This window comes from Macaca fascicularis, chromosome 4 (genome assembly GCF_037993035.2).
Source record: "Macaca fascicularis isolate 582-1 chromosome 4, T2T-MFA8v1.1".
Taxonomy (NCBI): domain Eukaryota; kingdom Metazoa; phylum Chordata; class Mammalia; order Primates; family Cercopithecidae; genus Macaca; species Macaca fascicularis.
This window is the reverse complement of record NC_088378.1, coordinates 165,901,899-167,029,690: the sequence shown is the minus strand read 5'-3', so window position 1 is coordinate 167,029,690 and position 1,127,792 is coordinate 165,901,899. Positions and strand designations below refer to the sequence as shown.

General features: G+C 42.9%; 3 protein-coding genes, 10 long non-coding RNA genes and 4 pseudogenes across 34 annotated transcripts; 6 read left to right on the top strand and 11 right to left on the bottom strand.

The window, feature by feature from the left end:
• Nucleotides 1-23,931: 23,931 nt before the first annotated feature.
• NRN1 (neuritin 1) lies at nt 23,932-34,768 on the bottom strand. 9 transcript variants are annotated; one of them, XM_074038904.1, is made up of 4 exons: nt 29,092-29,989; nt 28,835-29,005; nt 28,275-28,419; nt 23,932-25,145 (listed from the first exon to the last, which is right to left on the bottom strand). In XM_074038904.1, exons 3-4 carry the CDS (start codon nt 28,328-28,330, stop codon nt 24,917-24,919), a joined length of 285 nt encoding a protein of 94 aa, XP_073895005.1. In that variant the 5' UTR covers nt 28,331-28,419; nt 28,835-29,005; nt 29,092-29,989; the 3' UTR covers nt 23,932-24,916. The 9 variants fall into 9 exon arrangements, with proteins under 9 accessions (XP_073895005.1, XP_073895004.1, XP_045246405.1 ...); XM_074038903.1 differs by lacking the exons at nt 28,835-29,005; nt 29,092-29,989 and adding an exon at nt 34,573-34,768; XM_045390470.3 differs by lacking the exons at nt 28,835-29,005; nt 29,092-29,989 and adding an exon at nt 32,642-32,863.
• Nucleotides 34,769-163,812: 129,044 nt separating this feature from the next.
• F13A1 (coagulation factor XIII A chain) lies at nt 163,813-625,766 on the bottom strand. 7 transcript variants are annotated; one of them, XM_065544470.2, is made up of 19 exons: nt 625,653-625,766; nt 580,158-580,234; nt 494,878-495,127; nt 477,531-478,304; nt 445,994-446,150; nt 321,945-322,092; nt 308,975-309,163; nt 276,332-276,583; nt 260,979-261,097; nt 258,462-258,569; nt 234,823-234,997; nt 232,214-232,352; nt 217,454-217,557; nt 216,019-216,107; nt 207,964-208,117; nt 200,167-200,454; nt 186,986-187,146; nt 171,527-171,663; nt 163,813-165,514 (listed from the first exon to the last, which is right to left on the bottom strand). In XM_065544470.2, exons 6-19 carry the CDS (start codon nt 322,072-322,074, stop codon nt 165,361-165,363), a joined length of 2,199 nt encoding a protein of 732 aa, XP_065400542.1. In that variant the 5' UTR covers nt 322,075-322,092; nt 445,994-446,150; nt 477,531-478,304; nt 494,878-495,127; nt 580,158-580,234; nt 625,653-625,766; the 3' UTR covers nt 163,813-165,360. The 7 variants fall into 7 exon arrangements, with proteins under 7 accessions (XP_065400542.1, XP_065400545.1, XP_065400546.1 ...); XM_065544473.2 differs by lacking the exons at nt 477,531-478,304; nt 494,878-495,127; XM_065544474.2 differs by lacking the exons at nt 477,531-478,304; nt 494,878-495,127; nt 625,653-625,766 and adding an exon at nt 593,354-593,568.
• LOC102125365 (calponin-3 pseudogene) lies at nt 537,729-538,675 on the top strand (annotated as a pseudogene).
• Nucleotides 594,240-657,184, top strand: LY86 (lymphocyte antigen 86). Its single transcript, XM_005554118.5, has 6 exons — nt 594,240-594,602; nt 594,877-595,021; nt 627,953-628,039; nt 629,335-629,463; nt 651,833-651,885; nt 656,746-657,184. The coding sequence occupies exons 1-6, from the start codon at nt 594,534-594,536 to the stop codon at nt 656,827-656,829; spliced, it is 567 nt and encodes a 188-aa protein (XP_005554175.1). The 5' UTR covers nt 594,240-594,533; the 3' UTR covers nt 656,830-657,184.
• On the bottom strand, nt 655,201-656,746 carry LOC141410175 (uncharacterized). Its single transcript, XR_012434265.1, has 2 exons — nt 656,539-656,746; nt 655,201-655,781 (listed from the first exon to the last, which is right to left on the bottom strand). It is a non-coding gene; the product is annotated as an uncharacterized lncRNA (long non-coding RNA).
• Nucleotides 657,185-691,577: 34,393 nt separating the features above from the next.
• Nucleotides 691,578-693,442, bottom strand: LOC141410174 (uncharacterized). Its single transcript, XR_012434264.1, has 2 exons — nt 693,361-693,442; nt 691,578-692,943 (listed from the first exon to the last, which is right to left on the bottom strand). It is a non-coding gene; the product is annotated as an uncharacterized lncRNA (long non-coding RNA).
• Nucleotides 693,443-693,533: 91 nt separating this feature from the next.
• LOC135970712 (uncharacterized) lies at nt 693,534-722,604 on the top strand. Of its 2 annotated transcripts, XR_010586559.2 has the most exons (5): nt 693,534-693,633; nt 708,930-709,057; nt 709,615-709,707; nt 710,994-711,070; nt 720,339-722,604. It is a non-coding gene; the product is annotated as an uncharacterized lncRNA (long non-coding RNA). The 2 variants fall into 2 exon arrangements; XR_010586560.2 differs by lacking the exon at nt 708,930-709,057.
• On the bottom strand, nt 703,153-746,597 carry LOC135970713 (uncharacterized). Of its 3 annotated transcripts, XR_012434260.1 has the most exons (3): nt 746,326-746,597; nt 717,548-718,418; nt 703,153-703,659 (listed from the first exon to the last, which is right to left on the bottom strand). It is a non-coding gene; the product is annotated as an uncharacterized lncRNA (long non-coding RNA). The 3 variants fall into 3 exon arrangements; XR_012434262.1 differs by lacking the exon at nt 717,548-718,418; XR_012434261.1 differs by lacking the exons at nt 717,548-718,418; nt 746,326-746,597 and adding an exon at nt 706,746-706,911.
• A 4,336-nt stretch (nt 746,598-750,933) lies between these two features.
• Nucleotides 750,934-767,890, top strand: LOC107129637 (uncharacterized). 4 transcript variants are annotated; one of them, XR_012434501.1, is made up of 4 exons: nt 750,934-751,056; nt 756,209-758,657; nt 762,506-763,247; nt 763,340-767,890. It is a non-coding gene; the product is annotated as an uncharacterized lncRNA (long non-coding RNA). The 4 variants fall into 4 exon arrangements; XR_012434502.1 differs by having other exon boundaries at nt 758,570-758,657; nt 763,154-767,890; XR_001490459.3 differs by having other exon boundaries at nt 758,570-758,657; nt 762,506-767,890.
• A 12,675-nt stretch (nt 767,891-780,565) lies between these two features.
• LOC135970485 (large ribosomal subunit protein uL3-like) lies at nt 780,566-788,360 on the bottom strand (annotated as a pseudogene).
• A 17,702-nt stretch (nt 788,361-806,062) lies between these two features.
• LOC102122651 (transcription factor BTF3 pseudogene) lies at nt 806,063-838,587 on the bottom strand (annotated as a pseudogene).
• Nucleotides 838,588-883,517: 44,930 nt separating this feature from the next.
• Nucleotides 883,518-905,178, bottom strand: LOC102121763 (uncharacterized). Of its 2 annotated transcripts, none has more exons than XR_010586556.2 (4): nt 905,079-905,178; nt 891,108-891,156; nt 889,790-889,848; nt 883,518-885,062 (listed from the first exon to the last, which is right to left on the bottom strand). It is a non-coding gene; the product is annotated as an uncharacterized lncRNA (long non-coding RNA). The 2 variants fall into 2 exon arrangements; XR_012434258.1 differs by having other exon boundaries at nt 905,120-905,178.
• On the top strand, nt 885,044-891,692 carry LOC135970710 (uncharacterized). The gene is made up of 3 exons (XR_010586557.2): nt 885,044-885,160; nt 885,836-885,983; nt 891,255-891,692. It is a non-coding gene; the product is annotated as an uncharacterized lncRNA (long non-coding RNA).
• LOC135970711 (uncharacterized) lies at nt 898,178-906,652 on the top strand. Its single transcript, XR_010586558.2, has 3 exons — nt 898,178-898,402; nt 903,703-903,810; nt 905,232-906,652. It is a non-coding gene; the product is annotated as an uncharacterized lncRNA (long non-coding RNA).
• Nucleotides 906,653-1,000,068: 93,416 nt separating this feature from the next.
• On the bottom strand, nt 1,000,069-1,007,060 carry LOC135970458 (uncharacterized). Its single transcript, XR_010586131.1, has 2 exons — nt 1,006,885-1,007,060; nt 1,000,069-1,000,220 (listed from the first exon to the last, which is right to left on the bottom strand). It is a non-coding gene; the product is annotated as an uncharacterized lncRNA (long non-coding RNA).
• Nucleotides 1,007,061-1,008,090: 1,030 nt separating this feature from the next.
• On the bottom strand, nt 1,008,091-1,008,918 carry LOC135970457 (uncharacterized). The gene is made up of 2 exons (XR_010586130.1): nt 1,008,390-1,008,918; nt 1,008,091-1,008,337 (listed from the first exon to the last, which is right to left on the bottom strand). It is a non-coding gene; the product is annotated as an uncharacterized lncRNA (long non-coding RNA).
• Nucleotides 1,008,919-1,063,080: 54,162 nt separating this feature from the next.
• LOC123573274 (small nucleolar RNA U13) lies at nt 1,063,081-1,063,167 on the bottom strand (annotated as a pseudogene).
• Nucleotides 1,063,168-1,127,792: the final 64,625 nt, after the last annotated feature.

Sequence of the window (1,127,792 nt, the reverse complement as noted above, 5' to 3'; positions counted from 1 at the left end):
GAGGGTGACAGCTTCCTTTCCTGTGTGTACTCTGTTCAGTTCCTTTAGAAAATGGATGCCCAGAGGACTCCCAAGCCTGGCCTGGGGTCAGGAAACAGTCAGCGAGAGTTAGGGACCTTAGGCCATGGGGCAGTAGCTCAGTAGTTCCAGTTTAAGCAGACTCTGGCCCTGGCCCTTACTTGCTTCCCCAACCGCCTGGGCCTTCCTCACTGGCACCTGTCCCCACCCTCCACTCAGCTGTCCTGCAGCAAACACTCCACCCTCCACCTTCCATGTCCCCCCACTACTGCAGCTGCCTCTGGGCCTGTGGCTATAGAGCCTACCTTTATGTCAATAAACAACAGCTGAAGATAAAGAAAGACAGTGAGGACATTAACTACTGACTTACTGAAGTAAAGAGATTGTAAGAGAGTACTAGGAGCAATTGTACACCAACAAATTGGATACACTACATGAAATGGACAAATTCCTAGAAACACAAAACCTACCAAGACTAAACCATGAAGACATGGAAAATCTGAATAGACTTATGACTAGTAAGGAGATTGAATCAATAATTGGAAATCTCCAGACAGCCAGGGGTGGTGGTGAATACCTGTAGTCCCAGCTAGTTGGGAGGCTGAGGCCGGAGGATCACTTGAGCCTAGGAGTCTGAGGTCAGCCTTGGCAACATAGTGAGACTGTATCTCTAAAAAAAAAAAAAAAAAACTACAGCCAAAAAAGTCCCAGATTTGATGGTGTCACAAGTGAATTCATCCAGTGTTCAGACCAGAGACCTAGGAGGGAGTCTGGACCCTCCCCACCCACATGCTCACTCAATCCTACAGTCACAGGCCACCATTTCTCACCAGATCCACTCTAGCTTCCCCTACCCCTCTCTTGCCTATTTTCTGCAGCCACAAAGATTTTTTAAAAATTCAAAAATCTGACTCTCTCTTTTCTATATTTAAAACTCTTCAATGTTTCCCTTTTCTTTCTGGATAATGATGGAAATCTTTTGTGGAGTCCTAATTAGGGAAAAGGAGTCAGGATGGCAAGACTGAGGGAAAGAAAAAGGGAAAAGCAGATTGGGCTGGGCATGGTGACTCATGCCTCTAAAGCCAGTACTTTGGGAGGCCAAGGCGGGTGGATCACCTGAGGTCTGGAGTTCGAGACCAGCCTGGCCAACATGGTGAAACCCTGTCTCTACTAAAAATACAAAGAAAAAAAAAATTAGCTGGGCGTGGTGGCGTGCGCCTGTAATCCCAGGTACTTGGGAGGCTGAAGCAGAAAAATCGCTTGAACCCAGGAGGCAGAAGTACCAGTGAGCCGAGATTGCGCCATTGTACATCAAAAAAGAAAGAAAGAAAAAGAAAAGAAAAAGAAAGAAAGAAAGAAAGAACGAAAGAAAGAAAGAAAGAAAGAAAGAAAGGAAGAGTAAAAGCAGATAAGTTGTGTGTGACTTTCTTCATGGTCCAGGACACATAGCCCTCCTGTGCAAATAACTCACTATCTTCCTACACTCAGTTATTGTCAGACCCTTGGCTGGTAGAAAAATGCAAGTGAGCTCACTGCCACCTTGGCACTATCAGTACCGCACAAAGCCCTCTTCAGCACACAGCATAAGCACTATTCTCTAACGTCCCCAGCAAGCCTTTATCTCTTTACAGTCAGCTCCTCTCTTACTGACTGGTCATTGTTCCCTTACAGCATATTTTCATACTTTCTCTAATAAATCTGCCTTTCTTTACCTACAACTGTCTTGGTAAATTCTTCTCACCTCCACACCACTGGTCTCAGATAGTGACATCTTTGACATGGTTCTCTGTTTTCAGGACCTTTGCATGAGCTGCTGACTCCTAGCTGGCTCCCTGTCATCCTTCACAGGGAGGGAAATAGCTTAGGGCTATTTTCCTTAGGGAGCTTTTCTGAACTTCCAGAGCAGTTCTAGGCCCCCTGCTACATACTCTCCTGAAGCACTTTTATTTCAGTGTATTTATGTACATTGGTGCTATTATTTAAAGTCTGACTGACCTCTTAGATTCTAAGCCCCATTAGTATAGGAACCATGCATGCTTTTCTAATCACGGAATTTCTAGCACTAACATAGCACATGACATAGTGGAGACTCAATAAATACCTAATGAATAAAAGAGGGAAAAAGGAAATAAGGAAGGCAGGTGGGAAGAAAAAAGCTAATAGTCTCAGCCAAGCTCAGTGACTACGGTAAATTCTGTGGGACATGGAAATATTCTGTTATACCAAAACTTCTTTATGTACTTAACTACTGTGCTGAATCTGCATTGACCAGTGTCTGCTGTATGTGATCTGCACACACAGCATGGGTATAATTTTCAGTCACAGCTTTTTTTTGTTTTTTTTAAAAAAATGGAAACGTTAAATTTAGAAGTTAGGTCTATCCACACAATGTCTAACAAACTTACTAATCAAAATATTTACAAATGCAGCTTCCAACTGCTGAAATTAGATAATTTAATATTTCCTAGTTTAGGCAGAACACTCAAGAACACAGGAAAAGACTGAAAGTCTAAGAAAAATGGAGTGAAGTTTTTTGGAATTTATGTTGTTCATTTCATCCAACAAAAGTCGTGAAACAGTTACACATGGAGTAGTACTGGGGGAATGTCATGACACCCAAGCTTCAGATCCAATGGGACTCTATTTTCAGAAGAGCTTCCATTTTAAAATTCAGTCTTCCCACAAAAGAGGAGTGGAATATAGCCTCTGTGTGGGCAGAAGGCATGCTGCAGACACGTCTGGAGGAGGAACATTCAGACACAAGATTGCTGCAAGGGCCCCTGAGCAGAGAGGTGCCCTGGTCTGTGATCACCACCCTCACCCTCCACTTCTGCCTTTGAATCTTGACTCAAACAAAGCTGCAACAGCATCAGCTGGCTCACAATTACATTTCTCGTTTTAAAAGATGTTTTTACTTTAAAACATCTCTACTTAGGGGCTGGGTGCGGTGGCTCATGCCTGTAATCCCAGAACTTTGGGAGGCCGAGGTGGGCAGATCACGAGGTCAGGAGATTGAGACCATCCTGGCTAACACGGTGAAACCCCGTCTCTACTGAAAATAGAAAAAATTAGCCGGGCGTGGTGGCGGGCGCCTGTAGTCCCAGCTACTTCGGAGGCTGAGGCAGGAGAATGGCGTGAACCCAGGAGGCAGAGCTTGCAGTGAGCCGAGATCGCGCCACTGCACTCCAGCCTGGGCAGCAGAGCGAGACTCCGTCTCAAAACAGCAACAACAACAACAACAACAAAAATTATATTCTGCTCATATGTAGAAATCCAAGTTTCAAATATTTCATTTAATCTGGGCCTACTTGGTAGAGAACACTGGATCAAAGTTGTATTCCTTTTCTATTGCTGCCATAACAAATTACTATCAACTTAGTGGCTTCAGCAACACCAATGTATCCTCTTACAGTTCTCTAAATGAGAAGACCAATATGGGTTTCTTTGACTAAAGCCAACATGTCAGTAGGCTATGTTTCTTTCTGGAGGGTCTAGGGGGAAAATCCATTTCCTGCTGATTTGGGTTGTTGACAGAACTCAGTTCCTTGCTGGTTGTGAAGGGCCATTCCCAGCTTCTAAAGGCCCCTGCATTCCTTGGCTTGTGGCCTCTCCCTCCATCTTCAAAGCCTGCCATGGTGGGTTGAGTCCTTCTCATACTGTGAATCTCTCTTCTTTTTTTTTCCCCTCTCATCTTTTTACTTGCAGCTGGGAAAGGTTTTCCACTTTTAAGGACTTGTGTGATTATATTAAGTCCACCTGGATAATTCAGAGACACTCTTTATCTCAAAATATTTAACCTTAATCACATCTGGGAAGTCCCTTTACCATGGAAGGTATCATATTCCGGGAGATAGAAAGTAAACCAACAGGGTTTCAGCCTGACCAACAGGGTGAAATGCTGTCTTTACTAAAAATACAAAAATTACCTGGGCGTGATGGTGTGTGCCTGTAATCCCAGCTACTCAGGAGGCTGAGGCAGGAGAATTGCTTGAACCCGGAAGGTGGAGGTTGCAGTGAGCCAAGATCGCGCCACTGCACTCCAGCCTGTGAGTCAGTGACGGAGCGAGACTCCGTGTCAAAAAAAAAAAAAATAAATAAAAAAATAAAGAGACATATTTGTAGGTCCAAAAATATTCATTAATTGAGGTTGGGGGTGGTGGTGGTGGTGGTAGAGATTTTCTTCAGAACTTTGAGTGACCTTCTCTGTGAATCAAAAACATATTCTTATAAAGTCTCTAGCCTTATGCTTCTGATAACTTAAGAGCTTCAATGATTGCCATTTCTTGGAGATTTCCTTTATATTTTAGTAAACCCTCAAAGAACATTATTACCCTTCCCCACTGAGTTTTACGCAGTCTCAATGTCATTATTTTATTCCTTGCACTCCCTTTTTTTCTTAGAGTCATCAACTATAATGTAAATTGCTTTTCCTTGTTGTATATCCCTTCTTCTGAACCTTTTGGAGATGGTTCAGATTATAAATTTTTCCTATTTTTTCAGAGTGGGGAAAAAAATCTCCAGGAGAGGAGAAAGAGTTTTCTCACTTGCCTTCTATTTCATTTCCCTAGGCTTTCAAATTTATACACACAGTCCTTGTATTCTGATTTTTCCACACAGACATTTTCTAACAGAGATGTTTGTGCAATTTCTTTGCATCTTCACTTCATGTTATGAATATAGCCAAATTCAAAAAATATATACCCAACCAGAAAAAAATGCTTGATCTTGTATCACTGGATTCTTGCATAAAACTGGCCATTAAGAAACTAAAACAACTGGACTTTAGAACAACTGAATTAACAAATACATTGATAGTCTGATCAATTTTTTGGTTGGATAAGATCCAAACATTTTAAGATCTGACATTGAAGAAAGAAAAAGAATATATCACGCATTTTTCAATCTAGTTAATTAACAGCTCCTAAATTTAGTGTCCTATTTCTGGTTATGTGTTAAATTTACCCATGGTGTTGTCCTTTACATTTGAGAAAAATTTAATGAAGTCTTTCTATGGAGAAGTGTTAAAAGTATAATGCCAAGTGAAAAAGAGATTATAAAATAACACATACAATGCAATTTATTAATATATATTTTACAATATACATTTTCTATAGTACACAAAATAAAAATATAAAACAGATATACATATATACACACATAAATGATATTAAATCCAGTTGACAAACAGTGCAATCTTTCACCTTACCTCCAATCCTGAGTCTATTAAAATAAAAAGCTGTATTTTAGAAAGAATAAATTTACAGCATTCTAGGAAAACATGAAATGAAACCACCATTAAAAGAGCAGAAAATTCGAGACATTCCTGGAAAGAAGATAGAAAATGAATGGGAGGAGATTGATAACAGGTGTGAACAGGAAACTACATTCCAACACACCCATAAGTGAAAGGTCAATTGAGGAAATTCCAAACTTAGAGAGAATAAATGGAACAAGAAGAGAAGGGGCCATGGAGCAATGCTTCTAGTGAGTAATAAAGAGCTGCATCAGGTCAGAGAGGACAGTCCAGAAACCATCTCTCTCCTGTCTCCTGGTTTATACACACAACACAGTGTTTGATTCCAGGTTAAAAGTGGAGAACTACACTCTGAAGCAAGCAAACTTCCTTCCCTGCAAAGGCGTCCTGGTGTAGGGGCCTAGAATAGAAAAGCAGAGCTTGAGATAACTCCAGACTGTTACAACAATCAGGGAGAGAAAAATGAAAACACAGCTCTGTCCAAGAAGGAAATACATGAAAGGACTAAGGTGGGAGGATCTTTTGAGGCAGGAAGTTCAAGACCAGCCTAGATGATATAGCAAAACCCTACCTCAAAAACGAAACAAAACAAAACAACAACAGGGCTTCACCACCAACCCACTGAACTATCACCATGGTTTGCCACATAGTTGACTAATATCCATGTTGCCATGAGAAGTGTGATGCCAGTTTTTTGTCTCTTTTCATTGTAGTTAACTGGCTTTCTTCCTTTCTTCTCTCTGGAGATGTCAGTCAGCAGGCTCTTTCAATCTGACAATTGGTGCTTTACTTCAGCTTAGGAAATTTTATTTTATTTCTACAACTACTGCCCCTATTTTCTCTGTTCTCTCCTTCTGGAGTTTCCATGAATGAAAGTCTTTCAATTTTCAATGTCTTTCAACTTTCCTATCATATTTTTCTTTTAATTGATTTTTTTTTCTCTTCCTTCTGGATCCTTGCAAGGGTGAGCTCTTAATTTGGTCACTGTTATGGACTGGATGTTTGTGATCCCCCAAATGTATATGTTGAAATTCTGACCCGTAAGGTGATGGTCTTAGGAGGTGGGTTCTTTGCAAGGTGATTAGGTCATGAGGGTGGAGCTCTCATGAAAATGATTAGTGCCCTTATGAAAGGGACCCCAGATATCTCTCTCACTTCTTCCCCTTCTGCCATGTGAGGACACAACAAGAACATTGTATTAGAATTAGAAAAGTGAGCCTTCACCAGAACCTGACTACATTGGCCACCCAGGCTGTGGTATATTTGTCACAGCAGCCCATACAGACTAAGACTGACACCTTTGTGAGCAAATGCATCTCAATGCTGCCAGGACCTTCTTAGAAAATGTGTAGAATGTGTCTCAGAATTGTCCACCCAAGGAAGAGAATAGGAGAATATTTACTCACCAGCTTTCCAACACTTTCAAATATAGGTAAGCATTTTAGATGTAACTCAGGGTGAAAAATCCATTTATGTGCTTTGCAAGTTGAAATTCCATAGTCAGTTGATACATAAATATTTATTATTACAAAATACTGTATTATTAATTATTCTTATGGAAACTCTTAATTTTGCATACTAAAACAATTATTAAAGAGCTTTCCAATTAACCAAGCTGATGTATCTGGAAAGTGTAAGTATTTCTTAATGGATACTTGCTGCAAATATCCCCCAATCGGCTGTTTGAGATTAAAGGAGACTGAAGAGGCATGACAGCTACATGCAATGCCTGATACTATGTTGGATCCTGGCTCAGGGAAAAAAGATCTATGAGAGACATTATTGGGACACTTTGCAAAGTTGGTTTCTCTCTTGTGTTGAGTCTCTTAACCTGAGATTGTTGGCTGTTTCTTTGCGGAGACCTCCAAGGTAACTGTGATCCCTAATTAGAGACTCGCTAATCGTGCAAAGGTTTATCACAGAGGAAAAACTAAGGCTAAATTACTGCCCACAGGAGAGGAGTTTGGAACTACAGGATGATAGTAATGCTTGACACTAATAAATCACTCTGGAAAAGAAGTTTATAAAAACTAGCAGCTCTTAAAAATCAACATGCTATTTATAGAAAAGAATAGGAAAGACAGAACTGTGGAACAAAGACTTTTTTGCCTCCTTTGAGCCATTTGAATCATCACACTCGCCGTATTACTAACTTACACTACTTGCAGCATTCATCCTTTGGTGGCAGAGGGCCAAAAACATTCTTAGAAAGTAGTTAGGAAGAGAGAGGAGTCATCACTTCCTCGGCTTAGGTTCAGAGTTCCGCTGAAAACCACTGTCTCTAGCACTCAGTCTGTACTCTTCACCTGACTCCCAGGGAGAAGGTTCTACAGAGGAGAAGCTGGAGCATAGAACAAGGCCCTTAAACTCACCATGCATTCTGAAATATCCTCGATAGTAGCATGCATGCTTACTAATTTTTTCACAGTGGACATAGGAATATTAGTATTGTTTGCCCATTCATTTATATATTAATTAATTCATTTATTCATTCACATGCTTTGATTCATGGTTTCAGAGATCAGTTGTTGAGTTTCTTGAATATACAAAAATCTGGGCTAGCTGCTGTAGATATAGACACATACACGAGACATGGCTTCTGCCTATAAGAAGAAACAGGCAGGCCGGGCGCGGTGGCTCAAGCCTGTAATCCCAGCACTTTGGGAGGCCGAGACGGGCGGATCACGAGGTCAGGAGATCGAGACCATCCTGGCTAACACGGTGAAACCCCGTCTCTACTAAAAAATACAAAAAACTAGCCGGGCGCGGTGGCAGGCGCCTGTAGTCCCAGCTACTCGGGAGGCTGAGGCAGGAGAATGGCGTAAACCCGGGAGGCGGAGCTTGCAGTGAGCTGAGATCTGGCCACTGCACTCCAGCCTGGGCGGCAGAGCGAGACTCCGTCTCAAAAAAAAAAAAAAAAAAAAAAAGGAAGAAACAGGCAGTAGCCAACTGTCTGAATTCATTCATTCAGCAAATATTTATTGAGTGTCTACTCTAGATCAGGCAATATTCTAGGAGCTTATATCATAGTTGGGGCAGAAAGTTATTAATTAAACAAATTTAAAAGGTTGTTCCACTTTATGATTAGTGCTGTGAAGGAAATGAACAAAGTGATGTATGTACCTGCTATGTGTGAGCCATGTAATTGCTGTTATTTGACCAAGTGAAGCTTAAAAGATATTATCTAGTAGAGACATGTAGCAAGATATTAAAGTCAATCTTGGCCGGGCTCAGTGGCTCATGCCTGTAATCCTAGCACTTTGGGAGGCCCAGGCAGGAGGACTGCTTGAGCACAGCAGTTTGAGAACAGCCCAGGCAACATAGCAAGAACTCATCTCTATAAAAAATTCAAAAATCAGCCAAGCATGGTGGTACATACCTGTAGTCCCAGCTACTCAGGAGGCTGAGGTGGGAGGATCACTTGAGCCTGGGAGTTCGAGGCTGCAATGAGCCGTGTTGTGTCACTGCATCCTAGCCGGGGTGACAGAGGGGGACCCTGTCAAAATAAATTAATGAATAAATAAAGGAAATCTTCAAAACCTATTTAATTCACTATGGTTGAGTTATTAAGCAAAATTACCAAATACATCATTGGTCTATGACATAGTTTCTCAGCCTTGGCACTACTGACATTTTGGGACAGACAATTATTTGTGGCGGGGGCTGTCCTGTGCATTGTAGGATGTGCAATGGCATGCCTGGCCTCTACTCAGGGATGCCAGTGGCACCCCCTCCTCAGATGTAACAAGTAAAACTGTCTCTAGGCATTACCAAATGTCTCTTGGGGAACACAGTTACCTGTAGTTAAGAAACACTCGTGTATGGGGAAAAACGTTCTGAACGCCAACTAGGGACCCTAGAAATATATATTCTGTCCTCAATGTCCTCGCCCAAGAGTCTCAGAGGCCTTCTTTTCCTCCTTGTCCTTATGTTTTCTGTCTAACCTTAGCCCTGCATCAGATACTTCATTTTCCTTCTCCCCTCAGCTTCCTCGGGGAGAAAGGGCAGGAAAAGCAGCTTCAGGGAAGCTTCTTTCCAATTGGAGCAAGTCAACCCCAAAGACAGGAGAAGTGGGGACCTGAGTGGTGTTGCCATCACAGGCAAAGTTTGCCTCTTGATTCGTTTTGCTGAGGATCCACACACCCCCGGTCACACTCCACACAGAGCCCTGCGGCGACATTTACTCGTGCAGTCATGGGTTCACGTGCCCCATCGCAGGCCATGAAGAATGTGGTTTGTATCAGCTTACTTTCTGCTCTTCTGGATGGTTGAGGGCAGCCACGTAGGATCCTCTGGAGGTGCCCAGCACTTGCTTCTTGTTCCTATATTGAGGCCTGCTTACTGTTAAGAGCAAAAGAGACCAAGATGTTGGCCAAGCATGGTTGCTCACACCTGCAATTCCGGCACTTTGGGAGGCTGAGGGGGGCAGATCACCTGAGGCTGGGAGTTTGAGACCAACCTGACCAACATGGAGAAACCCTTTCTCTACTAAAAATACAAAATTAGCTGGGCATAGTGGCGCATGCCTGTAATCCCAGCTACTTGGAAGGCTGAGGCAGGAGAATCGCTGGAACCTGGGAGGTGGAGGTTGCGGCAAGCTGAGATCGTGCCACTGCACTCCAGCCTGGGCCACAGAGCAAGACTCTGTCTTCGAAGAAAAGAGACCAAGATGTGAGCTGAGGGGTGGAGATAAAATCTGGATGTGGAACTGTAGTGATGCAAATGCAGAGGGGAACAAGGGAGAGGCTGGAGGTGACCACTCAGGACTTTTAGGGACAGAAAACTGCACAGAAGACTGTCTGCCCAAGGCCTAGGGCCCAGCTTTGCCCAGGGCATCAAAACTTAGAGTATGAAACAATGTTATAAAGTGATTTTTTTTTTTAAGTTGTGCAAGTGTCAAATGGTGTAAATGAAACAAAATCAGGCAATGTGATAGTGCCTGTTTGCTGGGAGGGTTTCCGGGAGAAGGTGGCTATCACTTTACAATGAAAGGTCAGAGAAGGTGTCTCTGAAGAGGTGGTATTGATGTTGAAACAAAATGACAGGAAGGAGCCTTCCATGCAAAGATTCTGGGGAGAGGCAGAGGAAATAATGAGTTCAAAGGCATGAAGCCTGCATGAGTGTGGGGCATGCAAGGCAGAGAAACAGCAGATAAACAGTGGGGTAAGAGAAAAAGGCAGGCCTTGGATCAAGTAGGGAGAGACACATTACAGAAAGAGCAAATGATGATGCTTACCCTGATGGGCTCTCTCAGCTCTTTGCGGTCCCTCTCAGTAGCGGACCCCCACCTGTCCTTGAGAGTCTTCACTGTTTTGTAATGTTGCACCTACTCAGAAACCACCGTCTGTATCTGTGGTCACTTGGAGTCCACCAGCTTGGTGCTGACCTTCTTCTCTTCATGTGGACAGCTGTGTTATAAAAAGACCCAAAGGGAGAGGGACGAAACAGAAAAAGGCTACTTTGGGGTATATATGAGCTTTGGAATGACCCATCCCCCTGCCAGGAGGTGAGGAGGGAAGAGTTCACAGTTGGCGCGTCCCTTGAGCAAGAGAAGATGACTCGCTCCTGCTGGTGTGCAAGGTTTCGGCAGTGGCGGTTGTTTTGTAGTAGCTCTGAACTTGCCCAGAAAAACGCATTATTTGAAACAAGCCATTCATTTTGAGAAAGGCTATTGTGTAATAATTTATTTTTCTTTACCCCTTCATCCACAACCATGCAGAGGCCATGGTCATCAAAATAATAGGTCTTTTTTAAATTTTTACTTAGAAGGTTCCAGTTTTTCTCCTGTGGCCATGAATAAGGGAAAATGTAGCAAAGGGAATGCTGACTGGTTTATTATGCAAGTCTGTAGGTGGGATGACTATAAAATAATGAACATTATTTTCATAAACTACGTGAAAACCAGTCTCTTATATTAAGCTTACATAATTACAGCTATGTCATTCTTTATGTTTCCATGTCAATGTTCTCTGTTTCAGATGCCCATCCAAGAGGACAGGAATTGGACTCACTTTGGATAGCCTTGTACAATGCAACCCAGCACCCAGCAACATCCTAAAGAGCCTGTTGACTGCTCTGGACCAAGTGGAGCAGAGCCCTTCCTCCCTTCACTGGAAGGTGGTGGACAAGAAGCATCGGTGCTTCTGGTATTTGGCTCAGTGAGACCCAGGTATTGCAGATCTGCCATCAAAAATATTTGAAAAGCCATATGTGCCACTATTATCCTTCTGCTCCTTTTAAAACCTAACAGGCAGGCCCAACTTGGAGACTTCCAAGAATGAAACACCACCCTCAGAAAACGTGCTAATTGATAGAAGAGTCTGGTTCTACTACATGATGCATTCCACACCTCCTGGGCTTCCCTCTCTAGCTCTTTAGCCTAGTCTCTCTCAAGCTATGATAAGAAAGGCACTGATTATTTCAAAATGGTGCAAATCACCTACTGTTTAAAAAACAAGTTAAATTCCCCAACATGAAAAAAATAAAGTTGTCAAAGACACTGGAATGAAATTTCTGAAGAACCAGCCTTTTCCCACTGTGTCTCTCCACGAAAAGGAAAAGCTAGGCAAGCTTGTTGAAATGATCAGCTTCCTGTGTTCAGCCTGGGTATAGGGTAGCAGGAAACTGCACCCTAATTCTGCACGGACTTTTGTTACTGCCCAAGCACACGGCTCTTGCATGAATAAGTCCTTCTTGAGTACTGGTTACTGACCCTCCTCCACACTTGGTTTGCAGAGGGTATTTCCAGAGTTAGAAGGTCTTCCAGAATTTCAGAAAAATAGCACCAGATACTCAAAAAACCATGGTTTTTCTAAAATAATTAATGGGTTGTCTGTCAGTCAACATTTGGACAAGCTGAGTCTAAGGCTGGCCCTGTAGCTCAGGGGTTGGGTTTCTGCAGTGCCTGTTCTCTAGTTCCTTTTTGTAGTGTTCATCTTTTTAAATAAACTTTGGGCACAGGTTCAGCTAGTGAGAGGCAGGATAACGGAATGGTTAAACACATGGCCTCTGAAGCCAGGCTATCATATTGGGACCTGACTGTCACACCATCTCTGTGACTTAACTTCTCTAGGACTGAGCGTGCTCACCTGTAAAATGGATCACAATAGGGCCAACATCACGGAGACGCTGATGAGCTAAATTAGCTAAGTGAAAAGCAGTTAGAACAGCGCCTGACCCATCATGTGTCCAATGTGTTAGCTCTTCTTAATAGGGGTGCTCTACTACAATTACTGAAAAGGGCTTTATTGTGGCAGCTCATATGAAGAATTTAGAGGTCTATACCTATGGTGGATTCCCAGTCTTTTGGCCGACTCCTGGGATACGTCATGGAAGATGAATGTGGGAGCATCTGAATTCCTCTTTCTCTAATCACTCAGGTTGGCTACTTCATTTTTGAGTAGCCCCTTCAAACACATACATTTTTTCCGCCATTATGTCTGTTATTGTTCCTGGTGATGAGGAGTGTGTTTTAGGCTCAGCTGCATGGTTGCCCTATCTATTAATATATCTTTTCTCCATTGCCAGGGCAGGAAGCCTGAAAACTACGCTTCCCAGACTCCTTTGCCTACTGATTCCTGTTAGCTTCTGCCAATGGGAGGCTCTGGCAGGAGATTGGAAGGTGGGAGGAAAGTTGAAGCAAGGTTTCTCCCTTCAGCTTCTTGGGGTGTCTCCAGCTATGCAAAGGGCAGCATAGTGTCATAATGGTCCTGTTGTGGTTTTCATTTTCCCATTTACTTGGGTTTGAGTAACATTACTTCTCTTTATGACTCTTCTCCTGTTTGTATACTTACTGCTATTTTCCTAAACCATTTCTTGATTGACAGGAATCATTGTTTAAAGACTTTAGATGCTCAAATAATTTTGCTATTTGCTATACAAAATGACTTAAATCTCTAAACTCCTTGTTTTAAAAAATCTTAAAGGTTGGGTGCAGTGTGGCTCACTCCTGTAATCCCAGCCCTTTGGGAGGCTGAGGCAGGAGGATCACTTGAGACCAGGAGTTCAAGACCTGCCTGGGCAACATAGGCAGACCCCTGTCTCTACAAAAAAAATTTAAAAATGAGCTAAATGTGGTGGTGCACATCTGTAGTCCCAGCTACTTGGGAAGCTGAGGTGGGAGAATCACTTAAACCCAGGAGATGGAGGTTGTAGTGAGCTGAGATCATGCCACTGCACTGCAGCCTGGGTGACAGAGCAAGACTCTATCTCGAAAAACGATGACAACAACAACAAAAAACTTACAAACAAAACCTATCAAAACTCACGCGAACACACATGGACAAGCGAACAAACATTACAGATTAAAATGAAAGAATATGCCAGACACACTTTATTAGTTATCTGTTGCTGTATAACAAATTATCCTTAGACAGTGGCTTAAACAGTAATGATTTATTATTTCTCATGGTTTCCTGGGTAAATAATTTCAGAACAGCTTGGCTGGATGGTCTTGGCTCAGGGTCTCCATGAAATTACAGTTAGATATCAGCTGGGGCTGCAACTGTTCAAAGTTTTGACTGGGGTTGGAGGATCTAGTTTTCAAAATGGCTCACTCATGAGGCTGGGAAGTCAGTGCCGGCTGTCAGCAGGAGGTCTCAGTTCCTTTCTACGTGGGCTTCTCCACAAGGCTGCTTAAGTGCCTCATGGCATGGCTGCTGGCTTCCCCCAAAGAAAGTAATCCGAGGGACTAAGGAGGAAACTGCAATACCTTTTATGACTTATCCTTGGAAGTCAAATGTCATTACTTTATTCATAGTCAATTGGATACACAAAGCCAGCCCTGATTCATTGTGCAAACTGACTACACACAGGCACATATACCAGGAGTCAAGTTCACTGGAGGCCCTTTTGGAGGCTGGATCCCATGTGCATAGTCACTGTGTATGCATTAGGTGATAAGCGCATAGTCTGAGTGAAGATGAGACATGGAAAACTCTCCTCTTCAAACAAGGGGTCAGGAAAATTATAGATTTCAATAGTTCCTCGAATGAGATAGAAGGAATGAAAGAAGGAACATGAGTCCTTCAGGTTTCCCTGTAGCCTATGAGAAAATTAAACAAGCTGATGAAATGTTGAGCTAGTTGTTCCGAAAGGCATGAATAGGACGTAGTCAATTGCTTCTTTTCTCTTTCCCTTTTGTTTTAGCCATCACTTTTTCATTCTTTCTTATCTGCATTGCTATGGATGTGTCTGTTCCTTTGTTTCTAACCATTGGTAGGTACTCCATGACATGCAGCCAACAATTTTATGCCTCTACTCACCAGTAATACACACCCATGCTGCCGAGGGGGAGTTTCTGAGGGAGAAAAGGCATTAGCAAGAAGTGGCCCAGAGAAGTGTTGGCATTAGCGACACCTTTATTTATTTAAAATTAGAACATACAACTACATATGTGTGAGGCGGTAAGGACTGGAAATGTTCTTTACTCAGTAATCATCTGTGCCAGGCACAGTGCCAGATACTGTGGGAGGTTCAAAGATGGGTGAGACATAGTCCCTGACCTCAAGGAACATATGGTTTAAAGACAAAATTGATCAGCAGTCATCTAATTGTGATACAAAATTAAGAACAACAAGAGGTTATTGAGGGGCATCCCAATAATTCTGACCAGGGAATCAGAGAAGGGCTCATGCAAGGTTGAGCCTGAGAAGGGTCTTGAAGGAATACAACATGCAAGGGTGGATGGGAGGCATTGAGGTGGAAGTGCAATATATTTTAGCCTGGAAGAACTAAATGAGCAAAGGCATGGAATAGAGGAGGGGATACGTCAGTTGAAGGAGCAAGAAGGAAGTCAGTATGACTGCAGTGCATGAGTGGGAAACACAGAGGGCAGTGGATGGGGAGGAGGCTGGCAAGATGAGATGGGACCAGATCCTGGTGAGTCTTCGGTGCCACACAGGGAGTCAGAGTCACTCAGCAATGATTCAGCAATGGGAAGGAAATGAAGGTTCTTAAAGAAGGGAAATGACATTTTCACACCCATGTGGGAATGGGAGGATTAATACCAGAGACGCTGAGACCAAAATGTGTGTCTCTGGTTGAAGAAATTATGACTATTTTAATTTTTTCCCCTTTGAGTCACCTGCAGTTTCTAATTTTCCCAGTGAATGTGGACATGTGGTGAAAATTTTAAAATAGAATACATAAAATAGTTTTTAAAGGGTAAGATACACATGGGGGAAAAGGAGAAGGCCAATGAGAGTGGAGTGTCTGCCATTGGTAAGGAAGAACCTGGCTCTGGAGGCCACAGGCTGGAGACCAGCCAGGAGGAAGCTGGCAAAGAGGAGAAGGAGAGGATCTCATTCATGTAATCTCCCAATATCTGCTGAGTGTTTGCCTTGGGCTGGGCACTATTCTAGGAACTTGTAGTTGCAGTCATCTAATTGTGAAATGGCTGAGAAATGGAGACATGGCTGAGTGGAGTAAAAGGATGGACAGGGAAGGGTTTTTTTTGGTTTTTTTTTTTTTTTTTTTAGGCTATAAGAGATTTGAGTGTGGTGTTGGTGAGCTCAGGGGAAGGAGCATGTGGGGAATGAAACACAAAATGGCAAAAACAATGGAAAAGATAAAAGATGAGGTCTAAGAGCCAATCAGAAGGAACAACGTCAGGGTTGCAAATGCAGAGTGTGTGTGTGTGTGTGTGTGTGTGTGTACCTGTGTCTTAGAAAATATGTAATTTAGAGAATATATTAATATCTGTATAAATGGGTACACACGAGCACATTTTGGATCTGAATTTATAGTGACTCCTGAAGATAAAGATTTGGGCAGAGTTGGAGGCATTTTTCCCTGCTATCTGTAAAAGTCTCCAAGGGCTCTTCAGAAATAGGAAACAATATACAACAACCCCAATAAACAAAGCAGTGAGGAAATGCGGTTTTCCCCATGGTATGTTCCAAAGAGCAGAAAATATTACAAGAGGATGGGAGAAGAATGGTTACACAGGAAAACATGCTGCACAAACAGTGCGGTGTGAAAGGTAGAAGGTGTACATGATACCAACATGACTGCCAGGCCGGCTGAGAGTACAGAAGCCTCCAGGAGGCCTGGCCGCCGCATGACTGGACTGTCCGGTCTCTGGACAGGGATTGATGGATGTGCCTCCCGTGCGCTTTGATGCTCCTTATCCCCTTCAAAGTTGCCTGTTTTGAAGAATTTGTGTTTGGCCAGAGTTAAATGACCCACTTTGCTTGGGATCTCTCTCCCTGCCTCAGGGAGAACACAATCCAACTTCTTTCAAGCGACAACCTGAGGAGGCAGGCAGAGGACTTTGAGGACTATGAGAGCCATTTTTTATAGTCACTTGCTGAATCTCAGCTGACCCTCCCAGGAAATGGAAAGATTGAGGCAGGCCCAGGCACTGCAGTCTGTGGCAACCAGGTCAGGAAGGTGCTTTGAAGTTAATTATCCAGCCTGGCATCCCCACAGGCTTGCTTGTTTGGTGTTGCTTCTTTCTTAATCAAGAAGAGACTCCCATGCTGGTGTCTTAATGTAAACAAAGCAATTTGTGACTTGATTAACAAATCAAGGATGGACAAACATGTGCTTTTCTCCCTTCTCCTCTTTACTAGGGACTTGGACTATTCTAAGGAGTGTCTCTCGATGTGAAAGGTAGTGGCTGCCTGAGGCTATTCTGGTTTGGTGTCTTCCTTTGTTTCTCCCTTCTTACCATATCCACAGCAAGGGATTCATTCCAGGCATTCCATAGAGACTGAACCCATTCCTTCCGTATCCTGGGAAATGTAAAGGGTGGAAATGCCATTCCCATTAAAAGCACTTCAACATGTGATTTGTCCAGGTGATGAGGTATGTAGCTAATATTAGTCCCTGCGATTCATCAAGAGAATAACTACCTGGTGATAGATTTTTCATGAATGTATCTCAAGTCATCCATCACCGTGACGATGGACTTTTCACATCTGGGCAGGCCTGTGATGGTTACAGAAACTAAGAACTCCTTTAATAGAACTGCATGTCCATTAAATTACTGGAGGGAAAGAAAGCAAATAGGAAGCTCTTGCAGCTAAAAAGAGCACAACAAGGGGGAAAAATAAACAAGATTCTATGACGAGACATTGTGAAAAATCAACACACTTTTTTTTTGTTTGTTGTTAGAAATTCATTCTCCATGTCTTCTTTTTCTCACAAACACCATCACCCCAGATTGAAACGAAGCTGCTGCCTCCTCTGAATACACACATGGACAAAGAAGGGCCCTGAGAAATCCCTAGTACACGTACATCCTGAACGCCCAGGCCTCTCTGGTGTGATGTATTCCCTTAACTAAATTGGTACAGTGCGAATAATGACTTGTACTAGTTTTCTATTTGCAGTTTTAACAAATTACTATGAATTTGGTGGCCTAAATAATATGATTTTATTATCTTGCCATTAGTTTTGAAGGTCAGAAGTCTGACATGGGTTTCACTGGGCTGAAATCGCTGGGGTGCATTTCTTTCTGAAGATACTAGGGAAAAATCAGTTTTCTCGCTTTTTCCAGTTTCTAGAGGCTGCCCAAATTCCTTGGTTTCTGGCCTCTTCCTCTATCTCCAAAGCCAGCAAGGGTGGGATGAATCTTCCCATCATATGACTCTGACCTCTTCTTTTTTCCCTTCCACTTTTAAAGACTTTTGTTATTGCATTGGCCACTAGGGACAATCCAGGATAAACTCCCTATTTTAAAGGCAGCCGATTTAGCAGTCTAATTCCACCTGCAACCTTAATTCTCTTTTACCACATTAACTAACACATTTACAGGTTCCAGGGATTAAGCCATGGACATTTTTGCAGGGACATTTTTCTGCTTACCACAGGACTTACAGTTCTTTGTTGTTGTGTTTTTTCTTTGTGTTTCTTTGCCTCAAAATACTAATAGAACAAGCAAAGAGAAGGGATCTCTTAAAGCAGGTTCCCAAAACAGATTAGCGTTCAAAGGTCAGCTCTCGCTCTTGCTACTTGCTGGTCTTGGGCAAGTTACTAACCTCTCTCCAAACCTCAGCTCATCATCTGTAAAATGGGGTTAATACAATCCGCTTACAGAAATTGCAAAGGAGATGGGATGATGTTTGCAAAGCTTTCTGTAACACCTCACAGGTAGTAAGTGCTCAATGAAAGTTAAAGTTTTTAAAAAGCGTAAATGTGGTGGGGTGGGAATGATGAGAGAGAAGAGACAGTATGATCTGGATCTCTGTACCCTGAACCCCCCCAGATGGTTCAGCCTTCCTTATTGCTCTCCTTGGGTTGGATCCTACTCATAGAAGCCTCTCAGGCTCTCTGGGTGGGAGAGGAAAAGAAAAGTTCAGCTGTCATCTTTGCCGCCCTTGTTCTGTGGTTGCTGTTTTCTTTTCCTTTGCTGCCTCCTTCCATTGCTGGCCCTCCACTGCAGTCAGGCCAGGGGATCGCAGCCTCAGTGCAGAGCTGGCTCAGGCTGAGTGTCCTGAATGGAGGCTGCAGGAGCAGTAGGGAGACACGCAGCTGAGCCCCACCTCTGCCAGTTCACAATCACTCGCTGAGCCAGCCCTGCCTGGTCCAAGCCCTAAACTCCCCAAGGCATTTTGATTAGATTAGCCGATGAGAGCCAGGGTCTTCCAGTACTAATTATGCCTGACCACAAAAGTCACTCCCTGTGCAGCCCTTGCCACTGCTCCTGGGGAGGGGGACCCAAAGTCCAGCTGGCCCTTCCCCACTAGTGCAGGATACTCTGGTGGTGATCAGGGCCTGAGAGGGACCCAAGGAACCTAATGCAGATGGCAGGACAGCCTGACCTTCCAGAGCAGGAAGGTTACTTACTGGGTTGACAAAAAAGGCAAAAAAGTGTCAGCATACAGTGTTGATAAGGATGCAGGGAAACTCCACATCCTTTGGGAAAGTAAACAAACATCTTTTCAAATTAAAAGCACACATACATAACTTTCTGCCCAGCAATTCAACTTTGACCAAACCTATTGTATTGAATAAATAAAAATGCTGGTACATAATGTTGTTTGAACAGGAATATTTATGAACACAATACTTATACAGTACAAAAAAATAAAAAACCTTGAAAAACTTTAATATCCATCAATAGAAGGAATTATGTAACCATTTAAAAGGAGATATTTAACTATTGCTCTTGAGAAATTTGGTTGCAGAGAAATACATATTACAATTTTGCAAAAATGAAATAAAGCAAAACCCAAAGCCAACCTCCATATATGCATGTGTGTATATGTGTATAGCAGCATGGGGAAAGGCGTGGAAGAACACTTATCAGCCTGCTACCATTTATTAGTGGAGGGAAGATGTTTTCTTCCCTCTCTATACTCTGGAATTGCTTCATTATTACAATAACTTCATTACATTTTTCAATGATGGGAGAGGAATTTAAGATAAATGGCGGGAGTGAGGGCAGGGGTGGGGAAGAGAAGTTGTGAAGGAAGATAGAGAAGAAATCATGTGCTGGAAGAACCTGGCCACTCCAGTTGGGGGTTTGCAGAAAGAAAAGCCAGGAGTCTGGCCTGGACACTGAGCAGGGTGGGGTGGAGTAGAGTCGGGAGGCAGTCAGTGTTGAGTGACCTAGCTATTTGAACTCAAGGAGCTTATCTAGAGCATCCTTTGAGAAGGCCAGAGAGGACCATGGAGCACTGAGTAGTAGCCTGTAGTAAGAGGAATTTAAAACGCTTTACCATAAAGAATAACTGCTCCCAAAATAGTAAAAGAATGAGGTTCTCAAGGTTATTTTGAAGAATTTGGTGAGATCCACCTGAGGAAATTAAATTAGTAACACCTAGCAGGAGGTAACTGGCATGTTGTCTGAAGGAACTTTACCTATACTATCTCATTTCATACAAGGTACAATCCTATGAGGTAAGCGTGATTATCCTTATTTTACAGAGGAGGAAACTGAGGTATAGCGGGGTTCAGTAACCCGCCCATGGTCATGCAGGTGGGCACAGAAGTTTTCCGGCTCTGAAGTCCTGGCTCTTGGAAGCCACACTGAAGGCTGTGTCCTTCCAAGGTTCAAATCTGGACAGAAAGATTACACTGTCCTCCCCTCACCCGGTGGGGATGGAGTGGGGAGAAAGCGCCTTCTCCATGCGCGTGCCAGGATCGCCGGAGTTCGGTGGGGCCAAGCTGAGGTTCGTCTCCTGGGGCTGGGCAGGGTTTGGGTTCGCTTTTCTCACGCCGGCATTCGGGTTTGGGGGCGGAGGCTGCCCAGGCGTTACCCTCCAAAAGGGCCTCTGCAGGGGGTGCTTTCTCTACACTGTTCTTCTCTTGGGTAGTGGAGGGGTTGGTGGGGGAACCACAAGCTACAGGATTACAAAGTTCCTAGACTCCCTAGCCTAGGGAGGTACAATGACTTGGGACCCGGTGTGGAGATGGGGGTGGGGTGTCTTCCGGAGCCCGAAGCAGGCATCCTCAGCCCGCTCCTTCCCGTTCCCGTCCCCCACCAACCCCCCACTCACCACTTCGTTTTCACATCTGGGGGGGGGGGGGCGGGGGGCGGTGATGGGGAGGAGACCAACGCTTTCATTTCCCTTGGTAGGTGTTCTGAGTGGTCAGAGATCCAGGGATCCTTCCCTGGAGTGCCCCTGGGTCGGGCGATAGACCGCTCCAGAGGATGGACAGCCGGCGAGCAAAGCTAGAGTTCGTGTATTGTAGGGAAAAGTGGGGGTGGCGAGGAGAGAATGGTTGAATACCTTCCTGATATTTGAGGGAGAATTCGGCAAGGGGGAAATCTCTGGTTCCATCTTTGCCTGATTCATCGGATTTCCTGGGGTGGGGTTCGGGAAAGGCCTGGGTGCTGGCGCTCCTGCCTCGGTCCGTCCAGCACCAACACTCCAGGCCCCTGCGGCCCTGGCCCTCTGGGGTTCTGATTACAGTGGAAAGATCTTGGGATCCGCTGAAGGAGAACCTGTGTCGAGATTCTTGTGCTCATTTGCTTCTCTGGGGGTCCTGAATGAAAATAAGTACCGAGGTCATCTTTGGTCCTTAGCTCTGGCCCAGAGCTCTATCTCCGTCTCCAAGTTTCTCCATCATCTCCTTCTGTGTTTCAGGTGATCGCCCACCTCTCTTCCCTTCTAACTCTACTTCCGGATCTTTTCCCCCCTCCTTTCTCCCTGTGTCCCCCATTTTCCAGGCGCGAATCCTTTTTCTCTTGCCAGTTTCCTCCCTCCCTCCGATTTCCTTTCCCACGGGCCCTGGAGTTCCCTGGGCCCAGGCCAGGCTCTGGAGCTGGCCTGACATGTTCACAATAAGGATTGTAAGACACTGCACTCAAGTGAACTGCGTTGTCTTGAACCTACTCGGTCAGGGGATGTGATGAAGGAGGGCCTTCTCTAATCCCAACAGCTCCTCAAAGGCTCGAAGCCAGCCTGAGTGGGCCACTTGAAGAGCCACGGGCGATGGGAAGATACGGAGAGGCTGCTCCGACGTGGGGAGGAGATAGGTATGACGATGTCCTCTGTGCGTCAAGCCCACTCCGTCCCACTCCCAATACTCCCACCACCTCATCAATGGGGCATGCTTGCCCTGGTTAATGTCATCTCCCTGCACTGCCAACAAGGCTAGCCGCTTTGCTGCTTAAAACAGATAACATCAAAGAACATATGGAGATGTCATCATGATTAAACAGCAAATTATAGTCGAAGACGGTGCGATAATAATCTAAACAATCACCACAAGAAGAAACGTTCTCTAACGCTCCAGTTGCAGAAGCCTGCTTTTCCAAGACTAGCGGCCCTGCATTCCCAGGGATGTCTCCGTGCTCACGTGAGCGTGGCCCTCGGTTTGGGACAGGCAAGGGAGCCCCAGACAGGACAATAAGGTTTGGAGATTCCCGGGGCGACCTGGGACTCCGTGGCGTGGGGGCTTGGAAGCGCGTGGAGGGGCTGAGAGAGGGGAGAGGGCGCCCTTCCTCTAGGGCGGCCCCGCCTGGGAAGCAGTCGGAACCGCAGTAGGAGCCGGGGGTTCCTAGAGAAGAACCCTGTTGGGAGAGCAAAAGAGCCCGCGCTCCCAGTCCCCGCCCCCTCGCCCCTTCTGCCCCGCCCTCAGCCTGCCTCTTCCTAGATCTTCCAGGAGATTGCTTTCTGAGTGGGAAGCCCGCGCTGCTAGGGGAGGGGCGTCCTCTGCGGGTCGTGGGGGTCTCCCTTCTCCCCACAGTCGGAGCAGAAGGGCGCCTGCCTTTTATTTTGACAAGCAGTGGGCTTGGTTGTGAGCACTTGTTTGCCCCCAATATGCAGAGAAAAAGATAGTGATAGGAGGCGGCGTGCTATGATGGCAAAAATGGAGAAGACCCTCCCTCTTTATCCCGGTTCTCCTCCTCCTCATTACATAGATTCGTATTTAAGATAAGCACAGACATTCTAATTTGAATTCCAGGGGTTGAACTCAAGTTAGAATCATCCTATTTATACGCAGACCGAAAATAACCATTGAAAGGAAACCAACAAAATGCAACTATTTTCCAAAACCCCGAGCGTTTGCTGGTGGGTGACCACCCCGCGCAGGTAGCGAGGTTCTGCTTTGGTTTTGACGGAGAACCCGGGATCGACCGAGGAGGGGACTGGGTGGGAGTTAGCGGGCGAAACGATTCCCCAGAGAGGCCCCGAGCGGCGCGTGCGTGAGCGCGCGGCCGTAATATATGCTGCCATTAAGAATCGTTGCAGCTTCCAGCGCTCCGGGCGCAGGGACGCATGTGTTGCTGGAATTCAATCCGTGGGGGGAATGCAGATTGGGCTGCGACCCACTGGGTTTGATTTATGAAAGGTTACACTAGCGATTGTTTACACATTGCATTTCAGAGCCCGGGCGCACCCTCCCCGCAGCGGACGGCGGGCTTCTCCGTGTAGGAACCTGCTGCAGCCCCCTCGGTCTCCCTCTATTCTCCTCCCTTTCTCCCACCCCCAGGGCCCCCGCAGCTTCCTCCCACAGCCACCTTCTCCAAGAACTCAGATTTCGATTTCGATTTCTCTGAACCCATAGACCTACATGCAGTTCTTTCCCCCCGCCCCCACCCGCCTACTCCAGGCCTACAGCCCCCGGACCCGGGTCGCCTCTGCCCCTGTTTACTCCGGAATGTTTACTTCTCCGTAAGGCCATGCGGGGCCTATAAATAGGAGAGGTGGAAGCAGCCCCACTGCCAGATCAATAGGGCCCGTCTCCTCGCCATTTCAGCTGAGCTATCTTATTAATTATGAAAGGATTCACCTGATCCCTGCCGGGGAACACAGCCTCTCGGCCCCTCTGCTGGAGCCCTTAATGGCGGTTCCTTCGCAAGCTGCCTCTGGCCACCGCAGAGGAAGAGGCGAATCGTGGTTAGGGCCAGGCCTGCAAGGATGGTGGTTAGGGCTCCGACCCGCCTGAGGCGGGGGCAGCCGGCCGGCCACTGGCATTGTCTGCCTGTGCGAGCAAGCTCAGTTTCTGTAAACCTCAAATACAACGAATCTCTGCTTTGTAATTAATTAATTTAAAAACAACTTTCATTTTCTCTTTTTTAAGGGAGCAGGGTTTTGGGGAAGTGGCCAAGTGGCTTAAGTGAGGAGGGTCTGCTTGAAGGTGGCAGGTTTCCAGCGGCTTCCTGAAGAGGTGAGCTTGTCACTGGCATCCTGTGTCCCTCCAGGTACCCTGAGAACTGGGCCAAGGAAGCAGGTTGGGGTAGGAAACAAACGACACCCCCATTTCAAACAATAACTTTTATTTTATACTTCTCTATACTTTGTAGCAAATCTTTTTTTGCTGAATTTAATTTATAATAAACTTTTTAAATTACATCTCTCTCTTTTTTTTTTTAAAATCAAGGCTCTTTTATGTCAAAATCTTTTTTTAGCTATATTTTAGATTAACATTTAACGTCCCCCCCTTGTGATCTATACCGTTGGATATTCAGGTATTACTGTGTGTGTAACAGCTAAAACAAGAGGGAGGAGGGAAAATTAAAGGCAGTGAACTTGGACGGATGCATCAACAACAGCAGATAAAGCTAACCCCTCAGTGACCATAGCAGCCTGTCTTCTGGAAGCCTTGACTCTTACCCCAGAGATTTCCTCAGCCCCTTCCCTCTCTCCCTCCTGTCCTCCAAACACAAAGCCAACAGTCCGTCCTTTCGCTTTTCTTGAGGAGAAATGTGCAGTGGAAATGATCAAAACAAGATACTGTGGAAGAACGACGTGAGCGTGAATTATTCACCGTATGTTTCGTCCGTGGACATCTCTCTTGAATTCATTCCCCTGGCCTTCTCCTCTCCTCGCCTTCCTATTAGGAGGAGCCCATCATTTTTCATGTTACTAGCATGATTAATATAGTAGGTGGCCCAGGGCCGTTCCTGAGATTCTTTTGCCAAACAAACAAAAAAAATATTTAATAATAATAAAATTTAAAAATGGGGTGGGTTTGCCGTTTTCTTATTTGTGTGTGAAGACGGACTAAAGCTGAGGTCCGATTTTGGCTGTGCTTGCTTGCTCACTGATTGGTAACATTTGGCAAATAAAACACAAGAAATCAAACGAAATAAAAAGGAGAACCAGGATTTCCCACAATCCTATATGAGTGTTTTCAGCATCACAGAGAATCACAACGTCCCCAAAGAACGAATGGATCTTCCTCTCGATTTCCGGGAGCATGGAGTGAGTGTGAGTGGGCGCGTGGGGGGAGCTGGCCCCACGCTCAGAAGGAAAGCCAGGTCGCTAAAGCTGCCGAGAGAGAGACCAGGAGCACGGGGAGCGCCGGGAGCAGAGACCCCGCCGCCCCGTTGCCGCTGCCGCAGAGTTCGAATAAGCTGCCTTGGATGTTGAGGTTTTTGGATTCTTTTCTCAGTTTATCCCACATATCTTTCGCCCCTTCCTGGCAATCCGTAAGGGCTGTGACCGTGCAGCTGTGGAAATCCTCCCAGTATCTGGTGAGGAACAGAACAAAACAGAAGAAGCAGGTTCACTTGGGGCGCCGGGAGGACCCCGGGCCTGCACCCCTGCGCCTCCCCGCTCGCGGCCCCGCAAACTTCCCAGGGTGTCCCCTCCCTACCTTCTCTTCATCGCCCTGGCGTCTGGGCTGCGCAAGGTCTGGACTCGTGGGACCTCCGCCTACGCCAGAAGCGGCTGTCTAAAGCGGGGGTGGGGGGACGCCCCCTCCTGCCTGGTTTTCCCTTCCAGATGCGGGGAGAGGACTCGGCAGCCGGGAGCCGGGTCGTGCACCCGCTGCGGCGCGCTGGCACCTCGGCCTCCGCAAACAGATTGCTCGCCCTCCTCGGGGAAAGCTAGGAAAACAGTGCTAAGCCTCGCAAGCTGCCGCCCATTAATGCCTCTTAGCTTGCAAGACGGGTTACTAGCTCTGAGCACTGCCCTCCCCTCGGGGCTTCTTACATTCTCCTCCCCCAAGCCCCTTCTGTCTCCCTCCTTCTCCACGCCGCGGTACTCTCGCCTTCGCCCTCATTCTTTCCCTCCACCCACTACCTCTTCCTTTTGTTTTCCATTCTCCTTATTTTCCGTTTCTTTCTTTTTCCATTCCGTCTGCTTTCCTCTCTTCTGTTCCCCACTTCCTCTTCCTCCTCCCCCCGGCCTGCCTCGATCCTCCTTGCTCTCCACAGTCCCCGGCTCAGATTCGGCCTGGAGACTCCTGCCTGCCTCTCTTCTCCCCAGGCTCGGTGAGTGTTAGTGGCCAAGCACCTGGGGCCGGCTTCGTAGCCTTCATCTGCTCTTGCAAATCCCAGTGCCACAGGCCTGCGCGTTGGGTCCCTCCTCTTTCTCCCTCCCCAGTCTTTTCCGTGGGCTTGGGCCTCATGGGGCTTCCTCACCACAGTTTTCAGGGTGTAGCGCCAGCCCCCAAGGCCGGAACTGCGGTGAGGGCGTGGTGCCCACCGCTGCCAACCCTCGAGGACCCCCCCACATTCTGTCCTCCTCTGGCGGTCAGTTCCCGGAGACCGGCGCCTAACTCAACCACTTCCTCCTCCCAGGCTCAGCTCCTAGACCCGCCCCCACAACCTTCATCCAACCTGTCCCTTTTGATTGTCCCCCTTTCTTCTGAAAACCCAAAATAGATCCTGAGACTAAATATAATCCCAACCCGTGATCGATTCCTGGGGCGCTGTCTCCTTTCAGAGCTGGGTCGATCTGTGCCTCTCTGTAACTCCGGGCTGGTCCCCACCTCCCCTGAGCCTTGAGCACCAGGTTACCGGTGCCTGCCCTCCACACAGTTTGGTTGTATTTTCTCCTCTCTTTCCCTTCTGCTCGCTGGCCTGGACTGTAAGCACATTGAAGGCAGGCACTGTGTTAATTTATGAGTACTGGAGGGACACGGGGCTTCCAGATTCCTCAACTTGTAATAAACAGCAATATTTGGACATTAGGAGGCCCAGGGAGGACAGCTTTCCTGCAGAGAGCCTGTGGAATCACCCCTGCTAAAGGATGCCTAAATTGCTCTTTTCTTTATGCATGCCCAGATGGGGGCAGAGTCCTGAGGGACCTGGTAGAGAAGGATAGACTCTACCCGGGGCTGGGCAGAGGTGGGCTTCAGCTCCGTGTTGAGCAACCAGCTCCCCCAACTGAGTAGGGCCGGGACCTAGCCATGGCTTGTGACCTCAGGGAGGAGTTCTTACTTTCCTGTTTTCCAAGACAAAAGTTCTGCTTAAAATTAAAATAGCTTGGAATAAATAAGTTCCAACAAATGACAGAGGATTCGGGAGCTGTTCTATATGCAACCTTTTCTTATCCTTATAGATACATTCTTATCCATCACGAGGCTTTTAGAATTAAATGCCTTTGTTCCTTTCATGATAGGAAAGCACTAGCCACTTAGCCGCTGTGGCTCCTAGTAGGCACTGGGGCATTTAGGAAACAGAGTAGCAAAATTGACACCCATTTAAGTTATCAAAACCTAAACAAACATCCCTCCTTCCACCATTCCCTTTTGCCCCAGGTGGGGAGACAGGAGAGCCTTCACAGTATTACAAATGATGCCATAGAAAATGGTCACTCTAACCTCAGGGAATAAGGGGCATAACCTGCCTTGGCTTTACTGGAAGCGTTATTGTGGGGCTGGGGGAACACAGCTGTTTTTTGTAAAATAAAACAGTGTGTGTTGCAGAGGATGGGGGTGATTTCTAAGGTCTGCAGCAGCTAAATTGCTGCAGGTCCACTGCAGTAGTGCTCTGCTGGTTCCCTTATTGCTAGTGGGAGCAGTGCTTTCCAGCCAAGCTCTGAGAAAACACCACTGGGCCTGGCTATGAACTCCTACCCATCTCTCTTTACCTTTGAAGCTGTCCAGGTCTGGGGACACTGTGCCAATGTGCAAGGGGGCGAGGGAAACAAGGAGAGTGGCTATTCCAAACCTCGGAATCTGCTGTAAACTCAACAGCGACTATCACTGGACTACCACCTGGACTTACTCTTTTTGGGTAAAGTCACTGGCACACAATAAGACAGTGTTTCAGCCTGTCTGCTAGAAACAGGAAGGGGGACCCGTGTCTCCTTGCCTGTGCCGGCATTTCCTTGATGTGTGTTACAGGGGCGTTATGTCGGGAGAAATGGACAGATGAGACGAGTGACTTTCCCTTCAGGCAAATGTAGTATTACCCCCAAACAATCCTCAAATCCAAACTAACTGTTCTTCAGAGAATACCTGGCTCGCTCGTTCACGCAAGAGAAAAGAATGATAAAGATTGCTACGAGGCAGAGAGATTTTGCAGCATCAAGAACCTGTAGCAACTCTTCAGGGCCCTTGCCCTGGGTCCCAGCACGCTGAGCATGCGCACCTCTGTGCAAGCCTGTGAGGCCGCGTAGAGCTGGGACTGGGTCTATGTTGAAGGATCCTCCCCTATATCCCACCCCGGGCTGTGGGATCCCCTTGGGAAGTGCAGGTTCTAACCCGGGGGCCTGGTCCTAGGCCTGGGGTTTGGAGCCAGAAGGCAAGAGTGAGCAGATTCGGATTCGCGCTGGCGCTGAACGCTGAGCGCAGGCGGGGAGGCTCGGCACTCTCCGACCTCAGTAGCTCCCTCAAAACCGAAGTCCAACCGGCCAGAAAGGACACTTACGTGCACACGGTCTTGATGTTCGTCTTGTCGTCCAGGCCCTGCGGGTAGTTGGCCATGCTGTCGCCCAGCTTGAGCAAACAGTCCGAAAAGCCCTTGAAGACCGCATCGCACTTGCCCGCTGCTCTCACGGCCTGCACCAGATACGCTGCGGGGAGGAGGGAACACCGGTCAGCAGCGCCACGACCCCGCCCTGCCGCCCCACTGCCCTTCCCTGTGCGACCCAGGCTCCGCGCGGCCTCGTTGCATCGGGCGGCCTCTCTCAGTACCCAGCCTTGGGGCGCGCCAGTGTTAAAGGTGAATGAAATACTTGACCCAGGAATGCCCGACCTGCGGCTAACGCTGCGACTAGTGCAGATTGTCGGTGCGTGAGCAGGTGTGGGTGGGTGGGAGGTAGGTGAGTCGATTCCTTTCCTCCAGCTCCCTCCCGCATCTCGCTCCATATCTTTTTCTGTTTCCATCGCCCCCTCTTCTCACCTCCCTCATCTCTTTTATTTCTCTTTCTCCTCACTGCCTCCTTCGTCTCCCAACACTTCCCCAGCAAGCCCTGTCACAGCTCTCACAATGCGATCTTCCATTTTGAGGTGACAGAAGGGGTCTCGGCTGCAGCGTGCGGGGGCGAGAACGGGGTGGGGAGACGGCAGGGCGTGGGGTCACGCAACTGAACCCAACGCCACATCACGCGAATAAGCCTCAGGCTTGGCGCTCTGTCCTTGGTGGGCGCTCAGCAAACGCTGCTGAATGAATGAACGAATATAGTCCCCGGAAGCCACCAGCAGTCACCGAAATGGATTGTTTCATTAAAAAACCGATTGCCTACCGTGGACTCTATTCCGAGTAAGACCCTCGGATGCACCCTTTCCCGCCCCACTGGAAAGAGGGCAACCTAGGCGTCCTGAGACCTGGCGCGGGTGATGAGTGGTCTGGAGCGGAGAAGGCCAGAGGCCGGGCGGGGTCACGGATGAGTCTGCCCTGGTCGTCTCCGCAAAGGCCAGATCCACGAACCTCGGGCCTCCTTCTCTCCTCCTCCTCTGTCAGTCACTCGGCTCCCCAGACACCCTTAACAACCCACCCGCCCGCCAAAAAGCCAGCCTCCACTCCGGACAGCAGCGGGGAGAGGCTGTTCTTCTCCTGGTCCCAGCCTGGCTGCTGAAAGTGAGCTCGCCGCGGCCCGGGGCTCCTGGCCCCAGCTCAGGACTCCCTGCAGAGAGCGGGCAGGGATAAAAGCTGAGCGGCGGGAGGAGGAGGAGGAGGAGGAGGAAACACAGGCCGCACGAAGGTCCAAGCCCCAAGCCCCTGACCTCTGGGCGGCCAAGCCCCGAGGCGCGGGACGGAGAGACAGGCACCAGGCTGCGGTCGCGCGGCTGTGGCCATCTCTTTCCACCCTGAGGCCGACGAACCCGGCTGGAAGCTGAGTGCCCAGCGGCCCAAAGCAGCCCGGGCGCGGGGAGGGCGCCAGGGAAACACAGCTTTAGGGCGGGGAAGAAAGGGTGAATCTCAGAATCGAAATTCGCACTGGCACCCACGACCCTGGGCTCCGGCCTGGTCCTCAGCCGCGTTCTGGCGGCTGGCTGCGTTTGTGTGTGAATGTGTCCCGGGAGGACCAGATACCTCACTCCCCCGTTCCCCCACGCGGGTCCCTGTCCCCGAGCGCCGGGCCAAACGCCGAAAAGGAAGGTGACCGAACCCGCAGCAGCTTCCGAGAACGTACCATTTGCAAAGAGCTGCAGGAAGAGCGAGGCGGGCCTTGCGCTTTTTAATCCGGAACGGGAAGCGCCGGGGAAGGGACCAAGGTTAACTTCGACCTCCCCTGGGGCAGATACGTAAACCTTCTTAAACCTCCGGGTTCACCTTACAGCGAAAATTAAGTACCCTGGCGACTATAATACTAACAAATCGAACACTCACGTAAAATCTTAAGAATAAGCGAATCTTTGTTCTGATAGAACTCGTTCAAAGTGGGAATACACTCCACACGTCTTCCTCTATAACGCATGTCAGAAATACAGCTTTGAAGCGAAGAAACGAAATAAAATAAAGTCCAATCTCCCCGTCCACGTCTCTCCTCACCCCTTGCCTACACCCCCAAAACTCGGCGGCGAAAGAAACCCCTAAAATGCACTGACATTTTTTAAGGGGAATTGGGGCTCGCCGGGGGCGGGAGCTGTCTTGTCACGTTATCTTCCCAGGAGCTGCTGGAGAAGACCCTGCACACCGCGCATGTGTGAGTGTGTGCGTGTGTAAAATAAGAAGTCGTGAACATTTCTGTCTTTTAAAACTGTGACTCCTTAGACTCTAGCCTTCTCTGGGAGGCCGGGAGGCTGCGCGCGGGACGGGTTTTGCAGGCGCACGCGTCCCAGCAGGTCGCAGCCCGTGTGTCCCTCGCTGTCCTTCCTGAACTCCGCTTAGGCGAGGCTCTGGCGGGTGACCCGGGCTCCTTCGCTGTCCTCTCTGCCGTCCCTTTCTTGTGCTGTTTTCGTCCGTTCATTCATTCGTTCGACATCTCATTCATTCCGAGTTTCCTCCTGCCGAGTCTTCTTTCGTGTCCACCACACTCTTCTACCTCCCCGCCCCCCCAACCCCCACTTTTCTTGCCAAATGTCAATGATTTGGGACAGCTCTCAGCCATGAATTAATAAAGACCGAGGTTCTGGTGCAGGAAAGGGCAGACATTCGGGAACAAATACGCTCAATTTCAATTCCACAGCCAACAAATAGTCATTTTTGGACCGAGGTTAATGTGTCCAAAACGCGTCCCTCAGGCACGACCACCGTCTTTTTTTTTTTTTTTTTTTTTTTTTTCCCCTCCAAACCTCTCAAAGTAAGGTTATTTCCTACCGGGAAAACAGAGTCCCAAATCTTGTCCGATTAAAATTTCTATCTCAAAAACAACCCTGTCTCCTGCTCTCTAAAGATTCAAAGGTTTGTTGCAAAATGCCACATTCACTTATTTCCAACATTTAAGACATTTGCTGCCATTAGAAATATTATTTACAGCAGCACTTTTCACTAATGTCAAAGATTCAAAACAACCAGATTTAAAGCATTGTCGTTTTTTAGAACTAAAGGAAAACACCAATATCCTGCATTCACACACTCTAAAATCCTTATAATGTTTCTGCAAAAGAAGATCAGATACTCAAAATCATGTCAGTTGCATAAAACCCCACTGTAAAGAATCCATTTTAATGTCTAGAGAACTCCAAACCTTGTTTTCCTTCACATTTCTTATGGAAAAAACATGTTATGCATTCTCCTTTCTTGTCCCAAACCAATTACCTAAAGCACCCCTCCCCCCAATACTGCAAGGATTTGTCTGCAAAGAATGCCACAGCCTGAACTGATAGGAGGCAACAATTCCGTTTCAGGAGTTTCTTTTTTTCCCCCCTGTTGTCCATTCTATTAATAACCTGCTTCACTTTCACTTTTAGGCCACGTTAATTAATGTTCTGACCCCGCGTCAGAGAAGAGGGTTTTCTAGTGCCCTCTTGTATATCTTTTCTTCATTCTGGATGGTAAAAATGTGAACTTTAAGAGACCCTTGACAGCGTAACTACGACTCAACATTCCTTAACATAAAATGGGGAGTAAATAAATCCTTCCACAACCAACCTCAAACAAACAAAAATAACAAACACCCGACATGACATATTCCAAATACTTCTTAACCCTTTCCTATATATATAATACAGACACCAATGTGTAAAGTAGCAGACAAATGCGCCTAGAAAAGTACATCTACGTAATTTTGGCTGAATTCATCCTCTTCAATGGTAAGCATATTAAAATATTTGGTCTGGAGTTCCCTATCACTCTCGGTTTGCCCACCAGCAGGGTCTGCGGTAGCGGTGCAAACGCTGCAGCTAGGATATAGGGGGGAGGAGGGGCGGGAGAATGACAAAGTTCTAAATGCAGCAGTCTGAGCCCTGGAATATCTTTGCTTTCTGCACATAAACTTTCCAGTCCTGGCTGCCTAGCCATTTTGTTCCTGCATTCACCTTTAGACTCTTCAAAATAATATCTTGCAGTATCGCAGGAGCCAGTACATTGCCCCAGAGAGCACCAAACCTGGTCTAAACCCAGAAAGGGAAACAAAAATGGATGTGTGCTTTGGGAAAAGGTGGAAAAAGACCCTGTCCAGAAAACGTCCGGTCGTACACATTTCCTGGCGAACATTTGGAATCTATAGCTTTAGGAAAAACCGATCTGGGACGCGCTAGTCCCCAGGAACTGATGCCCCCACCCTCGGGGGTTTGCCGGCTTCTCCGCACCCTGGGGCAGCCGCGGGCCCGCCAGTCCCCTTCCGCGCTTCGGGCCGGGGCAGGCTGCCTCCCGCCTCCAACCTCCAGCCGGGCTGAGCGGCCACTTACCTATTTGCACCGCGAGGATCAGTGAAATATATCTGCCGTTCAACTTAAGTCCCATCCTACGTTTAGTCAAACCATTTGCGACCGCAGACCTTTAAATAGTTAGTTTAGAGAACGCGGGGGAAAGCCGAAAAATAGGCATTGCCAACAAGTTCCGGAGCGACAGAGACTTTATGCACGGGGAAGGCAGAGGGAGGAGAGAAAGAGAGGGAGCGAGGAAGAGACAGAAAGAGAGAGAGAGAGAGAGAGAGAGAGAGAGAGGCTGGGGGGGGGGAGAGCTGGGAATGGTTCACTCCATTAGGAGGGGGCGGAGGAAGTACAGCCTCACGCCCACGAGCAGGCCTGACGTGGGGGATGACACGGAATGATTTTTTTTTTTTTTTAATATAGACACCTTGGTAGAGAATCGCCATTTATAGTCATCAGAAACTGGAATTAATCAGATATCTCCAATTAATGTGCGATCTGAATGAAATTTTGCCTCCCGGGGGTGACCACTTCCCTGTTTTAGCGGTCACCCCTGCCTCTTCCTCGTTCCGGGGGCCCCCCCAACCCCGCCCCCTCCCTGCGCAGAACAGGGGCTCCCCCTCCCTTCCCCGCCAGGAGCTGGGGAGTCCTGGCGCGCCCACTCGATTGTTTCAACCTGCTCCCCCTCCTCCATCAGCACCACAGAGAATTCAGCCCTCTCTCTACGAAGCAGGGGGGTTTAAAGGAGCGGGAGAGGGAAAAACAGCTAAGCTGGCTCGATTAATTCGAAAGCCCTCCTCGGCCGCCCGCCCCCTGCGCTTGCCTACCCTCTTTTTCTCCAACCCAGCAGCTGAGCTCTGGGCGCAGCCTGCAGCGCGTGAGCACGCAGCCCGGCCCCCCGCACGAGCACACACACACACACTCACACACGCGCGCGCGCACACCCGCCAGCCGCGCCGAGCGCCCCCATGCCCGCCTGCACACAAGGCATGCGAGCGCGCGCACACGCCCAGGCCCCGGGGGTTTGGTTTGCACACGTGGGACCCCAGAAATATACACCGAATGTCCTCTGTGAATTTTACCACCTCTGACGCCCCAGCGGGCCACAGGCCTTTTCAAGGGACACAGCGACACCTGTTTTAGAGGGCGAGTAGGGCACCGGGGAAGGAGTCTCTGATACGACAATTTTCGGATACTAGTGATTTACCAATCGACTCTCAGCGCTTTAGGAAATTTCCAAGGCAAGCACTAGTGTGCGGACTTCTTTCTAATCTTGATGCGCCTCTTGGGGTTATTTGTTGGGCTACACACACACGTACCCACACGCACACACGTATATCACGTACGCACACGCACACCCGGACCCACACACACCTGCACTGTCTTTTGATGCTCGGCACAGACCCTGCGTGGGTGTTGCCTACCCTGCAACAGAATACTTCTGCAGCTGGGTTTGCGCTCGGTGCAAGGTGCTATCGACCACAGCTTGAGTCAAAATCGAAAAATTAACAGGGCTCTTTCCTTTCTAAACGACTTTAAGCTCTGGTTTTCTTCCCTTCTTCTGCACCAAACAGAAAAACAGAAGTCTAAATTGTAGCGTCTTTAATAAAATGCTAAAGAAGGCATTGGCCAACTTTAATCCTTAAGCCTGTGGAGAGAGAAAAATGAAAACGACCCCCAAAATTTTGCCAAACTACACTAGAGGACGTCAAGCTGTCAAACTGTAGAAATGCAAACGGATTAAGGAGAAGCATTGAATTTGCTTCTCCAGGCAGCGTGCCCTCCAGGGCCAAATTTTTCGTCCCCATACTCAGACATTTGGAGATGCATAGACAGAGAAAGGGGGAGAAAGGTGCAAAATAACGGGGGTAGGACAGGCTATGGAGGGTAAGGAGCTGAGGGGGAGCCGCGGGGGTCCTATTGCAGCACTTGGCTACGTGAGGTGTCTGCAATGTGCGGCTTCTTACCCACGTCCCGCGGGAGCCGCAGACTCCCAGGCAGCCGCCCTGGCCCTGGAGGCGGAGCCACGTCGCCCCGCCCTGGTTATGTCACCCGCCTGCGGGCGGGGCGGTTGGGGGCTCGCCTTCCGGCGTTCAGGGGCACAGTGGTGGCCCCGGGTGTTTCCTTTCCCCGAGCTCGGAGGCTCCGGGAAGAACCGAAAACGTGGGCGGACAGGGGGCGGGGCGGGGGCTGGTGGCGAGAGGGGGGCGTTTCTCGGACCCGCCCCCGACGTCTTCCAATGGCAGGGCAGGAGGCTTTCCGAGGGGCGGAGCCTCAGGGGGGTTGCCACGCGGCCCTGCCCACGGCTCCGCCCCGCCCCCTCGGGGTTCCGCGTGGGGCCGGCCCAGCTTTCGGGGACCTGGGCACCAGCTGAGGGTCCTCCACCTTGCTCAGACTCGTGCAGAGCCCAGGCTTGGGGGTGGCTTAAGGTTTTTTGCCCTCAATGTCCTTGCCTTCCTCCTGCTTATCCACCTGGGATCTTTTCAACATCATTTTCTGGGATCCTCTCCAAACCCTCCCCTATAACTCTGAGTGTGGGGCGCTGGGGATGTGGAGTAGGCAGGACTGAGGGCCTCAAAGAAGCGGGTCAACCCTCGCGCGTGCGCACTGCCGCCGGCGCCGCGCCCCGGGCCGGTCCAGGTCTTGCCCTTGGGACGTGGCTGCGCCGCACCGCCCTACCCCGGGAGGGAACCCCCGCTGACTTTTTCCTCTCTTCGCTTTCTTCCCCAGGCGTCCCAACCTCCCCTCATGGGCGTGAGTCTTTTTTAAAGTGAAGAAGAGAGACGCGAACAGAGTTAGTACTCTACACAAATGATTTTCCGGGTAGATAGATGCACATGATATTTTCTTTTTAAAAAATTTCTTATCTTTTAAATTACAGGTCGTTCTGCAGTTAAGGTTCCATGCAGGGTTGATTCTTCGTAGTTCTTTAATTAAAGGATATTGCAGTTCATGGTTGTCAACGCATGCTGTCTGGGAACGGTAGCATCCATGGTTGGAGGTGGCTTTGGAGAACGTTCCCTCCTTTATCAATGTGAAAAGCTCATCTCACATCATATTTGAGGTTGAAGGTGCAGTGGAAAGAGCAGTGAACGGGGGCAGGGAAACCCAGCTCACAGGCTGACCCCCCACACTTTGGAAAATGAAGAAGAGTGGACTATGAAGTATTTTCCAAGGCTGTTTTCACCTTTGAAATTTTGTGAACTAAGGATTTTCTAGAATTCTGTGAATGGGATTAGGAGTGGAAATTCACAATCCAAAGAATAAAATCCGTGCTAGAGTGCTTGTTATAAGCCACCTTCTTGCAAAGAACGTATTTCCTTTTGATAAGCAATTTTGTTTAAAGAAACAAATACAGTTCAGGAGAGGGAAAAAGTCATAGGTGCTGTTTGGGTCTGCATGTTGAATTGAGCCAAAGTAACCCCCAAAAGTAAGTCTGCATAATTAAGGCAATAAATCTGCAAAACTCCTTATCCCTAGAACAGCCAGAAAGAGACTCTGTCTAATTTTAAGCCTGGTGGGGACCAACTTCCTTTCTCAGTTCATGCCACTACAGCCCCAGTCTGGATGAGCAGTATGCCAGTTGATTCCCCAACTCCTGCTATGAATCCATCATAGGTCGGCTTTCCAGAAACTGCCATCTCGACAAACAGCCCTTTGAAATTATTTGCAAAAGCAGTTGTCGAGGCCACTGGGAAATTCCATCTTTGTATTCTAGGTCAGAAAAAAATCTGCTGCTCTATTAGAACAGATTGGTCTAGCAATACATCTCTCTCATAAATTTAGTCAGCCATTTAAATATCTTCAGCTAAAACTTTAATCAAAATGTGAATTTATATGTACATAACTCTTTTCATTAAAATGATAAAAACTATACCATATTTAAACAATCATATAGATTACGAGAGGAAGGAGATTTTTGTGGAGGTATGTACATTGGTAGAGGTCCCAATAAAATCTACTTCGGGAGGCCTGGGTCTACCCTTGCATCTGTGACTTGGTAAGGGGTTTTTTTTCACTCTCTGGTCTTGAGACTCTTTACAAAATTAAGATGAAAGTTAATCACACTTGTACATTTCAAATATAGCATTTGCTCCTGGAATTCAAATTTCTGCATTAAAATCAAGTTCCATTTTTTAATTTTTTTTTTTTTTTTGAAACAAAGTCTTGCTCTGTCACTCAGGCTGGAGTGCAATGGCGTGACCTCAGCTCACTGCAACCTCTGCCTCCTGGGTTCAGTTAGTTGAAACTTGAAGGCTTTGCGGGCCGGGCACGGTGGCTCATGCCTATAATCCCAGCACTTTGGGAGGCCGAGGCAGGTGGATGACCTGAGGTCAGGAGTTCAAGAGCAGCCTGGCCAACATGGCGAAAACCCATTTCTACAAAAAATACAAAAATTAGCTAGGCGTGGTTGTGGGCGCCTATAATCCCAGCTACTTAGGAGGCTGACAGAGGAGAATCACTTGAACACTGGAGGCAGAGGTTGCAGTGAGCTGAGGTCACGCCATTGCACTCCAGCCTAAGTAACAAAGCAAGAATTCGTCTCAAAAAAAAAAAAAAAAAAAAAAAAAATTAAAAAATGGAACTTGATTTTAATGCAGAAATTTGAATTCCAGAAGCAAATGCTATATTTGAAATGTACAAGTGTGATTAACTTTCATCTTAAAAATAAACACTTTATTTAAAACAAATCGACGTTTTTATTATGAAATATACACACAGAACAATGCACAAAACAAGCATGCACAATTCATTGATTTATGACAAAGGGAATGCCTATGTGGTCCCCACTCACACTGAAACAACTGGAAGAGGCATGACAACTACATGCAACCTATATTCCTGGATATGATTCTAGACAACAAAAGATAGAGATATTGTTGGAACAGCCAGCAAAATTTAAATGAAGTCTGTGAAGTAGGCATTAGTTTTGCACCAGTGTCGATTTCCTGATTAGAGAATTGTATGCTGATTATAGAAGAAAGTGTCCTTGTTTGGGGCAACGTATACTAAAGTTTTTAGAGTGACAAGACATCATACCTGTAGCTTGCTCTTAAAAGGTTCAGAAAAAGGAATACTGCTAATGGGGATAAATACAAAGCAATGGAATACACGTAGTAAAATGCTACTAACTGGTGACTATCTAGGTAAAAGGGTATGCAAGTTCTTTGCATTGTTCCAGCATTTTTTCTTTAGGTTGAAAGTCATTTCAAAATAAATCATTTGAAAAAAACATCAACTCCAGGTGGGTTAAGGACCTAAATAGTCAAAAGCTTTGAAATACAAAGTGAAGCACTCAGGTGAATAGTTTTAAATCTTTTAAAAAGCATGAATTGAAAAAGATTGATAAATTTGATCAGAATTATTGAAAAACTTTTGTCTGTAAAGTAATATGTTAAAGTAAATGAAAGAGCAAATGACAAACTCATAAAAATTGGTCTCAAGAGCTGAAGAACTTACCAAACCTATTTTGTTTTAAAGAACACACACACACATGCACACACACACAGAATAAGTTTCACAGAAGAAAAATCATATATGATTTATTCCAGAAATATGGTCCAAACTGGTTTAATATTCCAAAATTACAGTGTGTCCCAGTCTTTCATGTCCTGGATGCTTTCAGGGATTGCAGGGCTTACATTCTATGATAACCTTACTGTGGTTCATCTGATTTTTCCTCATGACCATCCTCAGACCCTGAAAATCAGGATGGGATTACCTCAGAGACAAAGCTGTGTTCTTTTCAACACATCTCATTGGGATGAATTATGTCACATTGACCCGTTTCGCCACAGGTGATGTTAACTTGGTTTGGCGTCTGCCAGGTTTCTCTTCCTTAAATTCACAGTCTCCCCCTTTTGTAACCGTATGTGGAAATAATTTGTATTTGGAAGTGTTCTGGGATTATGCAGATATCCTAGCCCTCATCAACTCCCCCACCCTACAGCCTTGGCATCTAGTCATCACTCCAGTGTGAATCAACCACATCTATAGTGGTTTCCAAATGGTGGTTCCTCACTGCTTTTAAATGTATTATTTGGCATTTGACTGTAAGGACGAGCTTTCTTTGTTCATTTATTTATTTCTTTGTTTGTATCAGTAGAAACTCATAGATTTCTGTTTTATTTAATGTGCTGTGGTCCATTCTTATTATTTTGATGCTTATATTTTTCCCTATTTAGCCAGTAGGAGCCCTGCCAGCTGATTTCTGTGTTCTTTTGGTGTATCTTGATTGTTCATTGAGAATTCTTACTTTTTGATGCAAAAAAATATTCTAGGTTCATTTTATCCTGACCTAGCCCTGGGTCATTTCTCCAAAAGTTTCAAAAACAAAGTTTAGACCCTGGTAGTGCTCATCGCTACCAGTGTGTCATGGTTCTGGGCCCTCTCAGAAGATAGAAGTAGGAATACAAACATGTATATGTTCCTACCCCCTCACCCCCTCTCAGAAGATAGAGATGCACATGTTCCAACCCACTCCACACACTTCTTTATTTCAATACCTGGAAAAGATATTATAAAACTGAGTTTATGTGGGTACTTTGTCTATTGATCAAAGCCACTACCCAATGACCACACGTTATAACACCCCCTGTCACCTCAAGGATTCTCAAAGTTTTCTTATCAGTTTCTTCAGGGTTGACCTTGGGGTTGGGACCAGCAGCTCACCTGTCCAGGACTGTAATATTCTGGTTATCATTTTGATATTAATTTACAGCTAAATTGAAGTGTAGTTAGAAACTATATGTTGCATGATTTCAACTATTTTTTGGGAACAATTTTTGGTGTATTTTAAAAGAATATGTTTTCTATAATTTTTGGTTTTAGCATTTTTTGAATATTGTTAGGTCAAGTTTACTGATTATGTTTTCAAATATTCCATATCTGTACTGACTTTCTATGTATTCACTTTTTCAGTTACTGAGAGCTTTGTTGAAAATATAATGATTTTGGATTTGTCTATTTTTTCTTTCAGTTTGGTTAACTTTTGTTTTATATTAGATGCCTACAAATTTAGAATTTTATAACTTCCTTTTGAATCTAACCTTCTATTATCATTAAGTTTCTATCTTTATGAATACTTTTTACCCTAAAGTCTACTTTTGTTTCTAATATCAATATAACTATCCAAGTTTTTGGCGGGCAGAGTGTTTGTGTGATATATCTTTCTCCATCGTTTTACTTACAAACCATCTGTATTCTTTTATTTTAGATAATTCTTGCAAACAGCACATCCTTCAAAAAAACTCAATCAGGGTCAGACGCAGTGGCCCATGCCTGTAATCCCAGTATTTTAGGAGGTCGGGCAGGTGGATCACTTGAGATCAAGAGTTCGAGACCAGCCTGGTCAACATAGCAAAACCCCATCTCTATTAAAAATACAAAAATTAACTGGATGTGGTGGCACATGCCTGTAATCTCGGCTACTCAAGAGGCTGAGACATGAGAATCTCTTGAAGCTGGGAGGTGGAGGTTACAGTGAGCCAAGATTACACTACTGCACTCCAGCCTAGGTGACAAAGTGAGACTCTGTCTTAAAAACAAACAAACAAACCAAAACAGTCAGACAATCTTTGCCTTTGAATTGTAGCACTTAGTGCGTTTATATCTAACTACCAATATATTTGGGTTTAAATCTACCACCTCGTCATGTACTTTCTGTTTGTCTCATCTGTTCTATGTTTCTTTTTATCTTTTCCATTGCTTGTTTTTGGACTGATTATCTTTTATAACTCCATCTCCTCCCTCTATAATCCTGGCAGTCACGTACCCTTTTACTAGGTTTGAGGAACCCTATAAATTACAGCATATGTTTTAAATTTATCAGAGTCTAGTATGTATTATCCTGTTGTTGGAAAATGCAATAATTTTTTAAACTATAACTTCATTTGCTGTCTATTCAGGTTTATATACTATCATTTTTGTGCGTTTTACTTCTTTGTACATTTAAGACCTAATGGGGCATTGTTATTATTGTTTTATACATTTAGTATTTATTCATATTTATCTACATATTTATTGACATATTTACCATTATTTTTTTGTTCATTCCTTCTTGCATCTCACAGCTTCCATGTGGGTCCCTTTTTATCTGGTGAAGGCTTTCAAGTAACAGTTGTTTGTATAAACGTGGCTTTTACTATTATCCTTGAATTATATTTTCCTCAAATATCCTTCATGGTACTTGATTCTAGGTTGTCAGTTTCTTTCAGCACTTAAAAAATATCTCATTATCTGTTGGTTTCTGTTTTTTTTTTTTTTTTTTTTTCTGTCGAGAAGTCAGTTATCATTTCTAATTGTTATTCTTTTGAAGACAATTAATCTTCATTCTTTTGCTACAGTTACATTTTTTCATTTTTGGTTTTCAGCTATTTTATCATTATGTACTTGATGTGGAACATTTTTTAATAAGTTTTTTTCTTTTCTTTTCTTTTTTTTAGAAATGAGGTCTTACTCTGTCACCCAGGCTGTAGCACAGTGGATCATAGCTCACTGCATCCTTGAACTCTTCAGCTCAAGCAATCCTCCTACCTCAGTTTACCAAGTAGCTGGGATTACGGGTGGAGCCGTTGCATCTGGCTGGAGTGAATTTTTAAAAATAATTTGTCTGTTTCGGGTCTTAAGACATTTTGAATCACTGGTTTAATACCATTATCTCTTCAATTATTTCTTCTTTTCCAATTACACGCTACTAGACATTCTCATTGTATTTTTTCAGTTCTAATTTTATTTTATTTTCCCCAGCTTTATTGAGGAATGATTGATGAAAACTGTATATCTTTATTGTGTATGATGCAGTGTTTTGATATAGGTACACATTATAAAATTATTTATCCCAATCAAGCTAATTAACATATTCATCACTTCACAGGGTTACCTTTTTTGTGGTGAGAACATTTAAGATCTACTGTCTTAGCAAATGTCAAGAAGACAGTATAATATTATTAACTATAGTCACCATGCTGTCACAATAGGCCTCCAGAACTTATTCATCTTGCATAACTGAAATTTTGTACATTTTGACCAACATGGTCACCCCATTCCCTTCCACAGAAGCCCCTGCCAAACACCATTCTCCTGTCTGCTTCTATGAGTTTGACCTCATAGAGGTCACATGTAAAGGAGAACATGAAGTATTTGACTCATTTCACTTAGTGCAATGTCCTGCAAGTTCAACCATGTTGTCACAGGTGGCAGGATTTTCTTCCTTTTTAGTGCGGTATAATATTCCGTTATATATACACATACACACACAAACACATACAGGCACACCACAGTTTCTTTATCAATTCATCTCTTGGTAGACACTTAGATAGGTTCCATATCTTGGCTCTTATGATTGATGCTGCAATGAACTTGGGAGTATTTTGAGAGGCTTATTTTATTTCCTTGGAATATATACCCAGAAGTGAAATTGTTGGATCATATGATACTTCTATTTTTATTTTTTGAGCAACCTCCATACTGCTTTCCATAATGACTGTACAAATTTACGTGTCCACTAGCAGTGTACAAGGGTTCCCTTTTCTTCACATATTTGCCAACACTTGTTACATTTTGTCTTTTCGATAGTAGCCATTCTAACAGATAAGGTGTAAGGCAATATCTCATTGTGGTTTCGATTTGCATTTCTCTAATGATTAGTGATGTTAAGCATTTTTTCATATACCTGTTGGCCATTTTGTATGTCATCTTTTGAGAAATGTCTATTCAGGTCCTTTGTCTCTGTTTAAATTGAGTTGTTTGTTTTCTTGATCTTGAGTTGTTTGAGTTTGTTACGTATTTTGGATATTAACCCCTTATCAGATGTATGGTTTGCAAATATTGTCTCCCATTCTGTAGGTTGTTCATACACTTCATGTTTCCATTGCTGTGCAGAAGCTTTTTAGTTTGATGCAATCCTACTTGTCTATTTCTGCTTTTGTTGCCTGGGCTTTTGGAGTCATATCAAAAAAATATATCATTGCCCAGAACACTGTCAAGGAGAATTTTTCTTATGTTTTCTTCTAGTAGATTTACTGTTTCAGGTCTTATGTTTAAGTCTTTAATCCATTTTGAGTTGATTCTTGTAGATAGTGTGAGATAGGGGTCCAGTTTCATTCTTCTGAATGTGGATATACAATTTCCTTACTACGATTTATTTAAGTGATTATCCTTATCCCATTGTGAGTTCTTGGCACCTTTGTTGAAGATCAACTGACAGTAAATGAGTGGATTTGTTTCTGGACTGTCTACTCTGTTCCACTGATTTATATTTATATTTTTATGCCTGTTCAATACTGTTTTGATTACTATGGTTTTGTAGTATATTTTGAAATCAGGTAGTGTGGTGCCTCCAGCTTTGTTTTTCTTGCCCAAGATTGCTTTGTCTATTCTGGGTCTTTTGTGGTTCCTTTTCAATGTGTCTTGTGTCTTCTATATGTCTTACTCTCTGTTTCATATTTCCCATCCTTTTGTTTTACCATGTCTCCTTCTGGATATCTTCTTTTGTCATTTTTCTAACTTTCATAAATTCTGTCTTTATTTATGTCTATACTATTGTGAAACCATTTCATTTATGTTCTGGAAGACAATTGTAGAAGAATTTCTAACTGTCTCTGTGTATTTTTTTAAAAAAATAAACTGTTTATTTTTGAACAGTTTTATTTTTAGATTTACAGAAAAATCATGAAAGTAAGATACAGAATTCCCATGCATCCCACACTTAGTTTCCCCTATTGTTAACATATTGTATTAATATGGTATATTCTTACCATTAGTAAATCCCTTGTGTTATTTTCCTGTTCCAGAATCCTATCCAAAATACCACATTATATTTACTTGTTTCTTGAGGATCCTTTTGGCCATGGCTGTTTCTCAGACTTTGTGTTTGATGACCTTGGAGTTTTGAGGAGTACTAGTCAGGTATTTTATACTAAGTCCTTCAATGGACATTTGTCTTACATTTTTATCATAACTAGATGGTGATTATGCATTTTTGGAAAGAAGATTATGGAGGTTAAGTGCCATTCTCATCACATATCAAGGGAATGCTATCATTATGACTGTTATGAACTGAATGTTTATATCCCTTCCAAAATTCATGTATTGAAGCCCAACCCCTACTGTGATGGTATTTGGAGATAATTCCTTTGGAAGATAACTAGAAGGTGAAGCCTTTGTGATTGTATTAGTACCCTTATAAGGTCCCAGATAAGAGACACCAGACAGCTTGCTGTCTCTCCCTGTGCACACAGAAAGAAGAGGTCATGTGGGCCTACTACAAGACAGCAGCTGCACCTCAAAACCAAACCTATCTTGCTGCTACCTTAACATTGGACTTTGCATCTGGAGGATTGTGAGAAATAAATTTCTGTTTTTTAAGCTACCCATTCTTTGGTATTTTGTTATTGCAGCCTGAGTTGACTAAGAAATGGCTTATCACTGTTCATGTTAAACTTGATCACCTGCCCCAGGTAGCGTTTGCTAGGTTTTTCCACTGTAAAGTTACTCTTTATGGCCCCTTTCCATCTTGTATTCTTTGGAAGGAAGTCACTGTGCACAGCCCTCACTTATGGAGTAGGGGAGTTAAGCTCCATATTCTTGAGAATAACTACGTAATTTTTTTGGGAAATTCTTCTGCATAGGATATTTGTCTCTTATCCTTCATTTATTTATGCATTCAATCATTTATTTATATCAGTATGGACTCACTGATATTTACTTTATGATTTGAGTTATAATCCAATACTACTTTATTCATTTTATTGCTCAAATTGTTCCAGCTTTGACCATTGGGAGCTCTTTCAGTTGACTCTCATATCCCTTTGACATACCCCATAATTATGAACCTTTTTCTTTTATTGTAGCACTTCTTTGCCTTCTGGCATGACATAATTCTCTATATTCATCATATATATTTTCTACCCTGGCCTAAAATAGGCTATTTCTCTAAGGAGCTCTCTTTCATTTTATTGGAAAATGGTATTAGAAACCAGAATCTGGGCAGTAAATGTGCTTGTTGCTGCTGAGGTATTGTTGCTTCTAGGCACTCTCAGCTGACTAAACAAGGAAATATGTTAAATATATATGGGTATATGCACATTTCCATCAGTATCTTGTTATATAACCATCTACATCTGTATTAGATTAAACAAGAGTTCATATTGATGTCTCCAACTCTAACCCATCACACACGGATCATTCTAGTCCCCTCCCTTTGCCTCATTGCTATGTAACCTCCCACTCCAATAGTGGGAAACCTGGCTTCCTCTATCTGCCAGCCATTTACTTAATTGTTCAGTTCCAGTGCACATGTATAGTGATTTCAGAATCATTAACCTGTTCCACTATTGGAAACAACTTTTTGGCTGAGTAAAGTGCTTCCGTGCAGTTCCTCTTACCTTTAGTCTTACAGACTCTACTCAGTTCAAAGTCACTTTGGTCAGCACCTTTTCCCCTCACCCCCTTCAGTGAGGTTGTTTCATACACTTGTAAGGTAATTAGACTCTTTTGTCATATTCTGCATTCTGTCTTGGGATTCTTTGACCTCCTAAATGATTTTTAAAAATTTGCATACATTAAGGTTCATTCTTGGTGCTATAAAGTTCTATGTGTTTTGACAGATGCAAATTGGAATTGACTCACTTTGCACAGCTTCAGAATCCTTGAGAAAGGAAAACAACCTCAGCCTAGCCGACTCTGCTCTCTAGGCACACTTGGAAAGCCTGGAAGCCCCCATGAAGCATTTAAAGCAGTTCTGCCCCCATGGAAATAGAATGAGAACCACATATGTAATTTTACATTTTCTAGTAGGCATAAAGTGAAAAGTAAAAAAGATACAGGTGAGATTAATTCCAATAATGTGTTTGATTTAACCCAATATATCAAAACTATTATTTCAATATGTAACACATATAAAGACTTATTAGTAAGTGCTATTATATTTTTGGTACAAGTTTTCAAGACCAGTATGTATTTTACAATTCTGGCATATGGCAGTCTGGAAGAGCCACATTTCAAGACTTCATTAGACACATGGTGGCTAGTGGCTACCATACTGGATAGTTTAAGAATTAAAGAGACCCTTATATTCAGCAGTTTTCTTTCAGATTGTGCTAAAAATGAGGCCCAGGATTTAATTTTAAGGAACCACAGCTAGCAGAATGAATGTATAGACTTGATCAATCTCTTATGTCCAAGTTAAGACTTTGTTAGGGAAAGAGTAGTACCCTAACATCTGAGATAAAGACATCTGGGTGGATAAACCCAATAATATTTACCATGAGATTACCCTCAACTCCCCAGGCCAGCAGAAGGATGCCCATGCCAAATGAAAACTGTGTTCCTTAAGAAACCCTGAAACCCTGCAAAACTCTCACCCAATGCAAGAGTACTACACGATGATGCTTATTCTCAATCTTTAGATGATTGTGGCTCCCTCAGCTCAGCAATTCCCATCATCTCACTGCAGGTCGCTGAGCCCCTACCTTGCAGGCAGCCCTCTCATTTGTGGAGATGAGAGCCTTTCCTAGTTATTTCACCTGCTGAATGACCTAATTATCAGTTTTCAGGAAATTTATTAAATTTGGAAAGTCTTCTTTCTTTGCTTCAATGGAAGATGGTTTGATTTTATCATTTTATTTTACACCTAGAAGATTTAAAAGTGGCATTTACAAAGTGGCTATTTGTCATTAGGGACTGAAAGCTTCACCTGCCCATCAAGACCCTGTGGCTACAAAAAGGAAAGAGCAACCACTTCTCCTGACAGAGCATGTTTGATGTCATCTTTCCTGCTCTTAAGGTTTTCTGTGAAGTTTTAAAAAATAGGTTCAACTGATCCATCCTTTTGAATTATATCCTTTTATATGTGTGCGTGTATATATATATGTGTGTGTGTGTGTGTGTGTGTGTGTGTGTATATATTTATTTATTTATTTCCCAACTATAATTCTGAAAAATGTCATTATATCTTTTAGACCCTATGTTGCCAAGACACTGAGATAACCCTTATTCTGAGGTTAGCCTGGCTACAAACGCCAACAATTATTTTGTGAAGCTGGAAAGAAAGCTTGGCTTGCATTGAGGCAGCCACCACAAGGGCATTCTGGCTCCAGCCCTGTCCCTGGTGTGAGGCTGGGCTTGAGTACAATCTTTACACAAACTTTATGGATAAATTTCCTTTCTTTCCAGAGGCTCCTGGTAATAAACTTTTGGAAGTTACTCTGTCTAGCCCTTAAAATAACAGGAAATTCAACCACACTGATCACAATCAATGAATTCCTGATCATTATGAATCATTCATTAACACAAAATGGAAATGGTCACACTGTGGGTCACAGCTTGGAGTCAGACAGCCCAGTGTGGGATTGAGTTTTGGCTTCCTCCCTAAATGTATTGGCTCTGAAACATGGGCCAATTATATACCATCTCTAGGCATTAGGTTCCTTACCTCTAAAGAGGGCATAAAGATATTACCGAATGGGGGTTGTCGAGAAAGTGTGATGTTGTATTGAAAGAGCCCATGGTAGATGGCATGTATTGTACGTGGAACTGAGAAGACAGTAAACCTTGTCTGTATCCTTAGGCATCTCTCTCTGTCTTACACTAGAGACAGGTGGTTATGGCATGCCAATCCCAAGATGTATTTGGAGTGGGAAGAGGGAGACCCACTTAGACCTCAGGCTTAAGCCACCCCCTCCCTAATCCAGGTTTTATTAGTGGTTTACTACGAGGTGCTGAGTATTTGTCTGGATTGATGAAGCTCTTCTTTGTCTCCTATTCAGTGTATTGTGCATGTGTGTCCTCTGCTGTTCAAAACCTTGAACAAAGGGAGAGGTGACCAGTACCCCACACCCCTGATACACAGTCACTATTCAATGTCACATCGTCACACACTGTTCAAAGCATTTCATGTGTATGTGTGTGTGTGAAACATGTAATCCTGGGTGAACCCGGACTTCAAAGTTTTTTGAGGGAGTGCTGAATAAGAAACTTGAATGAGATTGAAGCAGTCAAATCAGGACTGGGAGGTTGATGAGGCACTATTTCAAAATGAATAACTCAGGCTTTGAGAACTAGGTTGCTATGAGACTACAGTGTGATTATCTTGCTGGCGTTAGAGGGTATTATGGATTAAATTGTGTCTCCTCAAAAAGATATGCTGAAGTCCTAACCCCCAGTACCTCAGAATGTGACCTTATTAGGAAATTGAGTCTTTACAGACGACCTCAAGTTAAAATGAGGTTATTAGATGGGTCCTGATCCAATATGACTGGTGCTTCTAACAAGGGGAAGTTTGGACACAGAGACAGACATGCACAACGGGAAGATGGATTGAAGACAACCATGTGAACAATGGAGTTTGGATTGGAGTGATGTATTTTACACCAAGAAATGCCAGAGACTTCTGATGAGCCTCCAGAATCTAGCACAGGGGCCGGGAATAGATTGTTCCTCCCAACTCGCAGAAGGAACCAACCCTGCCAACACCTTGACCTTGAACTTCTAGCCTCCAGCATTGTGAGATAATACATTTCTGTTTTTAAAGTCACCCAGTTTGTGGCACTTTATTATAGCAGCTGGAGCACACACACAGAGATGACACCACGGAGGGCCGGGGTGGGGCTTCCTTAAAAGGAGTGAAATTTTTAGGAGGCATTTGTCTTGGAGCAGAAAGTGAGGTGGGCCTTAGGCTGAGCTAAAGGAAGGGCTTTCTGCTTTCTCTATGGCCAGAGGTCCACTGGGCTGAGACTTTGAAGCCGGGGGAAGCCTGAAGTACCCCCACTGCTGATAGAGCCCAGTAAGCTTCTCTGACCATGGGAAGGTAGGCTGTAGCCAGGTAGGACTTTCAACAGCTGTGGATGGGGCCAGCAGTTGTATGTTGTTTGCTGTGTTGTGTTTCCTTTCTATTCTTCATGAACCTTCGGGAAAGTCTCACTACCAGTTTATAGCCCAGCATCAGCTGTATTGAGAAGAATGAGGTTTCACATTTGGGGTAAGTAGATGAGAGGTCAACAGAAGGAAACAGAAGAGGCATAAGGACAGGGCTGTGCTGGGGCCACCCCAGGCATAGCCAACCCCAGGTGACTTCGAGGGGCATATTCCTGGCCCATTGGAGGTGGACCTTTGGAAAATGCTAAGGAATATCTGGAGAACTTGAGAGTAGTGAAGTGGGTAATTTACAGCAATTTCCTTCTTCTCTTTTCTTTTCTTCTTTCTTTCTTTCTCTCTTTTTTCCTTTCTTTTCTCCTTCCTTCCTTCCTTCCTTCCTTCCTTCCTTCCTTCCGTCCTTCCTTCCTTCCTTCCTCCCTCCCTCCCTCCCTCCCTCCCTTCTTTCTTTCTTTCTTTCTTTCTTTCTTTCTTTCTTTCTTTCTTTCTTTCTTTCTTTCTTTCTTTCTTTCTTTCTTTCTTTCTTTCTTTCCTTTCTTTCTTTCTTTTTCTTTCTTTCTTTCTTTCATCTTTCTTTCTTTCTTTCTTTCTCTCTCTCCTTCCTTCCTTCCTTCTTCCTCTTTCTTTCTTTCCTTCCTTCCTTCCTTCCTTCCTTCCTTCCTTCCTTCCTTCCTTCTTCCTTCCTTCTTTCTTTCTTTCTTTCTTTCTTTCTTTCTTTCTTTCTTTCTTTCTTTCTTTCTTTCTTTCTTTCTTTCTTTCTTTCTTTCTTTCTTTCCCTCCTTCTCTCCCTCCCTCCCTCCCTCTCTCCCTCCCTTCTTGACAGGGTCTCACTGTGTCACTCAGGCTGGAGTGCAGTAGCGCAATCACAGCTCACAAGTGACTCTCCTGCCTCAGCCTCCTGAGTAGCTGGGATTATGGGTGGGTGCCAGCATGCTTGGCTACTTAATTTTTTTTAATTTTAATTTAATTTTATTTTATTTGAGATGGTGTCTTGTTATGTTGCCCAGGCTGGTCTTGAATTTCTGGGCTCAAGTGATTCTCTCATTGTGGTTTCTCAAAGTTCTGGGATTACAAGCATGAGCCACCAAGCCCAGCCCAATCTTGTTACTTTTTAAAAAAATTTTATTTTTTTGAGACAGGGTCTTACTCTGTCACCCAGGATTGAGTATAGTGGTATGATCTTGACTCATTGCAACCTCTGCCTCTGGGGCTCAAGTGATCCTCCTGCCTCAGCTTCCTGAGTAGCTGGGACCACAGGCATGCACCACCATACCCTGCTAATTTTTGTATTTTTTGTAGAGACGGGGTTTCGCCATGTTGTCCAGACTGGTCTTGAACTACTGGCCTCAAGCGATCCTCCTGCCTCATCTTCCCAAAGTGCTGGGGTTACAGACATGAGCAACTGTGCCCGGCCACAGTCTTACTACTTTTAAAGTGTATATGACTTGAGAGTTTTCCTACTCCATGAAACGAGGGGATAAGATTTCTCAGATGATGTCACAGGCCTCTTCAAGGCATAAAATTCTATTATTCTAATAAAACAGAAATGCCATTGAGCAGGAATAGTTGTCACAGAGTCATGTGCTTTCTTCTGCAGGTGAGGGGAAGCCATCTCCGGACCCTCAGACTGAGCAGCCGGAGCCAACACAGGGCTGCTGTTCAGCAGCAGGGGTGACTGACAGCTGTAAGAAGTGACAGCTGGTGGCATATGGAGAAGGCACAATTTTCTCATCTGAAAAACCAGTGGGGGCTGGTGGTGGTGGGTAGCTAACTGATTTCTGGGGTCCCTCTAGTGCTACAGTTCCATGATTCTGGGAGTGCAGAAGGACTAGCAAGTATCAGGCCAGCAATCTGGGACTATTTAGTTTTGCCCACACATCTCAAAAACCAAAAGGTGTGTGAAGTATTAAAGCACAATTCATGGAATGAAAACAGCTATTACTGAAGCCCTGCAGGACTGGCACTGTCCAGGCCTACAGAGGTGAACAAAATGAGCATGGTTTTTGACCTTGTGCCTCTTATGGTCTGGTAGGAGAGAAGTATTTGACACAGATAAACAAACCCAATGAGTAATACAAACTGTGACAGGTGCTCATGCCTTCTCAAAGTATGGGAAAGAAGTACTAACAGGAGGAACCCACTTTAGATTGGGTGGTTGTATCAGTTTCATTAAGACTTGCCATGACAAAGTACCACTAACTGAATGGTGTAAACAACAGAGATTTATTCTCTCACTGTTCTGGAGGCTGGAAGTCTAAAATCAGGGTGTCAGCAGGGTCCTTTCCTTCTGAGGATTGTGAGGAGCAATCTGTCCCAGATCTCTTTCTGGCTTCTGGTGACTCTTGGCAGTCTTTGATGTTCCTTGGCCTGCAGCGGCATCACCCTCACCTTTGCCTTCATGTTCACATGGCGTTCCTCCTGTGTGTGTGCCTGTGTGTCCAAATTTCCATTTTTTATGTCACGTTGGAATAGGTCCCACCTTAATTACCTCATTTTAACTTAATCATCTGCAAAGACCCTATTTCCAAATAAAATCACATTCACAGGTCCCGGGGTTAGGACTTCGACATATCCGTTTGAGGGACACAATTTACTCCAAATCTCAAGTACTCAAACACCCATCCACTGCCACACAAGCTCACAAAAGGAATATGCAGAGGCGTCACCAAGGAAAACCATTCTGTTTATCATAATTAGGCAGATGAGCAAACCCAATCCCCCCAGAGGAACCAGGTAGATACAGAGGTGAACTATGGGGATCATAGATGTTTTCTCCAAGGAGAGACAGTATTTACATTGAAACCTGAAGGAAAAAAGGAACAAATGGGCAAAGAGCCAAGAGGAGGACATTCCAGGAAAAGATAAAACCTGTAGCAGGGCATTGTGGTGGGAGGGAGCTTGCACATGTGAGAGTCTGAAAGAGCCCAGCCAGTGAAAAGGATAGCAAAGGGGAGACAGGGACAAGACCAGGTGGCACAGAAGCAGGGCCTTGCACCTCACCTTAGGGGTTTCAAATTTATTCTAGGAGTGATGGGAAGCCATGGAAGGGTTTCAAAGGAGGCCAGTGTCACGTGAGGGTAGAGACAGGTCTGCAGCAATGAATAGCTCTGGGGATCATGGACTGAGTGGGTCACAGGGCGTCCATGCCGGAAGCTATAGAGGTGGTAGGTGCATATTCCTTTTGTGAACTTGTGGGGTAGTGGATGGGTCTTTGAGCATTTGAGATTTGGAATAAATGTCTTTCTGTCATCTAAGGATGGTGGTAGCTGTGGAAATGGAAAGAAGTAGATGGATTCCTGAGATATTAGGAGGCTGGACCCACAGGACTGATTGGGATTGATATAGATATTTCTAATATAAATTTTGGTCCAGGTGCACCAAATGGAAGTTTTGGGACTTGTACGTGGTGTCACTCAATTGATCAGTTTCACTCACAAGAATTCAGTGATGTTTACATAAGAGCCTGAGTCCAATGCCTTTCACTAGATGTTGACAAAAGACGGCCCCCAGTTCACCTTTGAGCTGAGACAGCTTTTGTTTATTCCGCATAGTATTTAAATAGCAAGGACTTGTCACATAAAGATCTATACTCCTAGCTGCTCTCGTAAAGTCAGAGAAACTGGCAGCAAGGGGACCCGCAACCTTGTTTGGCCCCAGTGAGCTGGAGGTGAGCAGCAGCTTCCCCCTTTAGACAGACAACGTGCTCTCCAGTACCTCACAGGTTCAACTCTCCCTCTTTCTCTACACACATGCATTTTCCTTATTTACCTTATTGTATCTACCTGATTCCTCTGGGGGGTTGGGTTTGCTTTTCTGCCTAATTATAATAAGCAGAGTGGTTTTCCTTGGTGACTCCTCTGCATATTCTTTTTGTGAGCTTGTGTGGCAGAGGATGGATGTTTCAGTATTTGAGATTTGAAGTAAATGTCTTTCTCTCCAGAGACTTTATAAACTCGAATGAGAAGGGGTATGATAAATCCCAAAGGTGGACTGTGTGATTTCCATGAAAGGGTTCAAGTTTTGAATGCAGCGGGTCTCTTACTTCCTTTTAGTCCTCCCCGGAACTACCTGTAGTAAGTGTTGGCAGCCTCTCCGATAACCGAGGAGAGTAGTATATACACATTATATTCTGTTTAAGAAAGGGGAAAAATGTATAATACATTTTTCGGGGATCCTCACAAACATGATGCAATTCTAAAAAATAAAGCTTGTATTCAACTCTAGTGTTTAGGGAATTTTAATCTTTGTAGGAAACTAGGCATTTCCTAGTATTATTGGAAAAAATGGGAAATACTAGGAAAGCAGGTATTTCCCTGTATTGTTGGAAAGATGAGGCATTTCAGTAATTATAAGTGCATAAATAAATTGATTTGGATATATTCCCCATAAACTGATCTCTAAATTATGAAACCACGAGGAACTATAAATTGCAGAAAACTTTAGCTATGGGAACAAATGTCTTAGCAAAAGCTACTCAGAGTCTAATGTTTATTTCTTTAGATATGTAACTTAGCTAAAGTGAAAGTCTAACATAGTCTTTTAGAAGCATGCTAGCTGGCGTGTGTAAGTGAGGCTTTATTCATAGGCAAGCAGCTAAAGGGAAATTCTTGTTTCTGCTCGTGGAGAAGTAACTACCATTACTAGGATGATCACAGGAAGGAAACGGCTATTTCCACTTACATGCTCTCTAAACAACAATTAAATATTAATTAGCAGCAAAGTAAAAGGACAGATCACTGTTTGGACTCCCGGATCTTTATTGAGCTTTAACTCCCTGCACCCCATTTGTCCTAATTGTTTGACGTTAAACCACAAAACAGGATAAAATGTACCAAAAGCCTGTGACTGATAGTTACTAGTTATAATCTACCCTGAACTGAGCCTAACCTTGAGGTGCCATTTGTAATCATCTTCAGTGGTGGTAACAGTGGGGTTTTGATGGAAAAGTAGTAGTTTTATTAATGTCTATATTTCATTTTCCTTTAAAGTGGAACTCCTCAATAATATTGGTGTTGGGAAGTAGGATCTGTCTTATTGAGTACCTTAGGAAACTCAAGGAATAAAATGGAGAGACGGTGAGGGTGATATGATTTGACCAGTAGTTTACTCAAGTTTCTGCCATTCTATGAAATACAATGAATTTTTGCCAATGCCCTTTCAGCCTGACCACACGCAAACATCATTCCTTTCTTCCCTTCTTCCTTTAATATAATGCCAAAGTTGTATCATATTAAATAAATATATGCAGAGGTAAATAAACAAATATCAGCTATCAGGAAAACTGGTTGCATCCCAGAAATACGTCTTAAGCAATAGGTCATAAATAATGTTATAACAAAGCCGATCAATCAGCAGAGGTTCTATCTCAGATTCGGCAGAACCAGAGAACATTCTTGTCCTCATTGGGAAGAAGCCAGGATTGACATGATATCTAAATCGAAAGACTCATTTTGGGTCACCATAAGTTAGTTCCCTTCCCTGCCTGCAGCATTCCTGTCTGAAGTCTAGGCATTTACTATAGCACACTTCACTGGTCTTTCCCAACTTTCAGCACTCCATCTGTACTCCGGAGGGTCCAAAGATGTGATTTTGCAGCAAAGTTCTCCCCACCCCAGCCAGAAATTTGGTGCCTCAGATGAGCTGCTAAGGGTGGATTTCCTGTTTTCTACACTTCCACATCACAGTGAATGTAACTGAACAAGGGGTATTGTGGATTTTCTCTTGGGCCCTCCCCACTGATTACAGAATTGTGTTGGAAATTCTTTACTCGAGCCAGCTAAGTTTGGAGCAGCACATTGCGGGTGGAGGGAGGAAAGTGATGGTGAGCCTAATGAGCATTTTTCTTTTTCACAGCTGAAGATAAATAGTGTTTACCTCCGCTTGGCAGCGTAGGTGTATAAATGTGTTGGACGGTTAAGTGACGATTTGGGATGTTGGCAAAGCCTGGTAAATGAGACTCTAGTTCACTCTCCCCTCCATTAATCAAAAATAGAAATGCTTTCCTGCTTGCCTGAAAGTATTGACATTATACTATTGCCCCACTACTGAGCATTTGCTCAAAGGCCATTACAAAATAATTGGAAAATGGATGCGTATTTTGGTTGGTTTAGGGGAACAAAATTGCTCAAGCAACATGTATTTATTGTGCTTTTTTTGAAAATCTCCCACACTACCCAACATTGTGAGAGATATAAAACAATGATATTCTTTCCTTTCGATGCTATAAAAGATTGATGTTTTCCTTTCTTTTACTTTTTGTCGACACTCCAGAAAAAAATAACAGGTAACATGAGATAGGTTATAGTGTAGTTTTTAACAGGTGACATAGGTTGTTTAATTTAGAAAAGAGAAAGCATACTGTAGGCCCATAGAAGTGGAAAGATTTTTCTTCTCCAGAATTTTTCTCCTCTCTCTTGCCACCTGCTGAGTGACACGCTCATTCTCTGAGCCTCAGAGATATCCTGGGCACATCCATTCCTTTACTTGCCACATTTTATTATAATTACAAGTCGGGTGACTGGACATCCTGGTTTGCCCAGCACAGTCCCAGTTTATGCCTGTTATCCCAGAATAATCATTAATAGTTCTCCCTTTTACTCTCAACAGTAACTCAGTTTAGATGTTAAATATAATTATAACATAAACATAAACTGAAGATCATATAGCCCAGGCTTCTTATGTAGTTGCATTCAAAAGAGCACAGTCTAGTAACCATAAGTAATTAGAAATGTTTCTTGAGGCTCAAGAACATGAAAAGGGATCTAATGTCTAACCTACAACAATACTCTTCAGAAGTTTATTTCTATCTTCCCCAAGTACCCCTGATAGCTGTGGCTGCTCTAAAGCTTTTCAAACATAACACCCCTAACTTTACTGATACCCAACCCACATCTTTTATTTTGTCCCTTTTGCATCTCTTAACTCTTTTTTTTTTTAATCTTGTGTCTTCTGTTGTCTCTTACCTTTCCTCTATACATTCTCTTAATTCTGCATTACGAAGTCCCTGAAGCCAGCCTGGCAAGGACTCTCTTTGGAAGGTGCGGAAGGAGAAGTATCCAAACTGGCAGACAAAGTTGTTCTGAGTGGACTGGAAGTGGGAGGAGGGAGGCTGGGTACTCTCATCAATGAGTAAATCTTTGCCACAAGTTATCTGAGAAGGGAGCTACAAGTCCTACATCTCAGTGTACAGCACAGTGCTTGGCACAAAGAGAAACTTGAAAATGTGAGTAAATGGAGGCAAATTAGGGAGGCCCTCGACCTGGCTTAGAAGAGGAAGATTTGAGTAGGTGTAGAGGCAGTTGGAGGGCATTCCAGGGACAGAAGGATCAGGGTGTCTGGGTTTATTTTTCTGTGGTGGGATGTACATGAGGGTGGGGGACAGTGAAGAGACTTGGCATAGAGCATTGGAACCCCTCAATGGGGAAAAATGGAGAATCTATTTTTCATTGAATAGTGGTTTAATAGTGGAAGCCATCTATTGGTTTCCAAAAATGGAGACACTCAAGAAGGACTTGAAAAACTTGAAAAAAGACTGTATGGCCAAGAGCTAGGGTAGATTCATGAAGCAGGTGGTGACTTGATGGCAGTTCTTTATTAGATAGATTAATTCACCAGTTTTGTTTGGTGTAGTTTGTATGCTTGGTACATTGGATTGCATTGTGATGGATAAAGAGCATATAGCACATAGAAGAAACACAATAAATGGTGACTAACATCACCACCACCACTACCACCACCACCACCACCACCACCACCATCATCACCACCATCACCACCATCACTACCATCCTGATCATCGCTACCACCATCACCATTATCACCATCATCATCACCACCATCATCATCACCAACATCACCACCATCATCACCACCAACATCACCACCATCATCATCTTCATCACCATCATCATCATCATCTTCAACATCACCATCATCATCATTATCATCACCATCACCATCATCATCACCTCCATCATCATATTCTTCACTGCTATCATTGTTTTCATTATTGAGAAGATTCTGAGACAGTGAGAAAAGGTGGAGGATTGTTTAAGGGAGATATTGTGGAAGGCAATAGAGAAGCTTCTCTGGGAAGAAAGGAGATTCCAAATATTAGAAGGGCTGTGTGGTAGAATAGGGAGGCGAGACCTTCTATTTCCACCTTTGGAAAGTGAGGATGAGAGGGGGAATCAGAGAAGCTGATTTCAGTTCGATATTCATGAGCTGTCTCATATTCAAAATGTCTGACTACGGGATAGCTTATCTCCTGAGGAAATGAAATCCCTGATGCTGGAGAGTCAAGCAGAATCGAGGTGATTGCCTGCCAGGGATGTTACAGACGCTTTAATAAACATGTGGAAGAGAAGATTTATTTCCTCTGAGATCCCTTCTAACTGAAAGATGCAAGGGACTTGTAGACCTTCAGGGCCTGGACTAAGTTGGTAGTGGTTGGAATGGCAAAAAGGATCATGGTCTCTACCAGTGGTTCTCAGCTAAGGACAATTTTGCCCTTCAGCGAATACTTGGAAATGTCTGGAAACATTTTTGGTTGTCAAAACTGGGGGGAGGGTGCTACTGGCATCGAATGGGTAGAAGCCAATGACCTGCTAAGCCTCCTACAATGCACAGGACAGCTCCCCAACAATAAAGAACGATCCGGGCCAAAATGTGGATAGCAGCAAGGCTGAGAAACCTTGGTCTACATTTTAATAAGTCCATTGTCTTCTGCAGAGTGAAGAGAGTTGCTGGGTGGATAAATGCTGACTCACATTCACCAGGTCATATTTTCCTAAGCAATAAGCCAGAAATATTGCCATATATGCCCTTTACATTATAGTTTTCACACACATCTTAAAGTTTCCTCTTTTTTCTTCAAAGCTTCTTTGAAGTCAGTTCAACTGGTTAAGAAATGCAGTAGGTGATAAAGACAAACTCATTCTTCAGTTTTGTCTGCAACCTAATTCTGGCTGCTATCCAATAGGCTCTGTGGAGTGCAGTTTTGTATTTATCCTCCTTCCTGGAGGGTAACTGACTTTTCTGAAGGCTGGAGATGGATAAAGAGGATTCAGGTTTCATAGATTTTTCTTGGTAGTCTGACCAATTTCCTCATTTGGTACACAGCTTACAAATATTTAGGGTAACCACATGTCCAGGTTTACCTAAAACAGTCATGTTTTACTCATATTGTGTTAGGGTGATTATTAATAGTGCCTTCTTTTACCATCAAAAGTGTCCTGGCCTAGAAAATAAGTTATACGATCACCTACTCTATTACTTGGTCAATGAATATTTTGATAATACATTCATACCATTTTAAAGAATATCTATAACATAGGAGGTGTTAGTTTAAAACAACTTACCAACACTAGCTAATCTGATTCATCATCACCATCATCATAAAAGCTAATCTGAATTACTTTTCCAAAATAGTGATGGCTTCTGTCCTTCAAGCCACACTTTTACCCATTTCCCCTCATAAGCCACAAGCCACACTTGTGACTTGTATATACCAGGGGGATTAAATCTGCGGTCAGAGATAGAAGTGAGTTATTTGCATAGGGTCCTTAATCTGTATATCTTTATCGACTTTGCATGTCAATCTTACTTTGACCCATTGCCCAACTCAGAGATATACTTCTATAAGACAAACAGCACTCCAATAACCTTTCAGGCAAATTCTTTCTAAACCATGACCACTTCTATATTAATATGTACATCCTATTTTGTCTTTGCTATCCACTCTTCAACTCTCTCCTGAACCACTGACTTTTTTTCAACTTTGATTCCCAAAGAGACGATCTCGAAACATAGTTTCATTGGTTTCCCCAAGCGCATATAAATAATCGATCTGATTAGGTGAATCCATATTTCACAAATACAATGTATAGAGTCTCATGATTGAATACATTAAACACAAAATGATATCTGTTCTAGGAAAGTTTCTGGCCATAAAGACCACAGACTGCCTTTCCTTTGTCTCGATTATGTTTTTCCTTCATTGTACTGTTCTATGTTAAACTCTTCTCAGCTCTTTGGGGCAGGGAGTCAGGGAGTTGTTTGTTCAGCAGGTGCTATGTATAGTAAATTGCTGCATGCATTTATGTTGCTATATAAATAATGAACAATCCTGCACTTACAGACACTTTGATAGTCACAGTGATAATATATATCCCTTATTTTAGAAAAAAATGTACATAAGAGTTTTACCTTGCTTCAGCAGATAAGATGTATCAGATTGGCACATGACCTTATTTTTCTTCTTTTTTAAGATCATAGTGTAACAGTTCATGAGATTGCTCATAAAATAAGCCAATTGCATAGAATGCAGAAAAACATGATGTTTTTGGTAATCAATCCCATAAATCATCCCATTTTCTCTTCCCAATTAAATCCCCAAATTTGGGATTTATAGGTTAAATAATTAGGAGGTTCTTTTCCTATTTCTTCTCTCTGCCCTCCCAGTATAATACGTCAGAGCAGATGTGTAGTCAGAAGCGTGGACGTGGGAGTCTGTCATGAGTTGGAAAATTGAACCTATCACTTACCAGCTGTGTGACCTTGGACTTGCTACCTCAGTTGTCTCATATGCTCTAGAGGATAACAGCGCTCATCCAAAAGGGGCACTGTGGCAATTAAATGAGATAGCCTGTATGTATACATCTCTAGCACCTGAAACAGAGTAACCCCAAATAAGGCAACAATTCTTTGTAGGTGTTCCCATGTCTCTACCTTAATTATACAGCTCCTAACTCAGCTATTATCATCTGTCCAAATGCCTGTCCTCATCACTACATAGTGAGCAACTTAAGGCCAGGCACAACACTTCTTTATCCATGTAGCTCCAGAGTCTAGCCTAGCAAATACTAGGCATTCAATACATTTTTCCTGAATCAATAAACCAATGGGTAAATTTGGTAGCTTTGGAGCATGGCAATTTCTTGTTACTTTCCTTGTATACACATAAAAAAATGCCCTCTGAAAATTCCGAATTGGGAAGTGTTCAGGGTCTCCCATTTTCCTGAGCAAAATGTTTGATTTGGCTTTGGGGATAACTATCTCTCTCTTCCCCTAGCACCAGAGACTGTTTTAGGCTACAGCTCTGGAGTAGATGCTGTTGGCACCCTGCCCACATCACCTTCGCCAGGCAGGTGCCACATCACCTTCGCTGGGCAGCAATCCACAGCTGCTGTGAATGTTGTCTACTGGAAGCACACAGCTGTAGCTTTTTGGCGAGTCCCCCTCTATTAACAGGAGCCTCTTGCTCACAGGCATTGGGAGGTTAGACCCACTCTCCCAGTCAGGTAGTCTGCTGTAGCCAATGACTGACTGATACAGGCATACAAAAGCCTGACTCATTTGGGACCATACTTAAACTAAAGCCAGCTCGGCTTGATAGGATTGTGAAGCTGGGCAGTCATGAGGCTGTCAACGTCAGGGCTGCACGTCTCAGCCTCTGATCAATGCACACATATGGGGCAACATGAAGGCCTTTCTACAGTTTTCTTACTAGTGCCCCCTCTGACTTGAGTCTTCAGGGCCATTGTAACCTCTGGCAGTTTTCCTCCTTTTTTTGTACTTTGTTCACATTTGGAAAAGATAGGTCATATTTTAGTATTTCCAATGTGAAGATTATAAACTTACTAAGATCAGTTTCTAGCAAAGGATCGACATAAGTTTCTAATGAATGTTTAATAATTTTTGACATTTGCTAAGGAAATTAATATTAACAAAATGTCGTCTTAAAAATGTAAGTCCAGAGTGCCAGAATGTTCTCTTTGTATCACCGACAGAAGTACAGGTTAACTTATTTGTGGTAAACTGTTTTCCGGAATGGTAGAATATAATGTTCTGATAAGACAGAGAGAGAGAGGACAGAAGTGATTTTCCAAAGACTATATTCAGGTCTGTCAAAAATGAAACCAAATTTATTTTTCCCTCTGACAGTATCAATATCAAGATTTTGCAATGCTTCAAGTTGGAAAGTATGAACATCTGTTAACTTAGCATTAGAGATATGTAGCAGAAAATTCTAATAATAGAGATTGTTCACTTGTTACGGTGTTGTAATAGAGCTGGGATTCAAGATGCAAAGAGCTGGTTTGATCAGTTTGCACAATACCCAGGAGGTTTCCAGAAATGGAACCGCATCACATACATCGTCACCACCCAGATCTGGTCTATAACGTTGGTGCTGGAATGACGTAAAAGACCATTTATTCTAATTTCCCTGTTTTATTTCTCAGATGGAGAAACTGAGGACTGGGAAATGCAGTGGCCACACATTTTTAAAACCATGTAACAGCTCCTTCCCTGTGCCCTTGAGATAGAAAGGCCAAGGGGCTGTTGCTGAGCCATCTACACTGATCAGGATCTGAATGAGCCAGGTGGGCAGCACAGGTGGGAGGTATGTGAAGGTTGTGTTTTATCTTATCCTCCGAAGTGTAAGGAGACAAGTCGTTCTGTATTGCCACGGCCCCAGAGACGAGAGGGGAAGTACACAGTGATGACCAATATCCTTAACCACACCCCCATACTCTGGGCTGGTTCTAGGTATTCTAGGCTCACTTATGGCAACCCTGGGCTTATACGAGTCCATACAGCCAACACAAACTGGAAGTAGCCTGGGGTAGAGGGAACGGTGTGTGTTTTGGGCCCTGTTATGAACACCTCTGGGGGCTGAGGGTGTAGGTTTTACATTTCAGTCCTGGGTGAGCCTAATGTATTTTAGAGGTAAGGAAATGTGGAAGAGGTTCAGAATTGGGATTTTTATCCATCCACCCATGAGGAGACTGGATATCTTGCCAACAAAGACCACTTGGGGGATGCGTGGGGTCAAGCTGGTTGGGGTGCATAAAACCCTAGGGGTAGATCCATTGCAGAGTGGGGGGCTGAGACACATGGCATGGTGTCCCCTCAACTACGTCTATGCTACCATGACACCCAGGAGCCACCTGCTAACTCCCAGCCCATGTCAATGACCAAAATACTTGAGAACATTCAGAGATTATCATCAAAGAGTGGAGCCAGGCAAGGGAGTGAAGAACAAGGAAGAGAAAAACGGGATCTAGAATGGTTCTGGTGCAGATCAAATCCTAAATCTGGAGGACACTCATTTGCGTTTGTGTTCAGAGTACTGCTGATTGGGGTCCACGCACCCCACAGAGCGGGCACAACCTCAGAGTGCTGACTCCAGTACACGCAAACCTTGTGTGTCAAAGAGGAGCTAAGAGAAAGAATAAAATAGCAACCAATAAATAAATAAATCCCCAACAAACGAACAGATCCCCCCCACCGGCCAACCATTACCATTTGAAACGGCCTCATTTTTTTTTTTTAAACAACAAACATGGAAATAAAAACCACAACATATCTTCTCCCATGCCATTCTCTCTCAGGAGCCCTAAGCAGCTGGAGGAGATGGAAAATAGATTGTGTTGGTAGCAAAGCAATTGCCTATGACATTTTCAGATGGAATGGAATTCTAGCTGAGAAGTGATACAGCTGTGAGAAAACACAGTGCTTAATGTGTTAAGTTTATTTCATGAACTTCTTTTTAATACTAGCAGGCAGAGACTTTTAAAAATGACACTGTGCCCTTCCTAAACTCTGGAGTCGCATTACTTAGTATTTGTGGTAATTTCCAATCAAGAAACTCATTGTCATCACTGCAGATATTCAGACAGGTGACAAGTGATAGTGATAGCAGATTGGAACAGGAAACAGCCATGGAGCATTTTCCAGTGTATCTATAGGGAGCTGCTCTATCAGCAGATTCCTGATAAAGGTTGGGTCGAGGGCACAGCTCCCCTATGTCCGTAGTCATCTCATATGTCTTTGATTTGAGGAGCTTTGAAGTAAGAGCTTTGGTCTAGCAATGTTGGCATTACAACTACATTCTGATGGAGGACAGGGAGCTGGAGAACCCAACAGTGGAGCTGGGAATAAGGCTGTGTGCGATGCCAAATGTATGGCTCTGACCTCCGTTTGTGGGACCAGCAGCAGTTCTGAGCCTTTTCCTCTCTCCTGCTTCTGTACACATGAGGGCTGGTGTTCTCATGCACCACACATTGCCGTGCATATTTCTGAATCTTTATGAATCCCCACAAAATGTTGTAGAGAAGTAGAGCAAATAACATTACAATTTTTATGGTATTCATAAAATATATTTTATAAGCGTGTGAGTAATGAATCAGCCCTTTTGGAAGTCTCAAAACTTGTCCTTCTACAAAGAAAATATGGCTTATCCAATTTCAAAAAAATGATTGAACTTATAGAAAGGGACTTGATGCTTCCAGACTGTCACTCCAAAAGTAATGTTAACCAGCTAGAAAGTATATGCTGTTAAATAATGAACACAAACGAAATTTATTTCATACAAAAATTACAACATGCAGATTTATTGATTTTCAACATACACTTATTACTATGAATAATATTATTGCTGATTTCATTTGATAATCATTCTGTCTACCTTTGATTTTGAAATGAGAGTTGGGATGTGCTAAGCAGCATGCTGGTAGCATCCTTCTTACTTACGTGCACTGAAGCCCTGGATGTGCCTATCAATAATGCTTCTTTACCTACTGGTGCATCCTTACTTAGGTCAACTAAGTAAATAAAGCAGAATTAACTATAAAATCACAACTTAGAAGCACTAATACTATAAAAATGCATCATTCCCAAAGAAATTTTTAAATGGAATCAAATGTTTTTGTGTTTTTATTATAAACTCATACATGTGTATTGTATAATCTAAAGGCAAAGTATAAAATAGAGAAAGTTGACTTCTCCCCTACATGATCACAGTCTACAAATAAAACAGTATTCCATATATATATAATATATTCCATATATATATAATATATTCCATATATATAATACATATATTGAATGAGAGCCTCCAGTATTCCATTATATATATGTGTGTATATATAGCCCTCATTCCATATATATATTTATATATATATAAATTTTAAAAGATATCTGTATACTTAAAATGAGATCACCCTGTAACCCGCTTTTACAACATAATAATACAGCATGGATATCGTTCCATGTCCGTGCACACAGATCTACCACATCCCTCTAATCACTGCCAAGCAGAGGACTTTCACAGGAAACCACTAAGGCAGAGAGGGGCCAACTAGTGCAGGTCCTGGTTACTGTGGACTTGATCCTAAGGGCAATAGGAAGCACTGGGAAGACTTTAATCAGAGAAGTGATATGACCACATTTGCATTCAGAAAGACCATGGTGGCTGCAGTGTGACGAATGGATGGAAAGGGGCCAAGAACAAGTTTGAAGCACAACACAGAGCCATCGCCATTTCCATTGTAGAGAATGATGGTAGCTTAGACCAGGGAGGTGGTGGTGGAGGTGGAGAGAAGTGGGTGGATTCAAGATATGTTTAAAAGATGGAACAGAAACCACCTGGCTGTTGGCTGGTCATGAGTGTAGGGAAGAGAAAGGTGTGGAGAATGACTTGGAGGGTTCTGGCAGGCATGGTGGACTAAAGAGGGATTTGTTTGCTGAGCGAGGGAATGATGGGGAATCTTGTTGGGGGAGGCAGTGACACCACGAATTCACTTTGACTCTTGAATCGGCAGCACCTGTGGAATAGCCGAGTGAACACATCCCACTCTGGAGTACAGCTCAGTGGTGTATTAGATGCAAATTGGTGGGGCAGGCTAAGGTAGTGATCCCCTCTCATGGAGAGACTAAATGAGAAGGGGGCTGGGCCTGGGGGGAGCTCCAGGACTTAAAGGCTGGGTGGAGACAAATGAGGGAGGCTGGGAAAGAGAAGCCAGAGAGAGGGAAAACCTGTAGATTTGCAAGCTCCCTGTGGTTACCGACCAGGTTTGTTTTTACTCACTATTTTACCTCTAAGGCTTAGCACAATTTCAGGAACATACATTTTTAACACACAAATGAACAGAACTATGGGGTCATATAAGCCAAAGCAAGGAAGGTGTGGCAAGAAGGACACATGCTGAAAAGTGGTCCCGAATTAGTGATGTGGGAGTCATTACTAACTTAGCAGAAGCAGCTTAGCAGAGATGGTGGGGTCATAGGTTGTCAGAGCAGATAATACCAATTTATATCACCACCACCACCTATGTGAAGTACCATTTTGCTTGCATTCTCACCAATGTTAGGTATTACTGATATTGCTGATTTGAAAGGCAAAAATATGTATTATTTGACTTTGAATTTCTCTAAGGCTTTAAGCATATTGGAGGTTGCTTTTTATGGGATGGGGAGTAAATTATTCATTTACATGTATTTCTTGCTTTTCTATTCTGATGTTTTTTTTTTTTCCTCTCTTTAGTTTAAACAGCTTTATGTATAGTAAGGAGTTTAACTCTGTCATCCAGGTGATAAACATTTCCCTGTTCTCTCATTTGTCTATTCAATTTAATTTGCTTATAATATCTGTTATAGGGAAAATGCTTTAATTAATTAATTTATTTATTTATTTTGAGACAGAGTCTCACTCTGTCACCAAGGCTAGGGTGCAGTGGCGCTATCTTGGCTCACTGCAAGCTCCGCCTCCTGGGCTCACCCCATTCTCCTGCCTCAGCCTCCTGAGTAGCTGGGACTACAGGCGCCCGCCACCATGCCCGGCTAATTTTCTGTATTTTTAGTAGAGATGGGGTTTCACCGTGTTACCCAGGATGGTCTCGATCTCCTGACCTTGCGATCCGCCCACCTTGGCTTCCCAAAGTACTGAGATTACAGGCATGAGCCACCATGCCTGGCCAAATGTTTTAATTTTTAAACTCAAATTTACTTCTCTAACTTTTAAAATGAGCAGTACATTCACTTAATTAAAAAATTGAAAAAAGAACACAAGAGTTTTGGAATGGAAAATCTCATTCCTACCTCTGTGCCCATCCATCCAGTGCCCCCTCAATCAATGGTGACAGGTACCACTATTGTTAGTGGCTTATGTACTTTCCAGAGTTTACTTTTGTGTACAGACACAAACATAAAAATAGGTGTCTATTTTTTCTCCTTTTATATACACAAAAGGTAGAAGACTATACACACATTCTGTACCTTGGTGTTTTTCATTTAATAGTATATTTTGGAGTTCTTTCCATTTCAGAACACTGTGATCTTTATCCCTCTCTACAGCTGTAGAACATCTTGATAAGAATGCTTTCTTTTTAAATGATAAAAAATAATTCCTCATATTTCTTATATAGTGATGGTTTCAATTTTTACGTTTTTGATCAGTCTGGCAACTGTTTTCACAAAGTTTGAATCAAACATTCATTCTTTTTAAAATAGAGATCCAGTTGTCCCAGCAGTGCTTCTTGGATAATCCATGTTTTCCCCATTGATTTGAAATGCCATTTTACCCTATAATAACTTCTTATAAACACCCATGGCTGTTTCCAAAATCTCTATTATGTTATATTGATTGATTTGTCTGGGCCAGAATAGTATTGTACTGTTTTAATCTCGCCAGTATTTTAGTGTATTTTGTTAACTGGTAAGGCAAATACCCTTTCTTCTTAATTATTTTCAAACATTTCTTCATTATTTTCTTATCTTTTACTTTATGGGTGAACTTTATAACTAATTAATCAAGTTCAAAAAAAGTTAAAATGTTGATTGACATTGCACTAAATATATATATAAACTTGTGGATCAATATCTTCAAATATTGACTTTCCATTTGGAGCGTCAAATGCTGTCTCTTTATTGATTAAGCTCTTCTATGTTTTTCTGTCAAGTTTTGTGATTTCCTTTTTTTTTTTACATCTTTAAAGTTAATTTCTAGGTATTTTATGTATTTTTTGTTGCCGCTTTTTCTCCTCAGTATACCTAATTGATTCTTTCTGGAATAAAGTTTGCTACTGATTTTTATAAATTTGTCTATTTTTGTTTTGTTTTAGCTCTCATTATAGAAAATTCCAAACATACACGGAACTAAGGGAAGATATGATAAATCTCCATGCTCCAAACACCCAGCCCAGCACCCATCACCCTGAAGCCAATCCCACATCATCTCTGTGTGTGTCTCCCACCAACTCCAGGTTATTTTGAAGCAATGACTAGATATCATATTTCAGTATAAATTTCTAAAAGATATAGATTCTTTCTTAAAAAGCATAACTACAATACCATTCTAACACTTAAGTAATACTAACAACAATCCCTTCATTTCATTAAATATCCAGGGTTCATATTTCCCAAATATCTTTACATTACTTTTTAGCAGTTCCTTTGAATAAGAATATAAATAAATTCCATGCATTGTAATTATTTGATGTCTCATACATGTTTTTTAACCTTGTCCTCCCTTTTTCTGCTTGTTGTTATTGTTGAAGAATTCAGGTCTTTTTTTCTCCAGAGTTCCCCATATTCTGTTTTTTCTCTTTGAATCCTGTGGTGTCATTTAACATGTTCTTCTGTTACCTGTATTCCTTCCAATCTATTATCAAGGTCTCTCTAGTCATTTTGGTTGGTTGTAGCTTGTTCTTCTGTGGATTTCCAAGAAGGGCTCATGGAAACATATTCTCTGAGTTCTTGCATGTCCATGCTACTTCTCTGCAGACTTCCTGTTTGAAAGTCAGTTTGCCTTAACGTAAAGTTCTTGGTGATTGTGAGGTTCTTCTGTTCTCAAGGCTGACAGACACTATATTGTCTCCCTCTGCTCACTTCTGCAGGGTTGCTAATACCACATGGATCTTGTGGCTGTCTGTATTTGTCCCCACCTGTTCCTGTTTGAGGTTCTTGGGAATGACATCTCCTCGCATTTTGTTGTAGATGTTATCTGTGGATTTTTGGTTTTGTGATCCTATTTTTTGTTTTTATGGAGGATTCAGGAAGATTAAAGAACTCTAAAATTATCTCTTAACTCAACAACTTACCAAAATGTACGGTTTTTAGAAGTTTTCCAGCTAATTCTTATGAATTTTTCTAGCTGGAAAAATCCTACCATCTGTTTTTTATTTTATTTTTTATTCCTGAGAGTTCTTTCTTGTTCTCATATTGTTCCTTTGCTGATCCGATTTTGTCTTCCCAAACTTGTCAAATCTCACTGAGGATTCAAAATTGAATACGTCAGAAGTTCTGTCCTTTTTGGCTTTAATTTCATTTTGGTGAGAACCAATTGTTTAGCTTACTCAAATATTTTATTTTGTGTTTGCATTCTTACAGTTAAAATCCACACTGGTTAGTTTGGGAAGATTGTGTAGTTTCGGCCAGCAATTATGTGGATCACTGTCCGACTTCCTGGTGGATGTCTCACCCTTCATCTGCTCAGCTGGGGTAAGTGGCTTTCATGGCGCGTGGTCTAACTTTTCCTCAGAGTGGGTGGGCTATAAGAACAGCTCCACAGCTGGCTTGCCTTTGGGGTATACCAGCTGGGAACACTGTGGGAGATCCCCTCATGAATGAAACGGGTGGTTACAGGAGCCCATTTAAACGCAATTGATGGCATTTACAATGGTTGTTTCTCATTGATTATGCACGGTATTGACTCAGTTGTCATTTCTCCATGATCACCTTCCTCTCCTTCTCTCTCTCTCAAGACAATTCAGAAGGAATGTGAAAGACAGTGATGGCATATTAGGAGTAATCTTGAATTTGCTTTAGCCTCATGTGGCAAAAATAAAAGGCAAATTGTTTAAAAACTCAAGTACTTTATTAGTCAAATGTGATAAAGTATATGTGATGCACCTCAGAATTGATGTTGACAAGCCAAGTGCCTCAAAATCTCAGCATCTTGGGGGAAAATTATGGATTTTGTATAATATAATCCTTTGTTCATGACACATGATATACAGTGTTGTAATAACAGAAATGCTGTCAATTAAAGAAACTTTGAGATTTTTCTGTTGAACCTAGGTCTGGCAAACCTTCAGGAAAAGTTGTAAGTTGCAAAGTTTGTGTTGACTTATTTAACAATATTAGTTGATTCACTTTGATCAAATACAATAATCATCACATCCTCCTCTTTAGTCGTGCTATGTACACAGAGCTGTACTAGGAGAAAACATTTTCATACACTGCATTTAATGACTTTTGTGATGAGGACACTTTTAAGGACAGAGCTCATTTAAGTGAATATGCCACAATTGATGATGAAGTTTGTTCATGGTTGAATTAACAAGTTCCTAGATGGGGCTAGTGGTTGTAAAAATTCTCTCAGTTTTGACTTACTAAAATATCCTCAAATTATGATCCATATTATTTGGAGTATTTAGATACCAAGGGAGAAATGGGATCTGAAAATATCTCAGTGGAGGTTCTCAAAGCAAAGTAGAAAATCATTTCACAGGTAAAGGTGGAGGAGAGGAGTGTGTCCCAGGTCCTCCCAGGTAACAAACCAGTATACAAGTGGTACATGAGAAGCACAGATTTTGACCATGATCCTTTTCTCTCCAGTTTTTTGAATTTTCCTTCTCTGGAAGGACTGATGGAATGAGGACATTTTATTTGTCTTTAAACCAGATAGCAAGCCAAGTGTCGTTAAAGATGGCTCTGCTCCTGAATCATTAAAGGCCAGTGGAGGAGCTGCAATGAAATATACCACTTTTTGACATTCCATAACATTGTCCTTCACTGCAGCTGCCAAAATTGAGCAGCTGCTTCTTACATTCCCCTGCCACTTTCTAGCTTTGCTGGAAGAGGTCAGCTCTGTTTTCTCATTACTGGTCTTTTCACCGGCTGGGCATCTGGATTCATAGTCCTGGTATCTTAATTCAATATTTTCTTTACCTCATAAATGACATGGTGGACAGATTGAGCAACCTATAGCAATGACTTTTCCTAGCATTGTCCCAGTGACCCAGGCCCAGAGGTTGAACCTCAGAAATTAATCCCAGGTGATGCAAGAACCATTGTATTTTTCTGTTGAGCTAGTAGGTAGCGGTGCTCTTGAGGACACAGAGAGAGGAGGGAGGTGAGGAAACCAAGGTCTGCCATCTATTCCTGTCTCTCCTCACTTGCCGACATTTGACACAAGTACTGCACCTGACAATGAGGAATACATAGAGGGCTCTCCTGCCTTCTGCTGTAGCAGAATCTGATGTTCTAAAGCGGTTAGAAGATTTCGCTTAGGGGGTTTTCTAGCTCCATTGCCTCTGTAAATATGAATGAATAAATTTGAGATTAGAACTTCCCATTTAGATAATTTGAATTAAATAACAGGAATGCAATACCCAACAGGGTATCAGATGCCTGCATAAAACCAATTCTGAGGTGTTGGTCAGGGGCCTGTGTAGACTGTGGTGGCCCTAAGTCAGGGTCTAGGACCACTCTGGAGACAGAGGCTCTGTCTGGGGTGGGGCTGAGAAAACCAAGGCCATAGTGGGGTCTGCGTGTAGACTCAAGTACACTGGGGTGGATCCAGACCACTGCTGGAAAGACCTTAATGCTTCTGTGTTATTTTCCTGCCCCTGGCTGGTATTTGGAATTCTGCCTCTAGACAGCCATCCTTTTAGCTTCGGCTGACACCTCATTAAGCTGTGATTGTGCATATGAAGATGAATTGGTCAGAGTTTTCTCCTGAAAGAATTTTTTTAGGGGCAAGGGAATTGAGGAACAGGATTGAGAAGTACTTGATGTGGATGAAGGTGGAAAGTCAGCTTGAGGGGAGGGATGGGAAAGGGAAAGGAGAATGGGCACCATGGAAGGGGAAAGGCATACAGAATATGAGCAACAGTAACACCAGAGATCAAGCCCTGTGTTACCTGAGGATCCAAAGTAAGGTTTGCCCAAACAATTGTGTAAGAAATTGTGATGATTCGTAAACCGCATCTGGTTCTAAGAGACACTGCATGCAGGGAAAGAACCACTCATCTCAGATATTCTGGACTGATTCAACATCTTCATCTTTGTGGATTGATGTCTCTGTTACCACTGAAAAATCTCAGAAACACTGATGAGTTTGTTTCTGAATATATTCGAGACCCTTGGGACTCAAAATGTGGTCTGTGGATCTGCAGCATTGGCATAATCCAGAAGCTTCTTAGAAATATCGAATCTCACGGCCGGGTGTGGTGGCTCATGCCTGTAATCCCAGCATTTTGAGACGCTGAGGCTGGTGGATTGCCTAAGGTCGGGAGTTCAAGAAATATTGAATCTCAGGTCCCCCCACAGGACTAGTGAACACAAGCTAATACAATCTCCAGTTTGTGAATCATGGTTCTAGAGCACTTCTTATTATTAGCCGCATGAAAATGATTTGTCAGAGCAGGACAAAGTGACCTTTGTAGAGAAATCCAGAGGAGGTTGTATTTTCTCATTACCAGAGCTGAACTCCTCGTTGATGTGGCCCTGAGTGGGACCCGGCTAATGTTCATTTAGTACACATCTGCCTCACTGGGAAAAAAGGATTAAGAGCTTTGAAAGGGAAATAACATCACAATATGTCTGCCACTGAGACTTGTTAGTCCTTGGATAAAGATATTTCATTCTAAACCCTGGAGCGATACCAAACACTTGTTTAATTTGTGATTTTTTTTTCTTGTTGTTCATGAGCAGAAAAATGACTGAGCCCATGTGACAGCTGGAAGGTCATACGCACCCTTCCAGTCCAAGAAGGATGCAGGCAGCTTCTGCAGCCCCACCAGCCAAGGGAAGCAGATCCGAGAACTAACCCATCCCTCTTACTGGCTCCTTAAATTAATTTAGGAGTCAGACTGTCATGATGATATTGATAGCATTGGGTGAATACTATTAGATTCCCAAGATAATGCAGTCTATTGAAGAATGCTGTTTTAATATAAAATGCAGCCAATTTTCAAAAACATATAAGGCATTCTTCATATTTAAGAAGTCACATACCTTGCATCTTTAAAATCACGTAGGGACTCAAGCTCTCTTGTTCACTATTGAAGAATTTTAAAAATAAGGATTAAGGAAGTCACATAGTGGTCAGTATCATCAATCATATATTGAAACATTCCAACCGTCTATTCAAGAAGCTATTATCTTTTAAATCAAGAAAATGCCTAGGAGAGCCTTTCCTTGTGAAGAAAAAAGAACTCGAAGACAGCGCTTCAGGGATTTTCCCTGAAGTATTTTTCCTGATGGTATTTAGCTGCTAAAGTGGATGAAATCCTTAACATGAAGGCTTTCTCACCAAGAGGAGGAAGATATGAATCAAGGAACCTGATTACCCAAGGCTTAACACCCTATGGATAGAGTGGTCATCTGGTTTGCCCCAAGACAGCCAAGGTTTATGCCTCCTATGCTGGTATGGTTATTACTAACCCTGCCTCCTCCATCATTTGCATGGACCTTAAATTATTAGATTTATAAAAGTGCCAACTGCATAGGCTATGAAAAGCCATATGGTTTATCATCTAAATCCCCACTCATTACTGGAGTCCAGGTGGCTCTTCGGGAGCTGACCGCGCCTACCATTCCAGTGTAATTTCCAGGATTTTCCAGTGTACTCTGTGTTCCAACTCTGCTGAACTACTGGGTTCCCAGAATGTGATATGTTTGATTTGTCTGTGGTTTGTATGTGGCGGTTCTCTCTGCTGTTGGAAATTCATTTTCCCCACAGTTTGCTCAATCAGCTCTTCTCCCAGACTCTTCTAATACTAGCTCTTAGTGAAATCTCACCTGGAAGCCTCCATTCTTTGGTGTTTCATAGAACTTTGACTCACTGTTGACTGTGGATTCTACCATCAGGACCACTATGTGTTATGCCCAGTGCAAGTTTGTGCAAGGGAGAAAGAGAGAGAGGGAAGAGAAAGAAAGGAAGGAAGGAAGAAGAAAGAAAAGAAACATGGAGAGAAGGAATAAAACAGGCATTATTACTGTAGAGTCAATAGCTGCTAAAAGGGAAACTGGAATTTGGGAATAACTTTTGCATAAGACTGTGAGACTTCTCTTTAATTCTCTGTTCATGTTTATTTTCCTCTTGTCCCTTTCCTCATTGTTTATAGTAAAGCTTCAAGGAAACCCTCAAATGTCTTGTGCACTTCTTGAGACAGGGTAGGTGGGAGAAAGCAATGAGACTGCATATTCTGCAGTGCTGCAGAGAGAAGAGTCTGGTCGGAAAGAATCAGTGAAGGTCCTTTGAAGACACGAGCAGAAAATCCAGGCCTAGAGCATCGGAGAAAATAAAAAGCATGGCAGGGGCTAGTCTGGGATCACAAAGTGTCCCGAGGGTGTCCACACTGGCAGAAGGTCCTGTATACTGTCATCTGGTTGAATTTCAAAGTAATAGCTACATTTATTATAATACTATTTAGGCACGGACAGAAATCAGGACAAAGGAGTTTTTATTCCATGAGGATCTCAGTAGAAAATGGATGCTCATAAAGAGAAGGTCTTAAGATGTCAGTGTATTTGGCCAAATATGCTTCTTCACTTCTTCAGGCAGTTTCTAAAGTGTGGTCCATGGATTACCTGCACCAGATGATGCTAGTGGCTTGTTAAAATGCAGATTCTTGGGCTCTTTCCAAGACCCACTGAACCAGAATCTCAGGAGCAGGTGTGGACTCCAGATTTTCCACAGCTCCTAGGGGGCCCCCATATTTACTACACTATGAGAACCACTGCCCAGGGAGGGGTTGGTGGCCTTTCCTCACGATATTCTACCTTGGACAGGAGTGAGCTCCATGGGAGAGTCAACATTTTCACACAATGGTTGAGTTGTAGAGCTAAAATGCCCCATACTACTACCTGAGCCTCCCCTGGGAAACCCGGGCAGAGCGGGTGGGCCTCACCGCCAGCCATGTTTCTTCTGCCAGGAATGATTCACAAATTTCCATGTTAATTATCGGGATGGCTGAGAGGCTCTAGAAAATTCCTTTTCTGTGCTTCTTTGCAGCAGAGGTTGGGATGAGATTGTGATCAACCTGACATCTTCTCTTTGAATTTCCTGCATCAAGGAGACAGGCATCTGATTTCCCAGCTGGCTTACTTTGGCTGTGTCAAAACTTCTATAATAGGCTCTGTCCAGTTTCTGAAAATCTGTGGAAGGTTAACGTAGTGGGTCTTTGTATTTGGTGGCCAGGAGATGAGATACAGATCAACACAAAGGAAAGGCAAAGTCTCCTTAGTAAAATGAAACACTGACATTTTTAGTGCTATGCAGAGAGGACCCTTACAGTGCAATGGTAGCCATTTTCCAGGTGTCCAACTGTCCCTCAGTGCCACACACACATTACATTGAAGTGTGTGGAATTTTGGAAACTATTAATATTTTAAAATTACCTGTTATTTAAATTTCCTATTATTATTTAAAATCATTTTCTATACCACAGAATCCCTATTCCAAAATTTTGGGAATCCACATAAGACCTTCGATTACCAGCTTATTTGGGAGCATATGTGTATGTCCTATGGAGTTTTTGTATTACTTAAGAACAAATTATTCAGGATGATAATTTCTGTATTATTTAAGTCATTGCTATAATGCTGCTTTTAAAATAATACTTCTTAATTTGCCTGATGTCTTGAATTGCTCAACCGTTTGAGCATGGGTACTGTGCTTGAACTCCTGTCTGTCTGTTTTTTTTAATTACGTCGGATTTGCCCAGATAGGACACAATACAGAAAGTTTGTTTTCAGTTTGGGAACTGCAGAGTCTGGATTGCTTAGATGGCTCCAACAAATTAATCAGTCAAATGTCCCTTTACTGATAGGATATTTGTGGAGTCAATTTGAATAATCCTGTTAAACATGGATGACTGGAAAACAATGTAAGAGCGTTTTGCTTGCTACTAGTGCAAACCAGAGAAGAATTACCTGATGTGAAGAATCATCTAGTGTTAAGGCTTGTATTCTGGTGTTGATAGCCACTTTGAAGGGCTGTTAAATTAACTATTCCAAAGGCAAGGTTCATCAAGTTCACTTTGATCCAGTAGAGGGCACTGTATCTCTGTCCTTATGCATACATTTATCTGTATATTACATAGTATTATATGTGCCGTATATTACAATATATTACTATAATGCAATATAGCCCATTTGCTATTTAAAGCTCCTTTGGAAATTTGCCTTTTATCTTCCCCAAAGGATGAGAGATTGTAATAATCCCAAAGGATGAGAGATTATGTGTGATAGCGCATTTAAACGTGAAGCAAGTACCCATTATTATATATTTATCCGTCTGTATCAACACACGTGTGGAGTAAGCAAAGCAGGGGTTATTTTTTTGAAAAACAACATTGCTTTTGAAGACTCTGGCTTTTAAGGGGGGTATTACTGCATTTTTCCCTTTCTAGGAAGAATATGAATTTCTTGAAAACGACTTTGAAAACTCAAATCCCAGAATCCAGAATTCCGATTTTAAGTTGTTTTCCGTGGTGCCTGCCCCAGGCGTCCAGCTGGCGTCGCCCGGGAAGGTCAGCTCGCCGCGTGGGGCGGGAGTTTCAGCGTCCTGGGCTGCGGGCGCCTACCAGGCCCATGAGCGCGCAGTGCCAGGAAACCTGCTCCTGTGCGCGGAGGTCCTGCTTCAGTTCCCCACGAGGTCCGTCGATTTCAAACCGCCCTCTAGAAAGCCTCCTAGTGCAATGCTGCTGTGGGAAGACGCCTTCCCGCCCTGGCTCGGGCTCCTGGCCTCGGTGATCACTTGCTGTTCGTCCTTTCTAATCCTTCATGTTCAAATACACCCGCAGACGAGCACGTCAGAGCAACTCGAGTATTAAACACAGCAAAGCAGTTTGTTAGTTGAGAAATCCGGCTTTAAACCTAACACAGAGCAATGAGGCTTTGCAATGCAGGGATAATTTCACTACGGTGACTACAGAAGGGAAACATCCTTTCCGTCCAATTAACCTGGAACAGGCGTTACTCTCCTCGTGATAAGCATGATGACTTCTGGAGAATGGGATCTAATTATTGAAGTTTTTGGAAATTCAGCCCAATTGGAAAGTGAATGCATCCTTCTCTGCCTCTATTAAAAGGGAGCCTGCTTTTTTAATTCTTCTGGAAGAGTTTATTAATTCCTGTTAGAGAATCTGCTGCTGCACTAAGGGCTTTAAACCATGACACTTTCTGAAAGGGTAACAGGATAAAAGGAACGTGTTGGATGTCATCGGTCTCGATGTACTTCTAAAGTTTTGGTGATCAGACTGCCGTGGTGAAGGCCTGGAAGTAAGGGAGAAGATGCAGGCTGGCCTCCACAAGATTGCAGATAGTCCAGAAAGTCTGCAGAAGAATCATTTTCATGCTTCCTTTCATGTTAACTTAAAAAAAAAAAAAAAAAAGCAATTCCCCCTCATTTCTTCTTACTTTATCAGGAAGAAAGTCTCAATTAGCTACTAATAAGTCTTTAACTGCTAATCTCGCTGAATTCTTTTAATTATAGAGGCTCTGGGCAGACAAATATGTATTAAATGAATGAATTGGTCACATAGAACTGAAGAAAGCACACATTTCCCCACCTCTGTGCCTTGCTGAGGCTGTTCTACTGTCTTGGACATCCTTTCCCCTTGGCTGGGACAAGATGAATCCTGTTTATCTTTCTGCACTGCACCTATAAGAGGTTTTGTAAAAAGAAATGCCAACCCCACGTTGACAGAGGTGTGGTGAAAAGGGCACCTTGTCTGTCACCGGATGGAATGTACCTGGTTTTACCTTTCTGAAAAACAATCAATGTACCTCATGAATTGCTCCTCAGTAAACTTATCATAATAAGGTGAGCAAAGATTTAGGGACCAGTGTGTTTGTTGAAATGTTATTTTTTTGCGTTGGGTCTTGCCTAGGCTACACAACGAGATGAATGGAACTTAACTCTATCAATGGATGCAATGCACCTGGTTTTACCTTTCTGAAAAACAATCAATGTACCTCATGAATTAATCCTCAGTAAACTTATCATAATAAGGTGAGCAAAGATTTAGGGACCAATGTGTTTGTTGAAATGTTATTTTTTGTGTGGGGTCTTGGCTAGGCTAGACAAGGAGATGAATGGAACTTAACCTAGGTAAGAAAGCCTTGTCCAGGCATCTGTTTACATCTGATTAAATGGCAACTGAGATGCTTCTTGGAAGAGAAGTGGGGTTGGAATTAAAGAAAATTATTAATAAAAATTTCAAACACACAAAATAGAGTGATAGAATAAACCTTCATATTCTGGTCACCCGGATTTAACAAGTATCATAATTTTGCAACATTTGCTTCTATCCCTTCATTTTCTTTGCTGAAATATTTTAAAGCACATCCCATTGCTCATGCCATTTCATCTTTACATACTTCAGTATGCATCTTTTAAAAATATTAACTTCCTTATGTCTGCAATGCCATTATTTACACCTAACAAAATTAATATTTTCTTAGTATCATTTATGATTTGGTTTTAAATAAAAGTTTAATTTTTATGGGGGCAGTAGTCAGAATCCAAACAAGGTCCATTACATTTGACTGTTGGGGATGAAAGGTTTTTTGCTTGTTTGTTTGTTTTGTTTTAAATTTTTTTTATTTACATAGGTTTTTGGGAAGCAGGTGTTGTTTGGTTACATGAATAAGCTCTTTAGTGGTGATTTCTGAGATTTTGGTGTGCCCATCACCCAAGCAGTGTACCCTGTACCCTATGTGTAGTCTTTTATCCTTCACCACCCCCCACCTTTTCCCCGATTCCCTGAAGTCCAACGTAGCATTCTTATGCCTTTGCGTCCTCATAGCTTAGCTACCACATGTGAGTGAGAACACATGATGCTTTTCCTTTCCTAAGTTACATGACTTAGAATAACAGTCTCCAATTCCATCCAGGTTGCTGCAAATGCCATAATTTCATTCATATTTATGACTGGGTAGTATTCCATGGTACATATATACCACATTTTCTTTATCCACTTGTTGATTGATGAGATTTTTATGCTGTTTCTATATTTTTGCAATTACAAGTTGTGCTGCTATAAACATGTGTGTGCAAGTATCTTTTTCATATAATGACTTCTTTTCCTCTTGCTAAATACCTAATAAGGCTGGATCAAACGGTAGATCTACTTTTAATTCATTTTTTTTTTTTTGAGATGGAATCTCACTCTGTTGCCCAGGCTGGAGTGCAGTGGCGCAATCTCAGTTCACTGCAACCTCCGCCTCCCAGGTTCAAGTGATTTTCCTGCCTCAGCCTCCTGAGTAGCTAGGACTACAGGCGTGTGCCACCAAGCCCAGCTAATTTTTGTATTTTTAGTAGAGACGAGGGTTGGGAGTGTTCACCATGCTGGCCAGGATGGTCTCAATCTCTTGAGCTTGTGATCTGCCCACCTCAGACTCCCAAAGTGCTGGGATTACAGGTGTGAACCACTGCACCTGGCCTACTATTAATTCTTTAAGGAATCTCTACACTGTTTCCATAGTGGTTGTACTAGTTTACATTCCCACCAACAGTGTAAAAGTGTTCCCCTTTCACTACATCCATGCCAACATCTATTCTTTTTTGATTTCTTGATTATGGCCATTCTTGCAGGAGTGAGGTGGTATTGTATTGTGGTTTTGATTTGCATTTCCCTGATAATTAGTGATGTTGAACATTTTTCCATATGCTTGTTGGACATTATTTTATCTTCTTATGAGAATTGTCTACTGATGTCCTTAGTGTACTTTTTGATGGGATTGTTTTTTCTTGCTGATTTGTTTGAGTTCTTTGTAGATTCTGGATGTACTAATATCCAGAGTAAGAGTTCTATCACTCTTACTCTTGTCGGTTTCAGTGGGTATATAATTCTAAGTTTGCACATGGAATTTTAGGTTGACTCAAAAATGTTATTCCACTGTGTTCTATCATCCATTAGTCCAACTATTTTTTTTTTATAAGTAAACTGTCCTTTTTTCTCCAGCTGCTTCTAAGATCTTCTCTTTGTCTTTGATGTGCTGTAGTTTCTTTTTTCTTTTTTCTTTTTTTTTTTTTTTGAGGGGAGTCTCACTCTGTCACTCATGCTGGAGTGCAGTGGCACAATCTCTGCTCACCACAAGCTCCACCTCCCAAGTTCACGCCATTCTCCTACCTCAGCCTCCCAAGTAGCTGGGACTACAGGCACCCACCACAATACCCAGCTAATTTTTTGTATTTTTAGTAGAGACAGGGTTTCATCATGTTAGCCAGGATGGTCTCAATCTCCTGACCTCGTGATCCGCCCACCTCGGCCTCCCAAAGTGCTGAGATTATAGGTGTGAGCCACTGTGCCCGGCCCGATGTGCTGTAGTTTCACAACAATGTGTGTGCCTAGATGTTCACTTCTTTTTATTTATCCAGCTTAAGATTCTTTAATCATTCTAAATATGAAACTTAGCATCTTTCAACAATTCTGGAAAATTCTCAATCATAATCTCTGTGAATATTTGTCTAAGTATTATCAATCTTTTATCTCTCTGGAATTTAAGTTGGTTGTAAGATAGATCTTATCATTTTATCATTTGTCTGTCTTAATTTCTATATTTTTTTATCTCTTAGTTTTCATGGAGTGCATTCTGGAAGTGGCTCCTTGGATCGCTTCCAGTTCAATAGCTCTATTTTCAGCTGTGTCTATACTTTTGTTTCAGTCATCCTTGAGTTCTATGTTTCTAGTTGTTCTACTGCATTATTTTTCAAATCTTTGGTTGTTATTAAGATTTTATATTTCTTGCTTATGTTTTAAGACTCAATTTATTTCTTGTTACATACTAAACATACAAATTTTATGCTCAGAAGTATTTGCGATCTGAGTTTGATGTCTGGTCTTTTTCTGCTGGTTCTCACTCATGGTGCTTATTCTCCATGTATGTTTCTGATGATGTTGAACACAAATTAATTTCCTTGAAGTTTTATTTTGGGAAATGCTTTGAGAGCTGCTTTGAAATTATAGTCTTTCATAGAGGATTTTCATGTCTTTCTGCTAGTTCTCTGGGGCACTCGTTATCCTAGACTATAAATTAAATAATCTACTTGACAGTTTTTTGGATTGTACAGGTAATGTGAACCTGGGACCCAAATCTATATGAGGAAGAACTTCTTACAAATTATCCGGGTAATTTGTTTTGCCTTCTATCAAGTATAAGAGTCAAGAGAAGAAAGTTTCCAGCTGAAGATTTATCTCTCGTTCACCCTTATTGTGAACCTCTAGGCCTTTGAGGGTTCCACCTTTATGTGGGGGATTTTGTATTTGATTCCTACTTTGATTGGGCCCTGGATTTTACCTGTGGTCCATGTAGCTCTAAAAAAAGAGTTATAAGATCACTAGAGTTCGAAGGTCACTACAGTTTTTTCACAGCAAAACTCAGTTTGGGTGCTCTTTTAATCTATGACTCTCACTTTCACATTTTGTCTTTGGAATTCCTTACTTTTTTGTCTAGCTTAGCAATGAACTTAATATGATGTTTGTTATATTTTACGGCACTTTTATATTATTCACCTTTATATGACCTTATTATAAAACATTTGGCAGTAATGATGAAAACAAAAATCTATATGTTCTTTGAATCAGCAATTCTACTTCTAGAAATTTCTTTGGCAGAAATACACATGTATAAAAATATATGCATTTTTTTTGTTCACTGCTACATTATTTATAATAGTGAAAAACTATGAGTGTTCATTAATGACCACTCCATGCTATGAAGTAATGGTGAGTAGTTATTTAAAAGAATGAGTAGACATATGTACCAGCATAGGATGATCTCCAAATTTATTGTTAGGTAGAAAAAAAACAAAGAAGAATGCTGCTTAGCTCTTCAGCACATCTTATTATTATTTTTATATTTTATTTTTGGTGTCTCAAAAAATTCTTAGCAGAAGTGGTCATTACAACATTATATGCAAAAATAATGAAATATAATAAAAATGTGCTCTGCTAAATGTCTTTCATCTCTTGATTTCAAAGAGCATATGTTATCATAACATCAAACCATTAATAGACTAAGCATTTGTTATATGCATAAAAGATAAGATTATTTAAAAATTTCAAGATAGGATATTAACTTTATAAAAAAAGCTTTTGAAGTAAAAGCAATCTATTTTTTAAGGATTTTTTTGGAGAGGTAGATAATTTCATCCATTATTATATTTTCCCTTCTAATATCCAGAGACAATGTATCTTTTATAAAAGACTATAATTCTATCTAGCATAATGAATGATTTTTTCCCTTAATTTTTTTTTTTTTTTTTTTTGAGACGGAGTCTTGCTCTGTCACCCAGGCTGGAGTGCAGTGGCCGGATCTCAGCTCACTGCAAGCTCCGTCTCCCGGGTTTACGCCATTCTCCTGCCTCAGCCTCCCGAGTAGCTGGGACTACAGGCGCCCGCCACCTCGCCCGGCTATTTTTTTGTATTTTCTAGTAGAGACGGGGTTTCACCGTGTTAGCCGGGATCGTCTCTCGATCTCCTGACCTCGTGATCCGCCCATCTCGGCCTCCCAAAGTGCTGGGATTACAGGCTTGAGCCACCGCGCCCGGCCCTTAATTTTTAATTTAAGTTCTGGGGTACATGTGTAATATGTGCAGGTCTGCTACATAGGTAAACATGTACCATGGTGGTGTGCTGCACAGATCAACCCATCTCTTGAGTATTAAGCCCAGCATCCATTAGCAACTTTTCCAGATCCTCTCCTTCCGCTGACCCAAGCCACCAACAGGCCCCAGTGTGTGTTGTTCCCTGTCATGTGTCCATGTGTTCTCATCAATCAGTTCCCACTTATAAATGAGAACATGTGGTGTTTGCTTTTCTGTTTCTGGGTTAGTTTGCTGAGGATGACGGCTTCCAGCTCCATCCATGTCCCTGCAAAGGACATGATCTCGTTCCTTTTATGGCTGCACAATATTTCATGGTGTATATGTACCACATTTTCTTTATCCAGTCTATCATCTATGGGCATTTATGAATGATTTTAAGTCAGTAAAATGTAATAACTTCTTATAATAGACATTTTAAGATAGTTGATGCTGTGAAACACTGGTGCCACATTTTACCTACTAGGTGCAAATGATATTTGAGTTAGGCAAATGACACTGTGAGAGGAGATAAGCAATCTTGTTCTTCAGGCAATTGTCATATAACTAAAGTAAATCATTACACAGTACATAGGAAATTTTATGAAACAATTTGATTTTTTTTTAAAAGGAAAGAAATAGAAAAATAATCTTGATTAATCATTCTTAAATACATTAAACTGAATATTTTAATGATATACCCTCTGCTTTTGAAAACAAGAAAGAAAAAATAGTCACTAAATTTCTACTATGATGGGAGAGAAGGCATAGAAGGTTTGGGGAATGAATATAAATTTGAATATAAATTTGGGAATGAATATAAATTTCCAACAAAAGCCATATGTTCAATATCTTCCTCAGTATGCTGTGTGACACACCTATTATAGTCTGCAAAGCATAGACTGTCTTAGAAAGCCAAGTTTATATGTGAGTAATACTCAGTCCTCAAGAGTGAGGAGAAGGCTGTTAGAAAGAGTTAAAAAAAAAAAAACTCTCAGCCTAATAGATAGAATGGGATTTTGAGAGAATAAGATCAAAAGTCTATGACATCTTCATGAGTAAATTGTATAGAATAACAGTGACAGCACATACGTAAGGAGGATAATAATGACACAGTCCACATTCAGAATTTATCTATTTACAGCTTCTTGAGTCTTTTGCTTTTGAAATCTTTGCCTTATCTCCTCCTTCTTTTTCTTTTTTTTATATTATTATACTGTAAGTTCTAGGGTACATGTGCACAGTGTGCAGGTTTGTTACATAGCTATATATATGCCATGTTGGTTTGCTGCACCCAGCAACTCATCATTTACATTAAGTATTTCTCCTAATGCTATCCCTCCCCTAGTTCCCCAACCCTCAACAGGCCCCGGTGTGTGATGTTTCCCTCCCTGTGTCCATTTGTTCATTGTTCAACTCCCATATATGAGTGAGAACATGCAGTGTTCGGTTTTCTGTCCTTGTGATAGTTTGCTGAGAATGATGGTTTCCAGCTTCATTCATGTCCCTGCAAAGGACATGAACTCATCCTTTTTTATGATTGCATAGTATTCCACGGTGTATATGTGCCACATTTTCTTAATCCAGTCTATTATTGATGAACATTTGGATTGGTCCCAAGTCTTTGCTATTGTGAATAGTGGCACAATAAACATACATGTGCATGTGTCTTTATAATAGCATGATTTATAATCCTTTGGGTATATACCCAGTAATGGGATCACTGGATCTAATGGTATTTCTAGTTCTAGATCCTGAGGAATTACCACACTGTCTTCCACAATGGTTGAAGCAATTTACATTCCCATCTATAGTGGAAAAGTATTCCTATTTCTCCACATCCTCTCCAGCATCTGTTGTTTCCTGACTTTTTAATGATCACCATTCTAACTGGCATGAGATGTTATCTCATTGTGGTTTTGATTTGCATTTCTCTGATGACCAGTGATGATGAGCATTTTTTCATGTATCTGTTGGCTGCATGAATGTCTTCTTTTGAGAAGTTTCTGTTCATTTCCTTCGCCCATGTTTTGATGGGGTTTTTTGATTTTTTCTTGTAAATTTGTTTAAGTTCTTTGTGGATTCTGGATATTAGCCCTTTGTCAGATGGGTAGATTGTAAAAATGTTCTCCCATTCTGTAGTTTGCCTGTTCACTCTGATGGTAGTTTCTTTTGCTGTGCAGAAGCTCTTTAGTTTAATTAGATTCCATTTGTCTATTTTGGCTTTTGTTACCATTGCTTTTGGTGTTTTAATCAGGAAGTCTTTGCCCATGCCTATGTCCTGAATGGTATTACCTGGGTTTTCTTCTAGGGTCTTTATGGTTTTAGGTTTTACATTTAAGTCTTTAATCCATCTTGAGTTAATTTTTGTATAAGGTGTAAGGAAGGGATCCAGTTTCAACTTTCTACATAGGGCTAGCCAGTTTTCCCAGCACCATTGATTAAATAGGGAATCCTTTCCCCATTTCTTGTTTTTGTCAGGTTTGTCAAAGATCAGATGGTTGTAGATATGTGGTGTTATTTCTGAGGCCTCTGTTCTGTTCCATTGGTCTGTATCTCTGTTTTGGTGCCAGTACCATGCTATTTTGGTTACTGTAGCCTTGTAGTATAGTTTGAAGTCAGGTAGCATAATGCCTCCAGTTTTGTTCTTTTGGCTTAGGATTGTCTTGGCTATGAGGGCTCTTTTTTGGTTTCATATGAAATTTAAAGTCATTTTTTCCAATTCTGAGAAGAGTCAGTGGTAGCTTGTTGGGGGTAGCGTTGGATCTATAAATTACCTTGAGCAGCATGGCCATTTTCACAATATTGATTCTTCCTATCCATGAGCATGGAATATTCTTCCATTTGTTTGTGTCCTCTTTCATTTCATTGATCAGTGGTTTCTGGTTATCCTTCAAGAGGTCCTTCACATCCCTTGTTAGTTGGATTCCTAGTTATTTTATTCTCTTTGTAGTAATTGTGAATGAGAGTTCACTCATGATTTGGCTCTCTGTTTGTTTGTTCTTGGTGTATAGGAATGCTTATGATTTTCACACATTGATTTTGTATCCTGAGACTTTGCTGAAGTTGCTTATCAGCTTAAGGAGATTTTGGGCTGAGACAATGGGACTTTCTAAATATACAATCATGTCATCCGCAAACAGAGACAATTTGACTTCCTCTTTTCCTAATTGAGTACCCTTTATTTCTTTCTCTTGCCTGATTGTCCTAGCCTGAACTTCCAATAGTATGTTGAATATGAGCAGTGAGAGAGGGCATCCTTGTCTTGTGCCAGTTTCCAAAGGGAATGCTTCCAGTTTTTACACATTCTGTAGGATATTGGCTGTGAGTTTGTCATGAATAGCTCTTATTATTTTGAGATATGTTCCATCAATGCCTAGTTTATTGAGAGTTTTTAGCATGAAAGGCTGTTGAATTTTGTTGAAGGACTTTTCTGCATCTACTGAGGTAATCATGTGGTTTTTGTTGTTGGTTCTGTTTATGTGATGGATTACGTTTATTGATTTGCAAATGTTGAAGCTGTCTTGCATCTCAGAGATGAAGCCAACTTCATTGTGTTGGATAAACTTTTTGATGTGCAGCTGGATTTGGTTTGCCCGTATTTTATTGAGGGTTTTCACATCGATGTTGGCCTAAAATTCTTTTTTTTTTTTGTTGTGTCTCTGTGAGGCTTTGGTGTCAGGATGATACTGGCCTCATAAAATGAGTTAGGAAATGCTGAGACCATCTCAGTCATGGAGACCCTAACCCAGCAGCACTAGAGGAATTAAAGACACACACAGAAATATAGCATGTGGAGTGGGAAATTAGGGACTCACAGCCTCAGAGCTGGGAGTCACGAACTGAGTTTGACCCACATATTTAGTGATAGCAAGCCAGTGATAAGTATTGTTCTTATAGATTATAGATTAAGTAAAACAGAAAATGAAGAGATGAGCCGAAAAAAAGGGATGTGCTCTGGCTAGTTATCTGCAGCAGGAACATGTTCTTAAGGCACAAATCACTCATGCTATTGTTTGTAGCTTAGGAACACCTTAAGCAGGTTTCTGCTGGGGGTGGGCCAGGTGTTCCTTGCCCTCATTCTGGTAAACCCACAACCTTCAGTGTGGGCATCATGGCCATCACGAACATGTCACAGTGCTGCAGAGATTCTGTTTATGGCCAGTTTTGGGGCCAGTTTATGGCTAGATTTGAGGGTCTGTTCCCAATGTGTCCCCCTTTTTCATTTTGCAATGTGATAAAAGCAAAGGTGGCTTTATCATGGTGAGCTACTTCTCACAGGAGTCAGGATCCACATCTGCAGACTACACAAAGACAAACAACACAGATTAATAACACAATCGTCATTGAAATCACAGAGCCTCCAAGTGTTTTTATTTATTTTAATGGATTACTAGATGCTAATCCATCTGCAGCTCCTTCAAGCACTCCAGCTCCTGGCATTAAGGTCAAGTGTGCCTGGGATGCTTTAAATATTTGTTCTTTTAATTTTGCAACATCCAAAGACAAGTTTGTAGAGTGTCCTCCTCGATGTTTCTTCATGCTTTCCCAAATTTTGATCTTATTAAGAGCCATTAATAGTTTCCACAAATCCTTATGTTTAGCTCCTACAGTGGGTCATATCATTTGAGGTTGAGGTGCCACTATACTGCCATGTTTCCAGATAATAGGAACCCTTACTGTATTTCTTGCCGTTTCTACCATCTGACCATTTCGTTCAGACCAGCTGAACATAGTGTGGCCATGGCACACAGACTGAGAGGTGCAATTCAAACTAAACATCCCCTTAGAGGACCAATCAATAATGATTCCATAGAAATTGTTGCACAGCACCTGTTCTGCAATACAATCTTCCCAAACAAGTACATTCATTTTTTTCTGACCAGGTCCATTCCTATTTACAAATAGGTTTTTGAAGGTGGTATGCCTCAATTATAAGAGCAGATTTATTATGGTAAATACTGAGATCAGAAAGCCTGTGTAACTTGTCATAGAGTGATTACATCTAGGCATTATTGACAGCCAAGATTGATAAATATGCCCAATAAGTATAATTGTTCTCTGTGTCAGCCCTTGTTTAAGGAATACTCATGGTAATGGTGATCACCGCTATCATAGCTGTCATTAAATTACTCATTGTGACTGGTTGTCCCACTTTCCTCAGGTTTTCTTCCATCATCTGTGACAGCTTCTTGATCTGTCCTCAGGTAGGTGGCTGTATTCAGCGGGTGTTGCTCGTGACAGTTGGGGTCCTCCTCAGTGTCAGTCTTGACATGGCTGCCACCGGTGGGTCTTTGGGATCCTCCAAAAACCTCTTCCTGGATATCTGGCTCATAGTAAGGCTTTAGATGTCTCGATGGCACCCAAACTGGCTGTTGACTTGATCCTGGAGAAACACAAGCATAATCTCTACCCCAAGTTATTGTTTTACCTATTTCCCAACTTTTTTGTTATTAGATCTCTCCACCAAACCAGTTGTTCTGCTTCTGTCTTTGCAGCTGGTTTCTGTAGATGATGTTCAGCTGCTGATAACATCTGGCCTTTAGGCAGGCTTAAAAAATTTAAGTTCGATAATGCTAGATTCAGTTGCATATAGGATGTCCCACAGTCCCTGTTTCCCCCTTTTTGTTTTTGCAACTGCTGTTTCAGGGAGATTCATTCTTTCCACTATGGCTTGTCTTTGAGAGTTATATGGGATACTAGTAATGTGTTTAATATTCCATATAGAGAAAAATGTAGCCAGAGCTTGGCTAGCATAGCCTGGGGCATTATCTGTTTCAATAGAAGCTGTAATGCCCATCACCACAAAACACTGCAAAAGGTGATATTTAACAAAGGCAGAAGACCCTCCTGATTGGCATGTAGCCCAGAAAAAGTGAGAAAAGGTGTCCACACATGCATGTACATAAGTTAGTCTCCCAAACAAGGGAATATGTGTGATGTCCATTTGCCAAAGAGAGTCAAGTTCCAATCCTTGAGGATTAACTCCTCCTGTAAAAGATGAGAAATGCACCATTTGGCAAGTTGAGCATTGCTGGCTAATAGCTTTAGCTTCTTTCCAGGTAATGCTGTATCTGCATTTGAGACCAGAGGCGTTAATGTGGGTTAAATTGTGGAAGTGTCTGGCATTAGATATTGCAGTAGAAACTAGGTGATCAGCTATTTGATTCCCTGCAATCAAGGTCCTGGAAGAGGTGTATGAGCCCTAATACAAGTAATGTAAAAAGGGTTCATTCTACTCCTAATTGCTGCTTGCAATTGGGTAAATAAAGTCATCAGTTATTCATCTGTATGAAATTGTAACTGAGCATTTTCAACTAACTGTATAGAATGAACCACATATGAAGAATCAGAAATCACATTAATAGGCATATTAAAAGCAGTCAATACCTCAATTACAGCTACAAGCTCTGCTTTTTGAGCTGAAGTATAGGGGATCTGAAAAACCTTACCTATTGAGCCAGAATAAGAAGCTTTACCATTACTAGACCCATTGGTAAAAACATTCTCAGCACCTTCAATCGGTTTAAATTTAGTTATTTTAGGGAGAATCCAATCAGTTAATTTCAAAAATTGAAACAGTTTTGTTTTAGGAAAATGATTATCAAGAACACCCACAAGGTCAGTTAAATGAATTTGCCAAGTAAGACTATTTATAACAGCTCATTGTATTTGTGCCTTCATGAGAGGGACAATAATTTTTCCAGGATCATATCCATGCAATTTAACAATCTGAGTTCTCCTATTTCCTATCATAGTAGTGATTTGATCCAAATAAGGAGTTAGAGTCTTTGGATTAGTATGTGGAAGAAAAAGCCACTCTACAAGATCTTCCTCTTGAACAATAACACCAGTAGGTGAATGCTGAGTTGAAAAAATTAGCAAATCTAGAGCCTTCTCTGGATCTATTCTACTTATTTTGCTTTATGGGCTTGCTTTTTGATTAGCTGCAGCTCTGCCTCAGCTTCTTTTTTAATTGCTGAGGACTAGGGAGACTAGGATCTCCTCTAAGGATAGAAAATAGATTACTCATGGCATAGGTAGGAATTCCTTGAGCAGGTCGTATCCAATTAATGTCCCCTAGTAATTTTTGAAAGTCATTTAATGTTTTCAATTGACCCCTACATATGGCTACATTCTGTGGCACAATGGTAGTGTCATTTACTAAGGTCCCCAAGTAGGAGTAGTCTGAATTTTGTCAGGAGCCATAATTAAACCAGTATGAGAAATCAAATTTTATAAGTGAGCATTACATTGGAGTAATATTTCTTAAGTGGGGGCAGCACAAAGTATATCATCCATATAATTAATAATGTAACACTGTGAAAATTTTTTATGAGTAGGTTCAATTTCTTGCTCTACATAAATATGGCATATTGTTGGACTGTTTAACATGCCTTATGGCAACACTTTCCAGTGAAAATGCTTAGCAGGCTCCAGGTTGTTTGCTGCAGGAATTGTAAATGTTCACAGTCTTGCTCAGCTGAGGGGAGAGTAAAGAAACATTATTTTAAATCTATGACTATTAAAGGCAAATTTTTTGGAATCATAACAGGAGAAGGCAGTCCTGGCTGCAATGTCCCTGTAGGTTGTATAAGTGAATTAATGGCTCCAAGATCTGTCAACATTCTCCATTTACCTGATCTTTTCTTGATAACAAAGACTGGAGAATTCCAGGGGGAAAATGTTGGAGTTATGTGTCCTTTTTCTAATTGTTCAGTAACTAAGTGCTCTAAAGCCTCCAGTTTCTCTTTACTCAGTGGCCATTGTTCTATCCAAATTGGCTTATCTTTTAACCATTGTAAAGGTTCTGGAGGCTTAACAATGGCCACAATCAAAAATGATATCCTAAACCTTGCTGGGAACTTTGTCTTTTGACTTGAAGTGGTTCCTTCAAATCTTGCAATTATTTTCCTAGTCCCATACCAGGGACAGACCCCATTTCATGTATCATATGTTGACTTTGAGGGCTCTATAATTGCTCTGGAATTAGAACTTGTGCTCCCCATTGTTGTAATAAATCTCTTCCCCATAAATTTATAGGTACAGAAGTTAAAATTGGTTGAATAGTCCCAGGTTGTTGCAATGCAAAATACAACTACTTTGATATACTTCAAGGGCTTTACCAACTCCAACTATGTTAAACTGAGCAGGCTGAATTGGCCAAATGGACAGCCAGTGCTGTAGAGAAATGACTGAAATGTCCACTCCTGTATCTACCAAACCTTTAAATTTATTTCCCTGAATAGTTATTTCACAGGTAGGATGTTTATCAATAATTTGATTCACCCAATAAGCTGCTTTGCCTTGTTTATTTGTGCTTCCAAATTCACCTGTTTGTTTAATTTCACTTTGCCCCATTTCCATGTATGACACAATCAGGAGCTGTGCTATACACTCTCCTGGCTCTGCTTTCCAGGGAACAGAAGTAGATACAACAATTTGAATGTCCCCATTGTAATCTGAATCAATGACTCCTGTTTGTACTTGTACTCCTTTTAAATTTAAACTAGACCTACCTAGAAGTAATCCTATCATCCCCGCTGGCAACATCTGATGGAGACAGAAACATTCTTTAACAGTCCCATTAAAAAAGGAGAATCTGGTCCATATTGATTAATAGCTTGCTTAAATTATCGAGTAATTTAAAAGGAAAAGGCTGAAATGTAGCTATAATATTTCCCTGTTGATCTGGGGGATGTATATATAATCACTCTACCATGCTATCGAACTCCAGGACTTATTGGTTCTATTTGACTGTAGTTTTCTGCCCATGAGTGATCCTCTCTTCATCCTCCTCTTCCCCCTACCCTTTCCAGCCTCTGGAAACCATCATTCTTCTATCCCCAAATATGTACAATTGTTATGTATTGAAAAAGAATACAGAAACTAAGAAAACATGATTAGTATCTCTACACTATCTAATCTGGCAGTCATTAGTCATATAACTCTGTTGAGTACAGTCAATCATCAACTACAATGGTTTGACTTAGTGGATTTTTGACTTTATGATGCACCTTCAGTAGAAACTACTTCGAGTACCCATACAACAATTCTGTTTTTTACTTTCAGTACAGTATTCAATAAATTACATTAAGAAAATAAGCAAAAAGAAAAAAACCCACAGTTAAATAAAAAACATAAAATAAAATAATAGGAAATAAGTTAAAACTGGGCAGTAATTACAAAAATATAGAACTAAAAGATAAAAGATTTATTAAAGCCAGATAGTCTTAGATTAGGTTAAGAAAAAAAAGCCCACCAAATCCAGCTACACGCTGTTTACAAGATACATGTACATAAAACTTAATAAAAAAACTTTGATAAATGAAGGATAAAAACTATTTCACATAAATGTTAATCAAAGAAAGCTGGTTCAGAAACATTACCAGACAAAATGGATTTTAGGGCAAAAAGAATTATTTGAGATAAAGATGGCCATTACTCAAAAAAAAAAAAAAAAAGGAATAATTCACTCACAAATAATGGAAAAACATATGAAAGATTTGAATTATATATACAGAGTAATGTATCCAACATTTAGGGAATTAACATTATTTTTAGGCACACATGAAATATTTCCAATAAAATTGGGTATTTAATAAGCCATAAAGCAAGTTTGAAAAAATGCCAAGAAATTGATATCATACAGATGTCTGTTGATAACAATCTGTCATATCAATGCAATAAAATTAGAAATCAGTAAAAGAAAGATACCACCTTTTGTATTTAGACAATTAAAACCACTCTTCTAATAGATTTGAGTCAAGATAAGTCACAATGAAAACTAGAAAATCTTTAGAAATGAATGGCAACATAATCTCTACATATCAAAATTTTGAGATTATAGATAAAGTAGTATTTAGAAAAGAAATCATGTCCTTAAATGCACATAGTTTAAAAGAGTAAGGATAAGAAAACGTACAAGTATACACTCAAAAAATTGAGAAATGAGAACAGTTAATCTAAAGAATAAAATGATAAGGGTAAGAACAGAAATTAAAGAAATAGAAAATAGACCCTAGAGAAGATAAACTCTACTGAAAACTATTTCTGTGAAAGAAAAAAAAACCCTTAATAAAAGAGAGAAAACTTTCAAGTTAGTGAAGGCACCAAAAATGACATTAGAAATAAAAAAGGAGCTTTAACTGTTTAGTAACTATATACACTGATTAAAAAGAAAAAGAAAAAGAAAAACACCGAATTTTTGCCAAGAAATCTGAAAGCTTTGTAGAAACAAACAATTTCCTGGAAACATATAACTCCTCAAAACTGATTTAAGGAGACATAGAAAATCTAAATAATTTGATTATTTTTAAAAATGGAATAGATAGTAAAAAAAATTTCTCCCAAAACAGCGGTTTGAACTATTTCATTAATTATTTCCATTCAATAATAAGGAAATACAATTCTTATATAATGTGTTCTACAGAATAAAATAGAAGGTAAGCTCTTCATTCCTTTTATGAGCCCAGTATTATCTTATTACAAAAATGGGTCAAGGGCACTACTAATAAGGAAAATTGTACACAGTTATCTCTTTCTTTCTCAAGATAGAAGGAAAAATCCTAAATAAAATAATGGCACTCCAAATCAAGGAATGGATGAAAGATCTAACATAATATATCATAGTAATACATTTTGTAATAATACATCTATTAATGTAATTTACCAGATAAGCAGATTAAATAAGTAATTATATGATCACCTCAAAAGGTTTAGAAAAAAACACGTATTAAAATTTAACAGCCATGCAAGATAAAACATTTAATAAAGTAGAAAATAAAGGAATTTCCTTAGGATTATACATTAGAGTCAGCTGGTGACAAGATAGGGATGTCTGCAATTACTACTTCTACTGAATATGTACTTAGGGCCCTTGTCAAAGCAATAGGACCAGACATTGGAATGCAAGAAATATGGGCTGCAAAGCAAGTAGCAAACTGTTATTTTCTTTCTTTTCTTTTTTTTTTTTTGTTTGCAGATGACATAAATGTCTATATGGGAAATAAACAAGAGATAATCTGTTGAGATGAATAAAAGAACATTTAGCAGTTGTTAGATTTAGCATTCTTAAATAGTAGTACCATAATTATTGATGATGTAATGTAAAAAAAATGACATTTACAGTTTGAAAAGAGTAGTGGTTCTCCCAGCATGGAGTTTGAGATCTGAGAATGGAGAGACTGCCTCCTCAAGTGGGTCCCTGACCCCCGAGTAGCCTAACTCAGAGATATCTCCCAGTAGGGGCTGACTGACACCTCATACAGCCAGGTGCCCCTCTGAGACAAAGCTTCCAGAAGAAGAATCAGGCAGCAACATTTTCTATTCTGCAATATTTGCTGTTCTGGAGCCTCCGCTGGTGATGCCCAGGCAAACAGGGTCTGGAGTGGACCTCCAGCAAACTCCAACAGACCTGAAGCTGAGGGTCCTGACTGTTAGAACAAAAACTAACAAGCAGAAAGGACACCCACACCAAAATCCCATCTGTATGTCACCATCATCAAAGAACAAAGGTAGATAAAACCACAAAGATGAGGAGAAACCTGAGCAGAAAAGCTGAAAATTCTAAAAATCAGAGCGCCTCTTCTCCTCCAAAGGAACACAGCTCTTTGCCATCAACAGAACAAAGCTGGATGGAGAATGACTTTAATAAGTTGAGAGAAGAAGGCTTCAGAGGATTGGTAATAACAAACTTCTCCAAGCTAAAGGAGGATGTTCAAACCCATTGTAAAGAAGCAAAAAACCTTGAAAAAAGATTAGATGAATGGCTAACTAGAAAATAGTGTAGAGAAGACCTTAAATGACCCGATGGAGCTGAAAACCATGGCACGAGAACTAAGTGATGCATGCACAAGCTTCAGTAGCCAATTTGATCAAGAGCAAGAAAGGGTATCAGTGATTGAAGATCAACTGAATGAAATGAAGCAAAAAAAGTTTAGAGAAAAAAGAGTAAAAAGAAATGATCAAAGCCTCCAAGAAATATGGGGCTATGTGAAAAGACCAAATCTACATCTGATTGGTGTACCTGAAAATGATGGGGAGAATGGAACCAAGTTGGAAAACACTGCAGGATATTATCCAGGAGAACTTCCCCAACCTGGCAAGGCAGGCCAACATTCAAATTCAGGAAATACAGAGAATGCCATAAAGATAATCCTCGAGAAGAGCAACTCCAAGATACATAATTGTCAGATTCACCAAGATTGAAATGAAGGAAAAAATGTTAAGGGCAGACAGAGAGAAAAGTCAGGTTACCTACAAAGGGAAGCCCATCAGACTAACAGCAGATCTCTCAGCAGAAACTCTAGAATCCAGAAAAGAGTGGGGCCAATATTCAACATTCTTAAAGAAAAGAATATTCAACCCAGAATTTCATATCCAGCCAAACTAAGCTTCATAAGTGAAGGAGAAATAAATTCCTTTAGAGGCAAGCAAATGTTGAGAGATTTTGTTACGACCAGGCCTGCCTTATTAGAGCTCCTGAAGGAAGCACTAAACATGGAAAGGAACAACCGGTACCAGCCACTGCAAAAACATACAAATTGTAAAGACCATTGATGCTAGGAAGAAGCTAAATTAATTAACGGGCAAAATAACTAGCTAGCATCATAAATGACAGGATCAAATTCACACATAACAATATTAACCTTAAATGTAAATGGGCTGAATGCTCCAATTAAAAGACACAGACTGGCAAATTGGATGAAGAGTCAAGACCCATCAGTGTGCTGTATTCAGGAGACCCATTTCACATGCAGAGACACACATAGGGATGGAGGAAGATAAAGGGATGGAGGAAGATCTACCAAGCAAATGGAAAGCAAAAAAAAGGCAGAGGTTGCAATCCTGGTCTCTGATAAAACAGACTTTAAACCAACAAAGATCAAAAGAGACAAAGAAGGTCATTACATAATGGTAAAGGGATCAATTCAACAAGAAGAGCTAACTATCCTAAATATATATGCACCCAATACAGGAGCACCCAGATTCATAAAGCAAGCCCTTAGAGACCTACAAAGAGACTTAGACTCTCACACAATAATAATGGGAGACTTTAACACCCCATTGTCAATATTAAACAGATCAATGAGACAGAAAATTAACAAGGATATCCTGGAATTGAACTCAGCTCTGCACCAAACAGACCTAATAGACATCTACAGAACCCTCCTCCCGAAATCAACAGAATATACATTCTTCTCAGCACCACATCACACTTATTCCAAAATTGACCACATATTGAAAGTAAAGCACTCCTCAGCAAATGTAAAAGAACAGAAATTATAACAAACTGTCTCTCAGGCCACAGTGCAATCAAACTGGAACTCAGGATTAAGAAACTCCCTCAAAACCGTTCAACTACATGGAAACTGAACAGTCTGCTCCTGAATGACTACTGGGTACATAACGAAATGGAGGCAGAAATAAGATGTTCTTTGAAACCAATGAGAACAATGACACAACATACCAGAATCTCTGGGACAAATTTAAAGCAGTGTGTAGAGGGAAATTTATAGCACTAAATGCCCACAAGAGAAAGCAGGAAAGATCTAAAATCAACACCCTAACATCACAATTAAAAGAACCAGAGAAGCAAGAACAAACACATTCAAAAGCTAGCAGAAGGCAAGAAATAACTAAGATCAGAGCAGAACTGAAGGAGATAAAGACACAAAAAAACTCTTCAAAAAATCAATGAATCTAGGAGCTGGTTTTTGAAAAGATCAACGAAATTGATAGACCACTAGCAAGACTAATAAAGAAGAAAAGAGAGAAGAATCAAATAGATGCAACAAAAAATGATAAACGGGATATCACTACCAACCCCACAGAAATACAAACTACCATCAGAGAATTCTATAAACACCTCTATGCATATAAACTAGAAAATCTAGAAGAAATGGATAAATTCCTGGACACATACACCCTCCCAAGACTAAAACAGGAAGAAGTTGAATCCCTTAACAGACCAATAACAGGCTCTGAAATTGAGGCAATAATTAATAGCTTACCAACCAAAAATAGTCCAGGGCCAGATGGATTCACAGCCGAATCCTACCAGAGGTACAAAGAGGAGCTGGTATCATTCCTTCTGTAACTATTCCAATCAACAGAAAAAGAGGGAGTCCTCCCTAACTCATTTTAATGAGGCCAGCATCATCCTGATACCAAAGCCTGAGAGAGACACAGCAAACAAAGAGAATTTTAGATCAATATCCCTGATGAACAGCGATGTAAAAATCCTCAATAAAATACTGGCAAACCAAATCCAGCAGCACATCAAAAAGCTTATTCACCATGATCAAATTGGCTTCATACCTGGGATGCAAGGCTGGTTCAACATATGCAAATCAATAAATGTAATCCATCATATAAACAAAACCAAAGACAAAATCCACATGATTATCTCAATAGATGCAGAAAAGGCCTTCGAAAAAGTTCAACAGGCCTTCATGCTAAAAACTCTCAATACACTAGGTATTGATGGGATGTATCTCAAAATAATAAGAGCTATTTATGACAAACTCATGGCCAATATCATACTGAATGGCCAAAAACTAGAAGCATTCCCTTTGAAAACTGGCACAAGATAGGGATGCCCTCTCTCACCACTTGTATTCAACATAGTGTTGGAAATTCTGGCCAGGGCAATCAAGCAGGAAAGAAATAAAGGATTTTCAATTAGGAAAAGAGGAAGTCAAATTGTCCCTGTTTGAAGATGACATGATTTTAGAAAACCCCATGGTCTCAGCCCCAAACTTCCTTAAGCTGATAAGCAACTTCAGCAAAGTCTCAGGATACAAAAAGTAATGTGCAAAAATCACAAGCATTCTTATAACCCAATAACAGACAGAGAGCCAAATCATGAGTGAACTCCCATTCACAATTGCTTCACAGAGAATAAAATATCTAGGAATCCAACTTACAAGGGATGTGAAGGACCTTTTCATGGAGAACTACAAACCACTGCTCAATGCAATAAAAGAGGACACAAACAAATGGAAGAACATTCCATGCTCGTGGATAGGAAGAATCAATATCATGAAAATGGCCATATTGCCCAAGGTAATTTATAGGTTCAGTGCCGTCCCCATCAAGATACCAATGACTTTCTTCGCAGAATTGGAAAAAACTACTTTGAAATTTATATGGAACCAAAAAAGAGCCCGCGTTGCCAAGACAATCCTAAACCAAAAGAACAAAGCTGAAGGCATCACGCTACCTGACCTCAAACTATACTACAAGGCTACAGTAACCAAAACAGCATGGTACTGGTACCTAAACAGAGATATAGACTAATGGAACAGAACAGAGGCCTCAGAAATAACCCCACACATCTACAACCATCTGATCTTTGACAAACCTGACAAAAAAAGAAATGAGGAAAGGATTCCCTATTTAATAAGTGGTGCTGGGAAAACTGGCTAGCCATATGTAGAAAGCTGAAAACTGGATCCCTTTCTTACACCTTATACAAAAATTAATTCAAGATGGATTAAAGACTTAAATGTAAGACCTAAAACCATAAAGACCCTAGAAGAAAACCTAGGCAATACCATTCAGGACATAGGCATGGGCAAGGACTTCATTACTAAAACACCAAAAGCAAAGGCAACAAAAGCCAAAATAGACAAATGGGATCTAATTAAACCAAAGAGCTTCTGCACAGCAAAGGAAACTACCATCAGAGTGAACAGGAAACCTACAGAATGGGAGAAATTTTTTGCAATGTACCCATCTGACAAAGGGCTAATATCCAGAATCTACAAAGAGCTTAAACAAATTTACAAGAAAAAATCAAACAACCCCATCAAAAAGTGAGCAAAGGGTATGAACAGACACTTCTCAAAAGAAGATATTTATGCAGCCAACAGACACGTGAAAAAATGCCCATCATCACTGGCCATCAGAGAAATGCAAATCAAAACCACAATGAGACACCATCGCACACCAATTAGAATGGCAATCATTAAAAAGTGAGGAAACAACAGGTGCTGGAGAGGATGTGGAGAAATAGGAACACTTTACACTGTTGGTGGGACTGTAAACTAGTTCAACCATTGTGGAAGAGTGTGGTGATTCCTCAAGGATCTAGAACTAGAAATACCATTTGACCCAGCCATCCCATTACTGGGTATATACCCAAAGAATTATAAATCATGCTGCTATAAAGACATGCACACATATGTTTATTGTGGCACTAGTCACAATAGTAAATTCACAATTCCTATCCATGGTTGGTTGGGAACCAACCCAAATGTCCATCAATGATAGCCTGGATTAAGAAAATGTGGCACATATACACCATGGAATATTATGCAGCCATAAAAATGGATGAGTTCATGTCCCTTGTAGGGACATGGATGAAGCTAGAAACCATCATTCTGAGCAAACTATCGTAAGGACGGAAAACCAAATGCTGCATATTCTCACTCATAGATGGAAATTGAACAATGAGAACACTTGGACACAGAGTGGGGAACATCACACACCAGGGCCTGTCATGGAATGGGGGCAGAGGGGAGGGATAGCATTGGGAGATATACCTAATGTAAACAAGGAGTTAATGGGTGCAGCACACCAACATGGCACATGTATACATATGTAACAAACCTGCACATTGTGCACATGTACCCTAGAACTTAAAGTATAATAAGAAAAAACCTAAAAGAATGTAATTCAATTGTTTGTAACAGAAAGAATAAATGCTTAAGTGGATGAATATCCCATTTTCCATGATGTGATTATTATGCATTGCATACCTGTATCAAAACATCTCATGTACTCCATAAGTATGTACACCTAGTATGTACTCACAAAAATTAAAAATGAAAAAAAATTAAAAATAAAAATAAAATTAATATAAAACATAAAGGGCCAAAACCAGTAGAAAATACATTTGAAAAGTAGTAGCTGCAGTGATCAAAGCAAAAGCAGAAATAGTGTCAACTGAAGAAGAAGGGAGGTATAAGAGATTATACAGCTATAATAATTAACATGTACAGTTATGGGAGGGCATGGCAGAGGAATAGACAAATAATGAGACAGAATAAAAAATCTAGAAACTGGCTCACAAATATCTGGGAACTTCGTAAATGATAAAGATGGTATTTCAAATCATTAGGGGAATGATAGATTATTTAATACAGCCATAATTGTTTACTAATATGGAAGAAGATGCAATTAGATTTCTACCTCTTCCTACACACAAAAACAAAATCTTGGTGGGTTAAAGACTTATCCTGAAAAAGAAACTGTAAGTCTTTTAGAAATAAACCCAAGAGGTCTGTTATTTTTAGTTCTTTTCTATATGTTTAAAATATTTTATAGTTAAACTGTTACTTAAGAAAAAAGTAAATGAACCAGAAATTTAAGGGAACTATACTATTTATAGGGCAGTTCAGAAAACCTAAGGGGCAAAATATTTACGATGATCATAAAATAAGTATTTTCCAATTTCCCGTGGTTAAAATGGCACTGGAGGCCAAAACCTAAAGATACTAGACTCTAAAGAGTATTACCGAACTTCACCAACTCATTATAAAAATGAAGAAAATAAAACCTACTTTGTATGGTTGTGTCTTTTATGTCTTTTATAATCTTTATTTATTTATTTTTTATGGTAGGGTCTTTTATGGCAAGGGGAAAGGAACCCAACTGAGATTTGCTTAAGCAAAGATAGGACATTTGGCTCACATAACTGGGAAGTTCAGGGACATTGACAATAAGCATGTGTATAGGGCCAGGCTGTAGTCTAAGCACTTTACATCCATCCACCCATTTAATCCTCACAGCGACCCTAACAAGGTGGGTTCTGTTATTATTCTCATCTTGCTGATGAGCAAACCGACACAGAAAGGCAAACAGAGAGCCAGGAGGTAAGCAACGCGCCTGAGGTCACCTGGTTAGTAAGTGGCTGAAGTGAGGTTTAAACTCTTCCCAGCTGGCTCATGAAGCTAGGCTCGTAGAAGCTATGCGTTGTGGCCTTAGTGGAGCTGTCTCGCTTTGCACACTGAGCAGGAGGCAGAGAATCACTGAGGGGATACAGGCCTGGTAGACTGGGTATTGGGTTGGTGGAGAAAAGGTCAGATAGGGAAACACACACAGACAGACATACACACAGACAGACACACACACAGACAGACACACACGCGCACGCGCACACACACACACACACACACCCCCCGATGGCTCCACAGCCAAGAAGACTTAGGAAGCAGAGTCATTGGGTATAAATTTCCCCTTTGCATAGGGGTGTGCAGTGTGAACCACTATTCCCTATCTCCTGAGAAATCTTCAAGGTCTGAGTTGGTCACTAACACTTTGCAGTGTTTGGTTTCTTTGGGGAAACCCAAAAAGGAGCTAAGCTCATGTAGTTTGATGTGGGATGAAAATGAAGACAGCGAGCATAGAAGGAAGAACCCAAGGATAAAGGGCCGGTTGGCCTCTGGGTGACGCCAAACTGAAATTTACTCTGTGGGTTTAGGGAGCCCTACATAAGATTTTGAACAGGAGCTAATACAATGAAAAATAGTGTTATGAATATATCAAGTGACATGCACTTAAAATGAAAGGTGAATAACTCAAAAGGGAGGGAGACCAGTTAGAATGCTGCTTGCTACATTAGTCTAATGTTAAAGTTAGATTAAATGAGAAGAATAGGGTTGTGGCCAGGCAAACAAAAAAAGGAGGCATGAATGAGGAAGGCATTATCACGGCAAAGCCAGCAGCATCTGCTACTTGAACGGATGTTTGGGGGAAAAAGAGTGGGGAAAGTTAAAGATAACTCTGAAGTTACAGTCTTGGTGACTGGGAAGATGATGTCATTGGAAAGAAAAGGAAAGTTACAATAAATAACAGGTTTTAGGGGAAAAACAGAATTCAATTTTAGGCAAGTTGAATTTGAGATGATGGATAAGAAATGGTATCAGTTAGGATTCTTAGTTGGAAGCAACCAACACCAACTCTGATTTAAGAGGCAAAGGAACATTTTAAAAGAAGATTGAGTCATTTTCAGAGTTTTCAGGAAATGTACAAACCAGGCTTAGAGCTTCCCACCTTGAAACAATGCTCCAAATTAGGAGTTATCCCCTGGGAGCTGCCTCTGAGGCCTGGACACTGTGGCCTGTGACACCCATGGCCACTGCTGCAGTCACCTTTACTGCCAAGCTTCTGGGTCCCTGCTTCCTTGGGTTACAAGCTCCTGGTACAAGAGACAGGTGCACCAGAGGGGCACAGACCACATGGGCATGCCTAGCTGCAGGGGTGGCTGGGAAAGTGAGTATTTGGCTTTTCCAGCTTATTTATAGCAGGGCATAGCCTCTGTATCCCACCAAAACTTCTTCAATCTTTTAGATCTCCCGAAATAGTAAAGGGGTCATATGCCAGGTAGCCAAAAGATCATTCAAGTACAAGTACCTATCAGGGGCTTAGAACATTTGGACTGGAGCTCAGGTGAGAGGCTGGCATTGGTGATACACCTCTAGAAGAGGATGTTCTCTAAGTAGAAGGTCTACGGCATGATGGGGAGAGAAGACAGCAGAGAATGAAAATTTATGGGAAATGGTACTTAGATGGCTGAGGGAGCAAAGAAAGGCATCAGACAAGTTAGTCAAGAGAGAAGAGAACTTCCATGGAGCAGAGTAGGGTGAATGAGTATGAGAGAGAGGGCCATAAACCCCGGGAAAATGTCAACTTTTGGAATTAAGAAGTTAGTATTGGCCATTCCAGGCATTCAAAACAGTTCCAAGGAAGTAGCGAGTGAGTGGCAAAGAAGAAGATGCAGGAGGTACAGTCAACCTATTTATGAGCATCATGGAGAATATATACCATACAATTGGAGGCAATTTTATTTGTGCTGTAAAATTATTCACATGTTCCATTTACTGGCCCCTTAAGGAGAGTTCAACGCTAGAGTGCTGTTTAGCAATTAGCTTTATGCATTTTCCTGAATACTTAATGTTGTTTTGGCCAGGGCTTGGGCAGTGAGGGGCAAGCTTTATCAATATTTGAAATCTCTGGTTAAGTATAGAAGGGCTGCATTAATTTCTGTGGCTGTCTGCTAGATCATAGAATCATGGCACATCAGAGATGAATTCACAGGCAATACACCTGAAGTGAAGATGTATTTCCTTAGGGCCCACAGAACCAAGTTTTTCTAAATTCTGGTCAAGTCAGAAACGTTATTTGAAGTCAATCAATATGAGGCCATTAGCTGTGCTCTCTGGGATGGTACAGGAAAGAGGTGAGATCTTGGGAACAGATGAAATCCCCAGGTGTCTTAGTCTCCTTGTACTGTTATAACAAATAACAGACTGGATAATTTACAAAGAACAGAACTTTCTTGCTCATAGTTTTGGAGGCTGGGAAATCCAAGATCGAGGAGCCAACAGGTTTCTTGTCCGGTGAGAGTCCAGTCTCTGCTTTCAAGATGGCGCCATGAAGCCTGCAACTACAGAGGTGAGAACCGCTGTGTCCTCACATGGCAGAAAGTGGAAAGGCAGAAGGGACAAATTTCCTCTGTCAGGGCCTTTTATAAGGGTACCTAATCCCATTCATGAGGTCTCTACTCTCATGACCTAATCACCTCCTGAAGACCCCACCTCTTAATTCTTTTAGATTAGCCACTAAGTTTCAACATAAATTTTTGGAAGGAAAAGAAACATTTAAACCTTAGAATCATGGTTTTTCTGTTCCACAGGAGTTCAGGCCTGGCTGGGTCTGAGGTGTGGTCAGGATGTGAAAGTCTGAATGTTATAGAGTGCCCATGGGCCTTGTGTGGCCAGCTCCCAGCTGGGAAGCATGATGTGGTTTCCTTACTTACATATTCCTTCACTCCTTGCACTAAAAAGTCAGCCCATAGCAGCATTAAGACATAGTTCAAAGAGGCTATGGCTCTCCTCTCAGTACAGATTCTCTGAAGTGATGGTTTGGCAGCTGGTGACTGTTTTAAGAGGGTCTCAAGCAGGATCTTGGTAAATTCTAAATTTTGAGAAGCATTACAGGAGAGGTGAAGTGGTGGGATCAGTAATCTCAGAGAGATTGTGAGAGGCAGGGAGTGAGCAGGGAGTTCATGGAAGACCAGTGACCTGTTTGAGTGGCTGTCATCCTGAAGGCTTAGTTACTGAGGTTTCATGAAGAGAGTCTTTTCTGACGAATTTGAACAAATTCTGAATTGCTATGAATATCTATTAATGGTGACCCAATGGCCCCAGATGAAAGTGATCTTTCTCTCTTTTAAAAATTCTAAACTCTAAACATCTCTTTGTTTCATATGGATCTTATCCATTTCCATCAAAGCCATTATGTATCTTATCACATCAGAGAGCACTTTATTAACAGGGGAGCACTATATAAGCATTAGTTATTTATGTGTGTAGTATATAATGATGTCAAAATCGAACAGGCTCAAGTTTTGACACCCCACAGGCCTAGATGTCAACCAACCACATGTTTAAAAGTGAGGCATGAGAACGTCTGTTATAGACTGAATGCTTGTGTCCCCCAAATTCACATGTAGAAACTCTACCTCCTAATGTGATGGTATTAGGAGGTGGGGTCTTTGGGAGGTGGTTAAGATTAGATGAGGCCCTGAGGGTAGACTTTTCATGAATGGGATGAGTGTCTTTATACGAGTCCTAAGAGAGCTTGCTTCCTCTCTCCTCAGTTTGAGGACACAGCAAGAAGACAGCAGTGTATAAACCAGAAAGTGGGCTGTTATCAGATACTGAATCTGCTGCTGCCGCAATCTTGGACTTTACAGCCTCTAGAACTGTGAGCAATAAATATTTGTTGTTTAAGCCTCCCAGTCTGTGGTATTTTGTTATGGCAGCCTGAGCTAACTAATGTAACACTCATGTGGGTTTGGCCAAGGTGATTTCTGAAAACAACTTTTTGTCAGTGTTCACCCATCACCCACTTTGTGGGCCATATAACTGAAAGCTAAGAAGTCAGGGAAGGAGGTTAAAAATCAACAATGTTTCCTTCAAAGAGAGATGTTGGAGGGTTGTGGCAGGAATCAGGGGGAATTGGCTTTAGTCTTCTGGGGTACATAGGACCCAGAAGTTGATGTCTTTTTCTATCTCTGGAAGGTTAAAGACTGTGCTGGATGCCACTTGCCAGGCTTTGGGATGAACAGAGGTGACTTGTGTGGATGTGAACATCATTCCAAAGAAGGTGGGCCCCAAAATGGTGCCAGTTTGGGGATAGTTCTGTGATTCCATGCAAGAAAATGGCCTGCAGGAGTGAGATAGCCTCAACAGGGGAGTATCCTAGCAGGTACTAGGGACTGGGTGAAAAACCACAAGTTGCCAGGCATAGTCCATATGAAGGGGTTGAAGACTGAGGATTCAGTGGGGGTACCCATCACATCTATCCTGCTTCATTAGCTCTTTCTTACTTTTCCCTTCCCATCCCTACCCACTTCTCTACCATGGAGGAACCAGAGACAGCTTGGTGACTGGAGAAAGAGGGACAGAAGAACTTGACTGGCAAAGAAGGTGACTATTTTCATCTTTCCTTTCTGACTTCCTCTTTGAGGGAAGACAGAGCTGGCGAGAAGGAGAGATAACAAGTATCGTCTTGGGTGATTTTGACACTCAACTAGATAAACTAAAATAGACCCAAACCTTCTTATTATCTTTGTGGGGTCTGGAGAAATAATCAGTTCTGTAGAAGCTCTCATTCAGGGAACAGGAACACTCTAGTCCACAGTTGGGTTTGAGCTGTCTTTGAAGGGACAGTAGGAGGGAAGAATAGAGTTTTCTGACTGAACCTTGTAAGTGCCACTAGTACAAAGAAATGGTTACAAATTAATTCACAATTGCAAAGATATGGAGCCAATCTAAGTGCCCATTGACTAATGAATGGATAAAGAAAATGTGGCATATATACACCTTGAAATACTACTCAGCCATAAAACAGAACAAAACAAAGTATTTCACAGCAACTGGGATGGAGCTGGAGGCCATTATTCTAAGTGAAGTAACTCAGGGATGGAAAACCAAATACCATATGTTCTTGCTTAAAAATGGGAGCTAAGCTATGAGTACACAAAGGCATACAGAGTGGTAAAATGGACACTGAAGACTCAGAAGGGAGAGAGTGAGAGGGAATGAGGGATAAAAAATTACATATTGGGTATGACATACACTACTTGGGGGACAGGTGCATTAAAATCTCAGACTTCACCAATACATTTATGTAACCAAAAAAAAAAAAAACACACACACCAAAAGCTATTGAAATAAAAAATATGTTAAAAAATAGAAATGGTAGTAAAAGACTCCTTGAGGTCAGGAAATGTGTCAGATTCACCCTGTAGTGCTAAAAATGTGTTGTTCTTGAGTGGTAGATTTCCTGTTGAAACCTGGGCTTTGCCTAAAGCAGAGGTTCTTGAACTTTAAGCCTGCATCAGAGTTACCAGCAGCACTTAGTAAAATACAGATTGTAGAGCCTCACCCCTAATGTTTTGGTGAGGGGTCCTTTTCCCTGTGAAAAAGTTTGCTGGTGATGCAGATGCTGCTGGTTGGGGACCACACTTTGATAGTACTGGCCTAAAAGAAATAAAGGAGGGCAGGGCTATCATCAAGTAATCTATTCATTCATTTGTTCATTAACTAATTCGACAATTATTTACAAAGGACTTATCATGTGTTCTGTGCTGGGTGGGCCTGGATGGGTGGGGCTTATCTAATTTGCCCAGTGAAGCTGCAGCATTTTCAACAGGAAGGAGGAATGAACAAACTCCGAACCAACTTCTTTCTCTCCTACTCTTCAACCTCACACAGTGGTTTCAGTTTCCTTGTTTGGCCTTGTCCTGGTTGGAATTGAAGCTCTGCTTCATATTTAATAGAGGCTTGTTCTCTCTTCACATAATATATTGATTCTTATAATTAGGCCTTTTTGCTTTTTCCCAAACTACATTACCAACATTAACAGCTAGCTTAAAATGCCATTATGAAACTGTAGGAGTCTTAGTGGAAGAGAAAAAAGGAAATGAGCCTTTCTGAGCTCCGTCTCTTCCCGTAAGACACTCCTCAGCTGGGGCAGTCTGGCAGTGTCTGCCTTTCCTCCCCTCCTCAGCTGCAATCCCCCAGGGCTTTCTGGCCAGTAGGCCAACTGCTTATTCAGCTCTTCCCTGCAGATCAGAAGTGTCAGGATGTGGTAGGCTGGGGGTTCCCTATTTTCCTATTTTTTCATTGAGACCTCTGTCTTTTGAGCCTTTGCATATATATTTGTGTACTGTCCTGGGCCTTGGCCTACTCCATGGGAATGTCAAGAGGAGATGCCTAACCCTGCAGAAGTTCCCAGGTTAACAAAGTAGACTTAGTTTTAGTGACTTTCTCTTTTGTATCCTTAAGTTTGCTTAGCCAAGGGCATATTTGGACATTCTGAGGCGCCCAAGTTGTGATTTGAGATTTTCATTATGATCAAGAAGATTTTGAATGCAAATAGTTACTTTGATTTGAGATTTTAAAATATTTATTTTGTACTACTTATAGGCAAATGCAGTCTCGAGAGCGGAGAAAGCCTCGAAGACAAGAAAAGTCCTGCAGAAGGACAGCGCCTTGCAAATCTAGTGTGAGTGACAGAATGCTGGCTTTCCTTCACAGTCAGGGCCTCTGCATATGTTTTGATTGGACTCAATTCAGCCCATGTTTACTGAGGACCTGCCATGAGTAAGCTATCATGGCACACTGTGAGTGGGGCAATGAGTTGGGGGTACAGTGAGGAAAAAGTAATAGTCTTTGCCCTCTGGTGCTCAGAGGTTGTGATGGTTAATTTATGTGTCAGCTTGGCTGGCTATGGTACCCAGATATTTGTTTAAACATTATGAATGTTTCTGTGAAAATGTGTTTTTGGATGAGACTAACATTTAAATTAGTAGACTCAGTAAAGCACATTGCCTTCTATATTGTGGGTGGGCCTCATTCCATCAGTTGAAGTCTTGAATAGAACAAAAGATTGCCCTCCTAGGAAGAAGAGGGGATTCTGTCAGTAGATAGCCTTCAAACTTGAATGGCAACCTTGACTCTTCCCTGGGTCTTCAGCCCACCTGGCCACTCTGCAGATTTTAAACTTCCCAGCTTCCATAATCATGGGAATCAATTCCTTAAAAAAAATCTCTTTCTCTATATATGCACACATACACATCCTATTGGTTCTGTTTCTCTGGAGAATACTGACTAACACAGAGGTCAAGACACAGACTTAAATGCACTAATCAAATCAGATTGCATCCTCAGATGGATTAGTGTAGGAAGGTCCTATGAGACTTGTTAAGAAGAGCCAGGAAATGTCGGTAAAATGCCTACTCATGATGTGAAGGAAGTGAACTCAACTTGGGCAAAGTGCAGAATCTCTTCTCTTCAGGGAATAGCAGAGTCTAGTTGGGGGTAGGAAGTGGGAGAGGAAAGTGCAAATGGAATTGGGTCACATCAATATGCAAATAGACCAATGAATACTTTGAAAAATGGAGAGACGTTGACTCATCAAGTGAAAGCACCTAAAATATATATCAGATTTTCTTCTTTTGCCATGAAACAATGCATTTTTCCAAAGAAACAAACTTAACATTGTGGAGGGTGTTAAAGACCTTAGATTTTATTCTGTGTGTAGTAAGTGTGGAAAGAAGAAAGAGAGGGAGAAGGGTTTTCTATTTATGAGAAGTACTCTGGTAGTGAGTGTTTGGTGGGATTTGTACTAAATTTCAGAAGGGGACAGTTGAAGTGGAACTGAGACTGTGGGTAACAGACATAATCTAGTGACCTAAGAAAGCAGGCGAGTAGAAGGTAGACAGACCAGGTCATGGAGGACCATCTTCATAAGAAAGTGGAGAGACTCAGGAATATGCAAAGTGGAGAGAAAAGCGTGACAGAAAGGGAGGCAAATAGGTGACAAGGAAGGTTTGTAAGAGGTTGCAAGGGAGTTCGGTGTTTCAGAGTTCAGGGATCATTGCATCATTTGGACTTGTCAGCAAAGTCACTGTTAAGATGTTGCAGTTTCTCTTGGAAAATGAGTTCATCCTGGGTTGTTTTTCTGCAATAGAATGGATTTACTCAGATCTAACTGCAGCAATGTCTATCCAGTGTTATCAAAAATATGCATTTGTGTGTGTGTGTGTGTGTGTGTCTGTGAGTCTGTGTGTGTCTGTGTCCCCAGAAGAGTCATCAGGCAGCATGGGATAAAAATTTTGACCCTAAAATTCTTCCATAGCAGCTTCTCTCACAAAACCATGGACAGAAAGAGCCAGAATGTTCTGGTGTATTTCCTGGTACAAAACAGGTATTTACTAAATATCTGGTGAATAAGAAGATGTGAGTGAATGGATCTCAGAGCGAGTCAGAAGACTCAGAAGTTACATTGAGTATTATGTTTTCGAATGCTGAAAGCTAAATGCACACACCTTTGTATACACACACACACACACACACACACACACACACACACAGCACCTACCATTTTAAATGCCTAACATGGCACAACCACTAAGCCTTTGACACCAGGGAAATGGCTCTGATTCGAGAGAGAGAGAAAGAGAGAGAGAGCGAAAGAGAGAGAGACTGGGGAAGTGTCTCAACTGCTTAGAAAGAATGAGGTTTATTCTTGCCCTACACTGAAGGTTCTCAATCTTGGCTACACATTGGAATCGTCTGAGGAGCTTTAAAAAAATTCCTGACGCCTAAGTTCTGACTTCTTTGGAATGTGTATGGGTTGAGAATCAGGATTTTAAAAAGCATCTCCCGAGAGGATTCCAATGTGCAGCCCAAGTTGAGAACCCTTGCTTTAAACCTCTGCTATCCATTTTGGTAGCTACTAGCCACATGTAGCTATTGGGTCCTTGAAATGTGACTGTCCTTGAAATTGGGATGTGCTGTAAGTGCAAAATACACACAGAATTTGAAGAATTTGAAGTGTGAAGAACCAAAAATAATAAATAATATTTTATTGATCATTTTTATATTGACTGTAATAGGCAGAATAAGACCCCTCTCCCTGTGATGTGCATGTCCTAATCCCCGAACCTGTGACTATGTTTTGTTACATGGCAAAAGAGAATGCAGGTTGCAGATGGAATTAAGGTTGCTAATCAGTTGACCTCAAGTAAGATCATCTTGGATTATCTGGGTGGGCCCAGTGTCAACAAAAGTTTCTTAAATGTGGAAGAGGGAGGCAGAGGAGTCAGCATCAAAGTGATTTGATCTAAGAAAGACTCCACCAGCCATTGCTGGCTTTGAATACAAGCAAAGGAATGTGGGCAGCCTCTGTAGGCTGGACAAGGCAAGAAAACAGGTTCTCCTCTAGAGTCTCCAGAAAAGAACATGGCCCTGTCAATGCCTTGATTTTAGCCCAGTGAGACCCATTTTGGATTCCAGATAATACATTTGTCTTGTTTTAATTCACTAAGTGTGTGGTCATTTAAGTTATATTAAGAGCATGATTTTTATCAGTTTCTTTTTACTTATTTTTAATGTAGCTACTAGAATATTCCAAATCACATGTGGCTTGCATTATGTTTCTATTAGACAAGATTGTTTCATACCCTGCCATCCTCTGGATGATTACTTTAGGGACCTCCAGTGCATGCTTCTCAAACTAGTCAAAGTGGGAAGAACAGCAACCTCTATAGAAATGTCTGGCCTAACTGAAAATAGTTTACATTCTCATCTCCTGCTAGCTTGCTGGTAATAAGGACAGAAATTGTGTCTCATGCCTGATTGTCAAGTGAATAGATAGCCAGGGATTTTTTTGAATGAAAGCTTTACAAATTTGTAGAAAATATGAAACTGGACCAACCAAATAAATTGTTAGAGTTTTTGAAAGAAGTGGACATGAATTAGTGTGTCCATTCAACATTGAAACATAAGTCTTGGAGTTCTCTAACAACAGTGCAACCACAACAGTAAGGCAGTGTGGACCAAGACCACCATGTGCCTTTGGTGATAAGTTTCCTTTTTCTAACTAGTGTCTTTTTGGTTACAAGTAGTACATTTCATGTTTGGATAGATAAGGTAGTTGCTTTTGCTTTTAGCAAATCTATAAGAGGAAAAATCAACCTAGAGTTGACTGTCTGGATGGAAGAGAATAGGAGTGAAATCAGAGTAAAACTGGGACCTAATTCCTTAGCACCCTTTCTTAGCAAGAGACAAGTAAGGGGGTGTTGTTTTCCCTCTAATTTGGTCTTGAGCTCTCTCTGTAGAGTGATTATAAACTCTAGCCCCATCCTGATGGGCCTCTAGGGGATTTGATCATGGGTGTTTACAGTGTGCTTTTCATGGAGTACTTCTTTATCCTGGTCCAAGTGTCTGACCTGTGATCAGGTGTCCCTCTCACAGGAAGCTTGGTTAGATTGGCAGATGTCCTTGTGCTCTTGTCTAAACTGTGTCCAGTTTATTCCTACCAACATAGCCACTCTCCAGGAGAGCCCTAACTGGGAGAGAAGTTAGGTTTGGGTGTATTAGTCAGGTGAGACACAGAGGAGGCAGCTCAATAAAACACACGAAATACTAGGAGCAGTGTATTACTCACAGGTCCCAGAGAGAACACGGCAGCATGCCTCACAGGGCCAAGGGAAACAGAGAAGCCTTCCTGGACACACACACTCAGGTGGGGATCAAGAGATGGTAAGGGGCTTGTGGGGCTAAAGTCTTTAATGGGCTCCAGGTTGCTACCCAGGTAGATTCCCTATGGGGAGCTCTAATTGGTGGGTTTACAACCAGCAGGCATGAGTTCTGTGGAGTGACACTGTGACTGAGAAGTGGTCACCAAAGCATTTCTGCACAGTCTACATGCGGTGTACAGGTCACTGGGGGTGAGTCAAGTGAGCTGTATAGTGAGCTGGCCCATAGGCAGGTGGTCACCAGGAGGTGGTTGTTTAGGGCAGATATTTGGATTGACCACCCTGAGGAACTGGAGGAGGTGGAGAACTGGAAACTGTTTTAACAACAACTAAGTTCTTCTGGTACAAGAAAGTTAAACCTATATTCAAAATAGATACCAAGGCAAGAAAAAAATTATAAGAACTCACCCCCACTAAAGGGGGGTGAATAGTCACTTTTTGATGGGCCATGGCTGGATAGAAACTGCCAGTCCTTGCTGCATTGGGGTATTTAGGTCACTTCTTACCCTCAAACAGACCAATGAATACTTTGAAAAATGGGGAGAAGTTGACTCATCAAGTGAAAGCACCTAAAATATGTATCAGTTTTTCTTCTTTTGCCACGAAACAATACTTTTTTCCAAAGAAATAAACCTAGAGTTCTGCAGAGATTGTAATCAATGCCTTTCAAAATCAATAGTAATGATTTTGGATTTGAAGTGCTGGAATATCTGGAGAGTCTGATAGCAACATTTGGAGCCACTTTGTGAGCCAAAGGGCTTTTGTTCTACACCTGAAAAATGCCCCCAAACAATTACCAACAATGTGTAATGTTCACAGTGCAAAATGACTGTCCCAGTGTGAGTGAGGAGCTTAGACGGTGCACATCAACTTTGCCCAGTTCAGCTCTTGGGAACCACTGAAAATGACCACTACCCCCTGTAGTTGAATGGAATCCAGGAAAAGAGAAACCTCACTACTTTCAGTTTGAGTGTTTCCTCCCTCAACCCTGATTATGCTGAGTGAAACAATGAATGTAGAGGAGAGTGTTTTCTGCATCTTATTCTCAGCCTCATGCCAGTATCTAACACACTTAATGCTACTTTATATTTCTGGCCAACCCCTGTAATCCACTTACGATAGATTTTTGAACTGCTATCGGTGCCCATACCCTACCTCATGCACCAGCAGTGATGGACATGTCCTCCATAGCTAATAAAAGAGATACAGTTATCGGAACTATTTTCTAGTTGCAGGAAATTCTCCTGTGTGAGTAAAGCTCTCTGTGAAAAATGAACTGCTTATGCAGTTCAGTAAGTTCACAGTGGTGGAACTGTGATGGTACCCTCTGTGCTTTAATTCCCCAAAATTCAAGATCCAGCTATGAGGGTTCCCTCACAGGATAATGTTAAGGTTGAAAATCTTTCCAGCATTTTTATATGTTTCCTTCCTTGTAACTCTTGATCAAGGCTTCTTACAAAGCTCAGTCTTTCTAGGTCAGCTTCCTAACAAGATCAAGTCATAGGATTTTTCTTTCACCCTTGTACATTCCTCTAGGATTATCTCTCCCATTTTATAACTCACCTTTCCTAACTCCCTTTGGTCCTTCTTAGGAAATTTTTCTTTCCTTTTTAATTCACAGATCGATAGAAGGCCAGCAGGAGTACCACCAAGTCACAGATTCATTCCTTCACCCCAAACATCAGTCACGTCAAAGACAAAAATGCCACCAGTTTAGGTGAGCGTGCAGAGCTTGGCTAAAAAGAGAGAGAAAGAAAGGTGAAGGAGAACACTTCTTAATATTTTCTCTCTTTACTGCTCAAAAATTTTATGACTTGTTGCCAAAAGACGAGATAGATTTGTTGTGAGTTGCTTTGCTCTTTCTTTTCTGCTAACAATATCTTAGCTTAGATGTATAAACTTAAGGACCAGAGGCTGGGGCAAATAAATATCTAGTCAAACTTCATTGCATTTAATGTGAACTTCACTGGCCTTCCTATGTCTGCCCTTGTCCTCTTTTGGTCATTGTCAACAAAGCAGCTGGAATGATTCTGTTAAAATCAAAGTCAGGTCACATGACTCCTATACTCAAAAGCCTCTGGTAGTTTCCCACTTCAGAGTAAAAGCAAGGCACCTGGAATGGCTCTAAAGCCCTATGTGATAAAGTCTGCACTTACCCTTTTGACCTCAGCTTCCAGAATTTCCCACTTATTCACCTCTGCTCCAGTCACCTGGTTTCCTTGTTGTTCTTTGAATGTGACAGATACTCTTCTGCCTCCAAACATTGCTCTTGTTATTCCTCAGTGTGGAAAATGGAGATGTACATGGCTCACATCCTCTTCTTCTTCAGGTATTTTCTCAGTCATCACCTCTTTTCTGAGGCCTTTCTTGCCTAGTTCATCTAAAATTACAATACCTACCACACTGTTATTTAACTAAATTGTTTATTACCTGTCTCCCTCAATCAGAATCTATGCACCATGAGGGCAGATATTTTGTCTACTTTGATCACTGCCCTGTGGCTTGTGCTCTGGCACAGAGGAGGTAATGATGCAATGTGTTGAATGAGCAGATGCATCACATCACCCCACTGGGGGCCAGTCAAGCCATGAGATGGGAATAAATTAATTGCTCCCTCAACTGTGCTCTGTCTTAACAGATGTTTTTTGGCTGTGACTACAGTGTTTGTGAAAGTTGACCTTGATAGTTTGTGAATAAAATTGATTTGTCACTAATAGAAATATTGCAAGTCACTGATGGGCAGTAAAATGATCCAGAGTGAGAAAGAGAATCAAAGCATCTTGGTAACTATCATTAACCAGGAGTAATGTCAAAGTAGTTCATTGAATCACAGAAAATGAAAGTATAGGAATGTCAGCATCAGCCTTCCTGTGCTAAAATCCACTGTCACTGAGAGGTTGGTTTTCTGGGTATATTTTAAATATTCCCATCTGGTGCACGATCAGGGCCTGTTAAGAGATGAAGCTTGATTTTGATCCTGGATTATTTCAGCCCATCACATTTGGGTAAGAGGGAAATACTGGATTAGAACCAGACTTTGTCCATCTTTTTTTTTTTTTTTTTTTGAGACGGAGTCTTGCTCTGTCGCCCAGGCTGGAGTGCAGTGGTGCGATCTCGGCTCACTGCAAGCTCTGCCTCCCGGGTTCACGCCATTCTCCTGCCTCAGCCTCCCGAGTAGCTGGGACTACAGGCGCCTGCCACCACGCCCGGTTAATTTTTTGTATTTTTAGTAGAGACGGGGTTTCACCGTGGTCTCGGTCTCCTGACCTTGTGATCCACCCGCCTCGGCCTCCCAAAGTGCTGGGATTACAGGCGTGAGCCACCGCGCCCGGCAGGAACATCTTGTTCATTATTTTCATTCTCACCTTCTACCTTGTATAGAATATATGCAATACAAATTTGGGGGCTTATTTGTTTGTTTTTGGCATGTTAGTTCACAAAATGGTCAAACCAGCCACGCCACCTTGTCCTATTATTGATTATTCATCAGAGAATCGATTCATGCTTGCCTGTGAGTAAACTACCTCATACTGGAAAAACTTCTCTCTGTGTAACTCACACATCCATGAATATATGGAATGTTACCCCAAGGACTATTGAAATAAATTTTTTTAAATGGAATATTTATTTATCCAAGAAAATCCTTATTCCCCTTCAAAGTCAATCCTTGCCTTTACCCATAATCACAGGAGGCAACAATTTTTCTGATTTCTACCAACGTAGATTAGTTTTGTCTATTCTTGAATTTCATTTAAATGGAATTGTATTATGTGTCTGACTATTTTTTGCTCAGCAAAATGATTTTGTGATTCATTCATGTTGTTGCATACACACGTATTAATAGTTTGTTCCTTTTTATTGCTGAGAGTTATTCCTTGTATGAATGTAACCACAATTTTCTTATTTATTCTTAACTTGAGAACATTTCCCCCAACCCACAGGAGGCAGTTTTATTGCTGCTATTGACATTCATGTACAACGCTTTTTATGTACATATATTTTTCATTTCTCTTGGATAAATACCTAGAAGTAGAATTACTGGTTCATAGGATATATGTATGCTGAATGCTAAGAGAAATGTCCAAATATTCTCCTATTTTTTTTTCTAAAAGCTTTATAGTTTTAAGTTTTACATTTAGGTCTATGATTCATCCCAAATTAATTTTTGTAAATGTTATGAGCTATGAGTTAAGTTTCATTTTTTTTCATGCAAGGATATCTAGTGGTTCCAGCATAATTTATTAAAAAGAGCTTCTTTCTCCATTGAATTGCTTTGGTATCTTGGTCAAAATTTAATTTACCATATACATGTGGGTCTCTTTCTGGACTCTCTTAATTTATTCCATTGATTTATAGGCCTATTTTTACACCATCTTGATTACTGCAGCTATATAGTAAGCCTTAAAATCAGATTATATGAATATATATTCTAACTTTGTTCTTTCTTTCAAGATTGTTTTGTGGATTTTAGGTCCTTTACATTGCCATATAAACTTTAGAATCAGCTTGTGAGTTTCTACAGTGATCCCATAAGGAATTTTTATTGAAATTGAATTCAATATATAGATCAACTTGAGGAGAATTGAGTTAATAACATTAAGACTTCCAAACCATGAACATTGTATATCTTTTCATCATTTAGGTCTTCTTTAATTTTTCCTCAATTTTGTTTTATAGTTTTTAGTGTAGAGATCTTTCTATATTTTGTGAAATTTATCTTTAATTATCTTATGCCTGCCTAAAAGTGACTGTAAATAGATTTTAGAAACATTTCATTTTAGAAATTTTCTTGCTAGTGTATAGAAATACATTTCATTTTTGTATAATTACCTTGTATCTTATGACTTTATTAAATTCACTTATCAGATTTAATAGGTTTTTTATTTGCAAATTCTTTGGGATTTTGTAAGCAGAAGTCATGTCATCTATGAATATAAACATTTTTACTTTTTCCGTTGTAATTTATATACCTTTTATTATTATTTTTTTTATTGCTCAAGTTAGGACCCCCATTTACAATGTTAAATAGATGCAGCAAGAAGGGATATACTTGCTTTGTTTCCAGTTATAATGGGGAGAGTTTAGTCTTTCACTGTAAGTTATTCAGTTCCATGTGAGGTTTGTTTTTTGTTTTCTGTTTTGTTTGTTTGTTTGTTTGTTTGTGTTTTTTTTGAGACGGAGTCTCGCTCTGTCACCCAGGCTGGAGTGCAGTGGCGCGATCTCCGCTCACTGCAAGCTCCGCCTCCCGGGTTCACGCCATTCTCCTGCCTCAGCCTCCCGAGTAGCTGGGACTACAGGCGCCCACAACCGCGCCCGGCTAATTTTTTGTAATTTTTAGTAGAGACGGGGTTTCACCGTGTTAGCCAGGATGGTCCTGATCTCCTGACCTCGTGATCCGCCTGCCTCGGCCTCCCAAAGTGCTGTGATTACAGGCGTGAGCCACCGCACCTGGCCCCATGTGAGCTTTTATAAGGTTGAGGAAGTTTGTCCCATTCCTATTTTGCAATTTGAAATATATCTATATATTACTGGGGTTTAGTTTGGTCAAGTGCCTTTTCTGTCTCTAGTGAGATAATCATACTTTTTTTTTTTTTGAGACATAGTTTTGCTTTTATTGCCCAGGTTGGAGTGCAATGGCACGATCACAGCGCACTGCAATCTCCACCTCCTGGGTTCAAGTGATTCTCCTGCCTCAGCCTCCCAAGTAGCTGGGATTACAGGCACCCGCCACAATGCCCGGCTAATTTTGTATTTTTAGTAGAGACAGCGTATCTCCATTTTGGTCAGGCTGGTCTTAAACTCCCGACCTCAGGTGATCTGCTCACTTCGGCCTCCCAACGTGCTGGGATTACAGGCCTGAGCCACTGTGCCCGGCCATCATGTTTTTCCTCCTTAATTCTGTTAATGTGTAGATTTGCACATTGATTGATTACCAAATGTTAAAGCAAATTTGCATTCCTTAAAAAAACTCTACTTGGTTATGATATATTATCTTCTTTGTATATTTCTGGATTTGATTTACTAATATTTTGTTAAGGATTTTTGTGTTTTTATTTATGAGGGATATTGGTCTACAATTTTATTTTTAAAAACTTGTCTGGTTTTCATATCAGGCTATTGCTGGCCTCATAAAACATGCTGAGAAGTGTTCTGTTTTACTATGTTTTCTAAAAACGTTTGTGTAGAATTTGTGAATGTTTGATAAAATGTATTGGTAAAGTCAATGGTCTGGATTTATTTGTGTGTGTTTGAAAAGGCTTACTTACAAATTAAATTTTTTGAGAAAACATAGGATTATTTAGATTTTGTTTCTTCTCAAGTCAGTTTGGTAATTTGTGTTTTTCAGTGTGTTTGTTCATTTCATATAAGTTGTTAAATTTTTTTGTCATAAAGTTGTTTTCCCTGCTTCTTTATTTTCCTTTCAGTATCTATAAGATTATAGTCCTGTCTCCATTTTCTTTTCTGTTATTAATAATTTGTGACTTCTCTCCCTTTTCTTTGACCAATCTAGTAAGGATTTATCAGTTTTATTAGTATTCTCTGAGAACCATCATATGATATTATTGATTTTAAAACATTGTCTATTTGCTTTTTAATTATTCTTTTTTCTTTTCTTTAGCTTTTATTTTAGATTCAGGGGTACATATGATAACATTGATTTTAACACGTTGCCTATTTGCTATTTAATTATTCTTTTTTCTTTTCTTTAACTTTTATTTTAGATTCAGGGTAAGACATGCAGGTTTGTTACACAAGTAAACTCTTGTCATGGGGGTTTGTTGTACAGATTATTTCATCACACATGTACTAAGTCTAGTACCCAATAGTTGTTTTTTTCTGTTCTTCTCCCTCCTCTCACCTTCCACCCTCAAGTAGGCCCCAGTGACTATTGCTCCTGTCTTTGTGTTCATGTGTTCTCATCATTTAGCTCCCACTTAAAAGTGAGGACATGTGGTATTCGGGTTCTTTTTTTTTTTTTTTTCATGCGTTTGTTTGCTAAGGATGATGGCCTCCAGCTCCATCCACACTCCTGCAAAGGACATAAATTTATTCTTTTTTTATGGCTGTGTAGTATTCCACAGTTTATATGTACCATATTTTCTTTATCTAGTCTACCATTGATTGGCATCTAGATTGATTCCATGTCTTTGCTATTGTGAATAGCGATGCAATGAACATATGCATGCGTCTTTATGGCAGAATGATTCATATTTCTTTGGGTACATACCCAGTTATAGGATTGCTGGGTTGAATGGTAGTTCTGTTTTTAGCTCTTTGAGGAATTGCCACACTGCTTTCCACAATGGTTGAACTAATTTACACTCCTGCCAACAGTGTATAAGCATTCCTTTTTTCCCACAGCCTTTCCACTACCTGCTTTTTAAAAATTTATTTTTATTTTTTAATAACAGTCATTCTGACTGGTGTGAGATGACATTTCATTGTGGTTTTGATTTACATTTCTCTAATTACCAGTGATTGAGCATTTTTTTCATATGTTTGTTGGCCATATATATGCTTTCTTTTGAAAAGTGCCCATTCATGTCCTTTGCCCACTTTTTAGTGAGGCTGCTTTTTTCTTGTAAATTCATTTAAGTTCCTTATAGATGCCGGATATTAGACTTTTGTCAGATGCATAGTCTGCAAATATTTTCTCCCATTCTGTAGGTTGTCTGTTTACTCTGTATATAGTTTCTTTTGCTGTGCAGAAGCTCTTAATTTGTATTAGATCCCATTTATCAATTTTCACTTTTGTTGCGATTACTTTTGGTGTTTTCATCACGAAATCTTTCCTATTCCTGTGTCCAGAATGGTTCTGCCTAGGTAGTCTTCCAGGGATTTCATAGTTTTTAATATTGACTTTAATCCATCTTTAGTTGATGTTTGGATATGGTATAAGGAAGGGGTCTAGTTTCCATTTTCTGCATGTGGCTAGCCAGTTTTCCCAGCACCACTTATGAAATAGGAAGTCCTTTACCCATTGCTTGTTTTTGTCAGCTTTGTGGAAGACCAGATTGTCATCGGAGTGCAGCCTTATTTCTGGGCTCTCTATTCTGTTCCATTGGTCTATGTGTCTGTTTTTGTATCAGTACCACACTGATTTGGTTACTGTACCCTGTAATATAGTTTGAAGTCAGGTAATGTGATGCCTCCAGGTTTATTTCTTTTGTTTAGGATTGTCTTAGTTATTAGAGATCCTTTTCGGTTTCATATGAATTTGAAAATGGCTTTTCTTAGATCTGTGAAGAACGTCACTGGGGCCGGGTGCAGTGGCTCATGCTTCTAATCACAGCACTTTGGGAGGCCAAGTGGGCAGATCACCCAAGGTCAGGAGTTTGGACCAAACTGGCCAACATGGTGAAACCCCATCTCTACTAAAAACACAAAAATTAGCCAGGCATGATGGGAGGTACCTGTAATCCCAGCTACTCGGGAGGCTGAGACAGGAGAATTGCTTGAATCGGGGAGGCAGAGGTAGCCGTGAACTGAGATTGAGCCATTGCCCTCCAGCCTGGGTGACAGAACGAGACTCCACCTAAAAAAAACAAAAAAACAAAAAACCAAAAAAACCTCCCAAAAAAACAAAAAACAAAGGATGTCATTAGTAGTTTGATAGGAATAGCAATGAATCTGTAAATTGCTTTGGGAAGTATGGCCATTTAAAAAATTTTAACAATATTGATTCTTTCTGTCCATGAGCATGGAATGCTTTTCCATTTGTTTGTATCATCTCTGATTTCTTTGAGCAGAGTTTTATAATTCTCATTGTAGAACTCTTTCACCTCCCTGATTAGCTGTATTCCTAGGTACTTTATTCTTTTCGTGGCAATTGTGAATGGGACTACATTCTTGGTTTGGCTCTTGGGCTTACCTGTTTTTGGTGTGTAGAAATGCTAGTGATTTGGGTACGTTGATTTTCTATCCTGAAACTTTGCTGAGGTTGTTCATTAGCTCAAGGAACTTTTCAACGGAGACTATGGGTTTTCTAGATATAAAATCATGTCATCCACAAACAGAAATAGTTTGACATCCTCTCTTCCTACTTGGGTGCCTTTATATTTTTCTCTTCCCTGATTGCTCTGGCCAGGACTTCCAATACTATGTTGAATAGGAGAGGTGAGAGAGGGCATCCTTGTCTTGTGCCAGTTTTCAATGGAAATTATTCTGGCTTTTGCCCATTTAGTATAATGTTGGCTCTGTAATAGATGACTCTCATTATTTTGAGGCATGTTCCTTCAATATCTAGTTTATTGAGAGTTTTTAACATGAAAGGATGTTGAATTTTATCAAAAGCATTTCTGCATCTATTGAGATAATTATGTGATTTTTGTCTTTAGCTCTGTTTATATGATGAATTATATTTATTGATTTGCTCATGTTGAACCAACCTTGCATCTAAGGGACAAAGCCTACTTGATCGTGGTGGATTAGCTTGTTGAGGTGCTGCTGAATTTGGTTTGCAAATATTTTGGTGAAGATTTATGCATAAATGTTCATCAGCGATATTGGATGAAAGTTTTCTTTTTTAATTGTGTTTCTGCCAGGTTTTGATAGCAGGATGATGCTGGCCTCATAGAATAAGTTGGGGAGGAGTCCTTCCACTTCAACTTTTGGGAATAGTTTCAGCAGGAATGGTACCAACTCTTCTTTGTATGTCTGGAAGAATTCAACTGTGAATCTATCTGGTCCTGGAATTTGTTTTCTTTTTTTTGATTGGGAGGCTATTTATTACGGATTCAATTTCAGGGTTCATTACTGGTATTTTCGGGAATCAATTTCTGCCTGATTCAGTCTTGGAAGGGTGTATGTGTCCAGGAATTTATCCATCTCTCCTAGGTTTTCTAGTTTGTGTGCATAGAGCTGTTCACAGAAGTCTCTGATGGTTATTTGTATTTCTGTGGGGGCAGTGAGATTATACCCTTAGTCATTTCTGCATGCAGTTATTTGGATCTTCTCTCTTTTCTTCTTTATTAATGTAGCTAGTGGCCTATCTATCTTATTAATGTTTTCAAAAGCAAACTTCTAAATTTGTTGATCTTTTCAGTGGTTTTTTCATGTCTCAGTCTCCCTTACTTCTGATTTTGATTATTTCTTGTCTTCTGCATGCTTTGGGTTGGATTGCTCTTGCTTCTTTAATTTTTCTAGTTGTGATGTTAACGTTGTTAATTTGAGATCTTTCTAACTTTTTGATGTGGGCATTTAGTGCTATAAATTTCCCTCCTTAACACTGCCTTAGCTGTATCCCAGAGATTCTGGTATGCTGTATCTTTGTTCTTATTAGTTGCAAAAAACTTCTTGGTTTCTGCCTTAATTTCATTCTTTAACCAAAAGTCATTCAGAAGGAGGTTCTTTAATTTTCATGTAATTGCATGGTTTTGAGCAACATTTTTAGTCTTAATTTCTATTTTTATTGTGCTGTGGTCTGAGAGTGTGTTTTATATGATTTCAGTTATTTTGCATTTGCTAAGGATTGTTTTATATCTGATTATGTGGTTGATTTTAGAGTACATGCTATGTGGCAATGAGAGGAATGTGTATATTCTTTTGTATTTGAGTGGAGAGCTCTGTGGAAGCCTATCAGATCCATTTGTTTCAATGTTGAGTTCAGGTGCTGAATATCTTTGTTAATTTTCCACCTCAATGGTCTAATACTGTCAATGGAGTGTTGAAGTCTCCCACTCTTACTGTGTGGGAGTCTAAGTCTTTTTGTAAGGATCTAAGAACTTGTTTTATGAATCTGGATGCTTCTGTGTTGGGTGCATATATATTTAGGATAGTTAGCTCTTCTTGTTGCATTGAACCCTTTATCATTATGTAATGCCCTTCTTTGTCTTTTTTGATTTTTGCTGATTTAAAGTTTGTTTTGTCCAAAATTAGACGTCAACCCCTGCTTTTGTTTCTGATTTCCATTTGCTTGGTACCTTCATTCCTTTATTTTGAACCTATTGGTGTCATTGTGTGTGAGATTTGTCTCTTAAAGACAACATACCATTGGGTCTTGCTTATTTATTCAGCTTGCCACTCTATGCCTTTTATTTATTTATTTTTTGAGATGAAGTCTTGGTCTGTCACCCAGGCTGGAGTGCAGTGGTGCGATCTCAGCTCACTGCAACCTCCGCTTCCCAGGATTTAGTGATTCTCCTGACTCAGCCTCCCGAGTAGCTAGGATTACAGGCGTATATCACCACATCTAGCTAATTTTTGTATATTTAGTAGAGATGGGGTTTCATCGTGTTGGCCAGGCTGGTCTCAAACTCCTGACCCTAGTGACCCACCCACCTCAGCCTCCCAAAGTGCTGGGATTACAGGTGTGAGCCACCATGCCTGGTCTACTCTGTGCCTTTTAAATGGAGTATTTAGCCCACTTACATTCAAGGTTAGTATTGATATGTGTGGATTTGTTCCTGTCATTTTGTTGTTAGCTGGTTATTATTCTGGCTTGTTTGTGTGGTTGCTTTACACTGATCTGTGTACTTAAGTGTGTTTTTGCATTGGCTTGTAAGTCTTTCTACGTTTAGTGCCCCTTTTGAGATCTCTTGTATGGCAGGTGTGGTTGTAATGAACTCTCTCAGCATTTGCTTATCTGAAAAAGATCTCATTTCTACTTCTCTGAAGAAGTTTAGTTTGGCTAGAGATGAAATTATTGGTTGAAGATTTTTTCTTTAAGATTGTTGATTTGCATTTCTCTGATGGCCAGTGATGATGAGCATTTTTTCATGTGTCTGTTGGCTGTATGAATGTCTTCTTTTGAGAAATGTCTGTTCATATCCTTTGCCCACTTTTTGATGGGGTTGTCTGTTTTTTTCTTGTAAATTTGTTTGAGTTCTTTGTAGGTTCTGGATATTAGCCCTTTGTCAGATGAGTAGATTGCAAAAATTTTCTCCCATTCTGTAGGTTGCCTGTTCACTCTGATGGTAGTTTCTTTTGCTGTGCAGAAGCTCTTTAGTTTAATTAGATCCCATTTGTCAATTTTGGCTTTTGCTGCTGTTGCTTTTGGTGTTTTAGACATGAAGTCTTTGCCCATGCCTATGTCCTGAATGGTACTACCTAGGTTTTCCTCTAGGACCACAATGAGATACCATCTCACACCAGTTAGAATGGCGATCATTAAAAAGTCAGGAAACAACAGGTGCTGGAGAGGATGTGGAGAAATAGGAACACTTTTACACTGTTGGTGGGATTGTAAACTAGTTCAACCATTATGGAAAACAGTATGGCGATTCCTCAAGGATCTAGAACTAGATGTACCATATGACCCAGCCATCCCATTACTGGGGATATACCCAAAGGATTATAAATTATGCTGCTATAAAGACACATGCACACGTATGTTTATTGCAGCACTATCCACAATAGCAAAGACTTGGAATCAACCCAAATGTCCATCAGTGACAGATTGGATTAAGAAAATGTGGCACATATACACCATGGAATACTATGCAGCCATAAAAAAGGATGAGTTTGTGTCCTTTGTAGGGACATGGATGCAGCTGGAAACCATCATTCTTAGCAAACTATCACAAGAACAGAAAACCAAACACCGCATGTTCTCACTCATAGGTGGGAACTGAACAATGAGATCACTTGGACTCAGGAAGGGGAACATCACACACTGGGGCCTATCATGGGGAGGGGGGAGGGGGGAGGGATTGCATTGGGAGTTATACCTGATGTAAATGATGAGTTGATGGGTGCAGCACACCAACATGGCACAAGTATACATATGTAACAAACCTGCACGTTATGCACATGTACCCTACAACTTAAAGTATAATAATAATAAATAAATTAAAAAAAAAAAGAAAGAAAACCACAGCTAAAATTACAAAAAAAAAAAAAGATTGTTGAATATAGGCCCCCAGTTTCCTCTGGCTTGTAGGGTTTCTGCTGAGAGGTCCCACATTAGCCTGGTGGGGCTTCCTTTGTTGTGAACCTGACCTTTCTCTCTAGCTGGCTTTAAAATTCTTTATTTCATTTCAGCTTTGGAAAAATCTGAGTAAGATGTGTCTTGAGGGTGGCCTTCTTGTGTAGAGTCTTGCAGGGGTTTCCCGAATTTGACTGTTGGTCTCTCTAGTGATGTTGGAGAAGTTTTCACGGATAATATCCTGAAATATGTTTTCCAAGTTGTTTACTTTCTTCCTGTCCCTTTCAGGGATGGCAATGATTCATAGATTTGGCCTCTTCATATAATTTCATATTTCTTGGAAGTTTTGTTCATTCCTTTTAAGTCTTCTTTTCTGTTTTTCCGACTGTCTTATTTTAGAAAGCCAGTCTTCAAGTTCTGGGAAGTTTTCCTAAGTTTGGTCTACTCTCCTGTGAATACTTGCAGTTGCATTGTAAAATTCTTGTAGTTTGTTTTTCATCTCTATTAAATCAATTAGGTTCTTTCGTATACTGGCCATTTTGTCTGTTAGCTCCCATATAAATTTATTGTGATTCTTAGTTTCCTTAGATTGCGTTTTCCCATTCTCCTAAATCTTGATAATCTTTGTCCCTATCCATATTTTAAATTGTATTTCTATCATTTCAGCCAACTCAGCCTGGTTAAGAAATCTTGTTGTAGAACTAGTGCACTCGTTTAGAAACATAAGACACTGTGGCCATTTGAGTTGCTGGAGTTCTTATGCTGATTCTCATCTCTGTGTGTAGATGTTCCTTTAACTGTTGGGCTGCCTCTGATTGAAGTGGTCAGTAGGGGGCGGGGTGGTTGTGCTGGAGTCTCAGGTTGGAGAAGTGAGGACTGGGACTGTTGCTCTGAGGTGGGGAGTCTTCCCTGGCTCTGTGTCACTCCCAGTTGGGCAGTTGTTCTGCCTTGCTTTACACCTTTCTCCATGGGTCATGTTGTTTTCTTGATGAAGCCCAAATGCAATGCATGTACCTGAGTGTTTAATTTAAAGGTGCTGTATTTACTTGGCCCTTCTATTTCTCTCTGTGAAAGTGGCACACACTAGCTGCTTCTAGTCAGCCATCTTGGCCACCACCTCCTAATTTACTTTCTTATCTTTATTGTTTCCTTCTTCTACTTACTTTAGATGTAGTCTTTTACAGCTTACTAAGGTTGACGTTTAGATAATTTAAGACTCTTTAAAAATTTTTGTTTTAATTTTTGTGGGTATATAGTAGGTGTCTATAATTTTGTGGTACAAGAGATGTTTTGTACAGGCAAGCAATGCATAATAATCACATCATGTAAAATGAGGTATCCATTTCCTCAAGCATTTTTCCTTTTTTTGTTACAAAAATTCCATTCATACTTTGTTATTTTACAACGTAAGATTAAATTATTATAGACTATAGTCATCCTGTTGTGCTGTTAAATACTAGGTCTTATTCATTCTTTCTATTTTTTTTGGTATCCATTAGCCATCCCCACTTTCTCCCCACTCTCCTACTATCCTTTCCACCTTCTGGTAACCATTCTTCTACTCTCTATGTTCCTGAGTTCAATTGTTTTGATTTTTAGGACCCACAAATAAGAGAAAACGTGCAATGTTTGTCTTTCTGTGCCTGGCTTATTTCACTTAACACAATGACCTCCAATTCCTTCCATGTTGTTGCAAATGACAGAATCTTATCCTTTTTTATGACTGATTAGGACTCCATTGCATATAAGTACCACATTTTCTTTAACCATTCGCGTGCTGTGTACACTTAGATTGTTTCCAAATCTTAGGTATTGTAAATAGTGCTGCAACAAACAGAAGTGCAGATATCTCTTTGATATACTGATTTCCTTTCTTTTAGATATATACCCAGCAGTGGGATTCCTGGATCAGTAGCTCAGATTTTAGTTTTTTGAGGAACCTCTAAAACGTGCTCCACAAGGGTTGTACTAATTTATATTCCCACCAGTGGACAAGAGTTCTCTTTTCTCCACATCCTCACCAGCATTTGTTGTTTCCTATCTTTTGGATATAAGCTCTTTTAACTCAGGTGAGATGATATCTCATTGTAGTTTGGTTTGAATTTCCCTGATGGTCAATGATACGAGCACCTTTCCATATGTCTGTTTGTCATTTGTCTGTCTTCTTTTGAGAAATGTCTATTCACATTTTTTGCTCATCTTTTGATTGGATTATTCAATTTTTCCTATAGAGTTGTTTGAGCTCCTTATATATTCTGGTTATTATTCCATTGTCATATGGGTAGTTTGCAAATATTTTCTCCCATTCTGTGAGTTGTCTCTTCACTTTGTTAATTATATCTTTTGCTGTGCTGAAGGTTTTTAACTTGATGTAATCCCACTTGTCCATTTTTGCTTTGGTTGCTTTTTGCCTAGACCAACATCCTGGAGAGCTTCCCCAAGGTTTTCTTGTCGTAGTTTAATTGTTTGAGGTCTCAGATTTAAGTCTTTAATCCATTTTGATTTGATTTTTGTATATGGCAAGATATAGGGGTCTAGTTTCGTTTTTCTGCATATGGATGTTCAGTTTTCCCAACATCACTTATTGAAGAGTATTTTCCCCAGTGTATGTTCATGGCACCTTTGTAAAAAAAGGTTTTGGATTTTTTGTAGTTCAATCTTGGTAGGTTGCATATGTCCAGGAATTTGTCCATTTCTTCTAAATCTTTCAACTTATTTGCATATAGTTGCTCCTAGTAGCCACTAATGATCTACTGAATTCCTGCAGTGTCAGTTTTAATGTGTTCTTTTTCTTCTTTGAATTTCTCTCTTTTTCTCTTAGTCTGGCTAAAGGTTTTTCAATTTTATTTAACTTTTCAAAAAACCAACTTTTTGTTTCATTGATGTTTTATATTTCTTTCTTCTTTCAATTTCATTTATTTCTGCTCTGATCTATATCATTTATTCTACTAATTTTGGGATTGGTTTGCTTTTACTTTTCTAGTTCTTAAAGATGCATTGTTTGGTTTTTTATTTGAAATTTTTATTCTCTTCTGATGTAGACGCTTATAGCTATAAATTTTCTTACTAGTACTGCTTTTGCTGTATCCCATATGTTTTGATATTTCGTGTCATCATTATCATTTGTTTTGAGAAAAATTTTAATTTTCTTAATTTCTTTGTTAATTCACTGGTCATTCAGGAGCATATTGTTTAATTTCCGTATATTTGTATAGTTCCAAAATTGGTCTTATTATTGATTTCTAGTTTTACTACATTATCGTCAGGGCAGATGCTTGATTTAATTTCAATTATTTTTTAATGTTTTAAGACTTGTTTTGTGACCTAACATATGGTCTATCCTTGAGAATAATACATGTGCTAAGAAAACGAATGTGTATTGTACAGCCTTTGGATGAAGTGTTCTGTAAATATCTATTCGTTCCCTTTGGTCTATAGTGCAGATTAAGTCCAATATTATTTGGTTTTCTGTTGGAAGATCTATCCAATTCTGAAAGTGTGGTGTTAAAGTCTTCAGCTATTATTGTACTGGGGTTTATCTCTCACTTTAGCTCTAATAATATTTGCTTTATATATCTGGATGCCCCAGTGTTGGGTGAATGTATATGTAAAATTGTTAAATATACAATTTTATATTTGTATAAATATAAAAATATATATTTTATTTAAATATATATTTATATATTTTATTATATGTCATATATAGAATATATATATAAAATATATAAATTTTTATATCCCCTGCTGAATTGGCCCCTTTATTTTTATATAATGATGCTCTTTATGTCTTCTTACAAAATGAAATATATTTTGTCTGATGTAAGTATAGCTACTCATGTTCTTTTTTGGTTTCCATTGGCATGGAATATATTTTTCTATCTTTTTATTTTCAGTCTGTGTGTGTATTTAAAAGTGAAGTGTGTTTCTTGTAGGCAACAGATCACTGGGTCTTGTTTTTCTATCCTTCCACTGCTCTCTGTCTTTTGACTGGAGTTTAGTTCATTTACATTCAATGTTATTATTGATAAGCAAGAACTTCTTCCCACCATTTTGTTATTTGTTTTCTGGTTGTTTTGTGGTCTGCTATTCCTTCTTTCTTTCCTTCCTGTCTTCCTTTTAGTGTAGGTAATTTTCTCTGGTGATATGATGTAGTTTCTTGCTTTTTAATTTTTTGTGTATCTGTTGTGTTTTTGGTTTGAGGTTATGATGAAGCTTACAATCTTATAACCCATTATTTTAAGCTGATAAAAACTTAACAATGTTTGCATAAACAAAGAAAGAAACAAGCAAAAAACAAAAAGAAAATTAATATTCTACACCTGAACTTCATCTGCCTGCTTTTAAACTTTTTGTTGTTCCTATTTATATCTTATTATACTGTCTGTGTCTTGGAGAGTTGTTGTAGTTATTATTTTTGATTGGTTAATCATTTAGTCTTTCTTCTTAAAAGCAGTTTATACACCACAGTTATGACGTTACAATATTCTGTGTTTTTTGTACTTACTGTTACCAGTGAGTTTTGTGCCTTCAGGTAATTTCTTATTGCTCATTAACATCCTTTCTTTTCTGATTGATGTACTTCCTTTAGCATTTCTTGTAGGACAGGTCTAGTGTTAATGAAATCCCTCAGCCTTTTTTGTCTGCTTTTTGATGTTTGAAGAATATTTTCATCAGATATACTATTCTAGGGTAAAAAGTATTTTTCCTTCAGCACTTTAAATATGTCATGCCACTCTCTCCTGGTCTCTAAGGTTTTCACTGAAAAGTCTGCTTCCTAATGTGTTGGAACTCCATGTATGTTATTTGTTTCTTTTCTCTTGCTGCTTTTAGGATCCTTTCTTTATGCTTGCTGTTTGGGAGTTTGATTATTGAATGCCTTGAGGTGGTTTTCTTGGGACTAATTCTGCTTGGTGTTCTATAGCCTTCTTGTACTTGGATATTGATATTTTTCTCTGGGATTGGGAAGTTCTTTGTTGTAACCCCTTTGAATAAGCTTTCTACTCAATCTCTTTTTCTACATTGTTTTTAAAGGTCCATAATGCTTAGATTTTCCCTTTAGAAACTATTTTCTAGATCTCTAGGAGTGCTTCATTATTTTTTATTATTTTTTCTTTTGTCTCCTCTGACTGTTATTTTCAAATAGCCTGTCTTGAAGCTCACTAATTCTTTCTTCTGCTTGATCAGTTCTAATATCAAAAGACTCTGATGCATTCTTCAGTCTGCTAATTGCGTTTTTCAGCTCTAGAATTTCTGCTTGATTTTTTGTAGTTATTTCAATCTGTTTTTAAAAATTGTCTGGCAGAATTCTGAATTGCTTTTCTGTGTTGTCTTGAATTTCTTTGAGTTTCCTCAAAGCAGCTCTTTTAAATTCTTCATCTGAAAGGTCATACATCTTCATATCTCCAGGATTGGTTTCTGGTGATTTATTTAGTTCACTTGGTGAGGTCATGTTTTCCTGGATGTTTTTGATGCTTGTAGATGTTCTTCTGTGTCTGGGCATTGAAAAGTTAGGTGTTCATTGTAGCCTTTTTCACTCTGGGCTTGTTTGTGCTCATCATTCTTGAGAAGGCTTTCCAGATATTCAAAAGGACTTGAATGTTGTGATCTAAGCTGTATCTGCTTTGGGGGCACCACAAGCCCAGTAATGTTGTGGTTCTTGCGGATTTGTAGAGGTACTGCCTTGATGGCCTTGGACAAGATCCAGAAGAATTCTCTGGATTACAAGGCAGAGACTCTCGTTCTGTTTCTTTACTTTCTCCCAAAGAAACAAAGTCTCTCTCTCTGTGTTCTGAGCCACCTGGAGCTGAAAGTAGAGTGACACAAGCATGCCTGTGACTACAACTACTAGGACTGTGCTGGGCCAGAACTGAAGCCAACACACCACTGTGTCTAACCCAAAGCCTGCTTTAACCACTCCCTGGCTACTGCCTATGTTCACTCAAGGCTCTGGGGGGGTCTACAAGAAGCAGGTGGCAAAGCCAGCCCGGTGTGTGTCCTTCCTTTCAGGTGGTGAGTTACCAAGGCTCTAGGCAGGTCCAGTAGTGCTGTCCAGGAGTCAGGGACTACAGTAAAAAACCTTAGCAGTTTATCTGGTGTTCCAAAGGCAGAGAAGCCGCACCACAAGGTTACCACCACCACAGACTCACAGGGAATACTGCCAGACTACCGTCAATGTTCCCTTAAGGTCCAAAGGCTCTTTAGTCAGCTTATGGGGAATGCTGACTGGTCTGGGACTCACCCTTTAGAGCAATGGCTCCCACTCTGGCCCAAGAAAGGCACAGAAATGCCATCCAAGGGCCAAGTCCTGGAATCAGGGACCCCAATATCTCACTTGGTACTCTATCCCACTGTGGCTGAGCTGGTACTAAAGGTGCAGACAGAGTCCACTTTACTTTTCCCTCTTCTTTTCTCAAGCAGAAAGAGTCTTACTCCACAGCCATCAAGCCATCACAACTGGGAATGTGCTGTGTCTCACTTGAAACCAGCAAGTCTCAGAGCCTCACCCAAGGCCTTCAATGTAGTACTTAGGTATTACTGCTGGTTATTCAGGGTCCAAGGGCTCTCCAGCTAGCAAGTGATGAATCCTGCCAGGACTGGGTTCTTCCTTTCATAGCAGCAGGTTCCCTTCTGGGCCAGGGTGTGTCTAGATATGTCTGGGAGCGAGGGCCTGGAAAAGAGGTCTTGCAACTCTAACAAGTGCCCTAACATGCTGTGGCTGAGCTGGTATCCAAGATGCAAGAGAAAGTCCTCTACATTCTTCCTTCTCCTCTCCTCAAGCAGAGGAAATAGATCTCTTCTGAAGCCACAAGTTGTGCAATCTGGGGTTGGGGGAGGGGAGATGCCAGCATTTCCTGAACTACTCTAGCTGCAGTCTCAGTAAGTCATGCGGCCCCCCAAGTCCACAGTCTGTGGGCCTACTTCAGCACCATCACTTGCCTAGGAGTAGCAGTCCTTGTGGTCAAGACTGCCTTTCAAGTTTATCTATGGCTCCAGAGCACTTTAGCCTATGGTGGTGAGGTGTGCAGGAACTCCAATTCAGACTACTGGGGTCCTCAACTTCCCTCGGCTACAGCTGGCTTAAATGCTCTCTCCATGGGCAACTGTCAGCTGAGTTTGGTCTGGTTTCGTTTTCTGCTATAATAGGGCACCACTGAGCTGAGTTCAATGCCTCACAATTGCTGTAGTCTGTCTCTCTGCCTGATGCACAGGAGTTCTCTCTACACCACACCACTGCTGCCAGGGGATGGGGAAGGAGTGGTGTTGGCAATTCAAGACTGTTTTTTTTACCTCTTCCATGCCTCTTTCAGCAATATGAAATTAAAAGCAGTACTGTGAATGCTCATCTGATTTTTGACTTTCATAAAGGGGTGTGTGTGTGTGTGTGTGTGTGTGTGTGTGTGTGTGTGCGCGTATAGATATTAAATTGATGTCCTTGCAGGGTGGGGGGAACCATTGGTGAAGACTTCTATTCTGCTCTCTTGTTCTACCCCCCAACTTTTTCTTTTATAATAAAGTGTTTAAACTGTAAATACCAGCTTGGTACCATTAAAAGTAATGGCCAAACCCCCAATTGCTTTTGCACTAACCTAATATTTCTCTAAACACTTTTTTAGCTGCATCCCAGATGCTGCGATGTGTGACCTTTTTATTAACATACAGCTGAAAATGTTTTCTTTTTTTGTTTATTTCCTCTTTTACCTTGGGGTTATTTAGAAAAGCACTGTTTGATGTCCAAGTATTCGAGGCAACCCCTGATAAGTTATATTATTGATTTCTAGCTTAATTCCCTTGTGGGCAGAAAATACACTGTATCATGTCTATTATTTTAAACTTATTGAGACTTATTTTATGGATTAGAATATAGTATATCTTAATTAATGATCCATGAATACTTGAAAATAATGTATATTCTACTTTTGTTGGTTGTAATAGTCTCTAAATGTCAATGAAGTAAAATTGGTTAATAATATTGTTCAAGTTTTCTTTATCTTCACTGATTATTTATCTACTTATTCTATCAATTAATAAAAGAAGTGTGTTGAAATGTCCAAATATAATTGTGAATCTGTCTACTTCTTCCTTCAGTTCTATCCATTTCTGCATCATGTGTTTTGAGTGAATGTATTAAATGCATACATATTTAATTAAGCATATTGTTTCCTTGATAAACTTACTCTTTCATCATTATGAATTATCTATCTCTTAATATCTGATAACATATAACATTTCTTTTCTTTCTATTTCTATTTATCTTATATTAACATAGCCTCTACAGTCTTCTTTTTTTTCTTTTTTTAAGATGGAGTTTCACTCTTGTTGCCCAGGCTGGAGTGCAGTAGCGCGATCTTGTCTCTCTGCAACCTCTACTTCCTGGCTTCAAGTGATTCTTCTGCCTCAGCCTCCTGAGTAGCTGGGATTACAGGCATGCACCACCAGGCCCGGCTAATTTTTATATTTTTAGTAGAGATGGGTTTTTGCCACGTTGGTCAGGCTGGTCTCGAACTCTTATTCTCAGGTGATCTGCCCACCTTGGCCTCCCAAAGCGCTGGGATTATAAGCGTGAGCCACCACACCCGGCCTACAGCCTTCTTATGATAAGCATTAGTTATTTAAAATTTTTACCTGATATAAATGATGAGTTGATGGCTGCTGATGAGTTGATGGGTGCAGCACACCAACATGGCACAAGTATACATATGTAACAAACCTGCACATTGTGCACGTGTACCCTAGAACTTAAAGTATAATAAAAAAGAAAAAAAATTTTTTTTACTATTTCCTTGTCTTTATATAAATATGCAAGTTCTGTGAATAGCACGTAATTGGGCCTTTCTTTTTATACATTCTGAAAACCTCTGTCTTTTAATTGGAGAGTTTAGTCTATTTACATTTTTGTATCACTGGATATAAGACTACTACCTTGCTCTTCATTCTTTTTTCCCCCATCTCAAATTAGGGTTTTAACAAATTTCGGCTATTAATTTTAGCATTCAGGCTTATCAGTCTACTTTAAAATCATATTATACCACTTCACATATGATATAAGATTATTATAACATTGTACTTTTGTGCTCCTTCTTTTCAACCTTTACACTAGTGTTGCTATACATTTTAATTTTACATATGTTATAAACTATAATTCTGCACAGTTGTTATTTTTGCTTTAACCAATTATGTTTAAATAAATTAGGAAATGAGAAAATAGTCTCTATAATTGCTCACTCCTGATACTCTTCATTCTTTCATGTACATTCAAGATTTTATCAGTATCAGTTCTCTTCAGCTTAAAAAACTTTTTATTTTTATTTATTTATTTATTTCTCATAGTTTTTAAAAAAAATACTTTAAGTTCTGGGATACATGTGCAGAACATACAGGTTTGTTACATAGGTATACATGGGCCATGGTGGTTTGCTGCACCCATCAACCCGTCACCTACATTAGGTATTTCTCCTAATGCTATCCCTCCCCTAGCCCCCTACTCCCTGACAAGCCCCAGTGTTTGAGGTTCCCTTCCCTGTGTCCATGTGTTCTCATTGTTCAACTCCCACTTATAAGTGAGAACATGCGGTGTTTGGTTTTCTGTTTCTGTTTAGTTTGCTGAGAATTATGGTTTCCAGTTTCATCCATGTTCCTGCAGAGGACATGAACTTATCCTTTTTTATGGCTGCATAGTATTCCATGGTGTATATGTGCCAAATTTTCTTTATTTAGTCTATCATTGATGGGCATTTTGGGTTGGTTCCAAGTCTTTGCTATTGTGAACAGTGCTGCAATAAACACATGTTTGCATGTGTCTTTATAGTAGAATAATTTATAATCCCTTGGGCATGTACCCAGTGATGGGATTGCTGGGTCAAACGGTATTTCTGGCTCTAGATCCTTGAGGAATTGCAACACTGTCTTACACAATAGTTGAACTAATTAACACTCCCACCAACAGTGTAAAAACGTTCCTATTTCTTCACATCGTCTCCAGTATCCGTTGTTTCCTGACTTTTTAATGATTGCCATTTTAACTGGCATGAGATGGTATTTCACTGTGGTTTTGATTAGCCTTTCTCTAATGACTAGTGATGATGAGCTTTCCTTCATAAATTTGTTGGCCGCATAAATGTCTTCTTATGAGAAGTGTCTGTTCATAATCTTTGCCCACTTTTTGATGGGGTTGTTTTATTCTTATGAATTTTTTTTAAGTTCCATGTAGATTCTGGATATTAGTGCTTTGTCAGATGGATAGATTGCAAAAATTACCTCCCATTTTGTAGGTTGCCTGTTCATTCTGATGCTAGTTTCTTTTGCTGTGTAGAAGCTCTTTAGTTTAATTAGATCCCATTGGTCAATTTGGGCTTTCATTGCCATTGCTTTTGGTTTTTCAGTCATGAAGTCTTTGCCCATGCCTATGTCCTGAATGGTATTGCCTAGGTTTTCTTTTAGGCTTTTTATGGTTTTAATTCTAACATTTAAGTCTATAATCCATCTTGAGTTAATTTTTGTATAAGGTGTAAGGAAGGGGTCCAGTTTCAGTTTTCTGCATATGGCTAGCCAGTTTTCCCAACACCATTTATTAAATAGGAAATCCTTTCTCTATTGCTTGTTTTTGTCAGGGTTGTCAAAGATCAGATGGTTGTAGATGTGTGGTATTATTTCTGAGGCCTCTGTTCTGTTCTATTGGTCTATATATCTCTTTTGGTACCAGTACCATGCTGTCTTGGTTACTGTAACCGTGCAGTATAGTTTAAAGTCAGGTAGTGTGATGCCTCAAGCTTTGTTCTTTTTGCTTAGGATTGTCTTGGCTATACGGGCTCTTTTTTGGTTCCATATGAAATTTAAAGTATTTTTTTCTAATTCTGTGAAGAAAATCAATAGCATCTTGATGGGGATAACATTGAATCTATAAATTACCTTGGGTAGTATGGCCATTTTCACGACATTGATTCTTCCTATTGTTGAGTATGGAATGTTTTTTCCATTTGTTTGTGTCCTCTCTTATTTTCTTGAACAGTGGTTTGTAGTTCCCCTTTAAGAGGTCCTTCACTTCCCTTGTAAGCTATATTCCTTGGTATTTTATTCTGTTTGTAGCAATTGTGAATGGGAGTTCATTCATGATTTGGCTCTCTGTTTGTCTATTATTTGTGTATAGGAATGCTTGTGATTTTTGCACATTGATTTTGTATTCTGAGACTTTGCTGAAGTTGCTTATCAGCTTAAGGAGGCTTGGGGGCTAAGATAATTTCTTTTTTTTTTTTTTTTTTTTGAGACGGAGTCTTGCTCTGTCACCCAGGCTGGAGTGCTGTGGCCGGATCTCAGCTCACTGCAAGCTCCGCCTCCCGGGTTCCCGCCATTCTCCTGCCTCAGCCTCCCGAGTAGCTGGGACTACAGGCGCCCACCACCTCACCCGGCTAGTTTTTTGTATTTTTTAGTAGAGACGGGGTTTCACCGTGTTAGCCAGGATGGTCTCGATCTCCTGACCTTGTGATCCGCCCGTCTCGGCCTCCCAAAGTGCTGGGATTACAGGCTTGAGCGATAATTTCTAAATACACAATCACGTTATCTGCAAACAGAGACAATTTGACTTCCTCTCTTCTTATCTGAATACCTTTATTTCTTCCTCTTGCCTGACTGCCCTGGCCAGAACTTCCAATACTCTGTTGAATAGGAGTGATGAGAGAGGGCATCCTTGTCTTGTGCCAGTTTCCAAAGGGAATGCTTCTAGCTTTTGCCCATTCAGTATGATATTGGCTGTGGGTTTGTCATAAATAGCTCTTATTATTTTGAGATACATTCCATCAGTACCTAGTTTATTGAGAGTTTTTAGCATGAAGAGGGTGTTGAATTTTATCAAAGGTCTTTTCTGTGTCGATTGAGGCAATCATGTGTTTTTTTGTCATTGGTTCTATTTATGTAATGAATTATGTTTAGTGATTTGTGTATATTGAACCAGCCTTGCATCCCAGGGGTAAAGCTGACTTGATCGTGATGAATAAGCTTTTTGATGTGCTGCTGGATTCAGTTTACCAGTATTTTATTGAGGATTTTCGCATCAATGTTCATCAGGGATATTGGCCTGAAATTTTCTTGTTTTGTTGTGTTTGCAGGTTTTGGTATCAAGATGATGCTGGCCTCATAAAATGAGTTAGGGAGGAGTCCCTCTTTTTCTATTGTTTGGAATAGTTTCAGAAGGAATGGTACCAGCTCCTTTTTGTACCTCTGGTAGAATTTGGCTGTAAATTGGTCTGGTCCTGTGCATTTTTTGTTGGTAGGATATTAATTACTGCCTCAATTTCAGAACTTGTTATTGGCCTATTCAGGGATTCGACTTCTCCTTGGTTTATTCTTGGGAGGGTGTATGTGTCCAGGAATTTATCCATTTCTTCTAGATTTTCTAGTTTATTTGCATAGAGGTGTTTATAGTATTCTATGACGGTAGTTTGTATTTCTGTGGGATCAGTGATGATATCCCCTTTATCATTTTTTATTGCATCTATTTGATTCTTCCCTCTTTTCTTCTTTATTAGTCTGGCTAGCAGTCTATTTATTTTGTTAGTCTTTTCACAAAATCAGCTCCTGGATTCACTGATTTTTTTTGAAGGGTTTTTCGTGTCTCTATCTTCTTCAGTTCTGCTCTGATCTTAGTTATTTCTTGTCTTCTGCTAGCCTTTGAATTTGTTTGCTCTTGCTTCTCTAGTTTTCAAAATTGTGATGTTAGGGTGTTGATTTTAGATCTTTCCTGCTTTCTCCTGTGGACATTTAGTGCTATAAATTTTCCTCTAAACACTGCTTTAAATGTGTCCCAGAGATTCTGGTATGTTGTGTCTGTTCACATTGGTTTCCAAGAACTTACTTATTTCTGCCTTAATTTTTTTATGTACCCAGTAGTCATTCAGGAGCAAGTTATTCAGTTTCCATGTAGTTGCACGGTTTTGAGTAAGTTTCTTAATCCTGAGTTCTGCTTTGATTGCGCTGTGGTCTGAGAGACTGTTTGTTATGATTTCCATTCTTTTGGATTTGATAAGGAGTGTTTTACTTCCAATTATGTGGTCAATTTTACAATAAGTGCGACATTGTGCTGAGAAGAATGTATATTCTGTTGATTTGGGGTGGAGAGTTCTGTAGATGTCTATTGGGTCTGCTTGGTCCAGAGCTGAGTTCAAGTCCTAAATATCCTTGTTAACTTTCTGTCTTGTTGATCTGTCTAATATTGACAGTGGGGAGTTAAAGTCTCCCACTATTATTGTGTGTGAGTGTAAGCTAGCTCTTCTTGTTGCATTGATCCCTTTACATATATGTAATGGACTTGTCTTTTTTGATCTTTGTTGGTTTAAATTCTGTTTTATCAGAGACTAGGATTGGAACCTTTGCTCTGTTTTTTGCTTTCCATTTGCTTGGTAAATATTTTTCCAGCTCTTTATTTTGAGCCTTTCTGTGTCTTTGCACATAAGATGGGTCTTCTGAATACCTCACACCAATGGGTCTTGACTCTTCAATTTGCCAGTCTGTGTCTTAACTGGGACATTTAGCCTGTTTACATTTAAGGTTAATATTATGTGTAAATTTGATCCTGTCATTATGATGCTAGCTGGTTATTTTGTCTGTTAGTTGATGCAGTTTCTTCATAGTGTCAATGGTCTTTACAGTTTGGTATGTTTTTGCAGTGGCTGGTACTGGTTTTTCCTTTCCATATTTAGTGAGCTCTTGTAAGGCAGGCCTGGTGGTGACAAAATCTCTCAGCATATGCTTGTCTATAAAGGATTTTATTTCTCCTTCAATTATGAAGCTTACTTTGGCTGGATATGAAATTCTGGGTTGAAAATTATTTTCTTTAAAAATGTTGAATATTGGCCCCACTCTCTTCTGGCTTGCAGGGTTTCTGCCAAGAGATCTACTGTTAGTCTGATGGGTTTCCCTTTGTGGGTAACCTGACCTTATTTTCTGGCTGCCCTTAACATTTTTTTCCTTCATTTCAACCTTGGTGAATCTGACAATTATGTGTCTTGGGGTTGCTCTTCTCGAGGAGTGTCTTTGTGGTGTTCTCTGTATTTCCTGAATTTGAATGTTGGCCTGTCTTGCTAGGTTGGGGAAGTTCTCCTGGATAATATCCTGAAGAGTGTTTTCCAACTTGGTTCCATTTTACCTGTCACTTTTAGGTACACCAATCAAACGTAGGTTTGGTCTTTTCACATAATCCCATATTTGTTGGGTGCTTTGTTCATTCTTTTTCATTTTTTTTTCCTTTAATCTTGTCTTCACACTTTATTTCATTAAGTTGATTTTCAGTCTCTGATGTCCTTTTTTCCATTTGATTGATCCAGCTGTTGATAGTTGTGTATGCTTCATGAAGTTTTCATGCTGTGTTTTTCAGCTCCATCAGGTCATTTATGTTCTTCTCTAAACTGGTTATTTTAGTTAGCAGTTCCTCTAACTTTTTTCAAGTTCGTAGCTACCTTGCCTTGGGTTAGAACATACTTCTTTGCCTCAGAGTTTGTTATTACCCACCTTCTGAGGCCTGCTTATGTCAATTTGTCAAACTCATTGTCTGTCCAGTTTTGTTCCCTTGCTGGTGAGAAGTTGTGATCCTTTGGAGGAGAAGAGGCATTCTGTTTTTTTTTGAATTTTCAGCCTTTCTGCACTGGTTTTTCCTTATCTTTGTGTATTTATCTACCTTTGGTCTTTGATGTTGGTGACCTTCAGATGCGGTTTCTGTGTGGACGTCCTTTTTGTTGATGTTATTCCTTTCTGTTTGTTAGTTTTCCTTCTAACAGTCAGGCCCCTCTGCTGCAGATCTGCTGGAGTTTGCTGGAGGTCCACTCCGGACCCTGTTTGCCTGGGTATCACTAGTAGAGGCTGCAAAACAGCAAAGATTGCTGCCTGCTCCTTTCTCTGGAAGCTTCATCCCAGAGGGGCACCAGCCAGATGCCAGCTGGAGCTCTCCTGTATGAGGTGTCTGTCAACCCCTGCTGGGAGGTGTCTCCCAGTAGGAGGCATGGGGGTCAGGGACCCACTTGAGGAGGCAGTCTGTCCCTTAGTAGAGCTTGAGTGCTGTGCTGGGAGATCTGCTACTCCCTTCAGAGCTGGCAGGCAGGAACGTTTAAGTCTGCTGAAGCTGCGCCCACAGCCACACCTTTTCCCAGGTGCTGTCTCCCAGGAAAATGGGAGTTTTATCTATAAACCCCTGACTGGGCTGCTGCATTTCTTTCAGAGATGTCCTGCCCAGAGAGGAGGAATCTAGAGAGGCAGTCTGGCCACAGCATCTTTGCTGAGCTATGATGTGCTCCTCACAGTTTGAACTTCCTGGTGGCTTTGTTTAAATTGTGAGGGGAAAACTGCCTACTCAAGCCTCAGTAATGGCAGACGCCCCTTCCCCCACCAAGTTGGAGCATCCCAGGTCGACTTCAGACTGCTGTGCTGGCAGTGAGAATTTCAAACCAGTCAATCTCAGCTTGCTGGGCTCTGTGGGTGTGTGACCCACTGAGCTAGACCACTTGGCCCTCTGGCTTCAGCCCTTTTCCCAAGGCAGTGAATGGTTCTGTCTCACTGGCATTCCAGGGGCCACTGGTGTACAAAAAACAACTCCTGCAGCTAACTTGGTGTCTGCCCCAACAGCTGCCCAATTTTGTGCTTGAAACCCAGGGTCCTGGTGGTATAGGCACCTGAAGGAATCTCCTGGATTCCGGGTTGCAAAGACTGTGGGAAAAGTGTAGTATCTGGGCTGGAATGCACCTTTCCTCATGGCACAGTCCCCAAGGCTTCCCTTGGCTAGGGGAGGGAGTTCCCTGACTCCCTGCATTTCCTCGGTGTAGTGACACCCCACCCTGCTTCAGCTTGCCCTCCGTGGGCTGCACCCACTGTCTAACCAGTCCCAATGTGATGAGTTGGGTACCTCAGTTGGAAATGTGGAAATCATCCATCTTCTGCATTGATCTTGCTGGGAGCTGCAGATTGTAGCTGTTCTTATTCGACCATCTTGCCAGCTGCCTAAAAACCTTTTAAAAATAATTCTTGTAGAGAAGATCTGGTAGAAACACATTTTCTCACCTTTTCTTTCTCTGGAAAATGTATTTTTTATCTTATATTTTGAAAGAGATGTTGGCTGGGGATAGAATTGCAGGCTGATAGTCTTTTTGATCTCCCTTTAGCATCTTAAATATGGCTTTTTTTTTTGCTTTGCATTGTTTTGCTGCGTAGAACAATATGATTTCTTATCGCTATTACCTCTATGTAATATACCTTTTCTCCTTTGTTGCTTTTAATGTTTTTCTCTTTACCACTGGTTATTTGCTTTTTGTGATACGCTGTGGTATGAGTTTCTTTGTTTATCCTGCTTTGGATTTGTTGAGCTGCTTTAATAAACCCATAGGGGATTAATTTTTTTTATCAAACACCAAACATTTTTAACTATTGTTACTTCAAATACATTTTCTCTTTTCCTTTTTTCTGGAATCCCAATTATATATCTTTTAGATCACTTGCTATTGTTTTACATGTTATTGAGGCTGCAGTCATTTTTTTAGGATTTTTTTTTTATACTTCTGCTGAAGTTTTTATTGCCCTATCTTCAATTGTCTAACCTGCTGTTAAACCCAGTGAATTTTTTTTTGCATTTCAAATATACTTTTTTGTTCTAAAATTCCTATTTAGTTTTAAAAAATATTTTCTAATTCTCTATTAAAATTTCCTGCTCTTTCCATTACTATGTGTATGCTTTCCTAAAATTCTTTCCCAATGTTAACTCATAATTAATTATAACTATAATTATGGTTATACTTATTATATTGTAATTATAGCTAATTACAATTACAGGTTAACATAATTATATATTACTTACATGTTATAAGTTAACATAATTATAGTTATATCAACTCTTATAATGTTCTTGTCTATTAATTCCATCATCCCTGTCATTTTTGGGTCTTTTCTCCTAATTATGAGTCATATTTTCCAGCTACTTTGCACATCTAGTAAATTTTAATCCTGATTCTACATTTTTATAGGTGCTGTAATTTTGGGTTTCTAAATTTTGTTTTATGAGTTAATGGAGTATTTGTCCTTGGAGGACAAAGTTAATTTATGTGAGTGTTAACTTGATCCTTTCAATGCTGGTTTCACAGTATTATTATGGTGAGTCAAGAGAAGCCTTTATTTCAAGGCTGAATTATCCCTACTTCTGAGGCATGGGTGTTCTATATTGAAGACTATTTGTTTTTAACCATTTTATAGCCTAGGTGAGCGCTGGTAATTGTTCAACTTGCAGGTCTCAGTAGTTCATTTCCTGGTCATTGCTCTTTGCTTGACTTTTTGGAGTCTCACCCTATGCATATGCAGCTTGCCATTTAGGCAAGGACTCATGAGGACCTCTATGCTGATTTCTGGACCTCCTCTTCATAGCTGTCTTCAATATCACACCCTGTTTCACAAAAGTTTGATACTTTCAGAGTCCTGAATTCCAACCTCCATGTCCTTAATGCTCAACAGAACTATTGTGCTTTATTTGGGTTCAACCTTCTAGCACTGCAACCTGAAAAGGACTTGCAGGAAGAAAGCTGGAGAGAACACGGGGCTCATTTTGTTTCTTTCCTTTCTTTCAAGCATCAAAGTTCTGTACTGTCTTATACTCAACGTCTTGAAACATTTATTTTTTACTAAATTTTGTTTAGATAAAAAACCAGTCTCATAGCACTCTTTCATCATGACCAGAAGTTGAAGTACCTTACTAATATTTTTAAAAAAGAACTCAGAGTCCTTTGCTCTCACCGTTGATAATAGCTTCATTGTGAATTGATAGAACACAAATGGTCAATGACAAATTATATAACCTTCCAGATCTTGTGTCAGTTTCCTTAAGAAATTCACAGATAGATGGTTTTCAGTTGGCAAAATATTATAGATTATTTATAGCATTTACATTAGAATATATATATATACACACACATACAGAATAAGCCTTAAATGATTGGCATTTAACATATCTTTTATAGACTCTACAATAACAGAATAGTATTAATTTGACTTAATTTTGTGCATGTTTCCTCATTTCAGTTAGTTCTTTGTGAAATAGTTTGGATCAATTAGTCACTCTCTTTGTCTTATTTATCTCCTTTCTAGTGGTTATTAGAGTTGATAAAATGGAGCAATTAACAGAAATATGATTTTAATTTCAATCATCTGTTATTTGAAAAAATGTTATTTTATCAGCATAAGCTATGTAAGAGCAAACTTGTTTTATATACAAGAAGTAGTAACTGTAGCTATTTTTTTTTTTTAACTTTGAGTTCCAGGATACATGTGCAGAATGTGTAGGTTTTTAAAATAGGTATACATGTGCCATGGTGGTTTGCTGCACTTATCAACCCATCATCTAGGTTTTAGGTCCTACATGCATTAAGTATTTGTCCCAAAGCTCTCCCTCCCCTTGTTCCCCATCCCCTGATAGGCCCTGGTGTATGTTGTTCCCTTCCCTGTGTCCATGTGTTCTCATTGTTCAACTCCCACTTATGAGTGAGAACATGCAGTGTTTGGTTTTCTGTTCCTGTGTTAGTTTTCTGAGGATGATGGCTTCAAGTTTCATCCACATCCTACAAAGGACATGGTCTCATTCTTTTTTATGGCTGCATAGTATTCCATGGTGTGTATATACCACATTTTCCCTTTCTTCCTTCCTTTCTTTCTTTCTTTCTTCTTTTTTTTTTTTTTTTTTTTTACAGAGTTTCTCTCTGTCACCCAGGCTAGAGTGCAGTGGTGCGATCTTGGCTCACTGCAACCTCAGCTTCCCAGGTTCACACCATCCTCCTGCCTCAGCCTCCCAAGTAGATGGGACTACAGGTGCCTGCCACCACACCTGGCTAAGTTTTTCGTGTGTTTTTAGTAGAGATGGGGTTTCACCATGTTAGCCAGGATGGTCATGATCTCCTGACCTCATGATCTGCCCTCCTTAGCCTCCCAAAGTGCTAGTGAGAGGTGAAGCCAGCTGGACTTCCTGGGTTGAGTGGGGACTTGGAGAATTTTTCTGTCTAGCTAAAGGTTTGTAAACACACCAATCAGCACTCTGTGTCTAGCTAAAGGTTTGTAAAAGCACCAATCAGCACTCTGTAAAAATGCACCAATCAGCACTCTGTAAAATGGACCAATCAGTGCTCTGTAAAACAGATCAATCAGCAGGAGGTGGGTGGGGCCAAATGTGGGAATAAAAGCTGGCCTCCCAAGCCAGCAGGGGCAACCTGCTGGGGTCTTCTTACACGCTGTGGAAGCTTTGTTTTATCGCTCTTTGCAATAAATCTTGCTGCTGCTCACTCTTTTGGTCTGCACTACCTTTATGAGCTGTAACACTCACCGTGAAGTTCTGCAGCTTCACTCCTGAAGCCAGCAAGACCACGAACCCACCAGGAGGAACGAACAACTGTGGACGCACCACCTTTAAGAGCTGTAACACTCACTGTGAAGGTCTGCAGCTTCACTCCTGAAGTCAGCGAGACCATGAACCCACTGGGAGGAACAAGCGACTCTGGATGTGCCACCTTTAAGAGCTGTAACACTGTGAAGGTCTGTGACTTCACTCCTGAAGTCAGCAAGACCACGAACCTACCAGAAGGAAGAAACTGCAGACACATCTGAACATCTGAAGGAATAAACTCCAGACACACCATCTTTAAGAACCATAACACTCACCCCAAGGGTCCACAGCTTCATTCTTGAAGTCAGTGAGACCAAGAACTCACTAGAAGGAACCAATTCCGGACACACTGTGATTACAGGCATGAGCCATCATGCCAGGCCCCCATATTGTCTCTATCCAGGCTATCATTGATGGGCATTTGGGTTGGTTCCAAGTCTTTGCTATTGTAAGTAGTGCTGCAATAAACATACATGTACATGTGTCTTTACAGTAGAATGATTTCTGTTCCTTTGGTTAATAGCCAGTAATGAGATTGCTGGGTCAAATGGTATTTCTGGCTTTAGGTCCTTGAGGAATCTCTACATTGTCTTCCACAATGGTAGAATTAATTTACATTCCCACCAACAGTATAAAAGCATTCCTACTTCTCTGCAGCCTCACCAGCATCTATTGTTTCATGACTTTTTAATAATCACCATTCTGACTGGTGTGAGATGGTATCTCATTGTGGTTTTGATTTGCATTTCTCTAATGATCAGTAATGAAGGGCTTCTCTTCATATGTCTGTTGGCCACATAAATGTCTTCTTTTGGAAAGTGTCTGTTGATATCCTTTGCTCACTTTTTGATGTGGTCATTTGTTTTTTCTTGTAAATTTGTTTAAGTTCCTTGTAGATTCTGGATATTAGAACTTTGCCAGATGGATAGATTCCAAAAATTTTCTCCCATTCCATAGATTGCCTGTTCACTCTGATGCTAGTTGCTTTTGCTGTGCAGAGGCTCTTTAGTTTAAGTAGGTCCCATTTGTCAATTGTGGCTTTTGGTGTTTTCATCATGAAGTCTTTGTGCATGCCTATGTCCTGAATAGTATTGCCTGGGTTTTCTTCTAGGGTTTTTATGGTTTTAGGTATTACGTTTAAGTCTTTAATCCATCTTGAATTAATTTCTGTATAAAGTGTAAGGAAAGGGTCCAGTTTCAGTTTTCTGCTGATGGCTAGCCAGTTTTCCCAGCACCATTTATTAGATAGGGAATCCTTTCTCCATTGCTTGTTTTTGTCAGGTTTGTCAAAGGTCAGATGGTTGTAGGTGTGTGGTGTTATTTCTGAGGTCTCTGTTCTGTTCCATTTGTCTATATGTCTATTTTCATACCAATACCATGCTGTTTTGGTTACTATAGCCTTGTAGTATAGTTTGAAGTCAGGTAGCATGATACGTCCAACTTCATTCTTTTTGCTTAGGATTGTCTTGGCTATATGGACTTTTTTTTGGTTCCATATTAAATGTAAAGTAGTTTTTTCTAATTCTGTGAAGAAAGTCAATAGCACCTTGATGGGGATAACATTGAATCTATAAATTACTTTGGGCAGTATTGCCATTTTCACAATACTGATTTTTCCTATCCATGAGCATGGAATGTTTTTCCATTTGTTTGTGTTCTCTCTTATTTCTTTGAGTAGTAGTTTGTAGTTCTCTTTGAAGAAGTCCTTCACATCCCTAGTAAGTTGTATTCCTAGGTATTTTATTCTCTTTGTAGCAGTTGTGAATGGGAGTTCACTCATAATTTGCCTCTCTGCTTGTCTATTGTTGATGTATAGAAATGTGTGTGATTTTTGCACATTGATTTTGTGTTCTGAGACTTTGCTGAAGATGGTTATTGGCTTAAGGAGTTTGGGGGTTGAGACAATGGGGTTTTCTAAATATAGAATCATGTCATCTGCAAACAGAAACAATTTGACTTTCTCTCTTCCTATTTGAATATGCTTTATTTCTTTCTTTTGCCAGATTGCTCTGGTGAGAACTTCCAATACTATGATGAATAGGAGTGGTGTGAGAGGGTATCTTTGTCTTGTGCCAGTTTTCAAAGGAAATGCTTCCAGCTTTTGCCTATTCAATGTGATATCAGCAATGGGTTTCTCTTAAATGGCTCTTATTTTGGGATAAGTTCCATCAATACCTAGTTTATTTATAGTTTTTACCATGAAGGGATGTGAATTTTGTTAAAGGCCTTTTCTGCATCTTTTGAGATAATCTTGTGGTTTTTGTCATTGTTTATGTTTATGTGATGGATTACATTTATTGATTTGTGTATGCCGAACCAACCTTGCATCCCAGGATGAAGCCGAGTTGTTCATGGTGGGTAAATTTTTGATGTGCTGCTGGATTCGATTTGCCAGTATTTCACTGAGGATTTTCATATCGATGTTCAGTAGGGATATTGGCCTGAAGTTTTCTTTTTTTGTTGTGTCTCTGCAAGGTTTTGGTATCAGGATGATGCTGGCCTTGTAGAATGAGTTAGGGAAGAGTCCCTGCTTTTCAGTTGTTTGGAATAGTTTCAGAAGGAATGGTACCAGCTCCTCTTTGTACCTCTGGTAGAATTCAGCTGTGAATCCATCTGGTCCTGGGCTTTTTTTTGGTTGGTAGGCTATTAATTACTGCCTCAATTTCAGAACTTGGTATTGATCTATTGAGAGATTCAGCTTCTTCCTGCTTAATCTTGGGAGAGTGTGTGTGTCTAGTAATTTTTCCATTTCTTCTAGATTTTCTAGTTTATTTGCATAGAGGTATTTATAGTACTTTCTGATGGTAGTTTGTATTTCTGTGGGATCAGCGGTGATACCCGTTTATCATTTTTTATTGTGTCTATTTGATTCTTCTCTTTTTTCCTCTTTATTAGTCTGGCTAGCAGCCTATTTTACTAATTTTTTTCACAAAACTAGCTCCTGGATTCATTAATTTTTTGAAGTCTTTTTTTGTGTGTCTATCTCCTTCAGTTCTGCTCTGATCTTAGTTATTTCTTATCTTCTGCTAGCTTTTGAATTTGTTTGCTCTTGCTTCTCTAGTTCTTTTAATTGTGATGTTAGGGTGTTGATTTTAGATCTTTCCCGCTTTCTCTTGTGGGCATTTAGTGCTATAAATTTCCCTCTTAATGCTGCTTTAACTGTGTCCCAGAAATTCTGGTATGTTGTGTCTTTGTTCTCATTGGTTTCAAAGAACATCTTGATTTCTGCCTCTATTTTCTTATTTACGCAGGAGTCACTCAAAAACAGGTTGTTCAGTTTCCATGTAGTTGTGTGGTTTTGAATGAGTTTCTTAATCCTGAGTTCTAATTTGATTGCACTGTGGTCTGAGAGACTGTTATGATTTTAGTTCTTTTGCATTAGCTGAGGAATGTTTTACTTCCAGTTATGTGTCCGATTTTAGAAGAGGCGCCATGTGGCATTGAGAAAAATATATATGCTGTTGAATTGGGATGAAAAGTTCTGTAGTTGTCTATTATGTCTGCTTGATCCAGAACTGAGTTCAAGTTGTAAATATTTTTGTTAATTTTCTGTCTTGTTGATCTGTCTAATATTGACAATGGGGTGTTAAAGTCTCCCACTATTATTGTATGGAAGTCTGAGTCTCTGTACAGGTCCCTAAGAACTCGTTTTAGGTATCTGCGTGCTCCTGTATTGAGTGCATATATATATAGAATAGTTAGCTCTTCTTGTTGCATTGATCCTTTTACCATCATTTAATGTCCTTCTTTGTTGTTTTTTGATTTTTGTTGGTTTAAAGTCTGTTTTATCAGGTACTAGTATTGCAACCCCTTCTATTTTTTTGTCTTCCATTTGCTTGGTAAATATTTCTCCATCCATTTATTTTGAGTCTATGTGTGTCTTTGCACGTGAGATGGGTCTCCTGAATACAGCACACAGATAGGTCTTGACTCTATCCAATTTGCCAGTCTGTGCCTTTTAATTGAGGCATTTAGCCCATTTACATTGAAGGTTAATATTGTTATGTGTGAATTTGACCCTGTCATCATGATGCTAGCTGGTTATTTTGCACACCAGTTGATGCTGTTTCTTTATAGTGTCACTGGTCTTTATATTTTGGTGTGTTTTTGTAGGGGCTGGTACTGGTTTTTCCTTTCCATATTTCGTGCTTCCTTCAGGAGATCTTGCTAAGCAGGCCTGGTGGTGATAAAATCCCTTAGCATTTGCTTGTCTGGAAGGATTTTATATCTCTTTCGCTTCTGAAGCTTAATTTGGTTGAATATGAAATTCTGGGTTGCAAATTCTTTTCTTTAAGAATGTTGAATATTGGCTCCCACTGTCTTCTGGCTTACAGGATTTCTGCTGAGAGGTCTGCTGTTAGTGTGGTGGGCTTCTCTTTGTAGGTGATCTGACCTTTCTCCCTGGCTGTCCTTAACATTTTTACCTTCATTTGACCTTGGAGAATCGGAGACCTTGGAGAATTATGTGTCTTGGGGTTTTGCAGTAGGCTAGTCAAGATTTCATAATAGTTTGAAAATTTAACTTTTATCATTAAAATATGTATCTGAGAAAGAACTTTTAATAATTCATTGACTATGATAATTGATTCTCTGTAAACATTTTTGGGGTCATAATTTTAAAAACCAAACTGTCTTTTACTAAAGAAAGTTGAATAAAATTATTTTTTATTATATACGTCATAAGGAAAGATCACTGTACAAATAGAAATCAAATTCATCAAATGAAGCTACTCCTGACTTTTGTGCATGTTCTGTTCACTGTAAAATTGTGTAAATTATTAATGATTACTTTTGCATTTTTTCCTGATTTTTACTTATCTTAATTTTTAAGATTGTGGCTTCCTGGCTGGGAGTGTACCAGTTCTCATAATCTTCTTTATTTTGTTCTGTTGTCATTTCCATTATCCATCCTTTTTACTATACTGTTTTGTTTGTTTTGTTTTGTTTTGTTTTGAGATGGAGTCTCTTTCTGTGGTCAGGCTGAAGTGCAGTGGTGCCATCTCGGCTCACTGCAACCTCCGCCTCCTGGGTTTAAGTGATTCTCCTGCCTCAGCCTCCTGATTACCTGGGACTACAGGCATACGCCACCATGCCCAGCTAATTTTTTGTATTTTTAGTGGAGACAGTGTTTCACCATGTTGGCCAGGATGGTCTTGATCTCTTGGCCTTGGCCTTGTGATCTGCCCATCTCAGCCTCCCAAAGTGTTGGGTTTACAGGCATGAGCCACTGCACCCGGCCTTTTGAAAAAAAAAAAAAAAAATTCTGATATTGACTATTACAGGGTGTACTTTCCCTTGCAATAACATTAACAAGTTTTGACATTTGCCTTTTTATTTTGACATCATTTCAAACTTAAAGAAAAGTTGGAAGTACCCATACAAAAACCTTTCATGCTTAACCATTTCAGTGTAAGTTTCTGACAAGATATTCCATCACTTCCTGAATACTTTAGAGTATATTTTCGTTGAACAGTGGCATTCATCTACATACCTATAACAGAAATGTGATCCCCAATGTTGGAGGTAGGGCCCAGTGAGAGATGTTTTGTTCATGGGGTGAATCCCTCATGAATGACCTGGTGCTATCCCAGCACTAATGAGTGAGTTTTTACTCTATTAGTTACCATGAGATCTGGTTGTGAAAAATAGTCTGAAACCTCATCCTCTATCTCTCGCGTGCTGTCTCACCATGTGACACACCTGCTCATCCTTCACCTTCTGTCATCAGTAAAAGCTCCTTGAGGCCTCACCAGAAGCCAAGCAGTAATGAGTGAGTTTTCACTCCATCAGTTACCACAAGATCTGGTTATGAAAAATAGTCTGAAACCTCCTCCTCTCTCCGTCTCCTGCATCCTCTCTCACCATGTGACACACCTGCTTCCCTTTCACCTTCTGTCATGAGTAAAAGCTCATTGAGGCCTCGCCAGAAGCCAACCAGATGTTGGCGCCATGCTTATATAGCCTGCAGAACTGTGAGCCAAATAAACCCCTTTTCTTTATAAATTATCCAGTGTCAAGTGTTCCTTTATAGAGATTCAAAATGGGCAAATACGATCCCACAGTGGTCCACAGCAACAGCGGTGGGATTTGTCATAGGGGTGAATGGTAGTGCCTGGCTTCCTCCCTCCCTTCTTGGCCTGGTGGAAGCAGCAGCAATGATGGCATTGGTCCCAGGGCAGGATGTATTCCTCTGGGAGCTTGGCTCCTAGAATGACACCAAGCTGTAGCTACTCAGGTTTTGGATGCCTGTGGGACTCTGTGTGAGTCTCCTCTCTGGAGCAATGCCTCTGTGCAATCTCTAGAAATCTCCCTATGTTAGCCTTGAGCCCACATGGATTGAGGGATTCTCCTGTAAGTAAGATATTAAAAGACCATGGCAGCAAAGGGGAGCCCTGGAAGGCTCCCTCTTATCCTGTATCATGTCTGGGAGCTTCTCTTGGCTTCCTGCCAACCCTAGCCAAGCAGGAGGTCTTGCTTCCCTCTCCTTACTAGCTGTCGGTGCTTCCCTTCACTTCTGTGTTGAAACCCAGTGTCTCTCCTAGACAATCTATTTTAAGTGTGAATATCTACTTGCTATTTTGGTTCCTCTCTGTGGAGGAGGAGTGTACTAGCTGCATCTAGTCAGCCACCTTGAACCTTCCCCCGCTTTTGTAAAGTGTTTCTTAATTTAGGTTTCCCTGATGTTTCTTTATGATTCTGTTCAGGTTATGCTTCTGTGGCAGGAATATCACAGGAGCATTGCTGTTGTCTTCTCATTGCATTATATTAGGTGACACATGATTTGGATTTGTCCCATTATCGGTGATGTTAACTTTGATCATTTGATCAAGGTGATGTCTACCAGGTTTCTGCACTGTTAAGCTACTGTTTTCTCTTTTGCAATTAATATATGTTTTGTGGGGAATTTTTTCAAGACTGTTTAAAATATCTCCTTTGTCATAAAACTTTCACACTCTAGTTTTAGCATCCATTGGTGTTTCTTGACTAAATTAATTATTACTGTGATGGTTGCTAAATTGTTATTTTCTAATTCAATTTTTCTTCTATATTACTTGGTGTAAGGCAAACACTTCTATCTATTTGTGTATGTATGTATGCATGCATGTATGTATGTGTGTATGTATGTAGATATACATTTACAGTACCAAGGACTCCTAGCTTACTCAAATGAGTTACAATCTATTACTATCATTACTATTAGATGCCAAAACTGTATCAGGTCTTTTGTCATGTTCCTATTACTCTTTGAGCACTTCATCACTTTCTGCCATAAAATAATCCAGGCTCATCTTGTATTTTCCCTGCCCTGCCTTGAAATTAGTCTTTTCTCCAAGGAGTCTTGGTAGTTTTCTCTGGAAAATGCATTTAGAATCCACAGCGTGCTTAAGGTGTGCTCTTAGCTATTGGGCGTCAGTACCAGTGGACTTAGTGGGTGAATTAGGTACATGGGTACATACATAAATACACGTTTATATTTATTTTCATATTTGTCTATCTATATATGGAAAGTTGTGAGTTCGCATCAATATTTCCAATTTCAGTTCAATACTACAGAGATCATTCTTGTTTTTTCCCTTTTCCTATTTGTAACTATCTTCAATATATTTACTTATCAGTCATCAGTACTGGCCCCCACTTCCCCCCACTGCAAAGACACTTTCCTCTCCTAGCTTGGGCTCTAATACACTGTCCTGGGCCACCACCAGCATGCGATGGGGATGTCTTTCTTTCCTGTCTTGGTACTTTCACATCCACATCATGTCCCCGTCCCCACCTAGCATGGCTCCATTGGCCTGTGCTTAGGCTGCAGATTTCACCACCCTCCCATTATGACACCCTCTTCACCTTGCTCTGTCTCCAACAATCTGTGTTGGGCTGATACTAGTCCCCTGTAAAGACCCCTCCTCATCCAGCTTGTGTGCTGATACTATTTTCCAGGGCTGCTTCCATCATACCATCCCATAGGAACCTCTTCCTCTTCCTGTTGAGGTTCTGTCAGCCCATGTTGTACTGTGACCATCCCCCACCTGGGGTACCTGGTTCCTCTTGCCTGGGCTTCATTGCCCATGCTAGGTTTCTGTTCACCACAATCCTCCACCCCACTTAGCCGCACTTAATAATATTTTCCCCAAAACATCCAGAAGAAAATACAATTTGAAGTAGAAGGTAAACAGCAAGGCAAGAAGAAATGCTTGAAGAATGCTTTCACATTTTGAAACTTCTGCATCTCCTTTCGTTTAGTTTACATTTTGGTTCCTACTAGATTCTTACTTTCAGTTACATTTGAATTGTAGTAAAATGTAGAATTTTGAATACATCTCAAAATTTATCTGACATTAAGGCATGAGAAAGAGCAATTCAAATGCATTTTAAAATTACTGCTATGTTATACTTAGTTGTATAATTGCATAATAAAATTACTATTACATCATACACTTGACTTATTGATGAATATGTGTAGGAGTTGATCACTGGAACATTTGTTTTTTTTAGCTTGTTTCACTGCATCAGCAGGAAGTTTCATAATATTTCACCTGGAACTACCAGACATTATTTGGATTAGGTGCATCAAGCTGCTAAGATATGATCTGCTATGTTGGCATGCATACGGAAGCGCACTTGCTAATGTAATTGCTTGTGTGTTTAAACGCAAGATTTTTCATAATTGTATTTTATGTTATTCCCATAAAACAGTCACATGATGTGTTTAAAACTATATATGCCATATTATTTAGTAGAGTTCTTTCATTTTGACTTGGTATTGACAAGAACTGAAGCCTTAGTTTACAAGCTTACACAGACCACCTTCAAGCTCTCTACATTTTATACCTTGTTTCTTCCACATACATCCAGTGCTGGGCACCATAGGTCACATTCACCTGTACCATAGTAGATCTTTGGCCCTGCACTTTTGTAAATAAAAGATGGCAGTATTATTCCTAGAAGTCATCCTTCGGCTGAGGCAACTAGAAGTAACTTCACTATACCCTAGAGAGGTGATGAACCACAGAAGTATATTCAACTAAATATAAAGTGAATCTATCCCCAATATATCCCTCCCTTATTTGGGTCCCCAAAACGCCTGTGTATAGTCTAATGCCATCTAATACAAAGAGAAATAGGCTGGGGGAAAACTGATAATTTAACTAATTATGGTGAAACCTTCTTCCTTTTACAGTTTTTAAAAATAGTTATGATCATGTCAAAACAATGCCAGTGCTCCTTCAGAGCTTTAGAAGGGCACAGTGCAAGTGAGTGGCCCTGGAGCGTGAGCTTGTCAGCGTCAAGGCTCATCTTCCTGAGCAATGGCTGAAGTGGGATCTCTGTGACTGCACACATCTTTGGCGCCTTGGAGTGCATTTGACCCTCATCTTATATGTCCTGGGCCCTGTGATTTTGTGATACCCTGAGACTCTGACCTTAAACAGTTTTCATTCTCAATAAGTCCATAGATTTTGGGAGAAATGCAAAGAAATAGTAAAAACTAAAAAGGCATGCTTTTAGTTTGGTGTAAAGGAGAGTTTAAGCAGTCTTTTCAATGTGGATTATGAATCTCTCCAATAAGTGAAAATGAAATTAAATTCAACTTACATTTACTTGAGAACTTACTACAAGTAAAGCATTATAGAGGTAATATGGAAAAACACAGAACTTAGACAAATCATATGGATTAACTAATCTTATCTAAATGGCCTTATAAAATGGTTCATTAAACCTGGCTTAGGTGATTAAATAAGAAAAATTATTTTGCAAATCAGGAAGTATAACTTTGAATTTGTAACCCTTGGCATCCCTAATGGCAATCTATCTTCCTGAGATGAATATTAACCAAAGAGCAGATAATAAACTGGCATTTTAAGACTAGAGTGATTCTGTGTTTCAACAACTAACATGAAGCGGAATAATCAGTGTGGGTTTATAAACTGCCTACACCATCAAAAGATCAACAAAAAGCAGAGTTTTGTTATTTAACTTTATATAGCTTTTTACTCATCTTTTCTATGTCTTTCCTTTCTCTCTAAATATCAGAAACAGATGTAAATGTGATAGAATTAAAGGGAAATTATCATAAAAGTCAATGAAAATAGGTCTGGCTAGAAACGACTGCATGTTGAGAGACAGAGAGAGGTCTTTATCTTAAGGTCTCTTTCAAAATTTTTTATTTTTAAGTTTTGTGGGTATGTAGTAGGTGTTTATATTTGTGGGTTACATGAGATATTTTGATACAGGCATGCAATGCATAATTATCATATCAGGATAAAGTATCCATCACCTCGAGCATTTATTCTTTGTGTTTCCAACAATCCAACTATATTCTTTTAGTTATTTAAAAATGTACAATTAAATTATTTTTTACTATAGTTGCCCTATTATATTATCAGATACTAGGTCTTATTTATTCTTTCTTTCTTTTTTTTTTTTTGTACTCATTAACCATCCTTTCTCCTGTCCCTTCTCACTGAGTACCCTTCCTAACCTCTGGTAACCATCCTTCTATTCTCTGTCTCCATCAGTTCAATTGTTTTAACTTTTAGCACCCACAGATAAGGAAGAACATGTGATGTTTGTCTTTCTGTGCCTGGTTTATTTTCACTTAACGTAATGACCTCCAGTTCTATATATGGTGTTACAAGTGACTGAATCTCATTCTTTTTTTCTCCATTGCGTATATGTACTATATTTTCTTTATCTGTTTGTCAGTTGATGGACACTTAGGTAGCTTCTGAATCTTGCCTATTATAAGCAGTGCTGCAATGAACATGAGAGTGCAGATATCTCTTTGATATACTGATTTCCTTTCTTTGGGGTATATACCTAGGAGTGGAATTGCTGGATCATATGGTAACTCTATTTTTAGTTTTTCTGAGGAACCTCTAAACTGTATTCCACAGTGGTTGTACTAATTTACATTCCCGCCAGTGTACAAGGGTTCCCTTTCCTCCACATCCTTGTCAGCTTTTGTTATTGCCTGTTTTATGGAAATAAGCCATTTTAACTGGGGTGAGATGATATCTTATTGCAGTTTTGGTTTGCATTTCTTTGATGATCACTGATGTTGAGCATCTTTTCACATATCTGCCATTTGTATATCGTCTTTTGAGAAATGTCTATTCAGATCTTTTTGCCCATTTTAAAATCAGATTATTGTATTTTTTTCTTGCAGAGTCAATTGAGCTCCTTATATATTCTGGTTATTAGTCCCTTGTCTGATGGATGGTTTGCAAATATGTTCTCCAATTCTGTCTCTTCACTTTGTTGGTTGTTTCGTTTGCTGTGCAGAAGCTTTTTAACTTGATGTGATCCCATTTGTCCATTTTTGCTTTGGTTGCCTGTACCTGTGGAACTATTGCTTAGAAGTCTTTGCCCATTCCAATGTCCTGGAGAGTATCTTAAGCCTCTTAACATCCAAATCTAGAATCCTTTTGGTGAGCTCTATATTTGATACGCTTTTGTTCTCAGCATTGCCCAGATTTTTATTTTTATTTTATTTTATTTTTGAGTTGGGATCTCTTTATGTTGCCCAGGCTGGTCTTGAACTCCTGGCTCAAGTGATTCTCCTGCCTCAGCCTCCCAAGTATCTGGGATTACATGTGCATGCCACCACGCTTGGCTACCCAGATTTTAATTTGGGTCCATTTAAGGATCAGCCAGAGCCAGACTGCCTCTGCTTTTATTGTCTTTTCCTGGAATTATAAAATCTAACATTTTTCACATGCACATGCAAATGAACCAAAGTAAAGAGGAGATGTGCAGGGAGGCAAAGATGCTGAGAACCCTTCCTGAGGGACAGTAGAAGGTGGGGTGAGAAGTCTGTGAAAAGAGACAGCATTGAGTAATGGTGTGCCAGGCCAGCTTGTCTGCAGAGAGCCACCTTACCAGTTCCCAGTCCTTTCAGCCCCTCACATTCTTTCTTAGGACTTAGTGACAATGCATTTAATATAAGGAGATATGGGTGTTGATGCTAGTCTTCTGAAAAATCAGAAATTTCTTTTTTTAGTTGCATCATTTCTTTTAATTCAGATTTTGCAGAGAATGGAGTTCTTATGCATGTAAAGTACTAAGTATTTGGAAATAATAAACATCCATCTTTCATTCTAATTAAGACATGTAGTATATCTGGTTTTATTATAGGCTTTCTGTTTCCCAGAAAACTACTTCAGGGGAGGCAGAGACAGATACAAGAAGAAATCTGAACATGCACTTTTTCTGAGCAGGGCTTGTATTTCCTGGGCTCTGTGAAGATGGAGGGCACAGAAAGTGGTAATTAGATCAGCAGGCTTTAATGCCTCATTCTTTATGCCTAATGCATAATGTCAGAACAGACAATCCTAATTTCCCATGACCTTAAGTAGGATTATAGACTTTTAGTGCAAGAACCCAGCTCAGCTCTGCACTAGAGAAGACTCTTTACCACCTCCTGGTGGATAAAATAAGAGAAACATGTTCCCCTAGGGCCAAGGCCAGAGAATCCCCCCAAAGGCCAAGGCCAGAGAATCAGTTCATTGGTTAAGTGCTTTTTTTTTTTTTTTCTTTCCCAGAGGGGAGAAAAAAGGGGTAGCAATATTAATTGGATGTGGAGTTGTAAAGTAGGGAACATTTTGGTACCTCCCCCTTTAATCAAAAGCACTGCCGCTCTATTACATAGTGTCATCCCCTGTTGGGCCTAGATACTTCATTGTGGTATTCATTCTGGCCCACTCTTCCTACTTAGGGGATCCTAACACTTCCCATGTTTCAAGAGGAGCTCCTATCTCAGCTAACTTTGATGGAGGGGGAGCCTCCAACTCATTGCACATCCTTTACCTGTTTTGCTCCTGACAACATTTCCTCCCAGCCTTGTCTTCTCATTTCCAGCAATCTCAAAGCTCATTAAATTCTAGACAGTGGTAGCTAGGAATGGGTAAAACCGACTACGCCATGTTTTTCTATAAATTTATGCTTCCAATACATATGCAGTGTTTCTTGAAAATTCAACCTCCTCCAACCAACTGATATAATTAACAGTCATTTCTGGAGCCTGGATTATTATTAATTGCTTGGTCCTCAACATCACTTTGCTTCCAGGCCTTTATTTTTCTTGCTTTTACTGACTTCCCATGGTTGTTAATTGAAAGGCAATTATTTAAAATTAGGCATCAGGTGTTGTGAGAAAAAGTCTGGGAATCCAGCTAATAAACTGAGAAGGCTTTCTTTTTGTTACTTCTGCCATATTTCATTATTGGTACTCCAAGAGCATATTGTCTTTATATGATAAAAACAGTTGGCTACAAGGGCATACTGATGAGGCTCAAGTTGTGGGTGAAATTCTCACCTGGGTAAGGTAACAAAGTGCTTGTTTGTGGACACACACTGTGAACAAGACCTACAATAGCCATGTTGATCACAGGAAAGACTGAATGACACAGTGCATGTTTCAGCTCAGACTGTTGATGGGAAAATGTTAGGTTATATCAAATAAAGACCCTTATAATAATAGCTTCTTAGACTTGGAAGTGACTTTAATAACCATCTTTTCCATTCTGTTGTCCAGTTTAGCAATCCTCATGAAACCATTCCCATCAGAGAAGGTAGGTCTTAGCTTCTGCTTGGGCATTGCCAGAGTTGGGGATTACCTCCTTGAGTGGCTGGAAACTGCATTTGTGGGAAGGTCAGTACATGATGCTTGGTTTTGAGATAGAAAATGAAAGTTCAGCTTCTCTCTTTTTCTGTATATTTATCTGTACATTTTTAAAACCTAGCCTCATCTTGAACTCCAATCCCAATAACAAAAGAAACTCTGAGTGACTGAATGTTTCCTGCAGAGTTGTTTAAAGCTACTTTGGTGGTAGTATGGGTAAGAGAAAAGGACTGTTTCGATTTTCTGATTATTGTCTTCTGCATGTGAAAATGGGAGGTAGGTTGTTGGGAAACCTGGTTAGGATAATTCAGGTTAGGATGATTTATTTCCAGCGGGGAGCATTTAAACAATGGGATATGTTCAAATGAGCTATGCTCAATAGCGAAGTTCTGATTCTCATTTTATTTTGACATCTGTTATCTTTGATATTATTTGGGCTTGGATGCTGAGGCCCCAGTATGGTGGAAAAACAAACAAACAAACAAAATACTTGAAGAAAAAGGTCTTTGGCATTTTGGGGGCATAAATCATTCTTGATTGGGAGTAACCAATAAAAGAAAGAGCCTGAACTACGGAGTACCAGGGAGAGTAACAGTTTTTCCCTACTCTACTAGGTGGCCATTAGGACAATTCATTCATTCAATACATGCTTATTCTGTACCAGGTAGCAATGTATACACCAGAACCACAGAGCTCCTCTAAAAAGTGGATGCTTGCCTAAATAAGCTCTGTTTTAGTCATTTGGGACTGTTAGTCATTATTGGCAAAGGAAATCATCATGATGGGTGAGCCAGATACTACAACTTCTTTCAGCATTGGGTAGAAATTGTCAGGGAAGCGATGCAAAGCCACAGCAGAGGTGAAAGAGAGAATCAACTTGAGGCATAGAGGGTATTATTTTCCATGTGTTAACCTGTGGTCTGTCATACAATCTCTGCTTTATTTACTTATTTTTATGTACACTGAAGCAAATTCCAATTGAGATGGGCAAATATTAATAATGAAGAGTGTTTGTTTTCCAAGTCCTTTTCCAAACTGTATCTATAATGTGCTACTGAAGTGAGAACAGCAATGCCTCCCTCTCTGGCATCCAGACATTTCTTTTTAAGCTAGGGAACTTAAGCCTTCAACTAGGAGGTCAAAGCAGCTCAGGTGAGTCTTGTCAGATGGTGCTCTGTCAAGAAGTAAATCCAGAAACTTGATGTTAAAGAGGGAAAAGCCCCCAAGAAAATGAAATAGGACACAATACATATTCATGGACAGCTTCTTAAGCCAAGGAAGAACAATAGGAAACAAATTTAAAAAAAAACTTGTATAACCAGACCCTGTGACTTTATCTTGGCAATTCTAAGAATAATTTTCTTCTGTCACTGTTATTGAAGCATAACTAAGATGGTCCCCAGTGATCCTTGCCTCCTAATATCCATGCCCTTGTGTATTTCCCAACCTTTGACTGTGGGCTGGACTCAGTGACTCACTTTTAGTATACAACAAAAATGATGGGCTGTCACTTCTGAGATTAGGCCACAAAAAGATTTTGGCTTCTCTCTTGCCTGCTCTAACTTGCTCTCTTGATTTCTCACCATGATGGAAGCCAAATATCAAGTTGTGAGCTGCCCTGGAGAGAGATTCACATGACAAAAAACTGAGAGTGACCTCCCACCAGCAGCTAGCAAAGAACCAAGGCCCTCAGTCTACCAGTCTGTGTGGAACCTGTGAACAAACTTGAAAGCAGATCATGTCCCAGTCGATCCTTCAGATAAGACTACAGCTCTGGCTAGCTGATGGCAGCCTAATGAGCGAACATGAGCCAGAGGACCCAGTAAGTCATGCCTGGATTCCTGACCTACAAAACTGTGAGATATAAATATTGTTTCAAGCAGCTAAGTTTTGGGGTAATATGTCACAAGAGCAATAAATAATGAATATAATAATGAATGTGTATTTCTTTTCTTTTTTCTTTTTTTTTTTTGAGATGGAGTCTCACTCTGTTGCCCAGGCTGGAGGGCAGTGGCATGATCTTGGCTCACTGCAACCTCCGCCTCCTGGGTTCAGGCTATTCTTATACAGCTGGGATTACAGGCATGTGCTACCACGCCTGGCTAATTTTTATATTTTTAGTAGAGATGAGATTTCACCATGTTGGCCAGGCTGGTCTAGAACTCCTGACCTCAAGTAATCCCTCCGCCTTGGCCTCCCAACATGCTGGGATTATGGGCGTGAGCCACTGTGCCCGGCCTAGATGTGTATTTTAATGAAGTTTTACAATACCCAGATCAAGAAACAGAATATTTCCAGTTTCCCAGAAGCTCTCTTGTGTCCCTTGAGTCCCTCTTCCAAGGATAACCACCATCCTGACTTCTAACCTATTGATGAGTTTTGCCTATTTTTGAACTCTAAATAAATAGAATAATGTTACGACATATACTTTTTAGTGTCTGGTTTTGTTTATTTCAATGTTAGGCTACAGTTCTTTCATCTTATAATGTTTTATATAGTATTGTATTTTGTGGAGATATTTATCTTATTATATATTTTAATATTCTCATTGCTGTGTGTCATTTAATTGTAAATATGCCACAGTTTATTTGTCCATTCTACTGTAGCATATTTCTGTTGGAAATATACCTGGGAGTAGGATTACTGGGTCATAGCCTTTGTTCAGATCTAGCAGATAATGCTAAATAGATTGCCAAAGGGGTTGCACCAATTTGCACTTTACAAGCAGTGCCCAAGACTAATTTTTATTTCACTGTGTCAGCAGGAGTCTTTGCTGCCTCTCAGTGTAGCACAGGACAAACTATCCCATGGTATTTTAACAGCATACTTCATTGGTACTGCTACTACTAATAATAACAGTGATCATAATCTTTTGGATATCTAATTACCTGATATGTTAATTTTCAAAAAGCAAGATACAGTCAGTACTTCATTATATTTTATATTTTATGTGTATTTAGAATGCATGGATACCGTTGTTATCCTTAAATTAGACTTTTAGGAGATACCCAGGATTAAAGAAAAGAAATGGTTGAAGTAGAGTGCTTTTATATTTAGAGGATTTAAATGAGCTTGGGCTTTTCTCTTTTTTAAGCTTAACTTTCCCAGTTAATAGCCTTCATTGTCTGGTTAATATTGCTAGTGAAGATATCACTGAAGCCTATTGTTTTTCATCACAGAGAGAGGTTTTATTGTATTATATCTATTTTTCAATTTTGCATCAGTAATAATATTTTGTTGATCTATATGAGATTTTAGCATTGTGTACTCAATTAAGCTAATTGGAATATTATTGAAGATACCCAGCATTTCTTTTTAATGATAAGCATAAAAGGCAGATTCCTTTATTGGAGCCATAATTTTTGAATTCATGGTTACAGCCAAGACGACAGAATCGTATGAGCTTAGCCTTGTATCTATAATAAAGGTAACGTACATAAAAGCAAACTTGAAAGTAGCAGGACAATACATGGGTGCTTCTGCCTTGATAGGCTTGGTTTGGATAGGGAGATGCTTAGTGGTTGTGTGTACTTGTTACCTGAAAGTCCCTGAAAGATATAGATGTTCAAATTTGAGGTGTGGGTAACATTAGCCTTATGGGGCTAGCACCTGAAACTGTAAAGAAACAGTGAATAATAAAGTGTCATCAAAAGTAGGAGAATAAAAATGTCATTGTGGTAGGAAAACATTCGAAAACCACATTAAATGTTATGGTTCACAATAGAAGGACATCCTCTATGAAATTTAGGAATCTTTCTTCTGAGGAAAAAGGTATGGAATGGCAAATCAGATGCCCTTCCCCTTTCTGAGGGCTGTGTCATACTGATTGACAGAAAAGAACAATGAAGATTTGCCAGAGAGAAGCACTCTCAGTGTATTCTGTCAGGGACCTCAGGAGACCACCTAGACATGGGCCTTCCATGGTTCTTGGGCAGTGCTCTGATGAAAGGGTTTACACAAAAACATAGGGCCCAGCTGTGGCATAAATTGGCCTTGTAGAAGGAGTCTGGGCAGGAGAATGGCTGGTCATTGTGACCACCGGTGAGGGCTGAGGACACATGGCTAGAAGGCCAGACGGATCTTGGGTCACTGCTGTCAGTCATGCCAAAGTGCACCTGAATTCCTACACCCAAGGCTGGCTTCTGACTCGCCTTTAACTGGAAACACTTGGTTCCAGGACATTATTAGGTTTACTGATTCCAGGGGCTGCAAATTATGGGTTTAGGTATAACCAATATAAAAGTAAATTACTTTATTCTATTTTGTTTCACATAGTTTGGGCTATATCAGTACAAATCTATGTGCACATCAAGACATTTTTAAATATCCAAGAAGAAAAAATAGAATGGGAGCTTATGACCACACTGGCCACTCCTGAGTACTTCAGTTCACAGATAGGCTGGTTCATGGGGCCACTAGAGAATCTGGTATCTCTTCAAGGTTATCCACAGGAAGGCCTCATTTCCTAGGTTTTTGTGAAAGAGAAATGCCATCTTTCATCACTGTGCTCTCTCTCTCTTCTTCAAGTTATTCCTAACGGCATCTAACCAAATCTTGATGGAGATAAGGATGGTGGAAGGCCCATAAAACCACAGTTTAGCAGGAAGAGTTAAAGGAAATGGCAATGCTTAAACTATTATGCTCGGGAGTACACATTAGGTCTCTTGACATATGTGAAGGCTTCTGAGAGACAACAAACTGCATATCTGTACATATTCTTCAGAAAGAACAGATAAAGTTCAAAAACACTAAGCATTTCCTTGAAGCAAAGCATAGCATTAACCAGTAAATTGCTCTCTTTCCTGAACTTGTTAAACTTAGTGTTCTGGTAATGTTTTACTGCATTACCAATGACCTCAAATCTAGTGGCTTAAAGTAACAGTTAACAACAACGGATTGCACATTTAAAATAGCTTGAAGTGGGTACTTGAAATATTCCCATCACATGAAAATGATGAATGCTCATGGTGATGGATACCCTAAACTTCCTGACTTGATCATTACACATTCTATGCATATAACTCCATAAATACGTATGTATATTATGTATCAATAAAAAATTGAAAACCAAATGTCTTATCATTTGGTGGAAAAGAATTTGGGCAAGGCTGGGCAGGGTGATTCTTAAGTGACATTGATTGAGGTCACTTGGTGGTGTTCACCTGATGGATGGGCTGATCTGGAGAGCCAGGATGGACTTGGTGGAGGTTGCTGGAAGGCTGAACTCAGAGTAGGATTGAAGTGTGTATACACGTAGCTTCTCCAGCATGGGAGTCTCAGAGTAGTTGAACCTTTACGCCGAAGCTCAGGGCTTCTATGAAGAGGATTTCAAGAGACAATAAGTGGAAACTGCCAGTTTTCCAAGGCTTGGAGCTGAGAACTGGCAGCATTGTTTTTTATCACATTCTTTCAAAGCAGTCACAGCCCACCTAGAATTAAGGGCAGGAGAGGGAATGTGGGTCTTATCTCTCAATGGAAAGTGACAATCATTTTGTGGTCACTTAAAATCTGCCACCTTTATAATAAATTCTAAATCTGGTGGTAACATATTTTTCATACTGTACCTTCCCACTGTCTAAACTTGCTCAAATCAGAGAAGAGAGTAAAGAATCCTCTTTGTGTATAGGTACATGCTGTTTACTAATAGGAAATGCTCATTAGGACCCATTATGTTAGTTTCAGGACTGTTGAAACATTACTTAGATAATTACATAAGTCCTAGAACAATGATTAGTGTGAAAATGAATGGGAGTTCATGAGTAGTATCAGCAACTGGTTTACCAAGTATCTTTTAAAAATGACCACTGTCTTTAGAGCTAGAAAATGCTGAGTATAATTTCTGGCAATTGAGGTGAACACAATTTCCCTGTCCCTTTTCGTGATACAACTGAGGTGCTTTGTTTCTCATTTATTTGTTTCAACAAAGAAATTTCTTACAGACACACTAAAAAGCTTTTTGTTTGTTTGTTTCATTCTTATGGAGAAAGGAAGGTGCTTGGGAAGGCAAAATTGAGTCTGAATGAGTTGGGGTGGTGAGAACAGAAGGACAAACTTGTCCTAAGGTGTGAAGGAATGTCTCTAGAAACAGTTCATTTCTTTTAGGTACTGGGTTAGAGAGACTTTTGCCTCAAAGACAGACATAAGCTTGACCTGAGGGGCAAGATTCTGGGTCTTCAGCGGTCCCTGCTCATGGTGATTTTACTTGGCTGACCAAAGTTTAGCTTCTAGGAACTTGTCTGTCTACACTACTATAATTCTATAGTTTCTGACACAGACAGCTATCTGTCTCTACATGCTCTCTCCCCTACTTTATCCACTTGAGCCTGGTAGGTCTCATTTCCCATCCTTGAATCCAACTATGGCCACGCCCCCATTCTGACACCTTCTTCACTGGCCTGAGTTAGGACATTCTGCCCCATACTTTCTTGGCCCAGTCACTCCTTGAGCCACCCATAACTTTTAGTTTTGTGTCCAGTTTGTTCCTAGCAGCCTCTCTTAGTTCTACTCTACAATACAGACCAGAAGAAACAAATTCTCATTTCAGGAAGTGCTCCAACTCAGACCCATTCCTGTGTTTTTGGCCCCACCTTTTCTCACTGGATGCTTACCATCTCTCCATCCCAAGCCAGTTGGGGGCCATGTTCATGGTCTTCTCTCTAGGTTGTTACACGAGCTCCACTTTGTTAAATGGTCTCCAATTTACCTATTATTTTTTCAAGATTCAATCTGAACCTTTCCTCCTTTATTCCTGGGCACGTCGAGGAAGGCTTCTTCAGACATCTTTTTGTCTTTATTCCTATGGCAGTCTGGGCATAGCTCTATTATCTGGTTGTGGATTATCTGTTTAAATATGTTGCTACTCCTCTGCTTTATGAACTCTTTCTGGGCAGGAACCGTGGAATTTTTATCTTGGAATCCCTGTTCTCTAAAATGATACCTGATGTATGCATGGGTGGATAGTTGGAAAAAAAGGATGGATAGATGGCTGGAAGGCTAGATGGTTGTCTGGATGTAGGGAGATGGTTGGATGGTAGAAAAGATGAATGAATTGATGGTTGGGTTGGCTGACTATTAACTTTGTAATAACATTGGACGAATGTTCATAAGCAGTGACTTTCCCCCTGGGATTTTGTGACTTTTGAGTGCCAATGAGCCTAGCACAAACTCCATTTCCCGTGACATTTCTAATATAAATTTATACATGTTTTTTATTTGTTGCTCTACTGCAGCTCTTCAAATAATCCTGAAGTTGTTCTTAAGCCAGCATTCTTAAAACTCTGAGGAGGCAACAAAAGATTTAAACAGTGTACAGCAAATGGTGATTCTGAAATCAGAGTTGTTTCACTGCTCACTCCCACCCCCAGCTTGAGTTGCCATGATACATGGCTTCCTAGGCTCAACTGGGTTCTTAATTATGGAGATAGTTATATTTACTTCTGTCACAAGACTGATGAGGTGAAATATTTGCAAAACTATCTCTCTCTCTCTCTCTCTCTCTCTCTCTCTCTCTATCATCTATCTATCCATTATCTATCTATCTATCATCTATCTATCTATCTATCTATCTATCTATCTATCTATCTATCTATATCTATCTATCTATCTATCTATCTATCTATCTATCTATCTATCTATCATCATCATCATCTTATATGTGTTATTGTTGAGGTTTGTTTGAGATATCCCCCAGGAGAACCAAAAGAAACAAAAATATTTATGTTTCTTATGTTTCCCCTCTTTTGTCATTGAAGTTCCAAACACTAAGAAAGATTTGTTTGAAAGCACTGAGGACTAGCACAGGTAGAGACTCAGGGAGAGTTAGAACTCAAAGTCATGCTGCTACCTGAGACACATTGCTTGTTAGCATTGCTAAATTATAATTCTTAGAGCCATAGCATTAATACATGTGTGAAATCCCAGCTATCAGAGGGAATGGGCTGGTTCTAAGGGTAAGCGTGACAAACAGGTTCCATCTTGGGTGCCAGTTTCAAATCAATTGCTAGTTGCTATCTGGAATTGAGAAAGATTCTGAGGTCTTATCTGAGCTACAATTGTTCAGTGATGTCTGCCATGAATATAGGATCTCCTATATATGATTGTCATAAGACCATAACAGGTGTTCATTGTGCAGGTCTCCATGCTGGCTATCCACTGATTCACCACAATGGTTCATGAGATTGTTTATGAGAAAACACCTACAGAGGTTTTATAGTTTCTGGAAGCTGGTTTTTGAACTAAATATGCAACTTGATTCTTCAGTGAATATAGTTAATAAAATGTAGAAAGAGAGAGGTGAAGAAAATGGTGACATTAACACCTGTTAGAGTCATTTTCTTTAGAGGATAAATGCTTGTTTTCCTATCCGGGGTGGGCTGTCTACTGCGGAGGAAGGATAGTTTCTCAAGAAGTTGTGATTAGTAGTGTGTTATATTGAAAATTAAAAGCATTCACCTCTGCTCAGATGCAAATATAATCAGTTTAACTTTATTTTAAGCTTCTATTACATTGTAATTAATAATAATATACTAAGTTAAGCCAGTTTAACTGTCTAGCAAAATGCATTTCATTTTAAAATTGGGTATTGGGAGACTTGGCAAATGCTGTGAGATTACTAGTAAAGTTAAGTATGATGTATATATAGAGGGAACCAGCTCACCCTCATAGGTTAGTGCTGAAGGCTCAGGAACAGTCTCAAAGGCTTAAAAATGTAGTTATATAGATCAGAGCATTCCATTCTGATTTTGCCCGCAGTATCCTTATCACGGTTCATTTTTTGCTAAGAATCACAGTCTACTGGCCTAAATCACACCCTATACATGTCAGTGGGAAATTCTGGCCATAAATCAGCCTTGCAAATACATAGTAGGTAGCCTTGTCTGTAGTGGCCTTGGAACATAATACAAATGATGTCAGCATCCTCTGTGGTTGGGTCAGAACTAGCACTGGCTGTTTGCAAGGCTGAGTCCATATGACCCTTCAGGACCTGAGTGCCAAGCTGCGGTCTCAACATGGGTGATGTGAAGGACAAGAGAGAATCAGTGGTTGCAGTCCTTCTATATATCTGGTCACTAGATCCACCAGCTTCTCCATCTTATTGGGCTTATTACATCTCTGAAAAGGGACCTGAACCTGCATCATTCTGCAAAGGAGATGATTCCTGAGAGATAGGTGAAATATAGCCACTAACTAAAGAGATAAATCCCTCACTTTACTTCCTAGTATTGCATCCCAAAAAGGGTTAAAGTAAGGGATATTGGCTCCTGCTGATCAGGCCACAGTGCGACACCTTCTGTAAAATGCACCACAGAACTACATTATTCAGTAGACTTGAGTGCTGCACCTGCTTTCTTATCTCCTTGTAGGTGATTAAGTTTCCCACAAATGCAATTTGTTAATATGGGGCCACCTCTTCTCACAAGGTAAATCTGTAAAATTTGGCAGGCATTTGCTTGGCTGCAGGTGCAAAATGAAAGACCTTTTCCTGGCTTTGCCAAAAATAAAGATCACATTGTGCTCCAGTCCTAGGAAAAATATTCTGACCTGGAGGGTAGAACCTGACCCCAAGAAAGGGGATTGGAATTCTAGAGGCCAAATCATGTGCTATTATTCCCAAAAGGCTGAGTGGGGAATCTGAAGTCTTGTTTTAAATGAGGCCAGGTATTGAGCAAATCTCCCTGGTAAGAGAGCCCACTGATATTTGGAGCTGTAGCCATTTGTGATGATAAATGACGACTGTTACTCTTATGAGCTATGAGAGCTTAATTAGAGCTTAATTAAAACTAATGCTCAGCATTCTTTGGAAGGTAGAGAGATTAACAACTAACTTCCATGCTGAATAGCCTGGGTTTTGAAAAGTATGTTTTTGAAATACGTGGGATCTCCACTCTGGGGCCCTCTCTGGGTCTTCACACCTAAGCCAAAGCAAGAGCTATTTTTGTGTTAGAATTTCCTTAGCCAAGACTACAAAACGCCAAATGCCACGGTTCATCTCAGCCTCCTGTGCATTCACATGGAAGGTCGTCTTTGAATCTGCACGTCCAGCTCGCCATACACATGTCTCAGGGAGTCACTGCTCATGCTGGCTATCAGCTTCCGAGGCCCAGAGACCCAGGGCCGGCACACTTCTTCCCACTGCACGGTGGAGTTGGGCCGGATTTCACTGAAAGGATGAAAAAGAGAGGAGAGGTTGGAAGATCCAGCTTTCCACCTTGATCAGGAAGCAGTGAAAACTCTTGCCTAAGTCACTTGCTTTCTTTCTCTCAGTTGGTGCTTAGGGCAGTGAAGACTCTCACTGGCTGATTCAGCAAGTGACACCCCAAATGAGGCCCTCACATAAGGCTCTGCAGAACCTGTCACTGACAGTCTTATTGGGTCATGGTTCCTTCCACTAGGATGCATCTGCCGGCCTCTCAGTGGCCATCAGGAGCTGGGCTGAGCCCCATCCAACCATTAACTCTAGCTTGTCCCCAAGCCCTCCATAGTAGCCTTATGGAGGGTGACTGATCTTCTGAGCCTCGGCTCAGTTTTTGCTGCTAGTTTCCTCCTGGGATTAGAGTCCTATCTGAATCCCCCAGCTGCCTTTGCTGAGGCCCTGACACTCGAATTAGCTTCTGCCAACTCCCTTGGGATAGACCTTGTTTCCAGGCTCAGCATCTGGAACATAGCCCTGCCTGCTGCCATTTGACTTTGAGAATCTTCATGTTCTGTCATTCAAATTCCTATTTCAACCACCAAATTGGGCCCCTCCACCTATGCAACTTTCTGCTACCATTTGTTGTCAATGCCCTAATGTATCCAGTTAATGACATAGCCTTGAATGGTTGTGGTGTTCTCCTCTTCCTCCCAGCCTTTGCCCTGAAGTCTTCCTGAGTGTCATGAACAAGCCCACATCAGTGCAGACTGAGGCTAATCAGGGCTGGGGAGATTTAGTGTTCTCTGGGGTGCTTCACATATAGCCTCCCCTATAAACCTTGGGAGATTATATTCAGATTTTATATGTATGACAGTTCTTTGAGGCAGATACTATGCAGCAGATTTTATGATCAAGAAAAATGGAAGGTTAACCAGTGAAGTCCCTTTTTCAAGATCACATAATAGGTAAATAGGCAGAGATGAAATTTGAACCCAGGTTTTTCTGAGTCCCATATTCATACTCTTTCTGCTACTTCTCACTACATTTCATAAAAATGTACACCATATGTTCTATAAGAAAAGGCTTTTTCTAAGATATTTGCACACACATATTTACAGCAGCACAATTTGCGATTGCAAAACCATGGAACCAGCCCAAATGCCCATCAACGAGTGGATAAAGAAATTGTGGTATGTGTATACCATGGAATACTACTCGGCCATAAAAAGAAATGAAATAATGGAATTCACAGTGACCTGGATGAAACTGGAGATCATGATTCTAAGGGAAGTAACTCAGGAATGGAAAACCAAACATCCTATGTTCTCACTCATAAGCTGGAGCTAAGCTATGAGGGTGCAAAGGCATAAGAATGATGCTGAGGTCTTTGGGGACTCAGGGGAAGGGTGAGAGGGATAAACGACTACAAATTGGGTACAGTATGTACTTCTCAGGTGATGGGTGACCAAATATCTCAGAAGTCACCACTAAAGAACTTATTCATGTAACCAAACACCATCTGTTCCCCCAAAAACCTATGGAAATAAAAAAAAAGGAAAAAAAGGCTTTTTCTGACCACTGTGCTTACTTTTTCATAGGTTTTATTTCTCAAGCAGGAAAGATGCTTTTTGACTTAGTAATAAGACTGTCCCGCAAGTATTCATGGAGGATTCATTGAACTCTTTGCAAAATAATTTAGGAAAGTTTCTCCTGCCTGTATGCAGAGAGAAAATTCTCAGTCCTCAATTCACAGTGCTCAATTCAATACCAATGTAGGTTTGGGATATTTATTTCTCAACAGCTGTGCTATTGTTACCTGTATCCATTCATGGTCTTTCCTCTGGTTCCCCCAAGTGATCAATCAGAAGCACTTTGTGAAACAGTGGCCCTGGTTAAGGACCTGACCTGAGACCATGTACTGTAGATAACCACCTCAAATAGAAGCTAAATCTTTAGCTCCCCCTTGTCATTTTCTCGTACTCATAAAACCATCTGGCATAATGATGTGTACATACGAAAAAACTCATACATGAAGATACTCATACATGAAGATACATATGCATGCTACTTTACATACAGATAAATTCATAACAGAGAGAAAAAATCATTTTGGTAAGTGGAGCAATGTTGGAGTAATCCTATTTTCTGGGGATGGATGTTGTGATAAATGATTCTCAGTAATGTGCTGAGCCATCAGGAGATACCGGCCATTTATCATCTTGAATGCACGCAGGCAAATGAGATTATTATTACAATAAACTGCAACTACCCATGGTTTGTCCTCTGTGCATCTAGCCCTTAGCTTCTGTCCTATTTGAGAAACTTAAAGTTTAAGCCCAAATCACAAAGTGGGGGAATTTTTCTCTTGAAATAACTTATTGAACTGGATCATTTTCTAAAGAGCAAAATAAATCTGGAAGATAAATTATTTGATGCTCTGGAAGCTTCAACTGCAGAAAGCTAAGAGTCTGTGGAAGTGGGACCTCTGTGCATCTGAGATAGGCAGGAGGCAGTGGGGGAAGAGCAGGAAGGTAAACCATTTCAGAGTAGAGTTGGCTCACGGCGAGTGAGGGATGGGACACAGCACTGCCTTCTTTGTTCCTGGCTCCGATTCCCTGTTTACCAGCTCCCCACCTTCCAGGTCCTCTACTTTGGGTTCAAGACCCCCTGCCTTCTAGACACCACATCTGGCAGGGTGTGGGTGAATGAGTGGGGGTGGTGATTCCCCAACTATTTAAGAGCTGTATTCTAGAGAGAAATACAGTCTTGTAAAGGATTTTGGTTCTGTGGAATTGCACTTTCTAGGCTTCCAAGTTGTTACATGGATCTGGCACTCCTAGATCAGATCTTGGCAACATAGGGCACAGTGGAGTGTTTCTAATTATCTGACCATATGGAAGTGGGCATGGACTGGCTCAGGTCTTGGTTGTGAAGGTGTGTGCTGGAGTGAGGAGTAAACAGAGAAAGTAGCGCTTGGTCCAAGTTGTAAGCCCATCCAGATAACAAATGTTTTCTATGTCATGATTTTTCACCCAATTTTTGACTGTCTCTGAGAAATAAAGCTTCTTTTGCCTGGGAGACATTCCACCCTGAATCTAGGTTTCTATAACTATTCAGCCATAAAAAAGAATAAAATGCTGCCATTTGTAACAACATGAATTAGACCTGGAGGAAGGGCATCATGGTAAGTGAAATAAACCAGACATGGAAAGACAAATACTACGTGATTTCACTCACATGTAAACCCTAAAAAAAAATTTTTTTAAAGTTGATAATGTAGAAACAAAGGGTAGAACAGTGGTTACCAGAGACTGAGGAGGAGAACATGAAGGGGAAGATGGGAAGAGGTTGGCCAATGAGAACAAAGTGGCAATTAAATAGGAGGAATAAGTTCTAGTGTTCTATAAGGTAACCATGATTAACAGTAGGTATTGTATATTACAAAAGAGCTAGAAGACGGGCTTTTGAATGTTGTCACCACAAAGAAATGATAAATGCATGGGGTGATGGATACACTAAATACTCCGAGTTGATCATTATACAACATACATTATATGTATCGAAACATCAAATTACCCCACATAAACATGTGCAATTACAATGTGTCAGTAAAAAAAACTTAAAAAGAGAGATTGAGGACTGTTATGGGCTAAATGTTTGTGCTTCTCACAAATTCATTTGTTGAAACCCAAACTCCCGTGTGATACTATTTAGTGATGGAGCTTTGGGGAGGTAATTAAATTAGAATAGGTCATGTGGGCGGGGCTCATGATGGGATGAGTGCCCTTCGAAGAAGAGATGCCAGAGAACTTGCCCTCCCTCTCTCTGCCCCATGTGAAGGCACAGTGAAAAGACAGCCATCTGCAAGCTGGGAAGAGAGCCCTCATCAGGAAGCAAATTGGTCGGCCCCTTGTTCTCGGACTTCCCAGGCTCCAGAAGTGTGAGGTGTAAATGTTTGTTGTGTAAGCCACCCAATCTATGGCATTTCTGTTACAGCAGCGCAAACCGACTAAGAGCAGCTAGCTGTCTGTCTATCTACTTGTCTGCCTAGACTTACGTGTTGCAGTAACTACTAATAGTACCTTAAGCCAGTGTGTGGGCAGGACATCTGTGTCCATGTGGGGACTAGCCTTATCCATCCTTTCTCCAGATTCACTCCACTTTGCTCCACCCCAATGTCAGACATTAACAATAAACAAACCGTCTGGAGATTTAACCTATTTCGAGCCTGAGGCCTCCCAAATAGTGGGTCATTGCACTGTGTGATAATTCACCTTTTGTCTAAGACACACAGTGTCCTTTTTCATGTGTTGACCTTGACCAAGGTGGAATTCTGGGGGGATAGCCAAGGTGTAAAGATAGAAGAGGTTCCAGTACACTCAGATAAAGCTTGTGGGGTTACTGTCTGGGAAGGAAAAAATTGGATACAGCAGGGGGCTGTATGGAAGAGGAAACGTGTTTCACTTTGCCTGAACGATTCTTGCATCTGATTCGAGTGGGAAGGTGTGAGAACGGGTGAGTGAGACTGTTGTTTCTGACGAAAGCAGGGGTATGGCTGCTGACCTCTCCATCTAGCTGGGGTTGATTACTAATTTACTTCTTTTTTCTTTCCTGCAACTTTCCTATTAGCACAGGAAGGTTGCCATGTTTTGTGCTTGCATTGTTTCAAAAGCACTCAGATTATTTTCTCTGTTGTTTATTGCATCTGCAATAAGGCATCTCTTAAATGATGAGATGCAGAAGCTATAAGCCTTGTAATTTGAAAGAAATGCGGAGAGCCCTTTATGGGCAATAAAGTGCCCTAGAGGGTTTAAGTGAGGCCTTGCATTTATCCCACAGATTCCAGAGCGGGGTCGCTTCCATAAAGGGTGTCAGGAAAATTCTTAACATATCTGGTCATGAGGCGGTTTCCAAAGTCCTCTACCTCCCTTTCTATGCCTTAGAAGGTCACCCCACAGGAAATGTGCTAGATTGATTGATGCTGACAAGGACTTATTTGTGGTAGAAATGAAAGTAATAAACCTCAAAGATTGGGATCCATTCTGGGTGTCACACTTTAAGAGGAGTAGTGACAAATTGGGATGTGTGGGAGAGAGAGACAGAGAGCTGAAACCACGTTAGAGGAGAGAGAAATAAAGTCAGGACAGATTTTTGTCCCCAGGTAGAAAAGATTCGAAGAAGATGAGACAGCTGTTTGCAAACATTTGCAAACCATCAGATGGAAGAGAGATGGGCCTTACTTTCTGTCAGTCCAGATGGCAGAGTTAGGATCATTGGTAGGATCAAATGGTAGAAAAACATGTTTCCTTACCATTAGAGCTACCTGACCATGGAATAGGTTATCTTGTTGGGTTACACTCTTTGTTAGTAGAAGTCACAGAAACTGAGACCCATCAAGCACAATTTGAAGGGGGCTGTGTGTGGAAGAGGCTGAGTTTCATTCAGATCATTACATAACCTGGGGTTGTCTTTGGTCCCCTGAATGGGGAACCATCTAGAACTCTTTAGGCTCAACTAAAAAAAAACCTGAATCCAACAGTTGTACACAGTGATTGGGATGGTAAAATCTGTGAGGTGAGGCTGGAGACAAGGGAACCATGAAAAGGGAGCATCTCTCAGCCTAATATTTGACACAAGGTAGGAGCTCAATAAAGATGAGAATTGTCCATACATGAGTAGGTAGTACAGCAAAGTGGTTCAAACTTGGGTTCTGGAATTCACCAGCCTGAGTCTGAATCTTGGCTCTGTTTTCATAAACTGTGTAAGTGAAGATTCAACCAGTCAACCTCTCAAAGCCTCAAATTCCTCAGCTACAGAAGAGAGATAATAGCAGTATCCACATCATTAGGGTGTCTTTAAGGATTAAATGATAAAAGTGCTCGTCAAATCAAACCTAGTTTTACTCCATTGTCAGCAAGGAGGAGACAGCTTCCCAGACGTTTTCACGAGGGAGCAGATCTATGTTTGGAAAAGACACACGCATAGAAAACTTCCCACAGCCCTGCACTGCCTGCCTGGTCTCCCCAACCCAAGGCTTACCGGAACATCTTCCTCATTGGTCTTGTTATTCCAGGACCATCCAGGTGTATCCAGACATTTCGCAGGGTTTCTTTTAAAGGATTGGTAAATTCAACTGTCACAATCATGTCAGAACCAACTACCTGAGCGCCACGGACCTAAGAGAGAGAATGCAGCTCATTAGCAGCAAATAAAACCTCATTCTGCTCTCTTGTTGCCTTAACCATCTTCACTTTTACTAGAGTTTTATGGTACAGTTATTTTTCTGGCAATGGAATCAGTGTGATGAGGATAGCTGATTGCTTTGACTGGGGGATACCTATTGAGAAAGAGATGGAAATTTACTAATTAGAATCGTACTCTTTTCCTCATTATAAAACCAGACTAATTAGAGCTCAGGTCAATAACGGTGGCCACTGACTGCTCTTTGTCAGCAGGAGGGGGAAGTGCATTTGGTGTGGTAACAGGTCTCCACGGTGAGGGTGGCCGAGTAACTTTGCTTCTGGATAGGCATCAAGTTTCCTGCTGGGACATAGGGGATTCCTGAGTTCAAGGGGTAGAAAATGCTTCAGGGCACGTGTGCCTTCTTACTTTTAGACACATTTGGAAGAAATATGCCAGGATGGAGTCCTTACTGTTGAACATGAAGAAGAGGAACCTGGATATTAAAATAAGGAAAGGAGATTTTTCTTCTGCAGCCACACTACCTCAGTCCAGGAGAATAAAAGGTTATTTGTTGGTGAGTTGATCTATAATGACTCTCAGCAGTATCAGGTATTTGGAAGAACAACACAGGAGACAGCTAGAGCTCAGTGCCAGCTTCAACACTTATTAACAGTGGGGACTCAGGTGGTTTAGGCTTTCTGAGACTCAGTTTTCTTGTCTTTAAAACGGACTGACATTTTTATGGGGTGATCTATGTAGAATGCTCTTATTATTACTATACCTTAAGTTGTGTTTACTGTATGCCACATACTTCAGATCCATATGCTTTTCCAGCATAAATTCAATGTGCTGCAAAATGCCAGGTGGCTGTAAGACTTGTTTGTTTGTTTAGGAGCTATGTATACCAAATGAATGGATCTGTATAAGCTCTAAGTAACTTGGAAATAAGATAAGAATAATAGTTCTTCCCTTGCAAGAAAGGTTTCTAATGAAAAATGCTCATCAAACAACAAACATATTGCAAGGCACATGGCAAAGGCTCAATGCATTACAGCTGATGCTTTTTAGGGTAGCAATGCTCTGGGTAGTTTGTCTGATTCATCTTATATTTCAGCCCACTTTTAACTCCAATACTTAGTACTTCAATACCAATGTCCAATAAATATTTATTAAATTAAGTCAATGGCTCAAAAATGGAATTTATTGGATGTCTGGATCTTCCATATGACAACCCAGCCATTACTATACCATGTTTCTTTAGCCACTATATAATATGGGAGAAAATATATGGAAATGAGCCTTTTTTAAGAATGGAGGTAAAGAGGAAGGACATTGCCCAGAGAAGAGGACCCTCACTTACTGATGCTACAGTCAAGAATAAAATCTTCCTGATCTGATGATTACACACTGTATGTATGAACTGAAAAATCACATTTACCCCATAAATATTTACAATTATTATATATCAATTAAAAGAAGAATACAGTCTTATGGCTTTACTCATCAAGCCATGCTTTGTGACTAAATTTATGGCTATGGGATTACTTAAGTCTATAAGAAAAATGAAACTTCAAGCCAACTCCCCAACTTTGTCACATTTAAATCCTCATCTCCCAGAGGGCAGTGGTGGAGAGATGGGTTCAGGGGAACTAGGAAAGGGGCAGACAATGGTCATGGCAGCAACAACAGCAGGTGCACCTAGACAGCATGGATCATGTGCCAGGCAGGGAGTCCAGCACTCTAACCAGCGATCCTCAGTCTGGTAATGGGTGGATCCTGTAATTCATTTATTTGAGGCACCCCTGTTGATTACAAAGAACCAGCCCCAGCTGACAACCATAATTCACATACATTCTCACATAGGCCTCACAACACAAGGGCTATATTTGTATCAGCTTGATCATACGATAATAATAGTTATTCCCTTAAGAAGAAGGAGGTTTTCTGGGGCAGGATCATTGGTGCCAGGCATTTCATTTTATAAAAGAGAAAACTGTGGTTCAGGAAAATAGGTAACTTGAATGAGGATTCGAAGCTGCTAAATGACCAAGCTGGGATTGAAGTTAAAGTCTGCGTAACTGGAGATCTTGAACTCTAAGATAGAGTCCTGCTCTGAGGTCAGAGGAGCTGGAAAAGCCAACAACTCAGCCATAACAAGACAACCAAAACTGTTTCATACTGAAGTCCCCCCGTAAAAAAAAAAAAAAAGTATATATATATATATATATATATATATATATATATACACACACACACACACACACACACACACACACACACACACATATATATATATATATACACATACATATGCCAGTCGGGAAGTAAGGGAGATTTTTCAAATCAGTGGGAGCAGCATTGGATTTGAAGTCACACTGACAAGACTGAGAAGGAATAAGGCATAACGGGGAGGACACTGGTTAAATAATAGGCAAACTGGAACATGAACCAGAAGTTACTTTTATGGCTGGCTGGCACATGGGGTGTGGAGGGATAAGCCTGGTTTGAAGGCTGTGGCAAAAACAGTAGTCATGATGTAGATCAGGGTTTCTCAGCATCAGCACTACTGACATTTTGGGCTGGATGTATCTTTGCTGCAGAGCTGCTCTGTACAATGTAGGCTGTTAAGCAACATCCCTGGTCTCTACCCACTGCATGCTAGGAGCAGCCCCGCACCCCAACCATCACAACCAAAACTGTCTCCAGCAATTGTCAAATATTCCTTAGGAAGCAAAATTGCCCTCCAGTTGGAAACCACTGGTACAGACAAAACATGTGGAAGACAGACTGAATTTTTCACTTTCTTCTCAGAGGCCCTGCCTCAATCAATTTAGATATTGAAGGTGTAGCAATACATCAGAATATTTTACATGGTGTCCTTGATTTAATTTTCAAGTATGTCCAATATATTTTTTCCTGCATTAAGAAAAATTTCCAAAACATCTTTGGATTAAAAAAATGCAAAATAAAGATAGCATTTACAAAAGCTCTCTAAACTGAAGAAGATGGAGTGGCTACAGAGACATTATTGGCAAAAGTGTTTGCTATGATCACTTTATTCTTTCTGGAAATAATATTTTGGAGCCATCTGTCTTCTCCATGGTGTGCTATATAAGGATGGGCATAAGCTCCTTCAAAAGCAAATCTGATAGTAGCTACTGACCTTTCCTCCACGCAGACATACACAGTGACAAATGTAAGACATATACAATATAGGCATGCATTTTAAGGGGACTCACTATAGGCCTATGAAGTCTATACATAGTTCATAGACTATTCATAGGGGCCCATGATCCCTAGACTAAGAACCCTTTCCATACCAGTAGACTGGCTCTACATGAAGCCTCTTACGCTGTGGAAAGTGAAGTACACCCTTCCAGGTCACTGATGACAGCGATAGGGAATGTTTAGTGTTTGAGAAACTGGCCCATGCAATTGAGCCTTCATAGATAGGCTTCAGATCTGAATATGATCAGGAGATTAAACCTTCTCAGGTAATTTCATATGTCATGCCTAATCAGTTTGCTTCCAGTATTATCTCTGTAATTAGATGCTGGCATGGGTGTATCAATTCTGCCCAGATCTCCCTGATGCTGGAGTGGGGAGCGGGGAGAAGGTTGGGGAGGGGTGAGAGGAGAAGCCCTTCTCTGGTTGTAGAGTGTTTCTTTTGCATTTAACAAAGACCGGTGTCCCTTTTCTGACATTTGTCTCCTGCACTGAGAATGTAAATTTCCTGTCCCTGACTACTGATGATAATGAACCTTAGACACTCAAACCTAACTAAATATAAAAACCTGCCCAATGCTCGACATCACTGTGTTCTGCTTGGGAAACGTAACTGGAGGTGTCTCCCTCTCCTTGCTTTTTTTGAGGAAAATGCTGCCAACACAGAGTGTTCTCATGTTATGTGTTGATTTCAGTGATGCACCATGCTATGGTACCTACAAAATGCTGAGAACAATGACTATTTGGGGAGAAAATGTCTGTTTGCATCACATTATTTTAGGAATCTGCAAAGCTCCCTTTTCCTTATTGCTGAAAGCCTAATTCCATACTGCATAGTCATATTTTCATTTCATTTTCATAGTCATATTTTTCATTTTCTTGCTCTCATAAAACCTTAAATAAAGGGAGCCTTCAGGCAATTTAGAGAAGGTTACTTCAAAAAGAAACTTATGTGTATTCACTTTAGAGAAGAGTATTCATTACTTGGGCCAGAGAAAAGAATAAAGCATATGTCTTACTTGGTGACATTGAATCCTTTTGCATATACTTGATGGTCTTAAGTTTTTCTCAAGATTCCATTTAAAATATCTCTGTTTTAAAAAATCAGCCTGTAATATGATACTTTTCCAAGTAACATATCACTTACTGATATCGACACACTGAATTCCTGTCCTTTATACTAATTCATGATAATGAGCTGCTACTCTGATTCTTTGGTAAACAGGAAAGTTACTAACACACACATATACTCTCTCTTATATAAACTTTTTGGGAAGAAATAACTTTTTTAGAAATCACAAGATACCTTCCACTAAGCATATGCTTTAAAAATACATAACTGTATTCAAAATCGAAACTGAAATGAAGGAAAAAGTTTGAGAAAGAGTAACATAAATGAAATTGGCGATTTGATATACATGATTTATTAGTGCATCTAACTGCTCTTATTTCAAATACTTTCAATCATGTATCGCACGTATTTCTGGAAACTGTATTTTTTCCCTTCCCCTTGGCCTGTGATCACTGTTGATAACAAGCAATTTCTTGTTTGTAAACCCTGCTCATCACCACAGGCACTACCCTTGCTTTTAGCTGACACTTAGATGAACACTTACTAACCAATGCTAATGGTTCTAGGATGGTTAGGAAATGTCCTCAGTCTATATTTTTTTCAATATAGTAGCCACTAGCCACCTGTGGCTGTTTATATTTACATTAATTAAAATTAAGTGAAATGTAAAAAATTCAGCTCCTCAGTTGCACTAGCCACATTTCAAGGACTCAGTAGCCTCACGCGGCTGGTGGCTACTGTATTGGACGGAGCAGATTTAGAATGTTCCCATTACCCAAGAAAGTTCTATCAACTCACTTAATCCTCCCAACACTATGAGGTAAATATTAGGAGTCTTCATTTTATAGATGAGGAAACTGAGACACAGAGGAGTTAAGTAACTTGCTCAAGTTCACACCATTGGTAAGTAAGGCAGAAGAGACTCAAATGTAGAGTAGACAGTCTGGGGCCATAGCCTTTGCTCAGCAACACATGATCCTGACTCTGATTAATGACAATAATAATAACAAGCGACTTACATTTATTTAGTTAGTGTTTACTTAGTAATGCAGGCATTCTGTTCATCATTTTACTTACACTACCTTATTTAATCTTCTCTACAGCCCTATGGTCTTGGGGGTAGATGTGATTATTAATCCCATTCTGTTTATGTGAAATTGAAATTTAGAAGATAAATAAAAAGCTTACAGAGTTAGGAATCTGGCAGAACTTGGATATAAATCCAGGTCTTTCTGACTCTAAAACATTCATCTTTAAAACTACGTATACTGTGATCCCTGACAGAAGAGAGGTAAAAATAGAAACTTTTTTTTTTTTTTGGCTGGAATAGCTTCTTTATTTTCTGAAATCCACCAAAGAATCATTTGCAGCATCACCTTTTAAGTTATCACTAAACCATCAGTTGAGGACGAGGATTATAAGTGGACCCTGAACTAAATTAGAAAACATCTATAACTCACCTCTCTCTTTTTGACTTTATAGAGAAGGAATTAGATTTCTATGCCAGAGTAAAATGTGACACGGTAGCCTTCGGGCCTGATATATATTACTTGATGATAATAGGAATCGCTATCTAGGATTTTCTATTTTAAAAATGACAGAGATGTCACTTTTAAAAAGAGAATCAGTAGTCCAGACATACTGGGATTACATGACTGGAATGTGAGATTGGTTACTCTCATGTGTGTCTCTTTTTAAGATTTAAAAAAATAGCAAACATGAAATGCACAGAGCAAATTATGTTTTAGGTACCGCAGTTACCAGTGTCTCCTCATTTTCATCCTAAAATGTGCACTGTTCTGTAGCTGTCCTGAAGAGAGAGACGTTTAGAACACCTTCAATGAGCAGGGCTCACTCGTAGATGTGGTCTAGGCTCGTCTATCCTGGCTAAGGACACCCACAGTTTGGTTCCATGGCCACAATCCTCTGTGAAAGCAGCCACGAGGGGATGGAGAGTCAGCTATGGGAGCAGGGCTAAAGGTGTCCCTCCTGGGATACCCTATGGTAAGCAGACTTTCCTTGCTCAGAGTCCCTCACAGCTCACAGGTAGACACCTCTGATTTTTCTCCATAAATAACCTGAAACAGCGTCACAGACATAACTGAGGTGACTGGGATGCACACAGTGGTGCTATTCCAGGCCAAGCTGAAGGGAGAGCAAGCTGGATGCAGGGACTGAAGACCAGGGGCTGCCACTCTGAGTGCTTGGACAAGTCGCTTGACCTCTCTGGGCCTCAGCTTCTTATGCAGTTAGTGGGATGACTCAATGTAATATCATACAACAGAGCACCTGACATATACTAGCATGAATGAAATATGAGGTTTAAAGGGAGAACATGTTGCCAGGGTGGCCATGAGAACTTCCTCACCTATAGCGTTTTCTATGGGGAATGACATGGATTCGGTTTCTCAGGGACTAGAGAAGAGAACCACAAAGGAGAGAAGTGAAGAAGCCCACCTCCCGGTGCCCATCCCCGGCCTCCCCATGAAGGGTGTGGTGTGAGCAGGGGTGAGTCTTGGTGACGAGAGTGTGATGGAGCCACAGAGAGCACAGGAGGTTGGAGAGAGAACGTGCTCGGTTGTGGGCACGGAGGGGAAAATGGTCAGAGTTCAGGAATAATGAGAACACATAGCCTTTGTTACCATTTTCTGCCTTGATGAAAGGTTTGTGATATTTACGGAACGAAATGAAACAATAGTTAAATCTCACATTGTAGCCAGTCGCTGTCATGTACTTTGTTTGGGGCACACATTACATCTCAAGTGGTTTCTCCAATTTTAATGTGTCCTCTGGGATAAAGTTGTATGACTGGGATGTGGGAGGAGTGGGACCAGCAACTACCACAGCCACCCATCCTTCCTTGCTCCATCCCGGTGGGTTTCTGGGGTGTAAGTCGTAGGAGACTGAAGAGGATTCTACTGTTAACCTCGGTAAAAATTGTGGGCATCTCATGAAAAGCTCCGATTAGAACACGACATTAGGATGGTTGTTAAGAAAAAACAAGCTAGTGTCCAAAGTTGGAAGAGATCTGGACATGTGGCTGGAGCCAGGGTGCAACTGTGCAAAGTGGAAAGGGACCCCCCCCTTTTTGGGGGGGACGTGGCTTCATGCCAGGCTGCAGGGCTTGATGATTGGTGAGTGGGCTGCACTGGGTCCCCTCACTTTCTCCTTCCCACCCCCCAGATGGGCACAGTTTGCAAAGGAGTAAGTGTTGTCCTGGGAAGCCGCCCAGAGGAAGATCCCTGCCTCCTCTCTGGGGTCAGTAGTGATACTTCCCATGGGTCTTGTGTTATTTATACAACGCCCCACCAAACAGTGTTGGTCATGTAGACATTCTGCTTGTTGAAGTCAATTTCTGTGGGTTAAGCCTCTTTCACACACCCCGTGTGCACTGTCCTTACAAGAGGAGCACCCCAGGCTCTGTATAAGTGCTGGTTAGCTCAGGTTAAAACAGAGCAACTGCACTCCTGGAGCTGTTCCAGGTGAGCCAGTGCTGAAAGAAAGTGGTAGCAATCTTACCCCATTTCAGAAAAACACAACAAAAATGTTCTCACTGTTGGCTGGGTGCGAAGGCTCACGCCTGTAATCTGGCACTTTGGGAGGCCGAGGCGGGTGGATCACTTGAGGTCAGGAGTTCGAGATCAGCCTGGCCAACATGGTGAAACCCCGTCTCTACTAAAAATGCAAAAATTAGTTGGGCGTGGTGGTGGGCACCTGTAATCCCAGCTACTCGGGAGGCTGAGGTAGGAGAATTGCTTGAACCCAGGAGATGAGGTTGCAGTGAGCCGAGATCACACCACTGGGCAACAGAGCCTGGGCAACAGAGCAAGACTCTGTCTAAGAAAAAAAAGAAAGAAAGAAAATGTTCTCACTGTTGAATTTCTCTCTGGTAATGTTTTGTTTTTGTTTTGTCTTGCTCTGTCACCCAGGCTGGAGTGCAATGGCGGGATCTTGGCTCACTGCAGCCTCTGTTTCCTGGATTCAAGTGATTCTCCTACCTCAACTTCCTGAGTAGCTGGGATTACAGGCATGCACCACCACGGCCTGGCTAATTTTTGTATTTTCAGTAGAAACGGGATTTAACCTTGTTGGCTAGGTTCGTCTCAAACTCCTGACCTCAAGGGATCCACCTGCCTTGGCCTCCCGAAGTGCTGGGATTACAGGTGTGAGCCACTGTGCCCGGCCTCTCTGATAATGGTTTTGAAAGCTCTAGGCATTTGCTACAGTTTATTTACAGAGTGGGCACCAAATAACTACATGAAGAATGGATGAATGCACCAGTGACTAAATAAAGAGATAAATAAAAACTGGAAAGTCATTCAGCTGATGGAAAAAATAAGTAGAGAGCAAATGCTTACTTTAAAAAACTCCTGGAAACAGTCAGTTGTCCTCATTTTAAAAGTTTTTTTTTGAAAAATTTGAAGACACCTGTTTGCTTATGCTTCCAACTTTAAAACTCACATGCATAAAAAATGGTCATGTTTTTTCCTAGCAAAATTGTTCCTAGTTCATATGAGAAAATTAGTTCTATCAGTGCTTGCTGACATCCTGCATAGGCTGCAAGACTTTTTCCACGTGAGAATACCACGGAAGTGCTGGCTCCTGAGCTGCTTTAGAATGGCAGGTACTGAGTAGAGATCATTGAAGGAACATGTGAGCATCTCCTCTCTCCCCCAAGCCTTACATCAGGATCTCCAAGGCAGGCCTTCCTGCATGACGAAGGCCCCATTCCACAGGGAATGCTGCATACACTCAACACCTGGTGACCAGAGATTCAAGAGATTCCATGCCACTAGGTGAGGGCCACATTCAGGCCACTGGCCCTCTTCAGTCCAGTGGCCCACACACTGCTCTAAGCAACCCCCAGGCATTGATGGGACTACAGAGGAGAAAGAGAACATTTACCAACAGCTACTAGGTTCAGACACGGGCCATGCATTCTCACAAATGTTGCTACAGATGGGAATCCCCCCAAGGCTGTGTTTTATATGTGCCTGTACTTAACAGGAGGAGCAGTATAATCATAGTGTATTCACTTTGCAAAGGGGATACTGAAGTTCAGAGAGAGAGGATGTGTGTGTGTGTGTGTGTGTGTGTGTGTGTGTGTGTGTGTGAGAGAGAGAGAGAGAGAGAGAGAGAACAAGCAACACATGGGAAGGCAGAGAAAAATTCTATGTCTGATTGTAATGAAATTTTCTTTTCTCGTCAAAATATTTTGATAGCATGGGGAAAGAGATGTGTGCTCATTAAAGTTTAATGACTGTCTCTCTCTGCCTGTTTCCATGTGAGGATCACACATTCTGACTCACATATGGTGGGTGCTGGGAATGGTTGACTGGGAGCACAATTGAGCCCAGTCCCCATCTTTATCACCACAGGGACCAGTGAAATCCATGACTGGGTCCACTGGGATGCACAAACAGGAAGCCACTGGCCTGCTTTGGTTGACAGTGACTTGGATTCAAACATGTGAGCCCAATATTGTTCCAGATTGGCCTAGATTTGCTCTAAAGGGGAATCAGGTAAGAACAACTGGAAACTAGCTTTTAGGAAACTCCAGTTCCAAGGCTGAGTTGGGTACTTTCTGGAGAAGACAATGCTTTGGGCAAAGGCTTTGAAGAGAAGGGAGTAAGAAAAAGTGGCTCCGACTTGTGGGAGAGCAGAGTTGACGATCGTGTTACATTCCTACTCTAGAAATTCCCCTGAAGCCTCTTTGTTCACAGAGTCGATGATAAAGCTCTCATCCAAAATTGTAGACTCCCCTCAACATAGCCTTAAACTATCTTTCTCAGGTTAACCTTACTCATCCCTGCTCCCAGCCTCCACCCCAGCCAAGGCACGCTTCTCACTGCTCCACCTCCCTTCTAGCCCTTGCTAACATTTTCTTCCTAGCATCTGAAGGGATCTCTCCATCCATCTCTACTGGTTGAACGTTATCCGTTCACTGGGGACCATTCATCTTTCTACAGTCTTAATTCTTGATGTCCCACACCACTCAAGTGTGGGTGATCTCTCCTCCCTTGAATACAAAACTCTCTGCAAAGTCAATGACCGCCTCTGCTTTGTGTGATAGTTCCACTGTAGCCCAACAGCTGCCAGCACAGACTGGAAGACCAGCACAGTCAGGAAGACCTGGGCCAGAAGTGTCTCTGCTTCCCTCAGTAGGCACGTGATCACGGGCCAGTTACTAATAAACAGCAATAATGGCAATAACAGCAGCAACCAACATATATAGGTGTGCACTGTGACTCAGGCATCTATTGACTCATAACATACTCACAAAGACCCCAGGAGGAGAGTTACCATTGCTTTTGACTTACAGATGAGAACGCAGAAGCCAAGAGAGGTGAAATGATCTGTCCAGGCTTACACAGTTATGATGTTCAGAAAACAAGCTTTAAACTCAGATAGTTTGTTTCCAGAGCCCATGTTCTGACCACTGTGCTACAAAGCACTGCCTTCTCTGGTCCTCTCAGTTTTCTAATCAGTAAAACAGAGGTTATAGTAACGTCCTCCTTGTAGGATGGTAGAGAGGGTTAAATAAGATCACAGAAGAAAGGCGTTTAATAATGTAGTGCTTAATAAATCATAGCTGCTGTCATCATAATCACCAGGGGCTGGTCCCAACCCTTCTCGTGACTGAGCTGAGTAGGAAGGGCTGTGGTCTCCTCTCTGTCTCTCACATAATTGCACCCTGTGCCTGGCACATTTGCCCGCAGCAACCTTGAGGCTCAGTCAGTTGTGTGTCCATCCAGGCTCAAAGAGGTTGAAAAAGGGTGTAAGCATTTTCTTAGAATTTAGAGAAATATGTCCTATGTAATTCTGGACCTCTGAGCCATTGTGGTTTTGTACTTTTACTGCATTTAGCTCCCTTTCCAAGTCCTCATTGTTTAAAAACCTTTTATTTTAAGTTCAAGGTACATGTGCAGGTTTGTTGTATAGGTGAATTTGTGTCATGAGGGTTGTACAGATTATTTTGTCACAAAGACATTAAACCTAGTACCCATTAGTTATTTTTCCTGATCCTCTCCCTCCTCCCACCCTCCATTCTCCAACAGGACCCTGTGTGTGTTGTTTCCCTCTATATATCCATATGTTCCCATCTTTTAGCTCCCACTTATAAGCGAGAACATGCAGTATTCAGTTTTCTCTTCCTGTGTTAGTTTGCTAAGATAATGGCCTCTGGCTCCATTTGTGTTCCTGCAAAGGACATGTCCTCATCCTTTTTTATAGCTGTGGCTGCATTGTGTCCAGTCTACCATTGATGGGCATTTAGGTTGATTCCATGTGTGTGATATTGTGAATAGTGCTGCAATAAACATATATGTGCATGTATCTTTATGAGAGAATGATTTATATTCCTTTTGGGTATATACCCAGTAATGGGATTGCTGGGTCAAATGGTATTTCTGTATTTAGTTTTTTCAGGAATCGCTACACTGTTTTCCACAAGGACTGAACTAGTTTACACTCCCACTAACCATGTATAAGTGTTCCTTTTTCTCCACAACCCCACCAGTACCTGTTATTTTTTGACTTTTTAATTATAGCCATTCTGACTGGTATGAGATAGTATCTCATGGTGGCTTTGATTTGCATTTCTCTGATGATTGGTGATGTTGCCAATATCCAGCATCTATAAGGAACTTGAACATGTTTACAGGAAAAAAAACAACCCCATTAAAAAGTGGGCAAGGGACATGAGCATACACATGGCCAATAAGCATATGAAAAAAACAAAAAGAGCTCATGGAAGCTATAATTCTTAGCAAACTAATGCAGGAACAGAAAACATAATACCACATGTTCTCACTTACAAGTGGGAGCTAAATGATGAGAACTTATGAACACACAGAAGGAAACAATAGACACTGGGGTCTACTTGAGTGAGGAGGGTGGGAGGAGGGAGAGGAACAGAAAAGGTAACTACTGGGTACTGGGCTTAATGCCTGGGTGATGTAATAATATGTACACCAAACCCCTGTGACACATGTGTATCTACATAACAAACCTTCATACGTACCCTCAAACCTAAAATAAAAATAGAAAGAAAGGAAAGAAGGAAGGAAGGAAGGAAGGAAGGAAGGAAGGAAGGAAGGAAGGAGAAAAAATAACTCAACAATCGAGTTTTGTTTTATACAATTTATCTGACTCCTCCCCCAGGCCTCCTTTGGAATATTTCAACTTTAAGTTTTCTTATTACTGTCCTCTCCCCTTTTTTTTCTCTTCTCCTCTCCATTCTCCCTCTTTTTTCCCTCCTGTCCCTTCCTCTTCTTTTCTGTTCTCTCCTCTTCCCTCCTGTGCCCTCCTCTTTTCTTTCCTCTTTTTCTCCTCTCCATCCTCTCCTCCCCTCCCTCCCTCCTTTTCTCCTCTGTTCTCTCCTCTCCCCTCTGTTCTTCTCTCCTCTCCCTCCCTTCCCCTTCCTCCTCCCCTCCCCTGCTGTGACTCTGCATTTCACATCTCCGGGAAGCTAGGCAGGTCCCCAGTCCACAGACCAGAGCTTCTGCACCCAGGCCCTCTCACAGCTCTGTGACTCCTGGGTGGTCCTTAGGGTATGGGAGCTTTACCCAGGAGCACTTCTACTCAATGTGGATTTAGGTTATCCTTAGAGTTAGTAGGGCTAATGGTTAAAGAGCAGTTTATGGGATGATGCCCCATTCCACCTTTTTGAACAAACTTGGCATGGACAGAAGCCAGAATTTCCATCTGTTTCATGCTCTCTTCCCTGTCAAATGTCCCTACTTCTAAATAAGTTTCCTCCAGGAGCAGCATCTCTGATTCCTTTGTGGAAGGAAACACAAAACAAAACAACTCTCCGTTTAAAGTACTCTCTCCATGCCCAGGTCTGCTAACTTGTGGGATAAGGTATTCTGATTGTGCTCCTTGGGAATTAAACTGCTCTTTAAGTAAGCCCAGAAGATAACTAACAAATAATCCTTCAAATTAATAGTGCCTAAAAGATGAAAGTTATCAGTTTCCTTCATACATCCGGTTTATTATCAGTGGTGCAATTAAATTCTATTTTCTGCTGTGGTTTGAGCACTTCACAGCTCGGGAAGGCTCTCTCCTGAGACCTTTGCAGGGACAGGCCGTCACTTCATAATTAGGTACACACGCAGGCCTTGCTGCTGGTGGGGAAGGTTCAGGGTTGAGCTCATAAATGAAACCTGCTCAACGGCCCACAAGGGTAGCAAAAGCTGCTTCCACCAAGTGGCTGGGACAGGCCTGCAGCAGGGGCTGCCACATGTCTGTAGGAAGAGCCAGCTGTGAAGAACAACTTCCGGGTTAGGGCATCCTGCACCTTAAGCAATTAACTTCACGTTCTCTTGGATGATGATATCTCTGCAGCAACCGTAATCCCCACTTCTCCATTTTGCATTTGTTTCTGACTTTGCCTGCCAACCCTGCACATCCTCATTTTCATTCTTTCTTTTCCACCTTCCTGTGCAGATAATGCCATGGTGGGCTGTGGGCCGTGACAGAGGCGAAGGAACCAGAGACATGACAATGCAGGCCTTTGTAGAAAAGAACGGCCTGGTGTTCTGCTCCCTGAAGGGCATTACATGCCTGTGAGCTTGGATGGGCCTTGCCTTGGGGTGTCTCACTGTGTCAATCACACAGGACCAGAGCATAAGAATAGTTGAAGGAGCTGGTTCCCAGCGCTGCTTTTGCAGCCAGCCTGCTGGGGTTGGAAGCCCAGCTCCACCGTCTGCTGGCTGTATGGCCTTGGAGGAGCTATAGAACCTCTCTGTGCTTCAGTTTTCTCATCTGTAAAGGGATGCCAATACTCTTTACCTTGCGGGGTTGTTGGTGGTTGAAAATGCACCCATGTAAAGTGCTTTAAAAACAGTGTCTGGAGCCCAGTAGTTACCCAAGGAACACTGCCATGCTGAAGGCTGCACAGCAGCCATTAGCTTTCCAAATGATTCACAGCAAAGGATTCATGAGAAGCAAGGACTACCCTCACCCTGCCCACCTCTAGGACCATTAAAATATGATCAACTTTATAAAGCTTTGATTTATCTACCACTTTAGAGCAATGTAGTTTAGCAGGATCTGTGCTAATTGCTCTCAATCACTTCAAGAAGATTGTTCTCCAGAGACTAGGGAAGGGCTCTATGTGCCCTGGATAAGGGCTGCATGAGACATCACTTCTCAGGGTCCCTGCCAGAGGCCTGGGTTCCTGCTTCAAGGGCAGGAAGGTGTCTCATGGATTTAACCACAGAACCCCCAGAAACTACAGTGGTGAGTCTGAGAAGTAGGAGCACATGGGCTCCCACATTTGTCTCCCACTCTCATCCACCCTCGGCCTTCCTCTGCCAAGTCTCCTGAGCCACTTGGGCAGAGATTTCTGGTGATCACTGGAGAGGCACCATGAAAACTACTGGTCAAACATGCAAAAAAACCTATGGTGACAGAAGTCAGAAAAGTTATTATCTTGGTGATGGTCCAGGGGGTTATTGGCTAGAAAAGGCATGAGGGAACTTTCTGGGGGTGTTTGAAATCCTCCATTTCTTCATCTGGCTCGTGGTTGCAAGGCACACACACATACAAAATCATCATCAAGCTGTATATTTTGATCTGTGCGATCTACTGTCCACAATTATACCTCCATAAACAAAATTACTGTGCAAAATGTTGCAGGCAGTTTATCTACCTCTTATGGCATGCCTGACCCACTTTATTCTGGAGACAATGAAAGTTCTAAGTATCTGTAGCCATTACACATCTTTATCTTCCTCCACAAGTGTGTTTATACCCACAGGTTATATTTATATCTGCAACCACATCTATATATTTAAATCTGGAGAGGAAAGTGTTATATGTATGTGTCTATATATAGGGCAGTTTACTTCTTTCAAAGAACAGGAGGATCCTAGCACTGGTATTTTTTTTTTTTTTTTTTTGAGCAGGACATTCATTCACACACACACACACACACAAGCACACACATGCACACATGAACAGTAAGTCTGTGTGCCTTTCTCTCTGTTCCAGGATGAGACGCTAAGACTGACCTTGATGATGAGCTTAGGGATGGTCAGCACGGTGGACTTTTGCTTAGCCAGAACATCGCTGGTCTCATTGATGCGAGCTGTGACAAAGAAGTGCAGGGACGCTTGTTCCAGCAGCTGACCCATGTACTCGCCGGCTTGGATCAGTACCGCCTCTTTCTTGACTGGCAGGAGAAAACACACACGGGCCTGGCATCAAGACTTGAGACAGCATCTACTTTACCTTTCCCCAAGTTTCCCCATCCTTCCCACAGTAGCCTGGAAGCCACCAGGAACACAGCAAAGGTAAGGGGCAAGTGGAACGAAGAGTCAATTGGGGATAAGCTGTCCTGCTTCTTAGGTAAAGAATGTGCTAGAAATTTAATATTCACTGAAGTCTTACTGGAGAAAATGTGTCAAACCTTCCAAACAGTTCTTTTGCTGTTGTAAAAGAAATGCCGTGGAAAAGATGTGATTTTTGTGGCAAAGAAGGATCAAGGGGTTTTAACGGTGGCTTTGATTTGGGCTGGGATCATCCCAAAATGGAACATGTGGGGTGCTGAAGTCCAAGGCCCCCATCCCACACGCGATCCCCTTGTCGAATAAGAAGTGTCTCACCTAGACCATGGGCCACACTCAGACAAAATTGTCAACTACATAAACATTGTAGCACTCCACATTTTCTCTCCAATCTGATATCATGATTTTTCTATTTAAGAGAAGGAAGCTGTTGAAACCAGTTTCTACCAAAGGCATTCAACTATCTCCAAACCTCTGTTTGTGATTTAGAAGACCTCTGTGCCAAATGATTGTTCTCTCAATGGAAACCAGTCACTGATGTCAGATTTCTAGGTCCTGGGGACAAGCCAACGAGAATGGCATTTGGAGGATGGGGAGTGGTCCTGGCTCCCCTCCAATTACCGTCTGGGCTGAGGATGCTGAGTTCTATCTTGTGGCTCTGGCTCACTTTCTCTCTCTAACTCCCATTTCCCACTGTCCAGGATTCTAGAGAGCAATGGGCAGTTTCTCTGTAGGCTGAGCCCAGGTGTGCACTCGCTGCTACCCGGTCGGAGCCAGATGCCTGCATGAGCCGACAGCTGGCAGACCCTGCAGGTGAATGGGTGACTCATTCCTCCATCCCCAGCCGCAGGGAACAGACTCTATGAACCTCCACAGACCTGAATGTCTTTACTGCTTTCATTCTCAATTTCTGGCTTTTGCCAAAGACTTCTCCTTTCTGTGGAAGTTATTGAAGGAAACAGCTTCATGGCCAACAATTCGAGTGCAGAGGGTAATACATTTTAGTCTGCTGTACGGAACAGCAGTTTGCAGGAGCGTGGAGTGCCTGTGGATGGGCATGCACCAGAGCAGAGAGCAGGGCCCCTGACTCCCCACTGGCTCGAAGGTGTAGGTGCATTGAGCCATGCCCATCATCTGTAGAGGAACTCTCACACCTGTGCTGGATCTGCAGCAACTGGCTCTGGACCTTGAAGACCAAGAGGCTGGGAAGGCCTCTGCCTTGGGCAGCACTTCTATTTGGAAGTCTCTTTCCAGATGCGTAAGTGCTGTGCCTGCTTCCAAGACTTCAGATTGAAGAGTCCTCAGTCTTGGCTCTATATCACAATCACCTGGGGACCTTAAAGACCGACCAAGCTGGATCTCATTCCAGGCCAATTAAATCAGAGCCTTGGAGGACCCAGACACCTGTATTTTTAAAAGCTCTGCAGCTGACTCTGATGTGCAGCCAGGGTTGAGAAGGGCCCCTCCAACAACCAGGGGCATCCCTGTAGAATCAGCCCTGCAGACAGCCTGGGTTCCAGTGGAAGAGATGGCTTTCCAGTCTAGGTCTTTGCTGTTCCTCCTGTGGTCTGCAGACCTGGGAGCTTGTTACAGACGCAGGGTCTCTGACTTCTTACTGCACCACTGAAGTCAGGATCTGCATTTGAATAAGATCCCAGACAATGCCTATTCAAGTGTGAGATGCTCTGAGAGATGGGAGGTTCTAACAGCAGAAGGGGTAAGTTAGGGCCAGAGTTAGGGTGGACTGAGGACCACCTGGATTTTAAATTGAAAGGCCTGCATCCTGGGAACCCCATCGATCCCTGGAAAACTAGAAAGGTTGGTCATCGTAGACTAGTAGTTGTCAGTAGGGGGCAATGTTACCCCCAGGGGACATTTGGCAATGTCTGGAGACCTTTTTGATTGTCACAACTGGGGTGGAGGGTGAGTTACTACTGGAAGCTGCTGGATAGGGGCCAAAAATGCTGCTAAACATCCTACAGTGCACAGGATAGTACCACAACAAAGCATCCAGCCCATAATGTCAATGGTGCTGAAACCAAGAAACCCTGCATACAGCAGGTGGATTATCAGAATGTATTTTAGGCAAGCACTGAAGAGCTAGCTTTGTTGGCTTGATTTCTGGAGGAGAGCTGTTCTATTTAGAGCTGGTTCTTTAAAGCTGTGACCTTGCCTTGACCTTGGCTCCCAGGTCCTGCCTTTTGGAATGACCGGCTCTTATTGCTGTCTTTGGACCTACGCCTGGACCCTGCTTCCTCCGTGACTCCCCTTGCGATTAATAGTCTAGATGAGTGAGGTTCTGGCCCTCTATTGGTTACAGCCTCAGATGAGCATAAACGGTCAGTTTGTCGTGTCTCTAGATAGAATGGATGAAATGGCAAGGTGGAAGGCCTCGAAGAACCTGCATTTTGCCTCTAGCTGCCTCCAGTAATAACAATAATAAAATGCCTTCCCCTGGCTATTTCTAGAGGACTGTGTTTGACCACTGGATTTCTTTTGGCTAGTGGGATATGACTTCTTTACAGAGGCTCTTGCTACCTTTATAATCTCAGTATCAGGACCCTCTCTTCTCTGAGGCAGAACACTCCCTAAATCAGAGCACTAAAGAAACCAGGCTGTGCTTCAGAGCCCAAGAGAACAGTGCTTCTGAAATAGTATGTTATGTAAGTGCTGTGTTTTGCCACTGCACAAGAAATTGTTCTAGATAAAGTTGATTAAACGTGGCAAGAGAAGGAGGAATAGGTTTTCGCGCTGTGAGCGGTGGGGCTGGGATGCTGCCAATATCATTTACGGTGTCTGGGGAAAGCCAAGGGAGACACAGACTGGAGCTGCCTCATCTCTTTTCCAAAAAGCGAAGAAAACTAAATATAGCCAAGTGAAAATGATAGCACCTTTGAAGGTACGGAGAGGTTTAAGTTATTCAGATCTCCCAAGCTGATTCTAGCACACGCATTTCCTTTAATCATCAATCTGGAAAGTATGCCTCCCATTCTACTTGGAAAACTTTCTTTGCAACAGGGGCATCTAAGAATGCTTGATCAAGGCCTAAAGTTATGTGGCTTTTTGCAATATACTGCAATTTAATTTATATTTCAATACACAATTTATTGCTCACGGTTAATGCCACCTGCCTGCAGGGCACAGGAACAAAGAGTCCCCAGTTCCCTTCAAGTTATTCAGGACAAGCTGGGGCCGGCCAAGTGAGTGGGAGATGTGTTCCCATGGACTCAGGCGGAGGTTTGGTCAGCTCTCCCTAGGTCAGTGACTGACAGAATGATATCGTTCTGCTCACCCATAAAAGCTCGTTCTTTAATTGGATTAGAGAGGGAAGGGGAAGGAGATTACGAGACAGGACACTTGTGAGGTGGGAAAAGGGCTGATATTTGGTTCTTTGTCTAAGGATCTGTGCTAGACTGCAGGTAATGGGGGCACAAGGGAGGGAACTGGCCCACTTGGGGCCAAGTTTACACTGAACTGGCTCACTGTCACTGCTATTATTTGTCTACTCTATTATCTGCTTTGCCTCTCATTGCTGTTTAGGGGCTTGAACACATCGACTCATCTTTCCAGCTTCAGTTTCCCCAAATGTAAACATGTTGGCAGTTACCATTTACTGAGAGTCTACCATGTGCCAAATGTTTCACATTTATCACTCATCTGGTTTCCTCCACACCCTCCTTCTCTAACACCACATATCCAGTCCATCAGCCAATCAGGCGGGCTCCACCTTCAGCACATGCCCGGATCGGACTAGTTCTCGCTGCTTCCATCACTAGTATCAGCACCTCTCAGTGCAGCGACTGCAGAAACATCCTACCAGTCTCTAACCTTCAGCCCTACTTCCTCTTTAGTCTCTTCTCAACACAGCAGCCAGTGGTCTTTTCAAAACCTAAGTTAGATTATGCCACATTTCTGCTCAAAACTCTCTAAAGGCACTCAGCTCACTGAAAATAAAAACCAAAGACCTTATAAAGGCCTACAATTCTTTATATGGTCTGCATCCAGCACTGCCTCCTTGCCACCTTTGTTCCTGATTCTGGCTCCTTCCTGCTCATTGAACACATCAGACATGCTCTGGCCCCAGGACCTTTGCACATACAGTTTCTTCTGGCTGGAATGCTCACTTCTGACCTTCAGTCAGGTCTCTGTTAAATGTCACCTTATTAGACAGGTTTTTTTTTTTTTTTTTCTGACCACCTCCACAAGTACGCCCTGTTTTCCTTAATCTGCTTTATATTTTTCTATTACCCATATAACTATACTATAGATTCACTTGTTTGTTTGGTTTCCCCATGAGATCAGAAATTCAGTAAGAATAGGCATTGTTGTGTCTCCAGTATAAAACAGAACCCGGACTTGCAAGCACTAAATAAAGGTTTGGGGAATGAATGAAGAACGCTGTGGTGTGCGTGCTATTCTTCCCCTTTGCAGATGAGGGGAGAGAGCTCAGAGTGCTTAAGTAACTCCCTCAGGAAACATAGCTGGTAGGTTACACAGTCATCGCTTACATCCAGAATTCTCTATTTGCAAAACTCTCTGAAATCAAATGTGGCTGCCTGTTTTAAACAATCCCCATGACTGTTGTCCTCTTCAGTCCTTTACACTGACTATTCTTTTCCATGAAAATTACCTTTACTACCCTAGGAATAAGAAAAGCGCCAAATCTTTCAGTTTCAAAAAAAAAAAAAAACCTTATAGTGCCTCCTGAGTTCAGATGATTCTCCTGTCTTAGCCTCCCAAGTAGCCAGGATTACAGGCATCTGCCACAATGCCTGGATAATTTTTTGTATTTTTAGTAGAGATGAGGTTTCACCATGCTGGCCAGGCTGGTCTCAAGCTCCTGACCTCAGGTGATCTACCCGCCTCAGCCTCCCAAAGTGCTGGGATTACAGGCATGAGCCACCACGCCTGGCCCCACTATAGTGATTTCTTAATTGTTAGTTCTATTACTGAAGCTAGGGAGATTGGCTTCCTTCAAATTTGAGTAAGTTCCTTGGAATCAGGATTTTTAAAAATAGTTTCTCATTTTTCTGGGAATATTTTCCGAAACCTCAGCAAGGGTACCATGATCTGTGACAGCCACAAAATCCAGAGAGCTTGAGAGCAATTGAGACTTGTGGCTTGGCCATCCCGGGGAGTGTATTAGTTTTGCTTGCTTTTGCTTTGTCAAAATTATGATTTGTGCACTTTTCTTTTCAGTGCTGCACGTCAGGCCAACAGAACTTGGTGCCCCAAAGCATCGAGGTCCTTTGCAACCTGCTCTAACTCATGCTCTGCCTGGAGACCAGTTTCTTCCAATTGACTCGTGTTGCCCATCGTGTGGTCAACTATTGTGTCCACCAAATATGAACTTCCTAGGAAATGTGATTTTTTGAGATTGTGATCCCCAAGGTAAGCTGCAGCATGTGGACCCTTATCTTCTTAAAATATTCTGTTTTTATAGTGATGAAAATGCTTGGAAGGATGTGTATGCAAGGACGAGAAAGAGGCCCCACAAGAGATGACAGAGGTAGAGGGCGGAGCAAGATGGCCAAATAGGAACAGCTCCAGTCTCCAACTCCCAGCGCGAGCGACACAGAAGACCGGTGATTTCTGCATTTTCAACTGAGGTACTGGGTTCATCTCACTGGGGAGTGCCGGACGATCGGTGCTGGTCAGCTGCTGCAGCCCGACCAGCGAGAGCTGAAGCAGGGCGAGGCATTGCCTCACCTGGGAAGCGCAAGGGGGAAAGGGAGTCCCTTTTCCTAGCCAGGGGAACTGAGACACACAACACCTGGAAAATCGGGTAACTCCCACCCCAATACTGCGCTTTAAGCAAACAGGCACACCAGGAGATCATATCCCACACCTGGCCGGGAGGGTCCCACACCCACGGAGCCTCCCTCATTGCTAGCGCAGCAGTCTGTGATCTACCGGCAAGGCAGCAGCGAGGCTGGGGGAGGGGCGCCCGCCATTGCTGAGGCTTAAGTAGGTAAACAAAGCTGCTGGGAAGCTCGAACTGGGTGGAGCTCACAGCAGCTCAAGGAAACCTGCCTGTCTCTGTAGACTCCACCTCTGGGGACAGGGCAATAACAAACACAGCCGAAACCTCTGCAGACGCAAACGACCCTGTCTGACACCTTTGAAGAGAGCAGTGGATCTCCCAACACGGAGGTTGAGATCTGAGAAGGGACAGACTCCCTGCTCAAGTGGGTCCCTGACCCCTGAGTAGCCTAACTGGGAGACATCCCCCACTAGGGGCAGTCTGACACCCCACACCTCACAGGGTGGAGTACACCCCTGAGAGGAAGCTTCCAAAGCAAGAATCAGACTGGTACACTCGTTGTTCAGAAATATTCTATCTTCTGCTGCCTCTGCTGCTGATACCCAGGCAAACAGGGTCTGGAGTGGACCTCAAGCCATCTCCAACAGACCTACAGCTGAGGGTCCTGACTGTTAGAAGGAAAACTATCAAACAGGAAGGACACCTACACCAAAACCCCATCAGTACATCACCATCATCAAAGACCAAAGGCAGATAAAACCACAAAGATGGGGAAAAAGCAGGGCAGAAAAGCTGGAAATTCAAAAAATAAGAGCGCATCTCCCCCAGCAAAGGAGCGCAGCTCATCGCCAGCAACGGATCAAAGCTGGACGGAGAATGACTTTGACGAGATGAGAGAAGAAGGCTTCAGTCCATCAAATTTCTCAGAGCTAAAGGAGGAATTATGTACCCAGCGCAAAGAAACTAAAAATCTTGAAAAAAAGTGGAAGAATTGATGGCTAGAGTAATTAATGCAGAGAAGGTCATAAACGAAATGAAAGAGATGAAAACCATGACACGAGAAATACGTGACAAATGCACAAGCTTCAGTAACCGACTCGATCAACTGGAAGAAAGAGTATCTGCGATTGAGGATCAAATGAATGAAATGAAGCGAGAAGAGAAACCAAAAGAAAAAAGAAGAAAAAGAAATGAACAAAGCCTGCAAGAAGTATGGGATTATGTAAAAAGACCAAATCTACGTCTGATTGGGGTGCCTGAAAGTGAGGGGGAAAATGGAACCAAGTTGGAAAACACTCTTCAGGATATCATCCAGGAGAACTTCCCCAACCTAGTAGGGCAGGCCAACATTCAAATCCAGGAAATACAGAGAACGCCACAAAGATACTCCTCGAGAAGAGCAACTCCAAGACACATAATTGCCAGATTCACCAAAGTTGAAATGAAGGAAAAAATCGTAAGGGCAGCCAGAGAGAAAGGTCGGGTTACCCACAAAGGGAAGCCTATCAGACTAACAGCAGATCTCTCGGCAGAAACTCTCCAAGCCAGAAGAGAGTGGGGGCCAATATTCAACATTCTTAAAGAAAAGAATTTTAAACCCAGAATTTCATATCCAGCCAAACTAAGTTTCATAAGTGAAGGAGAAATAAAATCCTTTACAGATAAGCAAATGCTTAGAGATTTTGTCACCACTAGGCCTGCCTTACAAGAGACCCTGAAGGAAGCACTAAACATGGAAAGGAACAACCGGTACCAGCCATTGCAAAAACATGCCAAAATGTAAAGACCATCGAGGCTAGGAAGAAACTGCATCAACTAATGAGCAAAATAACCAGTTAATATCATAATGGCAGGATCAAGTTCACACATAACAATCTTAACCTTAAATGTAAATGGACTAAATGCTCCAATTAAAAGACACAGACTGGCAAACTGGATAGAGTCAAGACCCATCAGTCTGCTGTATTCAGGAGACCCATCTCACACGCAGAGACATACATAGGCTCAAAATAAAGGGATGGAGGAAGATTTACCAAGCAAATGGAGAACAAAAAAAAGGGGGGTTGCAATACTAGTCTCTGATAAAACAGACTTTAAACCATCAAAGATCAAAAGAGACAAAGAAGGCCATTACATAATGGTAAAGGGATCAATTCAACAGGAAGAGCTAACTATCCTAAATATATATGCACCCAATACAGGAGCACCCAGATTCATAAAGCAAGTCCTTAGAGACTTACAAAGAGACTTAGACTCCCATACAATAATAATGGGAGACTTCAACACTCCACTGTCAACATTAGACAGATCAACGAGACAGAAAGTTAACAAGGATATCCAGGAATTGAACTCATCTCTGCAGCAAGCAGACCTAATAGACATCTATAGAACTCTCCACCCCAAATCAACAGAATATACATTCTTCTCAGCACCACATCGTACTTACTCCAAAATCGACCACGTAATTGGAAGTAAAGCACTCCTCAGCAAATGTACAAGAACAGAAATTATAACAAACTGTCTCTCAGACCACAGTGCAATCAAACTAGAACTCAGGACTAAGAAACTCAATCAAAACCGCTCAACTACATGGAAACTGAACAACCTGCTCCTGAATGACTACTGGATACATAACGAAATGAAGGCAGAAATAAAGATGTTCTTTGAAACCAATGAGAACAAAGATACAACATACCAGAATCTCTGGGACACATTTAAAGCAGTGTGTAGAGGGAAATTTATAGCACTAAATGCCCACAAGAGAAAGCAGGAAGGATCTAAAATTGACACTCTAACATCACAATTAAAAGAACTAGAGAAGCAAGAGCAAACACATTCGAAAGCTAGCAGAAGGCAAGAAATAACTAAGATCAGAGCAGAACTGAAGGAGATAGAGACACAAAAAACTCTCCAAAAAATCAATGAATCCAGGAGTTGGTTTTTTGAAAAGATCAACAAAATTGACAGACCACTAGCAAGACTAATAAAGAAGAAAAGAGAGAAGAATCAAATCGACGCAATTAAAAATGATAAAGGGGATATCACCACCGACCCCACAGAAATACAAACTACCATCAGAGAATACTATAAACACCTCTACGCAAATAAACTGGAAAATCTAGAAGAAATGGATAATTTCCTGGACACTTACACTCTTCCAAGACTAAACCAGGAAGAAGTTGAATCCCTGAATAGACCAATAGCAGGCTCTGAAATTGAGGCAATAATTAATAGCCTACCAACCAAAAAAAGTCCAGGACCAGATGGATTCACAGCTGAATTCTACCAGAGGTACAAGGAGGAGTTGGTACCATTCCTTCTGAAACTATTCCAATCAATAGAAAAAGAGGGAATCCTCCCTAACTCATTTTATGAGGCCAACATCATCCTGATACCAAAGCCTGGCAGAGACACAACAAAAAAAGAGAATTTTAGACCAATATCCCTGATGAACATCGATGCAAAAATCCTCAATAAAATACTGGCAAACCGGATTCAGCAACACATCAAAAAGCTTATCCACCATGATCAAGTGGGCTTCATCCCTGGGATGCAAGGCTGGTTCAACATTCGCAAATCAATAAACATAATCCAGCATATAAACAGAACCAAAGACAAGAACCACATGATTATCTCAATTGATGCAGAAAAGGCTTTTGACATAATTCAACAGCCCTTCATGCTAAAAACGCTCAATAAATTCGGTATTGATGGAACGTACCTCAAAATAATAAGAGCTATTTATAACAAACCCACAGCCAATATCATACTGAATGGGCAAAAACTGGAAAAATTCCCTTTGAAAACTGGCACAAGACAGGGATGCCCTCTCTCACCACTCCTATTCAACATAGTGTTGGAAGTTCTGGCTAGGGCAATTAGGCAAGAGAAAGAAATCAAGGGTATTCAGTTAGGAAAAGAAGAAGTCAAACTGTCCCTGTTTGCAGATGACATGATTGTATATTTAGAAAACCCCATTGTCTCAGCCCAAAATCTCCTTAAGCTGATAAGCAACTTCAGCAAAGTCTCAGGATACAAAATTAATGTGCAAAAATCACAAGCATTCTTATACACCAGTAACAGACAAACAGAGAGCCAAATCAGGAATGAACTTCCATTCACAATTGCTTCAAAGAGAATAAAATACCTAGGAATCCAACTTACAAGGGATGTAAAGGACCTCTTCAAGGAGAACTACAAACCACTGCTCAGTGAAATCAAAGAGGACACAAACAAATGGAAGAACATACCATGCTCATGGATAGGAAGAATCAATATCGTGAAAATGGCCATACTGCCCAAGGTAATTTATAGATTCAATGCCATCCCCATCAAGCTACCAATGACTTTCTTCACAGAATTGGAAAAAACTGCTTTAAAGTTCATATGGAACCAAAAAAGAGCCCGCATCTCCAAGACAATCCTAAGTCAAAAGAACAAAGCTGGAGGCATCACGCTACCTGACTTCAAACTATACTACAAGGCTACAGTAACCAAAACAGCATGGTACTGGTACCAAAACAGAGATATAGACCAATGGAACAGAACAGAGTCCTCAGAAATAATACCACACATCTACAGCCATCTGATCTTTGACAAACCTGAGAGAAACAAGAAATGGGGAAAGGATTCCCTATTTAATAAATGGTGCTGGGAAAATTGGCTAGCCATAAGTAGAAAGCTGAAACTGGATCCTTTCCTTACTCCTTATACGAAAATTAATTCAAGATGGATTAGAGACTTAAATGTTAGACCTAATACCATAAAAATCCTAGAGGAAAACCTAGGTAGTACCATTCAGGACATAGGATGGGCAAAGACTTCATGTCTAAAACACCAAAAGCAACGGCAGCAAAAGCCAAAATTGACAAATGGGATCTCATTAAATTAAAGAGCTTCTGCACAGCAAAAGAAACTACCATCAGAGTGAACAGGCAACCTACAGAATGGGAGAAAATTTTTGCAATCTACTCATCTGACAAAGGGCTAATATCCAGAACCTACAAAGAACTCAAACAAATTTACAAGAAAAAAACAAACAACCCCATCAAAAAGTGGGCAAAGGATATGAACAGACATTTCTCAAAAGAAGACATTCATACAGCCAACAGACACATGAAAAAATGCTCATCATCACTGGCCATCAGAGAAATGCAAATCAAAACCACAATGAGATACCATCTCACACCAGTTAGAATGGCGATCATTAAAAAGTCAGAAAACAACAGGTGCTGGAGAGGATGTGGAGAAATAGGAACACTTTTACACTGTTGGTGGGATTGTAAACTAGTTCAACCATTATGGAAAACAGTATGGCGATTCCTCAAGGATCTAGAACTAGATGTACCATATGACCCAGCCATCCCATTACTGGGGATATACCCAAAGGATTATAAATTATGCTGCTATAAAGACACATGCACACGTATGTTTATTGCAGCACTATCCACAATAGCAAAGACTTGGAATCAACCCAAATGTCCATCAGTGACAGATTGGATTAAGAAAATGTGGCACATATACACCATGGAATACTATGCAGCCATCAAAAAGGATGAGTTTGCGTCCTTTGTAGGGACATGGATGCAGCTGGAAACCATCATTCTTAGCAAACTATCACAAGAACAGAAAACCAAACACCGCATGTTCTCACTCATAGGTGGGAACTGAACAATGAGATCACTTGGACTCAGGAAGGGGAACATCACACACAGGGGCCTATCATGGGGAGGGGGGAGGGGGAAGGGAGTGCATTGGGAGTTATACCTGATGTAAATGACGAGTTGACGGGTGCAGCACACCAACATGGCACAAGTATACATATGTAACAAACCTGCACGTTATGCACATGTACCCTACAACTTAAAGTACAATAATAATAAATAAATTAAAAAAAAAAAAAAAGAGATGGCAGAGGTAGAAAACCCCTTCATAAGCCCCTCCTAGATGACATTTATTTGTCTCCAGCCTCCTTTTTTTTTTTTTTCTTTTTGATACGGAGTCTTGGTCTGTCACCCAAGCTGGAGTGCAATGGCACGATCTTGGCTCACTACAACCTTGGCCTCCCGGGTTCAAGCAATTCTCCTGCCTCAGTCTCCCGAGTAGCTGAGACTACAGGTGCCTGCCACCATGCCTGGCCTAATTTTTGTTTTAGTAGGGATGGGGTTTCACCATGTTGGCCAGGCTGGTCTCGAACTCCTGACCTCAGATGATCTGTCAACCTTGGCCTCCCAAAGTGCTGGGATTACAGGCAACAGCATTTTTAAGAAGCGGCCTGTGTGCAGCGCGTAGATCTTCCTGCCTTTTGAATGGGAAAGCAAAGCACACCATTCATTCTGGACGGCCCCCAAAAGACTTCACTAACTTGGGAGACAGGCATCAGCAGAGGGCCTGTTTCTGAGATGGATCATTTAGATCCATGCTCCACAAATTCTCCTGTACACTCCAGTCCCCTTGGGATCTTGTCAAAACATGGTTTTTGATTCAGAAGGTGTGGGGTGGGACATGAGATTCAGGATTAAAAAAAAAAAAAGCCAGATGCTGATGCAGCTGGCTCATGCACCACACTTTGAATAGCAAGAAGTTACATTTAATTCTCACGACTCAGGGGCTCTAGGCTTTGAAAATTTCAATGCTCACTTCTGTGCATGAGATGTGAAGATGAAAGTGGAGGCTTTTGGGCCGAGCGTGGTGGCTGATGCCTATAATCCCAGCACTTTGGCAGGCCGAGGTGGGCGGATCACCTGAGGTCAGGAGTTTGAGATCAGCCTGGCCAACATAGTGAAACCCCGTCTCTACCAAAAATACAAAAAATTGCCGGGCATAGTGGCAGGTGCCTGTAATCCCAGTTACTTGGGAGGCTGAGACAGGAGAATTACTTGAATCCGGGAGGTGAAGGTTGCAGTGAGCCGAGACCACACCATTGCACTCCAGCCTGGGTGTCAGAGCGAGGTTCCATTTCAAAAAAAAAAAAAAAAAGTGGAGGCTTTTGCAGAGTAAGTGAGTTCTCCCTGTGAGGCTCAAACTTCTGAGATATTGGGGGAACTTTAACTTTGATATGAAGCTATAATGGGCATTAACACCTAGCAAGACAGGCGCCAGACAGCAAGTCTCAAAGAGAACCACACCATTGTTAGCTTACAGGACAAGGGCTCCAGCGTCACGTCGAACGTCTCCTTCTTGAATTCTGCCTTCGAGACCCCGGTGTAGAAGGTGATGTTGGCTGAGAGATAAGCTGTGATGGTGTAATGGTTGTGGCTGTTGTTCCGGAAGGTGATGGTGAGCTTGAGGTCTTTTCCCAGCACGGCATTTTCCACTTCAAAGTCCATGTCAACTTTGGACCTCGATTTCATGACACCCTCTGTATTGAGGGGCTTTTTAGCTCCATACATCAGGGCCGTTTCTAGGGCCAGTCTCTCTTCTTCTTGACCTGGGGGAGATCCAGAGATAATGACAGGGAAAAATACAATCCACCAGAGAGAAAGTCACATTAATGGATGCACTGTGTGCTGCACTTGTTGGGGTGCTTCTATAAAACAAGCTTCAGACCTCCCCGGGAGGCAGGTGCCATCATTATTCTTATGTTATAAATTCTGCAATGTCAGATTCCCAGAGAGTCAGTGACCAGCCTAGGCTGCGAGTTAGGAGGTGACAGTGTTGGGATCTATCCAGAAAGGGGTTTCTCTGGGGCCACTATTTCAGGGGGTGGGAGGTAAAATTGGCAATGTCTATCTCTTCTTAAACTGTGGTGTCAGTTTGCTTGCCTTCCTTAGTCCCAGCCATGTGGCTAGAATTTGGGGACCTCTAACAATTGGGAATAATTGCCTCTTGCCATTCCACCTCCTGCAATGTAACTTTTCCCTCTGATTTGTGAATCCTCTCTCCCAATAAGACCTGTCTTCCTCATCTCTCCTTCCACTTGGGCCTGTCCCACTTGCTCTTTGCTGAGCTGACCCTTGAGGGCTCCTGCCCTGTTCTTCCCTATCTTACTCAATTGCCATTGCCCCCAACGCCCATGCTGTGGCAGAAGGCAGAAATCACTTTTTACCAAAACTTGCATCCCCCAGTCCCCAAGGATGCTGGGCTCTGGCAAGACATTAAAAAGGCGACCCTGCCCAAGGTGCTTCGGTCAGATCCCTTGGAGGGGCACTAGTTGTCCAGCGCCTCCTGGAGATGTTCTCCACCTTCATTAGCAGATTAGAGGTTCTAAGTGAAGCCCAGCAGCAAGGACACCTCTTTGCTTTTCTTTACACAAGGTTTCCCAAACTCATCTGACACTGAGGGCAGTTTTTTGAGGGACATCTATTGACATATGGTGGTGCACCTAAGTTCTAATGCAGTTTGAGGTGTATGTGCTGCTTTTATGAAAATGTTTTGTGCAGGGTTTCCAAAGTGGTTGTGATGGAGATGAAGGGAGGAAGAGGAGGATAGTAAGCTCTGGAAGAAGAAAAATATAGCTTTGTCTAAGTGAGGAAGCAAAAAATACAGATACAAGTCCGGCCGCAGAGGGAGCTTGTGCCTCAGACACTGAGAAGTTGGGAGGATGGTCCTTACAGAGCCTTGGACAAAAGGCTTTGCCTTGGGGACAGGGCTCGTGCAGATGTGAGGGATGGTCGTTATCCTCTTTTCCATCCTAAATACCTTTGGGTTTATGTTTGTGCATCCCTAAGGATAGAGATGAGAAGATGAAGGCAAATTCCTTGGCTTGTAAAAACTAGGCTTTAGAATGGCTAGTGAAAAAAAAATCACTTTAAAATAAGAATCCTACGTTTTATAATTATGCTAGTTTAAAGGTACTCTCTTCTACTTTATCTAGTTCATAATGAAATGCAATGGTGACTGAGAGGTCAATGAATCATCACAACCCTCACTGAGGGCTAGCTGTGTGCCAAGCACCGGGATAAGTGCTTTTGTGCATTGTGTCATTTGATCCTCATAACAACTCTACAAGACAGACGCCATTATTACCATCACTTTCCTTGTTTGTAAAATAAGGGTGTCTACATCCTAGGTTTATCAGGCGAATTAGAGGTAGTAGATATATAATACATGGAAGCTGCTCTGCAAAGACAGAGAAAACGACAGAAGGCATTGCATACAAATATGAATGTGTATTTGTGTGTGTGTGTTTGTGTGTGTGTGTGTGTGTGTGTGTGTGTGTGTGTGTGTATTAACGATTTCCCTGATTGTCAAGACTGCAAGAATGTGCCAGGAACTGTTAGTCTAGGACAAGCATCGGCTAGGGCCCTCGGAGGGAGATAAGAAAAAGGGAAGGAGGGGTGAGGACAAGGGAAGTGCAGTGAAATATTTTAGCAGAAATCATCTGGCCAATAGATCCATGAGAAGAGAGCATTAATGATGATCACTTTGGATGGGGGCCAAATATGCATTGAGGCAAAATGCAGGAGGCAAATTTGAGCAGCAGGAACGTATCAGAGAGGAGCTGAGCTGGCCAAGGTGAGGGGAATGGGAGAAGAAGCCTTGAGGGCAGCTATTAGCAACTTCACGACCTGCCATGGGTGGAGGCACCTGGAGCTTCCTTCCTGGGGAAGCAGCAGCCTCTGTGAGCAGAGACCGCCAGGCAGAGGCAGGCAGGCTGGGGCTGTTCCAGGAAGCACAGACCCGGAGAGGAGAAAACAACTGCAGGCTTTCCCAGAGCCTGGCAGAGTAATTCCTGTTTCTCTACAGTTATGCTCTGTGCTCTGGCGTCTTACATAATTCAGGGCCACAGGCAACATTTTAGTGCTATGAAAGATTTATCCAAAGCCAGATTTTATTTTCTGAGATTCTTCTACAGCCTCTGGGTGCAAAGTCAAAAATATCTTTCCATTAACTAGGATGTAATAAAAGAGCCCTTTTACGCTGGACGAAGATTCTTCTCATTGTTCTGGCTTTAGCTCCGCTGTCACCTCCCCTGTCCTCCCCCTCTTACCTTGTGTAATGTGTCCCCAAATTCTAGTCCTCTCGGCTCTCCCTAACACATACCTGGCTTTATTTCCTCTTCCTTGTCACAGTACTAGTTACTATGTGACGTTATCTTCCCTGCTGGAATGCAAGCTCCATGAGAACAGAGACATGATATGGCTTGTCCACCTCTGCATCCCCAGGCCCTGAAACCCAGCCTGGCACAGAGGATCTGAAGGATTGAGGTTTGGAGAAGCACTTTGCTTTCAGCCAGAGATAAAATTTTCCTCTTCATAATGGTCCAGTTTAGGACATTTTATGTTCAACCAAGCCCAGCTGTGAAAGTGCCTCCCCAGTAACCATTCATTCAAATCATCTCACGCTGTTGGAAACTCCATAATGTTCCAAACACCGTGCTAGGCACTAGGCACAGAGGAGAGACACAGACTTTCCCTCACTGGTGCAGAAGGAACAAGTGAAGAGCAATCCCAGCACAGATGTGTTCACCACAGATGCTGGGACGAAGCTTGGCCTGCAGTGCATGGGGACAGGAAGGGGCGTGGGAGGCTTCTCGGAGTTTTTGGAGTCCTGGCAAGGCCTGGGAGGCAGGGGGAGCTTGGCTTGTTGGAGGAACTGCTAGCAGGTCCCTGGCCTCTGCATATAATACCTGTGGGGGCATGCTCAGGAGGTGCAGTCACCAGGTGCCAAAAAGCCACTTAGCAAGAGGCTTTGTGAGTTAGGACTGGATGCCCTGGAGGCCACAGGGGGAGAGGGGGTGGGGGTTTTAAGCAGTACTAGAAGAGGCTCAGGGTTTTGTTTGTTTGTTTTGTTTTGTTTTTACACATTTACAGAGTTTTTAAAAAATTTTTCATTATACTTTAAGTTCTAGGGTACATGTGCACAACGTGCAGGTTTGCTACATATGTATCCATGTGCCATGTTGGTTTGCTGCACCCATTAACTCATCATCTACATTAGGTATTTCTCCTAAGGCTATCTCTCCCCCCTCCCCCCACCCCACAACCGCCAGGTGTGTGATGTTCCCCTTCCTGTGTCCAAGTGATCTCATTGTTCAATTCCCACCTATGAGTGAGAACACGCGGTGTTTGTTTTTCTGTTCTTGCGATAGTTTGCTGAGAATGGTTTCCAGCTGCAGAGGCTCAGGTTTATGTTTCAGATATTACTTTGGCAGCAAGGCAAGGGCTAGGCTGAGGAAAGGAGGGCCTGAGGAAGTAAGGTGGAATTGGGAAGCTAGAGCAAGTATTTTTCCAGGAGAAAACTAATCATAGGCCAAACGAATAGGAGTAGTATGGCAGGAATAATAGAATTACTAGTAATAGGGGAAACTTTCATTGGACACTTATTATGTGGCAGGAACTATATTAAGAGTTGTACACACCAGATAATGTTTAATTTTCAGGCTATGGAGCTGGAGGGGAGGGGATGCATTTGAGAACGATTTCAGAGGGGACATTTCGAGGATTTGTTGCTCGACTCATTCTTAAGTAGCTAAATTTGAGTGGATGGTGGTTCTATTCACCAGAGTAGGGGCAGTGGGAGAAACAGATCTGAGGTGAGGGAGGGAGTGAGTGGTGTCATTTGGGAAGTTCCAAGTCAGGTTTCTGTGGGACATTTAGGTAAAGTCCGGGTGGAGACGCAGACATGGGGTGATCAGTATATACGTGAACATTAACACCAGCTATGTGGGAAGAACTTCAGGTGGGTGGGAATGGAGCTCAAGGATAGAAGCCTAGAATGAAGTGGCATTGGAAGGGGCTGAAGAAAGGGGAAAGCTTATAGTCAAAAAGAGATGCGAAAAGAGGGTCAGGTAGGAGGGGGTGGAACCAGGAGAAAGTAACATTGTAGAAACAAAGAGAAGACAGAATTGCAAGGAAAGGGAGTGAACAACAGCACCAGGAAGTGTAGGAAAGTCAAATAAGCTGAAATCTGACAATTGGGTGGTCTTGGCAACCTTGAGAACAACTTCAAGGATGTGCTGGTAACAGAAATCAGGACAGAGTGTGCGCAGAAGGAGTGGAGAAGCAACACAGCAGGATCCAAGTCCAGGCAGCGCTCCAGGATGGCAAGGAGGCGAGGAGGAAGAGACAGTGGTGAAAAAGATTTTTGTAATTTTTTTTAAAACACAGCAGACATTTGAGCCTGCTTAAATGCTGATTGGAAGGAGACAATAGAGAAGGAGAGGTGGAAATACCAGTGACCCTGGGAGCAAAGAGGGAATGGGATCAACACATTGTCATCAAACAAGATATATTGCCACTGGAGAAGTCTTCAGAATTCTGGTTTTCAAAGTCTTATCGTTTCTTAATTGTATATCTCGAAAAAAGTTATAAAATTAATAATAAGCTTTAGTAAGTTGAAGTGAAAATGATCTTTCCATGATTTAATTCATTAAAATAGTTAATTCCTAAATCTAGTAATAATTTGTTTCCTGTGATTCTGCTCATTTCCATATTTTGGTGTCTACACTCAGCATTTATGGATCAGAGAAATTATAAGAGATTCAACGGTGAGAATCAGGGTGAGAATCAGACGGTGAGAATCAGAGTGGGAAGCACCTAGCCACGGATATGATGAGTCCTCACTGCATGCCAGTGGCCAGTGGTGGCTATCAATCCCTCTATCCCACCATATTCAGATGCAGTCTTGGTGTTCTTCTCAAAACAACACTCTACTTGGTCATTTCCAAAGTTCCAGTTTGAAATGTATATGCCACCCTTGATTAAGGAACTATCCACTTGGGGTCAACTCCAGCCCAGAAGCAGGATGAATTGTCTCTTACAACCATCTGTGTGGGTTTAGGGATTCTTCCAGTTGGACCAGACCTCCACATTGTCCCTCTCCCTCGGCCTTGCCTTCTTGCTAAACTCCAGAGGCCTGGACCTCAGATGTCTTCCTCATGCAGTGCGGACACATTTTGTTTTAATTTGGTAGCCACCCCCAGCCAAGCCCCTGACTCCTGTTTTGTGGACTGGGTTTTGGTCTTTCCTCTCATGGCATCTGATTCTGTCCCATTCCTGAGTTGGCCTTCACTGTCACCTCCATGCTGACAGCTAATGGCAGCTGTGCTCAGCTCCATGGTTTCCACAAGACATCTGTCATGTGGACAGATCGCTTCCTGCTGCCCCTAGCTGCCTATAGGTGCAACATTTGTTCGCTACTCTATCAGGTCAGGACTTCTTCCAAATAGGAGAGTTCTCACCACAATCCCTGCCTTACTGCCTTTTCCTGGGGACCTCTTTCCCCAGCTTCACCTGCCAATTCTTCTGTGTCCTTTGGGCTTAGCGAGCCCATCACTAACTTCCTCCACGAGGCCTTCCCCAATTGCCAATTCTTGGCTGGGAGCCCTTCTCTGCGCCCGGCAGCACCTGTCCACCCTGTGCCAGAGCAATTCTCACCCAGCACAGTGAGGGCTGCCTTCTGCTTTTCTCCCCAGCTGCATGGGAAGGCAGGGCTGTGCGTGTGTCCAGCTCTACACAGCACTGGAAGATGGCAGGTGGTAAGAGCCAGCTGTCGTGCGGATGAATGTATGAATGAGTGGATGTTGCAGCTAACTTTTCTATGAACTTTCTTTTTTTGTTTTTCCAAACCTTTTTTTGCTTATAACTATAGTAAGAGGGCATTTCTTGTTTGTTTTGTTTTATTTGCACTTATATTGTTTTAAATTTTCCTTTAAGGAAAAATCCAAATGACAAAAAAAAAAAAAAACCTTTGTATCTGTGTTATACAATGGATGATAACCAACAGAAAAGGAAAATGAAGCATTTCAAAAATACAGTGAAAATTCACTAGTTCAGATAACAAAAATTCTGACTTTCTGAGACTATGCACAAGTGTTCTCAATTCAGCAAGCTTCTTTATAGTGCAAATTACTTTTGTAAATAAGAGCAGAGCGACTGTCTAAAATATTTAAAACAAATTCTGCACTCCTTAACACTTCATGGATTCCAATGAATATTTAGGTATACGCTAATTACTTGTCATTTTTATCCATTCACTAAAGTAAATACTCCTAAGAACCTCTGGCAGTGAATCATTTGCAAAACATATTGCATGTTCACCATGAAGACACCCACGGTCCTCCAGTTCCTGGCCACTGCTGGCCTCGGGCAGCTTTGTCTCCAGTTACTGGGCATTCTGAGCCTGCAGGACCCTAAACACACAGGGCTGCTTCACGCCTCGTAACTTTGATCATGTTCCCACTGCCTGGAAACTCCTGCTTAGCTTTCTTTAACTGAGGTCCACGACTTCGCTTCTCAAGTCTTTCTTTCTCTGAAACAGATGGACTAAAGGTCCCTACTTTTTGTTTCCAAAGACCCCTCTGCACAATAATCCTATCACTCAGACCAGGACAGGAACTGAGTCCTGCTCACTGCTGGGATCTCCAGCACCAAACCAATTACAGGCATAGAGTGGACACTAAGCATTGATTGAGATAGAATTAAACTCAGTAGTGCCATTTGAAACATTCTATGCAATAAAAGTCAACAAAAACCCACCATGACATTATTTTATAATTGAAACTGGCCTTTGGCCTAATTGTCCTGAGTTAGAGAGATTGTATTGTCCTATTAATATTGTATTATCTGCTTTGTAGTATTCCATGATAATGTAATGGAACAATGTATGTGAAAATAACTGGTAAAGTACTAAACCAATGTGAAGTCGTTATTTTAATTTCTATTATTGAACTAAAATTATGTTAGTTACACAGTGTTTTCTAATAGGATTATTTAAAATTAAGGTTCTTATGAGCAAGAACATATTCTATATTCTGTTAAAATAGATATGACTTTAAATCAAATCATTTCACAAGCCATGTGAATGAGAATCCTGCCCAAAGCAAGCTAGCAAAGAAAACTACAATGAAAAATTACATATGTGATGTGTCTTTCACGCATGGAAGTTTATACTTCTGCTGTTGCTACCAAATGCAGCAAATGCCAGCGCATTCTCTGGAACTCATCTCTGAGTGACAATGAATAAGTAAAATCTTCATTCGGTGGTAGTAAATTACCTTCTTGGAATTTGTAAGTATCAGTAATATCCATCATGCCATCTCCTCCAATTTGTTTGGTCACAATTAATTTCCCAATGTGGGTGGCATCCACATTTTCCACCACATGAGTGCCATCTTTCTTAGCTGTAATGTAAATGAGGTCGCTGTTGACCTGAAAACAGGAGAGGAGAGCATTAGCCATCATCACATGCCTGTTGTTGCTAAAGTCTTTAACTGTCCATAATGCAGTCGTCTAGAGATCTCTGGAGCTGACACGCCCCTTTCTTCAACAACATTGGATTTGTATCATAGGACCAAACAGATTTTGAATGTATTCTAAAGGCGAATCTAGTTTATTTAGCAGTACTTTAAATAAAATTTATTTGAGGGGCTGGGCGCAGTGGCTCAAGCCTGTAATCCCAGCACTTTGGGAGGCCGAGACGGGCAGATCACGAGGTTAGGAGATCGAGACCATCCTGGCTAACATGGTGAAACCCCGTCTCTACTAAAAAATACAAAAAACCAGCCAGGCGAGGTGGCGGGCGTCTGTAGTCCCAGCTACTCGGGAGGCTGAGGCAGGAGAATGGCATAAACCTGGGAGGCGGAGCTTGCAGTGAGCTGAGATCCAGCCACTGCACCCCAGCCTGGGCGACAGCACAAGACTCCGTGTCAAAAAAAAAAATAAATAAATAAAAATTTATTTGAGGCTGAGACAATACATTGCCTAAGAAGCAACCATTTTTCTCTCTCCTCTGTCTTCCTGATAAGTCCTACCTCCCATGGGAGAGAAGACAACGCCATGCTGCCATGCCGCCATGCCCATCGCTTGCTTCCCTGGACTGCTTTTGGGCTAACTGTGACTATGTGACCAACTACCAGGAGGAAGAGGAAGTCTGCTAGGTGACTTCTGGGAGACATTTTTCCCCTTAGAAAAAGGAGAGAGGTACACGCATGAGTTTGCCCTTCCCTTTCTGCTTTCAGGTGTTTGCAGGTAAAGTGAAGGAATGCTTGAAGCTGCTGTGGCCATCGTGAGACAGTGAACAGAAACATGGCCGACAATGAGAAGGTGGCAGAGTAGAAAGCTGAGAGGCTTTTGGGTATTTGGGGAACTTAATGATGCTGTTAAATGGCTAAGCCAGCATCAGGACCACCTATTTCAGGATTTCTTATATGAGAAAAATAAGTCCCCATCTGTTTCAGCCACATCAGTTCTGCTACTTGAAGCCAAAAGTATTTAAATTGAACAACAACATTAAATGATCTAGGAGGAACTCAGTCTATTTTCTGTTGGTCCAGCCACTAAAATGTGCTATTTGTGGGACTTGGAAATAGTGTCTTGGGGCCATGCTGGCTGCCCCCAAGCTCTCCCAAGGCCCTGCTTTACCACTCTACTTTCTAGAGACAATGACTAATGTGTGCCTGAAAGCTGACTCTACCAGAGTCTTTTATTACATATTTTACAATCACTTTCTTGAGAATTCCATTTATTATCATGGAAGTGGGCAGGAAGCATGAATTGCACTGCTAATAGTCATTGATGTATTTACTAAATGTTTCCCAAGCTCCTCTCCAAGCCTCAGTTACCCACTCTTTAAATAGGGTGACAATAACTCCTTCTTCATAGGATGATTGGCAGAATTAACAGAAACAAACACACATACATTACTTATCACAGTGTCTGGCATAGAGTAAATGCTCAATAAATGTTATTGACCATAATATATTATTTAATAGTATTGCCAGATATTGTTCAAGGATTCAGAATCCTAATGATGAACAAAATAGATTTGATCTCTGCCATTATAGAGTTTATGCTCTAGTAAGCATGATTCTGTGCATCAGAGTCACCTGGAGAACTTTTTTAACAAAATAGATGCCTGATTAAGGAGGTGGGACCTAAATCACGTGAGGCCCTAAAGTCATTATATTTTACAAAAGGTCTCACACAATTCTGTTGGACAGTCAGGCTCGAGAAGCCCTGCAATATAGTACAATAAGTACCATGAAAGAATAAGTACAAGATACTTTGGACATGGGGCAGTGGGGTCAGGGGTTGGCTAGATAGCAACAGCCAAGGTGAAACCTAGATGGCCTTTGAGGGGAACACTAGATTTGCTGCAAGAAACCTGGGTTCCTATAGTGGGCATGTCCTTGTAGAAAGTGCATGTTAATCTCTATGAACTTCAGTTCCTGATTCTATAAAATAAAAATGATTAAACTTGTTCTGCCAATTTTATGGGAGCATTTTAGGTCAGAGTGAGATAAGATCTATGTGAACATGACTTGTACATTTCAAAATTGAGTAAAAAATATAATAGTCATCATTAGGTAATGGGGAAACTTGAAGATATATCCCTAGGTTTTAAACTTGAGGTTAAAGAGAGCAATTTTACTTTCTCACAGAATGTTCTGAGTGCACATGAAATCGGATTTCTACTAAAGAGGAGATAGCCAACATTTACTGCATACCTACAATGTTTCAGGGACATTTTATAAAGGATTTAGTTTGAACCTCACAACAACAAGCCTGTGAGGTATGTATTGTAACCATACTATGGATGAGGGCACCAAGACTCAGAAGGGGGAGGCAGAGTGTTTGTGGTTTCATGGCTGGGAGCTGGTGGAGAAGAAGCACAAGCCCTGGGCCAGCCCATAGCCCAGCCCTTGGCCTTCACAGCACACTGCCTCTCCTACACCACCCTGCGGGAGCATGAGCACCAGCTTGAGGGGTGAGATGGTTCCACGCTTGCAGCTCAGATTTCTGAGGCTGATAAACGGTGGCCCTGCTCCTCAGCAGAGCAGCCAGAACTCGGTGGTGCTAGCCACATGCTGTGAAAGGCTGAAATGTGAAGTCAGGAATCAGGACAGGAGAGGACACAGCAGATACCTGTGGAATACTAGTCATTTTGGAAACTGAATGAACTGCCTGAGAATTCTGGCATTCCCTCTGGAGGAAGCCATGTAAGTACAAACGGCGACCTCCTCCACTTTCAAATTGTAGCAACAATAATGATAAATATCATCTTAAGCCTTGTAACAGCTTATGATTTTCCAGGGAGACAAGCTAAATATGGAAGTGGCTAGTTCCTGCCGCCCCCCCACCACCTTGAATATGGTTTCAGAAAAACATGTAGGCTAAAATCTCAGGACAGATCAACAGCACTGTCCTTTGTTGAGAAAGGAGAGGGGAAACACCAGTATGGGGTGGTTTCTGTATATGTATGTTGGGGTGGTATGTGGAGGGAAATTATTCTTTCCAAGTGACATTAGAAAGCTTTCTTTTTGGTTTCAGCCTGTAGTGGAACGTTCCTCTATTCTGGCTGTACTAGAAAATCATCTAGGAGCTTAAAAAAGCATCATGATTGGCCCCACCCAAAATCAATTGACTCTCTGGGGTAGAACAGTAGCTAAGTTCAGAGTGTATGGTAAGGAATATTGGACTTAGGCTGTGTGGCTTTGGATGAGTTATTGAATCTCTCTGAGCCTACCTTCCTTGCAGGGCTGGTGGATAGATTGGTACTACTTGTGAAAGCCCTAGGTTTAAGGCTAAATTCTCTTCCTTCTTCTGAATGTAATATAATGTTAGTGATCACCTTTTTCTACCCCTACACTTGAAGAAGTTATCGTCACACAAAATCTGGGCATTGGTGCATGAAATTGGGTGTTCTTTTCACAACACCAAACCCTTGCCTCTTAAGTACAGGCACTTCCTACATAGTAGCCTCTACCATTGGTCGGGGCCATAGGTTCTCAGCACAGGTGGAATGGGAAGGAGGCTTGGGGGCTGCTCTCTGCAAAGGTCCACCCGGGCCCATAGAATGTGAACATTTGTCCACAGGTGGTGGAAGATATGCTCTTCACCACTGAGGCTGGAGATGTGCTCTTGCTTTCAGGACCCTGGACAGAGTTTGCTTTGGTTTGTTCATTGGTTCCCAAGTGGAGATAACCTCATCTGCATGCTCCGCAGAGAAAATGCTGCTTCTCAGAGGGCACATGGAGGCAGTGAATGCCCTCCTGGACCAGGAGGCCTTCCTGGTGCTGGACCCTAGATCCTGCTCTCAGCAATGAAGACACAACAGCTTCTACCTTCATGGAGCTCATATGCTAGAAGGGAGAAATGGAACACACACTAAGGTAGGAGGATGAAAACAACAGGGCAGATGGTGATATTTTAGGTGGAGTGGGGTGGGGTGAGTGAAGGCCTCTTTGAAGAGGTGACCAGAGCAGAGACTTGAGTGCAGAGAGGAACAAAGCCTGCAAAGCATTCTTCCTCCATAGAGTGAAAGATAGTGAGGGCAGCTTTCCTAGCAAAAGGAACAATATGTCCAAAAGTGCGGAACCAAGAGGATGTGTGGATGCTTTCCAAAGAGCAAAAAGCTCAGTATGGCTGGAGGGAAATAAACAAGGGATGAAGTGGAAGGGAAGCCATGGAATCTTGTAAGAATTTACGTTCAATTTTATTGTAAGGGTGGCAGAACTCCACTAGAAGGGTTGGAGCAGGAGTGTGAAGTTTTTGTTTACATTTAAAGAATAATTCTGGTGATCTGTGGAGAATAGACAAAGAAGCAGCAAGAGGGGGATCAGGGAGACAAGTTAGGAGGTAACTTCATGGAGCTTAGTGCTGTACAGTGCTCAGAGGGTAATGACAGAGATTGTAGAAGTGGATGGATTTATGATAAGTTTTGGAAGGTAATTTTGGCAAGATGCATAAGGGAGGTTAAGAAGGAAAGCTAAAATAATTTCAAAGTTTTATATGCTATTTGAATAAATGACAGGATTATTTTACAGCCAAGTAGGAGATGCCAAAAAATGGGCTGCATCTGATAAGACAGTAGCAAAATAAACAAGTTTGAATTGAGAATGAATAATCTACAGGAAAACATCTCTACTTATTGTATAAGAGAACTAACTGCTGACCCACAGCAGAGGAGGGCTTAGCTTCTTGAGCGACGAGATGGTTGCTGTGGTCCCAGGGAGCCAGTTATTGCTCCTGTCAAAATCATCTCAGTGCCAGGGAGGGCAGGCAGGAGTATGTGTATGTGTGGGTGCCCATGGGTGCGTGCATGCATGTGTGTGTGTGTGCACAGGTGTGTGTGTATGTGTGTGAGTTTGGGGTGGAGTGGTGTGAAAGAGGTCAGCAGAGTTAGTGAGAAGTTAGGACAGAAGAGTTATCTTTGGCAAGAAGGAGAGAGTTCTTCACTAAGAACCCCTGAGGGCTTAGTGAACATGGAATCTTGGAATACGACTTCAGACACTTAGAACAGCTCTCCTTTCCTCTCACCTCTTTGGAAGCCCTAGGCCACCATGAGCTGGGGAGAGAAGAGGCAGATGGGTCTTCAGATCTACAGGAACCCACTGCAGCAGCGAGGGCATGGGAAGGGAGGGGTAAGAGAAATAAGCTTCGAGCCCTGGCAGAAATCCAGAAATGTGGAGAGTGAACTTCCAAAGTGGAGGAGGACAGAAAAAAGGAACAGAAGGTAAGACACTTTCCAGGCATATCCCTCTTCTTTTTAGGCTCTGCTTTCACTCACGGAGACCAAGGCCCTGGGAAAACTAAAAAATAGTCAATGAACATGATGCTTGATCAAGCCCGGAAATGAGTAAGGAATGACCAAGAAAGTCAGCATGCTGGGAGGGAAGAGAAGGCGAGCTGACGCAGCAAGGAGGAGGGAGAGCAAAGAGAGCTGCAGACTCCAACCTGAGTCATGTCAACTCGCATGACGCTCTCCATGGGGTCCCACTGCAGGCACCCTTGAGAAAAGATTCCTCATACACTTTTCATCAGCTCAAACATCTCTTAAAAATGGCTCAGCCCATGCCAAAGCAACAAATTGCACCCTCTGTCAGACATGCCTCTGCAGTGGGTGAGAAAGGAGTAATTATAATCGGCAAATCCTGATGACATTCATAACACCCCGATCTATATTTAATAATAGCAAAAAGTGTTTGCATTTACAGCTATTAGGCAGCTCACTTGTGGAGGGAGGTCCTTCTTCTCCTTCTTTGCAGCAATAAAGCATAATAAAAAGCTGAATATAAGGCTTTGTGGATTTCAGAGTGATCTCCTCATAAGAGGCTCTCGTAGCATCATAAACTATCAAATGGCAGCTGGGGAGGTTTGTGGAAATCTTCAAATCCCAAAGTGAAATCGAGGGGATAAAATTCCAAGTCCAGTAAGCTTGGTCTCCAAAGGCTTCTATAAACTGTCATGGCAGGTATGATGAGATGAACACTGGTCTTTGTATGTTTCAAATTCCTGATCTTGCTGTCTGAATTTTGATGCTCGTTTTGCCTTCTAAATAATAATATTTCTCAGTCCTGCCTCTTTGTTTCCTCGTTATTGCCATTTGTCTAGCTCAGGCCCTTTCCATCTCTGGCTTGGAGGGGTGATCAACTCTCTAGATGTTCCCTACAACTTTGTAACAACCCCTCCAATCCGTGTTCCACAAGGCTGCCAGCACCTTTCCCAGGTTCCTGCCCAGTGAAAACTCTCTCTCACTTACAGGAGGGACAAGGAGCGAGTTTCTCAGGGAGGTCCCCCGCACTGAGTTCCTTCAGCCTCCACCTTCCAACACCCCTGATGCATCCTAGTGAGTCATCACAGCTTTCAACTTCCCCCACACAGCATTCAGATGCTCAACTCATACCCCCTGCTTAGTACTCCTCCCGTCCTCTGACTGCTTTCTAATCCCTTTGCCTAATCATCCCTCCTTCGCCTGTGGTCCCACAGTTCCCTGCTCCTACTGTCTAGGAACACTTCCACAGGCATCCTCACTGTCTGTTCCCAGGTCGTCCTTCCTTCCTAGACGGTGTCTTGTGGTCTTTGCCATCCTGCTTCAGTTCTTGGCCTCTACTTCTCAACTCACGCATAGTATGAATGCAGATCTGTGCTCTCTACACAGCCCACCTGACAATTAATTCCATAGCATCACTGGTATTGTTGTCATTTCATGTTCGGTGTGTTTGTGCCCTGTCACCTGGCATGTAGAAATATGTTTCTTAAAGACCTGAACCTTAGAATTCCCCCCAGTACAGTGCCTGGTGTACACTAATAGTAACTATTTACTCCTCCCAGAGTACTAGAGTGCAATGGTTACCAGTATGCGTTCAGGCATCTGCCTGGCTTCAAATCTTAGCACCGCTGTTTATTAGCTAGATGGTTGTGAGAAAGTCATTTAACCACTCTCTGCCTTGATTTTCTTTTCTGTAAAATGGGAAGAATGATATTAACAATTTTAGAGGGTTGCTAAGAGCATCCAAAGGTAGGCAAAGTGAGCAACATTATTTCAGTGTATTTATTGGTGCAAATATACCCTAGGGAAGTCCTGCCTCTCAGTCTTTCAAGTCTTCCAAGGCTGGCAGCCCAGCCTTCTCCTTTACCCAACATCTCTTACATTTAATTTGATCTTCAGAACTCTCCTTGAGTATCCTTTAACAGCCTCTTCTGCTTCCAGTCCCTGCCTAGTTCTTCTGAAATTGCAGAGCCTTTGCCCAGGCATTCACATCAACCCTGTAGGTGGGTTGTATTCTTTTAGAGCAGCCTCCAGGTTCCCTTCCTCCTTTGGCAACTCAACCCTCCCTCCCTGGCCACGGATGATGGTGTGGGATGGCAGAACATAGATTGCAAAGGCCAGGGTAAGACCATGGTTGGGTGTGTGTATGTGGATTTTGTCCTACATGGATTGCTGGACTAGTCCCAGAGGGAAGTAGCATGTCCTGAAATTTCAATTCATGACCCGTCTCTACCAATGGTTAGTTGAGAGATCCATTAGTCATATAATTTCTCTAGAGTAGTTGATACCTACTTCATGGGTGCAGAGAACTAAGCTAATGTTAGTAAAGCATTTACTTTTGGGAGTAAGAATCCCAAAACATTAAGGAAAGAAAAATGTTAAAGAAGAACTGCATTTAGCGTTAATAGCCTGGAAGTTAGAATAATGCCTAGTTACCTTTGTCAACACGAAGCATACACTATGTACCTGGAAAACTTAGAAGCAACAACTTTTAGCTTACTTTTTCATGTGTTAAGAAGTTGGGAAGAAAAACAGCACTTTCTTCCAGCTTCCCGCTTACCTCTGCAAAAACAAAAGGTGCATCAAATTGGAAGCAGACGTGGCCGTGCTTGATGGCTTGAACCGAGGCGGGGCCACACCGATACATGCCTGCATTGCACAGAGGAAGGGCGGTGTGAGTTTCTCATCTCCAATTCTGTCCAGATACTGCAAGATGCATGGCACTGAGGGTGACTCTGTAGAGACCAGTGTTCCCGACTTCAATGATGATTTAGCCCAAACTCTTTCCAAGGCTCAAGAGAATCCATTGGCTATGCTTCCTCAAGCCAAAAATTGAAGCCATGGAAATAAATACAAGGCAACACTATTCCTGCATCTACTGGGCCACCTACAGACACATACCCAGATGTGTTCACGCCAAGCAGATGACTTACACAGCATTTATCTCTTGTTCAGGTGGCATCTGAAATGTTGGAAATGTTGACGTGTCCTCTGTGGTTGTGTTGCTGTTGCTGTTTGTTTTGCTTTTTGTCTTTTGTTTTTGGACATTATGAACATAAGTCAAGTTTAACTGGAGAATCTGGACATTACCTGTTCATTTTGGCCATGCCCACTGTGCATGTAGGAAGTCAGAAGGCCCATGTTACTCTTCTAAAATCCTTTAAATTTTTACCACCTATCCATAGTTAATAAGAGATCAGCTGCTATTAGTCATCTCAAAAGTGTCCCCATGATATATATACCAGAACACCAGAAAGTGCTAAACTTTCTTCCTTAAAGTCCAGGATTATAACATGGTTTCACTATGAATATGCACCGAATGTTTATGCATGTGCCTGTGTGTGCCCATCAATATATCAACACCTGAGGAAATAAACATAATATCCACAATATCCACAGTCTACTGATTCTTTATATTATCATATTAAAGAGAGATGGAGGCTTATGATGTGATTTTGTAAAAATCTGGGGGAGGTCAGAGCTGCAGCTGCTTAGCATAGTTGGCAAGTTAGAAGACAAATACCCCACATACTCAAGCTTTGGAGGAAATCACACGACATAAAAGGAGGCCAGGTTCTGGAAAAACAACAATTTAAAGGATGATCTATAATTATTTTTCGAGTTCTCTATTTTCTCTACTGCTTTATATCTTATCCGTGCATACCACGAAGGGCTGAAGTATGTTTTATAGCCTAGTAAAAATGCTTACAGATATTTTCTCTCCTGTCTTCGAAACTGCTTAGCAAAGCAAGAATGGATGAATTATATGTTGTTTTATATTCTTTTTCTAAAATTTGTAAAATAATCAGGGTAAAGCTGACTATTGAAATGAAATTAAACCTGATTGGAAGGTAGCTAATACTGCGCATGTGCCCAGGAAGCACACTTCAGATGTTGGCTCCCAATGGGCGTGGTTCCCACACACCAAATGCAAGCATAAAAGCAAAATAAAGATCAGCAATGAAGCATTTCCCGGAGGGAGGACACAATTTTACCATCGCTATTTTCCTGGGGGGTGCTGTCCACAGCTTGCCAGCCTCCAAATCCGACAGGAAGGTCAGGCCTTGTCATCCATGCTTCATTCCAGCAGTGGTAGTTCCTTAGAAAACACAAGCCCAGAGAGGTTAAACTTCCCTTCACACCCAATGCTCCAAGAGATCAAGAAGCCGTGGCCAGGCGCAGGGGCTCATGCTTGTAAACCCAGCAATTTGGGAGGCCAAGGCAGGCGGGTCTACGAGGTCAAGAGATCAAGACCATCCTGGCCAACATGGTGAAACCCCATCTCTACTAAAAATACAAAAATTAGTTGGGTGTGGTGGGACACGCCTGTAATCCCAGCTACTTGGGAGGCTGAGGCAGGAGAATCACCGGAACCCGGGATGTGGAGGTTACGGTGAGCCGAGATCGCGCCACTGCACTCCAGCCTGGTGACAGAAGGAGAGACTCTGTCTCAAAATAAATAAATAAATAAATAAAATAAAAATAAATAAAATAAAAAATAAATAAAGAAGTGACCCCCAAATCCTGTGCATATGCTGTCTACAGATTACTAGAATAGTTTAAGCCAAATCTGGGAGCTCCTGGAGAGATCCTGAGGCTCTAGACTTGGGTTTTCTGGGCAGATTCTTTCTCATTGGCATCCCTCGGGACACTCATCTGGCTGGATGTCTCTTTTCCCCTGCTAAGAGCAGCTTTAAGGCCACCCAAAGATATTTGAATCAGTGCATTAAACAGTTTTAGTCTCAACCGTTCTCTGCTGACTAATGAAACAGAACTTACCACGTACCGACGGAGTAGGGAAGAAAAGTTAACCAAAACTGAAATATTTCTTTTGAACTTTTTAATATAGTTCCTATTTGGAAAAAGCATATTCCTTTGTAGTAATTAAGCAATAAATACTTGTGTTTATGGTCTTAGACCATTACCATAGAAACTATATGAACGATCCCTGACTATAATTTTCTACAATTTCCATCTCATGTCCAACAAGAAGAATAGGTTGTCAGGGTGAATATCTCTTTACCCTTTATTAAAGGTGGGAAACCCAGGGGCTAAGGGCCACGGAAAACTTCTCAGGACTTTGAATATGACCCTGGAAGCAAAAGCATGGAATAAAATGTCAGCATGAATTGTATTATTATGTCCTTGGAAAGACCTGAAATTATACGACAGTACGGAATTAAATGAGAGCACATTAACCCCTCAGCACTATAGAAAATGTTCATATAGTAATAAAGATTTAATAATGCGGTGAGGTAGTTACTGCAGTCTTTGTTTATGGCACTGATGAATTTCAGGTTCAACTACCAGGGGTCCCTTCCCTAGATGCCCTTCAGTGTCACTTGTTTCCCCATGCTCCCATCTTTCTCTGAGTGCAGCCCATTTCTGATTGGCTCAAGAGATATTAATTTCACTATGTACCCACTATACACCAGGCACCTTGCTAGGTGCTGGAGATTCAAAGATGATCAAAACATAGATTCTTACCCATAAAGACCCTCACAATCTAGGAGAAATGACAAACCTGTAAACCAATTATCAAAACTGTCATAGGTTTGCCGTGAGGCTTAAATAAGCTAACACACGTATTTTGAACAGGGACTGGCATGTGATAAGTGCTCAAAAACGGTAACTCTCAGACTTTGAAAAATAATTAATTTAAATGATCCGTGGTAAAACGGGAGTTCATTTGGGGTGCCACGGAGTCTCAGTGGAGCAAAGTCTCCAGATATTTGGGAGGTGATATTTGAGCTGAGGGTTGAAAGATAAATGGGAGTTTAGGAGGTCAATAAAAGGAGGAAGAACAAAGTTGCAGTGGCATGAAATAGCCACCATGGTGTGTTTGGGGAACTGTCTGCTGTCTGTTGCATGTCTGAATATTCAAGTGCATAGGAGGAGAACAGTGATGGCAGACAATGCATGGAACTAACAAATACATATAACACTTCCTTAGTGCCAAGTGCTGTTCTAAAACCCTCATGGATATTAACACATCTGATGTCCCTAGCACCCTATAAGAACGGTACTATTGGCTGGGTGCAGTGGCTCACGCCTGTAATCCCAGCACTTTGGGAGGCCGAGGTGGGTGGATCATAAGGTCAGGAGATCGAGACCATCCTGGCTGACACGGTGAAACCCCGTCTCTACTAAAAATATAAAAACTTAGCGGGTGCCTGTGGTTCCAGCTACTCAGGAAACTGAGGCAGGAGAATGGCGTGAACCCGGGAGGCGGAGCTTGCAGTGAGCTGAAATTGTGCCCCTGCACTCCAGCCTGGGTGACAGAGCAAGACTGTCTAAAAAAAAAAAAAAAAAAAAAAAAAATTCAGTACTGTTATAATTACCCTCAGTTTATAGGGGAGGAAGTTGAAACCCAGGAAGGCTAAGAAACTTGCTGAGGTCACACAGCTAGTTAGTGATAGAGCTCTGAAATCCATACTCTTCAACACTGAGCTATGATATAGGTGAGGATAAGATTGTGAAATCCTTTGATATCAAATTAAACATTCGTGCTTTATTCTTAGGCAATGAAAAGCCATTGGAATAATTTAAGAAGAGATAAATTTGCAAATCTCTGTTCATGGAAGATGGATGGAGAAGCAAGACTAGAGATTGAGCTGAGTCCTCCCCTGCTGTCCCCCACCCCTGAAGAACTGCAATAGTCTACAGTGGACCAGAAAGGCACTCAGGTGGCCACCACAATGGAGAGGGAGAGAAGCCATTGGGAGGTACAACCCACAGGTTTAGGGAGATGTGAGGGGACTTGGATGAGTTGGGGAAGACTTTTGCCTGTCCAAGGAGTATGATGGTTTTCTTTACCAAGACTGTGAATAAAAAAGGAAGAGAAGAAAGTCTGTGTTGGGACTGGTGTGATGGGTGGGTGACCAGCTCAATTCTGGACAGGATGAGCTTGAGTGCCTGTGGAAAATCCAGGAGATGAGGTCTAAGAGGCATTTTTGTCTACACTTGTGATGCTCTGGATTAGATGAAGAGGAGGAGGAGATGTGGGAGTATTGGTGGGTGGTGGAGGAGGGTTGGGCAAAACCAGTTGATGAATGAGGAGGGAAAGAAGAGGAGGGAAGAAAGAGGTAGGTTCTTCCTTAAGAGTGACCTAGAGGCTGGGCTCAGTGGCTCACACCAGTAATCCCAGCATTTTAGGAGGCCGAGGCAGGAGAATTGCATGAGCCCAGGAGTTTGGGACCATCCTGGGCAGCATGGTGAAACCCTGTCTCTACTAAAGATACAAAAGTTAGCTGACCTGTAGTCTCAGCTACTTGAGGGGCTGAGTGGGAGGATCACTTGAGCCCAGGAGATCAAGGCTTCTGTGAGCCATGATTGTACCACTGCACTCCATCCTGGAAGACAGAGTGAGACCCTGTCTAAAAAAAAAAAGAAAAAGAGTGATCTAGGTTGTAAGAGAGAAGAAAAGATAAGGCAGTGTCTAGCGTGTAATGTAATGCAGGAAAGGCCGTTTTGGTTATTTTTAAGTTAGAAGAGACTGAGGCATGTTCATGGAGGAAGAACTGGTAGAAAGAGTGGGACTAAAAGGGAGCTCAAATACCAAGGGTGCAAGAGGATGAGGCTGAGAGCACACCCTGGGAAAGTGTGGGAAGCAAGGCAGGGTCTGCAGGGAGAGAAGGGTACAGATGTGGATTAGGGTGAAGTTGTGGAGGTCTCTGAGCAGGAACATGGGGCCAGTTCCCACCAGAGAGCCTCCATCTTTGCTTGGAAGCTGCAAGGAAGGTCACTGTGCATGTCAGACAATGACTCTGCTAGCCTCTCTTCAGAACAGTGAAGGTTGCCCCATCAGGCAGAGGGACCCAGGGAAAAACAGCAATAAAACATCTGCAACCCTGAATGGACCCCATCTTGCTTCCTATACAACCCGAGGTGTTTAGCGATCCTGGCTTTCACTGCTACACCATCACCCTAGATTAATAGGCTCCAGAATAGCCTTATTTAAATTCAAATCTCCTTGGCAAGGTTAGCCTGGAACAAGATAAATATGCTTTGCACTTCAGATCTCAAGTAAAGACTTTTCTTTGAGGATAATATTTCTTTTCAAATGACCAGGACCCAAGGAAAAGTTTCTTTTCTCTCACTCTAACATCTAATTAGTTACACGTGATCTCTTCTAGTTTCACTCACAGCTGAGACGTTATCTGTGTATTTAGGGTGGGAGTTTCATAACAGGGTCAGGAACTTGCAGGCAGTGGGTGAGGTGGGGAGGAAGCAAATGCTCCCAGTGGGGCTGGGCCTCCATCAGTGGGTGGAAAGCTAATGGCTCAGCTCCCAGACAGGCCATGAACAGAATGAGAGGGTGCTACCTCCACAGCCATGGGGATCTCTTTCACCATGCAATCCTCTCCACTCAGGAATGACTAGGAATTGTGTCCTAAGTTACCCATGCTTCAAGAGTTTCCATTTGGCTGACATTACACAATTCTATTTAAGGATGCTTAGTTTTTATATTCCAAGTTCCTCCATGAAAGGGACTAATGTTTACAGACATTTCTTTTCCTATTTTTCGTTTTGTTTTGTTTTCTTGAGACAGAGTCTCATGTTGCCTAGGTTGATCTTGAACTCCTGGCCTCAAGCCATCCTCCTGCCCCAGTCTTTTAAAGTGCTGGAATTACAGGCGTGGGCATTTTACCCAGATATTTAGCATTTTTGCTACAATTCGCACGTGTCAGAGGATCTAAATTTCGATATACAGTAGTGTCATTTCCCTTTGTGTTGGAGAACTTCCTTTAGCATGTCCTTATTTTTTTTAAATAGACACATAATTATTGTTTAATTGTATATACTATGGGGTACAAAGTGATGATTTTATATATGAATATATATATATAATATCAACTCTCATTGTGGGATAATTAAATTAAGTTAATAACATATCAGTTACCTCCCATATTTATTTCTGTAGTGAGAACATTTGAAATTTACTCTCCTGGCAATTTTGAAATATACAGTATAGTATAATGAACTATAGCCACCATGTTGTATATTTGATCTCAAATACTTATTCCTTCCATACAGACTTTTCCTAATTTCATCTACTGATTCTCCAGGTTGGAAAATATCAACTGATTCCTGAAAAGCTACTTTTTATTCTAAAGCTTCTTTATCTAGATCCATAATAGTTTTTCCGTTTTCATCTTGCAATTTCATTATGCATTTGTAGAGTGCATAAATCCACTTTGGGGGCTCTGCTGGTCTCATTCTTCTCCACATCTCCAGCACTAGAGCAGAGCCCAGTCATTAGGAGGTGCCCACTAAGTGCTGGCTAAATAAATCATGAGGACATCTAGCAAGGAAGGTCTTAGTAAACCTTTGCTTGTTTGTTTCTCTTTAACATTCATGGTTTTCTAGTTCTCAGAGCCTTCATTTGAAACTTGAGTTCTCACTATACAGTCAAATGTACCGTGTCCCTTTAAAGTAAAAATTCGAAATCTCCTTGTTGCCTCTTTCCATAGAAATGAAAATAGAGGCCTCGTTTCATTGAGACTTGTTTAATCAAGATGAGAACAACCTTTTGGGAGGATAACGATGCAGGTGACAAGTGAAGAACGCATCTCTGCTTTCTGTCTCTTCCTGTGTGTTCCGTGCAGTGACAGCTCGTCATTTTTAGAGCTCCTTTCAAGGATGCTAATAATTCAGCAGTATTTGTGCAAAGGACTCAGAGAATCTTCACCAAAGGCGGTACTTCACTAGAACAGCAGCACCGTCCCCTGCCAGGGGACCCTACATGGGACGTCATAGTTTATCTTGTGATTCAGTAGATCCATGTGCTTTGAATTTGTGCACAGGAAATAATCACACAAATGCGAAGACAAGTGTGTTATGTAAGAATGTTCATCACGATGTAAGAAAGGGAAATTGGAAGCAGCCTAATTGTCCAATATGTGATCGAGTATTTTGAAACACAGAATAGAATGCTCTTCAGCCATAAAAATGCAGATCTATATTGGCTAGGCAGGAAAGATGTCCATGGCATAATAGTGTTTCAAAAATCACACGCAGAGCAGAATTTTAAATGACTCCCACTACCCTTCCTTTTGTATAATTTTCCCCCCTCAGTGTCGGTGAAATCTAGTACTCCTGTGACTATGTTACTTTATGTGTCAAGGAGGATTTTGCAGAAGTAATGAAGTTTACTAATCTGTTGACTTTGAGTTCGTTGAAAGGGAGATGATCAGGTGGGTCTGGCCTCCTCAGATGAGCCCGTTAAGTCTGAGTCTAGAGACCAGAGACAGAGCTAGTCAGGGATTCAATGCAGTAGAGACATTATCCTGCTGGCTTCAAAGAAGATAGAAGAATCTATGAGTTCTACAGCTGCAAGGAACTGAATTCTTTCACGAACCTGAACGAGTTTGGAAGAGGACTCTGAGCATTAAGATGGGACAACAGTCCCAGCCAACACTGACTGCAGTTATCTGAAAATCTGTCTTGGTTCTGGCTAACGTCATATCCAGAGGCATAGGAGCCCATGGGGTGGTGAAGAGCTGGACAGAGAACACAGCTGAGGCCAACGTGGGCTTCACGGTGCTGTGTTTGAAGAAAATAAAGTGGTTAATTTAAACAACGAGTCCTTTACTGCCCTTAACTTTGCTAACTGCTTAAACAGTCCATGGGGTCATCTCATTCACAATCTGTCCAGAAAGGTTTCAGAGAAAAGGAGTTCTTAAAAGGGAAGAAAGAGATATGGGCTTGTAATTTTGTTTGTGCAGCTTTATTAGGGCTCAGGGGAGAGCACAAATAAGATCAAGAGAAAGTCCCGGAGGAGATGTCTTGGACCAGCTTCAACTGTAAACCAAGGGTTTGAATTCTTTTATAGCAAAACTGGCAGGGGGTGAAAGAAAGGCACTGTCTTGCAAGTCATTTGTGTATTTGTAGCAGATGGGTGTAGCCCTACCTCTCTGGTTCTGCTAATACACTCTGAATACAGACAACAATATTGTTGACAATAATGACAGGACATCCTGGGGTTATTAAGCTCTGGCCATATCAGGGGCAGTGGGGATAGGATGGGGTGGGAGTTGTTGGAAAGAAGTGGGAACAATTTAGTAGACTCTGAGGCTTGTCTAACAAGACATTTCAAAGTGGAAATGAAAGCCTGGACTGAGAAAAAAACTTGTCAGTTAGGAAATATAATGAAGGAAGATGACAGGAAGGAGTTATTCAGAGGAAAGGAGGCATGCTGCAGGAATCTTTGATGGAGCTGGGAGCATGACACTATTTTAGAACGCAGCTGTTCATTGTTTGAGGCTGTTGGAGTGCTGAAACCAGCAAGGGGCATTTGGATGTTCACTGGCGTCACGTCAAAGGCCAGCAGTCCAGTCAGGTGGAGACCAGGCCAGTGCCCCTGTCCTCTCTGAGGCTCAGCTGCTTCAGTTCCCTCTGGCTGGGAGCCACCTGAAGAAACCCTGCGTAGCCAGTCATGAATGGCCTCATTTGCATAGCAATGCTATACGGGAGATAAATGGAGAGCGCCATAGTAGGCATCCCAGCTCAGTAAAGGATGTTGTTGTAGGAATCAATTGGCCGCCAAGAAAAAAGAATAAATGAATGTGTTTGTTCTTGCTTGTCCTGTGAGGGCCAGGGGTTTTACAAGTCTCATTGAGAAGTCACAGTTTAAATACAGCACAAGAGACCTGGATGGAGGGGGTCGCAGATGGCAGGGTGCACTTTGAGAGGCGCTGTAACTCTCACCATGAAACTATGAGGTGTATGTGTAGTAGGAGTGGTAGTCAGAACCATTAATAAGTGCTCAGACACAGGCATGAACCAAATGGATGTTGCAACCCATCAGAAAGGACACCAACCCTAAATGCAGTTCTACCACGGCATCCTGGCTGGACACCGGTCCAGATGTCCTCACTCACATACACACTACAGGAGTACTGAATGAGTTTCCATCCACAAAGTCCTTTCTGAGCACGTCTGGGTTCCCTCTGCTGGGTTCATTTGAAAATGAAACCCTACCCCATTTTACCACTCTGGCATAGCAAGCCAGGAATTAATATCCTGACTGAACATGAAGAAAAGTTGAATTTTGAGAGTATTTGTTTGTATAACTCTAATGTATAAAAAAGTTTCTATAATAAATTCTGTACAATTATCTCCATGATTATTGAAGAGGGTTAAAAAACTTCCACACCCATTAGGATGGCTATAATAATAGTAAGAAAAAACAGAAAAGTCATTTGCAAGAATATGAAGTTGGAACTTTTGTGTATTGCTAGTGGGAATACAGAATGGAGTAGCTGCTTTGGAAAACAGTTTGGCACTTCACCAAAAGAAATTAAACATAGAGTTACCATACAACCCAGAAATTCCACTCTAAATATATGCCCACGAGAACTAAAAAACGTATGTTCACATAAAAACTTTTACCTGAATGTTCATGACAACATTATTCATGAAAGCCAAAAATGGAAACAACCCAAATGTACAATGGATGAATGGATAAATAAAATCTGGTTTATCCACCCAATGAAATAGTATTCATCAATGAAAGGGAATGAGGTACTGATACGTGCTACAACACGGACGAACCTTGAACACGTTAGGCTAAGTGAAGGAAGCCAGACACAAAAGGTCACATATTACCTGATTCCATTTATAGGAAATGATTAGAACAGGCAAATCCATAGAGAGAGAAAGTAGATTCGAGGTTGCCAGAGTTGGAGAAATGGGGAGTGACTGCTAATAGGTATGGCAAAGGGGACAGAAAATGTTCTGGAATCTGATGATAATGATGGTTATAGAAGACCACAAATATACTAAAAATGGCCCAGTGCCATGGCTCATGCCCGTAATCTCAGCACTTTGGGAGGCTGAGGCAGGAGAATCTCTTGAGGTCAGGAGTTCAAGACCAGCCTGTGCAACATAGTGAGATCTCGTCTCTACAAAAAAAATTTTTTTAATTAGCCAGGTGTGGTGGGTGTGCCTGTAGTCCCAGCTGCTAGGGAAGCTGAGATGGGAAGATTGCTTGAGCCTGGGAGGTCAAGGCTGCAGTGAGTCATGATCTTGCCATTGCAGCTTGGGTGACAGACACCCTGTCTCAAAATAATAATAATAATAATACATAAATAAAAACATACTAAAAATTATGGAATTGTGTACTTTAAAGGAGTGAATTTTGTAGTATGTGAAATATATATATACACATATATATACACACACACACATTTATTTATTAATTTAATTAATTAATTAATTTATTTATTTATTTTGAGATGCAGTCTCGCTCTGTTGCCCAGGCTGGAGTGCAGTGGCGTGATCTTGGCTCACTGCAAGCTCCGCCAGGTTCACGCCATTCTCCTGCCTCAGCCTCCCGAGTAGCTGGGACCGCAGGTGCCTGCCACCATGCCTGGCTAATTTTTTGTGTGTTTTTAGTAGAGACGGGATTTTGCTGTGTTAGCCAGGATGATCTCAATCTCCTGACCTTGTAATCCACCTGCCTCAGCCTCCTAAATTGCTGGGATTACAGGCGTGAGCCACTGTGCCAGGCTGTGAAGTATATTTTAATAAGGATGTTAATTATTTTTATTTATTTATTTATTTATTTATTTTGAGACCTAGTCTCACTCTGTCACCCAGGCTAAAGGAATACAGTGACATGATCTTGGCTCACTGCAACCTCTGTCTCCCAGGTTCAAGCAATTCTCCTGCCTCAGCCTCCCAAGTAGCTGGGATTACAGGCATGCACCACCATGCCCAGCTAATTTTTTTGTAATTTTAGTAGAGACAGGGTATCATCACCATGCTGGTCAGGCTGATCTCGAACTCCTGATCTCAAGTGATCCTCCCGCGTCAGCCTCCCAAAGTGCTTGGGTTATAGATGTGAACCACCATGCCTGGTCAATAAGGACGTTATTTTAAAAAGAGTGGGCTCTGGGGTCAGCCCCCTTAGGTTTGTAATTCAGGTTCTGCCACTTATTGGCAGGGGCCTTGGTTAAGTTACTGTGTCAATAACAGTAATTACCTTAACATGCTGTTAAGAGGTAGAAGTAAATTGATACATGTCAGCACTTAAATCAGGGCATTGCAAAAAAAAAAAAAAAGTATTTTGTGAACATGAGCTACTTTTATTCTTTGAAGTTTTATTCTTTGAAGGTGGCAAATAATGTTTTTTTCCAACACTATTATGTGCCTTCAGTGTATATTCTCAGTGCTCTAAAGATAAGGCTCATGGTCTAACTCCAAGTGATTTTCCTAAAACCAATTTGGCCAGAAATACAGTTAACAAGAAAATGTTTGAAAATAAACATCTTCGATAACTGTCCAGAATTGGCAACCACGATGCATTATGGGATATTTTTACAAACCCTTAAGCACTTTAAGCAGTTTGGTCTATATTCTGATTTTTTTCTTCTATACTATTTTATTTGGAATTCGTGTTTAGATCATTTCTGCTTTGCAGACAGTGATTAAAATTGAAGATAATTTTATAATATAAAAGTCCAACTAGATGAGTCATACAGAGCATCTAAAATAATGTATAGAACAGTCTCAATTTCAAAAATGCACCTACAATGTGTAAAACACCATATGAGTACTGAGGGCATGAGAATTAGGATTACACACTGATTAGGGCAGTGTCCCAGGTGTGAAAACTGGTTAATTTCTGCTCTAAAATATACTTTGAAAAAGCTTTGTTTATAGATTAAGACCACCCATTGCAGCATGGAGTTTTTATGCATTAAAATTTTTTTCCAACCAATTCTGTTTCTTCAGTGCTTGTTCTATGCCCTGTACACTGTTACAGGCTGACAAAACAACAAAAATAAAATAGATCAGACACTGCTCCCCCTGTGGATGGGTGCATTCTGGTGGGGAAAAGCTGAGAGGAGGACACCAACCCTCACCCAGAATCATCCTTTCAGACCACATTCACTCCAGCAAAAGAACACAGGGAGGCTTCTTCATTTAGAAGGAGGGAAGCCTTTCATTGAAAAATCTTTCTTGATCCTAGTAAGTGCCACCATCTCTGTCTTTTAAAATTGTTTCCATTTTGACTGTGACCTTTGTATAATGAGGTGATCAAGTTGAGCTCTTCCAAGGTGAGGCCAAACCGTTGCTGTCCCCCTGCCCCTCTGAGTAGCTCTGACTCCCTCCTAACTGAGCCCTCATATTCCTATTTGATGTTTGCACTGCAGCTAAACATTGAGCAAGCGTCTGCATTAAACTGTCCACAGTGATTCCTAGTGGCCTTCCCCCCAGAGGTTACATATAATTCAGAACTCATCAGCACGCTGGGGACAGGTGGCCAAAATTGCTCCTTCTGGGATCTGCTACCTTGCATTTGCCCACTTGGGGTTTCATTTGCTACCCTGGGATCTAATTACTCTGCCCGCTGTGCCCTTCTGAGGTTCCTGAGTCCCCAGCCTTCTCCTGAACAGCTAAGGAGCCCAGACCATGGCTTCTGTTGGTGTCAACAGTGGGGCCACTCTTTGCAAAACTGTAGCCCCCCTGAGGTGAGGCTCCCTCTTGGAGGGAAACCTCCTTCATGCAGGGGACCTAAGGTGGCAAACCAGGAAGCAGCCTGTCCTTGATGGTCTGCAGTAATAAGGCGAGAAGGGTCACAGCAAGAGACAGAGCCAAACTTGTCACTCCTGGCTCTGGAGTGTGGCGAGCAGAATACACCCTCTTGTACGAAGTCTTCCTCTGAGCCTCCCTACTGGCTGATTTCTGGATTTGGCAGGATGAGCTTTGGCTGAGTCATGGAGAAGAGGACATCCTGAGTCACCAAGACCTAACTGGACAAATTGATTCATCACAAAATGTGGACCACTGGGACCTGAGTGTTGAAGAAAAAATAGATGGTGGAGGATGAGAGATAATTCTCAGGTCTCCTTTACTTGGAGAGGAGAGGGGCCCCAGCCACATACCAGCTGCGAGCGGGGAAGACAGGTTGAGATGGGTGTGTCTGACCAGAGCCTGTGGAGGGAGGTAAGTATGAGGCCAGTGGCTCCTGAGATCCTTGCTAGGAAATCCATCAGGCCACGTGTTGCCAGCCTGACCTCACAGAGGTCAGCTGGTGCCTAGCAAATCATTCCTACCCCCACCTCAGCCCCTGTTTAGCCTCCATGCTCACCCTCACCTTCACCTTTCCTCACCAGCCCTAATGCTCAGGCAGCCCCTGCTTCTTACTAACTGAATCAGCATCAGGCCCACCTCTATGGTAAGCACTCTACCTGGATGACCTGATTTAATCACTATAGCCACCCCAGCAGGAAATGGTAACTACTAAGATTACTTTCATTCTACTGATGAAGAAAATGAAGCTCAGAGAAGTGAAATCATTTTCTCAAAGCCACACAGCAAGTAGCTGCCCAAGCCAGAGCTTGACAGAGGGGTGTGACTGTGGCGATCATGCCCTGGCTGACATGTCTGGGGACAGCCATCGCCAGCCTCCTCAATCCAGGAGAGTCTTAGCCGTACTCTTATTTTCCTGGACCACCTATAACTTCTAAGGTGCATGGGTGTTTGCACTGGTGAGGCGAAGTGTCCGCTTCTTCATTAAAAGTACCCCAATGTAACAGAAATAGTGAAGTCATCTTAGGACACTGGGCATCCCTCTTTTTCTGACCACTTTGATGTACTTGGGTTGATGGAAACATATTGCCTCCAAGAAATTCCAGCTGTGTGACTAATAATGAAGGCAATAATAGCAGCTAACGTTCATTAGGCACCTGTTATGCTCGGCTCTGTGCTGAGTGAAGCAGGGAATATTGTTCTCTTCGCTTTAGAGGAGAAAAGAGGCACAGAGAGGTTGTGCCTTGCCCAAGGTCACACAGCTTGGGCAGTAACAGAGCCAAACCTTGGCCTCACATCCCACTGAGCCCTTTAATCCCTGTGCTTCATGGTCTGGGAACGTCCTGAGTTGTGCTGGCCTCAGCCCCGCAGTAAGTCAGAGCATCTGATCAGGCATCATGCGTTGAAAACCTACTACAAGACAGGCAAAGGAAGAGAAGAGAAGTCTCAGGCAGTGGTCTGCAGTGGAAGGTGGGTGGGGAGTCCCAGGCCAGGAAGTACAGTCCCAGGGTGATGGGGTATTTGAGTAAGGCAACAAAGGAACAAACGGTGTCAGGGAAAGGGGAAGTAATTTGGAGCAGGGACCTGATTGAAGAGGACAGGGTACCAAGAGCAAGATCTAGCTTCACAATTTTGTATTAATTCTGTTTAGGGCCTGTGGGGTTATTTGTTGGAGTGCCCCATAGGGACTTATTTGATGATGGGAGGTATCTGTCAAAGAGCTGGGAAGGATAACTTTGAACTGCACTTAACTACAAAGGCTGTGTGTGTGTGTTTGTGTGTGTGTAAGGAAAAGATATGGAGAATGCCAAATAACTATCTTTTTGTCATTTTTAACAATTGCAACGAGTTTTTGGGTAACTATTTTGGTCTGTTTTGTCATTCCATATACATGCAGGGCTGAGATATTATAATTCTGTAGGCTTAAAGCGTTCTTTATATTTCTGTTCAATTTACAGAGACAAGGTTTTGTCTTACATGTGCCCTCCAGCTTACTATGGCTTAGCTCATTCCCTTCCAATGAACCGTACTATTTTTAATTCATGGTAGCACTTTGCTACTCATTCAGCAATTTCATTTCAACATTCTCCAATGAATGTGTGCCTCTGCTGGTGAGTTAGTACTGCTCCTACAACTGTGATCCATTCCTATAACACAAGGAAGTTCAGGCACTTCTAACTTTTTGAACTTATAACTTCCTACCATCCCCATTTGGATGCTTTTACAACAGACAGTGTGTTTTAGCTTTATTATTTGTGCATGAGACTCATTTTTGGCTTAGAAGTTCTACCTAGCTCAATGTCTGACCGCAGAGGCACTTATGCTCCAATTTCCTCCCACACAGACCTTGATAAAAATTATTTATATTTAAACTCTTAGGATTTTTTTCCTTTCTTCTTAGTGTATTGATTTGGACTTAGGGGGTCTCAAGGAAAAATGGAATTCCCTGGGATCTTAAGCTCCCTCTAGCCAGTTTGTGGTAAAGCGGTTCAGGGCAGTGAGAGAACCCCACTGCTGGTTTTGGGGAACAATTTCAGCTTTACGTCCATTTCTATATCTCAATGAAAGGTGACAATATAATCAAGGAGAATCTCATCTTTACATTCAAAAGGAAATCCTATAATGCTGAAGTTATTTAAAAGGTTTTGGCTAATGGTCAAAAGCACTTGGGTTTATTCCCAGCTCACCAGATGTATGACTGTGAGCAAGCCTTTTGGGGCCTCAGTTTCCTCATTTGTAAATGGGGATATTCATAACATCCACTTGATAAAACTAAGAAGAATTGGATAAGATCATGCATGCACAAAGACTGATGCATAGTAAGTGCTTAATAAATGTTAGCTCTATTACTTCTAGGGCACTGACCCGGAGAACGCTTGGCTCCAATACTTCTGCTATTAATTGTAAGATTAATATATCAAGGTAGAGAGGAACTAGTATAGGCATAAGCAGCAGCTAAAACTGTGACCTTTTTTCTGGTGGTTGCTGTTATAAGGAATGATTGATTTTTATCACTAGGAACCCAAACTGTCTCTTCAGTAACATTTCTAATTCATTTGCTAAGACATTCTTTGACAACCAGACTTTTCTGCCTATGCTATTGAATGGTCCTCAAAACAGAACAGAAAGAAACATCAGACTGAGTCTATCTTGTGGTAAATGTGTAACATTACTATAATGTGACATCAACCAATGCCATTGTCAATCAAACTCACCACACTGAATCCTTGGTGAGTTTGGAATTCACGTTCCCATCTTCTTCCAGGAAGATGTCCATTTGCAAATTGGCATCATTATCATGGGCTGAGAAATAATTGGTAACAATTCTTGCTGGTATTCCAAGGCATCGTAAAACTACAGGAAAGGACAGACCACAGCCAAACACATCACCAGAATTTAATAAACACACAGTGAAAAAAAGCGTTCTTGTAGGGGACTTCCTTCCTGACCAATATGAAAAGCCCTTTGGACATGTTATCCTCAAATGTGGCATGCTGGAGAAGGGTGGTCATCCAACCCCATGGGGGCAGTAGAGAGCAATTTTGCTGTTGGATCCTTCAGAATTGCAGCTGGTGTCAAATGAAGCCAAGTAGAGTAGAATCCCAACAGGGTTCTAATTGTTTCGTTTCTAAGCTATGATCATCAACATAGTATTATTTTAGTCCCATGAATGGGACAATGTTCCTGAAAATACAATTTCAAAAACCCACTAATAGGAAGTTAGGAATTTACAGAGCAGGTCCTTGGTGGAATTTGCTCTCTTGGCCAGAATTTACTTTTGTAACACGCATTGGAGGGTGACACCACAGATTCATTTTAATTGTTAGATAATAAATTACCCGGATACTTTTCTTGCCATATGTACCTATTGATTAAACTTAATCCAAATGCCCTCCCTGGCTCCCAGGATGCCAGACATCAGGGCTCATTGAAAATAATTCAGCTGACAATTTTAAGATTAATGACTTGGCTTGCCTTTTAATTTTCTCCTTCAGAATAGTTTAGCATTTTTAACCAAAGACTACCCACCTCCTTCAACAGAACAACCTTGGAAGTCCAAACTGGGAGTCTGGTAGAGATTCAAGGGTTCCCCTCCTTAAAGGGGATCTTAATGCCCCAAACAATATTGGCAGCTGCCACAGGCCTCCTGTTCCCATCTTCCTCTCTTGATTTTCAGCCCTATTCACCCAGGGTCTTACCAATAAAACGATTGCAACTCTCACTCTGTTTCTGGCTGAACACTAATTCACATTATCCCAGACACGACTTGGTCAAGAGTCTGCCTTACTCAATAATTTCAAGAAAGTGAGGCTTGACTTTAGGGCACCAGTTTCTCCTTCCCCCAGTTTCCATCTTCAGGTTTACTCTCATTGTGACTTCCCCACAGTGTGTTTCTGCCTTTTCTTAATTTACCACACAAAGCCTGCTTTTTATGCCAAAGACATGAATGGATGTAAAGTGTTCACTATTTTATCTGGTTGTGATGAAGGAATTACACTGGCATAGTGAAATTGTAGGCATGCGGAGGGCTTGGGTCCTTTCTGTCTTCCTAAAATCATTTCACAAGAGTGGTTGCTTCTGTTGGGCATCTTTTACCTTGTCTTGACTTGGGAGCCTCGAGGGAGGGGATGACCTCCAACCTTTAACCTACCATGAATTTCAGGCTTTTATCTGAAACTTCAGAGACCAATGCTTCTAGGGGACTATACTTTTGATTTTTATTGCTCCGAAGAAATACATATTCCTTCTTCCCTGGGTTATATTTAAATGGCTAAGAAAATAATGTTATCCTGTTTGATACTATGGGAAAACAAAACAAAACTCACGACTTTTTTTTAACTTCGATCACCAAGTGTTAGACTGTTGAGACTTTGAGCTAAAACAAGCAGGTTTTGTAACCATTTTTTAAAATGACCTCCCTCCAGCCTCTAGCCCCTCCCTTTGTTTTTGATTTAAAAAATGTTAACTGGGTAAAACATTATTAATGAGCAGGCAGAAGGGACACCCCAACTTGAGCTTAATGTTTCTCCAAGGCTGTAGAAATGGCTTGTGGATGAAAATCATTACCAATGATGAAGACACACTGAAATAAATGTATTTTAAAAAATATTCACTGAATTAATTGTAATAGTATCTGGGTCTAGAGAGGCAAATGCCACTTTGAAAAATGATGCATGACGCTAAAGAGAATAATTCTGTTCTCATATACTTTCCTCTACAGATTGGATGTTGGGTGGATTAAAAACCAGTAGGGAAACTGGAGAGGGAAAGATTGTTCATTATGTTCTGATCTCTAATTTGCTCAGGGGCATTGAGACGTGTAAAAATGAATATGAGACCACCTGCTATAATACCTTCCATAACTGGGATTAAAATTAAGCAGATATATTTATAAAATTCTCAATAATAAATGAATATGCATATTTATACAACTTCTCAATGACAAATAAGCACTATATATCTTTCCTTATTTATTATTTTAGTTTTAACTGTTTTAGTTTTGTAAAAATGTGGTGACTGAAAAGAAAATGGCTTTTTTCTCAACTTTCTTACTGTAACTCTCTATTTCTTCGGGTGTTAAGTGATGGATTACACAGGAAATAGTCTATCATTCTTTCTATAAAGATTCTGCAGTCAAAGAGAAACTATGAGCATATTTGGCCCACTACAATTTAATGATGCATTGACTACATCCCAGAATGCTCACCCATAAATTCCATAGTGCCAACGGGGGCTGCAATGTCTCTTTGTTAGGTTATCGATAAAATGTCTTAAAGTGAAGTTTCCTTTACATTAAAAAGAAATTACTCAATTGGATACTTACATGTGTTAAAGACACCAGCAAAAACCCAGCATTGGCCATATCGGACTGGATTCTCAGAGCTCTGGTATTCCAATAGAATGTCAACGCTTCCAGTCCAGGCCGATGGGGGGACACCATAGGCATAGATATTGTCCCAGGATCCAACGAGGACACCTTCATCATCTTTGGCATTCACCTAAATGAGTCCATGAGAAGTGAGAAGGCAGAAAGTTCATTTAGGTTTGTCTACTCCAGGCTATGCATGGCGCAAGCTATGGCTGCCATTGCCTTCTACATGTTGTGCCCAGTGAAAAGAGTACACTTCTGTTCAATTTACCATTACGTTGTCAGAAAAAAAGGTGCAAAAACTAAATGTGCAAGAGGAGACCAAATAACCAAGATTGCCTGTTAAATAGCATACTATTATAGCAAGGCAAAGTTGAATGGCAGATAGGAGGAGTGTGACAGCTACCTGATTGGAAGAAGACATACACAGGACACTTGGTTTGGGCTAGAATAGTGCTCAAGAACGATGTGGGGAAGAGAGGAAGAAGACCTACAAAAGATAAAAGCTCTAGTAGGGATCTTGTCCACTTGGAAAGAGAATTCAAAACTCACAAATGAGAAATTAGTGGTTTAATGGATTTTGACTTTCATTTTGAGTAGTAGATTCTAATGAATTGAAAAAGTTAACAGATGTTGTCATGGAATCATTAAGAGTTAAGAAAATAGATTCCCATGGGATGCTTACAGAGGATTTTTTGTTTTTGTTTCTCCTTTCTCTTTCTCTTTCTCTTTTTCTTTTCTTTTCTTTTCTTTCTTTCTCTCTCTCTCTCTCTCTCTCTTTCTTCTTTCTTTCTTTCTTTCTTTCTTTCTTTCTTTCTTTCTTTCTTTCTTTCTTTCTTTCTTTCTTTCTTTCTCTCTTTCTTTCTTTCTTTCTTTCCTTTTTCTCCTTCCTTCCTTCCTTTCTTCCCTTTCTTTTTCTTAAGGTCTCGATCTGTAACGCAGGCTGGAATGCAGTGGCACGATCATGGTTCACTGTAGACTCGAACTCTCAGGCTCAAGTGATCCTCCCACTTCAGTCACCCGAGTAGCTAGGACTACAAGTGCATGCTCGGCTAATTTAATTTTTTTTTTTTTTGGTAGAGCCAGGGTCTCCCTATGCTGCCCAGGCTAGTCTTGAACTCCTGGGCTCAAGTGATTCTTCTGCCTCAGCCTCCCAAAGAGTTGGAATTACAGGCATGAGTCACCATGCCTGGCCCAGAGCTTCTTGTTTCCTTTGTAAAATTCACTTAAGTATTATTTTTATGATTGTTTAAACTGATTAAAGTTTTAGAGTTTTCTTAGAAGGTATTTCTATTTCCATAAAGAGCCTGGGATGTTATGGTTTAAATATGGAAGAGACTTTAGCAGAGAAAGGCAATCTTGAATATCTGGAAAAAACCTGCCACACCTTCAGACTACACTCATCTTGTAGCAGCAGACCTAAAGTGCAGGAGCAAAGACCTTTTGTGTTTAGATAATAAAACAAAGGCCAAGAGGTAACAGTTTCAAGGCATCTTGCCAGTTTTTTTCTGGGCACTGCTGAATCTACCTCTTTTGGTGTAATGTTGATCATGTTTAATTACAGTCAGAAGAGTCTAGGTAGGGAGACCAGGAGCTTTTCCAAAAACTGGTGCCATTTCAACAATGTTTACATTGACATTACAATAGTGTGGAGCCTTGCTGGTTGAGGCATTCACGAATCAGCAATATTGGCATTCCTTGGGAGCTTGCTAGAAATGCAGAATCTCAGGCCCCTCCCAGAACTCTTGAATAAGAATTTGCATTTTAACAAGATCACTGGGTGACTTGTGTGCACATTAGTTTAGAAGCGCAGGTCTGAGTTATAATGCAAAGACATTAGTAAGCAATGTGAAACACATGATTGAAGCATGTGTGTTTTGGTTATGAAAATCACAGAAGAGACATTAAAACATGGTGAGCTTTTTTGTGTTTGCCGCCTCACCAACTAACAACTCAGCCTCATCACCTGCCTAGACCCCTCTTTTTGACTTGGTGTGTCTAGTTGTAGAGAAGTCTGCCTTCCCCACTGGTTTATCAGTTCATCGGGAGCAAAGGAAAAAAATCTTCATCTTTCTGAATTTTACCAAGTGTTAGCAAAGACTGGGTGCTCAGCAGTTGTTCACCAATCACTTGTATAGTCAACAAGCATATAGGAAATGTACATTTGAGTAAGAATAAGACCTTCTGCCTGGAGAGAGATGGACAATAAACCAATCAAGTAGAAGTAAAGATTACTCATATTAAGACAGAAAAATGTAGAGGTAGAGTGGGAACCTGAGGAAGGGAGTTATCAGTTAGGTTGGAGGGTGGTGGTGGTGATGCTGGGGGCCTAACAGAGGGAGATGACATGCAAACTGGCCAGAAAAGGTCACGTATATAGCTGAAACAGTTTTAATAAATGCGTAGTGTCATGAAACAACATGGCAGGCTCTGGGACCTGCTAGGAGCTCTGCATGGGTATTATGTTAGTAGGCAATAATGAATGAAATAAAAAATACTAGAAGAAAACATTCAAGATGTGCAAGCATCTTGTACTGTGAATGACAAACCCTTCATTGAAATGTGAGATTTACTCTAGCACTGAGTGGCATTTCCCAAGGACGGTCCCTTCTGGGGAGTGTTGTCTAGAAGATCACTATTCAATTTGGTTTAGACATGCTATTTTCCCCCTTTAACTCTGTGTCCAGTCAGATTAAAGTGAAGAAGAACTTTAGTAACCACACTGTTAATTTGTTCAATGTAGGAAAAAAATGAACTCTTTGGGGGTCTCTAAAAGACCTTGTTCAGCTAATTGCAAACTCACACCTTTGATATAAATTTTGACTTTAGCTTATAGATTCATGAAATTACTAGGGTGCAGCAGGCTTTAGCCAAACATTCTGGCCATATTAAAGATCAGTACTTCTCCTTGCAGTTGGATTGATTATTTAAAAATCTGTATCCATTATCGTGAAGATTGAAGAATGTCTTGGTAGGCTATCACGTGGTTGGGTCTTTGTGGGTAGGTAGGTTTAGCTTTGAACTCACATTATCATTCCCTTATCACTGAGACATAAAATAGGCTCTATGAATTTCAGAGGTAAAGGCTCTTAAACTGTGGTCCTGATAACTGATTTTCAAACAGCCATTAATTACAAGGGCTATTTATAGCATAGGGCTGAACTCAATCAGCTAAGGGGAAGAGTAAGGAAAAAAGCTCTGTCCTCTACAGACCTTTTAATTGTTACTGCTGAGCTGTTCCCTGTTGCTAGATAAATCACTACTCTCATTTATTAGCATTTGGGCAGATTAGCTACTGTTTTCTAATTAGAACATTGATTTCTGGGGAGCTCAGGCCCTGAAAGAGGTAAGTTTTTGGTGACAGATGTAAAGGGTTAAAATAATATCTCCCTCCTAAACAACAAGATATGCTTGGAGGACACTTCGAGGACGTGTTTGTCCTTTATCATGCCACAGTTGGCTGTTTGAACACCCTCTCATGAACTCAGGGTTTGACCAGTGGCAGAATAAAGTGTCTTGGTCTTAGGTCACTAGTGGTCAAGTAGACAATACAAGTCCAGGACTATGTACAGGAGGCATTATTCAACTTCATTAAGGCTACACTAAATTGCCCTCCCATATTACCTACAAAATTGGAAAACTTTTCAAAAACCCCTAAAAGTCATTGTCAGCAACCTCAGTGGCATAATATAATGCAATACACTTCAAAACATGGTGCTAAGAAAAGATGAAGATCATAGAGTGAAGCAGAGAGACAACATGGCTCAGCTCCTATCCAAAAACCTGAGATTTCTAATTTATATTTCAAAATCTAGAAAGTAATACATATAATTAAAGTGCTGATCTTTTTGGCCAGGCATGTAATCCCAGCACTTTGAGAGGACGAGGCAGATGGATCACTTGAGGTCAGGAGTTCAAGACCAGCCTGGCCAACATAGTGAAACCCCATCTCTACAAAAAAGACAAAAACTAGCTGGGCATAGTGGCACATGCCTGTAGTCCCCGCTACTCTGGAGGCAGAGGCAGGAGAATCGCTTGAACCTGAAAGAAAGAGGTTGCAGTGAGCTGACTGCACCACTGCACTCCAGTCTAGGCAACAGAATGAGATCCTGTCTCAAAAAAAAAAAAAAAAAGAAAGAAAAAGAAAAAGAAAAAAAAAGCTGATCTTTTAATTGTTCTGAACAGAATGGTGGAAACATCTGCTGTGGAGAAACGAGTGAAAAAGGGTCTCCACCTTAAAAGGGGGTAGAGATTCTGGAACACAATTGGGAAATAATACAAGCTGAGAGTATCCCCCAATGGAACTGAGATATACCTCCAGTTAGGGGGGTGGGTTCTGGAATGACAGATGTAGGAGAATCTTAAGGGAAAGAGCAGACCCTAAGCATGCTATCAAAGATTGTTCACCTTCTTAAACTGTACTCCTCACTCCAATCTCTTGCAGAGTACTGAAGACTAGATAGAATGTGGTACATTGGCCTCAAATTGTAGTTCAGAGGCGATATCAAACTAATTTTAGATTGAGAAGAGAGAATTTCATTTATTACAGCAAATAGAACGTCTAGAGACAGGAGTGATGCAAGTTTGAACCGAAATGAAGGGAAAGGAAACTGCATGCAGAGGAAGAGACAGAAAGAGAGAGAGGGAGTTATCATGAAAAAATATACATAGAAGAAAACAAAATTAAGGAGCATAAGTCATTTTCTCACAACCTTTTAGGAGATCACAGACCAAAGGCAACAAATTAAGGATCAAAGCATACCATTACAGAACTAATAATAAATTATAAACTGCAAGAAACAGAATACATATTATTAAAAATAAAAATTAATGACATAGACGAAAACTTGAGATAATCAAAGAAAATACAATAAAAAACCAAAGTAATGAATTATTTAGAGAGATTCTAATAGTTCCATAGTTATGGAAAACAAAGATAATACAACATTAGGATAATTGGTGTCCTTAAAATAGAGAACCCAAGGATTTGGACCATCATGGTGGATGGGAGGCAGGACTAGATTGCACCTCCAGACAGAGCAGCATGTGGAGGCTTGCACTGTAAATTTCAGCTCCAGGTCAACTGCAAGAACAAACCAGCAATCCTGAGAGGACCCACAGACTCTCTGAAGGAAGCAGACTCCTCCCGCAGGACCTGAGAGACGTCCCCCACAAATACTGTGAGTATCCCAACTGTGGAAGTGGGAAAGGGAGACCCTCCTCTCCCGAACACAAATCTCCACTGGAGAAGCTGAAGGTCTGTTTGTGGGTGAAGTTTCTGACTTCCCCTGGAGCTGAGTCAACCTGGAGAGCTGAGGGAAATACAGGGGTGGAGGAAGTAGCAGAAAGGCCCTGGGAGCTTGCTGGGTCCCCTAGCAGGCCATCCCTGCCTGGCACCACAGAGATCCATCAGAAGGGTGGACAGAGGAGCAGAGGGTAAAACTCCACGTGGAGAAGAAAGTCTCTAGCTGAACTTTGTAGCAATTTGAATGGGGTGAGAAGCCTCCTGGCCAGAACTTGGGGGAGGGTGCAAATCTGGTGTGCAGACTCCACAGGTGTGGAAGAACCAAGCCCTTTTCTTTTGCAGCTGGGAGATGGGTAGACTGGGTCAGGTTTTCAAGCCCATCTTGCCCTCTGCCTGGAAATGGACTCAGGGCTGTCGAGGAGAGGCACAGTGGGAGTGAGACTGGCCCTTTGCTTTGCATGGGAGCTGGGTGACTCCTGTGACTGCCAGCTTCCCCCAACTTCCCTGACAATCTGCGTGACTCAGCAGAAGCAGCCATAATCCTCTTAGGTACACAGCTCCAGTGACCTGGAAATCTCACCCCTGTCCCCCACAGTACCTGCAGCAAGACCTGCCCAAGGAGAGTCTGAGCTCAGACATGCCTAGCCAGCCCCCAGTTGATGGTCCTTCCCTACCTACCCTGGTAGTGGAAAACAAAGGGCATGTAATCTTGAGAGTTCTGGGCCCTTACCCACCACTGGTTCCTTCCCATACCACCACAGCTGATGCTCTCTGGAAAGCACCACCTCCTGGCAGGGGGCCAACCAGCACAAAAATAGAGCCTGAAACCACCAAAGCTAAGAACCCTAACAGAGTTCATTGTATCCCCCTGCCACCTCCACTGGAACAGGCGCTGGTATCCATGGCTGAGAGACCCATAGATGGCTCACATCACAGGATTCTGTGCAGACAATGCCCAGTACCACTCCAGAGCTGGGTAGACTCACTGGGTGGGTAGACCCAGAAGAGAGACAATCACTGCAATTTGGTTCACAGGAAGCCACATCCATAGGAAAAGGGGGAGAGTACTACATCAAGAGAACACCCCATGGGACCAAAGAATCTGAACAACAGCCTTCAGCCCTAGACCTTCCCTCTGACAGAGCCTACCCAAATGATAAGGAACCACAATACCAACCCTGGTAATATGCCAAAACAAGGTTCTTCAATACCCCCAAAAAATCACACTAGTTCACCAGCAATGGATCCAAACAAAGAAGAAATTCCTGATTTACCTGTAAAAGAATTCAAGAGGTTAGTTATTAAGCTAAACAGGGAGGGACCAGAGAAAAGTGAAGCCCAATGCAAGGAAATCCAAAAAATTTTATAAGAAGTGAAGGGAGAAATATTCAAGGAAATAGATAGCTTAAAGAAAAAACTAGTAAAAATTCAGGAAACTTTGGACAAATGTTTAGGAATGTGAAATGCTCTGGAAAGTCTCAGCAATAGAATTGAACAAGTAGAAGAAAAAAAATTCAGAGCTCAAAGACAAGATCTTTGAATTAACCCAGTCCAACAAAGACAAAGAAAAAGGAATAAGAAAATATGAACAAAGTCTCCCAGAAGTCTGGGATTATGTTAAACAACCAAACCTAAGAATAATCGGTGTTCCTGAGGAAGAAGAGAATTCTGAAAGCTTGGAAAACGTATTTGGGGTAATAATTGAGGAATACTTCCTTGGCCTGGCTAGAGACCTAGACATCCAAATACAAGAAGCACAAACAACACCCAGGAAATTCACCACAAAAAGATCTTTGCCTAGACACATTGTCCTTAGGTTATCTAAAGTTAAGACAAAGGAAAGAATCTTAAGAGCTGTGAGACAGAAGCATCAGGTAACCTATAAAAGAAAACCTAGCAGATGAACAGCAGATTTCTCAGCAGAAATCCTATAATCTAGAAGGGATTGGGACCCTATCTTCAGCCTCTTCAAACACAATTATCAGCCAAGAATTTTGTATCCAGTGAAACTAAGCATCATATATGAAGGAAAGATATAGCCTTTTTCACACCAACAGATGCTGAGATGATTCACCATTACCAAGCCACCACTACAAGAACTGCTAAAAGGAGCTCTAAATCTTGAAGCAAATCCTGGAAACACATCAAAACATAACTTCTTTAAAGCATAAATCACACAGGACCTATTAAACAAAAATACAAGTTAAAAAGCAAAAACAAAAAACCAAAGTACACAGGCAACAAAGAGCATGATGAATGCAATGGTACCTCATATTTCAATACTAACATTGAATGTAAATGGCCTAAATGCTATATTTAAAAGATGCAGAACTGAAGAATGGATAAGAACTCGCCAACCGTCTGCTGCCTTCAGAACACTCACCTACCACATAAGGACTCACATAAACTTAAAGGGGTGGAAAAAGGCATTGCATGTAAATGGACACCAAAAGTGAGCAGGGGTAGCTATTCTTATATCAGACAAAACAAACTTTAAAGCAACAGCAGTTAAAAGAGACAAAGAGGGACATTATTTACTGGTAAAAGGCCTTGTCCAACAGGAAAATATTACAATCCTAAACAAATGTGCACTGAACACCGAAGTTCCCAAATTTATAAAACAGTAACTAATAGACCTAAGAAATGAGACAGACAGTAACACAATAGTAGTGGGGGACTTCAATACTCCACTGACAGCACTAGACAGGTCATCAAGACAGAAAGTCAACAAAGAAACAATGAATTTAAACTATACCTTGGAACAAATGGACTTAACAGATATATACAGAGCATTTCATCTAACAGCCACAGAATACACATTCTAATCAACAGTGCATAAAACTTTCTCCAAGATATACCATATGATAAACCATAAAATGAGCCTCAATAAATGTAAGAAAATTGGAATTACATCAAGCACTCTCTCAGACCACAGTAAAATAAAACTGGAAATCAACTCTAAAAGAAACCTTCAAAACCATGCAAATACATGGAAATTAAGTAACCTGCTCCTGAATGAGCACTGGGTCAAAAACAAAATCAAGATGAAAATTAAAAAATTCTTTGAACTGAATGACAATAATGACACAACCTATCAAAGCCTTTGGGATATAACAAAGGCAGTGCTAAGAGGAAAGTTCATAGCCCTAAAGGCCTACATAAAAAAGACCGAAAGAGCACAAACTGACATTCTAAGGTTACACCTCAAGGAACTAGAGAAATAAGAACAAACCAAACCCTAACACAGCAGAAGAAAAGAAATAACCAAGATCAGAGCAGAACTAAACAAAATTGAAACAAATAAACAAACAAAAATATAAAAGATAAATGAAACAAAAAGCTGGTTATCTGAAAAGATAAATAAAATTGACAGATCATTAGCAAAATTAACCAAGAAAAGGAGAGAGAAAATCCAAATAACCTCACTAAGAAACGAAATAGGAGATATTACAACTGACATCACTGAAATATAAAAGATCATTAAAGGCTACTATGAACACCTTAACACATATAAACTATAAAATCTAGAAGAGATGGATAAATTCCTGGAAAAATGCAACCCTCCTAGCTTAAGTCAGGAAGAATGATATATCCTAAATAGACCAACAACAAGCAGCGAGATTGAAATGGTAATTAAAAACTTATCAACAAAAAAATGTCCAGGAACAGAGGGATTCACAGTAGAATTCTACCAGACATTCAAGGAAGAATTGGTACCAATTCTTTTGACACTATTCCACAAGATAGAGAAAGAAGGAATCCTCCCAAATTCATTCTATGAAGCCAGCATCCCCCTAATACAAAAACCAGGAAAGGACATAACCAAAAAAGAAAACTACAGACCAATATCCTTGATGAACACAGATACTACAATCTTTAACAAAATACTAGCTAACTGAATCCAACAACATATCAAAAAGATAATCCACCATGATCAAGTGGGTTTCATACCAGGGATGTGGACATGGTTTAACATACGCAAGTCAATAAATGTGATACACCACATAAACAGAATTAAAAACAAAAATCACATGATCGTCTCAATAGATTCAGAAAAAGCATTCAACAAAATCTGACATTGCTTTATGATTAAAACTCTCAGCAAAATCAGCATGCAAGAGACATATCTTAATATAATAAAAGCCATCTATGACAAACCCACAGCCAACATAATACTGAATGAGGAAATGTTGAAAGCATTTCCTCTGAGAACTGGAACAAGACAAGGAGTCCCACTCTCACCACTCTTCTTCAACATAGTATTGGAAGTCCTAGCCAGAGCAATAAGATAAGAGAAAGAAATAAAGGGCATCCAAATAGGTAAAAAGGAAGTCAAACTGTCACTGTTTGCTGATGATACGATTGTTTACCTTGAAAACCCCAAGGACTCCTCAAGAAAGCTCCTAGAACTGATAAAACAATTCAGCAAAGTTTCCGGACACAGGATTAATGTACACAAATCATTAGCTCTTCTATACACCAACAGTGACCAAGTGGAGAATCAAATCAAGTGTTCAACTCCTTTTACACACATTTTCAAACATGATGTACTTCAGGGAATACAGTACCTATCATAACCAAACTAGTAATACCTGAAAAGTGATACCAAAATAATTAGGGACTGAGTCAAACAAAGAACCCAGGAACACAGACTCTGTGATAACAGATTCAGTGGTGAGAACAATCTACATAAGTTAAGCATCTATGGGATTTACAGTTACAGATGAATTTTAAAACTTGATAATATAAAAACAATAACCATCCTAAGAAAAAGGATAGGAGAAAGAGGAGAGGAAGAGTGAAAATGGTAATGTTTTAGTGTGTTGCTCTCTCAGTTAATTGATACCATATAACATTAAAGTATAATTTAAAAGTACATAATTACTTTATTCTTTTAATGGTTTTCATAATTTTTAATAACCTTAGGGAGACCTGTTAAGAAATGATATCTCTTGTAGTGAAGAAGTATTTATTTGAAGTTTAACAATTTCTTCTGTTGCAGTTTAGTTTCTTTCCTATTAAAGTAAAATTTAATAAAACAAAATTAAATAGAATTTGGGTATAATTATATGTAGTACTTTTAAATTAAGTAGCATGACACCATTTGGTATAAATACAAACAAATCAATGGAACACAATAGAGAACACAGAAATAGACTCACACAAATACAGTTAACTAATTTGTGATAAAGTTGCAAAGGAAATTTTATGGATAAAGGATAATCATTTCAACAAATGGGGTGGCATCAACTGGATATTCATATACAAAAATATGAGCTTTGATTCACACCTTGCACCATATGTAAAAATTAACTCAAAATGAACCTTAGACCTAAATATGAAACCTAGAGTTATAAAACTTCTAAAAGGAAGCAAAGGAGAAAATTGTGTGATCTTAGGTTAGGCAAGTTACTTAGATAAAATATGAAAAGCACAATCCATAAAAAAATTTATAAATCAGACTTCATAAAAATTAAGAACTTTTGCTCTTTGAAAGGCCCTGTGAAGAGAACGAAAAAATAAAACTAGAATGGAAGAAAATATTTGTAAATCCTTTATCTGATAAAAAAAACTTGTATCCAGAATATGTAAAGAACACTTGAAACTCAATAGTAAGAAAACAAACACAACTTTAAAACAAGAGAAAAATATTTGAACAGATATTCCATCAAAGAAAATACATGGGTGGCCAATCACAACAAAAGATGCTCAGTATCATCAGCCATTAAGGAAATGCAAATCAAAACCACAGCAAGGTAACACTGGACATCTGTTTAAAAGTCTAAGATTAAAAAGACTGATCATACCAAGTGTCAGGGAGGATATGGAACACTTGAGACTCTCATATGCTGCTGGTGGGGATGTAAAATGCCCATCCACTTTAGGGAACAGTTTGGTAGTTTCTTAAAAATTAAACCTATGTTTAGCTTATGACCCAGCCACCTCACTCCTAGGTATTCACCTAAGAGAAATGAAAGCTTACGTCTAAACAAAGACTTTTACGAAAGTCTTCCAAGCTAAAGTTTCTGGCTTTATTTGTAAGAGGCAAAAACTGAAATTGGCCCAAATGTCCATCCACAAGTAAATACATGGGCAAATAGTGACTCCTCCATACAATGAAACACTGCTACTCAGCAATAAAGAGGAATGAACTACTGAAACAAAAAAAACAGCATGGATGAAGCTCAGAATACAGGAAGGAAGCATAAAAGAAGCCTCACAAAGAGTACAAACTGCCTGATTATATTTGTGTTAAAGTCTGGAAAACACAAATCAATCTATAATGACAGAAGGCTGAGCAGTGATGCGGGGTGGTACACAAATCTGGGAGTGGTTTAAGGAAGAAATTACAATAAGGAAACTTCTGGGAGCAATGGATATATTCATTATTTTGATTTTAATGTTCGTTTCATGGGTACATATACATGTCAACATTATCCAATTGTACATTAAGTACGCACATTTTATTGTCAACTATATTTCAATAAAGCTGTGAAAATCGATGAAGACTTTTAAATTAAACCAGCATCTATAGTATAATATTATTTATAATTTTAAAATTATTTCTCCTGTATAATTCAAAGAATAGAAATAGCCTTAAAACATGACCCATACTGGACTTCTGTCTAATTTTGGTCATTGGAATATGAGCAGATTCTAACTTGATACTGAAAAATAAAGAAATGTGACATTTCTTGATTCTTAAATTTCCTATAGCACAGACCTTTAATTTTGTATAGTTACTATTTCTTTCTGCTTTTAAAAAAATATGCAAGGGTATTTTTCTCCTCTGTGCACATTTTATATGGCTACGATGAAATGACTTTTCTCTGTTATAAACTGATTATATTCCATTAAATTTCATTGTTAAAAGTTATGTCCTCATAAAGGCTAGGATTTCTATAACTCTTTTAGAAAATAGTCTTATACCTAATTTTGTCCATAATAGTTTCTCAAAGACCATTGGAAATGAATTTTGATATTGGGTAACATGAACTAACATCAAAGGCCTAGTGCTAAATTTGGCAAGGAGAAGAATTATTTCCTATAGAAAATAGTTTCCAGGTTTTGTGAACCACAAGTCCCCAGCTACAGTCTGGTGGTGACCAGACTTAATCACAGGTGGAAGTGGTGTGGTGGATGTCAAATTGTGCTTCATGACATGCTAGGGTTTTGCAAAATAATCTCAGTAGTTTTGGTGTTGTGGGGTGGGGCAGGTGAGAACTGAATGTTGGTAGTCAAGGCTGCAGTCACCACCTTTCTTTAGTAATAGTTCCTCTGCTTTTTCTCTTTTACGTATTTGGATTCAATTGCTATTTGAAAAAAATTGTTCTAAAAAATAAAATTTAAAAGATCATGGTTCTGGGAACGTAGAGATCTGTTTTTGTGCCTGCTCTGCCATTTGCCAAATTATGTTGTAAGGATAGGAAGGGAGATGAGTTGAAGGTCAAGTACTCAGGTTATTCCATGGGCAGGCATCCCAGAAAATGAATAAGAAAAAAGAAATAGGGTAGCAGCAATTCTACTTCTTCCCTTGCCTGGTTCCTCATCCTTGATTTTTTTTCTGGGCTTTCACGGCACTTACAACAGCCAGGGTCACATACTTGGTCCAAAGGAATGGAAAATCATCTACGATCTCTTTGGTTTTTCATAGTGGTTTGCTTAATAACAAGCTGTTTTCTGCCTTGTTGTTGCTGGAAATGTTATTCTCTCTCCCTGGAATGTCCATCCACACTCAAACCTCTTCTTTACCTGGTGGCCTATTGATCCTTTAAAACTCAGCTGGTTTCACTCTGGGAATCTTTACTCATCACTTTGATTTGGATGTCCTTACTCTTTGATCACATAGTACTCTTTGCATAGTACTATCCATTTATCACATTGTATTGTGTCATTGTATTGTGTCATTGGTTAGACTATCTGTGTTCTTTTACCAGACTTTATGTTCACAGAAGGAAGGAAGGCACCATACTGTTTTGACAGTGTGGTATTGTCGTAAAGACATACATATAAACTAATGAAACAGAAAAGGGAGTCTAGAAATAGATCCATACTCCTGTAGACATTTGATTTCCGACAAAGTCACCAAAGCAATTCAATGAAGAAAATGACAGTCTTTTCAACAAAGAAAGTCTTTGCAACAAATGAAAGCCTTTCCAACAGTCTTTTCAACAAATGCGGGTGGAACAAATGGATAAATCTGGAAAAAATAAGATATGATCCCTACCTCACACAACATCAAAAGATAAGTCAAGATGTAAATGAAAAGGTTCAAATTATAAAGCTTCAAAAATAAAACATAGGAGAAATAGTGGCAAACATGGGCAAATAGTGATTCATGTGAAAGTCTTCATGTGAAAAGAACATTTACTGGGGAGGACTATTAAAGAACAATGAAAAAATTAGATTTTATAAAATTTAACAAATTTTGTTACTTAAAATACGCCATTTATAAAATATAACTACAAGCCATGGTCTGGGGAAAATACGTTCTATACATATCTGACAAACGAGAGGCATATACACAGAGCAACTATAATAATAAAAGTACAAATGACCCAATAAGAAAATCAGTAGACTTGAAAACAGGCTGCATATACATATATATATATGGCCAATAAATATATTAAAAGATGCTCCACATCATTAGCCATCAGGGAAATGAAAATTAAAACTGTAATGAAATGTCACTATATGCCCATTTGATTGGTTAAAATTAAAAAGGTTCAAGACATCAAGAATAGGTGAAGCTGTGGAGAAACTGGAACTCTCATACATTGCTGGCAGGAATGTGTAACAGTAGAGCTGCTTTGAAAAACTAGCCAATTCTTATAAAGTTAAATATATACATACTTTCTGATCTAGGCATGCTCTCTTTAGCTATTTACTCCAGATATATGAAAACACATACACAAAAACACTTGTACAATAATGTTTATAGTAACTGTATTCATAATAGCTTCAAATTGGAAACATCTTAAACATCCATCAATAGGTGAATGGATAGACAAATTGTGATATACAATACAATAAAGCACTTCTTAGTAATGGTAAGGAAAACATTGAAAACACATGCAGTTGATGAAGTAAGAGAAGCCAGTCCTGCTTCTACTGTCTGAATCCATTTATGTGAAGTTTAAGAATAGACAAATGTAACCCATTGCAAGAAATCAGAATAGCAGCTACCTAATGAGGTGGGGGTTGACTGGAAGAAGCAAAAGGGAAACTTCTGGGCTTATGGAAATGTCTATATTTTGATTGGGGTGGTGATTACCCCAATAAAAACTCTGAATTGTGCATTTAATATCCATGATTTTTTACTGTATATAAATTTTACTTCAATTAAAAAAAACCCTGCAACTAACACTAATGAATAGTATGAAGCATATAACTACCGATAATATGAATGTCCTTTGGTATATATATGACCCAAGCTCTGACAGGGGTGGGTAATTAGACTCGTTTTTCATGATAACTATTACCACAGGAAATTATTAACCTTGTCTCTCTTAGTAACTGAGGATGCTCATTTGGCCAAAACATATTTTACTAATTGACAATAATGAGAGAAATAAGCAAATGTGGACTGAGAGAACGAAACTGAGATTTCAAGGTCTCTAAGTGTGGCCTGCTTTTTTCATTGCCATACCACTGCTGCATGGTGTAGAGCTGGTATGGAACAGACCTTAATATCTGAATTAAAGGAACGGACATATGGGAGAGGGAAAAATGCAGAGCAGGAGGAGGAAAGAGAGAAGGATGTCACAGGAGGAGAGAGGAGAAAGAAAGAGGGTATGAAGGGAACCCAAGGTGCATGAAGCTGTGCATATCCTAAAGGGCTGAGCCGGCTTTGTTCCTTTGCTATCCATCTATCCTGGGGATGCTGGCCCCAGGAGACCAGAGCAGCACCAACCGCACAGCTTGGAGGGAGTGCTGTAAAGCATCCCTGTGCTTCAGAAATAGCCTGTGTGATTACAAAATAGCTGCAGCATTGAAACCTCATTCCAGGAAGCAATTCAGGGAAAGCAGACATTTAGATTGCCCATGATTATCACATTCAAGAGATGGCTTGTAATAAATGTCTGTTTTTCTCCAAAAATATGGGGTGAAGAGGCATAAGAAATGTAAGCTTAATAATTGAGAAAACTAGCTGTTTGACCACAAATGAAAACTTCATTACATTGCTGGCTTTCACCATAAGAGAAAAAAGACAATGTCTGAACAGTTCATTGTCCCCCACTGCCCCCACCTGAAAGAGAAGGATTGAATCAGACAAGGCATTATATCTGTATCCAAGGAGCTCATGTGACCTGGAGAGAGGACAGACAGAGGACAAACCCAGGGGAAATACAACATTGTGTGTGAATTAGTGGGGCCAGGCAACTCATGACCCACCCCCAGTGCTATCAGCAACCTTGGATAAAGTTACTTAACTTCCCGATACCTCAGTCTCTCCACTTGCACTTTGGTTATTTATGGAATGCGTTTATGCGATTTCTCCAAAGTGACTATGAGGATACTTTCTGCTAAATTCTATTTTCCCACAGGCTTCCAACATGTTTGCCAATTTTTTAAAAATCTTCAACAAACAGAAATGAAAATCCCTGGTGAATAAGGTGACCTTATGGTATTGTTTACTTTGAATATATTGTTGACCGTGAGTCTGCACCACCCATTCATCATTGAATTCCCTGGGTCATTTTAGGATCATAGAAACGACTTTCATTCTTAGAAATACCTTGACTTTAACTTTAATGGTTTAAAAAAATCTTTTTAGAGTTGGTAATTTGGTACTTTATTCTGTTGGACTTCAGTAACATTCTTCATTAATACAAATCAGTGGATTCTCCCAAAGTTGTCACCCTGAGAGCTCCTACTAATTAATATGTGTTGCAATTGGAAAGGTTGCAAGGAACACCAGAGGCTTCTGCCTTTTGCTGCTGTTCCAAACTGAGGAATTTCATTCCAGACATGACTAAAAGAAAGAGACAATAACACTTTTAAATAAAAGCGGATAGGGTTGGAGACTCAGAAGCTCTGGAGGGAGACTCAAGTCCATCATGGAACCTACATCTGGCAGTGGTCACCACCCAGGGAATTTTGACCTCTAGGCATCTGCGGGTTAGTAATGCAGGTATGCTGTTGTCACTTTTATAAAAGACCAGACGGAAGTTTTATCTTTACCCCCACAAAGGTGACCCCGAATCATATTCAGTGTGGTCATACTCATTATCTGGTAGAGATAATTACCACCTCCACCACCATTAGAAGTTCTCATTGGCAGTTACATAAATCTGACACAAGAATGGGGTAACAAGGCATTATTACATAATCATGATTTGTTTTGATAGATGAACTTTTTCAAAAAATATGATCCCTATGGATAAATGTGAAAAAGTTCCTTGGTGATTTACAAAGGCCAAGGACCATGCCCATTGAGCACCTGGGTCCTTAGATGTATCTACGACCGTTCATTCCAAAAAAAGAAGTTTTAGCTGCTTTAGAAACCAAAGGATGAGTTAGATATTGCTTTGTAATTAAAAATTGTTCTTAATAAAACTGTTATGAAAGTACATTGTGACTGGTCTGTACGATCAAGGAATAAACTTTAGAAATAAATACAAACTTTATGTATTTATTTCTGTCTTTACAGTTCATTTGGGATGACTCAGATGTGAAATTTCTAATCAAAGTGAATTTTAAATGTAATCTGAATGTTTATAATTAAGGTTTGTTGCATGAAGAGGTTTGCTCAATGTGAGGCTTCCCATAAGATGACCAAGTAAACACTGGAAAGAAAATGAATAAAACATGGTTTTATTGTAAACCCCCTGTGGAGTTGTTTGGCAACATATCAAAGGAGTTATGTCATTACTGTCTTTTTCATGCATGGAAAGAAAAAAAATCTTTCTAAATACTGGGACAAAAAGAAGGGGAGGAAAAGATGGACAAAGGGAAAATAACTTTATTTTCTGTTTATCTGTAGGATCACAGATGCATGAGGATCAGGAGCACTAAAGTCCATTTCATCTCAAAGGTCTTGTACTGGGTCCTAGAAAAATCCAGGACCTACTCCTAATTGTGGTCAGTTTGATTTACTAGCTGGAGTTCAAGATTTTTTTATAATGCTAAAGAGTACATCGAACATCGATTGGTTAAAAAAGTTTAGTCATGAGTTAGTTCCCAAAAGGCATAGTCAGAGCAAAGTATTAATGGGGATTAATGATGGCATTGTGGTTCAATATTAGCAAAAGGCCAGGTTTAAAAATAAGTGCATACATCTCAAGGGAAGCTGGAAAGTCCAGGATGGCAGCAGTACAAACACTGAAATTTAAAAATATGTAACTATACTGACATTTTTTTCTCCCCTCCTACCTTCCTAATTTTCTCATTAATATTACCTTTTTTCTTACTACAACTGAATCAGAATACCATGGAATCAAGTAACTGTAAATGTTGAGATCCTATAGAATAAACTTCAGTTGTGTCAACCTTAGTTTTCAAATTGCAAAGCAAGCCCCCAGAAGAGCAAATAACCCCCTACTACATTTTTCTTCAGTGCTTATGGTGACTAGCTGTATATAATTTCGACCATGGAGAAAGGGTTTCTTCAAATAATAGCGTGGTTAGTTATTACTGTGGGACCTCAGACATTCTTGTATCTTTTGATCCAATGTTTAGTCCTGGGAAAACTTTGAGCTATATTTGAGAGATTTGCTTTCCCATGCAATCCTATGCTGCTTTTTTCATTGCCATACCACTGCTGCATGGTGGAGAGCTGGTATAGAACAGGCCTCCAAAAATATCTGAATTAAAGGAATGGACATATGGGAGAGGGAAAAATGCAGAGCAGGAGAAGGAAAGAGAGAAGGATGTCACAGGAGGAGAGAGGAGAAAGAAAGAGGGTATGAAGGGAACCCAAAGTGCATGAAGCTGTGCATATCCTAAAGGGATATTATTTCCATCAGAGAATTTGCCATGCTGAGCTAAAATTTTCTATTTACTAGTCTGTGTTCTCTGTTAGACTGTAAGCTCTGTAAAGGCAGAAACTTAATTTTGTTCACAACTGTACTCCAGTGCTTAGACTGGTAGATTCGCACTAAACTCTTGTTGAACAAATGAGAAATATTGAGTGTTTTACCACTATCACTACCACCACCACCATCACCACCAGCACCACTATCACCACCATCATCACCATCATAATCACCACCACCATCACTACCACCACCATCACTCCTACCACCACCACCACCATCACCTTCACCATCTCCACCACCACTGCCATCATCACCATCACTATCACCACCATAATCACCCTACCATCACCACCATTATCATCACCATCACCACCATCACCACCACCATCACCACTACCATCATCACTACCTCTATCACCACCAAACACCACCACCATTATCATATCATATTTGCTACCTGATCTTCTTTGTAAACTCATTCTCCAGGGTCCCAGTGCCTATGGCTATTTAGAATCCTCTGATTTATACCATTCTTCACTTATTCCCCAATTTCAAAATTCACCTCATCTGGGCTCCATTCCCTTGGGGCTCTGTTCTTTTCTAGGCGATAGCGACTCAGTTTGATATAATAATTGTGTTATTGGTAATAATGTGTTGATAGTGGCCCTCTAAGGTGATATGATCTGAGAGGAAGGACAATATCTGGTTTCAGCAAGGCCACTTATTTGTTGTGTGACTTCGAGTGAGTGACATCACTTCCAAGGACTTCTGCTTCCTCACCCAGAAGACTCTTGGAGAGTCCTCCCCATTGCACATGCTGGTTCTGTGTGTGTTTCAACACAGATCCTCCACTGGTAATGCCTTAACCCACTGGAGTAAATATAGATGGAGGTGGTATATGTATGTGTTTCACAGTGAATAATGAGCCATTATCTGCAATAGCAGCAGCCTTTGCAGAAGCAGCTGCATCTCCTTGGGGGAAATTATCTGCCCATAGTTGCTGCCAGATCCTATCAGTCAGGAGGCAGGAACGGGCATGGACAGGTAACCACCCCAGGTGGTTGCACAGCCTTCCCTTTTCCCCAGAACCATGCTGCCCGTGTCACAATATGTCATGGCTCACCTTCTTTGACAGTCTGACTTGGGGCTCCAAGTCCATGTCTGGCTTATTCACAGAAACTTGGGGCTAGCAATAGAATGCTTTATTAATGCCATGTGAGTGAAGTAAGTGTTCAGATGGCACAAAGTTAAGCATTCTTCTTTGCTTTCTCTGGCAATTTTCCTGGTGGGAACTGTCACATCAGAAATGTATTGGAGGGAAAGCAGCCATCAAGCAATGCAATTTAAAGGAAGAAGTATAACTTTGGGCAAGTTTCTTCATTTTTTCTAATTGCTTCTCTTTTTTTTTTTCTTTTCTCTCTTAAATCAATCTGCAGTATAGCTTGGTAAAATGCACCACTCAGTATTTAAAAGAGCCTAAGCAAACGTTAGCTTATGTAAGGTTATAACATCTCAGGTCTAATCTCTAGACGATGAAAACACAGGATTTTGGGCTTGCTTTCTCCTGGGAAACTCCAACAGCCCCAGGCTGTCCAGATTGTCATAACTTTTCCTGCTTTCACATGAAAGTGAAGTAACAGTAACTCAGAATAAGAACAAGGGAAGTTACTGAATTTATAAAGGAAAAAATAGAAGAAGGGAGAGCACTATTTTGAAGAATGAAAGAATATTCTTGCTGTCAATGTGGTTTGAGCACAGAGACAAAATTTCACTTTAAAGACAAAGATGCGAGGCCAGCAGAGGTTAGTTATTGACCCTGGGTCACATAGTAAGTTAATAGCACAACCAGAATCAAGGTCCGGTCTCTCGACATGAGCTGAGTCGCTTCCCATATGATGCTGCCTTCACTTTCTTTTTGTAAAGGACGAAAACCAGCAGGTTTTGAGTGATTAAGGAAGACAGATTCACTATGCAGGTGAGAAGAGTGTTACTTACATTCCATAGGCAGGGAAACTGAGTCACAGAGGGGTTTAGTGCTGTGGTCCTCACTAAGGGTGATTTTTACCCCCAGTGGACATTTGGTAATATGTGGAATCATTTTGAGTTGTCACAGCTGGTAAGGGAACAGTTATGACAACTTGCATCCCCTGGGTAGAAGTAGGGATGTTGTTAAACATTCTACACAGGACAGCCCTCTATAACAAACAATTACCCAAGGTCACATACAATAAGTATAAATATACTGGACACTAAATATTTTTATCTGGGGATTGTGCACTTAAAATCTGTTTGAGATAGAGTTTCACTCCTGAGTGCAATGGCGTGCTCTCTGCTCACCACAACCTCGGCCTCCTGGGTTCGAGCAATTCTCCTGCCTCAGCCTCCTGAGTAACTGGAATTACAGGCATGCACCATCATGCCCGGCTAGTTTTTCTTGTTTTCAGTAGAGACAGGGTTTCTCCATGTTGATCAGGCTGATCTTGAACTCCTGATCTCAGGTGATCTGCCCGACTCGGCCTCCCAAAGTGCTGGGATTACAGGCGTGAGCCACTGTGCCTGGCCCAAATTCAGATTCTTATCATCACTGAAAGTTTGCACAATTTGGGTTATCGGTGGTTTTTTTTTTTTTTTTTTTTTTTTTTTTTTTTTTTCCAACCTGTACCCACCTGTTTCCTGAAAACTCCTTGCCAACCTTCAGTGCTAGACTGGTCCTTGACTACAGTAAGCAAATTGGGCCCCAGTCATTTGCTCTGCATCTTGTCCCCACCCAGCTCCACTCTCTCCAGATACCCAGCAAGGACTGGTCTGCTCATCCTCACTGTTTCCCGGCAGCAGGGGCCCTGAGGAAAGTTCTGCCTTCTTTCATTCTCACCTGGGGGTGAAATGAGGTCTGTGTGCTATTCTTTCTGGAGAGTCTACATGCCACCTATACCTCTGCTCTGGCATTTGCAACCTGCGAAAGGGATTTCTAGCCTCTATGACCAGGCTGGGAGGTGTTTCAGAGGAATTCAGAACAACTCTGCGTCAGCCTCTGTTTTACCTGAGGCCTGGGCCCAGCCCCTGAGAAAACACACACAGCTCCGTCGCCCTGAGACAGGGTTCTGGCTAGGAGTCCACAACTTCCAAACATTTTCTTTTGGGCTCTCTAAGCGCATCTTTTCATACTAATAAAGTCAAATCATTAATTGAGAAATTTAAAGATTTTTTTGTCTTTGTTCTTTGTTTAACTACATTCAGAAGTTTCATGATAGATTTCCAGGATTTGTGAACAGGGGAGTATCTGCCTGAAGGACCAACAAACACTTGATTTTTCTTCTATGTCATTTTTTTAAAAATTGATTTCTGGAGGCTCAGTATTTTAGCTTTTAAAATTATTAAAACTGAACAGATTTTAGAAAGCTTCACAGAGGTATTCTAAGGTTTAAAGGAGCTAATAGAGGTGAAAGTTTTTTGGAAAACCATTGAACCTTTTGTATATGTAAACAAGGATGTGATAGAAATGGAAATACTGCTCAAAATCTCTCAGGTCAGGACCTCTATCCCTTAACACCCAAATTCTCCCCCTCCAAAAATAAAACCAAACCATTTTCCAAATGGATTTTCTCTGTCTAGTTTTAAACTTTTTAATTGGGATATACATTTTCAAACTTAGAACTTCATAGGCTTTATATGATTAATAAAATCTCAAGGCAATTTGCATTAGGAATATGTGTGCTTATTCAATAATTAACAGCTTCCGCTTGGCCAGCTGCCACCACAGACCCATTAGGTTAACTGCTTCCTGTCTGCTCCCCTTTTGCACTGGCTTGTGTTAGGCAGTGATTTCTGACTTCTGGGTGCGTAAAAGTACACACAATGTGTGAGTAGGCTTATGCTGATGAGCGTGCCGTTTCAGAATGCTTCAGAAGGAATTAATTTAAATTTAACCACTGCTAGCTGTTGCTTCCTCTCTCACTGCAAAATTGTTATGGTAACTTCAAAGAAGAAAAAGAGAAATCTTGTGGGCAAAACAGTAAAAATAGTGATCACATGCAGGTCTGAGATGTGTTTGTTATAAATGGTCAGGACACTTTTGTAAACATTTCCCAAATTCAAACATTCCCCCAAATCTTTGGAATTCATTGTCTTCTCACTATGGAATGTAAATGCACAGAAAACAAAACTGGCTTTACATGTTGGTTTCTACTTTCACCTTTTATGCTCCGCTGTTTCTTAAATTTACATGTAGCTTAGTTATTAATAAAATAAAAGCAACCATTCTTAAAAGCTAACCAGAAATTATATTTCAAATCATTCTCAGTCTAATATTTTTATATTAACAATACTGATTTCGTTTAGCTCAAAAGAATATACAAACCAAACTCAAACATAACATTCTTTCTAAGAAAGAATTTCTTAGAAAACTTAAGGAAATTGATAATATATTTCTTTTTCTCAGTCTTTGATTGTTTGAAATACCAAGCAGCTTAACATTTCATCAGAAATAATCTACTCTTCAGCCAGATTGGATACACTTCTCTATACCAAAGTCTGGCTCTCCATGCTGGGTACATTGATATAATCCAGGACTGCACGGGTCCTGGACATCCCATTTAATCCACGTCCCACACCTGGCCCCACCCTTCCCACTCATGGGAATTCTGTCTCCTTTCTCAGAAAGTTGTTCCACTGCAGAATCTCTGCATTCTCAAAGTTGTTTTAGGATATCTTGCAGAGAGCAGTATGGAAGGCAGAAAATGTCTAGATTTGAAGTCAGCAGACCGGAGTTCTAGCTGCGGCTTTGTCACTGACAGCTGTCCTTACCCTGTGTCCTAACTTGTCAAAGGGCATGAGTAATGCCTGCCCTACTTACCTCACAGGATCCTGCAAAGAATCAATACCCACTTCATAAGTGAGAAAGCCCTACAGTGACACATCCTTGTGACAGGAGTCAGGATGAGACGCAGCCATTCATTTCTTCACACCTACTATCAGTGTGAAAATGGAGAACAGCTGTGCCTTGCACATCTGTGCACCTTGATGTTTGGTTGATCAACTGTTTGATTATAGTCATTGACATTTTTGTCATGATCACTCCTCAGTCCCTAGGCAAGGGGTTCTTAAGAATAAGTGGTCTATAGTATCATGATATCTATCATTGTTTGTCCGAAGCCAAAGAAACATACAGTATTGAGATGATAATTCTGTTTTATAGCACATGATGAACTCAGAAAATTCCAGGAGCTATACTGGGTGTCAGAAGCTAGAATCTTACAAATGAAAGTTTATGAAGTGCAAGTCATCATTTCAGCAGCTCTTAATGAACTGGCATCTATACTGAGGCGAACGATGGGTGTAATAGATTTTAGGTGTCAGTAGTTGCTGCTTACCATTGCAGACCCCACACGGCTGACTTTGATGGGATTCCCTCTTCCAGAGAGGTCCATTTGCGCTCTGTCCATCACATACAGGCAAGTGTCCAGGATGCCATCTTCAAACTATTTGGAGAAGAAAAAAAGAGAAACTACTTAGTGTTCACTCTGCAAGCAAAATATTCTCCGATGAAAAATAACATGAAACGACAACCGAATGTTTAGAAATGTGTGTTTCCTGTATAGTGATCTCCCATAATCTTTAGTATGAAATATTAAAGTAGAAGGAAAGAGACACCTTCTTTTTTTCATTAAAGTGAATAAGAATATAAAAGCAAGCCAGAAACATAAACGAACTACTAGAGAGTTGATAGACTCAGGGATCATGAGCTGACTTGAAGTTCTTCAGAAAATGATTCAAGTTAATCTAGAAGGTCTTTTCAACATATTGGCTCCTGTACCCAAGAAGAAGGAATGAATTATTTACCAAAGTCAGGCCACAGTCTTAGGACCTTGAAAGTAATGTAAGCCCTCCTGCATTTCGAAAATAAAGAACTCTCAGGTGTATCACAGGAAGGTGCTTCACACTACTTAGTTTGCACCCAGACAGTAGGAGACTTCATATAGTGACTGTCCCTCTAAGGTTTCCCCTCTTCTGAGACAAGGTGGACCCCAGGATCAAGAAGAGGGCAGAAGGCTGCAGAAAGTAGATTACATTATCAAGGGAGGAGTCTGGTACCAGTTCAATTTCCTTAGAAAGAACTGCTAGCCACAGGCAATACCAGAATTTTCTTAAAAAGGACTAAAGATCAAGTAGCAAGACAGGAAGATTTTACCTATACTGCACCTCACTGTCGTAAGAGATTTTCTTGAATACAGAAACCTCTGTGCTATTCACCCAAGTGCTTGTGACAGAAACCACAATCATAAAGGTTAATTACCATGCAATTCTTTATTCAGTCCAGTTAGAATACCCACTCTGGGTTTATCCCAAACTGACAGGATGGATGCAGTAATGGGTAATTGCACTAGTTCTTCAGGTATGCAAATAGCTCAGTATTTTGGTTCTTATTAAGCAGCTTCTCTCAGCTATATTTGCTGGGCATGATAGCAACTAATTTGAGAGTTAAAGAAATAGTCATAGAACTGATTGATTCCCTGCATCACTGTAAACACATGGCTGATTATCCTGGCCAAAGGGCACAAACCAATAGCCTCTTTGAGTGACAGAAGATACAGTCAAGTGACTGTGCTCCAGGGTGGCTACCCAAAGGCGTGCCTGCAAGGAGTGCCCTGACTGGGCTTGGGACACCTTTCCAGACCTCCTTGCTGCCCACCTTGATGACTTTTCCCCTTGTTAGCTATCTATAGATTGTCACATTTGGGCCATAAATAGAATTACCAGGCTAAAGGCTAGAAATTGGGAACCCAAGAAAAGGGCATCAGGCAGTAGGCAGTATCATCGAGGGTTGCATATCACTGAGGAGGGGATGGCTTGAAACCAGGGAGTCAGGCAGGAATCCAAAAACAGGGGGTGCCAATGTTGTTCATAGCTTGGCAGGAAATCAGAAATGCAGGCGGGCAAGCCTGAGCACTGGGCATGTAATTCTCCAGAGTCAGGGTGAAGAAGCTGGTCACAAAGCCAGGTAGGCAGGATGACACAGGTACTGGAGCAGTGGGTGAGGAACACAGGGAGATCCCATATGGAAGTCAAAGCAAGGCATCCGGAGCCAAGAAAGTACCCTGTGACCACCAGATTCTGTGAAACCTCCCCGCTGGATGCCCAGCGCAATGATGCACAATTCCAGCCATCCCAGCCAAAACTCCTGAGAAATGACATTCACCTCCTCTCGTGTCACTAATTAAAAATCATTTTGAAATCACAGGACAGGCATTCATTTATGGAAACTGGTAAAATATCATTCATTTGCTCCATTGTTAAAGATATCAAACCTAAATAGTTTGAATGATCGAACGTCTTAAAGAAATGCCATTTGTTACTTTATGTCTAGACAATAACTTGAGTTTGCAGCTGATAAAATCTTTCTGTGTAAAAGCTCAGTGGGTCTTCCTTTGATGAAATGATAACACACTTTTCTAATTAGCAGTACCCTAGGCTAACACTTTAAAAAAAAAAAAAAAGAAGAGGAAGAAGCCATTTCTTTGATTTGGGCACACCCCTTGCAGTATCCTTTGCATCACTTTCAAAATACCTTTCTTTATAAGCCAGGTTGAACTAATGAAATTTCGCTGTTCTAAGTGGCCAAAGCATTTCTCTATAGAATGCCACATTATTCATGGAGTCTCTCATTTCTGTAACACTGTAATACCCAGAGATATGTGGTTTCAACTGATAAATTATGCAGTTGTCTTTATGAGTCCCTACTCCTAAGCTCTCTGCCTTGCAGTCTCAAATCCTAAAAAGCAGGAAATTGTGCTTGTCTAATATCAATATATGGCACCCTGAAGGGATACATGTGACAAAAAATATGAAGTAAAAATATCCTTGACAATAGCAAATTTTAAGTGGCTCACCTGACCATAGCTCCAGCTTCTGGTCTTGATGTCATTGACCTCTCCATAAAAAATTACCCCAATGTCATTCAGGACATACTCTTCTCTTTCTTTCTCATTGTCCAGGTACACAGCATCATCTGCATCAGGGTTTAAGCATAGCGACCATTACCAAACCAGACTGTTTCCAAACACTTGCAAGTTGATTGTGTTTCTAAACTGCATTTTATCACCCAAATTTTTAAAAAATGACCTTTGTTTCACTAAGCATAGCTCATTTTCCAATATTTTTAGTAATGGTGAACATAATCAGCACCAAAGTTCAGTCCGTAAACAACTACATTTGTTAGCAAAATGCTGACAAACTCTGACTCTTTAAGTTCCAAGCAGGAGAATTAAATTGATATGTCTCATTAAACGTTTTATGATTCTGGTGCATCAGTAGTTCCAGAATTCTATGATGCTGATGTAAATCTGTAACACAAATTAAGATATAATTTCCAACCTTTTAACATTACTAGAAAACTAGATGAATTGAAAATGGTTTTTAAGACAAATCTGGGACACATGAGAAGGCAACAGGCTAATCTGTCATGTCATGCCTGTTTTGTGGCCCATTGCTGGCAGGAGGGAAGCAGTAGGTCATCTCCTTTTAATGAAAGATACATGTGGATGTGCTAGTATGTGTGTGTGTCCAACCAGCTTCCCTGGCTAGTGTCTTTCATTGCAAGGACTTTTCTTCCCTGTGGCTAGAATCTCAGGAGGGTCATGCTCCCCATCTATCCACTTGGTCATCAGTCTGGTACTTATTCCCAGGCCTAGTGGGAGAGCAGCAAAGCATCTTTAACACAGACAGGATCCTACAAGTGTAAATCGCACTCAGGAAAATGTGTGTGTTTGGGACAGGCATCTAAACGTTTTTAAATGAATTCTACCTCAAGGTAATGAAATAATTGATTATAATAAATGCAAAAGGAATGGTAGAATTAGAATGTCACGATCTTGCAATCCCTAACGAAATAATGAATTGAGGCAGAAATAATTCGTTAAGAAGGGAACTTCATAATGGGTGGATGAGACTGATAAAACGTGAACCGGATACTATTAATAAACCTAAATATATGTACCTCCTGCTAGGATGAATGTCCTAGGAAGCAATGGCATGACTTATGAAGTATTTTTGCCCCTTCCTCAAAAAAAAAAAAAATGCCACTTGAAGCTGAATCAGATACAGTCTCTAGATCTAACTAGCTGCTTAACAGAAAATGCCACAGTGGTTAAAAAAAAAATCCCACAGTGGTTAGAGAAACATATTTCATGACACCAGGGGATGGAATCAGCAAAATTCAGAATATAGAAAGTTTGACATAAAAAATGACTCAGTTTCAGCCATAAGTTTGTGGCATGAAGAAACAGATGATGAGGATTACTCTAGAGGAAAATATTTAAGTGACATATCAACCAAATTTAATCTACAGACTTTAATCCAAATCAGCTAACTAAAAAGATAATTTTTAGACATTGGGAAAATTAGATTAAAGATAGTTCATTAGATAATACCAAGGAGCTCTTGTTGATTTGTATTAGCTGCAATAATTATACACAAACACACATAAACACATGCATACACACATATGTACATATGTATCTATGTATACTGTATATATGCCTATTTTTAAAAAGCTGCATGCTAAAATATGTACAGGTAAAATAATATGATTACCAGAATTTATTTGAAAATGCTAAGGCAAAAATAAGGGAAAAAAGGATAAAGCAAATGTGACAAAATCTTGATAACTATTAAGTCTGAGAGACACATAAGTAGATACTCATTGTGCTATTCTTTCTGCTTTTGAGTTTGTCTGAAAATATTTATATGAAAAATTAACTTTGTCAAAAGGTATACAACCCAAATACAAAATGAACACATACAAACTGTTTCCAATTGGATATGAACATTCAGGAATGTAAAGATATAAATTCTACCCAAATTAGTCTATAACCAATGTGAACCCAACCAAACCTCTACTCAGAAGTTTTGGAACTTTGCATGCTCATTCAAAAGCTTATCTGGAAAAAACAATGTGAAAGAAAACAGCCAGGCAGGGTGTGGTGGCTCATGCCTGTAATCCCAGCACTTTGGGAGGCCAAGGCAGGTGGATCACTTGAGGTCAGGAGTTTGAGACCAGCCCGGCCAATATGGTGAAACCCCATCTCTACTAAAAATAAAAACATAAGCCAGGCATGGTGGTGTGTGCCTGTAATCCTAGCTACTCGAGAGGCTGAGGCAGGAGAATCACTGGAACCCAGGAGGCTGAGATAGCACTACTGCACTCCAGGCTGGGCAACAGAGCTAGACTACTCCGTCTGAAAAAAAAAAAAAAAAAAAAAAAAAAAAAAAAAAAAAGAGAAAATAGCCAAAAACTAATCTGTTGAGAAAGTAGAAAAATTGAAGGACTTGTCCAAAGGTAAATTAAACTTTGGACCCCAATTTATAGTTTCCTGCATCTACGCCCTTTGCCATGTAACTAGCAGTTGGTCCCTCTAAATGTGGAATATCCTTTCTTAACTTTAGGCTTATTTTTGGCTAATGGGGTGTTAGCAGGAGCAATGTTGGCAGAAGCAAGTAGGGGTCTAAAATATGACTGCACAGCTGAGTATGTGATCATACAAATCTGCTATTAGCTGGAGGAAAATACGCCCCAGCAAGCCCATTGGTCAAAGAAGGATGAGAGACACTGGAGCAGAGCGTCTCTGGAGCTCTTAGGGAGAGACGGATCCTCTCCAGCTATTCCCACCTGAAGCAGAGTTGGCCAGTCAAGCCCAGTCTGGATGAGCCCAACCCCAGCCAAGCCCCAGATCCATGAACAAGTGCTTATTGCTGTATGCCACTAAGATTTTCTGGTTCTTTCTTATGTAGCATTAGTGTGATTATAGCTAACTGAAACAAAGCTACACTTAAAACTGACATTAGCACAGTAATGGACAAATACATGGCAGGAGCTAGATGTGTATTAAATCTTAGTAAATAATAAAGATGGCACTTAAAATCAATAGGTAATAATAGATCTGATCAATACGTGGTGTTTTGACAGCTGGTTATCCATGTAAGAAAAAAAGTGACAGTAAGATCTCTTTATCCCACTGTATACAAACTGTATCCTTGGATTTAAGAGGCACATGTGTGTCTCTTCCTGACAATCTTTATTTCACCCGACATGTTCCAGATATAAGCAGATAGAGAAACATAACATTCAATAAATATATGAAAAAATGCTCAACTCTACAAATAATCAGAGACATAAAAACCAAATTAACCATGAAATACCAAGGAAATACCATAATTCTCCTACCATACTGGCAAATATTAAAACAAATGGTTAACCACCAGTGCCAATGAGAGTATGAAGAGATGGATACTCTCATCTACTATGGCTGTAGTGTAAAAAACTGCAGCCTTTTAAAAGGGTAATTAGGCAATATCTATGCAAATTTAAAATATGAATTCACTTTGCCCAAGCAATGCTATTTCTAGGTATCTATTCTGCAGAAACATTCGTACAAAATGTATGTGCAACCTTCAAAATGGCATAGCATGCTATAGTGAAAATGGGAAACAATCCAAATAGTTGTAAACAAAAGACCAAACTAATATGATATGACCATACCAAGCAGCCATTAAAAAGAAAATGCACGTACTGATACAGAAAACGCTCCAAGATACACTGTGTGAGAAAATGAGGTACAGAGCAACAGGTTGACACAATCTCATTTGTAGTTTAAAAAAACCTAAATTCTCTAGGTATATATATGCAATCAATATATAAAATAATAGCAAAGTATCTGTAATGATATACACAGTTAAAGTTGGTTTTCTCTGGGGATTCTCTAGGATTGGAAGATTGGTGAAAAGGAAAGTTTACTTTTAGCCATATATATGTACATGTGTGTTTATTTGAAAAGAACAATATATTCAATTAATTGCCAATTAAAAATGAGAAGGACTGAAAATACTTTAAATGGATGACATTACAACAAAATGTTAATTGTTGGTATCTCTGATTTGTAGATCTTTGAGTTCTTTTTATGCTTTTATTATTTTTATTTCTATAATGAGACTTTTCCATCAGAAAAAGTTACTTTTTAAAATGTGTTTCCATTTAAGTGAAGCTACCCATTTAATAAGAGGCTAACAAGTCCAACTTTTATGCATTAGTTTTTCTTTAAGAGCAATATAGGGTTGTACTCTTTTTTATTATCAATGTCCTTAAGCACAACTTTTTTCTCCTTCTTTACGTCTCCCTGAACCCTTTCCTTTCCAGTACAGACTGAATTAAACCTCGTTCCCTTAGTGCCCTATGGAGGCTGGGGTAACATTTATCCCATTGTATGGACATTGCCCTTTAATTATTATATTTATTGAATAAGTATGTGTTTAAGTACTTACTACTTAATTTTTTTAAGTAGCAGCAGGTAAATAAGCATTGTTACACTGCTTATTTACCACCAGGAACTTTCTAAGTGCTTTAGAACAGGACACATGAACTCATCAACACTCATAACATCCTTGTGAGGAAAGTAGCCCCATTTCACTGACGAGGAAGCTGAGGCAGAGAGCAACATAACTTCTCCAAGGTCGTACAGCTAGTGAGTTGCAAAGCTAAGATTTAAATAAGCTGCCTTCCAAGTAGTCCATGGCTCTTGGGTCCAAGGGATCAGATGACTGTGTCCCCAGCTCCCAACACTGTGCCTTGGAACACGGTAGGAAGTCAATCAATGTCTACTGAAAGAATGAGAGATGGGGACGATGTCTGGAGCTTAGAGAGTAAGGAAGAAGTCCAAGAAAATGAAGGATTTACCTTTGGGCTTTACGTTAGTATTGATGGGAAGTGATAAATTTAGGTGGCAAAGCATGAATAGGGAGGAGTTCTGGAGCTCCAGACTAGGCCACTCTTTCCCTTCCAATGCTTGAATTAAATCTCACCTCAAACAGGCAGACATTATCATGAATCCACAATATGGCAAGGAAGTCAAATGGGAAGGCTTGATTTTAATTTTAAATTTATTTATGATTTTGAAAGGAAGATTGAGGGTGGAAAGCAGTGCTTTATTTCCCCTGTTTTTATTCAGATCTGTCACTTTAAAATATAGTTGTCCAAAGCAACGTTAAAAAAAATTGTATCACGATGGAAACTCCAAAAAACTCCCTATGTTTGGAAGGCTAACAAAAATAGAAAAATGGAATCATTTGCCCCTGGAGATTTTTGCTGTTGGCTTTTCGATAGTGTTTTTGTTTGTTTTTAATTTTCTGGTTAGCTTCAGAGGGGTGGGGTTTCACTAAGTTTCAGGGGAAGCTAGTTCTTCACTTAGCAAAATGGAAGACTCGACTAATAGGAGAAACAAACTAACAAACAACTCACTATTCTAGAAACCCAACAATTTGGACTGGTAGAAGGTAGATGTGTGTGAGGCTTGTGTGGAATGTGGGAGCTGGGAACTCAACTGAGGACTGAGGGGAGAAATATGGTCTAGACAGTTCCCAGAGTAGGAGTGGCTGCACCTTGGACCAACAGACAACTCTTTGATCGCAGGTGACCTCTGGCAGACAACCACCATTACAATAAAACTCTGAGAAAAACAGATTACACATGGCACCATTGGTGAGTGTGGCACAGCACCTCCATCCACTGCCCAGAGCAGCTCTGTCACCAGAACAGACCTTCAGAATGCCTCGTAAATAACCACCCTTGCAGGCTGACTAACAATTTACAAGAGGCAAGTAGTGAAGAATAATGACCTCATTTATTTTGCTGTTCCTCTGGTGGGAATAGAAGGGTAGTTAAAAAAGAAAAGAGTGGGCCGAGAAATTTTAGGGTGGATTTCAGTCACCCTCTGACATTCCCACTGTCCTCCCCACCCAGAGAAGGTAAGGGTTTATAACAAACATGTAAAAACAAATGCTGAACCTATTGATTTTAGTATCTGTATAACCTCTTTGTAAGAAGGAGGATCATTCATCATTGCATGGGCTTGTACCTTCCTTCTGCTTGTTTACATGCTATTTCAAAGTCAGAGCAGGTTCCATTTCCTTGGTCATTAGGCTCAAGCCTAGCAAAGGGAGCCTAGGAATTAAACAAAACTATGGTGGCAGAACAGCTATCCTACGCAGTCTCTTTCAGCAGTTTAACCAGAGTTTGGTGTTGTTTCTAATCCTTCAGAAGGAATAATGGTTTGGCCCTTCAAAAAGGCAAAATGTGTCCCCATTTAGGGAAGGAAGGAATTTAGAGCGAGGGGATTAGGAATGACTTCCACTTGCTTCCCCCTTTATGTAAAAGCTGAGCACCACTAAAAAGAGGAACGGTTCATGCTGGGAGTGTGTAATCACTCTTAGAGGGAGTGGCTTGATCTGCAGAGCAAAGGTGACTCCAGACTAGTGTCACCATGATAGGTTTTTCCATCACAAGGTACATCAAAAGGGGTGGCAGATTCTAACAGGCTGCGTGTGCTGCGGCATACCAGGAGTAACTTCCTGTCGCTGGGAATTGTGAACATATTAAAGAATGGTGTTTCTAGAGTCTGAGCTTTTTATTCTGGAAGGATCCAAACCCACTGCCTTTCTAAAGTGATTTCATATAGCCACTCCAGAGACCTTGCTTGCCTACCTAGTAACACTGGAATGGAATCAATCTATGAAGCACAAGCAAGTGGTTCCTCAACAGTCAGTTGAGTTTGCTTCTTCCCTTTTAGGCCCTTCAGTATAAAGTGGAGTAGTTCGCCAGGACTGGTATCCTCGGAATAACAATGACTAACACCCCTTCTCTTGGAGACCTTTGAGCCTAGACCAGAATTTGCACCCTCAGGCTACCGCCATTCATCCACCAATCCACAGATATTGATAGTGTATCTCCCACCATGCTCACGATAGCACAATCACCCGTGTGTGCATAGTATAACATAGTTTACATTCCTTACAAACATGTTGAATTACAGCTCATATCAGCTTGAGAAGGTTATTGGATTTGTGCTAATTTGCCTATTTTGCTGGTTAAGGGCTTTTTAGTGTACTGAGATATCTTCAGAAGATAGACTATTATTCATGAAGTAATTCTACAAAGAAAATGTCAGAGCTTCTTTACTTAGTACATATCCTCTAAGGGAGCCTGTGCCCTTGTTGGTATGCTTTAATTTTTTTTTCCCAGAGAAAGCTTTTATTTGATCTTGTAAATATCAACCTGAATTTATTTATTTATTTATTTATTTATTTATTTATTTATTTAGGCAAAATTTTCCACATTGATTAGGTCATCACAGAATCTTCTCAGCTGGCCATCTACTGTTTTATTCTTTTTCTACACAAGGCCAGATAATGACAGGTTTTGTTTTAGAAATATAAGCGCTTACCCTGACTGAGTCAGGATGCCCCAGTTTGTATCTTAATTTTCTTTTTTTTTTTTTTTTTTTTTTTTTTTGAGACGGAGTCTCGCTCTGTCACCCAGGCTGGAGTGCAGTGGCCGGATCTCAGCTCACTGCAAGCTCCGCCTCCCGGGTTCCCACCATTCTCCTGCCTCAGCCTCCCGAGTAGCTGGGACTACAGGCACCCGCCACCTCGCCCGGCTAGCTTTTTGTATTTTTTTAGTAGAGACGGTGTTTCACCGTGTTAGCCAGGATGGTCTCGATCTCCTGACCTCGTGATCCGCCCGTCTCGGCCTCCCAAAGTGCTGGGATTACAGGCTTGAGCCACCGCGCCCAGCCTGTATCTTAATTTTCTATAGGACTTTGAGAAATGCATGTAACATCACAGAACCTGCTTTCTCTCTTGAAATCTGAGTCTGATAATCATCTCCTTGACTCTCAGAATGGTGATTATGAGTTCAGTTCAGCAAACACTTACCGAACATTGACTCAATTCCAGGCGCCACGTAAGGCTAAGTGAGATAAGGATTATGCCTTCCAAACACACAGTCTAGGGAGATACTGACTATGAGCACACTTTGAAGCATATAAGAGACTCTACAAGAAAGGAATTGTAAACCACATGAATTGGTGGATGAATGTGACTCTGCATTAGACTCTTCCAACCATGCTCTTTCTAGAAAGACCTTGTAAAGACCTTTGCACCTCAATCCCGGGGTCACCTACATGCCACTGGAAAGGAAGTTTACTGTGAGCTGTCTGGGATCCTTTCTTATTATAGGGCCACACTAAATGATCCTCGCTTGGCATAAGAAGCAGAATAAGTCTCTACGTGATTCAGACACTAGGAAGAATGATACATACTATTTTATTTAAGACGATTATTGAGTAAATAAAGGTTAAATTTTTTGCATGAGCTTTTTAAAACTTCATAAAAATTCAATTAACCAACTATTTGATTACTATTCTATGCAAACACTGTTCTGGGTGCAAAGCTAAGCCACTGGCCAGTCTCTCCTCATTCCCCAAATAGGTCGGAGTCCCCAGTTTTGTGTTCTTGTTGTACACTGACTTATTTTAGTATTTTTTACAATTGTAATTAGGTTTTTATTAGGAGCTCATTTGTAAAATCCTTGCTAGAAGCTATATGAAGATTGTGTCTGCCTTTTTCACTGCCATAGTCCTAGTACCTAATTCAGTATTGACTTTGAATTTTTATGAAGGAATACATAATACTGTTGAAATGTGCACAGGTCATTGTGTTGTCATGGGCATGGGATGAGACATACTATCAATATTTGTGGATTGATGGATGAATGGCTCTAGCCTGAGGGTGTAAGTTCTGGTCTGGGCTCAACAGTCTCCAAGAGAAGGGATGTTGGTCATTGTTACTCTGAGGACACCAGTCTTGATGACTTACTCCATTCTGTACAAAAGGGGCTAAAAAGACGGTATATAAATACAAAGCAAATAGCCTGAGGATGAATTTAATAATAAAATACAAGCGGGTCATATTTATTTATTTGCTACTAAAAGCATCCAAGATATTGGAAACATACTGATTTATTCATATTCAATTAAATTGATTTATTTGTTTAAAGAAAAACGAAAAAAGCATTGAATAAAAAGGAAATATTAGATGCTAATTTGGTGTCAGATGCTAAGAGAGAAATCCACACACACATCACCCACAGACACACTCCTCCCAGCACACCAGATATGGTTTTGACTTTTCTCAAGATAATAAGGTCTGAGATTACATTTACAAGTTATCTGCAACGACAGGGTGCAGCGGACCTAAAGAGTATTTACTTGGGATTATTAAATCAACACAGCAAATATTTGTTAAACCTCAAGTGTGCCAGAGCCTATGGATACGAGGCTGAATGAGGTGAGGGAAAAGCAGTGATGGAGAATGGGATGGGGGACCAACTTATCAGGAGGAGAAAGATCCCTTAAAGGTAACTGATGCCCAATCAAAAATACTGTGCAGTGCTTCTCCAGAGTACTAGGCACAGATACCAGAAATCTAAATCTTTCAGAACCCACTATCTGGCACTAGTGCTAGACTACCAAACTGGAACATTCTATATTTACATAGTGAAATACATTCAATAATTCAGAGTTCCTGAGTCGTTAGATAAACATGATGAATTCATAATAACTGCCCGTCTCACTCCTGCTGTCTTTGTAGGTACAGTTCTCTCTAACACCCAGGAGAAGGGTTTCCTCCCAGAATGGACCCGAAGCCCGGTTAGCACCACTAAACTAAAAACTAAGCAATTATTCTCCCTGCATGAACCCCTGCCTTCACTGGTGTGGCGTTGCTATTGATCCCCATTAATGATTTAGTGATTAAGGAGGATAAATTGCCTACGAATGCAAAGAAGGCTGAAGGGCCCTCAAGAGCACAGCTGAGCATTCTCCTATCAATAAGTGCTGTGCGTGCTGCTGTGATTTTCAGCCCAGTGTCCCGTGCCACCTCGGACCAGAATCTTGTTCACCTGGCTCTCTTTTGACAATTTCTGGAAACAGTTTTCCTTCTCATCTTCTGCTATCTTTTTCACTTGGGCGACAGTCTCACCCTTCTCTTTTGACCTACTTTCCAATTACCAGGCCATACCGCTGAGTCCTTTGTTATGCATTAACACACACAAGCATAAAACTGCAGGTGATTGCTGGGCTACAGTGTCTGTGCTTGCGTGTGTGTGGCGGGGGGGAGCGGGGGAGGTTCATCATATCATCCCATTTTTGGGTTATGCTTTGCGTGCTAGGCTGGGAAAACCACACAATGAGTAAAGTGAGGAGATGACCTCTTTCTCTCACTTCATTTAAAAGAAAAGGTGTTCAGTGCCCAAAAGCATGGTTGTTGGAAGAGACCAAGCGACAAAATAATAAAGCTCACTGGACCCTTCTGCATTAAGGAAGGAGAATCTGTTCCTGGGACAGAATGGGAGAGAAAAGTTCAGAGAATAAAAGAGAACAGTAGGAGAGAGAGAAGGGGTGGTAAGGAGGAGACAGACTGGAATTAGGTTCAGGGTAGAGCCAGTGAAATTTTAAGAAGAGTAAATTATACTCTCCTGAGGTGTTTGTTTGTTTGTTTGTTTTATTTTTGGTTTTGGTTTTTGAGACTGAGTCTCACTCTGTCGCCCAGGCTGGAGTGCAGTGGTATGATCTCGGCTCACTGCAACCTCCACCTCCTGGGTTCAAGCAGTTCTCCTGCCTCAGCCTCTTGAGTAGCTGAGATTATAGGCACACGCCACCATGCCCAGCTAATTTTTGTATTTTTAGTAGAGACGGGGTTTCACTATGTTGGTCAGGCTGGTTTCGAACTCCTGACCTCACGATCAGCCCGCGCGGTCTCCCAAAGTGCTGGGATTACAGGCGTGAGCCACCGCGCCTGGCCCTGCCTCCTGAGTTTTTAAATTATTGCTTGTTGTTTTTCTTTCCTCTGAGAGACAGGCTGGCCAGGCTGCCTTGAACTCCTGGGCTCAAGCAATTCTTCTGCCTCAGCTTCCCAAGTAGCTGGGACTGCAGGCTACCCTGGGGACCATGCCCAGCTTTATAGTTTTGTGATTATCATGAAACCAGTGGTCCTCTAAGTGTTAACCCTGACCAGCAGCAACAGCATCCCCTAGGAACTGGTTAGAAATGCAAATTATCAGGCCAGACCTCAGACCTATTCAGTCTGAGGGTGCTGCACAGAGATGGCTGAACAAGCCCTCCAGGTGATTCTGATGTGCTCTAAGCGTGGTGACCACAGAATGCATCCTTCCTCCTCTTACTCTCCGTCCCAAACTGCAATTAAGGTCTGGGCATTCACAGATGTTGTGTGTGACTGTTTCTGTTGTTGTTGCCAACGTTGAAATTGAAGGTGAAGGTCAAGTTTCTCACTTGCAGCAGCACAGGGGGAAGTAGGATTCCTAGAGGCAGAGGCAGCCATAAGGTCAGAAATCCCTAAAGAGTTTGCAGATGTTTGGGCCTCCACAGGTCAAGTAATGAAGAGGATTGTGCTAGTTTGCCCTGTGTTCTGGAAGCAGGAAGGACCCTCCCGGCATGTGCCTGTAATAAGTTCACCTTCCACCTTCCAGATGACTAGCTCACATCTTCCTTATCAAGCCTCTCATGCCCTTCCTTACTGCTGCTTCTCAACACATGACTTTGCTTTACACTTCACTGACAAAAAAAAAAAAAAAAAATCACGAAATGGTAACAACCTCATTCTCCTCCATTAAACTAGAAAATCTGCACCCCTCTTCTTCTCTTTTACTCCTGTCTCTGGGGAGGGTAGATAGCCCCGCCCATCACAGGCTCTTCCCCTGTTCCCTGGATTCCAACCACTCAAGGATTTCACTCCTAAAACTTCTCAACCTTGGCTCCAATAATCACCTCCAGAGCTTTTAAAAACTCTGAAGCCCAGGCTGCAGTCCAGAGCAATTACATCAGAATGCCTGCATGGGGGACTGAGGCATCTGTAGTTTCAAAGCTTCCCAGATGATTGCAACGTCCAGCCAAGGTTGTGAACCACTGTCCTCTCTCTGGACTGCAAACTCTCTTTCTTGGTTCCTCTCCATCACGATAAAATAACACCCACTCTCTCTTGTCTTTAAAAAATTCTCCTTTGAGCTTCACGTCAACATCTAGGTGCTGCAGAAAGTCTTGAGAAAGGTACCATCTCCTGCCGTCTCTACTTTCATGCCACCAGTTTACAGTGCAGCCCGTGACCATCTCCCTGGCCTCTGTCCCCATCATTTTAGTGAAACAGTCCTTTTCAAGATCATCGAAGACATCCATATTTCCACACTATATGGCCACTTTCCTCCCCTATCCTATTCAGCTAATCATAGCATTCAACACAGTTAACTGCTGTCTTGAATCTATCGATGTGTCTGGCTCTGGGCTCTTTTGATCTCCTTGTGCCCCACTGACTGCTCCTGCTCAGCCTCGTTTGTTGACTTCTCCTTTGTCTCGACTCTTACTTGTTAATGACCCTGAATCATTTGTGTCCATTATTGCTCCTAACCGTGCCCATGTTTACGTGTCTAGCTCAGCCATCTCCTTTGAGTTCTAGATTCACTTTATTCAAGTGCTTACTTGATGTTTTCATTTGCATGTCTCATAGACATCACCAAATTAACATTTCTGAATGTAACTCTTAGCTTCACCCCTCATGCTTCCCCTTCACTTCCCACAGTTTTCCCAGCTCTGAAAATGGCACCGCCATCAACCCAACTGGCCTAACAAGAAATCTAGAGTTATTCTTGAGTTCTCCCATTTCTTTACTTCTCATCTTCAATCCCTGTGCAATTTCTGTTCTAAATACAAAAATAGATCTCCAATATAACCCCTTCTCATCTCCACTGGTACCACCATAGTTTAGTTTATCATCATCTTTGTCCTAGACCACAGCTTCCAGATTGGTCTCTGGTTTTTGTTCTACCTTCCTCCGATCCTTTCCATGCACTGATAACCTAGGGGAAGTCCCTGTACAGCCTCTAGGACAAGAACGCCTCTAGAACTAAGGGACTCTTTCAGAACACAGGTATCTGGAAGCTGCTCATCATGTATACAGCTGAAGATCAAGGCAGCAATTAGAAGGTTATTAGACTGTCCGCCTCCTGAATAGTTATCCTGAAAGTTAATACGTCAAGCAACATAACTAACCATTTTCCCCTGAAGAAGAGTGGCCACATAAGTTGAAATGCATGCAGACATATATCCCATTTTACACACATGATATAATCCAGAAAAGCTGCAAACAAACCAAAGTCTGGGTAAATTATAGCATTCCAAAATTTCCTAGAGTTCTGAGAAGTTATATGAAGCCTATGATTTTCTTTTTGTAATAAAATGAAAGTCAATAACAAACTCCTGATTGATAAGTATGAATTTTTAAATATAATTTTCTTAGAATAGGCTGCTTCCTACATACTCTTCCGTCTCATTCTCTTTTGCTGACTTCTTCTCTACTGGACTCCTAAATGATGATGTTCCTGAAGGCTAGATACTATATCTTATTTCCTTCTTTATCTATATTTTCTCCCTAGGTACAGATAACTCCCAAATACACATCTCTGATTTTCCTCTCCAGATTCACATACCTACTTGTCATTTCTGCTTGTCTATCTATGGTTATCTCCAACTTAACATATTCAAAATCTTAATTTATATATCTGTAACTCTGATCCTCTCAGTATTTTTCATCTCTGTAAATATCACTCCATCAACCAGTTGCAAAACACCTTACATCTGGTTTTAAGATTACTATCAAGAGTTCATTTTTTGAACTGCACATGGCCCAGTTAATATTTCCTGTTACCATTTACCTTGAATATCTGTCTCATAGATAGGAGTGTTGGGTACAAGATTATGAGAATGGATGTATAGGGAGTGCAGGAATAGCTTGGCACCTTTTGCCCACACTAGGCAGGATCACTGCTTGAGCCCAGGAGTTCAAGACCAGCCTGGACAACATGGTGAGACCATGTCTCTACAAAAAGTAAATAAATATAAATATAAAACAAAGAAAAGGTCAGTAGGACCAAGGTGTATGTTCTAGATGAGTAGCAAATATTGTTGTCCATTTATCTATATCTAGGACAGATTAACTCTGATTCTAATGCAACTTTCACATACAAGGATCATTCAAAATCAGCAATAATATGGGCTCATTTTGGATGATGTTAGAGAGCAATGCATACGGGGTAGGGTGCCATGGGAAGTCTCCTGCCCCATGTGAGCTTTCATATCTTTCACTGCCTTATTTCCTAGGACCTAGAAATGGTCTTGCAGCATATCGATGCTGCTGCAACATCTGCATCTGCCTCTGGAACTTAAAACAGCTTTGTACCAAGTATGGGAGCGGGGGAGAGGTATGAAAGGGCAGAGATGAAGATGAGGAGAAAGTCCTGTGTGTGACTGAGGCACAAAACAGAATTGATAGAGAAATCATTGAACTTGACTGAGTTTTATTTGAATATAACTAGATTAAGCTTCTGCCGCAGACAGAAAGGAAGACCGAAAATAGCACTAGAGATCAAGTTATATTATATTAAAGTACAGCTACATCTTTGCACATCCAGAGTTATGGTTTGCAAAATTTGCACCCACTATGCACATAAACAAGCTTGTGGAATCCTTTATATATACAGACTTTCTGTTCTTAAAGTAGGGGGATAGAGAGGTTAGTTGTTCTTAAAGTAGGGGGATAGAGAGGTTAGTTCCACTATGAACAGCGTCGACTTCATTTTATTTTTCTGAAGTCAGAGTCAGATTCTAATACTTCTGTAAACCAATTTGTTTACAGAGTAATAGTGTACAGAGGTTATACTGTCAACATATATTAGGTAGGTGCAAAAGTAATTGCGATTTTTGCAATTACTTTTAATTACAAAACTGCAATTAAATAGCTCCACAAATAACTAATTGTGCAACTTTAGACAATCTCCAATTAATCCCGAAATAAATGTATAGCAGTATTGACTTCACATACAGAGGTTTTATCCTCATATACACGGAGGATGAATTTTCTATCTTTCTCTTTCAATCATTAAAAATGGTATATGTCGGAGAGGTATATGTATTTAGAATAATCTTACTACCCCTCCAAAAAGAGATGTATTGGAAATACATGACTTTTTTTTTTTTTTTCCAAAGACGGAGTCTTGCTCTGTTGCCCAGGCTGGAGTGCAGTGGCACGATCATTGCTCACTGTAATCTTCAACTCCTGAACCCAAGCAATTCTCCCACTTCAGCCTCCCAAGTAGCTGGGAGTACAGGTGTGCATCACCATACCCAACTAATTTTTAATTTTTATTTTTTAGAGACTAGGTCTCGAACTCCCAGCCTCAAGCGATCCTCCCATCTTGGCTTCCCAAACAGCTGGGAATATAGGCATGTGCCACGGCACTCTGCCAAACAGGTGAATTTTTAAATGAGAAAACTAAATGCCTGCCTCTTACCTTCACACCAAGGATTGAAGAGAATGTATGTGTCTGTATCTGGGTTTCGACTGGTTCTAATTATGCCATAGGGGGTCCAGACAGCAACATACATGCGGAATTTCCCCACAATACATTCGGGGGAAGACTGGACGGACAGCCGCACAGACCTGTCCTCTCTCATGACAATCTTGGCCCCCCACTTTCCACTTTGTAACTCTGAGACTATAGGCACTGGGATGTAGGTTCCCTTGTTCTCCTGTGGGTAGCGACCTATGAGAAGAGAGAAGAGAGAAGAGATACTGCGTTAGGTTGATTTCACAAGCCACTTTTGTTCTCCCTCTCTTATCTTATAGCTGAAGGGACAGGAGTAATCCATTAGAATTAATCTTGACTTGAAGAAACATACAAAACAGGCAAGTCTGCAAATTACTTTGACTGTAAGCAGAAGAACCTTCAAGAGCAAAACTTACTTCATTTGTTTTCTATAAAGCATGTAGAGGATTCCACATTAAGACAAGCAAACAATGCTCCATTTTAGCCTCCCTAATTACTAATTTCAAAGATCTTTAAAAGAGTCTTTGCATCAGGTATAACTCCCAATGCAATCCCTCCCCCCTCCCCCCTCCCCATGATAGGCCCCGGTGTGTGATGTTCCCCTTCCCGAGTCCAAGTGATCTCATTGTTCAGTTCCCACCTATGAGTGAGAACATGCGGAGTTTGGTTTTCTGTTCTTGTGATAGTTTGCTAAGAATGATGGTTTCCAGCTGCATCCATGTCCCTACAAAGGACACAAACTCATCCTTTTTAAAGGCTGCATAGTATTCCATGGTGTATATGTGCCACATTTTCTTAATCCAGTCTGTCACTGATGGACATTTGGGTTGATTCCAAGTCTTTGCTATTGTGAATAGTGCCGCAATAAACATACGTGTGCATGTGTCTTTATAGCAGCATGATTTATAATCCTTTGGGTATATACCCAGTAATGGGATGGCTGGGTCATATGGTACATCTAGTTCTAGATCCTTGAGGAATCACCATACTGTTTTCCATAATGGTTGAACTAGTTTACAATCCCACCAACAGTGTAAAAGTGTTCCTATTTCTCCACATCCTCTCTAGCACCTGTTGTTTCCTGACTTTTTAATGATTGCCATTCTAACTGGTGTGAGATGGTATCTCATTGTGGTTTTGATTTGCATTTCTCTGATGGCCAGTGATGATGAGCATTTTTTCATGTGTCTGTTGGCTGTATGAATGTCTTCTGATGTAAATGACGAGTTGATGGGTGCTGACGAGTTGATGGGTGCAGCACACCAACATGGCACAAGTATACATATGTTACAAACCTGCACGTTATGCACATGTACCCTAGAACTTAAAGTATAATAATAATAAAAAATTTTAAAAAAATAGATTAGATTTCCCAGGAATACTGAATTGTATCCTATGTGGCAAAGAAAAAGTGAATTATCATCTTTGTTCTATATTATTGGTTTAAATCATAAAAGAAAATTATATACTGTCTCATTAGAAATATTTTAAGTCATTCTAGAACAATTTGAAACATATATGAGAATTTTTTTCAACAAGATTGTACAGTAAGCCCATTTAAAAAAAAAACAAAAAACAAAACAACAAAAAAAGAGTCTTTGGTAGGCATACTGTTAGAGAACTTTCCAAGGAGGTGGTTCCATATGTTACTGCTGTGCAGTTTTGTGAGGATGCTTAATCTTAATGAAAATAATAATTTACACAGTGCAAACCAGTGAGAAAGATGAGAACTTCAACACTCTGCTATTAGGGATATTGGGTATACCACTCAGAATGAATATCACATATACTTTTAAATCCAGCACAGATTTGAACATTGTTTTCTGCCTAGGTGCCATGGCATCTAAGTAATGCTCTTGAAGACACATGGGACTCAGACTCTCAGGAGCCCCTCCATAAACCCACCTGCATAAGCATGTTTGTTCCAGAGGCACCCATCTCCTGTTTCTGCTCCCTCTTTGTGCATACTGTCTTGGGATGAGCTTGCCTTTTCTCCCAGAGGCTTTGTTGTTCTCTGGAACCCCTTTCACTGTTGATGTGTAGACATCAAAGGCAATCTTGCCAGGTAAATGGAACCCATAATTCATTTATTACAGTGGTTCCCAGCAGCTGTCATCAGTAAATACTGATTTAGATTTAGAATACACAGTATTTAAAAAGATGCAAGTTTAGTAAAAATAAACTTACGGAGATAAAAATCTACCTGTTAATGACAGATTTTTTTTTTAGAAAAAGGGATGAAAGGAATTTTAAAGCTAATTATGTAAGGATGCACTTTGGGGAATAGGAAAGAACTAGAGAAGTACATCTGAAAGCACTCTTTGTACCTGTTATGTGCTCAACCTCAGCTTCACCTTTGTGCTAACTTCCACTTTTGTTTTAAAAGCTTCACCTTTGTACTAACTTCTAGTTTTGTTGGGAACATGGAAAGAAAGAAGACAATCACTAGTTTCCACTGTTACACTTTAAATTAAGACTTCAAAGACTCATATTAAATTTTACCTATCAAATCCAAGTTATACAAAAATAGTAAAGCAAAAGGAAAGCTATGCTTTTCATGCTGACTTTGAATCCAGTCATAACCTAATTTAAAGACTACTTCTGACATTTTTCATTCATATATTGATATTGCCTACTATGTGCTAGACATTATCCTAAGTGCTAGGGATACAACAGTGAAGAAAACAGACAATAACTTCTGTGCTCATAGAGCTGATATTCCACAGAAAAAGCCAAAGCATGTGGTTTACCATGTTCTTATCACCCCTTTTTTCCCTGTAACAAATGATGAGAAGTAAACCATTATCATCACCCTAATTTGACAAATCAGGAAACTAAGACAGAGTCATTAAGCAACTTACCCAGGGTGATGCAGCTAGCAAATAGTGGAGTTCAGATTTGAACCCAGACCATCTGGCTTGAGAGTCAGAGTGTTTAACACTAAGCTCTATGGCAGCTGTATGAGTTGAAAATGTTTTGGAGTTGATGAGAACTACGTCAAATTCTGACTCCACAATTAACTACTGGTGCAACTTCAGGCAAATCACTTAATTGTCTTAGCTTCCATTTTCTTGTCTTTGCAGTTTAGTTTGGGAAATAAAAAAACAATAGATTTTATCATATAATGAAAGCTTTATGCTTAGCACACAGTAGGGGCTGGCTGAGGGGGCACTGATTTTTTTTTTCTTTTTTTGAGACAGAGTTTCACTCTTGCCACCCAGGCTGGAGTGCAGTGGCACAATCTCAGCTCACTGCAACCTCTGCCTCCTGGGTTCAAGCAATTTTCCTGCCTCAGCCTCCCAAGTAGCTGGAATTACAGGCACCCACCACCACGTCCGGCTAATTTTTTGTATTTTTAGTAGAGACGAGGTTTTGCCATGTTGGGCAGGCTGGTCTCGAGCTCCTGACCTCGGGTGATCCACCCGCTTTGGCCTCCCATAGTGCTGGGATTACAGGTATGAGCTACCATGCCCAGCCACTTTTTTTTTTTTTTTTTAAGTATAACTTCTACTAGAAAGTAAAGGCAGAAGGAAGAAGGGGTGATTTTTTTTTTCCTCTCTGGTTCTGAATCTGAAGAAAGGTGAATGTCCCAAGGAAAGTAGGTTACTTGTGTTGATTGAGATATTGTGGCTAAGGGGAAAGAAATACAGCTGGCTCTAACACTTCTGTGTGATCTCGGTCAAAGCACTCATCTCCTATCAACTAAAACTTTGCTTCTTCTATAAAATGGAGATCATAGTGGTCAGAGTTTGTGGTAGGGAGGGCAGCTCAGTAAGTGGCAGTTGTTGTTACTTCCCTATTGTCCTGGGCTTTCTGATTCCTCTAAGTGATCCTTCTCTGCTCCATCTGTGGGAAATTAGGATGGATTTACCAACTGCCAACAGACCTACCGAGGTCCAAAACTATTTCAAAGGCCAGTTTATCTCAGATTAAAAAACCTTGAGCTGACTGATTTTTCCATCAGGAGAACTTGTAGAAGTGAAAAAAAAAAAGTGTCGTCATTCATTAGTAACCAAAAAGTCTTAATAATTCCAGAATCATCATGGAGTCACCTGAAACCTCCCATTCAATCATAATTTCTGATTTTCTGAGTCATTAATGATCACTGCATTCTCCATTCATCCCTTAGAGCAATGGTTAGAAAACTATAGTCTGAGGCCAAATGTAGCTTACCTACTGTTTATATAAAGTTTTATTGGGACACATTTATGTTGATTTGCTTGTGTATTATTGTGCTACAATACAACTCTGCTCTTGTAAGAGCAGAGTTGAATAGTTGTGACAAAGTCCATATGGTCTGCAACGCCTAACACAGTAGCTGGCCCTTACAGTAAACAATTGCCAACATCTGCCTAAGAGGATTTCACATTTTATTTATTTAAGGCGTGATTCATTATAGACTCTTGGTGTCTAACACTTGAGCCTAAGAAGAAAATACCATCACCTAGTTTCTCCTTCCAAGGAGAAACATGTTTCTAAACTATTCGCAAACATCTATACTACTAGTAGGTCAACCTTTAGTTTCCTTAAAGTCTCCCAGTTAAATTCCCCACAGTCTCAGGGGGTGTTGAAAACATAGGAAGTTTGTAGCTTTTTACTGATTTTACAATTCATAGCTAAAATGTACAATTTTAAGATTGCAAAAGTTGTTTAGAGTCGCCAAGGCAGTTCACATAGTGATGGAAATACAGTGACAGGAATTAAGTTTTGTTTCTTAGGGTCCTTACAAAACCTCTGTGAGGAAATTTTTACAGATGGGAAACTGAGGCTTGGTGAGGGTGTCATGTCTGCACATCACGTAACTAGGCAGAGGTGGAGACAGAACTGGGGACAGGGAAGCCTGTTCTCTTTGCCCTATGTCGTGCTGCCTCAGTGAAGGAAGGTGGAGAATGGCAAAAGGGATCTAGGGAGATGAAAGGAGGTGAGAAAAGAATAAAACTGGAAATTCTGAAGGAATATGAGGAAAAGGGACATTGAGAAATTATGCTGTGGTGGATAAAAGATGTGTGAGCCAGAAGTGAGGATCAAAGGAGGTAACAACTGAGTGAAGAGAAGGAAGACCAGGTGGAGAGGAACCTGCACGAGGGTCTCTCTGGGCCAACTCATTTTTTTGTGATTTGCGTTGGGAAGGCTTCCAAAGAGTGAAGATGCCAAAGGGTGAAGGCTGAGCAACCCTGCTGATACGCTGATGCCACGTGGCCCGGGAACAGGGTATGGAAACTCCTCAGGGACAGGGAGTGGTGAGATGAATTCCAAAGGAAGGAAAAAGAATCCTGACTGGCAGGCTTTTCATATCCCTGTATGGGAAAGCTGGTTAGGAATGTGAAACCTGATGTGTCAATAGCACCTCAGGGTCTTGTTGACTGCTCTATTACACTATGTTTAATTCTGAATGTAATGATTTCAATGACAGCACTGGGGAAGTATTCTCCATGATTGAACTGTGAGCGAGAAAGTTGTGACAGAGTAGTATTTCATTTCACTTAATAGCCCTTCTCAGCCCCAGAAGTCGGCATGGTTATGAGACCACAATCCAGCTATCCTTGGAAAACCCATCCATCAACATCCATGACTGCCCATCAGCTATCCTTGGCCCAATCTGGATGGGAAACATGGCTCCATACAGGGAACTTCCATGCATGTGTTTGCCTAAAGGATGTAATGCCTGGATAGATGTGTTTTTCTCCTTTTCTCCCCCAAATCATGCAACTTTGGGCTAAAAACATTAGGGCAAGAGAAAGAGAATTGGGAAAGACAGCATCCAAGAAAGGAATCCCATTTTGTTTTTAATAATTTCAGCCTTTGAAATTGGACTGCTAAACATGAGGAAATATTATAATTACCAATTGCAATTTTTCACACTTATCAAAAATAAGTGCCATCTTCCCAAGTGATCTAGAAATTAACATATGCTCTTAGTTTAAGTGCTTGCTTTCATTTGTGAATTATTATTGAGGTCACAAAACTACCGTTTTTAAGGCAAAAGTCGCTTGGCCCATAGGCCTATATTCAAATGCCTCATTGTCCCTTTACTGAGGGCCTCACTATCCTTACACGGACCTACCTTAATCCCCCCAGCTTGGATGTAGGAGGAAGAAGATGAAAATCTTTAATTCCATTATGATGTTACTCTGTTCCAACCTTAGATACCTAGGCTTGAGCTTTGTGCACAGTTTCTTGATATTAGTATCCTTCACAAGATAGGCAAGAGAAATCTAGCTGCAGCTCAGATTCAGAGCTATGTAATCCTGGGGAAAATGTCCCCTCAACCTTTCAATGCATTCCACAGACCAGACAGCCCGCTGCATGCAAAGCCCTGCATTGGTAGTGCCCACTAGAAGAATTCATTGCCTTTTAAAAAATTAATATTTTAGGTTAGTTGATGGCTTTGAAATATTTTTACTTAAAAAATACAATGTCCCAGGTGGTGATGAGGTTCCCAGGTAGTCTAGAAAGGACATCAAATAGCGTATGGTATGGTCAGTATGGTTGAATATTGTTCCTAATAGAACTGTTCTGACGCCACCTCTCTCACGCCTAGGACCTGGAAGAACATACTTGGCATCAAGGAGGGTGACTGAGTAGACACATCTGTCAATCACTGCTCCCTCTTGTGCTCCAAAATAAAGAAGCTGGTAACTCAGGACACTCCCACTTCTCTCCTCTTTGGGGTATGCCATCTGTAAGTCCAGTGGCTGCAGTCTATGCCCCTGATACACTATACTTAGTAATAAAAAGAATTCTGGCCATATTGTTAGGGAAACAAGAACCTAGGAGAGCCAGGGTCACAACCTTTTTAAATCAACTTCATCTTAAAACTAGCAAGGCATTTTCCTTGCCAGTCAAAACCCATGGTCCTAAGACATTGACAGCTAAGGAAGCAACTTGGTAATGCCTGCAAGGACAAACTCCTACAACAACAGAAAGTCCAGATGTCCCGATATCCGTAACGATATATACTTTCAAGATAATTACAGTTACGCTCTGATGTACTCACACACTAAAATGTCAAGGATAGTTTTCTTTAAATCAATAGAATAGCAAATTTTGTCATGTTGTCAGCCTACCCACACATAAGCACAGCTTAGCTTAGTCTTTACGTAGACAAGATCCCTATATAAGAAAAGCTTAAAACAATAACAGTGCGTTCCTCTACTTGCTTTCTGAGGATACCCTACTTTGTAACGGAGTCGCTTTTAATAAACTATCTCTTCTCACTGCACTCTGTGACTCACCTTGAATTCCTTCCTGCATGAGATCCAAGAACACTCTCTTGGGGTCTGCATCGAGACCCCTTTTTCTATAACAATTATTTGCCAGAAAAGCCCAAACAAACCTTTATCTCCTCATTCACTTAGATGTCTATTCCACTTGTTAAACTGAACTGAAGACACTGTCTCATATGTCTGTATAGCTCCCATAGAATGTCACAGTGTTTTGCATCCAGTTGGTACCTAATAAATGTCAATGGGGCTGAACTGAGCTCTCTGCAAATGTCAAGCCCCACTAAGGTCATCATAGAGATGTTAGAAGCTCTGGAATGAGATGCCCGCAGCAATCCAGGTGTTCAATCCAAGCACCCCTCACAAGAAACAAACATTTTTATTTCTAAGCTTTTTCCTTCAGAGGGTGTTTTCCATTCTTATATAAACATATTTTAAGCTGAGCTCTGACTCCATCTACCTGCTGACTTCCTTTAAGAGTTCATTCTTAAAAGAGGATTGTCTCTAAGGAACACAGGAATATATCATGTCTTCAGCTGAGAAGGTAAATTTCATGATGTTAATTCATTTTTCCATTTGATTCATTTGTTTTTCCCAAGGCGCACCTTTCATGTTCAAAATAATCAATCTATTTCCAAATAGGCCCTGGAAGTATGAAAGTGACAGCATGATGTATGTAGCAGTGCTGGAAGTGTGGATACAGTTGCTTTGGAAAAGGAAGCAAAACTTGTGCTAACCATCTTAGGATGGAAAGGGAGTGTGCTGAGACCAAGAGGGAATAAGTCCCTGAATAACTCTTAGAAATACCAGGTAACCAACTGCAAAAACAGCATGCCACCACCAAAAAAGAAACAATCAAAAAGGCACAGAAATCATGGATGATAGCAACTAAGAAGAGAGAAACACAAGTATTCAAAAGCAAATAGTCTCTTTGAGGACTGCAGAAATGTGCCCTTTCCATTGCTAAGTTGCCACTGACAGATTGCATACATATTTCCAGATGTTTCCTAAAGAGAGAGACCTTCCTGGCCATGTTTATTCCAGTTCAGGCAAACTCAGGAAGGTTTGGGGGGAAGCTTTGTGAAGACAGGGATTGAGTTTTGTTTAACTTTGTATACCCAGCAGCTTGCATGATGTTTCGAACATAGTAGGTGCTCAACAAATATTTGGCAAATGGGAGCTAGGTATTGTTAAGGTGTCTTTTCTACCTTGATTTTATTTCACTTTTCTTTAAATGCTTCCTACATCATTTAAAACCTCTTTTGGAGTAAAGGTAAGGTGTAATTTTGTGAGATATACATGAAACCAGCATTGTGCTAAGCTCTTTGAGTGAATGCGAAAGAAATCATCAGGTTGTCACCTGATGCTGACTACCTGGCCCCTGGCTTTAGGAAGTGCACCATTTAGATGGCTAACCAAGGCAGGAATGTGAACATGAGGACACCGTGTCTCAGGATGATGCCAGTGGCATTCAGAGGAAGTAAGAACATAACATGAAATTCAGAGAAAATATGGACAGCATTGAGATGGCAGAATTTCTCCCTAAGAATGGCTTATTTCTGTGAAAGAGGACTATGAAGCCCCCGCAATGAAATGTGTATCCATTTTAAATGTTCCTACAGCATGCCAGCCTTTTCCTGGGATTACTGGCCATGAGGAACAGTGTGGAAACCTAGAGGAGGAAGTGGCTAACAGTGTCCGTGGAAGTTGAAGAAGATTCCTTAGAGAATGTGGTTTTGGGATACAATCCATTTGTATCGCAAATCCATTTGGACAAGGTGGGGAAGAGTCTTCACAGCTGGGGGAATAACCAGCTGAGGGAATAAGGAAGGGACAGTGCATAAAGGGAATGGCAGGATACCTGTGGCAGAAGAAGCAGTTGACCCAGGCAGGGTAAAAAGCATAGGGACCTCCAATGCTGTGCAAAGGTATTTAGAGTATGTCCTAAGGAGGGGAAGGAGATGGAGCAGGAGCCATTGAAAAGTTTAAGAGGTCTGATGAGATTGCATTTTAGAAAGATCAGTCTGTCTGCAAGTTGGAAAATGGTTTGAGAGGAACAAGAGTGGAGCAAGGAAACCAGTCAGAGAGTGCTGAAGTGCTCAAGGGAGGCATGATGGTGTCCTTGACTGACTCTCAGGGGAAGGTAACTTGAGGTGTGCCGGCGGAAGCAGGAAATAGAGGCAGTAGGCATTTGATGTTGGCATTGAGTAAGGGGGCAGAGCCATAGGCGACCCCAGGTTTTGTTCATTCTTCAAAGAGTTTTTCATTGCCTACAAGGTGCCAGGCACTGCTTGTTTGTTTGTTTGTTTTTGTTTTTGTTTTGTTTTGTTTTGAGACAGAGTCTTTCTCTATTGCTCAGGCTGGAGTGCAGGGGCACAATCTTGGCTCATTGTAACCTCTGCCTTCCAGGTTCAAGCGATTCTCCTGCCTCAGCCTCCCAAGTAGCTGGGACTACAGGTGCCACCATGTCTGCTATTTTTTGAATTTTTAGTAGATACGGAGTTTTGCCATGTTAACCAGGCTGGTCTCAAACTCCTGACCTCAAGTGATCCACCCACCTTGGCCTCCCAAAGTACTGGAATTACAGGTGTGAGCCACTGTGCCTGGCCCCAGGCACCGTTTTAAGTGAAATGCAGCCATGAACCAAACAGTCATTCCCTCTAACTGAAAGATTCCAGACTAAGCTTCAAACATGGGTGAACGTGCTGCTTTATAAGGAGTTTGCTCCAAAAGTTAAGACCTGGTGTTGTTAACTGCAATACAAATTTACTCCAGGAAGCTAGTTTTCTGGAAATTCCCTAACCCACACGTGTGTTGCCTTGTTTAAGAGAAGATAGGATATTTTTCGTCTTTAAGAAAAAATAACCAGCAGAAAATGTTCTACAGTGTAGACAAAGTTGGTTACAGAGCGTAACATTACGCTGCAGATTTGTTCACTATTGTTGCGGATTCAATTTCTAAGGACCAGGAGGAACAGGAGTCAGAGAATTTGGACTTGTGTTTCCTGTTGTCCATTCGGGAATAACAACCACTTATAGTCTGTCTCGGCGACTCCACCTATTGACTGACTGGCTGCTCTCAGACCTATTGCCTGCACTCCTAGAACCCTCTGTCAGGTTCCACAGGAAGCCATGTTCCGAGGCTCCTCTGCTTTCTGACTTCCAGGTAGGTTGGCCAAAGAGGGGATTGGGAGCAGGAAGAGGGGAGATGTCAGGGTGTGTCTCCTGTGCGCTCTCTGTCTTGAGGTGAGAGTCTGAGTCACCTCCATGGCTCCAGCACCTGCTGATGCCTTCTGGGTTCTGACAGGACCTCCTCCTCCATATGCCTCCAGCTCCTGGTGTGGTGGCAGTTTTCTACTGTTCCTAATTCCTGGGTTGCCTCACCAGGTTGCCTGTTTGGCTTCTTAGTCATTCGCTTCCCTGTGTACACAATTGCCTCCATTAAGATCCCACTGCTTACAAGTCTAGAGCAGTTTCTATTTGCTCTCCTATCAGCTTTAAGGGTTATGTCCATTTTATATATGGGAAAACTGAGGCTCAGGTAACTTAAGTAACTAGCTCTAGGCTACATAGCTGTCAGTATGCAGAACAATCATTCGAACCCAGGTCGGCTTGGTCCAGAGCTGTGACTGGGGAGGCTAATGAACCCTCTCAGTGCATTTTCCATCTGTAAAATGGGCATTACAGAAGATGAGGATTAAACAATAGTGTGTGTGAAGGGCATTTCATAAACTGAACAGATTATTATTCACCTTATTATATGGTGTCTGATGGCTATAACAGCGAAGAAATCTTACTAAACTTATTTTTATTTCTGAACATAACCACACAGGTAGTGAATAAGGTGTGAGAACTAAAAGGAAAGTCTTATCCCCACTCCCCTCCCAACCAACTGTACAGACTCTTTCTTGGCTAAGGGGACCCCAGAGAAATCTTAAAAACTGAGTCGCAGCCATGATGGGGTGAGAGGTGGTACACACCTCATTATATTCCCTTTCCTTTTGCTGTTTAGACAAAATTGAACAGAATCAATATTAAAATAGAGATCATACGACTGACACTGTGGCAATAAAATATCTAATTATAAACAAGACCCAAGGCCATGCCAGGCAAGGGTTAAGTCACGAACCTCTGCATTTAAAGAATAAACTATGTCCTAACTGCCACAAAGTTTTTCTTTTTCTCTAGCAGCTAAGCAAGCCCTAGTCTCAAGATGAGCAATGTTGAAACAACTGCAGTTCACCCACCACCAGATGCTGACTGACCCACATTCCACCAGCCACAATTACATCTTTGATTGGATAAGAGATTGATTTCAGCATCATTCTCCTGGTAAGAGACTATCAACCATGGACTGGTTCTGGACAATTTACTGAGGCTGCACACTTCCATGCATTCCTGTCCCTGCTTCACCTTTTGATGTATGGGGCCTAACTTCAGTACATATAAATGTTAGGTCTCACCCTAAAGTGAATATGGGTCACAGGTAACATCCATGTTTATTTAGTATGCATACATTAAGTCCCTCTTCCATGTTTATTTAGTATGCATACATTAAGTCCCTCTTCATAAATGTTCATAGCTCCCCTTGTAACTTGTTGAATATGTATATTTGGCCAACAAGTTCAGCATAAATTCCTGTTCCATCTTCCTTTCCCTTGAAGTGCCCACTTTTCAGCCTCTGCCAGAGGTCGTGCTTCTCAGCCTGTCTGGATGGTCACTCTGCAGGCTGTAACCTTTTCTAAGAAATAAAGACTCCTTTCCAAATGTATAAATTTGTGAGTTTTCAATTAACAGGCAACTGTTGATGTGGAATGATTCCAGATTTTTTTCATCAACAGGTTATTTATTAAGCATCATTTAAGTGCCAGGCACTGTTCTAGGTACTGAGAATGCAGCAGTGTCAACACATAGAAGATTCATGGAGTGTAGAGTCTAGTGGGAGTATACGGACAATAAACAAATAAATATATGCTATGTCAAATGGAGACAAATGCTATGAAAAAATGACTAGAGCACCTTAAGGGGACAGAGAGGGACAGAGTTGGGGGTGCTAATTTGGAGACAGTGGCCAGAGGAGACCTTTGAGAAGAGACTTGAGAAAAGTGAGGGAATGAGCAGTGCAAATATGAGGGGATGGGTGTCATCAGTGCGAAGGCCCTGTGGGAGGTGGTACTTGGCATGCTTGAGGAGGCCAATGTGCCTGAAGCAGAGGAATTGTGGGAGGTGAGGTACCTGAGCAGGGGAATTGGGGGAGATATGATGCCTGAAGCAGAGAGAATTGTGGGAGATGAGGCACCTGAGCAGAGGGAATTGTGGGAGATAAGATGCCTGGGGCAGAGAGAATTGTGGAAGATGAGCTGCCTGAGCAGAGGGAATTGTGGGAGATAAGACACCTGGAGCAGAGGGAATTGTGGGAGGCAATGGTGCCCGAGCAGGGGAATTTTGGGAGATGAGAAAGTGCCTGGAGCAGAGGAAACCATGGGAGATGATGTCAGAGAGAGTCAGATCAAGCAGGGCTTTGTAGGACTTTGGATTTTGTTCGGATTGAGAAAAACAGTCACTAGAAAAGAGGCATGATCTGCTTTAAGTTCTTTTAAAAAAAAATCACTTTGGTTGTTCTGTGAAGACTGCAGGAGAGCAATCAGGATTACTATGAAGATCTCTTGACCTCCCAATATCCCCCTTTTGCTTGTTGGTAATGAAAATCCTACCAACTGAAGAGAAATTAGAGATGATCTGAAATGTTTATATCCCTCGGAAAAGCAATGTGTTTGCTTAAATTTGTTGCACTATGTACTTTTCCTAAAAGCTGGAACTGGGTGTTGGAAATAGGGAGGAAAGTGGAGGTTGGAAATAGGGAAAATTGCTCAGGGTACATGGTATAAAAAATGTGGCCACCAGAAGTACAAAGTTCATCTACATGACCATTGTTTCTAGGGCAGTTTCCAGACCTTCCTTGGCATGAGTTTAAACAAGACTGTTATCCTATCAATCCATGGAGGTTAAACTCTTCAAGATCTAGAGATGTGAGGGAGAAAAATAGGATGTTGGTGTTGCAATTTCTAATTTATTGTAGTTTGCCGGATTTCACAGTTATAAACCAAACTGCATACCCAGTTTTTTGCCCCATATGACCCCAACTGTTATGCAGTTCTTTCAACTGACAAAGAATGTTTTCATATTTCTTGGGTTTCTGACCCCTCGTGCTGGGGTCTGGAAGCCCAAGGGGTGGAGAGGGACTTGGTGGGAAGGCAAAATTTGAACTGAACATGAAGGTCACTGACCAGATGCCTTGCAGTTAGCAGCTTCGAGACCCATCTCTTTCATGTTCTCAGTCTGCTCAGAACACATACCATAAAGAATTCTCTCCTACAACAACTGAATTTCCCCCAGCAAATGGCAAGTCTATGGAGCCAAAGCACCATTTGCTCATTTGCTTGTGTTCCATCCATTACATGAGCAGGATGAGGATTCTAGGTTTTACAAGAAGGGCTCATTTCATTAAAATCATGGCAACTGACTTAAAAAATAAAGTGTCATTAGCCAACAAAGATAAAAAGTTTAGCTGAATATCTTCCAAACAAAACAGGCCAACTGATGACATTTTTGCTAAAACAGTCAATTTTAAGGATAATTATAAATCACTGGTAATTCTGAAAAAGTATTTGTTTGTCTTTGGAGTATATATGGATGCAATATATAAAAGCAAGTGTTAAATGAGTTTGTATTGCCAGAGATTAAAACAATTATTGGAAGAACAAAAATCAACATAGCAAACATTCTAAGGAGTATGGTGCAGTCAATCTAATATTAACCTACAAGTGGATATTTACAACACATACTCAATAAATATTAAACAGATGTTTACTAGTGCTTATGATGAGCAGAGTGATACTACTTAGTCTGGAGGAGATGGGGTGGTGAATGTGCTGAGATATGATACATTTCCTGTGCTCAATGGGTTTATAATTAAATATCCAAGTTTAGATTGTAATTTAATTCATAATACTAATGACATGTGAGAATAACAGGGCAAGAGTAGTAGACTGTGGGGAAAGTCAATGACTTTATTAACTACACGACAACAAATATGGAATTCAAAGGATTGGCAGAAAGAAAGACACACATTTGCATTTTGTTTATTCGTATGTATATTTATGTGTGGATGTTTTTTTGCTTACTATAGAGGCTCCTTGTTACTTCATAAGTTGATTACTGCTTACATTTAAAAGCATCACTTTAAAAAAACTGTATTCAAGCCTAGTTTTTTTGCAAGTGACATAGATAAACAACATAAGAGACCATGGATGCAGTTGAAACAGGGATGTAAAGAAACAGTATTGAGGTTGGACCATCCTTGCCTAGGGATGCCTTGTGGGAGAACACAGTTGTTCTTGACATCTTTTTAAGGCCTTGGAATATATTCAAATCTCCTCTCATTTCCTCTGGTCATGTGTTCTACAATGATTTGCCTTTAATAAAGGTCATTGATGAGTACCTCTTTATTTGTGGGCTTGAAGGGGTACAGTATCGCCTTCCATAAATAACACCTAATTCCAGTGCTTTGGAAAGTGGCACAGTGGAATTTCGTCTAAAACATCTGCCACTACTCAAATTCCAGAGTGCTTTAAGCATGTTCCCTGGAGTTTCATACTGCTTGTGGAGTGGCTAGAGAATCCTCACTTTGGGGACTCATCTGGGCCAGCCTCCCTGGCAGCACCTGGTCACTGAACATCACATGGCTCCCCATGAAAACAGTCATTTGGCAACTCATTCTAAGGGAACTGGTCTCAGCTAACAGTTAATGGCAAGAGTCTAATAAATTCATTTTGCTAAAATGTTAACTAAGAAGAGTGCTAATACTTCTTTTTACCTCCGTGTTTACACTTTGTAGGAAATAATGCCTTCACATCTTAAATGAATAAATTGCCATAGTAGAATTTCATTCATTGCATAAAATTGGGAGAGGGCATGTTCTTTACTTCACATTCTGAAGACCTTGTCTTCTTGCTCAGGGGATTTTACAGTCTCAATGTAATTTCTTCTAAGACCTTTCCAGATCCCAGGCCCAGTGTAAGACCAGGTAGACCAGGACCAGCCATTGGATCCTGATTATTCTGGACCATTTAGAGCTGGAATAATCAGGATCCGAATTCCACTGATTCCTCCCTAAGGGATGACACTAGGTAGGAGGAGCTCAGTTAATATGTCATTACACCTTTTATATATCATTATACCTTATATCAAAATAATAAATATTTGTTGTTTTAAGACACTAAGATTATGATATTTTGTTAAAACAGCAACATAAAACTAACGCAAACACAAAGCACACTGTCGGCACATTGTGAAGACTCAGTAAATGACAAGCTCAAGGATAAAAAATGTATGGAGGACGGCCGGGTGCGGTGGCTCATGCCTGTAATCCCAGCACTTTGGGAGGCCGAGACGGGCAGATCACGAGGTCAGGAGATCAAGACCATCCTGGCTAACACAGTGAAACCCTGTCTCTACTAAAACTACAAAAAATTAGCTGGGCGTGGTGGTGGGTGCCTGTAGTCCCAGCTACTCGGGAGGTTGAGTCAGGAGAATGGCATGAATCCAGGAGGCAGAGCTTGCAGTGAGCCGAGATCACACCACTGTACTCCAGCCTGGGCGACAGAGCAAGACTCCGTCTCAGAAAAAAAAAGAAACGTGTGGAGGACAAGAGTCATGAATCCGGGGTCACTATAGGTACAACAGACAGGTGAAAAGAATGATGAGTGAGATATACCTAGGTTGAATTGGGAAATACTGCAAGGAGGTAAAATAGTTACGAGCACACCTAGGACCTAGATCTTGGTTTCTAAATACTACTTTCTATTAAACTGAAGCAGAGTTCTTTGGAGAAATGGTTCTCCTTAGAGAAATGGTTCTTTTGAGGGTAGGTGCAGGGAAAATTCAAAATGGGCCTGAAACATCTTACTGTGCCAGACAATGAGGAAGTAAGGATACTGAAACTAGTTGGAATAGTTTCCAACTGGCAAAATCGAGGCTATTTGAAGCTATTTGAACATTGAGTTATTTAATGATAATAAAAGATTTAAATAACTTATTTAATTAAAGGAGAAAATCAGGATTCATCCTGGTATTAATCAATCATTCTATCGATAATAATTTTGGTAATAAATGGGATTTTATAGTCTCAAGATAATTTCTTATAAAGTACTTATTAACCATAAAAGGAACAAAGAGTAACTTTGCAGGGGCAACTCCAACAGTCGCCTCTGTGTTGGGCTCTGTGACGTTCTTCCCAACACACCTTCGGAAATGACAGACAAGCTTATCCTCAGCTGCTGGGAGTGATGACAGAAAATAGTGCTTGGTGGTTCAGCCCTTCTTGGGAGTTGCCTTAGCAGAAGAAAACTGCCTCATCCAGGGTCACACCTCATTCCAGGGATGGCTCACATCCAGTGACTGATCACTATGGAGCAACAAAGCCCCATCCCTTTGTCCCCATCTCAGGAGAACTGTGAAGAGCCATCTCAGCTCCAGAGTTTCACAGAGGGTCAGCTGAGGCCTTTGGTGTGACTGCATTGCAGCCTGACTCCCCCACTGCCCAATACTGCTTCCTTCCATAGGAGTTGATCCCAATGGCACTCCCTCATCGACGGCTTGCATGCTAATTTCACAGTCTACTTCCTGGGTACTCAACCTTTGCCACCACCTTAATCGAGTGGTTAAGTTAACATCATCAGTAATGGGATCTGTAAAAGTTATGTGCAACCAGGTAGGAGGCACCGAGAAGAACACAGCATCATTTCTGCAATCTTCCTGTGAAAGATACGTGACTTGATTTTAACATCAAGTGAGGAAACGTCAGTCAAACCCAAATGGAGGGGCATTCTAAAAATTACTGCCTTGTAATGTTCAAAAGTGTCAAATCATGAAAGTCAAAGCAAGATTATGAATCTGTTGCAAATTAAAGAAAACTAAAGACATGAGACATGACATCTAACTATAACATGTTATCCTGGACTAGCTTCCCTTGCTAAAAGGGACATTATCAAACAAGTAGAAAAACTCAAATGTGTTCTAAAGATTAGATTACCATAAAATATCAGTGTTAATTTCCTTATTTTGATGGTTGCACAGAAGAATGTCTTTGCTCGTAGGAAGGACACACTAAAATATTCAGGGATGATGAGACATCAGATCGACAATTCTAATAATGGTTCTGGGAAAAAACAGTTCTTTGTATGGTTTGTCTTGTAAATTTTCTGTAAAGTGGAGTTCCTTTCAAAAATTTTTTAAACTTTTAAACAACAACAATATATGTACTCAATTTTTGTACAATTATCCTGTATATTCACATCCTTCCTTTTTTTTTTCCATCAGTGATGTAGGTTTTTAAATTTCTTAAGAGACACATTTTTGAACCAACTTTGTTTGGAGCATCAATATCGATTCTTCAAAATTACACGCTAAGGGATGCCTCCTGGTTGCCCTACCCTCGGCAACATCCTATCTCTAACAAAAGATGCAAGGTGGCCTTTCCCCTCAAGAAGCATCAGCTATAAGAGAAGATAAAACTAATTGGTGAGGAGCAGAACAGCAGTGAGGTGTTCCACACATTGCATAACAATGCAAATAAATCCAGAGGCTGGAGAAATCAACTTGCAAGGGGTTACTTAGTGAATCATTAAAGCAAGGATGATTGAGCACCACAAAGCCAGGTTTACCATCCCATATAAATCTAAGGGAAAAGAGGCAGAGAGCAAAAAGAGATTTGTTTCTAACTTCCAAAGATGATTACCTTATGCTTGTGCCTTCAGTAATTAGGACTGTGATTTTTTTTTTCCTGAAATTTTGTCTTGATGGCTACAAACACAAGAACTGTCTTTATGAATCATCTTTATTTTTAAAATTTGGCTAACACTCTACTCAAATGTCTTTGACATGTTTAAAGCAATTTGTTTCACAAATATGAAAGTTAGAAAAGGTTGAAATGATGGAAATGATGGAAGTGAAGTAATGGAGAGAGTGTGTCATTTTCTATCACTTAGAAATATGTTGCACAAATAGAAAAGCTGTTTGATGGAAAATGCCACTGCAGCTGTCTCCACTACTTCATTTCCGTCATTTTAGTCACAAAAACATAAGGTTTTCTTCCTCTTTTTGTAAAATTAATTGCTTTAATACCAAAGGCCCCTGTCCACCGTGGGCACTAACCAAGCAGTAACAGCAGACTGATTCCATAAGGGGAGCACATTCCTCATGGGCCTGCCTGATGGGCCTTTCCTGCCACTGCAAGCTCCTTACAACTCCAGAGCCTTGAAACTGAGTGGTGCCCAAACTCCAAATCAGCCGGAAACTTGATTCAGGAAAATATTCCCTTCTCACTAGAAGCTTGTGTGCATCAGCAGAACAACAAGCTCCTCGACTACCAAGAATGCCATCCTCCTTGCCTGGAGGGTATATACTTCCTAGCCCTCTTGGAATGCTCCCAATTCCTCAGGAGTCATCTCAAGACCTCCCTGCCCTTTTCTGAGATTTTGCCCTTCAACTCTAACTGATTCTCTTGCTCTTGACTGCCCAGAGTCCCTTCTGCCAGCCATGTCACACATTTCTGGAAGGCAACTGTATCAGTATAGCTCTTGATTACATAGTCTATGACTGTGTTCATTGTTTGTGGAATTCTTCTCACTCCAACTGCAGTAAGCTCTTTAAAGACAGAGATGTTCAAGAGTTTGAAACCAGCCTGGTCAACATGGTAAAACCCTATTTCTACTAAAAATAAAAAAAAATTTAAAAAAAATAGCTGAGCATGCTGGTGGGTGCCTGTAATCCCAGCTACTCGGGAGGCTGAGGCAGGAGAATCACTTGAACCTGGGAGGCAGAGGTTGCAGTGAGCTGAGATTGCGCCATTGCACTCCAGCATGGGCACCAGAGTGATACTCCATCTCAGAAAGAAAAAAGACAGAGATGGGGTCTTTCATTCCTCTTAAACCCCCTATGGAGTGTCACAAAGTGCTGGACACAGCAGAGATTTCTGCATCAGAAATTCATTGAACCAGACATGGGACAAGATGTTATAGAGATCTGTAAACAGATTTGGACAGGAAATAGACAAGGAAGTTGAAGAAGCCAAAGCAAAACCTCCAACAGTGCAGAGAAGGAGCATCGCAATGGCTAAGCTAGGCTTTAGCCAGAGATGGGCAGCACATTTAGAATATCCAGCCCCAGCTTCCTGAAGGCTAAAGAAATACTCATGAACAGACACAAAAACTGTCAGACTCACCTCCCAAGGGTAACTCCCATTACTCCTCTGACAAATGAGTAAATACCTATGCTACGGTAGGTACCTAGTCAGGCATGAGTAGGGGAGGAGAAGGCTTCCCCCATTACACACACAACAGGAATGGCAGGCAACCATCAGGTGATGGTCAGGCAATTGTTAAACTGTCTCTCTAAAATAATAATTGGTCCCAGCCAGTGCCAGGGAAGGGCAGTCTCCCAATAAACAGAAATACCTGAAACTGGTGATCAGCAGCTTCCCAATAAGACCTCAGCAGTTGGCTGAGTGGGCTCACGCATGCGCGCTAAGAGTTAAAATGGCAGAATTTCACCAGTATGTGTTCTTCCTCTAGGGACGCTCAACTGGTAAGGAAAAAATGCCTCAAGTGACCAAGAGTACAACACTAGTAAATGCACTGTGCATGCTCCCCTTCTAAGCGCTAGCAGGCCACTGCATGTGCAGACAGCCCACGTAAGGGAAGAATCACAGGAGTGGGGACGCAAGACCCAGAAGTATGCCAACAGATAAAACCCGAAGTCAGCCAGGTACGGTGGCTCATGCCTGTCATCTCAGCACTTTCAGGCGCATCATTTGAGGTAAGGAGTTTGAGACCAGCTTGGTCAACATGGTGAAACCTCATCTCCACTAAAAATACAAAAATTAGCTGGGTGTTGTGGCAAGTGCCTGTAATCCCAGCTACTCGAGAGGCTGAGGCAGGAGAATCACTTGAGCCTGGGAAGTGGAGGTTGCAGTGAGCTGAGATCGCGTCACTTCTCTTCAACCTGGGTGACAGAGAAAGACTCTGTCTCAAAAAAACAAACAAAAGCCCTAAGTCAAGGTCAAACTGTGCACTGTCTTTCAAGTTACCCACTTGGCCCTTTTCCAAGTTTACTTTCCTTCCTTTCATTCCTGTTCTAAAGCTTTTGAATAAACTTTCACTCCTGCTCTAAAACTTGCCCCAGTCTCTCCTTCTGCCTTATAAGGAGGCAAGAATTGAGGTTGCTGTAGATCCATATGGATTCACGGCTGCTAACATACTTTGGTGCCGTGGGACTCCAATACATTTGCTGCCACTAACACCTAGACATGCATCCACAGGACAGTGTGTATGTATGCATGAGAGAGAGAGAGAGAGCAAGAGCAAGACAGAAACAGGCAGACCGAGATGGAAAGTAATAGAAATCCTAAGAAAGAAGAGAAAAGATCAGAAAAGAGGCTGAGATATTGAGAAGAAAGGGGGGTGAAGAGGGTAGCAAGAGAGAGGTATAGCTATTTATAGCCTGTCTTATGGTTTTCTGGCTCTAGCTGCTGTTATAGTAGCATTTTATGAAGGTTATCCTTCCTTAAGGAATACTGTAAGACTTTAACTTTCCTGTATAGTTGCAATATTGAAAATAAGGCTGGTAATTGGGTCATCTTATTAGGAAGCAACTGTCACGAAGCAGTTCAAAGAGCTTCCAGTTATTCCCTCATCCATCCTTACAACATGCTTCTGAAGTAACTGGAGGGCACAGATGAAGAATATTTAGTCCACCTGGATCCTTTCTTTTGTGGGCTTTAATTCCACTTGCATGCTCTCTTTTTATATTGGAGACTCACGAGCAAGGTATCACAGTGGGCACATTTGTTTTCATTAAATATTTTTTCCCCACCTTTTTCACCCCTTGCTTCATACGCTGCAAAAATGTCTTAGAATTTATGTGGAAAATCCAGGGAATACCCACAGTCCATCCTCCCTGAGTTCAGATCAGTGCTTTCTGGTGGAGTACAGTTTCAATTATGTGGGTGCAAATGAGCCACATTTATAAATTCTTGTAAGTGAAAGAGGTCATCGTAACATAGAAGTGTGAAGACAGAGAGAAACAGACATAGGAGCAAAGGTGAAGGCAAATTAGGGGAATAGGAAAGAGAGGGGAGAAAGCAGAGGAGGCAGTCAGGGAGGAAGCCTTTGTGAATGTTCTGAGTGTTCTCATTCCAATACCCATGGCCCTTCATAAGTGCTCTGTGTGGCACCCTTGATGTGACAAAGACATGAGCGACTCTATTACCCTAAGGACCGTAAGCTTCACTCGGAAACTCCTGCTCTGTAGACATGATATGGGTGACAGGGCAGGGCTGAGGAAGCACATGGTAAGGTCTCTGACACCAAAATATGGATGGCTATCCCACCTACTTTGAGATTAAACTGTTTCTATCATTTCAACTAGAACTATGGGCAAATAATTCCAGGCAGAACTTGGCCTGTGGGTTGTCACAGCCCCTGTTTGACAAATGAAGCTGTCAGAATGGATGAAACAAGGACACTGGGTATTTTTGTTGGGAGGTTCAGTGATGGTTGTCTTTGCCCTCAGGAAACAAAAGACACGAGAGCAGTGCCCTCCTATTTGCTTTTGGAAGCATTTTCTTTGTGCGTGTGTAGATGTAGACAATCACTTATGGGGAATTTATTGGGATGCAAAGTGAAGTTTTGATCTATGTATACATTGTAGAAAGATTCAATCAGCTAATTAACGTGCTTATTACCTTACATAGTTACCTTTCTTTTCTCTGTACATTGAAAAAAGAAAGGCAACTGTGGTGAAGACATTAAAAATCTATTCTTTTAGCAATTTTGAAATATACAATATATTATTTTAAACTGTGGTCACCAAGCCGTGCAGTAGATCACTAAAACTTTTTCTTTCAGTCTAACTGAGACTTCGTATCCATTGATCAACATCTTCTCTTTCCTCATTCTTTGCCCCCAAGCCCCAGCCTCTAGTAACCAACTTTCTACTCTGTTTCTGTGAGATTGACTTTTTCAGATTTCACATATAAATGGGATCATACAGTATTCGTCTTTCTGTGCCTGGTTTATTTCAGTTAGCATAGTGCTCTCCAGTTCTATCCTTGTTGAGAAGGCAGAATTTTCCTTCTTTAAGGGCTGTATAGTACTCCATTGTGTCTATATACCACATTTTCTTTATCCATTGGTTAGGTTACTTGCATATCTTGGTTATTGCGAGTAACAGTGAAATGAACATGAGACTACATATATCTTTTCAACATACTGATTTCAATTTTCTTTAGATACATACCCAGAAGTGGGATTGCTGAATCACATGGTAGTTCTATTGCTAGTTTTGTGAGGAGCCGCCACACAACTTTCCAAAATAGCTGCATTAATTCACATTCCCACCATTAGTGTATAGGGTTCTCTATTCCCTGCATTCTTGCCAAGGCTTGTTATCACTCTCTTTGGTAGTAACCATTCTAACAAGTATGAAGTGGCACCTCATTGTGGTTTTAATTTGCATTTCCCTGATGATTAGAGGTGTTGAGCATTTTTGTGTAAGCCTATTGGCCATTTTGGTGTCTTCTTTTGAGAAATGTTTGCTCAGATCCTTTGCCCACAACCTGGGGTGAGTCACTTAATCCCTGTGAACATTGGTTTCCATATTTTTAATAAGTTTTATTTCTACCTTCCCTGCCTCCTGGTTTATTGTGAGAATAAAAATGTGGTTTCCTATACATGATCTCCTTTAACCCATAAATGGCTGTTTAAAATAAATATTATGGTCCCTATTTTCAGGTGAGGAAACAATAACGTGATGGGGGGTGGGGTAAAGTGATTCTGTCACTGCTATCCATGGTGGAGGTCAGGTTCTTGCTGGGCACTGCCTGAGTCCAAGCCCCCTCCTTCCCCACCAAAAGGGCTTCATTTAGCCCTTTTATCACATGAGCTGTCGTCCCTGGCATGACCTACAGACGGCAGAGGGCCAGCCACTGGGGCATATTGTTAGTCCTCAGACCACAGAGTGTTACTTCACTACAGGTGAGTCTCATTTTACTATGCAAACACACACACACACACACACACACACACACACACACACACACACACACACACATTTTACTACCTCTAGTTATAGAAGTAAAGATAAGTTCCTTTGGGGGAAAAAAGGAGGGGAAAAATCATGCACACTCATGCAGCATCCATTTATCCTATTACTTAGTGAGATTTTTTTTCCCCCTTGAGTCTCTTACTAATGTCCCTGACAAAATCTTGGTCCTCCCATTTATCTTCCACACTTCTGCTATAGTAATCTAAAAAGTAGGAAAAAATCAGATATTAATACTCTATCTAAAATATTACTACAGAGGCTTCTGGCTGTTTATAGAATTACATCTAAACTTCTTATCAAGTCATACAAAGACATCAGTGTGCTTCCAGAATGTCATGCTCCACTGAACTCTTCTTTTTTTTTTTTTTCTAGAATGTATACATTTTCCATTCCCCTGGGTCAATTTCTATTCATTTTTTGAGACCCACCTCAAATAGCACTTTGTGGGGGATTCTTTCAACTATTCTTGCCATCAGTCGCTCCCTCCAAGGTGGCTTCTAAGCATTTGTTCAAAAGGCTGGCACTGAACACAGCCTTTCCTACTCAGACTGTCCCCTCTGGACAACAAATACTCTGGAGGCAAGGGATGAATGTATCTTACTACTCTAATCCCAATATGATGCTTTGCACATACAAAGTATTCAATAAGAGTTTAATAAGCACATTCAAAAAGAAAATAAATAGGCTTTATGCTTAAAAGAAGCCAAATAAATATCTGAGAAATAAATATAAGAACATACTCTTAACAATTATTTTTGAAAAGTTACTAAAAATGAATGCCAAATTGATAGTTAGTTCAATGTTTGCACAAAATCTTAAGTGTCAAAAAGAAAAAAATGGATATAAAGTTATCACAACACATAGACTATGAATCTGTTCAAGATCTGCCGTCCACCTGCCTCAGTGTTCTATAGAGGTAATATGCATCTATAGTCCAGCATTTCCTGGAATGAGTTCTGCACTTTATTAGATGGTATTATAAAAATAAAAATGTGTTAGGATAGTGTTTATAGTAGAACAATTTTGGGAATTGTTGGGCTAAACAAGATTCATTTTTTGGCTGCTTGTCTACTCACAGCCTTTTATATATGAATGTGCCTTGGGCCTCTATGAGAAGAGACACAAAACACAGCATGATCCAAATGTATTTGACGATGGAACTTTTTTCCCCCCAAGGAGCATCTCACATGACAGGTGTTCATAGAGAACACTCTCTGGGAAACACTGTCCTACTTTCTTAGATGCCATTATTAGTCACTTCACAGAGATGCTTAAAAATAAACACGTTGATCATCAATGCAGAAACCCATAGGAGCAAAAGTCTGAAATGACATTCTATATAAATGTTGCTTCAAAATGATGAAATAGGCTGTCTATTTTCACCAAAATGCAGCATAAAATAGTTGAAAGAGTATAGGCTAAGAAATAGTTCTCTATACGTTACAAGCTGCATAATTTGGGGCAAGACATTTCTCAATAGAGAAACTATGTTATGTACGTGAAAATCACACATCAGCATGATGATTTCACCTGGACTTTCTGAAACAAAAATCCATGGGAAGACATAGTCTTAAAGGATATAGATGATGTTTTCAGATAGAAGGGTACTCCTCTGCCCGCCAAGACCCTGCAGCACCTGCTCACCACCTGCGTCTTTAAATAACTTGAGACTGTCAGATATGAGATTTAGTTCATACTTCTCCACCTACGGCAGTCATACTCTCCCTCACCTCTTTCTGGACAACCTTGGAAGATGAGGGACTTTTCTTCCTACTCAGCCCCTCACCCATGCCCCTGTCCTCTATGCTTCTACCTCCTCCAGGATTCTCCTCCAGTCCCTCCTGAATCTTCAGAATTCTTCTTTCCTCTCTGCCTGCTACATCTTCCAGTCCCTCCAATCCTGAAACAAATACCGAAATCAAAACATCCCTCTTCTCACCCGCATTCCTCTCTAGCTACTATCCAAATTTTCTTTTCCTCTCCTTCAAATTTCTTTAAAGATTCATCCAAATTGACTACATCAATTTCTTCATATCTCCTTGACTTTTAGACCATTAAAATTTGGAATCTCCCCGAGTTCAACCAGTGTCCCATTAACTATTGACTCCAGTGGGAAATTCCTATCTCACTGTATCTCCTAGTTATATTTAATAACATTGGTCATGCTTTCCTCTTAAAACACGCAACTCTTCTGGATTTAGTGACACTGCATTCCCCTTATTTTCCTTCTGTTTATCTGCTCATTTGGTCTTTGTCTCCTCCAAGGGCTCTAGTTTCTGAAGGGATGCCTTAGAAGTTGTTTTCCCCAGGGCTTAAGCCTCAGTCCACTGCTGGCTTAATTTACCTTTTTCTGAGTGAGCTTGCCCACGTGTGTATGATATCCAAATTATCACCTGTCCAACCCAAACCTCCTCCCTAAGCTTCAGACTCATATTATCTATTGGACAGGCTTACCTGAAAGTCCCTCAAGTAATTCACACTCACCAATTCAAACAGAATCACAATCGTACCTCCACCATCTCCTTGGTGGAGGCTCCCTTGGTGGAGGTAGTAAGCATTGTAAGTAGAAGAGGCTGCTTGGGTCTGAATTGAGGTCCAAACACACTTTCCAGGTGTGACCTGGGGTAAATTACTTAATCTTTTCAACCCTTATCTTATGGGAAAAATAGAGATGGCCATAGTCCAATGCCCAGAGGGCTGCTTGAACAATTAAATGGGAGGCACACAGCACCTCTGGACAGCACCAATGCCAGTGAGTCATCAATGAAGCTACTATCACTATTATCATTTTCCACACTTGATTTTTTTCCCTCTGGAATTCCAGGCATTCTTTATCTCATTTGGAAGTGCTAGCATCTGTCATCATAGTCACATGAGCCAGCCACCTGGAAGTTGACCTTGACCCTCCTCCCTTTCACCCCTCACAGACTACCCAACACAAGTCCTCCTAAATATTTCTCAAACCCTATCACTCCTGTCCATGTCTACAACTGCAGCCGTAACCCAGGCTCTCATCCTCTGCTCTGATCATCTCCTCTCCAGTCTTGAATTGCCCCGATTCCTTGAAGTGGGCTAGAGCAAGCTATCTCAAATGAGAAGCATCCATGTCACTCCCACCCTGAAAAACACATCAGCATCCAACACCCCAGCTAGCTTTCGATAAACGCTACTCAAGAAATAAGTGAAATAAAGATATTAAAGTGTTGCTGATGACATTTCCATGTTTTATGGGTTTTGTGATACAGAACATGTGCAATTGACCCAGTCCTAGAAATGCTTGAGTGGGTGATGAACAACCCGCCTCAATGCTGCCAGCATTAGGACTGCACTTTTATACTCACAGGATGGCCCAGCTAGGGGGGTGCCCAGCACACACGACTGCGGGTCCACAGCACCCACTTTCAGCTCTCCCCCGGCCCTCTCCTCTGAAGAGACTGGAAAAAGGGAATACTTTCACAGCTTCCCTTGCAGCGAAGGGTAGCAAATGAGACATAAATGGATGCCAGAAGTGCCTGGGAAAGCTTTTGTTTTCCTGATAAGTGGGGTAGGTCTTGCTAATGCCATCCTTCTCCTGATCTTTCTGCTGTAACCAGAAATGTGAAGCTTGAATCTGTGGGGGCCATCACAGAATTGAGGGAAAGGTCAGGAGAATCTCCAAAGTGCTGACCTGGACACCCCCAGGTTCCCGTGGTTGAACCCCAGGGAAAAAGAAACTTGCTCACGGACCCTATTGTCACTTCGGAGGGCTCCTCAGGGAGTGAAATCTCTGCTATTTTGAGGGGGAGAGCTGGTGAGAAATACAGCTTGGGATTTCTCCCTCAACTGGGTATCAAAAAAGCAGGGGCCTATGTCAAAGTAACAGCAAATTAACACCACAAGCTGTTCCCAAGCTTTCACGGCCTCAGCCACAGGTTAGTAAAACCTGTGATTAGCACTCTCCTCCTTGCCTTGCATGATTTGTCATGGCTGCAGGCTCAGAGGTGAGAGAGAGAGAGAGACGGCCCTGCAGGCTCCCGGGACATTTTTCAGCCACACCCACCTCCTCAGATTCATTAACACCTCCCACCTAACTCACAGAGTTAACTGTGCTCTGCCAACAACTAATGAACACAGTTATCAAAGCACAGAGAACCCCTGCAGCACAGCTCATCAAGACCTGGCCAGGTAAGGCAGTAGCTCTCCAGTTCACCTTCTCTACCCAGAGTCCAGCACACCATCCAAGAGACCCTATTTATTTAAATATTTAAAAAGTAAGAAGGAAGAAGGAAAGAAGGAAGGGAGGGAGGGCGGGAAAGAAATTGGTTAGAAGGCAGAATCACATAAATAAATCCCATGACCTAGGTTCCGAGAACAGCAACACGGGGAAACTCCAGTGAACTAACACATCTCAGCTCATCTATACAGGTACAGGGAATGAGAAAGCAGCCGCAACAAAGAACTGAATGCAAATTGGAAGCAATTAAGTGCAAAGCTATTTTTTCAGTACTTTTAATATAATAATAACTTGCTTTATGAAACAGCTCTGGTTTTACTTATATAACAAACCTGCACATGTACCCCGAACCTAAAATAATTTTTTTTTAAAAGTATATAGTGAGTGTGATGGTTAATACTGAGTGTCAACTTGATGGGAGTGAAGGATACAAAGTATTAATCTTATTAGTACTACAAAATACTAATTTTGGTATTGCCAAAAGAGATTAACATTTGAGTCAGTGGGCCAGGAAAGGCAGATCCACCTTTAGTCTCGTGGGCACAAACTAATCAGCTTCCAGTGAATACAAAGCAGGCAGCAAAACTTGAAAAGGAGAGATGGGCCTAGCCTCCCAGCCTACATCTTTCTCCCATGCTGGACATTTTCTGCCCTTGAATATCAGACTCCAAGTTTTTCAGTTTTGGAAACTGCACTGGTTCTCGTTGCTCCTCAGCTTGCTGACAGCTTATTGTGGGATCTGGTGATTGTGTAAGTTAATACTTAAATAAAGTCCCCTTTATATGTATACACACACACACACACTATATATATACACACACACACACATACACACACACATATGTACACACACATATATACACACACATATATATACACACACACTCATACACACACACATATACACACACATATACACACACACATATACACACACACACACATATACACACACACGTACACACACATATATATACACACACATACACATATATATAGCCTATTAGTTCTGTCCCTCAAGAGAACCCTGACTAATATAGTGAGTAAGTAAGTTAATCTTTGTTGGTAAGTCTCTTGTTATAAACACTCTTAAAGATGTACTGGTGGAGATTCCTTTAAGTGCCCTTTATTTTTAACAAAGTATTCTCTTTTCTGTTTTTTTTTTTTTTAATTTATGTTAAGGTTTGGTTCACTGTTAATAGTAAATGACGTCTCAAATGCTTAGACATCTAGCTGATTGTAAAATGTTAGCTAAAATGGATCTTCTCTTGAAACAGTGTTGCCAGATATTTAAAAATGTATAGAAATTACATTCTTTTTCTGTTTTTTAAACCATCATTTTTACATTCTGAGTTTCTGGAAATTGAGGTGCAGCTGTATATAGAAACCCTTACACTTAATTTCATTTCTAGTTCACATTCTATACTCGTCTCTTCTCATTATAGCAATTACCCTTAAAATCTAATTTCCTTGGCTTTATGCAGTCCTATTGAAACAGGCACTGAATTTTAAGAGAATTATTTCCCCAGCAATGCTCTTTTTTTTCCAGTCTTATAACTATGGAAGCAATGAAGCTGAGGCTGTCATGTAACTTCCTGAATGACATGAGATGCGGAAAGGACTCTGAGCAAGATAAATCCTCTACCGTGGGTCCTTCAAGGCCCTTGGAAGTGTGCTTAATTTCCACACTAAATAGTAGAGTGTGGAATTTTGTCATTTGCCTTGCTTGTATCTACAACAGGTTGGGCAATGGAAAATCTTCAAATGTGTGTGGCCTATAATAGAAAAATCTTCAAATACATGTGGCCTATAATGTCCCACACATATTAGAATATAGCTTAACTCTGAACGTACACATCATGGGCTCTGAAAGGTTTAGAATACATGTTGTTTAAAAAATGTAAAGATTTTATCTCAAAGTCAAATTAGCTATGCTTTCCCCCCTCTTTTTTTGAGGGAACAAAAGTAATAGTATTTCTTATGTAAAAAAGAGAAGAAGACTTAAAATGTTCACTGTAGTGGATGCTGTGGTGTGCTGCCTGGACATTTCCCATTGTTGGGAGTGTTGGTGACTAACAATTCTCATTCATTTAGTTGCTTTCAGGGGTTGCCCTCAGCCATAGAGAACCAATTACACCAAGGCTACAGCCCCAGTCAAGGTATAAAAGGTATAAAAGGCCCATACCCCTGGCTCAAGGCGAGACGACTCTGAAGATCCAACCCATAGCTAGAGCTCACCTTGAGATCCACGGGGGCCCTCTCTGCACTGCGGTTCAACTCCTCCCTCTGCCCAACACTGATTCCTTCACTCCCTTGCAGATGTTGATCTTGAGAGATCTCCCCAGTAAACTTTGTGTGCACAAGTCTTCTTCTCAGAGTTTGTTTCCTAGTAACCCAATCTAAGACATTCATCTTACCAGTTTTCCTAAGACTTCCATTATCATAATTATTTTCTGAACAGTTTATGAGAGTGTCTCAAACCTCAGACAAGTCCAATTCAGAGCTGAAGCTTCCCTCTCCTCTTCTCCCCACCCTAAATACTTGGCTTTAGAGATGGAGTTAAAAATTCCCTCATAATTGCAGCAGAACTGTGGTTCAGAGCTTCAAACGCACATTTGTTGTCATGCATGTTACAATATGTTGTTAGGCAGGCGATTTTGTCATGTGTGAACATCATAGTAACAAAGATGGTACAGCCCACTACACACCCAGGCTATATGACAGAGCCTGTTGTTGTTAGGCTACAAACTCGTAGTGTGTTTTACTATACTGAATACAGCACTGCAGGCAATTGTAACACAATGGTTAAGTACTTATATAAAAACATAGAAACATTTATATGTAAACATAAAAACATAGAAAAAGTACAGTAAAAATTCAGTATAAAACGTAAAAAATGGTACATCTGCATAGGACACTTACTATGAATGGAGCCTTCAGGACCGGAAGTAGCCCTGGGTGAGGGGTGAGTGAACGTGAAGGTAGGTCATTACTGCATGCTACTGTAGACTTTATACACACTACAAACTTAGGCTATACTACATTTAAAAAATAAGTAATCACACTATTATATTATAACTATGACATCACGAGGTGATAGGACTTTTTCATCTCCATTATAATCTCATAAGATCACCTATGCATGATCTGTCATTGACTGAAATGTTGCTACGTGGCACATAACTGTACATGGTTTTTGTTTTCTTCTGCAGTGTCAGAGTTTCCAATCTTTAGTTAAGTCTGTTAAATTTCCTTAAAAAACTGTCTTGTTTTTTTTTTACATTAATACTTATTCCAACTGAAATTTACTACTGTATATGGGATAAAAGATGAGGGTCAATTTTTAAATTTTCTTCCAGTTGGAGAACCAGTTATTCCAGCATCATTTATTTAAAAACAAACAAGCAAACAAACAAAATCTCATAGGCTTTTCTTCATGAAACCAACAATCATATTAAGTCATATACTGAAATCCATTTCTGGATTCTCTATTGTGTCCTACTAAATATTTTTCATAGTATGTTCTGATAACTGCGCTTCTGATATAAAATACTCTTATTGTTTGTTTGTATGATTTCCTTGGTTTTCACCAGGTAATTATTATTTCAAATGAGCTTCAAGATTATTTTATACAAGTCCAAAAAAACAAAACCAAAGCCAAAAACAACTCAAAACTCCATTGGGATTCTAATTGGGAATGCATTAAATTTACATATTAATTTTGGGAGGCTTTTAAAAATTGACAATCATAATTGTATATGTTTATGGGGTTTGGGCGTGTGATGTTTTGATCAAAATATACATTGTGGATTGATTAATTCAAGCTAATTAACATATTGATTCCTTCACATGACATTTCTTTGTGGTGAGAATATTTAAAATCTACTTTTAATAATTTGGAAATATACATTATTAACTATAATATAGTTATAGTTAATATAATGTATATATAGTATATATGTATATATAATATATAAATATGTTATATATTATATATAGTTATAGTTAATATAATAATATAGTTATAGCCCACAGTCACTATGCTGTGGAATAGGTCACTAAAACTCATTCCTTCTATCTAACTGAAATTTTATATTCTTTGACCAACACCTTGGGAGACTAAAAATGTGTAATAAAGACTTTCCACTCAAGAACATGTTTGATTCTTCATTGGTATTTCATGTTTTTATTAAGATTTAATAGCTGGTTTATATAGGTTGTGTGTTCAGGTTTTTAGTCCTATATTTTATAGTTTTAGTCATGTGAAATTTTTTTTATGTCTATTTCTGGTGCTTAGTGCTGGAGAAGATAAAAGTTACTGACTTTTATATATTTATCTTCTATCTAGCCAACTTACAAAGTTTTATTAATATAGTGCTTTTCCAGCTACTCTGGAGGCTGAGGCACCAGAATCGCTTGAACCCAGGGGCGGAGGTTGCAGTGAGCTGAGATCGCACCACTGTTCCAGCCTGGGCGACAGAGCAAGACTTTGTCTCAAAAAAAAAGAAAGAAAGAAAGAAAGAAAAAAGAGGTGATTAAAGTACAAAGTGTTTAGTGAACTTTATTGGACTATCCACTTTTCATGGGCCATCCCATGGGACTAGATCAGAGCAGAACCAACTTTGGGAATGCATACATGGATTGTATGCTAAGATTTACAAACATTTTCAGCACATGAGACCAACTAAATCATGGAGATAAAAGTTACAACCATAGGACGCCAAAACCATTTGTTTAAGGAAGAATAATTTAGTTAAGCGACACTTTATACCAGTTTTACTTACTTTTATTTATATGAGATTTTCCCTTTGGGTGGGCCCCATGTTATTAATATTTGGCACTATACAGACCAGTCTTAGAGCGCAGGGTGATTCAGGGGCTGGATGTCATTCCAGCTCCCACCACTGTTAACATATGACACTAGGAAATCACACAACTGTGCCTGTACCTACCTCTCTCTACAATGCAACCCATGGTGTCAAGACTGGGGCTTGCACGTGGCACTCACCAATGACGTATTCCACCCTGAAGAGATCCCGTCTGGGGTCATATGGACGATTGAAGTCAATCTGAATGTAGAAAGACTGCCCTCTGCGGACAATCAGCTTGTTGTTTTCATACTTGTCAGTGTGGTGGTCCACCTTGTTAGTGTCCCATCTCTCCTTGAATAGGTGAATGCTCGTGACATTAAGAAACTCTACGAACAAGAAAAACAATTGAAGAAAATAATCGACTAACTTTAGTTTAAACACAAACTCAAAAACAAGATTTTTTTCCTGAAGAAGGCAGGTAGCAAGGTCTGCTGAATGAAACTCTGTAGGAGGCGGGGGTAGGGGGAACACTGTCTCGAGAGTCAGCCTCTTGTGACATTCTTGTCTTTGAATAGAGCTTTTTAAAGCTGTCTCCACCTTTGATCTCATTTCAGTCCACAAGGCACTCACTGTGGGATAGATGGATGCCTGTCTGGGAGATCCAAACACAGAGAAGCTAGGGCCAGAGTTGAAGTCTTCAGGTTCTCAGTCTCACGCTGGTTTTCGTTATGTTAGGAGCTTCCCATCATGTCACTGCCTCACTCTGTGACTAACCAGGCAGAAGCAGGGAATAGCCACTTCAATTTTCTTATCTTTCCAAAGGAAGGAATCAAATCTGACAAAGCCTCAAGGGGACATTCAAAGGACAAAGTTAACCATTAATCCAAAATTCTCCTTTTACCTCAGGAAGGGTCAAATGTACCCTCCCTCTGTAATTCTAAAAGTAGATCTCAGCCCTCAAATGCAGGAAAGAGAGGGAGCAGGTCTGGAGAAGGACACTAACATTTCCATGAGATAAATGTGATTGTTTTCAGTTACACAGAAACTATCCTCAGCTTTCCTTAGCTACTAACGGGCCAGTTCAAAAGTCAAAACCTGGACTGTCTGATGCCGACATTCACAGGTTTTTCTTTTGATTTGTGGCATCAGGAGTGTAAATGCCAATCATATGTTTCTTAGTTGTCTAACTTTGTATGTGTGACTTAAATTCATTTCTTCATCATAGAATGGAGACACTAATATTCATTTCATAGCCTAACATGTTCCCCATCTTATAGGACTGTGACAGGAGATGGCATGAGATGACACGTGTGCAGGCATTTAGCAAAGGGTATTACATGTGAAAGTCAGCTCTCCTCCTGCCCTTTTCCCCTTCCCCTCTGTGAATGATCATAGATGAGAGAGGGAATCATCCTAACTCCCTGTCCTCACTGTACTTTACAAGATCTAGAGACTGGTTTCTGTATGTGCATTTGGTGTTGTAAAGGGTTATTGGGGAGAAGGTGGGGTGGGAAGGTAGAAGGGTCAGCAGGGGTGCCCTGGCCTCTTGCCCTCCGTCTCCCTGCCCCTGCCTGATGCATGATTTGCCCTCATGGCTATAAGCACCGTGTGCACAGAACACACAGCTGCTGAGCTAGTGCCCATACTGGGGCATCTCCTGACATACTCGAATGGCTTCCTTTACTTTCACACGTAAATCCTGTGCAGGATGCCTGGTCCCTTTGGACCCCATTGTGTTCCGTAGTCAAAACCAAGAAGTTGGGCTCTTTAAGATCCTCTTCGGTCCTAAAGCCCAGGAATCCCTGAAACACTACTGAGCAATTCAAAGTTCAGGCAATCCTGAGTTTGAATCTCAGGTCTCAAAATTCCTTTGTGAAGGTACTTTACCTTTCAGAATCTGATTTTTCTTATTTTAAAATGAAGATACTAATACCCTAGAACGTCTATGAAGGCTCAATGAGATAACGATGCAATGGGTCTGGCCCTGTACCTGGCACATAGTGGGTCCTAGGCTTACTGTGGCTCACTGCCCCTAAACTGTGACAGCCATTTCACAGGGCATGATGCTCCATGGGTTACTCTGACTGCAGCATTACAGCAAGTAGAAAGTGCAGGATGCAGTTTTATTTTTACCTCATCTCAGAGCCCTGTTGTAGTTCAAATTCCCCTGAAGGGCACTTTCTTTCCATTATGCTGTGAGCTAAAGATGTTTAATTCTCTAGACCTCTCTATTCCAAGCTGTTATTCTCCTGAGTTCTCTGGTCTTATTAAGGCCACAATTCCCAGTGATAAACCAACCCAAGAATGAGCTGGAGAAGCACAAATGTCCCTGTTGAAAAGGAGCCTAGCAGTCAACTCCTCTGGTCCTCTTTCTTAGCACAGCATCTTTAAAAAAAATTTTTTTTAAAAAAAAGCTAAAAAACAAAGTCCTTAGAAATGGGTTTCATCAGTTCTCCACTTACCAGTACCAATGGAAGGAATATACTGATATTACATCCTTACGGAATCTCACAGAACAGCAATAGCATTTTCTCAGCCATCTGGTAAAACTACTATATCCTATATGAAACATTTTCATGAGAGCCCTACTACTTGGGCTTCTAGCTTCCATTTGAACAAAGAACTCATTATTTCATAGGGCAAACAGTCCATTTTTAAACAACTCTAATTATTTGAAAACTTCTCTTAAGATAAACTGACATCTGCTTCCTTGTAATTTTTCTAACCACGGGTCCTCGTTCTGACTTCTGGATAAATATAGAATAAGACCTCTTATTCATTTTATCTGGCACTCTCTAGGTATTTAAAGACTGCTCATAGGGTTTTTTTTTTTCTGAGTAAAACATTCTTCATTTATTTAACTGTTTGTTTGTTTGTTTGTTTGTTTGAGACAGAGTCTTGCTCCATTGCCCAGACTGCAGTGCAGGGGCACGATCTCAGCTCACTACAACCTCCACCTCCTGAGTCCAAGCAGTTCTCCCTGCCTCATCCTCCAGAGTAGCTGAGACTGCAGGCACACTCGCCACCATGCCCCACTAATTTTTGTATTTTTTTTTAATTTGGTAGAGATGGGGTTTCACCATGTTGGCCAGGCTGGTCTTGAACTCCTGACCTCAGATGATCCGCCTGCTCGGCCTCCCAAAGTGTTGGGATTACAAGCATGAGCCATCGCACCCAGATTATTTAACTGTTTTTAAGAAGTTATTTCTAGAACTTTTATCCAACACTGTGTTTGGGAATAGTTTCCATTTTGTCAATTTCTCTTTTGAAGTGTTACTTTCTGGAATAAAGTACATTACTCTAGTTGTGGTTTGAGAGAGACCATTACATCTTTTAAAATAAATAGTGTATTTCTATTATTTCAGCTCAAGATATTATTAGTGTCTTGGATACTCTTAACTCACTGTTGATTTATATTATGCATCTGATAAAGCAAAATCCTTAAAACACATTCTTTTTTTTTTTTTTTTTTGAGACAGAGTCCTGCTCTTTTGCTCAGGCTAGAGTTCAGTGGTGCAATTTCGGCTCACTGCAACTTCTGCCTCCTGGGTTCAAGCAGTTCTCATGTTTCAGCCTCTCAAGTTGCTGAGACTGCAGGCTCACACCACCACGCCTGGCTAATTATTATTTTTTTTTTTTCAGTAGAGACGGGGTTTCACCATATTGGTCAGGCTGGTCTCAAACTCCGGACCTCAGGTAATCCACCTGCCTCAGCCTCCCTTAAAACACATTCTAATGTTATTTCTAGCAACAGTGGATCAAAATTCAGTTGAGGCCCCTACAAGTCACCCACTCATGTTGCTATTTGGCTATATTTATTTGTGCAATTGTTTTCTTCTGTTTAGTTTGATGTTAAGACTTTGCATGTGTTAAGTTTCTTCTTATTGAGTTTGGTTCACTGTCCCATGCTCTTAAGATAATTTTAACCCCTAAGTATGCATTTAATATATTTAATATTCTCCCTAGCTTCTTGTCCTATGGGAATATTATAAGTGTGCTATTTTATGTTGCCACTCAAGACATGGGTATAAATGTTGATTAGGTAACTGTCTAATAACTACTAGCTAAGTAAACGCACAGCAGTAGATGCTAAAAGGTGGACAGATAATTATGACACAGTGTCAGACATCTCTGACAAAGGAAGTAAAGAGTACTGAGGGGAGTTTCAGGGAGGAGCTCCAACCCACATTTACGAGGTGGAAAATAAGGAAGTTCTCTGAAGGAAGTGAGACATAAGCAGTGGTCAAAAGAGGGGTCAGTTGTCCATGTGGAAAGGGAGATGGAGAGGAATGCTTCAGGCGGAGAAAGAAGGATACCTGAAGACTGACGCAAGAGAGTGCGTAGTTGCTTAAGAAATTGAAAGATGATGGTTGGCTGAAATGTACTAGTGGGAGCCACGGTGGAAGAAGAAGAAGGAGCCTGCTCATCACGCGAGCCTTGGAGACCATGTGAAGGAGTTTAATTGCATGGTGGATCCAAAGAAGAATCTGAAACAGCAAACTGACATGATTAGATTTATATATTTATATATTTAAACTGCTTCTGGTGGCAGAGTAGAAAAGGGGTTGGAAGGGGCAATGCTGGAAGGTGAACCCAGTTAAGAAGCTGTTGCTGTGTTCTAGGTGAGGGGCCATTTGAGTTTAGCCTGCATGTAGAGGTTCAAGGCGCTGCTCCTCTGGTACTCCTGGATTTGCCTTCTCTATTCGAACCCTCCCTCCCTGCATGATAATGTGCCCCTGAAATGAGGCCTGCCTTGGCTTCCCAAGCAGCTCTACCTACAAGGCAAAGTAAAGCTGGAAAACGAGAAATCTTCAAGCATTTCTTTGGTATCACTGGTAATGTCTCATCCATCCTAGTTCTCATTGCAAATGAAAACCTGGCTTTCCAGCTTTACATCCTAGCCTAGTGTACCTGGTTCATGTCTAGTGAGACTGGTTAGTGCTAGTTTTATGGAATATTGACAGGTATTGGAAGAATTAGAGCTCCATGGTTAAACCAGTGTGGAAAATGCTGGCCTAATCAAAGCTGATCAGGATTCTTTACTGAAGCATTCATGTGAGACTTTAATATGCTGATGTACACCACAGACATCCTAGAGGGGCAACGGTTTCCAAATGTAAATGACTATGGAAACTTTTCTCTTTGGAGATCTGCATTTTTCAGAATATGTTTTTGGAAATGCTTCACTACTTACTAATTGTGCAGCCTCAGAAAAGTTATTTAATCTCTCTGAGCCTCAGTTTTCTTATCTTTAATATGGGAATGAAGTACCTATCGTACAGAATGGCTGACACCTAGTACATTCTTAATAAATGTTTATTATTATTATTATCATCATTAAGAGAAGTAGAAGAGCATAGTAACAGCATAGACTGTGGAGCTAGGCTGCCTGAACCCAAATCCCAACTCTCACTTACTGTCTTTGTGACCTTGGCAAGCTACATAAATGTCCTGTGCCTCAGTTTTCTCATCTGCAAAATGAAGTTGGTGTGAGGATTAAATGAGAAAATGCACTGAGTGCTCTATCATAGGGCCTGGTACATGGTAAATGCTCAGAAATTGATGGCAATAATAATCATAATAGCACTGAGCATTTGGATGGGCCCTTAGGACCAATCATTAAGAAGTCAGGCATCTGAGAAGGCATGGTGGGAGGCTGGAATCTGAGCTATGGAAGTCACAAGGTAAAGAAGGTCCCTGGGAAGCTTTTTAGCAGTGGCCTTCCAACCTTCCCAGGGAACCATGCCCTTTTATACTCCTTGTCTTCTGAGCAGACAGGCTTGCTTTGAATTTCCACAGGTAAATAGAAAGCTTTTCTCCTCTTGATTCTCAGGAAACATCTGTCTTTTTTTTTTTTTTTAAGTATTGTAATTAATTTCTTTGTATTATCTTTATATAGGTGATTTTTTAGCCATGGGATTGCAATCCCCTTGAAGACTGGACCATGTCTTAATTATCTTGCTGTGGTGCCTGGGGCAATGGGCAAAAATGCCACAGCAAATGTGCCTCCTTTCATCTGAACACCTTTTACCTGAAAATTCGGAGCTTAGAGTTGATCATTTCAAAATAAATTATCTCATTTACTGTAGGATTAATCATCTGTGTCCTGTAAATGTCATTTACCATTTTATTCTCAAAATATGCTAGTTTCAGGACATACATATATAGTTGAAGGTATGATGTGGGAATTTATAACAAAAGACCTCCAGATCAGCAGTTTTGTTTCACAAAATAAAATACCCTGTCTTTCTAGCCTGCTTATACTGTGATGACAAAGGGTGAGAAAAAGGGTGCTGATTAATGCCTTTGAGAATAGAAAAGTCAAACAAAAAAAAGATAAAACCCCATCTCATGGGTTTATAGTTTTTTTATAGTGAAAACATATTGTTTATAATTATATATTGTTTATATAAATTATATATATTACATGTGTTTATATTATATAATAGATATAAACAAATAATACATTACAAATACATATATTGTTTATATATATTATTTATATCTTTATATATTATATATTGTTTATATATAACAGATATAAGCAAACATATATATTTGTTTATATATATTTGTTTGTTTTCACTATGAAAAAACTATAAACCCATGAGTTTGGTTTTTAAAAATATATTGTTTACATATATAATATATAATTTTTATATATTATTTACATATATAATATATTGTTTACATATTACAAGCAATATTTTATATTATATATGTTATATATTACATATAAGCAAACTTTAGATATACATATATATAAAGTTACATGTATAAAACAAAATTTATTTCATTGCCCATGAGTCAGCCACCCACAGGTCAACCAAGTATTTGGTTCTTATGACAGCTGATAATATCAATTGTTTTAAATTATATCATCTATATTGGTATATTTTTGACATTTAATTTTAAGCATGATGTTTTTTAACATATTACTTTTTCTTGGTGATCTTTTGATTCTCTGTTGCAATATCACTTTAACAAGTCAATGCCTCAGGAAAAACATAAAATCACGGTGGTACTGTAAGTGGGAAAAACTAAGGCAGTGATAAGTAAAACTTTCCTGTATCATCTCTTAAAAGTCCATCTTGGGGACTGGGCGCGGTGGCTCACGCCTATAATTCCAGTACTTTGGAAGGTTGACGTGGGTGGATCACGAGGTCAAGAGATGGAGACCATCTTGGCCAATATGGTGAAACCCAGTCTCTACTGAAAAAAGATACAAAAGTTAGCTGGGTGTGGCGGTGCGCGCTGTAGTCCCAGCTACTCAGGAGGCTGACGCAGGAGTATCACTTGAATCTGTGAGTCCGAGGTTGCAGTGAGCCGAGATGGCGCCACTGCACTCCAACCTGGCCACAGAGCGGGACTCTGTCTCAAAAAAAAGAAAAAAAAAAATGTCCATCTTGAAATGATTTAAACAAAGAAAGACATTTCATAAAAAATAAAACTTGGCTAAGAAGTGGAAGATTAAAAGCTACGCAGAGAGGTTGAGAGTTTAAAGGAATAATATTCTTGACTGTAGTCAAATAGAAAAGACATGAGGAAGCTTAATGGGTTGTCCAAAGTATTGGGAATAGAGGTGAGGCCCCCAATACCACCGATTAAACAAAGTTTATTTCATTGCCCATGAGTCAACCACACACAGGTCAACCAAGTATTTGGTTCTTATAACAGCTGGTAGTATCAAAGACTCTGAAGATGACTGTCACAAAATATGAACATAGACATAAAAATATCATAGTCCATTCCATTGTCCATTTTGCCTAGGAAATGTCCCTTGCCATGGAGTGTGTTCTAGCGAGCATTGATTAATCTAGCATATTGATTCTTGCTTTGTTTATTGGCTTAACAAGACAGTTTAGATGGAAAAAGCCTTATCATCATCCAGGCTCCATTTGCCACAAACAGGAAATGAATTTGCTTCCCCTGTCCAAACCTAGTTCCTGGCAAAATGGAACAGCTCATTGCTAAGCCGCCTTTTTTATTATTTATTATTATTTTTTTGAGATACTGTAGCTAGAAACTTGGCAGCTCGCTCTTTCAAAGTGACAGCTTTCAAAATGTCTACCTAACACAATTTAGCCTAATTCCAAACATACCGGATAATGAACTGTAAAAGAAAAGAAAAAAATCTCCGGAGAAGCAACTGCCTCCCTGTCCTCCTACTCTTTCTCTAATATGAAAAAATGTAAATTATTGTCTCCCTAGATTGTAAAATATTCTTCAGAGAATGATTATACCTGTCACAGATGGGATCTTGAGATAAGTTAAATGTTTAGGTTTATATTCTAGGAATTCCCTGGTGAACTGAATTCTCCATGTAATTTTTGGTAATAGTATTACTAAACTATAAGCATAAATGCTATCCAAGAGAAACTGGTTTGTTTGTTTATTTAACAAAAAAACAAACAGGAAAAAGACCTCTTTCTCACATTTCTTTTGGGTACCCAGAATTTTAATGTGTCCTTAATTAGAATGATTAAAAACATTTTCTTAAGTCGCTTAATTTATAAAGTGTTGCTATTAATACGTCCTGGACCCTATAACATTGAAGCATTGCTCAGGTGCTCAGAGGAAGCTGGAACAAGAGAAATGAGCCCCATACCTGCAGGGGCTAAAATCCCTCTGGTCTATTCCTCTTCTAGCCTGGAGTATCTCCACAGCGTCCAAATGTATCTCCTGTTCCTCATTTTCTCCTTATACCTTTTTTTTTTTTGAAACGGAGTCTTGGTCTTGTTGCCCAGGCTGGAGTGCAATGGCACAAACTTGGCTCACTGCAATCTCCGCCTCCCAGATTCAAGTGATTCTCCTGCCTCAGCCTCCCAAGTAGCTGGGATTACAGGCACCCACCACCACACCCAGCTAATTTTTGTATTTTTAGTAGAGACAGGGTTTCACCATGTTGACCAGGCTGGTCTCGAACTCCTGACCTAGTGGTGATCTGCCCACCTCAGCCTCCCAAAGTGCTGGGATTACAGGCAAGAGCCACAGTGCCCAGCCCTCCTTACCACTTTGTAAAGCATAATTCTGATGATGTATTTCTGCTAATTAGAATCCTTCTCAAGTCCCCCATTATCTGCAGGAGGAAACCTAGATCCCCAAGGCCTTGTTATGGTGTGATACCTGCCATATTTTCCCAGGCTTATATCTTCTCTTTCATCTTTTAGTCACTCCTCACTTGGCACATACTGTTCCCTCTACTGCAAACACTTTTCCATGTGCTCGCCTGTCAGGAACACTCCTACTCATCCTCTAAGTCCCAGCTCCAATATCCTTGCATCAAGAAGCCCTCCTCATCCTCTTCCCCACTCCACCACACCACTAGACATTGATTTCTGTTATTTCACTGAAATTTGCATAAATCACAGTCACAGTCTTTATTACACTGAATTGCAATGATCTTTTATTTATTTTGTCTCTACACTGACAGTTTTTTGAGGCTAGGGACTGACTGACTCAACTTTATGTCCTCAGGGAGAACCTGGAGCAGATCCTGACACATATGTGAAAACAAGTGTATATTTTTCCAGGAACTCAATGAAAGGAGGAACTGCTGCTGGACATTTCTCAGTCATACATTGAATGCCTCTAAGTGTCTCAGTGACCTTCAATCTAGAGAGGTTTACTCTGCACAAAGAGGAGGCTTATCATTAATTGGTTGATTTAATTCTGACAAGGAGTGGTGGGATGGAGGAGAGTCTCAGGAAGGTATAAGACCCCATTAGCCTGAAAAACTACTAGAACCCACCTACATTTAATTTTTTCATAGAGCCAGGCTTGCTGTCGAGTTTTAATTCAATACATTAGAACTGTCAAATGGTTCCAATTGCTGCTACAAATGGTCACCTATTGTTAACAATATAAAGCCAAACCAGACCAACAACATAAGGTTTCTTCTGGAATGTTACATTTCCGGCTACACATAACCTTTCAGACCAGGAAGGCAGTGGAGAGATTTTTCAGAAACACCAACTAAGCCTGCAGAGTGGTCTGTTAGAAACTGATACAAATCCAAATCTGAGGAGATCGTCTCAGTACCTTTCCTGGCTACAACTGAATTCAAAGGGTGACATTAAGGATGCCTAAAATCATGCAAGGATGTCAAATGCTACCACTGACTGGCTGGTCCCACCACTGGGATTTCAGTGCCCACCTCAAATATTTCATTTTTTTCTTGAATATCATGGTGTGCATGAGAGGAAACTTACCTGAGTTTATACATTTTAAAATATAGACTTTACCAAAATAATTCTTAACCAAATGTTACCAAAGCTATGACTTAAGGGTACTATATACACTCAGTATACCTTATAACATTGTATATATCACACACAGTGATGGGCAGGACTCACTGCTACAGAACTATTAGAAATGAAAAACCAGCCATTTCCCCCCGCTTCCTCTTCTTGCCTCTCTGCATTTCTCAGTCAATATTACAAGAGCAGCTTGCTAACGGGAAGAGTGGCCACTGAAAAAAATGGAGACAAGAGTTTCACTTGGGGCTAGTGTTTCCGGAGCCAAAGTCATCATCCGCAGATTGGTGACCACGGATACAAGGCTTCTTAGAGGCCACTAGTGGCCACTGGGTGAACTGCATGAAGATGGCATTTTAAAAATGAATGACTATGCTTTCCAAGGTTTAGTCGCTTAGCAAATTTCGTCCCTTAGGGAGAAAACTTGATATATAGTGCCAGAAAACCTGTTTTTAGAACAATTAAACATAAATATGAAATGCAAAGGGTAACCAGGAGATAGACCTCCTTGTTCCGATGGTTTGTGTGCTGGTATATGTGTGTGTGGACAGGTTTTTTCCTGTCCTCGTCTGGGACTTGCTGTCATGATTCTGGCCTTCAGAAACCATATCCCCAGAGCATGTAACACTTATCTTGTCTGTGTGAAAAATATTAAATGAATGCATATGTATGAAATCTGGAGCTCGTTATTAATAATAAATTATAATGCCACTAGATCTGAGTCATTCAATTCACAAGTGATTGACTGTTTGTTCATTCATTCTGCAGTCACTGGACATTCACACTCTTCTGCCAGTGCCTCTAATGGATATTCCAGAATGTCACTTGGGTTGTGGACACATATGACTGCAAAATAAATAATGACTAATTTTTCAGAATAGTTCAGTTATGCTGCTCCCCACCTCTGCCTCCAGAAATCAACAAAAGCAGTAACCCCAGATTTTTTTTTCTTCATTGGCCTACCCGCACATGTTCTCTGACAGTTTTTATGTCTTACTAGCAGCATTTTGTTCAGATGTCAGATTTATGGGGGCTACAGGTTGTACATATTCCCCATAGGAACAGGCATTCCCTGGAGTGTTTTCCTGACCTCGCTGGGGTATGACAAATTGCACGTTCCCAGTCAATGAACACTTATTGGTCATGTGCTGTGGGTCAGACATGATCATAGACACTGCTCACTAGATGCTCATTACAATCTGTGAAGCAGGCATTGCTTCCATTTTGCTGATGGAGAAACTGAGGCTTGGGCACCTATATGACTTTCCCAGAATGAGCAAGAAGGGGCAGATGTGGAGCAGGAAGCCAGGTCCTCTGCCTCTGCTCTCTGCTTCCCTGCACTGCCTTTGTAGAGGTCCCCATTTTTCCCCACCAATCCTGGCAAGCGTGGCTGTGTCCTGACTCCTCATGTGGCAAGGGCAGCTGTGTCATTACTCCTCATGTTCTTACTGCCCACTTCTCCCAGTACCTGCACCCCCTTTCCAGGGGCCCAGAGTCCTTTGTGCCACAGGGGAATTTTGCTAGAAGATGGAATACACAAAGGCAACCTGCGTAATAATTTGATGTCTGTAGGCTTTTCAATTTTATTTGCATTCTTAAAGAAAAAGACTCATAGACTGGGCAAGGAGTGAATATCAACTGCTTACCTTCAGCCTCTATTTCCTAACCTATAACATGAGGATGAGGACTCGTTGATTAGCAAGTTCTCTTAAACCCACTTCTGTGGCTGTCATGGTTGGGTTTTAAAGAGTGGCACCCAGCTGGGAGAGAGACTTCAGAACTACAAGTTCATCTTAGCCCCTCAAACTCTACCACCTGACTGAAGATGCCCTTCTGTTCTGTGAACCTCTTTTCCCAAACTTGGATGGTACTGGATACCTCCCTGATTTCACTATTTGATATCAAATCATCTAGTGTGATAGTAACACAGTGACACCAGTCCACAACACCTGGGCAAGTGTCTGGCTTGCTGGATAAACTGTACATCCCCTTTCCCTTTGCTATATGGAGCGATGCATCAGTCTGGGCTTTCAGGCATTGGTCTCCTTCTAACGAGGGGAATCAACCACACAGCTCCAGCATGACCATGCTCACCTATCCCAGCAAATGGATGTTTTATCCCCAGTGAAACCCAGCACAGAACACCCTTAGGAGTAAAATTGGATGTTGGTGCATGAATGCTATGCCACTCGGGGACATGAGTCTGAATGTCCCTGTTGTGGCCCAGGGGAATGATGTCTGTATCACCAAACCAGTGCTGGCACCTGGGCCTTGTCACCGCTGACAGGGCTGAGAGGAGGTCAACTGCTGGCTGCTGTACCCGGAGCAGGTTTCTAGGGATCAGGCAGAGGCAAGAGGCTGGGGAAGCAGCTTGCCTTGCCAGCTCACCAGGCTGCTCTGGAGAGAAATAGAGGGCTTCTATCTCTATTACTGTCAGAGTCTGGCACTTCTCCCCGGCTCTGAAATTCACAGCAATGGATGGAAAAGGGAGGAGGGAGAAGGAAGGAGGTGCAAGCCAGACAATCAAAACAGCCACAATATTTTGGAAGTGGAATATTCCAGCTAGAGAAAAATTCTCTACAGCGTTGAGCAGTAGGGCTGGAAGAGGCCCTAGCTAATCCAGCACTCTGGTTTTGTACAGGAAATAGTTGAGTGGCAGAAAGACAAAGCAACTTCCCTGAGGTTACAAGGTCAGTAAGTGGCAGACCTGGGACAAGGCTCTGGGTCTCTGGTGCTTTCACCACTTAAAAGAAAGCTTTTGCCTCCTTCCTTTATAAAACCAGAGATTGACAGGGGCCTTCCTTTTGTGGGAACCCCAGTGTAGACAGAGGATGTTTACCTGCAGGGAAGAGGGGCCAGGGCCCAGCTGTGCCTGGACCCAGAGTGGTGGGGAGGGGGCATATGCTCATACCTTGCAGGTTGACGCCCCGGGGCACCACGCCCTGAAGCTCCAGTGTGGGCAGGTCATCTTCCGCTGCATTAGAGTTATTGGGTGGAACCGCTCTCCTGCCTCCAAAGGCAATTCTGGAGGTTTCTGACATTCTTAACTTTACAAGGTCCTTCGGAAAAAAAAAAAAAAAAAAAAAAAAACAGAAAAGGCATGGAAAGTGAGTAACATTTGAGACAAGGATTCCAAAATAGAGCAACAGACATGTCTGTGTGATAGCACTTGAGCAACACATTTTGTGGTTTGCATAAATAAAAACTGAGAAGTGGCAGCAAGGATTAGTCTAATGACGGAGTACAGTTCCCCAAGGATCCTGGAGAGATTTTGTGTGTGCCAAAACATATGGAAAGCAGAAGAAAAGGGGTTTATTTACATAAATATAAAAATTAAAAGATTTGTGGAGACCCGGATTCCCTCACCTTCCATAATCCTACAGCAGCGTCTTCGCAAGAAATCTTTCCTGCCATATGCATGTGCTGTATCTATGTTCATTTCATAGAGATTTATGAGATTATAAGTCACTTTTAAGAATAAACTCACACAACCATGTCCAGATAAATGTTGTCTTCTAAAGCATTCACATTTGCAATTTAATTCAACCAATATTTATTGAGGGCCTACAACATGCCAGGCTGTGATCTAGGTACATGGCATACATCAGAGAACAAAACAGAATTTTTGCTCTGACAGATTATAGTCTGGTAGGGTTAGAGTGGAGCCCGAGAAGAGCCATAAGTAAACCCAGTTAGGGGTCTGAGGAGGTAGGAACTGCTTTGGAAACAGAACCACGTGGAGGAGGATAAGGAGGTGGAGAGGTTGGGCATGCAGTTTTAAACAGGGCTATCAATAGGCTTGCCAACATTTCCCATGCTCCAAGCCTGCTTCCCCTTCCTTTGGAGCTTGTGCAGGCACTGAGCCAGTTTAAACAACACACACCTGAAGGTCAGTGACCAGTAAGTACTTGTTGACCAACTAACCAAATGAAGGGGGACTTTGTTTCTGGGCCCAATGAAGGTTCCCCCTTGATCCCCTGGATTACCCAGTCATGACTCCTGGCGACTTGGCTATTTTCAAAAACCAGGCACACCCCCAAGAGATGAAGAGTCCCCATTGTAGAGGCCACCAGAGTAGAGAGATGGTTCCAGAGACATGTGGAACACTAACAACATGCTAGAGAAAAGACAACCACGCCTAAGGCGTTTGGTCTGAGAAGGAGACAGGAGTGTTTGCATGAGGTGTGAATAGGTACCCATAAGTATAGATAAACATATTGACAGTCATTGGTGAGCTGAGGGGGGAAGGGAGGGAGAAGACAGAAAAAGGGTTAATGATAGGGAGAAGGCTGGAGAGAGCCATCCTCTGGTGGGAAATACCAAAGGTAGGCTGTGGCATCGCTAGGGGTGCAGAACGGTGTTGGAAGACACACTGCTAAGGGGAAGAAGTGGGTTGCCCCAGGTGCACGCCTGGCTGGGTGAGTGCGGCGGGCAGGAGCCCTCGCTTCTGGGCGTGTCTAAGGAGGAGAAGTGGCTGAAGTTAAGCTCCAAATTGGGATGGAGGAAGGAGATGCGCAGGAGTAGGGAGCCAAGCCGGGAGGGCTGTTCTCACTTAGTCCCACTCCCCTCACCTTTTGTGTTCCAGCTCCATAATCTGCTCCCCTGAGGAAAGGGGGCTTGTCCCTCGGGGAGGCACCCCCAACTCCCCCATCCCCATTTGGTGGCCTTCCAAGCAAGCAACGGCTTCAGGAGAGCTGCGTGGAGAGCCTGAGAGAGTCCCGCTCAGAAGCTGGGCTGGGCAGGTGCGGAGTTGGGGGCGGGAAGCGAGGATCGGGCAAGTGGGACTGCCTGTGACCGGCGCCACAGGGCCCAGAGCAAGCCGCTTGCGGGTTCACCCAGGAAACCGAGGTGCAGGAGGCGGACGCAGCGGGCCCCTGGCTCTTAGGGTGCAGGGACGGCAGCTTACCTGCCGGCACTCCCCTCCAGAGGTGCCCTCGCGTGGGCTTGCTCTGTGCGCCTCGGGGACTTCCTCAAACGGACTCCGGAAAGACTAGACAGTTGGCTCTTAAATAGCTTCCTAAGAGGAACCCTCACCCTCCTCCCCTGTCCCACAGGGTTTTCTCCTCCCCCTTCTCCACAGCTGGAGCCCAGCAAGGGAGCTCTGAGGATTTTCTATTTACTTCATCCTGGCCTGTTATCCCGGCAGGTGCCTCCTTCTCTCCCACTTACCCCTCTGATTCCCAATTTCTCATTCCTGCTTCTCCTCCCCATCCCCACCCCTAGTTCTGCCCCCCCAACCCCCCCCCCCCCCGTTACTGGGAGTACCAGGCAAGGGACCCTGCAGTGCCAGGAAGTTCCCACCCATTCCTTTCGGTCAGAGGGTCTGGGAGGGTCTCCTTTACAAAGGAATGCTTTTACCTGGCAGGTCGGCTGCTACTGTGGCTTGGCAGGAGGGGTCTGCCCTCCCACAGACAGGTCACCCAGACAGTTGTGACCATGCATCCAGTGAGAGCAACGTGTCCCTCCTCTGCAAATAAGGCATGGTCTCCATTCCTGAATCATCCCAGAGCCACAGCCACCGCCTAACCACAAGACTTCCTGCAGGAATGGGATGCCTGGCCCCAAGGAAGATGAGTAAACATCTTTAATAGTGCCATGCATATTAGAAAATCACACTTTGTTTTCTCTGAAAATCATTTTAGTGTATGTTCAAAAATTAGAGAGAAAGAAAAGAAAATGTTCCTCCTAAAATTTCCCTTCCCTTCCCTTTCCCTTTCCCTTTCCCTTTCCCTTTCCCTTCCCTTCCCTTCCCTTTCCTTCTCCTTCTCCTTTTCCTTTTCCTTTCCTTTCCTTTGCTTTCCTTTCCCTTCCCTTGCTTTCTCTTTTCTTCCTTCCTTCCTTCCTTCCTTTCTTTTCTCTTTCTTTCTTTCTTTCTTTCTTTCTTTCTTTCTTTTTCTTTCTTTCTCTTTCTTTCTTTCTTTCTCTCTTTCCTTCCTTCCTTCCTTCTTCCTTTCTTTCTTTCTTCCTTCCTTTCTTCCTTTCTTTCGTCTTTCAGATGGAGTCTTGCTCTGTTGCAAAGGCTGGAGTGCAACCTCCACCTCCCGGGTTCAAGTGATTCTCCTGCCTCAGCCTCCCAAGTAGCTGGAACCGCAGGTGCACAGCACCATGCCAGGCTAATTTTTGTATTTTTAGTAGAGATGGGGCTTTACCGTGTTGGCCAGACTGGTCTTGAACTTCTGACCTCAGGTGATCCACCCTCCTTGGCTTCCCAAAGTGCTGGGATTACAGGCATGAGCCGCTGCACCCAGTCAAACATGGCTATTTCTAACCCTCTTTACTGTCTTCAAAATTCTGACCCTGCCACTCAATCTCCTGATGTTATAGAGAAGAAAAAAAAAAAAAAAGATGCCATTGGTTAGAAATGCTCTCAATTTTCTGCTACCAGATCTATGAACTCACCTGCAACCTTATCTATCTTTTCCTCTTTCTTCCTGTTACTAAAGTTGGAAAGGTCCCTCCTCCCCCCTGCATCTCCAAACCAGGCTTCTACATTGCCTTGTTCTCCAGGGCTTTGTTGTGTCTCTTATTCACTCTTCCTCTTGTAGCTTCAAGCTCCTGCTTGCTAACACTGTGTCTTCTCAGCATTCATGCAATTTCAGGTCTCTTCAATATTTATTTAAAAACCTCCCCCAACCTATGTCCCCCCTCCTGCTGTTACTCCTCCTCTCCTCCCCTTCATCACTAAGTTTCTGCCATCTGGCTTCCACCTCATCATTCTACTGAACCTGGAGGTCTCCGAGGCCTGTGCTCAGGCCAAAAGACAGGATTCAGTTCTTATTTACCTGACCTTTTGGAAGCGCTGAACTCTCTCTTTGAAGACATTCTTCCTAGGCCTCCTTGACATTGAACACTGCGGTTTCCTCCAGCACAGCACAATATTCCTTGATTGTCTCAGTAACTCCCATTGTTTTAAAGTTCCATCTATATCCCGACACCTCCCAAATCTGGGTCTTTAGTCAGGATCTTTTCCAGAACTGCAGATTCCCTTATCTAAGTGGCTACTGGCTATCCTCGCTTGTCACATTCCAGTGACAACACACGCTCCTCATGTCTAACATGAGATGTATCAGTTTCCCTGAAAACCTGGTGCATCTCAGGAGTTCCCTACCTCAGTGAATACCATCACCTTACACGAAGGTGGTATGCCAGACATGTGGGCATCATTCTTGAGGCTTCCTTGTTTCTCTTCCTCAAACATCAAATTCGATCCCTGAGCAAATATTTTCTATCCTACCTCTTAAATAACCCTTGAATCTACCCATGAACCCCTTTCCAGCCAATTCTCTACAGTGCAATCAGAATGAATATTTCGGGGCTCAAATCCGAAATCAAATTATTTGCTCAAAGCCCTTATATGGCTACTTCTCTTTGCTTATTGGATAAATTGCATGCTTAAACTGACAAGGCCCTATACAAGCTAGACCCTGCCTCTAGCACTGCTCTTTCCCTCAGCATTCATACAATTTAAGGTTTCTAGTATTTTAAAAAACCTTCCCCCAACACCAGTCTCCCCTCCCCACCTTCCACTGTTGTTTCTCCTCTCTTCCTCTTCATCACTAAGCTTCTGCCATTTGGCTTCCATCTTTCTTCCCTACCATCTTCCTCTGCCATCTTTCTTCCCTGCCTGGCCTCCCTCCACTGACTCCCCAGATGTCTTGTGAGGAGTTTACCTTGTTGTAATGCTCCTCACACTGCATGATCATGTTCTGTTTCCTTGGCTGTACCCGCACTAGACTACAAAAAGGTAGGGACTCCAGCCAGAGTTCCCTGGAGAGAGGCTGCTGACCACTTAACTATCCAAAGTCCATCTTTGCCACATTCCTTGCTGAGTGCTACAGAAAGGCCCTAAAGATGTCTAGCGCTGCTTCCCCTCAGCATTCATACAATTTCAGGTCTCCTCAGTACATTATTAACCAGCCCCCCAATCCCTAACTATCATATTCTGGTAGTTCTCCTGGCAAACATCAAATCTGAGTGTCCAGGATTCCAAGATACCCTCACCCATGTGGGGTTGGAGGATGATCATCCACCCTGGTACCCTTCAGATGAGGTTGTGCAGATGCCAGGTGCCCCCGGGACTTGGGGTTGAGTTGTGCATTCAGAACAGGATTGTCACCCTCACAACCACCTCCACGGTGTCAGTTTTGGCCTTAGACTAATAATTGGCTGTGTGAACATACACACACAGTGGTTGGCTTTCTGACTCCCCCAAACCACTAACTTCATAAGCATCATAAACGCAGTGGCTTCCCTTGTGCTTAACAAAGTCGATAAAAAATGTGTCCAAGGCACCAAGCCCTAGAATGTGGCTGAAGCCACATTCATTTTACAGGGCATTTCCTCGTGGTTGTATGACTGAGACATCAGAACAAAGGATTCCGGTTACACAATGAATCTTGAACTGTGCTAGGGATGCAACTTCCACAAGTGCATAGTCTCTGAGGTCCTTCAGGATGGGATGATGTCTTCTATTTCTGAATGCCCCTTGCCTGGCATGGAGGTAGACCGACGTAAATATTTAAGGAATGTGACAGATGAGGTTCATCCAGGAAAACGAAAACCACTCTAGGTCTTTCTAAAAGAAGGAATTTAAAGTAGAGGATTGGTTACACAGGTGAGAGAAGAGACAAGAAACCAAACAGGAGAAGGTGAGTCAACTCCACAATTAGCAAGAGCAGAGAGGAGTTGGTGTCATCATAGCGGGAGGGCTGAGGGTAGGTCAGGCACTGGAACTGTGTGATCTTGTCTGGTAGGAGCTTTAGATGCAGTCATTACAAGAAACACTGTATGGGGTCAAGAGGGAGGAAAGAAACATCCTAGCTTGCCCCTTTCTTCCCGCTCCCTCTCCCTCCCTTGTCTGCCATTTTGCTGAACTCCACTAGAATCAGTTGACAAAGCACTCTGGAAAACACTGCCTGCAAATTTAGCCCCACCATTTCTGTGTTGGGGGCCCCAAGGCTATTCCCAGGTTCTGTGATTCACTAGGAGGACTCACCAGACTCGGCCACCCACATGGCCACGACCAGATACAAATGTACATATATTATATGTACTACACGATAAATCATGACAAAAAGATACAAATCCAAATCAGCAGAGAAAAGGCACTTGGGCAAAGTCCAGAGGAAACCAGGCAGAAGCTTCCAAAGGTCCTCTCCTAATCAAGGCACAGGGGCTGTGCCTACCAACCCTGGCAATGAGTTGTGACAACACTCATGTAATGTCATCTGCCAGGGATGCTCACCAGAGGCTCAGGGTGTTTATGGGGGGCTGGTCACATAGTTACCCTCTGCCTAGCTCATCCCCATTTTCCAGACTCCCTGAAGGAAGCAGGTGTTCAGCGTGAGCTACACTTTTTATACATTTTAGGCCTAGCCAGCCCCACTTGTCAGTCAGGGAACAGCGGGAAGACTCCTGAAGTCCAAGTTCCCAGATGCCAGACAAAGCCACGCTTGCAAGTACGGCTTTCTAAGCCAGTTTCAAGTTTGCTATGTTAACTCTTTCCTGCACCCATACAGGGAAAGGGTGAGGAAAGCCTCTCCGGGCAAACAGTTCCAGGACTGCCACAACACACTGCTCTTTCGTCATGGCATGGTCAGTCCCTCACATGCGATGTCAATAGGCCTGGAGCATGAGGAGACTCCAGTGGGAACATCACAAGGCTAATCCAGTTCTGCACCTACTTTCTTGGCCTGACCAGCTCAGTATGAGACCTCCAAGGAGACTGGCACTCCCTCTGGCTGCACGGGCCTGAGCATACCTTCTCACTCTTCTGCAGCTGAAGGGGTCACCCCGTTGCCTCCCCAAGAAGCAGGGTAAGAATGCCTAAACACATCACTTTGGGATCCCGGCGTCTGTCAGAAATATGTAGCAAACTTTGGGAGTTGTGAATAAACAGAAAATACATAGGAGGAGGGATTCTGGATCCCCTCACCTTGATCCTTTAATTTTGAGTTTTCATTTCTATGGTATTGACACTTTTCTCCGCAGTCTCTCCAGACAAACCATCCTGGCAATACCCAAGGAGCAGACCGTATTTGCTCAGGCAATGAATTTTCTGGCAAACTCTATTTGATTTACATGCAAAACTTCACATCTCAAACAAACAAACAAAAAACCCAGTCATGTCTGGACACTGCTGGTTTTTTCCAGCTGAACAAGACCTGGATTTTGTTGGTTATAGATGTAATTCCAGAGAGAGGTGAGTAGATATAAATAACAACTGGCCTTGTACAAAGATGCCAGACCCTCTGACATGAATGACCCAAGTTCATCTCTTGGGAGAGTCTTTCTCCTCCACTGCCCTTGATCCTGTAGGAGCTGGAGAAAACTTTCCACTCCAGATGGCGGTGTCCTGGGGGAGAGGATGAAAGGGAGGCTGGGTGGGCAGTTTGTAGTCATGTTCTAGCCACAGTAGTGAGCAGTAGGAGAAGGCAAGGGGCCCTCTGTATCCATTCACATATTTTTCAAAGCCTTATGAGAATTTTCACGAAGTCTGACAATGACATTTTAAAAGGAAAATATAAAGCATAATCGCAGTTGCCACCACAATAGGGCATGGGATCTAAGAGAGGACCATGCCTCCGACAGCCTCTTCTCCCTCTTCTTTCAGGAGACATGTAAATCCACAGCAGGGATAGCTCCAGATGGCAGGAGTTTTCTCTCTGCTTTGGCTTCCCTGGGCAAAGCCCACTTTTGCCAGGGATCTACAATCCCCTGTAATCTACCTTCACGGGGAGCAGTGGTGGATTGCTGGGGGCTGCCTCACCTCATGGCAGGCAAATGGAAGAAAGCTGTTGTCGCCTTAGGAAAGAAAGATTTAACTAATGCACCCACTTACTTAGAGTGAATATCTTTGTCTTTTAAATTGTGGTAAAATACACATAACACTTATAATCTTAACCATTTTTCAGTATACAATTCGATAGTGTTAAGGCTATTCATGGTATTGTATGACTAATCTCTAGAATGTTTCTGTCTTGCAAAACTGAAACTCTGTTTCCATTAAACAACTCTGTGAGTACGTGTGTCTGTGTGTGTCTGGTTAGATATTTGTGAGTGTATATGTCTGTCTGCATGTGACTCTGCACACATCTGTGTGAGCAACTGAGTGTGTCTGAGTATCTGCGTGTATGGGTATTTCTGAGTATGTATGCCTCTGTGTGTATGCATTGCCTATGTGAGCGTGTGTCTGTTTGTGAGTGTGTGCACATCTGTGTGAGCAAGTGTGCCGTGCATATGAGTGAGTATGCAGGTGGAAGGGAAGGACTGAGGCAGCACTGAGGGTTTAGCTTCAGAAAACTTTCTCCACTGGCTTGCTAACTCTTCCAGAGTCCTGATGGAGTCCAAGGAGACTCCAAGATGATTTTAAACTTGAAAAGACTCTATAAAACATGACGAAGGGTCAACTAGAACTAGATCTGTTACAGATAAAGATTTTTCGGCCGGGCGCGGTAGCTCATGCCTGTAATCCCAGCACTTTGGGAGGCTGGCTCATTCCTGTAATCCCAGCACTTTGGGAGGCTGAGATGGGCGGATCATGAGGTCAGGAAATTGAGACCATCCTGGTTAACACAGTGAAACCCCGTCTCTACTAAAAATACAAAAAAAGTAGCCAGGCATAGTGACGGGCACCTGTAGTCCCAGCTATTCGAGAGGCTGAGGTAGGAGAATAGCGTGAACGCGGGAGGCAGAGCTTGCAGTGAGTGGAGATGGCGCCACTGCACTCCAGCCTGGGCGACAGAGCAAGACTCCGTCTCAAAAAAAAAAAAAAAAAAAAAAAGATTTTTCAAGTTTAAAGGAAAGAAATTTCATAAAAATGAAAATTTCATAAAACAATACAATTTAATAAAATATGTTAAAGACATCCACAGCAGGGAGAGACATCAGTCATGCCAGCCTCACTGTATATCACACAGACGTGTGCATGGTTTAATTTGATACTTTTCCTTAAGTGAAGCAAGAGACCCCACATCCACCCATCCCAGGTATCTATCTCACTTTGCCAGAGGAAAAATTCAATAACAAAACATTATGAAAAAAATTAGTAATTAAAATAACTCAGCAATGTGTATGAGCAAAATAATCAATGAAAGTGAAACCTAATAGTAATTCCACAAATTTATTACAAAGCTATTAATTTAAAGAGTGGTGGCAATTGAAAACCACAACCAACACCAGATAATGGGGATGCTAGACAAACAATGCTTGCTTCAGTAAAACTATCAGAATGCTGACTAGATGTGTCTTCACATGTGTTTGCATGTGTGTGTGTGTGTACAAGTACTGTAGGAGCTTTGGAGTGTTCCCAAGGGTAATAGGGCAACTGGAGTTAGAATCTACTATTTATGTAACCTTGGGCCCATTACTTAACCTCACCTGTAAAATGGTGATCATAATAATGTATACATCACAAGATTATGAAGATCAAAGAAGAGAATATCTATAAAAAGGTTTGTGCAGTCCCTGGCAAGAAGTTAGCTCTAAACAAATATTACCAGTAATGGTATGTGTGCACTGGACAACCTTCACTCATCTATGATGAATATTTTAACTTTTTATAATAGTTATTATCTGTATTTTCCCATTATCATCCTCATATCAGGGAAGTGAATATTTAAGTTGCTAATAATTTTGGATAATTTCAAGAGGTCATCCTCAGCATTTATTACAGTATTTTCAGTCTAGAAGCTCTTCAAGAGTTTCATGTGCAATTCATACTTGTCAAGGGCTAAGATTTATAATTGGCTGGTTGTGGTTGTATATGTAGGATATGTATATGTGAGGGTCTATTTCTAACTGAAGCAAGTGAAAAGCCTCCTGTTTTTAAGCTGTATAAGAAAGGTGTCTGGGGAGTCGGTCAGATAATGATTTTATTTGGTACATGCCAAGTGAATGGACCAGCTTCCACATGGTTGCCAGTTGTTTCTGCAAGCCCACATCCAGGTAGGCTTCCTGGGCAGACCCATGGGCATCTCACCAAACTCTTCTAATGAGATCTGTGGATATGGGCCAGCAGGGTGCCCTTGTCTATGGCAGACCCTTGCCCAAGAGTGCTGCTGCCCTCTGTTGTAGTCGCACAACTGCACCTTCTTGCCGATGAGGTGAAGCACTAACACCAGGCCAGAAATGGAAGGGACATCATGTCAGCCAGAGTCTTCCTAACAGCAGAACTTCTGGATAATGATCTATGAATTTCTAAGGCAAGCCAAAGGCCATTGCATAATCACATGTGTGGGTGCTACAACAGCCAAAGAAAGGGGCAAGTTCTCCTTTCTTTGATGCTCCCTCAGCAATTTCTGCAGTGAAGTTTCAGATAACTGTGCCAGAGCCCTTCCTGTGAAAGTGTTTCTTATTAGTGCATTTCTCCTCTCACAATGATAACTATAAATGGTTAAAATAGCATCAGAAATACTAACTCTATCATATGGACATGTACCATGATTCACTGAAAATATTTCCCACAATGCAGTTTTAACTTAAACAAAAGTTGTATATACAAGTGTGTGTGTGTGTGTGTGTGTGTATTAATAAATATCGACAGTGTAGCTTACTCAGAAGAATTCCTTATGCCTATGTTCTGAAAAAGACAGCACAGAATATAAGAAATTTTATTAGGGGCTGCTTTTAGTGGTCCAAGAATCTCCTGCTGGCTTCTGTGAGTGATAATGATCTAGAAGTCTTCAAAAAGCCATAAAGAAGTCTTCTAACAGCCATGATTTAATATAGTCCATTGTCACTGATGATTCAAATTCCTTCTGATTGTTCCATCTGATTTCATGATCATAAAGCCCATGAAGACATTTGTTCTGGGAAACAGAATCAATAATGTTTTATAAGCTTAACTGTGTGATATGATGTGGTATTATGTTTTATGGAATTGGACATGGCCTATGTCATTTCTCTACTATATTTTCACCTTGTATGTAACCTCCTGGGTTGCCATTAAATATATATGCTATATATATGCTATATGTATATGCTATATATATGTACACATACATATTATAGCTAGGTATGGCTTTATGTAGTACTTTCTTAAACATTCTCCCTCAAATCTGAAGAGTTCTTTAATGATTGTGTTCATTTATTCATTTGGGATTAGCTAGTTTCCAAGGATGGATCAACCATCCGTGCCTCCCGGTATTCCCACCCATGTGTAGTCCCCTTCCACAGTGAATCTGGCTTCAACCAACAGAGTGCAGTGGAAGTGGCCCTATGCCAGTTCTCCACCTAAGCTATATGATGTTCTAACAGCTGCCTTTTCATGCTTTTAGAACCCTCAACTAACATTAAGAAGCCCAGCTACACTCCTGGAGTCCAGCTAACATGGAGAAACCATACTGAGAGGCCACATGGAGCGGTGAGGACATGAGAATGTACAGGGAGGGTGAGGAGTCCAGCTGCCTCATAATCCTACCAGAGCCCAGGCGTCAGCCATCTCTGCCAACCTGCAGCATGAGTGAGGACGCGAGTGTGCCACCTGGCAAGTGGATCCTCTGGCCCCAGTCAAGGAGCTGCAGTTGATGGTGCATGGAGCAGAGAGAAACTGCCCTGCTGAGCCCTGCCAAAATCATAAAATTGTGAGCAATAAACGAAGTGGCTGTTATTTTAATCCACTAAGATTTGGGACAGTGTGTTACACAGCAATAGATAACAGAGACACATTAATCTAATAAATATTTATCTAACCTACTGTTTATGATATTGAATAATGCACTAATATTGAATATGCTATAATATACGGTAGTATAATTAATATGGTAATATTTATCTATCTACTATTGGCAGACTTTGTGATGAATAAGAAATTATATCTATCTTTAAGGTCTGCAGTCAAGAAGGGGAAACTATATTAAAAGCTAGTATTTTGGAATTTTGTCAACAAGTCTGTTTCCATGATTTAATAGACTTCAAAATATTCTGTGTTTTGCTCCTATAACAAATATGTTCCTTATGGACCTAATCTGGCATATAATATATGTACAAAAATACAAGTTAATTAATGAATTAAAGTCAGTGGAATCTCTTATGTCAGTGAAAGCAATATGGTTGCTGATCAAAAAAAGGAAGTAAAGATTTTTAGTAAATTATATATGCACCACTGTTTTTTATTTCACCTTTATCTTAAACAGTCAGCCACTCACTTAAACTTTGGCTTCTGAGGCTGAGAGCCACATAAAAGGGAGCACTAAGTAACTGCAAGTGTAAAGAATGATTTATGCTCCCTAAAATGCTTTATTCATACACGGGAACTGAGGCTTGGAGAGGCCAAGGGGCTTGCTCATCATCACATAGCTGGTACATTACAGGTTTCAGACTCAAACTGACATTTTTAAAACCAAGTCCATTGTCTTGGCTAAAGTACACCTTCACCAACCTCCTATCTTTCTCTTACTCAAAATTTCCCTTCAAATCTACACATTCCAAGATCTCTCTTAGAGCTGGGCCCATGGTGCTCCGGGAAGACATGATTGGATTTCTCCACACCCTCTGAGCAGTGACCTAGGCCCAGGTCTTCTGGTTCAGTGGATGGGGACATTAGAATGTGGCAGCTAGCTGGTACCTATTGGAGACCACCCCTGCAGGTGGGGTGACTCTACCACCCTGGTCGGTCAACAGAATAGTTTTTATTGGACCCTCATATGGGTCAGGGACTCTGTTAGGTGCTGCAAGGAATTCAGTGGGGAGAAAGAGAGAGGTCCTTTCCCACAAAAGACTTACAGTCAGTCCCTAAACTTCTGGGTGAAGAGAAGAGCAACATTGAACATCCCTCCTGGACACCTCACCCCTTGGTTCTTCTACCTCACGAGTGCCTCCCAGTGGCTCTGCCCTGTGGACCCTTACTCAAGTTCTCTGGACCAGGGTGGTTACCCATAGCGGGTTAGATCTGCCCATTTATTCTAAATACAACAGCCAACTACCATCTTTATTTCAACCCTCATTTCCCACCACTTCTTCTCTGGTCTCAAAATGCCTTTCAGCAAAGGCAGGAAATATGACAGAAGAAAGTCCCAGTCGAACAAACAATAACCAAAAATGCTCTTTGTTGCTGGGCCTTGGCAATCAAAGCCCTGCACATGTTTGCCAGCTGTAGTTCAGATGCTTTCTATTTCACTCGGCATTAATTTTTTATGAAATCTATGGCCCAGGGGCCCATAATTGGCTTTTAGTTCCTCATTCTATACTGTCTGGTATAATTGCCAAGGCATGATAAGACTCAGATTTTAAGGTGGCGTTAATGTATTTACCAGCCTTCCCATCTACAGGCAGGCTCACCTCTTTGTATGGGATTTTAATCATGTTTTGTTTGTAGAAGGGAGATGAAGGTATTCTTGGACTAAATATACTTGTTTTTCTTTGGATTTATTATCAGTATTTCACACCAGTGAAACAGCATACACAACACTGCCAATCTCAAACCTCAGACTTTATCTTCCAGTTTAAGTTTGATTCTTAAGAAGTATATGGAGTCTGTGCAGCGGAGGTAAGTCCTGTTTAAAATGAAGCCTGTTGTTTGTATGAAACATGCTTATTTAGCAGTGTATGATAAGGGGCCTGTTGACCCCAAAGGCTGTCTTTCCTTTCACTTAGCAGCAGCAGCAGCCTGGACTTTGTTTCAGATCATCTCTGGATGCTGTAGCAAAGCCAGCAAGTGACTCACTGTCTGTCCCCAAACCCTCTTTGCAGCCCCCATTACTGAAGAGTCCCATACACAACTTAGAAAACATAGTGATGGGAAAGTGGCAGTGTTTGCAGAGTTGCTGATTGCCAGGGGTCTACATGCAAGGCCAGTGCTGCAATCATTTTCATGAATTTCAGATGTCCTTTCTCTTGCCAACTTTGTGTGTTTTCTGAAAAATAATAAGAAAAAAAAGCCCAGTCATCTGGCCTTACTTCCTTAAACCAAAGCTATTAGAGGTATCCAGGATCTGACTAGGGCAGCTAATTTTCTTTCAGTAGTGATTATAGCTACACACCCTGCACAAACCGCATGCAAGATTCCCCCTCAACATAATTTTACATTCTTCACTTCTCCAATTGGCTTCAACTGTTAACAGAGCCCAGGTTTTGCATACATAGCCACATTTGGGGAGAAAGAAAAAGAGTTTGTTGTAGGCAGTTTTGCCTTGATACTTGACACTACTCCATTTCCTGATTGCGTCGCACTCCCTTCCCTCCCAGGTACCTGAGACTTCTTCATGCACCTGAGAGTCTGGCTTTTGATGCAGCTCCTGGTTAGGAACCAGCCCTCTCCATGGTCATTAGCTTTTTTTTTTTTTTTTTTTTTTTAACAAAGTTACCATCTAGTAGGCAGCTTCTTCGGCACTATTGTTAGTCTGAGAATTTGCTAGTACTTAACTCGCTCTTCCCAGGCCATAAAAATCTCTATTCTTTGAAGTGTCTAAGTGTGTGATGGCTGAATGTGTTGGGAGGAGCTGTGTTTCAATATGTTTTTTACTTTTGTTCTCAGGCCAGAGAAATTCCATTCAGTTTCATGTGTTCAGTCCTTGAAAACAAAAGGCAGTGCTTCTATTTGAAGCTTTGGTTCATTTAAAGGAAGTAATCAATTCTGTTCTGTGAGTATTTGTTGAATACTTCCTAGGACCTATGAACTGATTCATGCTAGAGGCTGCAGGGCAGTGCCTCTCAAAAAAAAAAAGAAAAGAAAAAAAAATGTGTACCACAATCCTCTAGGGGCTGTCTGATTAGCTAGGTTGGGAGCAGGGTCCAATTAATAAGCATTTCTGAAACATCCCAAGGCAATGCTGACATTGCCTCGGTGGACCCCCTTTGAGTAACACTGCTGAGAGAGACACCATAGCAAATGCTCAGGGTTTTGTGGGAGGACATTGAAGCACATCTGAATTAGACACTAAGACAACCAGTAACACAAATAATTCAATCCCCAAAATGCACTCCAGAGATATAGAATGCCAGTGGCCTTCAGGAGGTGATAGGAATCACCAACCACTGTGGACCAAAAGTGTCAGATTAGTTGCCACTATCTAGGGTAGGGTTTTGGAGGCAGTGGGGTTTGGAAGAAAGGGTATGATGTGGATAGGTGGGAAAGAGAGAGGAAGGCTTCCTGGGACAAGAGAATATGGTTACAAATGATGATATGTTTGCACTGAGAGCTGATACATAGTTTCTGCAGAAATAAATGAAGACCAACCAAATGAGAACCAGAAAACTCTACTTATTCAGAGCTTGCAAGACAGTTAGTCACCATCACTAGCATTCTGGCAGAAATCCAAAGGCAGGCAGAGGAGTGGGAAAGTTTTAGACTGGCGGAAAGGGAAGGTTCCAGTGTGTGCTGATTGGAGGCTGTTGGCATGAGGAAGCTGGAGGTGGCTCACTAGGAATGGGAATCCCATTTATTGGTTAGGGGGTATATTTTGCTTTCTCCAGTTGGTCCTATATTGGAAGGATGGACACAAATTAAGAAAGCTGTAATTTATCGATGGAGTCCTAGCCATTTTTGACGATTGTTATAGAAGTTATTGCTTGGCTTCCTGAGTTGTTATGAGAGGTAAGAACCTACTTTCTACAAGTCTGACTTATAAGTAGCACGCTGGCTTCCTGGCTGGCTACGTAGAGGTGACACAGTCTCCAGGGCAGGTTGCTGCTGGCTGTGGGTTGTAGTTCTGTTTGTATATATGGTCTGGCCATTGATGTTTGTACATTCACCCTCTTGTTTCTGGATTTTTGGGGTTTGCCCTGATGTCATCTATCTTTTCATATTGTTTCCTCTTCATTTTTTGAGAATATGGGCTTGTAGCCTCATTCCACTTCACCGATGGCTTTTGAGAGGTCCCTCCTTATTTTCTGAGCACTCAGGAGCCCTTCTATGTTCTACTTATTCTCTCATCCCTCAGATTGACGATGAGGAACTTCTCCTGGAGGAGCAGATATTGGTTCAGTTGCTCCTGAGTGAAGCCCAATCTTCAGGCTCCATCGCTGTTCACAGGGTGACAGCTATCGCTTGCATGGAGATACCAAAGCTGTGTGGGAGACATCAAGGACCAGGGCTCACAGTTCTCTCCTTGACCTCATACGGAAGGACAATTGAGTGCTCTCTGCAGAAGCTTCCAAGTCCCAAGGTAGAGGGAGCCCTGCAGGATCCCCTTGGATGAAGGCAGATGCAGGCACTGGACCCTTTGCTAGTGTCTAGAAATGGAAACTCTGCAGATGGGGTCTATGCTGCCAAAGCTAACATCCTAAAGGCTCGTGGCCCCAAACAGCTGAGTGGGGTCACCTCTTTTTCCAGCAAGCGCTTAAAAAGGCTCCATATCAATGCTCCGTAGACACCACATTGAAGCTTTGCAGGACAACTCTCTGTTCTCACCCTCTGTCGGCAGCTGCTTTGGCCACAGTCAACTTCTATTTTCCATCAGAGATGGCCTTCTTTCAGGCTTCTCGACCAGCTCTTTGATGGCACATAACCTTTTAGCTACCTCCCTAATTCTGCAGGTGGCTCACCACTGTTTATTTATCCCATTTCTTTTGCTCTCTGAAACTCCTCTTGGGGTGGCTCCCAGGAGGTCTAGTGAGCCGTAGCACCTAATTAATTCCTCATGAGAAGTTCACGTGTTGGGCCATCCTTTCTCTTTTTTTTTTTTTTTTTTTTTTTCAGAATTGCTTATTTGTTGCACTTATAGTCATTTCTCATGGAAAAAATTTAACATATAAATCCATCATATATCAGATTATTCCAGTATACTAAAATGGTCATAGGCACTCAACGTAAAATATTCTGGCATTTAAAAAATCCATAGCAGAGATTTTTCATTTATAATAATCATAGATATTATTAAAGTAAATAATACGTCTGGGAGCTAGGGCTTTTTCACCTTTGAATTCAGACATGTTGGGTGTGTTCGAGCATATGCATTTATTTTTTCTGGGCAGAAAACAAATATCTTTGTGACCGTTGTATAAACAATGAAGAATTAAGTTATTGAAATCATGATTCTGTTTTGTATATTGAAATTAGAGATTGTTAACTGCTCCTCGATACTCATTTTCTTCTTCTTCTATAGTATTTGAACCTCCAGTATTTAGCTATGCACTTGGCTGCAAGAAGAATCCTACTTTCCAACTTTTCTTATATCTGGTTACAGCCAGATAACTGAACTGTAAACAAGGGGTATAAAAGGAGATATGTGCGTGTGAAATTTCTGGCGTGAGTCCTTAAAAGGTGGAGATGTGCCCTTTCTTGACTTATTTTCCTTTCTGCTAGCTGGAACATGAATGTGATGGCTGGAGCTAAAGCAGCCATGTGCATCACACTGGGAAAGCCTTAAGGATGGTGTATGATGCAGCCAATTAAAAGGAGCCTGAGCTCATTCCAGCCCTGGATCACCTCCTCAGTCTCTTAAGTGAGAGTTAAATAAACACTTGATCAGTTTTTAAGAAGCACTGTTATTCTTGTTTTTTAATCACTTGTAACCAAGCCTGATCACAACTAATAAAACACCAAAATAATCAAGTATCAAGGAATAAATTTTGCACTGTCCTTTAAAAAGATGGAAGGAGCATTCATGCCATATAGGACTGCCTAAATCCACCCAGAAGCGTATTCACCAGAGTCTCAAATAGTGGCTCATCATGGTCACAGTCTTCAGTGAGTTAGAGCTGCTCATACACTCAGGATACTGGAAGTAAGGCCTCTGGAAAATCTCAGTTTAGAAATGATAGAAGGATGCATTTTCTTAAAAAAATAAAATCAGAATGGGGTGACCTAAAATAATTGGATGGTCAAAGCCAGTCTTCACTGTCACAATGTCAAATACGTTTAGGGACAAACAGGTAATGTTAATGTAGTTTGATTTAGGGCACCTAAGTGTCAGGAACACGTACGCAAACCCAAGAGTCCTTGTTCTGTCTGAACACACTCAGATTTTTCTAAAATACATGTCTGGCTAAATAAAACTTGTCTGCGAGCTGGTCCTATTCTCAGGCCACCAGTTCGTGCTCCCAGTAAGTTTTTATCAACATTTTCATTGGATTAGAGTAGACTTCATTGTTGGGGCAAGACGTGATCTCAGGCTTCCATTATAATTAAGGGGAAGACAAAACGGATCAGTACAGGTGACTTTTAGAACCTGAAATGCCTCACTGGGCTCAAGGGTTAAAATCTGGGATGGTTATCTTTGAGCTTGGCGGGAAGTGTGGTGGCCAAGAGAATGATCCATATTAGAAACCTAAATACCAGCCAGACAAAGACAGGAAGTGCACATTCAGGGTTGAGACCAAGAGAACTAGAGGTTCAGATTCAGAGAGTAAACCATCCGTCTCTGAGCAAGAGAGAAGAAATAACCTGAATGGAAAGTAAAAATTTTAAAAAATTTTTAAATTAAAATAAAATTGATGTCTTGTATGTTGTATATAAATATTAGATTTAAGTTAAGAAAGGATAAAATGCAGAAAGCACAGACCATATGCAGATAGGCTAATAGCCATTCTTCCCATCGACCCACACAAAAATAAAAGGCTCGAAAATCATTACATAAAATCAGGATTTATAACAATACCACGAGTTAACAACCCACCTACTTGGTTAAAGTTCCCTTTAATTTAAACAGGTGACATGATTCTGAAAGTTATTAAGACTACATCTGTCCCTTTCAAGCTCTAATTTGATTATTGACAAGTATAAAAGATTATTTCATAGATGGTTCTTAATATAGGCTATACTGGTCCAACTCCCCTTATGACAAAGCTGACAAAATTTGAGAAAATGAAACACATTTTCCTATAACATTACTCTTTTTCCAGTGTGTAGCATTGTAACTGAATTAACGTTACTTAGCTAGGAAAACATAGTTAATTTTATTTGGGTTGGGAAAAGAACTGGAATATTAGAAGAAACTATATACTAAAAAAGGGGGCAGGAAACGAGCCACAGATCTTAAGGTTTATTAATGCATCCTTCACTTGTGAGCTATCTTCACTCTAGTGAAGAGAGATAGCATACAAAAAAATTTGCCAACGCAGCTTAATGCATGGGAATCAGCATGTCGACACCTAAAAGGAGGTAAAACACAGCTCAATAGTATCAGCCCAATTTCTCACATCTTTACTGTGGGACAGATGGAGAAACAAATTGACATCCAAAAGGTCACTGATTTTGATATTCCTGGGACAGAAATGCTCCCAACTGGCAGTAAATCCACAAGTCACTGAAGTGTGGAGGACTAATCCACTTTATCGCCTTCATCAAATATCTAGAAATTGTAACATTACTCATTGGAAAACCACTAAGGGGATAAAAAAGAAACTTTGGCAGGCACAGTGCCTTACACCTGTAATCCCAGCACTTTGGGAGGCCGAGGTGGGCAGATCACCTGAGGTCAGGAGTTCGAGACCAGCCTGGGCAACATGAAAAAACCCTGTCTCTACTAAAAGTACAAAAATTAGCCAGGCATGGTGGCACATGCCTGTAATCCCAGTGATTCAGGAGGCTGAGGTAGGAGAATCGCTTGAACCCGAGAGGCAGAGGTTTCAGTGAGCGGAGATTAAGCCAGTGCACTCCAGCCTGGGGGACAGAGGGAGACCCAGTCTCAGAAAAAAAAAAAAAAAAAAAGGAATGTTTAGGTTCTATGGTTTAATATATGTACAAACTGAACACTTTATTAAAACATTAGAATTGTTTTCTCACGAAAACAAAAACCTCTTTGTGGGAATTTGAGAAAGAGAGTTGATGGGACTATGTCTCCAAAAGATTTACATGTCACTTTGTGTGGAAACACTAAAATCTCACACACATAGATCACCTGAGGTCAGGAGTTCGAGACCAGCCTGGGCAACATGGAAAAACCCTGTCTCTACTAAAAGTACAAAAATCACAGATCACAATGGAAGAGACCTGCAGTCACAGACCAGATGAAAATGCTCGGTCTGCCAGCAACAGATTTTCACAGTAAGGATTGGACTTTGAAGATTTACCTTAAAGATTGAGTTACTGGCCTGAAGCAGAATACCAGTGAGGCTTCCCACTGGAATCTCTTCATCCCAGAAAACTGTTTCAGGGACATGGACCCAAAAAAGTCCCTAAACTGTATGCAGCTGTTTTTGGAATAATGAAGTATAAGCCCTTCTAAACGTAGAGTTGGTCACTAAAATAAATGTTATCCTGGGATTCACTGCAAATATTGTGCAATTAAATAACCCATTAAGCACAAGCTTCAAAACAGAAACTTCTTCCTAATAACTGTAAAGTTTTGCACAACCAAACAATGAAAGCCAAATAATCCACTCACAATAAAACCCGGTTCGATAACATACAGAAGGTTATGCTATGAAACAACAGCCATCACAAATTAATACAGTTTTGTTCCCCAAGTACTATAGTTCTTTTTCGGAACATTGGTTGCCCTTTTAAATTTTTATTGATAAGGAACAAAACAACTACACAAGACCAAGATGTTGAAAGGTAATCTATATCCTCAAGATAAAGTAGAGGGTATTGTAAAGAAGTTCTATCACATAAACTGCATTTACCTTTCCCCTCTACAAGTTATGGTACCCACCAGCTGCTGGAATCCCAAAGCAATGAAAAAACAATTAGAATTATATGCCTTGGTTTTGTTTTTATTAGTCAGAATGAAAAAAATAATAGCCTGGTGTTGAAGGCACAATGGATTTGAAATAACACCTAAGTCAGAGTCATAGCTGTGCCACCTTCGAATGTGCAACTTGGGAAACTCAATTTATTTTTTGTCTTGAGTTCCTTTTCTATAAATTGAGAAATTGGAATAGATTATCTCTCTTCTCTCTCTCTTTTTTTTTTTTTTTGGACGGAGTTTTGCTCTTGTTGTGCAGGCTGGACTGCAATGGGGCAATCTCAACTCAGTGCAACCTTTGCCTCCCAGGTTCAAGCGATTTCCCCTGTCTCAGCATCGCTCGTAGCTAGGATTACAGGTGCCCGCCACCATGCCCAGCTTTTTTTTTTTTTTTTTTTTTGTATTTTTAGTAGAGACGGGGTATCACTATGTTGGCCAGGCTGGTCTCGAACTCCTGACTCAGGCTATCCACCAGCCTCAACCTCCCCAAGTGCTGGGATTACAGGCATGAGCCACCACGCCCGGCTAGAATAGATTATTTCTGAAAGCTTTTCAATATCTGACATTAGTATAATGACGAGCAGCTATTCTTTCCTTTAGGAATTCCTGGAGGGCTTTGCTGTCATTTCTTCATAACGCCTACTGGGGACACTATTGCTTTCTCCCTTAGTATCTTTCTTATGAGAACCACATGCCTGGAGGTAATCAATTTCCTTTGGTGATTGGTGGCTCATAAATAGGCATGGGACTTAAGTTAGGCAATCTAAGATCAGGGATTCTGGGAAAGTTCATTATTAATTTTCTGCAAAAACTTCTGAAAATAACTCTGCTTTCTTTCTTTGAACTCGGCTGGGTGCAAAATGCAAAATCTGAAGTGTTAGTACTATCTCTCTACCACCCTAGAGGTGAAGCTAATGTGTGGAGAAAAGCTGAGTCCAAGGACTGTCAGGAAAAACACATCCCGAACCACAGGATTAAGTCAGCAAGGAAGCCAATCCTACTCTGAACTTTGAGTTGTGTGAGCCAACACATTTTCTATTGCTCCAGGCACTTGGAGTTGATCTTTTATATAATCAAATAGAAATCTGACATTTTTATTTCATTGTACTTGAACTATCCATTTCTGCTTTTTTTTTTTTTTTTTTTTTTTCTTTTGTAGAGACAGAGTCTTGCTCTGTAGCCCAGGCTGCAGTGCAGTGGCACAATCTTGCAATCTTGGCTCACTGCAACTTCTGCTTCTTGGGTTCAAGCGATTCTCCTGCCTCAGCATCCCAAGTAGCTGGGATTACAGGCGCATGCCATCACACCTGGCTAATTTCTTTTATATTTTAGTAGAGACAGGGTTTCATCGTGTTGCCCAGATGGGTCTTGAACTCCTGGGCTCAAGCAATCCACTAGCCTCAGACTCCCAAAGTGACAGGATCACAGGCATAAGCCACGCGTCCGACCCATTTCTGCTTATGTTTCTTTTGCACCCACTCTGCATGCCATGGTAGAAATCCTAAGAGTGATTCACCTGCAATGTGTCCACTTGATCTAGAATCTCAGAGGGCTTATTTTATGTGTGTCCAGTAAAGGAAAGTGACAGATTTGAAATTCACCTGGAAATGGCTAAATAAATGAAGAGAACATATAACTTAAAACCAAATAAAATTGAGGGAGATAATAAATGTCAATTTGGAATTTAGCTCTTTCTGTCATGACATAATTTGAGTTCTGCCAGAGATTTGATTTTTTTTTTTTTGTCCCACAAACTGAAAGATGTCTCTTTTAATTTCTCAGTAATGGTGACAACAATGTCACATGTCTATTCTTAGCCTTCAATCTTTATTTTGCTTCTACCTTGGAAACTAGATCATTTATAAAAAATAATAAGACAGACCCTCATCTGTACTTTGCAAACAAGTAAGAAAATCAGCTTGTTCTCTGTTCAACTGTACTTTTTAAGAGAGAAGGAAGACAGTGGAGAACAAATCTTAATTGAATTAAAAACCACATTATTTTTATAGATGTGAGTTTAGTCATTTTCATTTAAGAATTTTTAATGTTCATTTGGAAAGTCTTACATCTTAAATATATTTTTGTAAGTAAGTACATTGGGTTAAATGTTAATTGACTTATACATGAAGCACCAAATAGTTCAAACCATCTGCTATAAGTCTTAGATACCAAGAACTTTACTAGGTTACCCAGAATGTCTTCCAGTGGTCACCTCTGACATTTTCTGACATGCTTCCCAGAACTTGGGGACAAGGGAACATCTGGCACCACACATAAAATTTGTCATTACATAAACCAAAGATGCTGAGGGCGCCCTCACGAAAGCAGTACACTGCAAAGAAATTGAGTTTCAGCGGTGATTGATCACAACTTGATTTGTGCTGTTAACTCTTCCGAGAAATTTCCTAAACAAATAAGACAAAATCACATTTATATAACACTTGATCATGTATGGATCCCTTTTACATTCATGGTTTCATCTGTCTTCTATAAGAATTCTGTGAGAGAGATAACCATACCCATATTTTTTTTAGATGAAAAACACTAGGCTTAGAAAGATGAAGGGCTCTGACTAGGTCACACTGCTAGTAAGGGTAACACTAGTGGTTCTCGGGTGCTTTTTTCACCTACCTGATGTAACTCCCACTTTATGCCTCCTGTTACCCTCACAACCTCCTTTTCAGATAATTAGGGGAGACATTGTGATGGGTATTATAATTAGGTTAATATTGTAATTAGGATGGAGCTTCAGGTTGGATTGAAGGGCTTCTTCAGGGATCCACTTTCGGGTTACAAAGAAAAAGAAGTGGTACCTGATTTTAGTTCTCTGGGAACAGTATGTTCATAGAGCCCAGGAACTAAGAAATGAAGGCGACTTTAATGGCTGGGGAATGTGGAGAGGAAGAGTGCTGAATGACAGGGTCAAGACCAGGTGAAGGTAGAGCTATCCCCGGAGAAACATGTGGCCTTTGTTAAATCACTAGGGACAGGCACTAACTTTGAGGACATTTAGGGCAAAATACTGTGCGAGGTGCCCAAATTCCTCATATAATTTTCTTAAAAACTTGTTTCCCAAGCGTGGAAAGATTCACTAACTCTCCCAGATCTACATAAATGGGAAGGAGAATTGGCATGTTTGGTTCTCAAGCCCTCCCTGGCCTCAGTGTCCTCACTGACTTTGTTGATTTCTAACAGTCTCTTCCATCTCTCAAATTGTGAGTTGACTTTAGTACTACTGATATGGTTTGGCTGTGTCCCCACCCAAATCTCATCTTGAATTGTAATCTCCATAATCCCCACGTGTCGTGGGAGGGACCTGGTGGGAGGTAATTGAATCATAGGTGCAGTTCCCCCATGCTGTTCTTGTGATTGTGAGTGAGATCTCAGAGGTCTAGCATTTCCTCTAGACCTAGCATTTATGTGTGTCTAGCATTTCCCCTGCTGTCTCTCATTCTCTCTCTTGTCATCCCATGAAGAGGTGTCTTCCGCCATGATTTTAAGTTTCCTGAGCCCTCCCTAACCATGTAGAACTGTGAGTCAATTAAACCTCTTTTCTTTATAAATTACCTAGTCTTGGGCATTTCTTTTTTTTTTTTTTTTTTTTTTTGAGACAGAGTCTCGCTCTGTCGCCCAGGCTGGAGTGCAGTGGCCTGATCTCGGCTCACTGCAAGCTCCGCCTCCCGGGTTTACGCCATTCTCCTGCCTCAGCCTCCCGAGTAGCTGGGACTACAGGCGCCCGCCACCGCGCCCGTCTAGTTTTTTGTATTTTTTAGTAGAGACGGGGTTTCACCGTGTTCGCCAGGATGGTCTCGATCTCCTGACCTCGTGATCCGCCCGTCTCGGCCTCCCAAAGTGCTGGTATTACAGGCTTGAGCCACCGCGCCCGGCCTTGGGCATTTCTTCATAGCAGCATGAGAACAGCTGAATACAGCTACAGTTCACTAACAAATCAAACTCTCCCAGTTGACTTCATTCCCCCGTAATGTGGTTCTTTGATAATTTGAAATTTAAACTAGTAAATTGTGAGGTATCTTACAGATTATTATGGCTCAATAGTATTAGTTTCCTGTTATTGTTGACATTATAAAGGCTTTGGTTTCATTTGCTTTCTTTTTGGCTTTAGGTTTTTCTAATTGTTTCCTAACATCTGATTTATATATTCTTTATTTCACCAAATCATGCATTTTGAAAGACTACTCATATTTTGCCTGTTGCTTTGCGATTCAAATAACATACCATCAGGCAATCAGAATAACATCCCTTCTTTTTATAAAGACTGGCCAGTTTTTAGTTATCTTAGAAAGCACCTGAATATGGTCTCCAGTATGAAACATAAACACTTTTTGTTTTGTGCCAAACTTGGAAAATTTGTAGCCTCTAGTTCTTCAAATATTTTTTCTGCCCCATTCTCTCTTTCCTTTCATGTTGGGATCTTAATTAAATATATGTTATGACTGTGGATATTGTTCACTAAAGCCTGTTCCTGTTTCCCCCAATCTTTTTGCGTCTGTTCTTCAGACTGAATAATTTCTATTAATCTGCTTCTGATTATCTTTTACTTACATTACCTCTAATCTGCCGTTAAGCCCACCAGTGAATTTATTATTTGAAATTCTATTTTATTTATTTATTTTTGTCCTAGAATTTCCATTAATTTCTTTTTGATCCTTTATTTTCCCTATTAAGATCTTCTCTATGTTCCTATATGAGATTTCCTATGTATTCCTTCATTATGACTAAAATAGTCTTTATCTTATTGAACATGGTTATAGTAACTGCTTTAAAATTCTTCTCTAGTAACTTTAATATCCAAGTCATCACAGAGTTGGTCAACATTAATTTCTTTTCTCTAGAGCATGGGTCATGTTTGACTGTTTCTTTGTATGTATGGTAATCCTGCATTGCATCCTGGACATCATGAATGATATTTTGTAGACACCATGAATTTTGTTATGTTCCCCCAAATAGTGTTGATTTGCATGTTTGCTTATTTTAGCAGTTAGTTCACTTAACTAAGCTTATTCCCATTACAAGAAGTGAAATTCCTAAACCCTTCATTTTAAATGGCTTCTTCGAAGCACGTGAAAAATCTGATATTAATCAGCCACTTCTTCTGAACTTATTACCTGAAAAAATATCATTCCATCGTAAAGCAAATCAAACAGAGAGACTTGAGTAGATGTTTACAGAGATCTTTAGTTTATAGAGACTTCTCCTTCAAATAATAAAAATAATAACAATAAAATTCTCTCATAGCTCTTCTGCTTTCCAAAAATAAGGGAGTTAATCAATTTGTTAGATTATGAAAGCATATGCGTCTATAATTTTATCAGTAGATATTTAAACTCTATAAACCAGATCATCATTTAGGAGATTACATATGACACTGTATTTAAATGACTTATACTTCTTGGCTGAACCAAATTTGATCTCCAAGAAAAGTCTTTGATTAATGAAACTATATTATTTATTATTACAGAAATCATAGAAAACAAAAGAGTAGCTTTTAACAAAATTGGTCTATGTAACACAGGGTGAAGGACTATAGGGAGTAGATCCAGCCGACAAAAAAAGAAATCTACATTCTGGTTTGGCTGCAGAACAACTCAGACATGGCTAACTCCAGCTTGAGTTCCAGACAGTTCCACTGGTGCTCTGCTGGGAGATTTCATGACAAAGTTATTTTGCAAGAGAGGGATCATCTTGAGATAGGACTCTGAAGTTTTTATTATTCATAGTACTTAAAGGTCTGGGATAACATATTTTAAGAACCCAAAGCAAGATGCTCAAGATAAATCAATTCTTATGGTTGGTCTCAAAAATAGATACACATAACTAGATGTTAGGACCCCGTTTTCTCCTGTTGCAGGGTTTCAATAAGCAATAATATCCCACTGGACAACAGCTGCTCACAAGTCAGTTTATAAGCGCTTTTTTGGTTAGTAAATAGTCTTCAATAATTGTGATTGACCAACACTTAATTTTGCTGGAAATTGTTTTGCTTCTTTCTAGAGAAGTTTCTATTCATCAATGCAAGGAAGAATGCAGAATCTCCACAGAAAGGAATTTAACCTCTAGGAATCACTACTCTAGAAAATGATAAAAATAAAACCACTGAATTTGTCAATAGTCGAAGATTACTTAAAATGTTTTCATCCACTTATTACTGAAGTTTATGTAAAAGATGCACAATATTCAAGACTAAAGAAAACTTTACAGATCACATAATCAAACCCCTTTTATTTCCAGGCTTGGACACTAAGGCCCAAAGCAGAGGTTTGCTTCTGCATCTAACTACATGCCAGCTACTCCACCATGTCCTTAAATTTACCTCATAAGGCTATTTTTTTTTTTCTGAGATAGATACAGAAAAGAGAAAGTGCAGGGACATAGAGAATGCATATTTCTCACTTTAATAGGTATTGCCAAAATGCCCATGAAGATAGTCACATTGGTTTACGCACCAACAAGCATGTATGAGAATACTAGTTTCCCCACAGTTTCATCAGAACATACTATCAGACAAAACTCATTTTAAATCATATCCATTTTTGTAAAAATCATATTTCATTGCTTTAATTTCCCTTAGCACTAGTGAAGCTAAGCAAATGTTAATGTGCTTAATTAGATAACTACATTTCTTTTTTCTTTTTTTCTTTTGTTTTTGAGATGGAGTTTCACTCTTCCTGCCCAAGCTGGAGTGCAATGGCCCGATCTCAGCTCACTACAACCTCCACCTCCTGGGTTCAAGCGATTCTCCTGCCTCAGTTTCCTGAGTAGCTGGGATTACAGGTGACCACCACCATGCCCGGCTAATTTTTGTATTTTTCTGTGAACACAGGGTTTCACCATGTTGGCCAGGCTGGTCTCGAACTCCTGGCCTCAGGTGATCTGCCCACCTCAGCCTCCCAAAGTGCTGGGATTACAGGAGTGAGCCATTGCTTCTGACTAGTAACTGTATTTCTTCTGTGAATTTCTTATTCTTTGTCCATGCATTATTGGTCATTTGTTTTTACTAATTAACTAGTGTTACTCTTTACATATTGCAGTTTTTAATTCCTTAACTGTTACATATGCTGCAATGTTTTTGTCTATTTTCTCTAAAAGTAGTTCAACATAACTTTAATGAAATGCTGATTAACAAAAAAGGGTATCCATGTTTCTCTGGAAACCATTACATAAATTCTGCTTGAGAGGGTTATTTGTATTTTGTTTGGCTTTCACTGTGGCTTGGGCAGGGAAAATTAATTTTATAATATTAAACAACTACTCATTTCACTGTATAGTCAGTGGATAAGGGACAGTATGCAGAAATGAATCTCTACTTCATATCCGAAGTATCAACAACTCTTATTCTGTAGCTGTCATGTCTGATATAAAAATCCAGTCTTCCAAGCATAGCACACTTCTTCTCTAAGGGTCAGAAATGAATTTCAGACTCTTCTGTTGTATCTTTTCATCAGAGGAGGAACTGCTTCTTTTTTTTTTTTGAGATGGAGTCTCTCTCTCTCTGTCGCCCAGGCTGGAGTGCATTGGCACAATCTCAGCTCACTGCAACCTCCACCTCCCAGGTTCAAGTGATTCTCCTGCCTCAGCCTACTGAGTAGCTGGGATTGCAGGCACATGCCTCCATGCCCAGCTAATTTTTGTATTTTTAGTAGAGACAGGGTTTCACCATGTTGGCCAGGTTGGTCTCAAGCTCCTGACCTCAAGTGATCCACCCACCTCAGCCTCCCAAAGTGCTGGGATTACAGGTGTGAACCACCGTGCCAGGCCAGAACTGCTTCTTTTCTCTTTTGCTATTAGAAACCAGCAAACTCCATGATGGCTATTTATCTATAATTTATTTCTAAGAACATTCTACCAGTGACGTCTCAAGCAAGATGTGATAACAGCTACACAAAGCAGTCTACAGCATGCAGTGTGTCTCAATGCCTCTGAGAAGTAGCAACAGCTTTTGTTCTCAGATGGCCCTCAGTCCTTCCCCATGTCATCTTTCTGTCCTAGACTATGGCCTCACTGCTCACAAGGATTCAATGGCATGCAAACGGCTGTTAGTTGGTTTTCTTAAAATAGGTATTGTTGATTGGAAAGACTGGCTCATATTTAAACTCTGCCCTTTTTGCAAATGCCAGATTTTCCCAGTAGTATCCCAGGAGAGATTTTGTTTTGAACAGTTACTGAATTTGACCAGACTGCAGGCATAGCACCACCCATATTGCTCAATGCTAAGACACAGCATCTTTGATTTTCTGTATGTCATAACGTTCTGAAGATTGAGTTATTGATGGTGCAATTTTGCAACTACACATCCTCCTATAGTTCTTGCTCTCCATTCAAGCAGGCCCTAGGGCTCATGGCAAGATGATTTCCTTGGAGAGAAAGAGCCTGAGACTTAGAAATTTAATTTATGTAAGGAACCCTGGCTTTTTCCCTCCTTTAGGAATCTGATTCTTCTTTCTCTTCCTCTTCTTCTTCCATCACAGGACTCTTTGTGCTCCACTCCAGTGTAGTTTGGTTGACTGATGCTTCATTGTCTATATGCACTGACATGACAAGTGACTGTTCAGGCGCAGTTGGAGATGTTGGAGAAGACAGCACCTCATCCCCTCTCCTAGAACTAATCGTTGATTGGAGGGCCAATGTTTCAACCTTGACGTGATTCACCAGGTTGTGCAAGGGTTGCCTTCAACGGGAGCAGTGTCTCCTCCTCCTTGTGCAGTTCCTGACCCAGTTCAGCATGTTTCCTGGTGACACTGCTGCCTGCCACACAGCCCAGAGCTGCAAATATGTTTATATAATTAGATTTGTTCATTTAATTTTTAATGTCTTTTTAATAGAGAAAACAATAACTTTATGAGCTCAAAATCTGCAAATCCCTTGTTTTTTTCTAAAAGGCTTTCCTCAATTACAAAAATTCCCCTTATGTTTTATTCTAATATTTTATAAATTTTGTTTAGCTTGTCGATTTTGCATCTGAAATTTATGTTACAATAAAATAAAGATAAAATTTAATATTTTCCCTCAGATGTATTGCCAAGTGTCCCAACATAGTTTGTTGAATATTTCTTTTTTCTCTGCTGATCTGAAATGCCAATTTTCTCATACACCAAATTTCCATACAGATACATGTCTGTGGCTCTGTCCAATATTCTTTTCCACTGATCTATTGGCATATTCCCATGCCACCATCTATGTTCAATTACTGTAGAATGAATATATATATAGATATATGTATATCTATCTGTCTATATCAGAGCAGTTCTCTCTCATTGTTCTTGTCTTTTAAAATTATTATAGTTATCCTTGCCCATTTACTGTTCAGCACATTTTGCTTCCAGTAATTGATTGTAAGAAATGAATGTAATAATTTTTTTAAATGGCTCTGATGTTGAAAAGACTGTAAAAAAAAATGAAGTACACATTGGCTAACTCAGTATACCTTTGGAAAGATATTGTTTAAGATTCCATATTGATCTTGCAAGATCATTCCAGGGAAATAAGTGTGTTATTGTAGTGGATACATCCACCACAATCTCACCATTTGAGGATGTATCTCATCATCTTGAGATATATCCTCAAAATGGCTCCAAATCCACCTTATTCTAACACAAAGTGGACTTTGCAATCACAGTTCTTGTCCACTTATTGTGACACACGAATTGTATCACCCTATTGTTTCTGAGGCAAACTTTGCACTTGCTTCCATTAGGTTTATGAAATTTGCGAATTGGGCATTTTCACTGAACTTTTAATCTTTCATCATCTTAAAACTATGGAATAGGCAAAAAATTCTGCAGACTGTGAAAGGCTATGCACCTTAATGCTAGAGGAAGTCTGTTAAACAGACCTGCTGCGTGGATTTCATCATTTTATCTCAAGCTTTACCACAAGAGTTACTTCTGCTGAATTAGAAATAGGGTGATAATTCTCATTTGCTTCTATCTCAATTCCAACTGAGATAAAGACTTTAAAAACAAAATTACCTTCTGGGCACTGCTTCTTGCATGGACTCTGCCCATTTTAAACACACAAGTGAATTTTTTTTTTTTTTTTTAGGAGTCAGGAGCTGGATTAATATGAGTTCTTTCACCCTCAAAAGACCTCACACCTCATGGCCTTAAATGGTTCAACCTGAAGAGACAGAGTTTAAAATATAATAATGCATTACTCGGCATGATATTAGTCCTCAAGTATTTCCACAACCACTTGTAATTCAGGGAAATCCCATCAAGAACCTCGTTGATGGTTAAAAGACACCGTAAGGAAAAGAAGTGGATACAGTCCATATTCGTAATTTGGTTCTTCTGGGTTACTGGAGCTTCCTCTCATCATTGCTTCTCTTCCGTTTCTATGCATTTCTATTGCCTTCACTGAATATACCATTAGCTTTGAGTTGATTTTGTATAAAGAAAGAGCTTCTTAGCAAAGGTCTTTTGGCCCCTTGCTTGTTTTATTACTGTCAACACAGAGTTAGAAAAGGACTATTTAATAAAGTTGTCAAGGTCTTGAAATGATCGCTCAGCCAGTTCATCAAAATGATGGAAGATAGAGCAAATTATCTTTGCATGATCCTGTCCTTATTATCTGTTGGTCATCCAACAAAGGACAGCTGTACAGACAATCCCCTAATAATAGTAGCTCTACAACAATAAAAGTAGAAAATAGTAACTATATAGTGAAGAAACCTGGCAGACACCTCCTTCACCAAGTGGTCAAAGTCCAGTAATGGGACAAATCAAATCCTCTGCCTCCAACTATAATGAACTAGGGAGAATGCAACACCTCTTTTATGCTATTGCTGCCCCAACCTGATTCTCACTGTGAGGAAACATCAAACAAACCCAAATGGGAGGACATTCTACAAAATATCTAGCCTATCCTCCAAAAACGTCAAGGTATAAAAATCAAGCAAAGACTGAGAAACAACTGTTTCAGACTTAAGGGGACTAAAAAGACAGATGACTTAATACGTCTTTCAGGATTTTCTCTGGTCCTAAAGTATATTACTGGGACAACTGGCAACATCCAGATAAGATCTATGGATTAGATAATAGAATTGTAGCAACATTCATTTTCTGAGTTTACTGTTTATACTATGATTATATATTTTGAAAAAAAAAATCCTTGTTTTACCAATTCAGTCCCCTGATCCCTCCTAGCTACAAGGGAAAAATAGGAAAATCAATCTATATACCAAGCCTAGTGAGCTGGTTAAAAATCAGAGTTCTGCTACCCATGATAAAGGAAAGAATTGATACTAGAATGAAACCAGTGGTCTTAGACATGAAGTATGTGTTCCTGAGAATTGCAGTTGTACAAAGACAAAGTCACAGGAGAGGAAGACCTATTTTAAGGCTCTCATGGGCAATCTCATGGATGAGAATGAAATTATACATATGCAGCCTCATTTGGACTAGAATGAAAACATCAAGAACTGAGTGCCCTCACTCATACGTTATCTCAGGGCCTAGACCACCTCCTGCACCTCTACTTTCTTTTATCTCGCACCCACCAGTTTCTTCTTGCTACCTGCTTTGCTGACCTATGAATCCAAATAGCGTTCCCAGTTTTCAAGTCTAAATGGCATGGCAGGTCCAGCCTTCACTATCAACTGCTGGTACTCACTATATCTCAGTTTCTATTGAATTGATTCCACCCATACTTTCATAAAAGGATTTCAGCGACCACAACATGTCTAGAAGTACTTCAGAACAGTTGTCCATCCGGGTCTAATCCTACGTGGCTTTAAGGAGGCAATGTCACATGGTTATGATTTGAGATTAGAAGGTTATGATTAGAGATTCTCCCAGAAGAATAAATGGTCAGGATGAGAAATGATTGTGATAGTTGGAGGATATTTCAGAATACTTTTCATTTGAAAAAAAAAAAAAAAAGCCAAAATTAACATGAAGTGATCACTCACTCCCAGAAGCAAAAAACTGCTAGGATTGATCTGAAGAACAGCAAATCAAGTAGCTAAAGTGGAAATGTACAGCAAATATGATGAAGAAAATTACTTCCAGTAAAAAATCCATCGATGGAATTTTTTCAAAGACCTTTCCTCAAGAGCATACGTATAGAAATAGACGGGACATGGGAGGGACAAATAGCTAGCAAATCAAAGCACTCTGCAGTGAAATTAAAAGAGAACTAAAGCCTGTGACATTATCCCTCTCCCTAATAAGCTTTCTGCCTTTACTTGAATCTTTTCCTGAACTTAGGTCTTGGTAAATCTGGCAGCTGTCACAAAATACCATCTGTCCTAAGAAAATGGGTGCAGAGGTGGCTGTGACCCAGGGGATTTTCCCGAATGCTGTCGGCGTGTATTTTTGGCCTGATCAAGTCCCTGACAAGAAAGTGAAAACCCTACAAAGAAAATCTCTGAAGCTGCACTCGAAAGAGGAATGGGTGCACAGTCCCGTTATAAGATTGGGGCAGTGGCTGTCCAGTGTGAACAAAGGGGAAGCTGGCCGGGCGCAATGGCTCGCGTCGGAAATCATGCGATTTGGGAGGCCAAGGCGGGCGGATCACGAGGTCAGGAGTTCAAGACCAGCCTGGCCAGCATAGTGAAACCCCGTCTCTACTAAAAATACAAAAAGGTTAGCTGGGCATGGTGGCAGGTGCCTGTAATCCCAGCTACTTGGAAGGCTGAGGCAGGAGAATCGCTTGAACCTGGGAGGTGGAGGTTGTAGTGAGCCGAGATCGCGCCACCACACTCCAGCCAGGGGGAACAGTGTGAGACCCCGTCTCAAAAAAACCAAAACAACAACAACAACAACAAAAAAAACGGGAAAGATGAGGAGGAGTACAACTTAGGACAGCTCGTGCTTAACTCCAGGGGAGGCAGGGGAGAAGAGAGGCATGGGAATTCTATAAAGCAGGCATGGAGTTTGCCATCTGAGAATCCATCCTTATCTGGTTAAATGTACGCATTAGTCAGAATTGCCTGTACCTTTTAATCTACCGAGAGCACACTTCTAATCTGAGAAATTTAAATGCTGGAATTACTCAGTCTTTGTGAACTGGGTACACTGAAAGCTGTCCTCATCAGCTCTGTTTAAGTTATCCCAGCATTTGAGAGGAAACCGTTTTAACCTCAGTCTGCCATCATTGATAATAGGAGGTTTTCTTCAACTTGCAAAGAAAGCCATTCACCTACCTTTAAGATAACTTCCTGCTACTGGTTCTTTCCGTGGGTAGGGAAATGTTTAGCCCGTTCCCAGGTTTTGCAGGAGAGTCAAAGCATTGCAATTGCTCGTCTATCTCCCAGCAAAACTGTGACTGTGGATCCTGTTTCCTCTGAGAGAATACCGAATACTTTTTATTTTTATTTTTTATTTTTGCAGGGGGATTGGGATGCTTTTTTTTGTCACCCAGGCTGGAGTGCAGTGGCATGGTCATGGCTCACTGCAGCCTCCATCACCTGGGCTCAAGCAATCTTCCCTCCTTAGCCTCCCAAGTAGCTGGGGATCTAGGACTACTGGCACACACCTGCCCTACCTAAGCTTTTTATGTTTTGGGAGATGGGGGTCTCACTTTGGTACCCAGGCTGGCCTCTAACTCCTGGCCTCAAGAAATCTTCCTGCTTCAGCCTCTGAGTCACTGGGATTACAGGCGTGAGCCACCACACCAGGCTTTGAAAGCTTTTTAAACTAAACCCTTGGCCATTGTACTGAGCAGGTATTAGGAAAACGGCAGACACGCTGATGAATACTCTAGAGCCTACTTATCCGTGCAGTGGGGGGCTCCCCAAAACTGATGGGGAAATGCAGCAATAGCCTCCTGATTCCACTAGATGTTTAAGAGGAATGTGGGAGATGCCTCTACAAACTAAAACCTCAGCTAGGCAAAGGTCAGATGCATACGGATGAGAAACGCACAGAAATAACCTGCAGAGGCTGGGCACGGTGGCTCACACTTCCCGTCCCAGCACTTTGGGAGGCCGAGGTGGATGGATTACTTGAGATTAGGAGTTCAAGAACATTCTGGCCAACGTGGTGAAACCCTGTCTGTACCAATAAATACAAAAAATATTAGCCAGGCATAGTGGCAGGTGCCTGTAGGCCCAGCTACTCAGGAGACTGAGGTGGGAGAAATGCTTGAACCCAGGAGGCGGAGGTTGCAGTGAGCCAAGACTGCAGCACTGTACTCCACCCTGGGTGAGAGAGAGAGACCCTGACTCAAAAAACAAAAACAAAGAAATAACCTGCAAAGAAAACACATGCACGCCATACACACTACACATACACACCACACATACACATCACACCATGCACACAACACACACTACACACACAAACCACACGTATACATCATGCCACTCATACCACTACACCACACACACCACACATACACACCACAGGTACATGTCACACCACATACCACACATACACACCACATGCATATGTCACACCATGCATATCACATACATATCCACCAAACACAACCACACCACACACACCACACACTTCCTGCACACACATACCATGCACACCTGTAAGGTAAAGAAGTGGATACAGTCCATTTTAGCAATTTGGTTCATCTGGGTTACTGGAGCTTCCTGTCATCATTGCTTCTCTTCTGTTTCTATGCATTTATATTGCCTTCACTGAATATACCATTATCTCACACACACACACACACGCACACACCGTGCACAGTAACCCCAGGCAGCAGCGGCAGTCCATGACTCACATAAGTGACCCCGTGACTTCATTTCTGCACAGGTGTCTGAGCAGTGAGTGGAGTCTCTTCCCGTCAGTGACAGAAGGACCTACAGGCTGGAGACTGTGGGAGTCTCCAGAATTTTCAGCATCGAAGGGGTTGCCTGCGGCCCCTGATGTGAGCAGATCCCTTGGCAGAAGCTGTGGAATCTGCTCATTTGCTGGGAAAGGAGGAGGAGTGCCAGCACACAGTCTGTGTTCACTCTGAGTGGGGCGTCCTGAGACCTATCAGGGTGCACCAGCCTGTGCGGGAGGCACAGTGCCCTGTTGGTGCAAATGCCACATCCTTCCAAAGTGTAGGGCGTTCAGGCCTCACCTTCAGGCACGGTTTGCCCCTCAGGGGATTTTTTCCTTATCTCTCACTCTGTCCTCCAGGTGCTGAGAAGGACTTCCTTGAAGGTGCTCACTGAGCCAAAAATGCCTGAGGAATGCAGGACTCCCTTGTTACACTGAGTTCTGGGCCTCATTAAAAGAAAAAAAAAAAAAATATATATATATATATATATATATATGTACACTTGTAGTATATACTATGATGAAAATGTCAGACATAATGTAAGATGTAATATATGGTATGTTCAATATATTTTAGGTGTACTACATATATTTATAATATAATAATAAATATTTATAATATATTTTAATATATATTACACAGATATAGGTATGTGCATATATGCACATGTATGTATGTGTCTTTTATTTAATTAACAACACTTATATAATGATTTCTATGTACACTGTCCCAAGCCTTTTATAAACGATAACTCATTTAACTTAACCTTCAAAACAACCCAATGCTACAGCTACTTCCCCCCACCTCCACTCCCACTTTATGGATGGGGAAACCGTGCCTGGGCAGGTTGGGTAACATGCTCCAGGGTGCACAACTAGCATGTAATGAAGCAGGGTTCAAACTGCCCCTCTGGCTCCTGATCTTGTAGTCATGTTCCATTCCAGCACCCTGTCCATGCTCACTCTCACCTGAGACGGGACCTGTGATGGAGAATTTAGTAGGGCTTAGTTGGGCAGTTTGGTAGTACATAAAAATTTTCCCTGGGCATTTTTCCAGGCCACAAACTCTCTAAAATGATTTGAGGGATGTGCATCTACACCTCTGACCATTCACATTCAGCTTTGCAAGGCCTCAGACTTTGGATGAGGAGAGTTGTGGAGAACGAATTTGTCAACACTGCAAAGAAAGTTAATTGTGGTGTAATTTCATATTAAACGGTGTGAAAAGTCAGAAGAAATTTTCTTTCACAAGATATTATTTAAGCTATGTATTTATTTACTAGAGATGAAAATAGAAATAATCTAAAACCAGATGACTTTTTAAAAAAACATGCTACCAGATAATACAAAGAACAAATGTGTGTGTGTGTATGTGTGTGTCTGTCTGTCTGTCTACCTTACGAGTATAAATGTCTCATTATTTACCTGTTATAAAATTCTAGATGTCACCTCGTTAAGCCTATTATCAACTAGTTATTACTGACCATCACTGACCTTTTGGGCTATTTTTATCTGCTTTTATTTATTTTGTTCTTTTTTAGGGAGTTTTACTCATGTGTTAACTTCTCCATTGACACTGCTTCTTACTTAACATTATTTGAATGTAGATTGTAGCCAAAGATATTCAATGATTCAAGGGTTTGACTATTTTCTCATAGCAATAGCATTTGCTTGTGGAGTATCTTAAGGACACTTTGAGACGAGTGAGAATGAGATTTTGAAACTGAAGACAGGTTAAGAGCTGGTGCCCTCATGACCCTCCTTCTCTGAATGAGCCTCATGGAGCAAAAATGCCACCATGGAAATGAGGTGACACACAGCGCTGGGAAGGCTTTTACAGTTTATAAATTCTTTCCTCCACAGTGTCTCCTGGCATATTTCAAAAAGAGCCATTGTCCTGATGATATTTGACAATGCCCATGATCTCCCAGAAAGATGTAAAGAGAAATGACACCGGTGTCCAGAGTAGCCCAGGGGTAAGCAGAGCCCATACCCCCATCGGGCTGCCCAAGTTAGCAAATATAAATTCAGGAAGTTAAAGTCAAATTTCAGAGTCAAGAGCGCTCACCATTGTACTACAGACCCCAATGCTTTACATTTCAGATACGCAATAAATAATTGTCAAGTTATTGACAATTGTCAATACATATGTATATATGTCAAGACATATGTATGTCCCACATATACTGTGGAACATATTTATACTAAAACAATCATTCAAATTTAAGTGAGCTTCTGGTATTTTATCTGGCAACCCTAGTAAGAAGGCAGGGACAGCACAGGTACGTGGAGGCCACTTTTCTCTACTGACAGATGAGTACAATATTCTTTGCATCTGTGTTTCCCTGATGAGTACTATAAACTAATGTTTTTGTGCACTCAAGATATGAGTATAATTTAGGGAGTCTCTGCACAGCCATGAGTGAGAAGGTAGTGTTAATAAAGAAGAAGGAAGTGTTAGTGAAAAATTGGAGAGACTGGAAAAGAAGTGCTGATTTCAAAGCATGCCTTGAACACTAAACATTTGCCCTCAGACAAGTCAGTAGACTTGTAGGGAAACGAGAAAGGAAGTAAGACATTTTCAAGTGGTTTAGTTTTGCCCATAAATTGTGATGATATCTACCTATTGATGATGGCTTTTGAGAGACTTAAATAATACCACCAACCACAAAAGTGCTTTATAGAGTACAAAATATTACACAAATTGTCAGGATCACATTTCCCAACTATACCTGTTTTAGGAGGAAGAAAGGGAAGAAAAGGAGCAGGAACCTCTTCCTCCTCCTCTTCTTCTGTATCTATCTGCTTGATCCTAAGCTGATGGTCTTTCATGTATTAAGGAATGTCATATCACTATGACCACCTCAGCTATTGCTAATTAATTCAACTCAAGCTACTGCTAAATGAATGACAGCCAATTTCGATATCTTGCTAACTTGCTTTTTAGTTTAGAGCAGCCAGGCTATTTTGCAGCCAACCAAATACACATCAAAGAATGTTAAGTCTTTCTGTGCCACAGATATAATGCAGATCTCTTTACAAAACAAAGATGGAGGGCCAATATTCCCTGAGGCAAAAGGCTGAAATATATAAATTGCCATCCAATGTAAAGCACTGTTTTAACAGTGAAAATCCTTGGAGTAAGAAGACCTGGGTTTAAGGGCAAACTCTGCCAGGTACTGTGTGGTCTGGGCTAATCCTTTAACCTCACTGAACTTTAATTTGGTTATTTTTTGAAAAATAACCTTATCTTTCATATAAGCTGCTGTGAGGGTTAAATGTGGTTTATATACATATATAGCCCTTTGTGAAATACAATATACAATAGAATGTAACCTGTTTTTCTCATCAAGCTGTGTCGTGTTTGTGTTATTACAACTGAAATAGGAGTCCAGATCTTCTACATCCCTAGTGTTATTTCCATCAGCTAGTTCCTACCCTGAGTTTTTGGACTTGTATGCTTCTCTGAAGTAAAATTGCCCCAACTTTCTTTCAACTAAAATTTGAAGTATTCAGGAGACTTACGTTCAATTTAGTTTAGCAGCAGTTTGGAAGGATGTCGAATATTTAAAATGTGTCCTGTTTTTCTGAGGTTCGAGGTCCTCAAGACGATTTGGGGGTGTGCAGATATACCTTCTGACAGTTCAAAATCAGCTTTGTAAAACTCTTCATATTTCATACACAGACAAATGCCTTAACAGTGCCAACAAATGAGAATTACAGTGCAATCCAGACAAAGGGTGTAACAAATCCAAGGAAATCTGCTTTGGCAAGAACCACTTGGTGAATGCAATAAAGCAAGCTCTGAGCTGCAAATGTCACTGCTGAGTAGGTGGGTGTCTGCCTTGCCTTGAGCCACTGAGCAACTAGGAGCCTGACTAATATTTATTATTCATAAGAAATGGAGCCAGTGCATTTCAGATATTTGCAGAGTATTGCAGACATTAATGAGGGTAGAGAAGCGATCTGTTCCCTGGTGGACCCCTACTGCATTTATTCGAATGTGTGATTATTAGACTGCACAAGTCTCTCTGGGGCTCAGTGCCCAGAGTGCATTACACCCTGGAGAATGTGAAAATACTTTAATTAACAACAGGAGTGGGCAGACCTGCTGAGTGCCTTCTGTTACCATCCTTGGGACGTGGAAAGTCAAGACTCATTCGTCACCCCCACCATTTTTCATTATTGACATAAAGAAAACACTAAGCAACAATTTCATTTAAAATCGATTGGAAAGGCTGCTAAATGTAAGATATTTCACTCCTTTCCTTCCTCTGGCTGAAATTTATTAGTAACCAACATTACACGAACACATGCACACATCAGCACGCTCACACACACGTGAGAAATGAACTTGAGATTTCTCTATATTCCACATGCTCTGCAAATAGTACAGCACTCTGGAGTGTATAGATGGAGAACTTGCCAAATTGACTTGGAATAGGCATCCATTTGAACATGCAAATTTGCATTAGTCAATTACTCAGTCTGATAAATGCTTTGGTTCATTAGTTTAAATAAAATACTGGAAAATTCCTAACACTCTAACTGACTAAGAAAGGATGTGTTTTTGTTCGGTTTGTTTTTTTAAATGTTGTATCAGTGATTTCTGCCTGAACTGGTTGTATTTAAGACCATGTAGTACCCAACCACAATTTGGGGAGAAGGGGTCTGCCATGGACACTGTGCGAAGATCAACTGTCAGTTTTTAATCTTTTACCCTCTGTCCAGAACTGATGTGTTGCTGTGTGAGAACTGAACGTGAGGAGAGTGGCTGTGCACACGCACGCAAGCCAACCCTGGGTGTTGTCCCACAGCTGGTCTGCAGGCTGGCTTCTTGTAAAATAAGGCCACGTCATGACATGGACTGGTTTGGCCAGAATTCAGAATTTACTTACCAAAGACCTAATTCTCACATCACTCTACCAATTCTTAATTGTTTATCGAGCATCCACTAGTGTCCCAGCTTGACACAGGCCCCCAAAACAGTGGGCAACCCAGACCAGAAGTGACCAGTATCTGAGACACATTTGGAGAAAATTAAATGCTGATATGCGACGTCGAGACTTTAACCTCTTTGAAAGCACACTATTTTTCCAGAAGTATTGGGGAAGTTTTATTTTTGGCTTTTTTGATGTACTAAATGACAGTGGAATGGATGGGGAGGCAAGGAGCTATTTTTTTTTTAAATAAACTCTTCATTTCAGAACAGTTTTAGATTTACAGGGAAATTGTGAAGGCAGAACACAGAGGTCCCATATGCCCACATACCCAGTTTCCATATTATTAACATCTTACATTGGTCCAGTACCTTTGTTATAATTAACAAACCAATAGTAACCCATCAGTATTAACTGAAGTCATACTTTATTCAGATTTCCTAAGGTTTCGCTTAATGTCCTTTTTGTGTCCCATAACCCCATCCAGGCTACCACATTACGTTTAGTCACCGTATCTCCTCAGGCTCCTCTGGGGAGAGTTTCTTGGACTTTCTTAGTTTTGATGACCCTGACAGTTTCGAGAAGCACTGGTCAGAGATTGTATAGAATGCCCCTCAGTTGGGATTTGTCTAAAGTTTTCCTCATGAGTAGATGGGGGTTATGGTTCTGGAGGGAGAAAGACCACAGAGTTGAAGTGCCCTTTTCATCATGTGAGATCAAGAATGCGTACTATCAACATGACTAATTGCAGGTGCCATAATTCTCTCCCCATGAAGACTATTGTCTAAAAGTATTTGAGATCTTCCCTGCCAAGGTAGACATATAAGGAATCAGTCATATACCCAAAGTAGACGTATAAGGAATCAGTCATACACCAAGTCATATACCTGATCCACTTCTTGGACTATGACCAGATTCTCAGTTTACTCACATGGCTTATGGAACCTAACGTTTGTCATGCAGCACTTGCTTTCCCTAGTAAGCATCAGTTTCAGCATTAACATTAGATATTTAAAACGTACAGAGGCTATGAGCCATCTTGAAGAGAATATAGTTTCTACCTCATTCTAGAAAATCAAGTGTATCTTGACTTACTTGTGAGAAACCTCAGCAACTGAGTATTTCAAGAAGGAGCCAAACCTTTATATTTACTGGCTTGGTGATTTTACATTTTAAATGTTCCTGTCACAGTTGAGTAGCTATAGGTACAATTTTTTCATGAAATAACTTGCGGGATTGGGAACAGGAGTGTTTGCTGAGCATCTACTATGTATAGACATTTTACATAGTGAACCTCATTTAATGACCACAGTAACCCGACATCCAGGTCAGGTATAATTGCATGCACTTCACAGAAAAGGAAGTGGATGCTCTGGTAAACCAGGGCACATGGTGACGAATGATGAACTAGAATGTCTAAATGACCCATGTTCTTTCTACAATACACTCTGCTCCTGCTGGAGTTGGTAATGCTGTGTTCTAAGGGGATACAGATAGGTCTCTCTCTCATGGCTGAAGTGTCTCCATGAGTGATGCAAGACTTTTCATCTCTAAGAATTTCCAGACTTCAAGAATCTTCTGGAAAAATAAAAGGTTTTTTTATAGACATTAAACCTTGTAGGTTGACTTAAAAAGTTCTGTATATTTCTTCATTTTTCCTATATTTAGGCAATGTTTCTCACTCTTTTTTGGTAATGATATTTAAACAAATGTCTGTAATAAAATTGCTCATAAAATTTATAGAACTTGCCAGAGAATCAAAGGGAGGGCAACTGTAATAATAGTGTACAATAGAAAAATACTTCACTGTAATCAATATGTAATTAGTATGAGAATGGATGCAACATATGTACTAAAATAGAGGGGTTTTTTCCTGTAATACACAAGGAGCTTGTATAACTTAACGAGAAAAATGAACAGTCCAACACAACCATGAACAAAGCTCATGAATAGGCAGTTTCAAATGAGGAAATAAAAATGGCTAGTAAATATATGAAAAGATATTCAGACTCTTTACTAATCAAATAAATGCAAATCAAAACAACAATAAGGTTTTTGACACATCAAATTGGCAAAAAATTGAAACTGCCGATTCCCAGAATGGGCAAGGATTTGAAACAAATATATTTTTAGCAATACCAATCATAGCTTAAGTGTACATTTCCTTTGAACCAGAAATTCCCCTTCTAGGAACTTATTCTATAGAAATATTTGTCAAAGTACACAAAGATATGTTTCCCTGGGTGTTAATTGTATCATGGTTTATAAATTACAAACTAGGAAACAATCCAGCTGTCAATTAGTGGAGGTTTATTAAAATAAATTATAGCACATACACACAACGGAAAGCTATGTAAATCATTAAAAAAAGATATAAAGGAGAGCCACATTATGTTTTTGAGTGAAAGAGTCAGGTGGCTGAAGTTTACAATTTTTTTTTATCCAATGCATGTCACTATATGTGACTTTGCCTACACATTCCCATTCCTATCTTAATGCAGCAATGATGGGACATTACAAGAAAGAGAATCCTAAACAAGGCATAATCTTATTTTTTGCATGCCACTGATAATGCATCTGCAAACAGACCAGCAATTTAGAAAAATATTTGTAAGCATAGTCAAGATGTTATAAGCATGAAGGTCAGTCATTCATTGAAAGCATGTTGAATTAAGGTCATTGTACATTATTAACCAGGACTCTGTTAATAATGCACAATGACCTCAATCTAAGATGTTCTAGGAAATATCAAAAGCATGGAGTTATATAAAATGATTCTTCAAACATACGGATTTCATTAATTCCATGGCTCCAAATTTGACTAATCTTTTTTCTAATTCCTTTGTCACATGCTGAATGTTATAGAATGAAAAAACATAAATAAACATTATTACAGTATTACAGAAAATGTTCCTATGTTACTAGCTTTAAGTAATTGCTATTCAACTCTGAATAACCCACTTGAGAAAAAGAAAACATCATTAGTCTGAAATGTCTGCTAACGTTTTCTTCCTACTTTGTTAAGGTCCATTTAAGGAGAGACTTATCACAGCCATACTCAAATAATCTGATCCTCTAAAAATACTTTATAGTTAAGTTACACTGATGAAAGTAATGTATTTACCCAAGATGTAAACACATTGCCTGGAAAATTCCTAATTGACAAAGGAGTAGGAATTTACCCTGTTGTGTGTGGGGCAAACTAACGGTGAGGCTCTGTGGCCCTCAGCAGAGAATAAAACCTGTAACAGCAAGGGTAATGTTCACTCTATATGTCTACAAAGGCTGAACATGTACGCCATTGTCCAGCATCTTTTGAACTAAGTCTAGAACAATGACACTCCCCTTGGACTTTCTTAGATACTTCTAGGGCTTTAAGTTCATCTGATATTTGGCAAATGCTCAGCATAATTTTGCTTCGGAAAATAGTCACTCTAGCCATATCTAATATGGATGGTAAAAACTGGCTCATTATTATGTAGTTATGGAAAGCTGTCCAAAGGATGCCAGGTGTTCATCATGGCTACAGGGAACTTGAGCGGAAAATGTGGAACCAAAAATATTTTATTAAGATGTACAGATATGCTACCTCAAACAATAACCTACTATAAGCCCTAAGAGAAATGAACAACAAATGAAGCAACCGTGGGAAATGTATCAAGAAAGTATGGCAATCTGGCTGGACCCAAGGAGTGCTTTGAACAGCAGAAGTTCTAGAAATAGCAGCAGAACTTAGCCCAGTCTGGTTTGTGGGCTGCTGGTCATGCAGTGTGGTCTTTTTGGTCACCTCTGCTCACAAAGGTAGATTTCATTGAAACAAGGGACTGTTATAACATCTTTCAACCTGGTATTCATTTTTGAATCATTGCATAACATTTACATGGAATAACACATACCAAGTTCTGAATAGTAACAGGCAGAACCTCAAAGGCACCATGACTTGGACAGGCCTTCAAAAGTACGACGTGGTTGAATGAATCATAATCTCTTTGATTTAACATCTGGATGGCAACCTCTTTAAGGATCTCATTTCCTGTATATTCACTTCTCTTCCTTGCATAACAATATCCACCTTCAGACACACACATGGTAAAAGCAGAGAAAATTTTCAGAGTCTAAGCTCAACAACAATTGGTTTATTCCAGCATCATGGTTCAGCCTTTTGCTTTTACTTTTCAAAAATATTTTCAAAACAAATTGGATATCTTTTATTACTACAGTCATAATGTTTTACATATTGCTTGGCACATAATTGACAGTAAACAGTTAAGGAAGGAATAATGGAGAAGGGGAAGGAGTTTATGTGAGAGATGTGGGGCTTAACTATCTGTCATATCTTCAATTCCCAGATTTCCTGCAGCATGAGTCAACTACTAACCCAGTGAGCAACAGAAAATTTCACATCGTTTTAAGAAAGATAGTGGGGCAATCTTATTTTTACTGCCAGCAAAACCCAGGATGGCAGCAGAAGAAAAAGGTATAAAACATAATATAGAGGTTAAGAGCAACTGGGGCAATGAGCTGGAAACCCTAGTTGTGACGACAGACCCACAAAGTGGAGCATCAGGTTGGGAATTCTATGATTAATGACTCCACAAAGGGAGAGATTTTAAAGAAGAAGAATATTTTATAAGTATCTTCCTAGTGTTCCTGTAGGCTCCTGACCAAATCTATCTGGTGATAAAAATAGCATTTCAACAATCATAGGTCAATACTCCTGGGTCTCCACCCCTCCATTCTCTGATAAACTTCTGGCCTTCCTCAAACTCTTCATGCAGAACCATTGATAAACTCAATGAGCAGCTATGAGCCACCATTAATATGTGCCAGTCATGGTATGAGGAATACAGCTGTGAGCAGGATAGTCATGAGCCCTTCTGTGAGGAGCTGATAATGTGGTGAAGGGTTCTGGGCTCTCCCAAAGATGGTCTCACTTGCATTCTGAGTGCCAGTGCTGTTGACTCTAAGAGACATCCACTGCTCTTCTTTCCTTGTCCTGCTTTCTTTGGGGATGATCCCTACCCTTAGCTGTACCCAACCAGCTCTGCTGAGGTGAGTGCCCAGTAGTCACACTGCTCCTCTGATGGTGCCCATCAAATTGCTCCAAGGTTGGTCGTGCACCTGTTAACCTATTTCCTGTTTGCCTGAGAATATTCTTGTCTCTAATCTTAATGCAACATCATGTACATTTGCGTTACATTAGGATTAGAGACAAGTTCTATTTAGAAATAACTCCATGAAGTGTTTTTATATTTTATTTTCACATTGCAAATCAGTCAGATTTGCTTCAGCCTCAAAGAGCATGTTTATGTAAATTAAATGAGCACTGGTAGTGAGCTGCAGTTGCTTTATTTTTTCTAAACGGGAAATAGGAAATGAGCTAAAAATATGGAGGACCATGGCCAGGCTGCCATTGACTTAGGAAGCTGAAGCCATTGGGGGCATTTCCCATGGTGGCAGAAGGTGCCAGCACCTGTGTTGGCGGCATCTTGTCCTTTCCATGTCCCACAAGGACTTTTGTCAACAGGCTTTGCAATGAACAACAGTCCTTCTCTCAAGAAGTTCACATTCTAGAGGAGAAAATTGGGGAAGGATACACACACACACACACACACACACACACACACACACACACATATATATATATTCCATCAGCTAGTGGTGACCATTATCAAGAAGAAAAACAAAAACAAAGGACAATATGCAGACAGAAAGTGATGGTAGAGATCACTTTTATATAGTGATCATCAAGGGCCACTCTGACAAGGTGGTATTTGGGCTGAGACTGAATAAAGTGAGTTGGACAAATGGATATCTAGGGGAAGAGCATCCCAGTGGAGGGACCTACACGTGCAAAGGCCCTGATGTAGGATCGCACCTGACATCTTCAGTCCACCCCTAGGAAGTGAGTGTGGTACGATCAAGATGAACGTGGAGGAAATGAGGTCAGGTAGTGAAGGAGCTGGATTTCATAGAGTCTTGCAGACCTTGGGAAGGGTTTGGGGTTGTCTTCTGAGTTAGGTAAGAAGCCATTGTAGGGGTTGCACAGAGGGACAGCATAATCTGACCTTGGTTGTAGAATCATCACAGACTGGCTGGGGGGTGTAGTGAATAGACCGAAGGGTGCCAAGAGGGAGATATTTGGGGGCAGGCAAAAGGTGATGGTAACTTGGGTAAGCTTAGTAGTAGTAGAGGGGTTGGAGAGCATGCTTGGACTCAGAATTTGCTTTGTGTTGCATGTGAGGTGGGAGGGAAAAGCAGTTAAGGATGACTCCAGGACTTTTAGCCTGAGAAACTCTGGAAGTACTGCTAGCTATCTTTAATTGGAATGTGAAAGTCTAAGGGGAAGAAGGCTTATGGAGCAAGATCAGAACTTTGGTTACGGACATGTTGATTTCAGATGCGTCTTAAACATCCAGCGGAGGTACTGACTAGGCAGCTGATTACGCAGGATTGGAGCATAGGAAGACATCTGGACCGGTGATTTAACATTGGGAGTGTTCATCTTATAAGTTCATTGGACTTAGTGAAATCAATGGGGCACTAAGCATTAATATTAAACAGATAACAGAAAAGTTCTGAGGACTTCTGAAGGATCCTGGAGATATGTAGCATCTAGGGCTAAAGAAAGGATGAGAGCGTGTTTAAGGGGGGGAAAAAAAGGCCTAAGTAGGAGCGCCTGTGAAAGTACTATTCTGAAAGCACAGTGAAGAAACTTTGTTAAAGAGAAGGGAGTGACCAGCTGTACCGAATGCTTTTGACTCATTGAGGAAAATGAATGTAGGGGTTGACGGAGAATTGAAGACTAGCATTGTCAACATGGAGGTCATTTGTCGGTGAACAATTAGTTTATTTTCTAAACTGGGACACTTTTAAGAGTGAAAGAGAATATGTATTAGTAATTTATTTCTGTATAACAGATTATCCCTAAAGCTCAGTGCTGTGTTAACACAGCAAACATTTTCGTCTCCTACAGTTTAGATGGGTCTGGAATTTGGAATTTGGTACAGGTTCTCACTCAGCACCTCTCATGAGATGGCAGCCAGATATTGGCTGGGACTCCAGTGATCTAAAGGCTTCACTGGGGCTGTGAGATCTGTTTCCAAGGTGATTCAGTTACATAGCTGGAAAGTTAGTACCATTTGTTGGCAAGGGCTTCAGTGCCTCACCACGCAGGCATCCCACAGACAGCTTGAGTGTTCTAACAACATGGCAACTGTCTTCCCCTGGGTCAGGCAACCTGAGAGAGCAAGGCTGAAGTGGTTACTCATGTTGGCCCTACTCAATCTGGAAGGGGTCCCAGAAGAGTTTGAACAATTGGAGACTAGAGACTAGGATAATTAATTGAGGGTCATCTTCAAGGATAACTACAGCAGGGTTTATCCATATTTATGCTCAGGTAGCAGATATACACTGGAACCATCTCAGGCAAACTGAGATGCATGGTCACCCTAATCTTTGGTGACTTTGGGGAGAACAGTTTCAGGGTAGTGTAGTGATAGAGATGAGAACCACACTGATGAAATCCAAGCCCAGATCTATTGCTCAATCACTCAATTAAAAAATGAGCTCATTTCTCATTTCTTTCTACTAGACTTGAAGCGGGTGGAATGGTGAATGTGATGGATGCTCATTTTACCATTAACTTGGAGTCCAACAGAGGGTTAAGCGAAGTCAAGATGGAAATTTAGATTAGATTTAATTAGGTTTATTATCCAATAACATTGTTTTAGTACCTGGATCTGGCCAAGCCTAAAGCTCACAGTAACTGTAACAGTCATCACATTCTTCCCCCATCCTCCTTAAAAATTTTAACTTAGATTTTTTTTTTTTTGAAATTTACAACCAAAGGAATCCAAATTAATGTCTCCTTTATTTAAGTAGATCCTTGTTGAACACAATCTACTAATCTCCCAGACACACCTAGGCATGTCTGAGTGCGGGGTAAACATGGTTTAAACTCAATCTGGTCTCCCTGGTATACTAAGAAGGCTGTTCAGGTCATCTCCTTTAAGAAATTTAACTTGCACTAGCATCTTACCTAGTGATTATGATTAGAAGATGGGTTTTATATGTAAAAGTATATATTGACATTGAGTTCATATCAGTATTTGAGCAACCCATAAAACTCAATCTTCAAGATGGGCAATGACACAGGTACTTCTTTAGAAATATCTTTACTCTGAAACACTGAGGGATCTTCCTTAAATCATTCCAGTAGCAAAAGCTTTGCCCTGAAAAATGTTGTCAGCAGAATAGCTAGACCACCGATTTGGAACCAAATTGAAGTTCATGTCTATAAAGGGAAAGAAAATATCTGTAAATTGCATGCCAGTTGCTTTCTTTTCTGTTACCTTCTAACCACCCTTCAAGTTCTTGTTTCCTTTAGTCATCCAGCAAGAACAGAACTAGGTTTTCATACAGCCTCTCAGGATTTATTCTATTTATAGTACATCTATTTTGAATTAGAATGTGATTAAAACTCTATCGGTGTTAGGTACATAGAAGAGAGGCTAGAGGTGAACAGAAAAAGACAGCAGTGGCTGTAATCAGCCTGTGGGGCTCTCCCCTGCTGGGGGTTATCCCACACTGAGGACTGGGGACTTGCAGCCATCTGGAGGTTACTGTAGATCAGTGTCTCTTTGGAATGCACATGCAGAGGTAGGAATGCAACTGAGCTGTGCTTGTAGAAAATTGAATGTGTCCACTGATCCACTAAGTCTAAATAAACTCTCATTCTTGTTAGCACAGCAATTAGTCCTCGTGGTCACTGGAGCATTGAAACAAGGCAATTTGGCCCACTTGTCTTGTTTTCCTATGTTCCCAAACATGAAACACGTCCAGATTGGGACAGAACAAACCTCCTTAACTTTCAATCACCACCCGCTTCAAATTAAGAAGTAGACTGAGAAGCGGGAACAGCATGGAGGTGACATTTAATCTCAAGATCTACCCACTGCTATTGCTCAACATTAGCTTGGCCCCTTCAAAGAACACAAGCATGTTCTGGGCATCTAATTTTTTTATATACATCATCTCACTTAATCCTCACAAGTGAGGTTTATATAGCAGCCTCTCTTGCAGAAGCACAGTTCACACAGAACACGTGCATGTGGTAGAAACATCGGCGATGGGCAAAATCTGCTAATGGATTGAACCTAGAGGAAAGAACCAGCAAAGCCAAGTCATGATTCCAGATCCACCACAAGATCATTTGTGCCTCAGTTTCCCTTAAAATGCCAGACAACATTAAGGTAAGTAGAGGATCCCTGTTACCATGTTCAATGTAGAACTCTAAGCTTCTTCATGGAAAGGTGTTTAAAAATGCATGGTATGACAGCAGTTGAGTAGTCCTTTCACATTCAGACTTACCCAGTGCAGGTGGGAAGAATAATGTGAATTGAGCCCACTGCTGTCTCCGTGCAGTTCAATGTTCCCAGATGGCATATCCAATTAGAGTTTATTTCATCATCTTAATTGAAACTTATTGAGAAGTCTCATTCTCAATGGAGGGGAAATTCAAGGGGAACAAGCATATCAAGATGCTAGCTCTAATATACTGTTACTCTTCCATAGTTCATGGCATAGAACCTGCCATAATTTTCTCCAGCCACACATAGAGAACAAGACAGTACCATGTCCTCTTTTGAGTGCCAGTTTCTCCCCCTTAGGCAGTGTATCTCAGCCTTGTCACTATTGATATGTGGAGCTGGATAAATGTGTGTTGGGGCTGGGTGGCTGTGTTATGCATTGAAGGACTGTTTAGCAGCATCCCTGGCCTCCACCTGTCAGATGCCAGTAGCAACCTCCACCTCCCACCTCACCCCCAGTAATGACAACCAAAAATGTCTCCAAACATTGCCAACTGTCTCCCGGGAGTAAAATCACCTCTGGTTGAGAACCACAGCCTTACAAAATGCATAGCAACTAAACTACATTGCTTGTTTGAGTTAGGAGGTCTAGAGGGCTGAGTGATCATTTATACAATCATCCATTTTATAGATGAAGCCACTGAATCCAAATAAATGTGGTGCCTTGCTTTAGGTAACACAGGTAAGTGGTACACCTATCATTAGAAACCAGGCCTACTGACTACTCCCTAACTACCTTATCTAAGTCTTGGGAATGGAAAAAAATCCTATTACCATCTACCTGATCAGCACAGTCTATTTGAAGAAAGTCCATTAAATCTAGATGGGTTAGATCTAGATTTAGTGTGCTAAAGCTGCAGTTACTTTGCACCAACCCAATAAATTAGGTGCACCTGTAGTTCTGGAATAGTCAATGGAATGTGTGGCAAATTAAAAGTAATGGCAAATTAAAAGTAATGGCAAAAACTGCAATTACTTTTGCACCAACCCAATATTATAGGTCTAATCCAAGCTCCTCTGAGGTCATTCTGATTTAGACAAAACAACCCTCTGCCAATTTTTTACCTCTGTCTCCTCAGCCCCACTCTTTTCTTCCCTCTAGTCCCTGTAGAAGCTGTGCTATTTCTAGGACACATAGTCATTGAGTATGTTGCAAGGTTGAACATCTTCAAATCCTCTAGTGAGCTCCACACCCTTACACAAGCCAACACATGGTTAAATGGTCATCAGTGAAGTCGGTCGGTCCCACCACTGTGCTTCCTTCTTCAACTCACTTGATTTTCCTTTCTCTGCCCTTAGAGTCACCCATCCCCTTCTATGTACCAAATTCTCACTCACCTTCAACCAAAAAATCCTAGATTGGCCCCTACCATCAAAAGATCCATGCCTTTCAAATCTGAACTGATCGTAGACACTTTAGCTGGAGATTCCTTTCTTCTGTAAGTATGTTCACCAAATTCTTGGCCTTGCCCAAGAATCAACAGGTAATGTCCTGAAAAAGAAAGAGAAAGAAAGAAGAAAGAAAGAGAGGAGAGAAAGAAAGAAAGAAAGAAAGAAAGAAAGAAAGAAAGAAAGAAAGAAAGAAAGAAAGAAAGAAAGAAAGAAAGAAAGAAAGAGAGAGAGAGAGAGAGAGAAAGAAAGAAAGAAAGAAAGAAAGAAAGAAAGAAAGAAAGAAAGAAAGAAAGAAAGAAAGAAAGAAAGAAAGAAAGAAAGAAAGAAGGAAGGAAGGAAGGAAGGAAGGAAGGAAGGAAGGAAGGAAGGAAGGAAGGAAGGAAGGAAGGAAGGAGGGAAGGAAGGAAGGAAAGAAAGAAGGGGAGGAGGGGAGGAGAGAGGGAGGGAGTGAGGGAGGGAGGGAGGGAAGGAGGAAGGAAGGAAAGAAGGAAGGAAGGAGACATTTTGGAATTTAAGATGTGACTATCAAGTAATGCAATGTATTTTCACTTAAGACTTACAGAACCAGGTCTCATTACTCATTACTCTGTGGGAACTAGAGATTTCAGATACTGTCCTTGGGCTTGATATTCCCTTCTTCTTATCCTCTAAGACACAGGTCAGTTATTTGCAGAAATCTTCTACAACCCTCTCTATCTCAGTTGGATATACATGGTCTCAGCCTAGGGCCTGATGGCATCATAACACATTCACTGTCTTTAGCACAGTCTATTTTCCTGAGTTGGAATTAGACACTCTACAGGAGCAAACAAGAACAGTGAAACATGCGTAGGGTATCCTGCTGTAATTACTCCAAATTTACAACAACATTTAAAAAGAATTTTACATAAATAGTGATATTGCATAGAATTTCAGAATAATCAGTTCTCATAAATTACTTTAATTGCACTGTCAAATAAATACCAACTATTTTTTTCTTTTAACTTAGCAAATTCTATTTTTAGTGTTGGTGACATTGACTTCTTGGATACCACGGAGATATGTTCACCGTATCTGTCATGGCACACAGGTGCATACACACTATTTTTCAAATGTCAGTTCCTACATTTCCCTTGTCCCACTTCCATGCCCTGCTGAGGACGAGGTTTCCTGTGCTTTACCCCTATCCACAAATTCCATTGACCATCCCACTTATACCTCTGGGCTGAGAGGTCTTGGCCAGCTGCTAGAGGAGGGCTGGGCTCTGGGAAAGCATGAGTCCCACCCTCAAGGGGCTTATAGTCTGGTGAGGACCAAAGGTAGATAAATCAGTAATAATAATATACAGTAAAAAGTGGGCAGGAACCCACAGGGAAGACTGCTAATCCCATCTTGGTGATTGCCCTCATCAAAGAGAAAGCTTTCTAAAGAAAAAAACCATCTAACTCAAAATTTAAGGTGAGTGGTCCAGGCAAAGTGAGGTGGAGGGAGTGTCCCACGTAGAAGTTTGAGGAACAGAGAATGTCAAGAAACCTCTCAGAGGACATCAAGTCCCTTCTGACTCAACATGTTCCAAATATCAGCAACTGGCTTAAAAGGCTTGTTCTTAGACATGATATCAGAACAAGGAGAAAGTCCCCTGAACCGCCAAGACATCACCCTGTCTATTCAGAATTGGCTGTAATTAACTGAGAGCACAAATATGCCATCCTATAGTTAGAAATAAAATGCCTCTGGAGAGGTCACTTCTTAAGGGTTATAAGCTCTATACCAAATAATGTAAGTGACGATGTCAGAGCCCTAGCTTCCAAAGGCAATGATTATTAAACATTAAAGGGCATAGGAATTACCTGGGAAACCTATTTAAAAAGCAGGCTTGGATATTTATACACCCATATACATAGCAGCATTATTCATAATCACCAGAAGTTAAAAACAACCCAAACATCTATTGATAGGTAAATAGATAAGCAAAATGTGATCTATACATAAAATGGAATATTATTCCATCTTAAAAAGAAAGGAAATCTCAGATACTCCAACATGGATGAAACTTGAGGACATGATGCTCAATGAAATAATCCAGTCACGAAAGGACAAATGCTGTTTGGTTCTACTCACAGTAAGTACTGAGTAGTCAAATTTGTAGAGAGAAAAAGTAGAATGGTGAGTGCCAGGGGCTGGGGAGGGAGGAATGCAGGATTGTTGTTTAATGGGTATAGCATTTCCGTTTGGGAAAATGGAAAAATCCTGGAGATGCGGTGATGGCTGCACGACCATGTGAACATGCTTAATGCATCTGAACTGTACACTTAAAAATGATCAAGATGATAAATATTATGTGTATTTCACCACAATTAAAAACAATAATGAAAAAGAAAAAGAAAAAAAAAGCTTGTTCCTGGGGTCTGCTGCCAGACAGTCCAATTCAGTAGGCATATGTCAAGGAGGTACCAGAGAAAGGTGAAGTTCAACTTAAAGAAATTAAAAAAAAAAAAAAAAAAAAAGATACAGGATATGAATGGAAAAATCTCCAGTGAAACAGATAGAATAAACAAAAAAAGAATCATAACTTTTGGAAAGGAAGGGTACACTAACAGAAATACAAAAGGCACTGGAAAGTTTCAGCAACAGAATTGAACAAGTAGGAGAAAGAAATTCAGAGCTTGAAGTCAAGCCTTTTGAATTAACTCAGTCCAACAAAGACAAAGAAAAAACAATTAGAGGAATTAACAAAGCCTCTAGGAAATTTGAGATTATGTTAAATGACCAAATCTAAGAATAATTGGTGTTCCTGAGGAAGAAGAAAAATCTAAAAGTTTGGAAAACACATTTGAGGGAATAATCAAGGAAAATTTATCCAGCCTTGCTAGACATCTAGACATCCAAATACAAGAAGCTCAAGGAACCCCTGGGAAATTCATCACAAAAAGATCATCACCATGGCACATACTCATCAGGTTATCTAAAGTCAAGATGAAGAAAAGTATCTTAAGAGCTGTGAGGCAAAAGCACCAGGTAACCTATAAAGGAAACCCTATCAGACTAACAGCAGATTTCTCAGCAGAAACCCTACAAGCTAGAAGGGATTGGGGTCCCTATCTTTAGCCTTCTTAAACAAAACAATTATCAGCCAAGAATTTGGTATCCAGTGAAACTAAGATTCTTAAATGAAGGAAAGATACAGTCTTTTTCAGACAATCAAAGGCTGAGAGAATTCACCACTACCAAACCAGCACTACAGGAACTGCTAAAAGGAGCTCTAAATCTTGAAACAAATCCTTGAAATAGAATCTCCTTAAAGCATAATGTCACAGGACCTATAAAACAATAGCACAATAGAAAAAAATAACGCAAGGTATTCAGGCAACCACTAGCATGATGAACATAATAGTATCTCACATCTCAATACTAATGTTGAATGTTAATGACCTAAGTGCTCCACTTAAGAGGTACAGAATAGCAGAATGAATAAGAATTTGCCAACCAAGTATCTGCTGTTTTTGAGAAAGTCACCTGACACACAAGGACTCACATAAACTTAAGGCGAAGGGGTGGAAAAAGATATTCCATGCAAATGGACACCAAAAATGAGCAGGAGTAGCTACTCATATCAGACAAAACAAACTTTAAAGCAATGCAGTTAAAAAGGACAAAGAGGGACATTATATAATGATAAAAGGACTAGTCCAACAGGAAAATATCACAGTCCTAAATATATATGTAGCTAACACCGTAGCCTCCAAATTTATAAAACTACTAGATCTAAGGAATGAGATAGATGGCAACACAGTAATAGTGGGGGACTTCAATACTCCACTAACAGCACTAGACAGGTCATCAAGACAGAAAGTCAACAAAGAAACAATGGACTTAAACTATATCCTAGAGCAAATAAACTTAACAGATATTTACGGAACATTCTACTCAACAACTGTAGAATGTATATTCTATTCATCAGCACATGGAAATTCTCCAAAATAGACCATATGGTAGGCCACAAAACAAGTCTCAACACATTTAAGAAAACTGAAATTACGTCAAATACTCTCTCAGACCACAGTGGAATGAAATTGGAAATCAACTCCAAAAGGAACCCTCAAAACTGAAAATACATGGAAATAAAATAAGCTGCTCCTGAATCACTGGGTCAACAATGAAATCAAAATGAAAAATAAAAAATTCTTTGAACTGAACAATAACAACATAACCTACCAAAACCTGTGGAATACAGGAAAAACAGTGCTAAGAGGAAAGCTCACAGCATTAAATACCTACATCAAAATGCCTGAAAGAGCACAAATAGACAATCTAAGGTCATGCCTCATGGAACTAGAGAAACAAGAACAAACCAAACCTACACCCCGAAGAAGAAAAGAAATAACCAAGATCTGAGTAGAACTAAATGAAACTGAAACAAAAAAATTTACAAAAGATAAATAAAACCAGAAGCTGATTCTTTGAAAAGATATGAAATTGATAGACCATTAGTGAGAGTAACCAAGGAAAGAAGAGAGAAGATCTAAATAAGTTCAATTAGAAACCAAATGGGAGACATTACAACCAATACCACAGAAATACAAAAGATCATTCAAGGGTACTATGAACACCTTTGTGCACATAAACTAGAAAACCTAGAGAAGATGAATACATTTCTGGAACGATACAACCCTCCTAAATTAAAACAGGAAGAAATAGACACATCCAAAAAGCTCCTAGAACTGGTAAATGAATTCAGCAAAGTTTCAGGATACAAAATTAATGTACACACATCAGTAGTTCTGCTATACACCAACAGTGACCAAGCTGAGAATCAAATCAAGAACTCAACCCCTTTTACAATAACTGCAAAAAAATAAAAAATAAAAAATAAATACTTAGGAATACACTTAACCAAGGAGGTGAAAGACCTCTGCAGGGAAAACTATAAAACACTGCTGAAAGAAATCATAGATGACACAAGCAAATGGAAATACATCCCATGCTCATGGATGGGTAGAATCAACATTGTAAAAATGACCATACTGCCAAAAGCAATCTATAAATTCAATGCAATTCCCATCAAAATACCACCATCATTCTTCACAGAACTAGAAAAAAAAATCCCAAAATTCATATGGCACCAAAAAAAGAGCCTCCATAGCCAAAGCAAGACTAAACAAAAAGAACAAATCTGGAGGCATCACATTACCCAACTTCAAACTATACTATAAGGTGATAGTCACCAAAACAGCATGGTACTCTTTAAAAATAGGCATATAGACAAATGGAACAGAATAGATAACCCAGAAATAAACCCAAATACTTACAGCCAACTGATCTTTGATAAAGCAAACAAAAACATAAAGTGGGGAAAGGTCACCCAATTCAACAAATGATGCTGGGATAATTGGCAAGCCACATGTAGAAGAATGAAACTGGATCCTCATCTCTCAGCTTATAAAAAATCAACTCAAGATGGATCAAGGACTTAAATCTAAGACCTGAAACCATAAAAATCCTGGAAAATAGCATTCAAAAAACACTTCTAGACATTGGTTTATGCAAAGACTTCATGTCCAAGAACCCAAAAGTAAATGCAACAGAAACAAAGATAAATAGATGGGACTTAATTAAACTAAAAAACTTCTGCACAGCAAAAGACATAATCAGCACAGTAAACAGACAACCCACAGAGTGGAGAAAATCTTCACAATCTATACTTCCAACAGACTAATATCCAGGATCTACAAGGAACTCAAACAAATCAGCAAGAAAAAAAAAAATCAAAAATTGGGCCAAGGATATGAATAGAAAATCTCAAAAGAAGATATACAAATGGCCAATAAACATATGAAAAAATGTTCAACATCACTAATTATCAGGGAAATGCAAGTCAAAACCACAATGTGGTATCACCTTACTCCTACAAGAATGGCCATAAAAAACAATAGTAGATGTTGGCATGGATGTGGTGAAAAGGGAACAGTTTTACATTGTTGGTAGCAATGTAAACTAGTACAACCACCATGGAAAACAGTGTGGAGAGTCCTGAAATAACTACAAGTAGACCTATCATTTGATCCAGCAATCCCACTACTGGGTATCTACCCAGAGGACAAAAATTCATTATATGAAAAACATACTTGTACATGTATGTTTATAGCAGCACAATTCACAATTGCAAAAATATGGAACCAACTCAAATGCCCATCAATCAAGGAGTGGATAAAGAAAATGTGGTATATATATACCATGGAATGCTACTCAACCATAAAAAGAACAAAATAATGGCATTCACAGCAACCTCGATGGAATTGGAGACTATTATTCGAAGTGAAGTAGCTCAGGAATGAAAAACCAAACATCATATGTTCTCACTTATAAGTGGGGGCTAAGCTATGAGGATGCAAAGGCATAAAAATGATACGATAGACTTCCAGGGCTCAAGGCGAAAGTGTGGGAGGGGTTGTGAGGGATAAAATACTACAAACATGGTACGGTGTACCCTGCTTGGGTGATGGGTGCACCAAAATCTCAAAAAAATCACTGCTAAATAATGTGTTCATGTACAAAAAATAAATTTTAAAAATTTACCCCCCCCCAAAAAAACACACAAAAAATAGCATATGTGTGAGGGTCTCACCTGGAGACAGAATTCATTTCAGGTGCCTCAAATGAAGAGACTAAGAGGAGGGATTCCTCACTTAGATGAGGACAGGTTTGAGAAGACCAGCAGGAATGCTGTAGCACCCAGAAACCAATGGCAGCAGAAAGGTAGAACTGCTCCTAGGGCTGAAGAGGCAAAGGATGGAGATTGTGGTACCCAAGCCCATTGATCACTGGAGCTCCGATGAAGCCAGTCTAAGCGGAGGGGCCATGCAGCAGGAGCAGTGTTGGGGATGCAGCCACTGCCAGGGATGTGAGGACCACGCAGGGAGGGAACTGGAAGAAGTATGCCGACCCCTCTCCCCTCCTGTTCTCTGTTCTCCCCTTAGGGCCACCATTCACTGAGGCCAACAGAACTAGACAGGGAAGGAGCCAGGGGTGCAGTTAATCAAGGCCAGCCTCCCAGAGCATAGGGCTGGGAGAAGTGAGCAAAATAACCAGCAGGATAGTTATTGGGAGTGGGGGAGCTCTGAAATCAGCATTAAAAATAAATCCTCCAGAAATCCTTTAGCAGCCCCCCTTCCCCCGCCCCCGCATCCCCCCCACCCCCGCCCCCGCATCCCCCCCACCCCCGCCCCCCCACCACACAGAGACAGCTTGAAGACACTCTATTGGGGGAAGGAACTAGAAAGCCTAGAAGCACTGGGCAGCCAGGAGTGGAGACAAAGGTGGAATTGGAGTAGACTGGGTTGCTAGAAGGGATGCCAAACACAGTGTCACAACTGTGATCCACAGAGTGGCGCTGTTTCTCCCCTCCAGTTCCCACATGGAATCTGTATAGGACAACACCTTTGCATACTGCCTCACTTCAGCAGGCTCTGAACTGCAAAGCATGTAACTATGGTTTCTGTGGACAAGCAAGCACCTGAAATAGATTTATGTGTCTGGGAAAGTAAACAATCTCTCCTCTGCAGACCCAAATGTGACATGGAGTATACTAAAACCATAAGCACACACTCTGGTTCCTCTACAGATGGTATCAATCTTTCACCTTTTACTAAAACCATAAACATCATTATTCTAAACACTGTATCCACTTTCAGGTAATCACTCAGATTAAGTCGTAAGTCTGCATATTTCTGAGAAAGTCAGGCACAACAAAAAACAACTTTGTAATGTGTACAAATTATACAAATACGTTGTTAACCCTAGGCAAGTAAGAAGTAGCTAATTTAATAAATCATAAGTTCTGTGAAGTTTGGGGTTTTTAACATGCAATCGGCATAAATTACAAAATCACAGGATTTATTCCTTTTTTTTTTTTTTCTGAGATGGAGTCGCACTCTTGTCGCCCAGGCTGGAGTGCAGTGTCACAGACTCGGCTTCCTGCAACCTCTGCCTCCTGGGCTCAGGTAATTCTCGTACCTCAGCCTCCTGAGTAGCTGGGATTACAGACGTGCGCCACCATGCCCAGCTAATTTTTTGATTTTTAGTAGAGACAGGGTTTCACCACGTTGGCCAGCGTGGCCTTGAACTCCTGACCTCAAGTGATCCACCCACCTTGGCCTCCCAAAGTGCTGGGATTACAGGCATGAGCCACTGTGCCCAGCAAGGATTTATTCTTATTTACTCATTTAACTAACATTTACTGAACTCCTGTAATATGCCAGGAGTTAATCTAGATGCTGAATGAAACAGGCAAGACCTGGGCCTTGTGGAACTGAAATAGCTGAAGATGGGGCAAATTACACTCTGGCTTCCTTTCTACCACATTGCAGCTTTTTGGAGTTTAGAAAGACTGAAATGCCCTTTGCAGAACTTTATTGAAAATGCTGATGTTTTCCTAAGAGCAGATGTATGGAGTAAAATTCTAGGCTATGTCTCAGACTCTGCCTGCCAAAGCTTGGCATGCCTCTCTCCCTCCCTCCCTCCCTCCCTCTCTCTCCTTTCTCCCTTCCTCCTTTCCTCCCTCCCTCCTTCCCTGTCATCCTTCCGCTCATCCTTTTCTTCTCTCTTTCTCTCTTTTTTCTCTTATCTGCTCTCTTTTTTATTCCCCAATCACACCTAAACTGTTATACTAGTTCTGTTCTGGAGTACAACTTTCAGCAAAGCAAAACTAAAACACCCAAGGGTTTTAGTGATTGATTGATTGATTGATTGACATGGAGTTTTGCTCTTTTTGCCCAAGCTGGAGTGCAGTGGCGTGATCTTGGCTCACTGCAACCTCCGCCTCCCAGTTTCAAGCAATTCTCCTGCCTCAGCCTCCCAAGTAGCTGGGATTACAGGCACCCGCCACCACGCTTGGCTAATTTTTGTATTTTTAGTAGGGATGGGGTTTCTCCATGTTGGCCAGGCTGGTCTTGGACTCCCGACCTCAGGTGATCCTCCTGCTTGGCCTTCCAAAATGCTGGAATTACAGGTGTGAGCCACTGCTCCTGGTCTCAAGGGTCTTTTAGATTGAATTAAAAATAATAATAATTGGAATTTGTTAAATTGGTAGCCTACTTTGTGTTCCTTTAAGCAAACAGAAAGTACTTCTCCCAAGGCACTGGCATACACTATTTGACCACATTTTATTTATCAGTGACTCTCCAGGTCTAACCAGGCTGGCCAACTCATCCTGGTTTTAACACTAACTCCTCAATCTCCTGGAGGCCAAGAGAGTCAGTCACCCTTCCTGTAACACAATTATACCTAGCAGATTCTTTATACACACTTTCTATATGAATAAAAAATATCCTCACAAAAATAGGCAATACTCATCCACACACTTCATTGATTCAATTTTCTCTAAGATTTTTCTCACGTAAAAACAGAAAAAGGAGATTTTCATACACAAGGCTATTTCCAATTACAACCATTAAAAATCAGATGTTTTAGGTTTGAACATTAAAATATTTAAAATCCACATTTAAACTCAGTCAGTATGCAATATGTTTATTTTAGTATTCTTAGAGAAAAATGTCAGAGTATTTATTCTTGTTATACTCTGTAACTTTCATTCTGCCAAATGTAGGTGGGGTGAGCAAATAGATTTTTGAAAATAGATTCTGAAAACTGGATTAAAAAAAATCGAATGGCTTCAGGGCAGTCATAAACTTGGGATGATGGCTTTCTGCAGGGCAGAAGTAATGAGGCATGAATAAATATTGTTGATCTCACTTCCTCCCTCTGTAAATGACCAACAAGAGCCACGTTGTACATGTAACGCCACCAACTCACAGGCAGAGGAACCCAAACAACTTCATTTGTGCTTCACAGTTGAAGACAGCCCCTGTTGCATGACCTCAGGTTTAATAAGCCATCACCGGTCCAGAGACAATTCTTCCTGTAGACACACTTCCCAGCCCAGCTCATCAGGAGACGCTGGCGCAGTCTCTCCCACTCGAAAGCTTTATTAGCCATTATCCTTCGTGACTTCAAGGTGAGATCTCAATACACAGTAAAAACTGCTCATTTTCAATTGCTTCTCACATAACAGGCAAATCTATTTCCCTTATAAAACAGGAATTACAGGTGTAAATGCCACCTACACAGCTATTTCACTGCAGGGGCCACCCCACCAAAAAGAGAGTATCTTATCCATGGGATATGCTTTTCTGTGGTTTCAACCAAGTTGAATTAAGAACAGGTCATAGTTTTACTTTCCTTGCTCCCTCCTTCTCTCCCTCCATTCTTTCGTTCTTCCTTCCTTCTCTTGCTTTCTGTCTTTCTTTCCCTCCCTCCCTCCCTTCCTCCCTCCCTCCCTCCCTCCCTCCCTCCCTTCCTCCCTTCCTTCCTTCCTTCCTTCCTTCCTACCTTTTCTTCCTCATGAGTCTGCAGAAAAAACTTATAAAATACTAATCAACAGTTTGCAAGACTAACATTGCTCAGAAAACAGCTTAGGAAGTACCGCAGTGAACATCAAATGGAGATTAGTGATCTACTATGTCCTCCTCATTTCAGCAGGATGTTCTGGACCTATTTACTCCTTAATGGAGAGCTGCATGGGGGAAGTGCATTGGTTTCAGGCCCAACTTGGTCGCTAAACCACTGCTGGGTCTCATCTCTTCACCCCTACAATGGGAGTTTGGAAGGAGGCATTCTTCAGTGTCCCTTCAGTTCTAATCATGATCTACATTAATTGGTACACACATACATGTGTGCACACATACACTCCAATGTAACCACATATAAAGGTATGAACTAAGTTGTGTCCCTCATCCCTCAAAACACTTGTTGAAGTTCCAACCCCCAGTACCTCAGAATGTGACTTTATTTGGAGATAGGGCCTTAAATAGGTGATTAAGTTAAAATGAGGCCTTTAAAGTAGGGCTCCAATGGAATATGACTGGTGTCTTTTTTTAAGAAGAGGAAAAGACACAAGGGATGCATGTGAAGAGAGAGAGGGGCATGTGAGGACACAGGGAGACGACACCATCTACAAGCCAAGGAGAGAGCCCTCGGAAGGAACTCACCCTGCCAACACCTAGACCTTGGACTTCCAGCTTCCAGAACTGTGAGAAATACATTTATGTTGTTTAAGCTTCCCTGTCTGGTATTTTGTGTGTGGCAAATATGTCCCCTTTCTATCAAGGAAGATCTGCATTGATGCTCTGACCCCAACTGTATGTGCAACACGGCAGAAACTGAAGGTTTGCCTGGAAGACCCAGACTTGCATCCAAATGGTGCAGTTGGAATAACTTCCTTCAGGTACCAAGACAACCCACACCGATGTGGTCTATGGCTGACCTTTAAGCACAGCCACATGGCATGTCTTCATTCTCTTGAAACCTGCAGTAGAATAAGCCACATGCTGGAAAAGGCATGGCTAACGTGGGCTTCTCGCCTTAGCTAAGATTCACGAAGACCCAGATAATTCTACAAGTATTTACTGAGCACTCATCATGCACTGGGAGTGACGCAAGACACAAGATAAATAAAGCCGGGGCCTCCTGCCCCTGGAGAACTTACAAGTGAAGGATGATGGACATATAAGCAGCTCCACTGTAAGCCAGATGGTGTTTTGCTCAAGTGACTAAATGCTATGGAAGTTGTATCTGTGAGGAATTATATTTCATTACAAATAAAAGGAGTCCTGGGGAAAAGTGGCTCAAACAAGTAAGGACTTTATTTTTCTTATACAACTAGAATTCCAGAATTTCATGGTTGCTGGTGTTGTTTCAAGGCTTCAAAGATGTTAGGGTCAAGGTCTTTGCAACAACTGTTTTCCCCCAGCTTTATTAAGATGTAATTGACCAATAAAAATTGTATACACTGACAGTATACAATGTGAGATCTCCACATATGCATACACAGTGAAATGATTAAATCAAGGTGTTTAACATTTCCATCACCTCCATACTTATTTTTATGTGATGAGAACATTTAACATCTGCAACAACTTTGATGGTCCGTTGTGGTTTCAAAGTGGCTACTCTGGTCACTGTGTCACATTGTGATTTAGTGAGATAAAAGAAGGAAGGAGGAAAAGAGCAAAGGGCAGACCAATGCCAGCTGCATCTACAGCCCATTTTAGAGGCTTTCTCCTTGAATCCCTCCCACCTACTTCCATTAACATCTCACTGGCCGGACCAGTGCTCCATAACCTCTGGGCCTAGAGAGAGGCTGAGAAATGCATTTTTTCCACGTAGGCACTTTGCTGCTCATCCCTCCGAGAATGAGAAGGAGAAGTAGAGGGAGAACAGATTTGGGGTAGGCAGAACAGAGAGCAAGGAGAGGTGTGTTCATCTGTGATGGCTCATTCCATGTTGTTAGAGGATGCGGGGTGTGAGCTGAATCCAGAGACAAGCAGCGTGGAAAGAGCAGTCTATGCAGAGAGATCATCACTGCAAAGACAGATGATTCAAGACCACAGATCACATAAGAACCACCGAGGCTAGGGCTTAACGTGTATGTGCAGTGAAAGAAAGTACCAGAAGATCAGTTAGAACATGCAGATGGGGGCTAACTGGTGAGTTTACTAGTTTCCTAGTGCTGCCATAAAAAACACCACAGCCTGGGTGGCTTAAATACCAGATTTATTTCCTCACAGTTCTGCAGGCTAGAAGTCCAAAGTCAAGGTATCAGCAGGGTTGTTTTCTCCTCAGGCCTGTGGCTTGCACGAAGCTGTCTTATCACTGCATCCTCACATAGTCATTCCTCTGTGTGCACACATCTCTCTGCATGTCCAAGTTTCCTCTTCTTATAAGAATACTAGCAACATTGGATCAGGGTCCACCATAATGGCCTCAGTAACTTAATCACCTCTTTAAAGTTCGTGCCTTCAAATATGGTTGCATTCTGAGGTTATTAGGGCTTAGGTCTTCCACACAGGAATCTGGGGGTGGGAGGGCAAGACACAACCAGAATTCAACCCATAACAGGGAGAACCTTAAAATCTAGGCCAAGGAGTTTGTGTTTTGTTCTGTATGCAAGAGAAAGACAGCAGACGTTTTGAGCGAGGAGAAACATTATTAGAGTTATTATTTTTTAGCAGGCTAGTCCTTTGTTCCCATTGTGTAGGATGCAATAGCAGCATAGAAACCCAAGGGTAACCAATGCTTTAGTGAAGGCAAGAGGTAATGATGATCTGAATTAGGGCAGTAGCCATAGAAATGCAAATAGGAAATGGAGTAGGAGATAAATCCAAGAGACACTGTGGGAGTAAAATAACCAGGATTTGCTAATTTGATATCACAGTGCAGATGAGGGAGGAGTTGGAGGCAATGCTGAGGTTCTTGAGGCCAGGCAATGGAGTGGGTGGGCTGGCATTCACTGACATGGGGTGAAGTGGAGGAGGACAAGTTCAGCTGAGGACATGACCATGCTTATAAGATGTGCATATGACACTATGATAGAACGATCACAAAAGCAGCTGGAAATGTGGGTCCAAAGCTTGGGCATCACCAAAAGCCTTATTTTAAACAACAGGCTGGCCTAAGCAAACTTCAGAGTAGGAAAATTTGTCTCTGATGTCTTTCCAGTCGCTGTCACATTCTGTCTGCAATCCTTGGGTCCTAGGCCCACAGGCTCCCAAATTGCCCCTCCTCCTCCTCCTGAATGCAAATGCCCCTGCACTCCATCAAGCTCCAAGGGTTCTTAGTCATGGAGAAGGAAGAGAGAATGATGATCTCCCAAAGGAAAGCCTGGTGCCTTTCAGGCAGTGTCAGGGGGAAGAGAGGGATCTCAGCCCAGGGCTGGGAGGCATTTTCACAGTCGATGCCTTTTCCCGCTGCTCCTGAAATCCCACTCAGCCTTCTCAGAGGACTCTGAACCCAGAAATCAGACTTTGACCATCTGCTTTTGGTTGCTTCTGAGAGAAAAGGCCTTAAACCTTCAGATATGCATTTGAAAATAAAGAATGCATACCATAGATTTATGTGTGTCAAATGGGTTTTGTTCATACTTGTAAACTTGTCTTTCCTGAAGCAGTAGATTGCCAAGCAGCCCTGTGCCCCGGGGAAAGATCATCAATGCAACCATGCCTCTAACAACATTTAATCTGAGTTATCTTTCTGTTTGCAGCTGAAGAGTTCTCTAGAATGGCTTTCTTATTAGGATTAGGTGTGGGTCAATGTCTGTCAAATTTTAGGTGACACTAAAACTCCATAAGAAAATGGATACCTTTCTGTTTCAAGCATGCCAAGCCCTGGTCTTTGGTGAAGAAATATATACACTCTCACCCAGATACAAATTCTGTTTCCCAGACACCTTCTCTGAGCTCTATTTCCTTTGGGTAGTGTGGTACGGATCAGTTCCTGGGATGCCCCACAAATCCGAGATCTATCATTGCAGCAGAAAGGCCAGACTGCAACTTCTTTGAGTTTTCTCATCATTCTCACCCTGCCTGGAGAATATAGGTCATGGCATTTGTGGATGCACCTGTGGGACACAGTCACCTATATTCTCCTGTGGGTGCCCCCAAGGGATGGGCTTACTCGAGATCTGTTGTCTCTGTGCAGGAACCAGCTCTGAGCTTGGGCAGAGAGACATGTCTTACACAGAGAGGGAGGGAGAGGAGAAGCAGTAAAAGAGAACAAGGCCAGAGTCAGCCGAGGGAGACTCAGTATAATTGATTGTTGCTGCCCAGGGCCTCTTTGGCCTTCACCCCCTGGGAGGAAAAGGGATTATGCATCCCTCACATGCACAGGGCACCCCAGATGCAACCCTGAGGACTATTAAGAAGGAGACAGAGGTAGCCCTGCACCTCTTTCTTTTTCTCTCACAAACCACATTTCTGACATTCTTCACCCCACAGCCAGTGGGAGTGACGGCTCCTTTTATCACTTGCAGTCTGACCTGCTGGCTGAGGATCTGAACTCGCAAGCTCGTCTCTTTTCAGCTGTGGGTTGTTTGCAGTGAAACAATACCAACTGCCTGCTGAATTTCAGGTGGTCATCGGCCACGGGGCTTTCAGGATGCTGCCCCTAGCCAGCCACCTCGGGGCCTCAGTCCCCTTTTTGCTGATTTCAGATAATGTTCTAGCAGCTTGGAATCATTACTTTCCCCCTTTCTGTTCAGGTTTGGGTAAGGCATTTATGTGTAGACAGCCCAACCCCTATTAGTTAGAATGAGAAAATCCTAGGGCTGTGAAGCTCAGATTTGATGCTAAATTAATTCACCAAGTTCTTGCTTTTTTTATGGATAACATGATTCTGAAAAAAAAAAATCATTGCATTCTCAATCTCTGCTCTGTTCAGTACAGTAGCAAGTAGCCTCATGTGACAATTTAAATTTTAATTACTTAAAATTACATAAAACAAAAATTCAATTCTTCAGTCACACTGACCACATTTCAAGTACTCAATGGCCACGTGTGTCTAGCGGCTACCATGTTGAAGAGGCAGACACAGAATATTTCATCTTCAAGGAAAGTTCTATTAGACAGCACTGATCCAACAATTCCAATTCTGACCTTTGACTATGAAATGCAACAACTTCTTGGACCTATGACTCTTACACCAAACACTTGGATTTTGTCTGGTAACAACAGATCACTGGTGGCAGGATACGTTTAATGTTCATTATTGTTATATTGCTGTTATTTTGATGATTTACAATTATAGAATAACTGCCAGGCTTTTAACTGATTTCTTTCCTTATTATTTCATGGATCTAATTTGCTAGTGTGAATTAATAGCATTTATGGAATTTCCAAGGTTACTCTGCTTCTCCAACAGCTTCCGCGTTCCTGACATTGATTCATTTATTCTTCGTGCATTCACTAGATGCTTCTGGAGGGTGTGTTCCCTGTGCTTAGATGGGGGTGACATTTGTGAACGCACCTGTGGGACACAGTCACCTATACTGTTGTGTGAAGTACAGACACTGTAACATTACATTTCAGAGCTGGGGCTCTGGTGTCCACTATGTAGCTCTGTCACTTTCTATCTCTGTCCTTCATTTTCTCATCTGTAAAATAAGGATAATAAGCATATGGAGCTCTACAGATTATGAAGATTAAATGAGCTAAACCATGCACAGTTCTTACACAGAGGGTATTATCTACTAGATAGTCTAACATGTTATTTTAATAATCAGCTGTTCAGTGTCATTATTGTTGATACAGGGTGATATTTTAAGTCCAATTCTTTTCCGGCCAATCACTCTACAAAAGAAATGAGGATCCAGAACAGGGATTGTGGTTAGTGTGAATATGTAGCTTCTTCCCAGAACAACCATTTCGACAGTTCCTGCAGCGTGGTGAAATTTCCTGTTCTTTGTTTTGCTGCTTTCTCTCTATGGATAAAAACTATGAGTAAGCTGAACAGTAGTAGCAAGCAAGCAATTAAGAAATTAGGTTCTGAAAATGCTTGTTCTTCTTTTACAGAAGAACAGAGTCTGTTTTCAGTGCCTGGAGCAGAGCTGTTTTATTTATTTAATTTCTTTTTCTTTTTTTTTATTATTATACTTTAAGTTCTAGGGTCCATGTGCACAACATGCAGGTTTGTTACATATGTATACTTGTGCCATGTTGGTGTGCTGCACCCATCAACTCATCAGCACCCATCAACTCATCATTTACATCAGGTATAACTCCCAGTGCAATCCCTCCCCAGCTCCCCAGTCCCCATAATAGGCCCCGGTGTGTGATGTTCCCCTTCCCAAGCCCAAGTGATCTCATTGTTCAGTTCCCACCTATGAGTGAGAACATGCGGTGTTTGGTTTTCTGTTCTTGCAATAGTTTGCTGAGAATGATGGTTTCCAGCTGCATCCATGTCCCTACAAAGGACAAGAACTCATCCCTTTTTATGGCTGCATAGTATTCCATGGTGTATATGTGCCACATTTTCTTAATCCAGTCTGTCACTGATGGACATTTGGGTTGATTCCAAGTCTTTGCTATTGTGAATAGTGCCGCAATGAACATACATGTGCATGTGTCTTTACAGCAGCATGATTTATAATCCTTTGGGTATATACCCAGTAATGGGATGGCTGGGTCATACGGTACTTCTAGTTCTAGATCCTTGAGGAATCGCCATACTGTTTTCCATAATGGTTGAACTAGTTTACAATCCCACCAACAGTGTTAAAGTGTTCCTATTTCTCCACATCCTCTCCAGCACCTGTTGTTTCCTGACTTTTTAATGATTGCCATTCTAACTGGTGTGAGATGGTATCTCATTGTGGTTTTGATTTGCATTTCTCTGATGGCCAGTGATGACGAACATTTTTTCATGTGTCTGTTGGCTGTATGCATGTCTTCTTTTGAGAAATGTCTGTTCATATCCTTTGCCCACTTTTTGATGGGGTTGTTTGTTTTTTTTCTTGTAAATTTGTTTGAGTTCTTTGTAGGTTCTGGATATTAGCCCTTGGTCAGATGAGTAGATTGCAAAATTTTTCTCCCATTCTGTAGGTTGCCTGTTCACTCTGATGGTAGTTTCTTTTGCTGTGCAGAAGCTCTTTAGTTTAATTAGATCCCATTTGTCAATTCTGGCTTTTGTTGCCATTGCTTTTGGTGTTTTAGACATGAAGTCCTTGCCCATGCCTATGTCCTGAATGGTATTACCTAGGTTTTCTTCTAGGGTTTTTATGGTATTAGGTCTAACATTTAAGTCTCTAATCCAACTTGAATTAATTTTCGTATAAAGAGTAAGGAAAGGATCCAGTTTCAGCTTTCTATTTATGGCTAGCCAATTTGCCCAGCACCATTTATTAAATAGGGAATCCTTTCCCCATTTCTTGTTTTTCTCAGGTTTGTCAAAGATCAGATGGCTGTAGACGTGTGGTATTATTTCTGAGGACTCTGTTCTGTTCCATTGGTCTATATCTCTGTTTTGGTATCAGTACCATGCTGTTTTGGTTACTGTAGCCTTGTAGTATAGTTTGAAGTCAGGTAGCGTGATGCCTCCAGCTTTGTTCTTTTGACTTAGGATTGTCTTGCCAATGTGGGCTCTTTTTTGGTTCCATATGAACGTTAAAGCAGTTTTTTCCAATTCTGTGAAGAAACTCATTGGTAGCTTGATGGGGATGGCATTGAATCTATAAATTACCTTGGGCAGTGTGGCCATTTTCACGACATTGATTCTTCCTATCCATGAGCATGTTATGTTCTTCCATTTGTTTGTGTCCTCTTTTATTTCACTGAGCAGTGGTTTGTAGTTCTTTGAAACCAATGAGAACAAAGATACGACATACCAGAATCTCTGGGACACATTTAAAGCAGTGTGTAGAGGGAAATTATAGCACTAAATGCCCACAAGAGAAAGCTGGAAAGATCTAAAATTGACCCCCTAACATCACAATTAAAAGAACTAGAGAAGCAAGAGCAAACACATTCAAAAGCTAGCAGAAGGCAAGAAATAACTAAGATCAGAGCAGAACTGAAGGAGATAGAGACACAAAAACCCTCCAAAAAATCCATGAATCCAGGAGTTGGTTTTTTGAAAAGATCAACAAAATTGATAGACCACTAGCAAGACTAATAAAGAAGAAAAGAGAGAAGAATCAAATAGACGCAATAAAAAATGATAAAGTGGATATCACCACCGACCCCACAGAAATACAAACTACCATCAGAGAATACTATAAATACCTCTACGCAAATAAACTAGAAAATCTAGAAGAAATGGATAATTTCCTGGACACTTACACTCTCCCAAGACTAAACCAGGAAGAAGCTGAATCCCTGAATAGACCAATAGCAGGCTCTGAAATTGAGGCAATAATTAATAGCCTACCAATCAAAAAAAGTCCAGGACCAGATGGATTCACAGCCGAATTCTACCGGAGGTACAAGGAGGAGCTGGTACCATTCCTTCTGAAAATATTCCAATCAATAGAAAAAGAGGGAATCCTCCCTAACTCATTTTATGAGGCCAACATCATCCTGATACCAAAGCCTGGCAGAGACACAACAAACAAAGAGAATTTTAGACCAATATCCCTGATGAACATCAATGCAAAAATCCTCAATAAAATACTGGCAAACCGAATCCAGCAGCACATCAAAAAGCTTATATTTATTTTTCTAAAGAACAGAGCCTGTTCTAGAATACCCACCCAGCATGTAGATGATTGAGCCTGCCTGGCCCCCACTTTCTCATTCACATCTTTTCTCAGTGACTTCACTGGAACAAGAATAAGATCAATAATGAAATATAACACCATCTGTGTTCCCTGAGAACACTTGAATTTAGTAGAAATTGAAGGAATTCAAAGCACTTAAAGAATTAGATTATTTCTTGAGCCTATATCATCTATGGCAGGACGTCGGTGTGAACAGGAAGAGTTTACATTTAGGAAATGCTTTGGTGCATCAAGGTTACCTTCACTTCTACAGTCTGGCTTCTGCTCCACCTGTCTTGGTGAAATTACTCTTTCTGTGACTTTCCCAGGAGCCTCACAGTTCGTTGTCCCTGTTTGACATTGCTAACCCCCTTAATCTTCCTTGAAAATTTATTTCCAATACTCACTGCTTTGTTTCTGGGCCTGGCTTGTAGAAGTATCTACATTGAAGAGGCTTTCCTACTGAAATTTAATAGTGTCTCAGATAAAGACCTTGATAGCATGGTATTTACATTTTTGGACACTGTGAAGCTGAGAAAATTACCCACAGTGATAGCTTGCACAATGAAGACAATAAGAAATCAGCAGATTTGAACAATGGATCAATTGCAAAATCTTCATCTTTGGTGTCTCTGAAACAACATCCAAATTGAGGATAGGGAAAAAGAGAACTGGATCACAAGCAATGTAAGATGTCTTTTGTTTTTTGGTAATAGCCACCCTGAGAGGTATGAGGTGATATCTTATGGTTTTGATTTACACTTCTCTCCTGATTCGTGAATTAAGCTTTTTTTTTTTTATTTTTATTTTTTTTTGAGATAGAGTCTCACTCTATCACCCAGGCTGTAGTGCGGTGGTGCAATATCTCGGCTCACTACAACCTCTGCTTCCTGGGTTCAAGTGATTCTCCTGCCTCAGACTCCTGAGTAGCTGGGATTACAGGTGCCTGCCACCACACCCAGCTAATTTTTGTATTTTTAGTAGAGACAGGGTTTCGCTAAGTTGGCCAGGCTGGTCTCAAACTCCTGACTTCAGGTGATCCTCCCCACTCAGCCCCGCAAAGTGCTGGGATTACAGGAGTGAGCCGCTGCGCCCGGCCAAGCAGTTTTTCATATAGCAAGACATTCTTATGTCTTCTTTGGAGAAATGTCTATTCAATTCGTTGAGCCATTTTGTAATCAAATTGTTCATTTATTTTTACCATTGTGTTGTAGGAGCTCCTTATGTATTTTGGATATTAACTACTTTTCAGACATATAACTTGCAGATATTTTCTTACATTTTGTAAGTTGCTTTTTCACTCTGTTGATTATTTTCTTTGCTGTGCGGAAGCTCTTTAGTTTGATGTAGTCCCTCTTACTTATTTTTGTTTCTGTTGCCTGTGCTTTTGGTGTCATGTCCATGAAATCGTTGCCAAGATCAACGTCATAAAGTTTTTCTCCTTTTTTTTTCCCCCTAGAAGTTTTACAGTTTTGGGTCATACATTTAAGTCATTGATCCGTTTTGAGTTCATTTTTGTGTATGGCGTAAGACAAGGGTCCAATTTCATTTTTTCTAATGTGGGTATTGTTTTCTCAACACCATTTGTTGAAGAGACAAAAGACAAGTGTTGGCGAGGTTGTGAAAAAATTGGAATCCTTGCACACAACTAGCGAGAATGCAAAATGGTGCAGCTGCTATAGAAAACAGTATGAAGGTTCCTCAAAAAATTAAAAATAGAGCCACCATATGATCCAGCAATCCCACTTTTAGGTATTTATCCAAAAAAATTGAACTCAGGATCTTGAAGAGATAATAGCATTGCAGCACTATTCACAATAGTCAAGATGTGGAAACAACCTAAATGTCCACCAAGAGAGGAATGGATAAAGAAAATGTGATATATACATACAGCAGAATACTATTGCTTTTAAAAAGAAGGAAATTCTGCAATATGTAACAACATGAATGAAACAAGGATATTACGCTAAGTTTAAAAAGTCAGACACAGAATGACAAATATTACATGATCCCACTTATGTAAGATATTTTAAAATTGTCACATAATTGAAGAGTGAAATGGTGGTTCCCGGGGCCAAGGGAAAGCAGAAATAAGAGTTACTAGTCAATGGGCATGCAATTTCCGTCAAGCAAGATGAATAAGTTCTAGAAAACTACAGTACAGCATTTTACCTATAGACAACAAAATAACGTGTTATAGACTTAAAAATGTAAGAGATTTCCTGTTAAGTGTTCTTATCACAATAAAATAAAATAGAACAATGCAAGATGTAATAAGTTTAACAAGGAAAATCATGTCAATGAAGTTGGGGCATGTTAAGAGGAGTTTGGGTTGTAAAACAAAGGAGTTTAACTCTTCTCATTGATTAAAGAGATAATGATTGATTTCATGGCCATATGGCATCCGGTGGAGCGTATGAGTGGCACATGCTATGTGAGCAATGCCAGGAAGTCATCTTTCTTTCTTTGCTGGCCAGACCAGAGCCAGAGCTTGTTGAACTCTTCTGGAGTGTGTACTTTAAGATGGGCATTAGCATAGAGAACTCTGAGAGGGAAATGGCCCATAACAAGGAGATGGAAATCCACATCATTCTGTGTGTGGATGCAGTTAATTAAGGGCAGGGGTGGCGCATGGTGTCAGTCCTCACATCTTCGACGGCCGTCATAGGGTGTTCTGATTTAGTGCCTCCCCACAATAGCAAAGACTGTTGTCCCCCCTGGAGCGGCCAGGCCGGAACTGGGCTACCACTGCACTATAATATTAAGGTAGAAATGAGTAGACTCTCTTCCATGCCTCAGATGTCCTGAATATGTCAGAAGTTTTGACTACATGTTCCATGAGGGCAGGAAGTGTGACTGTCTTTTGCACCCCTAATTCCCGTATCGAACAGTGCACCTGGCACATAATAAGCACTCAAATAATGATATGTGGAGTTGAATTGAAGGTTCTTTCTCTCCGTAAAGATTTGTGTTCCTCATGGCTGAGCACTAGCCCATCTGAGCATCTCTCTCACTGTCCTCTCTCTGATACCTCATTCACTCCCACGACTTCAGCCCTCACTTCTCTATGGAGAAGCGACCCCTGAGTCCATGCTTCTTGCCAGGCCCACATTTCCCAATTCCCTGCTGAATTATTTCCCACTGGAAATTTTGTTTTCTGTTATTTGCAGAATTGCTAAGCTCAAACTCCTCATGGTACCCACCAGAAAAGCCTTCCCTCCAATTTCCCTGCTTCAGTACTAATACACACATTTCTGCAGCCATCCATTTCTCAATGACAGCACATCAGCAGGCACTCAAGGTTCTGAAGAAGACATGCAGAGTGTAGCTTGTGATTGGTCAAAATCAGACTGACAGGAGCTGATCACTGAGGCATGAGCCTGGCGTACCAGCCAATACAGGTGAGGGAGAGGCTCATTTTGGTCAAGTATAAATTTTTATGTCCGCTTGAGAAGTAAATTCATAATTATCACCTCCTCCTCATCAATAACAAAGAAATGAAAGAATGCAAGGTAGTTCTATTCAATGTGGGCATGTTTCCTCCAATCACGAATACACTCTTAAACTCCAGCTTAGCCATCATTGTTGAAGATGTGCTGCCTAAATAGACTAGATGCTTAATACATATTTGTTGAATGAATAGAGATAAATCTATTTTCAGGGAATAAATTAACATCAGAAATCTAATCCTATTTCTCTTCTGGCATAGGACTACAGCTATTAAGCACTTGAAATGTGGCTCGGCTGAATTGAGATGTGTTCTAAATATAAAAGCAGCATTGAATTTCAGTCCTAGGATGTAAAATATTTTACTAGCAATTTTATACTGAATATTGATTACATGTTGAAACAACCATATTTTGTGTGTATTGAGTTAAATAAAATACATTATTAAAGTTAACTTCACTTGTTTCTTTTTACTTTTCAAAAGTGACTTGTAGAGATTTTAAAATTATATGCCCAGCTTATATGCTATTTCTATTGGACAGTGTTTTTGTAGACCCCTCTGTGGGTCATACTGAACTCCTATTCATATTTCGGCAATGAAGAGGAGTTCTTCGTTCTATAGGGTGCCCGTTCCATTGTATGGTAGCAGCCTGATTGAAAGAATATTAAGTTGAAATTAGTTTTTCTATCATTTCCATACTTCAATCCCAGGCAAATGCCCCACCCTCACCTTGTAATTTCATCGGTCAAATGAGGCAGCTGGGCTAGGTGACCTTGAGGCCCTCTCCCTGTCCAACCATCTAGGAATCCTCAATTCCTGCCCTCCTCCCCCTTCCACCTGACAGTCCTCCAAATCCTTTCCGGCAGCCCTCAGATCTCTTCTTAGCTTCTGCCAGCTTTTCTCAGCTCCTCAGCACCTCTGAGAGCTTTGCAAATCATCCCTTCACAGCATCATCATAAAATATCTCACTGGAGCCAGTTTGAGGGGGAGGCAGCTTTTGCAGTTCCCAAGAGGGCAGACGCCACTCCCTGCCACCAGGTCTCCACAGCCCCTCCCGCACTTGGAGAGTGAGGGCTCTGGGGAGGGTGGCTCCACTTCACTGCAGAGAAATGCACTGTCAGTGAGAGAAAGAGACACACTGAGGCTCCAGAGAGTGTACAACAAGCATCTTGTCACAAAACAGAGAGGGAACCAGGTCTGGGATTTATTGCCGAGCCCCTTCTTCTGATAAAGAAGCCAGAGGAGCATCAACACTTTCCTTGGAGTGGGGAGTCCTTGGCACCCTCTCCCTGCAGAGTGAGTTCCGTCCGAAAACTCTCCTCAGCTGCTCATGCCAATCTGCCTTTCTTCCAAACAAGGACATGAAATCACTCTCTCTAGAACCCAGATTCCGTAAGGCTCCAGAAAGAGATTAGGTTTCATTTTAGCCATCAAGGTCCTCTGGCCCCAAGTGCTGTTAGCTGGGTGGCCCCTCTTGGCAGAATGACTTCAAAGGGTATTTTCCACCTAAAAGGCCAAATATGTTTTTATAGTTACACCTTCATAGCTTCATTCTTCAACTCAGTGTCTCAGTTCCCTTTTTGCTGATTTCAAATGATGTTCTAGCAGCTTGGACTCATTGCTTTCCCCCTTTCTGTTCAGGTTTGAGGGAAATATATTTTATATATGTGTGTGTGTGTGTGTGTGTGTGTGTGTGTGTGTGTGTGTGTGTGTGTGTGTTAAAATAATCAGACTGTAAGCCATTGCCAGTGCACCCCTCAATTATCGGTGAGTCTCTTTCTTAGGGGTCAGCAGTCACTCATTTCAGTGATACTGCACCTGTGTTAGGTTACACATAAGACAATGATTTACTCCTGGTGTGTTTTGTTTCCACAAATGACTGTACATACTTCTGAATTTTTCAATTGCTTAAGAATAATTGCAGACCCCAAAGGCCAGTTGTTTGCAAGTCATTTCCCTTGGCATAGACAATCTAATCCATGATCCATGTTGGATGCAACTCTCCTGATGTCCTCGACACCCAGAATTTGCCAACACATGTTTTTGAAATTAAGAAGAATTAATACATGAGACTGGGCTTCTCTAGTCCTGTCTTAATCATGGGTAAAATTCAGCATGGGCTGTATTCCCTTCAGCAATGCCCATGCCATGCCAGCTACTGGACTTGGAGAACTTGAGGAATGAAGACAACAGGCAATTGTAATACTGTAAATGTGTACTCTGTTAAAGATGGTATGGACAAGACTTAAATCAGCACCTTGGCACCATCAGAGCTAGTTTAGCTGTTTATAGCTCAGACTCATTTTGGTTGGTCAGAAGAGACTCCAACCTAGCTGGTAGGGGCAGTGGGACAGTTAATAAGCCCTGGAAGATTTGTCAACACCCGTGGGACCAACAGAGGCAACGAACTCAAACTTTTCCAGTGAGGATGAAAGCCACACAACTCTGTCACTGTACCTTTGGGCTGACCCTCTGACCTCTCAGATGCTGAATCCACCCCTGCCTTCCTGTTCCTGCCACTGCTGTCCTCCTCACCAGGCCCTCCACGCTTGCCTCCCATCAGCTGTCTCAGCTCCTGATGCCTGGCAGCCACCCAGACCCAGTAGAGTATATTTTGTCCTCAGGGCACTTTTCAGAAGCCTTGAGTTTCTTGACAAACTTTTGCTCCAGTTGGAAGGAGTCTTATGTGGTACAGAGAAGGGGCCTTGGAGTGCAGGATGAGAGTCTGAATTGTAGCCCTACCTATGAGAACTGTGGGAACAGGGACAGGTCACGTGGCATCCTCATCAGTAAACTGAAGATAATATGTGTCCCAAAGGGGATCACATGAGATGATAGTGAAAAAACAGTGTGTAAGCCAAATGTGAGGGTCTCACCTAATACCTTTGGAGATTGAAGCTGCACTGAAGCCCTGTGCAGACTGAAGCTCCCAGCTTTGCAGCATCCTGTTTCAACTCTACAAATCACCCAATGACTGAGAGGTTTTCAAAACTGGCAAACTCCTATTGCCCATGTGAGATCTCCATGGGGATTTCCTCAGATATCCCTTGAGTCTTTCCGGCTAACTGCTATCTATTTTTCCCTCTCCTTTCTCCTAGATTCCAGGCTGAGTTTGATGCTCCTCCTTGGCTTGCTGACGGCTCCCAGAGCATGCCTCTATTCAAGCACAGGCGAGGCAGATTTTCTGATCTCTTTCCCCCTGTAAATCCCTTCGTGGTGGAGACCATATCTTTCACTGCTAGGTGAAAGATACCTTTCACATGGTAGGTCCTCAATAACTATTTCTTGAACAAATGAATGAGTGAAATTCTCACTCATTTCTAAAATGTACATTCTCTGCTTTCTCTGAGCAGCCTGTCAACACAGTATGACCACAATAATTCTATTTTCTCAGTGGAATTGCATACCCTGAGGTTAGACGCAGTCCTGGCAATGGCTACTATATAATAAGATGCAGGGAAGGAATAGAAGGCACCACTGGTTTCACTCACATACTTTGTTATTACAGTACTCCTTTATTACATGCTTGGGTTTTGTGTTTGGAGATGCAGTCACACGGCAGGACCAAATCTCATGAATATATAGGTAACATGGTAACCAAAAGACTCCATTTTGGAATGGCTGGAGTCTCTAAGACCTCCCTGGATGTAATATAATGTAATGATTACATGCCTGGGTTTTAGAGTCGAATAGACAGGCTCAAATCTCACTTCATGAACGATGTGATCTTAAGCAATTTCTCTAACTTTGTTGCCTCATTTCTTTCATCTTTATAAGCTTTGTGCTCCTCACATACTTGTTCTGAGAATTAAAGAAGATAATACATATTAAGCAGTTAGCACAGTTCCTGGAACATAGGAATTACCCAATATCTACCATATCTACCAGTTCTTTCTTTCATAATTGTTATTATTTTCATCATTAGGAAGTCATCTCTTCCTTCCTTTTGGTGGCATTCCCCGGCACCTGTCTCCCAGTTCTAAGGACCTCAAGGGCAGCCTATTCCACAAGACTTTTAGTACCTCTGGTAGCATTTGTGGATTTGTGTGTCTGTGGATGGAGATATTTGGGAAAAAAGAATGTCAAAACTCTTTACCCTCAACAAACCAAGAATGTTTCAACAAGTATTCAATGACATCTCAGTGTCTTATCAACAAAGCAATCTCAAATATTTATTCTTTTCCCCTCCCTGATGTCTGGTCACCTCGCCAGTGCCCTTCCCCTCCACAGCCACATGTCCCCTGTAGGAGGACAGCATTCTGCCATCTAGAAAGTTTCTATGTATGTGTCCTGCCTTTCTGATCAGGTCCATTGCCATGGAAAGAGAAAAATGTACTTCGTTCTCCTGATTTCCCAATGCTGCAGGCATGTGGGTCAGGGAAAATAGTTCCTATTTCACTTTTTCTTTCTGTGATCAAACAGCCAGGCCATAGAGAATGACCAAAGTTAAGCAGCTCTCCTGACCTGTCTCCAAAACAAGTCTGTTTACAGATGTGGGCCACATCTTGATCTCTTAACATCAACCACAGAGCAAGACCTGTAACCTAGAGATGCTCAAAAATGTTTGGTGAGTGAAAGTGATTGGGTGAATGAGCAAACAATTAAGAAAGCCAGCAAGATGAGTTGCATTAGCCGTAAACTGCACTTGCACTGGATATCGGGGAGCAAATCCTTAGGCTTCTCCAGAAAAATGCTCTTTCTGGCCGGGCGCGGTGGCTCACGCCTGTAATCCCAGCTCTTTGGGAGGCCAAGGCAGGCAGATCACGAGGTCAGGAGATTGAGACCATCCTGGCTGACACGGTGAAACCCCGTCTTACTAAAAATACAAAAAATTAGCCAGGCGTGGTGGCAGGTGCCTGTAGTCCCAGCTACTCAGGAGGCTGAGGCAGGAGAATGACGTGAACCTGGGGGGCAGAGCTTGCAGTGAGCCGAGATCGTGCCACTGCACTCCAGCCTAGGCGGCAGTGCAACAATCCATCTCAAAAAAAAAAAAAAACAAAAAGAAAGGAAAAAAAAACCTATTTCTTTCACTCTCTACACTCTCTATTATAACAAGAAGAAGAAGAAGGGGAAGAAGGGGATGAGGAAGAAGAAAAATGGTTGGAGTAGAAAAGGAGAAAGCAGATGAAGAGGAGGAGGGAAAAACAGAAAGGACTTAGACAAATAAACACATTTTGCAATTCCATTTTTAGGTGTATATTGCTTTACAGTTTTCAATGTGTCTTCGGGTTCATTTAACACAAAATATTTTCTATTAAACAACTACATAAAATTTGTAACAATTGGCTACAAATTGAATAGGACACAATTTCTGCCATCAATTTACAATAATCCTAAAAAGTATAAAGGACGCATATTTAGATTATGCCTTGTTTTATGATGAGCAAACTGGAGCTTGCTCAGAATGGAAGATTACGAATATTACTTGTCCAAGAGTACAGAGCTAATCAGTGAGGGGATTGGACCTAGAATTCGAGGTCATATTCTCTACCCATACAAGGCTACATCCTTTATCCTTTATTTAGACCAAGCAACATTCAAGCACTTGCAAACCATACGAATGTTCCAAATATGTATAGTGGACACCAAGACTTTATGCACATCCAGTAACTCATCTGTTGTGAACTTTGTTTTTGTTATATAATTTACTGCCAACAATCTGAAAAGGGAGGATTTGATGACATTTATAATCCACATCTACATAATCAAGAATTAACAGCATTAATCTCCAGAATGTAATAAATATTGAATCAAGCTTTTATATATGGCTAGTAGCTATTTGGTTATTACATTAGTTAGGCAAACTCATTTCAATACTCACGTTTAGGTTTAAACTATAAACCCTAATCAGATTAAAAAGCAACACTGTGCCAGATCTTGAACTGATAGCAAATACTGATTCATACACCAAAATCAGAAGCTAAATTCCATGGAACAACCAGTGAACTGTTTTGAGTATGAATTAAATAGGAAAATATTGGACTTGAAAATCAAAATAATGTCCACAACTAGGTGTCCATCATTCCAACATTCTATTCATTTTAGCCCTTGTAATTGAGCAGGCAGGCTCTCAACAGGAGGATGGGCACCCGTTCACATAGTGGTAAGTACTGGCCAACCTTGCAGTCAAGTCCACCAGAATTAATAAACTTGACCTTGTTATTCAGTAAGCAATATGGATTTTAAAAAGAAAGAAAAAACAACAAAAAACATTCATGATTCAAATGGGAACCATTTTGTAAAGAACAGCTGCAAAAGCAAATTTTACGTTTCACTCTGTTGCAATCCAAAGTAGCTGAGAGTACTGCTCTGCCACTTCTATTTTTGTAACGTCACACGCCCACAGAGAGTTCACAGGCCCGTAGCTCGAGGAGAGACTGGTTCTCCCTTTTGTATCACTACCGTTCAGAGGCAGGCATTGGAATTGCTGCTGCTCAGGAAGGCTAATAAACATAGCAACCAGAAGAAAAAAAAAAAAAAAGAACCCAAGGCAATCAATCAATCAATTAGATTAATGGATTAATTTTCACTTAGGCCAGAATTTGAGTTATCTGTTGAGGACAATGCTGGGGAGTGTTAGGGAATAGATCGAGAAATCGGTGGGTTTGAGAGGGAAGGCAAACCGGGTAGGGTTAGTGGAGTGACCTGCTATATTCCTTGGCAAAAGCCTTCTGATTATTTTCTTTCTCCCACTTCAAACAGGCTTCTGTCACCATCACTCCACTGAAACTGCTTTTGCCAGGATCCCAATTTGAAAAGTAAAATTTCCTGATTAAAGGAAGTGGTTGACCCTGCAGTGTGCATATAGATGTGATCCATCGTCATTCAGGTATACAACGTGACTAGCACCTCTTACACTTAGGCAGGGCCCAAGGGTGACAGAATTAACCCTGTTACAGAAAAACTATCCCATCATATGAAGAAGGCACCAGTAAGCTATTTTCTTTCATTCATTCATTCATCAGTTCATTATTCAACAAACATTTGTGTCCATAACATCCAGTCTAGTTCTAAGCGATAGGAATGTGACTAAGCATTTTAATAAGATTGATGTGATACTTGCTGTTGTGGGGCTCATATTACAGTAAGCCAATAAAAACATAAATGAACAACATAATTTCAGGTAGAGATAAGCACAAAGAGCAACACGAGACAGGGTAATGTGAACGAGAGCTATCTTATATTACTTGTCAGGAAAGGCCTTCGTGAGGATGCCATATTTAGTAATATGAAGAACTTCTGCATGCTCAGTCTCAACCATCACCTGCCCACACCCCAGTAGCAACACTCCCAGAGTTGCCCATTCTCCCTCTCGTAGCAGCACATTTTCCATCTCTGCCGAACCATTCTTGTCTGCATGCAATTTGCCTACAGTATCTCTCAATTTTTAAAAAATACCCTCCTCTTGCCTTCTCTCCCCTTTCAGATTCCACTCCATTTCATTTCTCTACTCTCCTTTACTGCAGAAGTCTACTAACAAGATTTTTATCCTTTTTCTCCACCTCTCCTCCCCCTCTTTCTTGAACCCGCTTCAAACAGACCTGTTTCCACCACTCCAGTGAAACTGCTCTGGTCAAGTTCTCACCGACCATCAGGTGGCCAAATCCTGTGGTCATTTTTCTGTTCTCACCTTGTCATTAGTGCTCAGTCCCTATCCCTTGGCACTCATCACTCCCTTACACACGGAGATTCGTACTGTTGCCGTCTGGGACTCTCGAAGCAAGCATGGCCAGCTGGGGATGGGCTGGAAGTCCTTGGGAGTCAAAGCCTGCAGGGGCAGCCCTCAACCAATGATAGAGAGGAACTGGTGTATAAATGCCTCAGTTTCCATTCCCTCCTATGGGCAATTCTGACACAGGTTCTGTGTAGGTTCCCAGAGGCCTCCAGTGGCACTGAGTTCACTTTCCTACAGTGATAAACTTCTTATGAACATGCCCTGTGCAGACTCCCCTCCATTCCCTGTCTTATGTACCTGCGCCTTTACTGGTGCCCCTTAGAATCACCTCTCATATTAACTGCTTACAGTCAATTCCTTGTCTGGATCTGCCTCTGGGAGGATACAACTCTGACAAATTGGTGACAAAAGTGACTGCAATTTTCCCCTCACTATATTTGCAACGTGACTTTGCAGCTCCTCCCATAAAGAGATGAAAATCATTTCTCCATTCCTGGAATCTGGGCTGATCTTGTGTGCTGTTTTACTTTAGGGAAAGCAACAGAAGTGACAGTGGCAAGTGATGTGAGCTGAGGCCTAAATGATTGTTACATGCTTCTTCTTGCTCTCTTGGGATTCAGCCTCTATATGTTAAAAAGCCTAGACTAGCCTGCAGAGTAATGAGACATTACGTGGGCCAGTGCGAGTCATTTCTGTTCCTGTCTGTGAGAAGACTTAGCCAAGATCTGCAAAGCTAATCTGCAACTGACTCATTGTCAACCACAGACCTATAGGTAACCCAAGCCAAACCCGAAGAACCATGCCACTAGGCCCTGTCTAAATTGTCAACCTATGTAATCTTGAGCTAAAAAAAAAAAAAAAAAAAAAAAAAAAATAGGTTACTTTTCAAAGCCACTAGGTATTAGGATGATTCATAACGCGGCAAAAGGTAATTGTCACATTTACCTAAAACGGATGGTCCCAGAAGTGGTCCTAAGAAGATCTTCATGATGAGATTCTGGAACTCTCTTGCTTACCAAACAGATGGCAGCAAGTACCCCATTTCGAGTGGCATGCAGTATCACAAATAGTGAGACTCTTACCTTTGGTGGATTGAGATAGGGCAGAGATGAAAGGGGATACATTGCCTTCTGTAATAGTTCTAGCTCTTGAAATGTATGTAGACAATGATCATTATAAGGATGGCTGGCCATAGTGGCTCACGCCTATAATCCCAACACTTTGGGAGGCTGAGACGGGCCAATCACTTGAGGCCAGGAGTTTGAGACCAGCCTGGCCAACATGGAGAAACCTCGTCTCTATACAAAAATTAGCCAGGTGTAGTGGCACATGCAGGTAATCCCAGCTACTCGGGAGGCTGAGGCAGGAGAATCGTTTGAACCCAGAAGGTGGAGGTTGCAGTGAGCTGAGATTGCCCCACTGCACTCCAGCCTGGGTGACGGAGTGAGACTCTGTCCCAAAAAATAATAATTATTATTATAAGGATAATTGTATTGCTTCTCTTTGTTAATGACAGAAGCCCTGAAAGAATAAAATGACAGCTATCATTCTGAGCTCTAGTTTGAAAGATGAAAGTCTACAAGAAGGACCCACATCTCCTGTGGCCTGAAGACAAACTGTAATGAATAATCAGACACAGTATTTGGTTATAACAGCAGTAGAGATATAAATCACCTACACTAAAGCGTGAGGTCTAATATAGAAGAGGTGGGACATTGAGACCTGGAATGGGAAACTTTGGGTAGATACACTTGAGAACCTTAAATCTCCCAAATTTACTTGAATTTGCATAGAAGCCTACTTCCTTCTTGTCAGAGGAGGGTAACCTCTCATTACTTGGAGACCATGGACATGCTTCTCCTTACAAATGTCTTACAATATGATACTTTCCCTCCTGAGGATATGGCCCCACCTCCCCTCTTTGCTTCTAGACCAATAACCAGGCTCAAGTTTCTTCATGTCACAGTGAGAAGTATTGACACTTCTCTGGGAAGAAAGATGTTACTCACCAGGAACCAGAAGGTTCCTGCTCCATATTTTCCAGATCCTACAACTCTCCTGGTGAATAATATCTTTCTTTCCAAAGAAGGTCAATGTTCCCACTAGGGATACATATTGAGGGTATTAGACTGCGATCCGTAGATTTGAGGGGTTGGGGGGGGTCTCCTGTAGGTAAGAGCCTGCAACATAACAGAAGGATTATCAGTAGCTCTTACTCCAATCTTTTCCCCAAATAACCAACAGCTGTTTTTCAGCGTAAATATAAACTGGAAAGGGAAGAAGGATCTTTTAACAGCTTTTGAATTAGGATATGGATATAGATCAACAGCTACCATTAGAATGCCATTAAGTCCTTACACTATCATGACACCTTGTTAGAGTTGAGATTCACAGATGTCAGGAGATAAATGGAGTCCTGGTCAAAGCCCATCTCACATGAGTTCACCCTGAGTCTATGTCCTTTGTCCTAGATTGCATAATAGGGACAGATATACATAGCATCTGGCAGCACCTTCATATTGGTTTCCTGACCTATGAAGTAAGAGCCATAAATGTAGGCAAGGCCAAGTGGGAGTCCCTGAAACTGTCTCTGTCCCTCACCAAATATAATAAATCTGAAGTGATGCTGCATCTGAGGGATTATACCTGAGAATAGCGCCACTCTCAAAGATTTAAAACATGCAGAGATGGCGGTTCTCATCACATCCCCATTTAATTCAACCATATGGTTCTTGCAAAAACCAGATGGATCATGGTAGCTGATGAGGGGATAGCACAAACTTAGCCAAATGATAGTCCCAATTACAGCTGTGCTGGATGTGATATCTCTACTAGATTTAAAACTAGATCAAATAGCCTGTTTCACTTGGTATGTGGATACTGATTTAGCACATGCATTCTTTTCTATGCCCATTGAGAAGCGGGATCAAAGGCAGTTCACGGTAACTGAGGACAGATAATTTTAAATATTTACCATCTCTACCTCTTCTAATCTTTGTCACAATATGGTCCCAAGGGACTTTAATCATCTGGACAGTCTACAGAAAATCATGCTGGTCAAGTGTATTGATATCATGTTAATCAGACCTGTGGAGCAGGAAATGGTAATTCTTTCCTATGTTCTGGAAAGACCCATGCAGGCCAGCAGGAAGAAGGAAAAAAAACACACAAAGATTCAGTAGTTTCTAGGAACTGTGAGGTCTGGAGCATGCTAGGACATCCCTTCCAAGGTAAAGAAAAGCTATTGTACTTTGCACCTCCCACCACTAAGAAAGAGACACCATGTTTGGTAAGCATCTTTGGAATTTGGAGGTATTATATATTACACTTGGAAATCCTCCTAACCCATTTATTGGATAATTCAGACAGCTGCAAGCTTTGAGTAGGCCCAGAGCAAGAAATAGTTCTGCCATATAAGCAGCCCTACTACTTGGGCCATATGATCCAGCAGATCCAATAGTGCTACAAATATCAATAGCTGAAAAGGACACCATATGGACTCTCAGGCAAATCTTCGTAGTAGAAGCTCAGTCAGAACCCAAGGTTTCTGGAGCAAGGTAATACCATCTGCATCAGAGAACTATTTGCTATTCAAAAAGTAGCTCCTGAACTGTTACTGGTACATACCTAATAGAGACTGAGTGCCTACTATGGAACATCAGGAGGTTATGTGACAGATGTTGTACATCATGAATAGGGTGTCATCACTGCCAACAAGCTATAGGGTTTGCATGGCTCAGCAGCTATCTGTGATGCAATGAAAAGTGTATGTTTGGGATTGAGCAGGTCTGGAAAGCATAGGTTGAAAACCCATGCCATATATCTCCATTGTACTAGGGTCTTTCCCTCACGTCACAGCTATGTGAGTTAAAACAAGTAAATTTCTTATTGACGGCAACTAAATGGTGTTTGTAGCATTTTTTTCATACAGTAGATTCCATCCATTCACTATACTTTTCTAACTGAGTTGTCCTACATGCAAGTACATGTTTTTAATGTTGTCTGTCTTCTGTGCTGTTCCTGTAAGTTTGCTATTAAAATACATTAAACTATATATATAAAAAAAGTGGACTGCTTACAAACTACAGCCTTACTCAAGAGTTCCTCTGATGTACAGTGAAGAGGGGAAATCCTCTCAGTGGACGGGGACATTCTGGCCATCACGTTTGTGTGGAAAAAGTAGTCCAAGGTAAGGTCTCTTGAGCACTGATGAATAATTTGACTGGGTGAGAGATCAAGGAGTACAAGATTAAAGATCAGAGACATAGAAGTCTAGGGAATAACATATTGCAAACACCTGTGGGAATGAGCATAAAGTCTGAGTCTTAGTGCCAATGCCAGCAGCTCAATCATTCAATCACTCAAAGGCAGCAAAATAGATGTGATGATGGGCACATGACCATGAGATTGATCATCTTTACTCTACACCACATCACTCAGAAACCACCAGGTTGATAGAAAGTTGGATGGCATGCCAAGGGACAGCTGGGGCATGAGCTTGGGATAGCTGTGATACTCCATATGATTGGAATGAAAGATGCTCATTTGAGTACAATATAAGTTTTAAACTATTATTTGACCATTTGGTGATGCATTATTCATGATAGCTGGCTAGACTACATGGGTCCAGGAACCAAGAGGTTAGGTTAGAGTGGCCTTTCCTGTAATCACTCCCAGTGGTCCACGTGGAGAAATTTGTGTTTTCTATCCTTGTAATTTTAGAATCATATTCATTAAAAGTTCTGATTCCAAAGACTAAGACTTCACATTAAAAATTCCATTAAACCTTTTAACCCAAAATCAATGAGTGTCACCTGGTCATTTTGAGCTCTCATACCAATATACACACAGGCAGAGAAACAAATGGTCATGTTGGTGGGCATAATCAGCCTTGATTATCATTAGGATCTACGGTTGCTGTTGGCTAAAGGTGGCACAGAAGAGTATATCAAGGACCCAGGGACAGCTTTTGTGCTTCTGTGTCCAGTAATAACCATGAATGGGCAGTCAGCAACCTTGGCCTGACTAGGACACAGTAACCAGTAACTCAGAAGCTTCAGTATCAATGTCTAGGCCACCGATTGTGCAAGAAATCTAAACAGAAGTGTTGAATGAGCATGAGGAGCATCGAGAGTGGATAATAAAAGAGGGAGGTAAATGTCTATTATGTCCTTGGGATCAACTGAAGCAACAGGGACTGTAGCTGGTCCTATTAATCCTCCTACTGAACTTGTTGTGTTTTAAAGACATTATGGCTGGACTTCACTGTGAAAAATCAGTTATCAGACAGAGTGAACTTAAGAAGGGACAGAATTTGACCACAGCAGTGCAAGTGTTGATGCTTCACCTATATTTTCTTGATATGCACTGTTCCCTTACAGGCAGATGGCTTTTAGCTGCAAGCATCTGTGATCCTCTTGCAGAGGGCATTCTCCAATCACAGAGGAATTCTTGGTCTATGTGCATGACAGGCCTGAAGTGCCAGAAAGTTCATTCCCTCACAAGACGATCTCAATATGTCGGTCAAGAGTGGGTGGATAAATAACCAATCCACCCCCACTCGAGCAGGACAGCTCGGAAGCAGATTATATGTAGTGTCCCAGAAGCAAGCCCTCCAGTGGGATGGAGCCCCAGCTGCCCACATGGTAACAGCCATTAATGAAGCCGGCAACGGCCTCCTTCCCTTCCTTGTCTCACTTCCTCAGCCCAAGTGATTTCTTCTGTAATAAGTCCTAATAACTCCTCAAGGGTTGAGTGTCTTCAGCAGGCCACAGCAAGGTTGTTTCCTTGGCAATGAAAGAAAAAAGAAAGCATTATAATAAATCTGAAAATATTATCCCCAAAGGAAGGTCTATAATAAGGAAATTACATGCCATGGTATAATGTATGTTTTTAAAACAAAATAGTGCCTTCTCTGTAGAAAATTGATCAAAGGGAGACCAACTGTAAGTTATGATGGTATCTCAGACAAGAAATGGTGGTGTCTTGGCCTAGAGTCTTAGCAGTAGAGGTGTATTACTTCTTAATTCCAAGAGTGAGTCTGGGTTTTATACAATCCTTTTTATAAATTAAAACCTGCAATTTAATCTGGTAAGGTTGCCTTGTTACAAGCTTGGACTAAAGCAATTAGTGAGAAAAAACATTGCCTATCCAGGGATGGATTCAATGTTGACTCTTTAGAATCAGGTCCAACTAGTTTAGTAAACATTTTATAAAACGGTTACAAAAATATAAAATTATATAAAGCCCATGTGTTACCAAAACTGTAGATTCCCTGGTCTTTGAAGGGTCATTGTCATCATTACTATGATGGAAAAAGTATAACATACTGGTTAGTTAAGAGTAAAAGAAGGGAAGCCTAGCTGCCTGGTTTCAAATCTGTGATCTGTCCATTAACAGAGAGATGACTTAACTCTCTGAAGCTTACTCAGTTCCCTCAACTACAGAGCGGGAATAATCATAGCATTTATCACAGCTTTATCCGTAAAGATTAAGTGAGATAATACAAAAATGAATAAACAAACATCAATAAATATCCTGCAGACATTAAACATAGAAGAATATTATTAACAACTTTCTGCCAATACATTTGACAATTTAGATGAAACAGACAAATTTCTAAAAAATCTTCTTAAAACTGATTTAAGAAGAAATAAGAGGAATAAACAGTAATATAACCATCAATGAACTTGAATTAGTAATTCAAACTCTCTCCGCAATGATAATCCAGGGACATCTAACTTTCTTCACTAGACGATTTCACAAAATATTCAAAGAAAAAATGCTGATAGTTTTATCAAACTCTTTAAATAAGAAAAAGAGGGACATGTCCCTCAATACATCTTATGATTCTAGAAACACCTTGATGCCAAAATTCAATAAGGATAGTAAAACAAGAGGAAGAAAATAACAGACTGCTCTTATCTATAAACATAAATGCAAAACAAATAAATAAGACATTGGCAAATGTAATCTAGCAATTTTCAAAAGGAAGAAATGATGACCAAATTGAATTCACTCAAGGAATGCAGGGTTGTTTCAACATTAAAGAAAAAAAATCTGTTGCTGCGATTAGCCACATTCACAGATCAAAGGAAAAAGTCCATGTAAACAATGTTAACAGATGCAGAAAAAAAAATGTTTGATGCATTCCAACACCCATTCATGATGAAGTACCGTCGTAAAGTAGAATGAGATGAAACTTTCTTAATTTGCTGAGGGGAATCTACAAAAAAATCAACATCAGATATATTTTCTTTTACTTCATTCGGGTTTATTTTGCTGTTCTTTTTCTAGTTTCCTGGAAAGATGCTTAGTTCATTACTTTTGTGACTTTCTTTTATCTTATAAATTCACCTTGAGGATATAAGTTTTTCTCTAATCCTGCCCTTAACTGTGTCCTACGAGTTTGAATACGTGGTATTTTTATTAACATTTTGTTTAAAATATTTTCAAGTATCCCTTCTTTGACTCATTGGTTATATAGAAATACATTTCTTTATTTTAAAACAGAGAGAGATGTCCTAGTCTTTCTTTCTTTAAAATTGCTTTTTTTTTTTGAGACGGAGTCTCGCTGTGTCCCCCAGGCTGGAGTGCAGTGGCGCGATCTTGGCTCACTGCAAGTTCCGCCTCCCAGGCTCACGCCATTCTCCTGCCTCAGTCTCCCGAGTGGCTGGAACTACAGGAACCCACCACCACGCCAGGCTAATTTTTGTATTTTTAGTAGAGACGGGGTTTCACCGTGTTAGCCAAGATGGTCTCGATCTCCTGAACTAATGATCTGCCTGCCTCGGCCTCCCAAAGTGCTGGGATCACAGGCATGAGCCACCACGCCTGGCCTAAAATTGCCTTCTAACATGATTGTTGGAATATACTCCCTGTGACAATATTTTGAGACTTCATGGTACAATATATGTAAACAGATTTCATCAGTGTTCTGTATGTGCTTGAAAAGAGTATATATGCTTCAGTTTTTTAATGCAGTGGTTTATAGTCTAGTTGAATAGTCTAAAACTCTGTAATTTTAAGATCTTATTTATTTTATTTCAACAATGTCACTTTTTACAGTTTCCTTTAGATGCTTATATATTTTAAGCTCAGTTTTTACTTCTTCAAACTTATTAAGCCTATTTATTTTATAATGTGTCTGATAATTCCAACACCAGAAGTCACGGTGGACTGTTTTCTGTTGTTTCTGCTGATAATTGATCATGCCATATTATTTATTTAGGTATCCTCCTATCTTTGACCATAGTATTTATTTTTTAAGTTGTAGACGTAATTTGAGTCCTAGGATGGTACCTTCCTTCAAAGAGAACGTTATTTCCTTCTACTAGTTGTGTCGGGGGGCCATTAGTGCAAGACCACCTCAATCCAAGTTGAATCTTGAGATTCCTCAGATGTCAGGAGAAGAGAAGTTGATCTCTGAGTCAGCATGACTGCTGGTTTACTTGTGGCTTACTCTCATCCTAAGGCTGGAGTCCTACCTTTAAATATGAGTGGGCGTAGATCAGATTTTTCATGTTCAGTGGACTTTGACTCTTGTTCCCCTTGTCCTGGGATTCTGCCAAAATCTCACTTCAGTTTTTCCACTGTTGTCTCTGGGTCAGCAAATGCCCTCATGGCAAAAGTTTTAAAGATTTTTTTTTAATTCCTATTTCGTCTAACTGTTTTTACTTGTTCTCAACAATAGAGTTTTTTAAAATTGTCTTGCTCATCATTACTGAAAGCAGACAAACCCCATTGAAAAGTATACTTTAAGTCTCAAATTTCAGTATTGATCTTATCAGTAAAATAGCAGTAATTGTGATAATAATAATATCAACCTACTCTTCTTTGGTAAATGTTAAGAAAGATAAAGACTGAAATACATATTTCTCTGCAGAAGATACATTCCTGTCATTTCTTTCACCATAGTGGCATTTAAGTCATGTTTTTCAGAAAGCAACTCTAAATTAAAATCACTATAAAGTCACCAACAAAAACCAAAGATAATATTGTCAAGATCTTCTTTTCTGTTTGCTCTAAGAATTTGTTCTATTTTACAATTCTCAAATAGTGGGGAATATTTTCTTAATAAAAGGGCTCAATCTTCCTGCCATAAATATATGAATGGAGGAGAAAAGCTTCCAAGTGATAACTGAAAAGTACAATCCCCACATTAGAGGGGGTGATTTTTTATTCTGTTTATAAATGGACTCAAATTTCATGACTTAATTTTACTTTTCTTAAAACTAAAAATAAATTCACTGGAACCTCGGAGTGAAATATCCTAAGTTAAAAATTCTAAAATTACTTCAAAGGCTATGGGGTTCATGAAAAGAAGTCCCATTCTCAAAACTCTGAAAATGGTTCAGTTTATTCCCAAGACCTGCTCAGGAATGAAGTGAGAGCTGAATCTGTTTTATTTTCAAGACTAAAAACATCCAATTTTATTGAGTTTATTGCACAATCAGGCTGCAGATTTGAGGAGCCAAAATAACAAAATTACACATCATGTTTTGTACCTCACCCAAACTAGATGACATTTCTCCAAATTAATCAGCTACCCCATAAAGGATACTAACACGAGGTCTGCAGAGACTTTCTTCATGCCAAAATATTATGGTGACTTTGTATCTAAGCAACAGCCATTTCCAAGAAATTCTAAAGACAGCATGTTTCAAGGGCCAGGATCTTTCACCTGTATCCCAGCACTTATTTTCCTATGTCCTGAATACACTTAGGTTGCTGGCTTTGGCTCCACTCTGATTTCTCATACACTGTTTTCTGTCTGTTCCTAAAACATTGTGTCATCATTTGTTGTGAACAGTTAGAGAAACATACTAAAGAGGCCTCCAGGCAAAGCTCTTTCCAAAATGAGAGGAGCTGCTAAAAGATCTTGACTGGTATACAATGTCAAAAAAGAAAAACAAACAAACAAACAAAAACAATGACAAAACCAAAGTTCCCCATCAATTTAAAGACAGGATTACTTTAGAGCTCATTTTATTGGCAGGACAAAGTACTTCATATGGTCTCTCAATTCTCTCTAACATCTTCCAAACCTGTTCACCAACTCTCATCCAGATACTTGCCATCACTCTCCTGCAGTGAATCCCAAGCTCTTGGCAGCATTGTAGGAATGACTCTGTTTGGAAAGCTTTCACTGCAGTGGGCAAATGTCACATATAAACTTCATGTGGAAATATGCACAAATACCTAACAGCGGGCATTCAAACGCAGTTGTTTGAAGATGCTAAGCTTTTTATAATACTTTCTGCTTTTGCATCGTAAGAGAAAACATTCATCGTGTGTCGGGGGGCAGCAGATAAAAAGGGAGAGAAACACAAAATGAATCAGATATTCTCCATGTAAGCATTGAGCATCACTTGGCCACCTAGCAAAACATGAAAGCAAGAGCATCTGGTCTTGGTTATCCTCTGCTTTCCCCTCGAGAGTCTTCTTCCTTCAACAGGCATCTGTTTATCTCTGCCTCCCATCCTCCACTTTTTAAGTTCTCCAAACATGAAGCTGGTACTGTTTCCTGTGCTGCATTTCACTCTTGGGAACCTCACGTTCCAGGTTTTCCCTCCTTCTCACCTAAACTGTCCTGCATTTCATTTCCTCAGAGTGTTGCTCTGTTCTGCTTTGCTCTCTCCAAACTGAATGATTCTTTCTGGCTTATGTGTAGATACAAGCTGTCCACACTTTGCAAAGTTCTCTTATGCATGAATTTCATCACAGTTACCACCAGTCCCCCCAGCAACATAGTTCCAATTTCAGTTATCACAGTACATTAACTCTGAGTAACTGTATAAAGTACAAACTTCGCTGTCAGCTCTTCAGTCCACAGATTAACACGCAATAACAGATGTACATCATGATCAGAGACCAACCACATCACTTCCTTCACATTTCCCCAGTGGCTGGTCCCTGTGCATCTGTTATCAGTTCATGCACAGACAGAAAAGCATGTGGTTGTGTTGCCTCCTTGGCTCCCAGTGGTAAACATAAGTGACATTTTATAAAATGAATACTTCAAAAGAGGGAAATAGTTAATAAACATGACGGTCTAGCAAAAAACAAAAAGTGATAATGGTGAAAGTGAAATTCACATTGAAAGTAAATGGAATTATAGGAAAACTAGCTGACGGTGGGGATGTGAACCTTGTGTCTATTGGAAAGACTCTAGATAGGCAGCCAGAGGAACTTAAGGAAGGCGAATTTATACACAAGAATTAGGAAGGCAGCAACAGGGAAAAGAACGAAAGTTAAGATAAGATGTCTGAGAGAAAGATACCTCAGCAAAAAAAAAAAAAAAAAGTCATATTGAAGGAATTGAAAGATGTTTCATGACATTGAAGGTTCAAAGGATAAAATATTGGAAACTGTTCTGAACTTAGAAAGGAGTGTGACATTCTGCCAAGGCATAGAAACTATGTTCGCTCCATAGAGTAAGGTTGATGACAAAAAGAAGGCAAGCACTCTTCAAACTACTCTTGATTAAGTTTTTTACACAAAATAAAACTCCTGATGCTCCGTGTTTCTAATGATTTAAATTAGACTGTATAAATAAATATTAGTTTTACTGTATTTTTCGGTTTTCTATATGTTTATAACCCATAGTAAGAGAGTTTTTCATATTTTGGAAAAAAATTGAAAAATCACAAAACAATCGTAATGATTATGAAGATGGTTTTGCAGGGTGGCAGAGCTGTTTTTATTGTCCCACACACCATGCAAATCAGGGACTGACAGTCTATGCTCAACAATAGGATAACACCACAACCCCTCTTTGATAGAATAGTTGCATGTTAAAAGCTCTTGGTTAAAAGTATTACATAAGCAATAACTATGCCTCTCCAACTCTAACTGAAAACAGCTATCACACTATTTTAATTGAGTCAAGCAGGACTACATACAGTCATGTGCTACACCATGGTATTTCAATCAGTGACAGGCTACATACATAACAGTGGTCCCACAAGATTATAATACCATATCTTCATTGTACTTTTTCTATGTTTAGATATGTTTAGAGATACTTATAATTGTGTTACAATTGCCTACAGTATTCAGTACAGTAACCTGCTGTACAGGTTTGTAGCCGAGGAGCAATAGCTCTACCATACGCCCTAGGTGTGCAGAAGGCTATACCATCTAGGTGTGTGTAAAGGCATTCTGTGATGTTTGCACAATAATGAAATCACCTAATAATGGATTTTTCTGAACATATCCCTGTCACTGAGTGATGTAAGATTATATATTCCAATTGATATCTATTCTAGCCCTCCAGCTTCATTTTCTCTGCTACTCACTCTCCTTTTCTCTTCAGGCTCACTGGCTTTTTAAAAAATAAATAAATAAATATTTTGAACAGACAAAACATATACAGAGTATTAAAATTAACTGCCTACTACACTTTCCTGCTAAAAAAAAAAAAATTATTACAATATTGCTGAAGCCCCTGTGTTCCCCTCCCAGACAGCACGACCTCCATCATTCCTCACCACCAACAACACCTCTAACCCCAGATTCTATGTTTATCATTCCCATTGTTTTGTCGCTCCTATTTTTTTGGCATATCTTGAGCATTCACATTCTTTTCCTGATCCTGGACCCTTTCACGCCTCCCCAGCACTGCTGCTGTTTCTTTTAGCACAAATCCCCTCCTCTGCTCCACAGCCCTGCCCGCCACAGTTCTCCGCTACTTTTTTTCAGGTGAGAACTACATTTCATCATCACCTTCTCTGAGAGAAGGGACCTGGGACCTCCCTCACTGGGTCAGCTCCTGTATTGCAAGTTCTCATAGCACCTGACCCCTTGCCTTTGCACTCGGCATTTCAGATGTGGTTTTGCATTCATTTGTGTGATTCCTCTATAAACAGACGTCTCCACACTGCTCCTGAGGGCAAGAACCAGGTCTGCATTCACTGGGTACTTAATCCTGGCACTGTGCGCTGTGCCTTGCATCTAGAAGTCACTTGATTCAGATTGAATCAGCAGGGACAAGACTTTCTTTGTTGTTAGGCTCTTTGGGAAGCTTTCATAAAAATTTGAAGGTTAAAGCCCTCTGGCCACACATTGCAAAACCAACAAAATAAATAAATAAAAATTTAAAATCAATGTGAAAACCAAATTCCAGCAATGACCAATGAAAAACATGCATGCAGATCCCCAAAGATCAGTGTGATGGAATTTGTCCCACAGTACTGAAGAAAACCGGGCACGTCGAAGCAGCTTCCAAAGTGAATTTTCTTCTGCTGTGGCCTGATTTACAGATTGGAAAGTTTGTGTCTGTGAAAAGGTGGCACAGGCAGCACACGCACCCCTGTCCAACTCATGGGTAGTGATGATTTCAGCAGAACTTAAAAGAAATAGAAGGGATGTTTGGAAGAGAAAAGAAAATGTAGCCTCAGACATTCATCAGAGGCTGGCTGGATTCGCAAATCTTTTAGGAGGAAGCAAAAAAAAAAAAAAAAAAAAAAAAACTATTTAAAGGTTTCTTGCTCAACAGTATGCATTTTTAATGAGATTACTATGTACTTTACAGTCCTTCTCACCCAAAGACCTCATCTCCCAGCTCTGCTCCCAGGTTCTCTCCCTTGCCCACTGCCACTCCTGACACTTCCACTTACATCAGCTCATTAATCAGCACTTGCCCTTGTGAAATACACAGCTCCAAAATATTGTAACCTGAGTTCATGTTAATTACTTGGACAGTGGTACAGGATCCTGAGGGAAGTCAGAGACCTCTGCATGCAGAAATGCCTCTGCCAAGCCTAATATTAGGATTTTATATTTTTTAAAAACCTCTTTTTAGTATCCGACTAATTGGTCAGAATACATCTTAGAAAGAATAGTAGCACATACAGAGCAAGTGCATCTCCTATACCAAATTCTCTTGGGTTCCACTAGCCTAGATTTGGAACCTTTTAGATATAAATAACAAGAGTTTCTGTAGAGTCACATTAAAGTAGGTGTTTTTGATTTAGGGTTTATGAATGACCTGGGGCGGGGAGGAGGAGGAATCCATGCCCTCCATGAAATTGTAGGCATGCTTTTAAGTGCTAAGGCATTTTTCTGTAGCAAGAATGATAGCGTTTATTAGATCCTCAAAGCGGTTCACAGCCCCAGCAAGAATCTTCTCAAATCTATTTGCTATTATTGGGCTGGTGAGTTAACCACAAAACTAATCTCTAAACTTGATTGGCCTAAATGCCTTGGACATTGACACAGCTCCTCATGGCAGAGAAGCAAGATTGAAATTGTGAGAAGGAGAAAAGCATTATTCCTCTTGTTAATTACTCATTGTTCCTATAATGGTTTTCTTGGGATGTCTATGGATGTCTTACACAAGGAAAGAAAGCATATCAGTTACTAAAATTCCAAAGAAACCAGAGCTTTAGGTATACATAGGCAGTGACATTAATTTGACAAGGGGTCTCTCAGATAAATTTCGCAAAGGTGATCTTCTCATCCCCAGAGATGTCTTGCCTGCTGTGCAGGGTTGAAAGCAGGAAGCACGGGGGAAATAAACTGGAGGGGTGCCGGACCCTGCTCCCTACCACTCATGGGAGCCAACAGTGTGCTTCTCTTTTCAACAATATTTTCAGTGACACCACATTGGCAGCTTGACATTGGCCATGCAGGGAGTATGTACACCCATGAAAGACAGCAAACACTGTAAATACTTTCCTCAGAGATGCAATAATTAAACGTTTACCAACACATAACTGATCAAGACCCTTTAGTGAGTTTTCAAGCTGTGCAAAGCTGGTTGTCCAGTGGCCATGCTTAGAGACTAGATGAGGACACATCAAAAAAATTTTTTTAAATGCTAAATTATAAAGCAAAAAATGTGCATATGCCAAATTTAAAGGCATTTTTTAATCATTTTGATGCAAAATTCTGAATAGGCTTATGGGAAGAGAACTCTTCACAATTATTTGGTGCCCGTGTGTTGACGGGGCTTTGGGCTCAGGCTCTGTCTGTGTGTGGAGAATCCAGCACAGCTGTGGACGCAGATGGAATTTTATTTTGCTTTTCCAAACAACCAGTTTAGTCTTTACTGGGCCAATGACCACAGTTGCACCTTTTTCAAGGTTTCCTAAACAAGATGTTTGCAGTGATTTTGTTTTGTTTTTGTTCGGTTTGCAACTCTCAGAAGCTCCTGACCAGTTAGGTTATAAAGAATAACAAGATGATTTGGATAATATAACATGGACAGGCTCAGGTGAGATTCCTTGGCTGTACCCCTGAAGGGTCAGGCTGCTGATCTGGAAGGAGCTAAATGAAAATATCCCCTTTTCTGATGCAGCTGCCACAGAAAATAGAGGAAACAACTGAGTGAGAAGAAACTAGATTCCGCTCTGCTCTGACTTCACCAGCTCACCTAGTGTTCTGAGCCACCACGGCAGCCAGAGGCTAGCAGGTTTCTGCAGGACTGAAACACATGAACCTCCAAATTCATGTGGGTTACACTGGCAAATGCAGCTCCAGTTGGAAACCAAACATCTTTTTGATTACTGGCTATGTGAGTTTGTGTCTGCTGAGATGCAAATGCCTGAATGCCATTAGATGTACAAGAGATTTATGGGGGAGGCATCCAGAGAGTTAGGAAGCACCTTCAGACTACAAGGAAGGTCTGACAACTGTGGAAGAAAAAAGGCAAGGGAGGAGAACTGGGCAAGAGGAGATTTGGACATTCTAGGCAAGATTCGGTGAGACTGTTGGTGAGCACCCTAGTCAGAGTCACCTGGTAGGAGGAGTCCTGTGTCTCACTAGATTGAGCCTGTCTTAGACCATTGCCAAGCTCAGTCTGACTGAGAGCAGCCCATGGGGAGTGTGGCTTCCAGTGAATGTGAGGTAGATGCAGAGGACAGCAGCTTTCGCTTCTTCAGCAGATCTGAGTGGTGCATTTTCATGGCTACCATGCTGGTCATTGTCATCTTTACATCTTTGCACAAATGCTGCTGTCACTGAATTTGCTTTTTTTTTTTTTTTTTTGAGATGGAGTTTCACTTTTATTGCCCAGGCTGGAGTGCAATGGCACGATCTCGGCTCACCACAACCTCCGCCTCCCAGGTTCAAGAAATTCTCCTGCCTCAGCCTCCCAAGTAGCTGGGATTACAGCACGCACCACCACGCCTGGCTAATTTTGTATTTTTTACTAGAAACGAGGTTTCTTCATGTTGAGGCTGGTCTCGAACTCCTGACCTCAGGTGATCCACCCGCCTTGGCCTCCCAAAGTGCTGGGATTACAGGCGTGAGCCACCGCACCCAGCTGCTTTTTTGTTTTTTTAATGCAAGGGCCTGCAATGGCCCTTTAATGCAAGGCTGCTACGTGAGAAGTACAAGGTCATACAACGTATATATTACTGTATATTACTATATATGTTGCAATTCTCTTGGGGAAAAGTTTGCAGACTAGAAATTACAACTATGTGAGGGTCTTCCAAGGCTGTTTATTGACTTTGGCTTCTGCTCAAAATGTACAAAGCGTCTAAGACACGATCTACAGGAACAGGAAACTGCAGAAAATGTAAGGGATTGGGAAGCTGGAAGCTCAGGCAAAATGTGGTTCCATCCTTGGGGATAAGAATATATACCTCTTGACTCACATACGAGGAGAATGAGTAGGAACTGACATTGGCTGTGCATGAGGAACCTGCACTCTGTATTTTACATTGTCTCTGCTTTCTTTCCTTTATCCTCTATGGCATTAAGTAATGTCCTCTAGAATATTCTAGTCCTTAAAATTTAAGAACTCAGAAAAGTGATCTTTTGTTTACTTTGGGGACAGAATTTTAGAAAAGAAGTCAGTGCAATAGTGACCACGGTAATTTAAGAAGAGAGAACTCATGGGACAGATAAAATCTAGGAGGAACAGAGTCAGATGCACTTGGCCCCAATACCTTGTCTTACCTGGACAGTCTCCTATGAGGACTAAAACTTTGGAGAGTCTGCATTTTGTTTTAATAAGGGAGTTCAATTCCCTTAGATAGATCATAAAAATGTATGCCTCTTAGTGAGCCAAAGGCTCGTTATGCAACACCTTCTAAACAGTGTTCCATAATCACTATCACAGACTCAGGAACTCAACAAACCATTAGCCCTTCCAAGCCTCTTTCAGAGGTTTTCTGTGAATCTCCAGCATCCCAGTCACATAGTCCTTCGAAGGCAGCACCTACAGTCTGAGGTCAGAGGCCTGGATTATTTCGGGAGCTCCCAGTCACCCCTTAGCCACATGCATCAGTCCACTTTGCTCTGCAATACAGATTTAAAGAAAAGATTCTCTTGGTTAGGTTCTCAGAAATATTAGTAGGCCAGGAAAATAGTGTCTTTCTCTCTCTCTCTCTCTCTCTCTCTCTCTCTCTCTCTCTCTCTCTCTCTCTCTCTCAGAAGTCTACCAAGAAATAAGTGCTGAATAAATGAACAAATGGATGGTGCAATCAGGAGGTGAGAAATCAGACTAATTTCCATGCTACTTTCTAATATCCTATACACCCAAAGAACTAGCATTATGCCTCTGTCAGTGGACAGTACAGTAGATGTGGCCCAAGACCTCTTCTCAAGCCTGCTGCAGACAACAGGAGATATAACAAGAATACTTGACTTCTTCCTTTCATTTGGAAGTGAGCTCTCATCCTTCTAAGAGATGAAGGATAATTCTCTATATTTTGCTCAGTGTTTCATAGTTTTCAAAGCAATTTTATAAGTTATATTACCTAAGACTTATATTTATAAAGCAGGAGCTACCATATTATCTCCATTTTTCCCAAAGAGAAAACTGAGGCACAGAGAAGTTGATTAACTTGTCCAAAATCAAGCATCAGGGAGTGTTTGAGCTGAAATAATGGTGATAAACAACAGCAACAGCAACTACTTATTGAGTGCTTATTTTGTACTAACTACTAAAAGCTTTATGTAGACTACCTCTAACTATTAAAAGAGCCTTGTAAAGAAGGTATCTATGTGTTCATTTTGTGAACAGAGTAAGCAGCGAAATGCCTTTCATATATAGACCCTCAAAGAACATTAGCAGATTGATTGGTAGGAATAGATAATCTGTTGGCTGAGTCCAAATCTATTAAATTTTTAGAAAGAGATTTAGACTTTTAAAGAAGTGCAGTTAGGCAGCAAACAAAAAAGGGAGGAGATATTCATCTAATTCAGAAACATCGGTTTTTCCAATGGGCTGAACTATGGTATTCAAGTATAAATTTTCCCTCTTATGTTCTTCTTTGATTAAATCCCTCTCTGTCAAAGCTGGCCTAATCTTTAGGTGGAGTCTGATATGCTGTAACTGGTCTGGAGGATCCTCACAAGACCTCTACTTAAAAACCCTCCCCCACCAACAATCCTATAACCTATATTCCATAATTGTAGCTGCCATGCTTGTAGTTTGAGAATCCTCTAATTAAAATGGAAAACAACATTACAGGTGGTCCTTGTTTGACTCTCCAGCTACTATTTACTTCTTAGAGTGAACAAAGATTTTAAGCACATGCTTTAATGTGAGAGGAAGGCAGGAAAACAAGGTAATCTGAGTCTAGAAGGGAGAAGAAGGAAAAAGCTTCAGAATAAACGCACAGCTCGTAGAAAACTTAATTCACACGTTTGACTGAGCCTATCTTATTTACTAGGAGAAAATTAGTGCACAGTCATACCAAGTCATTTCACTCATTATTCCCCAACTGTTTCCCCAATTTCTCATCATTTATCAACACTTCTTCCCCCTGCACACTCACATTCACATATACAAACTTGTTCCTGGGATATGATTCAGACACTAGAGAAAATATATCTCTGGCATGATTCCTTCCACAATTTAATTAATAAAAGCAAAGTAACAGGCATGATAATCACAATGAAGCAAAACCACTAACAATGGAAGAAAAATAAGAGAAAAAAATATATACTCACTGGAAAGATGTTTTATTGCTAAAGTGAGTTACTAAGGTCCCCACTATTGCTCATTTTCTTAGAAGGCTTAAATAGTATAGCCAACTAAATTTTGAGTTGGCATCAATACTATTGGAAATGCTCTTCCATTTCCAAAAACAGAATGGTAGAAGAGAAAGTTAGCCAAGTGCATGAGTACACATGTATTCATGAACTGATGGTGTGGTTCTATGCTTCAGAAAATGACCCTGGGAGTCACTTTCCATTCTTCCTCAAAGATCACTTTTCAAAGCACAGCACAATATCTTGCTTTCCAGGAGCCTTCCTCAGTCTCTCAAACCTAGCAGAATCCCTCCTTTCTCAGAAATCCAAGTGCCCATTTAATTTATAGACTGTAATACAACAGTGGCAGCAAGAGATAGTTTCTATTCATGGAGTACTGGGTGTTGTTTTGTTTTCCAGAGCCCAGTGAACAAGACTGCATAGGCTTAGCTACATTTGTAAACCTCTCCATCCCATCATTTAGAAAGCTGAGCCAGGCATCCTGAGCAGCTGGCTCTGAAGCCTTTCACCTAGCATGGCTGCATGTGGTCCATTGATTGCATCTGCACATGAAAAAACTTTCAGGAAATGCAGCCTTATTGATCAAAGGGTCCAGGGACCTGGGGGTTCTGTGTGCACATCACTGGGGTTCCATTTCATTTGTCTGCCTCTACTCATGAGCAAGAGGGATTTATCCATAAAACAAAACAGGCATTTTGGCAACTCCTAGATGCTGGGTTCATCTCTTGGCACATCTTATTTAGGAAAATGAGCCAGCTACCAAACCTAGGAGGGAATCTGAGGGGTCACCCAGATAGAGTGACCAACTGTCCAGTTTACCAGGGACTGAAAAGGTTCCCAAAATGAGGGTTTTCAGTTTTAAAACCAAGGCCGTCCAGGGTAGAGTAAGACCCATAAGGATAAGGACCGATTCTTGTTCAATGGACAGAAGGCATACAAAAGGCCAAGGATTCAGTACCGTGTCTGGGTCAGCAGGAGAGGGAGGAGAAACAATGAATTGTAAACGTGTCTTCCAGAAGAATGCGGCCTTTGTAGGAAATGGTTCCTCCCGCTTGTTCAGAGGAAACCGTGTTCATGGAAGACATTACGCATACAATTCCAAATCAGAAAATGGATGAGAACATAATAGGAAGAGGCCCTAAGTCCCTTGATCAGAGAGACCTGAAAACCAGCCAAAGTGACCCCACAGAGGACCATGCTACAAAAAAGCCCTGGCCTCCCAATCAGCAGCAGTGCCACCTGCTTCAGCAGAGTGTGCCTCCAGGGCCGGCTGAGAAGTCTCTAATTAAGGAAGGTCCCAAGAGAGCAGCTCCTGTCCCAGGGACACAGGGACATCAATGCACATACATGGAAGATCACATAGCATGGCTGGATTTCTTTCCTAATGAGACTTCATGTTAGGGCATAGGACCATCATTTCTGCCCTAGAGGACAGTGGGGAATTTCCTGGGTAGAGCTGTTTGGGGCTTCATCCTCTTAGAAGCTAGACAGCTCCAAGAGGCAATAGAAAACCCTTTTGACTATGAGCATCTGCAACACAAGATTTTCATTCCAAAGTAAGAGTCCCAAAAGTCCAAGGGCCATGGAATAAGATAACAAAGCTTCCCAGGCCTAATATTTAGCAATTTGTCACCTTGCTCTTCTCAAACAGGGAACAAACCTGGTCCCAAGGCAATCAGATTTCTAACACTGAGGAGCCTTTCAGGAGGTGGGAGGGACAGCTGTCATGAACTCCTTGTAGCTCTTGCTAAGCTGTGGCTCCTGGGAGCACCCAAGCTGAATGTGGGTGGCACAGCTCTAAAATGTTCTTTTCCAATTTGTTCCAAATCCTCCACACGCTGGGAAACTGGACCACTTGCCAGAGGCAGGGCCCGGTCCCTCCAGCTCTGATTTTCATTAGCCAATAGGACAAGATGGACCGCCAGAATCTATGCATCTTGGTGTCCAGGTGATGCTACCCTGTAAGCAACATGCTTTTAAAAAAAATTCTGGAGTTTTACACACGCTCTGAAGAAAACAATCCTTTTGGATTTTTGCTTCAAGTCAGTGACATCTTTGATGGAGCTGGGTAATTGGAAAAGGGATTTAAATATGTCTGGAGGCTTCCCACACTGTAGAATTTGCAAACACTGTACGGAATCCGTAAGCAAACAGAATTTACAGAGAACCTCTCCCCTCTGGAATTATTCAAGGATCCAATTTGAAGAGATTTTAGTTTATTTTGAGGTGATGCCAGAAGGCCTTGAAAAGAAGAACAAAGCAGAGTGGGGTGTGGTGTGGCGGCAAGGGACACAGGGTAGGCGTCAGGGAGTGTCACTTTCTGGTAGAGAAAAAAAGACTGGTATGATCACCCATCTGTGATGGTGACAAAGCAGTTTAAAGGAAAAGCTCTAGGGATGGGGCTGCCCCAGAGTCATTTTTAACGTGTGTGTGTGTTTGTGTGTGAGTGCACACTGCGTGTTTCTAAAACACATTCTCTTTTAATTCATTAGGCAGAGTGAATATTCCGACTTTAAACAACCTGCTCATTTTCCTGCATAGAAGCTATTGCTGGACACACAGAACCCTGCATACCTGTGCGCACACATGTGTAGAGGCACTCAGTTCCATCTGGAGGTGCATCATTCATTCACAATGCTTTACACTCACAACCATTTAAACTGCTTAGAAATGCCTAGGGACCCTCCGCCCACCACCACCACTGCGGACTCCGAGAGACTGCACTTCACAGTCTCTGGAGAGATTTTTTAAATAAACATTTTTCTTTTTAAAATAGTTTTAGATTTACAGAAAAAAATTGAGAAGATAGTACAGAGAGCCTCCATATATTCCACACATTTATTTTCCCCTGTTTATTTACATATTTATGATTATTTATTTATTTTAAGAGAGGGTCTACCTCTGTCACCCAGGCTGGAGTGCAGTGGCACAAGCATGGCTAAATGCAGACTTGAACTCCTGGGCTCAAGCATTCGTCTCGCCTTGACCTCTGAAAGTGCTGGGATTACAGGAGCAAGTAACTGCCCCAGACCCTCCCTTATTATCTTACCTTAGTATGATGCATTTGTTGCAATTAATGAACCAATATTGATAGATTATTATGAACTGAAGTCCATACTTAGTTTTTGCCTAAAGTCCTTTTTCTGCACCAGGATCCCATCTAGGATACCCTATTACATTTAGTCCTCTCGTCTCCTTAGGTTCCTCTTGGCTGTGACGGTTTCTCAGACTTTCTTTGTTTTTCGATGACCTTGACAGTTTTGAAAAGTACTGGTCAAGCATTTTGTAGAATATTTCTCAACTGGGATTTTTCTGACATCTATCTTGTGATTAGGCTGGGATTGTGGATTTGGGGGAGGAAGACCATGGGGGCAAAATGCCATTGTCATCCTACTACAACAAGAATATACGATATCAATGTGTCTTTTCACTGCTGACATTGGCCTTCATCATCTGACAAGGTAGTGTTTGTCAGGTTTCTCCAATGCACGCCATGCTCTTTTGAAGGAACTTACCATGTGCAGCCCACACTTAAAGAGTGGGGAGCTATGCTTACCTTTCTTGAGGGGAAAGTATCTACCTAAATTAATTTTGCATGGCACATGTGTCTGTTTTCCTCCAGTTATTTATTTACTTAATCTATAATTTATTTATACTAGTATGCACTCATTAATATTTACTTTATACTTAGTTTATATTCCATACTACTTTACTTTGTTGCTCAAAATAAAGTTTTGGCCATTGGGAGCTCTTTTAATTCACTCCTGTGTCTCTTTGACACCTTCCTCCCACCCACCCCACGCCTTGAGATATTATGGCTTTAAAAAAAATACTTCCATTACTTTCTAGAATACAAGATACTTCAAGTTCATCTTATCTATTTCCTGTCCCAGTCCTAGAATTATTATTTCCCTAAGGAACCCTGGTTTTTTTATTGAAGACTATTAGTATCAGAAAACAAGATCTGGGCACTAGGTGTGCTCACTGCTACTGGGTTATAACCACAGCCCTTCTTCTAGACCTCTCAGCTGACAGAGCAAGGGTATATATGTGTGCACACTAACCTAACCTTTTTATATGCATATATCTATAACTATTGCTTTATATAACCATCTGTAACCTATATTAAGCTAATTATGATGTCTCCTCTGAGGGATTTTAAAATGTAGAATATTGTTTAAAAATTAGATCTATTTCTTAGAAAGAACATTCTAAGAGGATTCTAATCTAGACTATTAGAGGAAGAAACCTGAACCACAGATATCTGTATAAATGTGTTTCAGAAGGTCAAGACCTGATTAAGTTAGTGGCAGAGTACGTCCTAAGACCTTGAATAGCCAACAGATGGAATTAAGCAATTTTTAAAAACAAGGCTCAGTGTCATTGTTAAGAATTTGCTTCCACTAAACTTTGTTTTTTTCCCCCCTTAGAAGGCAGAGATGTGAAATCATCACTTTTTTAAAATTTTCAAATACGTTATTTGACTTTTTATAAAAGAGATTATTTTTTAGGGCAGCGTTAGCTTCACAGCAAAATTGAGTGGAAGGTACAAAGATTTTCCATATACTCCTTACTCTCACACATGCACAGCCTCCCCCATTACCAGCAATCCCTACCAGGATGGCACACTTGTTAAAACTGATGAACTCACATTGATACGTCACTATTACCCAGAGTCCGTAGTTCACATTTGGGCTCCCTCTTGGTGTTGTGCATTCAACAAATGTGTAATGGACAAATGTAGAGTGAAATGTATCCATCATTATGGTATCATACAAAATGTATGATACTCTGTGCTCTACCTGTTCATTCCTTCCTCCCTCTTAACCCCTGGGTATCACTGATCTTTTCCAGAATGCCATACACTTGGAATCATACAGTATGCAGCTTTTTCAGATTGGCTTTTTTCACTGGTAGTATGCATTTAAGATTCTCCTAGGTCTTTCTGTGGCTCAATAACTCATTTCTTTTTAGCACTGAATGATATCCCATTGTCTGGATGCACCACAGTTTATTTATCCATTCACCTATTGTAGGACATCTTGGATGCTTCCAATTTTTGGCAATTTTTAATAAAGTTTCTGTAAACATCTGATATGGTTTGGATTTGTGTCCTTGCCCAAATCTCATGTGGAATTGTAATCCCTAGTGTTAGAGGTGGGGCCTGGTGGGAGGTGATTGAATCAAGGGTGTGATTTCTAATGATTTAGCATCATCCCTCTAGTGCTGTCCTGTGATAGAGTTGTCATGAGATCTGGTTGTTTAAAAGTGAATGGCAGCTTCCCCCACCTCTGTCTTCCTCCTCCTCTCACCATGTAAGATGTGCTTGCTTCCCTTTACTTTCCACCATGATTGTAAGTTTCCTGAGGCCTCCCCAGAAGCAGAAGCCTGTACAGTCCACAGAACTGTGAGCCAATTAAACCTCTTTTCTTTATAATTTACCCAGTTTCAGGTAGTTCTTTATAGCAGTGCAAGAACAAACTAATACAACATCCATGGGCAGGTTATCGTGTAGACATAAGTTTTCAACTAATTTGGGTAAATACTAAGGAGAGCAATTGCTAGATGACATGGTTTATTAGTCAGGGCTCTCCAGAGACACAGAGCCAATAGGAGGAAGAGAGGGAGAGAGAGAGAGAAAGAGAGAGAGAGAGATGAAAGGAGACTTATTAGGGGAAATGGCTCATGTGATTATGGAAGCTGAACGATAAGATGTCTCCAAGCTGGAGAACCAGGACAGCTGGTAGCATGGCTAGGTCCAAGTCTGAAGGCCTCAGAACCAGGGAAACTGGTGATATAACTCTCAGTCCTGGGTTGTAGTTTTATGAACCAGAACGTTACTGATGCAAGTCCCAGAGCCCAAAGACCAGAGAGCCTGGAGTACTGATGTCCAAGGGCACAAAAAGAAGGGTCTCTTGGCTCCAGAAGAGAGAGGGAGAATTCATCTTTCCTCTGCCTTTTTGTTCTATCTGGGCCCTCAGCTGACTGGAAGGTGCCTGCCCCCATTGAGTGGCGGGTCTTCCTTACTTAGTCCACTGATTTAAATGCCAATGTCTTCCAAAACACCCTCACAGACACACCTAGAAATATGCCTTACCAGCTACCCACATATCCCTTATTCAGTCAGGTTGACACCTAAAATTAGCCATCACAGGTCCACCCCTTGTCAACACATGTACATCTCTTCAGACCATAGTTAATCTCCAGACAATGACAATAACAAAGTCATAGTTCCACCTAACTCTCCTGTGTCCAGCTGACAATGCACTAATTCCTTCTCCAGAAAAGAAAGTAAAGTCCTTGAGTGATGTTTTCTCTTCTCCTGATAGCTCATAAATTAAATGTTATGATGTAAAGTTAAAAATACTTGGCGGGACACGGTGGTTCACACCTGTAATCCCAGCACTTTGGGAGGCCAAGGCAGATGGATCACCTGAGATCAGGAGTTCAAGACCAGCCTGGCCAACATGGTGAAACCCCATCTCTGCTAAAAATACAAAAATTAGATGGGTGGTGGCAGGCGCCTATAATCCAAGCTACTCAGGAGGCTGAGGCAGGAGAATCACCTGAACCCAGGAGCCAAAGGTTGCAATGAGCCGAGATGGTTCCACTGCACTCCAGTCTAGCGACAGAGTGAGATTCTGTCCCAATAATAAAAGTAAAATAATAATAATAAAGTTAACAACACTTCAATACTCACATAAAGTCAATACATCTTATGTTACATGATAAAGTGGAAAGAAAGCAAAGCTATTTGTTTAAAACATGTATATAAATCCAAACATATTCTTAGCAAAATGGGGAGGAATTACTCATGACAATTACAGTTTTCAATTCCATAACTGGTCATGTCATCATAGCTGGTATTGATAGCTACCTTCTTCCACTATCCATTCTGTATTCCCCTTCCTTTTAGCAAGCACCTTAGCTGGTGGTGGTTCTTTATCTGGCAGGATGACCCAAATCTTCATTTCAGAAGGGTCTAGGCCATTCTTACTCGTGCCTGGATTGTGTTGCTGTAGTTTTCCATTGACCTTAATTACAGTGCATGGTAATCCTAAGAGATGCCCTAAGGAATGTCCCATATTCCAGACATGCTCTTCCTTACCTCTGTTGTGGAGCAGTAGTCCAATTTCCTTTTGGTGGTCCAGATCAATCTCTCCAGCCAACACTGTACTTTCCTTCTTAGCCTGTTGACTCAGAGGCATGAAGAGCCCAAAGTAGCTGTGTGGCAGTCTTAATTTCAAGTTCAGTGGAATCATTGTTGTGTCTCCTGGTGGAAGCATTCCTACCTCTGGAATTAAGACCTCTAGGACAGTAGAGCATAAAGCCATGGGAATGGAAAGGAAAAGTTTTTCTAGTGGGTCACTAGGAGTAAAGGTGAGTCATGTCACTCCCATTTCCACCGCTTGATTCCTAGACTGGTGAGTCCTAGATATGGGACAAAAAGTACCATGTATTGAATGCTGATTCAGAGCATACACTGCCTTCTGGGGAACCTTGCCCCAGTGTTACAAGGTATTCTCACCCAGCTGGTGCTGCAACTGCATCTTCAAAAGACCAATCATTTCACTTTTCTATCAATCCAGCTGCTTCAGGATGATGGGGGATGTGGTAAAATCAATAAAATCCATGAGTGTGAGCTGACTGCCACACTTCTTTGGCTGAGAAGCGAGTTCCTTGGTCAGAAGCAATGCTTTTTGGAATACCATGATGGTGGAATCAGCTGGCTGGCTGATAACCCTGGGGAATGGTGAGAGATAGGGACTCAGTGTTGGTCTCAGGTTGGGCACTCACAGGTGGTCATAGTCAGATCAGCCTTGTTGCTGAGCCCTGAACCTTCCTTTGTGCCACCATGGCCACTTTGCTCATGAGCTCTCTGGGGCAATGACAGGGGTGACTGAGGAAACAGGCTGACTAGTATCACAGAACAAATCAGACTATCTACTTTATTATTGAAGTCCTCCTCTGCTGAGGTCACTCTTTAGTGAGCATTCACATGGGACACATATATCTTCACATCCTTTGCTCATTCAGAGAAGTCCATCCACATAGCTCTTCCCCAAATCTCTTTGTCATCAGTTTTCTAATTATGTTCCTTCCAAGTTCCTGACCATCTGACCCATGAAATAGTATATATTAGCACATCTGATTATTATCCTTCCAAACAAAGTGTGCAACCAAGTTCACTAAGAGTTCTGCACATTAAGGAGACTTCCCTTCACCAATGTCCTTCAGGGATGTCCTAGAAAGAGGTTGTAGTGCTGCAGCTATCCTCTTCTGGGTGGTGCCTGCATATCACACAGAATCACCTATAAATTAGTTCCTAGTTTTCTCTTCCTCTGTCAGTTAATTATAGGGTACTTCCCCTGAGACTGAGAGAGAGAAAGCAGTAGGAACAATGGGCACTGGGCCACTTCTTCATGTAACTTACTTGGCCTTCAGGACCTACTTGGGCCTGGTCATGTACACACTGCTTCCATTTGATGATGGAATCCTGCTGTGCACATCCAACTTTGTGGCTTGCTGGGTTAGATAACACCCAGTTCATGATGAACAGCTCAGGTCTTATGGTAACTTGGTGGCCCATGGCTAAGGGTTCAGTTTCTTTTATGACCCAGTGGCAGCCCAATAACTGACTTTCAAAAGGAGAGTAGTTATCTGCAGATGGTGGAAGGGCCTTGCTCCAAAACCTTAAAGCCCTGCCCTATGATTCATCTATAGGTGCCTACCAAAGGCCTCAAACAGCATCCCTGTCTGCCACTAGTGCCTCAAGCACCATTGGATCTGCTAGGTCATACGGCCCAAGTGGAAGAGCAGCTTGCACAGCAGCCTGCACCTGTTGTAGAGCCTTCTCCTGTTCAGGGCCCCACTCAAAACTAGCAGCTGTTTGGGTCACTTGGCAAATGGTTCAGATTAACATGCCCAAATTATGAAAGTGTTACCTCCAAAACCCAAGTAGGCCCACTAAGCATTGTGCCTCTTTCTGGGTTGTAGGAGGGACCAGATGCAACAGCTTATCCTTGATCTTAGAAGGGGTATCTTGACATTCCCCACACAATTAGACTCCTAAAAATTTCACTAAGGTAGAAGGCCCTGGAATTTTAGTTTGATTTATTTCGCACCCTCTGACATGCAAATGTCTTATCAATAAGTCTAGAGTAGCTGCTGCTTCTCCTTCACTAGGTCCGATTGGCATAATGTCATCGATGTAATGGACCAGTGTGATAGGTTGTGGAAGGAAAAGTGATCGAGATCCCTGCAAACTAGATTATGACATAGAGTTGGAGAATTTGTATACCCTGAAGCGGGACAGTGAAGGTATACTGCTAGCTGAAGGCACATTCCTTCTGGTGGGCCTTTAGACAGGGATGGAATAAAAGGCATTTGTCAGATCAACAGCTGCATACCAGGTTCCAGGAGATGTGTTAATTTGCTCAAGTGACGAAACTGTATCTGGTACAGCCACTGCAACTGGAGTAACCATTTGATTAGGCTTACAGTGACCTACTGTCATTCCCCAAGGTTCCATCTGTCTTCTACACAGTCCAAATAGGAGAGTTGAACAGGGATGTGGTGGGAATTACCTACCTCTCGCATCTTTCAAGTCCTTGATAGTAGCACAAATCTCTGCAATTACTTCAGGGATGTGATATTGCTTTTGATTTACGATTTTCATAGGTAGAGGCAGATCTAATGGCTTGTACTTGGCCTTTTCCACCATCATAGTCCTCATTCATAGGTTGGGGAAGCAATGGGGATATTCTGCCAGTTGCCAAGTATGTCTATTCCAATTATGCATTCTGGAACTGGGGAAATAACCACAGGATGGGTTCAGGGACCCACTGGATACACTGTGGGTCACACCTGAGCTGAAACTCCATGGATCATCTGACCTCCATAAGCCTCTATTCTGACCAGAAAGCTAAGATGATGTTACAGGTCTCTCAGAATCAATGTCAGTTCAGAGATAGTGTCTAGTAGTCCCCTAAATGTTTGATTTCCTTTTCTCCAGTATACATTTACCCTGGAACAAAAAAACATAGGTCCCGTTGGAGAAGGCTTGGAGAATGAATAACAGTATAAATTTTTAGTAGCGTATGGGGTCTTTCCTGAAGAGGACCTGACGTTCCTTTCATTCAGGGGATTCTAGGTCTGTAAACTGGCTCATCTGGGAACTGATTGAGGGGCCATGATTTGAGTCTCTGTTTTTATTATTTGAGTTAGACTTTTGTTCACTTGACCTGCAAGTTTTCCACTTATACAGATCAAGTAAAAATTTAGATAGGCTTCCTGACTGTTTCACTTCTAGGAACACCATGATTAATTTGCAAATGCCATAGATTTACACAAGTCAGACCATTCTGATTTTTGCAGAGGCTGTTCATTATGGTAACCATGCCCACCTTGCCTTTGGAAGGATTCTGGGATGGCAGCTGCCTCTTGGCTCCTGCCATCCCAGAATCCTATTATACCCACTGGATTTAAGTTTTCCAGTTGAATATCTGTGGTTTCCACTAGAAGATCTGACCTATTGAGAAGAATAATTATGGAGCTCTTCAGGGATGCTGGGACTCCTCTCACAAATCACTCTCTTAAAATGTTGGTGAAAGGTATATTTTCTTGACTTTCCCAGCACGAGTCAGCAGGTTTTAAGTGACAGGTCCATTTTAGCATTTCAGTCTCCCTAAGCCTTTGAATCCCTTCCTCTATGTTAACTCACAGGCAATCAGGCATCTCCAGCTTCTTCATGGTGGGCCATCTTTTGATCCATATTTTAGCCAACCAACCAACCAAACAATTAGAGCCCTTTCTAAGTTCCTGAGATGCAACATTAAATGCAGAATCTTGGCTTAGTGGGCCCAAATCAATAAAGTCAACTTGATCCCATTTTTTTTATTCCTTCCACTATTACCCCTCACCCTTAATACCCATTCCCATGCCTATTCCCTGGATTTCTGCTGATATAAATAAGAAAACACAAGTAGTTCTTTTGGAGGGTAGTGCACCTTCTCATGGGTCACACTTTGTACTTTGCCTTTAGGGGCCTGCTGGGACTTGAGTCTAGTTATAGGTCTAGAAGCAAAGAAGGGTGGTGGAGGTAGGTCCTTAGGAGAATCAGCAGTGTCATGGTTGGCCACTGCCTCAGAGGTGGCCATTACCATTTCCTCAGGCAATGGAGGGTTAATCCTCTCAGACAGAGGTGGAAAGGCACATACCATTTTGGGGTGGAAAAGCCATGGAAGAAATGCTTAAAATAATTAGAAATTACAGAAACATAAATTAAGTCCACACATATAAGAGTGCATAAAATAAAAAAGCTATGTAATGCTATGCTCTGGCAAAAGATTGTGGAGATAGAGAACTTTCATGAATTGCTGGTAGGAGTATAGTCTGGTGTAGCCACTTCAGAGACCAATCTGGTTGTACTTAGTCAAATTAAGAAAACACAAACTCTAATATACTAGAATTCAGCAGTTCCATTTGTGGGCTTATATGCCCAAATTATTTTACAAAGAATCACAAGAAGACATGAGCAAAGATTCTACCACAGTTTTACTTATGACACTGAGGAGCTAGATGTAACCTGGTGTTTACTCTGGGAGATAAGCCAGGTAAAATAATGCAGATGCACAGTTGTGGAGTATAATGGAGCAGTTGGAAGAAACGTGAATTTCTGGAAAACAGGATGGTTGGTGGAAAATTAAAAAGTGAAATTTTACAAGAATAGGCACCATTTACATACATTTCAAAATACATTCATACAAGTGACATCACACAAAATGGTAGAATAAGAAGGTCTAGAAGTTGCTCCCTTCAACAAAGTAACAAATGAACTGAAAAAAGCACTTTTGAATCAGCTACATCAGAACTCTAGAACCTGATTGGACACTTAAAACAACTAGAAGAATGCTAGATAAAGTCAGAGGCTGATATTCTAAGGTAAGAGAGTGGAATGCATAAACCAGCCATCATCCCCCATTATTCAGCACCATCATGGCTGTGAAGATAGCTGCTCCTGTTTCTGGAGCAGCTGGCTGGTATCAGCATGAGCAGAGAACTTCTCCTCCAAAAACTTGGGGTTGTGTGCATTGATGGGTCTGGGTGCCCTGAGGGACTGGCAGAGACACCTGCCTTGGTTTCAGCCCTCTCAGCAGCAGCAGCAGCAGATCTCCCCAGTGACATGTATCAGAAGATTTAAAGGGCCAATGCCCTTTTTTCTTTTTTGCTTTTGGAGCCAGACATTTAAGAAAATCCTTGTCAGGTCACTAGCTGACAGCAGAGATAATGGAACATAAATTTTAGTTAGCACATACGACAAGGAATATACTTTGCAAAAATGGTTTAGAAAAGTCACAAACAGACTACTCCATCCTTTGACAAGCAGAAAACAATAATCCTTAAGTTCTCAGATAATCAAACTTACCACATTATGATACTCAAAATGTGCAATTCTCAACCAAAGAATTACAAAGAATACAAGGAAACAGATAACTCATTGACAGGAAAAAAAAAAAAGAATTTGACAGAAATAATTCCTGGAAAGGCCCAGATACTGGAGTTACTAACCAAAGATAATTAACGCCTGAAATAAGCTCAGTTACCTAAAAAAAGTCATGGATGAAGAACAAAAGGAAATTGGAAAAGTAATATATGAACAGAATATCAGTAAAGAGATAGAAATTATGAAAAAGGAACCAAACAGGAATTCTGGAGCTGAAATTACAATATCTGAAAGGAAAAATTCACTAGAGAGCTACAAGAGCAGATTTGAATACATGAAAGAAACACTCAGTAAACTTGAAGATATGGCAATCAAAATGATCACGACTAAAGAACAAAATTTTTAAAAAGATTAAAAAATAAACAGAGCCTGAAGGACCTCTTGCATACCATCAAGTATGCCAACATCTGTGCATAGTATATATTAGTCCATTTTCATGCTGCTGAAAAAGACATACCTGAGACTGGACAATTTACAAAATAGATAGGTTTATTGGACTTACACATGGATGGGAAGACCTTGCAATCAGGGCAGAAGTCAAGGAGGAAAAAGTCACCTCTTACGTGGATGGCAGCCGGCAAAGAGAGATGGCCTGTGTAGGGAAACTCCCATTTTTAAAACCATGAGATCTCATGAGACCCATTCACTATCACAAGAACAGTGCAGGAAAGACCAGTCCCCCTCCATAATTCAATCACCTCCCACTGGGTTTCTCTATGACACATGGGAATTGTGGGAGTTACAATTCAAGATGAGATTTGGGTGGGGACACAGACAAACCATATCATAGTAGTATGTGAAGGAGAACAAAGAAAGAAAGAAGCAGAAAAAATTATCTGAAGAAATAATGGGTGTAAACTTCCCAGATCTGAAAGACATTAATGCGTATATCAAAGAAGCCCAACAAACTTCAAACAGGAAACTCAAAAAAATCTACACTGTGACACATTATAGTCAAATTGTTGTAAGTAAAAGATAAAGAGAAAACTTCCAAAGCAGCAAGAGAGGTGACTTGTCATGTACAGTGAGTCCTCAGTAAGACTGACAATGACAATGGATTGCTCATCAGAAACTTTGGCGACAAGAAGGCAGTGGGATGACTAAGTCTTGTAAGAATAAAATTGTGAATGAAGAGTTCTTTATCTGGTAAAATGATCCTTTAAGAGTGAAGGAGAAATTAAAACATTTCAGTAAAACAAAAGCTGAGAGTAACTTTCCAGTAACTCTTCCTACAAAGAATACTAAAGGGAATTTTTCAGGCTGGCATGGAAAGACTCTGGACAGTAACTTGAAGCTGTAGGATAAAATAAAGAACACTGGCAAAGGAAACTATATAGGTAAACATAATGGCCAGCATTATTATACTTTTGGTTTGTAACTTCTCTTTTTTCTTACATGATTTAAAAGTCAAATGCATAAAATTATAAGTCTATCTTAAAGGGCAAATACTGTATAAAGATATATCTGCAACAATAATAACATAAAGGGGAAAGAAAAGAGATGCATAGGAGCAGAGTATTTGTATACTATTGGAACTGATTTGATACTATTCAAACTGGGTTGTTATCAGTGTAAGATATTAATATTAATCCCCCAAGAAAACCACTGAGAAAATAACAAAAAAAAATACAGAAAAGTAAAGAAGGAAGGAATCAAAATGGCACACTACAAAAAATCAACTAACTCCAAAAGTAGGCAGTAGTGTAGTAGTGGAATGAGGAATAGGTAAAATAAATAAATATGTAAAATATACAGAACAAATAGCTAAACAGTAGAAATAAATCCTTTCTTATCAGTAATTACTTTAAATTCAAATTGATGAAAACCTCCTATTAAAAGACACGAATGAGAAGACTGGATAAATTAAAAAATAAAAACAAACAAAAAACAACAACAACAAAAAACATGATCTATGTACTGTATACCATAGACTCACTTTAGATACAGAGACACAAAGAAGTTGAAAATGCCCAGCACTTTGGGAGGCCCAGGCAGGTGGATCACAAGGTCAGGAGATTGAGACCATCCTGGCTAACATGGTGACACCCCTTCTCTACTAAAAGATACAAAAAATTAGCCAGGCTTGGTGGTGGGCGACTGTAGTCCCAGCTACTTGGGAGGCTGAGGTTGGAGAATGGTGTGAACCTGGGAGGCGGAGCTTGCAGTGAGCCGAGATCGTGCTACTGCACTCCAGCTTGGGCAACAGAGTGAGACTCCATCTCAATTTAAAAAATAAATAAATAAATAAACGAAAAGTTGAAAATGAAGGGATGAGATAAGATATTTCATGCAGAGAGTAACCAAAAAAGAGCTGAGGTGGCTGTATTATTGTCACACAAACTAAACTTTAATTCAAAAAAGTTTACTAGAGGCAATGGAGGACATCATATATTAATAAAATGTTGAAACTGTCATGAAGATGTAACATTTATAAACATATATGCATCTAACAACAGAACTCTGAAATATACAACGCAAAACTGGACAGAATTGAAGGGAGAGATAGATAGTTCTACAATAACAGTTGGAGACTTTCATACTCCACTTTCAGTAGTGAGCAGAATAACCATACAGCCATATAGCAGAATACATCAAAAAGGAAACAGAGGACTTGAACAACACAATAAACCAATTTTACCCAAAAGCATATATAAAACACTCCACCCAACAACTGAAAAATACACATTCTTCTCAAAAGGTATGTTTGGAACATTCTCCAAGATAGACCATAGGGCTAGGTCACAAAATAAGTCTTAATAAATTTTAAAACATTTAAGATATTGAAATTTTAAAACAAAATATCTTTTTTAATCACAATAGAAGGAAACTACAAATCAATAACAAAAGGAAAATTAACAAATATGCAAAAGCTAAACAACACAATCTTAACCAACAAATGGGTCAAAGAGTAAATCACAAGGGAAATTAGAAGACACCTTGAGATGAATAAAAGCAGCTTCTCAAAACCTATAGGACACAGTGAAAGAGGAACTACGTGGAACATTTATGCTGTAAACAGTGACATTTAAAAAGAGGACAGATCTCAAATCAACAACCTATCTGAACACCCAAAGAACAGGAAAAAGAAGATTAAAGTAAACCCAAAGCTAGCAGAAAGAATGAATAATAGAGATTACAGTGGAGATAAATAAAATTGAGAATAGATTAATGATAGAGAGATTCAAAAGTTGATTCTTTGAAAAGGTCAACAGAATAAACAAACCTTTATCTAGACTAAGTAAGAAAAAGAAAGCAAAGACTGAAATTACTAAAATCAGAAATGACAGTAGGAATATTACTACCAATTTTACATAAATAAGAAGGATGATTAAGAAAATACTATAGAATATTGTATGCCAATACGTTGGATAGCCTGGATAGAATGGAAAAATTCTAGACCCAAAATATAAAATTGATTCAAGAAGAAGCAGAAAATCTGAATAGACCTATAACAAGTAAGTATATTGAATCAGAAATCAAAAACCTTCTAACAAAGAAAGGTCAGGACAAGTTGGCTTCAGTGGTGAATTCTACTGAACATTTGAAGAATAACTGACATCAATAGTTCTCAAACTCTCCTAAGGAATCTAAGAGCAGGAAACATTTTATAATGCTTTTCCTTAAGACTAGCAGTACCATTATACTAGAACTGGGAACAGATACTATCATAAAAGACACAAACAGGATTTTATGAATATAGATTTTAAAAAACTCAACAAAGTACTACCAAGCCAAATTTATCAGTATATTAAAAGGATTACACACCATGAGCAAGTGAATTTTATTTCAGGAATTCAAGGGTCCTTCAGCATATGAAAATCAATCAATACAGTACACCACATTAATAGAATGAAGGGAAAAACTCATATAAGCATATTAGTTGATACAGAGAAATCATTTCCCAAAATCCAGCACCTTTTCATGATAAAAACATTCAATAAACTAGGAATAGGGGGTAACTCCCTCAACATCTAAAGGCCATATGTGAAAAACCCACAGCAACATCATGCCCAGTGATGAAAGACTGAAATATTTTCCCCTAAAATCAGGAACAAGACAAAATTGCTCATCATCATCACTTCTATTCAACATAGCACTGAAAGTTCTAGCCAGAAAAAATAGACAAGAAAAAGAAATAAAAGGCATCCAAGCTGGAAGAAGGAAATAAAATTATCTCTGTTCTCAGATAATATAATCTTACAGGTCGAAAACTCTACAGAAACCACAAAAAATAAAACTGTTGGAGCTAATAAACAAATTCAGCAAATTTGCAGGATACAAAATCAACACACGAAAATCATTATGTTTCTATACACTAGCAAGGAACACTCTGTAAAGGAAATTAAGGAAAAAAGTTTCATTAATGATAGCATCAATTTAGGAATAAATTTAACCAGGGAAGAAAAAGACTTGTAAACTGAAAACAATGAAACACTACTGAAAAAAGTTAAGGACAACATAAATAAACAGAAAGACAACTCGTGTTCATAGACCGGAATACTAAATATTTTTTAAATGACAAAACTAATTAAAGTAATCTAAAGATGTAATGCAATCCTTTCAAAATCCCAATGGTGTCTTTTGCATAGACAGAAAAACCTATTCTAAAATTTTTAAGGAACTTCAAAGGATCCCAAATAGATCTTGAAAATGAAGAACAAAATTGGAGGACTCATGCTTCCCAATTTCAAAACTTACTACAAAGCAAAAATAATCAAAATACCATGGTATTGGCATAAGGATAGAGACATGAACCAACGGAATAGAATAAAGAGCCTAGAAGTAAGCCCTCATATATTCAGTCAATTCATTTTCAGCAAGGTTTCAAGACTACTCAAAGGGGAAAGGACAGTCTTTCCAACAAAAGACGGTGGGAAAACATGCATAACAAAGTTGAACTCTTACTTTATGTCATATATAAGAATCAACTCTAAATGGATTAAAAACCTAAACTTCAGAGATAAAAATACAAAACACACAGAAGAACACTTAAGGGAAAATCATAACCTTGGATTTGGCAATGACATTTTAAACATGACACCAAAAGCAACAACAACACCATAGATAAATTGAACTTCAGCAAAATTAAAAACCTTTAAGCAAAGAAGACATTCAAATGGCCATTAGGTGCACAGAAAGATGCTCAACATTACTGTTGTTAGGAACATGCAAATCAAAACCACAATGAATTATTACTACACACATTAAGATGACTGTTGTTTAAAAAAAAAAAAGGAAAATAACAAGTGCTGGGAGGATGTGGAACAATTGGAATCCTAGTTGTTCGTGGGAAGGTAAAATAGTATTGCTGCTATGGAAAACAGTTTGACAGTTCTTCAAAAAGTTAAATATAAAATTATCATATGACCCAGTAATTCCACTCCTACAATCCCACTCCTAAAATAATTTAATAAGGGGAATTAAATGGATACTCATACAACAATATTCACAGTAACATTATTCACACGCAATAGCTAAAAGGTGGAAACAAGTGTCAATCAACAAATAAGTAATTGGATAAAATGGCATATATATACAATGTATTAATATTCAGCCATAAAATTGAATGAACTTCTGATGGTTGCTACAGTATGAATAAACCTTGAAAACATTATGCTAACTCAAAGAAGTCAGACACAAAGGATAAATATTATACGATTCCTCAAAGATGAAATATCTAGAAGAAACAACTTTAAAGATAAGGAATGTAGAGTAGAGGTTATTAGCAGCTGGAAGGAAGGGGAAATGGGGAGTTATTGCATAATACTAAGAGTTTTTGTTTGGAGTGATTAAAAAGTTTTAAAAATAGATAATGATGATAATTACACAGCATTGTAAATGTATTAATGCCACTGAATCGTACACTTAAAAATGCTTTAAATGATAAACGGTATGTTGTATGTATTTTACAATAATAAAAATACATTCATGCAAAACAGTAATATTCATTTCAAACACATACAAAATGATATACATCAAAATGGTTGCCTATAAAGTGAGAGGGGGTTCATGGGGAAAAGGCATAAGTGTGAAAAATATGAATGAATGAATAACAAGAAAGAGGCCTAACAAGAACCAATGATCAACAACAGACCAAGCAATAAGAATTCTTAAACTGTACTCTGTATCTGAGGTCTGAAAGAAAACCAAAAACAACAAAAATATCTGAGTGTGTCAAATTATGAACTGCCATTTCGAATGGAACTGACACACACGTCCTCGCAGATTATGATACTCTTCTCATATATTGTCTCAGATCAGGATACTTAACTCCAAAGGGAGTTCCTGAGAAATGGAAGGAAATGTATGTGAACGCTACAGAGCACATTTTACTGAATGACAGCTGTGTGACACTACCTTCACGTTGATAAATTGGTCCTCCTATTTCTTACAGTACTTTTTACTGGTAACAGTTGTAATGAATTAAAGATGATGGTCAACAATTTTTTGATGTTCCTCCTACCAAGGGATGGAGTTAGTTTCCCTTACGTTTAAATATGGGTTGGTTTGTAACAGTCTTATCTTATACAGATAGTAAAAGTGTCACTGTATGATTTCCAAAGCCAAGTTGAAGGCTGATTCCTTGGAATACATCTCTCTGGGACCCCTGAACTGCATGTAAGAAGTCAACTGCTCTGACATAGCCATGCTCGACAGGCCATAAAAAGGCACTCTGGGTGATAGCTCCAGCTAAGCCATTTTCTCTACACCAGATACATGTCCATATTTAAAAAAAAAAATGCAACTGCAAGAAGGTGGTGTGAAAAGTAAACATCTCCTCTCCTTGTCTCTCAATACTACTGCTTCTCCCTTTAGACAATTTCTGTTAGTTTGTTATTAATTCTTCCAAATACGTTCTGTGCATGTATTACATTTATATTTACACTTATCCATTCTTATTTACATAGAAATGCAGATATGACCTTATGCTTCTCAGTTAACAAAATATCTTGAAGATAGATCTATATCATTATATAAAGAGCTTTTGTGTTCCTTTTCATGGCTGTATGTAAGCAAAGTCTGGATGTAACCACCATTTATGTAACCGGTTCCAACTTGACTGTTTCCAGTCATTTGACATTCCAAACAATGCTGTAGTAAAAAACCTTGCATATTTGACCTAGAAGCCCAATTCCTGGATTCAAGGATATGCACATTGTAAATTTTGACGTATACTGACAAATTGCTCCTCAGAGCGTTTCCACTTATTCATACTCCATCAAATATGTAAGGAATACCAGTGCAACTAGTATTGTATACTATCAAGCATTAGATTCTTTACAACTCTGTTAGGTCAAAAATGTTTAATTGCTCTCAAATTTGCATTTATTTTATTATGGGTAGAGTACAATATCTTTTCATGTGTGATATTGTATATATACATTTTTATATATATATATATGTTTCTGTGAACTTTCTATTTGTGTCTTTTGTCTATTTTATAGGAAGTAATCACTTGCATTTAATGATTTCAAAAAGCTCTTTAGATTTTAGTTAGCCCTTTGTCAGATACATTTTTCTACTTTTTAATCTCTTTTAATATTACCTAAATTCTTATTTTTGCCATGCATAAATTATAATTTTTATTTACTCAAATTTGTCAACTTACCATTTTTTTCTTGATATTTTCTAGCCTTTCCTACTTCTTGATTTATTTTTTCAACCTAATATCTTTTATTTATCTATTTATTTATTTTAGATGCAGGGGAGTACATGCGCATGTTTGTTACATGAATATATTGCATTCTAATGGATACTGGGCTTCTAGTGAACTCATTACCATTACCAAACAGTGAACATCATACCTGATAGGTTATTTTTCAACCTTCCCCCTCCACTCTTTCCCCTTTCAGAATCCCTGGTGTCCATTATTTCCATCTTTCGGTCTATGTCTGCCACATGTTTAGCTCCCACTTAGTGAGAACATGCAGTATTTAATTTTCTGTTTCTGAATTAGTTAACTTAATATAATTGTCTCCACCTCCATCCATTTTGCTGCAAAGAATGTGATTTCATTCTTTTTTATGACTGCATAGTATTCCGTGCAGAATACATACCATACTTTATTTATCCAGTCAACCATTGCTGAACACGTAGGTTGGTTCCATGACTTCTCTTTTGTCAATGGTGCTGTGATGAACATGCAATTGCAGGTGTCTTTTTTATATAATGATTTCTTTTCCTTTTGGTAGACACCCAGCAGTGTGATTACTGGATCGAATGGTAGTTCTATTTTTAGTTCTTTGAAAAATCTCCATAGTGCCTTCCATAGAGGTTGTACTAATTTACATTCCCACCAACAGAGTATAAATGTTCCCTTTTCTCGGCCATCCACACCAACATCTATTGTTTTTGACTTTTTAATAACAGCTATTCTGATTGGTGTAAGATGATATCTCATCATGGTTTTAATTTGCATTTTTCTGATGATTAGTGATGTTGACCATTTTTTTATGTTTTTGTTGATCACTTTTCATGTGTGTGTCTTTAGAGAAAAGTCTGTTCAGGTCCTTTACCCAGTTTTTAATGCAGTTGTTGGTTTTTAAAATTACATTTCCTTCTACTGTCTTTACAGATTCAATTTTTATATTTAAATATATTTTAAACACTCTGAAAATTATAGACAGTGAAATGTACAAATATGAAGTACACAGTTTAAATAGTTTTAGCAAATGCGTGCATTTGTGCAACTCATGCAACTATCAGAGTTGAGAAAATTTTCATTTACTCCAGAAAGTTTCCTCATGCTCCCTCTCAGTTCCCTCCAAACGCTTCATTTGAAGAAACAATTTTCAGATTTCTTTCATTTGAGATTAGTTTTGCCTGTTCCTAAACATCTTATAAATGGGATCGTGCAGAATATACTCTTGTTTTTAGCCTTTAATGCTCAATATGTTTTGTTTTGTTTTTGTTTTTGTTTTTGTTTTTTGGTTCATGAATGTTGTTGTGGGTATTAGTAATTCACTTCCCTTTTACTTATTGAAGCTGGGTCATTGTCTGGGGTAAATACCCAAGGTTCATCATCTTACACCAAGGAAATCAAGGACACGGACACACAAGAAGTGAGTTTAAGAGTGGAGGTTTAATAGATGAGAGAAAAAAGCTCTCCTTCCTGCAGAGAGGGGCTCCCGAGTGGGTCTGCCAATTTTATGGTGAAATCCATGGGGTTTTATAGACAAGCTTGAGGAGTTGGTGTCTGATTTACATAGGACATAGGAGATTGGTCAGACCAAGTGTGCCACCCCACCCTAATCTTTTATTTTGCAGATGGGTTCTCTACCTGGCCGGTGCCATGTTTCCTGTTCCTTTACTGTACATGTGGTTGACAAAGTAAAAGGAAGGTGGAGCCTCATGTTGAACATCCAGGCCCCCAGGTAGCCTTTTCCTATTAGCACAACTGCTAGCATTCACCCGTGCAAGCATCTAGCTTGCCTTTGTCTGCAGGTTGATTTTAGGGGCTGGCTGTTCCTTATTAGAAAAGAAATGATTTGGGGTCTGCTTTTCGTTAAAAGGGAAGCCTTACTGAGGACTCTCTTACCCTCACTAACTGCCTAAATAATTTCTTTTTAGCTCCTGTATTATTGTGAGTAGCATTCCATGGTATAAATATGCCACAATTTGCTTATCTGTCTCTTAATGGTGAACATTTCCATTTTTCCGTGTTCTGGCTAATACATATAAAGCCATGTGAACATTCTGGCACAAACTTTTTGTAGCTATGTTTACATTTCTCTTAGGTAAATACCTAGAAGTGTAATCCATGAATGACACAATACATTTTCAATTTTTAAAACACTTTATAAGAAACTTTCCAAGTATTTCGCAATGTGGTTGTGTACGTTTATATCCCATTATTGTCGTATGAGAATTCCAGTTGGTCCACATCCTCATGAACACTTGGTGTTCTCGGTCTTATTAATGTTAGTCATTCTGAATGGTGAATGCTAGCACATTGTCATTTTAATTGCATTTCCGATAATTAACAATGTGGAGCATTTTTTAATGTGCTTAGTAATCATTGATATATCTCTTAATAAGTGTCTGTTTAAGTCTTTGCTCATTTTTATTGGATTGTTTGCCAGTTATGTATATTGTGAATATTTTCTCTGAATCTGTGGTTTCACTTTTTTAAAATCAGTCTCAAAGGTCTTCTGAAGAACAGATGCTTTTAAATTTAGTGAGTTCAGTTTATCAATAATTTCTACTACATGTGCATGTGTACTTCACACACACAAACACAGAGTTACACTTCTAATGAAAGCTACCCTGTGGATCTCAAACTTTCTATTCCCACCCAAACCATAGTTACAGCTGTTACAGCTGACGGGTTGTCATTAATCAAGTGATTAATTTCATTCACATCAAAAATGCATACACACAAATATTTGTTGTAATGAAACAGCATATTTTAGAATGCATAGTCCTTCTCATTTTGAGCTCCCACTGACAGGTGTTTTCAAATTTAAGATTATATATACATTCATTTCCAAAAGGACAGCTTTTTCTTAAATTCTTCATTAAAAGTTATTAACTCCTTGCCAGAGAGGGTGAGGACAAAGACCCTTGAACTAATATGTCAGTACCATTGCCAGCAAAGATCAATGAGGGAGAAGAAAAACATATCTCAAAAATACTATGTCAGTGAAACTACTGGCTTAAATTTACCTAATGTATACTCAGCTATCCAAGAACAAAATTTTACAGAAAGGATATACTCTCCTTCATTTCCATAGCTCATTTTTGGGGCTGGAAAAAGGGGGTATTAATGTAGCCAATGGCTTATTCAGGTCACACAGCGTTGAAGCAAGGAAACTAGCCAAAGCCGCCTGCCAACATTCACCAGTGAGCACCCCACGGCATCGAGTCTGGCCATGCCAGTCATCTATCTTCGCAGCCACCAGATCTCTTGAGCTCCTGCATTTCTCTTACCCTCCCTTGGAGAACCCTACCTCCTGGTGCACACCTCAGAAATATAATCTCAGTGCTTCCCTCTGCCAGGATGACTTGGCCCAACTCAGGCATATTGATTGGAACTCAGTGGAAACTTTTGAGTCAATTTTTTTAAAAGAAAGAAAACCACCCAGGCACAACTGAAAAAAAAGAACACACACACACAAAAAAAACCTTAAATTCTATTCAATGATCTGGGTTTGTGCCAGATTGGAGGGAACAACTTGCAAATTCTTCTTTAGAAGCTGTCAGAATACTTGCCTTAAATTTGCTCTGACTCAGCTCTCTGCAGGAAAGACGTGTTGCCGCAGCTGATGCATCAATAAACTGTTTCTTGTCCAAGACAAGTCATAGACTCACCTTTGATTCCACTTGACTCTGTTCAGTTCAAGAAAGGGGTGCTTGCAGTCAGAGTGGACCACCACACAACTCACGCAAGTCAGTATGCCTTGAACTGCTCAGAGAATGGCAGTAGAGCTTGTCTTCTTCGCTCCTGGATGTGTATTCATTCCAAAGACTTTGAACAAAAACAGATGTTTAGGAGAAAAGGGACAATTTAGAAAATGTCAAATCACCAGGTGCTTCTTTTTCACGATGAATATCAATTTTTTAAAAAAGATGGTGTCAGTAGCAATCCAAAACACATACACATAAAAAATATAAGGGCATCCTCCAATTCTTTAAAGACTTATTTTTCTATAAATTGTTCTTCTGTACCCCATAGCATTGTCTTAAGTTGAAATACCAATAGCCATCTTTTATTTCTATTTGCTGAAAGACTAAGTAGTAACTTATATGGAGGTAAAATATGTGTCTACCAATACACCTAACTATATTTATCACATACATTCAATGGAAATTTCAATGGAAAGCTAGAATCTGTCAAAAAATATTCAGGCTTCTTATTGCATTTGAATCTGAATCTAACAGTTTATATTTTCTTTTATGCAGTATGTGAAAAGAAAAGTTGATTCCAGATCTACGGTTTTCCTGATCATCAGAAGATTATGCACCAGAAAAAAGTAAGCAACAACTTTGTACTTAATATTGGGCAAACGAGTAGGAAGGATTTTCTAGTCCTATTGAAGAGTTGGTGTAATTTCAGGACTGGCATAAAAATAACTAAGCATTTCTTTCCTTTGTATGTATCTTCTCAAGAATGTTCATTGTTCTCTGAGCTCTTATCTGGACTCTGGATTGTAAATATTCTTTTTATAAGAAGAGTACTTTAAAATCAAAAATACTTGATAGTGAACTCTGATTCTTTCTTAAGGTTTATTATATACCACTGTGACTTATATTTTAATTTTACCCAAGCCTGAATTAAGTTGTTTGTTTGTTTAGGTTTATAATTTCTATTTCTAATCACTGAAGAGGGGTAAATTTTGATAATCAGTGAGAATTTTATCAGGGGCAGGAGTTCAGGAATGGAAGAGAGGAACTGAAATAAATTTGGCCCTCTATAAAAGCAGAAACAATGACAAAAGCCATCAAAATCAACTTGTTCAGAGCTCTGAAAGTTAATAAAAGGCAGGCAATTATTCGAGAAACATTTATTTAAGAAAAACTGCTCAACCTACATGAGAACAGGGTCTTTGTGATCTTTTAATTTGTCCATAGGAGCCTTGAATACTAACCATCTGGCAGCCACAGTTGCTACAAAAACCAGCAGCCTTGCAGCCACTAGATGGGACAGACTTGATTTGAAACTTCTCAAAAGTTCCTATCTTCAGATCAGTGTCACTATTTGACTTGACATACAGCCCAATCTGCCAGAAAAGCTCTATTTGCAGTCACTATCTGACCTGACTTGGAGCTCACTCTGCTAGAAAAGCAATACCCCCAGAGAACTGGTTAGAAACAAAGCTTTGAAAATTGTTTAGCATCACAGTTTCTTGGGACTGTGATACCAATAGGACCAAACGAGAGGTTGGCCAAAAACTTAAAAGGAAGATCTGGGGAATGTGTTATCCATACAGGGCTCCAGAAAGCTCTGAAGTATTCCTGAGGATATAGAAAGAAGGCCACATACATGTGCAGAGCTGTGTGCATTCCCTAGCAATATCTGAGAGGAACCCAACCTTCCATCTCTGGCTGACTTTCAGGCCCTGTACAAGCAGGGAGTGAAGGCTAAGACAGAGCTATAAACTACCTGAGCATTGGAGACACACCCCAACACACACACAGAGTCTCTCAGCAAAGGGTGGAAGTTTTATAGGTTAAAGGCATGTAAGACAATCTCTGACCTATTGTTGTTTGACTGCTAAGCTAACTAAGCAAAGGCTCAACTTCACACTACAGGGAACAAATACTTTACAGAATTAGTTAATAAATATCATTAAACAAGCACCAGCAACAGCAAACTCCAGGAGTAGAGGTGGAATCTGATACCCAGAGTTGCCACATCATATCAAAAATGCTCAATTTGAAATAAAATATTAGAAGATATGCAGATAAACAGGAAAGGAAGGTTCATATGAAGGAAAAGAGCAGTCATAGAAAAAGTTCCCAAGGAGACCAAATGAACAAATATTTTAAACCAGTTATTATATATACATATAAATATATATATACACACATATATACATTCTAAGAATTAAAGGAAACCATGTCTAAAAAATTAAAGCTGATCTAACATCTGAACAAAGAGCAAAAACCACATGATCATCTCAACAGATGTAGAAAAGGTATCTGACAAAATCCAGCATTCCTTCATCATAAAACACTCCACAAACTTGGAATAAAAGGGAACTTACTTAACCTGACAAAGGTCATCTGTGAAATATCCACAGCTAATACCACACTTGGTGAAAGACAGAATGTTTTTCCCCTACAATCAGAAACAATATTGTCCACTCCTGCCAGATATATTTACTATTGCACTGGAGGTTCTAACCAGGGCAATTAAGCAAGAAAAATAAATAAAAGGCATCCACATTGGAAAAGAAGAAGTAAAATAATCTCTACTTGGAAATGGCATAATACTGCATATAGAAAATCCTAAGGAATCCACTAAAAAATTAGTATAACTCATGAATGAGTTCAAAATAATTTCAGGACACAAGATCAATATAATAAAAAAGGTCAGTTGTATCTCTACGCACCTGCAAGGAACAATCCAAAAATAAAGTTAAGAAAATAATTTTACTTATGATAGCATCAACATAAAATGCTTATGAAAAAATTTAACAATTGCACACAGTGTACAGTATGAGACTTTTTAACTGAAAATACAAAACATTCCCAAAGGAAATTAAAGATGATCTAAATGAATGAAAAGATAACACAGGTTTTGGGATTAAAGGACTTATTATCATTAAAATGTTAGTATTTCATAAATTAATCTACAGATTCATCACAATCTTTATCAAAATCCCAGCTGGCTTTTTGGCCAAAATTGATAAACTGGTCCTAAAATGTGTGAAAATACAAGGACCCCATAATAGCTAAAACAATTTTAGAAAAAAACAAATTTAGAAGACCCATACTTACAACTTCAAAGCTTACTGCAATGTTACAATAATAAAGATAGAATGCAACTGACATAAGGATACACACGTAAATGAATGGAATTGAAGTGAAAGTAAAAATAAACCTCTACCTTTATATTTAACTGATTTTTAACAAGTGACCTAAGATCATGTAGTGGGGAAAAAACAGTCATTTCAACAAAGAGAGCTGGGACAACTAGATATTCACATGTCCAAGAAAGACATAGTTGTACCCCTTTATTATATCACACACAAAAAACCTCAAAATGAATCATAGGCCTAAACATAAGAGCTAAAACTATAAAACTCTTAGAAGAAAACACAGGAGTAATCTTTGTAACATAAAATTAGGCAATGTTTTCTTAGATACGATACCCAAAAGCAAGATCAACAAAATAAAAATTAAATAAATTGGACCTTGTGATGGTGCATTTTAGGTGTCAACTTGACTGGATGGAGGGACGCCTACATGATTGGGGAAGTATTGTTTGTGGGTGGGTCTGAGAGGGTGGTTTTGGAGGATATTGGCATGTGAGTTGATAGACTGAGTGGGGATGATTTGCCTCAATGTGGGCAGGCACTGTCCAATCAGCTGGGAACCCGGATGGAATAAAAAGGGGAAAGAAGGATGAATTTGCTCTCTGTCTCTCTTTCCACTGGAGCTGAAATATCCCTTTACTTCTGTCCTTGGACATTAGAACTTCAGGTTCTTTGGCCTTTGGACTCTGGGATGTACACCAGAGGCCTCCTGAGGCTCTCAGGCCTTTGGCCTTGGACTGAGAGTCATGCTATTGGCTTCCTTGGTTCTTAGGCGTTACACTTGAACTGAACCATGCTACCAGCACCCCTGGATCTTTAGCTTGCAGACACACTACCATGAAACTTCTGAGCCTCCATATGTGAGCCAGTTCTTCTAATATATCCTCTCTCATGTATCTATATCTACATCCATCTGTATCTGTATCTACATTTATATATCCTATTAGTTCTGTCTCTCTGAAGAACTTTGACTAATGAAGACCTCATCAAAATTAAAAACATTTTGCTGCAAATGATACATCAAGAAAATAAAAAGGCCACACACAGTATGGGTGAAAACATTTGCAAATTATATATCATACATCTGATAATTATGTATCATACATCTGATAAGGGACTTTATCCAGAATATGTAAACAAGTCTTACAACTCAACAAGAAAAAGATGAATAGTCAAATTAAAAGTGGGCAAAAAAAACTACCAACATAGCAACACTCTGTTTCTACAAAAATAAATAATAAAAAAATTAGCTGGGCATGGTGGTTTGTGCCTATAGTCCTCGCTACTCAGCAGGCTGAGGCAGGAGGATCGCTTGAGCCCAGGAGTGGAAGGCTGCAGTGAGCTATGATTGTGCCACTGCGCTCCAGCCTGGGAAACAGAGCAAGACCCCATCTCTTAAAAAGAAAAGTGGGCAAAAGATTTGAATGGATATTTTTCCAAAAAAAAAAATGTAAGAATGACTAAGACATATATAAAAAGATTCTCAACATTGCTAGTCATTAGCGAATGCACATTAAAAACACAGATGCCACTTCCCATCTTCTAAGATGGCTATAATAAAAACAACAACAACAGACAATAACAAGGGTAGGCAAGGACGTGGAGAAATTGGAAGGCTCATAGGTTTTGCTTGTGGAAATGTAAACTGATGCAGCCACTTTTGGAAACAGTTTGATAGTTCTCAAGATGTTAAACATAGAGTTGCCATATTCAGCTATTCCACTCCTAGATACTATAGGAAACAAAATAATGCCCCTCAAAGATGCTCACCTCCTAATCCCTGAAACCTGTGAACGTGGTATCTTACATGAAAAAGGAAGCTTCCACTGTGATTCAGTGTCTTGAGATGGGGAGATGAACCTGGATTATCTGTGTGGATTGAATGTAATCACAAGCATTGTTATAAAGGGAGGTTGGGGGGATCAGAGTCAGAGAAGGCCATGTGACAATGGAGGCAGACAGAGATGTTACCGCAGAGGCAGAGATCAGGGAGGCAGAGATCATTATCAACAGAGGCAGAAACCATTATCTTTTGATAATGATCATGGGAACACAGGTGGGAAGATGCCATCGCTGGTAGAGCCAAGGAGTTTGGGTGTCTTAAGAAGTTGGAAAAGGTCCCCCTGGAGCTCCCAGAGAGGTGGCAGCATGGCCAGTGCCTTGATTTTACCCTGGTGAAACTGACTTTGGACTTCAGAACTCCAGAAGCATAAGACAATAAATTTGGCTTGTGTTAAGCCATTAAGTTTATGGTGATTTGTTACAGAAGCAATAGGATACTCATCCAATAACCAAGAGAAATGAAAACATATGGTCACCCAAAAACCTGTACACAAATGTTCTTACAGCATTTTTCACAATGACCAAAAAGTGAAAACGACCCGCACATCCATCAACTGATGAAAAGACACAGAAAATGCGGTCTATACAAACAATGGAATGTTATTTGTAAGAAAAAAAATGAATGACTGATACAAGCTACAACATGGGTAAACTTTAAAAACACTATGCTAAGTGAAATAACTCAGCTATTTACATGAAATGTCCAGAATGGACAATACAATAGAAATACAAATAAATTAGTAGCGGGATGAGGACTGACTGCTAACAGGTGTGGGGCTTCATTTCGGGATGGATTATTCAAAATTAGATAGTGATCATAATTGCACAACTCCGTGAATATACTAAAATCGAACATATTATGTACATTAAATGAATGAGTTTTGTTATGAGAATTATATCTTAATGTTCATAACCTGTGATAAAATACAAATGCTCACCTCACTCTACTTAACAGCAATGTAATCAAACACACAGCAAAACCAAAAATATTGGTTTTCGTACATTTTTAAATTACCTTTATTATTATTTTTCTTTTTTTTAACTTTAAGTTCCAGGACACATGTGCAGAATGTGCAGGTTTGTTATACAGGTATACATGTGCCATGGTGGTTTGCTGTACCTATCAACCCATCACCTAGGTTTTAAGCCCCACATGCATTAGGTATTTGTCCTAATGCTCTCCCTCCTTTTACCCCCCCTCACCCCTTGACAGGCCCTGGTGTGTGCTGTTCCCCTCTCTGTATCCATGTGTTCTCATTGTTCAACTCCCACTTATAAGTGAGAACATGCGGTGTTTGGTTTTCTGTTCCTGTGTTAGTTTGCTGAGGGTGATGGTTTCCACCTTCACCCATGTCCCTGCAAAGGACATGATCTCATTCTTTTTTATGGCTGCATAGTATTCCATGGTATACATGTGCCACATTTTCTTTATCCAGGCTATCATTGATGGGCATTTGGGTTGGTTCCAAGTCTTTGCTATTGTAAATAGTGCTGCAATAAACATACACGTGCATGTGTCTTTATAGTAGAATCATTTATATTCCTTTGAGTGTACGCCCAGTAATAGGATTGCTGGGTCAAATGGTATTTCTGGTTCTAGATCTTTGAGAAATCACTACACTGTCTTCCACAATGGTTGAACTAATTCACATTCCCACAAACAGTGTAAAAGTGTTCCTATTTCTCCACAGCCTTGCCAGTATCTATTGTTTCCTGACTTTTTAATAATCACCATTCTGACTGGTGTGAGATGGTATCTCATTGTAGTTTTGATTAAAGGGCTTCTGCCCAGCAAAAGAGACTAGCATCAGAGTGAACAGGCAGCCTACAGAATGGGAGAAAAATTTTACAATCTACCCATATGACAAAAGTATAATATCCAGAATCTGTAGGAACTTAAACAAATTTACAAGAAAAAAAGAAAAAACAAACAACCCCATCAAAAAGTGGGTGAGGGATATGAACAGACACTTCTCAAAAGAAGACATTTATGCAACCAACAAACACATGAAAAGAAGCTCATCAGAATATTGATTTGTATCTCTCAATTAGCTTTTTAGTTTTATACTAAGCATTGTTAACCACAGAATAAATGCCAAGTTAACTGATTTATTATTTCACTCCACAAATGAATGCGTACTTTGTATCATACCCTGGCTGGGCACTGGACCATGAGTGCCAGTGAAAATACTAGTGCCGTGAGTACTAATGGACTTATTATATTTTGTATCTTATTCATACAAGGACAGTAGGCATGCTGTCTGACTTCCAACCAATCACATATCTTAAATATGCCAAACTCCATTACTTCTGTCACTCCTTATGTAATAAAGCTATGTTATGCCTTACAGATTTGTTCCAATGTACTAACTTTATAAGATTATTGGCCAGCTCTAATTTGTTGATACAGATTAGGTTTTACCTGTTTATATACACACGCCTCTCTGCTAGGCTGAAATATTTGAAATACAATATAACAATATTAGCCAAATGCTTATGTGGACAAACGTATAATTAATGCTATGAGTGAGATACACAAGGAATTAAGAGAGTAATTATCATCTTGCCTTTTGGGTCAAAGAAGTTTTTTCCAAGGAAGCAAGCAGAACATTTCAGAAAGGTGGCAACATGGCCAAGACCCAGAGATGCGGGGATGTTTGTTCATTTCAGGGAGGCCAGTGTGGCCAGAGTTGATCAGCCTTAAAGGCAGATTAGTAGGGGCACCTCAACATCCACTTTCAAACTCTTCATTATGAATGCAACTTTTTAGCTGGATACTGTCCAAGGGGATGAAAGACTTTAGATCCCACCTGCCTTGCAGCTAGGTCTGGTTGTGTGATAAAGTTGGGAACAACTCAAGGCCCGCTGAATGGTCTCTCAAGGGAGAGAATGTTCTTGTCCCTTTGATTTCTCCTTCCAGTTAGCGGGAAGATAGAGGCAGTGACTGGAGATCAGCCAGATATCTTTACCAGGGTGAAAGCTTCTTGTTGCAAATGTCAGAAAAAGACAAGGGATCCAGGTCTTGGATACCATATTGGATGAATCAGCCCTAAGCTGCTTACCTCTCATGTCTTTTATATGAGAAAGAAGAAATTTCTATCCGGTGAATCCACAGTTATTTGGGTTTTCTTTTCTTCACAGTAAAATATAATTAATACACTTTCGAGGATGTGTTAGTTTCTCCTACAAGCACTGGGAAGATCATAAAGGTTAAGACATAATTGCCTTAAGCTTTAAAAAATGTTTTTGGCTGTCATATGAAGAATTAATTGAAGTGAGAACTATTGGAGATAGAGATACCAAGTGGGAAACTATTACAGTAATTTAGGTTAAAGATGTTGATGAATTTAGACTAAAACAGTGTCAGACAAAAAGAAAAGGAAAAATGAATTCAAGATATATTTAGGATACAGAATCAACGGGACTTGGTTACTGATCATTATGGGGAGTGAAGAAAAGGGAGGTGTTAAGGATGATTCCAGTCATTCTAAGATGAGCAACTGGTGGGTTGAGGTGTTATTTCCTGAAATGGGAAATGCTGGAGGAAGAACAGTCTTAAGGGAAAGATCAAGAGTTTAATTTTAGTCTGGGAGAGTTTGGAATGGCTGCAGCTATGGCAGGTTTACAGTTGGATATGGAGATATGGAGATCAGAAGATAGGTTTAGCGTGGGTGTGGTGCCTCACACCTGTAGTCCCAGCGTTTCGGGAGGTTAATGTGGAAGGATCGCTTGAGGCCAGGAGTTCAAGGCTGCAGTGAGCTATGATCTCGCCACTGCACTCCAGCCTGGTTGACTGAGCAAGACTCTGTCTCCTGTCTCAAAAATAAAATAAAAGTAAAAAAGAAGATAGGTTTATGCTGTACTCACAAATTAGTGTTATAAAATGTTTTGGATGAAAACTTACATTTGGGGGGATTTTGTTGTTGCTTTTCTTCCTCTGCTCTAGTGCTGTGCTTTGTAAACTACAGATTATGATCCTTGAGTGGCTCAGGAAAACAATATTTTTTATGTCATTAATGAGATAGAATTTTTAAATTACGGTGTTCCACTAATAAATATAACTTAAAAACTTTTGTTTCCGTTTTATGCAAGTATATATAAACACATATATACACACATGTGTACCTATATACATACATGATCATGGGTAACTAGATACGCACATAGGCTTCATAGGCAAATATTTTTGCCTATTTTGGTTATTGATGTATATGCATTGCCTAGAATGGTGTATGGTAGGCAGTCACTAAACATTAATTGAATGAATAAATATGTGAACATGTGCGTATGTGTACTTTCACTGTGTGGCAATATAAAAACTATTTTTTACTATATTAACATTGACATAATTTCAGACTTAAAGAAACATTTCAAGAAAAGTCTAAGAATTCCCAGATACTCTTTTTTAATGAATTGGAGTCTTGCTCTGTCACCCAGGCTAGAGTGCAATGGCACCATCTCGGCTCACTGCAGCCTCCGCCTCCTGGGTTCCAGCGATTCTCCTGCCTCAACTTCCCGGGTAGCTGGGATTACAGGCACACGCCACCATGCCTGGCTAATTTTTGTATGTTTAGTAGAGATGGGGTTTCACCATGCTGGCCAGGCTGGTCTCGGAACTCCTGACCTCAGGTGATCCGCCTGCCTCAGCCTCCCAAAGTGCTAGGACTAAAGGCATGAGCCACCGCACCTGGCCCCCAGATATTCTTTATCCTTCACCCAGATTCCTCATAAGTTAATGTTTTACTGCATTCTCTTTATACACACACACACACACACACACACACACACACTTTTCTGAATCATTCAAAACCTGCAGACATAATGTTCCTTTACGCATAAGTCAGTATTTATGTCTTAAAAACAGGAATTATTTCATATAACCACAATGTAGTTATCAAAACCAGAAAATTAACATTGAAATGTTGCTATTATCTAATCCACAGACAATATTGGGATTTTTGGTTATTGTCCCAATAATGCCTTTTACAGCAAAAGAAGATCCAAGATCCTGTGTGGCATTCATCTGTCGTGTCTCTTCAGTCTCTTTTAATCTGGAACAGTTCCTGAATCTTTATTTCTAGAAAATATGGGTTTTTTTTTTTTTTTTTTTTACTGTGGTCAGGGTAAAAATTTTTCTGACAGTCACTGGGCTAGTGAGCAGTTAGAGTCTAAAATATCACCTTGGTCTGCCTTCAGAGGGGAAATCACAGAAGAACATTCTCTTTCTTGAAATGGTGGAGGGTGGCTTCCGGATCTGATCAGGACATGGTGTTAGGGAAAGGAGAGCTATGAGAATGTCTTTGTTGCTGCATTTGGATTCTGAGAGGACATGAGAGTTCATTGTGGGGGTAATGAGGTTAAGGACACCTTTGTGTTGAAACCCTGGAAGAAGGTGCTGGCTGGCCTGAGCAGGTGGAATTCAGGGAAGAAGAGAATAGCCATTCTGGGTCTTTGCAAGGTGAGCTGGAACACTGGCTGATGTTGGAGCTTTGCGGAGCACCAGATCCTAAGATCTGAGGTAAGCAAATGAGAGATGCCCCCGGCCACACCTGGCCCTGAAGGAGGAAAGGCCCACCTAGGGAATCTGCTCAGGCTCTGGATTAACACTGTCCACCTGGGTTGGATGTGTTGTCAACAGCCGTGTGGTAGCAAGAGGCAAAAGATGATGGAATTTCAAGTTTTTCTCCTGATAAATTGATTTGCCCCATCCTAGCCCCATCTTGGGCTGCTGAAACAGTATTCCCAGGGCTTCCTTAGTTATCAGCAGAAGGGAAAATACTTCAATATTTGTTAATGTGAAAGGTAGGGCTCTCAACTAGCCAGATCTCATTTGAGTTGCAAAATATGAACATGGGTTTATATTTGCACAATGAGTTTTTGGAACAAGTCCTGCCAGTCACAGATTGCTTTTAAAATATAGGAGATGAAAGAAATCTCCTAAGGAGAAAGAAGAGAATAAAAAGAGAGCCTAAGGAATGCCATTATTTTAAAGTCAGGCAGAGAAATAGTTGTCAAAGGAGACAGAAAAGGCATTTCCACAGAGCAAGAAGGAAAAGCCAGAGTGTGTAGGTCACATAAGCTGAAGGACTTAAGACGGCAGAAATGCTAACAGATGGTTGAACTTTACTTGGAGTGTTTGCACCCTATCAAGAAGAAGTAATTATTACACTCTGGCTATTGTACCCAGAATGTTCTGTGACCAGTGCTGTTGTAGAGATGTGGATGTCTATGGCAAGGTCCAGCAGTTAAAGAGTCTATCAGGACTCATGCCATCAGCCATGGAAATGCACTTCCACTATCCCTGGATAACCAGGAGAGAACAGGCTTGGAAATGTGCAGCTGAGAGAGCTCTAGTGGGCTGGACAAGCCACCACAGCCAAGGTCTTCTAGCAGGAACCCTATTGCTGTCCCCTCACTGAATATGCCTCCAGCCAGCCTGTGTGCTCCCTCATTCATTGAAAGTAAATGTGCCCAGAGGGGCACCTGCATGCCCAAGCTTGAATCGCATGCCTACCTTGGGGTGCGCTTAAATGGTGAGACACAGGATCTGGGATTCTCAGTTAAAGGGATATTTTACTTAAAACTTGAAACTATTGATGTAGTTCCTGCATCCCTCAGTACAGGCAGAGAGGAGAGCAAGTGTGTCCTGGACCTACTTAGCTGTAACTATGGCTTTGTGTCTGTTCACGTGCCACATGTGGTCAGGTGGTGGGCTCCAGCATGCCGCACAGATGTAGGGAGCCCTCCTGAACACTGGGCTGTGTCTTCTGACTGACCCAGAAGCTGGTGGGAGCTTTGCCTCCCTTCTCTCCCACCCTGCTATCCTGCCTCCCCCTTTTTACCGCCCACCCCCTGTCCCCTAACCACCACCATCATTCAGTGATTGTCCTGGCAAGATTACAGTTCCTGTGCAATCTCTCTGTGGACACCTCTCAGGCTGTAGGCGCCGTGCCTCTTGGAAACTGGTAAATTTGCAGGGGAAGGGAAGTTCCTAACCTCATTTTGCCTGGAAATGCCATGCCTTCTCTACCCTGCTAATTTTTTTTTCTTCTGTTCTAGTCACTAGGGACAGATCAGAAAGTTGGCTGGTGACACAGATAGCCTTGGAGGGAGAGGGAGGGGTGGCTGGAGTGCTCCCTTGGCTTTGGAAAGCCTGCCCCTCTCTCCCAATTAGGTGGTGACTGGAACAAATGACACTCCCTCCCAAACATTGCATTTCCCCCAAAGGTGCTCCTCCCTTCTCCCAATCAGCGAGGATAGGGTGTAGGGAGGGAATGGGGGTGGGGGGGGGAATTATCTGAACTGATGCCTCTCAGCAGGCTCTGAAAGGTGGAAGCTCGGCTTGACCCCTGGGGGTCCAGGGTGAGGCAGGGGAGCAGTTTGCTCTGGTGCAAGCAATTGTTAGAACTGAGACTTTGGTGGGAGTCACACGGGGATAATAAGGAGACGGGTTTTCAGTTGGTTTTGTTATTATATTTAAGTGTTCTACAGACTGTGTGGCTCCTTGCTGTCTGCAGCACAGAGTGGACTGCTCCCATCTCCCCACCTCTGGGACAGCATGGATAACAGCTGACAGGCAGTTGCCTGACCTTAGGATGAGAACAATTAATGTGGTCATGGATAAATTTCCAGGGTACCAAGAAAAAAAATCAACACTGAAATCCTATCTGATTTTCCTAATATCCTGGAAATTGATCCATCACCACAAAAATGCTTCTCTTCCTAAGGTCAGACAACTATCTAGTGATATCCCAAAGGTGGGGAGATGAGAGCAGAAAGTGGGGGAGTTGGATGATGGACAACTGGTGGGCAGGGGGAAGGAACGAATTTCCACTGCAATGAGTTTGTAAGTATTAGAGAGAAGCATGTGTGTGTACAAATATTTTTTACATGCACTTGCAATCTCCCACACATATACCCACTAGGAACCAAGGTTGCTTAGGCAGGCAGGGGAAGTAGACAGGCTCTTACTGGAGCAGTTTGAAGGGCATCTCAGATATCTCCCCGTTGCCAGTTTTCATAGGTTGTGGATATCTAACTTTCGAAATTCATTCCTTTCTGAACCTGATCTTCAAGCCATTCTTTCCTTAGGTTCCCTCTTCAAAAACCACAGCTAAAATATTTTCTTACCTCACTGAATTTCCACATGCTTTACCTAAGGGCAGAAATCTCACAAAGTTAACCTTGTTGTATCCACAGCACCAAATGCAGTGCCTGGCTTATACTACGTGGTCAACAAACAGATGCTGAGCGAATTAAAATTAGAATCGTATCTGGGAATTCTAGAAAGCTAAGTCACTGGCATGTCAAGGGCATTCGGGCTAGTTTTCTCCTCAGAGGAAAGACGGGGCAGCCTGAGAATCCCAGGTTGCTTTGAGCTATTGGAATGTTAACAAAGCATTGAAGAGAACTCACTAAAGTGACAGCATCAAAATGATGACATCAGAACATCTTGTACCCATTCCTGCTTCATCAAGTAACCTCAGGCTAGTCATTTAATTTCTCTGATCTCAATGTTTTTAATCTACAAGTTATCAAGAGTGGATTAAGCATTTTCTAAGATCCTTTTTCTCTTGGTTCTCTTCCCTGCTAGAGAGAAGGGAAAATACTTCTGTTACTTTTGTTATTATTTACTTGCCATCAAGTTTTATCTCTCTCTACTTACGTCACGTTGATGCTATTACTCCACTCCTTAAAATGTCTGTAATTATCCCCCAATTACCTACCAGATCAAGTCCAAACTCCATCTGCAAACATTCGAGACCTTCCCACCCAATCGACACTTTGTCTTTCTCAGCCGTATTTCTCACTATTCCCCTATCCTAAGCTTCCCTGGCTGTCAAAATTGATCTATTTCTGGTTCACTAAATAGTTAATAAATTTTTAAAATTTTGTTCCTTTACTCAAATACTTCTTTCTACATACGTGATAGTTAATTTTAGGTGTCGCCTTGACTGGGTTAAGGGAGACCCAGATAGCTGGTTAAACATTATTTCCAGGTGTTTCTGGAAGAGATTAGCATTTGGAGCAGTGGACTGAGCAAAAATGATCAGCCCTCACCATGAGTGGGCATCATCCAATCTGGGGAAGGACCACATAGAACAAAAAGGTGGAGGAAGGGCAAACTTGCTCTCTCTCTTCTGCAGATACAACACTCATCTTCTCCTGCCTCTGGACTACAAGACCTTCACCAGCACCTCCACCCGCCCTCAGACTGAGAGTCACACCCTTGGCTCCCTGGTTCTCCAGCTTGCAGACAGCCTACCATGGGACTCCTCAGCCTCCATAATCATGTGAGCCAGTTCCCGTAATAAATCCCCTCATATATCTTTATCTATCTATCTATCTATCTATCTATCTATCTATCTATCTATCTATCTATCTATCTACCTATCCATCCTTCCATCCTATTGATTCTGTTTCTCTGGAAAACTCTGACTAATACAACATACAATTGCCAAATCCTCCCATCTTACTTTGAAGTCCTCTCCATTCTTCCAAACAAAGCTCAAATATAACTTACCCCAGAAAGCCTTCTACAGACAGAAGTGACAATTTTTCCTTTAAATTCTTATAGAACCTCTTATTTCCTTTTTTTAAATAAGTATTTTTTTTTTTACTTTAAGTTCTGGGATACATGTGCAGAAGGTGCAGGTTTATTACATAGGTATACATGTGCCATGGTGGTTTGCTGCACCTATCAACTCATTATCTAGGTTTTAAGCCCCTCATGCATTAGCTATTTGTCCCAATGCTCTCCCTCTTCTCACCCCAACCTGAAAGGCCTCAGTGTATGTTGATTCCCTCCCTGTGCCCATGTGAAGGAGGTCAAAATATCAACACTAACAAGATTTGAAATAGGTGGATTCTGACACTCGTGGATGACTTTGAGGCATTCAAGACTTCAGTGAAGGAAGTAACTGAAGATGGGGGTGGAAATAGCAAGAGAACTAGAATTAGAAGTGGAGCCTGAAGATGGGTCTGAATCGCTGCAATCTCATGATAAAACTTGAATGGATTAGGAGTTGCTTCTCATGGATGAGCAAAGAAAATGGTTTCTTGAGATGGAATCTACTCCTGGTGAAGATGCTGTGAACACTATTGAAATCACAACCAAAAAAAAAAAAAAATGGAACAGTCCATGAACCAAGTTGATAAAACAGTAACATGGTTTGAGAAGATTGACTCCAATTTGAAAGAAATTGTATTGTGGGTAAAATACTATCAAACAGCACTGCCTGTTACAGATAAATGTTTTGTGAAAGGAAGAGTCAATTGTTGTGGAGAATGTCACTGTCTTATTTTAAGAAATTGCTACAACCACCGCAACCTTCAGCAACCACCACCTTGATGACTCAGCAGCCATCAAAATTGAGGCAAGACCCTCCGTCAGCAAGAAATATTACAACTTGCCAAAAGCTCAGATGATCATTGACATTTTTTAGCAAAAAAAGATATGTACTTTTTTTAGGCATAATGCTATTGCAACTTAATAGACTACAGCAGAGTGCAAACATAACTTTTATATGCACTGGGAAACCCAAAGATTTTTGCAACTTGCTTTATTGCAGTATCTGCTTTATTGCAATTGTCTAGACCCAAATTGGTAACTTCACTAAGTTATGCCTGTGTGCATTTGTATAACTTTCATGTCAGACAAGTATGACTCATGAGCCATCTTTTATTCCTTGATGCTTATTTAGTGAGGGTTACTTGTTTTTCCTTTGACCCTGGATGTAAATTTAGGCAGGGCTCATGGTTACTTCCACATAATAGAAATTCCTACAGCTATTTTAAGATGTAGAACATAGTTTCAATTTAGTAATCATGTAATATTCATCTAAAAATCAACACTCCAAATTTGATTTAAGTCTGAGATTTATCCCCTTTTTCCCAACTCAGGTCTATTGCAGGTAGGAAGTCATCCTTTGGAAGGGTTAGTTGCCTGCCTCCTTTTTCCATTCCCCCAGCTCTTGACCCTCCAGGGTTAGAGCTCAGGAAAGGATCAAAGGAAAGGGGAGTAGGAAGGTTCTTCCTTGTTTGGTACCGAAGTGAGCTGATGCCAGTGACCTCTGGTCTTAACACAGCTTATAGTATACATATACAATGGACTACTACTCAGCCATAAGAAAGAATGCATTAACGGCATTCGGAGAGACCTAGATGAGATTGGAGACTATTATTCTAAGTGAAGTAGCTCAGGAATGGAAAAGCAAATATCATATGTTCTCAATGATATGTGGGAGATAAGCTATAAGGAGGCAAAGGCATAAGAATGATACAATGGACTTTGGGGACTTTGGGGAAGAGTGGGAGGGGAGCAAGGGATAAGGGACTACAAATAGGGTGCAGTGTATACTTCTCGGGTGATGGGTGCACCAAAATCTCACAAATCACTACTAAAGAACTTACTCATGTGACCAAACACCACCTGTACCCCAATAACATATGGGAAGATGAGTTAAAAAAAGAAACAGCTCCCCCAAAAATCATGGCTCATGGCACTTTTCTGCAACTAGGATAAGAAGGAGGCAGCTGACCACTGATGTAGGAATCCCCGACATAACCAGACAGCTTATTTCAAGATTGCAACAACTTAAATAAAAACTCTCAGATTTCTCTATCCAGGAAAGACCTCTCATGTCACTATTATTTGCAATAAAACACCTGGGTCAAAGATGTCAAAATTAACATATTTTTATAAGAAATGCAATTCCTGGAGAGCAAATAAAGTCACTATAAGATAACCCGACTGGCACCAACATCACCTGTCCCTACATTACTGAGCATACAGTAGGTGCTCAACAGATACTGCAGGGTTTTTCAGAGGAAATTGTCATTACCACACGCCTCCAAATTGGCTTACTGATGGGATGCATCTGTCTGTTCCATGGACCCATCAGCAGAGAGCTTTTCCCAGCTTGGATTCATACAGAACAACATTATTAAAGACAAACCATCGTCACCAGTTCCATTTTCTAACTTTGAAAAGGGGAGTGATTGTCCACCCTCTTTTTATATAAGTGGGAGAAGAAATGAGTAGATCCAGACACATTTTAATAGTATTTTGGGATTAAGAAATGAGTAGATCCAGACACATTTTTAATAGTATTTTAGGATTTAAAAATGACCCTCTCTAAACTAGATTCCTGAAAACTGATTCACTGAAGATGGTGAGCCACAGGAACTTCAGAGAGTTCCTGTTATAGAATCACAGGGACAGAAAACACCACCTCAGCTGCCTCCCTCAAAATTATAAAAACCCAGGGGCTATTTTAGTACCCACCTGCTCCCCCCAACTAACACCTGTCTTGGTTTGGGTGATAAATATGTATTCAAACCACAAAGCTGTGAGTGAAGACGTCTGCCTTTTGCTCCTGTGGGCTCCAACCCTTCCCAGCGGAGGTGACGCCAGCAGACAGTGGTTAAAGGGATGGGTGTTAAAATCGAGCCAATTCCCAAGCACACCCAGCTCTGGAGAAAAACGCCTGTCAGACTTGCAGATGGAGCCAAGCTCCGGCAACTATGCAGAGCCTGGGAGGGGCAAGGAGACTGTGGGGGCAGAGGTCTCCAAGGATGTGGCTCAAGACAGATGCCCAAATGTCCCAGGACACATGTAGCAAAGAAGCCGAGTGCTAGCAGGGAAAAGTGTGGGCAGACGGAGACTGTCTTTCGGGAATGTAGTCTGTAACTACAAGTGTAGACCTGCACATGGAGCAAACCCTCCACTCTGCTGGGTCGCTCCTGAGGATCAAGGAAACATCTCAGTGGCCGTTGGAATAATGGGGGCTTTCAGGTTAATTGAGTTATGTCTTAGATCAAGATCCCCAGATCCCTGAAATGGGATTTCGTAAGGTTTATTAGGAAGTGGGTTTAGGAAACCAGTAGAGGGAAGAGAAGGGAGCTCAATCCTGCAGAGGACGCTGTAGAGACGCAGCAACCTCACCTCAGAGATGAAGGGACAAGAGAGCTGGAATACTGATAACATTGTATCCATCAGTCACCCACCAAGAAGGACCACCATGGGGAATGGGATGGGGAGGTATGTTCTCAGACACTTCCAACTTTCAGAGTGTGCAGAGGAAGCCAAGTTGAAGGTGTCTTTACAGCCCAAGAACAGTGGTGGTCCTCAGACAGGGAGACCCAGCCATGCTGGCTGTTAGGAGTGAAAGTTGTGAAAGAACATGGCAGAAGAACCAAAGGGAAACCTGTGGAGCAGCCCCCAGCATCTACTACAGAGGAGGCCATTGCCTAGAAAATCCACACAGGGGCTGCTTAGAGGGGAGTATGACTTCTGCTCACAAAAGCACAGGCAATCTGTGCTCATCTTTCCAACAAAGAGTTCCTGGGCTACTCATCTCAGACATTTTCTATGTAATTTCCCAGTTCCTGTAGGTTTAGAGAAATTTTCCCAGACTAGTCTTTCTCTCCAATCCTCCTCTGTATTCTTGTATTCCTCAAACCCCTTTTTCCAATTCCTGTCTTTCCGCTTTCCCTTTCCTACTTCCTTTCTTCGCAATCTTTCTCCTTCTCCATCTCCTTCTCCCTCTCCTGCTCTCTCAGCCTTTGCTCACCTTGAAATGCCCATGTTTCTGCATAAAGACAGCAAAGATACCAAAAACTACTTGATGCAAGAAAAGCAATCAAAATTAATTCGGCAGGTTGCAGTAAAGAAGCCAGCCAAAACCCACCAAAATCAAGATGGCAACAAAAGTGACCTCTGGTTATCCCCACTGCTCATTATAGGCAAAAGACACTCCCACCAGCGCCATGACAGTTTACAAATGCCATGGCAACATCAGGAAGTTACCCTGTATGGTCTAAAAACGGGAGGAATCCTCAGTTCCGGGAATTGCCCACCCCTTTCCCAGAAAATTCATGAATAATCAATCCCTTGTTTAGCATCTAATCAAGAAATAACTATAAGTATTCTTAGTCCAGCAACCCAACCTGCTGCTGTGCCTGTGGAGTAGCCATTCTTTCATTCCTTTACTTTCTTAATAAACTTGCTTTCACTTTAAAAGAAACATAAGTTTAGAAAACTTTCCCATTAAATCAAACTTCTTTAAGGGGGATAAAAATCCTTGGATTACTGACAAAGTAATATTTGATTCCAAAATCTCATTTAAACGCCTTAAGGTTTAATAGGCTCATTGCATCAGTATAGTTATAATATGCCTTTAAAAATCCATGCTGGCTAAGCGCTTTGTGGTATAGTCCTATTTCTGAAGCTATGTGCTTATTTAGTGGTGTCTTTCTGTTTTATTTGGAGGTATTACCATGTGAAAACATTTGGTAAGCCTGTCCTCTTAGCCGAAATAAAATCTAAAAGAGTTTCAAACATACTTTGAAAGGCTAATGGACACTAGCCAAAGATCAGGGATGTTTCCCCCTACTTGTGCTCACACAAACTTGAGAAGAGATGAATAGCTACTTCCTGTTCTCACTCATACCTATCTCTAATTTAAATCTGCCCCTAATTAAAAATGCAGTACGATGAGAAAGCATATGATATGATTTGGCTGTGTCCCCACCCAAAATCTCATCTTGAATTGCAATCCCCACATGTCAAAGGAGAGACCAGGTGAAGGTAATGGAATCATGGGGTGGTTTCCCCCATCCTGTTCTCATGATAGCAAGTGAGTTCTCATGAGATCTAATGGTTTTATAAGTGTTGCTGGTTCCTCCTGCACTCATTCTCTCTCCTGCCGCCTTGTGAAGAAGGTGCCTGCCTCCCTTTCACCTTCCGCCATGATTGTAACTTTCCTGAGGCCTTCCCAGTCATACAGAACTGTGAGTGAATTAAACCTCTTTCCTTTGTAAATTACCCAGTCTCGGGTATTTCCTTCTAGCCATGTGAGAACAAACGAATACAGTATAACCGGAAACCCTTATCATAATAGCTACAGAGGAGGCATTAGCAGCCTCCATCAAAATTCAAAGAACTGATTCACAAAATGAGACAAAGAGACAATAAAAAATATGGACTTTGTTGCCTCTCTAAAGATACCAAAATCCACAAAATAATTAATGTCTGTATTTGCACTTCTAACAAATTCGCTTTAGAAATGAATGGGTAAAAAGAAAATTAATTCTTGGCTTTATTTATTTTTCCCAATACTCTGGACTTTGGGTTTGGATATTTTCAAAGAAGGTATTTTTATTCTAACCACAATAATACAGTTTAAAAAATAAGTTATTTAATGTCTACTGTGGAGGGATACAAAATAAATAAGATGTAGATCTTGACCTTGGGATGCTTACACACTAAGGAAATGAAACACACGCTTATGAAGTAATTTGAGAGGAATGAAAATATACATGTGAAAAATAATATTGGCAACAATTCAGAGTGGAGAAATAACTCTAATGCAAAAAGTCAGCATATGAATCAGGGAACCCTTCCTGACAATGGGACCGTGGGCACAGGCAAACACAGTATGTCTTAAGTGCTTTTATTTAAGCTGGAAAGTAGCACTGGAGTAGTTTTACATTCTTTACTTGAATTTACTACTTTCCTATATTTATCTGAAAACTATTTTCAACCTTGTGTTATCAGGAGCTGCTGAACTAAGAATGTTGGGGAATTGATTTAAAAAGATTCTTATTCCAAGTTCACGTAGATGTTTTTTAGCAGCCACTTTGACTCTCATTTGAACATATTCTCTCTAGTGAGAAGTAATAGAGTAATGAGCAAAAGCAGGTACTCACCAGGATGTGTGATAAAGGTGAAGGAACAGGCTTTGTGAAACAGGGAATTAGATGCCAAGATTGGCAAGAAGAGACACATAGTACCCGTTCTGTCATCATCCCAGGAAGAGCTGTGCTTGAGCAGACACACTGCATGTCTGTGCTCTGGGGAAGGGGCATTGCCTTCCTGTCTTCTTAGATTGAGAGTCAAAAACAGTCTTGGTTGTGAGGAATGATTAGATGAAATTTTAGCACCTGCCATCTGCCTATATGTTTCAGCTGTAGGCAAAGCTGTCAGAGAACATTCACGTTTGTACCAGGAGACCTTGCAAGATGCTGGATTCAGCTGCTGCATGGGCAGGGAAGAGGCACAGTCCTTGGGAAGCTGAGTTGGGGCACAAGCTCTGCCACTGGAGAACAGGGGGCCCTTGACCCTGGTGAACCCACTGCCTGGCCATTGATCTTCCAGGCATTCACTGGACAATTTTCCTTACTTTGCCACAGTAGAAAATAGGGCACATTTAGGACTGGGGAGATACTGGTTGAAGGATACAAAATTTCAGTTACCCAGGAGGAATGAGTTCAAGAGATCTATTGTATAACATGATGACTATAGTTAATGTATTCTTGGGAAAAAGGAAATAGGGCATGTTTATTTAAAAGAAGTAATTAGGAGATACTTCACAGCTTCATAACCTCCAAGAGCCAGTATGCTGGTGGGCATGCCATATGCATTCTAACAAGAGCTTCCAGAAAATTGCAAGGACCCAGATCCAGGGTCACTCTGGAGCACTTTGATTCCTCTACCACATCGAATGAGCTGAGAATATGATACAGCCTTATCTGTCTCCAATGCAGCCTGAAGTTATCCCACACCAGGAAGGGTATTCTCTGTTGGTCTTTGTTTCGGACAATTTGGAAACTGAATTCAACTCCATTTGCTGGGGGAAACCTGCTGCTACTGGTTTTGGCATCATATATTAAAGTAATTATGATGACAGCAATAGGTATGCACTCACCATATGTCAGGCACTGCGCTGAACACATTACCTACATTATCCTATTTAATTCTCTTGACAAATTCATTATTTTTTTATGTCACCTTTTACCACAAAGAAAATTGAGTGGAAAAGTGGGGATTCCAACCCATCCTTGTAACGACCTTACTGTTCAGTCTTGACAGTTTAGTAAAGAAAGCACTGATGATCAAAATTAGCCACAAGAAGTTAAGCCATAAGGCTGGGTGACCCTTACCTCCCTCACAAAAACCAAAGCTTCACAAGGGAAGAAATTTTGTGTCTTACTCCTCAATCTATCCTCAGTGATGAGAACAGGGATTGGTACAAAGTAGATGTTTAATAAAATTGTACAATGGATGAAACCTACAAAAACCTCCTCTTCCAGATCTCAGAGGTGTGTTCCCGGCCCACTGTGCAAAGCTTGGAGGCAGGCAAAAATAAAGAGGCTAAGTCTGCCTTCTTGCTACCTCTACACGTCTTGGGAACTCTGCTCTCTGACTCCTGCTGATTTAGAATCCTTACCTTGCCTCTTGTAAATTTCTTCTTGGCTAGGGTGTAGGAAAAATATAAGAGAACTTAGAATTAGGAAAGTCTCCATTAAAAACCTCACCTCTTCAATTCCTCATCTACGTGACTCCAAGCCAATAACTGAATCTTTCTTAGATCATTTGGAGATAACAATATCTAACTCAAAGGAATATATATATATTTCAAAGTCATACATACATGTTATATATCACTGACTAATTATTATTATTTTAGACAAGGTCCCACTCTGTCACCCAGGCTCTGGAGTGCAGTGGTGCGATCACAGCTCACTGCAGCCTCAACCTCCCTGCCTCAAGCAACCGTTCCCCCTTAGTCCCCCCGATTAGCTGGGACTACAGGCATGTGCCAACATGACTGGCTGTATATTTATTTTCATTTTTTGTAGAGACAAGGTCTCACTATGTTGCCCAGACTGGTCTAGAACTCCTAGGCTCAAATAATCTTCTGGCCCCAGCCTCCCAAAGTGCTGGGATTATCGGCATGAGCCACCATGCCCAGCCTATCACTGAAAAATTATTGTAAAGCATCTGAAAAATTAGCCTAAATGGAAAAGTTCATCAATGACAAATATTTCAGGTACAGAATGTAGGCTTTCCTCGATATTTCTCAGATCAACCTGAAGAGCGGCAACCATCCGCTCTTGACTATATTTTATGGTCACTAATAATGGTATTCCATCTGTCACCTACTAATAGACATAACATCCCCTGTGGACCTTGCAGAGAGACCAGTCATCAAATGGCTCAGTCACTTCCATAGGTGCTTCTACCTGAGTACCAGAGTCAAGCGAGACCGCAGCTCTCTGCGAAAGTTAGCCCAGTTGTTCTGCATCGGAAATGAATTGACTCCTGCCTTGTTCCCACCTCCACACCCTCCTACACGCACACTCTGAAAAAGGTGATGTCAAATAAACAGAATTTTTTTTTCAACTTATTCAAACTCTGCAAGTCACCTCAACTTACCGAAAGATTCCCTGGGAACTTAGGAGAAAGAGAAAATGTGTCGCCTTATTTTTTCACTTATCTTCTAATCAAACAGAAAAGCCTCGGCTTTGCTTCGGGGCACTGGAACACATTTCCCTTCTCTGGGTGATGAATATTTAACACACGGGTCAGCTGTAAACAGCTGTAGCTCCCTGATGAATCACTCACTTCAGACACCCAAGCAACCTCGTCATCCAGGCCCTGCCCACAGGCACCTGGGTTTCTCCGCTCCGTTAGAACACCAGCAGCTTGTTCCTAGCCTCCTTAGTATTAGGACTCCTTCGCCCACGCGGCTCAGAGGCCTGCAGTTGATTGCCTTTGCCTCTATTGCGCTGATTCATCCCCAGCCTCACACTGCCTCTCACTTGTCTGTAGTCTCGTATTTTACACCTATGTGCTTGTTGTTCAGTTTCCTCACTGGCCTGCAAGTTTCTCCCCCTTTCTCTATCAAGCGTGGACCCCAGTCTGTTTTATAAATGAGTAAATGGAACCATCTTTCCTGCTTACCTCAGAGTGCCTCCAGTACTTGTAACTCAAAGCATCTCAGTCAGACCTACTTTAGGTCAACAGCACGAAACAACACTGCGCCCCAGGCAGGGCGAGGCGGCTCACGCCTGTAATCCCAGCACTTTGGGAGGACGAGGAGGGCGGATCACGAGGTCAGAAGATGGAGACCATCCTGGCTAACACGGTGAAACCCCGTCTCTACTAAAAATACAAAAAATTAGCCGGGCGTAGTGGCGGACGCCTGTAGTCCCAGCTACTCGGGACGCTGAGGCAGGAGAATGGCGGGAACCCGGGAGGCGGAGCTTGCAGTGAGCCAAGATGGCGCCACCGCACTCCAGTCTGGATGGCAGAGCGAGACTCCATCTCAAAAGCAAATAATAATAACAATAATAACACTGGGCCCGGCACGGTCAGCTAATGCCACATGGTAATTGCTGCGTGTGTAAGTAGCAAAATCACGTGGAAGAGGAGCTGGCCTTGGGGACAATGCCACATTACAGTGAGGAGTTCCAGAAAAACCCACGTACAAATTTCTCAGGTTCACTCTTAGGTGCCCATCCTCTCCCTGACCCCACAAAAGAATAAAGATCTTACAAAGATCGAATGAATACCAGGATGGAAACAACTTGTTTCCTGGCATTCAAGCCAAAGGAAATCCTTACTATTAAAACTAGAAATGATTAGCAAAGACATGAAACACAACAGTTTAAAAAGCTTCAGGGGCCTACAAACACATGTGGATGTTCAATGTTTAAGGACTTGAAACTAATGCAAGCAGGTAGTTAATCCTACCCTCAGTCTCTCACCTCAGAGCAGTTATCTGATTTTAAAGACCCCCATGAAGGAAGTTTCACAGTCATTTATGCAGTAACTCTGCAGGTAACCTTTGTACCGAGCATCAATATTGACATATTGCACTTATTCTAGTACTCAACCGATTTCCTTCTCCTGAAGAGCTAATTCAGTAACACCTAAGAATAGTCACAGTTCTTCCTTTAAATCCAACCTTAATATCCTGTGCTGTGGCTTCATCTTCCTTGCCTCCTCTTATTTTCCTCAATGGAGATGGGGCCCGTTTTATCACCATGAGTGCCGTTTTTATGCCAAAATCATGTTAGTCTCTCTTCAGTGCTTTCTTCTTTTAGTCTAGTTGTTCAAATCCTTGGCTCTTTACTTGTGAGCCTTTTTTCCTCTGACTTCATCCCCACCTTCATTTCCTGGGCCCTGTATAATTCCTACGACACGGTTATGTGATGGCCAGAGGGCAATTGAACATTCTGGTGAGTTTTGGCTAATTTGGAAATCACGAGAATCTCTCTTGGGCTGCTAAATTCTTCATTCCTGTTAGTTCTCCCCTGGACACTCCTTGGTTTTTCTGAAAGTTGCACAACATTGCTGATTCACGTTCAGCCATTCAGTGTGCAGACGCCAAACAGCATATGATGTTTCGATTGGCTCCACATAAGAAACGTGAGCTTCCTGGCAAAACAGGGATAGAGGTGTGGCTTTACCTCCAGGCTCTGCTGCAATGGCCAGTCACCCTCTTATTCTATACTCACAAACTCTTGCAAGAAAGGCTCAAAACTGGTTCACAGATTCACAACCCTGAGGTGTTGCCTGGCTTTAAATGAGTCTCATTTTGACTAAATCAGTGTGTCCCCACAACGCAAGTGTTTGGAGGGCAAAAGGAGACAGGAGTTTGTTCTAACATCGTGCCAGCTTAACCTCCACATTGTGTCACTTCCCCCTAGGTGGCCGATGGGTTCCATTCCCTTTAAATGAACCTGGTTCCTGCCGCTCATACTGCACTGAACCTTGCACGAGGCCAGTCTGAGTGCCAGTATTCCCTCTGCTCAGCCTCTGCCCTCCTCAGCTTTCCTGGTCTCAGGACCTCATAGGAGGTTGATTGTTTCCAAAAAATGGTCCCAATTCTCTGCCTTTCCCGGTATTCACATTGTTGTAACGTGGCTCTGTAACTCCTCCCATCCAGAGGTGGAGTTTACTCCCCTAACCCTTGAATCTGGGCTGGCCTTTGTGACTGACTCTGCAGCAGAAATGACAGCATGCCAGGTGCAATCCTGAGCCTCAAGAGGTCTTGCATGTTTCTGCTCCGTCTTGCACCCCCACATCTGTTGTGAGAACAAGCTTCTGGAGGATGGGAGATAACAGGGATCAGAGCTGAGTTATCCCAGCTGAAGCCATCCCAGAACAGCTAGCTCCAGGCAACCAGCCTGCTAACCACACATGCAAGAACAAGTCCAGCCAAGATCAGCCAAGACCAGTTCTCATGAGTGGAAATCATGGATCAGCTGACCCATGGATTCATGAGAATTAAGAAATGGCTGATGTTCTAACTCACTGAATTTTACGGTGATTTGCTATGCAGCCATAGTTAACTGATACATACTCCATATCCTGATTTCTGTTCTCTATTTTGTTACTCTGATGGCTGAGACAATGAGGGATCTTTTCTCTCTCGTATTTGATCCCTGGCATTGCTGAAGAACATACTGTCTCTTTTCTGACTACTTGTTTCCTTCTCTATAATTTTGGAGAAAATGTGCACTATTGTGGATGCACCTGTCTCCACGCCTTGCCTCCTGAGGGAAAGGACTCAGTCACTGAGACTAGATGATTCCTTACAGGCCCCTTCAATCACCCCTGCAAAGCCACTCTTCTTTCTGCATTTTCTGCTCCTGGGGGCATCACTTCTAGTTGCCTAGTCAGTCGCTCAAGCAAAAACCTGGAAATAACCTATGGCTTCTTCTCCCTCATTCCTTGGGGGCCAAGCCTTCAGTTCTAATTTCTCAGCACCACTCATTGTCATGCATTTCCTCCTCTCTATTCCCACTCCCAGGGGGCTCTGGCCACCAGCAAGCAGTACCCATATGGAAAGCTCTCATTAAATATTTACTGAATGATGGGTCTATCCACTCACATCTCTCTGTGTAAGCAATAGAGTCATCAAAGAAGAACTTGTGAAATATCATTTGCACCTCCCCTTGTGTTCTCCCAAATCAACAGTAACTTTGGTGAAATCATCTTTTGTTGGCATCTTTTGAAATTGTGGGTCACAGGATGAAAAGTCTAAAATGTATGCAGGATTCCTAATTTCTACTACAAATAATAATGCAGTGAGTACATTTGGGTTTGGTTTGAGTATTATATAGAACTTAAATGTAAGTCAAAAGCATAAAAAGCCTTTAAGAGTACTGACCTTTCTGTCAGGAATCCTGCCTAATGCCACAGTCTCATGAAAATCTTTCATTGTATTTAATTTAAGTGGCTCAAAATCATGTCATCAATGGCATTTGGCTTCACATAGATTACCTGCCCTGGCCACAATCTGATACACACCTGATGACGACTACAGAGGGTGAACTTTTGAGAGAAGGGATGCATTGTGTCAGGTGGGTGGGAGTGGGTCTGACATTTCAGACCCTCTCAGATGGTTCTGTAACCAGCAAAATGCCAGAAGGAGGCCATTCTGGTGTTGGAGGTTCAGAGCCTGTTGGTGGAAGCACCACCCACTCATCCTTCTCCACATAGCTCCTTGACTGCTATGATTAGGCCTTCGCCTTGGAAGCAGACCACAGGAGCCACAGGCCTTATCGGGAAACAAGTGTTGATTATCCTAAACTGTCTCTGTAGGATGTGCTTAAATCCTGACATGCATGATTTTGTCACACTAAACATTTGAATAATCTTGGTACTTAGGAATCAATGACTGGAGGGCAATGCCTAAGGAAGTGGTGAGCCAACTGCAGACCTAAGGTAATGCAGGAGTCACAGGAGAAAGCCCCAGGTCCCAGACCTTCTAGCAGCTGCTACCCTTTGTTTCCCTATGCTCAGGGGTGAGCCCCTTCCCTTCCAGTCTCGACTTGTTTGTAGCATTGCACAGATGACATGATACTTCCACATCTTTTTGTCAACAATCTCCATAACATTGAGACATGGAAAAATTATTTTTATTGTTCCCATTTTATTATGAAAATATGAAAATAAGGTAGTAGATTAACCAGTGTTGTCCGGGTGCAGTGGTTCACGCCTGTAATCCCAGCACTTTGGGAGGCTGAGGTGGGTAGATCACAAGGTCAGGAGTTCAAGACCAGCCTGGCCAACATAGTGAAACCCCATCTCTACTAAAAATACAAAATTAGCCAGGCATGGTGGTGCATGCCTGTAGTCCCAACTACTCAGGAGCCTGAGGCAGGAGAATCACTTGAACCTGGGAACTGGAGGTTGCAGAGAGCTGAGGTCATGCCACTGCACTCCAGCTTGAGCATCAGAGTGAGACTTCATCTCAAAAAATAATAATAATAAAATAAAATAAATAAAATAAAAAGGATTAACCAATGTTACATAAATAATAGTAATACTGCGTACCACTTGTTGGCCACTTTCTGTCTCATATTCACTTCCTTTTAGCCTAATTAAAAATCTTGCTGAGTAGCCTGCATCAGCATCCTTTTACAGAGCAGGAAACTAACCAAGGGAGGTCAAGGTCTAGTGGCTTGCCCAAAGTCACGTAGCTAGGGTGGGTCCGAGATTGGATTTGCACCCAAGTCCAGCTGATTCAAGGCGCATGTTTGATTGGTTTTAGTTTACTTCCTCCAGGTTTTCTCTGCCCCACTTCATTGTTTGCTTTTGGGAACTCAAGAATTCAGGGAAGGATGCAGAGTTAGAGCTTCATTTTCTTGGTCTCACACACAACCATTCTCTCCTCTTCCTCCTCCAAGAAGAGCTTATAGCCACATCAAACTTGACTGCAGTTGCCCATGGCATTAGGTAAATCCTAACTTTCTGAAGGCAGTTTGACTTTCCAAATCGTCTCCATAGGAAGATATTGGCATCCTCAAAATGCCAGATCAGAGACTGTCCTTTGAGCTGTTATAATCCTGGCATTTGTTTTCATTATTACATTAGCAACTGAGAATAGCTTTTACCTGGGTATCCCATTGAATTGACCTACATGTTGGCAGACAGAAGAATCTTACTGTATCCTCCCCATACCACCAATCACTTGTTTGGAAAACGAAAATCCCTGGCCTTTTCCTAGAAGATTCCAGTGCCTGGCTTCTTTTTCACTGATGGCAAAAGCTCAAAACAAAACCAATAAATATCTGTGGAGTGTCTGCTAAGTGTTAGTCATTGTGTAAGCATTTTAATATTTGTTTCTTTTTATTAGATTGGTGCGAAAGTAATTGCGGTTTTTGCCATTAATTTCTTTTTTTTTTTTTTTTTTTTTTTTGAGATGGAGTCTCGCTCTGTCGCCCAGGCTGGAGTGCAGTGACACGATCTCGGCTCACTGCAAGCGCTGCCTCCCGGGTTCACGCCATTCTCCTGCCTCAGTCTCCTGAGTAGCTGGGACTACAGGCACCCACCACCACACCCGGCTAATTTTTTATATTTTTAGTAGAGATGGTGTTTCACCGTGTTAGCCAGGATGATCTCGATCTCCTGACCTTGTGATCCACCTGCCTTGGCCTCCCAAAGTGCTGGGATTACAGGCATGAGCCACCATGCCCGGGCTTTGACCCCAACTTCTACTTGTATTTATTATAAAGAAATAATCAGAGACAATCATAAATATGTATGCATAAATAACACAACGTTATTTATAATTGCAAAATTATAAAACCACTTAAATGACAATAGCAAAAATGTTTAAATAACTTCATCATCTGTATAATACAATATTATACAAACACATTTTTGAAGATACAGCATGGCATTTAATGATATGAGAAAATAACTAAACTGCAATAAATGGAAAAATACAGAATATAAAACTGTATATATAATATCACCTCAATTTTATCCAAAATAAAAATTAAAAATGTTTACATATACATAAAATAATTGTAAGTGAATAAAACATGCTAACTTGAAGTCATCTCTTTTTTTTTTTTTTTTTTTGAGACGGAGTCTCGCTCTGTCGCCCAGGCTGGAGTGCAGTGGCCTGATCTCAGCTCACTGCAAGCTCCGCCTCCCGGGTTTATGCCATTCTCCTGCCTCAGCCTCCCGAGTAGCTGGGACTACAGGTGCCCGCCACCTCGCCCGGCTAGTTTTTTGTATTTTTTAGTAGAGACGGGGTTTCACCATATTAGCCAGTATGGTCTCGATCTCCTGACCTTGTGATCCACCCGTCTCGGCCTCCCAAAGTGCTGGGATTACAGGCTTGAGCCACTGCGCCCGGCCTTGAAGTCATCTCTTTATGGTTATTTTTTCTTAAATTTTTCTGTTTTTTTCCAAATTCTCATCCATGAGCTTCTGACTATTAGAAACAACAAGTGTACTATTTTAAAGAAACGTAATTCCTATCACTATTACAAGTAAGCAGAGGTCAAAGTGGCTCAAGTCCAAAGGGCTGCTTAGAACACCTGGTTCTTTACTACTTTATTCTCCAGTTCAGGGAGCAAGAGAGAGGCAGTGTCAGAGCATAAAGATCTAGCTAATTCACTGTGTGACCTTGGACAAGTCACATTACCTCTCTGGGCCTCAGAGGGCTTTTCTGCAAAATGAACAGCCTGGATCAGTGAGCTATGCCCTAGCAGAGCACAGCCTCCTGCAGTGGCTTCTGGGTAGAATTGCCTTTCGTTGTGCAATGAAATCTGGCCTTCCCTCATGACTGGAGAGAAAAATATTTATGAATCACTCTCTAGTTTAGAAATGGATCTCTGTCTGGGAACAAAGGAACACAAACCCCACTGGCAAATTAGAGTCCATTATCAGATACTATAGCAGCAAGCTCAGCCTGGTGGTAATTGTATCTGCAATGATAAGGCTGTGAGGGTGACTCTAGGCCATTTGCTACCTGCATCAATCATCATTACAGTCTAGCACAGAGGGGATGGGGAAATGAGCCCATGTTATCAATGGCCAATTAGAACAAAGATCCATCCAGAAGCTCTTGGGAACCTGGCCAGGGCCAGCGGAGGGGGTTGGGGAGGAGTGCAGAACGACAGGTGGCCTGGGTCTGTCAGCTCACTGATGTCACCCAGGAAGATCACCCTGAGACGCCGGCCTGCAACTCTGTTCGGAATCCCTGGTGACTTCAAATGATGTCAATTCTGCTTGGCTATGTGAACCCAAAATATCTGAAACAGGTCTCAGTCAACTTAGAAAGTTTATTTTGACAAGATTAAGGACACGCCAGTGGCACAGCCTCAGGAGTTCCTGAGGACGAGTGCACAAGGTGGTCAGTGCAAAGCTTGGTTTGATACATTTTAGGAAGACATGAGACATCAATCAATATATGTAAGATGTACGTTGGTTTGGTTTGGAAAGTTGACAACTCAAAGTGGGGAGGGGGCTTCAGGTCACAGCTAGATAAGAAACAAACAGTTGCATTCTTTGATTGTATGCATTTGTCTCATGTGAGCAAGAGAATGACTTTGAGTTCTGTCTTTTGTCCACAAGGAATTTCCTTGTGGGCAAATTGTGAGAGAGGTGTGTAGCTTTTTTATTTTTGTAGCGATCTTATGTAGGAATAGAATGGGATGCAGGTTTGCCAGCTCCCAGCTTGACTTTTCCCTTTGGCTTAGTGATTTGGGGGCCCTGATTATTTTCCTTTCAGGGTGATGACATACCAGTGTCATGTAAATAACTGTATACTCCCTATTGATGGCACCTATGGAATTACCCTGTGTATCACTGTTCTAGGACTGCCATAACAAATTATGCAAATGTGATGCCTTTAAACAACAGAAATTTATTCTCTTATAGGCCTGGAGGCTAGAGGTCAGAAATCAAGGTGCAGTGGGCCCATACATACTTCTTCTGAAGGCTCTAGGGATCCTTCCTTGCCTCCTTCAGCCGCTGGTGGCCACAGGCATTCCTCAGGCTGTGGAAGCGTGACTGCAGTCTCTTCCTCCACCTTCACAGGGCCTTCTCCTCTGTCTCTGTATGTTCCCTCTTCTTGTAGGGACACCAGCCATTGGATTCGGGTCCTCCCTGACCCAGTATGACTGCCTCCTCACTCGACGACATAAGCAAACTCTCTATTTCCACTAAGGTCACATTCTGAGGTTTCCCAGTGGACATGAAATTTAGGGGACACTATTCAAGTCACCACACCCTGATGCAGGACACTGTTAGATTTTCATCGGTTATCTTTTGCCTCAGTCATATCCGTGGTAGTAGATGGGGTAATAACAACTAATATTAAAATAGCGCTTGCCATGTGCCAGGCAAATTCTAATCTCTTTGCATATATTAATTCATTTCATTCTCACTATGAGGAAGTACTATTTTTATCTTCATTCTTCAAAGGGAGAACAGAGACATAAAGAGATTAAGTAAAGTGTCTGAGATCATGGAGTAAGTGGCAGAGCAAGCACTTCAGTTGAGCAATCTGGTTCTGAGCCTAGGTTCTTAACCATGCATCCTACCTCCTTAACGATGGACACAGCTGAAGTAGACATTCTGACACAGGAGAAGAAATGCAGATGGCAAAACACTTTTGGAAAATAACTTGACAATCCATGTCAATAGTCTTGAAAACATCCATTCATGTTTTATCCAGTAATTACACTCTGGGGAATTCTTCCTTAAAAAAAAAAAAAAACAAAATCTGAACTGTGTGAAGCTTCCATCCACAAAAACACTACAGCAGCATTGTTTATAAGGAAAGGCTTACAAAAAAGCTTACAAAAGCAAGGGAAAAGATACTCTCAAACAAAAGGAGATTACTTAAGTGAATAAGGTTATACCCATAGAATGAAGAATGTATCTCCATTAAAATAATGTAGATTAGTTGAGAGTAACAAAAGCAAATGCTTATGTTATAACATTAGGTGAAAACTGGAAAATAAGGTGGTCTATGTAAAATATTCTTGACTAGATTTTCAAACAACAGAAAAGAGAGAAATTACATTAACATGTTCACAGCAACTCTTTTAGAATAATTTTTTTCTTTCTCCTTTTTTTAAACCTTTTTGGATTTTTCAGTTTAATAAACATATTACTTTTGTAATTAGAAAAGAAATTATGAATATGGAAAATGTAAAGCAGAAGCAGTATTCTTATGGAAAGACTGAGGGGACAAGGGGAGGGGTAGTCAATTCTAGCCCTACCTCCTTATTCTCTCTGATGGCCTTTACATCAGAGATCTAAAATCCAAGACAGGCCATGGGACATGCTCTCGCCTGGAAGCTCTAGCATTTGTTATTAAATTCTGAGACCATTGATTTGTCTTGTTTTTCAATCTGCTAAATTCTGGTTTTGACATTGATATATGCTATGCAAATGTCTGTTGAATAAATGAATAGGCAGCTGAGCTAAATAAGTGCACAGCATAAACAAGTGAATGGAGAAGTGGAGGCATAGAGAGATTAAATAAAGGGCTTGAATAGAAAATGTCTTTCTAAGGGAAAAGTTTGAAGCCCCTTCCTTCCTGGTTTCTGAGACAATCCCACTAGGAATCTTGGGACTTAGTATCATTGACTTCACTTTGCAAGGCGGTAGATTAAGCTTTACCTCTTCAGCTATAAATGATGGAATCCCAAAAGAAGAAAAGTAAATCTAAGCTGTGGGTCAAACAAACAGAAATTAAATTGACCTAAATCGATACCCAAAGAAGTAACTTTCCCTCTGAACAAAAGCTGAAATGAGAACCTAGTTGCTTCAAAGGACAAACTGCCCTCCAGTTCAGGGAATCAGAAAAGTTTTTGTCTACATCCAAACCTTTGTAGTATAACCCCCCACTTCCCATTTCCTTACATAGAAAGACTTCTATCTGTGTTTGTAACCACACAGTGTCTGTTAGCAACCAGGATGGTTTTGTGGTTCTGGGTTAGGACACCGAGCTCAAAATTTGGACTAGTCAGATTGCCACAGTATGGCCACTCTGAAATTTATTACCAAGTGCAAAACAAATATTCCCACCTGAGGACTAAGCTCTGATTTTTTTTTTTTTATCTTGCCCAAATTCCTATCTAAGGAGTCTGGGGTGTCATACTCTACAAACCATAAATTCTCATCAGATGGGTTTTATTTAACACTATATATCATGACTTATTTTCCAACTGACTCTGGTATAACATTATGAGACAAGGAAGAAAATCAAAATATTTTCCCCAAAACATGTTTCTTTGCCATATCTTGAAATGGCCCTGCAAGCCATCCTCTGTGGAGGAAAGTTTGCATCTGTAAAGAATCTCTATTAACATAGCTAGATCTTTTTCTTCCAGGCCCTCCCAGTCCTAAAGAGATTAGACCTAATAGTCTAGCACCTTTTAAAGATCTGAATAGGAAGCATTTGCCATCTATTGTCTTTAAGGGCAGCCGCTATAAGACTTCAAAGGAACCTTGGTCTCCAAATCTTTTATCTTAATCTGAAAATTTCCTTTCTATCAATCTTAGGTCTTTAGAGAAACTCAACCAATTGTCAACCAGCAAATGTTTAAATTTACCTGTAGGCTGGAAGCCCCCACTGCATCAAGTTGTCCCACCTTTCTGGAAAAAAACAATGTATTTCTTAAATGTATTTGATTGATGTCTCATGCCTCCCTAAAATGTATAAAACCAAGCTGCACTCCGACCACCTTGGGCACATGTTCTCAGGGTCTCCTGAGGGCTGTGTCACAGGCCATGGTCACTCATATTTGGCTCAGAATAAATCTCTTCAAATATTGTACAGAATTTGACTCTTTTCACCAACACAACTTTTGACTTCCAGGGCTGGTTGGCTGAAAAAGGAATGTCCTTAGTCACATGTATACTCACACTCTCCTAATGACCCAGAGAACAGGGGCCCACTTGGTCCCCATTGCCACGCAGGGGAAGATGCTTCCCTTAAACTGATGGTGCAAAGTTAGCCACCAAGGACCACGAGCTAACTAGACTATCCCTAGGATTTCAGGCCATGGTTAACGGACTTTCTGTGCTTCTGTTCAAGGGCATCAGTGTTTCAGGGCTCAGTGGAGAATATCCTAAGCCAGCCTTCATGGACAAGCAGTGTGGCATCCCACTGTCAAGAAAGGGCTAATTTCATGAGGTAAAAGGTTGCTGAGACCCACACGTCATGGCATGGCCATCTGTCAAGCTCACAATAATTCATTCAGCAAAATTATGTGTGAAGCACTGAGTCAGGAGCTCAAGACACTGAGAATACATTCTACTAAGAGAGGCAGACATAAACTAACAAATACAATATGCATGTTAGTTGATGGGGTTGGGGAACTCTACTGAATCCAAGTGTGGGAAATGCTTGTTCCCCGGTGCTGTAAAGAAATAGCACTTGAACATAAATTTAATTTCCGTAGCAAGGTCATTTTTATACTTGCTGCAGAAAGGGTACACTCACCAGCAGTTTTGCCATGAGAGTACACCGAACAAAGGAGACAGGGTCATTTACAACCCGAAGCGTCCACCCTACTGCTGTGTCCAGTTTCCATTGGCTGGAACAGGACCTCATGTTCTGTATTTGTCCAGAATGGCTAGCAACTTCGAACTTTTTTAAGGAGGCAAACACAGAGGAGAACAAAGGAAGGACGAAGTAACTTGTGGAATGCTGAGAAAGGTAAAACCACCTTCAAATAAGGAAGATAAATGGGCTATGATGCAATGCTTGCTTGGACCAGTATAAGCATGCCAGGGCAGATATTTAGGCTAAACTGTGGGAGCTAAGAACATAAAGTACATTGATTTCTTTATTATGGCTAGCAGGTATTTAAGAATGTTAGCACAGGTCTTCAAATAAATTTTGCTTCTAAGAGAAGTTACTATTTATTCCTAATTAGATGGGGAGGAAAGGCTTTGAAGATGAACCTCTACTTTACTTTTTACACAAGTTGGAAGAAAAAAGATCTCCGAGGAGAAAATGGCTAACCTGTGCTCTGAAATTCAGTGCATTCCTAGAGTGGAGAGACCTAGGAAACTTACACAATTAGAGAGGAGAAATAAAGTACACTGCCTGCATGTGCCCAGAGTCTCAATCTACCCATTTTTCCAGGACAGCGAAAGCTATAGCCACTCCATGTAAAAGTACTCTCTGAGTCCCTTTGGGCTTCTAAAACTACAGGACAGATGGCTGCAGATAGCAAAGCCTAGCTGCAGACTAGCTTGGTGAAGCAGAATTATACCGTGGCTATCTATCATGTCCACAAAGAGGTAGGGCAAATTTCTACAATGCCAGGCCCCTTGGCAGCATTTTCAGGAATTGCCCCTCATGACTAGTGAAACAATGTAATCAAGACTTGCAAGATGTGAAAGGCACAGTTCAGCTTGGTGACTCAGGGTAAATGTTTTATTGCTCACCCGGAGAATAGTGCCACCAGTATTCTGTCCCAGGGTGTGCTTTCCGCTTACTAGATAACAGGAATTTGGATTCTTAATTGGCTAAAGAGGATCGTTTTGCTTTGGCTGATTATTTGTGTTTTGAATGGAAGTGAGAAGATCTTCAGATTTTAGAGCGTGTGTTAGAGTGTGTGTTCAGTTCTAAGAAAAGCACTTCATTTGTCTGGTTAAATTAGCTGCGCCAGTTACATATGTCTTAAAATTGAACTAAAACAGACCAACATTGGCAAGATCTTGGAGTTCATTGAAGAGAAAACTAAACTAAATATTTTCACATTGTAATGGTGGGTAAAACTAAAGATCTGAGTTTGGCTAGAGGGGTTTATAAACTTAGGATTCTATGGGAAGGGGTAAAGAAATTAATTCTTCAGCCAAAGTTCTTTCAAGTATGCTGTCTTCTCAAGCCAATGATGACAGTGTGTCTTGCAGTATTATAAAGAAAGTACATTCTGGAAGGAAATGTTCCATATGAAACTACAGGGACCCATTGCCTTTGACCACTGATGGCCTAGAAAGTTACCAGGATACTCTGAAAGCTCTGAAGAGAACCAAGAGGCTATCTCAACATTTTCTTTTCTTTTCTTTCTTTATTTTTCCCTCTCAAACCAGCTTGGGAGTAGCTCATGGCTAATTTTAGAACCCACTCCAAATTTATAAACTCAGAGCCCCAAACCAAAATGAAATTCCATTTGCAATTAGTTAAAATATTCTCTGAAAATTTTTTGAAGTCTTCTTGAGCAACGATTCTCTTACAAAATACTTGCAGAGTAACATCTTTATGATTTCAGTTCCAATGAAGCAGAAACCCAAAGATTATATTTTCTTTAAAAAATGAACAGCAGGTAATCAATTCACTGGGAAAGTCAAGTCTATGTGTTATTAAACAGAGAATATTCAAAAGGTGATTCTCAGACTCTAAAAGGTTGCATTATTTATTCCACCCCAACATGAATTCTGCAGAGGAGACAGATGGAAAAGTCTCCTGGGTTTTAGAAACATCTATTTTAAGGGGATTTTGAAAAGTCTCAATGTCCAAATCTACTGACAAGCTACACATCATCTCATAAGGGATATTCAGAGGCAGCAGTAGCCAACAAAGTGGCCAAAAGCCTTCAGCTCCTGCTGTTTGGTGGCATGTGACATTTGATTGGGATATTTCCCAGACTAAATCATTACTATCAACTTCTGTGATGAAGAAGTGTGCTGTGGGTGGAATACCATCTTCCCACAGGGGAAAACAAAATAAAGAATTTTTTTCTTTATTTCAAAGGAAGAAAACATCAATTATCCAGGGAAATGAACTGGAAGGTGCAGTTTCACAGCTTCCAGGAGTCCAAGTGATCCGCAAAGGACAAGTCCATTTTTTTTTCCTTCAGCAAAGCAATTACTGTCCTTTCTTCCATGTTGGATGATCTTGTCACATCTGACACACCAGTTTGATTACCGAGAGAATGAGCAAAGCAATGAGCCCTTAGCACAGGGCTCTCTGAGACTACCAGCACCAGGGCGCATTGGGGAACACTCCACTTGGCATTAGGAAATTAGTCTTTCAGAAGACAATGCTTTGTCACAATTCCACTCGTACAAATGAAAGAGAGGAGAAGAAAAGGGCTTGGGAGTTTATTTCCTCATTAATGTGCTAAAGAAAGATATTCAGTTAGAAGAGCTATGTCTGGGCTCTTTGTTTACAGGTGCCCTCTAGGACAAGTGGCCAAGAAGAAAGGCTTCGGTCATATGGAAATGTGGTATACCAGTAACAGGTTTTGCTTGGTGCTTTTGTGACTCATCTTTTCTGCCTGGGCTGAATTGCACCTCACAGCAATGCTGGAGACAGCATAGTGACAGAAAACAAGGAAGACATCGGACATGGTGATAGGGATGAGTAGGAGGCTCTCAGAGCGATATCACTTTAGGAAAGTATTCAGAGGCTACCACAACCATCTTTCTAGACTGAAATATTTTCCTTAGGATGTCCCAAGTGAACTCAAATGTCTTGCAGTCTGGTCTTAGGAAAATACATTCCAAGTTGCTTGGCAAGGGAGACTCAAACCTCAAAGAATAGGACTGGCTGCCTATTAGGAAACCTCCAAAAGAGTGTTGGTCACTGAAAGCCTGAACCATGCCTAGCTAGTTGTAATCATGAGATGGGAAAATGTCTTCCAACTTCCACAACAGTGCTGGGAGGGCTTGAGGGGGTCTCTGCCCAGAGAAGCAGCGGTGGTCGCAGCAAAGTTAAAAAACCAGCAAGGGAAGAGGAGATGCTGGTGGGGATCCAGCGGGGAGCTAGTGGGGAGGACAGAGATTACACTTGGGGTGGGTGGGGCTGCAGGCAGCTCAGTTCAGTGCTGAAAAGGGTGGGTGTGGCTCCATGTGGTTACAGTTGTCACCCAGGTCTCGGGTACAGGCTAAGGAAACAGAAATCCAAAATAAAGGATTGAATGCTGTTCAACTTTATAAGCGATTTGCATTTATGTGATCCAAAACAAAGATTTATCCATTTTTCCTCTTAATAGAGGGAAATACTCACGTAAAGAAGGCTAAGGAAGCTCCCAACACCAAGATGGGGTTTTTAAAAGTCAGGGAGGCTGGGACTGTGTGATAGAAGAGTTAGGATTGCATGCCAATAAGTTAGACTGTGTTTATTCCCTAATCCCAAACCATTTGACAAAGCTATAGTAATCAAAACTGCATGATATTGGTGTGAAAACAGACACACCAGTGGAATGGAATAGAGAGCCCAGAAATAAACCCAGGTATATACAGTCAACTATTCTTTGACCAGAGCACCAAGAATACACAATGAGGAAAGGACAGTTTTTTCAATAAATGAGGTTGAGGAAACTGGATATCTACACAAAATAGAATAATATTGGGCCCTTGCTTTTTACAATATACAAAAATTAACTCAAAATAGATTTAAGACTTAAGTATAAGATCTAAAACTATAAAACTCCTAGAAGAAAATTAAAAGAAAAAGTTATCTGACATTGGTCTTGGCAATGATTTTTTAACATGATGCCAAAAGCAGAGGCAACAAAAACCAAAATAAACAAGTGGGACTGCATCAAAATAACAAGCTGTTGCACAACAAAGGAAACAATCAACAAAATAAAAAGGCAGTCTACAGGGTGGGAGAAAATATTTGCAAGCCATATATCTTATAAAGGGTTAATATCCAAAATATATTTTTAAAACTCACATTGAAAGTAAAAAAAAAAAAAAAAAAGGAAAAAAGAAAGAACTCCATTATAAAATGGGCAAAGAAGCTGAATAGACATTTTTCTAAAGAAGACATACAAATGGTAAACAGGTATATGAAAAGGTGGTTAAGATCACTAATCCTCAGAAAACTGCAAATTAAACTACAATGACATATCTCTTTACACCTGTTAAGATGGTTACTATCAAAAAGATAAGAGATGGTAAGTGTTGGCCAGGGTATAGAGAAAAGAAAACCCTGTACACGGTTGGTTGGAATTAAAATTGGTATAGCCATTATGGAAAACATAACGGAGATTCCACAAAAATCTAAAAATAGAACTGCCATATGATCCAGTCATCCCACTTCTGAATATATATCCAAAGAAAATGAAATTAGTGTGTCAAAGAAATGTCTGCACTCCTATGTTTATCGCAGCATTATTCGCAATAGACAAGATACAGAAACAACATATGTGTCCATCAGCGGATATATGGATAAAAGAAAATGTGATACACACACACACACACACACACCCATCCCTCCCCACAACACATATACACTCCCCTGCCCCCCACACAGAAATGATTCAGTCATAAAGAGAAAGAAATCCTGCCATCTGTGACAACATGTATGAACATGGAGAACATCATGCTAGGTGAAATAAGACAGACACAGAAAGACAAATATGATCTCAATTATACATGGAATTATAAAAAGTCTAACTCAGAGAAACAAAGAGAGCTCCTGGTTGCCAAGGTCTGGGGATGGGAGAAATGGGAGATGTTGGTCAAAGGGTACAAACTTTCAGGTATGAGATCAATACATTCTGGGGACCTAACGTATAGCAGGTTGACTATAACTAAAAATATTGTATTATTTACTTGAAATTTGATAAAAGAGCATAATTTAAGAGTCCTCACCCCACCACACAATGTGCGCGCACGCACGCACGCACGCGCGCACACACACACACACACACAGAGTAATTATGGGTGACGATGGATGTGTTATTTTGATTTCAATAATTATACAATGCATACATATATGAAATCACATTGTATATCTTGAACATATACAATTTTTATTTTTCAATTAAACGTTTAAAAAGGAAGAAAGGAAGAAAGGGAGGGAGGAAGGAAAGAAAAAAAGAAAGGAAAGAAGGAAAGAAAAAGTGAGTTTCATAATATATCATTAGAAGATTGACGAGGCAAGCCCCAGGGTGGGACAAGATATTTGCAGGACCTATATCTAACAAAAGACTTGTAAACTATAATACATTGTAAAACTCCTACAAATCCATGAGAAAAGGACAATCTAGGTTTAAAAAAGTAAGTAAAAGACTTGAAACTGCATTTCACAAATAAGTTATCTAAAGGGCCAGTAAGTAAATAAAAAGTTAACATCATAAGTGAGGCACTAACAAATATCCATCCCACATGTACCTGCATCCAGGTGTGTGTACACACAGACACACACGTGCGCGCACACACACACACACACACAGAGAGAGAGAGAGAGAGAGAGAGAGAAATGACCTAGATTAGAAGGACTGAGAACACCAAATGGCAAAGACACAGAACAACTGAAACCCTTCTGCGCTGCTGCTGAGAATGGAAAATGCATCGCCACACCGGATAACTGTTGGCAATTTTATCTGAACATAAACATATGCAGCACTGTGACCTAGCAATTTCACTTACAGGAATAAAGCCAATAGATTTGAGTGCTTACGCACACCAAAAGATGTGTCCACAGCTAGCTTTATTCATAATAGCCCCAAACTGGAAACAACCCAAATGACCATCAAGGGTAGAACAAATAAATTGTAGTATATTTACACAGTGGAAGACTACAGAACAATGAAGGAAGACTGCAAAGGGAAACAAAGTGAACAAAATCTTACAGCATAATGTTGAATGAACTAACCGAGACCAAAGGAGTACATACTGGATAACTCAATTTACATGAAGTTTTTAAATAGCCCAGACTAATCCCTGATGACAGAGGTCAGAAGAGTAGCTATTTGGGGGGCATTACTGGTGGTGAAGGGGCATGAAGGAGACTTCTAGAGTGCTGAAAATGATCTGTATCTTGATCTATGTGGTGGTTAAAATGGGTCTATACATACAAATGTAAAAATTCATTTAGCCATGAACTTAAGACATATGCACTTCACCATATGTTAGGTGTACCCTGATTAGGAAGTTGGAAATATGTCCAGTACTTCATTTTCTTCTCCAAGACCTCCGTGCGGGACTTCAGCTTTGCATCCACCACGTTAAACAAGAGTTATTTGCCTTCTCTATTATGTGTAAGCTTCTTGCAGGCGAGCACCATGTCTCATTCATCTGTACTTCTCCATTGCCTAGCCCAGTGCTTGCTATAAAAAAGTTACCTGATAAATGTGTGTTAAACTATCCCACATGTCATGTAGACTCTCAACCATGCCTACTGTCCATCTCCTGCCTTCTACTTTGGATGCGAAATTAAAGAATGGGGGCAAACTTGTATAATCCATTCCATTTGTCAAGATTTCAGATGAAGAAAAGATGCTAAATTCTCTCATGGGTGGTGGTTTAGTTTCAAGCAAAGATTCTCAAGATTGAAGAGCATAAAGTTCACATGCAGATCTTGCTAAATATGCAGACCCCTAGCCCTATACCTGAAGATTCTTAGATCAGAGAAGGAACCCAGGTGTACACTTTTACCAAGCACTGAAGAAAGTTCCGATGGTTCATACCAACCATCCTATAACCTCCTCCAAAACAGAAGGTTCTAAGACAAGTGTCTTACCAAAATATTGGTATGTAAATACCAATTTGGGTATTTCTAAAACTACCCAAATTAAGTGATCCGTTAGATTCCAACTTTCTTTGGAAACCAGGAGGCACATGACATCTTTAATTCACCTAGGGAAACAGCCATTATGGCTGAAAATCCACTTCTGAAGGAATGTTCTACTGAGCACTGGGGAAATAAGGAGGCTACATGAGGTTCTATCCGAGATTTTTCTTTTAGAAAAATAATATTCTGGGGAATTTTTTTGCCAATTTCTCTCTAGATAGAGGTCTTAAGGCCATGACACAGACTGACAGGAAGCTGAAAACTCCAAATCAAGACTGGCACTTCGCCCTCAATTTACATCAGTAAGTTGAGAACAAATTGTCCGACTCAATTTCTCAACTTTTTCCTTATGTTGAATTAGTTTATCAGGAATTAATGTTCTTTGGGGGAAAATGTATAAAAACAAGGGAAAACCATCAGTTTAAAAGTTCTCTCTCCTCTAAGCGTTGAACTATACATATATGGCATTACCAAATTCTGCAGACAGTGGGTTGCTGACTTTACTGTGAGTACAACTCCCTGAAGAACTACTCAGAGCCTAGCACTCCAGTAACATATATCGGTTGCAAAACAAAACCAACAGGCCATAAACAAACCAACAAACCATTTGCAAACACAATGAATGTATGTCACGCACGTATGTGGCTGTCCAGGAATATTGAGTTCAGCTCCTCTGACTGGAATGTAACAAATAGCTTTTTAGTTTTGCTTTGTCATCTACTTCTTCCTGATGGAGACAAGGAGAATATTCTTGAAAAGCAGCTGTTAATGGATAGTGACTAGTGGTTTCCTGTGGTCTAAGAACAAGCCATTAATTAGTGCTTTTTATGTTCCTTTAAATTCCAGAGGCAAAGGAAGTTCGATAGTGGTATATTGACTTCATGGTTATTGAACTAAGAGGAGGAATCTCAAGATAAAACAAGGGCTTTTTTTTCCTTTTTGAATGAAGTTATATATATTTTCTTCATGAACACTACGAAATTTCTGGGAATCTCTGGGCTTCAGTTTAGCTCCCTATATCTTTTTGTACAATATAGAATGGTAGACGTGATAGCATCAGGGTCCAGTGTGAATAATCCCAGGAGAAGGTCAGTAATGCTTATCACGTAGGAGGTGGTGGGCAAGGCACTCTAACTCCCTTAGCCTCGCCAGGCCTTCATCCCTCCACGGAAAGCCTTCTCAAAACGCTTTTAGGTCTCCTGGGTCTGACTTCACGTAGAAGAGACAGAACCCAGAAGCTACAATGAACTCTTCGAGAAGTGTTTGGAATCTTCCTCAGCAAAATTTAGACAGTTTGTCCTCTCTGGCCTCAGACTTCCCAGGTCTTCTCTCCTCTGGCTTCCTCCCCTCACGGCTCCATCCGCCATTATTCCCCATGATCACAGGTGGAACCACCAACCTGTCTCTCCGCACTGCCTGTAGACTATCTGATAGCTCGAAGATATAAATGACTGGCAGCAGCTTCAAACATTGCCTCTTACAGAGACTATTCATTCTGGCAGAGGTAAAGCAAAGGAATGCTGTCTTTGGAATTGAAGGAGAGAAGGGCACAGGGAGAAGAGACACGCTTGGGAGGCTGAAGGGAAGCCACAGAAGACCAGAGTGCATCAACGAGCTCCCACACGCAGTCACAGCTGGCCCATATTCCGGAACCAGGGCTCTGCTTGCAGGCATCACCTCAGAGAGACTGCCCTGACCAAAGGAAAACATGTCCACATAGTCACAGCCTTCAGTCTGTGTCTGGAGAACCCCACTTTCTTCCCCATGTATTGCTGCTTGAAATTGTATCACATATTTATATGTTTGCTTGTTTATCGTCTAACTTCCTCACTGTCTTCTAGGTAGGATCTTCATCTTGTTTACTGCAGAATACCCAATAGCTAGACTAGTACCTGGCATATAGTAGGTGTTCGATAAACACTTGTTGAGCTAATGAATGAATGATGGAGTGGATGGATGGGTGGAGTCAGGCCTCCATGAGCCCACCAGCCGGCCATGCCTCTATCCAGGTACCCAGGGCAGCACCCCATCCTGGCCCCAGTGGCTCAGAAACCTAGAGCTAAACTATTCTGGTTTACCTGAGACTAAGGAGGTTCTCGGGATGTGGGCTTTTTGGTGTTAAAGCTGAGAAAGCCCTGGGCAAACCAGGATGAGTTGGCTACCCTCCCTAGAGACACCTCCTGAAAGTCTTTGACAGTTTATGTGCAAAGAGCAAGGTCAGGCCATCTACTCTCCTTTCAAGGTCACCTCAGGCTGGCTTGCTTGCTAACTGAAGGTCACTGCTCTCGCCAGGTGGTCTCCTCTACCCAATCCTTCCCTTCGGATTCCAGTAATTATTGCCACTCTTTGTCATTGGAGCCTGGGGGTGGTAGCAGCTCTGACACTACTAATTCTGACTATCTGCACCATTCCTGTGGTTCCTCTCTGCTCTCCTGAACCTCAGTAAATAGCACTTTTAAAAATAACCCCCTCTTGAGTTATCTAAAGATGAATGAGCCATGGTTTTTCCATGGGGACCCTGACTGACATGAGGGAAAAGGAGAAACGTTGAAATAAATGTTATCAGAAACCATTAAGATGCAAAGGTACTTAACCTCTCAAAGCCCCAGTTCCCCATCCATAAGCCTCTGACCACCTCATAGGGCTGGTATAAGAAGTGATTAGGAAAATCTACTTAAAGCTATTTGATAGCATATCAAAAGCACTCAGCAAATTTTAGCCACCATTGTAGCTATTATTCTTTACTTCTCTTCTTAACAGGAACAAGCCAGAAGGCAAAATCAGGCTTGCCATTCGTCTGAGAAGGGCCCCAGAATCTCACCTCTCCAGATGGCCTGAGGTAATGGGTAGAAGTACTGTAAATTTAAAACTTCACATAGGCACAAATTCATACTTTTAGTATTTTTATTTGGGCTTTGAGTGGAGGCCTTAATATTCTATGTTTAGAGATTGGATCTAGTGGTAAGTCCAATGTCTGTTTTGGAGGAGGCCAGGAATGTGGGAAATGGTGGTTACTTTGCACATTTGCAGGAAACCCCTCCACCTGCGGGATACACCCGCACCTCCTGTCCTGGCCAGCCTGCTGAAATAGACAAGAAATCGATAGGCCACAAAATGGAAACAATTTTGAACTCAAGAAAAAGGTTCTCCTTTTCTAATTTAATGATGCGGTGACCTGTCTGCAGACTTTGGATGAAAATGAGGCCCTGAGAAGATCCTGGGGAGTGCAGGAGCATGACGGCTGAACATCAAGAGCAAGAAAGATTTCTTTTTTATTAAAACAAATTGGTACACTTGGATTTATAGTACCCAGTAAAGTATAAGCAGGACGATGAAAATTCCACCAGGAAATAAGACAATTTAGGAAAGACAGAGGGGGTGGAGATAGCACTCAGCTTATTCCAAAGTGAATAATCACACACACACACACACACACACACACACAGAGAGAGAGAGAGAGAGAGAGAGAAATGCTTTGCACATAACTTTCTAGGAAAAGTGGGAATAAGGAAAAAATACATGAGGAAATAATGCACACTGATGTTCCCAAGAGCAGGGCTAGATTTAAATCATGTTATAATATGTTAAATAGTATCTCCTAAATTCACAGTCACTCAACACCTCAGAATGTGATCTGACTTGGAAATAGGGCCTTCAAAGATGTAATTCATTAAGGGTCTCGAGACAAAATCTTCCTGGATTTAGGGTGGGCCCTAAAACCAGTAACTTGTCTCCTTACGCAAGAAAGGAGAGGGAGATTTAGACACAAGGGAGACCATGTTAAAACAGAGGCAAAAATTGGAGCTACGTGTCTTTATAATAGAACGATTCATATTCCTTTGGGCATATACCCAGTAATGAGATTGTTGGGTGAGATGGCATTTCTGTTTTTAGGTCTTGGAGGAATCACCGTACTGTCATCTACAATGGTTGAACTAATTTCCCCTCCCACTAACAGCGTATAAGCGTTCCTTTTTCTCCATGTTATGTTTATCACAGCACTATTCACAAGCACAGAGACATGGAATCAACCTGAATGCCCATCAATGGAAGACTGACTAATGGAAATCTGGTGCATATACATCATGGAATACTAGGCAGCCATAAAAAAGAAAGGCATCCCATATTTTGAGTAATATGGATGGAGCTGGAGACCATTATCCTTAGCAAACTAATGCAAGAGCAGAAAACCAAATACTGTATGTTCTCACTTGTAAGTGGATGCTGAATGATGAGAACACGTGGGCATTTAGAGGGAATAACACATACTGGGGCCTAGTGGAGGGTGGAGGCTGGGAGGAGGGAGAGGGTCAGGAAAAACAAGTGATGAATACTAGGCTTAATACCTGGGTGATGAAACAAGCTGTACAACTAACCCCTGTGACACATGTTTACCTATATAACCAGCCTGCTCATGTGCCCCTGAACTTAAAATAAAACTTTGAAAAAAGAGATTGGACTTATGCTGCCCCAAGACAAGGAGCTACAGGAGCTACAAGGAGCGGGAAGCAGCAAGGAAGAATCCTTCCCTACAGCCACTGGAGGAAGCGCGGCCCTGCCGCCACCTTGATCTTAGACCTCTGGCTTCAGAATTGTGAAAAGTTAAATTTCTGCTGTTTGAAGCCCCGAGTTTGTGGTCATTTGTTATAACTGCTCTAGGAAACGAATGCACTTATCAAAATTCTTCACATCGTTTATACAGCAGGAGCTCAGTAAACACAGTTGGCCAACAGATCACCTAGATGAATCTACTGCCCTATAAAACCATGGAGGTACAACTATACTTACGTGTGGTCTCATCTCAGAATGAAGACCCAGCACTTCATGCTTCCTGTTTTAAATGTTGCAACGAGTACGTTTCATGTGGAATGAATGGGAGTTCAGAATATGGAACAATCCGACTGAGATTGGTGTACCTGCTAATCAAACCTGGCACTCTGTTTCCAAACTGCTCATTCCAGCAGAAGCCACTGAGTAATTACACCCAATAGGAGGCTGCCAACATCTGTCTCAAGCAAAGCCCGACTATAGGGTGACACCACGCCTAATCTTTGCAATGGTGTTTGCATCATCTCAGGCCTTTGGTCGTCCAACCATCCATGGTGGAATTCCAGTTCTTAAGACCCCTTAGCTATTACTGGCCACAGTGAAGGAGGGCCGCCTGCACAGGGAAGGTGGCAGTTGTTGGGGTGGAGGTTGAGGGGGTTACTAAGAATGAGGCCACTGTACTTCCAGAGACGTTGGAGGAGGACAGGAAGGAAGCAGAAATGGATAAAGTGTATCTCCTACAAGACCCAGAGCATAACACAGCCGGGAGTTCTCAGTCCCTTGCTCTGCTACACAGCACTCTGCCCAGGAATATTTTGAATCCTGTCTTCCAAGTCCCCATGTACTTAGTGTGGCCCTAATGATGTTCCTCTTCTCCATCTCACCACGTGCCTCTTCTTCCCAGCTGGTGAGGCTGTGGACCTCAAGTCCAGTTTGCTCCTCCTTCTTTTTGTTCCTAAATTATACATTTGGTTTCATCCCTCTGCAATTCTAACTTGATTCCAAGGCGCCCAGGTTTCTAGTTGATTATTGTGCTGTTGACCTCCATTCGCCCCTCCTCATTGCTCTCTGCCCTTCTCCTGGGCCCCAGGGCATCCACTTGGGGCACAGCATCAGCCAGGCCCCCTAGCCCTGGTTTCTGGATAGGAAGGGAGATACTGGCAAGAGACCAGAGGAGAGAGAGGTCAGATCAGGGTCGGATCAGCGTGTCCTTTTCCCTACTCAATCCTTGCCAGGCCTCCGTGGTAACCCTGTCTCAGTGTCTCCACAGCCAGAGCTCTGCCAGTTCCTTCAGGCCTGGAACTGGAAACTGCTTCCTGCTGTTCCAAGTCCCTGAGTGCTAGACTTTCCTTTATCACTTCCTCAACTCTGTCCCACCTCAATAAAAGGTACTTCCATTAAATCCATTAAATTCCCTTTTATTCAATCCCTGAGGCGGTTACCAATATTAATCAGGTTGCACACATTTAATACTTTACCTAGGCTCAAGCATTAAACACACACATGCAAACCCTCTCTGTTATAGGAAGAGTGTGGCTTCGAAATCAGACACACGTAAATAGACAGGTGTGCCATAACTGCCCAGCTCAGAAGGGTTCTTCTGTCTCTGTGACTCTCAGTTAATTCCTCTGGGAAATGAGACCAGAGTCTCTACCTCCTAGAGTGATGATGAAGCTGAACTGAACTGAACGGCACATTCCTGGTGCGCTGCTCCCTCAGCTACTCATTCGGAATCATACAAGCGTCCTGGCTCTGTTTGGCTATCCTCCACTGAGCTTGCTTAGGTCTGGTTGTCTGACCTGCTTCCAGGTGCAGTATCTTTTTCAGGCTAGGACTTGGGTGGTCCTGCCCAAATGTCTAAGCTTTTTTCCATAGGATTGACTCGAGCCTCACCACCTCCTTGTCAGGAGGGATGGATATGCTATTTCCAAAAGAGACTGTGGAGGTAAAGAGATGGGTGAAATGATTTCTTCATGTTTGCCTCAGTCCCAGTAGAACTGCCATGAGGTGTGGGTTCTCTACGCCCCTGCCCCTGCCATTCTGTTAGAGGAAATCTAACCCAACATGTGGTTTCTGAATTGCCCTTCTGGGTGTGTGATGTGCCTGAGATGATGATGACAATGACCAGGGTTGGGGGAGGTTGGAAAAGAAACGGTGGAGGAAGTCACTGTGGGCACAGAATCAGCCCCCCATGCCTTGCATGCAACAACTTAGACGGAAACAGACTCACTTCTCAAACTGATGAATTGGCAGCTGGACATCCAGCTGCTGGGCGTTCCCATCCTGGCTGAAAATTCTGTGTGACATTGGCCATGAGCGATAAACCACGGAAACCAGTGCTACTAAGATCTTGTTCATCCATCGGCTCTCAAAAACATTGCCTCAGTGAGCACAGCTATGCATGATTAATGGTGGTTGAGAACGAATGCAGAGTTATCATTTCAGAAGCAAGGGAAAAGTTGCATGCATCCCCCCAATTTCTGAAAAAAAAGAAATGAATTCAGAAAATACAGGCAAGGGCAGGATAGAAGGGGAAAATACTTATTTGAGATTTGCCACTAGATTTTTCACTTTTAAGATACATTTCAGCAAAACAAACAAACAAAAAAGAAACATTTAGATTGTTTTCATTAACTATATGAAAGTAAATAAGATCCATAAAAGAAGATTAAAAAAGAATTTAAACCATGTTCTTGCCAAAGAAACTTTAAAAAGGAAATATGTTGTTTTTACCAATTCTAAAATAGCCAATAGAATGCTTAGAAATAGTTGATAAACCTACTTTGTTTAGAACTCAATTTTCAAATTGAATCTATTTCTTTAATTAAAAAAACAAATTTACAAAAAAAAAGATAAGATGGTGAGTAATAAAGGCTGAGATTGGCTGTATATTCAGCAAATGAATCTCCTCAAATCATAACTGCTATATCCATTTCACCACGACTAGTGATGGCCAGAGCCATTTGTGTTTGTATCATTATCCAGACTGATGGTTAAGACAGGCAAAACAAACAGATCATCCACGGCCATTCATTGGACAAGTGTGCAGCTCTGCCTCATAAATAAGATCTACTGTCATTTTTTTTCCTAACTATATAAGCAATACATGGCCACTTCCCAAAACTGAAAAAAACAAGGAAAATCACAACGCAAAGAAAATTCAAACTGTTGATAATTTCGCCTATAGTTCAAACTACTTAGGAGGATAGCTGGAACCCAGGAGTTCAAGGCTGCAGTGAGCTATGGTAGTGCCACTGTACTCCAGCCTGGGCAACCAGCAAGACCCTCTCTCTGAAATTATAATAATGCTACTAATAACAGATTCACATTTCAAAGGTACTCATTGTTAACATTGTGGAGAATGCATTTCCATATTTTTCCAGTTCTTATATCAATAAAATAAGTAAAGAAATAAGATATAAATGTAAATAATAATGTGCAGCTATAAATAAATAATACAAAATGTAAATAAAGTCAATATAAAACCCTATAATATGATTTCATTTTCTTTTATTACATGGCTCTGCCATAATTGACTATCAGTCTCTAGTTACTGGTCAAGTATATCTTTTCAATTTTTTCTCTGTTTTTGTTTTTTGTTTGTTTGTTTTCATTTGTTTGGTTGGTTTTTTTTTGAGACAAGGTCTCACTCTGACACCCAGACTGGAGTGCAGTGGCGCGATCTCAGCTCACTGCAACCTCCGCCTCCCAGGTTCAAGCGGTTCTCCTGCCTCAGCCTCCTGAGTAGTTGAGGTTACAGGCGCGTGCCACTCCTGCCCAGCTATTTTTTTGTATTTTTAGTAGAGACAGGGTGGCTTCAGTACGTTGGCCAGGCTGGTCTCAAACTACTGACCTCAAATGATCCACCTGCCTCGGCCTCCCAAAGTACTGGAAACAGGCATGAGCCACTGCGCCCGGCCCAATTTTTCTCTTTTTAAAAATCATTGAAGTTCCTTTCCTACTGTTTAAAGCAATTTAGTCTGCTGACCCTAACTGAAGATAAAAACTGAAAAATTAAACAACCAAACCCCACACCAACCTTCTACAAAGTTTCCTTGTTATTTGAGGCCCCAGGATCTTTGCTTATGCACTTCCCTCCATGTGAAATGCTCCCTCCTCTGCTCATCTGCCTACACACCCTTGGCTTTTGGTAGATGGCACTTAACTACTTAGTTCCACATGTTTTCCTTAAAGAGGAAGGACTTAGATGTCATTCCCAGGAGGGAATAACAGTTTCTCCCCTTAGTCAGTGCTCCTGAGGTCCAAGGCAAGAATATACAGCATTAGGGCGCCCCCTTGCTCCGGTGGATGGCCATGCTAGAGCTCGTGCTTTCATGGGACCTCCTTCTTCCTGGCTCTCCCTGTTTTGTACTTCATGTGGGGGGGGAGGCAGGCTGTAGTCACACTTCTGGCTAGGTGAATATTCACTCTGCAGACTCAGTTACTGTCTTGCAGTAAACCGCAAGTCTTCACATGGACAAGAGGACTGCAAAGGCCAGAAGTTCCAAGTTTCATTCTTCAAACTCGCTTAAGTCATTTAAAATCTTAAGTGGATATTTCAATACCTATCTGACTTCTACATGTAATTCTCAGGGTTCAGAACTGGGGCAGAACCCAAAAGTCTTCCTTAGACCACATCTCTCATAACAGAATTAACCTTTTATACATACATTTTATAGCGCTGAATCATATGTGTTCACATGGCACATCCCATTTGAGTCTAAGGCCTCCTTAAGGCAGAATATTGAGACTTACTTATCTCTTTATTTCCATAAATCATTCTATTTCTATTATGCTATTTCCTAGCACAGTATCTGGCATATAGGAACACTTAGTAAAAAATCTGTTAAATGAGAAGATCGCAAATTGTTGGCAGTGTCACATATTTCTAAACAATCAGACAAATTTTTATCCAAAAAGTTTCCCTAGAAATATAGATTCTTATAATCATAAGATGTCCCTAGAACAGTGATTCTCACATGTTTCAGAATCATCTGGAGCAGAGAACACCTGCTGGGCCACCCCTGAGTTTCTGGTTAGTAGTTTTAAGCCCTAGAATTTGCATTTCTAACAAGCTCTCAGGTGATGTTGATGCACTGGTCTGGGAACCACACTTTGAAAACTACTATCCTAGAACGATCATTCTCAAACGATTATCAGAATCACTTCTGTTAAAGCTTGCCCCAGTACATTTCTAAAAATTAAAAAAAAAAATTAAAAAGAATTACCTCTATGTTTGCTAAATTTCCACATATTGCTATGATATTCCTACCTGGAAAGGTAGATGCAGAAATCAGATATTTCATACATGACTCTGTGGTAGCAAATCCATCCAAAGACAGATAATTGGAAATCACTGGACTTGGGCCACACTCACAAGCTAACTTTGGAATGACATGTAAAAAAGAATTTCCTGGCCATATATTCTGTGACTCATTCTGTAACTGTGAATTATTGAGTAACTAACAATTTTCTGGGGAAATCTACTCCAAGATACCTTATGGTATCTTGGTTTGGGCTAAACTTCAGTATTTAATTCCTGATTTTATCATGCCCTATAGGACTGTTCTTCTGATCTGATCTGGATACAGCAAGTCTCGGGACAGCCACCTCTTCACCAACAAATATTAATTAGACACTCACTAAGGGAAAACCACCATAGAAGCCCCAAAATGGAAAGAAAGAAGCAAAATACTTAGCTCTCTGGAAATATCTTATAAGCTGGTTGGAAAGATAGAAAATAGCTACTTTTTTAAAAAGATATTCCTAATAACAAACGATAGTCATCCAAAGATTGGTGCAGAAAAGAAAAGCTAAATTAACTTTGAGGAAGAGGAGGATGGATTTCTCAAAGCTGGAGAAGTAAAGAGAAACCATTTGAAGAGAAGAAGGCACTGCAGAGTTTTATCTGAAGATAGAATTGAAGAGGCAAGCTCATACCTAGAATAAAGTTCCAAAGAGAGCCTGAGACCCAAGCCAATTATAGAAGGACAGGTCTACTGATAGAAGTAGGACATCTTGACTTCCATAAAAACAACAAGGGCACCTCTGTCAATTAGCTACTGACTCTCTTCTGCAGATGACATTGCCCTGCAATAGTATGAGTCTGATTCCTCAGTACCATCTGGCATTTTCTGGCTAAGAGCAGCTCTTGTGCTGAAATGCAAAAATGGTAGTAGTTAAAATAGCACAGAGAAAATGGTGGCCTGTGTTTATCGACATGTCTTAGCGTATAGAAGTCGATAACTACTAGATGTCATAGAAAACACATTCATTCTGATGAGCCCTGAGGCCCTGGAATGCCTTTCTCCAGTTAGTGATAAAATTGCTGATTGTTGTCTTTGGGAGAAGTTCAAGTGGAAATTAAATGGGCCCCTGAAGAATAATAGCCCTTTTGATTTCTTTTTGGATGAGGCATGTGTGTTACTGCTTATTCTTTCACTTGATGTAGCAAACACTAATGATGATATCACGGGGTTCCTTAGTTATTGAAAACCATGTGAAACATCCTAAAATAATTGTGTAGGGTAATCTTCTATTTAACTCATCATGTAAAAGTGGCACCACACCTGAAATCAGAAATCGAAAATATTGAAAATTTTGAAATCAAATGCAGCATGCACTGAGATGAGACACGATTGTTACAGTATCTGCACTAATGCCATCAGCGACTAGCTATGGATGAATAGAATAGGATACTGAAGTGGTTAATCATTAATTATCGTCTTGGAGCCTTCATGCTTTTATCAAATCATCTGGCCACGTCTGCAGCTTTGGCTGAGGGACATAATCAGACCACTGTGCTTTTATGAATAACTCATCTCTACGTGCAGCTCGATGGGCATATGGTGGACACGACTAAATCTTGGGAAATCAGATTCTCTCTCGTAGGAAACTGGGTCTCTCACTGAAAGATTGTGTCCGTTACTAGTGGGAGTCAAGACAAAGTCAGGCAGACTTGAGGCTGGTGGCCATATTGAGCGATGAGCCGAGGAGCCAGTCTTTAGGCGAAGAAGCCTGAAGAGATGCCTGACAGAAAAGCTGCCAGCTCTTGTGGGACCCAGCAGGGCCCCAACACTTTGTTTCTCTTGGGTACATGAGAGGGAGCTGACCACGGCTGCGGCAGGGCCCACTCCATACGCAGCAGTGCTTGTTCCTGGTGGTGCCGGCTATGTAGCCCGGTGGATCCGTGGGTTTCGTTTGAGTATCTGCTTGAGTCAGTGTCCATAATCCTCTTCCATACTTTTTCCGAGGCAAAATGAATCTTTATGGCTTTTAAGTGAATAGATGCATAGCTGGATGCAAATGGGACCCCACTGGTCTCCTCCTGAAACTGGAGTTCCTTGGAATATGTGTGAGATCAGTTGGCAGCAACCTGAGGCTGCTCCGTGGCAATGGTATGAATGCCACAGGCACTGATGTTTGTAGCCATGAACTTTTCAGGAGATATTTGTCCTGCTTCCTATAAAGATTAGTAAAGTCTCCACACAAGATGAGCATTCTTCACATTCGCATGGCCTCCAGGAGCATCAGCCTGGGCTCAGAAGTCCTCAGGAATGCAGCGCCTCACACCTTTGGCTAAAGGCCTTTGACAAAGTGCTGGGGGAAGGAGCGTGGCTATGGGAGGGGCATGGCTGTGGAGTGGGCATGGCTAATTAGCACTCACCACAGCTAGAGGCTATTTTCATCTCCTCAAATTCTCCAAGAGATTCTGTCATAAATTCAGTGGTAACTCTCCAGAAAAATCTTTCCTACCCCTCCCCTGTTCCCGCTCACCCTTAACCCACTTCAACTCATCCTGGGTTGGGTGCCATTTCGTATTCACCCATATAGCCCATGAGGTAGCCCTTTGTGGTTAAACATACCTACTATGGCATAGTGGTATTATTGAAACATTAACTGATTTTTTTTTCTTCTGATATTTGCCCTCTTCCTCCCCTTTATCCTCCACTCCCACTCACTGCCCCCACTCCTATTGAGGCAGATGGTCTCTTCTGGATTCATTGCCTCAAGGAAGGGCAGAAGGTAGAAGTGGTCTATTGATTTAGCCTTGATATTTACCAAAGCCTCCAACAATTAAAGAGATTACATCAAAATGCCTCAATAGGGTGCTTCACAGAGAGGTAAAAGGTCCACAGAGCTCTCAGGAAGGGGAGCCCCCCATACCACTCCAATGCAGGGCCTCAACAAAGTAACTGGACTTCAAAGAGAGACAGAATCAAAGCCCTGAATTTCCTCTTTGGACAATAGGCACAACAAAGATCTGTTGGACCTCAAGTACAATGAAGATGCCAGCATTTCTAATGTGGGTAATCTGGCTTCTCTCCGCATTTTGGGCTCCATGATTCTGTTGGAGCCCTAGTAAGGAAAAGATTACAACAGCAACTGAGATTACATTTTCTGTCCTCATGGTAATAAGTTTTAGGGCCTGAATTAGTTTCAGGGGAAGGAAATAAGTGAAGTAGCAAGTATGTTTTTAAACTTGAGTCCTAAACACTCGTAGTATCTGTGTTGTATCATCTTTTCATCAGTAGGCCCTCAACAGCTGCAGGGGGAATGATGTGTCTGAGTTCTCCCACAGACACTCTGGAGCAGGTATCCCCAGTGTGCCAGGAACCCTGCTGGCAAGAACACGCTAACCTATTTAGAGCTGGTTTCCCTTGGAAGCTGTTCATTTAATATGTGTGGCACATGGTAAGGTGGTCAATGAGGCCAAGGTCTTTCAAAGGGATTAATAATGTAGACTATTTTTAACTGCTTATCATACATACTTAAGAGAGAGTGGCACTGCTTGTTATTATCTCTATTTCATTTGTTTGCTTTCATTTAAATCTGCTTTCTTTTTTTCTTTCTTTCTTTCTCTTTCTTCCTTTTTCTTTCTTTGTTCTTTTTTTTTCTTTTTTTCTTTCCTTCAACAAGAGCCTATTCTTATCTCCAGAAATACTATGTTAAGCAGTAGGAATATTGATAAGAGATGAGAACACATTCAACAACAACAAAAAATCCCATTTTTGAAAACAGCACCATGGAGGTGGGCAAGTGTCTAGTGCGAATAAGGTAGAATAAGGTAGAATAAGCATATACATGTGCCACTCCCCTTGGCACAGGTTCCACTCAAATGACTGTATGGATATTCAAGGAGAAATAAGTCTGTAGCAGTGAAGAAATTGGAAGCAATGAAGGTCTTTTGTAGATGGGAGACTTCAATGCATTTCTTGAATATGAAAGCAGATGGGAACATGAAACAGAGGAAACTAAAGCCCAATTATGTGTATGAGGGGACTTCAGGGGAAGTGGCTGCCAGTCAGCCTCATAAGATGTCAGCCAGCATTTAGGCATAGGGTTACTGGTTCCACTCCCACACAGGGCAGAGAGCACCAGGGTTTTAATCTCCGAAAGAGGGCAAAAGAATAGCAAGAGACTCTTCACTACAACAAATGGATAAACTCGCTGGGGAGGAATTTGTATTTTTTTAAATATGGAACGCTTCACGAATTTGTGTTTTAGTGGGGATGTTGATCTAAGAGGAAAGCTCCCCTTGTTCTGGCATTTGGTGGGTGGAGATGAAGCAGAATGTCTCATCTAAGGCTGATTCCCACACATGTACATCCTAAAGCAAAATCTGTCAGTTAGCCCTCTGCATTTGCACAGATTTCGTGTCTGCCTTCCCATTCAGGGGAGATGTCTATTAAACATATCATCAACCCAAATTAAAAAGAAACCTTTACTAGATAGCCATTATTATGAAACGAATCCTTCACTCATCAATGTGAATGTACGAAAAAATCATCAGACATTTAAGGACAACCACAAGCAGAAAATTTTTTTAAAAAACAACCAAAACATACATAGTCTCAAAGGAAAAGAAATAATTCAAAAACTAGAAGAGATTTTTAAAAATTGTTAATCAATATCTTTAAAGAAATTTGAGAAGATACTGCATTTATAAAACAAGAATAGTATGGCTGAAAAGAGAACTAGCAGAGAACACAGAAGAGTTCTTATAAATTAAACATATAACCTCTAAAATATGAAGTTCAAAAGAACAGCTGAAATATAAAGTCAAAATGCTCTCCTAGAGCTTAAAGCAAATGGCAAAGAAAGCAAATTTGAAGGATAAAGGTGAGAGTCATAGAGAAATAATACAGGAGTTGCAGAAATCTATCAGGTAGCTAAAAGGAATTATAGAAAAAGAGAACAGAGAAAATAGATGGAAGAATTTTTTAAAGAAATAATAGGGCATACTTCACATTTGATGAATCCATTGAGTACTGAGAGGATGAATGAAAATAACTACTGAGCCAGCACATCCTCTTGAAATTTCCAAACACCAAACATAAAGAAAAAAAATATAAAGCTTCCAAAGACAAATTCAGGGAACCATCTAACTTGTCATTAGTCAGATTAGTCAGAAGATAATGAAACAATGTGGTCAAAGTGTTAAGGGGGAAAAAAAATCTTTTGAGCCTAAAATTCTATGCCCAAACTATCACTGCAGTATGAGAGTAAAATAAAATAATTTCAGATAAAGGCCTAGATGATATACCATACTTTCCAGGTGAGGAAGTCTTCTGAGCATATATGCTAGTAAAACAAGGAGAAAAACAGAAAGATGACATGGAATCCAGGGCTAGACTTTCATCCTGGAGGTCACTAATAGGAAGCCCAAGGATGGTGACTGTGCAGCTGATCTGGACAAAAACAGGTCCAGAATAGGAGAGTCTGGGAGAGACCCTATCCTGGGGCACGATGAGAGGATAAAGGCATTCAAGACAACAGTTAACACTATTGAAGGTCTGGATACATTTGAGATTACAATAGAGAGTTGAGATTCTTTTCCAAATAAGAAAAAATATAAGTAAATTAGAAGCCTACCTGGTATTTTTTTTTTTAAGCCAGGGCCCCAAAATCAGAGGAACAAAAATAACACTTGATTTTGAGCAACTGATAAAATGAAAGAACAGAAAATCGATGTGACCTTGAAGCTAGGAGCACTCTGCTTCAAGTAGCTCTGGAGTCACAACCTGAGACCCACAGGGCATGAAATGTCATCATTAGCTCCTTACTCGGCACTGCAGTCAACATTTATATAGTCTTAATTATGTCAATGCCACTTATTAGTTTTCCAGTTTTAGAATCCACCAAGAGATAAAGCACAGGAGATTGAATTATGATCACAGCATAGAAGAGAAATGTTATCAACTTTGACAAAGTAAAAGTGCAGCGGCAGCTGACAGAAGACGGGAAGTGAAAGTGATGAGATGTCTAGGGAAGAGCGGGAGTGAAGGTCTTATTGTTAGTTAAGAGATAAAGCTTAGGGAATAAGAGGTGGAGGTTTATTAATAATATTTAGGTAACCCGTAGAATAATTAAAAACAAAAAAAGTTGAAAGAGAGGGAGAAAAGGAGGTAGGGCATGTATAAGTAAGATAAATGCTCATCTCTCATAGCAGTGGTCAATAGATCTTGATCAAAAGGATCACTTAAAGTTCTTTATTGTAAACAGCAGAACTCAGGATGAGTGAGCAAAGAAAACCTTTCGAATAGGGTACTGGGTAGCTCACAGAATCCTCTAGAAGTTCATGGTCAAGCAATTCCCCATTTTGCCAAGCCCATCTCCACTGCCAAGTGGGCACAGCAGTGGCAGCATTAGACTCATAGTGATGGAAAAGCAAATGTCAGCTCCTCAGATGGCTCTGCAATGAGCTGTTATATACGAGCTGCTCTGGGGAAATTTCTCTATCATCACTCCAGCATCTGGTGCTGCCCCCGCAGCCCCTCCAACAACACTCAGGCCAGGATGGCAGAAATTCTGCTGCCGTTCCCTCCAAATGGTGCTACAAGTAGTAGTTGAAGCCCTACTACCGCACTCACCAAAGGAAAGTGGATTCCCTGCACAGGACTCCCTCCTCTGCCCCCTCCTAAGTGACAGCCCAGTGTGGTGTGGCATGCTAGCAGAGCCCATGTCACAGTCTGCTTCCTTCCAGCAAGGGAGGCCAGAGAATGAGTTTTGGCTTCTACCTTGGGGATGTATGATGCGTAACAACGTAGAAAACTCTTCAAATAGAGAAACGTATTAGAAAGACACTGGTCATCAGAAACCTAGCAAATGCCCACCACACTCAAAAAATCAAGTTATTGGTTTTCAAAAATGTATTGAGGTGTTTTTGTGTGCTTGTTTTTGTTTTTTTGTTTTGTTTTGTTGACATGGCATTTGATCACCAGAAAAACTAAAAGGAGAAACAGTAGTTGTCTTTGCATAGCGGGACTGAGGGTGAGTAGGACCATACCAAAGATTGGAGAGTGCTCAGTATAAATCCCATATGCCATTTTATATGATGTGTACATGGGTTACTTGGATGACTTTTTAATTCATAATTTTTAAACCCACCCCTAAAACACTTTAACCATGCTATAGATTCAAATACCAAAAACTCTACCAGTCTCACCATATATAAATTCCTACTAAAAAAAAAACTCTTCTGATATTGCCATGTACACATCAGCCAAAGGTAGGCTGGTCTTGAACTTACTAGAAACCTTTTCTTTTCCCATGAGCAGAGACTGTCTTCTATTTCATGGGAGAATCTTTTTTAAAAGTAGTCTGTTGTCTTGAAGGAAATGTAGGTGAATGTACAACCTCCTGGGAAATGGTGCTAAAGCTGAGAAGGTTCTTTTGTGACGCAGCAGTTTTTCAAGGTAGAGCAAGAACCTGAACTGCCGAGAACAAGTCCCTGAGTTCAGCAAGTCCAGCTCCCTGGAAACTGCCTCCTCCTTCAAAAGCAAATGGAGAAACTACTATCTGCTTCCCCACACTTCGCTGATATGTTTCCTATATTCTATCTAGAAAATAAGCTGATGCTATCTGGTTTTCTTCCCTTTTTTTCTGCTTTGTTGCTTATAAGATTTTTTTTTAAATAAAAGCCAGTATTTACTATGTGCCTATCATTTACTAGGCAGCTTTTCATTCTTTCTTTCTTTTGTTCATTATTTAGCTACATTTACTGAGCACCTGTTCTGTACCAGGCATTGTGCTGAGTGCTGGGGATGCAGCAATGAACAACATAGGCCATGTCTATACACGCTATAGTTGTGTAGCACAGCATAGTGGTTAAGCTCATGAGCTTGGACACAGGCTCATGGGTTCAGTCTCACATCACCATGAACTAGTTATTGATTTAAATCACTTACCTTACATCTCTGTTTGTTGTTCTAAAATGATAGACACATTTCTAAAATGGGAACATTATTCATCTCAAGGATGTTGTGAGGATTAAATGACATATCTTTGTAAACCCTTGGCACAGTATTTCAGTGAGGGGCAATTAGCAGAAACAGGCAATTATGACAGAATTATACATAAATAAGCACTAGAATCAGTTTTAAGAGAAGCCTGCAAAAGGCCATGTATTCTTGCCTGGGTGGATCAGAGAAGGCTTCCTAGAGGAAGTAAGATCTAAGCTAAGGACAAACAAGTAAGCAAAATCATTAGTTGAGAAAAGAGGAGCAGGGTGTTTTCACTAGAGGAATAAGGTTGAGGTTTGGCTTTTAAGTATGCAACTTCCAGTTACGTTCTGTGTGGTTGACTATGGAGCATTGGTCAAACAGTAGTCCAAGAAGGAAGCAGGAGCCAAGTCAGGGGTTTATAGATAACATTTTAAAACACTGAGAACTACTGAAGTGATTTCAACTAGGTGATATTTTGATCGGGTCTACTTATAGAATTATCACCTGGATCAGATCTACTTGTAGAAATATCCATTTGGCTGCAGTGTGAAGCGTGGATCAAAAAGAGAACAGACAAGGGACAAGAAGACCCATTCAAATGCATAGGTTGATTCAGGAAAGAAATAGTGGTGACCAGTACAGAATATAGTGGTGGGGACATTAGGAGGCAAAAGCCACAGATCTGGGAAAAAGATTTATTGTGCAAGAAAAGGAAGACAAAGGGTCAAGGATGCTTCCATTGATGGATGATTCCATCCTTCTGTTGATGAAAACATTTACTGAGGTAGAGAACTGAGTAAGAGAAACATATTTCGGGGTGAAAGCAATGAGTTTGACTTTGTGTGAGTTGAATTGGAGATGCAGACAGGACACCCAAGTGAAGATATCTAGTAGGCAGTTAACATTATATCTGAAGCCCATGGGAGATCTGGGATGGAGAAAAGGTAGAGATAATTTACTAGGGTTTCCTACCCTAGTAGGAAGATGTTTATTTTTTTTTATTGAGAAAATTACTAATAGCTTCCTGGTCCTGGGACACACAGAAAATTATCTTAGAGTAGCTCTTCCTTACTCAGTGAAGAGTATCTTGGTTGGTTCCTATCTTAGAAAAATGTGAGCCTTACTGTCTTCTTAGAGGGAGATAATAACACCTTTGTGTAAAAAAAAAAAAATAAATAAATAAAAACTCTTTTAAAATCTGCCTATGCTGTCCAAGAGAGTATGTGCTTATTATCAGTCAGGATAAGCAAGGTTCTGCTGTGGTAACAAATAGTCTGAACAATGGCCATGGCTTATGGCAGCAAAGGTTCTATTTCTCACACCTGTTACATGTCCATTATGGGTTAGCAGAGGGCTCTGTTCACTGCAATCTCTCAAGTACCCATAATGACAAAGCAATATTTCTAACCTTGTCACTGTGTACCAGAAAGAAGAGTGAGTTTTGGAGGATCTAAGACCAGCAATGGCATGCTCTTGCCTGAAAGTGACTCACATCACATTTGCTCAAAAGTCATTGGTCAGAACAGTCACATGGCCCCATGCAATAAGAAGAGGGCCAGGGAGAGCACTAAGATCATATGCCTGGGAAGTAGAGAGCTGGAATTTCCTGGGAAACGGCATAAATGACTGCTGCAGAAGGGATTGTGAGCCTGAAACCTATCCCAGCCTAGCTCTCATGCAATCAGCCTAGATGGTGGCCAAGTACATGAACCAATCTCTAACATCTTTAACACTTAAGGATCAAGAGAGAAGGATCACACACTCTTTTAACAAATGGGCTGCCTTAACTCCAAGATCTTCTGAGAAAGAGCTCCCATCAGCACCCTTGGATAAAGCAACTGGCACCACACTCTGAACTGATAGAGCTTCTCTAGCACAGGCAATACTTCCCCTGTGTGTCCCTGTCTTCCGCCGAAGCTACCCCTACAGTTCTAAATAACCTCATTTCTTGAGTCGTCTCAAGGGAAGACTCAAATGCTTCTGTGCATCTGTGTGGCCTTGTGCCATCAAAGATGTTTCAGCATCCAGCTGCTCCAGTCCGCTGTGACCTTATGACATTATGTGACTAACACCAGAACTTTCCCTACTGTTTTGACCGTGGGACCCTAAGGAAGTACCTGAGGGAGCAAGTGGAATGAGTTTTAATCCTGCAGGCTTTGTGTGATTTGAATGACAGCCTCTTTCCTGAAGAGGAACCTTGAGAAGCTGAAAACCCACTCTCAAAGAATAACTACTCTAAAAGGCAACCCTCTACCCAATAACTAGTGATCACTGTAGACATGAGGAAACGGCCCAGCCTCTGCTCAGCAGACAGCAATCACCAAGCTAGCAGAAACCAAGATAGGGCCAGGCAAGATTGGACTTCATCTCCTCAGGAGACTTGTTGGCTCTCTGAGACCCCAGGACCCATGAAAAGGAGGGGAGCAAAGGCCAGGCTAGGGAAGTGAGGGATGGAGATGGGTCTGGCCTCTGGATTTCTTGCACCAGCATGTGGTGCCCAAACAGTGCCATCTGGAGACTGATTGGGGTATGTTTGTTTGAACCTAAATTATGTACTGGACTCTCCAATATATAAATGATCATTGATGTCTTGGATATGAAGTGGATTGTGAAGCAAAGGTATACAGAAGAAGAGGACCCAGAACAGAAACTCAGTAACAACAACTTTAGGATGGGGACGAGGAAGAGGAGAAGACACTGGAGACTGAGAAGTGTCCACAGAGCTAGAAATAAGTGATCAAAGTGTGGTTCCTGTAAGCCAAGGGAAGAGAATGTTTCAAGAGAGTAGGATTGGTCAATGTTTCTGAGAAGCCACAGAAGACAAAGACAGTCACTTAGCAACTGAAATGGCCCTGGTAATCTTATCCGAGCAATTTCAGTGGAAGCATCAGTGTAGGAACCACAGAACAGGACATGGAAGGTAACAAGGAAAGGTAGAATGTAAGCAATGTCATGTACATTACTTTCAACCATCTCGTCAATCCTGTAAGCCAGGTATTGTTTTCTCCCCTTTGAAAAATAGGAAAAAGAGAGTTGCTCAAGATAGTCCAGCTGGGAGATGACACAGCTAAGATTTAAACACAAGTCTGAGTGGCAGAAAGACAAAGTCCTTTCCACACGCCACTGCCTCCCCAAGCACTTAGCCACCTGTGTGTCTCGGCTGACAATGTTGGAAATTTCTGATAACACTGCACTGAGTAGTGGGACAGGGGCACCATGCAGTACGCTTGTCTGTTAACAGAGAAATAAAGTTGGATGGAAAACTGGAAGGAAAAAAAAAAAAAAAAAACAGCAGCAGCTTTGCTCTTCTCTTTGCAGCAATGTGTGTGTTTGTTTTCATGGGCCCTGTTCATGGACTCCTGCTGAACATCTCAGAATTCTTTGGACTCAGAAACCTCTTTGCTGTAGTGCAAAGATGCTGACCTGCCAAAAGTATGTTACAGGCTGTGCCTCTTTGAAGAACCAGCTTGAACTGATTGTTCTTCAGCTTCTCACATAAATTAGAGAACATGAGGCCCACAGCTTTGCCCAAAGTTGTCAACAGGTTTTAATTGTCTCTGCTTTTCTGTACACACAGATGGCTTCGTTAAGCTGCTCTGAGCAGACCTCTGCTGTCTCCACTAAGAAAAATTAGACACAACAAATGGAAATCAATTTAAAAAGAAAAATTATAATAAGGTAAAGTCCTAAGTAACTGTGGCTATTTTTTATGAAGGTAAATGCTATGAATAGTAGCCATGACAGTGCAGAGATAGAGGCAAATTAAGAAAAACTGTAATGAAAATGTGAACTTTTGAAGGCAGGTGCAGAAACTACCAAGAAAAGTAGTTAGAAGTATTTGGAAAGGAAAGGAGATTCTTTTTTATTAATGGCATCTATAATAGGCCTTTAATTTCAAGTTCATTTTTCCAGGTTCACTCAGAGAAGCTAGAAATGATTCAACAATTATACTTACAGGAATCTGTCCTTCAGAAATAATACCACAAGTGTGTAGAGTTATTTTAAAAGATTATATTACAACACTGTTTATAGTAGCAAAAAGTTGGAAGCAAACTATTAGGTTGGTGCAAAGGTAATTGCTGTTTTTTGCTATTGACAGTAATGGCAAAACCACAATTACTTTTGCATCAACCTAGTAATTAGTTAAATGTAGTTTATATAACAAAACGTTGTACACCTAAAGTTAATAATATGAACTTAAGTTCATAGAAGGTCAAAGGGTACAAGCATCTTGCATGTTAAAAGGTATTGCTACATTGCACCATGTAAAGGTTGTACCAAATTACATTTCCACCTACGATGTATGAAAGAACCTATGTCTCTACATTCTAACCAATGCAGCATGGATTACTAATGTTATAGGTTAAAAATAGATAAGTAAATTATGCATCATTATCATTCTAATTACTATTTCCTTTATTATAAATAAAGTCGAACACCATTTTGTTTCATTTGAGAACAATCATTTATATTTTCTTTACTATAAATTACCCTTTCAGGGTCAGGCACAAGTGGCTCATGTCTGTAACTGTAACACTTTGGGAGGCCAAGGCAGAAGGATCTCTTGAGCCCAGGAGTTCAAGACCAGCCTGGGCAACATGGCAGAACCCAGGAAGGAAGGAAGGAAGGAAGGAAGGAAGGAAGGAAGGAAGGAAGGAAGGAAGGAAGGAAGGAAGGAAGGAAGGAAGGAAGGAAGGAAGGAAGGGAGAGAAAGGAAAGAGAGAAAGGAAAGAAAGAAAGAAAGAAAGAAAGAAAGAAAGAAAGAAAGAAAGAAAGAAAGAAAGAAAGAAAGAAAGAAAGAAAGAAAGGAAAGAAAGAAAGAAAGAAGGAAAGAGGAGGAAGGGAGGGAGAGAGAGAGAAAGAAAGAAAGAAAAGAAAGAAAGAAAGATGGAAAGAAAGAAAGAAATTATCCTTTCATATCTTTTTTATTTTCCTGTTGGGTTTTGGTCTTCATATAAATATAAATGCTTATATATACATATATATATGAAAATGACCCCTTTTCCTTTTGTGTTTTCACTTTGTTTAAAATTTTTTGCAATGCTATTGTTTCGTCAAAAATGTTATCAACTTTTAATGGTTTTATTTATTATTAAAAAATATTTATGTATTTAAACTTTCTGAATCTTATATACTTTTATACTTTTAATTTTCCCATTTTGAACACCTAAATCATAGCCAATCTGTAGATTTCTGTGTATATAATATATAAGATGGAAATTCAGCCTTCTCCCAGATAATTATAAAGATGAGCCAAAACCATTAACTCAGTACTCCCTATTTTCTTTCACTGTATTAAAATTCAGCCTATATCATCTACTAAATTACTAATATGTATTGTTTCTGAACTTTTTGTTTCATTTGTTGGTTTTCCTAGACATGCACCAACACTACGTTGTTTTAATTTTGGTAACTTTAAAATATGTTTTGATATCCAACAGAGATAGTCCTCTTTCATTTTTTATTTAATTGTTGATTGTTCATTGAATTAACTTGAGGAGAACTTTATGGAGTTGAGTTATTCTACCCATGAAAATGCCACAGTTTTTTCCCAGTAGAATTCTTTATTTAATGAAGGGGGGAAAGTCCATCTCTCTGCCAGGGATGTCAGAATCCTAATGCAAAGCTTTATCTACAGGCCCATTCATTTGATTGACACAAAACCTAGCCTTGGCTTAGTTATTTGTTTCTAATTTCGTAGAGAAAGATACTCAATGGCAAATAAGGCTTCTCTGAATGTTCCATTTTCACATAAAGGGCCGAACCAAGACTAAATGAGTCATTCCCAAGCGGAATGCCTTCTATTTAACAATGCATTGATCTCTGACATTACGCAACCCAAAACACAGTTTACTTTAGTTGTTTTTCCTCATCCCAAGCACTACATGATGACTTACTCAATGAGAAAGCATCTAAAATTATCTCATTTGAAACTGCTTAAGAAAATAAGCATTATTGATAAACATTTGCTAATTAACTTGGAAAGATGTCAAGTTTCTTTGCCTATTGATGATCTTGGAAATTTCATTATTAAATATTTCCATTATGCAATGGTCACGTTAGTTGTCAATTTAGTTGCATAATTTTAGTGGATTGTCATCAACTTCCCACGCAAAGAAGATCACCCACTGATTATTGACTGATTTTTCTAAGATGAGTTGAGAATAAAAGAAGGAAACTACCATATCCTCACAGAAGTGAAGAAGCTCACTCAGTGCTAGTCAAATAAAATATTACTGCTGAAATGCAGCCTGTTAGCTCTGGACTCATTACTCTGAATGATCTCTGATCCCATTCAGGGTCCTTCTTCTCTTGTCTTGAAGAATAGTGTGTATTTTCAGCCAAATATCTCTATGGTCCGGTCCTGTAGTATCTAAGAAGTCCAACAGCCTTTCTTTATTTCATTCTAGCTCTATCTCCTTCAGTTCAAATTGTCAGTGTTTCTGCTGGGGCGTCTGGGTCCCTGCATCACACCCATACTAATCTCCTTCCCAAATTGTTGTTCAGGATTCAGAACAAGCCTTTCCTTCAGAACAAGCTTTTTATATTTTGCCCTATGGATAGGCTAAGAATTTTCCAAACTTTTAAGTTCTGCTTCCTTTTGCTTAACATTTACTTCTTAAATTCACTTCTCTCTTCTTGCATTTTACCGTAAGCAGTCAGGAGGAACCAAACCATTTCTTCAAACACTTTGCTTAGAAATCTCCTCTGCTAAAACTCCAATTTCATCACTCACAAGTTCTACCCTCCACAAAACACTAGAAGACAGTTCAGTCCGTTCTTTGCCACATTGTGACAGAGATCACCTTTCCTGCAGTTTCCAACATGTTCCTCATTTCCTTGTGAGACCTCACCAGAATGGCCTTTAGGTTCATATTTCCACCAATATTCAGTTGATGATTATTTATGCATACTCTAAGAAGTTTAGTGGCTCTTTATCTTGGTAGATTTTTCATATGCACTTCAAAAAGTTTGTTATTGTTAGGTAAAGTGTCTTATAAAAGGCAATTAGCTCAAATCAGTTGATTTCCTACCAAATTTTTCTATCCATTATTGAGATTGATATATCTGACTATAACTATAGATTTATCAATTTTTCCTTTCAGTTCTATCATGTATTTTGAAATTTTATTTTGGGGTACATAAATATTCAGGGTTGTTATGTCCTCTTGATTAACTGATCCCTTTTTACTTATGAAATATCCTTCTTTATCTCTAATAATATTCTTTTGTTCTGAAATCCACTTTGTCTGACATTAATATAGCCACTGCAGTTTCTTTTTATTAACATATCTCTTTCTGTCCGTTTGCTTTTAATCTATTTGTGTTTTTATATTTAAAATGTGTTTTTAGGCAGCATATAGTTAGTTCTTCTGTTTTTATTCGTGGTGACCATCTCTGTCTTTTAATTGCAGTGTTTAGATCAGTTACATTTAATGTGATTACCAGTAGGGTTCAATTTAAATCTGTCATCTTGCTATTTCTTTTCTGTTGGTCACATCTGTACTTTTATTCCTTTTTCCTTTTCATTTTTTAGAATTCCATTTTATTTCCTTTGTTGGCTTATAAGCTATAACTGTTATTTTAGGTATAATATATATTTTTACATTTTTTGTTTGTTATGTACCATAATTATACAGCATATATAATTAAATAAAAGTATATACTATATATAATTATACATTTTAGATACTATAAAACATAAAATTATATTCCCTATATAATTATGTATTAGAGAGTATAAAATACATAATTACATGGTATGTAGTATATAATAAGTAATATTATGTTGTCAAGAACCATGAGGATCTGGTATTTTGCCATTCTTGCAAGCTAATGAGTTAGCCTGCTATAGTTTTAGAGATGCTCGTAAAAGATTTGAGACTTTTGGGTCAGAAATGAAAAATAGTTTAGTAATCATAGCAATAGCAGTGGCCAAAATGTGAGCATTTTTTGTCAGTTCTCTGAGATCTAATTCACACATGTACATTCATCCCATCCAAAGAGCACCAGATGCCACTTGCACATGCAGAGGGTTGAAGTTGCAAAATATGAGTGGTTTATTATGAGCAGTGTGTAGGCTCTTTATTCCAGGCAAATACACTATTCCTGTGTTCCAAGGATGTTTGCTATATAAACAAGCATAGGTAGAGATATGTTTGCTATACAAACATCCATGAAAAGATAATTTAGAACAAAAGGCCTTGCTTGCAACTGCCTTGCCTGTCAGGCATGCAGAAACACAAGAGAACTATAAAGAAATGTTTACCAGTGATACCCACCCTATATTTTTACACTGTCCTAGCTTCTGGTGAATTACCCTATAATACTCCACTTTGCCAATAATTATGATTAATCTGACCCCCAATGAGGACTCAAATCCTTTCCACTTGTTTCATATGACATTTAATTGAGACTACTATTAATAAGACCCCAAGCAGCAAGAGGAGGCAAACCTGCATTGATCTCAGTCATGCTCCCAGTGTCCCAGACCCAACCAGCTGAACAACTCCCATAAACCATACCTTTTAGGTCTATATAAAACCAGGCGTCTAATAAGGGTCTAATAAAACCAGGCGACTTTATCATTATGTTTCTGTATTAACCTTCCACTTTCATCCAAGGCATTAATCCAGGCGCAGCAGCATGCGTTAGTGATTGCACAGACTGCCCTGGCTTGCAAAGAAGAAGCCTGAATTCTATTATCCCTAACAACCCTGGGCAGTGAGTTGAGATTGACCTGAATGTCTTCCAGATTCTAGGTGATGCTACTGATCACTTCAGCTAAGATCAGGAACAAATTTTATACCACCTTTTCTAATTAGATAGGTTCCATCTTAGGGATGATTGTCTGCATAATACACATAAATAATAAGTAAGTTATCTCTCTGGGAAGCTCCTCCCAAGTAAACCAGGATATGCCCATTAGGTGATATCTCTACAGTCATTTGAGGCTAAATGACCTATTAGTAGAAACCTCTTAAGCCCTTGAGTTTCTCTTTAATGATCATCTTTAAAGTGAAGGTCACTGTGTTCTCAGGAGGAAGGCAAGTTAATGCCTGGCTTCCACATGAGTACAGTCCCGGGAAGTACATGTGCTACTAGAAAGAATATATTGCTTACAATCATTGAGACTCCAAAGTGCGATTCATATCTATCAAGGACACAAGTTAATGGTGTCTCTAATATAGTCTTATGGCTAGCTGTTTGGCCTTAGGGTTCCTGCTCAGTTCAAATAATTGAGTCTAGTCCTCGTTTTTGGAGGGACTGCCTGAAGGGACATAGTAGAACCTGGCCCATTTTTTTCATGCCGCCAACTGGGTGACATCCATTCACTCCATGGAATGGCTGAGTCTCATAAATAGGGGTTTATAGGTATTGTGTATGTGAAAATCTCAGGAACGGGGCCAGCCCCTGCTGTTTCCAGGAGAAACATGGTGAGGTTAAGGGGAATGGCAATCCCATAGAGGCAAGAGCTCTCCAGTGGAGAATGGCAGATCCAGGGATCAGTTAAATTTAAGAATCTTGACTAGCTAGAGGAGCGACACCAGTGGAAGAAGATCTAGGGATGATACTGAAAGACAGAAATCGGTAATGTTTTTCCTTCTTTGTACATCCTGAAATCTAAAGTGTTCCCACCTCATGTGTCAAAGTTGTTCTCCCTTCACCATTAGAAACTTGAAGTTTCCTGTTCCAGTAGGTATGACTTCACCTTTTGTACAATCATTTCCTACTTGCACCCAGATGTTTAATCAACAAGGATCAGTTGAAAGCCACAAAAGGGTCTTTTCATAAAGCTTATAAGACCCATTATAGCCCATGTTTGGCCACCGTAGAGGGACCAGTAAGAATGTACTCAGCCAATTATCCTCATGATCCAGGATCATGGCAATCCCACAAGAGAATCCAGGTGGCTGAATCAGTAATAAATTTGAATCTCCTGGTCCCTTTTGGCTGGGCTGCCATCCTGAGGGTGCACCAAGGAGTCCAGTTTGGAGCTACTATTAGGGAAAAGAAAGAAGCATAATGCCCTGGAGTGGTGGGAATGAAATTCCAAATATTCGCATGAGCCTAAATAACCCCCATCCCTTTCATCCTGACCATTACCCACAAAGCAGCTGGGGGATAATCCCTTTCTGGGGACAGCTGCTTTACTAAGGTGTGTTGATCAAGAGGACATCCGTGTTAGTGACTTAGACAACTTGACCAGCAGCTGTGATTGGTTTCCATAGCTCATGGCTTCAAAAGGGGGTATTTTTAGTCAGCTGGTCTACCATTCCCCAAGCAGCTGGCCAGATGCCTACATCATTGACAACAGCCCAAGAGTCAGTAAAATATAACAAAGTTCATCAGGGAGCTCATTGGCCAGAGCTTATGGGAATGATGTGTGCAATCCAGAAGGGCAAGATAATTTGCCTCCAAGGGGCTCTCCTTTGGCAAGGACATAAGAACATGTAGGTAATTCTTCACCTTTTTTCTCCTGGATGACTGTCGTGCAACACAGTTATATATTGTCTTCTCAGAGGACAATCACATGACATGGAGCAACCAGCCACACACAGCTATGGCCAGCTTATTAATGCAACTTCTACTGACCCTCCCTTCTCTCCTGCCCACACCCTTTGTTCCTTATTCATCCTCCCTGGGAGTTTACTCCTCGATAAAGTAGTAGCACAAAGGGAAAACCCAGGCTAAGACAACAAGAGAATTTCAACTGGGAGTTGCATTACTCTAGAAAAATCACTACTTTATAGCATGATGACTAATATCAGAGAAGGTTATTATGTTGGCAATTTTTGTGATAAACTACTTTAGGAGGAAATGGTAAGTCAAAAGCAAAATCTAATTGAAAACACTCCAGTTTTCTTTTGTTAACATTTATATGGCTGAGCTATAAGGCACTATCATCCACTTGTTGTCCACACATCCTAATTGCAGGCAAGGTAAGTAAAAGGAAATAAACAACCTCCTGAGCACTGGCCTTGCAAAACCAAACCTATAAAGCAATGACAAATGTCACATTTTGTAACTGAGCAGGACAATAATTGAATTTGAAACAAACAAAACAGAAGAGAACTGACTGAAAAACATTTTGGTTTCACTTTTTTAAAACTTTGGTTCGAATCTATAATTCATTAACATATCATTTCCCACTTCCCATCTGGAAACCAGAAATATTGGCGATATACATCATGTAGCAGAATCCAACAAAATAATTTAAGAACCATAAATTTGAATGCATGCAGAAAACATGTATTTTATTTGTGTTTTTGAACGGGAGGGGTGTTTTACCTTTTGGAGGAGTTATGATTTAGATTCATTTTTCCAGCACTGGCTCTGAGCTCAGCACATTCTGGGGTATTTCAGAATTTATGTTCCACTTCACATTTTTCAGTCCCACTATTTCTTTGTAAGGTATCCCAGTGGGAAGTAACCAAAAAACCATTTCTTTTTTTTCTTCCCCAAGAATCTTAAAAGTCGCATAAGAAAGATGAAATGACCAACGATGGCTCTCAAGGGGAACCTGAGAAACACAGAAGATTCATGAGGGCTTCTTAATGTACAAGTTTCTCTCTCTGCATTCACAACCCACATGAATGTCAGAAGCCACAGGTTGGAGGATGCAGGAGTCTGAGCTCTGCTTACACTTTCATGGCATCAGCTAGTAGGGACAGATGCCCTCCTTTCTCCCAGAGACACTGCCCACAACTCAATGAAACACACCACCCAATTCCTCCTAGATCAACCCCTTCCACTTCTCACTGGAAGGACTTGAACTAAATGAAGGTGGTCAAGTTGTATAAAAGGTTTTCCTCATGCCAAATCCACAATGGGTCCATGCCAAGGATATGTGGAAAATATTCCATATTGTTTCCATAAGTGACTTTCTAAACAAGAATTGCACCCTTGCAGGAAATTTGATCATGTTAGCCACGTCATGCAGTTGAATGCACACTTTGGACATCATATTTGATAAATACTTACTCTGCCTTCACACAGTGTATAGTGTATAAGGAAGAAGGAAGAGAAACACTTGGATCTTGGAGCATTGATTATTTAGAGCAGCAAAATGTAGAGGAAATCATACTTCTTACACTCTAGTAACACTATAAACTCCTTACTGAAGACCATGAAATCAGAGAAGAGAAAGAATGGCCAAGAAGGAAATGCTGTAGCCTAGAAGAGAATTACACAAGCAAGTGAGATGGCAAAAATTCATCACAAGAGTTCATGGCCCAGTGGTTGAGAAACACAGGACTAAAAAATTGATGTTTAAGGAAAAAAAAAAAGTTTCCACATAGTTTAACCTTTTGTTTAAGCACAACATATAAATGTGAAGAGCCCACTGAGATGTTACTGATTAAACAGATCAAAGAAGTGAGAACAATGTTCATCAGTCCCAGTGTTTTGGGCTTGGAGTGAGACGTCATGGACACTGGCATAAGCATTTTGCATTTAGCAAGAATTACCTGTTCTGCTGGGCATGGTGTTTCATGCCTGTAATCCCAGCACTGTGAGAGGTTGAGGCGGAAGGATAACTTGAGGTCAGGAGTTTGAGACCAGCCTGGCCAACGTGGTGAAACCCTGTCTCTACTAAAACAACAAAAATTAGCTGGACGTAGTGGTGGACACCTGTAATCCCAGCTACTCAGGAGGCTGAGGTGGGAGAAATGCTTGAACCCAGGAGGTGGAGGTTGCAGTGAGCTGATATCGTACCACTGCACTCCAGCCTGGGCAAAAGAGTGAGACTCCTTCTTAAAAAAAAAATAGAAAAATAGAAACCTGTTCTTTTTCTCTCATTAGGTCTTGATCTCAAACTTCCATGGGTCTTTCTGGAGAGGGAACGATCGACCACAAAAGCCCGTGGATAGAAGTTTGGCTATTTTCAGTGCTTTTGTTGTAAAGATGCTGGCTTTCAAAAGGATTATTAAGAAAAAAGCCTACCTCTTTGAAATCTACATCAAGTTGTTACGGCAACAAGATCCAGACTAAATCTAGAAACGTTTGCTCCACCGCCCCCTCCGTCCACCCTGTTATCTACCTCGCATATTTTCGTGGGTTGTGCCAACTAATTGCAATCATTGCAGCATCTCTGCCACCTCATCCCGAGGTTTTCCAACAGCAAGAACAGGAAAGCATTGATTTGAAGGATGGCGTGGTAGTATGTATGTATGTGGTTACGTTTGTATGTCTGTGGGTTTGTGAGCAATTCTGGAAACAGCTCATCAAATTTCCCCTAAATGCTGTCAGATTTAGCCAAAGAGGTAGGAGAATTGACAGTGGTCTCAGTAGCCAATGATTCAATGTGGGGGTGGCGAAGGGGGAGCTGGAGCACAAAGGAGCCAAGGAAAAAAGCACGGCGGAAATAGGAAATTCAGAGGGAAGAGCTGCTTGAGCTGTTTGCAACTTCTTTCCCCCAGAACCATAAAAAAAAATCTCATGAGCTCAGATCATCAACAAGAGATGATCAACTCCCCCCGAGTCTAAGCTACACTGCAATCTCCCCCTGAGTCTAGGTGTTTGCTCTTTAGATGTGGGTTTGTGACTGCAGCTTCAAACCTCTCAGCTGCATGCTAGCTCTCCTGTTTCAGGAATCCAGCACAGTGTCAGCCTTTGAGTGCCAGGGCAAGAGCACTGGGATTCTAGGGAGGGCACCTCTCCAGAGGACCCCCGGTGATCCCTGTCCAGGCCTGCACTATGCATTTCCTGGGTCCCAGCATTAATGACCCTGCCTGCTGACCTGGTAGACAACACGTCCAAATTTGAGAAGTACTGGGCAGGCAAGAAGAAATTCAGACACAGGGCTGTTGAAAGAGGTTAGGACTAGAGGTTCCTTTTATATCCTATTCAAGTGAGATGATGAGGTGAGACGATGAGCCTCCCGGCCACAAGCTGGCAAGAGGAAAGAGAAAAGGACCGAGGAGGAGACTTTGGCCATGAGAGCCCATTTCTAACCAGTGTTGGCCTGGCAATTGCAGGACCTCACCCCAGTGAGCAGGTGAGAAGCCAGACAGCTTGCCCAAGACAGCGTGTGGTCTCCGGAAAAATTAATGAGCTCTCTGCTGTATCCCAACAGTCAATGGGTGGATTTTAGGTATGTCTCACTCCCTGGACGTCTGAGCTCAGAGGTGCCCTGGGGAAAAGCCTCGTGTTTCACACACTTCGTGACCCAGTTTCCATCTGTCTGACAGAAGCTCTTCCTGCCTCAGACGACAGGTCTGAAGGCAGCTTAGTGGGATGGGTGATGAGTTATATGAACACATTCCACATTAATTGAATTCCCCTCAGTTGGACTTCTGCAAAATGAACTTCTATTTTTTTAAGAGCTACATTTTACTTTACTAATAGGGACTTAACTGGGTGAAGGAAGACTGCTGATTCCAGGGGACGTTTTCTGTAGCCTTTCCCTAGAGAGGTGGGCTTGGCTGCAGGAGGCGGGGGGAGGAAGGCATCCCAGAGACGCTGTGTATGAAGAAAATGCCTCCGCCAAATCCTCTGCCTGCCCTAGGTCACTGGTTCCCAAATGTGGCGGAATCACCTTGGAGAGCTCTGATTACACAGTTTCCTTAGTCCAGTCGGACCAACTCAGTCAGACCTTACAAAGCAGAGCCCAGGAATGTCATTTTTAACAATCTCACCAAATATTTCTGGCACAGCCTTTTTCAAGACCCCTTTTCCAGAAATCACTACCATAAGGCATTCCATCCATCCTCTGTAAGAAATCTCCAGTGATTTTCAACAGTTGTACAAGAATGGCATTTTCTTGACAAAGCGTATGAGAATAGAGGGTGAGGTTTGCTGATTGGAAAAAAAGCATTTTCTAAAATTGCCATTTGTTTTCACCACAATAACCATGTCTCATATCAAATCACATAAAAGCTTCTCATAAGATTGGTATCTTTAACAGAAGAATTTTGGATCAAACACGGTCGAGAAAGACCAGGTGCGGTGGCTCATGCTTATAATCTCAGCATTTTGAGAGGTTGAGGAAGGTGGATCACAAGGTCAAGAGACCGAAATCATCCTGGCCAACATGGTGAAACCCCACCTCTGCTAAAAACACAAAAATTAGCCGGGCATGGTGGTGCACACCTGTAGTCCCAGCTACTCAGGAGACTGAGGCAGGAGAATGACTTGAACTCAGGAGGTTGCAGTGAGCCGAAATCGCACCACTGCACTCCAGCCTGATGGAGTGCGGAGTGAGACTCCATCCAAAAATAAAAAATACGCCGAGAAATTTTACAAATTGTGATGATGCACACTTTCCTTATGCAAGATTGCTCTTATCAGTGTTTCCAGAGTGTCCACCTCTGTTAACCTAAGTCTCTTCCTGTTTGAGTTCTGGACGGTGCAATCTCTGATGCCATGAGCCCTCTCTGGAGGGACACTGGGTTCCCTGCATTAATTAAGGAGAACACACAGCATCCAGGTCGAAAACTCAGATTCCCCCAGCGATGCCTGTCAGAGGGGGCATCTTCCTCTCCTTCACACTCTCTCCAAACCCCAGGAGGCCAGGGGGCACAGTTGCCAGGGGATAGAAAATTGCGTCCAAGGAAGACCTGCTCAGGAAGCAATTCTCTTCTCTTACCTTGCACGGTGAAACCAAGCATCAAAACCCACAAATCTGAGAGCCAGTGTTTAGGCCACACCCACATAGATGGCTCAGCATTTCTAACTCACATCCCTCTCCTCTTTAAAAACCACAGGAGACACAGCACGAGTGATTTTGCCAGCAGGTGGGAAGATCTGGTCTTCATTCTTCATCTCCTCTGAGTCTGTTTCCTCCTCTCAAAATTGGAACTAACAGTGGTGCCTCACGGAGAGGGTCTGGAAGGTCAGAAGGGCTCACCACATCATGGTGAGGGCCAAAACAAGCACAGGTCAAGGGCAGTGGGAAGCCATGAGGAGCCACGCAGTGGAACAGGTCTCAAGACTGTAAACCCCAGTCCCACCTCCCTTGCTTTGATTGGCTTTTTCTTAATAATTTGCTAGATTCAGAGAAGATGCTGTTTGCCACTTCTTTCCCCCAGAATCATGAAAACTCTCATGAGCTTAGATCATCAGCAAGAGATGGTGACCCTCAAACTCCCCCCGAGTGTAGCTTTTTGCTTTTCAGCAGCTTTGAAGCTGTGACTGCAGATGCTAGCTCTCCTGCCTGGGGAATCCAGCACCGTGTCAGCCTTTGAGTGTCAGGGGCAAGAGCACTGGGATTCCAGGCAGGGTACCTTTCCAGAGGGCCCCTGCTGGGTGATCCCTGTCCAGGCCTGCACTATGCATTTCCTGGGTCCCAGTGTCCCTGACCCTGCTTGCTAACCTAGCCTCTGACAACCCTGAGCTCCAGCCACTGAGTCCCTCACACTGCAAGCAGCTCTGCCTGTACCCAAGAAAAAGCACCTCTTTTGAAGTTCCAGGCCTTTCACTTGACTTTTCATGACTTATTTTCCAAGAAGCTCCAACTCTTGGCTTCCAAAAGTGGCCTCTGTGGAGGTGCACAGTGTTTGGCCTCGTGCCAAGTTTCCAGAGTCTGCCCACATTACCCTGTACCTACCCAATGCCTGGCCCCCAAATGGCTCCTTACTCCTTCGGCTCTTCCCTCAGTTCAGCACGAATTGCCCACTTCTCTGTGGAATTCTCACCACAAGTAGAAGATCCTCCTCTTTCCTTCATTCACTGCTTCTTCCTTGCATTGCCCTCAAATTTCCTCTTTTTTTTTTTTTTTTTTTTTTAGGGTAATAAGAAATTTAAAAGGACTTTTATTTTTAAAGAGCATTATGGTTAAAAATCAGCTTGATTAAAAGTGAATATCCAAGCTATGCATACATTGAAAAGGTCTTTATGTTTTAAATTTAACAAATGCTTATGGAACAGGATCTATGCCAGAGATTGGGGATTATTTTTTCACTATGCCATACCCTTGCAAGCCTGGTGTTGGGTGCATTCATCCAGCAAGCCTGTATTGAGGACGGATGTGTGTCGAGCACCAAGTACCTAATGGGAACATCATGGCTGTAGCTCCCGCCCCACCTCCTATCCAGGGAAGGAGGCAGCAAACACAAAAACAACACCAGTCAATAAAATGATGGCAAGTTTTAAAAGTGCTGTGAAAAAAACAAACACAGGAACTGAGGTAGAAAGTTATCAGGTAGGAGGTACACCAAAACTGGATACCGTGGTCAGGGAAGGCTTCTGTGAAAAGATGACACAGAAGCTGAGTCCCAAATGCTGAGGAGGAGTCATGCAGAGAGAGTGAGGTAAACGGCTCCCAGGCAGAGGAAACAGCACATGCCAGGGACCTGGGGTAGGAAAGACCTTGCCACGGAAGAAACTACAAGACCAATCTGGTCAGACGTTAACAAGAAGAAGTGAGTGGCCCAAGAAAACATTAGACAGATTGGAAGGAGATATATTATGCCAAATCTTATAGATTGGGAAGAGATATATTATTCAAAATCAGTGAAGATTTCGAGTTTATTTCACTAATGAAATTTATACTTAATCCCAAGGGGTCCAGGAGCCTTCTTGAAAATGAGCCTTTGGAACAAAATCATGTCCTTTGCAGGGACATGGATGAAGCTGGAAGCCATTATCCCCAGCAAACTAATGCAAGAACAGAAAACCAAACACCGCATTTCTCACTTACAAGTGGGAGTTGAATGACGAGAACACATGGACACATGGTGGGGAACAACACACACTGGGGCCTATTGGATGAGGAAAGTGGGGGAGGGAGAGCATCAGGGAAAACAGCTAATGGATGCTGGGCTTAATACCTAGGTGATGGGATGATCTATGCAGCAAACCACCATGGCACGTTTACCTATGTAACAAACCTGCATATCCTTCACATGTACCTCTGAACTTAAAATAAAAGTTGAAGATAAAAAAAAGAGAGAGAAAACAGGCCTTTGGCATGCCAGAGTTCCCGATGCCTTCCTGCATTCGCCACATATTCTGGAGAGCACCTCTGTGCTGGACACACAGTCATCTCATTAGGTTCCTGTAACAACCCCTTCCCACAAACACCAATCCACATCCACATATATCAACGCTTGAATGTGATTTTTGTCTCTTTGCAATTCTGAAATAGTACCAGACCACCCAACAGTTCACAACTAGAATTTTGTTGTTGTTGTTTGTTTGTTTTTTGTTTCTGTTTTTGTTTTGAGACAGAGTGTTGCTTTGGTGCCCAGGCTGGAGTGCAATGGCACGATCTTGGCTCACTACAATCTCTGCCTCCCGGGTTCAAGCGATTCTCCTGCCTCAGCCTCCCGAGTAGCTGGGATTACAGGCACCCACCACCACACCCAGCTAATTTTTTGTATTTTTAGTAGAGATGGGGTTTCACTATGTTGGCCAGGCTGGTCTCGAACTCCGATTTCAGGTGATCCACCCGCCTCGGCCTCCCAAAGTGTTGAGATTACAGGCGTGAGCCACTGCGCCCGCCAACTAGAGTTTTTTCAGTTAGCAACATATGATGGACATCCCTACATGTTGGTAGACACATTCTCAGGGCAACTTTCTTCTTCCTCCTTGCTCAGCCTCGCCTGTATGCACAGCTCACCCAAACATTGCCTTCCTCCTCAGCCTCTCCCTCCCCCAAATATACACTGCAGAAAATCTTGACACGAGATGGCAAGTGTACCTTGGAAAAGGCATACTAGAGACCTATTCTCTAAACTTTGTTTTCTCAAATGGTACAAGCCCACGGCACAGGAGATCAGTAGTCTCTGGTGAGGTCACACTGGGCTTACATTTCATACTTTCAACAAAGTAATTTCCTTCATGCCGTAAAACATGATGGAGTGGTGGGAGCAGGGGGAGATTCTGGGATGAATGAGGATTTCCTGCCGCACACTCAGTTAATCCTCTGGGGAGGAAGTTGAATGTGGCAGGAGGAGCTCAGGTTTCGGAGCAAGCCACAAACGGGTTAAAATTCTGGTTTTCCTGCTAATTAGTCTGAGGGAGGTAACTGGATCTCACCATGCTTCCTCATCTACAAAAAGGAAATATTAACACGCAATAGAATATTATTCAGCCTTAAAAATGAAGGAAATTCTAACACATGCTACAACATGGTTAAACCTTGAGGACATTAAACTAAGTGTAATAAGCCAGCCACAAAATACAAATACTCTATGAATCCTACAGCACCCAAATTCATACATAGTAGGATGATGATTGTCAGGGGCTGGCAGAGGGGGAAATGAGAAATTGCTGTTCAATGCATATAGATTTCTGTTTTGCAAGATTAAAAAGGTCAGGAGGATCCGTGGCAAAACAAAGATAGGTAAATTTTATGTTGTATGTTTTTATCTCAATTATTTAAATACAAAAAAAAAGGTGAGAAATAGTAATACCTGTCTCATAGGGTTGGTAGAAGAAAAAGAAAATCATACAAATTATATAAAATATTTACCACCATGCAGTTCCTCCTTCTCCCCACTGCGCTCACACAGACTCACACGTACACTCACACAAGCACATATGCACCACAAACTCACACACCCAAACATGCATACTCTCTCACACACACACTCACACACACGCACACGCACATATGCACCACAAACTCACACATGCAAACACACATACTCTCACACACACACTCACCCATGAACATATGCACCACAAACTCACACATGCAAATGTACATGCTTTCTCTCTCTCTCTCTCTCACACACACACACACACACACTTATTTCTCTCAGTTGTCTCCTCAGCCTCCCTGCCCGAGTCTCCTTTTAGCACAGGCATCAACAGGAAGAACAAGTCGTGTTCGAGGACTTCTGTCTTCAGGAGTCTCCTCAGTCTGCATTCTGGAAGATTCTTCCATATCCTATATTTCCTTACATGAATTCTTATTCCAAAGCATTTCAAGACACTCTTAAAATAATGGCTTTTAAGTTTCAGAATCCTAAAATCTAGATACAGTGAAGCAGTTGAATCTGAGCTGTGTATAACATAATAAAACATAATCATGCCTTATTTGACTATAATAAGTATTTTGCACTTTATAAGTTGTTTTCAATACATTATCGCATTTAATTCTTAAAATAAAACAAGGAAGTATTATTATCCCCCTTTTTTAAAGAGGAAAAGCAGCTTCAGAGAGTTTAAGTGAGGTGTGTTCAAAGTCACCAAACTAGCAGGGATCAGAGGTGAGTCTCTGAAACAGCCATCTGTTGGCTTCAAGATTTTCCTGCTCTTTTTACCTCATCACTGGGTAAGAGAGGGTAGGTCAGATAAGAGCTATCTAAGGACTCAGGAAACCGTGGGCGCGCTGCCTGGATCGGGCTCAGAATCAGAGCTGATCTAGAAAAGAGAACACGCGTTTCCCTGAAGGCATGGAGAACAGGAGGAATTCAGAAAATAGGACACGAACTTTTTCAGAGCCTCACACTGGAAGCAGACTTCTTCTTGGAGCCAATAAACAGAAAATGTGTCACTACTAAGTGCTTGCTTCTGAGGGAAGGCCAGAAGAGCTAACAGAAGGGCCCTGTCTCCAAGTTCGGAAATAGAGGAAGCATCCCAAAGGCCGTAGCACAAATACCGAAGGCAGGAGACGCCTCGTTTCAAGAGATTAGGGTTTTACGGTCTTAGGCAGGTACTAAGTAAAAACATATGAAAAAACAGAGCCCCTACACCATACTAGCAAACTGTATAAAGGTTACAGAGGGAATGAGAAACATTACCCTGTTCTAACTCCAAAAACAATAAAATTTAACTGTGATCCCTCAGTATCCAGAGAAGAGTCCCTCGGAGAGTCCTGCTATCTGGGGCAGTTGTCACTGTGGCTGCCACATGGGGTCACTTGTGAAACACAGTATTTGGTCTTGTGCCATCTTACCTTGCTACTTGGATGTCCGGTGAACTGAGCGGAGTAGATGAAAACCATGCACACCCTCACTGCACTGAAACCCGTGCACACCCTCACTGCACTGAAACCCGTGCACACCCTCACTGCACTGAAACCCGTGCACACCCTCACTGCACTGAAACCCGTGCACACCCTCACTGCACTGAAACCCGTGCACACCCTCACTGCACTGAAACCCGTGCACACCCTCACTGTAGCCATTGAGAAAGTGCTGCCAGCACCACCATTTCCCAGTGTTGCGGCGCGGAGGAAAATGGACTCTCCGTTCCTCTCGGTCTCTGTCTCTCTCTCACCACGCCATGCCATGCTGACTCGGGCTCACTAGGCTAGAGTTCTTTACCCACACAGTTCCTTTAACACACACAGACACAAACATACACACTTTTCTCCCAAAACCTGTCAGCCTGTCCCCCAACCTCCATGTCCCGGATTTCTGAGAGCTGAGCTTGCTTCTCTTGATATCTAGTCCTAACCACTTCTTGCCCCAGGATAAATCACATTTCTCATAGGAATAAACTGTATGCTGTGATAGGTTTCATTCCACTTTAAAAGGCAGGGCAGGGCATGGTGGCTCACACCTCCAACGCCTCGGGAGGCTGAGGCGGGCAGATTGCTTGAGTCCAGGAGTTGGAAAGCAGCCTGGGCAACATGGTGAAACCCCATCTCTACAAAAAACACAAAAAATTACCTGGGTGTGGGGGTGCACACCTATAGTCCCAACTAACTCAGGAGGCTGAGGTGGGAGGATCACTTGAACCTAGGAGGTCAAGGCTGCAGTGAGCCATGATCATACCGCTGCATGGCAGCCTGGGCAACAGGGTGAGACCCTGCCTGTCTCTAAATAGATAAATAAATAACAGGCAGATGGACTCCGTACCTCAGAAAGAAGTATCAGATAAACTGGAAGGATGGAGTATGGTTTGGGGGTAGAGTAAGTATTAAGAACAAGTTGATGGAATCAAAGAAAGAGGATGCCTTAAAAATAAAAATATCCAACTTTTCTTCCTTGAACAATGCAACTGAAAACCATATGATACGTGACTATTTCCCCGAATGAGTAAATGGAAAGTTAAACAAAACCTTTAAGTATCCCCAGGTGAGATGCACGATGGGGGGGCGGGGGAAAAGGCACGTAAAGGTGTAGATTTAGTTTTCTTCCTTTTTTAAAATTTCCAAGACTCACACCTTCTGCAAATTTGAATGTATTAACCTAAATCTCACAAGAACATGCTCCAAGAACATCCTGTCCCATAAAACCATAGGAAAGAGGAACATCTTAGGTTGGGCTCCCCAGAAGCAAATCCTGAGAGGAGGATTCTGCGCAAATGACTTTCTGAACATGCTCTTAGAGGAAGCCAGTGAGAGTGGGGAGCAGAGTTGGGAAGGGAAGAGGTCAAGCAAGAAGGAGAACTCAGGCAAAGTCTTGCAGAAGGTTAGGCTGCAGGGAACTCAGGAGTGTAAGGCCTGTTCTGCCATGCAAGGGAGCCGAGGCTTTCAGACTCCTGTAGCCATGAGCCACTGGATAAGGTCACCCCAAGGGGATGTAAATTCCCTTGGCACTTCTAGCTCTCAGGTTGTGCATGCCAGGGAGGCTCAAGCACCCTGAGATTGTGGAAGAAGAAAGCCCCCTCAAGCCAACAGGCACAAAAGAATGGCACAAAGGAGAGTAGCCATGATTGGGCAATGCATAGACATTATCTGCTATAAGGAGCAAAGAATGAAATTTGAGAGACTCAGTTTTCCCATATGCAAAATAAGGCTAATTGTCCAGCACCCATCATCTGTAAAACAGGGAAGGTACTAACGCCTGCTTCATTGGGTGGTTGTGAGGATTGCATTAGACAATTGAGGAAGACACATCTTCAGCTCTCAGAAATACCAGTGTCTGTAAATATCTGCAAGCAAGTAGAACAGCGATTTCAGCTGGGCCTATGGCTCCAGTTATTTTGCCAAAAGAAACGTAGTGACCACACATGTATCCAAAAATCTCTGAGGTCTCTACCTTCTCTCAGCAATTTGGAAAATGCAGGAGGAACTTGGACAACTTCTATGGGGAATTTAAAAACCACTTTGAAAAGTATGAACCCTCCAGTTTGAAATGTACACAAAGCATTTCTTTCTAAAAATGTCCACCTTGGGTCTATACGGTGGGGTTTCTGCCCTGTTCATCTCTCAGGCACACTTACAAGGAGAGCTTTCAGTGCATCCAAACAATTGCTTACAAGCATCAACCTACCATGAGGTTAGCCCCACATTGAGCTAACTGAGGAGCCAGGAGGGAGCTGTTTCTATGGCATTTGAGTAGCACAAAATGTGATTCTTCTCTGGAGAAGACTTTTGAGAATTAGAGGGAATTAGTCATATTTTCCAATGTGGGAATTTTAACAGTTGTGAAATGATGAAGAAGACCTGACTCAACAATTTCAATATTGCAGTATGTCACCTAGCTGTCTTGTTACTCAAAATTACATGATTTAAAAGACAGTAACTTTAAAAAGAACCCAACCAAGGTTGGAAAGAAAAAGGAGATATGCAGACAAAGCAAAGGAAAAATATAAAATTGCTGAACATTTACAGAGCTAAGTTTAACAATTCTGGGCTCATTTAATACAGTTTTTATCTTAAATAGAACATTGAAAGGCATGTTTATCCTCTCAGTGAATTATATGTTAGAAATGAACTCTTTAAACAGTGGGTTTTTTTAAACCTACAATATGGAATCTGAACTGGATTTAACATGTTGCTAAATATTCAAATGGGTCATCCCTTCATACTCCCTTTTGGTAGGTTAAAAAAAGATGAGCAGACGTTCCGGACAAAGATGAGTAAGCCAATTCAAGACCACCTTTGTGTTGTACGTTTTCCAGCCTCTTAATTAGGCTACTCCTCATTAACTACCCTAAATGAGCTACAAATAATGATCAGGTCCTGTCCTTTATATATGAAAATTAGTCTATTAACAAGTGCATGACTAGGGTATTTTCCAGGAGCAGTGAAGGGTTTGAACCCTTTCAAGTATACTCTCTCTAGGCTTTCCTTGTCCTCAAAAGCATACCTTTGCAGGACAGCTAGCCAGGGTGCAAAGGAAGCTAAAACACTCCAAAACAGACCATTCTAATGAACTTAGTCTCATTAACATTGGGTGATAATTAGGTAACCTAGCCAGAACAAATGCAACACTGGGCAAATTTGAAGAGATATAGATAGCTCCAAGGAATGTTAAATACAAAGCTAGAAGTGGTATTAGCCCTTGACTAACTAAATGAATCACTGAATAGAACAAGCACTAGCGTTTATAATCAAGAACCTTAAGGAAAAAAGAGTGGGTGTTATAGTAAAAGAATGATTGCTACCTACAACTCACCAAATTCCCACATACACACATTTCCTGACATATATTTTCTCCTATTGTAATAATACCAATTATATACGTTAAGAGACCCCAGGCTTATTGTAAACAGTTAAGAAAGAGTATCTAGATCATCCCAGAGAAGTTTATTCCAATATATTAACTTCAAAAACTTACCATTCTTTATGCACTTTCAACAAAATAGTTCTCCTCAAATCGATCTACAAATTAAATGCAATTCCAATCAAAATTCTGGCAGAATCTTGTATAAACTTGACAAATTCAGTTAGAAAGCTATCTGGAGGAACAAAGCAAGGAAACTTGCTTATCTAGACACTAAGAAACAACAAAGATTAAGTAATTAAAAAGAAAAAAAATGTGGTCTTGACATTGCCCAAGACAAAGATCAATGGAACAGAACAGGAAGCCCAGAAACAAATCCAAGTAAATTTGCAAATTTGTTCTGTAGCAGAGATGGCATTATGAATGAGTGAGGAAAGGATGAAGCTTTTTAGTAACTGATGTTAGGAAAACTTCACAACATAAAGACAAATATCTACCTCATGGCATATAAAAATTCAATTCTAAATTGATTAAAAACCCAGATATGAACATTGAAACTATGAAATAAGTATAAAAATATTTTTAATATTGTGACATTAGGATGCATGGAAAGAGTTTTTAAATAACACCCCAAAAACACAAGGTGAAAAAAAAATTGACTACAACAAAATTGAAGATTTCTATTCAATGTAGAATATCACAAACAAGGTTAACACATAGGTGACAGAATGGGAGAAGAGAATGCAATATCTAAAATAAATTGGAAGTTAATATCAACATTATACAAGGAATTTCTATAAATTAACAAAAATATATAGAAAGCCCAATTTAAAAATGTCCAACGTATAATAGGTAATTCACAGGAGGAGGAGCCCAAATAGTTAATAAACACATGAAGAAATACTCAACTTCATCTAACAATAATTGTAGATATGTAAATTAAAACAACTTTGTGTCCATTTGGTTGACAAAAATGTGAACATTGGTAAATACCAAATGTTAGTGATGATGTTGGCATACAAAAAGTTCTTGCGCTGCTGGTGTGAGAGAATACTGGTTATGATATATGAGATTATTGTTCAAATATATTCACTACTTCTCTGCCACTTTCATCAGAGGAGTATATTTCCTCTCCTGATTGGGTTTGGCCATGTGACTCAATGTGGTCTCATGGTAGATACTCCTGTACACTTCTCTGCTCCTGGACTTAAAACCTGGCCATGTGACTTGTTTTGGGCAATAATATGTTAAGAGAAGTGACTTGAGCAGAGCCTCAAAATGTGGTTGCTTGGTTAGGCTTTATTGCTTGTGCTTCTGCCATTGCCATGAGAAGAATATGCCCTAGCAAAGTCCACCAGTCCAAGGAGGAAGAAGACGCAGGGAGCAGACCTGAACCAACATAAACCTGACCCAGAGCTAAGCCTAACTAAATACCCAACTGACCCCTGACCCAGAGCCAAGCCTGCCTAAACACCCAGCTAACCCATGGATGTATCACTGATAATAAGTTGCTGTGTTTTAAGTCATTTAATTCTGAGGAAGTTTATTTCACAATATTCTTTTGACAATGACAGACTGATACACTAATACAGCATCCAGTCAGTATTTAATGACTAGAAATAGTATATACATTATGTAATAGAAACTTCTACATAGCCTTCTCTGGTTTTTCCTTGTTGGCAGAGGGTGTCTTCCACTATGGAGTTCTTTAATTCCAGATACTTGCTTCCACAGTCTCTTTTATAATATATATAAAATGCTAGTCAATGGGGCCAAAGAAAGCATCCACTAAGGACTTCTGGCAAAAGTTTTCTTCCTCTGTAATAAAAAGAGATGCATGGGAAGCTATAACCCTCTTCTACAATGGCTGTGATCATGCCTGTATGTGATGTTCAGAGCTGCTACAATCATCTTGTGGCCAGTGGGAAAAATAACACTGACTTATGGAGGATGGTAGAGCAGAAAGATGAAACTCACCCGGGTCTTTGGTTACACCACTGAGCTACTAATGCTTCCTGTAGAACACTTGTTACATGAGACAATTTAGGTTCTTACTATTTAAGCCAATTTAAGTTGAAATGCTAAAAGCATTCATAATTATCCAGGAAACTCAACTCATTATCCCATTAATCTCAACTCCTAGATATGAACAGGCACATCCATAAGAGGACAGGTGTGACTGTGCTCATTACAATATTGTTTTCTAACAGCAAGTATCTGGAGGTTACCTAAGTGTCCCCCACTTGGAACATTGGTGAGTAAAATGCCTATGATGAAATGTTAGGCAATAATGAAAAGTAATAAGCTAATCTAGATAAGAAATTTGAATAAATCTCAAAAACATGGAGTGAAATAATAGAAGTTAAAACAGAATAAAATATATAACACAGTGCCATTTATATAAATAAAGAATGTAAACACAAGACATTACAAATTTTCCAACAATTAATATATATTTCAGGAAAAGTATTAAAAACATTACAGCATGTGCTTAAGTGGGATACAAGAATGTTAGCAGGATTGAGGCATGAAAAAGAAAAATAAATAATTAAAAATCTGAGTACTTATACTGGTTGTTGCTACATAATGAATTATCCTAAAATGTAGCAGCATTTTTTGTAGAATTGGGGTCTCTCTTTGCTGCCTAGGCAGATCTTGAACTCGTGGCTTCAAGTGATCCTGCCACCTTGACCTCCCAAAGTGCTAAATTACAGGCATGTGCCACCACACCTGGCCTGTAGTAGCTTTACAGCAATAAATGTTTATTATCTCAAAGTTTGTATGGGTTAGGAATCCAGGCATGGCTTAGCTAGATGTTTCTGACTCATGGTCTCTCAGATGACTCCAGTTAAGGGTTGGGCTGCAGTCTCATCTGAAAGTTCAGATGACAATCTGAGGATCCATTGTTAAGCTCATCAACATGGTTATTAACAGCAGGATTTAGTTCCTTGTGGGCTGTTGGACTAAGGGCCCGAGTTCTTCATGGCTGTTGGTTCCTTGCCATACGAGTCTCTTTATAGGGCAGGACACAGCACAGCAACTTGATTCCTCAGAGCAAGCGACTGAGCAGGAGATAGTATGTACAAGTTGGAAGCCGTGGTCTCATGTTTGCTGTATTCAATTTATTAGAAGCAAGTCACTAGGTCCAGCCCACACTTAAGGGGAGAGTATTACTTGGGGGAATGAGAACCAGGAAGTGGGGATCACTGGGGGCCACCTTAGAAGCTCCCTAGCACAGCCCTCAGTGCTATGACCAGTGAGGATCACTTATCATGAACTGAGGAGCATAATCACTTCAAGTTGGTGTTCCCGTGCTCCAAAAACTGAAAGGCAAGCCAGATGGCAAAAAGAACCAATGTGGCTTTGACTTTCATATATTTGCAGATCAAGTTCTAGATAATTGACATTAAATTGTTCTTGACAGACTGAGGAGTTATTTGGGATAATATGCTGACTTTAGGTACACAACTATTAAGAAACAGGGGAAAAAATCAGTTTTTTTATGTAAGATTAAATATCAAGAAGCAGAAAGAAAAAAGTGAATATTAGTATTGTTTCTATGAAAACAGCAGCAAATCCAGATTTAACGTGAAAAATACTGTTCTGTATGATAAAACTTTTTGATGTAGATTTGGATAACTCTATAGTCAGAGAAAGCTTTTAAGATTCCCTTGTTTAACAGGTGGAGAATCAGAGGTTCACATGGCCAGTGACTTAACTCGGGTCATTGAAGTCACCTGCCCTGGGTCAAGCCACTCTTTTATCAAGCAGAATTGCCTGTGAGAGTGAAAATGTGATATTTGCAGCCTCCAAGTAGAATCTAGTCAGATTCTAAATGGGCTAGATTTGGCAAAACCTTTCTTCCTTTCCCAGGAAATTTACATCAAAGAGTTAATCCCATTAAATTGTTCTGTATTTAACTTCCATCTTTGCTAACAAGCAAAATTTCAACAACAGTCTCCATTTTCTGTGTAAATCAGAGAAGGACTTCTTTTATTTTGTTTCAATACTATTTTTCTAAAGCTCTCTCATTCTTTTTATGCTCCTCATCACAGTGTAAGTCCATGAAAAATTAACGCCTCTGTTCAGCAGGGAAGCTAGCTCCTCTTAAAAGAATGTTCTGGCAAACCCAACACCAGGACAAGCATCTCCAAGCAGATACGCCATAGAAAGGTGCAGTGTGTTCCAGAAGCTTCTCCTTAGGGAGTGGGGGTCTCAACTGCTGTGGCAATTACATTAGACTCATTTTATATTTCCTCTGCTATCCCTTACTTATTTCATATTTCATATTCAAAATTATGAAATAATTTTGAATCTATGAGTTTGCAAAATCCAGGTAAGCCACTATAAAGATGTAGAAACCATTCTACTTTCTTGAACTCCATGGACAATTAGGGAAAGCTGATGTGTCATATTCAGAATTCCACCAACAAAATGGTATTTGCAATTGCTGAATACAACAATTGTGTTCTATGAGTAAGATATTTTGTGTATAACAAAAAGTTTAAAACATCGGTGTATATTAGAAAAATATGCAGTGAAACACAGGAGGAAATGTACTTGCAATGCAAAAGGTAATCAGTGTCATGAAAATTTTAGCCAGAGAGCATGGTTGGTGTAGTATTTAATGAAAAGCAAATCTGTGTCTTCTCCTAAAGTTGAAAGTATAATTCTTTTTAGTTCATACATCAGTTTATTTTTATACATGGTTACAAATCCCCATTTGGATTAAGATTTTTTACCTGTAAAACTGATAAGGGTTTTCAAATTATGTCACATTATTAAAGAATCACTGCGAGTAGAGTAGGTAAGAGTAACCCAACCACACTTCGCTTGGTGAGTTTCATTCTCTGGTTGATTAAGATCACAATTCTCCACTTCTGTGCCTATTCCTCTTTGGTCCCCCATCCTAGAGATATTTTGATTTACTTCACTTTAGATTCACACCTGTTAGGCATTATCTCATAAAATCACAAAACCACCAAGCGAATCAACAGCTTCAACCATAGAGACAGACACAGGTTGACCACCAATGGGGAACCCCATCCAATTGAATTTGTTTGCCCATGCCTTTATGTCATCTCACCCCTCCATACCAGACCCCACTGGACTCAGCAAGAGCTGTCTCTTCCATTTGTGCTCCATCTCCACTTCAAGGATAGACAGCTTTTACAATCTTAGTCCTCAGCATCAAATCAGATGCCTCATTTAGTAAAAAGCTTTCACTCTGCTCACAATTCCTACCTTCCCACCAGCCCCCTCTAGGTCTAATATTCTGTAAATTTCATTACCCAGCTCCAGCAATAACATTCAAATTTAGCCTCATCAAAGGTCATAATAGCTTCCATACCTTAGAATGAATGGAATAAAACATATGGAATGCATGAGTCACATATAAATGTGGTTCACACATAAATGTGCAATATTTATTGTCTCTCAAAATATTTCACAAGTACACCACCTTCATCCTTGAGTTTTGCAGGCAAATAAAATGAATGAGCAGAGGACATTAATTAACATGGGGTGTATGCATTCTTAAAAGCTTTAAAACAACAGTGGTATTAATATCTCTTTGATGCACCAGAAGAGCAATCAGAGAAACACTAAAAAGGTTCCCATTCTCTCTTTCCAAGGTTATTCATTAGCTGAACTACATCGCTCAGAATCAGAGCCAGACACCTCCGTTCCTCTTATATATGTCTCAATCATTTTACATAGAAAGAATCCACTCCATTAACCATCAACTTTACAGGAAGCAAAGCATAAGATGGCTGCTAACGTATCTAATAGAACCCAGTACTAGTCTAATGGAAGTAGAGAATCCAGAGTCCAAATGGCACTAGTTCCACCGTGTGGTCTTAGAACAGTATTAAATGGTTAAAGGAGAAAAAGCCATTTAAAACACAATTTTTAAAAATAGTCCTTTAGTCAAAACTAGTCTGGCCTAAATCCACTCTAAATCACTGCAAGATTCAATAGAAACTCAAAGGAAACTGCACACCAATGGATTCTCCAAAGAAAAACACATTATAATTGAACCATCCTATTCCTTGGCACACAAAACAGCTGGTCTGACCACACATGTTCAATTCGGGAGCCATATTTTAAGAGGGACAATGACAAACTAGAACACATTCAGAATAGGGCAACCTATTCTGAAAACTATTTCCTATGATAAATGGTTGAAAGGACTGGTGATCTATATTCACCAGTGAGAGAAATGAGAGAGCTGCCTGCAATAATGGGAGTGGCTAGCTCGCTGGACTAGAATTACACAAGAATAGCTTGAACCATTAATCAAGTAAAGAGCCCTAATCAAATAAATGCAAATTAAAACAACAGTGAAATACTATTTCCACATCCCCACATCTCAGCAAATTGGGACACACACATAATTATTTTTTCCAATGGAAATGCCTACGGTTTCACTGCCAGGAAGAGTAAAAAAAGCTTTTCTGTTAGTCTGGAAATAAAATTCAAAAGTCTTAAAATTGTACGTACCTTTTTACCAAATGTTTTCATAGCTAAGAATTTATCTTAAGAAAATAACTGGATATGTCTTCAAAGACTTTTGTAAACAAATGTTCATCAGAACATTATGCTTACCAAAAAATAAAGTAAAAAGAAAGAAAGCAAAAAAACAAAACAGGGAGAACACCTAAACATCCAATAAAAATCTCTGGATTTTCTCCACTAATAATTGTATAGTGCTTACAACGTGCTAGTCACTGCCAGATATGTTCCTCTTAATCCCCAGAATCCCTGCAACAGCCCTATGTGGGGGGCGTTATTATCCCCATTTTACAAATAGAGAAACTGAAGTGCTAAGTGTGTCACGTTGCTCACAGCCTCACAGACAACACATAGTGGGCCTGAAAGTCCAACACAGGCCTCCTGCCCAGACCCTGTGCTCACAGCCACATTAGATCGGTTAAAAAGTAATGGCAGGTAAACACGTGGAATACAATTTTTAAAAATTAGGTGAAAGAAAAACGTGATGAACTCACTGGTATCAGTTAGCAAACTCTACCTTCTCCCCCTTTTAAAGAAAACTAAGAATACATTTGCCCTTCCGTCTTCTGGCACCTCTCCTCTTCTCCAGCTTTCCGAAGACCTCACCCCTAGCCCTCCCAGCCCCTGAGCTGGAATGCTTGCAAACCAGACTCCGCCACGTGAGCAGCTCCGAGCTGGCTTGCAGCCTCTGGCCAGTTTTTGTTATTCTCTCAACTGCCCTTGTTGCACAGATTAACGCATAGAATAAGTAACTAGGAAGCATGTTTTTATTTTTACATCCCTCGGGGGAAAAAAAAGTATTTTTATGCAAAATAAAAAGTTGAATTTGTAGTGAGCCGCCGTGCGGACAGCCAGCGAGGCAGCCAGCAGGATCCGGAGCGGCCCTGGAGCCTCTGTAAACCCCGTGGGACCCAGGTTTCCAGGCACCCCATCCAGGAGAGCCAGCTCCGAGCATCCTTGGGCAGCCACTCCTTCGGCCAGGAGCCTGGAACCCAAGCGCGAGAGACCAGGATCCCCGAGGGCAGCTTCTTCCCACCACCACCCGAACCATCATGACTCATTTCAAGGACGGCCCTTCCTACCGGCTCTTGGCCAAAGTCAAGATCAAGATTGCTTCCAAATAGGATTATCAAACAGAAGATCTTTACAACTGGATAGCAGAGGTGACAGGCAGGAGCATTGGCACCCACTTCCAGCTGGGCTTAAAGGAGGGCATCCTCTGCAAACTCATCAACAAGCTGCAGGCAGGCCCAGTGAAGAAAGTCAATGAGTCCTCATTAAACTGGCCTCAGCGGAGAATATTGTCAACTTTATTAAAGCTATTCAGGATTATGGTATGAAGCGACGTGACATATTTGAAGTAAGTGATCTTTTCAGGATGGAAACATGATCCAGGTTCAGGCTACTCTGGTGGCCCTAGTAGGTCAAGCAAACACAAAAGGACACAACCATGGACATCAGGGTTAAATATGCAGAAAAACAAACAAGACATTAGGATGAAGGAAAATTAAAAGCTGCCAAAACTGTAATTGGATTGCAGATGGGAACCAACGAAGTGCCAGCCAGGCAGGTATGTCAACTTGTGGGACTACAGGCATCTTTATGATCCCAAAATGCAAACTGACAAACCTTTTGACCAGACCACAATCTGTCTGCAGATGGGCACTAACAAAGCAGACAGCCAGATGGGGATGTCAGCACCAGGCACCAGAAGGGCCATCTACTATCAGAAGCTAACATTACAGCCAGTAGACCGCTTGACCATTTCTCTACAGATGGGTACCAACACGCTTCCCAGAAAAGAATGGGTGTGCATGGGCTTGGGGGGCAAGTATATGGTCGCAAATACTGTGCTGCTTTATCATTCACAACAGAAACAAATGGTTTGAAAATCAGTGATAGTGATTATCACACAGAATATCCAGATGACTAACATGGCGAGTACCAAGGTGACTGCCCTAGAGATTACCAATATGGCGACCAAGGCATCGGTGACTAGATTCACAGAAAAGAACTCAGTATTTAGTCTACTGTTTTCATTCAGTGAGAACCAAGCTGTCTTTAAATAATTTTTATCTTGTCTTCCTAAAACACGATTAAACTTATTGTACCTTAAAAAAATGACTTACATACATTCCTTTTCCCTTTATCTGCCTCTTCCCCAAATGGTTGCCTTTTCTTGTTGTAATAGTTAAGTCGTACAGCATAACCAATAACTAGCATTTGAAATAAAAAGGAATACGGTGAAAGGGGAGAACTCTTCCACAGCCAATTCTTTTATTAAAGATCTATGCATTTTTACAGTCTTAAACTAGTATTTTCAAACAATAGGAAACTATTATTTTTGTATAGTTAAGTGTATCTGATTCCTGCCTGGAAGACTAAGCTCATCCTTATTTCTAAATGTGGTCTTTGCCAATTAAACCTAAGTTGCAACATTTTAGAAATTTACATATCAATGTTGCCACCATATTGTTTAATTTTTAAATAAAGTCAAGATCAGTGTGTGTTTATGATTATATATGTACTCGTTCTCTTCCTTAGCTGACAAGATCTTTTCAGATGTTTCCGAAGGAGTATCTATGAAATGGTCTGCAGACATTTAGATCTGGGTGGTGCATTTGCTCTTCCTGATCTTGCCAAAGTATCAATGTGGAGCTGCTCTGCATCCTTCAACTGTATTGACTGCTGAATGGCTCAGCATGAACTTATCACACTACTTTTTTTGGGGGGGAGATGGAGTTTTGCTCTTATTGCCTAAGCTGGAGTGCAATGGTGCAACCTCTGCCTCCCAGGTTCAAGGGATTCTCCTGCCTCAGCCTCCGGAGTAGCTGGGATTACAGGCACACGCCACCACCATGCCTGGCTAACTTTTCTTTTTTTTTTTCAGAGTGTTGCTCTGTCACCCATGCTAGAGCTCAGTGGCATGATCTCGGCTCACTGCAACCTCCGCTTCCCAGGTTCAAGCAATTCTCCTGCCTCAACCTCCGGAGTAGCTGGGATTACAGGCATGTGCCAACACGCCCGGCTACTTTTTGTATTTTTAGTAGAGACGGGGTTTCACCATCTTGGCCAGGCTGGCCTCAAACTCCTGATCCTGTGATCCACCTACCTCAGCCTCCAAAAGTGATGGAATTACAAGTGTGAGCCACCACACCTGGCCCACATTACATTTTTTGCACATAAATTTTGTTTGAACATTCAAAAAATAAAATAATTAAAAACGTTAATCATGAGTTTTCAAACTTTTATTTTAGAATAATTAGGGAAAAATTGGACGATAGATCTAATTGCTAAGAGGAAATTTTAAAACTTAAGTTAACCCCCAAAACTTTTTCCAATGAATTCTAGTTTTTGTCTTTTTTCTTCTTCATGCTGAATAGTTCCTTGTCATCCTGTAGAGATAAACAAACAAAAAATTCTTGCATAAGAAAAAGATAAATACAATTCTTCCTTCCTTCTTCTGCATTAGAAAATATCCTGTTGTACTGGATGTGGTTGCTCATGCCTATAATCCCAGCACTTTGGGAGGCTGAAGCAGGAGGATCACTTGCCTAGGAGCTAGAGACTAGTCTGGCAGCATGGGGAAAAATCCATCTCTACAAAAAATAAAAAACAAACAAACAAATAAACAACTAGCCTGATGTGGTGATGCACAACTGTAGTCCCAGCTGTTCAGGAGGTTGAGGTAGGAGGATTGCTCGAGTTCAGAAGGTAGAGGCTGCGGTGAGCCATGATCACGCCACTGCAGTCCAGCCTTGGTGACAGAGTGAGACCCTCCAAGAAAGAAAGAAAGAGAGAAAGAGGGGAAGAGGAAAAGAGGAAAAGAGGGGAAGGGGGGGAGGGGGGAAGGGAGGCAGGAGGGAAGGAAGGAAGGAAGGAAGGAAAGAAAGAAAGAAAGAAAGAAAAGAAAGAAAGAAAGAAAGAAAGAGAAAGAAAGAGAAAGAAAGAGAGAGAGAAAGAAAAAGAAAGAGAAAGAAAGAAAAGAAAGAAATCTTGTTTTAGCATGTGACTCACAAGCTTGTTTTAAACTCATGTTCTGTTTCTCCACAAATTCCTATTAAAAGCTAGATTAAAATATGAATGACTAAATAAAAATGGTTTTAAGAGTCCCTTTATATAAATACCAGTCAGAAGGAGAAAAATACATAGATGGAATTGCCTCAAATAATGCAAAGAAGTCTGTCATAGCAACATAAGTATTGTATGAAGAACTGGTGGAATACTCAGAATTGTTCAGAATCTACAAGTTTTGTGCATAGAGAGCCAATGAGAGTCAGTGAGAGCTGAGGGTCACCCTGATCTTTTAACTCCCTTGGATTAAATGCCAGTACCAAAATTTGCGGACAGTCTGGCACCCTGCCAATCAATGATGGATGGGGCTTCCCAGAGGAGCCTCGCGTTCTTATGGTTACCCCTGACTGCACGCCTCTATTTCTACTGAATTGGATGTCAGTGTGGATCCTAGCATAGCCTTCTACAGGCTGCTTCTGTTCTGTACCAAATCAATCCAGATATGGAAATTGCTTTTCTTCATTTTCTCCCAAACAAACAAAATTCAGAAAACAAGCAATAAGTAAAGCCCATATTCACACCAATACTCCACTTGGCAGACTTTATACAGGAGGTTGGAGAAGATCAAAGAAATTTACATCATAGCAGTGCAAACAACAGATGAGGATAGTATAACCTGGTTCCAAAACCACTTTGGCTCGCCTCCCTGCCATGGGACTGCTGGTCATGCCAACCCCAGTGAAGCTTCTGCCCCCTCAGCATCTTGCTAACTTCCCTCACTTTCTCCTCTCTCTCCTCTCAATTCCTAAATCCTGCTGACTGCAAGTGCAGAACATTTAGCTCTTCTATTTCCTTTTCTCCTGCTAACGCCATGTGACATGTTATGTTATTTTTTTTTAACAAAGCCAGTTCCCTGAAACAGAAATGCTAATGTTGCTACAAAGAATGGTTTTTATAATGCATCTTTCATTGTAATCATAGAATCTTAGAAGGCATTTGGTGCAACACCCTTGAGAAATCTGCAAGAAAAAGGGATTAATGACTTACTCAAGATCTCATAACTTAGAAGCAACAGAGCAAGCACAAAAACCCTATTCTCCCAACTCTGTCTGACGTGTTTTCTATTACTAAATGCAAATGCTAAGACAGTTTAATATTCATTAATAAGAACGACGAGGCAAAGTGTTAATTTTATTTGTTTAAGTTGTAAGAAAGTAACATATCTATCTAATACAAGTAGTCCCAAAAACTTTTAATCATCAAATATTTTTTGAGCACATAAATATTCCAGGTTGAGTAAATGCTTTTGTTTGACACATAGATCCTTCGTGGCATGGCCCCAAATTACCTAATTTATGTCTATAAATACCATCTTTATACTGATGACTCTCCAAATTTATGTATCTCCACTCCTGACCTCAGCTCCGTACTCGTGCCTCTAAGTGCCTTCTTTACCAAGCTGACTGGTTGGCTAAAAGGCAAGACACAATTCCTGGATCCTTTCTCCGCAGCCCCTTACATAGTTCCTTCCTTGGATTCTCCATTTCAGTAAATAGCATCACAGCTGCCCAGTTGCTCAGGCCAAAAGTCTCCTGACTTATCTTTGATTTAGCTCATTCAATTAAAATCTATGCCTACTCTATGAGTTCCTCTTACAAAATATATACTGAATCCATTCCGTCTTTCTCCACCATAACCACCCTTATCCAAGCTCCATGAGCTCATGACTAGGCTGCTGTAAGAGACTCCTTGCTAGCTAGTTTCAGTCCTCCAAAGTCCTGCCTCCTACCGTCTATTATCCACAAAGCCAAAGTGGTTCTTAAAAGTGTAAAACACATAATACTCTTGCTCAAAACCCTCCACTGTCTTTCCAAGCATGACCACCAAGTCCCTTCCTTGAGCCTGTGGGGCTGTGCATGATCTGGCCCTGTTTCTCTGTGATTAAATATATCATCCTCTTGTTATGGCTTTTATTTCATGCCTTGTTTAAGAAATCCTTTCTATTGCAAGAACATAAGGACATTCTCCTAATTTTTTTCTAAAGGTCTGTAATCTGTGTGGAATTGATTATGGTGTATGGTGTGATGAAGGAATCCAGTTTCCTTTTGTCCTCATAAATAGCCAGTTACCTCCACATCATTTATTGGATAGTCCATGCTTTCTTCACTAGGCAAATCATATTTCTATGAATGGGGTCTGTTTCTGGCTCTCAGTTCTGTTCCATTGGTTTACATTTCTGTAGATCTGAGCCAATACTGGATTATAACAATTATTAGAGCTTTATACTAAACCTTGATTTCTGATAAGACAGTCTCCCCACTTGCACCTTTTACTTCTGCAGGAATTTCTCAGTTAGTGTTGGATAGTTGCTTTTTTGCATACATTTTAGAATTAGCAGTGCTTATAAATCTGCATTTATTCCAATCGTAGCTTGCATTGAATTTACAAATTACATTGGTAGTAATTATGAATAGATGTTGAACATTATCAAGTGCTCTGTGTACATCAGTTGACATCATCTTAATGCTTTTCTCCTCTAATGTGGTGATTGACAAATTGCAATAAAATACTTTTCTATTGTTAAACTAATTTTTATCCCCATATAACCCGATGTGACCATGTTTTTCATACACTGATGGATTTAATTTACCAATATTTGATTTAAGATATTGTGACAATGTTCGTAAGTAACTTCATGTTATTCTTGTCTTGTTTTGGAATCAAGATGATAGTAGCCTTAGAAAATAAACTCTCTCTTTTTCTAGCTCTCAGGAAGATCTTCCGTAGTATTATAATTATCTCTTCCTTGAAGGATTGGCAAAACTCACCTATCAAGGATCTGGGCCTGGGTTTCTTTTCTTTTGACAGGGTCTCACTTCGTCACCCAGGCTGGAGTGCAGTGGTGTGATTATAATTGAATGAGCAACCTCAATCACCTGGGCTCAAATGATCCCTCCAGCCTCAGCCTCCCAGGTAGTAGAACCACAGGCATGTGCCACCACACCCAACTGATGTTCGTGTTTTCTGTAGAGACAGGCTTTTGCCATGTTGCCCAGGCCTGGGTTTCTTTATGAGAACATTTTAAACTACTAATTTTACCTTTAATTAATCATTATAGGATTGTTTATGCTATTTTTTCCTTGAACTAGTTTTGGCTAGTTAGATGTTTCTAGAAATTTGTCCTTTTATCTAAATATTCTAATTACTGGCATGTAATTTTTTTATAGAATTTTCTTTCATCATGTCTTCTGTACTCATGAGTATATATCCCTTTTTTATTCCTGATTGTTTACTTGTGCCATCTCTCATTTCCATGGAGTAAAGTCATTGGAGTTTTATCTGTATTGGTAGTGTTTTTCAAAACGCAACTTCTGACATTGTCAGATCTCTCTGGTGTATTTTAGTTTGCTATTTCATTTATCTCTCCACTTTTCTTTGTTTTTATTTTTTCATTTCTGTTGCTTTCTTGAATTTATTCTGTTTTCTTTTTTCCCCTAACTTAAGTTGGCTCTGCAGTTCACTAATTCTTAATCCTTCTTCTTTTCTCATATATTCACTTTGATTTTCTTCAAATTACCTCTTTAACTTTATCCTCTGTTTTGGTCATTAGTATTCCCATTATAATTCTATGTTATGTCTCTCTGATAGTAATTCTTTGAAGTTTTTCCAGACTTGCTTTAAGGACTACTGCATGTCAATTTTTGCAAATGCTGCAGGTACTCTTGAGAAAGATGATGTGTTCCTTAGTTATTAGAGTTCTTGCTTTCTTGGGTGCTGGTAACTTTTGAATTCATCTGAGATTGAATTTAAACCATGGGAATTCAGAGGGGCTTGCAGAGAAATGCTTTCCTCTAGGGATGATTTATGCTTGTTTCTGCAAGGTACCTGGAGGCCCTTAGCTGAACACTTGTCATGACATTTCAGCTCACTCTCAGGTTCTACTGTTGCTTTAAGTTGCTAAGACAGTCTTGGTTCAGAACTGAGGTACAGGACTCAGTATGTACCCATTAAGTCAAGTTGTTAACCATGTGTTCAGGTCTTCTCTATCCTGCTTTATGTCTTCTTAACCAGTCAAATACTAGCGAGGTAATTTAATGGAGGATTTATCTATTTCTTCCTTGACGTTTTCTGAATTTTTGCTTTCTATATTTTGTATCCATTTTATTAGGTGCATAAAAATTGAGAATTGCTAAGTATTACCGGTGAATTGAATCTTTTACATTTCATAGTTACCCTTTATATTTTAAATAATTTGCTTTTGTCTTTTTTGATATCAATATAGGTACCCTATATTTGTTTGGGGTTTTTATTTGTTTGGTTGATTCTGTTTGTTTGGTTTATCCTTTTACTTTTAACTTTTCCATGCCCTTAATTTGTAGGTTTGTTGTTTCTTAAGAACAAATAGCGAATTTTGATTTTTATCCAATCTGATTAAGCTCTGCCTTTTAATTGACAAGTTTAGTTCTTTTCTGTTTACTATGATTATTGAAATATATGAACTTTTCCCAACCATTTCAGCTATATACCTGGGCTGTCTTGTTATCCCACATTCTCCATGCTTCTTTTTTTGCTTCCTTTCATGTTTTTGGATTGAGGGGTTTTTTATTCAATTTTCCCCTGTGCTAATTTGAAAACTGTAAACTCTGTTTTTATTCCTTCAGCTATCACCCTTGAAATCTTACCATTCAAACTTAATAATGTCAAGTGTTCACTAAATCTTACCTCCTTGTGAGAAATGTAAAAACTTTAACTTCAATCACTTCCCTGCCAACTTACATGCTATTGTTGTTCATTTTCTTTCTTTTGTACCTTTTTCTTTTCTTTCTGGATTCTTTTAAGATCTTCTCTTTGTCTCTTATACCACAATGTATCAATGAAATACTATAACGGAATGTATTTTACTTACCTTGTTTGTTATGCCTACACTAGTGGAAGAATAACTTTCATCATTCTGAAAATTTTTTAGACACAGTCTCTTTGAATATTCCCTCCCTGCCTCATCCTCTGTATTCTCTCATCTTAACTCTAAACATGTTATATATTTTCATTTTATCCTCTATGACTATATACCTCTCTTCTAGATTTTTCTTTCTTTGCTCTTTGTGGGTGATATCTTCAGAAACTTGCCTCTCGCTTATGAATTTTCTTCTAATTTGTATTAACATGTTTTTAAAACAAAAATTGAGCTTTAATTTCAACCATTACATGTATTTTTATTTCTAGAAGTTTATTGCTAATTTTCAAGTCTCCTTAGTTATTGTTGATAGTCTCATTTTTAACTCATTTTGATGATTTTATTTTGTATTTTTTAATATTTATATTTTATATCCTGTATCTGCAAAGTCTACAGTCTAAAGTCATGAATGGTCTAAATCTGCTTACTCCTGCTAACTCTCACTAGCTATGACTTGCTTTCTTGGGTACTGGTAACTTTTGAGTTCATATGAGGTTCAATTTAAACCATGGGAATTCAAAGGGGCTTCCAGAGAAATGCTTTCCTCCAGGGATGATTTATGTTTGTTTCTGCAAGGTGCCTGGAGGCCCTTAGCTGAACACTTGTCATGACATTTCAGCTCACTCTCAGGTTCTACTCTCACTTTAGGTTGCTAACACAGTCGCAGTTGAGAAACTAACATATCCAGTCCCTGAGAGTAGCCAAAGCCCTTTGATTGAATATTAAATCTCCTCTCCTCCAGCTACCTGCAAAGAGAACTATGGGTACTACCCCTCTTTCCTCTGTCCCGTCTCCCCAGCATTCCCTTCCCACCATAGCTTGCCAGCTGTAGTCTTTGAGTCCTCCAGAATCAGGACCAGGGGAGAGCGGATTAGGGAAAAGGAACCACACCCCAGCAGGGCCAACTTTGTGACAAGTATGGCTGGCTGCTTCTTTCTCTCATAGACACCTCATAGGTATTTCAGAGATTCTCCTATTGGATTTTTCCAATTGCAATGCATGAAACATGGGTGATGCCTTCTTTTGTTTTTAATCAGAATTTTTTTTTTAGTGCAGTTTTAGGTTTGCAGCAAAATTGAGAAGAAGGTACAGGCATAACTCTTAATTCAGGTAGCCAAGGAGGTGGCCACCACACGCACCGCCCTACACATTTACAGCCCCCCATATCAACATCCCCTCCAGGGTGGTACATTCGTTACAATTGATGAGCCTACATTGACACATCATCACTCAAAGCCCACAGTTTACATTCGACCTCACTCTTGCCGTTATATATTCTATACATTTTGATGAATGTATAATGAGATGTGTCCATCATTGTAGTATCATACCGAGAGGTTTCAGTGCCCTCAAGTCCTCTGTGCTCCACCCATTTATCCCTCCCTCCCCTCTAATCCCTGGCACCACTGATCTTTTTACTGTCTTCCTTGTTTTGCATTTTCCGGAATGTCATACAATTGGGATCATACAGTGTGCATGAAGAAGCCTTTTCAGATTTGCCTCTTTCACTGGGTAATATGCATTTAAGCTTCCTCCATATGTTTTCATTGCTTGATAGCTCATTTCTTCTTCAGAGCTGAGTAATAGTCCATTGTATGGGTGTACCACAGCTTTTTCATCCATTCACTCCCTGCAGAACATCTTGATTGCTTCCAAGCTTTGGCAATTATGAGTAAAGCTGCTGTACACATCTCTGTGTCATTTTCTCTGTGGACATGAGTTTTCGCCTTCTTTGGGTAAATGCCAAGGAGTGTGAATGATGGAGCCTATGGTAAGAGTATGTTTGGTTTTGTAAGAACTGCCCATTGTCTTCCAAAGTGGGTGATGGCCTTTCTCCCAATGGAACCAGCTGCTTCCCCTCAGCCCACCTGCATTTCTTCTTGCAGACTCTTAGTTGGAGTCCATTACCTCCTCCACGGTGGCCTCTGAACAAGGTCTTAAAGTGGCTTCAGGCTGACTTTCCCTCCTACATGGTCCACATCTGGTCCACAGAGGAGCACCCCATAAAGGCCTCAGGGAGGACAGCTACTTCCTGGATGCAGCAGCAACTCCCCTGCACTGCACCTTGCTAGCTGGTGCCTCCTCCCCTGTTCCTACCTGGTAACTATGGATTGAATACAAAACATGATGTGGCAAGGAATATGTTCCCTTCCTCCAGAAAGGCTTTCTTTGCTTGTGGCAGAAGACAGAGTGCATGCAGACCATCTGCACACACCCAGCAGAAACCGAGTCCATCAGAGCCTGTGTTGCTCTTGTCTGAAGGCTGCTCACCTGCTGGCCCTTACTCCTGCCACTTGGTCTCTTGGGTCTCAGCTAACAACCCGAGGTGCTTACAGGGCACCTGTTCCTTTGTGCCTGAACTGACAGTTACGTCCACCCAGCACCACGAGCATGCCAGCATCTTGGCTTAGCTCTCCAACCTCTTTGCAGCTGCTTCTGTTTGGTTTCTGGGCATCGCATTGTTCACAAGCACAGCTTAGACATCAGGAAACGGTTTGAAGAGAAATCGCATGAAGACACAATTTTTCCTGGTTCCCTTTTCTCTGTGTTCACGGCCCATCAAGTCCTGACAACTTTGTATCCTGAATTCCAATTTTTTTGACTGTGGCAAGCTATGAGCTGCCACTTTCTGTTTGGGTTTCACACCCCATGACAGGACCTGAATCAGCAAATTCTCCCAAGGGACAAAAACAGCTGCAAAGAAAGAACTCACTTCAATGCACTTCTCTCCTTTCTAACATCTTGGCCCTTGGATTCCAGCAACCTTGGTTGCTCTTTGATGCTCTCAGACTACTATATTACATTTTATTTGGTTTGGCTTTCACAGTTCTTCAGCAAGAGGGTTATTCTGATACAAAATACTCCTTCACAGCCAGAAATGGAAATCCCCTGTAAGTTTTTGGATTTCTTTTTCTTTCTTTCTTTTTTTTTTTTTTTTTTTGGTGCAAAAAAAAAAAAAAAAGTACTAGGTGGCATATTTTCTTATATAATGAATGTGTTTTCTCTTCACTTTAAATGTGAAAGATAATTTGACATAGACCAAAAATGTTTGGTTCACAAACACTTTATCCTCAAAATTCTGTAGATGTGGTTCCATATTCTTTTTTTTTTTTTTTTCCCAAGACAGAGTTTTGCTCTTGTTGCCCAGGCTGGAGTGCAATGGCGCCATCTCGGCTCACCGCAACCTGTGCATTTCAGGTTCAAGCGATTCTCCTGCCTCAGCCTCCCAAGTAGCTGGGGTTACAGTATGTACCACCACACCTGGCTAATTTTGTATTTTTGGTAGAGACGGGGTTTCACCATGTCGGCCAGGCTGGTCTCGAACTCCTGACCTAAGCGCCGGGATTACGGGCGTGAGCCTCCAAGCCCGGCCACATTCCTTTTGCACTCGATGATCCAGAGGATAACTCCGATGTGGGCCCTACTTTGTTCCTTTGTAAAAATTAAATTAATTGGACATTAATTAAATTAATGTTTCAAACAATATACTAAAAAGACTGAGATCATATACAAAGCAATGTCTGCACGGATGTTCCGCAGAGGCGGCTGAGAAGGGATCTCACAGCTCCCAAGCCCTGGCCACAACCAGAGGGCAGGGGCCAGTGGGCAGCTGGGTGCAGGGATTATTTGTGAGGAGGGGTTTGGGAGGTGGTTTTAGAGTGTTTCGTCCAAGCCCTCCCTGGCTCTTCCACCACAAGTGTTGGGGTGAAGTGGTGCAGAGGCGGACGTTGTGTCACTGGAGCCCTGGGAAGCATTAAGAAACCTCTCTCTTGGGAGGCCAAGGTGGGCAGATCACGAGGTCAGGAGTTCGAGACCAGCCTGACCAACATGGTGAAACTCCGTCTCTACTAAAAATACAAAAATTAGCCAGGGGTGGTGGTGGGCACCTGTAATTCCAGCTACTCAGGAGGCTGAGGCAGAAGAATTGCTTGAACCTGGGAGGCAGAGGTTGCAGTGAGCCCAGATCGTGCCACTGCACTGCAGCCTGGGTGACAGAGTGAGACCGTCTCAAAAAAAAAAAAAAGAAGCGCTCTCATTTAGCCTTCTATCTAATGATGTTTCCGTACTGACCATGTTTAGAAATTAGCAAATAGCATATGGTCTCAACTAAATTAAACACCCACAGGAAAAAAATAGTTTAAGGAAACATACCAAAAGGATTATTATGTATTTAGAATCTGGGTAATATTTAAGTTTTGTTTTCATATAGTTCCTTATTTTCCAAAAATTGAGAAAAACATCGACTACTTTTATAATGAAAAATCATATTTTCTAAATGCCTAAACACACGATGTTTAACACAACACTACATATGCTGTGTATGTATGTTTCGCATACAATTAGGTAAAAATTATCCACATGGAAAACACCTGGATAGAACTCCACGCCCTCCACCAAAAACAACAACAACAACAACAACAACAACAAAAAACCAGTGTTTTCCTCTGCGTAGCGATTTCTCTATATACATCTGTAAATTTTCAAATTTTTATGTAATGGGGGAAGGAGGAGGAAACTTTCAGAAAATACCAGTCCCAGATATACGGGCCACCTGTGTGTGGGGTGGTCTAAAGAGCACACCTGGGACGTTCACACCAGGTTCCCCTGGGAGCCCAGTGTCCTCCCCCACTCCAAAACCACGCCCGGCTGCTTCCTATATTTTAGTAGAGATGAGGTCTCACCATGTTGGCCAGGTTGGTCTCGAGCTCCTGAGCTCAAATGATCCACCCGCCTCAGCCTCCCAAAGTGCTGGGATTACAGGCGTGAGCCACCGCGCCCGGCGGTTTGTTTCATTTTCCTTCAGTACCTTTTCTCGCTCACTCCACCGGCTCGTTCTTGGAGCGGAGACTCCTCTACACTGGGTCCCACTACACTGGCCCTTGGTACATACATTCATTCCCACACTGTCAATCAACTCTTTTACCCCCATTCTGCGAGTCCCATCTCCCCGGGAGCCCGCGAGCTCCTGGGACAAGGATGCGACCATTCCCAAGCTCCTTCTCCAGGCTGAGCTCAGGCTGGCTTTCCCCAAATGTGATTAAACTGAACAGGCGCCCTTCCTCCCTCAGCCTTTCCTGGCTCTCATCCTTGGAATTCCCAGCCCCCAGCTTTGCTTGGGAAATCAAAGGAGGCCAAAAGGCACAAAACAGCTCACTGGGGAGAGAAATCCGAGTCTCCCTCCCAGGTCAGTAATTAGTGCGGCCGGAGAAAGGGCAGCCCCTGGCACAGTCGGGTCCTTAATAGCTCCTGCCCCAGAAGCTGCCTTCGGATGGACAGCCGAGTGAATCGCCATGAAAAATTAATCAGCCTCTGCCTGTCCGCAGCCCAGATGCGCGCACAGCGGATGACCTGGCAGGAACCAGCCGCAGTGAAGCCGCCGCAGCCGCAGCCGCAGCCGCAGAAGGGAGGCCGTGCACCTGCCAGCCGGGAGAGCCGCGCGCCTGAACCGGGCGCACGTGGGAAGTGGGCCACGAGACTGGAGGCCACCGAGATGGAGGCCCCGGCACTCGGGCTCAGGCCTTTTAGCACGTACTCTTGGAATCCAGCAGGCCCTGCTCCGGCCAGCGCCTCCAGTTCTGAAGCGCCCACCTGGGAACTCACGCACCGCCCAGCTGCGAGGGGCTTGGCCTGGCTGAAAGCCATGTTATTCTCGAAAACACCCGTGGGAAGCACACGCTGAGCTCCCGGGGCCCCTAGAGTATGCAAAGAGGCCGGCCCTGGGAGACTAAATAAGGCTCTCCCCCTAGGACCTCGTCCCTTGCCACCAGCTCCCGCGGCCACCGCGCAGCCAGAGCGCACCGTCCCTAGGGCTTCGGCGGTGGCCAGAGCCAGAAACTGCGACAGCCTGGAGCTGGGGTGGTGAGGGCGAATGGCAGGGCCAGGGCTGGTGAAATGCAACCGATCTGCAGGTTTCTGGAGGCCTCTACAGCCCCTGCCATCTGGGCACTGCACAGACAGACGCTGCGTGAGACCCGGAGCTCGCCACCTCCATGCGGCGCTGCGAGCCACTCCGCTGCGGGTGCAGGAGAGTTCCACGCCGGGGACTGAGGGACCAGCGCCGGCTCCCCAGTTCTCTGCAATGTGAAGTCATTTTCTTAAACTCGAACTTTAAATAACCACCGATGTCTTGCCTACGGGCCAGGCAGATGCTATGCTCTGACCTCGCTGGGATGTGCAGCATTTTTCTACTGTTTTGCTTTTGAATCCAATTCGGGAGTTTAGAGAAGTTTTAGATTCAGGTCAGGCTTTCCCAGGACCTCCAGGCTGGGGACTGTGCTCAATCTTAGGCCAACAGCGCCATCTGGTGGTTATGATCCGCATGTACACGCCAATGCCGGCCGACCGGAGAGAGTGATGTAATGGTCCACAATTGTTCCTGAAGCCAGCTCTGCAGCAAGCCAGATGTTACCGGTGTTTTATACCCCAAGTTTTTCCTGTAAGTCACTGAGCAAGGGGGTTTCTTCATAGGACGAATGCTATATGCTGTAACAGAAATTCCCCTTTTTGCAGTCTATTCTAGAGAGAGTGGATTTGAAGCTAGGGAGACATGGGACATAAAAAAATCCAGTCTCTTTGATTTCCAGCCTGACTACCTGACCTTCCCAGGTCCCATCAAGCCAGGATGTGAATGCATGCCTCTTGATTCCAACTGTGGAACCGTTTTACATGTTTTACATTCCTATGCTGCCGTGGCCTCCACCAGCTCATGCATTCCTTCAGGACTGAAAGCAGACTCCACACTGCCTGAAAATCTCCCGGGACACCGATCCTCGGCAGAGTTGCCCTCGGTCCCTCAGACTTCCTTTTATTCCCTTACTACCCAAGCCTGCAGCTGGCCTCCCGCCAGGGCACTCCAGCACCTCGGACCCCTCGCTGTCTCTCTACTCTTTGCCTCTTACCTTGACCTGCCCAGCATCCTACAGTTGCTTTTTTGTCTTGTATCCCATCTGGCCAAGACTAACTAGAGAATGTCACCAAACTATGCCAATTGGACCAGCTGCAAATTTAGGCTGTGGGACTTCAGATGAGTCCTCACTGCAACTCACAGTTTTCAGCATTTGTTGATTCCTGCATTGCAGATACTCCAAATGTTTCCTTCTAATTTTTAGCTCTTGCCCTTACAGTATCTCACAATTTGAGAAACAACTTACACTTTCCAGAGATGAAGTTGGTCTCATGTGAGTTGCCTCAATGTTGCCTCTTTTGCCCTTAAAATGTTTGTATCACCTCTTGCTTTTTCATTCTGTGTTACTTCAACAGGGAAAGATCCTTTGTCTTTCCAAACCAAATGCATCTGCTTTTATCTCTAACATAAAATATGAAGCCCAAACAAAGCAGGAAAGAAAAAAAACAAACTCAAAATAGAAGCAAAAGGACACTTCAAGAAACTATCATTAACATTCTCAGAAGAATGAATAAAAAATATTGCACACATGAAAAAAAGGATGCCACAAGAAAAGGAATATTCAGAAGGTGGAAAAATCCTCTTAGAAATTGAAAAATATGATAGCAACAGTGAAAGTTTCAAAAGAAGAGTTAGAATAGAAATTTAGTGAAGCCTTCCATAAAGTAGAATAAAAAGGCAAAAGGGCAATTTTTAGAAAGAAGGAAAACTACATCAGCCCAAGAGGCCAAGTCGGCTGCGTAATTTCAGAGGCTCAGTGAAAAATGATGATGTAGAGTTCTCTGAGAATTTTGGCCAGGCCTGGTGGCTCACACCTGTAATCCCAGCACTTTGGGAGGCCAAGGTGGGTGGATCACAAGGTCAAGATACTGAGACCATAATGGCCAACATGGTGAAACACTGTCTCTACTAAAAATACAAAAAATTAGCTGGGTGTGGTGGCACACGCCTGTAGTCCCAGCCACTCCAGAGGCTGAGGCAGGAGAATCGCTTGAACCCAGGAGGCGGAGGTTGCAGTGAGCTGAGATCATGCCACTGAACTCCAACTTGGCAACAGAGGGAGACTCGGTCAAAAAAAAAAAAATCTTGAAGAAGCCGGGGTCAGTGTAATGCACCTGTAATTCCAGCCACTTGAGAGACTGACTTGAGGCGGGAAGATAGCTTAAGTCCAGGAGTTCAAGACCAGCCTGGGCAACATAGTGAGACCCTGTCTCTATAAAAAAAAAAAAAAAAAAATTAGCTGGGCATGGTGGCTCATGTCTGTAGTCTCAGCTACTGGGAAGGATTGTTTGAGCCCAGGAGTTAAAGGCTGCAGTGAACCTTTTCTAGTTCTTTTTTTATTATTAATTTTTTGATAAGAAACAGGGTCTCACTCATTAATTTTTTGATAAGAAACAGGGTCTCAATTCTAGCTCACTGCAGCCTTAAACTCCTGGACTTTCATGATCCTACCACCTCAGCCTCCTAAATAACTGGAACTACAGGGCCGTGCCACCTTGCCCAGATAATTTTTTTAATTGTTATTTCGTAGAGCTGTCTCACTATGTTGCCCAACCTCGTCTCAAACTCCTGGGCTCAAGCAGTCTTCTTGCCTCGGCCTCCCAAAGTGCTGGCCTGAGTCACTTGCCCAGCCCCTTCTGTAGTTCTAACTAGTGACCTTCTCTAGTGAGTCTCAGCCAGATGAAGTATAAGATATCATTCCACTGCACTCCAGCCTGGATGACAGAGCAAGACCCTGTAAAAAGTCTTTAAAAATGTCAAGGTGGTGACAGGAGAGCATTAAACCTAGCAGGGGTTTGCTGCACTGGGCACAACCCTCTGGTCCCTGCTTTATACCTTGTGATTCAGGGTTCTCAGCAACCCATGCCATGATGGATCCTCCTCATCAGAGTTAAAACCATGGGTCACTCACTGCCTTGCAGGCTGTTTTAAAGTGGGTGGAAAGTGAGGATGCCATGGCAGCCCTGAGGATTTAAAGCTGTGTTCTACAGAAGCCTTACCACATGTGACTGTTGAGACCTAGATCTGGCTCGTTTTATGCAGTTGTGCTGCAGGAGTTTAAAATACTCATCAGATTCCACGTAACAAACAATGTCAAGTAGGTCATTAATCATTGCATTATGTTGATTACATGCAGTGATAATGTTTTGATTTATTTGGTTAAATAATATGTTTTATTAAAATTAAGTTCACCTGTTTCTTTTAACTTTTTAAAAATGTGGCTACTAGAACATTTTTAAAATGTGGCTCTTGTTGTATTGTGATCCAAGAATGCTGGTCTGAAGAGATTTATGACAGAACCAGTCACCAACCTAGTGATTTGTAGGTTTCATTTCTTGCTCTTCCATTACAAGGTGTCAGGGCAGCAGGCCTGGCCATGGCTGGATTCATCCATTTCCAAGGAAGAAAGCAGACACCACTGTAGGTATTTCAAAGCGGAGGAGATTTCATATAGGAAATGTGGTTACCGAATTCTTATTAAAACTGGAAAAGCAAGAAGGAAAAGGTGGTGTTTCCAGAAGTCCTGAACCGCAGAAAGCTGCTAACACTTTTGCAGGATCCAGTGCTCAGGTGAGCCCATACAACCCAGCCCCTGCACTGTTGCTCAGCAGCTCCAAGACTTTGTAGTCATGTGCTAGCAACCCCAGGCAGGAGCCTATAGCTGCTGTTGTTAGTAAAGACATGTTAGCACAGTCGCAGCAGCCAACAATCACCTTCTATGTGGAGCTACCAGAAAAATAATGTCTTCTATCTTCTATACTTCGTAATTGCTGGGAATTCCTCCAATTGGCAGACCTAACCAGAACTCAGCTGGGAAGAGGACCTGTAAAATGCAGTTTGCAATCTTCCAGCCCTGAAGGTAAAAAGGAGAGGATCGTAGGGCAAGGCACAAAAGCCTTCTATAGAATCTCTCCTAAAAGATGAAATGGGTAAATGGAGCTGAAGGTACCGAGACGAAAGCATCTGGGATGATGGGAATGAATTATTGATAATGATACAAACTAAGAGAGCAATAAAAATGTGAAAAGAAGTCAATTATAAACTCCAGGAAAAACAAAAGTCTTACAATAAGGAAACATAATCACAGTATACTACTTGGTTGTGTTGTGAACAATGTTTCTGTGGTCATAATAATATTAATTCTGAATATTAGTTTACCAGATATTATGTATAATTTTATTGGGGTGATGGGTCAAGTAAGAGAGGGTATGTAGGGGAGGCAGGGGAAGTTGAGATCTAAGAAGTCAACACATTAGTTCACACCTAGCTGGGAGAGAATCAAGAAATCACAGCTTAGGTGATTTTTTGCTTTTAATGTTTGAAGGTGTATCCTAAAGAAAACAGCTGACCAGTTGGAACAGGGAGTGAGGATCTGGAAGGAGGCAGGAGACAGGGCTCTACAGTTTGAGGTTTTAAACCCTAGGGAGTTATATAATTTGTTTTAATGATGTACATGTATTTCTGTGCCTCACATTCAATAAATATAAATTTACATACAACACAAATGTTTCTACAAATTATTGTATATAAAATTCAATAAGAAATTTTTTACTTCATAAATGAGAAAAACTCCCACTCCCTAAAATCTTTCACTTCTCATAAACCATTGATTATATACCCAAATTTATGGTAATGATGAAAAGAACATGTCATTACTGTCAGGGTAAAGCAAAGCTTGACAGCACTGAGCAGTATGATTTATTTATGGAAGGAAGAGTTGACTGAGCAAGAAACTAACTGTGTTTATCTTTAGCCATTTCCTTTACCATAAATTCATATAAGTACACTTATTCTTTGGGTGAGCAGTTGTGGTTACCAGCACTGTTTTGAAAGGATACGTGGATGGTGTCATTTCAATCTGTCAGCCGTGCCAAGATTGGTAATTAGGTAACTTTGAAATCTGTGTTAACTCTTTGAAGCTAAATGGTATCTGGACGGAGAACTTACTGCTCACCAAATGCCTCACCTCCTACAGTTGAGAAGGGCCATGTGACTTATCCTAGGCAACATACAGTGAGCGGAAGTGATTTGTGTCCATTCTGAGCCAAAGCATTTTAGAGCCAGTGCCCAACTTTTCAGCTCTGTCCCCGCAGCCACGGTGATTGTTGAGATGAGAGTGTCTTATGTTGAGGAGAATCACAGGGCGGTGGCAGCACCTTGAATTGTTGAGTTACCACATGGGGGAAGGTTACCCTAGGAGTCACCCATCATTCACTGAACTTTGGGTGGTTGAGAAATAAACTGTTATTGCTTTAAAGCCTTGAGATTTGGGCATGTGTGTTACTAAAATATAAGGCATCCTTTCCTGACACAACATTTCCTTGCGTTGTTTTGCTTATAGTGTGTCATTTTAGTGTGTGCTATTTATGGAACTCCCTTTACTAATTCACCAGCATAAACCCATCACCAAGCACATGTAGGCCATGATTCTAATAAGAACAATGGGTTTTGCTGAGTTCTACCCACTCTGTTACCCTGGGCTGTTAAGAACATTTACTTTAAGACGATCGTGACGAGGGTGTCTTAGTTCAGGCTAGTATAACGAAGAGCCCTGAAGTAGTTGCCAGGAACAACAGGAAGTTATTTCTCACAGTTCTGGGGTGTGGAAGTCTGAGTTCGGGGTGCCAGCATGACTGGGTTCTGGGGAGGGCTCTCTTGTGGGTTGCAGATAGCCAACTTCTCCTAGTTCCCTCACATAGCCAAAAGAGGGCAAGAGGTTTCCGGGGTTCCTTTTATAGGGACACTAATCCCATTCACGAAAATTCCACCCTATTTACCTCCCAAAGGCCTCTCCTTCTAAAGCCATCATATTGGGGGTGAGGAATTCAACATATGGATTTCAAGCTGGGGGGATGAAAACACTCAATCCATAACAGAAAGGGAGGTATCCTGGGTGGTCACGTAACAAATCTTTTCTCCGTGTGAGGTTAATTCTTTAAGGGAATTGAACCCACAATGAAATAGCCATTATGTTTTCACTAACGGAAATAACTCACAGAGGAAACAGAATGAAAGGGATTAGGCTATTTAGACTGCGTCAGACCTTTCAGTCAATCAATCCATAACATTAACCTGAAGGCTGCTGAGTTCGACGTGCTGTGCCAAGTTCAGCATGAGACAGAAAATGAATGGGAAACACATTTAATTTCTCCTATGCAAGAAAGAAGAGCCATGGGCAAGCAAAGCTAAACGTATCTGCAAAAGTCACAGCTTATGGCGTGAACCCAGGAGGTGGAGCTTGTAGTGAGCCAAGATCACACCACTACACTCTAGCCTGGCAGAGCCAGACTCCGTCTCAAAAAAAAAAAAGTCACAGCTTAACACATACACAATAATTTTCTTCAAATGTCATTCTTGTGCTGAGGTCAATGAAGAAGGGGGACTGGAGAAGTTACTAGGCAGGATAAGTCACGGGAATGGTGTTCCAAGCTGGGCTTAGTAGGAGTCAAAGGACAAGTTTTAGTAGAAAGGGAAGAGAATGGACAGCACATGAAAATACGGACAAACAGGAAAGCAAAGGGAAGGGCCAGAAATATGCCAAAGGCAAGAATGGGCATGGATGGAGCGAGAATTTCTACAGAGGAATTTAAAAAATGAAACCCAGGCATGGTGGCTCACGCCTGTAATCCCAACACTTTGGGAGGCCAAGGTGGTAGGATCACCTGAGGTCAAGAGTTTGAGACCAGCCTGGTCAACATGTGAAACTCTGTCTCTACTAAAAATACAAAAATTAGCTGGGCATGGTGGTGCGCACCTGTAATCCCAGCTACTCGGGAGGCTGAGGCAGGAGAATTGCTTGAACCCAGGAGGTGGAGGTTGCAGTGAGCTGAGATCGTACCACTGCACTCCAGTCTGGGTGACAGAGGAAGACTCTGTTTCAAAAAAATTTTTTTTTAATAAAAAAATAAAGGCTGGGCACGGTGGCTCATGCCTGTAATCCCAGCACTTTGGGAGGCCGAGGCAGGTGGATCACTTGAGGCCAGGAGTTCGAGACCAGCCTGACCAACATGGAGAAACCCCATCTCTACTAAAAATACAAAAAAAAAAAAAAAATTAGCCAGGCATGGTGTTGGGTGACTGTAGTTTCAGTTACTCAGGAGGCTGAGGCAGGAGAAGCGCTTGCACCCAGGAGGTGGAGGTTGCAGTGGGCTGACACTGTGCCACCGCACTACAGCCTGGGTGACAGAGCGAGACTCCATCTCAAAAATAAATAAATAAATAAACACATAAATAAACTGGGGTAGGGAGAAATTAGGGAGGGGCCTTGAAGTCCAGATGGGAACCATTTAAGAGAATTGTGTAGAGCTTTATATAAAATGATCTGGGAAAGAGAAAGGTTAAAGAGGTGGAGAAAGAAGGCCAGCCAGGATTTAATGCAACAGTTCAACAATGAAATTAAGAATTGGGGTAGTGACTTGGGGTTTGGAAGGGCAGGAGAAAGTCCAAAGGAAAACTCAAAAGGACATGAAGATGGATGAGAGGGGAGGTTTCGAGAAAAGAGTGGAGACATGACTGACCCCACATTTTCAAGCATGGAGAAGTTGAAAGGTGTCTACTTTGTGGTAACTAAGAAACTTCCAAATTCGACAATATATTTCCCTGTAGTCGCAGAGACAAGAACAAATTAGACGCAAAGAAGAGATTGAAAAGAACAAGTAGAGAGGACAATGACCCTAATCTCTTAGCTTTTTGAGGCCAATGATCATGTTTACTTATGTTAGCATCCTCTTTGTGCGACTAATACGAGGACGAGTACCTAGAACCAACTGAAAATAGTCACTGAGTGAGAGAATAGGTTAACTCGAAATGATTTAGCTTTCCTATACAACAGAGATGCTAGCGCGATCCAAAAACCTTCCACTATACACTGCAGAGGTTGAGGTCTACATTCCAGAATCACTGAAGGATTTCTCAGAAGAAAGCTAAATGGGGAAGGAACCAGGTTCACTGATATTGAGCTCATAATAATAACCTTGGGCATCAGAGAGAAATTGTGATTCATGGTAAAATCGTCTCCAATATAATTAACTGGACACAAGTCTGAGTCCTGGACACAGGGCTGTAAATAAGACTGAAAGAGAGCTGCATCATCACTAGCACTGTGGAGCAGAAGTGTAGACAGTGACGCCCATGCAACTCTGGCGGCTCAAGTCTTGAGTAGGCCACCATGGAGGCAGGAGGAGCTACTGCACCCCGCAGAGCAAGGCTGGGTTGCAATGTGCTGGCTGCTCGAAAGCACAGCGTGGAGGCTGCAGCCCATCGTGACAGTGTAGAGATTATTGAAATATTTTTATTCATAAGCACATTTGAAAATGCTCCCACCACCTTCCTGAAGTACTTGGAGCGGTGGAAAATATTGCAGTGAGCTGAGGTCTGAGCATCAGTAAACCAGGGCCTGTCAGGCCCAGCTGAGATACAGTCAAACCCTTTGCCCAAAGTTCAAGAGACTGTGAAGGACAGCACCCAAGCTGGTGCAAATTGCAAATATTTGAGGGTGCATTCCAGCCAAGAGGGGCCATAGCTGGTTGGGGAAAGCAGAAAGGGTACAGCTGTAGCCATCCAAAGCTTCTGATCAATAAAATGTACCCCATATGTTATGTACCAGTTTTTTGCTGTAATAAAGAGAAATCTGCAAGAAGACGGTAAACAATTAACTGTACCACACGGAAACTGTTGTAGAGTCATCCGCCCCCTGCCCAAACCTGCCTTGCCCTTTCCTGCCTGTGCCTGCTCGCCGCCCAATCTCTGCATCCTCTGCAGTAGCAGAGCCTCTATTTTGTTCCGGTGGTAACGTGCACATCTACTCCTTTCAGCTCATGTGGGTGGGGAAGACCACGTAGCACATTTCTGGGAGGATGCAGAAGTGTCCGGTTGATACTTCTCTCTACAGAGGTTTTCTAAAAGGGGGCAGGCTCCACTGGTCTGTGCCTTGACCCTTTGTTCCCTGCTTCTTCTAGCATGGAATGCAGGCTCCCATGCTAGGCTGGGATAACCGGCCCTCTTGTGAACATGAGGCTATACACCTTTAGGACGAAAGCCTCATACCTAGGAGGGATGAGCAGAAAGGTAAAAGGGGACTAGTGCCCCGATGGCATCATGGAGCCACTATACCAATCCGGGTTTCCTACCTCAAGATGCTGGCTTATGAGAGAAAAACAATCCTCCAATCAGGGTAAGCCACCATGCTGGGCTTGTCACTTGTAGCCAGTGCTGTTACTACCTTTGTGCCTTTGCTCAAGATATTACCCAACTGAATGGCTCTTTTCTCTCTTCTCAGCTTAACAATTTCTTTGTCTCCCACTACAAAACATGCCTCTCTACTCCCCTAAATCTAGAGTTCACTCTTTTTTTGTACATGACACCTCTGCAACTACATTGTAAGATTCTGGTGACAGAGACCAAGGCTCACACTCTTTTTTTTAAGCTTCCACACAATCCTTGATCTTGGTAGAACATGGTTCCCACTGAGTGCTTCCCTTAAAAATGTAATTCCAGAACACTTTTAAAGTTCATGAACTATTTGGTCTCAACTTCAAACTTATAGTGCACTAATTATGATTCATTCAGCAGAATAACTCCAGACTCCAGCCCACACACGGACACAGCCGGCTACTCCCATGCTGTTAGAAAACACCAGTTCTGGGGGTTCCTCTCCGTGAGCACTCCTAACTGTTCCTGAGGAAACTTTCAGTGACTCATCGTCTCCCTTCTAACATTACCACCTCTCCGTAATCTGCCAGGTCCATCTGGTTTTCTATGGCCAAAATAGCATCCTGGGATGACTGTCCCAGAATGTACCAAAATAGGTAAAGGGAGAATTGTGCCTTCAGAGGCATTTGGATGATTGTCTGAAACAGAAAATAATCAGAGTTATTTTCTGGGCCAGATCCTTTATTTGCCCTTTGTACTAAAGCAGGTTTACCCCCTTCACCCCATCTGCCCCTTGCTAGGTCATTTCCAATGCATTGTTTCCAACAACAGTAAGCTCTGCCATATGGCCAATACATATATTGCTGAAGGACGTCAGTGTGTTTCATCAGATGTTCTTCTCCAAAGTTAGAAGGACTGCCACCGTGAACTGGGTGAAGTAGATAGCTCTAATCTGCAACAGCACTGTTTCATTGATTCTGATTCCTACCATGTTGCGTAACTGTGGAAAATTATCCCAGTACCCCAGGGTCTGTATGTGCCCACTCAGACCAGTGCTGCAGCAGACCAGTTCACACAGACCCCAGGTGCTGTGGACGAACTAAGCCAAAGAAACCTGCCCTTTGACTCACCCTGGTTGCCCCAGCCTACTACATCTACATGTGGGCTCAAGTGGGAGCCGCCATGAAAAGGTCTCTCGGTTTTTCCTTACCGGGCTCTCCCACAGGTGGCTCTAATTCCAGGAGCCTTGTGGGAAGCTGCAGACCAGCCAGGGAGTCACTAGGGGGCCCGCTACTAACAGCTGCCGGAACCAGAGGGCTCAGTCCCTCGTGTTTTCTGATACATTCCACACATCTTATCAAACTGCTTATTTTCTTCTTCCATAAAGATTTGGAATACCATAACAATATCGCAGATGTCAAGCGAGGAGAAACTGTTCTTCGTTCATTAACTTTTGGAAAGAAAAGAAATTTAACTTTGGCCAGGAGTGCCCAACTGGGGTCAGCTGCACGGCCACAGGGGCACCCTGTGGCTAAATCCCTCATGGTAGCCACTGGAAAGATCCTCTACCCCAAAACGCAGGGCTCAGGGCATCGTCTGTCCTTGCAGAAGCAGGAATCTTGTTAGAGTTACCCAAATACAGCATTTCAGTAGGAAAGGCTGGGTGTTCTTGCTTTTAAATTAAAAATTTTATTGAGATAATTGTAGATTCACATACATTTATAACAAAGAAATCAATAGAGTTTGTTACTACTCAGTACTTACTTGCTTTACGGATTATTAGTCAATAACCATAAGAAAGAAATCGATAAAGATTGTTACTAATCAATACTTCTTGCTTTACAGATTATTAGTCAATAACCAAGAGTCTCATATGCACTTTACCCAGCTTCCTCCAAAGTAACATTTTTCAAAACTATAATATAACAACCAAGATACAATCTAGTAATCAGATTTAGGTTTCCCTAATTTTACTGTTACTCGTGTGTGTGTGCACGCCCATGTTTAGTTCTGTACAATTTTATCATCTGTGGATTCACGCATCTGGCCCCACAGTCAGGATACTGAACACTTCCACCTCCACAAGGATCCCCGAAGCTGCCCTTTCATAACCACAACCCCTCCTTCCCACGTCTTCACCCAACCCAAGCTTCTGGCAAACACCAATCTCTCCTCCACTTCTAAAATTTCATCATTTCAAAACTATTATATAAATGGCATAATATAGGCTGTTACTTTTCAGGATTACCTTTTTACTTCTCATAGCTCCCTGCAGAGTCATCCGAGTTCATACAAGTTGATTCATGCATCAATAGTTCATTCCTTTGTGTTTGCGTGTACTTCAGCACATTTAACCATTCACCTGTCAAAGTATATCTGGGCTGATTCAAGATTTGATGGCTAAGCAAAACTGCTACTGAACATTTGGGTGATGTTTTTAGCACTGATGGTGAATGACGTTGAACGTGTCCGTATCCTTACTTTCTAAGTGTATCTGTGAAATATCTCTTTATGTCTTGTGCACATTTTCTAGCTAAATTGATGTTTGACTGTTGAGTTTTGTGAGTTCTTTATAATGTTTGGATACTAATACTTTGTTAGACATGTGGTTTGCAAATGTTTTCTCTCTGTCTACAGCTTGTCTTTTCATCCTCTTCACATGGACTTTCACAGAGCCAAAGTTTTCTATTTTGATGAGGTCCAGTGTGTCAATTTTTCCATCCATGGATTGTGCTTGTGGAAGAAAGCTCAAGTCCTGAAAATTTTATCTAATTTTTTTTTTCCTGAAAATTTTGTAGTTTTACATATACTTCTAAGTCCATGATCCATTGTGAGTTAATGTTTATATAAGGTGTGAGCTTTATGTCAAAGTTTATTTATTTTTGTCTATTGATGTCCAATTGCTCCAGCACCATTTATTGAAAAGCTATCCTTTCTTCAGTGAATTGCTCTTGTACCTTTGTCAAAAACCACTTGGGCACTATTACCAGATTTTCTGTTCTGCTTCTTTAAGCAATATGTCTGTTCCTCCACTAATACCAGAGTCTTAATTATCATAGTTATACAGTACGACTTACTATCAGATAGACTGAGTCCTCCGCTTTATTGTTCTTTGTCAAGATTATTTTACCTGTTCTAGAGCCTGTGTTTTTCCACGTGCATTTTAGAATAAGCTTGTTTGTTTCTATTAAAAAATTATCTTGCTGAGTTTGACAGGGATTCTATTAAAACTACAGATCAATTTAGATAGAATTAACATCCTTACCTTGCTTAACCTTTCAGTCCATGAACTTCTTTGCTTTTCTTCTTCAGTGTTTTCTATTTTTCAGCCTATAGATCCTATACATATTTTGTTACACTTATACCTAGAATTTCATTTTCTTCAGAACGATTGTAAATGGTATTGCTTTTAAATTCAGTTTACAAGTGCTCGTTGCTAGTATATAGAAAATTGATTGATTTTTGTGTGATCTTCCATCCTATGGCCTGAACTCACTTATTCATCTTAGGAGTTTGGTTCTTGTAGATTCCCTGAGATTTTCTACGTAGATAATTATGCCAGCTGCAAGCAGGGACAGTTTCATCTTTTCCATTTTTACTCCTTATCCTCCATTTTCTTATCTCATTCCAGTGGCTAGAACTCTCACCATTATGTTGAATAAGATAAATAAAAGCAGACACTCAATTTTTTTCTGATCTTAGAGGGAAAGCATTCAGTCTTTACTATTAAGTATGATGTTAGCCATAGGTTTTTCATAGATTCTCTTTATCAAGTTGAAATAATTCAACTCTATTCCTAACTTGCTAAGAGTTTTTTTTATCAACTCTTGCTAAGAGCTGGGATTTGTCAAATGCTTTTTCTATATGAATCGATATGATTGTATGATTTTTGATTATAATATAATAGATTACATTGACTCTCAAATACTGAACCAGCTTCACCTGAAATAAACCCCACTTGGTCATGGCATATAATTCCTTTTATACATCATTGGATTCAGTTTGCTAATACTTTGTTGAGGATTTTCACATCTAAGTTTATGAGAAATATTGTTTTGTAGTTTCCTTTTTTTGTATTGACTGTCTGGTTTGGGTATCAGTTAATACTGGCCTCAAAAAATGAGTTGGGAAGTATTCCCTTCTCTTCTGCTTTCTGGAAGAGATTATGTAAAATAGGTGTTAATTCTTTAGCTGTTTTGTAAAGTTCTTCAATGTAGAGACAACAGCATAGCAGATCTGGAACTGCTGTCCTTACAAAGGCTGTCTTGCAAGGTTAGCCCTTGGCTGGCAGGATAATGTGGCTGGAAAAGTAGTTCCCTATGGTGATATAACACTTACCCTAAATGGTAAGAGCAACTCATTGTACCTAAACTGCTAGCACAGTGTGGTTATGCTGAACTACTGCTCTCCTTCTGAGTGTCTGGAGTGTCAGTGACAGCAGTCAGTCATGCAGGCACTATGGTCCTACATACCCAATACTTTTGAAACACGCTCGACTCCAGGGCTCAGGTGAGCTTCCCTGGCAGGCAACACTTTGCACATACTGTTGCAGCTTGTTGCTGGAGGAACTCAGAACGTCCTGTTTGACTGCACTGGGAGGTGCCTCAAACGCCTGCACCTTGTGTCTCCCAGACTTCGTCGGGCATGCCTTTCCCTTTGCTGACCCCACCCTGTATCTTTGCACCATAATAAATCTCAGGCATGCATGAGACAACATACTGGACCCTGGGCGCCCTCCTAGTGAATCACTGAACCTGGTGATCACCTTGGGGACCCCCCACAGATGCAGTGAAACTATCTGGGCCCAGACATTTCTTTTTCAGGATGATTTAATGACAAATTCAATTAGAAGTTGTTAATGGTTGTCCAGGCGCGGTGGCTCACGCCTGTAATCCCAGCACTTTGGGAGGCCAAGGTGGGCGGATCAAGAGGTCAGGAGATAGAGACCATCCTGGCTAACACAGTGAAACCCCATCTCTACTAATAATCACAAAAAATTAGCCGGGTGTGGTGGCAGGTGCCTGTACTCCCAGCTACTAGAGAGGCTGAGGCAGGAGAATGGCATGAACCCAGGAGGCGGAGCTTGCAGTGAGCCAAGATCGTGCCACTGCACTCTAGCCTGGACGACAGAGCGAGGAAAAAAAAAAAAGAAGAAGAAGTTGTTAATGGTTATAGGGATATTCAGATTATTTACAGTATCTCCTCTTTATCTGCGGGGGATACATTCCAAGTCCCCCAGCGGATGCCTGAAACCTAGGATAGTACTGAACCCTATCTATACTATGCATGAATTTCTTTTTCATTCTTCACCATTTCAAGGATAGAAGATTCATTTTTACTTTAGCAGCCTCAGTATATTATTTTTCCCTTTATTAAGTTGACAACTTTCATTTTTTAATTTCATTTTTAAAGGAAGTATTTTGTGACTTCTCTTTGTCATATTCAAATCACCAGCATCACTACTGTTGCACTCTAGGGCAATTATTAAGTAAAATAAGGGTAACTGGAACACAAGTACTATAATAACACAACAGTCAATCTGAGAAAACAGCTACTAAATGACCAACAGGTGGTGGTGCAACTCATTGAGACACTGGACAAAAGGAGGATTCACATCCTGGGTACAGGGAGCAGGATGGTAAGAGATTTCATTATGCTACCCAGAATGACACCCAAGCTAAATCTTATAAATTGTTTATTTCCGCAGTTTTCCATTTAATATTTTTGAGCCACAGTTGATTGAAACAGCAGAAAGCAAAACCACAGCTAAGGAGTGACAACTGTATTTTACCTTGGTTGAGTTTTGGTAGTTTGTCATTTCAAGGAAATGATCCATTTCTTCCAAGTTCTCAAATTGATGGGCATATAATTATTAATCGTATTCCCTTGTTATCTTTTCAATGTCTGTAGGATCTCTTGGGATATCCTTTGTTTCATTCCAAATTTGGTGATTGGTGCCTTCATTCTTTTTATTTTTGTCAACTTTCATAGAGTTTTTTGTTTGTTTGTTTGTTTGTTTTTTGTTTTTTTGAGACAAAGTCTCACTCTGTTGCTCAGGCTGGAGTGCAGTGGCACAATCTTGGCTCACAGAAACCTCCACCTCCTGAGTTCAAGCAATTGTCCTTCCTCAGCCTCCCTAGTAGCTGGGACTACAGGTGCGCACCACCACGCGTGGCTAATTTTTTGTAATTTTAGTGGAGATGGGTTTCACCGTGTTAGCCAGGACGGTCTCGATCACAGATATTTTTCAATGTCATTGATTTTTTTCAAAGAACCAGCTCTTTATTTCATAATTTCCCTACTGTTTTCCTATTTTCCACTTCATTGATTTCTGCTCTTATCTTTATTTCCTTTGTTATGCTTGCTTTGGGTATATTTTGCTATTCTTTTTCAAATTTCTTGAAGTAGGAATGTAGGTTATTCATTTGAGACCTTTCCTCATTTATAATGTAAACATTTAGGGCTATAATTTCTCACTTAGCCCTGCTTTTTGCTTCATCTCAGGTGTTCTCAATATCTGTGTTTTCATTTTTCTTCAGTTCTATAGGTTTTTGTTAGTTTCTTTTGAGACATTCTCTTTGACCTTACGATTATTTAGAAGTATGTTGTTTAATTTCCATCTATTTAGAAATCTTCCTATTATCATTGTGTTATTGATTTGTACCTCAATTCCATTATGGTCAGATAATATGCTCTGCATAATTTCAACTCATTTAAATGTTATGTTTATTTAGGTTTATTTTATAGCCTAGGATATGCTCTATATTGGTCCATTGTCACACTGCTATAAAGGACTACCTAAGAATGGGTAGTTTATGAAGAAGAGAGGTTTAATTGACCCACAGTTACACAGGCTTAACAGAAAGCATGGCTGGAAGGCCTCAGGAAACTTAAAATTATGGCAGAAGGTGAAGAGGAAGCAAGGACCTTCTTCACATGGTGGCAGGATGGAGACAGAGCAAAGGGGGACATGCCACACACTTTCAAACAACCAGATCTCGCAAGAACTCACTCACTATCAAGAGAACAGCAAGGGGGAAATCCACCCCCATGAGTCAATCACTTCCCACCAGGCCCCTCCCCCAACATGTGGGGAATACACTTTGAGATGAGATTTGGCGGGGGGACATAGAGCCAAACCATATCATTCTACCCTTGACCCCTCCAAAATCTCATGTCCTTCTCATATTTCAAAACCAATTATGCCTTCCCAACAGTCCCCCAAAGTCTTAACTCATCCCAGCATTAACTCAAAAGTCCACAGTCAAAAGTCTCATCTGAGACAAGGTAAATCCCTTCCACATGAGCCTGTAAAATCAAAAACAAATTAGTTATTTCCAAGATACAGTGGAGGTACAGCCATTGGGTAAATGCTCCAATTGCAAAGGGAGAAATGAGCCAGAAGAAAGGGGCTACAGGCCCCATGCAAGCCCCAAACCCAGCAGGGCAGTCATTAAATCTAAAAGCTCCAAAATAATCATCTTTGACTCCATGTCTCACCTCCAGAACACGCTGATGCAAGGGGTGGGTTCCCAAGGCCATGGGCAGCTCCACCTCTGTGGCTCTGCAGGGTACAGCCGCCACGGCTGCTTTCACAGGATAGCATTGAGTCCCTACATCTTTTCTAGGTGCACGGTGAAAGCTGTCAGTGGATCTACCATTCTTAGGTCTGGAGGACAGTGGCCCCCTTCTCACAGCTCCACTAGGCAGTGCCTCAGTGGAGATTGTTTGTGGGGGTTCCAACCCCACACTTCCCCTCTGCACTGCCCTAGTAGAGGTTCTCCATCAGGGTTCTGCCCCTGCAGCAAACTAATACCTGGACATCCAGTGTTTCCATACATCCTCTGAAATCTAGGTAGAGGTTCCCAAACCTTAACCTTTGCCTTCTGAGCACCCACAAGTCTGACACCACATGGAAGACACCAAGGCTTGGGGCTTGCACCCTCTGAAGCAACAGCCCAAACTGCACCTTGGCACCTTTTAGCCATGGCTGGAGCTGGAGTGGCTGGGACACAGGGCACCATGTCTCAAGGCTGCACAGAGCTGAGGGGCCCTGAGCCTGGCCCAGGAAACCATTTTTTCCCCCTAGGTCTCCAAGCCTGTGATGGGAGGAGCTGATGCTAAGGTCCCTGACATGCCCTGGAGACGTTTTCCCCATTGTCTCAGCTATTAACATTTGGCTCCTCTTTACTTATGCAAATCTCTGCAGCTGGCTTGAATTCTCCCCAGAAATATGTTTTTTTTTCTTTTCTACCACATGGTCAGGCTGCAAAGTTTCCAAACTTTTATATTCTGCTTTCCTTTTTAATATAAGTTCCAATTTCAGAACATCTCTTTGTGAACACATATGACTGTACACTGTTAGAAGCAGCCAGATTACATCTTGAACACTTTGCTGCCAAGAAATTTCTTCCCACAGACCCCTAGAGCAGGGGCACAATGCCACCAATATCTTTGCTAAAGCATAGCAAGAGTGACCTTTGCTCCAATTCCCAATAAGCTCCTCATCTCCATCGGAGACCACCTCAGCCTGGACTTCACTATTCATCACTACCAGTATTTTGGTCAAAACCATTGAGCAAGTCTCTAGGAAGTTCCAAACTTTCCCTCATCTTCCTATCTTCTTCTGAGCCTTCCAAATTGTTCTAACCTCTGCCCATTACCCAGTTCCAAAGTTGCTTCTACATTTTCAGGTATCTTTACAGAAATGCCCCACTTCTCTGGTACCAATTTTCTGTATTAGTCCATTTTCACACTGCTATAAAGGACTACCTGAAACTGGGTAATTTATGAACAAAAGAGGTTTGATTGACTCACAGTTTCACAGGCTTAACAGGAAGCATGGCTGGGAGACCTCAGGAAACTTACAATCATGGCAGAAGGTGAAGGGGAAGCAAGCACCTTCTTCACACAGTGGCAGGAGAGAAAGAGAAAAAAGGGGGACATGCCACACACTTTCAAACAACTGGATCTCATGACAAGTCACTCAGTATCACAAGAACAGCAAGGGGGAAATCCAACCCCATGATTCAATCATGTCCCACCTGGTCCCCCCCTGATATGTGGAGATTACAATTCGAGATGAGATTTGGGTTTGACAGAGTCAAACCATATTATGCTCTATCCTGGTAAACATTCTATGGGAGTTTTCAAAGGCATGTGCTCTGCAGTTGTTGGGCAGGTGTTCTATATATGTCAATCAATGCAGTTGGTTGATAGTGCCATTCAGATGTTCTATATCCTTGTTGATCTTGTGCCTAATAGTCCTGTCAGTTGCTGAGAAGGGGATGCTCAAAGTTATGAACTTCAATAACTATTATTATACTACCTCACCATTTACAAATGGGGAGACTGAGGGTTAGGTAGTTCAGTTAAAGCCTTTAACAGGCAAGGCTGGGCTTTGAAACTAGGTCTTCCTGCCCTAAAATCCACACCTCTTCTACTGCAGTTCCCATCACCTACGAATGGGTCCAGATTCCTGTCTTTGAAATCAGGGGACATACTTTCTGGAAATGCAGCTAAATTGGCTCCTTGTTCAGATTTGAGCAGCAGTGAAGCCCCTGGCCTAAAACCAGGGTAGGTGTGTTGACCAAGGGCCCCAGCATGAGCAAACCCTAAACTTTCCTACCAAGACCAGGGGCAAGGAGACCTACCTGAGTAGTACTGATCAGGGGTCCTCTTCTGCCTCATCTCTTTGGAGTCCCATACTGGGCCCAGCCTGCGTATAGCCTGGGATTCTCCTTCCTGCCCCCCGCCAGCTTTCTTCACCTGTTGTCCTTACCTGTATTCCCACACTTTCGGTGCAAGCAAAATACAGGTAAATAAATGTGGCTGGAATTGGAAGACAGCCAAATGGAATGAGATTGTCAAGGAGATATGGCTTGATTAGTGTAAATAAAGCCTAGTGGGGTGGGGGGAAAACAGAAGCCTGACACTGTTCCTTATCATTAGATGCTGGGAAAGGCTGGAATACACTAGACAAATCCCCCTGCGATCTCATCACCACCAAGCCCAACCTGAGACATTTATTAAAATCAAATTTTAAAATTCTTTTACATCTCTTTCTTCCTGGAGGAAAAATAATCATGCATAGCCAGTACACTCTGTAATCACGGCTATGATGAATAAGTGAAACACTCTTGTACACTGGAGCCATGGCTGCCCCTTGGCTTTTTCACCTTGGGCTTCAGGCCAAAGACTGCAGGCAAGTGAGGTACTGACACATCATAAAACCCAAGGCCACCTGTTATCAGCTCCTCTGCTGTGTCCTTATCTACCATATCCTGTGGGTGTCCACTTTTGTGGGAACTGTTACATTTTTAAAATCAACTCTACCAAGTTTGGCTATAAATCTTTTATGGAAATTTAAAGATGAAAAACATATTTCTTCTTCATTGGTCTCATTTGTCTAATAAATGCCTTAGGGACTCACCGCTCAATCAATGTTTCCAATCTCCTGAAATTAAATTATCTTCCTATTGTGAGCTAAATAAACATGATTTAAGTAGGTAGAATAATTTGGTTCTTATCTTGGTGTTATTGAGTGAATGGCACTATCATCAGTGTTTTTTCCTCTGTTATTTCAAGAACAACCTGGGGCTTCTGCAAGACAGAGAGATTATTTTGCCAAAGAATATGTTTCCCAAATAGCCATAGTGGGTAATATTCTCTACCCTTTGGAGCAAAAGGTATAAACTCAAGGCCAGTGGCCTTCATCAAATGTAAGTGGACTTAGTCTCCCCTAAACCAGAGCATCGATAAAAAGGGCGTTACATAACACAACATAAACATATGAATTAGAATTACAGAAGAAAGGAAAACTTCTGCATCATTTGATAACATATCTTGATATATTTCATTTAGGTATTTATGGCATAAGCATACACTTAACAAACATTATGTATTAGACTCAAGGCCAGGCTTTGCAGGTTTTAAGATGAACAACCCAGGGTCCTGGAATTCATACAGTTTATAGCTGGAGAGGTTCACATATAAATAGATAATGTTGATAAAGTGGGATCATGCCATAGTTGATGATATAGTTGAATATATGCTATATAATGCTAGCCATATAACTGGCCATAGTGGGAAGGAGTTTGAGGTGGAAGCACACCTGGGTGGCATGTATTCTAAACAGTCCTGTCCAACAGAAGCTTCTGTGATGATAGAAATGCTCTATGTCTAAGTGTACACTATGACAGCCACTAGCCACATGTGGCTGTTGAGGACTAGAAATTGTTTATTTCTTTTTAATCAACTTTAACAGCCATATATGGCGAGTGGCTATCATATTGGATAATATAATTCTAAAGTAATGATCCTTACATCTTTAGTATGCAACAGAACCACCTGAAGATCTCAGTTCTGATCCAGTAGGTCTAGGATAGTGCCCAAGAATCTGCATTCTTACAAGCTCCAGGTGACTCTGACACTGCTGGCCCATGACTCTCACTCTGGGGAGCACCATTCTTGAAGGACTCCAGTCCCTCCAGTCCATGGCAATAAGCCCAGAGCTGACTTCTGTCCTTTGCCACAGGCAGACTTACTGTGAAGTGGATGAAGTCGACTGCCAAGCCCTCACTCCCATGGTCCCTTCCAGGACCTATCTGGTAGTGTGGAGTGGCTGAAGGTATTTTGGGGAGATTGGTATTGGGCATCCATTCGATTGGTCAAGAGGTGTCTATTTTTGTGATTCCCAGTCACTTTTGTGTGCTGGGGGTTCTGGTGCAGGAGTTGCTTCTGGGATGGTCCTACCACCCATTCTGCTGATGCACCAACACTGACCAGATGGCTCGTGCCTTACAGTCTGTCCATAGCACCAACCCTCGGAAACCAGTGGGTGGGGTGGGGAGAAACAAGGTTTGGAACGGAATCTGTGGGAATGTTTCCAGTCAGCAGGCTTGTATCATTGCAAGTGGAGGTTTCAGTCCTTACAGGCACCTCGGCAAAACGGAAGTTCTCTCCTATTAGAAATCTTGTTGGTGATTCAGCTAAAACAATGATAAACAAACCATTGTCTTTTTTTCCCTATGTGTAAAGAGAATGAATTATTTTAAAAATAATTTCAACTTTGACTTTAGATTCAGGGGCTGCACGTGCAGGTTTGTGACATGGGTATATTGTGTGATGCTGAGGTTTGGGGTATAAATGGCCTCGCCACCCAGAGAGTGAGCATAGCGCCCATGAGGTAGGTTTTCAGCCCTGTCCCTCTCCCCTCTCCCCACTCTGCGAGTCCCCACTGTCTATTGCTTTCACCTGTATGTCCACGGCACCCTGTGTTTAGCTCCCACTTACAAGTAAGAACATGTAGTATTTGGTTTTCAGATCTAACTTGAAGATTCTTTAGAGATTAACTAGTATAGGAGAAAAGTTGGAAAGCCTTTGAATCTTATAATTACTGTATAAGGGAAACTCAGTAGATATTTGCCCAAATTTGACATTATTCCTGAAAATTTACCCATAACTAATTGGGAAACTAAAAATTCATTTGTTGTAAACTATCAGTAACAATAATAACAAATTCAATCAACAATGCTAGAGGGAAGACTTAATTATCTTCCTAGCTTCTTTCTAGGAAAATATTACAAAACTTTCATCTGAAGAGAGGGAAGCCAAAAATATCTAAGAGAAACAAGTACTTAGAGAGGAAAACTACATAGATAACTAGCTAAAATGCTTTTTCATGTATTTTTCAATGTTTGTGATATTGGCCAGTGTTTTAAATTTAATAAATTTAATAATATTTAATAATATTTTATGTATTTTATCATTTTAAACATTGAATGGAAATATTCATTTGTATTTGAAATTTTGCATTTTTTTTCAAGGGGGCCCATAAATTATAAACGTGCTAGGCTCTACAAAACCTAGATTCACCCCTACCCTTCTCCAAGTAATTTTGAAATGAAGCTTCTAAAAGTGAAAAGGACTTAGGAAATGCTTTCTTCACTATTGCATTGCCAGTGCCTACCACAGTGCCTAACACACAGTGGGTGCTTAATAAAAATGTGTTAAAGAATAAATGAACAGTAAAGCCCATATTCAAATAGCAGTGAACAATTATCCAAGACAGGGCTACAAACATCAGGGAAGTCCCTGGGCAGGTCAGGGGAATACCTGTCCCATTCTGTTCCTCCTCGTTAACCTGGATTTATGGCTCCTCTGAAGCAATGCTAGGTTCTGCAGGTCTCAAGCTGCATATGCCAATACCTCAAGGAGCTCTAATCCAGACAAGGGCCCAGAACTTATACAAAACAGAGTGTGACCTCTGATAAATTCCAAGCCATTCTGCTGATGCAACAGAAGTAAGAGAAGAGTGACCTTCTAGGGCATAGTTGGGAAAAGTCCATGGAAAGTAGTTGTGAAGCAGAGGAAAGGCAAGGAAGTCAAGGAAGAGCTGCACGGACAAAGGTGGAGATGGGAGCCCCGTGACTTGCTTATAAAGGGAAGAGAAGGCAAACCTTTATCCTCCCTGTAAACGAGGAGGCCCAAGGAGCAAGGTGTGAAGACCAGCTTTGGGAAAATTAACTCTGAAAGCCAATTCCAGACCAAGGACTTTGGCCGCCAACCTAAAAGTAGAAAAGAACATGCACAGGGTTCTGTGCATAGAAAGACCAGTGTCGGGTGTGGGTCAGAGTACCTTGTCCCTGTGACCCAGAGGAGGGCTTGGAAAGAGGCTCCAGGCAGGAACAGACCAAAGATTATTCCATAGCTCAAGCTCAAGGTTGCACTGGCCAGGGCTGGAGAGGCAGTGAGAACACAAAGGAGGGATGGAGCTGAGAAATGATGCAATAAGGGAAGTGTTGGTTTGTGTGTGCATTTGTTTTTTACATGTCCTGCATGCCTACTTTGCCACAGCTGCGTTTTCATAGACTGCTTCACCGAATCCTCAAACAACCCTGGGAAAACAGAAGTCATCATCCTCGTGCACTTATAAGGATCGAGGACTGCGTGCACAGACTCACCTCCAGGCACGAGATTCAAGCCAGAATTTCACAAACTTTTTTTTTTTCTGGTTCCTCCTCTTTCCACATGCCACACTGAGGATGTGAGGAATGAGAGGTAGAGTCGAGAACAGCTTCTAAGTTTGCAGCATGGAAGCGAACATCGAGTGGAACTCAAAGAGGTCTGCCAGAGAGCTGGCTGGGGAGCAAGAAGAGGAATGGCCTGTTTTAAAGGGAATCTTTGGGAGGCAAAAATTTCTATTTGAACAGCTGGAGTACTGCCTCTTTCTCCTTGTTCTCTTAGCCTGACAAGTATTTTGAGCCCTGGGACTTTGAAAGAATCACTTCCCAGCTGTCCCTGACATTTTAAAATCTGTTCCCAGTTTGAATTAAGTGGAGTCTTTAGTCTTAGATATGAAGGCTGTTGCAAAAAGTTTGTAGAAAGCAGTATATTTCCTCTATTTTTCCTTGCTGCAGCTGACCTTCTGGAAAAAAAATATATTCAATACAAACAGGATTTCCTTGTCTCTAGGGAGAGAAAGTCTAGCAGACATGATTCAGAGCCACCAGAAATTTGATGACCTCATATCTGAACTCCCCGAAAAGGTTCGGCTCTGCCGTTCACCCCAAAGGGCCAAGCCACCGGCACACTTGAGGTTAAGCAAATAAAACGCAGTAATTCCTTCATGTATGTGCCCTTCATTTTTGCCAACTGTCTCCAGCTTTGTCCTTGGAAAAAATTCAAACATTTAGGTATGGTCAGGGGAGATGTGCTTTTCCTGTTCAATAAAGGAAGAAATATTTATGTATGTCCACAATTTACATTTTAACAGACATGTTGATTTGTTTAAATATTCCTTGATATATGTTTTAACATGTTATATTAATCTGTCAAAGACAACTCACTACAGCAGAAAAACAGCTCCCTTTTGCAAAAATCAAAAAAGCTGATCGCTCTCAAATTTCCTCTTGTCATGGACAGTAAAAATTAAGGAAAAACAATAATTGTGATGCTACACCAGGAATCTGACTTTGAAGATCCTGCAGATTTTTTTAAGGTTTGAGAAAATGACATTAAACATGAAAGAAACCTTTGGGAGGCTGAGGCAGGTGGGTCACAAGGTCAAGAGATCCAGACCATCCCGGACAACATGTTGAAACCCCATCTCTACTAAAAATACAAAAATTAGCTGGCTGTGGTGGTGTGCACCTGTAGTCCCAGCTACTCGGGAGGCTGAGGCCAGAGAATCACTTGAATCCGGAGGCGGAGGTTGCAGTGAGCTGAGATCCCGCCACTCTACTCCAGCCTGACGACAGAGCAAGAGTCCATTTCAAAAAGCAAGCAGGCAAGCAAAAAAGAAAAGAAAAGAAAAGAAAAGAAAGGAAAGGAAAGGAAAGGAAAGGAAAGGAAAGGAAAGGAAAGGAAAGGAAAGGAAAGGAAAGGAAAGGAAAGGAAAGGAAAGGAAAAGGAAGGAAAGAAAGAATCTCTACCTGCTCCAACTAATTCAACACTGTTTTAAAATTTTCTTCATAAATTGCACAATTGCTACATGGTTATTATTTTAAAAGACACAAATGTTATAGAAGTATGCAACTAGAGCACCCCTTCCCTGCATATCTCGGAATATTGGGCTGTTATGAATATTACATGTAAAATTTTCAGCATAAAATATATAGTATATATACCCCAAATATCATATAAAGAATTTAGACTGTGTTGTATAGAATCTCTCAGGGCTCTCTGCTGCTATAAAATGTTCCTGGTATCCTGAACTCAGCAAGTAGTTCTGAAATGCTTTGCCCACAGATACATGAAACATTTTTACCAGACTCAGACAAAACAAACAAAAAATAATCATATAAATGTCAGTGTGAGGTTACCAACTGCCTTGATTGTGAAGAACACTCCTTTAGTTTAAGATTGTATCTTTCATCCCTTTTTTGGTGTTAAACTATCCTTTCTTTTAAAGCAATTATAGCAATAGTAGATGGAATTTCTTTTCTATTGACATTTGTTGCAAAATAAAAAGTTAGCAATCCTAGTTTAGCCTAATTTTTAGAAACCATTTTAACCATTTTTAAGTGTACAATTTAGTGGCATTAAGTGCCTTCACAGTGTTGGGCAACCATCTCCATCATTTCCAGAATTTTATTATCACCCCAAACAGAAACTCTGTAACCATTAAACAACAATTTCCCATTTTCCCCTCCCCCAAGTTCCTGGTAACCACCATCCTGTCTCTATGAATTTGTTTATTCTAAGTGCCTCATATGAGTAGAATCATATGACATTTGTCCTTTTATGTCTAGCTTGTTTCACTGAACGTAATGTTTTCAAGGTTCATCCATGTTGTAGTGTATCATAATTTCACTGCCGCTTAAGGCTATATAATTTTCAATTGTATGTATATACCACATTTTGTTTATCCATTCATCTGTTGATGGATATTTGACTTCCTTCTCACCTTTTGGCTACTGTGAATAATGTTATAAGCATTGGTGCACAAGTATCAGTTTAAGTCCTTGCTTTCAATTCATTTGAGTATATACCTAGCAGTGACATGGCTGAATCATATGGTAATTCTATGTTTAACTTGTTGGGGGACCACCAAACGGTTCTCCACAGTGGCTGCACCTTTTTCCTCTCTACCAGCATTTGAGAGAGTTCACATCCACATCCTTGTCAACACTTGTCATTTTCCAGTTTTTTAAAATTAGCCATCCAAATGGATGTAAAGTAGTTTTCAATAAAGTAGTTTTCATCATAGTTTCAATCCACATCTCCCTAATGACTAATGATGCAGAGCATGTTTTAATGTGTTATAGATCTTCTTTCTACTTATTCACACCTTTTGCCTGTGTTTGAGTTGGATTGTTTTTTTTTTTTTTTTTAGTTGTAAGGGTTTTTTAAATATTCTGGATACAAATCCCCTATGAGACACATGACTTGTAAATATTTTATGCCATTCTGTGAGTTGTCTCTTCACTTTGTTGACAGGGTCAACAAAAGTTTTTAATTTTTATGAACTCCAATGTGTCTGTTTTTTTCTTTTCTTGCCTATGCTTTTGTTATCATTTCCAAGAAATCATTGCAAATGCAATGTCATGAAGATTTCTCCCTATGTTTTCTTCTAAGAGTTTTTATTTTTAGATCTTAAATTTGGGTCTTCCATCTACTTTGAGTTAATTTTTGTATATGCATAAGGTAAGGGTCCAGCTTCATTCTTTTGCATATGAATATCCAGTTTTCCCAGCATCATTTGCCAAAAACAAACAAACAAACAAACAAAAAACTAAAACAACTGTCTTTCCCCATTGAATGGTCTTAGCAGCGCTGAAATTCATGGTTGAAATTCACCATGTACTCGAGTGTTTATTTCTGGGTTCTCTATTCTGTTTAATTGGTCTATATGTTATCTTTATGCCATTAACACATATTTTGATTATTGTAGCTTTGTTGTAATTTTTGAAATCAGGCAGTGTGAGTCATTCAAATTTGTTCTTTCTTTTCAAGATTGTTTTGGATTTTTGGGGTCTCTTGAGATTTCATACAAGTTTTAGGATGAGTTCTCTATTTTTGCAAAATATGTCATTAGGATTTTGATAGGGATTGCACTGAATTTGTAGATTGCTTTTGGTGGTATTAACATCTTAACAATATTAAGTTCTTCAATCCAAGAACACAGATGTCTTTCCACTTATTTATGTCTTCTTTAATTTTCTTCCAAAAATATTATGTACTTTTCAGTGTATAAGGCTTTTGTCTCCTTGGTTAAAGTTACTTGTAAGTATTATATTATTTTTGATGGTGTTGTAAATGAAATTGATTTCTTTATTTCCTTTTTAGATTGTATGTTGCTAATGAATAGAAATACAGCTGGTATTTGTGTGCTTATTTGTATTCTGTAACTTTACTGAATTCATTAACAGTATGTGCATGTGTGTATGGTGTGTACGTGTGTGTGCATCTGTGTAATATTTACAGTTTTCTACATATAAGAATGTCATCTGCTGAGTGGGATAATTTTATTTCTTCCTTTCCAATTTGAATGCCTTTTACTATTTACATTGCCTAATTTCTCTGGCTAGAACTTCCAGTACTATGTTGAATAGAAATGGTAAAAGTGGAAATCCATGTCTTCTTCCTGGTGTTAGGGGGAAAGCTTTCAGTCTTTCACAGTTGAGTGTGATGTTACCTGTGAGTTTCTCACCTATTGACTAAAAGTTGCTTATTTCATTTAGTTGTGAAATCTGCCAGTTGCTGGTATAGGGGCAAGATCAGCTTGGGACCCAGGCAGACTTAGGTTCAAATGAAATAATCTTCTAAGGTTTCTAGGGGGTTTTTGTTATGAGGAAGTAATAAGCATCAAACTTACCCACCACCCTAAGCAACTGTAAAACTGGGTAAAATATATGAAGCAATTATTTTCAAGAATTAGACAACAGGCAGCATGGGGCTTTAATACTTGAAATAAGAGAAACACAAAGTTATATCCTCATTATTCTGACTTTCGGCCTGGCACAGGGAAGTAGCACCCCAAACATAGCAGCAGTCTAACTGGAGTGAGAAAACAAAGATTGGAGTTTGGGGATACTTAGATAACTGGATTTTCATGAGCCCTCCTGACTCCTTGGCTAAATACTATTGTACACTATGCAGGGCAAAATTCTGCAAAGCCTCACAAAGAACAACTAAAGAAAGAATGACAGAGATCCTGGAGGTTACTCATTATTGAGAGACATTTGAATTTGATCAGCCAGAGTAAAGAGACTGTAGGAATTCAACTGAAACCCAAGAAAAGACACATCTCAGAGACAGAGCCCCTCTTAGCCCTATAGTGAGGATTATGCTAGGCCTACACTAACAAAGCCTAAATCAAATTTCAACATAATCAACCTGAGCTGTCGTGGGTTCACTACCCAAGATTTTTGCTAACAAGACTATGTTAACAACATTCAATATTCTTTGAGGCAGGTCAATATAATTCAACCTCTTGATACAATTCAAACTCTCACAATGCCCAGCATAGAATGAAAAAATCACTAGACACTGTAAAGAAGCAGGAAAATGGAACCCATAATATATCAGTTAATGGAAACACAAAGAGGTGTCTCATATATTAAGTTTAACTGACAAAGACCTTTAAGATACCTATTATAACTATAATTAAATACTTTAAGAAAAAGATAAACATAATGAGTGGACAGATGAGTGGTCTCAGCAGAGAAATGGACATTATCAAAAGAAGCCACATGGAAATTTTGGAACTGAAAACATATTATTTAAAATAAAAAATATTATATTTTGAATTTCAAATAGAAATTATCCAAACTGAAACACAGAGATAAATAAGAAGAAAAAAAAACAGAGCCTAAGAATTTGTGTGATGATATCAAACAGTCTAATATACAAGTAATCAGAGTCCCAGAAAGAGAGGAGATAAATAATATAGCAAAAAAATACTTAAGGAAATAATAGCCTTAAATATTCCAAACTGTAAGTAATTCAACTCACAGCTCCAGGAGATTCAAAGAACTTCAAGTAGAATAAACCCAGATAAAGTCACAGCAAGGTACATCACAGTCAAATTTCTGAAAACCAAAAATAAACAGGCAATTTTAAGAACAATGAAAGAAAAAAGAAACATTAGATACAGAGGAACAAAAGTAAAAATAATCCTTAACTTCTTATGAGATTTAATGTAAACCAGAATATAGTAAAACAAAATATTTAAAGTTCTGGAAGAATAACTGTTATCAAAATTCTATATACAGTTAAAGAATTATTCAAAAATAAAAAGTGAAAGAAAGACATTTCCAGCTGAATAAAAGCTGAGAGAATTCATTACCAGCAGATCTACACTTCAGAAAATATTAAAAGAAGTTCTTCAGTTTGAAGGGAAATAACAATATATGGAAACTAGGATTCTCACAAAAGAATGAAGAGCACCAAAAATGGTAAACATATGGGTAAATATGAAATCATTTTTTTCTCATTTGTTCATTTTTTTAAGGCCATTGATTGTGTTGAAAGAGGCAGTCTGCCATGCACCATGAGCATCTATGCTAGTTCTTGCAGCATGTGCCAGACTTCCAAGTTTATCTGCCGCCTGATAAGCAGTAATTTCTGTAGCTAATCACAAAGGTGACTAAGTAGCAAGGAAATGACAGTGTAAATACTAGGAAACTACTGCCTTTCTAATGACAGGAAGACAGGCCTGTTAGCTGCTGTCTGCAATGTTTATTGCTTGCTCAAAACATGCTAAGCACTCGACCCTGAGTTCTTTAGCTTCATCACAAACCCTCTGCTTGTGTAGTATCTGTCTGAGCCCATCACATCACCCATGTGGAACTTAGGGGAAAGAGGAATCAATGCAAATATACTTATGATCATGCTGCTCATTGTTCTTTGAGTAATAAAGTCCTTTGTCTCTGACCCAGGAGTCTCATGTCTCCTGTCAACATCCATCAAACAGCAATAGGGTACCTATTAGCTTGCAAGTGGGATGAAGTCTCTGAAACTTCACAATTCTTAATAACTAATTAAGCAAAAAATAGTGTATTTTGTGAGATTTACAACATATGTAGAAGTTAAATACATGCAATAGAATAAGAAATACGAGTGATTAAGTGGAAATGTATTATTGCAAGTTTCTTATATTATTGTATTATATTCTAATTATTCTAATATGTCTTCTTATTATTAACCTATTATGTTATAAGATAATTATTATATAATTAATGTATTATGTAATTATTACACTATGTAATATATTACATAATTATTGATAATTATATAATTATTACTTGTATTATTATGTTATTCTAATACAATATATCTTATATTATTAATATAATATCTTGAGAGCACCACTGTCCAATAGAAATATAATATAAACCACAAATACAAGCCATGAATATATCTTTAAATTTTCTAGAAGCCACATTAAAAGCATAAAAGAAATAGAGGAAATTAATTGTAATATTATATTTAACCTAGGATCTTCAAAATATTATAAATTCAGTATATAATCAACATAAAAAAATACTAGTGAGCTATTTATTTTACACTTTTTACATTAGCCCTTCAAAAGTTAGTGTGTATGAAACCATCCACACATCTCAATTCATTTCAGCCGTATTTCCCATGCTAACGTAGCAAATGGCTAGCCTACTGGACAACACACTAGAGCAACCACTAACAACATAAAACAAGAAGGTATAGCTGAAAAACTGCTAGGGGAGATAAAATAGAATACCAAAGGAATACTATATTAATCCAGAAGGAGGTGGGAATGAAAAAAAGCAAAGAGTAGATAGGACAAATAACACTTCTAGGCATGACAGATTAATCTCTTATCTTCTCCAGCTGGAAGAGGGTACAGCCAAGGAAGCCGAGGCAGATGGAGTAATGCAAACAAAGACATTTAGTTACAACCCACGAATGGTAAGCTTTGTGAACATGGACAAAAAACCTAATCTTTCTTATCTTGCATTTATTCCTTTACCATAGAGCTTGTTTCCCTGCTAATTTATTCACTTGGAGCAATAGAGTGTTATAGTTAAGAAAATGGATTTGGATATTAGCTCTGGATTTGAATCTTGGCTCTGTCATTTGGAGACCTTAGACAAATTACTTAATGGCCCTAAACTTCAGTTTCCTCATTTGTGTAATGGGTATTATACAATACGTGCTTCAAATCCCTGTAAAACACAGTGCCTAGCATCCTAGAAGCTCTCAAAAAGGTAAGTTAGTTGTTTCTTTTTTTATTGTTCAGTTAACTAACTCTTTAATACCGTGAACTATAGTCCAGACACCATTCAAGACACAAAGGATTCAAGGGTGTATGACAAAGACCTTTTCCTTAACAGAGAAGCCATACCTGTAATATCTGACTGCCTATTGAAATGACTGTTATGAGGCAGAAATAAGAAAGCAGACAGAAGCACTAGGGTAAAAATATAAATGTTGCTATATAAGTGTCTGTATTATGATGTGCAATCTTTTTCCTTGGCAAAACACAGCAGCCAAGCAGCCTGGAAAATTATGGATGTAGTTCTGATCCAGCCATTCTCTCCAAAAATTAGTAGGTTTTAGTCTACCAATGAGTGGGAAGTAAATCATTCTCATTTAACTTTAAAGAGTAGTTTTCTACTTGTTCACCAAGAGGCTCCAATCTTCTGAATCATATTCGACACTGTCAGAAACTACTCTTTTATTGATATTTTCTTCACTAGCATTTTTTAAACTATTGTGTTCCTTCACATATTGTGCCAACCCCTAATTCTAATTGAGACTGAGAATTATTTCCTAATGAAGGCTACCAGGTGTGTATGTGTGTGTAAGTCGTGTGTGTTTATTCTTAAGTCGGGAATTATTTTTATTTTTATTTACGTGTTGTAAGCATTGTATACTTTATTAATAGTTGGCATCATCCTCAGAGTAAACTTAAGTTTCTGCCTCCGGGTATGTGTGTGTGTGTGTGTGTGTGTGTGTGTGTGTGTGTACATAAAACACTTTGATACATGTTCAATCTTTATCTTGTTTTGTTTTCAAATCTGAAATATGGATTTAATAAGCTTCATTTTGCCGGTGAGAGTCTGTGACTTGCCAAAGTCATATAGTGGTCATTAGTGAGACCAGAATGCAGACACAGGTCTGCCTGTCCGACTCCACCCACCTCATGCAACCTCCCTTATATAGTGTCCTCTGCTGGTGAGTGCTCGGGAGAGAGCAATCGTTGAGTAATACTATTTTGTATTTGTTCAAAATATAAGAAATTGATGGCCAAGCATGGTGTTTCATGCCTGTGACCGCAACATTTTGGGAGGCAGAAGTGGGAGGGTCACTTGGGCTCAAGAGTTCAAGGCTACGGTGAGCTATAATCACACCACTACACTCCAGCCTGGGCAACAGAGTGACACCTGTGTTTAAAAATAAAAAACTTAAAAATACATATAAGGAATTGGTCACACAACTTCAGTTGCCTTTACCAAACATTTAGAAGCTTCTCCAGAAGATCGTGTACTCCGAGTTGCAGCTGAAACGGCAGCAGCAGTCTACAGTCATGTGTTTGCCTTGAACAGTCGCAACTAAAACAGTGTACCTGAATTCACCTTTTCCCACATGACTTCCAAGTTAATCATCTACAAATATAGACAAGTCACCCAAGAAAATGCAATACCTTAGGTCAAGAATTCTTTTTCTTTTATTTATATATTATAAGCACTGTATATTTTATTAATAGCGGGCATTATCCACAGAGTAAACTTAAGTCTCAAACAAACCTCGTTGCAAGATTTTCTTTAACTGCACCAGATCGTAACAATGTTTGTCCAAGAATAAAAAGCACTGTGCAAAAAGGAGGTAACAATAAATGCTGGTTAAACTGAATTTTCATGAAGGTTTAAATTCAGCAATCTCTTACCTTTTGTTTCTTTCCTTTAAATTTGATTTTATAATAGAAAATAGGCAATAGCCTTGCACAGAAATTTACTAAGGAAGAAACACAAATGTCCAGTAATAATAATGTGAAAAAAAACATTCAACTCCATTAGTGCTGAAAGAAACCCCAAGTGAATATAAGGAGAACCAATGTTTACCTAACATTTATCTGACAATGTTTAACAAAAAATACTGTAAAATTATAATGTCTAGTGGCTGATGGGATGGCTAAATTTTTCAATGTATCTGGAAAACAACATAATAGCATGTATCAAACTCCTGAAAAATCTGGTAATTCTTTCACCAAGCATTTCACTTTCAGGTATTTATCACACGGAAAAATAAGCACGGCTGCACAAAAATAGAGCAATAAAGCAACTCTGTAGCATCATCTCCTATTAATTATTTTGTTATTAAGTGTCTACATGTAAATTGTTTAAATAAGTTGTGGTCAACTCATACAGCAGAATACTATGTAGTTATTAAATACAAAAAACTAGCCGGGCAAGGTGGCGGGCGCCTGTAGTCCCAGCTACTCGGGAGGCTGAGGCAGGAGAATGGCGTAAACCCGGGAGGCAGAGCTTGCAGTGAGCTGAGATCCGGCCACTGCACTCCAGCCTGGGCGACAGAGCGAGACTCCGTCTCAAAACAAAACAAAACAAAACAAAACAAACAAAAAAGTCAAGTAATGGGAGAATTCTAAGTAACCAACGGAAGTACTATAATATGTTATAGCTTATACAGTTGGTACAGTATGGTTCTGTGTGTGTGTGTGTGCGTGTGTACTGGAAGGATATTTCACAAGATGTAAATAACAGTGACTTCTAGGTATTGAGATTATGGGTGATTTTTTTTCCTGTCTCTCCAGTTTCCCTGCCCCACAGAGGAGGGTTGGCCTGTATATCCCCCAGATCCTTCAATTAGAATATACTACTTTAAGAATGAGAAGCAAAAACAGAGGAAAAAGGAACTGTGATCTACTTTCAGGGGCAGATGACACCCACACTCTGTTAACTTCCGGGGGGGCCAGACCGCCTGGGAGGGAAGCTCCTTGCCCCACCTTACTTTGCCCTGCCTGCCAAATCCAGAGGTCCAGTGGCACAGCCAGAAAGACAAGTTTGTGGGGCTGTCCTCATCCTCTATATTTTTTCCATTTAGCCTAAAATATCTTACCAAATACCTATTATGTGCTAGGCATAGGGCACACAATAGCGAGGGTGGAAAGAGAAAGGAAGAGAAGGAAGGAAGGAAGGATGGGAAGAAGGTGGGGAGGAAGAAAACTTCCCTGGCATATTATGCAGGAGTCTGACCTTCATCAGATGACTGACTCTGAACCATGCTAGGCAGAGGCAGGGTCACAGGGCTATAGGAGCTGAGTTTAGTGGGAGCTGCCCAGCCCTGACAGAGCATCTTTCTTCAGGAAGCAAGCACTGAGTTGAACTCTCAAGGACATGGCAAAGAAGGGGTAAGGAAGGGCATTCCAGGATAGGCACTAGAGATGCCAGGGCAGGGGAGAGCAGGCAGCAAGGCTGGAGCACCCACAGCCAGGGAGGCTGGATGGGAAGAGACTAAAGCACGCGAGGCCTCAAAGTCACATGCAGGGGGCACTGAAAGGCTTTGGCAGGGCATCCCTTAGCAGATGCACCTTCAGACAGGATAGCTCTGGGTGTGGACTGGAGAATGGATCTGGGAGGGGGCCACGGTGGATCCCAGGAGACCATGAGGAGTCCTATCTAGGGCGGTGACACACGGGTGGAATGAAGTGGTGTATTAGTCTCTTTTCACACTGCAATAAACACATACCAGAGACTGGGTAATTTATACAGGAAAAAGGTTTAATGGATTTACAGTTACACATGGCTGGGGAGGCCTCACAATCATAGTGGAAGGCAAGGAGGAACAAGTCATGTCTTACATGGATGGCAGTAGGCAAAGAGAGAGCGTGTGCACGGAAACTCCCCCTTAGAGAACCGTATCTACTGAGACTTATTCACTATCACGAGAACAATATGGGAAAGACCTGCCCCCATGATTCAATTACCTCCAAAAACACGTGAAATTTTAAGATGAGATTTGGGTGCGGACACAGTCAAACCATATCAAGTGGAAACACTATTTTTCAGTGACTTTGATGGGGAGTTTCCAATCTCGCACTTCCAAACGGTAACAAAGATTGAGTGCAGTGACTCACACCTGTAGTCCCAGCTACTTGGAAGGTTGAGCCAGGGCAGGGAGAAGGATTGCTTAAAGCCAGGTAGCTTGAGACCACCCTGGGCAAGACAGCAAGACCTCGTCTCTAGAAAATACAACATTAGCCAGGCATGGTGGTGCATGCCTTTAGTGTCATACTCGGGAGGCTGAGGTGGGAGGATCAGTTGAGCCCCAGAGTTCAAGGCTGCAATAAGCTATGATCACACCACTGCACTTTAGCCTGGGCAACAGAGCAAGACTCCATTTCTAAAACAAAGAAACAACAACAAAAACAGTAACAAAAGAAAAACCAGTTTTTTGGGCAAGAAATGACAGCTCAGGACCAGAGACTTCATGATACAAATTCCAGGTGAGCAGAGGCCACAGCCAATGAAGCACCATTTTGTCTGAAAAGTACAAATTGCTTCCCCTTCCACTCTCTGCTGAAAGCCTACTTTGTTCATCAATAACCTTACAATTGGAGCCCACATATCCAAGCTTCAAAGTAAAATCAGAGAGCTCAATTTGTGTCTATGAAGCAGCGTGCCGTGAAATCATCTGACCCTTTGTTTTCATCCGTGTGCCGTGGAGACAGGAAAAGCACCACTCATCAGACTCCTCCAGGAGCCATCTGCCAAACCTCTCTCTTCTGAACTGAGTCCTGTTTTCCGTGGCTATTTTACATTTCTAATGAGAAGCTATTGTGTATCTCATAGGTTCATCCATGTAGTCCCTCGCAATGGGGGACCTGTCCCCAGCTGAGTCTGCACACTAGATTACAAAGAAGTTTTCAGCGTTAAGGCACCTCCAGATATCTAGATTCCTCCAAAAATAAAAAGAGTAATAAAACAGTTACCATTTATTGATTATGACTGACTTTTTTGTAGGTAAATTAACCTACATTAACGGAATGTAACTTATGTGACCTACCAATTCCACAGAGTAGAGACAAGATTCAGCCCAGGCCTACAAGACCACACAGGCCATTCACTTTGAGCCCCCTCCCCTCACCCTTTCCTCTCTCCCTCCATCTGAGAGAGACAGAAGCATAGGCCAGACCTGCTTCTTGAAGCTACACGGTCCAAGTCCCATCAGTTTCCAAGCGCTTGAGGGTCATTTTTGGGATATCACTACAGTGGAAGATAAGCAAACCACTGGGCGTGGTAGGAAAGAGGCCGTTTTCTCAGAGACCAAGAACTTAAGATGGGAGTTTCACTGTCTGACCTCCAGTGGCCCTACTGTGTGTGTGATCTTGGATGCGTCACTCAGTATGCCTCAGTTTCCTCATCAGAAGAACAAGAATCATCATACAACCGGCCCAGGAATCCCTTCCCTGAAACCCTTGGGTACAGATGCATTTTATAAATCAGAATTTCTTGATTTTAGAAAGGTGACAGAGTTTACATTTTATAACACCTGTAACAGAGTCTGGTGCAGTACCCATTAACCACAAATCAATCATTGATAGTCCACAGCGAAACAAAGTGAACTACACCCAGGTGAGACAAATTAAAACTATAAACAGTCTCATCAGTTTAGATGAAATTTTTCCACCAAAAGAACTACCTTTAAAAAAAAATTTCCTCCTCTGCAGACTTGGAAGACTTTGGAATTTATTTCAGAGTTGCAGAGCCAGGGGTTGGGTAGGGAGGTGGGGCAAGGAGTGGATGACAGAACTGTGTTTACCTTGTAAGGCCGCTGTGAGGATGAAATGGATCAAAGAATACATGGAAAGCACATAGAAGAATGACTGAGACATAACAGAAGTGCATTTCAGATATTCTTATTCATTCCACAAAAGAAAAAACACAGGCTACTTCAAAGGCCATTATTTGTATGTCAAAATTACTGCTGGGATGTTTACCACTTCAGGGAATTAGAAGACATCTTCAGAAGAATTCTGAAATAGAAAGACCTCATCAGACCTCTTCAGAAGAATTCTGGGTGGATCTGCCGGCCGCTGCCAGGAGAGAGACCTCAAGAACATCCCCAAGGGTCTGATCCAGAGAAAAGTAAATTATTTTATTCAAAATACCACCTGCCAGTCCAGCAAAACAGGCTCTCCAATACTTTGGATTACACGTGGCAAGTGCAAATCCCATAATGGCAGCCAGAAGTTCTGGAATTAGCCAGAACTGGAGGGACACAGTGAAGCCAGAGCCTGGGATCCTACCTACAACAGCAAATGAGCACCCCTTCTTCATAGCACGTAAAAGAACTCTTTGCATTCTTCATCCCATTTCTGGTTCCCTCCCCAGTGTTTTTCCTTCGACTTACTGAAATCACTTCAATCTTATCAAGGTGAGATCTTGAGAGCGTTCTCAATTTGAGGAACAGAGTCGTAGCTACAAGTTGCTAATTTGTCCCATGCTGCAGAAGAATTTTATACAATGGTCGTCAGTCTTTTCATGCTACAGCTCCCCTCTCTGAAGCTCAGAGCAATTTCTTTGACCTTCATCGAATGCTGCAATGTGTTGCTCTTTTCATCACTGGAAAATTGATCAGACTGATCTATAAGTGCTCACCTCTTTCCTGGCCCAGCATACGTGTTCCTCACACCAACAAAAACCTTTCCATTTGTAGTTTGCCATAGTATATGTAGACTTATTTGTAAAGCAAGTACTTTGCATAGTATGTCCTTAGAATAATGAAATATTAATAACAAATGGGGAAACAAGGAAATAAGGAAACGGTAGTGTACCAGATAGGCCTGCTACAGTTTGCCCATTGGAGCAAACAGTTATTGGTAACCCTGATGAGCTACCAGTCTGGAGCAAATCAAAGAAAAAAAAGCTTATTGTGCATACACAATAAACAGCCAGCTGAAAATATTTCAGAACACTTACTCCAATTTTCCTTGGGAAACCCAAGAAGCCTTTCAAAAAGCAAAGTCCCTTCTCTTTCATTAAACAATTGTACTAAAAATGTTATTGTCTGTCTTTTTCCACTAGAAGGTAATCTCCATGAGAACAAGAACTTTGTTTTGCTGTATTCCTGGTGCTGGGAACTGTAGCTGACTTTTCGGAGGTGCTTAATAAATATTTGTTGGATAAATGAGTGGGACAACCTAAAGCAAGTAGACAGACAGATGAATTTTTCCTAGCTGTGTAGAAAGCATATAGTTGGTTTCTATATATTTCTATCAAATACATACACAGAGTATGTGACATCAAGAGCCCAAGCAACTTTGGGGGCATCTCACACTTTCTGTGGAGTGAATCTTCCAGAAGTCTGAGAGATCGTGAGAAAGACTCTACCGAAAAGCTCTGTAGACTGGCATCAATTCCACAAAATATTTGTGTAGCCTATATAACACAGGGTTTGAAACTAACCAAAAAGTAAAACCTCAGCAGTCAGTCAAGGGGGCTGTGAAACAGTGTTACACAGGAAGTAGCATGGTTTCCTGACTCCTACACAGGAGAGGAGCAGTTTTCAGGTTGCACTCAATCTAAAACAGCAGTCCCCGACCTTTTTGGCACCAGAGACTAGTTTTGTGGAAGACAATTTTTCCATGGATAGGAGGGTGGGTGGTGAGTAGTTTCAGGATGGTTCAAGTGCATTACATTTATCATGCACTTTATTTCTATTATTACATTATAATATATAATGAAATAATTATACAACTCACCGTAATACAGAATGAATGAGAGGCCTGAGCTTGTTCTCCTGCAACTAGATGGTCCCATCTGGGGCTGATGGGGGACAGTGACAGATCATCAGGCATTAGATTCTCATAAGGAGTGTGCAACCTAGATCTCTCGCACGCACAGTTCACAATAGGATTTGCTTTCTTATGAGAATCTAATGCCGCAGCTGTTCTGACAGGAGGCAGAGCTAAGGCGGTAATGCGAGCAATGGAAAGCAGCTATAAATAGAGATGAAGCTTCACTCACCTCCTGCCATGTCACCCAGTTCCTAAGAGACCAGTACTGGTCTGTGGTCCAGGGGGTGGGGACCCCTGATCTAGAAGACAAAGGCAGGATGTCATCAAACCTGTCTCTTCCCACTGCAGTGTCGCAGAAACTCAGAGACAGGCCACAGAGAAAAAAGCAAAGTGGCAGTGCTATGCAAAGGGAAATTTTTGCCTAATATAATAAAGATCTGAGGGAAATTAGAGGAGAACAGCCACAGCTGAATACAAATGATGAGGAAGGTACATTTGCACTGGAGACAGAGTGCTACATCATCATTGTGTAGCGTTAAAGAATAGTTAGGACTGTCTGCCATCTACTGGCACATGTAATGTAGGTTACATTGGCCCAAACCCCCTTCCCTGTCCTAGGGAAGTGGGATGCTCACCCAGCTATTGAATCACTTTCCCAAGGGAGGGCGTATTGCCACGGCCCTCAGTTCTATTGCACACCACACTGACGCAAGCATAAAGCTCTGGACTTTTCTCCCGTGTGTGTATGCGCACGCACATATAGAGCCTTCCTGGCTGTTAAGTCTCTTCTAAACTTTTGTGGGTCACAGAGAGGAGAGGGCTGTCACATTGCACACTGCACAGGAAGTAATGCAGAATCTGTTCCTAAGGGACCTTTGCTTGTCCCACCTGCTGGCAGGCTGCTTCCCTCCACTCCACACCAGCCATTCACCTGCTTACCCCTCCTCTCACTCCTCTCCTCTTCTCCTCTCCTCTCTTCCCCCTAGTCCTTTCTTTTTTCTCCCCTCGCTCCCTGGAGTATTGTATTTTCTCTTGTGACACAGCTTCACCCTTACTTGCTTACATACATACTGGACTTCTGCCCCCAGAGTCTCACATTTGATTCTTAAAGTCTCTCCTCAAACAAACATTTTCTCCTTAAGAACAGCTTTAGGGATGGTCATCTTGATAAGAATATTTTTACCCTGCAAGAAAAGAAAGGCACCATCCCCAAGAAGACCTCTATAAAATGAAAGCAAGGGTGGGTGCAGTGCCTCACGTCTGTAATCCCAGCACTTTGGGAGGCTGAGGCGGGTGGATCACCTGAGGTTAGGAGTTCAAGACTAGCCTGGCCAACATGACAAAACCCTGTCTCTACTAAAAATACAAAAATTAGCTGCACATGGTGGTACATGCCTATAATCCCAGCTACTCGGGAGGCTGAGGCAGGAGAATCACTTGAACCCAGGAGGCGGAGGTTGCAGTGAACTGAAATCATGCCACTGCACTCCAGCCTGGGTGACAGAGTGAGACTTCACCTCAAAAAATAAAATAAAATAAAATAAAATATAAAATAAAATAAAATAAAAATATGCCAGGCGCGGTGGCTCATGCCTGTAATCCCCAGCACTTTGGGAGGCCGAGGCGGGTGGATCACGAGGTCAGGAGATCGAGACCATCCTGGCTAACACGGTGAAACCCCGTCTCTACTAAAAATACAAAAAAAATTAGCCGGGCATGGTGGTGGGCTCCTGTAGTCCCAGCTACTCAGGAGGCTGAGGCAGGAGAATGGTGTGAACCCAGGAGGCGGAGCTTGCAGTGAGCCAAGATTGCACCACTGCACTCCAGCCTGGGTGACAGAGCAAGACTCCATCTCAAAAAAAAAAAAAAAAAAAAGGATATATATATATATGTGTGTGTGTGTGTGTGTGTGTGTGTGTATGGAGAGCAGCCTGAGACATGGAAGAAGAGGAGGATTGTCCAAAAAGTAGAAGAGAAACCTGAATGAGACCAGAGCATGGCTTCTTCAGCTACAGCTGGCTAAGAGACTAGAAGTCAGCATCAAAGCCTGACAGTATGTTTGTGTTTGGTTACCATTACATAGACATAACCATATTTTAAATAACTATCATAAACTGATTCTAATTTTATTCTATAATTAGGGAACAGGACATTCTCAAAGAACACTTTGGCTGTCTTTATAAAGGTTCTAGTTAAAGAACTCTTCAAGACATCATTATGGGTTGACTTCTGAACTAGATGGGCCATGACTAATGATTTCAACCAAATCCCATTTTCAGTAGGCAGAACCAGTACGTAGAATTCCTTGGAGAATGTGGCTTACTCTTTTATCCCATTTGGATGTGTTATATATGGGTTATATGAAATGCCATCTGTCATAAAACAAAACATTTTATTAAGAAGATTTTTTTTAATTGTACTTTCTGCAAACAACCAAATTCTATAAGCTAAACCAGAGGTCCTCAGAATGTGACCCCAGATCAACAGCACTGGCATCACCTGGGAACATGTTAGAAACACAGATTCTCAGGCCTCACCAGACATAGAGGAACAGAAACTCTGGTGTAGGGCCCAGCAATCTGCTCATGTTAACAAGTCCCCCAGCTGATGCTGATGCCCTGAAGACCACTGTCCTAGGGTCACCATGATCACAAGGTTCCTGATTGGTCCATATGGAATATTTCTAAATCCTAGTGCAATCCCTGAATTATGATTCCTTTCATTTCCAGGTCTTTTGATTCTCAGAAATCCGTAGCCCTGTCTTCAGATGGCACAGTTTCTTCAATAAAGCCAATGTTTGTGTCCCCGCCCAAACTCATATATTGAAATCCTAAGCCTCAAGGTGATGTTATTAGGAGGTAGGGCCTTTGGGAAGTGATTAGGTCATAAGAATGGAGCTCGCATAAGTGGGATTAGTGCCTTTATAAAAAAGCCTAGGAGAAACCCCTTGGCCCTTCCCCCATGTGAGGGCACAGCCAGAAGGCACCATCTGTGAACCAGAAGCCCCTCGCCAGACACCGAATCTTCTATCACCCCAATCTCTGACTTTGGACCTCCACCCTCCAGAATGGTGAGAAAGAAATGCTTGTCATTTCGGCCACCCAGGCTAAGGTATTTCTGTGATGGCAGCCAGAACAGACTGCCAGAAAGACCGTTTCCCTGCCACAGCTGCTCACAGCTCTCTGCCAGGTTGTCTGCTCCCTGCCCTGCACTCCTGGGCTCCTCCTCCAGTGTCAATCATCACGCACTTTGCAGGGAAGGAAGGTCTCACCCTCAATTGCTCTCCTCACTCACATGTTCAGAGCTCTCTTTACAACTGCTGGAGCACTCAAATATCCCAAGGGAAAGCTTCTGTGTTCCATCCTGGACCTACTAGGGGCAACCACCCTTCCACCAGGGCCCCCACTCTCACCATGAGCTTCAGACTCTCATCTCCCAAGATCTTGCTCACAGCACAGCTGCCTTCCGCTCACGCAGGCCAGAGGAGCTACCTTGTCTCCTCTTAGAGCAACGTCCCACCACTCCCTTGGGGCTCAACCTTCGCTTTGTGTTCTGTAAAAGTCAGCAGTTCTCAAGCTTGAGACTGCATCAGGCACACCTGGAGGGCTTGTGAAACTCCAGAATGGTGAGTCCCGCCCCCAGAGTTTCTGATTTAGTAGGTCTTGTGAGTAGCCCAGAATTTGCATCTCTAACAAGCCCCCAGTGGAAGCTGAGACTGTCATCTTCTTAGGCCGCGCTTGGAGAACTGCTGTTGAAAGCCAACATCACTGAACTTACCTGCAGAGGCACCTAAAAATAATCAATCCAGAGCTGCTCCTTCTCCAAATGACTACTCTCTGATGTCTGTCAAGAAATCCAAATTATTTACCAATTACTTTATTGGTAATTAAGTTCCACCTATTTCAAGAAAAGTTCTGAGCTGACTCTCATTTTTGATTAGCCATCAGCAGAAATAGTAAATCTACCTAGTGCATTCAGAAAAATGCTGTTCCTCCCAAGGGAACGTGTTTTCTGTTGCTCCTGAAATCTGCTGACCTTGGTACTGACTCTGGTCCTCTTACACTAAGGTGGAGCTGGGGCAGGGTTGGGGGATCAAGACTGAGAAACCTCGCTGTCCTGCAGCAGAACGGAGATACATGGAAGAACGAAGACAATCTTGGCTTTGAAGAGAAAGTGAGATGTGATGTCAATGATCCCGCTAACACCAAAACCATTAAACCAGCCTCGTTAAGGGAGGCCCCACCTCCCCACCCTTCCTGCCTTTTCTACCAAGCCAAACCCAGAATAGAACACAGCTCACTTCTCAGGGCTACTGCCTCTGCCTCAGCTTCAGAGACCACATCTGCAGCTCCCAAAACAAGGTCTGTTCTGCAGCTGGACAATTCACTGCTAAAATCCCAAACCGAAGAGCAGAGCCAAAGCCAGAGGAGACAAAAGTGGCAATAGGGCCAAAGCCTCATTCCAGATTCCAAGTATCATTCTGCAACCCTCTTGCTATCAACTGCTGCCTGCTGGCTGCAGCCAGGTCCCTGGTCCACACACAGCCTGGATCGGAAGCCTACAGAGACACGGGGGCTGGAGATGGGAAACAGATGGTGGCCTGTGCTTTGTCTTTCCCAAGTTTACAACCTCACCTGGGCTGTTCTGAGGAGCCCCGAGAGGTAAGTTCATGCATCACTACTGCCCCTCTCCCTGTGAAAGCAGAAAGTCAACATGCCTCCTACCCTAGAATAGACCAGCCTCACCTGTAGATTCAAGGTCCTGGGGGAACAGTATCAAATGCCTCTGCTCACTGCCTTTTACTTCTGACTGTGGTTCCCAGAGAGCCTAAAATTTGAGAAGTGAAACTGAACATCCCACCGCCTTGGTGAGGGGAGAGGAAGAAACTTCACAGGCTTTTTATTGGCCGGTTATTTTTCTGTGTATCCCACACAGGCCCTCACCATGAAGGGTTTCACAGCTGCTCTCTTCCTCTGGACTCTGATTTTTCCCAGCTGCAGTGGTGGCAGCGGTGGGAGAGCCTGGCCCACACACACGGTCTGCAGTGACAGCGGCTTGGAAGTGCTCTACCAGAGTTGCGGTAAGCCCTTGCAGTACACCCATGTGTGTTTATGGGGAAAGTAAGGCCCACAGATGTGAGCTGTTAGTGCTCAGCTGGGGTGGGTGAGGGGAGAGGGGACCAGCAGCTGAACACTTTCTCCACCTGTAGCAAGTCTGGGAGGGCCACTGGGAGCCTTTGGGAGAAGGGGAGGTGGGGCTGGGGCCGGGAGCGGAAGAGAGAATGGCAGAGCGACGAAGAGTACAAGACAGAGAAACTGAATATAAATACAGTCATTTACTAACACCAGAGAACCCAAAAGAGAACAAAATGATCAGTGAGTCGACCAAATCATCAAATCTCACCAGTTGAAAATTAGGAAAGAAACTTCCAGTAGGCCCTTCCCCAACACTGTACACCTGGGCTACCTTCTCATCTGATGTACTTTGCAAGTAAAGTGAAAAGATCACTCCTGCCCAAAGAGAAGATTCCTGTCCCTCTCTGGACACTTGCAGAGCTTTCACTGCAGGAGCAGCTCTCATGAATTCAGCAAACACTTCGCGTGCAGCTATCAATGCCAGGGTTTCTCAGTGCTAGAGATAATAAAAGTGCATAAGCCAGGCCTGTCACCCCAGTGGGCCAACCCAATATGCCAACAGATAAATTGCAATTCAGTGAAGAAAATGCAGTGAACTGCGGTAAGAAATGTCAGAACCAACCAACTGGGCTGTGTCTTAGTCAGCTAGGGCTGCCATAACAAAGTACCACAGGTTGGGGGCTTAAATAACAGAGATTTATTTCCTCACAACTGTGGAAGCTGGGCTGGTTTCTCCTGAGACCTCTCTCCTTTGCTTCTAGGTGGCATCTTCTCCCTGTCTCCTCATGTGCTCTTCCTTCTGTGTACATCTGTGTCCTCATCTCTTCTTCTTCTAAGGACACAATCATATCAGATTAGGGCCCACCTTCATGGCCTCACTTTAGCTTAATCAGCTCTTTAAAGACCCTACCTCCAGCAGGGCGTGGTGGCTCACACCTGTAATCCCAGCTACTTGAGAAGCTGAGGCAGGGGAATCGCTTGAACCCAGGAGGTGGAGGTTGCAGTGAGCCAAGATCGTGCCATTGTACTTGAGCCTGGGCAACAGGAGCAAAACTCTGTCTAAAAAAATAAATAAATAAATAAAAGTAAATAAATAAATAAATAAAAGACCCTATCTCTATATACAGTCACATTTTAAGGTACCATAGTCCCCCTAGTCTGCTAGGAATATGTTCCAAGACTCCCAGTGGATGCCTGAAATCACAGATCATTTTGAACCCTACATACACTATGTTTTTTGGACCCAATAAATGAGACAGCTACTAAGTGACGGATAGGCAGGTAGTAAAGACAACATGGATATTCTAGACAATTCACGTTCCTGGTGGGATGGAGCTGGACAGCATGAGATTTCATCATGCTACTCAGAAGGATGCTCCATGAAAAACTTACGAATTATTTCTGGAATTTTCTCTTTAATATTTTTGGACTGCAGTTGGCTGAGAGTAACCAAAACCTTGAAAAGTGAAATCTTGGATAAGAGGGCACTACTGTACTGGGAGTTGGGACTTCAACATATAAATTTGAGGGGATGCAATTCATCCCATACAGGGCTCCCAAGTGGGGAGCAACTCAGGAGCCCAGCCTCAGGATCACATCTACTGTTAGAGGGACTGGCTTGTGCAAATGCATGGCATTGTGATATCTGCCACTTTGGAGGGAGATGGAGGCAAAATGCCATTTGAACTGCAGAAGGTAGGAAAGAAAATTTGATTAAGCATCTGAATTGGTCTCACTCTAAGCTGGGGTTGTGGTGCTTGAGCAAGTACCTGATCCTACAACTGCCACCCAAAGAGCTGCCCAGAGAGGTCCAGATGGTCACTCTAGTCACCAGGGCCATTTGTTCAATTTGACCTTACTCTTTTAAAAATAAGGGACATTGAAGTGCACACACACACAAAAATTAAAAATAAGTAAAAGAGAATGAATGACTGGATGCTGGCAGTGCTGATGTTGTCACTCTAGGTTTTCCCATGGGGTCAGAACCACTAGTATCCCATTCATTTTTGGTGCAGGATGAGAAGCAAGATGTGAGATACATGGACTGGTCAGGGTTGGTTTTTCCAATTCATCCTTGAATAAAAGGTTGCCACAGCTGATCTGTCTCCCAGACTCCCCCTCTGCCTGCAGCCAGGCCGGTGCATCCTTTCAAGTCACTTGCAAGAGGACTGGGCATGTCAGAGAAAGAACAAGGACACATCACCTGCCCACCGGAGGATGGCTCTTTCCTCTGTAGGTGAAGTCAGTGAATGTCTTAGCCAAGCCACTCAGAATTAGAGATGGAAGAGATGCAGTTCTCATCCAAGGGGTGGGAAGATCAGTTTAGCAACAGGATAAATGCCTTGTGTGAAAGGCTGTAGTGAAAGCAGGCATTGTGCACCAGTGACATGGTAGTCAGAAGATGGTGAGGTTGGCATCTGCATCTATTGGGAAAGGAGTCACCAAGCCTAAGTTGAGGCTTAAAGACTGATTAAAATAGTAATGATAGCACCTCATGTTGGTAGAGGCCACCGTGCTAAGTGCTTTACACGTATCATTCTTATGTTGCAGATGTGTAAACTGAGGGATAAAGATGTCATTAATAGTTAACTTTTCCCATGCCACACAGCTAATAATGGCAGAATTATATCCCCAGGGTCACAGAGAAGGTAAGACATTGAGGAACTATTGATGGAATTAAAACAAATTGATCCCCAGCCTGCCTGACTCCAGAGCCCATGCTCTAAAACTCCCTGTGGTCTAGAGTTTCATCAGCAGGCAAAGTGGACTAAAGGAGGGGTGAAGGGAGAAGTTTGGCGGAGAGCATGACACGTGTGAAAGCAGGAAAATGGGACCAGGCACAGGGTTCAGGGAACTGCGGGAGAGCTGAAAACACAAAGGGCTGAAAGAGGAAGTGGGAGATATGAGCAGGACCCCATACAATGGTGGGCTGCCTCTCTTTGGGCAGGAGGAGGTTGCATTTTGGAAAGATCCTCAGGCAGTAAACAGGAGTGTAGATTTTGAATTGGAGGCTATTTGAGGCTGAAAATAAGGTTTTCTCCAGGCGGAGCAATAATTCAGGAAAGAAACCACTAAGGCCTGAGTTGACATCATTTCCGCAGTCTTGATAACCTTGAGGAGAAGGGAAATTCACAAGCAGTTACTGGGCTCTGAATACTAACTAGGAAGTAAGCATAGTTTTCTGAAAAAGCAGAAGTCCTGACCTGGCCAACTGTCAGTGACAAAGGAAAGAAGAGAGCCACTTTCTTTACTAAAGCAAAAGGAGGAACAAACACGGTCAGGGCCTTGGGTCTGCTAAATCCCAAGTCCCAGGGTTACAAAAGCCCAGGGACTCCACCCCATGCACACGCCACAAACAGCCACCAATGTATGTATTTATATGCTGCCTCCAGCATATACACGAAGATATGAGGAGATGACAGAAATACTTATGATTAGAAGGGGAAATAGGCAGCAGTGGAAGAAGCAGGGGGAGGGGAAGCATAAGGGAAAGTGCTATGGACTGAATGTTTGTGTCCCCTGAAGATTTGTGTTAAACCCTAATACCAGTGTGACAGTATTAGGAGATGGGGCCTTTAGGATGTGGCTAGGTCATGAGGGTGGAGACTTCATAAATGGGATCAATACCCTTAAAAGAAGAGGCCAGAGATCTCCCTTTTTTCACCACATGAGGACACAATCAGAAGGTGGCTGTCTGTAAACCAGGAAGTCAGCCCTCACCAAGAGCCTGCCCCTGCTGGCTCCCTGATCTCAGACTTCCATCCTCGAGGACTCTGAGAAATCAATGTTGGCTGTTTAAGCCCCACAGTCTATATAATTTGTTAAACCTGCCTGAGTTGGCTAAGGGGAAATCATAAAGGCAGGAAATGTTAGGACACATGTAACAGATGAGGCAGCCTGAGAGTTAAGAGCTTAGAATCTGGAGTCAGCGAAGCTCATTCTAATCTTGGGCCACACTCTAGATCTCACATTGTTGTTTATAAGGAGGGTGTATTAGTTTCCTGTTGTTGCTGTAACAAATTTCTACTTGGTGACTGAAAACAACACATGCATTCACGCATAGTTCTGTGGTCAGAGTCCAAAATCAATTTCACTGGGTGGGCAGGGCCTAGGCCTTGCTCCCTTAGAAGCTCTGGGGGAGAATCCCTTTCTTTTCTTTTCCAGCTTGTATAGCTGCATTCCTCGACCTGAGGCTTCTTCCTCCATTTTCAAAGCTGACAGTGTAGCATCTTGCTTCCTTCCATCATCACATGGCCTTCCTGTTCTGTTTCAAAGCTCCCTCTGCCTCCTTCCTGTAAGGACCCTTGTGATTAGGATCATCTGCCCAACTCAAGATCCTTAATCACATCTGCAAAGTCTCTTTTGCCACATAAGATAAGATTCACATGTTTCAGGGATTAAGAGGTAGACATCTTTTGGGACCATTATTTAGCCCAATATCATAGGGAGAACATATTACCTACCCAAAGGGCTATGTGAAGATTATGTGAGAAGGACTACATGAAAGGTGCTTAGCACATACTATGCACTCAATACATCTTAGCTGCTGATGACTTTGTACGGTATTTTACAACTGATTGAGGTATAATAGACTCTGAGCTTCCTTGAAGCCAAATCAAGCAAGGAAATGGCATTGTTTCTAAAATAAAATTAGTTTTTAAGATGCCCAGCTTTTCCTGATATAGGGATGAGTGATGAGGGGAATTTCTCCCCAGAGTAGATGGCATCCTGGATGGCGTCTCTACTGAGATGCCATGGTGACTCAAACCCGCTGTTTCTAATGATGCCCCATGGTGCAGGTCAAGAGCCCAGAATCAAGATACATTCTGCAAAGGGCCAAGGCAGAATCCTCCATGAATACAGCAATCACAGGTCAGGCTTCTTTGAGGGAGAAGGTTAGATTGTGTACAGGAATGGATAAGCTGCACATCCTGTGGGCAATCCTCCATAAATATTATTGTTGCCATTGTTTTTGTTACTGGATGTTCATAGGGTCAGATAGCAGAATTCTGGATTGTATTTTTTGGCAAGAGCCCAGTGTGGTAATTTCACATGTTTTGACATCAACCAGGCAGAGGAGGACCTGTGACACTTGCTCAAATGACTTATGTGCCCCTTTGGTTTCCCTGATACTCACAGGCTACCTGGACATAGGAGTGGCTCCTAGATGTCGTGTAAGGCAGACACTTGCGAACTAGAGCCTGCAGGCCAAACCCCACTTGGTGCCTGTTTGTGTATGGCCTGTGAGCTAGGGATGATCTTTACATTTTTAATGTTAAAGAATTCAAAAGAAGAATATTCATGACACATGGAAATTATCTGAAATTCAAAATTCTGTGTCCATAAATAAAGTTCTATTTGACACAGCTGCACCCATTCTTTTAGGTGTTGTTTATGCTACTCTTGTGTTACAATGGCAAGGTAGGGCGACAGTGACCACACGGCAAGGCTCCACAGAGCGTTACATATTAATCATCTGGACCTTTATAGAAAAGGCTTGCCGATCCCTGGCCAAGAGTAGGAAGGAATCTCTTAAGCTCTTCACTGGATCAGAGTCTCAAGTTCCAGGCCTTCCAGATGATTCTAGCCACAGAGAAGCTGCATGGGCAAATGAACTCAATGGCAAACCCACCATGATTGCAAGGAATGTATAAGATCCCTTTCAGAGCATCATCATTGTCAGAATAATCTCTCCCTCCTGCATGCCATTTTAAAATTTATGAAGTCCTTCCATTGACAAAGCCTCATTTAATCCTTACAAACAGAGGTAGATAGGATGTTTATCTCCATTTTCTGGATATAGAAACTGAAGCATACACACATTAAGCATTTTAATAAAGTAATATACCTGAGCCATGATACAAACCTACGTGTCCTTACTGCATGCTCAGTGACGTAGAGCTATGTCACAGAACTCTAGTAGGGAGTAAGTCATGCCCTCAGACCCCAGAAATACAGGGTGAGACCAGGCAGAAGGCACAGCTCAGACGATAAGTCTTCAGGTAAAAAAGTGAAAACCCTAAGCAGTGTGTGGACCAGCAAAAGAAGGAGGATGGGGAGGAAGAGGAGATCAGGAAGAGAGGGAGGAGGCGAGGGAGAGGGAAGGAGAGAGGAGGACAGAAAGAGGGGAAGGAGGAGGAACAAGAGGAAAAGGAAGATGGGGAGAAAGAAGGGGAGGGAAAAAGGAGTAGAAGGAGGGAAGGGAACAAGAAGGAGGGAAGGGGGAGGAGGATGAGTAAGAAGAGGTGGGGAAGAAGACAGGAGAAGGAGGAGGGGGTGGAAGAGGAGGAGAGAAAGGAGGAATTGGAAGAGGAAGAAGAGGAGAGGAAGGAGGAGGAGGAGAGGAGAAGGAGGAGGGGAGAAGAAAGAAGAGAGGGGAGAAGGGAAGGAGGAAAAGAAGATGAAAGAGGAGAAAGAAGAGAAGGGGGAGGAGGGGGAAGTGGAAAAAGAAGAGAGGGAGAGGAGAGGAGGGGCAAGAGTCATCTCCTGATGAAAGAATTGTTTCCCTCCTGCCCCACCCCACCCCAGCCCCATCCTCTCTACACACATCCAGAGCTGGGCCAATTTGGCTCTTCCCAAGTATCCCTCAGAGGAGGGAACATACGGCTGCCTCAGAGGAGAAGGAGACCCACCACATCTCCATTTTTCAGCCATGTGCACCAAGTTCTTATTTGTTGCAAAGTGGTGTCTAGAAATGACATCTTCCAAATTAAAAGAAGTACATGTAGGGCCATTCTCCTATCATTAAGAACAGCATATTTTATAGTCAGAGCCCTCCTGCACAGGAGGCATGCTAATTTCCTGAGGAAGCCCTATTTACCACGCCCAACCATTCCACTGTGGGATAGTCGGTGAGCAGGGAGGGGAGGAATCCCTATTCAGCAGTGTGTGGAGGGCTGTGGGCTGACCTGGTAGCCCCCTGGAAGCATCCAGGGTCAGTTTACCATGGCATCTGGTCACCAGGCTTCACACTTGCAATCAGCACCTGCTCTCCTCCCCTTAAAGACAGTTGGCCTTTAAGTCCACCTCTGCCTAAATAGGCTTCCCATGTTGCTAATATTTGCTACAGGGCAGGTCCTTTAGCTGACCTCCAAAAAGGCCTCTTAATTATAAAGCCTGAATCAAGTCACATGTGCCTGAATCATCCATCAAAGTGGTCAAACAGGACAATTAATCAGACTTCAAGAATGTAGAATATCTCCATACAGAATAGAGGCTAAGCTGCAAACAACCTCGCCATGTAGCAGAACCAACAGGATATATTGATAAAATGTTCATAGAAAACATTTTAAAAGCTGCCCCAGGAGAAAATGGATGGGGAAAATGGCACTTTCCTCAGAACCTAATAATTCTGAAGGAAATGGAGCATAAAACAAGCATGCATGAAACAGCATCAAAAAAAGAAAAGAAAAACACAGGTCATCTAGTCACTTAGGAATACTTTCAGATGTTGCACACAGACAGCAATTTCTCTTTTCGTTTATTTTCCCAGATTAACAAGGATCTAAAACTATAATTAAGGAAAAGTAGACAAATAGCTGGAGAGACAAAGATGCAATTTCAGAAGGATGACTCTGAGCGTGCAGGATTGAACATCTAGCTTCCTTGAGTAGGGCAAGGCCTTTTGGCCCAAATTTAAAGACAGGAAGTTGATAAAGAAACACAAGAATATTCACACTGCGGTGCAGATTTTTTTGATGCTAGATGAAAGTGAACGCTGCCAGAAGGGAAGCAAACCACGTAGGTGTGTTCCTGTGACCACGCCACCAACATCTTCTGGGTTTCCATTGGTGGGAACATTTTACAGCCCAACCTCCAAGCCAGAGATAATTCTCCAAAGCACTTTTTAAACGAGATGCTAAGTAACTTGGTGAATAGGAGCCTAGAGAGGGAAAAAAGCCAAGAGTCTGCAGTTCTAAAGAGGCCTCTTCTGTGGGCAGGAAACGTTTTCCCAAACGCTGTTCACCGCTATTGCCATCCTCAGGCAAAATCTTAATGGGCAGCTCTGCTCATGTTTTGGGAGGAGAATCTTTGGAGAGGTAGCGATGGGAAGGGCTGTCCTCCAGCCCAGCAGCTATTTTTGTAGAAACTACAGCATAGACAACACATTCCTAAAGCAGCAGCGATTGTGAGGTCCTGGGCATGGTTTCAGACCCAGGCCCGCGGGAGGGGGAGTGTAAAGACCAGAGCAGTTTCTGTTTTCTCCAGAGCCCAAGGAAAGCAAAGGTGGAAGAACCCATTCCCAGCTCCAATAGTGCAGCCAGAGCTCCAGGCAGAACCCAACAGCACCAGGTAACCCATGAGGCAGGAGCTCCAGGTGGACAGAGGTTGTCGATCTTAATTAGAGCAGTCGGAAGGCACAGAACGGGAGCAGGGCTGAGGATGGAGCATAGACAGGTGCTTCTTCCAAAACCTGAACAACAAGGCGGGGTTTTCACTGAAATAAAAGGGTGACCCATCCGCGACCTATGTACCATCTAGGTTGGTGTTCGTTCCTTTTCTGGGATGCCATGTAAGGCAATATCTGAGGCCGCTGATCCATTAGCTTTGACTGGGGTTCTAGAGACACCAAGTGGGCAACAAAAGAAGCGTGCTGGGGTCTATCGGGAAACCAGTATTTGCACCTCCGTCTGTGGGATTCGTGTACAGTAGGTAGTGTGCATGTCAGCATCCACCAGCCCCTGCCTGGGATCCAGGAAGGCATCACTGTGTGCTCCCTGCCCTCAGAGCAGAAGTGAGTGGTAACCAACCCAGTGGCCAGGAAGAAAAATAAAATCTCCAGCCCAGAAATCTCCACTCACATTTCCAAGCACAATTTATAGTTCACATAGGCTGCCTGATCAGCCAGAATGCCCTCCAAGGACTCTCTTATTTGAAACCTGACACCTTCCCTTCTGGCCAGTGGAAGCTGCACCAGCCTCAGTGAGAAATCTAGGATAGAATTATCAGGATTCCTTTTGCCTCCTAACCATTAGAATCCACCTGTATAGCTGAGATCTTTCTTATTCAAAGGGCTTCTCTGTGTGCTTTAGTGCTCAATTTAGTCTTCTTATATTGTATTTTTAAAATATCCCTTTAAACAATTCAACACTACTTACACAACTAATAAGTCAAAACTTTGTAAATTTAACAAATTAATTTTTGCAGACATACATACACTGGCCACAAATTTGTCTTAAACATCTAATCAGATTTTTAAAAATTTGCTTTATAAATTTCAAAAGCAGACAAAGCACACACAAATTATCACAAGATTATTCAACCCATTATTCTTTTTCTTAACGCCATTTCAAAATACTGATACCATGAGTTTACATTTATCTCTTTATTATCTTTGTACTGACATTTATTTTTACCTATACTCTTAAACTTTCCCAAGATTGCAGTAAAATTTATCTCAGTATTTTTCTGGGTGTCTGATACATTCCAGACCAAAGATAAAGGCTACCTCTTCAGATCATCTGAGGATGCAGGTTTTGACTTACCAACCAGTTGATTCTGGGCTTGGTGGACAGTCCACAATTTGAGCTCTCTTTACTTAAAGTTTACCTATTACATGCTTAAGATAATTTATGCCTCTTCTTTCAAAAAGTTCCCTCTACCCTGCTGCTTTTTTTCTCAAGTGACATGCTCTTTAAGTTGTGCTAGGTCAGTGTCTTGTAACTCATTGTCCCACCCTTATTGTATATTGACCTGGCCTGTAGGCATCATTGGAAACTCACGCCTGCCCTGGCCTTCTCCACATATCATTAGAGGGGTGATTTACAGGACATGATGAACTTTGTCTGCATGGTCAGGGTTAATCCTTACAACACTTAGCTAGTTCATCATCTTAGAACATGGCATTGACCTGTCTTTCCATTTGTACATTCTGTGCGATCACTGGTGCTGATTTGACTATTGTCTGATATTCTGCCTAATGTTTATATGGGACCACTTGAGCTGATCAGTCCTTCTGTTCCATTTTTCCCAAGACTATCTGGCTCATTCACAACTCTTTGTCCTGACTCCTACTTGCTTACAAAGATAGAAAAAACTGCCTAGTTGTCTCTGATCTATCCATATGGATGGAAATGCTTGGAATCTCCAAATAACTAAGAATGAGGCTCCGTGTTCATCTAGTGTTTGGGACACGACCCAATTTCCTTCCCACCTTTGTTATCACCCAGACATGCCTGCTAAGTAATTTTTAAAGACAGAATCACGAGAGATGAGGTCTTCAGGAGCTCAAAACAGTAGTCTTCCTATTTCTAGGAACTGCCTGATATCGTTAATGCCGTTCACCCCAACCAGCAGAGAAGAGGACTCTTGAGGACTTTCCCTTAACCTACCCTCTAGCATTCCATCAGTGCAGTTGTAGAGGACTTTGGTCTTTTCAGTCAGTTCTTAGCGGCTAGGGATAAGAGGGAAGCATGCCCCAGTGTGGGGTGAGACACTGGAGTGGTTCCTGAATATCAGCTTGATGTCCTGTGAGGCTGAGTAATTGGTTTTTGACAGTCTGCCTTGCAGCTGATGGTGAAGCATTGGGTTGCAGGGAGCTTTCACATGACGACCTATTTCCCCACAAGCCTGGTGCTCTGCAGGCACAGAGTGAGGGGTCAGCATTCTGCCAGTCCCTGCCCACAGGCAGACGGGGTTCCCTTATAGTACTGGAAAATGTTCAGGCAAGATAGAGCCTCAGGGCTTCACTCCAAGTGTCTCCTTGTTTAGAAAATGAACATCCGAGCCAGAAAAGCAATGTGTCCTAACCATGGTCACAAAGCCAGCCAGCCAGCCAGCAGCAGAGCCCAACAGCACCCTCCCAGGCAAGCTCTGCTTCTTATTCAAGCATAAAAACCATCACATGAAGCAAACTCACCCAATGTCAGGCGAAAGATGCCACATAAAGCAAGACCAGACCCCCTCCTGCACACCCACATCCCCACAGCACAAAAGGACCCTCTCTCTAGGCAGCCCTCCTCTTAGGGCAATTTCCCCACGTCTTGCTTTGCCCAAGACCCTACAAAATAAGGGTCTTTGAATATGCAAGAGACCACTGGGGGCTCCTTTATAATATTGAGAGGATAAGGAATTCCATAAATGTAATTTATGGAATTGTTGTAAACTTTACATAGAAATGGCATTTTCATAGGGCAGTGAAAGCAAGAGCTTGTTTAGAGTAAGGGCTGCCTTCCTCTGTGATAGGAGCCTCATTAAGGACTCCAACAGCCTTTAGTAAACACAGAATCATGACAGGGGATGCCTGATGAAAATACAGCAGGTCAGCTGGGCGTGGTGGCTCATGCCTGTAATCCCAGCACTTTGGGAAGCCGAGGCAGGCGGATCACCTGAGGTCAGGAGTTCAAGATCAGCCTGGCCAACATGGTGAAACCCTCTCCTTACTAAAAATACAAAAAATTAGCCAGGTGTGATGGTGGACACCTGTAATCCTAGCTACTCGGGAGACAGAGGCAGGGGAATTGCTTGAACCCAGAACACAGAGGTTGCAGTGAGTGGAGGTTTCACTATTGCACTCCTGCTTGCGAGCTAGAGAGAGACTCCATCTCAAAAAAAAAAAAAAAAAAAAAGAAAAAAGAAAAAAAGAAAAGAAAATATAGCAGGTCATTTGGGCCCCCAACACCCAAAAGCTTGATGCCAGGGCCTGATTCTTCTGGTCTTTTCTCCAAATGTAGAAACGCTTGCTGCATACAACCGACTTCATACATCAGATAAACACCAAAATCCTTCCACTTCTCTCCACTGGGATCATCTGCCACGGGTCTAGATAACTGGATGGAGGATATTCCTAAAGGGAAATATGAGGAGCCTCAAGTCTCCAGAGAATAAATTCTAGACTGACCTACACTGAGGTTTTTGGAGAGAAGACAGGAACATCATTCTTCCAGGATGCACAATAACTTTTCTGCCTCACACTGGGCTTCAGTTTTGACTAAATTAAAAGGCAATTCATGGGTAAATAAGTGTGCACATTTCCAAAAAATACCTGAGGAGAAAATTGCCAGTGGCTCTTTTTTTTATTTGAAGCAGTGGCTGAACAGAGTGCAGGCTTGCTAGCAAGTATCAGGTATCCTAACAAAAATGTGCCTGAGGTTTTAGAGCCAGTAACAGAAACGATGAGCAGGAGACTCTTACGTAAATACTACCTGATCTCAGGATCTCAGCAGGGCTTCTTTCCTGGGGGAGTGGATCTTCAGCATGTGGGGGAAGCAGTGGTAGGAGAACAGGCAACAGAGAGAGAAGGCCACAGTTCCCTTCCTACTAAATCACAGTCATCCCCTACATGTCGCCCATGCCAGAAGATGGAAAGTGAGGGTCAAACACGAAAATATCTTCATGGAAAGGGCAGATGATGAACAAAGAGGGTAAGTTGCAATATACAATAGAAAGTAGTTGTAATATACAATAGAAATACACAATGGAAAGCAGAAGGGACCATGGTGCTTGCCTCATCTCAAGAGGGAAACTTCTGTTTCCCTCCATCTGATTGCCATGTGTGAATGTAGGAACTGGGATGCCTGATCTCCTCATTTTTCAAAAGAAGCTAAAGTTCTTCATCTAGAGGTGCAGCCTCCTAGTTTATAAATATGGCAGCTATTCTAAGTGTGTTTAAACATTGTGCAGACCAACAAAACCCATCTGGAAGCTAGGAACAGTACAGGGGCTAACCATTTGCAGCCTCTGCTATGGAGAAGACAGGGTTTAGCCAGGTCATGCCTTTTATGCCACCTGACCCTACCACCTTCCTTCCCCTTCTTGACTCAAAGCATTTCCAGGAAACATCCTTCAGTTCAGTTTCACCATCACCACCCTCTGTATCAAAGTGGGGTCACCACACGAGTCCCGAAGAATGCTAATTATATGATAATTATGTACCCACTTGTTCAATTTGGAATATTCTCATCAGCCCAAAAATCAAGTATTCAAGGATACCTAGTTCATGTCAGTCCCATCACCATTTGAACATCTGGAATTGCTAGATTTGATAACTAGCAGACCCAAATCTATTAAAAATTCTTCTTGATACCCACAAACACCACTGAAACATGCATTTCCAAAACAAAGACGAAAGCAAGAAACCTAGTGTAAATTACTCTGGTGATGAAACCACATCTGAATTAGTACAGTATACATAGTCCATACTCAATGTGAATTATAGGAATTTGCTTAAATATTGCTTAAGTTTAGAGTTTCCTCAGACATGGACCCTGGCACAAAGAACTGAGTGCAAGTTTGTTTGAGAAATGATCCTGGTAGGCACCAGCAGGAGAGTGAAGAAGCAAGACAGGGAAGAAAAGGAAGCCAGTGCAGCTCACTGCTGTGGGTAACGGGGGTTCAGTCCTTCTGGGGACCCTGGGGAGCCCTTGTGGAACATGCCTTAGAGATGTCACATCTCCAGGGGGAAGAAACTGGGGTATTGATCTATCAACTCCCACCTGTTATTTGTTGAGAGCTGTTCCTGGAGGCATCAACTCTCAGCACTTTCGGCTTAACTGTGTACTGGACAAGCTTACTCCCACAGTCACAGATAGCCCTCAAGCAAAGAGTTATAGGTGTTTACAGGAAGAAATCTTTGAGGAAAATAAATACTGGTGTCTTAGTTCATTCAGGCTGCCATAACAAAGTACTTTAGATTGGGTAACTCATAAACAACAGAAATTCATTGCTCACAGTTCTAGAGGCCAGGGAGTCGAAGATCAAGGTGACAGGAGGTTCAGTGTCTGGAGAGGGCTCACTCTCTGCTTTACAGATGTGCCTCCTGACTCTGTCCTTACACGGCGAAAAGGGCAAATAAGCTCCCTCAGGCCTCTTTTATGAAGGCACTTGTCCCATTCATGAGGGTGCTGCCCTCATGGCCTGATCACGTCCCAAAGCCTCCACCATTTAATATGATTGCATTGGGAATTAGGTTTTAACATATAAACGTGGGAGGACACAAACATTCAGACCATAGCACCCTGCAGTGTCCTTGTGCACCTGGATCTCTTAACATCACACTAAAGCATTCATGAAAGGACCCTGGCAAAAGAGAAACCAAGACAGTGCACAAAAAAATTACCCACACATCTAAGGAAACTGTATGAAGTGGGCAGTCTTCTTGTCTACATAAAAAACTTCTTTCTATCATAAAAAACTGCCTTGCTATAAAATATCTGAAAATAATGGATAAGACATGACACAAATCTTTTAAATATATAGCAGAGCTTGCAATTAAAAAAAAAAAAAAAAAAAAAAAAGATGAGAGGTCTCCAGAAGTCAAAACAAAGCCAAAGCTAAAGTAAAAAACAAAATCAAAAACAAAAAAACAAAAAAACACAGAGTGGAAAACCAACAATAAAGTTGTGTCTACCCACAGAAAATGTGTCAATCTCCGTTAGCCAGAACTTAGGCTTTAATGGCTGTGCATGAGTTTGGTAACCAAGCCCTTCACCGTACGAGATGGAAAGTTGATCCCTCCATGAAGCTACAACCTTCTAAGAGTTACAGTCACAGTAAAAAAAAAAATAAATAAATAATAATTAATTAAAAATTTTTTAAAATTAAAAATAATTAAAAGAAAGGAAAACTTATCTAACTCTGCCTAATCTCTTGGGAAAATAAGTCTTCCATGCAAATATGTCATCTAAGCATATTATCATCTAGGTTTGGGCCCCAAATGTATATACTACCTTCCTAGTCCAAAAAAACTCAAGCCTAGAAATTAAATTTAGAGTGGTTATTGATTGGGAACATCTGAGGCATATAGGCAGAAGGAAATATTAATTATCTCTGTGGGGTCATATACCCTCAATTCACATTTCACTGGGTCTCTAAAGTTTTAACCATAAGCTCACAGTCCAAAATTTAAAAAGACAAGGAAATAAACCACCATGAGGAAGAGTCAGCAGAGAAAACCCAAACTGTAGAATTCTATTCCCAAAGGTATTAGATTTTAGAAATATAAGGTACAGAATATAAAAATAAAATGTATAACTTCTTTAATTAAAAAAAATCAAAGCATGAGAAAAAATAATATCGAAATAATCAGGGAGGTGTGAAAAAGAATAAAATAAAACCCTTTAAAATGCAACATTTAATTGTTGAAATAAAAAATATGGATATGTTAAAACGTTGATTTTAAAATAGCTGAAGGGAGAACTGATGGACTGGATGAAAGGTTTAGAGTGATGACTCAAAATCTACCACAGAGAAATAAAAAAACAAAAAATATGGAGCTACAGCTAGAGAAGAAAATAGAACAAATAGGGGAAAAGGCAATTTCTGAAGAAAAAATGCTGAAAATTTTCCAGAACTGCAAAAAGACATGAATCTCAGGTTCAATAAACACAATAAATCTTCAATGTTTATTAGCCAGAGACCCCCTTACCATGGGGGTCTCTCCACCAGGCTTCCCACAACGTGCAACGTGCTTCCCACAGAGTTTCCCACAGAGGTTCGTAAAAGGAATTTCACAATTAGACCAACCAGGATAAAACCACAAATCACCAAAGGAAAAAAAATGGTAAAAGTTGCAAGAGAAATTACCTAAAAGAAGTTATAGACTGACAGCAGGCTTCAGCAATACTATCATAGAAAAGAGAAAATAACAATCAACCTAGAACCTAGAATTCTATATACAGTATAGTTAAAAGTCATTCAATAATAAGAGTAAATTAAAGACTTTTTGGAGAAAAAAAATCTAGAGTGTTTGCCACCGAAAGACTCTCACTAAAAGAATTGTAAAGGTACTTGAGAAGGCAATGATCCCAGAAGTCAGTTTTGAGATGTAAAATGGAATGAGAAGCAAAGCGGTGGCAATTTTAACAATCAATGAATGTAATGATGATAATGATGAATTTGGAACAAGAATGTATTAGATGTCTATTTCTGCATAACAAATGCCCTAAAATTTGACAGTTTAAAACAATAAGCATTATCACCTCACCTCGCAGTTTTTTTCCTCTGGGGCAGGAATTTGGATGTGGCTTAGTTGGTGGTCTCTGACAAAGGGTGATGAAGGTGGACTGTAGTCATTTCTAGGCTTGGCTGGGGGAGCAGCTGCTTCCAAACTCATGTGAGTACATGGCAATGAACAGACCTCCAGAGATCTGCTTCCATGCCCACTCACAGGGCTGTTAGTGGAATTCAAGTCTTCAATGGCTATTAGCCAGAGATATCAGTGCCTTGCCATGGGGGTCTTCCCACAAGGCTACCCACAACATGGCAACGTGCTTCCCAGAATGAGAGAGAGGACATGACAGATAGCTGTCAAAGTCTCATGACATTGCAGCCTAATCTCAGAAGCAACATCCCAATGCTTTTGCCATGTTCCACTGCTTACAAGCAAGTCACTGGGCTACTTCAGAGAAGGGGATTGCACAGGACGTGCAATGTAGGAGGGGACACCTGGGGCCATATCGGAGGCTGCCTAGTGCAAAATGGCAGATAACAATAGCACACGGAGGAGGGGCTGGTGAGTGAACATAAAGCATTCTCATGTCCTTGACCTGGTCTTTTATAGGGAGGAGAGTAAAGACAATGCTTATTTATGCAAAATGAAAAAGTTCTAGAAATCTGTGGCCCAACAATGTGAATATATGGAAGACTTCCAAACTGTACGCTTGAAAATGGTTAAGATGGGAAATTCAATGTCATGTGTTTTTTGCCACAATAAAAACAAATAAATACGTACATACTTATATACCAAGGTTTTTCTTTCTTTCTTTTTTTTTTTTGAGACGGAGTCTCGCTCTGTCGCCCAGGCTGGAGTGCAGTGGCCGGATCTCAGCTCACAGCAAGCTCCGCCTCCCGGGTTTACGCCATTCTCCTGCCTCAGCCTCCTGAGTAGCTGGGACTACAGGCGCCCGCCACCTCGCCCGGCTAGTTTTTTGTATTTTTAGTAGAGACGGGGTTTCACCGTGTTAGCCAGGATGGTCTCGATCTCCTGACCTCGTGATCCGCCCGTCTCGGCCTCCCAAAGTGCTGGGATTACAGGCTTGAGCCACCGTGCCCGGCCATACCAAGGTTTTTAAAATAGGTAGGAAAAAGACAAGTTTATTTTTAAGATTTATTAAGATATTCATGTTAAAATTTCAAAGGTAAGTACTACAAGACTAGAAATATAGTACATGATTTCCAAACTATAAACAAAACAATACAAACAAAAGAAAAAATTAAAATATTCCAATGAATCCAAAAGAATGCTGGAAAGAAGGGAGGAAAGGCATAAAGAAAGAAAACCCAAAATAGGATAAAATAATTATTAAAATATCAGAAGCTTGACAGGGCACAGTGGCTCATGCCTGTAATCCCAGCACTTTGGGAGGCTGAGGCAGGTAGATCACCTGAGGTCAGGAGTTCAAGATCAGCCTGGCCAACATAGTGAAACCCCGTCTCTACCAAAAATACAAAGATTAGCGGGGCGTAGTGGTGGGTGCCTGTAATCCCAGCTATGCGGGAGGTTGAGGCAGGAGAATTGCTTGAACCCAGGAGGCAAAGGTTGCAGTAAGCCGAGATAGTGCAACTGCACTCCAGCTGACAGAATGAGACTCCGTCTCAAAAAAATAATAAAAAATAAATAAATAAATAAATAAATCAAAAGCCCTAATAAATATAAATGGACTATATTAACCTGATCTTACAAAACAAAAAATGACAAATTGCATTTTATAAGTTAGCTGTCTGCTTTTTAAAGAAATACACCTAAATATAGATCTACAGCGAACAATACATTTAATGGTGAAACACTGGAAACCTTCCTTTTAAAATCAAGAGTGAGACAAATACACCCATCACTACCACTTGTATTCAAAGTCGTACTGAAGGACCTCACCAGTGTAAAAGACAAGAAAAAGAAAATGTTTAAGGATTTGAAAGGAAGAAACAAAAATGTTATTATGTGCGTGCAATATGAGTGTCTACACAGAAAAAGCTGACCTACAAATTACTGGAACTAATGAAAGTTGAATTAGCAATTTATTTGGAGACTAATTTATTACATTATTTCAAGAGATAGCTAGCATGCATTGCTTTAGTTAATTCATTTTCATGGAGGTACATTACATCATTATATGTATCGACTACAATTGTGTCCCTCCTCCTTTTGATAAAAATTTAGGTTATTTCCACTTTTTTTGCAATTACAAACTTACGAATATCCATTATTTATGTCTCCTGTGTTAGAAAATGTTTACCAGCCCAGTACTTTCTTTCTTTCTCCAGTTTTCAGCAGCTTAAGCTTAGGCAAAGGTATTTAGACTAATTGCTCTCGTTGTATCAGTTTTGTCTAGTAATATTTCCATGCACACTAACAGTTTTTAAATGTTATGTTCTGAAGACACATGAACAGATGGCAAAAAAAGGCCGAACAATATCCAAATGGTTACAGCAATGGTGTTACAGAGAACGGCACAGTGTTGAGCCAGGGCCTTTAAACTTTGCTGTGAAGCAGAAGAAACTCACACGTGGTGTTTAACTTGCGTGCAGGTCTGCGGGGGAAGGCTGTGATTGTTCAACGGGTGCACTCGTCTCCTTTATTCATCTGAAATCCAATTTCCTGTCTTATTTTTCGTGGCAACTTGCTATCTTTCAATGTAATTCTTTTTATATCTTTAGCAGAAGTATTTTTTATTCCTCTAATCAGGAAGGGAATGCTAGGGTGTGTTGATTCTGGAGGCAGAAAAATGAGTCCTTTCCTTGGTCAGGAATTTATTTTGCTGGCAGAGAGACCAAGCCAATGGCAGCTCTGCTTTTCGCCTCCAGCATCCACCTGTAAGAGCTTGTAATCTCACATTATTCATGGTCCCGGGATCCTATTCCCGGATGGTCTGTGTTACATGAAGATAAAGTACAAGCAAATTCAGGGTTTCCCGTAGAAGCACCTCCCTCCTTCCTATCCAGGAGAGCTCTATTGCAGATTTCTGGCATCCAGCAGACCCGTTCTGGCTTCATCTCATTGACGTAAGAGATGCAGAAAGAAATGGCGAATTGGCTTTGGGAATGTAGAATTTGACTTCCCTGGTTCCAGTTCAAGACATCTGGGTGGGAACTCCCGCTGGGTATCCACTCTGCCTTCTTGGGGAAGCTCCACGGCATCTTTAGGAAGGAAGCCTGGGATTCCACACCCTGGAGACACGGGGTCTCTTATTCTCTATGCACTTCCTTACACGGTTTCTCTTCCTTCGAGGGCCTCAACCGAGAGGAGGCCACATTCAGAAGCAGTGTCACGTGGGCCCCTCGGCAGCATGCTAGCACTGAAAAGGAGGGGCTTTATGAGTCCGCTCTGCCAACAGGATTGTTTCCTAGGAAAAGTGCAAATTGAGTTTTTTTCCTCCTGTTGGTCTGCTGGGGGATTGGAGGCAGCCACAGACAACTCATTAGCACATGTAGGGAGGCCAAGGAGAAAAATAAGCTAAGTTGCTCTCATACTAGAAAGCATTTAGGAAGCAAATCCATAAATATGGATAATTATTGTGTGTCCTTTAAAAGTTAAAAATTTTTTTAAAAAAAGAATTCATGCTTGTTCTGTAGGTTTCTGTGTATGGCCAAGATTGGCTCCAGGGCCCTGAACATTGCAAGAAACGTTTGCACTGGCAAGGAAGGGTGCTGGCCTCTACTTTTGTAGAAACAGGGTCTCCCTATGTTGCTCAGGCTGGTCTTGAACTCCTGGGCTCCAGCGATCCTTTTGCCTAGGCCTCCCAAAGTGTTGGGATTACACGCATGAGCCACCACGCCCAGCCAGGATCTATATGGTGGTGCTTACATGCAGTAAAACTGCATAGAACTACATGAGCAAACACGTGTGTGTGTGTGTGAAAACTGCTAAAACCTGCATACAGTCTGTAGAGTACACCAGTGTCAATGACTAGGTTTTGATACTCGGTTACGTAAGATATTACCATGAAGGGAAGTGGGTGAAAGTACACAGGACACCTCTGTACTCGTTGTGTAGCTTCCTAGGTCTATCATTATTTCAAGATAAAAAGATTTTATTTTAAAATAATGGCCTGAAGCTCTTGAGCCTGAGGCTGTGCATCTCCCTCTGCCTTTATGACCCACAGTGCAGGCCCCGGGCCCCCAGAGTCTGGGCTCCACTGCCCTGGCCTCTGGGGCATCTGAGAAGCCTGGTACAGGAAGGAAGCATGAAGCCTAAAATAGTACTCAGTTCCTCCTTTTACAAGTGAGGAAATGGAAGCTTAGGGGGACAAGGTGAGTGCTAGCTGACACCCTGATTTACTGCCTAAGTTACACAGAAGCTTCTGGTCCCTGGGAACACACCAAGACAGGTTGCCCTAAAATGGTCAAGCTAGAAGGCAAAAGCAAGGCAGGGCTGCGGTTTTGTTTTGTGGGTTGTGTGTGTGTCTGTGTGTGTGCATTCTCATGTGTGTATTTAAGGGCTGCAAAGGACATGCTGGTTTTGATGTCACACTATGGGCATGGATGATGTAGAAATTCTATTCCACATCATGAGCAATGCTCAGCAACGTCAGTAAGAGGGTGAGCATGTCTGAGCTTACCTGCAAGATGAAGGCCTGTGATGATGGTGGAAACTCTTTCTGATGCCAGCAGCCACAGAAACTTGTATTTTGCCAAGGAAGGCTCCTTCTTTGAAAATATATAGGAAGATGACAGAAATCTACCTTTCTGATACCACTTAAAGCAATAGAGGAAAAGAAAATTATCTCGTTTTTCCACTATCCTTCCAGGGGTGATTCTAGGACCTTTAAGGTCTGTCCGTGTCTGAGCAAACACCAGCCACCTCCCACCTCCAGCCTTTCAAAGAAAGAAGCTGGACTGATTGCATTTATGTGATTCAAGATGAAGCTCACAAAAGCACAACTGGCTTGATTTTATGAAGAGTTTTGTTGACCAGAATACACAGACTTTGGGACCTGAGACTTTTTGTATCTGTTGTTCTCTGTGCCTGAGTTGGTAGAAAAGAGTCTACATACACAGGCTCCTACTCCAGCCCCGTACAAGGTTTGCAACCTGCACACTTTCCATAAACCATCTCTGCCTCAGTTTCCTCAATTCTAAAACAGATGTTAACAGCATCTCTCTTAAGGCTTTTGTGAGGATTTCAGCTAATACACATGTAGGGCTTAGAACAGCACCTGCTATGGAAAGAGCTATAGAAGTGACCACTGTTTTACACCCATCTGTAATTACTGGAAATATTTGGAAATATATAGGAATATACTTAAGATGAATGGTCACAATAGCGCTTCCACAGCTTCCAAGGCAAAGCGCTAGCACACTGGTGCCTCCCTGTTCTCTCACTGCACCTTGTGGCTAGGCTGCGTGCGGGTCGTGTGTTTACTACCTCTTTCTCCTGAAAGTCAGGGGCTATGCCTAAGACTAAGTGATCTTCGTATCCCACATCTAGCATGGTGCCTAGCAAACAGCAGAGGCTCAAAAAGCTTTACAATCGGACCAATAAACAAATAGCAGGGCTTTTGTCTCTCCTGTCGAAGTAGCATCTCTCCTTCCATTTTCTCTGCACCTACCAAAAATAGGAAAAATCAAATTGCTGCTGTATTCTGCTAGCTGCTCTGACTTCAAGCACGTGTCCCAATCAGTCTAATTGGAGGGATATTTACCCTTCTAACTCTGAGTACTGAACGCTATGAAGATGAAAATAATCTTTATCGCCTCTTGTATTAGGAGAGGGCAAATTGAAGTTAAGATTTATTAAAAGGCCAATGTGTTACCAAAACATTTGAGGAGATCCAAGAGCAAGCTGATTGTGTCCAAAATCAGTTCAACGACTGCTAGGGTGATACGGCCCCTTCACTTTCCCTGCCTGATGGTTTATCCGCCTTCCTTCATTCACTCCTCGAACACTTAACCGGCTTGCACAGTGCAGTGCAACGAACCAAGCAAGGTGATGCTAGAGTGGGGAATTCAGGATTAGTGAAGGGAATTTTTAGCGCATTATCAAATTCTTATGGAGATATTTTTCACAGAATTTATTCCTTAGAACCTTCTACTTCTCTCCCCTAAAAGAATAAGTTGTTCTTTATAGCCTGTATTGGTGCCCCTGTTCAGGAACACAGGCAGCCTGTCCAGAAGAAAATCAGTGTTTAGGAAAACAAAGAAAATGGATGAGTTGACTTTCCATCTCCAAAAGTCACGGCGGCTTATGGAGAGTCACGAAACACACACAACACCACACAATCCGCCCAAGTCACAGTCATGGAAGAACCACACCCAAAATTCCTGAGAGCGTGAACGGTGACTGCCTTACAAACATAGACCGTACAGGGAGGTAAAGCTTATTCGGCTGTAAAAGATGCTGCTGATCTCTTAAGTAGTTCCTTCATTGACGCCAAATGCCTTTTATTTATAATCACAACTCTTTTTTTTTTTTTTTAATTTGAGTGCGTGCTTGCATTCCCATCTTCAAATCATTCTCTCCGCCCAGCACAGAGCTCCCGCGAGCCTGCAGGCAGCCCAGGACTCCTGCGCATCCCGGGCTCTCTGGTCTTGGCTCTCCCAGCCCCACGCCGCCCACTCACAGCTGCCAAGCTCTGCTGTTCTTCCACGTTCTTCTCCACATTGGGAGTTTTTTGCAGGCGTGTCCTGTCTCATGCTCCCCATCCTCCGCTAGCTCTCCTTGCTCATCTCGTCAGCTTTGTTCTCTTCGTCCCTGAACTCTCATCTCAAATCTTTTCATGCCTAAGATCGTGTTTGGCAGAGAGTCAATGCTCAGGAAATGAAACAGAAAAAATATGCTTTTAGGGGCTGTTGCAGGAATCCTACCTCAGCAGAGCCGTGCCTTTCTTGAAAGAATTCTTGAGAGGAGCTTGGGTAACTGCCAAGGTTCCAACTCCTCAGGACTGAGCCAGGGCAAACATGGTGTCCTGTAGAGACAGGAGCCAGAGACGTGAAAAAAGAGGGAGAGGCCGGAGCATCTCACCAGGTCATAAGGGGCTAAGCGGAGGGGGCTGCCTCCTAACGCTTCATAAATTCTGTACACCTTGTGAAATGGTTTGTAAGGAGATTTCTTAGGACGTCTATGAAGGGGTTAAACTTTGAGCCTGAGTGATACACGGTAGACGTAGGGTCTCACGTTTAAGATCATGTACCAGGAAATGACCAAAAAACTTGGTGTGGCTTTTAACAGTGGGTTTCAAACTAGGCAGGGCAATAGAATCACCTGGGTAGCATTTAAAAACCAGGCAGCACCCAGACTTATTAAATCAGACTGTCTGGGGTGGAACTCGGGCATGGGTATTTTCACAGCACTCTCCTAGTGATTTCAACGTGCAGCCACATTGAGAACCATCAGCAAAGAGCATCCCAGCCATGAGATTATGTTCCACCAATCCTGTTTAATCTTAAGGGCTGGGACGCCCCAGGTGGCGTCTAGGTTTCATCTCAGAAATGTCTATTTAACTTAAAGCTGGGCTGAAGGCCAGGTGTAGTGGCTCACACCTGTAATCCCAGCACTTTGGGAGGCCAAAACGGGTGGATCACTTGAGGTCAGGAGTTCAAGATCAGTCTGGCCAACATGGTGAAACCCCATCTCTACTAAAAATACAAAAATTAGCCCACTGTGGTGGCACACACCTGTAATCCCAGCTACTGGGGAGGCTGCGGCATGAGAATCCCTCGAGCTTGGGAGGTTGCAGTGAGCCAAGATTGTGCCATTGCACTCCAGCCTGGGTGACAGTGAGATTCTGTCTCAAAAAAAACAAAAAAACAAAAAAAAAAAGTGCTGGGCACAGTGGATCACATCTGTAGTCCTAGCAGTTTGGGAGGCTGAGGTAGGAGGATCGCTTGAATCCAGGAGTTTGATACCAGCCTGGACAGCAGAACCAGACCCTATTTCAAAAGAAAAATAATAATACAAAAAAGATATATGAACTTAACTAAATTATTTTAAACCTAGGGTGTTCTTACATTAAAAAGAAAAATGTTTAAAAAAAAAAGTTGGTTTCATTTTCTGCAACTGTAATGAGAATAGTCAGTATTGTAGTATCTTCTTTCTAATGGACTCCATCCTCCTTTTGCCCAATTATTAACTGTCTATTATGTGCCTAACACTGGCCAAGATGCTTTACATGCATTATTTTTCTTAATTCCTAATAAAAAAAATCTTCCAAAGCATTTTCCTCTATCCCAGTTTCCTTTGGGTTGAGAAAAGCAGCACCTTCGCTGACTGACAGTGACCTGCACAATCACAGTGAAGAATTTTATCAAAATTGGGAAGCTTGTTGGGTCTTGTCCCTCTCTGTAAGCGACTTGAATCCTAAGAGGACCAGGTCCCGGCACACATGTCTGGACTCATTTCGCCTCCATCTAAAGCTCTGCTTCTGTCGTTTGTCTGCCTCGCTCACCTGCTCCAGGGCGAGACCCGCACAGGAACCAGGGTGCAGTGCTCAGGGCCCTGGAGGCTGAGTCTGGAGATGAGAGGAAGTCACTTCCTTGCCTGAAATCTCAGTCTCTTCCTTAGCAAACAGGGATGTTAACTAGCACCCCATGCCCTGGTCACTCTCAAGGCTAATGAGAACAATTCAAATAACATTTGAGGACCTCCTGGTATGTTTGGTTCAAATCCAGCACCATCAATGAACAAAGACTAGGCTGGCCTCAGCTGTTACCTCCCAGACAGTTTGTCAGTTCCTGCTCACCCAACCATCATATTCCACAACATCCGACGCCAAGGACAACAAACACCTTAGCTTTTTCTTTTAAATCATATCTAGTTCATGACTTCTGGAAGCAGAAGGGAATTCCTTTTCAGCATTTGCAGCATGTCAAGGAAAGTCCCAGGGATCATCTTTGTAGCTGTACACAGTCAAGTAAACCACCCTATGCATCTGGCCCTGTTTATGTCCCCTGTCAAGACTGTCAAGAGACAGACAAATTTGTAAGAACTGCAGACATTAAATACAACAGGTGTATCCTGGTTGTGTGGGTGTCACCAGTGCCATGGTTCCCGCTGTCTCTAAGCCAGGCTCTCCCTTAGAAGGAGTCTGCCTGCTGGTGAAATCCACATTGGCAGTGGAGAAGCATGTGCTAAAGTCTAATCTTCCATTGTAAAAAGAGAACAGACTAGCATTTATCCACTTTTCTATCCCACGCGGACTGCCTCCAAATTAGTAACAGAAAGTTAAACGATTACCAACACCAAGCCGAAGAGGCAAGTTCCCCTGATGCTTCTAGACTTGAGGGAGCTCTAGTAATCTGGTCACTACTTAACCAATAGTAGGGCTTTGGGTGAACTGGTCTGGTCAAAATGCTCCCTTTCCACCTCGGTTCCACCACAGCTAGCACAGTGTCCAGCACATATTAGACAGTTAATAAACATATTGTAAGAAAGAATAGGGACACTGTTATTAAGATGGTGTTTAAAATGAAGAGAGGCCAGGCAAGATAGTATAAAGTGAATCCATGGGAAACATGCCTTGCCTACAGAAGACTATAAAATGTTGACTATAATGAGACTATAATGTGTTGTGTTGACTATAAATGAGAGATTTAGAGTATAGAGTATACATGCATCTTTTGTTGAGTTTATTATTCAGTAGTGTGCTATCATAATCAGATGATGGAAATATTATAAATACGATGATACCAGAAGCAGTTCTGATTTGTCTTTCTATCCCCAAGACCTAATCCCCTTCCTATTACAGGGTAATGAATGATGAGCCAAGTTGCTCTTCCTATCGCATCTTCCAGCCACTAAGGTGCACTGTTTCTCACCCATAAGACAGGTTCCAGTTTCCTCTCACCTTCGTGTTAGGATCTTATGCTATGTGGCACCATGGCACCCTCTTGGTAACACACAATAAAATTTTGCACTTAGTGCATTTGTGTTTTTTTTGTTTTTTTGTTTTTTGTTTTTTTGTTTGTTTTTTTGAGACGGAGTCTCACTCTGTCACTCAGGTTGGAGTGCAGTGGTGTGATCTCAGCTCACTGCAACCTCCGCCTCCTGGGTTCAAGCATTTCTCCTGCCTCAGCCTTCTGAATAGCTGGGGCTACAGACACGTGCCACCACACCCGACTAATTTTTGTATTTTTAATAGGGATGGGGTTTCACCATGTTGGCCAGGCTGGTCTTGAACTCCTCACCTCAGGTGATCCACCTGCCTCGGCCTCCCAAAGTGCTGGGATTACAGGTGTGAGCCACCATGCCCGACCAGTGCATTGTTGATCTACTCCTAAGATGTAAAGATCAGACAAAACTGCCTCAATTAGGTCATTATTTTCATCAAGACATTTGGCAAGATATTTTGGGCAGAAGACTGTCTTCATTGCCACTCATCTCTTATGGTCTGTCATATTTATATCATGATAGAAAAGCCATCTCCTCCTATGCTGATGGAAGCCAAACTTAGGTTATTCTGGGAAAGTGGAACTTAGAGGCCAGAGGGGCCATGCAAGATTCCTACTCCTTTTCTGTCAATAAAAAGGCTTATTATGAATTCAATTTTTTTTTTTTTGCAATTAAAAGCAGACAAGCTATGGATCCAGAATTTTGAGTTTAGCAGCCCCAACATACCATCTCACTCAAAAACACATTCACCAAGGTTGCCAGGCACCTGGCAGGATGTTGCAGTTTTTACCATCTTATATCACAAATAGTCGATATTCCATTGTGATCGTGTTAATTTTATTTTTGTTGCATTTGAAAGCAAGAAACATGTTTAAGTATTTTGAACACACTGTTTACATATCTGAGATGAAGAAACAAGAAGCCAGTTGACTTGAATGTGTGAGTCAATTCCCGAGGAAATGCTGGCCAAAGAGAGTCAAATGGGAGTGGAACTACTATTATTTGAAATAATGACCCACTGGGGAGCCTTGCTGTGCTACAGTAATAAGATTTGGCAGGTAGAAAAAAAGAAGAGATCAGGACATAATAGAAAAACACAGCTAGAATGCACTTACCACATTGTAAGTTATTTCTTTTTCCACAAAGGTGGGAGGGAGTATGAGGGGAGGAGGCGGAGGGAACACAGTGGCATTAAGGACAGAAAAGAAGAAAGTTAATTTTGCGTTGTGCTGCTAATGGATTTCCAGCAATGCGATTTTACTGAAGCCTTATGCATCATCCTCCTGTAAAGGTCTACAGTGACCCTTGAATGTCATCCTATGAATTCGCCAAGAAAATTAAGACACTCTAGTAAAAGTACAGCCTTGAAAGAAGACAGACTTCCAGATCTGTGCCCAGCTAGATCTGTATGATAAACAGAACACAAGCTGGCAGAATTGGCCATCAGCCAACCTAAAAAAAAGAAATCAAAAGCAAGGTCTGTTTGTTATTTTGTTACATTTGGGAAGAATTCTGAAAGATGCAGAGGAATATCTGCTACCATTTGACCCGGAACTAGCAGTTCAACCACACTCAGACACTCAGTCTCCAGTGCCAAGTGGTTCTGTTTTTCTAGAGAACCCTAACACACCCCCCATTATTAAACAACCATCCAGTACTATTTTATTGAGCATTCAGAAGCAGACCAGCTTTACTCACATTCTGTTAACCCAATTTTTCCTTCCTTCCATAAACTGTTTGTGAGAGGCAGTCCTGCCAGTGCAGCTAAGCTGTGTGTGACTGGTAAGGTCTCCTGGGCCCTCTATGCCCTTTCTCCCTCCCCAGGTCGTGCCTCTATCGGAAGCATGCTTGTAATACTTAACATTCTCCTGGGGCCAGCCTGTGTTCTGCCAATAGCACATGCAGGAAGCAATACCAGCTCTTAGAGTAATGTGGGCCACAGGGAATGAGCCATGAAGGTTAAGATGTGTTTGAAGAAAAATCAGTGTTCTTAATCTCAGGATGGTAGCCAGATCTAAGTACTGATATAAGAAGAAAAAGAGAAAGAGGGAGAGAGAGAGAATGAGGGACAGGAAGAGAGAAGAGAAGAGCATAGGATAAAGGGAGAGGGAGAAAGACTACCTTTACAAAGCAGGAAGGACATTGCAATCTTGGGGTTGCACTTGGCCGTGAGTATGTGGAAGGCTGGTACAAGTGAGGTTGGAGGGGAGTCAGCTCCTTTCCACAGTGACTCTGCTGTAAGAATTCTACCCTCCCCTGAGAGGAGGAAGACCAATTTCTAACCATTTTAAACCCAAGCAATAGAACTGTAAACAATAGGCACACACACTTGTATACACACACACAGACGATTGCTAAACTGTTGACATCTGAATAAATTTTGTGGATTGTACCAGTGTCAATGTCCCAGTTTGGGTATTGCCCTCCATGTAAGATCTTACCATGGGGGAAGATGCGGAAAGATATATGAGACCTCTCTGTATCTTTTTGCAACTTCCTGTGAAAATATAATTATTTCAAAATATAAAGCTAAAGAAAAACCTCAAGTAGAGCTAGAATATAGAAAATGGAACTAGCTGCATAAGAGTTGGGCCCTCCTCTATGCCTCAAACTTCCCAGCCAGCAACGCAGAGGCCACAGGGGGCGGAGCTACATCCGTGGACTCCAGGACTTAGAGACACACATCCAAGCTTTCCCGCTGCCTGAAGTCAAATCGAGGATTGGTCCAGTGGAGTGTACCCAGGCCCCCACCATCCTCTGCTGAGGAATTTCACTCCCAGAGTCTGTGTCATTGGATTTTGTCTTCTTCCTACTGATTCCATTTGAAAGCCTCCTGCTAGCTGTTAATAGAAGACATCCCGACAAGGTTGTCCTCCCCTCGACAGCTGCCCAGGTCTAGCCCAGCCTAGGCCACTAATGGAGGGTGGAAGGCACAAAAATACCTTTGGAGCTGAGATCTGTTCAAATGCTGCTCACTCTAAACCCAGCTTGTTTATCCAACTCTATTTTACTCCATGAATGTCCAAGAAAACCTTTCTAGGAGAGATTTGATTGTTGCTGCCCTTAGTATGCAAAACAGATGCTGCTGGCTGTTCTCCTGGAGCTCTTCCTCACCTCTGGCAGGGTTCACATGCTGCTGGTTTGGAGAAGCCTGCCTTCGAGGGCACACCTGCCCGGGGGAGAGGGGAGCAGGGGCAGTTTGGGGTTTGCTGGGTTCACCCACTATAATGCCGTCCTCCATTGGGCTGAGGCCATAGAAGTCAACAGAACAGAGAGCAAGGGAGTGCCACATAGAGGCCAAGGAAGAAATATTGAAAATGAAGTCTTCTATTTCATGATGAAGCTTTGACTTCTTTCCTGAGCTCATTTGCTGAAATACAGTGAAGTATCCAGAGGAAACACTTATCTCTTTCCTCAAATTCTCAGAACACCAACTCTGATTAACTTTCCGATGCTATTGTTTCAGAAAGTCCAAAGGCAGATGATCCATCTTATATGATTAAAAGTTACTGAAGCAAGGGTCCAAGGGAAAGTCTCTCCACTCTCAGCCTGCCCATCACGGTTCATACTGTAGAAGGAGAACTGCTTTAAAATGCAACCTACCATCTTTTATTTTGGTAGGTGATTCTGAGGCATTTGCAGTATAAGTAAAGCCTGGAAATTGATAAAGTGATTATTTAAAGCAGTGATCGCCACCAGGGGTGAGTTTGTCCCTCATGGATACTTTGGTAATGTCTAGAGATATTTTTGGTTGTCACAACCAGAGGGTATGGGGGTGCTACTGGCATCTGGTGGGTAGAGACCAGGGATGCTGCTAGACATCCTGCAATGCGCAGAACAGCACCCACCACAAGGGATATCCAAAACAAAATGTCAATAGTGACAACATTGAGGAATCCTGCTTTAAGGTTCTCAGCAAATTTACTACAAATAACCACTACTATTCATCCAGCAGACAATCACTGGAGATCTGGTATAATCTTAAGAGATTATGTATAGCCCTGGCACTGGGGAGTCAGCTTTGCATTATCTAGTGGAGGAATGACAAAGGTATACAAACAAATATAATGTAGTATAGAACATACAAAGTGCCTGAGTGGAAATGCAAATAAATACAGAGAAGGAGATGAGTTTGAGAGGGTGGGATTGGGGGAGGAGGAGGAACCAATGTCACTTTCCCCAAGAGGACCACAAACTGCATGTTTATACTCAAAGATATCAGTCTTGCATATAAATTTGAAATAGCTGCTAGGAAAGCTCACCAAACCCTTAAGCGCTTTTTAAGCAATCTGTCTTTCTACTTTTATATACATATCCTCAGAGAGATGCAGCCTACAGCTTTCTTTGTGACTTTGTTCTTTATTGAGATTATTTTCCTAACAACAATGTGTTTCTAGTACCAGGAAAATGCTTTATTTCCTTCTCCCACCCTTAGTTGATTCTTCCTATCTATACCTTTAAAATATTGATAAACGTACAGTGTAATTATATAGCTGCTAATCAAAAACACAATACATACTTAGCCTCTTTTATTTTGCCTGGATAGCAACTTAAATTTATCCACAATTTTGAGGATGCACCTTCCTAAGCATCTGTTCATTGGCTTCTATCTTTTTCAATACTGAGTGCCAAGGATGTAGCAGGAACTATCGTCTCCAACCCCCTGCTCCTATTTTCCAGGCTGAAAGAAACCCTGGGACAGCACAGAGATACTTAGGAAGGAGTCCAGTGAGCATAAGACAAGAGGGCTCTTTCCCACCCTTAGGAAAATTAGTGACTGGACCAAAGGGGTTTTGATCAAACGAAAGTGTACTTACGTTAGATTTGCAAGGCTGAAATTGCCTAGTGATCATTTCCATTGCAGATATCATAGACAATGATGCATCTTCCAGGTCAGCAATGTGGATGATAAAACTGTCTGGAACACTATCATTGGCAAATGTGAGCTCATAGCTAAGCTGAAATGGAAATCAGTTATGAAACAGAACTACCAGATGCCATATGCCTGCACACAAAATATTCTGGGCAATCTTACAAATCAAATAAGTAACATATGTAGTTGAGGTTCTACTTTGTGAGTTTCACTGCATAATACCAGGGAGCAATTTGTTTGTTTGTTTGTTTTTAACTCTGGTTTTGAATCTTGACTCTGACACTTTCTAGTGTGGGGATCTGGATAAGTTAATACAACATCTCCCAGTCTATATTTTCATAACAGTAAAATGAGGTGTATCTCTTCAGATTATTATTTATTCTGCAAGTTTGGGTCCTGTCAGGAAAACGAAGACCATATCAGTTATTTTAACAGAGAGAATTTGACATAGGAAGTTGGTTAGAGAACCAGTTGCTGGAGAACCAAAAGAGCAAAGAAAGGACCGCTGAGGACTGGGAGAGCAAAAGGCAGAGGTTGTGGGGATTAGAAACTGGATGCTTGACAGAAGGACCCTATGGAGCTGAGACAGACCGCTAAGGAAGGGGTGACAGCTTCTGATGTGCTGTTATTGCAGTAGCTTAGGGCCCCACAGAGCTGAGTGTCAGCTGATGCTGGGAAGGTGCAAAAGAGAGCCAACTGGAACCAACTTCCACTGCCAAGGTGTTGGTCCATCACCAGTGACACTCCCAGAAAGCACTCAAGAAGGAGTAAGTCCCTTCTTCAACTCCAGCATCCATCTCCCTGCTATCTTGACTGGCAGACAGCGAAGGAGAAACATGATTACCGAGAGCCCAGTTAAAAATCAGAGGAAAGAGGGCTGGATTTGGAGCTGAGAAACAGCTCCAATACACGGCCCATCCATTCACTCAACATGTACATTTATGGAGTGCTTACTGTGTGTCAGACTGTGAGGCTGTGAGACTCTCTGCTAGGTGCTGGGGTACCTAGAGAATTAAATGGAAAACACTCATAAAGTACAAGGCTCGGCTATTAGTACAAGGTAATCCTCTGATAAAAATAGCTCTCCTGTCTCCAGCCCAGTGGGAAACATAAAGGAAAAGGAAATGGAAAACAAAACAAACAAAACAAAACAAGAAACTAGCTCTGGCCTTTAATGAATGTCATGTTTAGATTCAGTGTTGCAGGATAAGCCAGGTAGCAAAGTACAGAGTGATACATGTTTGTACACTTACCGAGAGTGCCAGACATCACCATTTTAAAAATTCAAGGAAACAAGAGAATATTTGGGGTCAGGGAAGCCTTCACAAAGAAGATGGGAATGATCAAGACCTGAGGATTTAGATAATAGCCAAAAAGACTAAGACCATTGCAAATGGGAGAAAGCACGCAAGCAAATCAAACATGGTGGGAACGTGCTGGTGTGTTGGTCTCAAGGAATGGAGGATGGATTTATGATGTGGAGGATGGAAGTTGGAGCCAGTCACTCATTTCTGGACTTTATTCTGAGGCATAGATAAACCATTGGAGCTTTGTGAATGAGCAGAAGTTATATGCAGAAAATATTATCTTTATAGCTTCATCATATCTAGCACAATACCTGTACATAGTGGACTATTTTTGGGGGGAAGTATTACATTAAATGGGATGAGATGGGACGGGATGGGATGGGATGGGATGGGATGGGATGGGATGGGATGGGATGGGATGGGATGGGATGGGATGAGATAAAATGGAATTACAAAGGCAGATCTTAACTTTGAAAATCTTTTAAGAAAATATTTTAAGCCTAAGTAGTAATGTCTACTCAAGCTCTCCTAACTTTTGTACCTCCCTCTGTTTTGATAATAATAATAGATACTTTATTAAAGGCTCTATGCAATCCATGAGCAATTTTAAAGCCAAATGTTCAGGAACTAGAAGAATTTGGGCAATGATAACATTTTTCTATGATAAAAACGTTAACAAGTAAAGACATAACCCAACTAGCAAGACACTGTTCATTCCATGGATGGAGGCCCTGTTGTCAGAGTGAACATGACGTTGGCTTTGAAGACACTGGGGGGAGCTGATGAAAATATCACAGGCTTATTTTAAAAAGTGTTGGGCAATATGCTTTTGAATAAATGCAGTAATTCGTGTGAAAACAATGTTGGTGCAAATTTTGAATATGTTTGCAGAATATACAATGTACTCACAACTAATCTATTGTTTTCTTCTTCGCAGATCCATTACAAGATTTTGGCTTTTCTATTGAAAAGTGTTCCAAGCAATTAAAATCAAATATCAACATTAGATTTGGAATAATTCTGAGTAAGTAAAAAAAAATGATTAGCATGAAATAAAACATTACACAGCCTCTTCCAACTCCACACCCCCAATGACTTACATTAACTATAATGACTGGCTAAACTGCTGTTCCCTCACCACTCTCTAGAATTAACACTGTTTACATCTTCATTTTCAAATCTCTCTCTAGGTTATATCCAGGTAGGGTAGAACTCTCACTTAAAGCTGTACTTTTGTATTAAAAAGACTCTAGGCACTCATTTGGACGATATAAGCATCTGGAATCAGTATACGCAGCAAAAAAAAAAAGGGGGGAGGAATATTTTGAGATTAAGTATTAATGTCTACTCAGGATCTCCTAACTTTTTTAGTTATCTCAGCAACAAATAAATCTACTACCAGCAGTACGGTTTGTCATTTGTGTTATTTTGTATCCCAAATAGTTAATACAAATTCTTAAACCTTGACATAGGCAAGGAGGAGATGTAATATTTTCTCCCCTACCCCAATCAATAAGCTAGAGCACTTTCTGATTGTTTAATGTTCATCATATGATCATGCAATTATAGTTAGTCAATATATTTGCTATAGCTACTAGACTATCTCCTTTTCCAAAACAGTTATATCAAAATCAAAGTAGAGAGGTTGAATAAACTTAGCATGTGGAATCGTTCCAGAAAAGTGGAAGCAACATTCACAGAAATCAAGAACTCTCACGCAACTTTGTATTTCTAGAATCTTATCCAGTATCGGGACTCTAGCAGCAGCTCGAGAAATGTTATGGGGAGAGAAGAAGAGAGAAAAGAGAAATGGAAGAGTGGGTGGAACATAAAAGGGAGGAATGGAGAAAAAGGCAGAGAGAATTGGGAGCCACGGCCATGGGACCCACCGAAGCTTCCTGTGTACCTGTGCTGCAATACCTCCCTGGTGACAGCAGCAGGTGTATGTAGGCGTGACCACACCCCACCGCCATCATGGGGAACAAATGATACTCTGCCGCTGAGAAATTCCAGAAGCCAGACCTGCAGACTTCACATGAAAAGGCCATAGCACCAGGGTGGGGAGCTCAGCCGATTAACTACCTTGCTCCAAGCAGGTATTTTGAGAAGCAGCCACCCTTCATACTCCGGGTCTCGTCATAATCCCCCGCAGCATTGCCTAAATGCTGTTTTACTAAGGAAAGAAGTAAACTGTTCCCCACGCAGAGCAGATTAATGGAAACAAAAGGTTCTTTAGCTCATGCTGCTGTATACTGTGAATGCCTTTGATGCACAGTGAAACACGCAGTAAGAGTAAAGCTGTTCTTCTCTTTCCTCCAGGAGAGGACATCAAAGAGCTATTTCTTGACCTAGCTCTCATGTCTCAAGGCTCGTCTGTGTTGAATTTCTCCTATCCCATCTGTGAGGTGGCTCTGCCCAAGTTTTCTTTCTGTGGAAGAAGGAAAGGAGGTAAGCCATCTGTCTTGCTCACTGCTTGCAGGGGCCTGCAGAGAGATAAATGCAAACTTGCATCTGAGGCCAGGACACCCAGACCAGAGCTCTGTCTCTGCCCCTCACCTTTGGACGAGTTTATCCTCACTTATCAGCATGTGTTGCATAAAAATAACAATAAGGCCCATTCCATAAGGCCTACCTTACAGGGCTGTTGTGAATATCAAAAGGAAATGACGCGTATGAGATGCTTTAAAACAGTACATTGTTCCTGTGAGTAGCAGCATTTTATAAACAGGGCTGGCAGCAGAAAGAGCCAAGAGCTTCCAAAAATCCGTTGCGGTTCAGAGTGGTTCCAGGTTTTCCCTCCACAACTTCCTTAGTGGCAGGGTGTCCTGAACGTAGTAATGGACTTCAAAAAAGAAAAACAAATGAAGCTTATGATATGTCACCACCTTTCCCAACGTGGGTCATTGACTAACAGGGGCATCGGGTAGTTACACTAGAAGTAGAGAGGCAGAAACCCCATTACATTAGCTACCTTTTCTCCAGTGCACCAACCCTCTACTCCCTGCCTTACAGCCTTGAAGAAAGAGAAGGTAGCCTTCCGCCACCTGTCCCCACCTCTCCTTTCCTCCTTGGCTTTACCACGGCTTCACCAAGGCCCTGAGATGCTTCCGCGGTGTAGTTAAAACCTGGCTCTATTCTCTGACTGTCCTTCCCCAGGAGTGGTTCTCTCCCAGCTGCTCTCCCCTCCCAGGGTCTCCTTCCTACTCCCACTGGCCAAGGCGGGGCATACTCCCAATACACCCCTCACCTCACATCTCAGAAATACCCCTTTATCTATTTTCCCATTCAAGAGAGCTAGAATTTTAAACAGTCAAGTTCCTTGTGAAATGAGGCAATTACTCCTTTTAAATGAAAGATCTAGAAGAAATTGGAATATCCTTCCTACACTAAGGGATGCAAACAAAAGAAAACAAGGAACTTAAGGGAGGATTGACCAGATGGAACTGGGGGAACTTTGCTGGGATCTGTAGAGGACAGACTCAGCCTGGCTCCCTCACCACCCTCGCCATCCCCGGCAACTGTGTGGCACATCACTCTATCCTAGCGTTTGCCATGTTGGACTGTCCTGGTTTGCTCCCGTGTACCTTCCACATTGTACTACGCGCTTCTTGAGGGTAGGATCATATCACCTTTGTCTTTTTATTCCCAGTATTTCAAATGTGGCTGATACATAGAGAGCTCTGAATACAGAGACACACAGAGCAAAATGCCTCACACGATGGAGCATTCGTACCAGGCCCTGTTATAAGAGCTTTCGATCCACTAAGTCATTTACTTCCCACACCAACCTTACAGGTTAATACTATATTAATATTCCAACTTTATAAATGTGTAACTGAAGTACAGAGGGCTTTAGGAGCTTGCAGCAAGTCACAGAGCTTGAAGGATCCACGGCTTGAACCCAGGCAGGCTGACTCCAATCTTAGTTTTAACGAATGAATGAATAAAAGAACAAACAAGACAACGAATGAATGTGTCTTGCTTTTGACCAGGGGTTTACTTAAAATTATCATTTCAGGAATCTTTCTGCCCAGTGATCTGACTTTGTTTCAAATTGGGACCTTTTTTTTTTTCTTAGCTAGCCCACCTTAAAATGATAAGTCAGTTTTCCTCTCTCAACTTACTGGAGACATTTCTGATTAATCAAGTATATTCATGCATTTCCTCAGAATGATGAACTCGTCATTCGTCCGTCCCTGTTTAACCTTTTCGACCCGCCCTCAGCTGGGCTGACTCTGAATTCTTCACCCACAGTCAGTCCTTTCTCCCTTCTTCCCTCCCTCCTTTTCCTCCCTCCCTCCCTCTCTCCCTCCCATTCCTTCCTCCCTCCCTTCCTCCCTTCTTCAACTACATCTTGCTCCACCCCCCATACATACCTTAGGCATCAGCTTAAGGAATCCTTTGCCACTTTCTCTTCAGAGCCTGCATTTTAACACCTGCAACATTGTTTGGACGGTCCCCTTAGTATGTGTGGCCCAATCGCCATTTGCTTTTCATCCAGACCTAGCTGAAGTATCCCTTTCTCTCTCTGTCTCTCTCTCTCTCTCTCTCTCTCTCTCTCTGAAACTTCCTCCAATGCCAACAGATAAAGTGCTCCCTCTGGGTGCTCTGGGAGCATCATGTTCCTATTTCTGCTGTAGTTCTTATCTCAGATGGAACTGAATTTTATGGTTAGTGTGTGTGTCCCTCCCAATTAAACTTCAAACTCCTTTAAGGAAGGCATATTTCTTGCTCCTATCTGTCACTGCTGACATGGCAAAGAGACCTGGCACAAAGTAAAGACACAATAGATACTTTTGTTGTATTTGCATGTGAACATATGATGGATTGAACACAACTTTACCAGTTCACCTTTAAAATGACTACTTAAGACTGCTTATGCATAACATAAAGACACAACATGCATCAAACCCTAGCAGAGAGTACATTTTCCTGGTCCTCCAAGTATAAGAAACCCTTGCTGTTTTTCCCTATGTATGGTTTTAATAGGATTGATGAAAGAGAAGAGAGATGGTTCCCTAAATCAGTTTGAGGTGTTCAATTCAGTTTAGCAGCTCAAAAGGCTGGCGTTTGCCTTATTTGAATGCTGGGCAGCTCTGCAGCTATTTATTTGCTTTATTGCAATGGGAGTGATGACTGCATAGGCAAACCGAGAAGCTGGCACTGGGGAAATTGCCAGAAAACCTCATATAGTGTAAAATATCATATAGTATAAAATGATCAGAAAAGTAATATATAAACGCTGCACGAACAAATAATTATGTAAACTACATAAGGCAGAGAAACTAAAATCTTAAAGTCAGAGGTTTTTTGGATTATTAAATTTTTTTAACCCACCCACAAACCTACTGCAGGAATGATTCTGTTCCAAAGAAGTGGTTAATACTAAGACCAGAAGGGAAAAAATGGCATCAGGAAGAACTAAAGTCAATCCAAATCCAAGCATAAGCTGCTGTTAACACATTAAGGCTTGCTGTGGGGCTTGCAGGTCCTTCTTAGCAGAGCGGTGAGAAAACCTAATGTCCACTGTGGGCGGCACATTGTGATGTCACTCGCAGCTGAGCTGTCTGGTATCATTGTCACAGCATTACTATGCATTCCTCTGCAAACTGCATCTCGCTGGCTTTTCTCCAAGCCAGATAAAACTACAAAATGGGTCAGACTTAGTGAGACGGAAATGTTGCCTCCTTTCCCTCTGCCTTGTCCTCAGCTAGCTTTAAGGCAAACATCACATTGGATTCAAAGACCAGCTGATGCTCTTTCAGTATGATTACTTACGCTATGATTGACAATGTGGGGGAAATAGCGTATATGACCAATGATAGGGCATTGACTAAGTAGGTCATTATTCAGCCAAACAATGGTACAATGGCTGTGATTTTAAAATGATGCTGTAGATTACTAAATTACATGAAAATATACTTGTAAGAATATTATGTAACAAAGAAGCATGCTATAAAAGTGTATTCACTGTTGAATCCTATTGTATAAAATGTGTGTAAGTGTATACACCAAAAAAATACTCTGAAAGAGTACACGCTTCAGTGCTAAGAGCGCTTATCTCTGCAGATCTTTATTTTTGTCTTTTTTGGAAATCTTGCTTGCTTTTATGATAAATTTGCAAGGTTATTCTTTTAAATATTAGTTTATCATTATAAGAAAGAATAGAGAGAATAAATTCTGTTCCCCTAGGAATAAACCTAAGAGTTTTCAAAGAGAATGACAGCCTATGTAATATCCAGTGATATTTGGACTTGAATAGAAAGTTCTGAATCAAAGAGTTGCATAGAATATCAAGGGATGATCTAACAGCCATACTCTTGCCTGGGATTCCCACAGCCCTGTTTACTCAGGCTGTGGGCTCACTCAGAAGGAGACAAAATTGGCCACAGTTTTACCTCCTGCTCTGTTAATGCCGCACTGGTCCTTCTGTCTTCTCTGATAGCATCAAGTCATTTAGATTTATTTGCTTTAGTTGATCGCCATGCTTTCAAACAGGTTCCATAAGCTGCACATCCAATTTTAAGACAAAATGGAGCTTCACTGAATGTCCTTAATGACCACACCTAATTCCTAGCCCAAAGGAGGGAAGCTGCAGTCAACTCTCTCAATCCTCAAGAATAATAATGCCGATAGAACCCGTGTGTGGTCCGGGAGCTTTGGTCTGGTCTGAGAACACCAAGCATGCCCTTACCCCAGTGGGTCTCCATCTTGGTTGCACATTAACTACTCCTGTGCTTTCTGAAGCAATGACCACAAGCCACAGGTCACTACTGAACCCTGAAATATAGCCAGTCTGATTAGAGATGTGCTATAAGTGTAAAGTACAGACTCAGTTTCAAAGCTTTAGTCTGAGAAAAAGAATGTAAAATATCTCTGTCATTGTTCCATGGTTGTATGTTGAAATGTTAATGTTTGGAATATACTGAGTTAAGTAGAATTTATCATTAATATATTATTTTAATTATTTATCAGTGATAAGATATTAATATTATATTAAAATTAATTTCACCTTTCAAAATGTGGCTCCTAGAAAACATAACATTATACGTGTGACTCTCTTTATATTTTTATTGGACAGTGCTACATTATTATCTCCATTTATAGTTTTGAAGATCCCAACATCCAGGCCATACCCCAGACCAATGAAATCAGAATCTCTAGGAGTAAGAGCCAAGCCAGGTGGTGACCAGAAGTGCTCTGTGTTGAGAATATAGGAGGAAAAACTGTTTTTTCCTATATATACCCTCATCTTAACAGATGAGGAACTTGAGTCTAACTTACCCAAGGTCACAAAGCCAGCAGGCTGTGGAACTAGGTTTCTGTCCAGCTCCAAACCCTTCTGCTGTGTATCTTCCATAAACGTAAAGAAAGCTTTGCTAGAGAAGAAGTAAATTCCTTTCAGCCCTCCACTAAGACCGTCTTTTTCGATTTAAAGGAAGGGCATAACAAAATTATAGAAACCAAAGGATCTTCTTTGGGCATGACCAGCCTATTATTATAAGGCAGTGGTTCTCAAAGTGTGATCCTCAGACCAGCAGCATCACCATCATCTAGGAAATTATTAGAAATGGCAAATTTTTGGTCCCTACCCAGACTTACTGAATCAGAAGCTCTGGGGTTGGGGCTTAGTGATCTGTATTTTAACAAGCCCTTTGGGCCACGTGTTGGCGAATTTTTTTCTGGAAAGGGAAGGATAGTAAACATTTTAGGTTTTACAGACCATATGGTCCCTGTGGCAATCGCTCAACTCTGCCCTTGCAGAGATAATATGAAAATGAGTGGACATGGCTGTGTGCCCAGATTACATGAAGTGAGGTATGTCTATATCTGCTGCATGTATTTTATGATTGATTTGGCTTTGTTTAACTTATTTATGGACACTGAAATTTAAATTTCATTTAATTCTTACATGTGGTGAAATATTATTCTTCTTTTGACCAATCAGTCCTGCTCTAAGTAGTTCTGTAGCATACTAAATTTTGTGAACCACTGCTAGAAGCTAAGTCAGAATCCAGGGCTCTCCGCCAGAGTTACTGAGCACAGGTACGCTTGGGCTGTCACTCGGTGGACACTTGACCTGAGCTGCAGCATCAATTCAGATCCAGGACATGAAGGATAATACTGCACCTGTGCTTTGACTCTGCTTTATAAGGCCTGTGCCAACAAATTAGATTTGGGGCAAAGGGGACTTAACAGAAAGACTGGGCAGAGTGGCAGCTGGCAGGAGGAAGGGCACCTTAGGAAAAAGCCAGAGAGTGGGCCTGGAGGTCTCCTTCCCTCCCCACAGCTGCCAGGGACAGTCTGGAGGGCCATTTCATTTCTCTGTTTCTCAATTACTGCATCTATCAAATGAGAGTGGCCATAATTCATGATTGGGTAACAGCGGAGACTAAGTAAGATATGCAACGTGTCTGATGCTTTAGGAATCACAGCACTGAGTCCCTGGGCTTCCTCCCCTACCTGAGGGACCTTGAGGCAGAAGGTAGGAGCATTTTGTGAAAACTGCAGGGCTGATTGATAAACTCTGGTAGGTCTGTCATAGAAACAGGCCAGAGGTGAGGATTCAGATTCAAACTGGCTCACTGTAGAGCCGGAGGAGCAGCCTGTCCATAATATCGCACACTGCCAACCTGCTCAGGATCCCAGAATCTCCTGACCAGTAACTGAACAAGTCTTTTACGGCTATGCTGTTCTGTTCTGTTTTGTTTTCTTCCTTTGATCTAAGGTCAGCCTCTAAAATTTTTATTTTCTGCCACTGGCTTGACTTCCACCCAGAATACATAATCTTAGGAATGTCTACTCCCTTCAAGGAACCTGACATCCATCAAAGTGTGATCTGTCACCCTAGCCCACAATTGTCTGACATAAGGACTTTTCCCAAAGTCTGGGCTTGTCAGCACTCACCAGCACCACACATGAGACAGCCACAGCCCTGTCTCACTTGGAATCAAGTTCCCCCCAGTCTCTTTCAGTGTCTGATGTATCAAGCGTTCAACACATCTTGATGTCCACTCTCAATGAGGTTCATTTGGTTCAAGCAGTTCCCTAGAATATCCCACATCAGGAAGATGAGAATAAAATGATATGTTAAATAGAGCCAAAATTTTATTGTAAGATGTACTGTGGCGCCTGAAACTCAGGTATCACCCTGGGAAGTAGAAGCAACATTTCATGCTTGCTCCACAAGCTCCACCCAAATAAAAAGTGGGGAGAAATGACCTAAAGGTGGCTCATGTTTGGACCGTCAAGAATATATTGTGTAGGGCCACAGAGATGTGAGGTTCTCAACTGGAAGTGAACCTGGAGATTTGGGTAAAGACTCGGATTAAAACCATAAAGTACATAGAATGAACACATGATTGTCTTTCTTTTTAAAAGTCGTTTTATGTTATTTCCAACTTCTATTTTAAGTTCAGGGGTACATGTGCAGGATGTGCAGGTTTGTTACATAGTTAAACATGCGCCGTAGTGAATAACTGCACGGATCATCCCATGATAATGCCTAGGTATTAAGCCCAACATCTATTAGCTGTTTTTCCTGATGCTCTCCCTCCTCCCATCCCCCACCCTCCAACACACCCCAGTGTGTGTTGTTCACCCCAATGTGTCCAGGGAACACATGATTTTCACACTTGATAATAAGAGACATGTCAACTGTCAAACCTGGTTCTGGCCAAACCTCTGTGAGTTCTGACCAGGGTAGGTCAACCCAGGCAAAGTGGCCTTGGTTCCATAGCACCAAGTGAGTAATACTCTTTCAAAAATAATTTGTGTATTGATTCACAGATTGACTTTCAGATATCAGTTGTACACAACCTACTGCCAAAATCAGCTGAAATTAAAATAAAGGCATAGGCGAGTTAGATAAATTGTGTGTGTGTGTGTGCATGTGTGTATACACTGGGTGTGTATGATTATAAATGAGAGTATCTGTAGGTCAAGGAATCTTCTCTGAGACCTTGAAAGCTGTGACTGATGTAGTCCAACCAATGAAAAGCTGAGAGGTCTTAATGATGCCTTATTCATGTTAGGATCCCAGAGAGGTGCAGAAGACAACGGTGACCACAAGAACTGCTGATTCATGGTGCATCCATGCCTGCACAGGCCACTTCTCAGTATGAGCAAAATCCATTATGAAACACATTCAACAGATAAACGTACCTCCCTGTGTGCAATATGCAAGCTAGAGAAAATAATCAGGTTTAAACTTGATTTTAAACGCATTAATATTTAAAGCTTGCAATTAAAGGAAATAGTATGATGACATCTTTTGCAATCTGAAGAATCCTCTAGTTGAGAAAATAACTGGTTCTTGGTTTATCTTTTGTGTAAATCTGAGCTTTCCTACTGTTTGACCAAAGTGAGAAACACATTATAATTAGATGAATTTCAATATAAAACAGAGTAGATCCCCTGAGAACTGTATTTAAAGTCTGGCATAATATTGCCCATAAGGCAGATATTTTTCTGACAGAGCTAAGAGATTCTATTATAATACTCAACTGATTTTACATATACAAGTAAGTCAAAGGTGTAACCAGAGTGGGTGCTCGTGGCTGCCCATCCTCCCTTCCTTTTCGTTACCTTCCCTAATTAAATGTTTCTCTTCTGGTCCTGGTTCATGCTGAACACTTGGACCCGGTGATCCTCCCAGCATCATTCACTGCAGAGCCTTCTCAATCTCACTGTCTGTATCAATTCAAAATTCTGTCTTAACAATAATATCTAGATCAGCAGTCAGATTCCATCAGTTAGATTTCTATGACCTCCTCTATTTCTGTTTCAATGTGCTCCTTTCCACAGATCTAGGAAATGAAGGGAATTTGGGGAGAGTGCTGGGAATGCAATCTGTTTACTGCCTAGATTTGGAAAAAATCCACAAATGCTTTCTGCAAAATGCCTTACCCCTGCACTGCTGGAGTAGAAGACAGGGCTAAACCACCTTCCCAGCAGGTGCTACCTTGAAGAAATTAATCTATGCTGATGAGCTGACAACCTCTGTAAAGCCCAGCCATGGCCCCACTACCATGGGCTTCATGATTCAGCTGTTTCATGTTCACTGCACATACATTAACAAATGCAAGCCCCAGGAATTCAGGCATTGATTTAGGCTATAACAGAAGGGGAATAAGCAGCTTAATAGAAGCCTAAAATTTAAAATACAGTAGTCCCCTCTTACCTGATAGGGACATGTTCCAAGACCCCCAGTGCATGAATAACTGCAAGACCCCCCAAGCCATGAATAATACCAAATCCTATATTTACTATTTTCCCCATGCATACATATACCTATGATAAAATTCAATTTATAAATTAGCCATAGTTAGAAATTAACAATAACAATTAATAAAATAGAACAATTATAACAATTTACTGTAATAAAAAATATGTGAGTATGGTCTCTCTTTCTCTCTTTCTCTCTCTCTCTTTTTCTCTCTCTCTCTCAAAATACCTTAATATTTTCAGGCCACAATTGACCACAGGTAACTGAAACTGCAGAAAGTTAAACTGCAGATAAGGGGGACTACTGTCTATCGTACATGTTTTCTAGGGTATCACCTATGTTATACTTGTTTGCTTACCTTTGATTTCTGGGCCATTTTAGACTTCCTGCTCCTTCAGAAGCTGCAGGCTTTCCATCCCCACACTTCCTTCCCAACCTCCCCCAGCCCTACCTTCTGGTCCTGTCCTTCAACCGCTACCGGTATCCCCAGTGACAAAGTGGCTGAGATGGGAACTCATGCGTCTTGGCTCCTCTTCTCATGGATGGATCTATAGACCCGTGGAGGGAGTTCTGACTTTCTGTGACCTGAAAAATTGCACTATTTCTCCTGCCATTATTATCCCCACTGTCATTTTGCAGCTGCAGGTAGCATGTTACCAAAACCAATATTATTCTGGAAGCATTTCCTGTCCCCTGACTCATCAGACTGCAGCACTGCTGCCGGAGAGCAGGGACCTTAGCCCAGTCCAGTGGTTCTCAACCTTGAGCAGGCATCGGCATCACCTGGAGCCCAACTTCAACCACAGTTGCTAGACCCAGCCCCAGGGTTTCCAGTTCCACACATCAGGCGAGGAGTCTGAGAATCTGCATTTCTTACATGTCCCCAGGTGAGGCTGATGATGCTGGCCCAGGGACCACACTTTGAGAACCACTAGCCTGGTGGTTACGCACAAGATTTGAAGGCAGACCTACACAGAGCTAAATCTTCACTGCCACTTACCATTTATGTGACCTCAGACAAGTAACTTAATCTCTCTGAGCCTCAGTTTCCTCATCTGTACAATAGAGAAAATACAAGTGACCTCATGGGACAGTCATAAGGATAACATGGGATAATACACAGAAAGCCCATAGAATGGTGTTCTGCACACAGCAAGCGTTCAATAAGTGATCCATGGCAGCAACTGTGTGCAGCTGATGACAGATTTCTCCAGCCCCTCAAGGCTCTGAGCCCCTCAAGTCATCATCCATCTCAGATTGGAAGTCTGCATTTTAACAAGGCGCATGAAGAGGCAGTGGAGTCATTGAGGCTTAGAAGTTTAAGACCTTTTTCCTTACAGGTAGCAAGAAGATGCCTTTGGTCCAAGCCTGCATATTTTCTGATGGCTGAACAAGGGGAGTTTCCCTGGCCCTCTTGTCCCTGTAGGGAGAGAGCGTCATTTGCATCTCTCATGGAATTGGAAATTTGAAGCACCATCATCTCCCCTTCGTTCCTTTCTTCTTTTCATGTATTATTCCTTGTCTCCAGACTTCAATGGTAGATTTCCTGCTTGTGATTACCAGGCAGCTGCTGCTGCAGCAAATTCATGCAGAATCACCAAAAACAATGGTTTACTTATTGTATTAGCAGAACTCCTACCCTCAAACCACAAAAAAAAAAAAAAAAAAAAAAAAAAAAACCAGAACTAAAAGCAGTAGCCACTCTACAGAGGGCACCAGTAATGACTAAGCAAAAGAGCACTTTTTCCTGCTAAATGAAATGAAAGGAAGTGTATTCGTTTTTAAGGAATTCTAGAGCCCTGGATGCTTTCTCCCCATCCTCAAACTCAAGCACGTTTGTAAATGAGCCAACCGTACTGCAACTGTACTTTGACATCAGTCAATTCTTTATGTTCCTTGAGCCCAGCATACTATGACTAAGGATGACCTAGGACCAGAAACACTTTTAATTTTCTAAGACAAGCTTCTTTACAAATCCTTGACCGTTATGGAATTTCATAAATCCAGCTCAGTGACATACTTTGATGTAATAATCGTTTAGGAAGCTAATTAAGAAGGCCAACTCACGGCTCCCCCATATCACACAATCGGATCCCAGAGCCGCTGGTATTTGCCTTTTAAGAAACTAGACATCCCGAGAGCCCTGATGTGCATGAGCCCGGACGCCTACCCCAGTGTGAAAAACGCAGCCCTCTGTGATGTCTGTTTGCTTAGCTTTCCAGTCGCATTACTCATTCCCAGGGTTGCCCAGGTTTCGGAGGATCAAGTCAATTTCTCTCTTTGCTTCCATCATCATCTACTTCATTTCCATTTCTAGGAATCTAATCAGCCTGCCAATTTATAAGTTGTATTTTGAATGTTGTACAAAGTATTTATCCACAAAATTTAGGAATTAGTTGGTAGGTGGGACAAAAATACTTAAATTCTTTTTGCTTTGCTGCTGGAAGTTATGTATCTCTCAGAGGGGGAACCTGGACAGCAGAAAAACAGGCCTTGCAGAAGGAATGCTGCTGAAAGCAAGTCATTTTCCCGGCTAGGCCCCGCTTCCTCATCAATGACTAAATAGTCGGCACCGTCCAGACAGTAGCTACTGGCCCCTGCAGCCATTAAGTACTAGGAACATGGCCAGTCCAAAGTGAAATGTACAGAATACACACCGGATTTTGAAGACTTGGTACAAAGTATGAAAAAAATAATGTAAATATCTCGTTAAGACTCTTTATATTGGTTCCATGCTGAAATGGTAATATTTTTAATAAGTGGGTTAAACAAAATATATTACTAAATTAATTTTACTTACTTCTTTTTCCTTTTTTGTGTGTAGTTACTAGAAAATCGTATGTTGCATATATGGTTCACATTCTATTTCTCTTAGCCAGTGCTGATCTGGAATTGCACTGTCCAATATGACGGCCACAAGTCATATGTGGCTATTTAAAGAATTTACATTTAAGTTAAATTAAAAATTCAGTGCACCAGTCCTACCAGGCATATTCTAAGCTCCTAACAGCCACACATGCCTGGTGGCTACTGTATTTGATGGTGTAGACACAGAACATTCCCATCTTTGTGGAATGTTCTATTGCACAGATCTGACCTGGTTGTATCTATACTGCTCTGAAGTATTTTTAACAGTCCATCCTGAGCTCATTTGTGAGTTCATGCTAGAAATTCTACTCTCTGGCCTAGCCCTAAACCCAAGTACTTTCTCTTCTGCTCAAATCCTAGGTTACATCTGTGTCATAGTTCTGAAGGGCCCTTTGTGGAGAGCACAAATACAAACAAACCATCACCTTTGTCCCTTCTCAGGCTCATCACCCTGTCCCTCCTTTCTTAATCCAAGACTGCTGTATGAGCTTTCCATAGCTGCTGTAACAAATCGCCATAAATGTCGCCATTGATGACACCATCAATTTATTCTCTTACAGTCTGGATATCAGAAAGCTAGCGTCAAAGCATCATAGAATTGTGTTTCTTCTGGAGGCCCAGGGAGAGCCAGCTTTCTTGCCTTTTTCAGTTTCTAGAGGCTGCTGCATTCCTCAGCCCTTAGTGACATCACTCTACTCTCTGCTTCCATCTCCACCTGGCCTTCTCCTTCTTCTGACTTCCTACCTCGCTCTTATAAGGACCTCTGTAATTACAATTGGGCCCCCCTGGGCCACACAGGATAATCTCCCCATCTCAAAATCCTTAATTTAGTCACATCTGCAGAGTTCCTGTTGCCATGTAAGGTAACATATTCACAGTTTCTGGGGATTATGACTTGGACCTCTTTGGGGGGCCATTACTAGCCTGCACAACCCCCATCTGGAAAACCAGCATGCGTTGCTGACCTCCGTGTGCCATGTGAAAAGGCCCAAAACTGTGTCTAATATGGGAAAAACTCAAACTCCATAGGTTTTCCATTAAAATGCTTTCATAGAAGTCCAACAACTCTGAGAACTTCACAGTTCTCAAATGCACTTGCTCACAAATCTGAGGCTGAGGCAAGAGATGAGTCTTTCTATTAGGAGATTGTATCATTGTTCCCAAGGGCTTGCTTTATCGGGCCATTATTGTCACCTTTCCCCCATAAAACCACCACCTGCATGCCCTCTAACCACAGGAGAAATGACTTGGCTAGCAGTCAATGACGGCCCATGTATTATGCCCATTCTTGGCAGAGAAAGATGGTAAGGTGGCAAGGAGTCCTTCATCATGTTTGTCATGGAGAGAAAACCAGCTTCTACTAGGAATAAGTATGGTGGCTCACACTTGTAATCCCAGCACTTTGGGAAGTCGAGGCGCACAGATTGCTTGAGCTCAAGAACTCCAGATCAGCCTGGGCAACACAGAGAAAGAAACCCCATCTCTGGAAAAAAAAAATTTTTTTTAAAGGCAGGAAGGGGCAGGGATAGCTGTGTGCAGTGGCTATCCCTGTAATTCCAGCAGCTACAGAGGCTGAGGCAGGGAGGATCTCTTGAAGCTGGGAGTTTGAGACCAGCCTGGGCAACATAGGAAGACCCTCATCTCTAAAAAAAAAATTTAAAAATTAGCTGGGCATGGTGGTATAGTCCCAGCTACTTGAGAGGCTGAGGCAGGAGGATCACTTGAGCCCAGGAATTTAAGGCTGTGGTGAGCTATGATCACACCACTGCACTCCAGCCCTGGACAACAGAGTGAGACTTCTCTCAAAAAAAAAAAAAAGAAAGAAAGAAAGAAAAGAAAAGGAGGGTAGAGATAATGAGCACATCTCTGAATCACTGCAGAGGCCTAAGGAGAGGACCATGAGTGAAGAAACCCAGGAAAAATTCTAATTTTGTAAATGATTCATTACAAGTACACAGTGAATGTTTTCAAGTTGTAAATAACATTAAATTTCTCTAGGTAGTGAAAGGCCATAAAATAAAATCTCACATGCCTCGTCGAATGGATGGGGAAAGATATCAAAGCAGAGTTAGCTGGAAGCAAAACTAAGATAACTCATGTATAGAAAAAGTCATCCAAACTCAAATTATACAGTTATGAATTCTAAAGTACAGTTGTGACTCCAAAAACACGACAGCAACTATTCCCAGAACATGCTGACCCTTCACACAGCCAGTGGGGTGAGACCAAATGCTGGACATCCCCAAGAAACATTTAGAAATCAAGTTGAGCAAGTTCTAATTATGGAGCAACAGAAATAATCCTCCAATAAAAGGTCACTTGACTTGCCAAAGAGTCCCAAAGTTTTCAAATCCACTTTATTAGAGTTAACTTGATTTATTATAGGTTATTCCACTTGTGCACTATTGGACACTTGTGCACTAATCAGGGACAGTAACTCTCTATCCAACTGAATGAAGAAAACAAAGACAGAGATTGACTGTGCCCCCCTCCTCCTTCCTGCAGTCCCTCTTTACTAAAACTCACAGGCTTCCTCGCATGCTCTGTTCCTCCCCTTGGAGCACAACTGAGGTCTTCACCTCCTGTCCCTGTCACTCAGCTCCTGTCTTCTCCCAGAGTGTGAGATTCACAGAATTCAAACAGATAATCCAGGGCATGAAAATTCTCCTTCCTGGCCTTTGGCATGAAAGTCAAGGAACAGGTTCCAGGGCATTCGGGTATCATTTCTGAACTAGGTGGTTCCATCACAAGAAACAGGTGCAAATGTCTCAGCAGCCAGGTGGCTAGGGCTACCACTAGCTCATCCGTGGCCTTGGTATACATTAGAAAAAGGGGAACCTTCTGCCAGGAAGTGTTCTTAGTGTGGGGTACCCCCAAGTAAAGCCAGGTTCAAGGACTTGGGGGTGGGTAGTACTCTGGGCCGTGATGCCAGGAAGCAAGGGTGATGGGAAAAGCCAGTGAGAGACACACCAGGGAGCTGATGACCAGCACAGGGAACTAGGGCTCCATCCCTCAGCAACCCCTGGGGAGCTGCAGCGAGTGCCTCAGAATTGTCTGTCTCAGGGTCAGGAAGCTTCAGGAGTTCACATCCCTGCACTTCCCAGTTGCCCTGCATGGGCTTCTCTGAAGCAGGAAAGCACGCAGAGGGGCAGCCCTTGACACGGAGTAATGTCAGAGGCCCTGCTGATGCCCACTCCAGCAGCCGGGATTCCACCAGGGGCTGAGAGGATGTGGCCCAGACCACTAAAAGCATATGCTGGTGGGACCCAGCCCAGACCACTAAAAGCTTATGCTGGTGGGACCCAGCCCAGTCCTGGGCTGCAGGCCCTGACCCAATAGGGCACAGCTGGATTTCTGATCCCATTCAACCCTGAGCCAGGCACATTCTGTGCAACTGCATGTGGAGGACTGGCAGACCCCCCTCTGAAATGGAGCAGCCAAGCCCGCAGCACTGAGAGTCCCGGAAGGACCCCTCCAAGAGAGACACAAAGGACTCAGAGGCTCAGAGGATAAGAGTTGAATGGCCCGGGAGCTTGAGGAGCTGCCAAATTAGGAAACACTGAAAAATAATACTAAAAAGTTACAATTAGGCCTGGCCTAGGCTGGAGCTTACCTACCCACAATGCCGGGAATCCATGGAAACCTGAAGAAACCTCCAGCCTTTAGGGCCTACTGGGATCTCGCTACAGTGACATTCGCCCTGAAGGCAGTGGACACTCTGATCTGTCCCTACCCCAGGCAAGTTTATTATTACCTTAAATGAGAGCCCTAACCTACCAGCTCCAAGGCTTAAGGGAACAGGAAGAACTACATCCTCAAGGGTCAGAGAGACTGAAGAAAGCAAAGCTACAGATCAGAGGGAACATGATGAGGATCAGTGCCTGGGCCTTCTCCATCTTCTGGATTTGGGTCTCTTCGGAAATACCCAGAGGCGGGAAGAAGAATAAAGAGCTCACTAGAATAAAGCCATGCACTCCCTCCCCGCTCCTCCAGAGACAATGCTCTTGGTTGGTCTGGAACATTCTCCCCACCTTCCTCTTCATCCTCTAGCCCCTCAGCTTGGTCCTCCGCACGCCAGATGCCATCACAGACTCTGAGCTCCCTCCCACTTTGCTCTTGGCCTCACCTGGAGGGGAGAGGGAAGGCTGCATCCTCCCAGGTCGACACTGCCTCCCTGCGTGCAGGTATCCCTTCCAGATACTGATTTCACCTCCTTTGGAGATATATATATATATATATATACACACACACACCCAGAAGTGGGACTGCTGAATCATATGGGAGTTCTATTTTTAATTTTTTGAGGAATCTCCACACTGTTTTCCACAGTGGCTGTACGAATTTACATTCCCACCAACAATGGGAATTTCCCCCAGAATTATTCGCAGTAGCCAAGATGTGAAAACAACAGCGACAGATGAATAGATAAAGAAAATGTGGTCTATACACACAATGGAATATGATTCAGCCTTAAAAAAGAAAGAAATTCTGCCATTTGCAACAACGTGGACATACCTGGAGGACATTATGCTAAATGAAATAAGGCAGACAAATATTGCGTGATCTTACTTACATGTGGAATCCAAAAATAAAAGTCAGACTCACAGTAAACGAGTAGATGAGTGGTTGGCAGAGTCTAAGGAGTACAGGAAAAGAGGAGATGGTGGTCAAAGAGTGCAAACTTGCAGTTAGAAGATGAGTAAGTTCTGGAGACCTAACGTACAGCACAGTGACTACTGTTGATCACAACATATTGTACATTACTAGCAGAGTAGCTCTCAAGTGTTCTCACTACACACACAAACACACATGTACACACATAAGCATGCACACACACAAAAATGCACATACATTCACGCACAAATGCACGCATGCACACACGCACATGCAGGCACACACACCTGCACACACAAATGTACACACGAAAGGTGACTATGTGAGGATATGTTAACCACATTATACCACTTAAATATATATAACTTTTATTTGTCAATCATTTCTCAATATAACTGGAGCAAAAAAGGACACTGCCTCCCCTCTACCCTGCCCTACTGGGCCCAGCAGCTGGGAAGGGAACACAAAATGCTAGGTAAATGAATGAATGATTTTTTAAACAAAAACATTTGTTCTTGATATGCCAATTGGCCTAGTCATCATAATTATAACTCTTGAGTAGTTTTATACTGTTAAGTGCCCTGAAAATGCTTAAGTATTAATGACATTTTATAATAAATTTGGGAAATTGGCAGGAATTCCAGCAAGATCCTAGAAAGGGCTAGGAAATGGGGAGAGGGTCGCCTAAAAGAGTTCATGCAGTCAGCAGGCTGCGTCTGCGCTGGTTATTGAGAACAAAAAGAGGCAGACCAAGACACAGGACCAGCCAGGTGCAGTGGCTCACGCCTGTAATCTTAGCACTTTGGGAGGCCAAGGTGGGTGAATCGCTTGAGCTCAGGAGTTGGAGACTAGCCTGGACAACATGACGAAACCCCATCTCTACAAAAAAAACTAGGCAGGTGTGGTGATATGCACCTGTAGTCCCAGCTACTCAGGAGACTGAGGTGGGAGAATGGGAGGATCACTTGAACACGGAAGGTGGAGGTTGCAATGAACCAAGATTGCACAACCTGGGTGAGAGAGCCAGACCCTGTTTCAAAAATAATAATAAAAAAAAAGACACAGGCCCTCATATCAAGTTGATGTCACCCAAAACCCTTGGGACCTTTTATTTCCACAATTTATAAACCAATTTTCTCTTCAAAAAGACACTCAATGACAATCACCCAAAGATCTGGGTCAAAAAAAAAAAAAAAAAGCTGATACTCAGAAATGACTTCAAGTATTCAGAACCAGGGAGGTGAGTTTCTTTAATCCACTGCACATTAAAAACTGATAAATATTGCACATGAAAGAAACGGAAGAAATGGGTGCAAATATACTGGGGTTCTTTTTATAGTCCTGGAGTGTGAGAATGTTAATTAAAGGAATCTCAGAATTGGAGAGGATCTGAGAAAGGACAGAGTGAAAATTTAATTTTAGGTATTGTTTTATCAGATTTAAAAAAAGACAATTTCATTAGTTACTTGCAGTTATCTCAAGAACTTCATGAGCCCCCCAAAAAGCTCCAATTGAAACTGTAAACTGTAAGAGACCAATTTAATGAAAACCTCTCAGCCAAGTGAAGGACCTCTTAATGGTGAAGAACACAAACGGGCAAACCTGGGTGCATTAAATGAGCACAACAAAATATTAGGTATCATTAGAGTGTTGTTCTTCAAAGAGTCATACTCGTCCATTTTTTAAAACAAAAGTTTAAAAAAAAGGCACAGACAGAACTTAGCAGTTACATACACTGGCTCAAGCAAGAAGCTAGAAAACCTAGTTTCATTGCATATTTCAGCTTCCACCAAATGAACGTTACTCCTTTTCACACCTGGGTGAATAATAATACAGTTAATAACTGCCATTTCTACCCTTCCTTGGGACCACATTCTGCTCAGCGGCTTTACACACAAGTTCTCTAGTCCTCTCAATGCCCTATGGGGAGGCATTGCTATTTCTATTTTGCAAGTGCAAAAACTGAGTTGCAGGATGGCTGAGCAAATTGCCCAACATCACTTAGCTAGTGAGTCGGAGAGCTGGGTCTCAAACCCAAGTCTGTCTGCTTCCTGGGTCAAGTCATTTGCACTGTGCCACCATACAGCAATTTGTAGAAGCACAAAGCAGGTATGAAACATGTCCAAGGGAACCCAGCCAGATCAGACAGGGATGGCACACCAGTCCTTGTTCTTGGACTCTGCTCCTGAGCCACACTGTGTCCAAACCCTGACAGCCAGCAGGAGTGCTCTTGGCTTATTCATGCCTGTAGCAGCCACATCCTTGAGTTGCAAGCAGAAGACACCCAATCCAACCAACAAAAGCAAAGGGAATTTCTTGAAAGGACATTGAGGAGTCACGGAATTAGCAAGAAAGCTGGAACACCAGGCAGAAAGTGGGCAGCTCTAGAGACTGGTGAGCTGCAGTGAACGCTTCTCTTGCCAGAACAGATTGAGAAGGGGTCTCTTTGTCTCTCTGCTCTGATTGTCTTGGCTTGGGTTAGAGAGTATCTACTGGGAAAAAGATAACTTCCGAAAAAGAAATCATGTTCCAGTAGCTGAACCACTGCAGTGCATATCTGTTAGGGGCACGATCAGCATGGACTGCAACGCAAGGGGTGCGCCCTCAGGCTGGGCAAAGCGCCAGCATGACAAATGAATCCTGGGCAGGCTGTCCCTCTGAACCCTCTATATGTAACCACATATTAGTTACAGTGCCTACATGTGCTGCTCAGACAGGTTAAGTAAATTGCCCAATTAATGAAAAAAGAACTCAGATTCAAGCCCAGATAGTCTGACCGCTGGACATGTGCTCTTAGCCACGATGCTTGTTTGCAGTGCTGGGGAATCACAGGGGAGGCAGTAATGACTGAGGGGCTGGGCAAGGAGTCATCCTTCTTGCTGACTTCAATACTGATGTGGAGAGCCCACCAAGCACCATAATGTCTCAGTTTTTTCACCCCCTTACTTTCAACAACCATTTCCATCTTTACACCTCGACCACCATCTCTCATGTCAACCCTGGATATCTTAGAGCCTGTAAAAAATGCACCATTTCTGAAATCTAAATGTCAAGCCCTCTGCCATGTGGCTTCCTCATATCCTGCCAGCTCACCAATTCTAGCACCTTGACTGCAATAATAGAAACTCCATTCAATTCTCTCCCCGACTGTTACCATCAACAACTCCCTCCTGCCTTCACTTTCTTCCTTACCCACGTTAGATTCTATGGTCTATTGTTATAATCTTTTCCTTGCATCTAATCCAACAGCCTTGACTTTCTCTCCTTTTCATTCTTGTCCAGTGAAACTCCAACCCAACCACTGACCTTCAGTAGCACTGGAGCTACTGAATGTCTCTAAGAAAATATACATCTGGGCTGACTGGAGTATCTTTAAATTTATGGCCACAAACCTCAAGAAAAGCACTCAACACTGCCTAGAAATCTTACTATATTTCTCAAGTAAATTTCTTCCCCACTGTCCATGAATATTGTATTCCTCCTTTTGCTGCTCAACACAGCACAGGTCTTTGCCATCTAGTGCCCCCTACAAGTCTGTGGACTTCACTGCAAAAACCAAAGAGATCAGACAAGAGCCCCACTATTGGTTTACTGGCCCATCTGCAAACATATCTACACCTGAACTCATTCTGCTCTGTTTTCGCTCCTACAATTGTGGGAGTAATTTTCACGCTTCTCTCAAATACAGGAGGGAGTGTTAATAGCATTCCTTTCCACCTTCTTAAACCCCTCATGTCTTCAGTTATTCCCTCTTCTGCAGCTTCAATCTCTCTTTCTACAAGATTATTCCTTTGGAACAACAAATATGGTACAGTATCTCCCATCTTGAACAAAGAAACAAACCACTCTTAATACCACACTCTCCCTCAGTTATCCTTTTTTTTTTTTTTTTTTTTTTTTTGCTTTTGCTTCCTCTCATAACAAAACTCTTACTTCCTCACCTCCTTATATCTCTTCAGTCCACCCCATTCAGGTATCTGTACTCATCTCTCCAGTGTTCTTGTCAAGGTCATCAAATGACCTCCATGTTGCCAAATCCACTGCACAGTTCTGTTCTCATCTTACTCAAACTCTCAACAGCAGCATTCAGCATGGCTGGCAATACCCTCCTGTTTGAAAAACATTCATCTCCTGGCTTCCTTGCTCCTTCACTCTCTGGCTACCCTCTCACTCCACTGACCATCTCTTCTTAGTCTCCTTGGCTGGCTTCTCCTCAACCCAACCTCTGAATGTTGGAGGGCCTCAGGAGGTCCTGTCCTCTCCTCTGTTGATTAATTCTATCTCTTTGGGGTGAGGGGGGCATCTCATCCTGTCCCATGGCTTAATCACCACATGTTAATAAATCTGATATTCATAGCTCCATTCCTACCTTTTCCCTAAAATTCCAGACTTGTATAGCCAACTGCTCCCAAGGATCCTTATTAACCATATCCCAGAATTAGAGCTCTTCAATCATCACACACACACACACACACACACACACACACACTGCCTCACCAGGCTTCTCTAATCTCAATAAATGGCACCTCCATCTATCCAGATATTCAAACCAAAACCTTCCTGGCCCCCACTCTCTATACCCACTCATCAGTGGGTGCTATCAGCCAACACAAATATTATCTCATTCATGTTCTCTACCTCCACCACCACCACCCTTCACCAATCCATCATTTACCTTGGCCACGGAAGAGCCTTCACACTTGGCCTCTTCTTTGCATTCTTTATACAGCAGAATGTCTCTGCAAAACATAAATTAGCTATTTTGACATGACTTTTAACACATTTTCCACTGGAATGAAATCTGAACTCCCTACCATTTCCTGCAGGTCCTGAAATATGTCACCCCTTGATCTTTCCAAGTTCTTCTCAACACAGTTCCTCTTGTTCACCATGCTTCAACAGACTCATCTCCCACTGTCCTTCCAATTTCCTAAACTCTTTTCCACATCAAGGCCTCTGTCCTTACTTTGTTATTCTGAGATGATCTTCCCCCAACTCTTTAAATGCTTGGCCCATTCTGCTCCTTCAGGGCTTGGCTCAAATACTACCTCCTTATAGATGCCTCCATGACTGCCACCCGTGGAACATGGTGCCTCCCAGTTCCTGGCATTAGCGAGTATTCATGGAGTGCTTCCCAGGTGTTGTTATTAGTGCTTTTTATTGATTACCTCTTTTAATCCCTACCACCCTAGGAAGCAGGTACTCTTATTGTCATTATCTTACCCATCTTGGAAAAAAAAACAAAAAACCAAAACAAAACAAGGAAACTGAGCCCAAAGAGATAACAACTGTCCATAGTCAACTAATCCTGGGACTTAACCCTGTGCAACCTGGATCCAGCCTGGCCCCTTCCCCACCACACCCTCCTGCCTCTCTCATATTACTTGGTGTCCCTTTCCAGCACTTGTTACAATCTGGATATTGTCTTGTTTAGTTATTTCTGTATCATCATTCTCCGCAGTAGAATATGCATTAGTTCACTTTCATATTGTTATGAAGAAATTACCCAAGACTGGGTAATTTATAAAGGAAAAGAGGTTTAACAGACTCACAGTTCCAGAGGGCTGGGAAGGCCTCACAATCATGGTGGAAGGCAAAGGAGGAGCAAAGGCACATCTTCTATGGTGGCAGGCAAGAGGGCCTGTGCAGGAGAACTGCCCTTTAAAAAACCATCAGATCTCATGAGACTTATTCACTATCACAAGAACGGCACGGGAAAACCCACTCCCATGATTCAATTACCTCCCACTGGGTCCCTCCCATGACACACAGGAATTATGGAAACTATAACTCAAGATGAGATTTGAGTGGGGACACAGCCAAACCACAACAGAATATCAGCAATGCATGGACAGAGACTTCCTTTTTCCATCCCAGGATCCCCAGGGCCTGCCACATGGAAGGTGCCCGACCAATATTTGTGGCATGAATGAATAAGTGAATGAATGTAGATCAGGTGTAGATCAGGGAATGAAAACATTTCTAGCAATAGCTGCTCTTATTTTGGTGCCAACAATTGTCACACATCAGTGTAAGCACAGAACATATGAATGAATCATTTTTTTAAATGATTGAATAACATCATGTATGCTTTATATATTTTTTCAGAGCAGATTTACTATGCTGGGCCTGTCAATAATCCTGAATTTACTATTCCTCAGGTAAGATATTACTTAATTCTTGTATTAAATAGTTTGTTTCTGGAAGAAGTCTAGAAGAAGGGGGAGGGAAAGGAGGAGAAACCAAGAAGGAAGAGGAGGAGTTAAACAATTTAAAACTTATCCATAGGCCATCCCTGCAAAAACCCTTTCTTCATAAAACTGCTGCTTCACCGTGGGCACTTGAAATTTCTTGACACGCTGACTTTGTCATTTTGGCATTTAATATTTTACATGTCGGTGAACCTTAGGGAATCCTCCGAATACAAACCTCCCACTGAGAGGGATGCCAGCGTCTTGTCCAGCAGAATTACGGCATCTGTGGGGTTCCATATGGCAGTGCTGCTGGGCTGTGTGGGCGGCACCACGCATGTGCTGGGACTGTGCTCAGGAGGCTGGCGGTTCAGAGAAAGGAAGATGCACAAGCCATGGAGGCGTGAAGGTCCCCCGGTTACTGTCCTTTCACTGTTACTCATGAGCTGCCACTAAGTCAATAAAATGCCCATATCCTTAGCATTTGCTGGCAAAGCTCACAGCTCAGAGTAGAATTTTCCACTAATTCCTTTCTGTTCAAGATAATGTGACGTTATTAAATGGCTCAATTTACATCACTCTGCTATGAGCAATAAATGTTCAATATGCTACCCCTAAGATAATTTTTTTTTTGAGACGGAGTCTCGTTCTGTCTCCCAGGCTGGAGTGCAGGGGCATGATCTCAGCTCACTGCAACCTCCGCCTCCCAGGTTCAAGCTATTCTTCCACCTCAGCCTACCGAGTAGCTGGGACTACAGGCATGCACCAACACGCCCAGCTAACTTTTAGATTTTTTGTAGAAACAGGGTTTCACCATATTGGCCAGGCTGGTCCGAAGTCCTGACCTCGTGATCCACCTGCCTCAGCCTCCCAAAGTGCTGGGATTACAGGCCCCTCAGAGAATCTTATGGAATAATATGGAAAGGATCACAAAAATGTGATCTTTTAAAAATGCATGCTGATGTATTTAGTACCTGTGAGATTTGATTATGCATATATAATATGTAGTGATCAAGTCAGGCTATTTAGGATGTCCATCACTGAATACATTTTTGTTAACTATAGTCACCCTACTCTGCTATCAAACACTGAATTTATGTCTTCTATTAACTGTGTGTTTGTACCCTTCAATCCACTTCTCTTTATCTTCTCCCTCTCCTCCCCTCCCTCTCCACTCTGGTATCTATCTTTCTACTCTCTATCTCCACGTGATCATGTTTTTTAGCTCCCACAGATAATTGAGAATAAACAATATTTGTATTTGTTCCTGGCTTATTTCACTTATGATAATGACCCCCAGTTCCATCCATGTTGCCACAAATGATAAGATTTTATTCTTTTTTTATGGCCATATAGTATTCCACTGTGTATATATACCACATCTTCTTTATCCATTCATTCATACATGGACACTTAGGTTGATTCCCTATCTTTGCTGTAGTGAATAGCGCTGCAATAAGCATGGGGGTGCAGTTGCAAAAGTGTAACCACTTTAAATAGTTTTGTTTACAACCTCATCCTTTCAGTTCTCCAAAACCTGTATATGGCTGAAGAAAAAGGTAGGTCTCTTTCTCCGTGAAGAATCTCTTAGTTTCACCTCCGGGTTTGTTTCCTTTCTTTCCCAGCCTCTGTGTTCCTATGTCACAGTGCCATCTTGCTACCATCTCGGATTTCCACTAGCATTGCTCTTGTAGCTGGGAAGTCTCCAGGCTTCTCCCTCTGGAAATCTCTAGAGTTTTCTCCTCAGGCCTTTCATTAAAATACAAAAGTTTTGCAAGAAAGAAAAACTACACCTCTCTTCACTTCTAGTATAAGGTACCTAAACTGTCCCAGAGAGTTCCATTTTTCTTTAAATCTTTGCTATTTGAATTGTTTTTCTTTCCCCATTGTCCTTCTGACCCTCCTCCCGACTAGAGGCTGACTTAAAATTTACTAACAATTGACTTTCACTTTTGCATTGTTGGCTTAATTTTAACCCAGTTACTCAGCAACTGTTATAAGATAGAGCGGAAAAGAACTTCTTAAAGTCAGAAAATCCCTTTGAAAGTAGGTTGAGGGGCCAGGCACAGTGCCTCATGCCTGTAACCCCAGCACTTTCAGAGGCCGAGGCGGACGGATCACTTAAGGTTGGGAGTTCAAGACCAGCCTGGCCAACATGGTGAAACCCCATCTGTACTAAAAATACAAAAATTAACAAGTCGTGGTGGTGCGTGCCTGTAATCCCAGCTACTCGGGAGGCTGAGGCATGAGAATCGCTTGAACCCAGGAGGTGGAGGTTGCAGTGAGCCGAGATTATACCACTGCACTCCAGCCTGGGCAACAGAACAGGACTCCATCTCAAAAAAAAAAAAGAAAAGAAAAAGAAAAAGGAAAAAAGGTTGACCAGATATGTAAAAAAGCTTTATTTGAATCACCTTACTATGCAGGAAGGAAGTGCAGAACCTAAGTTCTTCAACTGCTGATGGTACTTAAGCAGATATTACCCAGTATGAGGGCATCATATGTACAGAGAGAGGGCTGGAGGCCTTAATCCCAAAATGGGCTCCCTACACTGGTCGCAGGTCAGCCGTGGATGGCCCGCAATGCACAGAGGCTTTGCTTCTTAATATGGAACAGACACAGTTCAAAGCCTTTTGGTTGTAAAAGACCTACCCTGTATCACCTCCTCCAACCAAATCCTCCAGGGATGGGCTCTGGGCTAATGGCAGTTCCCATGTGGCCAAAAACGCTCCCACTCAGCGCTCAGTCTCCAGGGCCTTGGTATTATTTCCCTCTGAACTCATCCAACCCCTTGGCACAGATTGAAGCCCTCCCTGGCGTCCTCTGTCTATGCTTCCTGTTTTCTGAATGAGAATTTAGGGGATCCTTTAGGCTCCCGAAGCATGTGGACCACAACTCATAGGCACAGCCTGACTATGTATCGCCAAAGGTGCACCTACAAATTCCTAACTTGGAAACTTGTGCCCTCCTCAACAGCAGAAAAGCTGCACTCAGTCCTTCCCTACCCTGGCCTCCTGGCCTCCCAGCACACACCTCCACCTGCCTCCAGCCTGGCACGCTTGCCTAAATACTCTTATCTCTTGTACCAGAGTCTGCGATGTCTGTAATTCATAATCTAGAACCCCTTCCTTCAAATACAACCCCTCCTCTCAGGCTCATAACATAGTAATGAAAAATTCATGTGGTGTTCAATACATTTGTAGGTGTGTACCTAAATGCACATAGAGATTTTAAAGAAAAGTACATGAGGAGGAGGAGAAGGATGAAACACAATGAGATATAAATTTGAGCCGGTCTTTACTCATAATTAATTCTCTAACATTTGGACTGCTTTGGTTATATTCCTAACACTGTTTCTAAAATTACAGCTGCTCAATATTGGAAGAGTATGACTCATGGGAGCTTCTAGAATCATGGAATCACACCCCAGGCGCCATCCAGAGCACAGCCTGGCTCTCTTGAATACATTTCAGTGTCGGGGACTCCACTCTCTTTGGAAGCTCTGCTCATTGCTAGAAAGTTGTTCACTTCTAACGAAAGCCACCTCTCATGCAGTTTCTCTCCGGTGGTCTCACCTACTCCTTCCCTCTTGCTTTGTACAGATTAAACTCCTTCCCCCGTTGGGTGACAGGCAGTTCAAAGATGTGCCAGCAGTCTCCTGGCCTCCTCTGCCACAGTCCCTCTGCTCTGCTTGTGACCCTCCCACCACCCCAGAGCATTTTCCTCTCCAGATTAATGTCTACAAACACGTCACCGCTCTGTGGCTGCTGGGGTGCAAGGCTGGGGTGCTGGCAGCAAACAAAACCGGCATGGCTCTTCCACAGTCTTCACAGGACCTGGCTGTCAGGCGGCTTCTGCCAAGCTGACTGCAAAGGAAGGGAGACCTCCTCACAGCGTTGCTGCCAGCAAGGACCCCCAAAGGCAGCCATTCTTTCTGTGACGGGGCATTTTGGTTTTGTGCTGGTGAACTGTGCTCCCCGGGGTCTTCTCTGTCTCAGCATACAACCCTTTCTCCCTCCAGTTGCTCAGGCCAGGAGCCCTGGAGTCACCTTTAACCCATCTCTTTCTCTCCCACCCACTTGCATGTCCTCAGCGGATCCTATCGACTGTTCTTTCAAAATTTCTCTAGCACCCAAACCCTTCCCCCACCTCCACCTCTAATCCAGGTCATCTTCATCTCTCACCTGGATTCCTGTAATCACCTCCCACCTGGACTTTTCAGCGAAGCAGCCAGAGGGATGCTACTGACACAGGCGCCAGGGCAGGCCACCCTCTCCTGACCCCAGTTCCTTTCAGAGCGGAAGCTGATGTCCCCACCACAGCTTCTGAGGTCCTAAGAGTCTGGCCTCCTGTGTCACCCTAACTTCACCCCCACCATCCCCCGCTCTCCCTGCAGCCCCGCTCGCCTCCTTCTGCCCCGCTAAGGTGGGGGCCCCAACTCATAGCAGGACTGCACCTTCTTGCGTCTGCTTCAGGTCTTTACCTAAACGTCGTCATCTCAGCAGGGCCTCCTTTCACCACCCTGCTCAAAATTGCAGAGCAGCACTCGCCTTCACCCACCCAGTGCTTCCATCCACTCCCTTCCTGCATGAGTTTTCTCCATGACACGAACACCTGACATACCATACGTAGTCACATATCATAAGGCTGGTCTGTCTCTCCCAGAGATGCTGGAAGCTCCGCGGGGCAGCGGTTGGCTTGTCTTGTTCTAACGTTAGCCGCAATGTCCAGAACATCACCCAGCACATAGAGGTTTCTCTGTAAATATTTGTTAAATGATTAATTGTACCGTGGGTCACACGTCTAATACTTGACCTGTGCCCCTTGCAGGGAGAGTACCAGGTTTTGCTGGAACTGTATACTGAAAAACGGTCCACCGTGGCCTGTGCCAATGCTACCATCATGTGCTCCTGACCGTGGCCTGTAGCAAAACTCACAGCCAGCTTCATCTCACGGGACCTCCAAGCTCCTCTGACTGAACCTGCTGTGGGAGAAGAAGCAGCCGATGACAGAGAGAGGCTCTACAAAGAAGCCCCCCCAAAAAGTGCAGCTGCTAACTTTAGTCCCAGGACCAGACATCCCCAGAATCCACAGATGTAATGAAGTCCCCGAATGTATCTGTTTCTAAGGAGCCTCTTGGCAGCCCCTAAGCAGTCTTGTGGGTCCATCCTTTTTGTCTAATTGGTCGCCTCACACCAGACTCACCTGCTTTTCAACTTCTTAGGAGTGCTTCCTCACAGTTACCAAGAATAAAGGAAGCTGGCCACCATTGTTCATTGTGATTTGTTCAAAGAATCTTACTACAATGCTGTAGTTAAAAAGTCATTTCCTCCAGATGCAGTGCCGGATGCTGGCGCAGCATAAGCAGTTCCAAGAAATTCAGGAGGATGACAGCCTGGCTAAAATTAGAGCGCTGGGAAAATGTGCCATTGCTTCTCCTGGCCAGGCCCCCACCCTTGGACCATGAGGGCCGAGAAGCTGACGCAACCTCACGAATAGGGACATCATCCTCTCGCTTATCCAAACACTCATTTCACCTTCATCCCTCAAAGCGTGATTATACTTCACCTCAGCACACAATGGCATTCATTACTGCATTTATTAATTAATGCAAGGAATAACTCCTGAGCATTTAATGTGTATCAGGCACTGTGTTCTTAAGTTGTCTTTTACGCTGCTCTCCATAAATGAGCATGTTGCCTATCCTACTTCCAGAGTCATTTCTGCGGCCCTGTCTTCTCTCATGGGATGCACCGACCGCATGGTGGGCTCCATGGCCCCTTCACCATCCAATGCCCCTGTCCTTCCAGTGTCCCTGCTGGCCCTCTTGCTCCTGTAAGGGGCTGGAGTAAGGTGGGTGAGTTGACACTATCATTCATAAAAATGCCACTATATTAGAGATTAAAGGAGAAAAAACTCCATAGTTTAAAAAACGGTAGTTGCTATTAATCACTATTTATACATCATTAAACCACCTAGAATAGCAGGTCATAAATGCCTGGCGAACTTTAAAACCAGCATCTGAGGTTTTCTGGGTTATGAGGAGGCAAAATTACAGCAGTGTCCTCGCCTTGGCCATAATGCTTGAGAGAAAAGACGTGCATGGCCATACTAGGCTCAGGAACAAACCTCTGAACGTACATGGGGGTGACAGTGTTATGCACAAGAACAGCAAATGATTCCTCCCCGGGCCATTCCCTCTAGCTTGAGACATTCACCTCCCTCCCTTTTCAGTAATCATCACTACGAGTAGTAAAGGCCCTGGCTAGACTCTGCGTACGCACATGTTCTAACAGTACGAGACAGCTGTCACAGCCTTCCAAAGACACAGGTGGAACTCAGCCAGTCCCTTCCCAATCCCTTTGCCCTCTCCTTTAAACTGACTGTGTGGGTGTGTGTGCATGAGAGAGAGAGGGAGAGAGAACGTTTCAGATTCTATAGGTCTGTGTTAAACTGGAATTTCCATATATGGAGCCTATCCTAGTCATCGCTGAATACACAAGTATACAGCAGTTTCACTAAGGACATGATTTGAGAGGGGGAAAAGATGTTTCTTTGTCCCACAATATTTTTTTTCTTAGTGTCCTGTCTTGGGCCTTAAATTTCACCATTAGTTTTATTCCAGCAAGTTGAAAACCTTTTTCAACGTTCAGGAGTCTCCTCTTGGAATCCGAACAGCCCTGGTAGGAGAAATGCTGGAGTCTTTGTCATTATTTAACACTCTGGCAGGATGTAGTAACTAAGATGACTTTGAAAGTGCCAGCCCAGAAAGCAGGGGCGTCAGGGGAGGTGGGTGACCCAAAGCCGAGCCCTCTCGGGCTAGCCATTGTGCGGTTACTGAGGGGGCGGGTGTCAAAGTGCCCAGACAATCTACCAAAGAAACTAAATTGACTTCTCCCGTAAAGAGAATTGCTACTGTTTCAAAAATCACTATCAAGAACTCCAAAAATTTGTCCTCAATAAACTTTTCTGAAGAAAAAAATAACAGTTTGGTTCAGGATGACCCAGTGTCCCCGCAATTAAGGAACTATTGTGAAAATCAGCCAGCTTCAGACATTTGAGTGCCCATCCACCCTTCTTTATATTTGGAGGGCAATTTCAATCGTTATGTATAGAACGTTTTAAAAAATATTTTTGAGGGACGTTCCAGTGCCCAAGGGAAGCTTTGTCAGGCTAAAGTCTAGGCAGAATGTTGAAAAGCCTCTCAGGACGGTGTGATTGCATCTCTGAGAATGTTCTGGCTATGAGGAACAGAGAACTCAACTGAATCTGGCATATGCTTAGCGGACTAGGTTGCCTCCCATGACCACTGAGTCCCAGGGTCATTTAGGTGTCAGCCAGCATTTGCTGCTGAGGCTCATTCATCATCAGCCCTTCACCTCCATTTCTCCACAGTTCTTCCACCTCAGGTCTCCTGGAATATTGCCTTTAGCCTCAGACAGTCTGTCCCACAATAAAAGATCATCACATCCACACTGTCCCTACTACAGAAGGCAAAAGAGACCTTTATCCCAAAACCCTGTCACTCATTCTGACTAGAATGGCTTGGGTCACATGACCTCTCCTTGTAACCACATCAGACCAATCTGGTTCAACTTTTAGGTCATAAAGTTGTGAGTTGTTTTTCGGTTGCCATGGACCCCAGGTTGAAGGTTATGTAACCCGAGCATGCCCAGATGAACCAAGTGTGCAACTACAGAGGGACCTAAATACAAGACTGAGGAGTGGGAACTTCATTAAGAAGTGAACATGGCATGTCAGGATCCAGGATCCAATCATATCAGCTTCCAGCATCACCCCATGGCAGGATCCAATCAGATCATGCCTCCCAGCATCACCTCATTGCAAAATCCAATCAGATCATGCCTCATGACCCTGTGCTTATAAAACCCGACCTAAACTCCAACTTGCAGAGACAGGTTGGAGTGTTTCCTCCTGTCTCCTTGCCCTTAGACTTGCAGTAAATCTTTTCTTTTCTTAAAAGCCAGTGCAGTGGTATTGGCCACTATGCACATTAGGCAGTGAGCCCATTGCTTGCTCAGTAACATCCTGACCAATCACTTTGGCCCTGTCCTGATTGGCTTAGCCTATGTCACATGCCCCACCCCTAGAGCTGGATCAGGGTTATTTCCACTAGAACCACACATATCCGTAAGTGGAAACTGGGGAAGTTGCCAAAGGGTAAAGGGAGAGGAAGGGCATGTCTCAAACTAGGCCAAAGGACGTGTCCAGATCATGTCTTAAATTAGGCCAGTTTTAAGTTCTAATTCTCCCCTAGCTGTTCACTGGGCAAGTGACTTTTATTGTCTAAGCCCCAGTTTCCTCATCTGTAGGTGCTGACTATAAAATAGTACCTATCTTGTAGAGACACTGTGAGAATTAATGAGAGAATGCATGTAAAATGCTGAGAATAGGGCCTGGCATGTCATTCAATTAAAATGAGTCATTATTACGTTAAGGTGGGTGTTCACTTGTGGTGCTAAAGCCTCCTTTCCTAATTTACCTCTCCCATCCTCCTATATCGTCAGGGCAAACACTCCTAGAAGCCCAGCCCTCACCCATAAGCCCACATTCTTTTCTGGGTCCTGAGATGGTCCCTTGGCATCTTGATTTCTTCTAAGTGTAGCTAGTTTTATTAGACCTGGCATGGGGGCATGTTCCCTGGGCCATGAACTCTGAAAAGAATTTAAGGAAAACATTTGGATACACTTTCCCCCACCCCCCAAACAGAAACAATATAACCAGGCCAAAAGGGCCTATGAAAGAAAATGTGGGCCAGGTGTGGTGGTTCACTCCTGTTATCCCAGCACTTTGGGAGGCCGAGGCGGGCAGATCACCTGAGGTCAGGAGTTCAAGACCAGCCTGGCCAACATGGTGAAACCCGTCCCTACTAAAAATACAAAAATCAGCCTGGTGTGGTGGCACATTCCTGTAATCCCAGCTACTCAGGGGGCTGAGGCAGGAGAATCACTTGAACCTGGGAGGCGGAGCTTGCAGTGAGTCAAAATCACTCCATTGCACTCCAGCCTGGGCAACAGAGCAAGACTCTGTCTCAAAAAAAAAAAAAAAAAAGAAAAGAAAAGAAAAGAAAGTCTGCATTTTTTTTTAATTTATTTTATTTTTTTTTTTATTTTTGAGACGGAGTCTCGCTCTGTCGCCCAGGCTGGAGTGCAGTGGCCGGATCTCAGCTCACTGCAAGCTCCGCCTCCCGGGTTTACGCCATTCTCCTGCCTCAGCCTCCCGAGTAGCTGGGACTACAGGCGCCCGCCACTGCGCCGGCTAGTTTTTTGTATTTTTTAGTAGAGACAGGGTTTCACCGCGTTAGCCAGGATGGTCTCGATCTCCTGACCTCGTGATCCGCCCGTCTCGGCCTCCTTTGTTTCCTGCACACAAAGACACACACCCAAGGCGTGCAGAACTAAATGTGACATCTACAAATGTAACAATGACGTCTGCTTTCAGGAAAGATAACCCAAAATAGCTAGCATGAGAACAGAAAGGGCCACATCCTGATTATAACCCAGACTCATTAGAATGGGGGAGTTTATTATCTCAAGAGTTCAATCACAGGTTTAAATTGGCTATATTTTTCTCAATCAGCAAAACAAGTTAGTCTACCTAATTTTCCAATCATTTCATCAGGCAAGGAGGGGTCCTATAGGGTTTATAAAAGAGTTATTTTCATCTAGTTTGTAAATGTCTTCAGTCACTTAGTTTGGAACAGAAGCCTTCAGTTGCATTCAAATGCTCTGGCCTGAAATATTCTTCTCCCCTTGCTCCCAGCTTTCTTTTCACGTGTGACACAAAGCCACATTCTTTCCTCCGGTGGTTTGGTCTCCTCACTTCTCTGGAAAAGGGTATACATCAATGTTCCTTTAACCAAACACAATGATACCTTCTGCCAGCTGGTATTTTTCTGGGTTTCCCTGAAACCCAGCCAAGCACGGAAAGACAGAAAACACCCTGCCACCAAAGCCTTTATCGTATCATTGTAGCTTCTTTCCTTTTCTTCACTCAGAAATGGTACAAGAAAATTCAAGAAAGAACCAGAGAACATCTTTGACATAATCAAGGGGATGCAATAAGGTTTCCACATAAAGATAAACGACAAAGATTAAAATATGTGAGTGCAGAAAGATAACATCTGAGAAGGCAGAACAACAACCAGGATAATAATTGTGTAAAAGCTAACAATGATTTGTGCAGGATCTCTGCGCCAGCATTGTGCTCGGCCTGCATCTCAATACTTAATCCCCAGAACAGCCTGTGGGTGCGTAACACGATTGTCCACGTGACAGAAGAGGAAGTCGGGGTTTAGAGAAGTTGAGGAACTGGCCTAAGGTTCCCCAGGCTTGTGAGCTCCATCAGTGAGATTCAGACAGATTCAAATCTGTCTCACTCCAGATCCAGGCTCTTTCTACCTGATGTTGCTGGGCTGTTTGGAAAGACACCATGTAATAAAGAAACACTTCATGGTTTTAGTTGCAGGCTTGCAGAATGTGTTAATGCAAGGAGCAAACAAGCTAAAAACAAAGGTAGGCTAATGACAGGTTAGATTAACTCAACGATGGCAGCACAGAAGGAAAAAGGATGTAGTTTAGATTAACTCACTGATGACAGCACAGAAGAAAAAGGGATCACGAATACTAGTCAGCTTCATGATTTGTTCACGCTCTTCCACAAAAACTTTTGGTCACTCACTGTCAAACTCACCTGGGTGAATGTGCCATAAAAGCATAGTCTGGCTTTTTCACCGTTTCCTTCTTTCCCTTCATAAATCTTTATTCAGCACCTACGTTTTGCCAGGCATTGTGTTAAGCACAATACATGAAATATAAAAAAATGAATAATATATAATATAATCCCAATTCAAACTCAGCTTATCTTTTAGGAAAAGGGAAGAAGAAGAGTATCAAAAATCTCTTGTGATGGAGAAACCATGGTAAGCAACACAAGACAAGAACAAAGCACTGTGGGTGGCTTTGAGGCGGGGATGACACGTGGCTTGGCTTCATGGTAGAAGGAGGGACCACGCTGGCCCTAGAAGGTTGGCTGGGACACTGGAGGTCCTGGTGCCTACATGTTGTGGACAATCTCCTAAGGGCACAGGCAGAGTGGGAAGGATGGCCTGGGGTCCCATCTCCCTCCCTAGCCCCTTGGTTTTGTGGCAGAGCCTCCTGCAGAGAGAAGCAACAGCTAGGAGCTAACTTTATGAGGGATTCAGAGAAATGCCAGAGCACCTACAGCATTTCATGGGGTCTCAGTGGCAAGGTGGCATAAGGGCAGGAGAGTAGTGCACAGCATAGCTTGTTCCATGAACCTGAGGGGACCCAGAACACAGGGAAGGGAAGGCCAGCAAGGCCTAGACACAGGCCCTTTGCTACCCCGGTACACACCATAGCAGAGACTGTCTTCGTGCACCTTAAGCAGCTTGGACAGCAGCCTCAGGAGGAAGGAGCTAAAGGGTGAAATAGGAAAGAAGTGCTCTTGAGCTGACATGAGGCTTCCAGAAATAAGCAGGGTAGGGTGCGAGGAGAAACTGAAGATTCTGTAGCATGCAAGTAGGGTTATAAGTCAGTGATTTTTAATTATGTTATTATTGCTGAAATGTCTTCATATGAACCCACAGACTATTGACACAAAAGAAACTCCTATTTCCCTGGTGAACAGGTTTTCCCTCCCTTGGAGCCACCCCAGAATGGGGATCCTATTTCCTTACCAAGCACCCCACCCCAGCTCCTTCCGCTCCCCGCGCTGCCGTCTGGAAGGCCATGCGCATCTACTTGTAATGCCCACACTATCCCTATACTGTTGTTTTCCCCTCTGCTCTCAGACAGACAGGCTGCATTGCTTGCGATCCTCCAGACAATCAGCGTTAGAACCTGTTGTCTGTTCATATTCTGGACTGGAGCACACCCCGAGCCCCCACAGCACATCCGTTGACCTCACTCCCAAAGCAAATTGGGGGGAGAGGGCCCTAAAGGAGAAGAAGCTTGAAGCTCAAAGTAATTTACAAAGTATTCAATGTTTAAATATATGACAAAGTAGAATTTGTAGAAGATTGTCCTAGCAACCCAGACAAAACGTATAACTAACATTTATTAGCCAGTTACTTAGCGCTTTATTGCATCCCTAACTTTCTGGCTCCATAAAAACCACATATGGTCTAGACTTCAGGTGCATAAGCTGAAAGCCCTGAGTAAGAGTGCAGGCTAGCAAGTTAACTGGGTGGTGGTAATTTAGCTAATGCCATGGGAATACACATTAGGGTTGCCAGAGAACCAGGCTCCAACTGTGTAACAGGGACTCCTTGGCAGACTTCCAGCTGGTAGAATGGCCTTGGTTTCAAAAGAAACAAATGCTTCCTCATGCAGCCAGAGCCAAAGACCATGCTACATAGATGGCACCTTGTATGAATTAGAAAAAGGTGCCCTTTCTGGGTGGAACCTGAGTCAGTGGCAGATGACTGAGCAAGCAGATGGTATGTTTGTGCAAAACAAAGAGGTATCCCAAGACACACAGCCTGTGCAAGGGAGCATGTGCTGGATTTCAGTCCCCATTCTCCCCTTGGTCAGGGGTCCTTGTGCAGTCCACAGGCTACACAACCTTACCCAGCAGCAACGGCTTTGGAATCTTTTCTTGCCATGTGGCACATGTTGATGAAAGAGGAAGGGTTAAATAAAGGGAGTATTCTGCCTTTAGAAGACATCAGTCTTTCCTGTTGATAAATGTTCCCTGATCTCATCAGTACCCCACCCTATTCAACCTCGACTTGTCACTACCAAACATCCCCCAACCTTAATCAGGAAACATCTCAGCTAAAAGCGATCCTGGAGGCAGAACTGCTAAGTGAAACAAACACGTTGGCTTCCCTTCTAATCTCGCTTGTTCCTGTCATTTTTTATATATACTTGGAACTGTCCTTGTTCAATTATAACAACAAAAAGTCATTAACGCCCTTGCACCATAACAGGCATGTTCTTTTCCAAATAAAACGACTACTCCATCATTTTTGGGATATCACTCCCTCGAAGCAGCTGTGCTTCTCTGATGCGCACGCTAATTTAAGGGCCCCTCCTTGAAGCCCCCGAAGCACCCTGCCCTTGCCTTGCCCATGGCCAGGCACCAACCACACTCTACTATCATTGCTTGTTGATGTGTTTGTGTCCCTAACTAGGACATGAGCCACTCGAGAGCAGAAACAGGATCTGTTCACCTCTGAACAAATCCCCAGCACTTAGTTTGAAATATTTGTTGAATGAATGGCCTAAGGAAGAACAACCACATTGGATTCTGTGCTGTATTAATATTCCAGAGATGCTGCAACAAAATACCACAAAAAGTGTAGCTTTAAACAACAGACATTTATTGTCTCATCCCTCTGGAGGCCAGAAGCCTGACATCAAGGTGCTGGGTGAGCCATGCTCCCTCTGAAGCTGCGAGGGAAGGGCCTGCTCCCACCTCTCTCCTGCTTCTGGGAGCCCTGGGCATTCCTCGGTTTGTGGATGTATTTCTCCAATCCTTCACTTATCGCCTTCTCCCTGTGTGTCTTTGCTTCATCTTCCTTATGTGCCTGTTGATCTCAGTGTCCAAATTTCCCCTTTTAGCAAGGACATCAATCATACTGGATTTGGGCCCACGCTCATGGCTTCATTTTAATTTGATGACCTCTTAAAGACTCTATTTCCAAATACAGTCACATTCTAAGGCACTAGGGCTTAAAACATCAATATAACTGTTGGAGGGGCACACAACTCAAGCCGTAACATTCACCTATGATCTGGCCAAGATTTTCAGGTGGGTAATTTTACTAAATCTTCATGGCAATCCCACAGAGTCGGTACGATAACCTTCATTATTTGTAATATTAGGAAGCTGAAACTCAGTGAGAGTTTACAGGGTATTCATTGGTGAAGTTGGGTTTAGTACACATGTAGGTGACTTCAGCACTAGACAACCAGACCGTCGTGGTGGAGACAGCCAGGGTTTGAGTACAGATGGACCTCAGTTCAAGTCCTTCCTCTGCCACCTACAGGCCATGAGACATCTGTTTCCTCGTCTGTTAAGCAGAAATGATAACAAGACAATGGCCATATCATGTGCAGCACAGGGACTGACAAAAATTGGCTCATATCATATCATGATATGGCTCTAACTAGGTCTTCCCAAGGAGTGGTCCTGGGGACAGTAGCGGAATTCAGTTAGAAATGAGGCCACAGCCTCCAGCTTACCTCTGTGGAGGGTGAGACGTACAGAGCCCAGCTGTCCTTTTGTGCAGGCAGAGGCCATCTGTTTCCTTTCCCGTCCTCCCTCCTCCAGCGCTCTGTGCTCAGATATGATATTCTCAGGAGAGGAGGAATGGCAGGAGCAGCTGCCCAGCCCAGACCCCTCCCGGCTGCCATAGCATTCCACGCGCTCTCTGTACCTGCCCCTTTCTCTTCTTAGTCCCTATTGTCACTGTTTCATAAAGACAAGTAGCAATGGGGTGACCTTCATGCAACCACAAATCACAGAAACCCTTCAGAGGTCCTTTCAGATAAAGGATACCTTAAGTAGAAGAACTGACCACCGAGACCTCTAAAATTCCCAGCAAAGCAAAACCCATAATTTCTTTGGTGGTATCTTTAGTAATAGCAATCGTACAGTACTAAAATTGCATGTAACCCACGTCCTTATGCCTTTTTTTTCTTTCTTTTCCCACTTTTCTTAAAGCGGTATAAACCTGAGAGCATGTTGCCATGAAAAACAGAGAGGGGTTGAGTCTCACCTCCATCACATGCTGACTGTGTGACCTTAGGCAAAGCTACTTAATTTTTTTATGTGTTAACTTCCTCATCTGTAAAATGGGCTCATAATTTCTGCCTCCCAGATTGTTGTGTGGAATATGTAACATGCCAAGCTTGGTAAAGACTCAGTGGATATTATTCCCTCTTCCTTTTCCTGAAGTCATTTTTAACTGCATGCATTAAAACAAGCACATATTTACATACAACATTAGAACAATTGTAAATATTGTCAAGAAGAAAATGTGGACTCTACATTCACTGATGCAACTTGTATCTTAAAAAAATAGAAAGATCAGCTTGGGAAGATGAAAAAGTTCTGGAGACAGTGGTGATGGTTACACAATGTGAATGTGCCTAATGCCAGAGAACATTAAGAAATGCTTAAAAAGGGTAAATTTATGTTTTACATATTTTACCAAAATGTAAAGTACTGAATATTAAAATATTTAAATTAAAACTGCTTTAACTGAAAAAAAACAAAAAAACAACAGTTCATTCTGAGCTTATTTTCCTTTTCCTTACTGGGCAAGAAGAAGAAAATGGATCCACGAATGATTAATACTTGAAGACTTCCCCTATAATTTAACATTTTTTACAAAGCATTCACTATTGTATAAGCCTATTCAAATTTCTTTGATCCTAAAATGCTGACAGACACTGACACTATAATAGAAACTTATTCAAATGCATTCTTTACATTTTCTCAAAATGCTTTTTTGCTTGTTTGTTTGTTTTTGAGACAGAGTCTCGCTCAGCTGCCCAGGCTGGAGGGCAGTGGCACAATCTTAGCTCACTGCAACCACCAGCTCCCTGGTTCAAGCGATTCTCTTGTCTCAGCCTCCTGAGTAGCTGGGATTACAGGCACCCGCCATCATGCCCGGCTAATTTTTGCATTTTAGTGGAGACAGGGTTTCACCATGTTGGCCAGGCTGGTCTTGAAGTCCTGACCTCAGGTGATCCACCCGCCTTGGCCTCCCGAAGTGCTAGGATTATAGGCGTGAGCCACCGCACCCTGCCCTGCTTTGTTCTTTATAACTGTACGCTTAAAGTGGTTAAGATGGTAAATTTTATGTTACGTGTATTTTACCACATTTTAAAAAGTCTTTGTGGATTTTTTATTTCAACTATTGATTAAGAAATGAAAATAGAAATTCTGAAAAGAGAAGCTTTGGTGAAGTAAGTGTGAAGTCTTTTAGTAAATTCTTAGGTACTTTTAATCAGATCTTCTGCTTCTAATGGTCAGACTAGGCAAGGAAGGTCAAAAGGCCAGCCTGTCTGAATGCGCCTTCCTCTGGCTTGGGATCCAAGCCAGGTTTTCTGTCTTTTTTTCTTTGTCACTTTCCCCTGTAAATCTCCCTTTTTAGTCGGTTTTCCAGTAGCTCTTCGACAGCTCAGCTGCCCCGTAAGCATCTGCAGCGGTAGCTTTTCTACACGATTAATCTACCTCCCTCACAGTTCCTGGACAGCACAAGGTGATTTGACTGCCATCTACTCGTGAAGGGGCCCGCAGGGCTACAAGTCTTCAGGTTTAGACAATACATCCAGATCACTTACACACAGTATTATGTTTGTATCCCTGGAAGATTAGATTTCTCTTAAACGTTTCCAATTTTTAGTCAATGCCTCTATTCTGCCCTTCTCCTTGTAGAAAACAGCTTACCAGATGGACTCTCATGCCAACACAGAGGCTGAAATCCACGTTAAGAGGGTAAATAGGAACTTGGCTGAGCCAGGCTCAGTCCCATGTGCTCCCGGGGCCCTCTTAGCTCTCCATAATCACACGTATGGAGATCCTGGGGGCTGAAAGAGAAGAGGTGGGATGTCTAAGCAGCCGTATGGCTCTGCCCAGACAAAGGGTCGCAGACAAGGGGAAAAGACCACGTTAGGAGGTGGAAACTAGCAGCCCATCAGAGATGGCTTGCAAGATTGTGGATAAAGAGATAGAGAATGCAAAGTGCTCAGTACAACACATCACGTCACACATTCATAGCAAATAAACACTCGGCAATGGGAACTATCACATGACCTGGGATGTACTTATATCCCATCAAGAATGTGTGCTGGGCTCAGCATTTAACCCCAAAATAGCATACCTTAATTAAGCATTTTATGACCCAACTACAGACCCAGTGGTCTTTCTTCACAGAGTTTAGAAAAAGGGAACCAGAGGAGTCAGAATTTGTGTATCTGAAAGATGGGCCCACAGGGGAATCACCAAGTGGAATGAAGGTTCTTGTTTTAATTCTGTGATCGCTAAGCAGCCTTCCAGTTGTGACTTGGTTTCCCATATGAACTCCTGCCAAGGAGGAGGGCAGGCGCAGTGTCAAATCCTGGAGTCCTTCTATAAAACTGGGGGTGGGTTCATGGTTGGAGTTCCAATCCTGCCATCGATAAGCTGCCTAACTCTGAGTTTGTATTTTGACCTCTCCGGGTCTGTTTCTTGGACTAAATTATCTCAAAATACCTCTTTTGCCCTAACATCCTGTAACTGTGAACATCCCAGTCCACTGTCAGTTACATCTTTCACAGAAACTATATGAACTCAGTATTCTCCTTTTATTAATTGGCCTGTCCTGAATTTGACTTAAATGACCCGCTTGCTCTGATTCTGGTTATTCCAGGGGGAAATGATAAAAGTTTAGTTTGTGGACTTATTAGACTGAGAGGAAAGCCCCACCTCCTGGAAGGACACCCAAAATTGAGTCATTGTGTCTTTAAATTCTTCAAATACAAAAATCTCAGCCTCTTTTCCATCTGAAAAATAAAAGTGAAGCCAAACTTCAGTTTGCAAAGAATGATTGAGTATTCAAAAAATAACCTCATGAATTATACATTTGAGTAAGCACAAGTTATACTATTCGTTTACTTTACATGTGTCACTAGGTTGCATATTTATACTACTAGTCAGGAAGAAGAAAATGTATTCTCTTTAGTTTTGGTCTGTTACTGGCTTAGTCTTCCTCCAGAGCTCCCACCTATCAGGGCAGAGGAAAGATAGTTAATATAGAGACTGGTTTTTAACCTTAGATGCAGTAATTTAAATAGTCTCTTTGGTACTCATTTTTGGGGGAATGCTATCTCCGTGCCCTTTTGCCATGCCCATGCCTTCCAAGGTGGTGTCTGGTATATGGGGGAGGAGGCCTCTCATGACCTCATGATGGTGGGATGAAAGGGCTTGGGGACATAGGACTATCCTCAGCTCCTCGCTTGATTGTCTTGGCAATACAGTAGTATAGCAGACTGGCAGTATAGTACAGTTGACTTAATCTTGTCTGTTGAATCTGCCAGTATGCTGATGACGTATGTGGCTCACAAACCTGTGCCCATTCTTTCCCAATAGGGTCTCCATTGACTTGGTCTTCTCTCAGCTGTCACTGGTCAATAGACTACTGAGGCCAAGTACCCTGGCCGAGACTCTACGGCTGAGCCTCACATCTTACCACAGTTGGCCCTGTGGCAGAGTCACTGACTTTACACTCAGCATTTATGCCATATAAGAATCAACATAGGGGTTGAGAGTGTTAAGTAGACTAGTTCTGTATTCAACCCTCTCACACCATCATGTTAGATCACCCCTAAGTCCCTGCATACTGGCCTAAGTCCCTGCAAGGCCTCTTCCCCAGTATTCTAAATGGCAAACACAGAAAGCATGCCCAGCCCTTCTATCCATTCCTGTGTTCTCCTTGCTTTATCTGTCACAGTGGTGTGCTGGTAGTATAACAACAGGCTTTCCAGAAATTGATAGTGTTTTCCAGTTACCATGGTATAAATATTCCCACCATGTCCATCTCAAGATGCTAGCTATTTGAGGGGTCTGTCCCAAGATGGTCAAATAGGAACAGCTCCAGTCGGCAGCTCCCAGCATGATCGATTCAGAAGATGGGTGATTTCTGCATTTCCAAATGAGGTACCTGGTTCATCTCATTGGGACTGGTTGAACAGTGGGTGCAGCCCACGGAGGGCAAGCTGAAGCAGGGTGGAGTGTCACCTCACCCAGGAAGCACAAGGGGTTGGGGGATTTCCCTTTCCTAGCCAAGGGAAGCCATGATAGACTGTACCTGAAAAAACGAGACACTCCTACCCAAATACTGCACTTTTCCCACAGTCTTAGAAACTGGCAGACCAGGAGATTCTCTCCTATGCCTGGCTTGGCAGGAGCCCATGGAGCCTTACTTACTGCTAGCGCAGCAGTCTGAGATCAACCTGCGAGTCTGCAGCCTGGCGGGGGTTGGTGGGTGGGGGAAAGGTGGTGTCTGCCATTGCTGAGGCTTGAGTAGGTAAACAAAGCATCTAGGAAGCTCGAACTGGGCAGAGCCCACCACAGTTCAGCAAAGCCTATGGCCTCTGTAGACTGCACCTCTGTGGGCAGGGCATAGCTGAACAAAAAGCAGCAGAAACTTCTGCAGACTTAAACATCCCTGTCTGACAGCTCTGAAGAGAGCAGTGGTTTTCCCAGCATGGTGTTGAACTCTGAGAATGGACAGACTGCCTCCTCAAGTGGGTTCCTGACACCCATGTAGCCTAACTTGGAGACACCTCCCAGTAGGAGCCAACAGACACCTCATACAGGCAGGTGCCCCTCTGGGATGAAGCTTCCAGAGGAAGGATCAGGCACTAATATTTGCTGTTCTGCAATATTTGCTGTTCTGCAGCTTCTGCTGGTGATACCCAGGCAAACAGGTCTGGAGTTGACCTCCAGCAAACTTCAACAGACCTGCAGCTGAGGGACCTGACTGTTAGAAGGAAAACTAACAAACAGAAAGGAATAGCATCAACATCAACAAAAAGGATATCCACACCAAAACCCCATCTGTAGGTCACCAATACCAAAGAACAAAGGTAGATAAAACCACAAAGATGGGGAGAAACCAGAGGAGAAAAGGTGAAAATTCTAAAAACCAGAGTGCCTCTTCTCCTCCAAAGGATCACAGCTCTTGCCAGCAATGGAACAAAGCTGGACGGAAAATGACTTTGACGAGTTGACAGAAGTAGGCTTCAGAAGGTTGGTAATAACAAGCTTCTCCAAGCTAAAGGAACATGTTCTAACCCATCGCAAGGAAGCTAAAAACCTTGAAAAAAGGTTAGATGAATGGCTAACTAGAATAAACAGTGTAGAGAAGAACTTAAATGACCTGATGGAGCTGAAAACCATGGCATGAGAACTTCGTGACGCATGCACAAGCTTCAGTAGCCAATTCAACCAAGTGGAAGAAAAGATATTAGTGACTGAAGATCAAATTAATGAAATAAAGCAAGAAGGCAAGGTTAGAGAAAAAAGAGTAAAAAGAAACAAAGCCTCCAAGAAATATGAAACTATGTGAAAAGACCAAATCTATGCTTGATTAGTGTACCTGAAAGTGACAGGGAGAATGGAACCAAGTTGGAAAACACTGTTCAGGATATTATCCAGGAGAACTTCCCCAACCTAGCAAGGCAGACCAACATTCAAATTCAGGAAATACAGAGAATACCACAAAGATACTCCTTGAGAAGAGCAACCCCAAGACATAATTGTCAGATTCACCAAGGTTGAAATGAAGGAAAAAGTGTTAAGCACAGCCAGAGAGAAAGGTAGGGGTTACCCCAAAGAGAAGCCCATCAGACTAACAGCAGATGTGTCAGCAGAAACTCTACAAACCAGAAGAGAGTGGGACCAATAATCAACATTCTTAAAGAAAAGAATTTCCAACCCAGAATTTCATATCCACCAAACTAAGCTTCATAAGTGAAGGAGAAATAAAATCCTTTACAGACAAGCAAATTCTGAGAGATTTTGTCACCAGCAGGCCTGCCTTAGAAGAGCTCCTGAAGGAAGCACTAAACATGGAAAGGAATGACCAGTACCAGCCACTGCAAAAACATGCCAAATTGTAAAGGCCATTGATGCTTTGAAGAAACTGCATCAATTAACAGGCAAAATAACCAGCTAACATCATAATGACAAGATCAAATTCACACATAACAATATTTACCTTAAATGTAAATGGGCTAAATGCCCCAATTAAAAGACACAGACTGGCAAATTGGATAGTGTCAAGACCCATCAGCATGCTGTATTCAGGAGACCCATCTCACCTGCAGAGACACATAGGCTCAAAATAAAGGTATAGAGGAAGATCTACCAAGGAAATTGAAAGCAAAAATAAAGCAGGGTTTGCAATCCTAGTCTCTGATAAAACAGACATTAAACCAACAAAGATCAAAAGAGACAAAGAAGGCCATAACACAATGGTAAAAGTATCAATTCTATAAGAAGAGCTAACTATCCTAAATATATATGCACCCAATACAGGAGCACCCAGATTCATAAAGCAAGTCCTTAGAGACCTACAAAGAGACTCAGACTCCCACACAATAATAGGAGACTTTAACACCCCATTGTTAATATTAGACAGATCAACAAGACAGAAAGTTAACAAAGATATCCAGGACTTGAACTCAACTCTGCACCAAGTGGACCTAATAGACATCTACAGAACTCTCCTCCCCAAATCAAAAGAAAATACATTCTTCTCAGCACCACATCGCACTTATTCTAAAACTTACCATATAATTGGATGTAAAGCACTCCTCAGCAGATGTAAAAGAACAGAAGTCACAACAAACTGTCTCTCAGACCACAGTGCAATCAAATTGGAACTCAGGATTAAGAAACTCACTCAAAACTACACAACTACATGGAAACTGAACAACCTGCTCCTGAATGACTACTGGGTACATAACGAAATGAAGTCAGAAATAAAGATGTTCTTTGAAACCAATGAGAAAAAAAGATACAAAGTACCAGAATCTCCAGACACATTTAAAGCAGTGTGTAGAGGGAAATTTATAGCACTAAATGCCCACAAGAGAAAGCAGGAAAGATCTAAAATCGACACCCTAACATCACAATTAAAAGAACTAGAGAAGCAAGAGCAAACAAATTCAAAAGCTAGCAGAAGGCAAGAAATAACTAAGATCAGAGCAGAACTGAAGGAGATAGAGACACAAAAAAACCTACAAAAAAAACCTACAAAAAAAATCAGTGAATCCAGGAGCTTGTTTTTTGAAAAGATCAAAATTGATAGATTGCTAGCAAGACTAATAAAGAAGAAAGGAGAGAAGAATCAAATAGATGCAATAAAAAATGATAAAGGGGATATCACCACTGATCCCACAGAAATACAAACTGCCATCAGAGAATATTATTAAGCACCTCTACGCAAATAAACTAGAGAATCTAGAAGAAACGGATAAATTCCTGAACACATACACCCTCCCGAGACTAAACCAGAAAGAAGTTGAATCTCTGAATAGACCAATAACAGGCTCTGAAATTGAGGCAATAATTAATAGCCTACCAACCAAAAAAAGTTCAGGACCAGACGGGTTCACAGCCAAATTCTACCAGAGGTACAAAGAGGAGCTGGTACCATTCCTTCTGAAACTATTCCAATCAATAGAAAAAGAAGGAATCCTCCCTAACTCATTTTCTGAGGATGGCATCATCCTGATGCCAAAGCCTGGCAGTGACACAACAAAAAAAGAGAATTTTAAACCAATATCCCTGATGAACATTGATGCGAAAATCCTCAGTGAAATACTGGCAAACCGAATCCAGCAGCCCATCAAAAAACTTATCCACCATGATCAAGTTGGCTTCACCCCTGGGATGCAAGGCTGGTTCAACATACACAAATCAATAAACATAATCCATCACATAAACAGAACCAATGAAAAAAAGCCACATGATTATCTCAATAGATGCAAAAAAGGCCTTTGACAAAATTCAACAGTCCTTCATGCTAAAAACTCTCAAAAAACTAGGTATTGATGGAACGTATCTCAAAATAAGAGCTATTTATGACAAACCACAGCCAATATCATACTGAATGGGCAAAAACTGGAAGCATTCCTTTGAATACCAGCAAAAAACAAGGATGCCCTCTCTCACTACTCCTATTCAACATAGTATTGGAAGTTCTGGCCAGGGCAATCAGGCAAGAGAAAGAAATAAAAGATATTCAATTAGGAAAAGAGGAAGTCAAATGGTCCTTGTTTGCAGATGACATGATTGTATATGTAGAAAACCTCATTGTCTCAGCCCAAAATTTCCTTAAGCTGATAAGCAACTTTAGCAAAGTTTCAGGATACAAAATCAATATGCAAAAATCACAAGGATTGCTATACACCAATAACAAAGAGAGAGCCAAATCATGAGTGAACTCCCATTCACAATTGCTACAAAGAGAAAATACCTAGGAATCCAACTGACAAGAGATGTGAAGGACCTCTTCAAGGAGAACTACAAGCTACTGCTCAACAAAATAAAAGAGGACACAAACAAATGGAAGAATATTCCATGCTCATGGATAGGAAGAATCAATATCATGAAAATGGCTATACTGTCTAAGGTAATTTATAGATTCAATGCCATCCCCATCAAGCTATCAATGACTGTCTTCACAGAATTGGAAAAAAAACTACTTTAAAGTTCATATAGAAGCAAAAAAGAGCCCTCATTGCCAAGACAACCTAAGCAAAAAGAACAAAGCCGGAGGCATCATGCTACCTGACTTCAAACTATACTACAAGCCTACAGTAACCAAAACAGCATAGTACTGGTATATAGACCAATGGAACAGAACAGAGGCCTCAGAAATAACACCACACATCTACAACCATCTGATCTTTGACAAACATGACAAAAACAAGAAATGGGAAAAGGATTCCCTATTTAATAAATAGTGTTGGGAAAACTGGCTAGCCATCGTGGGAAAGCTGAAACTGGATACCTTCCTTACACCTTATACAAAAATTAATTCAAGGTGGATTAAAGACTTAAATGTTAGACCTAAAACCATAAAAACCCCAGAAGAAAACCTAAGCAATACCATTCAGGACATAGGCATGGGCAAGGACTTCATGACTAAAACACCAAAAGCAATGGCAACAAAAGCCAAAATAGACAAATGGGATCTAATTAAACTAAAGAGTTTCTGCACGGCAAAAGAAACTACCATCAGAGTGAACAGGCAACTTACAGAATGGGAGAAAAATTTTGCAATCTACCCATCTGACAAAGGGCTAATATCCAGAATCTACAAAGAACTTAAACAAATTTACAAGAAAAACAACCAACCAACCCCATCAAAAAGTGGGCAAAGGATATGAACAGACATTTCTCAAAAGAAGACATTTATGCAGCCAACAGACACATGAAAAAATGCTCACCATCACTGGTCATCAGAGAAATGCAAATCAAAACCACAATGAGATACCATCTCATGCCAGTTAGAATGGCAATCATTAAAAAGTCAGGAAACAAGAGGTGCTGGAGAGGATGCCGAGAAGTAGGGATGCTTTTACATTGTTGGTGCGAGTGTAAATTAGTTCAACCATTGTGGAAGACAGTGTGGTGATTCCTCAAGGATCCAGAACTAGAAATACTATTTGAACCAGCAATCTCATTACTGGGTATATACCCAAAGGATTATAAATTGTGCTACTATAAGGACACATGCACACGTATGTTTATTGTGGCACTATTCACAATAGCAAAGACTTGGAACCAACCCAAATGTCCACCAATGATAGACTAGATTAAGATAATGTGTCACATATACACCATGGAATACTATGCAGCCATAAAAAAGAATGAGTTCATGTTCTTTGCAGGGACATGGATGAAGCAGGAAACCATCATTCTCAGCAAACTATCACAAGGACAGAAAACCAAACACCACATGTTCTCACTCATAGGTGGGAACTGAACAAAGAGAACTCTTGGACACAAGGCGGGGAACATCACACACGGGGGCCTGTCTGGCGGTGGGGAACTGGGTGAGGGATAGCATTAGGATAAATACCTAATGTAAATGATGAGTTTATGGGTGCAGCAAACCAACATGGCACATGTATACCTATGTAACAAACCTGCACGTTGTGCACATGTACCCTAGAACTTAAAGCATAATTTAAAAAAAAGAAGAAGAAGAAGAAAAGAAAATTGTGGATTAAAAAAAAAGAACTGAGAATAGATATTTCATTTGATCCAGTAATCCCACTACTGGGTATCTACCCAAAGTAAGTCATTATTTACACTTACACTTGCATACACATGTTTATAGCCGCCCAATTTGCAATTGCAAAAATATGGAACCAGCCCAAATGCTCATCAATCAACAAGTGGATAAAGAAAATGTGGTATGCATTAAATATACACAATGGAATACTACTCAGCCATAAAAAGGAATGAAATAATGGCATTCGCAGCAACCTGGATGAAGTTGGAGACCATTATTCTAAGTGAAGTAACTCAGGAATGGAAAACCAAACATCGCATGTTCTCACTTATAAGTGGGAGCTAAGTGAGGAAGCAGAAGCATAAGAATGACATAATGAACTTTGGAAACTCAGGAGGTATGTGTCGGGGGGTAAGGGATAAAAGTCTACACATTGGGTACAGTGTATACCGCTTGGGTGATGGAGGCACCAAAATCTCAGAATTCATCACTAAAGAACTTATGCATGTAACCAAAGACCATCTGTTCCCCAAAAATCTATTGAAATAAAAAAAAATACTAAGAAAAAAAATGCTAGCTATTTAACAATTAGCTTGCAAAATTCCTGAAGTTTTAACTATCAGCTTTCAAGAGCTGGTACAAACCGGCTCCAACACACCACGGTCTGGCACTCTTCAGCATAAAGACAGAATGTTGCAACAGATTTCTAACCAGCTACCTCTCCTGCCTCTTTCTCCCTACTTTTTTTCCCTCATCATCTCACAGGATGAGAAGTGATGAAAATTCCCTTTTGTTTTCTACCCAAGTTTCTATGCAGCAAGTTGCATAGCCAAGACAGGCAGCTTCTCTACATTTAAGGCATGAACTCTAAGATCTGAGCCCCTTCTCCCTAAGGTTTGGTTCTTGAGGTGCTAAGTAGAAGCTAGAAATATTAGAAAATGTTTTCCTTTCCCAAGTCCTCTTATCAGACTGTTACAATCAGTTTTGAATGTCAGAAGCTGAATATGCTTTCTATCATTCACATTGGATTATTTCTATTTATCTGTCTTCAAGTTCACCAGTGCTTGCTTTTGTCATTTCCACAGACCCAAACCAGTTAGCTTTTTAAAGTTTTGTTACTATATTTTTTGCTTCTAAAGTTCCTATTTGGTTCTTTTTCCATTTAATATTTTTATTTGTATGCTGAAATTTTCTAGCTTTCTGTTCATTTCAATAGGATTTGCCCTTACTGCTTTGAGTATTTTTGTAATCACTGTCTTAAAGTCTTTGTCAGGTAATTTAAACATCTGTGACATCCTGACTTTGGAATTTTTTTGTTTTCCTTTGTAAGTTGAGATTTTTCTTGGATCTTTGTATGCTAACTAATTTTGAATGGTTTCCTGGGTATTTTGGATATTATGTTATAAAGCTCTAGGTCTTATTCAAACCCTATGGGAAATGTTGGTATTTTCAGTTAGGCAGCCAAAATGCTTTGTTTAGCAAACTGTTAAATTCAGGCAGCAAATTCTGGTTATTTTAGGGAGGAATGATAAAAAATTTAATTTATGGACTTATTAATCTGAGAGAAACCAACTTTCTGTTTATGCGGTTTCCAGGTTAGCACCATTTTCAAAACTTTTGTAGTGCTATTCAGATGCATCCCACACATGTGCCCTCCAGTGGTGACTCTGGGTTCCGGGCTGTAGTCTATCCCATAATTCAATTCTCAAAGGCGGGTATTCTGCTTACAGTCAGATCCATGCATGTGGATGAGTTCAGGGGTAAGCTCAGGAGCTCACATACAACTTTATAAGGTTGCTTTTCTTAGCTCCTCCCTCTCCACAATCTCCCCAGTGGGGGTTTCCTGGGGCTCTCTGTTTTTAGTTTCCAGCCAGAAAGCTGGGGCTTTATTTATCTTACTCTGCCACACATTTGCTACAACTGAACTCTTATCTGGGGCCAAACAATGGAAGAAATAGTTTTGAAAACAGCAAGGGTTCAGCCCACACTCTTGAGACCACAGTTCCTTCAATTGGAGAGGAGGTTTCCACCCCCTCCCTCCAGGAGTTTTACGCTCCTGTGCGTCCCCATTGCTGCCACTATCTCTGCTGCCACCTCAGGCTTTCTTGGGGACTGGGATGCAAGAGATTGGAGAAAATAAGTAAAAATGAAAAATTATCCAACTTTTTCTTAGCATTAGGTGACACATCTCCCACTCCTCAAACCTTAACCAGTTGGTTTGCCCTGAACCTGTCTGTATGCCAATGCCTCCTTTCATGCTTCAGGCTGTGTTGAGTCCAGGAAATTTGGGAGATGGGGGAAATGTAAACTACTAGTCCAGCAGGTCTTCAAGCTCTATCTAGTCTTTTTCTCCAAACCACTTGCTACTACTTACTTTTCAGTCTTCAAATAGCTGCTCCACACATTCTGTCTAGATATTATAACTGATTTTGATGGGAGAGACAGGATGGAGTGTATTTAATCTATCTTACCTGGAACCAGAACCCCCACAACATGATCAGAGGTATCTTCCTAAATCACACATCTAGGCATGTCACCCCCCTGCTTAAAGCTTTTAAATCCCTTCTCCCCCATGCCTTCAGATGCCTCCATCTGTGATGCCATCTCCTCCGTAATCTGGCCTTTCCTCCTCTCTCCAATTTCCAGCCACTTTCACCTCACACCCTACTCAGCAGCAACACTGAGCCATGTGCAGCTCCTGGAACATGCAATGCTCTCCTCACCTCCCAACCTTGGCACATATGTTTCCCTTACTTAGAATGTGCTTCTCCCTTCTTTCCCCAACAACTTTTCCATAGACCTTAATAGAGATATTGTTTTCTTTAAGAAACTTCCTTTGTCCACAAGAATGGATTAGCTTTCCTTACTGTGAGCATCCATCGCACCCTATTGCAGAACTTGATCAGCTGTACTACAGTTGTCTGTTTATCTGCCTGTCTTCCCCACTATATGGTAAGTACCTTGAAGGCAGGCGCTATGTCTTCACCAGTTTCTATCAGAGCTTCTGGAACATAGTAGGTTCTTAATCAAGGTCTGTGGAATTGAATTTGGGTACCAGCAGTGCCTCTGGAAGGGATTTTCTACCCCTCTACTTCTGCTTCCTTTCTCGAGGTCCCTGATAACAACCTGCCATGGGTTCTTCATCAACAATATGCTCCATGCTGGATCTTAAACTCCACCTTGGATCGAGGTTAATGACACTTGTACTGCTCTAACCTTCCATTGTGTGAACCACCAGATTTCCATCCTTTCTTCAGACTTGTGTAACTGAGTGCTGCTCCCACACATGACCACCCCCAACCTCACTCAGCATCTGTGGAGGTGAATTATATCAGGATCCACAATACCCTTGGGAAGTCAATTGCCTCCCCCAAACTTGTGCCTCCTTCTTCCGACCCACTAATAACCATCAGATACTGATAAAGTAAACCATGATTTCCTAGTTCACTTTATCACCCCTGCCCCATCTGTCTGTCTAAACCTTACCCCAAAAATACCTGATGTGCAAGCCACAGAGGAAATGTTTAATTTTCTAGTAGTCACATTAAAAATAAAGAAAAAGAAAAAGGTGAAATTAATTGTAATAGTACCTTTTATTTCAATTATCTAAAATGTTATTATTTTAATATGTAATAAATAGTTTTTAAATTTATTAGTAAGATATTTTACATTCTTGCTTTCCTCTAAGACTTCAAAATCCAAGCTGTATTTAATCCTTACAGCCCATCTCAATTTGGACTAGCTTCATTTCAAGTGTGTGACGGCCAATGAGCCAGTGGACATTGTATTGAATAGCACATGACCAGAAATTAGGTATTAGTAGTAATAAAAATAATAATAGCTAATACTTACTGTGTACTTGCAACACACCCAGCACGCTCCTGAGCCCTGGAGACTTTCCATGCATTCCAAAACTTCATTCTTACAGCCATCTCATAGGCTGGGGACTGTTATTAATCCCATATGGTAAATAAAGAAATAGCCTCACAGATTATGCACTTTCCCAAGGTGACACAAACTGTTGAGTGACAGAGCCAAAGCTAGCAGACTGGTGTGTTTCCAGGCTCAGGCATTTATCGCTCCTGCAACGCTTCTTCCTAACCTACAGAACAGTTACTAAATGTATGACATTTCCACACATTGAGAATACATGTGAGGACTAAAAATGTTGTGGATAAAATAGCTCAAGTGCTTTGATGGCTAAATTCTTTGTGTTTGTGTGTGTGTGTGTGTGTGTGTGTGTGTGTGTGTGTGTGTTTTGAGAAGGAGTCTCGTTCTGTCACCCAGGCTGCAGTGCAGTGGCATGATCTCGGCTCACTGCATCCTCCACCTCCCAGGTTCAGGCAATTCTCCTGACTCAGCCTCCAGAGTAGCTGAGATTATAGGCGCCCACCACCATGCCTGGCTAATCTTTGTATTTTTAGTAGAGATGGGATTTCACCATATTGGCAAGGCTGATCTCAAACTCCTGACCTCAGGTGATTCGCCTGCCTCAGCCTCCCAAAGTGTTGGAATTACAGGCGTGAGCTACCACGTCCAGTCTAAATGCAGATTTTGAAAGTCATCAGAGAAGATAAACATATCCTTCCAGAAAATACACCCCTGTGCTATAGCCAAAGAGGAAACCCAGCAAAGGGTAATATTTATTATGTTCTCGAGCTTTGAAAGCTTCAAAAAACATTCCTTTAGAGAAAGTTAGTTTCCAACAGACTTGACAGACAATTAAAATCAAGCTGGTTTCCTCCTTGGTCCCTTCACTCAGTAAACTCTGTTAGCCTCTGGAGCCAATGCTGTTAGCCTGGAATGCGGTGGGGGGACTCAGCTGCTGTCTCATGTGCTGTTTTCAAAGGCTTCTTCCGTGACGAATATCAATGGTTTCCTTCTCTCGCCCTTGCTAAGTGGAACGCCCTCTTAGCGACAAAATGGGGAGATTTGCTAGCACCTTGACTAGAAGCAGCAAATGTCACCTCCCAGGAATAGTCCTAGGCAATTCAACTTCTACTTTTCCCATGATTTATCCTCTGGGAAATACTTAACTCTGTTAACCTTCCGACTTTACATGTAAAATGTAAATGTTTTTTCAGTTTGGATAAAGTTCTGTTATAAGCAACAGAAAATCAAGCAGAGACATACACAAGTTAGAAGCGTATTTCTCTCTCCAGTGAACCCGGAAAGTTCATGGTGGCCCATGATCAGTGCGACTTGGGCTTCTTTTATTTTGTAACTCCATCATCCTTCACCTGTGGCTTCTGCCTTTTAGTCCAAAATGGCTGTTTCAGATCCAGTGATTCCATCACATTCCAGCCAGCAAGAAAGAAGAGAAGGCAAGAAAGTTATAGCCCTCTTCTTTTCAGGACCCTTCCTGGAAGTTGTACATACAACTTGTACATACGCATATTGGCCAGTAGGCCACCTGAGAAGACTGAAGCCTCAGTTCTCTCCTGGCTGCTTGGCTGGGGGTTGCACACAGCTTCTCGTTACATGGCCCTTTCAATATGGCAGCTTGCTTTATGGAAACATTATTCAGCAAGACCCAAGCTTCAAGAGGGGATGAGAAATGTAATATTTGCTCTCAGTGTCTGTGGTAGCCATGAAATGATGCCTCTCAGATCTCCAACTCAGGGAATGTAATTGTCTGAAGGCCCCAGCTGCTGTCCTCTGGAAAGGCTGATGGGATAGGGTTGCTTGACTTAGAAAGTCAAGGCTGCAGTGAGTTATGATCACGCCACTGCACTCCATCCAGCCTGCTTGACGGAGCAAGACCCCATCTCTAAATAAAATTTTAAATATACAATCCACCAGGCGCAGTGGCTCACATCTGTAATCCCAGAACTTTAGGAGGCTGAGACGGACGGATCACGAGGTCAGGAGATAGAGACCAACATGGTGAAACCCTGTCTCTACCAAAAACACAAAAAGTAGCTGGGTGTAGTGGTGCACGCCTGTAGTCCCAGCTATTTGGGAGGCTGAGGCAGGGGAATCACTTGAACCTGGGAGGAGGAGATTGCAGTGCACACCACTGCACTCCAGCCTGGCGACAGGGCGAGACTCCATCTCCAAAACAAACAAACAAACAAACAAAAAACCAATCTACTCCAAAACTACAACTTAAATGACAGAAAAAGCCTGTTTCTACTTCTGTCAATGTATGTGTATTGCATGTACGTTACAAATAATCCTTTTCCTAACTTAGAACTTACATTTCTACAGGGTAATGGCTTATGTATAAAACCAATATAAAATAATGAAGAGCAGAGATACCAAATCTTACACCTTTTCATTGTACAATCTAAAGACATGCCTCAGACCTAACAATTTTTTACATTGCAATTTTCACTTTAATTCCTTAATTTTGTACTAATTTTCCAAAATGATTGGTAGATTTCCCTCAATATGCTAAGAGGTCAGCTTTAAAGAGTGGGCAGGGGTCTTGGAAACTCAGATAAGGGCTTTGACAGTTATTTTGGGCAAAGCTAACACTGAGTCACAGGCTTGTCCCAGGGAATTATTTTCCCTAGTGCCTCAGTTGAGAAAAGTCCACTCTGATTTTATTTCTCATTCTTGTGTCTGTTTTATCATCACAGTTAATATAAAATATGCCAATAAATACTCTCTCTAAACAATAAGTCTTCTCGTTTCCCTTTTGTGCCACAGAGAACTTGCAGAAAATGGGGGGAAAGGGGGCTACTTTTTCTTAAAGCAGTTTACCCAGGAAACCCATGCTGTGTAGTTCACAACTTCAGCCAGGAGGTGGCGATAGTAACCAATGACAAAATCCTGAGACGGCCTCTATCAGCTTCTCATTGTCCTGCGGATGCTTCCTGGATCTAATCTGATGCTTATGAAAGTGATTTCCTCCTTTCAAAAACACCAGGCCCAAACAGAAACTAACTTCATCCTGCAGATAAAAAAACTGTGTGTTCCTTACAAGTTGTCAGACTCTTCCAGACCTTCAATAAATATTTTCCCAGCAGCAAAATGCAGCTGCACATTTTCGGAAGTAGAAATGGGCAAATTCCTTCTGCAGAAGCCCATGCACCATCAGGCCTCCCCCTCAGGGTGGCAGGAAGGTGTGGAAAGGGGGATTAAGCAAGCCAAGCTGCTAGACAATTCCAGCTCCAGCGAGGCCAAGCACATTCCTCCAGTTTCTGCAGGAAACAGCAGGGAACTGAAAAACGGGTTCTGTTGAGGTGAGAGTGATGTTCCCAAGTCCTGAGTCCTCAAACCAAATCACTTTCCGGCAGCAACACCTGTCTTTAGCCTGCAAACATCGATCTCATAGACTCTTTTCTGAAAGATGTTTAATTAACATGGCATTACTGCTTTTTTTTTTTTTTTTTTTTTTTTTTGAGAGTGAGTTTTGCTCTTGTTGCCTAGGCTGGAGTGCAATGGAGAGATCTCGGCTCACCTCAACCTCTGCATCCCAGGTTCAAGTGATTCTCCTGCCTCAGCCTTGCGAGTTGCTGGGATTACAGGCATACACCACCACGCCTGGCTAATTTTGTATTTTTATAGAGACGGGATTTCTCCATGTTGGTCAGGCTGGTCTCAAACTCCGGACTTCAGGTGATCTGCCCACCTCGGCTTCCCAAAGTGCTGGGATTACAGGCATGAGCCACTGCGCCCAGCCACTGCCACCTTTTAAATTACAGAACATGACTGTGCCTGCTCAATGAAGCGTTCTGAAGGATTTGGAGAGCCACAAGGAGTCCAGATCTTAACCTGAGAGCAACAGCAGCATTAAAAATGTCTAAGCCAAGGAGGAACATGGCTCCATGAATTTAGAAATGGTTAAGAAGAAAATAAGCTAGTAGGAAGGTAGAAAGTTCAATCAGTTTTCTATCCATGAATCTCAACATTAGGCTGTTTTTATTGAACTTCTGATAGTACATCTTGAAGAATGCTAAAGAAAAGTCTAGAACGGTGCTCTTAGTCTCCTTTCTCTACTGCAAAAGCCCTTTGTGATCCCCAGGGGAAGCAGTCCCCTGTTTCCACATGGTCCCAAGGAGATGAACAACGGCAGAACATTTTCCGTGCTGTGGAGGGACGTAGCTTCAGAATGTGAAAAAGTAGCCAAAGCTCTCAAACCTCCATTTCCTCGTGTGTTAAACAGGGATAATAGTCCTTACGTCAGGGTTGTTGGGAGAATGAAATGAGATCACATATGTGAGTCACTGACCTCCAGTAAGTGCTTGGTAAACAGTAGTTATCACGGGCGGAGGCCTGACCTGGGAAATGGTCAGCAGGCACAGCAAGCTCACCAGCAGATGCTAAAGTGAGCCCCAAGGCTCATCATACCCGCCACACGTACACACATACACACACACACACACACACACACACACTCATGCACATGCACAAGCAGGCATTGAGTGTCCCTCCTACATCTCACACATGCCAGGTCTTCTGGGAGTCACTTCTGTGCTTCAGCCAAGATGCCCTGGAAATGTTCCTTTTCTCACCTGCATGAAAATGCTTTTGAGCACCCCCCGCCCTCCGCCTGGGGTTCAGCCCCCTCAGACTCTGCACCCCTGGGGGTGGCCCTGACCCACCCACCCCTGGAGCTCACCATTCCAGGGCTCCCCTGATTATTTACATGGCAATAGAAAGCTTGAGATCAAGCTGAGGTTGTGGTGCATATTTGAACTACAGGGAAGGGAAAGTGTCCTGCTGAGGTTTGGAAGGAAGGTGGGAACTCACAGAAGCCACACAATGAAAAGTCACTGATGATAAACGCCGATTTCACACCCGTTAACCACAGAGAATGTGCTTGCACCGGGCCCAGGTGTCTCTTGATGGGAACGAGGTGTGCCTCTCCCCACGGTGTGCAGCCTGCCCTGTTCTTGCCCTGCAGTCTCATGGGAACTTGCACTATGTACCAGAGCCAAGTCGGAGTTCATCAGCATTCACCCAGGCCTATTCCAAGTGACTTCTCATGCCCAACCAGGCAGGGACAGAATGGATCAGCCCCCCGCATGGAAACTTCCAAAGTTCTAAAAGAGTCTTACAGCAGAAAGGAGTTCAGCGTCAGGCCCAAAGTGATTCCTTTAACAAAACCTGTGCAGGCTCTGGCTTACAGGACTTGGTTGCAAAGGTTGGTTTGGAATGTCACTTCCGTCAAAACATGACTCTTAGGGTGGCTGTGTTTCCAGGATTCCCTCAAAAGTCAGTGGAGCCCACTGTCATCCTCCCGCAGAGCCGGGAAGCCAGGGAAAGCCTGGCACACTGGGGAGACTGAGTCCAGTTCAAAATGGCTGGAGAATTGATGAGGAGGGCCAGGAATGGAGAGAGAAGAGAGAGAAGTACACAGAGGCCCATCAGATAATGAAGGACTTTGGAAGCCACTTTAGGAGTCTGGACGTTACCCTGAGATAATGGGGTGTCATGGAAGGATTTTAAGTAGAAGCCCCACTGATCAAAAAGGCTGAAATGCTTCTCCCTTCAAGGTATTGCAACAGTCGAAGTAAACTCTATGGCTGGCCCAGGGCCTGGAGCTGTAGGGGTTCTTGGACGGCAGAGGAGAGAGGGAGAGCAATGAGGGCCCTGGGCTCCCTGCCAACGTGGGCAGGGAGGGGAGCCCCGAAGCTCTTGGTTTCGGCAGAGAGAGTGGGAGAGGCCAGAAGGAGAGGCCAATAAGACACTAAATCCCACTAAATCCCAGCTCAGGGAGCTCTTTTTAGGTGGGAGGCTGGGTTTAATGCAGGTGTTCTAAGTTAGGGGATGTCTGCATCCTGCTTTCGTGAAAACACAATTTCCTCCAAGCCTAGAAACTACTATCAGTCCAGACAGGATGACTACACGGCAGTGGCCATACAAAAAAAAAAAAAAAAGGTGCAGGATGGAAAGAATGGATCTGTTTTATGTGGGGCATTAGTTATCTGGAAACGTTTGACAAAAACCAAAGGCCGGTGCCCTTCAGGCCACAGTATATAGATTTCTCTTTATGTCCAGATATGAACTGCATAAAACTTGAAGCCTGTGGGAAGAAATTTAAGGTTAAAATATTTTTATGATATAATAGTGTTTTTCTAAAAGCAAAGATAGTATAAATAAATACACCTGTACACCAATGATAAAGTTAAAATTATATATTTAAATATATTAATAAATCAAGCCATGGGGCAAACCAAGAGCAATAAAGGCAGCACGGATCCGTCATCATGAGTCAGCCAGCACTGGAGCAAACAGACAAGGTGCTTGAACTGAAGTGTTTTCATAAAAGCCATACCAACTGTGCACAAACGAGTTTTTATTTTCTAGACAGCACATGTTATAATGCAAGCCTTTTAATTTTCCTCACCTTTCATTTATTTTGCTTTTGCTCTAGACAGATGCCAGATTAGCAAAAAACAAAAATATATTCAGAAACACAGGCTTACAATATTGGAACTTCCCCTCTCAAAAAGCAAGACAGCTTCTTAGCTAAATTGCAAAAACATTGGCAGGCTTCCATGAGATTTCAAAAATAGTTAAATAGCAAGATGGCCCGCATATTTTTCCATGAATACATTAGAAACAGATTGATGACTATTGAAACATAAAACATAACTACTACCATATTTTATGGAATTCAAAACTGCCTTGGTGTAAGACACACTGTTATTTAATGAAGGACTAAGAAAAGATAAACACTGACAGAACTCTATCTGTCACACTGCTTTCTTATCATTTAGGCTTTTTAAAGCATATTACAAGAGCTCTTTTAGGCCTAATTGAACTTAGAATGTATTAATCATACATCACTCTTCTGCATGTGCAGAAAAGGAAAGATAGGTAAATCACTGGGTTACCGTATGCCTAAAACTTCACAGTCAGACTCTAACTCTTTGGAATCACTCTTTGATTCTGGATCTTTTATATCTGTGTCTTCCCAGACACTGTTGAACCTTGAGCCATCAAGAGCTTCCAGAAGGGTTTTGGCGAGGCCGTATTGCTTTTAAAAGTGCCACACAACTGTCTTCAGGATTTTCATCTAAGCCTCTGACACCCATCCTCTAAGCTTTGATGTTCGCACAGAGGCCATGGCAACCATGTCACACAGCGGCCATGGGAGTACGGAACCCAGAGATTTCAGAGTGGTTGGAGCACGAGAAAGCGTTCCTCTTAGAATCGGTGAAATACACTCAAATTTAATTTTTACTTTTGTGGTCTTCCACTTCCACTTTTCCCCCCACCTCCAACCAGATAAATTTATATACATCTAAGTCCAAAGATAACTCTTAGGGAAGGAGAAAATTCTGACATCTATAATAAAAAGTAGGAAAAAACACATTAAAAAAAACATGGCAAACCTATGATTGGAGATTATTGCGTCAGTCTACGCTCCAGAATGTCTCCTGCTGGTACACAGTGTAAATTAGCAGTGCTGGAAGCTAGGCGTGCATGTGGGTTAAGAAGCCTGGGGAGGCTCAGGGCAACAGAAATAACACAGGCGCTGGGGTCAGCCCCAGCTGGGAATGGGTGGCGGCTTTCTCATTTAACTTGCCTGATGCTGTCCATGCTACTTAACCTCTCCAAGCTCCAGGCTGCTCATCTATCAAAAGGATGATAATAGTATGTGTCTCACTGGGTTGTGATAAGGAGTAAATCAAGTCACAGATGTAAAACGCCATCAATAAATGCCAAATATATTTTGGTTCCCCCCACATTTATCCCGTCCTCAGTAAACAGCCCCAGACATCACCCAAAAGCTGAAAATAAATCAGAACCACTCAAAAACAAAGACACGAAATTGAAGCATGCTTTTTGTCTGTGTGTCGCTGAGATTCATGAGTGGCAACAAATTCTCTCATGTTTTTCCACCAACACAGAAAAAAGTTACAGCTCAATGCCGAGAGCAACATGTTTGGGTTTTTGACATTCTGCTACAAATGGTGATCTTTTAAAGAATAGTATATGAACATGACCCAAGTCTGTTGAGAAGTGAATTCAGCCACACCCTTGGGCATTCTTGGACGCAGTCAGACTCTTCCACAGCAGTGGCAAGTTCATGCCTGGGCAGACAGTTGGTGATGACACAACCCGATCCCAAGCCCAGATCACTCCCAGTGGCTTCTCTCCCTCCCTTTCTGCGGGCACACCAGCTGCAGCATTCTCCTGCCTGCCGCCAAATACAATGCCTCCACGCAGGGCATGCAGATGCAAACCTCTGCCTTCCAGGAAACCCAGCAAACCTTCCTCCTTGGAGTTGGTTCCAGTAAAAGGTGGAGCTCACCCACAGTGGGCAGGAAGCTGAAAACACAATCCCAAACTCAGCAGTGACTTTCTTTTGAGGACCTGCTAGCTCAGTTAACCATTTCAGCTTGGTTTTCCATCTTTCTAATGGGAGTAATAGGCTTCCCTCCTCTACAAGTATGTTTTGAGAATTAAGTGTTTGGAGAATGTGGCTGTTTTGTATGCTCTGGTGAGTGGAACATTGAGAGAGTACCAAACACTACTGTGGCGTATTTGTGGTGAACTTCCAGCCTGACCCTTTAGTAAACCACATTCCTAGGAATCACTTCCATCACTACTCAAGGCTTTTATAGGTTAAAAAAAAAAATCACGGCCAGGTACGGTGGCTCACGCCTGTAATCCCAGCACTTTGGGAGGCCAAGGTGGGCCGATCGCCTGAGGTCAGGAGTTCGAAACCAGCCTGGCCAACATGGTGAAACCCCGTCTCTACCAAAAATACAAAAATTAGCTGGGCGTGGTGGCAGGCACCTGTAATCCCAGCTACTTGGGAAGCTGAGGCAGGAGAATCGCTTGAACCCAGGAGGTGGAGGTTGCAGTGAGCCGAGATCACGCCACTGCACTCCAGGCTGGGCAACAAGAGCGAAACTTCATCTCAGAAAAAAAAAGAAAAGAAAAGAAAAAAGAAATCATGTAGTATAGTAGATGATTCTCTCTCTCTCTTTCCCTCTCTCTTTATCTCTCTCCCCACCCTTTTCTGTCTCTCCATCTCTTTTCTTTCTCTCCCTCCCTCTCTTTCTCTTCTCCTCTTTCCCCATCTCCCTCTCCCTTCCTCTTTCTCTCTCTCCCTTTCTCTCTTTCTCCCCCTTCTCTTTCTCTTTCCCTGTCTCTCCCTGTTTTTGGTCTGTGCAGGTTCACATCACCCCTTTCCCTTGGGCTTTGCACCATTCTCCCCCACAATACCACCTCCAATCCCTCTCCTATTTGGGGGCCCCAGGCAAAGACCCAGGACTCAGGCCTCCCTGGTTACAACATCCCACCTGCCTCAGTCTGGGTTTCCCCCAAAGCAGAGCCTTACCAGGAGGTAGCCTATTAGAAAGAAGGCACAGGGAGCAGGGGTGAGGCAAGGAGCAAAAGTCAACAGGCCAATGAGTTAATAAGTCAGCCACCAAGGTGGATTTCTGGGAGAAGATCTTGCCAGGGTAGTCCAAGCAACCTACAGCATGTACCTTAGAACTGTCTGCCTGAGGGAAAAAAAGCAGGAACATTTAGCCATTGGGTCCTTCCCCTGGCCCCTCTGCTCCTTATTTCCAGCTTAAGCACATATGAGTCTTGGGTGGGTCATGCCCGTGTCCCCCACCAGAGTTTAGAACTGCAGTAGGAGGCAGCCCAAGCCGAGGTGAGTCACTCAGGATGTGACTGAAGCCATGGCCAAGATGAGAGATAGTTCTGAGAAAATGCAAGACATGTCCAAAAGCTGTCCAGTGCACCATTCCTGGGTATTCTTTCAACAAAGGCACTTCCTAGAAAGCTGTTTTAACGTTATGACACTTCTAAAATTATAGCATTTCAGAATCCAGGAAACTTGATATAGGTCAAGGAGAGTCCCAGTGCACATGAACATATTACATTCTCTTAAAAGTTCTGCAACTTCTTTATCCCAAACGCTTGTTCCCCATGGTTAATCATCGGCCAGAAACAGACACCGGGTAACGCTGCAGGAAAGCTTCCATCGAAAGCAGCAGGTAAGCAAATTTCCTTCAGATACTTTTGTGCAATTGATTCAAGGAGGAGGGCCAGGAATGCCGTTTCTCAGAGGAGTAAAGCTCATTCACGCAGAAACAACCTGATACCATCAACATGCACGTCTATATGTTGAAGGTCAAGAATAATGAAAAAACTCATTGATAATATATGCCCTGTTTGTGAGGCACTCATCACATTATGGAACATTCAGGCAGTCCTCACCTTGCATAGTCCCAAACGCACGAATTTTCATTGTCCCATGGCAACTGAAGTTAAATAACACCAGTCCCCTACCACAACATGGTTCCAATTTCAGTCACCATTAACTGTGAGTGATTGCATGGGGGACAACCTCTGCTGCTTGCTCTGCAGTCCACAGACTACCACATAATAACAGATGTGCATCATGATCAGTGATTAACCTCATCACATCCTTCAGTCCTTCCGTGTTATCAGTTCACACACAGCAAAGCGTGTGCTCGTGCTGCCTCCTTGGCTCCCAGTGACAAACCCACATGACATTTTACAGAAATGAATACTCAAGAGAGGGAGGTAGCCAATGAAGATGAAAGTATAGCAAAGAAACAAAAAGTGAGAATGCAGGAGGTGAAAGTTGACTCAGACGTAAATGAGTTTAGAGAAGAAAGAGCTGATGGTGGAAACATTGATGCTGTTGTCTTTTAAGAGATTCTGGATGTGCAGCGAGAGGGACTCAGGATGAAGATGCTGGCAAAAACTTCATAATAAAGAAAATCTTGGAGATATTTCACAGCACTGAAAGTGTGCAGGACAAAATGCAGGAAGCCTATCCAAATATAGAAAGGAATGTGACAATTTACCAAGGCATAGAAAAAATGCCTGGTCCATACTGTAAGTTTTACAACGAGAAGGTGGCAAAGCCCTGTTCAATTTACTCTCCATAAGTCTTTCACAAAGAAATAAAACACTGTTTCTCAATGTTTCTAATTTTTTAAATTATGACATGCTACATAAGTATTCGTTTTGGTATTTTTAAATGTTCTTGTACATTTACAACCAGTAGTAAAACAGTTCTTAACATTTTAAAAATTTTTTGAAGATCACGAAACAATCATAATTTTTCTTGTTACTTCTTAAAATCGCTTCACACAGTTTCAACTTGCACAATCATTGCTGCAGTCCCACACTTCCATGCAAAGCAAAGACTTTACAACGCTCTGATGTTGTCAAGAAAATTCCCGTTGTCCTACTCTGAATCATTTGACAAATGTAACTGAACCCATCACGATGGAATTGTGTAATACCAAGGTTACTTGAATCTTGCTCTCACATAGCTTGCAGATGAGGAAGAGGGATGGCAAGTCAACCAACATAATGGTTAAGGCTGACATCGATTGATAGCTTTCTGTGTGCTGGGCACTGTGCTGGTCCTTTTGTTACCGTGCATTGCCTGCAAGGTGGAGCTTTAGGAGGCGGAGAATAATGAAAACTTCAGAGATCATGGAGTCTTCATCCTTTAGAGCTTGGGTCCATATGCCTGTGTGTCAAGAAAGGCCCAGCCAGGAAGGCAGCATCCCTCTTTTCTGTCCACATCTACAGGCTCCCAAGGCAGGGCCAAGGTGGATATGATGCCTGAGATGGGTACTCAAGACAGCAGTCCCCTGTCAAAAGGACAAGACTGGAAGTTGGCCGAGGTTTGCCAGCAACTACTGCTTTCTCATCATCGCATGAGATGGAAATGCCTGAGGATTCTTCTAACGTAGTGCTAGGCAGAGGTACTCCGTATCTCCTTCCTGTTTACATGAAAGCACATTTCAGGAGAGTGAGCTGCTGCAAAGGGTAAACGCTGGGCCTTGGAAAACTCCTTGGGCATGAAAACTATAAACCAGCCATCCAAAGAGCCTTCCTATTCAGGAAATCATCACTGTTGATATGATGTGTCTTTGTTGGATTCTTGTACCTTGGCAGTCTCTTCGAGCAGTCTCTTTTAGCCTTCTCTCCGCCTATACTTTTAGGCATGGCTTACTTTTTTTTAGGCAAAAATATTACATATATGCACATGTGTGTGGCTCCATGTGAGTAAATACGTATGTATTGGTAGGGATACGGTATTAGTTCCTGGGGCTGCCACAATAAAACACCACAGATGGGGCAGCTTACACAATGGAGCTTTATTTCCCCGCAGCGCTGGGGGCTGGAAGCCCCACATCCAGTTGTGGGTGGGACTGGTTTCTCCTGAGGCCTCCCTCCTGGGCTTGCAGATGGCGTCTTCTCCCTGTGTCCTCACACCGTCTTCCCTCTGTGGGTGTCTGTGCCCTCATCTCCTCTTCCTGTAAGGACTCCTGACATATTGGATTAAAGCGCATTCTAATGCCTTCCTTTTACCTTAATTATCCTTTTAAAGGCCCCATCTCCAAATACAGTCACAGTCTGAGGTATGAGGCGGTTAGGGCTTCAACATATGAATTTTGAGGAACACATTTCAGACTTTAACAGATACATATATATGTATATCCTATAAATGAAAATGTCAGGACGGATTTTAGGGATAGAATTTTTTACTTAATTATGATCCCCCAGGGATCTCACCTCCTCTTAGTCTCAATTTTTCTTGTCTAAGAGAGGGTGCTCCTACCCACATCCTCAGTCCAAATCCCTCTTCTGAAGGTTGGACCCGCGTTTGCAGTGACAGTGACTGGACATTTTCTCCCAGGTGTTCTTCAACAATTTCAGCCCCACAAGTCTGAAACAAAACTTACCCTCCTCCAGTGAAGCTCTTCCTCCTGGCCTTTCTGCTTCGTTTTTAAGCTCCATCACCCTCCAGGTCTCCCATTACTGGCTGGGAGCCCCGCCCCGTCCAGTCCTCCCCTTCCAGGCTAAGAGCCCCGCCCATTCCAGGCCTCACCTCCTGGCTGGGAACCCCGCCCACTCCAGGCCTCACCCTCCGGGCTGGAAGATCTGCCCCTCCTGGGCCTCCGGATCCTGGCTGGGAGCCATCTCTGCCTCCTCCCGCTTCCTGGACTCCTGATCAGGTCAGTGGCGAGTCCCAGACCTCTGAAATGTCTTTCCTGACTGTCATCTCCACGGCATTCCTACAGCCCCCGCTGCAGTTCCGCCCTCCGGAGGGCTCCAGCAGCAGCCCAGTGCGCCTCCCCAGCCCCAGGCTCCCTCCTCGCTAGTCAGCCTGCACCTGGCGCTCCCTGGCACACATATTTTCCATTGCTCTTCACTGCCAATTAAATGCAGATTTCTCATCGTGTGGTTCCAAGTTCTATATATTTGGTCCTCTTGTCCTGACAGCTCTACCCTCCCCAGAGCTCTACAATCTGGCCAAGAGCCTCACCAGCCTATTCCACCAAACCATTGCTTTATTTATTTTAGATTCACGGATATTTGTGTTCAGATTTGTTACATAGGTATATTGCGTTATGATAAGGTTTGTGCTTCTAATGATCCAGTCACCCAACGTAATACCAGAGAGTTAGGTTTTCTTCCGTTGCCCCCCCTCCCTCCTTCCTTTTGGAGTCCCTGGTGTCTATTATTCCCATGTTTATGTCCTTATGTACCCGGTGTTTAGATCCCACTTATAAGTGAGAGCATGTGGTATTTGGTTTTCTGTTTCTGCATTAGTTTGCTTAGAATAACGGCTGCCAACTGCATCCATGTTGTTGCAAAGGACATAATTTCCTTATTTTTTATGACTGCATAGTATTCCATGGCCAAAAAAAAAAAAGTGGTATGAAAATATGTACCACATTTTTTAATCCAATCCACATTTGATGGGCACCAGGGTTGATTACATGTCTTTACTGTTGTAAATAGTGCTGTGATGAACATACATGTGCAAGTATCTTTTTGGTAGAACGATTTATATTCCTTTGGGTATATACATAGTAATGGGATTGCTGGGTCTAATATTCATTCTATTTTAGATCTTTAAGAAATCTGCAAACTGCTTTCCACAGGAGCTGAATTAATTTGCATTCTCACCAACAGTTTATAAGTATTCCCTTTCTCCTCAACCTCTCCAGCATCTGTTATTTTTTCACTTTTTAATAATAGCCATTCTGACTGGTGTGAAATAGTACTTTATTGAAACCACTGCTTTAGAAAGTGAAAGTCCTTTTCAGTTTTTTTTTTTTCATTCACTGGCAGGGGTTGCTGGCCCAGCAGGAGTTGTGCAAACTCTGTCTTTGTTCCCCTGTATTTGCCTTCCTCTCCCTTTTTCCTTCCTTTCCCTTTCTCAACACACACACACACAACATATACAGAAGGGCTCTCATCTGAAATAATCAATAAAAATTGAGGATGTGAATATGTCATACAAGGAGCAGAGGGGGAAAGTAAATATAAGGAAAATGTACAAATCCCAATTGTTAACCACGTAACTAGCATGGGCTTTCTAGTCTACACAAGACAGACTACAACAAGCTTCTGTCCCTGCAGAAACTGGATAAATCCTGGAGAACGACTATAGTCTCCATGGCACAAATTCTTCCTCAGAAGGAAGGATCAAGGCTTCTGAATAAAAGCACTAGGAAAAGAAATTTTCCTGTGGCTGTCAAAGGCAAGTAGGATTCTTTTTCAAGGTCAACAGATATTAGAGACAGAAGACATACACAGTATGCCAGAAAGTTACAACATTTCTCTCTCCTGGACACCAACGAGTTAAATAGAGAAATGTGCATGTGGACAGTTATTGGGAGAAAGGAGAAAGGGAAGAGAAGGTGGCCCATTTCCTCCCTTGGCCAAAAAGAAAAGAAACAACTCAAATAAAACAATAAGATGCTGTCATCACAAAACACTGTATGTGTTGGCCAGTAGGCTATTAATACACAGCACAGCCTGGAGCTTTGCTGAACATAGAAATGCTTCCAGCCTCTTTGCAACACTGCTTGTATGAACACTGCTAAAAATATTGGTGGGATACATATGTGTATGTGTGTGCTTGTGTGTGCATGTGTGTGCTTGTGCATGCATGTGTGTACATGCATGAGGATGTATGTGTTGCATGTATTGTGAGCACATGTGGGGTCAGTAGACCCCAACACAGACTGCTTTGAGGATAATTTATTTTCATTCCATCCAGAGTTGCTCACAAGTCTGATTAGCTGGGATAGTAAAAGAGAAAGGAGCAGACAGAAATCTATCCCCCTTTTCTCTTTATCTTTGAGATTCTTGGAGAAGCGCATGCCTTCCCTCTCACCCCACTGAACAACACACCCTTCAGAACCCACTCCCACAACCACACCCACTGCATTCTATGCAGGCACATCCAACTGTCCTTCTGGCTGTCTTCACCATGGTGACCAAAGCCTCCACCCTCTACTTCCCTAAAGCAAAAATTGGCAAAGAACCCAAGGAAATGAATGTCTTTCCAATGAACCAAAGTTTTGTTATGCACTGTTTGGATAACAGTGTCCTAACAGAATACCTGGAAGTTACAGAATATACTCATTAAACCTAGCTGCCGGTTAATAAGCCCTTGAAATGCCTCAGGGCTCCCATCAAAGAGTTTTCTGGAGACAGAGGGCCAGGCCAGTATCTAGGTCTTGCTTGAGAATAAGATTTCATTTCAGAGACCACTTGTTACACTGTATTGAGAATGTTTCAGGGGCTAAATCAGTACCTCTGGGGGGAAAATGCTATCCGAATGTGTGCCCTGGGTGTGGAAAGGGGGGGTGGCTCAGATTCGACATTTTCAATGTAAAGTGTACTCATGCATTGTCTCAGGAATCCTCATGGCTTCCGTACAGCAAGAATCAATCCATATTTCACCCTTTCATAAGGACTCCAGTCATACTGGAGTGGGATCCACCCTAATGACCTCATCTCCATGTGGTTAAAACTTTTTCCAAATAGGGTCACATTCTGAGGTATGGGGTTTAGGACTTCAACAGATCTTTTTGGAGGGGACGCAATTCAACCCACAAAAGTAGTCCTTACCCAAATGGACCTATGGACGTTTACTCAGGTGGCTAATCACTGGGGAAAGGGGAGGACTCAGACAGTCCAAGGACTACTGGACACAGGTCTGAGTTGACATGGACTCTTGGGTACCCACAGTGTAATCACAGTCTCCTGTTAGAGTGTGGCCCCCCAGGGACAGGCACTAAGTGAAGTAGTAGCTAATGTCCAGCTCCTAGTGGTCCTGCTGGGTCCACTAACATGCTGTGGGCATTGCCCTGTTTCCTAAGTGCACAGATGGAACAGATCTACTTGATAGTTGGATTAGCCTTAACATGGGGTCTCTGGCCCATGGGCTAAGACCTGTCATAGCAGAGAGCACCAAATGGAAACTCTGAAAATACCACTGTCAGCCGAGGTTGTCAATCAAAAATAATATTGCATTCTGAAGTGGATGGCAGAAATTTGTATCACCATTAAAAACCTCAAGGGCACAAGGCAGTGCTATTAATCATATCTCCATTTAATTCACCAGCCTAGACCCTGCAGAAACTAGATAAACCCTGGAGAATGACTGTAATCTACACCAGGATTAAACAAATAGTAACCCTGAATGCAGGTGCTATACTAGACATAGTATCTTTGGTAGAACCAATTAGTGAGGCCTTTGGTACAACCATTGACCTGGGAGATGCATTCTTTTCCATTCCAATCAAGCAAGAGGATCAGAAATGGTTTGTATTTAGTAGGATAGAAAACAATATTAAACTGAAGTTTTGCCTCAGGGTTAAATGAACTTTACTGCCTTCCATCCTAAAATAGCTTGAGGATATGTGGACTACCTGAATGTCCCACAGAACATCATGACACCTGGGGGATGGGGCAGAAGCAATGATAGATGGCTATCTCACTAGAGATTTTGGTAAGATACATGCACTAGAGAGGATGGGAAATAAACCCTATGAAGATCCAGAGATACACATGTCAATAAAGTCCTTAGAGATCCAATGGCCAGGGCCATTCCTGAATATCCCTCTAAATTCAAATAAAATCACTGCATATTGCATTCCCTACCACAAAGAAGGAAGCACAGTGCATGGTGTACCTCATTTGCTTCTGAAGGCAACACATTTCATACCTAGGAATGCTGCTTCAGCCCCTATACTGGATGACACAAAAGGGTGCTGACTCTTGAGTGGAGCTGAAGTAGGAAAGAGCTCTGCAACAGGTCCAAACTGTAGTGCAAGCACACCTGCCACTGGAGGCATGTTATCTGGTGGACCTCATGAGGTTGTAGGTGTCAGCAGTGGGACAAGATGCATCATAGGATGGAAATCGTGTATCTAAGATCAAACCTAGGCAGGACCGGAGGAGATGCATGAGTAATCCACATAAGCTGGTAGCCCAGACCCCATGTCACCCACCATGGCCAAACTAGGGCTCCTGCCCCAGCTCATATGTATGGCCATATTGGAGTGCTGACACACTGATCTGGGGTGACTCACTCACATCGGGGACTGGATGAGCACAGTGTCCTGGGCTAAAGATGATCTATCCCAGACCCTCATCTTCAGCAACATCAGTGGCCCTCACAGCAGCTCTCCTTCCTCTGTGTTCCTACTTAGTGGCAGCTCTGGTCTGCAGCACCCAAAAACAGTGAGGCAGAGGGAATGGCAAGCATCCTTTACCCTGTGCCCCATCAATGGCACTGTCACCCCCTCTGTAGGCTCTGTGCCATGTGTCAGGTAGTACCCAGGGCTTGTGAGACATTACTCCAAGTTCCCACCAGATATGCTCTTGATTCCAGTGGATGTGATGACATTGTGCTCTCTCAGGGCTTAGGCTGTGCCAGAGGAGGGATGAACATTCCTTGCTGAATTGGACTCCTCTAGTTGCTCCACCCAGGGCCTCTGGCCTGTCCTTTCCTTTGGTGATGGAGTGTAGAAGGCAGGCATGGAGTTAACACAGAAAGAGTTAACTTTCTGTGTTAGGCAGGCATGGAGTCAACTGTCCGAAAACACAGGATGCCAGTCTAAAGAGTGAAGAGAAAATGTGGTTGGAAGATGTGTTCTTCTACCTTTACATCATAAATTTCTGAACAGTGCATTTCATGACCAGAAGATGAATTACTGTTCACATTTTCCTGCATGCTCTGGATAAGATTTGCAATTGTGATCATCGCCAATGGAAAGCACAGTAACAGCTTTCAGAGGGTCAGTAGAAGCCAGTATGCAAGACATACGCTGGACAAGGCAGCCTCTTGAGTGATGATGTAACTACTATTAAACACATGGTATCAGGGAACTACAGGGGTATGATCTGTGTTGCTTCAATACAAAAAAGTGAAGAAGAGCCATGGCACTGCCAGTAATAATCATGTTTCATGAGAGAAATACAAGTAGCCAGAACTTTTGCCACTAAGAAGAAACTTCACACTGAAAAGACACTACGTAAATATGTAAATGCATCTTGTCCACCTATAACTCTAAATCAGTTGATCAATCTATACATCACCAGGCCTCATGAATTTTGTCATAAATTTTTAATCAAATTGTTTACACAGAGGATTCACAAATTTAAATAGAGAGATAATCTGTCCTGGATTAATCAATGACATTTACCAAGCTGTAATAAGAACCAGAATTGTGCTAGATACCATGGATACAATAAAGAACAATGCAAAAATGCACTAAATGTAACTCACTGTCTAAACCAGTAGCAATGCATATAGACAGATGCAGGGTGTCCTGAGCAGGGACATAGGAAGGGGTGATGGAATGAACACCCAGCAATAGTTCTGTGCTGACGTTCCCAGTTGAAGTCATCAGAAAGGTGACCACTCCACAGGAACTCCACTTGAGGGCCTTGTTCAGTGGGACTTTTCAGCCATACTCCCAATCCATGTATTTTCTTCTCCTATTAAAGTTGTCTTTGATTAGCTCTCCATTGGTCAAAGATTCTCCAAGATACCTATGGAAAGATGGAAGTGGCACTTAGGTCTGCCTATCCCAACAGCCTAGTTGGAAATCACCAAAATGAGGCAAGAGAAAAGGGGTTTTAGTCAACCTTTTTCCTGTGTGCCTGTTCTAGTTGAAGAATCAGTTTTATAAACCCAGAACTTTTTATAAAAGAATTCTCGCCGGGCCAGGCATGGTGGCTTATGCCTGTAATCCCAGCACTTTGGGAGACCAAGGCGGGTGTATCATGAGGTCAGGAGTTTGAGACTAGCCTGACCAACATGGTGAAACCCCATCTCTACTAAAAATACAAAAATTAGCTGAGCATGGAGGCACGCTCCTGTAATCCCATCTACTCAGGAGGCTGAGGCAGGAGAATCTCTTGAACCCGGAAGGCAGAAGTTGCAGTGAGCTGAGATCACAGCATTGCACTCCAGTCTGGGTGACAGAGTGAGACTTTGTCTCAAAAAAAAAAAAAAAGGATTCTCGCAACCGCACCTCACAGATCACAGTTCAAGAACTGCTGCAAAAGGAGGTCTTTCTGAAGATGGTACAAAGGGGAAAGATAAAGGCGCTGGGTTTTATCCCTGGTCCTGGTCAGAATCAACTCAGAGTCTTCACCAACAGGGATTGTCCCATCTGTCATCCTTGGTTACATAAGCCCCATCAAGCAGAATGGGGAAGTACTGAGCTCTGGGCCTAGTGAGCACCACTGAGAGCCCCACTGCTACTTCAGGAATCGCCTATCAGGCTGGTGGGTGGGGTAGGAGTAAAAATAATCAGCACCAGTTTTGGGGCCCAGTCTAGAGGTGGCATTTAACTTAGACCCCCCTGTAGCTCTTGAGGGTCTTCTCTGAGGACCTTTACTGCAGTCTGTGCAAAAACCCACTCATAGGCCTCAGTAACTTCCGGTCCTCCAGAGCCATATAGTGTGGTCATTTTAGTCATCCTCTGGGCTTTCTTTAGTTGTTCATGCAAAGATAGGCCTGGCCTTGGGTGTCTGTATTGAGGCCCCAAGGCCTTGGATCAGAACAGCAGTATCAGGGAAAACAAAATCCAAGGGGCTGCCCATTCCAAGGGCAAACTGGGAATCTAGTCCTCCTCTTGTAACCACCATCTCTACCTTGCGATGCTGCAGGGGCACATCTTCTGCCTTTCACCTAGGCTCCTGGCAAAGGCCTTGCAAAGCATTATTCAGGGCACTGTGTGAGGCCAGAGAAAGAATTGAGGAAGACCAGACACATACACCGAGATGAAACGAGTGGAGTGACAGGAAGGCAGGGTGAAACGGGAGAAGTTTCCTTATCCTCCTGGCAGGGCTTGTGATGGGAGTGTGGCTGGCTTCTTCTGTGCCCTGCTGCTCAAATCTGTAGGGGGAGCATGCAGATGGGCAGGTTGTGGGGCTCTGACCCCACGGCAATGTCTAAGGGTGAATGTTTACAGCTCCTGAGGCCCCAGTGCGCCTGTGTTACAGGGTGCTGTTTCAGTTGAGCCATTCCTAGTCAGCTCAGTTAGACCTCGTGCCTTTTTCCAAGGACAGAGGCTTTCTGTATCCCAGGGTTTCTTGCCTTGGTGTACCAAAAGAATCAAATCACGCATGGGCTTGCAGAATGACTGCAAAGTTTTATTGTGTGGAAGTAGCTCTCAGCAGATGGGGGAGCCAGAAGGGAGATGGAGTGGGAAGGTGGTTTTCCCCTCTGAAGTCGGACCGCTCAGTGGCCGAGATCTCCTCCAACTGCACCGAGTGGTTCTGCCTGTCGATGGCCTGCCAGCCTGCCACGGGCCTCTATCAGTGTGCTCTTACACCGGTGTGTTCCTGTTGACGTCCAGAGGCTTGTGTGCATGCCTGCTGGGCTCTCGGGATTTTTGTAGGCACAGGATGAGGGTGTGGCAGGCCAGGGTAGTCTTGGGAAATGCAACGTTTAGGCACGAAAACAGAAATGCCTGTCCTCACCTAGGTCTGTGGGTACAGGCCCCGGGGTGGAGCCCTAGCCAGGGACCACACCCTTCCCTTCCCAGCACTTCCCTGCCCGCCTTCCGTATCGGTAGCTTGAGGGAGTTACTTCTCAGGGAGATGTTTTGGTTTTTAGGGAGGAGAAGACAAAACCTCCAATTTGAAAAACAAAACAAGTCCTTTGGTGAGGGAAACACTGGACATACAGAGGGAGGGCTGGAAAGGCCAGGTGCTGGGGAGACAGCAAGGAGGAGCCCAGACCCACCGGAGAGGCAGCCTGGGAAGATGTTTATTTTCTAAGAGAAGAGGAAAGACTGGGAAACAGGGAGAAATTTTTAGGGTGGAGGGTGGGAAACTTGGGAAGCACAGAACAGATGGCCTTAATCTTCTGAGTGAGAAAGGAGGCAGTGCCAAGCCCGGCTGGGGTGACAGTGGGAATCAGGGCTGAGGGACGGCGGAGACATCTTCTGCTGGCTGCTGAAGGTCTAGGATGGGCACTGAGGTGAGCCTCAGCGGTGCTCCTCGGGCTTGCCTCCCAGGAGGGGCCCTGCAGGAAGTGTCCAGATGCAGAGCCCCAACTCCTCCCCCAGAGACTCGGATTCAGTAGAACTGGGATGGGGTCCAAAATCTATATCATTAGAACAGCCTCAGAATATACTTGTCATCAGGGAAAGCCTGGAGAAATAGTGAGTGAAAGAACCATTAGCCCCAGGGAGAGCCAACCAGAGGCTGGAAACAGAAATATTGGGGAATCACTTAGTATCCTTTTCACAGAGACACTCTGCTGCCTAGAACCCTGGGGGAGAAAGCTGGTGGAAGGAGGGGTGTGTAGCCACTGGGGTCTACCCAGGAGGGAAAGGTATCTCCAGGAGGGTCGAGTCCATCCAGGAGGGTGAGGTCTAGCTGGAGGAATGGGGTTTACCCAGGAGGGTGAGGTCTAGCTGGGGGGATGGGGTCTACCCAGGAGGGTGAGGTCTAGCCGGGGGGATGGGGTCTACCCAGGAGGGTGAGGTCTAGCTGGGGAGTTGGGGTCTACCCAGGAGGGTGAGGTCTAGCTGGGGGGTTGGGCTCTACCCAGGAGGGTGAGGTCTAGCTGGGGGGTTGGGCTCTACCCAGAGGGGTGAGGTCTAGCTGGGGGATGGGGTCTACCCAGAGGGGTGAGGTCTAACTGGGAGGATGGGGTCTACCCAGAAGATGAGGTCTAGCTGGGGAGAAGGGTCTACCCAGGAGGGTGAGTTCTGGTTGGGGAGATGGGTCTACCCAAGAGGGTGAGATCTAGCTGGGGTGATGGGATCTGTTCAGGAGGATGAGATCTAGCTGGGGGGATGGGGTCTACTCAGGAGGATGAGTTCTAGTTGGGGAGATGGGTCTACCCAGAGGGTGAGATCTAGCTGTGGGGAGAGGGTCTGTCCAAGAAGGTAAGGTCTCTCCATAGGGTGCTTTGGGAGGTCTGGAGCTTGGAGTTCCTGTGATCAGAGTCCACATGTGTGACTTGGACCCACACTTGGCAGAGACCAAGGTGAAGACAAGAGAGGACTGATAGACTCTGAGGAAAGGAAGCGTGGTGGGAGCAGGGTCAAAAGCGAGAGGCCAGAGAGTGTGAGGAAGTGGGAGGATCTGAGGAGGTGGGATCCCAGAGTGGGACCTGGGGAGCTGGAGTGCTGGCAATGCTTCTCACGCTGGAGAGGCCAATCCTAGGGCTCGGTTACACTAAGTGCATTTAACTGGGGCAGTAGTTTTACACATATATTTCAGGAGGAGATGATTTTATCATAAACACATTCCATTGATTCATGTGAAATCATTTAAAAAAATTAAGGTCAAAGTTTTTCTCCTGGCTGCTTTAGGCTGCATGCCCAGGACTTCCGTCCCTGTGGTGAGGGGATTTGGGTGGAAGAGCTTGAGAAGTTCTGCTTCGGAATCCTCTCCTTTTTAAATAAAGAGGGACGCTCCAAGCCTGGCATGGAAAGGTACACCTCTCGGTGGAAGCAGGTGGCCAGGCTTTGATTCCTTAAGGATTGGAATCTTATGAAATTGCCAACATTGAAACATGTTTGACTTGTGTAAATAGCTTCTTCCTGTGATTCAATCTAAATTGTAGACTCCAGGCCTCATAGCCGCCTCCACCATGTGGCCTCCAGGGGGCGCCGCTCTGCCTCCTAAATCCCCAAGGGCAAAGCCCACTTTCTTGGCTTCTGGAAGCACCGCGAGCGAAGTCATTGGTGGAATAAAGAAGACTGCTGTATTTAAAAAGGAAGTAAGCATAGAAAGAAACATGCATTCAATTAGAACAGTTCCTTATCCCCTAACATATGGTCCCCAGACCAGCAGCATCAGCACCCCCTGGGAGCTTGTATAATTCCTGAACAACAACCGAGACCTGCTGAACCAGAATCCACATCTTAGCAGGACTGCCCAGGCTCTCCTGTGTCTGGGCGCATAGGAGAGGCACCAGTCTAGCCAGCAAGAGTCCGCTTATTTGTCACCTGCCTTTCCAACCCCAGCAATCTGGGCCTTGCCTAATACTTCCCCTGGGGACACACTCTTAGACCCTCCATTCTTCAAAATCAACAGAAGGTCTGGCCCCCGCAGGAACGTGTTCCTAAGGAGCCACCTCTTCTTTCAGAAGTGCATTCGTTATCTTTGCTGTGTAAATAAATGACCCTAAAACATAGAAGTTTAAAACAATAAACATTTATTTTTGCCATATGCTGTTGGTTAGAAGCAAGTCCCTAATCCTGTCCAGGCTTAAAGGGAAGGGAATCACACCAGGGCCAGAATACCAGGAAGCAGGGATCACTGGGGATCATATTCCAGGCGACCTACTGCAGGGAGTAATCTCCAAACTAAGGGGCACGCCTCAACAGGGCAGCCACATCAGAAGACGAGAAAACAACCTCCAGAGTCAAATGGTAAGGATGACATGCATTCAGCAACAGGATGCTTGAATAAGCCTTTCAACTGTGGCTTGCAGAATGGCTACATTAGCATCACTTGGGAAACATTTAAAAAATACCAGTGCCCAGGCCCTACGCAAGACCAATTAGATCACAATCTTCAGGTGTAGGTTTTTTCTAATTTTTAAATTCCCCAGATAATTCTATTGCACAACTGAGGTTAAGAACTATGGCTTCAGGCCAGGTACAGTGGCTCACACCTTTAATCCCAGCACTTTGGGAGGCCGAGGTGGGCGGATCACCTGAGGTCAGGAGTTTCAGACCAGCCTGGCCAACATGGTAAAACCCCATCTCTATTAAAAATGCCAAAAAGTTTAGCTGGGCCTGGTGGCACACCTGTAATCCCAGCTATTTGGGAAGCTGAGGCAAGAGAATCACTTGAACCCGTGAGGTGGAGCTTGCAGTGAGCTGAGATTGCACCACTGCACTCCAGCCTGGGCAACAGGACAAGACTCCGTCTCAAAAAAAAAACAAAAAACAAAAAAACCCAGACCTATGGCTTCATATGAAGATTTTCAAATGCTACAATACTCCAGTGAAGTAGTGGTAAAGATCACTAGTGGAAAAGAAGATGTGAGGCTCAGCAGCTTGGACTTCTGCTGGGGAATCTGTGGATTGGAAAAGTGAGCCTTAAAGAGTGTTGGGACCATCTCAGAGGTGAGGCAATAAGGCTGACAAAAGATTTGTGACTTTTTATGATTGCCTACCTTAGCAAAAGTCCCATCAAGTCATGATGCTGGAAAATACATCCAAGAGTTAGGAATACAGAAAGGATAGAAGGAAAGGTGGTGGGAGGAAGAAGGAAGGAAATAAAAGAAAACGATATGAAGCCAATCTGAAAAGGCTTCATGATGTATGATTTCAACTACATGACATTCCGAAGAAGGCAAAGCTATCGAGGCAGTAAAAAGATCAGTTGTTGCCAGGAGTTAGAGTGCAGGGAGGGGCAAACAGGTGGAGCACAGAGGATGTTTAGGGCAGTGAGACTACTCTGTATGATCCTGCAGTGGTGGGTAATGTCATTATTCATTTGTTCAAGCCCATGGAATGTACACCACCAACAGTGAACCCTAACGTAAACTATGGACTTTGGATGATGATGATGTGTCAGTAGAGGGTCATTGATTATAACAAAGGCACCATTTGAGTGGGGACATTGCTAATGGGAGAAGCTGTGCATGCATGGGGCAGGGGGCATGTGACATATCTCTGTACCTTCCTCCTAATTTCGCTGTGAACCTAAAACTGTTCTTAAAAAATAGTCTTTTTTTTTTTTTTTTTTAAAGAGACAGGGTCTTGCTCTGTTGCCCAAGCTAGAGTTCAGTATCACAATCATAGCTCGCTGTGGTCTCAACCTCCCAGGTTCAAGCAATCCTCCTGCCTTTGCCTCCAGAGTAGCTAGGACTACAGGCACACACCACCATGCCTAGCTAATTTAAAATTTTTGTACAGACAGAGTCTCACTATGTTGCCCAGGCTGGTCTCAAACTCAAAATCTATCCTCCCACCTTGGCCTCCCAAAGTGCTGGGATTACAGGTATGAGCCACTATGCTCGGCCTTTATTTTTTTAAGTAAAATTTTTTTTAAAAAAAGAGACAAAAAGAAAAGAAACCTATCTATTGTTAAAACTTGTCCTCAACTCCAGCTGATGACTTCAAAGAAATGGAAACAGAAAATGAAGAAGACTCAACTAATAAAAGTGCCTCATCATCTTCTACTCTCCAGTCTGTAGAGACACAGAAGGTGAGAACCGGAGGGGCCTTGGAGGTCACCTCACCAATGCCTTTGTTTTGTGGTTGAGGAAATCGAGACATGAGGTCACTGGGAGGTAATGGCCTTGCTGGCATTAGAACTCACATCTTCAAACCTGAGCCCAGTGCTCTACTCGAACACTTTGCACATACAGAGCATCTCTGCCAATGGGGTATGCTGGACTCTTTCCTGCACACCAGCGTGTGAGAATGAGGCATATTGAAGAGTTAGTCAAGGGAGATAACAGGCATCCTCTTACGGGAACACCATGGCCTTTCACATCAATGTTTCAATGAGGGCTGGTTCACAGGAGGCTGGTGGTACCTGACCAGTACTGCAGCAGTTCATCTACTCTGCCTCATGGGAACAAGTCAATAGGTTGATTGCAGTCGCTGAGTCTAACATGCTCCCAGCTTGAGCTGCACCCACTCTGCAAACAGCCCCTGACGGTAGCAGCTTTACCCACAACAATAAAACGGCTCCATCTTCAGGCAAGTCCAACCTTTACCTCTCCTCCCTATCCCTCGCCTGCCTGATTTTAGCCACTGTTCTCATTCCCAGGGACCGGGTTGCTCCCAACTCGTTGCCATGGCCACGGGCCTCACCCAAAGCATACCAACGCTGTAGTGCTCACAGATCTTGGCAGACGTCCAGGCAGATGCAGAGCAGTTGGGGTGAATAACGTTCTCCTCTGAAAGCTGCGCCAAGGCTGTTCGATTGCGCTCTCTCCGCTGTCGGCTTGAGTCTTATAGAGCTGTCCATTTGGCTGCCTGGCTGTGAATGAGCCATGGTTGTTAATTTCTTTCCCCTGCACCAGCTTCTTGGGAGCCTCTAACCCAAAACTTAAACAAAGAGCTAAATCAGGCTGTTCCCAGAGCTCGGGACCCTGGCTGTTCACCAAACACTGAAAATGTTACCAGTTGCCACCAGTCCCAAATCCCTAATCTCTTCTAAAAGTCGTGAGGAATGTTGTCCCAAGAGGTCCAGGCCTGGCCCATCTGTGATACTCTTGGGTGTCCGTTTCAACATCCCAGTCCTGTGAGTTGAAATATCTTTTCCAGAGAGAAAGAAATGAAAGACGGGGGCGGAGAGGGGGGTGAAGGAGCACATGGCAAGAGAATAGAGATGGAATCCCTTCAAAACCAAACAAAGGGGAGCCGTCCGTGTGCAGCGTGTTCATCCTTGGATGATTTATGTTGGCCCAGTGCTCAAGTTCATGGCAATTGCAGAAAAGGAGGGAGTGTCAGAAGGAATCTTCCATGAATACCAATAGTACCAGCCAACATCTGTCCCTTGGAGTGGGCGATCTGCTCCAGCCTGTTCAGGATTCTACTTAGAATTCTCAAATGGAGGCCGGGCGCGGTGGCTCAAGCCTGTAATCCCAGCACTTTGGGAGGCCGAGACGGGCGGATCACGAGGTCAGGAGATCGAGACCATCCTTGCTAACCCGGTGAAACCCCGTCTCTACTAAAAAAATACAAAAAAAAAAACTAGCCGGGCGAGGTGGCGGGCGCCTGTAGTCCCAGCTGCTCGGGAGGCTGAGGCAGGAGAATGGCGTGAACCCGGGAGGCGGAGCTTGCAGTGAGCTGAGATCCGGCCACTGCACTCCAGCCTGGGCGACAAAGCGAGACTCCGTCTCAAAAAAAAAAAAAAAAAAAAAAGAATTCTCAAATGGAACAGTGTACACAGAAGCACTTTGTAGGTTAGAAAGCAGCGCATACTGGTAGAATGTTGTTTTCATCAGGCATTCCCTTCACTACTACACTGGCGCTCACGAAGTGAGTAAGTCCCTCGGCCCCCCGCCCCAGGGTATGTGCCCACATTGCCATAGAACCTACCCGGTAGGGAGGGTGCTCACAGACCCTGTCCCACATGAGAAGGGATTGGGATGGGGGGTGGGCAGGAGCCACTTCTGCTGATGAGAACACAGCAGTTCCAACCTCCCTGAAACTGGCCCCCGAGCCCCCTCCCCAGTTGCATTTTTGCATTGATCTCCTGCTCAGAGATACTTCACCCGCAGTTGCCACATCTTTGCTATGGAGTTGCTTTAAAAAAGTATATAATATTTAGATTTAGCTGCCTGGAAGGAAGGTGTTTCATTCTTCTTTAAAGGTAGTCTGGAAAATGACCACTTTTTAGTGGGGGAGAATATACTCTTCAATTAATAACATAAAAATGAAGCTGGGTGCAGTGGCTCACACCTGTAGTTCCAGCACTTTGGAAGGCTGAGGTGGGAAGACTGCTTGAGCCCAGGAGTTCAAGACCAGCCTAGGCATCATAAGGAGACCTCATCTGTACAAAAAAACAAAACAACAACAACAAAAAAAAACCTTAAAAAATTTTTAAAATAAATAAAACCATCACTACCGCTAACTTTTAACAACACACTCTAAGAGCAAGGGAAAAAAAAATCCTGTGTACTAATGCTGAAAATGCACATTTTCCAAGGAATGATAGCCATCATATTCCCAGTATGAGACAGAACAATTGAACCAGATCCTACACAGCTTGCCTCAAACCCCCCCTGAACTTCCCTTCATGTTGTCTTTCCATAATTCCTTCCCCTCCCAGCACCCACATCAGTCTCATTTCTAATATTTACACCACTAGAAGCTGGGCAGAGCCCACCCAGGCAGAATTCTAAAATGTGATTAACAAATACAGCCTGAAATGGCTTCAGAAGTTGCTGACACTCTGTTGAGACACAGTGTCTTTTGAAAGACAAGGACAGTTGAAAACTTCTTGCACCACTGAAGGCTGGTGCCCTCGTGCACGTTAACAGTTTCTCCCTCCACCACAGTTTGCTATCTCTCCATCGCTGGCATTCAGACGGCCTCACCCATCTCCCCGAGGGACAGCTGCTCCCAGACCCGCCCTGCAGCTGAGCGGCAAGACGAGCAGAATTTTCCCCGTGAACAGGAGACAAGGGTAAAGCTGCATGTGTGTCAGTCATGAAAGCCCAAATCAGGAAACAGATTAGGACTCTAAGGGAGCTCTGCTGACCGAAGACGACCTCCCCAGGAGAACAGGCACTGAGGGCCCACTCCCCGCCCGGCCATTTTCCAAACAGATAAAGGGAAACTCACATTTCTTTTTTTTAAACTGAGTTTCAAGTCTTTGGAAAGCTCATATGCAATTGACAGCCGCTGACTTCTGGAGACATTAAAAAAAAAATTAAAAGCATATTAGGATGTGATGTGGGACAGCAGATTTGGAGTTCAAAGGGTGTCAGTTCAGATATGGTGAACAGCCACTGGTGAGCGAGGTGCGTAACCCTGAGAGCCTTCAGCTCTGGAGCCTGTGAGAGCTTCCCCTGCAGGCTTGTTGGGAGGTTATTATAGGAAAGAGGACCCATGACAGGCAAGGCAGCATCTGCTATGCAGGAGGCGCTCCACAAACCCGCTCCAAATGAGTGAATGTATTTTCCGTGTCTGTGACACGGTAGTCACTCAGTAAGTGTAGATTTTGTCCCTTTCTTTTCCCAGATGAGCAGCCACCATAGAGTTGGTTTCTGTACTTCAACCTCTCAATCAAGCCAAAAACACAGCTTCTTGGAGGGACCAGGTCATCTCTGCAAGGTATGGAGGGGGCATCTGCAAGGAGTTTCCATCCTGGCTCCTGTCACTAGCTAGGTGTGCAGCTCTGCACGCAGTCATCCAGTCCCTTTTCCCTCATTCCAAGCCTCATTTTCTCATAGTGAAAATGAAAGAGCTGGACTGGATTCACAGCTGTCAACAATGCTCTATCATCCAAGCCCTTTGTTTACAAGAAATCTGATACAGCCGCACCATTAAATAAAATATCTCAAGAAAAGGGGCCAAGGCCTAGGCCTAAGTCAGCTCAGCTCTCCAGCCCACCTGCTTTTAGAGGTTGAACAGAAGGCACCCCCCGCTCCCACACAGGAGCCCCTAGGGTTCCTTGGAGCACAGTTAGAGAACCATAAGACCACGTTGTCTTTAAATCTCCTTCCAGACCTGACCCTCCATGATTCCAGGTATGTACAGAGTAACTGCAGCGCATTATTGAACCCGACCAAATTAACTCAAGCCTGATGTGTAACACATATCAGAAGAATACAGCCAGGGTCTCTCTGTCCCCAGCTCCTCAGCCCTGCTGCCTGGGCAAAAGTCACTCAGCAGGAAGTCCTTTTTGACTGGTTTCAGCTCGAAACCCTACAGCATCAGGGACAAGGGGAAGTAATATAAAAAAAATACCTGCAATCTTATCCTGAAGAGAGTATCCCGTGAACATAAAGCAATTAAAGGAGACTATAGAAATAAGACCTGCAATAAATTAGTATGAACAATAGGTGTGGGAAGTGGGGAAAGGGCATCGGGCAGGAAACGCCTAATCCCAGGTTGGCATGACCTTGGGCAAGGTGCCAGTGTCTCAATGACCTTGATGGTAGGGCTGAACCAGGTCACCTCTGTGAGATTTCTCTAACCACAAACTACTGTGACTCTAAGTATTGCATGGCCAGGCATGGTGGCTCATGCCTGTAATCCCAACACTTTGGGAGACTGAGGCAGGCAGATCACCTGAGGTCAGGAGTTCGAGACCAGCTTGGCCAACATGGTGAAACCCCTTCTCCACTGAAAATATAAAAATTAGCCAGGCACCATACTGTGTGCCTGTAATCCCAGCTACTCAGGAGGCTGAGGCAGGAAAATCGCTTGAACCCAGAAGGTAAAGCTTGTAGTGAGCCGAGATCATGCCACTGCACTTCAGTCTGTGCAACAGAGTGAGACTCTGTCTCCCAAAAAAAAGAAAAGAAAAGACTTGTAAGTACTTAAGAATGTTGATAATGATGTTGTCAAATTGTCAGAATTGGCATTTTCCAGCTACTTATGTTTATTACTCCTAGATATTCCTCAGCCGTGACATCAGCAACCATCTTAGGCCATTGGCAGGGAGTGAGCTGACTACTCCCCAGGATCTCAGGTAAGGAAAAGATAATGGTTTTCCGTTTGTAAGGTCAGCGTGAACAATATCTCCCAGAGGCCTCTGTACTATGATTACAGCCACCTTGGCATAAATGAGCACTTATCAAATCCACGAGAGGCAAACAGACATCTGCAGGCTGGCAGAACTGTCTGCAAGGATTTGCTTGACACAGATCTCTGGCTGGGCTCATAATATCAGAGGTCCCCGGGTTTATTAATTGTTTTTAACGATCATTTCTTTCACCACCTAAACAGAAGGACCCTTTAGCTGAAAGCAAGAGGAACTAACACAGAGAGGCAGTGAGACTCAAATGGCTCAATGAAGCCTGGGTGTGACTGGGCTAATGCTTTTTCAGGTCACAGGTCACTCTTACAAGGTGATCCCTTTGCCTAAAGAGGCAGTGCATGTAAACGCAGCATCTTGAAGGAAGGGAACTGTTGTGGCTAGGTGATTGGGTGGAGTGGCATTTCCTCTGGAATCTGATTGAAGAGCCTGATTTCCAGCTTGGTCTCCTGGTCTTCTTTAGCTTTTGGCTTCCAGAGTCTTATTAGAACCAGCTAGGTGGCCCCTAGAATTATGTATCCACCTTTGTGAAAAGCAGGCTACGGAGATGGAGCCTGGTAAGGAAAATAAAGGTAAAGTAGGATGGCCTTCACTCATTATGGACAAGACGACCTCTGTATACGTCAGAAAGCTTTCACCTGCAAGTAACAGACACTCAGCTCAAACCACCTTTAAAAAGAAGGATATTCTAATCTCAGATAACAAGTTCAGCAAGTTCCAAGGAAATGAAAACCAGTGGTTCAGCGTTGTTATCATAAATGCCTTCCAGCTCTTGGCTCTACCATCCTCAGAGAATTGGTTTTGGCCTTAGGCAGCTCATCTCATGTTTCAAGACCCCTCAGCCCTCCTGATTTCACATCCAGATCGGCAGAGTCCACTTCATGGTGGCCAACCTGTCATGCTGCACAGGGCCTTGTGCCTAGAAGGACCCACTCTTGGCTTAGTGCTCTGCCATCACCATCTTAACATTCTTAATCTTACCTGTGAACTTGTGTTTTATGAGTAAAGTCCTGTGGGACAGTAGAGATGCATGTGAACAGAGGGGAGCTATGCAGTGCACATGTCCTCCTTCCCTGCTGTCCCACGCACAGGTCATGTTGGGGATCCCCATGAGCACAGAATTCCAAGGACCCACGATGCATGGGAATCAGCGAGACTCAAAGCCAGCACAGTAAGCATGGTAAGCCCACGACCAAGTGCGTGGCAGCACTGACATCCCCAGAAGCCATGCTTTGTGTCCAAATCAGAACTTGCTCTGAACACAGAAAGAAAACAGTAGGACTCTAAGAAAACACAGGAGATCAAGCAACCCTACTCTATTCTTTTGAACACGTGTTACTTTGTGTTAGACAACTACTTACACTGAAAATGATGACATAGATTGGGTATGGTGGCTCATACTTGTAGTCCCAGCACTTTGGGAGGCCAAGGCGGGCAGATCACCTAAGGTCAGGAGTTCAAGACCAGCCTGGCCAACGTGATGAAACCCCGTCTGTACCAAAAAATACAAAAGTTAGCTGGGCGTGGTGGTGCAGGCCTGTAATCTCAGCCACTCAGGAGCTGAGGCAGGAGAATCACTTGAACTCAGGCGGGGGAGGTCACAGTGAGCCAAGATCACACCACTGCACTCCAACCTTGACAACAAGAGCAAAACTCCATCTCACAAAAAAGAGAAAGAAAGAAAAGAAAATGATGACACAGAAGGAAAGACATAAGTGGTTAGCTAATACACCTTAGTGAACTATTTCAGAAGAAAAATCAGCACAGTTCCAGCCTATAACTCCAAAAGCCTCAATTTCTTGCCTTGTTCCTGTCCCTTGATTTTTGTCCCCTCTTCTTTCATCGACAGAGCAGAAGGGCAACTGCCTCAAGCGTGTGCAGTCATTTATTGCCCTGGAAATGTACATCCAGAACAGATGTTCTGGCATGTTCTGGCAGCCGTCCTATTCAGCCTCTGCATGAAGACTCTGTTTCTTTTCCTAAGCTGTCCCAAGACCTGAGCCTTCTCAGTTTGGTGCATGCTTCACTATGGCATCAACTCTCCAACTTCTTCAATGCCCTCCAAGACCATAGTGATAAGAAAACAAAGATCACCCATCCCCAAGCTGGGAGGAGGACTCCTTTTTTCTCTCTACAGCCTTTTATACGTTTCACTTGCTTACCATATAATATGGATAACCTATGAAAAAGATTTCACATGTATACATTTTTAAATCACTTACTCTACTTGTTTGTGAAGACAAAAATAAATTTTAAAAATGCCACAGACTTCTTCCTGCAAGTTAAAGAAAAAGATTCAGCTTCCTGTATAAGAAGAAATATCGTAAGTCACATGTGTAGCCCAAGCTATTTGGGAAATTGTGGTGGGAGGATCACTTGAGCCCAGGAGTTCGAGGCCGCAGTGAGCTATAATGGTGCCGCTGCACTCCAATCTGGGCAACAGAGCAAGGCATCATCTCTTAAAAAAAAAAATTAAAATTAAAATAAATTTAAAGATTAAAAAATATATTTAAAAGAAATATTACAAGTGAACTATAATTCATCCCAAAAGAGAATATGGATGTTTTCAAAGAGCAACATCAAAATGTCCGAGGCTAGTCACCATTTCTTTCTTGAGAACATTCATAAGCCACTGCTCACCCCTGGACTCCATTTTAAAAACAGATGCCACAGAATTCCTCTCTGCTCAGCCCATTCTCACATCACCAGTCCCCAGGCACGGACCTCACCCCTGGCCAGCCTTCCGGCATGCCAGGCCTCCTCCTCCCCCAAGCCCATGCAGAAGAGGGAAGTGGGTCACACGGGGAGCCCGTGCTATGAGTGGACGTACCCTGCAGACGGAAGTGGAAGGGCAGAGGTGGAGTGGTTTCTTCTTCCTTATTCCTTTATATTCTGTTAAACTTTAGCAACTCTCTCAACTGACTCATGCATAGACTTGTTCTAGAAGAAACTCTGTTACAGGCAGCAAAACTCTGAAGGTGCTTTCGTTCCACCCCCGGAGGAGAGTGACAGTCCCACACACCCAACAAGGTAGCATTGGAACCAGAGCTAGAACCCAGAGCTTGTCCCCAGCCAAGTTCTCTTTCATCAGCAATATCTGATTTCCCAGAATCATCCTTCATGGTGTGCTCTGGACCAATTTTTTGTCTGAAAACTAGACAAAAAGATAACTGTTCCATTTCTATTTCTACACTACAGCTCATACAATTGAAAGGAAGGACACTGCTGTGAGAACCATCCTCCATCACTAAAGCAAACTGGTTGAGTTCTTTTTATTTATTAAATAAGATTGGAAAGGGTCATTGTCTTGATTAGCATTTCTAAGCCTTGACATTGCTGATATTTTTGGTGGGATCACTCTCTGATGTGGGGACCATCCCGTGCACTGCAGGATGTGTAGCAGCATCCTGGCCTCCACTCACGAGGCACTGGTAGCATCTCCTCCCTTCCACTTGTGACAATCAAAAGTGTCTCCTTTCGAAATTGCCGATTGTCCCCTGAGGGGCAAGACGCCCTTGGTTAAGAATCACTGACCTAGGGGAAACTCGATTATTTGGTTGTCATTGAAAATACTCATCAAGAAAAAGATTGTTCACATTAGGGCTTTATAGACAAATAAACTGGAAAACTGTGAATCCAAGGCATTTCTCCTCAACAGCCAGTGCCCAGAATAGCCTGAAAGGGGTCCTGGAGAGATAGGTGGGGGCCTCAGTAAACCCCTGAGGCATGGCAGTTCATGTGTATTATTGACCTTTCCAAGTGAAGGCAAAAGGATATTTGAGTCAGGGTTGAAAAGCATACTGATAAAAGCAGAACGTGGCCGGGCACAGTGGCTTATGCCTGTAATCCCAGCACTTTGGGAGGCTGAGGCGGGTGGATCACCTGAGGTAAGGAGTTCGAGACCAGCCTGGCCAACATGGCGAAACCCCATCTCTACTGAAAACACACACCAAAAAAACTAGCCAGGCATGGTGGTGTGTGCCTGCAATCCCAGCTACTCAGGAGGCTGAGATAGGAAAGTCGCTTGAACCTGGGAGGTGGAGGTTGCAGTTAGCCAAGATCACACCACTGCACTCCAGCCTGGGCAACAGAGTGAGACTCCGTCCAAAAAAAAAGAAAAAAACCAGAACATAAGTTGATGACTAAGTTGATGACTATGAGATGAATAGTGAGGTGTGGAGAGAAGCCAGAATGGTGTTGGGGTCCTTAGAGAAAGCCTGGCATTGTCTATTTGAATAATTGCTTGCAAGCCTTGGACTAGCTGGTACCCATTGAGCCTCTTTACTGAGAGGATGGGAGTATCACAGGAATTAGACATGGAGACTAGGAGTGTTTTGTGAAGGACACTTTGAATTATAAGTTGAAGATCTTGGAGAATTCTTGTCTTTAGGATATTACAGTAATGTTGAGAGTGGCATGGAAGGTTCTATTTCTACTTTGAGAGGTTCAGCCTCCTTGATTTGGCCTGTGTCAGTGAAGTGACCAGCTCGAAGGCAGTTGGGTATTTTAGTTAGCATAGTTTGTACTTGAGGTTTTAAAGGGGGATCAGGGATTTTGACAGAAGCAAGAAAAGTGTGATGGTCAATGAGAGCCATGAAAGGGCAAAGAAGCAAGGCTGGGACCCAAGGCTCTTAAGGGTGAGGCCTTCAAGGGAGCAAAACTACTGGCAGTCCAGTTGGAAAGTAACTGTCTTTCCAGAAGGTTTACTGAGTAGTGGAACTAAGAAGCTGTACTGGGTGGGGAGGGTTCTAATAAGACAGAATAAGGTTCTGATAAAAGCAGCACATGGATGCTCATCAAGTCCCACCACAGGCATGACTTGTGTGCTCTTAGGGAGAGTGGCAAGAGGCGTTCATGGTGAGATGTGTTGCTCTGGGTCCATTAGGAAGAGAGTGGAGTGCCCATTGATGTGGAAGATGCTCTCCTCTTATAAGTTAGTGTGGACACAAAGGGGAACACCCCTCCAAGAAAGTCATTAAAAGATGAATTTTTAAGCTGTTGCTCTCTTTTGTGTTTTAAAGCCAGGCAATCCCAAGCCAAGCATTGTTTTTATTTATATCTGCACATGTGCCTAACAAGTTGGGGTTTGGAATGAGCAGATTGGCCTGGTTTGCTTCCTCCTGGTCAGTGAAGTTGTGCAGCCATCAGTTTGCACTGTGTTGATTTGGCCTCTTCTCTCATGGAGTCTTCAGGATGTTGGGCTAGTGTACACTTTCACAGAGAGAAGCGTTCTGCCTACTTACGTTGTGTTTTGGGGTAATATCTCTGATTTCTGATCAGAAGCCATTAACGCAATAATAAAAGCAAAAGTGGCTCAGTCATCAAATATAAGATGAGATCATATATTTTGTTAAACTTTAGCAACTGTCTCAATTGACTCTATCAAAATGTCATCCTTTCTAACATTTTCTAATCTATGTCTATAGTGAGAGGCAAATTCATCTCTGTGTTGTCTGCCATCTTTTATCTTTGACCAGTTTTTGAGGAGAGACAGTGGGAATGGATTCTAAAGTCTCTCCCCTATAGTTTTGGCCTGCATCCGGGTGTTCTGATTTCTTTGAAAGTCCTCATGAAGAGTGACCCATCTGGCTTTTTCAAAACATAAAGTGGCATCTCTGGTACCCATTCACAGCTGCAAAAATTGATACGGTTCAGGGAACCAAGGAGAATATACCCCAAGGACCAGACCGAATGGATTACTAAACTCTTCCCTATTCTCACTGTCTGAAAAGCCCTTAACAATTGCATATGGACCTGAGTGAGTCCTTATTCAGTTGGGCCCTCGGGTCATGGGCCTTCCATCATACTGGGGAAGCACCAACAAATCGGGATGAGGTAGGGAAGTGGGAGCAGGGAAGCTTGGGGAGCAGGGGCTAAAGGAGGAAAAAAGAAGTCCCTCAGACTAAGGAGGAATATTGGGTGGAGGGGGAAAGCCTCAGGGCAGGGCCCATAGAGGGGTGGGGGGAAGAAGTGTTGAGAGGTTTCATTAAGGGTGGAGAAGGAGTGGGAGGAGAGGTTGGTAGTAAGAGAGATGTGCTTAAGGGACTGCTCAGTTTGAAGTAGATTGGAGACATTTCCTCATGTTTCAGCGTCCTCATACCAAGCAAAATAAGCTGACCTTTGAAGAGACGAGATCTTCAAGGGGGCTGTAGATGGACACGATTAGGGAGATTCCAGGTGCCTCAGAGGGGTCACTGCAGTTCCGACTTGTCCTCAGGGAAATCTTGCCATTTTGGGGGGATAATGAACTGAATTTTCATCACAGTGGAATACATATCATCGGAAGGGATTTTTAAAGGAGGCGGGGGAGAAGTGGATTGAGAATTTTCCATAGTATGAAGGTTAAACAGAAACCAACTACAAAACAAAGCCCGAAGAGCACTCAAGCAAATATCAAAATCAAATCCTTACCACGCTGCCAAGGACCGATATCCGGAGCACGGGACCAGGAGCTGGACTCACAGTGGGATCTCCGATCAGTCACAGAAGGAGCTTGACGAGCTCAAGGGGTCTCACTCCCTAGGTGGAGAAGACGGGGCTCCAGATGGGTTTCCAGTCTGTCCTGGCAGCTGGTTTTGTCTAGACTTTCATAGGGAGCGGTGAACCAGTTCCAAGTGGGGGTGATTTTACAGTTGGGATGTTCATGTCATCAGGAGGCATCTGTCAATCAGCTGGAATATCTAGCTCTGTTTCTAGCTTGTTTGGAGGAACAAATAGTTCAGCTAATCATTTAAGAAACGAAGAATGGTAATTTGGAGGGTCTCTGTGTGTCCTTATCACAGGAAACAAGGGGGTCACCCATGACTGTTATGGAAATCGCAAGAACAAGTATACAGTATTTATGAACGGACCTACTGGTCTGCTAGTAGGGCTGCCATAACAAAGTACTGCAGAGTGGAGGCTTAACCACAGAGATGCATCGTCTCACCATGCTGGAGGCTGGAAATCCCAGGTCAGCACATGGACAGGGCTGGTTTCTCCTCTGGCCTCTCTCCTTGGCCGTCTTCTCCCTGTTTCCCCACATGGTCTTTCCTCCATGTGTGTCTGTGTCCTCATCTCCTCTACTTATGAGGACACCTGTCACGCTGGATTAGGGCCCACCCTAGCGACTTCATTTTACCTTCATCACCTCTTTAAAGACCTCTCCAAATACGGTCACACTCTGAGTTACTGGGAGTTAGGACTCCAACATCTGCATTTTAGGAGGACACAACTCAGTCCGTGACAGTGAGTCTTCTCGAAGTCTCGTGGGAAAGAGTGATTCTTTGCAGTAAGTCATTTCCTGGAACACAAAAGGATGGGAGACATCTGCCATACAAGTGTGGGCAATTGCCTTTGGCTGTCTTCCAGAGGCACAGGGCTCAGGTGCAGCCCTGCACTGTCACGGGGTCCCAAAAGAGGCCCCTTGGTTTGCTCCACTCCAAGCTTCCATGAGCTGATGGGGGAGGGGTGGGAAAGAACTCGCAAGGGAACTGAGACCTACTGAAAAAAGGAAGGAGAAGTAAAGAAAATGTCTACGGGGCTGAGGGAGACAGGGGAAATGTGGTTTGAGGCTGACAAAGGGGGGGGAGAATGAGAGAGCCACACAGCAGGAGGCCTGGCTGTAAGAGAGAGAGAGATTCTGAACGGGTCTCCAGGAGGCACAGAATGTGAGAGACAGGTGAGTGAGGGAAGATTTCCCCACAAATCTTCGCCCTGTTAATCCACGCAGGCTCAGCCCCACAGGAGTTGTTTGGTGAGCACACATATTACTGTTCAAGACTGGAATCTGATTCATGCACCTTTGTGTTCAGCCTCTGCGAAGAAAGGCCTGGGAGCAGGGTGCATGGAAGGGCCTGCTTCATTCTGGGTGCCCAGCCTCCAGCAGGTCACCTCTCCTGCCAGATGCATGGGCAGGCAGCTTGCCTCCTTCCTGGACTGTGAGGTCCCTGATGACAAAATGAATGCAGCTAGTTGGAATTCTGCTTACTCAACCTCTCTTGAGTGAATGAGCAGTGAACGACCTGCTGCCGCCTTACTGTTCCCTCTGCACACAGCAGAAGCTTGGATGGAAGAAATTCCTGGGTCCCCCTGAAAATGTTCTGGCACTAGCACGTATGAATCAATCCAGACCTTTTTTTGCATCCGATTATGTTTTCAACTTGCATCACCTCTTGGGGGCACTGAAGTCATAATTCTTCCATTCCCCATGTGTCCTAACCAGGCAGGAGCTGCATGGCTGTCTAAACCCTTGTGGGTTTGTGACAAATGGGCGAGTGTTGAAAGAGAAAGGCAAACAAACTGCTTTCCCAAAGAAGTCGGGAGACGCCCTCGACAAGCCCTGGACAGAGCAGAGAATGGGCTCCGCCAGGAGCTGGGGAGAGCCTCGGGGAGGCTGCTATGTCCAGGACTTCAGCCTTACTGCACCTACCCTACCAGTCTGTGCCCTGAGGACCTGAACTTAGCCCTGTGTGTGGATATCTGTTGGAGAATGTGCTAAGTGCCCAGAAGAGAGGCCAGGGAGACAAAGGCAGCAGGGCAGGATGGCAAAGGGGACACCTCCGCCATCCAGCCTCCTCTTTCTGTCTGGTGCTTACGCATCTGGGTGCCACACACTTCCTGTGCTGCCCAAACCAGCGCCAGCCCAGTTGTAGAGGGAAGTAAGAGAACACGCACAGCAGAGGCCTGGAAGTGGCCAGGGAAGGAGGAGAGGCCAAATGCAGTGCCTGAGTACTTTCTTTTTGGGAGGTGCTATGAGGTGTGCAAAAGCAAACTGTAATGGCTCTCAGTAACTTCAGCAAGTGCCAGCGCTCAGCAGCCGCCCTTCCAAAGAGGGGTCGCTGGCAGCTGCAGCATCAGGGGGAGTGGCTGCATAGGACGCTTTTTCTAGTGCTGTTTGGCTTCACGGTTCTCCAACACAGATGAGCTGGGGGGTGGATGGTTTTAAGATCCATTTGTGTACCGTGAAAGCACATGGCCTGTCTTCCCAAGAGTTTCTGCATTTCCAACGTTTTAATCCACAATAGAAAAGAGTCTAGAAAAACTAATTGCAGTTAGAGCAGGTGTTCCTTGTGCCAGTATCCTCATATCCTCCCCCTAACTTCCCAAGGAACCCCCTCAGCAGAATGTGGTATTGTCTCTTAAAATAAGAACAAAAGCAGCAGAGCCAGAGATGGAGCAGAAAAAGCGAGATGTGACATTCCTCCTACATTTACTTCCTCAGGTCCTTTTCCAGGAGTAAATGGCCATCGTGCACCCCTGGGAAGAGTGCTGCATCCACGGAGGACCTGGGCCAACAGTGCTCTGAAATGGGTTTCATGAAAGCATCTGTGACTCATCCCTGTCCAAGAATGTTTTCATTAAGATTCAGCAGAAGCGATGTGCCAGGTCAGCAAATACAACTGCAAAACTGGGGCCTGCCAGCCTGGCCAACACAGCAAGACCCCATCTCTACTAAAAATTAAAACTAAAATTAATTAGCTGGGTATGGTGGCTGTAGTCTCAGTTACTCAGGAGGCTAAGGTGGGAGGGTCACTTGAGTCCAGGAGGCCGGGGCTACAGTGAGCCGTGATTGCACCACTGCACTCCAGCCTGACGCCGTCTCAAAAACAAAACAAAAAAACCTGGGGCCTGAATGCAAAGTGAAACACTTGCTCCTGTTAATCGTAGCACTTGCATTACAGGCCAGGTGGCTCCTAGCATCCGTCCGCAGCACAAGGCCATGTTGTGTAGCAGCACATCCCTAGTCCAGCCGCAGGGAGCTGCCTGCAAGGGGAAGTGGTGAGCAAACAGCTGCACAGCAGCAGGGAAGCTCCATCTGCCTCTCACTTCACGGCCCTCCCCAGCTGCTGCAAAGATGCTGGGGGCCCCTTCCACACGCAGGCCTATGTTCTAGCTAATGAAAGCCAGGAGACTGGCAAGATTAAGCAGAGGCCTCATGAGTGATCTGGCAAACCCCACTGCACTTCAAAACAGATCCCTAGATTCTGGGCTTCACCTCATTTAAAAAGGACATTGTGTATACTGTTTCAAGTACATAAAATAATGAGGAGATGAGAAAGAGGAAAGAAAAATAGTTTTCAAAAGCTATCCTTTAATTCCCTCAGAAGCACAGCTCTCAGTGTCTACAAAGGGCTTAATCTGCGCTTGGTCGGTGGACAGAGTAATCCATGTGCTTGGCCCAGTGTCCTACTCTGTGAACATTCTAACTGCATGAGCACACTGGGCAGCTGCCTGGGACCGGGGGCTGGCACTGTAGCCATGACCTTGTGGCTAGTCCCTCCGTGTGACCAAGCTGAAAGGCATTAAGTGGATTAAGCGGCTCCAAGTAACACGGAAGGCACTCTTCCTCTTTTGCAGAACAAGGCTCTCATTTTCAGCTTTAAGCCACTTTATTTCCACTTCTAAGAGTCAGGACTGTTGTTCTGGATCTCAGTGAGACAGCACCCAGCACACCCAGTGGAGTCAGAGAACTCTCAGTCTCTTGCCGATAGCCTGAAAAAAATAGGGACCATGGAGGAAGGAAGGCCAGGCTGCACCCATGGGTCAGAGGACTGGGAATTCCCAGGCGTCACTTGGCCTTTGACATCTGTTCATCTTTAGAGGCCAGGATTCCAGCAGTCGGCCCATGATGACACAGACAGGGCTAGGGTAGGAGCCATGCATTAGAGCCAGAGGACTTCTCCTGAACCTCATTCTCCAACAGCCGCAACTCTGTCCTTAACACATGCTGATGACAAAATGAATGCAGGTAGTTTGAATTCTGCTTACTCAACCTCTGCTGAGTGAATGAGCAGTGAAACGCCTAAGGGGGGCAAAACTGAGCAGTAGTCCCAGATAAAACACACATGGAGTGACTATGCGGTGGTCCATGCTTTGCCAACCAGCAAGCATAACCACTTTATGCCACGAGTATAGAGTCTGTTTGGGATGGGCTGAAGGCTTCCGGGTCCTTCAGAAATGTGCAAAGGACCTCTTTCTCCATGGTGAGTGGACAGGCTCCAGGAGATCCCAAAGGTCATAGATTCCAGAAGTGAGGTCTAAAATTCCCCTGGGGCGCAAGACACAGAGAAAACAAATGTATTCTAGGGACCCCCAAGACCAGGCCCATGGCGGGGGTGGAAGGCTTCCAGGGAGCTATCAGAGTGCGGCACTTCCATCCTGGAGTCAAGCCGTCCACAAACAAATGCAAGAATGCAGAAGGGGGCTGGAGGCGAGAGCAGCAAAGAGGCAGGCCAAGGGTCAGGGAAGGGCAACTGTGAAATAACGAGGTGATTTATACAATTTACTGTATATTTCAAGGTAGCTAGAAGAGAAGAATTGCAATGTTCTCAACACAAAGGAAAAATAAATGTTTGAGATGATGGATATCCCAATTACGCTGCTTTGATCATTGCATATTGTATAGAGGCATCAAAATACCATATATACCTCCAAAATATGTACAACTGTTACATATCAATAAAGATTTTAAAATAGAACTTTAAAAACTAACCTCGTGATTTAACACTGAAGCGAAGAAAAAAGACTAGTTTATATCTGTTCTGTAAGATTCATTCATTCATTCAATCACTCATTCTGCGAGTTTCTACAAAAATTTCAAGTTCCAAATCTACATACCTACTCTGGAGGAAAAGGGCTCCTCAGGAGCCAAGGAAACACGGTCGGTCACTGTATTCTAAGCTGTGACTTCTAGTCACGGCAACGTGCTTTTCATTGACTGATGAGAATAAACATTCAAATGGACATTCAGAAAACTGTTTCTGCCGGGTGCAGTGACTCACGCCTGTAATCCCAGCACTTTGGGAGGCCAAGGAGGGCAGATCATATGAGGTCAGGAGTTTGAGACCAGCCTGACCAACATAATGAAACCCCATCTCTACTAAAATACAAAAAATTAGCTGGGCATGGTGGCGGCAGGCATCTGTAATCGCAGCTACTTGGGAGGCTGAGGCGGGAGAAACACTTGAACCCAGGAGGCGGAGGTTGCAGTGAGCCAAGATCGCGCCACTGCACTCCAGCCTGGGAGACAGAGCAAAACTTCCTCTCAAAAAAATATTAAAATTTAAATTTAAATTTAAAAAACTGTTCCTGGTCCTCTTGTTGTTGGGTAAGAAACCCAATCTCATCGGAAGATGCTCCTCTTCTGACCTCCATGCTTCGAAGGTCCCCCTTCAGAGCTGGCCCAGTGTCAGCCGTGGAATTCTTGCTGGGTTCAGCATTTCCTTTGTCTCTCGGGCCAGTCTTCAGGTTCTGACAAGTGGGTGAATTTTCCCTAAATTTTCATGTAACACAAAAGGAACTTCTGTGCTAAGGAACTTTGTGGGGGGTGTGGTTTCTTGCTTGTGGCTTGGGTCCTGTCACTTATGTTCCTCTGCTGAGCTTTGCTGGAGGAAGGATTGAGAACACCTGCTACAGCCACAAGCCTAGAGGAGGTGTGGGCGAGCAGAGCTGCCCCAGGGCCCCACTCAGGACACCTGAGTGCCAACACCGGACCTGCTACCAATAGGCTCTTGTGCCTCATTCCCATCACCGTGGGGAAATACAAAAGGGCAAGGGGTAGGGGCAGACCTTAGTCTAGATCAGGATTTCTCAAACTTGGAACTACTGATATCTTGAGACAGAAGATTCTTTGTTGCAGGGATTGTCCTGTGCATTTGTAGGATGTTTAGCAACATCTGTGGCCTCTACTCTCCTACAGTTGTGAGAATCAAAAATGCCTGCAGACATTGCTACATGTCCCCAAAATGGGGCATCCAGCCCCTGGTGTAGACCTGTGATGTGTAATCCAGAAGCCACATGTAGTCACTAACCATGTGACTAGTCCAAATTGAGATGTGCTTTAAGTATAAATGTACACTGGATTTCAAACATTAAATAAAGAACAAAAAAGAATATAAAGTAACCCATGAATATTAATATATTACATTTTATATTATTTATATTTTATATCGATTATTTGTTATAATGATACTATTTTTATACATCAAGTAGATTAAAATATATCATAAGAATTTATTTCATCTCATCTCTTTTTTTTACTTTTTATAATGTGGCCACTTAAAACAATTGAAATAACACATATGGTCCCATTGTGGCCACATTAGATTTCTACTGGCCAGCGTGGGACTAGACTCAGGCTAAGATCCTCCCCATTCAGGTTAAGGTCCTCCCCATTCAGGCTAAGGTCCTTCCCATTCAGGCTAAGGTCCTCCCTGCTCAGGTAGTCCCAATTCTCTGTGAATGAGTTACTACTGCAGGAATAATAAATCATTTTCCAGCACTATCTGCAGGTAGCTGAGGCGTAACAGAGTGTGGACACAGAATCCCATCAGAAAATTTCCAAGGTGTGTTTGAAACTCTCTCTCTTCCATACTAAACTAAGCAAAACCTGCAGCATCAGCGTTTAGAGGCAACACCCTTCTCCATCCCACAGAGGAAGCAGCCCTCACTGTCAACATCCTGTTCTGGCAAGCCCATGGATGCAACAGGCCCTGGAAAACCCCATGCAGAGGCCTGGGGAAGCCAGCCTCACTGTGGAAACTTTCCACTCCCAGCTACCCATAAGTAAGAGAGCCTGGGACCTGCACTTCTCTGTAGCCAGGAGAGCCAGCTCCTCATGGGAACTGGTGGAGTGCTTCATGATTTACTATCTTTCCACACACATCACCTTTCTTCATTCCTACAACGGTCATGCAGCTGTGAACTAAGATGTCTCCATTTTATATGTGACCAGTAGAAATTTTGCTCCAGAAACGTTTATTTCTCCTTCTCCTTCTTCTCCTTCTCCTTCTCCTTCTCCTTCTCCTTCTCCTTCTCCTTCTCCTTCTTCTTCTTTTTTGATGGAGTTTTGCTCTTGTTGACCTGGCTGGAGTGCAGCGGCGTGATCTTGGCTCACTGCAACCTCCACCTCCCGGGTTCAAGTGATTCTCCTGCCTCAGCCTCCCCAGTAGCTGGGATTACAGGCACCCGCCACCATGCCTGGCTAATTTTTGTATTTTGAGTAGAGATGGGGTTTCACCATGTTGGCCAGGCTGGTCTCGAACTCCTGACTTCAGCCGATCTGCCCACCTTGGCCTCCCAAAGTGCTGGGATTATTGCCAGTGGGCCACTGGCCCACTGTGCCTGGCCCATTTCTTCATTTTGATCAAATTAAATGAATTCTAAGCCCAGATGCCATGAGAGTGGTCAGAAATTCAATCTCAGCCCTTTCTCCACTGTCCCGTCTCATCCCAGCTCCTGCAGTTAGTTGTTCCAGAGGCAAAAGTCTAGGGTTGTGAGCAAAGGAGAACATGCATGGTGGCTTCTCTGGTTTTCCTCCCTGGTCATCCTTACTAGATCATTGTCTTGGCCCACCTGGTACCGCAAAGAGCTCTGTGTGCTGCTCACAGGATGCACCACCCCTTGCCAGGTTTGGCCACCTCTGGGAGCTGTGACTGTGACAATCCAGGACTCAAGTTCCTAGTGACCCCCCCTGAATTTTCAACCCACCGACTCTCCCCTAGCCTTGGGAAAGCAACCTGTCTCATCTCTGCTGGGCAGCTAACTCTCCTTGAAAACAAAACCAAACCAAATGCACCAGCCTCAATGGTCTTGTCCTCACATACACTCCATCCTTAGGCACGAGCTAGCGTGATCTCCTGAATGACTTTAAGCTTTCAAAATAAAATCCATGAGGGAAAATCTGCTTAACACCTACAGCACAAACCTCCTAGCAAGATGAGGAGCTCGAAGGCCGGGAGGCTTTCTGGGAATGGAGGCATAAAAAAAGACAACAGACAAAAGACAACTTAAGATCTCTATAAACGATGCTTTTTTCCGCCAATGGAGAAACCAGGACTCTGCAAGGTCAAATGACCTGCTCAGGATTACAGTTCTGTTAAGAGTCAGAGGAGGGACTCAAACCCAGGACCCCTGACTCCATCTAAACATATCATGAGCAGCTCCTATTCCATGCTCCACCCTGAAATCACTGAAGAGCATGGAAAGGTATCTGTCTGCTCTGCTTCACTGTAAGTTGATGACTTAGGGAGATCCCCAGGCCCTCAATTCTAGTCCTAGAAACTCCTTCCTCAGAGGAAATGCTCTGTTCCCCACAACCAAGTTAGGGCACACTTCTCTGACTACCTGGAGCATAGCTGGACCTTGCTGGAACATTTCAACAAGACCTTGTTAAAGAGGTGATATTAACACATTACTAAACTAGATATTCTGATTTACAAGAAATGTTTCTCTCTCAACAATCTACAAAAATGTTTCTGTTTTCTTTTAAAAAACAAAGTATTCAGAGAAACCCACAGGAGCTTCAGGGGTTCTGCAAAGAGGTAATTCCAACTGCACTGTTTTCAACCGGGTGGTTCTGGATAGAGGAGTTCACTGGGAAAGCCAGTTTAGAGGAGGTGTGAAATGTAGGGTTATCTTAACAGATGGAGTGCTTCTCAGCCAGGATAACTAAAGGGCTGATCAAAGTACTCTATCATAAAATTATAAAAGGAGCCCTAAAGTTAGAAAGCATCCTGGACATACCAGTAGGCCCAACTGAGGGACTCTGCAGGAATCGTCACGTAGAGTGTGAAGTTTATTAGAGCACCAGAAACAAAGAGCTGGGACTTGATGTCCCCACAGGAGATGAGAATCACAAGACCTAATATAACTTCTAGAAAATGTGTTTGGCAAAGGTTTCTGTTGAACTTTAAAGAAGAAATGTTCTACTCTACTCAATAAGCTTACCACATGCTGCACAGCTAATGATAGAACTGGAAGGATCTACCTATAAAAAAAAAAGCATGACTTATAAGACATGAGAGAATATAAAACACACACACAAACAAAAATCAAGTAATTGTAACTCCTTAGAACACTAGATGCTTGTTGAAAATGACAGCAACAAAAGTTGAGTTTCACAAACACGAAGTTGAACCAAAAAATCCCGACACAAGAGTACACATTCAATGATTCCATGAATATAAAGTTAAAAACCAACAAGACCAGCTGTGAATAATCAGTATGGCAGTTCTTCAAAAAATTAAAAATGGAATTGTCATATAATCCAGCAATTCCACTTCTGGGTATATTCCCAAAAGAATGTAAAGCAGGGCGTCAAAAACATCTTTATACACCCGTATGCAAAACAGCATTATGTACAACAGCTGAAGGACGGAGGCAACTCAAGCGTCCATCAACAGATGAATGAGTAAACAAAATGTGCTGTATCCACACAATGAAATATATTCAGCCTTAAAAAGGAAGGAGATTCTGATACACGCTGCAGCATAGATAAACCTTGTGAACATCAAGCTCAGCGAAATAAGCCAGACACACAAGCACGAATGCTTTATGATTCCACTTGCATTGAAGTACCTAGAGGAGTACTATCCATAGAGACAGAAGGTAGAACAATGGTTGCCAAAGGCTGGGAGCAGGGGAAATGGGGAGTTGTTTAAGGTGTATGGAGTTTCAGTTTTGCAAAATAAAGAGTTCTGGAGATGGACGGTGTTGAGGGTTGCACAACAATGTGAACATGCTTAATGTCACTGAACTGTATACTTTGAAATGGTTAAGATGGTAAATTTTATGTTGTGTGTATTTTACCACAATTAATTTTTTTTTTTAACCAAAGGGAGGAAATACAGGCAAACTAAGCTATAGAACCTGGGAGCTGGTCGTGTTCTATAGTTTAATGGGAGTGCTGGTTACGTAAGCCTTTTTAGTTTTTGAACTTTTATCAAACCAAATATTTAGAATTTTGCCAGTTTTCTCAATGCATGTTATGGTTTAATTAACAGTTTTTTAGTTTATAGGAATAAAAATTAAAACCTACCTATATAAGAAAGGCCACAAGGATGAAAGAGAATCTAAATTCTAGAATGATATGCTATCCTATTAACTTTTGCTCACATTTTGTCCCATAATAGCTTCTGGAGCTCCCAAGTTTAAAAGCAACTCTGATTTTTGTTTTTATTGCCACTTTGGTTAATGAGCAAGAACAACCACCCCCAAAAGAGTCCATTTTTGTTTTTAAAAAGCTTTCTTTTAGGAGTCCCTCCCACAAGGCTGCTCAGCACAGTCCAAGCTCAGTCAAGCACTTCGAGTACAAAACAACTGGAGTGCGTGGAGATCTCACTGTGTGAGCTTTGTCGGGATTAGGTAAATCACAGGTGCACCCTTACCTGAACCAGCCAGCAGCTTACTCATTAATCAAGTGCTTAAGAAACTGTTGCTCCAAGTTCCCCTCTCAGCCTGGCAGACTGGTGTCTTTGGACTGGTTCCCAGTTTGGGGCCCCCTCGGCTCCCCTTTTCCACTCTTTGCCAAAACTTCTCCTGCAGGTCCTGTCTTATTCTCTTCCCTGCTGGATTCCCCATGCGGAGTTGGCCTCTCAGGTTTCTCCTCCTTGTGTTTCTCCAGCTTTCTCTGACTCCTGCCTGCCAGGCTGCTCTCAAGGCTCAGGTTGTGATCTGAACCAGTTTCTCCACAAGGAGCCCCAGGTCTGTCCTCTCCGAATCATCGTCATTCTTTGTAAAGCTTTTCTTTCTACTTGGATCCTATATCCCTTCCCGCACCTGCCCACGGTCCAAATGCAGCACAGAGCTCACCAAAACCAGCTCTGCATGTCATTCCCATCTGCTCAAGCCTTAAAAATAATAATACTGACTTCTGTACAATAGAATAAGCCCTGCATCCAAACAATCTAATGCTCACAACATCTTCATTTTACCAGAGAGGAAACTGAGGCTTGGAGAAGTAACTTGCCTGTGAGCCTATAAAAGTGGCAAAGCTGACCAGGTGTGGTGGCTCACGCTTGTCATCTCAGTACTTTGGGAGGCCAGGGTGGGAGGATTGCTTGAGCCCACAAGTTGGAGACCAGTTTGGGCAACAAAGTGAGATGCCTCTACAAATAATTTTTTTAAAATTAGCTGGGTGTGGCAATGTGCCTATGGTCCCAGCTACGCAGAAGGCTGAGGTGGGAGAATCACTTCAGCTCAGGCAGTTCCGGCTGCATTGAGCCGTGATCACGCCACTGCACTCCAGCCTGGTTGACAGAGCAACACCCGATCTCAAAAAAAAAAGGAGGTGGGGGGTAAAGCCAAGATGCAAAGGTTGCCTGGATTTGGTGTGCTGCCTATTGCACGGGGTAGGGTATATTCAAAGCCTGGTCTACCTTCTGCTGAGCTGAAGTCCTACTGCTGGGTGCCATTTTCCCCAGGACACCATGGCATTCAAATCCTGCTGGCTTCCTCCAGCCACTGTTAGAAGAACATTAACAGCAAATCGTGGAATGTCAGGGATTCAAATAACTCTTTAGAGGCCCTCTGATTACATCCTTTTGTTTTAAACATCACATATAAGCCCAGGGCCCTCTGTTTACTTTTGATTTTACCCAAATAGAACCAACTAGGGAGCAGATGTGTGCAGCTCAGCAGGAATCCAGCTTTGGGGAAATACTAATGTCTCCAGACTTGGGACTGGCTTTGTGTGAAATGCTTGGTTAGGGGAAAGGGGCTCCCTGCTGAACAACACCAGGAAAACATCTCCCAAAGGCACCTGTGGCATCTTTAAGCTGTGGGTTGCAGGGGTGCCCATAAAACAAACCCTCAAGGTAGAAAATACGCATATTATTTCAGACTCAGCTCTGTCCCCTGGAGGAAACCAGCACGAACAGCCAGCTTTATCCTCTCCTGACAATCCCTTACAATGTGGGAGCAGGGCCCCAGGGTTCCCACAGGGCCTGAAGAGGACATGCCCAGGGCTCCAATAGCCTTAGAGAGCTGCTCACACAATCTGGGGCTGGGTGAGCACCATCAGGCTTATGGAGAGAGACTAGGCCAAAAGTTCAGGCCAGTTCTGTTTAAAGAGAGAATACTTTTTTGAAAAAATTGTATTTCTTCAGAATTTGCTCAGGATTATCAGAAAAGAGAGAAGGAAAAACAAAACCTTTCGTCCTCTAAAGTTGAGCAGGGAAAGGATGGGGAAAGATTTGTTTCCTAATGACAGCCTTTTGTAACTGAAGATCTAAATAAGGAAAAAAAAAAAAAAAGAAAGAAACTTCTTTTCCATTTCTACAAGCAGTGGCCAGCCAGGAAAAGGACTTCTTGCCTAACCCTTCTCTGAAAATGAGGCTTATTCAGTCAGATTTCAACCCAACCTTCTCCACTTTCTGCCTCCATCAGCCTTCCGGGGACAGAATTTAGCAGTGGTCTGCCACCTCGAGCCGCCGCTCCCACAGGAACTGCCTCATTAAGCTCTGTGACCAGTAACTCCCAACTTAGGAAAAGCTCAAGAAGGACCATTTTGCACTCTGCTTTGCGCTGTCTTTTTTTCCAAGAACCCTCACTATATAAAACGTTCTAAACTTGGGAACACTAACTTCTGCACTGTTTCCCGCCGAGCCACAGAGCTCACACTAGCATCACGCTCTCCCTTTGCCAGATCTGAGCTCGCTGGAGGAAAATTCAAGTTCCTCTTTCAGCTTCTTTCCTTCACTTCTGGAGACAAGCTTCCCAGCTACCAAAACAGAATGTTTCCCAGGTTTTCCTCCCACACCTATGAACTTTGTTCCTTGATTAAATCCTAGTTTCCCCTCTAAACAGAACTGGACTATGTCCAACCAATTTCTTCAGCTTCTGCAAACATTAACTCAGCAGATGTTTTTTTCAAGAGGTTTGTGTTCAGCTTTTGAGTTGGTTCCGGAGGCTGCCAGTGGAAAGTCTGAGGGGCGTATCAGCAGCATTTTACCCCATCCCCCGCATCCCCTCTGGCCAGCCGGGCAGGAAAAGGAAGCCTGTTTGCGTGCACCAGCCTGCTGACAGGCCTTTGCCATGCGCTGTGCTTTCCTCTGTAGGCACAGAGGGACTGAGAGGGAGGAAAGATGAGCAACTCCTTCCCAAGCTGTAGGGTACATGGCTCCAAGAAACGCTCCTGGTCTGGAGTGAATGTAGGACCGTTTTCCTCTCACAGCCAGCCACATAAAGCTGCCTGTCTTCGGACATCTTTCCCCGACGCTTGAGCAGGCTGCAGGGAAAGGGGCCCGCTTGCCCTGAGGAAGGAAACTCTCCGCAGACCCTCCAGGAAGGCAGGCCTGGGGCGCCCGTTCCCCGGGGAGCCTGGAAACCCACAAGGCAGGAGCCATTAGAGGGCAGCACGTGCCTGTCTCATAACACTGAGCAGGCTCGGTCTGGTCGTTTTTTTTTTTTTTTTTCTTCCAATTACAGGGTGTTTCAAAAAGCAAAAGTACTGTGGCTCCAGCGTCAGCAGAAAAACAAGTTAGAAAGACAGGCGGGGGAGGGGGGAGTCCCTCCAACTCCAAAGCTGTGACACTGCTCTTGGGAAAGTCAGGATGCAGCCCTTGCGCGTGCTAGGAAGATATGTGGAGGTCCCAATACACGCTGTCCCCTTAGAGCCCCCGGGGCCCAGCACCGGACCCAGCGCCTAGAGCCGGTTCGCAGAGAGCGCGCTCGGGAGGCTTGGGCGCCATGCCCTTTGGGTCACTTAGCTCTTCAGCCTCCTGGAACGCTAGGACAAAGGAGCGCCTTGGTGCTGGCAGAAGCCTGGGGCACGGCTGGGTTTTACAAGGAAGGACGAAATCCGATCCCAGCAATCGGGATAGATCACCGTTGCCCGTCTCTGAGGTGACCCAATTCAGGGACCAGCCGCTTGGCCCTGAACACACGTGTGTCACAACCCCAGCTCGTACCCCGGCTTTGCCAGAGAGGTAAGAACGTGGCATCCCTCCCTGGGGCCAACGCGAGCGCCACTTGGGCGGCCCTTGCCAGGGCCGCTCTCCATTTCAAAGGGTCCCTGGGGCATCCAGGATTGGCCTCTGCCCCTCCTCCCACCGCACCATCTCTTCTTCCCACCGCACATCTCTTCCTGATTCACCAAGGGGTTCCACCCCAAGGAAGAGCTCTGGCGTGCTGGAAAAAGCCTGGGGCAGCACAGTGGGCCTCCCCTCGGTCCGGGTCACCAGAGGCAGGGAGGGAGGGGGCTTGCGTAATCTTACTATTCATTTCTCCGTGCAAGCTCCTCCGGACAGCCCTGAATTCATGACGCCATCTCATTGGAAGACCTTTGCCCCTCAAGGACCTGGGCAGATTAAAGCATCTAGCAGAGGTAACAGGTGACCAAACCCCAGCCCTGAGGTCTCACTACCTGCTCACAAGCCCAGAGCTGGGGTGGTGGGGTTCTCACTGCCTTCTCCCCACCCTGCTTCTCATTGCATTTCCTCTCCCCCACCCTGGCCTCGGAACCCAAGGAGGCGAGTTGTTAGCGGGTCCCTTCTCGCTGCTGTTGTCCAATCTGTCACCGTGCCTGACGTTTCTTTAGGAAATGATTACTGTTCGTTGCACACCATTCAGAAACATTTCATTTTCAGATCCTGCCCTCTGCACACTAGGTGCTAGGACCTCGGCAGGCCCTCTGAGTGGCCCAGTTCGGTACACTTGGTCATCAGCATCTGGTCTGCTTCTGCAACTCTTCCTTCTTCCTCTTTCAATTCATTGGTTTCAGTTGACAAAGATTAGGGAGCTTTTAACCCAGGGGCGTGCTAACCATAGAAATATCACTCACCGTCTAGCATAGAGTGCGCCTGTAACTGAATGGGGAACTTCACTTCCTTGATAGTGCTTCCAGTTTCCAATAGCATTGGGCTAGGTATTCGGACTAAATTTCCCACTGACAACCGTGTACAGGCTGGATAAAATATAAAACAACTCACAATCTTTCTGTTGAAATTGTCAAATAGTAAGAAGTAACATTGGCCGTTGATCCAGGGAGTCATGAGGGACTGTGAGTCATCACTCTCTAATCCTATAGGCATCAGAAACAAAATCATGGGTGCAGTAAATCAAAAGTCAAACTGACACATAGTTTTCATGAAATTTTCCTAATAAATTATCCCAAAAAACTATTCAGCTGGACAAAGATTATATTGCATGAATATTCATACAATATGTTTTCTGGTTGACGAATTCCACCTAGTCGACAGCTCTGTTAGATTCCTTTGGGGCCCTCTTGTCTGCCTTGCGACTGTACCATTCCTGTACAAAGTGCAGAAAGCACCTGCCTTTGTTGTTTGCGGCCATACTGGGAAAACCATGCCATTCCACTCTACCCCTCCAATGTCCATAATAAACAACTCTCAGATCTCTCGACCTGTTAGATTTTTAGTCACACTCACCAAAAAGGCTTCATTCTTCACTGCTGTGATTTTGGGCACATTCTTCACCTCCCTGAGCCTGTTTCCTCACCCCTAAGATGGTAGTAGTATAACTACCCCATAGTGTATGGTAAAGGTTTAAATAAGATAATGCAGAGAAGACATTGAGTACCACATATCAATAGTAAGTGCCCAATTAATGTTAGTTATTCCTATTGTTTTAGTGTTAGTATCAACCATAAATGGTTGTGATTGCCATCTTGTTTAAGAACATATTCAATGTTTGAATCTCTCTGGAAACACTGCATCAAGTATTCAAACTTCTTCAAAGTAAGACATACTTCCTCATGAAGCAGCCCATCCATCCTTGGACAACTTTGACTACTGTGAAGTGCATCTCTGTGTTGAAAATGAAGCTTGACTCCAGTGACCTTAGTCCTCCGCCTTGGAGCCCAATGTCTGATTTCTCTTCCTCATTATTTGAATACTGTTATCACATCCTTTTTTCCCTGCACTAACCATGCTTAATTCTTTTTTTTTTTTTTTTTTTCTGAAATAGAATCTTGCTCTGTTGCCCAGGCTGGAGTGCAGTGGCACGATCTTGGCTCACTGCAACCTCTGTTTCCTGGATTCAGGTAATTCTTGTGCCTCAGCCTCCTGAGTAGATGGGACTATAGGTGTGTGCCACCATGCCTGCCTAATTTTTTGTATTTTTAGTAGAGATAGGGTTTCAACGTGTCAGTCAGGATGGTCTTGATCTCCTGACCTTGTGATCTGCCCACCTTGGCCTCCCAAAGTGCTGGGATTACAGGCATAAGCCACTACATCTCGCTTTTTTTTTTTTTTTTTTTTTTTGGAGATGGAGTCTTGCTCTGTTGCCCAGGCTGGAATGCAATGGTGCGATCTTGGCTTATTGCAACCTCTACCTCCTGGGTTCAAGTGATTCTTGTGCCTCACCCTCCCAAGTAGCTGGGATTACAGGTGTGCACTACCATGCCTGGCTAATTTTTGTATTTTTGGTAGAGACAGGGTTTTGCCATGTTGGCCAGGATGGTCTCGAACTTCTGACCTCAGGTGATCTGCCTGGCTTTGTCTCCCAAAGTGCTAGGGTTACAGGCATGAGCCACTGCGCCCAGCCCCATGCTTAATTCTTTCGACCTGTCCTGGTTGGTCTTGACAAATGTGGATGTTTGGCCATTTCCTTCTTGAGTGTGGTGCCTGACCAGCTGCTCATTCCAAACATTGTATTTCCCTAAAGTCTAAACTCAAATCAGCTTTGTGGGGTCCACATCTGCTGGTGGCTTCTTTTACCCTACTTTTGACTAAAACCCTGTTAAGTCTTTTTGTCTGCTCAGCTACAGCTCCCTTATCCTGGTCCTGTGCTATTCATATCCCGCCCCCCCCGCCGCCCCAGGTGAAGATAGTGGCATATTTTCCTGTTAGAATCAGCCTATTTCCATGCCTTCCAAGACGTTTTGGATCTTGATTCTGTCCCACTAAATGTATGCTAGTCTCTCAACATTCATTAACCAGCAAATTTGGTAAAGAGTGACCTTCATGACTTCCTACGGGTAACATGATGAAAGTTTTGGACAAGACATGGCAGACGAGCCCTTTCTTGTCAGGGCCCAGCTCTGATATTCAGAGCCTGGCCCATCAGTCACCTCCCACAGGCTGCCTTCCGTGCTGTGCACTGTCTGTGAGGCTTGTTCTGCCTGGTCTAGGCCTTCACAGCAAGGGGCAAGAGGGATGTCAACAGTGCTTGTAAACCGTGAGAGGGACGGGGTATGGGGTTGCATGGGGGATGTTGAAGCACAGAGGATGCTTCAAGGGCAGAAAAAAAAAAAAAAAAAAAGAGTGAGCAAAACAAGGATGGTAAGGAAGGAAAAAACCAGTTAGGACAGTAATTGGGTAAGTTAGAAAGAGAGGAGGGAGAAAATGTTGGAGGAAGTAGGTAGGGATTAACAAAGAATTTTCTAAATGGGCAATAGAAATCAATGTAACAAAGATGGCAAGATGGAAATAGTCAAGGGCATTGGATAAGGCAAAACCCTAAAGCAAGAGGGGACTGAAAGGCCGCCAGACCGAGGAGAAGTTCTCCAGGCCACCCCGTGGCCATGGGGATTGTTGAGTTGCAGGGTTTCGTGCTGGTTACTGGAGCAGCTGAAAGCAGCCTCACTCGGACAGAGGAAAGAGCTTCCCAAGACGCATTTTGATTCTAAGAATATTGATTCCACGGAAGGATGTTTTCATGTCCTGAGAATCTTTAGACATAGGAAATGTACACATCAGGCTTTGCAGAATACATCTGCCTGGAAAGGGCAAGATGGATTTAAAATAATTTGTGAAAACAAACCATGATCCCACTGTGTTTTGAAGCTCCAGGTTTATGATATGTAACTCAGCAGGAGCCTGGCATGAGAAGAACTCATCTGAAGATGAGAAGTTGAGAAGAACTCATCTGCAGCTTTAACATTTGGGGAATGCAGCCTTTCGACAGATGTTTGCTAAATGGACAGGAGACTCCTGAAAGCAGAATTCTGCTCTTTCTGTGGACCAGCCCTGATTATTGGGAGCAGGTCTTAGCCAGTCTCCATGTGCAGTGCCTTTTAGTCTCACCTGCCTGCTACCTTATGCAGGCATGGAACTTAATATGCTAGCTGTGTTCTCCTAACCTCAGATATCTGTAAAACCAGAGACAGTAAGATAGCGTGGTAGAGCACAAAATGCTTATATTTATTTGAAGCAATGCTTCCCAGAAGTTTTTTAATGCAGCTTATGGCAAGAAACACATTTTACATCTCTACTCAGGACACAGACACTCATACACACACTCATACTCAACTGAAACAAACGTCTTATGAAACAATATTTAATTTCACTCTCTGCAGTACACACAATACGATCTGGTATTTTCTGCTGTTTCGTTGTTTTAATATCCTGAGCATAGCTTGCTGATAGATTACAACTCACAGTTTGAAAAGCATGGGCTAAGGGGCTTCAAATAGTGGTGACAGATTGAACACACACATTTATCACCTCTCCCTTCAGAGATCTCATTAAAATTATAATAAAGGAACAAAATGGCCGAAATCCACAAGGACAAAGAGCAACCAAGAGGGATATCAGCAGATAGGGAACCTCAACAAGTATCTATCACAATGAGTGACCCACACCCCCTAAAAGAGCCAATTTTGATGGTCCTCCCATAGCTTTGGCCTTATTCTTCTTTGTAATAGGATTCAGATTTTGTTTAAAATCCCCGTATTCTACTGCAAAGTCATGTTATCAGGAAAGACCAACCCTAACTCCAGTTCCATGGAGTAAATATTGATTAATCTAAGATAATTCTATTAATTGTGTTCCCTTTATCTGGTGATAAGTTTAAGAAGAGCTGATCCCTTAATTTTGGACATGGGAGCACAAGGGAAACTCACTCAAGACTGGGATTAATTCTGGGAAATATTTCACAGTTTCCAAAAGAGTCAGAGGAAGAGCTAATCCCAACTTGTGTATCTGGAACATACGCTACTGCCATTTTTTGTCCATGAAGGGAAGTACCCAATGTACTCTGGCGGAACAGACAGATTTTTGAAAACTTGAGTCCCCGATGATGTAAGTCAGCCACAAAGTTAATCAACCCCAGAGCCACCTTATTTCTGGACTTATTATGTAAGACAAAAAAATCGACTTGCAGTATGAAACACTTTTAGTTGGGTTTTCTTTACTTCAGCAAACGTATACACCAAGGCACAGCATCATAAAATTCCACAATACAAGGGACAAGTCAAGGAGCCCAGAACTTCCAATGTGGGGGACTACTAAGTCATATACAAATGAACTAGCATGTAAATGGTGTTGAACTTCAAGCACAACATTGGATGCTAGAAGAAAAAAATGAATGTCTTCAAAGTTTTAAAAGAAAACACTTTTCTACCTTGAATTCTGCAATCAACCATACCATTGATCAAGAATAAAAGTAGACAAAAGTATCTTTAGACATTAAAGGATGAAAATTTACTTCCATGTGCCTTCTAGGAGCTAATAGTTGATGGGTTTCAGGAAAAGAAAAGAATATAAATGAAAATAAGGGAAGAGAAGGGACCTAGGAACCAGTGATTCCAGTCAGCAGGGTGGAAGAGCTGACAGCTACACTGTGCAGTCCAGATGGGAGTAGAAGGGAAAGACATCCAGGGAAAAATTACGTAGACTTAACAGAGTAGAAATATGGCAGATCTAGTCACAAAGTGATCATCAGAAAGAAATCAAATATACTGTATTGTATAACAAATTACCCTGAGACTTTCAGACTTAAAATGATAGGTATTTATTATCTTCCATTTTCTGCAAGTCAGACATCTGAGAGCAGCTTAGCTGGGTAGTTTCAGCTCAGGATCTCTTCTGAGGTTGTCAAGATGTCAGCTGGGGCTCCAGTGAGCTGAAAGCATGACCAGAACTGTGGAATCAGCCTTCACCATGGCTGACTCATGTTGCAGTTGGCAGAAGGCCTCAGTTCCTTGCTGGCTATGGGCAAGAGGCCTCAGCTTCCTGCCACATGGACCTGTTCAGAGGGCTGCTCAAGTGGCCTAACATGGCAGCTGGTTTTTCCCAGAGCAGGCAATCCGTGAGAAAGTTGGTGGGGGAGGCTGTAATGCCCTTTATGACCTAGTCTCAGAAGTCACATGTCGTCATTTCTGCCATATTCTATTTGTTAGAAGCAATTCACTAAGTATAGCCCACTTATAAGGCAAGGAAAATAGGGTTCTGCATTTCATAAGAAAGAATATTAAAGAATTTTGGACGTGTTTTTAAACTATTACACATATGCATAGAAAAATAGCATGTAAGTTAATAAGTGTGGCAAAGAGATAACTTCAAAGGAAGCAGAATCTAAAGAAAAAATATAATCCTAATAAACCATGCAGATTTGCTGTTAACAGTATCGACATAGTTTTGGTGTTATAAACAGTGATTATTGATTTAATTAAAAGCAACTATAGGCCAAGCGCAGTGGCTCATGCCTGGAATACCAGCACTTTGGGAGGCGGAGGTGGGTGGATCACCTGAGGTCAGGAGTTGGAGACTAGCCTGGCCAAGATGGTGAAATCCTGTCTCTACTAAAAATACAAAAATTAGCCAGGCATGGTGGTGGGTGCTTGTAATCTCAGCTACTCAGGAGGGTGAGGCAGGAGAATTGCTTGAACCCAGAAGGAGGAGGCTGCAGTGAGCCGAGATCATGCCACTGCACTCCAGCCTGAGTGACACAGTGAGACTCTGTCAAAAAAAAAAAAAAAAAGCAACTATATAGCTGTATAAGAGGGATGAGGAAAGATGAATAAGAGAGGATAAGGGAGCTAACTTTTCATTAACTCTGAGGAGGCCAATTGACATTACCTATAACTGATAAATCAAAAAAACACTATAATCAAGACAGTCTTGCAGTCTTACACTGGCAAAAGAACAAGTAGGTCAATGAACCTCTTTGTTCATTGAAAAATAGAAACCCTGACATAGACCTCACCCAAATACAATCAACTGATCTTTGACAAAGGGGAAAGGATAGTCTTTTCAATAAATGGTGCTGAAACAACTGGGCATCCACATGCAAAAGAATTAATCTAGTCACAGACCCTACATCCTTCACAAAAATTAACTTAAAATGGATCATAGATGCAAATGTAAAACCTAAAACTGTAAGACTCCTAGATGGTCACAAAGGAAAGCATCTAGATGACCGCTGGGTTTGGGAATGACTTTTTAGACAACACCAAAGAAACAATTGATTAAAGAAGTAATTGATAAATTGGATTTTATTAAAATCAAAAAATTCTGCTCTGTGAAAGACACTGTCAAGAAAATGAGAAGAAAAGCCACAGATCGGAGAAAATATTTGCAAGAGATATATCTGATAAAGGATTGTAATTTGAAATATGTAAAGAAGTCTTAAAACTCAACAATAAGGAAACAACCCAATTAAAAAATAGGCAAAAGATCTGAACAGATACCTCACCAAAGAAGACATACAACTGGCAAACAAGCATATGAAAAGATGCTCCACATCATATGTCATTAGAGAATTGCAAATTAAAACAATGAGATACTGCTACACACTTATTAGAATGGCCCAAATCTAGAATCCCAATAGCATCAAATGTTGGCAAGGATGTGGGGCAGCAGGAACTCCCATTCATTGCTGTGTGAATGCCAAATAGTAGTTTGGAAGACAGTTTGGCAGTTTCTTACAAAACTGAACTACTTCTGCAATACGCTCCAGAAATTGTACTCCTTGGTATTTACTCAAATGGGTTAAAAACATGTCCACACAAAACCCTGCACACAAATGTTTCTAGCAGTTGTATTTATTAATTGCTACAACTTGGAAGCAGTGAAGATGTGCTTCAATAGGTAAATGGATAAATCATCATGCGTCAAGACAGTGGAATATCATCTAGTACTAAAAAGAAATGCACTATGGAAGCCATGAAAAGACATGGAGGAAACTTAAATGCATATTGCTAAGTAAAGGAAGCCAATCTGAAAAGGCTACATGCTATATGAGTCCAACTATGTGACATGCTGGAAAAGGCAAAACTATGGAGACAGGAAAAAGATCAGTGGTTGCCAGGAGTTAGCGGGGAGGGAAGGATGACTAGGTGGAGCACAGAGGATTTTTAGGGCAATGAAACTGTAAGATATTATAGTGATGGATTCATGGCATAATACATTTGTCTAAACCCATAGAATGTACAACACCAAGAGTAAACGCTAACACAAACTGTGGACTTTGGGTGAAAATGATGTGCCAATGTCAGTTCATCAGTTGTGACAAATGGACCACACTGGTGCAGGATGTTGATAATGGAGGCAACTGTTTTGGGGATGGGGGCGGGTATATGGGGACTCTCTGTACTTTCTGTTCAGTTTTGCTGTGAGCCTAAAACTGCTCTAAAAATAAAGCCTAATAAGAAAAATCGCACACTAGTTCTGGTCTATCAGCACAGTTCTTCCCCCTCCCACTGCCAACTAGTCCCACCTGCCTCCTTTCCCGGCCCTTCCTCACTGCTGGGTCTTGTTTCAGTGCATGGATTACCAGAAGGAAAAATATTCCCATCGGCCTCTCTCTGTATAAAACACAGGAGTGAAATAAACAAGCTTTTCAATAAAAAGGCTGGGGTGGGGTGGGGGGGTGGGCTAGAGAAAGGATGACTGTTGCTCATCATCCTCAGATCCTCTGACTCATTGGCCCATAATCTCACCTGTCTGACAATCTTGACCCCTCCCCTAAGTCCCACGTACTTTCTTCCTTCCCCCATCTTGATGGCACCGATGGAAGAAACTCTGGACCACTTGTGCCAGGGACACCAACCCTGCATCCTCAGCCTTGACGGGGCCATGGTGATGAAGCAGTCCTCCCCCATCCCCACTCAGCTCCCTCTCAGTCCCCACAACAGTTCAACCTCAGATTTTTTCCTGGAGCCCTATGGCTCCCTTGTCATCCTGCACAATAGGTAGCCTTGCCTCCTACTAAACAGGGAAAGGTGAGCTAGCCAGTCCTGAATGCCCTGAGCTCTGCAACTCACCCCTGCCCTGCCTCCTGCCCGCTCCTGCCTGCTGCTGGCCTGACACTGGTGTGCAGACCTCATTCTCCTCCCTCTGCTAGCATCCCCTCCCTGCTCTCTTTGCCCTCTCCCTCTCCAGGTGTGCCCTTCATCGTATCATCACAATTCTCTCCAGGGAAAACCAAAACCATAATAAAGACAACAACAAAAATACTCTCCCAGGGATAGCACGAATTGCACCAAAAGGCTTCATTGCTGGGGCTGTAGCGGATTTTGACTGGGCACTGAAGGTGGCGAGTCCCTAGGTTTGAATTGCAAAGGCACAGGTGGAGTTGTCAAGCAGAAGAGTGGGTGGTTAAAAAGTGGGCAGATTTCGGCCGGGCGTGGTGGCTCATGCCTATAATCCCAGCACTTTGGGAGGCCAAGGTGGGCGGATCACGAGGTCAGGAGATCGAGACCATCCTGGCTAACACGGTGAAACCCCGTCTCTACTAAAAATACAAAAATATTAGCCAGGCGTGGTGGCGGGCGCCTGTAGTCCCAGCTACTCGGGAGGCTGAGGCAAGAGAATGATGTGAACCAGGGAGGCGGCACTTGCAGTGAGCCGAGATCGCACCACTGCACTCCAGCCTGGGTGACAGAGCAAGACTCTGTCTCCAAAAAAAAAAAAAAAAAAAAAAAAAAAAAAAAAAGGTGAGCAGCTCTCTTGGTTTGTTACTCCCCCAGCCCCTTTCTGGCATATATAACCCCCTCCAGATACACCGCTAAAGACTTAAGCCTTCTTGAAGTAGATACCATTATAAACCCCTACCTCCAAGCAAAACAGCAGAAAACCTTACACACAGAAACTAGCCATCAGATTCCTCCAGCAGCCTTGGCACTCCCTCTAACTTCTGCCCTCTTTCTTCTTTGCCAAATTTTCTAAAAGTAGCTTCACTGTCCTACTTACTAACCTCCTGTAGGCTGGTGTTGGGCTCCACCACACACCCATTAACCAGCTCTTATTATCACACTGGTTACTGCTGAATTTCCAAGTCTAATGGACACTTTTATTGTGTCTTAATAACCTCTGTGGGGCACTGACTCATCACTCTTCCTCCTGGAAATTTCTTCTCCCCTGGCTTCCATGACCCTCTCTGGCCTGGTTCTCCCCACCACCACTCCCACCGCAACCCAACGAGCTTTTCTAAGCTCATTTCAGCCTCTGCCTTGACCTGGCCTTTCTCCCCCAGATGGAGCTCCATCCTGGTTCTCTTTGCTTCTTGTGCTCCACACCCACTGTGAGGCTTCTGATCTACACACTTTCTGTACAGCACACACCCTCCTGACCCCTGGAGCTGCACTGCCATCCCAGTTATCAGTAACGAGGCTCCCAAAGTGGGTTGAAATCTGAAGATCCAGTCCAGGAGGAATCTAGGTATCTGCAAAGGCTAAACACACTAAGAGAGTAGGCAGAGCTGGGGGCACCCCTGCCAGGTGCTGGGGCTGGAGGCTCTGTCAGTTCCTTCAGATGAGTCTCCTAAGAGCTTCGGGACTAAGTAGGGGATGGGGCGCACTGATACGGGGAGAAAAGGACCTGTCCTGGGATCAAACAGCAGTGCTAGGGCTCCACATTAGACCACAATCAACCCCCTCCCAATCAACAAAGCAACACTCAGCTGTCCCAGTGCATCTGTTCAGGCTTTGGACACACAAGTGCAGGTTTTAACTCCATGGCACAAGTGTGCATCCATTTTCAGCCTTATTTGGGGGAGGGGAAAGCTGTTTGAGTCATTTTATATGAAGAATCCACTGAATGGAACATTTGTTACTATTTAATTAGAACAAACAGAAAACATAATAGCTATGTAAAATGGAAATTGCATAAAACATGATAAGTATACACAGAATGACCCACAGCAACCTGCCTTCCTCTCAATAAGCATCACCAAGTGATGTCCCCACCAGTCCCCAGTGCGAACAGGGATGCCCTGACCATCAGCTGGTTAGACATACACCTAGAAGCATTTTGTAAAGTCAGCTATCGGAACTTAGTCATTAGAATGTACTAAAAACTAATCCCGTACTTGAAGCAACATGGATAAAATGAAAAGGTAAATCACTCATGTTTAGTGACAATAATTAAATAATAAGGCTAGACCCACCGTAAAAATGTCAACAAGTTGGGAGAATGTTAAGAGAGCAGAAAACTTCAGACAGATGATACAAAAAAGCAGAAATGGGGAACTTGGGAGGAATTCTGCTTGTCTAGGGTCAGGATGGTAGGAAGCTTTTGTACCACGTATGGTAGCGGTGGTGTCACCTTTGGGTCCAGCCGGAAAAATAAAAACAGATGCCAGCCATAGGCAGAGGAGGAACAGCAATGTGTGTGATTGCATCCATGACCTAAAGCCCACGTGGTATTAGTGGGGTGGCCAGGGAGAGGCAAACGGTGACAACAATGATAGTGTCAACAGCACAGGGTAACTGTGGCCCAAGCACAAGCACTTTTCTGATTACCATCTATAAGATGACTCCCCAGGCTAGGTCAGGCTAGATGACCTAGCCCTGAGCTTTTATTATATCTGCAGATCCATATATCCAACCGTCTGTTGAAAACATCGGCAAGGATGTCTCTAAGTGTTTCCAGCCCAACATGTCCCAAACTAAACTCTTAATCTTATCAACAAACTTGCTCCTCCTCCAGGCTTCTCTGTCTCAGTGACATGCCTATCCACTCCACTGCTCACGCCGGAACCCCTCAAAGCAGCCTTAATTTTTCCCACTGTCTGTTCATCCCACCTCTGAGCCGCCATTTTTACACTTCCTGTTTGTCCACATCACCATCATCACTTGCCTGGACTTCTATACTCCTAAATTGGCTTTTTGCTTCTGTTCTCACCTTCACCCCTGTAATCTGTTCTCTCCCCAGCAGATAGAATAACCATTTTAAAACTTAAATCCAAAATCTTCCTGTGGCACTCAGGATAAATCCCGGCCTCCATAGACTCACAGGGTCTGGCCTCTGCCAGCTTCTCATTTCTCCTGCGAACACTTCAACTTGCAATGAAAACTTTGCCTATGTGAGTTCCATTCCCAAGTTCTCTTGCATCTGCCTATTCACTCCAAAGAGAAATCAAGCTCCTTTTCAGGCTAAAATGCAAAATAGAGTTTGGCGTATCTCCTAAGAAGGCCAAACTCCGAGCCAATCTTTTAAAATTTCTTGCCCACGTAAAAATTCTTGAAAAGCAATCTCGATTCCCGGCCAGACTCCCTGCCCACGTGTTCCCCACCCGCGTGCCTACAGCTCCATCCGCCTGCTCTGGTCAACACCACAGCTGGGCCCTGCCCCTTCGGAAGCTGATGCTCCAGCGAGGGCGGCGGATTTACGGTGCAAGGTTACTTGGAGCGTAAATCTGGGCCTCAGGAATCAAGGGCTTTGACATTTTTACAGCCTCCTCCTCCAAGCCCCTGCACGGACATGAGGCAACTGGAGGGAAGAACATCTGGTTTTACTTTTTTTATTCACGGCCACAGCTTCCATCTGACAAAATCCTGGATCTCGCCAGAGTTCTGGTTCTGGCTGAATGAATGAGAGACGAGGCCGTGCTCTGCAAGAGATCTCGTTTTCCTGCCTCACCATGGTGTAAGGAAGCCACCAGGAATTAAAAGAGCACCACCATCGCACTGAAACAAAACACTTGCTTGAGTCCTGGCCTGGGCGGCCACCTGCCAACTTGCTAGAAATTAAGAAAGGGCGTTTCTGAGGGAGACAGGGGGAGCCTCCGGGCCTCTCTTGCAAAGGGGGCTGAGGCCGGGGTCTTGCGCGGTGCATGCTGGGACTTGTAGTCTCCGCGGGCAAGATGGCCGCGGGGTTCTCAGTGCAGGACTCAGGGGCTCCTCCTCATAACCCATTCCTGTGATCTCTGACACAGCCTGCCACAGCAATGACTGCCGTGGCCAAAGGTCACCTTGGGAGAGTGCATACAGAAACACACATCAGCCGCTCGACTCTACGCGCAAAGATAAGAAGCCGCTCTGATTAGGTGCGCCTTTCTGGACATGACTCGCCCAGAGCCCCGCCTCTTGACAAGGGGCTTCCTTTTCATCTGATTGAGAACTCCAGACTGGAGCAACTTCAGAAAAACGTGCCCCTCTCTGCTGTCCAACCAGCAGGGATGATCAGAACAATCAGAAAGAGGTCCCTCTGAGGAATGTTCTCCTGCAGTGAACAGAGCACCAGATCCCCTGTCCCTAATCACTGTGTGTGGCTCTGGTCAGACCCAGTGAGGGAAACGGTAACTCCTCATCGTCTGTTTCCTAAACTATGCATTGGCCTGAATGTGCCAGTAAAGAAAGAAAGCAAGGCAAAGTCCAAGCAGGGCATGGCGCCATGACGCTGTAAGAAGGCACCCTGATCTGCCCTGGGGGCTCCAGTCCACTTTGTTGCCAGGACTCTGAATGCAGACTCTAAGTCACCCCAGCTCAACATCCCTCAGCAGTCCTCACAGCCTAGTAAATAAACTCCTTTCTACACATTTGCTTTTATGGCTCTACCTCATTACTTTCTCATTCTCGTCCTCAATTCTAGTCAAGAGGGCATTTGCCAATGTTCATAGTGACCTTTTACTGAGCACTTACTTCATGCTATGAGCTTCACTAAGCATTTATACCCATTATCTCATTTAATCCTATATTAATCCATAAGGTAGTTACTGTTATGCCCATTTTTCAGATGATGAAACTGAGGCACAGAAGTTAAAGTCTTCACACTATTTACTGCCATCAAACCTGCAATCAAGCAAGTAGTTCTGTTTGAGGTAACCATGTAGTCATGCAGACAGTCACCACAGGACATGCATAATCACCTACCCCCAAAAGCCCTCGACAGTGACTGGAAAGATTCCTAAGTGCCCTCTCCCACACTCTGCTCCCACCCTTTAATCCTGTGGCCACTCTCCACAACCCCCTTTGCATAGGTGATCTCATCTACATTCATAGCTTTCACACTTACAACCTCCAGATTAATCCCACAGATTCGTATGTACAACTGCCTATTTGAAATGTCTACTTCACTGTACGAAGGCATCTCACATGAAGCATGTCCTGACCATACCCTTCCTCCTGTAGATTGTACCTCTTCTAGATTCCTCCCAGCTAAGACTAATTATAAGCAGTGTCCAAAGCCTATCAATTCCAGCACCCTAGTGGCTTTTAAATCTGTGCCCTGTTCTCACTGCTTTAGGGTTAGATTACAACCCCTTTTCCTTTTCACCTGAAACATAAAATGACCTCTTATTTTGGACCCTCCACAAATAAATATCATAAATTGCATCTGTAAGTTCTGTAGCAAACCTTCTTTCAAACGGTGGAGTCTAATTCCTTTACCTTTGAGCATGAGCTAGACATAACAGCTCTCCTCCAGCAAATAGAACATGGCTGAAATGACAGTATGTGATTTCTGAGGTCAGATCACAAAACACATTGCCACTTTCACCACACTTTCTCAGATCATTCTTACCTTATTCTGGGCTGAGCCAGCTGCCATGTCATGGGGATACTCAAGCAGCCTATGGCAGGGTTCATGTGGAAGGAACTGGGTATCTACAAACAGCAATCACCAACTTGGCAGCTATGAGAGTGAGCCACTTGGAAATGGCCTGATTGCTGCTCCAGCCATGCCTTCCAGTGCCTGTGACCCCAGCCTGCGTCTTCATGGCAACCTCCTGGGAGACCCTTAACCAAAACCTCTCAGCTAAGCAGCTCCAGAAATCCTGATCTCCACCCGGCCACACACAGAACCAAATGTGCTGTCGTTTTAAGGCATTATGTTTGGAAGTAATTTAGTGTGCATGATGATAACTAAACCCTTATCCCGTTCCCCACTTATCACAGCCAGGGCTATATTTTTAAAATGCAAGTGTGATTATGTCATTCCCCTACTTAAAATTCTTTTATGACTCTCCATCACCTACAGACTAACTGTGAAACTCATTAAGACAGCATCCAAGTTCTTCAGCATCTGGCCTCTTTGGCTTCAACTCTCAAGAGCTCACTGAAGGAGTCTTTTCTCTGGCAGGCCAGAATTTGTTTTATATCGGATCCCCCTCTCTCAGAGATTCTCCTTGAAGTAAGTGTTAGATCATACTCCTAAGAGTTGTAGGCAATTTTTATCAGTACACTCATGAACATTTACCAGGGCACTGCCCACTCCTGCCCAGGAAAGAGTGTCCTCTACATCTGTCTCCTAGGCAATAGAACAGTACTGAGCTAGAGGGAGGCACTCAGGAAGTAATTTTGATGCAAGAAAGGATGCAATTGATAGGGGAAAAGTTATCTAAGACTGATTTCAATAGCAATCGCTGACTGAATCAGAGAGCCCAATTCCAGCAGACATTCTCTATCAACTCATCTAGATAAAACCAACCTTTTTGGAGACTAAGTCCCTTTCTGGAGACGGAGAGTCTGAAAAACACGCTGTTTTGTGTTTTCCGGAAGAACAGCCTGGTGGGATGGTGTGATGCTTTAAGGCAGCACCTGCATCCTCCCATCCCCCCATGGCCCTGATACTTGAGGCATCCCATCAGGTCATCCTGACACCTGGGTGCCATTGGAAACTAACTGAACCTGGAACACTGGGATTTCAGGTTCAATGTTGGTGTGAAGGGTGTGCCTATGAGAGGCCTGGGAAAAGTCAGGCACATTTACTTTAACCACAATGATGTACTGGGGCGCTACTATATACAGACCCTAAGACTTTAGATATATCAGCAATCTTACAGGGGAGGAAAAGTAAGTGGTATTTTTTACTGTTCATCTAAGTGATTCATGTTTCATATAGATTAGGAAACACCAGTTTTAGTCACTCTTAGAGAAACGTATTTGTGTGGGGGGATGCTTGGGGTGGGGGTGGGGGCTCTGGAATGTCACTTAAATTGGTGGTTGCCTCACCAAGGTGATGAACCTGAAGGCTTTTTTTTTTTTTTTTTTTTTTTTGAGATGGAGTCTCGCTCTGTCGCCCAGTATGGAGTGCAGTGGCATGATCTCAGGTTACTGCAACCTCCGTCTCCCAGGTTCAAGTGATTCTCCTGCCTCAGCCTACCAAGTAGCTGGGACTATAGGCACATGCCACTACGCCCAGCTAATTTTTGTAGAGATAGGGTTTCACCATATTGGTCAGGCTAATTTCAAACTCCTGACCTCAAGTGATCCACCTGCCTTTGCCTCCCAAAGTGCTGGGATTACAGGCATGAGCCCCCACACCCGGCCTGAAGGCTTTTATACTTAGAAAATACCTGAACTCCTCCACATGGCTGACAAGGACCGCAGAGCTGCAGGGCCACCCAGGCAGCTCTGGCCTCCTCCCGCTACCTGGGGCTGTCACCCAGGTCTCTCTTTCATTCCTGGGATGTGCTGAGGGACTTGATGTCTTCTCCTTCTCCAAATTTTTGCAGGGCTGGCTCCCTTAGTTGTTCAGTCCTAGCTCAGATGCTACCTCCTGGGGGCTTATTCCCTGCACCGTCTTTCAGAAGTCACCCCTCCCGCTGTGTAAGACAGGCTGGAGCAAGGAATTTGCATTTTGGTAAAGGCATTGCTGATAATGATAGCTAAGAAAACTCATTTCTTCATATCAAAACTTTGGTCCACTGGGCATTGGTGATGGAGGTGGGAGGGGAGAGGATTCCTCCTTGTTGCTTTGGATCTTTTTTGGAAATGAGTGCTTTTAGGGCTTGCTCCACAAAGGGGAAAAAAAAATCTAAAAATGTTCTGGCTTCACTATAGTGTTAATGGTTTCTTCTCAAGTGTTTGCCTAATTGCCTTTAATTAGCAAAAACTTGAAGGAAGTTGATGGCTTAAATGCAAGCAGTTCATAACCCTCACATAGGTCATTTACTTTGAGGCAAGGGAGTGGCTTTTGTGCCCTAGGGCAGGAAGGAGAAGGGGCAGTGTAACCTCTCTGGGCCAGGCAGGCCTCCTTCAGTGCAGACCTTAGCTGCTGACCAGCAGCCGGGAGGCACAGCTGCACCTGATGAAAGTGACGCTTGCATTCCGTCCGAATCCCCACTGGGCACCACAGCACATCCTACAGCGTCTGGATACTGATGTCTCCAAGGCTGGTGTGTTTTCAACCTCTTGATTCTTTACTTTATTATGGACTATTTCATAGTCTAATTGTGTGCCTGTCTTCTTGTTCTATTTATGATGGGGCACATATTTATATCATATTCCTTATAATATCATAAGGAATATATATAATATAGATTATATTTTAGTCCTGAAATTTATCAAGGAATATAAGATATTATATTACAATATTAATGATAATTTATATTTATTATATATTATAAGATAATATTATACTATATTATAAATATGTTACCTTATATTCCTTGATAAAATTCAGGACTAAAAAACAAAAAGAGAGTGAAATAACCAGCCATAATCCATCCTGGCTGCTCCTTGCAGTCAACATCAGTGGTGTCCTGGTAAGCTGGCTCTACAAAGGAAGCGGGGGAAAAAACCCTGACATGCCATTTGCTGGTTTCTTGGTATAAATACTCCTACCATGGCCAACCAGCTAGCAAAATTTCTGAATATTTAACAGTCAGTTCCCAGGAGCCCACACAGGCTGGTCATAGCACATCACGGCAAAATACCTTCCCATCAGCCCATCTTAGGAATATTGCAGTCTGAGCTCTGCCACAGCCCCTAACTAAAGAAAATAAAGGCCAGGTGCTGTGGCTCATGTCTGTAATCCCAGCACTTTGGCAGGCCAAGGTGGGAGGATCAGTTTAGGCCAGGAGTTTGAGGCCAGCCTGGCCAACATGGTGAAACCCTGTCTCTACTAAAAATACAAAAATTAGCCAGGCATGGCGGCGGGCGCCTGTCATCCCAGCTACTTGGGAGGCTGACGTGGGAGAATCACTTGAACCTGGGAGGCAGAGGTTGCAGTGAGCCGAGATCGCGCTACTGCACTCCAGCCTGGGCAACAAAAGCGAAACTCCCACAAGCAAGCAAGCAAGCAAGATAAGGAAGGGAGGAAGGGAGGAAGGGAGGAAGGAAGGAAGGAAGGAAGGAAGGAAGGAAGGAAGGAAGGAAGGAAGGAAGGAACTAGTGTCTTCTCCACAAACACTGGTAGCTCTTATTTTCTAAAAGAAATCTAAGCTAGTATACCAAAATCTGGTTGAGTGAATATTCAAGAAAAAAACCATCCATAATCACTATGAACAATCAATCTCTTATATGAGAAGCATATTGATTGTGTGTCCTGTCCTGCTTCTCAGCTTGTTGCTGAGTGTGGGGGTGGGGGGAATTCCTGATGGCAGGGACCTTGCCTCCTTAATGCGCCTTTGCCCTCCAGCAAGGTCAAAGCTTTCAATCCACAGGGAAGCTCAATTATCCTAATAGGAGGATAGCTGGCCTTACTGAGGGAGTTAACTGAGTTAGGAGCCACAGCCTTTGCAGAAAAGTTAGATGAAAGCTGGAAGTGAACCTGACCTACATAAGGTACCAGGCCTGAGTCCCATGCATTTGACAGATGCAAATAGCCTTCATCCAGACTGCTGGAAGGCAACCAGTGGAGGTTCCAGCGCAAGGCTCAGCAGCAAACCTGGACCTGCCCCACGTCAACTGGAAATTTCAAGGCTAGGCCAGGTATGAGGCTATGCAGAAAGAGATAAGACATGTGTGCCCCACCTCAGCCCTTGCACAGCCCCAGCAATGCTAACCAAATCCCATCCCAGCCAAAGGGCCAGGAAGAAAAAATAAAAGACAAAAGCACCACATGGAAAAGAAAAATTCAGCAAATAGCTCTCAAGACCAAATGCCTAGCAAACAGCTGTGTGCCAGAGCTCCTCCTTACTGTGGAAAAAAAGGAATAAATGTTCTGCACCTATATGTCTCGTGTGGATAAAAACAATGAAGTTGTTGTTTCACGGATTGATTGTGTCAACATCCATGGAGTCCTTACCATGTGCCAGTAACTGGGCAAAGTGCTGAGGACACAAAAGTAAAAAGGACAGCCTGTGTCCTCCTTCAGATCTCGTGACCCTGGCAAGCGGGCAGCTGGGTCCCCGCAGGACAGAGGTCTGGGAGAATTGCTGGTGTTTGCGCACGTGCAAGTGCCTGCAGACTGCAGAGTGCAAAGCCAAGAAGCGGCAGAGGATGGAGACCAGAGGCAAAGCAAGGATTCAGATTAATGGACAGCCCTGTCGGAGTCAAACAAAGACCCAGCCTGGGAAGCCAACACCAGGTAGGAGGTGAAAGTACTGAAGCCACAGTCACCCAGATAGAGTCAAGTAGGTTTGGAGTAGACATTGAGGGCAGCACCTGCAAGATTCTTTCAGGGACAGAAAGGAGCCTGTGTCCTCCCCCTCGTTGGGAAGGGAGTTATTAGAACCACTATTACTGGTTCAGGAACTCTCGAGGCAATCTAAAGCACCATCAATGTACCATTATTTGGTGTGCCACTAAGAAAGAAATAAACCCTAACGAATTATGACACACCACCAATGTTACATGTATTTCAATTTCAGAAATGCTAAAATAAGAACTAATGTGTATCTTAGAATCAATGAAATACAGTAGTGGGGCATAGATAATTGGGTGAAATATTTGAAGGGAAATGGATACAGACACTGAATTGCCAGAATAGATTAAATAATGTCACACTGTTTGGGATACACTTTTATCACATTGGGAATCCTGGAAAACCATGGAGACAGGCAGGGCACAGCAAAAAGAAAAGAATGAAGTGGTGGCCTCTGGCTCAGCCATCTCTAAGATAAGAGAGTGAAACTGATCACGAGATCCCAATCCTTAGTTAGAGACCCTCATTAACTTGGTTTCTAGTCCTCCATTCTTCTAGGCAGTGTCTTGTTTCTCAAATTACATCCATCTATGGGGGGGGGGGAGCGGGGACTGCATTATGAGCACCAAAATGTGAACAAGTAGTGCATTAGTTCTGTGAAGTCTTGTACCTGTGATCCCTTTCCTCACACAAGTATCAATTCTGTTTCCTACCCATGGTTGGGTTGACTTCCACTGGGGTAATATATACATGTAAAGACACACATAAAATCTGGCAAAAGTAAGTAGCTGTATTGTTCAACACCCATAAGCTTGGGCCTGATGGATGAATGACCGCAGGTGGGAGGCAGGAAATAGTTAGGTCTCATTAGAGGGACGAGTGTGGCAGAGCTACAATACAAATTGAAAACAAAAGACCAAGAAAGACTATCTGGATGGCGAGACTTAAAACACAAACTGATGAGCCATGAGGAATGGAAGGAAGGATGTCTTCAAACATAGACTGTACCAGTACAAACTACAGAGAATCTATCCTAGAGGGGTTAATGGCTGGAAAGTCACAAAGGGTCACTCGCCTCCTCCCCTACTTCCCTGGCACCAGTAACATCAGCATGGACAGAGCCCTGGCGGATCTGCTCCTGGAGGGTTCGAGGGAGGGGAGTACTGAGGCTAAGCATCGCATCTCAATCAGGCTGCCGGCCCCCTGAGAACAGGCCCTGTGTCCTGTTTCTGTGTTCTCTACAGTGTGTCCTGCCCGTGGCAGAGGCCACACAGGACAGGGCTGAGGGAGGATTGTGGGTTTTCTTCATTACAACCCTCCTCAACAGTTAGAAACTGTCCTTATACTCAAGGACAGTCCTACACCAGATCACCTGGGCAAACCAGGCCCTTGTCCAGGCTGGACCACCCAGGACTTACCCATGTGTTTTCAGGGTCTTAGAGGAAGGCTTCACCTCCCCTGCAGCTGAATGAAAGCTGCCACGTCCCACTTACCCCACAGGGGTCGGATCTAGAGAGTCTCCGGGGCTGCTCCAACATACCATATTCCCTAGATCTTTCTGATCACCGCATGTCCCTGCCAGGGGGTCTGCACATCTGCCTGCTGGGGGCTGGGAGTGGCCGAGAGCCCCAGCTCCCACACAAAGACCTAGCCCTGAGTGTGCAGAATGGCAGGTCTCAGATGCAGAGCCACCGCTGGCACAGGGTAACATGGAAAATGCCTGGCCTTGGCACAAGTGCATTCTGCTCGGAATATCTAGCAGGAATCGTAATCAGAGGGCAGAGGCAACTGCATTTGTGGGGAGAAAATGTGGGGCGATGCAGTGTCCCGAGCAGCTTCCCGACCCCCGTCATCGCCGTCCTTGCGTTGTGCCACCGCCCTTGAAGATACTTCTTTTGGTGGTTCTGTGGGAGCTGCTGCCGATGAGGACGGGGTATCAGTGTCTGTTTCTCCTCAGCCACGCTCAGCGAGGTCGCTGGGTGCCAGATATGGAAACATAAATGGCAGCTGCTGTCCTGAAAGCAGGTGGCTGCTCTGACCAGGGAGGGAAATGGCTTGGGGACTTACTCATGCAGCCTGAGAGCCACAGAGTAAGAATAAGCGTGCAACAGGTGTGTGTAGGCACGATTGTGTATGCCTATATCTGCGTGTAAGCTCCAGAGCTGTGAGCTCACACACACACAGGCACACAGATACACACATACAGGAACACACAGACACACGCACATGCATGCACACACACACAGATGCACATACACACACATACATACACACACAGACACGCAGAGACATACATACAGATGCAGAGACATACGCACAGACACACACATACATATACACACACATGCAGAGACATATATACAGACACAGACATACACGCAGACACACACATATGTATACACACAGGCACATAGAGACATACACACACACACATACAGACACACAGATGCACACGTACAGACACATACAGACACACAGACACGCACAGACACGGACAGACACATACACACATATACATAAGCACACACAGACATACCCACAGAGACACAGACACACATGTGCACACACACAGACACACACAGAAACACACACAACACACAGACACACAGATACAAACACATAACACATACAGGGAGATACAGAGGCACACGTGTATTTATATATACACAGACACACACACACTCACATAGCACACACATACACAGAGACACGCACAGATACACACATAACACACGTATGCAGACACACATAACACATGCTCCTCCCACCCCATTGGTGGTGGCCACAGGGCTGTCCGGAGAGCAAGCAATCAGTAAGCGTTTGTTGGATACTTAGTGAAGGATGAAATGACTGAATGCACCTGTAGGTGAAACGGATGCTTCTGCTTGCAGGGCAGGCTCTAAGAGTCGAACAGGGGCATGGCAGAAGCATCGCCACAAGTGCTGACGAGGTGATGGCTTAAAACACTGCAAGCGCCATGCAGAGCGAAAACTCCTTTCAGAGGAGCTAGATGACCCGGGAACTATTGCTGTAGCCTCATTATCTGTGAATGATTGATTCCAGACAGGAATTGAAGATGAGGCAACTGAGAAAAGGAAAAGGGAAACACAGTGTGCCTGTTAAATGCCCTTGTTCACCTGGCGAGAGATGCACATGTATAGTCTCACCATCAACTATCCATGTGGGGTATATATAAAAATATAGAAGTATACATTGGATGTGTATATATATGTGTATATGTCTGTGTATACACACATATATACACATACACACATTATGTACATTTATATCTGTATAACGGCAGTGCCTGCACTGGCTATTTCCAGGCGGCCCATATCCTGTTTTAAACTGATTTAAAATATTGCTACTGTAAACTAATATCGTGATTTGCAACCACTTAAATTCTGGGAGAATTTCCCAGGACTGTGATGAAAATCCCAGCGTCTGGTGGTTCCCTCATGCCAGCTTAACCCTAATTGCCTACACTAAGTCCAATTAGCGGCAAATCAGATTCCCCTTCATTTCATCTGATGAAGTAAGCTTTGGCAGGAGCATCTGCCCACGCAAAGCAGAATGAAGAGGGAGAGAAGAACGGGGTTGCAGGGAACAGGGACATGAGTGTGGCGACCAAAGGGTGGCCACAGTCCTCCTGCCCCTGAGTCTCCATGGCTCCGTGCCCCCAGCATGCAGATTCCCTTCCCTGCACGGAGTTTTTGTAACTGAGTTTGGTGAGAATCAAATCTATCAGGTACAGTCCTAGAAACAAATAACTTGAAGTCTACTTTAAAGGCAGATTCTCCTGGTCTCTTTCTTTCCTGTGTCTCTACTCTGTGCCTCTCTCTAACACACACACACACACACACACACACACACACACACACACACACGGCCCTTCTGTAAGCACACTTTCCTCTCTGTCCCCTCTCAGTGCCCCTGCAGGCACTGGGTGGCGGCTGCCGAGGAACCAGTAGGACTGGCACAGCCATGGCAGTGGAGCATGCGGTCCAGGGCACAGATATCAGCGGCTCTGGCTCCACAGGCAGTGCATCCTGCCAAAGCCTTCTCTCTCTGCATCTCAAGGTCACAATAATAGATTACGAAAGAGTGGAAAAGCACGGCTCAGAAAATGGGCCGTGGGGACTTTCCTCTGGGTGAGGAGGAAGAGAACAATGCCCGATGCGGCAGCAGGTCGTTTGAACTCTGCGAGGGAAGGAAATGTGGAGCGTGGGGTCCCTCCAATGCCTGGCGCCTGCAACGCCCCCCTTCAAGGGCTCTGAAAACACCAAACTTGGGACCATTGGAAAATGATTTCTCAGGTGTTCTGATGTAGAAGAGATTCCATCACAAACACTAACCTGTTTCACAAGAATCAAATATTTACTATTGTGTTTCATGGTGGCTACTTTTTAAGTCCCTTGCAAATTAAGGTAGGACAAATGTTCTCACAAAATAAATATTCTCCTGTCTTCAGAAACCACTGATAAACAGTCAGCGCCGATGAATCCTTGCCTCTCCTCAGAATAAGGGAGGGCTGTTATTTTAAAGCAGCAAATAGAACCAATCCTCAAGTGCCCTGGCGGAACAGAAGGCTGGACTGTTAAAAGTTTGTGACACTCTCAGGGATGACATTGGTTTCCAAGGGCTGCAGCAGCCATACCCAAAGAAAACATTTTATGTATGATGATGTAGTAACTATACTTCAAGTCTTGACTTAAAACATGTATAATTCAACAACAAAATTACAATTTCTCTGTAAAAGGAGCACTTTTTAAAAATCCAAGCCACTTATACCAGTTTGAAAATATTTGGGGTCTTAACTGTTTCTGAGGCTATAGCAAGTGGTTTCTCATAAAATCAGACCCAAGGGAGCTCTCTGAGAGGACCCTAGGCACTTAGATTATATTCCAGGTATAATTTATTCCAAACAGTTTAGCATAAACTATGGTCACATTATAAGAGCATACTCTGGTTGTAAAATGTCCAGGAAAGACAGAAATAGAGGTGGGGTCCAAGAAACAGTTCTAGTCTCCTAGAAACCATGCCTTCTGCTCAAGCCAAGTGCTTCTCCTGATCACGTCCTCCTGGTATCTCCTAGCGGCCGCGAGCATTGGAACACAGTCTGACCAGTTCCTGAGCCACCAGGCACCTTCTCTGAACGTCTGAACTATCCGCCTCTTCCCTCAGAGCGGGCCTACAGGGACTCAGCAAGGCTGGGTGCTGGAGGGTCACTCTGTAGGCCTGGCCAGAGGGAGACCACACCACCCAAAGAAGCCACTCAACAGCCAGGGCTCCCCTGAGAGGTCACAACTGGTGACACAGGCCCTTCGCTGGGAGAGCCCAGCCCTACCCAGAACAGAAGGGCTCACTGCTCCAGCCTCCAGCCTTCAATCCCAGCTGGAGCTTTTCAGCTCTAGTTTTTCCTCCAGGTTATCTTCCCTCTGTGGCCTCCAGCGGGTCACCCTGTGATGCTGCAGTTCCCCAGTCTTTGCAAACGGGGGAGAGATGACTACTGACTTCCGCGATGATTCATGCTGGTTGTTTACAGCAGAGAAGGAGGCAGTGCGGTGCCTGCACGTCTTGGAATTAGCCGAGCTGTGAGGGTGCACCGAGGCCAGCACCGGGCTTCCCGGGTATGCCAAAGCTGGAATTGTGCTGCTGCCCTGCAGAGGAGCAGGGGGAGCGGGGAGCAGGGATACAAAACCTTGCCTGTCAAGGAACGCAGTGTTCCTGGCCCTGTCTGGAACCTTCACAAAGCAGGTGGGAAGGGAAAGTGCGTGGATAAGATGGACTTCCCAAAACAGCTTCTGCCAAATTAAATAAAGAATATCCAGTTCCTTCTTTTTAAATATATATGTATTAAATTATGAAATCATTTAAATATGTAGAAAAGTGCAGAAATAATAGATCAAAGGTCCAAGTACCCACTCATCAGCTTTAACATTTTGCTGTCTATACTACAGATTTTGTTATTTTCAAAAACAAAAATGCAATCAGTCAAGCAAGCACACAGCAGTTCCTGAAGGGATTTGATGTCGAGCAATTGCAATACCAAACGAGCCCACCTCCAGTTCTCTGCTGAACAGATCCGCTCATGATGTTATTTCCCTCACTCTGCCACCCCCGAGTCTCTTCTGTTGCTCTTAGGACACCATGGCGAGAGCTCTGGAGTCCAGACTCCACTGTGGAGACCGACATGGTTCCCTGAGCTCCCTGCTTGGTCTCCTGTCCTGCCTGGTCTCAAGTCCTACCTACAAAGACTGACAGCACTGTACTAATGCAGCAGCTTCAAATCACTGAGCAAGCAGCCCACTCCTTCCCGTCTCCTCCTGAGCCCACCTTCTCTCCACGCTCCCTTATCCCAGGCTGTCCATAGGTACCATTTGGCTCCAATTCTACCTCATAAGTGTTTCTATGAATACAGGCTTTGTGGAGTGTTTATTCATAGGACATTAATCCCAGAGGGGAATAAAAGCAGTGCCGTCCATGACATTATCTGTGTTAGCCTTGGATTGTCGGCTGTAAAATGCTAATTGCAGCCTCTGGAGTTGAGAAGGTGTTTGTATGAAGCCTGAACAGGGAGCAGGAGGGCAGGCAGAAGAGGCAGCCCAGCCTTCTAGGAGCCAGGGCCCTCAGAGGAGGAGGAAGGCCTGGGGCCAGGCAGCAAGTGGACATGGCACAGGGCCTGGTTCCAGAGCTGGGCCTGGGAGGGGGCCTTTGTACTGCCCAGAGGAGGGGCCACAGTGTCCCTCCAGCTACCTGGTCACTGGCTTTACCAAAGCTGGTATCCAAACATCCCAGGGGTCTCCTCAGAGCCCGTGCAGCTGAACAAACCCATGTTTTTAAAAATGAGAGTGACACCAGCCTGCCCCTCCTCCCAGTGCAGCGGGGTGTGAGGGTGTGCGGCGGGGTGTGAGTGCGCAGTGGGGAGCAGGGAGCCTAAATCCTAGTACACATAATGTATTTTGAGATTCCAAGGAGCTCCTGGATGTGCATTCAAGGGTGGCAGTGTTTCAGGAGGGGCAGATAGACGTGCAGGCAGCCACACCCTTTCCCCTCCCCCCTCCCCCAGCAATTTGTTCCTTCTCAAGTTTGAGACACGTGAGTCTTGCATCTGTGTCTCTGGAGCCGCCTACACAAACCAGCGCAGAGATCACAGGGCTGGGACTGGCTGGCGACAGTTCACTCCCTCAACTCCAGAGGAGGAAATGGAGCCAGAGGTCGTAAAACGATGATAGAATCGAAAACAAGACCATTTCTTTCTGCACCCCACACCCTTTTTACTTTCACACATGCACACACACACACCCCACATGCACACTCACACCCATGTCCAGGATGGCCGGACAGAGCCCCTCCCAGTCCTGCCATTCATTTTGCATACATGCTTGGCTGGCTAGTGGGCAGGATTATGTTTGACAAAACCTCCTTTTAATCAATCTGATGCTTGCCAACCTAGGAGCTGACAACCGTGCAAAGCACCGGGCCATGGGGCAGTGTTCCATTTTGTTTCCTCTGGACAGCTGGCAAGATGGAGTCCCTCGGAGGTGAGAGGATGGTTTCTAGAAGCACGGGAATTCTCAGTAGTGGATTAAACTGCAATGCAGACCGTCTGCATCCCCAGTGGAGAGTCAGAGGCTGGGGAGGATGCTGAGCATTCCAAGCAAGCACTCTTCCAGAAACCTGCCAGCTTCCCCACAGCAGCCAGGGTGACGATGGGAAGAGCTGCTGCAGTCCTCGCCTTCAGCCCGTCCTGGAGCCTGCCCAGCACAGCCAGCCGACTTCCCAGAGAGCAGGGGCTGGGGCACGGGAGGGGACCCAGTCCCCTCAGACTTCAAAACAGATAACCATCTTACAGATAGGCCCATGAAATACGCTTGAAAGGGATGAATAAGGAAGGAAGAAAGGGAGGGAGGGAGAGAGGGAGGGAGGGCGGAAGGGAGAGAGGGAGGGAAGAAGAGAGAAAAGCAGGAAGGAAGGAAGGAAGGAAGGAAGGAAGGAAGGAAGGAAGGAAGGAAGGAAGGAAGGAAGGAAGGAGTCTCTCAACAGCTAAGCTATGTAAGAAGGACCATGCTAGGAAGTCTATGTTTTTTTACAATGATAAGGATGCCAGTTTGTCTGGGACTTTGCTCATCAAGCCCTACTCATACCCCCATAAAATCCCTTGCCTTCTCCATTGCCAGTTCTTAAGGACTTTATTTTTTCACTCAGACATTAGCCATTCATGAACCTTACAAGGTGTGTTCTGAATTCTACCTTAGCTACTAAACCATACCTGAAGATACCGACTCAGGAGCCAGATCAGTCTAGTCTTATCCTGACTGTCCTGACACTGGGCTGTGACCAAGTCTCTCTCAGCCTGTGGAGGGAAGGGTGCCTGGAAGTCAGGCAGCCCCACCTGGCTACAGACACCACACAGGCTGTGCCATAGTGGGATATTGTGATTTATAATAAGAAATATGGATTTTGGCCTGTGTCCCTGGTTTCTGGCACAGAACTCCTAAAAGACAAACAAACAAACCTGCAAACAAAACTTTGTAATTTCCTGAGCAGTAGGAGAACATCTTTTGTTCTAACGTTTGGTCTTTGACATGGTTCTCAACATGGAGCTCCTAAATCCCTTGGAATTTCCTGGGTGATAGGAGTGCTTTTGTTCTAATGAGGCGGCCCTTGGTGTGCTCCTGGGTCAGGGCTGGTCACCAGCAAGACCAAGCTATGATTAGACGCTTGGAACTTTCAATCCCAACTCTCATCCTTTGGGGAGACTGAGGGGCTGGAGATGGAGTTAATCATTGACCATTCCTACATGATGAAGCCTCCATAAAAATTTCTGAACTATGGGGCTCGGGGAGCTTCCGGGTTGATGAATAAGAACACACGTATGTGCCAGAAGGGCGGCACACCTGAGAGGGCATGGAAGCTGCTCACCGCTCCCCCATACCTTGCCTTCCATCTGGCAGTTCCTGAGCTGTATCCTTTTATAATAAATGGGTTAAAGTAAGCAAAGGCTTGCCCTGAGTGCTATGAGCCATTCTGGCAAATGATTGAACCTGAGAAGGAGGTTTTGGGAGCCTCAGATTTGCAGCCAAGTTGGACAGAAGTTGTGTGTAACCTGGGCCCTACTACCTACAATTGCACAGGAAGTAGGGGGCAGTCTTGTGGGACTAAGCCATTAATCTGTGGGATCTGACACTATCTCCAGGTAGATGGTGTCAGAATTGACACCAACTGGGTGGCAGAGAACTGGGCAATGTGCAAAAAACCCACATATCTGGTCACAGAAGTGATTTGTGTGGTCAGAGAGAGTATAGAGAAGGAAAAACAGTCGGTGTTTCCTGTCTTACTGACGGTCATCAAGGTTTCACCCCATGGCCTTTGGGGACTTGGAGTTGAAAGAACAACCACCCGGCATCCTTGAGGCTATCTTCCCACTAAACATTATTTAAAGCAGTACATCCAATATGGCAGCCACTAGCAACACGTACCCATTGAGCACTTCACACGTGGCCATTAGGATGTACTGAAAGTACAAAAAAAAAATTCACTGGATTTTGAAGATAGTGTAAAAAAAGAAGGCAAACTATATCATTAATAATTTTTTAGCATTGATTATATGTTGAACTGATAATATTCTGATTTTATGGGCTAAATGTCATGTAGTATAAAATTATATTCACCTTTTTTATTATCATAAAATACAAATATCATAAAATTTACTTTTTCTTTTTCTTTTCTTTTTTTGAGACAGAGTCTTGCTCTGTCGCCCAGACTGGAGTGCAGTGGCATGATCTCAGTTCACTGCAACCTCTGCCTCCCTGGTTCAAGTGATTTTCCTGCCTCAGCCTCCTGGGTAGATGGGACTACAGGTGCCCACCACCATGCCTGGCTAATTTTTGCATTTTTGGTAGGGACAGGGTTTCACCCTGTTGGCCAGGCTGGTCTCCAACCCCCAACCTCGTGATCCACCCACCTCGGCCTCCCAAAGTGCTGGGATTACAGGCGTGAGCCACCGCATCCGGCCAAAATTTACCATTTTAATCATTTTAAGTGTGCAGTTCAGTAGTGTTAGGTACATCCACATTATTATGCTACCATGACCACCATTCATATCCAGAACTTCTTCATCATCCAGAACTGAAACTCTATGTTCGTTAAACAATAACTCTTCATTCTACTTTCTGTCTCTATAAATTTGACTCCTCTAGGTAATTCATGTAAGTGGAATCATAAAGTACTTGTCCTATTGTGACTGGCTTATTTCACTGAACATTATGTCTTCAGGTTCATCCATGGTGGAGCATGTGTCAGAATGTCCTTTTTTTTTTCTTTTAAAGCTGAATAATATTCCTTTTCTGTATAGACCACATTTTGTTTATCCATTCATCTGTTGTTGGACACTTGGGTGGCTTCCACTACGGGCGGTTATCATGCAGAATGCTGCCATGAGTACAGTGTGCAGATGTCTGTTTGAGTCCTAGCTTTCATTTCTTTTATTTCTTTCTTTTTTATTTTTTTATTTTTGAGACGGAGTCTCACTCTGTCGCCCAGGCTGGAGTGCAGTGGCGCCATCTCGGCTCACTGCAAGCTCCGCCTCCCGGGTTCAAGCGATTCTCCTGCCTCAGCCTCACAAGTAGCTGGGATTACAGGCGCCCGCCATCATGCCCAGCTAATTTTTGTGTTTTTAATAAAAACTGAATTTCACCATGTTGGCTGACTGGTCTCGAACTCCTGACCTTGTGATCTGCCCGCCTCAGCCTCCCAAAGTGCTGGGATTACAGGCATGAGCCACCACGCCCAGCCCTAGCTTTCATTTCTTTTGGGTATATACCCCAAAGAAGGAAGGAATTGCTAAATTTTATGTTAATTCCATGTTTAATATTTTGAAAAACCACCATCCTGTTTGCCACAGCAGCTGCACCATGTTACATTCCCATCGACAGTGCACAAGGGTTCCAATTTGTCCACATCCTCACGAACGCTACTTTCTGTTATTTATTTTTAAGCTTTTCATAGAAACCATTCTAATGGGTATGAAGCGGTATTTCGTTAGGTATTGATTTGCATTTTCTTAATGATTAGTGATGGATCGAGTGTCTTCTCATGTGCGTAGTGACTATTTGTATATCTTGTATGGAGAACCACCTGTTTCCTTTTACTTTTTTTGTTTTTAATGTGGCTACCAGAAAATTTAAAGTTACATGTATGACTCACAATGTATTTCTACTAGAGAGCTCTAGTCTAGAGCGAATGAAGGTACAGCTCCTACCATACGGAGTGTTTTAGCAATGGAAGGAATCCTGTTATTCAGAATGTGGCAAATGCAGTTCCAATTAATTATCTCTGAGTTTCTTTCCAAGAATAATATTTTATGATCTCTTTCTCTCTCTGCTCTAAGGACTTAACCTAGTGCTTTCACGTCAAAGGAGAAAAAAGGAGTCATTCCCCCATACAACGTGGAAGACCCAAAGGTTCAGGGGACCCGCCATCTGTGTAGACTGGATGGGCTCTTCTGACTGGGCGGTGTCTCGGCTCCAGAGCTCACCACTGTCCTGTACCTGGGGGAGAAGCATCCATGCATATAAATTAGGCTGATAAAAGTTTGCACCTTCTGACGTTCCAAGGGAGGGATGAGATACCATCAGAATCAAGTCCCTTGGGCTGGGCACGGTGGCTCAGCCCTGCAATCTCAGCCCTTTGGGAGGCCGAGGCAGGGATCACCTGAGGCCAGGAGTTCGAAATCCAGCCTGGCCAACATGGTGAAATCCCATCTTTACTAAAAATACAAGAACTAGCTGGGTGTGGTGGGCGGGCACCTATAATCCCAGCTACTTGGGAGGGTGAGGCAGGAAAATCACTTGATCCGGGAGGCAGAGGTTGCAGTAAGCCAAGATCACACCACTGCACTCCAGCCTGGATGACAAGAGCGAAACTCCGTCTCAAACAAAAAGAAAAATCTAGTCCCTTGGTCTTAGGGGCAGAGACTACAAGTTTATTCCGCTGAGATAAATGCATTTCTTGATGCTACAAGCCATCCTACCCACAGAGGCTGCTTCTAACAGTTTCCTGGGAGTCTCATGCTACATTTAGTAGAAGAAAGTTGTCATCGTTTTCCACCATTGAACAGTTACAAGACTGGGGTAGGCTCCAAAGTTACTTCTCATACGTTTTCTTATTTCCTCTGAGGAAACAGCATCACCAGCCCAGATTTCCTTCCTTTTATCTTATTTAGAATCTCACAGAGGCATGACCCACCATTGGGATTGAGCTTGGCATTTACAGAAGACCCGCAAATGCTGTGGCCTAGAACTTCATTTCAAAGGTAAAAAGAAGAAAAAGAAGAAATTTTGTGGAAAAAGCAAGAACTATCATGATGTCTGTCACTTTTTCTTTCTTTTTTCTTTTTTTTTTTTTTTGAGACAGAGTTTTGCTCTATAAGGCTGAAGTACAATGGCACGGTCTCTGCTCACTGCAACCTCTGCCTCCCAGGCTCAAGCGATTCTCCTGCCTCAGCCTCCCAAATAGCTGGACTATAGGCGCACCACCACACCTAGCTAATTTTTTGTATTTTTAGCAGAGACGGAGTTTCACCATGTTGACCAGGCTAGTCTCGAACTCCTGACCTCAGGTGATCCCTCGGCCTTGGCCTCCCGAAGTGCTGGGATTACAGGTATGAGCCACCATGCCTGGCTGCCACTTTTTCTTTCTAAGAGGAATACATTTATAGCAGACCAGCCCTTGCAATAGCTGTTAATATGGCTTGAAAAGAAAATGAGGACAATATTTTAATGCCAGATAAAAAAGTAGAAACCAGGCAAAACTATGATCTGGTCACCTATATGAAAAGATAATGCAAAGAGTAATACTAGGTAGAATATATTTGAATGCATTGGAGGAAAATGCTCTGTAAAAATAGACTTTATAGTTTATGTATAAAATATAGCTTATAGAAATGTTCTTTGCTGGCTGGGTGCAGTGGCTCACGCCTGTATTCCCAGCACTTTGGGATGGACCAGCCTGGGCAACATGATGAAACCCTGTCTCCACTAAAAACACAAAAAATTAGCCAGGTGTGGAGGTGGGGTCCTGTAATCACAACTACTCGGGAGGCTGATACAGAAGAATCACTTGAACCTGGGAGGCGAAGGTTGCAGTGAATCAAGATTGTGCCACTGCACTCCTGCCTGGGCGACAGAGTGAGACTCTGTCTCAAAAAAAAAAAAAAAAAGAGAAAGAAAGAAAGAAAAGAAAAGAAACATTCTGCTATCTAGATTCATATAAATACAGGGGACTTGATATCTTGGAAATAATAGTGACTCATGCCTTGATAAATCCTTTTATACCCTAAATTTTTGACCCTGTAGTAGAATCATCTAATTTCCCTGTAAAAGAACCATTGAATTTCCCCATAACAGAATCATCTAATCTCCCTAATGTCAGTGTCCTCATCTGCAGAATTAAAGATATAATTTGCCCTACAAGATTTGGGGGATTTTTGTAAGAACCTATTGAAATAATAGATGTACAAACATTCTAAAAAGTTAGAAGTAAAATAAAAATGATTTTATAAGAGGAATATGGTTCATTATACTAGATTTCCTATCACAGTGACTGAGAAAACACTGATATTCATGGGAAGAAATGAGAACCTGTACCAGCACTGTTGAAGACTGAAACAATATGGGATTTCCATCCATCCCACCAATTTACTTGGATCATCTTTTTAGGAGGCTTACAGGGAAGTTGTGGTGGTCTGTGCATCATATAGTTTATATTTAATATACAGAAACTTTTCTTTAAGGAACCCCAGGCTGGGCGCAGTGAGTCACACCTGAAATCTTAGGACTTTTGGGAGGCCAGCGCAGGCAGATTGCTTGTCCAGGAGTTTGAGACCAGCCTGGGCAACAGAGCAAAACCTCATCTCTACAAAAATACAAAAATTAGCCAGATGTGGCATGGTATGTGCCTGTAGTCGCAGCTACTAGGGAGGCTAAGGCGGGAGAACCACCTGAGCTCAGGGAGGTTGAGGCTGCAGTGAGCTGTGATTGCACCACTGCACTCCAGCCTGTGTGACAGAGTGATACCCTGTTTCTAAAAAATAAAGTAAAGTAACCTGAGTGAGGGTGGGAGAGAGTTAACCAAAGAAAACTGAAAATAATACTAGAACCTTCGCTATTACGGGCAGAAAGTTTCCTGCAAGCAGCAGCCAAGTTCCCAGAGAGGAAAAAAGTGTGTGTCTGTGTGTGTGTGTTTAGCTTCAAAATCACAAAACACTTAGGTACTATGTTTTATTTCTCCAATCTTCCTTCTTTCCAAAAAAAAGAAAGAAAAAGAAAATGAATGCAAGGAGCAGAGGTCTCAGAAATCTTCAGGCAGTCCTGCCTGAATTGCTAAAGCAAGGAAGCTGAGGGCCTTGCAGCCCATTCCTCTAGTACCTATGGCGTCTGGGGCCTGCAGCAGGTGTGGCGGTGACGCGGGTTATTTGTTTTCCAGGGTCAGGTTGGCACATTTCTAGCCCAGGGCTCTGGGTAAATGTTTAGATTTCATTTTCTGTCTGGTGTTCAACTCCTGGGCGTCAAAGGCAGGCCCCTGCATGCTGCTGCCCTCCTACGTCCTTTGTCTCCTCCCAGGGGCTGGTGGGAATTCAAGAGGTGAGAGGAAAAGGGAGGGGAGGGAGTGGACGCTTTGCTGCGGTTCCAGCTCTCCCCAAGAGCCGCTTTCAAGGCACAGCATCCTCCTCTCCCTCGCCCTCTCTAGGGAGGGCTTGCAGCGCCCCAGTACTGGGAATGGGGCTTGTTTACACAGCTCATTATTCGCTCTTTGCAGTTGCTATAGCAACCACCAGGGGTCAGTTTATAGAAGGAGAGGAAGTTCACTTTTGGGGAGTTAACCTTCCAGCTCCTGTGCAAAGCGCAGCTGAAAACAAAAGCCCCAGACACCCATGGAGAAAACACATCGAAAAGCTTCCTATGAACGTAAGCATCCTTTAGGGCAAAAAAACCACTCAGAGACGCCACGTTTCTCCCTTGCTGAGAGTCTCCAGATCAGCTGACGGCAGAATGAAGGTCTTACCACCGCACCGGGCAGGCTTTCCTCTCGCCCCCATCCTCTCACTACTTTGCCCTGTTGTTAGTTAAGATGACAAGGGCATCTAAGTTCATTTAAAGTGATAAGTTTCATTAATATTACGTATTAACGGAGGACCGGAAAGATCTCTGTGAACTGGTACGATTCCCATCTTCCTCCTGAAGGGAGAGGCAGCACCCCATCAGAGCAGCGCACCCATCTCGAGATCCACACCCACCAGAGAGGAGCGGCGCTGCTTCTGTAGAGCTTGCAGGGAAGACCCCCAGGATGCCTGGCCAGTGAAGAGTGTCCAGCACTAACTTGCTTAGCTAACCCGATTCAGCAAACAAATAATACAGATGCCCAGTTAAATCTGACCTGCAGAAAAACAAGGAATTTTTGTGTAAGTCTTCCATGTAACATCTGGACCATATATACAGTAAGTCTATAGAACCTAACATAAGCCAGTCCTTGCCCTCCTCCTCACTGGCCACCATCACCTCCAAAAGAGTTTAGTAGATAAGTTCTCTTTGATAAGCAAATAAAGTGCCAGTTTACTGTTCAGGATGATCTAGGCCTTGGACTATCAGGCTGATCATGAAAAAAATGAAAGGGAGTGATTTACATATATGCAAATCATAAACCAGAGGCTAGGCTAGCCACAGACAGCCACTCATCTTCCCTCAGATCTAAACACCAGCATGAGTTACTTGATTGGTAAATGCAATAGAACTCATTTTGTGAATTATCTAAAATCCATAAAGGGTAATGATTTCTATTTGTTTGAAAGGAAAAACATTTTTACTGTGTATGTGTTTAAAGGAATAGACCAAATTTGTTTCTGAGCGCTACGCATGTACAGGGGAGACAGTGATATTTGCATTTATCAAAGTCACACCCTTCCCAGCATTTCTTTTGCTAAGGTTTTACCGCTTCTTCATCAAGAAGGCTGGCTCAGTGAAAGTTTTACTGAATTTTGTAGAAATTCTGGAAAACCTAGACCATTAGTTGTAATGCTGTGCTGACCCTAAATCCACGAACCCAAAACTTAAGGCAAAAAAAAAAAAAAAATTAAGAAGCATAAACTTTTATGAAAACAAAGCAAATAGCAGCTGTAGTATGTTCCATCAGGTCCCCACCAACTCAGACTGCAGACTCCCACAGCTCTGATCCAAAACAGGGAATTAAAGGAAAACTGTCAAGCTAAACATTATCAACAATAAAAATATTCTCACCTGTTGCTAACTCTAAAAATCTCAATATAGATTTCACAGAGAAAAAAAAAGTGTTAGTTTTAGAAGCTGATCCTTCTAAAGCCCAGAACAGTGAGTTCTAATTTTGTCTCTTCAATGTCTGGTTGTGACCTCCGTGGAAGTCTGTGGACAGTTCTGACTTGGTCTCCCTGTGGGCAAAATGCAGATACTGAATTATACGTGTTCTTTGCCTAATCAAGAGTGTATAATAAGATTGTCTATACCTATACTCTGAGCTCTTCAGACAAAAGGCAGGAAGTAGAAATGTGATTATTTGTGCTGTTCACTTTTTAAACAAGCAACTTGATTTAGAAGTTGAAATCAGTTTAGTTGTTTGGTTTGGTTTGATTTAAAGCACTTTGAAATAACTTCATTTTGGAAACCCTATTTTCATTTATTTAAACCAATAGTCCTCTGCTTTTTTTCTTAATCATTTGTTAATAAACCCTACATTTGAAGCTCAAGCATTCAGACAGTGTGTCTTTAACACCATTCAACAGCTGTTAAATGGGATAATCACCTGTTTATCCTCATGTCACTAATTCAAATGCTAATTGCACTCTAGGTTTGGTTTATTCCCTCACTGGAGCCAGACCAGGTGTGCAGCACTCTGGAAGCATGCTGCAATGTCATGGAACTCCAGAGATTGGTTATATTTTCAGTGGCACAGATAAAACAGGGCAACACACATGCACACACGCTCACACGCTCACACACATGCACCCTTGCACAAAAATGAATGAACATGTTGCCCGTAACTGTGAAAATTAGAAATGACCTAAATGTCAGATCACAGGGAAATAAACCAAAGGAAACAACCATGGCATGTAGTATTATGCAATCATTAAAAGAATGTTTATGCATATGGTTAAATAACATGTAAAAAATAGCTATGTTGAGTGAAAAAGGTAGTATGTAAAACTATTGTATGTAAACAATATGGAAAAATATTTTGCACAGAAAAAGACCAAAAATACGATATGCTGGCAACTAAAATAAATCCATTTTTAGAGTACTGATTAAAAGCAAGGACAATCCTAGGAGCCTGGGATACATGAGAAGTTCCTGCTTTTTACATTCTGGAAGAGAAAGACAAAATGTAGGTACAGAACTCATCAATAAGAGATATTTGTAGAGTGATGATCTTAAGAAGAAAATTTACAAAGGGCTATGAGGTAAAGGGTCTGCTTTAGTTTGGGTGCTGAGGGAAGAACTCTCACAGGAAATGCAAACAATGAGAAGCCCCAAGATAGGAGTGGGCTTGGCATGGTGGAGGAATGGGCACAGGTTGGAGTGCAGTGAGCTGGGAGAGTGTGGTAGAAGGTGTGTTTGGAGAGGCCCCGGGCAGAAGCAAGGGACAGGTGCAAGGGTGGAGGGAGAGACCAGAGTACCCCGCTGGGACCAGGTGTGCGGGATGGAGCATGGGCTAGGGTGGCAACCGTGGAGATGGATTCAGGACATTTTTTGAGGGTAGAACTGGCAAGAATTGCTGATGAACCAGATTTGGGGTGGAGGAGAGATGGGAATACTGAATCAAAAGAGAAGAATCTCATAGGACTCCTAGATTTTTGGCCTCAACAACTGAATCTATTGTAGTTCCACTCATCAAGCTGAATAGGACTCGTGTAGGAACAGGTTTGTGGTGGAAACTTTTTTTATTATACTTTAAGTTCTAGGGTACATGTGCACAATGTGCAGGTTTGATACATAGGTATACATGTGCCATGTTGGTGTGCTGCACCCATCAACTCATCATTTACATTAGGCATTTCTCCTAACGCTATCCCTCCCCCAGTCCCCACCCATCGAACAGGCCCCGGTGTGTGATGTTCCCTGCCCTGTGTCCATGTGTTCTCATTGTTCAATTCCCACCTATGAGTGAGAACATGCAGTGTGTGGTGGAAAATTAAGAGTTCTGTTTAGGCCATTTTATGTTTGAAATGCCTGTTAGATATCCCAGTGAGGATGTCAAGCAAGGAGTCAAGAGGCTCTGAAGTCTGCCTATCAGGGAAGCATCAGGGCTGGAAATATTTTGGAAGTTATTTGCATGTTGATGGCTTTTAAAGCAAGGGATAGTGTGGAACAACATAGAGAGACCACATAGAGAAGAAAGGCATCCCACAACGGAACTAGAGACTGGGCTCAGGAGAAAGAGCCAGTAAAGAAATGACAGCAGACACAGTGGCTCACACCTGTAATCCCAGTGCTTTGGGAGGCTGAGGCATGAGGATCACTAGAGATCGGGAGTTGAAGACCACCCTGGGCAACATAGCAAGATCCTGTCTCTACACAGAATTTTTTTTAATTAGCACGACATGATGGCATGTGCCTGGAATTCTAGCTACTTGAGAGGCTAAAGTGGGAGAATCATTTGAGCCCAGATGGTTGAGACTGCAGTGAGCCAAGATCACACCACTGAACTCCAACCTGGATAACAGAGTGAAAATCTGTCTCTAAAAGAAAAAAGAGAAAGATAAAGAGAGAGAAAAAGGAAGGGAGAGAGAGAGGGAGGGTGGAAAGGAGGGAAGGAGAGAGGGAGGGAGGGAGGGAGCGAGGGAGGACGGAAGGAAGGAAGGAAGGAAGGAGGGAGGGAGGGAGGGAGGGAGGGAGAGAAGGGAAGGGAGATAATGAGTTAGAAGGAAAGCTAGGGGAGTATGGCATGCCAAAACCAAGAGAAAAAAATTTTAAGACAAAAGAAAATAGCAGTGGTATAAATGCTGCTGAAAGTTTGAGAAATAGTGAGAAGTTACTATGGTTTGTTTATTTTTCCCCTCCAAATCTCATGCTGAAACTTATCCCCAGTGTTGGAGGTGGGGCCTAGTGGGAAGTGTTTGGGTCTTGATGTGAACCCCTCATTAATGCCCCCCTTGGGGTGAAGGAGTTCTCACTCTATTTGTTCTGGAGAGTGCTGGCTGTTGGAAAGAGCCTGGCACCTCCCCTCTCTTGCTTCCTCATGTGCCATGTGATCTCTGCACATTCCCCTCCCATTCACCTTCCACCATGAGTGGAAGAAGCCTGATGCCCACAGCTGATGCCCAATCTTGAACTTTTCCAGCTCTTAGAATTGTGAGCCAAATAAACCTTCTTTCTTTATAAATTACTCAGCCTCATGTATTCCTTTATAGTAACACAAAACAGACTAAGACAGACGCTTCCTCTGGTTTTGGCAACACGATGACCCTTACCAGATCAGGTTCAGTGGAGTGGTAAGAGTGAAAAGAATGGGAAGGGAGGCAGTGGGTTCAGTGACCACAGATGACACACATGAATGACCCTTGGAGCAGATCAGAGAAATAGGCCAGAGCTAGAGCTGTGCCAGCTGGGTCAAGGGAGGATTATTTTAGGGAATGATTTCAGAGCACACTTGAATATTGGTAAGAATGATCTAGTAGAAAGGATAAAAGAGATAGTGGAGGAAAGAGAGAAAAAGAGGAAAAAGAGATTACTGAAAAGCAAGCAGGATGGAATCCAGAGAAGGTAGGATTTGACCTTGATAGAAGCAAGGAAATTTCATCCATCATAACAGAAGAAAAGACCAGAAAGAACTGGCATAGATGTGGGTAGACCAGGAGATCTGGAGGGAACGAGGGAAGGGGGTTCCTTCTGATTGTTTCCGTTTTCTTGATGCATCCTAAAACAACATTGACGTGGTTTGTGTCTGTGCCCCTACCAAATCTCATGTTGAGTTCCAGTTCCCAATGTTGGAGGTGGGGCCTGGTGGGAGGTGTTTGGGTGATGCAGGCAGATCCCTCATGGCATGGCGCTGTCCTCACAATAGTGAATGAGTCCTCACAAGATTTGGTTGTTGTAAAGTGTGACACCTCCCACCCCAACTCTCTCTCTTGCTCTGGCTCCTGCCATGTGAGACACCTGCTCCCCTTCACCTTCCGCCATGATTGGAGGCTTCTTGAGGCCCTTAGCAGGAGCCAACCCAAGGACCAAGCACAGTTGTGTTCCAATAAAACTTTATTTATAGGCTGGGCAAGGTGGCTCACGCCTGTAATCCCAGCACTTTGGGAGCCTGAGGCGGGCGGATCACGAGGTCAGGAGTTCAAGACCAGCCTGGTCAGTATGGTGAAACCCTGTCTCTACTAAAAATACAAAAAATTAGCCGGCATGCTTGAACCTGGCAGGCAGAGTTTGCAGTGAGCCAAGATTGCGCCACTGTACTCCAGCCTGGGAGACAGAGCGAGACTCCATCTAAAAAATAAAAATAAAAAAACTTTATTTATAAACACTAAAATTCAAATTTCAGATGATTTCTATCTTCATAAAATATTCTTCTTTTGATTTTTTTCCAACCATTTAAAAGTAGGAAAACTCTTCTTAGTTCATGAGCCTCATACACACAGGTGGCCCACAGGCCGTCATTTGCTGACCTTTGTGTTAGAGGAAAACGTGCGGTTCTTTTTCATGACAGACTAGGAAGTGAGTGAAGGCCTGGGCCCAGGCACACCTCTCTTGGACAGCGTGAGGTGGCGTGGCCATAGAGGTGCAGGGTCTTCTGAGCCGTGTCAGAAACAGGGCTTCTTATCTCCTGCTAGCAGAGATTTATGTCTTATTTCAACTTGTATTTTCCAACTTTTCTTTCAAAATCCTGTATTAATTCTGGCATTTAAAGGTTCCACATATCTTGCAGCAGAGAGAAACAATTAGTCCTGTACAAGTGACCATGTGCACCTCCAGTGCTGACTCAGGAGCTGACAAGAACCCAAGCCTCGCTGAGGTTTGAGTGCCAGCGTTGCAACCTTAGCTGTCTTCAGGTTGTGAAGTTCATTCCAGTCATACTGAAATTTCAAGACAGTTAATCTATAGCTATTTTAGATTAGGCATATTTTACTAATTGAATTGAGAATACCAACATCATAAATTGTTTTTAACATTCTAATTTACTCTCAGATTTTTTTAAAACTACTAAATTATTTTTAAATCCTGTGTATCTTCATGTGTAAGAGAGAATATGAAAACAGTTTTAAATAAATGAATAGAACTGAAAACTAGAGAAAATTCAGACAGAGAAAGCATGGAGAATATAATTTCCTGTTAAGAACAAAGGAGGTGATAACAAAGGTAATTTAATTATAAGACCAAGATGAATTTAACATAATGTTCAAATGTTCATTGATGACTCATTCCAAGAATTTTAAAATTTAAAATAAATAAATTAAATGTTTTTTTGTGCGGGGGATGGAGTCTTCCTCTCTTTTCCAGGCTGGAGTGCAGTGGCACAATCTTGGCTCACTGCAACCTCCGCCTCCCGGGTTCAAGCAATTCTCCTGCCTCAGCCTCCCACGTAGCTGAAGTTACCGGCACACACCAACCATCACACCCACCTAATTTTTGTATTTTTAAAGTAGATACGGAGTTTCACCATGTTGACCAGGCTGGTCTTGAACTCCTGACCTCAAGTGACCTACCCGCCTTGGCCTCCCAAAGTGCTGGGTTTGCAGGCATGAGCCACTATGCCCAGCCAATAAATTAATTTTTTTAACCAATGTAAACTCTCTAATTTTTAAAAATATAGAATACTGTTGTTTTGTTTTGTTTTGCTTTGTTTTCAGGCACATGTCCATGTTTTACTTTCCAGATCTGCCTCCCTAAACCAAACACCTCCCAGCAGGCCCTCCCACCCACCTCCAACATTGGGAATTACAATTCAACATGAGATTTGGTAGGGACACAGGCATGAAACATATAAATGTTGTTTTAGGATGGGATGCATCAAGAAAATGGAAACAATTAGAAACAATCAGAAACAGTCAGAAAGGAACCCCTTTCCCTTGTTCCTTCCAGATAAATTATTAGAGTGGCACAGTATTTTTTTTTTTTTTTTCCCGAGATGAAGTTTTGCTCTTGTCACCCAGGCTGGAGTGTAATGGCTCGATCTCCACTCACTGCAACTTATGCCTCCTGGGTTCAAGCAATTCTCCTGCCTTAGCCTCCCGAGTAGCTGAGATTACAGGCATGTGCCACCACGCCTAGCTAATTTTGTATTTTTGGTAGAGATGGGGTTTCACCACGTCGGCCAGGCTGGTCTTGAACTCCCTGACCTCAGGTGATCCGCCTGCCTTGGCCTCCCAAAGCTCTGGGATTATAGGCATGAGCTACCGTGCCTGGCCAGTGTTTTTTTAAATTCACTTTAAAATGGACGCAACTGGCTTATGCTTATTTCAGGGACTCACAGATCTACCTACAGGGTGTATGTTTCAATCAAGCATCTCTAGCGCATCCACCTCTATTCATAGCTTTGCCAAGGGTTGTGGAGAACCAAAAGCACAAATTTTGCAAAAGGCCATCTAGGGTATCACTCATGGTTACTTGCTGGTTGTGTGACTTGGGCAATCTATTTACCTTTCTGAGCCTCAGATTTATTCCTACAACAGGGAAAATATAATACTTAGCACTTGGAATTGCCAGGGGATTAAGAATAACATATAAAAGCTCCTAGAGAGTCCCTGGGAGACAGGTAAACTCTTACCAGGTGTCGGGACTCTTCTCTTAGCTCCCAAGCTAAATGTAGCCAGCGCTCTAAGAGCCTCTGTACACTGACGCAAAAGGGACAAAGCAGAGTGCTTGGCACATAGTCAGCACTCAATACACGTTTGGAGGCTGATGAGTTAATTAACTGGCTAATTAATTAATGTAACCAAGGGCCTTCCATAAAAGAACAACAAAATCACAATGCTTTATTTCTATGGAGGTTTTACAGTCTCTCCAATGAGTGAGTCATGTCTCGAGGGCCACTATTGCACAAGGAGGGATGGAAGCTAAACAGGATGGCATTATGAGTTGAGGGCATGGATGTTTCTCTCTTCATTTTCAACCAATTTGTTCTTTCACCCTACTTGCTTTCAATCAGTGCTCTAGACTTGTTTTATTGGCTCCCAGCCAAGGTCTCTAAGAAGGGTAGAGAGTCCTGGCCAGGCGAGGTGGCTCATGCCTGTAATCCCATCATTTTGGGAGGCCGAGGTGGGTGGATCATGAGGTCAGGAGATCGAGACTATCCTGGCCAACGTGGTGAAACCCTGTCTCTACTAAAATACAAAAAAATTAGCTGGGCATGATGGTGCGTGCCTGCAGTCGCAGCTCCTAAGGAGGCTGAGGCAGGTGAATCCCTTGAACCCAGGAGGCAGAGGTTGTAGTGAGCCAAGCTCGCACCACCGCACTCCAGCCTGGCGACAGAGTGAGACTCCCTCTCAAAAAAAAAAAAAAAAAGATGAAGAAGAAGGGAGAAGGATAGGTAGTCCTACACACCACAGGGCTCCCACCACCATCCTCCTACCTTTCCTCCCTTCTTTCTACCGCCATCCACCCAGGGTATTAGATGACTTGGATTGGGCAATGAGTTCCAAAGCTTGTCAATGAGACTCTCAAAGTTTTGAACTGAGCTATGCAGACACCACTGGCAGATGCAATGAACTCGATAGCCAATAAAGGTAGCATTGGAAAATCAAGCTTGGTGGCATTATTGAGCTACATTCAAAGTGAGTAAACAAAGGAAGTCAGTTGAGAGAAAAAACAAGAGCAGATGTGTAAGGAAAAGCAAAAATGAGAGGCCATGTAGCCTGCGAGAGGCCACTGGAAAGGACAGCTGCCACGGGGTCCAGTCAATGAGGGTCCTGCTCTTGGCTTCTGGGCTCCAGAGGCCCTAAGCATTCATGCCTGCTGAGTGTCCTCTCCATTGGCCAGTGACATTAATCTGTGATACTGCTGCCTGGGTCAACAGGGCAATCTGTAGTGTGAAATGGAAAATTCTCTGCAACCTTATCTGGCCCATAGGAAGCCTTGCCATTAACTATCTAAGGTGCACTATCAGGCAACAAGGCGGGAGAGCACAAGTAGGGTTAACTCTCCAGATCCTAATTCCCAACGCTTTCCACCTGTCTTATAAAGTGAAAGCCCAAACCTCAAGGTAGTCTAGAAAATGCAGCTAGAATTGTGTGCTTTCCTGAGTTTTAAACTAGCTGCTTCTGTGTGTGTGTGTGTGTGTGTATTGCACACTCACAGCTGAATTGTAATTTATTCTCATTTGATTTCTTGATGTCAGTCTGTAGCACCCCAAACCTGAATCATGGTGCCTATGCTATCCTTTTCTCACAACTCACCCTCTCTGTGTGAATTTGATTTTCAAATCCACTAGTGTTTTGAAATGTCTGAATTATTCATTCAGAGAAGCAATGCACCATGCACAAGACACCAAATTACTTTCTATGATACTTAGTCAAAGAAAAGGCCCCCTTTAAAAATGCTTAGTCTTAAATCTATCTAGTCTCAAGGAAGGAAAGTAAGTTCATGTTCAAAATCTGTCAAGTCCTAAGTTGGTCTGGGAAAGTAAAAGCGAATTACAAAAACTGTACCAGGGATTTGTACACACTTGTTCATAACAGCATTATTCACAATAGTCCAAAGTGGAAGCAAACCAAATTTTTCTCAACAGATGAATGGATAAGCAAATTGTGGTCTATCCACACAATGGAATATTACTCAGCCTTAAACAGGAAGAGAATTCTAACACATACTAGAACCTGGGTGAACCTTGAAGACATTATTATCAGTGCAATAAGCCAATAAGTATTTGTCACAAAAGGACAATTACTATATGATTCCACTCATATAAGGTTCCGAGAGGCGTCAAATTCAGAAACAGAAAGTAGAATGGGTGTTGCCAGAGGTTGAGGGAAGGTGCAAGTGAGAGTCGTTTTTGAATGGGTACAGAGCTTCAGTTTGGGAAGATGAAAAAGCTCTGGAGATGGATGGTGGTGCTGGTTGCACAACAGCATGAATGTACTTAATGCTGCTGAACTGTACATTTGAAAATAGTTAAGATGGTAAATTATATATTGTCTGGAAGCATTACAAAATGTATCCTGTAAAACCCTTTCTACCTGCCCACATATGTCTTCATGATAAGAGGCTTTTTTTTTTTTTTTTTTTTAATTTTACTTGTAAAGAATGGAACTCAGATAAGAAAAGACCATTTGGGCCAGGCACCTGTAATCCCAGCACTTTGGGAAGCCGAGGCGGGTGGATCACCTAAGGTCGGGGGTTTCAGACCAGCCTGGCCAACGTGGTGAAACCTCGTTTCTACTAAAAATACAAAAATTAGCCAGGCATGGTGGCACATGCCTGTAATTCCAGCTACGCAGGAGGCTGAGGCAGGAGAATCGCTTGAACCCAGGAAGTGGAGGTTGTAGTGAGCTGAGATTGTGTTGTTGCACTCCAGCCTGGGTGACAGAGCATGACTCCATCTCAAAGAAGATGGAGGAGAAGGAGAAGGAGAAGGAGAAGGAGAGGGAGAGGGGAAAGGGGAGAGGGAGGGGAAGAGAAAGAGGATGAAGGAGGAGGAGGAGGAGGAGGAGAAGAAGAGACCATTTGGGAAAGGTACATGACCACCCCATTTGCTTCTCTGGACGTAGAATACCAGCCGAGGAAAAGTTAGCACCAAAACAGGGTCAACTGATTTTGTTCTTTAAATTCGATGTCCCTCCTGATCCAACTCCTCTCCTCTCTGCCCAGCACAGGCAGGGGTGACCAGATCTTGCCCCAGGGCCTGTGCTGATGTCTGGCAGGACTCTGGAAGGAACTTCCTCCTCCCCTTGGAGAGCGTTGCCCAACGGCAGGTGGAAAGAAAGGAGTTTTGTCTGAGATGTATAGAGTAAAATCCTAGTCACATGAACAAAAATGTTCATGAATAAAGAGCTTTCATCAGAATGGGTTTGGATTTTGAAATAGAAAGTTGAAAGGTCTCACCATATTTCTCAATGCAAAATTTGAAAGTGTGCTTAAAAGTCTTCCTTGTTGCTGTTGCCATTACTTAAATATGTTTATTTCACTCTCTGCAATTGCTAGAGATGGATAATACCTCTGAATGTGTAAGATTTTTAAATGAGTATGCTTCTTTTGTAAGCTAAATCGCCCCATGTTTTACAGCCATATGGTGCTCCTCTTCCTTTAATAGTCAAATAAATATGTGCATGCTATAATCTCACAGGACGGCGCAGAGACCAGCAGTCCCAATGTTAACCATCCAGGGAGGGTCTTGTCCAGGTAGTTGTTTGCGTCGCCTCTTGCTGCAACACCTGGCTCCAGCTTGGTGCTGGGGAGCCTTAGGCTTCTGCCCTCTCTTCGTAATAACCTGATGCAAACAAAGTACCTTTCTTCCCACCAGATTCCCCAAGATGATGTGGCATTTTGTGTGACGGCCAATGCATGAGTACAGGGAGAAACTCAAAATGGAAGATCAGACCTCTAGTTCCTAGAAATCACTGCCAATTTCTTGGCATTGGGTCCAGACCTCTTATCAGGTTGCTGGGGTCCTCACCTCTCTCAAGTACTGTTGCCCTATACCTTCTCCCTTCTCCCTTCTCCCCTCTGGAGGCCCCAGCCCCTTCTCTTTAGGGCTGCCAGAGGGGAATCACAGAATTCTCGTTCTGTTGTGCTGAGCAATATACCTTGCTAGGCTTCAATCTCTTCATTCACACTATGTTTTAAGCCCATTAATGTGTATTCCTGATAAAAGAGACATTTGCCTTGGTTTTTCACCACAAGCAATGAAAGACAAAACCAAAAGAAACATTTACATCATGTTTTTATCAATTTAAAATTTTTCTCATGACTTCAAGCTTTTCCTAAATGTTACCTTCCCAGTGAGGTTTACAACGGCCGTGCCATTTAAAATAGGCAAGCTGTCGTCCTCTCCCTCCTGATCTTCTTACCCTGCTGTCTAAGATTGTGTTCCATGGAACAAAAACCTGAGACCGAGAGAGGCATGCAGCAGGCTCGTGGGGGGTGCTCAGGGAGCACACACTTGTGAGGAAGCTGGGAAGGCAGGATGGGGAGAGAGAAGCCGGCACCCCGTGTGGTTGGCTGGCTGCCACTGAGGACTGAACCAGCCTTACAGGGAGCTCTGGAGCTGGGAAGGCCCTAGAGTGTCTCCAATTGAGGAAAGGGGCTGGGTCTTATATCCCAGGTCAGGCAGACTTGGTCATGGGCTTCACTCAGGAAAGGGCATAACTCTAAGCAAGACTGTTTCCAGAAGCTGAGGGATGCAACTGTGAGTCATCAGCCACCGATATCCCAGCAGCTCAGGGATGCAGATATCTTCGTCCTGAAGAGGAGGTCTGGACAGAGCCGCATAACATCCACTGTGCCTGCTCTACTTGACTCTTTCCCATGGCACCCACCACCTCATACCATGCTATACACAGTACTGTGATATTTATTGCATCCATTGTTTGTGGCTGGCCCCAGCTCCCTCTGCCACCAGCCCTGCTAGACTGCAAGCTCCATAAGAGCCAGGCTCTGGCTCTGCTTTGCTGGGGAAAGGGTTTTGCAGAACCGTACCTGGCACAGGTAGGCACTCCATAAGTATTTGATAAAAAATGAAAAGATTCACATGTCTTAAGTTAAATACTTAGGTAAGATCCAGGTGTTCCTCACACTAGCCATCACCATAGAGAAGGGAGTGGAAGATCTTTTCTCTCTCTTTCAGGACAAAGCTGAAAGATATTTTCTTCTCCTCCCTACAACAGACTAGTCATTTCTGTGCACTCCTTGCTTGGTGATTAGCAAGCTGTGTAACCTTAACTAGTCACTCATTCTCTCAGCACTGCCCTTCTTATTTGAAATCATTTTCGATGGATCGGAGTTGATGAAATTGACTTCCTGCTTACATATTCTGAGAATTTGTTGAACATCTGCAGATGGCCCAGCATTTTCCCTGTTATTATTTTAAAGATGCCAACTCTAAAATTCTGTGAAGTATAGGGCCACATAAAGCACTCTTCTGATCCTTTGTGAATAGATAACTGCCGATCCTATTCTGAAGAAAGCCCAGGAAGTCAGTCCTGACAACATCCAGGAACACATTCTAGAACATATAGAATTACACAGTTAAAAAGTCTCCCTCTTTTCTAAATTCTTACTGCCACAACTAGTCATGTGTCTCTTTATAAATTAGGATTTTTCATCAAACTCTGAGTTTCTCTTAGAAAAAAACATGTACTGGCCAGGCGCGCTGGCTCACATGTGTAATCCCAGCACTTTGGGAGGCCAAGGCGGGCAGATCGCCTGAGGTCAGGAGTTCGAGACCAGCCTGACCAACATGGAGAAACCTTGTTTCTACTAAAAATACCAATTTTGCCAGGTGTGGTGGCACATGCCTGTAATCGCAGCTACTCGGGAGGCTGAGGCAGGAGAATTGCTTGAACCTGGAAGGCAGAGGTTGCGGTGAGCCGAAATCGTGCCACTGCACTCCAACCTGGGCAACAAGAGTGAAACTCCGTCTCAAACAACAACAGCAACAACAACAATAACAACAACATATACCTTACTTGAAGCCCATCAAAGTGTCTGAAACATAGCAGACCCTTGGTAAATATCTGTGGAAACTGATTAACTAAAGGATCCATGGGTTCTAGGCTTGAAACTTTAAACTTCAGCATTCTCTTTTCCCCAAGTCTCGGTGTCAGTCAGCTGTTTTTGTTGAGCAGGCATTTGTTTTGCTGAATCTTCTGATTTCTTTTAAGGGAAACTAGAAATCTGGTATTTTACTTTAAATCTTCTGATTTGTAATTGTTGTCAATAAATTCAAATATTTTTATTAAAAATATAAAACTGTGGGAGTCATACAAAAACCCACTACTATGGCACCATTTTGTGACTTCTGGCCCAGAGCATGAAGTCCTATAGTGATGAGGTCAGAAGAATTCTTCCAGAATGTCATAGACAAAATGTTACAGAGAATGGGCTCCTGTTCTGTGCCGTTTTTAACCCTATTACAAACAGGAAGGCAGGCTCTCCCCCACCTCTCATTAACCACTATGTGGAGCAACAACAGCCAACTCTTTCAGTGAAGGCTTTGAGTACCTATCTCCATTTCTCTAAATAACATGCTTATATTGTAATTTCTTGATCTTTTTAAGCTTTAGACATTTGCTATGGACTTCCAACTCTGGAAGATGGCCCTTTGGTTCTCTTTCATACTACATCCTCAACATACACTCATATACATAACTTCCATGTCTTCCCATCCTACCACCAATGACACAGGTGAACACCAAAATCAGGGCTTAGCCCAGGTGGGTTCTTGGCTTCACATAGGAAAAAATTCAAGAGTGAGTCAACAAGATAAAGTGAAATCAAAGCAAGTTTATTAGGGCAACAGAGTATAGGAAAATGGCTGCTTCATAAGCAGAGCAGGGCTGCCCTATAGGCAGAGTAGCACTAGTGGATTGCTGGTTAGCTGTATTTATAACTATGCCTTAATTATATGCTAAATAAGGGGTGAGGTATTCACAAATTTTCTAGAGAAGGGGTGAGGAGCTCCTGGAACCAAGAGTTCCTCCCCTTTTAAACCATATAAAGTAACTTCTGGGCATTTCCATTAGTGCCAGTGGGAGTGTCTTTTAGCATGTAATGCATTATAATTAGCATATAACGAGCAGTGAGGGCAACTTGAGGTCACTTTTGTTGCCATCTTGGTCTTAGCTGGTTTTGTTCAGTCTCTTTAAGCATCCTGTTTTGACCAGATCCTGTTGGATCAGCAGGATTGGAACGAGTGCTCAGAAAACAAGTCCTGCTGATCTCCTACCTCACCAGTATTTTCTGTTATTAAGTTTAATTGGATCGCTATCCACTGCTTACATTACCGTGACTGTGAAGATGCCATTCACAACTGAGCCACATAGTATACTATGATGACTTTTTCTTTCCTAAAAACTGTTTTTCTAGAAGTTAATAATCATTCTCTTTCTTTTGCTTAGTTTTTTCTGTACCTTCCACTCATTCAATCCCAAATTCTCAACCACCTATTAAGCCTCTCAATATTTTCAGGTTATTGGGCCATCTGGGACTCTTCTGGAGGATTCTGATGATTTAGATCAGGAACGAGTGCCCTCTCTGCCCAGGGTGAAGCAGTCCTCCCAGGATGTCTGGAATATCCTTCTGCCTTTTCCATGTATTAATTCCCCCTCTTCTAGCATTCTATGCATCCTTCTTTCTTATTTCCTTGTTTTGGAGAAGCCAATCCTCCAATAGCTTCTTGAATAACATGAGAGGTAAATGTTTTGAACCTTACATATCTAGGAAATGTCTATTATTCTCCCATACACTCAAGTAACCGTTTGAGCATAGAGTTCTAGGATGGAATTAGTTTTCCTTTAGGTATTTCAAAGCATTGCTTGATTATCCCCTACCTTCCAACAATATCATTGAAAAGCTTTTCTAAATACTGTTTCTTTTATGTGACCTCTTTTCATTTTCTCTCTCTTATACTTTCTGGTGGGTCATGTTTTATTTTCATTTACTAAAACTTGGGGAAAATCTTATAGATGTGTGGATTCACCCTGTCACCTTTACCCTGAAATTCCAATCATGTATTTCTACTCCCCCATGACTGAGCAAGTTAGAAGCTGCCCATGTAATCACATTGCAAAGGCTATTGGGATAACACCAGAAGAGCTGGAGTCTCTCATGTGAGGTGAGAACTACACAATAACAAAAAATGAAAAAACAAGCTAGACACCAAAACCTCACTAAACAGCAACTTGGACGAAAAGACTCTCCAGCTGGCCTTTCCTGGTCCCCAACCCCAGAAGACAGGCAACCCCTTGACCTGCTTCACAAGATTCCTCAGGATTTGCCCAACTGCCAGAAGGTCTGCTTGGCTGGTGTGGGTGGACATTCAGGCATGTTAGTGAGTTCTGTTTCTTATACATTGGACTTGCCAGTTTAGTGTTTGTTACTTCATCCTTGGAACTGAATGTGAATTCTGTAATCCTAAAAGACATATGGGAGGCCGAGGCTAGTGGATTACTTGAGGTCAGGAGCTCAAGACCAGACTGGCCAACATGGTAAATCCCTGTCTGTACTAAAAATACAAAAATTAAAAAAAAAAAAAATAGATGTGCTTCTAAAAAGCCGCAATGCAACGATCGCAACTCAGAAATTCCCTACAGTAATTCCCTACTGTCACCTAATATCTAGTGCGTATTCCAATTTCCTCAACTATTCCCTAAATGTCTGTCTTAGATGGTTGTTTTTTTTTTTTTCCTGTTCTTTACCACCTTATTGGTGGTTGTTGTTTTGACCGAGGATCTGAGGTAAATATTCTTCATTTGATTCTTATGTCTCTTTTTTTTTCCAGTGGAAAGTAACTTTTATTGAGACCCCACCAGCTGCAAAATCTGTTCCTGGCATTAAGCTCCTTCTTTCTTTGCAATTTGGTCTTTCTTGAGTGGTCCTATGAATGCTTTCTTCTCCTCCATGGTCTGGAAGTGGCCATGGCCAAACTTGGAGGTGGTGTCAATGAACTTAAGGTCAATATTCTCCAGAGCTCATTGCTTCGTCTCCACCAGCAAGGACTTGCGGAGGGTGAGCACCCACTTCTTGGTTCCCACCACACAGCTTTTCAGCATGACAAAGTCATTCGTCACTTCACCATAGTGGACAAAGCCACCCAGAGGGTTGATGCTCTTGTCAGACAGGTCATAGTCAGTGGAGGCATTGTTCTTGATCAGCTCGTCGTCCTTGATAAGGTAGCCCTGGCCAATCTTATAGATGTTCTTGCTGATCTCAGTGCAGTGATGGTAGCCTTTCTGCCCAGCGCATGCCACGAGGGGTTTCCACGTAGCCCACAATGCCCACAACCACCATGGGTGGTGTCTCCACAATGGTCACAGCCTCCACCACCTCCTTCTTGTTCACCTTGGATCCTGGCTTGTCGACTTCCCGCACAATGTGGGTCATCCCAGCCTTGTATCCCAGGAAGGCTGTGAGGTGGACCGACTTGGACAGGACATCCTTAAGGAAGCTCTTCACCTTCCCACGATGCCTGCTGCTGCGCCTCCAAGGCAGGAAGCCGAGGAACCAATGTCTGGGAGTGGAGAACTTTCTGTGAGACAAAATCCCGCCAGTAGAGGGATACTTATGTCTCTTTAGACTCTTTTAATCTTTTCCTCTAGAACGGTCCCCCCAAGCACTCCCCCGACACACACACTTTTTAATCATGATGTTGATTTTCTTCCTGAGTCCAGGACAGTCTTCTTGTAAAATTTCCCCTATTCTTGATGTGTCGGGTTGCTTCCTCATCCTACTGGGTAGCTTGTCCTTAGCCTGCCCCCGTATCTCCAGTAACTTGAAGGATGGGTCTAGAGGCTTGATGAGATTCAGAATGAATGTTTGGCCAAGAGCACACCCTGAGTGAGACTGTGTGTTTTATGCTGCAGCCCATCAGGAGACCCACAGAGTTGGGTAGTGTCACAACGGGTGCTATCAAGTTTGACCATTTCAGCCAAGTGTTGACCACCAGATCTCTCCATCATGAAGGTGCTTTTATCCCATGCAATTAGCAAACAACTCTGGAGAGACTGGCACATGTAGGTCCCCTGTGCCTCAACCGTCCACCCAATGGCTTGGCCCCATTGATGATCCTTTAGGATAGCAATCGTTCCATGAACAGCCCATCAGTTGTAAAATGCCTAATGGATGACTGGGAAGAAGAGAAAGGAGGGTTGAGGGAAGACACAGAGAACAAGGAATAGGGAGCTGGAAACAGGGAAGACAATTCTGAAAGCTTTGCTGAGGCCTTCCCCTATTTATATTCAACTTTTCCAGAGTCATGAGCCCTTTAAGGAAATGCTGGCCTGAAGCAATGACCAAAGAGGGTCTTCTGCACAGGCCTGCTGCATTAGCAAAAAAAGAAATGCATTTCAGTGAGTCCAGGTATCTAAATTTTGTTCTGAACTTAATCTCTGACCTTAGCCAAGAAAGAGCTAACAAATCAGGAGGATGTGTACAGCCGCACCCCAGATAGGGTATTTGGACAGCAGATTTACATGCGACAAGAAAGACGCTGTGCCCGCTCAGGGCACCTGGACCTCTTTGTACAGGGCTCGTTTATTCAGCACACCCAACAATAGGCATTCATCCAGAACTCTCAGTTCCAAATCATTGCTTCTTTCAAAGCAGTACTCGCTTCACTGTTCAGAAACAAGTTTCTTTGAAAGACACAAGTGGTCACTTTGCTGACCAGTTCAACCTATGTGTTGTCTTAGGCAAACTGTTTTCTTTCAGATTCTAGGACATTATGTGTGTCTCTATGAAGAATCTGGTGGATGCCTGCATCAAAAAGTATTTCCCATAGACTCATATACTATTTATTTATTTATTTATTTATTTATTATTATACTTTAAGTTCTGGGATACATGTGCAGAATGTGAAGATTTGTTATTGACTCATATATTTAAACCACTTCAGTTTATCTCGAAACACATGTCTTTTAAAAGACATCCCAACATTGAAAACTTTGTTCTCTATTGCCCAGGCTGGAGTGCAGTGGCTCAGTCTTGGCTCACTGCAACCTCGGCCTCCCGGGTTCAAGCGATTCTCCTGCCTCAGCCTCCAGAGTAGCTGGGACTACAGGTGCGCACCACCATGCCCGGCTAATTTGTGTATTTTTAGTAGAGACAAGGTCTCGCCATATTGGCCAGGCTGGTCTTGAACTCCTGAGCTCAGATGATCCACCTGCCTCGGCCTCCCAAAGTGTTGGGATTACAGGCATGAGCCATCGTGCTCAGCCTGATTCTGTGGCGTTCTGATTAGACTTATGACCATTAAGAGCCCTAGCCTCCAAAACAGAAATTAAAGTTTACTCCAATACACATAAGGGGCAAACAGAAACTCCCTGGCAAAGAGTTGACAATTAAGCAGGGGCAGTAAGTCTAGAAATTCTATAATACACAGCACAGCATGAGGCTGGCAGCAGGAACCTGGCAGGAGGCTGGGGGAGGGCAGGGAAGAACACTTCTCTGACTTGAAGAAGCAGAGGAGGTGTCTCCTCAGGGACTCCCCCAGGAATGGAAAATTATTCCCCACGGTGGGAACTGACTCCTGGGAAGTCTGCCAGTGCTGAGTCACCAGGTCATTATGAAAGCCTGAAGCAGGCTACTCTCCACAAGCTACAGTTTCACGACTCCCTAGAAAGGACTAGAATTATTTCAGGGTTTTTTTTTTTCCAAACCTTGTATTTTTAAAATACGTGTTTCAAAACGACGAAAATTTAAATTCACTTTAGTTTTATTGTAATGGATGCATTATTTCTAAGAAGAGGGAGAAAAGAAAATCCTATTATCAAGCAAAAGTTCCAGCTCCTGACAGGCTGGGAATTTGGAATCACTGCCCCAGAGAAGCAAATGCTAGATAAATGCTGAATTGGCAAATTCTTCAGATGCTTTTTTTTTTTTTTTTTTAAATAAAGAACTATAGTGCCTCTTTTCAACAGTTTTACCCTATGCCTGCCTCCCAGCCTTCTGGACTCCCCCACCCCATCTTTTGTGCCTTGCCTTGTGCTACTTCATCACCAACAAATTTCTCCTCAGCCTTCCAATTCCCTCCTGCAGAAGTGGACACAAATTTGCGGGAGATTAACTTTACAGGGACGGAAAAGCCCAACTAAGCAAAACATTCTAAGCATTCAAAAGGACCTGGCCAGAAGCTCTTCATGTAAGAAATTTATTGCCAATTACACAATCTCACTATCGGTATCAGCAGTGGAGCACTTGAAGGGCAGGAAACCAATTCTGACTTTAAAAATAAAATCAGCCAGGCGCGGTGGCTCAAGCCTGTAATCCCAGCACTTTGGGAGGCCGAGACGGGCAGATCACGAGGTCAGGAGATCAAGAACATCCTGGCTAACACGGTGAAACCCCATCTCTACTAAAAAATACAAAAAACTAGCCGGTGAGGTGGCGGGCGCCTGTAGTCCCAGCTACTCAGGAGGCTGAGGCAGGAGAATGGCATAAACCTGGGAGGCAGAGCTTGCAGTGAGCCGAGATCTGGCCACTGCACTCCAGCCTGGGCAACAAAGCAAGAGTTTGTCTCAAAAATAAATAAATAAATAAATAAATAAATAAATAAAATTCAGAGGGGAAAAAATCAGCCTGACGCTTCTGATGCACATTAATATTGTGTGGTTTTTTTTCCTAACAGACATAATAATATTATTTCTAATAATGAAGGAGAATGGCATTATTCTTTCTTTTAGAGTGTTCAGATTTGGAATACTATTCTTTGTGTTAGGGTTTTGAAAAATTCTGTTTGAAAGTTCTATTCCCGTCCTTTCAACCATATTCTCTTTTGCTCTTCTCTTTTATCATTAAACAAACAAACAAAACACCAAACCTGTGTCATCTCTTGCAATATCTGACATGTGACTATTAAACAAGGGGACATAGAGTTCCTGTCCTGGCTGCTGAAACAGAGCTGCTTAAATAAAACAGCCCCTTTCATTCCACTGAACCTTAAGGTCCACGATCCTAAGCCCAAATTGACAAACGGATTTCCTTCCAGCTCACCTTGAAACACCTTTGCCATAGAGAAGAACCCTTCTTCTTTGCTTCTGAACCCACAAGCGGGGCTACCTGAGGAGCAGACACATTAGTACCTTGGACCACCAAACACAGGAGCATCCAAATTAAAGGATTGTCCATTGAAGACATAGTAAAAATAAGTAGAAAAGACAGCCCGAGAGAGGTCAGAATGGGAGCCACCACAAAGGCAGTGATGTTGGCCATCATTTCATAGTTTTCAGTTAGTTCTGTCCCCAGCACCATCCTTGTCATTAGAAGAGATGTGGGCTGGTACAAAACTGTGCAGGTCAACCTAGCAAGATATTCAGACAAGGGGAAGAGGACAAAGGGCCCACTTGCAACCACTATAAGAATTATAAATGTTATCGTAAAGGATGAAATACTCGAACTATATTACAGGATAGAAATTGCAAGTCATTTAAAGATCTAAAGAAATTAAAAAACTCATGTACTATGTGGTAGCTTTCTAAACTTGAGCTTTAAATAATTACTGCTTTATTTAAATCTTTTTTTTTTCTTCTCTTTCTGCCTTTAACTTGTCTGCTTACTGCGAACGTTGAATAATAAAAAAAAAAGAGTCTTTGCATCTTCTCTTGTTTGTACCTTTGATATCAAGGAATCCCACTTTTTGGCTGAGCACAGTGGCTCACGCCTGTAATCCCAGCACCTTGGGAGTCTGAGACGGGCAGATCACTTGAGGTTCGGAGTTTGAGACCAGCCTGGCCAACATGATGAAACCCTGTCTCTAACTAAAAATATGAAAATTAGCCAGGAGTGATGATGCACACCTGTAATCCCGGTTACTCAGGAGGCTGAGGCATGAAAGTCGCTTGAACTCAGGAGGTGGAGGTAGCAGTGAGCCAAGATCGCTCCAGTGCACTCCAGCCTGGGTGATAGAGTGAGACTCTGTCCAAAAAAAAAAAAAAAAAGAAAGAAAGAAAGAAAGAAAAGAAAAGAAAAAGTGGCCGGGCGCAGTGGCTCACGCCTGTAATTCCAACACTTTGGGAAGCCGAGGCAGGCAGATCACCTGAGGTCAGGAGTTCGAGACCTGCCTGACCAACATGGAGAAACCCCATCTCTACTGAAAGCACAAAATTAGCCAGGCATGGTGGCACATGCCTGTAATCCCAGCTACTAGGGAGGGTGAGGCAGGAGAATCATTGGTACCTGGGAGGCAGAGGTTGCGGTGAGCCGAGATCATGCCATTGCACTCCAGCCTAGACAACAAGAGCGAAACTCCATACCAAAAACAATAATAATAATAAATAAATAAATAAAAAGAAAAAGCAATCCCACTTTGCAAACTGGTCAGCGAGAACTTCCAGGAGCAGACAACACTGCAACCTTGGCAAGTGTCAAGGCCCTGGGATCAGGCTGCTGAGATTCAGTCCTGACACTGAACTAGGCAAGTGGTTTAACCTCACTCTACCTCAGTTTCTTCACTGGCAAAATGGGGACAATCAGTACACCTATCTCACGCCAAGTCAATTAAATTAAAGAATCCAGGCAAAGTGTTCAGCACCGTGCCTGAGAGCCAATCCTGACTGTTACGATGATGACGGGCATCGCTATCTCCATGTGCCCCCCAAGCAATCCCAGCTCATCTCTGAGCATTTCCTCTGCTTCTCCTGAAGAGCTCTGGACAAAGGCAAAGGAACGTCCTCCTCTGAGAGGGAAGCTTTGGCTGTCAAATAAATAAAATATGGAATCACAAATAATTAAATAACAATTTGAAAAAAGAATGTCGACATTCACACTAGGGGTGATCTGGTCCAATTGTTACTGGAATGTTTATGTTCCATGTGCTGTATTTTTGTATTTGTTCAGTTTATTTATTTATTTATTTATTTATAGAAATAAAGTATTTGAGGCTATATTTGCAGGCTTAAAATGCCTTTTTTTTTTTGCTTACAGAGGAAACAAGTTTGCTTCAAAATCTGATTCTTTATCTAAGTAAATTCACCGAATGACTAGTTGGCATTACACAAAAGTGGCACAAAAGATAGTTAAATCTCAAGAAAATTGATGTCTCTCATTCATTAGCAAGATCAACCATTTTTGACCTTTGATAGAGAATCAAGCTAATAGTGAATGCTCATCTCTTCACCAAGCATGAAGCCCTATCTGCCTCTGCGTTTCCAAAAGGTCCCCAAGGTTTGCCACCTTGAAGGTGGGGTTCACCTGAGCCTAGGGGAACCTGCTTCTCATGTGTATGCCTTCCCAAGGCTACAGGGTATTTGGTGGTTGAGTCCTCTTCCTACAAAAGCCAAAATGGTGAAGGGTGTGGGGTGTGGACCAGTTTAAATAGAAGGCAGAGCAGAAGTGGGCTGACATGCTCATCATATGAGCCTTCCAGCGGTCTATGGTATCCTTCTCGTTTTTTTGTAGAACTGTCTATAGAATGAGCTTTACTTATACTGTGAGTCTAAGCATTCAGTCTTGCCATGAATGCTTCACACAATTCCTACCAACCACCATGAGGTAAGAATCCCATCCTCCTTCCTTAGGTTCCCAAGAACTAATCACTTTGATTCACAAAGGCTTCATTTTACCCCATCCAGACATGCATGGGTTGTTTTGCCTATTGCTTTTGATCTGTTTGTTAGTCTAATACTGACAAGCATGTATCTGTTCATTCACTTTAGAAATGAAGCTCGAATCTTATGTGTCCTGGCTTTCTTAAGCAAGATAAAGTTAAGAAAATGCTTTAACCAAAGGAGAAGTTAACAAAGTTATGGTAAAATAGAGACTAAGAAATTGAGATATTAGCACTCAGTGGTGAGAATTTACCTAACCAAATCCATCCCCTCTAAAATAGAGATAATAGTATCAGCCTGACTGGTAAAGCTATTCTTCAGAAAACAAACAAACAAATAAAACAAAACACAAATAAATAAACAAAAAAACCTGAAAAGTCCAAATCCACTTCCTAGACCAGTGGCTTCTATACTTTTATTTTATCATTTTATTTTATTTTACCAGTTTACATGGTAAAAAAAAAAAATATATATATATATCTTTACACCTTGACCCAGTACACAGACACATAAGCTGAAACAAAAGTTTTATGAGTCAATACTTCCCCTAATTACAGGCAATATAGAATGGTATTTTCTAACTCTATTCTATTTCATTTTAAGATGTTGATGTGACTTAGTAAATAGTTACACCTCACAGTTTGAAAAAACATGCCCTAGAAAATTACCTCCTGGGCAGCTGTCTAATGAGGTCAAGCAAAGGGCTCCTGAGGCAAAGCCTAGTTTTCCCATTCTCATGCAGTCCCTGCTTGCACTACTTCATCACTGTTTCCCAAATGCCAGTGATAATATTATTCTGACACTTGTTATAAGAGTAGGGAAGACTTTATCCAAGATTACTGCAGGACGTGGTGGCTTAAACCTAAAATCCCAGCACTTTGGAGGGTCAAGGCAGGAGGATCACCTAGGAGGCCAGGAGTTTGAGACTAGCCTGGGCAACATAGGGAGACCCTGTCTCTACCAAAAAAAAAAAAAAAATTTTTAAGGACTATTGCAATAGGGACAGTGCAATAAGGGAGAGAGATTGGGCTCAACTCCAAATACAACAAAGACTGCTGGGGCCAAGGAACAAGGTGGGGATGATTGGATGAAAAATTACCAAGAGAACACATCAAGGGTACAGAGATTCTTGCAAAACTGACCTAACAGAATTCTTGCTAAAGGCAGGCCAAGGATATATACATCAAAAGTGAGGGATGTTAGAAATGAAAGTGTGAAAGTGCAGTGAGAAAAGAAAATGTGGTACATAAAGAACTTGGTCACATATTAAGGGTGATCATATATCAAGGGTGAGGGATTCTTGCTAAACTGACTTAGCAGGATTCTTGCCAAGACTGGGCAGTGCAGGCTCGGCAATGACTAAGACCAAGGTCAAGGCCTAGTCGATAAGAGAGCTCAGAGGAGCCTGACTAAGCCTTGGCCAAGGAGAGTCTTTGCCACTGGCTGTGGTAAACAGAAACATGGAAATGACTTTGTTATCACTACTGGAGGAAAAATCTCTCAGATACTGAAGTTGTCTTGCAGAAAGCAGGATTACCTAATGGTTCAAAGCATGGCCTTTAGGACTTCTAACTAAATGTGGCAGATTGACCTGCAGAGGCAGGAAAGGAGTTAAAAGACATCAGATGAAGAGACTTTAGCAAAGGAGAGATTTCAACAGGTGTTTATTATTATTATTATTTTGGAAGATGGAAAGCAGATAAAGAAACGGTACAGATTTAGGAGTAAGTTGTGAGCTAGGGTGCCCGCAAGGGGAAGGGGGAGAAGAGGGTGTGAGAAGAGGCCAGTCCTCTTCCAGGACTCTGAGAGCATAAGCTAAGGCACCAGATGCCTTAAAAAACAGGTGCAAGGCTTGAGTGGGAGCAGAGTGAAAGTCGGAACATGGTCTAGTTGGATCTCCATATGCCCTTTTCTTCCTTTGACCACAGCAACTACCCTCCAGCCCATACATACTACTTCACTTCTACCCGACCCAAGCCAGGGACTGGCAATTACACTCTGGGAGAAATTAACCTGAAATTCTCTAGACTTCGGGTCATCAGACACAGTGTAAAGTAGGGGTTAATAAAATTGAAGGGACGGGTGATAGGGGTAAGTTTGCACTGTGGAGACTGAGACACACAGGGATTCCCACTTCATCACCTCTCCCTGCCCCCGCTCATGGCTAGTATTTTATCAACCAGGGTATAGATATAGACATTTGTTTCCTGGATAGACTAAATGGTCCCAGAAAAAATAAAAATAAAAAAGGAAGCCTTTAGATATTGGAATATGGGAGTCCCCACAAAAATGTCCAGCTCACCACTTACCCTACTTTGATGCCCACCAGTTAAAAGCCCAACCTTGAAAGCACAGAGCTTCCAAGCAGCTAAGGTCTCTAGGCAGGCAAAGCAAGACTTCAAGATTTAGAAACCAAAACAGACACAACAAAAATAAGAACCCAGGAGAAACAGAGACAATGCAGGAAAGAAAACTTCTAAAATAAAAATAAATCAGGTTACTCTCCCTAGAAAGAGAGAGATGACGTTGAATATATAGAACCAGAATAAAATGCTTTTAATGTAAAGCAATCAGAAAACAAGAAATCTGATCATTAAAATTCTAACAAACAATTGAAAGATAAGTCAAAGAAATCTCCCAGAAAATAAAACCAGAGGAAAAAAAGAAATAAGAGAGATGAAAGAACAGACTTAAAAGCTCAATCCACAAGTTTCAAATGGAATAGCAGGAATTCCCGAGGCAATACATAAATTGGAAGGAAGGAAATTCTATATAAAGAAAAGTTCCTATAACTAAGTTTCTCTAACTAAAAGCTAAGATTCTCAAATTGAAAAACACCACTAAAATAATAAATTTTTAAAAATACACACCAAAGTCCTGTGCCATAAAATTTCAAAATACCAGGGTTAAAAAGAGAATTCTAAAGGGAATACATAGCAAACCAAAAAAAAGGGGATCAAATGGCTTCAGATTTCTCTCCAGCAACACCTACTACCAGAAGACAATGGAGCAATGTTTCACAATTTTGAGGGAAGATCATTTATAGTCTGAAATTTTAAACTTGTCCAGTTACAATTAATGTGAATAGTAGGACATATACATTTTTAGACATGTAGGAACTCAAGAAAAATTACCTTCCATGCATGCTTTCTTACGAAGCTGCTAGAAGATCTGCTCCAGCAAAACAAAGGAGTAAATCAAGAAATAGGAGGGTATGAAATCCAGGAAACAGGACATCCAGCACAGGATAGGGAAAGGGAAAATAGCCGATAATGCTGAAAGAAAGGTCAGCATGTAGCTGACTAAGAGGGGGCTCCAGGGAAGGGTCTCCAGGAAAAGTTTGTGAAAAATAAGACTACAATTTCAGAATTTTTCAATAGAGACCTTATGTTGATAAGGTCTACATTGCAGGAAGCCAGAGATTGAGGTCTACTACACTTCAATTTTTTTTTTTTTTTTTTTTAAAGACAGAATTTTGTTCTTGTTGCCCAGGCTGGAGGGCATGGGGCAATCTTGGCTCACTGCGACCTCGGCCTCCCAAGTTCAAGCGATTCTCCTGCCTCAGCCTCCCCAGTAGCTGAGATTACAGGCATGTGCGACCACACCTGGCTAATTTTGTATTTTTAGTAGAGACAGGGTTTCTCCATGTTGGTTGGGCTGGTCTTCAACTCTAGACCTCAGGTGATCCGCCCACCTCGGCCTCCCAAAGTGCTGGGATTACAGGCGTGAGCCACCACGCCCAGCCCATACTTCAATTCTTTAACAAATAAAAGAGACTGACTTTCTTTTATGAAGGAGTATATCCAAAAGTTGACTTATCTCCTTGAGATAATCAAGGAGGGAAGAGATCCTGTGACATTCAGCAGGTAAGGGGAAGGCAGATCCTAGAACTAAAAGTTAGCACACTTCAAATGTGCTATTTAAAAGGGGAATGGAGGGGCGGAGCAAGATGGCCAAATAGGAGCAGCTCCAGTCTCCAACTCCCAGCGCAAGCGACACAGAAGACCGGTGATTTCTGCATTTTCAACTGAGGTACTGGGTTCATCTCACTGGGGAGTGCCGGACGATCGGTGCTGGTCAGCTGCTGCAGCCCGACCAGCGAGAGCTGAAGCAGGGGGAGGCATTGCCTCACCTGGGAAGCGCAAGGGGGAAGGGAGTCCCTTTTCCTAGCCAGGGGAACTGAGACACACAACACCTGGAAAATCGGGTAACTCCCACCCCAATACTGCACTTTAAGCAAACAGGCACACCAGGAGATCATATCCCACACCTGGCCGGGAGGGTCCCACACCCACGGAGCCTCCCTCATTGCTAGCGCAGCAGTCTGTGATCTACCAGCAAGGCAGCAGCGAGGCTCGGGGAGGGGCGCCCGCCATTGCTGAGGCTTAAGTAGGTAAACAAAGCTGCTGGGAAGCTCGAACTGGGTGGAGCTCACAGCAGCTCAAGGAAACCTGCCTGTCTCCGTAGACTCCATCTCTGGGGACAGGGCACAGTAAACTAAACGCAGCAGACACCTCTGCAGACGCAAACGACTCTGTCTGACAGCTTTGAAGAGAGCAGTGGATCTCCCAACACGGAGGTTGAGATCTGAGAAGGGACAGACTCCCTGCTCAAGTGGGTCCCTGACCCCTGAGTAGCCTAACTGGGAGACATCCCCCACTAGGGGCAGTCTGACACCCCACACCTCACAGGGAGGAGTACACCCCTGAGAGGAAGATTCCAAAGCAAGAATCAGACAGGTACACTCGCTGTTCAGAAATATTCTATCTTCTGCAGCCTCTGCTGCTGATACCCAGGCAAACAGGGTCTGGAGTGGACCTCAAGCAATCTCCAACAGACCTACAGCTGAGGGTCCTGACTGTTAGAAGGAAAACTATCAAACAGGAAGGACACCTACACCAAAACCCCATCAGTACATCACCATCATCAAAGACCAGAGGCAGATAAAACCACAAAGATGGGGAAAAAGCAGGGCAGAAAAGCTGGAAATTCAAAAAATAAGAGCGCATCTCCCCCGGCAAAGGAGCACAGCTCAGCGCCAGCAACGGATCAAAGCTGGACGGAGAATGACTTTGACGAGATGAGAGAAGAAGGCTTCAGTCCATCAAATTTCTCAGAGCTAAAGGAGGAATTACGTACCCAGCGCAAAGAAACTAAAAATCTTGAAAAAAAAGTGGAAGAATTGATGGCTAGAGTAATTAATGCAGAGAAGGTCCTAAACGAAATGAAAGAGATGAAAACCATGACACGAGAAATACGTGACAAATGCACAAGCTTCAGTAACTGACTCGATCAACTGGAAGAAAGAGTATCTGCGATTGAGGATCAAATGAATGAAATGAAGCGAGAAGAGAAACCAAAAGAAAAAAGAAGAAAAAGAAATGAACAAAGCCTGCAAGAAGTATGGGATTATGTAAAAAGACCAAATCTACGTCTGATTGGGGTGCCTGAAAGTGAGGGGGAAAATGGAACCAAGTTGGAAAACACTCTTCAGGATATCATCCAGGAGAACTTCCCCAACCTAGTAGGGCAGGCCAACATTCAAATCCAGGAAATACAGAGAACGCCACAAAGATACTCCTCGAGAAGAGCAACTCCAAGACACATAATTGCCAGATTCACCAAAGTTGAAATGAAGGAAAAAATCTTAAGGGCAGCCAGAGAGAAAGGTCGGGTTACCCACAAAGGGAAGCCCATCAGACTAACAGCAGATCTCTCAGCAGAAACTCTCCAAGCCAGAAGAGAGTGGGGGCCAATATTCAACATTCTTAAAGAAAAGAATTTTAAACCCAGAATTTCATATCCAGCCAAACTAAGTTTCATAAGTGAAGGAGAAATAAAATCCTTTACAGATAAGCAAATGCTTAGAGATTTTGTCACCACTAGGCCTGCCTTACAAGAGACCCTGAAGGAAGCACTAAACATGGAAAGGAACAACCGGTACCAGCCATTGCAAAAACATGCCAAAATGTAAAGACCATCGAGGCTAGGAAGAAACTGCATCAACTAACGAGCAAAATAACCAGTTAATATCATAATGGCAGGATCAAGTTCACACATAACAATATTAACCTTAAATGTAAATGGACTAAATGCTCCAATTAAAAGACACAGACTGGCAAACTGGATAAAGAGTCAAGACCCATCAGTCTGCTGTATTCAGGAGACCCATCTCACACGCAGAGACATACATAGGCTCAAAATAAAGGGATGGAGGAAGATTTACCAAGCAAATAGAGAACAAAAAAAAGCAGGGGTTGCAATACTAGTCTCTGATAAAACAGACTTTAAACCATCAAAGATCAAAAGAGACAAAGAAGGCCATTACATAATGGTAAAGGGATCAATTCAACAGGAAGAGCTAACTATCCTAAATATATATGCACCCAATACAGGAGCACCCAGATTCATAAAGCAAGTCCTTAGAGACTTACAAAGAGACTTAGACTCCCATACAATAATAATGGGAGACTTCAACACTCCACTGTCAACATTAGACAGATCAACGAGACAGAAAGTTAACAAGGATATCCAGGAATTGAACTCATCTCTGCAGCAAGCAGACCTAATAGACATCTATAGAACTCTCCACCCCAAATCAACAGAATATACATTCTTCTCAGCACCACATCATACTTACTCCAAAATTGACCACGTAATTGGAAGTAAAGCACTCCTCAGCAAATGTACAAGAACAGAAATTATAACAAACTGTCTCTCAGACCACAGTGCAATCAAACTAGAACTCAGGACTAAGAAACTCAATCAAAACCGCTCAACTACATGGAAACTGAACAACCTGCTCCTGAATAACTACTGGGTACATAACGAAATGAAGGCAGAAATAAAGATGTTCTTTGAAACCAATGAGAACAAAGATACAACATACCAGAATCTCTGGGACACATTTAAAGCAGTGTGTAGAGGGAAATTTATAGCACTAAATGCCCACAAGAGAAAGCAGGAAAGATCTAAAATTGACACTCTAACATCGCAATTAAAAGAACTAGAGAAGCAAGAGCAAACACATTCAAAAGCTAGCAGAAGGCAAGAAATAACTAAGATCAGAGCAGAACTGAAGGAGATAGAGACACAAAAAACCCTCCAAAAAATCAATGAATCCAGGAGTTGGTTTTTTGAAAAGATCAACAAAATTGACAGACCACTAGCAAGACTAATAAAGAAGAAAAGAGAGAAGAATCAAATCGACGCAATTAAAAATGATAAAGGGGATATCACCACCGACCCCACAGAAATACAAACTACCATCAGAGAATACTATAAACACCTCTACGCAAATAAACTGGAAAATCTAGAAGAAATGGATAATTTCCAGGACACTTACACTCTTCCAAGACTAAACCAGGAAGAAGTTGAATCCCTGAATAGACCAATAGCAGGCTCTGAAATTGAGGCAACAATTAATAGCCTACCAACCAAAAAAAAGCCAGGACCAGATGGATTCACAGCTGAATTCTACCAGAGGTACAAGGAGGAGTTGGTACCATTCCTTCTGAAACTATTCCAATCAATAGAAAAAGAGGGAATCCTCCCTAACTCATTTTATGAGGCCAACATCATCCTGATACCAAAGCCTGGCAGAGACACAACAAAAAAAGAGAATTTTAGACCAATATCCCTGATGAACATCAATGCAAAAATCCTCAATAAAATACTGGCAAACCGGATTCAGCAACACATCAAAAAGCTTATCCACCATGATCAAGTGGGCTTCATCCCTGGGATGCAAGGCTGGTTCAACATTCGCAAATCAATAAACATAATCCAGCATATAAACAGAACCAAAGACAAGAACCACATGATTATCTCAATTGATGCAGAAAAGGCTTTTGACAAAATTCAACAGCCCTTCATGCTAAAAATGCTCAATAAATTCAGTATTGATGGAACGTACCTCAAAATAATAAGAGCTATTTATGACAAACCCACAGCCAATATCATACTGAATGGGCAAAAACTGGAAAAATTCCCTTTGAAAACTGGCACAAGACAGGGATGCTCTCTCTCACCACTCCTATTCAACATAGTGTTGGAAGTTCTGGCTAGGGCAATCAGGCAAGAGAAAGAAATCAAGGGTATTCAGTTAGGAAAAGAAGAAGTCAAATTGTCCCTGTTTGCAGATGACATGATTGTATATTTAGAAAACCCCATTGTCTCAGCCCAAAATCTCCTTAAGCTGATAAGCAACTTCAGCAAAGTCTCAGGATACAAAATTAATGTGCAAAAATCACAAGCATTCTTATACACCAGTAACAGACAAACAGAGAGCCAAATCAGGAATGAACTTCCATTCACAATTGCTTCAAAGAGAATAAAATACCTAGGAATCCAACTTACAAGGGATGTAAAGGACCTCTTCAAGGAGAACTACAAACCACTGCTCAGTGAAATAAAAGAGGACACAAACAAATGGAAGAACATACCATGCTCATGGATAGGAAGAATCAATATCGTGAAAATGGCCATACTGCCCAAGGTAATTTATAGATTCAATGCCATCCCCATCAAGCTACCAATAAGTTTCTTCACAGAATTGGAAAAAACTGCTTTAAAGTTCATATGGAACCAAAAAAGAGCCCGCATCTCCAAGACAATCCTAAGTCAAAAGAACAAAGCTGGAGGCATCACACTACCTGACTTCAAACTATACTACAAGGCTACAGTAACCAAAACAGCATGGTACTGGTACCAAAACAGAGATATAGACCAATGGAACAGAACAGAGTCCTCAGAAATAATACCACACATCTACAGCCATTTGATCTTTGACAAACCTGACAAAAACAAGACATGGGGAAAGGATTCCCTATTTAATAAATGGTGCTGGGAAAATTGGCTAGCCATAAGTAGAAAGCTGAAACTGGATCCTTTCCTTACTCCTTATACGAAAATTAATTCAAGATGGATTAGAGACTTAAATGTTAGACCTAATACCATAAAAATCCTAGAGGAAAACCTAGGTAGTACCATTCAGGACATAGGCATGGGCAAAGACTTCATGTCTAAAACACCAAAAGCAACGGCAGCAAAAGCCAAAATTGACAAATGGGATCTAATTAAACTAAAGAGCTTCTGCACAGCAAAAGAAACTACCATCAGAGTGAACAGGCGACCTACAGAATGGGAGAAAATTTTTGCAATCTACTCATCTAACAAAGGGCTAATATCCAGAACCTACAAAGAACTCAAACAAATTTACAAGAAAAAAACAAACAACCCCATCAAAAAGTGGGCAAAGGATATGAACAGACATTTCTCAAAAGAAGACATTCATACAGCCAACAGACACATGAAAAAATGCTCATCATCACTGGCCATCAGAGAAATGCAAATCAAAACCACAATGAGATAGCATCTCACACCAGTTAGAATGGCAATCATTAAAAAGTCAGGAAACAACAGGTGCTGGAGAGGATGTGGAGAAATAGGAACACTTTGACACTGTTGGTGGGATTGTAAACTAGTTCAACCATTATGGAAAACAGTATGGCGATTCCTCAAGGATCTAGAACTAGATGTACCATATGACCCAGCCATCCCATTACTGGGGATATACCCAAAGGATTATAAATTATGCTGCTATAAAGACACATGCACACGTATGTTTATTGCAGCACTATTCACAATAGCAAAGACTTGGAATCAACCCAAATGTCCATCAGTGACAGATTGGATTAAGAAAATGTGGCACATATACACCATGGAATACTATGCAGCCATAAAAAAGGATGAGTTTGAGTCCTTTGTAGGGACTTGGATGCAGCTGGAATCCATCATTCTTAGCAAACTATCACAAGAACAGAAAACCAAACACCGCATGTTCTCACTCATAGGTGGGAACTGAACAATGAGATCACTCGGACTCAGGAAGGGGAACATCACACACCGGGGCCTATCATGGGGAGGGGGGAGGGGGGAGGGATTGCATTGGGAGTTATACCTGATGTAAATGACGAGTTGATGGGTGCAGCACAGCAACATGGCACAAGTATACATATGTAACAAACCTGCACGTTATGCACATGTACCCTACAACTTAAAGTATAATAATAATAAATAAATTAAAAAAAATAAAAAAATAAAAGGGGAATGATGATACACTTTGAAAGAGGTCATAGTATTTGTCTAGTAGAGTAAGTAGCATCTACAAAATGGTCACAATATTTGCCAAAGGGAGTAAAACCTTTAAGACCAATAATCTTTGAGAGCTAAACTTCCTGTTTTCATCACTTTGTTAATTTGTTAAGATTTTAATTTCAGAATCCATAACATTGAGTTCTATTTATTCTGGAGGCTGGTTTACTTCACACTTGCCCCCCACCCAAAGAAAAAGATACAGAGAATTTACAACGTTTGAAACAGGAAAACAACATGTAAATGCATTTAACATATCTGATGGTGTGTATGGAAAGAATTAAAGACCAATATATTGAAAACTAAGTCTTTTTCTAAAGTAGGCAGTTAAATGCAGGAAAAACAAAAATTAGTTTAGAAAAGGAAATGTAATCATGACTGATAACTCTCTACTTGGCTATGTAGTAAGCAATATTTATATAGTTTAATAATGTAAATACAGTCCAACTAATGATGTCAGCAAATATGATATAATTATATTGAGAGGATACTGGAAGGGGAGCGTATGGTGTATGGGGATGGTGCAAGCGTAAGTGGTATCGAATTGCAATGAATGGACTATTCTTAAAAGTGTGAAAAGGGTTTAGGAAAGCAAAGAGTGCAGTACCTAGCACTGACAGTAGCAGGCAGGCAGTGCCACCTCTAGGCATGAGAGCTCAAGGGCAAGGGGGAGCAATTTCTAGAACCTAAGGGAGCAGCTATATGGAGAGTACTGCCTGCCAGAAGAGGAGGAAGGGGCTTATCTAGGAGAGTAAACACTCTGGCCCCTGCATCCCCCTCCAATCCAGTCTCCTGCCAATGCCTCTCAAGAACCACACCCCACCCCGAAGCCAGTGATCAGACAGCCTGTCCACTGCGTTCATACAGGTCAGCCTCTTGGTGGAATGCCCAGGATGAGAAGAATACATCTGGAAGAGGCAGATGGTGTCCCGTAGAGAGAGACAAAACTTCATCACTGGAAGATGCCAAATATCTCAAATCAACACATCAATAAAAATTGCCATTCTCCTATCACATGTAGAATTGAACCGGTTAACATTTGCAAGTGGTTGCCTCTGGGGAGCAGGAAGAATCGGGAGAAGGTGGGCAAGAAAGTGCTGTTTTTCATAAATCTTAAACTAGTTGATTGTTAAAATATTTCTGCATATTGCCTGATTAGGAAAAAATAGCAAAATATTGTAAAATGTTAAAAACCAAAAAAAAAAGGAAACAAAACAAAACAAAAAACCTCAGCAGGCACAAGGAGGGGAAGAAATGTGCCAGCTTTGTCACTAAGCTAGACCCTGTGGATTTGAATCTCGCTAGCTGTGGGGCCCTGGGTCACTCACTTTCCCTCTCTGGCCTTAGTTTTTACAGCTGTAAAACAAAAATAGCATTTGCAACCTCAGAGAGATTTGAATGAGATGATGTATAAAAGCATTTGGCACAAAATGAGCCTTAGATAATGACAAAGGGATGCACAGAATGAAAAAGAAAGGGAGAGAGTATGAGAGCCACTAAAAGACAATGGATATCTTTATCATTGGTTTGCTTTTGTCTTTTCTACCTTCCCTTGAAACCTTGACAGCTAACAGAGTCTCTGGTTCATGGCAAATGCTCAGTGAAAATCTGTTGGAGGAGAGAGTAGAAGGCAGCCCTAGGGGACTTTTCTGCCTCACTCCTCCATTTGCTGTAACAGGCAAGAATCCAAGGACCTTGGAATCTGCCTCTCAAGGTTTCACCTTGAGTCTGCCGTCGCAGTCAGTCACTCCCTTGATGGCCCCAGCCCACCTCCTGGCTGCCTACCTCCCTGCAGCTGGGTTTCTAGACTATCATAACCCTGTTTTGCATGTGGAGCTTCTCAGGGCCACGCCCCATCCCTGAAGCCTCTCCTGGCTTGTATACCTGTTCCCTCCACTCATCACTCTGGAGCTTTTTGTGTGATGATGAACCAAGAAGCCAGGGCTGGTCCCTGTGGGACTGGTACATTGGAAAGACTGTGATACTCTGCCAATGGCTTTACCACAAAGGCCCAGGGAGGCTTTTTCAACACAGCGATGGCAAGATTGAAGAAGCACAGCGACTCATAGAAGAGACCCCTGTGGCTCAGTCACAGGGTCAGAGAGTCAGGCCGTTCTGACTGCACCCCTGCTCGTACTTCCAGGAGCGCTCCAAGGACAGATTCTGATTTCACCTTCGTGCCGCTCCCTGGCCACACGTGCTTCTCCTCTGGGTGCAATGCTCTGGTGGGAGAAAATGAAGTCCTTTGAATTCCTTATTCATTAATACCTATTCCCCATGTGGGATGCATTTTTATGGCCTACCAGTGGCCAGTCCCCTTTCATTAATAACAGAACCCTGGTGTATGGCAGTGACTGCCCTTTTGCAGTCATAGGCCCTGGAATCACCATGTGATCAGGGCCTGCCTCTAGGGAAGGTCCCTCTCCCTGATGAGACAGGTTCAGCGGGAGGAAGCCCTTTACCAAGACTCCCTCATCTACTGCTTGGGTTGCCATGGTGTGAAAGGAAACACAGTGGCCATCTTTGACTAGAAAGCAGGATTTTGCTCACACACCAAACATGGTAGAGTAGCAAGAAAGAAAGAGCCCCGGCCCTTGGGGTTATCACAGAGCCACAGAACCCATCCTGGGCCCTTCCTAGTGCTCTAAGTCAAGGGTCATGGGATCTTCAGCTGGTTGCAGCCCAAACAATCTTTAATGATGCAATGTGTACACCATCAACAGAGACAACAAAGTCAGTTTCATTGCTCTTGTATTGCCTGAGAGATGTGGATGCCTTTTTGTCAAAACTCAGCCCTACACTGAGGGCATTCTTATTTTTTGTTTATGTATTTATTATTATTATTTTTAGAGATGAGGTCTTGCTATGTTACCCAGGCTGGACTTGAATTCCTGGGCTCAAGCAATCCTCCTGCCTCAGCCCCCTGAGTAGCTGGGACTATAGGCATGCACCTCCATGCCTAGCTCAGGACATTCTTGCAAGGGCAACTATGATGTCTGTGGGTGGAACCAGATGACTTTGATCCCAAGAAAGGGCTCAGGCAGTCAGGCATGCACATTTGCAGCCTGAAGGCCATACACCATGATAGGAGGAAATGGAGCTTACCTTCCTTCCCTGCCCTCAAACCTGATGTCACACTGTGAGTCCTACGAATGGGAGTCACTTTGCTCTTATGATTCTGAAAGAAGGTTTGTGGAGAGGCTTCCTTGGGAGGCTGGAAAGAGAGGGGCAGGTCTCTTCCCTGCCATGATACCAGCAAGAACTGCAGAAGTGAGATCCAGCGGTGAGTCTTCCTGGGCGGGAGCAAAAACCTTCCTAGTTGCTATCTTTGGCCTAGTTATAAGGAGAGGAGATACCACCTGGATTCTATCCTTTATCTCACCAGTGGTGCCTGGAAGGCTTCAGATTTGCAGCATGCTTTGAAATGGCTGATTTTCTTCCTAACAGATGGGCACAAGAACCCCTCTTCAGTGCTTCCAGAGGAAATTACGTGAAAGAATACAGTCAGCCCTCTCAGGATAATGGAGACAAGTTCCCACATATTGGTGGGCACACGCATGATGTAGGGAGCTTGTTTAATAGGCGGGTTCTGGGCCTCAGCACTAGTACTTTAATTCATGAAATCGAGCCAAGGGCCCAGGAATCTCCTTTTGAAATAAACCGTGCATGTCCTTCAACACAAGGTCATCAGACCATTGAAAAATAGATAGAAATGATTGAAATCCATCAGTTACTCAGGAAGTTTCATTTTGGATTTTGGGCAATGATCTTTTCTCCTTTTTTTTTTTTTTTTTTGAGACAGGGTCTCACCCTGTTGCCCAGGCTGGAGTGAGGTGGTGTGATCACCACTCACCGAAGCTTCACCTTCCCATGCTCAAGCAATCCTCCTGCTTCAGCTTCCTGAGTAGCTGGGACTACAGGTGCACACCACCACACCCCATTAATTTGTTTTCAATTTTCTGTAGAGACAGGGTCTCACTATGTTGCCCAGGCTAATCTTGAACTCCTGGGCTCAAGTTATCCTCCCATCTCGGGCTCCTAAAGTGCCGGGATTATAGGCCTGTACTTGGATATTATCCATTAACTCTCTCTTCCCAGCTCCTCCTTCCTCAAACCCTATACCTCATCCATTTCTAATTTTCATACCAGAATTACAAAAATGTAGTGGCGTGACCCTAGGTAAGAGAATTGTTCTAGCATCCCACAATTTATGCCATCTGAACTCTTTATCAAGTATATGCTTTCTCCCTCAGATACATTCCACAGGCATCTGCTGAGCACGTGCTGGGGGCTCAGAAACCAGTAGGGCCTCAGTCTTTCATCTTCTCCGGGCTCCTTTTTCTGGTTTCTCTTGCCTCTGTTCACCTTTACCATCTCAACACCACTCCTTGGGAGCATCCAAATCCCTCCCCTCCCAGATGATGACCCAAGTCCCTGTGCCGGTCTTAGTCCACTTGCTCTCCCTTCTCATCTCACGCTCTCCCTTCTCGTCTCTCACTCTCCCGCTATAGTCACTCTCGCCTGAGATCTGGATAACTCCTCTGCACCAACCATCTGCCTGCCCCTGGCACCTCAAACTCAACAATTCCCTCCCTCCCCAGCAACTCCTCCTGGGTTTCCTGTTTTCTGTTTCTGACACACCTACTTTCCCTGGGTCAAGACCTTGGAGTCACATTTGATGCTTTTTTTTACCCTATTTAATCTCTTACCAAATTTTACTCACTTATTTTCTGTTTCTCTCCCCTCTGTCCCTTTCATTTGCATCATGATCTTTGTGCTTGTCTTAAATTCAATTCTAGTCAAGCCTCTGGTTGCAAGAAAGAAATAACCAATCAACCTAAGGGGGTTATGAAAGACAGAGGCACATCTCACTGACACACAATGGAAAAACAAGGGGCCTCATAGGAAACGAGATTAGACCTGGGATTGAGGCAGCTATGCTTCCAGTTTTTTTGTTTTTTGTTTTTTTGTTTTTTTGTTTTTTGCCTCCTCTGGGGTCATGTGGTTTCTTACCTGGACTTCTGTCTGCAGATTTGGCCTGTTCCCCTGCTTTTCTAGCTTGTTTATCTCCCCAAGAGATTATCCCAACCCCTCATGACCTTCCAGTGCAACTGTTCTCCAGTCTAAATACAGCCTTGGTCACTTGCTCAGATTCAGAAAGGAGAGGTTCATTGGACACTGGCCAGCCAATGGATTGCACTGGCCTCACCAGGAGCCCAGCTTTAATGCTTTAATACCAGGCAGAATCATGGTATTAACATCGATTCCTGGGTGTGGCCCTTCAGCAGCAGCTACTGGGAAGGTGCATTCCAGATGGGCTGTTCGGGGGTACCCCTTTATAGTCTACTGCAGTGCTTCCTAGAAGCTGATTGAAGGACCAGTGGCATGTCCAGAACCAAGTTCTTGCCTTTTTGTTATGAAATGAGAAAAACAAGCATGTATGTATGCGAGTGTGTGCATGTGTGTGTTGGGAGGAGAAATGATATGTTGATATAAAGTCCCAGATGTCCTTTTTGGGAAATACTGTCTACACAGCAACAACATCCTTCCTGCTTAGGGAAACTAGCAGGTCCTTTTATTTACAAAGCGAGAGTGGGACTAGGTGGTTGTTTTTATTGTTGTTGTTGTCTATGCCCTTATTTGGCAAAATAGAATATTGGGACATCTAGGTCAATCTCTTTAAGTTTTGGGGAAAACTTGGCTTGTCCATGAAATCCAAATGTCTTAGAAACACTAGGCTACGTCCTGGCTCTTTTCATAGCTTCCTAAAATGGTCTCTTGACCTTCAAGATCTCTTTTCCATCACACCACTGTCACATTAATCCCTCTAAAATGTTGTTGAGTAAAGTATTTCCTTGTTTAAGTCTGCAAGGGCTTTGCAATGATTGTGAAATCAAATAGAAAGTCCTCAGCCTGCACAAACTAGCTCCAACCTAAGGTCCCAGCCCTCTCCCACACCTCTCCCCACGCACACCATGTGCTTCAGACAAGCTCCTCCTTGCCCTTCTGACCCTTCCCCCCCAACTGCTGGGCCCCCTTTCCAGCCTATGCAGGTCCAATGATAATCCCTCCATGAAGTTCTCCAACACTCAGCTAAAGTGAATCTTCCCTAACTCTAAAGTCCTTTTACTAAAACATGCATACATTCTTAGACACACACTGCATTCTGTGTCATTTGTGGTATTTTATGCCATTTCCTACCTACCCCACTCATCAGAAACCCTTGAGCTGCTACGTGCGTGGAGGAAGCGTGGTGAAGAGGAAGTCACAGAACATGGGATCCAAAGCATGACTCTGTTCTGGTATGACACTAGGAATGTCACTTGACTGGGATGGTCCTCCATTTGTTCATCTTCTCACTGGACTCACTGGAATGTATATTCCATGAAGACAGGGATTTATTTTATTTTATTTTATTTTATTTTTGAGGCAGAGTTTTGCTCTTATTGCCCAGGATGGTGTGCAGTGGCACAATCTCGGCTCACCACAACCTCCACCTCCCAGGTTCAAGCATTTCTCCTATCTCAGCCTCCCAAGTAGCTGAGACTACAGGAGTCTGCCACCACGCCCGGCTAATTTTTGTATTTTTAGTAGAGACAGGGTTTCACTATGTTGATCAGGCTGGTCTTGAACTCCTGACCTCAAGTGATCCACCCATCTTGGCCTCCCAAAGTCCTGAGATTACAGGCATGAGCTACTGCACCTGGTTTTTTTGTTTTTTGTTTTTTTTCTTTTTTTCCTAGGCAAAGAACTTTATTAACCTTTGTTTCAAACTTTACTCCCAGGCTTTTTCCAGCTTAATTAGCTGCAAAGAATGAAATAGTGTATAAGCAAAAGATGAAAGCTGCAGTGTCCAAAGGACTTGGGCTTGCAAATTATTAGAGATCTAGATTTTATCAGCTCCATAAACAAAAATTTCTTCAAATGCATTCATAATATAAGATAGCAGCTCCCAGCAACTTCTTCAAGGTTTATCTTCTTCAGAAGTTGGCTCAATTCAGTTTGTCTCATTCTTGGAAGCCTCATCAAAATTCTCCACAAGATCTGGAACTTCATTATATCATCCTCTCCAGTAGCAAGTGGCGCTTTTCCGCCCACAGGTTATTTGTGCAGAGCTTCAGCCAGTCTGCTTAAGCTGGTGAGACTGTCTGCACCAAGCTGGTTTAAGATGCCAGGTGGCATTTCTATCAGCTGCTCTGTCTCAGCAGGGCCTATAATGTTGAAGGTGTTTGCTGCCAGAGATGCCGGAACTTTTGGTTTGTGAAAGTGGATCACTGTTCCTTGGTTTGTACACACATTCACCTCTTCAATACTAGAGGTATTGACCCTAACTTCTTTAAGGAGAACTGAAGATTTTATCATCTGCTGTGGCTGTCCCATGAACCACTTTCTTCTTTTTGCCGGCAGTTCCTTTCCCACCAATGCGCACTTGTACCTGTAATTGGTGGAGTTTTCCCTGGTTCATGATTATTTCTTTCATCTTGTGGGAGGAGATAAGGGGCAGTGCGGGAGTCTAGGGTGGGTGTTCAGGGGGTCTCAGGTGGACCAGCTGAGATTAGGCATACACACGTGGGGATGCCCATTTGTTCATCTTTAAACTGGAGATGGTGATGCCAGCCCCTCAAAGTCATTGCGAGGTGACTCAGATAAGCCACGCAAAGTTCCTGGAAAGCAGTCACTGATGAATAAATGGTGTTTCCTCCCTTGCTTGCCTACAATGAAGACTTGTAAAATATTTGTCCAACCAAGAACATCTTGAATAAGTTAAAGGAGGGAAAAAAATCATATTCAGATGTGAAAGTGATTTATAATTTACCTCCAGGGAAGATCCCAGAAGAGTTCAAAATCACCTGAGTGACACATCGCATTGGAAAAAGTGCCCTGCTTCCCAGGTGACCTCAAAGGACAATGCTCATTTGGAAACATGAACTCCGGCATGTTCTGCTTTTATTTTCAAAAAATGTCATTTCTCTCCACGGTGGCCGCACCTCATAAATGGGGCAGTTTGGCTTTTAGCATCTCTCCATTCTCTGCTCAACCTTGGTAGACTGGCTTGATGATCACCTAAATGGGTCAAAATCAGGCAAAAAGATTAGGAGACATAGAAACGTCTGGAGAGACCATCTACCTCTGAATTTCCCGCTAAGTAAGCATGAACATCCGTATTGAAGAAGCCGCTTTGTATTACTTGCTGCTAAAAATGCCGTAACTGGGCACGGTGGCTCACGTCTGTAATCCCAGCACTTTGGGAGGCCGAGGCAGGAAGATCACGAGATCAGGAGATCGAGACCATCCTGACTAACACGGTGAAACCCCGTCTCTACTAAAAAAATAAAAAATAAATAAAAAATAAATATTAGCTGGGTGTGGTGGCGGGCACATGTAGTCCCAGCTACTCGGGAGTGGGGCCTGGTGGGAAGTATTTGGATCATGAGGGTGGATCCTTCATGAGTGGCTTCATGCCATGGTGATGAGTGAGTTCTTTCAAGAGCTGGTTGTTTAAAAGTGTGTGGCAGGAGAATGGCGTGAACCTGGGGGGCAGCGCTTGCAATGAGCCAAGATTGTGCCACCGCATTCTAGTCTGGGCGACAGAGTGAGACTCCTTCTCAAAAAAAAAAAAAAAAAAAAAAAAAGCACCATAACTGATTTAAACAAAAGAAGGAATTATGCCAGGTTCTCTTGTAGTCAGAAATCAGTTTGAGACCACAAAATGTGTTAAGCGGAAATGGGCTTAAGGAGTCATAGAAAGCACATTGATCCATGCCTGGGTGTGGAGCCCTTGCTAGGCACCAGGTGCTTTCTTTTTTTTTTTTTTTTTTTTTTTGAGATAGAGTCTCACTCTATCACCCAGGCTGGAGTGCAATGGCGCGATCTCGGCTCACTGCGACCTCTGGCTCCTGGGTTCCAGCAATTCTCCCTCCTCAGCCTTCCAAGTAGCTGGGACTACAGGTGCCCACCACCACACCCGACTAATTTTTGTAATTTTAGCAGTGATGAGGTTTCGCCCTGTTGGCCAGTCTGGTCTTGAACTCCTGACCTCAGCTAATTCACCTGCCTCAGCCTCCCAAAGTGCTGGGATTACAGGCACGAGCCACCGAGCCCAGCCCACCAGGTACTATTCTAAACCTGTCATGCACTTGGTCTCTTGCAGACTCCCATGAGCCAGATGTTCTTACTGCTCCCTCCAGAGATGAGGAAACGAAAGCAACAAGAGGCTGACTAAATTACCCCAGGTTTCAGAGCGAGTGTGTGGAACAGCAGGATTTGCAGCCAGGCAGTTGAGCTGTGGGGTTCACCTTCTTTCTCACTACCCCACTGGGCACCTGGTAACAGATGGTTCCCCCCAGAGGCCATCATTTGGGGTACAACCTGCATGAAAGGGTCCACATTCTTCACGTTTGGTCTCATTTCCAGAGGGGAGGAAATGAAGACAGCATGGATGCAAAGAATGATCTGTTCCATGCCTCAAGCGCATCGATATGGTTTGGGTCTGTGTCCCTGTCAGATCTCATGTAAAATTGTAATCCCCAGTGTTGGAAGTGGGGCCTGGTGGGAAGTATTTGGATCATGAAGGCGGATCCTTCATGAATGGCTTAACGCCATTCCCTTGGTGATGAGTGAGTTCTTTCAAGAGCTGGTTGTTTAAAAGTGTGTAGCACCTGCTCCCTCCCCCTCTCTTACTTCCGCTCTGGCCATGTAATGTGCCTGATCCTACTTCACCTTCTACCGTGAGTAAAACTTCCTGAGACTTTGCCAGAAACCAAGCAGATGCCGATGCCATGCTTCTTGTACAGCCTGCAGAACTGTGAGCCAATTAAAACCTCTTCTCTTTATAAATGACCTAGTCTCAGGTATGCCTTTATAGCAATGCAAGATTGGCCTAACACACCCATGTTTTCTCTCTAGCAGTTTTAACAACCTCCTCACACTCTCCAGGTCACCCACTCTGTCCACCCCTTGTTGCTTCCCTGCACTGCGTCTCTGTACTTTGAGATCCTGGCCTTCCTGCTCTCCCTTCCATGCCCAGGCCAGCAGCTCCTCTTCCTATCAAGGGCAAGTCCATGTTGTTTTTACAGATGCTTGCTTCCACTCAGTCTTCTTTTGAGGAAATGTATTCCACTTTCAGACAGAGATATGAGGAAAAATCAAAGTAACCAAACATAGAGAAAACATGTAGTGTGCAAAGCCCCCTACCCCTACTCAATAAACAACTGCTAAAATCATGGTAGCGATGCCTAACTCTTACAAATTCAGTTCAGTTCTATACATTTCAGGCTTACGAACACTTGCAAATATCACAGTTAAGACGTGTTAAACACCTCTTCTTTCATTAAAAAATAAAATCTCACAAATAAATCCACAAATAGTAATAGGTTGAGCGTATGCCCTTCTAAGCACAGTCAAGGCAACCACCTGTGGTCTTTTTCTACGTGACAAAATATAGCTGTCATGCTTTAGTCACAGAATTACAATGCTTTGCTTTCATGACAATAAGCACTGATTAGGTTTTTAACATGTGCCAGGTTCTGTGCTCCCGGGAAACCAAAACTGTGTGTCCAACAGTCCCTGGAAGCTGACGCCATGTTCTGTAAGAAGATGATAGAGTTCCAGCGCAGAATACCTCCTCGCCCTCAAAGCCCTCACAGTGCTTCATCAACAGTGATCTCTGCTGAGCAGAGGCACAAAGAGGCAACGCGACATTTGGTGACAGCAATAGACTAGGACTTGGGATCTCTGCCGCTTGGTGGCCCTTGCAGTTGCTGCTTTGCTTTTTAGGGCACCTTTCTTGCTTGTCCCTGTGGGTAAATGCTGACTTACTCTGCAAAACCGTGCTGAAAAAATGTCTCCTCGATTCCCCAAGACCCAGCAATTTTCTATTTTGCACTGTTCACTGCAGCTCGTGGCTGCCACATTGATTGAGTAATCATCCATTTGCAACTTTAAAAGGAAGAGAACTCACTCTATTCATCCTTGGAATCCTCATCTCCCCACGCTGTCCCTCAGCACTCATAACACTGTGGCTGGCAAAGGAAGCCGGTGGAAGCCGGATGAATAAAACATGGGTGAGTGGCAGAATGTACACCACTGGTGAAGGGGGTTCACTCCCTCAAGGATGTCACTTTGTTCACAGACATCCCCAACTTTGGCCTCCTCTTCACGTCTTCCCTCCCCATCCCAACTGTAAAAAGACGTAAAGATGGCGTCCTAGTCCTTTTTCTATTGTTTATAACAGAATACTGGAGACTGGGTGATTTAGAAGAAATGAAATGTCTTTCTTACAGTTCTGGAGGCTGGGAAGTCCAGGGTCAAGGGGCTGCATTTGGGGAGAGCCTTCCTGCTGGTATGGACACTACAGAGTCTCATGACAGCACAGGGCATCTTGTGGGGAGGGGGCTGAGTGGGCAGGCACAGGCCTCTCTTCCTGTCCTAAAGCCAGCCGCTCCCAAGACAACGCTTTAGTTCATTAATCCGTTAATCTGTGAATGGACCCAATCACCTCTCTTTTTCTTTCTTTTTTTTTTTTTTCTTTTTTTTTGAGACAGAGTCTCACTCTGTCACCCAGGCTGGGGTGCAGTGGCGAGATCTCAGCTCACTGCAAGCTCCATCTCCCGGGTTCAAGCTGTTCTCCTGCCTCAGTCTCCCGAGTAGCTGGGACTACAGGCACCCGCCACCATGCCCAGCTAATTTTTTGTATTTTTAGTAGAGACGGGGTTTCACCATGTTAGCCAGGATGGTCTCGATCTCCTGACCTTGTGATCCACCCGCCTCGGCCTCCCAAAGTGCTGGGATTCCAGGCGTGAGCCACCGCGCCCCGCCAACCCAGTCACCTCTTAAGGGTCCTACCTCTCCATCCTGCCACACTGGGGCTTGAATTTCCACAAGAGTTTGGGAGGGAGCAAACATTCAAACCCTAAGTATGGAAAGAGTCTCATCCATGATACAACAACCTTCCTTGAACATTCCTTCCCAGCCATCTAAAGCCTTTTGAAAACTGGCTGCTTGGTTTTCATGAGGCCAGAAAATTTTGTAAAAGCCAACTGTGGTTCTAAGAAAAGATTTTGCTGAGTGAAGTGAAACTCCTCTCATCGCTGCCTGCAGACTGAGGGCAACTTCCCCAGTGTGGCCTCTAGAGAGGAGGGGGAGCCCCAGCTGAGCCTGGGTGGTGAGGAGTGGGAGTCAGGGGGCACTGAGGGTCTTGCTCTACTTGTGAAGGAATGAGCATAAAGAAGGCCTAGCCCAGGAGCCCACGGCTTACAGAGAGAGAGAACAGCCAGCGTCCTATCTCTGCAGCTGCTTTTCCCTCTGCTGTGAAGCTCTTAACCCACAGATACTCAGCTCACCCTGAATGGAAAACACTAGCCAAATGCCACCTCCTCCAGGAAGTCTTCTGGGGTTCTTCTGGCCAGAATTAACCCCCTCTCCATTATTCTCCCTTGTCATGGCCCTATTCTACCCAGGGACATTGCTGTGTTTGTTAGCCTGATGATAAACCCTAGAGATCGGTGACTGTATCTTAATCTTTTTGTTCCCTCCACCCTATCTGTACTTATTCTTCCTCTCCTTTCTCTTTCTCTCTTTCTGTCTCTGCATTTTTCTCTCCATCTCTCCATCTCTCTCACTGTATATCTCTCTGTCTCCCTCACCCTCCATCTTTCCATCTCTTTCTCTCTGTTTCCCTCTGTGTCTCTCTCTCACTCCTCCCTGTCTCTCACATGCCTTCACATTCTGTTTTTCTCTCCCTCTTCCTCTCTCTCGCACACGCAGAAACACACACACACGCACACACACACACTCAGCACAGTGCTGGTCCTGAGAACCTTTCAAAAGAGCCTGTTGAGTAGCTCTCAGAGAATCTCTCCACTTCCACAAAGAAAGGGTGACTAATTCCTTCCAGTGCTTGATAGGGAGAAGTGAGTTTTCAAATCTGTCTGAAACACGAAAACTGAACTCAAGCCACACCAGTCCAGACCCTTTGGTGGCCCAAGAAAATACTCACCCACTTTGACACCGCTCCTGGATTTTCCAGTTCCCTTGCATTTTAGAAAGCAGAGTAGCTGCCCCCACTCCTGGGTGCCTTGCTTCGTGCCCATATCATCCTCTTACAATAAAGCTTCTGAGACTCTGTGCAACATAATGTTGCAGAGATGCCATGGAGAACCATGAATTTACAAGTGAGGAAACGAAGGCCCTGAGGACAAGGTGCTGGCCCCCAGTGTCACAGCCCGCTGGTGTCAGGACTCGGGCTCAGGCCTCTGGCTCCGAAGAGCGTTCCCCTTATGGTGGGTGACAGGTCCCCCGACAGTGACTTCTGCTTGGTTTTCCTTTTTTTTTTTTTTTTTTAGATGGAGTCTTACCCTGCCACCCAGGCTGGAGTGCAATGTGGCAATCTCATCTCACTGCAACCTCCACCTCCCGATTCTCCTGCCTCAGCCTCCTGAGTAACTGGGATTACAGACATGTGCCACCATACCTGGCTAATTCTTGAATTTTTAGTGGAGACAGGGTTCACTATGTTGGCCAGGCTGTTCTTGAACTCCTGACCTCAGGTGATCTGCCCACCTCGGCCTCCCGAAGTGCTGGGATTACAGGCATGAGCCACCGCGCCCAGCCTGGTTTTCCATTTAAAAAGAATTAAAGGTTTCATGTCTTATGGTACTGCCGACTCTTAAGATTCAACTAACAAGGAGGAGAAAAAGAAATTTGAACAGGGGAGGCACCAGATCCCTTCACAAACCGTGACCTTCCTGTAGGCTGGCCGCAGGGGCTGCCTGACCACACCTCACCTGCAGCCATGCCTGGCGCGCTTACTTACTGCAATGTGGGACAGTTTCCTGACCTTGGGGGAGGCCATGGGGATGGGCGGCCACGGTGGGGTGGGATGCCCTGGCCTTGCTCTGCGAGACAGCCCTGCTCCCTGCCTCCTTCCTGCACCTGGGGTGAGAGATGATAAACTTGACAAGGCCCCAGCGAGTGGTTGCAGTTCCAGGCAGTGTGGCGCCCTAGTGGAAATACATGGGGAAAAGCAGGGCCAAGCCCCCAAGCATGAGGGCAGAAAGGGTCAGGGAGGGACCAGGAAAGAAGCATTACCGCACTGCCGCTGCCAGGAATCAGAACACTTGAGCCTTTTAAAATAGTGAGTGGCAGGGTTGGAGCATTTCCCCTGGGTGTGAATGAATAACTAACCCAGGGATTACAACGCTTGGCTTCCTTGCTCTCCCCTCTGGGCCTGGAATGGCTCCTGCCTCAGTTTACTCATCTGAAAACTACCTAACGAGGTGCATCCTCAGCCCAGGGGTGGGAAAGGATGAGTGAGCAGAGGTCAGGGGGATGGCCCAGGTGGCTGGCTGCATTCTCTGCCATCCGCCCTCCTGCCCTCCTTCTGGCCACGTCACCTCTCCTCCCTCTCCTTGAATCAGATTGACCCAATCATAGCCGGATCATCCAACTTCCACCCCGCAGGCATCTCCCAGGACACACTGGGTGGAGGATGACTGTGCTACCTCTCCTCACCAAAACTCTCTCCCTTCTATGAGCACCTCCCTGCTGGGACTAGCCCTGCCTCTCAGGTCACCAGCTGCTGCACCAGCCCTTGTGCGTGCCGGGAGACAACACCATCACTCAGCTCATCACAATCTCTTCTTGCCCCCTCAGTGTCGTTCTTGGCTTCCACAAGGGTGCTGGGCTCCTGACATCAGCACCCAGCTCCTTCAGACACACCCCCCTGCCATCTGTTTGAATCAGGGGCCAATACAGAGAGGCAACCTGGAGTCCTCAGGGTCCCCGCGAGCTGGGGACAGAGTGGTCATCATTACTTACATGGTCAAGATGTTCTCTTTGTCCTTGGTCATGTGCTTGTTCTTTGCTGGAGGGAAAAAATTGATGGATGTTATTCTTTAATAAAAGTTTAAAGAAAAAAGAGTGGAGGGAGTGCTGAGGAGCTAGGGAAGAGGATGGTGTACAAATTGGGAGAGAGGGGAGGTGAGGGAACACCTGCTCAGAGGCAGCAGCCCTTTTGAGGCCATGCAGTGACACCTGGAACTTGAGGTGAGCCACAGCATGATGGGCCGATTCCCGTCCAAGGCACCACCACGGAGGCTCCCTGTGGGATCTGAAGAGTGAGGAAGGTGAGGACAGCCACCAACCGAGACAGCGTGACCAAGCTGGGTTCTCTGACCCAGCCTTTTCACGTGCCTAGTGTGGCATCAGCAAACAAAAAGGAACTGTGAGCACTGCCCTTGTCCCCCGCTGAGCCCTGGAGAAGCCCTGCAGTCCTGCTCTGTCGGATGAGGCTTTGTCACAGAGGAAGCATCACGTTCGTCATTGCTAATGATGAACAGGTGACAGGGCACTGCCAAGTGCTGAACCTCATGAGGGCACAAGCAAGCCACCCACCAGGAATTAAAGCGGGTCACGGGGTTTACTCAGAACAAGCCAGGTGCCTTTCAAGCAGGGACTGTGTAATCCTCGCCATAGCCAATCAGGTCTATGTTGGAGCCTCATTTGCAGATACAAACACTGAGGCCCAGAGAGGCTGTCATACACCACAGTTGCACAGCAGCTGGGGGAGCCGGGATTTGAACCCAAGACTCCAAAGCCCCTTCTCCTTGCCTTGCCCAAGCTGCCCTCTCATGAGATCAGCAGGCAGTCTTGCTATCATTGAGCATCTAAAGCTGTCGCCAGAGGAAGGTGGAAAGGTAAAGACACACTGCTTCTCCTCACAGTCCAGCAAGTCCCTGCCTGACTCCTGCCCTGCCTCAGGGGAAGGAAACACAAAAAGGGCAGATCCTTTCCTGGTGCTGGACACACCCCGTGACGTGTCCCAGGGGTATGTGGATGCTTCTGTCCTGAGTGAGCCATCAAGGCCGGGCGAGAACCAAGCGTCTTGCGGTGCTGAGACACACCTGGGGCCAGGCTACTCCTTCTGGGAGGAAGAAAGATGTGGCGAGATGAGTAATGAGGCCAGGCAGGGAGGAACCTGGTTGGTTTCAGTGAACGCAGGTTGGGAAAGCACCCAGCTACTTTCTGTTCAGGGCACCACTATGCGAGGAGGGCTCCTCTCTTCACGGTTCTGTTTCATCGCGATATCTGTCCTGATACGTCCAAGTGCTGTCTATGACCCTTCTGCAACCTCAGTGCCTCAGAAGTGGCTAGCGGTCCTTGATTTGGCCATAATGTCCTGCAGATTGGACCTTATTTCCATCTCCTCAGAAGCTTTTTGGAAACAAGAAAGGCCATTTGAGAGTGCAGGGGTAAGAGGGCCCCAGGACAGCCTGAGGCTGATGCCAAGCTGATGGGGCCAATCTAGCCCACAGGAGCCTAAGAAGGAATATGGCTGACTTCCTGCTCCAAGAGTATGGGAGGGGAAGAGGAGGCAGAAGATAGAAAAGGGGGAGACAGTGTCTGCCTGGCGGGGTTTTAGGGCAAGGTGCAGGAGGAGGATAGGGTGCAGGCCAAGGCTAGCATGACGCCAGCGCAGCCCTGGCTGGACAGAGGTGCTGCTGCCGGCAAGAACCCACCCTCATACTCATCCTCATCTGTTGCCTATTAAAGACTCCATGGTTTCCACAGAAACAAAACGAGTCCCATCTGCAGGTGGGGCGGTCCTCTTGTCCCTCTTTCTGCCTCACCCTTGTTTCTCACTGCCTGTCTCCTCCCTCTCCCTTGTTCCTTTGCATCTCTGTCTTCCCCCTGAACCTCTTCAACACCACTATTCCCTTATCTCCACTCTCTTTCCTCCCCCTCCCATCCTGCTCATGCCCACTAGAAATGGGAGCACACATTGTGCACACTCTGCAGTGCCCACTCAGGCACTCCCAACCCTGGCAGCTGTGGCATAAGCTGCCAATTGGCCCCAATACCCTATTTTACCATTCTGCCAATTTTCAGCTATGCATGAGATCACTCAGAATATTGCCTTCACTTTACTTCTAGGTGTGGCACTAGGATTAAGTCTGGGCCAATGAAAAGTCAGCAGGTGTGTTGTGTGCAACTTTCTTTTTTATTTTAGAGATGAGATCTCACGATGTTGCCCAGGCAGGACTCAAACTCCTGACTCAAGCAATCCTTCCACCTCAGCCTCCCTAGAAGCAGAGACAACAGGCCGGTGCCACCATGCCCAGCATAGTGTCCAACTTTTTAGAAGTGATCACAGATAAAGGCAATGTGCCTCAATCATTCCTTTCCACCGACCTTGTTAGCAGGAATGTGGACATGATGGCTGGAGCTCATGCAACCACTTTGGCATATGAAGTATATGTCTGAGCCAGTGTATCTACTTCCCAGGATCTGCTCAAGTGTGGTTTCTCTGCTCAGTACCACCATTAAACTTCTGAGAGGATCACCTGACATCACCACCTTCTAGCAGACCATGAAGGAGTTTTTATTTTTTTAAAATTAGGTTCATTGAGTTTCACATCATCTTGTGGCAGAGATTACGGTGCCATGACATTTCACCTGCCTGGTCAGGCTGGGCCCATGGTGGCGGATGTTCCTGACTTCACATGTTGCTTGCAGGCACAACCCAACAGCACATTGCTTCATGCCTCACGTCACATGCCTCCCACCTCCTGCCTCAGGGCTTCCCTGTTACTGTGAAGAGCAAGATACCCTGGGATCTACTCATTCTGGTAGACACGTGGCCTTTCCAGACCAGGCCTGTTGGGCTGTAGACTGAGATGGGCAGGTGGAGAGTCCCCCTGACTCACGCCCACTCACTGGCTGGCCCCAGGTCCTGTGTTCACAGTGCAGATGCTTCTGCTGCTGTTTCAGGAGCTGCTTTTCCCTGCTAGGAGATGCTGCTTTTCCCTGCTAGGAGATGCTGCTTTTCCCTGCTAGGAGATGCCAGCTGCTGCCACCTGGAAGTGTGGAGCCCTGCTGCCCCGTGAAGCCAACTTTAACTAGTGGGGGACATGACCAGGCAGAGAAATTTTTCTCCCTTCTTCTCATATTTATTATTCCAAGCCCAGTGGGCCTTTCTAGAGACACTCTGTGAAACTAAACAATTAGCTGCTTTTGTTGAAAGCTGGGGCCAGCCTCGTAAAACACCCCTTTGTATTCTACTCCTTCCTTCTCGGCCTCACCTCTTTGCCCCTTCCTCTTGCTTCCTGGAGTTGCATTCCTCAAGAAAGTATTGGTGCATTAGCTTTGGCCTCAAGCTCTGGTTTTTAGAGAACCCAAACCAAGACAGGGAGACACATGGAGGATGGCAAAGAAGAGATGCGGAAGGAGCTGGGGTCCTAAGAATTGTGGCGTTGCCAAACCCCTCCTGGACTGGGGGCTTCTTGGCCTTTCACCTGGGGGAGAAACAAATGTCTTTTTCATATTTAAGCTACAGCTATTCAGGACTTTCTCTTACCTGTAACCTTTTCCTAATAAATGCAGCTGCACAGGCCGGGCTTGGTGGCTCACGCCTGTTATCCCAGCACTTTGAGAGGCTGAGGTGGGCAGATCACATGAGGTCAGTAGTTCAAGAACAGCCTGGCCAATATGGAGAAACCCCATCTCTACCAAAAATACAAAAATTAGCCAGACATCATGGCATGCATCTATAATCCCAGCTACTTGGGAGGCTGAGGCAGGAGAATCGCTTGAACCCAGTAAGTGGAGGTTGCAGTGAGCCGAGATTGCACCAGTCCTCTCCAGCCTGGGCAACAGAGTAAGACTTTATCTCAGAAAAAAAAATGCAGTTGCACATCCAAATCACCTCTGGGTTGCAATTCCCTGGACAGCACCAGCCCATTATTAAAATACTCTTTCTCCTTCATTCCCATTTCACTTTCACTGGCATTGCCTTATTTTGATCCATGCGACATTCCTACAAGGCAGGTTGGACAGATGTAATTATTCCTTTCCATTCACCACCCCTTCCTACCCAACTCCCTGCTTAAAGGTTAAGGAAATGAAATCTCTTTAAGGTTATATGATTTCCCTAAGGGCAAGTGCTAATGAGAGAAAATCCCTGGTCTCCTCGGCCATTAGGCCAGACTGCACCACCATTTCTCCCCGACCCTTCACAGGCCACGCAGTTTGGAAGTCACCAGATTTTCAGTTCTCCTCCCAGGCACACCGTGGGATTGCCTTTTCTGATGTCTTGAGGTTAGAAGTGGCCAAAAGGCAATGCACACAGCAATGTTGTGTCTAGGTGGAAGCTCCAGAGAGCAGTGATGACTCATCCAGCGTGTCTTCCTCTATCCTGGGGACAGCAGAACTAAGGATGGTGCCTGCTTGGCCACTGGTTCCTGAAATGAGGCCAATGTGAAGAAGGGCATCGCCCCAACCGTAATGGACATATAATGAGAAAGAGAACTAAGTAGGGCTGGGGGATGTTTGTTTATGCACCATAACCCAGCCCCTCCTGCCGTGACTAGACATGCACTAAATAGGTCCCGTTCTGGGATTGTAGCTCATTTTCATTTGTTTTTAAAGGGGACAAATCTAAGCCAGTTTTATTAAAATATCAAAGATCTTCTCAAATTCCGACAGCCCTGAGAGGGTCAGGAAGGGTGTGCCGGTGTTAGTTGAAGCATTCGCAGCAAGGATTCTGAAAAGCCTTCGAGATTAAAGCCAAGGGATGTGCTTTTGTTTCAGAGCTCACAGGCCTGTACTCAAAAGAGTAGCTTCCAGGTTTCTGTTATCAAATGGAACTTTTCCACAGCCCTGACACAGATTAGACATTCTTGCTAAGAAAATTGGTTTTTGTTTTTAAAGGAAAGCTTTTATCTAACATGTAAGGCATTTATCATTTCATACGTAGGAAGAGACAAGTGTCCCAACAAAGGTGATTTGCCCGCTTGTTCTCCCTCCAGCTCTAGGAAGAAACCCCTCCAGTGAATTCCATCAGCTCCTAGGCCTTCTGTCCCTGGGTGCAGAGAGCTGGTAAACACTACGTTGAACAAATTGGGGAGAAATAAATCCATTCCCCCTTAAAATCCCTGAGCCTCTCTGGAAGCCACAGTTCTTGGGGGAGGGGTGGGTTGATTCCCTCTGCAGTGACTCTGGATGCATCTCAGAATGGAAAGAGAGAATTTGCCTCTCTGGGAGGCAGAATAGCCCCAACACAAGGCTCCCCGTTATTTGTGGAAGCATGGCAAGATCAAGGCTATGTTTCCCGCCCAAACCCAGGAGAATTAAACACTTCAAAAACGACATGAAATTCTCACTGGAAGCTGTGAGCTCTTTGCTTAGGCAAAGGAGACTCATGGATCTTTTGAGCTTGTAATCTTTGTGAACTCTTCAGGCACTGCAGTTCTGTTCCGAGCTAATATATTGCCCTTGTCCAGATCTTGCAGGGGGTTCTCCTCCTGCCCAGTCCCCGGGAGCAACCTTCCCATTGTCAACATCCCTCCTGCCACACTTGATCTTTGCAGTCCTTCAAAGTTACTCTAAGCCCAGCCCATCTCCTATGCAACTTCAAGCCACTTGCTCCCTTTTGGACTCGTAATTTTACCATTTCAAGCTAGTAATGGAATCCCTAAAACTTAATTATGTACTTAATCGTTCCAATGCGCTGTGTCTTTACCCAGCTTCACTGTAAACTGCACAGAGCAGGCATCACACCACATTTTCTTGGATTGCCATCCTGCTCTTTCCACGGGGATTGTGCTGAGGGTGCATTAGTCCCTCAACAAACACTCTGTCTGTTTCATTTCGCTTGAGGGCTGAACCCAGGCTGTTTTCTCCTTTTCATGTTTTAAAATAGATTGTGAAAGTCAAAGCACTGACAACTGCCACCACTGGGGCACAAATAGGCCTCCGTGTCCCACCTGGCCAGGTGACAAGCTAGACAAAGTCCACCATGAAGTCCACGGTCACGTTTTCTTTGTAACTAACTGAAAAGTGCTTCATGGGGAGGGACTCTGAGACTTTTCTTTCTTTCTTTCTTTCTTTCTTTCTTTCTTTCTTTCTTTCTTTCTTTCTTTCTTTCTTTCTTTCTTTCTTTCTTTCTTTCTTTCTTTCTGTTGTGTGTGTGTGTGTGTGTGTGTGTGTGCTTTTCTTTTTTAAGAAACAGGATCTTACTCTGACACCCAGGCTAGAGTGCAATGGTGTGATCATGGCTCACTGCAGCCTTGGACTCCTGGGCTCAAACCATCCTCCTGCCTCAGCTTCCCAAGTAGCTGAGACTACAGGCCGTCTCCACCATACCTAGCTAGCAAGATATTTTTTAATCCCTAGAGTCCAGTGTCTTTCTCTCATGTGCAGGTTGCATCTTCTACAGATTCTCTTGAAACTCTTCCAACCTCGTTTGACCTGCTTTACTTTAACTAAATGTGTTTTGTTCTGTCTGCTGAAAGGATGGGAAGTGGGGTGGAATAGCCCAGGATTGATGGACACCTGGTTGCTGGTCCTGTCTTAACCTCTCTGAGCCTTAGATCCCAGATCTGCAAAATGGGTACTAAACAGGAACTGAGTGAACTGTGAAGTCCTTCCAGCTTTGTGGTTGCACAATTTGGAAAGCACAAATTGTGACTGGAAGCACAAATTGCGATTGCACGATTTGGGCCTCCTCCACTTCTGTCTGAAGGTCCCTGTGTCTGTATTATAACTGGCTATTTGGAACAGTCCTTCACTTTATTAATGGGGTGGGTAGTTTGGGGAAAGAGGTGTCTCCTGGAGTCCTCCAGGCACAATGAGGGGGGAAGAAAGTAGCAGCTTTAGTTTTCTCTGGTGAACAGGGACCACCTACCTCAGAGTGTTCACAAGTGGGCGCCTGCCCCATCTCGTTGCATCAGCTCTTTGGGGAAAGATTTTTATGCTTTTGGAAGTTCATGAGCACATAGAAATGATCATAATTTTCACTGCAAGAGAAGGGGTTTCCACTTAACTCCTTCTTCATCTGCTTGGTAAATTAAAACACACACTCATAGAGAGACAAAGTAGATTAGTGACTGCTTATGGCTGGCAGGGGGAGGGGTGAGGCGGTAGGAGAGGGATAGCTTAAAAGGGCTTCTGATGTTCTACAACTGACTGTGGTGATGGTTGCACATATCTGCGAATGCATTAGAAATCATTGGCTTGTAGATTTTATTTATGTATTTAAATATTTATTGAGATGGAGTCTCACTCTGTTGCCCAGGCTGGAGTGCAGTGGTGCCATCTGGGCTCACTGCAACTTCCGTTTCCCAAGTTCAAGTGATTCTCCTGCCTCAGCCTCCTGAGTAGCTAGAATTACAGGTGAGTACCACCACGCCTGGCTAAGTTTTTATTTTTATTAGAGACAGGGTTTCACCATGTCGGCTAGGCTGATCTTGAACCCCTGACCTCAAGTGATCCACCCTCCTCGGCCTCCCAAAGTGCTGGGATTACAGGCGTGAGCCACCACACCCAGCCTGGACTTTAAATTGACCAATTGTGTGGTGCATAAATTACATCTCACACAAACACACACAACACATGTTGGCAAGGAAGCACCATAAGAGGACCCTGATTCTCCCTGGGCTGATGGTAGGGTCTAGAAAATAGACCATCCGCATGTGGTCCTAGGTGAGGTCAGGAGAGGTTTAAGGTGGTCAGAGAGCAGGGAGAGCCCTGCAGCAGGAGAAGTGACAGGTACAAGGACAGGAGGATAGGAGGGGCCTCATGAGGAAGGAAGGGCAGAGGCCTGGTTGGGCAGGTGCACCTCTATTGGTTGATCTCAGGGTCTTAAGGGCAGATTACCAGCCAGGTTATCTCTTTCCAGGCTGGGGTGTGCAGAGATTCCTGATAAGGAAGGACCTGGGGCTAGGCTGCCGGCTCCTAGCACGGGGTTCTTGCCTACCACCTGTCTCTCCCACCAGCACCAGAAGTGCCGGGGGCAGGGGCAGGTGGGGGGGCGGTGGGCAGGGAATCTCAAGGCTTCTGGGAAGGGAAAAGTACGTCTTCCTCCAAAAATTTTAGGTAGATAAATAGAGCTTTACTGATTCCAAGAGATAGTATAGTGAGATGATTGCAAAGCATTTAAAAAAAAATCATGATTTGGATCTTAATTTGGCAGACTCCTAGCTGTGTGACATTGGACAGGTAAGTTATGTCTAGACTTCACTTTCCTCATCTATAAAATGGGGACAGAGATTACGCCTTCTTCATTGGCTAGTTGTGGAGGTTCGATGAGAATATGAACTGGAAACACTTAGTAGAACACCTGTTACCTAGTAAATCCTCAGTGAATGTTAGGTGGTGTTGGTCTTTATCTTTATCTTATAAGGATGATGATGAACTCATGAAACATATGAGGAAACTGAGAGCCCAGAGTGGAAGCCAGGACTGTACCTGGGAAAGCCGAAGTGTTCGCCTAGACTGAGTCGGAAAAGCTCCTCCAACCTGACTTGATCCTGGGTGCAGAGAATGCTGGAAGCCTGACACAATCACAGCCTGAAGGGAGCAAATGAAAAGAAATCCTCTGAATGAAATGTGGGGTCTCACTTCACAGCACCCACCCTCTGCAAAAGGGAGATGTTTCCACGGCTGCTGATCCTGGATCCGGAGGCAGCACTCCCTCCACGAGGGACACTCGGGCATTGTCAACTCAAGCATCCCTTTGTTTTCCATTCTCCACTCAGACTTTCCTGATGACTAACCAGGGATCAATATAAATCACATCATTGTGATCTGGGGTCTTTTCCTGCTAAGGAAAAGTGGAAAGTGTAAGGAAAAGACATTGGTTTGAAAACAGAAAGCAAAATTACTCCCTACAAAAGTTACCTGGAGCTATTAGGAAAACAAGGAAGAGGCTCCTGGTGATTTGGAAGCTGGGCCAAGGTCTAGGATGCAATTGATGTCAATGGGCCCTTCGCAGGTAGAGGGACAGGTGAGGTCATAGTCTGACGTCTATTCTTAGAGGACTCCTCCCTGGAAATGACTCTCTTTCTCTGGACTCATTTCCTCTCAGGGCTTTGTTCCAGCAAGGGTTTCTTTTGAAATAGGAGAATCCCAGGTGGCACAGGATGGGATGGGGCCTCAGCAGGAGCAGTTGCTGCAACTGCGAAAGAGGAGGAGGAGGAGGAGGGGGAGGAGGAGGAGGAGGGGAGGGGGAGGAGGGGGAGGAGGAGGAGGGGGAGGAGGAGGATGAGGGGAGGGGGAGGAGGGGAGGAGGGGGAGGAGGAGGAGGGGGAAGGGTAGGAGGAGGAGGGGGAAGGGTAGGAGGAGGAGGGGGAGGAGGAGGGGGAGGAGGAGGGGGAGGAGGAGGAGGGGGAGGAGGAGGGGGAGGAGGAGGGGGAGGAGGAAGAGGAGGAGGGGGAGGAGGAGGAGGAGAGGGAAGAGGCAGTACTTCCAGCTTCCAGGGAAAACCTCTGTGCTTGCTGCCTTATCACCGTGACTGGGTAAGCCCAGGGATCCAGGAACGAAGGAAGGGGGTGGGAGGTGGCCAGGACAATAGCTCAGTTGTTGTCCAAGGCACGCCCTCATCACCTTCGTCATTTCTCCTTTTGAGCCAGAAATCCACCCTCAGACACACACACAAAGCTGTCATTAACAGAAGCCTCACGTGTACCCCGGAAAGCAAAACTGGGCACTCGGCTTCAAAGGAACCGGCTTCTTCCTTCACCAGAGTTCATCACTAAACGGTTGTCTGGCATTTTGTGTTTTCAAATGTCCACACTTTATGTGTCCAACTGATTCTCCCTTTATCAGCAGCAGCCAGGACCACAGCTGAACTGTTTGTGAGTTGGTGGTTTATAAAATCAATGCTAAGTCTTTGCTAGTCTTTCTCTAACACATACTCATTTGTACTTACTCATCTCAGAAGTAAAAGAAGAAACACAACATACAAAAGGCAGAATGGTGCTTTTCTAGGTCAATATGTGTTTGAGGACTTTTCTAGCTAACTGACATAAACTCGACAGATGACAAGCAAGAATATCCATCCCATAATGAGGCTTCCGGCACTGGCTTAATAAAGTACATCCAGAAAACAAGGCTCTAAATTACTTGAGAAGTGTTTTAACTGTTTTTGCATCTTTTCTCTTTTTTCTTTCTCTTATTTTAAAAAAATTATTCTTAGAGGTAGAGTCTCAATACATTTCCTAGGCTGGTCTCAAACTCCTGGTCAGGCAATCTTCCTGCCTCAGTCTCCCAGGTAGCTGGGATTATAGACATGAACCACTGTGCTGTTTTTGCATCTTAAAGGCAGAGGTCCGAGGGAGCGGTGGATCCCAGTCCTGTGGGTTCATCTGCTCTAAGAAGTCAATAAATCAAGGGAAATGTCAAAGGGCAATTACACATATGGGCTTTGACGCCAGGCCAACCAGCTTCAATCCAGGTCTGAATGAGAACTGAGCCTCTCCGAGCCTGTTTCTTATTCCACAAAATGGGAGTTGTAATTGTACCTACTGCATACGATTATTATACAGTAAGTATTTAAAACAGTGCTCAGCAAACGTGAAAGAACTCGATGTTGAAGATAAATGTTCAGTCCACCTCCTTAATGCGACAGATGCAGAAAGTAAAATTCACAGAATTTGTGCAAAACTCAGTTAGTTCAGAGTCAAGTCCAGAACCCAGACTCCTGACTCACAGTCTAGTGGATTTGAAATGTTTTAAAATTATTTTTAATGCATCAACTGAAAGGCGCCTTAGGGACATTACCCACTTTTTTTTTTTTTTTTAATTACAATAGGAGTTGTAACAAAAACTGTGGGCCCTGGTGGGCTCAGGCCACCCATCCAAGCATCCGCAGACTCAACTGGTTTGGAACTCTTGGAGAATGGGGCTTTGTGGCCACACTCTAGACCCAGTCCCATGGCCCCTGCCCTGAGCTTCAGGCAACATTCTATCACGGAAAATGCAAAGCATTCTACACTGATTTCATTGCATTCTTCTCACGTGCCGGGGCATTCAAAGCTGCAAAAAAGAGATTTGCCCAAGACCACATGATGCACGAGTTGCTAATATGGGACTCAGACCCTGGTCTCCTGGTTCCAGGAGAGTGCTCTTTGTTTGTTTGTTTGTTTGTTTTTTGACACAGAGTCTCGCTCTGTTGCCCAGGCTGGAGTACAATGGTGTGACCTCAGCTCACAGCAACCTCCAGCTCATGGCTCCCCCTCCCGGGTCCAAGTAATTCTCCTGCCTCACCCTCCCGAGTAGGTGGGATTACAAGCACACACCACCACGCCCAGCAATTTTTTTTTTTTTTTTTTTCTATTGAGACAGAGTCTCACTCCGCATCACCCAGGCTGGAGTGCAGTGGCACAATCTTGGCTCACTGCAGCCTCCGCCTCCTGGGTTCAAGAGATCCTCCTGCTTCAGCCTCCCAAGTAACTGGGACTACAGGATGTGCCACCATGCCCAGCTAGTTTGTTTTGTATTTTTAGTAGAGGGGGGTTTCACCAGTTGGCCAGGATGGTCTCGATCTGACTTCGTGATCCGCCCGCCTCAGCCTCCCAAAGCGCTGGGATTACAGGCGTGAGCCACCGCGCCCAGCCCCGAGTGTTCTTTCTTCTGAGCACACTTGCTTGGCCCTACCTGCCACCACCCCTTTGGGGGAAGAACAGTGGGAGGTGGGAGGAGAAGGTACAGGAGCAAAAGGAACTCCTCTATAATGAGAGAAGAAAAATGCCTTAGTCCGAGGGTCACTTGGGTTTGCTTAGACTATTTTGAAAGGATGAAACAATTTAAATATTAGTAGCATGAAGACCTCACTAGCTAGTACACAGGCCAAATGCGGGCTTACCCTCTTACTAAAGGACACTGATTTACTAAGATACAAAGAAGTTTAAAAACAGAAATGTGCATGCTTTTAGAAGGTAGTGAAACACGCCTGTTGTACTCATCAACTCCAAAAGTCCTGGTCAGTGGGATGATTCACTCACCTACATAAGAGGGGAGGAAAGAAACATCTAAGAAAATTTGAAATAGTAAAAATGTACATATGCATTTGAAGAGAACTGAGAAGAAAAACATTCTACGCATCTCCTGGCTTCCATGACAAGAAAAGAAGAAAGGCGGCATTCCGTTACCTGCTGGCTCAGCAGAGGGTCTTATTCCTCTCTCTGGTTCTCCCTTCCTCCCTTCCTCCCTTCCTCCCTTCCTCCCTTCCTTCCTTCCTTCCTTCTTTCCTTCCTTCCTTCTTTCCTTCCTTCCTTCTTTCCTTCCTTCCTTCTTTTTTTCCTTCCTTCCTTCCTTCTTTCCTTCCTTCCTTCTTTCCTTCCTTCCTTCTTTCCTTCCTTCCTTCTTTTTTTCCTTCCTTCCTTCCTTCTTTCCTTCCTTCCTTCTTTCCTCCCTTCCTTCTTTCCTTCCTTCCTTCCTTCCTTCATTCCTTCCTTCCTTCCTTGTTTCTTCTTCCTTCTTTCCATTGGTTATTTATGCATTCAACAAGTACTGAGCACCTTCACTATCAGTTCCCGTCCCAGTGCTAGAGACATGATAGATAAGAAGACAGGGGAGACCCTTGCTCTAGTGGGGCCTTCATTCTTAAATTCTAGTCATAGCTCACTGAGCGCTCACTACACGCTGATCACAGAGGAAAATAAAGTTAGTTCATAATGCCTCCATTTTCCACTCCAAGAGTATTCCCAATTTGACAGGCATTTTCTTCATAAATACAAGTTCCCATTTTCCTCTGGAGAGGCCAAGGCACAACAAAGTAAAATAGAAATAAATTGATATAACTCCTGTCAGAGAGGAAGTCAGTGGCAGAAATGATCATGGTAATAACAATAACAGCTACAACCACAAACATGGTTTGAAAAAAAAAAAAAGAAGAAAAGAAAGGACCTAAGTTCAGTTGACAAATTGAACTCAAGTCATTAGTTAACAAAACAAATACTAAAGGGTCCTACCTGCCATCATCCTACCTCAAAACTATATCTTATTTCCAGCAAAAATGTCCAGTTTAAGAGTCCTAAGGTTGTGTTGAACCTCCACAGAGAAAACCAGCATTCTAACTTTGGCAAACTTTTAAAATAGCAAAATAGACCATGTTTGTTGGTTTTCCCAGGAGAGACCTTAGCTCAGCTGTAAAATCAGACATCAAAATGGGATTCCTCGCATCCTCCATAGACTCTGGATCATGAGAAATCTTGCCTCTCAACATGCCAACAGGTCGGAGGGCAGTCACGTTCTTTGCTGTTCATAGTACATTGCTGTAGAAGGCAAGCTGTCGAGGGAGTAAAAGGAATTCAAAGAGATTCATTTGGACATTGCTCTCGAGGGTCTATAGAAGAGCATTCTCTTTGCTGGCGCAGCCCCAAGTGGCCACTTGCATTTTTGTATTTTTTCGGAGTCGTTGGAGGAGGCAACCATCGTCAGCAGCCCCTGCAAACGCAGAGACGGAGCGGGGTGGAAATGTTTCCCATTGCCGCGGAGTCGGTCAGCTCTGCCACCTTCCACACAATTCACTCCTTAGCTCTTACAGCCTCTGTGGAACAGAAGAATCATCTGAGCTGGGAGGGCTCAGAGGCCCAGGGTCCAGCATTCCTTGGTCGGTGCCGACACTACCTTTGAACGTCTGCCGTGCGTTATTAAGGACGCAAACAAATGCTGCAGTGAAGAAACCGGTGGAATTGTTTAATTCATCATTTTCTTTTAGAGATAGGGTCTCGTCTTGTCACCCAGGCTAGAGTGTAGTGGCATCGCTCTACCTCACTGCAGCCTCTAATTCCTGAGCTCAAACAATCCTCCCGCCTCAGCCTCCCGAGTAGCTAGGACTACAGGCATGCATCACCACATCCAGCTAATTATTTTATTTTTTGTAGAGACATCATCTTCCTACTAATCTGTTTTCCAGGCTGGTCTTGGGCTCCTGGGCTCAAGCAATCTTCCTTCCCCAGGCTCCCAAAGTGCTGGGATTAAAAGGCATGAGCCACTGTTCCTGGCCTAATTCACCATTTTCTAGACTTATTTGATCACGCAAATATTATTCCTTTAAAACTGATTAACATCTATTGGATTCTTTGAAATATGGTCTGGGAAAATACTGATTGCATACAAGTTTCTCACACACACGTGTGCACGTGTACATGCACACACACTTTATACAAGGATCTCAATAAAACATTCCTAGGTAACAAAAGCACACCATAAGCATTAATAGAGTGAATGACTAGATTGATAAATTAATGAGAAAATGACTCAGCTAATTTACCAGAAGTCCTTACAAACCGCACTGGAAGACTAGTCGCAGTGAGCCAAGCCCTGTCCACCCACTCTCCCTCTCCCATGTGGAATATTCAGAAAGGGATCCTTGGAAATGCAGGGCCCACAGTGCTGTGGTTGCCTCTGAGCCTGGCTAGCATAAAAGGGAAGGCTACGGGTGCTTGGACATGGTGCAGGCAGAGGAAGTTTCAGACTCTGGGGTCTCTGGTAGGATCATGTCGCCTTAGACTTAGGAATAGAGGGCAAAGCAGGCTGTCAAGCTGTCATCTGGTTGGATCCCATTCCCTATCAAAAAGTAGCATCTGATGTTTATGTAGTATATATTTTAAAAAAGGTATGCTTCAGGTTCACAATCTCTTATCCAAAACCCTTGGAGCAGATGTATTACAGATTTCAGAAGTTTTCAGATTGTTCCAAAGGTAATGTGGTACGTATACCATGTGTAATTCCACACACGGGGGCTTGCGGTACTGTCTCATATTCATACATTAACATTTTTGCAATGAAGCATGAATATTCACAGCAAGTGAGATAAATAAAGCTTACACATTGTTTCAAGCCAGTTCAGGTCAGAAGATGCTGCCACAATGGTGTCAAGTATACAAAACACTGTTGGATTTCACAGCTGTCTGGATTTTGGGAATTGTAGGTGAGAGAGTGTGGGTCCTTAATACACCTCTCATAGGAAGGATACTTGCTACAAAGAGAAAAGGGCGATGGCAAGTCCATACAACAAATCTAAGGACTTCTTATAAAGAGAAGGAGGCACTGCCAGTGCCTCGCGTGCTCTTATTTATAAACAAAAGACTTCCCAGTGCTTCATTTAGGGTCAATCCACTGTGGGCCTTGCTTTAATGTTATCTGCTTCTATTTGGAATCCACTATAAGGGAAATCTATTTTTGCCCTTGAAGGACTCATGGGAACTTTACGCTGTCTTAACCATAATGAGAAGTGACTCAAGAAAGAGGGGGTTTCCAAGACAAAAAGGATGAAGAACAAAGACCTAACGAGTCACTCATTGATACATTTCTAAATTCACCAAGATGCCTACATTTTGGGTGAATTTCAGTTCAATCACATGATTTTTAATGAGCATAGTGACAATGACACATGTGACACTTGTGTGCACTTAAATGAACTCAAATATCATTCTTTTTTATTTCTGCCTTTATGGCCTTAGGATTTAACCTAGAAAGAAAAGTTAAATGCAGACGTCTTATCTCCTGTAGGCAATTTTCAAGGAGGCTGCAAGTTTCTAACAAAATTCTCACAACACAATCAATCATTATTTGCCTTAATAAAGTATATACGCTCCACAACATGAAGTTCATGTTCACAACATGAACATGAACTGAGCCACAGCGCTAATGGAACAATGGTAAGTGGTCCAGCTTCAAAAATGGTTGGTATACTATTGGGATATAACACTGGAGGATTCTGCCTATAAAACAGCTGAGCTTTATTCATTAGAGTTCAAGCAAGTTGAAATGCCAAGACTGTATTTTCTCCACATCAGGCCATAGGACCATTGACAAATACATGTAGAGATTTCACAAAATCAAAGTGCAAAAAGAATGTGGTTGATAAATTTTTTTTTTTTAGGTGAGTCTAGCTCTGTCACCCAGGCTGGAGTGCAGTGGTGCAATCTCAGCTCACTGTAACCTCTGCCTCCTAGGTTCAAGTGATTCTCATGCCTCAGCCGTCCAAGTAGCTGGGACTACAGGCACCCACCACCACGCCTGGCTAAACTCCTGACCTTGTGATCCGCCCACCTCGGCTTCCCAAAGTGCTGGGATTACAGGTGTGAGCCACCACACCTGGCGATGGTTAATGCTTTTACTTCAAGCCACACTGCATCAAACTTGTCAGACCCATCATATTCATTTCTGTTTGCAAAGGTCTGCAGACATAACAGCTCATCAATGCCTGAATCATTCATTCCTGGGTTTAAAGCCCCTCACTGTCAGTTTGTGGCAATTCACCCCAAAGTCCCCAGGTCAATTATATTTTGTCACTGGAGATCTAGCCTCACCAGGCCACCAAGGCTTAGTAACCTCAAGAAGGGAATTTCCTAAACCTCACACCCAGCTGGGGATTTAGGACAATGAGTTTCTCTCCATTAATCTTTAATTCCTGAAAATGCTGAGGTTGCCGATAACGGTCGTGTGTGTTTCCCTCCAAATCTTCAGCAGCAAGAAGCTGAAGCAGCCACGGTTGCTACAGGAGGCAGAGGCTGCCTGTATCCAGCTCCCAGGTGGGATTTGGTCCTAGCAGCTGGGAGGTGACAACAAGGGCAATCCAAGGGCAGAACAAAGGAATGGGGAGAAGCCCCCTAACAGCTAGAGTTTACTCTGCACCCATGGGGAGGGAAAGCCAAAGCTAAACAACTCAGTGGTCAGAGGCCCTGTGCTTCACACCAAGCTCTCTGAGAAGCCACAGACTCCTGTTCTCAGGGGGATGACGACCCAGTGGGAATCTGCACAGAACATAGAGAGAGTGGGTTGGTGGGGGTGGGGGAAGAATCCCTCAAGAGGAGGTAGCGTCTCAGGACACCATTCTGTAGGCAATTTCCATGAAGCCTCAGAACAGTGCCTGGCACCCAATTACGTGCTTAATAAATCAAAATATTCTCCTGTCTCCTGGCCTGCCCTCTCTAGGCACAAGGTTGTCCACTTTGTTCTCAGTTTGGTCTCTGTAGTTCAAGCACATCTACTTCTTATGTTTGCATAGAAATCCTTAAGTCAGAACTTTGCAGTGAAAGAACTAGTTAAAAAGTGATTGACAAGGGCCAGGCATGGTGGCTCACACCTGTAATCCCAGCCCTTTGGGAGGCCAAGGCCAGCAGATCACCTGAGGTCGGTAGTTCGAGACCAACCTGACCAACATGGAGAAACCCCGTCTCTAGTAAAAATACAAAATTAGCCAGGGTGGTGGAACATTCCTGTAATCCCAGCTACTCAGGAGGCTGAGGCAGGAGAATTGCTTGAACCCGGGAGGCAGAGGTTGTGGTGAGCCGAGATCGGGGCCATTGCACTCCAGTCCGGGCAACAAGAGTAAAATTCTGTCTCAAAAAAAAAAAAAAAAAAATGTGATTGACAAAAGAAAAAGACTGGATTCCTATGTATCTAGCATTCTCAAAATAGTGAAATTATAGAGCTGGAGAACAGATTAGTCATTGCCAGGGGTTAGATATGGAGTAAGGAGGTGGGAGATTTTTGCAATGATGGAACAGTTCTGTATCTTGATTATGGTGATGGTTACAAGACTCTACCACCAGTTCAGTGTGATAAAGCTGCACAGAACCACACACACACACACACACACACGCACAGACACACACACAAATGAGTTCATGCAAAGCCGGTAAAATCCAAGGAAACTCTGTAGAGTATACCAATGTAAATTCCTGGTTTTAATATTATATCTAGTTCTATAAGATGTTACCTGCAGAAAACTGAATGAAGATGAAGGACACACAGGACCTCCTTGCACATTGTTCTGCAATTTCCTGTGAATCTATATTTATCTCATAAAAAAGCTGAATTCATGTGAATGAATTATGTATGCAATTTGCTAAACAGTTAAGGTAAGCATAGATAGATATATAGATGAACTGTGAATAATATGCACTGTTTGGCTCTGAAGTTAACTTTTCACACATCCCTCACTAAGCGACTGGGATAAATCTTATGCAGAGCCACCACTTTGAAAAACTCCAGGGTTATCACGCATATTGCAGTCTCTACGAAGTGCACCTTCAGGAGCTGTGCCATATACAACCTGGACAATCATACACAGCAATCCTGCCTTTAGGCATTGCTGGTTCTTTGCATTCATCATCCTGGCTTCATGATCTGTTTCTGTTCCTTAAACTGCTCCACTTTTGAAGTCAATCTAGATTGGAATAACCACAGTTTTGCAGCAGCATTGATATTTTTGTTACACAGAATTCTCAGTTTCTTGGTCTACAATTGCTCAGATTTCAAACATGAAACAGACTTTTTATTCATATATCTAATAATCTTTTATTGAGAACTTACTGTGGGCTATAAAGATTGATTTCTGTGTTGTTGTTATTGTAACCGTGATGAACCATAGTTCACATGTACACTTGTACAATGCTGTAGTTCGAGGCATTTCATGCTCTTCTACCAGCTGATCTGTGAAATGCTTTGTCTTTAGAGAAAAAGCTTCTCTCTCTAGCTCTGGTATATATCTAGTTGTCTAATTTGTTGGCTGAAAGAGAACCTTCCAGCGTGAAATCCACCTGAAACAAGACTCCCTGCTATGCAGCAGTTGATTCTGTTTCTTTACAAGTTGAACCATCCAGCTTGGCTGGTGCTAGACTTTTATTGTTTAACCATTTCAACCTATTGATGTGCAGGCCATTCATGATTGTGTGGTTCACAGCTGGGCTGGTCCCAGGACAAGCCCAGTGGTGATTCAGTTAAAGGGGACAGACACGGGAACAGATGAACAATGCATGGGGTGAGGAGGTGGTGGTGGCAGGGGCAGTGCAGGGGAGAGGGCTGGACAGGTGAGGCAGGCCAAAACCGGTGACTCATGGGCTCCCCTTTGTCAGGAGGGCTGGAGCAGGTAGAGCCCGCCCAGAGCTGGGGAACCCACACCCAGCACAGGTCCTCTCCTGATCTGCTACTCCCGCCCCAGTTTCCCGTCAGACACAGGAGCAAGGGATGCACAAAGGCTGCTTCCTGAGCAGTGAGTTGGGACAAAGCCAACAGGTGATCTCAGGGCTTGGCACTTTCCCCATGCCTGAAAGTAGATCAACCATGAAGGTTACAATACAGGTTTAGAGAATTAATAAAAAGGTGTGGGATGGGGTGAGTTTCAAGCTCCAGGATCCAAGTGTTTACTTTCCTAGAGCGACTTCTGTCTCAACAACCCCCAACCCACCCACCCACACACACACCCCTACACATCTGGAATTTTCTGTCCACTTGCCAGTCACCAAATCCCCTCTCCACCATCACCAGCAGCCCTTCTCCCTGATTAGCTTGAGTCACTAAAAAGGCAATGTGGCAGAGGGGCTAAAAGTTCACCTTTTCCCAGCTCTAATTAGAGAAGAAAAAAGAAAGAGAAAGGAGCTAGCTGAAAAATAAGACTCTGCGTACATGCCACTAACTTGACCTTGCAGCTAAAGAAAAGACTATATTTTTAAAAGGAGGAGGAGGAGGAAGAGGACATGATGGGGGGGGAAGGGGGAGGAGAGAGAAGGAGAAGAAGGTCCTTTCATCCTTACTTAACCGTAAGACAAATTTGAATCCAGCTGCATCATTTAGTAGCTGTGTGACCTTGGACAAGTTTCTTTACCCCTCTGTGCCTCACTTTCCTCATTTGTAAAATGGAGATGATGGTGATGATGATGGTGGTGATGATGATGATGGTGATGATGATGGTGATGATGGTGATGGTGATGATAGTGATGATGATGGTGATGATGATGGTGGTGGTGATGGTGATGGTGATGATGATGGTGATGATGATGATGGTGGTGGTGATGGTGGTGGTGATGATGATGGTGATGATGATGATGGTGGTGATGATGATGGTAATGATGATGGTGGTGATGATGGTGATGATGATGATGGTGGTGATGATGGTAATGATGATGGTGGTGATGATGGTGATGATGATGGTGATGATGGTGGTGATGGTGACGGTGATGATGATGGTGGTGATGATGATGGTGATGATGATGGTGGTGATGATAGTGGTGATGGTGATGGTGATGATGATGGTGGTGATGATGATGGTGATGATGATGGTGATGGTGACGGTGATGATGATGGTGATGGTGATGATGGTGGTGATGGTGATGATGGTGTGGTGGTGATGGTGATGATGATGGTGATGATGGTGATGGTGATGATGATGATGGTGATGATGGTGTGGTGATGATGATGGTGATGATGGTGTGGTGATGATGATGGTGATGATGGTGATGGTGAAGATGATGGTGATGGTGATGATGGTGGTGATGGTGATGATGGTGTGGTGGTGATGGTGATGATGATGGTGATGGTGATGATGGTGATGATGATGGTGATGGTGATGATGGTGATGATGATGGTGATGGTGATGATGATGGTGATGATGGTGTGGTGATGATGATGGTGATGATGGTGATGATGGTGGTGGTGATGATGGTGATGATGATGGTGATGGTGATGATGGTGATGATGATGGTGATGGTGATGATGATGGTGATGATGGTGTGGTGATGATGATGGTGATGATGGTGATGATGGTGGTGGTGATGATGGTGATGATGATGGTGATGATGGTGATGGTGATGATGATGATGATGGTAATGATGATGGTGTGGTGATGATGATACTACCAACCTCATAGGATTTTGGGGGAGGCTTGAAAGTGTTGATATGTGTGAAGCCAAAGAGATACGCCTAGCACATAGGAATGTTCAGTGCACTGAGGCCATTCTTTAAAACTCTGGCTGGAAACCCCTTCACATTCCCCAGTTCCCACAGAGTCTCCATCTTCTCCCTCTGCTTCTTCCTGCCTCCCTGCCTTGTGTTCTTTCAGAGTCCCTCATGACTGTGTCTTTTCCCCATCCCCTTTCCCCCAAAAGGTAGCTGGGTTTCAGTATTAAAATCAGTGCTTTGGAGTCTGACCAAGGTGAATTCATATCCTTGCTCCACCCCATCCTGGCTTGGGCAGGTGCCTGGCTGCCCTCACCTGGAACCTGTGGCTTCCATCCTGCCTCCCAGACCTAGTCACAGCCATGAGGATGCCAGTCAGGAAAAGGAAGGAATGCCCACCCTGAATAGGAGCTCAACAAATGGAGCCATTCTGCTTCCATGGCACCTGATGCCTAATTCTGCAGTTGCTCCCGGTTTCCCTCTCTTCTCTTCCACCCTCCATACCATATTGTGCTAATAACAAGAATCATCATGTACTGAGCATTCGTGCCTTCCCAGCACTGTGCAAAGAATTTTGCTCCTGTAATCCTCACAATTCCTGGATTTAGATTCTGCCCTCTGCTCCCAGAGCTCTATCTACATTTCCCAAGGGTACCACTCAAATAACAGCGCATTGCTGTGAAGATCAAAGCAATAGGTGCACAGTGGGAAAAGAAGAGAAAGACATGAAGGGTCACCTAATGGGGTAACCAGCCCTCCGGGCTCGCCCAAGGCTGAGGACCAACCGGGACGGATGGTCATTCTAACAATGCAGTCATCCACAATGTCAAGGATGCCCAAAAATATTTTTTGCTGCTATGACAATGGCTCAGAAACCCGCCTGATGATTTTGGAAGGTACTTCTCTGAGACTCAATTTCATCATCTAAAACAGAGATAGCAATGGCTACCTCCTCACAGGGCCATTGAAGAGATGAAAAGGGACAAAGTGCATCCAGCATTCTTGCAGCGTTTTTCTCATGGTGAGCCCTCCTCCACAGGTGTCAGCATCAAGCCCTGGAAATCACACCTGGGCTTGTCCACCTGCCAGCCACCAGCCCTGGCCACTTCCTTACTCTCTCCAAATCTCAACTGCCTAAACTCCATCAGTTCAAGCCAGGCATAGTAGCTCACACCTGTAATCCCAGCAATTTGGGAGGATGAGGTAGGAAGATCCCTTGAGACCAGGAGTTTAAGATCAGCTTGTTCAACACAGTGAGACTCCATGTCTACAAAATATTCTTTTTAAAAACTGGCTCAGTGGGGAGATTAAGTAAGTTACAGAAAGCTTGTGAAGAAGAAAAGAAGAAGAAGAAGAAAAAAGAGGAGGAGGAGGAGAAGGAGGAGGAGGAAGAAGAAGAAGAAGAAGAAGAAGAAGAAGAAGAAGAAGAAGAAGAAGAAGAAGAAGAAGAAGAAGGAGGAGGAGGAGGAGGAGGAGGAGGAGGAGGAGGAGGAGGAGGAGGAGGAGGAGGAGGAGGAGGGAAGGAGGAGGGGGAAGGAGGAGGAGGGAAGGAGGAGGAGGGAAGAAGGAGGAGGGAAGGAGGAGGAGGGAAGGAGGAGGAGGGAAGAAGGAGGAGGGAAAGAGGAGGAGGGAAGGAGGAGGAGGGAAGGAGGAGGAGGCAGAGAGAGAGGAAGAAGAAGAAGAAGGCGGCAGAGAGAGAGTGCTAGCTGGAAAGAACACTCTGCCTAGACTCCACTGACCAGGCCTCACAGTTTTTAGAAGGAAGAAGACAAACCTCACAGATGCAGCCTGGCTGGAAACCCCCAGTCCCTCAGTTCTTAACCACCAGACAGGGAAGTCTTGGCCAAACAATGGAGGAACAGATTCTCTGAGGGACAGACAAGAAAGAGAGGGGGACAGAGGGCCCCAGCTCCAGCCTGAGGCTTGGGTCTGAAATGTCCAATCCACCAGCACAGCCCCAGCTCCAGCCTGAGGCTTGGGTCTGAAATGTCCAATCCACCAGCACACCTGACACTCCTTGGCAGGAAAAGGAAAGAAACCCTGGCAATCTGGAGGGAGGCATAGCCAGTTCACAGAATCAGAAACATGGGAGCAAAAGCCATGGCCTTTGGTTCAGAAATACCAAACATCTAGGCACCTCCGGCAAAGTCCCTGGCCCAGTTCCATGTTATTGTGACCTCTGAGTCCTGGCCGAGTGCAGGGCAAACTCCACTACCTGCTCAGTGGTCCTCGGGTCCCTTGCTCCTGGCACTGGGGTCCTGTTTCTTTTTGCCCCTTCCAACTGGGCTATCTGGCAGGGATCAATCCGGCCCCACGTAGAAGACACAGTCTGGCAGGGGTCTCCAAGGCCTTTATGTGAAAGTCGATGGCTCGGATGTTACTATTTTTTAACATGGATTCAATGCCAATGGCACGCTGAGCCCATGGAGAAATCAGAGGTAAACAGTCGGCAGACAGGCTCTCTGGGGAGATAAACAGATGCATGGCATTCCAGGTCTCTGAGGAAAGATGCCCCTCAAAGCTAGGGAGCAGCTTTTGTCCATGCTGCCACCTTTAGGGGCATTCTCAGAAATTCCCACTCCTAGGCTCAGTGACAGGATCATCAGAGCCTAACAGCTTCTTGGCCATGGTCGTGCACAGTCGTTGCCAGCCACCCCCGCTATGGCAGGCTGTGCTGTGATGGCCCTTTGCTCCCTGCACCCCCGGTGCTCAATCATGACAGGAGCAGCCTCCAGCCACCCTAGCTTCACAGCCACCCTAGCTTGGATCAGCTGGTCCCTCTCCTGGGGTGAAGGCAGCGAAGGAATTACATCAGCCCACAAGGAAAAGCCACTACTTTTGGAAGGGGCCAGGAAAGTGCAGCGGGAGGGGTCAGCAGAGTGAGAGGGGACAGGGACCCACCATGAGGGATGAAATTGATGACTTCCAATTGAGCGCCCCACTCACCCTCAGCACCGGTCCCAGCCTGTGCTCACCTCCCCCTGCTGCAGGTGTGGAGGCGCAGCACACGTGGGATGGGGGCTGCCCCTGAGCTCTCTGGCTGCGGAGGGACAGCTCTGACAGGAGATAGGCTCCTATACTGATTAGGACAATTACTCTTTCTCTGGGCTTCGGTTTCCTCATTTGCAACATAAAAAGCTTGGGTTTGATGGGTTTTCGAAGAGCCTTTGAGCTCTCTGATTCAGCAATGTGATTGGAGTCTAGCCAGACACGGCCCCCAAATGTGGGGCTGGCCCCATGTCTGTGGAGGGATGGAGGTGGAAAATCAGGATGTGGTGGCAGGGCTGTCTGTGGGATTCTCCTGGGAGCAATGCTCTTCCCCATCTCACAACTCACCCGCACGGCCTTGCCAGATGCCCTGGGTCTGCACCAACCGTTCCCCGCCCTCACAGCTTGCATCCTTGCTCACCTTGTAAATGACTCATGACAGCTGGGGACAGGGTGCCCCAGAGCACGCCCACAAGTCAGTGCCCATCCGCCCCTTCTCCAGGTGCCACTGCTGGGAGCTGTGGAGTTGTCAGCTGTTCCTAAGCCAGGAGAGCTCCTTGAGTTACAAAACCGAGAGGACATGGAAATTGAAATAGGAGAAGCAGCCAGTGGGGGCCAAAGGGCTCCTGGGGCAGCTATGGAAAGACAGCCCTGCCAGAACAAGCACATTATCTATCGGCTCTCTTGGGGAGACATATATGGTTATAAACAGAACCTCTTCCTATCACAAGACACGCCTGCCAGCCTTTCCATGGATCACCAAAGCACCCCCGAGCTTTGCACTTAGGGACGATTGCCAGGCGTGGGAAACACCTAACAGTTGCATGTCAGCACCGAAGGAAGTGGGGTTCAGACAAAAGGCGTTCCATTTCACAGCAGGGAGGAGGGAGCCCCTTGGAAGAAAAAAGTCTTTCTTGGGGCCACCCAGCAAGCCAAGCCAGAGCTTCTCAGCAATCAGGTGTGCATTCCTGGAGCCCACGCCACCCATTCTCGACCCAGGGAAGGGATTAGGGAACTAGGGATATTTTGAGACCCAAAGAAAATTTACCCCCTACGAAAGAGCCCAAAGTTTTCCCACCATTCTGCAAATCAGCACCTGGACTGCGAGGCCACGAGGGCTGCATTGAGTCGGGGGAGAAGGAAGGCTGGCCAGTTAGGAATGACGTCATGTGGCTACAGTTTAAAAAAAAAATGCACACTGCTGCTGAGAGCTGGGGTATAAATGCCATGGCAGTTGCTGGGCATTTCTGCCCCGGCTCTTAACAGCGGAGTGCGAGGGGATCTCTCCAGGTTGGATCGAGTGGCTGCTTTCCTGGTTGCTAGGGCCGATAAGACAGGGAAAATGCTACACTTGGTGTTCATGGGAAAACATGTTGATATTGAAGAAGAGCTGAGACGTGTTAACAGTTGAGTAAAAACAGAGCAGCCCTGGCTCAGGGGCTGCAGCTACCCGCCAGGCGGGCACTTAGATTACCCACGTGGTGTGCTGCAGGCAGTGAGTCAGACGGCCCATGCTCCCGAGACTGAGGGATGACAATCCCAAAAGGACGCACCACCAAATGTGGCTCCTCCAAGTAGGCCCAAGGACCCGGCCTCCGCTCCAGACGGCTGTGGGCCCCTGCAGGCGTCGCACTGCAGCCAGCCACCCTGGCACACACAGAGACTGTGGACGCTGACAGGCAGTGCCACAAGGCTGGAGATGAGGAAAGGGACCGTGCAGGCGGATGGGGGATGCTTTGCGGCAGGGCACAGGAAGCACTCGTGGGGACAGACTCTCCACTGGCAGGTGTGGCCAGAGGGGCACTGGCCTCGGAGCCTCTGTTTGTAGCTCTGTGCTGGGGCTTGGGGTACAGGGCGGCCCTCAAAGGGAAATGGTTTTGGTGGTTCAGGAAATAAAACCTTTTGGCAGAGACCCAGGGCTGGCCTGACGCACGCTGCTTTCTGCCCTACAGCTAAGAGCGTGGTAGCAAGGTCCTTCTAGGTTTCCATTTTAATCCACTCACCAGATGCCTCGCCTGGGATTTACACAGTTTAGACTCCACATTGGAAGATTCAAATGTCCCTCATTTTCTGCCTCCCACAAGTCAGCTATGAATTTTCCCACACATAACTAGTAACTTCAGTTTTTCTCTGCTATTCCCTGCAGGTCTCTGCGAGCTCTCAGGAAGATGGTGAGAGGGCTGAGCTCAGGATGGCTGGACGCAGCAGGGCCTGAGGGTAGGGCTTAGGGCCACAGTGCTGCCCTTGACCAGTGATGCTGGGAGCCAGGAGGCCCAGTTCTGTTTTATGCGCTGGGCTGGGCATCACTGCCCTAACCAGGAAAGCAGAAATCATTGAGTACCAACTACTTCTCTGTGATGCTCCACTCACCACAGATAACTCTTGAGACATGGTATTGTGTTCCGGAGGGGACTGGGAATAATGGACGGAGGAGAGAGAAGAGAAAGGGAAAAGAGAAAAGGAGAGAGGTCTGAAGTCAGCAACCCAGCGGGGTAAGGCAGAAAGCGGGAGCACAGAAGGCCAGACAGAGGGGGCTCCTCACCCGGCAGGAGATGACCCGGCATGCTTAGAGTAGAATGGAAAACACAATGACAGGTAAATCTGAGTTTAAAAGGAATTTTTTGAAAGAAAACGGAGACCAGGATAGTAGCTCACGCCTGTAATCCCATTACCTTGGGATGCCGAGGCAGGTGGATCACTTGAGCTCAGGAATCTGAGACCAGCCTGGGCAACATGGTGAAACCCTGCCTCTACAAAAAAACACAAAAATTAGCCGGGCATGGTGGCACACGCCTGTATTCCCAGCTACACGGGAGGTTGAGGTGGGAGGATCAACTGAGCCTAGGAGGTCAAGGATACAGTGAGCTGAGATTGAGCCACTGTACTGCACCCTGGGTGACATAGTCAGACCCTGTCATGCCTGTAAGCCCAGCACTTTGGGAGGCCAAGGTGGGAAGATCACTTGAGGTCAGGAGTTCAAGACCAGCCTGGACAATGTGGGGAACCCTCATCTCAACTTAAAAAAATACAAAAATCAGATGGGCGCGGTAGCACACACCTGTACTCCCAGCTACTCAGGTGGTTGAGGCACGAGAGCCACTTGAACGCAGGAGGCATAAGTCTCAGTGAGCCAAGATAGCACCATTTCACTCCAGCCTGGGTGACAGAGTGACGCTCTGTCTCAAGAAAAAAAAAAAGAGAGAGAAAATGGAAAAGACTGAAAAGTTGAAGCGGGGGAAAATTAATCAGTTAGAAACAAGACTATACCCTAAGATGGAGCTGAAATTTGAAGTTTAGAAAATAAGGCAAAGGACATATATGTGTAATATATATAAAGAAAAAACAAGACGCTAACATCTAATTAGAGCAACAATCTTCATTCCAGAAAGGTAGCAGAAATAAGCACTTAGCAAATTTAAAGTATTCTGACTAATAGAATGACAATCACAAAAAAAGAGCAATATTATGAAACTGAGCAGTGGCCTTCAAACATTTTTGTCAGGGGAAAAAAATTCAAATGGTACTAATGTATTAATACTGTTCTGTTTATAAATTTCATATGATTGCATCTATGTAATTTTAGAAACATTAGGAAATAGAAAAACGAAAATTTAAAGAAAATATTTTAATAATTTAAAATATTTTATTTATCAACTATATAAAAAGCTTTATATGAGGCTGGGCGCAGTGACTCACGCCTGTAATCCCAGGACTTTGGGAGGCCAAGGCGGGCACATCATGAGGTCAGGAGATCAAGACCATCATGGCTAACCTGGGTGACAGAGCGAGACTCCGTCTCAAAAAAAAAAAAAAAAAAAAAAAAGCTTTATATGTAATATTAATATTCTATGAGAGTAATATGATTGAATAATTTTAGTTATTTTTTCAAATCTTGGCTTAGCGTGTGATTTGAAGGTCATATTTTGCTATTTGATTTTAATGACTGTCATAAGTAAAAGACATGCCTCACAAACATTAGTAACGTAAGTAGGTCCAAATGAGGATCTTGGGACATTGGTAAGTATCTTTTAAACCTATGCACCATATTAAGCAAAAGGTGTATTGAAATTTGACTGTTAAGTAACAGTCTTCACTAATGTTGATTGGCTATTATTAAAAATTAATCAGAAGTTGTTGTACTTTATACTTTCAACAAATGTCTTTAAAACTCACTGAAATTTCTTATTTGACAAATTGGGGCAGAATAGAAAATTCTTTTTCCATATTTTTAAAGAATGCAGGTATGAGGTCTATGTTTAATAAATATCATTTTCAGCTGAAAGGAAGAATGAGAGGGAAGGAGGGAGGGAAGGAAGGGAAGGAGGGAGGGAAGGAAGGGAAGGAGGGAGGGAAGGACACTGCAAGATTTAGAAATAATCTCAAAGACCTGTTTCAACATGCTCTCACTGCAACATAACTTTCTTTTGAAAACCAACTATTCTTTCACTCATTATTAAAATGTCATATTTATTTAGAAGGGACATATTAAGTTGTTCTTAATTTTCAAGATTATTTTCTACATAGCTTATAACTGGCAGCTACTCATCAGAACAGGTCAGAAATTTTGAAATTGCAGTCAAATCTGCATCTTCAGGTCTGACAAATCTCCTGAGAGCTCTGCCTTGAATAAACCTCTACTTGAAATATATGTTTCCTATCTACTTCCCATTTCATAAAAAGTGTAAAGATTCTACGTAGAAGTCAGTTATAGACTATGCTACACATGTATGTGTGTGTATATATATATACATATGTGCGTATATATATACACACACTTATTTAGCCACACCCATGACCTCCTTATAGCACATGAGCTACATGTAACAAGTCACTGGCAGTGAACATGAGTGAGCATGTCGTTATCTGTCAATCTCTCAAATTGTCAAATTCCCTCTCTCCTCACAGGGCCATATATAGGAATGATCACCTGACAGACAGATCAAGTGAAACTACCAGTGTTAATCTACATATTTTCCATTAATCAGCCAAGCGCAGTGGCTCATGCTTGCAATCCCAGCACATTGGGAGGCCAAGGCAGGTGGCTCACTTGAGCCCAGGAGTTCAAATCCCACCTGATCAACACGGTGAGACACTGTCTCTACAAAAAACACAAAAATTACCTGGGCATGGTGGTGCACACCTGTAGTCCCAACTACTCAGGAGGCTGAGGTGAGAGGATTGCTTGAGCCCAGGAGGTCAAGGCTGCAGTGAGCCACAAACGCACTACTGCACTCCAGCCTGGGCAACAGAGCAAGGCCCCGTCTCAAAAATAAATAAATAAATAAATAAACAAATAAATAAATAAAAAGAAAAAGAAAGAAAAGATTGAATTAAATCAACCAAGTTCAATTTGTTTCATAATTTTAGTTTAGAATACATTGAAATCAAAATTCCAGCTCTCCTGGAAACCCGCTGCAGAGGGGCCAGGATCCAGTAAGGCACATAAATGTCTGCTCTGGGAGTCTATGTTCACTCCCCTCTGGACCATTTATTGCTGTGCAGCCCTGAATAAGTCCTTCAAGCACTCCGTGCCTTGGTTTGCTCATCTACAAAGGGAGATAATAAAAATTATTACAAAAATCTATTCAGGAGGTGAGTGTGACAATTAAATGAACAAATCCATGCAGAGGCCTTCGATTTTTTTTTTTTTTTTTTTTTTTTTTTGAGATGAAGCCTCACCCTGTCACCCAGGCTGGAGTGCAGTGGCACGATCACAGCTCACTGCAACCTCTGCCTCCTGGGTTCAAGCAATTCTCCTGCCTCGGCCTTCTGAGTAGCTGGGATTACAGGCGTGTGCTACCACGCCCTGCTAATTTTTTGTATTTTTAGTAGAGACGGGGTTTCACCATGTTGGCCAGGCTGGTCTCGAACTCCTGACCTTGTAATCTGCCCGCCTTGGCCTCCCAAAGTGCTGGGATTACAGGTGTGAGCCACGGCTCCCGGCCAGCTCTTAGATTTTTTAGCTTACAGTGGAGATTCAAAAAACATTAGCTGTTATGATTATCACGTGCAATAATTATGTCCTTCTATAAACTGGAAGTAGTACCTGGTGGCTAAGAAACCAGTTAGAGGACTGTTTCTTTATCCAAACAAGAAAGGATTGTGGCCAAAACCAAGGAAGCAGCAGCGGGGTTGGACAGAAGGAGAAGGATCTGAGAAACATTTGAGACATTATGTCAGTAGACTTTTCAACTGTTGTAATATCAAGAGAAGGAAAAAAGCAGTCAAGTGTAACTTCGAAGTTTCTAGTGCATGTGATCAAGGAGTATTAGCTGAGAAAAGAAAATAAGGAAAGGTCTAAATTTGGTGGAAAAGAATAACTTATTGAATGCTTACTATGTGCCAGGAAATATTCTAAGTGTTTTTTATCCACTAAGTCATTTAATCCTCGTAACAACCCTGTGAGATAGATGCTATCCCTATTTTATAGATGACAAGACTAAGCCATAGGTCTATAACTTTTCTGAAGCTATACGGCTGGGCTTCTAACCCAGGATATCCAACCCAGAGTACATGACCTCCACTGCCCCACATGTAGCCTTTCTTAGAGATAATGAGTTCAGTTTAGTTTGAGGGACATGGAAGAAGCCATGTGGAGGAGTGGGTTGAATGTAACAGTCTGAAACTCATATGAGATGTGGAGATAGCAACCAAGCTTGAGATGCCAGATGTACCAGCATAGAAATGGGATTGCAGCCACAGAAGGGCACACGGGAAGGAAGAGAGATCTTGCACATGAGAAGAGGTCTGGGAGACATCCCTGGGGACACGGATGCTCCCGACCTGCCCACAAGGGTGTAAGTGTTAGCTGCTTTTCATTGTGGATGTTTGCCTATCATAACGGCTTTATGCAAGGGGGTCTTGGGCTGCTCAGCATCAGAACCCCCTTGCCATATCGGGGAATCTGCCTCAATCTTGGTGGGACCCACACCTTTCACTATAGTAGTCAGAGAGCCAGACATTTGCTGTTCCTCAGCCTGGGAGGCCAAGCCTGAACAAACAACATGTGTCTGGCCAATCTAATAGGACAGCGAGTCCTCAGCAAGTGACATCGAAGCGAAGAATGTTGCCACATGTGTTCCACCTACAGCAATGCCTGCAGTGTCCTGGGGTGGCAGGGGTGACTGAGGGCTCATTTTCTGGGAGCAGAGTCCCCCCACCCTGAGGTGCGACCTTGGCTCTGATTTCCCTTGGCTTCCCCTCATTTTCTTACAGTTGTTCTCTAGTCGTTCTGTCTATTCTGCGAACTTCTTGGCTTAGTCCCCCAAATGTCTTCTTCTAGAGCAGTTTCTCTTGTTTAACTTGCTCTCTCACTGGTCCAGTACCAATGCACCATTCCTGAGATAATTCTATTGTCCTTGCACTCCTTTCTCTCCTTTGTAATATATTACAGAAGTGGTTATACATTTTCACCTAAAAACATCCCTAAGAAACAATCACCTCTGGGACTGAACTGTAGGACAAAATACATCCATAAAGAACGATTACCCTAAATTAGAATAGTTATCCAAATGTACAAATGGAATAAGTATGAGTTCTTCTACCACACCTGGAGCGTAACAAATGTCTTATTTCACTTTCTTAATTAAATTCAATCCCAGCACCACTTGCCAAGGTTGGTTACAATGGCTAATATCAGGCCAGACGTGGTGGCTCACACCTGTAATCCCAGTACTTTGGGAGGCCGAGGCGGGTGGATCACTTGAGGTCAGGAGTTTAAGACCAGCCTAACCAACATGGTGAAACCTCATCTCTACTAAAAATACAAAAAATTAGCTAGGCATGGTGGTGGGCGCCTGTAATCCCAGCTACTCAGGAGGCTGAGGCAGAAGAATCGCTTGAACCCAGGAGGCAGAGGTTGCAGTGAGCTGTGATCGTGCCACTGCACTCCAGTCTGGGTGACAGAGTGAGACCCTGTCTTGGAAAAAAAAATAGAATGGGTAATATTAGACAATATTCATGATCTACCATCCTGGAACATGTAGGACTCCCAGGGCTTACTCGCATCAGAGAAATGGGGAAGGGTTCTGAATGGTCTTCGGCTCTGAATGGTCACTATTTCTTTGCTGCCCAAAGCCACTGCCAAGAACAGGTTCTCCCTTCTGGCGTGCCCTGCTAGCCTGGCAGCCCCTCACAACTGTCCTCCCATCAACCACAGGTGCAGCCATGGAGCCCTTGCCAGCATCCCCAAGGTCACAGGACCCAGAGGCCAACCTCACTGTCTTATCCACGCCAGGTCCTTGGAAGAGCTGGCCAAGGGGTGCCCTCGTCCAGCAACCTGTGGGTCCTGGAGGTCTTCGTGCACAGATGGCATTTCCAGCCTCCTGACCCTCAGGATGGCCTTCCCCACACACAGCCAACACCTGTGTGAGGAATCCAGCTTCTTGTCCCTTCAGGTCCCAAGAGAGCAGAGAACACAAGAACTCCTCAGAAGACAGCCCCTGGCTGTTCCTTATGGAGAAAGTGGAAATCACCCTTTCTTGTGCCAATGTGCCTCCTAGGGAAGCAGATGAACAAATATACAGTAAAAATCTCAGTTCCAGAGCCAATGTGTTTAGGAACAGTCCTAAAAACACAGTTTATTTTTAATAAGAATTACTTTAGAAACAAAAGTTATGTTGATAGATGTTCTGCCTGCAAGTAAAAGAAATAATCCCAGTGTAAGCCAAAAGTGGGCACTTTTTTCTGTCAATGCAGAAATAGAGCCAGGCCTCTGAAAAGATTGGAACCCTAGCCTGGAAGGCAGCCAAAACCTCTGTGTACTTTCCCCTTGCCCATGCTTTGCTCTGCACACCTGCTTTATTTTGCTCTCTGCAGACCACTTGAGCTCCCCAGAGTGTTGCAGAAGAACATGCTCATAGCTCCAACGCACATACTCCCACTCCCCACCTCCACCTCCCTCCAGAAAGATTCATTCAGCCCATCTCTCTTTCCCCTTTTCGCTTATTTTCTTTCTTTCCTTTCTTCTCTCTCTCTTTCTCTGTCTCTCTCTCTCTCACACACACACACACTCACACACATTTTTCTCTCGTCTCTCTTTTTGTCTCCTCTCTCTCTCTCTCCCCCCTCCCCACCCCCTACCATCCCTGCCAATTTCCAAGTTCCAGGAAGGGACTCTGATTGGTCCAGGTGGACTCAGCTCTGTCTCTCTCTCTCTCTGGTCCAATCAACTGGCAGAAGGACAGGCTCATGTTACCCAAGCATGGCTGTCAGGTCCAGCCTCATCACTTGACAGGCTGCTGAGAGGGAGGGCAAAGCTAAGGACAGCAATTTGTTTGGATCTCCCTAAAAGCCAACCCTGAAGCAAGAACTCAAGTGCAAGTGGGGCATTCGGGAGATGCCAGCAATACCAGTTGGGGAATAGGGAGGTGATGCAGGAAGAGGACGAAAGGCAATAAGGGCTTCTTATTAAAGTAGCTGCCCCTGTGCATGACTCTGGGAGGGAACTCTGGGAAATGGTCCAAGCCTCAAAGTGATTCCACCTGACAGTCAACGGAGCCAGAGTTGATGTCAGCTCCCGAGAGTCCTCGGTGGAGGATGGCTCCTAAGTTGTGATCACCCTATGGCACTTCCCACCTGTGTCGCGTGTGAGAGCAGAATGGCCTTCCTCACTCTATCTGTATCTATAGTGTAAAGCCAATTATGTACATTTTAAACAAACAAATATCGAAGACACTATGTGTTTTATATACATACATATACATAAACACACAATATATATAGATACATTATATCCATAAATATATAGAATTCAAGGACATAAATCAAGCACATTTAAAGTGGTTGCCTGTGGGGAGGAGGGAACTGAAATTTAGGGATCAAATAAGGAAAAAGTATAAAATAAAGCAAGACAAACTTTACCCAGACCCCGAAAGGTAGGGTGCCATGAACTGAGTAGATTTCACTCAATTCTCTGCCATCTATCTGAGTTTTTCAATAAATGTTTTTAAAGCCAAAGTTCATTCATTCCTACAGTGGCATTCTGAAGGGATTATTTTTCCTTTAACCTAGATTACCCAAACCTTCCTGAGTTTCTGTCCCTCCCAAGGCCTGGTTTTCCCCATTGCCTCCAATTCTGGGAGCTCTCTCATCTTTCCAATAAATACCTTTTTCCCCATAAGTTAACAGAATCAGCTTCTGTTGCTTGCCACCAAATAACCCAATAAGGCCTCAATGCATATGGCTCTGGGGGACCATCAAGAATCTTCCAGGGAAAAGGCTTCCAGGTAGAGAGATCAAGTGGCCATTTATTTCCATATCCAGTGTTTAAGCTGCTCTGTCTCCAGGGCTCTGGCTACTGTTTGGGAAGGGCAAGGTCATGCTTCAGAGTGGAGTCCCCAGCACCTTGCGTGGGGCCTGGCCTACAGTATGAGGTCAATAAATGCCTTTTGAACAGATAACTCCATGAATGAAAGAACAAGTAAGTGAGTTTACAAAAACTGCTGTTGTCCAGTTGCTTTTTCCTAGAATCCTGCCTCCACCCGGCCGGCTGTATTTATCTTAGTAACCATGGTATAACAGGCAAAGGACAGCAGGTGTTCTGTGAATTATCTTGGTTGGACCAAATCGCTCTGGGTTAGCCCCAGAGTCAGCTTCATAGGTGGATGTCCTGTGCAAATGTTCTGTGCCTTTGCCATTTTAAAACCCTTAATAATTTTTTAATAGGGGGTCCCACATTTTTATTTTGCACTGGACCCTGCAAATTATGTAGCTGGTCCTGGTTAGCACCAGACTAAATCAAGCAACATACACCTACAGGAAACCCAACGAAACTAAAATACCACTGTTGAACTCCAGTACTGCCTGGCAATCACAATGATAACTTACTGGCAAAGGAATTTTCTATTCCAAAAACTGTGCCGTTAGGATCATGGCCTTTCCTTCTTACTTCTGCAGAGCAGGGAAGGGCAATTCCACAAAATCCTCTCCTAAAAACAGATAATCAACCATGTAGAAACCAAATACGTGGAAATTCCGGGCACAGACAGAATACATAAAGATAATTATAAGTGGTCTTGCTATGCAATATAGCTTGGAACAGTACTTGGGTTTCTACAGATATTTTCCATTCCATTTTCCGGAAGAGGGGTAATGGTTTGGAAAGAATATGAATTTGGGACTTAAGCAGAGCTCAACTTGAATATTCTTTTTTCATTTAGTTGTATAAACTTGGGAGAGCTATTGAAGTTCCTGGAACTTTAAGTTTTTATCTTTAAAGTAAGAATAATCATAAGATTGTTAGGAGAAATAAATTGGTATTAGAAGAAAAGGGAAGGAAGGAAGGAAGGAAGGAAGGAAGGAAGGAAGGAAGGAAGGAAGGAAGGAAGGAAGGAAGGAAGGGAGGAAGGGAGGAAGGGAGGAAGGGAGGAAGGGGAGATAGAGGAAAGAAGGGGAGAAAAAGGAGAGAGTGGGGTAGGAGGGAGAGGGGAGGGGAGGGGAGAAGGAAAGGAAAGGGCAGGAAGGAAGAAGGAGGAAGGGAGACGTAAGCACCTGCCATGGTCTCTGAAATGTCCTCAGTGCTCAGCAAATGGGAACTTCCTTCCTTATTCCTTTTTACTCTTATTTCAAAAAATAGCTGTTTGGGGTGCTCTGGATTTAGCGCCATTTTTCTCTAGTCCCCACAAGCCTTAAATCCATTCTCAGACAAATACTAAAACTAGGAGCGCACAGGACATTCTGAGATTTAATTTCCCTCTCTTGGTCCATATTTGAATCCCACACGGTATTTAGCAGTTCTCTGACTTATTTAATTACTCTTTGTGCTTCCTGAATGTCTTTTTCTCAATGTTCTCAATCTATACACATCTCCTAACTCCCTGTGTCAGTCATCCCCGTCCTACCAGCCCACAACCCTCCCAATCCATATCTCCACACACCCCTTCCTAATAGTTCTCCAGCGCTCCTGGGTGCCAAGAAGAGTTGTTCTATGCTGGGGGCAAATCCCAGCCTAGAAAAGCCCAGGTGCATTTTGATAAGTGCAGCCTCGGTCTGGTAGCCACTCTCTGGGCACTTGAGAAGGTAGGAGGCAAAAAAATGCTGCTGTCAACAGAATCCACACGACTTAGTTTTGAATTCCTACTTGGTGCTGACCTAGATCTTACCACCTTGTCTTAACCTTTGCTACAGAGAGGAGTCACACCATTCACCCACCTCCTGCAGGGCTCGGAGGACAATCAGTAAATTGTTATTAGTGAATGGTGCTTTTCTTATTATTTACTAGCCATGCCAGGAAAAACCAGTTATTCTATCACAGACTGCCTCTTACAAGCAATTAAAAAAAGGAGAGAGTCCAGGGAAAGACAGATAAGGAAGAATTTCTAAACCAGAAAAAAATAAAATAAAATGATTAAATTTGTACCCAGTTTAAGATTTCATTTATCCTCCAGCAAAGTGAAATTCAACCCATTCCAAAAGATACGAGAATCCCTGAAACAATGTGGTCTATGAGAAAGAGACAACCATGATTTTTCAGTGAATAAAATTTCAAAGCCTGCTTTCGGTAAGTCGGACTCTGACTCTGAAATACTATCTGGGAATCTCCAGATGTTGGTAACAGGTAAACTCAAGAAACCTGCATCTGACTGGGGATGTGGCTTAGTCTGGAAATAGATGCTGTTACAGTGAGTAAGGTGTACAGTTTATCTTTGTAAAGATAGTTCACATACCACGCAGCTTCTTTATTTCCCCAGCTAAATTCCAGCAGCCATTTGCCATTTTTGCTAAGGATGCCTTTAACCAGAAAAGTTAGGCTGGGTCTAAAAGAAATCGAACACCATAATTTGTTTGTTTGTTTGTTTAACATTCTGATCTCTCTTTTCAACATCTGTGCCTGGTGGTTTTACTTTGTGGGCAGGGAGCGTGGTAGAAACCTGAGTGTGCATACCAAAGCAGTCAGGTGGTATCTTGTATCACAGAGATGCAGTATTGAGGTTGGAAAATGGAGTATGGGGCTCTGGAAAGGCAAGCGTGCTAGTAACTCGTAATATTTGCTTTGCACTTTACAACTGACAAAATGCATAGGTGATTTCAGTATAATCAATTCTTTATTCTACAGTTTTCATCCTTTTTTGACCTTTAGACATAATGATCCAGTGTGTCATACACGGAGATGCTCAAACATAGAGCATCAAAAATAAAGTCTCACACAACGACACTTACCTTTACTCTACGTGAAACACTCTGTTATTTTCTATTTTACTCCATTTGATTTGTTAAAAATGCTGGCCACACCCCTCTAAATTGATTTTGCAACCCACGAGTAGGATGCAACTCTCAGCTTTCTTTCTTTTTTCTTTTTGGTTTTGTTTTGTTTTTGAGACAGAGTCTCTCTCTGTTGCCCATGCTGGAGTGCAGTTGTGCCGTCTCGGCTCACTGCAACCTATAGCCTCCTGGGTTCAACTGAGTCTCTTGCCTCAGGCTCCCTAGTAGCTGGGATTAAAGACTCTTGCCACCTCTCGGCTAATTTTTGTATTTTTAGTAGAGAGGGGGTTTCACTGTCCAGGCTGGTCTTGAACTCCTGACCTCAGGCAATCCGCCCTCCTTGGCCTCTCAAAGTGCTGGGCTTACAGGTGTGAGCCACCACGCCGGGCTGCAACCTTCAGCTTTCAATTACCCTTTTAGTCAGTGGGCTGAACACGGTGGGCTCTTGCCCTCATCTCTACCTGCTTCTAAGCTCTTTCTTGACCCCTCGGTGCTAGAAGCAACCATCTTACCAGCAAGGATCCACTATCATCTGTGCCAGTACAATGCCTTTGTGTGAGATTTGGAAGGCAGAAGTCAAATGAAGGCATCCTTGCTCCAGCAGGAGCAGTAGCCGACGACAGACCACTCACAGGTAAATATGAGCCTTTGCTGGGGCCAGGAGACTGGGCCTTCCCCGCCAGCCACTCACCCCAGGACGCTGTTTCTTGATCTCAGGGTGGTAGTAGCAACTTCCTGATGCTCACAGCTTCGCAGCTACACAGGCAAACTGGAAAGCAGCGGTGCTTCTCTCGCCTTCTGTTCTCCCGATCTCTCCTGTGGGTTTTAACTACCTAATTCCCAGTATTAACTGCCCATTTGCTTTATATATTGGTTTCTGTTTTCTGACTGAGGCCCAGGTGAAACACATAGGTGCTAGAAATCCCTATTTGATTTTTGCAGAAACCAAGACTCAAAGTGGTCAACAGTAGTGGCAATTCTGTAACTCAATCCAAGCTTCCTGATGACAAATTTACTTTTATTTTTTTAACCACAGCTATATGTACATTAAATAATTGTTGGGTTTTTTGTTTATACAAAGTCACACTTGTATATCTGAATTATGATAAAAGTCCTCAAAGTCTTCTCAATTCTTTTTTTCTCCTCTTTGCCAAATTAAATTTTATTCTTAGGCACCTTCATGAACCTACTAGCTGGAGTGCAGTGGCACAGTCTTGGCTCACTGCAACCTCTACCTCCTGGGTTCATGCAATTCTCCTACCTCAACTTCCTGAGTAGCTGGGATTACAGGCGTGCACCACCACACCCAGCTAATTTTTGTATTTTTAGTAGAGATGGGGTTTCACCCTCTTGGCCAGGCTGATCTCAAACTCCTGACCTCAAGGGATCAACCCTCTTTGGCGTCCCAAAGTGCTGGGATTACAGAGGTGAGCCACCACATCTGACCCAAATTCTTTAAGTAAGAAGACATTTTCTGCGAGACAGTTTGGGGAAAGCAGAATTTTATTCAAGGGATAAAATGTAAGAGCCCTCTTCCTAAAATGAAAACAAGACCCAGTCAATGAGGAAATGGAAGCCCACATAATTCCGCCAACAAAGAGGGAGAATGACCTTTATTGGATTCCAACAATTTACACTAACTGTGTTTCTTCATTTTCCCTTCACTTGATTTCCTCAACTGTTTATCATTTTTCTAATGATGAATAGTTTTACAAGGCAGTCTCAAGTCCTCTGTGAAATGAGACAGAGTTTAACAAAATGTTTCCATAGACACCCACCCTGCACACATACTGAGGTCCAGAGAACGTTCCCTGCCACCTGAGGTTGAGATCTGACCTGACACCTAACTCTACGATCAATGCCAGGCCAACAGCATCAGCCTCACCCGGGATTGTATCAGAAACACACTCTCAGGCCCTGCCCCAGACCTGTGTTGGAAACTCTGGGGACTCTGGTGCATGCTCAAGTTGGAGAACCATCACTGTAGACATTTGACTCGAACCAGAAACACTTCCCCACCTACTTCTCCATTCACGGCCTCTATACCCACCATCCTAAGGCTGTATAAAAGCGAGGGAACCATCAAAATTAGACAGGACTGTGTTCAACTCCACCTTCTAGCATTCAGGGTGACCTTGTGCAAGACTGAGTCTGGCGTCTGAGGCTGGGCTTCCCAATCTGTACAACAGAAACCTCATGGTACTTAGTGAGGCTGCTGTAAGAATTAGCAGTAGTTCTCAATTGATGGCAGCAGCGATCCCTTCTGTTCATAACACCCTTACCTCTCTGCAGTAATATGAAGGCACATACTGGCTTTCAATTACACAGCCTGCATCTTTCCCTCCGTGGAATTGCAATCCATTTCAGCTGACAGATGAGTCAAGAAAAAAAATGGCAATAAACATGAAGATACCGAAGGAGCATAGTGAAGAAAGCAAGCAAAAGAGTTTAAGAAGGATGAGAAGAAAGCAAAAAATAGGTGACAAAAAAGAGGAACAGGAAAAGTTTAGGAAGAGTGAAGAAGGAAAACAGTGACCAGGAAGCAGGTGGGGAAAAAGAGAAAAGAAAAAGTGGGGAAAGAGAAAAAAAGATAAGAAGAGAGAAAGCGTCAGTGGAAGGGAGGGAAATGAATGAGTCCAAGTTCCGCTGGGAGCCAAGCTTTCTGTCCCTCCTAGCATGAGACTCTACCTAATTACCTTGTTCCCTCCAAGCTGCTTCTCAAGCTGGAAAGTGGTCTTCTGTCTGGAAAAAGCCATAAGCATCTTAGGTACCTATGTTCCACCTAATCCCTGGCATTGCAGCCTGGGTGCCTGCAGATGGGGTCACGGGTTTGTGCCAGCTGCCAGGTGGTGTGGGCAGCTCAGGCAACTCCAGTCCTGGATACCCAGAGGCCAGAAGCTCAAGTGGCACCCCTCATCTCCCCAGACCCTGGCCAGAAGGAAGGGCTTCTTCCTTTACCAATTTAAGGGCTGGAAACAAAGAGAGTCCAGATTCTATTTCCAGTCTCCTCACATTGCTTCCTCCCTAAGCTTTTCCTCCCAAAGCCAGCTTGGTCTGGATGGGCAAACATCCAGTTCTTTCCAGTGAAAAGATGAGAGTGAGAGGAAGAGAGGGGAGAGGACAGAGGGACAGGGAGGAAAGAGGGAAGAATGGAGAAGAGGAAGAAGGGAAAAGAGGAGAGGAGAGGAGGGGAGGCGAGGGGAGAAGAATGGAACCAGAAGGGGAAACTGTCCTTGCTCACTCTCTCTTTCACTTAAAATGTAACTCGACCTGGAAACAAAGAATTTGCCCAGAAGAGCATCACCCCCAACGCAGATTTTTTTTCCCTCAAATTTCGGTTTTCCTCTTTCTTTTCTTTCTTTCTTTTTTAAAAGCAGGAATGAATTCAATCCTAGAGTCTCATGAGAAGAGATCACTCAGCCTGCTAGAAGGACCATCCTGTCTGGAATCACAGGAATTAAGAGAAACCACAACTTTGCTCAACTCTCAGTGCAACATAAAACATGTTAGCACTTGGGAAAAGGCAGGTGAGTGACAGAGAAAAGCCCTTGCAATGAATTCATTCCTTCCTGGTTGTCTGTTTGGGTCTGCCTGCCTCCCACCTGCCCATCTAGAGACCTCTCTCTCCACACCATCCTCTCCAGAACCCACCCCACATCCTGACTGCTCTGCAAAATGATAAGTGTGATTAACCTGCCACACACCTGAACTTAGAAAGAAAATGTGTTAAGGGAACAGGAAAGGGAGGGGAAATAATGTAAATATCAAATATATGGTACATACCAAGTAGGTTAGCAGGGCAAGCCTTAAGTGAAATGTTAGAAAGCAGCATTCGGCTGCACAGCTGCGCTTGGGGAGTTGAGAGTTAGGCTTCATTCACTCACATTTCATTCTGCAGCAATAAAGGCTGCTAAGAAGCACCTTGAGTTTTCAAAACTGCCCAAGCATGATGGGACGGAATAGGATGAGGTGGCAGGGAATCTTGAGATGGGGTCGGTGGATGCTCCACAGAGCAGGTGGTCTTGCACCCAAGAACACCTTATGTGTAATTCACCAAGGTTAAGCAGGGCCCCTCTCAGAATTTCACCTCGGCCCCTCCTTCACAGCCAAGATTCTAGGGCAACACCTCCAATGAGAATGGAAATGGGCTCACCTTTTGCTTTTCCCCGGACACAGAATTCAACCACTAGTGCAATGTGTAGGGAAGACAGACTTTCCAGGCTTCCTGTTTAAATCTCTCCAAGGAAAGGTATTTACAACACACCAGGCTGGGATGAGTCATTCAAAACACTCAAGAATTTTCAGCTCCATTTTAAAGGCAAACAAGCCTGATCCTTTCAAAAATTGCCTTTGGGAAGGGCCGAAGAGTAGTCAGGAGATTCTGTCCTGACTTCATCTGGCCATCTATGTAACGAATGATTACTCCGATACCTCTTTACTCAGGGCCCGCTCTGCCACACACCCCTCGCTCCACCTCTCCGGCCAGCCAATCCTCACCATGGTGCCGTCCAGCGCATGCCCAGGCCAGCTTCTGACACCTCTACCACCTCTGACTGAGGGGAGAAGTAATTTTTTTAAAAAGAAAAAAATCCCCACTTTTTTTTTTTCTCCTTCCTTAGGGCAGAAGATCCAGAATTATTAGATAATGATAACCTAAAGCTGTACAATATAAATTACTGACAGTTTGCCCCTGGAAGACTGAAAATAAAATTACCTGAAGCCAACGGAATTCCTCAGCATACAAAGGCAAACTCTAAAATAGCAAACAGGTACTGGAGCTTTGCACATTTCCAGGTAACTTTCTGTACACAAATATGGAGCAGCCCATTCCTTACTAGTAAATATCCACTTCCAGATGGAAGCCTGGGTGAGCCTTGGCAGGAAATTCTCTGTTTCTTGGAAGCAAAGAAGTCCATGATGGTAGGTTGGAGGTCTATTTTTTTTTTTTTCAGAGACAGGATCTCTCTGTGTTGCCCAGGCTGGTTGCAAACTCCTAGGCTCAAGAGATCCTCCTGCCTTGGCCTCCCAAAGTGCTGGGATCACAAGCATGAGCCATCATGCCCAGCCAAGGCTGCAGGTCTAAAGAGAGGTCCCCAGAAGTTATTTTTGAGGTCACTCATGTTCCAGGAACTCCATCTTTGTGTACGGCTTCTGGAAGCCACAGAAGGACTGTCTGCCCAAAGGACTTGGGAAGGGCCCCAGACTCCAGTGCCCCGGTACTAACAAAGTCTTTCTGGTGTGCATGCACACAAAAGCCCATAACTACATTTCTCTTGAACCAAACCAGGGATAACAAATTGTGATTGTAATTTTACAGGTGTCTTTTAAAAAAATAATATACTTTATGTTTCAGAACAGTCTTAGATCTACAGAAAATGTCACAAAATAGTACATAGAGTTCCCATGTACCCTGACACCTATTTTCTTCTATTATTAACATCTCACATTAGGATGGTACACTTGTTAACAATTAATGAACCAGTATTGATATGCTATTATCAACTGAAGTCCATACTTTGTTCAGATTTCCTAAATTTGTGCCTTAGCTTTCTGTTACTTTTTTTTTTTTCCTTTCTGGGCACTGTATTACATTTAGAGATCATATCTCCTTCAGCTCCTCTTGTCTGTGATGCCTTGTGTTTGATGGCTTTGGCAATTTTGAGGAACACTGTTCAGGAATTTCGTAGAGCATTCCTTGACTGGGTTTGTCTGATGCTTTTCTTATGATTAGACTAGGTTATGGGCTTTTGGGAGAAAGAGCATAGAAGTACAGCACTATTCTGCTCATATCATGCCAAGCTTACATGCCATCGATGTGACCTGTGACTATTGGTGCTGACCTGGATCACCTCACTGAGGTACTGCTGGTCAGATTTCTCCACTGTGAAGTTACTCTTTTTCCACTTTCTCCGTAAGGAAGTCACTATGTGCAGTGGACACTTAAGGAGTGGAGAGCTATGTCCCGCCTGCTTGAGGGTGAAGTTATCTACATAAATTCATATCTGAAATTCTTGTCTATGAGAGATTTGTTGACCTGTCCCATTTATTTAATTATAACAGTATAGACTCATGGACATTGATTTTATACTTTGCGTTATAACCCAATGCTACTTTGTTTTATTGCTCAAATTGTTCCGGCTTTGGCCATCGGGAGCTCTTTCCAGGGACTCTTGTGCCCCTTTGACATATCCCCATCAATCTGGGGGAAGGAAGAGGACACTTCCTTACTTTCTGGCACTACAGCATGCCTCAGGCTCATTTTGTATATTTTTTTGCCTCAGTCCTATTTCTCCAAGGAGCTCTGGGTCCTTTTAGGTGAGAATGGTGCTAGAAACCAAGATCTGGGTGCTAGGTGTACTCCTTGCTACTAGCGTGTCTTTTTATTGTTTGTTTGTTTGGTTGGTTTTTTAGGCCCTGTCAGCTGGAAGAGAAAAGAAATATTTGTTTGTATACTAACCTATATACATACATACCACACATACACACACACACGCACATACATACATTTTTATATATATATATAAACATGCATACACAGTTTTATATATATATAATATTTCTATATGTAACCATCTCTATATTAAGTTAAACATGAGTTTTTACTGATGTTTCCAACTGTAATCTGTTACCACGTGGACCATTCTAGTTTCTTTCTCTTGATTATCTGTAAATTCTGACTCCAACAGTGTGAAATCTGTCTCCTACTATCCACTATCCATGTATTTAACGTTCATTCCAGTATAGCTATAGCAATGGAAAGAATTGTTAACCTGTAACACTGTGAGAAAGGACGTTATCAGCTAAAGTACAGTGCTTGTGTGCAGTCCTTTTGCCTTTAGTCTTATATACTCTACTCATTTCCAAGAGTACTTAGGACAGTACCTTTTCTCCCACCCTCTTCAGTGAGGTTGTTCCATACATTTTTAATACAGTTAGCATCTCTTATTATAGTCTGCATTTCTTCCTGAGATCCCACAACCTTCTAAATGACCTTTTCTTGTTATACACTGTGTATATTAAAATATTAAAATTAAAACGTATATATTGACAAATTCATAATGTCATGTATCCTCCATTATAGTACCATCCAGAATAATGTCACCACTCTAAAAACCCCTGTGCGTGGTCATCTATTCGTCCCTCCCGACTAACCCCTGCCAACCACTGATCTTTTTACTGTCTCTATGGTTTTGTCTTCTCTGGATTGTCATATAGCTGGAATCATTCAGTATGTAGGCTTTTCAGACTTGCTTCTTTTACTTAGTAATATGCATTTAAGGTTCCTCCATGTCTTTTTGTATCTGGTTTGTTTTTAATTGACTTGAGGAAAGAAAAAATAAGCAGCCCAAATCTGTCACTTCACCTAATCTTTCCCACCCCAAGCCAAGCCATTTCCTACACATCTGGATTCAGATATCATATGAGAAAACACGTTCCTTGACACCCATATGAAACTGCAGTCCCTGGCCCTCACTCTTTCCTGGCTTTATTTTTAGCACTTTCTCATACATCTTTACTTTTATTTATTTATATTGTTTAATGTCTGTCTCCATGAGGACAGGGGTTATTGCTATTTTAGTTTTTGTTGTTTTTCCAGCAGTTGAAATAGTGTCTGCCACATAGGGTCCTTGGTAAATATCGCATGAATAAATCAAATGGACACCCCCCCAGAAATATTTATGTGCATTTGTGTGCTTGATTCCATGGCTTGCAATGTTCCTTGGCTTGAGAGGAAATCAAGAAATTAGGATGGGAAGATGAAGTGAGGAGGTGTAAGGAAGTGGTGGCTGCTCTCAGTTCTTTATCCTATCTACATGCTTGCCATGGTGCCTGACATTTCTCTCTTAGAGATTAATTCAGTTGGGGTTCTTTTCCTCTATTAGAATTTTGATTTTTGTTTTTAAATGTTTAATAGAATGGTTTTGACTGGGTGTGGTGGCTCATGCCTGTAATCCCAGCACATTGGGAGGCCGAGGTGGGTAGATTATCTGAAGTCAGGAGTTCGAGACCAGCCTGGCTGACATGGTGAAACTCCATTTCTACTAAAATATATATATATATATATGTATATGTATATACAAAAATTAGCCGGGCCTGGTGGCAGACACCTGTAATCCCAGCTACTGGGGAGGCTGAGGCACAGGAGAATCACATGAATCCGGGAGGCAGAAGTTGCAGTGAGCCGAGATCGCGCCACTGCACTCCAGCCTGGGAGACAGAGCGAGACTATGTCTCAAAAAATAAAATAAAATAAAATAAAATGGCTTTAAATGGTTTTTAAAATTTCTGAATGTTTATTATAATGAGTCAAATTTTAGAGAAACCCAAAGATATTAAAGAAGAATCTTAAATCTCTTCCCCACTCCCCTCAACTGAACTTAGAGCTGGGCAGCTGGGGCCCCTGCCCTGAGCCCTCTGCATTAGAAGGCCAAGCCTTACCCATGGAACAGGAGTCTTCAGGGTCAAGAAGATATGCCCATCTGCAGTCAGTGACTCTCCTTCTAGATCACATTCCAGGTGCCCAGGATGCTAGAAGTCCCTGTCCGCCTGGCCTCAAGCCCTCTTTCAAGACCAAAGTGGGCCTCCTACTGGGTCTGTCCTCCCAATGGCAGACTGACTCAGGATGAGTGCACCCCTAGACCCCAGGAGCATTTGTATGGAGTGAATGAACTGGGGCAAGCAGTGCGGGATGCCAACAACTATATGCACAAGGTCTCCTCAGGTGCACAAGGGACTAGAGTAAAAGGCAGGGGAGACAGGGTCCAAGTTTCCATTTGATTTTTTGCCTTGGGCGCACCACCTGTCTCACAATGTTGAGACCAGGCCAGCCTTCCCGACTATAAGTCCATCCTCATGAGGTGACAATAGTAATGGTTTTGGTATGTAACCTTTGCACCCTTCTATATGGGTTCATAAAGATGTAGAAATATAAACACATATGGAAGGGGTTTTCTCTCCGATCACTTATTTATGAAAATGGTATCCTAATACACAATATAACATATATCATGATTCTCTCCAGTGTACACGTAGATCCACTGCCTTCTTTTTATAATGTGCCACAGAATGAATGCATGTTTCCTCATGATGGGATATTCAGTGTTTCTCCTCCCACCCAGCTTCCCACCTTAAAAAACGCTGAAATAATCTTCATACCTCCAGTCTTACGTCCTGGTGCTTTTATTTTGTTAGCTATAACTTGGATACCTAGAAATAGGATTAGTGGTTCAGTTGAAGAATATAACATTTATTTTATAGATACATCCAAACTACCTTGGTAAATACAGCAATCCGTACCCCCACTGGCAATGGATAACATGCCCTTTTCACCAAACCTCTCCACTTTGGATACTATAAATTGTTTTAAATTTTGAACATTGGCTAGGTAGAAACTGATGTCTGGTTAATTTCACTTCTGTTTCGCTGACTGCAGTGAGGCTCAGCAACTTTTCATGTACTCTAGCCATTTGTATTTCCTCTTCTATAAATTGCCTATTGTTAGCCTTTGCGCATTTTTCTGTTGAGATGTTAGCTTTCTCATATCAAATTGTAAACATTTATTAATTAATAAACTTCTGTAGTTATAAGATTATCAACTTTTTTCCTGGCATTTATCAAATTTAAGGTATATTCTCATGTAGATAGTTCTCATTTTTGGGGGGTAGTCAAATCTGCAATATTTTTTCTTTTTAAATGTTTCCTGGGTCTCCTAGCTTATTTAACAAGGAATCTCTACCTATCCTCCTAAATGTTATCCTGCTCTTCTTATTATCATGTGCTTCTGTCCTCACTTCATAATAGAGCCCATTCAGGAAACAAAGGAGTCCACAGAAAGGAGAGAGTCCCTGAATTCTGTAATTCTGTATTCTTAGGTCTTTTCTTCTGCTCTGTCCATCATTAAGACTAAAATTTCTTTCTTTTTTTTTTTTTTTTTTCTTTTTTTTGTTGTTGTTGAGACAGGATCTTGCTCTGTCACCCAGACTGGAATGCAGTGGTGGGATCTCAGCTCACTGCAACCTCCACCTCCTAGGTTCAGGTGATTCTCATGCCTCAGCCTCCCAAATAACTGGGATTACAGGCATGTGCCACCATGCCCGGCTAAATTTTGCATTCTTAGTAGAGATGGAGTTTTGCCATGTTGGCCAGGCTGGTCCCAAACTCCCGGCTTCGTGTGATCTGCCCGCCTTGGCCTCCCAAAAATGCTGGAATTACAGGCATGAGCCACGGCGCCCAGCCATAAGACTAAAATTTCTTGTCTCCTAACAACCTCTTCTTAAAATGTAAGCAATCCTGCAAAAGTAACACCTCAGATACTCATCAGCAAATTAGGTTGGAATTTATGAGAGCTTCCAAGGCAGACATGTTGGGAAAGATAAAACGCGAAAAACAGAAAGAAGGGGGAAGAAAGCAAAGGTGTGAGGGTTCTCTGCACTTACATGTTCATGCACACAGCAGGACTAAATTGAGTGTCTCCTCCACATAAGTGGGGCCTATGGAGAAAAATGACTCAAGGGACAACATGGTCCCTGTCACCCAGGGGTTTATCGTTAGAGGGGAAATGAACACTACCGTCCAAGGTGGAATATACAAGGTATGGACAAGGGCAGAGAAGATCACTTCTGGCTGGGTGATCAGAGAAGAATTCAAAGAAGTGAGCATGCGGCTGGGTGGAAGGATCGTTTGAGCCCAAGAGTTAGATGCCACTGTGTGCTATGATCGTGCCACTGCACTCTACCCTGGGCAACACAGTGAGACTTGTCTCAAAAAAAAAAAAAAAAAAGGGAGTGAATATTTATTTATTTATTTATCTATTTTTGAGACAGGGTCTCACTCTGTCGCCAGGCTGGAGTGCAGTGGCTCAATCTCGGCTCACTGCAACCTCCGCCTCCTGGGTTTAAGCAAGTCTCCTGCCTCAGCCTCCTCAGTAGCTGGGATTACAGGTGCGGGACATCACACCCAGCTAATTTTTGTATTTTTAGTAGAGATGAGGTTTCACCACGTTGGCCAGGTTAGGGAGTGAATTTTAGATGAGGTTTCAAGAATGGCTAAGATTTCAACAGGCAGAAGAAGACTTTCAGAAGAAAAGAGCATGAGCAAGGACACAAAAGTGGGAGGGGGCAGGGCATTCTGGGGTAAGCAGCTTATCCAGACAAACAAAAGGTGCTGGTAGAAGAGCCATGAGAGATCTGCTGGAAAGGTCCGTGAGTGCAGACCTCAGGAGGCAGAGCAATGGGGAACAAAGTGGCCTGCTTGGCCTCTGTGCTGGAGCTGGCCCTGAAAACAGCAGGGGTACATCCCAGGATCCCCACTTCCCCGATTTCAGAATCACTTGAAGCATCTTAAAAATAAAGACTGGGCACGGTGGCTCACGCCTGTAATCCCAGCACTTTGGGAGGCCAAGACGGGCAGATCACGAGGTCAAGAGATCAAGACCATCCTGGCCAACATGCTGAAATCCCGTCTCCACTAAAAATACTAATATTAGCTGGGCATGGTGGTGGGCACCTGTAGTCCCAGCTACTCGAGAGGCTGAGGCAGGACAATCCTTTGAACCTTGGAGGCGGAGCTTACAGTGAGCGGAGGTCACGCCGTTGTACTCCAGCCTAGCCACAGAGCGAGACTCCGTCTCAAAAAAAGAAAAAAAATTCATTACACTCAGTGTGTCCCAACTCAGACCTATTAAATCTAAATGCCTCAGTAATGTTGATGATATGCCGGCTGGAAACTACTACTTCTGGCTAAATCGGCCCCCAAGGAAGTGTCATCATATTTGTAGGATTCCTTAGAAATTATGTGTCCCTCCACTTCCTCTAGTCTGGTTTCCCTGTGAAAACGCAGTGGGGTTGGTAGCAAAGACCAGCTGCTTTGGCTGTTCAGCTTCATTATCTCGGCTTTTTCCCTGGTAACCGCCCCCGGATTCTCCGTAGGTGTTTACTTTGTGTGAGTTAACTGGCTCTGGTGTAAAGCACGTGACCTGGGTCTAAGCCAATCAGCATCTCATAAGCCCCCTGCCATGACTGGTTCAGGGATAGGCCCTTGGTCCAATCAGAGACCATGAAATGCAATGAGGCTTTGCCTAGAAATGCTGAGCCAAACATCTTCACTTTTTATGCAGTGTTTGAAGCTAGGGGCCCCTCTTCCTGAGATCCATTGGCAACCATCTTGCCAAGGAAGAGCCCGTTGTGTAGGAAGCAGATGCTAGAGAAAACGAGACAACAGGGCTGGGTTTTATCATTTGAGATTTGAGTAAAGTCATACCGAAAGCCACACCCCAGTCTACCCTGGAAAGCTTGGTTACAACTGCCAGTAAATTCCCTTTTCTTTTATTTATTTATTTTTTTAAAGAGATTGGGGGTCTTACTCTGTTTCCCAGGCTACTCTCAAACTCCTGGCCTGAAGCCCCCTGTCTCTGCCTCCCAAAGTGCTGGGATTACAGGCGTGAGCTACTGTGCTTGAATAAATTACCTTTTTGATTGAGCCTGTTTAGATTAGGTTTCTTGTCAACCTGCAACTGAAAGAATTATCACTAATACAAGGTACAAAGTCCTGAAAGGTAAGATTTTTGAAGCACAAGAAAAGCAGGAACCCTCAGTCTTCTTTATAAAGGAGATGTCCTCATGAGAGAGACACGGGCCACTGGCAACTTGAAGTAATCTGGAATATTCATAAGCTTCTAGAAACGGCAAAGAAAATGGTTGATTTGCTTGGCCAAAGGACTCTCCTGATGATGTAATAATTTCATCTCCTTGCTTCCTTGGCTATATTGAAGATTTGACGAAGCATTAAAATGGTACATTGTAAAAAATCTTTATATTAGGTAAGCATAAAGTGTTCTGCAAAATCAGGAAGAATTGTGCTGGTTTGGTGATTGCTGAGTCATAAAAGTAAAACATAAAAAAATAAGGTTTGTCATAAACAGCACTATAAAGGATTTAGTGAACCTAACATGAATATAAATTACCAAAAGTACAGATAGTACACAGGAAAAAAGTAAGGTAACTAGTGTATTTTAGTAAAGGAGTCAGTAAATTCATATAAGATACAAGCTGGAATGGCCCACAAAATAACTTCCGGGAAGAAAGTTTAAAAATAATGAGGAAAAAGTTAAAATAACGATTGATTGAATTTGGAGGAGAAGAGGGAAGTCTTTAAAAAAAAAAAATGTAACTTGCAGACCTTTCTTGCTGTTTTTCATTTATGCATCTGTACCAGGCAGCCGATCAGAAGGACCCATTTTATCTGCCACCACGTGTTTTTGGACAGTGTGGTCAGTTTGGGATGTAACTTTGGTAGGTCATACTCAGTTGCCCTTACTTTATCATGAAATTATTAAAGGGACAATTGTCTGATTTCTATCCTAGCTGGTAGAGGGATTGCTTTCTTGTTTTACCCACATTGTATATATATTTTATTTCAGAATAGATAGATGGGAGAGAGCGTTTAAAATTCATGTAAGTACTCATTTTAGAGATGAGAAAACAGATCTAAGGAATGATAATCAACGTGTTGCACCTTCCTCAGTACAGTAGTCCATTAGTATACATGGGGAATTGGTTCCAGGACCCCCACATATGCCCCAAATTGGCAGACACTCCAGTCCCACAGTCAACCCTGCAGAACCTGAGTATATGAAAAGTCAACCCTCCTTATACGTGGGTTTAGCATTCCACCAATACTGTATTTTCCATCTACCTTTGGTTGAAAAAAGTTCACATAAGTGGACCCCTGCAGTTCAAACTGCTGTTGTTCAAGAATCAACCGTAAAATGTTATTGGAGAACAACCATGCCCATTTCTTTATGTATTGTCTGTGACTGCTTACATGCTACAAAGGCAGAATTGTAGTAGTTTCAACAGAGACTGTCTACAGCCTGCAAAGCCAAAAATATTTACTATGTGGCCCATTACAGAAGAAGTTTTTAAATCCTTGCTCTAGAACTCAAGTCTCCCAATTCTATGATGAATTTACTTCATTTCACCCAGTATTTACAACACCCGCTATGAGCTGGGCCTTCCAAATGGGTAAGACAGCCCCAGTACCCGCACTCCTGGATCTCCGCTGTTACTCTTTCTGCTACGCCACTAGCCTTCTCAGTTAACAATGGGAAGTGGAAAACTCGAAGTTCATTTATTTAGCAAATGGTATTAAGCACTACCATATCCCAGGCACTGTTCCAGGCTTGGGAAATCCATCCGCAAGCCATAAACATATAAATCCCTGTCTCGGTCAGGCGCGGTGCCTCACACCTGTAATCCCAGCACTTTGGGAGGCCCAGGAGGGTGGATCACCTGAGGTAAGGAGTTCGAGACCCTGTCTCTACTAAAAATACAAAAACTAACCAGACGTGGTGGTGCACACCTGTAATCCCAGCTACTCAGGAGGCTGAGGCAGGAGAATTGTTTGAACCTGGGAGGCAGAGGTTGTAGTCAGCTGAGAGAGCACCATTGCACTCCAGCCTGGGCAACAAGAGCAAAATTTTGTCTCAAAAAATAAATAAATAAAATGAATCCCTGTTTTCATGGACTACACATTCCAGTGAGAAGAGACATAGACAGTATTTGTAATTTCTATCCCTTAGATAAAGAACTGCCCAAGGTGACAGCTAATAAGGACAGAGCTGGAATTAGAGCCCAGGGCTAACTGACTAACATAGAGGTGTTTCCAAAAGATGTTTTTGCCTCTATACAAAAGAGCATGTTGTTTTTGTGGATCTCTCTCCTTCAATTCAAAATCTTGATCTGTTAGGAGAGCTGGGCCAACCCATCAGGTGGCAGGCAGGGGTCCATGGGGATGAAGGGATGGAAAAATTCACTCCTGACCTCCCTCTCAAGGTTGGCCTCTCATGCACCAAATTCCTAAGCACAGAACCGGGAAGTAAGATCCTCGGCCCCTTCCTACAGGACAGACCTGCAGGTCCATCAGTGTATTTGATTGTTTAAATGAACAGCTGTCTAGGACAGAAACTGCAAATAGGATAGGAGAAGTTTGTCTGAATTTCCCTTTAGCACCTCAAAGCAGCAGGTGAAGAGAAGGAACTTTTTAAATTTTCATGTCACCAGTGAGGAAAAGTGGAAGGAAGGAAGAGAAGATCAAAAGGAGGGCTCACAAGAGCATGTCAGAGTCAAAATCGGAAATAGACGTGAGAGTGTCTGGAATCATTTCCTTTTTTCTGGCTTCAGATAGAGCCCCTTCCTCTCTCTGCAGACCACCCTCCAGGAAAGTCAGCATAATAAGGTGGGTGCATATCAACATTTTACTCCATAAGAATTCTTCTGTCAAAAAGACTTTGATCTTTGCATTTTGATTTTAGGGTCAAGAAGTCTGATGCTTTATTAAACTGGAAAACTCACCTGCCCAAACCATGGCTTTCTTCAGTGGTTCTACGCTACTGAAATCACTCAGTACTTTCTGACAAACAACTAAAATGAACCCATCCTGTACTACTGTCTGACCTTTAAAGAATGTGTAGAAACCTTTTAAAGTAGTATCTGGGCCAGGAGCGTGGCTCATGCCTGTAATCCCAGCACTTTGGGAGGCCAAGGGGGGCTGATAACCTGAGGTCGGGAGTTGGAGACCTGCTCTGGCCAACATGGCGAAACCTGTCTCTACTAAAAATACAAAAAATTAGCCAGGCGTGGTAGCACAGACCTGTAATCCCAGCTACTGGGGAGACTGAGGCAGAGAATCACTTGAACCGAGGAGGCAGAGGTTGCAGTGAGCCGAGATCGTGCCACTGCACTCCAGCCTGAGCAACAGAGTGAGACTCTGTCTCAAAAAAAAAAGAAAAAGAAAAAATAGTATCTGTACTGTAAGAAAATTACCGGTGAATGTTTATTACTCCCAGGCTAATATTCAATAGCAAATTTTCCTTAAATCTATTCTCCGACATCCTGAAGGACTTCCGCTAGAGCCAGGAAGTATCATTAGGTTTCCATCATTGACATCCTGACAAATCTTAGGGACTAAGGAGTCACATTTGCAGCCTGCTGGCCGTTTCAAAAGCTTCTGCCTCTACTGAGGGAGCGGAAGAAAGAAGACCTCAGGACCAAAATTGAGTGAGGTATTCTGTAAACTCCAAATCCAACCATTTTCCATTCATTCATTCAACACATATTTATTGAGCTCCTCGTGGGTGCCAGCCACCATCTAGGCATTGGAGATAGAGGTGAACAAGCCAATCAAGTCTCTGCTTCCATGGAACTTGTAAGTTCTAGGGAAGGAGAGAAATCAGTAAACAAGTACATATGTAAGACAATAGTCATCAAAGAGAATTTTAGGCAGGGATAAATACTACTAAGAAAACTAAGGCAGGCCAGTCATGGTGGTTGACACATGTAATCCCAACACTTTGGCAGATCACTTAGCCCAGAAGTTCAAGACAAGCCTGGGCAACATAGTGAAACCCTGTCTCTACAACAAAAAATACAAAAATTAGCCAGTCTGGCTGGGTGCAGTGGCTCATGCCTGTAATCCCAGCACTTTGGGAGGCTGAGGTGGATCACTTGAGGTCAGGAGTTCAAGACCAGCCTGGTCAACCTGATGAAACCCTGTCTCTACCAAAGAATACAAAAATTAGGCCAGGCATGGTGGCTCATGCCTGTAATCCCAGCACTTTGAGAGGCCGAGGTGGGTGGATCACCTGAGGTCAAGAGTTCAAGATCAGACTGGCCAACATGGCAAAACTCCATCTCTACTAAAAATGCAAAAATTAGCCAGGCGTACTGGTGTGCACCTGTCATCCCAGCTACTTGGGAGACTGAGGCAGGAGAATTGCTTGAACCCAGAAGGTGGAGGTTGCGGTGAGTGGAGATTGCACTGCTACACTCCAGCCTGGGCGACAGAGTGAGACTCAGTCTCAAACAAAAGCAAAAGCAAAAGCAAAAACAAAAACAAAATCAAAAATTAGCTGGGCGTAGTGGCACGTGCCTGTAGTCCCAGATACTCAGGAGGCTCACATGGAAGAATCACTTGAACCCAAAGAGCGACAGAGTGAGACCCTTTCTCAGAAAAGCAAACAACAACAAAAATTAGCTGGGTTTGGTGGCTTACACCTGTGGTCCCAGCTACCTGGGAGGCTGAGGCGGGAGGATCAAGGATCAAGGAGGTCAAGGCTGCAGTGAGCATGATTGCACTACTGAACTCCAGCCTGGGCAACAGAGCAAGACTTTGTCAAAAAGAGAAGGAAGGAACAAAGGAAGAAACTAAGACAGAATGGGAGATAGCGATGATGGGTGGGAGGGGTTGCATTCCACAGAGCAGTCAGATAATAGGAGGAAGGAGCTAGACATGGAGGGTCTGGGAAAAGCATCCCAGGATGAGGAACCCACAGAGATCCTGTGTTGCAGGACCAGGTTTGGAAGCTGCTGGCACCATGAGGACGTGAGGGCTGTGAGCTCCTAGAGTAAGCGTGCTGAGCGCTACAGGTCATGGGTCGGAGCGCGGGTTCTATTCTACTGGGACAGGAAGCCATGCCATGAGAGGATTTCCCACAGTGAAGTCAGGTGATTTGTGTTCTTAAATGCTGCCCGGGGACTTCTGAGGAATGGAGCCTAGGGAGGGAGAGCAGAGGCAAGGGGGCCAGTTGAGCCCTGCTGGTGGGATGAGTCAGCCAGCATGAGGGGTGCTAGCTGTGGTCCTCGTCTGCCTTATTCTCAGTTGTATCCTGGCCCTCAGATGAAGCCTGGCCACAGTGTACTTGGTAAATAGTGGTTGCAGGAATGACTGAAATCCTGGCCTGAGGGAGCTCACAACTTTCCATATGAGGCAAATACGCAGATCTGTTGGTTATGACCCAGATACGTGGTGACCAGGGCAAATGTTTGTCAGAGGAGTGATGGGTGGGGACTGGAGTGTCTTCCTGGTACAGCCCTGGAGGAAAGCAGGCAGTGCAGCTGGGACGTGCAGCCACTGTCCCCTGGGGCTGGCGGAAGGGTGTGGAGTGAGGGGGAGGGAGAACTGCTGATCTGGGAGCAGTGCATCCCGTTGCAGCCTTACTGGGAAGCTTGCATCCTAGAACCGACTTGCCTCACCTTTATTCAGGGATTCAGGCCCTTCCCCCTCCCCCAAGGGCTTGCTTAATTCCCCTGGCTTCCTTGAGGCATACTCAGAAATTCCTTTCAGTTCCCCTTTCTGCTGGCTGTGCTTGAGGCAGGGATGGGCCAAATACCCTCCACACCCTTGGTCCATCCAGAAGTACTGAGTCAACAGCCCTTTCCCAGAATCTACCTCCATCTCTTTCCACACCTGCAGCCGGACTGTTCCTAGGAATGAGGTGGGACAGGACCCCAGAGCAAAGTGTGAGCTCGTGTGCAGAACCACTCGGAGGTAGAAGGAAGCTGGAATCTAGAGTAGGGCGCCTCTGACACTTGTCCCGAACATAGATCTCCCAGGGACGACTGTGTGGGTCTGAGGTGGGATGGAAAACTTGCATTTCTTGCAGGCTGCTGGGGATGCTGGTGCTGAGGCTTCCGATCACCCTGGAGGCACGGCTCTGTATGAAGGCAGGGTGAGGCTGGCAGAGGAGAGATAAATACAGTCACAATTTACTGAGTGCCAGACTCCAGGCTAAGGGCATTATGTGAATAATCTCTTTTAATCCTCACCAGCCCTGTGAGTTGGCACCATTATTATGCCTATTTAACAGATGAGATTTAGAAAGACTGGTGAACTTGCCCAAGGTCACATAGCTTGCAAGTGAGACTTGAACTCAACTGTCTAACTCCAGCACCTGAACTATTAAGAGAAATTCCAAGGGGATAAATCTTGATCGTCTGACTACGATGTGTTGTAAGTGACAACTAGAAAAGATCAAGAAATAAAAAAAGATCCCCATACATCCAAATGTGTAGCAGCAAAGAGAAGGGTATATATTTTATATGCAGCTATGACTGAACCCAGTAGAATTTCAGGATGCCTCAGCTTCTGAACCAATCAAGATTAAAAATAGCTGTGACAAAAGAAAAAAGATAGCTTGACACATTACCCTTTCTGCTTCGAATCTATCTAAAAATCTATATTTCAGGATAAAATTCCCGTCAGATTTAAAAATTTCTCTTTTATTTCTGTTGTTCCACTCCACCACATCCCAGCGTGTTTCATTCAAAAAATGTAGTAAGTTATTTGTCTAAATTGTCTTTGTTTTTTATTTATAAAGTATAATAGATAAGCACCTAGTATAAATTATTTGAAATTACTATACCACTGTACAGGAGATATGCTGAAATGCAGTCGTGGCGTTACCGCCTGACTTGGTATGAATAGCCTTTAGGTGTTGGACAGGGAAAAAAATGTTGGACAGAATTCTCCTTGCTGGACATCGTACGCGCTGAAAATTAAATTACATTGTGGAATTTAAGTATTTATAGTCAGCACAACTCAAGTAAAAGCAACAATCTGGTTTAAATTCTTCACAAAAGGAAACTCAACGTTGGGGCATCTGAAGGTCTTACTAGCACAATTCTTTTCTTTCCTAGGGAGAAAGTCCCTTGGATGTTACACAGGTTTAAAGCATGACCTTGCATTTTCATCCCTTGGCTTCCTCATTTTTGTAGGTTTCAAATCAGACCCAAAAGACCACCTCATGTGGTTAAATAATGTGGTGTCTGGGTTAATGACTCCAAAATGAGACTGGAGAGAGAACAGACTGTTTCTCCTATAGACTGCCCTAACTCTCAGCCTCTGGGTTCTCCAGGCACCCCATAAACATAATCTTGTGCGCTTCTGCTCATCACACCTTGTATAAGTACTCCACGGGCTTACTGTACACATAGGCTCTTGGTAGGGAGACAGCAGTGAAACTGATAGGTTGTAATTCATGTTCCAGGGAATCCTATGCAGTAGGGGAGGAGTCTTACCGCAATAATGAGGCGTTCTTTGTCTTGGCTTTGCTTTTTTAACAAGTTTCTTAAACCTTGATGAGCTCCATGCTCAAAGGAGTTCATGGGCATTCTATTGAAATTCTGTTTTTCCTTATAAAATCGGAATTAAAATGCTCTCATCTGCACTTGCTCCCCCAGGCCTTGGAGACTTGGTCCTGGGGACTCCCATGTGTGCAAACCTTGCATGGTAACTGGTGGTACTTTTTCTCAGCTCTTCCTCTGAGTGGCAGAAGCAACGCTAAAACTCAGATTTCCTGCTTCCACTGCAGGCCTTTCTTCAGATGCTGAATGCCTTTCTACGTTCACTCCGGAATTATTAATATCTGACTGACATCCCCCTGCTTCCATCCTCAGTTCTTGTACATATGTGCCTGATGTTATCTAATGTTTTACCTTCAAGGGAAAACAAATTGTAGCTTTCCAACAGAAAGCCCTAGATTTATCAACTCTTTAAGGCTCTCTTGTATACAGCATTTTGAATCTAGACAAAATACATAAAGAGTTGATACCTTAATTTCCAAGAAAATTGATTATGAAAATAAGCTCTAAATGTACAGCCCAGCCCTGTCCAATAGAAATATGATACAAGTCACACACATGATTTTAAATTTTCTAGTAGCCATGTTGGAAGAAAAGTAACAGATAAAATTAATTTCAACAATATATTTTATGTACCTCAATGTAACCAAAATAGCATTTGAATATATAGTCAATATTAAAACAATTGCTAATGAGCAATTTTGCCTTCCTTTCTCACTCTAAATCCTCAAAATCCAGGGTGTTTGTTAAAACAACAGCATATCTCGATTATGACAAGGCACATTTCAGGTGCTCGAGAGCCTGGCATGGCCAGTGGCTGCAGCGTTGGACAGAACTGGGGTGACCACTCACATAATAACTGGAAAAATCTTCAATGAGTGCTTTAACTTCTCTGCCCCTTCCATGTTTTCCTTCTTGAAGATAGGCCACTGGCTCTGCCTCTCTCTGGATAGCCTACCTATTACACATTCAATAGAAGGAAGGGAGGGAGGGAGGGAAGAAAGGAAGGAAGGAAAGAAGGAAGGAAGGAAGGAAGGAAGGAAGGAAGGAAGGAAGGAAGGAAGGAAGGAAAGAAGGAAGGAAGGAAGGAAGGAAAGAAGGAAGGAAGGAAAGAAGGAAGGAAGGAAAGAAGGAAGGAAGGAAAGAAGGAAGGAAGGAAGGAAAGAAGGAAGGAAGGAAGGAAAGAAGGAAGGAAGGAAGCAAGGAAAGAAGGAAGGAAGGAAAGAAGGAAGGAAGTAAGAAAGGAAGGAAGGAAGGAAGGAAAGAAGGAAGGAAGGAAGCAAGGAAAGAAGGAAGGAAGGAAAGAAGGAAGGAAGGAAGGAAAGAAGGAAGGAAGGAAGGAAAGAAGGAAGGAAGGAAGGAAGGAAGGAAGGAAGAAAGGAAGGAAGGAAGTTTCTTTTTATGCCTCTTAAATCATCCCATCTAAAAATATTAAGTATAAAGTCTATCAACACTAACATGAATTTTTTAACCAGGCATGGCAGCGTGCACCTGTAGTCTCAGCTATTCAGGAGGCTGTGACAGGAGGATCACTTGAGCCCAGGAGTTCAAGGCTGCAGTGAGCTATGATCACACCACTGCACTCCAGCCTGGGCTAGACAGTGAGACTCTTGTCTCTTTAAATAATAATAATAATAACAAGTATTTTTTTAACCTGAAATTAAACTTTCTTTCTTTCTTTCTTTCTTTCTTTTTTTTTTTTTGGTACAGAATTTGAAGAAGGCAAAAGGAGTTTACTTTGGCAGAAGTTTCCATATGACCTTGGTCCTGTGGGATCTCACTGAAAACTAATGCTGCAAACTTGTCACACTTTGACTTCAAAAAGTCAATGTCAGACTGGGCTCGGTGCCTCATGCGTGTAGTCCCAGTACTTTGGGAAGCCGAGATGGGTGGATCGTGTGAGGTCAGGAGTTCAAGATCAGCCTGGAAGACGTGGTGAAACCCCGTCCCTACTAGAAATATAAAAATTAGCGAGGCATGGTGATGGGTGCCTGTAATCCCAGCTACTCGGGAGGCTAAGGTAGGAGGATCGTTTGAATCCGGGTGGTAGAGGTTGCAGTGAGCCGAGATTGTATCACTGCACTCCAGCCTGGGCAACAAAGTGAGACTTCATCTCAAAAAGACAAAAAAACAAAAAGTAAATGTCACCAAGCACCGACATGCAGCTGAAGCTAAGTTGGTTGTTCAGCAATATGTGAGACAGAGGCCTAAATTTCACAAACTCCACAAGGCGCTGACCCAGCCGCTTGCCTCTGAGCAAGAGCAGGCACAGGAAGAGATTCTGCTGCAGACACAGTCCTGGGGCTACCACTCTCACATGCAGCACTGGGCCACTTTGTCTCCTTCATCGCCCCAGCCTCTGAGGTGAGCAGGTGGGTCCAGCCCCCGCCCTGAGGCCACAAGTCTGAGCCCCTATCTACTTTCTGGGGATACTCTCCCCTCCCTCCTTCCCAACCTTGCCTCAACTGCAGCTCCCACCCCCAGGACTGTTTCCCCAGCACAAGAGCCCTGCTGTTTAAATCATCAACTGAAGCCTCGTGCACTGCTTCTCTGAGTGGTGTGTGCTAGCGAGGCCTTCCAGGATTTTTCTTTTTTTTTTTTTTCTTTTTTTTAATATAATGATGTCCTGATCCCATCCTAAAGTCTGAGCTGGACGATTGAACACATGGTTGTTACCTAGGTTCTGACTCACCTTCACTTGCATGGGACTTTGAGTTCAGCCTGGATAATCTGCTGCCTCCATCACTGAAATCATCCGGATCCCTTTCAGTCTGGAGAGCTGCTACCACCTCTCTACAATTAGCAATAGGAGCAGAATGAGGAGGGCAAGGCTCACACAGTCCCACCCAAACCATCCAGACACAACCCAGGGGGAGTCCAGGTCACTCATTCATTCATTCATTCATTCATTCATTCATTCATTCATTCTAATCTGCTCTCACGGAGCTTCCAATGTAGAAGTGCTCACAGAGAAGTGAACAAGCACTTAAAAATGAGGCAACATAAATGCCAAGTTGGGGGAAATTTTCACTGGCCTTTGCTCTCCGACTTTGTGAGCAGTGAGGATGGTACAGTTTGAGACAATTCACTCATTCCCTCAGTAGTAATGTGTAAGACAATAAAGATAAACAAGTAAAACATTATAGAATGTTAGAAATAAGGACCAAGGGGTGAGTAAATTGGAGAAGGGGTATAGGAATTTGCTATCTAAAGGTAAATTCTCAAAGACACTCTTTTTTCATAGTAATAATTGTAAAATACAATTTGACCAAACAGAGCCCACCTGTAAAAGTGCTTCCTATCTTGATGGGTGTGTACAGGCAGAGAGAGGTGGCTCCGATAGAATTCTATAAAGTGGGCCTCATCTTCCTCATCTGTGAAATGGGTGCAAGTAGGGAGGACAAACTTACTGAGCGCATTAGCCCAGGTCTTCTAAGAAGTAGACTCAGAGGGCAGATTGACCCTGCAAGAGATGTCTTTAGGAAAAACATTGTGAGAGAAAGTGAAGAGGGAACTAGAGGAGGTTGGGAGAGCCAGGAGACCAGGCAGCAGCCTGGGGACCTTGTGCAGGAGAGGGAAGGGAGGAATGTTTGGTAGGAAGAGTCTGACGCTGCAGTACAGTTTCAGCCAAGCTGATGTAGAGCCAAAGATGTAGAGCTCTAGGGAGCAGGCCTGCCTCAGTATCCCTGCTGTACTGTTCCCTGGCTGGGAGCAGCCTGTGGGAAGCGTGGCCTCACCCACCCAGAGTTCCAGGGTAGATTTCAGAGCATGGGAGCCAGGGCAGGTCAGCTGGAGAAGTGACAGGCACATTTTTCTGGGCACGAAGGTCCACTCCTTGTGCCCTTGTGTATTAGTCTGCTAGGGCTGCCGTGACAAAGTTCCATAACTTGGGTGCCTTCAACACCAGAAGTTCATTTTCTCACAGTTCCAGGGGCTGGAAGTCCAAGATCCAGGTGTCACAGGGTTGGTTTCCTCTGAGGCCTCTGTCCCAGGCGTACAGATGCCACCTTCTCCCTGTGTCTTCACGTGGCCTTCTTTCTGTGTGTGTCTGTGTCCTCACCTCCTCTTCCTAGAAGGACACCAGTCCTACAGGACTAGGGCCCACCCTAATGACATCTTTTCACCTTAGTCCCCTCTTTACAGGCCCTGCCTCCAAATACAGTCACATTCTGAGGTGCTTGGGTTAGGACGTCAACATGGGAATTTTGGGGGACACAGTTCAATCCATAACATGCCACTTAACTGCTTCCCCCCCAGGTTCAAGTTGCAGCCCCTGTGGTCCCACGTATCCCTCTTCCCTAAAGAAAACCCAGAAGAACAAAGTTAGTAAGACAAGTTACAGCCTCAACGCTGTGGCTGACCTTGGGGCCAAACCCGTGTCTGTCGTCTCCCTCCTCCACTCTCCGGTTTGAGTTCCCTTCCCCCTCAGCTCTCACCCTGGCAGGTCCTGGTTGTTTACCTGGTAGTGTGACCTTATCCTCATTCATGAAGGGTCCTGATACGCTTCCTATTCTGGGGTTGCAAGGAGTGTCTAGTCATAGTTGCTATGAGGCAGAAGGTCCCAAGAAGCACCCAAGTGGATCCCTGGGTCCCACATGAATCTCTCCTTCCCATTGTTTAAAAGGAGCCCTTCCTCCTCCTTCCAATCAGGGTGGCTAACACTTGCCCGGATGGTACTCTTCTCACTCACTGATCCCTGGACACAAATCCAAGGTGTCCTAGTGGCAGCCATAACTTACAGTTCCTCGCTATCACCAGGACTTCTAAGCCTGTAGAAAGCTCATAGTTGTGAGAACCAGGAACACAAAATCGCCCAGTGAGTCACCAGGAGAGATGATGAGGCATTCCTGCTTCTACTCCTTCATCCCTGGATCTGTGTTTCCGGGTCCCAAGTTTTGCCCATCAGAGCTCGTAAGTTCCCAGGACCTGAGCTTTCCAATGACTCTGGAGCTCAGTGACTCTGACAATCAGATTGTCAGTCTGCCCCTCAGCTGTGTCTGCTGTTCCACTGCAGGAGATCTTTGACCGGGAGCAGCCTGTGAGAAACATGACCTCCGCACAGTCACGGTGACAGATTCCACCGTGCGGTGGCGAGGACTGTCCCATCAGCCACACTCCTTCCTGGTTGAAGATCTGAAATCATGGTTGCCATGCACAGAGTCTGTGATTGCTCACTCATTATTGTTTCCACAGCCTTTAAGTGTGTCTGGGAACATGTTTTGGAGTCTTTTAACTCCATTGTTAACTCCATAAAATTGATTACATTTTAAGACTTACTGACTACATTTTATTCTTCTATACGATACTGAAAGCTACTGTATTAGACATTACTTTTCCGAGCTTCAGTTTCCTCATCTACAGTGCTTACATCATCAGGTCAGTGTGAGCCTGAAGGAAATGATGCATGACTTTTTGTTATGGACTGAATGTGTGTGTCTCCCCAAGATTCTCACAAATTGAAACCCTAACCCTCAGGATGATGGTATTTGGAGGGGGGCCTTTGGGAGGTTATTAGCTCATGAGAGCAGAGCCTTCATGAATGGAATTAGTGCCCTTATGAAAAAGCAATTCTAGAGCTTGCTCTTGACCTCTGCTCTTCTGGCCATATTAAGATACAATGAAGATGGCTATTTGCACACCAGGAAGTGGGCCCTCCCCAGACACCAGGTCTGCCAGCACTTTGATCTTGGGCTTCCTAGCCTTCAGAATGGTGAGAAATAAATGTTTGTTGCTTAAGTCACTCAGACTGTGCTATTCTGTTACAGCAGCCTGAGCTAACACACTTTTTAAAAGTTAGTTTAAAAACTGGTGGAATGGGTCAAAATGATTCTAAAATTCATACAAAAAAATAAATTTTCAACAATTGCCCAGAAGTTTTATAAAAAGGTAGTATGCAGTAAGATCTTGCCTTGTTGTATATTAAAATGCACTACAAAGCTGTCAAAACCAAAACAATATGGTTCTTGCATAGTAAATATAAATGGATTAATGTAATAAAATAAAGAGCCCCCAATAAGCTCAAGTATATATAAGAATTTAATATAGAATAAGGTTCTATTTTGGTTCAGTAGGGAAAGGATAAACAATTCAATAAATAGGAATAACTTAGGGGAAGATTAGAACCCTAGTTCTGTCCATCTATTTCTAAGCAAGCTTGCAACACAGTAGGTAATAGGACCAGGACTAAGGTGAAACAGGAGAGAGAGGCCTCCAGGGCAAAATGTGAGAAGGCGTTCATTTTCAGGGGTGTGCAAGTGTCCCAGGTGTGCCTGAGATGCTCATCCGCCTTATCCTAGCCCTAGTCCCGGTAGGTAAAGGTACCTCTCAGAGGAGGTGCTTGGAAACAACCTACATCCCCATCATTAGGGAAATGAAAGAGTAAATTGTATTGAATGTATGTCATGGACTTATGCTACACACGTGTATGTGCCTGGCATACAGGTTCCTGAGAGTGCTGGAAAACACCCAGCAGATGGTTAATCATGGCCCCTTTTAGGGAGTGGGCCGGGATGAGAAGAGAGAGATTTTTTTCTTTATTCTATAACTTTGTTAATGGGTGAAATATCGAATCATGTGTCCTTTTTGCTTTGGATTGTGTGGAATTTTTCAGGGGGTAAAAAGCTGTTGGCAAATTCCTCTCAAAGAAACTATCCAGTTTGGCAACACATCAGATATCTTGGTTGTGCTAAGGCTGGTGTGGTGAGGGTGCGATGGGAGAGCCATCGAGTTCCTCATGACAGAATGGGAAGAACTATGAGTCCTTGAGCATAGGTCGAGGGTCCAGAAACGAATGACAGTGGAGGGAGTGAGGGCACCAGCACGGGGAAGGAGGCCATGCTTCTGAAGAGGAAAACTGGCCAGCGAGACAAGTCCCCATGTCTGCAACGGCAAGAAACTTGAAAGAAGTGAGCACTTGAAGTTGTTCCTGTGCTGCACGGGAATGACTCTCCCCAGCCACTGTCAGCCCCAAATCATCTGGCAAAGTCTACCACATGCGGCTATCTCTAGGGGCAAGGTAAAAAATTGGACTCTGTTGACTTAATGTGAATTAGAAAGTAGAGAAGAGACATGAGAGGCAAGATGTGAGATTCAGAACTCAGCAGAACTTTTTTTTAATGTAGCAAGAAGTCACCAGAAGTAACTAAAATAAAAAAAAAGACAGACAATAGCAAGTGTTTGCCACGATATGGAGGAATGAGAACCCTTGTTCATTGCTGGTGGGAGTGCAGAATGGTGTAGATGCTTTAGAAATCAGTCTAGTTGTTCCTCAACAGGTTACATCATATGACCCAGCAATTCCACTCCTAGGTAAATAAATAAAAACATACTCCACACAAAAACTGACACATAAATATTCAGAGTGGCTTTATTCATTCGTAACAGCCAAAAAGTGAAAACAACCCAAGTGTTTATCCACTGCTGTATGGATCAATCAAATATAATGAACTATATTTGGCAAGAAAAGAAAAAGAAGACGAAAAAAGTAATGATGTTTGGAGACATGTCATAACATGGATGAGCCTTGAAAACATTAAGTGAAAGAAACCAGCCACAAAATACTACACAGCATATTATTCCATGTACATGGAGTGCCCAGAATAGGCAAATCCACAGAGACAGAAAGTAATTAGTGGTTGCTGGGGCTGGGGGAGGAGGGAACAGGAGTGGCTGCTCATAGGCATGGGATCTCTCTTCTTTTTAAAGACCGTTTTTTAGAGCAGCTTTTGGCTCACAGAGAAACCGAGAGGAAGGTACAGAGATATCCGCTGTCCCCCGCCCCACAGAGCCTTCCCCATAATCAGCATCCCCCAGCACAGTGGTCCATTTGTTACAGTCGATGGACCTACATTGCCCATCTTCAGCACCACAGCTCATCATTGACATCAGGGTGTACTCTTGATGCGGTTCATTCTGTGGGCTCTGACATGTATGTCATGACATGGATCCAGCACCGTGATGTCATGCACAGAAGTTTCACCCCCTAAAAAGCCCTGTACTGTGTGTCATCATCCCTCCCTCCCGCCAACCCCTGGCAAGCACCACCAACCCTTACACTGCGGAGTTTTGCCTTTTCCAGAATGCCATATAGTTGAAATCATACTGGAATTTCTTTTTAGGGTGATGAAGATGCTCTAAAGTCAACTGTAATGACAGTTACACAACTCTGTGATTATGCTAATAACCATTGAATTGTACAGTTTAAATTACGGAATCGAATGGTATGTGAATTATATCTCAATAAAGCTGTTAAAAATAAATAAATGACAAGAAGACACGTAAGCCCCACCCCATCCCAATATTCTATGTAAATGGTAGACAGTGCACCCAGGGAAGGTGTTCTCACCCACCAGGTAAGTAATTAGTACTTAAATATTCTAGTGGAGTGTGGCCTGTGAGCTACAAAACTTTGGCCACCAGGCCGCTGACATCAGAAACATGCCTGGTGTGTTCAGCCCAGGGCCTGAGATGCAGTGAGGACTTGATAGATATTAACTCTGCTAAACTCTTGTTATAACTTAGTCCGTGCCAACCAGAAGCATCCTCCCTCTATCTTTCTAGCTCCTTTGACCGTAACGCATGCAGAGGCCCACACTATGGAACTCCATGAATAGAATTTTAACTCTATTAATTAGAGTATGAAAAAAATTATATCTTGTTAAAGTTTTTTATTTTTATATTTTTTGAGATAGGGTGTCCCTCTGTTGCCCAGGCTGGAGTGCAGTGGCGCGATCACAGCTCACTGCAGCCTCAACCTCCTGGGCTCAAGCAATACACTGGCCTCAGCCTCCTGAATAACTGGGACTACAGGCATGTAGACCTAAACCCAGCTAATTTTTGTAATTTTTGGTAGAGATGGGGTCTCACTACATTGCCCAGGCTGGTCCTGAACTCCTGGGCTCGAGCAATCCTCCTGCCTCAACCTCCCAAGTAGCTGGGATTACAGGCACACACCACCAAACCTGTCTAATGTTAAAGGAGTTTTCAAACTGTCAGGGACCCCTCATCTAATGGTGGGTGGAGAATGGGCAGGGCACCTTCTCTTTCTCCAGCAGAAATCAGGATAGCTCTAAGGAAGAGTTTCTCCACCTCAGTCTAGATGAATCTTTATGATGGGGGTTGTCCTGGGCACTGTGGGGTGTGTGGCAGCACCCCTAGTCTTACCCACTAGATGCAACCCTCCCCCTGTTGTGATAACCAAAGTTGTCATGACCAAATATGTCTCCAGACATTGCTCAATATCCCCTGAGGGAAACGTCTCTCTCTCTCTCTCTCTCTCTCTCTTTCTTCTCCCGCTGCCACACACCTGCTGAGAGCCATGGTGAATTTTCTTTTACTTCTTTAAGATCAGAAGGCAGCAGAAGGTTCTCAGGCAGGTTCCAGGCATAACAGTGACTGCCTCTGTTTCCCGCATATGCTGGGCACCCACTCACACGGGGCTCCTAGACCCCACTCTTAATATTCTCTCCTGTGCCCCTCCTTGTATCTGCCCCATCATCAAGGACCCCAAACAAGCGTACAGCCTCTAGCTGTGATATTCAGAATTCACATCATCCGTCCCCATCTTTAGACCTCTGAGACCTCCACAAGGTCTTGGGCATGTGTGTGCCTGGGAGGTGGAGACCCGTTGCAGGGTAGAAGCCCAGCAGGCGACCGCATCTGAGTAGCACCCAAAGAAAGGGGAGGAAGTGGGAGCGGCCATGTATTGAGCACCTATTTCATGTATCAGGTTTATGTCAGTAGTTTCTTACACATTATTTCATTGAATTTTCACAATAACTTTGCAAAATATGTATTTTCCCCTTTTCAAAAATAAAGACATTGAGATTCAAAGGGGTTATCCTAAGTTGCCTGAAAATATAGCTGCCAAAAATTCCTCTCATCTCTCATGTGCAGAGCTCTTGCTACCATGAGATGGGGTCTATTTCTCCTCCCTGTGAATATTTGACTTGCTGTGACTACACAATGAGGCAGGAGCAAGTACTCTGGGACTTCTGAGCTCTGGCTTTAAGTAGACCAGCAGCTTCTGCTTTCTCTCTCTTGAAGTCCTGAGGCCACCAGGCTATAAGGAAGCTCGAGATTTACATAGAAAAGGCACGTGGAAGGCCAGGCGTGGTGGCTCACGCCTTTAATCCCAGCACTTTGGAAGTCCGAGGCAGGTGGATCACGAGGTTAGGAGATCGAGACTATCCTGGCTAACACGGTGAAACCCCGTCTCTGCTAAAAATACTAAAAATTAGCTGGGCGTAGTGGCGGGTGCCTGTAGTCCCAGTTACTCGGGAGGCTAAGGCAGGAGAATGGCATGAACCTGGGAGGCGGAAGTTAAAGTGAGCCAAGATCGTGCCACTACACTCCAGCCTGGGTGACAGAGCGAGACTCTGTCTCAAAAAAAGAAAAGGAAAAGAAAAGAAAAGAAAAGGCGCATGGAAGGAAATCAAGACTCTGGTTAACAGTTCCATCCCAGCCACTAGCTGAATGCAGGGACCTGAGTGAGCCCAGGCAAGACCAGCAGAAAAATCAGTCAGTCAAGCCCCAGAATCATGAGAAATAATAAACAGCTGTTTGAAGTCACTAAGTTTTAAGATCATTTGTTATGCAGCAATAGATAACTGATACAGTAGTTAAATAAGTTACTGTAAAGTTAGGCAGCTGCAAGCATAGAGAAACCAGTTTCAACACAACTCATCTATGCCAAAGCCTCTGCTGTCCCATGAAGGTACACTAATCCATCCCCTAAAATGTGGGACTGTCTCCCTGGGTTGAGATGAAACCATGCATGAACATTAACTGAACAGAAAGGATACCAAAGCAAATGGTTAACCGTTTGACAGTGATTGTACCTGACAACTTTATACCTACAGAAATGTAAGAAAAACAATCATTAAAAATAAGATCTAACTATGGAAAAGTTAAATTCATTAGTTTAATTTATATGAGGGGTTTACATTTGCGCATAATCAATATGCAGCATATATTGTTTAAATATAATTAATTGTGCTGTAGCAGTAAATTCTGAACCTGGGCATATCTATTCCCAAGTTATCTGCTTCCACCTTTTAAAAGGAAAAAGAAAAACTGGTTGGCAAGTTAATTATTTGTATATGAGCTTCAGTACTTCTCACACCTGATGGCAAAGTCAGAACGCTAATTTCCCATCCCCTCATCATTATCCCCTCAGCAAGGGGCGAGCAGGCTCTTTTACTACTGACCTCTTGGACACTGTCCACAGCAGACCTATAAGCAGCATTCAAGCTTCCTCCATTCGACATCAGAGCTAGACAATATGGAAGTCTAAGCCCAATGTAGTCCCTGACTTCGAATTTGAACAAATTGAGGGTAAATGAAGAGGTCAGATCACCTCTCTACATTAGCCAACTTTAGTAGATAAAATCTTTTAATCCCACAGTGAAGTGATGATAAATGGTAAGTAGTCAATAACTAGATCTCTTGGAGGAAATAAAGCCCTGATGTGTATGTAGCATTTGCCAATTCCTGTGGTGTAAATACTCCCACCACGGCCAATTTCAAGCTACCAACGTGACATTCACCAGCATGCAAAATTCATGAAAACTTAACAGTCAGTTCTAACCTGAATGGCAGCCCCAGCTCACCACTGACAGCCCACCTACCATGTGCACAATATTGTATCCAATAGATTTCTATTCACCTGCAAGTGACAGAAAATCCTAAAAGGTAGTGGCTTCACAGAGAAGTATATTTCTCCCTATGTAAAAGAAGTCTAGAGATGGGTAGTCCTGGACCACTGTTGCAGTTCCAAATGATTCTCGAGAACTTAGCCTTTTCTGGCTCTTAGTTCTACCAAGGACAGCCTTCATCTTTACGGTTTGAGAGAGCTGCCCTCCCATTCAAGTTTGAGTAAGCAGAACAGAGGAAGTTGCAGAAGTAATGGCTTCTCTTTCGTAAGGGGGATTCTCAGAAACCTCACCAAATATATTTTTAAATGTATTTTCTTTTTTTAGAGACAAGGTCTCACTATGTTGTTTAGGCTGGAGTGCAGTGGCGTCATCATAGATCATAGCTCACTGCAGCCTCAAACTCCTGGGTTCAAGCAATCCTCCTGCCTCAGCCTCCAGAGTATCTGGGACTACAGGCAAACCCCACCATGCCCAGCTTTACTAAATGTTTTGTTTAGTCCAAGCATAGTCCAAAATATTATGTTTACATTTATGTCACAAAGTTACATGGTTCTATCTAGCTGCAAAGAATCCTGGGAAATGTTTTCCATTGTGTGCCCAGCTGAAAGTCGGCATGTTACTATGTTAAAAGGAGAATGTTGAGGTAGGAACCTAGCTGTTTCTGCCTCAGCTACCATTGATGACTGCTAGGGCTGGGCCTTATACCAAGCTCCCGTGCACACCATTGAAGGTTTTTGTATCACATTCTCAAAGTGCAGCAGGACCTGAGAGAATTTCAAGTGAATACGAACGAGCACCTTAAAAAAATTTTAACAGTCATGCATTTCTTTTAATATGCAAGAAAAAAGAGTACAGTAAACACGTAGTTTCACAGAGATTTTTGCTTAGGACTAGGCTAAGGTAGATCATGCCAGTTTAAGTTGAAAAGTTTTAAATTCCAGAAAAATATGAATAGTATAAACGACATGAGAAGATGGCAAAAATTCTAAAGGTGACGTCAGCTGCCTGATATGAGGGGAACACTAAGATTTGGTGTGGTTTCCCTCAGTTTCCAGAGGAAGAAACTGAGGCTCCAGGGCAGTGGCACAGCTTGCCCCAGCTCACATGTAATTACGCAGGTAGGTTTGATAACATTGTTCTTGAACCGATGATTAATATTGGTTGGGCATGGTGGCTCATGCCTGTAATCCTAGCACTTTGGGAGGCCGAGGTGGGAGGATCACTTGAGCCGAGGTGTTTCAGATCAGCCTGGGCAACATGGCGAAACCCCGTCTCTATGAAAAATACAAAAAATTAGCCAGGCATGGTGGAGTGTGCCTGTAATCCCAGCTACTTGGGAGGCTGAGGTGGGAGGATCACCTGAGCCCAGGAGGTGGAGGCTGCAGTGAGCTGAGAGATCACACCACTGCACTCCAGCTTGGGCAGAGCGAGACCCTGTCTCAAATATATGTAAATATAAATCCCTAATATTACATTTGAGAGTAACTATAATGCACCTTCCAGTACTCTTGGTAAAATCCTTTTTATACACAGTTATAATGCTTAGATATAATCTCTTTTCTCTACATACAAACATAATATCATAATGCATATAAATACAATTAACGGCCCAAGTTAATAATTAATACTTTTGGACAGCTTATGGTATGTTTCCAGGAGACCCGATGTCTCTACAGACAATACCTAACAATAGCTACCAGCTAACAAGAGACCTTTTGAGGTCCTTCAGGGCTGGATTTCACAACACACAGTAGTGATATTTAGTAAGCATTTCCTAAAAATTAGAACAAATTCTAGGAAATGGAGGACAAACTGGTGAAACTCAGTATATTAGTAAGAGCCAGTGACATGGGTCTAAGGGGAACAATACGAATGTTAATGCCATAAATGAGAGGTTCTCACGTAACTCTATTTGGAAGTAGAGACTTAGGAACTTAGTATGCAAATTTGTGCCAAAATATATGTAAATTTATGCCAAAAAAGCCTCAACCCCTGGGGTAGGGGAATATACATATGTGCATATGTATATTTTCTTTTTTAACCAGACTGTAGTTCTGTTGTTTGTCATGGTTTCCTGCTCCGTGGCCTCACCAGCATGCACTTCACAGACAGCTAAAGGCAGTTCAAACATCAGCAAGATCCAGTCACTGAAGCCACCGGCAGGGTCTGCGTGACCAGGAGACCACAGGCTGTTGGAGGCCTCAGAAACTCTGGACAAGGTCCCTGGCAGTGAAGCCGCTAAACTCAGAGATGAGTAACAAAGCAAGGTCGCAGAATCAATCAGCCGTGTCTGTGAGCTTCTTTAAATGCAGATGGATGCCTTCTATCTGTCCAGGTTGTCTGCAGGCCATTCTGTTGGGAGGAGAGAAATGGATGAGACAAGGTTCAAGGTTCTCTGGCCTCCAAGAGTGGCTGAAGCCTCCAGACAGACTCGTTCTTCACTGGGATAGGTATGCTACCAGGGCATCCCCCGCGGGCAGAGGTGGGGGTAAGGGTGGGACAGAGGAAGAGGCGAATATTTCTGTTTCTAGTTAACACTTTGTGTCTACTATATCATTATAGAAAAAAAAAATGCAGACTTAAAGCAGCCTAAACTAATTATGAGTGGGGAATTTGTAAAATGATATGATGCCTCTGAATAGTGCCCTGCTGGATTTCTCCATGTGACAAGTTATAAATAAAGCCCAAACCTAACCATAAAACTTGAAGAAAAAGTGGGGAGGAGAAAAGCTGCTGTTTGTCTCTAAAACCCACCCTTGTGCACATGCAACACAGATGAGTTCAGAGAGCCCCAACTCAACGTCGTCTCTTCACAATGCAAATCCGAAAATGGCTTCCAGATGGAATCCGAGATACACAGCTTATCATTATACCAGGGAGCAGGTCCACTTTTGACCACATTCAATGAACCACTGATCCACAGCGTCTATGCATGGGCAAGTTTGGCTTTTTCAGTTTGCCTGGAACATTCTTAGACCTGCCACTGTGGTTCCTGGGCTCTCCCCTGGGTTCGTTGCTGAGATTACATTGACCAATATGGGACCAGGCAGTGTTTCAGGCAGGCCCGTGACAACCCCTAACCTTCCTCAGTCCCGTGTTCACCTTCCTCATTTTATTTTTTCCAGGCTGGCCAAATGGGACAGGCAATGACATCAAAACAGGACGGGGTCTCCCACGTGTTAGGCTTCCTCCCTTCCTCTCCAAGCCTGAAACTGCAGTACGCTGTGTGTGGTGGTAGCCTTGGCTGTTAAGCAGAGCTGAAAATTTAAGAGGGTGAGTACTGGAAAGCATGTAAGTTGGGAATAGATTTGGCTGCAAGTGACAGAAAATCCAAAATGACAGTGGCCTAAACAATACAAGCATTTATCAACCTCTCAAATGAAAGCACACTGGAGGCAGACAGTCCATGGTTCACAAGGAGGCTACACAAAATGTCAGGGACTCTTTCCAAGTTGTTTCTCCAATTTTCATAGCACAAGGCCTGCAGAGCTTGTCCAAGACAGCTGCTTAAATTCTGTTTAATAGCATCGTGTCCATATTCCAGCCAATGAGTGCGGCAGATTGATTTTAATAATGGTCCCCCAATGAATCACGCCTCCTTGTTCTAAACCCCTCTGCAATGTCAATGGCACTGCCTATTCTTCCATCCAGATGTGGGGTCTAGTTCCTCACCCTTGAATCCAGGTTGGCCAGTAGAATTTGACAGAAATGGTGTTGTATAAATTACAGAGCCTAGTCCTTAAGCACTCTCGAAGCTCCCTCTCTCTCGCTCTTGAAACCCTGAGGCTGCCATGTTGTGATAAGGTGCATGTGGCTTTGGGAGGAGGAGACACTTCGCAGAGAAGAACTGAGGAGCCTCCGCTGGCAGACATGTGGATGAGGCCACCTTAGATCCAACAGCAGCTGGGGTATCAGGCGAGACTGGCATGAGAAACCTCCCAGATTTCCCAGCTACAGAATCACAAAAAGTAATAAACTGTAGTGATTTTAGCCACTAATTGTGGAAGTGATTTGGTGCACGGCAACAGATAACTGAAAGCAAGCAACTAGTGGGAGAGGCAAAGAAAAGACAAAAAGCACTGTCTTTGAAGCAGCTCTCCATCTGGCTGTCATGTAACATAGCTGTTGACATCTTTGGGGCTACAATCAGCTGTGAGGGAAATGCAGTCTTTCTCCTTGGCAGCCTGGTGCCCAGTTACCACCAAGGGCATGGAGGATAAGAAAGAGCTGATGTTAGGTTATGCAGCTATCACTCAATGAGAGAGGGGGAAGATTAGGAAACAACAAATTCACAGCACTTTCCCATGACTAGCACAGATGTTAAGTTAGAAAGAGCTGTGGCTGGGCATGGTGGCTCACACCTGTAATTCCAGCATTTTGGGAGGCCAAGGCGGGTGGATCACCTGAGGTCAGGAGTTCAAGACCAGACTGGCCAACATAGTGAAACCCTGTCTCTACTAAAAATATAGAAATTAGCTGAGTGTGGTGGCACGCTTTTGTAATCCTAGCTACTTGGGAGGCTGAGGCAGAAGAATGGCTTAAACACGGAAGGCAGAGGTTGCAGTGAGCCAAGATCATACCACTGCACTCTAGCCTGGGCAACAGAGCAAAACTCCATCTCAAAAAAGAAAGAAGAAGAAGGAGAAGGAGAAGGAAGGAAGGAAGGAAGGAAGGAAGGAAGGAAGGAATAAAGAAGGAAAGAAAAGAAAGAAAGAAAGAAAGAAAGAAAGAAAGAAAGAAAGAAAGAAAGAAAGAAAGAAAGAAAGAAAGAAAGAAAAGAAAGAAAGAAAGAAAGAGAGAGGGAGGGAAGGAGGAAGGGAGGAAAGAAAGAAAGAGGGTGAGGAAGGAAGGAAGAAAGGAAGGAAGGAAGGAAAGGAAAGGAAAGGAAAGGAAAGGAAAGGAAAGGAAAGGAAAGGAAGAAAGAAAGGCAAGCAGGCAGCCTGGGCAACAGAGCAAAACTCTATCTCAAAAAAAAAAGAAAAGAAAAGAAAAGAAAGAAAGAAAGAAAGGAAGGAGAGAGAGAGAAAGAAAGAAGAAAGAAAGAAAGAAGAGAGAGAGAAAGAAAGAAGAAAGAAAGAAAGAGAGAGAAAGAGAGAAAGAAAGGAAGGAAGGAAGGAAGGAAAGAAAGAAAGAAAGGGAAAGGAAAGGAAGAAAGACAGGCAGGCAGGCAGCCTGGGCAACAGAGCAAAACTCCATCTCAAAAAAGAAAGAAGAAAGAAAAGAAAGCGAGAAAGCGAGAAGAAAGAAAGAAAGAGAGAGAGAGAGAGAGAAAGAAAGAAAGAAAGAAAGAAAGAAAGAAAGAAAGAAAGAAAGAAAGAAAGAAAGAAAGAAAGAAGGAAAGGAAGGAAGGAAGGAAGGAAGAAAGGGAAGGGAAGGAAGGAGGGAAGGAAGGAAAGAAAGAGCTGTAACCATCTTTCCATTTTTTTTTTTAATAAAAACCATTTTTTAAATAGAGACAAGGTCTCACTATGTTGCCTAGGCTATCCTTGAACTCTTGGCCTCAAGCAATCCTCCCACCCCAGCCTCACAAAATGCTGGGATTACAGGAATGAGCTACTGTGCCTGGCCTTTATCATGATTATATTATGATTATAGTTTTTTTTTAATCTTTTTCTTCTTAAACTTGAATTCTCCCAGCTCATAATAAGAGAAGGTAAATGAGAACACCTCCCAAAAATATGCTACACCTCTGAGACATAAAAGTAACTAAGATTTTCCAGCCTGAGGAAGGGAGGGTGGAGGAAAGATGTAACAGACCTGTGGAGGTCAAGGGCGCTGGTGATGGGACCAACCTCCTCAGTCTACAGTGAAATCACGAGGGCACTTAAGTTACTCATAAGGAAGCATCCCTGTACTGTAGTCTGGTAGACTCTGAAATGGGGTAACAAGTGATACTGTTGGAATCCTTCTCTTGCTTGTTAAAACTCTGATGAACTCTCAGCTGTCTTTAAGGGTTTGGATTTCATTCACAGTGCACGAGAGAGTGAACTGGAAGAACTCTAGCGGTCTCTTCAAGTCCTTCACTTCCATGAAGCAGAAAAGGCCGTTTGCTGTGTGTTTGTGCAGGACTCCCACATGCCTGGCACACTCCTGGGCCCTCTGGAGAAATAGGAAAGAAGGATATGACAAAGTATCTGCCCTCCATGGGTGAGGCTCTCTCCTTTATTAAGAAATGCCAGCCAAGGCCAGGCAGGGTGGCTCATGCCTGTAATCCCAGCACTCAGGGAGGTCAAGGCAGAAGGATAGCTTGAGGCTGGCCTGGACGACATAGTGAGTCCTCATCTCTAAAAAAAAAAAAAAAAAAAAAAAAAAATCTCCAGGGATATATGTAAATTTTAAGAACTTTTTTTATCTTAAAAAGGGAAAATGAGAAAAAGGAAAAAAAAGAAATGCCTTCCCTCTTCATGATTCCTCTTTAATAATCTTCCAACTCACTGGGCACCCCGTAACTTTGGGTTCTTGAAGACTTTCCAGGAGGCACAGCTTGGTTAGTCTTAAGAGCATCAGCTCGCGGCTTTTCATCTTCCACATGCACTCTTTCTTAAAGCGGCTGGACTGAGAAGGTCCTTCACGATAGCCCGTCTCCCGCTTTAGACGAGACAGGCCCCCTTTCTGCTCTCCCATGTCTGACTCCAATTCATCATCCCATGATGGGAAAACCCCAGGGCAGCAAACAAAAGGGAAGCCCTCTTTGATGACAACAGCCCCATCAACTCAGAGTGTTCTGGAGATTTCCCTGGCATTATATATTTGCTTATTTATTTGTTAAAGGAACACCCATTATTAAAACTGTATATTTGGCTCGTGTTGGGAATCATCTAAATTCAGTTATATGGTAGAGGGAAGTGAAAAACAGCTTTTCGTCCACAAAGTCACCTCCTATTCTTCCTAACTTTGTGTGTGTGTGTGTGTGTGTGTGTGTGTGTGTGTGTGTGTGTGTGTGTGTGTGTGAGATAGAGACACAGAAAGGAAGGGAGGAAGAAAGAAAAATTATCACTCACTAGGGTTAGTATTATGATAGCAAATTAAGGGAAACATTTGTAAGAATTATTGAAGGCTAAAAAAGACTCTCTCCTCACCTTTTTAAATATAAAACATTATTTTCAGCTCTTCTACGATCCCTAGGCAGTGTCATTAGCTGCAAAGAAAAGCACATTCAAATAGTTAAAGCCTGATATTTACTAATGCTGGTCATTTTTACCATAACTCAAACTTTTTCACAACTTCTAAAATGTTCAGGATACATTAGCTAAAGCCCCAGATTAAAGATTCATGTGATTTCTTGAAAAAATGTTCATTATCACTGGTCATCAGAGAAATGCAAATCAAAACCACAGTGAGATTCCATCTCATACCAGTTAGAATGGCGATCATTAAAAAGTCAGGAAACAACAGATGCTGGAGAGGATGTGGAGAAAAAGGAACACTTTTACACTGTTGGTGGCAGTGTGTAAATTAGTTCAACCATTGTGGAAGACAGTGTGGTGATTCCTCAAGGATCTAGAACTAGAAATACCATTTGACCCAGCAATCCCATTACTGGGTATATAGCCAGAGGATTATAAATCATGCTACTATAAAGACACATGCACACATATGTTTATTGTGGCACTATACACAATAGCAAAGACTTGGAACCAACCCAAATGTCCATCAATGATAGACTGGATTAAGAAAATGTGGCACATATACACCACGGAATACTATGTAGCCATAAAAAAGGATAAGTTCATGTCCTTTGCAGGGACATGGATGAAGCTGGAAACCATCCTTCTGAGCAAACTATCACAAGGACAGAAAACCAAACACTGCATGTTCTCATTCACGGGTGGGAATAGAACAATGAGAACACTTGGACACAGAGAGACAGGACACACTGGAGCCTATCGGGGGGTAGGGGGCTGGGGGAGGGATACCGTTGGGAGATATACCTAATGTAAATGATGAGTTAATGGGTACAGCAAACCAACATGGCACACATGTATACCTATGTAACAAACCTGCACATTGTGCACATGTACCCTAGAACTTAAAGTATAATAATAAAACAAATTCATGTGACTTCTTTCAGATTTGATATGTTGTTGAATAAGATAATTATCAAATTATAACATTAAAACCTTATTCTGAGGTGGGCGGATCATTTGAGGTCAGGAGTTCGAGACCAGCCTAACCCACATGGTGAAACCCCAACTCTACTAAAAATACAACATAATTAGCCGGACGTGGTGGTGCATGCCTGTAGTCCCAGCTACTCGGGAGGCTAAGGCAGGAAAATCGCTTGAACCCAGGAGGCGGAGGTTGCAGTGAGCCGAGATCACACCACTGCACTCCAGCCTAGGTGACAGAGTGAGACTCCATCTCAAACAAACAAACAAAACAACTTATTCCACTTACCCTTTATCTTACTTTGTTCTCTGAGATCACTGATATCTTTCCAGTTTTTCTGAAAATACAAGCAAATACAGATACAGATGATATTTTCTTACACAAAATATAACCAACTATATGTACTCAACGCTTTTTGCTTCTGTCTCTTCACAGCATTTTCTGGAAAGCTTGCGGGGTCTGTGCACAGTCAGCAGCCCTGCTCCTTTGCCCTGCTGTATAGTATTCAAGTGGGGATGTTCACAGATTACCCAGTCCTCTAAAGATGACACCTGCGTTGCCTCCAGGCTTCTGCTCCTACAAGCGATGCTGCCATGAATAACTGCTCACGTACATCCTTCCATACGTGTGCAGACGCCTCTGGAGGATCAGTTCCCAGAAGCACCACCCCACCTTTTATTGCTGGCAAACTCTTAATCACCCACTGACAACCACGGCTCAGAGAGTCAGACATGAGAAGAGGCATGTCCAGAGAGGCACAGGAAATGCAGCTGCATCTGCCGTCTTTACTCAACTGTGAGCTTCTTAGGAGTCTGGACCCCTTCTTACCCAACTGTGTATCCCCATGAATAACTCAATAAATAAACAAATGAACAGATGGTATTCAAACTTAGACTTCTTAAGAAACTCAGAAAGACAACCTCTAAGCAGAGGAGGGTACTCTTTCTGTAGGTACTGATTACTGCTATGAAATGTATGTTTCTATACAATCTAAGACATCATAACCAGAACAGGGAAGTTATTCAGAACACAGAGCAAACCCCAGCGGCCCATTCTTCTAGACACAGTTCCTTCCTCAACCCCATGCCTTACAGCAGATTGTCTTAAGAAAATAGCTTGGCTGCTTATGCATAAACTGCATTCTGACTACTCGTACATGGTTTCTTTTTGTGTTCTGGGACGTTAATGGAAGTCATCAAATGAAAACGAAATAAGGGAAAACATATTTGGTAAAACCCTATGGTTTTGTAGAGGCAGAGTATGAGGAAATTAAAGTGTAAATGGTTTGCCAAGGGGCGCGGTGACTCACGCCTGTAATCCCAGCACTTTGGGAGGTCGAGGTGGGTGGATCACTTGAGGTCAGGAGTTCGAGATCAGCCTGGCCAACATGGTGAAACCTCGTCTCGACTGAAAATACAAAAATTAGCTGGGCACAGTGACGGGCGCCCGTAATCCCAACAACTGGGAAGGCTGAGGTAGGAGAATCGCTTGAACCCAGGAAGCAGAGGTTGCAGTGAGCCAAGATCGTGCCACTGCACTCCAGCCTGGGCAATAGAGTGAAAGTCTGTCTCAAGAAAAAGAAAGTATCGATGGTGCCTACATGATGATTGTAGCTAACATGTATGAAATATTTATTATGTATAGACCACTGTTCTATGTCTTTAAATAAATTTATTCTCTCATTTAATCTGCTTCTCAAAAAAAAACAAACAAACAAACCCAGACAAACAAAAACTACACAGTTGTTACTATTATTATTCCCAGTTTCTCAGTTTGGACACTGAAGCACAGAAATGTTAAGAGACGTGTCCAAAGACACACAGCACTTAGTAAGTAGTAGAGCTGGGATTTGAAGCCAAGCGATGCTGTTTCTTCTCGTGTGTGTGTGTGTGTGTGTGTGTGTGTGTGTGTGTGTGTGTGTGTGTATTTACTTTCCATGATATATTAGAGAGAAATGGGTTCATTTGTAAGTTTCAGAAAACCCAAAATAACTATAGTGTGTCAGAAATGCAAGTTTGTGGCCAGGCATGGTGGCTCACGCTTGTAATTCCAGCACTTTGGGAGGCCAAGGTGGGCAGATCACAAGGTCAGAAGTTCGAGACCAGCCTGGCCAACACAGTGAAACCGCGTCTCTACTAAAAATACAAAAATTAGTTGGGCGTGGTGGTGTGCACCTGTAGTCCTAGCTACTTGGGAGGCTAAGGCAGGAGAATCGCTTGAGCCCAGGAGGCAGAGGTTGCAATGAGCCGAGATCATGCCACTGCACTCCAGCCTGAGTGACAGAGTGAGACTCCATCTCAAAAAAAAAAAAAAGTAAGTTTATATAGCTTTCACATAAATAAATAGTAAAGGTCAGCAGTCCATGGCTGCAATACTGGCCAAGATCATCAGGAACCCAGGCTTCTTATCAACACAGAGCTTCTACCTCATGGCCCAAAATGGCTGCTGAGCTCCAGCTACCACATCCACATTCTAGCCTGCAGCAATTAGGAAAGAGACACAAGGACACACCCGCTTTCTTTGATACTACTTCCCAGAAGTTGAACATGATACTTCTACTTTTAGTCCATTAGCCGTAGTTTTCCCCTTGACCACGCCTAGTTCCAAGCGAGACCGAGGAAAGAAGCCCTTGCTCTTGAAAAGCATTCTAAAAATGTGGGTTATCATTACTGAGGAAGCAGTGAAGAATGGATATTAAGGAGTAACTAGCACAGTCGGCCACACAGTAATAGAGGAGATGCATTCATGGAACCCCAGTGTGAAAAGGCATTTTGAAGAACTCTAGTCAAAGTTCTTATCTGATGCTTAAGTCAATTCCACAGCATTCCTCCCTACCTATCGTCCTCCCCTCCCTACTAAAAAGAGAGAGAGGCTTAAAGCAACCCATCTGATGTCTGGACAGTGCTTCCATCAGTTGAGCTGATCTCCAGTTGGTCTTATTTCAGCCCCTTGATGCCATTCACATTAACTCTCAAACCTAAGTTCTCTCAGACCTAATAATTCAGAACTAATAATATTTGGAGACAGTTATCAAGTCCCACCCCCAGACTCCTCTTCTCCAAACTAACCACCCACTGTGCTCTCAAATACCCCTCCCTGTCATCCTCCCAGTGTGCTCACAGTTCCCTGGAGGTGTCCTACCTGGAACCCTGGGACTGGCTTTACACAATCAGAGGCAGCTTACAGCTCTCAGATACGACTCATCTATTCATCTACATCTACAGTGGCTTCTCAGCGAGCTTTGAGACTTTTGACAGTTGCTTCACACTTTTAACTCCAAGTGTTTGACACCTACCAAAGCTATAAATCCCCCCAGTGGCCGTTTTTACTGCTGATTTGGGGCTCCGATGCAGAGGCTGACATCTCCCTATCTTACCTTCTTCAGTTGATGGGGCCTCTTTATAGGCTCAAACCTATAAAGATAGCTGTAAATCCTGAGTCCATCCGTCAACAAACCCTCTGTTCCTCCTACCTCCATCTGCAAGTTTGGTAATAACCCTATGACTTCCTCCAGCAGAAGCTTGTGAAGGACAGGGTCAACCCCGAAATCCTCCCTCTGGGTGAAATTGATTCATTAAGCAGCCGCTCTGTGGCAACAGTGAAACTGGTTTGGATGTATGTTGCTGCCCTAGCGACATCCAAGCAAGCAGCTAAGAACCCCGAGGCCTTAGATGTTGGCAACATCTTCTACCAGAGCTTTCCTTCCACAGGGAGAAGATTCTCAGAGCCCTTAGGAGCCAGGATCTGGCAGTTGGGAGATAGCAGTCATTCATGCATTTATTCATTCTTTCATTCATTCATTGTTCATTTGTTAAACATATATTGAGGTCTTCTACAAGCTAGATGTGTTATGTCCTGAGAATAAAGGCAAATAAGACACAATGCTTCCCCTCAAGGAGCTTGTCTGTCTAACAGAGAGTACAACTGCAGACAAAAGGACTCTGTGGCAAGCTCCAGACAGGTTATGTCACTCTTCTGCCCAATACCCTACAATGGCTCCCACGTTCCTCAGAGTAAAGGTCAAAGTCCTTCCCATAGGCCTATAGGACCTGGCCACCCCACAGCATTTTTCCGTCCTCCTGCTCTTTTCCTCCTTTTTTCCTCTCTAGCCACACTGGCCTCATTTCTCCTGCCTTCAGGACTTCGTACCGTACCTTTAGATGCCACAACATTCCCTACCTCGAGAAGCTCTTCCCCAAATAGTTAGATGGCTCACTCCCTCCCATCCTGCAAGTCTTTCCCCAGAAGAGGTCTTCTCAGGGAGGCCTTGTCTAGCCACCCCATCTAAAATGTCAACGCCCCCAGTATTTCACATCCTCTTCCTGATTTATTTCTTCTTCTCAAGACGTCTTCTTCTCTAATATTCTCTAGTCTACTTCCTAATCTTGCTTAATTTCTATCTCTGCCCACCAGCGTGCAAGCCTCTGAGAGCAGCAGGGAGCTTTGGATTATTTTAGTTTTGTTTTGTTTCGTTGTATTTAGAGCAATTAGCGACTAATATAATATATAAAAGAGGGAGGAAGAGAGGAAGGAAGGAAAGAAGGAAGGAAGCAAATGAATTTTTCAATGTAACCCGATATGTCCTGTAACGGAAGAAGAATCCATCACCTTGGAAGCACACAGAGAAGGCTCCTAGCCCAGCCTCGGGAAGTCAAGAGGCTTTCCCGAGAGAAATGAGAATGAGTCAGAGTTGGCCAGGTAAGGAGCAGACAGAAAGGTAGTTCCAGGAAGACAAAGCAGCACACACCAATGGCTACACCTGCAGGGAGACCTAGGTGCCATGGGAACTCAGTGCCTGGAAGCTGCATGTAGCTGAACGTGGCACAGTGGCAAAAGGAGGGCTGGGGCTGAGTGGAAGAAACCTGCAGACCGTGAGAAGGTGTTTGGAATCCATCAAGAGAGCAGAAGGAGGCAGTGGAGCAAGCAGCCAAGCATCATAACCAGATTTTCCCTTTACAAAGGGCAGAGTGAGAAAAATGGATGGGAGGAGAACAAGACTGGAGACATAGACATCAGTTAGAAAGATGCTTCACTCACTCCACCAAAAGAGGTTAACGGATGAATTAGGGCAGGAGTCAGCAAATATTTTCTGTAAAGGGCCAGGTAACAAATGTCTGGGGCATGTTCGGCTCTGTCTTCTTAGCAAGAAAGAAGCCATGGGCTGGAGCAGTGGCATAGGCCTGTAATCCCAGCAATTTGGGAGGCTGAGGTGAGAGGATCACTTGAGCCTAGGAGTTTGAGACCAGCCTGGGCAACAGAGCAAGACCCTATCTCTACAAAAAAATTAAACACTAGCCAGGTGTGATAGTGCGTGCCTGTAGTCCCAGCTACTCAGGAGGCTGAGGTGGGAGGACAGCTTGAGCCCAGGAGTTGGAGGCTGCAGTGAGCTGTGGTTGTACCACTATACTCCAGCCTGGGCAACAGAGTGAGACCCTGTCTCGAAAAGAAAAGAAAACAATAAAGAAATCAGCCATGGCCTGGGCACTGTGGCTCACGCCTGTAATCATCATACTTTGGGAGGCTGCGGCAGGTGGGTCACTTGAGCCCAGGAGTTTGAGACCAGCTTGGGAAACATGGTGAGACATCATCTCTATAAAAAATACGAAAAAAAAAAAAAAAAAAGCCAGGCATGGTGGCGCGTGCCTGTAGTCCCACCTACTCAGGAAGCTGAAGTGGGAGGATGGCATGAGACCCGAGAGATTGAGGCTACAGTGAGCCGAGATCACACCACTGCCTTCCAGCCTGGGTGAAACAGTGAGAGCCCATCTCAAAAAAGAAATCAGCCATGGATGGTATACAAATGAAAGAACATAGCTGTGTTCCAATAAAACTTTATTTACAAACCAGTCAGCAGACAGATCAGGCCTAAAAGCCATCGTTTACTGACTCCTCAGTTAAGGGGTCATAGAGAGAAATCAATGTATTGAAAGGATGTTTAAGAGCTACGGCTAGTAGAACTTGGTGATTAATTGGCTTTGCGAAGCAGTCAGGGAGGTATCAGAGACTGAAACAATCAGCACCCATGCCCGTGAGTAGAGGCTGACCATGAGTCACTCGGAGAATCTCTGTATCTTCCTATTGGCAAGAAATCAGTGAAAAGCTGTGCAACCTTTTTAGTGTGATGTTAAAAAAAAAAAAATTATTCTATATGTGGGACAAAATTGTCACAATGCATAAGAGGATGCATAATAAAATCTTAATTTTCTTCTCCCTTGATCCCGCTTCCCCATTCCCCTGCTTGCCACCGTGCCACATTCAACTTCATGCAGCCTCCAAGGGCACCAAGTTTCCATGGCATCCACATCTCCTCCGGGTGCAGGAATTTGCCTTTCTCTCTGCCCCTTACCTGGCCGACTCTGACTCGTGTGTTCCAGGGAAGAATGGCCTCAATTGCCATGAGGGAGAGAAAAGGATCCCCCCCGCAGCCCTTCGGCCCAGGTGGGTCTAGGGCCTTCCTTGAATTATAGGGATCACACCTCTCTAGGCCTGAGAGCCGCTGAGCGGCACTATTAGTGTTTGACTGCCCGGAAATGTCTCCCTCCTCCACCCTCCTTCTGCCAGGTCTTCTACAAGGTGCCTGTGCCTTTCCTTTCACCTGACTCCTCCCCAAGTCAGATAAGCTGGGAGCAGGAGGTTCCTTGAGCCCCACTGAGAATCAGCAAATATCAGGGTATGCGTGTGTGCTGGTGGCGGCAGTTGCCAAACTATGCCTGGAGGTGACAGCAGTGAGGCCAAGACCCAGGGGGCCGATCTCGGGTCTTCACAGGGAGGGAGAAGTGGCAAATTCTCTAACAGCGTGCATCAGGCAGTGAGGTTACAAATAATAATAACATACATTCTAAAATAAATAGGCCAGGCATGGTGGCTCACACTTGTAATCCCAGCACTTTGGGAGCCTGAGGCAGGAGCATCACTTAAGCCCAGGAGTTCATGACCAGCCTGGGCAACAGAGCGAGACCCCATCTTAAAAATAACATTAAATTAAATTAATAAAACAGAATAAAATAAATTCAAAAAATAAAAATAAAATTAAAAATGAAATGAAATGAAATGCCAAGTGGCCAGCGGTGGGCCTCAGTGTGTGGAGCAGGCAGGCAGGAGAGTAGCGGGAAGAGGGACAGCTCCTTCTGAGCCGTCTCCAGAAGTGGCTCCTTGTCAACAATTGTAAAGGTCACATGCTGACGTGACAGTTGCTGAGGCTGTGATGCAAACGCACGCAGGAAGCATTGTGCAAGCAGACCCTGGAGACCCGCAGGCTCCCGGGCAGAGGGCTGCCTTCTGTGTGGGCTTGCCCCTCGCCACACCTGGCCAGGAGCCTCCCCCAGCCCCGTGACCCTTGTGTCAGAGCCTGGCCGGATGACAGACAGCATGGCGTGCAGGCGAGACCCACTGAACTGGCAGCTGAGGACAGGTCCAGGCCCAGTGGCTGGGGGCCTTCTCAGGGTAGGTACCACAACAGCTATCCAAGGACTCAGGACTTTTCTCCCACAGCCAGACTTCGTGATTGCAAGAAGGAGCCCAGCCTCGGATGACCTTTCCCCGTGCCAAGGCACTAGGAGAGCACAGACCTCCCCACACAAACAGTAAGTCAGCATGCGGTTAAAAATGTAAATGTGCACTAGAGAGTTTAAAATATATCAACTGAAGGAGTAAAACCAGACTGTCTGCTTGTCTTGGATTCATTTTGTGCTGTACAAGGCTCAAAAGGAACCCAGATTCTGGCTGAAGAGGCCGTTTATGGGAGGCCCCGCCTTGACGGCGACAGGTTAAGACCTATTGCAAACCCGTGGTGGCCTCACCCACCAATTTCCTCTGCGGCTTCTTCCCCCTCCATGCTCCAGGCTGGCCAGCTAGCAGGCCGGGGGCTACTTCATGGGTACACTAGCTCCAGGCGTGACGGCCAGATGCTTCCTGCACACCAGGCCTGCTCCCAGGCTGCATCCCAGAAGCCGATCCAGGCAGGCAGGGTTTCTTCCCAACATCTTGGGAAACAGAACTTACACATGAACCCCAGCGCATACACGGTACCTAGAACACTCTGGCTTCAATGCCACGCCCATCTCCGTCTGTGTCTACACTGTTTGGGATTGATTGATAAGGCCCCAAATGCATTCCCACCAAGAGCTCATTTTGCAGACTTATCATATCACACCACGCCAAGGGCATGTGCACATTTTAGAACATGGTATCCTAGAGGTGACAGTGCCCTACCCCAGTGTTCATTCTTTGTTTATTTGTTCGAACTCCACGTGCATCCCGTTGGCTTTCAGTAACACACAAGAGCTCAGGCAACAAGAAGAGAACTGTACCCGGATGATGAACTGGGACATCCACCCCCATCTTCCCCTCCTCCACCCCAGGCCGTGTGCTTCCCAGTCATGCAGGGGAGTTTCTGGAATGGGCAGTGATCCTGATGTTGACTATAGCCGTGGGCCTCTGAGAAGATGAAGCAGTGTTGGGTAGGGACAGCTTCAGGGTCACCAGGCCCAGCTAGAACTCCAGGCTGACCTCAGAGCAAAGTCCAGCATCAAGATGAGCTCCTGGGGCATGAGGCTACGCAAGGCCTGAGACCCCACAGATGGAGGACGCTGGGCCACCTTGTGGAGCTCAGCAAGAGAGGAAAGCAGACCAAGGCCAGAACCAAGCTGCTGTCTGAAGATGGGAGGGGCGGGGCGCAGGCCTGGCTCCAGCACACAGTGTGCAGCAAACTCCAGCCTGTTAGATGCAGATGCAATTGGAGCCAAGCACACCTTGATACCTCCAAGATGTAACCCCTTACCAGACCCTAAACAAACCTCGTTCACAGAGCCAGACCACCCCTATTTGAATCAGCTGTGTGGCCATGTGCCTGTCATTCGGTCTCTCTGTCCCCACTTGTACAATGTAAAACAGGAGGGTGAAACCCATGGGACAGCAGCCACATGCAGGAGAGCTGGCACCGTCAGCCGTGGCTGTGGTGACTCCCTTGGCCTTAAACAAGAAAGGGGCTCACACACTCAAATTCAGCACCTTCTTTCCTGTTCTCCTTTGAAGGAAACACCCTTCATATAAAAAGATGGGAAAAGAAACTCAAGACTTTTTCTTCTTTTGATAGGGTCTCCAATTTAGAATCAGCCTGTCAATATTCTCTCCAAACCAATGCTTCTATTAAGGCAGAGTAAATGGAAACAGAAATTCCATGGCCTGCATCTAGCTTGTCACTGCAAAGTGATTCACACAAACACTTCCACACACACGTGCACCTCTGATTGAAGCACTGCTGCTGAACTGATGAGACACCACTATGCAACCTCTGTTTTTCAATTAAGAGCAAAAAACCAATTATTAATCTATGCCATAAACTTAAGTACAAGTGTAGTTGAAAGCATTGATGCCACAAAAGACCAGGTCACAGACTGACTGGGGGCGGCTCTCAACTTGTAAGCTTCTTGCCTCACTCTTCTGGCAGCTACAAGTCCTAAAAAATGTCAAGTCTGCATTGTCCTCTCGTTAGTACTGACTAGGCAGTCAAATACACTGCCACAGTGTGTGAGACTCCAAAAGCCACAGGATGTACCCGCCCTTAGAGCACTAACATAAAACTTAATTAAGAATGTGTTGGGGCCGGACAGGGTGGCTCACACCTGCAATCCCAGCACTTTGGGAGGCTGAGGTGGGCGGATCACGAGGTCAGGAGATCAAGACCATCCTAGCTAACATGGTGAAACCCCATCTCTACTAAAAATACAAAAAAAAAATTAGCTGGACGTGGTGGTGGGCACCTGTAGTCCCAGCCACTCGGGAGGCTGAGGCAGGAGAATGGCGTGAACCTGGGAGACGGAGTTTGCAGTGAGTCAAGATCACGCCAGTTCTCTCCAGCCTGGGCAACAGAGCGAGACGCCATCTCAAAAAATAAATAAATAAATAAAAATAAAAATAAAAAAAGAACACCTTGGCTGGGCGTGGTGGCTCACACCTGTAATCCCAGCACTTTGGGAGGCCGAGGGGGCAGATCATGAGGTCAGAAGTTCAAGACCAGCCTGGTAAACATGGTGAAACCCTATCTCTACTAAAAATACTAAAAAAAAAAAAAAAAATTAGCTGGGCATGGTGGTGGGTGCCTGTAGTCCCAGCTACTCGGGAGGCTGAGGCAGGAAAATCGTTTGAACCCGGGAGGTGGATGTTGCAGTGAGCCGAGATCACACCATTGCACGCCAGCCTGGGAGACAGGGTGAGACTCTATCTCAAAAAAAAAAAAAAAAAAAGAACTCCTTAAAAGGAAGAAAATTTTGACTACAACATGGATGGACCTTGAGAACATTATGCTAAGATAAGCCAGACACAAAAGGACAGACACTGAATGATTCTGCTTACAGAAGATACCTAGAGTCATCAAATTCATAGAAACAAAATAGAAGTGTGCTCATCAGGCGCTGCAAGGAGAATGGAAGAGAGAATTGCTGTTCAGTTGGCACAAAGTTCGTCTTGCAAAATGAAAAGAATTCTGGCGATGGATGGTGGCGGTGTTGGCACCACAGTGTGGGTGTGCTGAATGCTGCTAAACTGCCAGTGCCACGCCTGCAGTCCCAGCAACTCGGGAGGCTGAGGTGGAAGGATCGCTTAAGTGCAGGAGGTCAAGGCTGCAGTGAGCTACGAGCGTGCCACCGCACTTGAGCCAGTAAGACTCTGTCTCTAAAAAAACAAACTGCTATACTGTACACTTAAAAATGGTTAAGATAGTAAGTGGGTGTTTTGTTTTTTGTTTTTTGTTTTTTTCTGAGAAGGACTCTCACCCAGGCCGGAGTGCAGTGTCGGCTACAACCTCCGCCTCCCAGGTTCAAGGGGTTCTCCTGCCTTAGCCTCCCAAGTAGCTGGGATTACAGGCGCCCGCCACCACATCCGGCTAATTTTTGTATTTTTAGTAAAGACAGGGTTTCGCCATGTTGGCCAGGCTGGTCTCTAACTGCTGACCTCAGGTGATCCACCCGCCTTGGCCTCCCAAAGTGCTGGGATTACAGGCATGAGCCACCGTGCCCGGCCAAAAAGTTTTGTGTTATATGCACTTTACCATAGTTTCTAAAAGAGAAAATAAATTAGAACAAATAATCCCATGAAGTTAAGAGGTAAGCAGCGCAGCATGGACCAGGAGGTCCTGGGAGCTGTGGAAGTCAGAGAAGGCTCCCGGAAAAGGGAGAGCTCATGCAGCTGTCCACACCCCCCATAACAAGCCAGGAAGAACTATCTACCAACGTGTGAAGGCTGTCCTTGAACCTAATGATGTCTATGGGAATGGAGGGCCAGGCCTCAACTATCAAGAAAGCTGCATCACCAAGGCTTGTCCATCACCAAGACACAGCATAGTATGGCCAGCATGATCATGTGACCCATACTCAGCGAGCAGGCTGAGAGTGAAGGGCACTGTTGATAATTACAGTGGACAACAGCATATGGTCTCCTGGGATCTAGCAGGAACAGCCCAGGCTCGGGACTCAGGCAGACCTGGTTTCGAATCCTAGCTTAGGCACATACTTGGGCAAATTGCTTTCTGCCCCCGAGCCCCAGTTTCCCCTCCTGTAACATTTCTATCTCATGAGGTTATTGTGAGTAACAAAAATAAGATGAGAAAAACTTCCAGTCCAGGGCCTGACAAGTCCTAAATATTACAAGCCTGTAATCTCTTATCTGCAATTCTGGGAAACTAGGGCTCAGAGAGAGGAAAATTGAGGTTTTATTGTGCACCCTCTTATCTATTGTGAATTTTTTTACTCCACTTATACATTTTTTAAGATTAAACCAAAAAGTGCCCCTCACCCAACAAGGAAGCACAGCCACAGGAGTCTCTAAAAGCTGGGTCATGGGAAAGCTGAGTCCTGTCCCACTGCTAATGCAGTTCATACAGGCAGGTCCAGGCACCACAGAGGTGCCTTCAGAGATTCCAATTACAGATCAGTTGGGAAAACAGTGTCCAGTCTGGGTCTTCAACGGAGGGGACGGAACGTGGGGAACTGGTTACAAAGACGTTGGAGTTGTTGAAAAGTCAAATCGGGGTAGTGAGGCAACCCAGGAAGAAACAACGGGAAGAAGTTTAGAAGTTTCTACCCACTCTGGGCTTGGAAAGGGGACGTTACCCGAACTCAAATCCTGCACTGTCTGGTAGGAATTGGAAGGATGGAGGGAAGGGCCACCTAGCCACAGAGGACCAGTGTCAGGGACCCTGACCAGGCCGCAGAGAGACAGAGAAATGCCCTGGATCTCCCGTCCCCTAGCCCTTCAGTTTATCCTCACTGACCCCCTGGGCTGAGGCCAGCCAGAAGTCAGGAGCAAGGGGACCTGGGAAATGTAGTTCTCAGAAGACAGAGAACTGCAGTCCAAAGGAGAGCAGGGCAGTCCAGGAAGACCACCACCGCAGTGCAGCCACGGCAGCTGGGGTCATCCCCCACTCAGAAGGGATTTTCCACTTTTGTTTGGCATTTCTGCTTCCCCGGCATTTCTGTTTTAGATGCCCCATATGCAAACTAATGAAATTCAAAGTTTCACAGAAGAGAAACTTTTGAATTAACCTGGAAACCTAACACTTGGGGACTGTCCATCATTTCCGAATCCCCCAAGCAGATTTGCGTCCTCTGACTCCCCTCGCCAGACTGAGCATCTCACGGCCAGCACCTGCTCTGCAAGGCAGGCTGTGCTAGGCAGGTGTGCGATGCTGGGAACACAGACAGAGCTGGATTCCACCTGGCTGCTGAGGGAGGAGGCGGCGGCACAACAGGTTCCCACACCACCTGGAGAGCAGGCGCGTTACTTCCTCCAATAGGGCTGGGCTTCCAAGTACAGAGACCAGAGGTCACTGTGGTCCAACGGACTGAGCCGTAGATTAGGAACTCAATTGTTCTTTGTTTAAATCCAGCTGAGGCACCTAACCTTGCGTGACCTTGAGCCAAACACAACTCTTAGGATGCAACCTGCTTCACAAGATGAGAAAGATACGAGTAAAAACGTCAGCAGACTCTGGAAGGTAAATGAACAATCCTGATAATGCCCAGCACTCACACTGTGCCCTTCCCCCTAGGCGGGCTTTTAAGCACGATCTTGCTTGTCCTTGAAATCATCCTTGTGAAGGCAGGGAGAGGAAGGACCATTATCTCCATCTTACAGAGAGAGAAACCAGGCACTGAAAATAGGCAGCAACCCGCACAGTGGGTCATGCTGGCGTTAGACTCAAGGCCACACGAGTGTTGGCCCTGACCTGTCTCTTCTGCCCCATGGAGGACCAGTTATTTCCTTAGCCCGGGGGCCCCAGTGACTCAACGAAGGTCTGGAGGGAGACACTGTTTTTAGGTCTAAAAAGGGGAGAGGAAACAAGAGAGAAGAAGAGGGAGCAAAGGAAAAAGGGAAGGGAGGAAAGCAGAGAAAAAGATGGGACCTGGAAGGGACAAGGTTTAGACACTAACAGGTTGCCCGGACTCTTAATGACAGCACGTGTGAGAACCTGGCGTGGCAAGCTTGGTTTTACCAGCCTTAAAGGCTTCCGTGCCCTTCCATCATCACCCAGCATTACTGGAAATTCACTAGAGTTATACATTCAGAAGAATACACAGCCACTCCCCTTCATTTCTGAGCAGGGGTAGCTCCCATATCCGCCAACCTTTTTCCTCCCCTCAGGGCCCAGTTTACGACACTTGAAGTTTTGTTCTCTGTTGTCAGGTGCTATTGTGTAAGGTGGGAGAACAGATACTCCTGTGGGTGTGCTAGAGCTGAAACGCCTTTATCTGAATCTGAGCAGCGGGTGCTTTCACACACAGGAAGAGGGGTATCTGGTACCTTCCTGTAGGGCTGCGAGGGTCCTCGCCTTTCCGCCCGCAGCAGATCTGGGCCCATGTCGAAGACAAGCCCTCACTACACTTGGGCAGTTGTAATTTACCAGGCACGTCAAGGGTTGGGAAAGCTGTGACTAACGAGTCTAGCTTGTGCAAGACTCATCCTCTTACCTCTCTCTCACCATCACATTCCCAGCCCCAGTAAAGAGTAGGATTCTGGCTGAGTCTTTGGCTAAGATGACAAATAGCAGCCCCTCTTGTTGAGACATCCCAACTCAGACCACTGGATCCGGAAGACGCACACAAACTCCACTTTTGCTAGTTTGCAGCCCCAAGGGTGTTCCAGAAAGTAGACCTTTATAACAGAATAGCTTCCTGGACTCCAGGCAGAGCGGTACCACTGCATCCCGGCCATAATTCTGATTGCCCCCTGTACACCCGGAAACTCACTCCTCAGGATGCCCACCTTGCTGTCTGCCATCGTGGAAATGCACTGACGTCACTCACCTACATGGTTACAGATAAACCACAGGCCACAGTTGCAGTGCTCTTCTCAGGGTGCGTGTGGAGGGGAAATGACATTTATTCTTTGATTAATGTTGTCTCTCTCTGTCCCCAGAGTTAGTAAACAAACAAGCTGTCCTTGGAGCAAGCATCTCCCCGTCTCTGAGCAGCAGCCCTGCAAGTGAGGCCAATAGCCGTCCCTCAGCTGTGCACAGGACAGGCATTCTTGGATCTCAGAGTCCTGCAGTAGCATTTTGAGGACGCCAAGTTATTGATGGGGACAGGTGCTCATAATTCAGCATAACCCACCCAAGCCGTGTTTCACTTTCTCTGGAAACCTCCGGATTTAGGAATGAAAGCCCCCAGCTCCCCCTGGGCTGGGCTGGCCAGTAAACATCTCAGTCTGAGTTTGCCGAGGTGGGTTGCTAAATTTAATTGCCAGTTTCCACACCATGTGATGGTGTGTGACAGGCCAGCTCACCCTGTGAGTTAGCCAAGGGGTTTTAAATAAATGCTTTCTGACGGAAAGGATGATAAAGATTCCTATTATTCACCAGTGAGCCTGGAGACTGAGCTGGTCTGTTTTTTACGACTGAGCTACAGCAATGTCAATCTCATGCGCTCTGTCACTACTTCCTACTGTGGCTTGACTGGGACAGCCTTAAGGGGACTGCAGAAAGAGCTCCAGCCGGATAGTCAGGAGACCTTTGCCAGCCCAATCTGTCCAAGGTTTCTGTGACCTTGGAAGGCAAATAGCTCTGTGGGCCAGCGTCAGCCTCTGCGTCTGCAAAGAGGAGTGCTTAACAGGACATGCTTGGAGCTTTCAGGAAGCATGTTTTCGATATGCAAAGGCATTGCTGTTGGTGAAACATCCGCGGAACACCAGGCAACAAACCACTAAAAGCAGCATTTTTCTTGCTCCGATCCTTTAAAATATCGATGGAGATAAACTGATGCTGTTATTTGTGTTTTCCTTGACTATTTCCTTACGAAGCCCTGCAGTCATTGAATGCTCACTCAACCTTCCTTCAAAAGTGATTCAACGTGTGGCCTGAGAAACAGCAGCATCAGCCTCACCTGGGCGTTGGTGAGAACTGCAGCATCTTGGCCTCTCCTGCTGAATCAGAGTGTGCTGCTTAACACGCTCCCAGGTGACTCGTACGTAGTCAGTGCTGGGAAGCACTGGTCTGCAGTCATGTTTCTCAAGCTTGAATGCCCATCCGAATCTCCCGGAAAGCTTGCTAAAACCTTGCTGGGCCCCACCCCCACGTTTCTGATTCAGCAGGTGTGGGTCAGGGTCTGCGAACTTGCATTTCTAGAAAGTTTTCTGGTGATGGTGATGCCTCTGGTCCAGGACCACACTTTGAGAATGTCTCGTCTTTCCTGAGCAGCTGTTTAGTGATACCTTCATTCCCAGGTCATTAAGGGTGCATAACATCTCTTCATTACATACTCTGGCTTCCTCAATCCCTGGAATTACTGTGGTATCCTCTTGATATGTCTTCATTTCTTCCTCTTTAATCAACCTTGATCTCCCCCTTGATTTCAGTTTGTGTTTCTTTATCTCTCTTTCATTAGGAAGTTCTAGACACAGAAAACCAGACAGCTCGGTGCTGTGCAAAAATGGGAGGATTTCATGAAAATTCCACTTTTTTCTCCCATGTAGTTGTTATAAAATTCCACTTGTTTTTTGTTTGTTTATTTGTTTGAGATGGAGTCTCTCTTTGTCGCCCAGGCTGGAGTGCAGTGGCATAATCTCCGCTCACTGCAACCTCCACATCGCGGGTTCAAGTGACTCTCCTGCCTCAGCCTCCTGAGTAGCTGGAATTACAAGTGCCCGCCACCACGCCCAGCTAATTTTTGTATTTTTAGTAGAGATGGAGTTTTGCCATGTTGGCCAGGCTGATCTCAAACTCCTGACCTCAGGTTATCCACCCACCTTGGCCTCCGAAAATGCTGGGATTACAGGCGTGAGCACTGCTCCCAGCCCAAATTCCACTTGTTTCTTTTTTTCAGCCAGAGTTATACACTGCTGGCCCATAAGGAACTTGTTACGATGTGACTACTACAGAATACCCAATCGATTTGCTGCAGTACCATTTTTATTATTTTTAAACCACACAAGCAATATAGTGACACATCTGATTAAAGCAATCAGCGCTGGGCCGGGCACAGTGACTCATGCCTATAATCCCAGCACTTTGAGACACCAAGACGGGTGGTTTACATGAGCCCAGGAGTTTGAGACTAGCCTGGGCAACATGGAAAAGCCCCATCTCCACAATAAAATACAAAAATTAGCCTGGTGTGGTGGCATGCACCTGTGGTCTCAGCTACTCGGGAGGCTGAGGCTGGAGGATTTCTTAAACCCCTGAGATGGAGGTTGCAGTGAACTGAATTTGCACCACTGTGCTCCAGCCTGGGTGACAGAGCAAGACCCTGTCTCAAAAAAAAAACACTAAACACTGAAGAATAATGAACTAAACCTTTATGCCCCATACCCTCCCCATCTCCTAGTCCATGCTCCTCCTCAGAGTTAATAAACATTGGCAGCTAGATGTGTGTCTTCCATGCCTTTCTATATGCATATATATACCTACACATTTACGTACAGAAATAGGTTTTAGATTTTTAAAAAATTACAAGTACTGTTAATAAAACTTCCTTTTATTAATAAACAATATTTTTCAGAAATGATTTCAAGTCAATAAATAGACTACATTCTTTTTCAGGCTGCATGGCAACCAGGTACAGTGGTTCAATGCCTTGGGAAGCTGAGGCAGGAGGATTGAGGCCAGGAGTTTGAGACCAGCCTGGTCAACATAGAGAGACCCTATCTTTACAAAAAATTTAAAAATTGCCAGGCATGGTTGTGCATGCCTACAGTCCCAGCTACTCAGAAGGCTAAGATGGGAGGATTTCTTGAGCCTAGGGGTTTGAGGGTACAGTGAGCCATGACCACACCACTGCACTCCAGTCTGGGCAACAGAGTGGGACCCTGTGTCTAAAAATAATCATCATCATCATCATAAATACATACATTTTTAAAAAGCCTGTCAGAGGAAATGTAAAGAAAAAAGAAAAAAGGTTGTATGGCCATATTTTATATTATGGACATACTACAGTTTATTTAGCCATTTCCCTATTGATAGCCACTTACATTATTGCCAATAGTTCACCACTGCCAACAATATTAAATTAGCACTCGCGTGAGATTCAACTAAGAAGTTGGCCTCCAAAAAAGCTGTATCGATTTATATTACTACCCCCCACAATGAATATGCTTATTTTACATGGAATCAACATAAATGCACATCAATGACAGATTGGATAAAGAAAATGTGGTACATATACACCATGGAATACTATGCAACCATGAAAAGAATGAGATCATGTATTTTGTGGGAACATGGATGGAGTTAGAGGCTATCACCCTCAGCAAACTAATGCAGGATCAGAAAACCAAATACTGCATGTTCTCACTTATAAATGGGAGCCAAATGATAAGAACTTATGAACACACAGAAGAAACAACAGACACTGGGGTCTGCTTGATGGGGGAGAGTAAGAGGAAGGAAAGGAGCAGAAAAGATAACTATAGGATACTGGGCTTAACACCTGAGTGATGAAATCATCTATACAACAAACATTACTGACATTTGTTTACCTATGTAACAAACCCTCACATGTACCCCAGAACCTAAAATAAAAGTTTAAAAAATTAAATTAAACAAACAAACCAAAAAAGAAAGTGCTTATTTTAACCTTCTCACCAACACTGGCTATTACCAGTCTTTCACATCTTTATCAATATATTGAGGCTATCTCATTCTCTAAACTTGGTTTTATCTGAAGACTGCTTGAGGTTAAACATTTCTCCATAAGATTATCAGCCATTTTATTTCGCTTTCTAGAATTACTCATTCAGATCCTCTGTCCTCTCTTTATTGGCTTGTTGGGTTTTTTCTGGGGTTTTTGTTGTTGTTGTTGTTGTTGTTGTTTGGTTTTGATTTTCTTTTGCAGTAGGGAACATAGGAGCAATAGTCTGGACATTAATCTTTGGTCTATTAAAAAAAAAAGTCATTGGGCACGGTGGCTCACACCTGTAATCCCAGCACTTTGGGAGGCCGAGGCAGGTGGGTCACTAGGTCAGGAGATCGAGACCATCCTGGCTAACACGGTGAAACCCCATCTCTACTAAAAATACAAAAAAATTAGACAGGCATGGTGGTGGGCACCTGTAGTCCCAGCTACTCGGGAGGTGGAGGCAGGAGAATGGCGAACCGGGAGGTGGAGCTTGCAGTGAGCCGAGATCGCACCACTGCACTCCAGTCTGGGTGACAGAGCGAGACTCCGTCTCAAAAAAAAAAAAAAAGAGTCATGAAGTTTTATCCAAGTCTCTCACTTGACTTTTAATAACATGCTTTATTTTATCTTTTGTCATATAAAACTTCTAGTTTTCATATAGTCCATAATACGATTTCAGTTGAATTCATGCATTGCTAGAAATCAACTTCTAGAAATCTGCGTTATATGGAGGAGAAACAGCCTCTTGGATGTGAATGAAAAGAACTTAACAGAGGAAGTTTTAAGTAAAACTTAGCAGGGAAATAATGAATTAATTCAGCTCCCACCTTCCCTTTTCTTCTTTCTAGCTCCTGTATCTTTTGGCATACAGTTTTGGTTTGGTGGAAGGTTTATAAAAATAAGTGTGCTGATGTAGGTGATTTAAAGATTTGTATGGAATAGTTGAAATGAAGTCAAAGGTGGCTGCTAACAGGAGGCAGTTCTCCAGGGCTCTCTCCTGTTTCTGATTCTCTTGCAAGCAGAAGCACTACCTCTGCTCCAACCTTTGCAAGGATGTTTGCATAGAGAACCGCCTTTGAAGACAGAGGTAGTGCTTTCCTCTGGGGCAAAGGGCTGGTTTGGTTCCTGTCCAGTATAATAAAGATAACGTCTTCCCCCAGGCAAAGATTGGCAGGTTTACTTACTGCCCATAATAAAAGATTGGGGTTTCCTAAACTCAGGGCTCCTCTCCTGTAACACACCATGTATGTGGAATGGACACCTGACCCTGCTTGCCTGCCCTGTGGAAACTGGGGTTTGGGGAATCAGCCCAAGAAAATGATGATACTCAGGCTGCTGCTATTGCTGTAAGTAGTAAACTGTCCTTTATCTCTAAACCAGGAGTCTCGTGTCTTCTGCCAGCATCCTGAAACTGTGGCAGGCTCACTTGTTAACTTTGAAAATAGGGTAAAATCTCAGAACCTTCACAGTTCCTGACAGTCACCACATAATGGAAGGTTAAAACACTTAAACTCAACTCTGGCTCCAGTCAGATTTAACTCTCTGCCTACAATACAAAAGTCACATTCTTCTCTTAAACTGAACAGCCCTTAAATGGTTAGGGAAAAGAGAAACTCGCTGTAAGAAATGTTTATATCTTGTATATAATTCCTGCAAGTCGAATATTTCAAAAGGTGTTCATGTGGGTGAAGTAGATTTACTCCGTTCATTTCTCTGGAGAAATGAACTTACAGACTGAAAATTTTCAACTCAATAAATAAAGAAAAACAAATTTTAACAATTAGACTTATCCCAAAGAGAATACAGTTTGAGGGCACAAGCTCACTGCTGCCTTAGGTGACCACTAGGTCCCATAGGACCTCTAATGGGTCAGGGATTAGACTAGATGATTACAAAGCTCTCTTCAAATGGAAAATGCTGGTGGGGAGGGTGTTGTTTCAGTGGACCCTCTAATCAGATGTCTTTTCATACCACATAATGAAGCAGGTGAGCTGGTGGATTCAGCTGGAACTCAGAAGGCTGCACTTGAGAAGATCATCGTGAGTTGAAGATCTCTTGCTTAGTCTCACAGAAACTCCGTCAAGTCTAGCTCACCTGAGAGTCAGTTAGTGTTGGCGAATCAATTCGTGCCAATGAAATTCACCAAGAGCCTGATTTACAAACTAGAGAGCCATGGCCTTAATTTTAGAGCAAAAAAACAGACTTTTCCAATGACTATAGTTTTCTTGTCCAATAGCTAGGATACCCCCCTCCACCTGCTGTGTACTAATGAAGCAGATTTTTTTTTTTTTTTTTTTTTTTTTTGAGGTGGAGTTTTGCTCTTGTTGCCCATCTGGAGTGCAGTGACACCATCTTGGCTCACCAAAACCTCCACCTCCTGGGTTCAAGTGATTCTCCTGCCTCAGCCTCCCAAGTAGCTGGGATTACAGGCATGTGCCACCACGCCCGGCTAATTTTGTATTTTTAGTAGAGGCGGGATGTCTCCATGTTGGCCAGACTGGTCTTGAACTCCCAACCTCAGGTGATCCACCCGCTTTGGCCGCCCAAAGTGCTGGGATTACAGGCGTGAGCCCCAGCGCCCGGCCAATGAAGCGGAATTTTTAGCCAAATATGTGTGATACACCAAACCGAAGTGAAAGGAATCGAATGACCCTGAATTTGCTCCTTCTGATAGGATGCATTAGATAGAGGCTGGTAGAATATCTCTTCCGGGGTGGTGAATAAACAGTTTTTAGTGACCAGCATGTTCATGTTCGCTCAACACAATGTCTTTCTCTTTTGACAGGGCTGGAGGTAACTATTCTTAACTGTGTCCTCCCGTTCGGCACCCCCGGAGGTTCAGGCCCCCGCTGTTTGCCCATGGTGACAAGATGATGCCCTATTTGTGGTTGATCCCATTTAAGAAGGGCTGCTTCCTAAAGGTATCTAAGGAAAGACCTTAATTTCCTTAGTCCTAAAAGTGTGTGAAGCACCCAGAGGCTTAGTTTCTTGTCCCAGTTCTGCCACATCCTAGCTGGTGTCCTTGTAGAGAATTACTTCACCTCTATACGCCTCAGTTTCTTCATTTATAACCTACTTACTTCTGGTTAAAGGTTGATCATCATGTACATAAAAAATATAAGGCTGGATATGGTGGCTCATGCCCGTAATTCCAGCACTTTGGGAGGCCAAGGTGCATGGATCACAAGATCAGGAGTTCGAGACCAGCCTGGCCAATATGGTGAAACCCCGTCTCTACTAAAAATACAAAAATTAGCCTAGTGTAGTGGTCGGCGCCTGTAGTTTCAGCTACTCAGAAGTCTGAGGCAGGAGAATCGCTTGAACCCAGAAGGCGGAGGTTGCAGTGAGCCGAGATCGCACCACTGCACTCCAGCCTGGGGAGAAGGCAGACTCCATCTCAAAAAAAAAAAAAAATTAACCCGGCCTGGTGGTGTGTGCCTGTGGTCCCAGCTACTTGGGAAGTTGAGGTGGGAGAATCACTAGAGCCTGGGAGGTTAAGGCTGTAGTGAGCTGTGTTCATGCCACTGTATTCCAGCCTGGGCAACAGAGCAAAACCCTGTTTCAAGAAAAATACTTTATAGCAACAAAAGTGAACCCTCATATACACTATGGACTTTGGGTGATAATGACAAATCTGTGTAGATTCATTGATTGTAACAAATGTGCCATTCGGTAAGGGTTGTTGATAAGGGGTGCGGGGCAGGGGCAGGGGCAGGGGACAGTAAGTGGGGGCAGGGAACTCTCTCTTCCTTCCTCTGAATTCTGTGAACCTAAAATTCCTCTTAAAAAATTAAGTCTTTAATAGAAATAAACACATAATAAACTCTAAAAATGCTTGCTAAGAGCTGAATGTCCAAAAAATTTGTAATTGTCCTAATAACCATAAATAACAACAGCACGTAGGCCACATAACTATCGGTGGTTTTCCCGCATGCAGCTCATCCCATTGGTGGTGTGAAAGTCTCATTAGCTTTGATTTTAAGCAGTGCCTTTTTTTTTTTAATCTTGCCCTACATTCTAGTTCCCATCTTATTTTTGAGGCCCATAGCTGTCTAAGTCATGGGATGTGCAGAGAGAGATTTTTTCCTGCTGATTGTATGAAAAATTGTGCAAAAGGGGTTGTCATCCAAAAACAGCGTGTGACACTGGGAGGGACCTTGTATAGTGAGCAGGGCTTCCCATGAGTTCATCCTGGATCTTTCACTGAGAACAGGATGTTTTGTCAAGGATGGGCAATGAGGGACACAGCAAAAAGACAAAAGGATATGCCAGCTACAAAAACCACATGGGCCAAGGACAGGGAGCTGCAATGCAAAGACTGGAACTTCCAGCACAGCAAACTAGAGCATGGCGAGATTAGCGTTTCAGACTCCAGACAATGACACTTCCCTCTCCAGGAAAGATGATCGCCTCACCAACACAAGCACTGGGCGCTTCCCATTTCCATCCAGGCGTCCTGGCTGGAACGAGGAAACTCAAAAGTGCTGCAAAAGAACAAAAGTGGCCCAAATTCTGAAAATTCTTAAAATTAAAAGACTGTAACTCAAAGGAAGATAAAGAGCATGACTTTTAATTTCTCCAAGCTAGTTCATTCATTTTCAATGCCAAAAACCCAGTGCCAGTCTTACATAGTAATCCACTTACTGTAGTTGAAACCTGAGGTGTGAAAAGTTCTGTGTTGACAAAGATTTGCATCAGCTGCTGCCGCTAAACAACATGTAAAAACTTGCAGTTTAATTTTAGCTTCAGAGCAAATAAGCGCTTTTCCAAACCCACCCAGGAGCCCAGGCTGTCACTAGGTCTACAGGTGTGCTCTGAAATCAGACACTATCAAGAAATTCTATCGCGCTAAAATGAACAAGGAGCTGGGACGGCACAATCCATCATTTTTAAATGTGTTTTGGGAACTGTCTTAACAAGTGTGGAAGTGTCCCAGCGAGATCTCTTATTCAGCTTCCCCTGTGCATATATTAAGCCAGCATGCATGTGTGTGCATGCACACGTGTTCGTGTCTGCATTCTATATTAGAAGGTGTCAGGAAAAGAGTGATAAATAAGATGAAGCGGTAAGAGGGCACCAAAGACCATAATTAAAGGCGCTTGAGAGCAGTTAGCTGGCCTTAGCTTATTCATTCAACCAGCCCCATTCATTTTGCTGCTCTGGTGTAGTGGACATTGTGCTGGATCCCGGGGGAGACACAGGGGTCATGTAGACACGGGCGACTCTCAGGGAACCCCCAGTCTAATTAACATACAAATAGCAGTGACACCCCGCAGAAGCGCTCCAAGGCAGAGCAGGTGAAGTGCTTTGGTGGCTCTGGGTGACAGTTATTGCCACATACCATCTTCCAGGAGTCCTGGGACCATCTGAAAAATAAAAATAAAAAAAGCCAGGGGCGGTGGGGGTACTTGATGAACAAGTTTTTCTTCCAGGGGTGAAAGTTGTTCAGTCTTTTGTGGCAAAGAAATATAAAATGCATGGGAAAAAGAAGAGGTTATATGGATGAATTATTAAATGTAAGGAGTGGAAAGATATTACATCTGTGTAAGGAATACACAAAGGCTTTTCTAATTTTTAGTCATAACATTTATAATGACAAATTACACACTATCCTTGTGAATCCTGTGTGTAACACATAAGGCAGGAATGGGCCCCGGCGTTTTTGGGTTTTTGTTTTGTTTTGTTTTTTTAATAGAAACAAGGTCTCACTATGTTGCCCAGGCTAGATTCTAACTCCTAAGCTCAAGCTATCCTCCTACCTCAGCCTCCTTCGGAGTAGGGACTACAGGCACACGCCACCACCAACCTCACTCTGTCACCAAGGTTGGAGAAAGTGACGCTATCACAGCTCTCAACAGCCTCAACATCCCAGGCTCAAGGGATCCGCCCACCTCAGCCTTTTGAATTGCTGGAACAACAGGTGTGCACCGCCACGCTGAGCTAAATTTTTTACTTTTGTAAAGATGGAGTCTTACGATGTTGCCCAGACTGATCTGCAACCCCTAGGCTCCAGTGATCCTCCCACCTCTGCCTCCCAAAGTTCTGGGATTACAGGTGTGAGCCACCATGCCTGGTCTACACCAGTGTTTCCTTTTCCACTGATTTTGGACACAAATATTGCCATCCTAGGAGATGGGTCACCTAAGTCACTCCTTGTCCAGTTCATTCACAACTGCATGGTGATGTCTGCAGACAGAAACCCACATACTGGACTTCCAGTTAACAAGTCACCTCCTCCAGGAAGCTACCCTGAATTTAATTCATTCTTCTAGTTTATCGAGTGCCTACTTTGTGCCAGGACCATGTTAGAGGGTGGTTGGTGGTCAGAGTTAAATAAGACACCATCCAAGTCACACTGAGATGCCGGCTCACTCTGCCCCATCCCTGTGTTCTCACCAGCCTCTTCTCTGAGGGTTGAGTTGCTTGTCTAAATCCCTTGATAACCTGTAAAGTCCTTAGGCAGAGACGATAGCTTTGATTTTTGCATTCCCAAAGGCTGGCACATTCTAATTGGGAGGAGAAGTAGCTCACCTCACAGATATTTCTCATTTACTCAAGCTCATTATAGTATTTAAAAGTATAGGTTGCATGTGCATACACATAAAGTTTGGTCCATATATATGTTTTTTTGAGGTGGAGTCTCACTCTGTCACCCAGGCTGGAGTGCAGTGACGCGATCTCAGCTCACTGCAACCTCCGTCTTCCGGGTTCAAGCAATTCTCTTGTATTACTTTTCAAAAATTTCTTTTTGAATTAGTATGAATATTTCTTCATTATTTCTGTGCATGAATGTATTTAAATCTTCCCACTCATCTTTAAATGGTGCAAGGACAATTTTAAATGCAGATTACTAGAACATTCAAATGGCATGCAGAACCACCACAAGTGTACAATTCATATTTTGCAGCTCATACATGTATGTATTTTGTTCTTTCCCAAACAGTGAAAACACTCCATAAAATTGGCCAAACTTTTAATTTCACTTCTTGATATGTGCACATTTCACGAACACTACCTTCAGCTTACTGAGGTGTAAGGAAACACAAAAGAGAGGGAATGAGGAGTTCCTATCTTTTCCTTGTCTTCTATGTCATTATTTCCAGCATAACTGGTTGGCTAATACAGGAAAATAAGTAACATGCATGAGAAAGGACACGGCAACCTTCCTTGGTCATTAGTGTTTATTAGAATGCTGTTGCCTTCTTTGTGCATTTGAAGCACATCCTGGTTCTAATGGAAAGCATTGCCACTCTCCTCCCTACCTACCTACTTTCTTACTTACTCTCCCTTCCCTATGATTCAGTTGTGGCCTTCACGTCTTACCTTGTGCTTGCTTTGAGCCCCAGTGCTCTCACTGACTCCCCTGTATCCTGGGGCCCCTGGAATTCTGTGCTCATGGGGCATCCCAAACACTGTGGATGGGCAGCAGGGAAGGAGGACGCACACACTGCGTAGATCTCCTCTGCACACTTGGATCTCCATTGTCCCATGGGACTTCGCGCATCAACTACAAGTTCACAGGTAAAATTATTAAGAGGTCTAGTGTAGTGGTTCATGCCTGTAATCCCAGCACTTTGGGAGGCCGAGGTGGGCAGATCACCAGAGGTCAGTAGTTCGAGACCAGCCTGGCCAACATAGTGAAACCCCATCTTCATTAAAAATACAAAAATTAGCCAGGTGTGGTGGTGGGCACCTGTAATCCCTGCTACTTGGGAGGCTGAGGCGGGAGAATCACTTGAACCCGGGAGGCAAAGGTTGCACTGAGCCTTGATCGTATCACTGCACTCCAACCTGGGTGACAAAGCAAGACTCCGTCTCAGGAAAAAAAAAATATATACATATTAAGAACATCAAGATGTCAACAGCAGAGCACTAAGCAAGTGCAGGGACCCTGCGGGGACAAGGCCCTGTGCAGCATCACAGGTGGCATGCCCATGAGCTGGCCCTAACTGCCCTGAATGGACACAACCAATTGCAACTCATTTTTAAGCAACAACTGGGCTGAAAATAGCTGAAAGAGAAAGCCTGAGTTCCAGGACCATAGCAATAAAAAATATCACTTTTCCAAGTTAGATGAGCTGTAAGCATTATGACATGACTTAAAAGCTATCAGACGTGACTCTGACATTCTGTTAAATTCAGCAGACATTTATTGTGCTCAGCACTGTCCAAAAACCCGGTAGGGTTGGGGAAGGGCAGTGTTCCTGGAACGCACAGACACTGTGATCTCAAGAACACTAGTCTAGCTGGGGAGACAGATAGCTACAGAACCGTATCTCCAGACAGACTATGGTCGCTGCTGTGATGGCAAAAATAAGTGCTAGGGAAGCATGAGGAAGGGAATATTTTATTCTAACTGGGAAGATGGAAGTTTTGATATTTGAACTGATCCTTAAAAGGTTAACAAAATGTTGGTAAAGGCTAAGGAATGAACATTTCTTTTAGCTTGGTTTTCACCCCAAGAAATAAAGCCTGAAACAAGGGTTTTGCGTGAAGTAAGTTTATTTTGGGAAGTAATCCCAGGAAACAAAAATGAAGAAACTTGAAAAGGGGACAGACAATCTGAAAGGGTATTCCTGCACAGGTCAGTGCTTCGGGTAAATGGGGCTCAGTCCCACTGCGACCCTCTTTGTTTTTTTAAGAGGCAAGATCTTGCTCTGTCACTCAGCCTGGAGCGCAGTGGTACAATCACAGCTCACTGCAGCCTCGAACTTCTGGGCTCCAGTGATCCCCTTGCCTCAGCCTTCTGAGTAGCTGGGATTACAGGTACACACCACAGTTGTAGAGATGGGCTCTCACTATGTTGCCCAGGATGGTCTCAAACTCCTAGCCTCAGGCGATCCTCCCACTTTGACCTCCCAAAGTGCTGGGATTATAGGCATGAACCACTGCACCCATCCCTGGCTGAGTCCCTCTGAGGAGCCACTTAGAATGCGCCTCCATCCCAGGAGCGTGGGGAGCAATCTATCCCCTGGTTCCCATCCTCCGTGGGCCCAGGGCTGCCCTGGGCTGTTAATTCACTCCTCAGCCTTTCCAGGTTTGCCCAAGCTCGGAACAGCTGAGCAGACCCCCTCAGTGACCCCCCACTGTTGGAGTAAAGGAGCCCAGGGGCAGAAAATAGAGATAGGGTGTAGCTGAGGTAAGGTTTACCCAGCTACACTGTGTGCTGCTGATTGCCACAGCAACACCTGGAGCAGAAAGCGGAGTGAGAAGCGTCACAGAAGTTCTACACGGTATCTAGTCCAGTGCTTCTCAAACCTGAGCATGTGTCAGAGTCGCCTGGGGGGCTCGTTCCCATCAATGTATGGGCCCCAGCCTCAGAGTTCCTGGTTCCGTAGATCTGGGATGGAGATTGAGAAGGACCGTTTCTAACAAATTCTCTCTTATGAGCATTAAGTCCTCTAAGATAGCCATCCACTTTGTACACAGACACAAGGCTGATCAAGCAGAAGAAAGAGAAGTTTCCTAAACTGAAGAAAAAAAAAAAAAAAAAACCCATATTCCCAACAAATGCCTAACATGGATTTCGTCACAAGAATAGAGCTGGCATGCATTGTCACACACCATCACCACTGATGATCTACTGAGAATTGCTCACCTATTGACAGCCTAATGAGAATTTCAACAATCAGGAATGAAGAAGAGGTTGATGTTGGTTATTCTGTTTGTGCCTTATCCCTGCCTCATTCCAGATCTGTTCTCTGTGAATCGGTGCAGTGTGGGAGATAGAGAAATAAACTCATTCTCTGCCCTTCTCTGGGTCAGGGAGGCTAAACTCCCTGGACTGGACCATCCAGACTGGCCAAATGGAAGCACTATCAGGAAATCAAAAAGTGAGAGAGGACAGCAGTAAGAGTGATTATTCTCCTGCTCCCTTGTGGCTCTCTAGGGGCTGCTGGTGGCTGTGTCCCCATGTGGCTGCCCTCCTGCTGGAGGCTCATTTCTTATCAGATTCTGACAATTCTGTCCTCACCCCCCACGTTGGGCATGGGGATTAGAGCTTCTCACTATTCCTGGTTCCGGGTGCGTCACCACCCCAGGCTCGTTCCCTTAACTCTGCTCAAAGTGCTTCATTAATAGTCTTTCTGGTTCAACTGTCTTTTTTTTTTACCAGGATCCTGACTAATAACAGTGTGTCCGGCGGGGGGAGGGGGGGAAAGGCCTGGGTAAAGCCATACATCTGTATTTCTGAGCCTTTTGACATAAAAAGTAACCCTGATAACACTTAAGTTGACATTGAAATTGGAAGACTTAAATACAAGATAAAATGAAATGTAAAATGAATAAATAGATGAGTAATATGTGAAAATAAAACAAGGCCTTGGGATGATCGTGTCCATTAAAGATATACCAAAAAAAAAAAAAAGAAGAAGAACAAGGAGAACTTGATAGAGACTTTTTTCTTTCAACCCCTAAGGAATTTGCTACAGGCAAGGGAGAGGCCCCAAAAGTACTAATTTGTGCTATATAAAACTTTTCCCCATCTCCACACGTTCTGGGAACATGGAATATTGGCAGGAGAAAAGATAATGTGATTTAGGCTGTGCACATGAAAATCTTCAGAAGCATCTTGGGAAACCTAAGATAAGATCAGACAGAAATTAAATAACCAGAGAACACACTGATAACACAACGTGTTGCAATCAATTTAAAGTTCACATCTTGCTTGATCTATGCATCCATAATGAAATCAACCAAAAGCTGAGGGCTCTTCCATCAATTTCAACTCTATTTCCACAGCACTCCCCAGCCCCAGGCTCTGCCAGAGCTCTTGGGTCAACACCTTAGAGAACGCTGTGATGCTTCTGCTTCTGTCCTCAAGGATCCTATGAAAGTCAGAACTTCCAGGAGGAGACCCGGTATTCTTCAGCAAAGATGGCCAGTCACTTCAGATCTTGCAGGCACTTTCTAAGTGAGGCGCTTAAGTGAGACAGCAGGGTTTTTTACAGAAAGGGAGGATTTTGCTTTAGGCTTGTAGCTCTTCTAAAAGGCCCTCTGTTCTTTTTTCGCTGTATACACTGTGCCCTGTTGTTTTCCAGATTTCTAAGGTTAAGTTCAGCACCCTTATTAAGGCTGTTTGACTCCTTCAGAATTTGTAGAGCTTCTCTGCTAATCCGATGTGTGTAGTGCTTTTCTTTCAGCTGGGTGTGAATGTAGGGCAAACCAATGCTTTTGTCCCCATGTGATAATGTAAGATGTGGTGTGTGTCTTTAATCTTCTTATCAATGAGTCATTCTAGTTTATTGGTTCCAATATTTTACCTCAGGTGAGAGGACATCACGATCATGCCCAAAATAGTAGGTATGGAACACTTGCTATGTACTAAATGATGCATACTAAAGTACTTAATCCTATAGTAATCCTGTCAGGTATCCCCATCTTTATAGATGAAGAAATTGAGCTCGAGAGAGACTAAGAGACTTTTTCAAGATCATAGAGCTGGTCAGTGGCAGAGCTGGGGTGTGAATCCAGCCAGCCCTTTCTTTAATTCTTTAGTCTAATCCAGTTGATCTTGACCGAGGGTAACTTTGGCAATGTCTAGGGACACCGGGTTGTCACGATTGAGGAAATACGACTGGCATGCAGTGGGTTGAGGCAAGATGCTGTAAGCCTCCCACACCAGCCCCCTCCACAAAGAATCACACAGCCTCCAATGACCATAGTGCCAAAGCTGAGAGACCCTGGCCTACCCACTGTGCTATAGTAGGTTATAATCCTTTTTTGGTTTGCTTTAATGTCAAAGTATTTGTTAGGATGTCTTTGTTGGAATAGGTTATAGGCTTGTCTCTTTAAGATTTACCCTTGATATATTAGAAAAAGAAAGTTCTGCTCCTCCCCCCAGTTTCCTTCATCTCTCTTTCCTTTCCTGAGTTGGAATAAAAGAATGATTAACTGTTTGGTAGAACATTCATTCTGGGAGAACAGTATGTTGAACTTGGATGTCCTGTGATGAGCTATCCGGTTCTGGGTTTGACTTGGTAGGATACACCCAGGCGGATTTGCAGATATATATAAAATAATTATCACAGGAAGTTAGAGAAAAGAATTCTCATGATTTCCCTGGCTCTTCCTCTACAGTACACTGAAATATCATACCAATTCTACAGTAGTTTGAGAAAAGCACAGTGCAAGGCTGCAAGCTATATTTTCAGCTTTTATAAAAGGTCTTTGGGCTGGGCGAGGTGGTAATCCAGCACTTTGGGAGGCTGAGGTGGGAGGATCACTTAAGCCCAGGAGTTCGAGATCAGTCTGGGCAATATAGCAAAACCCCATCTCTACCAAAGGAAAAAAAAAAAAGAAACAATTAGCTGGGCATTGTGGTGTACACCTGTAGTCCCAGCTACTCAGGAGGCTGAGGTGGGATGGCTTGAGTCCGGGAGGCAAAGGCTGTAGTCAGCCGAGATCGTGCCACTGCATTCCAGCCTGGGCAACAGCCAGACCCTGTCTCCAAAAAAAGTCTTTGAAGCCTAGAGGCCTACTTATTTGGGGCAATACAACGGTTAGCTCTTATGCATTGGCCTTTGGGTGCGAGCCAGGGGAAAGCAGCACCCCAATATCAGGATGTGGCTTTTCCTTCTCCCAAGATCCACAATCTTATTTCTCTGAGGTTAATATGCCTACATCCTAGACAAGGAGGAACGCTTTCTTCTTGTTTGTTTATGAACTGCAAGGGTGCTGGCAAATTAAAGAATTGTTTTAAAAGATCCTCCCCGCCCCCTAAAAAAGACCTAGAGGCAAGTTGGGAAACTTCTGGAAGGGTAGAGTAGAAAAAGGCTTGGAAAATCAGGACCATGAGTGGGGCTGTTAATGTAATGCAGAAGGCCTGCCAGGATAGGAACTGCGGGAACAGCTTATAACTTTCCACGTGGCCTTAGGCTGGACATGAGAATCTGATAATGACGATTTTTAAGCACTCGATGAGCAGAGAAACGTCTGGAAACACGTCTGTGTGCTGGTTGGCAGGTACGAATGCCCTGACTGAGAGAAGCCGTGGGAGAAAGCCACAGATGAGCAGTCCCAATGTTGCAGGGGTCCAGCAACCCTCGGCCCAAAAGCCCTGTGCTCTGCTTATTCCTTCAACTCCACCTTCCAGCCACAGAGTGAGGGCCAAACACTCAGAACCTAAATGTGCAATGTGGCCCAGTCGCTTCGAGTGCCCTGGGGATCTTGTTGAAAGGCAGGTCTGGAGGGGGCCTGAGACACTGCATCTCTGTTGGCTGGCAGGTGGTGCTGGCTCTGGCGAGCCCTGCCACTCCACAGACCTCGCTTTGAGTAACGAGGATCTAAGCAGGAAGGGAAAGGGGCCCCGCACCCCGACAGTGAAGGAGCCTCGTGAGCGTTTATTCGCCAGCCCCATTTTCTGCCCCGTTCTGACACATTCTCCGCATCGCCCTGAAGTCAGAGAAGTCTTCCCAGACGCTGCATCCGATCACATCTCGCCCCTGTCCTTTGCCCTTTGCCATCAGTGTGAAGTCCCAACTCCCAGCTTGGCATTTCAGGACTCTGGGCAGCCTGGTGCCAGCTGGCCTGTGGGGATATCACCTTCACCTCTCTCTGTTCCACTACAGGCAACTTCTCCCTCGGCTGAGCAGCCCAAGCTCTTCCACACCTTCTCTCCTTCTTTCCCTCTCCATCCTCCATCTGAGATGTCCTCCTCTCTCCCCACCACTGAACTCTTCCTCACCCTGTGACATGCTCCCTTTCAAAGCCTTCCTGGCCAGACAGTTGCTTCCCATGGCCATCTTTAAAGACCTCGGATACAGCACATAGGCCACTGCATCGAGATGTTTTACGATGCTTGTATGTTCCCCCGCTAAACTGTGAAACCTCAGAAGCAGAGACTGTTTCGTATTTGGGCAATCCCACATCTTCACACAGCACTGGGCACGTGACATACACAAAAACTAGAAGAAGGGAAGGAATTCAGTATCACATCCATTCCCGTCTCTCTCCTCCCAGCACATCCCCTTTTCTTCCCAGAAGTCTCTAAGGCCTTCCATGCATCTTTTTTTTTTTTTTTTTTTTTTCTGACAGAGTCTCACTCTGTTGCCCAGGCTGGAATGCAGTGGCATGATCTCGACTCACTGCAACCTCTGCTTCCTGGGTTCAAGCGATTTTCCTGCCTCAGCCTCCCGAATAGCTGGGACTACAGGCGCACACCACGATGTCCAGCTAATTTTTGTATTTAGTAGAGACAGGGTTTCACCATGTTGGCCAGGCTGGTCTTAAACTCCTGACCTCAAGTGATCCACCCGCTCCGGCCTCCCAAAGTGCTGGGATTACAGGCATGAGCCACTGCACCTGGCCAGGGTTGTATCTTTATGTGGCTTTAAAATATTCATGGTAAGAGCTAACTTTTCTAGCATGTTAGACCTCATTCTGAGCACCTTAGTCTTAAGACATTTAACCTTCCTAATGATTTCCACAGCTCTACCAAGTTATCATTGTCATTTGTTACTGTTGCTGTTTTAAATGTGATGAAACTGCAGCACAGAGAAGTCAAGTAACTTGACCAAAGCCACACAGCTAACAAATGCTTGTGCATTCACCCAGGCAGTGTGATGTTAGAAAGCAGGATGTGTCTTTGGCAGGGCCTGATAATAAGAGAAAATGAATCACAATTCTGTCCCGTGCGCCCTGCCATGCTTCATCCTTACCCAGCTTCTGAAACAAACAACCCTCAGGCAAGCTTTTCTTTGTAGTGGATGCACCCTGGAGCTGGACTACATCCCGGTGTGTCCTTCATGTGGTGCTCACAGCTCTCCTATGGGCCATCAGAAATGTCAAATATGACAGCCTGTCAATCATTCAGTGATGAGAGAACAGGGAGGGGAGCACAGAGCTCAACCATGTGTTTGTAACCAAGTCAAGGGGTGTGCGAGGGAGGGTGGGTGCTGCCCTCGGGCTACGAACAGCATCCCACAACTTCCAGGCAACATGCACAGTGCCAGAGCCATACAGAGCTGGCCTGTAGATTTCACAATGTGAGTCTCTTGACCCCAGTTGGGTCTTGGTCCAGGTGTAGTGCCCATGTTCACTGTCACAGAGGGGTTAATGAGAGCCTCAGTGGATGCCACCATCCCAACCAGGACCTTCCAAAAAGAACTTGAAGCAGACTAGACAGCCGGTGGAGGGTGGGAGGTGGGGCCGGACTTCCCCACTTGCCATTAGATGCACCGCTCTCCCAAGACACCCAAAGCAAGGAGGTGGATGAGCCCCACTACTAGGTTGGCTAAAGCTTTGTGAGGTCTCAGGTGCAATTCAAAGTCTACCTCTATTCAGCCCTGCTTTCCCCTACCCTTCATTGGCCTAGATTGCTCGTAAACTCCATCTCAGCATGTAGACAGCCCAACCTGCAACAGGCTGGTCTTGGAATAGGGTATCTCCTCCCAGGTTCTTGCTCCCTTCTTTCTCCTTAGTGAAGCCTGCATGTTACAGTCCCTCAGCCACATAAAACTAGTTTGTGTCTGCAAAAGACCATGCATACCTGCGGGTCCTCACTGGGGCTCATTGCGATTTTCCCTTCCCCTCCTTTTCCTGCATCATCCACCTGATTACCTTCTCACCTTCCTGTGTGGCTCAGCTCAATGGCCTGCCTCTGCTAGCTTTCTTTCTCTTTTTTCTTTTTTTCTTTTTGAGACAGGGTCCCACTCTGTCATCCAGGCTGGAGTGCATTGGCACAATCATTGCCCTAAGGGATTAGGGCCCTTGTAAGAGAGATGCTTGCTCCTTCTACCACATGAAGAAACGATGAGAAGACAGCATTTATGAGATAGAAATCGGACACTCACCAGACACCACATCTGCCGGTACCTTGACCTTGGACTTCTCAGTCTCCAGAACTGTGAGAAATAGATTTCTGTTGTTTATAAGCCGCCCCCTTTAAGGTAGCTTTGTTATAGCAGCCTGAACAGATTGAAACAGCAGAGAAAAGGCAAAAGAGAGTTTTGATAACTGGCTCCTTCCTTGAAAAGGAGATTTATAGGATATTTACAATTAAATGTATACGTTTGAAGTTCTGTGGCGTTAAGTTCATAAGATACATACCTGGAAGGAGGAGGATGGCAATGTATTCAACAAATCTTCACTAAGCACTTCAATGTGCCCAGCCCTGTTCTAGGCACTGGGGATGGGGCAGGAGCTTATGGTGGTGGCCCCATCATGGTCCAGTGTAGCATTCAATTAAACACCAGTGCAACATTCACAACTAGATTTCATTCTCTACTGTTGTCTCTCATAAAAACACCAAAGAGGGAGTGTCCATTCATTATCAGAACTGACTATTTAAATCCTTCTTCTCACCTCCTCCATGTGCCACTCTCACACCCAGCAACTGCCCCCAAATCCCCACGCAAAATGCCCAACTCCCCACAGCCAGTTCGGCCCCTCCTGTAATGCAAAGCCAAAGGCAGCAATGACAGTGACAGAGAAATAAATAGGTCATTGCCTAAAGTTGGCTCCCAAGTCAGAAAGGGAGCTGCTAGAACCCAGGGCCCTGAAACGGGGAGCGGGGCCCCACCAGCTACCATGCTTCACATTTTTTAAAGGCAGAAATAAATCTTCAGGAGGCCACCGACTTCATCCTACATCACGGGAGTGAGCTGCCTCTTGGGGAAAGCTAACTCCAGATGGTGTTTATCAAGGAAGATGGTGAGAAGGAACAGCAGTGTTTATTGTGAGAATGTAAAAGATCCTTCGTCATTGTTTATTGGCCATTCCTGACACATCGAATGACCAGTGTGTACTTTATTATTCTGTTTGATGGATATTAAGGAGAAAAAAATCACTCATCAAGCGCTGAAGAACTGCCTTCTGCCTACGGCACTCTATGAAGATGTAAATTTGATAATAAATTCTGCCAGACATTTTCAGCCCTTACAAACAAGTGAGCTGGACAGCCTTCCTTCACCACTGGATCCAGGTCTTGAAGAAACAGAAGGGCAATTGCTCAAACCCCTACCGACCTCAGGAAGTATTTGTTTTGTTTCTGCTTTTTGGCTACCTCGCCACCTGTGCTAATAAGAATAGCTATCATGTATTGAAAGAGTACTATGTGCCAGGCGCGGTGTCAGCCCTTTTCCATGGATGGTTCTCGGTCAACATGCTCAGATCCACTGCATTCAAAGACGAGGAAGTCAAGGTTCGGCAGGTTCCGTGGCTGGCCCAGGATCCCGCAGCTGATACCAGAAGGAACCATTTCACTGACACAGGAGTCAGTGCCCCAGCTGCCTGGGGTGCCCAGTCACCCTGCACCGCAGGAGAGGAAGAGGGGCCACCCTGCTTTCTGTGCAGATGAGTTCATTCACAGCTCACAGTAAGGCGGTGCACCCGCAGCAAACTCCACCAGGTGAGCCCAACAGCTGATCACTTTCATGGGGAAAAAACATCATTTTTATTTTATTTTGTTTTATTTTTAAAAAATTATAAATAACTAAATAGAGACGGGGTCTCCCTATGTTGCCCAGGCTGGTCTTAAACTCCTGGGTTCAAGCAATCCTCCCACCCCAGACTCCCAAGTAGCTGGGACCACAGACACGCACCACCATGTTTGGCTAGTGTTTTTAAATTATTTTTCTTGTAGAGACGCAGGTCTTGTTCTCTTGCCCAGGATGGCCTCAAACTCCTGGTATCAAGCAATCCTCCCACCTCAGCCTCCCAAAGTGCTGGGATTACAGGTGTGAGTCGCTGCACCCAGCCAAGAACATCATTTTTACTAGTTAACATACCACAGGAGAAAAACTGAGCTGATCTGGAAGCTTTTCAGACAGTCGCCATCTGAACAAGATGCAAAATCCCAAGTTCTGCTGTTTCTAGATTATTCTTTGGCACATGGAACCTCTGAATCTCTCATGGGAAAATTTGATCCCTCTGCGTTTTGCTACCCCTGAAACTGACTCAGTCCCATTTTAAATGTTCACTCCCCAACCCCAACCCCTGCAACTTTCTGAATAAGTTAATTTTAACAGGGGGAATTTTGCTTTTCTTGTTAAACACATATGTAAAAGATGAGCTGTCTAATTGGTGACAGGTTATTCCAATATTATTGTAACAAAAACCATACATCTCAGCTATTGTGATTTTTCTAAAATTATATTTTGTTTCTAATGCTTCACTATAAATCTTTCAAGGTTTGAGACACAGTGCTGCCTGCAGACAACTGAGGGTGGAATATACAGACAATTAGACCTTACCCCTTGCAGTTCAGGGTTCACTTTGGAAATAAAAAGCCTTTTTAAAACATTAGTATTGAAACAAGTTTGGGGGGTAGGTACTTTCCTTTTGCGTTTATTTATTTATTTACTTATTTATTTATTTGAGACAGGGATTCTCTCTGTCGCCCAGGCTGGAGTGCAGTGGCACAATCTCTGCTCACTGAAACCTCCATCTCCTGGGCTCGAGAGATCCTCACACCTGAGCCTCCTGAGTAGCTGGGACTACAGGCCTGCACCATCACATCCCACTAAACTCTTATTTATTGTTAAACAGAATTGTAACAGTAGTTTCATGGAGACATTTAAAAACTCATTTAGAATTACACCAATCTGAAGAATAAGTTCTTGTTATTTTCCCTTCCAGACGCACACATAATTTCCCACCTCTGCAATTCTATCCTGTATGCTTTCAACACTGCTGAATAAAAAGATCATTTGTTTTTGTGCATATTATTAGTAAGGGCTTGTTTCTCCTCCAGCTAGCAACACCTAGTAGCTGGGTATCTATGCACCATATTGGGTGCATAATAAATATGCACCTCAATTCATTTCTCAGTATGAATCAAATGATGAGTATTTACCTATGCTTTTAACTTTGTCACAATGCTTTCACATCCATTATTTCATTTCATTCTTATAGTTACTCAGTGAGGTTTTATCGTTTTCACAAGTGCAGAAAGTAAGATAGCAGGTTGTACTGTGGCCAACAGGCACAGCTTTTCTCTAAAGGATCAGATAGATAGTGAATTCTGCTGGCCATACGGTCTCTATGGCAACTACACAGCTCTGCCATTGCCCTGGGAAAGCAGCCCCAGACCATATGCAAATGAGTGAGTAGATCAGTGTTCTAATAAAACTTTATTTATAGATCCTGATATTTGAAGTCGTATCATTTGGATGTATCATGAAATCTATTCTCCCTTGATTCTTTTAGACATTGAAAAAAGTGTAAAAACCACTCTTAGCTTGTGAACAGTACATAAATAGGCAGCGGCCAGATTGTCCTGCCTGCGGGCCATAGTTTGCCAAGCCCTGGCCTCCTGAATTGGGATGGACCATGAAAGAGTTCTAATTGGATTGTTTCTGCTTTCATGGGTGAGAAATCCCAGCCTCCGGAGGGCAGGTAGTTTGCTGTGGCTGGGTAGAACTAGAACTCAGATATTCTGACTCTTAGTTCAGTGCACTTTCCACACGAAGGCACTGCTTAAAATGAAAGCAAATAAAAAGCCAGTTAAAGAGAAAACTGCAAAAACTGCTCAGCATTTCACCCAAAGACGAGAACACCCCGTACCGGCTGCTCGGCCGTTGCTACTTTTGCAGACAGCTTTTGGCGCGCTTTCAGAGGGCTTGAGAAATGATCACTGGTTAGGCAGAAATCGTTCCAAGAAACAGACAGTGACTTTTGCTCTGCTACTTCCTTGCACTACTACAATTTAACTCCTCTTTTGCCTGAGTTATGAAATCCATAAAATACGGAAATTGATACTCTCATTTTACCATTTAGGATAGTTTCACTCTTTATACCAGCTCTAGCAGTCCAAAAATAGAATTCGACTTTTTTTTTCCAGGTAAGGGGCTAGCTAGCAAAGTGTTTGGTTGCGTAACAACCATGACAAAGCAGCTGAACTCTCTCCATCCCTTCTGTTTGCTGGAGCTCCGAGTTTCCCGTGGCCTTTCTCATTGTTCTCTACTGTTCCAGTAGGAACAAAACCTCACTAGCTAGAGGTGACAAGGCAGAGGAAGGTGAGCCCACCCCTCCCAAAAATCAGACATTCTGACAGCTGGAGTAGAGACCACGGCTGTGTGTGTGTGTGTGTGTGTGTGTGTGTGTGTGTGTGTGTTATGTTGCCACACTTCCACGTGCCTGTGTGCATGTAGAGAAAATGGAGACAGGGTTAAACTTTTGGGAGGAAGGAGAGCAGAATGAAGCAGGCAGCGCTGGGTATAACAGAGTAGGAGGCTACCTAACCATAAGTTTCACCTTGCCACGTGGGCAGAGAAAAGAACACTCTGGAAGTTCTTTCCTATTCCCTGTACTGTTGCTTCCATTAGCCTCTTCCTTGATTCTTTCTCAGCGGCGTCCCTGCCTCTGCTGCCTGGCTGCCCTGAGTCATCAATCCAGACAAAAGGCCCTGGGGGCCCAGACACTTCTCAGGCCTCCCCAGGCCCCCGCTTTGTGCACTGTGCCTTGGTTCCACCTCCCCTACAGAGCACCCCACCTGCGTGCTAGTCCGGTGTGGCCCAATGTGTGAGCGTCTGCAGCCTCCCCTCCTGGTCTGAGAGCCCCTGAGACCAGGCACTGCGTTCACTGGACCCATCACTGGGTGCCAGCCCCTAACAAAATACGGGGAACACAGCAACAGAAACTGCGAAGAGCAAATGAGCCTGGTTCCAAAAATGAAAAACCGAAAAATAGAAACCCACACTTTCTAATGAAGACTCTGTGTTGGTCACATAGGGCCTGCTGCCCTGGTGGGAAGCTGGACGGAGCTGGGGTCCACTGTGATCTCCAGCAGGGCAGAAACAGCAAGGTCCTTAGGACTCAGGTAACAAACAAGCCCTGATGACCTTGTGGGGGCGACAAGGAGCACCAGGGTTAGTCACCCATTTGCCCACGTTCCACCTGGTGGATGTGCTCAGTTGACAAGGACCTTTGGCTCTCCTAGGATCCAAAGACTTCTGTGAGGTGAGTCAGTAGGGAATGTGGCCTTGTCAACAGAGAGCATTGGCATTACCTGAGATGAGACCTGGGGGCACTGGCCACAGAAGTGAAATACGTAGCAAACTACACAGCCTAGAGTCACGTCCACAAGACGCCCTTTTTCCTGCAGGTTCTCCATCCCTAAAATTAACAACGTTACCATCTTTCCCCCACTTCACCCCTCAACGTGGAGTATTGTCTAGCAAATGCTGCATTGCTGCTTTATTCAGTCGCTTTCTTACATTACTACTTTCAACATTTATTAAGCATCTACTACGTGACAGTCACTGGACTGAGTTCTATGGAGAAAAGACAGGAAAAGCAGATTGGCTGCCCCAGAAGCTTGTAGTCAGTCGGGGGAAATGGAGGAGTTAAATTATCCATTTGTAATCAACATAATTTTATCAAGCACCTATTAAATGCCAAACACAATGAGAAAGTAGGTTAAATGAAATAATTAAGCCCATAATCCAGTGAAACTGATAAATAAATACGCAAATAGCTATAATACATTATAAGTGACGCAGTGTGGTTGGAATAAACGGGTATTAGGCACAAAAACTTTGATTTGCCTGCAGGTTGGGGAAGCCTCCACCGTATGAGTTTTTAATTGAGCCTTGGAGAATGAGGGGGAAGCAGGTGGGGGGCGGCGGAGAAGCAGAGGGAGAATTTGGAAGGAGGGGCCTTATGGACCAAGTGTATAGATTGGGTAAGAACCCAGGCCTAAAATACTATTATTTAGAGAATGTCAAGTACACATGGGCTTGGGGGAAGCTGGCAGAAAAGACGGAAAAGGGGTGCCAGGCTAAAAATAAAATTGGTAATGTACCCCACAAGCAATGGAGAGCCAAGGAAGGCTCTCAAGCCAAGGAATGCAACCACCATGCTCAGGTTGAAGGACAACCATTGACTGAAAGAATTAAAGGGCAGTGTGAGTGAAAAACCAGTTAAAATTCTAAAGCAAATATTTTGACTCCCATTCAAGTGCTCTTTCCATCACACAAGTCAACCAGGACAAGGCTCAAAAAGAAGCCACCAATCTTTGACCACTGGAAAGCAGCTGAGACCTTCCAAAGGAAGAGATGGGAGGCGAAGCTGTGAGCACAGAAAGGTGGGAAGTGACATGTATTCCCAGATAGTGGCCTCTTCCAGGGCAAGGACCATGTCTTACCAATCCGTGCGTGGAAGCGTCTTGCAAAGGCAGGTGTGAGCTCCCAGAGGAGGATTCTCTCAGAGAATGAGCAAATGCAGGCTGAGCAGGAGCGTGTGTGTGGGTGTGGAGAGAGGTATCCTCCACTGCGCTGGTCTTTCATGTGGGGTAGCCGAGATCTCCTCCTCACCGCCATCTGCATCATAAGCCTTTGCAACTTTCAAAGCACCATCCCACGTTTTCTCACATGTAACTGGCTGGTGGAGCAGATGTTGATGGGGAAGTCCTGCTGAAATGACTAATCACTGTCGAGTGCACTGGAAAGAGAACCCAGGCTGGACGCCAAATAAGGCAAAATGACATCACAGCAGCTCAAGAAGGAAAAAGGACCATTCATGGCTGACAGGTGTGTGACATTTGCAACTCAGAGTTTTATTAACAGCCACGGGGCCCCAAAGCATTCCTACTTGTCCATCAAATGAAAATTTAACAACAATTGGATTCCACAAGTCTTACCAAATACACACACAGACTGTAGTAATTAAGATCATCAGGATTTATATTTTACATTTAGTCCTGGGTCTGAATTGAAAAAGACTTTCAGATCACTTTCATGTGCACTGTAGGCTCAACTAGTTCTTGAAACTGCTTTACAATAACACAAGTTGTGCGTGTTAACATAATAAATGCAATAATGTCTAATACATTGTTGCTAGGCATTTATAAAAAAAGCCAAGCGCTATAAAAGTATGTGGTCAAAAGATTACAATGTAACTGAAGCCACATAATATGTTATAATGAGTATAAATTATGCATTTAATTTTAAAGGTTAGCTATATGTTTAGTAGAGTGCTTTAAAAGCAAAATAATCTGATGACATAAACTTGAGTCACGCAAAAGCAAGTTGGTAAATATTGTAAAATATGATGGAGAATAATTTGGTCTTAGCTCTGGATACCCTAGTACTTTAATTGATAATTTGTCTTTTGGTTCTTTGGTTTGGATGTTTTGGCATAAACGAAAAAAAGCAAATCAGAAACTGGTTTTATCCCAAAGCAGCTGGGGGTATAGATCTTGACTGTAATAGGCCACAAGGGTCCAGTTACACCCAAGCCCCCCAAAGAATTCCAAATCTTATTCAGACTGGGCATGCTCTAAGCTCCCTGGTAACGGTCACTCTGACACAAAACCTAGGATTCCTCTTGTTCCAGAATCCCTGAGCTTACCTCAGAGAAAGCAAGGGGCTGTGTGTGTGTCTGTGTGTGTGTGTGTGTGTGTGTGTGTGTGTGTGTGTGTGTGTGCCGCGCGTGCGCGCATGTCCATACACACACATTTCTCTTTAACTCTGCTTTCTTAGTCAATTGCAATATCCCGCCAAGGCCATGTTAACTCCTCCCTGCCTCCAATGTGGCTCTGTTTTACTTCCACCCAGTGCTTCTGTGACGTGGTTTACCTGCCTCCTTTGCGGGAGACAGGACATTTCAACTGGTACTAACCCTATCAACCATCCCTCCTCACCGGTCCACCTCCCTGTCGCCTCCTTCCAGCAGCATCTCCTCACCCTGCTTCATGCACGGGGGTCACCTCTGCCAGATTTCCATTATGCCGACCCCTCCACTCCTGCCTCTTTCTTTAGCTTCCTGCCTCTCCTTGGAAAACACATCTCCTTCCTCCTGCCTTATCTCCCCGACCCCCACCATTCAGTGGTGATGATGGATATGGCCATCCTTCCCTTTCAATTCCAGTCCTACTTCTCTGCCAGTAAGTGGCGTCTCCCTATGTCATCCATGTAAATGACACTTAACAGAGTGTTTCTGCATCATACCCAGCTTGGCCACTGCCAGCGCTCACCCAAGCCTAACTCAGCACCTGCTCCTCCAGCAAATCACAACCTTTCCAAGGTCCACCTCTCCCCAGGGGCAGTCTTGTCCCCTAGTAACCTCAAATTTCTGATCTCTGTTCTCACAAGGTCTTTCAGTTACTCAACCTCTTTATACAACTGGCAGCCCTTCCACCCTCTCCTGGCTATACCGCCAACTCATTCTCTCTGTAACTTACAGCCAGTGCTACCGCTGACCTGATCAGAGCTCTGTGTTCCTCCTACCAATGCCAGTATTTAGCCATGACAGCCGGGTCCCACTCTCCCATTGGTTATGAACTCCTGCCTTAAGAACTCCTAATAGAGTCTGCTGTGTTGGGAGTACTGGGTACCTGAGTTGTATGGTGATACTGAGTTGGGGCTCTCCTGGGCACCACGGCCTCCCCAAGTCCACATGCAGGCCCCTGTGATGGGAGAGAGCCTTGCAAAGACCCACTCTGCAAAGAAAGGGAATGAGGCAGACATGCCCTAGAGATGACAGAGCCCGGGCCACAGCGTAAGGAGCTGCCAGACAGCTTTCAGGTTCCCATGATGTCAGCCTCCACTTCCTTCTGTTGGGCTCCCTGTGAGTCCGCTGACACCCTAAAACAAATCCCACTTTACTTAAGCTAAGTAGGTTTTTGTTTCTTGCCACCAAGCCATCCTTGACTGAGATACCTTCAACACAGCTGCGGGGTCGTCCCTCCCACCCACTTGCTCAGTCTTTTCCCCTGCGGAATCTGCTTGCCTGTTTCTATTGATACAGGCACACAGCACACAGAGCCTTATTTTTCACTTGAACAAATGCTGCCTGGCTTTGTCCCAAAGAGAACAAGCGGCAGCCCCATGACTTAATCACACAACAGGTGAGCCAGTCCGTGCCAACGTTTACACCAACTTGTCTCGGACCTGCCGGAGTTATCTGCCTACTGGAGTTTCCTAACAGCAATCCTGACCACTGGCATTAAATTGTGGAATATCCCAGAAGTTTGCAGCACCCCTGGCCCCATGGCAGCAGGAAGCACTCCAGCTGTGAGGGGAGAGTTGTATGCGGAAGGATGACCACAGGGTAAAATGTGTTCAGGCAAACATTCTTCACCTCAAATCACTTAGAACTTCAGCAATAAGATTAATGGTTCCTATGGCAATGGATAAGCCCCAATTGCCAACAGAAGACTGTAGCTTTCCCAAAACTCCTTCGGACAAGGGTACCTACTCTCTATCACCCCTGTGCACTGGCCACATTTCTTCTTTCAGCTTTGGTCAAAAGTAAATGTTCTCTTGCACATTTTATGACATTGTCTAGAACATTCTCTTCTGAGGCAAATTCACTTCTTTTCCTCTTGGGGATTTCTGAGTGTATGCTATCTTGTTGTGCCTACAACAGTTTTGGAATTTTTTTGTCCAATGTTGCAGTTTGGGGGTATGGAAGGAGGTTGTTCCCATGTGTTTCATTTGGTTTTGATCATTCTGTCTTCCTCTCACTCTCCCTTGCCCTTCACTGTCCCCAGCTCCTATCCTATCATTCACTTTCAGATATGACACAAACAGTCACACAGCTTGTGGATATGAATGCATCCTTTTAGCAGCACCTCCAGGTGGAAGGGGCGCACTCAGGGAAGCATTCAGTTCTAACAAATGGAAAGTGGTTTTCCCCACTGGACAGCATAGACTGCTTTGAGAACCCAGGATCACGTTACACAGTGATGTCCGCTGCGTATCCTTCCCCACAGCCTGTCCTTTGCAGGGCCACACCTTGACAAAAAGACTGGTATGCCACATTAGAAAGAGCAAAAACATGTTCTCTGTGTTCTGTTTTTAAAAAATTTTTGGTTGATTCACAGAAGCAGTAATGACCATATGTATAGATATAGCTTCTATGGTACATATTTTTATAATATGAATAAGAAATAAAGTGATACTGATGGGAGCATGATTTGCATTACACCTATTGTCTTAGTCCATTTTGTGCCACAATAACAAAATATCTGAGACTGGGTGATGTATAATAAACAGAAATGTATTGGCTCATGATTCTGGAGGCTGGGAAGTCCAAGATTGAGAAGCCAACATCTGGCAAGGGCCTTCCTGAGTCATCCCATGGCAGAAGGCAGGGGGTGGGGGACCCCTGGCTTGTTTTTTAAATAAGGAACCCACTCCTGAGAAAATAGCATTAATCTATTCATGAGAGTGGTGCCTCCATGACCCAAACACCTCCCACTAGGCCCCATCTACCAACACTGCTGCAATGGGCATCAAGTTTCCAACACATGAGCTTTAGGGGATATATTCAAACCACAACCCTATCATGCTTGTTTTTATCATGATCACAAACAGGCCCTGGCACTGTGCATGGAAGAGAAAAGGCTGAGTGCATTCATAGGCATGTTTGATGGAAGTGGCCCATGGCCCAGGTACCACCTTGCTTCTCTACTCTCCACTGGGGGTCATGAGCTTTGCTACAATGCACTTTCCTTATTTGTAAATATACGGATTTTTATTTTCCATCTTGTATGCTGTATAGGCTTTCTTCTGTGATATTTAGGATTGTTTTTGCCCGTTTTGATTAAACAGTTCACAGTTTTAAGTTTTCAGTAGCAAAATATATCTATTAAATACCTTTATAATGGCAATGCCTGCAAAAAAAAAAAAAAAAAAAAAACAAGTAATTTGTGGGAAAGTTTCTCCCTTTTTTAACCATTGAAATAATTTTTTGTATCAAGTTGACCCTCAAGGAGCCATGAAAAAGAAATAATTATTTTTTAATTTAGTTTTTCATAATCCAAGGTTTCTTGGGAATATAGCTATGGCCTTATTACAAAACAGAGCATACCATGAAACCTCAGTCATCCAGAACGGCATTTTCTAGTTAAGCAAACATTGGATGTACTATATGCAAAGAGGACTAAGTTAGCAGTCAGGATACCTGACAATCTATCAGGGCATCACTGCCAGATAGAAATATTCCTTGCAGAGACTGTTCCTTTTGTTCTAATTCTCTGTACGCCAAGCCACCACCTGCCCACGTCTTTGGCGTAGCACAGCGAGATCAGCCCACTAGATGGAAGGGCCTTGGGCAAATGACTGGCCCTGATTTTTAAGCCACGTTCCTTCCAGTGGAAAATAATTTCACTAACCTAGAAAGGTATTCCCAATTTATTAACTAAAATATTCGTTTTTCAAGTGTGCACCTCAGGATTGGATTAGGGTAGGAGGCTGAGGTGGCAAAGATAGATGCAAGAAGTACAAGGAGGCTATTGCGATAATCCAGAGGTGAAGGTGGCTTAGACCAGTGCTCTGAGGATAAAAAGAATTCTGATTAGGTGGGTTACAGATCATTGAGATTTTCATATAGAATTAGGTTTAAAACCTTATTTGGGCTCAAGGACACTTTTTTTTTTTTCTGTCAATTTGGTTAGCATGAGTCAGACCCCTGGACAACATTGAACTGATCAAATCCAGTTTCGGGACCTAAGAATTCAACAGTTCCACTGGGGGAAAGCTCCAGGAAGGCTCTGCCTGTCGTAGACAACAGAAGTCTTCCTTACGTTCCATTTCACATGTGTACATAGATATATATGTACACACACACACGGGCGTATTGTACAAGCCATGAAGATTGACTTAAAATGTGTATGGACCCTGGGTATACCTCGCAGAAGAGTTTTCTGAATGAAGACTTCGCAGAGGCAGTTGAACAAGAAGAAACATGAGCTTTGAAGTTAGAGAGATGTGCCTATTACTAGCTCTGTGACTAGTGAAGATAAGTTACTCACCCTCTCAGACTTAGTGTCCTCATAGGTAAAATGGACACAGGATCTACCACGTGGCTATCATAAGACAAAGTACCTCGAAACAGGCCAGGTGTGCTGGCTGACACCTGTAATCCCAGCACAGGAGGCTGAGGCGGGCAGATCACCTGAGGTCAGGGGTTCAGGATGAACCTGACCAACATGGCAAAACCCTGTCTCTACTAAAACTACAAAAATTAGCCAGGTGTGGTGGCGTGGGCCTGTAGTCCCAGCTACTTGGGAGGCTGAGGCAGGAGAATGACTTGAACCCAGGAGGCAGAGGTTACAGTGAGTCGAGATTGCGCCACTGCACTCCAGCCTGGGTGACAGAGCAAGACTCCATCTCAAAAAAAAATAGTAATAATAAAGTACTTAGAAACTTAATAGGTCATCAACAAATAGTAGTTGCTGTTTATTTCATTTTGTTAGCTAAAAATAAAAAATTATTTTGTGACTATTTGCATCGTCTTATAAAAAGTGACATATGTAAACATTCCTAGTAACTGCCATTTCTGATTAAATAAATACTGGATAATAAACATTTTCTTACAGTTTTGTTTAAAATGTGCATTAGCATTCAGGAATACCTCCTCCGATTTCCTTACACTAGGATGGCTCTAGCCGCACTCTAGCTAGAGTATCTGGTTCTGTCGAAATGTTAGGGATAGCAATTTTACTTTCATCAACTAAACCTTGCAATAAAAAAGAAATTCTGACTGCAGGAGCTATTTATACACTAACTAAAACTTTTTACTTTGGACGCTGAATGAAGGTCTACAGGGTCTCACTCTGTTGTCCAGCCTGGAGTGCAGTGGCGAAATCATAACTTACTGCGGTCTTGAACTCCTAGGCTGAAGCAATCCTCCTGCCACAGCCTCCCAAGTAGCTGGGACTACAAGTGTGCACCACTACACCTGGTGTGTGTGTGTGTACAAAGTCTCACTATGTCACCCACCCTGGTCTTGAACTCCTGGTCTGAAGAAATCCCCCTGCCTCCACCTCCCAGAGTGCTTGGATTACAGGCACGTGACACTGTGCACAGCCTCTTAACAGATCTTAAAATCTTCAGCAATGTGCCAATTTACTACTCTAAATGGTCTACAGTGCTAAAAGATCTTGCATCCTATTGCACTAGCAACTGATATTTTCACATAATTTCAATTAGTCCTTTTTAAAAAGTGTTAACCCCCATTCGTTCTACGATACAAGGCATCCCTTCAATCCCTGGTCACCTCCTTACCAAAATTTGGTAAGCAAATGTTTCAAATGTCCACTCTAACCTCAATCAGTCCACCATCTTGTGGGTGGTAAGGAATATGGTAAGTCCATCGCATCCGATTCGTCACAGCACATCATCATACTGCACCTGTCATAAAACAGATTCCTTGATTAGATGATAATACATAAGGGGCCAGGCCAAGTTAAAAACTGCTTTCTGGTCTGGGCCTCTCATCATGTTTGCTGCAGTCCTGGATATGCAAATCTAAATCTAGAATGCGTGTCTACCTATCCCAGCCAAGGTTCACGGGTACCCACCAGGACCCATGGGTAATGGGATGGCACAATTCACCTGCCAGCAGTGGGCCATCCTGGATTTTCTCAGGCGGTAGCCACAGCTGCTTTTAGTTTCTAATGATTCTGTTGACAAACAGGACAAGTATTAGTCACATTTTGAGTTTGTGAGTGAGATAGCGGGAAACATCTTTTCTCTGCCCTCAAGTAGTACATTGCTGACTATGTTTATTTCTCTCCAAAAATTCATATCATATAAAATAAGAAATGTAATATAATGATTGAAGCACATTCTAAGTCCCTCTGACCATAACATTTGTGAGTTCAAATTTCACGTGAGCACACGAAGATGTTCAGTGAGTGCACATTGGTGACATCCAAATTACACCTAATAATACAGCTAGAGAGAGAAAAGTGACATGCCATTTTATTTCAGTTCCTCATAGCTCCCAATTGGCCAATTCAGTCCATTCTTTCACCCTGAAGTTTTGATAGTGACTGTCACGTTGTCTGTTGGTTGTGAGTGCTCTTTGGCTGATAGAACTGTAGCTGGTGTGAAACAGGGTGCCGTTCCCTTGGCATTCCTCTTGCTGGCCTTCTGGGAGAAGCTAAGAAAGATATCAAAGATAAAAGGCACTGTGCAGTGATTTAGCAGATGCCCTGTGTCCAGATGCCAGATTAAATCAGTGGGTCTGTCAGAGATGGGAGAAGGACTCTCGATTCAGTTGCTCACTTAAAAGTATAGGCCGGGTACAGTGGCTCACACCCGTAATCCCAGCACTTTGGGAGGCCGATGCAGGTGGATCATAGGAGGTCAGGAGTTCGAAGCCATCCTGGCCAACATGGTGAAACCCCGTTTCTACTAAAAAGACAAAAATTAGCCAGGCGTGGTGACTCACACCTGTGGTCCCAGCTACCCAGGAGGCTGAGGCAGGAGAATTACTTGAGCTTGGGAGGCAGAGGTTACAGTGAGCCGAGATTGTACCACTGCACTCCAGCCTGGGCAACAGAGCAAGACTCTGTCTCGAAAAAGAAAACAAATCTATGAAAGCAATGCTGAAGGCTCGCTACAGGGTGGCGCAGTCTCTGCAGCAAGGGTGGGGCTCATAATCTCTTCAGTAGGCCTTCAGCTTCCCTATGCTTATGGCCACATACACCTGGGCTATTAAACCCAGCTAGTCATTGTTCTCCGCCTGTAGAATTAGATGTTGGGGTCTCCATGGGGGTATATACATTGACATGTCCAAGTTACTACCTCCTCCCACACAGACATACAACAGAAAAAGTGAAATATCTTTGAGACGAGTGACACTCTGTAGAATTCTGTCACGAAGAAAGATGTGTCTATCTTTCTATTTCACCTTATTTTATCTTATTATTATTATTATTATTGAGATGGAGTCTCACTCTGTTGCCCAGGTGAGAGTGCAGTAGCATGATCTCGGCTCACTGCAACCTCCTGGGTTCAAGCAATTCTCCTGCCTCAGCCTCCCAAGTAGCTGGGATTACAGGTGCACGCCACCAGGCCCGGATAATTTTTGTATTTTCAGTAGAGATGGGGTTTCACCATATTGGTCAGGCTGGTCTCAAACTCCTGACCTCAGGTGATACGCCCACCTCAGCCTCCCAAAGTGCTGGGATTACAGGTGTGAGCCACTGCACCCAGCCCTATTTCACCCCTGTGATCTGTCAATTGTCATAGACTGACTTAATCAAGCATAGTGTTACATCCTCCCTGGACCACTCTCCAAAGTCATCTCACCTCTCCCAGCCTCAGACTCATCACCTCTAAGCTGAGGCAAGAACAGAATACTTACCCTGCATACTGCATAGGAATGCTGTGATCATCAATCAAATGCAAATAAAAGCCAACCAGCCAGGGCGTTGGCTCAAACCTGTAATCCAATCCTTTGGGAAGCTGAGGTGGGAGGATCACTTGAGGCCAGGAGTTCAAGTGAACCCCCATTTCTACAAAAAAAAAATTGTTTTAAAAAATGTAAAAATTGGCCTGACACAGTGGCTCACACCTGTATTCCCAGCACTTTGAGAGGCTGCAGTGGGAGGATCACTTGAGCCCAGGAGTTTGAGATCAGCCTGGGCAAGACCTCGTCTCTACAAAACGTAGAAAAATTAGCTGGGCATGGTGGCCTGTGCCTGTAGTCACAGTTACTCGGCAAGCTGAGGACTGCTTGAGTCCAGGAGGTCAGGGTTGTAGAGCTGTGATATCTCACCACTGCACTCCAGCCTGGCCAACAGAGTGAGACTCTGTCTCAAAAAAAAAAAAAAAAAAAAAAAGAGCCAGTAGCCCCCTAAGCTGTCAAACTGCCCAAACGTTAGCCAGTATTACTTAGACTTCAAACATACAGTCAGCCTCAGATGTCTCTTTAGCCAAATCTGCTACAAACATAGCAAAGATCTACTTGGGAGCATGATAACTTTTTGATGAGGCAAAGAGATGGGATTGTAGGCTGGGGACTTCAAGATTCCTTCATTTGGGACCTGCCTGTCCCAGAGCCAGGAAACTGCCTTTGAAAACTTACAAGGCCAAGTGCAATTGAACACTCTACCTGCCCTCCTCTCTCTCCTGCTCCTCCTCTCTCTCCTGCTCCACTTAGAGAAAGCATTAGGACCACCGTCCTTTCCCCATTCTCTACCTTCCCTTTTCCTCTGCTTTGTCTATGTGGACACAGGGGTGAATCTGGGTGTCTTCACACGGGCTTCTGACAGGTGGTCCACGATAGAGGGAGACGGGAGTAGGAGAGAAGAAAAGAGATTCATAAGCTCCTGCAAAATCACCAAGAAGAACTGGGAAAGATTCCATGTATCCCTTCCTTGCCGCAGCCCACATGGCAGTACTGTGACTTCCCTGTCCTTGACAGCAGTTCACACACGACTCATGCACATCTGATTTCTGGCCAGGTGCAGGGAACACACAGAAGAGACCACCGCCCCTCTCGTCTGTCCTCCAGTTTTGCCTCCAGACCCGTGGAGAATCAAAAACCATGGCCTCCAGGCTGTGAGGAAGATGAGCGCATGTCAGCCCAGCTGCTCCTTAGCCAGACGCGGGCTCGACGCTAAGAAAAACTGGCGTCCTCACCTCCTCCTGTCTTTAGGTTTTCTTGGGGGATGTAAGATAAGATTCAGACCCACATGCCTCCATATAAAATGTAAATTACCACTGGTCAGTGGTTCCTCAATGTTAATCCTGGATAGAGGAATAGACCCAAACATCTGAAACCCTGGCCCTTAGAAGGAATAAAGCTTTGCACAGAGAACCATGACACAGAAAATGGGTCCCTGCCCAGAAGAGCTTACAGACTAATACCTATACGGGCAGAAGCAAAACAGGTTTTCCCCATACGGCATGTTGTTGAGATCTTGCTCTTAATGGTATAAATCTTTGTAAATCCTCCAGATTGAAAGATGAATTGAGGGAAGAGTGGTGTGTATAGCAGAAGGCATTTCAGCCGGCCTGTGGATAATGTGACAAGCCCAGGGACTCACGACCCAAGTAACCATGTGGAGGGTCCTGCCAGGAGGGGCAGGTGCTGCTGCTGCTGAAGACTGTCCCTCCAGGCTGTCCTCTCTCACAGTGGCCACTAAGCCCAGGCAGTTGCCCAGCCCACGGCCCACCTCCGTGCATCTGTCTCTATTTCCCAAGAAGAGTGTGCCAGATGCCAGCTGGGTTATGCTGAGACTGAGCTTGACTTGTCTTGTTCTCAGTGCCCAACACCGAACCAGGCACACATAGTCCATGCTCAGTATTTATGGCATGAAAAAAATAAATTAACTAATGCGCTTGAGAAAACAGCCCCCAAGCCTAACCCTAACCCTAACCTAACCCTGACCCTTCTTTTTGAACTTTCATTACAGGACAAACATGAGAAGCATCCTTGGTCACTTTTACAAATGAGTATCTTCGTTACATCACACTCCAAACATGATCACTGAGTCATAGTTTGTTCAAGTTGGAAGGAATCTTAGATATCCGCTAGCCTGGCCACTTCCTTTAACACGTGAGAAATGTGACCAATTCCACCGACCAGGGAATGTCTTAACTATTTGCCGACATAGGACCTTAGTAACCTGAAGACAAACAATGTCCATAAGATAGCATAAGGACCTCCCAAAATCTGGCTGGACCTGAGGATGTTCATTAGAAAATCTTTACATCGTAAATCTCTATTTCATTGTAAACTCTACAAGATTTGGGAGTATATTCATGTGTGGGAACCAAATCAGCTAGAATTTTCTTTCACGTTATTAAGATATACTCACAGCAAGCAATTCTTTTAAATTTAACAGTCACTGAGGAACTGTTATATACCAGACTCCCCAAAGGGATCCAAAGGTGAGTTCAGTATCACTGCCCCCAGAGGCTCCCGATTGCATGCACGGCCAGACAAACATGTACCAACGATCCTGATACAAGACAGACTACAGTACCTGCTGTAATAGAGAAACAAGGCTCAGAGGACAAAGTAACTGCAAGGACTTGGGCCCAGCAGGTGAAAGGGGAAGGAAGTACCTAGTCCTTGAGAGGTGGGTAGAAATCCAACATGTATGTGGAAGAAGGCAAAGGCATACTGCATGAAGGGATCAGCATTAGCTAAAGCAGGGGATAAATGGGAATTGTTTTTTTAAATGTTTTACCAACTATATGTTGGACACTTTAGAAGTATAAATTCATTTTATACTCACAACAACCAAATAAATTAGGTATCACTGCTTCCATTTTTCGGAGGATGGAACCAGACTTCGGAAAGATTAAAAATGTATCAAATGAGGGTCAGAATTACATAACGCATATGGGGCAAAGCCCAGATATAAACCCCTGCAAGGCTGACTCCAATGCCAAGACTTTTTCCACTTCACGAGGCTGCCTCCCAGGGAGGGGGAGATGGCAAGGCACAGTTTAGGGACATTAGCTCTGTGTGGCTAGTTCATGGGGACAGGGGAACTCAGATGGTAAGGGGTTGAGAAAATGTGGAAGATGACAGAGAAAGGAGGGAGGCGAGAGGAAAACAAGATAGAGCGTTGCTGTTGGTTGTTTTGTAAGATGAAGGAAACTAGGGAAAGTCTCAAGATTCAAGGCTCAGAGGAAAAGGAGGTTTAAGATGAGAAGAAGTGGCAGCTGAGCAGGATCGCAGAAAAAGAAGAGAGACCAGGCACAGTGGCTCACGCCTGTAGTCCCAGCTCCTCAGGAGGCTGGGGCAGGAGGATCATTTGAGCCTCGGAGGTCTAGGCTGCAGTGAGCTATGATCATACCACTTCACTCCAGCCTGGGTGACAGTGAGACCCTGTCTCAAAAATAAAATATAAAAAAGAATAAGAAGGTTAGCAGCAAGGGTGGGAACTTTAGCCTTAGAAAGAATAAGGAATATTTCTCCCTCAAAACAAGATGAAAGAAAAAGAGAATGAGAAATTATCCCCATGAAAGAAAGAAAGAAAGAAAGAAAGAAAGAAAGAAAGAAAGAAAGAAAGAAAGAAAGAAAGAAAGAAAGAAAGAAAGAAAGAAAGAAAGAAAGAAAGTCAGCAATCTCCGTAGTGTGGAGGGGTGGTTTGCTTAGCCAATGCGGTGAAGAGGTCTGTTCTGGAGAGGGGAACGAGCAGGGTCAGTTAGGGCTGGAGGAGAGTGGAAAAGATTTGGAGCAGCTGTCCTGGGAATCTGATAGGGAGCTAAAAACGGAGTCAGAGGACCATGCCTGAAGGCACTGGGAGCGTCCCCAGCAGCACTGGGCAGGGCGTCCAATTACTTTTGGGGCACCAATCTCTTCAGTGGAATTCAGCACTTCGGGATCAGAAGTAGATGAAAGGATTGCCCAGGGAGACACAGGGGAAGGTCAAGAGGGTAAGAAAAGGGAGGTGCTTTTGAGGACTTTGCCAAATCATTTCACCACAAAGGGAGGGAGGGAGGGAACAGATGCAACCAAGATGGGTCCACAATGCCAAACACAAGGAGGGGCTCCAGGGGCCACGATAAAGGCAAAGAAGAGGCTTAGCAGGAATGAGTGAGTGGGACCCGTGGAAGGACAGGAGTGGTGGCTACAGAGGCATTTCAGAGATGGCCATCCAGAGGGTGGAGCCTTCTGCAGGGTGTGGCTATGCAGAGTGGCAAAGATGCTGAGGAAGGGGGTCACTGGGGTTGAGGGGGTCAGGGTAGCCAGGAAGAAATAGGACTGAGGATCACAACCCTGCAGCCCTGCAGAGGAGGGTAGCAGGGGTGGGGCAGGATGAGGACCAGGTGCCGTGTGGAAGGCACCCACCAAACTCACACAAAGGATGTGGCTGAACATGTGCTGGGCAAACACTAGAGGGTGAGAGCGGGGCTGACTTAGTGAAAGGGAAATGTGGCTTGATTTTTAGTGAAATACCATAGCGTCACAACTAGTGCTGTCTCTGCCCCACCGCAAAAGGAAGAGTCAAGTGAAATAGGCTTGGTAGAATTCTCCCAGCGTAGGCAAAATGCTAGGGATCTGCACAGAGAGGGAGGCCAGACGGAGCGATGAAGGCACAGGGCATGGTACGGCGCATGGACGTCCTGGGTGGAAACCTGCCAAGGCTGAGCTCTTCAGACTTAGAAAATGTCTTCTTTGACCCTATGCCTTAAACAACGCCAGCCCACCCATCTGTCCTGTGTCCAGAACTAACAGTAGATGGCCTGTGGGTATCTCCACCCCTCCTCACAGCAGGAGCCCAATACTCACCCCTAGGCAGGCTTCTTAACTGGCTCCTCTCCAATGCCCGCATGGGCCAGGCTCCAACCCCAGCCCTGCGTTCACCCCTCAACTTGAGAACAGGTTTGACTCCACCTCATTTGACCTTGGTCTTCTCTTTTTTTTTTTTTTTTTTCTGAGACAAGGTCTTGCTCTGTTGCCTAGGCTGCAGTGCGGTGGTACAATCATGGCTCACTACAGCCTTCAACTTCTGGGTTCAAGGGATCCTCCACCCTCAGCCTCCCGATTGCTCACCGCTACACCTGGCTATTTTTTTTTTATTTTTTGTAGAGATGGGCTGTCACTGTGTTGCCCAAGCGATCTGAAACTCCTGGGCTCAAGCGATCCTCCCACCTCAGCCTCCCAAATTGCTGGGATTACAGGTTTGAGCCGCCATGCTGAGCCCGGTACTCTCTTGGACACAGTTTTAGACTCACTGATGGCCTCCACCACCATCCCCTGTGAGGCCTTGCCCACTTCAAGACCACATTGCATAACAACTAACATTTAGCACTGCTCAGTACATGCAAGGCATGCGCTAGAAACGGCCTTGAAAGTCCTTCAGTTCCATTCTGATTCCTCCCACAACCTTTCCACCAAAAGCTGACCCGCTGCTGCTAGAATACCCCAGAGCTTGGGAACTCACTCCTCATGGTACTGTCCATCTGGCTGGAGAGTGAATGAATGGCTCTGCTGCAAACTTTTCACTCCTGAATCATCGTTCTTCCTCCACAGTCGTGCAGAACAAGGGTCATTCCTTCCCATCTGATAGAAATCTGAAGATGACCAGCCTAACTCAAAAAGCCTCCTCCTTTCCGGGAGAAATCCACCTCCCGGCCTTTACACTTCTGCTCATGAGACACATCCTCAGGTTCCATGCCCTGCCTGTTCCACTTGCCCGGGTCCCTCTTAAGATGTGCTCCCTGGCATCACACACAGCAAACACTTAGAGCAAACACTGACTATGCCAGCCACTTTCCAAGCCCTTCGCACACATTAACTTATTTAATCCTCACACGAATGCTCTGTGCTATTGGTACCATTATGATTCCCATTTTACAGATGAGGAAACTGTGGCAGACAGTGGAAAATAACTGGGCCAAGACTAGTACCAGCGGCAGAGTTGAGAATCGAGTCCAGGCAATCTGGATGCACTCAGAAGCTGACCCTCAAGCTTGGCAGCCATTGGAATCACTCCAGAGAGTTCTAAAAGGTACCGAGCCTGGGACCCACCCCTAGGGATTCTGATTTTACTGCGCCATGTATCATCTGGGCATCCGAACTTTTAAAACCCACCTAGGTGCTTCAAATGAGCAGTCAAGAATGAGAACGACTGCTCTCTGCTGTCAAGCTAACACATTCCCAGTGCAGTCTGGCTGGGGCAGAATAGGGTTGCGTTAGAGGGGAGTGATGGAAATTTCCAGGTTTCCCTGGAAGAGGATAATGCAGGGACAGGCTCAGATGTGGGTGACAAGAGCCAGCCTTGCAAGAACGCTAAATAAACAGTCACTTGGGTGCTATGAGTCTAGAGGATTTTTCAAAACAGAAAGGATAAGAAAAAGAAGACACGGAATCCTCCCCTTAACACGATACTTGGCTTCAAGGGCTTCCTCTGGAAAGGACCTCCCCTGGTCACAAAGCCCACCTTGGGCACAGAGCCATTGCTTCCTCAGTCAGCAGCTGCCCCTGTCCAGTACCATCAGCACAGCTTCCTAATCGCCTTCCAAAGGCTAGAGGTGGATGCAGCGGGGGTGCCAGCCCTTCCCATCCCACCCTCTCCTTTTTCCTGGTTCTGTAAATTAGAACAAGAAAGCACAGAGGCCGGCGGCTCCACAGGCTGAGGACGGGGCCTCTCCCATTCCCAACCGAACACAGTCTCCAGCCCCGCCTTCAAAGGGTATCTGAACTTGGGCCGTCCTACGGTACCACTCTTCACTTTCCTGTGTCTCTGCCGATATTCCCTCTTGAGCCTAAGTTTGGGTTATTGCTGTTTTATATATATATATATATATATATATATATATATATATATATATATATATATATATATTTTTGTTTGTTTGTCTGTTATTATTTTTAGAGATGGAGGTCTCACTATGTTGCCCAGGCTGGTCTCAAACTCCTGGCCTCAAGTGATCCTCCCATCTGAGCGTCCCAAAGTGCTAGGATTACTGGCATGAGCCACCATGCCTGGCCAGGGTATTGTTTTTAAAACACAAGGGTGCTTATCAGTTAAAGAGAAGCCAATCAGATGTTCTCTGGTCATGCTGGAAACTTCTGCATCTTTCAGTTCCTTGAACTCGCTCTCGGCCATCTGGGCCACAGTGTCAGGGCACAGGGTGAGGATCTGACCTTGAACTGCTCCACGAAGGCTCAGTAGCCCTTTCCTCCTTTTCACCATCCCCCTCTGCCATCCCTGGAAACACGGACAGCCATGGCAACCTGAGCGTGAATAAAAGAGAAACTGCCCTCACCCCAAGCCCTATTAATACTTAATGCCAACATCTGAATGCAAATTGACTTCACTTTTGTTTTATTCCCTTTCCTCCGTGCCCCTCTCTGATATAGAATGCCTTTCATGGAAGGCAGCAGCGGTCCTTCTGCTTGCTACAAATAGGGAGTCAAGGTGGAGGTTCCTAGCACGGAGGAGAGAAGCACAAACACATGGCTGGGGCACACCCGGCAGCTCCAAACTCTGTATTTTTAGAATCTTTCCAAACGAGAGTGCATCTCAGGAGCACTTCTCTGTAGAGGTCACAGTGACTTGCTCAACCTGTGGGAGGAATTTTGCAAACAAGGATAGAATATTAGTAGCCTGGAAGCCGTGAAAAATAATCTCCTTCTAAACCTGTAAATCCTCTCTTTTTCTACAGCTAAGAAAAGGCAGATGGTTCAGCAGACAGCTTTGTTCCTATCCTGCGCAGCCTCTGAACCCGGCGCTTTTCTGGTCTGTGTTGCAAGACTAAGGCACAGACGGTTTTAAAGGGGGTTCGGGGTATTAAGTCATAAAAAGAGAGCAAGAAAGACAAATGTTGATATAAAAATATTTAATTGTTTGGGATGGCAAAGAATCAGGTAGGTGCTTGAGGAATAAGAAAATTGTTAACACTGTCTGTAGGGTATAGGGTGAAAAAAAAAGAAAGAAAATTGAACTGATCTGGGGTATTTATTAATGAGTTACTTATATTTCTGGTAAGAATGTGAGGCTGCTGTAGAGTTCATTCACTATAAGGGTGCCTTAAGTAAGGGTCCTGGCCAGTGGCTCTATTTTTGCAGTAAGGAGTGTGATGACAAAGAAGGGGTCTTGAGCAAATGTCTACTGGCTATTGGGCGCATTTCATTTTCAGCCTCTCTGTGTTTGTAAACACACACACACACGCACATACACACACATACACATATACACAGACATACACACACACAGACACACGTACACACACATGCACATACACACACATACATACACACGTGCACATACACGCACATACACGCACATACACACGCACATACACGCATATACACATACACACGTACACACCATACACGTGTACACACGTATACACACACGTATACACACACGCACATACACACACACACATACACACACGTACACACACGCACATACACACACATACACACATGCACATACACATACACACGCATACACATATACATACACACATGCACACACACATATACATACACACACATACACGCACAGATGCAGGAGCTGTGAGAGTTGATCCCCTCTCATGGGAGAGGTGTGAGTACCAACGACACAAGGAACTAAGGCCAGAGAACACTTCTGCTAACATAGTGTTTCCTAAGCCCTCATGAACCCTCTGCAAGGACAAAGAGGTCATAATTCTTTGGGAATTGCTTTCTAGGTTGATGGGGGACATGTAGAGTTCAGAGTAAAGAGATAAAAAGACACAAACAGGCTAAATGGCACACCAAGCTCACACAACAAGTCGGGGTGCAGCCGAGGAGAGAACCACGGTCCCTGAGGACTCCTGGCTCACAGAGGACAACTGCTCTGCTCGGGTGTTAGGATATGTTCACCCTCGATGATGATGGGAGTTCATAAGGAGGTGGTGACGACACATTACTCTCCAACTGTCCATCCGAACACTTCAACAGCGACATCAGCCAGGAGAAGAAAACACAGCAAAGAGGGATAAAGCAAGGAGAAGAAAAAATAGGGCAGAGTTGCACAAATTATTCTCAAATTGCTGGATCTAGAAATGAATTCTTAAAATCTCAACTAGAAAGTATAATCAGTAACAAAGGCTACTCAGGCAAACAGAAACTTAATTGACATGATCACTTGATAATTTTTAAATGGGAAGTGAGAAAAAGAGGGAATAAAACCCAAAACACCTTGACTATAACCATAATAGAAATGTTTTCTTTTCTTTTCTTTTCTTTTTTTTTTTTTTTTTTGAGATGGAGTTTCACTCTGTTGCCCAGGTTGGAGTGCAGTGGCCCAATCTTGGCTCGCTGCAACCTCTCCCTCCCAAGTTTAAACTATTCTCCTGCCTCAGCCTTCCAAGTAGCTGGGACTACAAGCATGCGCCACCACGCCCAGCTAATTTTTGGTTTTTGGTGGAGATAGGTTTTCACCATGTTGGCTGGGCTGGTCTCGAACTCCCGAACTCAAGTGATCCTCCCACCTCGGCCTTCTGAAGTGCTGGGATTACAGGCGTGAGCCACCGTGCCCAGCCCACAATAGAAATATTTTCTTTGTTGACATGTGCAAAATAAGGGTATTCAGTGGAAACCAAATGAAACCTGAAAAAGGAAGATGCACCCTTGTTTCAATGGGTGATGCTTCCTTCTACTGGGGGCTCATTTTACAGCAACTCCAGGCTGAAGTGCTACCTGACTCAAGCTTTGAAAACCATGGAAACAAACAACAAATGCTAACTTTATAAAGGCCTGTTTCCTCTATCGTTGGAGTGAATCACACTGGGTCACTAGAAATTATATTATTTGGAATTTTACATTATCAAAGCCTTGCATCTCCTCCACAGGATTGCCAGAAGAATTCGTGAAATTGGACAGATTCATAGAGAATTTTAAGTTTCTCCTGTGAAAACAGTATGAGAAATACAAGATGATAATCATAAAAATAACTGTGGCTAGAATGGAAAAGGTGGGGATTGTAGGCAATTTGAAAAAGCCTGCTCAAGATTATATTTATGTCAGGGACACTGGAAGTACTGTTTTGGGGATAAAACTATAAAAAGTACAGTTCAGCTGGGTGTGGTAATTCACGTCTGTGATCCCAATACTTTGAGAAGCTAAGGTGGAAGGATGACTTGAGCCCAGGAGTTCAAGACCAACCTGGGCAACACAGCAAGACCCCATCTCCACAAAAAATTTAAAAATTAGCTGGGTGTGGTGGTGCACACCTATAGTCCCAACTACTCAGGAGGCTGCAGTGGGGGGCTCACTTGAGCCCAGGAGGTCGAGGCTGCAGTGAACTATGATCACACTGCTTCACTCCAGCCTGGGCAACAGAGCGAGACCCTGTCTCAAAAATAAATAAATAAATAAGTAAATAAAAATAAAGAGTAAAATATGACCAGTTTTTTTTGGCTGATAGAGAGGAGGCCCAGAATATACTGGGATTGTTAATGGGAGGACAAGCCACCATATCAGAGGCATATCAGAATCTGGAGAGGAAGGGGAGGGTGGATGACAAAGGACATATAAATTTTATATCTGCAAACCTCATATACATGTTTAAAAGGTAAAAAAGCAAGTAACCCCACGTCCCGCAGCTGCTCAGGCTGTAGTCAGGACCGGCAGTGTGGGCATCCCCATGGAACTTGTTAGAAAGGGGGACTCTCAGGCCCACCCAGACCTGCAGAATCAGAATCTGCATTTTGTCAAGATCCGCAGGAGATTCCCATGCACATGAATGTTTAAGAAACTTGGCTGGGTGCAGTGGCTCACACTTGTAATCCTGACACTTTGGGAGGCTGAGGCAGGCAGATCTCGTGAGCCCAGAAGTTCAAGACCAGCCTAGGCAACTTGGCGAAATCCCATCTCTATAAAAAATTAGCCAGGCTTCATGGTGCATGCCTGTAGTCACAGCTACTTGGGAGGCTGAGGTGGGAGGATCACCTGAGCCTGGGAGGTGGAGGCTGCAGTGAGCCATGATTGCACCACTTCATTCCAGCCTGGGCCACAGAGCGAGACCCTGTCTCTGAAAAAAAAAAGAAAGTTTGTGAAACTTTAAAGAGCGCTTGCAACACATTCACCCCACATCTACCACAGTGTATTGGAAAAGGAGCTTCACATCCAATGAAAATATTGGAAGCTGGGGTAGTAGTCGACAAAAGCCGAGTGGCTTTTCCCGGTACAGCTTCCTTAAGTAAGCTGTCTTTCCTACATCTTTATGCTGTGCACAGTCCTAAGTATTCTAACTACGTTGCACTAATTTGGGGATACATTATATCAGAAGTTTGCTCTATTGGGGCTGGGTGCAGTGGCTCATACCTGTAATCCCAGCACTTTGGGAGGCCAAGGCAGGAGGATCACTTGAGGTCGGGAGTTCAAGACCAGCCTGGGCAACATAGTGAAATTCTGTATCTTAAAAAAAAATTAAATCTAAAAAAAAAAGTTTGCTATTTTCCTCTTAAATTATGCAATTTGACATTTAGCCCTTTTTTATGTACATCTATGCCTTGAATGTCTTCCTGTATAGGACACATGTACACCTATTGACATATGTATAATCAGTAGGTTTGCTTTTCTCATTTGTCATTTACACCCCCATTTTGCAGGTGTTGACAGGGTCCACCTGAGAATCTTTTTACGGCTGTGTCATAAATGACCCATTCTGGCTCCTTTGCTGGACAGCTTCCCTATCGTGGCCCCTTCTAATTCTCCACCACTCTAAAGAGACGTATTATGAATATTACTGTGCAGGTTACTGATGTTCCCCCTTCAGGTTATTTCCTGGGGGAATATCCCCAAAGAGATAAAGCACAGTTCCTGACTTGAGGAATCTTTCGTGGACATATGGAAGTTGGCATCCTGCAGGGCCACACACTTGGGCAAGTGCTGGACACACCCTCTGCCCCTCCAGGCACACTCCCTATCCTGCTCCAGCCCCAGGCCCTGCCTGGCCTTTAAGAACGCTATCAAAGGGCTCATTTTCCTCCTGGCTTCCTGTAGGGCAGACTAGAAGGAGGCTCTAGGAGGACAAGGGAGAATGGGTGGAGAGAAGGAGACTCCCTCCCTGCCAGGCTACAGGTTGGCACAGGATCTGCTCCTTAACAATACTTCCGTCAGAAGGCTTCCCAGCACTCGAGGGACCCTTTCTTCTTGCCCCTTCAGGCTTCAGCTGGCCATGGTTTCCCCAGTGCTAGCCAGTTGGTTTTCCATAAACTTGCCTCCATCTTTGTAAAGAGGTTCTGAGGTTTTCCTGAATGGTCTATTTAGACCATACCTTCTTCTTGCCACCAGGAGCCTGCATGGGGCAACAGCGTGCCTTGGGACTATGATGAGAGTGTCTATTATTAATATTATTATTATTATTATTATTATTAATAATTTCAAGAGATGGGGTCTCACTATGTTGCCCAGGCTGGTCTCAAATTCCTGGCCTCAAGTGATCCTTCAGTCTCAGCCTCCAGAGTAATTGGGATTACTGGCATGAGCCACCAGGCCTGGCTAAGGAACTCTGACCAACAGGGATGGAGCTGGGGCAGCCTTGCCAGGAGAAATATCTGCTAAGCTGGAAGCTAAAAGGCAGGACAAGTTAGCCTGCCTGGGGCTACGATAGGCAGAAATGTCAGGATCAAAACTGGGAAGGTGAGAAGGAAAGCCTGCTAGAGGCTCAGGATGGAAAGAAACATGGCTGGAGAGAAACAAGGGTGGTCACCTCAGATGCTACTGCAAACCCGGGCACGTGCACAGGGGAATTTCATGGAGCTACTAAAAGTTACGTTCACCAGACTTTTTTTTTTTTTTTTTTTTGAGATGGAGTCTCACTCTGTTACCCAAGCTGGAGTGCAGTGGCACGATCTTGGCTCACTGCAACGTCTGCCTAGCTGGGATTATAGGCATGTACAACCACACCCAGCTAATTTTTGTATTTTTGGTACAGATAGGGTTTCACCATTTTGGCCAGGCTGGTCTCGAACTCCCGGCTTCAAAGGATTCATCCACCTTGGCCTCCCAAAGTGCTGGGATTATAGGTGTGAGCCACCACACCCGGTCCACCAGACTTTTTTTTTTTTTTTTCTTCTTCGAGACAGAGTCTCATTCTGTCGCCCAGGCTGGAGCACAGTGGCGTGATCTCAGCTCACTGCAAGCTCTGCCTCCGTGGTTCACGCCATTCTCCTGCCTCAGCCTCCCAAGTAGCTGGGACTACAGGTGCCCGCCACCTCGCCCGGCTAATTTTTTTTTTTATACTTTTAGTAGAGACAGGGTTTCACCGTGTTAGCCAGGATGGTCTCGATCTGCTGACCTCATGATCCACCTGCCTCAGCCCGCCAAAGTGCTGGGATTACAGGCGTGAGCCACCGTACCCAGCCCACCAGAGGTTTTTTTAATGGCTGAAAACAAAGTTTTCAAACAAAAATGATGAGAGAGCTTGCCTTTCAGTGTATCAAAACTGACTATGAAAGCCATTGTAAACTGTATAGAATTGGCACAGAAACAGACAAATAGATTAATAAAAGAGAATAGAGAGCCTAGAAGTAGACTCAACAATCTGTGGAAACTTAACTATATCATAAAGAAGCACATCAACCCAAGGGGGAACAAAAACATTTATTTCACACTTACTGTCGGCATGACTCGAAAGCATCTGAAAGGCCTGGCGCAGTGGCTCACGCCTGTAATCCTAGCACTTCAGGAGACCAAGGCTGGCAGATCATTTGAGGTCAGGAGTTCAAGACCAGTCTGGCCAACACAGCAAAACCCCGTCTGCACTAAAAGTGGAAAAATTAGGCGGGCGTGGTGGCGCATGCCTGTAATCCCATCGACTCTGGAGTCTGAGGCAGGAGAATCGCTTGAACCGCGGATACAGAGGTTGCAGTAAGCCAAGATTGCACCACTGTACTCCAGCCTGGGCAACAGAGCACAACTCTGTCTCAAAAAAAAAAAAAGAAAGAAAGAAAGAAAAAAAGAAAAAGAAAGCATCTGTAAAAAAAATTAATTAGATGCCTCCTTCTTCATACCATACTAAAAAATAAAGTCCAAGAGAGATGAAGTTGTGATGTCAAAAATAATCAATGCAAGCTTTAGAAGGAAATACAGGGGAAAATGTTTTCTTGAAATAGAAAGGGTCTTAAGCAAAACCGAAATCTCCGAAGCCAAAGAAGAAAGATTGAGAGATTTCACTGCAAGAAAATGTTGCCATAGTGTCGTGGTGTCTGCATGACAGGAAACACCCACAAAATCAATAGATAAACAAGAGGCTAGAAGAAAATACTTAACACTATGATAATGTTTGGGTTAATATTAATATCTCCAATTTTATTTACTTTTTTAAAAATACGGGGTCTCGTGTTGCCCGAGCTGGAGTGCAGTGGCTACACACAGGTGTGATCCCACTACTGATCAGATCCGCACGGGAGTCCTGACCTGCTTCGCTTCCACCTGGGCCAGTTCACCCCTCCTCAGGCAACCTGGTGGTCCTCCACTCCCAGGAGGTCACCTTATTGATACTGAACTTAGTGTACACACCTGATCAGCATAGCACACTACAGCCCAGAACTCCTGGCCTCAATCAATCCTCCTGCCTCAGCCTTGTAACTGGAACTACAAGCGTGCACCACTACACCCGGCTTAATATGTTTTAATCCTATAAATCAATAGAGAAACAACCCGAAGACATAGGAAACATAATATATAGGCAGGCAACTCACACAAGAGGAAATGCAAATGACCAATAAGTTAATGAAAAAAAGGCTCAATCTCTCTAGTGATAAGGGAATTATAAATTAAAACAATAATGAGGACCGGGTGCAGTGGCTCAAGCCTGCAATACCAACACTTTGGGAGGCCGAGGCGGGCAGATCACGAGGTCAGTAGATCAAGACCATCCTGGCCAATGTGGTGAAGCCCCATCTCTACTAAAAATACAAAAATTAGCTGGGCTTGGTGCTGCACACCTGTAGTCCCAGCTACTCAGGGGGCTGAGGCAGGAGAATCGCTTGAACTCGGGAGGTGAAGGTTGCAGTGAGCTGAGATTAAGCCACTGCACTCCAGCCCGGTGACAGAGTGAGACTCTGTCTCAAAAATAAAAAATATATACAATTTAAAAATAAAAATAAAAAATAGGCTGGGCACAGTGGCTCACGCCTGTAATCCCAGCACTTTGGGAGGCTGAGGCGGGCGGATCACAAGGTCAGGAGATCGAGACTGTCTTGGCTAATATGGTGAAACCCCGTCTCTACTAAAAATACAAAAAATTAGCCAGGCGTGGTGGCAGGCACCTGTAGTCCCAGCTACTCAGGAGTCTGAGGCAGGAGAATGGCGGGAACCCGGGAGGAGGAGCTTGCAGTGAGCCGAGATGGCGCCACTGCACTCCAGCCTGGGCGACAGAGCAAGACTCTATCTCAAAAAATAAAATAAAATAAAATAAAATAAATAAGATATGGTTGACAAAAAGCTAAAACACTATCCGCATCTAGTCTTTGTGAGAATGTAGAGAAATGTGCACGCTCACACATTGCTGGTGGCAGAGTGAATTGCTCGAATTGCTCTATTGTTTGGAAATTAAACTGTCAATATGGGTTAAAATTAAAATTGGGCAAACCCAGCAATCCTGCTTCAAGATATGTGTTCCACAGAAGTGAAAGCTTCAGTACTTATGGCTGCGTATCTATAATCCCAGCACTTTGGGAGGCTGAGGTGGGCAGATCACCTGAGGTCAGGAGCTCGAGACCAGCCTGGCCAACATGGTGAAATCCCGCCTCTACTAAAAATACAAAAAGTAGCTGGGCATGATGGTGGGCACCTGTAATCCCGGCCCAGGAGACTGAGTCAGGAGAATCACTTGAACCCAGGAGGCAGAGGTTGCAGTGAGCCGAGATCGTGTCACTGTACTCTAGCCTGGGCAAAAGAGTGAGACTCCATCTCAAAAAATAAAAAAATAATAAAAAAGCTTCAGTACTTAAATGTCCAGTGTTTCAGTTGCAGTATTGTGCCCAAGAGTAAAAACTGGAAACAAGTTGAAAGTCTGTCAACTAGGGGAGTGGCTGAGCAAATATTTGTATACAATATTATGCAATGCTTAGAAGAGGTAAGTCTCAACATATTAATCCGGGAAGATATCCACAATATCCTCTTGAGTGGAAAACAATTTGCAAATTAATATGTATACTATGGCTCCACTTTTTAATATAAAACAATCTGATATCTGATTTGTGTTTCTAGAAAATAAGAAAACTGGCCAGCCTCAGTGGCTCACACCTGCAATCCCAGCACTTTGGGAGGCCGAGGCGGGCAGATCACCTGAGGTCAGGAGTTGGAGACCAGCCTGGCCATCATGGCAAAACCCCATCTCTACTAAAAATACAAAAATTAGCCAGGGGTGGTACATGTCTGTAGTCCCAGCTACTTGGGAGGCTGAGGCAGCAGGATGGCTTGAACCCGGGATGTGGAGGTTGCAGTGAGCTGAGATTGCACGATGCACTCCAGCCTGGGAGACAGAGCAAGACACCATCACACACACACACACACACACACACACACACACACACACACACACACACAAAGGAAAACAAAGGATTCACTTGCGATTCCATGATGATGGGGCCTGGAGGGGTGTGGGGAGAAATCTGAAGGAAGGAAGAAAATCTAAGTGTTTTCTTTTTTAAAATTTTATTAATATCTTATTTTTGAGAAAGAAAGAGAAAGAGACTCTGCATTGCACCCAGGCTGGAATGCAGTGGTGTGATCCTAGCTCACTGCAGCCTCAAACTCCTGGACTCAGGTGATTCTCTTGACTCAGCCTCCTAAGTAGCTGGGACTACAGGCATGTACCACCCCTGGCTAATTTTTGTATTTTTAATAGAGATGGGGTTTTGCCATGATGGCCAGGCTGGTCTAATTTTCTTATTTTTTGTAGAGATGGGGTCTTGCTATACTGCCCAGTCTGGTCTTGAACTCATGGCCTCACGTGATCTCCTACCTTGGCCTCCCAAAGTGCTGGGATTACAAGGGTGAGGGACCTCACCCAGCCTTAAGTGTTTTCTTGATGCTGCTCTGTATTGTTTTAAATTGTTTTGATCAATATGTGGTACTTTTCTGATTTTTTTTTAAATACCATAAAAAGCTGAGATAATTGTGTACCAGCTAGAAAGAGGACTGCACATTTTTTATACTTGTGATCCAAAGCAGCAGTGCACAGGCAGAGTGAAAAATCCAGCCACAGACAGCTGTGTGCGTGGGGAACAGAAGCCACAGTGGGACTGCAGTGTAGTCTCTGATTTAGAGGACAGTCCAATGCTCCATGTCCCTCGTGGTGTCAGACAGCAGCAGGTCACCAGCCCTAAATGCCCCAACAATGCCTCTCTGGGTCTGCTGTGCTGAGAGGGGTACCTGTATCCAGCTTCGGAGGCCCACTTTTTTACTCCAAGGTCGCACTGCAGGTCCCCAGGCCTTTGGCCCCAGATGTACCTGTCCCTTAACTTTCCCTTAAAATTAAATCTTAGGTTCTTACAAACCACTCCAATAAACTCAAACTTGTGTTGTGAAATTCCTTTACTAGTAAACATGCTGTGACTTGGAGACATTTTGCTTGCTCAAGGCTGTGCATTGGCTAAAGGCCTTCGACTTATCCTTGCCGTTCTTCTTGAGGAATCACCTGCTGCAGACTTGGCTAATCACAAACCAAGGGGGAAAAAGTCAGAATTCACAACAGCGTTCACTTTAAAATTAAAAAAAAAAAAAATTGTGGGAGGAGAGGTGGGTATCACAATTGACCTCATCCACTTGATTATTCATTTGTTGAGTTTAAATTGAAGGGAAATTTGAGAATTGCACAGAGACAGGAACCTTTGATGGAGACTTCCATCTGGGGAGCAGATTTATGAGCCTTTGGAGACGCAGAATAACTTTCCTGTAATGAAGTGCAAGCAAGACCACCCCTCCAAATGGTGTGTAGGGCCCAGGGAAAGCTAAAACGCACAAAGACACACAGACGGGAGGGTGTGAGAGGCGTTAGGGTTGAAACCTGAATAAAGCCAAACTTTTAAAAGTGAGTTCGTCGAAATGAGCTGTTCTGTATGTGCTGATTTTTTTTTTTTTTTTAATGACTTCTCAACCAGGCTGCTGCTTGGGGCTTTGAAAGCTCAATTTGAAACACAGGGAAGGAAGTGACAGAGTGATGCTGCCGGGCAGGTGCCTGTCTCAAGTGGAACATGGGCAGACCGTTGCAGAAGAGCGGGAGGGCTGGCAGGAGCCCCAGCGTCGTGCCGGAGCGGCTGGCTGCACTCTCCGCAGCCTCCCCTACAAACCACACGTTGGCCAGTAAACAGAAAGACCAACCGCTTGACGTGCCCTGAAATGGAATTACCAGTGGGCGATATAATAGCAAGATTCAAAGCAGGAAGCAAATAGCTTTTTCTACAAGTTTATTGTCAGACACATTTTTCCACTTTTTTTTTTTCTTGCTTTGCTTTGGCAATACAGTAATGAAGGAGGACCCCAAAATGCTATTCTGGGGAACTGGAAAGGGTATTAATTCTCAGTGCTAAAGATGACACAGAACGCAAAAAGAAAAATAAAATATAAAAATAAATAGACAAGATTGAAAGGAGGAACTGGAATAGATATTTGTACCCCGTGGTCATAGCAGCATTATTCACTACGCGGATGAACCTTGAAGACATTATGCTCAGTGAAACAAGCCAGTCACAAAAGCGCAAATACTACATGATTCCACTTGTAGGAGTAAACTCACGGAGACAGGAAGTAGAATGGTGGCTGCCAGGGGCTGGGGGAGGGAGAATGGGGAGTTGGTGTTTAATGGGTACACAGTTTCAGTTTGGAGACATGAAAAAGTTTCAGAGATGGATGGCGGCGATGGTTGCATAAAATGGTGACTGTACTTAATGCCACTGAGCTGTACACTCAAAAATGGTTAAGATGGTAAAATGCATGTTACATATGTTTTACCACAATAAAAAAATAAGCAGGCCACGCACAGTGGTCATGCTTGTAATCCCAGCACTTTGAGAGGCCAAGATGGGAGGATTACTTGAGCCCAGGAGTTCGAGACCAGCCTGGGCAACATAGGGAGACCTCGTCTCTACTTTTTTTTTTTTTCACATTTTAAAACTAAATCTTTATTAAATAATTATTTCACAAGTTAGTAATATAATTATTGATATTCTTCTTCAGGGACTAGAGTTCCTATGCATCCTAAACGGACTTTTTTTTTTACTATTATTATACTTTAAGTTCTAGGGTACATGTGCACAATGTGCAGGTTTGTTACATATATGTATACATGTGCCATGTTGGTTTGCTGCACCCATTAATTCATCATTTACATTAGGTTTTTCTCCTAATGCTATCCCTCCCCCATCCCCCCACCCCACAACAGGCCCCAGTGTGTGATGTTCCCCTTCCTGTGTCCAAGTGTTCTCATTGTTTGATTCCCAACTATGAGTGAGAACATGCAGTGTTTGGTTTTCTGTCCTTGTGATAGTTTGCTCAGAATGATGGTTTCCAGCTTCATCTATGTCCCTACAAAGGACATGAACTCATCCTTTTTTATGGCTGCATAGTATTCCGTGGTGTATATGTGCCACATTTTCTTAATCCAGGCTACCATTGATGGACATTTGGGTTGGTTCCAAGTCTTTGCTATTGTGAATAGTATCACAATAAACATACATGTGCATGTGTCTTTATAGTAGCATGATTTATAATCCTTTGGGTATATACCCAGGAATGGGATGGCTGAGTCAAATGGTATTTCTAGTTCTAGATCCTTGAGGAATCACCACACTGTCTTCCACAATGGTTGAACTAGTTTACACTCCCACCAACAGTGTAAAAGCATTCCTAGTTCTCCACATTCTCTCCAGCACCTATTTTTTTCCTGACTTTTTAATGATCGCCATTCTAACTGGTGTGAGATGGTATCTCATTGTGGTTTTGATTTGCATTTCTCTGATGGCCAGTGATGATGAGCATTTTTTCATGTGTCTGTTGACTATATAAATGTCTTCTTTTGAGAAGTGTCTGTTCACATCCTTTGCCCACTTTTTGATGGAGTTGTTAGATTTTTTTCTTGTAAATTTGTTTGAGTTCTCTGTAGATTCTGGATATTAGCCCTTTGTCAGATGGGTAGATTGCAAAAATTTTCTCCCATCCGGTAGGTTGCCTGTTCACTCTGATGGTAGTTTCTTTTGCTGTGCAGAAGCTCTTTAGTTTAATTAGATCCCATTTGTCTATTTTGGCTTTTGTTGCTATTGCTTTTGGTGTTTTAGACATGAAGTCCTTGCCCATGCCTATGTCCTGAATGGTACTGCCTATATTTTCTTCTAGGGTTTTTATGGTTTTAGATCTAACATTTAAGTCTTTAATCCATCTTGAATTAATTTTTGTATAAGGTATAAGGAAGGGATCCAGTTTCAGCTTTCTACATATGGCTAGCCAGTTTTCCCAGCACCATTTATTAAATAGGGAATCCTTTCCCCATTTCTTGTTTTGGTCAGGTTTGTCAAAGATCGGATGGTTGTAGATGTCTGGTGTTATTTATGAGGCCTCTGTTCTATTCCATTGTTCTATATCTCTGTTTTGGTACCAGTACCATGCTGTTTTGGTTACTGTAGCCTTGTAGTACAGTGTGAAGTCAGGTAGCATGATCCCTCCAGCTTTGTTCTTTTTGTTTAGTATTGTCTTGGCAATGTGGGCTCTTTTTTGCTTCCATATGAACTTTAAAGTAGTTTTTTTCCAATGCTGTGAAGAAAGTCATTGGTAGCTTGATGGAGATGGCATTGAAATTATCAATTACCTTGGGCAGTATGGTCATTTTCACAATATTGATTCTTCCTATCCATGAGCATGGAATGTTCTTCCATTTGTTTCTGTCCTCTTTTATTTTGTTGAGCAGTGGTTTGTAGTTCTCCTTGAAGAAGTCCTTCACATCCCTTGTCAGCTGGATTCCTGGGTATTTTGTTCTCTTTTTATCTATTGTGAATGGGAATTCACTCATGATTTGGCTCTCTGCTTATCTGTTATTGGTGTATAAGAATGCTTGTGATTTTTGCACATTGATTTTGTATCCTGAGACTTTGCTGAAGTTGCTTATCAACTTAAGGAGATTTGGGGCTGGACCTCATCTCTACTTTTAAAAAATAATAACTAATTAATGTAAAAAATAAGCAGGGAAAAATACCTCTTACATGAATTCAGCAAGCACTCTGTGAGCATCTATTCCACGTTGAGTGCACACAAGCAAGCCAAGCCATGCATTGAGAAAACAGGACTAGTAATCTGATTCAGGTTTGGCTCACACACTGCCAAACATCTCAATGAAAACAAAAGAAGGTACACTCAATTATGTAACTATCTCCCTCCCAAAGTTGGGAATCCTGAAGACAGAATACATGCTCCAAATAACTGATTTGCTTCTGTGCTAATTTCCAGGCTTTCATCATTTTTGCCTGTGGCCAAAAATATGTTTGCAAATAATCAATAAAAACGCGTTGAGGGTAGCAGGCACACTCTGTGTTAAATATAACCGTGACCCCAGTTACCTTCGGAAGATGCTGAGCTCCTTGGAGCCCTGCCCCTTCAGTCTGAGAGAATGGACCACATGCAGACCAGGCTTTCTTCAGGGGAGGTAGAAAAATGCAAGAGACTGAGAAGGTAGGGTCCAAGGGTGATTCCATAAGTCAACAGTCAAGTTAAAAATGAATCTAGTTCTCTTTAAGTTCCGGTTCACAAAAGAGCGTACGGCAGTGTGTTGTAGTGGGAAAAGCTAGACAGAAGTGAGTTGTAATCTTAACTCTACCATGTAATTAATTATACGATCTTGGGTAAGGGCAAGTTTCTGAACCTTGTAGTCTCAGACTTCAAATGGGGAAAATACAGCTGACCCTTGAACAACACAGGTTTGAACTGTGTGGGTCCACTTACGTGCAAATTTTTTTGCAATAAAAGTTATCCCGAGTGTGCCTGCCTCTCCTGCCTCCCCTTCCACCTCCTCCACCTTTTCTACCTCTGCCACCCGAGACAGCAAGACCAACCCCTCCTCTCCCTCCTCCTCCGCAGACTACTCAACATCGTGAAGACAAGGATGAAGGCCTTGATGATGATCCATTTCCACTTAAAGAATAGTAAATATATGTTTTCTTCCTTATACTTTTCTTAATAATGTTTTGATTTCTGTAGCTTACTTCATTGGAAGAATATAGTATATAATACCCATAACATGCAAATAGGTGTTAATCATTTATGTCATCAGTCAGACTTCAATCAGCAGCAGGCAATCAGTAGTTAAATCTGGAGAGAGTCAAAACAGATATTCACATTATTTACCTTGCAGGGGTGGGGTCAATGCCCCTGACTCTCATGTCGTTCAAGGGTCAACTGCATTTTTCTTTTGTTGAAACAGGGTCTCCCTACGTTGCCCAGGCTGGAGTGCAGTGGTATGATCATGGCTCACTGCAGCCTCAACTTGGACTCAAGCCATCCTCCCACCTCTGCCTCCTGAGGAGCTGGGCCCACAGGTGCATGAAACCATTCCCAGCTAATTGCTGTGTGTGTGTGTGTGTGTGTGTGTGTGTGTGTGTGTGTGTGTAGACAAAGTCTTGCTATGTTGTCCAGGCTAGTCTAGAACTCCTGGGCTCAAGCAATCCTCCTGCCTTGGCCTCCCAAAGTACTGAGATTACAGGCATGAGCCACTGCACCTGGCCTGGTCAACTGTAATTATAAAAGAATGATAGATTCTTTTATTATATATATATAGAACATATATATAAAATAATAATATAATCTAGAATTATAAAAGAATTATTATTTCGTAGGGCAGAGTTCTCAATGTGGGGGACTAGGGAAGGTAGACTGCACTTCCTGCCTCCCCACCTCTTCACAGAAGTCCTGCTGGGGGTGGAGGGGCAGATTGCAATTGACATGACCTCTGTATTTTTAACACCCCCCTCCCACAAGTAATTATAATGTACAACAGAGGATCATTATCACGGTAACTTTGGGAGGATCTAATGTGGAAAGATGTTGAATGCATCTGGCAGAGCACCTAATAAGCAATCAATATTATTCATATTAGCTTCTTTCAGGCCTCTAAACAAAGTGCTTCTGAGTGAAGACTCTTCTGGTCAGGGTCTATCATTCTTTTTGTACATCTTCAAATCTCTCCCTTCCAAGCTCTTTGACCTTCGTCATGCATGTATTTGCTCCCAAGTTATATTTCCTGAGCATCTCATATGATGAGTTGGGTGGGCCGTGGCGGCCTCCTGTTGGCTGTGGAAACTAGACAAGGAGCAGATTTACTTCTCAAGGACCAAGCATGCGGGCATGGCCCATCCCCTGGCCACCCTTAGCTGAGTAGCCTTATCTGCTGAGGGTTGCTCTGGCCACAGGTCTCGGGGCATTCCTCCATGTGGAACGAGGACCGCCCTGGGAGCTTGTCTACTCACTCTGTTGTAGCTATAACTGATATTTCCATTGTATTTTGGGGTGGTTTGGAAATAAACCAAACTGAAAGTAACTTGGGCACAGCCTGAGAGATCATTCTTGCCTACCTTTGAATCCAGAACTGAGCTTAGACCCCAAGGGGAGTAGACACATTAAAAACCTGAGGAGGCAACTTAGCATAATGGTAACAAGCATAAACAGAAATATTAGCATGGGTTTAAATATCGGCTGCATACTTTGAGAGGCCACGGCAGGAGTGCAGTGATCACCTCAGTCTGTCACCCAGGCTGGAGTGCAGTGGTGTGATCTTGGCTCACTGCAACCTTTGCCTCATGGGCCTATCAATCCTCCCACCTCAGTCTCCTACGTAGCTGGGACTATAGGTATACCCCACCACATCTGGCTAATTTTTGTATTTTCTGTAGAAACGAGGTCTCGCCATGTTGCCCAAGCTGGTCTCAGACTCCAGGGCTCAAGCGATCGTCCCGCCTCAGCCTCCCAAAGTGCTGGGATGACAGATGTGAGCCACCACATCTGGCTTGGGAGCTTAACCTTTCTAGGTAAAGGTTTCCTCATCTATAAAATAAAAATAACTGGGCGAAGTGGCTCACACCTGTCATCCCAGCACTTTGGGAGGCTGAGGTAGGTGGATCGTGAGGTCAGGAGATTGAGACCATCCTGGCTAATACAATGAAAACCCATCTCTACTAAAAATACAAAAAATTATCTGGATGTGGTGGCGTGCACCTATAGTCCCAGCTATTCAGGAGGCTGAGGCAGGAGAATCAACTTGAACCCAGGAGGCGGAGGTTGCAGTGAGCCGAGATCACACCATTGCACTCCAGCCTGGGCAACAGAGCGAGACTCCGTCTCGAAAATAAATAAAGAAATAAAAAATTTTTAAAAAGCTCACAGGGTTTTGTGAAGGGTAACTGAGGTGAAGCACATAGCACAAGGCTTAGCATATAGTAATTGCTCAATAAATAATAATGAGTGCTATCAGAAGAATAAGACTCAGGCTTTGTGCTTACAGTAATAATGCTAACATTTATTGGGCATTTGTTATGTGAAAGATACTGTGTTAAAGCTCTATTTATATATATACACACAAAAATTGTTTGAGGTATTATCTTCTTTTTGAAGATGAAAAAAACCCAAAGCTAGGAGAGGTCAAGTAGCCTGCATAAGGCTTCAGACAGAGTAGTGAGCAGACCAGCTATTCTAAAACACTGGAAACCACTATTCCATATCCACCGAGGCAAGGTGTTTCATCCTTACTACCAAATGAGTATATAATGATACTGCCCACTTGACTTCCCTTGCCAAGGGTCAAATATGATGGATAAGGAAGGCTCAGTCTCTCTAACGAGGTGTACACATGCAAGACGAAGCCATTATTACAGATGTGAACTCTGCTTAAATAACCCACAGTCTCGCAGGGGAAGACAGACAAGTACACAGATAACTATGGCCCAGTGTAGGAGATGATCCACCATAACAGCAGTACCCACGGAGTTTAAAAAAGAATACGCTTGCTTTTATTTTAGTTAGCCTTGGTATGAGAGGCTTTTTTTTTTTTTTTTTTTTTGAGACAGGGTCTCATTCTATCACCAAGGTTGGAGTGCAGTGGCGTGATCATGGCTCCCTGCAGCCTCAACCTCCTGAGTTTAGGTGATCCTCCCCTTCCAACCTCCTGTGTAGCTGGGGCCACAAGTGTGCACCACCACGTCCGGCTAGTTTTTTGGGTTTTTTTGGGGGGAGGAGGGGTAGAGTAGGGGTCTCACCATGTTGCCCAGGCTGGTCTGAACTCCTGGGCTCAAGCAATTACCTGCCTTGGCCTCTCAGAGTAATGGGATTACAGGTGTGAGCCATTGGGCCCAGTGGTATGAGAGGCTTTAGGAGAAACAGCCATAATGTTCACATATAGCTTATTTCCTTTGTATTTGTTTTGAATTTTTTACAACTGTAGCAATAGTTGACAAATTAAAAATGCATACATTCAAGGTATACAACGTGATGCTATGCTATATGTATTCATTGCAAAATGATTACACAATCAAGCTAATTAACACATTTATTATCTCACATAGTTATTTTGTAGTGAAAACTCTTAAGATCTACTGTCTTGGCAAATTTCAAGTAGACAATACAGCATTATTGACTATAGTCATCATGCTGTACATTAGATCTCCAAGACTTATTCATCTTATAACTGAAAGTTTGTATTATTTGACCAACATGTCCCCATTTCCCACTTCTCAGCCTCTGGAAACCACCATTCTACTCTGCGTCTGTGAGTCTGACTTTTTTAGATTCTACATACAAGTGAGATCATGCAGTATGAAACCACCAGAAGACCCTGAATAGCCAAAGCAATCCTGAACAAAGCTGGAGACACCATGCTTTTTCATTTCAAACTATATCACAAAACAATAGTAATCAAAACAGTATAGTAGTGGCATAAAAACAGACGTGACACATAGACCAGTGAAACAGAGTAAAGAGCCCAGAAATAAACCCAAGCATTTGCAGTCAACATCCACAATAGGGAAAAGATAGTCTCTTAATAAATAGTTCTAGGAAAACAGGATATTCATAAACAAATGAATGAACTTGGACCCTTATAATGAAACTGACCCAATAGTCCCATAGACAGTTCTTTTTGATAAACATAGAAATTGACCCTTCTGGCCTTAAAGCTTGAAATTTATATTTGAAATTTTTAAAAATATAAACTTTTTCTTAATCTAAGTTTCTTCTTCAGGAAACTACCTTCAGCCCTCTCAAAAAAAAGTATGGAAGGACTGAAACTCACCAGATCACGGAATCCAGACAATGAGACTTCTCATTCATCAGGATTGCTCCCTTGCTTCTCCTTAGTTCCTATTTTCTCACATGTTGTTACATTTCTTCCCTGCTATTAAAAAATTCCTAATTTTAGTCAGTCAGGGAGACAGATTTGAGGCTGAGCTCCCATCTCATCAGCTTCAGCACCCAATTAAAGTCTTCTTCCTTGGCAGTACTTGTCGGCTCAGTCATTGGCTTTCTGTGCCGCAGGCAGCAGGACCTAGACCAAACCCTTGATGTTTCAGTAACAATACCATACACACAAACTAACTACGATTTATTCAGACAATTGTACATCTTGAATAAGTTGCCATTTACCTAAGGAACAGCTGGGAACTCAACAGAATTCTCTTTTTCTAGGCCCCTCCTGCTCCTGACAGGAGGGGATGGGGGCAGCCTTATGAACAGCAGGCAGGGCACAGACAGGACCTGGGACATACCATACCATACAGGGTCAGAACAAGGACGGTCCTCAAAGACCAAGTGCTCCAACCCCGAACCTCACCCCATCAGCAGCAGAACTGGTCAGTGATTCCTCAGCCTCTTCTGGAATATTCTCAGGGGACTTGTGAGCTGTTGCCCACCTTTTCCTTCCATGAAGCTGCAGTCCCTACCCTGCGGCTTCTGACCATTTAACCTCTGGTGGAAATCTCCTTAAGGGTGGCCTTAGGAGAGTGTTCATGGATTAGGTTCTTGTACTAGCATTTAGGAATGTACAACTAAGAATGGAATTCTGTTCCTTGGTAATGGGTCCTAACAGTATGTGTTATGTGCAAATGCCCCTTTCTGTGTAGCCATGGTGTTTTCCTGGTTTGCTGCACATGGATCCATCTACACTTGCCTTGGTCAGTCTGTCACTGTCCCTAGCCCTCCTACACTCCCAACTGGGTCCATGGACCCTTCCCTGCTTACCCTTAGCATCCAGGATCAGAGGAGACAGGACCAGCTGCAGGCAAGAGGGATTTATGGACCATCAGCTCACCCCTCTGACACTTGGCATCCTCACTGTCAAATCTCATCCAATTCTATTATTTCACCTGACTGTGATCTTGTGTCTGCTCCAGACCCCACACCCCTACCCTACATTTCAATTCTGGAAAATGAAATCTCATCTCATTCCCCTCGTCTGGAGATTTCTGGAAATAAACTTCGTATCCCAGTCCTTCCAAACTTCCCCTTGGCAGGGGCTCTACTTTGCTTTCACAAGGGTATGGGGCATGCCACTCAGATCCTGCGCACCCAACACCCCTGCTGAACAAAGCCCCACACAGCCAGAGACACCTGCTCTTCACCATCTCACCTTGCCACCTTGATCTCAGCTCACTGACCAGAGAGCAGACACTACCCAAAAGTAGCCACCTAAAGACCAGCCTAGGAGAAAATGGCGACCCCACCCCCATCCCCATCCTCAAACCATGTCTTTACACTTAAGAGTTTTAAATGCGATCAGGTGCAGTGGCTCATGCCTGTAATCCCAGCACTTTTGGAGGCTGAGGTGGGAGGATCACTCGCAGTCAGAAGTTCAAGATCAGCCTGGGCAACATAGCAAGACCCTGTCTCTACAAAACAATTTTAAAAATTAGCCAGGCATGATGGGGGGCACCTTTAACCCTAACTAATTGGGAAGCTGAGGTAGGAGGATCGCTTGAGCCCAGGAGTTTGAGGCTGCAGTGAGCCACAATTACACCACTGCACTCCGGCCTGGGTGACAGAGTGAGACCCTGTCTCAAAATAAATAAATAAATAAATGCAAATAGAATCAAAAGATAGGCCTGGCATGGTGGCTCACACCTGTAATCCCTGCACTTTGGGAGGCCGGGGCAGGTAGATCACTTGAGGTCAGGAGCTTAAGACCAGCCTGGCCAGCATGATAAAATCCCAACTCTACTAAAAATACAAAAATTAGCCAGGCGTGGTGGCATGAGCCTGTAATCCCAGCTACTCGGGAAGCTGAGGTAGGAGAATCGCTTGAACCCGAGAGGTGGAGGTCGCAGTGAGCCAAGATCTTGCCACTGTACTCCAGCCTGGGCGACAGAGTGAGACTCCATCTCAAAAAAAAAAAAAAAAAAAAAAAAAGAAAGGAAAAGAAAAAAGATAGTGGAGTGGCAGACAGAAGTGGTGACAATGCAAACAATGGCAGCATGCAGAAGCCATGAGGCAGAAGGAGGAAGCAAGTGGGAAGCAGCAGGGGAGCAGGAGCAAAGGCGGAGGGAACTGGCCTACCGTAATCAGGGGAAATGAGGGAAAGAGGCAGGCCCAGCTTTGCCCACTGCCAGGGGAGAACGACTGGTTGTGAGTATAGCACTAGAACAAACTTCCGTGAGGTTCCCTATCTCCCTTCCTGGCCACCCTCCACCCAGCCCCCATCCCTGTGGCAACCTGCTTGCCCTCTGCTCTCCACTACCTGAAACAGCTGAACTAACAGCCAGGATTCACTCCAGGACCAGAGTCCATCCTTGAGGCATGACCCAGCCATCCCACCCTGCTGTGTCCACTGAGCATGGCAACTGTGGCCCTCCCCAACTCCCGGAAACAGCCCCGGCCTCCCAGCTGGAAGACCTGAGCTCTGCAGCTGTCCCATCCTCTTCGGGCACATTGTGCAATTTTCTCTGTGGTTAATGTCCTCATCTGTAAGCTGAAAGTGATGGTACCTACTCCACATACCCACAGGGAGGCTGGGAGGATCAGCTGAGGTGATGGGAGGGCGCACTGTTAGGAAGACCAGAGACCAGCGGTTCCAGGCAAGTGGGAGGTAGTATTAATGCGTTTGTGATAAATCACTATCTACCTGTCAATGCATCAAGCTCCACACATGTCTGTCCCTCGACTGTCCTTCACCTCTGCCCTCTCAGGGCTCCTGCCCTGCGCCCCATCCTTATGTTCAAGCTCCTTTGCTCCACAGGGCAAACTCCCAAACCTTGTTCTCACTGAATCCCTCTTCTTCACTTTTGTAGAAGCTGAACTTTTCCAGCAAATCCAGTTTCCTTGGGATCATCGCCATCACCCAGAGAGCCAGCAGCATCTTCCACCACCCACAGGTTGCACAGGTAAACAAGGAGGGGTGGGGTCAAACCTCAAGGATTTGTCCTTTGAGTCCATCACATTGTCACCTTTCCCCTCTTTTAAACTGTCACACTCTGGACTTCCTCAATCACAGGCACCTTGGTCAACTGCACATGCTGGCTCCAACTGACTTCATTTTTCTTCAGGGAGTTTGAAGGAGTATGGTTCTCAAATGGAGGTCCCTGGACCAGCATCAGCATACCCTGGGAACTTGTTAGAGATGCAAATTATCTGGTCCCACCCCAGAACTTCTGAGTCTGAAATTCTGGGGTGGAGCCCAGAGCCAACTCTCTGGGTTTAACAAGCCCTTAAGGTGGCTCCGATGCACACTGAAGCTTGGGAACCACAGTCCTAGGTTTTAACTTTGTCATCTCCCAACTGCACAAAGTCCACCCCTGTGCCTCTTGGGCTCCCACCCTGGCTCAGCTGGAGACATCCCTTTCAGGCAACTAGGATCTGATCCACGTCAGCCTTAAAAAGCCCAAATACAAGCTGACTCCAGCCACTGATGTCTCCCTCCGCTGTCCCTGGACCGAGTTCCCATAATAGCATCCCTAGATGCCCTCCTTCCTCCCTGAGCTCTCATTCCTCCTCACCCTCCCTTTCAAAGATAGTGAAGTCCTCTCATGTCCTGGTGAAGACTGCTGGGGTGCAAAAAGCCGGGCTCTGGGCTCGCAGTCAGTGGCCCCGGACCCCAACACTTGCTGGTGTGTAAGCTAAGGACAGCCAGTTAAATGAGCAGCAGGCATGAAGTATCTGGCCCAGGGCTCAAAGCCTCTCCACACATCGCTTCCCAGGATCGTGCCCAGTCCCTCTTCCCTTCTCTGAGTATCCCTTATCTCTAAAACCAGGATGGTACTACCTGCCTCACACACGCCACATCTTAAGTCATATGCAAAACAAGACAGTGGACACTTTATAAATGTCAAGACTTGCCATCCAAAGTGTGGCTTATGGCCGGGCGCAGTGGCTCATGCCTGTAATCCTAGCACTTTGGGAGGCCGAGGCAGGCACATCAACTGAGGTCAGGGGTTTGAGACTAGCCTGGCCAACATGGTGAAACCCCATCTCTATTAAAAATACAAAAATTGGCCGGGCACAGTGGCTCACACCTATAATCCCAGCATTTTGGGAGGCCGAGGCAGACAGATCACCTGAGGTCAGGAATTCAAGTCCAGCCTGACCAACATGGAGAAACCCCGTCTCTACTAAAAATACAAAATTAACCAGGCGTGGTGGTGCATGCCTGTAATCCCAGCTACTTGGAAGGCTGAGGCAGGAGAATTGCTTGAACCCATTAGTGGAGCTGCAGTGAGCCAAGATCACACCATTGCACTCTAGCCTGGGCAGGAAGAGCAAAACTCCATGTCCAAAAAAAAAAAAATTGTCTGGGCATGGTGGTGCACACCTGTAATCCCAACTACTCGAGAGGCTGAGGTGGGAGGATCACTTGGGCCCAAGAAGCGGAGGTTACAGTGAGCCACAACCGTGCCACTGCACTCCAGCCCGGGTGACAGAGGGAGACCCCACCTGAAAAAAAAAAAAAATACAAAACAGAGTATGGCTTGCAGGTCAGCAGCAGTGGTATCCCTGGGAGTCTGTTAGGAATGCAGAATCTCAGGCCACTCAGGCCCCTGAATGAGAATCTGCATTTTAACAAGGTCCCAGGGGATGCATCTGTAAAGCCTGAGAGGCTGAGAGGCGCTGATTTAAAGAACTAGGAGAATGGGAGACACTACACATGTATCTATCTTCAAGTTCTTCCCTCAACCCCCCTCCCTCTCAGTGCTCTTTCCCACCCCAGAAGGAACACTGCCCTCTCCTTGTCTGGAGCAGTCATTCCTAATCAGCTGGCCCATGAGAATCACCTGCTCCAACGTTTAAACCAGACCCCAGGAGAATTAAATTAGAATAGCTCAGAAAGGGCCCCACATAGCATTTTTTTTTTTTTTTTTTTGGAGACGGAATCTTGCTCTGTTGCCCAGGCTGGAGTGCAGTGGCGCAGTCTCCTCTCACTGCAACCTCCACCTCTTGGGTTCAAGTGATTCTCCTGCCTCAGCCTCCAGAGTAGCTCGGAGTACAGGCACGCACCACCACAGCCAGCTATTTTTTGTATTTTTGGTAGAGATGGGGTTTTACCATGTTGGCCAGGCTGGTCTTGAACTCCTGACCTCAAGTCATCCACCCACCTCTGAAAAGGAAAAAGTTCCCTTTTCCCCCTGGCAGGGTGTGCGACAGGGGGAGTGGCTCACTTCTTCAGGGCCCAGCTGCTCACACCTCTAGGGGAGCACAGAGGTGGGCAGGCTGTGCGACTCCCAGCCCATGGCAGTGTCGGGTGAATGTTGATGGCTCCTGAAGCCCCAGTGCGCGTGCGCGCTTTTAGTTTGGCCGTCTAGAGGCGGCTGGTGTTAACCAGCTCAGTTTGACCCTCTTCTTGTCGGAAGGACAGAGGGCTTTCTGTATCTGAGTTCTTGCCTTGGTATACCAGAAGAATCAGATCACAGGTGGGCTTGGAGAAGGGGTGCAAGGTTTTACTGAGTGGAAGTAGCTCTCAGCAGATGGGGGAGCCGGAAGGGAGATGGTTTGCCCCTGAAGTCGAGCCGCTCAGGGGTCCTGACCGCCCCAGGCAAACTCTGCGTGGTTTTGCGGGTGGAAGTCCTGCAGACGTGCCGCCGTGCTCCCCTCGGAGGCCTGTCAGTGTCGAGCCGCTTGAGTCTTCTTCCGCCGATGTGTTCCTCGCGACGTTCAGCCACTTGTGTGCTTGCCTGCTAGGGTCTCGGGTTTTTACAGGCACAGGATGGGGCATGGCAGGCCAGGATGGTCTTGGGAAATGCAACATTGGGGCATGAAGGCAGGAGTGCCTGTCCTCACCGAGTCAGTGGGCACAGGCCACAGGGGTGGAGCCCCCGCCAGAGACCTGCCCTTCTCCTCCCAGCACTTCCCTGCCCCCTTCCATATCACCTCGGCCTCCTACAGTGCTGGTAGTACAGGCGTGAGCCACTGCGCCTGGACCACATTCGGATATTTTTTAATTCCCTAGATCATTCTCATGTGGGTCCAGGATAAAAGCTCCCACAAGCCAACCTCACTATGGTTCCACCCCTCAATTCCACCGTCTCCCAGGGAGCTCCTTGCCACACCGTTTGCCTCACCTCTGCCTCTCCGCACCTGTACCTCTCCACTCTCCACTCACCGCCCTCCCCACTGCATCTCTAAGCACCCCTCACCCCATCATCCCTGGCTTGTCTTTCCCTTTGGCTCCTAGAATAGTCCTGTGGCTTTCACTTGACCAGAATTCAGAGAAAACCCTGATATGGATTTTCAGCCTCACCCACGGACAGAGTTCTCTCCACCGGGAAGTGCCAAACGTCCACTTCTCTGTCTTCCTTCCACCTCTCATCCTGCCTCGTTTTCTCTGTTCTCCAATTCCACAAGCAAGTGGTCCCTGCCTGCAGCCCCCATTTCTGCCACAGTGTGACACCTACTCATTAGACGTTACAAGGCCTCTCCCAACACCTCTTCAAGGCAACAGCACCACAGCCTTCAGACTACCTGTGCGCAACGCCTGCGGGAGAACACTGGTAAAAGACAGTTTACTCCAGGACTTCACTGCTATTGGGTAAACAAAGGAGGATTTTTCAAGAAACCTCCAATATCCATAAGACAATAGATCAAAGAGGAGCCCAGATAAGCCAAGGGAGGCCCAGTGAAGAAGAAAGGGTTGGCTGTGTTCCACCTGGGAAGCACCTGCCCAAGAACTGGGGATCTGAAGGGATCTTTTTCCTTCCGTGGCAAAGCTGGGAGTTCCTCCAGGGCCTGAAGCAGAAGGCAGACGGGACCGGGAGAACATGCATACTTCTCAAGGAAACACAGAGAACAGTCCCATGGGTTGGACCCTGTAACTGAAGAAAGGAGTCAGGAGCTTATTGCTCTTAAGAGTCCTTGCTGAAGCGGCATAATGTTGTAGGGACCATCATGGCCCTGTGTTGTACCCTCACATATCTGCACCTATGGCATGCTGGTGGTGTTGAATTCTGGAAGCCAGACTTGAAAATAAATTATTGCCCATCCTCCCATCATTCACTCATCAAATACGTCATCAATGCCTACTCCATGCTAAGAGTTAGAGAAACACACATCATGAGGGCCGGGTGCGGTGGCTCATGCCTGTAATCCTAGCACTTTGGGAGGCCAAGGCAGGCGGATCACAAGGTCAGGAGTTCAAGACCAGCCTGGCCAATATGGTGGAACTCCAACTCTTCTAAAAATACAAAAATTAGCCGGGTGTGGTGGCACGTGCCTATAGTTCCAGCTACTCGGGAGGCTGAGGCAGGAGAATTGCTTGAACCTGGGAAGTGGAGGTTGCAGTGAGACGAGATCACGTCACTGACTCCAGCCTGGTGACATAGCAAGACTCTGTCTCAAAAAAAACAAAAGAAAGAAAGAAAGAGAGAGAGAGAGAAAGGAAGGAAGGAAGGAAGGAAGGAAGGAAGGAAGGAAGGAAGGAAGGAAGGAAGGAAGGAAGGAAGGAAGGAAGGAAGGAAGGAAGGAAGGAAGGAAGGAAGGAAGGAAGGGAAAGGAAAGGAAAGGAAAGGAAGAAAGGAAAGAAGGAAGGAAGGAAAGAAAGAAAGAAAGAGAAAGAAAGAAAGAAAGAAAGAAAGAAAGAAAGAAAGAAAGAAAGAAAGAAAGAAAGAAAAAGAAAGAGAAGGAAGGAAAGAAAGACAGAAAGAAAAACACACTACACGCTACATGACACAGCCCTTGACCTTGGAGAGGCCAAAGTCTAGAAAGAGCCAAACAGACAGATCATAAAGTGATGCATGATTTAAAAAACAAAAAAAAAAATAGAAGAGAATGCAGGTAACCAGTGTTTTGGGAACCCAGAAGGAATCCTTCTGTGGGGCTAGGAGATAAGGCAAGGTTGACCGTCCTGAGGATGCCGAAAGCTTCAGGGATGAAAGCAGGGACTCCTGCCTTACAAAATCTGATTGATCCCTTTCACCTCTTTTTTTTTATCCCCAAACAGCTCACTTTGCTGAAATTGACATCAAAGGCCACTGTTTTTAAGGTTTAGCATCAGAATTGTGAAATGGTTGTCCAGAGAGGTACTGATCCTGCTGGACAATGAGACAATGTCTATTTCTCCAAACCCTTTAGAAACCCGAACACTCTCACTGAAACAATGAGGTCACTCTGATAGGTAAAAGTGGAATTAAATGGTTGTGCTAATCTACATTTCTTAGTTTACTAGTAAAACTAAACATGCTTTCAAGGTTAATGACATGGAATCTGTCTTTAATTGAGTCCTTTTTTGTCCCCTGCCCCGGGGCCATGTTGTTTTTTCTTTGCTGTCTCTACTTTGTCCCCGTCTCTCCATGTCTGATGTCCTCCGCCCAGTCCAGGCCCACATCACTGCTCCCTATTTTCCTGGCCTAACTTGTCCCCCTGGCCCCAGTCCTCCAACCTGCTCCGTGCACCTGTGTCCCCTGCTAAGACAGCCCTTCCATCAGATCACTCCCTCCTTGAGAAGCTCTGAGGCTCCTGGCTGCTCAACAGATCGAGTCTTCTGCTAGCTTTCCAGGCTGTCCATAAAGGGGACCCTTCCTGCCTGTCTAATATCCAACCACCCCTTGTCTCAGCCCAGCCGCTTCCCATCCCTGCATCCCCACCCAACACTGCTCTCGCTTTAAGGCATCACACTTTGGAGCTCCTCTCAGCACCTTTTCCTGGTTACAGGACAGGAAATCCACAACCTGTCCTCCTAATTTCAGTGTAAGTTAGCCATTTGTGACCAAGAGCCCAGTTTCCTCTAGAAACATGTTAACTGCTGACAGCCTGTAACACAAAAGCAGCTTAAACCCAGACTAGAGCTGAACCACAGTGCTGACGGTCCCTTCCCACATTCGGGATTGGGGGAGGCATGATGCTTCCAGAAACAGCACATCACATCAAAGAGACCACAGCTCAGTAAAGTCTCTGCCCTACCACCTACTTAGAAGGAATTTGGGAAGGTTATCTCACTCTCTAAACTTTATTTTCCTTGGTATCATAAGTTGGGGGTTCCAGGAGAAAGACACTGAGGTGGAGTCTGGCTTGCAGGATATTTATTAGAAATCAACATTTACAGAAAAGAGGTGGAAGGATCACAGCTGGGCAGAGGGAACAAGCCTCAGCCAACCCAGTGGAAAACTCTGGGGCCTATGTGACCATCGAAGTTGTCCCCTATTGGCCAGAATGGCCAAAGCCTTATCCCCCTGCCTGGATCAGTCATCGATGTAGACAGCCCAGCGTGTACACTTCATAGAAGGGGCCGACTGCTGGAGGCTCTGGGCTGCACATCTCCATACCCACTGCACTTCTCTGTAGAAGGAGGTAATAATAACAGGACCTACCCTATGTTGTTGCAATGATGAAATAAATGAAACATTTAGCACATAGTGTGTCTGGCACAGAAGAGGAATTCAATAAATGCTTGCCGTTATTGTCATTGTCATCACAGGTCGAGTAAGAGCTGGAGGAAGAGTCCTCCCTTTAGGAACTCACCGAGCGCACACAGTGAGCACTTATCATGTGCCAGGCACAGTTCAAGGATCAGGAGTGCTGCTCTGAGGTTACAGGTGTTCAGTAGGTAGCCATGACGGGCCTCGCCCAGAAAAGAAAACTTGAGCAAAGACTTGAGGAGGCTGGAAACAGAGGAGACAGCCATGCAACCGCCCTAGAGAAGGAGCAGGCCTAGAATGTTCCAGGCCAGAGGGGCTGAACAAAGTGAGCCAGAGGGCATGGGATGGGAGTAAACATCAGACAGGCAAGACTGCTTCTGGGTGGGAGGGACAAGTGTCAAAATAAACCAAACTCAGATCTGATCAAGTCTCACCATCAACTTAAAGGTATGGAAATACAGGGGCAGAGCAACATGGTAATACAGAGCACCATGGTAATACAGAGCACCATGGTAATACAGAGCAACATGGTAACACCTTGAGAATATCACCAGCAAAAGTAAGGCTGTGGGAGAGTCTGTGGGAAAAGTGCCCTAGTTCCTTCAAAAACAGCCAAAAACTGAAAAATTGCAAGAAAAAGGTGATGAAGAGGCTCCTATGGATTCAGACTTGAACAGATCGACAAATCCCACTATAGAAACCTTATTTGGATCCCAATTCCAACCAGCAAACTGTCTTACAACGATTCATCAGCACCTTATAACTGAGAAAATATAAACAATGGCTGGACATTTAGCAAAAATAAAGAATTGCTACAAATGATTTTTAGGCATCGTAATGAAATTGCTTTGTAGGCTTTTTTGAGTCTTTATCTTTGAGAGATAAGTACTGAAATTGTTATGGATAAAATGATAGGATGCCTGAAATTTGCTTCAGAAATAATCAAGGGGTGGGGGAAAGGAGGTGGAGGTGAAAAAAAAAACTGTTTATGTTTGGCAACTGTCGAAGCTGCGATGGGTACATAAAGATGTTTTATGCTGTTCCCTCTACTATACTATTTTATGTACATTTGCAATTTCCCATAATAAAAAGTTGCAAATACACCTGCCAATGATTCTGAAGCATTGCCTCAAACCCCTCCAGTACACTCCCTCCACAATTACTACGTTGACTGGAATCCACCCATCCTCTACCTGGAATCTCTTGGACATCCTCAGACCCTCCAATGATCACTGAATGGAATGCTGATTTTCTCCAGCACTTAAAGCCAAAAGCAGGTTTTTCCAGGCCCACCTGACCTTTCACAGCTTGAGGGCATCCAGCCAAAGTGCCTGCCTGTGGATGGTAAACAACCAGCGAGCTCACAATTTCTAAGGGCTAGAGACCCAAGAAAATCTCATGCATGTGTGTAACAGAAGACTCTTTATAAGAATGTTTATAGTTGCTATATTCCTAATTGCCAAAAATGGAAACACCCAAATGTCTATCCCCAACAGATGGGTAAATAAGGCATGGTATAATTGTGTGATGGAATACTACACAGCCATGAAAAAGATCAAACTTCACACACATGCTGCTACAAAGATGAATTTCACAGACAAAATGTTGAGTGATGGAAGCTGGAGACAAAAGACTACATGTTATCTGATTCTGTTCATACGAAGCCAAAATTAGTGTGTTATAGGAAGGAAGGGCTACTTACCAGAAAGAGGCATGAGGGTTTTGGGGGATGCTGGAAATGTTTTATACCTTGTGGTTACTTGGAAAACATGTATGTTAAATTTGATCAACTACACACTTAAGATTTGTGTGCGCTACTGTAAGTTATATTTCAAGCTTGTGGGGTTTTTTTATTTAAGAAAAAAAATTTTATTATTCCCATCACCATGAAATGAAGGCAAAAAATAAACACAGGAAAGAAAAAAATATTTCTAAGAGAGTCTTTTTTTAATTACTCTTTTTCTGAGACAGTGTCTTGCTCTGTTGCCCAGGCTGGAGTGCAGTGGCTCAATCACAGCTCACTGCAGCCTTGATGTCCCAGACTCAAGTGATCCTCCCCGCTCAGCCTCCTGAGTAGCTGGGACCAAAGACAGGCACCACCGTGCCCCGCTAATTTATTATTTATTTATTTATTTATTTATTTATTTTGTAGTAATGGGGTGTTGCCCAGGCTGGTCTCAAACTCCTGGGCTCAAGCGATCCTCCCACCTCCCACAGTGCTGAGACTACAGGTGTGAGCCATCACACCCTGCCATTCTCGGGGAGTCTTATGTGTTGGATAATCATATAATATAGTAGCCAAATTTGGAGAGTTCTAAGAGTAAAAACAAGTGCTATTAAGAAATATGTCAGGATGGGCATGGTGGCTCACGCCTGCAGTCTCAACACTTGGGGATGCTGAGGTGGGAGGATTGCTTGAGCCCAGGAGTTCAAGACCAGCCTGGGCAACAAAGTAAGATCCCATCTCTCGGAAAAAAAAAAAAAAAAATTAAAAAAAGCAATATGTCAGAACAACAGGCCTAAGCCAGGCTGTGTGGCTACCCTGATTTAATTTGTTGGATGTTAACTTCTGGGATCCCTTTCCTGCTTGCACCAGTACCTCTCAACCAGTCTACATGGTCCAATCTCCTCTGCAGTTTTTAAGAATCCCCTGCTTGGGAATATTGCTTTCCTTGGGAATTGTGGTTTACTTGGTGGAGAAGAGGGCCTGGTTGTCCACTTTTTTTTTTCTTTTAACTCTCCAAGTAGTTCTAATGTACAACGTTGCCTCAGGCTCCTGGGCTCAAGCGATAGTCCACCAAAAGGCTCAGTGTGTCCCATCAGCTGGCAAATTAAGAAATAATAATACTAAGGCTGTGTAGAGAAGACGAAGGGACAGTTTTCTTCTGTATGAGTTTCGCTTTTAGCTCTGACACTTATGTTGGATGATTTTAATTTTGGTTATTGAAATTATCTTAGTTATCCAAACAAGATGACCAACCATCCTAGTTTGCCTGGGACTGTCCTAGTTTTCACCTCAAAAGTCCCACATCCCAGGAAACCTGTGTCTCTGGCAGACGGGGATGGTTGGTCACTCGCAGTAAAACACATTATTCTGGAATAGTTCTAGTGGCCACATGATTTAAAGGAAATTAGATTGTGGGTCTGGAAACTGCTAAGAATTCGAGAAAATCTCCAGCCCCAGCACTGCAGACACAACTTAGATAATCACTCTCTTCCATTTTTCCAAATTCCTGTTCACTGTGTGTGGGAAGCTCAGCCTCAGGTCACACTGGTCAGTACAGCTGACAGGACCAGGGACGTTCCTGTCCTCTCCCATCTCACCTCCCTTCCTTCCAGTATTGTGTGAGCACCAAGATAGCTCGTGCAGCTCTGCTTCCTACCGTGTGCACAGCAGAGAAACATCGCCGGCATCTCTGCCTTTCACAGGCCAGCCCTTGCTTCCAGCTCCGAGAAAGCACGTTATCCGTGCGCTCAGCTCCTGAACCTGGGCACTCCTCAGCTTTGGTCTCTAACCTGACTCGAAGACGGCCTCTTCACTCCGCCATTTCTGCTTTTTTTTTAAATTCCTTTTACACACACCCACACATACACCACACACAATTTTGTTTTAATCTGACCAGCGGATTCACATCACGTAATTTTTTCTCTCAAAGGTTCACACTCAATCTTCTTTGCAAGCCAAATACTTTGCATATCTGAAAGCACATCCTTAGATCATGTGGAGTGTTTTTTTAAAGTATTATAAAAAGAGATTTCTGGGCCGGGCGCGGTGGCTCATGCCTATAATCCCAGCACTTTGGGAGGTCGAGGCAGGTGGATCACCTGAGGTCAGGAGTTCAAGACCAGCCTGACCAACATGGAGAAACCCCATCTTTACTAAAAATGCAAAATTAGTCGGGCGTGGTGGTGCCTGCCTGTAATCCCAGCTACTCAAGAGGCTGAGGCAGGAGAATCGCTTGAACCTGGAGGCGGACATTGTGGTGAGCCAAGATCACGCCATTGCACTCCAGCCTGGGCAACAAGAATGAAACTCCGTCTCAAAAAAAAAAAAAAAAAGAAGGGATTTCTGAATTAGATGATTGTACTGATACTTTGCTGCCATTTCTGAAAGGATTGGAAAACAGAAAATGTACAGCCGCTGTAGGCTTCACAAGTGAGCAGTGAGACAATTAACAGCCCCCTCCCCTTTTTAAAAATGCGAATCCCAGCCAGGCGCTCACATCTGTAATCCCAGCACTTTGGGAGGCCAAGGAGGGCGGATCACTTGAGGTCAGGAGTTTGAGACCAGCCTGGCCAACATGGTAAAACCCGTCTCTACTAAAAATACAAAAATTATCCAGGCATGGTGGTGGGTGCCTGTAATCCCAACTGCTGGGGTGCTGAGGCGGGGGAATCACTTGAACCTAGAAGGTGTAGGCTGCAGTAAGCTGAGATTGCACCACCGCACTCCAGCTCTGGGTCACAGAGCAAGACTCCATCTCAAAAAAAAAAAAAAAAAAAAAGGGGGAGAATCTCTTTCTTTCATCAACATATGATGCCTCTTTTCCTGCCAAACCTACTCATTTTCACTGACTTAATATGTCTAAGAAATGGTGCTTCACTTTATGCCCGGTAACAGACCTCGAGGGCCATTCCCACGTGGCTGGGAAAGCTTCCCTCTTCCCCTTGCAGACAGATGTACATTGCTAGCTGTTAAACAGATGAAGAAGACACTGTACCCAGCAAAGAAGAACCAATGACACTCCTCATAAACATGAGGAACAGCAGGCAGAGAAAAAAATGCCTGCCCTAGAACCAATTTTCAGAACTGCTACTAGCCAGCTATGCCTCTCAAAGCCTTAGTTTCTCATCCATAAAATAAGCCATTTGCACAAAATTGTCTCCACAACCTTCTTTCTGCTCCAAAATGCTATGATCTTCCTTACTGCATTATTCTTTATTCCTCCTTCATCATTTACTTCCAAAGCATAGTTCACAGGAGTCAAGTCTACGCTGAAAAAAATAAGATAATGAATAATTACAATCAGTACATATTAAAGATTAAATAAGCCAGTTTTTAAAATACAAATAGTAAATATATACATTGCAGAGAAAAAACACAAATGGCTGATAAATATATCAAAAGATGCTTAACCTCACTAGCAATCAGAAAAATTAAAATTAAAATAAGATGCCATTTTCTCTCCATTGAATTGGTAAAAATGTAAAGGAATGACAAGGTCAACCGTTGGCAACGATGGGGGGAAACAGGAGTGAAACTCAGCACAGACTCCTTAGGGACAATTTCACATTGTCCACAAACATGTAAAAGTTTCGGTACCCTTTCATCTGAATCTGTAAACCTATACTGCAGAATATTCATATATGTTGCACCACTGTGTGCACTTTTAGAACATCAAATACAAACGAAAGGCCTTTCTACAGAAGAGCTGGTTGAATATGCTTCATCCAAACATAGATGAAAGGCATTTAGCCTTCCCTTAGGAATCTGCCCACTGGACTTCAGGATTAAAAATAAATAAATAAATAAACAGTTAAGGTTAACTCTTCTCTCGCCAAGAACTATAATTTGCATTTGGCGTCTGCCGCTTAGAATCAGTAGCTTCCATCTGTCTTGCATTGGGCACAGAGATCACATTGGAAGGTGGAACTCTGTTCCTCTACCTTCTATGCTGCTCTTCAAAATGGTAGTGAGAAGTCGGAGGGAAATCAGGCATGCACAAAGAGAAACCCTGTGACAAGGTTGTCTCTCTGAGCTGGGAGTATCTTTCATGGTTGCAAGGCACATATGTGAGTCAGCCTGAGAAACATCCCAAATAATCGGAAAAGTCCAGGTATCTCCACTACAGGTAACTTCAGTCTGAATTTCAGTATTTCTTGGGGTCAAAAAAGCCACCATAGAAGGGGAAAAAAATTCAGACCAGCTGTAGTATGAGGAAGCCTAGGCCGAGAACAAGCTCATCAAGACAGAGGAAGCAATTCTGTCTTCTTCAAGTTGAAACAAGACCTGCACTCCTCAAAAGGGACACTGCCCAGTAAAGAAAGCACAGGGGGTGTAAGAAAACCTCACTCCTTATAAGAACATGCATTTCAAAATGGAATATGAGGCCGGGCGCAGTGGCTCACAAGTGCCAAGGCGGGAGGATCGCCTGAGGTAAGGAGTTCGAGACCAGCCTGGCCAACATGGTGAAACCCCATCTCTCCTAAAAAATACAAAAATTAGTCAGGTGTGGTGGTGCATGCCTGTAATTCCAGCTACTCCAGAGGCTGAGACAGGAGAATCGCTTGAACCCAGGAGGTGGAGGTTGCAGTGAGCCGAGATCACGCCACTGCACCCCAGCCTGGGTGACAGAGCAAGAGTTCATCTCAAAAAAAAAAAAAAAAGGAAGATGAAGGGTTCAAAGAGTTTTCGAGATGATGGACACTTCTCATACACAGCACAAACTTTTACTTAAAAATGTGCAGCCTTCCCAAGTACATTAAAAATTAACTAAGGCCGGGCGCAGTGGCTCATGCCTGTAATCCCAGCACTTTGGGCGGCCGAGGCGGGCGGATCACAAGGTCAGGAGATCGAGACCATCCTGGTTAACACGGTGAAACCCCGTCTCTACTAAAAATGCAAGGAATTGGCCTGGTGCAGTGGCAGGCGCCTGTAGTCCCAGCTACTCGGGAGGCTGAGGCAGGAGAATAGCGTGAACCCGGGAGGCGGGGCTTGCAGTGAGCTGAGATAGCGCCACTGTACTCCAGCCTGCGCGACAGAGCGAGACTCAGTCTCAAAAAATAAATAAATAAATAACTAAAATAAGAGAAAGTTGTATTGGACCCACTCTTGTTTGAGAAATTTCATTACCCTGAAGTTTCCGAACATCCTATTCTCTATATAAACAAAAGAGAAGACAGTCTATCGAAAAGCAAGTACAATGTATTTTTATGGAAATAAACTAGACACAGATTCTAGGCTAAATAGCTAATCATTAAATACACACACACAGAGTCCCGGCCATTGCCACACCAATGACTAAATGCCTTTAACAATCAACATCCTGGAGGTTTGGACATTTCCTCCAGTAGCCTAGTGTTTTTATAGACACCATCTCATTTCTGTACATAACATTCTCAGGATGTTCCTAGACTGTCCCCACTTTGTAAGTATAAAAAGTGAGATGCCAAAACCTACCTAACTGACCTGCCCAAGGTCACAGAGCCATTAGTCAGGGCCTTGATGCCAGGCCTGCAGAGCACACAGCAAACTATCTGTGCCTGTTGGGGGCCAGCATCACAAAAATTATATTTGAACCTTTCAACAACCATTTTGGACACGCTCTTTCTCCAAACCACATTGCAATAAAGTTGTCACTTTGGTTCCAAGAATACTCTTTGATGGCGAAGAGTTCAACAAGCCTCTTCCTCTATCAAAACTGGTTTGCCCAGACGTCCTAGCTCAACAGGTGGGAGGAAGGGCAAATCTGGGAACCAGGACCTGCAAACAGAGCCAACTCAAAACAGAATCCAATCATCACCCTAGCAAGTTTCCTCAACCTGGGTGTGAGATTAATTCCCATTCTGGACATAAGTCAGAACCTTTACTCTCAGTGCAAACAGCAACCAAGCAGCAAAATCTTAAGACATTTTCTCAACGTCCCTTAAAATGTATTGTTGCTCATTCATTCCTACAAGGCCCTTCAGGTTCCTATCTCAGTTCTTGGCCCCAGGCATCTTGAACTAATACTAGCCAGGGAATGTTCTGTGCTCTCTCTCACCTCTGGGTCACATTCGTGTCTCTATCCAGAAAACTGTCTTCTTGGTATCCTCATCTACACCACTCCTTACCCACCCAGCCTCTTCCCATCTTAGAGGTCACTTCTTCCAGGAAGCCCTCCTGGCCTCTCTCTGTTATGTGTTTCTGTATCACCCTGTATGTCTCCTATCATAGGACACAAAATGACCCTCCACATGTAATTACCTGGTAACTTGTCTGCCTCCTCTATTTAAACTATAAACTCCATGAGGGCGGGAGCTGGGTCTGTCTTCTTAGCTACTGTATTTCTAGCACCCTGCATAGCAGCTGGTTGTGGATAAATGAGCAAGTGAATACATGAAATTAACAAACATCTATGGTTTACCATTATAGCAGGCCTGCTGCTGGACACACGATAGAAAGATAAACTTATGCCCTCTGCCGTCAGATAAATTGTCATCTATTAATCCATAATGATTTCTTATCTTATTTCACATATAGACAGACTTTTATAAAAACACAGCTACCCAACATGAGCCCTGAAGCTAATTCTCACTAGAATGAGAATGTCCTTCTCTGTGCTATCAGTGGTGTCTCTGAAATGTTTAGACCCAGATCTGGCCTTTAAACTCCTGCTTTGTGAGAACCAATAAATAGATGAGAATATTCTGTATTACAAGCAAGCATCGTGCCTGCTGGCTTCAGAATCCCCAGAGAAATGAGGTTCCAGAAATTCATCTGTTTCAGAATTGTTTCTATTTTGTTCTGTTTTGTTTTGTTTTGTTTTCTTTTCTTGGAGAAAGGGTCTCACTCTGTCACCTGGCTGAAGTGCAGTGGTGAGCCTCCAATTCAAAGACTCAAGCAGTCCTCCTGCCTCAGCCTCCCGAGTAACTGGGACCACATGTGCGTGCCACCATGCCCAGCTCATTTGTTTTTATTGTTTGCAGAGACAGGATCTCCCTATGTTGCCCAGTCTGATCTTAAACTCTTGGCCTCAAGAGATTCTCCTGCCTCAGCCTCTCAGACTGCTAGGATTACAGGCATAAGCTACCACTCCCGGCCTCAGAAGCTGATCTGAATAGGAATAAACATAGAGTGAGAAGTGAGATAGAGGTTTTTGTTTTGTTTGCAGCTGTCCTTTCCACAAAAGAACTACAAAGAACTACAAAAAACACAGTACCTCCATCCCTTCTGCCTCCTAAACTAAAAAGGAACACAGTCCACAGGCCCTTGACTTTATCTTTCTGAGCTGTTTTGAAACTAGGTGCCACCCCACCCAACCCCTTGACGCCATTACCCAAGTCTTTGGTTCTCAAAGGTGGTCCAAGGACCAGCAGCATCAGCATCATCTAAGAACTTGTGAGAAATGCAGATTCTCAGGCCCCACTCCGATACACTGAATCAGAAATACTGGGGTGGGGCCGGCCATCAGTGTTTTATCAAGGGTTCTAGGGAATTCTGATACACACTCAAATTTGAGAGCGACTGCCTAGTTCCTTATCACAGCACTTACCTCAAGCTGAGTTGTCTTGTTTGTTTATTTAAATGTCTTATTTCTTGTCCTCCTTCACTGGAGGATTTCAGCTGCATGAAAGCTGGGACCTTGTCCATGTGGCTCAAGGCTCTGCACCTTCTGTGACTTAGAAAGGGGCCATCACGTAATAGGTGCACAGTAAATATTTTTCGAATAAACAAACAAATCTTCCTATATTTGCTTGTTTTCCTCCATGTCCAAGGAGCTGGCCCTGAACAATCCCAGAAGTTAAAGCACCCTTGTGAGTCATCTGGGCAAGCGGCTGGTTATCTAGTGGGTGATAAGGCTCCAAGGACGGGAGGTGAATACAGCACAGCCTGACTGCGAGTCCCCTTCGCCCAAATCCCCAAGGCTGGAGTGCCCCCTCACAAACGCGCTGAACTCACCTTTCCCTATTTCAGAGGCCTGATGTCGTTCCACCACCAAGACATCCTGGACTCACAGATGGATTCAGGATCACCAAGGAGATTCCCTGTACAGGTGAATCAACTCTTGGCTGCCCATCCCTCTGCAGAGTCCTCCCTCCCTCAGGGCACCCTCCCCTTCTCCACTAACTACCACGCCCAGGGAAGCAGAAGCCATTGTCATTGCGATGCATAAAGTCCCATCTCCAGGTTACTCAGCAGAATTGTTCGAGAAGTTCTTCCCTTATTAGTAGAAAGGGCAGGAAAGGCAGATCTTGGGGGAAGAGACAAGAGAAACAGCCATTCAGAAAAAAGAAAGATCATCACTGCTTCTCACACCAACCGGTGCTCATTTTATTTCAGGGAACCCTCATAAGCCTAAAATGTACTCATCATGATGACCGTTCCTCAAAATAAGGAAACGAAGGCTTAGAGAGTAACTTGTACAGCCAGGTGCGTGGTGGCTCACACCTGTAATCCCAGCGCTTTGGGAGGCCGAGACAGGTGGATCACTAGAGGCCAGGAGTTCAAGACCAGCCTGGACAACATAGAGAAACCCTGTCTCTACCAAAAATACAAAAATTAGCAGGGCATGGTGGTGGGCACCTGTAATCCCAGCTACTTGGGAGGCTGAGGCAGGAGAATCGCTTGAAACCCGGAGGCAGAGACTGCAGTGAGCAGAGATCACACCTCTGCACTCCAGCTTGGGCGACAGAGCGAGACTCTGCCTCAAAAACACAAAAGAGAATATCTTTTCCAAGATCTTACAGTGGACCATAACCCTAACTCGGCTCTGACTCCAAAGCCTCTCTAATCTCCGGCCCCTCCCTTCCACGGCCCTGCCAGCAGCAGTTCACCCAAATAGGGAAAGAGAAAATGCATTTTCAGGAGGGAATAAGCCAGGTGACTTGAAGAGCCAAGAGGACACCTGGCTACTGGCGTCTCCACCCACGGCCCTGCCCTGAGGCTGCCACGCCTCTCTTCCTGGATTTGCCCTGGGCCTGCCTGGGATGGTTAATATTAACGGGGCACTGAGCACCTTCAGGCTCCCGCGGCCCCTGTGGAAGGTGGGATGCTGACTCACAGCCTACGTGGCAGCCACATGTTTCCACAGCTCCCAGCAGCAGCAGCCAGCAGGCGCCTCCTGTATCCTGGGCCAATAGGAGGAGACCCCTGATTAGGGCAAGGAAGGGGAAGCGGCTGTTTTCAGTGTCTCCATTGGAGGAGGGAGGCTGGAGGGGCTGTTAACAATGGAGGGAGACGGAATTCTGACCAGCTTCACAAAGTTTCCATGAGATGGTTTCCCACTGTCCCCTCTGCCTTTTACATCTCTAAAGGATTGATCCGCTTTTACCCAATCACACCAACTAACACGCAAGGGGCGGTTGGGATGCTGTGGCATGAAGATTTACAAAAAGCACGCTGGCACAAATGAGGAAGAGCTTGATGCTACCCTGCAGGATGCTCAGGACCTCCAAAGAGAGCCTGAGGATTCCAAAGGCCAAGGCCCCAGGTCAATCTGCCCCTCGCTCCACCTTCACCCTCTGTCCAAACAGCATCTGGGGCTTTCAGGTTGAAAGATCTCTAGGTGAGGATGGGGAAACTGGGCTCCCTTCTTCCTGCCCCTGTGTGCCTCCCATCAAAACCAAATGAAAACGTGACGTGCAATCACAAACAGGAGAGAGAGTAGGACCAACAAACTTAAATCTCATTATCCTGAATGGAAGCTTGCCCTGCTTCTCGCAGATGCCTTTAAATCTAAGAGACTGGGCGATGCTGAGACAGGCATGGGTATGTTGGCATGCGTGCAGCCATCTTCTCTACTCTGATGTTCCCAAGAGTGTTAGAAACTTCAGTGAGTTCAAAGAAAGTCACTCCCACCCCTGAGCAAGGAGTACTGGAGGAAGGTGAAATCGGCTCAGGGCAGTTCAGGGAGGAAAGTGGGAACCACCCCTGGGCAGAAGGGAGGGTGCCAGGCACCAGCCACAGTCAATCCAGCCCTCGGCCACAGCCCTGAAATAAAGCCCCAGCTTTCGGGAGCTGGAACTCACATCGCCTCTGCGCCGCTGCAACATGCCTGGATGCTCTGCGCTGTGGGCGCTGGCTCGTCGCCCCTCTGATTCACACCGTTATTAAACCGGCACTTGGGCAAGAAGCGAAATCATCCAGGGCCCAGCACTCTGGGCAACAAATGAAGAGCACGCAACCTCGGAATACACAGATGGATGGGGAAACAAATGGTGTGGCTGCTCAGCCCACTTTCTGTTCCAAACGATGTCTACATGTCCCCCTGGAGCACAGGAAAGCCACAGGTGGAGAAGCCGAGCTCTCTCTGGACTACAATGGCTTCTCCCTGGCATCGCCCTTTCTCATCGCTGTGACACCCTGACTTAGGCACCAGAACTAACCCACAGGACTGCAGCATCCCCGCCAGCCCATGCCCCAGTTGCGGGTCACATCACGTGGCTGACATCAGGCCTGCAGTCTGGGTTAGCTGTGCTGGGGGCCCCGAGGCTGTGGCTCCCTCGCATGACCCTGGTTTCGACAGTGGGTTAAAGTTCAGAAGCGGCCTGGTAAAAACATCCCTGGCAATAAGCTGCACCTTTCCTGGCAGACAACCCCAGCATGAGCGAAAACATTTTACAACACCTCTGAGCTGTCCTTCCACAGCCTCCCTCACGAAGGCCTCTAACCAGTCTTTCTGTACTGATCACCAATGACAACTGCATTGACAGAATTTTAACATTTTTTTCCAAACTAAACAATGAGCTTGGCGTTTTATTTTCCAACACACTGCTTCCACATCTAGCTTATTTTTAGTGAAATAAACCACCCATCTTCCAAGTAGTGTTTTCAGAGGTAAAGTCAAGGAGATTGTTCTGCTTTCGGGCTGCTCTTGGAATCAGGGTTTGGGATTCACCAAGCAGACCCAGGAAATGTTGATGTTCAGAGTCACCCCTGAGCTCCAGTTCCTGGCATTGGGGACACAGGTATAGGGCTCTTCCAAGGGGACCTGAACTTTGTCGTCTAGCCAAAATGTTCAACCAGACCTAGAATCTTTAAGGATCCTCTAGCATGGGCCATCAAAACATCCAAAGGGGAGACTGTTACTAGGTGTAGCTGACTTGGGGTGAGGGAGTACAGGATACAAAAATGCAACCCAAGCCTTTGTGAGCTTCCAGGGGAGTTCAGAAGACAAGAGCAAAGCACAGAGAAGGTAACAGAAGTACAGAGTTGTTGGACCCGAGGCCTCTCCAGTATGGTCATTGTTTAGGTGGAAAGCGAGCAGCTTAGAATTTTAAAAGCGGGTTGGGTGGTTGCACAGAAGACAAGGCAGGCCAGGAGCAGTGGCTGTCACTTGCAATCCTGGCACTTTGGGAGGCCAAGGTGGGAGGATCACTTGAGCCCAGGACATGGAGAGATTCCATCTCTCTAAAAGAAATAAAAAATCTTTTTAATTAAAAAAATAATAAAGAAGACAGAGTAATCATTGTGGGCTGTGGGTTTGGAAAGGGATAGTGAGACAAAGAACTTACTAAAGAGGCTTTGAATCAGAATGGAAAACAGCTGTTACTCTCCCAACTGCATCCTAGCCTCCTGACTGTCTTTCTCCACACTCCCCCTGGGCAATCTCACCCACAGCTTCAACTACTACCTCGACAGGATGACTCACAAATCTTTATCTCCAGTCTGGCCCTTTCTCCTCAACACCAGACTCCAGTGCTCTGTGAAGTAACTTCCCTCCATCCCAACTAAAGACTCTAACTTACCATCTTTTTTCTCTCCGCTGTGCCTGCTTTGGCTACCCTCCTATCTCCCATTGCTATGCACCTACCAAAGGGAGAGGCCCACACAGACAACCTGGGTTCATCCTAGACTCCTCCTCCCTGCTGCCCTGTGTCCCAGCCCAGCCCGCTGTGCCCTCTAATTGACTCACAGCCCTGCCCTCCTGTCCACCCCAGGCGCATGTTGTCTCAGTCTCGAGTCCTCATTATTTCTGTTGCCTTCTCCCAGGTTGCCCAGACTCTAGTCTCGGTGCCCTCTGAGTTTTCATAACAGGTCAGTCTTGCTAAAACAGTCTTCTACTTGGCCAGACATGGTGCCTCATGCCTGTAATCCTAACACTTTGGGAGGCCAAGGCAGAAGGATCTCTCAAGACCAGGAGTTCAAGACCAACATAGCAAGACCCCATCTCTACCAAAAAATAAAAAACTATCTGGGCACAGTGGCATGCACCTGTAGTCCCAGCCACTCAGGAGGCTCAGGCAGGAGGATTGTTTGAGCCCAGGAGTTTGAGGCTGCAGTGAGCTATGATCATGTCACTGCACTCCAGCCTGAGAAACAGAGCAAGACCCTGTCTGCAAACAACAATAACACCAAACAAACAAACAAACAATCTTCTACTAAACCCTTCAGTGGTGGATGCACATGAAACCCTCTCTTCAAAGCACGACCATAAACTGAGAGACCTGGGCCTTGCCCCAAGGCGCCGAACTATAGTGTGCACAGTGTTTTAAAATAATGATTTTAAAAGCTTAGCGTGTACTCAACAAGACTAATTAGTTAAAATAGGAAGCTGCCAGATGGTGCATATTATTAATGACACCCACTGCAAGGCCACCCAAGAACGCTCCGAGTTGATCTGAAAGTGCTGTTTCCTGTTGCTGCCTCCGCACCCACGTAGTTCATTTGGGATCTGCAGATGAGACTTTCAAGCTCAGGCCCAGCTACCTTCCAGCCTACAGGTACACCAAGTTCCACTTACTTTTGATCCACTTGAGGGTGTTGGAATGGACCGTGCTCTGTCCTCCCTCCATGCCTGACCACGATGTGGTCCCCTCGATTTCCCTGGTGACCCAGTGATTCTCCATCAGGGCCAATTTTGTCTCTCAGCAATGCCTGGAGACGTTTTTAATGGACACAACCTGGAGAATGCAGAGTTGCTATCACCAGCATCTAGTGAGTAGAGGCCAGGGATGCTGCATAAATTCTATAATGCACAGGGCAGCCCCCACAACAGAGAATTATCCAGCCCAGAACGTCAATAGTGCCGAGGGGGAGAACCCTGGTCCAGATTCGGCTTAACTCCCCCCAACGCGGCTATTCAGAAGTTTTCTTCTCCTCCGTGAAACCAAGAGCAGCAGACTTCCTGCTTCAGGTCCAAAACTCTCCTGCAGCAATGATCACATTGATGTGACTGTTTTGTTCTCAGGCCCTTTCCGAAGGTCCTTGAGGGTAAGAAATGGGTCTTCTTAACGTCTTTATGATGCAGAACATAACACATCGTAAGGTCTCAGTGACTAACATGCAAAGAAAAAAATGACTGCGTCTGTTCAAGGCCAGAATTATATAAATGCATCTAAGAATAACGTCTACCCCCAAGATTCATTCTCTTATTTACACTATCACAAGTGACAAGCAACTTATAATCACTAGTGACATTTAACATATGAAGACTGCCATGTGCTAAGTATCCCAAAGAACATAGATTGTAGACATGATTGGTTTTTACTTCAGCTTACACATTAAAACTAGCTGGTAAGTCAGTATATTCAAGGTCAAAAGAGTATTTCAAATACCAACTATTGCTCTTAGCCAACCACAAAAAGTACATATCCGTGCTCAGTGCATGTGCTGCCTTGAGAAAAGTGAGGAAATGGAGACGGGGACATCAGTCAGAAGAACACATTCTTGGGAAGACTGTATAAAAGAAAAAGCCCTCAGAACCCCAGGAGGGGCCGGATGCGGTGGCTCATGCCTGTAATCCCAGCACTTTGGGAGGCACAGTGGGGCAGATCACCTGAAGTCAGGAGTTCGAGACCAGCCTGGTCAACATGATGAAACCCCATCTCTACTAAAAATACAAAAATTAGCCGGGCATGATGGCGGGCGCCTGTAATCCCAGCTGCTCAGGAGACTGAGGCAGGAGAATCACTTGAGCTCCAGAGGCAGAGGTTGTAGTGAGCCGAGATCACGCCACTGCACTCCAGCCTGTGTGACAGAGTGAGACTCTGTCTCAAAAAAAAAAAAAAAAAAAAAAGGAACCCCAGGAGGAACTACCCTCCCACTTGACCACAAAGCAGACACCAAACCTGTAGAAGGAAAAGGGCAAAATTTCCCCAAAGCAAAGTATCCTCTACACAGCTGACTTACCCCGATTCCAATGGCTAATTCAAGTCTATTGGTAGGGAAGCCCGTGTGAGAAAAATGGAGGAAAATGTAAAACAAATCTGCTCTGCTCCCACCTGGCTTAACCAAATGTCTTTTTTTTTAATTACTTTATTTTTTTTTTCTGTTTTAAAAATTTAACCAGAAAGGACTCTTCTCTGACTGAGAGTGGAACCCAGGCCGCTGCCATGAAAGGACAAAACTTTAGCGACTGGACTACAGCAAGGGCAGTCCACCTGCCTTCTTGATGCCACCAAAAAGAATTCTGGACTGGGTGTGGTGGCTCACACCTGTAATCCCAGCACTTTGGGAAGCCAAGGCAGGCAAATGACTTGAGGTCAGGAGTTCAAGACCAGCCTGACCAATATGGTGAAACACCCTCTCTACTAAAAATTCAAAAATTAGCTGGGTGTGGTGGTGGGCGCCTGTAGTCCCAGCTACTCGGGAGGCTGAGACAGGAGAATTGCTTGAACCTGGGAGGCAGAGGTTGCAATCAGCTGAGATCGCACCACTACGCTCCAGCCAGGGCAACAGCGCGAGACTCCATCTCAAAAAAAAAGAAAAGAATTCTGAAGATGCTGGTACCCCCAAGCCTCAACATAAATACTGTCAGCATCAAAAATGCCCTTTATCGGCCGGGCGCGGTGGCTCAAGCCTGTAATCCCAGCACTTTGGGAGGCCGAGACGGGCAGGTTACGAAGTCAGGAGATTGAGACCATCCTGGCTAACACGGTGAAACCCCGTCTCTACTAAAAAATACAAAAAAACTAGCCAGGCGAGGTGGCGGGCACCTGTAGTCCCAGCTACTCGGGAGGCTGAGGCAAGAGAATGGCATAAACCCAGGAGGCGGAGCTTGCAGTGAGCTGAGATCCGGCCACTGCACTCCAGCCTGGGCGACAAAGTGAGACTCCGTCTCCAAAAAAAAAAAAAAACAAAAAAAAAATGCCCTTTATCCAAGTGACTGGATAACAATGCAGTGACCCAGAGGAGTGGATAAGAAAGGGCAGACATTAAGCTCAAAAAATGAAGTCAATGAGCAGGAGGAAAAAGACAAACAGACTCAACACCAAAGAAGCTCTTTGGAGACCACAAACCTTCCCTTTCACCACGCATGGACTTCATCTTCATTCTGCAAAAGGATCACAAAGAGGTCTATGCCTGTCGCCAAGAGCCTCGAGGTTACTGCTGGTCCCAGCCGCCCATATGGAAGTCATGTAGAAGGGCTATGAGTGGGGCCATGTGCTGTCCTCCCTGAGGGGTGCAGCTTCATCACAAGTCTCTGCTCATGAAGTAACCACCACAGGCTACCATGAGCCTCTTTAAGAGCACGTGTGTTGGCCAGGCACGGTGGCTCATGCCTGCAGTCCCAAAACTTTGGGAGGCAGAGGTGGGCAGATCACCTGAGGTCAGGAGTTTGAGACCAGCCTGACCAACATAGAGAAACCTTGTCTCTACTAAAAATACAAAATTAACCAGGCAAGGTGGCACATACCTATAATCCTAGCTACTCGGGAGGCTGAGGCAGGAAAACCACTTGAACCCAGGAGGTGGAGGTTGTGGTGAGCTGAGATCATGACATTGCACTCCAGCCTGGGCAACAAGAGCAAGACTCTTCTAAAAAAACAAAACAAAACAAAACAAAAAACAAACAAAAAAAAACACACGTGTGCTAGCAAAAGACTAATGTTGTGCTGTTATTGCTGTGTTTGATATAGCATTAGATAGGGAAACCACACCATACTATAATAAATACCCCTAAAGATTAAGATCATGATTGAGCAGGGTTGTGCCAGTGCATCAGGGTTGCCCGTGCACACACTGGAAAACAATTTTTTTTTTTTTTTAGCAATGGGGTCTCACTATGTTGCCCAGGCTGAATTCAAACTCCCGGGCCCAAGCAATCCTCCTGCCTTAGCCTTCTGACTAGCTAGGACTACAGGTGCATGCCAGCATGTCCACAAAAACAATTTTTTGCTCCAGGTGTGGCAGCAAGTCCTGGGAGAGCAACCACTGTTGCTGCTACTGTTGCTGTTGGAAAAGGGGCTGCACCTGTTACTTCTCCCCAAAAGCCAAGGATTCATTTGTTCTTATGGGCCTCCAACCCTCTTCTTCTGGCTTCTAAGCTGTCTTGTTAGAGTAAGGAAGGGTCATTTTAGAAGCTGGAACTTCCTGTGGCTGGTCCTTCCTGGACCCTGACGAGATCACCCAGACTGCAGCAACCTCTGGGCCACCTATCCTGGTTTCTCCTCATATCTTCCCCAAAATGCCAACCTTCCATTGTCTTCAAGGTTTCTTTGTGGAGCACAGGTGACAAACCAGGTACGGCAGTGAAACCCAGGTCAATGATGAACAAGATGGGATTTGGAGGGCCAAAAAGTGAGGCCTATGTACCCCAGGAGAAGCGGGGTGTGGGCAGTCATCCAGATGATGCTAGCCAACACGATTGGCCGTCACACTCTGCCACTGATTGTGTGGATGGGTAAGAGGAAAGGAAGTCTAATACAGTGGTTCTCAGAGGGGAAGCCCAGGATCACCGCCGTGTCCTGGGAACTTATCAGAAATGCAAATTCTTCAGCCCTGCCTTGGACAGACACACTAAATCAGAAGCTCTGGGGAAGGCCCCAGCAAACTATTTGAACAAGCCCTCCAGGTGATGCTGACGCAAGCCACGGTGCGAGATCTGCGCCTCCAATACATCTGGACCTGATCCTTAATTTCCCTCCAAAGAGTTTTTTTTTGCTTGCAGTTTTGGAGTCTATGCCCAGAGTAGCCATTTGTCTTTTCAAGTCCTTCTAGCAGAACTAGGAGTAAGGATGGAATAAAGACAGGTAAAGAAGAGAGGAAAGCAGGAAATGGTGAGAAAAAGAAAATCCCAGAGATGGGAGAAGGGACCTCCCTAACACGCAATAGGTACCAAGCAGCTGGGAAGTGGGTGAGCCACAGCTTCTGCCTCTTTTCCAGGCCTTGACCCTGACCATGCCTCCACCTCCCTCAGGAAGATTAACACACCCTCAGCACCATCAATCTCTTCTTTTTTAAGTTTATACCAGCCCTGGACAGTGGAGGAGGTCAAGGGAGGTGTATAGAAAAACAAGAGTTTCATTAGAATCCATGTGTGCCCTGCGTTTTGGAAATGAGTTTCATGCTCACGAGAATGAGATGATGGACGTAAAGTCTAGACAAACCATCATGTGCCGAGGGGTACCTTATAATTATTATCTCTGTATCTTTAGAACTTAACACTGCTCATAGTAGGTAGTTTTTAAATGTCTGTGGAATAAATTAATAAATGTTTTTACTCATCTAAAGAAATGATTACTACAGCATTTTGCAAGGCTGTCTCTCCTGGTTTCTCCTAACCTACGTCCACACTCCGCTTCTGCCTGCCCCTTTCTTCCTCTTTGGAATTCAGATGTGATACCTGGAGGCACAGCAGCTATCTGGTGACCCTGAAGAGATTATGATGAAAGCCAATGGACCGAGAATGGCAAAATGAAACAGCAGAAAGACCCCAATCCCTGGGGGTTACGTGGAATAGATGTGCCAGCTCTGGTCTGCCCCCTTCATACTTCTTTTTAAGTGGGAAAAAAAGAAACCCTAATTTGATGCAGGAACTATAGTTGGGTTTTTTCTATTACTTGCAGTTAAATGCACTCTTAATTGATGCATTGCTCTTTCAGAATTCAGACACAATTAGATGGGGTGAAAAATATACTGAGGATGAAATGAGGAGTCATTATTTAAAAGGCGTCAAAAAGAGGACAACGAAGTGACAACAGTGGCCAGGGCTTTGCACAACTCATGTCTCCATAGCCAGTGAGTATAAGAAGAAGATGCTGAAACACAAAGTACAGGAGAGTTACCTAGAAGTTCTTGAACTTAAAAATCTTTCCTGGATGATTGCCCTAATGTGATATGGTGCGAAGTTGGTGCCTATTGACCAAAGGGGAAGTGCCTACAGTTCTGCAGGTCAAGGCCATGAACTTCCTCTCCACCATTTCTAGTCCAAATTAGGTTGCTCCATATAATCCTGGAACACAACCTATTTTAGATTCTTCTGGTTCCAGTTTCTTTTTTTGATTTGAGACCAAGTTCCATAGTAGTAGATACAGAGTTGCGAAAGACTCCTCAACCCTTGTCTTTTAGTCCCCAAATTAGACTGGGCCTAACCTCCTTGGTGGCTCCTTAAGTACCATTATCAAAAAGACAAATAAGAAACCTCAGGCTGAAGGCAGATTCACCAAGTGAGCCAAAGTTATCATTGGAAGTGGCATTCTTTCTCGTGGGAGGACCAGGGCAGTAAAGGGTCAGGAGCAGGAAGCTCCTATAGCAAGAACCTTGTTCTGGCTTCACCACTGCTAGTAGAGAAATATACAGCACCTGCACACAGCCCATTGTGTGTGGCACAGGGCTTTCTTGTGCATCATCAGCTTTTTTTTTAAGCCTCTCAGCTTCCCTTGATAAATACAACGTAGTCAGCGCCGTGTGACGGAATCACCTGGAACCAAGCGGAGGGTCACTTCAAAAACAAGTGTTCTGACTAGGTGCGGTGGCTCACACCTGTAATCCCACACTTTGGGAGGCTGAGGTGGGCAGTTCACTTGAGTCCAGAAATTTGAGACCAGCCTAGGCAACACAGTAAAATCCCAACTCTACAAAAAATTAGCTGGCGGTGGTCATGTGCACCTGTAGTCCCAGCTACTCAGGAGGCTGAGGTAAGAGGATCCATTGAGCCCAGTAGTCTAAAGCTGCAGTGAGCTGTGATCATGCCACTGCACTCCAGCCTGCGCAACAGAGCAAGACTCTGTATCCATCAATCAACTTTTATTTTATTTTATTTTTTTATTTTCTTGAGACGGAGTCTCACTCTGTTGCCCAGGCTGGAGTGCAGTGGTGCAATCTCGGCTCACTGCAAGCTCTGCCTCCCAGGTTCACGCCATTCTCCTGCCTCAGCCTCCCGAGTAGCTGGGACTACAGGCGCCCGCCACCTCGCCCGGCTAGTTTTTTATATTTTTTAGTAGAGATGGGGTTTCACCCTGTTAGCCAGGATGGTCTTGATCTCCTGACCTCGTGATCCGCCCGCCTCAGCCTCCCAAAGTGCTGGGATTACAGGCGTGAGCCACCGCGCCCGGTCCATCAATCAATCAATTTTTAAAAAGTGTTCTGCTTGTCACTGGCAAGCACAACATCAGTCACACTTTAAAAATCTCTCTAAAACAACCACATGGAACTAAATTCTCCCTTTCTTCTACCCCAGAACTTTAGGGGAAGAGAGGAGATGATGTACCACTGTTTCCAAAACCTAATCAGAAAGAATCTGTTCCTAGGCCAGGCAAGGTGGCTCATGCTTGTTAATCCTAGCACTTTGGGAGACTGAGGCGAGCAGATGGCTTGAGCTCAAGAGTTCAAGACCAGCCTGGCCAACATCATGAAACCCCATCTCTACTAAAACTACAAAAAATTACCTGGGCATGGTGGAATGTGCCTGTAATCCCAGCTACTCAGGAGGCTGAGGCAGGAGAATTGCTTTAACCCAGAAGGCAGAGGTCACAGTGAGCCAAGATCATGCCACTGCCCTCCAGCCTGGGTGACAGAGTAAGATTCTGTCTTAAAAAAAAAAAAAAAAGAATCTGTTCCATTCTCAGACACTTACTGAGCACCTTTACATACTACTTTCCAGATGCCTGCACAGTTTGTTGTAAGAATTTTAACTTGAAAAATAAGTATATATTTATTTGATTTCAAAGCAAAGGGAGATTAAGGAATAATTTTTCTTAACAAGCTCAACAAACACATGGAGTAAGTGAGGAAATTACCTTCGTTATTGAATATATAACTGCCATGTCACATTTGCACAGAAAGCCACAAGTCTGGTCCAAGGAATTTATCTGTTAGAAGATCACTTTCAATAGAGCAGGGAGAGTTTGGTTTCTCTTTGGTCAAATATTTCTATGTATTGAAGTTCAAAATGGACACAGTCACAGTGCCTCACTCCTGTAATCCCCACATTTTGGGAGGCTGAGGTGGGAGGATCTCTTGAGCCCAGAGTTTGAGACCAGCCTGGGCAACACAGCGAAATACCATATCTACAAAAAAAAAAAGTATATACACAAAAGTTAGCTGGGCATAGTGGCGCATGCCTATAGTTTCATCTACTCAGGAGGCTGAAGTGGGAGGATCACTTGAGCCCAGGAGGTTGAGACTGCACTGAGCCATGATTGTGCCACTGCACTCCAACCTGAGCAACAGAGTGAGACCCTGTCTTTTAAAAAAAAAAAAAAAGTTCAAAATGAATCCTAAACGTAAAACTGTTTGGATGAGAAAACTTGAAGAAAATAGATTTTTGTTTGGCACATATCCCATTATATATGGCCATTGCACATTTTAGATACTGTTCCTGCTGTTTCCCTATAGCTTTAATTGAGCAGCTGAAGGTGCCCAGTAAATTGCCACACATATTAAAAAGGTGCCTACCATTGTGGGTGGGAATGTAAAATGGCCCAGCCTCTGTGGAAACCAGTGTGAGGGTTCCTCAAAAAGTTAAACAGAGAATTACCATATGACTCAGCAATTCTCCTCTGGGTGTACACCCAAGGGAATTTGAAAGCAGAGATTTGAACAGATGCTTGTACACCTATGTTCACAGCAGCACTACTGGCAATAGCCAAAAGATGGACCCAAACCAGGTGTCCATCGGCAGGTGAATGGATGAAGAAAATGTGGTCCATCCACACCATGGAATATGATTCAGCCTTAACAAGGAAGGACATGTGGACCCATGCTACAGCACGCATGCATCTCGAAGACATTATGTGCAGTGAAATAAGCCAGACACCAAAGGACGAATGTCCTTCCACTCACACAAGGCACCTACGTTCATCAAATTCCTAGAGACAGAAAATAGAATGGTGGTTGCCAGGGGCTGGAGGGAGGGAAAAATGGGAAGCAATTGTTTAATGGGGACAGAGTTTCGGTTTGGGAAGATGAAGAAGTCCTAGAGATGAATGGTGGTGATAGTGGCAGGACAACATGAATGCATTTAATGCCACTGAGTTGGAAGAATAGTTGAAATGGTAAATTTTATGTATATTTTACTATAATAAAGGAAAAGAAAAGCAGAGCCCCCCCTGGGGATAATCCCACCCTCGAAACCCTTAATGCCTGGGGCCACTCAGGCCCTGATCCTTCCTACCCGGACCTTAAAAACCGACACTCTCATAGGCAACAGGGAGATGCTCAAAGGCTTTGGAGGATGGGAATTTACCCCAGCTGGACAAGATTAACACATTTCATAAGGGAGAAAGAAAGGGCTTGAAGAGACCTTGTTTTCCAAGACTGAACTCATAACCCCAACGGTGTGGATATAAGCCAAAGTGTGTAAGTACCTGATGTATCTCACTGGTAGGACAAAGGTGACCCTTTCTTCCTACCTCTCCCAGGACCTTCTGAAATCTGGGGACAGGAGATGGTCCCTCACCTCCAGTTGCCCATGGTTCTTACTAAAACTATAAGGGAGAGGAAGGAGTTTATGTGCAGCAAAAGGAAAAGTGTCAGTAGAGCACAAAGAGGAAGGGAGGAAAGGTAAATTCGTGTAAACAGCTGGGACCAAAAAGCTGGTACCAAAGCACAACGACTGTGTCTGTGATTCACTAATCCAAGAAGTCAGGGCATGGAAGGAGGAATTCATGTTTCTGGAAGTCCTTCCACAAAATTGTAGCCTCTTGTCTTGAAGCAGCATTGCACACCGTTTATCACAGCTGGAAAAAAAATTATATCAACCCCAGAAGTACTAGCAATATGCAGGGAAGCACAGATAAGGAGATTTAGGGAAAACAGCACAAGGAGCTTCTCCCAAGGAATACCTAGTGTACTGCACTTTTAGCTGCACTACTTAATCGTCAAACATTTCCACCTGCTTTATAGAATGCAAACCCATTCTCAATAGCACTTCATGATGCAAGAAATGTATGCACTTAATTAAAATAGATTTAATCCAGGTGTGGTAGCTCATGCCTATAATCCCAACACTTTGGGAGGCCAAGGCAGGAGGATCACTTGAACCCAGAAGTTTGAGATCAGCCTGGGCAACATAGTAGGAATTGCTGCCCTGACCCCCGGCACCCACCCCCCACCACTTCCAGTCTCTACAAAAAAAATTTTTTTAAGTTTTTAAAAAGAAAATAGATTTTTACATGCTACCTGAAAGTATTTTGTTACCCCTTTAACAAAACATAACAATTTTTAAAAGAAGTTGCACAAAGAAAGTATTTGGCAAGCTTTGAATTGCTATGTAACTTGTAATTGTTAGTTAACTTGTTTATCAGTCTGGCAGCTAGGGCTGCCAGAACAGAAGACCACAGGCTGGGTGACTTAAACAGCAGATATTTATTTTTTCACAGTTTGGAGGCTGAAGGTCCAAGATCAAGGTGCCAGCAGGGCTGGTTCCTGGTGAGACCTCTCTTCCTGGCCTGCAGAGGGCTAGGCTGTCTTCTCACTGCATCCTCACGTGGTCTTTCCTCTGTGATTGTGCAGAGAGAGATTACTGGTGTCTCCTCTTCTTATAAAGACGCAAATTCTGTCAGATTAGGGCCCCACCCTTCTTATCTCATTTAATCATAATTATCTTTTTTAAAGCCCGCCTCCAAATACAGTCACATTGGGGGCTGGAGCTTCAGCACAGGAACTTTGGGGAAACCCAATCCAATCCATAACAACTTGCTGCACTATTTACCTTGCAGTTTACAGTTTTCAAAACACTCTCATATTTCATTTCTTTTCCTTGCAACACATCTGGAGATAGACAAGCACGCATTGCCCCATTATACAGAGGAGGAATCCAAGGGCCAGAGGATTCCACAACTCACCAGGGATACGAAACTTTTTTTTTTTTTTTTGAGACGGAGTCTTGCTCTGTCGCCGAGGCTGGAGTGCAGTGGCCGGATCTCAGCTCACTGCAAGCTCCGCCTCCCGGGTTCACGCCATTCTCCTGCCTCAGCCTCCCGAGTAGCTGGGACTACAGGCGCCCGCCACCTCGCCCGGCTAGTTTTTTATATTTTTTAGTAGAGACAGGGTTTCACCGTGTTAGCCAGGATGGTCTCCATCTCCTGACCTCGTGATCCGCCCACCTCGGCCTCCCAAAGTGCTGGGATTACAGGCTTGAGCCACCGCAACCGGCCACGAAACTTTTAAGTAGCAGAGCAAGAAATCAAATCCAGGTCTGTGGGACTCCAAGATCCTTCACAAAAATTAAAAAGTCACTGGTTCCAGTAAAATCATATATAACGTACTTAGTACTTGCGTGACACATCACCCGGGGAGTACAAAAGCGGGAGGCCTTGGGAGTCAGAAACACAAGCGCCTGTGCCCATGCATCCACAATGCCACACTTCCCTGGCTTCTTGCCTTCTCTCATATACAGCTTCCCTTCTGTAGAGAAGTTAGGTGACCCCTGCTCCCCCAAGGCCTCATAGCCCATGATGAGTTACCCTCTTCTGAGATGTGTCTACCACTTGCTTGAACACAAATCCCTTTCTGCCTAGAGAGTGGTTCAGTTTCATGGATTTCAGTCATCCCTGCTCGCACCTAAGTCTGATTCTGTTCTGCACTTTCTCTGCTTGCCACTGTAGTTCCAGATTTTCTGTTTGTTTGGGGTTTTTTGTTTTGTTTTGAGATGAAGTCTCGCTCTGTCGCCCAGGCTGGAGTGCAGTGGCGCAATCTCAGCTCACTGCAGCCTCAACCTCCTGGGCTCAAGTGATCCTCCTGCCTCAGCTTCCCAAGTAGCTGGGACGACAGGTGCCCACTACCATGCCTCATTCATTTTTTGTATTTTTTGTAGAGGCGGAGTTTCACCTTGTTGCCCAGGCTGGTCTCAAACTCCTGGGCTCAAGTGATCCATCTGCCTTGGCCTCCCAAAGTGCTGGAATTACTGGTGTAAGCCACCAAGCCCGGCCCAGATTTGTTTTTAAAAGTCTTCCCCAGAAAATAGAAAATTGAAAAAATAAATAAATAAAATAGAAAAGACAAAACAAAACAAGAAAAAGAAAAAATATAAAATAAAATCATAAAAATGTAACAAATAAGTCTTCCCCAAACCTTACATATCTATGGAGAAGAAAATCGTTTTATTGATAACAGCCTAAATCTTGGTGATATTGCAACATCCTTCTCCCAAGGCTGAAAAAACATGAAGCAAAGAGCTACAAATCTCTGCCGTCTGAAAGCCAGAAGGCCACGTCTCCCTCGCCCAGGGCATGCGTTCCTGTGCAAGAAGAATGGAAAGTGTTCCTTGTTTTTGTTTTGGCTTTCTTCTAGGAGATTTTCCAAAATAAAGAGATCCTGCAAGCTGGCACTTCCTGAGTATGGGGAGATGGAGTAAACGCCCCCCCCATAGTGCAGTATTGTGTATTACATACGTTCTAGGAACACAGTGCCCGAAGCAGTAGTGATTTGACAGTGTGTTAAATTCCAGACAGGAACATATGAGTTACTGGACTCTCTGGGGAGGCAGGCCCTGACCCCTTCGCAATCCAGCCTAGTCCAAACCCTGATGCTCTGACAAATAGACATGCAGCTGGTGGATACTATGGACAGGCATACTCTACGCAAGCTGTACTTTTTAAACATTTACCTCCTTTGGGTTAATACACGCACTTCGAGATGACAATATCATTGTTTCAACGGACAAACTAAATGCAAGAGGGTCTTCTAATTAAAATAGGCTGTGTTTTTCAAAGTTGTCTTTAAGTTTTAGGCTAACGATCCTAGTTTGTACAGAATTGGAGGGGGTTTCTCAGCAGAACTTCAGGTGGTAAAACTGGCAGAGTCCCAGGCAAATGGGGACAGTTGGTCACCCAGTTCCATGATGGGATACCTGTTAAGCATTGTGAAGTGCATGGCTTTTGGGGGTGGGGGTTTCTTCTTAAGTCACTTCATTTTTCTGCACTTCTTCCTGCATTTGTCCTAAAGCAGGGATTCTATCACGAGCCTCAGAGCTCCCCTGTGAGGGTTAAGGGATTCCCTTTGTGTGAGTGTGCAGAGCCAGTACTTTGCCGCATCAGGAGGGGTGATGGGCGGGTGTGATGAGCCAAGGTGCGGCTGGTCAGTTCCGGTCCTCACACCTTGGCCCTGTGTAGAGTTCCACTTTGACGAGGTATCCATGCCAAGAAGGGTTATGCCATGAGTCATGAGAGCAAAGCTGAGGTCAGGGTCTGGAACACCAGGTTGGGCTCAGGGACATGAATAAGTTTCAATATAGAAGCAGGAGACTGAGGTCAGTGCTGAAGATGCTAAGCAAAAGGAGAACGGGCTGGGCATGGAGGGCGTGCAGCCTGGGGCAGGCAGAGAGAGAAGCAAGCCGGCTGGTAGGCATGGGAGGCCTGTGTTCAGAGCAGCAGGAAGTCAGAGCTCAGACACCCAAACTGCCTAGAGGGTGCCATCCAGGAGCCATTTCAGCCATGGGAACATAAGCTGAGAAACTCACAATACGAAGGGAAGAAAAGGCCTCGGAGGAGGCCAAATCCACATTACAGTCCTCATGCAAGAGCCGCTCTTAGACCATGCCTCGGATCATGATTCTAAAACGTTTTGTGATCTGTCTTCCATTGCAACACAGATGCCAAAAATTAGCACGAGAAGTGCCATCACAGGCACTCTGAGAAGAAAGGTGTATTAACCATCAGGCAATGGAGAAGACAAATATAACAGAAAGAACAGATCGGTCTGGGGCCGTTTACCATAGACCTGTTTACCTGGACCTCGAGGGTCCAAGATCAGAGCCAGACAGACTGTTCCACTCTCACTGATCCATCCTCCAAGTTTGCAGGATGGCTTATGCCTTACAGATGTTCGAGACCCCTCCCTCACTCACCCACACACCCACTCATCCTGGGAGAATGGGTGAGTGAACTGTGGTGCGTTGATACAATGAACTACTCAGCAGCAAAAAGGAACAAACCATTGCTAAGCAGAACCATCTCAAAAACATTGTGATGCGGGGGGAAGGGGCAAACGTAAAAGAATTTATACTGTATGATTCCATTGGCATGAAATTCTAGAACAGGCAAAACTAACTTGTGATGGCAGAAAGCAGAAAGTGAGCCATTCTGGAGGGCATGAAGGATTCGACTGGAAAGGTGACATGCAAAGAATTTCTAAAATGGCAGAAGCAGCTGAGCATGGTGGTGCACACTGCTAGTCTCAGCCCCTTGGGAGACTAAGGTGGGAGGATCCCTTGAGGCCAAGAGTTGGAGACTGTAGGAAGCTATGAGCCCACCACTGCATTCCAACCTGGGTGACAAAGCAAGACCCTGTCTCAAAATAAAATAAAATGACGGAAGCATTCTGTCTTGCTTGTGGTGGTCACACAGGTGCATGCCAATTTGCAAAACGTATCAAACTAAACACGAGGTCTGTGCGTTTTATTGTCTATGGTATTTTGTTTTCGATTTTTTGAGATGGAGTCTTGCTCTGTCACCCAGGCTGGAGTGCAGTGACGTGATCTCAGGTCACTGCAATTTTCACCTCCCGGGTTCAAGCGATTCTCCTGCCTCAGCCTCCTGAGTTGCTGGGACTATAGGCGCCCACCACCATGTCCAGCTTTTTTTTTTTTTTTTTTTTGTATTTTTAGTGGAGGTAGGGTTTCACTGTGTTGGCCAGGCTGGTCTCGAACTCCTGGTCTCAAGTGATCCACCAGCCTTGGCCTCCGAAAGTGCTGAGATTATAGGCGTGAGCCACTGTGCTCAGCCATTTTATTGTCTATTAATTACACACCATTTAAAAACAGTTTCACTGTCTGGGCACAGTGGCTCACGCCTATAATCCCAGCACTTTGGGAGGCCGAGGTGGGCAAATCGCTTGAGCACAAGAGTCTGAGATCAGGCTGGGCAACGTGGCGAAACCCTGTCTCTACAAACAATACAAAAATCAGCCAGGTGTGGTGGTGCACGTCTGCAGTCCCAGCAACTCGGGAGGCTGAGGGTGGGAGGATCGCTTAAGCCTGGAGGCAAGGTTGCAGTGAGCCAAAATTACACTGTTACACTCTAGCCTGGGATATAGAGCCAGACCCTATCTCAAAAAAATAAATAAATATATATATATATATACACACACACACACACACACATATATATATATATAAACATTTTGAAATGCATCTACTGACAGCATTTTTTCTGATTTAAAAGTACTGCAGGTGTCAATTATCTGTCTGAAAATCCAAAAATCAAAATAACTTTTAAGAACTATATAGTCATTCCAAACGTTACACACACATTTCATTCACCCCTTCTGTGTGCCTGGCATCATGCTAGTCACTGGGAATACAAACGTGAAGAACCATGATCCAACCGAGGACAGATAGACACTTGACCCCATGCTTACAGGATAGTGTGATAGGCAATGAGTAAAAAGAGGTCAGGAGGTGGGTGGGTGGGAGTCTGGGAAAACGTCCAGGCACTGCCAGTGTTGGAGCTGAGTCTTGGAGAATGCATATGTAACTAAGCGGATGGAGCAGGGCAACATGGCGGATTCCAGGCTGAAATAGCACACGCACAGAGAGGCTTCAAGGGTACGTGTATTGGGAAACGCTGATGCGTGGAGTACAGTAGGAAAACGAAAGGAGATGAAGCTGCGAAGGCAGAATGCGGCCAGATGGCACAAGGTGTTTGGACTTTGTCCTGTGGCAAACAGGGAGCCCATGGAGATTTTATGGAGGTTTTGAGCAGGAGAATGAATGGTCAGGATTGTCTTATCAATGGATAACTCCGCAGTGGGGTGGAGCATGGCCTGGAAGAAGAGAATGTAGGGCAAAGAGACCAGTTCCACAGCTGTGGAAGCCAACAGACGTGCCCAAGGGACACACAAAGGCAGAAGTCTAAGGGATCCAGCTTTTCCGGGAAAAAAGAAGAAGAAGAAGTCCACAGGATTCAGTGAGATTTGGTGATATTGAAAATAAGAGACAGGAAAGAGCTAAGACAATTTTAAGACACTCAGCTGAGGCGTTTGGCCCAGAGGTGACCCTTTAACCGAGATCATGGCAAGTTGCTAGAGAGGGGACAATGTGCCTGAGGTGCCTGCAGAACTTCCAGGAACATTTGTCCAGTTGGTTTCCAGAAATAAATGTCTGGAGTTCAGAATAGAGTTCTGGGCTAGACATCCTCCCAAGTGCAAAGGAGTCCAGGCAGAACACAAAATGTTGCATGTAGGGGGTGTGAATCTGGGCTAATTCAACATCGCTAAGACATTCGGAAGTCTGAAGCACACCTCTCTGTCCAGAGGTATCCTTAGTGCGGACAGCATGAGCTCAGGAACCAGGATAACTGGGTCCCAATTCCAGAATTCTTACTCCACACCTTATATACTCCAGTATGGTGAGGGCAAGCAGAGTTGGGGGGAAAGGAAGCACAGCTGGAGAGAAAGAGGTGTAGGCCAGGAGCGGGGTGAAGCTAGCACCTGCAGGAATTCCTTCCAACCTCCTTCTTGCCCCATGGTCATCTTCCTCCTGCTCAGGAAACACCCTTCATCACGTAGCAGAGCTGCTCAGCCTGCCTCTTGAGGTCTGGGAGGTTGAACACAGTCAGCACCACCATAGAAAGAGCCATGGGCATTTAGTAAGTGAAAACGTCAGTGGTTTAGTTAGTGCTGCATCATTTCTGGGGCTCACTGCAAAATACAAATGCAAAGTCTCCTTTAAAAAAAAAAAAAAAAAAAGGTAGCCAGGGACATGGTGGCTCACATCTGTAATCCCAGCACTTTGGGAGGCTGAAGCAGGCGGATCGCTTGACCCCAGGAGATTGAGACCAGCCTGGGCAACATGGTGAAACCCCGTCTCAATGACAACAAAAAAGAATTTCAAGACTGTGATAGTAGAGCCTTAAACCAAACACCGAGATGTTCTAAGTGCAGGAACCGGTGCATTGCCCACGAAGCTGTCCCTGCCTTTCGGCTCTGAGACCCAGGGTAATGTAGCCATTTAGAGTCTGGACTTAGGAATCAGCTAGAGCTGGATTTGAATTTGCTTCTGTCACTCGCCAGGTGTGTGAGCTCACACAGTTTCATTTCTCCAGGCTTTAACGTGCTCCTCTGTTAAGTGAAGCTAATAATATTTGTTTCGTGATGTTCTAGGGAGAATTAAAGGTAAGCACGTGTATACAGTGAACCTGACTCATGTACTAGGAGCTCAATACCTGATAGGATTTTTCATCCACTGCTCAGCTCCACCTGCTCTCAGAAGCAATAGTGATCTCCACGGCAGGGAAGCAACAGGTCCTTAGAAGACAGTCAGTGGTAGTCCTGGCTTGTCTTGGTGAAAAACATTTTCAGACTAGGCACTCATAAAATGACATGCTTCGGACACTTTTTGTAAATATAGCAGCAAAACAGGAAACAAGGCAATGTTAAAGGAAGCCTCTCTCACCCAAGAATGAACTTGCATTCATCATGTTTCATTGCCCACATGGTACTGGGAGGCACATGTATGTGGTGCTATAAATAACATGTTCTACCAGGAAACCTTGGCTGGTGCAGAAATGAGTGGTCCATCTACTGAAAGGGATTAGATAGATGTCGTACATTGAAAACTTGTTGATTTCATCTCCAGGATGCTTATTTAATCCCTATGAACTTAGGCCATTATGATGAAAGGATTAAAGAAACCTTGTGTGCTTCAGTTAACTGGCAGACAAATACAGATTTTAAATGTCCTTGTGTGCTTTAGTTAACTGGCAGATAAATACAGATTTTAAATGTATTTTCCTAAATGTCTTGATTTATAAGCTGTAAGAGTTTATCCAAAGCACGTTAGGACCTCTGTGGCAGGCCAGTGGGGAAGCTAAACATGTTGGGATATGCCAAGGAAGGGCCAAAATTAATTGAACTGCAGTACTAGCACAAACAAGAAAGATGACCAGAACTACAACATGCAGGGTCCTAAGAGAGCAAACTGGTTCGTCCTCAGTCCGCAGAAATATTCCAGATTTCTACAGTACAAGAGTCAACTCAAGGTGCTTCTGTTAATCTCTAGAGTCAAAAGTTCTGTGTATACACACAGCTGATTTATGAGGCTCAAGTCAATCCAAAAACCAGTTGTCACAAAGACTAGCTTATGAGATGAACATTTAACTGGCTTCCCAGTCCTCTGATCAGATAAACCAACCTAACCTCCTAAATATCATAATTTCATTAATAAAATGAAATTTGGAATCTTTAATAGATAATATCTTTATCCTAGGAGTAACTCTGTCGTCCCTCATCTCTGGGAAGTTTAGGACAAATATTTTAGGCAGTTGGAAACTTTGAGGCCCTTCAAATGACACTACAAAGGCATCAACCTGGTTTATGTGTGCAAAAGTCAAACCTGGGCAGATAGATCCGTAGTGGATATATGTCATGCATTTTCTTTTTTAAATTTTTTTATTTTTTATTGTCATGCATTTTCAATCTCCTTCCATGTTAGGGCATTTCCAAATCTACGAGCCCCGCTTTCCCAAGGTGGAAACCGGCCTCCTTCCTCTGCAACGAGGGCAAAAACATGCGTTTTTAACCTGAACCAATCAGATTTACCTGCATACCTTACCAATCAGATACACCTGCATGCCTTACCAATCAGATACACCTGCATGCCTTACCAATCAGATACACCTGCATGCCTTACCAATCAGATACGCCTGCATGCCTTACCAATCAGATACACCTGCATGCCTTATGTTTCCAGTTGTGTTACAAAACGTTCCAAACAGGAATAATGTGGACAGAGAAATTCGGAGACGATGGAGGCAGGGGCAGTTTGTTCATCTCTCTGAATCCCCACAAAACAGACAAACAAACAAAAACAGATAAAGCAACTGGAAAGCAAAACCAAGATACCGTGAACAATTACAACAAAATCAGATCAAAACACTTTCCCCACAGACCCCAAAATACAAGCTCATGAGGATACAGCACCGGTAGTCACATCAGCTGCATCGTCTCTGTGGGAGGAAGCAGAGCAACACAAAAGGGTGTTCCAGTGGGTCTGAAAACTGGAGAACCTGAAAGTAGCCGTGGTATTTAACGGAGAGCTCGGTGAGGCCATCTGGAAACAGCAGCTGAACTGGAAGGGCTTTCGCTGAGTAGGTGAGTGTAAGAGGCTTTCAGTAAGGATCAATGGGTCTGCAGAAATCCTGCTCCTGTAAACTCGAGAAACCAGCAAGTCAGGCTCCCTTTCAGGACAGGACTCCCCGTTGAGACACTTCTGGGAGTGGAATTTTTTAAAAAAGGACAGAGGAAAGAGTCCAGTTAAAAGTGAGCAAGAAGAAGAGAATCAGGAAATCTTGGGAAACGAAACTAGCACATTTTTAAATGCTACATGAAAATAGCTGAAAGGCCGGGCGTGGTGGCCCACGCCTGTAATCCCAGCTCTTTGGGAGGCCAAGGCGGGCAGATCATGAGGTCAGGAGTTCAAAAGCAGCCTCGGCCTCCCAAAGTGCTGGGATTACAGGTGTGAGCCACCATGCCCGGCCTCATATTCTATTTATTTTTCTTTCTCTTTGACTTTGTGCGTGTGTGTGTTTGTGTGAGATAGGGCTTGCTCTGTCACCCAGGCTGGAGTGCAGTGGCATGAACACGCCTCATTGCAGCCGACCTCCTGGGCTCAAGTGATCCTCCTGCCTTAGCCTCCTCATGCAGTTGGGACCATAGGCACCTGCTACCATGTCTGGCTAATTTTAAAATTATTTTGTGGAGATGGGGAGATGGGGTTTCCCTATGTTGCCCAGGCTGGTCTCGAACCCCTGGGCTCCAGTGATGCTCTCATTTTGGTGTCTCCAAGTGCTGGGATTACAGGCTCAATCTTGGCTCACTGCAACCTCTGCCTTGTGGCTTCAAGCGATTCTCCTGCCTCAGCCTCCCAAGTAGCTGGGATACAAACATGTACCATGCCCAGCTAATTTTTGTATCTTTGGTAGAGACAGGGTTTCACCATTTTTACCAGGCTGGTCTCAAATGCCTGACCTCATTCAGTGATCCGCCTGCCTCGGCCTCCCAAAGTGCTGGGATTACAGCGGTGATCCACTGCTCCCAGCCCCCATGTATTTTTGAGGACAAAGATTTTCAGTACAAAAGAAAAGATTCTTAGATTTAATACAGAAAAGGCAAAAGTTAAACACTTAATCTAGATCTGAATTGGAAATACTGGTATAAACCCATGCATTCTTTAATCTTTCACCTTAAAATATATATAATTGTGTATATATGCACACATATACACATGTATGTATACACACATACATGTGTATACATACCAATCAGCCTGAAACTTTTTGTCATACCAGATAGTGAGGAAACCATTAAAGACCACCAAGAGCTGGGTTCAGTGGCTAATGCCTGTAATCCCAGCACTGTGGGAGGCCCAGGTGGGAGGATTGCTTCAGCCCAGGAGTTCAACATCAGCTTTAGCAATCTGGTAAGACACCATCTCTACAAAAAAAAAAAAATTAGATGGGCAGATCACCTGAGGTCAGGAGATCGAGACCAACCTGGCCAACATGGTAAAACTCCATCTCTGCTAAAAAATGCAAAAATTAGCTGGTCGTGGTGTGTGCTCATGTAGTCCCAGCTACTGGAGAGGCTGAGGTGGGAAGATCCCTTGAGATCAGGAGGTCAAGGATGCAGTAAGCTCTGACCACCCACTGCACTCCAACCTGGGGACAGAGCAAGACCCTGTCTCTAAATAATATTTTTGAAATAAAAATAATTCTTAAAAATAAAGACCACAGCCCAGGCGCAGCAGCTCATGCATGTAATCCCAGCACTTTGGGAGGCTGAGGCAAGCAGATCATGAGGTCAAGAGACTGAGACCATCCATTTCTACTAAAAATTCAAAAAATTAGCTGGGCGTGGTGGCACGGGCCTGTAATCCTAGCTACTTGGGAGGCTGAGGCAAGAGGATCGCTTGAACCCAGGAGGCAGAGGTTGCAGTGAGCCAAAATTGTGCTACTTTACTCTAGCCTGGCGATACAGCGAGACTCCGTCTCAAAAAACAAACAGAAAATAAAGACCACAAAAGTCATGTCAAAAGAACTCAAGAACCAAATTTAAGTGGTTTCCACTAGAAAAAGATAGAACAATTTGAGCCTCAAAAATGAACTACAACTAAGGCTGGGCACGGTGGCTCACGCCTGTAATCCCAGCAGTTAGGGAGGCGAAGGCGGGCAGATCACTTGAGGTCAGGAGTTCAAGACCAGCCTGGCCAACACGGCAAAACCCTATCTCTATTAAAAATATAAGAAAAGTAGCTGGGCATGGTGGTGCTTGCCTGTAATCCCAGCTACTTGGGAGGCTGAGGCAGAAGAATCACTTGAACCCAGGAGGCAGAAGTTGTGGTGAGCCGAGATCATGCCACTGCACTCCAGCCTGGGTGACAGAGCAAGACTGTCAAGAAAGGAGGGAGGGAAGGAAGGAAGGAAGGAAGGAAGGAAGGAAGGAAGGAAGGAAGGAAGGAAGGAAGGAAGGAAGGAAGGAAGGAAGGAAGGAAGGAAGGAAGGAAGGGAGGGGGGAGGGAGGGAGGGAAGGAGGGAGGAAGGGAGGGAAGGAGGGAGGAAGGGAGGGAAGGAGGGAGGAAGGAAGGAAGGAAGGAAGGAAGGAAGGAGGGAGGGAGGGAGGGAGGGAGGGAGGAAGGAAGGAGGGAGGGAGGGAGGGAGGAAGGAAGGAAGGAAGGGGAACTACAAATGACTGAAGCTCAAATACGTTTTAATACATGAAGTCATATTGATTTTCTTTTTTAAAAAAAATGAACTGGCCACCTTTAAAGGATGACAGGGTGATACAGAACCAACTTTCATGAACTTGAGAACTAATAAAGGGAAAGAACCATTTATCTTGCCTTTCTATTATAACCTGACTAACCTGTAACTAAAAATAGCTAAGGGGAAGAGTGTCTTTATTAAACTATTCCAATTTCCAAAAAAAAAAAAAAAATGTAAACAGGCTGGGCACAGTGGCTCATGCCTGTAATCTCAGCACTTTGGGAGGCTGAGGCAGAAGGACTGCTTGAGCTCAGGAGTTTGAGACCAACCTGGGCCACACAGCAAGACTTCATCTCTACTAAAAAACATGTTTTAATTAGCCAGGCGTGGTGGCACTCACCTGTAGTTTCAGCCACTCAGAAGGCTGAGGTGGAAGGATCTCTTGGACCAAAATATTGAGGCTACAGTAAGCTATGTTTGTACCACTGCACTCTAGCATGGGTGACAGCAAGACCCTGTCTCTAAAAAAAATAAAAATAAAATAAAATAAGAAGTTTTTGTTTTAAAAGAAATGGCACAATTACAATATCACCATTTTGTAACTGCCAAGGAATTAATGGGTCTAGGCAATGATTGCCCAGAGCTGCTATCATCAAAAAAATAAAGACCACCAGATATTAGTGCCTTCTGATAAAAGAATGTCACAGGTGATGCTGCGTATGTCATAATGGATCACATTATCACATGTGCAATATGAAATTTTCTCAGATTGGAGATGATCACTTGGTTAAGGTGGTGAATTCATGTGATTTTGACCCGGAAAAGATTATTTTTAAAAATAAAAAAGATGTTTTTTCAAAAACGTAGGAAGTCACCCAGAATCTATTCTGGCAAGGTGGCAGAGCACAAGGAAGGGAGATGTCTACCTTTCAAGGGTAACTTGGCAGAGGTTCTCACAGCAGTGCCTCACACCCAGTGTTGGCAGCAGTCAGTATTCTACTGGAACAATCTAACAATGGGATCAATGTAATTCAGCTATTGTTTTTAAGAACAAAGCTCTCCTGGAAATTTTCTGAGCTACTTAATTGTTATTACTAGACTTTTTTTTCCTAGCATGGATTCTGTTGTTTGTAACTAAAAGACCCTGACTGATACAGGATCCAAAAGGTTGAAAACTGTGTGTGTGTGTGTGTGTGTGTGTGTGTGCCCTCACATTCAAATTAATGAGTCTCCAAAATGCTATTGATTTCTCCAAATGCATTTTAAAAACCTAGGTTGAATGACAAGAAGTTATTTGACTTGATTGATGTTTGTCTCGGAAAGCCTTGAGGAAGACAAACAGAAGCTTGGCTGTCCTGGAACTCTGTGTATTTGACAACTGTTGGAGTGCATGGACAGTAATCTTTGATTTTATGTAAGTCTGACGAGAGTGAGCATGACAAGCCTTTCTCAGAAAATTCTTAAAGAATCGTTTGTTCTCAGCAGGGCACGGTGGCTAACACCTGTAATCCCAACACTTTGGGAGGCCAAGGTGGGAGGATTGCTTGAGGCCAGGAGTTCAAGATCAGCTTGGGCAACATAATGAGACCCCATCTCTAGAAAAAAAGTTAAAAACTTAGCCGGGCATGGTGCTCCATGCCTACAGTCCCAACTACCTGGGAGGCTGAGATGAAAGGATCACTTGAACCCAGGAGTTAGAGGCTGCAGTGAGCTATGATCACACCACTGCACTCCCACCTGGGTGATAAGGCAAGACTTTGTCTCAAAAAAATGAATTTATGTTTTATTATTATTATTTAATTAGAATAAAATAGAGATGGGATCTCGCCATCTTGCCCAGGCTGGTCTTGAACTCCTGGGCTCAAAGGATCCTTCCCTTTGGCCTCCCAAAGTGCTGGGATTATAGGCGTGAGCCACCATGCCCAGCCAAAAAAAAATTTTAATTAAAAAAATTGTTTGTTCTGGAAGCAATTAAGTCTAAAAGCCCACTCAATGTTGCTGTTTATTCCATATTTGCATCTCTCTTCTGTACTACACCTTCTGGTAGTCTCTACCGGTTATTTTGCATCTATATTGTGGTAAACTGTAACAGTGTTCCAAAATATTCACTGCCTTTGCCAGGAGAGAATTCTATTTTCTCTTCCCAGTCCTGTCAGGCTTGGCCATGTGACTTGCTTTGGCCCACAAAAGGTGAGGAGAAGTAACGCAGGTCACCCTGGGCTCCAACAGCCAGTGTGGGTTCTGCCAAGCTCTCTCTCTCCTTGGCTTCTCTCTGGTGTTCCAGATACGACCTTTCAGTCAGCATGAGTCCCAAGGGAAGACGACTTGGAGCGGAGCCTCAGCGCATCCACAATGGTCACAGGGCATCAATATATGAGGGATAACGTGGTAAGACACTGAGATGGGGAACCCCGTACAACCTACCCTATCCTGCCTAATACGGTATTCATTGCTTATGAGTGATAATAGCTACTATTTCGTCAGCACTGTTTGGAAACCAAGCACTTGTGTTCTTACAAAATTATTATGAAGTAGATATTCATTTCTCCCCTTTACAAGTGAGGAAACAAGAGCTGTAGAGGTTAAGGAACTTCAGACCTGATTTTAACCAGCTTTGAGACCTGGGCCTGAGTCTGTCCAATGCTGGGGCTCTTGCCTCATGTTGGAAAACCAGCCACATTGGAAAACCTCCTGCACATCCTCTACAGCGTTTGTGATCTCTTCCCTGAGCTCACGGAAGCACCCAGCAAATGCTTACAAATGACTAACTGAAGGGCAATGACCCGGGGACAGCTGCTGAATGTGTGAATGAAGAAATGACTACAGCCAGTTCCTGACTTGCAACAGTTCCACTTACGATTTTTTACTTTACAATGGGTGCAGAAGCAGTGGGTATTCTCTACACACCTCAGCATATGGGGACACGTCTGATAACCCCATCCGAAACTGAAAATACCATAAGTCAAAAGGTTCAATATTTTCGCCAGTCACACTGGATCACGTCTGTAATCCCAGCACTTTGGGAGGCTGAGGCAGGTCACTTGAGCTCAGGAGTTCAAGACCAGCCTGGACAACATAGTGAAACCCTGTCTCTACAAAAAAATATAAAACTTAACCAGGTATGGTGGTACGTGCCTACAGTGCCAGCTACTCAGGAGGCTGAGGTGGGAGGATCACCTGAGCCTGGGAGGTGGAGGCTGCAGTGAGCCAAGATCATGTCACTGCACTCCAGCCTGGGCAACAGAGCCAGACCCTGTCTCAGAAAACAACAAAACAAAATGTACAATATTTTCAACTTAGGATGAGCTTATCCACACATAACCTCATTGTAAGTAGAGAAGCATCTGTATTTGCTGAATACTAATTGAAAACTGCATTAGGTAAAACTGTCTAGAATCTCTCACGTAATGCAAAAAAGATACAGACCATATCTTCAAAAACTAGATAATACGGAGGTGAAATGGACCAAATATAATAGTTAGAAGCAGTGTTGGCAGAAGGCCACACATTGGCCAGAGGACTAGACCAAGAGTCTGGGGCCTGCATTCTAATTCCTCCTACAGCTGTGTGCTGTTGGTAATCATTTTAACCTCCCTGAGCCTGTTCCATCACACAAAAAGATGCTAATAAAACCAGTTCTAGGCGTCAAATGAAACAATATGTGTGCTATGTTATGAATGTGTTTCCCAAAATTCATATGTTGGAAACTTAATCCCCAATGCAACGGTGTTGGGAGGTGGGGCCTCTGAAGAGCTCTTCAGGTCACAAGGACTCTGCCCTCATGAATGAATTAGTGCCCTTCCAAAATGGGCTTTCAGAAGTGGGTTCATTCCTTCCTGCTCTTCTGCTATGTAAGGACACAGATCCCTCTCCTCCAGAGGACACAGCAAGTGCCATCTTGGAAGCAGAAAACAGCCCTCGCCAGATGCTGGAGCCTTGATCTTGGACTTCCCAGCCTCCAGAACTGTGAGAAATAAATGTCTCTTCTTTATCAATTACCGAGTCTCAGGTGTTCTTTTATAGCAGCACAAAATGGACTACAACAACATGTAAGTCACTTTAAATTCTACAGTGAATTGAAATGTCCCAGCATGGGGCCTGTCTGAACAGGAAAGTGGATATGTTCAGAAGAGGACTAGAAAGATGCTTCATCCAAGGGCTATAACCCTTTGTAGTGGGGCACTTGGAGAACATAGATTTTTGAGTTACTGAAGTGTCTCTTTTATAGAATATATAATGCATATTGGTTTTTTTATTTTATTGAAACTTCTTGATTTAAGTAGCATGCCACGAATTGCTATAAAGTTATAAAAGATTGAGAAATTAATAAATTGGAGGCATCTCCGGTACAATATAAAATTCAGGACCCCTTGTGAGCGGTCACTTGCTCTCTGTCGCCATGGAGAGGCATGGAATCTGTGTGTAAACATAAAATCTCTATGCACACATGTGTACACTTGCAATTAACGCAAGGGATCTGCAGAGTATGTTTAAACCAGTGTATACACACCTCTCAGTCGTCTTCACCCCAAAAGGCTTTACAACGGAAATGGACTTTGTGCTCTGGGTGACTGAATTCTAGTTTTGGAACTATCCTCAGGCAAGTGGAAAAGGAACTCGCACTTACTGAGTGCCCTCTGCATGTCACAGACTTTACACAGGTTATCTCTAATGCTTATAGCAACCCTTCCAGGTCTGAAGTTTAAGAGGCTTATATAACCTGCTCAAGGTCACACAGTTAGCAGGTGACAAAAGATAGATAACAAAAGCTATTGAAATCCTAGTTTATCTGACCCCAAAGTCTAGGTGCTTCCTACTAGACCAGGGCATTGGCAAACTACAGCCCATGAGCTAAGTCATGCCCACCACCTTTGTTTTTGTACTACCTGTGAGTCAAAATGTTCTTTACATTTTTAAACAGTTGAGAAAAAAAGGATAATAATTTGTGATGCATGAAAACAATATGAAATTCAGATTTCAATATCCACAAATAAACTTTTGTTGGAATGCGGCCCTGTCTATTTATTTACCTATCGTGTGTGGCTACTCTTGCACAACAATGGCAGAGCTGATTGGCTGCAGTAAAAACCATATGGCCAGCAAAGTCTAAAGTGTTTACTTCCTGGACCTTTTACTTTTTTTTTTTTTTAAAGTAGAAATGGGATCTCACTATATTACCCAGGCTGGCCCCAAACCCCTGGTCTCAAGTGATCCTCTTGCCTCAGCTTCCTAAAGTACTGGGATTACAGGTGTGAGCCACTGCACCTGGCCTGCTTCCCTGGATCTTTACAGAAAAAGTGTGCCTCCTCCTGCTCTAGACCCTATCGCCCTGCAGGTGATCCTCTTACAGATGAGAAAACAGAAGTCCACAGAGATTTAATAACCGTGTCCCAAGTTAAACAATATTGGGAGAGATGCAGGTCTGACAAATGAGAAATCCTAAATGGTAAATGTGCTGAGTTTCCAAGAAGATCATAGATGGGTCAGCAAACCTGGCTGACTGCGATGGAGAGAGTGAGTGGAGTGGAGCAGAGCAGCCCAGCTGCAGAAATCTGGGCTCTGGTGGAGAACGATGTGATCAATTTGGGAATTTGAAGTGACAAAGAGACAGAATATCCCGCCAGGAAGACACTGTGGTCTGCATCATGCAGGCTGGATTAAAGGAGAGCACTCAAGACTCACTCCCCAGGGCAGAGTAAATCACTCTCAGAACGTGATCTTTCACTCAGTGAATCAAATAAAAGAAAATGGTAAAAAAAACAAAAAAAAACAAAAATCGTGGTACAGTTGCAATTAATTTGTTCATAACATAGTAAGATAAAGTTTATAAAATATGATTGTTTTTGTAAAAGAAATTGCGCGTGTGTTTGTGTGTGTATATCCATAGGAAAAAGCAAAGAGAGATTTACATCAGTTTTCCAAAGGTAGCTACTTCTACAGAGAGAGAGAAAAGACGGGAAGGAAGCTCTCGCGTTCTATTTTATACACAATTATATCATTTGAATTTTTATCTTGAGAACACAATATCTGCAAAAACTTAAAAACAAAATAAGTGATCTATTATCTGTAAAATAAACAGACTGTAAAAGATAGTCACTAGGAGGTAACCCCCAAAAGCCATTCGTTTGATAAAAATCTAAGCAAAGCCTGTAAACCAGTTCATTGCAAGATCTGTAAACTAATTAGCTGTATGATGCCAATACCAGTTTCCTGGTTTTGATCAGTGTATAATATTACACAAGATGTCCCCATTGCAGAGGCTCAGTGATGAGTGCATGTGACCTCTTAATACTATTTTTGCAACCTTTTGCTTTTTAGAAGTTTAAAACTGAAAACTGAAAATTTAAAAAGAGCCGAGCATGGTGGCTCACGTATGTAATCCCAGCACTTTGAGAGGCTGTGGCAGGCAGATCACTTGATGTCAGGAGTTTGAGATCAGCACGGCCAACATTGCAAAACCCTATCTCTACTAAAAATATGAAAATTAGCCAGGCAGGGTGGTGTGCACCTGTAATCCCAGCTACTAGGAAGGCTGATGCATGAGAATCACTTGAACCTGAGACACAGAGGTTGCAGTGAGCTGAGATCGTGCCACTGTACTCCAGCCTGGGCAACAGAGTGAGACTCTGTTTCCAAAAAAAAAAAAAAAGAAAAGAAAATGTAAAAAGAGCCTGAGCATAGTGGCTCATGCTTGTAATCCCAGCACCTTGGGAGGCTCAGGTGGAAGGATCACTTGAGCCCAGGAGGTCGAGGCTACAGTGAGCCCTGATGTCGCCATGGCATCCTAGCCTGGGTGACAGAGTACAACCCATCTCAAAAAAGAAAAAGAAGGCCGGGCGCGGTGGCTCAAGCCTGTAATCCCAGCACTTTGGGAGGCCGAGATGGGCGGATCACAAGGTCAGGAGATCGAGACCATCCTGGCTAACATGGTGAAACCCCGTCTCTACTAAAAATACAAAAAACTAGCCGGGCGAGGTGGCGGGCGCCTGTAGTCCCAGCTACTCGGGAGGCTGAGGCAGGAGAATGGCGTAAACCCGGGAAGCGGAGCTTGCAGTGAGCTGAGATCCGGCCACTGCACTCCAGCCTGGGCGACAAAGCGAGACTCCGTCTCAAAAAAAAAAAACAAAAAAAAAAACAAAAAAAGAAAAAGAAAAAAAAAGGAAAAAAGAAAGACAGGAAGGAAAAAAGAAAGTTTTAAAAGAAAACTACTAGGTGGAACTACATGAAGTTGCAATATTGGACTGTTTTTGACCCACAAGCACGGCAATTTCATACAGTTAACTATACAGTTAATCTAGGGAAAGGTGGAGCTGAATTAACTGTATTTGAATCTGTCTGAAAGAGCTTTGGCAACATATGGAGGCCGTCTGCATGGAGTACGACAGCTTCAATTCAGCAAGCCTCCTGCGGACTTCATGGTTTCGAGGGGCAGCTGTGGTCATGGGATTCCAGTTCCCTCTATTCTGACTCCCCCCTCACTAAGCAGCACTGGTGCTGGGAACATGGGTTCCCCCATCCCTGGGAAGATACGCAGCTCTTGACATGCAGGCTGACGATCCTTCCCTGAAAAGTTTTGTGAGCAAAAGATATGCAGCTGGAACAGTTCTGAGTAAGTGGACAACCTTATGCTTCAGGTCCTACAAAGCTGAGGATAACCCTTAAGTCTGCGGTAGTCACAAGCCAGCACCACCCCTGGGGGCAGCCGGGCTCTCTCTGACGTGGCTTCTGAGTGGTCAGCACTGACCAAAGACACAACCAGGAGGGTGGACCTTAAAAGAGGTCCCAAAAGAAGTTGGATGCCTCAGTAGCTGCTCCACCAAAGCAGCCACCCTGGTGCTGTGGCAGCCCTTCTGACAGGGCTCCCAAGTGTGTGGAATATTTAGGCCAAAGAAAAAGAGCATATTCTGACCAGTCCCGGTGGCTCACGCCTGTAATCCCAGCACTTTGGGAGGCTGAGGCAGGCAGATCACCTGAGGTCAGGAGTTCGAGACCAGGTTGACCAACATGGAGAAACCCCATCTCTACTAAAAATACAAAAATTAGCTGGGCATGGTGGCACACGCCTGTAATCCCAGCTACTTGGGAGGCTGAGGCAGGACAATTGCTTGAACCCGGAAGACAGATGTTGGGGTGAGCTGAGATCATGCCATTGCACTCCAGTCTGGGCAACAAGAGAGAAACTCTGTCTCAAAACAAAAGAAAAAAGAATAAAAAAAAGCAAGAAAGCGAAAGCAAGCAAGCAAGCAAGAAAGAAAGAAAGAAAGAAAGGAAGGAAGGAAGAAAGAAAGAGAGAGAGAGAAAAAGAAAGAAAGTGAGAAAGAGAAACAGAGAAAGAGAGAGAAAGAGAGAGAAAAACAAAGAAAAAGAAAGAAAGAAAGAAAGAAAGAAAGAAAGAAAGAAAGAAAGAAAGAAAGAAAGAAAGAAAGAAAGAAAGAAAGAAAGAAAGAAAGGAAGGAAGGAAGGAAGGAAGGAAGGAAGGAGAAAGAAAGAAAGAAAAGAAAGAAAGAAAGAGAGAGAGAGAGGGAGGGAGGAAGGAAGGAAGGAAGGAAGGAAGGAAAGAAAGAGAAAGAAAGGAAGGAAGGAAGGAAAGAAAGGGAAGGGAAGGAAAGAAGGAAAGAAAAGAGGAAAGGAGGGAGGGAGGGAAAGCAAGCAAGCACATTCTTTTTTTTTTTTTTTTTTTTTTTTGAGATGGAGTCTTGCTCTGTTGCCCAGGCTGGAGTGCAGTGGCCGGATCTCAGCTCACTGCAAGCTCCGCCTCCCGGGTTCAGGCCATTCTCCTGCCTCAGCCTCCCGAGTAGCTGGGACTACAGGCGCCCGCCGCCTCACCCGGCTAGTTTTTTTGTATTTTTTAGTAGAGACGGGGTTTCACCGTTTTAGCCAGGATGGTCTCGATCTCCTGACCTCGTGATCCACCCGTCTCGGCCTCCCAAAGTGCTAGGATTACAGGCTTGAGCCACCGCGCCCGGCCCACATTCTTTATTAGGTAGAGTTTGACACAAATCTTCCAGGCCATAGAAACTCTGGGACTGGACTGAGGAATAAATGACCCTAGGTTATTCTCCTCAACAGCAGAACACCAATAAAGTCACTGAGCAAATTTGTCAAATACATTGTTTCAGAAAGAGTATCTGCATTTTCAGTTTCAAAAAAAAGAAACTAAACTAAAACTAAAACTAAACTTAATTTTAAGTCTTAAAATTAAATGGGGTGTTTATTTTTTCCTTAACTTCTTTTGCCTGTTACCAGTACTAAAAAAAAAATATTTTAGAAAAGTGTTAAATATTTCAGAGAGAGAATAGCTGAAGAAAACAATATCATGGGCAACCACTGAAGTGCTCGTCGGAAAAGAGCATGGAATCAGAAGAGTGCGTTACTTTGCTAGTGCATTGCAAATTTCAGACTGATTACAAATTCATAGATTGGGGGGCTTAAACAACAAAAATTTACCAACTCAAAGTTCTAGAGACTGGAAGTCCAAAATAAAGGTGTTGGCAGAGTTGCTTCTGTCAAAAGGAAAACTCTAGACACATTAAATTTAGCAGCATTTACTTGACCAAAGAATAATTCATGAATGGGGCAGTCCTTTGAAAAAGAAGAGGTTCAGAGAACCCCACCCAGCCTTGTGAACAGAGCTTTTATAGGCCAAAGGCAGGGGGGCAACGTAGACAAATTACCTGATTGGCTATAACTAGGCATTTGCCTTGTTTGGGGATGGTGTGATTTGTTGGCTGCTTATGATTGGCTGAAACCTATTTGTTACAAAAATGGACTATTAAGTTAGGTTGTGGCTCGTTGTGTGGGAACTCTTAGAGACAGCCTCAGGCCAAAGTCTTCCGCTTGTTGAATGCACTTCTTTTCAAAGGCTGTGAGGGAGAACCTGTTCCATTGCTTTTTCCCAGCTTCTGGTGGTTTGCCAGCAATCTTTGGTGTCTTGTGAAAGCATCCTCTCAATCTCTGCGTTTATCTTTTTATTTATTTTTATTTTTATTATTTTTATTTTTAGAGACAGGGTCTCATCATGTTACCCAGGCTAGGCTTGAACTCCTAGGCTCAGGCAATCCTCCCACCTCGGCCTCCCAAATTGCTGAGATTACAGGTATAAGCCACCACACACAGTCAATTTTTTTTTTTTTTTTTTTGAGATAGGATCTCACTCTGTCACCCAGGCTGGAGTGCAGTGATGCGATCATAGCTCGATGAAGGCTTGACCTCCCAGGTTCAAGCCATCCTCCCACCTGAGCCTCCCAAGTGGCTGGGACTACAAGTGCATGCCACCATGCCCAGCTGATTTTTTTTTTGTTTTTTCTTTTTTGTTTTGGTAGAGACAGGGTTTTACCACGGTGCCCAGACCGGACTCCAAGTCCTATGCTCAAGATCCTCCCACACTTTGGCCTCCCAAAGTGTTGGGATCACAGGTGTGAGCCACTGCGCCTGGCCTCTGCCTTCATCTTCACATGGCATTCTCCCGTGTGTGTTCTGTGTCCAAATTTCCCTTTTTATAAGGACACCAGTCATATCCCATTAGGCACCTACCCTACTCAAGTGTGACCTCATTTTAACTAATTACACCTGCAATCACCCTATTTCCAAGGTCACCTTCTGAGGTACTGGAGGTTAGGACTTCAAGATACGAAGTTGGGGGGCGCAAACACCAGGGGCAATGGTCATCATTCACACTGAAGACTCCCGAACTCCTTCTCTTCTATTCACTCTTTTTGTGGTTGTGACACCCAATGACACCTCTTTCATTACATAGGAAATGCATTACAAGTAGACTCTGAAGCAACAGAATAGCTGCCAAAGGGGTGTAAGAAGTCTGATGGAGAATCACTGAAATGAAATGATATCAGGTCAAAATTTGATGGAGAATCACTGAAATGAAATGGCATTGGTCATAGGAGGTGTCCTGGCCTGGGCATCAGAACACGTGGGCTCTGACTCTACTCCACCGGGGAAATCTGAGCACATCACTGTGCTTGCTAGGCTGCAGTACCCTGCCCCATAGGATGGAAGGGCTAGACAACCCCCATGTCACGAATGAGCCAGCCGCGGCTCAAAGAGGTTAAGTTACCAAATCCACTCGCTGGCTGAGTTGGAACCAGGACAAGAGCCCAGGTAGATATCTTTTGGCCTGTTGCTTTCTCCACTGTACCTACATCTTTCTGAGATTCTAAGTCCAATCTCCTGAGCCCTGAGAGTCTAAGCCAGGCCTTTCCAAGGCTAACTACAGGCTTAACATATAAACTTCCCTCAAAACCCCTGACCCACCTCAAGATCGGTAAGTCACCCCATAATTTTTTTTTTTTTTTTTTTTTTGAGACAGGGTCTTGTTCTGTCGCCCAGGCTGGAGTGCAGAGGCCTCATCTCGGCTCCATGCCTGGAGTGCAGGCAACCTCCCTCTCCCAGGTTCAAGCGATTCTCCTGCCTCAACCTCCCAAGTAGCTGGGATTACAGGCATGCACCACCATGCCTGGCTAATTTTTGTATTTTTAGTAGAGACGGGTTTCATCATGTTGGTCAGGCTGGTCTTGAACTCCTGACCGCGTGATTCGCCCGCCTCAGCCTCCCAAAGTGCTGGGATTACAGGCGTGAGCCACCGCGCCCGGCCGTCACCCCATAATCTTTTTAGAAAGCCTGGTGGCTGGACAGCCTACAATTTCCTTGACTAGCATCACCAAGCCCCACAGAGCTCAGAACCACTCTGGGTGGGACAATTCCTGGTATTGAGTAGACTCTGGGTTTGCCGGTCTCTGTCGATGGTTTTCCATGGCCAGCGCTCACAGACGGCTGTCTGGGCGGCCCACGCCGAAGCCAAGTTTGGGCAGCGTTACAGGCGTGCATAGCGTCAGGCCCAGCACACCAAAGTGTGGTTACTCCCGCTCCTGTGCCCAGCAAGGATTTCCACAGGGGTTCCACACATCCGAAAATGGAAAAAGCACTAAAACCTTAACCATTTACCTTTCCTTCAACCTTCTGCCACGTCCCACACTCACAAACAGCATAAGAAGCCCTTTTTCTTCCTCCCTGTGAGAACAGTCTGAGAATGGTGAACACAGATTGCTGGTTAGCATAGCCACAGGGAGGGAAAATGTCAGATATTAATGTCACTTTTTCATATGGCAGTGTGAGCCTTTGTGGATAATAATAAACTCTTATTTGCAGAGTCAAACACCACAATATGTACATATCCCTAAAGAGTGTTTGCAAAATAGGCAATAATGGCTCGAAATAGACTGTCTCGGAATGGCTAATAAACAATAAGCCTCTTGCCTTTAAAATTAACAACAACAAAAAGAAGCATATTGTGTGTAGCCTACAGTGGGCGGAGTGGGGTGCAGCGGAATGTGTTCACGACTCAGCTCCGTCCTCACCGTTACTTCTAGCGCAGCGGGAAGGCGTGTTCCTGTAAAGCAGCGACAAGAGCAAAACCCGCAAACACTGCCTGGAGAGGCAATGCCAGAGAAATTCAGAATTTTACATCTGTTAAGAACTTTTGTGTCCCTTGAACTCCAGCTTGCCTGGTCCTCGGTGTGCAGTGACTTACCTGAGGTTACACAAGGTAAAGCAGGAAATGCCCACGGAATCTTCCAGTCTGAGGAGGTTACGGTTTGGGGTTTGCTATAGAATATGCCGGGCTTGAATCCAGGAGCCCTGCGTTTCTCCCTAGCTCTGCTGCTGTGTGAGCTCGAATACATCCCTAAACCTCATGGGACATCGCGTTCCTCTGCAAACAGAAGTGGAAGCACCTATTCATGGTGGTGTTGTATGAGACAACGTGGGTAACAGAACTTGGCAAATGTAAAATGACATTAAATGAAATACATCAAGCAATCATATGAGTAAGAAATGCTATATTTTTAAGTGATATTGTTATGATGATTATGACATCTCAGAAAGCCAGTTGCTATCCAAGTTGATAAATACCTCCATCTTTGCAGCATGAAATAATTGCTTCTGGAGTGATAATAATATCAGACATGTATTTAGACCTTTCCTGGTTACCAAGTGCCTTTAATACAACTTTTTGCATTGATTCTCACTGAGGAAACCAGAGCAGAACCAGCACTCAAAGCAGCCTGCAACATCCTCAGGGTCACCAGGTTAATGAATGGCAGGGCTGGACTTCCAACGCTCGGTCAGGCACTCCATCAACAAAACCACATTGCCTCTGGAAAGAAACTGCCCAGGCTGGGCAAACTGGTATCTCAAAGTGTATGCCCATTGTTCACAAAGGCTCATCCGGACCCAGGACCATGGCTGGGCTGGTTTGCAACCTCACATGGAGAGTCCCGGAGCGAGGGGCTGAGCGCCCAGACTAGAAAGCAGCCTTCTCCCGTGAGGCACAGCCCTCCCACAGTCACTGGAATGGGAGACGTTGCTCAAGGCAGCAGGAAATGAGGCTCAGCACAGCCTCATGATGTCCCTGATCTCAGACCGTCCTTCCCGCTGTCAACACCTCTTGTAAATCAGTGCAATGATATAAACCCCTGAGCCCTTTCCAGTCCCTGATCCCAAATCCAAATAAGACCTGTACATAGAAGCAATAACTCTCTCCTGGATGAAAGAAATATTCAAAATACCAAATCTCATATAGAAAACGAAATAGGCCGGGTGCGGCAACTCACGCCTGTAATCCCAACAACTCGGGAGGCTGAGGTAAGAGCGCAGCTTGAGGTCAGGAGTTCAAGATTGGCCTGGGCAACATAGCAAGATCCCCATCTCTAAAAAAAAGGTAAAATAAATATTCAGTATTTTATTTGTGTGTTACCAAGAGTGTGCACACGTAAAACTGTTCAGCTAAATGCACAAATTCAGCTTTTTATTGGCGTATTTTCTCACTGTAAAGAGAATCACAAAGACACAAAGGAAGCCTCTGTGCTCCTCAGTTCCTAGGGCTAAAATTTCAGAGTTATTTCTGGAAGCCCTTTTGCCATTGTCCATCAAGTACTTTAAGTTATCCATACCCATTGGCCCAGTGCTTCTCTTTCATTTACTTATTTGTTTATTTTGGATTCCAGGGGTACATGTGCAAGTTTATTACATGGATATATTACCTGATGCTGAGGTTTGGGCTTCTAACAATCCTGTCGCCCAAGTAGTGAACATACTCCCGGATAGATGGTCTTTCAACCCATGCCCACCTCCGTCACTCCCTACCCCAGTTATTCCCTTTATAAGAATCATGATCAGAAATTCAGATGAAGATATTCATCACTTATGATTGTGAAGAGTCAGCCATGAAGCTCAGTGTTCGCCACAAGATGTTAACAGCGACTGCCTCCAGCAATGAGGTTATGGCACAGCTATATTTTTCTCTTTTTCTTTACATGTTTCTGTAATTTCCAAAATTATCTATAATGAGAAACAACCCAAATATACATTGATAGATGAAAGGATAAACAAAATTGTAGATGCATGCAATAGAATATCCTTCAGCCTGTAAAAGGAAGGCAGTCGGGTCACACGCTGCAACGTGGATGAACCTTGATGATGTTATGCTCAGTGAAATAAGCCAGGCACAAAAAGACACATACTGTCTTGATTCCACTTGTATGGGGTTCCTAGAGTCATCAAACTCATAAAGACAGAAAGTAGAATGGTGATTGCCAGGGGCTAGAGGAGGGGGAGTGGAGAGCTGGTGTTTAATGGGGATGGAGTTTCAGTTTGGGGAGATGAAAAAGTTCTAGAGATGGATGGTGGTACTGGCCGTACAACAATGTGAGTGTGAAATGTGCTTACTGCCACTGAACCGCACACTTAAAAATGGTCAAAATGGCAAATATTATGTATATTGTACCAAAATAAAAAATGGTTAAGGAAAATTATTTGTAAATATGTATTTTACTGTGCTAGGGGAAAAAAAAAAAAGTTGCATTAAGAGAAAATTAGGCCGGGCATGGTGGCTCATGCCTGTAATCCCAGCACTTTGGGAGGCCAAGGTGGGCGGATCATCTGAGGTCAGCAGTTCGAGACTAGTCTGGCCAACATGGCAAAACCTCGTCTCTACTAAAAAAATACAAAAATTAGCCAGGTATGGTGGCATATGCCTGTTATCCCAGCTACTCGGGAGGCTGAGGCAGGAGAATCGCTTGAACCCAGGAGGTGGAGATTTCAGTGAGCTGAAATTGTGCCAGTACACTCCAGCCTGGGAGAAGAGTAAGACTCCATCTCAAAAAAAAACAAAAAACAAAACAAAAACAAAAACAAAAAACAGAAAATTAAATAACCATGCTGACTTTGTCTAGATACTTTCTCTTCCAGCTCCCACCAGCCCTGCTTGATGCTGTGTTCCTATCTGTACAGCAACATGATGAGTGGTCCAAGACCATGCTAAACAGTGACCTCTGGACTCATCTCAGATGCATGCAGAGACTCTTATTTAGAAAGAAACAATGAAACCTCATTATTTCCTTTTAATAAGTTCCTTTACGTTTTATACTAAGTGTTTTTTTTTTTTTTAAAGGAAATTCTAAATCTAAATTCAGTGCTTCAGGGGTACAAATATGCTTGCTTAGACCTTTTTTTTCATAATCACAAGAATGAGAAATTGAGGATAGCATTACATTACCTACACATTTTCTGTATCATGTCACATCTGTTACATTTAAGTGAGTAGTAATACTTGGCAAATATGTCATGTGCCTTCCTGTTCAATAATCTACAATTTAACAAAAATGATCTGGGCCAGGCACTGTGGTTCATGCCTGTAATCCCAGCACTTTGGGAGGCTTAGGCAGGAAGATCACTTGAAGCCAAGAGTTTGAGACCAGCCTGGGCAACATAGACCACCGAGTCTACAAAAAATTAAAAATAAAAAAATTATCTATGTGTGATGGTACATGTCTGTGGTCCCAGCTACTTGGGAGGTTGGGGTAGGAGGATTGCTTGAGCCTAGGAGTTCGATGCTACACAAGAGCTATGATCATGCCACTGCACTCCAGCCTGGGAAACACAGTGAAACCCTGTCTTGATTGGGAATAGTGGCTCAAACCTGTAATCTTAACACTTTGGGAGGCTGAGGCAGGAGGATGGCTTGGAGCCCAGGATTTTGAGGCCAGTCGAGGCAACACAGCAATACCTTTTTTTGCAAAAATAAAAATAAAAAAAATTAGTCAGGCATGGTGGCATAGGCCTGTGGTCCCCGCTTCTTGGGAGGCTGAAGTGGGAGGACCACTTGAGCCCAGAGGTTGAGGCTGAAGTGAGTCATGATTGCACCACGGCACTCCAGCCTTGGCAACAGAGTGAGACCTTGTCTCAAAAGAAAAGAAAGAGAAACCCTATCTCTCAAAAAATAAAATAAAATAAAATGTAGCCAGGTGTGGTGGCTCATGCCTGAAATCCCAGCACTTTGGGAGGCCGAGGCAGGAGGATCACTTAAGGTCAGGAGTTCGAGACCAGCCTGACCAATATGGTGAAACCCTGTCTCTACTAAAAATACAAAAATTAACTGGGCTTGATAGCATATGCCTGTAATCCCAGCTAATCGAGAGGCTGAGGCAGGAGAATCACTTGAACCCAGGAGGCAGAGATTGCAGTGAGCAGAAATTATGCTGCTGTACTCCAGCCAGGGCAACAGAGTGAGACTCCATCTCAAAAAAATAAAATAAATAAAAATAAAAAGTAGAATCATACAATGTTTGTCTTTTTGTGACTGGCTTACTTCACTTAGTATAACGTCTCCAAGGTTCATTGATGTAGCGTGTAGCAAGATTTTTTTCCTTGTTAAGGCTGAATAATAGTCCATGTAGATACACACCATGTTTTGTTTACTCGTTCATCCATGAATAGACACCTGGGGTGCTTCCCCCTTTTGACTATTGTGAACAACGCTACTGTGAACCTGGGTGTACAAAAATTCAATACAAATTTTAACAATTGGTGAGCCATATGTGTCTAGGAAAATAAAGTAGATGACCTCTATCTCACTGGTCCCAGGAAATCACTTACATCATGGAATCAGAAAATGTTACAGCAGGAAACAATTCTTAAGTCATCGTCTGTATTTATTTACAGATGAGGAAACAGACACGAAGAGACTTAACTAGAATGGTTTGTAAAATGTTCGGTTCCTACGTTTGGGGAGGAGGAGCTGTTGAAAAGAACCCCTCTCCCAGGCAAAATTTTCTACCCAACTTGTCGTGCCACATACCTCAAATTCCCTACACCACAGATTTATTTACTTAGATGAAGGCACTGGTAATTTTACCAGGAATCTCAGGAAAATAAAAATAGCTCCAAGGGAAAGCCATTGTTGACCCACAACCCTTTGTGTTGAAAGACTGGTTTTCCATGAAACAATAAGGTTAGAGTGGGGCTCTTAGGGAATAGAGCCTGCCCAGGGGAACTCAAAGAGGAGGTGGAGTCTCCAGGAATTGTCAGCATAGACATGCCACAAGGAAACAATCGCCTCTTGAAAAGCTCCAGGCATCCAGGGGTAGTCAATCCCCAGAAAAGTCAAGCTAGAGAAGGCCAAAGACCAACTCAGGCAGCATTACAGTGCTGGCTAGCTCTTTACTACGTGTTGTGCTTCATGTCAAAATATAAGACTTCGCCATCAGTGCTTTGGGGCCAGGACTCATTTCAGGATGTTCGCGGCGTATTTCACCAGGCTTTCGCGGTCACGTGAGCAAAGACTCTTTTTTTTGTTAGCAAGAATGGAAAATGCCCAAATGCATCACCAACTGACGAAATAATTTTGTTTCCACAGATTTCAATCTCTCTGGCACCAAAATGTGTTTCATGATAGAGCTGAGGGAATTCTGTCAGCAAAATGCAGGGTTCTAAGACCAAGAGAACTCCATTATAACACAGCTCGTTAGCACAAGCACCTGAACGTTCCTCGGTCAGAGACTGCTCTCTATAAACACAGCAACCAAGGTCGGTCTTTAGCAGAGTGTTATTTCTACCTCCAGTTCCAAAGCTGTGAAGTGGTTCCTTCTTACGCCTGCAGAAGAACAACAAGATTTGAAAAGAGAATTATGGCAGACCAAGGAAAGCACGCACCTACAAATATAGCTGACAATAACCACAAATGATGGATAGAGCCTTTTGCAATCCCAACATCAAGGCCGATGAGACCAGAAAACCTGCTATGTGTTATAAAATAATAAAACAACATACAGCAACAACTAATTGGCCAATAAGACAAGAGATTTACTGTTATGTCTGCAGGTGAGCCAAGAGAATGGAGAAATTGGGTAATTAAAACAAAGTCAGGCCAGGTGCGGTGGCTCATGCCTGTAATCATAGCACTTTGGGAGGCCAAGGCAGGCAGATCATTTGAGGTCAGGAGTTCGAGACCAGCCTGGCCAACATGGTGAAGCCCCATCTCTGCTAAAAATGCAAAAATTAGCTGGAAATCACTTGAACCTGGGAGGCAGAGGTTGCAGTGAGCTGAGATCGTGCCACTGCACTCCAGCCTGGGAAACAGAGCAAGACTCTGTCTCGAAAATTAATTAATTAATTAAAACAAAGTCAGAGGTGTGGCTTGGTGGCTCACACCTGTAATCCAGCACTTTGGGAGGCCGAGGCAAGAGGATTGCTTGAGCCCAGGAGCTCAAGACCAGCCTGAGCAACATGATGAGACCCCATCTCTACAAAAAATAAACACACACACACACACACACACACAAAATTAGCCAGGCATGGTGGCATGTGGCTGTGGTCCCAGCTGCTAGGGAAGCTGAGTTGGGAAGATGGCTCGAGCAGGGAAGGTGGAGGTTTCAGTGAACTGAGATTGTACCACTGCATCCCAGTCTGGGCAACAGAGCCAGACCTTGTCTCAAAAAAAAAAAAAAAAAAAAAAAAAAGGAAAGAAAGAAACAAAGAAACCTGGCCGGGCGTGGTGACTCACGACTGTAACCCAGCACACCACTTCAGTTCAGGAGTTGAAGACCAGCCTGGGCAACAGAGTGAAATCTCATCTCTACAAAAAGGTTTTTTTTACAATTAAAAAAAATAAAAGCCAGGTGACGGTAATAAAGACAGTTTACTAAACTAGGAATCAACCACGCTCTGGGGAGAATCCAGAAAACAGTATTTCTGGGGCCCCGCCATTGTGATGTCTATAGTATGTGATAAGTGAAGTCCACAATAACAAAATATAGTAAGTTCACAACAAATTAATGTAAACAATAAAAATAAAATAGCATTACTCCAATTTCCATGGTGGTAATATTAGGCTTACTTCACTGGCAAGGTAATTGTTAACTGAGCCAACATCTGCTTTCTCCTCTCCATGGCCCAGTAGGCCAAGCTCATATGACCTATTCCCATATGACCTGTCCTCCCCAGAGGCCTTCCTATCTTGTGTCTCAGCAGCCTAAGGGAGCACACTGGACTGTGTTAAGCTAGCCCCTAACCAACAGAGCCCACACTGCAATCCTTTTTTATGGATCTTATTACGGAGTGGACAGCCTCCAGAACTGTGTTGGGATTGTCGGAGACATCACTAAAGGCTGTCCTCTTTAGCACTTGTAAGCTTGGTTTCATTTTTCCATTAAAAAATAAAAGGTATATACGGCCCGGCATGGTGGCTCACGCCTGTAATCCCAACACTCTGGGAGGTCGAGGTAGGTGGATCACCTGACGTCAGAAGTTCGAGACCAGCCTGGCCAACATGACGAAACCCTGTCTCTACTAAAAATACAAAAATTAGCTGGGCATGATGGTAGGCGCCTGTAATCCCTGATACTTGGGAGGCTGAGGCAGGAGAATCGCTTAACCCGGGAGGTAGAGGTTGCAGTGAACTGAGGGCAGGCCATTGCACTCCAACCTGGGTGACAAGAGTGAGATTCCATCTCAAAAAAAAAAAAAAGTATATACACAAAACACATTACATTAGTATGTCCCTGCTATAATGACTGTAGAGGGAGGCACGGAATATTCCTTTGACCAGCTTGGTTTATATTTTTCCAGCACCTTTTCCAAGCATTTATATATATGACTTATAACCTGTTTTGCAACTAGAGTTTTTTGTTTAACAAATATGGCTCAGATCCTAGGTCTTCTGCAGGTTTCCCAGAGGCTTTTTAGCAGGGACGTGAGAGAGGGTTTGGCCTCTACAGTGCCCCCTCAGAACCTGTCCCTTCAACCTGTTCTCTCTGTCAGGCCTCTCTCACTTGAAGGAAAGTCGCATCAAAGCAAAGGGGCTGCCTGTCTCTACAACATGCTCTGTCAGGAGGGCTGGGCTCCAGCCAAGCCAGAAACCACACTGGAAACCAGAGATCCAAATAAACGTAGCAAATGAGAGAAGGTAACACAACTAGGAGGCCAAAGCAGGACAGGGGAGATCGAGCAGGAGGCCAGGACCAAGGACTCAGAACCAAGAGCAGGAGGAAGACAGACACGGCAGGGGTATCAGGGGAATGATGCATGGGCTGGTCTGCCAGATTTAAAGAGTCCAGGAGGCCGGGGCGGTGGCTCATGCCTGAAATCCCAGCACTTGGGAAGGTTGAGGGAGGAGGATCATTCGAGCCCAGGAGTTCGAGACCAGCCTGGGCAACATAGCAAGACTTCATCTCTACAAAAAATATTTTGTTTTTGTTTTTGCTTTCTACTAAAATTTTTTTTAATTAGCCATGTAGGGTGACACATGCCTATAGTCCAAGCTACTTGGGAAGCTGAAGCAGGAGGATCACTTAAGCCCAGGAGGCCAAAGCTGCAGTAAGCCATGATCACGCCACTGCACTCCAGCCTGGACAACAGAGCAAGACCCTGTCTCATAAAAAAAATATATTTATATATATATATAAAAATAAAATATATGCAATCAGGAAAGCAAGGAAAGAAGAAGACAGTTTGAGACGGAATCTACTGGATTTGCCCCAGTGAGTCCTGAGGGAAGGACGGCAGCGAGGGGTCCCATGTGACCGACGACAGGGAGAAGGTGGTGCAGTTATAGAAATGCGGAAAGCAGGGCCCAGAGGAAGGTTTGGAGAGATGGATGAAATGAATCTGTTGGATGGGGAAGACAATGGTAGATGTTTTCCCTGTGGTCCTGTCTGCTCCCGACAGTCCTTACTATAGTGAGTTTATGGAGGAAAGGGGCATCAACGTGAGAAAATAGGTTCCTTTATCTCACCAAATAGCCCTCATCCCACCCTGCTTTGGGGCAACATCTTTGCTTACCTTTTCTTATCTCCCACTGGGATATATACTCCCAAGGGAAGCCCATCTGTCTTTGTCACCTCTATAGCACTTTATAGGGGATTCAAAGGGGCTTCAGGTTTGGGAAAACATCCAGATCCATCTTTCACACCTGAGTTAAGGTTTCAGCTCTAGTGATGGTCACAACAGCCGAGGCTCCAAAGCTCTTCTATGCTTTTCAAGGGTCACCCACTCAGAGAAGGCAAGGTGCGGGCTGCTGGAAAGACCTGGCAATGACCAGGGTGGTGGAATCTGTCCAGGATGTCCTGGGGACAGCCACACCACAGAAACGAGGAGGGAACAGGAAAGGAAGGATGGGAAAGGCCATGTATAAGAGACTGAAATAGGAAATTCTGGACCATCTTCATGGAAAGCCTTTACAAAATATAGGTGGAGCTTATGCCTTCAGGGAGAGAAGAAATGATGAACAAAATCCTCAAAGCATAGCAGTATTAGAAGCTGCATGAAAACATTTGGAAACACCATGACTCGTTTTTGGCATGGGAGCAAGGATGCAGGTTGGTAGATTAAGTTAGCATCTTGAGTGGCATTACACGGATGCCTCTCTGGAAGAAGCCTTCACAGGTGGCCCAGAGGCACCTGAGCTCAAGGTCGACCGGGTGACCCATCTGACCAGCAGGGCTAATTTACTGACAAAGAGCAGTGAGAATATACATTTCAGCCAATATCTGGGAGTAAAAGTTAGGGGCAAGAATGGAATCAAGACACTTATTCAGGGCTGGGCATGGTGGCTCATACCTGTAATCTTAACACTTTGGGAGGCTGAGGCAAGAGAATTGCTTGAGCCCAGGAGTTCAAGACCAGCCTGGGCAACATAGTGAGACCCCGTTTCTTAAAAGAAAAAAAAATTAGCTGGGCATGACGGTGCACACCTGTAGTCCCAGCCACTGGGGAGGCAGAGGCAGAAGGATTGCCTAAGCCCAGAAGTTCTAAGCTGCAGTGAGCTGTGATTGCACCACTGCACTCCAACCGGGGCAACAGTGCAAAACTATCTCTAAAGAAATTTTTAAATTAAAAAGACACTTATTCAGGAAAAAGGAGGCTCTGCCAGGAGGTTGGGCCCAGGGCCTCTAAGAACCTTTGCTCCAGCCTACTCTGTCCAAAATACAATAGTTACAAAAGGAGGAGGATGAAAAAATAAATAAATTTAAAAAACAGTAATAGAAATTTCTCAAAAACAAACAGTTCAACACAAAACAGGGGAAGCTATAATCACTACAAATAGTATCAGTAGAAATAAAGTCATTTCTTTTTTTTTCTTTATTTCTTCTTAAAGAAAAAACAAAAACAAAAACGGGATCCATGTGCAGAACGTGAAGGTTTGTTACATAGGTAGAAGTGTGCCATGGTGGTTTGCTGCACCTATTGACCCATCCTCTAAGTTCCCTCCCCTCAGCCCCCATCCTGCAAAAGGCCCTGGTATGTGTTGTTCCCCTCTCTGTGTCCATGTGCTCTCACTGTTCAACTCTCTCTTATGAGTGAGTTTGGTTTTCTGTTGCTGGTTTAGTTTGCTGAGGATGATGGTTTCCGGCTTCATTCGTGTCCCTGCAAAGGACATGAACTCACTCTTTTTAATGACTGTATAGTATTCCATGGTATATATGTGTCACATTTTCTTTATCAAGTCTATCACTGATGGGTATTTGGGTTGGTTCCATGTCTTTGCTATTGTAAATAGTGCTGAAAGTCATTTCTACTGCCTAGGCTTTTGGAAATGCATCTGAGGAGTGGACCAAAAATGCCAACCCTCACCCTCAGCCCAGTACGTGGGGACTAGCAGGTGGTACCCACAAGTTCTGGGACACCTTGTTTCTTGCAGCACTTCTGCAAGTGCTATGGTGGGACAGCCGTGTCACTTTTGGGGTCAGTATCTTGGGGCAATGGTGTGCCTGCATGCAATACTATATTGTGTTGTGATACAATCTTTATTTGTATCTAACCATATTTATTAAAATACAATAATCTACCTTACATCATTGTTTTCTCTCTCAAGGTTCATTCTGCCCCAAACTATTTTTCCCCTTGCTTTTGTACAGTGAGATCTGCAATCTCAATGCCAGCCTGTTGAGGCCATGCCTGTGGCTCTAGTTTTGAACAAGGAAGTGTGACTTGGAACCAAATGTGTTTTGAGGACCTAAGGGAAAGAATTGGTGGAGACTGGGGTAAGGAGAAGGGATCAGGGCAGTCAGAAATGAGCATGGGGCCAGGTGCGGTGGTTCACGCCTGTAATCCCAGCACTTTGGGAGGCTGAGATGGGCAGATCATGAGATCAGGAGATAGAGACCATCCTGGCCAACAGGGTGAAACCCCTTCTCTACTAAAAATACAAAAAATTAGCCAGGTGTGGTGACATGTGCCTGTAGTCCCAGCTACTCTGGAGGCTGAGACAGGAGAATCACTTGAACCTGGGAGGCAGAGGTTGCAGTGAACCGAGATTGTGCCACTGACCTCCAGCCTGGGCAACAGAACGAGACTTTGTCTAAAAAAAAAAAAAAAAAGAAAAGAAATGAGCATGGAAGGACAGTGGCATGAAATAGGCAAAAGGACATTCATTTAATTGGATTCACTTTTGTTAAATTTTTTTTATTTCCATGTGCCCTTCTGAACTGTATTTCTCCTCAGCAGTAAGAACCAAATGTCTCCCACCTCACATTATTTAATTAATTATGCCACCTCAATCGTAGCATCACGGTTATGGAAAGGCAATCAGGTTAATTCCTAAGTGTGGCATTTTATTTTAAAAATGATAAGCAATCTAGAAAGCTAAATTTTAGCAATATTCATTCTTAAACAATGTTTGACACTTAAATCCAGAAATTTGATTGTTAAAGTTTTCCTAATTACTTCACCAAAATCAGGTTGAAAGAAAACTGCTTTTGTCTAAAATAGTTTTGCAGATGGCAATTGTTAAGTCATTGTATTGTTCCATTTTGCACCCTACAATTTCACTGAAAGGCAGACTGATAAAAATCAGCGAGGCCAGTTTCTGAACACTACCCTCTCCTCCAGAGGACACACCTCCAGGGCAATCTGTCCCTTTGGGCCTGCCTTCACAGGACCCCCCAGTACCTACCTCTCCCAGGAAGGTTGGCTAACGTTTGTCCTGAACAGACGAATCTAGAAATGAGCAGCCAGGGGTGCAGACACCCAGCCTTTGCTTTGGAACAAGGGCTACTTCCTGCTTCTGCCAGGAGGAGTGACCCAAGGGAACACACACGTTTTCTTGGAGTCACAGGAAGAGGGGACTCTCAACTTTAAGAGTCGTTCTCACTTCCTCTTTCCTCATTCACTCACATCCGACAGACATTGGTTGCAGGTCTGTGCTCTGCCACACTCTGGGAATAGATACCAAGATGGGTTATCTGGGGCCTCCAGGCTCATGGGGTATGGGGCAGTCACGCCAGGACACAGTTAAAACCCAGTGTGAAGGTACGGGACCCTAGAGAGGCCCAGGCTCCATGTGAGCACATCAGAGCAGTCTAAACAAGATAGGGGTCCAGCGGTTGGAGTCAGGGAAGAGTGCCTGAAGGAGTGACCCTAACTAACACTTACATCCATTCAGCTAGTATTGAGTGATTATCATGTGCCCGACACTGCTCTGAATGCTGAGATAACAGCACCGGGAAGAGACCCACTAATGGATAAAGGAATATGACAGAGAGTCTTCCGGGATCCAGGGAGGTATATATATACTTTTAAACAATAAAATATATAACATATATTTCATTTAAAATAGTTTATATTTATTATAATGATATAAATATAAAATACATATTTTATAAAGCATATATATTAAAGTGTGTGTGTGTGTGTGTATACATTTTTCTTAGGGAAGGAGGCTTGCTTTGTTCCCCAGGGTGGAGTGCAGTAGCATGATCACAGCTCACTGCAGCCTTGAACTCCCGGGCTCAAGCGATCCAGCTGCCTCAGCCTCCTGAGTAGCTAGGATTACAGGTATGCGCCACCACGCCTGGCTAATTGTTGAATTTTTTGTAGAGATGGGTCTTACTATGTTACCCAGGTTGGTCTCGAACTCCAAAGCTGAAGATATCCCTGCCACCCTTGATCTCCCAAAGTGCTGAGATTACAGACACGAATTGGTGATTTTTACCCTGAGACCCTAATGATAAGATGGAAGGAAATGCTTTTCTTTTTTTTCTTTTTTTTTTTTTTTTCTTCCTTCTTTTTTGAAGGAAGTCTTGCTCTATTGCCCAGGCTGGAGTACAGTGGCACGATCTTGGCTCATTGCAACCTCCATCTCCCCAGTTCAATGGATTCTCCTGCCTCAGCCTCCGGAGTAGCTGGGATTACAGGCACACACCACCATGCATGGATAATTTTTTTATTTTTGGTAGAGAGTGTGGTTTCACCATGTTGGCCAGGCTAGTCTCGAACTCCTGACCTCAGGCGATCCGCTTGCCTCAGCCTCCCAAAGTGCTGGGATTACAGGCGTGAGCCACTGCGCCCAGCCTAAATTTGTGTTTTAAAGTGGTCACCCCAGCTGCATGGTCAGCCCAGGGAGTGAGGAGGAGGAAGAGTGCTTGAAGGAGGCAGCATGTGAACAGGCCCTGGGAGAGGCGGCCCTGGCGATGCAAAGCTGTTCTGTGTGGCCATTCTGGTTGCAGAGCATCAGGTGGAGTGGAGAGAGGCAAGGCCAGAGACTCCGGCCAGGGCCAAACCAACAAGATTCTCACATGCCACACCTAGGTTCTCATGTGCCACTCCGCACATACCATGCCAAACACAGGGCATCATCTGGAGACCTTGAAGCAGGACTGACATGATCACCATTTACTAAACTCACTTGATGGTTTGTGTGTGTGTGTGTGGACCCCGCCAACATTGTTCAGGCTGGTCTTAAACTCCTTGGCTCAACCAGTCCTCCCAGCTTGGTCTTCCAAAGTGCTGGGATTACAGGCATAAGCCACCATTCCCGGCCTTGATGGCTTTTCTATTGTGGGTAGTGCTGAGGCAATGAATTCCCCTAATAACAAGGACCAAGTGTGTGGAATAAATTCTATCTTTAAAGATCCAAATTTTACACTGTTTTTCAGAGTTACTAAAATGTATTAACATTCTTCACATTCTTCCACATGAAGCAATGGTTTTCTCATTCTCCAGAGCTCAGTGGGTAAAGGAGAGAAGCTGATTATTCCAACTTAGGGTGTATGGATATAAAATATAGACTTATATCAGAAATACAGATTTACATCAGAAATACACTAGTCCTTTAAAAAGAGATGCAGTTATTTCATAAGGATGTAGGTTCTAGAGTCAACATGGCATCCACCTCACCAGCTGTGTGACATGTGGGTCAAGTTGCTTAGCTCTCTGGTTTCAGTTTTCCCATCTGTAAAATGGGAGCCAATACAATACCCACTTTATGGGGTAGTTATAAGGCTTACACAAGTGATATAAGTAAAGGGTCTACACCAGAACCAAGCACAAGGTAAGCATCCATATGTGATTACTATCGTTATTTTATTTTATTTTTATTTTTATTTTTCATTTATTTATTTTTGAGACAGAGTCTTGCGCTGCTGCCCAGGCTGGAGTGCAATGGCTCACTGCAACCTCTGCCTCCCGGGTTCAAGCGATTTTCCTGCCTCAGCCTACTGAGCAGCTAGGATTATAGGCATGCACCACCACACCTGGCTAAGTTTTGTATTTTTAGTAGAGACGGGATTTCACCATATTGGCCAGCCTGGTCTCGAACTCCTGACCTCAAGTGATCTGTGCACCTTGGCCTCCCAAAGTGCTAGGGTTACAGAAGTGAGCCACCATGCCCAGCCACTATCATTATTTTATTGTTGTTGCAATTTACTTTCTTACTGCATTTCACACTACTGATCACTCACTTCCTTCTTAAACTTCCTTCCTTTGGCTTCTGTGACTCTGGACTCCTCTGGCTTTCCTTCTTTGTTCCTTTCTAGATTGTTTTACTGCTTCCTCTTCATCCTCTCACCCTCTAGGAGTTCCTTGAGGCTCCTCTATCTCTTTCTCAGCAGTTCCTCCACCCATGAGGGTGCTCTATGCAGATGAATCCCAGGCTAATCTCTGTGCTTCCAACCTCCCTGCTGAGTGCGGCACCCATGCTTCCAAACTTGCCGCCCACCCAATGTCACAGGGGCCTCTCAGGTTCAGTGGGGCCAAACTGCTCACTATCTTCCCCAAACCGTTTTCTTCTTAGGTTCTCTTGGTTAGTGCAGTCGCCCGTTTACCCAGACTAGAGTCCCTAGTCACTCTCCCTCTCCCTCGCTCGCTTTCCACACCCAACTGATCAACAAAGCCTGAGCCGGGTCATTTCCCCCGCGTCTTTAGAATACGTCCCCTCCTTTCCTTTTCCATGGCTACCATCCTAGTTACAGCTGTCATTCACCTTAACTGTTGCAACCACCTCAAAATGGTCTCCTTGCCTTTGATATTTATTTATTATCTCAATTTATCTCAAGCCCCAAGCACAATCTGTAATCTTACTTTGTGCTGCCCACAGTAAAAAGACATCATTTAGGCTTGAATTTTCTCAACTCTCCACCTCATCGAGCCTACTCCTACTACAACCTCTCTACATCTATACTTACCCTTGGTTCTTCTCCAGTCCAACCTGATCCCCTTATATGTGCCCCACATTCTAACCCTTTCATCTCCACTCCAGACTCTATTTATCTCGTCCGCATTTCTCTCCCCACATACAGCCACCAAGTCCTGATTCCCGTGGTCAGTACCCAGGTTCATTGCCAGAAACTAAGGGATTCTCATCAGGGCTGAACAATATGCAACTGCCACCAATGCCAGCTGGTCTCCAGAGCTTCATCGAGCATGCAAAAGATAAACAGGGACAGGGTGGTGGCTCACGCCTGTAATCCCAGCACTTTGGGAGGCTGAGGCGGGTAGATCACATGAGGTCAGGAGTTCAAGACCAGCCTGTCCAATATGATGAAACTCCATTTCTACTAAAAATACAAAAATTAGCTGGGCATGGTGGCAGGCACCTGTCATCCCAGCTACTCAGGAGGCTGAAGTAGGATCGCTTGAACCTGGGAGGCAGAGGCTGCAGTGAGCAAAGATCATGCTACTACTCCAGCCTGGGTGACAGAGCAAGATTCTGTCTCAAACAAACAAACAAACAAACAAACAAAAAAGATAACCAGGGATCCCCACACATTTGAGAAAAACAACAGGTGAATAACAAACACTAAACTGATGCATTGAAGAAATTAGACCTTGGGGAAATAAGTACTATAGGAAAGGGGTGAGAACCTTAAGTGTAATTAGTTTCCCAAGACAGATGCACAAGGATGCCAAGCCCATGAATGACTGGCTGCTCAGAAAAAGAAGCCATCAGACTTACTGGAAATTGAAGACTTCCAATAATTGCTGAGGGAAAACTCAGCTGATGGAATGAACCACAGAAGGGTGTCCATGAAGCATGAAATCGTTAAATGGGAGATGGGGGCCGGGCGCGGTGGCTCAAGCCTGTAATCCCAGCACTTTGGGAGGCCGAGACGGGCGGATCACAAGGTCAGGAGATCGAGACCATCCTGGCTAACACGGCGAAACCCCGTCTCTACTAAAAACACAAAAAATTAGCCGGGCGAGGTGGCGGCGCCTGTGGTCCCAGCTACTCGGGAGGCTGAGGCAGGAGAATAGCGTAAACCCGGGAGGCGGAGCTTGCAGTGAGCTGAGATCTGGCCACTGCACTCCAGCCTGGGCGACAGAGCGAGACTCCGTCTCAAAAAAAAAAAAAAAAAAAAAAAAAAAAAAAAAAAAAAAAATGGGAGATGGGGCTGATTCTCCCAAAATAAAGTTCAAAAGCTGAAAGAGACTTAAAATATGAGCTACACATGAAGAAGCATGGAAGACAGATCCATGAGTTACAGCAGCTGTCTTACGGGATTCTAGGACAGGAGAGAGAAGATGCAGGAGAGAAATAAAGAAATTATAGAAGGCTGGGTGCAGTGGCTCACACCTGTAATCCCAGCACTCTGGGAGGCTGATGCGGGTGGATCACCTGAGGTCAGGAGTTCAAGATAAGCCTGGTCAACATGGTGAAACCCTGTCTCTACTAAAAATACAAAAATTAGCTGGGCGTGATGGTGCACACCTGTAATCCTAGCTACTCAGGAGGCTGAGGCAGAAGAATCACTCAAACCCAGGAGGCAGAGGTTGCAGTGAGCTGAGATCCTGCCACTGCACTCCAGCCTGGGCAACAGAGCAAGACTCCATCACAAAAACAAACAAACAAAAAAATTGGCCAGACAATGGCTCATGCCTATAATCCCAGCACTTTGGGAGGCCGAGGCGGGTGGATCACCTGAGATCAGGGGTTCAAGACCAGCTTGACCAACATGGTGAAACCCCGTCTCTACTAAAAATACAAAATTAGCCAGGCATGGTGGCACACACCTGTAATCCCAGGTACTCGGGAGGCTGATGCAGAAGAATTGCTTGAACCCAGGAGGCAGAGGTTGCAGTGAGCCGAGATCGTGCCATTGTACTCCAGCCTGGGCAACACAGCGAGACTCTGTCTTAAAAAAAAAAAAAAAAAAAATGTAATTCAAGAAAAGTGCAAGTAAAACAATAGACTTTTGATAAAATCTAAATATGTGCTGTTCAAAATGCTAAACAATTAGCCACATGTGGCTACTGAGCACCTGAAATGTAATGAAGTCTTAACTGAGAGGTGCTGAGAGTGTTAAACATACCCTTAAAACATTTTATGCAAGAAAAAACCACGTAAATAATTTTTATATAGAGTCTGAGTTGAAATGATACTAATCTGAATACTATGGGTCAAATAAATTTTAGATATATTTTGTTTTCTTTTTTTTTTTTTTCTTGAATGGAGTTTCACTCTTGTTGCCCAGGCTGAAGTGTAATGATGCGATCTTGGCTCACTGCAACCTTTGCCTTCTGAGTTCAAGCAATTTTCCTGCCTCAGCCTCCTGAGGAGCTGAGGATTACAGACATGTGCCATCATGCCTGGCTAATTTTGTATTTTTAGTAGAGATGGGGTTTCACCATGTTGGTCAGGCTGGTCTCAAACTCGTGACCTCAAGTGATCCACCTGACTTGGCCTCCCAAAGTGCTGGGATTACAGGCATGAACCACCATGCTCAGCCATAAATTATATTCTTAAAGAAAATTATTATTAAAATTAATTTTGTTTGTTCTTCTTGCCTTTATAATGTGGCTATCAAAAAATTTAAAATCGCCTATGCAGCTTGCATTCGTGGCTAGCAATGTATGTCAATCGGACCATGTTGGTCTAATTAATTGTGAATAATATGACTGTGAAGCTTAATGTATTTTTAAAGAAATTATTCCCAAGAAAGCAATGAAATGCCACAATAAACAGACAAATAGCTCAGTTGAAAAATGAACTAAGGATTTGAACATACATTTCTCCAAAAAAGATACACAAATAGCCAATAAGTACATGAAAAGATGCTCACCGTTATTAGTGAATAGGGAAATGCAAATCCAAACCACAGTGAGATCCACTTCACACCCAGTAGGATTGCTGTAGTGGAAAAAAAAAAAAAAAATGAAAACAACAAGTGCTGGAGAGAATGTGGAGAAATTGGAACTCCACTACATTGATCGTAGGAATGTAAAATGGTGCAGCTGCTTTGAAAAAGTTTGGTAGTTCCTCAAAACATTAAATATGGAGTTAACACATGGCCCATCAATTTAAGACTTAGGAAAATAAAAACATGTATTTGTACAAAAAGTTGTGCATGAATGTTCACAGTAGCATTATTCATAATAGGCAGAAAGTAAAAGCAACCCAAATACCCACCACTTGATGGGTGGATAAACAAATACGGTCTAGCCATACAAGAGAGTATTATTTAGCAGTAGAAAATCAAGTGCTGGGCCAGGTGCAGTGTCTCATGCCTGTAATCTCAGCACTTTGGGAGGCCAAGGCAGGTGGATCACTTGAGGTCAGGCGTTTGAGAACAGCCTGGCCAACATGGTGAAACCCAGTGTCTACTAAAAATACAAAAATTAGCCGGGCGTTGGGAGGCTGACACAGGAAAATTGCTTGAACCTGGGAGGCAGAGGTTGCAGTGAGCCAAGATTGCGCCACTGCACTCCAACCTGGGCAACAGAGTGAGACTCCATCTCATAAAAAAAAAAAAAAAAAAGAAAGAAAGAAAGAAAAGAAAGTGCTGGTATGTTACAACAAGGATGAACCTTGCAAACATTATGCTAAGTGAAAGAAGTTAATCACAATAGACCAATATTTTTGATGCTTTTTTTTTTTTTTTTTGAGAGAGGGTGTCACTCTGTCACCCAGGCTGGAGTGCAGAGGTGCAGTCTCAGCTCACTGCAGCCATAACCTCCCTGGGGCTCTAGCTATCCGCCCACCTCAGCCTCCCAAGTAGCTGGGACCACAGGCACATGCCACCAGGCCCGACTAATTTTTGTATTTGAGATGAAGTTTCACAATGTTGCCCAGGCTGGTCTCAAACTCCTGGGCTCAAGTGATACCCCTACCTCAGCCTCCCAGTGTGCTGGGATTACAGGCATGAGCCACCGTGCCTAGCTACTATGACACTTTTTATTTGAAATGTTCAGAAGTTCAGAATAGACAAATCTAGAAACAGAAATTAGATTAGTGACTAGGGCTGAAGAGGGTAGAGGAAATGCAGACTGATAACTAATGAAGATAGAGTTTATTTTGGGGATGATGAAAATGTTCTAAAATTGATTGTGGTGGGTGGTGGAGGTTGCATAAGAAACAAATTACAGTTGTTGCTTCTGGGAAGGGAAACTTGACAACTGGGGGCCAGAAGTGTCTATATATATATATATATATATATATATGTGTGTGTGTGTATATATACACACACACACACGAGTGGGTAAGTATATATAAGTGTATATATACACACACACATAAACATATACACACACACATATATATGTATGCCCTGGATGCTTATCTAATTTTGTATTATGCATATATATAACCTATTCACTAACAAATAAATAAAATAATATTTTACAAAGAAATTGCATTTGGAGCCAGGAGTGATGGCTAATGCCTATAATCCCAGCACTTTGGGAGGCTGAGGCCGGCAGATCTCGAGCCAGGAGTTCGAGATCATCCTGAGCAACAAGGCGAAAAACCATCTCTACAAACAATACAAAAGTTAGCCAGGCTTGGTGGTGCACATCTGTGGTCCCAGCTACTCGGAGGCTGAGACGGGAGGATTGCTTGAACCTGGGAGGTCTAGGCTGCAGTGAGCCTGGATGACAGAGTGAGACCCTATCTCAAAAAAATAAAAAATAAAAAAGGAAATTGCATTTGGAATCCCAAGAGTCATAACCAAAGATTCAATAAAAATTCAAAAAGTATTAGAGAACAATATTTATATTGTCATGAATACATATGTAGCTCTAGATGAAAAAGGTAATTTTTGGCTGGACGTGGTGGCTCATGCCTGTAATCCCAGTACATTGGGAGGCTGAGGTGGGCAGATCACGTGAGGTCAGGAGTTCGAAACCAGCTTGGCCATCATGGTGAAACGCCGTCTCCACTAAAAATACAAAAACTTAGCTGGGCATGGTGGTGCTTGCCTGTAATCCCAGTTACGTGGGAGGCTGAGGCAGGAGAATCACTTGAACCCAGAAGGCGGAGGTTGCAGTGAGCCGAGATCGTGCCAGTGCACTCCAGCCTGGGCGACAGAGTAAGACTCCGTCTCGAAAAAAAAAAAAAAAAAAAGGTAATTTTTAGGACAATAAAATGTCAAAAATTGACTTTGAAAAGGAAAACCAGACCAGGCTAATGGTCAGATAAGAAACTGAAAAGATAGCCAAAATTATATCCCCTCTCCCACAAAAAAGAACATCAAGGGCAGAAGCGTTTTACTGGTGACTTCCAGTCCTTCAAAGAACAGGTACTTCTTATAAACTGTTTCCAGGAACAAGAAAATAGCCAGGGCTCCTCCACTCATTTAATAGGGATAAGTATCAGTGTACACGAATTGGAGGATAACAAAATGGAAGAAAGAAAGGAAGGAAGGAGAGAGAAAAGCAGGGAGGAGACAGCAGAAGCATCACTCCAGTTTTGTTTGACCCACGCTGTTGTCTCTACGTATCTTTTTTTTGTAATGGAACGGAGTTTCGCTCTTGTCCCCAGGCTGGAGTGTAGTGGTGCAATCTTGGCTCACCACAACTTCCGCCTCCCGGCTTCAAGCAGTTCTCCTGCCTCAGCCTACCAAGTAGGGTGCGGTGGATCACGCCTCTAATCCCAGCACTTTGGGAGGCCGAGGCAGGCGGATCACCTGAGGTCCGGAGTTTGAGACCAGCCTGGCAAACATGGCGAAATCCTGTCTCCACTAAAAATACAAAAATTAGCCAGGCGTGGTGATGAGCGCCTGTAATCCCAGCAGCTCGGGAGGCCGGGGTGAGAGAATCGCTTGAACCTGGAAGGTGGAGGTTGCAGGGAGCCGAGATGGCGCCATTGCACTCCAGCCTGGGCGCCAAGAGCAAAACTCCGTCTCAAAAAAAAAAAAAAAAAAAAAAAAAAGAGTAAAAAGCCAAAGAAAGCCAAAGATATGAGTGGGCAAGTGTAGACAGACAGATAGATAGATTGATGACAGATATTCAAAGACACATTCAATAATATTGAAGGAAGCAAAAAATTAAACAAAAATGAAAAATCATTTTTACCCATCAGATTGACAAAACTTTTAAAACTTATAATCAGCCAGTGAGGGTTTGGGAAAATACTTATTTTTGTCTTCACGGGCATTTAAGTTGGTACAACATTTTATGGAACAATTTGAAGATACTTATTAAAAATTTAAGGCCGGGCGCGGTGGCTCACGCCTGTAATCCCTGCACTTTGGGAGGCCGAGGCGGGCGGATCACGAGATCAGGAGATCGAGACCATCCTGGCTAACACGGTGAAACCCCGTCTCTACTAAAATACAAAAAAAAAAAAATTAGCCGGGCGCGGTGGCGGACGCCTGTAGTCCCAGCTACTCGGGAGGCTGAGGCAGGAGAATGGCGCGAACCCGGGAGGCGGAGCTTGCAGTGAGCCGAGATCGCGCCACTGCACTCCAGCCTGGGCGACAGAGTGAAGACTCCGCCTCAAAAAAAAAAAAAAAAAAAAATTTAAAAGTGCATATATTTGAACTCCAGCAAATCCGCTTCTCTATGTCTATCCAGTAGAAATACTGGGAAATGTATTCAGATGACCATGGTGTTTTCTATTGCTACATAACAAATTACCACAAAATAGCTTCAAAGAATACAAAATCACTGTCCACAGCTTCTCAGGGTTAAGAGTCAGGCACAGCTTAGTTGAGTCCTCCAGTCAGGATCTCAACAGATTTAAGTCAAGGTGTCAGCCCAGTGCGTTTTCTTTTTTAAAATTTTTTACTTTAATTTTTTTCTTTTTAGAGATGAGGTCTTGCTTTGTTGCCTAGGCTTGTCTCAAACCGCTGGGCTCAAGCAATCCTCCTGACTCAGCCTCCCAAAGTGCTGGGATTACAGGTGTGCCCCACTGCGCCCCGCTAGCCCAGTGCGTTTTTTTTCTTTTTTCTTTTTTTACTGAGATGGAGTCTCACTCTGTCACCTAGGCTGGAGTGCAGTGGCGTCATCTTGGCTCACTGCAGCCTCCACCTCCCGGGTTCAAGCAATTCTTCTGCCTCAGCCTCCTGAGTAGCTGGGATTACAGGCACCCACTATCACATCAGGCTAATTTTTGTATTTTTTTTTAGTAGAGATGGGGTTTCACCCTGTTGGCCAGTCTTGTCCCAAACTCCTGACCTCAGTGATTCACCCACCTCGGCCTCCCAAAGTGCTGGGATGACAGGCATGAGCCACCACACCAGGCCCTTTTTTTCTTTGTTTTAGAGACAGGGTCTCCCTCTGTTGCCCAGGCTGGCGTGCAGCAGGAGTGAACCACTCTGCCAGCCAGCCCAGTATGTTTTCCTCTGAAGGCTCAGCAAGGGAAAGATTTATTCTGAGCTCCCTGAGGTTGTTGGCAGAATTCATTTTATCAAGGTTATATAGGGTCCCCCATTTTCCTGCTGGCTGTCAGAGAGGGCCCACTCTCAGCAACTAGAGGTCCTGGGAAGGATCACATGACCTGGCCTCATAACTCCCTTCCTTATGCCCCCTCACACTTCCAATCTCTCCCTTCAGGGATCCCCTTTAAAGAGACCCCCTGATGAGGCCAGACCCACCTAGGATAATCCAAGTTGATCAACCCAATCACAGGGTTGTATCCCATCTGTTTCAGTGTCCTGCCCACACTCAAGGAGAAGGGATGACACAGAGAAGGGGCAGCAAGGTGGGTGGGACTCTCAGGGCAATCGCAGAATTCTGGCTGGGCATGGTTGCTCACATTTATAATCCTAGCACTTTGGAAGGCTGGGACGGGAGGATTGCTTGAGCCTGGGAGTTTGAGGCAAGCCTGGGCAACATAGCAAAACCCCATCTCTACAAACAATACAAAAATTAGCCAGGCATCGTGGTGTGCACGTATAGTCCCAGCTACTCAGAAGGCTGAGGTGGGAGGATCACCTGATCTCAGGAGGTTGAGGCTGCAGTGAGCCAGGATTGCACCACTGCACTCCAGCCTGGGCAATAGAGTGAGACTCTTTTATTTTATTATTTTTTTCTTTATTTTATTTTATTTTTTTGAGACGGAGCATCACTCTGTCTCCAAGGCTGGAGTATAGTGGCACAGTCTCAGCTCACTGCAAACTCCACCTCCCAGTTCAAGCGATTCTCCTGCCTCAGCCTCCCAAGTAGCTGGGATTACAGGTGTATGTCACTACGCCTGTCTAATTTTTGTATTTGTGGAAGAGACAGGGTTTCACCATGTTGGCTAGATTAGTATTAAACTCCTGACGTCAGGTGATCCACCCACCTCAGTCTCCCAAAGTGCTGGCATTACAGGCATGTGCCACTGCGCCCGGCTGAAACCTTTTTTTTAAATCTCAGAATTTTGTCTGCCACCACCCATATTAGAGGATGCTCCTGCCAGTAGAGAGTTGGTGAGGATGAAAAACTGGAAACAATGTAGAAATGGTTAAATACGTTGTGAATGCTTACATAGACTATGTACATCTATACTATGGAATATTGGACTGAGTTGTAAAATTGAACGAAATAGATCAAGATGACGTAATAACTAACACAAAAATGGCAAGTTTCAGAATAATACATCCAGTAGGATCCCATGTATGTATTAACAAATAAATGCTAGCTAGCTTCCTGCCTCTACCTTTGTCCTCTGAAATCCTCTATTCTGCTGCCAGAGAGGACTTTTCAAAATTCAGATCTGATCAGGCCACCAGCCCCTGCGCCCACCCTGCCCCCGAGGCTTAACATCTAACCTTGGATTCCCATCATTCTTAGGATAAAGCCTAAACAGATATTTATCCTGGCCTGGGATGCGGCCCTAGCTGGTCCCCACTGCCCCGAGTTCCAGCCACAGCTCTCTGGGTCCACAGTTCTCCCTCTACCAGTGAGCCTTACCAGCAACTTCTCTGCTGAAATGCTCTCTAGTCACCCCCCTCTCACCAGGCCCACTTGATTCATGCTTCCAGTCTCAATTCTAGCTGGGCACAGTGGCTCATGCCTATAATCCCCAACACTTTGGGAGGCTGAGGCTGGAGGATCACTTAAGGCCAGTATTCAAGACCACCTTGGGCAACATAGTGAGACCCTGTCTCTTAAAAAAAAAAAAAAAAAAAAAGAAGAAGAAGAAAAGAAAGAAAACAAAATCTCAATTCAAATGACAATCTCCTTTCTCAAGCCCCCTGTCTGCCCACAGACCAGCCAGATACCCTGTCACAAGCTCTACCCATGCTCCCTCACCACTCCCATAGTTAGTAAGCCTTCATTTATGTGTGTGTAGATCAGATCATTTATCTGATTCATATCTGTCTTCCCCAAATGACCTTAACCTCCACGAGGACGGGACTTTATCTGGCTTTGCTTACCATTGTGCCTCCAGTGCTTGCTACACTATCTGGCACCAAGCAAGGGCTCAATCAGTATTTGTCTCATGACTCTGGCTCTCCTGTCCCTTCTCATCAGATTTTGCACACCTTGCCCATGCACTTTCACATCTCTGGGGCTGGGCATGTCATTTTGTCCTTTTGAAAGGCCTTGCCACTTTTGAATTGCCTGGCAAACTCCTACTCATTTTGTAAAGCCCAGTTGAAATAACCCCTCTTGAAGCCAAGATAAAATCAAGAAGGAGAGACTGGGCATGGTGGCTTATGCCTGTAATTCCAGCACTTTGGGAGGCTGAGGTGGGCAGATCATGAGGTCAGGAGTTCAAGACCAGCCTGACCAACATGGTGAAACCCCGTCTCTACTAAAAACACAAAAATTAGCTGGGCGTGGTGGCACATGCCTGTAATCCCAGCTACTTGGGAGGCTGAGGCAAGAGAATTGCTTGAACCCAGGAGGCAGAAGTTGCAGTGAGCCGAGACCGTGCCATTGCACTCCAGCCTGGTGACAGAGTGAGGCTCCATCTCAAAAAAAAAAAAAAAAAAAAAATCAAGAAGGAGAATGCCAAAACGTGAATAATGAAGGGTTGAGATCACAAGTGATATTTATTTCTGTTTTATGCTTCCTAAATGTTTTGCAATGAGTAGCTATTACTTTCATAATTATAAAAAGTAAAATAGACAGATGTTCCAAGATGGCCAACTAGGAAGAGCTCTGGTCTGCAGCTCCCAGCATGATCGACACAGAAGATGGCGATTTCTGCATTTCCAACTGAGGTACCTGGTTCATCTCATTGGGACTGGTTGGACAGTGGGTGCAGCCCACAGAGGGCGAGTCAAAGCAGAGTGGGGCATCGCCTCACCCAGGAAGCGCAAGGGGTGAGGGGATTTCCCTTTCCTAGCCAAGGGAAGCCATGACAGACTGTACCTGGAAAATCGAGACCCTTCTGCCCAAATACTGCACTTTTCTAATGGTCTTAGCAAACAGCACACCAGGAGCTTATACCCCACACCTGGCTTGGCGGGTCCCATGCCCACGGAGCCTTGCTCACTGCTAGCATAGCGGTCTGAGATCGACCTGCGAGGCAGCAGCCTGGCAGGGGGAGTGGCATCTGCCATTGCTGCAGCTTGAGTAGGTAAACAAAGCAGCCGGGGAAGCTCGAACTGGGTGGAGCCCACCACAGCTCAGCAAGGCCTACTGCCTCTGTAGACCCCACCTCTGAGTGGGGTCAGAATGGGGTCAAAATCTGAGAGATTTTATCATCACTAAGCCTGCCTTACAAGAGCTTCTGAAGGAAGCACTAAACATGGAAAGGAACAACTGGTACCAGCCATTGCAAAAACATGCCAAATTATAAAGACCATCGATGCTAGGAAGAAACCACATCAACTAATGGGCAAAATAACCAGCTAACATCATAATGACAGGATCAAATTCATACATAACAATATTAACCTTAAATGTAAATGGGCTAAATGCCCAAATTAAAAGACACAGACTGGCAAATTGAATAAGGCGTCAAGACTCATCAGTGTGCTGTATTCAGGAGAATCATCTTACGTGCAGAGACACGCATAGGCTCAAAATAAAGGGATGAAGGAAGATCTACCAAGCAAATGGAAAGCAAAAAAAGCAGGGGTTGCAATCCTGGTCTCTGTTAAAACAGACTTTAAACCAACAAAGATCAAAAGAGACAAAGAAGACCATTACATAATGGTAAAGGGATAAATTCAACAAGTAGAGCTAACTAGCCTAAATATATATGCACCCCATACAGGAGCACCCAGATTCATAAAGCAAGTCCTTAGAGACCTACAAAGAGACTTAGACTCCCACACTATAATAATGAGAGATTTTAACACCCCACTGTCAATACTAGACAGATCAACGAGACAGAAGGTTAACAAGGATATCCAGGACCTGAACTCAGCTCTGCACCAAGCAGACCTAAGTAGACATCTACAGAACCCTCCACCCCAAATCAACAGAATATACATTCTTCTCATCACCACATTGCACTTACTCCAAAATTGACCACATAGTTGGGAGTAAAGCACTTCTCAGCAAATGTAAAAGAACAGGAATCACAACAAACTATCTCTCAGACCACAGTGCAATCAAATCAGAACTCAGGATTAAGAAACTCACTCAAAACCGCACATCTACATGGAAACTGAACAACCTACTCCTAAATGACTACTGGGTAAATAACAAAATGAAGGCAGAAATAAAGATGTTCTTTCAAACCAATGAGAACAAAGACACAACGTACCAGAATCTCTGGGACACATTTAAAGCAGTGTGTAAAGGGAAATTTATAGCACTAAATGACCACAAGAGAAAACAGGAAAGATCTAAAATCAACACCCTAACATCACAATTAAAAGAACTAGAGAAGCAAGAGCAAAAACATTCAAAAGCTAGCAGAAGGCAAGAAATAACTAAGATCAGAGCAGAACTGAAGGAGATAGAGACACAAAAAACCCTCCAAAAAGTATCAATGAATCCAGGAGCTGATTTTTTTAAAAGATCAACAAAATTGATAGCAAGTAAGACTAATAAAGAATAAAGGAGAGAAGAATCAAATAGATGCAATAAAAAATGATAAAGGGGATATCACCACTGATCCCAAAGAGATACATACTACCATCAGAGAGTATTATAAACACCTCTACGCAAATAAACTAGAAAGTCTAGAAGTGGATAAATTCCTGGACACATACACTCTCCCAAGACTAAACAGGAAGAAGTTGAATCCCTGAATAGACCAATAACAGGCTCTGAAATTGAGGCAATAATTAATAGCCTACCAACCAAAAAAAGTCCAGGACCAGATGGATTCACAGTCAATTTCTACCAGCGGTACAAAGAGGAGCTGGTACCATGCCTTCTGAAACTATTCCAATCAATAGAAAAAGAGGGAATCTTCCCTAACTCATTTTATGAGGCCAGCATCATCCTGATACCAAAGCCTGGCAGAGACACAACAAAAAAAGGGAATTTTAGACCAATATCCCTGATGAACATTGATGCAAAAATCCTCAATAAAATACTGGCAAACCGAATCCAGCAGCACATCAAAAAATTTATCCACCACGATCAAGTCAGCTTCATCCCTGGGATGCAAGACTGGTTCAACATACGCAAATCAATAAACATAATCCATCACATAAACAGAACCAATGACAAAAGCCACATGATTATCTCAATAGATGCAGAAAAGGCCTTTGACAAAATTCAACAATCCTTCATGCTAAAAACTCTCAATAAACTAGGTATTGATGAAACGTATCTCAAAATAATAAGAGCTATTTATGACAAACCGTGGCCAATATCATACTGAATGGGCAAAAACTGGAAGCATTCCCTTTGAAAACCGGCACAAGACAGGGGTGCCCTCTCTCACGACTCCTATTCAATATAGCGTTGGAAGTTCTGGCCAGGGCAATCAGGCAAGAGAAATAAATAAAGAATATTCAATTAGGAAAAGAGGAAGTCAAATTGTCCCTGTTTGCAGACGACACGATTGTACATTTAGAAAACCCCATCGTCTCAGCCCCAAATCTCCTTAAGCTGATAAGCAACTTCAGCAAAGTCTCAGGATACAAAATCAATCTGCAAAAATCACAAGCATTCTTATACACCAATAACAGACAAACAGAGAGCCAAATCATGAGTGAACTCCCATTCATAATTGCTACAAAGAGAATAAAATACCTAGGAATCCAACTGACAAGGGATGTGAAGGACCTCTTCAAGGAGAACTACAAACCACTGCTCAATGAAATAAAAGAGGACACAAACAAATGGAAGAATATTCCATGCTCATGGATAGGAAGAATCAATATCGTGAAAATGACCATACTGCCCAAGGTAATTTATAGATTCAATGCCATCCCCATCAGGCTACCAATGACTTTCTTCACAGAATTGGAAAAAACTACTTTAAAGTTCATATGGAAGCAAAAAAAAAAAAAAAAAAAAAAAAAAAAAAAAAAAAAGCCTGCATTGCCAAGACAATCCTAAGCATAAAGAATTAAAAGTTGGAGGCATCACACTACCTGACTTCAAACTATACTACAAGGCTACAGTAACCAAAACAGCATGGTACTGATACCAAAACAGAGATATAGACCAATGGAATAGAACAGAGGCCTCAGAATTAACACCACACATCTACAGCCATCTGATCTTTGACAAATGTGACAAAAACAAGAAATGGGGAAAGGATTCCCTATTTAATAAATGGTGTTGGGAAAACTGGCTAGCCATATGTAGAAAGCTGAAACTGGATCCCTTCCTTATACCTTATACAAAAATTAATTCAAGATGGATTAAAGACTTAAATGTTAGACCTAAAACCATAAAAACCCCAGAAGAAAACCTAAGCAATACCATTCAGGACATAAGCATGGACAAGGACTTCATGACTAAAACACCAAAAGCAATGGCAACAAAAGCCAAAATAGACAAATGATATCTAATTAAACTAAAGAGCTTCTGCACAGCAAAAGAAACTACCATCAGAGTGAATAGGCAACCTACAGAATGGGAGAAAATTTTTGCAATCTACCCACCTGACAAAGGGCTAATATCCAGAATCTACAAATAACTTAAACAAATTTGCAAGAAAAAAACAAACAACCCCATCAAAAAGTGGGCAAAGGATATGAACAGACATTTCTCAAAGAAGACATTTATGCAGCCAACAGACACATGAAAAAATGCTCATTATCACTGGTCATCAGAGAAATGCAAATCAAAACCACAATGAGATACCATCTCACACCAGTTAGAATGGCGATCATTAAACAGTCAGGAAACAACAGATACTGGAGAGGATGTGGAAAACTAGGAATGCTTTTACACTGTTGGTGGGAGTGTAAACTAGTTCAACCATTGTGGAAGACAGTGTGGTGATTCCTGAAGGATCTAAAACTAGAAATACCATTTGACCCAGCAATCCCATTACTGGGTGTACACCCAAAGGATTATAAATCATGCTACTATAAAGACACATGTACACGTATGTTTACTGCAGCACTATTCACAATAGCAAAGACTTGGAACTGACACAAATGTCCATCAATGATAGAGTGGATTAAGAAAATGTAGCACATATATACCATGGAATACTATGCAGCCATAAGAAAGGATTAGTTCATCTCCTTTGTAGGGACATGAATGAAGCTGGAAACCATCATTCTGAGCAAACTATCACAAGGACAGAAAACCAAACACTGCATGTTCTCACTCATAGGTGGGAATTGACCAATGAGAACACTTGGACAAAGGGCAGGGAACATCACACATGAGAGCCTGTTGTGGGGTGCATGGTAGGGGGAGGGATAGCATTAGGAGAAATACCTAATGTAAATGATAAGTTAATGGGTGCAGCAAACCAACAAGGCACGTGTATACCTATGTAACAAACCTGCACATTGTGCACATGTACCCTAGAACTTAAAGTATAATAATAATGAAAAAAAAAGAGAACCTGGAAAAAAAAGTTTTTAAGGCAAAAAAAAGTAAAATAATCTCTCAGTGTCTTCAAAAATACACATTTACTTCATGAAGCAACAAATGAATTCCCTTCTCAGGCCTCCAGATCCCCCTTCTCATGGGAACTTGGCCTTTCTGTTCTTGTCAGACACCCCCTCATAGATGTGTATCTGTCTCCGGGTACTCAGTGTCCTGTACTGGATTGTTTGCTCACAGACCGAAGTGTCCCTCCTAGTCTGAGCTCTTCTTCCCCATCGCCATCAGCCATGGGGTACTCACCCTAGAGAAGAGGTCAGTAAACGCATAATGAGAAAATGAATGGACAACCAATCGGCCCCTTTCCATTATCTCCACTATTTCCAGTGGATGTCCTGTTTGGGGATGGCCCTGGATCTTCACGGTTCACTGCAGCAAGCAGACACTCTTCCTGCAGGGAGGGTGGAACAGGCTCTGGGGGCACAGACCTACTACAGTGGCTGGGAGGGAGGGAGTCCTTCCAGGGAGGAAGAGGACGGCAACAGCGAGTGTGGCAACAGGCGATGGGAAGTGTAGTCAGCACTGGGAAGGCCCAGTGCAAGGAATATGGTGTCTCGCCAGGCAGGAAGAACCACATAATGAGGAGTCCCAGTGGGAGCCTCTGTTCTGAGCGAGACATCAGAGAGGGACCCCCCAGGGCCCATCCCAGGGCCCTGCCCAGTGTCCAGCTGGTCAACAGGCCAGAGATGGAAACTTGACACTGAATTCTGCGCCCTTCAAACCAATGTTTTCTGAGCAGTTTCCCCTCTGCCCCTTGGCTTGCATGCCTGTCCTCCTCAGCTGCAGGGTCTAAACAATGAAGAGCCCGGCAGCAACAGGGGCAGGAAGTGAAAGGGAAAATGACTGAGTGCAGGGCAGGAAAATCAAGGCATGAAAACACTTTCAAGGGGTGTAAGCTGAAAGTATATTTTGTAAACTGTTGAAATTGGTGCCCCTTTAGTGGGGTGTGGTGGTGCGTCCCTGTAGTCCTAGCTCCTCAGGACGCTGAGGCAGAGGATAGCTGGAGCCCAGGAGGTTGAGGCTGCAGTGAGCCATGATCTTACCACTGCACTGCAGCCTGGGCAACAAAACAAGGCCTTATCATAAATAAATAAATAAAATAATTTTAAAATTAAAAAAAAAAAAAAAGGCCAGGTGTGGTATCTCACACCTGTAATCCCAGCACTTTGGGAGGCCCAGGAAGGCAGATCACTTGAGGTCAGGAGTTTGAGACCAGCCTGACCAACATGGTGAAACTCCATCTTTACTAAAAATACTAAAATTAGCCAGATGTGGTGGCACACACCTGTAATCCCAGCTACTTGGGAAGCTGAGGCAGGAGAATCGCTTGAACCTGGGAGGCAGAGGTTGCAGTGAGCCAAGATGGCACCATTGCACTCCAGCCTGGGCAACGAGAGTGAAACTCTGTCACTCTGTCTCAAAAAAAAAAAAAAAAAAGGAAAGAAAGGAAATTGGTGCCCTCCAGTAAGGCGACAAGTCATATGCAAACGGACCTGCAGGAGTTTGGGAATATCTTCATCCTCAGGTCCCTTCACACAGCTACTGAGCCCCTGTTCTGTGAGGTGGTGAGGACATCCCTCCAGGCACTCCATCACTGCTCCTCTCTTAAAATCTACCATTCTCCATTATGCCTTCATTTAGATAGATCTGACTTCTGGAATCTAGAACCCAGAATTCACAAAATTAAACGAAGACAGAAACTAGGAGCTTGCAGCTAAAGTTATTCAATGGAACTTTCCAAATAAGAACTTTTACCTAACAAGCACATTCAGATTTTCAAGAACATCAGCCCTAGCTGTCATTTAGGGGCCTTCACTGGGCAGAAAACAACGTGCAGTGGGCATCAGGAGGCATTCTGGAAACCAGACTGCACTGGATTGCAGAGGAGCCATCCAAATGACAAACGGGAACGAGGGGAAAAAGCATCTCAGCACTTTCAAAGCAGAAACACAAACTACCGTCCCCACCCTCCTCTCTCCATCTCTAAATGTCTTTAGTAAAATAAATTTGGAATTAGGGTTAAATAAAGCCATCCAAGTACCCCTTCCTCTCCAGTCTATGACACAAGGAATCTATCCACTGACTCAGACCTTGTCTGGAGTTTCTGTCTGTGTGGGGATGTTATCTGCATGGGGATAAGAGAATCAAAGGAAATTTAAGCTACATGTTTAAGTTACTGGGGTTATGCAGAAAGTTGGACTTTTCCTGCCAAATAAAGTAGCTACAAGGGGCTGGGCATGGTGGCTGACACCTATAATCCCAGCACCTTGGGAGGCAGAGGCAGGAGGATCACTTGAGTCCAGGAGTTCAAGACCAGCCTGGGCAACACAGTGAAACCCTATTTCCACAAAAATTAGCTGGGTGTGGTGGCGCGTGCCTGTGGCCCCAGTTACTTGAGAGGCTGAGATGAGAGAATCACCTGAGCCCAGGAGGTGATGGCTGCAGTGAGTGAAGACTGTGCCACTGCACTCCAGCCTGGGTGACACAGCAAGACTCAGTCTCAAACAACAACAAAAAGTAGTTACCAGGGAATTTTCTCTGGGAAAGTTTCCCTTTGGAAGAATTGCATCAGAAAATAATGAAGCCCAAGAAAGGGTATGAGAAGGGTATTCTACGAAGGGAGTGGGCACCGGTGACTCTTTCAGTCACACAAACAATTGAACGCCTAGCAGACAACATTACCATGAGGTTCTTGGGCTTAATTTGAATAAACCACATGATTTCATCATCTTAGGGAATTATAATATAGTTCAATTCTCAAATAAAATTATTCTTAATTGGTTTTAACTTTTTAATATTAGCAGAGGTAAGAAGGCATTAAATCAATCAGAAAGCAACATAAAAAACAAACTTCAAAAAATATGAGAGTTGTCACCTTATTTCTGTGGTTCCTTCCTCAAATGTTGCCACCCATCTAAAAACAATAATTTCTTTCTCTTTTCTCTCCTTATCCAAATAATTGAGAGCATGCTCCCTCCTTTTACAATCCATGATTCAGGCATCAAATATTCAACCTCAGCCTCAGCTTAAGTATTTGCCTGTGTCAAGCAAAATCTACAAGAGTACATCTGTCTCTCTTCCTCTCTGTCTGTCGGGTAGGTACACAAGAGTCTCCAATCAGTGGGTCATAGTGGATTGACTCTACCCAGTGTCAAAACCGAAAGGTGACGAACAAGAAAGTTTCTGCAAATATCAAGTAAATGATACACACATGCACACACACACATACACACATACATACACACCACCAGCACCACCTTCATCTTCAACTGTCGGAACTGCTCCTAGCAAGCTTTGTACTTCAGGGGAAGACAATGTATATTGTATATCTATATATTAAAAAAAAGACATTTGGAGGTTGCTGATTTAAGATGCAAAAATGAAGGCCGGGTGCAGCATCTCATGCCTGCAATTCCAGCACTTTGGGAGGCCAAGGTGGGAGGATTGCTTGAGTTCAGGAGTTCAAGACCAGCCTGGGCAACATAGCAAGACCTCGTCTCTACTAAAAATTAAAAAAAAGTAGCCAGGCACGATGGTGCACACCTGTAGTCCCAGTTACTCAGGAGGCTGAGATGGGAGGATCACTTGAGCCTGGGAGGTTGAGGCTGCTGTGAGCTGTGATTGTGCCACTGTACTCCAACCTAGGCAACAGAGCGAGACCCTGTCTCAAAAACAAAAAAATAAATAATTTTTAAAAATACAAAAATGAGAAAATGTACCTTTTTGTTTTAGAAGGAGTCTTGCTCTGTTGCCCAGGCTGGTGTGCAGTGGCGCGATCTCTGCTCACTGCAACCTCCACCTCCCAGGTTCAAGCCATTCTCCTGCCTCAGCCTCCCAAGTATCTGGGATTACAGGCACTCACCACCATTCCTGGCCAATTTTTTTGTATTTTTAGTAGAGACAGGGTTTCACCGTGTTGGCCAGGCTGATTTCGAACTCCTGACCTGAAGTAATCCACCTGCCTTGGTCTCCCAAATTGCTACGATCGTAAGCGTGAGCACCACACCTAGCGAAAATGTATTCTTAGCTGCTATGGGGCAAAGAACCTTTTCTGGTGGAGCGCAGTGGCTCACACCTGTAATCCCAGCACTTTGGGAGGCCAAGGTGGGTGGACTGCTTGAGCTCAGGAGTACACAACCAGCCTAAGCAATATAGGGAGACCTCATCCCTACAAAAAATTTAAAAATAAAAAATAAAAAAAGAACTTTTACTATTTGTCTACCCTCCCCCAATAAAATATAGGCAGGGATGGTATAATAAGTATTAATATCTGTTGAGCAGTTATCACATGCTACACTTTGCATGGGTTATCTCATTTAGCCCTCACAACAATCCTATGGGCAGATACCATTATTATTCCCATTTTACAGGCAATGAACTGAGGCTTAACGAGTCTGGCAATAAGCCCAGGAGTTTGAGGTTACAGTGAGCTATAATTGTGCCACTGCATTCCAGCTTGGGCGACAGAGCAAGATTCTGTCTTCAAAAAAAAAGAAAAAAAAAAGGCCTAGTAAGTGGCAGAACCAAGTTACACACCCATACAGTCTTACTTCAGGGCTCATTTCTTTAACTAGTAAGCACTGCTGCCTCCCTGCAGAATGTGGTAATCAGAAGCCTGGCTTGGTCTCAAGACCTTCCTTTTACTTGCCACTAGCTTGTTCTAACACATTGAGTAACATAGAGGAAGATCTTAACATGTTTGACCAAACAATGTTCTACAGGTATTTCCTAGCTCTTCCATTTTGGTTTTCCAGAAGCCTCACATCTGACTTCCCTGAGTCTTAGGGACTGCTGGTAAAGGAAATGAAGCAATCTTTGCAAAGGAGTTTTAAAAAGCAGAAAGGGCTGTGTCAGAGGTTGCAAGCTATTGAAAGGTGAAGCTAAAGTTCTGACCCTTTAGCCTAGCCCTGTGGAGTGAGAGTGGGGTGAGAATGATCATGAGTACATCCCCAGCTCCCAAGGTGATGACAGCAGCTGCAGACCCCATGCTGTACAAACCAAAGCTGCTACTGAGTGCACACATTCATATGCATGATACAGTGCACCTACACAGTCTGTTAACATTTGTGTGGTGACTAATGGATGCAAAGCTCTGTACTAAACATGACACCACCCAGCTTTGTCTTCCAAGAGCTGATGCTATGAGGAGATATGAGACAAATAATCATGCAGATGACTCCCAAATATATAGCAGAAAACAAGAAGAAAGAGCTGTTATTAAAAGCTTGGGAATAACAGGAGAGAGACAAGCAATGGAGATGGGTGAGGTCAGACCAAGAATTGAGATAGTCTTGGGGTGGCAATGACAGGGTTGCTTAACCTCAGATTTTGGTGTAGGCTCAAAAAAAGACAGTGTTGCTGGGGCAGAGTGATCCTTTGGTCTTTTTTTATTATTATTATTTTTAGAGATGTGGTCTTGCTTTATCGCCCAGGCTGGAGTACAACGGCATGATCATGGCTGACTGCAGCCTTGACCTCCCAGGCTCAAGCAATCCTCCCACCTCAGCCTCCCAAGTAGCTGGGACTATAGGTACACACCACCATGCCGGGAAAATTTATATATATATGTTTATTTTGTAGAGAAGGGGGTCTTCCTGTTTCCTGATATTGAACTCCCGAGATCAAGCAATCCTCCTACCTCGGCTTCGCAAAGTGCTGGGATTACAAGTGTGAGCCACCATGCTCGGCTGGACCTTTGGTCCTTATCGTCATGTTTGAGAGAAGAAGCACTAGTTCCACCTTTACTTTTCTGTTTCCTACTTTCTTAGGGGAATGTTCAGCCTTCTTCTATCCAGAGGAATTTTTACAGTAGTAGGTGTTCAGTAAATATCTGACTGGATCAATGAATTGGGAGGTGGGGGTGTCTTACGTTGGTGCATTTATTCAACACATTCTCATTTATTCAACAAGTCCTGTGGTGGTTTTAAAGTATGTCCACAAATTCCTTGATATGCTGTCCTTCTTCAAAAGGTGGAGGCTAATTCCCCTCTTCTTAGGTGTGAGCTGTATTTAGTCTCTTCTAACAAATTCAATGTTGCCAAAATGGCCAAAATAATGATCCAAGTGAGTCTAGGGCACACTAGGCATAGTGGTCTCCTCTTTGCTCTTTCTCTTAGATCACCCTTTCTGGGGGAACTCAGCTGCCATGTCATGAGGACACTCAAGCAGACATTTGGAAAGGCCCACATAGTCGTAAGTAGCTAAGGCCTCCTGCCAACAGCCATGTGAGTGGGCCATCTTGGAAGATCATTCAGCCCCAGTCAAGCCTTCAGATGACTGCAACCTCATGAGAAAGCTAAGTTGTTCCCAAATTCCTGACCCACAAAAAACTGTGACATAATAAATGCTTGTTGTATTAAGCCACTAAGTTTTAGGGTCATTTGTTATGCAGCCATAAATAACTCTTATTGGCCTCTATCCTACTGTGTGCAAGGCTCCATAAATATAATGGTATATAGAATAGCTCTATCCCTGGCCTCACAGAGCTCAGTCTATTAGACAATACAGACAAAAACCAATTAATATTGAGAGACAAAAGGTCTAATAGGAAGAAAGAGGCCTCAGTGGGTGGGAGTTTAAGGATGGGGTAGAGATGAAAACCACCTAGCCCAGTCTGGGAGGTCATATCTAAATGATCTAAAAGCTTTAGATCCAAAAGATAAGCAGGAATTAGCCAAGTGAAAGCATACAAGGAGAGGGGAGACCAATCCAGGCAGATGGATTAGCATGTACTGAAGACCACATAGGCAAGATGTAGTATGTGAAGTTGGAGAATTACGAGCGTTAAGTGAGGGAATAGAGGAAAAGCTGATGCCAGGTCATACAGGGCCTTGTGAGCCATATCAAAGCATTTAAATTTCATCCTAAGAGCAGTAGCAACCCTTGGAGAGTTTTGAGAAGGTAAGGAGACTCACATTATCCGAGTTGCATGAATTGGCAGGAGCAAGACTCCACACAGGGAAGAGATGACAGTGGCATGAACTGAGGTGGCAGTGATGAGGTGGAGAGAAATAAAGAGATACGCGCAATTATGGAATGGAACGTGTTGAAGGATTAGGTGTTGTTGGGGGAGGGAATGGGAAGAATGGAGGATGATGCCAAAGCCCCCAGCTTTGGACAGTTGATGGCCAGTGATGCCCTTCTCAGGGATAACACAAGAGGGCTTGGGGCGAAGAGGACAAGTTAGGTGTTGGACCTTTTGAGTCTGAGGTTACTCAAGCAACAAACTTGTTGTGCATACATGTGTACCCAAGAAGAAAGATACAGTCTGAAGATAGAGATTTGGAAGCCATTCACATAGAGCTGACAGTGGAAGCCCTGATAATGAATGAGATCTCTGAAGATGAGAGTGTGTTGAGATGAGAGAATAAATATATCTTTGGAAACCACCAACCCTGAAGAGACGAGCAAAGCATCATTCAGAGAGAGAGGAAGGAAACCAAGAGAATAGATTCATTCAAAAGATGACAGCAGCAAATGATGTTGAGAAGTCAGATAAGAACTGTGATGTGCCCCTTAACTGTAGCAACAAAGACATTGTCCAAGACTGTGGAAGGCAGGTCAATTTCAGTGATGCTCTTTTGAGGTCAACAAAGAGTTTTTTGTTTTTATTCTTTTTTTTTTTTTTTTTTTGAGGTGGAGTCTCACTCTGTCACCCAGGCTGGAGTGCAGTGGCACGATCTCGGCTCATTGCAAGCTCCACCTCCCGGATTCCGGCCCTTCTCCTGCCTCAGCCTCCAGAGTAGCTGGGACTACAAGCACCCACCACCATGCCCAGCTAATATTTTGTAGTTTTAGTAGAGATGGGGTTTCACCATGTTAGCCAGGATGGTCTCAAATCTCCTGAACTCGTGATCCACCCGCCCCAGACTCCCAAAGTGCTGGGATTACAGGCATGAGCCACCGTGTCAGGCCGGAGTTCTTAATAATTTTAAATATATTACAAAGATTTATTTTTCTTTTCTTTCGCTTTTTTTTTTTTTTTGAGACGGAGTCTAGCTCTGTCGCCCAGGCTGGAGTGCAGTGGCCGAGTCTCGGCTCACTGCCAACTCCACCTCCCAGGTTCAAGTGATTCTTCTGCCTCAGCTTCCTGAGTAGCTGGGATTATAGGTACGCGCCACCATGCCCGGCTAATTTTTGTACTTTTAATAGAGACGGGGTTTCACTATGTTGGTCAGGCTGGTCTCAAACTCCAGACCTCATGATCTGCCCGCCTCAGCCTACCAAAATGCTAGGATTACAGGCGTGAGACACTGCGCCCAGCAAACTTCTTTTTTTTTTTACGAACAGATGAAGGGAGAGCTACTCAGCCACTGGCATTGCCCCCCAAAAAATCTCTTTTACTAAGTAGATACTCCTCATTGAATTAGCAAAATGGCCCTATGTTTTCCCTAAGGCCAACAGAGAGCTCACCAAGACAGGGTCATGTGAAATATAGCAGGAGCCTCCTGCTAAAGACTCAGGAGCCAAAAGAAGCTTCAGTGGAAATGCTTTAAAACACAACCAACTTCACCCAATGTCCTTCCAGAACACAGGAAACAAATTATTTCTTTTCAGAGAAACACAGGGGAGAGGACTGAATTTCCAGTGCTGTCACAAGTATAGGCAGAACCCTGTCCAGAAGGTCCCTAGCATATATTTCTTTCTCCAGACAGCATAGCCTCAATGCCTGAGTTTGATATTAGCTAATCACCCTGCACTCATTACTCAGCCTCCTCAAATCTCCATTCCTTCATCTGTAAAATAAGGGTGAATACAGAACTCACCACAAAGGGCTGAGTAAGGATTAAGATTACTGAGCACAGTGCTTGGCACACAGTAAGAATTCAGGGGAATGTTTTTGCTATAATAGACAGTAAAGTTATGCAAGGAATATTATCACTACTAGATTCAAGTCACCAACAGAAATCTTTCTCTTTGCATTGTTTTTGGGTGTGTGTGTGTGCGTGTGTGTGTGTGTTTTAATGTCTTACGGGTAAAGTGCCAACATCTTAACAAGGTTTGGCATATGTGCAAAAGCCCAATCATTATGCTTATGAACTACAAAAGGGCCTCCCTTTGCCTTGCAACTTATGACTCTGCAGGTTTTTCTCAGCCCTCTCCATCACGACTTGCACCTCCACCACCCCTTTTCTGCCTGAGGCTTTGCTTTTAGAAGGAGGAGATAAGTCTCATTATTTTATTTTATTTTTTAATTTTTATTTTTTTTGAGACGGAGTCTCACTCTGTTGCCAGGCTGGAGTGCAGTGGTGTGATCTCGCTTCACTGCAACCTCCGCCTACCAGGTTCAAGTGATTCTCTTGCCTTAGCCTCCGGAGTAGCTGGGATTATAGGCGTGCTCCACTATGGCCAGCTAATTTTTGTATTTTTAGTAGACACTGGGTTTTGCCATGTTGGCCAGGATGGTCTCAATCTCTCGACCTCATGATCTGCCCTCCCCAACCTCCCAAAGTGCTAGCATGACAAGCGTGAGCCACTGCACCTGGCCTACTTTATTTTAGAGACAGGGTCTCTCTCTGTCACCCAGGCTGGAGTGCAGTGGTGCAAACTTAGCTCATTGCAGCCTCGACCTCCTGGGTTCAAGGGATCCTCCCACCTAAGCCTCCCGAGTAACTGGGACTACAGGTACACACTGCCATGTCTTGCTAATTTTTTATTTTTTGTAAAGACGAGGTCTTGCAATGTTGGCCAAGCTGGTCTCGAACTCCTGGCCTCAAGCCATCCTCCCATCTTGGCCTCCCAAATTGCTGAGATTACAGGTGTGAGACACCGCACCCGACCTCATTATTCTTATCACACACCCGATGTCTAGTATAGTGCCTGGCATGTTACATCAATAATGCTTGTGGGATGAGTTCATAATAAATTCCAAGTGTATCCTCTCAAATTTACTTATTATAGCAGAGAAATGTTGCTTCTAGGAACAGAAAATGTCATCTATGAGGAGCCAAGGAAAGGTTGGTGAGTCTGAAGAGAGAAGGACCTGAGGCTTGCACCATATTCTGGATGAGGAGCATGGAGATCGCCCTCAAATGAAGTTTGACCAGATAATGAGCAAAGCAACAGAGCAGCCTGACCGCTCAGCAGGAAGAAAAGATAACAGCACTGTGGGGTTTTGTTGGGTGTTTTTTTGTTTTGTTTTGTTTTTTGCCCTTGCAGGGGAACTCCCTTCATAGGCAACAGAACAGAGAGAGCAGCTCAAGATAAATGTTCTCTCTTGGTAAATGCTGAGGAGTGTACATTTCTATCACTTCATCAATCAGGAGGTAGAAGAGAGGGTTCTGGTGACCAGTGATGATTTGGGAACAGCAAAAAAAACAAACAAACTCCAAACATAATCCAGTGAAAACCCAACAAATTACATGACATTTCAAACCCAGCAGGAGACAAAACACAGACCCCCAAAGAGGAAGTGATGTATTCACCCCAGCCAAACAAAGAGGGCGACACTTTGAAGAGGAAAAAGAAAATCAACCTAAATTCCTTAAAAAAGCATGGAGGTTGTGACTGAGATCCCATTCCTGGCCTCTGAATCCCGTCTCCCACAACCAGGCAAGCCAGGGGTGACCCATGGACTACCATGTTCTGGAATGAACCAAGAGAAATTAAAGCCTCCTCTTTTCAGAGACAAAACTTCATGCAAATGACATCACCTGAAGTCACCATGGAAAAGAATAGATGGAGTGAGGAGGGGACATCATGGAATGAATAGTGGGAAAGGTGACCAAAAGACCTTGAATGATATTCATTCAAAGATAGGCCTCGAGTTGACAATAAAGATGGAATCTTCCATGTAATGCTGCTTTGCAGTAATCAGATCTCTAATCCCAGTTATCAAGAAGAAATGCAAACATTAATGAGGTATTCCCAATGCCTCTAGGGGAATTCCATTTTCATCCTTCATTTAACTGAGAAACTGAGGTGCAGAGAAATGAAGGAAATCGCCTAAAGGATGACAGTGTGAGTCAGCAGCCCGACCAGGAAGCCGGGGCTGCGACTCCTCGCTTCCTGATTTTCTCTGCAAATATGAAGAGCACATTCCCTTCCTCTCAGAATCAGTTTGTGGCAGCAATTCTCTAGCTTAGAAAGGCAACTTTCCAGGAGAGAAGGCACGGGCATTTGGCTCCTGCTGGGGAGGGGCGAGGTAACCTGACATCAGGTCCGCAGGTCCACAGAAACTGAAATTTCTTCCAAGATGAGGCTTTCCCCTTCCTTCGCCTGGAAAACCAATTTGTGCTGATGCCCTGACTCCCTCTCCTTAGAGGAGCGTCCTCCCTGCTCACCATTCTAAAGCAGCGGCTGCACAAATTAGCCGCACTCTTTGTCCCTGGAGCTCCAGAATCCGATTGTGTCCCAGTGTGCGCCGCAAGCCTCGATGTGTGCCGTGCATTGCAAAACACTGGCACGTGCTTCTGCAAAGAATTTTCTTCTTCTTAACGGCCACCAGAAAGTTTGTTTGGCCATCCATCCCACTGAAGCAAAAAAGGAGAAGAAAGAGAAGAAAAGGCTGTGCACCGCCTGTTAGAAGCTTCCAAAGCTGAGTGGAAGTTTAACCAATTTCAAGGAAAGCACACACACACTAAACCCCCCACTGTTTGAGGACTTTCCACTTTTGCATACGCTGGAGCTGGACTCCGGAGCAAAGGGCGGCAGTGATTATTCTAGAGGTTATGTCATAGATGGTGTAACATTATCTTCTGCCCACTGGGATCTTATCAGCCATGTGTGCCTGGTCTATTTTGAGACCCATCTGAGCCTGCTACCTGGGACATGGGTAGTGTTAACAAATCAACATATGGCTGACAAGAGTTTAACCTGCCTCATTGGGTGAGAAACAGTCAGAGCAAACTGTCAGCAGCAGCAGCTGAATTTGTGATATGAAATATCGCTTTCATGCCTAAAAGCAGGACAGAGAAAGAAAAAGAAAAGAGAAGTAAAGAAATACTGCTTTTTCTTCCAAATAAAATTTAGAGGCACAGTATAAACTGCAACTGTGACCCAAATCAACCAAGTAGGTAAAACACATACACACAAAGACACACGCACATCCTTTTACTTAGATAGCTTTGTTATTCAGCAAGAAGACAAATTATTAAAAAGTTGCTGGGAACAGTGGCTCACTGTGCTGTAATCCCAGCACTTTGGGAGGCCAAGGTGGGCGGATCACCTGAGGTCAGGAGTTCGAGACCAGCCTAGCCAATATGGCAAAACCCCGTCTCTACTAAAACTATAAAAATTAGCTTGGCGTGGTGGCTAGCACCTGTAGTCCCAGCTACTCGGGAGGCTGAGGCAGGAGAATCGCTTGAACCCAGGAGGCAGAGGTTGCAATGAGATCCCGCCACTGTACTCCAGTGTGGCAACAGCGTGAGACTCCATCTCAAAATAATAATAATAATAATAATAATAATAATAATAATAAGTTGAGCTCTTTCCACGAGTCAGGGCTGATAGCTGGCATCCTGGGCAGGCAGGCCAGACCCAGGGTGTGCAAAGGTCCTGTTTGTTGCCTTGGTCTTATGTATGGAAGACTTTGGCTTCTCTCTTTGCCATTAGCAGGAATCGAATTCTCAAGGCCTAACCTCATGTTCTATTTTCAGCTATTTCCACAAAGCATGCAGTCTCTTAGTCTGCCTGTCTTCCTGCTGTCCCTCATCCTCCAGGCCGGCAGCAGTGCCGGCCACCTGCCTGTAGCACCTGCTCCCTGCCCTGCTGCCTTACTGCTTCCTTGGGTCCAGAAAACCGTCCCTTCCTCCCAACTCTCAAATAAACATAAGTGGCTTCCAGGCAGGCACAGTGGCTCATACCTGTAATCCCAGCACTTTGGGAAGCCAAAGCAGGAGGATCACTTGAGGCCAGGAGTTCAAGACCAGCCTGGGCAACATAACAAGACCTCATTTCTACTTTTTGAATAACTTTTCTACTTTTTGAAAACCTTTTTAAGTGCCTTCCTTTTATTTCTCTACCCAGCGAGTGGTGACGATTTACGTAGTGTAGGGGAGATCTCAGAAGCTGTCAGCCTGAAACTCTTGGCTTTTGTCTTCCTAAAGAGAGGGGTTTATTTCTGGCAGACAATCCTACTGGATTTAAAGCTGGGGTGGTTAGAGAGGCTGCTTCTTCATCCATCTCGAAGCAGACATGCTGAGGAAAAAATACACTGAGGAAAATGGCCACATAAAGACTTCATTATTGGCCAGGCACAGTGGCTCACGCTTGCAATCCCAGCACTTTGGGAGGCCGATGTGGGCCGAGATCACCCGAGCTCCGGAGTTCAAGATAACCCTGGCCAACATGGTGAAACCCCGTCTCTACTAAAAATACAAAAATTAGCCGGACATGGTGGCAGACACCTGTAATCCCAGCTACTTGGGAGGCTGAGGCCAGAGAATCACTTGTACCGGGAGGCGGAGGTTGCACTGAGCTGAGATTGTGCCACTGCACTCCAACCTGGGCGACAGAGTGAGACTCTGTCCTAAGAAATAAAAATAAATAAAGACTTTAGCTGATGATAATATGGCTCAGGGTCCTAAAAGGCTCACAGAAAGTGAGAGGTGAGTTCTCTTCAAAGTGCCTAAGAAAGGCTGGGTGGGAAGAGAAACCAAGAAGATTCTCCACTTTTTTAGCCACCATACATGCCAAATAGTGGAATCTTCCAGGGTCCACATGTTACGTATGACTTAATAGCTATTGTGTGCAATGGCCTCTTCATCGACTGCTCCTCAGACAAGTCATAAATAAATAATCGCCCTTTCTTTCAGGAAAGTTAGAAATTCATTTGCCTTGAAAATAATTTCCTCTTCTTTCAGGTAGAGAGACCTATGTAAGTCTTTCAAAGTCTCCCTTTTTTTGATGACTACTTCTAGAAGTAAAAGCCAGAAAGGGCAGAATAATTAGGTTAAGTCACATCTAGCCCCGTGCCATCTGTGCATGGAGTGTGAGGATGATCTCGGTAGCGGTTAAGCCACTTACTAACCTCCTATCCACTGGGAAGTGATGAAGGAAGAAGTGACTAACGACGCTAAGGAGACAGCTGTCCTTATTCGGGCTCAGTTTACAGCAATTCTTGCCTCTGCAAAGATAACCAGGGGTTCAAAGCATTAGTCCTAAGAGCTGGTGAGGAAGCCCCATCTGTGCTAGTTAGGGCTTTGGAGTCACAGACTTGGGTTCTAATTCTAATTCTGTCACTCACTGGATGCATGACCTCAAATTACTTAACCTTGTTAAGTGTCAGATTCCTCATCTGTAAAATATGGAAGAAGAAGATTTGTCTCTCAGGGTTGTTGTGAAGATTAGCATAAAATGCCAGGTGCAGAGTAAGGGCTTAGTAAGTGGCAAATTATTATTGGGGAATAAAATAAATGAAGAGGATTTCATTAATAAACAAGATTCTTCCAACTAATCCCACCTTCAATTATGATTTGGGAGCTCAGTGTATCATCCTTCGCACTAGAACCCTGCTCAGCAATGATGCCATCTGCTTGTTTGCTTGCTGCAATAATCCACGACTAAAGACCCCTAAAAAAAAAAAAAAACCGATACCCTGCTGAAGGGAAAATTACACAGGGCAAGTAGAGAAATTCAGAGTAAAAATTTACTTTGTAGTAAAACCTTCTGAGTCACTATGAACACCATTTGTATTTCTGACAAGTACCACTCGATTTTGTTTTCATGACAGTAAAAAGTTCCAGCAGAGACGTATATCTTGAGTATTTCAGGTCTGCTAGTGTGCATGGATTGTAAAATCTTTTCTTGGCTTGGGCACCAAAGTAGATTAGGTAATAAAGAAGTTGCAAAGAAGAGATGTTTGGAGCTTCTAGTTTTGATAGCCAAATGATAAAACAAATGTGATGAGAGCATAGAGCTATCCCCAACACCATTATATCCCATAAAATCAATCAAAAAATTATGTTGTTACATAAAATAAGGATAGAAAGAGAAAGAGAGAGAATGTCTGCTTTACTAAATTGATTTTCTCTCTCATCAGAGTTGGATCTCCTTTTTTGACCCCCACCATATATATAAAACAATAGTTGTACTTTAGTATTCATTAATTTAAAAGATATGTAAAAATTAGCTGGGCGTGATGGCATGCACCTGTAATCCCAGCAACTCAGGAAGCTGAGGCAGAAGAATCACTCGAACCTAGGAGGCAGGGGTTGCAGTGAGCCGAGATCACACCACTGTGCTCCAGCCTGGGTGACAGAGGGAGGCTCTGTTTCAAAAAAATAAATACATAAACAAAAGATACATAACAAAATAATAATGTAAAAATGTATAAATGTAAAAATGCTTCTAAATGAATTTGTGGTTTATTAATTAATGACAAAGACATACATTTGGACAGAGTGTCTTTTTATGCCAGTACAATTATTCCATTTGCAGGAAGTGCTGGGTGCACATAAAGCACCATTGACCCTTTGCAGTAACTCGGTGTCCCTGAGGGAGTATTTAGCCACCAACTGGGAACCACTGACTTAGAGCAGAAATATGATGCGAAAGCTGGAAGGGATGCTCAACACATCCTTAAAGTGTTTTTCTGTAATTTAAGCAAGGTGAAATAACAATATTTTTCCCCTAAGCATCTGAGTACGTGAAGTTAGTCTCATCTTGCCATTAGTTTCATTTCCATGTGCTTAGAAACCCCGCCCACGTTACAGTTTTCCAGCTCCCTACAAAACCAGAAGTTTTGCCAATCAAATATTTATTGAATGATAGTGATCTTGCTTATAACCTCAGTGGTGTCTATCCCTTAAATTAACCACATTCATTGTGTTGTCTTTGTGAGATTTTGATCGTTTCCAGATGCAGATACACCTTATATGAACAGAAAGGGAAAAAAATCCAAAGTCATTCCAAATAGAACCAGAACTGTAGCTACCACATGTGTTTTAAATATATTACCCATACAATTAAGAATACAGTATTATAAACCAGCTCTATAAATCTTATAATAAAAACAGAAATGCACCAACTCTTCTTAGCCACAAAGAGGCCCTTAATGATACTATAGATTCCATGATGATGTGGCATTGGGACTAACTTAATATTCCATAGGAAGAATGTTAGCTGGCTGAAATAAATAGAGCGTATCCCTTTCTGTGCATAACTAAAATGAAGGGAAAGCATTTTTCTTTCATATAGACAAAAAAGAAGGCCTTTTTATTTTAGAAATTCTTAAAGATACACAAAAGTAGACATAATAGTATAATGAATTCTCACATGCCTACCACACAGTTTCAGCAGATGGCATCTTATTTCATTCATATTTTTCATTTTCTACCCCCATCAAAAAAAAAAAAGCTGTATTATTTTAATACCAGACATCACATCATTTTGGTGCAAATATTTCATGATGGATGTCTAAGACATGAGAACTCTTTGAAAACTATGGTATGATCACAAATTCACTAATACTCAAACCAGTAACAATAATTCCTTAATAGTCTTTAATATATAGTATTCAAATTTCCCCAAACATCCCATGTTTGTTTACTTTTTAAAATCAACTGTATCTTCAACTTCTGAGGATGGTGGCTGTTTTTTAAGGAACTCACACAGCTGAAATCCCCTTACAGTTCCTCTGAGAAATATGTCTTTAAATAAGTGCTTAGTCATGGGACATTTTATCACTGATTCAACAATCACTCTAGGCCTTTATTGAGATAGGCCCAAACACTGCGCAGCAGTGGAAACAGGCTCTATTAAGACTTCTTCTCACTGTGTCTTACTGTAGGGCAGTGCCTCAAAGTGCACAGAGCTGGGGGTGGGGAAGCCTTGCTTCTAATCCTAATGTGGTTGTTATATAACTGTATAACCTTGAGCGTATCTCTCTTCTTTGTCTCAGTTTCCAGGCCTGTAAAATGAGTGGGTTAGCCTATGTAATTTCTAAACTTCTTTCTGGCTTTTAAGATTCAACATGTTTGGTTTTATGTCTATGTCAAAAGCTATATCTGCATGGTGTTATTTGCCAAAATGAGAGAATGTCTATTGTGGAAGAGAGTGGGTCTTATGAAATCTTAAGACTAGTTGAATCCTGACTCTAGGTCCCTTGGGTAAGTCATTAACCTTTCTAAGCCTTCATGTCACACTGTATTACAATTATTTATTTTACATATCATCTCTCCTATCAAAACTGAATTTCTAGAGAGTCGGGTTTTCTCATATTTGTCTTTCTGTCATCAAAGTCCGGGGTCCTGTCTGGAGCCTGGTAAGTTCTCAATAAGTGCTTGTTACATAAATGAATGGGAGGGTATGCAATCTGAGGGTAAGTATGGTGGCTCCGTCTACCTTACAGGATTACTGTACCGTGAAATGAGCCAATGTACATAAATTCACATTTTATATTTGTATCTTAAACATTCTAAGTAGGATATGTTATTTGCTTATAAAAATCTCTGCTTTACTTCTTACCTTTAGTAAGGGATCAGTGAGGTAGATTTTTCTTTCCTATGCTCAATTTTTTTTTTTTTTTCCCAGAGACAAGGTCTCACTCCGTCACTCAGACTAGACTGCAGTGGTGTGATCACAGCTCACTGCAGCCTCAAACTCCTGGGCTTAAGCAATCCTCCCACCTCAGTCTCCTGAGTAGCTGGGACCACAGGCACGTGAAAACACGCTCAGCTAATTTTTTGTTTTAAGTTTTTTGTAGAGATGGGTTCTTACATTGTTGCCCCAGGTTGGTCTTATCCTGTCCTCAAGAGATCCTCCTGCCTTGGCCTCCCAAAGTGCTGGGGTTACATGTGTGAACCACCACATCTGGCCTTCTATCTCCATTTTATTTGTCTTTAGAAAATTGTACCTGCTTCTTGCTCTTTCTTTCTTTTTAATTAGAGTACACTTTTTTTTTTTTTTTTTTTTTTGAGATGGAGTTTCGCTCTTATTGCCCAGGCTGGAGTGCAATGGTGGGATCTTGGCTCGCTGCAACCTCCACCTCCCAGGTTCAAGCGATTCTCCTGCCTCAGCCCTCCAAGTAGCTGGGATTACAGGCATGCGCCACCACGCCCAGCTAATTTTTTGTATTTTTAGTAGAGATGGGGTTCTCCATATTGGTCAGGCTGGTCTCGAACTCCCTACCTCAGGTGATCCTCCCGCTTTGGCCTCCCAAAGTGCTGGGATTATAGGTGTGAGCCACCGCGCCCAGCCTACAGTACACTTTTATGTGCTCACCAGCCTTTCTTATTTTTCTATAACAATGTTTTGGGGGACTTTTTGTAAGTAACTGGGGAGTAGCTTAGTGCCAGTCTAATTTAAATAAGATATTTTTATTAACTCCTACAAATTAAAATAATGCAGGAGGTAGTGTAACATGGATTAGATATATCAGATACATGAAATTTCTGACTTACTAAATGTTCCCTGGAACCAATTCCCTAAAGATGGTCCTGATTCAGTTTCTATTACAGCCAAATGTGAACAGTTCTGCCTTTAAATGTTTCCTCAAACGGTCTGTCTCTTTTCGGTAATTATACTAAATTTGGTTTATCAGTTGATGATTCCTAATGACATCATTTTGAAATGTGAACATTTCTCTCAACCCTATTCAAATCTGCCACAATTCCTAGAAGAGCAGAGCAGCAACACCCAAAAGGAATACGAACCCTAGGCAAAATCCTCACCAAAAACCAAAATCAAAAACGGTGACTGAACAAATATACTTAGGAAAGTTTTCATATTATAAGCGCTTCGTGGTAATTCACAAACACCTTAGCACATCAAAGATTCTGAAAGGCCTTACGCTGCTGTATTTATTTTCTTGTGTAACAAATACACTTGATTTAACTTAAGTCAGCATTTCTCAAACTTCCTTATTTTATGGACCACTAAGAAAGAAAATTATTGCCAATTAAACTATGACCCAATGCTAAGACAGCACCAAATATAAGACATGAGAGATGTTAATATTCAAAACTGTTTGTATCTGGGAATAAATGTGTTGTGATATATGACCTCGGAGCCCTTTTTTCAAATATAACTTAAGGACATACTGAAGATTTAGTTCTTTGGCATGATATTCTGGAAAACTATGCTCTAGCCTAGACTTTCATAATTATTTCAGAGGAAAAAGGTAGAAGGTGATTTTTTTTTTTCATTAAGAAGTAGGAGAAAATAATGTCATGGGATTAGAGAAAAGAGAAAAAGAAGTAAAAGAACCAAAAATGTTGAACAAAAAAGAGAAATACTGTTCACCCGTTCGTGGTGTGAAATTAATTGACCTTATCCAGTTAAAAAGTAATTTCCAGGTACACATCACAACGTAACTGTCCAGCTGACCTCATGAGCATGCAAATCTCTTTAAATTAAGATGGCATGTAATTAAATCATTCAGCTGGTTGCCAGGCTTCTTCGTGCAGGTAGTTTACTTTCACTTGAAATAACCCCTTTGCATCTGAAGATCCCCACACCCTAAAATGACTCAACTTTAAAATACCACCATTGAACAACCTCTAGCTTTACAGGCAATAGGCTTGGCCAGAGAGCATCAGTAACTCGGCAGTGAGTCAGATGGTGTGTGAGCTCTGGGAGGAAGGTTGGAGGCTAAGTTTGCTTGCAGGGAATGGGTGCGGTTGAGCGCAGGGGCCTGGCCAGAACCTCCCGGTTTACATCCTGCTTCCCAGTTGCCAATCAGACTCCCGGCAGCCGCCCTGAAAAGGTGTGGGCACGACTTCGGGGACATCGGGTGCCATCCTAGGTCGTCCCAGGTTCCCAGTCTTTCCCTGTACTCCTGGGTTTAGCCCCACTGAAGCTTCTGAATGTCTGAACTACCTGAATCCACCTTCCGGGACGCGCACATGGGGTTTCCAGGCTCTCGGGACCAGCGAGACCGGGCAGGGCTTTGCGCAGTCCTTAGGACCGGGAACAAACAGCTGATGACCCCGGGGTCACCTTCACACTCTCCTCTGCCCCACACCTCGTAGCCCTCGCCGGCGGCCTGCTTCCCGCTTGGGGCCTGCCTCTCCAGGCGGCGCCCCCCGAGGGCGGCTGAGGCGCGGAGCCGGGCGGGAGGGCAGCAGCCCTGCGGCGGCTCGGGAAGAACAACTTGTGCGAGCTGGGCCGCGGCTCCCCCGGGCGCTGCATCCGCCCTCCGAGATGCTGGCAGCCCGGGACGGCCTAGCGCGGCCCTCTCCTTATTTATCCACCCAGCACAGTTTCCATGGTTCCGCCGCCATCCTTCCGCCCTCTTCCTTGCGCTGAGCCCAGCGGCAGTCGAGGGCCTGGCTGGTGGGGGCCCGGGCGCACTTTCCAAGCCCCGGGGCCGGTGGCTGCGCCCCCCAACTCCTGCCCCCCGAGAGGCTGTGCCACTTCCGCAGCCCCAGCCCAGTCCCCTCCCCACTGGCCCGCACCTCCAGTCTGCCCCCGAAGGCGCCGCGCAGCCCCCGGCCCGGTCCGGTGGCGCGGGGGAGGGGCGCGCGGGGCAGGCAAAGTTGCTGAGTTGCTCTGCACGCTCAGAAGTTGCAGCTGCGACGGCAGCTTCCCTCCCCCTTCCTGCACCGGGCTACCCGGAACGCACACCCACCCGTCACCACCCGCTCGCTACCTGCCCTCGCCCCTGCGGCCCCAGCCCGGACTCCACAGCATCCCCACCCTGCGAGAGCGAGGAGCCCAGGTTTCCAGAGGATTTGGGCTAGGGGCGGGCGCACCCCATCTCCCCGCTCCGCCTCGGGGGAGGCGGGTGATGGGGGGGTTAGTATCCCCTCCACCCAGTCGCCGCTTGGCTGCGGCGCTTTTGCACTTTGCTAAGTTGAACAGCTGTGCAGACGTTGCCCGCCGGCCCCTGCGCCCTCCTAGCAAAGCGGGGTTTGCAGAACGGGAACTGGGCAGTGTTCCCATTCCCTCCCACAGGGGACTTTGCCGTGAGGGTGGAGAGGGGGTCGGGGGGGGCTCGGCTTGGGGCTGAGGTCGCCAACAGGTGCCCGCGGGTCCACGCCATCGAGGAGGGAGCGCGCAGGGAAGCCGGCGGTGGGGGTGGGGGCAGGCTCCCTCGGGGTCCCCCCGGTAGTGCCCGACGCCGGGTGCACCCAGCCGGCAGCGGTCTAGGGAGTGCTCGCGGGTGGCTTCTCGGAGTGCTGGCGCCCTCGCGGCTTGCCGGGGAGCAGGAGGAAGAGGAGGGGGAGGGAGGGGACACGAAAGTGGGTCAGGAATGTAACTGGATGCTGCACACCCCCAACGCACACCCCCGCTGTGGCCGACCGAGGCGGCCAGCTCCAGCCTTGGAAAGCGAGTCATTTGCTGTTGTGGTTCCCCAGCATTATCGGTGGACGGTTACCAGGGGATCCCGAGGGATGTGTTTCCCTGTGACCCTTTGGGAAGGAAAACTTAGTTGCCTCAGTAACTGAGTTTGGCTTGGATGCAATGATGCAGTGAATGTTCTAGGTGAGCCTGGCCGAGAAGGAGGCTGCAGTTGCACTAGGGGGTGGATTAACTCTTCTTATTACCGAACCAAGACGTGAAAGGAAAGCTGGGGAGGAGGTGGAGTTTTGCTCTGTGTTTGTTTTTTACTATTTCAGAGAATACGAACTAAATGTTTTTGCGTTAGGGGTTGAGTCTTCCAGAGGCATGCCCGGGCTGCCATACATTTACCGAAGTTTTACTACTCACCACTTAGTTCATACAAAGGTTTGAAGTTGATATCCTAGTGTTGGAAGGAGCAGGGTACAGTGACAGTTTTGTATTTGAGGAAGGCCTGAGAAACAAACGTGAAAAGGCCTTTATTAAAAGGAAAAGAAAAATAAAAACCGACCCTCCTCAAAGCAGAAGAAGGAGAGCAGCCCAGTTCCCTCATGAGCACAGGGGCACCTCACACACCAGGCACCTGATGAGGGAAGGGAGGAATGGAGATTTAAAAGGGATGGGCTTGGGTTTGAATGCTAGTGAAACAAGCGAAGTCAAGAAAAAAAAGATGAGACTGCAAAGGGAAATTTCGCTGTGTGAGTTTATAGCCCAAACTCTTCTTGAGCACCCTACCTGGGTTTTATCCCATTTTTTTGCATCTGGTTTTGTCCAATGGACCTTAGTCACAAGATGTAGGCAGGGCTGCTGACCCAAGGCCCAAAGAGCAGTGAAGCTGCAAACCCAGAAGCAATGTGCAACTGCTGGGACTTTTTATCCAGAAGCAAAAAAAAGGGTGTGTTGTCCTCTTCAGGGTTATCTGAAAAGCTGACTTAGGAATTAAATTTCTGTATCCAAGGCACTCTAAAATAAAGAAACATACATTGAGATGTATTTTACTTTAAGGAGTATATAGTATATTCTTAGGAGACAAAAACTGGTCAATTGAATTATATTCTAAATATATAAAAGTAGAAGTTATTTTGTTGTGAAAACTTTTGTGGAGATGTAATTATCCCCAGTCTATTTTATTTTATTTTATTTTTATTGTTTTGGTAACTAGATAAACCTTGCTGAAGTTGTCGCACTAGTAGAATGAGAATAATAATAACAGTTGGCCTTATTGGCCTGGCGCGGTGGCTCACGCCTGTAATCCCAGCGCTTTGGGAGGCCAAGGCAGGTGGATCACGAGGTCAGGAGATGGAGACCATCCTGGCTAACATGGTGAAACTCTGTCTCTACTACAAATAAAAAAAATTAGCCGGTGTGGTGGCATGCGCCTGTGGGCCCAGCTACTCAGGAGGCTGAGGCAGGAGAATCACTTGAACCTGGAAGGCGGAGGTTACGGTGAGCCGAGACTGTGCTGCTGCACTCCAGCCTAGGCGACAGAGCGAGCCTCCGTCTTAAAAAAAAAAAAAGTTTGCCTTCTTTGGGGAGGTAGATTGGACTTTTTTAGTTGTTGTTGTTGTTGTTTTAATTTTGTAGCGATGAGGTCTCACCATGTTGCCCAGCTTGGCCTCGAACTCATGGGCGGGCTCAAGCCATCCTCGTCTCCCAATCTCTCAAAGTGCTGGGATTACAGGCGTGAGCCACAGCACCTGGATTTTCTACATTATTTTCTGGATAGATAATCTTCAGTTCAATTGGCAAAAGTCATTCTTTTCATTTACGGTGTTTGCTTAAACTGCAGAACAGCTGTCGTTGAAAGATGACAAATTCTGTACTTTGAATAGTCTTGCATTCTGAGTGAAAATAGCCGAGTTATACAAAAGTTTTCTTGGAACTTGAAAAGAATTAACACATTCATGATCTCAGGTTGTATCACCCTGTTAAGGAGCAGGATTTCCTTCTAAGTAAGATAATTAGACTTTAAAATTTTGATTCAAACTGAATTGTTGCTATACAAATAAATTAAACATTTAAGTAAAATGAAGTGGCAAACTTCCTTTTTCCTCTCATCCTTTTTCCCTTCCCCCATATTTCATCTCTGAATTCATGTGACATTTATGTATAGGGTGATGTGCATTTTAGCTATAAATCAGATCAATAAAGCAAGTTAAAGAATGAGCATCTGTTAAGAAAACATTACCAATAGGATTCTTAATATTATGAATGTTTTTGTACATTTAGAATGTTTTATATATACATTTTGGGGCACTTTTCAAGAAATCATCTATGTATAGCAGGTTTTCACATAGATTACTGTGGGCAATGTACTTGGAACCATTTACTCACTGACACCCCCAAAATATTTTTTGAATGTATGTTTTAAACATCAGAGCCACCTACTGTGTGTTCAGATCTATGTCTAACACTTTGAGAGTTACAGAGAAGTAAGTATATGCATGTTCCCTTAAGAGTCAAAGGGTTCAACAGCTAAATGACAAATATAAGTTTAACTGTTGAAGAGTTAAATAAAAACACTAGTAAGGCCGGGCATAGTGGCTCACACCTATAATCCCAGCACTCTGGGAGGCTGAGGTGGGTGGATCACTTGAGCTCAGGAGTTGGAGACCAGCCTGGCCAACATGGTGAAACCTCATCTCTCTACTAAAACTACAAAAATTAGCCCAGTGTGGTGGCACAAGCCTGTAATCCCAGGTACTCTGGAGGCTGAGGCAGGAGGATCACTTGAACCTGGGAGGCAGAGGTTGCAGTGAGTGGAGATTGCACCACTGCCCTCCAGCCTGGGCAACAGAGCCAGATCCTGCCTCAAAAAAAAAAAAAAAAAAAGCAGAAAAAAAAGTACACGAAAAGAGATGATGGGTTCACATACGAAAGTTTCAATGAGTTGAGAAGTGGAATAATAAGAGTTTTTTAAAAGTTTTTTCTTCTTGCTTCTATTTAGTCTCTAAAATGTTAGTAATGAACGTGTACTGCTTCTGTATAAGAGATTTGCTCCTTTTAGGGAGACATTGCCAGGAAGCCAGGGTATGAATGACTGTCAATAAGGTGTCAGACAAAAAGTGCCCAGGAACTTCCAGAAAGGGCAGAGAGCAAAGCAGGCTGGGCCAAGAGGATTGTGTGGGGTGCTAGGAACCAAGTTCAGCTTTGTCAAAGGTAGAACGCAGAGGGAACGAGGGAAGGGAGAGGGGGAGGGGGAAAGGTTCAGGTTCAGATGTTGCGGGGTGCTGGGTGTGTTCTGGGAGGGTGGCTGTTAGGTGGCAGCCATCAGGAAGTGCTTCAAAGGGAGATGGTAGGACTTGAACTTAGGCCTTAAAGGCTGTACATGCTTTTATACCTAGCAAGAGAGAGGCATTCCTAGTGGCATGAGCCTAGCGAGGTAAGCCAAGAAGCAGGAAGTTGCGGGGCATTTGGGGAATTTGAGTAGGTCTGCTTTGCTAGAAGAGATGGATCAAGTACGAAATCTGTCATTTAATGATAGATTATAGTGTTAGGCCCTTATATTGCGGGTAACAGGGATTGTGAAAGGATTCTGAGCAGGGGAAATACATGGTCAAAGTTGGATTTGGGGAAGGTTAATCTTGTAGGTCCCATTGGAGTGAGAGTTTAGGGACCATGAATGGCTATTGCAGGGAACCAAGGGGACCTGGATAAGGATAGTATCAATGGAAATTGCTTGGAACACAATGCTTTGTGAGTTGTTAGGAAAGAAAAATTGTCATCATTTTATAGTGTTTAGATGTGGAATGCAGGAAACTTGAAGAGTACAAGATGACAGAGGATTTAAATCCAGAGAGATCTTGAGAGGTGGGACTATCAACAGAAATGAGAACAGAAGCCGGTGTTCAAGGGAGGTTGAAGGGTTGATTTACATTAAAGGCTAGGAGGGGTAGCTGGGTTTAGGTGAGTTAGGGGCAACAAACGGGTCAGGGCTGAAAGTAGAGCTGTGAGTCCTCTATATAGAGGTGATTATCATTCACAGACGTGAATGAGCACCTACATTTGAACTTGGTGGCAAACGACTAGTTTTAGGGAATATTCACAATCAGAACTTGCCTCAAAATATAATTTTGCAGGCTGGGAGCAGTGGCACATGCTTGTAATCCCAGCACTTTGGGAGGCTGAGGCGGATGGATCAGTTGAGGCCAGGAGTTTGAGACCAGACCTGGGTGATAGAGCGAGACTCTGTCAAAATAATTTTTAAAATATATATATATAAATTAATATTAGTAAATTTACATTTATTAATAAAATTACATATATGTAATTTTGCAGATTGTCCTCCTTCCTCATAGAGTGTAAGTTAGTCATTCCTGTGGCTTTCGTTAGAGCTGATATGCTGACTCAGCACTGTTCCAACCAAAGTGCTTTAACCCAGTGGCTCCCTAACCTGCCTCATCAAATTAAGAGGCCGCACCACATAGTTGTTGCACCAGAATCTCCTGGCCAGTCGTCCACCTTTTTTTTTTTTTTTTTGAGACGAAGTATCACTCTTTAGCCAGACTGGAGTGCAGTGGCGTGATCTTGGCTCACTGCAACCTCCGCCTCCCACGTTCAAGCGATTCTCCTGCCTAAGCCTCCCCAGTAGCTGGGAGTACAGGCGCGCGCCACCATGCCCAGCTAATTTTTGTGTTTTTAGTTTTGTATTTTAGAGACAGGGTTTCGCCATGTTGGCCAGGCTGCTCTTGATCTCTTGACCTCAAGTGATCCGCCCACCTGGGCCTCTCAAAGTGCTACAATTACGGGCGTGAGCCACAGTGTCTGGCCGGTCCGTATTTTTAATAAGCTTTACAGGTCACTCTGGTATGGATCATTTTGGGGAACCAATTCCTTAACTAGTTCGTTGTGCAGCCTGAGACCTCCCCATGAGACCTCCTATGTCTCTCCCAGGGAGAGAAAGAGTTCAAACTTTTTATGAGTTTGTTTCAACCTGTTCATTTGCTTTTGTATGTGATGGACGGTCACTGATAGTGGTGCTCAAAGTTGTTTTTATCCAGATGACCTTCTGCTTTCCAAATTTAGCACTGGTCTGAAAGAGTGGAGGGATGTGTCAGAAGTCCTGTGCCCTGCTGCTAGGCTGGAAGGAGACTCGGGTTGAAGAGCTATGTGGAGAGTGGAGAGTGACTCAAACTTTGTACATTGAAGCTTGTTAGAATGATGCAATCACCCAGGCATTGGACAGACCACTTCCTGTACCTTTGGATATGCAGACCCAGGGTGTGGTATTTGGCAGTACGCTCAGGAGTAGGCTGGCTGATCCTCTTCAAGGGAGCTGAGTAGTCAGAGGTAAGGCCAGGCACGCTGCAGGCTCTAAACCCACAAATGTTTCTAGTTTAGGGATAGATGGATTGTCAGAAACTTGGAGGGGGATTTCTAAAAGGTGATGAGTATGAACACCTTTCTCAAGGGATACCTGGCTCTCTAGCTGTATGTTTCTTTATTGTCAGAAAACAAATGTCTGTCCTATGGAGCAGCAGTTATACGTGTTGTCACAGCCAGCTTTGAGTTAGTTTGATGCTGATGATCTGCCTACAAATTATCATTTGCTCTTCATTTTCCCATTTGGTTTATAAGCTGTAAAGAGACAAATTCACATGTCTATATTATTACATGCCTGGTGAATGAGCAGGCAGAAATGAATGTTTAAAATTGATGATGGAGGGTTTGAGGGGCAGGATCACACCACACCCCACACCCCACACGTGACTCCAGCATCACACACACATAACTCAAGCTGTCCACGTTTCTAAGTCTCTAACTGTTGAAGCCAAGCGTGGGTCATTTTGTTATTGCTCCACCCCTACCCAATAAACAGTGGAAGTTGATAGAGTCTAGTGGGGGGTTTTTTTGTTTGTTTTTGTTGTTTGTTTGTTTTGAGGTGGAGTCTCGCTCTGTTGCCCAGTCTGGAGTGCAGTGGTGCGATGCTGGCTCACTGCAAACTCTGCCTCCTGGGTTCATGCCATTCTCCTGCCTCCGCCTCCCAGGTAGCTGGGACTACGGGCGCCTGCCACCATGGCCGGCTAATTTTTTGTATTTTTAGTAGAGACGGGGTTTCACCGTGTTAGCCAGGATGGTCTTGATCTCCTGACCTTGTGATCCTCCCGCCTCGGCCTCCCAAAGTGCTGGGGATTATACAGGCGTGAGCCACCGTGCCCGGCTAGTGGGGTTTTTTTTAATTGTGGGAAAATACACATGTAAAATTTATTATCATGCCTTGAAGTCGGGAAGTAGAGGTCACAGTGAGACAAGATCACGCCACTGTACTCCAGCCTGGGTGACAGAGCGTGACTCCATCTCAAAAAATAAAGTAAAGTAAAATAAAATAAAATAAAATAATTTACCATCTTAACCATTTTTAAGCACACAGTTCAGTAGTATTAAGTGTATTCACATTGTTGTGCAAGAAAATCTAGATTTTAAAAATCCATTTAGAATATTAAGAAAGTATTCTAAAAATGTCAGAAAATGAAACCTGGGGTAAAAACAAAACAAAACAAAAAAACACTATACATGAAAGAGAATAGTTTTATGTGCAAACACAGCATTTGTATTCTGTCGTAAGAGAAGGCACATAGAATGTTTTTCTTGTAGGACAGGCTTGCCTGAGTCTGTCCTTTCACAGTAACTCATTGTAATCAGTACAGAGAAAAAGACAATTTGGTCCTTGAGATGGCTTTAAGAAGCCAGAAATAGGCCAGGTGCGGTGGCTCATGCCTATAATCCCAGCACTTTGGGAGGCCAAGGCAGGCAGATCACGAGGTCAGGAGTTCGAGACCAGCCTGCCCAACATGGTGAAAACCTGTCTCTATTAAAAATACAAAAATGAGCCGGGAGTGGTGGTGTGTACCTGTAACCCCAGCTACTGGGGAGGCGGAGGCAGGATAATCGCTTGAACCCGAAAAGTGGAGGTTGCAGTGAGCCGAGATTGCATCACTGCACTCCAACCTGGGCAACAGAGCAAGACTCTGTCTTAAAAAAAAAAAAAAAAAAAAAAAGCCTGGGCGCAGTGTCTCACACCTGTAATGCCAGCACTTTGAGAGATCAAAGTCTTTAAAAAAAAGCCACAAATAGTGCTAGCATCTTGTTTTGTTGTTGTTTGTTTTTGAGATAGAGTCTTGCTCTGTCACCCAGGCTAGAGTGCAGTGGCGTGATCTTGGCTCACTGCAACCTCTGCCTCCCGGGTTCAAGCAATTCTCCTGCCTCAGCCACCTGAGTAGTTGAGATTACAGGCGCCCGCCACCATGCCCAGCTAATTTTTGTACTTTTAGTAGAGATGGGGTTTCACCATGTTGGCCAAGCTGGTCTCAAACGCCTGACCTCAAGTGATCCACCTGCCTTGGCCTCCTGAAGTGCTAGGATTACAGGTGTGAGCCACCAGGTCCAGCTTAGTGCTAGCATCTTGATACAGATGTTCAAGTTTTCTTAAACCTGCGAGTATACAATGAGAGGAGACATCCAGTCAACTGTGAATTTACAGATTTTAATTTACACAATTTAAGAGTTTCCACTTTGTTTTTTTATACTGTAAGAAAATATTTTCTTGACAGACACTGAAAGTAGGTGATATTTGCCACTGTCTTCCTAGTGAAAGACAGCTTATTATTATATTTGAAAATATGGATATCAATGGCCAAAAAAATCCAAATGAGCAGGAATCTTTAAATCTATTATCAGGTAAATGACCACATTGTTAAATGAAACAATTTTTAAAGTTAAATAAAACTTAAGATTCTCAAGAAAGATTGGAAACATTATTGCCGTTTGCTGAAGTTCTTAGTCAACCCAAACTGTATTAACAGTTCATTCTTTTTTTTTTATTCACATTAGAAAATTTATTTTCACAACCACTTACTGTTTGCACTCAGTTATTCATAATACCTACAAAACAGGTTTGAAGGCAGTCAGTCCAACAGGATGTGAGCTACAGTTCCAAAGAAGGTGTAGGTTTGTGTTTTACCAAAGGAGAAATGCTTTCCCATATGTATATGTCTCATGGCTTTGGAAATTTATAGCTTATTTAGCAACCCTCCATTTAAAAAGTGCTGCTAGATTTGGGAAAATTTATAGAATAATTCCGAGTTTGTCTTATTCAAAACTGCTTCAGTAAACTTTTGCTTATCAGTCTTGAAAAGATGTGTTAAAACCAGTTTGGCAACTTTTTAAATATAGCATGCTGGAAGGCCTTGAGAGAAGAGTTTTGAAGCAATATCAGTGTTGGAACTAAAAGGGAACACTTTTATTTATTTATTTATTTATTTATTTATTTATTTATTTATTTATTTTTGAGACGGAGTCTTGCTCTGTCGCCCAGGCTGGGGTGCAGTGGCACGATCTGGGCTCACTGCAGCCTCTGCCTTCTGGCTTCATGCGATTTTCCTGCCTCAGCCTCCTGAGTATCTGGAACTACAGGCATGCGCCACCACACCCAGCTAATTTTTGTATTTTTAGTAGAGATGGGATTTCACTATGTTGGCTGGGCTGGTCTTGAACCCCTGACCTCAGATGATCTGCCCACCTTGGCCTCCCAAAGTGTTGGGATTACGGGCGTGAGCCACCTTGCCCGGCCTAAAATGGAACACTTTTAAACAAGAATATCCATGATACACATGTCTCTGTATTTGGAGGGCTCATCTTTTAAAAACCAAGGTTTTGTGATAGGACTGAATTACCAGTGGAAGAGTTCTCAATGGTAGAACCATACCCAGCATAGGCAATTCTAGAGCTTTGTTAAGAACTCAGGAGATTGTTTATTTTGTATGATACTTACATATTCACAACCTTGCCTTCCACTCCATTCCATAAAGCTTACTGGAATCTGTTTAGAAGCAGACTTTACACATGTATTTGAATACTTTGTACTGTAATAGCATAGACATACAGTATTTCAAATGAGAGCTCTCTCTAAATGCTTCATTTGGATGCCATAGTTATTTTTAATAAGGCTGGGCATGGAGGCTCACGCCTGTAATCTCAGCACTTTTGGAGGCCAAAATGGGAGGATCACTTGAAGCCCGGAGTTCGAGACCAGCCTGGTCAACATAGTGAGACCCTGTCTCAATTTTTAAAAAAAAGTTTTTTAAAAAATAAGGTACAGTCACTCTAGCAATTTGAAGGGTATGAATCAACTTTTTTGTGTTGCAGTTCTAGAATGTGTTTGTCCGTCCCAGTGCAGTATAGTCACGAGTTTCAGTGGAATTGCTGAAGGAAACGGGCAGCTGGTTCATATTTCCACATCACAAATCTATACAGAAAAGGCAAGTTGAGATGGCTCTGAGAGTCCAGCATGTCTTAATTTTAACCTTTATTATAAAGCCAAGATCTTACATTTTAATTGAAAATGCTCTCGTTTAAAATCAAAATATTCATCAATCTATGGAAGCCCTATTTTTACAGTGAAATTCTGTGATCACAAACAGGAAATTTAAGTATTGCATGCTGGTACAGAAATACGTCGTTCTAGAGCGACGGCCCTCTGCTTTGTCATGGCTGTGTTTAACAGGACTTTCTGCCTCCTGAAATGTCAGCTTAGCCCTCAAACTCATGTCTATTCTACTTTTGATTACCTTGGTCCTCAGCCAGCCTCATATTTGACACTTTCAGCACGGGCAGTGTAGGTCCTTCTTGATGTTGAGCTGTTAATCTTTTTATTATTTCCTGTCACTTTTCACCATGATTGATGCTCTTGAGCCAGAGGAGGGAAAAGTGATGAAAATGACTTTGAAAACAGTTTTGAAAAGGAGTATTTTAAGTTGGACTTCGGTCTTACCTGAGACCATAAAATGATTGAAAAAGCGCACGGCATGTTTTGTAAGGCACTGCATAGTTCCTTGCGGTGAGGGAGCAAGTGTGCTAATAATGAGTGCTTGGGACTAGGAGCGCCGAGGGCTTTCCTGGTGTTCGTGCAGTGATTCTGGTGGCTCAGGTCTCTGGGTCTGTGGTGTGAGGGACGCTGAGGCCTTCCAGATGGGCTGTGTTTAGCTCTGCGGAAAGGTTACAGAAACGGGTCCTCTTTCCTTTACACCTAAAAATAGGATTCTTTCTCAGTTTGAGGCATTACCAAGGCTCACACATTTTTATCTTCTCCAGTATTCCCTCTACCCCACATCCGATTCATTAATTTTGGGTTTGGCTTTGGAAACTTCCCCTCATCTCCTTGCCCCACATCATGCAGGGTGACCCACTGGAATGTGAGAAGAAAATATTATAACCGCTATTTGTATTTTTACTTTGTCCTTTCTAAAAAACGATTTTATTGTGGCAAAATATATATAACAACATTTGCCATTGTAATCATGGTTTTTTGTTTGTTTGTTTTGTTTGTTTTTGTTTGTTTTGAGACAGAGTTTCGCTCTTGTTGCCCAGGCTGGAGTACAGTGGCACAATCTCGGCTCACTGCAACCTCTGCCTCCCAGGTTCAAGAGAGTCCTCTGCCTCAGCCTCCCAAGTAGCTGGGATGACAGACACCCGCCACCACGCCTGGCCAATTTTTTGTATTTTTAGTAGAGATGGGGTTTCACCATGTTGGCTAGTCTGGTCTCGAACTCTAGACCTCAGGTGACCCACCCACCTCAGCCTCCCAAAGTGCTGGGATTACAGGTGTGAGCCACTGCGCCCAGCCCCATTTTTTACATATATAATTCAGTGGCACTAATTACATTCACAGTATTGTACAACTATCACCACTATTTCCAAAATTTGTCGTCACTCCAAATAGAAACCCCATACTCATAAAGCAGTAACTCCCTATTCCCCCTTCCCCCAGTCCCTGGTAACCTCTAATCTTTCCTTTCTTTTTAAATTTTTTACATAAAAAAGAGACAGGGTTTTGTCATGTTGTCCAGGTTGGTCTCCAGCGATCTACCCGCCTCAGCCTCTCGAAGTGCTGGGATTACAGATGTGAGCCACCGTACCCGGCCTTCCGTGTTTAATTTCTTAGGCTCCTCCGTGCTGTTTTCCGCAGTGGCTACACCATTTACATTCCCACCAGCAACGAATTAGGGTTCCAGTTTCTCTATACATTGACCAATATTTGTTATTTTTAAATATTTTCCAGTTTTAAAAAATTTTAGCCATCCTATTGGATGTGAATCACATTGTGGTTTTGATTTTCATTTCCTTGATGGCTAATGATGTTGAGCATCTTTTCATGTGCTTACTGGCCATTTGTATATCTTCTTTGGAGAAATGTCTGTTAAGTCCTTTGCATTGGGCTGGGCACAATAGCTCACGCCTGTAATCCAGCACTTTGGGAGGTTGAGAAGGGTGGATCACTTGAGGTCGGAGTTCAAGACCAGGCTGGCCAAGATGGCGAAACCCCCCTCCACTAAAAATACAAAAATTAGCCGAGTGTGGTGGTGCGCGCCTATAGTCACAGCTACTTGGGAGGCTGAGGCAGGAGAATCCCTTGAATGTGGGAGGTAGAGGTCGCGGTGAGCTGAGGAAGTGCCACTGCACTCCAGCCTGGGCAACAGCGAGACTCCATCTCAAAAAAAGTCCTTTGCATTGTCCATTTTTGCAGGTTTTATAATATATATGTAACAGCAGTGTGTAATTGTATGCATTACATATAAATAATAAAAATAGGGATATGCTTCAGTATATGCAAATGTTTTGTTTGTTTGTTTTTGTTTGTTTTTTGAGATGGAGTCTCACTCTGTCGCCCAGGCTGGAGTGCAGTGGCGTGACCTCAGCTCACTGCAAACTTCGCCTCCCGGGTTCACTCCATTCTCCTGCCTCAGCCTCCTGAGTAGCTGGGACTACAGGCCCTCCACCACACCCAGCTAATTTTTTGTATTTTTAGTAGAGGCGTGGTTTCACCCTGTTAGCCAGGATGGTCTCGATCTCCTGACCTCATGATCTGCCCGCCTTGGCCTCCCAAAGTGCTGGGATTACAGGCATGAGTCACTGCGCCAGGCCGCAAATGTTTTCTAAAGATAGGAGGAATAATTTTTAAAAGTTAGAGACGGAGTCTCACGCCGTTGCCCAGGTTGGAGTGCAATGGCACAATATCAGCTCACTGCAACCTCCACCTCCCAGGTTCAAGCGATTCTTCTGCCTCAGCCTTCCAAGTAGCTGGGACTACAGGTGCGTGCCACCATGCCCGGCTAATTTTTGTATTTTTTAAAATAGAGACAGGGTTTCACCATCTCGGCCAGGCTGGTCTCGAACTCCTGACCTTGTGATCCACCCGCCTCGGCATCCCAAAGTGCTGGGGTTACAGGCATGAGCCACCGTGCCCAGCCGATCCATGTTATTTCTTAGTGCCTAACATTAGCAAGAAACTATGGATAAGAATCCTTAAGCTTTATCAGGAGAATCTTATTTGGTTAAATATTACACGTTTCTTGGAGCCACCATATGAAATTAACCCTAGGGTCCCAAGGCTGTCTTTTATGATGTTTCCTTTTGGTAATTAAGAAAGTGAATCTCGGCCGAGCGTGGTAGCTCACGCCTGTAATCCCAGCACTTTGGGAGGCCAAGGCAGGCGGATCACGAGGTCAGGAGATCAAGACCATCCTGGCTAACACAGTAAAACCCATCTCTACTAAAAAACACACAAAACAATTAGCTGGGCGTGGCAGCAGGCACCTGTAGTCCCAGCTACTCAGGAGGCTGAGGCAGGAGAATGGCGCGAACCTGGAAGGCGGAGCTTGCAGTGGGCTCAGATCACGCCACTGTACTCCAGGCTGGGCGACAGAGCAAGACTCCATCTCAAAAAAATAAAAATAAAAATAAAAATAAAAATAAAGTGAATCTCCTTGGGTGGGTTTTAACATAGACTTGCCATATGCTCAATCGCGTTTTATGGTTAACGGTGGCGTTCCAGGGTGCTAGTATATCTTATTAAGAGATAGAAATAGTTTTTTGTACTGTGTTAAATACGAGAACCAGAAGGTACAGATTAGGGCCAGGCATGGTTGCTCACGCCTGTAGTCGCAGCACTTTGGGAGGCCTAGGCGGGTGGATCACCTGAGGTCAGGAGTTTGAGACCAGCCTGGCCAACATGGTGAAACCCCGTCTCTACTAAAAATACAAAAATTAGCCGGGCATGATGGTGGGTGACTGTAACTCAGCTACTTCGGAGGCTGAGGCAGGAGAATCGCTTTAACCTGGGGAGGCAAAGGATGCAGTGAGCCAAGATCGTGCAATTGCACTCCAGCCTGGGCAACAAGAGCGAAACTCCGTCTCAAAAAATAAAACAAAAACAAGAACAGAAGGCACAGATTAAATATAAAGGAAGAGACTTGATTCTAAAATTATTATTATTGTTATTATTATTATTTTTGAAACAAAATCTCACTCTGTTGCCCAACCTGGAGTACAGTGGTACGATCTTGGCTCACTGCAAGCTCCACCTCCTGGGTTCAAGAGATTCTCCTGCCTCAGCCTCCCAAGTAGCTGAAACTACAGGCAGGCGCCACCATACCCGGCTAATTTGTGTATTTTTAGTAGAGACAGGATTTCACTATGTTGGCCAAGGCTGGTCTTGAACTCCTGACCTCGTGATCTGCCCATGTTGGCCTCCCAAAGTGCTGGGATTACGGGCATAAGCCACCGTGCCCGGCCTCTAAAATAATTATTATTAGAATATCATTTATAAAACTAATTTGATTACATAAAGAATTTAGCTGTGAAGGTATGGAACCAGCTTACCTAATGACCCAGTAAGAGCATTTTAGGCCTTTGAGGTTTAATTTTAATTTTTTTGAGGCAGGGTCTCACTCTGTCACCCAGGCTGGAGTCCAGTGGCTTGAACATGACTCATTGCAGCTTCCACCTTCTGGACTTATGCAATCTTCCCACCTCAGCTTCCCAAGTAGCTGGGACTACAGGCATGTGCCACCATGCCCTGGTTATTTTTTTTTTTTAATTTTTTGTACAGACAGGTCTTGTCATGTTGCCCAGGCTGATCTCGAACTCCTGAGTTCAAGCAGTCCTCCTGCGGGGGCCTCCCAAAGTGCTGGGATTACAGTGCCTGGCCAGGGGTTGAATTTTTTTTTTTTTTGAGACCCGAGTTTTGCACTTGTCCAGGCTGGAGTGCAGTGGCGCGCTCTTGGCTCACTGCAACCTCGGCCTCCCGGGTTCAAGTGATTCTCCTACCTCGGCCTCCGGAGTAGCTGGGATTACAGGCATGTGCCACCACGCCCAGTTTATTTTTTGTTTTTAGTAGAGACAAAGTTTCAACATGTTAGCCAGGATGATCTCCCGACCTCCCAGAGTGCTGGGATTACAGGCGTGAGCCACCACGCCCGGCCCAGGGGGTTGAGTTTTTAACAGCTTGATTTTCCCATTGTTGTCCTAGGTCTCTGAAAGAAAACTTTGTGAAGTTGCCCTAAAATGCTAGCTTCTATCAAGGGCGTGACATCACTATCCTGGTATATCCTGGTGTGTTTCTTGGAAAGTGTTCACACTGGCAGGCATTTTCCAAATAAAACATTTGTTTCAGTAAACAAGTGTTTTATCCAGCAGCCCAAGTGGAGAATTTTAAAACCAGTGTTTGTTTTGCCAGCAAACATTTTGTTTCAATCCTTGCAGCTAAACAAGTGGGTAAGATTTAAGTGGCCTCCTAGTAAAAACAAATGTAAAACCATTTTCAGAAAACTCAGGGCTGAGCAGAAATCTATTTGCTGTTACAGGGTGAGTTTAGACCTTCAGGGATATAATTTGTACTTTCTGTATAGTTCTGCGCTTAGCTGCAGTCAGAGTGAAAAGTCTTAGGTTTGGGGAAGAGAACTTAATTATTTTTTTGAGGCAAGAAAGGAAGAAATAGAAAAGAATTATTAAATAAAATGTATTGGCTAAGTGTGGTGGCTCACACTTGGAATCCCAGCACTTTGGGAGGCTGAGGCAGGAGGATCACTTGAGCCCAGGAGTTTGAGACCAGCCTGGCCAACATAAGGAGACCCCTATCTCTATAAATAAAAAATAAAAGTAAGGTATCATCATATTGCCATATTTAAGTTTCATAGCCTACCTTTAAAATATAACTAAAACATCACCAGTTATTTCTCTGCTCTGAATTTCCTACCTCTTTTCTAATTATTTTTGTGATAATTCCTCCAATGCATAATAGAAGTCAATATCCATGCTAATTTTCAGCCTTCATCTTCTAACTTTTATACAAACAGTAAAATCAAATTTTGGTCAGCTGTTGTTGCTTTTATTTAGGGTTTCTTGTCATTGAACATTCTTGCTGTCTTGAATAAAATTTGATTGCGACATACTTCTCTTTTCTTTTTCTTCTTTTGAGACAGAATCTCGCGCTATTACCCAGGCTAGAGTGCAGTGGTGTGATCATGACTCACTACAGCCTCTGCCTCCCAGGCTCAAGTGATCCTCCCACCTCAGCCTCTCAAGTAGCTGGGTCCACAGGCATACACCGTCATGCCCAGTTAAGTTTTGTATTTTTTGTAAAGACAAAGTTTTGCTATGTTGCCCAGGCTGGTCTCAAACTTCTGGGCTGAAGCAATCCACCAGCCTCAGCCTCCGAAAGTGCTGGGATTACAGATGTGACCCACCATGTCCAGCCTCTTTTTCTTTGTCTCGTTATTTATTTTTAATTAATTTTTTTTTTTTTTTTTTGAGATGGAGTCTTGCTCTTGTCACCCAGGCTGGAGTGCATCGGTACGATCTCAGCTCACTGCAACCTCCGCCTCCCGGTTTCAAGCAATTCTCCTGCCTCAGCCTTCTAAGTTGCTGGGATTACAAGTGCCTGCCAGCATGCCCGGCTAATTTTTTGTATTTTTAGTAGAGACGGGGTTTCACCATGTTGCCCAGGCTGGTTTCAAACTCCCGAGCTCAGGCAATCTGCCCGCCTTGGTCTCCCAAAATGCTGGGATTACAGGTGTGAGCCACCACGCCCGGCCTACATCATCTATTTTTGCAATTTTGAACTTCATATAAATTAGAACAGTATCTATTACTTTTTATATGTTTGCTTTTGTCGACAATATGATTGTGAGTCTGGGCCACACTGATGCCAATAGCTATCACTTGTTCATCTTCATGGTTTAGTATTCCTATGTACTACAGCAATGCATTTATCCGTTTTACTGTCAATGGACGTTGAACTGTTTCCAACTTTTGACTCTTACGAAAATGGCTGTGAAGGACGTTGTTGTATGCATCTCCTGGTACAGTTACACAAAATTTTTTCCAGGGTGTAGGTGGAAGATGGATTGTTGGATTGTAAGATATTTGTATTTTTAGCTTTGTGCTATAACTCTAAACTGTTTTCCAAAGGGTTGGTTCCAGTTTGTACTCCCTCTAACAGTGAATAAGAGACTGGGTTTTTTTGTGGTTTCTTTTTTTAGATGGAGTTTCACTCGGTCATCCAGATTGGAGTGCAGTGGAGCAATCTCAGCTCACTGCAATCTCTGCCTCCGCCTCCCGAGTAGCCAGGACTACAGGCACGTGCCACCATGCCTGGCTAATTTTTGTATTTTTACTAGAGATGGGGTTTCTCCATGTTAGTTAGGCTGATCTTAAACCCCTGACCTCAGGTGATTCACCTGCCTCAGCCTCCCAAAGTGTTGGGATTAAAGGCATGAGCCACCTTGCCTGGCCAAGGTTGGGTTTTTAAGAAGGGTTTTTTCTTTTCAGCTTTATTGAAGTATAATTGACAAATAAAATGTTAATGCATATTTAAAATGTACAACAGGGTCTGGGCACGGTGGCTCATGCCTAAAATCCCAGCACTTTGGGAGGCCGAGGACGGCGGATCGCTTGAGCTTAGGAGTTTGAGACCAGTCTGGGCAACATGATGAAACTGTATTTCTACCAAAAGTACAAAAACTAGCCAGGCGTGGTGGCGCATGCCTGTGGTCCCAGCTACTTGGGAGGCTGAGGTGGGAGGATAGCTTGAGCCTGGGAGGCAGAGGTTGCAGTGAGCAGAGATTGTACCATTGCACTCCAGCCTGGGTGACAGAGTGAGACCTCATCTCAAAGATAAGTAAATAAAATAAAATAAAATAAAATAAAATAAAATAAAATATACAACAGGATGATTTTATATATGTATACACTGTGAAATGATTACCAAAATCAATTTAACACATCTGTCACCTTACATAATTATCTTTAAAAAAAAAAAAATTCTTTTGGCTGTGTAGGGTGACTCATGCCTTTAATCCTAGCACTTTAGGAGGCTGAAGTGGGAGGATCACTTGAGGCCAGGAGTTTGAGACTAGCCTAGGCAACATAACAAGACCCCATCTCTACAAAAAATGTTTAAAGATATTAGCTGGGCATGGTGGTTCTTGCCTGTAGTGCTAGCTAGTTGAGAGGCTAAAGTGGGAAGATCTCTTAAGTCCAATCGTTTAAGGTGGCAGTGAGCTATGATTGCACCAATGCACGCCAGCCTGGAAAACATAGAAACTTTGTCTCTTAAAAGAAAAAAATAGGATGAGCATTTTTATTATTCCTAATTTTCACCAAAACTTGGTATTGTTAGATTTTTACATTTTTGCCAAAATGGTGACTATGAAATGGTGTCTTATTGTGGTTTTAATTTGCTTTATGGTTAATAATTTTATATCCTAAGAAATTCTTCCCTATTTATGAAGTTATTCTCCTGTATTCTTCATAGTTTTTTGAAGATATTCTCCTCTACCTTTATTGTTTTTTTTCCCCTTTCACATTTTCTTGTATGGTATTTCACTCATCTGGAGTTGATTTTTATGGATGTTGGAAGGTAGAGGTCCATTCTCAGTTTTCATCTAAATAGATATGTGTTTGTCCAGGCACAGCTTATTGCAGCTTCCATCTTTCCCACACACTCTGGAATGCCACCTGTGTCATGCGTGTGCTCCATCTGTTTCTGTGCTCTTTATGTGCCATCCGGCTCTTTGTCAACCTTAGACCCAGCTCTACATTGTCTTAGTTATGACAGCCTTTAAGGAGTCATGCCATCTGGGAGGGCATGTTCTTCCACCTTGTTCTTCTTCAAGGATGTCTTGGTGTTATTGGTCTTTTGTGCTTCTATATAAAGTTTAGAAACAGTTCAAATTCCTTTACAGAACCTGTTGGAGTTACTAGGACTGCGCTGAATCTGTAGACCAATGTGGGGAGAACCGGCACGTTTACAGTAGGGTGTCTACCACATTGAAAGGCAGTGTGCAGAATCGCTGAAAGGATGGAGCCAGACCTCCTGGGTGCAGATCGTAGCTCCGCTCCTCATTGGCCATGTGACCCTGGAGAATTTGACCTTAGAGTGTCTCAGTTATCTCACTTGTGTAATAGGGATCGTAGTAGTACCTACCTTATAGGGTCATAATAGTACTTACTGTATAGGGTAATTGAGAGGATTAGGTGATTACATGTCTTGCATATAATATGTGCAAAGTGCTCAGAATAGTGTCAGGCACATAGTAAAATTATATAAGTGCCTGAACACCAATTAAGTATATCTTCTTCAATGCCCCAAGAACATTGTGGTTTTCTTTATAAAACTCTATCTATAGAATATACAACCCGGTCATGTGTCACTTAACAAAGGGGCTGCATCCTGAGAAATGCATCATTAGGTGATTTTGTCATTGTGTGAACACAAACCTAGATGATATAACCCACTACACACCTAGGCTATATGGTATATAGCTTATGGGTCCTAGGCTACAAACCTGTACAGCATGTTATTGTACACAATACTGTAGGCAACTGTAACACAACAGAAATTATTTGTGTCCTTAAACATATGTAAACATAGAAAAGGTACAGTGAAAATATGGTGTTATAAGGAATGTGTATATACTATCCCTTATGGGATCCCTGTCATATATGCGGTCTATTGTTGACTGAAATGTTTTAACTGTGTATATCCCTACATCTCCCTACATATGTAGAATATATTATATTACGTATGTATTAGTGTATAGTATATATTCCTATATATCATATAATATATAGGAATATATATAACTTTTAAAATATATTAAAATACTTTGAAACTTTTGATGCTCTTATAAGTGGTATTTTTAAAGTGTTACAGTGTTGTTGTGTTTAGGTAGTGTGTTTTAAGAGCTGATTATGACCATCTTTGATAAATACTTAAGTACTTGTGTTACGTGAGATACTGCTTGGAGGCTGGGCACAGTGGCTTATGCTTGTAATCCCAGCACTTTGGAAAGCCGAGGTGGGCAGATCACTTGAGGTCAGGAGTTTGAGACCAGCCTGGCCAATGTGGTGAAACCCCCATCTCTACTAAAAATACAAAAATGAGCCAGGCGTGGTGGTGGGCACCTGTAATCCCAGCTACCAGGGAGGCTGAGGCACGAGAATTGCTTGAACCCGGGAGGCAGAGGTTAAAGTGAGCCGAGATCGTGCCATTGCAATCCAGCCTGGGCTATAAGAGCCAAACTCCATCTCAAAAAAAAAAAAAAAAAAGAGAGATAGAGAGAGAGAGAGAGAGAGAGAGAGAGACTGCCTGGGACCAGAAACATGGTCACGATTACTGCTCTATTCTCACGGGGTTGAACATTTTACTCACTTTACATGATTTTAAACCACTGTATCCCATTGACTTCTGTTGTTTAAACTTGCCAGAGGATTTTGGCAACCTGGTTCATTTTCTCTTGTATATCAGGTTGTTTGGGTTCATTGTTTTCTTTTTAATAAGATCATGGTATTTCAGTGTTTACTTATAGCTCACCCACCATTTAGGTTTTATTTTCAGTGCTCTCCTGCTTCCCTAAATCCTGTACAAAAGATGCTATGTCGGGAGGCACGGTGACTCAGGCCTGTTGTCCTGGCACATAAAATGGCGAGGTCAGGTGTTTGAGACCAGCCTGAGCAACATAGGAAGCTCTCATCTATATTAAAAAAAAGAAAAAAAGAAAAAAAGATGCTATGTCCTTGGCTATTCGAGCCACAGCTTTGTGCACTGACACACATCCACCATCAGCAAGCTTTCTCTAAATGAGAACAAGCGTCATTCCTTTTTCCATTTGTCAGACATGTCACATATGTCTCTATGGGATTATAATCTTTTTAAAAAAGAAAAGAAAGTAAAGGGAGAAAGATCTGTAGGTTCCCCTTGCCTGTGTGTTCCTCTGGTTTCAGCTCTTCAGCACAGGCAGTCTCGGTCACATGGCCCTGCTCACGCAGGGCGCAGACCCACGCCGGGAAGCTCTGTATGATTGTGTTTTGGGTTGCAGGAGGCAGAAACTCAAAGTGAAACCAATGAAAAAAACCAATGTGTTCTTAATGGTTTTTACCCAAACCATAAATCCCTCTCTTCGAGGGAGAGGGGAATCACCCAAAATTTGGCCCAGTTCCCTCATTAAGTTCCAGGGCTATATCTGTCTGTATTTTTTCTTTTCTTTTTTTTTTTTTGTTTTTGTTCATATGTGTCATTTCGGTGACCACCTGTGTCCAGCTCACTCAAGGAAGATACTTAAAATGCAGATTCCAGGGCCTGATCTAGACTAAGGGAGTAAGACAGTGGGAAGAGGAGGAAGTAGAAGGTTGAGTCTCCTGACTGCCTGGTGGTGCAGGCAGTCAAACAGGACTCACTAACAATGACGAAGGTGTTATGGGCTCAGGATTGTATTGATCACTACACTATCGCTACTTTTTTTTTTTTTTGAGACCAAGTCTTACTCTCTCGCCCAGGCTGGAGTGCAGTGTGTGATCTTGGCTCACCGCAACCTCCGCCTCCTGGGCTAAAGTGATTCCCATGCCTCAGCCTCCCAAATAGCTGGGACTACAGGCATGAGCCACCACACCTGGCTTATTTTTCTGGGTTTTTTTCCTTTTCTTTTGAGATGGAGTCTCGCCGTGTTGCCAGGCTGGAGTGCAGTGGCTTAATCTCAGCTCACTGCAACCTCCGCGTCCCGGGTTCACGCCATTCTCCTGCCTCAGCCTCCTGAGTAGCTGGGATTACAGGCACGCACCACCGTGCCCAGCTAATTTTTGTATTTTTAGTAGAGACGGGGTTTCACTATGTTGGCCAGGATGGTCTCGATCTCTTGACCTCGTGATCCGCCCACCTCAGCCTCCCAAAGTGCTGGGATTACAGGTGAGGGCCACTACGCCAAGCTTAATTTTTGTATTTTTAGTAGAGACAGGATTTCACCATGTTGGCCAGGCTGGCCTTGAACTCCTGACCTCAAGTGATCCACCTGCCTCAGTCTCCCAAAGTGCCGGGATTACAGGCGTGAGCCACTGCGCCTGGCCTAATGGAAATTTTTTTACCAGTTTTAAAATAAGATATCTAATTCGAAATGCTGTGGCGCACACCTGTAGTCCCAGCTGCTTGGGAGGCTAAGGCAGGAGGTTTGCTTGAGCCCGGGAGTTTGAGACCTGCCTGGGCAACATAGTGAAACTGCATGTCTGTATGAATAAAATAAATACATAAATAAATGAAATGAAATAAGATAACTAACATTTATTAAGTGCCATGTGTCAGGCAGGTCCTTCACATGTAAACCTGTGTGTAGGCGCCTATTGTTAGTCCCACTTTACAGAAAAGGAAACTGAGGTACATAGAGGTTAAATGCTTTGCCCTGAATCAAACACCTGATGCAGAATTTTCATGTTCTTCGGCAATCTTCGAAGCAAATTCACGATATTTGTTAATTACAAAATAACGGAGTCTCTGGCACAAACGGGCCCAGAGAGTCTGCTTGCATCATAATCATGCCTTGGTGCTATAAATTAGCACCAATAAATTATAAATTAGTCATTCTTTTAGCAAGTCCTTACTGAGCATTTAGAGTCCCCATGGCTTGGGACAGGTATTCCACAAAAGGGAAGGATGTACAGGAAGTTATACAGACAAACTAGAAACTTCTTAGCAGATGCCTGTGCATAAATGAGAGGACTCGGGTTGGGGCTGGGGGTAGCGGTGCTGAGAGAACTACTGTCCAGAGAGCTGTTATCTGGTTATCTGTTAGCTTGGCTGTGTGCTAGATGTTGTAGGTGTATTTTTTTCATTAATTTTTCAAAAGAACCCCCGGGTTAAATTCTATGAATCATCTATTGAACAGGAAACTGAGGCTTAGAGATGTAAGGAGACTTGCCTGTGGTCATATGGCTTCGGCCTCGTGGTTGTGATATGAAGGCAATGCGTATCTCTCTCTAGACTCTGGCTTTTATCCACTGGATTTTCTGCTTTCAGTCAAACAGGATTTTGTTTTCTAGAAGAGAATTGTCATCCCTCTGATAGTGACCCAGATGGCCCCATCACTAGGATCACTCTGGGCTTTAGAGAGATCATTGCAGGGGCTTATGATGTCCGTCATTGTTGGCTTGGCCTCTCTATTTTGTCCTCTGGTTCTGGTGTCCTCACCTGGCTCCTAGGGAATCCTTCAGAAACATTAGTATCAAGGCCATGTCCATGGCCTATAACCAGATTGGCAGATGTCTATAGGCTGGAGGAAGCCAAGAACTGTTTTTGAAGGAGCATCATGGCTTCACCCATCCACATTTACTGCTGTGCAGAGGTGAGGGGCCCTCTGTCCCTACTCAGGCTTCTTCATTTTCACAAGAGGATGTTCAAAGTTTTGTATTGTTCCCTGTGCAGATGGATATTCAATATAATTTTTTTTTTTTTTGAGACGGAGTCTCGCTCTGTTGCCCAGGCTGGAGTGCAGTGGCACGATCTCGGCTCACAGCAAGCTCCACATCCTGAGTTCATGCCATTCTCCTGCCTCAGCCTCCCCAGCAGCTGGGACTACAGGTGCCCGCCGCCACGCCCAGCTAATTTTTTGTGTTTTCAGTAGAGATGGGGTTTCACCATGTTAGCCAGGATGGTCTCGATCTCCTGACCTCATGATCTGCCTGCCTCGGCCTCCCAAAGTGCTAGGATTACAGGCGTGAGCCACCGTGCCCGGCCTCAATATAATTGTTTTTGAGCCACTTCAGAAGGGTAAAATGGAGGAAACTTTAGAAATTTGATGTCTCCATTTTACTGAAAAAGGAAGGAAAAACCTACATATTAAGTGACTTATTCAAGGTAGCAACTAATTAGTAGCAAAACTGGAATCCAGTTCCTGACGCTCAGTTCAATACCTTCCTTTTACCCCTTTAATCTGATTTTACGCGAGGACTGTCCTAATCAGTCTGAATCTTGTCATGAATAAGCTGTAAGAAATTCAACTTCAAAGTGATTCCTATGGTGGGGCTTTGTTTTTAGAGGCAGGTTTACCTTCCTAATTATGAATTATTTAGGTTAATGATAATAAAGTTACTTTACATTTCTAAATAAATGGTGGCAGATGATGGCAGAGGCGCTCCTAAAATAGTATCAGGTCAGCTGGAAAGTTTAACATCCAGTGAAGTAGAAAACCTACTTGTTGATATTACATTTGCTTATACATGTTTTTAATGAGAAAGAAGAAAATCTAACAAAAAGATAATAAAAGATGAGGTACATGTTGTTGTTACCATTATTATTGCATTTCGATCTATTTTCGGCCTGCTCCCTTACTGTGAAGGCCTCAAACACACAAGCACGGGTTATCACTATGTCATCCCTCTGACCCAGTGCAAACTTAATAGAAGAATCCATTCATTAGATTTATTTCGTTCATAAAAATAATCCCACCGGCGTTGAATAGTTAAGACAGTAACATCAGCACCATGCCTCTACCTCATTATCATTGGCCCTCTATGTCCATGGCTTCCCCATCTTAGGATTCAACCAATCAAGGACCCAAAATACTCTAAAACAGAGCTGGGCATGGTGGTGTGTGCCTGTAATCCCAGCTACTTGGGAGGCCGAGGTGACTAGGAGTTCAAGACTGGCCTGGGCAACATAGTGAGACCCTGTCTCTAAAAAAAAAAATAGATAATGTAAAAATTTATTTGAAAAATAAAAACAACAAAAATAATACAAATAAACAGCAATACAGTATAACAACTATTTACACAGAATTTACATTGCATTAGGTGTTAGAAGTAATGTAGAGCTGATTTTAAGTATATGAAAAGGCGGGGCACAGTGGCTCATGCCTGTAATCCCAGCATTTTGGGAGGCTAAGGCAGACTGGTCACTTGAGCTCAGGAGTTCAAGATCAACCTGGGCAACATAGACTCTGCCTCTACCAAAAAAAAAAAAAAAATACACACGAACAAACTGACACTGGAAAAAAAAAAAGTAAAAAGTATATGAGAGATTGTGCATAGGTTATTTGCACATACTATGCCATTTGACATCAGGGACTTCAACACCCATGGATTTTGATATCTACGGGGGTCCTGGAACCAATCTGCTGGGGCTGCCAAGGGACATGTACCTTGTTCTTCTGCTCTACCTACATCCTTCACTTTGTCATGTTGGCATTGAATTGGGATACATCAGAAGAACCTTTTGACCTTTTTCTTTTCCCATTTTATAGCAGTGTAATATTCACCCAGAAAAGTGCAGATCATAAACGAACACTTCCTTGAACTTTCACACAATGAACACACTTTCATGAGCGTTTGAGTGCCAAAGACCTGATTTTCAAATTCTGCCTTTACCATCTGTGTAACTTTAGGAAAATTAACCTTTTGGGGCCTCCATTTTCTCACCTATCAAATGGGGAAGAAATAATAGCATTTCATAGGTGTTTGTGAGGAGTAAAAGATAATACATATCATTTACCTGGCATTTTTCTTCCTTTCCTCTGATTGCAAGAGAGCTTTTGAAAAGAGTCACCCTCAAAGTGCATTAGATGTATGGTAGTTCAATGTTTGTAATGTTAAAAAACAGCTCATTTGTGTGTGGAAATGTAGTTAATAATATGGACTCTGGAAAACAAATGGCTAAAGGTTTTTCTACTTCCCACTTTGCTACAACTGATTTTTGACCATTTATCTCAGGGACTCATCTGAGAACATCAATTAAAGAAGTAAATTAGTCTGGGAGTGGTGGCTCATGCCTGTAATCCGGGCACTTTGGGAAGCTGAGATGGGAGGATCACTAGCCCAGGAGTTTGAGGCCAGCCTGAGCAACAGAGTGAGAGACGCTGTATCAAAAAATGAATGAATGGGAGAAAGAAAAAAGGGAAGGAAGGAAGGAAAGAAGGAAGGAAGGAAGGAAAGAAGGAAAGAAGGAAGGAAGGAAGGAGGGAAAGAAGGAAGGGAGGGAAGGAAGGAGAAGGAAAGGAGGGAAAGAGGAAGGAAGGAGTAAGAGGGAGGGAGGGAGAGAAAGCGAGTAAAAGGGAAGGGAGGGAAAGAGGGACGAAAGGATAGGAGAGAGGGAGGAGAGGGGAGGGGAGGGAGCGAGATTAAAATTAAAACTATAAGTAGTAGATTAAAGATTAATTCCAGCAGGGCTTGGTGCCTCATGTCTGTATTCCCAGCATTTTGGGCGGCCGAGACAGGCAGATCGCCTGAGGTCAGGAGTTTGAGACCAGCCTGGCCAACGTTGTGCAACCCCATCTCTACTAAAAACACAAAAATTAGCTGGGCGTGGTGGTGGGCACCTGTAATTCCAGCTACTTGGGAGGCTGAGGCAGGAGAATCCCTTGAACCTGGGAGGCAGAGGTTACAGTGAGCTGAGATAGCGCCATTGCACTCCAGCCTGGGCGACAGGGCAAGACTCCATCTCAAAATAAATAAATAAATAAATAAACAAATAAATAAATAATTCTACTTATTCATACATACCCTGCCTCATCCCAAAAAGGGATTGTAGAAATACACATACTAAGTATAATAGTATTTATTTCTCCACGGGGAAAAATACTGTAGAAATTAAAATAATGTTAAACTTACGAAGACTCTAATGTGTCTATTTTAACCTTAGCCAGTCTGTTTTAAATAGTGTCATGAATTTCTGGGTCCTGATTCTAGTCTTTTCAGATTTTGTTTATTTGCTGAAAGTTTCTTTCATTATACCCACAGTTTTTTTCATGTTGTTCCTATTATTATTATTATTATTATTTTTGAGATAGAGTCTTGCTCTGCCACCCAGGCTAGAGTGTAGTGGTGCAATCTTGGCTCACTGCAACCTCCGCCTCCTGGGTTCAAGTTATTCTTGTGCCTCAGCCTCCTGAGTAGCTAGGATTACAGGCGTCTCCCGCCATGGTAATTTTTGTATTTTTAGTAGAGACAGCGTTTCTCCATGTTGGCCAGGCTGGTCTCAAACTCCTGACCTCAGGTGATCCACTGACCTTGGCATCCCAAAGTGCTGGGATTACAGGCGTGAGCCACCGTGCCCGGCCTCATATTATTATTTTTAATTGACACAGAATAATTGTACATATTTTTGGCATTCAGTGTGATTTTCCATTCATGTGTACAATATGCAATGGTCAAATTATGGTAATTAGCATATCCATCACCTCTAACGTTTATCATTTCTTTGTGTTGGAAGCATTCAAAATCTGCTCTTCTAGCTATTTGAAAATATACAATAAATTGTTGTTTTAGTGCTATAGAAGTATATAATTGAACTATATATAATTGTTGTTACAGTGCCGTAGAACACTGGAACTTACTCCTCCTATCCAGCTAGTATAACAGTATTTAAAATAAGTAAATGGGTGAACTGAGGCTAAACCTTGAGATAAGGTTGATGCACAAAATGTACATCCTGAGATCCAGATCGTCTACTAGATGTGGTCTGCAGAGTTGGCTTTCAGCTTCCTAAAAGCACTCAAAGCAAAAAGGGGAAATGATTAATGATACAATTTGGAAGGTCCTTATAATATGAAAACAAACTGGTGGTGCAGGAGAAACTCAGTTTTTTTCTTGGCCCCAAGACCTTCCTTCCATGGGTTGTCACAAAGAGAATTTAATGTAAACTAGCAGGATTCCCTGTAATAAATAAGAGTATCTGATTTATTATACTGTGCCTCTGTGTAGACAGGTGACACAAAGCCAGTGCTTCATTTAATAAAAACAGTTTGATAAATGACCATAAATAGACTAAAGTATATTCTCTAATATTACAATGGTGCTATGAAAATTAGCACAGACTGGGCCGGGCACGGTGACTCACACCTGTAATCCCAGCACTTTGGGAGGCCAAGGTGGGCAGATCACCTGAGGGCAGGAGTTGAGCCAGCCTGGCCAACCTGGCGAAACCCCGTCTCTACTAAAAATACAAAAATAGCCGGGTGTGGTGGCGGCCACCTGTAATCACAGCTACTCGGGAGGCTGAGGCAGGAGAATTGCTGGAACCCGGGAGGCAGAGGTTGCAGTGAGCTGAGACGTGCCATTGTACTCCAGCCTGGGTGACAAAGTGGGACTCCATCTCAAAAAAAAAAGAAAAAAGAAGAAGAAAAAAAAAAGAAAATCAACACAGACTGGTTACACGCAACCTATGATAAATTCATTTATGACATTTTAAACCTACCAAGCAGTGTCATGGTAAATGGAAATTCTATGTGTAGGCCGGATGGAGAAAGCAGCACTTTCTATGACTGTTCTAAAGAAGACCCCAGGGAGGAAGTATGGTCTTCAGGAAGCACTTAAGAAAAAGAGCTTAGGCCAGGCACAGTGGCTCATGCCTGTAATCCCAGCACTTTAGGAGGCCGAGGTGGGTGGATCACAAGGTCAGGAGATCAAGACCATCCTGGCTAACAAAGTGAAACCCTGTCTCTACTAAAAATACAAAAATTAGTTGGGCGTGGTGGCAGGCGCCTGTAGTCCCAGCTACTCGGGAGGCTGAGGCAGGAGAATGGCATGAACCCGGGAGGCGGAACTTGCAGTGAGACGAGATCGCGCCACTGCACTCCAGCCTGGGCAACACAGCAAGACTCCGTCTCAAAAAAAAAAAAAACAAAGAAAAAGAGCTTAGCACTTTGGGAAGCCAAGGCAGGAGAATCGCTTGAGCCCAGGAGTTTGAGGCTGCAGTAAGCCTAATAAAAAAACTACACATAATAAAACAATTAGCCAAGCATGGTGGCACATACCTGTAGTCCTAGCTGCCCAGGAGGCTGAGGTAGGAGGATCACTTAAGCCCAGGTGGTTGAGGCTGCAGTGAGCCATGATTGCACCACTGCACTCTAGCCTGGGCAACAGAATATCTCAAAATGAAATAAATAATCTTATCTTTTTTTTTTTTTTTTTTAAATAACAAGTTTGGGGAGTTAGGAGAAATTTAAAGTAAAAAAAAAAAAGAAAAAATAAAGGCCAGGCACGTGGCTTACGCCTGTAATCCCAGCACTTTGGGAGGCCGAGGTGGGCGGATCACTTGAGGTCAGGAGTTCAAGACCAGCCTGGCCAACATGGCAAAACCCCATCTCTAATAAAAATACAAAAATTAGCGAGGTGTGGTCGTTGGCACCTGTCATCCCAGCTACTTGGGAGGCTGGGGCAAGAGAATCGCTTGAACCTGGGTAGCAGAGGTTGCAGTGAGCCAAGATTGCACCACTTCATCTTCACTCCAGCCTCAGCGACAGAGCAAAACTCTGTCTCAAAAAAAAAAAAAAGGGGGGGGTGGTGGTTTGGGGCCCTTAGTAATTTTAAGAGTGTAAGGGAGTCCTGAGACCAAAAAGTTTGAGAAGCCCCGTGTTAGGCATATGTATACCATAGACTGTGTTGGTACCGTGCACTAATTATGCTACACAAAGCAGCTGTGGTTCCTAAGATCAAAAACATACTCCCATCACCCACTGGATATACACCTACAAATAAATATCAACAATTATTCCAAAGAGTATTGACATCTCTGTTTATTAATGTGTTTGTACAACAGATACTTATTTAGCACTGAGATTAGGGCTGTTTGATAAAATAGAAAAGGGCTCTGCCCTTATGGAGCTTATTTCTAATAAAAGTGCATCACAAAATCAGAACAGATCAATAGATACAGTTGGTATTTGTGACTCTGGAATTGGTAGAAAGAGAGCCTCTGAGGGAATGAATCCTGTTCTTCACCATGGGCCAGGCACTGTGCTGAGTGCATGTGTGCGTTATTTAATGTATATAGTAATCCCGTCTAGTACACAAGGTCGTATATCTTTAAAGGTGAACAAATGGAAACCCATAGAAGTTAGATAATTGGTCTGGGTTGCCAGCTAATAAGAGATAGAACCAGGATTTGTGCATTTTTATAACACCCTTGTTCTAGGTAGCCTTTCTATTTTAAGGAAGCAAATTTCTCATTTAACTCTCCACCATCCATTTTTGAGACAGGGACTGGCCTTGCCATACTCACCTATTGCGAAGTAGCTTTTGGACCATGTTCTTGCAAAGGTGCAGAAACTTCCACATCCAGGTTGGGACTCTTCCATTGCAAAAGCAGCCAGGGGCATCTACAAATGTGTTGTTTATACTGAATGCACAAGGAGTGTGGTTGGGAACAATGAAGATCCCAGTTAACTGGGAAAGCCCACCTCCAGGGATGCTGACATGTTACTGAATGCCAGGAAAATATCCATGGCAAGGTCTATATTCTTCCACCATCTTTGTGCCACAACCAGTTAAGATTTCAGATTTTTTCTTTCATTGCCAGGGCAGATGACTGTGAATTATCTCCTAGAGGAGACCTCCTGGACCTGTAAATGGTTTTGATTTGGACCTTTACAGGGATGGTAGATTCAATCTAAGAGAACCTTTGGATTCAAAGCCATCCAGTCTCCACTGCTTGGGGATTTGTGGATCCTGCCATGGCAGGTATTTCTGTTCCCATAGGAGCCTCTTCTGACCTGTCTGGGCACCACCTCCCCTCCCCTCCCCACCCTCCCAGATAACTTTCTCCATCAACTGCCAGAAAGACATTGTGACTTATGGCTGTGCTTAGTGGTGACAGCTTTGTGTATTAATCCCATCAAAAAACAGTACAATCCTGGAATCTTTCAGAAGTTTGAGGAACTGGAAATAAGTCTTTCTTTTTCTTTTCTTTTCTTTTTTTTTTTTTTTTTAGACAGAGTCTCTCTCTGGCACCAGGCTGGAGTGCAGTGACATGATCTCTGCTCACTGCAACTTGTGCCTTCCGGATTCAAGCGACTCTGCTGCCTCGGCCTCCTGAGTAGCTGGGATTACAGGTGCCCGCCACCACACCCGGCTACTTTTTTGTATTTTTAGTGGAGACGAGGTTTCGCCATGTTGCCCAGGCTGGTTTCGAACTCTCGAACTTAGGCAATCTGCCTGCCTCGGCCTCCCAAAGTGCTGGGATTACAGGCGTGAGCCACCACGCCCAGCCAGAAATTAGTATTTCTAAGTGGAGGGCACACACATACACACTCACAAATAAATTTCATTTTAGGATGGAATTTGGTCCTCTGCTTGGCAGATTTTTCACTTACACCCTGCCTTGACCCATATCATTGTGTTGTTTGAAATGCCCAAAATGCACGCAGTGGATGAAGCATAAACTACCTGTTTATGCTGGTGACGGCTGAATATGCAGGAAGGAGCACCATTTATCCTACATATGAGTTCGCAGCGTTCTGCTTCCTCAGCTTCCTCTGGGTGGTTTCTTCTGTTGAAAAGCCCCTTACTTGGCCAGGTGCAGTGGCTCATGCCTATAATCCCAGCACTTTTGGAGGCTGAGGCCTGTGGATCAAGAGGAGGTCAGGAGATCGAGACCGAGACCATCCTGGCTAACACGGTGAAACCCCGTCTCTACTAAAAATATAAAAAATTAGCCGGGTGTGGTGGCTCACGCCTGTAGTCCCAGCTCCTCGGCAGGCTGAGGCACGAGAATCGCTTGAACCCAGGAGGCAGAGGTTGCAGTGAGCCGAGATCACCCCATTGCACTCCAGCCTGGGCAACAGAGCGAGACTTAGTCTCAAAAATAAAAAAGCCCCTTACTCGACCGGGCATGGTGGCTCACGCCTGTAATCCCAGCACTTTGGGAGGCCGCGGCGGGTGGATCACCTGAAGTCAAGAGTTTGAGACCAGCCTGGCCAACATGGTGAAACCCAGTCTCTACTGAAAATACAAAAATTAGCCAGACGTGGTGGCGGATGCCTCTAATCCCAGGTACTCGGGAGGCTGAAGCAGGAGAATCGCTTGAACCCGGGAGGCCGAGGTTGCAGTGAGCTGAGATCACGCCATTGCACTCCAGCCTGGGCAGCAGAGTAAAACTCCATCTCAAAAAAAAAAAAAAAAAAAGCAAAGCCCCTTACTCTAGTTAGCTTGTCAACTCAGCCCTCTCCCTGGGTATGTGATGTTTCTGCCTCTCTTCTTCCTGCATGTGGCTTTGCTTTACAGCATTCAGATAGCTATGGCAGGCTCGACTGCAAATCTCTTTTCCAGTGATCATTCCCTCTTTCACCTTTGTCTTGTTAGCTGGGTGACGTTTTTGTACGTTGGAGGGGCAGGCAGAAAAACAACAGCTCTGTTCTTAGAGCCATTTCTCCATTTCATCCCAAGGTGCTCTTTATCACTCTAGTTTTTGAATAAGAACCTTTCTCTGCCTTTCGCAAATCTAGTGTATTGGTGTACATTTAGGAAAAAGAGGAATGGCACTTCCGCAGTTTCTCGTGTCCAGCCTGGCGTTCCAGCCGCCCTCTTCTTCCCATCCTCAAGGTGGGGCCCACAGGGAGAGTGGGGTTCAGAGCTGTCTGACCAAATCAAGTTCGATTTGTTGGTCTGTTTTAACCACAACACCTTTTAAGAAAATTAAAATCACTATTTCAAGTAGGGACTAAGTTGGTAGCGGGACCCCTCACTGTTGTGATTTATGGGTGTTGGCAAATGCCACTGAATCATTTCACTGTCCACAATGGGGACTTAGGATTGGTTCATTCTGGGACCTTGGGTGGTTTAACCTCTCTGAATCTCTTTTCTGTTAGTGGGGGCAGACTATCTGCCTCGAAGGGCAATTGCAAGGGTTAAATGAGGTCACTTGGGCAAACCACTGGACTCAAAATTGAGTCAGGGCTCTCAGCACAGGTTAACTTTTGTTTCCAACTTCATAATCCAGATTTACTGACAATGCAATGTTTTGTTGATCTGAAATTCACTATAAATGGGTTAAGGAAACTGAAGGAGACCAGGTCTACAAGGAGTATCCTTAGCTGCTTGGAAGACAGAAGGGAATGAGAACAGAGAGGTAAATAAAAGCAATGCTGCGAGCAACTTGAGATGCTAGAGCACCTAGAAAGACCCAAGGCGGGTGAAAAGCCCCAAGGGAGATGCAAGCCTGGGAGACCATCTGGGTGGTTTGCATCCTAGCCCGCTGGCCGTGGAGGGGCTTCCTGTCTTTCCCTGATTTCTTTCACTGCTGAAGAGGCTGCCCTCAAAGCTGGAGCACTTGGCAGCGTTCCAGGGATCTGTACCAATGCCACGCCTCCTGATGACAGAGCGGAGGCTGGTGATACTAGCTACAGCCATGTGGCCTTGGCCTTGTCCTGCCTCTCTCTGACAGATGCTAGCATCAGTGGATGCTTTTGGGTTTCACATAGAAGACTGCTGAACTCTCAATTCTTGGGGTCAGAAGGTCTGAATCTAAGTCTCATCTCTGCTTAGCTTTGCTGCTGTGAGTAGCATTGGATCTTCAGCAAGTCACACATCAGCTTTCAGAATCCCAGTTTCCCAATTTATTAAATGACTGTTAGACTCATTTAATAGGTGGGCTCTGGGTCATTCCCCCACTGGCTGGTATGCATTTTGAAGTCACCTCCCCAAGCCTCCTTCAAGGCAGCACCAACTGTCAGGGTCAGTAACTAAGGCACAGTCCCTAACTACCAGCACCTCTCAGATTCTGATCTGATTTTGAAAAATTGTAGTTTTGGGAGCCTGATGTCCACAACCATGACCGAGGTTTCTCAAATGACTCTGATGAGTTTCCAGCACACCCTACACCCTGGTTGCACCCACAGCGACCCCCTCAGCCCAGCCTTCCTCAGCTTCCACCTGTGCGCCTGCACCGTCTGAGAATCAAAGGCGCATTCTTGAATCTTTCACTTTCAGTGTGTTCTTCCTGAATGAGTCGTAACTTCCATTTTTTTCTAGCTTCGCTCTCTGATCTCAAGGGCCACATCTAACAGAATTCACGTATTCAATACCAACAAACAAACAAAAAGAACGGGAGGTTTCCACATCTTATTAATCAGAATGACTTCAGTTTAAATTAAATGTCCCACACAGAATTCCTTTAGAAGACTAGAGCTGTTCATTAGAAAGTGAAAGTAGCTGATAATCCTTTTTTAAATATGAGGGGGGAAAAAAAAGTGGCAAGTCATTTAAACATTTTTCCCCCGGTAACTTAGAAAAAATAAGCAAAATACTTTAATTTTGTCACCTTTTCCTTTTCCCTCCTTTTGCCCACAATAAAGATGTCATAGAAGCTTTTCCATTCCACACTCCTGCTGGACTCCTTAGGTCGGAGAAATAATTGGCTTTTCCTTGAGAGAAGGGTAGTGACAGACTGTGTCTGAGCTATTCTCTTGCAAATCCCTGAGGGTACTGAATAACAAAGTCTGTCTAGCTTCCAGTCTGCAACTCTTCTCGCTTTCCTTTGAACAAGGGCAGTAAGTTGCTCTTTTTCTGCCCAGCTCTGGCACTGAAAAAATCCAGTAGGTGGCCAAAGAGCCTTTAGAAGACTAAAGGCAGCTTCAGAGAGCCATTGGACCAGATTTTAAAAAGAAAGTGTGCTTGTATCTTTGTATTGCAAACAATGCTGGAGGAGCTGAATGGTGCTTCAGACCTCGGGCTTAAAGACAGGTGACTTACTTAGGCCCCTTACAAATGGGCATGTTTGACTATAGCTAAATTAAGTTCTCAAAATAATCCCTGAAACTGGAGCTCAGACTGTTGAAGCAAGTACTCAGGGCAGACCTCTCAGGCATACTTCATTTTCACCTTTCATTTATGACATGGTGTCATCCTTCACAGCTCCACAGAAAAGCCCCCCCCGTTATCTGTGGGAACAGGAAAGAGCTCTGTCTGCACCAGATGAGCCAAACCCCTGGAATTCCATGGGCTGAGAACTTTGCCCTTCATAAATTACTTTTGTGAAAAGTTCTAAGCTGAGGAGATGGCAATAAAGAAATTGCTCTGCGTTGTTTTATGGTTCCAGCATTCGGTTTCCTGTGGCGTCCCTGGTCTTTGGTTTGAGTCATGAGAAGAAGGCTGAGAAGCAGGTATCACCCTGCTCTCAGCTAGGTCTGTAGAACTGGCTGTAGTGCCATGGACATCCCGTTTGCCCAGCCACAGCTGTGTGCTGTGTCATTGGGATGCTCTGAATGCAAGATGCATCTTTGAATAAAATACTGGATGTGACTGGTGCCTTCAGCAGTCATGTGGCAATTTTTTAAAAATTGTGGTAAAATATAAATTACATACAAATTGAGCATCTTAACAATTTTTAAGTATATGGTTCAGTGGCATTAAGTATATGCACAGTGTGATACAACCATCATCACCATCCATTTCCAGAACTTTCTCATCTTCCCAAACTGAAACTCTATACCCATTAGACACAAACTCCCCATTCCCCCACCCCCAGCCCCTGGCAGCTGCCATTCTACTTCCTGTCTTGTTAAATTGGAGTACTCTGGGTACATCATATAAGTAGCATCATACAATGTTTTTCCTCTTGTGACAGGCTTATTTCACTGAGCTAACGTCTTCAAGGTTCATCCACTTGTAGCATGTGTCAGAATTTCCTTTCTTTTTAGGGCTGAATAATACTGTATTGTATGGATAGGCCACATTTTTTGTTTATCCATTCATCTGTTGATGGACACTTGAGTTGCTTCTGCCTTTTGGCTGTTGTGAATAGTGCTGCCATGAACATGGGTTTACAGATGTCTCTTCAAGTCCCTGCTTTCAGTTCTTTGGTGTATATATCTAGAAGTGGAATTGCTGAATCATATGGCAATTCTATTTTTAATTTTTGAAGACCTGCCATACTTTCCATAAAGTCTACACCATGTTACAATCCCACCAGCAGTGTTTAAAGGTTTATATTTCTCCAGAGCCTTGCCAACACTTGCTATTTTCTGTTTTTTTTTTATTGTTGTTGTTTGTTTTTTTAATAATAGGCACCTGATAGGTGTGAGGTGGGGTCTCTTTTGGCCTTTTTTGCATGCCCCCATACTCTTTTATTATAGATTTATAAGAGTATTAATATCTAGTACTCCTTTCTATAGTTCTTTAGCAAAATTGTATTTGCTATTCTCATCTGCTTGTTTTTCTGAGATGTACTTGGGAATTATTTTTGTTATATTTCTCCCTGTACAATATTTTATCCAGTTAGGGTTTTGATTGGAGTTGCATTTAAGATATAAATTAATATAGAATGAACATCTTAAAAATAAAATTTTAGGCCGGGCGCGGTGGCTCAAGCCTGTAATCCCAGCACTTTGGGAGGCCGAGACGGGCGGATCACGAGGTCAGGAGATCGAGACCATCCTGGCTAACCCCGTGAAACCCCGTCTCTACTAAAAAATACAAAAAACTAGCCGGGCGAGGTGGCGGGCGCCTGTAGTCCCAGCTACTCGGGAGGCTGAGGCAGGAGAATGGCGTGAACCCGGGAGGCGGAGCTTGCAGTGAGCTGAGATCCGGCCACTGCACTCCAGCCTGGGCGACAGAGCGAGACTCTGTCTCAAAAAAAAAAATAAAAATAAAAAAATAAAATAAAATAAAATTTTAGTCTTTCTATCTAAATCTTTATTCATTTCTCTTCTTATATGTATATCTAAGTTTGTTGTTTTTCATTTATTGGTTGTAGACAAACCTTCCTGAATTTGTTGCTTTGTGAATGAGGTATCAAAATAGTATTTTTGTAATGGTTATTGCCTTCATATAGGAGTGTGTGTGTGTGTGTGTCTGTGAGTGTGTGTTGTAACTGTCTACTTTGCAGAGCAAAGCAATAAGATACTCGAAAGAACACAGTCTTTGTAGTCAGTCAGACTTGGGTTTGAATCCCAGCTCTGCTACTTAACAAATGCATGACACTGAGAAAACTTTAGTATGGTGTTTTACATAAAGGAATTAAATAAATGACGGCTACCACAGTTAGATTTCTTTTTAAATAATTTCCATTAATTTCCTTGAATTTTCTGGTTACACAATGATATAATCTGTAATTAATGATAATATTAACTTTTTCTTTCCAATATTTAAATCTCTCACATCCATTTCATGTTATATTGTATTCACCAGAAAAACTTGTGGGACAGTGCTGTACAATTACGTCAACATATTCATTCCAGGGGACTTTTATTCTGATTGTAAAATGAATGCCTCTAGCTTTTTACCATTAAGTATAATATTGACTATAGCTTGAAACTGATACTTTTTATAGGTTGGAGAGTATATTTCAGTTTTTTCTTTTTAAGTGTTTTTAAATTAGAAATCAGTTATCTTGGAAGATTTATACAATTATAACAACTTGATTTGTAAATTATAATATTAATGTTACCTAAGAAGCAAGAGATGTAGGATCAATCCTATCCTGTCTGTGTGAAGTCTTTATTTTAATTTTTTTTGTCACTGACTTCAGGCTCATGAGTGAAGCATTTATTTTTTCTTTTTAGACTGTTCATTATGAAGTGGATTTGTGTGTGTGTGTGTGTGTGCGCGCGCGTGTGCATGCTTCGCTTTCAGACCCTCATGAATTTTTTTTTCATGTGTGAAGTCTTTATAAGTATTTTTTAGGGATTTGAATATGGAAAGGAAATTAATTTAATTTGCCTGGGGGTGAGTTTTAGGTGACATCTTCCTTTTACTGGCCAAACCACCAGTTTCTTTCTGTTATAAAAATTAGTACCTTACTTTTATATCTGGTTAGTGTCCTACAGGCACATTTTTATCTTTGATTCCCATGTATAATGCAAGTATGGAATATTTAAGTTTTAAGTCAGGGCGGCCCAATCCTTTGACGTCCCTGAGCCACATCGGAAGATGAAGAATTGTCTTGGGCCACACATAAAATACACTAACGATAGCTGAGGAGCTTAAAAAACAAAACGCAAAAAAAAAAAAAAAAAATCTGATAATGTTTTAAGAAAGTTTACGAATTTGGGGTTTTTGTTGTTGTTGTTGTTGTTTTGAGACGAGTCTTGCTCTGTTGCCCAGGTTGGAGTGCAGTGGCACGATCTCGGCTCCCTGCAACCTCCGCCTGCCGGGTTCAAGTGATTCTTCTGCCTCAGCCTCCCAAGTAGCTGAGATTATAGGTGTTCACCACACACTTGGCTAATTTTTGTATTTTTAGTAGAGACTGGGTTTCACCATGTTGGCCAGGCTGGTCTCCAACTACTAAAAATACAATAATAAATGAGGTGTGGTGGTACGTGCCTGTAATCCCAGCTACCCAGGAGGCTGAGGCACGAGAATCACTTGAACTCGGGAGGTGGAGGTTGCAGTGAGCTGAGACTGTGCCACTGCACTCCAACCTGGGCAACAGAGTGAGACTCTCATCTCAAAACAAACAAAACAAAACAAAAAAACAAAAAAAAAAATCCTGTAATCCCAGCACTTTGGCAGGCTGAGATGGGTGGATCACGCAGTCTGGAGATAGAGACAATCTTGGATAACATGGTGAAACCCTGTCTCTACTAAAAATATAAAATTAGCCAGGCATGGTGGTGAGTACCTTGTAATCCCAGCTCCTCAGGAGACTGAGGCATGATAATTGCTTGAACCAGGGAGGCAGAGGTTGCAGTGAACTGAGATCGCGCCATTGCACTCCAGCCTGGGCGACAGAGTGAGACTCCGTCTCAAAAAAAAAAAAAAAGTGGTAATAATTGTACCTCCCTTATAGGATTATGATGAGATATTTTATGCAAGTGCTTAGCATGTCTTATACCTAATAAGGGATCAATAAAGTGAAGCTTTTCTTATACTGAGGCTCTTAATTAATTCTGTCTGTAAATATGTTTTTTCCCAGTTTGTAATTTCCATTTTAATTTAACCTATGGTAGTATATATAGAATTATGTAAATTAAAGTACACACCTTTTCTTTTTTGGTTTCTTTTTCCTCAAAAATCCTTCCACGCCCTCAAAGATCAGATAAATATTTACCTACTTTTGTTCTGATTTTTGTTTTGTTTTGTTTTGAGAAGGAGTCTTACTCTGCCTGCCACCCAGGCTGCAGTGCAGTGGTATGGTCTCCGCTTACTGAAACCTTTGCCTCCTGGATTCAAGTGATTCTCCTGCCTCAGCCTCCTGAGTAGCTGGGATTACAGGCACCCGCCACCACGCCCAGCTAATTTTTGTATTTTTAGTAGAGATGGGATTTCACCATGTTGGCCAGGCTGGTCTGGAACTCCTGACCTCAGGTGATCTGCCTGCCTCGGCCTCCCAAAGTGCGGGAATTACATGCATGAGCCACCGCACCCGGCCTGTTGCAGTTCTTTAATCATTTCATATTTTATATTTAGCTCTTTAATCCACTTGGAGTAACTGTTTTGTTTTTGTTTTGTTTTTGTGAGAGGGTCTGGTTCTGCTGCCCAGACTGGAATGCAGTGGCACAATCTCAGCTCACTGCAGCCTCCATCTCCTGGCTTAAGACATTCTCCCACGTCAGCCTCCCGAGTAGCTGGGACTACAGGTGTGCGACACCATACTTGGCTAATTCTGTTTTTTTGTTTGTTTGTTTGTTTTTTGAGATGGAGTCTCATGTGACATCCAGGCTGGAGTGCAATGTCCTGATTTTGACTCACTGAAACCTCTGCCTCTCAGGTTCAAGCGATTCTCCTGCCTCAGCCTCCCAAGTAGCTGGGACTACAGGCATGCACCACCATGCCTGGCTAAGTTTTGTATTTTTAGTAGAGACATGGTTTCACCATATCGGCCAGGCTGGTCTCAAACTCTTGACCTCAAGTGATCCACCTGCCTCTGCCTCCCAAAGTGCTGGGATTGTATTTCTGATAGAGATGGGGTTTTGCCATGTGGCCCAGGCAGGTTTCGAACCCATGAGCTCAAGCAGTACTCCCGCCTCAGCTTCCCAAAGTGCTGGGATTACAGGAGTGAGCCACCATGCCTGGTCTGGAGTAAGTTTTTTTGTTTTTTTCTTTTATTCTTTTTGAGATGAAGTTTTGCTCTTGTTGCCCAGGCTGGAGTGCAGTGGCGTGATCTCAGCTCACTGCAACCTCTGCCTCCCAGGTTCAAGCGATTCTCCTGCCTCAGCCTCCGGAGTGGCTGGGATTACAGGTGCCTGCCACCATGCCTGGCTAATTTTTTGTTATTTTAGTAGAGACGGGGTTTCACTATGTTGGCCAGGTTGGTCTCGAACTCCTGACCTAGTGATCCGCCTGCCTTGGCCTCCCGAAGTACTGGGATTACAGGCATGAGCCACCATGCCCAGCCGTAAGTTTTAATCTTTAGTGCAAAGTGGGTATTTTGTGTGAATTGTTCCAAATATATTGTTCCAAGTATATTGACTAATTGTATTCTTTCCCCCACTGATTTGAAGTGCCATTTTACCATACACCAAATACTCCTAGGTTTTCTGTTTGATTCCATTGCTCCATCTGTTGCTGCACCAGCACTGTACCGTCGTATATAGTATGTGCACAATATATCCATTCTAGCTTCATCACGGGATTAATATCTGGAAGCATTCATCCCCTCTCCCTCAACACCATCTATTGTTTTCAGAATTTACGGACTTGGATTACAGTCTGATGAGGATTTAAATTTTTCTGTCATTCCATACAGTGCACAGAAAGAACCTGGGCTGTAGACTCAGAGGACTTGGATTCCAATCCTGGCTCCACCACTTAGCAGCTGTTTAAATCGGGCATGTTATTCTCTGTAAACCTCGGGTTCTTCATTGAAATAATCCTGTGAAAATCAGCACTTACTCCAAGTTCCTCTGAAATAATGGGACCAAATTGACAAACCATGGAGTCACATCACTCAGGTTTACATATTTCTGCAAAATAAGCCATTGTTGGCCGGGTGCGGTGGCTCACGCCTGTAATCCCAGCACTTTGGGAGGCCAAGGTGGGTGGACTGCTTGAGCTCAGAAGTTTAAGACCAGCCTGGGCAACATAGTGAAACCCTGTCTCTACCAAAAATACAAAAAATTAGCCTGGCATGGTGGCACATTCCTGTAGTCCCAACTACTCAGGAGGCTAAGGCAGGAGAATTGCTCGAACCCGGGAGGCAGAGGTTGCAGTGAGCTGACGTTATGCCACTGTACCCCAGCCTGGGTGACAGAGTGAGACCCTGTCTCAAAAAAGAAGAAAGCCATTGTTTTAATGACTAGAAAATTTGTAGCTCTTTTTTTGGTTATAACTATCTTATATGGTCTAATGTCATGTAATATAACTTTAATAATAAGAAGAAGGATTATGAATAACTTTTAAGCACCTTATGTGCATGTAAATGCACACATTTATAAATCCAACTATATAAACATAATCATAAATGAATTATCATCATCATTAGCAGTTTAGAAATAATGACCTTTATTACCCTGGCCAACATGGTAAAACCTTGTCACTACTAAAAATACAAAAATGAGCTGGGCGTGGTGGCTCATTCCTGTAATCCCAGCTACTTGGGAGGCTGAGGCAGGAGAAGAATCACTTGAACCTGGGAGGCAGAGGCTATATGAGCTGAGATCAAGCCACTGCTTTCCAACTTGGGTGACAAAACGAGATTCCATCTCAAAAAAAAAAAAAAAAGGGGAAGAAAGAAAAAAAAGAAGGAAGGGAGGGAGGGAAGGAGGAAGGAGGAAGGAAGGAAGGAAGGAAGGAAGGAAGGAAGGAAGGAAGGAAGGAAGGAAGGCAGGCAGGCAGGCAGGCAGGCAGGCAGGCCTTGATGTAGTGCTACTCTCTTTATTTAAAAAAAAAAAAAAAAAAAAAAAAAAGGCGGCTGGGCTTAGTGGCTCACACCTGTAATCCCAGCACTTTGGGAGGCCGAGGCAGGCAGATCACTTCAGGTCAGGAGTTCAAGACCAGCCTGGCCAACATGGCAAAACCCCATCTCTACTAAAAATATAAAAATTAGCCAGGCATGGTGGTTCATGTCTGTCGTTCCAGCTATACAGGAGGCTGGGGCATGAGAATTGCTTGAATTCAGGAGGCGGAGGTTGCAGTGAGCTGAGATCTTGCCACTGCACTCCAGCCTGGGCAATAGAGTGAAACTTGGTCTCAAAAAAAAAAAAAAGGCAATTTGATGTAACCTTAACACTTTTATTGGCTTAAAGTACATGTATTTGATTGCAAAATATGACTATTAAGCACCTCATTTTCTTTTTCTTCCCTTTTTTTTTTCTTTGTATAAATGTAGGGGGTACATACAAGGGCAGTTTTGATATATGGATATATTGCATGGTGGTGAACTCTGGGCTTTTAGAGTAACCATTGCCCAAATAGTATACATTGTATCCATTAAGGAATTTCTCATTCCTCACTCCCCTCCCACCCTTCTGGGTCTCCAGTATCTATTATTTCACACTTTAGGTTTGTGTATACACATTATTTAGCTTCCGCTTATAAGTGAGAACAAAACATCTAATTTAAAAATACATAATATGAAGGGCTGGTGCAGTGGTTCACACCTGTAATCCAAGCACTTTGGGAGGCCAAGGTGGGAGGATCACTTGAGGCTAGGAATTTGAGATCAGCCTGGGCAACATAGCGGGACCCCCTCTCTATAAAATATTTAAAAATTAGCCAGGTGTAGTGGTGCATGCCTGTATTCCTAGCTACTTGGGAGACTGAGGCAGGAGGATCACTTGAGTCCAGGAGTTTGAGACTGTAGTTCGCTATGATCAGGCTACTGCACTACAGCTTGTGTGACAGAGTGGAACCCCATCTCTGAAAAAAATACATATGCACAAGTACATTTTGCATATATATGTACATATATTACATATATACATATGTATACATTACCCATGTATACATATGTATATGTATGTGCATGTTACATACATGTATCTTTCACATGTATACATATTTTATATATATGTATTATACATACACTGTAATACATCTATATGTATATACAAGCTGTATGTATTTGTATGCATATGTACATAGTATATATACAATTATGTACATAGTATATATACATATTATATACATGCACTGAAAAAGTATATATACAATACTTTGGGGTTTTTTTTGTTTTTTGTTTTTTGTTTTTGAGATGGAGTCTCGCTCTGTCACCAGGCTGGAGTGCAGTGGTGCGATCTCTGCTCGCTGCAACTTCCGCCTTCTGGCTCAAGTGATTCTCCTGCCTCAGCCTCCCGAGTAGATGGGACTATAGGCGCGTGCCATCACACCCAGCTAATTTTTGTGTTTTTAGTAGAGACAAGGTTTCACCATGTTGGCCAGGATGGTCTCGATCTCTTGACCTCATGATCCACCCGCATCGGCCTCCCAAAGTACTAGGATTACAGGCATGAGCTGCCATGTCCAGCCTTACAATACTTTGTATACTATATATACTATAAAAAAAGTATATACACAATACTATGTATACTATATATACATCTTGCCTGGCCAAACAGCTGAGATTTTATTTCTTCACAGTTCTGGGGGCTGGAAGTCCAAAATCAAGGTGTGGACAGGGTTGGCCATCTCCTGAGGCCTCTCTTTCTGGCTTGCAGATGGTTGTCTTCTGTGCCCTCATGTGGTGTTCCCTTGTTTTATTTATTTATTTATTTTTTGAGATGGAGTCTCGCACTGTCACCTGGGCTGGAGTGCAGTGGCATGATCTCGGCTCGCTGCAACCTCCGCCTCCCGGGTTCAAGCGATTCTTCTGCCTCAGCCTCCCGATTAGCTGGGATTACAGACACACACTGCCACACCCGGCTAATTTTTTGTATTTTTAGTAGAGACAGGGTTTCACCATGTTAGCCAGGATGGTCTTGATCTCCTGACCTCGTGATCCGCTCCCCTCGGCCTCCCAAAGTGTTGTGATTACAGGCGTAAGCCACTGTTCCTGGCCGTCACTTATTTTTGTATCTGTGTCCTCATCTCCTCTTCTGATAAGGAGACCAGTCACATTGGATCAGGGCCCACCCTAAATACTTCATTTTACCTTAATCCCCTCTTTACAAGCCCTTTCTTGGCCAGGTGCAGTGGCTCACACCTGTAATCCCAGCACTTTGGAAGGCCAAGGCAGGTGGATCACCTGAAGTTAGGTGTTTGAGACCAGCCTGTCCAACATGGTGAAACCCTAGCTGGGCATGGTGGTGGGCACCTGTAATCCCAGCTACTCAGGAGGCTGAGGCAGGAGAATCGCTTGAACCCGGGAGGTGAAGGTTGCAGTGAGCCGAGATCATACCACTGCACTCTGGCCTGGGTGACGGAGCAAGACTCTGTCTTGATCAATCAATCAATAAAGGCCCTCTCGCTAAATACAGTCACTTTCTGAGGTCCTGGGGTTTAGAAGTTCAACATACGGGTTTTGGGGGACACTTCAGCCCATCACACCTATGGTAAAGCTGGGGTCATCTGTTGACTACCTGCCTCTTCCCCTCTTCTGATCTCTAAGACACACCTCCTTCACAAAAGCCTAAGTGGCTGCTCCATACTTTTCCTCTCACTCCCTCCCCTTCCTCATTTTCAGAGACAGGACCATCTCTGTCAAGGACCAAGTCTATTCTGGCTTCATATCTGCTCTACCTCCTCAGCCCAGTGATTGGGATTTCTGCTCCATCTTAGAGTCATTGGGGTCTGCCCCTCAAGGGCTCTGACCCTGTGTCTCCCGCACTCACCCCTCCTGCTTTCCCTGCACCTGCTCCACCCCCCTGCCACCCCTCCAGCCACTAAATCTGCCTCCTTCCACATCTTCAGGCCCCTCGACCACTCCCAGTTCTCAAGGTCTCAGCCCCTCCCCGCCTTATCCTCCTGGCTCCATTTGGACCTGGGCATGCCCACTTTGGCACCCAATCACATCCAGAAACCTCTGGACATCTTCTGTGGCTCTTCTGGACACTTTTGTGTCTGCCTTGCTATCTGAATTCCAGCTGCCAGTCATCATTCCCACTGTAAGTTTCCTCCCCTCTGGGGTGCCCATAGCATTGAAAGGAAGCTGAAACAGCTGGTCTTCCACCGCCCGTTCCTGCCTTCTTCTCTCCTTACCCTCAGCCCTGGGCCCCACCCCTACTCTCCTCTATGCTGCCTTACACAGTCAAGGCCAGCAGATACCAGCTCCCACAACTTGCCTTTTCCCACTAATATTTCTCAGTGTGTTCCTACTATTCTTTTCCCCTTCTCTCTCATCTTGGAAGATGAAGCATCTCTCTTTTCCTTCCTAGGTTGATCTCTGCCTTTCCTCCTGTGCCATAGACTCTCTCTCACCTCCCTTCCAACATTGTTTCATACATCTCTATATGCTCCCTCTCTGGGTCTGCATTCCTTTCCTGTTGACATAAATCGTCTGGGTGGTTTAACCCTTCTAAAACCCCTTCTCCACATTCTGATACTCATAGAGATAATTTTTTTAATTAATATTTTTTTAAGAGATGGGGTCTTGCTATGTTGTTGCCCAGGCTGGTCTTAAACTCCTGGGCTCAGGGATCCTTCTGCCTCAGCTTCCTAAGCAGCTGGGATTATAGGTGTGCACCACCACACCCAGCTCCTAGAGATAATTTCCAAGGCACTGTGGAGCAGGGCTTCTCAACCCCGACACTATTAACCTTTGCGACCAGATAATTATTTGCTGTGGAGGGCTTTCCCTGTGCAGTGTAGTATGTTAAGCAGCATCTCTGGCTTCTACTCACTAAATGCCATTTGCACATTTCCCCCAGCTTGTGACAGCCAAAAAATGTCTCCAGACATTGCCAAACATACCCTAGGGGTCAGAATCACCTGGTTGAGACGCATTGGTGTAGACACTGAAAATGTGGACCCTATTGTGCTAGTTTATCTTTAGCCTTGCTATGCTGGGCATGTTGGAATCTACAAAATACCCAGCGACAGCTTCAGAATTTATTCTGCACATATGGAACGTAATACTTGGAGAACAGAAAGAGATTTGTACCTTATGTTCATGTGAGGGAGGGGTGATTATAAACCAAATTAGCAATACTTAAAAATGTGCACTCACTTATGCTTCTAATTAAACCCTTATAAAACAACTGCACAGACAACAATGGCCCTTCTGCAAAACTGCAGTCAGGAGGGTTTCATTTAGATTAGTCAAGACAATTATGTAGGGTTTTTTTTTTTTTTTTTTTTTTTTTGAGATGGAGCCCTGCTCTGTCACCCAGGTTGGAGTGCAATGGCGCAATCTTGGCCCACTGCAACCTCCGCCTCCCAGGTTCAAGCAATTCTCCTGCCTCAGCCTCCTGAGTCGCTGGGATTACAGACACATGCCACCATGCCCAGCTAATTTTTGTGGTAGGTATTTTTTAAATTAGTAAACTATTTGATTCTTAATAGGCTAACAACAGCAACCATGACAGGAACAATAAAAAAGTGTGGGCTTCAGGGTCAGGCTACCTGGTTTGCATCTCAGTGCTCCCCCTTCCCAGCTGGGAGATGTTGGGCAGTTGAGGAACCTCTCTGCTTCAGTTTCATCAGCTGCAAAATGGGGATGGTAATGGCACCCACCTGAGTGAGGGTGGAGGGCACAGAGCCAGACTATAAGAGATGGCCCTGGAGCAGGGCCTGGGCAGAGTCAGTCCTTCAATAAATGCTAACTGCTAATGGTCGCTGCTATTGTTATTTTTCTTTCTTTCTCTTCCTTTCTCACCTAAGTTTATGCCAGAGCACAGGGCCTTCACTTCCTCTTCTTCTACTCACTGTTTAACCCCTTGCTTTCTGGCCCCTGCCTACCATACTCACATGAACTCACTTTCTCAGCTCTCAGCCTTTGTTTCTGCCACTTGCCTTGGTTTCTCTTTGTTTGTTTGCTTTTTGCATATGTTTAAGGGGTAGAGGTGCAGTTTTGGTACATGGATATATTGCACAGTGGTGAAGTGTGGCCTTTTAGTGTAACCATCACCCGCATGATGTACATTGTACCATTAAGTACCTTCTCATCTCTTACCCCCTGCCACCCTCTCACCCCTCCAAGTCTCCAATGTCTATTATCCCACATTCTGTGTGATTTCTGTGGTTTAATGCTGTGGGCCACCTTTTCCCTTAGCTGCTCTGCTTCGTTAGAGGCAAAAGAGAAGGAGCTCTTATCACTCCCTCTTCTTTTGCCACTGAATTGCAGGCATTTCCTTGGGTCCTGCCCTAGCCTTTCATTGTCCATAGTCTCTTTACCTAGATGTGTCTTTAGGCCTCCCTCCTGAGTTTCCCTCCTCTCCAATTCCACAACTCACACCCTCCTCCATGACTCATGCCACTGGAGAATGGACCCACCCTCCATCCAGTTATCCAAGGCCAAGCCCAGAGAATCGGCCTTCTTTTTTTTTTTTTTTTTTTTTTTTTTTTTTTTTTTTTTTGAGAGGGACTCTCGCTCTGTCGCCCAGGCTAGAGTGCAGTGGCCGGATCTCAGCTCACTGCAAGCTCCGCCTCCCGGGTTTACGCTATTCTCCTGCCTCAGCCTCCCGAGTAGCTGGGACTACAGGCGCCCGCCACCTCGCCCAGCTAGTTTTTTGTATTTTTTAGTAGAGACGGGGTTTCACCGCATTAGCCAGGATGATCTCGATCTCCTGACCTCGTGATCCGCCCGTCTCGGCCTCCCAAAGTGCTGGGATTACAGGCTTGAGCCACCGCGCCCGGCCAGAATCGGCCTTCTTAACCCCACGACTTCTCACTCCACAACCAACGGGCACCAAGCCTTGCAGACCTGTCCCCTTGACATCTCCTGTCTTTGGTCCTTCCTGCACTGCCATGGGTCATGCTCACTGCTGCGGCAGCTTCACCTCTTTTGTTATCACACACCTTCGTCAGTGCCCCAGATGGATTGTTTCCTTTTCTCTCATAACTCAGTTGGTCAAGTTCTGTTGATTCTATGGCCTAATTATGTCCCAGATGAATCTATTCCTCTCCAACCCTACAGCCAGTGCCTCCTCCACCCCTACAGCCAGTGCCTCCCTAGGTCCTTATTCTTGCTTAACTAAATTCTTCTATTACTATTAATTCCTAACTCCCCCTCCTGCCTCGTCCTGCCATCCTCCAGACCATCCTCCACGGTGCCCTCCTCCATGAGCCCTTTCACGGCCTCACCCCTGGATAACGTCCAAGTCCGCTGTGCATAGCGCTCTTGGCGATCTGGCCCACTGGCTACTCCTGCAGCCCCATCTCTGGCTGCCTCCCCTCCTCCCTCCGCTGCTCCAGCTCCAGAGGGTGGTATTTGCAGTTCAGGAAACTGACCTTGTTTTACGCCTCTGTGCCCTTATGCTTGCAGCTCCCTGCCCACTCTGGCTGGAGTGCCCTGCCCCCTCCTCTCTGCCTGGGGACACCTACACAGCTGTGAGACCTCATCCAAGTGGCCTTCTCCAGCATCCACACCTTTTTTCTTCATGATCCTCTTCCACAGCTTAGCTCTGTTTTCCATTTATTTCTACCTCCAGGCTCAATATCACCTACTCTGTCACCTTCCACCTCAAATGGGCTCCCCTTCTCCCTGACTTGCTCATTTTTGTTCTTCTGTCAGCTACCTAGCTAAGACCCAGACATCATCTTGGCCCTGACTTCTGCACCTCACCCCCCATCCCTTGTTCCCCCTCCATTACAGGTCTACCAGTTGCTTCTCTGTGAGTTCTTCCTCTGAAGTGCTTCTTGACCTCCTCTACCTTCACCCTAGTTCAGGCCCTTGGTACCCAAGCTTTCCCATGGCCAATATTCAGAATTATTCGTGGGACAGGCTCAGCTTATTTACCTTTTAGTCTCGTCACCTATAGTACATTCCTGTAAATGTTATATTCAGCCAAGCTATAACCCTTACTGGTCTCCGAGTGGGACCCGTAATGTGTTACAACTGTGCTCTTGCATCTGCTGCTGTTTTTAATTCCCAATCTTCATCTTCTTCATCTACTGAATTTCTAGTCATTCTCCATGGCCCAAATCCATTACTTTCTCTTCCATGAAGCTTTCCCTGATCACTCTTCTTAGAATTGATCTTGGCTGGGCGCGGTGGCTCACAACTGTAATCCCAGCACTTTGGGAAGCTGAGGTGGGCAGGAGTTCAAGACCCAGCCTGACCAACATGGAGAAACCCCGTCTCTACTAAAAATGCAAAATTAGCTGGGCATGGTGGCACATGCCTGTAATCCCAGCTACTCACAAGGCTGAGACAGGAGAATTGATTGAATCCGAAAGGCAGAGGTTGCGGTGAGCCGAGATCACACCATTGCACTCCAGCCTGGGTAAAAAGAGCGAAACAAACAAACAAAAAAGGTCAGCCTGGCCAACGTGGTGAAACCCCGTCTCTACAAAAATATAAAACTTAGCTGGGCATGATGATGGGCGCCTGTAATCCAAGCTACGCAGGAGGCTGAGGCGGTAGAATAGCTTGAACCCAGAAGGCAGAGGTTGCAGTGAGCCGAGATCTCGCCATTGTACTCTAGCCTGGGCAACAGAGCGAGACTCTGTCTCAAAAAAAAAAAAAAAAAAAAAAAAAAAAAAAAAAAAAGAAAGAAGTTATCTCTTTGCTCTGAACTCCTAGATTTTGTATGTATTTAATTTTTTTATTATTATATGTTAGACTGTGTCTCAAAAAAAGTGATCTTTGCTCTGAACTGAATTTTGTATGTATTTGATATTATATGTTGTTTTGCATTTCATGGATTATATCATGAGGATGCAGAGATTAGATTGCAAGCTCTTTTAAGGCACAGATTATAAATTACTCATTTTTGTATCAGTTCTCCACTACAGAACCTAGTACAATTCCATATATGTCTATACAGCTCAGCTTTATTGGGATATAACTCACACACCATAGAATTCACCCATTTAAAATGTACAATTCAATGGATTTTTAGTATATTTAGAGTTGTGCACCCTAACCACAATCAATTTTAAAACATTTTAATTTTAATTAATTTTAAGTTTTTTGAGACAGGGTCTCACTCTGTCACCCAGTCTGGAATGCAGTGGCACAAGCATAGCTCTCTGTACCCTTGACCTACCAGACTTAAGTGATTCTCCTGCCTCAGACTCCCAAGTAGCTGGGACTATAAGCATGTGCCACCATGTCTGGCTAAGTTTTAAATTTTTTTTTTTGCCTTGAGACAGTGTCTTGCTCTGTCGCCAGGATGGAGTGCAGTGGTGCCATCCTGGTTCACTGCTGTCTCCGCCTCCGCCTCCTGGGTTCAAGGGATTCCCCTGCCTCACCCTCCCGAGTAGCTGGGACTACAGGCACGCACCACTGCACCCGGCTAATTTTTTTTTGTATTTTAGTAGAGACGAGGTTTCACCATGTTGGCCAGGATGGTTTTTGTTTGTTTGTTTGTTGTTTTTTGTGTTTTGGAGTCTCGCTGGAGTGCAATGGCGCCATCTCAGCTCACTACAACCTCTGCCTCCTGGGTTCAAGCGATTCTCCTGCCTCAGGCTCCCAAGTAGCTGGGATTACAGGCACCTGCCGCCACGCCAGGCTAATTTTTTCTATTTTTAGTAGAGATGGGGTTTCGCCATGTTGGCCAGGCTGGTCTCAAATCCCTGGCCTTAAGCGATCCTCTGCCTTGACCTCCCAAAGTGCTGGGATTACAGGCAGGAGCCACCTTGCCTGGTCTACGCTGTTGTTGTTTTGTGAAGGGGAAGCAAGATACTTCTTATATGGCAGAGTGAGAGGGAGTGAGAGTGGGAGAGGGGAAAGGGGAAGAGGAGAGGTGGAAAGAGGAGGGAGGAAGGAGGAGTGGGGAGAGGGGTAGTCTGGCCTACTACATTTTTAGCATCCCAAAAAGAAACCCCACATGTTAGCAGTCAATCCCCACTTCTCCCTAGCCCTCAGTTCTAGGCAACCATTAATCTACTTTCTATCTCTATCAATTTGCCTATTATGAACATTTCATATAAACAGAATCATCCATTATTTGTCCTTTTGGATCTGACTTCTTTCATTTAGAATAATGTTTTCAAGATTCATCCATGTTATATTATACATCAGTACTTCATTGCTTTTGATGGTGGAATAACAGTCTATGTATGGCTATATCATATTTTGTTTATCCATCCACCAACTGATGAATATTTGAGTTGTTTCCACTTTTTGGCTATTATGAATAGTGCTGCTATGAATATTTGAGTACAAGTTTTTGTGTGGACATATGTTTTCATTTCTTGTTTATGTACCTAAGAGCAGAATTGCTGGGTCATATAGCAACTCTATGTTTAACATTTCGAGGAACTACCAAGCTATTTTTCAAAGTGGCTGCATCATTGTACATTCTCACCAGCAATGTATGAAGGTTTCAGTTTCTCCATACTTTCTTCAACACTTATTATCTGTTTTTTTTATTATAAACATCCTAGTGGGTGTGAAGTGGCATCTCATAATGGTTTAGAGAGCATGACTCTTGAACAGGTGGTTTGATGGCCATGTTTATTAATTAGCTAGAAATGAGAAACACAGGGCCCAGCATGATACTCCAATTTTTAAAGTATAACTTGGAATAGGCTGGGCACAATGGCTTACACTTATAATCCCAGCAATTTGGGAGGCTGAGGTGGGATAATCACTTGAGCCCTAGAGCCTGAGACCAGCCTGGGCAACATAGCAAGGCCTCCTCTCTACTAAAACTTTTAAAATTAACTAGGTGTGGTGACATGCACTGTAGTCCCAGCTACTTGGGAGGCTAAGGGTGGAGGATCACTTGAGACCAGGAATTCAAAGCTGCAGTGAGTCGTGATCCTACCACTGCACTCCAGCCCGGGCAACAGAGTGATGCTCTGTCTCAAAAAAAAAAAAAAAAAAAATTAAAAAAAGTTGTAGTAAAACTGTTTTCAATCTTTTTTGTTGCCAGTATTTTCTAGATGGCATTATACAGGTGGCAATTTGTCATGAACATTCATATAGCATTGGAGATTTGCTAAATTATGCATAAAATTCCAATTTTGATATTTTTCCTATTCAAAACTTATCCCTGAATGGGGAGACCAGGAAAGGCTAGCTCCTGAATCAGAGGCAAAGTGAGTAAAGTAGCATTCCCCACAGGGCCCTTCCTTCGCCCTCATTGGAACACATTACAACTTAGAAACACGAGACACCTATTCTGTGATGGCTATGTGAACTATCACTCCTGTCTAGAGACATGCCCATGTCCTCCACGATGGGCCTGTCTTCAAAAAACCATTTGATAATACATTTTGGGGCGGCGGAGTTCGGGGAGGCTCAGAAAAATGCAACTGCTGAAATTTCTCTGGATGGAGTTTTCTTCAGTAAACAGTAGACCTTGGGAAACATAACAGGTTCCGAAAACTTAATTTCGATGAAAGTCAGAGAAACAGCCAGCTGAATCAGCTCCTTTTTGGGCAGTGGTTTAGCCTACTTATCTCATATCAGACCTAATGGTCCAGCTGCTTTTCCTTGGTTCCGAAGAGTTCTGTTCTGGCCAGGACCCATCCCGAGTCAGACACTTCTGTCTGCAGCCCTGAAAGCTAGAGGTCAATGGAAGGACTCAAATTAAAGGCCCACAGTTGGGCTTACAACTCTCCATGGTGTTCAAGCCTTCTCAGAGGAGCTGGTGTGGTGGAGCCAGGGTCAAAGGTCATAGTAAATAGAAAGTAGCCAGCTTTCTGCCTGCATAACATCATCTTGCCTAACCAGACCCAAACGCTTAATTCTACTGTAGTATTCTTTGGACATTCTTCTTTAGAACTAGGGGGGCGGGGGGTGTTTATTTTCAACAACCACAATCATCCTTATCTGTCTGAAGATGTTTCCAAAGGCCGAGAACAGACCCCTTTCAGAACCTCGGTAGCAGAAGTATTAACAGTTGGAAACATGTCAGCTGCTTTATGGAGGAAGCACAGCCCAGGCCTGGTTTCTCTGGGCTCCGTGATAACTTGGGGCAAGGCAGCCAGTGCGAAGCGTAGTGGCAGGAGCTAGAGAGATGGAGAGCGGCTCCGAGAAGGGCCCCTGCTTTTCAGAGTTGAAACAAGAGCCCTCTGAGAGAAAGAGATACTGCGTGTGGCTTCTCTGAAGCCTTGGAGGGCGACGTGGATGACACAGCATCAGCCATTCCATCGCGGGGTGGGGACACAGTAGCGGCAGGAGCCGTCCTCAGCCCCTGGCGGTCACGCAGTTCCCCGCTGAAGCATCCTTTGTGGGGTGTGGGTAAGGGAAGGGGACCAAAGTCGAGTCGGAGTTGAGTTTGTTAGACGGCGAGCACGCTCAGGGCGGCAGCCCGAGTAAGAAGGATGGCCCCGGGAGAGAAACAGCTCGAAGCCAGGGGCGGGGTGAAGCGCCTGCTCCTTAATCTCCTGCCCCATCATCCACTCGCCCCACCTGGATGCAGAGCGAGGACCGCGTGGAAAGGAAACGGCTCGGGCGGGGCTCCACTTCCCAGATGCCTCGCAGACCCAGAGGGGCGGCGCCAGGCCAGGGACCCCGAGCCCCACGCCCCCCATCCCCCCAACCCCAGCGCCTCCGAGGCGCCCCTCTCGCAATTCCGGGGCATCACCGTGTCTCCCCCGCCTCTGTTAAAATAGTGAAACAAACTGCGGAGTGAAGTGATGGAAAGCCGGGGGCGGGGAGTCGCCCGCGGCGAGGGGCTGCAGGGGAGGGGGCGCGGTGGCCGAAGGTGGCCTGC

Coding starts and splice junctions, on each gene's coding strand:
- F13A1 (XM_065544470.2), bottom strand. CDS start 322,074: ATGTCAGAAACCTCCAGAATTGCCTTTGGAGGCAGGAGAGCGGTTCCA. Junction 234,998..258,461: donor GCCGTGTGGGGTCTGCAATG/GTAAGCAGCAAC, acceptor GGACTCATTTAG/GTGAATGCCAAAGATGATGA. Junction 216,108..217,453: donor CCCCCAGGAAAATAGCGATG/GTAAAATTGTGT, acceptor TGTGCAATGCAG/GCATGTATCGGTGTGGCCCC.
- NRN1 (XM_065544476.2), bottom strand. CDS start 28,704: ATGCGGGAGGGAGCTGGAGGAAAGGAATCGACTCACCTACCTCCCACC. Junction 28,420..28,601: donor AGTCGCAGCGTTAGCCGCAG/GTCGGGCATTCC, acceptor TCCTCCCCGCAG/CGTATCTGGTGCAGGCCGTG. Junction 25,146..28,274: donor AACATCAAGACCGTGTGCAC/GTAAGTGTCCTT, acceptor GTTCCTCACCAG/ATACTGGGAGGATTTCCACA.
- LY86 (XM_005554118.5), top strand. CDS start 594,534: ATGGTGGCCTGTGCTTTGTCTTTCCCAAGTTTACAACCTCACCTGGGC. Junction 628,040..629,334: donor TAGATTTGGAATAATTCTGA/GTAAGTAAAAAA, acceptor TCTTTCCTCCAG/GAGAGGACATCAAAGAGCTA. Junction 629,464..651,832: donor CTGTGGAAGAAGGAAAGGAG/GTAAGCCATCTG, acceptor ATATTTTTTCAG/AGCAGATTTACTATGCTGGG.